We start from the raw sequence: 1,139,386 nt of genomic DNA on the forward strand, positions 1-1,139,386 counted from the left end.
AAGGGAAGGGAAGGAAGGTGGGAAGGGAAGGTTGGAAGGGAAGGGAAGGGAAGGAAGGGAAGGGAAGGGAAGGGAAGGAAGGGAAGGTAGGGAAGGTTGGGAAGGGAAGGGAAGGGAAGGGAAGGGAAGGGAGGGAAGGGAAGGGAAGGGAAGGGAAGGGAAGGGAAGGGAAGGGAAGGGAAGGGAAGGGAAGGGAAGGGAAGGGAAGGGAAGGGAAGGGAAGGGAAGGGAAGGGGAAGGGAAGGGAAGGGAAGGGAAGGGAAGGGAAGGGAAGGGAAGGGAAGGGAAGGGAAGGGAAGGGAAGGGAAGGGAAGGAAGGGAAGGGAAGGGAAGGGAAGGGAAGGGAAGGAAGGGAAGGAAGGGAAGGGAAGGGAAGGGAAGGGGAAGGGAAGGGAAGGGGGAAGGGAAGGGAAGGGAAGGGAAGGGAAGGGAAGGGAGGAAGGAAGGGAAGGGAAGGGAAGGAAGGGAAGGGAAGGGAAGGGAAGGGAAGGGAAGGGAAGGGAAGGGAAGGGAAGGGAAGGGAAGGGAAGGAAGGGAAGGGAAGGGAAGGGAAGGGAAGGGAAGGGAAGGGAAGGGAAGGGAAGGGAAGGGGAAGGAAGGGAAGGGAAGGGCGGGAAGGGAAGGGAAGGGAAGGGAAGGGAAGGGAAGGGAAGGGAAGGGAAGGGAAGGGAAGGGAGGGAAGGGAAGGAAGGGGGAAGGGAAGGGAGGGAAGGGAAGGGAAGGGAAGGGAAGGGAAGGGAAGGGAAGGGAAGGGAAGGGAAGGGAAGGGAAGGGAAGGGAGGAAGGGAAGGGAAGGGAAGGAAGGGAAGGGAAGGGAAGGGAAGGAAGGGAAGGGAAGGGAAGGGAAGGGAAGGGAAGGGAAGGGAAGGGAAGGGAAGGGAAGGGAAGGGAAGGGAAGGGAAGGGAAGGGAAGGGAAGGGAAGGGAAGGGAAGGGAAGGGAAGGGAAGGGAAGGGGAAGGGAAGGGAAGGGAAGGGAAGGGAAGGGAAGGGAAGGGAAGGGAAGGGAAGGGAAGGGAAGGGAAGGGAAGGGAAGGGAAGGGAAGGGAAGGGAAGGAAGGGAAGGGAAGGAAGGAAGGGAAGGGAAGGGAAGGGAAGGGAAGGGAAGGGAAGGGAAGGGAAGGGGAAGGGAGGAAGGGAAGGGAAGGGAAGGGAAGGGAAGGGAAGGGAAGGGAAGGGAAGGGAAGGGAAGGGAAGGGAAGGGAAGGGAAGGGAAGGGAAGGGAAGGGAAGGGAAGGGAAGGGAAGGGAAGGGAAGGGAAGGAAGGGAAGGGAAGGGAAGGGGAAGGGAAGGGAAGGGAAGGAAGGGAAGGGAAGGGAAGGGAAGGGAAGGGAAGGGAAGGGAAGGGAAGGGAAGGAAGGGAAGGAGGAAGGGAAGGGAAGGGAAGGGAAGGGAAGGGGAAGGGAAGGAGGGAAGGGAAGGAAGGGAAGGGAAGGGAGGAAGGGAAGGGAAGGGAAGGAAGGGAAGGGAAGGGAAGGGAAGGGAAGGAAGGAAGGGAAGGGAAGGGAAGGGAAGGGAAGGGAAGGGAGGGAAGGGAAGGGAAGGGAAGGGAAGGGAAGGGAAGGGAAGGGAAGGGAGGGAAGGGAAGGGAAGGGAAGGGAAGGGAAGGTTGGGAAGGGAAGGGAAGGGAAGGTTTGGGAAGGGAAGGTTTGGGAAGGGAAGGTTTGGGAAGGGAAGGGAAGGTTTGGGAAGGGAAGGTTTGGGAAGGGAAGGTTTGGGAAGGGAAGGTTTGGGAAGGGAAGGTTTGGGAAGGGAAGGTTGGGAAGGGAAGGTTTGGGAAGGGAAGGGAAGGTTTGGGAAGGGAAGGTTTGGGAAGGGGAAGGTTTGGGAAGGGAAGGTTGGAGGGAAGGGAGGAAGGGAAGGGAAGGGAAGGGAAGGGAAGGGAAGGGAAGGGAAGGGAAGGGAAGGGAAGGGAAGGGATGGGAAGGGAAGGGAAGGGAAGGGAAGGGAAGGGGAAGGGAAGGGAAGGGAAGGAGGGAAGGGAAGGGAAGGGAAGGGAAGGGAAGGGAAGGGAAGGGAAGGAAGGGAAGGGAAGGGAAGGAGAAGGGAAGGGAAGGAAGGGAAGGGAAGGGAGGGAAGGGAAGGGAAGGGAAGGGAAGGGAGGGAAGGGAAGGGAAGGGAAGGGAAGGGAAGGGAAGGAAGGGAAGGGAAGGGAAGGGAAGGGAAGGGAAGGGAAGGGAAGGGAAGGGAAGGGAAGGGAAGGGAAGGGAAGGGAAGGGAAGGAAGGGAAGGGAAGGAAGGGAAGGGAAGGGAAGGGAAGGAAGGGAAGGGAAGGAAGGTTTGGGAAGGGAAGGGAAGGTTTGGGAAGGTTTGGGAAGGTTTGGGAAGGGAAGGGAAGGGAAGGGAAGGGAAGGGAAGGGAGGGAAGGGAAGGGAAGGGGAAGGGAAGGGAAGGGAGGGAGGGAAGGGAAGGAAGGGAAGGGAAGGAGGGAAGGGAAGGGAAGGGAAGGGGAAGGGAAGGGAAGGGAAGGGAAGGGAAGGGAAGGAAGGGAAGGGAAGGGAAGGGAAGGGAAGGAGGAAGGGAAGGGAAGGGAAGGGAAGGGAAGGGAAGGGAAGGGAAGGGAAGGGAAGGGAAGGGAAGGGAGGTTTCGGGAAGGGAAGGTTTCGGGAAGGGAAGGTTTCGGGAAGGGAAGGGAAGGGAAGGGAAGGGAAGGGAAGGTTTCGGGAAGGTTTCGGGAAGGTTTCGGGAAGGTTTCGGGAAGGTTTCGGGAAGGTTTCGGGAAGGTTTCGGGAAGGTTTCGGGAAGGGAAGGGAAGGGGAAGGGAAGGGAAGGGAAGGGAAGGGAAGGGAAGGGAAGGGAAGGGAAGGGAAGGGAAGGGAAGGGAAGGGAAGGGAAGGGAAGGGAAGGAAGGGAAGGGAAGGGAAGGGAAGGGAAGGGAAGGAAGGGAAGGGAAGGGAAGGGAAGGGAAGGAAGGGAAGGGAAGGGAAGTGAAGGAAGGGCAAGGGAAGGAAGGGAAGGGAAGGGAAGGAAGGGAAGGGAAGGGAAGGGAAGGGAAGGAAGGGAAGGGAAGGGAAGGGAAGGGAAGGGAAGGGAAGGGAAGGGAAGGGAAGGGAAGGGAAGGGAAGGAAGGGAAGGGAAGGGAAGGGAAGGGAAGGGAAGGGAAGGGAAGGGAAGGGAAGGGAAGGGAAGGGAAGGGAAGGGAAGGGAAGGGAAGGGAAGGAAGGGAAGGGAAGGGAAGGGGAAGGGGAAGGGAAGGGAAGGGAAGGAAGGGAAGGGAAGGGAAGGGAAGGGAAGGGAAGGGAAGGGAAGGAAGGGAAGGGAAGGGAAGGGAAGGGAAGGAAGGGAAGGTTAGGTTTCGGGAAGGGAAGGGAAGGTTAGGTTTCGGGAAGGGAAGGGAAGGGAAGGTTAGGTTTCGGGAAGGTTAGGTTTCGGGAAGGGAAGGAAGGGAAGGGAAGGGAAGGGAAGGGAGGAAGGGGAAGGGAAGGGAAGGGAAGGGAAGGGAAGGGAAGGGAAGGGAAGGGAAGGGAAGGGAAGGAAGGGAAGGGAAGGGAAGGGAAGGGAAGGGAAGGGAAGGAAGGGAAGGGAAGGGAAGGGAAGGGAAGGGAAGGGAAGGGAAGGGAAGGGAAGGGAAGGGAAGGGAAGGGAAGGGAAGGGAAGGGAAGGGAAGGAAGGGAAGGGAAGGGAAGGAAGGGAAGGGAAGGGAAGGGAAGGGAAGGGAAGGGAAGGGAAGGGAAGGGAAGGGAAGGAAGGGAAGGGAAGGGAAGGGAAGGGAAGGGAAGGGAAGGGAAGGAAGGAAGGAAGGGAAGGGAAGGGAAGGAAGGGAAGGGAAGGGAAGGGAAGGAAGGGAAGGAAGGGAAGGGAAGGGAAGGGAAGGGAGGGAAGGGAAGGAAGGGAAGGGAAGGGAAGGGAAGGGAAGGGAAGGAAGGGAAGGGAAGGGAAGGGAAGGGAAGGGAAGGGAAGGGAAGGGAGGGAAGGGAAGGGAAGGGAAGGGAAGGGAAGGGAAGGGAAGGGAAGGGAAGGGAAGGGAAGGGAAGGGAAGGGAAGGGAAGGGAAGGGAAGGGAAGGGAAGGGAAGGGAAGGGAAGGGAAGGAGGAAGGGGACTGAGGAGGATCAAGACAGGAACAACAATCCAATGGATCTCTCTGTTTCTTTGCTGGGTGCAGTGGTGAGGGGTAAGTCCTGTCTCTAAAAATGCTGCTTCCCCGGCTGACAGTACTGACCCATGAATTGCCAAGATTTCCTTTTCCTGGGTACAGGCTCTCACGGACCTCACAAACCTCAGCTGCTTGCAAGCGTTTTTCAGCTATCTCCTCTGTGCCTCTCTCTGGCCCTAGTTTGTTGCAAGTCGTGGTGCTTCCAGGCCTTAGGGATGCACCAGTTTCAAAGTAGTGCTGTCTTCATGTGGTCCTGTTTCTAGGTGTGGTGGGGAGACAGAGAGGAAGATGGGACTTGTCTCTGAAAACCTGACATGTGTGTTACTGTCCAAATTTCCCACACTTGCAGTATGGCCCTGATGAAACAGCACAACCACATCTGCTTCATGTTACTATTCTTTTCTCACCTATCTCTGGCTGTCAATTTCTTTTTACTTCTTTCTGTCTTATTTGATATCGGCTGTTGGCTTTTTTTTTCCTTTCTATTTTTCTTTCTGTCTCAATATATATTTTTTTTTTCCTGTTTGGAGGTTATTAAGATTTAGTCTTTTCTCTCATAGTGTAGCCTTCCTTGCCCTGTCATGAAATGAAATCATATTGAAGAGAAAGGCTTTACTTGGAGCTCAGACAGGAAATAAAGACAGCAGTCTTAACAAGAACATACATAAACATCCCCAGACTTCTTGTACTGCCTACGTGAGCTTCCTTATTCATGTTAAGATATTGACAATCTATTTTCAAGGTAGGATACCTATTGCGTTGCAACTTTTATGTATGAAATGTTTTGTAGCACTGTGAATGCCTCTCAAAGACAGAATCACATCTAGACTTCTCACAGCCCTTGCTATCTAACCACATACTTCTCCTTGCAGTGAATTTATCTCAGTAAATTCCTTAAAATGTATTAAACATGTATTATTTATGTAGAGTTACAAGGGACAGAAAAGAAGTCCTAATTTTGCAGTGCGTTGCTGCTGATTTAATCAGCAGCAATGCACTGCAAAATATTGTGTGTGCTTTACATTTGCAAACCTGTAAAGCACACACAATATTTCCCTTCTGCCTCCTGTTTTTTCCTCATGTCTGTTGACCACATGGATAATGCTGGAGCTGCTAATTCTCTGCTTGCAGTGATTAATGCTCTTGCCAGAGCACTCATTACTAGAAAGACACTGAGGATCAAACCCATACTGAGAGTAATCCAGTGTTGCACCAGCTGAAGAGACAAGATTTGTCTCTCCCTATGCCAGGGCTGTATTTATTGCTAAAACCATCTCCAGCACAAAAATGCCTTGCCATGTTTATTCTGTGCCACCACATCCGGTATAATCAGGAGAGAATAAGAGACAAAAGGTTTACACTGTTGTTTTTATGTCTGCCAGTAACAAGATTGGAGATTCACAGCATCTGAAGCCAGTCAGTTCATCAAAGTGCTCTTCAGCTGCACAAAGCACTCCATCTTTGCTTTGCATCTAATTGTGCATTTCAGGGGATCTTTCAATATGCTCTTCTAGGCAATGCTAGCAAACTTAGCAATACGCACTCTTGCCTTACTTGCTGACTGGCTTAAAAATAGAAAATTAAATACATTGCTCATGTGGCTATAATGTGGAATTTTCCCACACCATTAAATAAAATGTTAGTCTAGTTTATTTTGGCATTTTCTAGGAGAAAACATTTCTTAAGCTAAACTTACTGAGTTGTGTGGGGACATTTTGCTAGTGCACACCATATTTTTTCCCCAACACATATAATATTTCTGCTTCTGTGCCAGCAACTCATCTAAGGTAGAAAATCAGCTGCCTCTACAACTCTCACCAGAATAAACCAAGTGTAATTCTTCTGAAGTCCATGGAGTTAAACCAGTGTACAGAAGAGAAAATCATGTTCTGCCTGATCAGCCCTGTAAAAGAAGACAAGATACAATCTTTAGAGAAACAACCAAGTTAGAGAAACTTATTTCTTGTTATAGTTTTTAATGTAACTTAAGTAGTAGAGTACGACAAATAATATCAGTAACATTTCATGAGTAACTAAGAAAAAAATATTGCATGTGATGTGCATTTCCTTTTGCAACAATAACCATGAGAAATAAATTCTTTGAAACAATAGTATTTCTTTGTTAATGTATTATGCACACCTGTGCATTCACATGGGTTAACAGGAGGGCAAAAGGAGCTGTAGTGCAAATGTGATAGCCAGAGTAGAGCAAACACAAAGGAAAGTTATACTGAAAGACAGACAGAAAGGTTTAATGTTAGCCATTGGAGCTACTGGAACTGATACTCTGAGCTAGTGTTTCTTACCATTAAGGCTTCCTTCTCTGTCTTCCTGAAAAGCCTATTACATAAGTCTGGTTATTGGGTTAGGCTCATTTAAAATCTACCCTTGTGTCACCTATTAAGCTAACAGACGTAGATCCATAGATGAATGAATTACTACTAGCTTCAAAATGCTTGGCTTGTGTAAGGGGATTGAGGTGCTGTATGATGCTTGGGATTTTTTATTTTCCTTTTGCCTTATCCACATGAGAAATACTTTGCTAGGCACTAACTTGCTTGACCTTTTTGTCTCAGTCAGAAATTTTCTATTAAAAGTAAAAAATGATCCTAACAGAGAGATACCAAACATCCATCGTTTAATCTCTGGGGTCCTTCAAGCAATTTGAAAGTCAACATTTGAGGAAGCAATTTTTTTCTGTTTGTTTCAGCCTGATCTCCTGCAGTTGTTTAAATTGGACTAGCATACAGTTTTAAATTAACTGAATAGTAAAATAAACATGTTGTGTACAGTTTTTATAACACTTACATAGAGGAATATGATTGTGTAAAAAAACCCCAAATCACGATAGGGACTACAGAATGACATTCCTATCACACAATAGTAAAAAAAGAGATATTATACAAAAAAAAAAAAAAAAAAGGTATCCCTCTCTGAATTCTGGCTCCCACAGGTCGGAGTCTCAATTATGCTAGAGGTTATTAACATAGTCTAGGAGAAAGGCATACTTTTGGTCCTATGCAACCCTGTTTGAGATATAAATAAATCATGATCATCCAGTCAGATCAAGTTACATGTATGCATGTTCACAAGAACATCTGTACACATTCTGAGACCTGCAGATGCTACAATATATTATAGTGTTTTTGACAGGCCACTTGAAAAGGTAGCACAGAATTCTTTGCTCTTAAAAAGTTCATTAAATTAAAAAAATTAGTTTCTGGTGTTTTGGCGCTTATCTCTGTCCAAAACAAAATCTCCAACACAGTATTTTCTCATTTTTTGGGAAAAGAAAACCCCCAAAAGATCCAACTAAAAAACCCCAGCCTGCTGAATGAAGAGTTATTGGTTTAGAGTTTAGAATCAAAATTTATAACAGTTCTTTGCTGGGAGGCAGAACTCTGTACAATTTTATTGTAATTTAGAAATACCCAAGTAAAAATCTTTGGTGACCTCAGAGAAAGAAGTCCAGTGAGACTGTGTTACATAATGTATCAACATAAAACTCATTTGCTTATTTATTTGGAGTCTGACAAAGACATCAACAGATAGTTCCCCTTCATATTTTGTTTAGGATTGAATTTACCTAAAATCACTCAGACAGAGCCCTTATATGTTAATTTGCAGATATTTGTATCAATGTTGCCAGCTTCAGGGAAACCACATGGCAATAGGAGGTTTTGTCATTGCTCTAAAATGTTAAATCCTGTAAAGCTAACTAAATATTGACTATGAGCTAATACAAAACATCAACATGCTAAAATATTGACATTCACTGCATTAACGATCACCCTAAGTGAAGAATAGTGCAACACTGCTGTTCTGTGAAGGCAGTGGTATTACAGAATAAAAAGGTGCTCTCCCTGTTCCAAAGTGCAGTTTTAATTTCACCCTCTGTGATGGGCCAGATTTTACCTTCTGATAAACACAACCTGCCAAGAAATTTTCTGAGTAGGTGTACCAAGATTCCCAGGTTCCAGCCTCTCCAGAAACTGTAAAACAGCAGCACCAGAAGACAAGATGGAGGGGGAAGCTCTAACTGGGTCCTGGATTTATTAATCTCAGTAGTTCTTTCCTTGAAACAAGCAAACGGGCATAGCCTTCTGCAAAATTAAATAGGTGCTGTATAGCATGAATCCTTCTACCTGATGAAATAAAATCTGTTTATAAATTCTGTTCCAAACCGCGGCTTGTGACATACCAGCTTTCCCACGTTTTTACTTTGCTTTTGATTTTCACTTTCAGAAATGAAAATTAAGAGTCATATGTTGTGCATGATATATTATTTTCTAGATAGTGCTTCTTGTTTCATGGTATGCCATGTTTTAAGAACAGAACAAATATTCACATTCTCCATTTCCTCAAGGATTTTGGAGGTTTTCTCAGCAGCAGAGCACCATAAGAACTCTGTGACAAAACTAAGAGATGCTAAGAAAGATTTGGCATCACATGTTTGTTAATCCAGTGTTCCTAACAAGTCAAGTCCTTCAGGAGTTTTCTGCAACTTGATAGAAGAGAGGAAATTCAATACAGAGAAAATGGTGTGTGATCTTGGGATAGCCTGGATTTGCTATGCCATTTCCTCTGTTTCCTTTATTTTCTAAAGACAGTAACTCTTCGTTAATAAAATTGTACTAGACCCAGGGAACTGTTCCAGCTCTGGATCCCCATACAGCAGGAGAGCAGGGGGCTTGCCACAAAGTTCTCAGGATGGAGAAAGCTTTCAAGCCTGTCAGTGAATTCACTGCCAAGACTTCTGCTAAAACAGCTGATTTTTTGGGAACTCTGACCAAAATCCTTTAAAAACATTATTCCCAGTTTCACTGACAGCACTTCACAGTGAACACACACTGTCTGCAGGGATTTCATTTTTTCAGGGCTTTAGCTCATGTCCATTTTTGACCAATTAAGCTTGGCAATTTCTTTTTAAGATGATGTTCCCTTCTTTTCTAACAATCCCTCCACCTACTGTCCTTGGAAGTTTTCAGAATAGTCAGGGAAAAAAAAATAAAACGAATAAAGCTCCCAGTAAAGGAACACAAGGCACATCTATGTCAGAAAACTCTTGTTAGTGATTTCTGAACCACTTTTGTCACTGAAATTTAAAGCAAGAATAACAAAACCCTATTATAAAGGAGGACTGAAACATTGTTTCTCTCTTTTACCTCTTTGTATTATTATGTCACTCTGATTCAACTAAAGCTGCACAGAGGGAGGAAACCACGGTCTCAATCTGTATGATTTTTGTAGCAGGCCTAATTTTAGAATCTGTTGTGTCAAGTTTTTCTAAACCTTTCAGTTTAATTTGGCAGAAGCGGGTTAATGGAGACCTACTGAAAGCAGGGTGAAAGTCTATCCGAGTAGACGAACATAATTCATGACTTTCACAATGCAGCAGTAAGGTAATAGATAAATGTCGCTTCCTTGAAGTTGTAGCAGGAAGCTATAGACAAAGGTACCTTTTTAGGAAAAAAAAAAGCACTAGAAAGGAAAAAACGTTAATGGCCATGGAAAGAGAAAAAAATTCTTCTATGTTAGCTGGCCCCTTATCTTCAAATTCTGAAGTGGCAGCTGCAAAAAGATCAAGACAGGTAGGGCAGCAGAAGGCAGAGGCTTAGGCACAAAAAGCTTTAAATGGAAGCAGAGCACTTCAGGCACCATGATACAAATCAGCAGCAGCGGAAGAAACCTTTCAAGAAAATAATTTAATATTTGTTAAATTCTTTGTAAGAATTATTACAATATTACTTAGCTCACTTCATCCCCAGACCACCAGTGAGTCAGGAGTCCAGAAAATGCTGTCCGACTGGACACTGGTCCATTTAGGTAACTTAATACATACATCTAATGTAGAGAGCTGAGGGATATTCAAATTTGTAATTACATTACATTAATTCTATAGTGATTTTCATTCTGGTAAAAAAATTGATAAGCGAAAATTCACAGCAATAGACCCCAGGACAACAAACCCTACAAATTTTGTGTCCTATCAGGACAGTTCAAATCCCATTTGTCTCTCTACACCTCAAGGGAGAACCTCCCCTCAGGGCTTCATGCAGGCGCTCTGAATTACTTCTTTGAGACCATCAGAGGGTCCTAGTATTTCACAGTGCCTCTCAAAAGGAACTAGGCAGAATTTAAAGACTTAGAAGAAACCTATTTTCCAAGAATGGCCCTCTTTAAGATAGGGCACAAAACCCAGCACATCTGAAAGGATATTTTTGCAGGCAGATAAAAAACCACAGACATAGTCTTCTAACTTGCTTGTGAAAACAGAAGGAAACAAGCTGTTCTTCACTTTTTGACAGTTCACTCTGTAAGCTCACCTGGTAAATAAAGCACTAAGAACTACAAAGGAGTTTCCTTGTATACACACAGGACTTGTCAGAAGCAGCCACAGCACGCTCCTGATCAAGCAATCATAGTTATGATGTGTATCTGACAACAAGGCAGGGAAGACGGGAAAAGAAGAACCTCCCTCCTATGCAAGAGCCATGCCAAATTGCACTATTAAGTACTGTAAAAGTCAGGGCCTTTAGTTTTTGTGAGAGTGAAAGAAAAAACCTTTATAGTCAAAAGTATAAGCTGCAAGCCACCAGGGAAGCAAGGCTGACTGGCACAGCAGCCCTCTGGAGGCTTGGATCATTAGGCCCTAGGTACGTGCTTATCCATGCTGTCTCTGTGCAGCTTTCCTTTGTCACAAAAGGTCATCTCAGTTATAAATGTTGTTCCACATATGCCCCAAACTGAGGACCTTGAGAGCACTGTGACAAAAAACCCCAAAGCCCAAAACCACAGGGGAGAAGTGAAATACCACTTCTTACCAATCTTAGTCCTTCTGGCAGTCAACTGACCTCCACACATATTAAGTAGCTCTCCACCTGGCTTCCCCACAACCTGGGAAGATCCCGAACTGCTGGACAAGTCCTGACGCAAGGTGATTGCATGCACTGTGGTAACAAGCAATATGTGTGAAACAGTTTAATCAGATATATGACTGTTGCATCATTACTCATCTGCTTATCATGAAAGACTTTGTTTACACTTCAGAGGAATCTGAACAACTTTAGATTTTCAGTGCCCTAGGTACGAAGTGACCGTGCACAGAATCAGCATCTGCTCAGCATGAGATGCTTCTAGCGTATCAAGTGACAAAACCAATCAGTCGTTGGCTCACTAATAGAAGTTACATCTAATGAATAATGTTTAAGTGATATTTTTGCTATGTAAGTCACTTTCATCCTGTATTCAGCTCAAAATTCATTGGAATACCTCTAGTTGACAGTTTGAATCATAGAATTACAAGGAAAAAGGCTGGAGGGTCCTCAGGAGGTCATCTTTCCACCCCCCATGCCCTAAAGCTGAAACTCCAGGGATGCTAAGCATTCAGGAGTGATTATGTCAGATTCTGTGAGAAGTTTTCCTTTCAGACATGCTAAAGGGCAGAGGGCAGCAAGAACAACTCTGATCCGCTGTACCATGCTTGAGACATTCACTGTTGCAGGTTAAGGGTCAGGGTCTATCCAGATAATTTTCCATTGTTGCCTAAAAAGGAAAGGCCTCGCTGAATACCGAGAAATCGTTTTAAATCCTTGATTTAACAGCACAGGATTTGCTATGCTGGATCATGGCATGAGTTCCACTGAGAGTGGTTTCCCTCCTAATTCAACAACCCACACCAGAGCCTTCAGAAGGAGCTCCAACGCATCAGTGTGCAAAGAGGGGAGACACCCTCGATGAACATACCAGAGGGTATCTCCTAGCTCACAGAGCTTCTCTACTATGGTTATTGCTGTTCCAGTTTGAAAACCTGTAAATATTGTAAGCTGTCATGAATTTACAAAGATCTTTCGAATATCCAGAGTAGTTAACCCTGCCACATCAGTGAACTTCATAGACAGGCTGTTCCCCAGGAGAATCGTGATTTCCATGTTTGTGTTCTGAATGTACTTGTACCTTCTTGTAATCTATTATGCTGTGGGGCAAAGGTAAAAAAAAAAGTTTCCAGTTTTACTATAACTTCCACAAATGTCTGGAAATTATTTGAAAAACTTCACATTTTTCATCTGTGTGTTTCCTCATGACAGTTAGACCATCTCTTTCTATGCAGTTTCCTTTCTTGTCTTGCCATCCCTCCAACAGGCATTTTTTGTCTGTCTCAGGTTTTATGCAGCTCCCGCTATTGCTCTCTTATGTATTAGGCTTTACTAGCATCTGTGGGCCAGATGCAACAGAGCTCTAACCAGCTCCATAAGCACTGGTGTCAGTTCTGGAGTCAGAGCTGTGCATTTCCTCCAAAAACTTCCAACTTCCAAAGCTGGAGTTAAAGTAAGAAAAAATATATAATTAATCAACATATGATCCTAAAAGCCATGAAAACTGTCAATAGATACACTTGCTCTTTAAAAGTTAATTGTAACAGCACATGAGCTTGTTTAAATCCCTGAAATTAGTGTCACTTTTCAGGGTCCTTAAGCAGAGTTGGAACGAGCTGCCAGTCCCACTACCTTACACAAACTCTAGTTCCAAAATGTGATTTATCCCTCTGAGAGTACCTGAAGCAAGATACATCCTCCACAGCCGGGCACAGGTGGAAAAGTGACCTTTTCTGCACTTCAATACAGTATTTATAATATTAGTTTCCATCTCTTTCAGTGGCACAAGTGACTGTTAGAGCGTTAGCAATGATACCTTAGACGTGGCTGCATAGCAAGCATCTTTCCAATTCAAGGCTCATCACCAGAAATCACAGGTTAGGGTTACCCTGATGAGGTTACATGGCCAGATCCTCAGGGGGTACATGCACAGGAGAGACAGGGGCACACATCAACAATCCGTCTTTCAGAACCTTAGCCCAGGCATTTTCTCGGGTTAAATCCCATCTTTCAAGCTTGACTTGAATGCAGGAGAAGAATCAGGCACCCAGGAATTGGGTGTAAAACTTTGAGAAAGATTTGCTTAAGTGAAACAGGAAATTATGAGGAAGGTTTCAGGAATCTATTCTTTATATCCTTAAATAGACCCCAAAGTCTATTTCAAAGTCTCCTAGCATGGCCCACACATCCTGATAAAATATGGGCAAAGCTATGTGAGTTTGACGCTCTAAATCTTTGGATTAAATTCTTCTAACTTACTTGTGGAAAGCCATATTTATTGAAGAGATGAAATTGCTCCTTGATAAATTTATGGCACATTAAACTGTGTTTGCAATTTTTACTAAAAAAAATACTTGCTAAATTAAACCTAATTATTTTGTTATTTTCTGGGGTATATGCTAACTAAAATAATAGTACATTTTATTCCCTAATTAATTTTCTTTAGAAAAAATCATTGCTCAATATATCATATCTCAATTGTATTTTTTTTTTTTTTTGCTTTAAAACACTTTACCACCATTAAAAAATTAATTTTGATTGCACTTTCATGAATGGCAGACTGCCATGGAATAAAAAACCTTTCCATTGTTATTTTCTGCACATTTAGAGCCACAGTATCCAGTACTGATGGCTTCAAAACATGTCATCTCTGTGGCCAGTTAATGGAAATACTCTTCTTAATGGAGGACCAGATCCAACTCCAGTAGAAATCACTGAACCTCTACTTTTCCACTCTAAGACTGGAAGAATTAAGAAGTTATTGAGCTGATAAAACCAAACAATAATAAGGACTGAAGAAAAATCTGCTCTGAACTGGATGCGTTGAATCACCAGCAATTTTGCATCCTGAAATGTTGTTTAATCTTGGAGTGTTGCCATGGAGAATTCCTGAGTTTATCTACTGAAGAGCAGCCAGAAAATGGTCCCCTTTCCTGAAAGTTAGGGACAGTAGTGCCACCTCTCCTGAACATGACCAGAGCTTCAGTCTCATTTGAACTCATCAGTTCATTAAAATGTCCTGGAGTCATGGATGGTGTATAGGATCCACACCTGATAAGAGTGACTAGGTTGTTGCAGGGGAGCAGGTCAGTAAAAAGTAGAGGCTATGGTATTTCAAACACTTATCATAACAACAAAAATATTAAATTATTCAAGTCTGATGTCTACAAGCTAGACTAATTTTTTTCTCAAGTCTGGCCAATTTTGGCAGGAATAGCCCCCCAAAACCCAACAAAAAACAACAAATAGGCAAACAAGAAACCAACCAGAACCAGAACCTAAACAAAAACTTATCAAGAATGCAGTAAAAGACCTGCAAGACATTAACACAGCAATCAAAATAATTCTCCAGAGTTTCAAAAGTTGGGATCAGTAAAAATGCCATACACTTACCTTCAGAGCAAGTGTAGAAAGTTTAAGTTAATGTTGCTGATATGCAATTCATACAGAGAGAGATCTCAGTATTTATATGGCAAGTCAATGGAAATTCCGGTGAAGAAGTAAGAACATGGGAAATGTTGTGGGGAAAATCAATACATTTTGCTGGTTAGTGGCTCTTTTTAAACGACAGAACTTTATTTAATTCTTTGTAATACTGTTTAGGTTCACTGTTTTCTTCCCTCCATGCTAATATTCTGTAAAATTCATCCTTTTTCCCCCTGCACTTCTCTGTGTTGTCACCCTACTCAAAACATGAATTGCAGATTTTCTCAGTTCTTGTTCTTCACTCTCATTAATTATCTGATCTGTGGAAAGCAAAAGGTGCACTTACATTTTAATAACAAGCTTTCAATTTATCAACAGACTCATTTTGTTCTTTCCTCCACCTCCTCTGTACTAAGGATGTTTTCATGATAACAATTAATAGAAGCAAAAATTTTTATGATACTGCCTAGGATCAAGCTTTCAGCTTTTAAAATTCGGACTATAAAGATCATATTACCTCCGGGAAAGCTTTTATTAATCTCAACGTCAGAGCTGTTTCAACAAATCTACCATAATAATGAAAAGACATCACATTTTGCTGTCAGTAAATTTACTATTCTTTGATAAGGTTGCAAACAACTGAGAAGTAATTGATCTGTAATTAGTGTGGCAAGAGCACAAGATAGACTGCACTGGGATTTCATAATTTTTCTGTCCTCTGCTGTGCATCCTGCTCTGTAATATTAAATTATTTAGCTTCTCTCTTCAAATACAAATGGTTTCATGCATCCTCCATTATTTTAGGAGCTCTCCAAAGATGAGAATAACATTTAAATTTCTGATTATCTGTCACCAGCAGAATCATTGCCAAAGGGATAATTTTTCACACATGCCTTGCCATCTCCTTACTTAGAAAGACATTGTCTGCCCATGCCTGTGAATGGACACTACGAAAGCCCATTTGATCTGCACCCAATTATCCCTATTTGTCACTTGGCTGCACTAAGCTCCTGATATATGTGATTGCCTAGCTGAATCCTTCCAGAGCTGTGGTAACTAAAGGGCACAAACTTAGCACACCACGGCTGTGCCGCAGAACCACTACCATCATCTACATTACAGTTTCCAATTACTCAGGCTCTGTCTGCCACCCATTCCAAGAATAGGCTGCAGGTCATCACATAAATCCACAGGGAAAACAGTGGCCTTCCGATACAGATTTTTATAGTGGGAATTTTTTGTAGGACCATATGTAGCAAGATGTTTTCAGGGCTCTGTTTCTTCTTAGCTTTGAAGACTAGAGAGAAGAAGGTAACGTGGGTGTTCATTGACCTGGGAAAAGAAGTGGCCATAGTTTAATTTATGTAATTGAAGACAAAATTTCTTCAACAGATTAGGAAGAGAGAGATGGCATTACCCTTTTGTCACTCAGCTTCATTTTCTTTTCATTAATAGTTACATTCATCAGCTCACAAAGAAGTCAAAAGGAGAGCCTGTCCTTTGAACTCAGAAGTGTTAGGACAGTTACATATTAGTTCATATCCAGACTCTGAATCTTTATTAATTTCTGCAGTGTAACTGACCCAGGAAAATGAGCAGAACAGAATACCAAGTGATCGTGCTTCAGTGTTGCTGTATATAATGACATGATGAAGTTTTAAATATCAGTTTCTATACCACTTTTTATGCATTCTAAGTCAAACTTTTTCTCCATAGCTGTAAAACCAAAATGAGGTTTTTGATGAGCTAATGCTACCGATATGGTGTTCTACTGTTGTAAAACAAGACAATTAGCACAAGTAATTTAAAAATTCCTCTCAGTACATATTTTCCACCAGCTAATTTCTTTTATTAATTTCCTTAGCTTTGTCATGCACTTTAAAGTGTCTCACAGTGCCATGCACAGCGGTAAAAGTGCCTTGTAATTGTTGTTTATTCTTGATCATTGGTATATTGACACCACCAGTCCTGCCCCAGCAAAGTGGGTTGGTAACAATCCATTTTCATTTTATGCATGTTTTATATTTCATGTTTGTGGCATTTAGTGCTTCAGGTATCACTTTTTGTAGCACCCCTCTTCTGAGTCACATCTTTCCATGCTGCAGTTGGACGGTGTCTAGCCATTGTGGGCTGTGTTTATTCTTGCCTTCCTCTGACAGCATATGTTTTGATGATTTGCAGGTTTCTCCACAGCCTGTTTTCTAGTAAAAATTACACATGTGATGAGAAATAGACATCTTCCCAAGTGCCTCATGAGGTCTTTGTCAAGCAGAGCTTTGCAGATGGTGCTCAGCCTGGTGCCAGGTTTTCCATGAATGGAAGCGGCTAAGCAGGCCTTGAGTACAAAATGTCTGCAAACTGCTCCTAATCTCTGCAGTACTGAAGTATGTTTCCAGCAGTTGTCATTGGACCCCTGAACTTGTGACAGGAACTTTGACAAGAATGTGTTCCTGATGTGTGTTAAATTACCAAAAGTCCTAAACCCTAAATATATTCATTTACGTATTTTACTTACTCAAATATTTAACATTTTCTCTGCCCATAATACCTACAAATCTCCCTCACTCTGATCCTAATCTTCCTTTTTAATCTCTTAGCTAAGCAGGAATTACAGATGGCAAATTCATGCATTAGTTTGCTCACTTGAACTGCACTATAAAGCAAGAGCTCAACCCATGGGAGACAGATGTTTTGTACTTCCCAAAGATTTACCATGTTATGAGTTACAGACACTGTAGTGCAGCCCAGAGGACAGAATTCACATGACTTTTCACTCACCTGGACTTCCTGTGAAATGAGATGGTGAAATGACAGGGTGAAACAGGAGGGTGAGCTTTTTGAGCAGGTCTCCCTACACCAAGGAATGTGGCTGGCAGCCTCAGAGTTAGTGAGATTTAAGTCGAAATTGACTTGAAATATATTAGTGAGAAAGAAAAAAGGAAATTAAAAGAAGCTCTAATGACATATGTGGTAAAGCTCTTTGTAGACTCAAGATGCTTAGAATGTGGACTTAGAGGCAGGAGGGAGAAAAGCACTAAGGCTTGGCCAGTGTAAGCTCTTTTACCCTTTGCTGTCCCTTGTAGGTTTAGTCAAGCTCAGCCACACTTCAGCTCTGGTCACATAAAGTACCCTGCCCTTATTTGACTTCTCCTGGGCTCTGCTGCTCAGACTCATCATGGAAATCAAACAGAAGCTGAATCTCATTATGACAGACTAATGGGGAACTGGCAAGGAGCCTCTGAACACTCAGCAAGATGGCAAGGGCAGCGCGCCGTGGGCAAGCGCAGGAGGGCTGATGTGAGGCCAGGCACCCCGCATGTCCCCCTGCTGCCCTTGCCCTGTGTGGGCACTGCTGAGGACCTGTCTCCCCTGCCTGCTTCTTGGGGACTTTTTAGCTTTTTAGAAACCTTCACCGTGGAAATCCTCTATGAATTTGCCACTCAGTCTCCAGAGCCTGTGTGTAAGCCAGCAAGTGCAGGTTAAAGCTGTCAGGCCTGATCTCAGACCTGTTCCAAGGGGTGGTTGTTGGTATCTATCAAAAACAAAAAAAAGTCCTTTGTGTATTTTTTCAGAACTACGATAAGAAAAACCAGGTGTATAAATACACAAAGATTAGCAGTTGGCTCAGGACATTGGTAGTGACGATTGGGTTACTGATTTAAATCCAGTCCATTCAAATGACCCAAATTAACTATCAAGCAACTGACTGATGTGCTGTGACACAGGTTTTGTGGCCCTGGTCCGGAACAAAAGGGACAAGTGTTCCCAAAATCCCATTGCTGACGCTGCAGGGTGGCAGGAAGGAGGCTCCTGGGGAGGCTGTAAATGATTTGCACAGCAGGACAGGCAGGACAGTGAGTCCCTATGCAGGAGAGGACACGTGGGTTCCTGGGGGGCTGAGGGGGAAGGAAGCACTGCCAACTCAAAGCCAGAAAAAGGGATACCTTGGGCTACTCTCCATCACTGAGTAAGAGCAAATTTGATGAAAGACTAAAAGCAAAGTTACACACAAATTGTTTCCATAAAGTGAACGGAAGTGGGCTGAATTCTGATGAATTCACTCAGCAGTTGCATAGTGGAATGGAAAACCATGAAAGCCCCATACATGCACGCATACATAGAGCCTGCCAAAACAAAATGTGATCAAAGCAAAAAGAAGCAAACATATGGACAAATTCTTAGCCAGAGAAAAGCGTAGCCAAGTTCACTGACCTTTATTTTAATTTTCTTTAGTTCTCAGCTTTATGAGGAGTGCAGGAAATGGAATGTGCTAATCCCAGTTGATACAATCTTCAAGAAAGGTGCAAAATCTCCCCAAACTAGAGAAAATTGAATGCAGCCAGAAGCCTGTTTAATCTGCTCTCCCCCAGTGTCCTTCCAAATGAAGCTCTCCTGATGTTCTCTCAGGGGCCGCCAAATAACACAACAAGGAACTTGCAGTGCGGCAGAGAGCTTGTTTTTAAAAATATATTAATACATTTAATGGAAAGATCACTTCAAGGAGATGAGAATTTATTTGAAACACTAGGGGATATTTTTTCATATGGCAATGAAGAGCTCCAGGGTTTTTTTTTCTCCATTTTTGTTGTTGTTGTTGTTGTTGTTGTGGGTGATTTTATAATTTATTTATTTTTCCTTACTATTATATATTTTATTTTAATGTATTAGCTGTTGCTCCATTTCCAGCATCTCTTTTATTATCACATCATTTGATAGCGTCCAGCTGATCAAGAGGAGAATATTGCTAGGGAGTGCATTGGCTGGGGATTTAAACTGACTTCTGGAGGTCTATATTTGGAGTTCATCTAGTAATGTTTTCAATCCGCCGCTAAATAAGCATGAACTCTGAGGGTAGAATATGAAAATTTCTCATTATTTTTACTCTTTTGCATTCACAGAGCCATTTTCATCATGAAGTATAAATTTAAATCAGTGAGGTTCCTTGTGAAAGTGTAAACTTTACACCTATTTTACAAGCAAATGGATTCTAGTAAGAAAATAGATGAAACTCAAGTCAAGGACATATTTCATTGTCATTATCATATAAGGACAATATCTCACATCCAGCTTCAGGCTGGATGTAAAGTAAGAGTATAAACTTATATAAGTTTACACTCTTATTATAAATTATATATATATTATAGTATATTTACTGACTTCAGTAAAATAAGAGTATAAACTTTGGCATTTCATTGGAAGGTGGAAGGTGTAACATGATTCCCTTCTTACTCACCTGGCGGGAGTTTCATCACTGCCTTGGTGGGGCCAGGATTTCATTCATGGTTCATGAGAAGCAGGGCTGCCAAATTGGCCATTAACTCGGGCTGACAGCAGAGCAATGCCATACCTGTGCCACCTGCAGGGATGAGTGTACTGTGCTTGAAACAGTCTCCCATTGAACACTGACTTATTTAACCTTCATTTTACCAAACACTTCTGAAGACAAGCCTGGTGGCTGTTGAGTTGAGTTTTGCTTTGGCCAGACATTCCCCATGCAGAGGTTACCAAGGAGAGTTCACAAATTGCAGTAAAGAACCCTTTGCAGAACTCAGGGATACATGTTAGACTGTCTGAACCTTGAGCTCATGTCTCAAACAGTTTAATTTCTTAATTGATAGTGCAATATAATTGCTGTGTAATTTCTTAATTGATAATTCTCCAATTTAACTACTGTATGACTGCCGATATTTTATGTAAATAGACATATACATAAATGTAATTTTTTTATGTAAATAAATTTTTAAAACAACAAAAAAATTCACAGACTTATGATTTGGCACTGTATTAGACTATACAGTAATTTTTTCTTTGATTTTTGCCTGGAGGTAATACATTTCATTCTCTTATAATACGGGTTATGAACTATCAAACATCATACCAGTACACACCAAAGCTGTGGTTTAAACTGACCACTGAGCTTCTGATCAGCAGTGGGACCACAGAAATAGAAGCATGATTGAAAATCTAGGTATTAGTGACTAGAATAAGAGGGTTTAGCAGGAAAGATCAAGGTTTTTGGACTAAATGTTCCCTTCATGCTCGAACTTTATTTTAAAGAGATGGATTTGCTTGGGTTTATAAATGCTATAATTGGTTCAAACTTAGAACTTTGGAGAAATTTGAAAACAGAAATATTATTCTTTTAGTATTTAAAAAAAATAAAACATTTATTAAAATAAATGTGTGTTTTTCCCTCTACTGCTCAGAATAAAATAAAGTAAAATAAAATAAAATAAAATAAATAAAACTTTTTAAAAATTTTGTTTTCATCTTCTCTTTCTTTTCTGCTTATCCAGTTTTCAAATATTCTGCAGTGTTTTCAAGTTGCAGAGCAAAAATTTTGCATCATCTCCATTCTTTTGTCATTGTAATCTTTACTAAGCATGAAAATGTATAGAATGTGGAAAGTGGGAGGAAAGTAAAATTGGAAATATTAAAAGCTAGCCACCTAGACATAGGCAAAAAATGAAAAGGCAGAAAAATAAGGGAAAAAACCCCAAACAAACAACAAAAACCAACATCTGAAGCTGTTCTACCAAAAAAAAAAAAAAATCCAAAAACTGAGTTTCATAGAAAAAGTTTGAATTTAAGCTAAGCATTACGCAGTAGAACCCTACCATATATTCTTTTCCCTTTGGAAGCTGCAATTGGCAAGGCAAGCAACCATCTTCAACTTATATAAAGCAGCATGCTGAGAGGGTATGATGGCATTATAATGCTGCACATCACATCCCTGCCAGACATTCTGGAGCTGCTCGTTTGCTATTTCTGTCACAGTCCTCCCTCTACCCTGCCTTTTGCTCAGTATGTTGGTGCAAAATTTTGTGAGGTAGGAAAAGCCAAATTATTTCTCATTGCCTCTGACCTGCATTATACAAACAAAAGATTAGGAACAAAAGAAATTATTTTGGAAATTATCTAAATAAATTTAAACAATGTGCAATTTTTCAAAGAAAAACAGGGCAAAGAATATTAGTTCAGAGAAAAGCACATGCATATTTCAAGGTCCCACTTTACTAGATAAGTCCATCAGCTAATTCAGAAAAGCTCATAAACCTTAAAATATCTCCCTGTAAAAAAATGTAAGAAATAAAACTTGAACATATTGGTAGAAAAGAGTGGTATAAAGCTGTTCTTTCTTGTGTATTTTCAGGTACACCAGGTTGAATTTGTAATGGTTTTCATTTTGCATACATTCCCATTAATCCACAAGCATAGACATCCAGTGGCCACATTTGCATGGGCAAATGAGCTACTATAAAATTAATTTTGCATGATCTAGGCTCAGAAATACAGAAACTGTGTGTTGAAAAGTTTATGGTCTCTAAAAATAGGCCTTTTGAAAATGTGACAATAAACCTTCTGTGTTCTCATGTCCACCGGAAAAAAAACCCTTGTTTTAGTCATTTTGATAAATTTTAATGGTAAGGAAACCGTACCATTAAAGAAATCACAGCCATCTCTCCTGGGTTTTAAGAGAGAGGATGCAACAGAAGCATCATGTAAATTGCATTGACAGGACTGACACACAATGCTACATGCACTTGCTACAGTTGTTGAAGCTTTAAAAGTAAAGAAAGAAAAGCAAAATTGAATGAATACCCTAAGGCTTATTTAATGATGTAATAATTTTCCTGGCTAAAACAGAGTTCTAGAAATGGCTCCCAGAACTCGTAAAACTGTAGTCTTAATCTGAATTTGTCTTCCTGAAGATACCCTAAATAGGCTGTTTGCCCCTTAATGCCTTTCCCTTTAGGTGATACAGGAAAACACATTTAGTCATCTTTAGCCTGAAGACACATGGAAAAGAAACTGAGAGTCTGTTTTAGCAGTCTCTCAGTCCAGCACCTACCACAGTCCCACTCTGGGTGCAGTGCTATGAATCTACCAGTCCATCTTCTTCTACCTCCTTCCAGCTTTCGATGCAGAAGTCCCTATCCCTTTCATGCACTCTCAGCTTACCGAGCTGCAGGAGAGATTACCCCCAAATGCCTGTGAGTTGCTTACAAACTTTTCAAATTTGAGCAAAGCATCATCCCTGCACCTCCTGCTGAAGAGCACCCGTGACTGGTTCTGAAAAGCAGGAGCATCCTCTCCCTTCACAGCTCATCCAGCAGAGTTACTTCACCTCACCTGGGGTGCTCTTCTCCCTGCTATTTCCTCAGTTCATCCATGTGTGAAAACAGTGAGACCTGACTTGATTTTCTAGCATTTATACTATCAAATTTACTGGTTTATGATGTCTCATTAATGAGTTTTACAGCTAAGATGTTTGTTCAACCTCTCCTTGCATGCTGTTAAAACTGTGCTTTTTTTAATAGCTGGGAGCCCACAAGATCAGATCTCTGCTCAAGAATATTTATGTGTGGTAAGAGTATTCAATTTGCCAACAAATGAGGTTACAGTGCCTTGTAAGTCTTTCATTTTGATGTTTATTTCCTCTGGAATTGCTCTCAGGGGTAGATCTTCCTTCCTGTCAAATGGCTCCACATTCACGTCTCACCAGCTGTTCTTCTGTATTCCTGAATATTTCCTGGACTGAGAGAAATGCATATTCCCTGATTTGCTTGATTGCAACATGTGACAAAGAAAGCAGAGCCCAGTCTATGGCTCTAATCAGATGCTATGAGAAGGGATGGAAGGAATTTTGGGAGAATAATATTAACAGAGGGGTTTTTTCCATTTTTTCCCCAGTCTTTCACCTCTTTCTTTATTTTTTCTGTGGGTGCAGGTCAGGCAGAAAGTCCTAGAGTAATTTTGATCATTTAGTTCAAAGGTCATCACGGTGAAGCACTGTGCTGTGCTGGCAGTGGATATTCCCTTCCTCTCACCTCATCTGCTCTAAGCAGGCCATTGCTATTTACAAGAAAACTTAAATAAATGCCTACATAAAACTGCAGCCCCCACTGCCAAGACAAAACCCCTCCAAGATTAGCACTGAGGAAAATTCAGTCAACTGAGCAAGTTTTGTCTGTCACATACTGGCTGACTAATGTAGCTCTGATTAACGTACTCATATGTTAGACCAAGTCCTGAGCACAGGTCTTTGTGAAAAATAAAGAAAAAGAAAGTAGATGAGGACAACAAACGTCTTGCAATGCAAGTGTTGTTGTATAAGCTCCGAGTCCCAGTTTCAGTGACTTTGTGCCGCTCACTTCTTATTCTACTTGGTCTTTCTGCGGGGCTTTTTGCCACTAATGAAAACAGAAGTTGCAAAGCATGCATGTCTTGATATCTTAATAGGTTTTTTACTCTACTGGGACACCTTAGCATCTTGAAAGTTTTAAGCTGATATACAGTGTAACAGTAAAAAATTAATTATTATTAAGGGTTAACCAAGGACCTGAGTGGTGGAAACCAATCCAGTTGTGTATAATTAGAGAGTAGCTACCTTGTAATATTGAAGCTGTAAATAGCCCCAGCGGGGGCCCTGACAGAAGGCTGAGGTGTTTACAAGGCACAAGAGATGCTGCCTCAAAGTACATAACTCCTGTTGCCATAACTATTGCTGATATAATGGATGTGTTCATTAAAACCAGAGGATTATTTGTTTATCCATCTTTCTCTATTGCAGGCGCTTCCTCAGAGGAGGGAGGGGCAGCTTCTTTTCAATACAAATTTATAGTACACACCTTTTTTTTTGCCCAGTCAGAGGATTATTAAAGGATTGCTTTATTGATTGCTAACCAGCGGTCTGCTCCCCACTGGGAAAACTAACTTCTCCAAACTGCTTGCAAGCAGCCCTGCAGAATCCAGAAGGGAAGGAAATGTGCATGCATCCATTTTTAGGCTCCTGTCGGGCCTTGGGAGTGGCACATACTAAGTCTTTGTTTGCAAGGCACGCTGCTCTCCCCAGCAGGGCCATTACCCAGGCTCCTCCTTATGTGCTCAGCTAGTCTGCTGGAAAACTCATCCTGGGCCAGTCTTGCATGAGAAAGAAGGTGTGAAAGTTACCTGAGAAGGAAGAAGAGGAACTTCCGCACCTGACCACAACATCCATTACCCATCCCCTGCTCTGGCTGTAGGGAAGAGGTGAAGGAATCTGGAAACAGGGAGACATGTTGAGCCTGAGTGAATGAGTGAGCTGAGAAAGGTGCTTTAGTTTTTGTCTTCACTGCTCACTTTCCAAACTTACTTGAATGGTAGGAAATTAAAGTAATTTTCCCCAGGTGGCAGCTGGCTTGTTTATGACAGTGACTGATGACTGATCTCCCTGTCTTTGTCTCCATCCATAACACCTTTCCTTCCTACTAGGTACCAATGTCCTCTTGGTGAGGAGAAGTGGGCACTTGGTAGCCAGGTGAGGTTGGAGCCTCAGAGCCCCGTGGGCTCCTGACATCAGCATGTGGTTCCAGAGGCCCTGCCCTGTCACTGCACACACAGAGCTCTCTCTCCACTCACTACCGAAATTCCAGCGTGTGACCAAGTGCAGCAACATGAGGAAAGATACCAGGAATACAACAGTAGCAATACCAGACAACTAATAATAACCAAGCAGATATAGTATCTCTCCATGGGCTCTTCACACTTGCTTCCAAATGGTGAGGCCACGGGAGGCTGGGGAAGGCTGCCAAAAAGATGGCATCTTCACAGGCCATGCTAAAGGCTTCATCACAGCTCTGTGCTCCTAGAAATGAGCAAGGGATGGATTTTCACAGACTGGTATTTCTGGATGGGCTTCAACCTAATTTTTTTCTTCATTAATACTACCTGAGGTGTGAGATCATGACTCAGGTTTAATATATAGCGTGTGTTTATCTCCAGAAGATGCTGCTCCAGGTGTCCTCAGGCTGGTGTCATTGCTAGCCTGCCAGAATGAATCACTTGCTAATTTTAGAGCAAATGCGAAGAAACAGCCTGGTTTTCAGAAGGTGGAGATCCAGTGTTGGGCTATTGAGAGCAAGCATGCTGGCAAGCATCCTGCAAGCACAGTGTGGGCGGTAAGTGAGCTCTGCTGTGGTCACTTTGAAATGAACTTTCTTGCTTGGAAAGAGTAACTGCCCTACAGACATCCATGAGACCTATCACCTAAACTGCATGCTGTCAGAGTTTCCACGCACAACTTCATCTGAGGAAAGATTAATTTATTAAGAGGATGCAGCTTTAAAGATGTAAGAATTATGTTCTTCTCCTAGCATCATCATCTGTAGTCTAATATTTCTTTTACCACTGCTGTTATCCTTACCTATTGTAGCTCAATATTTCAGACATCAGTCATTCAGCCTGTCTTCCGTGTGTAACTTTATCCCCTTAAACCTTTCCAGACATTCACTTTAATCAAATTTTATCATATGAAGAATTTTTGTCACATCAATATCAAAGCTTAGAATTAAATATGCAATTATTTTTGAACTTTTGTTTCCAGTCTGCTTACCCGTTGTGCAGTGAAACTTCTGTGCCTTAGATTCCTGATCACCAGGAGGGCAGACCAGGATGGAGAAAATGCAGTGGTCTGGCACAAACAGCTTGGTCACCAGCTTGCAGGATAAACAGCAGGTGTGGTATTGCAGGCTGACAAAGTCTGGCAATGTAAGAAGAAAGCCTCAGTGCTGCATGGACCAGCTTGGGATCTCTAAAAGGTCAATATCAGCACCAAAACTCTTTTTTGTTGTCATAGGTTTGGGGTCAGGGGTAATATTTTCAGCTATTTTTAGTAGGTATTTTTTTTCACCCGCTAGTTTTTGCACTTGTAGATGAGATTTCAGCAGAGGCTAAAAACCTTGCTGAGTTTCTGTGGTGTCTGCTCTCCATTGTCACCAGTGCCTGGTTACAGAGGATGTCTGGAAGCCAAGGTTTGCAAGCTTGATCCCAGTTAAATGTTTTGCCAAATGTTTCCCCTATCCCCATGTTCCAAAATCACAATGATTCTTCTGAGGCTCCTCGGGGGAAAGCAACTCCGTAGAGGTTTGAGCACTAAGGCGATAAGAAAATGTTTCGAGCCAGCTAATACTTTGTTCTTAAAACACTATGGAAATGCTGTTGCAAATCAGCTCCTGGCCAAGTGGTGAGCACGTGTGCTTAATTTGAAGTATTGATTCCATGATTAAGCAGTATCCACAGTATTGATAGATGTCCCTGAATCAGGGTCTTAAAGTATGCAGTGGCTCTTCTAATTAGCTACTTCGGTCATTTCACCATCACCTCTTAATTTTGTATGATTGGAGTTTTACTAGTTTATGAAAGAATATAAAAGCATTCAATAACAAAGCAGGAAACAGCAAATCAATTCACTCCATTCTCATCAGAGGTTCGATCCTGGGATATGCTGAGCATTGACAATGCTTTGAGAAGTCAACACAGAGGCCACTGTGCAACTTCAAGTAACTTGTCATCAAAGCAAACCATAAGCTTCTCTGGTTATCCACATTTCCACATGCCAACAGAAATCTTAAAGCAAAAAATATAGCAGTACCGTCATTTAAAGGGGTCTTAAGAGACTGGAACATTTAGCATTCAGCAATGAATGCAGAGGACAGACACACTCAAAGTACTAGCCAACCCTCTTGCAATATTATTTAAAAGATGGCAGCACTAAAACAAAAACTCAGAAGAAATACATGGTTGAGTATATTTGTATTAGGAAGTAAGGAGTTGTAGCAGGAATAGCTTGTGATAATTTTCAAAGAGGTTGTAGTTCTCATTGATCAGAAAATTGTCAGTTTCAGCAGCCATTCCATCCCAAAAAGCCAGATGAAAAAACTCATTATATCTTGTTTACATTCATGCAAGTACAGTAACCAGAAAACAATAATCACAAAGTAGCTTATAAACTACTGTAATTCCACCCCATAAAATGATACAAATACAATTCAAAGGTTACTTTTATATTATTGATAAAGTGTTGCTACATATAAAAAAATAAATTGTGTGAGATTAGGAAGTACAGTGACCTTCACGTAACACGGTAGGAGAGCAATTAGCTCAAGGTCACTTGCAGATCAGAATGGCTTAGGAGGATACTTTAGTCCTGAGCTGTTGACCAGGACAATGAGATTTATATATCCTTGTTTGTAGATACTATGATATTTGTTTAACACGCCTGTCTGGATAATATTTGCGCTGAACAAGCAGGGAAGAAAGGATGAAAGAGCCAAATGTCAACTATTTTATGTTTGTGTGTACAACAAAAGGGAGAGTTTATAAATGTCAGCAACTCATATTTGTGTTTCACTCCTTCAAAATATCTTGCACTGAAAAAAATTGGATGTGACAAGAAATTAATCCATATTGTGATCTAATTATTGTTGGAATTATGGGAAAAATGTTAGATGTCTAAAATATTTAATTGTGAGAAGTGTCTATTAAGCTAACTTTGCAGTGAACTTATTTTTAAACACTTGTGCCAGGTTTGAGGTGCCTAAATAGCCAGAAGACTGTGATTTTCTCTTTCAGGGATCTACATGGAGTACACAAAAAAAAATGTCTACCTCTTACAATCCAGACCAGGGCCTGGTCAGAGAATCTTCTTACTGCCATTGCATGGTCACAGGGAAAGGGGCTTTTTACCAGGTAGGCTGGAGAGGGAAGGCGAGTTAGGGAACCCAAACTCCCATGAGGGCTGGCAGAGCTGGGGCTGCTGTGCTGAGCCATGTCCTTCTGCCAGCCTGGGTGCAGAGGAAGTGGTGCCTCATTCACATGGCGAAGTCTCCGCCTTCGGGAAGTGTTTGCATAGAAACTGGTAACAGCTGAAAAGAACCTGCCTTTTTATTTTAAATCTCATTTAACTATCTCACACCATCTCACTAAACCACTGCTTTGACAGATGACCATTTCTGGCAGTGTTGTTTGGTCACCTACACCATGATCAAAAGCCTGTAAATACTCGTTTACATGCCCTTCCACTAACACAATCTGCTGCTGTGTGTTTTCATATTAAGCTGCAGCAAGGCAATAAGGAAATGCTCACCCAGGAGACTCTCCAGAGAGTTTGCCAAAAAATTAGATAGGCTGAGCCAACCTGTGCAAACCAAACTGAACTGTCATGAACACAACTATTGGTACAACATAGCCATCCTTTATTTACTATCGTTGAGTGATACTCAGATACAGTATGGAAAAGAAGGAATTTTGCTCAGCTCCTGTTTGGGGGATTACCTATCAGCAGTAATGAGGAATACAAAATGGAAGCACAGATATAACAATTAATAAAAATCTGTATTAGATATCCCTTTCCTTTTGTAATGTGTGATAAGCTTAACTCATTGAACACACTTCTCTCTGGCAAGTCAATGCCTTAAGGACATCTGGGGCTGTGCACGTTGTTGTCTCTCCCTGTAAAAGCACCCTTGGATCACTACTATCCACAAAAAGTTCAACAAGGAGAGAAGGCAGAAGGCAGGGCAGAAACACTCAGTACCCTGCTCTTTCCCAGCCCCTCTCTTCCTCATTGTGACCCTGGATCCTGGGCCTCTGGCCTGGCCTCCCTACCTCCACCTCCCATGGACTGACCCCGAGGGCATCTCCCCATCCTCCCCGCCATGCTCTTCACAGGTGGTGGTCAGGTCTGCACCACCCCTTCCACAGTCTGCTGTAAAGAATCAGCCTGATATGACTCCAGCTGTGAGGCTCCCAGGGGCTTTCCTGGGTTATCCATCCCTTTCCCTGCCTGCCCACTCCCCTCACCGCCCATCCATCTGTGAGCAGCCAGCACAGCTGCATGCACACCTGGCCCATCAGGGACTGTTCTCTCCTGTGCCATCTGTGTAGGGCTGGGCTGGCATCCAGCGCTTCCTCCTGGCTTGGAAGTGCCCCATGGATGACCAGCTCAGCAGCTCCAATTCCTTTCCTGTCCAGTTATACTAGTACAAAAATTGTCACTACAAGGTCTGTTTTGCTGGTTTTTTTTTTTTTTTTTTTTTTTTCCCTTCATATTTTTTTACAGAGATTTCAAAATTGTGGCAAATATTTTACAGCAGTGATGAATTGCTTATTACCAAATGATTTGGTAACTTCCACATTGTCTTTGATCACTTAATTAGGTTGAGTATATCACATTTTGGAGAAAAATTAATGAAACTTATTTGCATTTGTATTAAAAATTGGACATCATACAAGACTCCGAAAGAAGGGATGATGAATCTTTCCATGTTTTTGGCAAGATGATGCAGCTAGCACCAGGGAAATTCAGAACTCGGTTCATTACTTTGTATCTGTCTTAGATGCTGATGTTTGTGAGAAATTCTTACAAAGAGTATGAGAGTAATTAGGATTTTAATGATTGACTACAGCCAGTTTTCCTAAGTGGAAAGGACTACCAGAGGTAGATGCAATAGAAAACATGGGGCTTGGAGTGTCCTATGATTTCATTCTCATAGCACTGATCTAAATGGCAGTCTTCTTTCATCAAGAGGTCATTAGGTCAACCAAGTGGTTAAGTTCCTAGTAGCTTAATTTGTGTCAAGGGGACTGCATGTTTGTACAACCCATCTGAGAATACCATCAGGTCCCACAAGCTTTCAGACAAATTTTGCACTTATTTAACTTGGTGTGGAGAAAGAGTAGATTCTTGTCATTAGTGCAATTAATTCAAATATATACCATTATAATCTTCAGCAGCATTCACCTATTCAGAAGCATGCTCTCTATTTTGTGCACATAACTTCCCTTGACATTAACAGGAGGGGATAATAGACATGGAAATGTAAAGAGAGGTTAATACTCTTCCCTGTGACCTTCCCAGAGACATCATATTTTCTCAAGCTGACCTCTCATTATGCTGAAAACTGCAAAGAAAAAAACCCACGGTTTCTGTTGCTTTTTTTGTTCACTTCAGAGACTACAGACATCTGGCCTAAGTACATTCTGTTAATAATTATTTTGAATGTATTCTAAAAATCCACATCATTCCCAAAGAGGGGAAAAACACAAAAGAAACCCCAGTTGGTGAGGGAGGACAATGTGCAACATTATAAGCAGTGCTGGAGCTGCCTGCCGAGATTGCCACTCAGAGATAAAAATCATTCCTCACACTTTGAGACAAAAGTAAATGGCAGTTTGCAATGTTAAGGACCCCTGTGGAAATAAGATGAAATGAGACGAGGCTTCCAGACCTGTGAGAAAAATCAATCTGATGGAAAATTGACAAACTTGTTTAACGTGTCGGCACAAGATCCGAGAGCTGACCCGTAGAGACCTCCACTTAGGCATACCGTGAAGTTACTGTCAGTTCTCTTAATCTGTTCAATTACACAACAGGATCTCAAAGGGGACTTTTTACCAAACATCACTTTAAATTAACTTTTCTCCTTCGTGTTTTAAACTTGCAGTCCTTCCCCGCCTCTTTGCAGCAACATGGGTAAATTATTAAAAGCCCGCTTGCTTGTCAGTGTAAATGCTACAGAAAGATCAGTTTAAAATTTTGATTGGAAGTAGAGAAGGTTTGTGAGGTTAAAAAAGAAAAATGCTCATCTTGTTACATGTCACCAAATTAATCTCCATGATAATTTCTCTGAGGTAAAGTTCTATTGTTTTTCTGGTTTAGAGGAATGAAGAAATGGTAGCAAAAAGCATCACACCATAATTTTTATTTTATTAGGAACATGAAACTGTGCCACTTTTCACAGCCATGGGCCACAAAGTTAAACAGAGAAGTATTCAAAATGGAAGACATACAACTGTACTGAACTGACCCTAAATGTAAGTTTTTTCTCCTTGGGGAAGTGGAGTGGGAATAGAATAGGAAGGGAAGATGCTAAGCAAGGGATGAAAGAAGTTTAACTTTGAAGATAGGTAGAGCAAAATTTAAGAGGGAGAGATGGGACTGCAGATGGCCAAAGAAGAGAATTTTGGATTTTCTGTCTTCATTATTTTATTAAATGCACCATTGAAATAAAAGACTAATTTCCCCCCAGATCTGTTATATTTGAAGTCTGAAGTGAAGGAGTCTGAAACTGAGAAGAGAGAGCAGCAGAAATGTGGTCTATCAACTAAATTCAAGTGCCAAGACTTATTGAGATTGATGGGTGTTACAGTGCAAATGCCCAGAAATATTATCTGATAGGTTCATTTTCCCTAAATGCATTCTGTTAACTAGCAAGCTCATAGAGAATGTCACAGCAGCCACAGTAGTCTGTCTGCTATTGATTTGGAGTAGGTGTGGATTATGTGATGTATCCTGCTGCTGACGTGTCTTGTTCTTGTTGATTTCAGTGGAATGAGGATCTTTAGCAGGTTCTTTGATGGTTTTCCATTTTTTAGTTTGATTTTTCTATTAAACAGATTGAAGGTGAGAGACCAACATTCATTTTGTGTAGTAAGGGATGAAGAATGAAATACCAAGATGAATGATAGTGAATTTTTTGGAGGTGGGGGAGAAAAGTGCACATGGAGAAGAAATTGCATCTAGGAAGAGAGCAGAAGAAAACAGCTTATTTTTTCGATCAGAAGGGACTAAGTGATATTCTACCATTCTTGTTAGAACATACTGGGGAAAGAAGGTTTACTTCTGTAACCACTTAAAATACAAAAGGCATCAATTTCTGAAGGTCTCTTGTCAGTTTTGTTGGAAGTATTACTTTTGTTGCAGTGTTGACAGTCCTTGATAAAACAAAATACAACCAACTGCAAAAGTTCTGTCTTGATTAACACTGTGTTCTCAGTTTGAAGATTTAAGGTAAAGGTTAACTGTAATTTACATTAAATACCTACTTTATAACCATGTCTGCACTACTATCAGAGATAGCTCTGTTTTAGCAGTGCAGTAATTTGTAAAAGTGGTTTTTTGTTTTTTTGTATAAGCCACTGTTAAGTCTCATTGGAAACTTTTTAAAAAGTACTATTAACTCTTTTCTCACTTTCTGACTGACCTGAGAAAGACCTTGTTGCTCTTTTCACCAACAAGAACTTTATACAAGCTATGATTTTCACAGGCTTTAAAAACTTCAGCCTCCTCAGAATCTGCAGAAATTGATGTAACTCAGGTTAGACTCAATAGTAGACAAGCTATGTTTGTGGATTTTTAGGTATGTCTTCAGCTCAGACTATTAAACTTAAAAGGGCAAATTCTGACCTAGGGAGCATGGAGGTCAGTTTTAAGACTGTGAGGCCAACGGGGCCCAAATCCACATCTCAGTTTTGAAGGGTTGCTGAATGGTTAGCCCTCAGCAGCCCCCTCAAGCCCGATCCCTTGATCCAAGAGCAGAGGTGGCACATTATGGCTAGAGATTCAGCTGCCAGCTCCTGTATGTTGCTTACTTGGAGACCACAATAATACAATTTCCAGAGATGCCCTATGCATTTATGGGCACTCTTAAGAGAATAAAGACAAAGTTCGCTCAAAATTAGAAGGGTAGCAGTTCTACTCTTTTATGGAAACTTCTGGTAGATCTTAATGTTTTGTGACTTCAGCTACAAAGGAGATTCAGTGTTACTGAGTATTAGGCCTACTACTGATGCTAGTACAGATATTAATACTGAGTACTTAGTATTAAACACTAATATCTTCTAAGCAAAGGGTCAAGAACAAGGTGTAACTAACATGATAAATCTCACTAACACATATATAAGAACATAGATCACTATAAAGGCAGGGAAGTGGCCTCCATAGTATGTTTTAGCTAACTGATATAAAAATGCTAGTGCAGTATCAATGATTTTAGGAGAAAGTTTAACAGAGCCTTGAAGACTGTGGTTAAAAAAAAAAATACTTTAGGAGTCAGTCTAGGAAAGTCAAGACATTAAAAAAGTCATTGAAATGCAGCTGCCAGCAAGTTAGGCTGGTGGTTTTGCAGACATCCTAAAAGGAAGCACACTCTACAAATTACTAGTTTCTCATTTATTTCACTTGTGCTTTCTGTCAGGAGAAAAGAATTTTCCCTTTATTAGACAACAGACAAGGGGAGGGAAGGACAGATGTACATGAAGGAAGGAAGTCCTTCTTTTTGCTTTTATTGATGCAAGCTTGACTTACAAGACAGAAGTTTCTGTGGCATTTATCATAACAGTATATGGTCACCTCCTATTAAATTTCCAGTATGCCCCAAGGAGTTACTCATCTAAAAGCAAAGGTTTTAAAAGTTCTCCTTTCTCTTAAACTTGTGGTTCTTGTCTATTACATTGTGATGATGCAGAGAATTACCCTTTAGTCACTATCTGTATCAATGGTGGGCTTTGTTTGTTTGTTTCCCATTCATCTATTTCTCTTATTCTCACATGTTCACACTATGGCAACACAATTTTATCCTGTCCTAGGCATAAAGGGCAATTTCCAAGACTAGAAATGAAGAAATGTGCTGATCTTACAGAAAAATTCTCTTCCTTTATTGTTGCCATTGCCGCTTCCCAAACATATTCTGTCATGTTGGCAAAGACCCTACATAGATCCTATCCAAGGCATCTTTGTTTCTGCCAAGTACCAGATCTTATCCTTATGCCATGATACATTGGACTGTAGAACATTTAAGAAAGTTAAATGACAGCTTTAGTGGGTTTTGCTTAATTCTGCTTCTTTTTCTTTTTTGGTCTGTGCGTGTGTTTATTTTTAAAATGGATTCAGATGTGATATTTCTCTCCAGTTTTCCAGAATATCAACAAAACTTCATTGAAAAATTTATGAGTACAGGCACAAACATATAAAGTGGGAAAAATAAGTTTCTGAGGGCTGGTAATAATTTCAGTATTTAACAGCTGTCTGCATTTGCTCTAACCTACCTCTGCTAAGGAGATTTCCACCCATGGAAGATTTACCCAAAATACTTATTTTTCATAGGGAATTTTTTCACAGACAAATTTCTTGAGCTTAATTTACTGCACATCCTTGCTGGAATAGTTCTCAATCCTTTGCAGATGCAAAGTCACACAGAGCTGCCTGGATATATATGATTTTACATGCCTTGCAGATAGCTCAGAGATGCAATTGCAAAATCTAGCTCTAACAGACAGCTGGGAATTTGTGACAGTCCCTGAAGAACTTTGCATCCATAAACCAATGACTGGATTACACTGATCCATAAATGTGTTATTCTCCTATCTCTGGCTAATGCAATACAAGTAGTCTTCCTGCTGTTAACTGTTTCTGAAGCCACACACAAGAGAATATAAAGGATATGGCATATATTCAAACAGCAGGTCATTTGCTCTTTATGCTAGCAAAAGAACTTCAATATCTGTAGTGTTGCAGAAAGAACTAAATGCAGAAATATTCTTTAAGTTCTGTGTTCAGAAAATTTTGCTAAAAAGTAGTGATTCATTCAGACCCAAAAGGAGATTGGTGACAAAGTCTGGTCTACAGCAGGAAAGCTCAACTCGTGAACAAGCTGTGGGGATAAAGAGCTGTAGGTTTGTTTGTCAGCATTTCCTGCTCTGTAAGAATCCAGGACCCCTCATGGTGACATCGCCTCCGCAACACGGTACCCACTGTATCCCTGTGAGCCTGGCTCAGAACCTTTGCTGCCTTGTCCCATCCCACAGGCCCCCTTGACTGCCTGGCAGGGAGGGAGAGAGGCAGGAGGGACCTGTGTGTCGAGGGTGCAGTTGGCCCATGGCTCCTGGCTGGGTCAGGGGCTTTCCCTGGCCTCTGCTCCACTGGAGGGCTGGAAAGGACTGCTGCCCTGCACAGAGTGAGTGAGATCCACTGCAGCAGCAAGGGGCTCTGGGGCACAGTGCTGGGCAGGAGCAGGGCTGTGAGCTGGGACCATGACACTGAGAAACGGCGTCTGATAACCACGCCCTGCAGACAACAGATGAGCCACAGGGCTCACAGTCTTTGTCAGCAGATTGAACTTGCCCAGGACAGCTCTCTAGTGCTGACAGAGACCTGACACCTCATGTCTGTGCCATTCAACTTTCCCGCCCTCAGGAAGCCACGGCTGTATTCAGGGAACCTAAGGAGATGGATATTAGGCATCATTAGCACTGAACGTTTTTAGAGCCACAAGGCCAACAGCATCCCAGCGACAGCCAGGGTGACCTGAGAGTCCAGCAGTGCTCCTGGCACAGCTCTTGCCAACAGAAGTGCAGCCACAGAAACGAATGCCATGTCCTGGAAAATGCAGTGCCTAGTGAAAGCAACATCTAATGAACAAACCCTTCCATTGTTACTCTTGAGAAGATCATGAAGGACTTTGGATTTTGGACTTCATTTCAAATTCTACAGGGTTATTAAAAAGTAATTTTGCTTTAGCTACAACCTTTTTGGTTACTATTAAAGATTTCCAGGTTTATTTGCTCCCTAACCAGGAAGCAAATCCTTGCTTTGTTTCTCTTCAGGAAAATTATTTTTTTCTATCTTCTAGCTTTCTCATTAACCTCGATATTTGAACACCCGTGAAAGACTCAGGCAAGATGATTAACATTCACTAAATTTGTTTCTCATTTTTCTCCAAGGAAAGAAGGATATGAAGCATTTTTCTTTGTGTATAAATATTACTGCCTAAATATTTTTTAGAGAAAAAAATACCCATCCCTTACAGCAGAGTTTAGTTTATATTGCTTCAGAGACCATGACTCACATAATGTGGTCGGGAGAGGTGACCAGAGATTAAAACAACAGCACAAAGGGAACCTTTTAGTCCTTCAAAAGTAAGAGCTGAGATGTTGATCTTGGTTCAAGGAGAAGCCAAAGCAAGGCACCTGGGACAAATTAACTGTGTGCACTGGGAGTTAGTGCTGCTGAGAATATTCTTGCAGCTTTCTCTAATAGCTGGTATTTTGAAAACACCAAAGGCCGTAGCATTTTCCAATAGGGGACATGATGAAAGCATGAGATTATGAAATTTTCAGTCCAGGAGTCTTTATAACTTCGCAGCAGCTGGAAATGCCCAATAATACTCATTGTAAAATTTTTCATTTTAAGACTTCTAACATTCATTTAAACACAAACACTTTCCATCAGCTATATATAGAAAGACCTGCCTAAATATTGAAGAGGAAACAGTTCAGCTCGCTGTTTTTGGTGTCTTTTGCCCCCAGATAAACCTGAAATACATTAGCAAAACTTTAAAAATCTGAAACATTTGGATTTACCTTATAGAATCCTGACAGCCTTTACAAAAAACCCAACCCTAAACATAAAGAATTTTTGCCTCAGTTTCTTTTTAACAGATGTGAAGATGCAGCTGTTATACAGACCCTTATTCCATGCTTCCTTACTCCAGCTTGTGAAAGTATCTCCACTTAAGCAACCATAGCCACAATGCTGTGTGTGATTCAGCCAATTTATTTGTTAATCTGAGCCTAATGCAGACAAAGAGCCAGAGGAACATCTGAACTTTTCCCCAGTTTTTCAGCAACTATGTAATCTACAATGATTGCATGTGTTGAAAATACATCCAAAGAGCCGACTACAGGGAGGCTTTTATTAAAGCAGGACTTGGAAATATAAGACCCCATAAAATATGAGTCACAAAATGTGACCATGTACCTACCCTGTTTAGATTGGCAGAGCCCAGCTATTATCACAAAGAATTATTTGGTTTCTCAGAACTGCCAATCTATGGTAGATTCCACATGCTCAAGCTTGGAGCATCTCCCGGGGTGTCTGTGGTTTGAAAAAAGAGCTTCACATCTCTGCTTCTAAGTATACCAGAACTTCAAAAAAATCTCTGTCACCTATATATTGCCAATATCACAGTTCACTCAGGGGAAAGCTGTAAGAAAAAAATTACAGGAGGCAAGTTGACATTGTTTTAAATATTTTATTGTAATGGACTCTTTAAATGGATCTGCTTTTAAGTGATTCTTTGTTAATATGGGGTTTCATAAATAAGCAACATAAACCCTCACCTGCTTTAAAACACAAATCTGAATATTTACAAGGTCAGGTATCCTCATATTCTTTTAATGCATGCTCTTACCATTGTTGTCTTGCAAAGCATTATTTTGTTAATAACCATTTCTTCACCAAGAAGGTACTCAAGCACAGGAACAGGCTTCCTGGGCAGATGATCAATGCCCCAAGCCTGTCAGTGTTCAAGAGGCCTTTGGATGATGCCCTTTGTGCTCAGCACTCTCAGATAGTTGGACTAGTTGGTCACTTCAGGTGCCTTCCAACAGAAACAGTGTATCCTGTCCTGTCCTGTCCTGTCCTGTCCTGTCCTGTCCTGTCCTGCCCTGCCCTGCCCTATCCTAATTATTTATTAGATGTAACAGTCCTTTTCCTTTCCTTGTTCAAGATCCCATGACCTGAAGAAAGCTTGCTTTGGGCTTCTGTTTCATAAAACCAAAGTGTATGTGACCTGCTGCTTCTCTTGATTTTGCTCCTGTCAACATTACAGTTTATGAAGAATCACCAAGACCATATTTATCTTGATAATCTGGGTGGACATCATTGAGCTCATGAGGAGCCCAGCTGAGAGCCTGAAAAAATTAACTGCTAATTATTCTTAGTAGGGCTATTTCCTCATTTAAAAGGGATTAAAGCTTGTTGTCATAGAATCAAACAATATCTTGGATTAGACCAGGCCTTAAGGATCACTTGGTTCCAATCCCTCTGACACTGGCAGAGACCAAGTTGCTTAGAACTCCATCTTGACCTTGATACCCCCTTGATGTGGCATCCACATCTGCTCTGGCCAACCTCTTCTAGTGCTTCATCACCCTCATAGTAAATAATTTCTTTCTTGTATCTAATCTAAACCTACTGTCCTTCAGTTGGAAACTCTTCCCCTTGACCTGTCACTGCATGATCTTGTAGAAATTCTTCTCCATCTTTTTTGTGGGCTCCCTTCAGGTACCAGGAGGCCAGAGCTACCTCATCCTGAAGCTTTCTATTCTTCCGGTTGAGCCATCCCAATTCTCTCAGCCTTTCCTCAAAGCAGAGGTGGCTTCATCCCTCTCATCATCCCGGTGGCCTCCTCTGGACTTGCTCCAACAGGTCCATGTGCATCCTTTGCTGGGGAGTGTGAGAGACCAAAATGTTAAAGGTTAATGACTCAATCAGCCACTGGCAAACGCAGCATGTGATTTGCTGGGGGTAGATTTGCACGCCCAACCAAAGTGGGGAGGTGAGCTCTCGGATGCGTGGTGGCAAAATCTCTGATGTGCCAAGGTGCAGAGGGGTGAGCGAGTGGAGGATGGCCACAACAAACCAACCTTTGTTTGGCAGCAAGCTGGGTTTTGAGCCAGGTAACAGAGAAGGCTGATAAGAAGCAGATCATGAGAGGTGGGATAAACTTTTTACCATGCCCATCTCCTCCCTTGCACAACTGGCTCAAGTGTAAAACTCCCACCTGGGGTATCAGGACATTCACATGTAAGCCTGAAGATACTCATCCCATCTGATAACTAGCTCAACTACACAGTTTCGGTATTTTTGAGAGAAATACACTTTGTCCCTTTTCAAAGACTAGTTGAATATGCCTAGTACTGCACAGAGCACCTGATAACAAGGGATGTATGCCATCTTGGATTTGGCATTTCACTAAATTTCCCACTAATCTGGGAGCCTGGACAAAGTGACTTTGAACATCACTGTAGCCATTCCCTCTGGAGAGACAAATTGCACACGAACACTCCCCTCCACATAGCCTTTAGGTGGTGAGATGGGTGGAATGACCACCAGGTGAACTATCTGAGTTTTTATCTAATTACACCTGGATTTAAAGAGTGAATGACTGAAAATAACCATTATCTGTCTTTCTCCTACAACTACCTACCCCTTAATTCAGAAAACATTTGAGACTTTGTCTCAGCCCTTCCTGCAGGCTGAACAAGCCCATCTTAGAAATGTTTCTGATAAGAAAGTGCTGAGCCACAGGTTACCCTATCTTAACAACAGGTTCCCACAAAGAATTTGAAGGAAAAAAGAACATTTTTTTTCCTAGTAAAGTAGGCCTTTTGGAACTAGGGAATCCAGAAGCCATCTATGAGTTTTTTAGCTAACTCTAAGTTTTGCATATGAGAAAACAGGGATAATTTTTATTTTTGCAAGAGGCAGTAGCTTTTCTTACCCCATAATGACATTTTCCCTGCATGACATGTCAAAGATGAGTGTGTGGTATTATTTATTCCTCTAAAACTACTTTGGAAACTGTTAATATAAGGATATCAAGGAACTATCTGTGTCAACACTGCAATTAGAAAAACATATTTCCATCTAGAGTTCTCATACCATATAAAAGTAAAATTAACTAGTCATGGTGAGATCTATAGTATGTTCATAAAACTGAGAGATGAGTAGTCATTAAAAGGCAAAACTATTGGAAGAGACTTATATGACTGAAGTGAATAGAGAACCAACCAGACCCATAATATTTTAAAAATCTGTAGAGTTACAATATATTTTAGATGGAAAAAGATCTATGGATATCATCTAATTAAACTCTGTCAATCACAGCAGGGCCAGTTTACTAAGGATCATGTCCAGGTGAATTCTATCTATTCAACAATGAAGATTTCAGACTCTCAGTACAGTCTAAGTACAGTTAGCAGCACAGATAAACAGAAAACATCACATCTTTCTTATTTTATAGAAATTTATTGTAAGATCAAAGGTCTCACAAAAAAATAGAAACTTACAAATTGTGTGAATAGTTTTAATGCACTCATAAAGAGAAATTAAAAGAAAATTGACCAAGATTCTGTACTATATCTGCAATACAATTCACTGGCTTTATTCTTAAAATACTGTTGCCATTTAGGAGTAAATAAACAGCATAGCATTACACACGTTCACAAGTATTTACCACTTATTTTAAACAAAATCTTTACGATATATTTTTTTTCCAGAGAAATTAGTTCATCCCCATTTTGAAAAGTCTAATAAGAAAACATTCAACATCCTCACTGGAAGTAGCGTGAGCTGATGTTTCTGTTGTAAAAAATTATGCTATGGAAATCAACAAATAGGTTTACAGGGTTATACAGCCATACTAAACAAGCTTCTGTGTTATGCTGCATTAGGCCTTCTGGATTAGCAAAACATTTTGACAATAATGGCATCTTTTCAGCTGAAGCTTAAGCATTTCATAGTTTGGATTTAAATGCTGTAACCTTTTAAAAACAAATATCCAGTGTTACATACCTGACAACATTCTTAACTAAATGGTAATACTCTAAAGGTTAAGGCAACTCCAAATTGAAGTTGCAATGTCTGTATTTTTGAGATTTCCCTGCTAAAATTTAACTCCTTAGAATGCAACGTGTGAGAGTGTGAGAGAGGCTGTGTGGTATTTGGTTGCTGTTTGGGGTTAAACCATAACAGTCCCACAAAGAAAATGAATAATTTTATGTGTTTAATTTGGATATCTCCTTGCACATACAGTTTTAAGAAGCATCTGATCCTACAAGATACCCACGATGGGACTCATGTTTAGTTGGCTGTCTCAAGGTCTTCTCACTATTTGCATTGGAACATCCATTCTAAAATAAAACCACACAGGAAATGAGAAGGATCCTTTTATTGATTTATAGCCATTCATCTGAATTTTCCAATTCAGCAACAGGACAGCATCATCAGAGGAGACAAGTTCATTTAAAATAGACATAAATTTTTTTCAGCCAAATATAATAAGCACCACCTACTTATTTCTGGCGATAGTTGGTGTATTCAGCTACTCTTTGTCTTCATGAAGTGTAGATCATGATTATTGTTAGGGTAAGCAGTGTTACTCATTATTAAAACATCAAGTTGGGAAGATTTTAATATCACTACAGCTTCTTATATGTAAAGAAATAAAAAGGAACATGTTGGTAAGAAAATGGTAATTCACTGTAGATTTTATTATTACTCTGTATCTTAAAACCTCTGGCAAAGCTTTAGTAAATAAGAAGCATCAAGTTTAGTTCCCAGTTTCAACACATGCCTCTGTTGATCAACTGCACTGGTGCTAGCACTGAGTTACCATTTACAGATCAAAGGAAACACACATGACCAAGGCAAAGTAAACAGAGGAAAGCAAGCTTAACATCTATAACTCAAACTATCCAGAGAACTAGTAGGAATCCACTTCAAGAAATTTGCCAAAGGCTTTTATCACTTTTATGCAAACAAAACCACAATGCATTTCCAAAGTTTTGCTTCAATATTTGTATTTAGTTGCACAGTACATTAAAGTCAGTGTACAGCTTTTGCCATTTTACTGTAACCTCTGTAAACTCACAACTATATTGCATCATATGAAAGGTTATAAACCCTTCTGCAATCCCCATTAGATCTAGCAAATGCAGCAGAGTGGAACATGTTGGTACAGAAAGTTAGGAGCCAGAAGACATATTCGGTGTCCAGCCCATTTGATAAGCCCGCTCCAGTGTTCTCTTGCAATCCTGCAGCACAGTACTGAAGGTTATATGTGGATATTGCTGAACCAGCTGCTCCACTGTGGACTCGTTCACCTGCAACAGAAGAACAGAACCTATGATGTGCAGAAAGTGAATGAAAAGGGTAACAATAGGCAAGCTAGAAGAATGGAAAAGTTTTGGACTCCTAGGCAGACTTCCAGGATGGGGCTCCTCATTGTTACTATAGGCTTGGATGCATTTATCACAAAATAAATATACAGAATGTAATGGCTGGTTAGAGAATGAAAAAAACCAAAATCAAACCCCACGTTATAATTTCATTGTAAAGGAAGAAGTTTTATCATCCTGGTTAAACAATATGCTGTCCAGAGTAACAGATTTCTAACTGGAAATAGAAGCTATTTACTCAAAGTTGCTCAAGCAGACATACATTTAAAAATGTGAGATTTTTTTTTTTTTGCTTTGGAAAATGAAAATAGATTACATCTATTAATTAATTTATGGTACAGTTTGGGAGACAATTAAAAATGCTTAGTAACTCCACAATTAACTTTACTGAAATAAACTTGTACTGTATGGTTGCTATCAACAGGTCTGCAATGAAAAGTTATAGATAACATGACTAAAGATGGGGAAAAAATATGAATTATTCTATGTTGCAGGTAGATCAATTACTCCTTTATGTCCCCTTTTCCAAAAGGTAAAAGTCCTGCACGTCTTCACATCCATCACTGGCAGAAGATTTTATTTCAGCCTTCTTTTGTGAGGATAACACTGCAGAATTGATATCAATAATTAAAACATACAAGATGGTTGGGTCTGTGATGTGCCTCTTAAATTTGAGACATCAAAGTTAGCACCTTTATTCTTCATAAGACATGGTAATCAGACAAACCCAGTTAAACCTAACACCCTTACAGCTCCAGTGCTGTGAGGGGATTAATTTTTCAATTATTTTAAAGACGACTGCAGTTCATAGCACACAGGTAAACAGCTTTTTTTAGCCTTTAGACAAATAAAAGATTAACCTAATAACCATGACTTCTAGTTGGCTCCCTTTGAAATCTTTGCTGAACAACTGGGCATTTTAAAATGCATTGATACTACAGTTACTGAATCACTTACCTCAGTAGCATGTACAACTGATGGCATTGTTTGCTTTTCCTCCCTCAGTGCTCTACTTTCAAGGCCAAAAGTAAAAAGCCAGACTGAAACGTTTACTACCATTACAAAGATCTGTCTTGCGAAAAATATTTTTGAAGCACAGTAACCACAGTATCAAGTAATATTTTTGTCCTTAAAAGATAACAAGGAGAGCTTCCTTCTGAACAGTGATTGCACCCAATGACAAGGATAAATGAAAGGTTTAATATCCAGTTCTTCTACTTTGATAATAGAAATACTCAATCTTCATTGGAAGTTTCATCTAGCTGAGACTGACTTGGATAGAAAACTGGTTTAACTTCACAGCACAAACTGTACTTCTCTGGCAAATTGCTATGTTACAGTAACATCTTTCAGTGCTGAAAAATAAGAAGTGACTTTGAAACAGCAAAATGAAATCAGAGATAGCAAAAGTCCCCCATAATATTTGATATTTACAGCTGAATACATACTTGCAAACTGTAAGCTACAATTCACAGAAATATTGCTTGGAAGGGAAGAATCCCCAAAGTAGCAGTAATTTGCTACTTTATGCCTATCCAAAAAATAGTCAAAAGTCTCTTTTCATTAGAGTTATGCTGCAGAGACCCACAGCAGAATCTATCACGCTACCAGAAACTCCTCTTAATGGTTAACTCAGCCACAACAGAGAGGCTCACAACTGACAGTGGCTTATTTTGCTCTTTTTTAATGGGAAGCTTGAAGAAGATGCATTATTTATCTACTAGATAGCTGCAAATTTTGCTAATACATAGAAGTTATTATGGTAGTTTAGCACTTACCTGTTGGGCATTATTTGTTAGAACAGCATGGCTATCATGGCTTTAGAGCCAGTGTTATTTGCATATTCTCTGTTATAAGAAACAAATAAGGCGAATTCATTACAAAGATGATGCTCACCCACAGGAAGGTAGTAAACCCTCTCCATGCCCTGGTGCATTGGACTCAGGACATGTACACAAGGTACAGCCTAGCTAGGGTTAAGCTGATATATTTACTACCAGGCTAACTTAGGCATGGCCCATGACACTTAGGAATACAGAGGCTGCTACAATGGTAGCTTTTAGTCTTAAAAACCTATGAAGAAATCTATGGTAAAACACCTCTAACTGTTTGTCCTAGTTTTTTTTTTTTTCTGATACAATTATTATAGATAAAAATTTTTGCTATTTGCTATTAATACTTTACTAAACAGAAGAAGGAAGATTTTGGCATCAAGTGCCAAATACAGTTACAAGATAAACATGAGTGTCAAGAAGGCAGATAAAACCATTGCATAAGTGCCACTGACAAAAAAAGCTGTTTTATGACCAAAGCCTGAAGAGTAGAAGCTTTTCTCCATTTTTTACAGGAGCATTAAGCAAATATTTTAAATTATTAGTTTGATCCTAGGCAACAACTTGTATTATAACTTGTTGGTAAACAGTTAAGTAATAACAAATCCTATGGATGTATTTGGAACCATAACATTTACAGAAAGAAATTACTTTGAGTCTGAAAAACTGAGTTTACTCTTATGATAAAGGAAAAAAATATCTTGCCAAGCTTCATGATAAATTATCAAATATATGTAACTTTAAGTTAAATATAAATATTTTTAATCCTGAGACTAAAAAGCAAGGAGTTAAAAATTATCCCAAACTAAATTCAATGTTAGATTACACAACAAAAGAAGGAGCAAAAAAAAAAATTGGCAGTGCGACAACCAACCTAGATCCAGAGATGAGAAAAAAAGTATTCCCTATCTAAAGATGTTGATACCTTTCCTTTGTCATGAGAAAAGTCAGGTCTGACACTAAAACAATGAAAAACTTTTAGTATTTAAAACTCTCCATACTATCGGACTAGAAATGCACTCTCTGAAAAACAGGAAAAAAGGAAGTAAAATTTTATTCTTTGTTAATGAATGTGAAAAGTAATATCTAAGTCAACTTTGTTAGTATCCTTGTCATCATTTCCCTAATGGTAGGATTAAGATGAAAAGAAGTCTTATGCCCAGCCATTAGAACACAAGCTTCTGTCTTTCTGTTAAGATCAGCCTGGCTGGTGATAAAACAAAAGTACAGAATGTCATTCCCAAAATAAATTCATTACACAAACAGAATAATTTTCCCTTCTGAGCTTAAACATTCTTGTTCAGTGAATGAAAACTAAAAATCTCCACATCTTAATATGCTGTAAAATGCTATATTTTTCTTTCACAGAACTTTCATTAATCTTCTTTTTTTGAGTTGTCAAAAAGAAAGACTACTGTCTGCAGATAAACTACTTAGATTATCTAATACATAATCATTCATCTGAATTTGAATAGCTCTTCAATTATATTTTAACACATAATGAGAGAATGCAGCCCGTATCATTAAGAATGAAAGTAATAGGTTTTGCAAATCCTGGTCATCAAACAAAAAACCAAAATAAAAACAAAGACTGGTTTGAAAATTATTCTTTCTTCCTGAAATAACTATTTATCCCAGGCCGAGGAATAGATTGAAAAACAAAAAAAAGGAGAAGATGGGTTACAGAAAATGGCAGTGGTATCATCTCCCTTTAACTCAATTAGAGCCTAGATTATGACCTAGAAGTCATAATTTTGAATACTTTTTCTTAAAGACACTTGAACACATGTTGTCTATTTCCCAGAAGAATGCACTTGACTTTGTGACAAATGTTATCTGGGTAGGACCTCCTTAACTTCTTCTTTCTCTAATGACAGTGTGGTTGTGCAGACAGTATTTAAATATTATCCACGCTAGAGAATATTTCTCATGCGATAATTAGGAGTTCATCTTGGAAAGAAGAACAAGAACACCCTTCGAGTCCTTGTGAAATGGTACACTGGCAAAAGGGTTTTGTGAGTGCTTCTTTGGAGAACTTTCACCATCACTCTGATACATATTCACAAAATGTGGCTGAAATCCTGAGAAAAATGGGAAATCAGTGCTCAACATTGTTATTCTCCTTTAGGTAAAATGGTCTGCCCATAACAGGAAGCCTGAAAACTGCCGCCATTGTGTAAATATTTTTCCTGGAATAAAGTAATCAACAATTATGAGCTGATTTTTTCAGGCTCGGAGTAAACTGAAAGCTACTCACAATAAAATATTAATTCATATTTTCATCTAGCATGCTATATTTACTCATCTAGTCCTATTGTCAGTATTTACTGATTTGGAACACCACTTGTCTGACACAGAACATCTTCAGAAATTTATGTTATGCCAACTTCCACAAGTTTTCAAGAAAAATCCAAAATACCATCAAGAATAGTTGTTAGGTATTTTTTTTCTTTTAAACTTGCTGTGTCGTTTGGTTTAGTGATGATTTCAGCATTGTTTTCTTTAATTTCTAGATTCTGAAATTAGGAATTTCTGAAGATAGAAAATGATTCCTAAGGGCTAGATTTTTTTTTTTTAACCTAGTGTTTTCATTATTTTCCTACAATGGTTCTTATTAAATTCAAAGGATGAATTCAAATTGTCCTAATCCTGTTAAGGCAAATGAGAGATTACATTTGAAACCATCAGCCAAACCAGGCATTTCTTTTTAATGAGACTGACACCTTCATTCACTGCTCAGGAACAGAAACAGAGTATAGGGGCTTTTCCTAAACTGGGTTTTCCTAGTTACTTTTCCTTAGCTTGTCTTTAGATGATATAATGTCCTGGAAATCTTCTCTGGGATAGGATACTCTTTCACTAAATTGCCAAGAATTGTAAGATTTCGTACTGATCTCCAAAACTCCTTCTACAAGTGCTTCAGGATCAGACTCTAAATTTATTAAAATGTGCAAAGAATGTCTGTGTTATCTAGAGCAATACTGAAAAGCAAGAGTAGAGCCATCACTTAAACAGCAAGTTTTATGCAGCTCTGCACAGTATATGAATATTCAGAATTAATCTAAAGAGTCTGATCAGTCTTTTTCAACAACAAAACCTAAAAATCTTCACATCTTAATGACTTCAGTTTAATGACCAACTCACTTGATAATTGAAAAGAAAAAGTTATCTCCATTCTAAGTTAATAACTGAAACCAATAAGCAGTTATATAAGTAAAAAAGCTAAAGCTTGCAAAACTAGATTAGTGCAAATGTGCATTACTAGAACTTCATACAAAAACCTGCTTGTGTCCCTCAGACCACCATACAGGGATGACAGCTAAAATAATTACTGCATAGCATCTAACCTAGCCCATGGAAGGGGCATTGGCTGGCTAATTTCTGAGGACAGCACAGGTTGGTATCTACAGTTACACAACTTTATAGATCAGTCATTAATAAATAACAGATTGATTTATAATACCCTGAGTCAGCAATATCTGCACAGAAAGGTATTAATAATACATAAAACTGCTAGCCTAATCTTAGAAATCTGGTACTTGCTAAGAATTTTAGGGAAATATTAGCAGGAGAGAGGTAGCATTCAGACCAAAAGATTTTGAGGGCTGCCATACATATAGTTAGGTTAGAAAAATGGCACAACGATTATCATAGCATTTCTACATACAAACATTCACAAAATCAACTTCACACAGAAGAAATGCAAATGGATTTGTCTCCAAAGGGCTTTCTTACAATATTGTTGGCATTTTACTTGTGGAGTGGTACTTCAGCTACTGGAATTTGTGTGCACTTCTGTCTCAATACACATAGGGAAGTATTGCATGAAAGCCAAATCTGTATGCAATGCTTAAAGAAATCACTTTATAGTAATTGTGTGTATCCATAATGATGGATATGGAAAACTCTTTATGTTCCTATTTCTCTAATGTTTTACAAAAAATCCAATATATACACACTCAGAGTTATAAGCAAAACATTTTCACACAGTCTTTCCCTTCTCTAAGTTGTATTCTGCTTCCTCAAGTGAGTGTCTTACAAAAAGTGTACTTTGATTTTTTTTTTCTGCTAATAGTTGAATGAATTATATTCTCAGGTGGCCCAATTATAACTGTTGCCTGTAGCCATAACAATATTAAAGATTTCTGGAAACGTTTTGTGTGAAGTGCAGCTGATCAGCTAAGGCAGACATATTCCACAGAGTTTCAGTTGCCCTTATGCCCAGGGGCAGAACCCTTGTTTAGGACTTTAACAAAAAAACAGCACTACCAATATTAGCACAATATCCTATAGTCCATATAAAGTCCCTTACATCTTTAGAAGGCATTTTAACTTTGAGGATGCTGTTATGGAAAAAAAAGGAAGAAAAACAATCACATATGCACACACACACAAACACTGTATTTGTAGACTTATAAATAATGAAATCAGCAAGTACAGTCTGTATAGTGCTGCTATTATCATGACATTTGACAACTAAATTGTGTTAAATCCTAGCAATTAATTACCCATTTATATTTGTAAAGGTAAAGGAGTAGGTAAACAGAAATATCTGCAATCTTTTCTGCTGTATGAATTGAAATAAATGGAATGCACAAGTCTTTCAATATTCCTCAGTAGCACTTCTGGAAGGATTTCAGAAAGTGTGGCAAGGTTGCTTGTGGAGTGTGTCTACTTTACAGTCTGTGTTTAAATCTCACCTGTAAGGAATGAAATTCATTGTTTTGGTTGTTTTCTCATGTGAATGCTATTACCTCAAACTCCCAGTCTACTGCAAACTAGCAACACCATTTTCAGATCTCTGTGAGGATGTAGAGTTTTCTGCAACACACTATTTTTTATTGAAGTTGCGTACGTAACAAAGGTTTCACTCTCAATTCTCTCTGCTTATTGTGAGGGTTTATTTTTCTATTAAAGCTGAGAAACCATTTTAAAGGAGCCCTTCAGGTTGGCAGGTTATTTGGTTTGCTAATTCTGCCCATTTAATCAGATGAACTTCTAGACTCCACCTATAGAATATTTCCAGGTAAAAATATTACCAGTATTACACATATTTCAAAAGCTTTTTTCTTCTAAAAATTGCAGTTAATAAAGACTCAGATGCAGTGAAATGACAGCAGTAATTTATATAGAGATAAATATTCTTTCAGATTACTTTCTGCCTTTTGAATTAATAACACTGAATATTTTCCTTCCTATTTGACTACATTAACAATAATTTGAGCACATTACTGTAATACCTGTCAAAATGATGGCATGTAAAACTAACAGAGAAGTCTTCCTCAAAAGTTGCCAGCCAGCAAAAATAACTGGAAGTTCGAGGGAGCAATGCTTCTAAATAAATATCTCCCTTTTAAATTTTTTTATTCATAAAAATGCTGACCAGTTCACATTGCATTATTCCTTAATAGCTGGCCTTATCATGATTTTGAACTGTTGATCATCACCTGAGGGTCCATCTTTCTCTTAGAGAATGACATGGTTCAGGTGGGTGCTTTTTAGAAACAAGGACAATTTCATTTACTCTGGAAAATTCCATCTTCAGCCTAGTGCCATGGAACTGCTGCAGAGGTATCAGCTTGGAGAATAAAAATCTTTTAGCAAAGAAACAGTTAAACTAGAAGAGCAAGATCTTTAGCTTGTATAAAAACCTCTTCTTTTTGTGTGTGTTTTAGCAGATGCTTTCGTTTACACACATAATGGATCTGTTATCCTAGTTAGCTAGAGGGAAAAAGCCAAAAGTAGTATTGTTCAGACGTTTAAAATTGTTATATTGAAAACCAAAGTGAAATAAATGCTATCCTTTTGTTGTGGGATAGCTGTGGTTTCCTTCTAATGAGATTCACAGATCTCATGAATCTAAAATCTTCATTATTCATAGAGAGATGTATCAATTGCTGCTCCTACATTATACATATGAAACTTTAAAAAATACAGCAGTTCCTTTTTAATATGCGGCAACGTACTTGAACAAATTATAGTAATTTAAGAGAAAAAAAGGGCTACAGAATTTTTCTTAAAGAGAAGGATGGGATATTTTCATTCCTCTTCAAATCACAAAACCATAATTTCAAATCTCAAAATGAACCCCTTGTAATATAAAAGAAGAAATGGTAGCAATTTGGAAGGTTTTCTGATCAGGCTAATGATAGCATTTTCTGAAAGTGGAAGGCAAATTGCTGTGATAATTACATTAAAACAAGCCATGGCTCTGTATTCTCACTATTCTGCCATTGATTAAGAACAGTTAAGCACAAAAATATATTGGAAATTGAAAGATGTAGCTCTAGAACCTAGGATATATAAAAGAGCTAATGCTCTTCTTCACTTACCTTCAGGTGCAGACTAGCTGTGTAAATTAAAAGCTTGTGAGTGATGGGTAAAAATGTTTCTTAAACAACAGGAGCTGCATTCCTAACTCTGCTAATGATTTGTGGTCTTCACTGAATATGTATTTACAAATATTTGTAAAACAAGTTTTGTAGAAGGACAAAGTGATAAATTATATTAAAAATCCACATATAGTCTAAAAATCTTATTCTTACTTAAGATGCAAATGATTTCTTAACTGACCATTTTTTATTTTTAGGGATCATCTATCTTTCTTCCTCTGGGAACATAAAATAGTTTGTCATTTTGTCAGTTGTATTGGCCACCAACTTCTGTGCTCTAATATCTCAGCAAAACTAGAATAGGAAATATATGCTACAATTTATCTGAGAAAGTCATCTGGAATAAGCTACAGGCTTTCAGAAGTATTTTCATGAAAAGCCACCATGTCTTTTCTGAGAAATTAATCTCAAAAAATGGAAAGAAAAAAAAGAAAGGAAAAAAAAGCAAGGAATAAGGGCCAACATGATTTATTAACTAAGTTGTGTATCCTTTCACAGCCAACTTTGTTGGACTCTCTTCATTTCATTTCATTTCATTTCATTTCATTTCATTTCATTTCATTTCATTTCATTTCATTCACACATAGTGGTGAATATTGAATTTTGTGGCCTCTGTTTTTCAGTGTCATTTTTCTGCCTATTTTCCCAAGAAATGTCTCCTGCATTTACATGGGAGCACTGTTGATAACCACTACAAATTGCACCACAGTTGTAAGAAAAGGATCTTGAAATATGAAAATTGTTTGTGAGAAAAGTTGCAGGAAGATTATTGTGACACATTGTTCAACTACTCAAGCTATCACCCATAAAAAAAAAAAAAAACAAAACCAAACAAATTTTTAGTCCCTATCTCCTAGTTGATACCTAGCCATTTTCCCCAAGGGTAAAGATTTCAAGCTGCCACTACTTAAAGCTATTTCACTTGTGAGAGAACAAGAAAGAAGTGCTATAAAGACATCTTTAAAATGATTTCTAGAAATAAATAGTATGGAGAACATCACCCTTTTCCTCCATTTTTTAAAATATGAAATACAAAATATGCCAAATTAATTAATTAAATAATTAGTTAACTAGAATAAGTAAATAGGATCTAGGTCAGTTTAATGATAGGAATGTTCAGTACACTGTGTTCAGAAAGAAAAACTTGAAATATGCTTTTAAATCTGTTATTTTGATGCAGGCATCATTTGATGCCCTTAGGATGCAAGAAAAGCTCTTAGGAATTCTGATGTCAGTGTTTGTGGGAGGAAAGAAAGCATCCTGTAACTGCCCACACCTTTCTCAGATACTTAAAGTAACTAAAGGAAAGGTTCAATTATCTCTAAAATATCCCCTTTCCTAAGCTGTGATAAAAAATACAGAGCTACAGTTAAAATTTGGTTGGAAGAACGAACAGTTATGTTTTCATTCTGCTGTGGGGAACTTACCTGAAGTGAATTCAATATAACCCCTTGTTATGCTTTTCTTGGTGTTTTCCAGGGTGACAAACCAAGAGTTGCTGGGCTCCCGAGCAGCACCAAGCAGCCATGTGTTCCCACACAGCCACATCAAGTCCTAAACATAACCTTGGGCTGCAGCCCCCAGCAGCACAGCACTCCTCTGGGCAGAGGAATGGGGTGTTTGTGGTTGCACCCTCCTCTCAGAGCACTGTGAAGAGCTGACAAGAAGGAACAAAGCCTGGCTTGCTGCCCCTGGAAGCGCGGCACAGCACAAACACAGGCAGAACACCGTAATGCAAAACAGAACTGCCTTCTCTTTCATGCCTTTTCCAATTACAAACCTCCAAAATGTCCTGCTTGGGCCTTACATAACTACTGATTTTATCTGTTACTGCTTTCAAAAAAAACGGAGACTCAGAATAGCAACATCTTCTTCCTATGGAACACATGACTTGTGCAGTCCTGAGGGCTGCCTGGTGCCTGCACAGATGCACATATTCCCAAGTACACAAAAATTTATTTGCACAGTCCTGTCCTGTGAGAGAGATCAGAAGGGAGAAGGGGCCTAGCTGCTTCAAGTACCCGCTCATGTTGGTATGCAGACAAGTGGGGAATTCTGTTGTGAAGAATGTGGGTGTTTAAAAACATTTAGAGTCTACTCTAGATCACTTTCACACTTCAGGAGGTCTGGATGATAGTCTCTCAGATGTATCCCATCTGATACAGAAAAGTTCCAGCTGAAATATATGCTCTCATTATGATGACCTCATAGTAAAGTCAGCAAATTTTAATGATATTTCTCAACACAATGTAATATATTTTAAGGCAAAGACCATATTACTCCTGTGGTGTGCATATAAGATGGTAGGAAAAATGATAAAAAGAAAGGTCACGGCAATAGCAGTTTGATGAAAAATGAATAATTTGGTTATTTTCATTGTGTGGATCAATAATGCTTTGCCTCTACTGAAACACATTGCCTGGAGGCACTTGGATAATCAATGGCATAAAACAGAGACTGCCTTCACCCAGGCTCACAGCCTCTCTTGATCTTTCTGGGGAGGACCCTTGACGCCTCTAATTTATGTCAAGTGCATATCAAAGAAATTCCAAAAAGCCTGGCTCATAAAGAGTGTTTTAGTGGTACCCATTTGAAGTCTACTTACATATGTTCCTTATGTAACTGTGTTTAAGTACTTCCCTTCCAAATGCCTGGGAATTCTTAGAAACGCATAAAAGCTACCTGGTATGAGCATAACACTCAGTACCTCAGAGAAGGAAGCCTGGTTAGATGGGACAAATCTTCAAACCTTCTCTTCACTGCAAGCTGACAACAGTACAAAGACAAGAATTTTGGTCAACCGGGAGTGTAAATAAACCCTTCTGCCCCACCCCCCCATTCTCTTTAATGATGTGCTGGACACTGACATTTTTAATTTAATAGAGCAGCCACTGGAAAAAATTAGTTCTGCATGATATTGGGGAGAGACAGTTGAGAACGCAATTTTGTTCAGTAATTTCTCTGTTCATTTGCAGTGGAAAAAGGGAGTTGGCATCTTCTAGCTGCCAAAAATCCCTTAAGTCAAGGATACTTACTTCATTCTGTCTGTGAAGCTATTCTTCCCATCAAGGCTTTGCAAACAAGAAAATAATTCCCAGTGGTAGTCCCAATACTACACCGTTTGCTGTAACAGTGTTTATGAATTTCTTAGCATCTTTTATCTACCATACTTTGGATACTTGCAGATTCACACACACACTCACAGGCACACAGTCAACAGTGCTTTTATATCTTCCCTGAAGCTTTCTTAAGTAATATTTATTTTTTTTCCTTTTAGCAGTTGACTTTTTTAACACAAAAGACGTTGTATACTCCTCTAAAGAACGAGAAAAGTGTTTACCAGCAATTAAATGTAGTACACATCTAAGAAAATGACATATAGTTTAACTTATGAGGCAGTAAAGCTTATTTTCAACATCAAGATCATTGATTTTCTATAGCAGCTAAAGACAGGATAAAATTATTGCACTTACTAGATCCTTGTTGATTGTTCAACATTAGCTAAATTCACAAAATAAACACATGTGTAGAAGAGGTTAGATGATTCTGGGTCAGGCCTAATTCCAAGGTTAAGTTACCCTTTTAACATTCTCTAAGTACATAATCTTAGCACAATCCATCAAAGAGATTCACACACTCTTTTTGTCTGTTGGCTCTTAGAAAACACTAATGTTTAGGAGATTAAGTGGACTCAGCTTTGATAGACAGAGCAATTCTTCCAAAGTGCTCAACCTCCCTGCAAACTGGAAACTGCCTAAGGCTGGCTTTTCAAAATGCTGTTTCTAATTTTGCCACTGACCTGGACATTACTATTCCTTACCATTTGAAATACTGTGTTTTGTCACTGTCTTCTATAGTGCACTGTGAAGGATGCAAGGTAATGGTTTGGAGCATGAAGTTTCTTAGACTAAAACCTGTTTTTCCACAGAGAGTATCCAATCAGAAATCCACAAGCCTGAGAGATGCTTATGATGGGCATCACAAGCCAGACATTTTGTTAGTGGTGGCTGGAAAAGAAACAATCCCTGCAGGGTTATGTGAAGACTTAAGGTCAGAGACTCTGGACTTCCAATGATTTTTCTTTTAGCTATTTCTGCTGTGTTCCCGGGACTCTTGATCTCTCTTCTAAACAGGAACGTGATTTCTGTAGGCTATACACAGGGTGAAGTGGAGATGGACTGCCTTCTCCTTCTTTCCTCTAATGATAAAGTGCTAAAACTGACAGATATTCTTACTATTCTTCAAGTATAAAGCTACATAGTAAGAAACTCAGTATTTTTTTCTCTTTTAAGCATTACGATTTTATTCAAATCTTTTTCCTTCTGTTTTCAAAACCATGATATATGATCAAGAGCACAGACATATAGAAAATTGCTATATCACTCTTGAAGTTACGCTGAAGATTTTTTTTCCTTTCTTTTTAAGAAACAAAGTAGTCTGTCACAGTTATAACATGAGATGCCAACCACTTTCAAAAGTATTCAAAACTGTCAGAGGGCAGATTTTACAAAAAACTTATGAGCACCTCAGGCTGTGAATGTAACCTACAGATGCATTTTGAAAATCTACATCAGCAAACATTTGTAATGCTCCTTCTAGTTCTCTGTGTGCCTTCTGAGCTGCCTATGTGACCACAGCACACCAGAACAGTTGCTAGAGTAGTGAATACTAAACATTTTTGTCCAGAAAAACATAAATCCTGCTGCCTCCCTCACTGGAACATTATCACACTCAGAATCAGGCACCAGCTCAGGAAAAGGCTCCTTACCTGGTCACATCTCATCAGTCCCAAGTATCGGAGGGATTTGCTGCGCTGAGCAATCTGGGTGGCTCCACGGTCCGTGATCTCTTTGCACCATCCAACATCCACCGTCTCTATGGTCATGCTGTACCTCCCAATGGCTATCAGAGCTGGAAAGACATGAAAGGCATGAAATACACAGCTCTGCAGATGGCAACCTCAGCTCCATGCACACACTGATAATGCTGAAATTCAGTTTTGAAAAGCAGTTCTCACACACTTTGTAAATGACATTATGTTTCACAATTCTCAACAATATAAAAGCTGTCTCTTCAAATTGGAAGTACATACATGTGCAAACACACACAAACACACATATATCCTATATATTCTTCTACTAATCAAGATAAATAGACCAATTAGCAGACATAATCCATAAGAATTCTTTTAATTACTTTTTCCAGAAGAAGCAAGGATCAATTAACAAAATGGAAATAAATGCAAAATCAAATGAATTCTATCTCACTTTTCAGAGAAAATAACTGACTTTATACTACTAATACTTTTTTCCCCCAGGAAAATAATGCTACAACGACAGCACTTAGATTAACTGGACATTTTGTGAGTCAATAAGACATAGTTTTAGAAAACCCTGCAGGAAATCTCATGCCATATATTCTATAATTGTATTCTAAAATTCAATTTTTTCTAGTTGTTCATTTTGGTGATGTAAGAACAACGGTGTGTCTCACTGTCACTTTCTCGTCACAAACACTTTTCCAGTAGAAAATACAGAGTTAAAAAAGTCAGAAGGAATTAAAAGAAAAATTTGAACCTTTACTAAAGGAAAAGAAAGAGGATCTGGAAGTTCTGAATGGGCTGAAAAAAGGTATGTAGAAGAAACGACAAGGGATCTGAACTGGCTGGAAAGGTTTTGTCATGACATGACAATGACACAAAAGATAAAAAATCACTGGCACCCTGGTCGCCATAGACTGTAGCACTTTTCAGAAATATGGACTCAGGAAGTCAAGCTGGGATTTATTAACAGAAATTATAGCAGCTAAAATCTCAGTCTAAGAAAAAAGGACAAGGTTTCTGGTGTAGAAGTCAGCCACCTGCATATAATCAAGGGGTAGGATGTTCACACAGTTTTTAACTCCAGTTATAGGGCAGTTGTTGAAAAGGAAGATGAAGGAGTGACTTATTCCAAGTAATGCATGTATCTTTAAAGAGCTGATTTTTCAGCAGCTATGGGGCTGTTCTGTTCATGCTATATTCCCAAATGTCAGGCGAAGAAAAAAAAAAAAAGAGGAATTTCAAAGAGCTGGTAGCTCTTGATATACAAGATAATAGTTTTCGCTAATCAGCATGTAAATGAGATCTAGAAGAATAGGAAAAGAACCCACCTCACCTTCCAGTGGTTCTGCAAAGGACTGCATTGCTGGTGAACAGCTGTGAGGGTATTTGGATTATTTATAAATATCTAGGTGGACTTGATTAGCAAATAAATGAGCCAAAAGACGCCAGAAACATTCTCAGAAGCTGTGGAAGGGGAAGTAGTGCATAATTTCTTTCTTGCAGCACTTTTCCAAAATATTAACTGAATTTTGTTGATGGTATATTGAATGCATGATAAAAGCACCTACGTAGTTTCTTTACAGTTTCACTGATATTTGTAGGACAATACCAATTTCCTGGTCTCTTCCCAGCACATCTCTTAAAAAGAAAATATAATACATATATAGCAGAAAATAAACTTTGTACTTTTTTTTAGGTATCTTTTAAAATATCACTATAATAAAAAGTATGGATAGTCAGAAACTTTCTGAATACATTTTTCAGTAGGAAAAACTGTAGTAATTATAAATTATTGTACCTCCACACAAAATGTTGTAGACTTGAAGTAGTGCAAAAATACTGAAAGCCTTCCACTACTTTAGAATAATGTAAGTTCATTTGAATATTTTGCCACTGTTTGTAAAATCACAACCATATTTTGCTATTTTCAGTGCTTCATGTAAAAGAGAAGAAAATCATCAGAGAATACTTTCATGGAATTGCCACTAAAGACCATTAGAACATACTGGCAAAATCTGTTTCCAGATTAAATCAGCAGACATCTCTCTGGAAAACCAAATATTTTGACAAGAGTGTTATACTGAAATTATATGTTATACTGAAGTCATATACTACTACAGCTCATCTTTCAAACACAGAAGGTATGCCATTTGAAAACCCCAGTGACCATTTTCTGGAAATTTCCATATATGGAACTGAACCCTTACAAGTACACTCTGGGTTAGAGAAAAGACACAGTATGCAGTATCTATCAGCATTCAGCAGTGGGAGATAAAGAAAGGCCATGAGAACCAGTGAAAATGGAACAATACTTTTCCAGAACACTTTCCTCATATGAAAAATGTGGCCAGGGATTTTCTAAACTGGGGCTTATGCTTCTGTACTCTCATAAGTTCATCTGATCAGTCTTGTAGCCCACAGAACATAACACCCATAACATCCTGTAGCAAGGAATCCTGCAGTTCAGGATTCTTTCATCTTTCAAAAATCACCTTCCTTTGTGGGAAATGCTACTTAGAAATCCCAACAGACTGTATCAACCAGGTCTTCTTTATTGCTTCCTGACTTCTCCAAAGTACTGAAGTACAACTTCTCTTAACAGCTGTGTCAACTCTTCCTGGATAAGTCGCTTTTATTCACATGTTCACTTAACTGCATTCCATATAATAATTAACTCGCATTATGCAGACACCAGATTTATCAGGTAACATTTTTCTCATCTTCCCTGAAACATTTTTTTTAAATACTTCTGCAAGGCAATCCTGTGGAATCAGGCAGGTTTACGTGAAGAATTACACAGTGCAGCAAGGAGCCTGGCTATTTCATCCTGAAGTTCTTTTACTGAGTACACACACGTCTCTGGCTTGTATGACCAAAACATTTTAAGCCACAAGTTTTAGCTTAAAAAATGTTTGCATTGCCAGCTTTTCCTCTGCTGTGCACTGGCCCACAATAATCAGAATACACTGCTATTCTTCAAAAGCTTGGCAGTAATTTAATGAGTAGACATGCAGCAAAACCCTTACAAAATTAAGTTTGAATTCTGTGACTTGAGAAGTTGTAGCACAATCAGCAGTGAATAGCCAAAAGTGTGTTTCAACACTAATGACAGCCGGGCTTAAAAACATGGTCAGCAATCAAAGGGAAGAACCTGACACACTGAAATAAAGCAGAGAAGGATACACAAAAATACCCCGAGTAGTTTGAAGATGTTAGCTTTGACATATGAACCTCTCTCTCTTTTTTTTTTTTTTTTTTGAATATTTAACAAGGCATCCAATTATTTTTCTCCTTTTTATAGTCCCATTTATTTTTGCGAAAGCAACATACCATATTTCTTTTTTCAGTGCTAGGTTTGTGGAATGGAAATCAACTGATGTACAGCTCCTACTCTGCAGAAGATAAAGTGTAGTGTCTACAACTGGAACGGGAAAATCATCCCTACAGACTTGAGCTGTATCAAGCAAAACTTTTTTTGGTTGTAATGGTACTTGGCTATTGAAGTTGAAAGGACCAGGTTTGTAGAAAAGGGAAAGATCTTCTGGATGACCAGCTGGAATAGCTGAGAAAACCAGACAAATTCCATCCATAGTGCACTACCACTAAGAGAAAATTGTAATTTAACCTCACTTCATTTTAAACTGATTAAATTAAACCGACACATACGAATGCATCTGCTGCTACAGACAGAAATGTCTGTCAGAGGGAAGGTCTCTGTTCAGCTGTGCATTACCTGTGAACCTAGCAGTTGCTATCTGGGTGTTAGATTCAAGTCTAAGGTTGCTATAACAGAAAAATAAAAATATCTTTGCTATAAACAACTGATATTTGGCCTACTCTTAATTTAATTTGAAGTAGTTTTTATGTCTAGAAACAAATACTCCAGGTTTTGCATCATATTACCAAATACAACTGTTTGGAAATCTGGTGTATTGAACACAATTATGTCCAATTGAAAATATTTTTTAATTACATGCAACTACTACACTGTAGAGTGCTTCCTTAATCAATAAGTTCTATTTCAAATAAACCTCTGTAAGGCTTAACTGTGTTACTGTTTTCTTCCTATTATTAACTAAAATGCAAATGTACAAGGCACTGCATTTGGTCAGCCTTCAGTGAAGCCTGGACAAAAAGGCTTTTTAAAATTAATTATGATTGATATCATCCTTACACCAGGGCATTTATAGACACATATGAATTCATGCAAAAATAATTTTTGCATTTCTTTCTTTCTTTTTTTCATTAATGTCAAAAGCACTTAAATGTACAAGAATTAGAATTCAAAATTTCCAATCTCTCTAAGGGTTTTAGACAGAGGATTACCAAGAAGCAGTCTTCTTACAGAACTTTCCATTATATTTTTATTTTTATATGTAAACATTATGTAATATACAAATATAATTAATATTTATCTATTAACACCTATATAAAACACAGATTATACAAAATAACATACTTTATTATATTTTAATTTATTTTATAGCCAAAAGCTATTAAGGTGGCTTTGACAGTTATCTACTAACTCCTGCGGAGCCTAATTTATAAAAAAACATTAGAAGTTTATGAGACTTAAAACTTCAATATGCAGATGCAATAAAAATAAAATTAGCAAAGAAACCAATACATTCAGGTGTTAAAAATATGGTGAAACAGATCAGCTTCACGGATTTTGAAATAATCTTCTGCTAGTTTTGGCATTACAGAGTTACTGTCACTTGCCTGAGTTATTTAAAATACGAATGGACAAAGCTCTGGAGAGACAAGAAAATATTCTACAAAATAGACCAAAAATAGGCAACATAAAAAAATCTTCTCCGTCTTTTATTTATGTTGCTCTATTGAATTAGAAACAAGAGAGAAAGATGAAAATCATCCAGGTAAATTATAAATATCTGAATGCACTGAAGTTTTAACAGTCACCAAAATTATTTTGATATTTCATTTGAAGTGATTTGTGGAAAAGAACTTAAAAATTAGCATGCAATTAGACACAAACGCTTGCAATTTGTCAAATACTGTTGAATATAGACAATACACTGCCATCTGATTTTATAATATATTATTACATTTACAAATTGATACCTTCAGTTATGTATGTTAAAAACACTCCCTACAGTATTGCTTAAATATTGCTTATATATAGAAAAGGCTTTTCTTTAGAAATGCTTGCCTGTAAAAACTTAAATTAGGGCAACAGAATTTTATTCTCCAGAGCAAATCTTGATGCCATGAGAAAAATCTCCATCATTTTGCCTACGATACTAACTGCGCATGTTTAGTCCCTGCACTGGTGAGGCTGGTGGTTGTCTGCCATGCAAAATTACTAAATCCTGCAGTTTAGCTAATCTGCTATGTGCAGAAAGGCAGTACATGCCTATTTCCATTTCCATGTGTCAAAAGGTGTTTACCTGCTGCAACCATGCACAGCAGTGGAAGAAATCATTGCTTTGCGAACTTGCTCACCCAGGAGAGGAATCATAGCTCACAATTCATATTGCTTATGCCTCAAATGAAAGACTCACTGAGTGATACAACTGTTTATACAATTCATTTATTTCTGTTTTGAAATTGTAAGGGTATTTTGATGATTAAATGAATGTTTGTTCATCATATCCTGACATAAATCATGCATCAAACACTGTAGTTCATCTTGTAGCAAATAAAGGCTGCCATGAATGTATCAGTCCAAAACTCCACTTTGTGCTGGTTTCCTAGTAAAAACTGTAAATCTACCCAGGCTTTTGCCCATCCAGTTGACAGGAAGTATGACATAGTTTTTAATTCCTTTATAACCAAGACCTTTCATAACAGCTACGTTTCAGTGCCACCAGGAAATAGCAAAGTAAGACAGAATCTGTACAAAAACTGGCCTTCTACCAGGAATCTCAGCCAATTCCATTTACAGTCATGCACTCAAGTGCATTCCTGGTTTTCACTGCAGTTCCCTTGAAATTAAAGTAAAAACATAGACAGAGGACATAGCCCTGAACTTCACTGTTCTCATAATCAAATGTCAATCTTTATTCCCTAACTAAATTCCCATACAGCACATTCATGTAATAGACATATAGGGGATCAAGCAAATCCTTTCCCTATGGTACAGAAGTGATGCAAAAGGGAGATTGGTCAGTGGTCATTTAAAAAATATTTTACACTACTGGTATTTTAATATTTATAGCAAGTGCTCAAAAAACGCAGTGTCCAGAAAGGTATGTGAACAAGTAAATATTTCATCTTTTGTAAATCCTAGAGACATTTAGAAGCAAAGTTGCCCAACCTCACAAGTTTTCCCACTGGCATGCTGTATCACTTCTCAGCAAGGCCAACCTGCATTTTAACACAGTGTATTTAGTTTTTTCCCTACTGTCTTCATTTGCCTCAGGCTGCTTGAGGTCTCCTGTGATAATTTTATTGTTGAACCTTTGTGCCTAAGTCGCTTGGGCAACATTTCTTGAGAATGAAGAATGGGGCTGCAACAAAATGAAGAAAGACAGAATGGTATGACCACAACAGGAAACCAATCTACACAGAGGCCTCAAGGAAATGAAAAAGAGACAGACTGTATTCCTTTAGCAACCCTTTTTTTCTCTAAGAGTTTAGAAAATCTGGTCAAATCTCTTCTCTCGGAAATAATATTTTGACCTTAATTTGGGAGTATGGTGGAAAACCACTAAAGTAGTAATACTACTGTAAGTTAAAAAAAAAAGAAGCTGTTTGGAAATGGTAAGACATAAATTTATATATTTCTGGTTTAAATTTTGAAAATAAAATCTCATTGTTTAACCTATTTTTTACCTGAAGAACCATAAGGAAAATGTCTGGAGGAAGAAAGCCTCAAGGACTGAAAAGACCTCATGCAGGAGGAAAGATGACAGACACACCTCTCATGCAGAAAAAGTATTTTACTTTATATTTTTTATATAAAATACATTTAATACAGGTAAATATGTTTACTTTCAGAGTCACAAAAAGAAATGGTATAGAGTTACTTGGCTATGATCTGGTTGTGGTAACCACAGTTACCATTAAGTTGGTACAGTACACATTTCTGTACTCAATGCAAACTTAATTAACTGATACAAAGAAAATCACTAACTAACCAACTAACCAACTTTCATCCTACAGATAAAACTCCATGAAACACATGAAACTTAGAGGTCTATGACTTCCCAGGTAAAATTTATCTTATTGCTTGATTTACTTTTTCATCTTGGCTATTTGACACAACTAAAAGTTTGTACAAATAATAAAACATCTGTTTTCTACTTGTTGCCCTGCAATGTAAGCAAAGCTTCGCCCCAAACTAGAAATTTAATTAAAAATACAGAAAAGAATGATCTTATAAAATTATCTTAAGTTACAACTATTAAGCACCTGTTTCCCCAAAAGTTCATAATAAGAACAAAGCTAACCTATGGATAGTCATAGAAAATGGTTTGCTGTGTTTTATACAAGTCTCTCAAGAAAAAATCCAACATTGACAAGAATTAATTAATCACAAATATATCTGCAGTTGAAATTAAATCTATTAATCCCAAACCTAAGCTCTGTGACTTTTCAGCCATTTCAGTAACTTTTACTCAATGCATACCAACAGCAAAAAAAAAATCAAAACAAAGCATCCCCCCCTTCAAAATCTTCAAAACAAAGATGCAAAAAGACCTTGGTACTACAAACTGAAAGGCGTGCAGCATATTTACTTCTGTCCTGACTGCAGACGTCTTATAAAAATATTAAAAAATAACCATTTCAGAAATGGATTGCAAAAGTGGTTGGAGTTGCTGCTTTTAACCTCTAGGTCTTAAGCCAAAATAGCCCCTATGGACCAAGCTCAATTTTCACTTTCCTGGCAACACTAAAACACAACTAATTTTCTTTGCATTATTTTACACTGAAGTAATTGTCACACACATAGTCTGATTATCAGTGGAAGGCAGCAAACCTGGCTTCAATCCCCAAGAAAATCATGGCACCAGTTTTCCTGAAAGCCACATCTTAAGGTCAGAAAGATGACTGGGAACAGGCAACTCTGATGTAGCAAGTGCAAACCAAGCCATGTCAATCTGACTGCCTTTCTCTCACCAGACAACTGACTCTGTGGACAGGGATATGTAAATTTCTTTTTTTTTGGATCAGGAGAGTATTGAGGTGCTAGGGACTCTTAAAATTACTTCTTCCAGTCTATATACAATTTTTTTTTTTTGTCATGTTAACAAAGACACCAAAAATTAACTGAATCCTTTTAAAAAGGAACAAGGAAATTTAAATACTGTCTTCAAAACAAATAATGTGCCTTGGGCTTATTTAAAAAACACGTACCTAACCTCTAAGAGCTGTAACTCCAAGCTGTTGTTGTACGCAGAAGCTTAGTAGCATTCAGATACATCAGCCACTATTGAAGAACAGCAAAAACTGAGATCTGTAAACCTGAATGATCTGAGGTACATGCAATGCATTAACATAGAGAATTAGTAAAGAAACAACCTGTTTTGAAAGTCTGAATTGTTTGGGTAACTGGTGTATGCAGTGCTCCTAAACTTCAGTGAATTGTTCTAAAAAGCCATTCCTTAGAGTACTCCAGGAACTATAGATACAATCACAAAAGGCAGAACATCAAATATGGAGAGAACACTGAATGTTTTACTGGAACTGTTTAAGATCATAAAATGGCAGAAGCTAGAAAAATCACTTTGTAACACTTTATAAAGATATATTAATTTATATACAAATTTAGGCTATTAGACAATAATATGTACATTGCACATATGTAATATGTACACCTACATAATTCAAAATATCACAATCACTTCTTAACAGACCATCCTGGTGAATGAATTAAGTTTGTCATGTCCAAATTTCACAGAAGAAATAAAAATTCAGGATGTAGAGATGATGGTTGTCAAAAAATGGAAGAATTTTACTTTAGCTCTTAGTCACATGGGATTGTAAGAGAGGGGGAAGAGACTAAAGATGCTTTCCCAGAGAGGGAATTTAACAGTTTAGCCTGTTCAGTTGTGAGATCAGGCAAGATTAGAGCGCGCCTCTTTGGAGAATGACAGAAAGTAATCCTAAATTATGTGGGAACACACCCTTTTGTACATTTAGCTTTGTCTTTCTCTCCTAAGGAATCTAGCTACTGTATTCTTCTGATTAATAAAATGTGACCTTGAAAAGCCTTCCCGATGGTCTGCAAATACTTGCTGAGACAAAGGATGACATCTGTGACAGAGGTCTGTACTCATTCTGCCAAAGACAGAAAATGTTGAAAACACAGGTCCTAAGCTCAAGAACAACAGAATTATGTGTTTTGCCTTTTTAAAGAGGAGTCATAAATTCATCAATTTGAAAGGGTACACATCAAAAAGATTAAAAGACTGAAGGATGAAGAACATCTAATTAATGCATGACAGCATGTTACTTCTGTCACGCACTAAAGAATTTCACACTGTTTGATGGTAGAACAATAACTACTTAAATCATGATTTAGTGTAGCAACTCCTAATTTTTGATAAGCTTAGCAGCAAGTGGAGCAAGCAGCAATAGATACAATTTTAGAACATAAAATTGAATGAAATTGAGACAAAAGAGCTAAATAAACACTTACTAAAAGATAAAAACTGTTTACAAAAATAGAATTTTATCTACACAATCTAAAAGTGGAAGAAAATGGCTATTGAAAATTTAGATTTTCACTGTATAACTCCTGATGTATAACTGTTCTGCACAACAAGAGGTTAGATATTTGACTGTTCACCGGAACACACAAAAAGTAAAAGGCAATACTTTCACAAAATGTAACAGGCAATGCAATCAAAAAAACCAGAGCAAGGGCTGTTCATGTATTTCAATGACCATGCAGTACTTTTTAACTCCCAGAAAAAAATTCCCAATGCCATTTGTGATATTGATACTGAATTTACTGTTCTCTACTTTAAGAGTACAGGTTATTATTCATAAGAATCACATAATTATTTCTCTAACCCAGACAGTTCATACTCACTCTCCTTACTCAGTCTTCTTGCAATATGGTAAGTGAAGACTGGAAAACTGTGGTTCATGCAATAGGATTAGGGTGGTTGTGTAATCTTGTATAGTGGTATGCCTGGGAACTCAGAGCAAGGACTAGACAGAACAGCACTGAACAGAATGAAAAAATTATTGTGCTTTTCAAGACACTATGGATTGTGTTATCAAAAGGCAGCTATGTTTGAAAGGGATAGGCAGAACAGAAAGTGAGTGGTCTTATGAAATGTAACACATTTATGTGTTACATGAAAAGAAGACAAAAGAACAAAAATTTAAAAAGTGAAACAAAAAAGATTGATACACATAGACGTGTAGACATATCTGCATAGTCCACATAAATACATTAATATTTGATAAGAGAGAATATTAACATCTTTATTAAATTTTTTATAGCTCTGGAATATTATTCTCTGGCACATTATGTTTCCCCTTTAACTGTTTTTCTTTTTTTCCTAAACAAATTATAATAATAAAAAAAATTCATTGAACATAGTAGAATGTTTTCCACGTGCACATCTGTAACATTTTGGCTGTGCAGTGAACTGATAGAAATATGAACAAACAAACCAATGCAAACCCTCAATATATATCTGATAAAGTATCACATATGCTGATTGTCAAATTTCTCTGCAAAAGACCTGTGTATTTAATACCAGTCCAACAGCTACTTCCCACATTCTCGAGGACCACAGTTTGAAAGCTATTATTTCAAAGAGAAGTCCAAAAAGAGAAGGAAGAAATTATTCAACTTCAGATAGCGGTAGGAAAGTCAAAATTAGTCTATAGCATACTGAAGAAATGTTTAGGCTTATATTAGAAAAGCAATCTGAAAAGTAGCAGCAACAGTCAATATTACTTAGTGATGTGACTGATTTACTATTATGGCATTTCCATAGCATTAAAAAAGGAGTCTGAAAAAAGAACATTCAGACAAAATAATCTATGTGCACCAGCTGCTCTTTCAGCTGTTTCATACTTTTAAGGTACTTTAATTTTGTTTAGAATGTCTTCATACATTAGTTTTGCACTCTTTCATCAACAACCAATTGTTACCTATGTAACTAACACTAATATGACTGCTACATTTAGGAAGATTCACTGAAGATGTAGAGCTAGCCAGGTATCACCTTGACTTCTGTGTTCCCTTTGGGCCCCTCACTACAAGAAGGACATTGAGGTGCTGGAGGGTGTCCAGAGAAGGGCATTGGCGGTGGGAAAGATTCTGGAGCACTAGTCTGATGGGGAGCGGCTGAGGGAGCTGGGGTGTTTATCCTGGAGAAAAGACAGCTCAGGGGAGGCTTTTCTGCTCTCTACAATTCCCTGAGAGGAGGCTGAAGCCAGGTGGGGATCAGCCTCTTCTCCTAAGTAACAGAAACAGGATGAGATAAAATGGCCTCAAGCTGAGACAGGGGAAGTATAGATTTGATCCTGGGAAATTTTCTTCACCAAAAGCATTGTCAATTACCAGGAAAGGCTGCCCAGGGCAGTGGTGGAGTCACCATCCCCGGAGGTATTTGAAAGACGGCGGCACTCAGGGACTCGGATTAGTGCTGGACAAGGCAGTTTGTGGTTGGCATAATGGTTGGAGAGAATGATCTTGAAGGTTTTTCCCAACCTAAACAATTCTGTGATTCAAAAAATAGAGCATATGGACAGCTAGAGTTATGGGACAACATAGTTCTTCCAGGAACAACAATTCTGAAGACACTTATCAGGCAAGGCAATTAGTTTAATAGTAAGACATACAGTTCAAGTAAAATGGTTAACAATCTTTCTGTTTCCACTGTTGAAGGGAGAAAACCTATTTGAGCAGGAGGGGTTATGAAGCTAGGACACAGCCAGGATGAAATGAGCACAGGCAGTGATAGCATTTATTTTACAACCTTAAGCTTGTACAGACTTCTTATCTAATTATGCCTGAGTACATTCGTGGATGAGTGTTCAAGGCAGCTCTGGGAATAGCATTTGCTGTTAAAGGCTTTGCAGTGATCAGCAGAAGTGAAAACACTGTATTTTGTCAGGGAGATATGACTCTTCACATGCAGAGAAGGCTGGACACCCATGGAAGAAGGCACGAAGACAGCTAATGCAAGGTCCACGTTACCCTTCCAGATGCGCAGCTATCCCTAGTATCCTAAATATCAAAGATATTTGCCAAAGTAGAGTTTAAGCTATTGCCAAGATGTTAACTCTGTGTGATTTTTAAAGTAAAATAAAATAAAGTAAGATTAAAACACATGTTTTTAGAAATAATCCATAGGTATTTATTTTATTTCACTGAAGCTGGGAATTGATATAACGTTTTTCTTAAAATTGCTGAGTTAAAGTATATTACTGAAAGTAACTTTAGAGATCTAAAAGGTATCCAAAAGGGACAGTAAGGTCTGATGCAGTGGCTGACAGATTGCTTTGACTGTTTCCTCTTGTAGCAATTGTTGCTTAGGTCTTAGATCACAGCATGAAGTTACATACAGCATGTGCTGCAACAAATCTATGCAATCAGGGAAGGACAGACTGTCAGCCTCAATTCTGCATTTTCCTGGTTTTGTCAGCATGTATCAATCCACAGCTCAACATAAATGAACTTTAACACAGGATCCTGTGTCTGTTAACATAACATTTAATACATTCCAATGCCATTATATTGTCCTGCTTTGGAAAACACAGTCAGAGAAAAGTGATGTAACTTGCCATTAAATTCATTATGACTAATGTAACTGAGGTTGTTCATATAAATCAATACAACTGGATGCTGAGAGTGAGCACAGTTGACAGGCAGAAATGAAAATAATTTAAAAAGGTTCCGTACTGTGAATTATCACAAGTTGGCTTGAAAAATAATAAGGGAATTACTTTCAGAAAGCTTGTTTTGAAGATCCTCCCTATTTAATATCTAAATTAAGTTGTGTTTATTCCTCTATGACAGCTAAAGCTGAGTTTTGATGAGAAAAAGCATGAATTATCTGTAATTCCTTAAAGAGTAAGGTGTCAAATATTGACACCTACAGTGCATCTCCAAGATGTTTGTAGTTGAATGGTTACACAATCTCTCTAGAACAATAACACTTCCAGTTTTAATTAGCTGTCCTGTATAATGAATAGAATGAAACTTCATAAAATGAGCCAAGTGTATTCACCTAAGGAACTCTTTAAACAATAATTAGCATGGTGAAATGCAAACAACAAATGCTAGTTCCTAAGGGCTTGAAAAATTCTTGTTTTATTAAGTATTTCTCCAGGTATCTAATCCATTCCCTTAAAAATAAAGGCCACTTTGTGGGAACTCTACAGCAAAGCAGTTTAGTACAGTACAACCTTTTCTCTCTAACAAAATCCAACTGGATCAGAAAATACAGCAGCGTTTATGCCTAACAGAGCACGTCTAATTATTAGTGCTACACATTAAGGAAATGCCAAATTTAAAATATAAATATGGTTTCAACAGAGTTAAAAATGCACAACCATGCTAAAGTAGCTGCTTATCTAAGTTGCTTAGTGGGCTTTAATTTTCCTTTTGGCTCTGTAACATAAACACCTTAATAAACATGGAAGTTTTTTCCCTTTTATATGGCTGTGTAAGAATGCAGTACTTTACCTAATAACTTCATTCAAGACACCTTGAGCAAAAGAAAACTAGAAATAATGAAAAAGGAAGCTTTTAATGGACTAGATAAAGAATTGGCAGGCATACAGACCACATTACTTTAGAAGATAAAAAAAATTATCCAATTTTGAAACCGGTGTTTAATTTCCCAAAAAGCAGAATGCCTTAATACTGAAGAAGACACTGTTTGCTTGCGAATTGGGATATAACCAGTAGACCAAGTATAAGCTCAACCAAAGCTGTTTACTGGGAGCTACACAGTTCTATAATAAGGACTATATGTGCGTCAGCCATTTGTTTTCATTACAGTTTGTGCTCACACGGCAGCAACAATTTTTGATGCACAAAGTATTACATTTTCTTTATGCCAGTCTAAAAATAGTATTAAAAACATATTTGCCATAAATGATAAGCAATGCTTATGAGTATTCTTGTGAGGAAGAAGGCCCCTGCTAAACTGTGGGTCTGAATGACCTGTAATTGTACAAATGACATCACATGTGTTAATCTATCTACACTTAATGAACTCATGCTTGCAAACTTAAGTGAAAGTCATCTTCCTAATGCTAGTGACAGTCACAAACTAACACATTTTAAGTCAGACAACCACTGGTAGTTTCAGGTTCTGGTACCTTTACTCATTAATAAAGCTTAAAACCTTCAGCCTAAAACAGTCTGATGAAAAATCTATTTCATCAACACCAGAGTATTTCAGAAAACCCTTAGTTTTGTCACAGAAAAAGTTGTTACCTTCAGCAGTGGTATCACTCAGACAAATGAATACCTTTTTTTCTGTAAAAATAAAGCAAAACGGTGCTTTATTTTCTGTAAAAACAATCTTTCTGGGAATGCTAACACAGTCTGTTCTACTGTCAGGTAAAAAATTAAGCAAATTTTAGTTTATGAAAAGGATCCAAACAGTCAAACATTATCCAAATGAAGACAGTACACATGGAATCTTGTTAGAGCGTGACAAACATTTATCTGTAGCACATCTGCAGCAGTTTCAAAATCTTTTCTTGATGTGTAAGCAGTCACACAGGCTGAAGAAACAAATTTGCTCCTTTCTGCCGGAAGAATAATTACTTTCTATATTATTTATACTTTTGAGCAGCATGAATTTTAGAATTTTATGAGGAAGAAAACATGGTGAATCATTTTCTGTTTCATAATCCAGAAGGCTAAGCAGTTGTGTTAGCAGAGTGGTGACCATGAAAGCAAAACTAACTGAACTGCTAACTGAAATTTACAGATACATGATCTCAGCAGATACATTCACTCCTATTTGCCTTGTCTTCTGACAGCTTTTGCAGGGGCTGTACATTCCATTATAAATGACTTGGTTACAGGGTGCCAGTCCTTGTTAAACAATGTGGATCACAAAATTCCAACTGTATCCATTAATAAAGGCAATGTAGGAAATCTATTGGTGAGTTATTTTCAAACTTGTAACTAATTTCTATGCGGCTTAAACTCCACTATTACTATCAAGTTGAATTGTATGCACTCCAGAAATGACCAGGCATGAATGAGACAAAACCAACAGGTCAGTATGATATTTGAACTCAACAGTTCCATTTTTCTTCAACAATAAGAGGAAAAAAAGAAGACAAACTTTGGCCAAGGAAGTATTTTTCCCCGTCTCCTTGCTAGCCACGAGATTCCATGAACATTACTCAGAAATATCAACAGTGCTGCTACAGATAAATTTCAACAGTGAACACACCTTTGTGCATGTAGTGTAAAAAAATAATTTCAATCCTTGCAACAGATCAATATCTTTGCTTTCCACAGCTATGAGCACTGCTTTTATCCTGGATATCTTTTGTTCTACTATATTGCAGACAATACATCCTCAAAGCTGAAATGGACTTCCACCACATTTTGTTGTTATTGCTTTTTGCCTCAGTATGTCTGTCCTCAATCATATTGACAGTAATTGTTAAAAAACCCAAAAAAAACCACAAAAAAAACGAAAACAAAAATAACCCCACTTAAATTTCTTTCCATTCCAAACTGTACTTGTGCCAGAACTGTGCTTACAGCGGTAAACCCCTATCCCTCATACTTAAAGCCTTTTAGGTTGTACAAAAAAATATGATGCTGCATAGAACCTAGCCTTTAAAATCCATTATTAGCTAGGACATTAATCAGATAACTGAATCTTCTGTTAAGTCTATATGTGGTAACTCCTCTTCCCGCCTTCTGAAGCCTTCCCATTTAAAATATTTTCTGTCAATTCTGTATGTTACTTTCCTTGTTTCTTTCAGCCCATTTGTTGTTCAGAGTCATGCTCAAGAGCATCATAACTCCTACCCTATGAAGTAAATATGAAAACTAAATGACTCTTCTGTAAATTGAACAGTAAAATTCAACATGCACTCAAACCCAAAAGAAGAATGAGCTTATACTATTAACTACTGATTTATTTCCAATGCAAATGACACTAAAATTAGGATAATTAGAAATTATTCATACACCTACGCTTTAATTTACTTTGGCAAACAAATTATGTCCACAGATTTGTAAGCTGCAGAATCACCCAGGAAATTAGTAAAATGCTGTTGGGAAGCTAGTATTTCAGAGCTGTGTGGAGCACTTTTAAGAATTCTAACCTGAACAGAAGCCATAATCCTCTAGCATTGCACTCAATGAAATGGCAATGTGAAAAATTCAGGAAACAGAAGTAAAGCAAACCCTATCAGGGAGCGGAAAAAGGAAAAAAAAAAATTATTAACAGACAGGAGAAGTTTCATACATGAACATGACCTACAAGTTTCACTTGTGGTGGGAGACACTACCTCCTCCAGAGCTGATAATCTTCATTTACCCACTCACAGATTTTGCCATCAGAATGCTGCAAGCAGAAGAAAGCTGTGGACTTTTTACTCCTTTGTTTCTGGCTTATCCCTATCCAAGGGATGATGGATCCATGACAAGGAAGGCAAGGAAAAAGAAAAGAACAAAGGTAGCTGCAGGTTTGGAGACTTCACCGGTTTTTTACACCTCTGCTTTCCAGGTCACACACACTTTTTACCAAAGTCATTCCCAAAGCCTCTAAGAAGACTGAAATTCCAAGAAATAAAATCTCCAAACTGCAAGACCTCTTCTTCAGTCTTCCAAAATTCAGTGCAAGCTAGGAAGAAAACACTTAACTTTCACTTATTAATTTCAGTGAAAGAAGCCCAAGCTTATGCATCTTCCTGGGTTTTTTGAAACTGAGCGCCTTTTTGACTGATTATATTAGAGAATTGCACTATAATGTAATTTTAATGTATTTCATACTCCTTTAATGAAAACCTTTCATTAATATCTCAAGTCCGGAATTTAGTCCTAAACTCTAATTACAGATACATCACTAAGACATGGTCCCTTTTTGTAAAATATTTAATTTTATTTTCCATGCAAACAAAATTGTTTTAAATAAATAATCAATTTCTGGGATGTCTATATAAATAAAATAAGCCTTTTCTCCTATTCCCACCCAAAAAGTTAAGAAAACCAAAGGATTTTTTTTTTTAGCCAAAAATTATACTGAAATTTTTAAGAATGGTAAATGAATTAGATGAAGACAAGTCATAACTGTCATAAACAGATGGCCTGTGTAAGGGTTGATAAACAGTACAAGAAGCAACAGATTGTTGTTTAATTCATCCAGGCATGTTCAAATATATATCTTGTTGTGTACAAAATTAAATCCTGGTTGTAATTTCAGACTTGGTAAATAAGAAATGGAAATCTGAATTATACTAGGCAAAATTTCCCTTTATCTTTCTAACAGCCATAAGTAACATCATAACACCTACAGAAAATAGTAGAGGCAAGATGATTGAGAGTTTCAATAGAATTACACTGTAAATCTGCTAAAAATTGCTTATAATGCAAAGTGAGGGGTTTTTTGTTTTGTCTTGTTTTATTTTGGTTTTTTCTTTCTTTTCTAAATGCAGCAATAAATTTACCCAAAGTTCCATAATACCACTCAATTTATGACTGCATGACTTGGTTAAGAGAGAATGAACATAGATAAGGTTTTCTTTATTATAATGCAGTAATTTTCAAAAAGTTTTTTGTGGACTGTAGGAACCCACAATACTTCTGAAGGCCTTCATGGAAGACTAAAACATGATATAAAGTAATCTACAAATATCTGTAGAACATCTGTATTTCCATTACAAAATTTGTAGAGATCCACAAATCAAGGAAGGCTGAACACCAGTGGTGTGAATTGCTACAGTGATGTATATTTTACACTGAGGTATTTAAAATAAAAGTGAGTATTTTCACATTTAAAGCAGCAAATCCACATTATACATTTTAAAATGCTTAATTTTAAAAAAGCAGGCATTTCTAAATGCACACACGTATAAATGAACAAATGAAATATGCATGGACATCTTCAAAAGATTATTAATGCGTCCAAAGAATCATTTGCTTCATCACTTGGCTGAAAATTTTTAAAAATTTAAAAGGAAAACACTCCCTGTCCCCATGCCTTCCACATACACCCACTCCTTCTTTAAAAAGATTTAACAGAAAGATAAAAATGTGAACTTTACATTTACAAAGACAGACATTCAATGGTTCATTGGGAGATTAAAGTCCAGGATTCTGAGACACTGAATGAAATCATCAGTCTTTTCTAAAGAGATACTGTAATATCTTTGTCTATTCTGGTTGTTGCAAGTTAGCTGTTGAACTAAAATTAACTTATAGGCCTGGACATGCTCAGAGAAATTAATCTGCAACAAATTCATACAAGGTCTTACAGTAAAATCAACATCTTGAAGGAAGTTAAAAATTACCTAGAAATTAGAGCATGTTCTGTGGCATATATTGAAAAGCTTTGCAAAGAACCCAGTGGAGTAGCCAGCAGTAATTTATCCAGAATTTTACACCAGGTTAAGACATAGCTTCAAGAAGGACACATTGCCTTAAAAAACTCTCAGATCAATAGATGTCGACATCAGTTAACAGGGTGGAGACCAAAACTGGGAAAAAAATGGAAACCTCCTCATCAATCAAATGTAATTACTGCCTGTTTATATTCATTCAATCATTTCAAAGCAGAAAACAACTGAAAAATGTTCACATGCAGAATGCTTTACCAGAAAATAATAAGTATCATCTACTACAAAATCAACTGTCTTGGTGCTTCTTCTAAACTACTTCCATTTTCTGAAAATTATCCCTTTTATGTAGTCATGTAGCTAGCCCTCCTCCACATCTCCATCATACACCTGGATTAGAAACAAATTTCTATTCTGATCTCAATGAAAAGTGAAAACTTGACTTGGATTATTTGGATTCCATTGTAAACCAAAATGTAAGCATTTCCCTCACTGACTGAAGGCCATCAATGAAAGACCTTGAAGAACGAACTGTATTACCTCCAGAAGAAGATTTACTTTACTGTGTTAACCAACATCAGGACATCAGAAAAAATGCCTAGATTTAGGTCTGCGCCCTCTTGTTTCCTCTAAATATCTCACAGATGCCAAAAACTGGGAGTGAAGAAACTTCAGCTATTTAAGGCTTATCTTAATGGATTTGCTGCTTAATTTTAGGAAGCAGTCACATAGTTAAAAATGTCTTTAATGAGTACTACATAACAATATATTAAAATAATATATATTCTACATTAGAAGACTTTAGAGAATATATACAGAAATTATATGCTTAGAATAACTCACTCTGTATCAAGTGAACTGCTCACCAGTTCAGACCAGCTACACACACATCCCAGTTATCTGAAACAAGCACCTTTTAGGGCAATTAACCTGTTGCTGAGGCATATTTGGTGTTCATAGTGTAAACTGTGTAACAGACCTCCAAAGCATAATCTGTCAGTGCTAGAAAATTTGGCTGCAGTTTTAAAGCTGTGGAAATAGTTGCACAGATTCACTAGGAACTGTATGAGCTCCTTGTGTCAGAACAAATAGAAGGGATGGGGGTTTTTTTCAGACTCCAGGAATCTGCAATACTTCAGGCTCCCAGTCCACAGGGCCTGAGCACAGGTTCCACATTATTTACCACTTTTCTGTATTTTTGTAAGTACTTAGATGATGCTCATCTCCCTAGAATATACAGTCACTGCCAACATATTCAGAAAGTTCAGATGTATGGCCAATTTCACCTCTGCAACCATTTGCAAACTGGTTCTACAGGGAATGTAAACTGTACAGACAAATGCATCCATTTTGATCTCAGAAGTATTTCAGCTAGTGAGCTGAAATACTTCTGAGAAGAATATTTCATCTGAATATTCACTGAGCTGAATACTTCAGCTATGTGAGCTACATTCACAAAAACTTCACACATAATCGTAGCAAAAGTGTGTTACTGACAATGTTAGGACATAAAAATGTACTGGTGAACATAGATAATCACATTTGTCCTAGCTGTCTGTTTTTTTAAATCAATTTGTCCCTATGCTAGTTAGACTATATACTAAGGAGTAACAAGTCAGTGGAAAAAAACATTTAATATGATTTTATCACCTTTCACCTCAATAAGATGATGTTTCATTATAAAATAACAAGGTTTGTTCCCTTTCTTTTTAATTTAATAAAGGCAAAAGAAAGGGTTTTTTCTTTTTAAATGACACTTCTCTGTTATGTGGGAAATCCTTTAGTTCTGAAGTAAATTAATAGCTCAAATTGAAGCACCAGACATGACACAGAAGTGAGATGCTGATCACTGGAGTGATGATGCCACAAGTACAACTCCCACTGAAGCAGCTCGTCAGCCAAACAGCATACCCTCAGTACCATGAAATCAATGCTATAACATATATGTCAATTCATATATCTTGATAATATATTACCAAGAAATTGTAGTGCTCAATAAGCACATTAAGGACTCTTTCAGACAAGACAATTTCACAAATTGCTGTTCCCTTCATGCAACCTTACAGAGATAATAGTGATCATTTGTTTAGTTAAAGGCTTGCAGCAGCAAAAGTCATGCATATGGTCAAGTGGAACTGACAGAGTTTAGTTTCAATGTTCCCCTGGGATTCAAGAACTTCTAGCAAAATCCTAGTGTGTAAGTATTTTGCATTTGTGTGTAAAGAAATTCTGTTCTGAGCATTATCTTTGGGAGACAAAAATCAGAATTCTTCTAGCACTGATAGTTTAAATTACATTTTCCAAAAGAAGATCTATGCATGTAGACAGACAATGGGCTCAGCTGTGAGCAACAAGTGAAGGTTGTTGCCAAGGAAGAATGAATTGTGTGCTACAAAATAATCTCTAAGAATAATTACATTCAGCATTAAAGGCTGGTATGAATAGTTTTAATCAAAGAGAAGTTTGCTTTAAGTAAAACATGAGAAATTTTTCATATCCGTTAAACATTTTTGTTCCCAGTCACGCCTGTAGTCCATTCCCAGATGGACTGAAAACAGTTACTTAGTATGGCAGCAGAAGAACATATAGTAGACATTATCATTCCTCATTCAGGAAGATCTAACCTGTCATAATCTGAAGTTTCATTCACTTCAATGGCACTATGTTGATTTACATGACCAAGAACCTGGATCATTTTGTGGCTGCACAAAATTTCTTTCTCTAAAGCACTACCTCAAAAGGCAGGTTTCCCGCATTCCCATGAGAGTTGTAGAATATTGCTCATTACTGACAAGTAGAATATACATATATATGTATAAACCAAAAACCCAACATATCTTTTCCTGAACAACCACTGCAATTAAAAGAATGCTTACTCTGTTCTATGTGTATCTGATTGCTACAGAATCCTAAAGCAGGAAAATTTGAAAGCTTGGAAAAGTAACTTGGGGAGGACTGTGCCAAATAAATAATGGAACTGAAATAAAATGTTACAGAAAATAAAATCTGAGATAACTTTAGTTTTCAGGAAAGTGTAAAATCAGACACCATAAATTTGAAGAAATACTTTAAAGCTTGGCCATGTGTAAAGGTTTAACACTAATCAGAGCCAGTTTCATTGAAATGACCTCCAAAAGGACAGTGGAAATAATTGCAAAAAAGCTTCTTGGACAAGAACGAGTTTACACTTATACCTTGCAGTAGAACAGATTACATATGGACTCGTCCACTTGGAAATCTGACAAATTGGGTGAATCAAGAATAGGAAGTTAACAGAGATGCTAATGGAGAATATTTATGAAAAATAGTAGCTTGTTTAAGACCATCTTGGGATGTGAACTATCACAAGGGTACAATTTGCTTATTTGTTCCTGAAATGCACTGCTTTTCAAGACCTTCCTCTTTACAAAACCAAAATCTTAGATTTTATGTTACATTTTAAAATTAAAAAGCTTTACTATAACTATAACTGAAGAACAAAAAGGTAAAACATATCATTTATTGTGAAATATATTAAGAAGTATTATACTGATTTTTCCTTAGTAGTAATATTTGTCTGACTGTAAATGAGACACCTCCACATGCAGGTTTTTCAATGTTTGTTTTTTAAATGAAGTTTTTTCTGTAATTCAGAATATTGTTGAAATAAGAATTCTCCTTACTAAAGAACTAAAATCTGAACATAAAATACACATAGATTGAATCAAAGCCATCTACTTAAACAAACTTGTGAGAGAATGGGTATGTCCTTTATAAAATAGCTTTCACAGATTAGAAAAATCATGATCTAATTAAATACTATTTTCTTTTTCTTTTATCCTTTTTTTTTATCTGACTGCTCTAGTTGCCAACTTGGAAGATTATTGTCAAATTGTTGCATTAATAATAGATAAATAAGTACAATAATTTACAATCAATTTCAACAGCTTCTTTTGTTTACTTGTCTCTCTGTTAATTATGTTTTTTGCTCTTTCATCCTTCATATTTTATGAATATGTGTATATAGAGACAGAAACAAAGTGAAAGAAAAAGATCAAGTGCAATGTTCAATGAAAAAAAAAAAAAGATGAAAAATGAAACTTGTGAAATGTCTCTTTAGGCCAGCTGATTGCAGGGTAACTACCAAAAAGCTGACACACACTTTTATTTATATCTACTCAAAAGCAAGAAAATGTCAAAGAATCAGGATGAAGCTGATTTCCCTCTTGTGTATGTGCATAGGTTTTGATTATAGGCTTTTTCCTCAATTGATGAACTATTACGTGGAGTTCTGAATATCACTTTACAAAATTAGTGCTCTGTTCAGGGTCAATACCTCTCCAACAGTTAGCTATGAAGTCAGCTATAAAGTTACCACTGAGTTTTTTGGAAAAGAGTGGGATCAAGTCCTCTTTATTTTGACTAGAAAGATTTTGGAAGTCTGCTTCCAGGAACAATAGAAAAGGCCACATCTAACTAAGTTGTGTATTGATTTTTTTTTTTTTTTTTCTAATAAGGGGACAAATTGAATGGAATTTTACACAATTTCAAAACTATCTTTCAGCTTGGGAAAGACTATGAACTTAATCTGAATATTTGCTACACTAGTAAATACTGGCAATACCAGCAAATATAGCTATTATCTAAGAATGCTTAAAAAGGGAAGTAACAAATGTAATTTTGAAGCAGATTTTCTCCATTATCAAAGGACCAAACCCTCAAGGTTTGGTATAGTGCATTTGTTTTGACCCCTCTTCAAAAACCTCATTGTTCTTCAAGGTTAGCTATGGAGTTTAGAAAAGGGTCTTCCTGTAATACATGCAGTGCATCTGGAATCACATATTGTCCCTAAATCTGGGAGCCATTGGTGATATTCCTTATACAAAAATACATATCTCTATTTTTAATTAATAAATATAAAAAGTCTGAGAACTTAGCAAATTTGAAGTCTTTATCCACATAACTAATCCCCTGACAAATTTCCACTACTCTTCTGTTTCTAGCATTTTTTTTTTTTTCATTCTATCAATTCCCTCACAGAAGACAGAAATGAGTGAACCCATATCTAAATTTAGTGTTTGCGCTGACAGGAGCCTGAGGATCATGCACTGTGTTGCACTGCCAAAGCATTTGGCCACCTGGGAACACTTCCTCCTGATGTACCAACACAAGGTTTCAGTGATGGCAAGGGTTGTGAAGCACTATTTCAACGCAATAATGTAACTAGAGTAAAATGTTCCTGAATAAAGGTTGGTAGCATTAGTATCATAGGTAAATTCTTCCATTGAAAAGCCAATTCAAAAAAGGTGTTTTTATTAGTTAGGAAAAAAGAACAAGCCAAATTAGGTGCAATTCCCAAAACTTAATGAAATCTGTGACATGGACAGAACAAAGCATGGATCTCCTGATGTTTTTCCCTTAGTTAATTTAGTCTTTTTACATGCTGCTCTCTCCATATATCATAGAAACGTAAAATTAAGTTGAATTGACATTAATTACAGGACATGATTATAAACTGTGCATTGTTTTTAATGTTTATCTTCAATAATTTCTGCACCTTTAGAATCAATGCATAGCCACTCCAAGTTTTGCCGCAGAGTGCCAGAAAGGGAAAAGGGGAATCATAAAACACCTTTTTTAATTCAAAGCTGAGCAGTTCTGCAAGCACTACCACTCTTCCCACGCAACAGCATGAATTACACTTTTTCCAACCTAGTTTTTTTTTCCCTGACCTTTTTTGGCATTTAAGTGCAGAAAAGAAAGTATTTCAGGGCTGCATGTGTCACTCTCAGAGATCTGAAGTTCCGGTTGCCTGCAGGGGCCATTTAAAAACATTAGCGTTGTCCTGGGAAAAGCAGTCTTTGGACATACTCTCATCCATAACAAAAGAGATTCTAAATAATAATCAGTGTGAGAATATATGGTTTCTCTTTGACCACTGGTGTAGGAAACCTGGTTGTATCATAAAGTCTCATGAAGAGAAGAAGCATGTAGAGGCAAATAATGGCAAAATAGGACGCCTATGGTGCATGTTCAAACTCTCAGGAATAGCTTTTAGTGAGATTAAAAAGGGAAATGAAACTGAATCCTTTGACCAGCTTTTCAGTGAACCTTTGACTAGTTTTGCAGTGAAGTGAGTATACAGCAGCAATCCGTTCCACTCAGGGTTCTAAAACTTTTTAATGTGGTATTTATGTAAAATAGTTTTAGTTTATGATTAGATATGTCAAGCAGGAAGTTCATTTAATTTTCACTAGAGATCTCTTTTCTAAACAATAGAAATAAAATTGCATTTTACCTGTAGACAGAGGCTCTGTCTTTAAATAAAAAGCAATTTTATTCCTCCAGTAAATGTTGATTTTTAAAAATGAACCTAGGTCAAAAGCCTTACAAAAATCATTGCAGTTTCTTTGGTCAGAGGCATTTAGAAAAGTTGACAGCAGCTGGATGAACAGCTCATGCTTTCAGAGAAAGGATCTCTTTCCTTTCACAGACTTAGTGTTGATCTAGAATTACTTTGTATAAAAAGGAACAGAGATCAATATTTTCCTAGTTCTAAGATGAGTGCTTTTGCATTTTAGTTAGTTGCACACTGATTTCTCCAAAAAGACACTTTATTCAGCAAGTATCTACAATTACATATAGCATATCTTTAGATATAATTCAAACCTTGCTTTGTCAAGCCTTTCATGGTTTATATATTTATATACCCACAGGTCATTTAATAGAGGGAAAAAATACTGTCAATGAAATATTTATCCCCTGCCCCCCCCCCCCCCTTCTCTCTCTATGGTCCCAGAGTTTTAGTTTTGCCATATCAACTGTAAAAAGAAGTCCTACTATAAACATTGAGCACTCTGAGGACATAAAATACACAACTTTGTACCTAAGCAAGTTATTTTTCTATTTCATTTTTTAAAAAGAAAGGGATTTGGGGAATGTACCTGAAACATTTTATCACTGCTCTTATATGCATCAATTTTGTGTATCTAAAATTCTTCATGTCCTGGGAGTTTTTACCAAAACAACACATTGCTAGCATCTTGAACAGCCTGAAGCACATGCATAATTAAGTGGTCAGCCTTCAAATTCCCTCTAAAAACAGAGAAAACACACAAAAAAATGCTCAAATGACTCACAAGTGGAAGTAGATATAATAAGACAGGTGCATAGTGAGAGTCCTGAGCTGTAAGTGAACATCCACACATAGACACTGCGTATTTGGTAGAGGCTGATTTAAACAGTTGGGAAAATATCTGTGACAAACATGCCAGACTGTGCCAAAATCTCAAACTGCTTCTCAAACATTCTCAAAAAACTGCAGAAATCTACATTAGAAGTTAAGAATCAGACGCAAACTGCATGTCTGCGTTCAAACTGGATGAGCCCAGGATCCCTCGCTCTTAGTTTTTTTTCTCAATTATGCCGTGAATGTCTGTGCAGCTGCAAAACTTCACTGGAACATTTTCAAGGCTATTTCAGCATGGTAGCACCAGAAGAACTCAGACTGCAGAATTCAGCACAAATGCATTACAAGTACTGCAGACTCCTCATCATGAACTTTGATATGAAAACAGAAATCCTGACAAAGGGTGTCTGCTGAACACAAAGAGAGATGGATCATTCATGAAATAGCTCAGATTTCAAGCCTTACTGGGCAGAAGCCCAGTACCCAGCATGTACTGCGGAATATTCAGAGCCCATTAAAAAGAATTATAGAACGGAAACTTCATTACACTAATAGACATTTGAGAAAAGACAGTAATTTGACATAAGACCTACAATATGACAGCATTACAGATTTATTTTGAAATCTAAAAAGATAAAGAAATAAACCTTTATCTCAGGAAAATAATACATTATTTCTACGGTGATTAAGAGATTGGTGTTTATTGTGATAAAAGAAGATTTTAAGTCTTGTTTCCTTTCTGCAGGTGGTAGTTCATGAGATGAGAAAACAAAATGTGAAATTCTAAAATCCCTTGCATAAAGTCCCCTGGAAATAATGCCTCCAAAGAATTACTATTACTTTCCCCTGGGAAGGTCTATTTAACAAAGGATCACTGACCATCTTTTTTTTTTTTTTTTTTTTTTTTTTTTTTTTTTTTTTTTTAGTAAAACATAATGAATTAAATTAAAAGTTTTATTATGCAATCTTTGACAAATTCATCACGAGAAACCATTTCAAATAAACACAGCATGCATATTCCAATGCATTTCAAAAGCTGACACAGAGGACCTATTGCCTTTTTACCTGGGGAATTATGGGTGCTAAGGACCAGTTTTGTTCAGGAATACTGAGAAGTGTATCGGTGGTAATCATATTCTGCAAGGCATATCTATTGTAAATATTCTTGTTAAAGCCACAGTTAAAATTTAGTTTTCTGGCAAGTAAAGTGGAAGCAGTCAAGCCTCTGACTTGAAAGATCAAAACTACTTCATTTCCCAGCAAAAAAACCCCAACAAACTAGATGCTTGTTAATTGAGTCTTAGGGGATAGAAATAAGAAAATAAAAATTAATTTCCCTGCTTACTGTACACTGTTTGACTTTTGGATTACAAAATAAAGCTGGATACAGTTTCCCCAGCTATTACCCAAAGTACTTTCCCCCCAAAAAAACCAACCAAAAGCCAACCAACCAACCAAAAAAAACCCCAAAACCCTAAACAATCAAAAGCCCCAAAAAACTCCACAAACAAACTAAAAAACATAACAAAAGACCAACGAAAAAACCAAATTAGATTCAGCTTTTCAGCCAGATTAGGTTTCAGCTTTTCTTTGTCCATTTAAAAGAGTGTGACCCAACCACAACTAGAAAATTCTAACTGTTGCAAAGTATACAGCAAAACTTACTTAGGTGTTACACTACAGTCAAGTGCTACATCTCACAAAGGAACAAAATTCACATTTTTATTCCTCAGATATCTGAGATTTATTTTTGGACACGGAAGGACATTAGACTTTAGGTTTGGACTCTAAATACTAAGTTTTATAAGGACTCTAGATACTAAGTTATATGAATTCTTATTCATACTGAACCAGAATGCAGAAATATTGAAAAATTTTTAACAATTATTTCAGCAATCATTTTCTTTAGATCAGCATTCAGAATTTATATTTAGGTCAAGTATCAAGGATTTCATATTATATGCATTACATTACTGCTATCAGTAAATCCACTGATAACAGTTACAGAACAGTGAGGTTTTATTGAATAACTTGAACAGATTCCCTTAGTGAAATCATTCCAGAAGTATATTTTTTATTCTGAACCAAGCAGTTCAGTGGCCACTTATTTGCTGTTTTGTGCACCTTATCATGGTTGAAACACTGAGAAATTACAACGTCAGCAGGCAGGGATTTCGGATCCATCCACTTCAAAAAAAGGTGACTTGTTTCCTGTCTCTAAAAAAACCCATACTGAGTAGAACCACCAAGGAATCTTAAACATGATTTAAAGATATCACAAACCTATCATAAGCTCAACTACGTACTCAAATCTTCAACCAATTTACTAAGAAATAAAAATATGCATTTCAGAAAGTTGGACTTTTGCTGCACACAACAACATTATTTAACTAAGGTCATGCCTATACAAGGAAAAATGCATTGATTTAACTAAACTGATTGATTTTAAATCCAGTTAAACTGGTGCAAACATCTAATGTAAATGCACTTATCCCAGCTAAGACTTCACTTAAATTAATTTAGCTTACTTCAGCAATTTATCTATGTTAGCTAAACCAATTCTAGCAAAGGTTAAGCAGGTTTAAGTGCTTCTGTATAAGGAGTTTGAACAGATTTAACCATATTGACTTAAAAACATTTTAATTAAAACAGTGTAACATCTCATATAGACCAGGTTTAAATCCCCAAGGTAGAGAAGAAAAGGAGCAAACTGAAATTTGTCCTGGCTTCCACCTGGGTACTCCTCTGCTGATAAAGGGTACATAGACTATGTAACCAGCATGTGGGAGGAGGCACAGTAGAATCAAGACTAATTACAGATGCCAGAAGATTTGTGGGACCAGCAGAAAAAGAAGGAAAAAAGAAAAAAAAAAACCAAAACCCACCAAAATTCAAAATCCATAGTTAAGTATTGAGGAAACCTCGTCTGGTTATAAAATGAAAGATAACAGAAGTAATATTCTATCATGGTATTTTAAAAAGTCTGCTCTCAGAATGAAAACTAACCTATCTGTTTAAGACTTTAAAAAAAATACTGGGGCAGTACTCAAAAATCTTTTATATTCACATCTTTTATATCAATTTAGCCAGTCTTGGAACTTCATGGTATGTATGTGTGGTAGCCTCATCACACCTATTTTAAAGTGAACTTCACAAGAGGGATGATCAGTGGCAAGAGGCATCGAGATCAATTTTCCCCTGCCTATCAAAACACTAATCACTGCACTCTTCTAAGCAAACATTCATACTGGCTCACCCTCGGTAGTCCTGAGAGGCGTGGATCCGCAGAGAGGTGCAGAGCAAGCCCTCCACACCAGCTGGCTGGGCAGCATGTGCAGTCCAGAGGTGAGAGTGTCCCACTCTGTGCTAGCACACACACCCCTATTCCCCCTCCTTGGCACATGAGCAGAAGCAGTGACGATCACAGCAGCTACAGCCACTCAATGCATCTGCACAAATCCACATTCACTTTAGACTGTATGATTCCTAACTCTAGTAGCTCAAGATTTTAAAAGAATTTACAACTGCTATACAGAGTTGTAAATACAGAGAGTAGCTACAGCAGAGAGGTTTTCATTCCCATTAATTCTGATGCTGACACTAATCTAAACTCACTGCAGCTGGCACAGTTGTTCATGACACTTCCACAAGACTGCCTTCTGCCTTTTCTTTCTGATTTTGCAGATACTCTTCTCTCATTCCTGAAGTTTACTGGTACTCATGATTCTGGCTAAAAAACTATTTAAATATGTTTTTCCCTACCTGACACCAATGCTACTAGATGAATCACCTAAGATGTTCTGTGTGAGATATATGACTAAATCCCTCCCCTGACACCTGAGATCACCACCATTACTATTTGCTTAGTCTCTCCTGCTCTAATTTTTAGCATCCAAAATTACATTTCTCACTAAGACATACAGCAAATGAACAACTAAGAGAGAGATTGCATAAGCTTAAAACTAACACATTTAGAGACATATAATAATGTGTTCCCAAATGAACTAGATCTTGTATTGACTCTCAACTTTTAGGAGAATGAAAGAAACAATTGTGTTAAAATTTCTCAAAGAAAATTCTGAATTGCTGAATTTCAGTGCTTTAAAAAAGATATCTATGAAAATATGGCACTGTATGCTGATGATTCCCTATGATACAGAAAAATATATCTGCAATTTCAAAATGTGATTTTAAAGATGGGCTGAGTATTTTAAGCGGTATTTTATCAAGCAACTCCGTCTTTAGCTAACTGTCTCAGTACTTGCTAACTCTGGTAAACCGTTTTCAAATTATCAGGTAATCAAGTGCAAGGTTACATTTAATCTCAAATACTACTGATACTGCTAAGTTTGAAAGAAAAGACTTTGTTATGATGTTACCAGATGTTTATCACAGTTAAATTTGTGTTATGTACTATTCTCCCTTTAAAGACATACTAATAAAATTTAGAAGTTAAGGATGGATTAATCTCATCTAATTTCAGTCACGTAAAGTGAGAAGCCTCATCTTTGCAGTTGGTCTAACTAAGCTCTGTAGTCATCTCAGTGGAGAGCTACTTCTGGAGATACCCAAAAAAGATGAATCATCCTTGCGGACCGCAGGTCTTGCTCCTCACCAGCTGAAGAGGTACAGATGACTCATAGCTAGCACAAGCTGAGGTGAAACCCACAATATTTGACTAAATATGGAAAGCCATTGAACAATTAGCAAATTAAAAAATTACTTACTTTTTTTTGTATGAAAATTACTGTTATTTGAATATAGTTGTAACATATGGGGATGGTCATAACATAGCAATACCAAACTTGAAAGTGCAATTTTTATGAATATAATTTATTTTGTTTATAATTAGGAAAATCTACATGAGTAAAATATGACACTTGTTTGTGATGCATCTGAACCAATATACAATAAAAAGCTTTCAGGATTAAACACCTAAGATAGGGTTTTTATAAAAGGAGTTAAGAATTGTAACTTAAGATTCTTTCATAGAATAATTTTTATGCTGTATCTTACATTATTGTCATTAAGAGAGCTTTAACCACTTCAAACTCCAAGTCCGGTCAGCATATTTTTACCTTTTTTTAGAAACTAGGTTTCTGTTTCATTATAAATATTGCTATATTTCACACTGTCATTCACCTTGGTGTAGACTTTGTATGAAACAACACTGGACAAGCATGAAGAACGTGTTTTGCATAACTAGCTCTTTGCTAGCATGCCACAAAAACATAACTGCTTTAATTGCTACATTGTCTAGAAGGTTGCTGGAGATATATATCTCTGATGAATACATAACCCATTGACACAGCTTTAAAAAAAGAAACAGACGCTACACACTTTGCACTTAGGTGCTCTGAACTGGGCACAAACTAACACCATGAGACTGAAATATGACACTTTTTATTTGCCTCAGCCTGCAAGAAGACCTTCAAGCACACCTTGGATCCTGCAAATGTTTTTTCCCAAAATGGCTGTACTTTAAAATGACTTTCATTACTGAAAACCTTAAAAAGGCTAATAAAAATATCTGATACAGATCTTTGATGACACTGCTACAAAGTTCTGCCAGCAAACTTGATTTTTGTCACCATCACTGACATCCGAGGTTGCTTACAATAAAAGTAGGCATGAACATGAATAATCTCTAAATCAGCCTGGCTGCCAACTCATCACTGAGTGAAGTGCTTATGTTGGAGAATATCCATCCTAGGCATGAGTAAGAATGTGTTGTACCTGACCACCATGTCTTTCTGAAGCACCTACTGTCTGTGATAGACCAAATATAACATAACAATAACAATACAAATTTAAGCCTTCAGGAATTTTTAAACTCAAAGATGGATCAGATGTTGCTGGGAAGCGCTCATGCTCCTGGCAGAGTGCAGTGTCAGAGCAGCCTGGATTTTTTCTACTAATGGCCCAGGTCCACACAGAGGAAAACCCTTCCACTTCAGATGTCACCAAGAGAAAATAGCAAGAAGACAAGTGCAGACTCTGAACTAAGAAGGAAACACAAAAGGTGGAGAAAAACATTTTGTGAGGGGACTGCTTATTGCCAGATATGAAAATGGGGAAGTAGACAAACGCTCCACCGGATTCCTCTCAGTGAAAGGACAGAATATATGAAAGAACTTCATGAGTGGCTCAAGAAACATAGATTTGGAGAACAACTCGGTCAGTGTAGCATGAATCACTTTATTTTAATGAGTGTAAACAGATTTGGTGCTTGGTGAGGAGTACAATAAGTACAGTGCTACAGAAATGCAGTAAATTGGATTATATACAGCTTATGAATTTATTCAAATAAATAGCTCTATAGCTATGTTTTACAATTTGATAAGCTATGCCTTTACAAAAAATCAATCTGTCTACCTTGCAGCTTAAAAAAATAAACAAAACAAAAAACTGCATTACCAACACTAATAATCAGCAAGTGACTAAGACACATTTTTCTATCTCCTTAGTAGTGATATATTAGTTTAATCTCTACAGTACTGGCAGAGCAATCCTTTCCATATGGACACCCATATGCTACATTACTAGTAACATATCTTCTAGGAAATAGCCATATGTTTCACTTTTAAACCTGCATAATTTGAAGACTTGCTTGTATTTTTACTGTTGTTCTCACTGTGCATTTGAAATACCTGTGGGCATTAAGTAGCATGACAATAATTACTGTTCTATCACACTACAGTGCTACAATTGGAAATGCTTCCACACTCTTTGCTGTTTTCAGCAATGATTTTTAAAAAATGATAAATATTTCTTGACTTCAGTGTTGACTCTGCACACTTGTGCCCTCTATTCATAGGAAGAGGTGAGTATTTATTACCGTAATACAAAGCAGACAAAAGAACATTCAGTCTTGACTTTGGTTCACTAAAGGCAATTCACCACTTTGCATCTTGGTGCAGCCACAGCATTGCTCCAGAGTACTGGGGGACTCTGAACATCCATCTTGCCTATTGGCCTAGGCTCAAGCCATGAAAAACTGTATTGTCCAGGACCAGGCTAGATGAGGACTGTCCTCTCCATCCACTCTCCCTCCCCTTCACATCTGTCTGATTCCAGCACTCAAGAGTATTGGCCGCAAGAGCAGGCTTACATTTTGGTCAGGGAATTCATGCAGCCCTCACACACAGACTGGCAAAGAGAACACGATGAATACAATACAATTGTACTCAATTGAATGCTATTGAATAAAATTTGCAAGTTATCTTACTCTCTCCTACTTCTGTATAGCTCCATCTCTTTCTAGGGATAGAGACATACTGTGGGTATAGAAAAAGATAGTGTGAAGGCTACTAATGGCAGAGAGCATTAACTTCGAAAATTCCTGAGGAAACAGATGCTATGGAGATGAGCTATTTCTGAGTCCTAAGAAATCCAATTGCGGAGGAACTTCCATGTGATCGAGGAAGAGTATGTCCTTGTGGAAAAGTAAAATAAACTTATGATCTTTTTCATGTCACCTTTTACTCGCCACGTCTCAAATTATAACAGGTAACCAAACCCAAACCCAAACCCAATGTATAAAAAAAATGGCAGACTTCTGTTAAAATCTCTTATCCCCAGTCTCTAGTAACTTTTGCTAGTCCAGGCACTGTAAGTATTACAGATTCTCAATAAAGAAATAATTAGGATGGTATTGACTTTGTAATATCTTTCTAAACACTTTGATCCATTGGTTTTGAATTAAAAAAAAAATTAAAATTGTCCAGTGAAAGAGTCTAATCAGAAGTTCTTTACTGCCACTTGTAAAAACATTTTCACAGCATGACTTTTTTTATTGACCAGCAATTGTATTTTTTGTGCTGTTTCACTATTACGCCACTATTTCTTGCTTGAATTGTTCCACAGAGAACAAAGAAAATCTGTTTATCAGAAGGTGTTTTAGTATGCAATTCACAAAATGCTTAATCTCAGTAATCTCAGTTTTTGCAGTTGCACACTTACTTAAAAATACACAATCCTTATAAACTAATTATTATGCATTACTAAAAAATCTCCTTCAAAAGGTAGATTAAAAAAAGTCAGCTAGTTATTTTTCAATTGATTTACATTGCTGTTTACCCAACTAAAACACATCAGGCTAAAATACCAATTCTCCTGAACAGAGAGCTATCTAGCTATCAGGTAGTGTATGCTCTTTCCTTTCTAGTGGTCACACAAGGTGAAAATGATAATAAAAGTGCAGGATATTAAAAGACTAGGTAACTTTGCTTTGTAACTGATGTCTCCCTCTACACTTTTATGTACTGTACTCAAAAAGAAATACAAGTTTCCAATTAAGGTCGTGATTGTAAACACAATTAACACACATGCAGAGGTTCTACATCTAAATAATTACAAAAACTTCAGTCACTTCATATCATTGCATTTATATGCATCTTTCTACACAATGAAAATAATATACTTCAGTGGGACTATTTATAGCAAGATATCTGCAAAATTAAACTCTAAATACAGAAATTAAATTTCTATAATCCAACACTATATCAAACGTGATTTTATTTCTTTTCTTTGCCCTTGGTTTATGCCAGCAGCAGATGATGAATTTAATTTCAGTTATAGTTCCCACATTCATGTGTGTTTATGTACACTAATTCATCACTACACAGAAAAGCCCTAAAGTATATTAACACAATATGTTATGATTTCAGACATCTGCTTTATTTGCTTTGAGAACCAAAAAAGATAAATGATAAAATATTACTACCAATCTCTTTTACAATAACTCATTATTTTACTAAAATAAGATTGAAAAAAAAAATCATCTATAAAATATAGCCATAAAGAAAATTAACTGCGCTAACTGCTGATTTTGAATTTCCTTACAGCCTGAGATCAATTTGAACCGCATATCTCCTGATATGCAATTGAAATACTTATTTCAGAAATAAAAATAATTAGCTCAGAAAAACTTGGAATTTACTAGGAGAGAAATTATGGGGTATCCCAGTTAGTAACAGCCTTTTCTGCCATTTGTTTTATATTCTTACAGTCCAACATACAAAACAAATTGAACACATTAACCTGCACTGTTCCTGAATATTTCAGTCCTGAATTTAAAAAAAAATATTTTTAGTTTCAGTGCTTTTAATTCTGATTATTGTTCTTTCTCCTCAATAGCTGTGTAACAATGTAACTGCCAAAAAGGGATCTTTGAAAACTAGAAGTAAATTGACTTGCAGAGCTGACTACAGAATTAATTTACTAGAACAAAAGAACAGATTATGGCATATAAAGACTGCCATGACACACTAATTTCCATATTTAATCATGTCACTGCAGGAAATTTTCTGTGGTAAATTCCAGGCTTCATCATTTTGTATAGTGCACCTACACATATGGTCAGCATGGTCACTTGGGGCAGTAGGACCAACACCAGGCCTGCCAACAACCAGCACTGGGTCTTTGACATGGTGCCCCAAGAGAATACAGAGCAAACAAAGCACATTCAGCTCCCACCTGTGTCAGCATGCCCACATTTCCCTCCGCCTGACCTCAACAAATCAACTAAACCTGAAAAGCCCAATGCCCCATTTCAACATGACCTGCTGTTTTATTCCAGTCAGGTGAGGTAGAGGAGGAATTGCAAAGCTGCCTACTTCCCATGAGGTTTTAGAAAACTCTCTTCTGAGGACCCATCAATGCTCACATGGAGGAAACAAACGCAGCGTGACATCAACTTGAGCTCAGCACACAAGCACAAATCCAGAGGAAACCATGCTTCATTAGTAGTGTTCCTCTGAAATATCCATCTACTGTAACACAGAAATATTGGTGCTGTCCTCAGACACTACATTGGGCCTTTTAAATTTAACATATGTTTTTCCTTAAATTTGAGATATTTAACATAGAAGGATTGTGCCAATGATCTTTCATAATTTAAAAATAATATTGTATTGTACACATGTAAGTAAATACAACACTTAGAAAATTATCAGAATTTTAGTAACAAGTAACTGAAAGCCATACATCATGCAGTAGTGATTCATGAGTCATAATCTGTGACAATCATCACATGTACATAAAGGCATGCTGCAATTCCAGATGTCATAAATTCATACAGGCAATGTTTGAATCACAATGATGAGTTTCAAAACTGCTACCTTTTTTATCTATAGCAAACATACATATTTGTAGAACTGACTAGCTCTGAGGTCACATTTAAGAGCAGAGGAAGCCATCAGGACCTCTGCCTTCTCTCAAGCTGCAGACAGATGATACCATCTTACCAGACAACCCCTGCTTCAAGTCAGAGGTCACTGGCACAAATAAACCTTACTGTTGGCTCAGGGCAATGTGTCTGAGAATTCTCGCTTTTCTCCATCCTGTTTTCCAGGTCCAGCAATGCACTTTTGCAAAGGCTGCCAGCTCTGTTTTCAATGATGCTGACCAACCATAGTGATGGCACTATGTTCATATATAAGTAAATAAATAAGGATTCTTTCACAAGGCACCTCCATTATTTCTAAATGTTTACATAATTACAAATTGAAAAAAATCAAGATTAAAAACAGGATTAAAATTGGCTGAATTGAATAAAATATGCTAGTGTGCATTTTTCTTATTCTGTGTATTGACAAAATATTCCAGAAAATTACCCAGATGCATTTTTTGTCAAATTATTTTCCTGTCCCAAAAATAATGTATGCCAATTAATGTTTCTGTTTGATTTTGAGATTCACTGATCAATTTTATCTCATTTTGCTTTCAATCTCACCCACTATCTTCTCCAGCAATGAGACTGAGGGTATCATCTTTGTATCCTTCCACCTTCCCAGGCATTATATTTCTTTCATGTTCTTTGAGAATCAAAAAAAGCCATTATACTGATCCATTTTTCCCAAAAATCTTGTAAGTAAGATTTAACATAAGAAAGATTCCCTGTATCCAGTATATGTTTCCATACATTCAGGCACAGTCAGATTTAAAAGAGCATCTGAAACATCAATATATTGCAGTTTCATTACAGGGAAGAGTTCTGAAGTTGCTTATTTCTCTTCACCACTGTCTGGTGTAACCAAACAGATTTTTTTACCAGAAGCAGATAAACTTTTAAGACTGATTGGAACTGGATGATTTAAATATTTTATAGAAAAAGGATTAGCATACATTTTTTCATTCTTAATGGGGAAAAAAAAAGAAAGCAAAAAGAAAAAGCTGCCTAAACTGAACATGCTGAAAAAAATCTCAACCAACAGCAGGAGGGACAGAAATCTGTAAAGGGGGACACAATTTTAATAGTACAAAGGAAACTTTCAGAACTCTGGTAAAAAGGCCTCATAATTTATGAAACAATAAACAAACTAGCACAACATGTTCTGTATCATACACAAATTCCCTCAAGAACAGCTACTTGGGAAAAATCATTCTCAAATAAGTTTAATATGCACAAACCTAAAGAAACTGCATGTGACCCATACAATAAAAATGTCAGCCTTCTCTTAAAATCTCTTATCCTCCAGACTCTAGTAACTTTAATGAGTTCACATATGATAAGTATCACAGATTCTCAAAATTAGCATCACTGTCATGCCACTGGCATGTTGAGACTGCTGTCTTCCATGCTGACCGTGACCGCCTCATTGGTTGTTTGCATTTTCCCGTTTCATTTTATTTACCTCTGGCCTCCAGTTTTATACATGGAATGTGAGCTCTGAAGGGATTCTTCTATTCCATTTTTAAACTATGCCTGGTGCAAGTGGATTCCCCAATTTGCTGCCAGAGAGTTCACAATCACTCACAGCGCTGTGATAAACAGCTCAGTAACACAGCAGATTAAAGACTGCTCTTGTGCAGCTTAGTGTGAATGCGGACAGCAAGACCATGGCGACAGCATTACCACAGGTAGTGAAAGCATATCTTACAGAGAGAGTAACAAATTCAATAACCTGTTTCAAATAAGCAAAAATAAATGCTTTCAGACATTGCAAGTTTGTGTATTCTGTTCTTATACTCTGCCAAACACACTCCAATGCAGCCCTGGAATCCAGCTCTCTACAGAGTATAGGAAACAGAAACCTTGTCAGCAGTACAGGTTTTAGAAGGAAAAAGACACAAAATGCACTGTCAGACATAGTGAGAGACTGGAGAGTGGTGGTGGTGGGTTCAGATCCAGCCCCCAGGAACCCTACACTGCAGCTGGGATGTGCATGATCTGTTGGCCTTAGTGACCTAAGTGACTTATGCACTACAAAATCATGAGCTCCTGCATGGGGACAACTTGCTACCACAAAAGTTTCATAATTCTTCCCAAATGATTTAAAAAATAACATTAATTAAATGGGAAAAGAAAAAAAGGAAATAAAATCAAAGAACCATTCTATGAATTAATGAAGCCTGGTTTCCAAAGGATTTATGTTGTTGCTGATTTTTTTAATTGCATTACAGTAAGATTTTAGAGAAAAACCTCTAATATTTCATGTATGAAAATAACCAGCATTGGAAGAAAAAGCCATTAATTTGTAAGGAACTCAACCAGAAGAGAAATCCTTTCTGAGGATGAGGTACTCTGACATCCAATATAGCATTAATTTTAACAAATAGAACATTCATAGTAGCTATTTTTACCTGGATCTTTGAACATCTAATAAAAATTGATATACAGCATTTTGGACATGTAGCTGATTGAGGCAACTACTGGTGTTTCTACCTTTCATCCAGAAGATTGTACTAACAAAATTTATTGGAACTTAAAACATCTGAAACTTATCTCAAATTCATTGAAAATCTAAAAGATAAGTATGTTTGTAGGAGGGCCAAAACAGAAGAAAATGTGCTCGCAAACACAGTGACATGGAACACTGTAAACCCAAACACACAAAAGTTAGGCAAAACTAGTACTAGGTAGGCTAGCTGCTTAGTTTCATCCTTCATGCCTCCATGTGATGATGACAGAATGGTAATTAAGCATGAGATCCCAACAAACCCCTGTCACACTGAATGTGCAGATTTGATTGCTTGTCACTGAATGAGAATCAATTTAACATTTCTTACTAACTTCAAAATACACCGCTATTTTTGCACACAATACGCTTTTATGCTTACAACCTAGGGATATGGTGACACAGCTACTGTGTCTGCATTTTTTGCAAAAATTTAGATCTGATGGTATGTCCACAACTATACTGTAAACCAGATAGGAGCTAAGATGAAGATTAAAACCAGAAATGGCCAGAGGGTTGAAACTATCTTAAAACACTGAAGTGCCTAGCAACAGAAGTTTTCAACACATCTGACGAGAGCATCCTGACTTCACCTATGCACCCTAAATACAGTAGGTCGGTACACTGGGACACAGAGGGGCCTGTAAAAATCCAGATGCCTTGCCCAGCATCACACAGGAAGCCTCTGGCAGAGGCATGCAGTAATTCAGTTCTCTGGCAGAGCACTTGGCTGTCTTAGCATGACACTGTGCTTTTTTCTACAGTCTCCAATTCATTCACCACATATTTTCCAACTTCCGCAATAAAAGAAGCAGATGTACTACAGACAACAGCCTCATTGCAGCCCTAATGTGTCCCCAGTATACAATTTGTCCTGTTCAAAGGAGAGAATGGAAAGCATTATGCAACAGATATTTAAAACCTATCGTGCAATGTACACAAAATAACCATGCAACTAATCATGCAGAACTTTCTTCACCAGTGTGTTAATCTTAAGAAGCACTTGAAATCTTCAAGTTAAATAAGCTTTCCTTCTATTTTTTTTTCTGTGATTTGTAGAACTATAAAATTAAAACAATCCAAATCTACCATCAGTGGTTCTCATACAAACATGCAACAACCTGTTTCTCCTTCTTGAGACTAACCAGATAAAAAATCTCAGGATTCTGGAGGAATATGCTCTACTGAGCATTCATCCCCACCCCCCATTGATCCCCACACCCCTGCTCTATTCTTGATGTTTCTACTTCATGTTTTTCCCCTATTTCATTGACCAACACCTGATTCTTATTTCCAAACATTTTCTGCCCCTTTTTCCTTCAAACATTCCAAACTGTTGCCTTCTTCTTTGTAGCTCTAACACCTACCCTTCACTTTGACTTTATCCTCCTCTGTTTCCAGCAAAACTGTTCTGCTTTTCTCCCAGCATTTGTCTGCATGCCTTCTCCCTTGACATCCACTTTGAATGTCTCTGATCATTCCTCCTCATTCCTAACAATCTCCTTCATTTTGGCTTGCCAGGATCCAGAGTGCTGGTTGGAGGAATGCATCATGCACAGGCAGTATTTTCCTTGCTGGCTTCTCCCACTGGACAAACAGTTGCTACTTCATAGCTGGCAATAGCAGATGAGAGTCCTCAAAGGCCTGTGCCCTTTTTCCAGACAATGTGGACAGAGAACTATGAAGGGATACATAATACCCCCTAGAGAACAAGCACTGCCAGTCTCTGGGTATTCTCTGAATACATGCAAACATAAACTTAAAATTTAGACACATGTGGGTGAATTTGTACAAGGAAAGAAATTACACTAGTATGACCCTGACTTCAAACTTCATGTAATTTCAAAGTCATGACAGCTACTCTATGAAAATAATTTATTAATGGTTCAGGTGGACAAAACAACCTAATTTAATTCTTGAAAACTGCTGAACTGCTTGAACAAATATTTTTCAGAAGGTTAAACTGAAACATATATCTCCCATTGAGAAATTATTCCCAAAGTTTTGGACAAATTGCAAAGGCATTCAAAACAGGTGTCTAATGAAGAATGCCAAACAGCCACAGCTATGGAACACGCTATCCCCTACAACTAGAAAACTATTTGTTGTACGTTATTGATAGTATTACCTATTGAAAAGAAAAGGTAGAAATTTACCATATTTTTCTAACCCATCATTAAGAAAACACTTACTGTCAAGTAATTTAGGATTTAGTAAGTTACATTTTCATGTGATACCACTGAGGAATGCAAAAAAGGAAAGGCATTGTCTTGAAGCAAGCCACCAACAGTGCTTCACCTCCTCTAAAGAACTCTAAAGCATTACAAAGCATTACAAATCTCCTAAAAGGAGTAAGTGCAGCTGAAAGCCATTAGTGTGCAATGCGACAGCAGCCAGCATAGGAGATGAATGAGACCATCCTATTGATAAGGTCGCAATCGATCTGAAGCAGACTTTTTTAAATTACAAAAATGTTGCAGCACTTTAGAAAGTGTCACCAACAGCTCTTCTCCATGAAAAACACTCCAACTTGTCAGAAAACTGTAATTTATTATTTTAAACAAAAAAATTGCCTCATAGTGATAGAGTATCATCTGTGACTTTTGTTGAAAGTGAGCTTAATTTTCTGAAGATAATAGTCAGATCTGTACTCATAAGTTTCCTCTAGAACTACTCTTAGAAGGATGCTCTTCAATAGTCATATGAACTGCTAGGATAGAGGTGAGGGTGGTGAGACCCTGGCACAGGTTGGCCAGAGAAGCCGTGGAAGCCTCACCTCTGGCAGTGCTCAAGGCCAGGTTGGATGGGGCTCTGAACAACCTGGTCAAGTCAAGTGTTCCATAGTGAGAGGGTGGTCTTCAAGGGCCCTTCCAATCCTAACCATTCAATGACTCTATAATACATTCAGATTCAAAATATACTAAAGATGATTATTTTCATATGTGTATATATATGTACACACATACATACATACATACACACACGTGCATATATAACACACACATGCATGTATGTATATTTGTGTGTGTGTGTGTGTGTGTGTGTGTGTGTGTGTGTGTGTGTGTGTGTGTGTGTATGTAAAAAAGGTGATAGCCAACTTCAATTTCTTCAGAATAAGAAAAACTGCATAAGGACAGCTTAGAATGGCCTGGCCATCCAATCACTTCCAGTACTTTAGCAGAGAGGATGGCGAGCTGAAAACTGAAAAGGATCATGACCTCATGGAACTTAAAACAAAAAGTAGATGCTCATCCTCAGGGCCTTTCAAACAAAGGCTGTTTCTACGAGTTGCAAAGCACCCTTATCCTCCATTGTATGTCTCTATGCTCAGACCCTGGCAGGATCTGAAGTTTTGAGAGCAATATGGTAATGATGTTCACACAGCCACTGTGAAAAACCGGATCATTTGAGAAAGAGAAGAGCATAAAGGAGTGGAATACTTCAGTTTTTAAATGCAAATTGACCTAACCTTTTTTCATAGACTTTAGAAAGAATTTTTCCCAAATACTACAGCTCCTGTTAAGCTGGTGCTTTTCAAGTTTCCTTTAAAAATATGTTTTTGAACACCAAAGAAGGATGAAAATGCCAATGACTAAGGTCATACAAGGACACAGTTTCCAACTGAACCCAGGCCCTAACAGTGAATAAACTCCGATACATTAGTAGGCATAAAAGCGGTGGAGCAAAGCATGTATTCTGGAATAACAAAACACTAACTGTTTACATGTGAAAGAGAGAATAAGCATTAGATACAACACGTATGTCTACTGTCCCAGCTGTATTTGAAATTCTCTCTTCCTAATGCTGAGACTTTTCAATTCTGCATCTAAGTTATTTAACAAATAAACTTAACTCATTAATCACAGATCCTTAATTGTTGCCAGTCTCAGCTGAGAAATGGCCTACAGCTGAGTCAATATAAGACCTGTTTGTTAAGAGAGGAACAATTCAACAGTAAATAAAAGCAAAATGGGACAAGCTTTTTCTTGAAAGCTTATAGTGTAATTACTGTTTTCAGGATACTTGATCTTTGTATAAGTCCTTTCAAAGGGATAAAAATATCCATACAGCATGTGGCATAGGTACTGTTCATACCGTCAGATCGAGATATGCATTTATTTGGAGCATACTTCATCTTAAAGCTAAAAGAATTTCAGATTGAATTAGGAAAAAGCACCGAATGTACTGCTAGAATTAGTAACGGACAGTGTACTAAAACTAAGAATATAATTCTAACACAGCTTCCTGTTAATGTAAGGTAACAGCAGCTGTAGGCTGATAAAATAAAAAAGGAATGAAATGGTAAATTTAGTAACAGTACCATTTACACAGCTACAGTGTGTACTCTAAATACTTTGTTGAGTACTTTCAAAAGAGTAAGCAGTGACATCATTTAAATTTCATTATAAATACAAAATGTGTAAACAACACAAGATTTAAAATTCTTGTGTAAACAATAGGACTATGTTAGCATTACAATATAGCATTACCTTCATCATGTCACAACTTGTTAGAAAATGCTATAAGCCTGAATGGTAGCAGGCTGGGCTTAGAATTAACCCTCTTCTACAGATACGTTATTTCCCATTTATGTTCTTGTGAAGCATGTGATCCTAGTTATTCTTAGATGCAAGATTTATTGGCCTATTGGCCTGGTAAGCAAAGAATGTACTTAAGGACCTGAAATCCTCACTTTTAATTAGCACGGTATCTTCTTGTTTGAGAGCAATAAAAATGAACTATAACTAAAGAACACTTCATGTGCAAGTATGTATTCTGCATGCAAGTGCTACACAATTAATTCCAGCAATGTTCTCCGTTGAATGTCTTCTCATAGTCAAGAAACAATGAAGCTAGGCCCTACAAGGTCAAGTTAACAATTTCTAAAAGCAATAAATGTTTCTCAAATTCAGACTCAACTCAGACACTTTAAACTGAATGGTTTCAAGGGAATTAAATGTTTCCTTAAAGTCAAGCAAATATTCAAATGACTAATCAAAAATATTTTCTATTGCAATTCTGTGAAAGAAAAAAAAATCTTGAAATCAGCATGACAGACCTGCTGCTTTAGTTCCCTCTTAAATTAAAGGAGCCTGGTGTGGAAGAACTTAATCACAATAAAATGTCAAGTATACAGCATGAGGACATGTGAAGGATGTTTGCTCCATTGAGTCTTTCAATTTCAAAAAACTATCAGAATAATAGTAAACCCTGAGATTTACCATGTAGCCAACAGCAATAATAAATATCATAGTTTAAAGAAAAACTCTGCATCCATATGATAGTATATCAGTGCATATTTGATATAAATTATGTGTTTAAAGTGTTTTAAGTTGCACTGCAAAATGCAGTGAAGGAACTAGGACACTTGACACCAAACTCAAATATTTTCCTCTTATCTACATGTCACAGAATCATAATGGCTCCTTCTCACTCTTCTGATTCCATAAATCTTCAGTCCTTTCTGTACAGGGTCTCAAAATGCAGATGTTGTGAGCAAACCCAGTTGGCTTGCACCCAAGTTCCTTCCTGCATCTAAAGGATGCTACAGACTACTGATCTCCTCACCCTACATTCCCATAATTACTCCACTGCACACACAAAGGGTCCAGGTCTGCTATGATTAATTAACTGATGAGAAAAACTCATTCTAAGTACAAAACCCAGTGGACTCTTCCTGGTGCTCTGTGGCACACAGGAAGGAAGACAGGAGCAGTCACAACACTGTGACTACAAAAGCAGGGCTCTGAAGTGTGAATGCTCAGAATTCACGTTGGATAACTTGCAGAGTGGCCCTGGGATGAATCCACAATGGAAAGAGAGATAGGTCACCTGAGTGGAATCTCCTTTACACAAGTCCTTTTCCTCTGTTAGGAAAAATCTCAATAGAACTTTTGTGAGCAATTTCTGATGGGACTTTGGAGCTCTTGAAGGATGCATGAAGACATTCTTGTAGGGCTTCACTACATGCTTCTCTTCCATCAGGATGAAAAGTATCTGCTTCCTCAGGATCCCACTACAGTGACTGGATGACAGCAAGTTATCTAAGCATTTTGAGGGGGAAGATGTAAGACTCTTAAAAATGTAGAAAAAATTGTCTTAGGAAAATATTGCATATGTATTTTGCCTCAAGAGATCATGGTTTATGGGTATTTGACATAGTTCAACTACTGACAAATAATAGCTTTTTTTGAAACTGTATGGGTTTTATCAACTGTCACCATTATCTTGACTTTTTGTGCTTTTATAAATGTGAAGGATGTTAATTAAACTCATAAATAAGGGTAGTGAAAAAATCATTGCAGTAATTTCTACAAATAAGAAAACCACAAATTAAATTATTTAAAAAGTTAGGAAAAGACTGCAAATTTTACCTTAAAAAACATTAAAAGTTAATTATTCTTCCTAATTAACAGAAATGCAGAGCACAGATAAAGCCTCTGAAGACAAGTCTTTCCTCAGGCATCAAAAGCTCTCTTTAAACACTGTGTACTGATGAACTATGCAACAAAAAAAGAGTGTTAGCTGTAGCCTTTCTGTTTTCTTGCAGTGATGTAAAGAGGACAGAATATCTAAGTAATTGTTTACCACACAGTGTGGGGTTGATTTGCTCCTTATTTCTTCATCCCTGCAAGCCTAGTAACATGACCTGAAAGACCTCAATTTACATAAAAATAAGGCACTACTGCTTTTGCACAGGTACCCCCAGTTGCAACTGTGCAGACAAGAGTTTTAAAACTCATAATCTCTTCTTAGGTGGATTTGGTCAGGGATGACTGGCTAATTGGGGGAAAACACATGAAAGCACCTCAAAATCCAATTAGCACTTTGGTGCAATTAAATAGCTTTGCTATTCTGTAGAGATACAGCTTTGATCTTGCACTGAAAAGTGTCCTTCCTTAAAGCTGATGTTTTGACTTTTTTCTCGGTAATTAGTGCTAATTGTAAAGATATTCCTGACATGCTATAAAAAGTATTTTGCTGCGTTTGACACAATGACCTCAAATAAGTGTTCTCTTTTGTCGGTATTGTACTGGTTTATTATTGGCCTAGCTACTTTACTCATTATTAAATGCACAATATGTAAAACATGTTAGTCAGACGAAACAAATTACCTAGGTTTCAGAGCTTTTATGGACACCTTCACCAGTGATATTAAAACTTTGATTCCACTGAAGGAGAGGAGACAATACAGAATAATAATAAATTCCAATTACACTGATCTGCTCTTTCACATTTCTTTTTTTCTTTATTTTGAACTAGAAAAGATGATTTTCGATTTATGTCTGTTGATTTTTGGTTTTTTTTCCCCCCAGTCTACTCTAAGAAGCACAGTGAATAATGAACTGATGAAATAATTATTATTCCATTTGTCTTGACCACTAGTCCCTCGAAGTTACACTTATGGCTACAAGTTTACTGGCTGCATTATTGACCTCCGAAAAGAAGAGCTTATTTTTTTTTGATCTCAAATGTAAACTTACTAACACAAACATATGAACTATTTTATGCACTAATATTGCACTTGATGGGAAAAATGTCCCACTACTTTTTCTTGTTTCATTTTAAGGAATCTCTCACAGGCACAGAACTTGAAAAGAAAAGAAAACAAAAGCACCCCTCTTTTCTTATTTTTTTGTTCCAGTTATTGCAAAGCAGTATTTTGATGAAGATAATTATTCACATTTTAATTATGCAACAGCTGCAATGTTTAGATTAAAATATTTGTAAGAGATAAATACTTCTATTTAGATACAAGATAATTTTTCTGAAAAACAGAACGTCTTTTTGAAAAAATAGTTCCAGCCATTCAAAAGCATTTTTGAACATGTCAATGATTTTTGTTGGTTCTTTGTATTCATGAAGCTGTCAGAAAAGCAACTAGTGGTTTCTATTGTTTCTTCTCCTTGTCTCTCTTAATTCTGCAATTCAAGAAATCACCACAATACAGAAAGCATAACTTTGAAGTCCACCTGACTCAGGCCAAGAATTCAAAACAGATCTTCCTACACTCTCAGATAGCAATTTGAACACTCCCATACATACAATATTCAATGTATTATCTTTTTCAATTTTCCCTAGTGGGATTCAATTTGTATAAAATGCTTATACACTAAGAATGTGTTTAGCTAGCTGTGAAAAACAGTGATTGATCTTCAGAAAGGAGTGAGAAATCCAGTTTTGGAATGTATGGCAGAAGCTTTTTCTTTCATACAGAGGAACCAATGTACAACAACAACAGAGCATATAACAAATTTTGTATTTCATTTTCTTAACCTTATTAATTTAAAAAATACTACTTTTTTTTTTCTATGCCAGGAGTTGAAAAAATATCAATTAATTCATAAGTAAACTCATAGAGCATGTGTTGAAAGTCAGGAGGACTGTGAATCTCAACAGCAATTCCATTACTCTTCTCAGTTTACCACAGTCCTTTGACCTGTTATTCTTGATGTCCTTAAGACAAACTTCACCCTGCTGTGGTTATCAACTTGTTATGCTACTGAGATTTCAGTTATGGCAATCCAAACTTGTATCAACAACTAGCTGAGGCCAAAGTAGCTGATGCTTTGCAATGGCATTAAGTGTCACACTCCCACGTGCCACTGAACAGAATCAGAGGAAGATACACTTTAAAGTCAGCCAGGTAACTTTACTGTTGGTCCCACTAAATAATTCTACACAGACTACAGAAGTTTTTGTTTTAGTAGCATAGTTAAATATACAAACCTCAGGCAAGAGGATCAATATTTTAATGATCTGTTTTCAGGGTTGAAAAAACAATTATAAGATCTGCTAGATTTTAAAGAAAATATTTATGTTAGCTCAGAAACTTTTTTTCCATCTACAAGCTTTGAACAAGTGACTGAACAGTCAGCTAAACATTTATCCCTAAAAAGAAAAGACAAAGCATTTTATACTGAGGTTACTCACAAAAAAGGCAGATCATATTAAGGCCTAATCCTGCACTTTCTGACGTCAATGGGATTCTTGCCATTGGCCTCAATGGGAAAAGAAAAGGACCATTAAAATATAATTTTACTTTTAGTCAGTCTTAATTATACAATGATGGAATGATTCATTCAATTGTTTGATTCATAACATTTTAGCATTTATAAACATGACTAAAACAGCTTTGAGATACTAATTAAATTGTAGGGGCATATTTTAAAATAACATTTACCTATTAACTCTTGTAACAAGCATTAGAACTAAACCTAAATGGCACACATTCAGTTTGAAAGCTAAAGGTGCGTCACTACTAATGACATATACATTATACCACTGTTCTAAAAAAACAAATGCTTTGATAGAGTAATGATGAGGCTGCCAGCAGTGCACTCGATCCCATTAGTTTCCACTTCCTGCCATGCCCTCACCTTCCTGTCTTTTTAGCACCTTGTAGCAAACTCATAAATGCTAAGCACTGAGACTATGTCCAAACCGCAGCATTAGAAATTCCTTGCAAATATGAAGAGAAGAAGAAAGCTCTCTCTTTTCCCAGTGCTATTACCCAGTTCAGGTCTCCACCATTAAGAATATTTGATGGGAAGCAAGCACTTTGCAAAACATCTCTCTGAAATACTCATCTCAAGATTAGTTAACTCTACTAACATGCTGACTTGCAAGGTTGATAATCAGCCACAAACAACATTTTTGCCTGCTAACAACACCAGGAATTAGTCTTCACTATTTTCCTCACTCTCAGTTCTCTCACTGATATAATAAAAATGGATTCAAAATAGGTACTGCCAAGTAACAAAAGAATGTGAAACGTTCTCCAATTAGACAGATCTCTTATTAGACAGACGGCACATAATCTTCATAATCTTGGTATAAATGACTAAAAATAAAATGACTATTGCATATGACTATATGCAATCTAATGCATTAAACTTATGTGATAAATTGCATTCACTCTGGAGCCTTTACCAAAATTTAACACAACAAAAAAATGTAAGGAATAGGACTTTTTTCCTAGTTGAGTGGCAGTGGTCGAAGAAGACTCAAATAGATCTTGGTAGCCAAGAGATTCTCAGAGGAACAGTGAAAACACCAGTGGTATTCAGCAAAAACTGTAACAATGCTCTGCAGTACACAGGAAGATAAGGTAGGACCTTCACCTTGCTGGGACCTAAAAAGGAGAGCCCTATAGAAGGGGCTACACCAACTCAATACCACTTTCGTCACAAAGCTGGTAGATACTAACTCCTTAGATTAGCAATAACTGACCAAATATTGTGAAATGCTTAATGCTGGGATATCTACATTTCGCAGAAAATTCTGTAATATTAGAATATACTAGAATATTACTAGAATATACTGGGATTTTGAAAAATGGTAGAAAAAGCCACATAGTGCCCAGAAAATATCATAAAACTGAACTGCTATTTAATTAATGAGTAATATGTGAATGCCAAGACCCAAACACAAGTTATATGGGTTATAAAGACGTTCAATAGCCTCTTCCTGTATTGCACCAGGACTTTCCAAGATGTAGTAATATTGCACTTTAAATCTCAAAGTCAGATTTTTTTAAGCCTTAGAAGCCAGATCTTCCTGAACTGTCAAGTGGGATGCACACTGCAGTCTGCCAGCTTTTGCATATCCCAGAACTGGTGATCAAGCAAGCTACAGCCTCCTAAGAAACTTAGGAAATAGTTTAAAGATGAGGCTTTTATCTGTGAAAACAATCTTCAATTCCTTATATAAAGGCCTGTCTGTAATCAGTCACCTATCCTACCTACACGGACAATGGGTTTAGCAAGCCACCTTCTCAGGGGGAGCACTCCCTAAACACTGAATGGTATTTTTAAAGAAATATTTCAAGGCAAAATACAGAAGGCTGTTTACTATATATTTACTTAAAAAGAGTAAGAAAAATTACATAAAAAGGAGAAGTATTTAAATATCTGCATTTAAATATGCCTAGAGAGAAAGAAAGAAAGAAAGAAAGAAAGAAAGAAAGAAAGAAAGAAAGAAAGAAAGAAAGAAAGAAAGAAAGAAAGAAAGAAAGAAAGAAGGAAAGTTGCCCAACAAATAAGAAAGAAAGAAAGAAGGAAAGTTGCCCAACAAATACCAGAGTATGTACTTCCACCAGAAAGAAAAAGAAGGTACTGTATTTTAAGCATCTAATAACTATCTTGTAATGTTCTGGCATGTACAGCACCACAGTTACAGCCCAGACATGTTTCACAAACAGACTTCTACTTTTTACTTAACAACTTCCTCATGAAAAAAACCCTCCATAAGTAAAAATTAATGCACTGTGCCACTCTTGAATAGCTATTCCCTCATGTTTCCTCATGATGGAAACATGAGGGAATAAAGAAACTCTCCCCTTTCCTCTTATTGCACATTCCTTCCTGTACTTACTCAAAAGCAATGGAAAGTATTTTAGAAAGTAAGAGTTTAAGATCTGTTCTGCCATGTTTTAAGTGCTACTATTTGGTATTCATTCATCTTTTAGTACCTGTGGCAATGGGTAGGCAGCGAACTGTGAATGCTGCCATAGCTAGAGATTATAGAATTTCAGTGTGTTTGGACTGTTAGTGTGATCCATGTTTTGATAAGCACTTTTCTGCGTTTCATGCATTCACAGCAGTTTTATTAACCAACAGCACCAAAAATGAAATGTTGCTTTTGTACATTTAAATTGCATTCCTAATTTCTAGGCAAATGGTGCATAATACAAATCACAGGTATAAAATTAGAAAATATGACACATGTCATATTCTAACTTAAAAACATAAAAAATCAGCTATGTTTTTGCGAAATCACATACCTATTTAAATGAATTTCTGGTGATAGAGGATACAACTTTGTTTAATAAAGGGAATGACCACTTACACAAATAGGCTTGTCCCACATTTTAACTCTCTCATAGTGTTTTTACATACTTATATGGCTACCAAGCTGTGAACAGCTAAATCTCTACCCAGGAGGAATAAAAACCGTTTCCTTATGAAGGGCTTTAGATGCAAACACATGGATGCTTCTTGGCCACACTTCCTAACCCCAGAACCTGATCCTCAGCACTCTCTTTGCATGTCTCTCAAAAAGTAGGATGGCGACAAATTTATGCTGCTCTATCTCCAGGTCCTAGTTCAGGATAGGGACGTGCTGGAAGTAAGAAAAACTGAACCAATATAGTGACATACAGTCTTCTGTATTCAAACTACAGGTTCAAAATAACCTATTATTTGAAGCTTCCCTTTCAGGTTCAAAACTGTGTAAATAAAACTTCAGGGCATTATACCAGGCTCATTTATTTTCCTACAACATGTGCCAGAAAGAATATTACAAGAGACTACACATTTTAGCTGCTGGATTTTATTTCAAAACAAAAGAAGCTTAACCGAGCAGTCCATTAAAAAACTTTGAGTAATGAAAATAAAATGTTTTTCAAAGCAACATTTTCATCTTTTGATAGCTGGCCGCAGAGCACATATGCAATACATACAAATTTACTTCCACACATATTTTATCTATTTGGTGCCTTCAATACCTGAATTTATGTAAGACACTAACATTTATGGAAACAAGAAAGTAGTGACATGTTAAATGCATAAATTTGTGTGGATTTGCTTTACTGCAAAACAATTGCAGAGTCATTTCTCAGCTATGCTGTGGTCTGACACATGTTATTCTGCATGTTTTTCAAGCTACTCTAAAGAAAGTAGAATATGATGACAACATTATATTTTATGCCATTTGGTATCCACTTGAGAGACAAGAATCTCACAGTGGAGGTATCATTAGTTAAACAGCAACCCTTTTCTTTATGTTTTTGTAAATGTATGCTTGATTTTACAGTTCTAAAGCCCCTCAGTCCACATGTAAGCATCAAAATATTGCTATGAATTTTAGTATGCTCTAATGAAGTGATAAATGTTTTAACAGAAATCCAAAGTTCGTAGAAATATCTGCTGTACACCGTATTTATTTCTACAACCATAAAGTCTTTTGAAATCACTAGGTTCACCCACCTCAGTTTATTTCTAATTGCTAGCCAACTGATGGACTCTGCAGACAACACTTTTGTAAGTGGATCTTAATTACCATGTGTACTGATGATAATGTCAGTCAGAAATAGACCACAATCCATCTTCCTATCATATTTAATGGATTTCTAGAAAACAGTCTAAACGTACAGAACAGGTGATGAATTATACTAATGCCCTGCATAGCCATTCCAGTTAAAGTTCTGTCATATTTCCATTATAAAATGTCTTCCCTTTCTACATGCATCAGGCATAAATTATTAGATGTATAATTTGTGAATGTTAACTTTTAAATAATAAGCACATAGAACATCATGAGATAGAGTAACAAGCAGTATTAATGTGAGAAGGATGAATTTTAAAACTCCTCTAAAGAACTAGTAGCTCCTGACCTAATCATTAAGCTGTCAGGCAGAAATCCTTACAGGAACATATATTTTTCAAGAAGTACCTCCATCTTGATGCTGACATTCTTTAGATTCACTAGACATCTTTCCATCTTCCTTGCACAACAATTTTCTCCCTGTTTTTGATGCAAGGAGATTAATGCACTCAAATACAGGACTGAAGCTAAGCTGAGGTTCCACACCTAAAGCCAGATTCTGCAGAAATTGAGTATCATCAAATATGCTAAAGAATCTGCAATTTTTAATGTTTTAGGATATACATATCCTTTGAAATAGATGGAGCCATACATATTTACCTCAGTTTTAAGCATATTCATGGGACAGAAAATTAAAATTTACAAAAAATTCTAATAACTTGTAACATTAAATTTTTGTGAGAAAGAATCAAGAGGGAAAAAAAGTGAAGCAATCCAAACAAAAGGCCCACTGCTATAGTTTAGCAGACTTAGCCTTAGGACACTTAAGAATGTCTTAAATTCTGGCATTTATTTATCATGAGATATATATCAAGTCAGTTGAGGGTTCTCTATTATTTGAAACTCAAATCTTGGTTAATTAATAAACAATAAAAAGGTCACATTAACACTTCTGGCTCAGCTTGCCTAGTTAGCACATGTCCCTTGCCAAACAGGTTATACATGCAGCAGTTAGAATCACATGAAAATATGGCATCTTCATTATTGCAGAGGTAATTTTTACAGAACAAGATGTTGGAAAAAAGTACTAGGATGCTAACATAATAAAAACAAAAAGTAACGTGTCTACTTCGATTTAGGTCCATACCTATTCCAGACTGCACTGTCCCAGAAATAGTCCCAACCAAAACAGATACGTGGTAGGAACTGGTAAATTAAATATTCTCTATGATATACTGAAGATTACACAACTGCTGTTAGTCTTTTTGTGAGACAATAAATGACAGTATTTAACACATAGAGGGTTTAGACCAGGACATGAGAAGTTATAACTTCTCTCTCACTATACTGCCCTTCCTACTTCATCCTAGAAAGATAATCAACCATGGAAGTAGAACAAATTAATTTTATTATGGAACCAGAACAAATTAACATGAAGAATATTATAACTCACTGTGTCATTACAGCAGGGGTAAAAACCAATTCCTTCTCAAGCAGTTTTGCAAATGTCAGGTTTCTTGTTAACCACATGGACAATTTTAAATCAAAAGTGTTAAAAAGGAAATTACTAAAAAATAAATCATTGCACCCCAGTTTCACATGAAACTAGGTCTATCCATGTGAAACCGGTTTATCACAAATTCTTGTGACAGCATAAAGATGACTCATAAACTTCAGTGACCAAACTAATTGAAAAAAAGATGCTTCAGTCTTGTGATCAGATTTCTGTTTTTGAAAGATTGCTACACACCTCTGTAGCTGATATGTAAAGGTGTTCAGGGATGATGAGCCATTTGCTTTTGGCATTAGGCTGTAATGGCACATTGCCAGCTGTCTCAAGAGAAGACTAAAAGTCCAGTACATGAGGTACAGACAGGGCAGCTATTCTTGGGTTACCTTGGAGAACAGTCTGACTGCTCCGAAGTAATGTAATTCTCTGATAAGTTTCTGACTGTCCTAGCAAACATCACAGTTTGGCCTCTGAAGCTTTCTTCCTTTTCACATCACCAATAAGACACTGATGTGGTAAACAGCACTATTTAATGTGTTATATTTTATTGACATACCATCAGCTTTTTCAGTTTTATAGACAATCAATTGGTATTACACATCATTCATTTCAAAAAAGTAGGTTGCTAGCAAGGTTAAAGTGGCATGTTATTTCTACAGCTTCTAAGGTATTATTGAAAAACCTACACTGTATGTGCACATCACTCCTATTTCCATAAAAGAAAACCCCAGCAAAAGAACTGTATTGAGGATAAGTATGGACAGCTTGTATAATTAAAACCTATACAACTGACAACAATAATATTAGCAGTACATACAAAGTTACTGGTAAAGCTGGTCAAATGTATGCACCAAAATGCAAATCTACCACACACAAAACCAACTAGAAGCAGAATAGACAGGATGCTCCATCCAGAACCCCTGGATATGCTTTTGCAATAACTTTGGTGCCAAGTAGCTATTTGTGTACAGTTAACTTGTGCATTTTACTTGTTTGCTCATAAGTTGCTTATTTAAGTATTCCTCTTGGTTCCTACTTCTTTTAGCATATTCTCCTGATCTTTCCCCACAGCAAGAAACTAATATAAGTAGTATTCATAAAAATGATTTGATATTTTCCAATATATCCTACAGGAGAAAATAAAAGTTATCTCTCAAATGGAGGAATATAGCAACTCAAACAGATGATCTGCATGGAACACAAGGAAATGTTTAGTGGGATGGGTTGGTTGTCTTGGTTAAAGATGATACATACAGACAAAAAGGAGAATTTTAGCTTGCATAAGGATGCATGGGTAGAGGTACATATGCATGTATGTGTGCATGAGCACTAGGACAAAACATTCAAGAACAGCTGCAAAAAAAAAGATTTTAGAATGCTGCAGAAAGCGAGCCATGGGGTGACTGCATGCAGTGTGCATGCTTGCAAGGGTAGGAGGGGAAAGCTTTACCTAGTTCATATATATTTTTATTCTAACAATATTGTTACACATTATTTGTAAGGGATGATGTTGACATCTTTGCAAAGCTGTATTCCAGTTATTACTGCCACAATAAAATACCTATATATATAAATTATGATCAGAGTACATTGATAGAGAATATTTGGTAAGATCTGCATTGAAAACTATCCCTTGATGAAATTATCCTCTACTACAAAAAAAAACCCCAACCTGCCACACATCAAAACCAGTACTCAACAAAATAAAAATGAATAAAAAATAATGTGTCTTCTACTGAGTTCAAAACATCTAAGCACAGGCATCTATGTTTTTATCTTTGCTTATTAACTCAATTTCCTTGTAACTCAGATTACATCATTATTTGAAAACATACACATCAATAATTGCTCTAGTCCACATGCCACATTTCTTTGTTTTCTGATCCAAGAAGTAAATGCTTCTATTATCTGCCCAGTCTTAGGGCTGCATTTTATAATAAAACACTTATAATGTAAAAAAAAGTCATGAGGAGATAAATCATTTGGAGCTTTGAACATAACTTTTTCAGGTATTCTTACTTTAGGGCTATTAACAAACACCACCAATAAATAAAGAAGCACCACACTTAACTAGTAATATTCTTGCATCTAGCAAACGCAAGCATTAATTTCTGATAGTAGATAAATTGCATTTAAACCTATCTCTTTTCATAGCAGCTGCTACTTCTCTTTTTTCCTGAACAGGAAAAAAGCTCTCCTGAACTCTGTCTGCAGCAAACAAAAGTAGGACTGCTAATGCTGGTTTGTGAACCCAGTGCATGAAGACATTTAGCTTTAATATTTTTTTTCAACTGCTAGAAAATCCTGAAAATAGCTTGTTTTTTTTCAATGCCAGATAAATTGCTACCTCAGTATAAATCATTTATTTGTAAGAAAAATGTTTTCTGCAGTACTAGAAATTGGTCTTTTACCTTGCTAGTTCAACAAACACTTTTCTACTTCTCTAAATCATAAGGCAGAAATCTGCTGAAGAATCACTGTATATCTGGAAAACCGTTCCATTCATTGAAATATCTCATCCCAATTACTAGACTGCTTATTTGATAAAATCATCATCCCATTTTTCTATTTAATACATCTGTATTCCCTGGATATGAGATATTAAAGTGATGAAATTGAAACACTGCTGACCAGGTAAATCACAATTCCATTTTAAAGCTTTGTTTAGGCTTTACCATAGCATATGCTGTGAAAGCTGATTGCAAAAAAAAAAACAAACAAAAAAAAACCTCAAACAAAAGACCATGAATGATAAAATAATGCTTTAAAAAAATCTTTTAGTCAATTGAAATTAAAAAGTTAGAAAAATGCTTCCTTTTGTATCCTTTTGTGTCTTCTCTTCCAGTGTTCAAGTAAACAGAAACATAAACCAGAAGTGCTAACTCTAAAAACCACTAGGATTCCAAACTACAGAAGACTCATTATGTGCTACTAAGAGATGATATTAGACTGTTTCATTACATACAGAGAAGGTCAGACAGTTTTTCTTGCACATGGTCCGTGATATAGTGTTGACCCAGAAGGTGCAGGATAGCTTTACAATTCTTCTGGTTTGCCTACCCAGGAAAGCTATAGCAAAATAATTGAAGGTAAGAATTTAGTAATTGTACTTTATACTTCATTAACTCTCTGAGTAGACAATTATCTTGCATCTCCAAATATGCATAACCAGGCTTGTCCCATGCATAGAGAACATTAAGTATTTAAAGCTCCTTCTATAACTCATGGACAGTACCAATAACACCAGAGGACATCATGTAAGTTACAAGATACATAAATAACCCTGAACACCAAGCTTTTATCTTCTTTCTTTTTTGCCAGAAAGAAGTAGAATAAAATGAAAAGTGACAGCAGTCAATTTTGGAATCTGTTTTTCCTGTCAGGTCACATGAATAAAAAGACAATTCAAAAGCAGAGAAGTAAGTTAGATCATAGAATCACAGAATGCCCTGGGTTGGAAGGGACCCTAAAGATCAAATCATTCACACCCTGCTTCCATACACAGGAACACGTTCCACTAGACCAGATGTTTCAAAGCCCTGTCCAACCTGGCCTTGAGCATTTCCAAGGACGAGGAAGCCATGACTTCTCTGGCTAACCTGTGCCAGGGCCTCACCACTCTTCCAGTAAAGAATTTCTTCCTAATATGTAATTTTAAACCCACTCTTGTACAATGTAAAACCATTACTCCTTGTTCTCTCACTAATGCACTTTGAGACCTCCTGGTTGCTCTCCTGTAACCTCCCTTAAGGTAATGAAAGGCTTCTAATAAGTCTGAATCATTCCAGCACTCTCAGGCTGGAGAGGTGCTCAGACTGAACATCTAGATGGCTTCTTCTAGACTTGCTCCCTATCCTTCTTAATTTGGGGCTCCCAGAGCTGGAGGCAGCTCTGCAGGTGGGATCACACTGGAGTGGGGCAGAGGGGCAGAATCCCCTTCCTCCCCTGCTGCCCACAGGGCTCAGGATGCAGCCAGATGGCTGTGAGCCCAGATGCCCATTCATGTTGTGCTACTCATCCACCAAAACCCCAAGTCCTTCTTCCCAGAGCTGCTCTTGATCCATTCTCTGCCCAGCCTGTGCTTTTTTGTACTTGGAATTGCCCTGACCCAGGTGCAGGACCTTGCACTTGGCTCTATGGAACTTCATGAGATCCACACAGGCTCCTCTCAGGCCTGTCAAGGTGCCTCTGGGTGACATCCCCACCCTGCAGTGTGTCCATCACACCACACAGCTTGGTGTTGTCAGCAAATTTGCTGAGGGTGCTCTGATCCCACAGCCTGTGTCACTGACAAAGGTGTTCAGCAGGGCCAGTCCAAACACCAACTCCTGATGACCACCAAGTCTCCACCTGGTGTCACTGACCACAACCCTTTAAGTGCAACCATCCAGACAATTCCTTATTTCCCAAGTGGTCCACCCATCAAATACAGATGTTGCAGCACAATTTGGTTTTTTATATCTTGTAATATATTCTATACCTCCTCCTCCTCCCCCGTTCCCTCCTCCATCATTCTTTAAATACCTTTTTCTTTTTCAAAACTTTTCTCAGTTTCTCTTCTTATTTCTCCACATGACTTGATCACACACTTCTGACTTACTCTGGTATACAAAGCCAAAATCATTCTCAACAGAGACAGCAAACTGAATTCTTTCTTAAACTCCTTTAGTAGACAATTACTCTGCATCTCAAAACACGCATAATTTGTCCTTCCTACCAGAGGCAATAAGCAATCTAGGAAATGGCATTACCCAGATGAAGAAAGGCTGAGGAGGAATCAAACATACAGCAATAGTGGGCAGAAACAACAACCTGACCAAAAAATACTCAATGCAAGAATAAAAGACTAGAAACAGAAAAATATTTTACTTTATAGAGACAACCATGAAATCATGGCATGCAGACTTGGATTTTTCCAAGGCAGAGGGGACTTCAAAGCTGTACTACCACTGCACTACAGAAGAAGATAGAAAGATCTGAAGAAGATGAATTTTCAGGTTCTTCAAATCCTGTCATTTAAAGCAATCTTACCTTTCAAGTGTAAATAACACAAGAACTGATTTCATCGACTTTGTTACAAGTTGCAGGAAGCCAAAGAGTTGAAAAAAGGAGGTGTTTTGGACTGATAATTAATGCAGAATTCTGCATAAAATATCAGATGTCAGTTTTCAAGACAATAGAGAAACATTTAGGCAGCATGAAGCCTTCATGCTTGCATAGTGAAGCCAATGTCTGAAACTATGAAAATAGTTAACTTGTACGTTTTTCAGGTACAAAATACCATGGTCTTTCTCATGAAAACTGTCTGCTTCTTTTTATCATATGTTCTAATGCTTAGTTATTTTGCTGGCTGAAAGGGATTTGATAAGCTTCAAATGATTCTAGTCATCTATGATATCCAAACCCAAAACCTCAGGAAGCCAACTTCTACAAAGCATAAAAAATAAATCCCTCTCTCTGCTGCACCTATTTTTCAGTCCTTTCCTGGTGACTTCTCTCTGACTAATGCATTTGCAAAGCTTCTTACATTAGGTTGTGTCCATTTTGCTTTCAGAAGTGGTGACTCTGCAGGTCATCTTGCCTAATTTGGAATCTAAAGTAGACATGTATTTTGTGCATAATTTTCCCTGTTTATTTGCTGTCAGACAGTTTGAGGCTTACCTCCGCCTAGAGGACAGAAAAGATGTCTCCCGGACCTTGATAGCCAAGGAATTATTTCTCAGGATCCTTTCAATGAAGAGTTTTTCCTATTATTTCACATATTCCTATAACAAGTTTTCTTTTGTTCATGAATCAAATTAGAAAGGAGCTTTATGTTCTCTATTTTAGGTATTAGAGTAACAGATCAATTTGTGAGCTTTCTCAACCACATAATTTTTATATCAAGTTTTTATTCTTAATCTTCATTTCTCCTTTTAAATGTCACTCTTGATTACTTATAAGAACAATCCATACTTTCATAATTATATAAAATAGCTCCAAGTATATTATGTACCTCTGCCACAAACGTAGTTATTTTTCCCACCTAACTTAATTTTATGTAATTTTAGCCTATGTTTTCTTCAGTAAGAACAAATGAATTGGTGCCAAAGATTCTAGACAGAGCAACAAATATTGTGTCAATCAATATTGGTCTCTTGGTACTCAAATGCTATTTGGATAGACAGAAGCATCTTAAAACGTCTGTTAGCTAATTCCATTTTAAATTGACAACCATGATACTCAAAAGAAGCTCACAAAAACAGTTATAAAATACTGTATGACACATACAATATTTCTGAAATCTGCTTAAATTTGGGTATCCAAGAGTTTGTACAGAACCCATAAGTACTGCATCTAATTTTAATCAGATTACTGATTTTTTAGTCACTAAATTCACATGTAAATATTAAGCTAGAACTCCTCACCTGTTATTCTTTTGCTATTTGCAAAGAAAAGCAAACCCCAACTTCAGATGCATTCTGTCCTCATTACCACAGCTGAAATATTTTGCTTCTTCTTACTGAGAAGAAAGATGGCAAACAGGTACTTGGAATAGATAGAAAAAGTACCAACTACTAAAAGCTAAATTAAACATGTACTTGGAGATGGAAAGAACAAAGTTTTTTAAGTTTCTTTCCCATCATTATGAAATCACTTTTGAATAGGGATTTTTTTCCTCAGAATAAATTAAAATTGAGAGCACAGGGCATTTCTGAAGGATAAAAAGGGTTAAATCTACAAAAGCTAAGACATTTCCTGCAAATTTGCAGGTAACAATGGCAAACTACAGACACTGTAATGTGGAAACAACAACAATAAAACCAAAGAAGAGAAGCGGACATTCTTACTCTTCTATGTACTTCCTAAGCAAGAATGTTTGGTAAAGCTGATGTTTGTAATGCCACTTGAAATGGAAAATATAAATGGGTGTTTTATTAAAGCTCCTAATCTCAGAATATAAAGACACTAGAAATTCTTCATATCTGGACACACGAAATTACCTATTAAGATTTCAGAATCATTTATGCTGGAAAGTCCAGACATTAACCCATCAGTGTCAGGTCCACCACTAACTCATGTCCCTGTGTGCCACCTCTACATATCTTTTAAATACTACCACTGCCCAGCAGCCTGTTCTAGTGCTTGACAACACTTCTGGTGATGAAATTCTTCCTAGGATGAAATCTCAACCTCCCACTGCTCAACTCAACATTGTTTCCTGTTGTCCTGTCACTTGTTAGCAGGGAGAGGATCCTGACCCTCACCTAGTTACAACATTTTCTGTTTTAAAAAGAGATAACTCCCCCCTCCACCACCACCTCTTCCTCCAGTCTGAGCACCCCCAGCTCCCTCAGCTGCTCCTCAACAGACTTGTGCTCCAGACCGTTCCCCAACCCTGATGCCCTTCTCTGGACACACTCCAACCCCTCAATGTCTGCAATGAGGGGCCCAGAACCCAACACAGAATTCAAGCTGTGGTCTCACTAGTGCCCAGCACAGGCGGACGGTCAGTGCCCTGCTCCTGCTGCCCTTCCGTTGCTGATCTGAGTCAGGTGTCACTGGCCTTCGTGGCTACCTGGGCACAGCTGGCTCATGTTCCACTGGCGTTGACCAATACCCCCAGGTTTTCCTACGGACAGCTCTCCAGCTACTCTTTCCCAGCCTCTGTGGGGCTGCTGTGACCCAAGGGAGGTCCTGACACTTGACCACGTTGAACCTTAGACCACTGGCCTTGGACCATGGATCCAGCCTGTCCAGATCCCTTTGCAGAGCCTTCCTGCCCTCCCACAGATCAACAATCTGACTTGGAGGGCATTTGATCCCCTTCTCCAGATCACTGATAAAGAAATTAAGCACGATTGGCCACAATACTGAGCAAATCTTAAGGGCGAGCATAGCTAAAGACAATGTGGATGTAAATGGTCAACTTTACAACAGCCATGAAGAACAAAAAATATCAATGAAACATGCCTGACTTTGTGTAAATTTCTGACTCCAATATCCTATTGCTTCCTGACAACTTGCATCCTGGCAGCATAGTAAGAGGTTCCAGGGCTTCTTAACATAGTCCTGACTCTTTGAAACTTTTCTCCTAACTGACTGGAAACACTGATCACCTAAAGCATGTAATCAAAAGAAAAGCTTTAGAATATATGATGCATTGTCACAAATGGATGCCATTTTCTAGTACTCAGTCTCCATCCAGAAAAGGAAGAATTTATTCATAACAGAGATAAGGTTCATTTAAATGTTTAAATTTGGGGGCAAGAAGGTGTATTTACAAAAGCACTCTTACATACAACATTACTGGCAGGAACAGAGAAGCTGAATGGGTTAGGAATTAACATTTCTGTACAGGGAACAAGAAGGATTAGGGTACATGCCTGTTGTGTGTATTCTTCTTCCCAAGCAAAGGGGTGGCCTGGGCAACCCCTAACCTCTCTGAAGACCCTCTCACAACTCAGAGCATTATAGTACTTCCACTCTAAAATCCATATTTATCCTATTTCTCCTTTCCTGAGATAAAATTATCTGTGCTTTAATCCATGAGTGCTTTCCAACCCAGGGATTCCGTATTCTGTAATTTTTTTGAGTGCCTAACCTCAGAGTTCCCCATCTACCCCTGTCACAGCCCACATTCCTCTTGCTGAAACTACATCCTAACTCCATGTGGGTCAGTCAAACTGTGGGAGTGACCAAACCCCTGGATCCCTCTTCTCCTTTATTCCCAAAGGCCACCACCACCTATTATTAGGTGAGCCTGAAGTCTTGCTTGGGCTCTCTCAGAAAAAGTGGTTTGCCTATTAACTTTGGATGAGATTGAAAATACCTGCATTAAACTTTGAAAATACTAGGAAAGTGAAGAGAGGCCAAGCGTAGGTAAGAAGGCATCTACAGTAACATTCCTCATACAAAGTGACTTATTTCAGTAATACATATCCAAAATTTGTAACGGCCAGAGTTAACACTTGAAATTTTTTTTTTTTTCTCCAAGCATTATTAAATAGAACAGTGATGCTGTCTCCAAAACAGATCAAAAGACTATCAAGAGAGTTGAAAGGAACTATAAACTCTGCATTCAGCATTGCAGAATCTGAAAATGTTTTACATAATCAATTAAAACTGAAAAGAGGAGAGAAAACATTTTCTGAGTTCCTAAACTGATCAAGGTTCCAGCTGACAGCAAAAAATCCAAGGATTTTCTTCCCAAACCGTAGCTGCACATGTTATTGCTTTGACTGATTGGTTTTATTTTGAATTCTTTTGCTTTTATTTCCATACATCTAAAGCTGCTTTTATTCCCTATGTGATATCAGCAGATCTTCAAGATTTAAAGTCTATGTCAGAAAAAAAAAAAAAAACCAACAAAAAACCAACAATGCTTTCCATCTTTCACAATCTGATGTGCACCTACTCTCATTCAACAAAAGACCTGTCAGTAGCTCCATTATCAAGTACAGTAATAAGCTTAACTTCTGTGTGCAGTTCTAAGCCACTTCCCATAGGAACTACACAAATGCTGCTTTGTTAAATCCTGATTCAAGATTATGGACTTTTTATCTGCAAACTGCAAGGTGCTGCAAAATCTCTAGTACTGGAATCTTTGGTAATCAGATGAGTGACAATACACAAAGTTGCAACTGTGATGATTAGAGCATCATAAGCATCTTACATGAAGAACGGAGCAGAGATGTGTGACTAGGTAATTTCACCCACCTAAAGGAAGAGCTTTGTGTACCCATGCTAAAAAAGTATTACACAGTTTCTTTATTTTATCTGAAACAATCTTTCCACAAGATCCATATAATTAATACACCTCCATGAACAGGGGAACTCTGTTCTTGTGGGATAGGTGGTAGGTTGTATCTTTAGACCCCACAGCTTTCAGATTGAACTTTAATTTTTATTTATTTATTACAATAAATAATTGTAAATTTTGGGTTTATATCTCAGTGATGCGATTCAGGCACTTTGTAAATTTGAAAAAGGTACTGCACATTTCATATACATGTGCTCAATATTGTTTACAATTCAAGTGTTGTTATTTCTTTGTTTGCAACAATATTCAAAATTAAATGAACAGAGGTAAATGCAAGAGGGTACACCTAATTTATACAGTACATTTCCTTTCCATTAGAGACCTCCCTCTTCCTAAAAATCAAATTAAATGGTAATATGCATTAGCAGAAAGTAATCAAATTGTACTTTATTTAACTAGAAAGACTATATTGTTGACCTTTTTATTTTGATTAAAAATAACAGGAATGCATGCAAAATTTACCAGTACTGTATATCTGACTTATGAAATGCTTAGCTGCATTAGTAGTCAAATATGCAAAAAAAATTATTTATACTGCTATCAAATCTTTTTTCTTTTACTTAAAGACACCCTTGCATGATGTGTGCTATGTCTGCACTCTAAAGGCATTTCTTCAATTATGACTACATAAGAAACAAACACAATCCAAGATCTTTGTCTATGTTTGCACCTGCATGTGCAGGCCTTGATAACCAAATATATGTGCAAACACATGGCTAGTGGCAAACCCCTCTACATAAGATCACAAAAACTTATTGCATATATATACACAAACATATACACAAAACCAGTGCATCTTCAGTCTATTTTACAAAACCTGTGCAAAACCTCACTGGTCATAAATCATAGCTTGTAAGAAAATATAGATTGCAGAGGGAATAGCAACCTCAATGAATTAGGTTTCTTTCAGTTTGCAGTTTCTATTAAAGTGTACTTTTATATTTATTGATTAAAGGACAAAATAGATTTCTTCTTTTCTTCTTTTTTCTTAGCAGTTACATTTGATCAGAATGGTTTCTTAATCCTCCTCCTTTAATTATATGACAAGAACACCGCATGGTAGAAAAAACAAGTACTGTTTACACAAAATTGTTGAACTACATCTAGGAAAAATAAGAACTGATATGCCCTTAAACTACAAAAAAGAAACAAAAGAGATCATCTACTTAGCCAAAGTGAAATTAGTGGGTGTTCTGTTTTCTTTCAATAACATACACAAGTATCACTTCAGGGATTTACCAGTAAAAAATGGAGACTTCAAGATTTTGATCAAGTAGGTACTGTTTCATAGCTGCCAAAAGTATCCCCTAAATAAAGTGGGTCTTTTTCATTGAAATTCCATACCAGCATGTTTTTCCACTTTCTTGGCATATACAGGACCAGTCCCATGCGGGCACAAAAACAAAATAAGTCCTTCATGAGTCATCATAGTACATGGCCTCAAAGAACTACTCATGGGCTACAGCGTCACTAAACCCAACACTAAACACACCCACCACCGCAATTCTGACTGATGAATGCAATGTAACTAAAATGCACAAATCACAGGCAGTGAAATTTTGAATAGGTTACTGAGCTCATTTTTCCTGAAAAACATAGCTTCAAATGCCTTTTCATTCATAGTGTCATCATTCTGCCTGCTCTATTCAAAATCCTGAAGGATACCATGTTTTCAGCCAGCAGTTTCACGTTCCTCCGTCTGAGCCTCTAAATGTAGATAAAGCAGGGCCACTTTAGGGCATCCTTAGTTATGACTACTACTCCCCAAGGGCTTGAAAATAGCTTCCAATCGCTTAGAGTACTTCTGTCTCTCTTAAACATCAATAAAAAAATCTGGTACACCAAGTCAAATAACAAAGTTTAATGGTGGTGAAAGAAATGCCAAAGAGCCAAGTACAGACTAACCATAAAGGTTACATTCCACTGGTGCTTTCCACTTCACTGGTAAAAAAAAGTACAAACCTATGCTTTTAGGGAAATAGCAGAGATTCAGATGAAAAGTTAGAGGAACATAGGAGATATACAATACACATAATTTGGGATTTGGTGCACCAGACCAGCAACTGGTTATAGTTAATTATGCTTTTACTAGGCAACCACAGTTAAATGCTATGGTCTCCTTGATTCCACTTTTCATAACAGAACATACCAGCAAAACTATCAGGTTAGGATGTTGGAGCACTTATTGCTGCTCAAATATTAATGAGTTTTCTTCATTGTCTCTGATTTCAAAACAAGACGAAAGTTAAAGAAATAATGTTTTACCAATATGAAAATGTAGCAATATCCAAATAGCCAGAAAGAGGTTTTACTTTTTTTCCCCAATATCCCCTCAGTGGTTAAAAACAAAGCTGTAGGGAACATAACACTGTCACTGATTTTTAATGACATTTCAATGTTAACTGCAAAAAGAAAACAAATATAATTAATTCACGAGTCATTTTGTTTTTTCTCTAAATAGTAAGTTAAAATGTAATGGTGAAACATGTGCTCGTGGCCTAAGGAAAAATTCAGCATGATAAATATACAGCATAAAAAGTTGCTAATAGTGGAGTCATTGGATGACTAACCAAGAAATAGAAAGCTATTCTTACTTGCTAACACTTATTAATCATCTTTTTTTTTAAAGTTTCAGGTTTGTTTCACATGCAAAAATACCACATTTTTATTTTTCCCACAAATACAATACTGTGGTAAGATCTGAGTTGTATTGGTGGTTATGAAAAGGATGGACTCAAATCTGACCCAGTTTACCAAAAGATGTAACAAGGTCAATGACCACAGTGTAGCATGAGAGATTTAGGTTGGGCATAAGAGGGGGAAAAAAAAGTCTTTAGCAGCATAAATGAAGCACTGACAAAATATCCAGAGACACATGGTGGATCCTTTGTCCCTGGAGGTCTTTAAGTAATATCCAGGCAAAGCCACAGAAAGTGGACCTGATCAAAGGCTGGTGACATCCCCACCCTGGGTGCTGGCAGGACTGAGTGACTCAACACAGGACTCCTTCAATCAACACTTCTATGATTTATTTATTATATCAAACTAATAGTGTGGCTAATGCTCTGATGCAAGACCTAGACCTTTGAGAAACCCTTACAAACAATATACAATGATGATTTCACACTTGACTTTTTTGGTTACTGGTTGCTCACTAAACTTCAGGATAATATTTTTTTCAATGAAATTGAGAAAATACTCCTGTTTAAGGTGCTTTAATTCAAATACTCATAAAACAAGATGCTTTAATTAAATAGCTATTTGAGAAAACACACATTTTTAAGCATAAATTCAACACTAGACAATTATTAGTTATGCAGACATACAGATTTAATCAAGGAACATACTTGATTTCATACTTGAAGCAGAGGGAGATGCTTTTACTATATCTTCAAATTAAAATAATTTACACAAAATGCAAACTATAATTTCAGTGCTTTAAAAGTTTGGTAGTATGAAAAAAAAAATTTCCATTTCATCTTCATACTAACATCCATACATAGCAAAATTACCATGTTACCAGAGGTCCTGAGTTCACAAAAAATAATTGAGCTGCATCATATATATCATACATTCTATAAAAAGAGTTAAAAAAAAACACCAACAAAACATTGACCAGCACCCCTCCCCCCCACCAAAAAAAAAAAATGTCTTCAGATTACTGAAAAGTTTGCTAAATTTGTACTCTGGATTATTATGCCTAGATAATAACATTTAAACATTCCCATTATTTCTATTGTTTTTAAAAGTACCTAAACTGGTTGACATCATGGAATATATTCCACTTACCTATTACAAAGTATGTAAAAATGAACAGAATATCCCAAAGCACACACTTTTCAGAACTTCAGATCTATTATGATTGCTTTCTTACACTATTCAAGACTTCTCTTTAACCGTATTTATTCACTTCTCTTTGTGCTAACAACATTCCATATTACATTTTTGGACATACTTTCCTACTCTTCTGTATTAGGCATCTTGTAATTAGAAAGAAATATTGTTCAGTATGCATAGCTAAAATTAAGGGATGAGGGCACCAAGCCAAAGAGAACTGCAAATAAAGCAATCTTGCTGTCTAAGTGTTCTGGAAACATACTTGACATTTCAAAAGCTAAAGTGATCCCACTTGACTTATGAGAAACTAAAATTCATAATTTAAAAGCTACTTTGAGACTAATTTTTTATAGAAAACTCTTCAAATATTTGAAGTTGACCAAAACATAATTTTCACGTCAATTTATTAAGTTTTGAAAGGACAATGATTACTTGATTATTTATGAAGTGAATCACATTCCCTCCACTGGTAACAGAACAGTTTCTACACTCTGTTCTATGTTGTGAAGAGTTTACAGCCTACAAAGACAGCATGAACTTCTTTGTATAATTCATTACAGATGTAAAAATCAAATGCTTTTGTCATAATAAAGCTAACCCAGAACCCCAATTACAGGAATGCAGAGGCGAAGTACCACTCATTACATTTCACTAACTAAATTTAAAAGTTTTTTGGGTGCACCCGCAGCTCTTAGACCAGTTGATAAAAACCCATGTTTAATTTGTTTATTACATATTTTGCTGCTGAGTTGCAATTCATGTTTCAAGCTAATATGAATTAAGAAGGATCCAGTCTCTACTACTTGATATTTCAGTATGTGGCAGACCCAATACTTACACATAACAGATCTATTAATAGTGAGACCTCAGAAATGTGTCAAAAGGCAGATATGTAGTAAAGTTAGAATTTGTATACATGTTCTCCTCCCAGTTGTTAAAAACCATTCAGGCACTAAACTGTGTAAATCAAACATTTCATTTTTTTAAATTAAAAAATAAAGCTCTAAACCAGCATTTATCATATTGTTGTGGCATTAGCAATTTAGTTTCCTTTTTATTCTACTCAACTACATCAATATCTTAATCACTATTTTTTCATCCATTTAAAGAAAAACCTTTTTTCTAGGTATTCATTTCCTTGGCAAATTCCTATTACAGAAGACTACAGAAATCATTACAAGATTTTTTTTTTTTAAACATAGGCATTCAAAATAACTACACTAGTTGTATGTCTACAAAGCACTTTAATTTTTCAAGGCACGCAGATAGATTACAGTGAAAATTAGATTTTTCTTGAGTAATTTGAGTAATACTGGAATCCAACAACACACCAAGAGAATGTACAAAACAGAATGTGGAAAGGAAATTCTTCCACCAAGAAATCAACATTTTTAAAGATTTAACTTAGTTTGAGCAATTATGATGAAACAACTTTATTACTTGCTAAGTTTAAATAACAGTTTTTACGTTTAAGAACTGTGAATAAGCTTCTCCCTTTTGGATGCCAGCTGAAGAAAACTTTTATTTAGGCAACACTGTTAGAAACACACAAACTTTAAAATGTAATTTTTAAAATATATCTTACAGTGCAGCAAAAAGGGGGGGATCATAAAATTGGCTTCTAGAATTTAGGAGAAATGCAGATGATCAGTCCTTTTAAAATATGGTGCAACTCTCTGTTTGTATGATTACATATATCAACAAGACTTTTGTATCATCAAACATTGAATGGAAAAAGACTTGGTAAATTATTTTTTTATTTTTCGTTTTGAGCTCTGTTTCTCTCAGAGAAAAATACAAATACAGCTTTAAAATTTAGAATTAAGAGAAGGAGTGTTGAGTAATCCCCTCTGAGAGTAACACTATGTTTATATTAATAATTTTAAATGTAGCAAATGTATGGATTTTTAAAAGTATATCATTAATAGCTACTCAATAAATATTGTGGTTTGGGGGCAAATTTTAAAGAAACTCAGAAGTACAATGAACTAAATATAAAACTGGATTATAGCATAATGTGAGTTGTAACTGGTGTTTATCATAAAATATTACATGTTTTAAATATTTAAATTAAATTATTCTATTCAAGCCAGAAATAAATGTATGCTAAATAAAGTTTCACAATTGTTTTTGTTAAGTGAATCAACCACTGACTGCAAATCAAATGTTCTGTTAGAATTGGTATTCTTCCTTGCAGTGCGACATAACAGATACTGTTTGAAATGAAAGTAAAAAATGACAATACATTTTGTTAGTAGTCTTTGGAGGGGCAAAAAAAAAAAAAAACAAACAAAAAAACCAAAAAAACCAAAAAAGCAACAATGACCCTAATGCTCATAATATAATCATAATTGCACAATTTACATGTAATAATTTATTTGCACTTTAAATCAGTGTTGAGCTGCAAAGTCAAGTGTTTAGGTATATTACTTCTGCTGCATGGTAGCTCACTGGAGAAGCACCCAGCACACTGGTTGTAGTACAGGGCTTAACATGGGCACTGGAGGAATAAAGCTGTATGTTACTCTTTTAGATCACACAAAAAAAGAAAAAGAAAATACAACTAACACCAGAGAACAGAAGCCAGATCTTGAGTTAAAAGGAAGTCTGGTATTATATTAAAGTCTCCTAACACAGTAAATATAGCAAAAAACCTGGAAATGTATATATGGCAGTACTGAAGAGGTTGTGGCCATTTCAATTTTTCTTGTATCAGAAATATGTGTCTTGGAACTCAGAAATAAGGTGCATTTTTCCTGAAGATTAACTTAAGCACTTCTCTCTGGTGATAAAACAAGACAAAATTAAACTTTCTATTACGACTGATAAATTGCTGCCAAATTTCTCACCAAAGACTTGAAATAACAATGCAAAGCACTAGGTTTCCCACAGAAAAGCTTAAATTAAAATAATAGTACCTGTGGGTCTCTCTACAAGACAAATCAAACCTGAAGTACAACGCATCTCTGTTTTCCACAGTCAGAACAAGCAACAGGGAACAAACTGTGGACAAATCATAGGCTTCTGCTCTGTTCTTCTTGACAATTCAAAAGTGCATCTATATTCAGCTTTCTCCATCTGGCTATTATACTACATTATTTTTAAGGGTACAGGTTAAGGGGGACAACCCACCTTCCAGGATGACAAAAAATAGTTTGGAAGTTCATCTCATCTCATTGCTCATACAGAAAATCCTTTATTATGTACCATAGGACAAAGGATTTGCAACTGTCTATTATTTGAGAAATATGCTATTGCAGTAATTTATTTCACTGTATGAGTCTTGAAGATGCACAGTGGTAACTCAAATCAGCTTCTAAAGAAAACTGCATGCCATTTTTGTGACATTGGGAATACTGATAAAACTTACACAAAAAGAAAATTTGGGGTTTTGATAGTTATGAATTGTATATGGTGCTGACAAGATTGTTCAAAAGCTCTTTCCTGCTTCTGGGATTACTTTTTATGAAGTTTTAATTTAACTTTTCCTTATTAATGATTTCCACAGACAGGTGACTAAAGTTTTGTATTCACTCCTGAACATTCCTAAAAGTTCTGAACAAAACTGAAAAAAGATGTCCTCTGATAGGGTTTCATTCCCAAAATACATCAATATGCAGCTATCTTTCCTCACATTAACAAGTCTCTTGGTTTCAATGTCAAAAGGATCCCCTATGGAAACAAAATTAGGTATCAATACCTGCAAGAATCTAAGTGAGCAACTACTCCAAACTGAAACAACAATAATAAATATAAAACCAAACAAGCTTTAAAATGTCCTTACAAAGCTCTTCACTTTATTTTTTCCTCCTAGCTGAAGGGAAATTTTCAGAGGACTTGAAGTGTGTGAAAAAACCCCAACTTCTCCCTGCACACTCCAATATAAACAGCAATGCCATTTTAATGGAGGAAGAGGCAGCAAGTTATAATAGGTACTGTTTTACTACATAAAACTCTGAAACTCACCTCTACTTCCAGAATAAGCTTTCACTGATCCTCATAATTACCAGGGTTTCTATGGAAATATTTACTTCAGGATTCAGAAAAAATGAACATTTTAATGCCAAAAGCAAACAAAATCCCTTTACTAGCTACTTGCTTTTGTGAAAGGAAGTAAGTATCATTAATACATACAAGTGAGTGCAGATTGCTTGCCACCTACTTACTCTTCGAGTAATTTAATTCTTACAGTCTGCTGGAGTTAAAGTTGCAACCTATGCACAGAAAACAAATACTAAAACCAAGCAAAGAATCTCCAAATTTGGCACTAAACATCAACAATCTGGCTGACTTCAGTGAGTTCAGGTTTCTGAATAACTACCAGAACAAAACCTAAAGAGAAAATGTTTTGCGGTAAGAAAGAGGTAAAAGTTTATAAGAAAGCAATATATATCTATATATATAGTAGTTAGATAAACTATGTACTGTAATATATTACCACCATTTTACAGAAGCAGAAACATACATATATACACATCACACACAACACCACTAAAGGAGGTAACAGAGGCCCTGGTCCTTAAAAGATTATCTGTACATATACCTACAAGCATAAACATGGTTGTCAGTGTGATCACTGCTTGCTCTCATTGCATCACTAAAAGGGTGCAAAAGAGAAAGAACCACACACAGGATAGGAAAACTTAATAGGGGAAAGATTTATTCAGAGAAGAAGAGAAATTTGGAATTCAATACAGCAACAATCCAAAATAATTTTGAAAGACAAAAAGAAAGTTGCATTTATTTAAATTATATAAATTAAATATATTAATATATAAATATATTATATAAATATATAATATATAAATTATATTTATAAATTATATATATAAATTATATTATTGAGGAAGAGATTCCAAACCAGTAATGGGTGAGGATGAAGTATTTAAAACTGAGAAATGTATTTACCACCTGTTCCATCTGTTTATCCATAAATTCTGCTCTTATCTCCCCAAAAATGCATTTTCCTTCTGAGTTATATTGTACAGAAGACACAGTGTTTTAAAACTACATTTAAAAAGCTAATAGTAGGAAAGTTTCATGAGATCAAGCCTTAGAGAGATTTGCTAATCCATGTGAGAAGTGGATGTTAAACACTCTTTTTTGTGAAAATACCCACCCTATGCTTTTATTTTATGATTTACATGACAAATGCTAAATATTGAGAGAAAATGCAAGAAACTCCCAGTAGGACAACCTGATCCCTTGATAATTAAAATATTTTATTTTAAAATAGAAAGCTTATGTATCCTAAATATTGAAATGTTCGAATTTAATAGTATCTAGTGAAACTATTTTACCATTGTTAGTGGTATCTCACTTCTGAGAAAAGAACCCATAATCCAGTTATGAAAAATAAGTGCAAGTTACAGTTATGTTTTTTTCTTGTGACAATTTGACTTGATTCAGTATAAATGCTATCTTATTCCTCCAGACTTCTACTTGTAGCAGCTATGCCTTATCTATAACATTTTAATATAAAAACTATATAATTCTATTATAGTTTGTTGAAACTAATTTTTTTTTGCTTCAGCAAAAACCCTCAGTAGAAGGAAAACCTTTAAAAAAACCCCCATGTGTCTTCACAGACACTAAATGCATCATTAAATGTTGAAAACAGGCAATATGGAAAAGGAATAGTACCCATTTTAGAAAAGGCTACATATCTAGAGAGCTCCTTTTCAATACTCAGAATCCTAGAGTTTTCAGCAAAAGAACACAGTTCATCTCAGCTCCTTGTGCCAAGCATTTCTTCTGAAAAGCTTTGTGCACTTACTTTACAGCTAGAAATAGAGACTTTTTAAGTTACGCAAAATCCAGACCTAATAGGTAATGGAAATTCTACAATACAGCTATGAAGACAACTGCCATCTTCTGCAGGTTACTCGACAGGCAACATTGTGAGATAAATTTCTTCCCTGCACTCTGCTAACCACACTCTTAGTAATAACTATTTGGGCACTTTGTTTTTTCGGAAAGTTCTTTAATGATTTTACAAGGCACAGCTGTACAAAGTGCTGGATTTGAACACTTATTTTCAAACATTTTTCAAAGGTTCCTTCTTTAGGGGTTTATTTTTTGGAGTGGTGGTGTTTGGATTTGCTTTTTCCCCTCCCCTGTGCTCTGTTAGTGGAAGTCTACAATTTAAAGCTTGCCTTTGAAATTACTTTCTGCACCTATAGAGGAAACACTGGTCTGACTGCTTTTCTAAAGTGGAAGTAAAGCATTAGACTTTTATCTTTCACTACTGAAAAGAATGTGCATTACTGCAAGATCAGACTCTTAAAACATCTACTCCTATTTCACAGGCTAGTTTCATCAAATCTTTTTATCTTTGAACACAAAATCTCACTTTTGTGTTTCAGAGTGCATAGCACTCTGCACTATTACAAACTTGATAAGTAATAATTTACTTAAAACAAATTCCCAGCACTAAGGATATCAATAAAACCCAGAATTAGAGCATAAAATTGAAGAGACAGTTACACAATTCTGTGTACGCTTGCTGCTCTAGCTCACCACTCTGCAACTTCACATCAACCTAATTCATTTGACACACAGTCTCCCCACAGCTGAGAAAATCCCGCTTCCTTACCAGCTCTTAGGAAAAGCTTAAATACAAAACCCGCTATGTTTAAGTAAAGTTAAGGTTGTGACACAAATCAACAAAAGGCAGGAAATTCAAAGATAATACTGACAATCCATGCTTAATTCATGACTGCCTAACAAAAGGGGCAAACATTATGAGGAACTAATGTTTAGCTTTAACTTCACTCTGTGCTCTTGGGCAAATAGGTGTCTATCTCGAAGATTATAGTAATTCTGTCCTGACAGTCTAGATGTGTTTTAGTGATGATTTAGCATTTTAAAATATGTTGGATGTAAATAAACTTTTAAACTAATTGTCAATGTCCTAGCGTGCAACACTACAACAGACATAATTAATTAGAAATTCATTCTGAGAAAATTATGTTAGACCTAAAACCAGATATAATAACATAATTCCTTTAGAAGTAAACAAAACACATTTTTGTATACAAAAATACAAAATAATTAATTCTGAAATGTAGCATTAAATAAAGAATGCTTTTTTGTCTCAGCAGTTAACAGCTCACAGCATGTATACATACTTCAATTCCTGTTTGAATCCTAATATCTCTGTATACTACAAAGAATATTTTTCTGGTCAGAAAAATGTCAGAGAAAGGAATGCCATCAATGGATACATTACTAGAGTGTAGCAGTTTTTATTTAATCTTTTAGGCTTCCAAATAAAATGTAGTATTTTAGTGCACTTCAAAAATACTAATGACATTAAAAAAACCAAGTATGCTTGGTAGTTTTGTATAATATCTACCCTATGCAGAAATTAGAAAAACAAAATAAGGAAATTAATGAAATGGCAAAGATTGCACTTCACAGCCTTCTCTAGAGGACATGAAATTACCCCACACATACATACCTTATTGAGTTAATTGAAGGATAGCAATAACAGTTTTTGCTGAAATTATTTTCTTTATTTACTGAAGTTATTATTGATAAATTAATGTATCACATGGTAAAAATTTTTCCTAGAAATCAGCAATATTACTTTTTTTTCCCTAGTTGAGTTACTAAGCAATTATGATCTTGTCCCAGACATCAAAATTCCGCTAACTTTCGTAGCATAAAAAACCTGATGCTGAACAGTTTCCAAGAGGGCTTTCAAAATCCTGCATCTGTACAAACTTAGTGTCAAGATTTTAATTGTCAAAGCAAGGACAACTCTGTGCTTTACCCTCAGGATTATCAAAAACAGAGCACGGTTGCACAGGACAGTGTGCTCTCACCCAGTCACAGCCTCACAGAGCCTCAGACACTCTCTGATAGAGCCTGAAGAACTGCATGAGTGGTTAAGTCTTCGCAAGACGATGGGACACCACCAAAAAGGCTCCCTGAGAAGTCAGGCACATGCTCCTCAGCTGACTTCCTCTACTGAGGACATGAGGGCTTCAAAAGCCTCTGGGGAGCTGAAGCTGCTCTTCTCCCCTTGAGAAGAGAGACAGATTCTTTGATAAAGGAGGTTCAAAAATGAACAGAACTTGCAACACTGTAAGGCGCTCACTTTTTAACTTAGCAGCAACCAAAGCAAATGTGAGAAAATTTTCAACTGATTTGCCAGAAAATAAATGAGAAAAGAGTGATGCCTGGCTCAACCCTGCAACACTCTTGTTTACCCAATAAACATTCACTAGCTATCACATTTTTAATCTAAGGCAAAATCCTGACTCGCTTAGAAACCATAAATTATGCTTATAAATTTTACTTTGTTATGGTTTCTTTTGCATTTTCAGTTCAGCTATTAAAAGCAGAATTTATTTGTCAGGTTGGCCTGCTCAGACATGCTGAAGATTATAATGCTAATCAATTAGTCAATAATGTATCAAAAATCAGTCAGTATCTCAGCTGTTTTACTGGATTCTTAATAGCAAAACCAGTTGATTTTTAAGCAAATAGTAAAGCTTAGTAGTAACATTATCAACAGAAAATATTCTCAAATTCCCAGTAACTGAGTGCAATGATGCTAAGTGACTGCAGATTATAACATGATAGTGACAGATGGGCCTAAGTATACAGAAGAGAAGCTGAGGTTGGATAGAGCTAATCAGACAAATGCTACAGTTATTTTCCACTCATTCATTCTCTGAAACACATCTTATGCCTTCTGTCTAGCTAGGGACACTTCCTTTTCTCTCTCTTTATTCTTTCATAAGCAAGGTTTTCTTTCTCCTAGGTTTATTTCCTTCAGTTTTTTAGAGTTGTTTCCTTACTTTTGGGAAAAATCATGTTTTCCTCTGAGTAACTGCAGTGAATGAAGGGTGAAATCAGTTTGAGAAATTATTGATCCTCAAGACATGGATTCCATTATGCCCATGATAACTCTTTCCACATGGGTTGTCAGACTCAGAAGGGACAAGAGTAGGGCCCATAGATCTGCAGTACATAGACAGAAGAGACAGGTCTGCCTTCAGACCCTGTCCTGCACTTCTCAACCCTCCAGCAGGGACAAGAAGCACCTTCATTATTATCACCTTGTGTTCTACAAACAATTTCCCTCCCTGAATTTCCACAAGACATTTCACAAACTCAGAAATTCATCTCAGACAAGTGGTGTTGAGCTGAGAAAATCCATTTTCCACTCTGACAATGTCTGTTCTGCCCATGGATGTACAAACAACAGCAGACTAGAGGAAAAGGCAGTAAAGGCCAGTGCTCCCTCTCCTTTGCCATGCTCAAAGCTTTGCAGCTGCAGCAGCTGCATGGCAGCCTCATCTTCCAATACTGCAGACATAAGGTGAGCAGAACTCTGCAGAACAACATACCCTTGAATGCACAATACAAACCCCAGTGAAGTGCAGAATTTGAAAAGGAAAATACAAGAATGAGTTTGTGACTACTGGAATGGTAATTTATCACTTTGACATAGTAATTCTTTAATAAAATATAAGCAGTATAAAATGAAAAAAAAAAATCAGCAAGCCTGAAATTAACATCTCAAATATACAGTCTGCAAATCCTACTGAAATTTAGGCATGTAAGTGGGAGATAGACATTTGAGAATCTGGCTATATGGCAAAAAAAAGGTGTCTTATTTAAGGTCAGTATCTTATTTGAAAAAGCAAAGCAGCCTTTCCAAACAAGCACCAGAAGTTTTCCTATTCTAAATAAAAAATCTGTCTTTCTATGTGGCCTATCAGAGAGGACATTTAATTCTAAGATGCTCCTCTCTATTATACCATAACAGCATTTTTAAAGGACCATCAACCTCATTCAGATTTTACGGTCTGCAACAGGTGATCAATCTACATTTTTGCTTGCTTAGTTATGCTTTTACAGCATCTAGAAACACATATATATTTCTTGATTTTCTCTCAAATGTTCTCCTGGTCTCCAGGACTATTCAAAGGGGATGCTACCCAGTCTGCCCAGTAACCACCGATTCTATAGGGATACTTTGCAGCAAATATATACACTGACTTTCATACTTCCAACCACAGATATTTTTAAGCAAGTCAAACATTTTATATAAATTTCCTATTTTCATGGGTAAAGGTTTTTAAAATTTTATCTCTACATTTCCAACGCTTTTGATAACAGTCCCTGTGAACTCCAGTTCAATCTTCACAAAAAGTAAACATACAGGTATATTACATACCATAGTCTGTGATCTTACAGGATACTAAATACAGTTCTTTCAGGTTCCGTCCCTCTCTGGCAATCACCTCCACACATCTGGAAGACACAGTAAAATTACTGTTATAAGACAGTACATCATTTTAAATATCAAGAGTACACAATGCACTGTATCTCAGTTTCTTCATTTTGCAAATAGATCCATACATTTTACTGAAAATTAATATGGCTACATGTTTACACTACAGACAAATATTATTTTAAATTGAATGCCTTTACATGGATATTCCCCTAAGCCTCTGAATATGTAAGTTGCTCGAAATGTATACAGACAAGCACTTTGGAAAACTACACGAATGTGAATTCCCATTTTTTTATTACTTTGGAAAGTTTCTGTTGCAAATTTTAAGCTTTGAAAGCTTTCTTCAAGGGAAGAACTATAAATGCACTGTAATGAGGACAAAATATAAGAAATTTTAATTTTAAATTCATGTTTGTATTTCTTCAGTGATTACTGCATGAGTCAGCATTCATCAGGTCATGAAATGCTACATGATCATAGTGTTCAAATACATTGCTGGAGAAGCTTGCATAGATGAGAAGACAGCTCATTCACCTGCCTTATCATAACTATGAAGAATATGCAATGAAACATAGAGGTTTTTATGTTTGATTTTCATAAGCAAGAAAATTAATATGAATTATTAATGAAATTAAATAGGAGCTTATGATGTACCTATGACCAAGACTATATTACACTATGTTTCCAAATGCAGTGTTTATAACCTATCACTCAGTAATCACAGAATCATAAAATACATTTTCAATCCCATTAATGTACATCAGTTGTTTATTAGATCAGCTAGCATGACTATTGTGCTATTTTCTGCATAGATACATTTTTAAAAGTGTATTTTATTAGATGAATTGTAAGAATTTCTTCTGATCCAATATATTCAAGTTTAATTTTCAGGTCAATTACCCAATCACTTACTCTGAGACTTACATCAACCCTTGGACAGCACACTAAATTAATTTACTTGCCAATTTCTAAAAAAATCAGTATTGCTGAATTTGCCATACTTTTGAAAGCTACACCTAAATCCTCAGGGACCTTTTTCTTTCATTTACCACCTCCAATAGATTATCTCCTAATCTGATTTAACTGTTCATGCTGGCAATTTTAGACTTTAAAAGCAACCACCTTATTCTTACAGCTTACAATAAGGCAATAACTGAACAATAGCCCTTACACCTATTTGTCCTCTCCGTGCTCCCTTCTTCTAAAAAGTACAATGAAAATTAAATACTACTAATAAACAGCACACTTCTGACAGAGTACCTTAATAACAGTTTCTTTATATAAATACTATTATTTATAAATGCTCAACCCTGGAAAATTGTGAGATCCTGATATTTAGAAATATTTTGCAAATATTATCATTAGGTAAAGATTATCTTACATCATGAATACACAAAGAAAAGAAATATTTACACCAGGACTATGCTTTTTTGGTATAAGATAACCTCAGAACTACATAGATTCCTAAAATAAGGTAAGATTTAGAGAACATTCTTCATACATGAAAAATTTCTTCTGCTCCTGTCAGACATAATTTTGAAGAACATACTAATCTTTGTTACCTGGCTTAAGATAACTAAACCATGAGAAAATATTTTTATTATTTATTCCAGAAAAATACTTCATAATAATGAGATTTTCTTACTATTACTGGTAATATGAATAAAAGGAAAATCATTATCATGTATTTCATTAGTACAATTTTCACTAGGCATTTCAGCAAACGATACAATCAAAGAGTCAATGGACACTAAGGTTAAAAGAAACTTTTATTATCATTTATATCATTTAGCAGAGCAATCATATTATGTAGCACTTCTTACCCTCAGATAAAATTTCTGAACCTAAAAAATATTTTGCAAACTATTTTAAATGATTCTAAGGGTTTTCAAATTATTTTTGCTAATTTTTACCCACCAAGAGACAACTAATATAACAAAAATGAAGTACGGCCGTGTCTAAAAATACCACCACAAGGCAGACAAAATGACATAAAAGACTTATTTTCTCTACAACTTTAGTTGCACATCTTTTCAATCAGAGTCAAAGTTATATTATCTGCACAAATGCAGAAGCACTTGACTGTGTGGCCCTTAGAAATGTATCCTTTAATACTTCCAGATAGTGCCAGTTCTAAGGGTTAAAGTTTTTTAAAGTGGCTTGAGTGACTCCAGTGCTGTTCTCAATGACGTCTTGGAGTCTAAATTATATAGTCTTCACTTTTTCCTACTAGGAAAAGAAAACCTTCACAGTCTTCAGCTATACTCATTAAACAGGCAAAAAACCCAAACAAAATATAAAAGGAAAAAAGGCTAAAAAAATGGTGCTTTGAATGCCTTATTTCTTCCTGTTTTTTGACAATATGAAAATTATCTAACATCTAGAAGAATGAGGTAATGGCACATCTAGTTTGGAGAAAAACTATATATACCTAAAATATTTTATTGAATTTGTGTGCTTTTGTGTGCTTTCTATACCTTGCATAAGTCAATCTAATCCAGTTTTAATTTCTATTACCCTTTCTATACATCATCCTCATGTACAATAACGTTCAGAGACAGGAGAAACACTTTATATTGCCTCATTTGCCTCTGCTCTATAGACAGTCACACAATACATAATTGCTCGTGAAAACTGACTTCTTTACAACATAAGGAAAAATAAGAGCAGTTGTGTATTTATTGCTTTTACCTTTTAATCTTTGTTAAACATGACAGCAAAGAAAAAGGTTAAGAGAAAAAAAATCAAATTAACCTTTTCTAGAAAGCAAGGATCATCTTAATTCTGCTGCAATAATCCATCAAAATGATGTCAGATTATTGTCATATCTATCTTTGGAAGTATTTATATTTACGATGTTGCTGAATTAGACAACAAAGAAACCTAACCTAAAAAAAAAAAGAAATGCAACAAGCAGAATTATACTGGTAAAAAAATGAAGAAAAGTTATTATTTAAAGCTGCGGCAAATTTCAGCAGTGAGCACACCAGAAAACTGAGCCCCATAAAACTTGGGGACTAACCCCTCTCTGAAAGGGACCCAACATGGACATGGTGGCAACAGCTCTGTGCCAACACTGAGAGAATTTCTTCAATCTCTTCACCCAACTCAAGCAGGCTTTTATCAACAGTACTAAACAAATTAAAATATAAACACTCTTCCAGAAAGAAAAGATATTTTTACACTCAAAATAACTTATTACCAAAAATGAGGCAAGGAATAAAGAAATAAAACTATAGTTAGAGCTTTACGAATACACAAGTCTGGATCAGAGCTAGCCAATGTTAAAATCTTTTCACTTCCTTCTTTGCAAATAAGTATCATTTAGAACTGTGTAACACATTAAAATATGAAAAACAAAGAACATGAAAAATTTTAGGAAGACACTGCTTATTTATTAAACCTGATAATATTATCACATAAATGCTTGCACCAAGTTTTCCTAGATCTACTCAATAGTGTATGAATGCTGTTCTCTGACAGACTGTTGGGCAACTCAGTTTTTTTGCATTTGATTTGGAAAGTAAGAAATTAATATCACATACTGTGAAATTTACAGAGCAATCAGAAGCAAGAAAAAGGCAAAAAGCACAAACTTGTTTGACATAAACCAGTCAATCAAAAAATAATATGAAATCAAGAATATAACTAAAAATGTACCTACATACGATCAATTCAAAATAGTTACAAGACCACAGAAGTCTGCAAGACAACTGGAAATGTAAGATAACTGAGCACTGTGATGTTGAATATATCCACACTGAAAACATCCCAAAATTCATGACATTAAAAGACTAATAAACCTAACACTGCTTCTTACAGTTTCGATTTCTTAAGATGTCTTTCTACTTCGAAAACTAAAAAAAAAAATCAAGGTAAAAACAACATAACTATAATGTTGCTCAACTTTTAAGAATTGCTGTCAGGAGAAAACTCTCCATCTGGTTTACAGGAACTACAGAAATTTATCCACTAATGTACTTGTGTATACTGCTCTTGCCACCTGGTCTGTAAACATGAGAAATTACTTAGGTCTGCAAAGAGTTACTGGTATAAAGCTTCTCTGCCAACATGTCTCTTCAAAAGTCATAAAACTTCATGACTGAAACACAGATATGTCTACTGGCAACTTCAAATTTAGGCCCTCATTCTTGATAACTTCACACATAAAAATATGTGCAATGATTTTTCTGAGTCAAGGTTTATGATTTCCAAAACTTAAGACCTTACAAATAATAACAAAACTCTAACAGACTAGAAAAATAAGCAATCTGAAGCTCTGCAATTTTTCTTCTCTTACCAATTGATCCCTACATTTTTTGCCCTGAGTGAAAGATTAAGGTTAATGAAGTAAACTGTAAGCTTCTACCTGTAAGATAATACAGATCCTTAACTTATGAAAAATTATTTTATTTTTATATATGTGTGTATATGTATGTGTGTGTGTATATGTATTTAATATATGTGTGTGTGTGTTTGTATACAAACACAGAGCTATTATATTTCTGATCTAAATCGAAAAACATTGGGAAAATTGTATTTGTGGCAACTGAAAGGAACTAATGAGAAAATATGAGTATAGTGTATGTGGTGTAAGTAGTCCAGGGAGGCCTTGTTACAGTCTGAGACTCTTCAGCCCTGAGCGGAGCTAATTGGCATTGCCAATTACTGGTTATGAGTCTACAATTTGAGGGAGTGAGTAAGCTTCACCCACAAAAGAGGTATAAAACCCCCAAAACATTAACATACCACCTTGGTAAGGTTCAAAATGAACATCAGATTGCTTGCAAGTCTTCTCTGGTATTTGACTGTATTTGTCTCTAAGCAGTCAAGGGCACCTCACTATTCCTCAAATCATAACCAACAGCACTACTGGGAAGCAAGAGGGAGCTTGGAAACAACAAGAACACTAAAATATGCCGTGGAAACCATAAACCTCTCATGAATAAATATATTATGCTCCCCAAAAATTAGCATTTCAAGCATTAAATTCAGGCAGAAAAAATTAGCTGCACATGAAATAACACTCAAAGCCATTGGTTTTGATGACTTAGGTATTCCAATGGAAGGCAGTAATGCAATATAATAGCCAACTCTCTCCTGAAACAAAACCAAACCTCTGAGCACAGAAGCACATATAGTCTTAAGAAATTGATGGAATCTGAGGCCCACTGTACTAGGAAAGAATAGTTTAAAGGCTAAACCAGTGAAAATACTAACATTTTACTGACAGATCTATAAACCCTTATAAAATGCCATAACGATAAATGATTAACTTAATACCCTAATGGACACATATTTTTGGTTCAGGATTCTCTTTCATTGATCATTTCATTTTCATTATGAACAATAGATCTCTTCCAATGTATTTGTTTTCTAATAATTTATACTAATAAGAAGTATGATTTTTACTTGTTTTTCAGTTACCCTTGTACATAGTTGTAGCTGCCATTTTTGAATCATATTTAAAATATATGTTTTGAAATGATTTTTCATTTTAAGACCAAGAACTGCATCTAAAAGAAACAATATTAACCATAGGGACAGCAAAACAAGATAAGACTTGTAATCAAGAGCACAAGCAGAATTTGAAACGCACTTTTTGTCTGGAACCAATATGCAAAGTGTCACTAGTTACACAAGTTAACAGCAATTATCTTAAAGAGGTCATTAAGTTGTGATTAGCAGGGAGGTATTCCTTAGAAAAATCAATGTAATTTAAAATAAGGTTTGCCAAACAGATTTGCTACTTACAGCACAGGAAAACAGACAAGATTTTTCTTCATGCTGGAGCTTATATAATAATCAAGGTGACGGCAGCCAAGTCCCACAGTGTCCGCTTGTGCTCTGAGTAGCCAGGTGCATGCAAGCTCCAATCAGAGAGCTACACAGATAATTGAATCAGCTCTTTGCTTAAGCTATTATGCCCCGTCTTTCAGCAATAAATATCTATTTTCAAATATTTATTAGTAGTCTTATCTAAAATTAAATGCCTCCTGTTACCCCAAATGAACATAAATCAAGCAGGCAATTAAACTAAGAATGGAGAAATTTGGAAAATTGTGTAATTCCACTATCTGACTTTTACATGTAGTAGTATTCCAGGCAGCCTGCAGTTCCTTTCTGGCTTGGAAGAAATAGATACCATAATGGATTTAACAGAAATAAATTACTAGGGGGGAAAAAATCTTACCCTGAACCCCTCATAACTCTGATTCACCACAGATAATCATACTTAAGTCTGGAAAAAAAATAAAGGGCATCTCTTACTTTTTTAAGAACTCTAAAATATTTTTGAATTCAGACTTAAATGAAAAGGCCTATATGATACAGCCCTTCAAATATACTGGGAGGGAGAATTATATATACAGCTTCCTACATTTATTGTGGCAACCTGTCTACTGTCATAAGGAAAACCAAAGAAGTGTTCACTACCAGCAAGCCCATGCACAATACTTAGTAAACATTGTTTTGTATGATAAAAATAAGCAATAGCTTCTTTCCTGAACTGTTTCAGTGGAGCTTTTCCACTAAAATACTGGCAAAATATTTGCATTCCTGATAGGATACTGTTGAATTACTCTACTACAGTGGTCAATAGTTCAGAGTCCTAATGGCCATCAGTGAGAAGTGATGATCTTTCAGGGGTCCACATTGGGATCAGTGTTATTTAGTATCTTCATTAATGACACAGACCAAGGGATCAAGTGCCCCCTATGCAAATCTGCAGATGACACCAAGCTGAGTGGTGCACTTGACAGTCCTGAGGGACAGGTGCCATCCAGAGGGACCTGGACAAGCTCGAGCAGTGGCCCATGGCCAAGCTCAGGTGCTGAATCTGGCTCGGGGCAATCCCTGGTGCCAGCCCAGGCTGGGCATGAGCAGATGGAGAGCAGCCCTGCCCAGAAGGACTTGGGGGTGCTGTGGGTGAGAGCTGGACACGAGCCAGCCATGGGCACTCCCAGCCCAGAGAGCCAAGTGTGCCCTGGGCTGCACCCAGAGCCCCGTGGGCAGCAGGGCAGGGAGGGGATTCTGCCCCTCTGCCCCGCTCTGCTGAGACCCCACCTGCAGAGCTGCCTCCAGCCCTGGGCTCCCAGCACAGGAAGGACATGGAGCTGCTGGAGAGAGCCCAGAGGAGGCACCAAGGTGATCAGAGGGATGGAGCACTCTGCTGTGAGAGAAGGCTCAAAGAATTGTGATTGCTCAGCTTGGAGAAAAGAAGGCTTTAGGGTGACCTAACTGCAGCTTTCCAGTACTTGAAGGAACCTCATAAAGAAAGATGGAAAGGGACTATTTACAAGGGCACAGAGAGAGAGTTAAGACAAGGGGGCATGGCTTCAAAATGACAGAAAGTAGGTTTAGTTTAGATATTAGGAAGAAAATCTTTACTATGAGAATGGTGAGGCACTGGGAGAAGTTGGCCAGAGGACCTGTGGATGCGCCATCCCCAGAAGACTCCAGGGCCAAATTGGATGCAGCTCTGAGAAAACTGATCTAGTGAAAAGTATTTCTGTTCATGGCAGGGACATTGGAGAGAAACGATCTTTAACGTCACTTCCAACCCATGCCATTCTGTTTTTATGATTAGCGTACTGATGTACGCTACATAGATATCACCTCCTTACACAGTGAATGTCATGGTGGCTTTTCCTGAGATAACTGTAAAGGAAACTGTCATAATGTTATCTGTTAAATGCAAAAATGTGCAGATTTAGAAAATGAAGACTGTATCGTAGCTATAGAGAGGATGGGTAGTTTGCAGATTGTAGGCTCTACTTCTATACAAATAAGCAAATCTCTGTGAGTTCAAACAAGACCCTTGAGGTTTCACTGCCACAGCAGTGTACAAAGAGGGTGGGGTGGTACTCAGACTCTGAATGTATGTTATGGCTGAAGCTTTAGTTGAAATCATTTAGTAATGACGCTGCACACAGAATGAAGTTCAGAGACAGACCACCACATATGCTGCAAATTCAGAGAACTGCAAAGGAGACAGTCCAAGGAAAAAAACTTTGAAGTATTGCTATAATTCTCCCTCCCAGTACAAACCACAAAAAGGCATACACCAGCTCAACTGCACCATTTCATGCATGGGGAGACTGGGCTTTGAACAGTGGTGGATTTTATTCTTACTCAGATTTTAGAGATTACATTTACATGTTTCAGGCCTCAAGGTGTTTCCTGGAGTTACAGTGGCCTCAGTTTTGATAGATTTTCTTTTTTTGTAAGTAGTCTTGTGCTATTCCATTAAGACTTAGTATAGAGTAAAAGTAAAAATAGCCCCTTTTCTTTTTTTTTTTTCAAAAAAAGCTTCCAAGTTTAATATAGTAAAAGTAAGAAATGGCAACTCTACTGTCATGCTCTAACTTCCCGTAAATGTTCTTTGAAGTGTGCTTTTAGAATGCTTAGATAAACTTTAAAATAGTTCCATAAAAATGAAAAAAACTTCACCTGATATTTTGAAAACAAAACACTGTGTTTATACAGCTCTGTACTTCTTGATCTCAACCAGGAGTACACACATATGAGAGAATATTTCACCACATTCACTGCTTTATTTTCATACCACAGGGGCTGACATATGCTTCACTGAGCTTTGCACATAGGCAGCTGATCTTATCTATTGAGATTTACCCTTTCAAACCCTTTTGTATCTCTGACTTTTTTTCTAATTAAAAAAAGAACCCCCTAACCTCTACCAGGTATTCATTAATGTACATCTTTAAAGACTGCCTTTTCTTGAAATGACACTGCAGATAATGGTCAATGGGTCATGGGGACTGAGAATGGATTTCATCAAGGGTCTCCCCTGCTAACTTTAAAAAAACAGCAAAACCTCTGCCTCAGTTTCTCCTTTCCAAAATGGAAACATATTCCATAAATCTGTTTTTTTACTTAGTTGTAAACAGAGGATTTAAATATTGCAAAGGCTCAGTTCGGTGAAAACATCAAGTCCCTATAAAAGTTTGATAAATATTCTCAATCCTATTAATGGGAACAGCAGTATTCCTGAGAGTTATGATCTACATTTATATGAGATGAACAAGGTTTACATGGGTAACTTCTTCCATTAGACAGTAGAAGAAATGAAGTCTTTTAAAAGAAATTAGGAAGTTCTCTGCAGAATAGTTTTATCATCACATCTGATATTTCTCCTCTACTGCTGAAGGACATTCAAGTTTGTAGTGAATTTCTGCTTATACAAAGCAATGACAGAGAAGAGGAAGAGCCAAGATAATCAAAGAGGAAAAAAATAAAAACCAGTACTCATCATAATTCATGTTTCTTTGGAATTGATTTGGGGTTCATTCTCCTTATACTTTAAGAATTAGAGCAAGTTGGTAGATCTGTTACCTTCATTTAATTCTGCTGAAGTTAGCAAAACTGATGAAAGAAAAAATCAAGCTCAATGCATTTTTTGACGAATGCTATAAAGAAGGGAGATTGGAGAATGTGAGCAATAACTGAGTTCTGCAGTTCTCAGGTCTCACCCAAAGGGCAGCATCACAGCAAAGTTTGTAGGAGAAATCTGGAATACCTCATGCATAATACCTTACTGGAAATATTTTAGTGTACAAATTTAAGCATAGAAAAAAATATCCATGCCTGCTAAAATTTTAAAACTCTAGATTTGCCATGAATTACTGTCTAAATCTTGGTAAGAATGTCAAGGTTCTTAGAACTCCGCTTTAAATTGGAAAGAATGCACTGAGATAGCAATGTCTTTAAAAACAAACAAACAAACAAACACAAGACCAAAAAACCCAACCAGTTTAAAGGCAAATTTCAGAAGCTCCTTATGAAATGATAATGAAATTCTTTCCATGTGGCTGTCTGGCTAGCACTTCTGTTACTGGTACACTGCTTGGAGAAAGCAACAGAAAACAAGCTTGATGACGCTCTATATGATTTGTATGAAGCAAAACTGACTCCTTTTAACTCAGAGACTTTACTAGCAAATATATTTTTTGGAAGCTAGAAAAGCATTATGTCTTTCTATGCATCATGATCTTAATAGATTGCCAATTACCGTCTCTAAATGCATCTAATAAAACCACCTAATAATGCACAAACTTCACCTAATGCTGTTCAATTCTGGAAGTACTTAAGGTAACTTTTCATGCAATCTTACTGGAAAATAATCTGTCTAGAAGGAATATTAAGAATATACTGTGTCCCTTCAAACTGAAGGGAGAAAACACGGCAGTTTTCAATAGCTGCAAATTTCATAACTGAGCAATTATAAACATATTCAGAAATAAGTGAAGAAACTTTTTAAATTCCCTTCTGTCTTAGGGCTCCCTGAGTTTTGTTGATATGGTTCTGATTTTGTTAGGAATTCAGAGGGTTAGTAATTATTCAGTTGTTGTATCACAGCATAGCTTTTAGTTTTGTAAAAGAAACATGACTTGCTGTTACCTGCCGGCACTTACATCTCAGTGTTTTCTCACTAGCTACCCCAAATGCTATCAAATTGTTCAAAAGTAATAAATTGCACCTAAAACAAAAGAAAAAACCCCAACTTAAGAACAATCAGAATGATTTTGACTGAAATTGTATGAATTTGATATTTTTTTCTTCCTAATTTTTCAGAAGCCTTTAACAAACTCAATGGCACAATATCATCCTCTAGCTGAGTGCTTGGTTCACTGAGGTGAATATCTTAAAGCTTGGTAGCCTAAGTTTAGATGTCTTCCCAGCAAGCCTCAACTAACTCTGGACTGAAACAGAACAGAAATAGTCACGTGATTCCGTCATGGTATCTCAACTATGACAGTGACTATTATGTTCTGCTACAGGACAACCACAAACAGCATCAAATGATTTCTTAAACTGATCCAGCTATATCCACAAAAGTGTAACTGTCTAAACCATGTGAGATTATGCAGTTAATTAAAATCTACATATTAAAAAAACCTAAGAAAATTTCCATGCAGTGCATTTTTGCCCCACTGAAGAGTTCAGGCAAGAATTCCATGATGCATTCATAATTCATTATACATAACTATCATTTCATAGATTTTCTAACAAACCAATATTAAAAAAATAAATAAAAATCTATGAAATCACCTAACTGCAGATCTACCTTTCCCTGCTTTCCCATAGTAATATTATATTGCATTGAAGTACTAAATTTTGCTGATAGTTAAAGCTTTCCAAAGAAAAGACAGGGTTATTCTATTAATCTTAGCTCTAAAATTTGGCAGTCACTTAAACCAGGTCAAACAGAGTTGGAATTGTCAGCCCCTCTGTTCAAGAAGTCATTTGTGTATAAAAGTAACACAGGCACATTCCCCCACTCACCAGGGAAGTCAGGGGAAAAGCAAAGTAACTAGTCTGTGTGCTTGATAGAAACAGTGGGGGGGTGTAAAATGTTACATATATTCCATATGTGCAACTTAGAGAAATCACAGAAGGAATAGTGTTCAAACACCTAAGTTTGCTTTGCACTTTTTTAGACAGGTAAGCAACACAGACAGCAGAGCATGCTGGTGGTCAGCTGGAGCAAATATGTCCACTGTCCAACACAACACTTCATGTTTTTAAGAATTTAAAACAGATATCATTTGCCAAGTTGTGCTGACATCCACTGTGTTCAGAATTTCTCTCACTACCACCACATTTACTGGGGTGGCAGGAAATTGGGGAAATAAAATAAGAAGAAATCTCTGAAGCTCATTCAGGATTTTAGTAACAAAATCTGTATTTAAAGGACATCTTGTTTTCTTTACCATCCACTGTATGCTAAGATATTCACAGGCTGTACTGATAACAATGATTTAAAAACATTATGTTCTGACTCTCTTAATTCTGATTAAAGTACTAGTTTTCAAATTTCACATGGAAGCTCCTAGTATTTCCTAGATTATTGGCAAAACACATAAAGGAGTGGGTAACTCGTTGCTAGGTGTCATGGTTTGAGAGGAAATGAGGGTTTTTTTGGGATGGTGTGGTCACACCAATCGGTGTTCAGATTTTAATATTGGCACCTGGTTTGTCCACTGAGGGCATGGATACGCCTCTGAGAACACAGAGGGTTAAAAGCTGTGAACTCCCAGGGGAAACTCTCTTTGGGTTTCAGTGTTGGAAGAGAGCAGACCTTCCCCTGCCCGGCTCTGAGCTGGGCAGGGGGGAGGGGAGCCATGCGGCCGGAGGGAGGTAGGCCAGGCTTGGGCCGAAGGGTGGAGGAGCATTGCACTGCGAGGGCTTCGGGCAGCCATCCCCCATTTCCCCCGCCCTGCCGGAGGGAGAGAGAGAGAGAGAGAGAGCAGCCTGTGCCTGTTGTGATAGTGCGGCTGGAGTGAAGGAGAAGGGGGGGATGCCCAGCAGGGCAGCCAGCCGTGGGAGTTCATGAACCAAACTGGCAGAGCCTGGGACTTTTAACCCTTCTTGGGATGATGGAAACCTTGCAAATGCTGATTCCTCCTGGAGTTGATGAGATTGAGAGAAGTTGAGAAGAATCCTAGGTGGGAGGAAATGATGGAGCGGCATTTGGCTGGACTCTTCTTGGATAGCTATGGACAGAACCCTTGAGTTCCTGTGACACAGAGACTGCATCCTAGGGGGAGGCAATGGCTCAGAGCCAGGAGAGTGCGGTGATGTGAGAGTGTGTGAACAGAGACGACGGGTGAGGAGGGTGGTGGTGGTGCCCTCCGTCTTCGAAAAAGAAGAAGAGGAAGATGATCTCTGTTCAAGAGACCCCTCAGCCCCAGGGGGTGAAATCTGGGGGGGGACAGGTGTCCCAAAAGGAGAGGGACTGTGCTCTTTTTTGGAACTGGACAAAACATCCTTAAAGGGAAAAACCCTAGAAGCAGCTCTGGTCCATGTGCAGTGGTGAGAGCACTGGACATGGAAGGAAGAGGTCACGATGGCAAATGTTCTCTGGGCGGTGCCACACGTGGCACGGAAACATGAGAAGTTTCAACTGTTTCCTGGGTGAAGTCTGTGGTGCAAGAGGGACTCCTCTCTTCTCAAAGAATTCAGAATTGATTATCTAAAGGGTGGTGCTGGACTGAGAGTGGGTGATCTAAGGGGTGGTAATGGAATTGGAGATTTGGTGGGGGGAGGAGGAGGAAATTTGGAAGGTTTTCATCCTGTGTTCTGTATTTCTTTCCTGTAGTTTTAGGTTAATAAAGTTTTTTTTTTTCTTTCAATTTTAAGTTGGAGCCTGCTCTGCTCTGTCTCTGATCACATCTCACAGTAGACACCAGGTAAAGAGGTATTCTCATGGGGGCACTGGCATTGCGTCAGGCTCAAACCATGACACTAGGCACAGTCTTGTAACATTTTAATTCAAATTTTTATCTAGATAAGAAACTTCTTTATATTCTTACTAACTTATCTGTACCTATGATAGGCATGACCAATTTGAGTTTGCATTTGTCTTTGGTTCCCAATATCCACAGAAGGACTGAAAGCTTGCTTTCTAATTGCAAGATTGGAGTTCTATTAGGAGGTAAATAGTCAACCAAAGCGATTCACAAAGCACAAGTAATGCATTCATATTGGATTGAAAGGCAAGTTTTTACCTGTTGCTCCAATTTCATTTTTTGTCTAGTACTTTCAGCAGACGTACACAGGATGACTCTGGTTAAGAAAGAATGACCTCCCCCATGGGAAAGAAAATGTAACATTTGTCCACAAATCATAAATGCAAAATTATTTGTCATGGCAAGTAGTTTGAAATTTTTAACTCCACATACAGAATGTCTAGGTAATGGCCTCAAACATTACTAGGCCTTCAAAGTAGCTCATTGACAGAATTAATTACCTCCAATACTGGTTACTTCAAAGTGCTGACAAAATCTTAAAATATTTCCAGCACCAGCTAGCATCCTAATGAGCTTATGGAGATGTGTTTTAGTTCACATTTGTCTTGGACATAGCAGGAAACATATAAGTGGTGATATGGCAGGCTAAATCTTTTGCTTGGGGCTATGAAAGAAATGAATTAACATTATTTACCTGCTTGAAGACATGTATCAGTTTCCTCTAAAACAAATAACTACCAAAAAGCAGAACAAGACCCTTCATATTCCCATTCTAGAGAGTTGTTACAAAACAATTTCATGAAGTTTTCAGTTACAGCACTTCATTAGTAATTGGAATCCTAATGCCTTTTCTGATTTTAGCAACTTCAGGTTTAATCCTGGATTTAGAAGAGCTCACTTACTATTTCCTCCTGCTATCTGGATGAATTATTCATGTGACTAAGCTGCTTGGTATCTCTACTGCTTTTTTTTTTTTTTTTTTTTAGAAAATTTTGACAGTAGTTCATCTTATTTCCGTCAGAGTAAGACCCAAGGAAGTTCTCCATTGGCTTTAATGTGATTCCCATTTCCTGTTTGACTAGTTTGTGTGGCTCTAGTTGAATTACACACTGCACCCTAGGCACCTCAAGACATGATTTTATGCATCATGATGAAAGAAAGTCTGACCATTTTCAAACTAAGTCCATCCCCACTAATGCATCGAATAAAGTTTACCTTTTCTGTGATAAAGTCTGGGACAGCAGTGAGACTAAATCAGTGTAAAATAATGTTTCTCTGCTAGGTGGAGGAGTAACTGGAAGCAGTAGATCATAGAAAACCAACATGACATTCTTTCCTGTGACTACATCAATCAATTAACACCCATCACCAGTCAGTAATTCCTCAGTTCAGCAGGAGCCCAGTGTGGTCAAACAAGATGGAGACCATCATAGGTAAAAAAAACAGAGAACAGATTTGTATTCATACCTTTAATTTTGATTTCAGCCACCACCAAATTAATTTTTTACCTAGACCATGTGAAGAAGTTTTTGAAGTATTTGTTTCCTACAAATGCATTGCTTATATATTTGAATCTCAAAACCCAAGATTTTCTGAACCTTCCAAAATTGCAAGTAGTGTAAAACATGACTGACTGTTTCCTAATGAAATTCTCCTATTGTAATTTTCCTGGCTTCCAGTTACATTTTGCATTGTAAATTATTAATCTTGGCTCTTTTAGCAAGGTTTATTTTGGCAAGGTTTATTTTGGCAAGGTTTATTTCCACTGCATACAACAGTTTACAAGCCCACTGTCTCAGAAAGGTACAAGAAGGAAAAGATTTTTTAATTGGGTATTTACATTTCATTTGAATGACCTCTAGATGAGGGTTAATAATTTTTCTTAAAGATTTAGGTATTTCTGATAACATCACAGAGTCAGGTATGATCACAGCAGTGCCAAAACTTCCGAAATGTAGACTACTGAGCAAATAATAAGTAGACATCAATTTAGACTAAAATGATATTGTTATGTCACAGTTTACTCTCTTTATTATCTCCTTTAATGCTAGGTTTTTCAGATAAAGTTAATGTATGTACTGTAAATATATCAAGGTAGAAATATTAGAATTTCAGAAACGTTTTTAAAAGCATTTTAATGCATTAATATTTCTAAATAGTAACATAGATGAAAACATGCCCAATATACAGTATCTATGTATATTTCTACTTCTGTTAATGTAGATTTTTCCCATTTTTTTGATATAAGAATATAAAACCAGTAAAATAATGTGTGCAGACATTTATAGAGGAAAAAGTCTTACACGGTATAATTCCACCCCTTACTATCCCCCTCTAACAAAGTACCCCCACCTTGTGTACATAAATTAGGCATTTGCAAGCCAGTCCATAAAACAATGCTACTTTTCTCTTAAATAGCACTCCCACAACTGTGAATACAGTATTTTGTTTCATGTCAGGGATAGGCATGGTTTCAGTCACACTCTGACTACAGCACAAAGAGGTGCAAGTAACATAAAAAGTTAGCAAGAAATGTTTTTTAGACTACTCCTCAATATTCATCAGAAGTAATCAATCTCAAACAAACACACCTTTCAGTCATCAGGACTCAGGCATTCTATAGGATATTACAATGATTAGAAACAGTGTGGATTTTCTATACACAGCTCACCTTGATTTCAAGTTCAGATAATTAGCTATTATCAATTACTTGACAGTGTTTAAAAAAAGGTAGCCCCTCTATTAAAGTGAATTTTAATTAATTTTATTTTGGATATAAACAGAAGTTGCTAATTGATAAACTACAAGAACAGCATTTCTGTGAAATGTATGCAACACAAAATGCATCATAAAATAATCCATAAAACTTTGTTACTGCCCTATAATGAGTAATAATCCACAATCTTTAGCATGATTGAAGAAACTGAGATCATGCTAAGCACTTGCAAGTGAGACAGAGCTAACTGAAACACACGTAACTCTTCAGCTGAATCCGGATTTGAAAACCTTTCTGTCCTTTAAGAACTCTGTTAGTGTGGGAATCAAGAAACAGCCGTAATTCTTGGCTACCAGTTGGCATCAGCTATAATAATTACCACCAACTCCCAGCAGATTATTCTGAACCATTCTCACTCTCTTGTAGTATAAGAAATTATGAAAATACTGTCTGTCTCTGCAAAAAATAAAACAGTGATCACAGTAATCTCAGATCTTGATTTCTTGTGTGCCTCTCTTGTGCCTCTCAATTGAACACAAAAAAAACCTTCCCTTTTCCCCTTAGCCAGTTTCTTTTTACCAGTGGTAACCTGGTGATTTCTAAAATGTCTCTACTTTTCAGCATGGCTTGTCTTTGTGAGAAATGCTTGGACAAAGCCAGATAACTTTGCCTTCACTGCCACCCTCTGGGCTCCTTACATCAAAAGCAAGACTCTCAGTCATGGCATAGAGATTTCAGGATGGTTTGACACACACTATCTTGCACATACTTATTAAATATAGTACTGCCTACTTACACAGCACTTTTTCCTCCAAAAAGATCTCTGTCAGAGGGCTTCACAGGTCTATTGATTATATTGCACCACAGATTTAAAACCAAGAGCAGCTAGAATAATTTTATGCCTAGAAATAAAGATAAGCCTATACTACTACAAAACAATTATATAATCTAAATGTTCACCACTGATTTATGACTGAAGATGAAAACATGTCCTGTCACTAGGAGCTTACCTTTCACATTCCTATTTCAGTTACAAGTATCAAAACCTCACTGAGAACCGAACGTCCACAGGATTATTTTATTTTTATAATAAACGTTTTTATTTTACCCAGTTACAAAGTTTCACCACCATAGGTTCCCATACTAGATATATGCTTATGATACTGTTTGTGAAAATATCTGAGAAGCTCAATTGGTTTTTGTTTGGTTGGTTTTGGGTTTGGGGTGTTTTTTACACAAAAACAAAGAGGCAGGGTTTAAAGGAGCCTTGGGTGGCAGCAGAAAAAAAGCTCTGGAGATGAACTCAGTGCCTGCGTCCATTTCCTCTAGCTGTCTTAGATAATCACTGTGTGCTGTAGCATATCCCCTGACAACAAGGAAGGCAATTAAATCCCTACAAAGGTGGCTGTAGACCGAGATGGTTTGGAAGGGTTGGCAGGTAGGATCTCCAGCTAACTGAAGAGCTGGAATGGGAACTTACTCATTCTTTTTTATTAACCATCATCTTCCTTCCCCTCCAGGGTCCACTGTGTAAACTTACATGCGAAATAATTTTCATTTGTACTCATCCAGACTAATTTTGTTTAATGTGTGAAAAGTTTGAAGAGTACTAAAGGTGAAAATAGTGATGTTTGTCAAACACAGTGGAAAAAGGATTTTCAGATTATGTTCACACAGTGGGAATTTTTGATTTCTTACATAATTTGGAAAACTTCTTTAACCAGGTAAATTCATTAGAAAGAGTTATAAAATAAGAATTTATATCTACAACTAACAACAAAAGGAAAAGCTAGGCAGATGGGTAATATGTAAAGAACTGAAGTTTTGATCAAGAAATTATCCATGTATTGAAGTCATGGAGAAAAAAAAAATGCATTGCAAACATCCAAGAACTTTTAAAGTATGTTTTTCCTCTTAGCATAACATTTTTCCTCTTAGCATAACAAAACAGAGTATTAGAACAACAAATAACAATATACTCCCTGGTTTATATACAACATGGTTCTAAACTTTGTTTATGCCTCATATAAAATTATTCAGAAAACCCACAAATCCCCACTCAAATAACTCTTCATAGGCCTCTCAACCCAACAAGTTCAAGGAAGACAGAAGTGGCCACTAATCTTTACAAGCACTCAAGTTAGAGTCAAAGGCATATAAAGATTCTTAATAAGCTGTTTCTAAGGATTCTCAAATACTTCAGCAGTGGTCTTTGAAGACAATCACAATAATGCAATTAACAACTTATTACCATAATTTGTAATCCCCTACAAACACACACTCCGGCATTCGATAGGAAAAAAATCAGATGAAAACAAATAATTTGTTTCATAATCCATGAAAAGCTTCCAAAACTGCAGACCTAGGTAAATAAAACAGTGTAATACCTTAATCAAGTGACAAAAAAAAAAAAAAAAAAAAAAAAAAAAAAAAAAAGAAACAAAAACAACTAAGACATCAGGAAAACATTAGGGAAAGGTGCATTTCCTAATAAAAAAATACATGAGCTAGATGAAGTTTTACATAGGAAAAAAACACTTGAGGAAAATAATGTTTAAAATAATGCCTTTGGAAACAGTACTACTAAAAATCAAAGATAAAGCCAAGCCTTTTAAGCTATGTGCTGAATCTACTAGTCAACAACCAGATGGTTACACTAGATCTTATGACTGCTGGAAAAATGCAATTCCATTAAAATATTGTCAATGTAGATTTTCCCCTGTAATTATGTATTACATGAATGTGTTTCCCAAACACACTGCGAGGCTTTATAAAAGATTTCAGGGTTATTTAAAAGACCTTATACAGGGAAAAAAAATAGCTGCTCACGATTCTTTCAGCTTGTTATACTAAGCATAAAAAATATGAATTTAAAAAAAAATAACACCATAAAGCAACTCCAAACTCATTATATGTAATTCCAGTGAGAAAAAAAAATCTGCCTTAAGAAAATAATGAAAATGGATTTTCAGTTCTCATAAAGAAATTGTTACAAGTTAGATATCTTGAAAATAAAAAAATATAAACAAGACTTTTAAATGTTGAATGAAGTTCTTACTGCAAGAATACCTCATGCTTGCGGAAAGCAGTTTGAGCTGAGTATTAACTTTAACATCTATGTTTGTACACATGACTAGATTTGCAAATAGATACACAAAGCATCTTTATGAATAAAAGCCAGATAAATATGTACGACAGCATATGGTCATTAAATTTTTAATTTTTTATTGAAAATGTAAGTTGCTACACAGTAAAATGAAAGAATTTGTCAAATGTGACAAGGAGCCAAAATGTGCACAAATTAGATGCAGAACTAAATTTATCTGAAGAATTTTACATGAAGTTTCCTTCCTTTGGTATTTATCTACAAGTGAAGAGCAGGCAGACAGACTTTACATTTCAGTTTGAAACTTAAAAAATTGCAGAAAACTGTTGCATAACAGCACCCTGAGTGGGTTTTTACCATCATTCAATTCAAAAGTAAGATTTCCTCCTAGTCCTCCAGAAAAATGCCTCAACACTTCTCCAAGCCTTTCATGCTGACACTCAGGTTTCAGAAAACTGTAGCAGTGTTCAGTATTCAGGAAAGAAGCTGAATTCTGAATCCTAAAACATCCAACAGGAATGCAGGACACAGAAGAAAATCAGTTCAGCTTTCCAGAAGAGGTGGGAAGCTCAAAATAAGTGATAGAGGCTCCTATATGTAGCAGATCAAAGGGCTTCAAGCCATGTATTAGAGTTTGCCTGCTCCATACAGATAACCCTTACATGGAAGGATGAGCATCCTTTAAAATCCTCAGGAAAAGTCAGTAAAAATCAAGATTCCAAATGAACCTCAGCACTTTTGTTTATCATACATTTAGACATGTGTCATAGCCAATAATAGTTTACTGCAGAAACAAATACAGCAGATATGATTTGCCTTCTATATATGGCTATTTTTAAAAAAATCACAGCCTCAACATAAGTTCATTTATTTCATAAAGGAAAAATACATACTCTTTGCTCTTTCTGCAACAAAAACATCAATGAAATTCCTTTTAAGTGTATTGAAAGCAGATGCTTCAGCACACTGCTTTTTACAACTAAGATAAAATATGTTGCCTTATGTATAAAAATAGGAATATTTCTAACAGTGTGGTTCTTTACCAGTTGAACTAAATAGAAAACCTCTTTATAGCAGCAGTTTAAGAAATAGAAAATTAAAGATAATTCAGCTTACAATGCCAAATAGAGGAACACTATTGAGCCAATTTTCATTAATCTTCTGATATCATGAAAATATCTTTATATTTGAAAGTACAGTGGCTATTGTCAGAAGTCAGGAATGTTCTTTTCCAGTGGAAAGAAGAATTAATTAACACTCATATAAGTACTGTCTCAAAGTGTATTTGAGAATGGGACTGGCTTTCATTAGAGGAAGTCATATTAAAGAAATCAAGGACTATTGGAGAAATCTATAATTCTAAGGAGATCCATTTTGCCTGAAGCTGGCATTGAAAACATCTTGTTTTCAGTGTTTCATGGTAAACCCACAGAAGCATAATAAATTTCAAATAGTTCAGGGTACATGGAAAAGCATTACCTGAAAAAAGTGGGGTATCTATCAACAAAAGTTTACTTTTATATATTTTCCATCAAAGCTGTTGAGGATTTAAAGCTATATTGAGCTTTGTGTTTCAAATAAGACATTTTGCTTTAGTCAGAACACTACTAGAAAAATAAAAATTACTCCTGACATCTTGTCAAAAATATTTGCAGCAGTATTTTGTCACAGATTTTAAACAGGAAATAGACTTTTCCTTTCATCCATCCATTACACAAGCATTTTGGTCCTAACGATTTAATTTTTTTTTCAACATCACAGAAAGAATGGACACAACTTTCACTTTTACTCCCACACTCAATTCTAGTGCTGTATTGCATACTCTGAAACAAAGATCCTTTGTCATATGACTTGGGGCACATGTCCTATGCATATCTTCATCTCTGTTTTTTTTTTTTTTTTTTTTTTTTTGAAGTGGCTTTTTTGCTTGATTTCAAGCACTTTTTACTTTTTATTACCAGAAAGGACAACAATGCCTCCAGACACAGACAGCTCAGAAAGTGTAAGGATAGAAGTTATCCATCTAGAATCCCAGGGGTACAGTAACCCATCCAGGTACGACATGTACCAGCACTAATTATTGTTGATGGCATACAAAATAATACAAAACTGAAAGCCACTGAAGACACACTAGGATTAACCAATACGAAATACTTTAAAAGACAATCAGTATCTATGTTGCAAATAAAGGACTCTAGACCTCCATCTAGAGACCTCAGTCTGTTTAAGAATCATACTGGAAAAAGAAGCATCCTGGATTAGCATCTCCTTCCATCAGGGCTAAAGGGTCACCAGCCTATAAATATGTTGAATGCCATCCTTTTACTTTTTTAACTATTTGGCCACGCCAACAAGTTAAAAACATATAAAAAACCAGCTGACTCTTTTCAGCTTTTGATCAGCACACTACTGAGGCTGCTGTATTCTCTTCTCACTTTATCACCTGGCTGTTTGCCCTTTCTTAAACAAGCTCTGGAAGAAGCCATTCAGTTCCATGATTCTATGATATAAAATGGGTTAGAATAGAAAGATGAGGAAGATAACTGCTGGCAAGTTTTCCTGACAGACATAAAAGAAAAGAATTCCACCATTTAACCTCCAGAGCCTCATGGATTTACTCTGTTGCTGGTTCAGATTCATGATGAATGATCAAGAAGTTTCTTTTGCCCAAGCAAAACTAAGTATATATGTTGTCCAGTCTCATACTGGGATGAGCAAACTATTTGTCTGTACTCTAATTAGCTGGAACCCAAAGAACAATTAAGTAGCTCTTTCCATAAAGGAATACAGAAAATCATCTATTAACAACTCAGACAAAAACCATCAAATGCTCAGATCCTACATGACGAGGAGAAACTATTTTCTTCTTTCATGAGTCTTGGACAGCCTACAGAAATCCTTAGCACTGCAGTCAAAAACCTGTGTCAACCACCTTGACTTAAAAGTCTGAAGAATAAAGCTTGTTGGTAGACTAGTAAGACTGCTTACAAAGAAATTTTGAGCATAACCAAATTATAGCTGCAATTATCCAAGCCAAAATTAATAAAAGAAAAGCTTCTAAATATCAGACAATGAAAGGTACATTACCATCTTCATGGATAATTGCAAGAAAAAGAAGGTATCAGAACAAAATGGTCATGGTCCAGTTGCAATATACTTTCTGCAAAATACAGCATATTCACTGCCAAAGAAGCAGAGAAACAATCAATCTACAGGTCCTTACCCTTTAGCAACTCCTCTAAAGGCCTGTTATACAAATGAATCTTTGGATTTGAAAGCTACCTCAACTCTTTGCACCCAAGTTCCCTGTAGTCCCTGAAGACCATAGGTGTCAACTGTAAATCTGTTCCTTTGAAAAAACATAACAATGCATAATATTAAAATATTAAGGGTTAAGAATTGAAGTAATTTGAACACGAGGTTAAAAGACAAGCCATGTAAGCCAGCAAGAACCTCACGTGGTTTAACATGCTGAAATGTTCCTTGATACCATTTTAATGTTAAAACCTGACTGTGGAGGAAGGGTTACTGCAGTTCTTGTTAGTAACAGATCCCTTGGGGTGGAGTAGAGTGAAAGGACACTGAACAGTGCTGTGTTTTCACTTTAGCATGAGAATCATGCTGATAATAAAGTGATGCTTTCGGCTGTTGCCGAACTGTGCTTACCACAAGTCAAGCTCTGCCAGTGTGGAGGTGCACAGGGAGCTGGCTGGGAGCATTGCCAGCAGAGCTGACCCAAAGTGGCCAAAGGGATATTCACAGTATGTTATGTTCAGTATACAAACCAGGGGGAATTGACCAGGAGGGGCCCAGCACTGCTGGGCATTAGTAAGTGGTGAAAAACAGCCTCACTTCTTTCTCTTGGGTTTTATTCGCCACTTTTTGCTGTCTCTCTTTTCATTACAATAGGAATACTAGAACAGCAGTAATGTAGAACGCCATTACTACTCTTACTGATGAGATTTCATTTCAATTATTAAACTGTTCTTACCTCATCACTGGGGTCTTGCCTTCCTTCTGATTCTCTTCCCCACCACATGGTGGGAGTAGCTGGGGGTGCAAGCTGCATGGTACTTAGTTGCTGACTGGAGTTAAGGCATGACTATTTTCTATTTTTACATGGTAAATTGGGCATTTCTTTTGGTACACCACTACTACTTAAAATGCACCCCGAAGCATTTAAAGTGAGATAAAGTTTATAAACCAAAAATTTTCTCTATGCAGAAGTCATCCAGATGAGCATGGCAAATAAAACATGCAAATGCTTAGTGAAAAATATCCCAACCTGTCAGGAATCCTTCATTCACTGAGTTAACCAAAACCAGTGATGATTCTATGATATTTCAAGAACTGCTGCAAGTACTCTGCTTGGAAGTCCTTTTCAGATGAAGGTGACATGCCAAACAGATGCTCGAGCATAACAAGCTGGTTGATTTGAAGGGCTCTCTATTACTCTGGACATATTTGGATGACCAGCATGTTACTGAGAGAGACATTCCCTCACTCAGACAAAACAGCATCTCAGGGAGATGCCTGCCTGCAGCATGGCTCCAGCGTAACTGCGTATTTTCCCCAGAAGTAATTGTGTAACAAGTCCCTCTTTGTCATAGCGCACAGGGGTATAAGCTGCTGAAATTCTAAGTTAGAAAGCATTGGTTTCTTGGCTAATCTGGACAGGTTTTTAGCTCCGGGGCTTGGTGATGATTTCCGTTTATTGTCAGGGGAGCAGTTAACTACAAATGCATTTGTTAAATTAATGTATCTGTGAAAGCTGCTGCAGCTGATTCAATAGCGTGTAAACTCAACCCCTCAAAACATAAAGACATTCTGTAACACAGTCTACACAAACCAAAGCAAAAATATTTTCTAGTATGACATATTACACAAATGGTCACATTCAAAGTAAACATCAAACGTACATGTGCTTTCACTAATTTCTGTGATCTGAGAAATGCTGCCTTTTCTCATTTAAAACTCAATAAACCTTACCATCAATAAAATAAAATAGCTGCACAGGAGACTGGGAAAAAAAATTCTGAAGGAAAACAGCAGTTCTGTTCAGCTTACTTGGCTGTTAAAAATTGTAACCTTAAAGCATGAAGAGAAAGGGCAACCAGGTGTAAATGTGACATATTTTCATTTCTGGTCAAGGGACAATGCACTCACTTTCTCACCCAGACAGAGATGCTACCAAGGGCCAATGTTGCCATAAAGACTGTACTGGTCAATACAGATTATACAGGTTAATACTGGTTTACACATTAATCATCAGGAAAATAATTTACATTTATAACTTTTTTTAAGCTGTCAGTTACAGAACAGGTATGAATGATTATTAAGTTATTACAGAACACATTAAAATAAAATAATATTTAAGTGTGATCAAACTAGAAAAAATCTAAGAAATAGTACCAGAATATAGATTCTTGTAGATGAAAAAATGTTTATATAAGCTAAAAGCATCACTGGAATTTCAGGCACGTGTTTGTACAACAGACATCAAAACAAAAAATTTTAATACATTTCAGTTCTCCATGCTCACAAAGGAAAAAGTTATTTAGACCCCTGCCTTGCATCACATTGTCACAAATATCTGGAACAATGGCAGAAAACCTGCAATCCTACACTTTGGATCTACCTTCCATAAACTGCTGGGATCGCAGCAGTATTCAGAAACTGCCCCACTGAATATTGGTGTGAGTTACTGTGGGAAAGGCTACATATAAGGTATTACATGGTTTTATCCTGTGTCAGAAGATTACTCAAATTTTCAAATGTTTTTAAAAATTTTTAAATGTTTTTAAAAATTTACTTCAATATAAACAAAAGAAGAATCAAGTAGGAAAATCAACAGAGACAGGGTAGAGAATTCTTGTGGTCCAAATGATTACCTGAGACAGATACTCTGCTCATCAGTACAAAGAAAAAAATCAACAAAACACATTTTGTACAATACAAAACCTATATCTCTCTTTTTGGTGAATAAAATAGTGGCTGCTCTAAAAACAACTGCTTTATGACAAAAGATGGAATTTCTTTAACTTTCTTCACTGCTTACAAAATAGAAAGCACAACTTCATATATCCACCCTAATTTTTTCAATTTTAAGTGACTTTTTCATAATGACTTGATTATCAAGCAATTAATATAAAAATTATTTTTTCCATCACTGAAAGGCCATGAAAACTAAATGTTATAATCAGTGTTATTTATGCTTACATGTAGAAAGCCCAATAATTTGCTTATTGGTCTGATTAAATCTTTAAAGTGTAGACACATAAGAATGCATAAAGGATAAAAAAACCCCACTGCTTGCTGTACCCTCTCTTATATTTTCATGATTATAAATTTATCTTGAAAGAAGGACAAGAAAAATATAAATCATAGAAACATATGATTATGTGACGGAAAAAAACATAAAATAGAATTAGAATTAATTAAAATTGAACCTATAGAAATGTATGAGATCACATTTACAAGAAGCAAATCTGACCTTTAGTTAATAGTAAAACTATTTTAATCCTGTAACTATATTTTTGATTATCTGTTATACCTGATTCACTGAAAACATATGAAAATGTAATATTTTTTGAAATAGACATTAAATGATAAAGCTCTGCTCTAGCACACATTGGTTCTAAGGCCACCTCATTGGGTAGGGGCTGGAAGTTTTCTTTGAGCTATTTAATGACAGATATTATAAGCAAATCCACAGGGCAAGATGGTTTAATTTTTTTTTTTTAATAAGGCTCCTTTTTAAGACCAGTATGCCACAGCTGTTTGATTCTTGAATGCTAATTGAAGTGATTTATTAGACTTACTATCTGAAAACATTTTTCATTCATAAATTTAATTCCTATGTCAGTAATACTTTAATTCATTTCATTTTAAGGAATTAAAGAAAATTAAACCATGAAAGAACAAATTATGGTGATGAATTAAAAAATACTGGCTACCAAAACTCCAAGCATGAAGAAAATATTAAGAACACACATGCAAAAAAAGGCTGCATTTTTTTTTTTCATGACTATTACAATACTTCACTTTTATTTTTCAAGAACCCCATGATTTCTCCAAGACAAAGTAAGTAGAGGAGAGATGTAGTTAGCACCACAAAGGCACTCCCTTGGCACACCAAACAAGCAAACAAATTAAACCAGGAAAATTATGAAGTTTTTCATTTTAAATGCTGTCAACTCTATAAATACAACATAAATAATTAAAATACCACCAAAAACAAACACCAAAACGACCAACCAAACCCTAATTTAAAATAAAACATTGTATTTGTTCAGTGTTACAGACCAGTGAGAGATTACAGCTGTCCCGGTTATCAGCTTGGCAACCACCGGTTTCATAAGTAAATTAGTTTGAACTGATAAAGGATTGCAGAAACATACCTAAAGAATACATATTAAGTCCTGATTTGTGCTTGTGCTTGCTCCTACATCCACCTTCCCTTTCACAGAGACTCATTCTCTGTAGTTAATGCTTACTTGTGCCTGCATTTCATTCAAACCACAATAAAATCATTCATAGTCCATATTTGTTTATTTATTCATGAAATGCTTAACATATAAAAGCATTACAAGACAGAGTAATGCACAGGAAGTTTTCCAAAGATCTTGAGCACTTTCTCATTAATCTCCAAAACAAGATTTAGAGAGACAAAAACATATCCAAGCTGTTCCCTGTCCTTCCACTGACATGATTTGCAGATGAATCCATAATCTCCCATCAACAGTACAGAAAGAAAACACACACATCCCTACAAATTTCATAAATTTACATGAACTCTAACAATGCTAGATAGTCATAGTAGTAACAATAAAGTATGCCTTCCATACCTATATCAGTATTGATGATATATTAAATGATTGATTAAATTGATGATTACCAAAAACACTTATGGGCAGCAATACACTGCAAGAATTGCCTCCCTACAGCCTTTCCAATGATGCAAATCAGAAAAACAGGAACAGAACACAAGGCAATAACCTGCCACAGTGTCAATATGAAGTGTTAGGACACAAAGCATCAATAATAAAGAAAAAGTTTTATAACAATAAGTAAATCTGACTTGCCTCAACAACGTACTGAATGAACTTGCTATTCCTTGGTGTGATTTTCTCCAAGAAACTGCACGTGTCCTTATAATTGTTAAGGACCAGAGATGAACTAAATAGCTGGTTTTGCAACTTCCATCATTAAAATGTTAACCATAAACTATCTCATATTTCATATCTCTTCAGAAAACTAGTTTCTCGTTTGTGTATTTCCTTCCTACATCATGAGCACCCCAGAGAATGCAGTACTTCTAATGGTGAAAAATTATGCAAGAGTCAGTCAATTGGTTCAAATTTTTCTTAAAATGCAGTTTTGCCCCCTTCATATTTGCAGAAAACATCTTTTCTAAGAAATCTAAATAATTTTAAGTTCATACATAGCGACTCTGCACAGGGAGCACAATCTTGATGGATTATGCAAACTTTTGTTACTTGGTCCTCAATTTGTGGTGAACAGTTCTATCAATTGTATTTTTCACACTGGGGAAGAGGAGATTTTGTTTAAATGTTAAGATGTATTTAAAGAGATATGTAGATATACAACCACATTCAAGCACACACCTCCATTTATTTAGTCAGGTTTACTTAAAATATTATTATCTGGACATCTTCATTAGAAATAAAGCTATTTAAAATTGACTATCAACGTGTGAAATATATCATTAATAAAAATCCCTATTAATCATATTAAAAATATTAGAAAATGCTGTTTTGTGCACTTTAACCAAATCTAATGCTCATCCAAACACAGCTACCGAAAAACTCCCGGTAAATAAAAACGCTCTTGAGCTTTGTCAGAATAATTTTCTAAGAACATGTAAACAATAAGAATGCAATTAAATATGCAAACTCCCAAAATAAAAAACTAAGTCCAGGTTCCCCCAGTAGAGCACAGTGAAGTGCTGCACAGATGTAGACAGGACTCCTCGGGAGGACAATCAGCCACTGTTCTGGGCTGCAGTAATGCAGGAGGTCCCTTGCTTACCTGGAGCACTGCACTGTGTCATATAAATATAGACTTCTCCAGCATTTAGTTACAAATTGCCATGCTTTGATAGCTGGCACCCAAAGAGAAACATCAGGTGAGGAACTATAATTTGCACACATAAGTTGCATCTGTATGCAATCTGGTTGCATATAGATGCAACCATCAGTGTTTTAATCCTGGCTTCCTGCTCACTAATTTGATTTTGATAAACCTGAACTGGTGTTTTCTGATGAGAAAGTGTACCATGTTGCCTCTTCTGCTGATGATCTTGGGCATGATGACTTTGCCTCAGTCTAGCTCTCAGGTTTATCACAGTTGGACAGTCAAATTGTTTTTTCAATTTTTCCACCCAAATCCAGCTCTGGCCTCAACCTTTTAATTGTATTTAAATGCAGTAATTTAAAAATAAGAGTAGTTTTTCACCTGGTTTTGCTTCTCCTGGTAATTTATTTGAAAGAAGAGTGATTAGCATTTCATACTGCAAATACTAAAAAACTAGCAGAATTGTTTTTAGCTTTCTTCGACTTTCTCACAACTCAGGTGCAGAAAATCACTGCTGTACAGCTGTGAGTATAGCAAAAAGGGGCGGGGAAAGAGCAGAGGAGAGAGAGAGAGGGAAAGAAAATAGAAGGGTGAAGGGAGAGGAGAGGCATGAAAGTGAGAGTGAGGAAAGAGGGAGGGAGGGAGGGAATCTGTCTGATATGAAAATGGAAACAGAAAGGTTGACAGCTAGAGTAGCAGCACATATTTAACAGATTTAATATATTATTAACAACTACATGACTCAAGAATTCTGATTACAAGCTTTTTAGACATTTGTCCTGATCCACAACACTGGTTTTCCAAAATTTACTTTAAAACATCCCTGCGGACACAATTGACAGCAAAACTTGTATTAATCACATCCTTCTCCTTTTTGACTATGAAGATAAACTTTGTATTTTACACATGGCAAAAAACTTTAAATACTATTCTCCCACTTTTCCTAACTCACAGCATGCTGAGAAGTACTTAAGAGTTCACTGGCAAGCTTTCAATAATTAAATATATTTTATTACTCATGAAACTATAATAAAACCAAATTGCATCTTTCTTTCTAAATATATAAAACATGTTTTCTTTCTAAATATATAAAAATTTAGACTCCTCTTCAAACTAAAGCAGAGAAAATGAACAGGGATTTTTGTTCCTGCTTTAGTAAAGATAAAAGCAAACACAACAAAGACTGGTGAAACATGTCAACTTATTACAGACTATCCAAGAGCATGATACAAGTTAATCTTGTTCAGCACAGTATTAATAAAACTAAGATGTGAAAGGCACAACTGAGGTGCTTCATGCTGCCTTCTGCTTGCAGCTCAGGAGACCCATTTTCAAAACAGACTATATCAGCTCTAGATAAGACTTTAGCATTTAAATGTCAGGTTGAAGGTATTGGGCTTAGGTGATCTGATTCAAAGGCTAAGATGAAAACATGTAACAGATTCCCTATGTGTCAAATGAAGCTATTAAAAAAGACACTGATATATTGTTCTGCATGATCTCTGCAAGAAAAAAAAAAAAAAAAGATTTGTAATAAAGACTGCTCTCCTTGTGTTCCCCTACCTTATTGTCAGTACAGTGGAATGCTAAAACAGGTTTCCTAGAAAGCAACATGGTATAAAAGGTTAGACATAATTTTGGATTAGTGTCCTAGCACTGCCTCAAAAAGAGAATGAATTTAAAGTAAATTATTCGTCTTCCAGGTTTACGTTGCTATGATCCTATAATTTTCATTAATTTCTAATTTTTTTTAATTTAACCTCTAGAAACGTAGTAACTGCTTTCTGCCTTCCTTTCCTTATTATGCAAAATGACGCCTGAGAGCAAAAGTACCTTTAAAGTAACTTTATTGAAGTACAATATACTCATTTTTAAATGCATTTAACATCTGAAAAACCTCTCCCTGTTTACATTTACAAAAGAGTTCAAATCTGTACATATTTTTCTCCTTTACAAAGGAATATTAAATATCAGTGTAACTGTTTTTGAAGAAGCAAACATTCTTTTAATTAAATTATCAGAAGATGTAAAATAAACTGAAAGATGAGTACATTGATTCTAAGAAGCTAAAGCTTTCTGTTTTGAAAGAGTATTGGAAATCAGCTAATGGACAAAACCAAAGTAACTGTGCACCAAATTGCAAATTTTTTACTGGTTTAGTTAGTCTTTCTTTTGCCAACTGAAAGATACACATTAAAAAACATACATAGATCCATCAATACCCTGGTAGCTGAGTCACAGATCACGACTGTGCTAGTAAATCATAATCCATTCCTAATTAACATAAAAGATTTATTACAAACAATGGTTTAAGTTTGTCATAACTTGGAATGAACACCATTTGGAGGAGGAACTAATGCACACATATCCACCTCCTTATCTGCTACTGCCTGAATCCAATTTAGCATTTTTTGTTTCCAGCTCAGTTCAAACAAAGTGCTCCCACATGCTCTTGTTTCTGGATAGTAAAAAATCCTTCAGGATGACTGAGCCACTTGGTGTGCAGTCATTTTTTTCTCTAAATGTTTTGAACACCTCTTGGCTTAGGGATTTCAGTGGTCACATTTGTGATGCTTTATCTTTCTTCTAGTTTTATTTATGGTGGTTCCAATTTCTTATTATTTGTTAATACTTCCCCTGTTGGTGGGTAACTGCTGATGATTCTCAAGCTTTCTTCTGTATCCTTTTTCATTCTCCTATTCTAGTCTGTTTTGCAAAGTAGACATCTAAATCTACACAGTATTATTCAAGGGAGAAGGCAATACTTTATTCTGCATACTGTCTTCATTACTTATGGTCAGAGGTTTCAGTTCCACATTGTCTCCTCCCTGTCTATATCCACAGAAACTGTTAAAATGTTGAGTCGCTTGTTTGGTACACTATTGTCAACACACATGCTACAAAGCACCACCTTCTATCAAATTTTATTGTCCTTCCAAACAGGAAGGACAATAATAAAATTATAAGCCTCCTCCTTATAGTTTTTGGTTTTGTCTTTTAAGACTATAATGAAGATCTACTTAGCATGGATGCTGAATAGCTAAAAAAAATCCCTTCTTTTTCACTAGTGGCACTGGGTACTACACCTTTTTTGTATCTCTTTCCTTCAGTTCCCATCAGACTTTCCTATACTTCTTATATGTATGTGATGACAATTCTGTACCTGTATGCCAAGCAGCCAAGCTCTTCTGTTTTCACCCTGTGAACCAAAAACTCTTGCTCCAAATTCTTGTGTTGTGACCCATCTTACATCAGTGAAGCCTTTGGGGATCCCCTTCCTGGAGATGCTAACCGTGCTCTTTCCCATCTTCTCTAGCACAATGTCAGAGGGGAAATGAACTCAGTCAAACAGCTGTCCCTGCAGTTATTGTAAAGGTGAGGGAGCAAACAGTGGCCTTTGATTACACCTTCCCCAACAGGAAGCACCTTCCTCCTGCAGCGACTCCTATTGCGGCAAGGCACCTTTTCATATTGCCCTTTTCATATTGCAAGGGCAATATGAAAAGGTGCTCTACTTAGGTTTGTTTTTCAGGTATGTTTCATAGTGAGTTAGTATACTTTCTGCATTTGTTTGATGAAGACAAAGTTTGTAAAGGCTGGAATAACGTGTTGGGTTTTTTGGTCTTGTACAGCTTTGAGCAAATTGTCACCTCTTAAATATTTAATATCAGCCATCACAGCAACAACAAACAACGGATAAGTGCACTCTATGGATACTGAATCTCCTCATAGGGTCCCCTAGAAGTCATTAGGTGTCCTCTCCCATAAATATTTAATAAAGATTTGATTTCCAGGCACTTCCACTGTCTAAAATGTTCTCTTGAAAAGCCTGTGAAAGCACACAATTGTTAAATAAAGACCAAAGAGGGAGGGATATTACTTCTGCACTTTACAAAGTTTGAGCACTTTATGTCAAATGATACATGGTGTTATTACAGCTCTATCTTGAGTAATGATTTTAATTTTATATTTCATCAACAGAGACTGACCATTGTGTTGCTAGTAGAGGGTTAGAAGTGACTTATCTGGTTAATATTTTAGACAGAGGTAACCATTCTGCAGCTTACATGTTAGAAGGGTAAATGGATGCACCAGATGTATAATTAAGAGAAGAGACCATAAGGTGGCCTTTAACCAATATTATTTTTAACGTTAATTCTGGTTTGGGGATGAAAAGTCAAGCCCAGGGAAACCATAGTAAATATCAGGATTTTATTGTTTTGCAGAAACATATTCAACATCAAATGTAACTGTAACTCATGCGCATATCTTTGCACATGCACAATCTTTGGGTAACATTGCTTTCAATCAGAGAAGATGATATCACTCTATTTGTCTTTCCATTTAGACATCAGTGTGATACTCTTAGGCATGATGGTATAGGAATGTCCATACTCAGGGATACCTCAAGCATGATAAATTTAAAAAACATAGAAATAAATTATTTTAATATTTATTTTTCTCTTCATCTGCACTGTGTATGAATGTTTAAAAGTTTGAAGACACTGGCTCTGAAGGGGTTTCTGAACACAAAATAAATGAAACTACTTAGTTAATATCACATTAGGGTTTCGTAATTATGTTTATTACTGAATAGCTGTGGTACTCAATAAAAATAAACACAGTCAGTCTGCTTTCTATCCCCCCATTTACTATAACTTTCAAAAGTTTTTTTTTAATTGTCTTTCTTGCTAGTTCTGTTGCATGAACACCACAAGCCATTAAGAACCGTCCCTTCAAGGCAAGGATTTATCCCTTGAAGCTTTAAAGAGGGATAAGAGGAAGACGCTGACTTGGGTGGGTTTCTCACAGGCAGAGGCTATTAGAGGAAACTCATTACAAAGTAGAGGAAGAGAGGGCAGAAGGACTGCCAAAAAAACTTTGGAGCCCTGGTAAAGGGAAGGCTGGTACACCTAGAGGTGACTGGAGGACCAATGTCCCTGGCCTATGCTGATAGCTCCTTGGGATCTCTCTGTTTGCTGAACTTGATGGTCTTCATTACAAGCTCAATATAAATTCTTACAGCCTAGCTGAAACACCCTCCTCACAAGCACATACACATTATTACACTAGATAACACTGGAATTACCCAGTACATTGAAACTATTTGAGTCACTCAGTGCCCTGCTGTTCTTCTGTATATTTTATCCTATCTATCAAATTCATCATTCAAATTTTATGCTCCATAGGTCAAATACCTGATCTCTACATGCTCTTTAAGGCTAATAATAAAGATTAAAGCAGTATGAAGTAAAAGTTTGAAAAGACCGTATCTGCTTTGAAGGCAAGCAAACATGTTTCTGGGAAAGAAAAGAGTAATGACACACTTCCATCTCCAGGTAAAACTCACTACCCTCACCAAGTGCTGTGTGAAAATGTGACGAGCCACAAGTGTACCAGTTCACCCCCAATAGCCTCTCCCTTGCACCCTGAGCATGGCAGGGCAGTGTCTCTGTGCCAATCACCCCCTGGCACCTTGCTGTGCCAGAAACACCTGAGGAAGGTCCCAGGATGCTGCACCATGACTGCTGCTGGATGGAGCCCTGTTCTGCACCCACAGCAGCATGAGCCCTGTCCACACAGGCTGCAGGACTGCTGTACAGCTCTGCAACATTCCCTCCTGCCCCACCAGTGATCCTGCAAAGCTGTCTACTTGGGAATCGATTTCTCTGGCAGGGATGCTCTCATTAATAGACAAAAGGTTCTTTCAGAAAGCGGGTTCATAGAAATATGTTGAAGCACTGGCAGTTTACTAACCATTGTTCTGAATTTCTGCTTTTACACAAATAAACAAGAATATATAGTGTTTAAATGTATAGACACACTCTTAATCCTTCACAGTGTCTTTGAACCCTGAAACAGCTGAAATCTTCCATTAAATGAATTTTTACAATCCAGTCTTTGTAATCTCTAATTCCTAATTTCACTAAGTTTAACAAGATGGAACTTGCATTATCTTAAATAACAGTGCAGAAAAAAACTTATGCTATAACTGAGTTATTGTTTAAAACACACATATAACTAAGTTAGAAACCACTTACTGTACCATTGTTCAGCCATATTGACTGGTTTGTTGGACAGATCAGTTTTACTGTGTGACTAAGACACTCATTATGGTTTTATTTCATTTATAATTTAATTCCATGCTTTGATATATGTAAAACATCCTGAGGATATCCTTTTCATAACATTAAGGGCCTCTAAATTCAAGTAGAATGACACCCACTTGTTACAATCCTGTATTATCTAATGGCAGAAACCTTTCAATAACTAACAATTTCCACTTAAAAACCTGAATGCTATCAGGGTGTATAAGAAAAAGAAACTCCGGTAAATAAGCACATATTTCAAAAAGTGTTATTTTAAGATTGAGGTGAAATATTCTTCTATACAGGTATTCTAAAATTAAGATCCAAAAGCATTTAATTTCTCAAAACAATTAAATACTGATTTTATAATACAAGAAATTTAGTTTTGCCATTTTCATAGAACCCCACTAAAATAACCAGTGAGTGTACTATGCTAGGCTGAGAAATGCATAGAATATTTGGCATGAATCAACTTCAGGGGAAAAAACCAATTATCTACAATCTCTTAACTGAAAAAAAAAAGACTTCTTTTATTATCTAGGAGATAATTACTATATTTACTTTTACATGAAAAAGAAAATGCTTTAACACATGCTATGTTAAAGATGAATAATGGCTTTCTTAGGGATATGTAAATTTATTACTTTACTAATGCTGGAATCTAAGGAGCTTCCTAGCTGTATTTTCACAATATTAGGGCCATCTTGCACAGTTATTTAATAATTATTTCATATAGATTCCATCAGAGAGATCAGCCCCATCAAAAACTTTCTACTACCTTGAATAAAACATCACATTCTTAGTTATTTAGGGTTTTCCATCACACCAAGTCAGGCTACTGGTTGCTGATTTTGGAGAACACAGAATCACTTAGGCTGGAAAACATCCTTGATCATCAAGGCCAGCCACTAACCCAACACTGCCAAGTCCACTAATAATCAATGTCCCACATGCCACAACTGTGTGTCTTTAAATTCCTCCAGAGATGGTGACTCCACCACTGCTCTGTGCAGCCTGTTCCAATGCCCAACCAAACTTTCCCAAGAAGAATTTTCACCTAATATCCAACATACCTCCAGTTGAGACCACTTTACCTTGTCTGTCACTTGTTAGCTGGGAGAAGAGCCTAACCTGGCTACACCTTCCCCTCAGGCAATTGTAGAGATGATAAGGTCACCTCCAAGCGTCCTTTTCTCCAGGCTTTGCCCCCTCCCAGCTCCCTCAGCTGTTCCTCATCAAACTTGTGTTCCAGACCCTTCCCTAGCCCTGCTGCCCTTTTCTGGCCATGTTCCAGTCCCTCAGTGTCTTCTTGTGGTGACTGTCCCAGAACAGGGCACACAATTTGAGGTGGTGCCTCACCAGTGCCAAGCACACACAGCAGTCATCAGGATTTTCTATGCAGTAAATTATGGTATTTTTTTCTTATGCTGTATCTCAAGTGGGTTTTAAAGGGTGTAAGTTATGTTAGTAACTGTGGCCATAAATGTTGCTTTTGTCCTGAATATAATTTTCTGATTTATGAGATAGAAAAGTAATTTTCAACTTCTAAAAACACCTAACTTTATGGAAAACTAAAGAGCAAATGAACAAACCACAGAAAAGGTAACATGAGCACTATTCAGTTCAAACCATCTGAAGTACTGAATCAAGACTGAGCCAGGACTTCGTATTTCATTGGAAGAACCTGCTGAAGAACAACATTGTGAATCAGGCTTTTTATGAGAAGCACGATTTGAATTAGCTGACCTGATACTTCTGTCAGCTGCAGAAGATAACAGGCAATTCCCAAAGGGTTTGTAATGTGCTTGCACCTATTTTTGAAAAGCAGGCAACTGGAACTGAGGCTTTTTAAGACACATTTTAAGTAGAGGGCTGAGAATAACAAGTTGAAGTCAACTAATGAAAGTGATTTTGAAATAAGATTTCAAATCAAAGTCACTCTGAATTTGCTAGATTCCAAGTTTTGAACTTAGTAGTCTTCTCTTTTTTTCCTTCTTATTTTCCAGTTGTTAAGAAAACAAAATTCTGGTGAAACAAAATTTAGCAGAATGGCAAGAAAAACCTGTTGCAGACAAAGCAAAACTCTTCAGGCTCTTAAACTCAGAAGTGATTTAAAAGAAATGGATACCGTATCAAATGTGCAAGCATAATGGCCTGACAATTATGGGACAAAATCAGAAAGGACCAAGCACAAAATGAAACAAAACCAGCAAGGGGCAAACAACAATAAAAATTATGTAAAAAGTATGCTCAGTAGTTAGAGAAAAACCTGGAAAAAGATTGCTATATCATTCTACTGCTAAGGAATTCTGTCAAAATGTGATTCTGAAAGATGAGAATTAAATGCCCTTCCTTACTTCTGACTCAGTAAACTTCACCAGACGGTTAACTCAATTACAACCATTACAAAGGAGTGACCTGGATGATGGACTAAAACCTCTTTAGACCAAAAATAAATCTTGCTCCTCATCAGTGGTGACAAAGTCCTCAGTTGCAGCAAGAAATATCCAGATAATGTTAACATAAGCTTTCTACTGGTGAGAAAATAAGACATTGCAATAGATTGTCTATAAATAAGATTAAATTTACAAGAAGGTACTTTTAAAAAAACAGATAAAATGGAATACTTTCAACTAGAGATAAATTTCAAGCTTCATTTTCTATGGGTTTGTGACAATCTACATGCAAGTGGCTCTGAAAACCTCTGGATAGTGACCACTGACATAATCTGGAAAATGTTACAGGGTATGGAACATTATGATGCTTCTGAAGAGGTTTCAGTAGTTTGACGTCTATTACTTGACATTTGCAAAACACTTCCATAACCACTGCAGTTTGCTGGGAAATCAGAGAACATGTAGAAGCACCTCCATTATTGTAGTTTTGTGGTTTTTTGGTGTGTTGCTTTTGATTTTCTGAACTAGTCATGTTACTCTTACATAAGGTCAAGGAAGGAGAAGAGGAGGGATAAGAGAATTCAAAGGAAAAATGTGAGGCAGACAAGAGGCAAGTAATATACTAAGGTTTAAAACAGCAGAGAAAATACTGTAGCCAGTTCTTTCTTTTTTCTACAACAGAAATTCAAATGGCAATTTTATTTTCTTTCATGTGCTTCCATGTCTTTTATGTAGGAGAGTACTTTGAATGACCATCTAGATTATTATTATATAGGATTATTTTAGAACTATTCCAAATCACAAGCAAAAAATGACAGTTAGGCAAGGTTCTCATGCAGTGTTAATAGACCAGCAGAATGCCTCACTGCAGTTAAGGCAGAGACACAAGTGAATACAGCCCAACTAAATGACCGACTTCTATTGTTCATTCCACCTGACCTCTTCATCAAGGAACTCACCACAGGAGCATCAATCTGAGCTCCCTAATCCTTCCAATCCCATGGTCTGAATTTGCCCTTAGAAAAATTCTCTAGACCAGGTCAGTGCCAAGAAACCAGTCTCACACAATGGTAACTACTCCAAAATCTATTTTCATTTTTCTTTTCACGCCTTGATAATCAGCTATCCGGTTCAAAATATCCAGTACTTGTATTAACTTCACACTTATTTTTGCCTGCTCATGAACTGCAGCTGCAGGTCCCAAGCTCCCCTAGCCCAGAGGTCTCAGTTGCTCTCTTTTGATTGACTACTGTAGCTATTTGAGTTTGTCTCTGAGCCTGCCCCTTAGATTTTTTCATCAATTCAAGTCAAAAATAGCTGTGGAAAGAAAACACTAACTGGACTGTTCGCAATAGATTCTGAAGAAGCAACACAATAACGTATATCAGCGGCATTGTGTAGCGTGTATTAGGATATGTTCCACTTTTTTTAATCCCAAAGTACAACTGGAGTGGGCTGAAGAAGACCAGCAGAGCGCTGTGAAGCTAAACCATGAAAAACTACCTGAAAAGCTGTGACAGTGAGACGTCATTCTACAAAATCTAGTAAGGTCACCATATGAAGACAAGGGTAGGACCAGGTGATTCCCACAGACATCTGCGACATAGACTTTTCATGACTCTGCACTAAATTCAGAATTTACCTATCATTGCAAGCTTCACTTTTACTGTCTGCCTTATTTATAAAATGTAGTATGTAAAACGAGTATTCAGAAAAGTTTAAAATATATAAAAGAAGAAAGTGCTACAAGTGTTGCTTCTGTATTTTGAATTGTAAAATAAGGAATTGACCAATTACCTTTTTTTTTCTGCTGTTTTTGTTTTTCAGTTGTGTTAGGGTTGAATAAGGCCACTAAACGAGCAAGTGAATAGCTGAAAGGCTATGAGCTCATGCACGCATCCTTAGTATAATGTAAAGAAACGGCAAAAACTAGGAGTTTTGAATGCTCAGAGGAGCATTCAGAAGTGATTTGCAAATAAAAAACCCACTGATCTTCCAAGGCCCAATCTTACACAAAGAATTTCTCATCAGCTGAGTTATTACTTGAGTGATTTCAGAGGTTGTAGACCCAATCACTCTAAAGCTTGTTAAATCATTGGCAAATTAGTTTCTGTTTGAACCTGAGACAAACATGCCTGAAGTTTCTAGGGGGGAAACGACAGTCATAAAGATTTCTGCATATTACCAGAGCAATGAAATCCACAATTTCCAAAAGACTATCATTTAGCTATTCCTCTGTTAGGATAGCACACACTTACTTTTGTTATATACGGTTGAGAGGAAATATCTTTACGGTAGTTATTGGCATTTCAGACTGAAAAAAACTTCTGTAGTGTACTCAGTAGGAGTAAATTATAGAAAATGTAAAACTACCACCATAAACATTTGGTGACAGCATTTAATAGCTAATTCAATAACTGGAACTACAGAATCAACTCATCATTGCGTATATGTAAAGATTTAACTGGTTATAGCATTAAAGTTGGAGAATTATTAAATATGTGGTACACACTATATTACACAATAATGAGTGCTATCTTGTTTATCACTACTGTAGACATTGGTCCAATATACCAGAAGTGACTTAGAAGAACTCAAAAAAGACTCATTAACTGCTTTCAAGAAACAGTGTTGTTCCTGTGGTGTTGCTCTTTTTGGCCTTATGCCCAAAGACTAAACATCCAATTAAAATTGAAAGCCAAGATACTGATACTGAGCTCAAGATTCAACACTTTATTTTTTATACAAATAATAGGATATATATGCCTCACTGTAAGTAAGTACTTCATGTCTGCTGCACCACTGAGAAAGCAAGGAAATGTATTAGTTTTGAAAATATGTAGTAAATTCTGAAAAAAAAGCTGAAAAGATGAGTTAATTACCCTACTGGCCAAAGGCCATATCAATTTAATTAGAAAGATCATTATGAGCACACAAAGAAAACTTCTAAATTACTTCAGATACACTTAACTCTGTGTGCTGGTTTTGGCTGTGATAAAGTTAATTTTCTTCACAGTAAGTATCAGGGTCCTATGTTTAGGATTTGTGCTGCAAGCATGAGGAGCAAAAAAGGCCTTCACTCTATATAAGCACTCCTCAGCAACAACTAAAATACCCAACCCTGTAATATCAACATTGTATTCAGTAAAAATTCTGATAATTGAATGTTATAGAAATCATAGCCCCAAAGGAGTTGCTATGAAAAAATTAACTCTATCCTAGCCCAAACCAGCCTTCTGGCATGTACATGCCAAGTTAATGAAGAAGAAACAGTTTCAAACTAATGAACACGGTACAATGAAGTTATAAAAACAAAAGCCCATGAAATCGCTATATAGCAGTTTTAAACAGGTTTCTTTTTAAGCAGAAAAAGGTTTTAACCAGGAAAGGAGATGCTCCCTGCTTAGAAAGAAACAGAATCCTGCAGCTCCTTAATAAGGGTTGCATTTAGTTTGTATCTAAACAAAGTTGTTGTTTAAAGCTAAGATACATGACAGGGATGATTTACTCAATTTAAAAATGGATTTTCTATTAAAAAATAGAAGTTATTAAAATAAAAATAAGTTCTTTCAAGATGAAGTACAGACATGCTTACTTACTACAATGAAAATAAACAAGAAGTCTTGTATCTGACATACAGTGCTATCACAAAAACAGATAAAGTCTCCAGCAACAAGTCCAGTCTGAGACACATGACATAGAAGTTTTTCCTGGCAATTAGTTAACTGTCTGGGAAAACACAGTTATAAAAGAAGAGTTTAGTAGCTCTTAATAATGCAGCAAGTTTCAATCATTGTGAGTGCTGCTGCTAAGTTCACTACCAACCTCATGATAAATGATGCATATGATGGACTACTACAGTTGTTTAAGACTGATAATATAAAGGAAGTTCTCCAAGAACTGTCTGGAAGTTAAAACCTTTATCAGCTGTCTGAGGATACCCTCAGAGTAGCTATTGGTTTACCTGAAGTAACTTTCCTCACCTTGTTTTAATTTCTTCACTTGTATATATATATACTTTATATATACTATACTAGAATATATACTTTATATTACTATAGCTGTGAGACACAATACTTAATTCAAATTTTACATTAGAAATTCTTGGCTCTTAAGTAGATTATAGCCTATCCATTTAAAGTAAATTCTACCAAAAGCTTTTATTTAAAATCCGAGCTGAAGATACCTAAGCATTTATTCTTTGTCACAGAAAAGATTATTTGCTCCACGCATTTGAAAAAAATGGAATTTTAATAGGTTTCTAAATGCAATTGATACTAAGAGCAATATTTGATCTTTTTTGCTACACATTTTTCCATTAAGTGGGAAACAGAAAAAAAAATTAATCTGAAAGTAAGCACCTGAAGTTCTGACCTTTAAATTCAGTCTATATGCTAATCCCTCCTAGTTAGGAATCAGTTCCCCAAATCATCAATATGGAAAACTAAGCATAATCCTGCTTTCAGATTCAAAGATATAACTTTGCAAACATGAAAGTTCTAGAACTAATTTTTGTTATAAAACATTTGAAAACTCCGTATTTTAAAGAGTTTCAGCTTGCCACAGAGTTTATCTTTCATATTCCTATACAGTCGCTTTCTTTTGTGCTATCAATAAAAACTAACACTGACCTTCCTCCTAGAAGGTTAAACTTCTAGCTTCTGTTTGAAACACTAGAGTGCCTTTTCTCAGAAGAAACACCACATGTACGCGCCGCCAGCAACGAGAACGAATACACTATTGCGCCGACCCTTCATTAGTCAGAGGATCTTGGCAACAGCAATAGTGCTTATAGACGGTGTCTGCATGAAAAACTGTTTTCAAAGGTAACCTTGCCAAGGGCTATGTTCCGTCTTGGCAAAAGGAAGCAAACTTTACTTTTCTACCAATCAGTTCACTCTGCATGAGAAACAGGTGTTATGATAGGAAATGGGACTTGGAGTAGAACCAAAATGCAGTTCTCTAAAAATAAGTTTGGTTTGGAAAAAATCAGAGATAATAAGCCTGCAGGGCTTACATGTTTTTGCAAAATGCAAATCATGAAAACTGGTTAAGGGATTAAGTGCTCTTTTTCAAAAATGACCATGGAGATTATAATCATTAATTAAAATCATGTAAATAATATTCTGAAAAAACTCTTCCTTTTTATCTCATAGGTTTCAAAAAGCCTAATGGTAAAAGATTTAGTCTCAAAAGAGCTACTCTAATTAAAATTAAAAATTTAGCATAATTAATAAGTGTGACTAGGCTTGCAATCTCACCACTTGCTATAACTTTTTTTTAACAGATAAATAAGATTACATTTTTCAGTATCATTATAGAAGGCTTATACAATGGATTATACCTTTACATGTCCCTTTAAATATTTTCAATCAATTAAATAAGTACTGATATTAAAACCTTCTTGACTTCTTTTCACTATTTACTACTACTCCTTAAAACATGGCATGTTATGGTATTTCTTCTGCTCACTTTGTAAGTCTTCTGTCATTCACCTGTACTGATATATGACCAAAATACACAAAACAGACAGACATAGTAAAAATAATTATAAAAAATATTTATCTATATAGCACACAGATTGTCTTTATATTCTACAATTTCTCTAAGGAATACAGTGATGAAATATTGCTCTCCCTACTCTAGCTTTTTTTCAGAACTTCAAATTATTCTGGAAAGGAAGAGATATCTCTTCTGTATCCCATACTGAGGCTCAGCTAAGATATGCTGTTTTTTCATGAAAACAAGATGGGAATCCCTTGCTTTATCTTGAAATCAAAGATGCTTTTAGGAGTCCTTAACTGTGTTTCCTCTACAAATAAAGATTGATGATTTAATCTTTTTGCAGAACATACACTAAAGCAGAAGTTAAGAGCATATTTAATGATTTAAAATAAATTGCACTGACATTTGAAGAAAAAATGTTTCTTAAAAAGAAAGCCTGAAAATTTAAATTATGTTAAAAGCTGTGTTCTAGTTCTTCAAGTGTACTGACAAACTGAGTCTTTTAAAATTTGGTGGTTTTTTTCCCCCCCTAGAAGAGTAATTTTTACCTTGCAGCATTTCACAGGAATAAGAATGGTAACACACAATTACAAACCCACACAGCACTACAGGCATGGGCTGAGGGGCTGGAAAGCTGCCTGGCAGAAAAGGACCTGGGGGTGCTGGTCAACAGCAGCTGAACATGAGTCAGCTGTGCCCAGGTGGCCAAGAAGCACAAAGGGCATCCTGTGCCCAGCAGGAGCAGGGCAGTGATTGCCCCCCTGTCCTGGCACTGGTGAGACCACATCTTGCATCCTGTGTCCAGTTCTGGGCCCCTCAGTGCAGGAAAGACATTGAGGGGCAGGAGCATGTCCAGAGAAGGGAACAGAGCTATTGGAATGCTGGGGGACACAAGACAGATGACGGACTTTGGACTTGGTTAACATAGGAGATTTGATAACAGGATGCCTTGGCAAAAGCAAATGGAACTTTGAAAATCACACCTAGATGGCAAGAACTTGAAATCAAATGGGTTTACCGGAAAAAGAAAATCCCATTAAACTCTGCAATCAAGAGATGTCATATGCACAAGATTGTGTCTGTGATTTTAACCTAATCATTGTAGTGCACATTGCTAGTCTCCCTGAAATAGTATATAAGTGTTTGTATCCCACAGTAAAATCAGATTCTGATCACTGAGTCCGTCTTCCCCATCTCTCTCCATTGATGACACAGGGGTGGGGAAGGGTCTGGAGCATAAGTCTAATAGGAAGCAGCTGAGGGAGCTGGGGGTGCTCAGCCTGGAAAAAAAGGAGGCTTGGGCGGGGGTGGAGGGGGTCCTTATCATCTCTACAACTCGGTCAGGAAGGTGTAGGGAGATAGGGGTTGGCTGGGCTCTGCTCCCAGACAGGAAAAGAACAAGTGACAGGACAAGAGGAAATGGTCCAAAGTTGTATCAGCAAGGTTCAGATTGGGTATTAGGGAAAATTTCTTCATAGGAAAGATTGGTCAGGCATTGGGACAGGCTGCACAGGGAAGTGGTGGAGTCACCATTCACAGAGGTATTCAAAAGACATATAGATTTGACACTTGTGACATGGTTCAGTGAAGCAGTTCACAGCTGGATTCAATGATCTTGAAGGTCTTTTACAAGCTAAATGATCCTATGATTCTAATAATATTTTAAAATGTACGTCAAAAGAAAAAATAAGTATAGAGAGCTAACAACCACTTTTGACTACGACTAAAGCCATGAACAGCTGAATTTTCCCGCTAGTCACTTCAGTTATTTTTGACTTATACTTTAAAGAAATATGATCTAAATAACTCAAGTGCAAAAGGCTTGTGTTATTTCCCAGAACTGCTGCTCTGTTCTATAACAAAGTAAAAAAGCATGCCAGTTGTTCTTTTGACACAGTAAAAAAGATGCAAATGGAACACACTAATATAAGGTGGCAAAAAGTGTTTCCTTTGAGTTTGAACAAAATGCCTCTTGTAGCTTAGCTAAAAGTCACAAACACAACTTGCACTGCTACATACTCTAAAACAAGTAACAGTACATGCTATCCCCCTTAATAATTTTAGAGAAAATCTGAAAACTTTTAACTTCTTGCAGAATTATTTTCACAGCTTTTTACAAGTGCTGTAGTACCCTTGCTGCATTTTGATTAGTAAGAGACTATATAGAGAAACCTGTAACCCAAAAGGACAAATATACTGTAATAATGTTCAACAAGCTTGCAAGTCCTAAATTCTGAGGATGTCTCAATTTTGAACATCACGGGGCACAGAGAAGTCACACTAAAGAAGAGCAGGTAGCATGGAAAAAGCAATTCACCCTCTTGTATTTCATTCTATTTCAGATGTAATTGAAATGCTCTGTGAGCTGCTGCTCTAACCCAGCTGAATTGTTTGCTGTAATTTAAATAAACATGAAATCAGAATCACTGGGCAACACACAATACTCCTAAAATTAGCATTTCCATTTCCATTTGTGCTCAATAACAAAGAAGAGATTATTAGATAAAGTGGAATGCACAAAAGACTCAGTATGCTACCATAACTTTCAAACAATCATATAGGCAGCCCATTTACCAGAAATGGTAAGTAAAATAGAAGAAATACTGTACGGTTTTGTAAGCAATTTACAGTATTGTAGTGCCAATCTGTAACTATTCACTAGCAGACATGTACCCTGCATAAACAAGTTAAAAGTACCTCTAGAAATATTTAAGAAAAAAGGAATTATATACTCATTGGAGATACTTTGAATCTTCTACAAAGTTTGAGAAATTAAAAACTTGGTAGATGGTTAGGAAAATTATGAGTAAAATGCAGTAGTATTAGTAAGACTTCTAAAGTGATATTATGAAAAGAAAAATTTAACATAAAGGATTCTTCTTCATTCTTAGTTGAAAATGTCAGGCACACATTTTTCCAAGACACACATGGATTGCCACCACTGAGACTACTTTTTTTTTATTACAGTGCAACCAACTATCTTTTTTTAACTCCAGAATTCTTTAAACTGAGTTTAAACTCTGCAAGTGTTATTTATAAATTTATGATTCCAAAACATTGTAGAAAGCAGCCACTGACTTTTAGAGAAACAAGCTTTGCTTTCAAAATAAAAAGAAATTCCCTACAGAATTATTTACAGGATTTTTTTCTTTACAACGAAGTAAATAATGTGGTATTTAAAGCCTACTAAAAATGTCACTTCGTGTAACCAAGAAGAATGTTTTCAGTTTCAATTCACCTCCTCCCCTCATAATATTCGTTGCACTGATCGAACACTGCTAATTTTGCTAGAATGCAATTAAATAAATGTGTCAGAACAGTTTTTGGTATGTTACAATTTCTTCACAGCTCTTTACCTTCACAGAACTTTAATCACAGTTCTCTCCCATTATTACTTCATCTATTATAAAAGCTTATTCACTGACATGAAAAGTAGTTCATAGTAAGAATTCAGAAAATTTGAGATCTGAAAGGTGGACTTTAGAAGGCAATTGTGAGACGTGAAATTCTTTAAATATGACCAATATTTTTCAGTATGTAAAAAAAAACCCTATAAACACAAATTCTTAACTTGTCTGGATAATTATTCAACTGTAAGAATTTACACAGCTAGCATAGCAAGGCAATTATAGTTTTTCTCCAAGCAACCAGGTCCAGCAACATTTCCTATGCAACTGAAAAATACTTGAGGCATGCAACAATAAAATTGTGTCTGTATGACTTCTGTGCCTCAGCCACTTACTCACTAATGCTCTGGAGAGTACAAATCATGTACATATTGTAAATTTGTATTTATTTCATGAAGAAGTATTACTGTTTCTTGTAAGATGAGTTCCTAAACATCTGAATTCCCCTCATCCATGATGTTACCCCAGAGTTCAACAGTTATGAATAGTAATGATTTGTTTCTTTAGATAAATTCAGTATCTTTTCTATGATCTAGGAAGCTGTGCAGAAAGACTGACACTTTCTCCAAAGAATTCTATGACTGCAGAACCACTGAACACAATAGTGGGTCATATTTGAAATGCACATCAAAAGGACTTAAAAGGACTATATTCATTACCTGACTATATTCATTACCTGTTTTTCTCAATTATCTCTTACACTGTTAAGTTATTAAGTTCAGGAGATAACAGAAGCAGTGCAGAAAATGTTCAAGAGGAATTCTAGAAATGAAAGTCAGATCAGTTCTTAAAACCTTAGATAATCACATCTCTTTCATATGCTTCTGCCCTCATGCAGCAGAATTTTGTTAGAAGGAAGGTTCTTCAAATTTATTCTGAGGTGGATTAGAAGTCTGACTACAAATTCAGAACTATTCAGCATATAAATGTACTTTTAAATTACAAATTTTATTTTAACTACAGAATTCAAACCACTATAATAGCAACTCCATAAATTTCTGTATTAGATTCTAGTATCAAATGTAGACAATATAGCTAAATGTAGTATTGTTCCTAGTTAATTTTTCTGAATTACAAAATGACTTTTGCACTCCATGAACTTGATTTTCTCTTGAACTGCAGATGCATCCAGCACAAAGTGGAGAAATAATTACTGAATTTGAAAATAAATTAACTTTTAACTTGCCCTACAGGACAGAAAGGAAATGAAAACCCATACGGTATCTGGACAGATTGAAAGGAAACAGAAAGTACATAAACATTAGAAAGTACATAGTTTCGTGTGATTTAAAGACAACTGACAGTTTCCTTCTTTTTCTTTCAGAAACATATTCCTGGCATTGGAAAGGGATATAGGTTAACACCCACACTGAAAATTTCTCAGCTCAGCCTCAAAGTGCACACCAGACTATTTCTGGGTTACTTCCTGGAGAAATTGGATAATAAAGATCCCACACAGTGCCCTGAACAGCAGTGTGACTAACCTGGAAGTTTTGAAGTTACATTTATCAGATAGAAACTAGAAATTGATCTAAGTGCCACAGATAAACTAGAAATTATTGAGTCTGCTTACAACTCAGTTAAAAATGGGAACATATCCTACCAATTATTTGTAATGGCCAAACATTCAGATTTCCACCAAAATTCTTCATTTTAGTCCAAAACTAAAAATTATTTTTACAGCATCAAACATATGTAATTCAGGTGAGGTTTGAAGTTGTCCTTAGTAAAATCAGTTCATCAGGTGACTAGAACATTCAGATTTGAGTGTGCTTAAGTGCAAGATTTGAAAAATTAGAAGAGACCTAAGGTAAATTTGAGAAAGCTGAGTGGTTTCTATAAGTTTGCGATATCTAAAACTGTCAACCTGAAACCTCCATACTTTATCTCCACTCAAAGCCACAGATCTTCAGCATTCCATTTCTGGAAAGGTCTCTGAAATGTAACTACAGATATTCTGTCTCACAGATTAGATTCTGGACATTCTCTATATCAGAAATGGGAAAGAGGAGTCAATGCTTAAAACTCCATATCGGAAATTTATATACTCTTCTATAATACTTTATGTATAGGATCTGCTGATGACAACATCTCGACTGAATTCTTCACTTTGTCTACTCCCTTGACAAAAGGCATGACAGTAAGACAAAGATGAAAGAATTCTACAATTATTCAATGTTGAGACTGAAAAAGCAGATTGTCTAGTTCAGCTATTGGAAAGGAAAGTTTCATTAAATTTACATGTTATTTTATATGTTTAAATTTGGGCTATATGCAAATGCACTATGAAAGAAAAATGACATGCTTCATTAATCCACTGTTTAAAATAAGCACAAAGCAACAAAGAACTCGGAAAATACTAACTTTGCAAACAAAATTCATTAATTAGAGGATAAGGATAAGCACATGTGAATAGATAAAGGCACAAATTCATATATGATATTATAGGGCTTCTTAAATTTCAAGTGTTCAGCTTTCAGCAAATTAATAATGCTTCCATTTTTATATTAATAATTATATTTGATCCAATTACAGAAAAGGATATCAGAACTCACAGAAAAGAAAAAAGACATTGGAAGTTGCTATTCCCTTAGTCTTCATTACGACTTTGCTTAATTTTGTAGGCTTTTAGGATACTCCTTGAGAAAATGGCAGTGAGATTATTGTTTTGTGTCACATTCAGAGATGACAAAAATCTCCAAATCCACTATCTACAATAAGCAGCATGTTCATTTTCATTACTCAGAACTTCTAGAGAGTAAACACAGCCCAAATGAACCATCAAATTGCTATAACCGAATCTCATACATCTATCAGGAAATGGAAAAGAGAACAGAACATGGCACACCCTATTTAGTATTTGAATATGTGTAATGTGACTACTGTTAGGTTTCCTGGATGCATCTTCACGTCCTGTGAGTAACAAGTGGCATTTAATTAATTTGCTGGCAAAAGAAATGTTTATACAGCTGACATGATTTGTATCTTATTGTTTGATTTATAGGCTATCACCTTCTCCCCTAAGATTTGCCTCTGAATCTGAAATATTTTTTTTTTTACATTCCTGCTCGCATCAGAGTCCCTGATCTGCACTTAGAGCTCTGTTATGCACAGAGAAACTAAGGCTTGTGATTACAAGGCACCTCATTGATGGCTCAATAGCATTATCACAGTCTATTGCTTTCTGCCCTCACTCCCAAAATCACATACACAAGTAACACAGGCAGAAAGAGGCACAAAGAAGCTGATACTGACAGAACAAAAATCAGACATAGTTTTCTTGCATTTTAAAACGAAGCACAACTTCTATGATTAAGAAAGGCAGAATCAAGAGCCAAGAAACAGGTTTAATTATATGAATGATACTGGCTCAATTCTTCAAAAGATGCTACGAGCTAGAGGGTCAAAACTGAGAGAAAACACAGAAAGTGGGAGAAATCACACATCAAAAATTGACACAAATTTTTCCTTCAGAATGAAAATAAAAAATTGAACCTTAGGGTAATAGTTTAATAATTCTAAAATTATTCTAATCCAATTGTTTATTAGAACAGAGCTTTTTCTTATAGTCAGGTGACAATTTGTTATCATTATGTTTCCAGCTTTGACAACAAAAGCAAGCTCAAACAATCACTAATCTGAAGTTTGTCCACTTTCAACAGAACTACTTGAGTAGCAAAAACTGCTTGAAATTCAGTAATATTTCTTACATAATGACTTGTTTTGTACTAGAAAGAACTGGAGAATTTATACATATAAACAATTATGTGAAAACAGTGGTTTTCACATGAAAAAAAAAACCAACCAAAAAGCTTAAGGGACTAAAACCTAATTAAAGAATTGCTTTGTTTTCAACTGGCTTAAGTGAGAAATAGAAGTCATGCCATCCTTCATTATTGATTTAATCCTAAAAGATTTTTAAAAATAATTTTGATTACTTGTCTTTAGTAATTAACACACATCAATGAAAATAAAAATGAAAATTTGAGCTAAGTAGTAGCATTATAATGCCTTCCACAACAAATTATAGCACTAAGCTAGAAAAAAAATCACCTTATTAGTCAATTTCTTTCTCAGAATATTGTATCACCTGAACTACATCTAAAATGCATATATTTGAGCATTAAAAATTCTGAAGTCTTTACTTGTTTGTAGATTTGACTAAAAAGTATTCCAAAATTTCCTTAATTCTATGCTAACATGTTGGACTTACTCTCAAAACAAACATTGTTCTGAACCTCTATTTTAAAATTCTTTTTAAAGACAAGAACTTTTCATTGAAAAGAAAAAAAAATTCGTGCATATATTTCAAAACTGCACAGATATAAGTTTCAATTCAGACTTCATTATATATTTTTTAAAATACATTATATATTTCCCAATAAACAGCCTTGGCAAAGATATACTGAACTTACCTAAGAAAAGCTATGTATTCTTATTACATGAAGACTCAAAATATCCTAAAAAAAATATACTTTAGTGAAAGAAAATCAATGACCCTAAATTTGAGCCAGTGTAACACAAATATTTAAGATGTATTGTTATTATAGAGTATCTTACTTAAATCACTCATGCCTATTAGTTAATGTTTTAATCAAAGCTATATTTTGCTTTTTCATGAAGAATCTGCATTGAATAGTAAATACAACAATTGCCATAAACTAATGTAAAATGTGAAGACCAGTTAATTGATTTTCTGATCATTCCAAGTGCAGTAAATGCTAAATGATAAATCTAACAGGAGACCGAGCTGTAATTACAAATTTAATGTTTGCCTATCCCACCTCTTAGAAACCATACAATTGCTTATCCATTTATTGTGTCCTTTAAATATTTCGTGGCATTTCAGCTTTCAAAATCTGCTTAATTTAAAGGTACTTTTCACTTGTTCATGAAAAACGTGTGAGTTATATCATTGCAGTAAGCTCCATATGATTTATTTGATTTTAAAATTATCATAAATTAGGTATGTAAGTGCATGAATATTAAATATTAATCATCATTTCTCATAACCGAATTTCACTGTTCTTCCAGGACACACATCACTATACGTGAATGATGAAAAGTAGGCAAGAAAATAATTTTATGGCTGTAAAATGAAATAAAACTCTTAGATTCAAAACTCCACAATTTTTAACATATGTTTAAGAAGACATTATGTAGACAGAAATATTTTAAAATTATTCTTATATATACACTGGTAAAAGATAAGAAATTTTAAAAAGCAACACTAACAAATGACCAGTACACAGCTGTAACAGAACTATAAACTAGAGGGCCTGGATCTTCTGTGATTTTGACTGAGTTCACTAAGTCTGAAAGAAACTGCTAACACTGATTCACTAATTGCTAATTCACTAATTCACTGATAACACTAATTGCTGAACACTGTTCATACAGGCACAGCCATTCATGAGAAAAATAAAGGCTGTGGGAAGAGTAAAATATGCTTAAAAATAGATCAGAAGATACTAGCTAGGAAATGGCTGAACTTGCAAAAAAGCAATAAAGAAATACAGACATTATTTGAAAAAGCATGGGTCAAATACTTTTGAAAGTAAAAGCAGGAACACTGAGAATTGTGGATGTACAAAAATATGGCCCTACATTGATCTACGTTTTGTTAGGGGGTGAAATCAGGCAAGTAGAATGTTTTAGTTCATCCTTTTTCAACAAAATACTGAATTAAGTACTTGACTTTAAGTTATTGCATTTACATTGAGGCTTGCTTGTTTTGCTGATCAGAAAATATTTAAACCCCTTTATTATGACATGGCAGTGCATTACAAAAGACCAGAGTAACCACTATAACTTTGAAAATTCATCATAAATACAGAAATAAGGTTATTGTTTTTTATATATAATTTCCAGTATGCGGCAAAAAACAAACTTAAGAACTAATGTCTAGCACAGAAAATGGAGGCAACTATAACTCTTGTAAATTAAAAGTCCATAATCATCTTCATCATTAAACTTATTAGAAAATGTAGAAGAGAACAAATTATATTTTGGATGCACTTTCCAGTACTAGCTCAGTACTAGAAAATTCAGTGATTTAACTCCACCTAACTTCTAGAATATTGAAGTTGTCATTGTGAACATAAACTTATTAATTCATTATGCTTTATCTCTGCAAAGCATTCTCTATAAAGTATTAACTACATAAAATACTAATTTAGTGCATTCTGTCATTGCATACTTTAATTCTTTCACCTAGTTCTATTTATTTTATTATTTTGAACCACCTAACTCCTTAGCTGATACAGAGTACTTTGCACAAACTATAATTCTAAAGCAAATACATATGACACCTAGAACTCTAAACTTAAGCAGTCTCAAGTATAATATTATTTGCTACTCTAAAATGTGGGGACATTCAAAGGAGAGGCAGAAGCCCTGATGAATCATTTTGTGATATGATACAATATGGTCTGACTTGACAAAAGATCTTTACTTACTCTCTCCTCCTCTAAGAAACAGTATCTGTTTCTGGTTTTGTATGTGAAAATTTATTACTTTGTTTCTTCTTCATTAATAGCAAAGTTCCTTATCTATATCATCTCAGCTCAATGTAAGAAAAGTACTTACAGGAATAGGGCAAGTGTACAGATCCAAGTCTTTCTATTTCTATGACACTATGAGACTTGTATTTAATACTGTGGGTTCTGTGGCTACCCACTAAATCTTTTCTACCTTGTATTATTTCCTTTCAGTTGTCCTAGATTTTATAAATGCACTTTTAGTGTATTGACATTCTACTCTGGATACTTTATTCTTGCCAGGGTGTCATATTGATTGTCTTTGCAATGGGACATACATGTGACAACATATTACTAAAGGAAAAACACAAAAACCCAATACCATAGACTCCATTCTCTGCACTTCACAGGGTTCAGCTAAACTTGCCTTAGAACTCCTTATGATTTCTTTGCCCTTGAAGGGAGCATTTGAAAACAGAGTATCACTCTGATGTACCTACAAGACACTGAGCTTGTTTGCATAGAAGTTCCTCTGCAGCTCAGGTACTCTGATATTATGTAGGGAATCACAGACTTTGCATACACACACACAAATCCACTTACGGTCTTGCACACATGCATGTAAATCATTCAAGTACCTAACAAAATTTTCTTAGAATGGGCAAACATTTCTGGTCATTAATAACCATGTTTTCTTTTCTTTTCATACCCTGCCAAACCTTTACATATTTCTGACAATGTAGTAAAGGAATGGCTTTTGTTACAAAGCCTTAATGCTTTAAGAAGAAGAGGCATCATTTGCTCCCTACACACATTTGCTATATATTATTTTTCTTAAGCAGATCATCTACTGAAAACAATTTAGAGGCAATGTAAGACTTTGTGGTTTGTTAGCAGAACTGTAAGATCTTAACGTTGTAAACAGCAATGCACTCAGTGGACAAGGAATTATTGCATGGTGTCTCTTGTCCCAAAACACCTTTAGAATTTTGTAAGTAAAATAGCATACATAAATACAGACTATGTTAAAACTGTACTAACAAAACAACTGAAAGTGTCTTTTCTGTCCTAAAAAATTATTCTATAACAACATCTTGGCTGAATAAATGGCTTGGTATGAAAATAAACTGCAAAAAAGGTTTAGGAAGTGTAAACATTCAGTCACAAATCTCTATCATTCTCAAAGGAAAGTATCTTTCCTAGTCTCATCTATTCCACAAAAGTGTGGCACACTAAACAATATAAAATTCTAAATCTTTCTGCATGTATCAATTATGTTCTACATAACTCCCTGAACAGTATTTAAAAGACAAAGAAATGAAAACAATATTCCACCTGCTGACAACAGAAAATCTGGCCAATACAGCTTTAGAAAGATCATTATTTTTAAAAACCGTAAATACTCCTTTCCCACAGATGCAGCTCATTCAAGAAAGTGCTCCCGCTGCAGAGGTCTATTATTTTGGTTGATAATCTTGGGGGAGAAAAAAAACAAACAATGAAACAAAAAAACCCCAAACCCTCTTTTTTATTGAACTGTTTGTATGGAATGGAGAAACACATAAACAACAATAAAAGAATAACTAGCCAAAACCATCCAAGCTAAATTCCCATACATCTCTAGAGAAAATAAATGCCTGTGAAGGGGTTAAAAAAAAACTTTAAAAGATTCTCACTACATGAATTAGAGTTGAGCTCTCAAAAATAAGACAGCATTACCCTTTCATGCTCACTTTCTGTAAAATGGTTACATACTCCTGAAAGTTGTTGACCTGGGAGGCTGAACACTTTGTCCAGCTATGGAGAAAAAAAGAAAAGTCCTCAAAGGAAGAAATACAAAGTTTTCTGATACCATTATACATTTCATACAAGCTCCCACACAACTTCCTATGATCTATAAAAATAAGTGGAGATACCTAAGGACATTAAGGAAGAATCCCACACTAAGCAAAGATGTTTCATACACACAGACATTTATATAAAATTTCAATAAATCTGTCTCAGGAAATTCAACACTTCATGCAGCAGACAAAGGTACTGGCTCCCAGTATTCTTCCTGAAAGTGGAATACTCTTTCCTCTTGCAAAGAAGTGGAATAAAGAATGCTTGCTTAAATATTCTCTAAAAAGTGTTTAACATTCTTTATGGAGCAGAAGAAAATCAGCAATTCTGCATAGATCTTTTCTACAAGAGAAATAGGAATAGAAGCTCTTGGAAAAACTCAGACATAAAAAGAAAACATACAGAAATGGAGACAAGAGCAGGTAATATGGGAAGAATACAGAAGCATTGTTCAATCATCCAGGGATGAGGTTAGGAAAGCCAAAGCCAAAATGGAGCTGAGTACAGTCAAAGATGTCAAAGACAATGGAAAGGATTTCTCTAAGTACATAGGGAACAAAAGAAAGGGTAGAAAAGATTTAAGCATTCTGCTGTATGAAGCAGGGGACACAGAACATGAAAGAAGATTAAGTACTGAAACTGCTGCCTTCTCCACAGTTTCCATGAGAAGGCCTTGATGAATCCCAGCTCTGAGAGACCAGAGGAGAAGCCTGGAGCAAAGAAGATGTGCCTGTGATGGAAGCTACTTAAGAGTATGAAAACAAACTAAACACAAATAAATATAGGGGTGTTGACTCTCAATGAAGTAGGATGCACTTGAGTGCTCAGGAAGCTGGCAAACTGAACTGCAAAGCCACTGTCAGTAACTTCTCAACTATAATAGCAACTGTAAGAAGTGTCTGAGAACTAAGGAAAAGCAAATGCCACTATCTCATCTAAGGACAGGAAAGCTGATCCAGGTTGGTCAGCCTCACCTTGATCCACGAAAAGGCAATGCATCAGCTAATTCTGGAAACCGTCAGCAGGCATAGGAAGGACAATAAGATCATCAAGCATAGTTAGCATAGATTCATCAGGGGAAAGTTAGGCTTGACCAACTTTATCACTGTCTATGATGAAATGACTGGCTTGGTAGATGAAGAGAAAGCAGCAGATATTGTCTACCCTTGACTCCTCCTAGGCTTATACTGGGCAAATACTGGGTCCTGTTTCAGATCTTCACTAATGCTCTGGATCATGGCACCCCCAAGGAAGGAGATCAGCACCTCCCTCTCCACTCCCCCTCCCCAGGAAGCTGCACAGAGCAGTGAGGTCACTCCTCAGCCTCCTTTTTTCCAAAATGGACAAACCCAGACCTCCCAGCTGCCCCGCATTGGACAGTCCTTCCAGCCCTTCCACCTGCTCCACTGCCCTCCTCTGGGTGCATCCCAGTGCCTTCACATCCTTCCTAAAGTGTGAGGGCCAGAACTGCTCTCAGTGCTCCAGGTGAGGCCTCACCAACACTGAGCACAGCAGCATAATCGCCTCTGTTGAGGGGCTGAAGAAAATCAAGAGGCAAAGATGCACATAGGTCTCAATTTTCTTCAGCCACCATTTTAAATTTATCTAACAAGCTTTGCTTTTCTCATTTGCTTTTTTTCACAGTATCAGACACAGAAAGAAGACACAATGAGAAATTACATATTGGAAACTGCAGTTACAAACAAACTTGCTCCTTTTCGGCTTTGCATGCATATTTTGCTATAGATGATCAAGTAATGACAGAATCAAACTCAGATTGTGGACTGAAGAGGTATAAGGGGATTGTTTTGCCAAACATGGCATCTCTTTAAAATCCCTCTGTGCTGAAGAAGTATTTAAAGCGTGCATGGAGTGCCAGTTGATCATTCTGCAATGTCCAGATTAGAGGATGTCTAAGGAGTTCTTTAAATTCATGTAGGCTTCAGTGAAGCTAGCAGGACTTAATGTTTTGCAGTACACTGAAACAGTAAAATAGAATAGCAAAAAACTGCTGTTTCTCTCTATCATTTTTTATGGTAACATGTAGCAGAAAATTTCCAGGAAGGTTTGCTGATATACAGTTCAAAAGTGCTGGACATTTGCAGTCAAACTAGCTTTGTCACTGCTTTATTATAAAACCTGGAAAATAAATGGAGAACTGAAAGGCTTACCACCCCACTGATTTTAGTTTGTCACCTTAACACAACTTGCTCTGAAGCAAAAAGAAAAGAAAAATCTTCTGGGTTGACACATCATCATAAAATTTCAAATGGAATAAAAGTCTAAAAAGCACAGCTGAAAGTCGTAAATTCCATAGCACCATTTTATTCAACGCACTTTTAAAATTTAATGAGATGTTGACTTCTTGTATCACTTTTTAAAAGAAGCAACAAGGAGACACTTCAGTACACAGTTGATGATGATTCCAGAAACAGGCTTCAGAATATGAAGTTATACATTCAGAAAAAACACTTTTCTATTATATATTATTTAAGGGACAAAACATACCAAGATTATTTACACATAATGTATAATCAAATAATGCCAGAGCAATGCTATCACAATAATAACTGCTGCATCCATGTTTAATTAACATGATTTAAAAGAAAAAATTTCCTATCTGCTAACTTACAAGATGGGAGTAATTCATCTGAAGAATTTCTGGATTGATTACATTCTTCTTTATTATAAAACTAAAAGCTATTTTGAAAGAATACACTTACTGATAAAATAAAATAAGAAGACAGGACTTATTTTCCTTTACATAACATCTAACACATGTGATGTTTGCTGTGTGACAAATACTTTAACTTGAACCAGATCTGTGACCAGTTAGAATCCACTTAGGTACTGATTCCCTAGAATCCATGTGAAATGTATAAGTTTTCAGTGGAACACCACAGAGATGTTGCCATCTGGTGCTGGAAAAAAAAAATGAGCTGAAAGAATTTTAAGAGCTGGTAGCAAAACCTATCATGCATTACAAAACTGCCTGTCAACCAGACATGAAAGCCTTTTGTTTTCCAATATATGCAACCTGACGCACAACGCAATTTCTGAATAAAAAATGACTGGGATATCATCACAGAGGCTGATAAATTTTGAAATAAGTAAGGCTTTGTCAAAGACTAGAAACAAAAATTTAATCAGAGTATTTAATTTCCTTTGGTGAAGGAAATTACATATTCCAACTACTGCTTTTAGTCACCTGTGCCAAAAGAAAGACTGCATCCATTGAGTTGCTACTCCTTCCTTTAATGACTCTCCTTAGTTTTGACCAATTTTTCTTTGGAGTAGTCCATTTTTTACTAGTAGAGAAGACATCTTCTGTCTTGTGTTGTAATTTAGCACATACTCAATAGGATTACTAGAATAAAATCTTTTGTAACAATTTAGTCAACCTACAGAATTTCAGTCTGCACCATTCTCCTTGTTTCTCAAGATAAATCAAGCATAGAGACTGACTTTGGTTGAAAAACTCAGAATTAAAAAAAAAACAGCTGTTTTTTTCAAAACTAGCAATAATGCTACTGTGACAAACTGGTATTCAGACCTGAAAATGAAGAAGTTTAACGGGTTTCCAACTAATACACAGCCTTCACTCATTCTGGAAGCAAGAATTCAAAGAATGGGTCTCAGATGCGGCACTGGCAATGTAAGCAAGCATTACACAATGCTTAGGCCATGACTGTTCAGGCAAGAACATTACTCACTCAAGTTAAATTAGATACAGTAACTCTTCTAGAAATCCCTTAAAGAAAACTAAGATCCCCAAACCAGTTTTTCCATGCACAGCTTTTCAAAGTGATCAAAGTTACCAGACAGCCTTCATCAAATTTGTTGAGAAATTATAAGATAGTGTTAGATCTATGAAATGATCCACAGTTCTCAAAAGCAGTGAAATGTCTATCATGCCTATTTAAGTAGTTTGATTAGTGCAAGACAGTGAAAAAAATCAGGCACCAATGCACATGGATGATCATTTTTTCATATAACTTGGTCAAAGTCAAAAACAAATGGACCAACAGAGTCATGAATATATCCTAAAATACCAGTCAGTATTGTGTGGATTAATGTAAGTTTCATTTGTACTAGTCACTAATAATCAGTACTTTTAACCATATTTCATAATTCCTTTTTCCAAATGTCTCAGTTCAGGATTGCAAGAAGAGTTTGGTCAAATTCAAAAGCACAGTAATGCAACTTAAACAGAAACGTGATCGTGCCACATACTCACTATGCAACCAACCAAGTTAGCACCACTGGGACAGCTATCAGTGGTTAGAAGATCTGCAACATCAAGATGCCCAGATGGGTTTTTCCAAAAAGCAAGAAATAGAAAATCTACAGTGATACAGGTGATTGAGTGGAACAACAAAAATAAATTAAGCAAAGAGGCCAGAGCTGTACTATTTTTTAATTGTAGAAGTTACAGAATGCGGTTTGAAGAAGAGTGTCATTGAGAAGGATAAAGAGAATATCAGACAAGGGAAGAATTCTTTGCGTAAGTGTCAAAAAATTGCACTAAGTGTCAAAGTGCTGGAAGAAGCTTGAAAAGTATACAAACAAAAACCTGATTTCAGTATGTGAATGTTGATCAAACTAGAGAAGCTTATTTAAATTACTAATCAACAAAATCTCTTCTTCTCAAAACACTAACCAGCCATGAAATATCCAAGAGAAGAAATCTCTGAGGTTAACATAACAGCACAGAATCTTATAGGCCATCTCCTTGCACCTAATTTAAAGAAAGCAAGCAGAAAATGCTACTGTCTTGTGAGGCAAAAGAGAAAGGATGTATGAGCAGCAGCAGGACAAGCATAAGAAAAGCCATCATGACATGAGATGCTAAAGGTCAATTAAAAATGCAGAAAGGATGACAGGAAAGCTCATAGCCTGCAGCTAATACAAGAGCAGCACAAGTCAAAACCATAGCTTTGGGAAGGTACAGACACCACACGATTTCCCAAGTGAGTGTAAAAATATTTGGTCCAATGAACTATATAGCAGCAAAGAAATCTCTCTCTTGTTTCCAAAGAAACTGTCAATATGGGGAGGCACCTTAGGGCGTAATTGTTTGGTTTGTCTGTTTTGGTTTTTTTTTTTGTTTATGTGTGTTGTATGTATTCCTGGAAAAACATCATTCAGGGCAAACATCACATAAAAATGACAAACCATACGATAGCTCTGCAAAACCTTCTAGCTGTGCTTGAGCCATTTGTAACTTGCACTGATGGATCTGATTTTGACCTCTATCAGTGTTGATCTCCACTATGGGAGCAGCATGCGAACAGCAGAGGAAGAACTTACCAAGACACATGAACTGCAATTATAAAAAGCATGAGAAAAGACAGAGTAAACTACAAAATCTACTCAATCTAGACTAAGTGCATTAATATTAGACTTAAAAAATTGGGAGAGGGACTAATGTAAGGCAATTATTACACCCTTATAACGCCTTCTGGAGGCATCAGATGAATATGCTTTACCTGCTAACATTGGAAAATAACCTGTTCTGATCCTATCCTTTTTCTTCTCATGCCTGTGCCTCAAGGGATTTAGAACCTAATTATGCACCTGGGCCTACAGGTCTCCTCTGTCTCTCATCCCCTCCTTTTCAACCATCCTCTGTTGGTAATGTACTGATGGTAGGTAAGAGAAGAGAAAATCCAGCTTAAGAGTTGATATGCAGATAATTCTCTATTTTCAAACACAGAATTTTGAAATGAGATTTTAGCAAACCCTTTCTAATCATAAATCAAGGAAGGCTAAACCAAAACTTTTTCCATGGAAATCCTAAAGACAAAAGCAGAGATACAGACATAGAATTATATACAATATTAGGTGTAGCAGTGCTAATAGCATCACTCCAACTAGAACATCAGGATACTAGCATTGGACAGAGTCACTTTGTCTGGCTTTCTAGAAAAACCTCAGAACAGATTCATTCAGTATTCCCTGAAATCATGTATAATTTCTGGTTTGTCACATGGATGCCAAGCTGGGCTGTCACCAGGGCCCAGCCTGCCTCCCTTACTCCTTCAAAAGAGGTCACAGAACAGATTTCATTAATCTGAGCTCCCCCTGCTGCTGCCTGTCTGCTCAAAGCCTGTCTGCAGCATTGCCTGCAGTTCTGGCACCACTCAGGCCAGCACAGCTGGTCTGCAGCTGGCAGATCCAGAAAGCAGATCAGACCAGAGCACATGCACTTGGCAGCACTGCCCTACCTTTGCTTATCATTTTAAAATCACTGAATAAAAAGCTCAGGTTTCTCTGGGTACAACTGCTGGGAATTCCTCTAGATCTTTACAAGTTTTGGTGGTAACTGGGAGGGACTGAAATATTCAAACACACAATGAATGTGCACATGTTTTAGGCCAAATATATCTCATTATGCATCTAGCAGGTATCCATTTTCTGTGCACCGACTTTTCCCCTGCAAATACTTTCTTGCAGATAAAAATGTGTGTGCGGGCAAATCTTCTGCAGGATTGCAAGATGAACTTTTCATCCTTAATTGTACAAGTTAATCGGAGCCAAAAAAAGTCAGCAACTCAGCACTGTGAGCACAGAAGGAAGTTCAGAATGCCTCTACACAGACCCTTCTCCTTTGGCATGTCCCGTTTCCCTGTCTGAATATAAAATAAGATGAATGTTATTTTACTCAAAGTTTATTTAAAAATTTCTTGGAAAGGTAAAAATTAAGAATGTTACTCTAAACTAAGAAAGGTAAAATAACACTGCATAAGAAATAATGAGAGGGAAGAAACAATGTGTCCCAAATCCTTTAAGTATCTGTATCTATGAAATGTCCTAAAGGGCCTTGGAAACCTACTTAAAATCTCTAAATGCTCTACGATCAGACTCTTCTCCAAGTATTTTCCAGCTTGTAGTCAAAACCAGTCTTAACAAAGTTCTAAGTAGCTGTAATTAGAAAACTTGTTATTTTCTTTTTATATCATTGGGTACATTCTCTGGAAGATTTTTACAAAAGAAATATTGATCTAGCCTAGAATCAAATTGTGGCTGTATGATCCTTACAGAACAGAATTAACATCACCATCTCATGGTAAGATAATAGAATAGCTAAAATTTAATTAATCACAAACATTTCTATTTCTCTTTTTATTTCTTGACAATTGTACCTTTCTTATAAACTGTATCACAACTTCATGGGCAAAGTTATAAGTTACACTGTAATTGTAACTACTTTGCAATCGTTGCTTCTTTCCCTCTCTTTTCGGCAAATTTTCCCACTTTATTAGAACAGCAGGAGAGTTTAAAGAGGTTTTTAATGAGCTAAATCTGTATTCATTTCCAGAATTAAAAGCAAGTTGTGTTTTAAACTTCCAAATGCTCCATATAATTTTTGCAAGTCTATTTAAAGACCATCAAGAGACAATCTTGGTCCACAAAATACTGGGCAAGTATTTCTTAAAATGTCTATTTGTTACAATCTGTTGAATTCTTTTGCCTCTACATTTAATAGGTAATTAACTGTACATTAACTACAATTGCTGCTTTTTTGAAAGTTGAAAAAAACAAAACTCAAACCAAAGAAAAGCTATACATCAGTAGTTTCATTTTAGTTTTCTGTATTTTAAAGAATTAAAAATGAGCTAGTATGATGGCAAGATGAAACCTATGTAAACAGCTTACATTAGTACACGGTACTCTGTACAGAAAATGCAATAATAAACAAAAAATTGATATTTATTGTTCATTCAAAGAACACTAAGATCAAAGCAGAATATCTTTTTTTTTTTTTTTTTGAGGGTTCTTTGAAATTATTTATGTGTCACATATTTCTGGATCACTTTTTTCCATACATCAACTTCCAAAATTTTTTGCTTTGTAATACTGAGAAGCGACAGTAAAACTTCGAACATGTGTTTCCAAGTAAGTTGCTAAATTTCATCAGGTTTCATTAAAGGTCCAGGTCACATGAGCAGATACACCCTGGCAGGCACATGTTCCACTACTGGGACACCTGGAGCTACCAGGGTGCTGCTGGCCAAAATCCAGTGCAGTAGTGCCCCAGCTGAAAAAGGCCCTGAAAAACCCAACACTCAGGTGGTGTCACAGCTCTGAGAAGTAGCTGCTGAAGAAAACATACCAACAGAAGCATGACTTAACTGCATTCATAAAAGTCAGGTGTTGATAATCCTTTGAGCTATGATTTTATTGTGAATATACATATTTTAAGGTGACAATTGGCATATTGTACTAGCTCCAGTCATTTTTCGACCAGCATTATGAAATAAAAACAAATATTTGTCCAGTAAATATCTGCTAATCGTATAACAGATAACTCCAAGATAAGATTTCAATGGATGAATGAAATCAAAATTCATAAATATTAGATCAACATTATTACTTTTTTTAAAAAGCTTTTGAAAAATAACAAAAAGAAAATTACTTCTGAAGAAAATCATCTCCTTTCCAATGTCATTTGGCACTGAGATTTACAGAGATAACCCAGTGCAGAATTACTGCTAACAAATTAGTATTTTGGATGTCATTATAGGGTTGATAAATTAGAACATGAGTGAACTGGGAAAACAGAAGTACCATGATGCAGACCTTATGAGAACTGGGAAAAAGTGTGGCCATAAGATTCACACCCTGAAAAAGCACCTATGTCTGGATCTTGTAGAACCAATATGCATCTGACTTCTTTAGTCTCCACAGATTAAAATTCAATATGCTTAACTGGGTTTTAATGGGCTCACAAGCAATACAACTTTAATCACTACAAATATTAGTACAGATATGCCACAGCCACTTGCTTGTCACTGTAAAGAAGTTCTATTCTGGAATAAAGCTTCGTGAATTGCTTAAATTAACATCAGCGATCCTCAGTTCAACTAGGAAATAGAAGTTGATTTTTACATACTCCTCACAATAGCATTTTCATTCAAATCCACTTTGTCAAAGATGAAATACTGCAGAAAAAAAAGAGATTATAACTCCTTCTTCCACTCTACTAATTTAAGAGTCAATTCAACAAAGTGTTTCAGCATATGCTCAAATTAATCACTTGAATATATCCAAATGAGACAAGCAAGATTTAAGCAACCAAATAAAGCACAGGATTATTCATACACTCCTTTTAAAGCACTTTTCTGACTTGCAGTCACAAGCTAGCAGAAAAAATAAGATAGTTACATCAGATGAGGGAGCTTAAGCTTCTATCAGGCTTCTAGCAATATTAGAATCTCTAATTGAATATAGGTCCCTATTATGGCAATCTCCCAGAAACCATAAAGCTCTTGGCTCATCACCTTTTCACTAAAAAAGTGACCCCTACTCTTCTTACTTTTTCACACTCCCTACAATGATTATCCATGGTGTTACCTAATGGAAGCATAAATGTCTCACATGCAGCATCTTCAGATGCTAACAATAATGAGCAGTACAGGAGTATCTTGCTAAAGGTTGCTTGGAAAGTGAATTTATAGTAACAGGACCAATTTATTCTCCAGGCACTAAAAGCCCTTAACACAATGAAACTTTGGTATACTTTCTTTCTGTGGTAGACCAAAGGTTCCTCTTAGCAACAAATGACACCACTATTTTTAGTGGATGAATAGTAGACGAGCAGGAGGCAGTTTCTTGTCTTGCCTGTCAAAGAACTATCAGGTTCTTTATCTACTCAAACCTGATTCATCACCTTCACTTTTGGGTCTCAGGACAAACCTCTCCTCAGCTTTTGTGCTCAAAAGACTTTTTTCCACTTTGACTATGCAGAGGGCATGAACAGATGACTGCTGTTAGCACAGTACTAATAAACTATTCAAGGAGCATACTACCATGTCACCAGCTCTTAGCCACCCAAAGCAAAACAAGATTGCCAAATACTCAGTGAGCATTGGAACAAGGAACCTTTTCTCTTCTGTACCAGTTTGTATATGATCAGCTGACAGACTTCAATGATTAAAGCACCAAGTGACTGCTGTGGAATGACAGAGAACAACTATGTGACAGCAAATTATTAAATATCTAGTTCCTTCCTAGATGTTTTAACAATTTCATTTTAATAACCTGATACTATATTTGGGTATTACAACACATACATCTGCATCAGAGGATATAACATATTCACAAAAAGGTAACAGTTTATATGTTGTATAGTTCTCTACTTACATGTGTTATGTTTTGTTCTGGGGCTTGGTTGTTACTGTTTTGTTTTTTTTAAATTATTATGCAGCTCCAATTACATTTAAATACTAACTACAATTTGCTGGAAAACCCAAACCAAGCTCAGGTAAATGTAGCCCCAAACAATTTATATATATATAATTATTTCCAAATACAGAGCAAACAATATATAAACAGAAAATAAGTACTATAAAAATACAAGCAAAGAAGACAGCATACTTGCCCATATCAATATCAACTCCTATTCCAGAGTTCCAAAGACATCATTTGTCATTGTTAGTACTATCTAGATGAGTGGATGTTGTCTACCTGGACTTCACCAAGGCTTTTGGCACTGTGTCCCATGATATTCTCATAAGCAAACTCAGGAAGTGCAGGCTGGACAAGTGGACAGTGACATGGACTGAGAACTGGCTGAATGGCAATTCTCAAAGGGTCACGATCAGTGGTAGGGTCTCATTGGAGGCCTGCCATTCGTGGTGTCTTACAGAATTCAGTACTGGGCCCAGTAGTATTTAACTTGGATGAAGGGACAGAGTGCACACCTCAGCCCGTTCACTGATGACACAAAGCAGGAGGAGTGGCCTGAGAGCAAGGCAGCCCTTCAGGAGGAACTCATCAGGTTGGAGAGATGGGCAGAGAGGAATCATCTGAAATTCAACAAAGGCAAATGCAAGGTCCTTAACTTGAGGAAGAATAACTCCAGGCACCAGAACAGGTACACTAACCTGCTGGAATGCAGCTGTGAGAAGGATTTGGGAGTGGACAACAAGCTCTCCATGAGCCAGCAGTGTCTTTGGGACAAAGAAGTAATCCTAGGGGGCATTGGGAAGAGCACTGACAGTGGGTCAAGGGAGGGTAACTGCAATTCTACTCAGTTCTGGTAGTGACCTGGAGTGCTGTGTCCAGTTTGGGACCCCTCAGGAGAACAGACAGGGTGCTCCTGAAGCAGATTCAGCAGAGGCTTCAAAGATGATAAGGGAACTCATCTCATGGGAAAAGGCTGAGGGAGCTGGGCCTGTTCAGCATCAAGAAGAGACAACTGAGAGGGGACCTCATCCATGTCTGTCCATGTCTGCAGGGAAGGGTCAGAGCATGGACCAGGCTCCACTCCACGGTACCAAACAACTGGATGAGAGGCAAAGGGCAGAAACTGATGCACAGGAAAGTAAGTTCCAGCTGAACATAAGAACTTAACTGTGTGGGTGACTAAGAACAGCAGATTGTCCAGAGAGGTTGTGGAGTCTCCCTCACCAGAGACGTTCAAAGGCTGTCTGAACAATCCTGAACAATATGCTCAAGAATAAACCCACGTGGGTATGGAGGCCAGACTGCATCCAGTCTTTCTGCCATAACCCATTCCCTGATTCTGTAATAAGGGTAAAGGATACATAACCGACCCCGGAAGCTTTTTCAGGAAACTTTTTTATCATTAAGTGTCAGTTAGAGGAGGAGTGCAAAATAATTTCTTTATCTGTAACAATCAATAAATACCAGAAAATAAGGAACATTAGAGGTTTTAGTAAGTTCTGTAAATTACACCTGCAAGCATAACTATCAATGGTCTTCATAATCCCTTATTTTATTAAAAGAAAAGTGAGATCTAATAAAATTAAATGCTTAAGTTCCAACTTTTCCCAAAACACAAATAAAGATACTAGTCTATTACCATTGGCCTGTTCTTGTAAAAAGAAAAAACAACTGGTGCTGCACCCATCTTATCTGAACAGTCATATCAAATGTTGCAAACTGAAAATAAGCGCTTCCAATTATTTCTTGAAGAAATAAGTTAGATTTAGTTTCTCATCAGTTCCAGTGTTTTTCCAATGCCTTCAAGGTATCCCAATAAGCATTATATGTTTTTTTATTTAGGAAAAGATACATATCTTTTCCTACTAGTAAATCCTACTATAAGCACTTACACCCTCTCAGTTTCATGTTGAATATTTCGTCTTCAAATGTGCTTTCACAAATTACTTAGGCTACTTGACTTTCTTCCTGAATTTCTCATTTCCCATAAGAAAAACTTAAATTTTAGTAAGTTAAACACAAGGCTCAAATGGAAAGATTGCATAAGACATTGCTTGCATAAAACATGAAATAGAATCACGATTACACCCAGTGAATATGAAGAATCTCACATTTAAGTTGTTAAAGCCATGGGACAGTACAAGCTATTCAAGGCGGCTCTTTAATAAAACATGAAGGGCTTATGCCATTTTGCCTAGCTCAACTTGTAATCTCTTAAAAGCTCTTTAAGTTAATTACATCTAAATACCATTTTTTTCCTGAGAAATTACAGAAGCGATACACAATATGTAAAGAAAAGAAGATGGCCTGTTTAATGCCCTACTAATATCCTAAGGCTTTAACAATAATTACACAGAAGTACTGTGAACCAGAATTCATGAGGCTAATCACTGCCTGAAGCATACATTATAGGGTACCTTTTAAGGGTACTGTTGGTTACATAATACCCACTACAGCCATTGATTCACTTATAGGAACAAAAGAAGCTGATATATGAAGATAAAGTAATTTAAAGATATTCTTGCCCGTATTTTGGCAGGCATGTGAGTGTCCACGGAGGTTGCAGGGGTCTATTTTACAGCACCATAATACATTTAAAATTAATTTAAAAAAAATAATAGCCAAAAAATGGGTAGAAACTGATCTGGATTTACTAATAAAAAATAAGAAAACAGAATTGTTAAGTAATATATGAATTAAATACTTCCACAAATCCTCAGAATACGCACATAGTAACTATGGGGAAATTGTGAATATTTTTCAGGAATACCTGTAAAATGAAATTAGCTATTTTACTCATCTGAACAAGTCTGTATTAACAAACTCTTGAGCTCTCTGGCACAGTACCAACCATCAGACTGCGGACATTCTTCTCCTCTCAGAAGACACTACTACTACTTGCTGAACTAGCTGCTATTTAACTCAGCTTATCTCAGTATAGAGAGGTTAGTCATACAGTGATAAAGTCATGCAGCTACTGAAATCCTGATATAAATGGCAAGCAATTCTAAAACTTGTGGCACAAAGAACCTATGAAAGAATTTCTGTTTCTAATGATTTTCAAACAGCAGCACAATTCGTAACAATGAAGTAACTGCACTAAATAAATTTGAAACTTAATAACCATCTAACACAGTCACATAATTTATCAGTCATGGTTAGTTGATTTATTAGGTATTTTACATGGTCCCCCATAACATCCTTCTCTCTAAATCAGAGAGAAATAAATTTCATGGGTGGACTGTTTGGTGTATGAGGAATTGGCTGGACAGTCATATCCAGAGAGCAACAGTCAATGGCTGAGTCCCGGGAGCATCAGTGACAACGGATGTCAAGAAGAAAAGGCTCCAGGAAGACCTTTCTGTGGCCTCTCAGTACTTAAAGGATGCTTACAAGAAAGATGTGAACCAACTTTTCAGGAGGACTTCTTATGATAAAACAAGGAGTAATGGTTTTAAAGTAAGAGAGGGGGTAATTTAGAGATAAGGTAGTTTTTTTTACAGTGGGGGTGGTGAAGTACTGGCACAGCTTTCCCAGAGAGCTGGCAGATGCCTCATCCCTGGAAACATTCAAGATCAGTTCGGACAGAAGTGTGAGCAATCTGATCTGGTTGATGATCTCTGCTCATGGCATGGAGGTTGAACTAGAAGACCCTTAAAGGTCTCTTCCAACCCAAACCATTCTATGATCATCATCTGCACTTGTCTGCAAGGGGACGGACAGACTGTGGACCAGCTGGGTGGGAAAAAGTTCTGCAGAAAAGGACTTGGTATCTTGGAAAGCAGCGAAATGCATGTGAGTCAGCAGTGTACTCAGGGAGTAAAGGACATCAACCTTATCCCCCCACAATGGTCTGGGGATGGAACACAGGTCCTACTGAGAGGCAGGGAAGCATTTTCAGTCTGGAGAAGTCATTTTGGGGGCACATAAAGCAGCTTTCCTGTACCTGCCAGGTCATCAAGACAAAGTGAGGTTCCAACAGTGATGCATGCCAAGAGAATCAGGCAAAGAATGTGTAATTTGAAACAAGAGTTTGAAATTTCAGTAATTTGAAACATGAGCTTCATATTGGGTGCCTGCCTCAGAATATCTCCCCATGAGGACCGCCAATCAGTGGCACAGAGAGGTTGTGCAGACCCCATCCTTGGAGACTTTGACTGTCCTCGTCTGGGCTCACAGCTGATCCTGCTGTAAGAAGGGGAGTAGATTAAAAGACTCCCTGAGGTCCAGATCATATTCTAATGATATTGTTTTTAGCAACCCAGGGGTTTCTGGAAAAGTTAAAACACATCATTTACAATCTGGGGGGAAAATAAAAAAGCAAGCAGAACTTACTTTCCTTTGTAATTCATTCTAAGATATACTATTTAAAATGTATTTCATTTCACATGTAAATGTCTATTTTCAAATTCAAGTTGCTTCATTCATACTTACAGATTTTGAAATGTCACCAGCTGTTATCTTACAATTCTACACTTTTTTTGCAAGTCAATTGTCTTTGATTTTCTTTTTTTTTTTTTAGTTGTAAGACCATATTCCTTTACTTTGAAAATATTAATACAGGTGCTGTTTGTCACACTGTGATATTATATTTTTAAGGGTGTACACAAAGATTAAATAAGTTTCTTCACCCCAGGCTTCTTCAACTGTTTTGTGATGTTTAAATAGCATGGATTCATTTTACTCATCGTAATCCCTAAATCTGTTTGAGAACCATTATTCTCAAAGGTGTAACTCTTACCATTGTGCAGGTACATTCTGCACTCTATGTTACTAAATATTCAATTTTCTATATGGCTATACTGAAATGCATTTTTCCCAGCATGATCTTAGTTCACTAAAATAATCTAGATGGCTTGGTATCAACAGTCTATCTTCAGTGTTATTTACTACCTCTCTTCTTCTTGCATCACCCAAAGGTTTCAACAGCTGTAATTTTATATACACCTAGAAGATATGCATACAAATAACAAATGAATGCTGATCTCTCCACAATCTGTTTCAATATATGACACCAGCATAGGTTCAAATTAAGAAACGAAAATTCATGGAAAAAGTATGAGTAAGATTCTAACATGAAAGATAGATGATGTTAACTTCATTCTGAGGGATATAAAAATTGGATTTACAGACTAGACTAGTCTCCTTATGAATAAATAAATATTTCTTAGCCCCTCTTTTGCTGCTCGAGAAAGGGATAAATGTGACAAGACTACCCAGGAAGAAGAAACTTGCCAAGAAATCGAGTGGTATGTCCCTTGCAGCAGAATACTACAGCTACAAATCTCAACGTCTGTTAAGCATTAGACAGTTCTCAGTGCTATAGCGTCAAGTGACGCATTCTGACCTCTTTCTCCAAGTATTAATAGATTCTTATTCTTCTTCCTGATAAGCACGTCAAATATAAAAAATGAATACAGTTAATCTCAAATCTATAAAATACTGTCTTTATAAATAAACTATACTAGACTCTATTCCATTTAGTCTTTTTTCATTATACTAAAAGAATCCTGCAGAGTTACAAATACTGCAAGTCTGATGTATGGTAGAAGACATTTAAATTTTAAGACATATTCAAATTATGAGATACTGAAATATAGCTAAATTAAATTCCCAATTTATATAATGAACAGTTTCTCTTCACTTTATCTGTTCTTTGTAGTAAATATTTGAGACATTTTAATTAGTAGTCCTTAAAAAGTTTATTCTTATTATTTTTTAAAGGAATAAATGGGATCATTGAGAGATTAAAAAAACAAGACAGTAAAGTAAAGCCTACAGTAGCACTCAATTCTGACACTTTATTTACAGGGCCATACAGTTTTCCAAAATATCTCAGCATTTCTAAATTTTCTTTTTTTAACCAATCTATTATGCAAACAAATACCTAATCCTTCAATTTTTTTCCTTAGGTATAAAATGAATTCTGCTTGCAATAGAGGATCATGCTAAAAAAAAATCTTCTTCATGTACTTGCCAACTAGTGTGAAACTAATTAAAACCTGAAGATTCAACTATTCTTTCATAACTTTAGAGCATATGTTATTTAACAAAGAATATTTAGCAAAATATGTGGGTCAAACTTGAACTACTGGATATCATGCACAACACTGTTTCAGACTGTGAATTAAAGTGTCTCAATCCATCAGATCCTTCTTGAAAGTCCAGTATCATGCTCTGCATATCAAGAGCTCAAGTCAAGCACAGCAGGCATCCAGATTCTCCTTCTATGCCGAACTCAGAAACATACTTGCATAATGGAAAATTATTTTGAAAGGTCAATCAAATCTCCAAACAGCAAATATCCTACATACTCTGACCTATTAAGGTTATGAAATGATAATGAGTTCAATGGCTTCCATTTTCTCCCTTGTTTTCCACCCAACAGAGAAGTGCAGCAGTCACAGTGACTCAAAGCCCAGGCACAAATCTTCGCCCTGCACTTCTCCCTCCACTGTCTTTCCAGAGCTTTCTGCTCAATGTACAAGGCTTATCTTCCTGAATGTTTGACTCTCTAATCAGAAGGTAACACAGACATAGGACAAGTGGGATAAACAACTGCAGTTTCACTTCCAAAGTAAATTAATACAAACGTAAATATCTAGACAAGGAACCTAGCCCCACATACTAACAATTTATTCTTTATTTTGAAAAATATAGAGATGAGATAAGATGATGAGACCTTCACTCCACTCCTTCAGATTCACAATACCTGCAATCCTGAGGCACAGCTCCTACAAAACACCAGCTCTATTAGATCTCACCAGTTTTTTGTTGGTTTTAGTTTGGGTTTTTTTTTTTTAAATCAGAACAAAGATATAAACACAACTAAGAAAATACGGTAACTAGAGGTACACAGAGTTTGGAACCAGAGATGATCATGGTCTAGCTACCAGTGATTGGTGCTTTCAAGATTTCCTCATGACCCTAGAAAGAAAGCGATCAAAAAACGCCTGCATTGCTTGGCAAAAATGTTGTTTCAAAATAAAACAAATTATGTTTTAGTTCAAAGCTTGCTTTAATAAAATACACCAGGGAAGATTATTGAAGAATACATGAAGAGTTTTGCTTTTGGGTAAATTTAGGGAGGACAGCCCCAAATGTCACCCTAGGACAAGTCTGTTATGACTTGCAGTCAGTGTCCTTTTGAATTATACCAATCTACACACGTGGATAAAAAAATCAGCTGACTGTTCTTCAGGGACCAGCCACAAGAAGCTAAGCTTCTGTTTCTTGTTACTCTTCTAGACCCTCATTCTAAATATGGTGTCTTGGTACTTGCTGTTTTGCCTTCTAGGTATTTTTGATACCTCCACAGCTATGAATATCTCTTTGAGTACCTCTAGCACATAGACAGAGAGTGTACCCCAAAAGCAATTAATCTTTCAACAGTACATTTCCTATGTTCACTTTTCCTCTCTTCCTATCATATGTTAACAAAATAACTCCTTATGTTAAAGGTGTAATTGAGAGGTTATATCAATTTCTAACTTTTTTTTTTTTTTAATTAATATTGATTCAATGTCCCAATTTGACATACACAGCTCTATTAGATGGTAGCAACATAATGTGGTTTGACACAGTGGAATCCTTATTTTAGAGGTGTAACAAAACACTCAAATTTTCTCTTAAGGTATTTCCAAGTATGAGTACTAACAAAAAAAATACCCTTGTTTTGTTGATTATTTGAATAAGAACAAAATTTGTACATAAAATTTTACCATACCCTGACAGTCCTTGAATCATTTTTTAAATAAAAACAATTTCTTAGTGCTAAGCACATCTTCAGGAATACCTATAGAAATTTAACCACACTTAATACAGCTGTCAGGACTGTACTTATATGGAATTATTCTTATAACTGATCTCTGTTTTATGTGTGTATTCTGATGAGAACCAAGACTGAAGAAAAAAGTGCAAGGAAAGAAAAGAAAGTAGAAAAAAGAGTGCAGCAGTTAAGATACCACTGCACTATTTTGTATATGCACTATATCACCAAGTTCAGTGTATGTATTTCAATATTTGACATACCTACATTAATTGAAGTTGATGCTAACACCACAGCACCTTTTGTAGTAAAAGATCTTTTTCTGTCACTCACCATCTCTTAACTACGTGAAAATAGAAGGGTCAAATTGCACTCTGGCATATCCATTTCTACTCATTAAAGCAGCCAGGTTTTACTGCACACAAATCTTGAGAAACATGAGACAATGAAAGAACACGCAATTAACAGAGAGTACTTAATGTTATCTCTACTCAGCAGCACCAAGTGCCTGTAATAGAGCAAGTCCGCTGTAATTCCATGAAAGATAAGATTTATATATCCTAGCACTTGTGTTACACATTGATGAACAGCATAAAATTGGCATAATGGTTCTTCAGGGCTACAAAACGTGTTTTCTTTTGCAGTTTAATTGACAATGACTACATTGACCTTTTCTCTATAATTGTAACTACAGTAGAGCAATTAGACAAATTGTCTCCTCTATCATTTCTCACACATAATATGCAAAAGCAGAAAAAAGCAGACTGTTAATCACCTTTTCATGCTGATGTGACAGCAGTACAATATTTTACACTTGCATACATGAGTGAAAGCTGGAGTGAAAAAAATTTTTTATATCATATACTTCAATGAATGAAAAGTGACAACTATAGAAATGAAATATTAGAAATACTTAAAATCCTCTGATTTCCCAAATACCATGTCCTAAATGAACATTTTCATCCTTCACTATTACCATAATATTTTTTTATGACAATTCACACTTTCACTTTTACTTTGGCTCACTTACAGCCCCTGTATTGCAAGTAGTAGTAAACTAGATACTTTCATAAAGACATTCTAAACCACCTGTGCATGTCAAAAATACTCAGAAATTTGTAGCATTGGGATTTTACATCCAACAATTCAGTATTAGAGCTGTCTCCTTGTTTTTCATTACATCTTCACCTTCTCTGATATTTATTCAGGTATTTACCATCACCTCCAAAGATGAGGTAACAAAACCACAAAATGCTTTGTGCTATTCAAAATGCCCATGATTGTTACTGGGAAATTGGAGAGTATCTTGTTTTTGAAAGGGATTTCTTCACAATATAGAAAGGTACAGCTCCCAGCAATGTTGAAAAACATTGAATTTAATTTCTTATTGTGTGGTACTAGGATTTGAATCCTGTTTTAAAAAGTAAAATTGTATCAGTTTTTAAAGACTAAATTCATAATATAGACTTTATAATATATCATTAAGTTTCAGCTCATGTTTCTAGAACAGGGTTTGATCTTAATGTATGACTAAGTCTGGACACTGTACATTTATTAGTAAAACTTCTATGTTGAAAAATATCTTCTTTATGGAAGGGTCTGTATAAAAATTCACTTTGATTTTCCTGAACAAACTCTGCATAATATGCACTAATATATATATCTTTATATATACAGATGTTATCCAATATTCAGTATTTCAAAGCAAAAATATTTTGAAATTTCAGGAAAAATTAAAGCATTCTATTGAATGATGAAACCTTTATAAAAAAAAATTGTAGAACATCACTTCACTGTATGTATTTGTTGTTAGAATTTGTTTTCCAAAGTGGAGGGATTTTGTACAACTTTTGTTTCCAGACATTTACAAGCATACCATTATTGAATGTTGTTTTTTAACTTGAACATAGCTGGGTTACCTATGCAAACTATACCACCAGTGAATTTTAAAATAGTGTAAGCTGAGAGCGGATGCTCAGCTGAAGTCCCTAAATTTTTTTTTTTCTGTAACCTTTTTAACATGCAATTGAACAATATATATGAATCTTATATGACATATGACTTGCTATAATAAGATAGTTTAAAGCAAGTTTCTGCAAGTTTAAAGCAAGTTTAAAGCAAGTTAACACCATTGTTCTCATGGCATTTGCTGAGAAAGACTAATTATGACAAGCAATAAGCAGGATATAAAGAGGGGTTTTCTAAGGCCTTCCTTCCAGATAAAATTACTAGCATAACTTGCAGTCTCAGAAAGAGAAGCTTTACTTTGCTCTGCAATACTTCTTTAACCCTCTGAATGCTCAAAATAATGATGTAAAATGAGGCTTGAAAGGGAAGCGATATAAATTATTTGCTGACATAAAGCTTAAGATCCAGTGACAAATTCTATCTGTAAACTCATTTTCTGAGCCCTTATGTTAGGACCTGAGGACTGCAAAAAAATATGTGTTAGAAATCTCTAATCACTTAAACTATATTAATGTGTTACTAAGATTGTAAATGAAAAGACCAGCCATTAGGGCAAGATCTAGAGAAGAATAAAACCCTGCCACCTGTTCTTACTTCTCTCCAAGCACTTTCCATTTTGGGAGCCAATTGAAAAAAATGCTTCAAGAAGGTTTTTTTAAAGGTCTATCATTCAGTTACAGACATTTATAATGCAAAACTCTAGAAAACAATTTTATGAGAAAATGAAAAATCAAACTTAAACTCTACACATTCCTTTAACTTCTAAAAGGTTCATGTTTTATCTTAAGGTATGTTACAGTACATTATCATACATTCATTGTTTTGAGGTACTTGGAGCAGTACTTGAAGAGACCAATCGATCCATAGCTGCTGAAGAAATAAATATTAAATTCCAATTTCAATGTTTTCTGATTGGTATGCTAGTAAAAAATGGCTAAAACAATGAAAATTCAAACTCTAACTTTTGTACTCATTTTTACAAAACCTGTGGTTTTTCACATTGCTTTATCTTATTTATTTCATAGAATTCATAGGCATTCAAATTAAAAGATATATGAATATATCACCATTTACACCAGGGCTAATCAGGAAACATCTCTGCAAACTTCATTCAAACATCTCTGCAAACTTCATTCAGCAAATACTTGACAGCATTGACCACTGGGACACATTCATTATACAGAAGAAAAATTAGTCAAAGCAGTGTTACAAGCAAAAATAAAAGTTTATGTGCTACCAAAAATTCTTCTGAAATGCTTATTTTACAACTTGACCTGAAGTGTTTAAGCCCATTCTTAACAGCCCTCAATTCTGTTGTAAGATGTTTTCAAAACATGACTATGTTTTAATTAGAAAATGAAATCTGTTAGGGACAACAAAAAAGAATGTTTATTAGAGCATTCAAGGACAGTAACCTATAGTAATCACAAGAAACAAAACATCTTTTAGAAGACAATTATAGAAGAAATTCCTCATAGGAGGAATTAGAGCAGATGTTTAGTACAATTGTTTAGCATCACAGGTAAGAAGATACCTAGATTAAGATATTACTAGAAAAGCTAGTTTTTACTTGTATTTTTTCATATTGCAGCTGATCTAAAGCTGTCCCTTAAACTCAATCAACCTAGAAGAAAACAAGTCCCCACATAAGGTGGGGATAGGCTGAATTCCAACCCAAGCAAAGACCTCAGCCAACCCAGTTCTAGTTGAGATGCAGATACACCACTGGCCAGAGAGCTGGCCAGAGAGGTCCCATGCAATCAATTATGTCAGCCCAAAGCCCATATAAAAGGGCAGCCTTTTAAACTCATTGCTGTTTGCTGATAACCCACAGTGTTGTGTCATGCTGTCTGTCTCCAAAACACGACTCCATATAACAGTATTTCAATTCTCTTTTTTCTGAACACTAAATGCAAAACCAAAACAAACACAAACCAACATTATTTTTCTTGGAAATTTATACAGTATTAGAATAGAATGGATTTTTGTGGGTTCATGCTGAATTGACGGTTGAATATAACGTAAAATTTCTGAGTTACTCTAGCTATTATAAAAAAATCAAGAGCATCCATTACATTTAGCTTCAAGCTACAATAATTATTGGTAGTTCTGCTGCCATTGTCATCCACAAGAGACCAGACACAGGCAGGAAAGCAGTCCAAATGGAGACCACTGAGCACAGCTAAGTTACACAGAATGTATTTTCCTTTTTCTCCAGTCACCCCAGGAGAGTCTAGCATCATTTAAAATTCCTGACACGGTCTCCTAGGCCAGAAGACAATTAATGGATGAAAGCTTGAGCATGCACTTTTTATTTTCGCCCTGCTGAAATGCTAAAGGATGGCACAAATTTTCTAAGCTGAATTCTGCTGGCTAATAATTACTATGTCTGAAAGTAGAAATGGAACTACAGCTTGCAATACAGATTAGAGAAACACTTTGGGTAGCAAATGTATATATATTTTATACATGCATAAAATATATTGCACATGTGAGGAAAGGCATCCTCTAAACACAGCCTGCATATGTCAAAATTTAAAGGACCACTGTAAAAGAAATCAAAACCACTAAATACAGAGATGCAAAAAAAGAAACCACTGAAAACTATCAGCAGAAAGAAATACACAGATTGGAAGAAAATAGAGCTATACAAGGTAAGATCTTCTCTTTTAAGTAATTTTTCACAGTACGCAAGTATTTTCAGTATCAGAAAAAACTGAATGAATATTTGAATGCCATCTGACAGGCCTTTCTGAGTAACATTTTGTACACTTTTCAGCCTAACAAGCAAATTGCTATGCCTTGTTGATAAAAAGCTCCCAAGAGCAGCATGGAAAAGCAAGTTATGCAATAGAAAGGTATCTAGTCTTCAAGAATAAAATTTATCTGAATCAATTCAATAAGGACATAAATATTTCAAGAGTGGGTATCTTTTCAGTGACAGTAATCAGAAACATAAAAAAAAAAAGTTTGTTAGATTCTAAGTCAATTTATGTATGATTTATAAACATGTTGAAAATATGGTGGAATGAATGCATTTCATATACCAAACATGGAATTAATTAAGGACTATAAAAGACCTTTTGTCTCCTTTTGGTATATGCAAATCAAATATATCTCCCAAATTTACTCTTCCAATCCAGGCATGGCTGGATTTGTTTCCCTTTTATATTAGCTCATGCTTGATTTTCCAGATTGAAACAAATTGTGCAACTTCAGTAGCATTGAAAACGAGTTTCAAGGTGCTTAGAAACATGAACTGGCAGAACTGCATAACTCTTAATAAAGTCACGCTAATAGCAATATGTATCTGGAAAGAATCAGAGGAGGCCAGAACAATTCACAGATAATCCACTATACACATCTGTGAGTTTGAAATTCAGATTTATAAATTAATTCCCATTGCTCAACAGTAGATGGAGAACAAAAATTAGCCTTTGGGCTCTGTTCTATTCTGCACTGGTCAGGGTCCACAGGCAGCTGATTAATCTTTCAGGCAGCCAGGCTTTTTAGATGCTGCATCCAGCCTCAGGTTTTGAAACAAAGGGTTTAGCATCACTAACTCTTGGTAAAGTCTGACTGAAATGTACTGTGGCTCCAGCAAAAAAAAAATATGACTGATATGTTACTCCTCAAGGAACAAATTATAGTAAATCAGACTTAGAAACTTGCCTAGATGTAACTCTTAGGATTTCCCTAAGTCTTCCTTCGGACTTCCCTAAATAGGAAGCATTCATTCATTCAACACATTTAGCAGACCTACTCATATGCAAAAATCTATTAACCATCTATTAACCATCCAGAGAATATATTATATATGTATGTGTACATTTGCATACATAAACTTCAAGACATATTTTCTTTCTTTTTGAAAGAAAAGTAACAAAATATAAATAAAAATCAAAATAATTCTGAAACTGTAACTGCACTGATCTCAAATAACGAGTGTTATTTACGTGTTACTTTAACACACACATTTTTGGTGTTAAACCAGATGTAGCATGTATGGCTTGTTATTCTGCTGACTTCTATAAAATGCTTATATAGAAGTATATTAGTTAATTTTACCAGAATGGAATTAAACTATTAATCATTAATGACTTGTCATTTCTATTTGTGAAAGCTCTTTTTCTATAAGTGAATGGAAGACCAATCTTTTTATTTTACTATACACAGACTTGGAAAAGCTTTCCAGGTAGGTTAACATTTCATTGTAGCTGGCTTTCCCTCCGTCTACAGGAAACTTGAGGAACAAGTCAGAAAAACACTACTGGCAGTGTTTTGCCTACAGGCAATTCTTTTTTTAGGAGTACCTTTCATTTACGAGAGATCCATATACTTCATTGAAACACCTCTACTAATGACAAGCTGGCAGGTGTTGGTAAATTTGGCTAGCTACAGCATGTCAAGAGGTAACAGGATTTCATTTCTCAATGGAAAGAGAAGTACCACTGTGTAGAACTAAGCAGACCCAAGAAAGCAAAGGTGGCTCTTACCCTGTGTGAAACTAAGCTGAGCACAGATGGGGTTTTCATTAGAAAAAATGGTCATGTCAAAGGCAATAATCACCTATAAAAATGATCTAAGGTAACTGAGAAAAAACTATGAAAATTTGAAATACAAAGCACTAAGAGCAGGTAAACTAGTTTTATTTTAACTCTATCCTTCGGAAACAAGACAGAAAGTCCTGTTCACTCCCTCTCGTGTTCTGGGAGGTGTTGCAAGGACAGGGGGGAATGACGATAAATACAGAAAAAACCCACTGTCTTTGGAAGCAAAATTTTTGATACTGTGCTGCAAGGGAGCAGACTACAAACCTCAGTCTGGAGTGACTGGAACTTGACAAAATTGCTCCAATGCACAGTATTTGGAATTGCTCTTAACTGTCTACCACAGACTCACCACCATCTGCTAAATGCCACAGGCTAGACAAATTAGACTTTATCAGGTAAAGTCTGAAGGGGAGGAAAAATTAAGACAAGAAATAAAACAGAGTAGGAGGAGGCAATTCACTGGAAAGACATGAAAAGAATGAGGGCAATACACAATTTTTCCGACTCTTCACTATAAGCAGTAACATCAATGATGCTGATAGCAATATATCTCTAATTCCTTGTGGGCCTTCTACAGGACTTCCTTGAACAATTCATTTTCCAGAATCAGGAGATAATGGTTTGTTCAAACATGTCATGACAAACTTTAAAAAATCAGAAGCAGGCAAGGAATATGGCTGCTAGGGTGGACCACACTTTATGTATCTCTATCTACCTTAACAATCAAAATACAAACACTACAAGAGGTTAGTATGAGAGTCACAGAGTGTATAAGTTTGGAAGAGGCCTCAAAGGCACCTAGAATCCTTGTCTCTAAGGAGGAAGACCACACAGCCTCTCTGGGCAACTTGTCCTAGTGGTCAGCCACCATCACAGTGAAGAAATGTTTTCTGATGTTCAGAGAGAACCTCTTGTCTTTCAGTGTTTGCCCACCACCTGTCACTGAGCTCCACTGGAAAGAGCCTGTCTCTGCTCTCCTTGCTCCCTTTTTTCATGTGTTTATTCACATTGAACCTTCTGTTCTCAAAGGCTGAACAGCCCTAGTTCTCTCAGCCTGCCCTCACAGGACAGCTGCTCAAGTCCCTTCATCTTATTTATGGTCCTTTGCAAGACTCTATCCAGTATGTCCACATCTTTCTTGTACTGGGCAAGTGAGAAACGGACATAGCATTCCCAGCGTGCCAGGATGACAGAAATTATACAAGTTATAAATGAGATATAAGTATTTTTGACAGTGAAAAATCCAGGCTATATTTAATGACTGGGCAGAATTTTCCCTAACTTTTCTGTCTGTATAGAACTGTGAGGCCTGGGAACACTCTGCCCCTCTGAAAGCTAGCTGGATAAGCTGGCTGAATCGGAGCTCCCTTCAGGCACATGACGGTGAGTATTTGCCAGTTTCTTCTCTACTCCATGAAACTAAAAACTAGATTCATGGACTGAAGGAAGTCTCAGACCAATTCAATATGGTTCTGAAAAACAGCAAATTACAATCACAAGGTATGAACAGAAGTCAACAAGATTTCAAGCAGACAGACACAGTTTTAGCTTTTTAAAACTTTTATTCTTGGTGTTGCTTACTTGCTTTTCCCTGACTATATCCTATAGGCATCACCATGACCACCACTTAAACTACTGCTTCTTTTCCTCATTACATTATTACTGCACTTTCAGTGCAGTATACTATAATACCGCAAGTTATTCATTCTGTCAGCTCAACTTCCCCTTCATCACTATCTTCCTCTTCCAGCTGAGTACAACTTTTCAAAGGTACATTAAATTCCTGTATTCTTTCCAAGTCAGTACCTATTGGTTAATCTTTAATTCTAAAACAAAGTGTCCCTACATTTAACATCACAGAAAAGTCAGAATACACCAGTCTTCTTTGGTTTTAACAAAAGAAAAGCAGGGCTCACTGAGTAACCTGATCAGGATTGAAGATAATTAGTATTCAGCATCTGACATGTTTCCAGTTTATATGACTGCACGATCCCACCATAAGATAAGTTTATGCTGACCCACACATATACAAAGGAAAAAACCCCACCAAATAATTGCCTTTTTTTTTTTTTTTTCATTTTGAGCTTAGAACCCATGCCACAGGAAACAGCCTAAATGGAATTTAGAACATGGTTATGTTCCTTTCAAATAGTATTTATACTGGATATACTGACAGGCTCTAAACAATACAGTCAGTGCAGTAAATCATTGGGACACCCATTCCTTTTTCTCTCATCTTTTCAAGTCTATTCTGGCTGCATGGTGAATTATAGGTTGCAATCTCAGAATATAACAGTAATTGCAATGAAGACTACATCTTCTTTTCTGAGCCATGGCAGGTTTGATTTTTTTAAAATTTTCTGAACTGCTTTAAATTATAACACTGAAAGTATTTTATCTGTACAGAAATTATATATATACACAAAACATTTCCATTTTCATGATGCACTGAGGAATCAGATTTATAACACACTGTCATTTCCATGCCTTCAGGGAGCACTGCACTTTCTTAATTTCTGTAAGGAATGTCATATAGAAAATCATCAAGCCACATTTTGTGTCAAGTCTGCCATTTTTAATTATTAGCAACTAAGTTTAAGAAATTTCTCCTTAGGTTTAACTAGTGCATACCTATCTCACAGAATTTTTTTTTATGTCACAACTCATAAAATTGTTTAGGCTGATGCTCGTCCCTTGCACTAAATTACCAACTAATCATAGGAGATATTTATCATCTCAAGTTTTTACGTGAGAATTGTCAGACTTAATCACCCTTCTCATATTTTCACTATTTACAGACCGTCATTTATCATACATTTCAGCAGTGTGACAACAGTAGACTATTTTCCCCATTTTTCAAGTACGTTAAGAAAGACAAAAGCATGGCAAATCATGACAAGAGCTTGAAAGTTTTAATGTCTCTGAAAACATCCACTTCCACCAAAAAATGGTCCCTAAAAAAACTATTTCTTTTAATACCAGTTTTATCTCCGTTATCGAGATAAGCAGAATTAGCAGGCTAAAAGCTAATAAATGGAAAGTTACACTTACTTATATAAAAGGCATTCTGATTTTTATCATCAGTTAAACTCTGCTGATAGTATGACAGTGATCTCTTCTAATCAAATGTTTGTAAAAATTAATTTCTTTGATAACAATGCTGAAGAAACAGTACCCAGAAGTCTTTATAACGTGGGTTTGGGGCATGTTAATAGAAGCTGAAAGGATGACTAACACCGGTAAAGTTAGTGTTTCCGGGGTAACTGCTGAGATATGTGTGGAATCATAACCCAAATTCTTTTTCCACTGCACTGATGAGTAAAACATTTAAAACAAAGAGAGTCAGAATAGCATAAATATATGGCCACTGCTTGATTCTGGAGGAAGTTCATCCTGCACTCGTGGGCCTGAAAGGTGCCATTCTCACACAGTACTGCACAACAAGAGCAAAACTAAATCATGTAAGATATCGCATCACTGAAATAAGGTATGAGTGACAACGCCCAAGTCTACCAAAGGAAACACAGAAGCATAAATGCTACCTCGATGTTCACAGCATCACAAAACTGAGCTGGGGGGGATCCACGCTTGGAGTAACATGTTCTTTATGAACTGAAACCCCATGGGAAAAAACCACAATGGAGCAGTCCTTGGAGAACTGCAGGCCATGGGTAGGACGTACCCTGGAGTAGTTTGTGCAGGAGAGTATGGAAGTGTGGGTAAGGATACCTTAAATGCCTGACAGGTGGGCACCCAGCTGCTTCTCAGCCCCCCCTCCTCAGCAAGACTGGGGAACAAAATAAGATGAAACAGGCCTGGAGGTCAAGATAAGGAATAGGAAATCACTTGCCACCTATGCAAAACAGACTTGGTTTGGAGAATCTGATCTAGTTGCTAATTAGACAGAGCAGGACAATGAGAAACAAAAACAAATTTAAAAACACCTCAGCTGCCATTTTTTGCTGGCAAAGTTTACTCCCAACTCCCTTCTTCCTCCTCCCAGAGAGCAATATGGAATGTGGGTCACAGCCAGTTCACAATACTTTTCTCCATTGCTCCTTTCTTCTCAAACTCTTCCCCTAATCCTGTGTGGGTGTCTCATTTCACTTTATCCCATTACTCTGGACTAATCACAAAGGGGGTGTTTTTTCTATTTTTTTATAATCATTAAAAAAAAAAAAAACCAAGAAGATCCAGCACTTAAAGTCAATAAAGAAAATTGCCATGCTTAGGTTTATTCTTCTTTGTCCAACTTCCATGCTTTGTTCTGAATTTAAAAAAAAACTTGACAGTCAGTTTCAAATCATTTCACAAAACATCTGCAGGGTAAAGCAAATTTTCTTCTAAATTTAATTAAAAAGTATGACATTCAAAAGGGTAAGTAATTTTAAAAGTAAAATTGATTTGTGTTACATTCTTTCAGTTTTTATTGAGTTCAAGTTTTTAATGCAGCTAACTAAACATCTAAAAAATATGCAGAGTACTCTAAGGAGATCTCTCAGATAACTCAGAATAGCTGAAATTAAATTAGAATAAAGGAATGCTAGTATTCACCTAGAGTGATTAATGACAAATATTGTATTAAAGTACAGTTATCTTCTGGAAGATTTTACTATATCCACAAGTCCAGATTATATGATATTACACGAATAAGTGTCAATGCTCTTGAAGTACCTTTCAACTTCGGTCACATCTAAAGTGATGAATACTAAGATGCTATATTAGCATTGTAGTTATCAAAGTTAAAATGAACATTTTTGATTAGGAAAAGCATAGGCAAGATGAAAGCCCTGAATTCTTCATTTAGAAGCAATTTCATTAAAATAATTACCACATCAAATATGCAGAGACTTTTAATTTCATGAGGAAAAAACTTTTTCTTTTACTTTTCCAGAAAATAATTCTAGTGCTCACTAGCCTTGCATTTTATTAAAAATACTCTGTAAGAACGGAGCTACTATTGTGATGCTCTTGTCTGCTAGTGAAATGCTGGGGCATTCACATATACCAGCAGCTCTGGGACTAAACACATTCAGCTAATCTCCTGTTGAGATAATCTTCAGCACTGTATCTGCTACCCACAACAAATCCAGATCTCATCAGATGCTCCCAACACTGATTACATGGATTTACATGAACTCATGTTAGGCAGTCAACATAAAATTTTGAACACTTCTCTAATGTATGGAAGACAACATTAACAAAATTTATTCTACTAAGTAACAATGTGAAAACCCCAAAATGCTCTATGCCAACAACTATGATACCCGGGTCAGAGAAATTGGCAGTGCATTAGTGACCTAGTCAAATAAAGTAGGTGGAGACTCTCTGAAGGTGAATTCTTATTTCTCCTGACTCTGAGGCTGTACAAATAGTTTGATTTTCAGGCTTATGATCTGTTTCCATGTTTCCACTGAATTTCTTTTGTATGTTGACTTCCTGACGGCTCTCCTTGTGAAATGTCTGTATTTTCAAGTTCCTCTGTCCTGGACTCCAACTATAATCCTCACCAACAAATCTTAATCATTACAGTGTGGCTAGACTGTCCCATTACACTGCCTACTCTGGTTTATCCATAGTGGATTTTCATGGAAACACAAAAGAAGAAAGAGCCGTTTTCTCAGAAACTATGTCCAGGTTTTCCATCTGTGCTAACAGCTCAAGGAGATGCACATTAATGCCTCTCCTCCCTCCATCACCAGTCAGAAGTCCAATGATGGTTAGCAACACCACAAGGTAAATAAGCAAAATTCTTACTGTTTTACTGTGCCATGGAGATATTGCATATCATCCTCCAAGTCACAACCATAACTTGCTCTCAACAACATCCAGATGCTTTGCAAATCTTAGCACCTGCTATCACATACAATGTGTGTAATAAATGACATGAAAAAATACAGCTCTCTTGAGACATTATTACAAGAACATGTAGCACCACCTACAGAGGAAGAACCAAAGTTCTTAAATGGTTGAGAAAATATTGTCCTTTGACTGCAAAACTAATTGATAATTTTGTATTGCAGGTGGAATCTTATCCTGGGTGACTGGCAGTGCCATGGCACAAAAAAGTCTAACTGTACCTGTAAATAAAGTTCCTTGTCTTATCTGCATTATTCCCTATGTTTCTAAGAAGAAACATAGCTACAGTAGGGGCTGGCAAACATCCTCTATACAAATATTATACAAATATAAGGAAATATTTTAATAAGACCATGACTGAAGCAAGCAGAAACACTCTTAAGATTTCAGAGTCACTGCATAGCTTTTAAATGTCTTCCCTAAGTGAATTATGTAACACAGATGTTGAAGTGAGTTGCAACTCTCAGTCCACATTGATGAGATTCACAAAATAAAGTAAGACGGTCTGCTGTTTGCCTCCTGATCATTATGGATATAATAGATAGCAGATGTTCCTCAAACTATTCAAAAAGCCACATACCCCTGAAAACTTTGCCAGCATATCATACTACATTTCCTGAATCCCTCAAAAGATTTATTTCTAGATGTTCTGGCTTTACTTCATCAACTGAAATTCAAAGGAACAAGGGCAGTGACCATAAAAACAACTTCAAGGTGATAAGGTTACCAAAAGCAAGCTTCAGAGTATATTATTCACCTCACCATGTACAAAGAACACAACCCTTTCCAACTGCAACGACTTGATGCAATCTACTCATGATGCGTAAAAAAAGAATTTGCAAGCTTGGTTTTGTTCATATTTGAAAGAAGGAGGATTGTTTCTATAACAAATATAACCAATCTGAAAAACAGTATATTGAGCTTTTGAGTGAGCTTTTTCTTCATTTTAAAACTAATGTCAAGAGTATCTCAACTGAACATATTTTTTGCTTTAGGTAAATTATTTTTTTTACTGCCCCACATAAGCTTTTTAGATGCATATGTCCAAAACAAAAAAGAGCTCTAATCGAAACACAGAAACAACAGTCTTCATCAATTCTTGCATATGCAGAAGAATCACAGCAACAAAAATCTTAGCAAGTGCCTTCCAAGCACAGCTCTTGCACTCTGAAAATTTAAGTTACCTATGAAGAAATGTAATGATCACAGGATTAACTCTAACACCTAGCCACAAGCAAGGACTGCAAGTGTTCTAGAGATATACTCTTGCTTATGGAAAGAATTTTAATGGATTTCTAGAAATAATCATAAAATCTAAAAAAAAGTTTTAAAACCAGTGACTTATTTCTGCCAAGCCATAATCAACTGCCTTTAAGAGCTACTTAGCTCTTTTAAGTTATACTAGTATTTAAAAAAATTTCTAGTTTTCTTTCACACTCAATATTATGCACAAAAAACCTGAGCTTTCCAAGGTTTTAAGGAAGCCTTAGCCCTCAGTTCTCTAAAGTGAGCAGAACACTGTCCTATTAAGTTTGAAAAGATCTGGAATACAAGTCCTCTATAGTTGGATCTCACAAGTAAACCTGCTTGATAATGGGGTGGGGAGTAGGGGAGAGGTGGAACTAATCTTTATTTTAAAACCAGGAATCGGGAAAAACGTTAGACTGCTACTGTCTCAAATGCACTGGAAAGGTATGAAGAATCAGAATCTCCTCTGACATTCCCTCTGACTAGGAGCCGCCAATGGCATTAAAAAAAAAAAAAAAAAAAAGGTTAGGCTAATAATTAACTAATTTACTTAATTTAAACTAATTTGCATTTTAACCCAAACCCCTGAACAGTCCTTTGAGCTTCTGAAAGCTCACCTGTATTCTCAAAGTGGGTACACTCAAAATACTGCACTAAACTGGTGTTTTCTTCAAATAAAGTCACGCAATTGTATCACATTCCTTTTATATAATTTTCCATTATTCTCAATTGAGCTTTTAGGAGGAGTAAAGCAACCAACTTTATTCAGTTCAGACTAGTACTTCGAGTTTCATGCCACTTTTAAAATAGGAAAAATATCTGAATTGTCAAAGAACTGCTTCAGATTTACAGGCATTAATTATTTTCTAAATTCTCTCTTTTTTTTTTCCTTGAACTAGAAGATAATTCAAATTTACAAATTTTAATTGGTATATTACATACAAACAAGTACAATCTGAAAAAACATTAAATGGAAAACCTTAAGAAACAAAAATAAACAACTAAAAGCTACATACAGAAGCAGATTATCTGTCACTGCTTGAAAGGGCTTCCTTTCTTGCTAAGATTCACAATTCTTATAATTCATACTCAGTGTGAAGTTTCAGAGTAATATGCATAGACTTAAAAGATATACTTATTATTATAGTAATTCTAATCAAGGATTTTCAAGAACCATTTGACAGCCGTTCAGATCAAACTTAGCAGACTGCCGTACACAAAACATTCAAGCAGATGGATATATGTTTATAAGTACTTTAATTAAAATCTGAAAACCGCCTGTTTTTTTAATTTGAATTTTTATTCTTATTGTTTTTTCCAGCTTATCCTGGAATTTTCCAGTAACCTCCTTCCACATGTGAAAATAAAGCCTTATAGAGAGAAAGATGAGGCAACTAAATGCTTTCAAAACCAATGAAATTTCATCAAAAGTCTGATCTAAACAAACAAATCCAAGAAAAAGTCTTAAGGGCTAAAAGAAGCTATGGCGAGAGTTACTGGTACTTTCTATTGAACACAATGCAATTTTATTACTTTTAGAATATTACACTTTCACCAAAGTCTGAGCTTACCTAGCTTACCTGCACATTAGTACACCCTTAATGACCTTTGAAAACCTTGAAAGCATACCTTATTAAAAAAACAAAAAAGTAATCATGGGAAAGAAGTACAATGGCTAGAACACATTATTCTGGTTTATATTAAACTGTTTTAGAACCCCTTTCTGTTAAAAGTGTCTTTTTCTTTTCATCTAAAGCAGCAGTTACAATGTAATAGTCTGTCAGAAGTAATTAAAAATATTCTTGCCTGTGTACCCTCGGGCACTGACTTCGCTCAATTTTTTGTTTTTAAAAAAAATGTTCACTTTTAAAATTCTCATTTTCATCTCATCTGTGATATAACTTTACATATTTTTCCACATACTTGATGTTGAAATAAATTAGTTGATCAAAAGACTGGAATACAGCAGGCTAGGAGGTATTCTGGTCAAAAGGAAAAGGCCAGGTAATAACCCAATGTCATTTTTCCATTTTGATTCTGAAGTTCTTTGCAAAAAAACCCCAAAACCAGCAAAACAACCTTGTTGCTTTCTAAAAATACAGGAATTCCACTTAATATTTCACAAGCAGTTTATTTTTATTTATATAGCCAAATGTATGCTTCATTGTTTGAGGGTATATAATTTTATCTAAATCCTGGACACCTACTGAATGAGCCAGTTCAATAGCAATTGAACATTTCAATCACTCTTTGTACACAGCACATTCTCCTGAAATCTGCATTAAACAAATTAGTGCTGCCATCTGGTCATAACTAAACTGTTCTCTATTGCAGAAATAGGCAAACACCCCACAAAATAGGTGTCTGGATGATTTACCCAAAACAAGCAAGAACAAGCACTCAGCAAACATTGTTTGCTTTAATTAATCTCCTCCAATCCCCAAGTCATGAAGAATTATTCTCAACTAAGTAAACCAGTTAAATTTGCATTACACTGCTTTTGGATGCTCTAATGAAGTTACCTGTCATTAATGATCCAGTTCAGACACAGATTGAGAGAATTAAGGTTTTTGCATCTCTTTACTATTTCCATCACGGTTTCATTGTCCAGTTCTGTGATATGACGTAGGTCCAAGCTTGAAAGATTTCTTAGCTATTGAGACAAATATGAGAGAAAGAAATAATCTGAAATTCATTCACATACATAAGTGTTGAAAAAATTGCTAATTTTTTTGGAAGTTGCACAGTATGTGCAAGCTAGTCATGAAAGATATGATTACTGTATCTTTTACAAAAAGCACACACACCAGAGATATTCACAGAATTCAGCTAGAGCAAAGGTGTGATTCAGCAACTCAGTTACTACATAAAATCCAGACATTCTCACTCAAGGTGTTATACAACCTACAATAAGGGCCTAGGCCCTCCTCTTCTTAAATACATGGAGTGTAAGATACCAAGGTAAAATATCAACTCATTCAGCCATAAGAAAAATAAGGCATGGAAGGAAGTGAAAAAGCATGTTTGTGCTTAGATTCAAATGAATGTAATTAACGACTCCAGAGTATAGGGCTTTCAAAGAAAACAAACAATACAAACTCCCTGAAAAATACAGTATTTATACTGTAGTCTTATCTGCACAGTTATCAATAACAGATTGGATATTCTAAACAACAAAATTTGGAGTCACAAAACAGTATGTTTACAAGTTATGCACTAATTAAACTGACTTATTAATATTGTTAATCATTCTTGTGTCCTTCAAAAGCAAACCCTTTTACAACTTTTATGAGTTATGGATGCAAAAAAAAAAAAAAATTACAGACTTCTTCAGTATCACTTTAGTCATAATAACCTCCAAGTACTGTTTGCTTTTTAAGCTGTCTGAAATAATCTCTGTTATACTCTAGAAAAATAATTGCATTAGGCAATATTGACACTTTAATTAAATTTACTTTCCCTGTAAGAGAGAAAAAATGATCCTCATCAGTGATTTAAGTCACCAAGGATTTGATTAGGTAAAGACATCCAACTGAGATCACATAATTGGTCCACTTCAGTAGTTAATTATTAAGTCAATGCATTTAGGACAGGTGGGTAGGGGGAGAGGTAACAGTGTGGGGTGAGAAGAAAAGAAGAACAGGAAGAGAAAAAGATTTCGAATGTAGGTAGCTTTCCACAGAAATTGGAGTTTTGTTCTTTAAGTTTTTAACAGGCTCCAAACAAAAACTGAAGATAAACCACATACCGTTCCCAAAAATTCTGCAAAACAAAGCGTAATATCAAGAACCCTCACCCCTGAGGAACACCTACAGGGTACATCTACAGAATCTAGGACAATAATATTTCTATTATTATGATACTACTACAGGTATCACTGTGGAGGTAACTTGCTGTATTCCCACTGAAATTCTGATATACCTTTTGCATATTAGGGAGCAGAGCATATAGTTATGGATACTGTGTTGGTAAAAGAGACACCTTTTACAAGCTCTATTTTCATTTCATACATACTGCACCAGCATGAAGTTTATCTTCAATGTGCCAAAAAAAGCTCATAACCAATTTCTCATTTTTTCCTGTATAAATTACAAGAAAGGGAAGCTTCCAGCAACTGTAAATTTCCTCACCTTCACACAGCTATTCATACTAGATATTTCAGCCTTTAAACCATGCAGGGAATAATGTGGTCTATGCCTATGACATATAAAATACACCTGCTGGACAATTCAACAATAAGTGTGTTCTTTGACATTAAACAACTAAGGCAACTTAAAAGACAAGTAGAAAATCTTCCCACTTAAGAAAACCCCAAGCTTTCTTTCTCAACAACATTCTTCTTATGAGAAGATGACAAAACTGGTGATTCTTTGGCCATTATTATTACTTACAGACTAAGCCATACAAATATATACTAAAGTATCAATGCATGGAAAAGGGCCAGTGCTCCTTTAAAAAATGCCTAAAGACTGTGGCTTCAAATTAGGTAAGAGGTAACAACCATATATAATCTACCTCAATGATGCAGCGATGAATGCAGCAAAAAGCATTTGGGGTTTCCTAGGAAAAAAAAAAAATTGGCATTGCATGGCTGGAATCAAAAACTAAAACGATTTCCTAGAATTCCTGTCCACCAAATTAATAGGGTTTTCAAGGTAGATTTTGTCCTTTACCATCACAGGAGAATGATCATTCCCTCATTGCTTCTTTCCTTCACACGAGTAATAGTCTATCTAATATTATATTCAATATACAGAAACTCAACCATCACTTGTCTTTTTTACTGTCACATTCCTTCATTTTAAACACTTGATCTACTTGACAAGTTAATTCTTCTTTTTCTCAGGCACAACACATTCAATGAAGAAAACCTTTGTGTCTTAGAAGTTTGAAGAGACTGTTTCAGATTGATACATACACAAGTATAGTATGGTCTCTACAACCTCAAAATTGCCATCACAGAAGTGTCAATGGCTTTCAAGAGCTGCAGAACTGAATACACACTTACTTTTGAGACAATTTTGGATCAATCTGAATACGACAGTGAAAAGAATACCTCCCTGCCTAGTTAAGAGGTATCAACATCTCATTATTGATGAGAGAATTGTAATAAATGTGTATGTAATAATTTTTCATTAAAAATATATATATACCCTAATGACAAATTTCATACTTTATATCTTACCTGAGAAGTAATTTTAAGGGAAAAATGCTACAATCACAACTATGAAAAAATTGGAAGAAAAAAAATGTAAGTCTTACAATCTAATTTTAACCCTCACAGCTAAAATCAGTATGATGTTAAAAAGAAAAACCAAACTTCTCCAAAGCAGAATATTAAAAACCAGATGCTAAACTCTACAGTGCATTCATAAATTCTGATATTAAAATATTGTACCTTTAAACAGCATTTATTCAAGAGAATGAGTATTTAAGTCACAGAATATCCTCTATCTTACAGAATTAGGATGAATAATATTTTTCCTTTTGGATTTTTTTTAACCAAATTTATTTTTTTCATGCAGCAACACCATTTTACTGAGCAATTTCAGAGCACTTCTGCAGATATCCAGGATTTTCTTGAAATCTTAATTTTATAGCTTTGCAAATTATCATGCATGAGCAGAATTTAAACTTTGAACTCAGCTACGTCAGTCAAAATGTTTTAATGGAAAAAGGAACATTTAATGTGACAAAACACACAACACAAATAAGTGGGCAGAGGCTTAAAAATATGAAACAGAAAATAACAGAATTATTAAAAAGCAGCAACACTTTAATTTTGTGCAGTACTTATAAACACATACTTGCTGAAATTACTGATTATCACTTACACAAAAGTAATTATATCATTACTTTTGGATCTCAGATATTTTAAAATATGCTAAAACCTTTGGGGTTTTTAAATACTTTGGTTAGTTGCCTTAAATGAAATTTTATACCAAATGATACATCTGAAGATTCAAAGATTATCATACTGTTTGTGTGCCTGAATGTTATGCAATTAATAAGATTTCTATCTTGACTACAGAAACTTGGAATTTTAAAATATGTGCAGTGCTTCAGGTGATAGAAAATTACTATTACCATTGGGATCATAGATAATTTAAGGGTGGGTGTATCAACTCCTATGAGTATTTAGATGTTATTGAATTGAAATTGCTAATATAACAGGTACACAAATTTTCTCCCATTGCACGCTTCCACAATTCCTGTACAGATAGGCTGCCCTAAAAAGCACAGAAGAGAACAGAACTATAGAATCATTTATGTTGGAAAAGAACTTTAAGCCTGAGTCCAACTGAAACTTAAAACCGCCAAGTCCACTGCTAAACAATTCATGTAAGATTAATTCTCTTCAGTATGACAGCCAAATACTTTCAGAAGGAAAGTCCTTATAAGGACTTAATGAGCTTTAAACTCAGATCTTTTGCTAATTAAGCATAATTTTTTTGACACTCTGTGTATACATGCCTTCAGGGAATAAACTGATCTCTGACTTAAGTCTCCAAAAGCAAATATATGATTTCAGGAAATTAAAAACAGTAACATGAAAAAACTGTAAACCACATTCTTTGAATTGCAATGTCAATAGAAACTATGAAATATTTTTTAAAAAGTTACTCACATTCATTAATTTTTACTGAAGAGCTGCCATAACTGAATTACTCAATTCAGGTATTCTGTGATCCTAGAACAGTAATCATACATGGCCTAAATAATTTGAAAATTATTGAATAGTTACAAAGGAGACTATTTTCCCAAAGACTGATCAAAATGTTTTGCATATTATTAAGTTTTAATTTCAACTCTTAGGTACTGTGAAACATTAAGGTTCCATTGCTTATGTAAAAACAAGCAATCAAAAACTCTGTTGCAACAACAAAGATTTAATTACCTCTAGAGGAGGGACTTACATGGACATATAAACTGCACATATAGTAACCGTGTTACAAGACTTATTTCCAGTTTATAAACTATATAAGTTGCTGTAGAATTACATTTTTACTGATTCATAGTTTACATCCTCATGTTATTTACTGTCAAGTAGTTCTAATTTATTTTTTTGGGGTGGCAGAAGAGAAGTGGAAGTTTCCTAGATCCAACACTTTGAACCATGCAATGTCTCTGCATTGTCTTTTTTACTTCATTGAAAGAAATGGCAGTTGGGTAAAACCATCAAATTCTTCAAAACAAGCAACAAGAATCTCTTAAGAGGGACACAGTTAACTTCATTCAACAAAATCATCAGGTTCAGTCTGACAAGATGCAAAAATGTTCACTTACACAGCACCATATCAGGTAAAGTTTCAAGCCAACTCATGAAGAATGCCCTAGAATCACTGTATTCAAAAACCCTCACTTAATGCCTTTTTTCTGTCATTGGAAGACTAATATTTAAAATGACACATTACTAAAGGCAAACAGATTGAAATAAATCATATTTCATCTTATGAAATCCAGCCTATTATACAAATTTATTAAGATGCTCTTTTCTCCGTATCTAGCCAAAGAACAGCAATCACGCCCTTAGTCAGGAAGCTTAATTATTTTAAGATCAGAATGTATGCTGAAATACTATCAGAAAAAGAGCAAAAAGCAGAACACCTGGTGTCAAAACAAATCATTCACTAGAAAGAAATCATACATCACTCCAGTTCAGAGAGGCCTTTGTAAAATCAGTCCTGTCATTTGTACATTATCATTATGTATCTGTTTTGCTGACGATGTCTACACTGAATGAGCCCAAAAAAATTACTCCAAATCAAAATTTTGACTGACTTCATGCTGACCACCAACTCAGACACAGGTATCACTAAGTTGGATTGGACATGGGTCCAACGATTATGAGATGAAGAAGTGAAGATCACATTATTCCAAAAACAGTTCTTAGATTAACTGTCTTCATGCATTGGTGCTTAGCAAATAAGTTCAAAATTTTTTTCTGTTGAGGTTCTGTACAAAGATTTATACATAAATAGATGTCTGTAACAAAAATTACCAGTCTGTCTGTCTGAAGTATATGGCATAGAAGAACAGTATATCACTACGAAGCTATTACCCTTGCATATATATCGGAAACCAAAGGAAGAAGGCTTGGTAATAAACCAAGGAAGTGGCTTGGTAATAAAATTATATCTAGATGTCAAGATTTGCTGATGCCAGCTGTAAAAATGCCATTAAAAATGCAACAATTAAACTGCTGAGAAGCAATTACCACAACAGGGGAGGAAAATGCCACTGCTCTTGAGGTCAAAGATGTAACATTACAAAATCACAACCTCACTAGAAAGAATACAAAGTTTCTAATTCCCACAAAGTTAATGAAAAAGATTACCCTTCTGGCTGTTCTGTGCTCAACACAATCACCTAATGCGCACAGGCACTTTTCACATTTGTGTTATCTTCACACTTACAGGAAAAGCAAAGTAAAAAATAACCAGAGATAAAGTCTTGAGAGACAAGGATGTGTGGATGGGAGAAAGAGTGCAAACAAGAAAAAAAATTATACGTAGAAAGCTAATTAAATAATAAAAGAAGTTATAATAAAAGATAAAGCAAGAAAACAGTAAGTGGAGATGTGATTAAAACAGAAGATAAACTAAAACACTACACATGTTCTTCGCACCTGCACAAAAACAACATAGATAAGTGTTGGACTAAATAGTCTGATGTTAGGGAGGAGGTCATTCACTTCTTTCGCAACAATGTTTGACACATTAAAACTAAAGGAAAATGAAACACATCCAGGTCATCATAACAAACAACTGGTTTTAACTGAGAGTCTAACTGTGAATTGCATATAAACACACTTTTTTACCCTTTCCTTCTGTGTATGTACAGGAAGTGCCTCTTATCTTACCTACTAATCATTATTTACTTTATCTGTATTTTTTTCAGTTTATAATGACTTCAAGGAAAAAAGGCACCAACATGATGACATGGTCTTGTTCAAAAAGCAAATTTTTTTTGACTGTCATTGTGTTCAGTAGAAAAAGAGTGAAAATAAACCCTGGATGTTTCTTCTTTTTCTGAAATATACAACACTTTCTCTTCCATACCCCACAATTAGCTATTAAAAAAAGCTCTGCAACACAGCAGCACTGTAATTTAGAATTTTTCAAGTGCCAGTATTTTTAAAGAGAGCTAACATTACTAGGGGGAGAATACAGTAATAATAAACCACTCAATTTTTACACATCCATCAGCCTCAGAGCAATTTCACAACCGAGGCCACTGCTGTTATCTCTAGTCTGCACACAGGAAGCAGGACAGAAGGCAACCACCTCTGCACAGCCTGGAGGGACACACTCACAGGCCACAGAGAGCAAACAGCAGATTCCACATTCTCTAGGAACTCCAGACTGGAATTACTACTAAACACTTATGAAAAACCAGTTAAGTAGTCAACACCACAAAGCTAATTAGAGATGGTTGGAACAAAAAATTATGTCATAAACAGATGAATTCTGGGAAAGACAGATGCAGCAGATAATATTACTATTTGCTACAGATCTTTCTAAAAGGCCTGTCCCCACTTTTCTTACAAACACCCTTTAATTATTGAAAGGTTGCAACAAGGTTTCCCTTGAGCCCTCTCCAGGTTAAGCAATCCCTAACTTTCAGTGCTATCACATCACTGTCTTTGCAGTATTCACAGCCTACAGAAGTTGTACAGATGTAGCTTGAGGGAAGGAAACAGAAATACCTAAATCTCAAGTCCCAACATGCACCAATCACTTACAAAGTAATTACATACTAAAAGTCTAAGCACCCTCTTAGATATTTTCTGAAGGACTACGTTCAACAGGGTCACTCCAATGTAAATCAGGATTTCTAATAATTTATTAGTATTAAACACATGAAAATCAGAAACACATTAATAAAAAGTCAAGCTCTTGACTCTTCTTCAATCTAATAAATGTGATTATAAAGCCATTTTGTTGAAGGATAAGACATTGAGCATTTATTAAATACTCAATAAATCTAGGTCAGAATAATGCAGGAATAAAAACATGTAGCTGAAAAGCGATTTTAGTGGAAATTTCCTACAAAGCCTTGGACTACATACATACCCTGTCTATGTAAAATGTCTAAATTTTGTACCTCCTATATTTATGTTGTATATAGAAACAAAGCCTATAGTTATATATAGGTAGTTTTCATAGGATATGAAAATATTTATATCATTTCTTTCTCCAACAGACATGCACACCTTATACTCATCACTTTAATACACAGTGATTTTAAAATTGCATCCTTTGAGGTCCTATAACTTTACCATACAAATTAATTTCCTGGGCTTATTTCTTTTTGCATGTGTTCCAAATTTTTTTCAATTCTTCTGTAGCTTCAGCTAAGCAGCTCTAAAATCATGAAAGTAATTTACAAATATGCTGAATGGTTCTGTATAACAATAGGAGACCTTCACAACTGCATCAAGAAACACCATTTTCATTAAATATGCTCTCTACTTCCTACCTCAAGATCTCTTTAACCGTTTTCATGTCTGCATGATCCCCAGATTTACTTTCAGTTACAAATTTTAATTAGATGGTGTTTGTTCACCTCATTCAAGTCATTCATTTTATTGAAAACTTAAATTACTTTCTGCAGATTCACTCAAGTTAGTTTTCCCACACATCACTCACTCATCTTATGCAAAAGAAAAAGGAAAGAAAATAAAATGTATCTGTGTCAAGTAAGAAGATTAATATAGTCAAAATGTATGTACACAGGGGGTACCCTTCTGCAACCAGAGGTCTGTCTAAATCTCTTGCAATTAGAATTTTGTATTTTAAAACGGATTTTTGTTTTGTTTTGTTTGCGATGGAATTAGGTGTAATTACATATTTTAAAGAGTTTTGACCTGAACATCACTGTTACTTGTGAGAAAATGTATAATCCCATAAATATATTTTAGGTAAAGTGTTTTTATACAGTGAAATCTAAATAATGCAAAGTTCATTCACTTATTCATGTTTCTGTCCATGTAAGTGCTATAAATCACACACATAATCTTATCCAGGCTGACACCAATGACATGGCTATAGTCCAAAACACTAGTGACTAGCAGAAAGTAGTTATGATACTTACATTGGTAAGGTGAATGACTCCTTTCGAAGTAACTGAGCAGCCCATGAAACCAACATACTGCAGCTCGGGGCAATGCTCAGCAAAAGCTTTCACTGACTGATCTGTCACCTACAAAAAAAGATAAACAGATAACAGTTGAATAGGTGATATAAGCACATACATAACACAGTTTAAGAAATTTCTATGTAACATTGGCTCATTTAGACTTTTAGTATCATTATTACCACTACTATTATTTGTTCAAGAGTTTCAGAGAGATTATTGGGTTTGCACAGTTTGCATGGATATGCATGGACATATATTAATGAAAATCAGGAAGAAAAAATATTTCTGGCAGATGGCAGAGAAAAAAGAAACACAATGCAAGAGATGATAGCCACAAATTCAGATCTTACTGTCGACCTATTTATGTGCAAATAACCCAATACACAATTCTATTCACTATTTTAATAAATTATATACAAAAATGAAAATGTAACAAATTAGTTATTGTCATTCCATATACTCATACTATACCCATCATTGACTTTGCAATTTGAATTGTGTGCTATCTTGAATTTATATGCCTTATCTTATATTTCTTTTTAACTAAAACACAGCAACTGAAGATTTCAACTTAAAAGTAATATTACATGTGTTTCTCATAGGAGACTAGGCAATTAAACAAGTAAGGTTTGTTTTCTTCTTGGTTTTTTTTGTTTTTGTTTTTTTTTTTTTCCCTCTGAGAAGTCTATATTCCCAGTGCAAATGGCAGTCATGAAAAACCATATACTGACTGTGGGACAAAGCCTGTATTTTCCAGCTACATGGCTCAGGAATGTCTCACTGTGCCTGGAATCCTAACTCCTGAATGCTGAGAACATTCAGAATTTCTATGGATGTCTTCCTGTTGCCACAAAACCGAAAAGCAAAACAAATTTTGAAAGACGTAGTGCACAGCTGAGCCTCAGATGAATTCATATAGGAACACTATTCCTGCTGTGCTTTGGATCACCATCACCTAGAGTTCCACGGTGCCCAAGATGTCACATTCCTGCACCCTGGCAGCATGTGGTGACTTTGGTGAGGACTCTGGCAGAACAAGTTTTGAAAAGATATTCCAGAGATATGGGTTTATAGGCCCACTACCTCATAAAAGCTGTATCGCTTTGGGGTTACTGAAAATTGCTACAGATCTAGTGCAGTTTTCTCAAAGCAACAATTCTCAGTGAGCAGAGATTTTTACTGCTGCACATCTGCCAAATAAAAGGCAAGACTTTTAGTATTGTGTATTTAGAACCCAATTAAACTGAAAACAGTCCAAAAGGAAAGGTAAAAGGGTTAGCTGAACAGATGCAATCAAAAATTGGGTAGTGATCACGGGCTATCTGCAGAGACCCATGTCTCAGGTCTGCCTGCATGAACAAAAGCCAACCATTGTGGTAAGAAATTTCTTCTCTGATTTGATCTGACACAGCCTTCCATTTTTACTTTTGCCCAGTTCTCTAAGCTAAGGACAGCCACATCAACTAGTACTTTTTTTGAGATATTGATTACCAAAATCCTGTGACAAATACTATCACAAGTCAAAGGCTTAGAAATTTACAGTACTTATAATGCTACCAGAACCAAAACAGGGCTGGGGGGAAAAAAAAAAAATCTATCTCCTATAGAAAATAAATTAAAACCTCTGATTCAGCTAATAATCTTAGAGAAGGACTCTATTACAATCTTGGTCTACCCTCCCTACAGAAGATTTAAGTGTAATTCTTTGTTGCAGACAGCTTTGTCCTACCTATCAAGAAAATGTACTAATGAAAAATCAGTTGTATAAATGCATAATATCACAAATTTATTACAGAGCTTAAAACTTCAATCTACAAATAATTTCTTACTTATAGCTAACATTTAGGGGCATGAAGATTTTGAAAAACGACAATTTGAATGCAAATAATGAAATTACTATGTCTTAAAATATCTTCTTTCCATACTATAGTGTTTTCTGTAATCTAAACAAAACCTGTGGAAAAAATAGTTTTAATAAAAATTAATCGCGTAGATTATGACCATTTATACTAAATAGTTTACAGATTAGCAGTGAACCTTAAGTGCTTTTTAAATATGCATCATTTCTTAAATCAGAAAAAGATTCTTCATTACCTCTGTATGCCTCATGATTTTCCAGTCAAAAGGAGTGTGATATAACCCGATAATGCTTTACAATTACTGTGGTAGCTCAGACACATATTTTACTACTGCAAACAACTTGTTCTTAAATCTTGACTTATAAATAATGAAGCAGTGTTTCTGTCTTTTGTCGTCAGACAATAAAACTCCACTATCTGGAGAAGATTACTTCAATTTTTATTGCAAAACACTGTAAAAATTGTTTAAATCAACTGTACCTTCCTCTCAGCATCCTTTCTTATACCAGAATCTAGGAATTCTTTACTTCTTTTTCAGGTACTATGTCATTTATATCAATTGATTTTTTTAGTAACGTTCTTCCCATTCAGACACCCTGTCTGAATGAAGACCACTTGACATTCTGTTTGGTTAAACACTTTAATTATGACTCCACTTTCCTATGATTGAATTAGCTGGGAAAGAATTTGCATATATGTATTTCCATATTTACAAAAACACACACTTGCAATTTCATTTAAATGGCTCCTCCTAAGGTGAATGTAAGAGACTATGCATGGAAACACAGATCAAAATACCTGTAATGCAAACATCTGCTAAAAGGTTAAAAGGTAACATTTATATTACATCTTTTTGTTGTTCTTTTTTTGCAGGGTTTGGGGAAAAGAAGAACATGTAGTGATTTGGAATTTATTTAAAATTTACGTGTAAACTGGTAGTTAGGTAAAATTACATAGTTTTCATTTAGAACCACAGACAACTAAATCCTATCAGTCCTTATTTATATATGCCTCAAAACCATAATGATACAATGTTGGTATGCATAAGTTTGGTTGGTTTGGGTTTTTTTTTTTTTTTCATTAGATCTATTTGTATCAAGGAAAAAAAAAAAGTAATGTAGGTAAAGTTCAACCACATCTGTTGATCAGACATTGGGATGGGCTTCCCAGGGAGGTGTTGTAGTCCTGGTCCTTGAAGGTGTTTAAGGAAAGACTGGACATGGCATTCAGTGCTGGTCAAAGCTTGGACTTAGTTACCCCAGAAGTTTTTACAACCTAACTTATTCTGTGATCTGTGATACAGAAGCAACAAAGTTAAATGAAGTCCAAGGATGCTTCTAAGACTGGAAACATCTCTTCTTCTGCTTAAGGCTTTCTTCTTATTCATCATCTGCAGCATGTAGCACCGATGGTTTCTATACAGACTTAAAGTTCTGTAATAACTCCAACACGTAGCCTGGGATTACTATTTCTATCAGAAGTAGGTGCCAGATACAGTAATCTCTTTTACCATATGAATGTGCTTTATACTTGCAAGAAATCATCTATTCAGCAGAATGAAAGAAAAATAAGTGAGTGATGAAAAAAAACATGGAAAATTAGCAGTGATTTGTATGCAATGATTATGCACCTTCACACTGCATCTTTGTTATGGAATGTGTAACTGTATGCTAAATTGTCACTACTCAAGAGATAGAACATGTACATAAAACATGTATTATAATTATGGCTTCTGTGAACTAACAAATTTTTAAACAACTGACATTCTGATATATTAAACACACAGATTAGACTAGCATAATCTAAAACTAGATTACCATAAAAAAAACCCCTGCAGCTCTACAAAAATGACCCTTGTCAACAAAGACAGAAATTTGCACACAATTCTATTATAGATCACAATGCTGTTCTTCCAGGAATCTTTAGTAATTGGATTGTCTAGTTGACCTTCACTGACTTTCATTCATCGTGTCTTGCTTCATGTTAGACTTGCTTCGAAAAAGTAATATAAGATGATGAGGACAGATTTATAAGTTATGCACTAAACCACTGTGAATGGGAAATACGCTGGTCTGGAACTAATGGCACAGATTTTGCTCCTATCAAAAAGATCTATGATAAGTGAGATATGATTTAATCATTTTCTTTTTATGTATTGCAGCCTATTATATATGAATTCCAGTTCTGCATTGTTTCACAGAAATTCAATATTTTGCCTACTCTGAATTAGATTTCATAAGTATTAGTTTATTTTACATTCTACTCAATAAATGAAAGTGCAAAAAGGAAAAAGCAGAGATGATAATTCAAAAAGAAAGACTGAGGTGCAACAATAAAAGCCACTCAAACTCCAACTAAAAAGCCTGACAATTAATGAACACCTACAGAATCTAAAACAGAAGTAACTGCAAAAAAATTTAGGAATATAAAAAGCAATTGGCACAAAACGAATACCCTGTTCTCTTATTTAAACAGATGCACTACTTACTGTCTGCAAGTAGATCTTAATATGCAATTTTTTCCATGCAATATACAAAAATAAAAGTTGCAAAAATATTCCTCAGAAGAATAAACTCTGCTAGAGTAAAAATATGCTGACATGTAAATATAGAAGAGTGATGAAGCTAAGTATTCCCTACATAAGGCAATACAAATGGTAAAATAAACCCTTTTTCTCCCAATTCCTCACTCCAAAAATTTTTTCTCCATTTTGGTCAGTCGCCAGCTTAGGCAAACTGTATTTGGGCACCAAAAGTAAAAAGGAAAGAGTCACTGAGTGCTTACTAAAATTCAGTTTTATGTCTGAAAAGAGATTAAGTTTGCAAAAATCTCATCTGCCAATTCAGTCATTGAACTTTCTTGTCTTACCTATGCATTGTTATCTGCTACAGATTGAGGCCCATTTGCCACCCACTCTGAAACCTGCCGTGCATGAAGCAGGTGGCTACACCCTCCAAGACAGTGTTTAAGGTCTCACATACTCAATGTGCATTTCCCTGGTCTGTCTCCTCCGAAATCCTTGTGTGCCATAATCTACAATGATGTGCAGTTAGCCTAAATGCTGGTATAGCTCTTTTACCAAGACTTCTAGAATACATTAATTTCAAAAGATGCAGGCAAATCACACAAAGCAAAAGCATTTACAAGGGACTAATTTAGATCACAGCTGAATTCAACTAAATTCACAAGTATGCAATACAAACAAAAAAAGACATATAGAGCAAAAAGATTGCTGATATACAAAAATGTCTATATGCTGTAGACAGGCTATCACCGTTCTACCAGCAGGAAAGAAATTAGATATCATTACATGAACATCTTAAAAAAACAAAATCACAGTAATGAAGCAGTTTTGAGAGAAGATGCTTTACAACACATGTGTGCTTACATAGGTACTTCCTACTTAACTTCAAATTTGCCTTACTATCTCTGTACTAAAATTATCAAATGATGCCTCTATCCAAAAAAGGGAAAGATTACCTTGCCTCTCTTTTGACTAACACTTTCAAAACTACATTTTAGGGTCAGATGGAGGGTAAAAAGAAAGATCAAAATATTACAGTAGAATACTATTAAATTTTACACAGTTAAACTAAAGGATATACTTAAAAATATTTAACATTATACATATCTTCCTAGTCCTGTGAGTAGGAAATTACAAGTAAATTCTGTTATAATTTAACCACATTTAAATTTAAGTAAAAATTCGATTTCATTTTTAAATTACTTTCTACAGGAACCTGCAATACTCAAAGTACTTACTTAGAGATTTAGTCCTAGGAACCACCAAACAAACCAGGGCACTCATTAGCATCAGTTCCTAACAATATTTTAATAATATAATTTCTTAGGAATATATTATACTATTAAATTGACCATAAATATAAACCAAACTAATTGTAAATTCTTGGTAATTCAGCACAAACCTATCTTAGAAATACACACAAATAAAGACTGCTATATACAAATATAGAGCTCTTTTGCCACACCTCCCTCAGAAAACAAAAGGCAGAAATGGTGGAAAATAAAGTTTATGTTCGGAAGATTTATTTAAAACTTAAACTAGAAAGGACCTTTCCTATTAAACAGGACTGATACACTGCCTGCTTTCCACAAGCATCAACTTAAAATATATTTGTCATAAAAGCTGTGACAAAGTAATTATTATTGGCAAACATGAATTTAATTCATGACCCCATATTGCAATTACAGAACACTGACAAAAATAAGGCATGGATAATCTGTCATCACACTCAAGTTCTTAGGACACCCAAATTTCATTAGTGAACAGCAGAAGGCAAGGCTCATCTTAACTAACTGCCAGAATGCATTTCTTCACCTTCAGTAAATTCAACAATTTGCTTAATCAAAACAGAAATTCAACAACTTCCAGCTTTAACTTCCAGTAGTACTACCAATTTCTATGAGCACTCAAAAGAGAAATATAAATATTTCTGTTCCTGCATCTTTGAAGAAAACTAACTGAAGAGGAAATTATGCCCATTTTTTAACATATTCTTTTAATGATTCAGATCTTCAATATTTTCACAATCTTGGTATATATATGTTTGAGTGGTTCCTTTCCATGAGAAAGAAGATCTTTTTACAAACAAATGCGTAGTCTTTCGTAAAATAAAATGTTGCCACTTACTAACGGCTGAAAAATACTACATTGCTAACTGAAAGGGATTAATTAATCCATCAACATAAGTGATTTTTTACAAACAAGTTAAAAACAAAATTTCTTTGTAAGTAAACTTAAGGTTTAGATGTCCTGTGCACCCCTGCTGCCTCAGACCTCATGAGCATATCTACTTGCTCTGAGGCATTTTGTAACAATTCACTACCACAGCTTCACACTTGAGGGGAGGGGAAGAGTGAAGAGAATGGAATTGCTGTGCTTGCCCTCACCCATATGCATCACTGCAGGAGTTAGTACCATCAATCTGCCCATGATACAAGAGGAGGAGACAGACTAGAATGTAAGGGCTGAAGAGTCAAAAGGAGCATTTTATGTTACATTTACCAGCTGGCCTCACGACCTTCGTAATGGTAACATCAACTAATTTAAAACACCTTAAGTATGAAAACAGCCCCAAAATTTCACAATATACTCAATTCAATACTCAGGGGAATCATAATTTTATAAGGTACCCTTTTAGAATGCCAAGTTTCTCCCTGGTTTTTAAGAGGATTGAACAACTGGCTATCAAGACCAGTTTTCCTGTTTTATCTTAGTAATAGTGAAAGGGAATACAAATCATTCCTAATTACTCCAACATGAGTTTTAGATATAGAACTCTTTACGTACCTCTGTTAAAGGCCACACAAAGTATTCCTTCCATTTCTGTGGCACAGAGTATCACTTTTTAATCTGATTTTCTTTTTGTTACTGATGACACTAAGCATCAAAAAGGTTCTTTTCCGGTCTATTTTATCCGGCAAATTATTTAGTACTAAAAAAAACAACACCCTTGGAACACATACAGTTTGAAATACTAAATAACTGTAGACAACCACTATCTTCAAACCAATTTAAATATCTGGGTTAGAAAACAAATCCAATTCTCAATATAAATTATCTATGATTCTTACTATCTCACAATTTTATTAAGTGCAGTTTACATGCATTTGTATTAAACAAAACTACCAGCACACCCTAATTTATTTGTTGAAAAATGCAAATAAAATTGTAAAAGCAATTCTTCATCCTACAAAATACTGCCCTTCTACCAAAAGAGAAAATTTACTATCAAAATGTGTTTACTATGGATTTGGAAAACACTGCTTCCAAAACTAAACACCTTTCACCAAACAGCACAGATCATTACCTGATAGCCTACGAAATGTAGAAAATTAAAATAAAAATTTAAAAAAAATTTAAAATAATTAAAATAAAAAAGAAAGTATCACTGCATTATAAATGTTGTAGCAAGGATCACACACTAGAATATTGTATGTTCACAAATGGTTATGGGAAAACTGAACGTTTTCCAGCATATTTTTTACGCAGAAGAATGCACGATGATTTCTAAAAATTAAAAATAATATTCCTCTTTGCTTTCACAATACTCAATCAAACAGACTAATGTATCCATATGTTAAGAAATACATATAAAGTATTTTCATTTATTACCATTCTGAATACAAAAGAAGAAAAAATTTCCATGTAACCACACAATAGGTCCATGGTTCAGTGGTCTAGTAGCTTAGTATTTCCTCTTTGTCTAAGAAGTGTATGAATAAAATATTTATTCTCTCGGGGACAAAAGATGACTTTGCATTATCTTAACTTTTAATGCCTCCAGAGCTATAGAGGCATATTTGCTATTCTGTATTATGAGTAAAAAAAAAAATCCTCTCCAAACCCCAGTTTATTCAACAGCTTTACTGTTCACCCTAACAGAATAATCTCATTATCACCTGAAATATTTTTAAAAGAAAGTAACTTCTATTTTCGCTTCCTCTATGCTATTTGATCTTACACATTCCCATTAAATTAATTTACTCAGGCAATTATATCTGTTTACCACAACTTCAAGGCTTTTAAAGTGGCTGAAAATTTATTTTACAGTACACATTCAAGTAACAAGTGTTTTATGCTCATACTGTTTCCCTTCTAAAATGGCCTCACAAGATCATGTTCACAAATAGGAGGAGGTCTTGGTAACGAAAACTATTAAATACTATTAAGTCTGCATCCTTTTGGTTAACTCCAAGAGCATTCATAAATAAAAACATATTTCATTTGCCTCATTACTCTTATGACCTTCTGAAGGTCTCCTAGATTCTTAAATAAACCCTTGAATTTTCCTGGTCAAGAATCTGAAAAATTCATGTCCCTTTCATTAAAAACACAATCACCTCCACAGCATAAGTTTGTTTTGTCATCACAGCCCTCTCATACGTAAAACTTATCTATCATTCTCATAGTGTTTTTATTTCATGTGAAAAACTTAAAGACCAACTTAGACAATGCTCTCACTGTGATCGTACAATACCAACTCAAAAACAATTGCTTCTGACAGATTCTCACATATAAAGCTTTTGTTCATTACAAAGAAACAGAACACTATGACGTACTGTATCTCCCTCTTTACCCAAAGTAACTATATGTACCACTGTGGCGGTATGCTACAGGGATAAAAGTTTTTCACATTCTTCACTAGGTCTACGTTTCCTCAGTGAAACAAAGTGTTAAAGAAAGTGATGAAAAAAGTGAACCAAGCCAAAACACTAATGTAAGAGTGATGTATCTATAACTGGACCCCTTCATCCCTACCCAACATAATCATATTCTTAGTATGCAATTCATTGAATAATACAAGTTTGTGACATCTACATAACATTAATATATATATGACAGTGGTACAAGAGCCACTGTAATCTGAGGCTAACACACACACAGAGACAGCAAATACCTGGTACTTAGGCTTACAAAACCACCATAAATTTTAAGAGTAAAAACAGGTTTGATGCCTTGGCATCCAATGTTTATTTTAGGACTTAGTAAATATGACTGTAATAATATCATAAAATGGTTTGGGTTGGAAGGGACCTCTAAGATTACCTACAAGTCTCCTGCCATGAGCAGGGATACCCTGCTCTAGACCAGGCTGAAAAGTGTCCCAGGCAACCTGACCCTAAACACTTCCAGGGACGGAACATCCAAAACTTCTCCAGCCAGCTGTTGACAGTCACTCACCACCCTCACAGTCAAGAATTTCTTCTTAATATCTGATCTAAACCTACTCTCAAGTTTGAGTCCCTTGCCTTTTGCCCAGTCACACTATGCTCTTGTGAACAGTCTCTCTCCATCTTTCTTGAGAGCTCTGTTAGGTACTGGAAGGCCACACAATTAGGTCAGCCCAAAGCCTTCTCTTCACTAGGCTGAACAATCCCCCTTCTCTCAGCCTTCCCTCATAGCAGAGGTGCTCCATCCCTCTGATCACCTTGGTGCCTCCTCTGGACTCTCTCCAGCAGCTCCATGTCCTTCCTGTGCTGGGAGCCCAGGGCTGGAGGCAGCTCTGCAGGTGGGGTCTCAGCAGAGTGGGGCAGAGGGGCAGAATCCCCTCCCTGCCCTGCTGCCCACGGGGCTCTGGGTGCAGCCCAGGGCACACTTGGCTCTCTGGGCTGGGAGTGCCCATGGCTGGCTCGTGTCCAGCTCTCACCCACAGCACCCCCAAGTCCTTCTGGGCAGGGCTGCTCTCCATCTGTTCATCCCCAGCCTGGGCTGGCACCAGGGATTGCCCCGACCCAGATGCAGCACCTGAGCTTGGCCTTGTTAAACCTCGTGAGATTCCCATGGGCCACTGCTCGAGCTTGTCCAGGTCCCTCTGGATGGCATCTGTCCCTCAGGAGTGTCAAGTGCACCACTCAGCTTGGTGTCATCTGAGAACTGCTGAGTGTGCATTCAATCCCTTCACCGATGTTATTGACGAAGATACTAAATAACACTGGTCCCTTACCCTGTGCCCTGGGGGACATGTCTTGTCACAGATGCCCATTAGGACTCTAAGCCACTCATCGCTACTCCCTGGAGGAGGCATCCAGCCAGTTCCTTACCCATTTAACAGCCCACTCATCAAATCCATCTCTCTGAAATTTAAACAGAGAAGGATGTTTTAGGGGAATTGTGTCAAAGTCTTCACAGAAGTCCAGATAAATGGCATCTGCAACCCTCCCCTGTCCAATGGTGCAGTTGCTTCAACATAGAAGGCCACTAGATTGTTATTTTAAAACAATGTGACTATTTTCTCTTATAAAATTAAGACACTTGCAACATTTGGTAGAACTAGAGAGTTACAAAATCTTGTTCAAATCTATCCTTTGGAGTTTCATGGATACCATGTAATTGTAATGAGTGAGGAAACTCTTGTAGCAGTTGAAAATAAAAAGAAATATATACATACAGTTCACCTAAAGTGATGTATACATAGTACATTCTATATCACAACCCACAGTGAAGATATCTTCACAATTGCATCTGTTTTCCAAACAACTAACCGTGTTTCATTTTTCAGTTTTCACACTAGCCATACACAATGGAAATAAAGTATGACATCATGAAGCTGATATAATCATCTGCAATATTTACCAAAGTTTGTCACCAGCAGTTATCTAGGTAGCTACTGCAGAAACTGAGACTCAGCAAAAATACCAGAAAGCTTTCTTACAAGCTAGCCTCTAGATACCTCTTAGAGATTCATCTCCTCTTCCTCTTTAACAAGTATAGAAAGACAAGATTTCCCCAAACTTTCCACTACAGGCCACAGGTAACAAATTTTCGCTGCCCCATGCACCAATACAAATTTCATAGAGGGAACTGTTCAGTTCTGATTATGTGGACTCTAGTTGAATCAGATGGCCACCATTTGTTACAAATCATAAGAAAAATGCACATGTAAAGGCAGGGGGAAGGAAAAAGTCTTAAGCTGCTTATGCTCTTCAAACTGACAAGTCTCTCATGTCACACAGGAAACAGGAGATGAAACAAGATAATTTCCTGCATATTGTAATAAATAGAAGTTAACATGAAGATAGAAGAACTATGACTACAATTACATAGGTCTAAGAAAATCATAACATAATTATAAAGTTTCTTATATTTCAATAACTCTTTCCTGAAAAATACTGCCTTAATCAAAATAACATTTAAAATCCAGCATTTTATAGCTCACAAAAAAATAAAAATCATTTAATGGACCATTCATTGGGATACCACAAGAAATAAATAAAATAGTTTTAAAATAGTTATATCTTGCTCAAAAAGATATAAAATAGTTATATCTTGCTCAAAAACTTTTACATATTCATCTTCCCGGGTAGTACACATTATTTAATACAAGCCATTATTTTTAAAACAAATGAGGAAACAAAACACAGAATGTCACCCAAATTTCACATACAAATACTGTTACAGGCTGACATTATTTCAATCTGTCTCTTAGGGACAACAGAGAATTTAGCAAATTTAACCAGCCCTGCAGTTTACCTCTTGATATTGTAAGCTGTTAAAACAAAATTACATTCTCCCTATGAAAAGTCCTTCTAAAAAGAAAAAAGTGCAATAAAAAAAAGATTTCTTACAATATATGTTAGTGGACATGGTATTATACATTTATTACTGGCTAACAGACAAGCTATTAGGTATTAAGTACCCATGTTTATTCATCCTGTTGGAAGTACTAGAAGGCTTCACGTATCATTAATGAAAAATATGTAATATTCCATACTATTCTAGCATAAAAAACAGATGAAGTCAGAGTTCACATTCTAACTGGAGATTTCAAAAGAATCACAATTTCAGATGCCCTTGGGAAGTGTAATCAGTGTACAATCAGTGAAAATATGAGAAATATTGCACAGAAGTAGAAATTGTTTGGATATGATTTATATATGATCTTCACAAAACAGAGGTCACACTAAACAGAAATTCTTGATAATAAGAAATAATACAAAGAGGGCTTTTTCTTCACAATTTTTAACTTAGTGAACTGCATGCATTACCAGTAATTTAATTTAAAATAAACCTCTGTTACATTAGTCTGATCAAGCAGGACACAGACATATTCTATCAATCTGATGCAGAATCAGCTTTAAGGCATGAATTAGTCAAAAACCTGAAATGCATCAGACATGATGAAAAGACGAATAGGAAGAGGATGTGATTTAATATGGTTCTCTGGTTTACACTCGTAAGAAATACAATTGTTTACATGCTTTCTGATCCAGTCAGCACTGCAGCAAGTGGACATTCAGGCTATTCAGCACAGGCATTATTGGAACAGACTGGACATCAAGATTCTCTTCACAACGGCTTTAGAGTCTTGTCCCTACATTTACAAATTGGTACAGAGTTCCACATAAAATTTTATGGGAGGAAGTAAACATGTTACATCCTGAGAGATGAGAATTATTACATAAATGGGACTGGCCGACAATGAAAAGTTGCAGGAAAATTAGTCATTAAAATGGTAATCTTCCACATTCACTACTGTGATTGACTACTTCATTACAATCACAGTTTGGTATCAGCCATAACTGGTAGGAGCAACCTCCAAACACAGCAACAATAAAGAAAAAAAATCCATAAAGCTGCTAAAATAGAATTTTAATATGCATGTACGCAAAGACTCAGGTCCAAGACACACTCTGGTTAAAAAAAAAGTTGATATTGCATAGATACATACACACATCCTTGCAAATACTTCAATGGAAATTTAATTTATAGATTTTAAGCAAATAATCATCTCTAACCCAGAAAAAAGCAACTCAAGTGGAAGTTCTGTACCGTCCTCGTACACCTTTCTTTGTTTAGCTGCTAATGATACACTTCTATGCCTAGTGACAAAAATTTAAACCATTAGGATACAAATTAAGGTATAATTTTTTTTTAATTCTTCCACCAGTAAACACCAAAAAGAGTCCCCAAACTAAACAAAACACCCTCAACTTTTGCTTTGTCCTAACCACAATAGCAAGGAAAATCAATTACCTCCAGAAGGCATTAAAGAAAAGATGTTTACAGCTGGCAACAGACTATATAATCAAATCATTCATAACAAACACTTCTATGAATTGCTTTTTTTTAATAGACCTCTTAGCAAGTAGATTGTCGGAACACAAAAGAAGAGATCCTTCTGTTGTGCTTTATTTTAACTCATAATTTGTACAGCAATCTTGATTTTTTTTTTTTCTTTTTTGAATGGGCATCTAGTGAAGTAAATTCGTATACCTGGCTGTCATCATATACATTGCTAGTTTTGATCTATCAAAATCTGAAGAGGCTGCCTGGATATAGACAGCAAAAAAAAAACCAAAACCTGATAATACGCAGCAAGAAGAACAAATAAAATACAGTCAGGGAGGCACTTAAACATATTAATGACGTCCATTTGCCTTTTTGTCATCTGGATTAAACAATTTTACAATTCCAAGGCCAAAGACTAAAATAGGAAGACAAATCATCCCATAAGGGCCCTTACTGACACAGAAGAAAACAAAGGAATCAGAATCTACAGCTTCAACATGTGCACACAGATACAGAAACTAGAAATGCAGAATGTTGCTCTCTGCAATCATATCAAGGCATAACTTAAAACAGGGCCAGGAAATCATGGCTGAGGCATTACAAATGGTATTAGAAGCAACTAGGCAACAATGATATGAATGTGAACATGAGTTAGATGTGATATTTTTCAACCTTACGTGTTGTCCAAAGGCATACCTGTTCAGATTACATCAATCTATCCGAGCATATATGCATTTCAGAAGAGCACCTTATTAATGAGAAATCCCAGCGGGACTGCCGTGTTAGTTATGACTGGAAGCAGGCTACAATCCTGATTAACCCCAATGCAGAACCCAGCGGCTGCCAGGCTTGTGTGAAGCCCTGCCTTCCATGTGATAATGGCAGGACCAGCACAAGAGGGTGCTGAAGTTCATTAATTTAGATTTAAGAAAAGAAAACTTAAAACTTGCTTGCTCTCCCCAGAGCTCAGCACATTCAGTACACAAAGATCATAACTGCTGCAAATCTCTAGGTCACCATGGAAAAGGAAAAGAAAAAAATCAAACCAACCCAAAAATTAAGCAGCAAGCAAGTGGGTAAAAAGGAGAAAAAAAAGAAACATCTTCAGCTTTGCTTAAATATGTCACTATGTCCTGGTTTAAACAAGCAGCTAAACATCACACAGCCACTCACTGAATCCTTCACACTGTGGGGTGGGGGACAGAATCAGAATGGTTAAAGTAAGAAACTTGTGAGCTAAGTAAAGAAAGTGTAGATAAGATTTTTTAAAAAATTAAACAATGAAAATCAAAACGAAGGAAAAAAATTTGGAAAGAAACCCAAACCTGTTGCTCACAACTAAACCAGCAAGTCACACTGGCGGTCTGGTCAGCCATGGTTACCCATCTGAGTTTCTTGCTGCGCATGATGCCCTTTGGTCTGGAATTTCCCTTTAGTTGAGGTCACCTTTCCCAGTTGTGTCCCCCCAACTCCTTGTGCACCCCCAACTCCTTGTGCACCCCCAGCCTTCTCAATGGTGAGGTGAGAAGCCAGTGCAAGCTTGCCAGTGTAAGCCCTGCCCAGCAACAACAAAAACATCCCTGTGTTATCAACACTGTCTGCAACACAAAAACAAACACAGCCCCATGCCAGGTACTCTGAATTACATTCTAACCCAGAAAAAATTAGTACACAGTTATCACAATCTCTCATTTTGGTTTAAGAAATTCAAAGGTTTAAAAAAACCAGAAAATATAACTAAACAAACCCCAACACCACCCTAAAACCAACACACCTTTAAACAAATAAACCCAATTGTGAATAGATACATAATACCCTAGACATATTAAGAAAATTTGTTGAGTCCAGGCTGTTGACAAGATTAAAAATTTTTTTTTTCCTGATCATTCTAATTTTTCCCAATGTAACACCCTTCACCTCACTCTTCTATGACAGTAAAATATAACAATTACAAGCAGAAAGAAATTTTTTTATGCCAGAGCTGTAAAACAAGCTATATAAATCAATGAGGGAAGATGAGTCATTAGTTTACTGAAAAACACACAAACTATTGCTGACTTCTAAACCTTCTGAGAATTCCTTCCGAAATCAGCTGCAATTTTGTGGAAACAGCAAACTATACAATATCCAACGCTCTGCATAATCAATGTATCTTCAACATTCCCAGCTTCTGGCAAAGCAATCAATTAGGTGAGCTCTCAAATTTTTGTCAATAGTGCCCAAGTACACTGTTTAATGACTTCCAGTTGTACTGCATCAGCAATTTTTATTTTCTTTTTGTTGAGGGACAGGGGATAGAGACAGAGACTGCAAGAATTAAGTCCCCCCTACATGCAAGTGGAAAAAACAGAAGAAAAATTATGTTATTATTATTCCTAACGTAATATCTGGAAAGGTGTTAGAAATAAATTTTTGTTTCTTGTCTTTCTCCATTCCCAAGTCACTCTCCCACCCTCATAACCTCCACAGAACAAGTAGAATATAAGCAAGGCCTCAGGCTTCTTTAGGCTTTCCTTGGCAGCCTCCTTCTTCAGATAAAAACAGAATGACCAGCTGGATAATGATAATATTTACCTCCTACCTTGCTTCCCTATCCTTGGACAGTTAGACTCTTAGCTGTCTTTGTCTCATTATCTTGAAATGAGATCCTTCCAGAGCCAGTGTTTGGCTATCATTAACTCAATCCCTCTTCTCCTGACCTCCTTAGTATAAATTATTCCAACACTTCCCAGAATACACTTTGAGGAAATAAAAAGGATGCAGAAGTAAATGAAAAACCTGAAGCACACATTTATCTGAAGTAGGCCATGGTCAATTTACCATGTAACTTTTACAACTTTTTGGAGAGGTTTTCATGGATGGAGAAGCTGCAACAACTATTTATGTGACTAATGCTTTTCATAGAATATCAACAAAAAATTATTAAACTGAGGAAGATTGAAATCAATATAGGAATTTAAGGGCAGGAAAGTAAAAACAGCTATGATGGAGATAGCAAAGAACTAGACTGAAAGGAGAATAGTTGAGCTGGGAGACTGAACAGTGAACAAACAGATTTTGTATAAGTCTTTAAACAGGTATTACAGAGTTCTATCAAGAACGATATGAAGTTCCCAAAAGCAGAACACAAAAAAACTTTACTGGTGAAGTTGGGAAGAACAATCAACACAGATGATAATAACTGGCCTATAATTAATATAGGTAAAGTCTTCTAGAAGACAGAAGGAACACAATTCCACAACGAACTCTGTAAAAACAAGTAAAAGCTCTTTGCAAAAGCTCTGTTCAGTCATCATTGCATCAGACAAATGTAGAAAAGGGGCACCAAAATCATGGAATTGAAGCAAATGAGAGCACAATGTTTATCAAAGATCTGATCTCTCACCTGAGATACACCAGGAGGCAAAAACATAAGGAAAAACTATCACTCAAGCATAACTGTAACTAGAACTCTTGTGTGGAAAGACCTATAACAAAGATTTTAAATTCAAATAAAGTTTCAAATTTCACAGCAATTCAACTTCCTAGCATTATAAGTGTAAGAAATCTATTTCTTGGATTGAAATAGATACAAGCACCTCTAAATAATGAGATTAGCTATGGAAGCAAGTCGTGAGGCTTCCTGACACAATGGGTCTCTCTTCCATATGTTTCCATATATTCCTTACACTAGTTAGAATAATTAGCTAAGTCTCATAGATTTTAGAAACATCAAGGTTTAATGAGAAGAACATAATTGTAGTCATGGCTGCAGCAAATTTGCTTAGTGGTTTTTACTCTTCTTAATGACTTAAACTGTCAAATATTCCTCTAGATCCCAATCAGAAATCCAATGAGAAAGTAGATCAGTCTCAAACGCAAAAGTAAACTCAACAAACAAACAAACCAAAACCAAATCCCACAAAAACCCTACAAAACCAACTGCACTCACTAGGCTGGGACTCTCATCTGCAGTCAGAGTGGCTATATGCATATGACATATATGCAATTTTTTTCAAAAATTAAAATGGATAGGTGGAGAAATACCAAATTTTGTATCTCCCCAAAATACATACAACATCAAAAGCCTATTGGGTAATGGTTTCCAAGGGAGTGCAATAAGCAAAAAACCTACTTTTTAAAGGAAAAAAATTTCCATATTTTTGCTATATAATGAAAAATTCATGTTAGGAAAATCAGAATTGCATCCATATTAATAAACTTACTGTGTTTTCAACTGAATTTTTTTACTTCATGAGATCTTATCTAAGGGATGCACTTTTCTACCAACTGTTATGAACTACAGTGGTAATTTTTTTCTAAGAAACAGATCCGGTAAGTGCCCTGTGCAAACACACTTAACTCAAGGGCCATGGAATGTGCTTTAGTGGGGTAAAGTCATTTAGCAGGGAGTGAAAAGACAGAAAACCTTAATACTTAAAGGCAACTGTCACTAAAAGGGCTATTTCCCACAAAGTTAGGACAGTTAGCCTGAAAATGTGCCCTGCACAAATAGGAAAAGGTCTAATTTTGCAGCTGTTAGTATTTCCTGTCTCACTGCATCACTGCACTGCAAGAACCATAGGGAACTGAACATGTAGTTATGCAAACCACTCTTGTTGCTGTAAGAATATGAAAACAATATCCCATCTTTACTATGAAATGACCTTGATGGTCTGCATAACATTTGTCAGACTAATAAAATTTGTAAAAATACTTGCTGATATGATGGATTACATTCTTCACTGCTCCAGTTACCTCAAACTAAATTGCCTGTCATTATAATGATGGCTTCTCTAAGTGCAGTTCCTTAATTTGTTCCTCAGTCTTTCAAAAGGGATTTCACAAGAGACTTGAAGTGTTTATAGATCAATAATGTGCAAGAATAAAATACTGCATTCTAACAAAAGTATTTGTAATCTTTCTGCTTATAGTGTGCTGTGACAGACCATTAGCAGAGAATAAAATTATAACTAACAGGAAAATAACTTCAAACCTAGTTCACAAGCATCCAGCACCGTGAACAGACAGAAAACCCAACAGATTCTGAAAAGGGCTCCGTGCTGGTGATTTGTGGTTCATCCAATGGACAAAAAAGAAAGTGAAAAAATTAATCGTAAAGTTGTAACCAACGCATATCTTCTCTACATACCTGATCACAAATGGTCTGTCCTGCTGAGCTACCCAAGAGTGCCTGACCTGTGTTTCCCTCACAGTGAGTTAAGGTGGAATGCACGATGCAATGGTAACCAGCAGGGCTTTGAAAGGAGCCAGAAAATATTCAGAGCATTTACTCTTTTGGCTCACAGACATGATAAAAATGTCTGCATGACTTTCAGCAGCTGTAAACAGCACATCTTAATTCATATGGGAACACAGATAATCAGGCCATGCTGACAGCTCACTTCAGGTAGAGCACTCAGGAAGCAACTGTATCTCTACGTGGGACAGTAAATCTACATAGGATCAGGAAGCTTTCTCATTGACAGCCAGGTTCCTGAATGTCACAGATCCAAAGGATCTAAAAGGAGCTCTCCTCAAAAATTCACAAAGGCAAAGCTGAGAGAATGTCCAGGAAATCTCTCTGCACATCAACTTCTTTTTTTAAAAATGAGCTCAAAGGAAGGCAGCCTCCAACAGGAACTGAAATTTGAAGAGGTTCAGGCATAAGAATTACTGCTTTGTACATGCTACAGACACTGCTCCAGTTAAATACACCGGTGCTGTGGAGACTCTGGCTGGCTGTCAGACATGTATCCAGCCATTCCCACACAGCCTCTCCTCAGCAAGACTGGGGGAACACTACACAGAAAAGTTCATGGGTCAAATTAAGGAGACCACTCACAATTACTGTCACAGGACAAAGAGACTCAACTCCTCCATCTTCCTCTCCCCTCTGAGGGAAGCTGATGAATGGGGAATGGGAGTTGAGGTTAGTCTGTAACAGCTCCCTCATGCTCCTACCCCATCCTCACACTCTTCTCTCAGCATGGCATCACTCCTTCTGGATACAGTCCTTGATGAACTTCTCCAATGTGATTCCATTCCACCACATGAGATCCTTCAGGAAAAGACTGCTCCACGTCCACTGTTTCTGCTGGGAAACCTGTGGGCTCTCCCTCCACAGGCCACGTTTCAAGGAGCTTGCTCTGGTATGTGTTCTCCATAGCTGCAGGGTCCTGCAGGGCATCTCTGGAGTGCCACGTGGAAATGAGCTCCACAGTGGTCTTCAACATGGTGTGCAGGGGAATCTTTGCTCCCACACGGGGAGTACACCCTTTCCCTCCTCCTTCACTGAGCTCAGGGTCTGCAATATTGTTTCTCACACTTTGCTCTCACTCCCCTATCACATTCCGCTGTACAGTAGTTTTATGCTTTTCAAAGAATACACTTTACCAGAGGGGCTATCCCATTGCCAACATCTCACCACAGGCACACACTGAACCAAGAAAATAACAAATTTTTAAAAACCCAAACGCTAAAAAGAATCCAGTAAACTGGTTGGGATTTTAGGTAAGAGGAAGATAAAGATTATTATATAATGAATCTGAAGATGGCAACTAGATGTAGACTTCCCAATAGTAACTGCTTCTACATTACTGCTTCTCATCACCTTGGGGTCCAGGAAGCTTAGGTTCAAACCCATGCCCTGACACAGACTTTTGGCTTGTAATATACAAGAGTATTTCACAGAATTCACAATTAGGCTCATACTGTTAAAACCATATTGCATATCTCTGATACTGACTAGCCAAACTCATCAGTTTTCAGTAAAAGTACAGTATTATTCCATTACATAGACACAGATTTAAGAGCTTCAGATTACACACCTGATTCAAAACAATGCCATGAAAGACTGCAAATCTGTTCAATTCCACTCCTTTGTTTTTACCAGCACTGCTTTAGCTTTAAACATCTTTCAGTTCAAATCACAGTACCTTATATATTAATATTTTAATGATAATTTCACATACTTCAATTAGGCTCCTCTAAAGGTTAAAGCAGTAACTTCAGAAGCTAATTAAACTACACTACAAGAAAGCTGAGTTGCCCATAAAACTATGAAAAATCCAGTATTAAAAAGGTCTTTTAAGGTAGTAATAACTTTTCACTTACTTTTCAAAACATCTTATCTCTCTCTCCTTTAGCACTTCCAAATACTTCTGGTTAGATGAAACTATCAATAAGATTGAAAACCTTTATGTAAACCTACATACAAAACCTCAGGTTAAGAAATTCTTTTGTTCTACTGCATAACAATATCTTGGCTTATAAAAATATAATACATACACAACAGTGTAAACTGCACTATATTTATATATTTTAATATATAAAATATATTTATTTATTTATTTATATGTATAATTTTTAATATTTATATATTTTATATATGTTTATTTATTTTTATATATGCACATTAGTCAGGGACTATACCCACTTTCAAACAAGACAGTGACTTGAGAGAGATGTTTAAGTTTTCCAAAGGCACTTCATCAAATGATCCCGCTGTTTCTATTGGGATCACAATTTAAAGGAACCTGCTGGGTCCATGCATTCTATGCAGAATGGTGCTGCAATTGACAATGGGCAGATACAAGGTAAAGCACAGGCAAAGACAAAAAACAAACAATTCACCTAAAATTTCTAAGTAATATGGTTATGCTAAAGTAGCTGAGTGGAAACACATTTGCTCTAAGTACAGCAATTTGCTCAACATTTTTGAAGATACAGTCTCTTACTTTTCGTGCATTTTGTCCTAGCTGTATTGCTCTGTAGAAGCTTAAGTCACTGAGTCCCTCTATGTTCACTTTCAAGTCCCTCAACTTCCAAGTGCTTACAGAAAAATGGTACTGCTAAAAAATGTGAAGCTCAAAGGTACAATTACAAAATTAGGACTTCACTGAAATTATCTAAACAAGACTATATTGTGCCGTGCCTGTTAAAATGTGTAACCAGATTGTTCAGAAAAGTGAAAATAATGTTCTGATTACTAGGATTCATCAACATCAGTGACAATTTCTGCTTTTGTAACTAGATTTCAACATATACCCAAATAAATGCCTTTGTCAAAACCAGAAGACTCTTACAATTCTGAAAGACATATTGCCGTAAACAAATAAATCATATCTCCTTTCGCTGCTGCAGATCCAAGGTGAAAGAACACAGACCTGTCTTCTTACTTGCAAAAGTTACACAAAAAGACATGATACAGCCCCAGGGAAGGACTGAACTACTTTCCCCTCATCATTAACAACAGCAAGGAACTAGGAATAACAACAAGTTTTATCTTCTGAAAAAAAAAAAAAAAAAGCACAGTTTCTTCCTCTTGTTCTTAAAATCAAATGTAAGAGTTTATATAATAAACCACCATTTTCTTCCAAAATATTCACTAGTATGAAATTTTCCTTGTGATGCAACACAAGAGCGCATCACAGGTATGTGAAGAGCTGATGGTATCACATAAACCTAATTTAGAAACTCTTCTCAAGTACTAAATTGCTTCTGGGAAACAAAATGATTTATAGCCCAAAATATGTGTTGGTATTTTGCACTTACTTTTGCACCTATTCCTGTTTTGAACACTTCTTTCACATGAAAAGTACAAAAATTAGGAAAGAAATAATCATTTTTGCTTGATTTATTCCGGGTGGGGGCATGATTTCTAGGGATTCTTTTTTGGTGTGGTGTTTCTTTCTGCCTTTCTACCTTCATTGTTTGAATACTTCCAGGAGGTGTATGAGCAAGATGAGGATGGACTTTTTACGGAGGCCCAGTAGCACAGGGGGTAATGGTTTTAAACTGTGAGAGGGTAGACTGAGATTAGCTGTAAGGAGGGAATTTTTGCAACGAGGCTGGTGAAACACTGGAGCACTGAGAGATGCTACATTCCTGGAAACATTAAGAGTCAGGTTGGATGGGGGTCTGACCCACCTGCTCCAGGGGAAGATACCCCTTCCCATGGCAGGGAAGTTGGTTTGGACCACATTGAAAGGTCCCTTCTAATTCCAACCATTCCATGATTCTATGATTTTCTCACAACAGAAGTGCCTGAACTACTGTTGCTACAGTTGTTGCCAAGTATTTTCCTTAAGTGAAAAAAATTAAGGATATTAGCAGAAATACTAATAATGCAAGAAGCTGACTAATTATGAAAATACACCAACCCCAAATGTTCTTAATGATTTCAGTGTATTTTTGAATCAGTATTTATTTGGGGAAATAAAACAGCCATATTTTTAACTATTCCATAATAAAAAAAATCTTCTATTCCCACGTCTTCCATATCACTCAGAGTCGATATATCTCACTCTAGCTGTATCTCAATGTGAAATCCTCTCCCACAACTACTGTAGTTCAAGAGCATTTTTCCAGCTCTCCTGTCTCCTTCAGTACGTTCCATATAGCCAGTGACCATAACAATTTTCCTATAACATGAAAACTACTTTTCTTCTGGCTTTCACTTTAAAATATAATTCCCTTAGTGTAAAGAATAAAATTTAACTTCAAGTTCAAATCACTAAAAAAATATGCACCACATAAAAAACCCAACTAATGTTGAAATTAAAAAAAAAACCAAAAACTTTTCTCCCCCCTGTATTTTTTACTACCACAAAAAGAGATTCAATGAAGCTAGCACACATAAAATCTAAAAGCCTTTCTTCACAAAATTATATAACAAGAGTTCAATTAGCAGACTACTGGAAATACTCTCCCGGTACTACTATGTTTAGAAACAGCAATCTGTACCAGATTGTCTTGAATTTCATATTGACAAATATAAAATACATAATAAATGTAAAATGTTTCTAAAATATAAAATTAATGCACAATAAACATAAATTTATACTGAAGTGCATCTCCTTGAAGTGCCTTTCATTATTTTCTGCCCTTATATTCAGTGTTCCCTCACTTTTGCTGTTTATGAAAACTCTGTTTAAAACAACCCCAGCATATTCAAAAAGGTTTGCTATTCTAAATTCACTATGAATAAGAAGTTTTTATGACATGAAACTTAGATTTATAAAACCCCACTTCTAATTTAAAAATAGACTGTCTTCCTCTGCCCTGAAGTCACATACAAGTAGTACACAGTGCAATTCTTGCTCATAAACTACAACTTTCTACGCTTGATACACAAAATTGCTGGATATCATGGTTAAGGATAACTTAAGGATAACTTCCCCCTTAAATACAGATGAACAACAATTTAAACTCTTGAAACAGCTTTATAGTCGTGGGCTGTACAGTGCTTCTTCTGTAAATATAAAATCAAAACCAGAAAAAAATGTTGCATTCATACTTCAGAACTCCAAGTGAATAAGTAAATGCACTCATCATTAATGTACTTCTTTAAACTTGTTTCCAAAACATTATTACAATAACATGGCTGCAATATTTCTGAACTTTTATTTTTAGTAAATGAAATATTTTAGCTTCAAATTTATAAGGAAAAGCATATGAGAAAAGAAACATATGAGAACAGAAAGCATGCAGTAATAATTATAAACTCCACATCTCCCATAAACACTATAGTTTCTGATTACATGTCTATATCCATTCTTATTAATACTACCAAAATTTCCAAATTAAATATGTTACTTACAAGATCCATTTTTGTTGCATTAACAGTCTAATATAAGCATACAACAAAAAATCTGCACTAGTTATTTATCAGCCATTGATATAGATTAAGACTTTGATGCAATTCTAAAATGTCAGCAGCAGGGGGAAAAAAAGCTACAAATTTCTTTGTCACTTTAAAGAACAATACATTTTTAATGTCTTTTTTTTTTGACACAACCAAATGTCAGCTTGGACTTATTCCATATTGCACCACAGATATGCTGAGACATTTTTGGAGCACCTAAAGATACTGCACTAGTCATTTACTTCCTTGTTTCTCTTTAAGAGAGGAAATCCATATATCTCTAATAGAGATGCCATAGCTATCCAAGCAAGGAGAATGCTTTAAAATTCATGGTCAGAATATTATATTTCCTGGTACCCCTGAGTTTAATAAAAAACAAATGAAATTTCAAAAATAATACTTATATCTGACAACATCCATTATTAGAAACATTAAATAAACAAAACAAGGTATTCTGAATATAAACAGAAGTACTGGGGGTAGCAGGGGGTGTAGGCTGTTTGTTGTTTTCTCATTTTTTGAATTAGGCAATGACAAAGAAATGCAGTCTGCTTCATCTCTTGCTGACAGCATACCTAAATACAGACACAATCTAGAAGCCAGTTGGTTAAACAGAACCACAACCAGCAGACAGAGGGACTCCATGCCCATAAACACCCTACTGTCCTAGCCAGAAAATTCAGTCACATGACCCAAAACAAAAGAGAAAGACTAGCAAAACACAGTGAAGGTAAAATAGGGGCTGGAAGATGAGTGTAAAATAACAATATTTACAAAGATTTGTTTAAGACCTCAATGAGCATCTTTTATGTATGGATAATCAGAAAACAGCACATTGAGTCAAGTACGCTGTCAGGAACTCAAGCTGTATCCTTATTCTTCTAACAACCTTGAGATTTGGTTTAGACAAATGAATTTTTTCTTCACATCAGGTTTAAATATTCAATGCAGAAATTATACTTGTGATTTTCTGGAGAGCACCATAAAGAAAAACGCAAAAAATATTTGCAAGACACTGATAGTGTTGCATGTTTTCTCAATCTCTTGTTTTTCTGCTAACATGAAAGATAATTTATGACTGGTATGGCATCTTATCCCAAACAAATTAAAAACATGCAAACTGAAACTCCTAGCTTACTAAATTCAGATGGCTTGAACTCTACAAAAAAAAAAAAAAAGACATTTACTCCAGAGAGAAACATTTTTCTCCAAATCCAACTGTGCATCTGATTCAAGACAGATAAAAAATTGTAGTCACTGAGTCCTTATTTTATAGCAATCCAAGAATGAAGAATTTTATCTTGTTGACATCCAAATTTCAAGAATTTAAAACAATTTCCACGCTTTATATTTTTACCGCACTGTTTCATTTCTTCTGAACAGAACAAAAAACTTACATTTGCAGTTCTATTGACTGAACTACTGATTGTTGAGCAGCTGCTCCTCCTTAAAAACAGAGAAAAACAAAACTGGGGGAGATTTACACTGTGCAGTCATGTATATGTGAAAACTTCAGTTCTTTCCATATTTTTCAAATGGTATAGAAATTATAAATAATATCAGTTATTTAAGCTCAACTTCATAATGACAATATCATCTCCAAGGAAAATTTAAAAAGTTAAGCACTGAGAAAAGATTTAATTCATTCGTCTGACCGAGGTTCTAAACATAACTGAAGAGATTTAATCTTTTTTTCCTGGGATAACTCAAAATCTAATGTTTCTGTTCTTCAGAAGGAGGAAAATTTGAATTACCAAATAGGTCAAAATTATATTTCTTAGTTTTGAAAGAAGGCTTCAAATTTTACAGAAAAGTGACTTTCACAAGTCCACCAATAAAGAACTGGCTTTCTCAGAATTAAACACATTTGTTTCTGCCACAGAATTAATCTTGTTTTTTCATTTTTCATGCAATCTTTAGTTACCTTAGTCACAGAATTAGGAAGAAGTGACAGGACAACCTTAAAAGGCAGAACAGTAGGCGCAACTCTGAACATGTTGGTTCATACAGGTATGCCATCTCAGACTCTGAAGTCATAGTGAAAATAAAAGGCTACAGCTACATTTGTAGGCAGGCTGGCGGCAAAAGGGGCTCAGGGAGGTGAAAAGAAATACCTGTCGATTGAGTACCAAGATAAGAAAATAGGAGACCTGGTCTACATTGACCTAACATGCTAACATTTCTCAAGTAAAGGCTACCTTCTGCTCCTCAAAAACTCTACTGAATATTTTCTGCAGTTAAGAACCAACCTTAGCATAGTACAAATTGTAAGTATTCTATTCAGCAACTGTACATATTGAAATTTCACAAAGACATGATACACTGACTTTGGCAATACCCAGAAATATTTTTAAGCTACAGCATGTGAAGAAGTTTCTTGGGAACTTTATTACCCTCATCTTTATTGCTTGAGGAGGTGGTATGGAAAAATCCTTTTGGTCAGTTTTGGCATCTGTCCTAACTCTGTCCTTTCCCAACCTCTAAGCCACAATCAGCTCACAGATGTCCGGGAGGGATGGGTGTAGCCTCTCCCCGCGGCCGTGGGAGCTGGACGGGAGCCCAGCCAGGTGCTCCCGGAGTACGGCCGAAGGTGGCCACACAATGTGCCACGCCCGGATCCCCTCCGGAACCGGGGTAGTGGTTACTGTCTGCGGCGTGAGTGGTGCAGGCAGGATCGTGGCTACGAAGTCCCGAGATAAAGGAAGGAGAAGTGGACACCCGTGTAGGTATCAAGGATCTTTCAATCTTCCCCGGCGGGCCTAGGGACGGGTGACAAGGAGGGGGTCTCAGAGGGACGCTGATAAGGGAGTGGGTGTGTTAGGAGGAGACACAAAGCTTACCAATAACGAGGACCCAGGGAGGAGCGTGGGTTACAGCTAAGCCACTGAGGATCACACAGGGGAGGGGAAAAACCATAAATCGAGTAAGGGATAGCTGACACAGCAAATTCTCGAGATAAGGGGGGGTAGTTACTGTGACAGATATGGGGGGGGGGGGGGGGGGGGTTGGGCAGCACCACCAAATGGGAGGAAATAGGCTTATTCTCAGAGACAAACCACCGGCAGGAAAACAAGGGATAAACAACTTAGGGAGAAACCATTGTGAGAGAAGTACATGGGGGGAACCGAGGACCAAACCATAATTAACTTACCAAAGGAATAACCAATTCTAAAAACACACAATACCACAGATGGGGTTGGACATAAAGCCTTGACCCTCCAAAAGCAATTAGAGCAGCCAAAATACTGGTGTGTTACAACATTGCCCAGCCATAAACTCAAAGCTCAATCAGCTGGCTGCAATGAGGAGAGTTACCTTGGAGGCCTGTACCTAATGCTCCCCAAGTGTCAACACTGGGTTCACCCATCAATAACATGGATGAAGGGACTGAGTATACCCCCAGCAAGTCTGCTGATGATACAAAGCTGAGACAAGTGGCTGATACCCCAGACAGTAGTGCTGCTGTTCAGTGAAACCTGGCCGCAGAGTTGAGCGGAGAGGAATCCAGTGAAGCTCATCTAAGGCAGGCTCAAATTCCTGCACTGAGGGAGGAAAACCCCAGGCACCAGTACAGGTGAGGGGCTGGCCTGCTGGAAAGCAGTTCTGAGGAGAACAACTTGTGGGGTCCTAGTGGACAACAACCTGATCATGAGTGCTCTGGGGGTCAAGAAGGGAACCTGGGGTGCTTTAGGAAGAGCACTGCCAGCAGAAAAAGGGAGGGGATGCTGTCCCTCTACTAAGCCCTGATGAGGCACAACTGGAGTACTGTGTCCAGTTCTGGGCTCTCCAGTTCAAGAGAACTATCTTCACTTGTGCTCTGGACAAGATCAAGGGGCAACAGGCACAAACTGAAACACAGTAAGTTCAGTGTAAACAGGAGGAAAATATTCTTTACTTTGAGGCTGGGAGAGAATTTAAACAGGCTGCCCAGAGAGACTGTGGAGTCCCCTTTTCTGGAGATATTGAAAACCCACCTGGATGAGATCCCGTGCAACCTGTCCTCGGTGAACCTGCTATAGGAAGAGGGTTGGGCTAATTTTTTCCAGAGGTCCCTTCCAATCCAAACCATTTTGTGATTCTTTATGAAAATGCCTCTTGACCTTTCTGTTTCCATGCTTTTCTTTAAACCTTAAAATATAACCCATATTTCTACTACAATCTGAAAACATTCAGCATTCCTGAGACATGAAATGTTATTTAGCATTGATTCCTATAAAAAGCATTGCTGAAATGGTTTTTTGTAGTCCTGAAATAAAAATTTAGTTTCTCTGTATCTAATACTCTTTTATTGCTTAAACCTCTGCAGTATTTGCAATGATTGATTTCAGGGGTTTTCCTGATATTTATCTGCTTAGCAGAAGTTAAGGAAATAAATGGTACAATTGATCTGTAACCTTTGACAGCTTGTCACTCACCTGTCACAGTTTTCTGATTTGTGTCAAAATTTGTTTGCTCAAACCTTGACAGATGACAAGAGGGTTTGAAGCATTATGTCTATGACAAAATGAAGCTCTAATAGGGAAAATACATACTTTTGAATCATTACAGCAAATATCTGTAAGTGTGCTAATACTGAACATTGTACCTGTTGACATAGGTAACTCAAAGCACACAGTTCAGTAACACTTGTCACATATTTTATCTCATCATGTATAATCATCAACTTACCATTATCATCATTGAATCTTCAGCTATAGCTCTTGACAAAGAAATATCCTGCATTTCAGGAAGACCCTATCAAAATCTGAGTTCTTCTCCTGGACTGTGTCATTCCCTCACATTCTTATGTGTACGAATTTAAAAGCAATTTACTATCTAAGGCATTGCTTTGGATCTATAAACATCAAATGCATTTAAGATGATGTGGAACCTCACTGCCAAAAACAGTTGGGTAGAACAACTCAAGAACTGGAAATAAGATATCCATGTATGCATTCTCTTAAGTCAACTCCCTCTATGACATTTCTAAAGAGAAAAAAGGGGTTTTTTAGCATAGTTCTGCTTATAAAACTTAATGTTGAAAGTGGAAAAAAAAAAAACCTGAAATAGTGACACCCCATTTCTGGGGACATCTATTTCTGCCTCTAGAAAATTAAGGGCTTTTTCCTCAAAAATTAGAAGGAAAATTATAGAGTAAGACACACCAAACCATTTGTTTCTAAATATTCTGAAACAAACAAGTATTTTAAATTTTTGAAATTTTTACACAGCAAATAGGATTTATATCAATTATCTATCTGATAGTCTATTTGATGCAATCCTAATCTTAAATGAAGACAAGAAGGTAAGGACATTTAATCCATTGTCTTAGACTATTATTTTACTAAAAAAAAAACAAATTTATATACTTTTGTCACAAAATATCATAATTTGTCATACTGGTAGTAGTTTAAATCACATTACTACTTTAAAACATCTAGTAAACATTCAGTCAAAACCTGCTACAACACTGAACCAAGATTTAATCTATTTCCCCCTAAACTGACACAGAAATAAAACAGTTCTTTCTCTAAAACAGGAACTACCACCTTTTTGCAAAGCATTCGATCCCACAAAATGCTCCAGGCATGAATATGAAATAAAAACTCAGTGAAACTCTTGATTCCTTTCTGGACCTATTTATGAACTACACAATCCCAGAATATTAATAATATACAGTTGTTGGCTCTTGGTGCTTCTACGATGGCATCATTTCCTTATTTTATTAAAGATCATCTGAAAAAAAGACTTCTCCTGAATATTCATACACTGGGACACATCCACCTTTTTCTGTTTTTCATTATACTCCCTTTAGAATAATAAATCATTAAAATCACTAAGAGAAAAAAACACAGAATAGGTTGGAAATTTTAAAATCTTTATCCCATCCTTCTGCAGAAGACCTTTCATCCCTTCTTTTCCCAATTGCTAGAGAAGCAAAGCTGAAAACTGTGTCCTGATTGCTCCTAACCTGGTCACCCTGACTGCTGGATCCTTGAGACTTAACTCTCTCCCCACTTCCAACTTAGTTCAACAGTAATATTTTTAAATTAGTCGGTTACTATTTGTAAAGTACAAACAACTGAGAATGAACAGGAGAGGAAAACATTCTGCCTTCAGAAAAACATATGAACAGAGAAGCAAATAGCAAAACCCTACCATTGGTAATAATTTGAAAACTAAGTAAAAAGAAATTATTGTCTAAATTCCCACTAATACAAGCAATATCTGTAAAATGAAAATTAATCAAAAAAATGAAGTTCCAAAATAAAAAAATGGAAAATACTACCTTTTCATTTAAATCCTTTATAATAGCCAATAAGGCTTAAAAAGGTTACATGCACAGTATTAAATCAGGTTTCCCTAATTTTTGACATGTCAACTTTGCCACTGAAGGAAAGATTTGATTATAAACACATCACACATTTGAAGTATGTCATCATTTCAAGCATTACTGAAATGGTGTAAAGAATCCTACCTTGTTACTGTAAATTCTATATAGGGTAAGTAGGTTGTAGAAAAGTAAAATAACTGGTATCAACTACCACTCTTACCTCACACAAGAATAACAGCTTCATTTATCAGGTGCACAACTTCCCTACACCATTTTAAAGGTCTTTATGGCCATGCCTGCCTGATCTTTCCAAGAGTATGATAAAGTGAAATGTAAAAGGATTCTTCATCCATGCTGCCAAATAATCACTGACAGATACATAATTATATTGTCATTTTTTGAAGCACAGGCTAAAAACTTAATTGCACATGATATTTTAAAAAGCAAAACGTGTTAAAAGATTTTTTCCTATCTGCTCCATGTGTTTACTGTTGCAGACTCCTAAGTTTTACACTTTCTTTCATCTCTGCTTTAAACACTCCTTATTATATCTTGCATGTTTAATTAAAACACGCTGCAACATGTATGCAGCTTGATGCAAATTTTACCATGACAGCTTCTGCCACAGAGCAAAAGCCATACACATGGAAATTATTTGCAATACACAAAGAAATTACCCAAATTTTATTTTAAGCAAAAACAACAAAAGACAAATTATGACACACAAAATTATAGAAATTATAAGATTTTTCACTGTGAATGTTTAACATAGTACTTTCTCTTTCACCCTCCCAATCTTACTGAAAATGGCAGCTAACCATTTGAACCATAAGCTGTCGGACTTCACTCTTGCTTGGCAACCATGAGTTTAAGGCCACCAGAATTTTAGCACTAGAGCATAAAATTATTAATGAACTTCCTGCACATGACTTGCAAGAACAAATATAAGATTTTAATCATACAATCAATGTTTTGGTAGGCACTATTCCAAGTCCTTGGCATGATTCTGTTGCAGTTACAATTAGTTCTATGCTTACAAGAATGGGAATCATGTATGCAATCCTCTGGGTGTAAAGACATAAGCAGAGGTAAATAAATCCCTTGAATAGAAATGTGTTTATCATATTCTTAAAAAGATCACATTAATTACAGATATTCTCCACCAAAATGTTGGAAGAATATACTGTGAGAAGACAAAAGATTTAATACTTGTGGGCCTGAGAATCTAAGACATCAGAAAATGTCTGGGTTTCATGAAGCTTTTCATTGTTTAATACTGATACACTTCAAGAGGATTAACTACTACATATTTATAGAATACTTTAGAAATGGAGAGAATTATCTAAGAGCTAGGTATTATAATTCAAAGCATTCTGGCCAATAAGCTGAAGACAAGATACTGTCCTTTTCAGAAAAAAATTAAAGGCATTATAAAGAGGATTTTCAAAATTACTGGTCTTCAGTTCCTGGAAGGAACATCTTAATTTTTCTTCATTCCTAAAAAGACTTTTTTATTATGTTTTTCATACTTAAAGTAGTATGTTTTAAAAAACACAGGCCTAATCAGAATAAGCTAAACTCGATAAAAATAATTTTTTAAACCACCTGTCAAAGTGCACAAGGGAAACAGTATCAAATACATCTCAACTGATCAAAGCAACTGAAAGTTATTCACAAAGTAACAGTTTTATCTATATACAGAATAAGAGTAATGAACAATAAAAGTTTCCTTTAAGATGAGAATATCAACCATTAGAGTAGATTAAAAATTTCTGTATCTATCCCACCACCATAAAAATAATTGCTTCCCATTACAATTTTATAATCACAAAACACTCCCCCATCCAGAGAACTGAGCTTAACAATTTCCTCAAACTCTAGCAGAAGCACTTACTCACATAATTTGCCTTCGACTTTTCTTTTGTCAGATACTTAAAAACATAGTAAAATAATCAAATACATTCTAATTTTCAATTCCAGCACGCTGCAATTAAGGCTTCTATATTTTCACACTGAAAAAATATATATTTAAGAGCACCTGAGTTCCCTGTCATTTCTTCTTATATCAATGTCCTTACAAACTGCCAGCCACAAATACCACAAATTATTCAGCACTCATAGTTTCTAATGTTCAGCTGGTTTGCTAAAGTTACCTCCACTCATTTCTATATTTCAAATGAAAACCTTGGAAGAAAAGAGTGGTTCAGTCAGTAAAATAACTGGGGGAGGTGGGAGGGAGGGGATGGGGAGGGAGAGAGTAGGAGCAGGCATCTAATAGCGTTGTTACCTTCATTAATAGCAAGATCTGTCCACAGACAAATTACCACTGCCCACATCTCAGAGACTTCTGAAGACTTTCCAGAAAGGTTTCCTTATTATAGAATAATACCACTCACTTCACTGGAAATTATATTTGTTACATAAGCACTTTCAGGGTTTCGCGGGGGCTTTTGCTGTCTGTTTCTTGAATTTGCCATTACTACAAAAGATTATTCTTTCTTTTCTGGCACCTGCACACATACAAAGATAGCACAAAGAATAAACCAATTCCTCCATCAGAAGTGTAACTCCTCCCACCATAAAGTCATACAGTAAAATTAGTAACATCATAAATTTATGCATAAGAAACCAGCTACTGCCCCCACAAAAAGCTTCATTTACTGAAAACAATATAATCAACTACCAGTCCCGAAGGGAGAGCTTTCAGAGTTCCTCATCTATTTAGTTGCTTCATGCTCTTTACAATTATATTTGAAGCAAATAAATTCTCCCATATAGGGCAGTATCAATGAACATTCTATAAAATGCTTACATTCTTCCATCTTAGTGATTCATTGAAAACATCCATACCCTTTCCTTACTAGTCTTAAAATTAGACAAGAAATTTCACATTCATTTGTCTTTATTTTAAGCAGCCCTCTCCCAAACTGCCAGATGAACTATTCAGACACAATTCTGTGACTACAATACACCATAGAACATGAACTGACAATCATAGTCTTACAACCTCCAAGTACAAATTTCCATTCTATTTGTCCCTAATAATTTCTTTAAATGTTTCTCAATATAATTATTTACATATAAGTAAAGGTTAATATTTGAAAGCATATGAAATTTTTTGTCGGGTTTCTTATTCTTGCTAATAATTATTTAATCACTGATATGTAAAGTTCTTATCCCTTACACACAAAGTCTGGAAGAAATAAAAATCATGCTTTTGATTTTCAAAATTATTTCTTATTTTTGGATCATAACTCAATTTATCAAGCACTATGGTCCCACTGCAACTTATCCATTGTCTCACCAGTGAGACAAAGTATTGGTAAACAATAGATGAATGGATATTCCAATTATCTGCCTCACTGGAATGAGTAACAGGCTGGGCTAGCAAGACTACAACAGCAAGATGGCAGCCAGACACTAGAGCAGGTTGCCTGGAAGGGATGTGGAGTCTCCATCTTTACAATACTCAAAACTCACCTGAAGATGACCTGAAAACCCTGCCTTGACCAGGAGACTGGACTAGATAAGTTCTGAAGGTCAAAGGACTGGGTGATTTCTGAAGCTCTACCCTAATCCATATGATTTTATGACAAACAATTCTAGGACTGATATAAGCAGGCTCTTTACCTTTACTGTTACTAACTTACAAACATTTTAGCATATAGTTTAACACCTATTTTGACTTTCAGCTAAATGAATATATTTTCAAGGCTAAAACATGGACAATTCACACAATATCCTCCATAAGGCATAAGTCTCAGTTTCAAAGGAGAATACTCCTGCTCCTCAAACAGTTTATGAGATAGCTCTTAGCTAATGATGTGTCAATGGGGAAATCAATGCACAAAGAAGTTAGGAGATTTACACAAGACTTCACGTAAAGCGTGTTTAATTCGGAAAAATTCAGTGTTACAGTATCTAGAGAAGATTATCACAGAGAAAGAATAGATCCTTCCTCTGCCTCAACATTCTACAGGATTTTAGCCACGTTTCACTGGCAATGTAAAAAGAAAAAATCACTTCCATTTCAAAGTCAAATATATTTATTGACCACTTCTCTTCAGTATTAAACTTGACTCAGGCACGTGACTGCCTTATATAAATTGCAAAATATTATTTTGATACATTAGGTAGTATTTGAAAATTTAAATTATGTTCTAAGATACTTCTATGTCTTTCAAATGACACATACACAGTCAGCAAGGAAATGCAAGAAAGAAAAATTCAAACAAACTCTAAGCATATGAGCTGGTGTGCAACAACAAGCATACTTAATTAATGAGCACAAAATGAGCTCTATTTTTCCAGCAAAGTGCTCATTTTCTTTTTATCAACAGCCACGTGTATTCACAAATCAAGGGAACAGTATAAGCTTATTTCAAGGTCAACATGATGCATGCTTAAATTTTGTTAGTTGTAAATATAATATTACTATCAAAAGCTGACAAAGTCATACATCATTATGTACACTCTGACAAGTTCCCTGATATCAATTCGGAATGACAGATAGATTAATCACATTCTAGTCTGACAAATTGCATTGAAAAATGTGACTCCTAAGTACAAAATTCAAGAGCTCAGCCACCTATATCAGATAATGAAGATTCAAAGACCTCTTTTTGTCAGTGTCATTTGATTAGTCCCTCTTAAAAACAAGCCTTTTTCTTATGATGAGATGCTTTCTTTTATATACTTTTTTCTTTCTCTCCAGATTTTTTATTATCCATATACTGAGATAAAAGCAGTGAACAGACAGGTGGCAATATGTTTTGTTTTATTTGAGATATAAACAGAGCAAATGAAGCTACTCTCTTACAGCGCGGTATGTATCATGCGGTATGTATCATGCACGGTAACACTGGTCCTGAACAAAATTTTAAGGAACTACTTGCTCAAACAAAACAGACAATATTCAAAAACAGGCTGTGAAATAATAATGTAAGGATATATTTTGTAGTGTACAGCCTGACCCGTTGTATTAATTAGTTCATTTTACCTACACTGAGTCACTTTTACCTAAATGAAAGTAAACATATTTTAAATGACCTTCACAAAATAGTGCAGCACCTAAAGGGAGATGTTACCCACACTAAAGAACAAAAGAGAAAGTAAGACCTAAAAAAAGCTGCTTGAATATTCACAGAAGCAAGAGGGTCTATACTATCACAGGAAAAAACAATTTCATATTACATATACAAGAAAGAGAAATGGTATAAATAACAGTCTCCCACTGCTAATGATCCCAAGATACATGAAATCACAAAAGATATTATGACACCATTTCTCTCATTAAGACACCTTAATCATTCTTCTCTTTATGTTGCTAAGTAATGAGAATACTAAACATTCTGCAGCTATACAAATTTTACATCATATGCTTTAGCACAAACATCTGACTTCTAATACAAAGCTATCAAGCTTCAAAACCTCAAACTCTCTACTTACTACCCCTCAAAATCATTTTTGCAACTTAAGAGACAGAAAATATTCTGATATTCTTTCCACTGCTACCTGACATTATATATATTAAGTTTAATGCTTTATAAATACTGCTATATAAATTATTATATTACTAAAGAATAAACTTTACACAAGTAAACTGTGATGACAATGTATGCTGACAGTCAGTAGAAAACCACCTCTAAAATTCCAGAGAACAACAATGACACTGTTTTACAGAGCCACAGCATTGTGATAATAGCCTAACTACTCTGGCTTCTAAAGGATTTCATTTATTATTTATTATATATTACATTTCAGTTTCAAAGAACAACTATATAATGGCTAATCACAAACAAATGTCAGAAACAGAATCAAATTTATTAAGCTCTTCTATTACTGGTCAGAAAAACTAGGAACAGTTTTCAAAGCAAACAGCATTTAATATTAACTGAACAGCAGTAACACTGACTAATTAGCTGCACTTCTGACTCAAAGGTTTCTCTTTATTATATAAAATATACTCTTTCCACTAATTTAAAAGTATCTTCTCTGTTACATGTGCAATTTACAGTGAATAAGAGACAGTTCACTGAGAAAGAGAGTGGTACACACACCATGTCTTCAATTTAGAAGGAAATATAGATGCTCATCACAACCTTGGTTTTGGTTATTAAATTGTACACACGCACAAAAAAATGTTTTGCACTTATTCCCAAAAATTTCCCTTTACAATAATTTATTAGAAAGTAAATCTCAAGTCCTTGCATTAATTTACAAATACCCTGTTTTTCAGGATTTGCCACATGTACAAAGCTTACAATGAAGGTAATGCCCACACCTCCCTTGTGCGCATGTCTGTGTTGAACTCATAGTTGATGGAGACTCAATAATGCATTCAAATTACTGCACACAGAGGGGCCTTTTTCATCTTCAAAAAAACACTGAATGAACTTACAAATTAACCCAATCTGTGCCTGAAAATGTTAAATAGTTTCTGTTGAACAGACTTATGTTAATTTCTACATTTAGTTACATATCTAACTGTATAAAACAATTTTGTGTTTATTTTGTGTTATTCTAAATCACTGGCACATTTACACCTCTTACAAAAGAAACTCAAATTCAGTAGTTAAATGCACACATACAGAAAATATGAGGAAGCAGCAGAGTATTTGTACCTTTTTTTTTAGATTTTACTGCAAGTACTGTAGCTAGATTGTTAACTGCATCTCTCTTTTTCTCAGAAAGTTAGTATAAGTGTATGATTTTGGTAATTTTTTATACAAACTAAAAAGCAGAAGAAACACCATGCTGAAAAGATGTTGTTACACATATCAGTATTTTGAATACCAGTCAGTGCTCACCGGTATTAAAAACACATAGATTATGACCTTGTAATTTCCACCTTACCAACTTCACAAAAGGTAGCAGTAAGTACAATGAGCAAAAAGAAACCTTTCACTAATACCGATTTCCAGCATTGCAGCTGAAAACAGGAAGAAAGAAAAGGCAAGATTTCATAATAATCATACTTTTAGATAGGACTCACATAATCTGCAAGTTCTTCTTGCTCATGGGGAAGCTCAATAAACCCAGTAACATTCATGTCATTAAAATAAATAAGTAAAATAAACACTAAAAATTTTGAAAAGGAAAAATTGAATACCAAACAGAATATGTTCAAATAAAATTTATTAATTGTAAAATACCTATTTTAAATTTTAAAAATAAACATTGTAATAAATTTAACATAGCCTTTAGAGTCTCTGCACACACGCTCACACGAAAATAAAATAGTGTTTTCTTGAATGACAAATAAAAATAATTTTCTAGTTGAAGATGAAAATTAAGATCATCATTCCTCTAATAAAAGCTTGATTGTAAAAAGGCTACCTCAAAGAGGCTTAATAAAAATATCACATTTTTCATATAGCTAAATACAGTGTCAAAAAGAAGTTCAAAACATAGAAATCAAACAGGAAAAGTGGACACAGGATATCTCTCCCCATTATTTTTAAACATTTTTTAGCTTTTACATTTTTTAATATTTCTGTTAACTTTTTAGCATTCATCTTCAAACTAATATTTCTGAGCTAGTAAATACAAAAAGGATAGTAACATCCATTACACATTTACAGTGTGACGTAACAACACAAAGCAAACATTTCTTACTTGAAGTGAGTTACTTACGTTCATTAGACTTAGCAGAATTGTAAAAAGAAAAGCTGGAGCCTTGTTTGATACATCCATAATAGATTAAGTGTAGATTACAGTTACAGAAGAACAAAAAGAAATGGAATGCACACATAGGGCCAATGTATGTCCCAGGGAAATTGACAAGAAAAAGAAAAATCTTAATACCTAATGTATATGATCATATATTTCTATTACAATCATGTTTAATATTAAAATTCTAGAACAATAATGAGAGTAAAACTCCAGGAAGAAGGATCAAATCATCGTTAGTGAACAATATACCAAGTGAGATCTTACTAACGTGTTTACGAAAAAGCGCTGTCACAAAAACAGCACTAGAAGGAGTGGCACGACCACCAAATCATAAGTTTTCTTGTGTTTTCTTCTTTTTTGATAAACAGCTCATTCAGATATTTTGAAAACATGAAGCACCACAATAACCCAGTAATATGAAAAAGAATGTACAGTAAATTATACAAGACTATAATGTAAGAAACTGTTCCAACCCTCTTCTGATAAATTATAGCTGAGAAACAGGTTTTGGTCATACTTCCACTGTGAACTTATGCAAAAGCTTTTCTGACAGTGCCAAAGTGACCAGTACTAATTTGTAATTAAACATATTCATAAGGTGATGAACTAGGCATTTGCGAGGCAGCAGAACATGGTATACTGGAATTAACTGGAGAGCTACACAACAGATGGTCTATCACTGTATTTTACTGTAAAGTTTCTTAATTAATTGATAAAAGTTATTAATTAAAGATTAAAAGCAGATTAGATGGTGGAGAAAAACAAAGTATTAGATTTCACTGAATGTGATGCACAAACCACCTTTCAAAAATTCATCTCCCAAATCTCAGAGATCTCCCACCCACACTTACTTTTTCTCTTTCAGAACAGCACTAGCTGCAGCAGGATGTCTTCTATCACTTATATTACTGTAACTCATGCTCAAGATAAATTTTAAAATATCAATTTCCCCATTTCCAACCATCTTCATATTACAGCTTGGTGTTTTGCCCTTCTCAATCAATCCTTAAAAGCTTTTAGTTATGCTTTAGCAGTGCAAGACAAACCAGAAGATGACTGGTCATGAAGTCTGGTATAGAAAAGCAGTGGATGAGAACAGTTGTTTTCTGTTTTATTAAATCATTAAAGATTTCTAGTTGAGCTTAAAAATTCAGACATGAATGATAGGTCTCAGTAGCATCAAACTATGTACAGACTGTATTTGTGATGTATTACAGTTGAAAGCATAATGCATGGCACTTTTTTATTTAGTACCTACTGCCTTTTACCATTTTAGAACTTCAGACAAATACTTGTACTTTAAATTTTTCCACATTATAGTTTCATGCAGTAAACCTACTTCATATTGCCAATATGACAATAGAATAGTCTTAAATATAAAAAGGAGAAAACATATATTCAAAGTAGCCAGTGCAGACAGCACAAGCGCTACCTGGTATTTACCATGCCCAAACAAAATCAGAGACTTAAAAAGCCTTTGAGTTTAAAAAACTTAAATTACAAAAAAAAATCTGAGATGCTTCTGATACTTAATAGTAAAGCAAATTTATAGCATCTTAAAATCAAAGTTAATTAGATGAGATCAATACTCAAATTTGCAATATCTGGCAAATTTCTGACTTGATTTGTTAGGATTAGTACTTAATATATTACAAAATCCAGGCAGACCAAAAAGAATTAAAGGTAACAGCATCATTAACTATGAAAAGGGTTTTTTGTGTGAAAAGCATTCTAATATAAAAAAAAAGCATTCTTTCCCTTCAGAACAGTAAACAAAGTAACAGTAAACAAAGACTTGAACATAACATAAAAACAAGTAATTTAGAACACATGCTAGCACATCAAGCGCAGGATTTCCTTCAATTCAAGTTCAGACCCACTGCTTTCCATTTTAATTTCCCTCCTCTTTTTTCATAAACAATGATTCTGATGGTAATTAGTATCCATTTTCAAAGTTAAGGAGATCTCTCTACATTTTGAGTATTTTGCCACCTCAAAGATATATCTTACGTAAGTACCAAAGCAGGTCAAAATAAATATTTTTAGGAACTTTTCAAAAATGAATAGTACAAGCAACCCAGAGAATCAACAACCACATGGCCTTGACATGGAATAGCATTAAATGCCCCTCAAATTTCACCATGCTGATAGCTGTTTTATCATTACAAAGCACACTACCACTGTAAAATAAAACACTGAGAAGCAAATGCTACTGCATTTTATGTAGCAACAAAAAGAGTTCTTTCCATACAAATAGAACTTCCTAGAGCTCGGTTTTTGCCACCATTTCATTTCTCCATCATCCCTTCCTCCCCTATGATTTCCCTTCTCTCTTTTTCTTATTCCTACCTTTTGTTTTTCCTTCCTTTCTTCCCCTCTCTTACTATGCACGTCTGTTTTGTCATCTGCTCTCATTTGTTACTTTCTTCCAGCTGGCAGCATGTGAACCCCGGGGCCGAGGTCCCATTTAGCCATGTCTGAGAATGTCAAGCAATTCTGGCTATGAAAGCCAGCTACCACCTGGGAGGGGACGGAGGGGGGCTGAAAGTCCACCAGAAAAGCCTGCCCAATAAAAGTCAGCCTCCCAGCCTATAATTATAACCCCTCACACACAGACACTGGGGCCTTGGAAAATGTCCAAGCTTTCCTTTTTCCCACCCCTCCCCTCCTCTTCATTCTCAGCACTCTGGCAAACAGATAAAAAACTGAAGTGGTAGTCAACACTTTGGTACACCTCAAGGGTCTTATCTTACTGCCTGAATGATGCCTCCCTGCAAACAGATGCCCCTCCAACTGTGAAAGAGTACTCAAAAATGTGGAGTTGTTTTTTTCACTGAACTAGAGATTGCTCAAGCAGGGTCATTAAGATATACTGCAGTGCAGTTTCTAAAGTCAGTTTGCAGTCCTTTTTTGCAGTTGCAACTGCCATTCTTATGCTGGAAATACAATCAGTGGTGTACTCACTGTTAGCAAAACACAGAGTTTAATAGCCCTTTCAAATTTACTGAAATTATGTCAGAACAGTAATTTTAACTGAATCCTTGAAAATGTGTGCAGGCTACATATATTGCTAATGCTGTCATCAAGGGAAATATACAGATACGTTCATCTCACTGTAATAGACACCATTTCATCAGTTACACACCCTACGCAATTCATGTGAAACAGAAGTATGCTGACATTAGTCAATGGATAAACAGCTGACACATCAAAAGGATATGTCTGCAGACCAAAAGATCTTCTTACAGATCTTCATCTTTTTATCTGCAGTATTTCTGTGGTGCCAAATTGCAACGTTATTTTTGCCACATTCAAAATTTCATGGAATATTTAACAATAGCTTGGGAATATTTAACAATAAGCTCTGCCCTCCATTACAGTACCAGACTTTGTGAAAATGTATTGCAGCAACAATAAAGAAAGCACACTGTGCCAGCTCAGTGGTTTTATGGAGAGAAAAAAATCCAACCAACCAAAACAAACAAACAAACACACACACACACACACAAAAAAAAAAAAAAAGCTCAAACAAAACCAAACAAAAATCATACCAAAACAAACAAAACCAAAACATGAACCAGAAAGCCCCATCACACAAAACACTAAAATCAGTAGGATACGGACACAGGTTTTGTGTTAGAACCTTTGTTAAATTATGCCCTCATATACTCCAAAACACATGACAAGCTGTTATTATTCATTCTGGAACTGAGCTTTACCAAACAGTGTCACAATGTCCTGTGGTACAAATCTATCTTGTCCATAAAATGAATTGAATCACTGTTACAGAAATCTTACTGAAGTAAGTACCTAAAGCATTCAACATACATAGAGTTGTACTTTCAGCATTAGCTAAGTAATGGCTGGCACAGGACACACTATTGTTTTTGCTAGAAGGACAAAATTTAAATTGGAAACATTCATAATTTTACATATAAGAAGTCTTATGAATAAACCTGAAGCAGGTGACAAAGGAACGTGCCCAGGTGTGGTTGGAATGTCTCAGCAGGGGAGACTCCATGCTCTACCTTGACAGCTCAGCCACCCTCAGTGTAAAGATGTTCTTCTACATGTTGAGGTGGAAACTCTTGTGTTTTAATTTACAGCCATTGCTCCTTGTCCTGTCACTGGGCACCACTGGAAAGAGCCTGGCACCATCCTCCTGTCAGCCACCCATGGGATATTTGTATGTATACATTACTTAGTCATATTTTTCTGAGCTTTTCATGTACCCAAATTTCTCTAATGCTAACTTCCCAGAGATGCTCAGATGATTTCAATGTTCCTACTAAAAGATAAAAACTTTTATTTTAACACTGCAAAGAGCTATTTAGTTTTGTAGTGGGGAAAAAAAACCAGCACAGTAAACAAAGCTAGCCCAACACAGAAAGCTGCTTTATTTATAAAATCTGGGCCATTTTTTGGTGTATCTTCATCATTGTTGTTGTTGTTTAGTTGTAGGTAAGCTAGAGCTAGAAAATTTACAAAATAGCTGGAGTGGAGTCTATACTGATGAAAAAAAAAAATTAAAGTAAAAAAAATTAAATAAAAGATAAATAGCTAATCTCCAGCAGACAGGTCTTGCACTACTTTTATTGAAATAGTTGCAAATCCAAGACAGGGTATAGAACAAATGTAGGCAGACATTTTTATTTTGGCTAGGGTTTTACTTTTTGCCAATTGGAACATTAAGCTTTCAGAAGATAAACACATCACCTGAAGCTACATGTTAAATGATAAATCTGTTAGAGAACAAAAACCATAGGCAAAATGTAATAGAGTTTTAAATTTTTAGGTCAAAGTGATTACTAGGAGGACTCAGATGGCACTGCAGCTGAAGCTTTATTATACTTTACTGCTCACAGGAATGTTGAATGTGCCATTTTACTAAACAACAAAAAAAAAACAGAAATAACAAAGAAAAGAAGTAGCAAATGCATAGCATTCATTCCCATTTTATCTAGATTGCAGCAGAATGAAAACCATATATGACTATCATTCTGTATATAAAAATGTATTCTTATTTTTTTTGTGTGTGTGTGTGTGGATGTGCAGATATTTTTCTTCATCTCAGAGATGAGAAGAACAGACATAAATATTTTTCTCTAAAAGATATTTAAATACTAGTTACTAATTTAATTATTGTGTGAGTATTATTTTGATTTCAAGCCACATGGTCACTTGAAAGGGAAGACTCTAAGACCAATTAATGTATGTGTGAAGCTTGAGAAGCTGCATGAAAGCTGAGGTCAAGAAGAAAAGGCCAGCCGTAGTGGTACAGAATGAGCTCAGAACACCAGGTTAGGTTTTTTCCATAGTAACAGTACAAATATTACAGAGCTGCACAGGACATTTCAATACTGAACTATGAAATTATTATAGTCAGTATTGACTATTTTGCTTAGTAAATACTGAACTATGTAAAACTTTTAAAGCTGATAATAAAACTTCTGGAGTGTTTTTTAATTAGATTTTTTTTTTATTTTAATTTAAGTTATCAAGGAAGATTATGCACCTTTTTACTCTCTGAAATACCTGGCAATATACACACAGTAACACTTTCACATTTAACAAAAACCACAAAACATACTTAATTAAGACAGAAATACCCTATATTCTACTCTTGTTAGATTCCACCTGCACTGCTGCATCCAGCTCTGAGGTCCCAGCACAGGAAGGACATGAATGGAGATGGAGACCCTCTGCTACAAGGGAAGGCTGAGGGAATTGGGTATGTTCATCCTAGAAAACAAAGGGCTTTGGGGTGACTTCTAACCAAAGGGTAGCCCACAAGAAAGATGCAGAGAGACTATTTACAAGAGCATAGAATGACAGGACAAGAGGGAATAGCTTCAAAAAATAAGAGTAGGTTTTGTTCAGATACTAGCAAAAAATTATTTGCTGGGAGGGTGGTGAGGCCCTGGTAGAGATTGCCCAGAGAAGCTGCGGCTGCCCCAGCCTTGGAAGTGTCCAAGACCAGGTTGCATGGGGCTTGGAGCAACCTCATCTGCTGGAAGGTGTCTCTGACCATGGCAGGGAAATTGAACCAGGTGACTCATAAGCTCCCTTGACACAGAAATCATTCCGTGACTCTATGGGGAAGCAAAAAAAGGAGAGGAGGAGGAATGGAAAGGGAAGCAGAAAGGGAAGGTGAAGGTGAAGAGGGAGGAAAGGAAGGGTAAGTTTGGAATCTTTTGTAAATACAAAGAAAGCTTAGATCATAGTTAGAAAAAAGGACAATATTATTGTTAAACTACAAAACAATTTCTAATAGTTGATTTGAGTACAATTTTTTTCAGTATACACTCTACAAGATGCAGATATTTCTCATTTTGAGTGCAGAAAACGAAATTTGTAATTGAAATGTGACAAGTATGCCTCCTAATAAAATAAATTTTTATTACTATATAGCTGTATAGAGAAAGTCCTCCATAACAAAATGAATTACAAAATATACCTAACAGAAAAAAAAAGGCACAGACATGAGGGATTATCTAAAATACAAGGAAGCTTGCAAAATAAAATATATTAATTTACAGAATTATGTCAGGGAACACCATAATAAAACATCACAACTACAAAGTTCTAGGTTTTGCAGGTGTGCATATATATAGGTAAGTATTTCAAAAACAGAAAACTCTTTGTGGAACACCAAGTATGGCTTATCATCACACTTGAAATTTATACAGGTAATCCCTTATTGTTTCTTTGTAGCTAATTAGACTTTAAATTATGAGTTATAGGAAAAGTCTCCACAGAAATAAAATTGCACCTACTTACAGCATATGCAGTTACACCTCTGTTTAAAGAAATATAAATATTTCAAATATTTTAATCGTAATAATATTATAGTATTATATAATACAGCATTAATTTATATTAGACTATTACTATGATCTAATATAAATTTCAGATTTTATCCTCAGTCATCAAAATTAAACACCATTGAAGAACTAATCAGTGAGACCAGGCTAGAAATAGAAAAGCCAAGCCCTGAACATTTTACTTCCAACAGGGGTCTTTTGGAGATTTTTTTTCAGCTGTGAAGTCCACACCAGCATTACATAGCAAAGCACCTTCAACTGTCCTGAAGAAATGGGAAATAAAACTCTTCCCTCTCCCCTTCAGTTTCATCCTAGCTCATTCACCACAGATCAAAGGGAATCAGCACAACCTGACACACAAGGCCTATTCCCCTCAGTGATCCAGCAGGTGCTGAGGCCAGACAGAAAGCCTGTTTTCCGCAGCCCTTTACCTTGTTTGATCGCTGGTTACTTTTGATCTGACACTGCCCTCACACTAGTAATGACTTCCCCCTCGCAGAACCCACCTCGCATCTGTCACCCAGAATAAAGGGTATCACACTGCGCCCTGACAAGGCCTATGGCCATGAGATGTGCTGCCAGCGAGAGGCTCCCCAGCTCCCACCATTTCCAATTCAGCTCCCTTTGTTCTGCTGGGTACTGGGGCGAGGGCACCAGCGACAACAGAAAGGATTATACACCAGCTGTGAAACTGAGTCTTCATGAATTTATATCTTTTCATCTCGGCTTCATCGTCTCCCTAAATGCAGTGAACTTCATGATGGTTACGACAAAATACACAGCCAACTAATGTTATGGAAAGTTTGTTTAAATCCTCTCTCCCTGTAAAAGAAAAGCCAGCAAATGTCCTCGAGTTAAACTGAGAGGCACATTTTTTCCCCCAAATATTATTATTATTAAAGTTTTCCAGCTGATGATGAAGGAAGTGACGGAAGGCCAGCTGGTTCACACCACTGAAGAACACAGGTGCGAGGAGCAGAGTATGATTTTTGTTTTACTGACAGAAGGTGTTTGAGAGTTACATGAGCAAGTTCTTTATATCCACTTTTTCCTTGCAACTGGGTGTTTCAAAAGAAGATAAAGAAAAGTAGAGGAGGATTTCAAATCAGATTATGTTACTTGGACAATATACAAAATAAAAAAATTATATTTAAAAGTTTTTACATACTACACAATCATAATATAAATTTTGGTTTAGCTTTGCTATTACATGTACTATTGTTGTTTAAATTTCAATGTAGCATATATTAGAAAGACATACAATCTTTTTGAGTCTGGAAGTTTCAAGAATTGAAACTCATATCACAAAGGATAAATCACACTTTTCCACTCCTCTATAAGCACAGATTTGCATGACAGGGGTCAGAGCCTAATACTGAAGATCACACATTTAATACCCTAAATAAAAAGTTCCTGACTTCCAGAGTGTTGCATGATCATTCTTCAAAATTAATGGAAACTGTGCACATTGAAAGCATTTGGAGCACATTAAAAGCATTTTGAAATAACTTTCTGGAAGTCCTAAGTGTGTGTACAGGAACTCAATTATGTAAACTGCTTAACTTTCAAAACTGAAATCAGATATTCTGAAGAGTTGTAGATCTAAATAGCTCTTACATAATTCAGAAATCAGTATCTCCAGTTGGTATTAATTTTTAACTAAGTTCTGTTGAAAATTCAACTAATTTTTCCAATCATTGTCTCTCAAAAGTATCACTCAAACTCCAGAAGCTAGCTGGACTCTTTGGAGTCCTGTTGAACTTCTCATGGCAAGATAATTATGCACAGTAATAGAGCATCATAATTTGCTGACATTCCCACATGCACCCTGGAATAATCCTGAAGTGAACAGAAAGACCACATAGAAAACAAGCTCTCTTATTTTCAGCCCTTTTCCATCAAGAAACTCCAGGTCACTACATTAGCATCAGAAAGATTTACTCAAGTCCATCCTTGCAAGGTCACACAACAACTGTAATTACACAACAACTCTAACTACAACAACTGTAATAGTTACAGCAAGTCATGACAACAGATGGATTTGTCAGAAGTTGTGCAAGACACTAATTGGGAACATCAAGGCACTACAATTTCTCCTTAAGGAATACTGCGCTGTATTTAAAGAAGCTGACTACCTTAAGACAAATAATGGTTTTCATGGGTTTTAATGTAACTATGGTTTCCTGACAAAATTCAGCTTCTTCAAATAAAATAACCAAATTTTGTCTGACAATTCAGCCTTATATGTCAGTGTTTATCCCTACATCGTTTTATTCCAAATGGGTTTTTATTTAACCTACAAGAGGACTACTAGATAAATATATTGGGTAAAAAAATTAAGTCTTCAAAACAAAATAATAAAGGGAGGACAAATATACAAAATTGTGAGAATTAAACTAGAACAGATCTCTCTCTGATTGGAATTTAAATACAAAGCTGCAGAATTTAGAAGAAAATCATAAGGATGACAAAAACATTGGAAATACTTGAGAAAAATTAGACAAAAACTATCCTAAATATTTCTTGGCTTATCTGAACAGGATAAAACAAAATGCACATGATGCAAACTGCTGAGATATCTTTGCATATGGCAGCCAATGTGAAGCTTCAAATATAGCTTAAATAACAAATACTTCAACTATTCTGAAATTTAAAAAAAAAAAAAAAACTCAGAAAAAGCAAAAAATAGCAAAAGTCAAGTTCAGCATTCTTGAAAGACAATTAAAGTAATGATTAGAAAGACAGCAGATATTTAGGCTAGACACTTTTCCAGAAACAGATTAAAAGTCGATTGAAATTAGGTATGACTGACTCTGCAGGTCACATCCTACAGAGTAACTGCTTTGTGCGGAGCAGAGCAGATCTTACTACCAACTCGGGTGATACCCTCTACCTTAGGGATTGCTGCTCCTCATTTCTCACCCCTGTTGATGAAGTCTTAACACCCATTCTGATGCAAAACAACAATCTTTCTGAAACCTTGTTTACTGTTACTGGGTGAGGATGCCAGTGTTAGTGGTATCAGACAGATAAAGCTAAACAAACTGACCTTGAAGAAACTCAGGGTCAGCAAGTGAAAACTGAAAATAAACTGTGAAAGTACATAAGCCAAAGACAAAAGTGTTCAACAGAAGGAATGCTTGAGGGGAAAAAAAAATGCTTCAGTCAACTTAAAAGGATTGCAATAACACTGAATAACAACAAGGTGAAAATTATGGGGTTGCATCATAATTGTAATCTATTACCTGAATTTGAAAAGAAATTATGGTCTGCAAAGACAGAAGCCCTTTGCCTCCTTCAAACAGCTTGCAAGAGAGAATAAAAAGAAAAGTCTGAAATCTTTGTGAGACAAATTGTAACTTTCAGTAAACATTTCCAAAGCACTTGCACTATATGGAAAAAAACGAGTTAGCTACTAAATGACATGCTATTTGTATAACAACTAGATTAGACTCAATAACAAGGATAAAACTTTTGCAAAAATCATTTAGATTTCAGAGGAGAAATGGTAAAGAAAAAACATGGCTACACAAAAATAGAGCTTATGAGGAATAAAAAAATAACATCTTTGATATTTTAGGGGTTTTGTTTTATTTTTAATTAAGGTTAGCATTTAATGCTGCTACTGTTAAACCAAAATTTTCAATGAACAGAAGAGTTTAATTTTTTCATTTATCTGAATCTTTGGAATTCTGCTTTCCTTTTCTTGACTGGAGAGCAGTTTTCAAAAAGAGAAGAGGATTCTATAACCATTCCATAGACCAACTTTGATTACAGCAACAAATAAACAATTCCCCTGAAATATGCAATAATTAAGTAGAGGAAAATTGTACCTTTCCTCCTTCACACCACACCATCCCCTGAAGCAGTCCACAGTGGTCAGAAAAAACACATTCTTAATAACAAGAATAATCAGTCTCCACCCATCACAACTCCTCACACATTGGCAATGAGTTGTGAGTTGTGCAACTCACAAATAATGTGGTGTGTTGTGCCTTTAAAAAAAATTGACATAAGAGAGGTCTTCACCTTGCATGGATGCATATCATTTACCCCAACTAACTTTAAATCAAAATATTGTATAAATTTATATTTAAACTATTTACATAATATTAAGTTAGTGTTTAGGAGGAAAACAAACAACAAAATACATATGGCATACCAAAATACCTTTAATCACAACTGTAATTCAAGAACTGTACAAAGAGCAGACACAGTATAGTGAGTAATTTAAAACTTTTCCATCTGTGTAATTCACCTCTAAACAGTCAAAGTACTGATTTAGGCTCATAAATTCACATTGAAATAGTTTCAGAATGGACTGATAAAGACTTTTGGTTTAGTTGCTAAAAACACAGTGTTAATACAATAGATTGGATTTCATCAAAGCATTGGAATACAAGTCAACTTATCACTATAAGTTCACAAATTTATAAATAGTGCACCATCAGTGAGTGACTACCTGTCTACTAGTAATTTCTTCATCTTTACTCTGCTAAACACGTTTGTCTTTTTAAAGACATTTTTCTACCACTGAAATCCATCGGTAAATGTTTATAAAATGGTAGCATAGAATAAAACATGAAAATATCAGTGAAAATTTAAACCTGCAATCTATATGACCAAAGTCAACCTATGGCAAAAGTATTCCAGCTCAGCAGTGAAATAATTTTTCACATCGTGCTGTACAGCCGTGTGAGATTTCTCTGCTAAGGATGAATCCAAAACCATTTTTCTTAATTCCTATCCTCAGACTCAATGTCTTAAGATGTGGTTTCCCCTTCCTCCTTTTATTTTGAGGAATCTATACACCAGGGAACATGTTCAAGAATTAATTTTTCCAAGTTAGAGTGATGCCCGTAATCAATTCCTTTTATTCCACACTCATCTATTAGTTTGGTAATCTTTCATTTTAAAGACAAGTTCATGTGGAGCACAAATTAGCAATCCTCTATGATAAAAATGGCTTACATTCACTCTCCGAAATAGTACTAGCAACACCAATGACTTAAACATGTCCCAGAAATGGGGGAGGGGAAAAAAAAAGGCAAAGAAACATGAGTTTGGGGAAAATCTGACTGCCAATCCCCACTCCTTTCCAGCAGAAAAAAAAGACAGAATGGGCTATAAGACTGGATGTATGTGGAGAGCAGCGTCACTTATAACTGATCTGTCATTTGATTAAGCCAAGCTTCAACTTCAGGGGAGAACCATGGAAAAAGTAGGAGTGAAGCTTACAGCACCCGTTGTAAAGTCTCTTTTCAGTACTGAAGAACACATGACTTCTGGGAAAGCAAGTTTTTTTAATCATTTTGCAGATTTCAGCAGCAAGACTTTTCCAGATTTCTCACTTTCTTTAATCCCCAAGCCATATTCTCCAAATGATCATAAAAACCCCCAAGTCTCAAAGGCAAACAAGCAAAAAATTCCACCCAAAATCCATCACCAAGGAATTTCATTTTTGTTTTTCCAAGACAAAAATCTAGGTATTTAGTTAAAGCCACCAAAAAAAATATGTATCAGTGCTATCCACTGATTTTTATCACAGGGATGGAAAGCCTCTCAGACAAGTCCAAAGAGAGTCAAGAGCTTGCCTTATTTTCCCACATTCCTCTCATAAAACCATCACGTAACAAAGCATAGATGAGCAAAAGTAAACCAAGACAAAATAACACAAAACCCACCATTGCCTGCTTTTATTCAATCCTACACTTAGAGCAGACCATAGCATGTAGTGAAAGAAGTACCAGGTAGCCCTACCAAACCTTTTCACACTCTGAACAGAAAATGTTTATCCTGTGCCAAGTCACATCACACTGCTCTACATACATCTAAGTAATCCATCTCAAAATAAATTTTCTTTAGCATAGATGACATGTATATACAGAAAATAACAATGTTTCTCTTCAAACCTGGGTTTGAACATAGGCAAGCTGTATTTTTCAAAGGATAATAAAACAGCAAAAGCACATCTGTCATACTGCTGTGGGCTCCCCTATTAACTAGTGTAGAAAAAAAACTGAATTTTAAGGATTCATAAGGAGATATTCATAGAGATCTCTTACTTTTTTGTGAAAAATGAGAATTTGTCCAAACAAAAGACTGGTACACACAAATTCTCCCTAGCTAGAAGGAGAATTTCTGTCTAAAGTAAAAAGCAAGGGAAAGCTATGTGCAACTGAAAATGTGAGGAAAATGGAAATTGTAATGCTACATTTATGCAAGTACTACATACTGCAGGGACTGCAAATTAATTGGCAATTCTTCAATAATATTTATTTTCGGAATCAACAGCAGCTTTTACAGAAATGTTGATTTTGTGGTGTACAACATTAGTAATTGCTCCCTACAATCAGAAGCCTGTCTTTTCTCAAGACAGAAAACAAGGCACAAAAAAAATCAAGAAAACCATGATCATATGCCTTCTGAATACAACTGCAAACAGGTTAACCAGTAAAAACAGTAATAATTCCACCTACTATGTTAAACAAAGAAAATAATTTGCAGTGTTATCTGAAAAAAAAAATAAAATTGAACACTACTTTTAAGATAGCGAAATTTGTCAGGAACAAATATGCCTGGAGAATTATATAGATCAAAGAGGGGCACAGTCTCCTGTGATAGAGACCAACTGTTGCAGAAGTGGCCTGTCCTAGTAAACACAGCCCTAAACACCACTCCATGCATGGCAGATTTGATACATATAGAATGTCATCTTTAACAGAATTACCAGATTAAAAAAACAATTTATAGAGACACACATTCATTTGCCAAGGTACCTAAATATTTGATCTGCCTGTTGTGTTTTATTACGCATTGAAGTTTCACTTCTTTCAAAGCAGCATTTCCTAAAAAGACCAGACATAGAATGACATGAAAAATATTTAATTCAAGAAGAATGAATTAACTTAAAATGCTGGACAAAAATATTTCATTTTTATTTGCAAATATTGTTTGAAAATAAAAGCCAGATAATATTCTAGAATAAACTATTTAAACTCTTTTTCTTCAAATAGTGGAGCATTTATAAACATATAGCACTAAAATTTCTGCACAGCTAGCAGCATCCAAATGCTACTAGCAAACCAACTACAGAGAGATACTCTTCAGATCAAAAGTGCTTATACCACAAAAACTATCAAGTTTTCAACTGTCTTTAATGCACATTTAGTATCTTTAATCACCTTCTATTACCTTGTCCATATTCAAACTTAAAATCTATTGCCAAATGGCAAGTAGACATTGTTCTGCAGACCCAAAAATACCTAGACATTACAAATTATTGAATTAGCATCACTACATTTCTATGCATTACTAAGTAAATAGCTTAAAATTTACAGAAATAGTCAAAAGAGGCATCTGGATATACTTCTTTAAAAAAATACACGTGAAATTTCTTTTCATTACAAATACTAGTAGCCTGAGAGCAGGAGCTTAAATATTTGTTTCAATATTCTACTTGTGCCTACTTTAATGTAGAAACCGCACTATCATCCATCTTCATAAGATTAGAGGAAATTACTAGCTAAGCCAAAGTTAGCAATAAAAATAAAGAACTTAGCATAGCAGATTTTTGCATTACCTCACCCAAATTCTTTTTTTTGGAGGGTGTCAGTTCACAGATATATTAGGTCTCTTTTTACAGTCCAAGAATCACTATTGCCACATAAAAGCACAAGCCAATGAACTAAACCAGCATATCTTGCCATGAAAATCCAGGATATCCCATTTCTATAATACTTTTCAGTCCCAGAGTGCTTTATAGGAGAGGAAAACAATGATCTACCTGAGTTTATGTTGTAATACAGCACAACTATCACTCGCATGAAAACAACAACTAGGCCACTACCAAAGTATCTGAAATGGCTGGAATACCCTCAGAGAAGTTTGGAATTTCCAGGTAACTTCCGTCACCACAGAGTGAAGCATATAGAGGAGGCAGGTAGAGGCCTTCACAGGATGTGACAGTCCTACCAGACAGGATCACAAGAATTTTGTTGCCTTACAAAAAAACTACTTCCGCCAAAGGATGACTGTCCTCCCAATTTTCCATTTGTATAACAGAACTAGTAAGGAAGTAGTGCCATTCAAGTTTAAAATTCACTGTCCATAGAGCTTTTCTCCCAGAAAAAAAAAAAAAAAAATAACATCAACCACTTATCTCTACAGGCACTGCAGTTTCACATCATTTCACGGAGTATTAGTATCACAATCGAAAAAAACAAAAGGTCAGCTGTAGCAATCCTTCCAAAACAGTTTATTTGCAACACCTTTCCCAAGCAAGACTAAAAAAGTAAAGCAAAAAAGCACAGAAGAGCTACAAGATGTGCATACAGCAAACACCTACACTATTTCTAGCTCATTAAAAGCACTCCAAAACTTCCTGAAACTTTGTTGCAAATACTTCAAAACCTGGAGAAACTGTAGTCTAGGAGCAAAAGTAACAGCACAGTGTTTTTTAGACGGTACAGTGCTAAGAGATATTTTAAAAAACCCCAGTACATTAGCTCAAGAATGAGCTCCATAGGAAGAATAAATTTTCTAAGGTATTCTGAGATGCAAGAGATGAAAGAAAAATAAAGGAAAACAGTACAAGATAGAGCTGTTCTGAAACCTATAAAGCATAAATTTTTGAAGTGTACACCCTTAAGGTATTTTCAAAAATGCCTAAAACCACAGAAATTATCAACTACAGTTTTATTCTAGAAATTGCCATCTTTCTGAAATAACAAATATATTTAAACAGCCTCACGTAGTAGCTGAAATCATCCAATTTCAAGAATACAATCACAAATCTCTCACTCATGCTATACAATATAAGTATTCTTACATAGCTGAGTAATTCTCTGTATTTTCAAGAAACTGCACAAGATTAACAGCAAACACTCCACCTCCCACAAAAACAATCCAATAACTTCAGTGTGACCAACAACTTTCATTTTCACATATTTTGAACAGCAAATCAAAAAAGATATTAAAAAACTTCAGGACTAGTTTAAAGAAAACCATAAAATTGCTCTTATAAAAGCATCTTTTAAAAACTCCAAAGTCTCCAAACACGAACAGACTGGGAAATACAACAAAGGAGAACTGTGCAGATGAAGAGACTTGCAAAGCTGACATTTTAAACAAAGCAAACACCTCCTTTGTCAGACCTACACCTTGCTGCAAACCCTGGCAGTGGTGAAGCGTATGGATGTACCTCTGGCACAACTCCACAGATGGCATCAGCAGGGTGACATCACCAGAAACACACACACAAGGCCTACCAACAAATCCTCTGGGCATGCAGCTCGTGCGTTAGCGAGGGAGACCACGGCAGAGGCACAGCTACGCCTCCAAAGCGGCACCACGCACAATCCCTACTGCAAAAATGCAGCCCTTGGAAGCAGTCCCAGCAAGTCTTCTGGAAAGTTTCTGCTGGCAAGGCACACTCACCCACCACAAAGTTGGCCCCTTGACCCATTTACCAAATCCAGTAGTTTTTTCTTTTGGGAATGAGGAAAATTAAAATACTTTATGAAAACCTTACCCTTAGAGGTATTTGGCTTGTTTTTCTCTATGTTCAAGAAGAAAAACATTTAAAAATAAGTACTTCCCAATCATATTTGATCTTTTCCATGATTTTGTAATCTAGATTTTTTCCCTAATTTACATTTTGATGTTTCAAATAGAAAATATTCTTAATACATACTTGCAATTTTACCAAGGTGGTAGGAGAGGGGAACACCAGCACAATCTTCTCCATTGCTGTGGTTTAACCCCAGGTAGCAGTTCACAACCCATAGTGGGATGGGGTGGAGAATCAGTAGGGTAACAGTGAGAATACACAGATACACACACACACACACACACACACACATATATATATATATAAATCTCACAAAAAACCTTCAAAGAATTAAAAATAATTTTGCTGTTTTAGAAAACTGTAATTTAATTGCATAAAGACAGAATAATGTACACTTCCCAGAGAGACATACACAAAACAAAAATCCTGAATAAACCACATTTGGATGCAATGGAACAAGAAGACCAAACGGAGAAAACCACAAGTTGGTCTCTGAGGATCACCCCACCAAGACAATTTTTAGGGAAAGCCTCAGATACAACAGAATTTTAATAGTTATTACTGGAAAATATTAATTTAAAAAACCAAACTATACCAAACAAGGAAAAGGAGGAACACTAAGCTAAGGACTCTTAAAAATACTGGGACAAAGCTACACATAGTTCTCAAAAGCAGAATAGGATGTTCAAAATTTGCCATAATAACTACAAGAGTACCTATGTCTAAAGTTCAGACAAACACAGTTTTTTAAACGTTATCATTCTGGATTAAAAACACAATGACAGTTGAAAGGCCATAGCAAATTCTGAAATAAATAATGCTGTAATTCCTAGGATGAAAGTGCATAAAGTGAGTATGAATGATAAATCTGCAATTTAAGTGTAAATCCAAGTATAAATGTAAAAGTTTACCCACCGGGGGACTGATGTTGCAGTTTAAAACTCACAAAAATTTAACCTTGACTCAAAAAAGACAGTATTTGGGATGGTTTCAGCAGTTCAGTCTCCATGCCTATTCAATTTGCCCTGTAACACTGTTTACCAACAATGTCGCATTTTGGACAATACAACTACCTGGAAAAGCACTTCCATACACACACAGAGAACACACATTTTTTCATCTATATCTGTATCTATTTATATTACATAGATATGTGCTCCCAGGTACCAGTCACTATAGAAAGATGAGAAGAGGGAATGCAGACATTTGTAGAACTTGTACCCTAATGATTTGACCTCTTACACTCGAAACTGTAACCTATGTAATTTACAGTGAAGTTCTCTGGGAAACAGAAGTGTTTTCCCACAGCTTCAGAAATTTGACAAGTTCATTCTTCTAGCTTCATAAAGATAAAAATGTTCAACTGAAATTTGCTGGAAAGAAATTATATAAACAAAGATGCCTGCCTGTCATTCATTACATAATCTTGTCTCTGTCACACACAAATAAAAACATATTTGTATTATCTTTGATTGATGCAAATTACCACTATTTTAAAATAATGATACTGACAGTTTTAAGGGATTTGCTTCACAGCATCATACTTATGTTCTCTTTCATTAAGCATCACAGCTCACTGGGAGAAATATTATCAGTTTTGATTCACTGCTACCCTTAGTGCATGGCTGAAGAATCTTACAAAGTACAACATGAGTCAAGATACCAACTTAAGAGATAAAGAACCTACAACTGATTAATCTGGAGTTTGCCAGTGCTCTAACACAAGGTATCACCAGATTAAAACAAGTAAACTAAAACCCCAACAAGAAAACAAATGATCTACACAAATTTCAGCTCCATTTAGGTAACTCTAATATCTAGCAGCCTATTTTAGTGGAAGGATTTTCCACTCTTGCATCATGGACTTTGGTTTGTGACTAAAGTACTGTAATACCAGTGATCCTAAAAGACAACTAAACATGGGTATTTCAAACAACTGAAAAGGTTCCATATCCAGCTCCAATTCCTGGTCATCACATTTTTAATTAAAAGCTCAAATAACTTATTCAACAACAAGAGCAGCCAAAAAAACAAACAAAAGAAACAAAAAAGTAGAAGTGCCTATATTCTAACACAAAATTTAAAACTCACAATTTCCTGAAATTTTCCTGTATATTTGATTTAGGATTTTTGCGTTACCTCCATCCATTTGGACTTTCAATACCAGAAGCTTCAATACTGAGAACATTATTTGTTACAGTTCCTCCTAAGTTTGATGTACAACACTAACATGCAAGCCATTAATGCACAGGCATAAAAAGTTGTCCTTGAATGTAAAAATAAACGCATTTACCCTTTATTAAAATTATATGCAAAATACATCATCTGCAAGTATCATATGGAAAATCACTTTATAATGCTGACCAAACAGTAGAAAAAAGTTTCATATCAGCCACTTTTCCACTCTTTCATTCCACCACTTACTTCTTTGTCATTGTAATTATCTACAGCATATGTGCAATACACTTTTAACACAGAATGTTTACTAGAAGTGGTAACAAATTACAGCCCAAAGGAATGCCTCAAGTGGTATATATCCTATCAATACTAAAACTGGAAGTTTTTAAAACAGTAGAGTAGGTACAGTCGTTAATCAACCACACGTAATCTGAAAGGAGTCAAAAAGTACAATTAATTCAGCAATACAGATTACAACTCCAGCTGTGGGTGGCTTTCAAATGTGTACACACACACACTGTATATGCCAAGTAAACTCACAATATCAAAATGCAGTACCTGTCTAAAAAGAAACAATAGAAAGAAGCAGAAAGTGGTGAAACCATACAGCTGACCTTATTGAGACACTTAAGAATTACTCTTGATAGCAATCCTGGCAGCTGAAGGGAACACAGGGTCTGTGGAACAATACTCAGAAATTATCTGCCATGCACTGGCAATTCCCCACAGCTCGGGCCGGGAGCTCGTCACCACTACAAAGTCAATGCCGCCACCTAAGGGTGACAACACCGAACTGTGTTTACTAACACCGTACTTGCAGAAAGTTATATTGAAAATTGAAGTCTGCACTGTGGTTCTAAAGCCTTTACAGAAGATACATGTAGCTGATTTATGCACATGTACACAAGTTTTGCCTTTTTCCCTTCTAGTAACATCAAACTTGGCATAAACGGCTCACTGCAGGACCAGTATTACAGAAACTGCCCAGGTCAAAATGCAACGGATCTAAACAAAAAAAGACAAAAGACAAAAAAAAAAAAAAAAAAAAAAACCGAACTCAAAGGAATAAGGTTCTGTAAGTTAGGTTTCTAAGAAATTGACTGAATCATTTTATGCTGTCAAAAATTAATAAAGTAAATGTTTCAGAAGAGTTTGTCAAACAACAAACTTTTCCATCGCATTTTTACTACCAGACAGATGTCTCATGTAGTTCTTATGAAAGCATGACTTCCTGCACTTCATCTTAGTATCAGTATAGCTGTTAAACAAATTTTTAAAATGCTAAACCTTACTTTTATGGTACATAAGGTGGTTATGGCATGTATGTAAAGTGTTTGAGAAACTAAAATATAAGAGGGACTTCATCATTACTAGTGTATACTACCAGCATGCCATCTGCACAAGGTTTTTGCTTCAGAAATCTCTTAATTCAGCACTTGACAGAAGATGAAACATCATTATCCAAAGCTATGAAATACAGTGTACACAAGAGAGAAATCCATCTCAGTATGTACAGAGTCCTTTACTGTGGGGATGGTGAGGCTTTGGACCAGGTTATCCAGGGATGCTGCGGACTGCCCCATCCCTGGAAGGGGACAGGTGTAGCAGTAGTGGGGTTGACACCAGACCTCTTTAAGGTCTCCTCCAACCCAAACCACTCCATGACTCCACAATCTTCCTGAATATGTATATAAACTTTTAGGAAGCATGTAGTTATTGAGAGATGCTAGTTATTCAACATAAACAAGTCCTAAGTAGGATGAGCTACATGAAGTTACAAAGCTGTGAGATTTAGTGTGTTGCTTGCTTAGCATCAGTAGCTGAATTTGCTGAAGCCTTAGGCCAGAAGCTGTGAACTTAGACCTAGATATGCTTTCAGCCAGAATAATTAATTTGCTTAGTCATCTTCATAGGAACTGGTACAGCGCTGTGTTTCAGCTTTAGTATGAAAAGAATATTGATAACATAGTGACGTTTTGCTTGTTGCTAGGCAATGTTTATTATATTAAGACTAGTGGTTTCTTAGCTTTCCATCCTCTGTGCAGGTGCACCTGAAAAAAAACAGAAAATAAGGAGGCTACAGTTGTCAGCAGAAGCTGTAACTCAATGAGACAAGAAATAAAGGGCCTGCCTGTGTGGTGGAGATGGAGAAAGAAACCAGGAAAGTGCTAGAAGACCACAAACCAAAAATTACCATTAGATCAAGGCATGAGAAGAGTGTGTGAGAGGTGGAGACATAAGTCATAAGGGTAAAATTGCCTGGGGTTTTCTTTGTTCTGGGTCTCTCTTTGAAGGCACCCAACCTTCACTGACCTGATGCTCTATTTCTATTAAACCTGTAATTTTTATTAATCCAGTGTCTGAGATTCTGCTGCAGGAAACCTAGGTCACATCTGAAGGAGAAGGAGGTGCCTGTGTCTGCAAAGAAAACCAGAAAATGGGTCCTTCTGAACATAGGGGTTTGAATGTAAAAATAGTAATTGAAGGGGAAAGTCTGGAAATCTGAGGTTTTCAAAACCTCAAATAATGATATAAAGTGGTTCAAAAGTATTTTGGGAAAGTATGCCTGTAGAAACATGGGAAATCAATTATTTTTCTGAAATTTCTCCAAGTAGAAGAACAGTTTTAAGCAACTGCATGTAAAAAGAGAAATAGCATATGGAATATATTGTGGGGCATGGAAAAGGGACAGGGAAATTACATTCTTTTGGAATATTTTCCCCAAAAAGATTCTTTCATTTACCTGTTACCATTGAAACAAAGTAAGTTACTTCCATTCATTCTGAACATTTGACACTGTGCAGTTTATAAGCCTTTTTAATACTTTCTTCCCAAAACAATTTGCCTGGGCTAAACTTAACCAAAATACTCTCACCTCTCAATGTTTGTGACACAAGATACAATGCTGAAGTCTTTTGTAGATGAGATGTATGAAGCAGGAAGGGAAATGGTTCCCAAAGTAAAAACAGAAGTGAGGAGGGGAACATCATTAAAAGACAAAAATTAATTTATCAGCTTACACAATACCTTTTATTCAGAAAATGAGAATTAAATTTATTTTTACTATACATTTTATACTAAGTTGATCCCAGTCAATGCTGTAAAAGTATACTTTAACTGTTTAATTGTGTGACAAAACTGCAATATTCTGTTTAGTCTACCTAAATTCTTACTTACTGAAACTAAAGCGTATTTTTCACATATCTTAAGCATTGTAATTTCTATCAAACGTAGCACCACAGTTAACTTGAATTTAAACTCCTGTCTGCTGCAAACTGCAAAGGTAAGCAGAACACTTACAGAATACCCATCTTAAAAAATTGCTAAATAGACATCTGTAAAATTAAAAGTATCATCGCTTTAAAAGTGTCATCACATATCAAGCATATTGCCAACTGGGCCAAAACTTGGTTATCTTGAACTTGAAGACTCAAGAGTCTAACGAAGAAATAGAAACACAGTCAAGTTAGACTATAACTATCTTAACACAAACATCTGGGAACCCTCAAACCTATTATTTTTTAAGAATCCACTTCAGAACATCACTTTATTGGAAAGGAAGAAGCGCTGCCATAGTAGCTACTATATCAGCTCATCCACTCTTAAATGAGCTTGTAAAAGATAATAGAGAGCAAGGGAACAAAATATATAAGTAGGAATACTGACATTCTCTTACAATATCTAAAACTCCACCCTGGTCTCTCCCATTACCCGTATCTAGTTCACCACAAAAACACATCCACACTAGGTGGAATAGGAAGGAACAAACTTGTAACTACCACCTGGTTAAGTTTCAGCAACAATTGTATCAAAATTTTAGCCATTAAGTTACCCAGTTAACAAAAAGTAATTAAAAAGATAATAGTGTATAAAGTCAATTTAGTTAAGTGGAGAAAGGTTTTCTCCAGCTCTACATTGAGTTCCTAAATCTAGATCTCCTCTATTCAAAGTAAGAAAAATAGTTTGCACAAAATCTTCTGGAGATAACCTTTTCATTTGGGTGCACTGTAGTCATTAAGTCCTGCATCTCACAAAACCTTTAAAATATTTTAGGACTCCACCCTTCTATTGCAATAAAAGCCATTCAGGCGAAGTACCCCTCACTCTGTGTCTCAGCTACAGTACTACACATTAGTGTGGAACAGTTCTCTGGCTTTACACCTAAGCTAGGTACTCTTTGTGTCAGGTGGAAAGATTGGAAACAGCAATTGGTACAAAGATAACAATGAAATTAACCCATTCATCTTCCACCAGCTTCATTCACATTGAACATTCACATGATGCAAACACAGAACTTATAGCACACCATACCAGTCACAACCATAAAATAAGAAGTCCAACTAAATTCGGCCAAGAAATTAAGAAATTTTCTATTTTTTTCTGGACAGAGCTATAATCTATTCCTCCATTTACATTGAAATTCTATGAGATTATTCAATTGCTTGGGGGCAGATCAAGAGAGACAACACAGTGACACACTTCGTAAGTCCTACCAAGTTCTACTTTTTTTGTAACTAGGTTCTCAATTTGGCCAGTATGCTTTAGAGAAGAGGCTCAGCATATAATTTTCTGTCATTCAAAGGAGAGAGGAAAAATAAACATGTTTTGAAGAGATACAAATCTGAAACAGTTAGGCAAATAACAACAATCTTCTGTTGTTGAGTTAGCCATGCAACATTAACTTTTTCCTCCTACATCCTTTGTCCCATTTATTAATTGCGGCTTTTGCTTATTACCATGAAATAATCAGCACTTCAAAGACAGGAAAGGGTCTATTTTTCTGTGAAATGTCTAGCATATTCAACAATCAGAACATAAATTCTCCTTTCTCTGCTTCTGCTCAGCAGTCTGATAACAGTTACTTAGCAACAGATGAAGCAACTGAACTCTGTTGCCTGATCCACACACATTTTACTGCAAAGTAACACTCACAAAGGCATTATTTAGCTGATTGTTGCCTCTGCCTAGATGTATTTTTGAAGTGTAAAATCCATTAGTGTGAGACAAGCCTATATGAAAACTCAACCATCATGTACTATCTGTAATGCACTACACATTTTGAAATTAATAGAAATTGCCTGTAAGAGACACACACATGTTTTTAAGTACCTCTGAGAAAGGAATAAACAAGAAAATGCAAAACATAAGACTATTTACATTATTTACATGGAAGCTACAGCAGTTGCTTAAAAGGGGAAGATAGGAGTCTTCTAACATACTGACAATGTATGAACTTTAAATACACAGACCAAGCCCTTTTACATTAAGTACACTTTTCTTGCCAGAGGATATTTTGATTTCAGAGAATGAATGCTTATTTGTTTTGAAAATACACACACATACCATCACATATCTCCCCAAACCACCTTCTTCACCAGTGGAACAGGAAGTAATATGTGCCAAATATCAAGGGGATTTTTTAAAAGGGAGAAAAGTAACCCACAGAACTTGACAAACCATTTGCCAACCATGACTCCCTTTAAAGGCAATTCCACAACTAAACAATCCCTTTATTTTTAATTTATTTTGGCTTGTAAAAGTTTCTATTTTACAATTGCATGAGAACCTCTTAAAAGTTGTCTTGGTTCGTCACACAAAACAACACTGTCAGCAAGACCTGAGAGACTCTTGTCCCTAGCAAAGGGAAAGCACCACAGCTTCTTCAGCTTTGTCATCTAATGGCATTGTTCAAGAGGTATTTTATTCTAAGGATTCAACACCCTGGAGTGCATAACAACTTCAAAACTTACTTCATTTGTACATAAGAAGATCTATGAATCTGAATTTTAATTTTACAGAGCTATACCAAGTTTGCCCCATGACTTTTTCTTCCCCCTGAAAATTTAAGGATGGGCAGGAATTTAAGTACAATTAGATACTAAAAAAAAATAAAGAAAATTCACTAAAAACTGGGCAAAAATTCAATTTTGATAAGTCACTAGACAAATTACCTGAAGGGGCAAAATTAAAAGAAATTTCCTGTTTATCTGACAGCAAATATTTCTGTCTTATTTGCAAATAAAAATCAGTGTTATGTTTTCAACAATGAAGCAACCAAGTCGAGTGCAAGTTAAGAGCACATTTCACATTTGCCTTAAAAAGGATTAAAATACTTCCTATGTTCCATTTCAACCAGGAACTTCAATGATATTTCAGATATTAAAACCATAAAGTCTTTAAGTGCTAACTGCAATAACAAATTCTTAGGTTACATTTCACACTATAAAAAGAATAAAAACTTCAATGATAAGAACTCTAAGATGCATCTACAAGGAAAGCTAAGTTAATTCCTTGCCTCCAAATTTTCCAGTGATCAAGTACTTACGCAGAAATTTAAACACACTACTTTCTTAATTACAATTAAGCCATTTTTTTCACATGCAACTATGCAAATCTTGAAGATTTTCCTCTTCCTTTCAAAGACAGGGTTAATTAATTTAAAAAGGTGAGTTAATTAATTTTAATTAACCCACCTTTCTCTTTCCAGATAAGGAAGGAAGATGTTTTTCCTTCCAGACTTCTCAGATAATTTATTTTTCTTTTTCATATTTAAAGTTTTTTTACATACTAAGGTAAGAAGGACTAGCCTTGAAAGTATTCAAGACTGTGTTTCAACACAAGAGGAGGGGCGTACCCTTTTTCTGCATTTAAATTACACAGAAATCTCAGTTTAGATCCCTGTCTCCTGTTTTTCAACTTTCTACAGTGCTGATCAAAACCAATAACTGGCTGCCTTTTTCTTTGTTGATTTAAGAATGGTTTCTATTTAAAAAAAAAAAATCTTGAGCATTATCATTTCTTTATCTTTTTGAAGCTAAATATCAAATGATTCTTGAATACAAGGTAAGCTGTTTTCTTAAAAACACAATTTATTTGTTCCAATTCAGCACTTTTGAAACTAAGGTTATAACCACAATGTTAGCTGACAGTTAAAATTTCAACTGCAAGCAAGTTTTACTTTCTTGCAAGAAATAAATTTTTAAAAATAAAATTAAATTTAGAAAAAAACTTAAGTCTTCTGCAAGCCACCCTCTCTCTGCATTAGAAACCATCCTTTCAGAGACTGCATAGAATTAGGACACAAGATTGTTTTGTTACTCCTCAACAACTTCCTTCCACTAGCATAGGCACACTACTCCATCCTGATGAGAAAGTGACACATTTCAAGAAAACATTATCAGAGTGTATCACTTGTAATCAAAAACCCAAGCTCCAAAAATCTTTTAGATGTCTGCACTTTTTACTGCACTTGTAGAAACAAAATAAACATTCCATATGAACTGTTTTCCTATACAAACCACACATCTCCCAAACAATTACTCGTGAAATACCATGTTAAAAACAAGAAGTTAATGCATTTAGCTTCACCTGTACTTTGCATCACCTTCTGTGCCATGTCTGCAGAACTGCACTTTTCACAGCCCGAAACATTTTTAAGCAATTCACTTGCAAAAAGCAGCCATTCTAAAGAAAATTTTTAAAAGATAAAGAGCAAGAGAAAGCTTCAACAACCAAAAAATACCTTGGGAAGAACAAAATCATGATGTGTACTTACTAATTTGTTTTCTTGCATATATATTCTTTGCAGCTTCAAACAGCCTTTAGCTATAATGATCATTCCTTCATCTGAGATCTTGTAGCATTGCCCAAAATGTATGTCTTTCAATTCCCTGCATTTTGAGCCGAGCTGCAATTAATGAAATCAAAGTGAAAAAAAAACAACAGAATTTGACTGAAATGAAGAGATGGGAGAAAAGATTTTTTTCTGCTTCTCCACCCCCCATTAAAAATTATCTTTCTTTTCAGGCTTTGAAACACTGTATGCAGACAAGAAAGATTCTAATTACATACAGGACAAAATGAAGTTGCTAACTACAGTCAACAAAATGGAGCTAACAGCACCACATAAGAACTAAGTTTTTTACTCTGTGTACAGGTAGCTAACAATGCCTTTATGCTCTACAGCTTATTTGATTTACCCTAACTCCTAAATGGTCCTTTTACACTCTCTGAGGGTTGATGAAACCCTCCTGTGCATCCAACAAATAAAGATGTTAGTCACCTTCAACATTCATGAAGCAAAAACGAGTTACTTAAACACGGCTTTGAACAGCAACCAAGCTCAGGAAAATTGAATCAAACAGAAGTGAAGTACAGGATGTCAAACTGCACATTTAACTACTAAATCGATCATTCAATCCCTAGGTATTAAAAAGAATAAAAATGTATGTGCAGTCTCTAGAGAACAGCATTTACTGCACCAAAAATAAGTCTCCATACACCAACTTTTAAAACAGAAGATTTTTCATAATTTTAGTTAAATCCTATGAAAGAGTATCTTCTTCTTGCTAAGCTGAAATATACTAAGTTTTCAGAAGGAATTTGTGGAATGGATGGTTACCTGCTTCAGGCCTTCATCAGTGAGTCTGTCTTGATTGCCCACATGAACTTTCTGAAGAAGAGGACACTGAGAGGCAACTGCAATAATAGAGGTGTCAGAAAGCTGTTTACACCTGTAGGCAGTATATCTTAAGAGCCCGGGACATTTAATTGCTAATATGCATACTCCCGTATCAGATACATTGCGGCAATCAGAAATATTGATTTCAGTAATATTCTGGCTTCTTGATGCTATTTTTTCCAAGAGCTCATCAGTGACCTGCAAAGAAAAAACAAATACTCACATATAACTTTTTCCATAAAAATCTTTAATGTCACTAGGGCAAAAATGGCTGTTTGTAAGATGCATTTCCATGAGCTACAGGAAAAATGAAACTATACCTCCTTTACAAATACCACCTATGACTGCATATTTTACTGCAATTGGTTTGTTTCAGAGGGGTGGGGGGGCTGATGGTTTTTGAGAGAATATGGTCAACTGGGGGAAAGCCAGCTCTGACACACTATGTAGACTGTAGCTAGATGACTTCATGATAAGGCTCACAGAGGGAGAGGCAACAGCTAGACAAGTACAGAAAATACAGGCAGCTGCAGGAATTAAAAAAGAATCCCAAATGGTTGCCCAGCTTGACAGAAGTTCTCAAGTACCAGACTAAGCTCCAGAGTCAGGAGGGTAACCACAGACCTACTTCTCTTTTTAGCCATGAACAGACTATCTGGGATGTCCAGGTATTTAGAAAGATAAATTACTTGTTGGTAGAATTGCCTTATTAAGGTTTAGGGCTTGATGTGCCTCAATGACCTCAGCTCCTAGGAAAGGTTAACAAAGCTTGGGGAGAGTACTTGTGACAGTAGACACAAAGAATGCAGAATTCATAGACCACAATGACATTTGGCAGAACTTCTTAGATAAGGAAGAAACTAACAAAACAAACTCAGCAACTGTGTTGAATCAACTCCAGCTGAGTAAAAGGCAATTCTGGCAAGGGGATATGGCAAACACCACAGACCACAAACCCAAGAAATCCACCACACCAAAAGACCAGAAAGACTGAGTATGTGGACTAATTAGCATAAGAAGGGCAGGAATCATTTAACAAACAGAAGTAGAATACCAGCTAATAACACAACTATGTAACTTGTAGCCACCAAACATTACTGACTTTGTTTACTGAAATATGTGATTTCATATTGATAATCATTTGTGTCCTACAGAAATTGTGTTAGCCTTCACTCTATTATATTTCTTTTTTGTAGTAATGCTGTATGGAAGGGCAGTGTTTCAATGTCTTAAAAGTTTTCTTTTTTCATTTTAATATATTAGCAGGTATGGTCCACTTAATCAAAGGGAGAACTGTTGAGGAATACACTCAGTGCAAATAGCTCAGGGCACAGCTGAGCTCCAGGTGGCACAGCCCGAGGCAAAAGGCCATGAACTCGTGCCAGCCCTTTGTAAAACAAAGGGCACAGAGACCTGTGGCACAGCCAGGCAAGGGACAGTTGGAAATACAGCAGGAGACAAGGGCCCCCAGATGTACCCACGCACAGACTGTGAGGGTATAAAAGCACAAAGGTCCCTTTTCTGGGGTCCCTCCTCCAGCCTGAGGTGTTATTCTGTTGTTGCACAATGATTACATTATTTTAAGGTCCCAGAAGTGTGAGACTCTGCTGTGGGAAACCAGAAGTGGAGGCAGTAAGGAAAGTGGTCTGGGGTGTGCAGGGAGTCGAGCAGGGCATCCATCACCTCCCTGGGGCCACGGCCACTGAGGGGCTTTGGTCCCAGGCAGGTGGGGCCAGTGTGACTGACAGAGCAGCCCCTGGGTGCTCAGACAGCTAAGTTACCTTACCACCTTTGTAAAAAAACATTCCATCCATTTTGTATCTATACACATTGTAGTCAGCCAAAATGACAATAATCTTAAAAGCAGACAAACCTGCAAAGGACCGTTCAGAAATATTTACCCACCACTTGGCATAGACAAGATTCAGCTTTAACCAAAAAGGGCAAGAGAGCAACACGAATCCCATTTTGATTTTTGTCTTATACAGCTGAGGAGCAGCCATTGCTGCATTTAATCCGTTTTTCATTTGTAGCAAGTCAGATCTTTTTTCTTGCTCTTTCATCAGGCAGGTGATAAAATAGAAAAGAACTGTGCTGCTTTGCCTGGGGTAGAATTTTCTTCATAGTGACTACTATACAACTATGTCTTGGATTTGTGCTGGCTTTCTTATTGCTGAACGAGATTGCACAGAGCCAAGGTTTTTTCTCCTTTTCACATGGCCACAGTAGCAAAGAGGCTGGGAGGGAGCACAGCCAGGACAGGTAACCCCCATCTGACCAAGGGGATATTCCAGACCATGTGGCATCACAGTCAGCATATAAGTCAGTCAGTCAGTAAGGGGAAGGAGGAGGAAGGAGGAGACATTTTCAGTGATGGGGTTTGTCTTCTCAAGTCATTGAGAAGTGTCTTCTCAAGTGTGATGGGTCCCTGCTCTGCTGGGGATGCCTGAGAACCTGCCAGCTGATAGGAAGCAATGAATTAATTCTTTGTCATGTTCTTAATTCTTATTTTGTATATGTGTGTGTAATTTTTCTTTCACTATTAAACTCTTTAAACTCATTAATTATGTAGCTTTTATTCTTCCAGTTCTCTCCTCAACCCTACTGGTGGGGGAGTGAAGAAGGGGTTGCCTGGGCCTTGACTGCTGTCTGGAATTAAACCACAACAAAGACATATTGCAAAGAAAAAAATTTCTTCTTCAAATACAACTGTCCAGTTGTTATTTCCCTGCACTCTGTATTTTCATTAAACGCTCTAGATCCGATTTACAAACCCCCACATGTCCCTACTCAACATGAAACCTAAGGGCAGTGGCCAAACAATACTGGCATCCCTAAAGTTTTCCAAGGAGGGAAGTTATCCTGCACAATTTAAGGCTAGGCTCCTAGGGATCTCACTAAATTAAACCCACAAATATTTAATTCTAGGATCGGCTAAAAGCCTAAAAAAAACCAAAACACTGGAAACAAAAAACCAAACACAGTCCCTTTTCTAATCAGTAGGAGCCATACTACCTGAAGAATAAAATAAAGAAAATTTGTTAAAACAGGGCAAGCACCACATATGTGACCATTCTTCCAACTACAGCAACCTCAGAAATGCTCATGTTTGTCTTTGAATTAATAAGACATCTCACAGTTCCAGACTATCTGATGCAGAGTTGAGACAGGTAACGCACAACCCATTCCAAATAGCACTTATGCTCACACTGTTTAATAACTGATCTCAGACAAAATATACTATATTTAAAGGAAGCAATCTAAGGGTCCAGACATTTTCAGGGAATAGCAGTAAAATCCGTGCAATACCACTATTTTATGTGTTTCTTTTGTTTACCTCTGGTCAAAAGTACAAGTTACAAGAACAAATTCTGAGTCATGAAGACAATTATTCCACAATGATATTTTCGTACCTGCTGACGACTACTGAGATCCAGTTGCTTCCAAAACTGAAAATCTAAACAGAGGTCACGCCAATATTTACAGACTAATGACACTGAAAGGCAGCGCTCATTCAGAGATAAGTTGGAAAATATCTGTAAAGAAAGAAAAAACACATTTGTCACATGCAATCATATTTTAGAGACAGAAATATTTTATTATCAATACATCTTGTAAAAGACAGAAAAGTATTAGCATGCATTATAACACACTTGCCCCCTGCTTGATTAGTTAGAGACAATAACAAAAAAACCTACATCCCACAAGAACTGACAGTATTAGTAAGTCATATTAGCATAACCAACAATAGACTATATCCTAAGTACTCATCTCATAGACTGAGTTTCAGAAGTGCTTCTGAGATAGCACACCTAAAGAATTACTAATTAGCAGAAAGAAAGCACTGAATAGTAAGAGGTAATTTGGCATCTGACATTTCCTGCAAAAGTGTAATTCTAAACATGAGAAAAGGTGACAGTCTGATGATGCTCAGTAATTCTAAGTTAGTAAGAGCAGTAGGAAAATTAAATTCCTGCTACCGGCATGAAACAGAAAACTGAAGCTTTTAACAGTTATAAAAACCTTAGAATAGAACAAATCAACATGACCCACATTATGTTTAGACAGACATTTGACTGACTTCAATTACTATTAACAAAGGATATCAAGGTTGGCATTATAAAATACTTCAACTAATCTTTACTCCAGTGGGAAATAAATATGTTTATTTGTAGAAATACCACCTTTGAGAAACCAAAGCTTGCAGTGAAGAACATAGTAAGCCTGGTACAGTAAAGACTTGCTAATACAGCTGTCACTGTTAAAATAAAAGCCCATAAAAATTATCTGTATTTTATTTTGTTTATCCTGGGTTGGCATGGCTAGGTTTTGAGAGTTGGGGGGGGTTCAAAGGCAGCTTCCCTGGGAAACTCCCAGAACCTTCCCTCACTTCTTAAAGAGCTAGCTAGTGTCAGCCAGTACCTAAGATGTACCTACACTGGCCAAAGTTAAGACAGTCAGTGATGACAGGAGTAGCTCTGGAATAACGCAAGAAAAAGAAAAAAATGCCAGTGAGAAGAAACAAATTGGAACCAGAGACAGAGTGAGAAAAGTGATGAAGAAAGAGCAGCATAAATAAGGTATGATGAACTGACTATAACCCCTACTCTGGTCCTCCTGAATGGCTGGGGGGAAGGCGGGAAAAAATTGTGAGTGCAGTTAGGCCAAGGAAGGATAAAACAGCTAGGAAAGATGTAGGTTTTACTTCTCATTATCCTACTCTGATTTGATTGGTAATAAATTCAACCTATTTCCCCAAGTTCAGTCTTTTTTGCTCAGTGACAGTAATCACTGAGCAATCTCTCCCTGTCCTTAATTCATGACCCCTTCCTCATGTTTTCCCTCACCCATCAAGAAGGGGAGTGACAGGGCTTTGGAGGGGAACCTGCTGTCTAGCCAGGATCAACCTATCACGCTACCATCCCACTAAAAGCCAAAAGCCCTTACAAATCACAGACCTACTGCTAACTTGTTTCTCCTGCGTGAAACAGCTGTAGGAACAACAAAACAAAAAAGAAACAAGTTTGATTAAGTACTTGACACAAACAGTACTGCTGCATAGAAAATATTCTTTAAAATGTCCAAAAGCATTTGTAGTAATATTTTACTCCACGCTGTAGTTAAATCTAGAAGCAGGGAAAATTAAGGAGTATAGGTGCTGCAAACTGATTTCTCAAAAAACAGTGAGGCCACCAGGATGAGATGGGAGACCCAAATCATTGCAGAAGTCCCAACATGAATAGGAGTAGCCATGTAAGTTACACAAGCAGTATGTGTTCAAAAACAAGGCCTTGCCAGTTTTATTATCTGTAGGAGCTCCAAAAGTTCCAGCTATAAAAGGATGCTGATCAATGCCATGTAAAACAACAGCTTATCTTCAGAGCTTGCAATTGCTAGAAGAAGACATACTGAATTACACTAAATGGAATTTAGAAGCAAGGACTATACACATCCCAGGTGGTGGTACATCACCCTTACATTAAGTGATTAGCTGAGCTACTGATTAAAATACTACACACTAGCGCATAAAACACTTCTACTCACCTTAATGACTTCACCACCCTTTAATTCAGTATTATTCTCTAGACACACACTGATATTGTGGCTTAAACTTTCTAATTCCAAAGGATGTATAAATACAGCTGAAAGTTAAAACCATTCCTACCCACAGGTGTGTTCATTCAACTCCTGCTTATGACAGGTAACTTGGACAGCAATGGTTCTACTAGTGAGCACGTTTAATTCCTGAGGATTGTACTCAAACATCTACACTTTCATATCCACCATTCAGTCTGCTCCCCCCTCTACTGTCTAACCCCTCTTCCAAACACCCGAGTATCCTTCAGCACAGTGAAGGAAAAAAAAATATTTTTATTATTTATTAGAATTATTTTACATTATTTTCCCTGTTGGCAAAAGGCAGGGGTAGAGAAAGCAGAGCTCTGGAAAAGGAGCTCCCTCTCTTTCAGCTCAAATTCCTAATGCAGATGTCAGTTTCTCCTGCTTCACCCTTTCATGTCATTGTTAAGATTAGTGGGTTTATCTTTCCCTTCAATGGCTGCAAGAGACTCTCAGAGCCTTCAGGCTACATCCCATTTTAAGGATACCTGATCTTCCCTACTGACAGCCTTATCATATCTTCCAGACATGGTAAATTCTTTAAGCACAAGCTCTTGCTTTGAAAAAAAACTGTTCACACAGTCTCATGAAAGACCAGTAAATGCCTTCCTTGTCTCAGTCTTCAACAGCAAGACTGGCTGCTCTCCAGGTACCCAGCCCACTGAACTGGAAGACAGGGACAGGGAGAAGAATGGAGTCCCCCATTATCTAAGGAGAAACAGTCAGTGACCCACTGCACCACTTAAGACCCACAAGTCTTCAGGGCAAAATGGGTTCCATGGGCCCTGAGGGAGCTCGTGGAAGTGCTCACCAAGCCACCTTCCATTGTTTACAAGCAGTCCTAGCTGCTAACAGGGCATTTCTAGTTGACTCAATGATACATGTGATGTTCATCTACACAAAAGGCTTGAAGGAAGATCCATGAAACTACAGGCCTGTTATCAGATCTTGGTCCTGGATAAGGGTATGGAGCAGATCATCTCCAGTGTGACATACATGACATGACCAGGAGTAAGGCCCAGCCAACACAGGTTTGTGAAAGGCATGTCCTGCTTGACCAACCTGGTCTCCTCCCATGACCAGATGACCTGTGTGGTGGAATAAGGTAAGGCTGTGAATTTTGTCTGCCACAATTTGCTTTGACACAGCACTCTCCTGGAGAAACTGTCTGCTCACAGCTCGCATGGCAGTACGACAGGGCAGTGACCATTGCTCTGTGCTGGGCACTGCTGAAGCCACACCTCAATCCTGTGGTCAGTTTTGGGTCCCTCACTACAAGAAAAACCCTGAGGTGCTGGTGTGAGTCCAGAGGGCACTGGAGCAGGTGAAGGGTCTGGAGCACAAGTCAGATGGGAAGCAGCTGAGGGTTTTCAACCTTGAGAAAAGGAGGCTCAGGGGGAACATTATTGCTTTATACAACTGCGTGTAAGGAGGGCGTACCCAGGGGGATTCAGAGTCTTCTCCCAGGCAAAAACTGACAGGACAACAAGAAATGGACACAAGTTGAGGCAGGGGAGGTTTAGTTTAGACATCAGGAAAAATTTCTTCACTGAAAGGGTTATCCAACACTGGAATAGGCTGCCCAAGGCAGTGGTGAAGACACCATCCCTGAAGGTATTTAAAAGACGTGTAGATGCGGCACTTAGGGGCATGGATTACTGGAGGACTTGGAAGTACCAGATTAATGGTTGGATTTAATGATCTTAGAGATGTTTTCCAACCAAAGTGATCCTACATCAAAAGAAAATACAAAAATGCAATGCTCATGACAGCAAAAGTCAACTAACAGATACAGGAAGTTTTCAGTCAAATCACATTCAATCTGCTTCACTCAATTCAAACAATCTAATTTTATGTTGATAGATACACCCATACAAATCCTTTACAAGAGAAAAGCCATACTGTTTTACCTTTAAACAACAAAACACAGCTAATTCCACGGCACCCCACGTGAGTCAATCCTCTATTCTGAATCAGGTGATGTCCAATTGATTTTAAACCACCTAAATCAAGACGTTGCACAGTACAATTCAGACCACCAAAAATGCGTCTGACAAAAGTTTTGGTGTTTTCTTCAACTTTTTAAGAGTATTTTGTAAGACAATGGATGAGAAAGGGAAATAGCAAATGCTGATTAAAATTAACGAAGGTTCCAACCAGAAAAAATAGAAATAAAGTTATTCTGCGTAATCTTCTCCTTTACCACCAAGTCCTTGCATAATGGGCCTCAGACATTACACCCTTAACACTTCCCCACTGTTTCTATGTATGCTATAGAGTTCAACCTGTGAGTTTAAAAAAGACTGTTTTGAACACTTGTATGAAATGTTAGAGTATTTCAGCAGGAACAGAGGAGAAAAAAACAAAACAGCAAAACAAAAAAACACCACAAAGCATCATATAAATATGTTTTTTAAAAATAATAAAGATCAGTTTTTAAAAAATCACAAATCCATGTACTAAATTTATTTAGTGTGTCTTTAAATATTTGGTAATTTTGGCCTTAAAGAAAAAGTGAATCAAGCAAAGAAAAAAATGCACTTTTAGTCAAAGGATATCGTGAAAAGTCAACCATATCCATTAAAGTTACTGTGAAAAGGAGGTTTGGTAGTAGAAAATTGTTTATGTGGTTGCCAACACAATATCCTCAGCATGAAGTTTTCTAAGAAGTATTTCACATCACCAAGATCAAATATAAAGTAAACATAATCATAATTCAAGAAACAATTTTAACTTACCAAAAAACAATCTTACTCTAAAAGAAATTTAAAAACCATAATCAAGGAGTTAGAATTATTGATTGCATATACTAAAGAAGCTTTTGCCTCAGGAAACGATGCAAGAGAATTCAGTTGATTGCCAATACCATTCTTTAAAAAGATACTGCTAACTTTAAAAAACAGGTATACCTCTATGGACAAGAACAAAATATAGGCTTCATAGCAGAAAAGACTATAAAGAGAAACTGCACACCCCCTATTTCTGTCCATCATTTACATTTGAAAGAAATCATTTCATTTCTGTGAATGAAGCTCTCCTCTATCAATAAGAAGCTTTTGTACTCAAGAACAGGTATCTACAAAATTGTTTTCATTACCCTGCAACAGGCAGATTTGTTCAAAACCAAAAATCTTAAGGAATTAACAACCAAGGAACAATAAAATGTACACTCAAACATTTCATGGTGCCTAAGTAACTTGAGACATTCTTTCTTGGAAAACTGCTCATTTGTTTCATCATTTTTTTCAGCAACTAACTACAATTTCATTAATAAAAATATTTCTCAAGTACCATTTGAAAAAAAGAACATGTTTAGCGCATGACATTTTACTATGAACAGTAAAACACGGTATTTGCTAATTGCAGGTATAGAGCATTTAAATTACCAGATTAAGATTTATGTTTATGTTTATTAAAGGCTGCTTCATTCTATTTCAGAAAACTCAAGAACTTAAGAAAACAACTATCATACCTAAGAGAAGAGGAAGGAAGAACAAGTATGTGCTTTGTTTTCAAGATATTGCTTCACTTTGCTCACACATAACTTGAAAAGAACAAGGGAAATACAAGTAATTCTGAGTTTATGAAGGAGATGAGACCACTGAACTCACATACCTCTGAAAGGAGCCTCAGTACACCCGTGAAGGAAATCAAGTTCGAACTGTCCTTGTGATTAAGAAAAATGTGCCAGCCAGGGAAAGTGATGATGTGAGTTCACATCACAGCCAGGATTCTCTTGGCAAGTTGCCATTCACAGCAACCGTTTACCAGGCCCCTACTTCGAGTCACTTGAATTTTAGCACTGGATTTAGTGACTGTACTTGGAGAAAGTCCTTTCAGGCAGCTGATTCTAAGGAAAAGTTTTCCAATGTTAGATTGGTGTCAGATTAGCCAGATTAATTTACTCTCCCAGCAATTGCATGATCACTCTACAGAGCACAAAGCCAGTGAGAGAAACACACAGCCAGAAGTTACAAAAGGAGACAGACACTGCCCTCACCAGCCATTTACTCACAGATTGCCTTAGCTCCAAGGTAAACCACAATATTAGCTTCTGTCTGTAAGAAATGACTGTCCTCCTAATGGAAAGGAAGAGTCCTGACCAATAAGCAGAGTAGCTTTACTTGCAGGAGCTCACAATATTTTCACTCTCAGAAACCCAACTGTCCTCACTAAAAAACACCAGGTAATGCTTCTGAGTCACCATGCCAGCTTAAAAACAAAGACACTAAAACAAAGCAAAATCTGTGAAAGATCAAACATGGGTCAGGCAACCTAAACAAAGGAAACAAATAAATGATTACGGAATGAAAGCACATGTTACATTTAATTTACTTTACATTCCAACACTGCACAACTTAGGTAATCTCTTAGTTTTCTCAATGCAATAATATATCATTTTGGAGATGCTGAACAAGACAAGCCAACACCTAAACAACATTAAGGAAACTTTTACTGGCCGTGAGTGTTAAGGCATCTATCCCTGTCACTATAGGACACAAAAGAACACAAGCACACACCACTGCTCTCAAGATGAAGAAAAAAGGGAACGTTTATTTTCTGACTCCAACATTTACAGCTTTCCAAAAGTGACAGTGGATTGGAGGGTGACAGTGCCACCTCTCCTATGACACTGGACAAACCAACAGTCCACCAAATTTCTCCTCCTCCATAAAAGAATGCAAAACAATGAGTTATTTACAGAAAGTGTGTGAGAAAGTTTGTTACAAGAATGTAAACATCAGAAGGCTTAGAAAGTCTTAAAAAATCAGGGCGACCTATCCCTGTCAAAGAAACCAGAAATTTCATTCCATGACATTTCTCCTCCATCACACAGCTCATTCTTGTGGTGTTAAAACCTACATGCTTGAACAAAAGCCACCTTTTCAAACACACCTCTGCAAAGCAAAACAATTGTTTTTGTAATTCTGCAATAACAAAATTTACAACATCTTTCGGAAATTTATCATTGAGATAATGAGCATATACTGTCTTCTCTTTAGTTACTAGTCTACTGGCACACCTTCCCTTCACAATTTTGCCCCTCGACTGTATTCCAGAAGTTTAGTAACACCACAATGAACCTCAGGCAAGTTCATTTCCCCACTAGAATCACAGGGTAACAGTAAGCTTCATGGGAAAAACAAAAAACAGTCAAGAAGCCAAAAAAAAAAAAAACAAATCCATAGCAAACCACATTGCCGTGTTGAGCATGGCTAAAGAAAAATGAGTTCAGGCAAATTAATAGCGAAATTAAAGGACATTTTACCTCCTAGCATCAGTCACAAAGGTTCAAAACCCATTCCATGTCTCTTAGTGCTACACTTAAAAGTAAGACTCAACATGAACTTTAGACAGGATAATATGCTGGAACACCAGCATAAATAGGAAAGAAAGCTAGTATTACAAAAGTGACTCAATGATCTTGCAGATAAAGTCCAATCCAAATTATGTATTTTGATGCCTATTCTTCCTGACTAGCCAAAATGAATTTTAAAAAAATTTTAAAAAGAAAATCACAATGTAACTATAAAATGCATATGCAGTCTTTTCAGGTATAAACACCAGCATTCATAAAATCAGAAGACAAAATTAAAGGTCTATATCTAGTTCATCAAACCCACTTCACATAACTCATCACATAAGATTATCTTAAATTCAGGGCTAGCAGTGCAATGGCAGCAGCAATGCATTTTGTTTCAATTAACATTATCATAAAAAAACATGTTATCATTGCAAAAAAGAAAACCTGTAACATTTCAACAAGGGAAGAAAGAGAAAAATAAGTAAAAAGCATTGAGTAAAGAGAAAAAGAGTCAATAGTGCTTCAAATAACAGTAACAATATACTTATGAAAACCCTACATTAAATACATATCCATGTATGTACTCACATGCACACTTATCTTCCCTTTATAGTGCACTAGCCTTAAGCCAAAACTGACAGGGTCAGTGCTATAGGCACATGTTCATGCTTTATAAAAATAAGCTCAGCAAATTGAGAAAGAGGACCTCAAAAAGAAGACATTATCTATTACTAGACTCTCTTGTTTTGAATTAAGTTCCAGCACACCCCAAACATTCCTGATAAGGGCATTCCCCTTGATGTTAAAAAAAAAAATCAATAAATAGAAATCCCAATTTTTCATGACACCTTGGGTTTTAGCTTTAATATTTTTAAGATTCTCAGCTGCCTGGTATGTAACTCTGAAACTTCATATTATGTGTTAGTAAGTTCTCTTCACAAGGTAGTCAGGCAAAACAATCCTTTCCTGGCTACAGAATCAAGGACAACCATTACCCAAAAAGCACAAACAAGATCCCAGTGCCCACAACGTACTGCAGTACTCTAGCAGAGGCTTTAAAAGCACCAAGCATAGGACAGAATTTCCTTTATGTGTTTTACATGCAGAACTCCTGTTAATACACCTCAAAAGGAAATGTGAAGTGTTTGAATTGGTATTCTCTCCTAAGTTCCTGGCTCACTCTGCAGACCATTTTACACCTTTTTTGATTAAACAGCAGCACTGCAAAGAGGTAACAGATACAATAGGAAGATTTATTTTTCTCTTTTATTTTCCAGGAGTAAGTAGCAGTGACTCTTCAATAGGCACAAATTTGTGATGTACAGCTCAAAGTTTTCAGAACTTAATTGTATGCAGCAGAAGATTTTGTAATTTTCTGAAGTACTTAAGAAACAGCTTTTTTTTTTATTCACACATGTCTAGGACACAGTCAATCTATCTACAGCTGTCTGATCTATAATTCCTCAATTCTCCTCAAGTTTTAAAGAGGATGGCTTTAAATTATCCTTTAGTCAAAGGTAATCATCCTCCTCTACCAAGACTAAAGACGACATTTTGCCCACTTTTTAACATTGTCTTCTCATACACATTTCAGCAGCAAAATGAAAAGCAAAACACAAAACCCTGACTATGGAAGCACCATTCTTTTATCACTTCATATTGACCAGGATACCTCTTCATCAGCCAGGGAAGCAGGAACAACTGGCACACTGCACTGTGAACCTCCCAACCCAGCAGGGTCCATCTAATGATCTGCAGGCCAACTTCAGTCTCTCATACCCTTCCACCCATCCCAAACCATTGGCTTAGAGGAGACTGAACCACAGCTAAACAGCACCTGAGCAGACAAAGTGGCAAGCTCCTCATAAAAGAGTTCCTGACATATTTCCTTGGGCTTGTCTTGAGCCCACCTACAGACACTGGTGACAGTCACTCCTGCACCAGCACCACTACAGCAGGTCACAGACATGGGAATCAAGAAAAAAACCATCAGGATCTGTCTCCTGATGTTTCCCAGGATGGAAACTCTTGTCCTTGCATTAAGGTGCGTCCTACACCTACAGTAAAGGGCTCAGTAAAGATTTTGGGTACATTTGTCTTCCACCCTCTCATAATAAAATGACACCTTTGAAGAAAGAAGATCTTGAATATAATCCTATCTGTATCAAAATCCATCACAAGAAGGCAAATATAAATCCAGTTGACAGGATGCCTGGTTAGACATCTGAAGTAAAAAGCTCCAGAACAGACTAGTATATTTTAGAAGCAACCAAAAACTCCAAAACAATGCAATAGTTAGGAGACGGATATACAGATAAAGTTACACATATACTGTGCATGTATAGATTTTTTTATATATATATATATATATAATCTCAAAAAACCCAAAACCACAAGCCCAACTTGTTAGTACAGCTATGGATTGAAGAACAAATTTGGGGGTGGTTAGGTTGGCTCCTACCATGATGCTGGAAATCATGGCCTATTTTTTCTGACTTTGCAGAAGGAACTGACTTCAGGACCACTGTAGAGACAAAATCACTGAGGAAGGTAGACGTCTGTCCTGATTTCCACTAGGATAAAATTCTTCCCTGCTGGTAAGTGTTTAGTAGCTGGTACAAAACAAATGTTTTGTGCAACACCTGGATCTCTCTTTCTTGCTCTCCTTTTTATACAAACATTGTTAGTAGCACACTTTATTTTTTACCAGTTATTAAACTGTTCCTGTCACAACCCACAAGGTACACTTTTTTCCCCTGAATTCTCCACCCAACCAATCTGTGGATGTGGTGTGTGAATGGCTGCCTGGGGTTAAAACAAAACTCCTTGTTTGTAGAAAAAAGCAACCAAATATAAAACCCCCACAACCCTGAAAGCACGGATAAGAATGAAGTAGACACTAGACACTAAATAACATTTAAACTAGTCCAAAGGTAAGATGACATGACATCTTTCACTATTAAAGTTATGGCACAGTTACAGATAGATATTTTTCAAAAAGTGAAACTGAGTAAAAGTAACCACAGAAAAGTACTCATGCCATTGATTGAAAAGTATTTCAGCTACACTAATCAGATGAGTCCTAAAACCAAATACCAAAGAAAAGAGTTACCTTCCAATAACAGTGGCAAACAAATGGATTCCCTTCTAGCAGAACTACAAGACAAAGTTTCAATTTTGTAATCACAGATGAGATTAATTCAGACGATACCTCATGAATTCTTATTTGCCTAGAATTAATTTCCATAGTGCATCTATGAAACATGCTTATCATTACTAACACACTTATGAGTATTGAAAAAAAAACCAAACAAAACCAACAAACAACAACGAAAAAAAAACTCAAACCAGAATTAGTGTTATGTGCAAGACAGACAGATTGTAGTTAGGTTGTTACTGTTTGACAACAAAAGAGTAAAGGAAGTACTTTCTACACTGGATGTACAACTAGAAAAACACGAACACCAAGTCATGCCTCTCACTCCTCCACTACCACATCCTGCTTTAAGTTTAGCCATTTGACCTCTGAGAAACTCCTGCAATCCTGAAGACTTATTCCCCAAATTTAAAGGCACAGTCACATCAGACTATGGAAAACATCACTGGCTCAGTTCCAGATAGACTCCTCTTTTTAGCTAATGTTTAGTTGAAGAAAGTCAGCACAGTGGTCAAAAGAGTAGCTTAAAAATGGAAAGTAGTTTCCAAAGGAGAACAGTGTTACAGGAACAGAAAGAGAGCAAAAGGGACAGGAGAGGTGACACTGTTCCTCGGATACACGGCGTAAGATGTTATGAAAGCATGTAATTCAAGAAGGCTGCAAACACTGTGGAACTACTAAGGCCAAAATTGATCCACAATACACAGCAATGCAAACTGTTTCATAATCAACACTGAAAACTTGTCTATGTAGCTCCAACACAAAGGAAATTACTAAATACAGTGACAGGCCCCCTTGACCAGTACTACACCAGTGATGAAAGTAAAAGTCGACTTGTACAAAAGGGCACCTTACGAAGTTAACGGCTACAGTCAAAACATTTACCAGACAGCTTCTGGAGCTGATTTGTGTTTCTGCATCTCCAGGTAATGCCTCACAACGCCGTTTCCAACGACAAATAAATGGGGTCGGGGAACGGGACACAAACAACACCCCAGAGCCCTATCCGCCTCCCCAAAGCCAGGCGCTGTGGCAGCTCCGAACTGGCCCGGCCTCCACCGGCTCCCCCCTGCACTGAGTCCGCCCGGCGACACCGGCACCCCGGACGCTGGCACAGCCCCTTCCCAAATCCTCAAGGAGAGGGCTGGCCCGTCCATCCCCCTCATCCCGACCCACCTTGAGGAGGATCGAAGGCGGCAGCTGGTTGATGTTCGGGGTGGGCGGCGGCGGCAGCTCCCGGCAACTGTCGCCGGGGTACTCCAGCGGCTCCTCGCAGCCCGCCTCGCCGCCCCGCTCCTTCTCCTCCTCCCGGCCCTGCTCCTTCTCGTCCTGGGGCGCCGGAGGCGGCGGCGAGGCAGGCTGTCCCCCGCCGCTCTGCCCGGCGGTGCCCCCGCCGCTCTCCCCCGCGGCGCCGGGCAGGGCGAGCAGCTGCGGCTCCGCCGGGCACTGGCAGGCGCCGGGCTCGGGCTCAGCGGCGGCGCAGCGCGGCTGCTTGCAGGGCGGGCAGGCGGGCAGCCCGGCCCCCTTGCGCTTGCACACCATCTCGGAGGAGACCTCTCCGGGCGGCCCCAGGAGGCCCCGTACCGGTGAGGGCAGCAGGCCGGAGAGGAAGAGGCGCTGGCAGCGGCCCGGAGGCTCCCAGGCGGCGGGCGCCAGGCGCAGGAGGCGGCGGGCGACGCGCTGCTCCGCGGCGGTCAGCGACACGTAGGGCGGCGGCGGCGGCAGCAGCGGGTCCCCGGCGGGCAGCGGCTGCTCCGGGGCGGGCGGGCTGGCGCCGTGCACGATGAAGCAGAGCATGCAGGGCCCGCGCAGGAAGCAGCTCCGGCTGCGCGGCGGCGGCGGCACCTTCCCCCGCGGGCGGCGGCGATCCCGGCTCAGGCTCCTTGCCTCCTTCGAGAGCAGGTGGCCCATATAGGAGGGGAAGCGGCGGCAGCGGAAGGGCGGGTGTCACCTGCGGGAGGCGGCGCCGGGAGCTGACATGCTGCCGGCGGGCCGAAGCAGGAGGCGACGGCGGCGGCGGCGGGGCTTGTTCCGGGACGCCGGGACGCCGGGAGGAAGGGAGAAGCTTCCGCTACCGCCGGCCTGACCTCCCCCGGGGAGCGGGGGCGGCGCTCTGAGGGCCGGCGCTGCTGCCACCAGCGGCCGCGCTGGGCCGGGGGAGGCTCGGCCGCGGGTGTGTGTCCGCCGTGTGTCACATCGGTGCACTCACTGTGTGAACGCGGGTCTGCACACTGCCTACGGCACGTACGCCTGTAATACGTGCGTGTATGCATTTCCACAGAATCGTTAGGGGTTGGGAGGCACCTCTGGATACCGTCTCGACCTACTCTCCTGCCAAGACAGGGTCACCTGGATCAGGTAACACAGGAACGCGTCCAGGTGGGTTTGGAATGTCCTCAGAAAGGGAGATGCCATGGCTCACCTGTTCTAGTGCTATGCCACCCTCAACGTGGCGTTCTTGTTGAGGTGGAACTTACTGTATTTTAGTTTATGGCCACTGTCCCTTGTCATGTCATTGGGCAGCACTGGAAAGAGTCTGGCACCATCCTGTTGGCACCGGCCTTGAAGATATTTATACACATTACTGAGAATCCCTTTCACTTTTCTCCAAACTAAATGGGCCCAGCTCCTGCAGTTTCTTCTTACAAGAGAGATGCTCCAGGCCCTTCATCATCTTTGTGACATCTGCTGGACCCCCTCCCTTAGGTCATTGCCGTATATATTTACACATAAGATGTATAAAATACATGCATATTTTTGAGGAACTGATATAAAATTTTTTTGTGCTACACTTTGTAGGCATATGTGAGAAAACCTCTTCCCATTGGGCTCAGATTATATGCAGGACAGTAGCTGAGGTTTTGCAGTGGCAAAGCAACACAAGCTTAGAGACCACCAAGAGCAGTCTTCCAAGTTTTCTTCTGTCAACATCATCTTCCCACCAGCACTTTCCAGAAAATACTTGTTTTCTGCTGTTTTAATTAATTTTACATCTTGAAACAAGGCTCGTATGGCACTTCTGACCCCCTATGCCCTCCTGCAGGCACTCACCTCTAACTGCAGTGTGTTGAACGTCGATGCAGGTGCCCTGGTTTGTAAATCCTGGCTGGAGGCTGCACTGCTTTGATTAAGACTCTGCTTAGTGCCTAGAAAAAGCAATTTGTATCAGCATTCCATTCTAAACAGTTGACTTAGCAATATACTCTTAGATATGTAGTTTAAATATATGGGCAATTTTGTCTTTAGTAAAAGGTGCCTGGGGAAGGAGAAGCCAAGTTATAGCTAGAGTATATATGGCTCATTACTAATATTAAATAACAAAGGGCAGGAAAAGGAATGCACAGTATTTTATATTGTGTAGCACATGTTTTGGCCTTTTGCCCAGGGACGAGTTATGTTAGGATTAAAATACCCATGCTGCTATTATTTTTGTTTGTTACCTCTATTAGTAGTTTTCAGCAGCTCTGTAAAAATGTTTCCTGTGAGAAAAGTACTAAATATACCTTCGGATAAAAGCAGAGCAATAGAATATTTTGTTTGGATTTAAACTTCAATGAGCTTCATCAATATAAACCATAGCAAACCTTTGCAAAAAAAAAAAATTGGCAAGGCCTTTTCTGCTCTGTTTGGAGAGTGGGTTGAAAAGCAGAAGACAGTTGGAAGTAACTCTTGGTAAGACTGTGTGAATAGCAGGCCAGTCATCCTAGTATATGGACTGAGTTTAACAGTGCCTGCTCTGCACTTGTGTAGCCCAGCTGTTGCTTCTGGGCTCCTCCAGTTAGCATGATAATGGACATAAATTGACTCTTTGTGCCTTAGCCATTGGTTTGTGCCTGTCCCAGCTGCTTGCCAGTGATGGCTCACACACTCCCTCCTCCCACAGACTGCAAAATTTTATTTCAGTAAGGAAAAACAAAACAACATTAAAAGATGAAAGTCCAAGTCAAATTGTCAAACCAAGCTGAACTCAATAAATGCTGGCTGCCTTCAACTTCTCCAATGTGTGTCCTTCCCACACAGGCTGCAGTACTTCAAAAACTGCTCCAGAGTAGAGCCTTTCCATGGGTCCAGAGCTCATGCCAGGAGCCTGCTCCAGAACAGGATTCTGATGGGATGTGCCTTTGGACATCCACCTGCCCCAGCATAGGATCCTCCATGGGCTGTCAGTGGTTCTCTGCTTTACAGTGGACTCCTCCACAGCTCACAGTCTCTTAGGTTCACATTGGAGTTCCAGCCTTTCCAGTATGGCAGCACAGGAGCACAGATTGCCCTGGGCACCCTCCAGCCCAGGCACTTTGCCATGGCTGTCACCAAAGTGTTCCAGGCACAACGTGCTGAGGTAACCATCAGGGCAGCCAGCAGCAAAATCAGAGCAGCCACTAACAAGCACTGGGTTCCAGCAGACAAACAGGAAAGTGAATGTGGTGGTCCCAGAAGAGGGGAGAAACGAGGATCTGACTCCCATGTTGCAAGCCTCCTGATGAAATCCTTTCTTCTGTTCTTTTAGTATATTAGAACTATACTAAAAGAACAGAAGAAAGGATTTCATCAGGAGGCTTGCAAGGAAAGCAGAGAATGGAATCAATAACAAAAGCTCCTGAATCTCAGAGAGTCCGAGCCAGCTGACTGATTGGCCATTAATTAGAAACAACCAGCATGGACCAATCACAGATCCACCTGTTGCATTCCACAGCAGCAGATAATTATTGTTTACATTTTGTTCTTGAGGCCTCTCAGCTTCTCAGGAGAAAAAATCCTGAGGAAAGGATTTTTCATAAAACATGTCTGTGACATGCGAGCACCATGGCAAGCACAGTAGCCTGCCAATTAATAGCTAAACAGCAGTAACAGCTACAAATTCATTGTAGTACATTCAGTCAAGTCTGCCATTATTTCAACCCTTCATGCACTACACTGGGTGCCAAAACAACTGATATGGTATAACCACAGTTGTTCTTTTTTTCATTTTAATAATTTGTTTTTCTTGAGTTTTATTTCTTCTCTCCGTGTTTTGTCTTCATTTTGTCTTTTCCTTGCAATTCATTATTACTACAACTGTTACTATTTCTGACTTATTAAACTGCTGTTAGTTACCTCAGCCCATGAGTTTGTTTCTCAGTTTTACACTTCCAGCTCTTTACCTGCCCCACTAGGGTGGGGGAGTGAGAGGGACTAAGCAGCTGTGTTTTTCTTAGTTGCCAGCTAAGGTTAAACTACAACAAATGTGTTTGTTGTAAGTATATTTGGTATGATTATTTTTCCTTCAAGTAGATTACACAATCACAGAATCCATTAGTTTGGAAAAGACCTGTGAGATCATCAAATCGAACTTTTTACCAAACACCACCAAATCAACTAGACCATGGCACTAAGTGCCACATCCAGCTTTCCCTTAAACACCTCCAGGAATAGTGACTCCACCACCTCCCTGGATAGCTCATTCCAAGGCCTAATCAGCCTTTCTGTGTAGGAATTCTTCCTAGTGTCCAATCTAAATCTCCCCTGAAGCAGCTTGAGACTGCATCTTCTTGTCCTGTAACTGGTTCCCTGGGAGAAGAGACCCCACCTGCTACAGCCTCAAGTCAGAGAGTTGCAGGGTACTCCCCCTTGTGGTATTCACATGCCCTCTGAACAGAGGAAAGCTGTGAGACAAGCAGAGAAGAAGGACAACACAATTCTTACCTCTCTTGCTGTGCCTGTGTTGTGCTAAAGTAGAATGCAATATGGAGATTGTTTACCCAAAGTGAGGATGTTTTGTTCCCTCGGCCTATCGGGACCAAGAAGTGTGTGTGTGTGGGACTGTCACAGGACAGTCACAAAAGAATCAGAGATGAGTGCAGTTCTGTGCAGTTGTGAGCAAGAGTGAGTGCATGGCAGATTCAATTCAGATGAAATGTACGTAGCGTACATAGTGTAGTAATAAAGTAATTCATTAGCCTTCTGATGATGGAGTCAGATGCATCATTCTCTCTCTCCCCTTTGTCAGAGTCATCTTTGATTTACAATACCCCCCGCCTCCTTTTTTCCAGGCTAAATGCACCCAGTTTCTTCACCTGCTTGTGCTCCTGACCCTTTGGCAGCTTTTTTCCCTTCTCTGGACACACTCCAGCCCCTCAATGTCCTTCCTTGAATTGAGGGACCCAGAGCTGGACACAGTGCTCGAGCTGTGGTCTCACCAGTGCCCACCACAGGGGGACGGTCACTGCCCTGCTCCTCCTGCCCCTCTGTTGCTGACACAGGCCAGATGCCCTTGGCCTTCTTGGCCACCTGGGCACCTCTTAGTCATGTTCAGCTGCTGTCTGCCAGAACCCCCAGATGATTTACAAACAGGCAGCTCTGCCCCAGCCTGGAGCAATGCGGGTTTTTGTGGTCTTGTTGAAGCTCAGACCACTGGCTGTGATCCATCAATCCAGCTTTCCAGATCCCTCTGCAGAGACTTCCTGTCTTGTAACAGATCAACACACCCACCCAAATTGGTGTTGTCCGTGAATTTGCTAATGGTAGATTCAATCCCCTCATCCTGATCATCAGTGAAGATACTAAACAGAACTGGGCCCAACACTGTTCCTGGGGACACCACCAGTGACCAGAGGCCAGCTGGATCCAGCACTGTTCACCACCATTCTCTGGGCCTGGCCATCCAAACAGCTCCTAACCCAGCCAAAAGTGCTCCTGTCCAAGCTGTGGGCTGCCAGTTTTTCTGGGGAGGTGGTACCAAAGTCATTGCTGAAGTCCAGGCAGACCAGAGCCTTTCTCTCTTCCCCCTGGTGGTCACCTGGTTACAACTGGAGATTTGTATGCCACTGGTACCTCAGAATTACTTTGTACAGCTGGGTCATCAATAGCAGATATAATGCATATCAGAAGTTTCAGTATTTCTGAAGTTGCTGCATGTATAAAATTTTTATCACTGTAGTAGACAAGTTCCAAGGCAATTATGCTGTCAGAGTGCCATGGGGGTCAGGGCTCCAGGCAGGGCTGGACAGGGCTTCATCAGCTGTGACCAGAGACAAACTTTACTACATCCCAGTTGTTTACAAATGTCTTTGTTATCTAAACCTGCACATTTATGTCTAGCTGTTTCAAGTAGATCTTCAAAGTTCCCCAAAGATTTGCAGCATCTGTACGCAGAAGGAGAAATTCTATTGTTTTCAGTCTTCCATCTGAAGTTGAAACATACTTCTACCAAAACACCACCCACTTCATTTTCTGCACCTTGCAATCCAGTCTAATCAAGATCTCATTCAAAAAGAGAATTATGTAAGTCCCATAACAAAGCTTTGGGCTTTGTTTTTTTTTCATAATCTAGACATAACTTTTTAGATACAAACATAGAGGGAGAGTTTAGCTCATTTTTCAAGATGGTAGACTTTTTTTTTTTCCTAATAGCCTGCAAAAGCTAAAAAAAATTTAAATTACTATGGTAATTTAAATGAGATTTAAATGAATGATGAGAAATACAGGGAAGCAGAGGGTGCTTCTGGTCTATGCAAGAGTTTTAACCCTGAGTGTCACTGTTGCTTCATGAAAGGCAAGCATAGTAACCACCTGTTGCAGAGTAAAAGCCGAATGAAATATATGACCAAATATCAGCTGTGAAATCTTCACTACATAATGTCAGAAGGCAGATGTAACTAGCGGTTCATTTCTTCATTAGCACTACTTGTATTTCATGAAATTACAAGTCATAAAACCAGTAATCTGGGATGCCTGAAAGCTACTACCACTTAGTCTTGGAATTAAGCAGTAAAATCCCCTCTATTTATGATAGTAAGGGTTTATTACACACATAGCAAAGGATTATGACACTTTTCATTGTTATCTCGGTGCGTATTTAAATAAGCCACAAAGACTGTGACCCAAGGTAAGTATGGTATTTAAGTTTGAGCTGCAAGGGAACACAAGAAATTTTTAAGTTACCATGTTGCATCTAATCCTGATACTGCTTAAGTGCATCTTCACCTGTATTTCAGGACTGACCTTTAGAAAACTGGGTCTATAATCTTTGGCCATACTGTCAATGTTGAGAAACAGTAGTTATTTAACTTAAATAAGTAAGTTTAAAGTAGAATTAGTTTCATTGAGTTATGAAGTTATAAAACTATGTGATTTAGTATGTTTATTCCCTTTGCATAGCTTTGCTCGCAAAGGGAATAAACATACTAAATGTGGTGTGTTAGGAATGTCATTATGAAATAGATGGATGGAAATAGCAGAATTTCCATCTTGGATATAGAAATAGATTTCATGTTATTTTGTAAAATCCTAGTTGTTTCACTATTTGTGCTGGTTTTAGCTGGAATATACTTATATTTCTTCAGAGTAGTTTGTAAGGGGCTGTGTTTTGATTGGTGACTGAAACAGTACATGGATATTTTGGTTTTTGCTGAGAAGGGCTTGCAGAGATCCAAAGGCTTTTTCTGCTTCTCCCTCCATCCTACCACTGAACAAGGAAGGAACTGGGAGGGGACTCAGCAGGGACAGGATACTCCAGACCAGGTGACATCACATTCAGCTGTGAAGTGGGGTGGCATTTTCCTCCCAAGTCACCATTATGTGATGGAGCCTTGCTTTCCTGGGAATGGCAGAACATCTGCCTGCCCATGGGAAGGGAATAAATTCCTTGTTTTGCTTTGCTTGCACATTTACCTATTAAACTGTACCCAGGAGTTTTCTCAGCATTACCCATCCGATTCTCTCCCCCATTCCACAGGGAGCAGTCAGCGAGGGGCTGACTGTGTGGGGTTCAGCTGCTGGCTGGGTATGAATGGAGGTTCCTCAGTTCTCCATTCCTGAAGACTTGCAATTTTTAGCAAGCTCAAAAGTGGCACCACTATGGAACAGTAAGGTATTGTTGGTGGAGAGTAGATCTCGTCAGCTAAAAGACTGGATTAGGTTAACCCACTCCCTGGATTATTCTCACTTCTGCACCAGCAGAGTACTGGAGATGGAGAAATTAACCTTCCTCCTGGCTGAATTTGGCACAGAGAAAAATATGTAGTTGCTCACAACAATAAAGAGAGACACAGTGTCCACTGTGCTGTACTGGATGAGCAGTGATAAGGAACTTCAGGCACAGGAGTGATGAAAAAGGGAAGGGAGGAAAGATAAAAAGGAGAGAGCAGATAACTTCTTCAGCCTCCGCTTTCAAATATGCATTTGAAAACCAGTGAGACAGGCTACCTCTTACAGTAAGCCCAGAGATAAAACAATTTGAGGGGACTAATGCCTTATGGCCATTATCCTGAAAACATAATAGAGACTCTTTGTCTGTGCAGTGTTAGAGGTTTGTCTTTTTGAGGATTAGGTGGAAAAGTTGGCAAGATTTCTGAATTCATTATATGTTTGCTGAATTACATAATAAAACTTCTAAAGATACTGTTCTGGAAAAACTGATTCTTGGGAGGACTTGAGGAGCACTTTAAAGGATAAGTTCCCTCAACACCAAGGCTGCATATGAAAATTCAGAAGAATTTTCCAGCATAGAGATGAGGTAAGGTATTCTCTGAAATCAGAGCTCACACCTAGTAACAGATTACAATTTTAGACACAGCACAAGCAAAAAGTGAAACATCATGGAATCTGTAAGGACATAATCTAGAATTTGAGTCTAGTCAAATCCTGATTTAATATCCTTTTCCTTTATAGGATAGTAAGGAATATAAAAAGTCTATCTAATTTTAACTGACTTGCATACTTAGTTAAAATGGCAGTCAGGATCTGGCTGTTCTTGATTTGGTTTTTTTGGCTGGTGTTCTGGTGTGTTTGCACTAAGTACAGTATTTATGTATTATCAAATATCGTATCCTGCCAGTACAGTAAGATAGCAACAGCAGTTCCTATTGTGGAAAAAATTAATTTCTTAAAAAGAAGTACCCAATTTTGTACTCTAATAAGGAATTTTTAAAAATATGTTTCAGTGTTTGTCATGGTTTAACCCCACCAGCAGCCCAGCCCCATGGAGACAGTTCCTCACTGCCCTACCAACAGGATCAGGGAGAGAGTCAGAAAGGGTCAGAGCTACAAAACTTGTGGGTTGAGATGCATTCAGTTTAATAGGGAAAGCAAAAGCCAGGCACCCAAGCAAAGCAAACCAAGGAATGAATTCCCTGCTTCCCTCTGTGGAGCAGGTGTTCAGCCATTTCCAGCAGAGCGCAGCCCATCACGCTAAGGGTGACTTGGGAGGACAAACACCATCCCCAGTCCAAACATCCCCTCCTTCCACCTCCTTCCCACACTTTATACACTGAGCCTGATGTCCTATGGTCTGGGATATCCCTTTGCTCAGTTTGGGTCACCTGTCCTGGCAGTGTTCCCTCCCAGCCACCCACAGACTTCCAGCCACTTTGTCAGCATGGCAGTGTGAAAAGCAGAGAGGGCCCTGACTCTGCAATCCCTGCTCAGCAATAACTAAAACATCTTGGTATTATCAACTCTGTATTAAGACAAATGCCAAACACAGTCCCATAGAGGCCACTGTGAAAAAATTTTACTCTACATTGGCTAAAATCAGCAGTGTTTAAATGAAACTTAACTTATTACTTACTTATTGATACCTTGCAAGTTATAGTCTTCATTGCAACCACTATATTATTTAATTCTTCATGTGATTCTTGTGGTTGAATGGAGGCTATGATTCTCATGACTAATTCTCAATTTCAGGGCACATCAAGAGGAAAAGGAAGATTAATGTCAGTACTCTGATGAATATTTGGGTAGTATATACTCTGAATTATCTGTTTACAGGGGTAGTTGTGGAAGGATAGAATGTAAGAAAATAAAGATAGTGCGGAAGGTAGTCTCACACCTGAGGAGTTGCAGCTGTACTAATCACCAAAGGTAAGGAACAGGCCTGCCCTTAATAGGCTACAGCTGTGTCCAAGAAGAAGCGTGCTACAAAAGAGTGGGTTAGCTGCTGGAGCTGGAGCTGCCCATGAGAAATCGCCAAGAAGGTATGAGAGTTTTGCAATAGGATGACAACAAGTAGTTTGCCTTTTCTTATTTGCTCTGCAGATGCAATCATTTGATGCTCAAATGTCAACTTAAAGTTCTACTTTGCTGGAAGGAAAAAGATATAAATATGACACATAATTTCAGCGCATCAAATTGTGACAGTTTAAATTCTGCTTCCACAATGACCTGCCTGTGTATTGACAATATGTATGTGTACTTGGAAGTGCTTAGTGGTCAGGGTCTCTTGTACGTCTGTAATCTTAACTACCTATCTCTCATTACAACAAGGGAAATAATTAAATGGTTTCATTCATGTTTTGCCCAAAATAACATCTAGGTGTGCTTAGGTAGTGGTAATCTTATTCCCAAAGGTAGAAGGCAAAATTTGGAGATTCCCTTCCTTATCTCATAAAAGGTATCAATCTGAAAGATCTTCAAAAGAACCAGTTTTTTGTTTGTTTGGGGTGATGACCCCCTTAGCAGCTAATAAACCCTCGAGCTTGTAAACATGAAGTATGGTCTGCCTGAAGATGGCAGTATTTGGTTTGGAAGAAGAAATCCTGGAGAGAAATGCAGCTTGGATCCTCTTTTATTATTCATCATACCATGCCACCTAAGTCACAGGCTGTCAATAATTAAAGGGAGAGTAGGAGAAGAGAGAGCACATGTTTCACAGTCTTCTGACCTGCCATAATTTTTCCTTCTCTCTCAGCATAAAGATTCTCTAGTAAGTGTGTAGTAATAATCTATTTTCAGACATTACAAACACTTGCATTCAAGCCTCCAGAAATCCTTACATAGGAAATCCCTAATTTTTTTTTTCTTTTTTAATAAATTGCCAATTAAGATTTGCCCTTCCATGAATTGATGAAGATAAAAATATCAGCACTATAATGTTTCTATTTCACAGTTTTTCTGTTTGAGCATACATTGAATTTGTAGTACTTTAAAAACATTTTGTATCCAGGTATTTCAAGGATACAAAATATGTGGACCACCGCATTTAAGTTAAAATTTTATGCAGCTACAAAAGGGCTGCAATCTTAAGTGAAAAAGAAGGAGATAACTTACTCATTATTCTCTCTAGATCTCTTTCATTAATTCACAGAATAATAACAATTGTCTTGTAGAATATTTCTTTACAGGAGCATTATGTGAAAAATCATATGTAAATAAACAAACAACTCAGCATAAATCAAAATAGAAGTTATCTTAAACAGAAGTCTGGGGCTAGTCTTATTTTCAATGTATTTATGGAAATCCTGTCTGTATTATGCATGTGTGCTTTTTTCACCATTCCAAATAATTAATTTTAAAGGGTTACATGAGTGTAAGAATTTCTTTTTGTTGCTTTAATTAAAGACTGCACAGTACTCCTGAGGTCAGTACAACTCGTAAGTGGACATAATAACTGCAATACTCCTGGCTGCTAACCTACTTGAGAAATTAGTTTCTGGTAATATGATAATCTTTTACTATTTATGATAGTTGCTTCTAAAGTAGAATTGTGATTCTCAAACTGGAGTTTGAGTCTTGCAAGATCAGATGAATGGTAACTAGGGGGGTTCCACAGGGCTTCATCTTAAGTCCTGGCTTCTTCAACAACTTCATAAATTACTTGGACAAAGGATTTGAAGGTACGCTAAGTTTGCAGAGGATACAAAATAGGGAGGAACTTCTGATTCTCTCAAAGGTGGTGAGGCCATGCAGAGAGCCCTCAACCAATTGGAGAGATGGGCAATCACCAGTTTGGTGGGGTTTAACAAGGACAAGTTCTGGATTCTACACCTGGGATGGGTCAATCCTGGCTGTACAGACAGACTAATGAGTGAGAGGCTGGAGAGCAGCACTGTGGAGAGGGACTTGGGTGTCCTGGTCAATGGCAAGCTGGATATGAGTCAGCAGTGTCCTGGCAGCCTCTAGGGCCGGCCCTGTCCTGGGGGCATCAGGAACAGCATCACCAGCTGGGAAAAGGGGGGATTGTCCTGCTCTGCTCTGGGATGGAGTGGCTTCACCTCAAGTCCTGAGGGCAGTTTTGGGTGTATCAATATGCAAAGGTTATAGTGGTCTAGAGGGGAAGGCATGGGAGGAGCAGCTGAGGTCACTTGCTCCATTCATCCTGGAGGAGACTGCCAGGAGACCTCACTGGGGCCTTCAACATCCTCACAAAGGGGCAGAGAAGGGGCAGACACTTACCTCTCCTCCCAGGTGCCCAGTGACAGCACCCAAGAGAACGGCCTGAAGTTGTGCTGGAGGAAATTTACAATAGACATGAGAAAAAGGTTTTTCACCCAGAGAGTGTTTGGGCAGTGTAAAAGTAATTTAGAAATTATTAAAGTAACCTAAAAGCATTAGAAAAGATGGGAAGGATTTTTTAAAAACTGTGAAGTTTTTCAGGGGATGGCTACCAAGCAGGATTCATACATGTACTTTTAAGAACAAGCAAACAAACCAACCAATCGCATCACACCCGTATACTTCTGTTTCTGCCATATACTTCTAAGGAAGAGGAGCAGGAAAATTACACTGTAGGAAAATTAGATTGCAGGCAGGCACAGACAAAGAATACAATCTGTCTATGTATAGGATGTCTAAATATAGAAGTAGATGATAAAACCTTCTGAGAACAACACCTCCCAAGGTAAGATTCTCTGGGTTTTGTTTTTTTTTTTTTAATAAGTGGGAAAAGTTAGAGGATTCTGTCTTGATAGCCCACAAGATAGGAAGTAAATAGTCCATGCTAATTTTCCATTAAAATGGATGTTTGAATAATCACTTACAGAGAAAATTTGTAAGAAATCTTAATGATAAATTTATAAATTAATAACATCATTCAGATAATGATGTCTTCTTTTCATATCTGCACTATTCTTCATCTCTCTGTCCTGCCCACAAATGTTTGTTTCAGGCAGCCAAACAATAGAATGGCTGTAAATAGATGACTCATACTGCCATATTATTCTGCATAGTTAGAGTCTGTCTATTAGGCTGATGGCGTAAACTTAAAACCTTGGCAGATGTATATATATTAAATATAATCAAAATTTGATGAAATAGTTTTGAAAAGGTAGTTGTTGTAGCAACATTTTTTGAGCAGTGCCAACTCCCTTCTGTCTTTGTCTTTGAAGAGAAATTGGGGCCTTTGCCAGAATTTGTGTTAACTACTGCTGGCAGAAACCTACAGGCAAACTTGCCCTGCAGTAGCAGCTGCAGTACCAACATTTCAGAGGAACCATATCCCTCACTAACCACTAAAGGTTTCATCACCTTGCTCCCAAAAGAGGCATTCTGTTAAATGTTAGTACTCCTGCAAAATGCACATCCCTAAAATTAAAGAAATACCTAACAGGCAAATATAAAAAGTTGGGGAGGATGAGAGGAACCTTGGCAGATTATATTAATGCTATTGTTGGGACAGTTTCATAACTTTGCACTTGTTAGTAAGACAGGACATAATGCTAAAAGTTTGACCTATACTGAATGAAATGCACAAATCTTCCCCATCAGTAGGCCAGGGAAATGCATATGATATGTATTATGAGATCAGCTAGCCTAACTGGGAAAAAAAGAATGCATTTCTCTTTGGATTCCATGTTGTCTCATGGCTGAGGGATTGTAGAGAACAAAACTTGTTGAATTAAAAAGTGCATAAAGCAAGCTTTGTATATTTCATGTGCACCTTTTAACCTTTTCTACCAGTGTGTTTCTGAAGAGATTGTTTGAAGACATCTCTGCCTTAGCACAGAACTGTCCCATTGTTGCAATACTGCACTCAGGTTGTTGAGTGTTGGATAGATGTTCCCAACTCATCGAGTTTTATGCATGTATGAGGTCCAGCATAGCTCTGTGGGACTTTGGGTTGTAAGGTCAAGTCCTGCATTATGCTCTGCAACAATTCTCCTGCACTAGAAATTTTTAAGTGAGGGACCTTGCCACAAAAGTGCCTGGAGTGTGCAGGGATCAACAGAGACCGCTGTGGACAGCTGCTGCCTCCTGTGCTGCACGTGGGACTGGCAGAATTGGCTGCTGATTTGCTTTCTGGATGCATTTGTCTAACAATATCTGGCACGTGGGCATGGAGTGAAAAGAGCCTGTGATGCAGGTGGCTGGGATTAGCTGTTGGCTGTCTGTGCCTGGTAAATGGGATCCCAGGATGGGAGAAAGCCTGTAATGCTGCTTTCAAGGAATTGAACAGGGCCACAGACCTCTTTCCTGCCTGTGCATCAACACACTGTAAAAGATGTGCTCTTTTTGCTGCTTAGGTTCAACTTCTCTGTCACAGGTGTACTGTGCAGTTTGTCTATCCATGCTTAAATATACAAGGGAGAATCTATGGATGAAATATAGATTCCATATAGACTAAAGGATCAATGAGAAGGAAATAAGTAAGCATTCAAAAAGCTTTTCTCCAAGTATTAAAACAGGAAAAGTTTAGCTTGTTGATATAGATTTATTCATAAGAAAAAAAAACACAAAGCAACTGTCTGAAATGTTATAGAAAATGTGATTCTTGCTTTAACTGCTCAGGGTATTGCAGACACCTTGAAAAGTTCCTTAGGTGCTTCAGAGGATTCTTGAAAACTGGTGCTCATTGTAGATCTTGATCACTTGGGAAAAACATTTAGCCTTGAGTCTAACTCAGGTTTTGAAAGTGTGTCTTGGGCATACAAACCCAGACCATAAAAGTACCTAAGAAAATAAATAGATCTGTTCTTTTACTTTCCATATAAATTAAAGTGTACTCTTTTGCCCAACTGAACCCTGCTAGGCAGTGTCTGCTTTCTTCTAAATGTACATTTAATACTCTTGTTGCAATCCATAAAGTAGAGTATATTCCTTTTCTACCAGTGTGTGTTTCAGGAAACTGTCCAGTATGCAGGCAAATATCATTCCGAGAGAGAAGGTTCCATTTTACAATACAAGGGAAAAACAGTGTGGCATGGCTGTGGTGGTTGCAGGAAGTGTCATGCTATTATAGGAAATCAGTAGCAAAATAACTTCATGTCAGGTTTTGCAAGAGCTAGGGCATATGCTACCTATTTTTTCAGAATGAGATGACTTCTGAAATTTAGTATTTATTCATCTTCTTCTCAGAAACATACACACTGCCTTGTTGCAAAGTGGGATTATTTAGAAGTAATTACACAAATTGCTTGTCACATATGATATTCCTTTACTGCTTGAGAAGCAGTCTTTCAGCAGCAGTTAATTTGGACAGTAGTACCTAATGTTTGTTAATTAAAAATCTGTATTCCCTGTAGATTTCCCTGTGTCTTATTCTCCACTTTGTACCTCAATGTAAATTTGAGTTGGTTATGATTATGTTTCCTGGTAAATCTTCAGACTGAAGTTCCTTACTCATGTAAATGCTTTGGTCATTGTATATGTGTTTAAAATGAGCTAAGTAATTTTGAGTATAATTAACATATAATTAAAATGACCCTGTAGTGCCTTATGCTCTTCCAGAACATATTGTGCACTGACAAGTCTTTGAAAACAAATAATATTATTTTAACATCTAAGGTGCCTTAAATGTATCATGACAATTTCTGTACAGGTGCTAGCAGTAGATGTTGGAAATTATCTGTATGAAATCAAGTTGTATCAGTTGGACAAAGTGTAGTTATGTTGAATGAGGTACAAATGATGGAGAGACTGGTAAGAACAGCTGTGTTAAGCTGTGGTTTCAGATAGAAGAGAACCATAACCTAGGGTAAAGATCAAAATAGAGGTGCACTTGGCCTGTGTTGCTTTACTTTTTTTCTGCATTGCTGTTTGAGTGCTTAAATACTCATTGATGTAGGATTGTCAGTACTGAGGTGGGGTACGTAGTGCTGCACAAGTTGAAGCATGATTATCAGGGAAGTTCTACTCCCGTGGGAACCTGTACTGGTGAAGAGTCAATTAATCCTACTTGCAATTCTTCAGGTCCTCAGGTGTAGTAATAGGTCATGCACAAAGTAATCCCACGTTTCTTCCTTAAGGCATGTGCATTTCACATGCAAAGCACTTTTCTCTAAGAGGAATAGCATTTCAAGTTAAGGAAAAAACTTTTTCTTTAAAGATTTTAAGTACAATTAAAATCAGAGGCTGCAGATTAAAGCTTTGATCTAAGTGCAAGAGAACAGTGAAATACCATAATTTCACTTTGCTTTTTCTCTTTTGAGCTGGTGCACCACTTACAGGTACAGTACTACAGGAACACAGTAAGCCATGAAACTTGGATTTTTTGTCAATGAAAGTATTTCGATGTTTCTTCACAAATCAGACATTCCAATGTGTTGTATGCTCATCATTTGACTTGCCTGTTTATGAGATAAGCCACTTTTGCTATTTACTGTAAAGAATTTTCATACACATCAGTGGGGCGCTTTTTATAACAAATAGATGAACTGGAAAAGGGATTCCTCAGTAGTGGTTATCTAATATTTATTTTTGGGAGTTAATTGAAAAGGTAAGCCTCCCCTTCTCTTCTTTGTAGTCCATAGTTCTCAAACAGCTTTGCTTAAGGAAAAAGTTTAATGTTGGCACTGACGCTCACAGCCACAAGTAAGAGAAGGACGGAGGGCTTTTCTGCTGTCCTGGCCATTTGGAAATCTTGGCCAACACTGAAATATCAATGGCTTCAAAAGTGCAGGGAAGAAGAAAAAAGAATAATGTGAGCCCTTCCTGAGTTTACTGAATGAGCTATACATAGTGTGACTCTTACAGGAGAAGGTGACTTCTAAAGATTAATGAACTCAGATTCACATTACCATGAAGAGAGAAAAAAACCTCTTATCTGCGTACACAGAAGGCGAATATGAGGCACAGACAGGATAAGGCAGCCTATAGTCACATAGGAAATCTGTGGCAGAATAAGAAATAGGAAAAATTTACCAGTCATTTCCCACTATCCACTTACTTACCTCATTGCCCCCGTAATGGGGGTTGGGAATGAATTTAGTTCCACATCTTAATACTCACAGAAACTCGTGTGGGGGAAGAGGGGTGAAGTGTTCAGGACTGTCGTGCTTCCCTGAATAACACAATCTCTGAGACAAATCCTAAAATGCTGGAGTGTCTTAAAATGTCTGAGATGATTCAACTTCATTAGGATTAAATGTTCTGAAGACTTCATGATGCAGTGTGTGTGAAATAATTTGGAGATGAAAAGAGAACAGATACCAGTTTGAAGAGATTTATTTTGAGACTTCAGACAATTTTATATTACTTTTTGACACACAACTTGTGATCTATCAGCATGAAAGGCTTCAGACTATAAAAAAATCAAGTCTTAATTAGTATGTAGATGGAAAATTATAAACCCATCCTCCTTCCTCATCTGCTCTGTATTTAATTTGACAGCATTTTAAAGTCATTACTGGAATTTTTTTTGTTTTTCTTTTACGGTGTTTTATCAGTATTTCCCAGCTTTTGATTCACAAGCAATGTATTACTCACAAGCTCTGAAAATAGCCTTTGTGAACAAATGTATAATCTGTCCTTGCAGCTCACACTGACTGGAACTGCAATTAGTGTGTTGCCATTATCATGTTACTTGCTCCACAGTTTGCTGAGGATCAAGCAAAAGTTGAAGGCAACTTATTCATAAGAGTAAAACTGTTTGAAAAACTACCTCTAGTCTGGACTTGGAGACAGTAATTGTGGGGTTTGACTTTGGCTGGCTGCCAGGTGACCACCCAGCTGCTCTCTCACTTGCCTCCTCAAATGAATAGGAGAGAAAATAAGTTGTTAAATCTCACGAGACAAGATTAAAGACAACGATATTATTTACCAGTCACCATCATTGGCAAAACTGACAGCACCAGTGCCTGGGTGTGAACACCCAATGCAATAATGGATTGCTTGGTGGAGAACCTTTTTGTTTCTCTGTGAGAAGTTAGAGGCTTCTTTAGGCAGTTTGTGGAAATAATGCATGAAACTGTCATAAATGCCCATTTAGAATACAGTAGAATGGAACAGAACAAAATAGAATAGCATGTTTCAGTTGAAAGACATCTACATCCAATCCAATTTTCTGACCACCTCAAGGCTCACCAGAACTTAAGATGTGTTATGAAGAGCATTGTGCAAATACCTGTTTGGCACTGGCAAACTTGGGGCATTGACCACTTCCTTAAAAAGCCTATTCCAGGGTCTGATCACCCTGCCAGTAAAGAATTGCATCCTAATGTCAAGTCTGAACCTCTCCTAGTGCAGCCTTGAGCCATTTCTGGGCATCCTGTTACTGGATGCCAGGGAGAAGACATCAGCACCTCCCTCTTCACTTCCCCTCCTTGAAAAGCTGCACAGAGCAGTGAGGTCACCCATCAGTCTCCTTTGCTCCAAAGTGGCAAAACCCAGTCTCCTCAGCTGCTCCTCACTGAACAGCCCTTCAGGCCTTCCACCAGCTCCTCTGCCCTCCTCTGGGTACATCCCAGTGCCTTCACATCCTTCCTAAATTTTGCGGCCAGAACTGCACACTGTGTGATCCCCTCTGTTGGCTATTGGGCTGTGCTGTGTCTGATGCACCCCAGGATGGGGTTTTCTCTCCTGCTGACTGAGGTGAAGCCTGCTGTCCACCAGCACACCCAGATCCCTTTCTGCAGAGCTGCTGTCAATCCTCTCCCAATTAAGGCTTGTGCCTGGTGCTACTCTTTCCCAGATGCAGAATCTGACATTGGCTAATCATCACTGGTATGCAATTTAACTAATGTTTAATCTATTTAGGTACTTCTACAAAGCCTTTTGTCCCTCAAGAGAGTCAGTACCGTTTCCCAGCAAATGTGCTTGTGGTGGATCCAGCCTCTGCATTGAGGTGATTGATGAATGTATGGAATAGTACTGTCCCTAATGCTGAGCCCTAAGAAGCACTCCTGGTGACTGGTCTTCAGCCAGATGTTGCCCCATTTGCTACAGCACTTGAGTCCTGCCTTTCAGCCACTTCTTCACCCAGCTCACCACATACCAGCTCACCTCACAGCTAGATCACTTCTACGGAAGGATGCTGTGAGTGACACAACAAAAGCATATACACAGCAAAAGGTATCATATGACTGTATGCACCCTTTAATGAATATTTCTTCAGTGTCTTTAGTACTCATATCCTTCAAGACAGACGGACAATTTGCATATCAAGAAAGTTACATCTGAGTACCTTACTGTTTTGCAGTCCTCACAGCTTCTTGCTCTGGTGGCAATCTTTTCTATTTAAGCAATTTGTGCAGCTGCTGATTCATTCAGAGGCTGCTGTATCTTGACAGCTGGGCATGTTCAGTGGGGTGGCTGAGCCACAAAGAAGAAGGTGCCTCTTGCTCCACCTAAGGTTGCTCTTTCTCTGAGGGGAAAAGGTCATACTCTCCCAGTGGGTCTCTGCAGCATGGGCTGGCACAGAAGGTACTGCTACATCAAAAGATGACAGGCTACAGGGCAAGGCCAGTTAAAGAGAGGTGACAGAGAGCAGATTGAAACTCTGACTTTCTGTACAGGTGTGGAGAGTCCTGAAAGTCCATGGCAAGTCCAATAAAAGTTTTTGATCTCAATGTGAGCCTAAATGAGATGAGTGCCTCGCCAGGGCAGTGAACAAGGCAAGGAGGTTTTCTTGTATGAAACCTCTAGCTGCAGTCTGTCTGCATTTCCCCTGTGTTTTCTAAAAATTTTGCCCTATCCTAGTTTGTGCTTAAATGAAAGACAATCTTAAATGTTCAAAACCTCTTTGTTGTACAGGTGGAACAACTCCAAAATTCTCAATCAAGCCATATTCAATGTACTTGTATAGGGTATATATTAGCTACTTCTGTCATCTTGCTGATGTCACAATGCTTTCAAAAAAGGCAATCATGTTCTTTGCATAACATGTATTTATTATTTGTAGTCTATTTCCTGAGTATTTTGTAAAACATTTTGAAGGGATTCATTACTGGGATAGGGATATCATTAGTGAACATGTCAGCTGAACATAACTGAATAGGATGATCTCATTTTATTTATCTCTTCATAGATGATAGAAATGAACACCACAGGCCAGGGGTTGACACCAAACTATTTTCTGCTACATTCAGTAACTCACAGAGAATTAAAGTAGGGATCTATAGATGAGAAAAAACCGCAACCCATCATCCTTCTACCACATCAAACCTTCTCCTTGTATTACAGCTTTTAAAAAGCTTAATCTCTCTCCAGAAAACGAACAAGAGGTGGAAGGAGATCAAGAACTCAAAGCTGAATCCCACTCCAGATCCCATTTGCCATAGGTGCTTGGTAGATCTATTGCACTGCATACAGCACAACAGATCTTTTTTTTTTTTTTTTCCTCTTCTGAGATGTCATTACTTTATTGTTTACAGTGCTTTCTTCCTTGCTGATGTGAACTGTCTGTGATGCTTGGGTCTGCTGCCCTCTTTTCCTCTTATTTTTTGCTGGTGAGGCCACAGTGACTCCAGGAAGACATCACAGAGGATACTGGAGGACCAAAATGGATGCTAAATGAAACTCAGAGGGTTCCTAGGCCAAATGTGCTTGCGTGGGCCTACCCAGCAAGGTATGCCTCCTGCTATGAAAGGAAGGTCCAAAATACAGCTTCTTTATTTTCCTTTATCAGTTTGGAAATATTACTAAATCTAAAACATAGTCTGGGACTTTGTTTCCTCTCCAAGTATAAGTTCGATACAACCACCAGAAGCATGAGTATGTCACATGGAATGCAAACATTTAGTCAGGGAAGTGATTTCAAGTGAACAGCTTGATACAGATGATTCACTAGTTCTCATCAGAGCTTTACAGAGATTTGGCTTCCACTGGGTTATTAAGAAAAATATCAAAATCCTTGGCCAAAGTTTTTTTCAGAGAAATCTGTGTGGCCTATTTAGTGTTCTTGCACATCTGACACCATTTAAAAGTCTGCCAGAAAGTGCAAGAAGTAATTAGTTGGATTAAAAATTCTATTAGTAGTTCATACAGAAAGGAATTATAAAGTATCATGGACAAATGTAATGTTGTGCTAAGCAACTGAAGATAAAGAAGATACTATATAAAGTGTCTTCAAAAATCTGGGTCTACAAACATCAATACACTGTCAACCTTTTGGACAAACTTTTTTTTGACAGTAACACAGGGCTTTTCTTACAGTGAAATTATTTTGAACATATTTGTTTGCTTCTTGGCCTCTTCCTTTGCATTCTTCTATCATACTGTCGTACCTCTCAAGGCTACCAGTCTTGGGACTAGGAGCAATTCTATATTTAATTGCCTTTTATATCCTTAAGGCATTGTACTGTTGTGATTACCTCAAATTAAAACAGCTATTTTCTTTTGTAAAAAAGGATATGGGATGAATGCATCTGTTTAAAATACCATTCTTCACAGCTATCCTTTCTTTACAGCTATATTCTCCAAAGGTGTGTCAAATACAAAGCAGAAATTCATACATTTTCTAGACTGCCATTTCCAGTTTATCTGTCTGAGTTTCAAATATCTGTTCTAAAAGAAATACTGTCATTGACATAGTCATGCTGCTGCAGGCATATGATGCATGTAGAGTACAATATCTGACCCAACAGTTTTATTTTTTGGGGTCCTTCCATTGTGCTGAGAAATCCAGAGATAAGTCATCAAAATGTTACTAGACTACTGGAAAATCTTCAGCTCTTTGACATTCCCTCTGAAAGTTGTTGGTGTATCCCACGGCACCTGCAGGGGAAACTTTACAGCCAGTGCTTAAGGTCAAGGGCACGTTTGTGCCCTGTAGTGTCAGAGGTGCTAGGTACTGGATAAAAATGTATTTTCTACCTTTGGCAGGCAGTATCCAGTGAATTACTCTATTTTCTCCGGTTAAGCTATGAAAGTCAAACTTTCACACAATTAAATGGCAAGGATTTCTGTTATTTTTTTAAAAATAGGACTTAAGGAGACCTTTATTTTTTTCCTTATTTGCAGTGGCCATTGATTTGCATGTAATTTTCTACATGTAACCTGCGCTTGCATATTAAGTGTATATTCACTGACATTTTGTTTCCATACTTTATTTAAAAGCACATTCACCTGAATGAAAATGCTTTATCACCACATCTGCTTTAAATGAGTGTGAACTTCTCTTTAAAGAATAATGGGTTTTGGTATTGAGTAAAGAATCTTTCAAGAGAATTTCTAGAATTCATTAGGACTGTTGTGGTTTAACCCCAGCCAGCAATGAAGTGGGATGGGAGAAACAATTGGAAAAGTGAGACAAGACATGGGTTGAGACACAGACAGTCTAATAGGGAGAGCAAAAGCTTTACACACAAGCAGAGCAAAACAAGGAATTCATTCACCCCTTCCCATGGCTGGGCAGGTGTTCTGCCATGCCCAAGAAAGCAGGGCTGCATCACAGCAGTGACCTGAGAAAACCATCATTCTGATCATTCTCACCTTCCTTCTCCTCCCCCAGCTTTACATGCAGAGCCTGAAGTTTCATGGTCTGGAATGTCCCTCTGGTTAGCTGGGGTCAGCTGTCCTGGCTGTCCCCTCTCAACTCCTTGTGCACCCCCATTCTGCACAAACCCAAAATACAGGCCCACACTAACTACTGTGAGAAAAATTAACTCTCTGCCAGCCGAAACCAGTACAGTACTTTTGATTTTTTACTTTTACTTTTTTCGTTTATAAGTGTTTAAAATCATTAGAATAATAGGTGCTTTAAGCTTAGTTGTCTTTTTAGAAGATTCAAACTTGGGGTTTGCATGCTGGCACTGCATTTTTTATGTAAGGAATATATAAAATTACATTATGATCATTCCCCCTACAGGCAACCACGATTTTTTAGCTTCAGCTCTGCATTTTTGCATATATCTGATAGGTGTTACCACCCACAAAACAAGAGACTTTGTTTAGAAGGAAAAGGCAATTGAAAATACAATTTGAAACTCTCATATACCTTTGTTAATGTCTGCATAAGAATACTTTAGAAGAACCAGAAGTTTAAATGGTCAGCTTTGAACTATGAGAAAATTCATATGTGTGTGTCTGGGATTGAATCCCAGCCTCGCTGAACTGAACAAAAAATTTGTTGGTAATTAACTTAATTTTTTTTTTTTTTTTTCTGGGAGTTTGTTGCCTGAAATCTAACAGATTCATCTTGAACAAATGCTGCTTATCATTTTAGAGGAACAGCAATTTGCACTTGTAAACTTACACATAAAAACAGATTCTATACTTAAAATTCGGTGAGAGCAACGGCTTCAGATATGGTGAGCTCAAGGTTAAAGCCATATTGCATTGTATGAAGCATTTGGATGAGCCATTTGCTCTTGGAAAAATGTGAGAGAACATATAAAGTACAAATTCCAGGTTATAATAATATTGAGCTTCATTCCCTGGTGATAACCATACCAGAGGTTATAATACAAATCTGAGTGAGTTTGTATATTGAGTAAGACCACTTTTAAGTGGTGATGGGTAAAAAAGAGATATCAGTGGAAGAGTTTAGGCAATTTGAATTGCAGAATCAAGATACATTTCTTATCTGAGTAAATTCCTTGTGTGGAAATTTATTGTAATAGCTTTTGCCTTAGAGGCATACATACTGTACCATTATGTAACCCAGCAACCTCAAGTTTTCAAAAGAAAGCCATACAACCATTAATCTATGGGAACAAAGATTTTTGCCCTTTTTCTTTCTCCCAGAAAGGGAAGGATAGCATTTTATATGAATACAACTTCTGCTGTTCACACAGCCATTACCTTTCTGAAAGAACACCAGCCCAATACTTGTATTTAAGCAACTGTAACACCGTTTTCCACTTCACTTAATATGGAAGATTTTTATAGGAAAAGGTGCACTAAGTACTGCTGCATAACCAGCATAGCACAGTTTCCAAATAACTGTCCCCCAAGTGTGCAGAACTCCATGGGTATCAAATGGCTGAAGCAATACAAGAGTGACTTACTAAGATTAAATATGGAAGATATAACCTAAATATTGTGCTATGTCATTTCTCTCAGAGGTCACCTGCATGCTGATGTCCTGAAGTGGAAGTGCAGTTCCACAACAGTGGAAGGCTGTGTAGCTCAGCAAGACCTACTAGCAGCAATAGGTGCTGCTGCTACACCACAGTGAAACCCTGCCCTAAAATGCACAACAATGAGGGAATCACGATACCCTCTGCAGGCATTGTGTGTGAGGGTAGTATGAGCATTTTAAAAGATTGTAAAATGTTTGTTAACAAATTCTCACTGAATGCTAAAGTATTGTACAGTTAATATGGCAGCTGTTCTCCAGCTGCCTTTACTGACTTGAGCAAAGCAATTGACATTGTAACTGCTACAAGCAGTTAGCATGTTAGTACTTTAGGAAATGTTTCTAAAATATCTATGTTATGCCGCAAATTAAAAACCAAATACATTACACAAGTCCACTTCCTTTGTTAAGGGGTCCCTCTCTCCATTCAGTTGACAGTAGATACTACTAGCTTCTCTTCATTTACTTCAAATTCAGTACTTAAGACTGTTTGTTTCTTTTCCAGAAATGAAAAATCCTGTCTTGTTCTATTGACTCTACCCTGCATTTATTAAATAGCTGGTTATATACCGACCTCTGTTTCTCCACATCTATAATTCTATTGGTTAATGGCTCCAAGTGGAGGGACTGCTGGGCTACTGTAAGCTGTTTGCTGCGTGCTGGCTTGTCAGCATCAGTGCTCCTTTGCATTAGACTGAGGCATCAAGTAATAAGCTATTTACATTCTGCTCTCATCCTATCCCCTAAGGGGTGTTGCCTTGAAGAGGTGTAAGAATTGATTTTTCTCTGTCCAGTAGTTTTCATCTTATACTTGGGTTGCTTTAGTACCATTCCATACCAAAGTTTCCATTGAAACAAGAATAGTTGAAAATGAAAGAGCTTTTGCTTTTCCTGGTAGTGTTTTGTTTTGAAGTTTATTCTGTTTCCGCAGCATATTTGAGCAATTGATCTTAAAGCAAGATAGTACAAATTCAATCAAAGGACCATTTGAGAAACTTATTTGAGCTCAGGTAAGTGAGGAAGGCCCAGACATTCTCATTAGGCTGTGAAAAGCTCTAGTAAGAATTACCTTGAATACACTGCTTTTTTAAATATCAGAATGATTTTACAATACTGGGTTGAGTTAGGCTGAGTTAGGCTATGTATGTAGAGTTATACAGAGGGGAAAAACAGGTGCATTCTGAGCAGGGACTCTTTTCTGCTCTCAGACACAACAAGACAAGTTGTATCTTCATGAAAGAAGGAGGCTTTAACCTCCATTTCAGTAGTGTGAAATAATTTCAGTGCATTTGACTTTCAATCAAATTCAGATTTGACACAATTATTTTCACAAAACTTGTTTTCGTTCTTCTTCCAAATGTAAACTCACAGGGAGATTGACCATGTAGATTTAACAAACATTGTTCAAATACAATTGTTAGATCAGTCTCCTTTTTAAAGCTAAACTTTAAAGCAGTAGGCAGAAAGCCCTGTCAAATAGGTTTTTTTTTATGTAGCTAAACCAGAATATTTTCTCTCACTGTGCTTTGCTTTGATTTTCAGTTAAATGTCTTCCAAACTTTGTTTTGAAGTTATTCCTGCATCCAACTGTCCCAAGGAGAAAGGAGTGAAACTAGCTTATCTTACTAATTTTTACCCTCAAAATGAAAAATTATTCAGCTATAACAGCTAAGTAAAAACAAGATCCTACTCTCTACTTTAGTCTTTGTTTAGACCCTGCTTTTTGTCTAGAGCTGCTTTGATAGGTGTTCATACCTTTTCTTTTTTTTTTTTTTTCCTTGATGAAACTTAAATAAGATAAAAAGTATCATGGGTTTGAGGTAGTGGAATGCACCAGGATTTGAATTATTTAAATTATATGAAGTGATAAATGTAGAAAATAACCTTAAAATATTTTAATTGCAGAGTATTGAATCAACAATTACACTCGTGAAATTTGTCCGGCACAGCCATTTCTCTGGCATAGTTTATATTGATTTTTCGGTAGAGAAAAAATAGAGATTACAGGGAAAAATAATAATCACAGCAAGGTGGCTAGTATTTAACCTTTATCTAGCACACACATCAGAACAAGATGTGAAAAGTAAGACTATGTGTACATTGAGCATTTTATATTTGCTGCTGTCTTTTCTCATTGGCAAAGTTAATTATTGTTCAATTAACATCATCCTCTAAATCATTACTAAATACATGAATTACACTTGTTTTTTTTATCCTGTCCTTGTAGCAGTACATTAATTTCTATGCATTTGCCTAACATGAAAGAAATGTATTCCCTTTTTCTATACTGCTAATGAGGTTGTATTTTCTTTCTGTTTCCATGAATTCCCTATACTGCATAGTTAAATGAGTTTTTTTCGGATAGACTTCCCTTTCTGCATGTCAGAAGGGACACAAACTTAGTTTGGTGTTCTCTGCTTGACAAATGCCTGCTAGATTTTTTTCATGGATACTTTCTGTGGGGGCTGGAGAACCAGCAAAGGTGAAGCCTGTTGCACTCCCCTAGAAGGCCAATCCCTGAGCTTCAACCCTTCAGTTGGGGAGAGCAAGAAAACTGGCCCCAGAGCCCTTTGCAACTGTATGTTGATTTCTTCTACCCCATTGGCCCTGGTGTTCTGTCCTGCCCCTTAAGATCCCTATATAAACCCCTGCTTTCCCTGCCTGAGTAGCTCTTTGTCCCTAGACCCTTTTGAGGAAGCAGCTCAATAAAGGCTCTCCTTGGAACCCACACGCAGACCCCATCTCTGCTTCTGTGCTGCCCAGATCACAGAAGAGCTGAAGTCACTTGGTGTGAGCACAGACCTGCCTGTGCCCCCAAGGTGTCTTTTACAAAATCCTTCTTTGGGAAGGTCACAGCACTCTGAAAAACGCCCGCTGGGACAGCTTTCAGTCACAAAGAGAGATAATTGTTTCAAAAATCTAACAAATCTGGATAAGTCTTTCAGTAGTCCCTTTGCAGAGAAAAACTGTAGTCCTTCATACAAACAGAATTTGGAAGGAGGGCAATTAGACTAAAAAGGCGGGATGAAATGTATAATAAAAGCTCTTGCTTTCAATCTTAATTCTTCTCTCTCAGTTTTCTCATCAAAACTATAAATTTTTCAACTTTTCAACCATCACTTTATTTTCCTGCAAATCATTTCTTACCCTTAAATTCTAGAAAGCTGGAACAGAGAATGCATGACTATATAAATGAACAAAAGACTTTAAAATTGTGCTTGGAGTCAGAGCAAGGAGATTATAGTGATCAGTTTAGCGAGATGCACATTTTCCTTTTAGCCAGGGAAATAATAACGCAGCCATTATGCAAATCAATGACTTAGAACCTCTCAGAGCACAGAGGACGGTGTGAGAAGCCCTTGCACTGATATGGAGAAGTAAACAGCTCAGCATTTTAAAGTGAATTGACAGGGGAATGATTTTCAGAAACTGAGCTGTGAATGTTACTTCATAAAAAAAAGTGTTTTGGACTGTTCTTTTCAAACTTTATCTGCCAAACAGTATTTAAAATGCAGATGTGTACCAAGAAGGTTGAATAAGAAGAATATATAAGAAAAAAAAAATAGACAGGAAACCAAGAACCTCCTGCAAAACCGCCTGACAGCTAACATGTTACAGCCTTTGTGTACAACCAAGGAGATAATCTAGTGTAAACATGCAAGGTCTTGCAACATGTTTCTATCCACAGCTGGGTTAGTTTCTCTCCATTATGTTACATGTGGAATAAGAAAACTGTGATGAATAAAGTTACAGTTTTTGTATGGTAGAGAGTGGTGGATTTGTTGGGGTTTTTTGTTTGGTTTCTTTGGGGTTTTTTTCCTTTGGGTTTTTTTTTTTTTTTTTTGAGTTTGGTTTGGGTTTGTTTGCTTGTCTTGGTTTTGTTTTTGTGTTTTTGGGTTTTTTTTAAGACAGATCCATCATCCTTTTGAGTTTACTTTCTTTAGGGTGAAAAGAGAAAAGTGAAAGCAAAAAAATAAAAATGAAAGATCTAGCAGTCACCATGCTTAGCAGCCTGGCTGGCACAACAGCTCCTGAGCATATTGGCTGGCTTCCCTTATCTGCTGAAGCACTCTCCTCTATGCAAGCAATAAAAAGGGATTTTAAGCCAGATTGGATCTCTTCTCCCAAGAGCAAGATAAGAGGAAAAGTATATGGGGAATGACTGGAGGTTGCAAGGGGATCCCTTGCATACAGAAGCTTTACTGAAACTATGAAGAAGATCTATTTGTACTCTTGCTTCACCAGAGGACTAGTGGCTGTGTTTTCTGTAGTCACCAGGGGCTCCCATTCCTCTCAGAACACCTTCATCACACTGGAGAGCTCCGTTTATATTCATACTTCAGGGTTTATGTGTTTAATAAAGCTTTGTTTTTGTGCTTTTCACTTTTTCTTCCTATTTTTAGATATTTCTTTTGTCAGTCTATTCTTCAGAGAAGCTAGTTTTGCATATAGGTTGCTTTTAAACACAGCCCCAGTGGGAAGCAGATGAAGGCAGCAAGGCATGACTGCTTATCTACGACGGAAGGAAGGTCATTTCTGTGCTCTTAGGTCAGACCTAACCACCAGTTCTCTTTCCCACTCCTTCTGGTTATGACCCAGGGGGTGGAGGTTGTTTCAAAATTACTTTTATTGTGGAAATTTTTGAGGGGGAGAGGCAAATGCCACCTGTAGATGTAAGACTTGAGCTCATATTTTAATGGCGGAGTATAAATACACAACAAAACAAAAGAGAGCTCCACTAATCTGCCAAATTTAAGAAAGTTGTTTTCAAACAGGTGGTAACTAAGACATTTTAAATACAGGACCCATTTATCTCACTAGGAATTGTAATTCTAACTCAATCAGTCAGAGCAGTATGTCCCATATAATTTTTTCCCCCTACTCATTTGCATGGTCTTAAGAGAAGCAGAACAGATACCTGCTGATAAAATGTAAAATGTGTAAGAGCTGCATTCTCAAAACCTCACTGCCATTTTAAAAGTTGTTTCAGTTTAACTCTTTCTCTCAGGAACTGATTCTCTGAGAGAGGAAAAAGAAAGGCAGGTATCCATAATTGAAAGTGATTTTTGAGTAGTAGTTCCTAACATATATCTTGAAATATTGACAAGGTCTTTGAAAACAATCACAAAAGAGTTAGTACTATTATCATATGTTGTTAATCTCTTTAAAATTTTATAGTGTATATAGGGCAAGAAAAAAACAACAGAGATAAAAATGAAAATATGAAATTTAGAGCAAAGATCTGTTCAACTGTTTGTAATCAACATCGTTTTGTATCACCAGACTTCTAAACATGTACTTTGAGGTATTAAAAATGACTGGGGGCTCATTGCAATAATCTTCTCCATGAAGTGAAGAGAGTATTTTAGGTGACAGAGGGTAACCCATGAAAATGTAGGCATTAGATTAAAGTGTAGCTTGACAGTAGAAAGGTCTGCAGACCGTATATTGACTTCCAGAACTGAGGAATGCATAGTCAGGATCTCTTTGCCATAGAAGCTAAGATAGAGTTGTTTCAAAATCCCAAACCAAACATAGGACATGTATTTTCACATTAATTGGTGCCCTCAGCTAATCTACAACCCGTTTCCATTTGTCTTGCAGAGAGCACCACAAAAGTTTCCAGAAAGTTAACTGAAAAGAACCCAAAAAGCTTCTGGGAAAAAACTGGCACTGTGTGTTTCTTACTTCTGTACTGATGCCACCAAGTTCTCTTTTCCTAATGTTTAGGTTCCCTGTCAGAAGTGTCAAGGGTTACTTACTGCAGCCATTGTAATTGTCTTTAGTGTTTAATACAAAGGCATGCTATTGAAGATACATGGTATATTATCACAAACTGCCATGGATGCCAGATACCACTCGCTGTCTGAAATCATAGGGTATTCCCCTGGTGACTCCAGAAGTCATCAGGTACGATCAGTTCCTGCTATTACACTGCAGAATCAACTTCAATGTTCTGAGTGGCTTACTTCCCCTGTTGTGCCATTCATGTTCAGTGCAATTATACTGCAAGATTTTCTAAGTGGAAAACAATGAATGTCAGGGTTTAGGATGGAAAAGTAATTCAGATTTCAAAGACATTTTTAAATTGAATTTTTTTTTTTCAAGGAGTGAGGAGGCAAAAGAATGTGTGTAAAGGAACCTGTGAAATGAACCAAATTTTGTAAACCTTGGCAAGGAATTTGTATTTTTAGCAAGGTTTTGAGCACATATTAAACCACAGCGCTCTGCTCTGAGGAGATAGTGGATTTGTAATAACTCATTCCTACCACTTTTTCTCTTAATCCTGATACTCGAATACTGCAGCCCAACTGAAGTTTGATAACAATCAGACTTCAGTGTCAGTGCACTAAACTTGAGGAATGTGATAAACATGCACACAAGACTTTGATGGCACTGTCAGTCTAGTCCCGAACCACTGAAGCCTCCTCGAACCAGAATTAGGCAGATATCTCAGAAACAGTATTTTCATGTTCTTTTGTGGCCAAGCCAGGCCAAACTGGCACCATTCAGAGCCAACTCTGATATTTTTCATCACTGGCAATAGATACAGTAGAATAGTTGGGAAGCAAAGCCCATATCCTCTGTTTTCGAAGGCAGTAGAGATTTCTCTCAAACTAAATCTGTATCCTCATCTGTTACATTAAGGCTTGAAGGAAGAAGTGGGTTCTCTACATGTTCTGGAAGACTCTGAAGAGTTATGTGCATTTCCCAAAAAGTCATGCATAATTCCATAGATTATTTATATGCAGGCACTTCCTCCTCATGTATGACCTCAACCACTGGATCATTCATTTCTGCAGTGGTTAGTTTTGGGAAGTTATAGAAGATAATGGGAATGCTAGAGTATTTTAAGATGGAGGAAAATGCTGGTAAAATACAGCTAGGGGCTGGGCCTTTTTGACATTAGTGGGGAGGGTGGCAGGGGAAGTAACCAGCCTTGTTAGTCCTTATAGGAACCTTTACTGAGAGGGTGAGTTTGCATTAAACTTGAGCCTCCCAAAACAAATTTGTTTGAATATGAGCAAGATAATTCTTCAATAATAAAAGACAAATGTGGGAACTGCATATATGCTTCCCTGTTCAATGAGTTCCTGGATTTGAGTAAAAAATCTGATGTTAATGAAAAAGTCAATTTTCTTGCGTATGGGAATGTAAATTTGACCACAAGTAATTAAAATATTGAAATTAATATTTTCTATTTTCTGATGCGCACATGCAAGATCAATATGTGACAACTAATATATGCCTAGCCAGACAGATATTCATAGAGGGCATTTTAATTTCTAACCTTTACTTTTACCTCTCATCTGGTTTTACTAAGCTACCTGGAAAAATGTTAATTATTGTTTTTGCATAGGATCCAGATCAAACTAAATTATATCAAATAAATAGAATATTCAGATTACCATTACCACACATCGTCTCTTCACTTTTCCACATTCATATGAAAAGAAATTTTTCCAGACATGTAGAGGAGAAAGATCTACTCTAGGAAAAAGCAAGTACTTACAAATAAACCTCACTCTTAAAATTGAAGAGCAGAAAAATAATTTCATGCATTAGGTTCTCCCCAACCCATTAGGTTGACAATGTAGACAAAATTAGAATTTCCTCCTGGCATAACCTTAATTTAAAATGTATTCTGTAATTTTTAAATTGTACTTTCTAATACTATCTTTTACTAAATGTAACTATTCACTATTGTCTAGTCAATTTTTAGAGCAACTGGCGTGAATTCTAGAAAAACTAGTGCTACCCATAGGTTTTTAACTAAGTGAAAAAGCTTTTGAAGTCTAGTGCTATTCCTTCCTGATATTTCAGGGTTATCAGGAGGTTAATTAGACATAGTTCCAGCGTTGCTTTAGGGCACAGCACAGCAAGCTAGTTTTTTATCTACTTGCAGACTTGAAAGTCTTAGGAGACAGGCAGGTTTAAATTGTCTTTTATCCTGCACACTTAGAAAATGTAGTGAAATTCTGTTCCTCAGCGTACTTGGACAAAATTGCATCAGTGATATTCTGCTTATGGCCAAAATGCAGACAATATTCACCTCTTTGCTGTGATGACTTCTAGTCACAGTAAAAATTGTAACATGCAGATGTCTGTATCCAGCAGGTCTTAGAGAGCTGTGTCATGTTCTGGCTCAGCTCGGTCACCGCCAGCCTTCTACTGCATTGATACTTGGACAAACACAAGGGATCAATCTACAAAACTATTTTGCTCTGATAAGTCTTCTTAAGAAAGCTAACTTTTTATGTCAAAAAACTGAAAAAATACATAAGGAAGAATGTCAGCGTCTTGGTTTGAAAGGCAGGGGTCTGCTAGGGAAGGCAGGAACCTCCCTTGGAAAGGAGAATGTGAACCCCTTCCCTCCAATTTATTATAATTTTGAAATTAAGGGGCTCTCAGGCAAAGACATGAGAATAGGAATAACAGTTCTTTACTGGTGTGTATAACACGGCAAGCAAACAGCAATACCTCTGGCATTGACCACAGCCAGAAGCAGAGCCCAGTGACAGAGCCCTTCTCGGCCGCAGGCGCTTTCCCGTTGGTGCAGTCCCGCTCACGGCCGGCAGAGGCGCTGCTGGCTCCCGTGGGCAGGGCAGGGGCGCTGATTCCCCCGCGGCCGCAGGGGGCGCTGTGGCGCGAGCTCAGGGAGCACGCTGCCATGGCGGCTGGGCTGGGACGGGAAGGGATGGAGGAGAGGCTTCACTTCACAAACCCCAGGGCAGTCAGTCCCAGGGCCTCAACAGGACTTTGGGGAGCACCAAGCTGGAATAGCAGGAATGAGCAGAAATCCCAGGCTGGTGGACGAGATGTGTCAGAAGCTCCACTGTGGTAGCTGGAAACTGCAGCCCATCCCAGCAGGGCAGGGGATGCAGGGCCCAGCAGCTGAAGAAAGGCAGCTCCCAGCTGGGTTATGGCGGTGGCAGTGAATTCCTTTTTCCAAGCTACAGGTCTGACCATCCTCCTCTGAAGTCCAGAGAGACGGACCATCCCAAACTCCCCAGCCCTCCTTTTTCTCCTGCCTCTGTTTTCTGGGTATCTTTGTCCTCCCTCCAAGAAAAACTCCCAAAAACCAGAGGAGTTCCCCCTCCCCACCTCTCAAGCACCCAGCCATCAGTGCTTCTTAGCAGCTCAATGGGAAAAGATTCCATAAGTAACAAGAAAAGTTCAGGAAAGGAAAGGAAGGGAGGGGAAGGGAAAGGGAGAGGGAAAAAAGAAAACCCAACCCCCAACAGTCAGTAGCTTGCCTATGAAATGATAACCCTGCTTGGTGCTACTTAAGTGCCTGAGGCAAAGGTGAAAAGTCCATTTATATAGTAACCTTTATGTACAATGATCCTATGACAATTCATTTGAGGTGATAGGGATGCAAAAGGATGTTTTTCTTGATACATCCCAGGCATCCAGTTAGCATCTTGTATGTTATGCTGGATGTTAGTAAATCCAACTACCACGCCACTACTTTCATTTCTATGCTTTTTGTTTCTTCATTCTGTTCTTTTTTGTGGCCATTCCTCTCTTTCAGTGACAAACGGCACATAACTGATATTTTGATGTCTGGAATGAAGTGATGCCTTAAAAAACTTAAAAATATTACATTATTTTGAGATAATATTGGTATTGGAGGTAATGTAGAGGCTGGTCTTTGTTGGAGGCCTCCAGGGGCAGATATGAAAAATGTCCAGAAAAGCCTACCCACGCTGGTGAAAAGAGTTTTTGTAAGTTTAGCAAATTAGCATATTTGACAAAAATCACCAATTAGGAGCTCTGGTGATGACCTAATTCCCACTCCAGGCCGAGCCCCTTCTGAGTCCCTCTTCCTCAGATGGAAACTGAACTTGTTAATGAAAATGTGTCTTGAAGAGCTAGTTTTCAACCTTAGGTTCTAAGGAGAATCAAGATAGGATAGGGGCTTTGGAATATGTTTGGTCTTTCTGCCTAGCAGGGCAGGGAAAAGTACAGGTAAAACTAGCCATGAATCCAGTAATAGGCTACAGAGCTATGAATATATGTATAAGAATACAGAGAATATGTTAAACAAAAAAGGCAAAAAATCTACAGGCATCAGAGGTACTGTGTATAAGACTTTTGTGGAAAAGCTCTTCTGTACAATATCATTCTGTAAAGAAAGTGGAAGAAGAATCTCTGAAATTAAAACTGATCTGGCCTCTTTACTATTAAGATTTCATTTCTGCATGTTTCATTGCATTAACACCCCAACAGATATTGCAGAACTTAGGTAAGTGAGGCTCCAGTCAACATCATGGGGCAGAGACATTGCTAAACAGTAGTAATAAAAATTAATGATTTTTGTAGGACAAGTTAGATAGCTTTTCCTTTGAATAAACCTTTCTTTTAAAGTCTTCTACCAAAGTGCAGAGTCCAATCGTCCTTAATTTTAGAGAACCAAGATGTTTCCCAGGTTGTTTTGTTGTTTTTTTTTGTCTCAGCCTACATCATGAATATCATACACACCTCAATTTCAGGTGAGACTATTTGTGTGACAGCAATTTTATTGAAAAAACAGGCTAGCACACACTAATTCAAAGCAATATTTCTTATGTGCCATAAGACAGGGTAAGATATGGACCATGGGCTACAGTTGCAACAAAACTTGGTTCAGTAGAACTACAGAGGGGAAACATCAATCCTGTTAGGAGGTCATCCACTCATGTCACTGCTGTGGATGCTTAGAGGAAAAGAACATGATTCCCTGGTCATCATTTACTGCAAGAGCAAAGCTTTGTGGGTCCCATGAGAGGGTGCTGAACAAGCACAGTGGTGCAGCACAAAAGCCTGGATTTGGCACTGCTATTTCATGGACGAGCGCGTTTGCTGTGGTTGAGATGACTTGTGTTCCCAAGAAAGACACAAGGCCATGAGTGACACAGGGCAGGTTAAGCTCTCCATCCTGAACCTCTTTCACATAACAGCTGCTGAAAGTTTTAAAGGCAAAACTTTGGTGCAACGTGAAATACAGTTGCCCCAGGATGAAGGTGTTTGTTCCCAGGGCTGTTTATTCACTCAAAAAGTGCTCACAGGTGTGGTTGCTGCACCCCTCAGGTGTTCTCAAGAGGAAAAAGAACTGCCCTGTGTTCATTCTAGTCTCCTTGGAGAAGTTACAGAGGGTTTTCAAAAGAGCAGTAAAAGTTTTCCTTCTCTCAGGTCCCTGTCTTCCTAAAAGGTACCCATGATGTCCAGATGATTCTCTCTCATCCATCTTGGTTCTCCAACACATCCCCATTATGTTGTATGCATAAAAATACATATTGTTTTAATACTGTAATAAGGCTAAACAATTACATTTTTTAAGAAAATGGATCATTGCAAGTCCTTCTTAAAGAGAACGTATTTATTCTGGTTAAAGGGTTCATAATTTCTGTTTGATTTAAAAAAACCAAAATCATACTAGCCTTTCAAAAACCTTTTTTAAAAAAAAAATTTGGGGTCTGCATAATTTTGAATATCTAGAAAAATGTAACATTACCGACTAGGTTAAATTGTTTTACTGATTAGCAGTTATAGCTTTGAAAATAGAAATAGAGAAGACAAAAAATAAGAAAACAAAATGATGTTTTCAAATAAGTTGGTAAAAACCCCTGAGGCCTGTGACAAACAAATTTCTTGTTTCTTCTAATTTTTGTAAAATTAGCTACTTGAAATACACACACACACACACACACACACACACACACACACACACACACACACATATATATATATATATATAAAACATACACACACACGTATATATATAAAATCCAGGAATGGTGCTCCACACAATATTATCTTTTTTGCAATGCATGAGTGAGTTGGGACACAGCTGAAGTAGTTCAAACAAAGAGTTGTCCAGTTCTACTCCTGAATCAAATTGTGACAAATGACTTCCATAGTCTTCGTGTTGTCTTGAAAGAAATACAATCTGTATTTTTAAAATTATTTTGAACACCCGTAATAGTATAACCTTGATGTTCTGCATGATCCAAAATTATGTTTGAAGGTAGATTAATTCTAAACCAAGTGCATTTTATTTCTATGCTTTCTTATTATTTTCCTAATTATCTTTTAAAATGTTAATTTTTAACTCTTATAATGCCTTATTTAATTTACCAACACTTACCATACTAGCACAAGAGTATAAGGCTGCTTTTTCTGCATTGAATCCTCTTTTTTAAAAATTTGTTCGAAACTTTCTTTTTTCTTTTATTTTTTTCTTTTTTTTGGGGGGAGAGGGGGTGAGGGGGGTGTGTTAAAATCTTTTTTTGTCTTCTGTTTTCTATTTCTTTCACAAGCTCTACCTACATTTTTACTTAAGAACAATGACACAATTACAGTAAAGGAATAATTACATTTTTGGCTTAGGAATTAGAACTGAATTACCCACACAATTGCCTTAAATCTGTATCTTAACTTCAGTTTTCTGTTTAAATTAATTTGCAATATTTAGCTCATCTGGATTACATTAAGCAAAAATAGACAGTAGTTATAATTATTAAGAAATGAAATCCACATCCTGTAGTCTTGGTTAGCCCATGGCTGTGTATCAGTAACAAGACTGTCAGTCTATCCTTCTGAATATATACACAAAATTGCTGGATGTACTGAGACACGTCTGAGATGCAAAGAATTTTACTTTCTTTGGAGTGGGATGTGCATGTGCAAACTACCTTAATCTGAGAAAAAGTTAAATATATAGGAGGGAAGAGTTTTTCCATGAGAACACAACTGCAATTATTTCTGTGTTCTATACAGTTTAAGGACTGATTCCTAGCAATTAACAGAGTTCTTGTTTTCTTACACAGATATGCTGAAAGTGGGGTTGTCTTTTTTTTATGTCCCATATAATTTTTTCTCTCCAAATTGCCTGTTCTTCCTGGTATGACAAGTAGACAAGAGAAAAGGTGTATTTCATGCAAGGTGATGTGATGGATCGTGTTGTCCTAAATGTTCCCTGGTGGCATTCCAGCATCACAGAAATATTACTTTCTCTCATTCCTCTATGATGGGGGAACAGGGTTGGAACTGATGCTTAACAATTAGATTTTTGAGGCATCGCAGCTGTTTTCCAACTTGACCTTGGCTGACTCAATATTCAAGAGAGTATAATTGCAAATTTGAATTGTTTCAATTTGTCCTTTTTTTAATAAAGTCTAATATTTATAATTAGTCCATTTTAAATTAAGCTATGTGACACAGCTGAGTTTAATATGAAGATTAAAAACAATTTTATAAAGGTTTGGATTTTGGAAGTTGTTTCCTCTTGCACATGATTATTTTCCCATATAAGGAATATATGTATAAAAATGGAATTATTTGTGAAGTTCTTCAACAATTTGTTACTCTATGACCCAGATTTAAAACACTTGCATTATCAAGCTGGGATAAAGACATATGAAAATCTATCTTGAAATTCTGGCTTCTGCTTCCAATTTTACCTGTACCCTTTTTTTTTTTTTTTTTTTAATAATGATCTTTGCCAGTGTTGATAACTTCTCTATATTTTCCTTCTGCTCCTCTTCCCGCCAAGTTTTGATTTTTTTTGTTGCCTACTCCCTCAGAAATTACTGAGTACCCTTAAATTATTGTGGGGAGTTTTCTGGGAACGGGTTATAATCATCTCTTCTTCTGAATAGGTTTTATGGAAGAGATTCTTTTTCTAAGACAGGCAGCCCTAGTTGCAAAGCTGCCTTCACTGGAATATTTATGTTATACAAGGATGGTGCAAAGCGTCTGGACATCCCTGATTTTTCCTGATCCCTCTGCATTCTTTTACTCAAATGGCACAGTAAACAAGTTACTTGTTTACAAAGACAACAAAACTTTTTTTTTTATCATGGGTTTTTGGTAACTAATCAGTGTTGTCTCCCTTCTGGAAGTAAACATTTCCATAGTATTGACATCATATTAGGAGGGAAAAGAAACTCAAAGAGAAAAAATGTTCATTTAGTACATCCTTTTATTCAGTACTTGAAAACTCTACTTTCACTTGTTAGCAGCAACACATAAAGGATATGTTGTGAGCATAACTATCCATGAGAAATCTGTATTTCCAATTCCATAGTGCAGGTCTTTCTTACTTTCTCAGTGAGCCATGCAGGATCCTCTGCTGCCAGTAAATAACAGGTCAAATGCTCTTTATTTTCCTCTTCCAACAAGATCACCATGACGAGAAGGTGCTTGTGAGTACAAATCTTCAAACTGTGCTGTGCCCGTTGCAGATCTGAAAGTCCACATAGTCAGAAGCAATTACTCAAGTAAGAGGATAAAGAAAAGAGAGTTGTAATCACCGTTCATTGGTTTAGAAATGTCATGCCAGTCGCATTTCAGTCATCGTGTGATATTAATACTAATCAGCATATATTAGCAGCCAGACATGTTAACAACTGTTCTAACAGCTGAGTGCCTCCAAGCTAAATTGATTTCATCCCTTAGACACCCATTAACACTTCTCCTTCCCATTTAGATAATAGAACACAGTTGTTCAGGGGAGTTTATGAAATGACATTCATTTGATTGATAAGTGACCTTGACTGAATGAGAATATGTGCATGCTGGAATTTAAACAATCACCTTTCTTTTCAATAACCTTGTCAGAGTTACAGACCTTCAAAACCTCAAAGAATTCAAGTAATCACGATCAGTAAGTACTGCTTTTTTTTTCCCTGAGAAGTGTGTTTGGGGGAATCAAGCTTTAAATTAGGTTTTACATACTAATATTCTAATTGTAGAAGGTGCTGAAGTAATCTGAGAATGATCATCTGCTTTTAAAAATAAATCAGTGTTTAATTATTTGGGTTTTGTACCTTAATCCATTTTAAATGACTGACTGGCTCAAGTAGGCCATTTTTACTAAGATGAAATATTGAAGCTTCATATATTGTTAATATTATAGTGAGATAATCTAGCTATGATTAATTAAGAATATTGGAAACCTCTGATACGATGCCAGAAAAAAAATCAGTTCCATATAGGAAGCTTTTCTAGAGCAGCATTATGAGAGTTTTTCAATAATAGATTAAACAGACTAAATAATTTAAATGTGATTTGATTGAAATCAGACCATTCTCCTTGTATTTCGGCATTACATCCTGTAACAGGCAAGACTGTCTTTTCAGCTCCAGATATACAGGCAGTCCTTCCTTTTCTGTACCTATATTTAAAAAATGGATCAGAATTTAAAAGCAAATGACAGACACTGACTAAAATATTTATCTTAAGAATATAAATAAAAATTTAAGGTTAGGGTTTTCAGGGATGCCTGAATGTAGTTGAAACCAAATTATTAGGGAAAACTACTGAATCCCAACTTTCTTTGTTCCCGGGAAATTACTTGGGATGTGAAGATGCAGCCACTACGAGTATTCACTCTGAATGCAGTCTCCTGGGGGATGCACTTGAAGGCTGGAGCCCTGATCATTCTCACTGTGCAGCTGCTGTTTTTCCTGATGTTATCCTGAAGGATTGAAGGACACCTGAGCAGCATCACTTCTGTCACAGCAGCCCCAGCTGCAGCATTTTTTCAAGTTTCTGATGCACTTAGGTGCCCTTGACGTGAGACAGGATATGAGCAGCCTGTGGGCCAGATGTGGTTCACCATCACAAGTTGGACAGTCAGTTAGTTACTCTGCTGTGATTAACCATTTTGCAGCCCTTTTGCAGCCTTTTCTGCCAAAGCTGATTAACATATTTTTTAAAAAGTATATAAAAATAAAATGCTAACTGAAAGAGAAGTTTTCAGGTTGTAAGGGCTCTCAGGTGGAGACTTTTCATGTATAGCTGGAAATCTTCAGCAGTAGGAAACACATCCCAGCATATTCCACAGAACTGAAAGATTCTAATCCTGGCTGAAGGCTACAAAAAGATCAAACATCAATTATCTGATTCTGTCAGGCACTTGGATTGATGTCTTCCCCTTTGCACACCCAAGAGACAAACATTTGTTTCTCCTTTAAAATTTTTAAATGCAAATGCTAATTTAGAAATGTTTTCCCCAAATTTTCCAGCAACTGATATAAGTTATTTCCATTGTATGGAACAGCTGCTTATACTCAATCTCATTTAAGTGAGAGACAAATGGAAGCAAAAGCATCCAAGAGTCAGTTCAAAGTTATTTGCATAGGTTAATTTAAGGGTTTTTTTTTTTTGCAGCATATTTTCTCTATCCCCCTATTATACCTCTTTCAGTAATTTTCTTTCTGCTGCTAAAAGTGAAAAAAATCAATCAAGAATGATTCTCAAGGTGCAGTGATCACACCACTGGCTCTAAACACAAAATCCAGTTATTTCTTACATTAAGCAAGGGTCTCACATAATTCACAGTTCAGCAGCCTCTGTATGAAGTACACAGCTCTTCTCTACCTAGTGAGCAGTGCTCTGAAACCTACTTTCCAATGGCTAAACCAGTAAAGGTGAGAATCTGCCTTGGGGGACACGCTGAGCCTGTGCTGCACTGGGCTGCCCATCACTGGCTGCAGCACCAGGTTTTTCAGCTTTGAGGTTTGCATCCCCCAGGTGAGGGGAGACATGCCAGTGCTGTTAAGATGGGCTGAGAAGTAGAAGAAGCCGAAGGCATTTAATGTTCATGGTGTGAAACTTGACGGTCTCAGGTAAAGCTGAAGACTTACATGAAGACCAAAATGTAACCTTAAAAATGTGGTTAAGAAAATAAGACTGTACATAGGTGCAGCTGACATAAGATGAGATAGCAAACATGGAATAAACATTCTTGTTCAGTTGTTTCAGTGTTCAGGAAAACAGGAGTTAATACAGGAAATAAAAAATGCCAGGCTACTTTTGAATAAAATAAATGGAGTTGCAGAAAGACTATCAACACTCCTTGTCCTGCTTAGAAGAGCTGGCAATACTCCAGGCTGTTCTCTAGTTTCTTGAATGTAATGCAAAATAAACATCACAGTCAATATCACAATGATTATTATCATAGTATTTTTACATGTAATATAACATTATCTCTCACAATATTTTTGAACTGGTGTGGTACAAAAGACACGGGGTGTTGTCATTGAGTTTAAAGATGGTCTCTGGGCTCCTAGATTTCTTATTAATTCTTCAAAAATTGATCTTACATCATGGTGTTTTTACTTTCACCTCGATTGCTACAGGAATTGGCTTCTTCAAAATATCTTCATGAAAGAGTGATGGAAAACTAAATTAGAACCTGACATGCAGGAATAGAATATTGTGAACTAGTTTGTTCACATGTATTATTGCAATGTATTATTCTCACTGATCATAAAGCCTTCAGGCTGATTTTCAGCTGCCAGATGCAAACTCATGTTTAATTACCCACATTAATAATTTTGCTATTGGAATTTTCAAAAGGGTGAAAATTATTTGTCTAACTTGTATTTATGAGATCTTCTAAGTTACTGAATAGTATTTGAGTACCTATTGGATCATGATTGCCAATCCAGGCTGTGGATGTTTAGGATGCCCTGCTTGCTTCTGCTGTGAACAATTCAGATTGGTTGCCCAGCCGAAGGAATTGATGTCTGTATCTAATCCAACAACAGATGGCATCATTTTTATACTTTTGCCAGCATCGATGTATCATATCACAGCAGATCTATGAGCAAAGCTTTTAAATTGAAGGTATTGTGAGAGAAGACTGCTGGTATCTTGAAAAATTATTCATTTTATTATCCTGAATGATGTCTGAGATGAGGAGAGTAAAAAAAGCCAGTAGATTCTATAAACTCAATTTCACCATCAGAGCCTGAGGTATGCTTGAAATTCCAGAGGCTGCACATATTTCGCTGAAATGCCTTCTTACTGAAAATAAAGGTCTGCACTTAGCACTGATATGATTCTACTTTTGCCTCAGCTGTTCCTCATTTCCTTAACTCTACCCCAGCCAGAGCCAGCACTCTGACTCAGCCCTGCTTCTGCGTGGTAAAATCCTCTCCTTGCTACGGCCAGTACAACTGCTTGTAGGGACATCCTGTGGATAAAAGCTGAGGACTAATCTGACAAAAGAAATAGAAGTTTTAGCATTCAGATTAGTGTCTGTACATACAGACACTTTCCCAGGTAGTTCTGTCAACACAACAGATGGCTTCACACCACAGGGAGACAAAGGAATGAGCAGCATGAAAACGAACAGCGTATAGTAAAAGACACATTTTTAATCTACTGCTGAGTAATAAACCAGGATTTAAACTTGCACTTAGTTTTCTGTAGTGCTGATTAATTCCTAGAATATCCTAGAGAAGGAAAAAAAAATTGCCCTCAGTTCATTTGCACATGAATTTGTTCTTGTGCCAGCTTCTTGTGCAACAAATTTTCAAAGAGGCTGCAATGTATGGAAGACTTAAGTAATTTTTGTGGAGTTTTCTCTTTTTTTTTTTGTTTCCTGATTAATCAATGCTGTCATTTTCTGTTCAGATATAGAAGTCACACCAGAGGTCTGCTCAGGCAGACTGAAGGTCCACTAGCTCAGGATCTTGTCTGCAATGGTAGCAGACAGATAGTGGAAAGTATAAACATGTAGTAACTTTTTTTGAAAGTGAACTCTTGGTGAAGGGCAGCACTGGCTTTAGTTTGCCAAACTCATTAAACTGCACTTGTTTCCTCTGTTTTATCAGAGAGAAAAAAGAAAGTTATTTACCAAGAGACCAATTGTCCTAGACCTATACTGTAATATTTTTCTCCAGATGGGTAGTAAGACCTTTCCTTCCAACATCAGGCTGACTGAGCTGTGACTGGGATTAAAAAAAAAAAGGAGTAGGAGGAGTAAATTGGTACGTGGTAGAAGCTTTGCATGACTTGGAAGAAAACTTGTTTGCCTGTGCTGATTGAGATTGAGCAGCTGGACTTGTCAAAGTCAAAGACAAGAGGGTTTGGTTGATAATTTGAACAAATTGTGCTGGAGGCAGCAAGATCATTTCACAGGTAGAATAACCACATTTGGAAAATAACGCATTCCAAACTAGCAATATATTTATGAATGATGCACATCTCCTAGACCATGCAAGTTTACAAAGGATCAAATTAGTGAGCAGACTGAAAGGATTGACTGGGAGAAAAAGCCACTCTGCTTTTGAATTTTCCTTAAATTCATTACTCCGAGGAAAGTGATGAATTCAAGGACCATCCCATTCACAAATTATCTCATTTTAAGAGTTTCCGTGGCCTGCAAGGACTCAGTAGCCACAGGAAGTGACAGATATTGAACAAAACTCTATGGTATGGTGGATTTCTAATTTTTTTTTCTTGAAGTCCTAGTTTGTTGCCAGTGCAACCTTTCTGGGGATACATGATGCATGGGAGGACCGTGTTACCCATGACATGCTCAACATCTAATTTTGCAGAAGAACATGTCCTCTGAGAAGTCTTTAAATTTCTATTTATATGATTCCAAAATGAATTGATAGAAGCTCCAAAATGTATCCAGGCCCTTCCCTCCATTTCATTCTTCAAATAAAAATTGCACAGCAAATTTAAGCAATTTCAGGTAGCCACCATCCTTTGTCTTTTAGCAATTTCCTGATCCCTCTGTCTTGGGTTAAAGAAATGAATAAATTTAGTGTAAAGAGACAAATCCATGCTGCTTGTTACACCTGTGTTCTCAGTTTTGTGGCTTGGTATTAGAGAAGTTCTATTCATAAATCTCTTGTGAAAAAAGCTCAGTGTCTTCATTTGCTCTTCATCAGTTCAAAAGGAGCCTCTATATTTAGTGGTCTCTGTGTCCCTGCTCTGACATTTCTTTAATGAATTTAAGGGATTGAATCCTTGGATTACAACAGGAAATTAAAGACTCTTCTTATAACTTGGAGTATATGTCAAAAAGTAGAAAATTTATATTTTTCAGATAAACATATTTTCCTAGAATAAAAAATTTCTGAAAACTAATTCTTCTTGTTATATCTATGCTGTATTTCATCTCTACTTTAGACAAATGAGCAGCTCAGTCACTAAACTTATTGATCCCTCCGTCAAAACAATTAACCAATGTATCAGTTGTCTTTAATTTCAATATTAAAGAGCCATGTTTGTTGTGGGAAATGCACTACAAAGATGTTTCTCTCATGTGTGATAATCTGAGCATCGCTGAGACAGAAAACAGACCAGGAACTCTGAAACACATGGTCAAACAGCTGTGGCCATCTATGATTCTACCAAATTGCAGCTGTTTCTCACCAAAATTCTGGTAGAAGTCACTTAGGTATGGCAAAGTCAACATACTTCACAGTCAGCTGTACACAGATCAGGACTATAATACACCTCACCTTTGTCAGCCACATTTTACATTAAAGGTTTTGCTTACAGAGCATCTGAAGCTTGAAAACTTGCCTCTGTTTTCCAACTCAGCTACTGGGCATAATCTTCAGAAGAAGATCGGTTAGACAGCTGGGAAAAGAATGTTTTGAAGCCCTTCATTAAGGTTTGTCAGAGTTCATCTGTCAAAGATCTTGAGGAAAGTAGAACACCTAGGCACAATGAGTTGTAAAAGTTAATAACTCAGCATTTTAGGGAAGGTTTCCTGTCCATAGGCCTACGCATAAGCCTTGAAGAAGCTAGAGACTTCAAGTTTCCTAGGCCAGTGGATATTTGATTTTGGATCTCTTTAGAGTAATCCATGGCAACTTTCATGGAATAGAAAGAGTGTTTCCCAGCTGGCTACAACCAGCTACATATCTCAGCTGGTTTTAATACTATTGAACAAAAAGTTATACTTAGATCTTGACAATGCTTAAATGAAAATTGCTCCTGTCTATTTTTGCTTTTTATAAGTAAAAATAGAGATACACCTGGATTTAAATGTTTTTAGAAGTAGAAGGAACTGCATGCAAACTTTTTTGTAAAGATGAATGATTGTGAACAGACTGGCTGACTGTTCTGTCCTTAAACCTGTGGGTAGCCTCCGCATTCCTTCCTTTGAATACAGTATGCTAATTGGCCTGAAATTAAGCCATTCTTTGTTTTTATTAACTGATATGTGGGGGTGAGGGTATGTGATGACATAATCTTCCAAGGAGGTAGGAAGGACAGAGCAATGCTTTTGAAGCCATCTCCTTTCACTAAGCCAAACTTGGTAAAGAGGGGATCCATCCAAGTAATTTAGCAGATGTGAAAAAAACATATGTGTGCAAATGAAATGGCTTTCTAAAGCCCAACCATTTTCTTTTCCAATTGCTACATGTTGATGACAGACTCCAATAACTAACAAGTGCAGCATTTAGTAGAAGCTAATATTGGACTGCAGATCTAAACAAACTTAGCAATTTCTACTGCTTAATAAATGTCAAATCTTGACCTAGAGGTTACAATTACTTAAATGAAAGAAATTTTGCTTTTCTTTAAAGCATATTCAAAATTTATTTTCCCAATTCTATCTCTTTGACTAAAGCAGATTGAAATCCCACTGTATCCCGCCTGCTTTCATACTGCTATAAGAATTAATAAGAAAGGTTTTGTCATTTGAATGTGATTGAATAAGAAGATGTTTTAAATGTTCAAACATCATAGCTTCTATGAGATGTTAAACCAGTCTAAAAGTGTCTTGGAGAATAATTCACAGGCTCTGAGTGAGGAAGATGCCTGTGTGGGTAACTTTTCAGAAAGATGGGCAGCATAAACTATGGAGTCCAAGTGCCATTTATGTAAGAGATTTTCTCTATTTAAAGACATGATAGTCACTTCCCACTGGATAGGGATTCTAAGCTTTACAAACTTGCAAGTTAGCAGCCCTGTAAGAAGGGCTAATTCAAGTTATTCCTAAAGTAAAATATCAATACAATTATTGTAATTGCAATTCACTAATACATTTAGAATTAATTACTTTCATAAGCCCATTATCATGAATATAAATTAGTGAGAATTGGGCATAAAACCTGGAGATATGTCCTGCTCTTCCCTCATTAGGAGAGCATTCTCTCTGAAAACCTCCTGGAAACCCCCTGGTCTTTGACAGCAGTGGGTGTCTCTTCTTTCTGAGGGAGAGCCATGCATGCATGCATTATATCAAGCAGATATAATATATTTCACCATGGAACTCTACCATAAACTCAATGTATAGGCAATTTCACAGAATCACAGAATCACAGAATTTCTAGGTTGGAAGAGACCTTTAAGATCATTGAGTCCAATCCACGCTCCAGCACCTCAACTAGAACACGGCACCAAGCGCCACATCCAGTCTTTTTTTAAACACATTTAGGGATGGTGACTCCACCACCTCCCTGGGCAGATGATTCCAGAATTTGACCACTCTTTCTGTGAAAAACTTCCTCCTTAATTCTGGCCTGTATCTCCCTTGACGTAGCTTGAGACTGTGTCCTCTTGTTCTGTCTTTTGTTGCCCGGAGAAAGAGACCGACCCCCAGCTCACCACAACCACCTTTCAGGAAGTTGTAGAGAGTGATAAGGTCACCTCTGAGTCTCCTTTTCTCCAGGCTGAACAACCCCAGCTCCCTCAGTCGTTCTTCATACGGCTTGTGTTCCAAGCCCCTCACCAGCCTCTTTGCCCTCCTTTGGACACGCTCAAGCATCTTAAGGTCCCTCCTAAACTGAGGGCCCAGAACTGGATGCAATACTCAAGGTGTGGCCTCACCAGTGCCAAGTGCAGGGGAAGAATGACCTCCCTGCTCCTGCTGGCCACACTATTCCTGATACAGGCCAGGATGCTGTTGCCCTTCTTGGCCACCAGGGCACACTGCTGGCTCATGTTCAGTCGACTGTCAACCCGCACCCCCAGGTCCCTTTCCTCCTGAGCATGTCCAGCCACACCCTTCCCAGCCTATAATGTTGCAGGGAGTTATTGTGGCCAAAGTGCAGGACTCAGCACTGCACTTGGACTTACTGAACTTCATCCCATTAGATTCTGCCCATCCATCCAACCGTTCCAGGTCCCTCTGCAAAGCCCTCCGTCCCTCTAACAGATCAACACACGCTCCCAGCTTAGTGTCATCTGCAAATTTGCTAATAAAAGACTCTAAACCCTCATCCATGTCATCAATAAAAATATTAAACAGAATGGGCCCCAGCACATCCTATTTCTTTCTGTCCAATCAGCATTTTCTAAAATAGATTGTGACAACAGCTTTTCATCTCATACATGTGCTGGGTGTCCTGAGGGACACCCCTGGTGACTGGCCACCAGCTGGATGCAGTTTTTGTTGTTCTTTCTTTGCTGTGCTTAAGGTTTGCATTTCTTTTTAGGTTGTGACTAGGTTTGGTGCGCAAATAGCTGGATCAAGCACGTACGAACCCTGCAAGGTTTGTGAAATGGATCCAGAGAAAGCTGTGGTGGTGGCAGCCAGCTTGTCAGCACTGGAAAAGCTGAGCTTTATGAGGAGAATGTGCAGAAATCAATGTTAGGCACCCGGTTCATGCTGGTGTCAGCAACTGACACCATTATTGACCTTATAGTTCTCTTGTCTTAGACTGCAGGTTACCTGACATTTGGAATGTTACAGTTTTGGGCTTAAGTGGCTCAGTATGGCAACTACTAAGATATGAAAATGCATTGCGAAGTCTCACGTGTATCTTGCAAGACTGAGTTCTGTTTTCACACACAGGTAATCAGATATAATAAGCAATCATCCAGTTCAAAACTCATACTTCATCACAAATAAACTTGTCACATTATAAAATAATGAATGATACAGAATGCTCCCCCTCATCTTGAATCTTGTCCAAGATTTTATTCCTTAGGATTTTCAAAGTTTTTAAAGATGTTGGAGTACTGGTAGAAAAGGTCCATGAATTTCATGTCATTCATATCAACACTGATAATTCATGTGTTTTTTCTACCCTACATGGTATATTCTGTTTGCCATGAGCTGCACACACAGCACTTCAGTGACATTTAGTAATATGGGGTACTTATATGACATATAAAAGATGCTGCTCTGTGCTTTACCTGCTAGAAAATTATCCATATGCATTCAAGATAACTTTGCCACCAGGTTATAAATAATTTGAGGCATATGTGACATATAGACCACATCCTATTTCTTTCTGTCCCATCAGCATTTTCTAAATAGATTGTGACAGCAGCTTTTCATCTCATACATGAATCATTCCAACATGTTTCATTAACAGATGTGTGATTATAGATTTAGGAACATACTATACATAGATCCTTCTCAAAGTAGGATCTAGTGCATATTTCTGTCTTTAGATAACTAATCACATAAAAACCAGAAGAAGTGTTTAAAAATTCTTTAGCATAGTTTTGGCAATCTGGTTTTAGTGTGAGATAATTTTTTTAAGAGAGTCTCAGAAACTCAGGTTCTCATCTGTGAAATTTTGCAAGTTCTACTCACAGTAAACTAACATTGATAAATTCACATGCAACAACTTCCATCCTGTTTTCAACAAAGCTTATCACAAGAGTGCAAAACCTGAGTATGAATGTCTTTGAGATTCAATAATACACTAAATAGTATTAGTCTTTTCAACAGCCTACCTTATTTGGTTCAATAACAGATCCAAAGGAAGTGCAAGGCAGCCAGATGGCCTGAACACAGCATCTTAAAGGGAAAAGAAAATCAATGTGAGAACGTTACATAATAGAACAAAATATTCCTTCTTCATTCAGAAGGTTTGGCTTGTTTTTTTTTATTTTCTGAAGTGTGGATAACTGCCAGACTGACCATATTGCATTAAAAATGTGACTGTTTGCAGTAAATGTGAAATGGAGGCAGTTTCAATAGTTAATATTAGCCCATCAGTCACTCCAGACTCATCCTCTGTGAACTCAAACAGACATACATCAATCTGCAAACCTTTTTCTCCTGCACTGAAATGTCCTAGCATTCCCTCTGTGAATTCCTACAAAAGCGCTCATTTTCTGAGCTTTATAGCCCTATCACAGCAATTTCCCCTCACATCTAGCTGAACCATTTTGTATTGTCTGGTTTAACCAGTCCCATCCACCTAGCCTAAGATGTCACTGTAGGTTAACTTTTTTTTTTTTTTTTTTTTACCCCTAAATTATCTGCTGGTAATGTTCACATTTAGAACTGAAAAAATTTCTAAAGAACAAAGTCTTGAACTTTATCCTAGATGAGGGGAAAGCATTCAATATTGGACATTATTTTGTAGTACCCAATATCATGCACTAGTCTCTGCTCCAAAAAATAGACAAGAAAAATGTGTCTTGTCAACATAAGGAAGAACTATAACAGCACTATACATAGATTATGTACCTTAATGGATTATAAAATAATTACAAGTTATAAAAAGTAAACAGCAAGTACAATGTAATTTATTCCTCATCATACCATACCATGGCTGAGTTTGGGAGGGGCCTTTGGAGGTCACCTGATACAACTCCCCCTGCTCAAGCAGGGCCACCTAGAGCTGGACCATATCCAGATGGATTTTGTATACCTCCAAGGTATTGGCTAACTAACAGAAACATCTTTCTCACGCACTGTCCTTGAGAGGAAAAGAAAAATAAAGTAGAAAAACAACACCTGCAAATTGTTTATGCTCAACGAGTTATCACATCTTTCCAGCTCCCTAGAACTTCTCACAAGCTGCTGTGAGAAACGCTTGCCGTTTCTCTCTCTCTGTCTCATGGCATCCACACTCTTCCACTTTCAGGGCGGAGCCTGTGCTGTGGGTCTAAGCCCTAAGGTGGGGCAGGAGCCTTCCTGCTGAAGTCAGGATCATGAGCTGCAGCCTTCACCTCACCCCCACCCAAGGGCAGCATTGAAACCATCAGGTTTCTCAGAGATTCGTGGGTTTTCTGCAGTGATTATGGACCCCATCCCTGCAGTTCAGAAGCTTCAAAAGCAGAATCCAGAGATTGCTGTGCAAAGTAATGCCCCTTTTTGCTGTGCTTTCAGTCAAGTAAAGATTGAGGTACCTGCTTCAGCTATTGGAGAGAAAAGGCACAAACTCAACAGTCAGCTCTTTCTACTTTACTGGTGAAGTGAAATTTCCTTCTTTCCTCTTAGTTTGAAATAAAACTGTACAGGTTTTTTTTCATGGGAATTCTATTGTTTCTAATAGTATGATGGACGTTTTAAATCTGTATTTTTAATGACAATTTAAAAAGTTGTCATTAGTATTTAGAAATCAGGTATTTAAAAAAAAATCTAACAAAACAGAGATTTTTCTTCTGTCTTGAATATTAGAATATGAAAAAGAACAAATTATTAATGACTGTTGCTTAGAAAGCATCTCTGCAATTCCTTTAGACTTACATTTGTTTCCAAACTATTTTTCATACAGGTGCTGGTATTCCTGAAGTTGAGCAGGGAGGCTTAACAAGGAACTGATTTCAATGGGAATTCACATTTCGAGGCCGATTTATTCCTTCATGCTGCTCGCTTTTATTTCTAGTATACTAGTATTTGGATAAGGAAGGATTTGAGTATATTAGCTCTGGAACTAATAGCACTGGTTATTAAATGCACCATTAAATGCACCAGCTTTTTAGACCCATATTTCAGGATATTTGCACATTGTTTCCCCTATCTTATTCTCATCATCACTGAGTGGGAACACAGTCTGACATTTTATCAATACATTGTAGAGTGCCATAATATCTGACCATGGGATTCTGTTAAACGCTCCATCAAACCAGATCTTGTACAGATGAAGGTGATACAGGAGAGCTCACTGAATGGCATCATCAAATGGCTCCACAGAAAAAAATTTTATGATCAGCCCTGTGTTTATACAGAAAATCCAACCCAGAAAATGCACAGAGCCTTCCACTTAGTATGAGAAGTGTCACAGTGAATAGCATTATTCCCATTTTATAGCTGAATGGTCCAAAGGTTGCACAGCAAGAGTGCCTTCTAATCTCCCTACTTCTTATTTTATAGATGTCAGACCCTGTTCTACCAAAGCTTCAGTGCTCTGTATTACCAACTTAAATCAGCACTCCTGCTCTATCTGGAACCAGCAGAGGCTGAGGACAGAAACCTTGCAGAAAATGTTCATAGTATGATGCTCTGCTCTAGAAATAAGCAGTTTAATTCTTCATCAGCTTCAAAACTCAAGAATTCACTGTAATATTGTGCCCTGATCTAGAGATAAAATTTTTTAAAATGCCACCCAGTTCCATGCAGCTACACAATGATGCAAACGCTGTAGGAAATCTAGTAAGGTGCCCTCTAATGCTGAAGGATGTCCTCTATGCTGAAGGATGCATATGCTCAGCAAAAGGGCTTACATCTTTTCCATATCCTCTGGTTGCTTTCCCTGCTGTCATCTTAGTATTACTATCCAGACTGAACTTAAATCAATTTGCTCTCAGCTACACCACAGTCTCTACCTAGCTTTTAATGAGATGCTCGATCACACTCTCTGTGCAGGATGCTGCAGATACAAAATTCCCTCACGGACTCCCCTAATTGCAATTGCCTGATCCTTCTATTGAGCAGAACCATGACAAGATCCCATCAAGTGTCCTTCATGCTTGAACAACTACAACTCATTTAATGATTATTCACTTGCTTATTTAATAACAAAAATCAATGCACAAATCCCAGCATCAAATAAAGCAGATTTTTAAAGGCTGTTTTAATGTCTCAAAATGTATTTAATTTAGTTTTGTCTACTTTCTTCTTTAGAGGATTCTTGCACCCTACTTTGTTACAGTGATAGGATTATTGAGTTTAGCTGCTTACATTGGAAAATAAAATACCTCCACACAACCAAGGATGAGAAGATGGAATTGCTGCAGCCAGGGGGGCTACCAAGAAGTATCTTCCATAGATTAATTCTTACTATGTGTGGGTTGGTGCAATCATCTCCCCATCCTCCAGCAAAATAAAATCAAAAAGTCACTGAAAAAGTAGTGAAAATGAAACATTCCTGGGTGCCTCTTTTAACTACATGCATTAATTCTCTGACATGTCTTCCTGTCCTCTCCTCTTCCAAATGATTTATAGTATTTTAACTTTGTGCTGCAGTGATTATGTCCCCCATTGCCACACAAAATCGTTCACATTTTGAAACTGTAATGAATTGGTACTACAGTGGAGGCTGTGGGATTTCTCAGTGAATTTTATTTAAGAACTCAGTAATAATGTCTATCAGTAATGAATGCCTGCAAGACACAGTGACAGAATACATATGTATATATGCACAGACTTGTATTAATTACTATGTCCTTCTTTTATCCCTAGGTCTTATTTACGTTATTCCAAGAGATTAATTTTTCCTCTGTACCTTCTTCTCTTTTCTTTTTTCCCCCTAAGCAATTTGCTTTCTTTGAACAAGCTTTTAATTTTTGTGTTCTTCAGCACTCCTATTTTTTCATATGTCTGCTGCTGTAGATAGCACCAACACATAGTCAGAGTAAATATCAGATATGTACTCCTTCTCAAATAAAGACAGTATTCTCCTTCTGGAATAAATGCTGTAAATTCTTAAAATCCACATATCATGACTGTCTTATCAAAAAGGCTTTAGACAAATAATTTCATATTTTCCTGTGCAGGCTAGAAAGGCAATTTTTTTATAACTAATCTTTCACACAGTGCCATGTGTGTTTTATGTGTTATGTAATAAGTCCTGTAACTTTGCTGTTATTTGCTGGAAGTTTAATAGGGTTCAAAGGCCCAAACTGAGATCGGGACCCTATTACAATAGCACTACCACAGGGTAAAAGCACTTCACCCTCTGACCCTGTGAAAAGAGTGGAATTAAACTCAGTAATAATCTTAAGCATGTCCAGGCTAGAGATGGACAAGGAAATATGTGGATTAAAGAATGAAAATATTACTGGCCCTGTTTTTTTCTGTGGGGTAGAAAGTGGCAGCAAATTTTCATGATTTATCCAGGACACACAAGGAATTAATGACACAGACAGATACTATTTTTACAGTCAATAGTGTTATGGATCTTTATTTTTTGCACCTTATTGTTAATAGGAGGAATAAGGTTAAAGCTGGAACAGCATAGAAACAATAGTGTTTTGAATTGCAGTGTGTTAAACAGAAGTGTAAAAAATAGATTTGTGAGCACACAGGTATCACTTAAGACACAGCACTCTGACAAATGTGCACCAAAGGATATTTTAAAAGCCATTTTTGCAGAGGCCTGTCAGTGAGCCTGAGGCTTGATTAGGAACTCCAGAGGACAACAAACTAAGCCAATAAGAACTGTGATAAATGGGGAGAAAGGGGCATCTAGGGGAAGAAAGGACTCAAATTGGGAATAAAGGAACAAAACTGGATCTGTCATAGACTGGAGGGAAAGGACTAGAAAGGACCAAATTTGCAAAAGGGGCATGAACTCACTGTGACACAATCTTCTTTAGAAATTAGATTTAAACTACGAATTCCCAAATCTCAGTGTTCCTAGACCATCAGCAAATCCTTCACAAATCGTCTTTCTACTGCTCAGTGTTTGAAGACACTGTGCTGCAGCTCATCTCGGAACTGCGTGAGGACCCAGCATGACCCAGGTGAGTATCTGTACAGTGACATACACTCCACAGCTTTGTTTTCTTGCTTTGGCTTTTTAAAAAATGTGCAAGATCATGTGCAAAAACATAGATTAAAGCATTATCGATGTTTCCTATGCAAACTTAATAAATCCCTCTTGTGTCGTTGCGTTATAATTTGGAAATTTATTTTATGCAAGGTTTTTTTCCCATGCAGTGCTGTCTGAATAGTCTTGCTCTAGGGAAGAAACAAGGTCTAGGGAATTATACCAGGTAGGATGCTGTACAATCCTTCCATTAATTTTGCAGAAGTTAGAAGACATACAGCAGTGGATGTAGCAGAAACCTGATGAAAAAAGGGATGGTCTGAAAATTCAGGCAAATGGAATGGTGCCCTCAGTAAGTGTATCCCTCATTCTCTCATGGATCTATCACAGCTACATCACCTAAACAGTACTTTTGGCAAGTGATCACCTCTGTATTCCTCTTTGGTGTAACTCCAAGCCCTTCATGTGGTCTGAAAACATTAGGTATCTATACCTGCAACACAGGCAACAGGCATTGAATTTCTGGATAAACAAAAACATATCCTGTATCTAAACTATCTAAAAAATCAGCTTGTAAGCATCTCAAATTGACTGTCAAAAATAGTGGATATTTTCTAATTTATTCTGTCTCAGTTCTCTCTCTGTCAAATTAGAATAATAATTCCTCTTCAGTGCACAGAAGTGCTGTGGAGATAAATTCATTAAGATTTGTAAAGCACTCAGACACTGTAGTGATGAGCACCATAGAAAAGCCCAAGAGGAAATTAAAATTTCTGCCTTCAGAGCAGAACTTAAAAATGTGACATGGGACCATACACTGAACAATAACAAAGAAACAAAATTATGAATAGTTTCTCATTCAGGGAGCATTATCTATGTATTGTGCCCCATAGGAAGCAGGAACTCAGGAGGGGACTGGGATGTATGTGATCAGTTAATTAAAAACATGCTTATAGTGCATGCCAGGAGATAGGAAAATAGAGGTTGGTGGACTATCCAAAGCCTGGGAATTCAAAGAGTTGAGCTTTTGGCAATAAATACACAGTAATTTTTTTTCCAGAATAGTTTTTATGTTTAATATTTTTAATATCTTTAAAGCAAAAGATCTCTGTCTCCCTTAAATCCTTTCACTAAGACATGATAGCATCCAAAAGTTTGTCTAATGTTACGGCTGATCTCCTAATTCCATAGAATTGAGGTAGTATTTCTCCTCCTTCTCCCAACTCAGCTTAATACCTTCTTTTAAAAGTGTAGGATCCTACCAGCGACAGATGAATTTTAATGTAACAGTGTCAAATAAAATGAATGAGGTTTAAAGAATCTGAAGAAGAGTTAATTGTACCAATCTGATACCTGTTACATGAATGAAACCCAAAATTTGCTGGCTGAATTATCTGGAAGAAATTAATCCCACCTGAGAATAAGTTAAGTTATAACTACGTAAGTTATGTAGTTTCTTTTTATGTAGTTTAAAAAGAAACTACATGGGTTTCTTTTTACATTTAAATACCCAAAGTTAAAAAAACAAAAGGCTGCTCTTGGCATCTGTAAGTATAAAAACTAGATTTAAAATTCACACTGACAGTTTGGTTTTGCCTTCAGAAAGTCACCTTTCTAATTCTGTTGGCAGTCCTCTGATTGTCTGATTGTTTTTCATTGCCTTGATTGCAGTATCTTTCCTTTACAAGTCAATCAGGGAACTCTGCATGTTTCATGGTGTCCCAGTAGCCCACATCCCCTTGCTTCACAGAAAACTTTAAAGAAAACATAGACTAATGATCCTTACACATATGGGACATTGGGTTTTTAGAAAGAAATAGTCTTTTTCATCTTATTAAAAATTTATTTAGAAAGAGGAAAAACTATTCTCAAGATCTCTACAAAACAAGCAGAGATGGGTAAGTAATTTAAAACACTTTTTTCTAAATTTTTAGAATTTCTCCTCAGAATACCAGGGGTTTGGTTTTGTTGTTTGTTTGTTTTCACAGAAATGTAAATATCGGATGTCACTTTTCTCAGATTGTACTGAAAAATCTTAACATTCCATAATTTTTCATACATATGAAAGAGAAAGGAAGGGCAAAAAAGTTTAAAATACTATTTTTTTAGAGAAAAGTACTTCTGTAGTAGTCTTGTACTTTCATACACAACTTAATTTTAAAATGAAGGAGAATTCACAAGCTATAAAGTAAATCAAGAGTGAAGCAGATAAAGTGTTTTAATTTTTGAATTTAAGTCTTTTAGGCTTCCTTTCTATTTGCCTATGGGTTTAAAGGTTAAAAGTTAGAAAAAATTTTTAAGTGACAGTACAGAACAGGGGTACAATTTATCCCCTTTCAAAACTGCTTGGAGTCCATGTGTATGAGCAGTTACTTAGTACATATAATGAATACTTCTGTGGCTGGCATCCAGTGATTGCTGGGTTTAGTGCTCTTCCATGTTTATGTTTTTCCTACATTGATAGGACTCTAGTGAAACATCAAGTATGACTGTAATCTGCGAAGAAAAAAAATTAGAGAGGTTAAAACAGTAAGATTTTATGTTATGGAAATATAGATAATGGTGAAGTTAAGGAAGTCTCTCACACTTTCCTGGATAAATGCTCCATTTTTGAAAGACATCAAGCAGTATTCCTAATATAGGACTGTGTATTAACTTTACCTGGATCACCGGGCTTCCTTCCTTCCAAAAGCAAGGCTAGAATGAGACAGGCATTAGACCAGCCGTAATTGTAAAGCTTGAGAGAAGAAGGATTCCCTGTGGAACCAAATGATGAATTGTCTGAACTCATCATCCCAGTCAAGTACAAACAGACGAGTCTTAAGAAGACACCATGTGACAATATATAGCATGTCATTTTGTGCTCTGGGCACCAATTACCATAATAGAGCGGGAAGTTCTCATACTTTATTGCCCTGACAATAGCTTTTAGATTTCCAATGAATTTTAGAAATCCTCTGCCCCAGATAAATTTGAATGCTTTCGAGAGGTAGATGGAAATTTCAGCCCCTGGCAGATGTTTGCTAAGAAGCTTCAAGAAGTTGCCAGGCATAGCAGGGGAGTTTCAGCAGGGGAGTTTCTGAGTACTTCTGAAATCTCTCTTGGTCACTTAAGTGGAATGAAAGGCAAAATCTTTTTAAATCTAATTCTGTAACAACTATTCAGATCTGAATTTGCACTTTGAGCAAAGGGAAAAAGGAGGTTCAAGAGACCAGAGGGGAAACTAATATATAATGTAATGCCATGCAAATGGCTGCAGGTTTTAGGTCACAAGCTTCATTAGCAATATCTAATAGTTCTGTATATTCTGATATCTGGAAAACAAGGGAGGGAACAGTAAAGAGATATTCTGTAAATATGTCTCTTACACCTACATCTCATATTACTGTTGGTAATTTCATCATCAAGTCCATTTGACAAACAAAACTGCTGTCACGATGAGATGCAGGACAGGCTTCAAGACAAAAGACTGATTAAATTGCTCACCTAAATCCCAATGATGAAGAATTTCCAACTTTCACATCCATCTTAATGCTTTTATAAATAATAAGATGTCCTTGTTTTGCTGAACAATGTGTTCCCTCGAAACCTGAGAATTCATGTTAACTTACCAAGTACTGATCCAGTTTTTCACTCCTGCTTTGTTACATCTTTAATCAAAAGTAACTCTTGCTAAGTGCACCTCTGCTAGGAATTTTGAAATGCTTCCCAAATTTATAAGCCTTGATGAGCTGGTATCCAGGCCTGTTTAGCAACCAGTGAAGAGCTACCACAAAGAGAAGAAGTCTAAATTGCTGAGTCTCAGCCTGTAGAGTCTGAATTACTCAGCCAAACTGAAAAAGCAGCCTGGCTGGCCTTCAGAGGGGAAACAAGCGCCAAACAGGCACAACCGCCAGCATTTACTGTCCCTCCATAAAATCCAAGTGGCAGGTCGAAACAAACAGAGCCAGAATTCCTGTCTGGGAGGTTCTTGTACAGCAGGTTAGAAGATTAAGCTCTGTACACTGGTGAAGCAGATCTTACGTAACAAGTTTCTCAGCAAATTTTCTTCCGGATATTTCTAATGCTTACAAAGCTGCAATAAGATTCATGTCTCATTCATATGATAGTTCTGGGAAACAGCCCACAGATTATATTTTTATTCCTGTGGGATTAGCATGGAGATCAACAACAGCAGCTCTCTAAATTTGTCAGCTCATGGGTGGTAGCCAAGGAAAAAAAATATAATTTGATTTCTGAAGCGTAACATGAGGTATACTGTCTTGACTGTATCAATCAGAGAAATACAAATTTTGAAAACACACATTTACAAAACTGGGATACTTTCTGTTAACTATGGTTGAAAAGCACTTAAAAAAAAAAAAAAGTCCATGAAGTCCATAAGTGACATGAAATCTGAAAATCCTCTAGCTATCATAAAATACTGCTAGTTATAGTCAGGTAGTGAACCAACAATATCAGAATTAGAAGGCAAGCAAAAAAATTCAGTAGGCATTTAGTAGAAATATCAAGCTTGAAAAAAGCAAAGCATAAGGTAAAAAACAATAAATTAAATAGAGTTGAAAATTAAGCAGAAAAAAGTTTCCATAGAACAACAGTCTGTTGATATGTCAGTGCATAGAAAGGTTGCATCAGCAAAAAACAACAGTACAGCTCTTGGTATATTATACCATCAACATGCACATCCAAACAGAAACTAAATTACACCAGAAAATTACTCTTGCATAATTGACATTTAGTAATTATTTTCTGTTCCTTACTTTTCCAATTTCACTTAAAATATTATCCTTCTGTAGCAGAATTTAATCAGTATGTAATATTCTTTACTCGACTTACCTATGTGAAAAACAAGATGGGTTCTTCCTATCTTCTGAAATAAAAGGGATAAAATGAGTGTGAAAGGGAAAGGTATCAGAGCTTCTAAAATGGACATTTCATCTCTAATATACTTATGGCCATATGCTGTAGTGCAAGATTTAAAGTAGGATACAGTTCAAGGGTAAAATTTTTACAATATGGCACAATAATTTTGTCTTACTGTCACTAAAGGATTTGTGACATTCTTTCAAGAGATCCATTATTAAAACTCACATTAACCAGATTCCAATTTGGAGGGCTCGTTTAAAGCAGATAGTGTTTACAATTTTGAATAAATTGATGTAAATTCCTCCCCTCCCCTCCATCATTACTGCCCTGTGTAGGTAAACAGTTTTTGTTTAAAATGAGACATATACAATGAAGGACTAAATAATTCATAACTACAGACTTCATTCTCCAGGGGTAACACACCAAAACTTCTGCGTTGGATCTGTTAAGATGATCCTGGTTAATCGGGTTGTACAAAGAAAGTTTAAATGTGCCCTTAGAAGATACTCTCAGTGCTGTGACACCTTTCAACAATTCCAGTATGTGGCCATGAAAAAAGAGTTTTTTTTCCTGCTGTTGGAGCTGTCCATTGGGACTATGGCCCTGAGGCCTCATTAATAAAAGAGGGATAGAGGGTAAACACTTTTGTCCAAGCAAAACAGCTTGTAACCAACTCTGTGATCACAATCAGTATTGCCTGCCCTCGGTAGAGAGACTGCAACACATCAGAGACCCCGAGCATCACATAGTTGGTGCATGACTAATATTTTCTATAATATTTAATGTATGAGTATGAAGTCAGCACTGGTCAGGAGGATTTCTGCTATCTGAGTGATGCCGACAGGCTCTCATATTCTTCCCTTGCTGCAGTGTCAGGAAATAATGACAGAGGGCAATGTAGGCAAATCTTATGGGACTTGCAGACTGGGATTTAGGGAATCAGTAGCTGGGAAATAATTTTATGCTACTCTGAAGACATCATTCTGACAACGGGTAATTTTTAGGTCACTTAAGCATGCACAAAGAGGTGTCCATTTTAGAACAAACTCTTTCTCTTGTCCTGTAGATGTGAGAGCACCCTGAAAGAGCACCAAGGAAAACTGCAGGTCCTGTCAACCTGCTCAGAAGCACCAGTAAATAAAGGTACCGGGAAAATATTTGTGATAATGAAGGGCAACTGGCACAAAAAGACTGCAGCTCTTCTAGTCAAGTCTCTAGACAGGTTTCCAAGAGAGAAACTGCAAGCAAGCTACCTGTCAGAGGTGGAGGGGCCTGATGAATTCTGAGTCCCAAATCATGCCCAAGGATAATTCTAGGCAATGTTGAGCAATAGAAAAAAAAAATATGCCAGGAAATATACTAGGACAGGCATATCCAAAGAGTTTAGCAGGCTTTGGATCTAATACCTTTGAAAGGAACTTTCGTGGCTTATCAGAAATGACTACACACACAGATCTGGACTGCTTTGCTATTACTGCAAGCCAGGAACAGAAGACTGCTTGTTTTTATAGCATTGCTCCTTTCAGTGCTCTATAAATTTTGGAGATTTTATTGGTTGGCATTCCAATCTTAAAAGTATTTTAAAAAGCATTGCATGATTTATGCAGTCTCAGTAAGATATTTATGTCAGAATTCACAGCTATCACCCAGGAGCTTGAGAAGAAAGTTTAAAAATTTAATACACAGGTGGAATGGGGGGCATTTATCCTTCTGAAATAAGAGGTGGATTCTAAGCAAAATTTCACCCTTCTTTTTCTCATTTAAAGTGCAGGTTATTTTATAAGAAAATTAGAAGAATGACTACCAATTAAATAAAGATAAGTAATTTTGGAGTTGAACAATGGGAATTTGACAGTTGCCTAAGTTGGTGACCACTTTACAATTACGCAATCTTGTTGCCCATTAAATCTTTACTCACTCTCAATTTGTCAAGTTACAATTAGGACATACACTTATGAGCCTGGTTTTTTTATGAATTCAGCTCATCAGATAATAATTTTCAATAATTTTCAGCTGTCTAAAAGTTTCTTCCAGAAATAGTATAACAAAGTTAACATAGACCCCAAATGAATATGCCACAAACCTTGCAGGCCTTCTGAAGAAATGCTACAGGCTTTCACAATACTGAATGAACTTTTCAGCTTGCCCACTGGTGAGACTCGACATTCATTATCTTCAGAAGCCTCTTTGTGCCAAGCAATGAAAGGAAGAAATGATTTATTTCTGAATTTGATTATAGCTACATCTCAAAGCTATCAAGAGAATTTAGATTTAAGGATGGACATGATTCCATAGCTTTCTTCAAAGTGATACCAGATTCTCTGTTGTGCTGAACTGTGACAGCTGGCCATATGCAGGTTTGAAACTGGACTATTCATATGGCACTTGAAGATGAATGTGAGGAGCATTTTTAAATGCTGCTATTGTTTTTAAAAAGCAGAAAAAATACATACAGCATTTACTGCTTAAAGTCCAAGTCAGAAAGTTACTTCTGTGCTTCACAGAAACAGAATTGCAGGGAAGAGAAGGACTTAATGAACTCAGATGAATTTTATTTAACTGTATGTGAAGACTTATGTCTAAAGAAGCTCATTACAATTGACATATCAGGTACTCATCAAGTACATATCAAATATACCCCAAGACAAGGAGCCAGTGCTGGGGCCAATACTTTCTAATACATTAATCAACTGGCATAACCAATGGTATTGAGTGCACACTATGCAAATCTGCAGATGACACCAAGCTGAGTGGTGCAGTTGACAGTCCTGAGGGACAGGTGCCATCCAGAGGGACCTGGACAAGCTCGAGCAGTGGCCCATGGGAATCTCACAAGGTTTAACAAGGCCAAGCTCAGGTGCTGAATCTGGCTCAGGGCAATCCCTGGTGCCAGCCCAGGCTGGGCATGAGCAGATGGAGAGCAGCCCTGCCCAGAAGGACTTGGGGGTGCTGTGGGTGAGAGCTGGACACGAGCCAGCCATGGGCACTCCCAGCCCAGAGAGCCAAGTGTGCCCTGGGCTGCACCCAGAGCCCCGTGGGCAGCAGGGCAGGGAGGGGATTCTGCCCCTCTGCCCCACTCTGCTGAGACCCCACCTGCAGAGCTGCCTCCAGCCCTGGGCTCCCAGCACAGGAAGGACATGGAGCTGCTGGAGAGAGTCCACAAGAAGCCACAAAAATTATCAGAGTCAGAATTGTTTAGCCTGGAGAGGAGAAGGCCTTTATGTGGCATTTCAATACTTAAGTAGGCTGTATAAGAAAAATGAGGAGGGAGTTTTTTACAGGACCTGTAGTGACAGCACAGTGATGATTTAAACTATAAGAGGGTAGATTCAGGCTAGATAAGTAAGAAATTTTTTGTGGTAGTGGTAGTGAAACACTGGAACTGGTTCCTTAGAGAAGCTATACATGACCCATTCCTGGAATTATTGAAGATCAGGCAGGATGTTGCTCTAAGCAGCCTGATTTTTTTGATGTTGCTGGTTATTTCAGGACTACATGACCTTTAAAGGTCTCTTCCAACGCAAGCCATTCTATGATTCCTTGATTCTATGAAGTATTAAGTTTGTGGTTCTCAGAACATCTACTAATAGGCAAACACAACATACAGGCTGCATAACAAAGTGACTAACTCTGATTTGCCTTAACCTTTATATTTTTAAACTACTTTTACCTTTGCACTTGCACATTTATTCACTGACTATGTTGTGATCCTTGTAAGGCTTTGTAAGGTATAAAAGTATTGTACAGTCCTGTACAATACTTTTATACCTAGACTAGGATGGTATGGGTGCAATGAAAAACAAACAAACTGGAGAGCAGCTCTGCTGGGAGGGAGATGAGGTCCTGGTGTACAGCAATTTGAGTGATTCAGCTCTGTGCCCTGTAGCATAGAAGGCCCACAGCATCCCAGCCTGAGCTGGGATAACATAACAACATGAGCACAGGTTAAGAGAAGTGATTATCCTGCCTCACGCAGCTCTCGTTAGACCACATTTAGAGTACTCCTGCCTCCAGTTTTGGACATACAGAGAAACAAGCTTTGACAAACTGGAGCAAGTGAAGCAGAAGGCCACAAAGAGGGTAGCCATGTCACCCAAAATTCCCTTCTTGGCCATCTTCTGTGCGGGCATTGACCTCTGCAGCTCTGCTCAGCCTCATGTGGGACCCTCACCCAAGTGACAGACTGCCTCCTTCTGCCATGGGCACTGGGTGACATTCAAGGAGGGCTGCTCTTCAGCCACACCTTCCCATATGCTGATCTGTAGGGTCATTTCCTGGCTTGATCTTGGGCCTGCCCTATCCTCACAGATCTGTGAGGTGCTCTGGACTTGGGGTTACTCTTACTTTTAGTCCATCTGCACTGAGCACTGCCCTGCTCCCTTCCTGGAGTGCTGAGATTGATTGCTGTGAGATTCCTGTCCTGAGAGAGATGGGTTCCCCTTGTCTCCCTTGGCCCAGGGAGATCCTGGTCCTCTCCTGTGCTCTGGCACCTAGTCATGATAACATTTTCAGCTGGCTGGTTCTCTGCACTCACAACTCAAAGGTTTAGACAAAGGTGACTGGAAACAAAGCATTGTCACATGGTGACAAACACATGTGGAGTTCACAGCTATCCTTCTTACTACACAGAAAGTTCAAGGAAACAACTCTGACATGTCTTGCTTGAATAGAGAAAAATTATGTGAGACATGGATAGTTAAAGATGTTTATTTGAATAATCCATAGAAAAGGTGCCAATGGAAATCTTGGATTAATGCAGCAAAACCAGTCTTGCTACATACACTCCTTTCAAGGTCAGACATGTTGTTGCATTTATAAATTGTACAAGAAGACACTCAGATGAAACTCAGAGGTTGTGTCTTTAAATGCACTTCTCTCATCATCTAGAAATATAATAAATCAGATCAAAACAGAATTTCCTACAGTTGAAAAATATTGCTTTTTAACTAAGCACAAACCAGACATCTAATATAAACTAGCCAAGAAATTTCTGTAATTTGATCTTGAAAGTGAGAAATGCTGATAAGCTACATATATTATATTCTGTGCACTTCCATCAAATTTAAGAGCAGTTGCAACTAAAATGGTATAAACATAATCCTAGAATATCTACTGAGCAGAGAAAATCCCATGTTTTACAAGACACACACTTCATAATTACATACTATGTTAAAAAAGTAGAGATTGTGTCATCATCTATGAAACAAAGCAAACTATTTTGATTAATGTTTAATTTAAAATATATTTTGTTGACTTTTTAATTTAAATAATGAAACAGAATCAAGTTAGAACTTGTTTTATCCTGCTATGGATTCTAGAAGGCACAACAGATTTACTGCTGGTGATTAGACAAGGGCAAAAAAAAAAGCAAAAATGTAGCAATCCCCTTTTTACAGCTTCACCTATTCACCTGGGTATTCAGAGCTGGGAGGTGGATATCTGCCTATTTTTCATTTGTTGCATATTGCTGCAAGCTGCGAATCCACAGCGCTGGCCTTTGGATGTGCTCCCACCCTGTCAGTGCCAGTACACACTGCCTTCAATGGGCAGAGTATCAGCACCTCCCAGGAAAGACTTCCTGCTGCGTGGAATAATGGTTGCTGTTGCATAAAACCCCTGTTAGCAAACCCTTCTGCTGATTTCAGGGTGATTCACCTGCCAGAGGTCCACGGAACACTGTGAGTGTACTCACCCATCCTTAAGACATGGTGTAGGCCTGGCAGGCCTAAACTGTATAAATGTAATATAATCTATTAAATACTCATATGTCTCGTGGCAAAACATATTGGATACACTAGCAAGCAACAGCCTAATTTCCAGGGCTAGGATCTAGTCAGCTGGCCATAATTTTACCTGTACCAGGTAGCAGTTGAGCTTGGATTAAAATCTGAGAAAACTGCTGATATGCATTCTCTCTCCCTCTTTCTCTTATTTTAAAATATTTTTAAAAAAAATATTTTACCCCAACCCACTTTCTGAGAGAATCTATTTGTTAATGTATGTATGCTTATTCACAGACCTGACTAGCTGGTCTTTCCAGGCAAGATGTGTGAGCAGCTTGGAATGAACTCTCAGAGTTCATTCCAAACTGCTTCTAACTATGTAAGCGTAGTTAGAAGCAGTTTGGGATGAACTTTGAGAGTCAAAAACTGTATGGCAGATAGCTCTTTGTACCCAGTTATTATTGCTGTGCTGAGTAATACTTACAAGACAGTTTTAGTTGTGAAATACACTCTGCTTCAAAAAGAGCAATGCTGTGTAAAGTATCCCAGGCGACTGAGCTCCATGAATCTAAAGCAGTTTCTGATTAGCAGAAATTCTCTTTTAGAGAACTTCTAAAGTAATCCCTGTGTCTCTCCATGAAGGCTTCCAAGTAAATAATGGCAAAATTGACTTTTTTTTGTCCTGGGAGATCTACTGTTCAGCTCCATAGTTTGTAAGGACATGGTGTCCCTCCAGGTACTCTCTTTCTAATAGGTACTGAAAAAATATTACTGGACAGGACAGTTCCATTAAAAAAGACATAGGATTTTAATAACATGTTTCTGATATCAGGACAATGATAATACTTTGGCTTTTCCCTTGAGGTTTATCTAGGTAGCATAGCCAAAATTATAAAATACGGGACAACTTATACCCCACTCAGAAAAAAACTCCCAAGTGTGAAAATGAGGAAGTGTTAAAAATATTTTAACAGGTTTTAATATTGAAATTACCCTTGGCACCAGAGAAAGGTAAAAATAACAGAAAAGTAGTCCAATGTCACAAACCAAATCTGGGGAACTCTTTTTGTCACATCTAGGGAGAGGTTTTGAGGAAGAGCTGCATCTCTTTGTACACTGGCTCTGAGAAACACCTCCATCACTTTCCTATCGAGTTGTCAAGTCACTTAATCAGCCATGGTGCTGTGGGGACAAATTTATATAAACTCTTTACCCTAAAAAAAAACACCTTTGCCTTAAAGGAACAACATTTAAGAAACACGTAATCTTATAAACTCTGTTTCATGTTTGCCTTCTTGGGGATTTTAAGTTTAATAAAGTTTACCTTCTGCTTCTGCTTACATTTTTAGAAAGACTCCTTTTCTTTACTGTAGTAGATATAAACATAATCTATCCAGAATGATTAAATCATCAGCCTGTTCTGCTGTCTCAAGGCAAAGGCTGAGCTTCTAGGCCATGGATTAACAAGTTCTGTTTTAAAGGTTTTTTTGTTGTTTGCTTGCAGGATTTTATTTAGTTTTATCAGTTTTCTTCACAATGTAATCCTACCAAAAGCTGTGTCAGCACAACCTAGCGTAGTAGCATATTGCAGCATGGCAGGAGGAATGTACATTGTCTGTGAGATGCAGGAATACTTCAAGCTGGAAGCTGTCGTCAAGGTGGGCTTTTTTTAATACACTGAAAATTGTTTTATACAAACGTATTCACTGTGAAGGCCACAATTTATTTAATCATATAAAGTAGCTTGGCATGTGCATTACAATTCTGTCTTCTCAGAGCAGGAAAAAATTTCCTATCCCAGGTTTAGAGGGGTCAGAATGATGCCACCAAAGAGGTAATTCAACCCTGTTGCTTCAGTAAAGGCACGCTTTAGTGGCAACAGTAGCTTGAGGAATTGGCATACTCATCCTCCTTCCCTGACTCCTCCCTGTGCAGCTGGGTTGGGCCAGCCCAACACCTTTCAGGCTGCCGTGTGTGTTCAGCAGATAGGGAACACACTTTGTTGGAAAAATCGTAAGACTTACGTAATTAAATCATGTACATTTTAAAATGACAATATATTTTTAAAGCCAGGTCATCTCCTTTATATCTTTTGCAGAACAGGTGCATAAACTTCTGGTGCACTTCTGGGAGCAGAAGTGAGGAAAATGCTGAAGACTGAGGAGTGAAATACCTCTAAGGTGGAAAGGCAGCAGAGGAATCAATGCTGACTTCAGGTATTATATGCAAAGATTTAAAATCATGAACTGCAGTCTGAAATAAAATACCAACAGAAAGCTCAGTGGGCTTTTACCTGGGTACATTCATGTACAGCTGGCCTGCTTTATTGCAGCTGGAAAATGAATTTGCTTTAACACCATTGAAATCTTTTAAGGTGGCTTCTGTATCATCTGAATGTTAAACATTTATCCAGTCTGAGTAAGTGAGTAGCAAGATATAAATCCCATGATTTTCAAGGAGAGACATTTAGCTGAGGAATTATTATTCCTTTATTTTAAGAGTAATAATGAGCTCTGGTTTAGTCGGTTTGTTTTTTTGTTTTTTTAATTAGTCAGGAGCATAATAACATAGATTAGCAATACTGCTCCACAGAGCTAGAGGTAGAAAAATTAAATCAGTGTGTCAGTCTGTAATGCCCCCTGATGCACAGGATAAAACTTGGATAAAACTTTATCCCAGGATAAAACTTGGGCTTGTCATATCAGAAACGTGGGATCATTGTAATGACATTGCATAAACTCTGTAATTACTTTTTAATTGATCTAAATGCTGAGGAACTTACCTATAGGTCCTCTCCCTCATCACAAGTTGTTGCTGGATGTTATTTAAACCCTGTTTGATTTCTGTGAGTGTGTTCCAGTGCTTGAGCAGTGTATCTGTGACCATCTATTAGGCTGAAGCTTATGACTCTAATTAATGGTTACAACAGTAAATTTATCAGGATTTTAAACAGTTTCAGGAAATCAGGTGTTAGAATGTAAAATCAGAAATTTGAATGCAAAATCAGAAGTTTGAATGTGTGTCTTTAGCTTTGGATTATGAGTGGGTACTCCACTGCACACTTGTTCTTTGTACTCGGGCATTAGCAAGGATCAGTGGCAGCTTTTAAGAAAAAAACCATTTTAATCTGTCACACCACTGGGAATATTTCCTTTTGTCTTCTGCGTTTTAATTCATTATAAAATTAAACTGAAGTTGGTGGTTCCTTTGACTTCTCTGAGAAGTTCTGTGGCAGATTGCAGTTTACAGACATGAAAAACAAATTTGGTATGTGCACATTGAGCCTGCTTATTTGTATGTGTACATACACATATATGTACATATATGTAAATATTTATGGAAATACATAAAAGTAAAAGTACGCTTACTTCTGTTAATTCCACCATCATTTAGCCACCACAGAGAAGAAAATGGTCAAATCTACGTGAATTGGGATGGAAAAGCAGTGGCAAGTATTAGGATTTAGCAATGTGTATCTGCACTATAGCTTAGAGCTGGGAAAATCCTGTCAGGTTATTCTAAGGAAACCTTCAGGCCCCTTAAACACAAAATGTGTAGTTTTAAATAGCACTGCATAGATTTGAAAAGGGTCTGAAGGCAGCACTAGTCAGATCGTGGTGTTGCCATAGCAACAGACATTGAAATTCAAAATATGAAGTACAAAATGGGGGTGGGAGAAAAAGAAGGGTAGAGAGGAGAAAAATACCAAGTAATAATGAAAATCTCTAGAAAGAATATGAAAATAGGACTTCTATAATCAGTGATAGAATAACTATTATATCCTTACTCTGCTTACTATTATTTGCATTTTTTCACCTTTTCCACAGAAAAAATTTGAAAATGCTTTGTAAATATTAACAATCTACACCTTCTAACATCCTGCAGGGAAAATATTGATGTTGTCATTTACAGATAGAAATACTGAGGCAGGGAGTTCTTTGCATAACTAGAATACCTACGGCAGAGGTAAAAAGAGAGTACAGCTGTTTGCTTAGCTCTGTATTCACATGCTTTTTGCTTCATTGCTTTAACACACCTCAGTTTTATGATGTTATCATCTGGATATGCAATAGAAGAACCAGAATAATTTTTGTAAGAGCAGTAGCAACATTATTCTCTTTCTGACACAAAAGCTCTGGTGCACATTTGGTATAGTTATTTAAAGGTTTCTTGGTATTTTCTTACAATGATAGTGACAGAAAATAAGAAAAGAATGAGCAAAATGGTAAATTGCAATTTTTTTCAAAGACATTCAATAGTTCAGAAAAAGACACTCATTCATGCCTAACTTATCAAGGTACTGCAGCAAATCTAATTCAACAGGAAGGAATTAATATGCCTTTGCTGGGGATCAAGGAAACATACTGCAGGTTAAAAGCCTGAGCTAATGTTTTTGTTGGGTTTTCTTTGAATATTTATTATTTTATCTTTCACAGAAATCTCTTTACAGACTTTTCTTCTGAGTATATATCTATATTAATCTTTCTGTATTCCTGACTTTTATATAATGGAATTCTTTAGTATATCCAGGAGCTTTATTTAATCTTGAATTTTGCAATGACTCCCATTTTCTTCAGCACTATGATGGAGTGATAATGAGGAACTTTCCATCTCTCTATTTCCTACATTTATATTTCCCTTCCAGGCATGTAATTTAGCTTACAGTCATTATTCTTGAAGGAATATAATGCTACAGTATGTCTCCTAAGAACTTTGAGGTTTTTCAACATCAGTATCAGCAGTATAGAACAACTGATAACTTGCATGTCACATCCAGGAATTTTAGGCAATGAGCCATAAACAAAGAAACTAGATAAAAGGTAGAAAAGAAGCATTAAAAAGTATGAAAATACGCTGACTGAATTACAGATTTGCAGTGTGCCAGAGAAGTTGCAGCAAACAGAAGAACAAAGGGAAGAGAATTCTTGAAATCTATAGCTTGTCTGAATAGGACAAGAGTTTTACTATTTAAGAAGCAAATCCCTGGTATTTCTAAGATCACAATGGTGTGTCCATAGATTATGATAGACTGACAGTTCTCTAGCAGTTGGAAAGCCAGAAGAAACTGAAGCATGAGCTTACAGAAAATGAGCTAAGTGAGAGGTGAAGAATGACCCAGGAGACTGAACTCATTTCTTCAGGTATTTTTACCAGACAGCTGCTATTGTTTTAGGTGGTTGGGCCATGAATCTGCCTGGCAGCTGTTGAGGAGCTGCACCATGGAACCAGGCGTGTGTCCAGGTTCTGCTGAGTTCCTTGGGAGGCAGTTTTGCAGTGAGGTCTGAAAGAATGCTTCAATGCCACAGTCGTCCAAACCAGCAGGTTTTAAATACTGATGCTGATCACCTCTGGTCTAGCATGAAGACATAATGTGTAGGAGTTAAGATCAGGAGCTGCTGAGGGCAGAATGGAAAGTTTCAGAAAGGTTTATGAGGGAAACCCTTCTGCTGCATCATGAGGTTCAAAAAGGTTCTAGCTTTCTAATGCTCTCCTCAGAGAGGAAACTAGGTGTGGCTGGATTCAAACCCAGCCCCAAACTTTGGTCATAAACAAGAGTTTATGACCAAAAATTTTAATTGGCATAATTTAAAAAGCTTAGTGCAGCTTTATCCTGCAGAGTTAAGGATAGCAAGCCAATACAGTAGAATTATTCATTTTAATTGATGATAAAAATGCTTAGACTAAGGGATCTTACTCAGATTTTGTTACTACACAGTAAAGATAGTTATAACTACTAGTATAATACACAATGTATTGCATACTGAAGGAATAATATTAAAGTCAGCAAAACAATTACTAAGCAGAGATTGATGTTACGCATACCAACAAGGGAGGACAAATCTCTTCAGCTCAGCATTGAGGAGTAGCCTTTAGGGGCATCCCCATTCAATGCTGGAATATCCAAGGTTGCTCTGAGAAGTGGTGTGTTAGAATTCCCTGCAATTAAAAAGAGGGGCTGGGCTTTTGTGGTACAAGGTGATTCACAGTCAAATGTCTCTGGGCCTGCAGCATCACCTCAGCAGCTTGAGATAACTTATCAGCACTATGACTTGATGGTGCCTCTAATAGCAACTTCACCTGGCACATGCTCACCAGTGCCAGTTTATGTCAGGAAATGTTCTTCACATCTTCAGAATGTTTCACTTTGGGAGTGATGAATCAGGCTGATTCTTCAACACCAAACACAGTATGAGGCCCCTTCCCCATCCACTACTGATAATTTTTTCAAATAGGGTCAAGTTTGGGATGTTTTACCCCCGGTTAGGCAGAGCATCCTGCTACAGGAGCAAAGGGGAGAGGCAGGAAGAAAGTACAGACAGAATGTGTTGAGGCAAGAACACATCCATTTCCCTGATCCTTTTCGTCTCTTCTGGATACTTGCAGGAAGCATCCTCTCCAATTTTGTACTTAGGCAGTGGGCCATGGGTCAGGCTTGGGAGGAAAAGGGCAAAGGAAATATGTACTGGGCTGAGTGAAGGAATGCATGCAGAACGGGAAGACTGGGATAGGGAGGATCCTTTTACAAATAAATAAAATTGCTAATTTGGATTTTAATTGCAAGTGGTGATAAACTTCTCAAGTTTTTGTATTCAATTAATAACTGCACTTCCTATATAAAATTAACAACTTGATTTGCATATGTCTACACTACACTGCAGTGACAATAGTATAAGAACATCTCTTTTTCATCTTTATTTTAAAAATATATGAAAACTTCAGGGGGAAAAAAGCCAACCCTGTTACATAAAAAAGCACATAGAATCCTTTCTTCCTCGAAAATCAAGTAGATTCTTCGATAAAGTTTAAAAATTTCTAATCAGAAAACTAATGAAGAAAGGTTTTTCTACCCTCATACCATTGCCTACCAGTTTTCACAAAGCTGAAGGGTCTCAAAGCCAGGTAAACTATTGGCTGAATTGCAGACAAAAATCATGCAACATCTTCTGCTGGCACATGAGAACGATAAGATACCTGCCCCAAAAAATAGTCTGTGTTAGAATACAGCTGAACCAAGACTGCTCATGTTGTTTGCACCAGCATTTGTCATAAAACACTCTAACTGATGACTTTATACAGTGAATTCACTATTAGCATAGAAGATATTTATCCCAAATCTAACACAGCTGGAAATCTACAAATGTAAATTACATCTTAAACCCCCATTTTTGACAACTAAATAGCTTTTTTGTCCTTCAGTACCATGCAAATTTGTTTATTATTGCATATAGGTCTTAATTTGCCTCAAGGTGCATAGAGACGGCATACAAAGGAATATATTCTTTTCTTATTTGATAAACAGGTAAAAAAAGGAAAATATTTTTATAAGCTGTTTGGGAAGAAAATGTGTGGACGGCTTAAACAGAGGTAGAAAACTGCACACACCAAAGTTTCATTCATGCTCCTTAAACACTTTGGTCTAAAAAGAAGCCATGAACTGAAATATGAGTGCTCTGTGCACATCTCTGTTTTTACCAATTACCAATTATTACCCTGAATACCAATTACTACCAAACTCTCAAAAAAAAAAAAAAAAAAAGAAAATACTTTCTGTAAATTTAATCTAAACTGTTAAGGAGCTCTTCAGTATCTGTGAAATAGATCATGCAATCAGATTTTGTTATTGCTACTCCATTAAATTGATTTTTTTTCATTTGCTTTGAGCATAATCTATTATAAAAGACAATATAAAAAGCTTTAATATTCATGGGTTTTCCTGACACCTATCAAGGATTTTTTTTCCTTTTCTTTTTCTTGGATTTTTTCCCTCCATTTTTGTTTTTCCTTTTTCTCTTTTTCCCCCCTCCCCTCTTTTTCTTTCTGTTCTTTTTTGCCCTTCATTTTTCCTTCTACTTTTCCTTTCCCCCTTTTTTCTTTTATTCCCTTCTTTTTCCTGTCACTTTTTTCCTTTTTTTCATGCATTTTTTCCTCTTCCTTTTGCCTTCTTTTTTTCTTCCATTACCCACCCTTCTTTTCTATTTTGTTGTCTTTGCCTTCCCCCTTTTCTCTTTTTCCCTTTCTTCCCCCTCCTCCTTTTTAATTTTTGCCCCTTTTATTTCTCCCCGTTTTTTTTTTTTTCCTTCCACACCCAATTCTCTTTTCCACCCCCTTTCTTTTTTCACTGCTCTCTGCCTCTGGCGCTGAGCTGCCAAAGCACCAAATCACAGGCACTCCTTGTCCACCTGTCCGGGCAGCCGCGGTGCCCAGGAGTCACTCTCAGCATCTCGCACCGCTGAGCCCCGCACGCATCCCTCCCTGACGGCGGCGCGGGCAGCGGGGACCCGCGGGGACGCGGAGGTGTCCGCGGGGCTGTCCCCACGGCTGTCCGCAGGGGTGTCCCCAGGGCTGTCCGCATGGATGTGGCGGCGCGGAGGCGCGAGGGGAGGCGGGCAGAGTTGCCGGGAGACGGAGGCGTGGGGGAGGCGTTGGCGCGGGAGCGCGCCCCTCCCTCCCACCCCGCCCCGCGCGCGCGTCACCGGGAGGCGGACCGCGCCGCCATTGGCCAGCGGGGCGGCGCCGCGCGCATTGGCCCGCGCGGGGTCACGCGGGGCGGGCGGGCCCGTGACGCTCGCGGCGGCGGAGGGGGCTCGGCTTGTCAGGTAGGGACGGTCCGCGCGCGCCGCCCGCGCCCCCGCCAGCGCCGCGCCCGCGCAGGGGTCCGGCCGCCCTCGCCCCGCCGGCGCCGCGCCCGCCCCGCCCCGGCCAGGGAACCCCGGGAGCGCCGGGACCCCCGGCCGGCACGGGGACGTCGGCGGGCCCCGCGCCGGCTCTACCTGCCGGGAGGGGCGGGGCGGGGCGGGCACCGGCGCCGCTCGCGTTTCCCTGCGCGGGGGCGGCGGCGGCGGCTGCATCCGGTCGCGTCCCGGTGGCGTCCCGCGGGGAGGTGTCAGAGGCGCCGCTCGCCCGGCTGCGGCTCCGCCCCGGCGGGGCAGGGGCAGCGCGGCGGCCGGGGATCCCGCCCCCTCCCCGGGTCCGCCGCCGATTCCGGGCATGGGGAGGCAGAGGGTGGGTTCGGCCCCGGTCCGGCGGTGCCGGGCCCCGGTCCGGCGGTGCCGGGTGTGTTTGTACCCATCCCGTGCTCCGGCCGGGCTGGAAGTGCTGGGAGTAACGGGAGGACCCGCCGGCCACCGCCAGGAGCTACGATGTGTGACCATCCCTGCTTCCCAATAAATGCAGCAGCCCCGGGGAGTTGGTTTGGGGTTTTGAGTTCTCTTTCTCCTCGGTGCCGCCTGACAGTTCTGTACAACGCAGCGGCTGCCTGCACTAACTTCTGCCTTAGGGCTGGAGCCTGCAGGGTGAGGCCTTGTCAGTGCCGCTGCCCTGGCGCTTGTGTGCATTCTAATGCTTTGTGTATTTGAGATTTTGGTATTTGCACGTATACTGAATACTTATATTTGGTGTTCGAGTGGATTACACAGAAGGACATTAAACATCCCTTGTCATGTTGGACTTTACATGAGCATACACGCTCCTAAAATGACACATCCCATGTGAACACTGGGGGTTTTGTAAGTCCTTTAAAACAAGCCAGCTAATTTTCTCTTTGCGGGAGTGCATCACTGCTTTTCCCCGCTTTGCAACAGACCTGCTCAAAGTGGCTTTGGTGGTCTGCTCTGTTGTACTGCAGATTCCTTCAAGAAGTTGCAGTGTGAAAAAAGACAGGGGATGTGTGAAACTGGACCAAAAATATTATTGGGTATTAAAATAAGTTAATTTTAGTAAGTTAAATACGTAACAAGGAGATTGCTTATACAGTTTATTTTATGTAAGTGGTAGTCTTTGAGAATCTCAGAGGGGTGGTACATTCACACATCATCTGCTCACAGTCAAAGCAAATTGCAAATGATGGACGCATAGAGTCATGATTATTGTTGGCGAGACCTATGTATGTTCCCTCATCTTATGAATTCCTTGTAATGTGTTGACAGAAATTGTCAGTACAGTTAAAAGTTTAAAATACACATGTGTGGAATGTTAACCCTAGTAAACTTGGGCTTTGGACATATTTCTTTGAGGGAGAAGATTAAGTGTCGTATGTACAATGTCACTTACTAGATGAGCAAAAGCTCAGTTATCCATCAGAGTACCTGATTTTCTACAACTGTAACTTCATGTCGCAGCTGAGTCCTTTGTCCTTTGTCAGTTGGTTTTTGGATTGCCAGTGTATAAAGTGATCATGTAGAAATAATTCTGATGCTTGAAAGCAAGATAGGCCAGAGAAGGAGATAAACAGAGTATAGAGAATAGAAATTTTCAGTTCCTCTGCAGTTGTTTGATAGAGCTTAAAGATTAACTAGCAAAAAAGATAAAAGAATGTATCAGTGTGTGCACAGGATGCTGGGCCAATTTCAATATCAGAGAACTTTAGTGATGTGAAGGTGAGATGGGCCTTTGTTAAGAGAGGGGAAGTGACATTTACTTCACTAGAGAAGAGGTATTTAACTAAGAGCATAAAAGGGAAGAAAGGTTTGGCTACAGGAGGTGCACTGCAGTTGGGTAACATGGGATGTATTCCATACTTAAAATGTTCGGAGTTCAGTGTCATTCTTCCTGCAGTCGAGGGCAGAGGTGCTTTGTTGGTACGAAGTTAGGTTGGGTGAGAGAGCGGGGCAGGCATCTGGTCGTGGCCTGTTCTTTGTCCATGGGAAATCCCCTCTCCCTGCTCGGTCTGACCTCCCACTTGCCGCCTGTCCTCGTTGTTCCCTCAGTTGGGAGCAGCAGGGTGAAGGAAGATATGTTTGCCATGTCAGGCTGAAGGCGGAGAGAGCTGGCAGCAAGTCCGGAATTGCTCCATAGAAGGAGATGGGCTCGGAGCATGAGGTCATCACTTCGCAAGGAGGAGTTTTTTTTGCAGTGTGTGGGAAGTAGCTCTAGGAAAAGAGACTTTTTTGCTGGCTGGGAGGAGAAGCAAAGCAGTAAGAGGAGAAAGACTAAATGCATTCCAGTAGGAAGTAAACTGCTTATATGCTCCTATTCTAAGATAAAACTGTCCACTTAGTCCTGCCCTAATTATATTGGTGCTGTACTTGCCTTGTGAAAGTGGATTTCAAAAACCCAGTGAAGAGCTTTATTCTATGGTAGAGATAGTCTTGAAATTTTTGGGTATTCACCATTTTATTAGGGAGGTAAAGGATTTAAAATTTGGAGCATGAAAATAAGCAGATTGTTTACATTTGTGTCACATAAATGTATCATTTCTTTACAAAGGTTTATTTTTGAGACATTTTCGCAGTAGTGAAATTCATAGCCTTGTTTCCAGGGTTTGAGAGAAGATAGTCACCTCTCATTTTAAGAGTGAACATTTTAAGTGTTCCTGTGTATACAGTACATAGGAAGTTCTGGTAAGGATTCTTAAAAACCAGCAGGAGTCCTTCTAAAATGTCTTTTATTTTTGTGTTTGGAATTATAATTTTTTTTTTCTTGTGGGACAGCTTCACTGGATAGAAGGCTTTGATTGCTGTCAGCTTGTATCATGAAATCATATTTGTTACCATTACTGTAATTCTTTTATATTTTCTCCTTCAAGTTTAAGTGCAGAGTTCAGTTCAGTGTAAGGAGTCTGAAATAATAGGGAATTTTTAAATTCCTGTGTGTTTCCCTGATGATACTAAAAATAAATTCCCAATAATTTAAGGCTTAATGCTGTTTTTAATCTGAGTGAGTGCACTGTACCTCATGACATCATTCCGCTTTGGATTTCAGATTGCTGTTTTTTCTATAGTCACCAGCTTCCCTTTCATTGCTGCTTTCTACACTTGAGAGAAAATGCCAGGTGCTTTAACCACATATAATTTTAAACTAACTATTTTCTTCATATTGGGGTTTCTTACTAACCTGCTTACAATACTCAGATGTGTGCCTTAGCAGTTTGTAGAGACAACCCTCTGTACTCATAACTTTACTGCAGTTCAGTGTCTGATGTCTGTCCTCATGTATGGGTTTGACAGAATTACTGATCTTTGGAATGTACCAGTTGGCTCTTTAGGTTGTTGTTGATGTTGTGGGCTTGCACCTGGAGCAAAAAGGGTATTTCAGTAGGATTTCTGATATGGCTGCTCTTATTTTCTGCTGAGGGGACAGTTACTCCTGGACCAGATAATTCCTTCAGGTTGTTGACAGGATGAATGTGGAGTAACAGCACTAACTGCATACTGGGTGAGCTTTTTGCCGTGTAGCTCTCTATTAAGACAAACATATGCTGTCACCTGTTGAGGGGGAAATAGAACAATCATGTGTATACTGTTAATCTGTTCTTTAGGTATGCTGTACAATACTGCCTGTAAAATGCTGTAGTCCACTAGCAACCCTCTCTTACTATGAGCTAATAAGAAAATACTTAATAAATAATCATTCTCACATATTTGGCATTTTTCAATATGTCATTTAAATCTTGGTCTGAAGACAGGTAGCTGTCTTGCAATTGTCATTACCTGATCTTAAGAGTCTCACAACTTTTTTTTTCATACTGTGATTCTGTAAGTGTTTTATTTCAACATGAAGATCTGAGACATTTAGAAATTACTCTTAAGCGTAAAACTAAATTACCATAATTAAGACTTAATGAAAAACCAGTTGTCTTGTAAGTAGTGGCAACTTGTGAAAAGTTTGTGAATTGTTGTGTATTACATAAGCAGTCTTTGGCAGAAGCAGAAGTTAAATCCAGAGCAGTGTTAAAGTGCATTAATCATGAGCCATTTGTTCCTTGAAATTGCCTGTTTAGTAAATGGGAGACGCACAATTATAGCAATGAGCCTGATAAGAGTTGTGAAGATGAGCCTCTCTGACAGAGAGCTGAATCATACTCAGAGCACTCCATCCTCTCTAATAAAGGGGTTGAGCATTTCTGGAGAAAAGCTCTATGAAAATAATTACACAATCACATGGTGCATATTCCAAAGAGGGTGGAATTTGGGTTTGCATCCTCATTTTACGAGTCTCTTAATTTTGTACTTGGTTTGTTAGCTTTGCTGCTTTTTGTCAGTTCTGTTTATGCCTAACTTTTTGCTTTAGAAAATTTGGAAAATCTTACTCCATACATTGACAGCATATTGTAGCTTACATTGTCTGTCATCACATTTGTAATGTTTGCTGTTTGAATTGAGAGTGGCAGTTATAAGTTGTTTCCTCTCTTTTAATAGAGAACTGAAAAGGACATAGATTTAATGGTTATTTAATAAGACAGGAATTATTTTTTTGAATATTTGGTGCTTTAATACTCAGGCAAATAACCTATTAATGGCTGAGCTGATGGGGGTTGTTAGCTGCTACACTTGTAAATCATAAAATTCACCTTTGGCAGACATATAAACAAGTAGGAGTAGCCTCACAGGATAAATCCTGATTTTTGAATAAATAAAGCTTGTTTTATGTGCTTTTGCATTGTGTACATTTGTTAAACTATGATCACTGCCGTGTATTACTATTGCGTCTGCTCAAGTACAGCTTTTTAGAACTATGCTAAAGCTTCCTTTCTATATTTTGTGTGTCTTTCAGATAGCATCTGACTTCCTAGTTGTGGCTTCTGCTTTCAAATGTTCATGAGTGTAAAATAATAAACCACAGCATTTGTACTCCTAAGTTTCATGAAGTACAGATAAGGGTTACAGTCAGGCAAAGTGGTTAAGTTCAAAATGTGACGGCTTAAGCATTGTAAAAATATGAGAATTGCAATGTTAAGAAAAATAATACAACTTTACAGCAGCTTTTTACTGATTAAAAAATAGAAAACATGGAATTAGAAAAACACATCCTTGTTAAGTTTAGCTATATTTGTTGTGTTTCAGTGCTGTGAATGCTGTGTTACCTCTCAACTTTTCTGAAATTTCCGTGATATGGTTGATAAACTGAAGTTCATCAGATAAAAGGAAATGCCAAATACAGAAAAAATGTTTTCAGTTGAAGTGTGCATCTGAAAAAGCAAACAGTTCTAAAGGGTCTGTAGCAAAGATAGAGGAAAGCTGTATAATCCCACTTCTGCCTTTTGGTTTAGGTGAGTGTTGAAATTGGAGCACAGAATCTCTCATTAGTGAATGTAGTAAGTAAATTTGAAGCTACTATTTTAATACATTTAATTGGCATCCAGATAATCTAATTTATCTAAATGATTTTTTTTTTTTTTAATGAGAGAAGGTAATTTTATGCCATTCTTACTGAAGTCAGAATCTCAGTTGGAGTCAGTCCTTGTGTTCCTCCATGGTCTCTTAGTTTTCCATGCTGCAGGCCTTCTAGCTCTCCTTCTCTGGAGCAAGGTGGTACCCTCTGAAAGGAAGCCAGCTGAAGGGAATTTACTCCAGACCCTGCTTGAGATACAATATGGGAACTCATTGCAGCAGATTTGTGCCATTTGCAGAACAGTCTTAGGAGGTATCCTGTTCTTGTAGGCCTTTTGTCCCAAGCTTCATGTTTCTGGGAAGCGTGCACTGCATATGCTGTGCAAAAAAATCAGTCCAATGGGCTGTGACACAGTGATTTCTTGTGCTCTGGTATGTCATCACCAAAGTCACCCCAGCCAGGCTTGGGGAGCCTAAGTGGGGATGTAGGGGTGAGCAGTGTGGGTGTGGTCAGTCTGCTTTTGGTAGGGGGGGAGCTGCCATTTCCAAAGCTCTGGTTAAGCAGATGGTTGTCAGCATTAGGCCATTGCAATAATGTGGCTTGTGTCTCTGTACGGAATTCTTCTCAAATTAAGTCGGGATTTCAGGTTTAGAGATGCAAATTCTCTTTAGCTATTTCAGAGTACAGTAAGACAAGAATTCTGAGGGAGCTAAATAACCCTTGTCTCCAGTACAACATTATTTCCATCTCTAACTGTTTCTGAATGATACTATGTAATGAAGAATATTGTCCTTTTAACTGAAAAATTGGCTGCCTGGTATAGTCTCTGGAAAGAACAGTTGCGAGTGACAGAAGGAAAGACTGGATATGAAATAATAATCTAGTACAATAAAGATCAGATAGGCTGAATTTTATGTATGCAAATAAATTTCTATGTGAAGAATCCAGTCATGCATATGCACTTCAGGACCACTTTTCCAGACACCTGAAATATTAAGCCTCTACCACTTTTACCTGTTTGTAATAGCATCCATTAATTAAAGCTCATACATTTTCAAACGAGAGTAATATCCTTCAGAAGGAGTGTTCTTTATAGCTAGGATGGCTGATGATACCCAAACAGAACTGACTGGAACTAAGAAAAGAATAGGTAGGTTTTACATTTTGGTATATATTTATAGAATGTATGTAAGAAAATTTGTTACACACTTAAAGCATGTAAGAAGGTTCAACAAATGCATCAGCAAACAAAGGCTTGAGGCAACACCTTTCACTGAACCACACAATATGTTGTACTTCCTGCAGTGCAACAGCCTGAAATATCAGTAGTTAGGAAGAGACAGAACCATCTCATGGACCTATGGTCCTCATAGCTAGTATTTTCTGTACAAAATACTGTGTAATCAAAGTACATTAAATGTGGTACAATGATGCCAAGGAAATAAGTGACCCCGAGAAGACTGAATGAACAGTGAGTTAACTAAGTAGAGGGTTTGATGAACCAGAAGGATGTAATTAGTTTAATGAAGGAGGAAAGAGGAAGAAACATTCTGATTGCTCTTTCAGTTTCTTTCCAAAGAGCAATAAATACTTGGAACTAGATTATGTTTCTCCTGAGGAGACCACTATTGTCATATATGACAGATTAATGGCAGATTCCTTACCTAATTGTTTTGTCTGAAGTGAGACATTCTGGCTGATATTGGGCCATAGGAAGAAATTAAATGTCTCTAGACTTTCTAAAGTACTTCACATCCTGTGGATTTATCTTTTTCTATGGCTGTTCTTAAATCTTGAGAGGTAAGACAGTGCTACTGGGAGAAGCTTCTGGTAAGGCTCTGGATTTCTAAGTTGAAATGTGCAATGGCAGCAGCCATTTTGGGACCTGAAGTCTTCAGGAGGAGTCTTAGGTGTAGCTTTCTGATGATGAGAGACCCCCAGTAGTAGGAGTATTCTTGAATCCTGTTCCCCTGAAGAAATGCTTACATTGGCAGCCTTGGGACTGAGGATTTGCATGTGTGTGTTAGTTCTGACTTGCTGCGTATTTATCTCGAGACAGGTGGATATCAAGATGTGAAATGCTACTTTCAGAGGTTTGGGGTATTTTTTCAAATACGGGAGACTGCTTCCTACCTTGAGACTAAAAAACTTGATAGCTAAATCTCTAACTTGAAATCTAAACATCTAAGAGAAATCAGCAATGAAATAACGTGCTTAGAATAACTCTTCAGTTGAGATGGTTACTACAGGTACTTTTTAATTTCACTGTTGATTTTTTCTAAAAGTTGTTTCTACCTTCACTAGTTGTCTAAGACAAGAAATCCCTTGAAAATGCAATAGTTTAATTTTCTTTAGCTTCTCTTTTTTCTGCTTAGAGGTTTCTTTAATACATTATATGATACACACTTTAGGTGAGCTTGAGTCACTTTCATATTTTTATTCTGTTTTCAAATTGTGGCCAATTTTTGGACATTTTAACATTATGTATTTCTTTGTAATTCTGGAACAGTCTTTCTCTTTAGCTGGTAGAATTGGTTAAAAAGGGCTGGAGATGCACAGTACCTGCCCTGTGATAGTTACTTTTAGCAGCCTTAACCTGCTAATCCATTTTTCTTTTAGGATCTAGTGTGGAGATAAAGTTGCAACACTGTAGAGTTGAGAGGTCAGTAAAAATTTGTCAGTCAGAAACTCTCTATTGAGGCCGTGCTTTTCTCTACCTTTCCTTGAGTCCTGGAGCTGAATTTAGGGAACATGTAAATCTTGGAAAAATAGAGGAAGAAAAGCTTTTTCTTTCTTGTAAACATGTGAAAGGTAATGGGAAACTAGGTATGTTTACCTTTGAAAGCAAAAGAAGGGTGTGTGGCTGATTTTGTCACTTTTTCAGCGTTAACAAGACAAGAGTCTTGAAGCATTAGTGAGAGGATGTGACTTGTGTCAGCTGGACTAGCTCTTTTCTTCTTAACCTGTATCTGCCTTCACCTTCTTGTGTGTCTGCCTGATGAGATTCAGTCTTGCTATTTAGCTGTGACTGTAAGGTAGAAACTTCTGCTGGGTGGAAACAAAACTGGTTAAGTAACTGCATCTAAAAAAGCACTTACTGCATGGTTTGCTACCAGATGTCAGCTCTACCCTTTGCCCATTCTTTCACAGAAGGCCTGAGATGATAAAGAACATGCTGAGAAAGTTACCAGGCCATGGGAAGTAGCAAGCAGCTAAAGGTGGGGAAGAGAATGAGATTACTGTTTAGAATAGTCTTGGAAAATGGGAGATGTCATCTGGAACAAAGCAGGGGTCAGTGAGTATGAAACCTCACTGGCTGTCTATAGGCTGGACAGAATTCATGCGTGGTGGTGGAAGATGGAGTTATGTGGAAAAAGAACATGAATTTTTGGATAATGAACAAATAAGGATATATTATCAAGTTGTTAGAAAGAGGGTAAGCACACGAGCAAGGAGCTTGAAAGTAATTAGAACTAATTTCTCTGTTCTTGTCACAGTTGGTTGGTCCTACAGTACCCCACAGTTTCAGCCCCTGACTTCTTATCTGAGATGGAGACCAGTTGCAGGGTGTTTAGAGGACAGCAGTGTTTAGAAAATGGTTTAAAAGGAAAGACTGAAAAAATTAGTGTTGTGTCTTGTGATTCTAGGCAGAGAATCTGGGAGCTGTGTTTTTGGGTTTCTATCTGTTCTGCTTTTTTTTTTTTTTTGACTGCTGCTAAGTGTAAATCCTATTCTTTGATGAAGCCCACTTCTTAGTTGCATTTATTTTTAATAGCATCACAGCTGCAGCAACTGCTGAGAAAAAATGTGGTCCTCCTACAGGTGCAGGAATTGGAGAGTGAGAGTGCACTGTTAAAGGATGTTAGTGCATGACCAAGTAAAATCCATGTAGCTCAGTACTTGCTACTGTCAGATAAGAAGGGGCTGTTGGCATAAATGTAGATTAATAGTTCCTGTTCTGCTTTTACAATTTAGAGACATCTTGAGATGGAACTCTTGCTGTTCTACAGATCTGGTTTTTTTTAAATGAATTTTTATAATAGTTTTGTACTTCTTTGTTTCATGGTCTCAGAAATGTCTTTAGGCATTGAATTGTCTAATTTAATTATTTACTGGGCAAAGAAGGACACAAGAGCAGCTTTTTAAAAATTTCATTTGATGTTCTCAAGTTCTTCTGGAAAACACTTCAGGCATTTGACATAGCATATCACTTTGTGCTATAATGATTTTTCTTTTGGTGTACTTTGATCTTACACCTGTCATTCTTACCTTTTTTGTGAGCTGAAAATTCTCTTTTCTCTGTGCATAAGCTGCTCCATGCTATGATCAATATTATCTATATTTTTTTTTGTGCTTTATGTTTTTCTTTAGCTAAAAGAACATACAGGAATACCACTGATGTATCAGCAGCATAAGGACGTGTTATGTTTTCCGTTCCCTTCATTAAAAAATCATTTAATATTCTGGATGGTTTCTAACCTGTCTGCTTGAGAACACCGAACAAATGTTTTTGAAGCTGTGTGTTCAGAGACTACTGCAGTTTTTTCTGGTGCTGTTATTAAATAACTCCTACCAGTGTATTATGTTGCATTTATTGACGTGTGACTTCATCTGCTGTTTTCTGTGCTTGCTGCTCAGTGTTGTGAGGTTTTGCAAGTTTTGTAATGATCTGTCAGTTTTGATGACTCATAATAATTTTGTGTAAAGCCCAGATGCTTCTGTAATGATGTATAGGCAGGTCAGCATTCTGAAGAGCAGCCCAAGTCCTGGCACAGATTACGGAGAGCCTTCAAGCTCTCTCCCCTGACAGTCTTTGTCTCTGAAGTCTTCCTCTGCAAGGTCTTCAGTTCTCTAGTAGCTTCCTATCAGAGACATCAGCAGAAACCTCCTACTTCCAACACCTTTTCCCACAGGATCCTTGATGCCTTCATAGAACTCTTCAAGTTGTGAAACGTGATTTTGCTCTGTAAAATCACAGAACTGCATTGTTCTTTTTTTCTTTTGAATTATTCTAGTCTACAGGTTCTTAGGCATGGTTTTAACCACCTTGTGCAGTATGAGAGTCAGACTGTGTTGTGCTTCTGATTGCCTTGTTCCATCTGAAGAAAATTTGATTTGTTTCCCACTCTTGATACTTCTTTGCTTGGCTCACCTTAAACCCAAGTTTTTGCAGAATTAATATTTTGGAAATTTGGTCGCTGACTCTTCAATGCTTTGGCTAAATAGCATCTGACTCTGGTGAATTCTTACTATTAATTTGATATTTTTAATTGCCTCTCGGATGCTTCATTTTTAGAAAATGCCTTGTATATCCTAAATCTGATGAGGATCTGATTTGAGAATTGGCCTTAGCTGTCTTGTTAGTAATTTCAGAAAAGAGCAGATCATCTAAGTTCTCTGTTCTGCCTTTATGTTCTTAGCTTTAGATTCATTAGCTAGTCAATTATTCCATTGAGGCAGCAAGATGTTTGTAACTATTAGATTCTGCTATGTTTGAGCTCAGAAATAACAGTGGAAATTTTGTGAGATTTTATTGCCCTCTGACAGATGGCTGTGCAATTCATTGGAAAGCTTTTATTATGCTTCCATGTACTAGCTAGTCTATGCCTGTCAATTAGACCTGTATTGGACTTGCATTACCAGCTTTAACTTCTACTAATGACCTGTGTGCAGATGAAAAAAATGCACATGGGTAAAAAGTTAACAGTAACTGGAATTCTGAAGAAAAGATGGCTTTGCATTTGGTTTTCTTATTGACAAACAAATTTCTGCACTCTAAAATGTGTGATAGCATAGTTCTTTAAAAAGAGAAAAAAAGGTGTGTTGTTGTTTGTGTTCAGGGAGCAGAAGATAGAACTTTTTTGTGTTGAAGGGGCTCCAACTTGTTGTTTCACTTGATAAATGGAATTTTTTTATGGGCTTCATTTTACTACATGCAGTTCTTAACATCTGCATGAAACTTGAATGTGCCCAGGTGCTGGTGGTGATGTTTGTTCCATTTTCACGAGTCCCATTTGAATGGGGATTAGGATTTATGTTCCTGTCCAGTGACAGTCTGGTGTTTCCACCCGGTTTGTATTTGTGTTAGCAAGATGAGCCAAATTTACTCTAATTTTTTGCTCTTGCTTGTACTTTTTTTGCTAGTGGAGACTTACCCTTGGGCTTTGCAAATTTGAAACAAGTGATTTTGTATGTTTCTTAGAAATGTGGTGAATTTTATAATGCTTGTAACCTCCTGTGGTTTTTTTTCTCCTTTTGTATCTGCTTGTGTAGCTGCTGTTCCTTTTCAGTGTCTGAATCTTAGCATCACTTAGTCTTTTCTATTTTTGTTCATGGAGAATAGAAGTTTTGTATTTATATTATGCAGTTCTTTGTTTCTCAAACATTTCTAAGTAACCAGAAGGGAATACTAAATAATGCCTGCTTGGATGTGAACTAAGGCTGTCCCTTCACAAGATTTTATGAACGTGTCTGTGATCAGTGCTTTGTTTTAAATAATGGAGATTTTGAAAATAGTTTTGCTTTCTTCACCCCTATACACTTGTCTTTCTTTCAGTTTTGCTTTATGTGTTTTTTCCTAGGAGGGCATTGCTAAACTGTTATGGAATGTCTCATTTGAATTCGGACGTTGTGGTGTGAGATTATGAGTGAATGGTTATCATGGGTCCACACATAGAGATTTTACAGTATACCTTGCACTTGTAAGCTGTGTGCAAAGCTTGTTCCTTACCATTTTTTAAATCCAGTATATTTTTTTCTTAATATAAACCCTTCTGTATCAGTTTGCTTCACCTAAATTGCAGTCCAGAGCTACAGTTTGAAGTTTTGGTCCTGCTAGTCATCCTAACTTCCTGACCTCCTTCTTTTCTAGATATTTGAGTAGTTAGAGCCAGGTAGAAATTTATGTGCCTTGAGTGGTTCCCTTCTCTTGTTGCCACATGTTTTCTTCCACTTTTATGAAAATACCACTACTAACTTAGTCTTTCATATAACAAACTTGAGCCTTCCATCCTTTCTTTTTCCTTAATAGGTTTCTGCCTTTGTTTTACCAAAGGCAAGGTTCATAAATTAATAAAATTGTCTAATTTTTCAGCTACAGTACACTTGTCATAAGAAATTCCAAGAACTTACAGAAAAGTTCTAGTTCTATGTGTAGAGGCAAAATTATTTCTTCACTCAAAATTATGTGTATGAAGTGATATCATACTAGTACTAGCAGTCGTTTGAGAAATCTGCTCTTTTCTTTTAGTTAAACTGTCTGTTTTTAAAAAAAAAAGCTGGCTTCTGGTAATCTGAAAATTCAGGGCAATTTACCTAAGTTTGAGTTTTACAATGTATTTGAAAATGAGATAGTTAAAAGAAGTTTGATATGTTTTTCTTTCACAGAGTCCCCAGAAAAGAAAAAAAAAAGTATATTTCAGTAGGTGAAAATCAGAGGAAGTAGCTGCTGACATAGGAAAACTGTACTAAAGGACATTTCTGAAGGAAAACTTTTAAGGTATGTGGGCTAAGTTATGCTTTGCAGAAGAGCTTTCCTGAAAACTAGCTGCCTTCTTTGCTTTGAGTGGACCAGTATTTCAAATCAGCTTTGAAATAATCAGCCAAACTTTTATTACCCCTTCAGATGTTTAATGTTGACAAAAGCTCTGCAGAAGGATTAGTTTTACTAGTTTATGTTGTATACATCATCTATGCATGCAAATATGATCTTATGAATATGAGATTAGTGTAAACAAATGGTAGGTATGCATGTGTTTTATGTTTTGTGGTCTTGTGCATTCCAAGAATGGATCCTCCACTAACAGAAATGTCAGTTGTTTGAGTGTCTAATTTTTGTTTAAGGTGTGCATGGAACGTTAAGAATTATTTACTTCATTATTTTAATGGAATATAACTATTGTAAGCCTCACATTGAGAAATTGAGAAGGACTGTCTAACAAATGGATAATCTATTGCAAAAATGCTTTTAGTTCAGTATAGAAGCCTTGATTTTAAGGATTTGTCTCCTGAATCCAAATCCTCTTTGTTTTCTGATTGTGACAAATTTTTAATGTTTGTAGAAAGTGTTTGCAGAATAAAAGACATTCTGTATTCCCTATGATTTGGATCCCATGCAGATTTAGGAATAATCTAAATTCACGGTCAGCATATGAAGAGTGGGAGAATCCAGACCTGTGATGTACTTTCCTATTCTGAATTTAACTGGGAGCCAGGTGTGCTTTCTGGGTTTGTGGTTTTTTAGTTGACGACCTTGTCACTAGTACTGTGAAACCACAAGTTCCAACTGATGCGTGTAGATCCATCATTGTTTTAAGTTTATAAAGTCACAACCTTGGATATAATTGATGGCAATATATAGCAGAAGACACCAGTTTTTACAAGTGTAGGAGAGCATCTTGTGAAAGTGTTGGATTGTACGTGCTCTGTTCTTCCTTGCTCATTTGATTTCAGGCAGTGTCAGACACAGGACCTTTGGTCTGACACCGCATGGCAGCTTTCATGTGTCACAGACAGATTGCAATCTTAAAATGAAATGTACATCAGTTATGGAAACTACTTTCTTCAGAGTTGCTGCTGGAATCCAGCAGCATGACTAACTGGAATACTGGTCTTATTTCCTGAGGGGAGTGTTACAATATTGAAGATTTATGTGGCTAGCAACTTCCTTGAAGTTTCTCACTGTTAAACTGAAAAAATTTAACATTGATTTGTTTGGAATCTGACTGCACCACTGTGTTGGTGGTTGAGAGAAATTTTAAATTGTCTTTGGTAACTCTGCTTAAATTTAGGACAGTTTAAGGTCTGGCTGCTCATTCATGCTTTATTATTAAATGTACATTCAATGTGCACTTCCTGTGAATGATTAGTGCATTGTTTTGAGCATAACACTGTAAAGAAAGTAAGTCCTACTTTCTTGGAATTGATTGTGAGATGTATTTTACTCTTAAGTTTAACAAATATTTTTTGATTAATTTACATATGCAGTAATTTTTTTCGCTATCTGTATCTATATCTATAATAGAATATATAGGAAATTATAGGTCTTCTAAGATATTATATATATTTCAAAATATTTAAAAATAGCTGAATGAATATTAAAAAATGAGCTGAAGCTCATTTGTCTTATTTTGTGGTACTGGTGTTTTTATTGCTTTACAACACATGGTACAATTCTGTTTGAAACTTCACTGGCATGTCAAATTATGCAAGCTTTGTTCACATGGGGAAAAAGAGAGAAACCTCATGGGTATCTACCAGAAGCAGAAGAAATCTCTTCACAGTAAGAGTAAGGCAATTCCTGAAGATTTTTATTTCTGTGTGAATTTAGCATATTATGTTTGTTATTATCACTTCTCTGTCTAGCTTGTTTTAAAACATCATGCCATCTCTGGTTTTTCTGGTAAGATAAAATACTCTTCTATGGTTTTTTGAGAATTTTTTTTCCCCAGAAAATTTTCCTCAGAAAATTTTCCCCAGATTTTTTTTTTCCCAGAATAGCTCTCCCACTGTATTTTCATCTTTTGAACATTAGAGAAGAAAGTATGCTTTTGTCTCAAACTCCCCATATCTCATACCAGTACCACATTAAATCTTTTCTTGGTTCAGATTTTGCTGGTTTTGCTAATTTCTCAATTTTGCCAGTGGTCTGTGGTTACAAAATCTGTCAGGGAATCTCTGTCTTTCAGTGTGAGTATTTTAATGTTGTATGGTAAAGCCAAAAATATGGGAATATTAGTATTCCTTACTCCAGTAGCTGTAAACATGGGGAAGCACAAGGAGAATCACACCATGAAGAGCAGCCCAGCTAGTCTACTGTTCTTAAATGTCTTCTGGTGCCATGGTTGGAGACACAGGGCTGATCTAAATGCATTACTGTGCCCAGGTGGTCACTGTAGGTCCCTTCTGACTGAAATATTCTGTTGTATTGGTCTGGCCCTCTAGGGCAGGTGTCATCTCATCTGTGGTCACTAATGAGGGAGATAGCAAACTTGGAAAAATACCTGTCTGTGTTGGTGCAAGATACTGTATTTTTGAACACTGGCCTTTCAAAATTTGCTAGTGTTTTTTAAGAGTTTTTGAAAATCAGGTTTGTGTGTTCATGTGTTTGGTAAATCTTACAGTTCTGACTTCAAATTAATGACTGTGTGATCTGTACTGTTTTCTGTTGTTTAAAAATATTAAAAAATCAGAAGTGGTTTGAAGTGACAAAAACAGTTTTTAGTTTATCAGAATTTAAACTTAGTCAAGTGGTTAAGGTCTTGAATACTTCTTCACCATTTCTTTGTCTCCACAATAAAGCACTTGCATTTGGCTGGATGTCTTGGTTGAACATTTTCTCAGCTTACCTGAAAGTCGCATGACAGCTGGCTTGCCCATTTGGGAATCATCACTTCTCATTCTTTGGACTTTTTAGTTTTAGCAAATCAGAATTTTACCACTTTTGCAAAACAATTTTTTGCTGTGCTGCTTCTATCACAGGGAAAGGAATAATTTAAAACAAACACTGGAGTCCGTTGTGTGTACAATTTTTGCCTGTGTATCCAGGCATCTAATAGTGGAATTGGAAAAAATCTGATTACTGCTTCGTTAAAAGTAACTTAGCAGGCTGGAGTGAGATATTGTTGGGTCTTTTTGCTCTGTTGATTTTTGTACTCCTGTATCTCCTTTGTAAGTCGCTAGAAGCAGGCTGAAATATCACATGCCAAGAATATTTCCTCCTTCCCTAGCCATACTGCCTCTCAGTAAAAAACAGAGGCTAGGGTCAAAGCAAGCAAGCCTTTACTTTACTCATAATACAAGCTGAACTTCACTATGAAATTCAGTTCCCATCTCTTCTAAATCTGGATGTAAGAAAACAAGGATACTATTTTTTCTCACAGCTATTGTGCTGGGTGAGTTAGGTAATGTGCCAAAATGAGGTAGGAGAAAGATGAAAAGTCATAAGAAAGGATTTAGATCTAAAGGCCATTGAAAATTCACTACTACAGCTTTAGTCATGTTAATAAACAGGGACTTTCAGATATTTTTTTTTTTTTTTTGGTTCATGTTGCTAAAATGTTTGTGGTTCTGCAAGAGTGTTCCTCAGTTTTAACTGTGGAGGTATTTTCATAATGCTACTAATGATGACATAGTTCATAAATACAGCCAACATAAACTATTTACTGTTGCTGTGTATGACTGAATTCCTAGCCCTCAAGAAGTATTCTGACTGAAATATACAGCTTCAAATTAAAGAGTTTACGAAAGCTTACAGGTTTAAGGTTACTCATACAGCTTTGACTTGTCTGTATTGTGTAGATACATAGTAATGTGGCACTGTTCTAGTTTTCTTTATTGGATCTTTGTTTTGTTTTGTAGCATGGTTTGTGTTCTAAGAATAAACACATAGTACATGAGGCTTATTTCAGAGGTTGCTTGAGGTTCTGATTTGCAAAATCTTCAGAAATTTTGTGCAGTAGCTGAAGCCAGTAACATATTTATTTTTTCTGAATACCTAACATGCTAAAAATACTAGGCACTCTGAAAAGTCTGTCTTTAAGCCTTGAACATATCAGTATGAGCTGCCACAGTGTTGACATTAGTTTATGTGTCTCAGTTCTTAGTGTAAAATGAGAATATTAGTCCTACTTCCCTCAATGCAATGCTAGGAAGATAAATTTGTTAATGCTTGTAGAACACTGCTAATTTAAGTGGTAATGTGTAAAGCCTGGGAAGAAATTGGTATTTCTGTGTTAAAAAGAACCAAGACTTTGCTGTAGTGCAGGAATTGTGAATAGGCAGCATACAGGCTGTGGCTGCACTGCAGTCCAGAGATAAGAGTTGCAATTTATATAAGTTTATCTTACCTAGTTGAAGCTGATTAGTATAGGTTGGTGTGTATACAGAAAAGAGGGTTCAGCCCACATTACAAAACCTTGTGCAAGAGTGTGTGGGAATTACTTCTTTGTGTGGTTTCAGCTCTTCCACAATGTAGCTGTGTGTTTATCAGCATCAGATGCAGGTATTTCAGAGCTAACTCTAGAAATGTGTCTTTGACCAGAGGTATTGCTACAGGATTTCTTAAGGCAGCATATCTTATCTGTTTGTCAATCTTACTTCATGTCAATTTGGTACAATAAGACTGGACTGTCCTAGGGTAAAATGGTGTGAACTAAAGAACTCTGACCCAGGGGACCAGTGTATGGTTGGATGGGAAACCTATTTTTGGATATTTTCTGGTTTTTGGGAGGTTGAATCTGCAGGTTTAATGGCCTGTTAACAAAGAATTTAGGAGCAAACTAGCTTCTAAAGAGTTACCAACTTCCCACAGACACAGTGCCAGAGAACTGGTGTTTTATGTGGATTTTTCTGTGCTCTTAGGAGAGTAAATATGAGAAACAAGTTTCAGGTCACCAGGAGTAGAAAAGTGCAGCTAGCAGCTTGTCTGGAGATAATGTTAGCTGTGCTTCTTTGGTTAAATATGTAGATTGGTCTTGAGTGTTTGTCTTAGATGCTGTTATGTTTTCTTTCATACTGCACTTTAAGTTAGGGCGGTACATTTTTGCAGAAATGGAAACTGGAATTCTAAGGCTGAAATCCTTTCCAGTCAGAGTTTGTTGTTGAAAACAGTGCTCTGAGCCTCCTTTCAGTTTATGCTGAGGAGGTTAATGTATGTGGTTAACATTATGATTAGGTAATTTCAGGGTTTAGGCATCAATAATTGCTCTTTGTCTCCCCAGAAGTTTTTTCTTTTGATAATTGTCTCATCAGTCTTGTTCTCCTTTCAGATGTGGTGAAGAGCCTGTATTTTTCCCCTGTCTGGTATATAGTGCCTTAAAAAATGGGGTTTGGAGGTGACCTGAAGTATTCTCATGATGCTTTATTAAAACTGCAAGACTGGGAACTACGACTGCTGGAAACAGTGAAGAAATTTATGGTAATGAGAGTAAAAAGTGATAAAGAATATGCGTCCACTTTACAGAATCTTTGTAACCAAGTAGATAAAGAGAGTGCTTGTCAATTGGATTATATCAGCAATGTGTCCAAGGTAAGTCTGAAGTTTGAATTTGGAATATCCTTGGGTTCTGGGTTTACTTTTATTTTTTTTTTGGTTTGAGTTGGATTCCTGTCCATTCAATTTCTTGAGAGTTAATGTTGCCAAAGTAATTAAAATGGATTATTTTAGTTTCTCAGTGAAATATGCAGAAGTTGAGCTCTAGTCTTGCTTTGAAAAAATTAACTGAATGAGAATCAATCCTGATTTTTGAAACTCAGTATTTTACATAAATGGGTTGAGCCTGCTTCTTTGTTCAGTGTTTTGAAAATCAAGTATACTATAGTAAGCTTTTCTTTTTAGATAGGAACTATTGTTTATGTTATATAGAATTGTGACAGAAATAGAAAAATGCCAGGAAACCAAGGCAAAGCCTAGCATTCCAGCTGTTACTCACACTGCAGCATGTGTTGTAAGAACAAAACATGAATTCAGGATGTTTCTCGTAATTGTGAGGTATTTTGTATTTTGTATATTGTATTCTGTGTAAAAGAACTGTGTTGACTTTTTAAAAAGGTAAGGCGCTCTGTTCTCCAAATTACTGGTTTTTAGATTTAGAGCAAGTCCTAGTAAATGTAATAATGAAGCAAACTTCCCTTATCACCTGTTTGAAAGTTTTACTCCAGACCTGGATTCTCTACTGACAAGAGAAGACTATTCTGTTTTGATGGCTTATTCAGTTCTTGGCCCTTATTCTGTAGCAGTGGTTACACAGTGCATTCAGTCTGGCATGAATCCTCATTTTCTCTCTGCAGGAAAACACCCTTTCTGGGTCCGGTTAAATTTCAGACAAAGCAGTTTTTATGTCATGGGCTTATGGGACGGCTGCATGGACAGTGGCTGTGGTGTAGCATTAGGAACAGGAGTGCTGCTTGTGCAGCAGGATGGATGTATGCAGGGTTAAAGTGTGTGTGACTTGAAGGCTGTGCTGCTATAGCTGAGCTGCTTCAGCCCCGTGCAGTGTTTATATATAACATGTTCTGTTGTTGCCTCCCCCCACCCCACAACAATTCTTGCCTTGCAAATTGAAATACTGCCCTTTTTTTTCATTGGTACAGAGTATTTAGTGTTGTAAGCTTTAAACTACCATTAACCTTCACATAGGTATCTCAGTCTAGAACAGTTCATGTTAATAACATGAGCACTACTAGTGAGCAGATAAATCGAAGAAGTCTGGAGATCTGACTTCTGACTTGAGCCATCTTCTTTTTGCCTTGAAAAGAGGTGTGCATGTCACATTTTGAAATCTTGTTTTGAATAGAGGCGCTCAAGTTGTCCTTCAGCATTATTTTCATTCCCTTTTTTTTTCTCTTAAGGACATGTGATTTTTCACTGCTGCATCTCGGGTTTCTATGTTTTCTCTGTTTTCTGCGTTTTATCAGCAAAAATATTCATATGGACTGGCAGATCTTTTATATGGGCTTGCCTTATGATTTCACTGACACCTTGGATTTTGCAATTGTGTAGTGACACATTATGGTACTGGTTTTGGCAGTTAAAAAGCCTGTATCATTGATTATTTACTAATCTCATTCTAATTTATTTTAATCTTTTTGTGATACTTTTTTCTGACCTTTTACAGAACCAAAGAATGATGCAAATATTATTGGAAATGTGTCTAGTTTCTTATATCTTCCAAGATATAAAATACCTCTTTTTGTTAGTATGGTATTATTTGGCATTTTGTGGCATTAAAACCCAATAGCAAGCTATTTAATTTTTAATGGGTTTTGTTTCGTTAGTTTTGTTGTTGTGGTTGTTTGTTTTGTTTTGATTTGATCTCTAAGTGTACAGTAACAGTGAGCACTTAGAGAGAAATGGCGTTTGGGAAAATCTGTCTTCTGTTTTTTTTCATGTGGAGACAACAAACTTGCTGGAAGGCATGATAGCAGCAACTGGTAATTTTAGAAAAGAGGTGTTTTTAAGAGCTTCCAGACTGCTCTTCTGTGTGTGTGTATATGTCTGAAAAATGGTGTTAAAACAAACATGAATGTATTTTACTGCATTTGTTGAACTGTGGTCATTTTTTTGTGGAAGGAAATGCTTTACTTTTTCTGCTGTTCCCACCCAGCTTTTTTGTCCCATATAAATCTCTGTTATTGAAGCAGTTTCACTTCACCTTCTCCTAATTAAAGATAATAAAATACAATAATGCAAAGCACAGAAACCCCGCTTTACTGCTATTTCCCTATGGAAACATCGCTTTCCCCTTTTCCTGATGGAAAGAGTGATGTGAAGAACAGGAAAATACGTGATTTTTTTTTTTTTTAATAGAAGCGGAAGTAATTGCTATGTTTCTGGCTTTTTCAAGCTCATTTGGTGACTTGTAAACCAAGCATTTCCTTAGAGTACCTGTACTGTTGAAAAATGCTTTTGGTGTGATTTTTCAGGATTCAAACAGTAATTGTTTCATCAGTAATAAATCAGCCTTATGGAAAAAGGATGATTCTGACTACATTTTCACCTCAGAGCACTTTTATGAACTCTTCTGTAACTACAAAGGCCCACTCTTCACAAATGTTCAGTGCTGTTTTATCCTATGCAGCTTTGAAATACGGCTTCTGAAATGGTCTCCAGCCACAGCAGGAAAGCTTTAAGCCTTGCCATTTTATACCACCACACTTTAAACAGTCCAGATATCTCCATGCCAATCTGTGGGTTATTTACAAGGCAGAAGAATTGTTAAAGATAGTCCAGTATATAGGGGAGTCAATTGTCTTTTGTTCTCTATAATCCAGTTTCTGTTGCAGCATTGTCGCATAGAGATGGAAATATTAGGTATATATCTTTGTATACAGGATATAAAGAAACTCCAAAGCTAAGAAACAAATTATTTTCTAAAGTTTTTATCTCTGATTGATTTCTGTTTTAGTAAGAGCCAAGATAAATGCCAGTAGAACTCATATGCTAGGTGCCTTCAAAACCTTGTAATTCTGTGGCATGTAGCCACTCTGAAATCTTAGCTATAGCACAGCATTCATTGTCAGAGAGTTATCTTTAAGGAATCCAGTGTGGGACAGCAGTCTTGAGGGTAAGTAAGGTTTTATTTGAACTAAAGTTTAATTTAACATTTGTGTCTCTGATATCTGTAGATATCAGTATTCACAGCCACACATAGCACATTAAGCTGGCCTGAAAACTGACAGAATGTCCAAGGAAGCTTTTAAAGTAAGGGTACAGAAGGATGCTGGGTTACAGTGACAGATGGGTGTTGTGTCTGTGCTTTGGTACTGGTGGTCTGACTGATGTTGCTGTGTGAAGCAGCTGATGTAATGGTGTCCTATTAAACCACCACCCCTCAAATGCATATTGCTGTCAGGTATTCTGACAAAGGTGGAAGTCAGCTCGGGCAGAGCAACTGTGGGCGGAAACTGAAGGACAAAGGATATAGGAACATGGTTCTCAGGGGTCTTGGAGGCATATTAAAAAAAAATAAGGCTGCAGTGCTTTCTTTGGTGTACAGAAATACTAGGACAGTGCTGAAGGGTGAATATTCAATACTGTATTTTTCTCTCTGATGCTTTTTTATGAGAGAGATTGAGGCATGATTTTGCTGTTGCAGGAGGATCTTGAATGCATTTGGGTAAGCTTAAAATCAGTTCTTTTACTGATTTTTTTTAAACAATAATGCATCTTTTCCTGCAGTTCTTATTAATTGTTTGGTTATTTGTGAACTGAAGTAAATAAGTGCTTTTCTGTTCTGACTTTTTTATAGTCTTGGTTGCTTGTGGTACAGCAAACAGAACAGCTGAGCAAAATAATGAAGACACATGCAGAGGATCTTAATTCTGGGCCCTTGCATAGGCTTACGATGATGATCAAAGATAAGCAGCAAGTTAAGAAGAGTTTCGTAGGTGTTCATCAACAAATTGAAGCGGAGATGTACAAGGTATTTTATTTATCTGTGCTTGATAGGTTGATTATAATTCCTCTATGTTTAAAAATAATAAATTAAGAGTGTATTTTTTGGGTTTTGTTCATGCTGTGGTAAAAGTGTAGTGGGTGATATGTAGAATGCTTAGTTTAAATTTTAATTATTTTCTACACAGATTTTCTTTCCTGCCAGCTGATAAGGCAAAGATGGAAAAGTTTCTTCCATATGAATTTCCGTGGACAGATAGAATTGAAAATGTTATTCTAGTAGAGGATAATGAATTACTTTGTGACACCTCTATTCCACCTATTTTCCTGTTCTAATTCCACTCCAGACATTCATGGGACCCGGGCACTCTGAACTGTTCTTAATAAGTGCTCTTGGCAGTCCAGACTCTTTTGGGAAGGGACAGGGTTCTAGTTCCTATTCTAAAATATAAAGCAGGTGTAAACCAAACATTGAGACTGCAGGTGAAACTCTTCAGAGTGTTTTCCATGACCTATCTGTTATCCTGCTTGTGTTCAAAGTGTGGTGTCTTGTCAGTAAAGCTGACAGTAATCAGTTTCAGATGCTCTGGGGGAAACTTAGTTACAGATGTCAAAAATCAGAGTGATAGTCTGAAAGGTCTACTTAGAGAAGAAAAAGCACTGTTTCTTCTTTCTTCCAGCTGAGAATTTGGGATTTGAAGAAGTGTAATTAAAATGTACCATCTGAGTAAAGCAGTAACACTGTCATGGGTTGATGAGTAAAAAGTTCTTGGGCCAGTTCTGAGAAGAATTTGGAGTTATTCTGTATTTAAATTAAGACTATTTTAAGTTAAATGCATTGGCTCTAGTAAGATTGCTTCTGTAATATGCCAGAATCTTGGCATCTTCCCCAAGCAGGGACTATGGGGTTGTCTTTTTGATGCATGGTCAGTAGGCTGTCATTATCTCATAAATCTTCCAGCCAAATAATCACTCGCTGCTACTTATGAATTGGTGCACCTCAAAAAAGTCAGAATGGAAGAAGAGGAAAACCTGGTAGCATGTGTTAGAAATAATAGAAGTTATAAAGAATTGCAGAAAGAGGAAAAGAAAGATAAGAAAGAAAGGCTGAATGGGGTAAGACTGCTGTAAGCTCAGGTATACTTTGAAAAGAGACTATGCAATGGTTTGTTTTCTGTTAATAGTCCAAACTCTAATAGAATCTCTAATAAAAATGTCTTTTAAAATAAGACTTTTCCAAAAAACCATAATGCATACTGAGCACTTGCCAAATGATTATTACAAACCATATTAACTTTATTTTATTATGGGTTGCATAGCCACAAAAGTATTTTGCATCCTGCTGATTAAGCTTGCACTGTTGTCTGGTTAGAGGTTTTTTAGGGTTGTTTTCCTTTTTTCCCCTTCCTGAATTTGCAAAGAAGTATTTGAATAGTGTTCTCCTATTGTTAGCTGACATTGTTCAAGGTTTTGTGTACCTGGAGCACTTTAAGAATGATTCCCTGAAATTCAAAAGACTTCTGATGTTCTGTGGTAGTACTTCTGATTTTTTTTATGCACAGAGGTAAAATGCCAATTATATCTCAGTACAGTATGCAAAGTTTGTGAACATCAGTGTCTGCGCAGCTCCTGTTTTTAGGATAAAATGGCATAAAAATGTATTTAGGTCAAATGCATGTATGTTGTTCTTTCTTATTCTAGACCTCTACAAGGAGGAATCTTACGGGGAAGATTCCTAAGAACAGTAAATAACATGGCTTTTGCACAAATGTAATGAACTTACATCTTGTAGATTTATTCCAGTTACCATTAAGATCTTGAAAAATTTTCTTTATTCATGAAATTTGAGGGGAAAAAAGTAGAGTAAGGTGCTAATTAGGTGGGTAAGATATTTTGAAATAAAAATGGAATTTAAAGTAATCCTCGACAGTCTTAATTCTTAAGTGTTCTTTGGGAACAGACATGCTCTTGGGGTTGGTTTTATCTGTTGGAAAAACACAATCTAGATTAAGAATCATAATGTAGGTATTATAAAGCTTTCCTAATGCTAGTGCCCAGTTTTATTTTTCAGTTTTCTTTAGGAGATGCTGGTTTTTTATTTAGGTCTTAATTACTTCCTAATTGCATCTTTTTCTCCATTTGTAATGATGTCTTTAAATACAAATTGTCATAAAGTTATTTCTCCTATATTACCTCTATTGGTGTATAATAACAGCAGATGTGTATAATTTACAGTGTAGAAGTACGAGATGAGTATCTGTGATTGATATGGAGAAAAGGTTCTGCCTTCAAATTAAATATTGCACAGCTGGCCCAAAAATAGAAGCTGTAGACAGCACTTTGTTGGATCTTTAAGGAATTTCCTTAAGCTTTCAGAAGTTGGTGAAAGTAGTGTTATCTGGGCCTTGCATCATGAAAAAAAAAGGAAAATTGTGAACTTCAGCCTTCTTCCTGCCAGCTGCAAGAGGAATAATTTTTCAGTAGAATGAACTTCTTTTTGTGCACATTCACTGAGAGGACCACTACCATTAATACTAGTTAATAATTTCTCTTGCGTGATTTTCCAATTGATGTCTGTTATTCTGTTGGGTTTTTTTTTTCTTTGTTGGAATTTTTTGTTTTTCTTACAATATATGGTAGGTTTTTTTGGTATTGTGATGGCTGGTTTGTTACTGAATTTTGTTTGCAAGTTCATAATTTGGGATTATTTCTGAACAGTGCACTAGTTTTGTCACACACTGAATGAATGCTATGGGTAGAAGAGAAAACTTGGTTTTAATTTTGTCACTAAAAATATTATGTTCAGTGCTCAGTTTCATGGTAGAGGTTTCTTCTTTGTTTAGTTGCTTCTGTAGTTCAGTTTTTGTTTGTGTTTTTTGGTTATTGGTTTGGTTTTCCTTTTTAAGGGTTTAAGTTTTATCATTGATGGATTATTTCATGTCAAGTTGCTGTTCCTTAGTCAGTTGTAGGAAGTGTAATGTCTAAAAATTAATTTTGCTTTTTTTTTAGGTACAAAAGAAATTCCTTCCTATGCATAGGACATTTTAAGCCAGTATGATTTGTTAAGCATCTTTTTGATCTTTTTTGCCTTGTGATTGGAATAGAATATTGTTGATGATTAGCTGAATTTTCTAAATATTTAATTACATTGATGTGAATAGGGATTTGTGTATTAGGCCTCTTACTTAATTCCATGCATTTATTGATTTTGATTTCACACCATGTAATTTGCACCATGTAATTTGCATCCTGTAATATCCTATTAAGATTTTCTCAAGCCAGTGGAAAGTGTAGCAGCCTTATTTTGGATAATAAATTCTGTTAATACTGTTTTACTAATGCTGTTTTTAAAATGTGTTGAGAATAAGCATTTTTAATGCTTTTTGTATTTCCCTTTTTTAAAGGTCACAAAGACAGAACTAGAGAAACTTAAATCTAGCTACAGACAACTAATAAAAGAAGTAAATTCTGCCAAAGAAAAGTATAAAGAAGCTGTGGCTAAAGGTATGATGGACTTCATTTTGTACATTTATTAGTGTTTTTTCAGATCTGCGAAAACTCTGGAAACAACGTAATTTTTTTTATTTTGAGCTGCTTGATTATAGTATAAAAGATAATTTAGTGTCTTAAATAAGCCAGGCTGATTGCCATCATGTATGCTTATAATGTGTAAAAAATTTAGTAAAATATAAATGGTGATTCTTTTAAGTTTTTGTATTATTGCTTCAGTGGATGTTTTTGAAATCTAAAATTGCTCAGATGGACGCTGGTCTCACCTGCATTGTAGCTGCAGCCTACTTGCCTGTGAATTATTATTGTTGCTGCAGTGGCATCAGCATCACTTCTTTCAGTGTAAAACATCAAACCTTTGTCAGCCTCATCTAAAAGAGGAAAATAAGTCATTTGCACACAGGGATTTGTTTTTAGGAAGTGATGTGCTCAATCTGCATGGATTTTGATTCCTGTTGAATTGTGCCTGAATGATGAGATAAAAGAGAGCCTTTGTTCTATTATGTATTTAAAATATCATGCTAATAGTAGTTCCTATGTGTCCTTCTTAGATTTTCTTTTCTTCCTTTAGTGAAAACTGACTGGCAGGATGTATTGAATGGCAGTATGTAAGTGTGATTCCAAGATCCATCTTAAGGTTTTGTATGAGTGTCTAAATGACACTCATAATGTTCTTGGTTCTGTTGTAGTATAATTATAAATTATAGTAGCTCTCAGTGAGGAGAGATTGTTTCTTTCCAAATCTGTCTCAAATTTGGACAGAACAGCAGAGGAAAAGAAGTTATGCTTAGCACTGTTGAACTTTTATTGTTCTTTTTCTTTTACTGAAGTTCATAAACACTTAATAAAAATGCATATTTCGATGTTAATTTCATCCAGTTCCATATTTTCTCTATGTAACTTAATTTAATTACTTGTTTTATTCTCAAGTAACTACTTAGCATTGGAATATGTAGTATGTATCATGGAAAATATAATAGGATATTCGGATCTTAGTATGTTATTTTTAGCCTGTTTTATCCTCTCTTCCTGTTACTAATCTGGTCATTCTCTATTCCTGAAGCACCAAACTTTCCCATTGGAATAAAGGAATATTTTGTCTATCAGCAGCTGTGATGTTTTGATGTGGTTTTGATTAACTGAATTAATGTTTCTTCAGATAGACAGCAAACATTTTTAAGACACTTATCTCTTATGGTTTTCTTTGACCTCTTTCAGGCCTTTATCTAGTGTTTATGTTATTATAATTCATACTTAATTTTATTTCTGCTAAAATCTTGCTTTGATAAACACTGATGCCCATAAAAATATATTTCTCCCAAAAATTGCAGAATTGCTTCTCTCCTGCTGCATCCCAGGCCCTGTTCCTGTTTACAAATGCTTGTGCATTTGATGAGTTACTACACTTTATCAGCTGCAGGTCAGCTGGGCTGCTTGCATTTTTCAAAGTTGTGGTATTTCTGAGCTTGTAAGTTGTCAAAGTGGTTTGCTGCTGAAGTGAAAAGTTAGGGAAGTCTTAAAAATACAATGCTTCTTTGTTCCATGGTATTCTTTATTCAGTAAGCTAAGCTTATTCACAGTATGTGCTATTAGGATATATTGCTTTTGTTAATGTACAAACTGTTTCAGTTTTTCAGGATTTCAAGAATTATTGAAAACAAGAGAAGAAACAGTGCTTACCAGAACAGTGGGAGGGCATAACCAAGTATTGAAAATAAGCTGAAAACCATTTTGTTAAACAAAAAAATGAATATCTTTTGACACCAGCTCTTGCAAGTAATGTATTAAAATAGCCCATCCAGGTTCATTTATGTAAAATGTTGTTTTAAACAGAGTCTGTTCCTCTGTAAGGACTGTACAAGTCTGTAAGACAGTGACTGGCCTTGCCTCTTTGGAGCCAAAGGGGAAAACTGCCCTAGGACATAGAATTTTAGCTTTACCCTAGGGGTTACTTGTAAATTCGTGCAGCACCTGTACGAGCTGGTCCCCAGGAAAAGAACGAAAACCACACAAAGTAGTCTGAAAAATGTCTCTGTTTTGCAAGAGCAGTGATTTTGAAATGTAGTAACTTTTTCTGCTTGGTTTTAGAATAGCAAAGCTGCTTTCTGGTGAGAGAGTAGGTTTATTAGAGCTGATAGTGAAAGAGATAGAGTTGGTTCTTTAGCTTGTGAAGACAATTGCTTCCCAGTTTTCTAGTTGAGTTATTAAAATTTATATTAAGCTCTGAGCTAAACACACATGGTAGAGGATGTTAACTGATAAGGGTAAAGGCTGGCAGAGCTTGCACAGTACAAAGTTTGTACCTAACATCACTTTCCAAGTGATATTATAATTTTCAGGAATCAGGAACTAGTCTCAGGTAAACTTGAATTTCAGTGTGTGATACTTTGCACCATGAAGTGGGTAGTCACTTTGTATCAATGACACCCTGATCCAGGGTTACAGGTGTTTTCATCTTTTGGTGAAAATACTAGGAGGACCATTGGAAAGATTAGTAAGTGTTAAGGACTGAATAATGATACTGGTTAGTTACAGGTTTTGTTAGTGTTTGGGCAACGGGTAAAGCATGTGGTGGGAATTTTTGCATCGTTTTTTAGTGGGGAAAAGGGAATTTGTTTCTGAAAGAATGCAGGAGCTTCATTATGGAAGACTTTGTGCTGTCCAGATTTGGAGGAAGGTGAAAGTGTCTGAGATTGTGTCCCAGGAGCTTTTCTGGGGAACCCTCTGCTAGCACTGCTTCTGCTTGTGCACCAGGGGAAGCAGTGGGACAGCTGTGTTGCAGAGGGAACGCCAGTGAGACTTGGCTGCTGCTTCCACCTTGGGCTGGCTTGCAGTGCCTTGTTATGGCCACCAGTGCCTGCTTGATGGCTCAATCAGAAATTACTGATTTATTTTGTTTGTTCTAGCCCTCACCCCCAGTAAGTCATGCATAGCTGCTCCTTTCTGGACCAGTGATTACCATAGGAATCACAACTGCAGTCTGGTTGGTTTTTCTTGTGCATGCAGGCTCCAGGTGTCAGGCAATCTGGTTGATGTTAGTCATTTGCATGATAATTTTCTGCCCTTTTTTCCCCAGACATTCATTCTTATGTTTTTAATGTATGGTAAGAGATAACAGGCAGAGAGAGGATGAAATCAGCAAGCTGAACTAGTCCAGTGCCTCTTTAATAAGGCATGCTTTGGTGTTTGGGACTCTATGTCCGGATTGGATGCAATAGTCTCTTCTGGATTAGAAAGCTTTGTTAAAAAAAACTCCACAAAGTATGTGTAGTGGGAATGCAGAGCACATTCCTTTGCAGAACTGGTCATTGGAGTCATAGGGCATGCGGGGGTCTTTGGAACAAAATACAAGACAAGAGCTTGTTATATTATTTTTCTATGATGAAATGGACAGGCCTGTGAAACATTCTGTATGTGTGATACTGACAAAAACCAGAATAAACATCTTCCAACAGCAGTCCAGAGTTACAGTCTCAGAGTGTATACGAGTCTGCATTTACAAGGCTGTGCTAATCAGTGATGCTGAGTAACAAGTTGATTAGAATGTGGCATGTTGGTGTGCTGCTGTAGAAGAGCACATCAAGCCAAAATTTGTGTCAGATGGAAAAACCGTGGTTTCACTTACGAAGTCACAAATCTTATGAAGTAATTTAATGAATAATGTATTAAGAATACAAAATAGAGACTGTAGGACAGCTGTAAGTATCAAGTGTGATATTTCATTACATTTTGAATCTCATTTGGTTGGACCAGTAACTGCTTCCACTTAAATTTGCTGTTTGCACAATTATTTTTGTTTCTGCAGGTTTGTGCATATCTAAATATAGTTCAGTGTGTCTATGGGGGTTTCAAATATTTTCATCCTTGAACATTTTGATTAAGCACTTCTTACTGCTATATAAATAAGGAAATAATGATAACATGAAACAATAATTTACTCAGTTCATTACAGGTTTTAAAAAAAGTTGAAATGCATCAATAAAGTTTAGCATCTGTTTTTGTAGCTAATTTTGGTGTTAGATGTTGAAGTGTGAAAGGGTTGCTCATATATCTGTAAATATTGCAAGTTGGAACAGAGCCAGTGTAACTTTGGGAGGTTCATACTGAATTTTAATACAACATACTCTTTAGAAAAAAATCACAGTTTTTGTGTAAATACATTAATTACATGTATTTATTATAGTTCATTACTGTTTGAATGTAGAAAATATTTTGCAGTGCTCTTTCATGACACAGTGGCTATGAAATAAATACTAAAGGAAAAATACATGGATTCTAAGTATTTAACATCATAATTTCATTTTATGCTGCTACAGCAGCATAAAGAATATTTCCCTAGATTTCTCTAGGCTTATGTTCCCTGACAACATTGTGGTTTAGAGGAGCCTAGAAATATTAGGTGTACACCTACCACATTATACCACATTGCATTTGCTGTAAGAATGTTTTCCCTGCAACTCGGGTGATTTAATACTTCAGAATTGATGTGACTTCTGTGGTACATACTGAAGTTTCACAGCAGCATGAGCTCACATCTATGATAAATAAGGGAGCCGTTAAAAAGCTTTCATTAAATCAAATTATTGTCCTACTATTCTTTGTAATAGCCAAGTGGTCAGAAAATACTAGGTGGCTGGTGCAGTAATTCTGAGATGCCTTTAAAATTGTTATTATACAGCTACATTTCCTGGTGGTATTTGTTGCCTGGAGTTGTTGCTACCATGAGGGAAACTCCTACTAAGATTTTTTTTTAAGCTTAGTTTTGACTGAAACTCTCATATTGTTAAGACTAAACAGGTAACACTGGCTGAACTGGTCTGTCTTATAGAGGCCAGCAGCCTGCATAGATTAAAAATTAATGCTCTTCTGCAAGTGTTTCAACACATATATACTACCAGTGCTTTTGCTTGGAAGGGGTGAGGTTGTTTCTTCTGTGTAAAATAAAGCCCTTTTAGAGCAGGAAACCCCAGGGAGTGCAAAGAGATCATGGTGACTTCATATGGAGTGTGAGGCTAGCTCGGACGTACTGTTTACTCTTAACACAGATGTGCAGCACCAGGATGTGCTCTCCTCACAGATCAGCAGGCACAGGACAGAGAATTGGCTAGAGGTTGACTTGACATTAGGAAACATTTATTCGTTGAGAGAGTGTTTGAACATTGGAACAAGCTTCCCAGAGAGATGGGTGATGCCCCAAGGCTGTCAGTGTTTAGCAGACATTTGGACAATGCCCTCCAAAACATTCTTTATTTTTTTGCTGAAAAAATTTGCCCTGAATTGATTAGGCACTTTAACTTTGTGATTCTTGTAGGTCCCTTCCAACTGGAATATCCTAGCCTAGCTTTAGGGAAATGAAGCTGGGCTCAGTATGGGAGTCCAAATGATTCAAAAGTCATGTCACTGGTGGTTTTTTTTGGATCAATAAGAACTATTGTATGCGGAAGTGATTTTCATAATCACCTATGGTATTTAGATGTTTCTAGCATTATTGTATGAAATATGGAATTTAAGGAGATAATTTGGATCAGGAAGGTCCTGAAATCAGTTAAGTGGGGAATATAGAGTAATCAATTACAGAGCAAGTTCTACAACCTGTGTCTTTCCTATTGCACAATGAAAATCTAGGAAATTGAACAAACTATGAAGAAGTAGAACTGGAGAATTTAGAAGGTGTCCTCCAAAAGCAGGATGCAATTTTTTTTTTCTCAAGAACTAACTGTAAGTTCTGTAGTGTAATGTATTGGGAATCAATTAACATAAATATACATAGTTGCATTGGTTTGATGTATAAATGTAGTCTTTTTTTCCCCATGATATTTAGTCTTTTAAATTACTTGCTGTAATTTCAATTACTTGCTTAGTCCATACTAAAATTCGGTTGAGATAAAGACCATGTCCCACTAGTATTTGTTCCACTTTCAGTCTGTGGAGCAGCTGAGTCAAGTTTTATAATTCTCTAATGTAAAAGTATTTTATTGTATCAAAAAAATATGTTTCTAGAAAAAGAGTTATTTGAAAGCCATGACCCTCTCGTTCATGAGTGTAAAGAATGTGTTCAGTATGTTCAGTGCCATAATGTAAGCAAATAATGTAATGGAGTGTTCTTTTCCAGGTGCAACTAAATAATGCTCTGTAAAAAGGTGTATCTCCAAAGTAAAAATAAATAAGGAAGTTGAATAAATAAAGAAGTTTATTGGAGTTTTGGTTTTGATAAACAAATGTAAAGACAGCAAAATACTCAGAAATGAGTATGTTGTTGAAAATGCTGAAAAATGTGTAGATGGAAAGAAATGCAGTTTTGGAAAATTATTGAAAAACTACAGTCATAAACAATGGGAAATGCATTGTAGATCACTATATGCATTGACAGCTTTATAGTTTAGTGCTGGTATTTACAAAAATAAAAGTTTCTAAATCAAACTGAAGAAGAAAAGTTTCGTCTGTCTTAAAAATTATTACATGCTCAAGATTTCCATACTTATTCAGGGGAGGATTGTTACTTCCTTAAAAACAAAAAAAGAAAAAAGAAAAATAGCAAAAGCTCTGATTCTGTCCTCTTTTTCCATTTAAAAATTTTCTGAAATCAAATACTGTGATACTTAGTGAGATTTTAATCCAGAAAATTACAGCAAATCTGGAGCCAAGCTGCTTAGTGTTCTGTGGGACCTCACCTGTTCCCTCCTTAATCCTAAACCTTAAGGTCACTCCTCATCCATCCTGAGGCAGTGCTCCATGCACTCCTGCTGCTCTCTTATGTAAAGTAAAGAGGAACTCTCTCCTTGACTTCCTGGACTGCTTTTCCCCAGGAGTCTGTACTCTCCATTGCATAGCTCCAGTCCTGCCTCCGTGATCCTGACAACATCCTGGTCCTACAGCTGCACACAGACACCCAGCTCACCTCATTTATCACCCACACTGCATGCAGGAATACACAGGCATGTCATCCCAGCATGTTGAGGTCCTGGAAAAGATTTGTGGGGCTTCTTACATTGGTGCTTTGCAGAGACCTTTCTGCCCACCTGCACCTCCTGTTCTGTTTTCTTTGTGGTTGATCCCTTCCCATCTTACCATGCTCTTTCCTTAGCAGTCTCCTTCCTCAGGACTGTGGATCGCCCTCTCCATCCTGTGTATTACTAGTTTAAAGCCCTCCTAATGAGGTCAGTCAACTTACTGACAAAAATACTTCTTCCCTGCTTAGGAAGGGGCTTCCTGTCTTTCAAGCAGATGGTGGTCTGCAAAAAGGGTCCCCCGGCTGTAGAATACAGACCCGTGTGGCCGACCTTTGTTCTGCAGCTACTTACCAGCCTGTATTGTCAGTGCTCTCTTTGCACCCTTTCCCCACTAGCAGGATTAAGGAGGACACAGCCTGGTCCCTTGTGCTTTTCATCTCTGCCCCCAGAGCTCTGTAGTCACTTTTGGTACTGTCCAGGCAATGTCGTTGCTCCCCACATTTCTTATGACATTGCCTCTGCTGCTTTTCCCTGTACTTACCTATACCCAGAAATTTGGGTGGATTTGCTTTTTGCAGTCCCTGAACTACAAGAGATGGCTATGTTCCTGGTGTATGTTTTAGTCCTCAGTTTCTATGTATTGTTAGCCACAGTTTTATTTATGTATAAAGACTTTCTTCCTTCTTGTTGTTCGTGTAGATAGTCACCTTGTCCTGTTTTTAACTTAGTTTGTCTGTTTCCACAGTTTTAGCGTATTTAAGTTTTCTCAGTGTGTTTCTGTTGGGGGGATGTAACCATATATTGTGACATCAGATGTATCATTGGCTCCTTTTGGAAAGAAATTAAATTAATTGTCAAAAACTGGCCTTGTGTAATACTGTGTCATTGGCGTGTCTACATGGGATGGCGTTCATTGTGTGCTGAAGCCAAAGGTCACGTTTCAAGACCAGGAGTTACAAATCTACAAATTTAGTTTGTCTGTTGTGAGCTAAGCCTTTATAATGATTTCTGTTGCATATTTTATGAATACTTTGTCATCACTTCAGATTGGCTGAAGTCTAGCTGGAAGGAGTTGGAAAACCTGGGAAAGAGGGGAAAAACTTGAGCTCACTGGCATAATTATTAAAGCCAAAATATGTGTGAAAACTTTCTCGGTCTGCAGTGTTTATTTCCTTAAGGTCAGCTTCCTGAGGCATTTGCACTGTACATTGATGCTGATATAAAAAAAGATAAAGTGGACATTATGAGCTGAAATTTTTCTCAGTTTATTGTCCCATCCAGTCTTTTTACTTCTGTGCTAGGTGGTTATTAGGCCCCAAGAGTCTAGTAATTAGGACTGCAAGACCTTTGGATTGGCAAATCTGCCTTTTAACTGAATATAGACTAAAACATTCTTTTCCTGGATGGCTGTGTTGTACTGTATGCAGTAAAATCTTAAATGCGTTTCTATTAGAAATTGAAATACTAGACTCCAGAATGAGTGAAAAAGAATACCAGCCTTTTCTTTGTAAATATAAAACTTTCATAATTGAATTTTGCAAGCTTCACGGTACAGTTTATGGTGTGACATATTGTATACCCATCAGTTTCTATTAACATTAAACAGTTTTGTCAACAGCTGATGGCAGTAGAATTATAATTATATCTATTTATGAAATTCATTGTAGAGATAAAGAAAATTGAATGTTTTCCTCTGTGCTAGTTGACATGTAGAACAACTGTGTATGCTGCTTCACTGCATTTTGCTACTTTAAAAAATAAATTAAAATACGAAAATAATACTGTAACTGTGTTGCCTGAATGAAACATAGATCCAAGGCTCTATTTTAAAGTTGAGTGAATATGATAATTTGATTTATGTTACAATTAGTTGAGGTGTTCTGCTGAGGAATAATGTGTAGCAAAGGTATTTAGTCCTTAAAACAGATGGGAAAATCAGATAGTTTAGATGCTAATGAGGTTTTTGAAAGAGATATAGTATTACTAAATTCCTAGTTATGGGGATTTGATAATTTTAGTGTAAATTTTCGGTTTAGTTTAGCTGTCAGAGGTGGTTTGTTGCAGTTCACAGGTCACAAGCCCATACGTGATGGTACATAGTCTGATTTCAGATGTGCTAATATTTCATTAGCTGAAAACTGGTAAGGAAGGTATTTTAAGCACATGCATAGACAACTCATAGCTCTTAAACTATGACATATGGAGATAATTTTAGATTATTTGATCTAGGGCATGCTTGAGTAGGAATAGCCGAGCACAGAATAATCCAAGAAGTAATGCAGCATTTTTGCCTCTGCTATCACCTTGTCTGACTCTTCCGGCTTTCCTGGAGAGCGTGTCTCACTATGGACTGGCAAGCAAAACATTTCAGCCTTGGCTTCCAACAGCTTTGTCCTCTCCTTTTTCATCCAGTCTTCATCCTGTAACTGTACATGACCTGTACATGACCTGTTCCCTTCCCTTCCAAGCTCTGTTCAGTCACCTTCCAGTATTTCCCTGTGCTCCACATACCTTTCCTTCTCTAAAAAGACCTTAGGGTGTTTTTACTCTGGAGATGACCAGATTGACTCTGTAGCTTACTGTATTTAGAAAAAAGTATGTATGATACTTCTGTATGATAATCAGAAATTAGTTGAGGTTTTCTGGTCAGGAATAATGTATATACAGGAGAAATTAAGTTCCTAAGGCTGGTGGGAAAATAGGATTTTACCATCCTGTTATGTTGTTGCACTGATGTCAGACATGCATATTTGGGTGTATTTAACTTCTGGGATGTTATTCTGATGTGTTGAATTCTTTTTCCCTTTATGAATTGTCTACATTTCATTTAGAAATAAATACTGTGGGCTTTTTTGGGAGGGAATTTAAAAAATTTGGTTTCCTCATGAAACGTGAGTTTAGATGGTTTGCCAAAAACAAAACCTGCTATGTCTTGCTAAAGTTTAAGATAGCCTTGTGAATGTTATCTCTCCAAAACAGTTCTACAGAAATTTTTAAAGTGGATTGTTTTATTCATACCTACATGAAAAATTCTTCTCTAGTGACAGCTCTGGAGACGTGCTTTGTCTTTGAGTTACAGAGTAACTCAGATAATTGTAGTGTAAGAAATCTGTACCTTCCATGTACAAAATTAGGTCAGCAGTTGGATTGTTTTCAATTAAATGAAAGACATACTATCCTTTTAAAGTGATTTTTATTAATCTGTGTTTGAAATGTAGCTGACAGTGGTGTGAAGTAGCAAGTGTCTAGAGAGCCATAGGAGAGTACAAACGTGCTTTGGCTTCATGGTAATTTGTTACCTGGGGAGTTCCGAGTCAGCAGTGCTGTCCTAGTTCTTAGTAGCTCTTCAGGATTTTTTTTCCCTTTTTTTTTTTTTTTTTTTTTTTTTTTTCTTTTTGCATACACTTGTCCCTTCACTGTTAAACCATGTAAGTTTTTTTTTTTTTTTTTTGCTTATGATAACTTTTACCAAAAGAATACATAGGTTAGCTGCGTGCTCATTGAAGAAGGTCTTTTATTTTTACTCTTTCCACATAATGCCATAAACTGTACAGTTTTTACATTGAAAGGGGTTGTGCAGATCTGTTAACTGTGTGTGTTCTTGCATGTTATTCCTCAGACTCCTAGTGCTTCAGGACCCTTCACTGTAGTAATTCTTTCTGTGTTTGTCTTGTTTCCTACCTTTCTGATGGTAATACTCTTTTTGCATGTCAGATGTATTGTCCTTGAGGTTAACAGATTGCATACTTTTAAGTGGATTTAATCAGTAGCATAACAGCCCAGTCTACTCCTTTGCTGAACACTGAGTTTATATTTCCATCAATCTTGCTGTACTGACCCCAAGATCCCATTTCTGTGTGCATTTGGATTACTAAACTGGAATAGTTCTTTTCCCATGTGCACCTCTCTAAATATTTACTCTATAATTTACTGTTGTTTTAATCAGTACCTCTCAAGGTTTTTGTGTTGGTTTTGCATGGCCTGGTTTTTGGTAGTGGGGGGTGGGGGTGGCACAGAGATGGCTTTTCAGAAGCTTCCATCATGTCTGGCAGAGCCAATCCCTGATAGATTCAATCTGAAGATGGACATGCTGCTGGCCGAGGCTGGACCAATGAGAGAGGTTGATAAAACCTCTGTGATGACATATTTAAGAGGAACATCAAAAGAAAGGGGACACAATTTTTTTCTACCCAGAGAAAAGGAGGAGGGAAAACAACATGGAGACACCAAGGTCAATGGAGAAGGAGGGGGGAGGAAGTGCTCCAGGCACCAGAGCCGAGATTCCTCTGCAGGCTGTGGTGAAGACCATGGTGAAGCAGCTGTGTCCCTGCAGCCTGTGGGTGCACAGGGAATGCAGAGATCCACCTGCAGCCCATGGGGGAGGTGCCCATGCTGGAGTGGGTGGATGCCTGGAGGAGGCTGTGATCCAGTGGGAGACCCAGTGGAGAGAGAGCCCTTGCTTCCAGGCTGGAGCAGCCTGTCCTTGGAGGAATGCACCCCCTGGAAAGAGTGACCCACGTCACAGCAGTTTTGGGAGCACTGGTAGCCAATGGGAGGAAATCATGTTGCAGTAGTTTTAGAACAACTGCTCATGAGAGTGGACCCACACGGGAGAAGTTCATGGAGAGCTGTCTCCTGTGGGAGGGACCCCAGGGCCTCACAGGGGAAGGATTCCTCTCCTGGAGCACTGAAGAAATGACTAGCGATGAACTGACCAAAAACCCCCATGCCCTGTCTCCCTGAGCTGTTGGTGGGAAGGAGGGGGGGGTTGGAGGGAAAAAGGTGTTTTAAGGGCTTATTTGACTTCTCATTATCCTCCCCTGATTTTGTTAGTAATAAATTCACCTTGTACCTTTAAGTTGAACCTGTTTTGCCCTTGGTGTGTTTTCTCCCCTTCCTTAACTCATGAACCTTCATTAAAGTACTTTCTCTCTGCCCAGCTGTGGCAGGGGAGGGTGGGTAAGCAGCTTTTGTGGGTTCCTGGCATTTGGCTAGTGTCAAACTATGACAGCTTTTTTTCCAGTTCTTCACGTTTGGTTTCCCTGTTTGTTTCTTTCAGACAGCATCTTCATCATCATCATTGTCTTCATCACCTCATCTATCAGAGTCCAGCTGATATTCCTGGGACTCTCCATTGAGTGCCTACTTCCTCCTATATAAACTAATAATAATATTTTAGTTAAAACTTTCTCAAGTACCTTTGAAGTTTCAAAGCTAAGCACCATCCAGTCCTTATAATTTGTTCTCATTTCATTTATTCTCAACAAACTTTTTCTGACAGCTTAGAAAAAAGAGATTCATTGACTCTTTCACAAAGTAATATTTCGTCCTGGAAATCTCTGAAGGTCTGAGGTAGTGATCACAGAAGGGAAAAAAAAAATCTTTTCTTGTACCAGCTCCTTTTATGTGGTGACTGTTGTTTACTTTTTCTGACAAGGTTGCTGACTCCAATGTATATGAAAGAGGATTTGTTACTGGTTTTCCCTCAACTTATTTTTAGTGTGCCTTTAATGTTGCTCTGTTTTGATTTATTTGAGTTCACAGTCCCTTGTGTATTCCTTATATGACACAGCTCTTCAAGGTCTGCTTTCAAGCAGCTGTTTTGCCACTTAGCCATGAATGCTTACATTTTCTTTTTTCTCAACTGCTTTGTGATGGGTAGTAGATGTGTTTTTACTTACATAAATTATTTTAAGTTTATAAGAAATGCAGTGGTCTGAATGAGATTGCTTTAGGTAGCATATGTTTATCTGTGCAGGTACTTGTGACTCTGCCCTTGATATTTGCAGATATGAGATTAATTTAAAATGGTCTTATTTCCTGAAAAAGTAATGAGATACTCAGTAAATATCAAGAAGACAGCAAGGATCTCATTAAAAGCTTACATGTGTGTTCTGGTTATGGCTGAAGTAGAGTTGATTTTCTTTGCAGTAGCTGTTGCGGGGCTGCGTTTTGGATTTGTGGTGGAAAAAGTGTTGATAATGTACCTCACATAGCTGTGCAGCTGCTGTGAAAAGAATGGAATAGACCGGAATAGAATGGAATAGGTGACCTCATGAAGTACCTTATAGCTCTGCAGTTCAACCCTCAGCTGGTCCTGTCAGCTTGAACTTGAGGAATTCCAGTCTCAGTGGTGCAAAGCTGAGGCTGTAGGGCCAATCCTGATCAGGATATCAGTGTGACAGGGAAATGGTAAGGTGTAGGAGAGAAGCTGCTCATTTTGAGCAGGAGTAACAGTGTGAGGGTTCAGCTGTTCATATGTAGACTGACTGCGTCATTGCTTTTTTAGGATTATAGGTAGCAATAGGAATGCTTGAATACAAAAAATTAATATATTTTTAGTGCATCTACTATAGGAGGGCATCTCTTTCTCTTCTAAAAATATGATTTTGCAAATAAAAGAAAAGCTTTGAGATAGCAATGCATCTGAGATTTCTTTCTTGTTGATATTGTATTATTTTTATACTTATGGTTTTATATACTTTTAGATAAGGAATTCTTACGTTTCTGCTCCAAGAAAAGAACCTTTTTCTTGCAAAGTTTATTAATTAGAAAACCTAGACATTTGATCATACTAATTATCTGTAGGTGGTTGGATTTTACCTTCCTCAGAGAAGTACCTTAAAAACTACTGTAGAAAAACAACCTGACATAAATTTACCAGGTGTGTCATCTGTAGGCCTATATACTTTTTAAATCACCATTTGCATTTTTGTTTTGTTTTCTCTCAGGAAAGGAGACAGAGAAAGCCAAAGATCGGTGTGAAAAAGCCACTATGAAACTTCATATGTTGCATAACCAGTATGTGTTGGCACTGAAAGGAGCACAATTACATCAGCACCAATATTATGATACTACACTTCCTCTGTTACTTGATTCACTACAGAAGATGCAAGAAGAAATGATTAAAGCCCTGTAAGATGCATTCTTAAATATTACTAACATGAAAAATTTTTATGTGTAGTATTCTAATTTATAAGAATAGTTGAAAATAAGAAACTGTGATTAATTACTTATATATCAGGGGACAACAGTTGAAAATAGTTATCCAAATAATGCAGATGGTAGTTTCGAGCTCTCACTTAAGCCTACCAACAGGACACCATCTTCTTATAAATTTTTACAGATTGACTGTGGTGTTTATAATTGAGCTCATGATTTTTCCTTCAGTTTATAGACTATAGCAAGTTTGTTGCCTGTCTGGTAGTCATTATTATGAAATTGTACCAGCAACAAATTTGATTTAAACTGCCAAACTGTCTTGACAGTGATTGTGGAGGAGCCACAGTCAGATGCATAATTAATGGTATGAATGGGAGGATTAACAGGATTATGTAAACTTGACCTCACTGTAAGGAGTCTTCCCTTAAAAATACTATGACCTCTTTTCTAAAAGATCATTCTTACATCATTACAGAGTACATGCAAAGTGATGATATGTGAGAACAGATATTGAGGACTTTCAGCCCTCCTTTCTGGTTTGTAACCACCATGCTGCCTTAGCTTAAAAAAAGGTGTGGTTACCCTTTTTTTTTTTTTTTTTTTTTTGTTCTTAATTTAGATATGAAACACTCTTTTTAGTTCATTTTCTTGCCTATTCTGGTGTCAGAATTCATCATGATTTCACTGCAGAGGACCTGAGGGATAGTTGGGGATTCCACACTTTATACAGTGCAGGCATCATTAGCTTCTCTGTGCAGTAACATTTTAATTTTAATTTTTTTGGTTCAGGTGCTGGTATTGAAGTAAAGTAGTACTCCCTGTATGGTCCTTTTAATTTGGTATGTAAGATCACAGCAAAAGGCTCAGTTAAATGTGTGTGCTCTAATTCAGGTGATTGGTTTAGAATCACGAGCTATAATAATTAACTGAGGAAATTTATGATGGAACTAGAGCTTATTGAAACTTATCTTTTCTCTTCCTGGAGTAAAAACCTGTAAAAAATACTTTTGTCACTACATAGACTTTTTTGTGAGTTCTGAATGTATTGGAAAATTATTCTATTATAATAACTCTGGTTCACATATAGAGATGCTGATTTTTGGTGTAGAGCTTAGTGTGACAACCTCTGTGAAACAAAACTTCCTGAATTACCCTAATTTTGCAGGTGAATTAGTTTTTTAGACCTGAAGAAGTATAGAATAATATTGCTGATTTGCTGATTATTTTTTTTCTCTTTTTTGTCATTGTAATTGATATATATTCTCTAAGATATGGCATTGCTATAGTTGATGTTTACCTATTTTTTCATTACATTCCATGAAATATTTTCTGGAACTTTTTAACACATAATATTCTCAGAAAAGACAAGATTTAATGCCTTCTCTTGCCTTTTTTCTGCTTAGAAGTAGTGCACTGAGAAAATCCTATTACACCATTCTTTTTTACAGAGCAAATATAACTTGAGATCTTATCCAGGAAAAATCCATTTACACTTTTTCCTCTGCATATTTCGCTAGCCAAAATTCATCAGTTTTTTTTGACTGGCCATCATGCTTCAGATCCTGGCAAACTAGCAAATTTATCAGAGATAAAAATGAAATGGGAAATAATTTTGAAGGTACATTATGAAGGAAAACTAAAAGTTAAGGCAAATAGAAGGGTGTTCTGAGTATGTGTTACTGGATGCTGTTAAGAGTAGTGTCATAATACCACCTCTTTCTCTGTCATTCATTTTCCATTTGGTTTTTCCCACTCTTGGAAGCAAGTAAAGACAAGGTTGGATGGCTTGTACTTTCTCACAACAAATTCTTGGTTAATTTTCTCTCCTCTTGTAAATATATGCTTACTTGGGATTTATGCCTATTTTTGTCTGAATGACATAATATATATAAAAAAACTAGAACAAGATGGAAAACCACTGTTGAAAGGAAATGCACACATTTCTGTAAATCATTTTGCCTTACGCCAGAATATATTTTGTCATGAAACATGAAAATCTTCAGTGTTATGAATGAGTAATGTGGTGATTGGCTCTCACAATTAAGAGTTTTATATTGTGTGTATATTAAGAGAAGTTTTGTTGATGTATGGTTATGTTATTGTATTGTTTGGAGACCCTCTGTGCTCCCCATAGTCCCCTTTTCCTCCCTGTATTGTTGCCATTGGACAGCCTTGGTCAGGGTCATGTGGAGGGAGGGTGTGTACTTGTGCCCCGTGTGTGGTGCCTTTGGGAGTGGGAAAAGCTTGTTGCTAAGGGGACATGACATGGCAATACCTGACCTCCAGTCAGGTTACAAGAAAGCAGTCTCCACCCATAGATGGTGAAGAAGAGTTGACAGACAGACTTTGGGAGGTGCCATGGTTGGCTGATGTGTCCTCCAGAGGTATGAAAGGTGGAGCTGGCATTTTGAGGGTGAGCCTCTGGCAGTTGGTGATGCTCCCAGTGCTGCCCTTTTTCCTGATTCAGTCCTTTGTTCTGTTTGTTGAAGCTTTAAAAATCTTTGAAATATTAACGTGAGTGGCCATTTCTCACTTTCAGTGTAGGTATAGCAAGCGTGGCAAGTCCTGTGTGAAGAAGAGCATCATCACTGAACTCTATACAGTCCCTTTCCTTGTAATCACTCCAGTTTTTAGTTTAGCTATGCTGTGTGTGGGTGCACTGAAATCAACAGAAGGAGCATGGTCTAAAGAGACTCTAGCCAGCCTAAGCCTGTAGAGGAAAGTCCTCACGTGATGCATTTTTTCTTTGAATAATATATTGTAATACTTTTCCCTTTTTAGCCAGCTGGAACAAGACTTTGTCGAAGCAGCAAATTGAAAATTTGAAGCATCTTCAATGCTATCTATGCCTTCAGTGCCATATTATACACTAGACTCTTTTTTCCTTTCTAGAAAAGGGATCTTGGATGAGTATAGCGAGATCACCAGTCTTGTAACAGAAGAGATTGTGAATGTCCATAAAGAGATCCAGACCTCAGTGGAACAGATAGACCCTAACTCTGAGTATAATGACTTCATAGATACTCACAGGTAAGCATTTTCATCTCATGTTTCTTCTTGAGAAAACCCTGCATTAAACTGCAGCTGCTTAAGTGCTCAGAGGAATTTGCTTCTCTTTGGTTCCTTTTACCTTGTTTCATGTAAAACTTCATCCTAATTTGAAAATTATTTTACTTTCCACATACAGAAAGCTGGCTGAACAGTCTGTTTGGCTGGTTCTAAATTACATGAGGATAGCCAGGACTTTGATACTGACAGCAGACTACACATTACAGTCTAGACTCAGTGTGAGCCAGTGTGCTGTTCATTTGGATGAAATTTGCATTCTGGGCTAAACTTGTTTTAGTTTAAAGTCAACTCTAGATACATTTGACTCTAGTTATTGCAGGTTGAGGCTTCAGAGCATGCAGATAACACATGCTCTGCGTGTATTAAAAAATGCACTTTCCATTTATTGAACTATTACTCTGTTTTACTGTATGAAAAAATAGCTCTAAGACTTCTTTCATTATCTTTTTGTTATTTTTATGTGTGAATTGGTGGTCGTCAAATGCAGGTTTGTGATGGAAGCAGATAACAGGCACCTGTTCACATTGGTAGTCTTTGGGAACCTTGATTTTGCTGTGAACTTCATTCAAAGAACTGTAGTGTGTTTTATCTCATGAGATTTTGGAATTACATTTTTTTTTTACAGAAAAAACAACATGTATCCAATTGCTATCTATCCTTATTTCATATATAATTTTTACTATAATCTAGTTAATGAAATACTTCAAAACCTAATGATTTGCTCTATGATCTACTGAAAGATACATGTTGGTTTTGAAATGATAACAATTATTTACTAAATTAGGTCATCAGAAGTTGTTGAACAAGAAATAGAGTTTGATACGTCTTTACTAGAAGAAAATGAAAACCTTCAAGCTAATGAGATCATGTGGAATAATTTAACAGCAGAAAGTTTGCAAGTCATGTAAGTCTCTACATATCTTTTATCCTTTGGAAATGCTATTCTGTGTTATATCTGTGCTCACTTAGATCCTTGCATGGCTGTGTCTCCATCTTTAAGGTCCATTTTCTAAGTGTAGTATTTTCAGGCCACAGACTCTTTCCCATGCTGGTTGTACTGGTCTTTTCACAAAATCCTCCTCCTTAGTCTCCTCAAAAACTTGTCCTGATTTTGAAGTATGTAATTCTCTGTGCCAGTTAATAAAATGCCCCAAATCTATGATGAGTCCTCCCTGGGAAGGTGCTGGTTCATTTTCCCATAAGTGTTGACACATTCACTGCCCTAGGAAAAACAGCAAAATGTTTTGATGAAACCACTGAGAAGAGTTATGTGGTCAGTGATTTAAATCATTGTGTAGAAAATTTTCATTAATAAATTTATTTGTTTTTTAGGTATTTGCTTTTGTTTTCTAAAGGAGATTGTTATTCATTATTGTAACCTTTAGAGTACATTAACTTAGTAACACACGTATAGCTGTTGTATAGTGTTTCACAGAGTTTTTAGCTATTCAAGGTCATGAACTACCTCTCTGTGTTTTGTTAATATATTGCCTAGTTAAATATTTTCGTTACTTTTACCAAGTTCACCTTTAATAATTTATTGTGGGCAATGAATTGACTGCTGACAGTATTACGTTTATATATTATGGGCCTCAACTTTTGACATAAAATGGTCCTGTGTGGTCACCTGTGAGATTGCAACTGTTAATCATGCATTAAAAATGGGAAATTCAGAATTTCATTGGTGGGTGTTTTTGCTGTGTCTACTGTATTTCAGTTCATGTGAGACTTATTTGAAATATTTTCCCCTTAGAAAGTATAATTGATGCAAATCAGATATCAATGATATATTGTGGGAATTTTTAGATTTGGTTTTCTTTTCTTTAATTTCACTTCCTTAATAAAACTATGATCCTGATTTCTTGTAGGCTTTTCTGAAAACCAAAATTAGTGTGAAGTATTTTCAAATGTAAACGTATAGCAGTGTCTTCTGTGGGTTACTCTCATCCTTGTGTTTTCTCAACATGACAGAAACTCGGGATTTTATTAATTCCTTTTTAAGGCTGTTAATCATCCTCTCTTTTTTTCTGTATAATTTGATTACTTTCTGTAAATCTATTCCCTTGATAAGTACTGAAATATTTTTTTAATATTAAGTATCTGCCTACTTAGTCATGAAGCAGCTTTATCTTATGAAAAGATCCCATGATAATTAAGCCCCCCCAATTCCTTTAAACACGATTCTCTTTTTAATAAATTCTGCATCATTACTATATTGTGATTATTCGTGCCTAAACTCTGAGATGTTGTACATCTTGATGTATTCAGAACAGTAGCAAGAAATATATGGATGCTGAACCTCCCTTTTAAATGGAATATTAGAATTTTTCAAAGATTCTGCCTAGGCTTGCCTTTTGTATCCAACTGTTTAGAAATAAGACAGCAGCCTATCTATATAAAAGAGATGAAATCTTGCTTTTCTAATAAACATTTCTAATGAAATATATAATTTTGTTATAAATGTATGTCTATATATTTACCTACACATACATACATACATATATATGTATATGTGTGTGTGTGTGTGTGTGTGTGTGAGTGTGTGTAGGTAAATATATACATATACATACATATATATATATATATATATATATGTTTTCAGTACAATTTTCATAGTGTTCTCTTGCAAACCATTCATCCATTTGAAATAATTTTGCAAAGTGGAGAAATTTTATGGTGTGTCATTGTTTCAGGAATGCAAATCATGTAGCCCTTTTAAGTGTTGCTGTTTTTAAGCTGTTCACTTGTTCACTTTCTGGTATAGATTTAGGTTTCTGAGAAAAACAGTTAAGCCATATTAGGTCAGACCAAAGGCAGACACTCAACTTTCTTCATTCCCATGTTAGACAACAGGGAAAAAGTCTTGAGAGGAGAAGAAAACCAGGATGGCCATATAATGCTGTTTCCTCAGCCTCCCACAATTTTCACCTCTGAAATATTTTGAGATAAAAGTCTTTAATGGTCATGGAGGTAGTTTATAATATCCTTGGAAATACATTTCTTCTGTGATCTTTTTCAGCCAGGTTCAGTGTGTAAAAGCATCTTGTCCATAGAATTTTTGGTCAAGGAATTCTAGAAATTAACTTCCTATTTTGTGAACCTGCTCTTGTCTTTTTTCCTTTTATGGCTCTAAAGCTTTTGTTTTGGAAGAGAAGAGGAACAGTCTGTTCCTTTCTGCCTATGATAATGTAAATTTCTGTTCTACTTCTGTTCAGAGTGATCTTTTGGCTTTAATCTGTCCTTTCACAAAGCTTACTCATCCTTTATCCATCTGGTTGTCTTTATTTGAATGTTGTCAAGGTTGCTGTATTGGTTTTGAGATGAATGACTAGAATTTTACAGGTAACCCGGATACACAGTTTAGAGGGAGGCCTTCCAAGGTTTCCTGTGTTGTCACTCTGCTTTGGTTTTAACAAATCCTAGGGAAGCATTCAGTTTGATTTTCTGACCTGAGCAGGTCATCAGGCAAGTGTTTTCAGGGAGTCATCAACTGTATCTCCAAGATTCCATTTCTGAATTTTTGTGGTCATTTTAGACCCATGCTCCAGTCTACATTTATAAAGCTTTGGATTATTTTTTCCCCACTACATATTTGCCTATTTCCATATGTATTGAAATGACAGCCTAGGTATGGAGTGTCATAAGGTCAAGAATAATCCTTTTTTATTCTTCATATTCAGCCTTCCCCCTACCTCCAATAACATTATATGATCAGCAGATCAGTATTCTTTTTCACTTTTCAAACTGTCCTTTTATTTGGATTATTATGAATATATTAGGCCGTGCAGATTATTTATGAAGCTCCACTGTTCCCTGGTACTGTCAAAACTGTATATTATTGTCCTTTGTTTGTCCTTTTGCTTTTTAATGAAGGTCAGAACCCTTCATTTTTTGTCACAGTTCTTGGTAACTGTCTTTACTCATATCTCTTCTTAAGTGTGTTTCAGATATCTTGTTACAGTCTTGCCTGAAAGCCACTGCAGCCCAAAAAAAATCCCCACCTGTATATCTGTCAGCTGTGTATGATGAGAAATTTGCAAGCAAGAGAAGTGTACTACATCATTTATCCATAGTTGATGACTTTTAAAAAGTCAGCTCTGTACATGATGAAACAAGAGAAATTTGATTTTCGATCTTCAGCATTAAAATCATGGCCTTGGAGCTTTAAAATGCTGCATTATGTTTCTGCAGAGAACTACCTTCAGTATCTACCAAATAAAATAAATGCACACGGGGGATTTATTTCACAAACATTTAAAACATTCAAAGACTTACATTGATTAATAATCAATAATATTTAGTTGAATCAGCTGTTTCATTGACTATGCAATGGAAAAATGACAGCATTGCATACATAACTGTTTAATGGTTTTAACAAGCTATATTTTAAGGGAGCATGATAAGCAAACTAGTTTTCACATTTTAAGGTGAACTTATATTTATGTATACAATTTTTACAAAGGGAGGTAGTTAAAAGTCAGTTTTGACTAGCTAACCTTTCTAAGGATTGGGTTATGGTGTCTCCTGATAAATATTCATAGATGTCACTGAATAGTACTGAGAAATTCTGAAAAGTGTAGTAAAATAAGAGTTTATGCTTTGGAGAGACATGCATTAAAAGCTGAGAGGAAGCAACCAGAATAAGCTAAAAGTTGATCAATGACCACAGTAATATCCAATTCTTCTAAATATGAATTCTCTAGGATCAAGCATTTGTTTTAATTGATAGTTGCAGCAGAACAGAGCCTAAAACTAAAGAAATATGAAAGGAAGCTTTCCAGGTAGGGGTACTGTGGGATTTTTAAGGTGTTATAGTGATTAACTGTTAAGTCATAGAAGCCCTTTTGTAAACTGGTTGTATCCAGAAGGCAGATATGACACTACAAGAAAATTCATTTGTCAGACAAGGGCCAAGATGATACAAGACAGATGCAGAGTTGTCAGCCATAGCCAATTTGAATGAAAGTTACTGTTTAAACAAAGAATAGATGCGAAGTGCAAGGAGGCAAGTAGTTTTGGTGTACCTGGTAACTTCTTTTTCTTTTCTCTAAGACAAAGAAAAATCTCTCTGAAGTATCTCAGAAGTTTCAGGAAGAACTATATGAACTTAATGTTTTACTCTGATGCTGCAATATAAAATATAAAATTTAATATTTTTGAATTGGTGAATTAATAAAGATGTTGTGTCTGCATGTGTATACTCATTCCTTCTACTGATGAAGTCTTATCAGTTTGGTTTTAATTTCATGACTGTTGATGCTGGATCATTAGATAGAACATCTGCTTCCTGTAAATCAGTTGTTAAGCAAATACAATGTTGATTAAAATTTTGTTTAGAAAGCTGTTCAAAAAGCAGTTAAAATTTTTTTCATTACTTTCTTTAGCAAGTTATTAACATAAAATGTTAGTTGGTAGTGAGTTGGAGAGCCAGTATGAGAAAACACAGAGAAGTTCAGCATAGAGATTTTGACAGCCTAAAACTAATAAAAATGTATATAGAAAGCAGAGCTGTGATGCTGTTACTTTGAGGGAAATGTTTGAAGTATTTATCTTGTCTCAAAATAAACACGTGGAAGGTTTGTCTTTTGGGAAATAAATTTTTGTCATTCACTCTTTGGCTTTTTTTAGTGATTTTAGTCTCCTAAAGTGCACAACTGAGTACAGATCATATATAATCAACATTGTATAAAATATGTTGGGAGGAGAGGACTGATTCAGTGTTTAGAATCTAATAACTCAGTTTGGTATATATGGACGTGTGGAATGGGCCTCCTAGATATTTAGAGAGCTTGGTGTACCACTCCCTGATCTGGAATGGTTTTGGGCTGTAGATCTGTGCAATGGTAATTGCTACACATATTTTTCTTGTGATGCGCTTTTTACTTCAGTAATTTTATTGAAATTTGGCTTAAAAATACAGAGGCAATAAAGTAAGATAGTTAAAGATGTATAGCTAAAAGACAAAGGAAACAAGATGTGTGTGCTTATTTATTTTTATCAGATTGTTCTAACAATTTCTTGACTGATACATGTTTTAGAAGTTGTCATTATGTAAGCCATTTACATGTTTTGTTTAGAATGCAAATGTTGTTCTACATTCGTGGAACTTTTTTTTGTTACTGGAGTATTTACCAAGATAATTTTGAAGTGTTAGTAATGGTTTTAAAGTGTAATACCCCTTCTCTGTTAGTAGTGAGTGTTTTTGTACTTCACTTTGAATTAACTGTTACCAGAGATTGTAGGTTAAAAAGGATAATTGTAAAGAAAGATACAATCACTGTTACGACAGAAAGTGATAATTTGTACTTTTGCTGTTTCTAGAAGTAAATACAACCCAGCTACTGATTCTGTGTATTTATTTAGCACATGTTTTATGAGTCAGAAGGCTTTTGTTTTTCTTAAAGCTTCTCATAAATTAGCAATATATTAGGAAGGCATTAATTCATGGAACTCATTGGATATTCTGGGAAAAATATTTTCTTGGTGGGAGAACCTGCAGGCAGGAGATAATTCTGTAACCTTGTGTGTATACAGAGGCTCACATAGAATCTCTAACAATGCAGATTAGCAATGTAAAGGTCCAGTCACACAAAAAAAGAACTATCACTAAGCACTGAGTAACATAATCTAAAAAATAATGCTCTTTTACGTCTTCAGGAAAAAGATTACAATGTTCCCAGATATATACACTTTATGCATTCACAGGTTGGGTTTCTGAAATCTGTTTGCAGGTTAAAAACAGTAATAGAAGAACTGATGCAGACACAGCAAACCCTTCTGAGCAAAGAGGAACTTGTTTTGGAGCTAGAGAAAAAAATAGAGGAGTCATCTAAGACATGTGAGAAGAAATCTGAGTAAGTTGAAATTTAAATTTCAAAATACATTAGTTTGAGGGGGAAAAATATCTATAATGCAATTGCTAAAATTTAAGTAAGAAGTAACCTTCACTAATTTTGTTCTGCTTTTGTGTTTAGCAATTACTGTGCAAAACAATGGTAAGTTAGTTTCTCATCTCTAAAATAAACCTTGCCCACTGCAGACCCCAACTCACTGAAGAACTAAGCAGCTCCATAAGTTTAATATCATTGTCATGGTTTGGCAAGAGCTTTTGGCTCAAGAGCTGGACCTTTCATTATTCAATTCAACTTGTTCAAAGATGAGTGAGTTCAGTTGCCTCTCTGTTTGGCAGAATTCCTTGTGGAGGTGTAATTCTGTGAAAGACTTTCAGAGTCACGTGCAAGACTTTCTTATGCATTAATATGTTTGCAGCTTGTCAGGTTAAGTTCATTCTTCTTTGCATTTTCTTTACAAAGTGTAAATGTAAAGTATGTAAATCTCATAGTTACTGTAGCACTGCATAGCGAATGCCAAAGGTGAGAGGTTAGTGAGTGTTTTAGTGCACCATAAATAAAACATTATTATAAAGAATCATTCTTGAGCAACATCTTTAGGTTTTTCTTCTACCCTTGGTTAAAAAAATATTCACACGTGCTTCTAAACTGATGTCAGTACAACAGATAAACCTTTTGTCTGTAGTGATATGTTTCTGATTCTTGTTTCAATCTGTCTTAATCTTACTAATTTGGTCATAAATATTCATTTACAGTACCGGTAGTGAATTGGAATGCAAGTCCTTTAGGTAATCCTTCATTTACTGAAGAAGTCTTGATGGTCTTTGTTGATGGAACCTTGTCACGTGAAACATTGTGTAGTAATTAATTCTCACCCAAAACTTTATGTGTCTGTTGTCACTGTTTCAAATAGGTATTTTGTGTCCTTTCTATGGTGAAGTTCACATGTGCTCACAATGTGTTTTCCAATTTTTGGTTCTTGACCTGTCTTCTTTGCTGTATGCTACTTAAAGGATAATCTATATTTGAACTAGCAGAGTTTAATGGGGTGTTGTTTGGATTTTTTCCCCTCAGTATTGTTTTACCAGTTTTCACTCCCTGAAAATAATTTAGACCATCACTGTGTTTCTTACTGTGTGAAGGCTTCTCTGGCTGATCCTTTAGCAGATGTTTGTGGTGTTGAGAAGATTATTTCAGTTCAAATTGCACCAGTACCTGTTTGTCTTATTAAAAGGCAGGGAATCTGGCTTAGATGTCTAGCTTTACAGTGGAGGCTTCCCTGACGTCATCATTGTTCTGATTTGTCATTGATCATGCCTGCCTCCAACAAACTCCCTTTTCACCTTTTAGCTGCAGTGCAGAGTTGATCAGGATATTTCAGGTTGTTTACTGTCCCCAGAGTATCTTGTCCAACTGTATCATTGCGTTTAATAATGACTGCTTAAGGTCACACCTTATGGCAATGTCTTGGTACTTTTATCCCTGCACTAACAGCTCTTTCCATCTTCAAATTATGATATCACTTTCAACTCAGAAAATGTTTTAATTGTATTTTATTTATATATGTATATGTCAAGCATACCATCTGCCCTTACAACATGATATCATTTTGAATATTTAGGTTTTGATTTAGTACACCTTTTTACTACCTTCTCATATGTTAGTCTGATCTGCAGGGATCCTACATAAAAGGTGTCACTCTGTGAAGTTGCTTATAGCTATTTCTAGCAATAAGAACTTTGCAGTTTGCACTCATGCAAGCCACAGGCAAATAATTTTATAGATTCTAATTCCTCATACATGACTGGAGTGGTAAGCTCTGAAAGTTGGATTTAGGAAACCAAATCAGATTATAATCCATTTTGCCACAGTTCAGAAAGAGGCTAGCTTTTTTGTGACTTTTCAGGGTATGTCATGTTGTTGCTGTGTCCTGATCAGTTGAAGCCATTTGGGGATGTTACTCCAGCCAGTGTCTATTCACCGAAAGCCTTGCTGATGGTTTAAACCTGGTTTTTTCACATGGTGATGTCCTTTTTCTCTCACAAAGGAGACCAGATGAAAACACATTATCTTTAGGATAACTTTAGAATAGTTGTTCATTTGCTTGTTCATTCTGATGCTTTTAAATATGTGCAAGTCCATGCCTAATCTCAGTTTCAGATTTGAGAATTGTGTCTGCATACCTCACATTTACCCTTTTTGGATGAACAATCATTTTGCTGATAGTGAGGAGTTTTGCTCATTACTGACTTGATATAATACTCACCTGTATGAATACAATTTGCATCTTTTCCTGCCAAAGAGGATTTTATGACAGGTTGTTCCCCTGTTAATTTGAATATTCATTAGGCTGAGCATCAGTTTGTGAAGGATCAATCCCTGCATGAACAACTTTTGCCTTTCTTTTTTTCTTCAAGGGTAGGGCTTGCAGGAGGGCTTGTTTTCAAGGGATTATCCTGAAGATACAGAGTAACACAATAGTGTGATTTTTCTTCATATTGTCCTCACTCTTCATAGTTCTTCATTTATCTTCTTCATCTGTTCTTGTAGACTGTGAGAACTCTACATCTCCTGTAGAGCACATGTCACTGGGCACTGGTTGAGTGCTTTTAAGGGTGTCTGTGTTATGCTGTGGGGGATACTGTCTCTTAGGCAGCTTCTGTCAGTCTTTGGTTTTGGTAGTTCTTTGGGATGATAGAGTCATTTGGGTACCTGCAGGTACTCTATGCATGTCCTTCAATATCATTTTATCACAACTATTTCGAGTATTCACGAGTATAAGTGGTATTCAGAGAAGAACTATAAAAATAAACAGAAGATGAAAAGTTGCTTTTAGCTCCTCGTAAAGATAAATTTATTTAGCTTCATAGGACAGTTATAACCCAGTCCAGAAATACTTTCAGTGCAGAAGAAAAAAACAGATACCTCTTATGTGATGCCATATGAATTTGTGCTGGATGTGAGGGGAATTTAATATTGCAAATTATTACTGCAACAACTACACTGATTGGAGTGAATTTCTCATCACTTCAAATCATTATCTAAAGTTTACTTATTCTCTAAGGGAGGGCGAGCCCCAGTGTTTATCAATTCAGTCAGAAGTGGATGAAAACAGGAGTTCTACCAGTATTTATTAAACATGTTTTTATTTGTGATAGAGAGAAGAGAATGAGTGTTTGCTTTTATTATCTTATTGCTGTGAAAATTTTCTAGAATTGCTTCACCTTTGAATAAATGATTATGTTGATGAGTTGTCATGCTTTCTTCTCCCCAGATTTTATAAAGCAAATATACTATTTTGAATCATGTACAGTGTTAAATTTTTGTTTTTCTTTGCAGTATTGTACTCTTGCTGAGCCAAAAGCAAGCACTTGAAGAACTTAAGCAAACAGTCCAGCAATTAAGATGCTCTGAGGCAAAATTTGCAGCCCAGAAAGAACTACTGGAACAAAAGGTTCAAGAGAATGATGGGAAAGAGCCACCACCTGTAGTGAATTACGAAGAAGATGCCAGATCAGTGACTTCTATGGTAAGATTTACATCTGTTTTACTGAATTGTGTAGCCCTGCCATTGTACTTCAGACCTGGGATCAGAGTATCAAGCTACTCACTAAGGTTATTGAATGGGCTTCACTTTGCATTTTTGGGGACTTGTTTGGGTGAGAAGTTCAGTTGAGTGATATTTTTTCTTTTTAAGTGGCAGTAACTCATAATAATCTGTGTGTGGGGACTTGGATTCGTCTTCTCTACACTTGATGCTATAGATTTTCATTACACTGTTTAATAAGGAAGAGTCTTAACCCTTACATAGATTTAGTAAATGTGACTGAGTAGCTATTGGTAATTTACTTGGCTGTGTAGAAGAAATAAATTTACAGTGTAGGTAGAAAATTAACAGCAAAAGCTCTTGGAGTTGCTGCACATGTTAAGTAATTGAGAAATTAATTTTATGTACTGTAATTGCTCTTTTCTCAAACAGAAATGAACATTGGTTTCTTTACAACTTATTTTTAAATGTTTACATGCTCTTAATAATTAAAAGGAATTATTTTTGATCTGATGAGACCTCATATAATTTAAATAAGTACTTTACTTTGCTAATATTTTTTGTGACTTTGTTTTCTCAGTTGTGTGCAGCTATGTGCAGAGTTTGTAGGCCACATAAAAAAAGCAAACAAACAGTACCTGTTTACTGAAGGGACAAACAGTTTTTGCCTTTGTGGATTAGTTTTGACATGTAGGAGATATTTGTGACTTTTTTTCTTTGAGGTTTAGCCTGACGTTCTTTTTGGCCCATGGGGCAGTAGCTCTGTGAAATGATAATTAAATAGTTGTTTCTGAGGGGGAGCTGTTTTTCTTCCTCTATCTATTTGTGGAACTGTTTGATTCCCATTCTACAATTATACTTGATTGTCAGCATTCTCTTGCTTCCACTGCTGTTTAATATTTACAAGGCACTATGAGATGTTTCTCATTTACACTGGTACAAAACATTTTACAAAGCTTGTATGCTTGTCGTGACCTAGAAGGAGTTTTAAAAAGTACAAAAAGATGAAGAAAGATAAAAGAAGGATGAGGATAATGTTTGCGAAAGATTAGGAGGCTTGGAGTCTTTTTGGTGCAGGCTATCTTGTTAGTTACTTAATACCATATCCTATAGTAGTGCTAGTGGTTAGTGTCTGCTAGTATTGGTTGAGATGATGAGTCTAGTCATAAGAGTGGTACTCTTCCCCTTCAGCTCAAGATTACTGAAGTCTGCATTCTGGTGTCTAAACCTCTGTTTCAGTGAGGGGGAGAAAATAATCCTGTGTGCTGAGCACAGGCTTACACAGGGCCAACAGGACAGAGACACAGTGGCTCCATCACTGCCGGCACTGTGTCACCTCCAGTGTCCCCTTCAAGGCGAGAGGGCTCATCACCTCCAGTGTGGCCACTGATGGTCCTGGAGTGCCCCAGAGCAGGTGGCACAGGGTGGCTGCTTCTGTGCTTAGGGCACAGTGGCCTCTGCAGGAGGGCAGGGGAAGGGGGAAGAGAGAGCCATAGGATGGTTTGGGTTGGAAGGGACTTCCAAGACTGCCTAGTTCCTAGTTCCCTTTCAACACCTTCCGCTGTAGCAGCATGCACCAGTTTACAAAATCTTGCCACTTTAACTCAATGCAAGGTTGCAGAGAAAACCCATGAGAGCAATTAGAAAGGGGCCTTATGATGAGAGGCCGTCTGGTCAGCTTCTCAGGGAGAAGGTAAAATGAAAACAGAAAGTTGGTGCAAAAGGAGGCAGAAATATTTAACACACTAAGTTGGTGTTGTGCAAGCTGAAATAGAGGACAATGTGGGGTTTTGTTGTTTTATTTTTTAAGGCAGTAAGTAAAATCTGCTGTTAAGGCAACTTGAAAAAATAAATCAGGTATGCATTTGTATGCCAGAGATAATGTTAACATTCTTTTTTAGCATGGATTATGTAATTTAGGTAACTTGCTCTAGTTTATGCAGTTCCATCTGGCCTATGTTATCTGAGAGTTTGGAGTGCCTTCACCTTTTATGAAGATAATGCAGATTATTCAAGCTATTCAAGCTACCTTGCAGAGAAGACCTGTCATGAAGTGTGATGTGTTAAGTTCCATCTGAAGAATAAATTATGCAGAATTACCACTTTCCTTGCTTCTTCAAGGCAAAGCATGCCAGAAGGGCTAAGCCACTCTTGGACATGCACTCTTATTTAGTGGGTGCCAGATGTGGAAGTCCTTGTCTTGCACAGGAGATTGAATGGGACTGAAAACAGGGTTAACTGTGAAAGCAGGCATGTGTATTTCCACAGCTAAGGCAAGTTGAGCATTTACATGTACAGGATACAGCATTTATACACAGGCCATTGGTACTGAGGCTGCCTTGGGATCAGCACACATTGCCCCAGACTGAAATGGTCATGATCTACTGCAGCCTGCCCTGGATCCTGTTAATTCTGCTGCTCATGCTATTTTTTCTCTTAGGAGAAAAAAACAGGAGCTCCTGCACCTCAGTAGGGAATTCTGCCAGCTTTTAGACTTGAAAAAGACAGGAGCTAAACATGCCTGATGATGTTGATATTGTCCTTGCTTTCTGAGAAGGGATTTGAGGTGATCATTAAATGACTTGATGCCTGTGATGTTGGGTAAGCCCTTATACCTGGGCTACACAGTAGAAGTGCTGAGAGGTAGTACAGACTCTGGGGCATTTTTTTCTCACACAGCCTCTTCCTTAGCTGGTTGCTCCAGTAAGCCAGAAGTAGTCAGGCCTGTTGTCTCTGCACATGAAAGGACTGCTGCTGTCACCCTGCAATGGAGCAGAGAGGATTAAGGTGGCATTGTGTGGTCACTGTCAGTACTGGGGGTGTCTCCTCTCTCACAGCTTGTGCCAGAGCTGTGTTCCTGACAGAGTAACACTCTGCTCAGGTACTGGAACCTCTCCTCTTTTAGACCAAGACTTACATAAGGTTCCCTTTATATCACTGTTCTGCCACCATGAAGAGTCAGCCTCCATCTGTCTTACGAGCTTCGGTTAAGTACTTAAGGGCTTCAGTGACATCTTCCTGGAGATCTTTCTTTCCTTCTCCAGGCTGAACAACTCCTCTCTCAGCCTGCTGTCATAAGAGTGGTCTCCAGCACTGTGATCAGTTTAGTTGCTTTCCTCTGGGTCTGTTCCATCCCTTTCTTGTCTTGAAGACCCCAGACCTGGGTGCTGTTTTCAAGATGGAGTCTCATAGGGGTAGAGTAGAGGGAACAAGTCGCCTCCATCATCCTGCTGCTCGTGGTGCTTTGAGTGTAGCCCAGGATGTGGTGGACCCTTTGGGCTGCAAGTGGACTGTGTCAGCTCATGTTCAGCTTTTTATCTACCAGCACCCCGGAGTTACTTCTCTGCAGGGCTGCTCTTCATGTGTTCTTCTTTCTCCCAGTCTGCTCTTCTGTCTGGCATCACCCTGACCTGGCAGTCTTGACTACATCTCAAGATGGAAAAGTAATGTTCTGATGGGTTGTTTCTGTTAATAAACATAGTGATGATTTTTAAAATTTTTTTTTTTTTTTTTTTTAGTAAAACTCCTTAAAAATATAGGGCTTTAAAAGGTCAGAAATTAAATGTTCTTGCTGTTAATTGCTCATCCTGGTATCATTCAAATGAATGAGTGTTTCTTCAGCTATAAATTCATTAAGTTTTCTCCACTTTTTCTAAGAGCAGTTAATCTAAATGTTACTCTGATATACTTGAAAATGGTTATTTATTACTCTTCAGAAATTAATTGTAAACACTTGTTTTGCATCTTTTTTTTCCTAAGAATTAAAAAATCCTAGTTGGCTTGTGTTGTCAGCATCCTTATGAAGCAAATTTTCATGTCCTCAAGTCATAAGTAATTTTTTTGTTTTGTAATTTAAAATATAAAAGAGGAATATGCAAAGCAATTTTGTTTCATAACCTCTAAGTATTTATATCATATAAATAGAGCCAATTTCATGATGGAATAGTTTGCAAATTGTTTTGTTTCCCTTCTCTTACATTGGGTAACTGCATAATAGAATACTAACAAGGAGTGAAATTCTGAAATGCTGTTAGATATGTTTTTATAGACAGTGTAATGTCATGTAAGTGTTTTTACTTAGTTTCCTTGTCCTTTTTTGCCTCTATTAAATGTAGGAAGTTTCATATTCTGTTAGTGTCTTCCATATGGTTTGCTTTAGTCAATATATTTTTGAAGTATATTTGCTGTGTATTGGTAGTCATGCACTCATTTTAGGAAAAAAGGAATTTACCAAACCATTCTATTTTTTTCAATCAGGATATAACATGGAGTGAAACAAAAATTTCTGAACCTTGCATTTAACAGTTTTGTCATTGTATATGGAAAAATGAAACATTTAATTGTTACTAGAAGTTATACTTTCCTACTGACTTATCCATGCAAGACAGAGATAATCATAATGCTGACAGCACTAGAAGTTTAAAGTATTGTTTTTGAGCCCCTTAGAGTTATGCATTTATGCCATTCACTATGTTAATGAAAGATTTATAGTTGACATTTTCTTCTGTACTTAAAGTAGGGAGATACTAAAAAAAAAAGCTGGTTATTCCTTGTAAACAGATACATATTGACAAAAATGCAGTAGTATTCAAAGTGTTATGTATAATGTCACTTCATAAAATTTAAGTGGAAGCTGCTTGAGTTAACTTTTCCACATTTAGGTGTTCAGTCAGTGGATGTATAGCCTGTCATTTGTCTTGAGTTACATAAGGGATATTTTTGCTGTTTATATGATCAACAAAGCATGGCAGTAGTTCATGGTAATTCAAATGAAGAAAACAACAGCAACAAAACTTTTATATGTCTGATGATCAGGTCAGAAATAAAAACATCATTAATTTTTGAGTATTGCATTATCAAGTAAACATTTGCTCAGGTAATTACATACAATTATGATAATTTTCATTTCATGGTAAAGCTTTAAACTTACAGCATCAGTATTGCCTTGGAAATTGTTACAGAATAGGGAGTCTTCAGGGAGTTCTTAAACCAGGCAATAGATTCAGTTAATATAAAATAGTAATTAATTTTGTTTAGCAATAGTGAAATCTCTGTACCACTTTAACATATCTTCTCCTTTTCCCGTACATGGTAAAAAAAATTATGAAGGCATAAACTCATGACTTTTAAGAATATGGGTTTGAAATTACATACTGTTCTCACCATAGAAGTGTTTCATGTAGATTTATTTTGCATACTGAAGCATTTTCCAGGAGCTGGTTGAGAAAACTGAGACTTGGTGTGCAAGCTCTGCAACACTTGAGAGACTTGTCAGCAGGTGGAGCTCAGTGCCAGAAGACTAGTTATGACAGAATAAGCCAAAGCTGTTAGCATGAACTCCAGAGGGATAGCTAGGGCAGAAGCAAACTGAAATACCATGGTACAGCCATTGGGATGTTGCAATGCCTTGCTCCACTAGATTTCCAGGCTTAAAACTATACACAGCAGAAAATGGTTTTATCTGTTCTAGCATAATTACTTGAAAAAAAAAAACTAAGTTCACCTCATATCTAATCACTTTTGTTGTTTGTTATTCCATTTAAAAGGCTTCAGAGACGTTATCATCAGTGATTAATTTAAAAATAAGATAAGCCAGCTTTTAGTGAAGGTTGTGGTAATAAAAAAATTAGATCTCGGTCATGGTCATTACGGAAGGAAAAAAATACTAAATACATGAAACAGAGCTGAAGCACTACTTTATTTGTTTGTAAATTATTCTACTTAATGTGAATGTTTTATCTTTGCATCCTTGCTTTCTAGAATCCAAGACTTGGTCCTCCAGTTAGTATGATCAATACAATAATAGCCAGAGTCTTGTTCTGCAGGTTTGGGTTTGAAGAGAATGTGTTCAGAACTCTCACTAAAATAATAATTGACAATTTAATCAATTTGTATGTTTTGATTTTTTCACTGTCAGTTACACAGATATGAAAGAGGATTTGCAGGAGTTTGTGATTTCATTAAAGACGCTTCATTGCATACATTTTAGACGTTGGATCACAAGGTCTTGAAACACAATCTTCTGAGAGAAGTACCACACTCTTGGGGGTTCCTTTTTCCTGCTGTGTCAGACTATGCAGGTTCTTTATTTTGAAATAGATGCAAGGAAGTGATTGCCTTCTGTGACAGACCATTGCAGCAATTGCAGAAAGCATAACAGTAGAGATAAATTCATCATTTTTCTTACTGATTTTCTTACTATTCAGAAGAATAGACACATTCTTATGCTCTGTAATGCTTCACCAAACATCTCCCTTATCTGTCCATGTAAGTAATTCTCTACTGATTTGAGGCTCATGACATTTATATCAAACTAAGATTGTATTAGAGCATGGTAGGGGAGCTGTTCACAGTAATTTGTTTTATATATTTATAAATCTTGTACACTTCCACCATATTATTGCAAGATCTCAATTTTCTTGTCAATAGACCCAGGGCCGGGGTTAGTCTGTGCAGCATAGGTATCCTTATCCTTTCTTGTATTTTAGTCTCTGCTGAGGAAGCTCTGCCAGTGCAGTCATGCTGTAGAAATTTTTGCATATTTATTCATTAAAGACCTGGAAATAAACAGTTTTATTTGGTGGTTGCCTGGACAGCTGAAGTTCAGTTTTGTTTCTGGCCACTTTCCAAGCTTGCTGGCTTGGGCCTGTGTTTCTTCCTTACAGCCAGAATTTGACATGGATGAAAAGTGCCCCAAATGTCAGATGCTTTTAAGAAGTGTGGAGAGGATGAATTCTATTCATCTTTCTCTCTTAGTGAATATGTTCTAGCCTCTGTTTCTTCGTTTTTAAATCCCAACTGCCTGATGGACATGTATCAGAGGAAGAACAATACAAAAGGAGATAATAAGGTAGTAGGCAGATAAAATAAGTCATACTTTGTTCCACTGACTGTCCAGAATTTACAGGATAAGAAGTCAGTGGAGCTGTCAAGACTCTTGCCACTGAACATGCCTAGAAACTTCTGAAGTAAAAGGCTGGACTAAGTTCACACACTAAGGCTCAGAACTTAAGTATTTCTTAAGGTTAGCATATTATCTATCAAAAATGTGTTGAGAAATAACCTGGTGTTGGGGAAAAGGGAAATTAGAAGTATAAGCAAAACTTTTGAGGAATTGAAGGACATGGATCATTTGCAGAAACACAACTCTTTAGAATATTTGAAGTGCAGAATTAGTTTACCCTCTCTGTATGAAGGAGTTATAAGCACTTGAGATACCTAGACCTCTCTTCAACTGCCAAAAATATTTCAAGAGCTTTCATTTCTTCTTTGAGGAAGCAGGCTTCACCATAGCAGTGTTCAGAACTGCTTACCCACTGGGGAATTGTTATTTCAGTGTGAGTCTTCTCTGTAGATTAAGAAAGCTTCACGCAGAAGTTTCCTTTCAAACAGAAATCATGTACTAGTATCCAGCATATGTTTCTCTATATGCTGGGAGAAAAGTAGTAATTCTTTGCCAGAATCATCATCACTGCCTTCTTGCATCTTTTTCATAGTGATGGGACTGAATTAGTGTGATTGCTAACTTCTCATAGCCTCTAGGCAATGCACAGGAAGTAATGTGATAAAATTTGGCTGCTTTAAATCACTTCTCTGCTTTTCTCTCTTCCTTTTAAAGTGCCTGATTAAAAATACCGTTGTTCTTAAAGGCAATTATTATGCTTCTAAATCTCCTAAAATCTGCTGTAAAATAATTACATGGAATTAGGATTTATGTTTTTAATGTAGTGTCACTGATTGTTTTCTGCCAGATAGAAGTGTATGATTTTATGCTTATCTTCTGGTTTTTTTTCTGCCGTGTGGGGAAGTTCTTTCCTGCTACAGATTTGAGAAACCAGAATGGCTATCCAGTTTTCAGACCACTGTCTTTAAGTTACAGAGCTTTTTTTTTTTTCTCCTTTTTTGGGTTTTACTGTTGGTGCTTTTTAGTAGTGGGTTATGTGAAATAGCATGTTTCAGATGTTTGTTTTTTTTTTTTTAATCATCTAGCAGTCAGATGCAAAACATTTCTGGCCAGTTTAGGATCCAGGTGCCTGAACATCAGCACTAATGCCTGATTTTAGATTGTTTAAGGTATCTTCCTGTGACTTGAAGCTGTGACTCAAGTCTGCCAGTCCCATTTGGTTATCTTGGAAATCCAGGCCCTGAAGAGCACTGGATATTAATATCCAAACAGGTCAAGCCCTTTTTCCAACAGGCATTGAGGTTCTTTGTTCAAAATAGTCTGTAATAGTAGGGAAAATAAAAGTTCTGTGTGAGACAGTGGTAGTCACTGTAAGCTTGTCAAAAAATTCCAGGATACTTATCTCAGTTTCTTTTAAGGAAGGTATAGAAACAGGTCATCAGAAACCTAATTTCTCTTTGGCTGTTTTGTTAGGGTAGCATGAGAAAGTCAGTGACATTTGCATGAAGATAATAGCAGATATCCAGGAGTTTCTGAAACTGATGTCCTCATCCTAGAGGAAGGAAAGCGTGGACAGCCAAGATGTGTGGAAATTTGTAATTCTTGGAAAATGATTGAAGGTCTTTACTTCTAGGGCACTAAAGGATTTTGTAGACCAAAAGCAGAATGTTTTCTGGAAGTTACTTCAAAATATTTCTGCAAGCAAAATTATGTCTTAAATCTGATTTTTTTGTCAGGTTTCTGGAAAAAGCAAGAGTTGGTGGTGTCTAGAAGCTAGAGTATAGATTGGTAAAAGTGGGGGGAAAAGAAGAAAGAAACCAAATACAGCAAAGAGTGGCAGAGCCAGACACTGGCAGCTCCAGAGACAGCAGAGTGTTTAGCCAGGGTCAGAGTGTGCCTAGGAGTCCTATCAGGAACAAACTGAAAAGGGTTCAGGGACACTACTGAGGACATGACTATCATGTGGGTCCAAAGTTTGTCCAGGACACAGGACCAAACATAGGATTGGAGAAACCTACAGCATACTCCCCTGGGACTCATCCAGGACAAAGGGCTGGAGACAGAGCAGTTGTCAGTATAATTTCATGAGACAGTATTTCTGTGAGACTGTGGGTCATTACCATGAGACTGACTTTATCAACACACGTTGCCACTGTGGTAAATTGAGTGCTAAATCAAAGCCTAAATGGTATGATAAGAAAAATACAGTATAGAAGTAATATAGCCTGAGCTATAGCTGCAGTTTTTGTTTCTGATGTGCCTCAGAATGACTTGTTTTATTTCTAGATCTTGGCTATGAATACTAAGATGAAATAAAATCACTTAATGTTTGGCTTTATATGTAATACAAACTTCTGTCATTCCCCTTTAGATTAAATTTACTTAGCTTTGCTAGAACTCTGTAACAATGAGGACTTTTACAATATCTAACTGAAATTATCTCACTCTGGAAACCTGTGGCATTTACTTAGCAACTGCTATAAAAGTGAAAATAAAATAGAAATACAAATATTTATTTGGGGTTTGTGGGGCTGAAATGAGATGCTTGACAGTCTTGACAGTTTCTGTATCATGTTAACCTGAAAATTTTGTCTTCTGTGCAGATTGCTCTTTAGAGCAGTTGAACATGGTGATTGTTTATGCTGAATTCAGTGTAATGCAGGAGTGTTGCAGTACAGAAGGAGCTGATGTGACTGAGCTGGCCATAGGTGATTGTAATGAAAGGCGGTGCACATTTTATATGCCTGTTAAGTGAGATGAGATGTGTTTGGAGAGTTCTAAAAATGAAAAAGTTTAGGAGTAACTTCTGAGCTAGAAACAATGAAACAAATAAAAAAAAAGTAACTTCTGGTCTATAAAACCAGAAAAGTTAAAGAAGTAACTCTGGGTTTAAAAAAAGCTAAAAACCTTCTAGGTTTGTATTTTGTTAGTCTGAAACAGAAACACACATCATCAAGGAAAATCAAAGTTCAGTGCAGCTGATATAAATTCAGTTTTCTTATGTTAATTTGTTGGCTCTTGTAGCATAAAGGGGAGATCATATTTTGTCTGTAGGGGGTGGGGGAAAGACAAAGCTACAAGTGGAATTGTGAACATTTGCTACCTAATAGGATCCTTTTACAATGTGGTTGTGCTCATTTAGTGATGACCCAAATTCCAGTAGTATGTGACAACTACATAAGGACCATTAATAAAGTAATGATTTATTTTAGAGTAATTTTTTATGGGCAAATGAGGTAGCTTTTTGACAAAAATAAAACAGTTTTCTTCTTAGGCTGTTTTGTAGTAGTATGCAAAGCTGTGGCTGTGTTTTGGTCTGCTTCAGACTGCTGCTGCTTTTTCCATTTGATCTGTTCACTCCATATGGATTTTTATTTATAACATGTAAATTAACACTGGTTTTGTGGATAGTTGTATATACAATTTGATCTTGGTGTCTCAGGAACTGTGTGACAATGAAATTTGTAGCTTTATAATATGTAATAAAAATAGTGAGGAAAATAGGGTTTTCAGCTGACATGACTGAAGTATTTCATCAGTTATTTTCTTCAACATACCTTTTAAGAAGTTGGTGCATTGAATCATGCATAACTATACCTATAAACTAGAAAACACTGATTTTTTTAGGGCAAGAGGGTGTGTGCACAAAAGGAGTTTCTTCTGTAACAGAGGAGACTGGTCTTTGATTCAACAAGCAGCTTGAGCATGCCAAATAAGTACAGCTTACAGACTTTGAGGGAACGCTGCTTGGTTGTTCAGACGCTTTTAAATAAGTAATGATTGAAATAAAAAAAGAAACTCTATTGACTGAACTAATAACTCAAAGTCTTTGCATTCCTGTAGAAAAAATGCTGCCTTGTTTATTTCGGTTCATTGTGCTGGATAAGATTTATGAACTTCAGCTTGAATAGGATTGAAATCTTTAATTTGGTACAATTACTGAGACTTACACACTGACTCTGTCCTCCATGTTTATATTGATGATGTTTATATTTTCAAAGTGGTCTTGTTTATGTCTATGATTTGTAGCTGTGATCTGTGCATGAGTTCAGCGGACCATAGGCTTCACTCAGAGTTGAATTTGAACACTGCCAGTTTTGAGGATTTGCATTATTGTTGTTCTGGTCTTTAAATTGGCAGATATTTGTTGTTTTGGCACCCTGCAAAGATTACTCATTAAGCCTATCTCAGTTATGATGCTAAAGTTGTGTTCAAGCTGTCAAAAAGTTGGTCTATCATTTTATCTATTAACATGCAGGCTGTTTTGTGCATAAACAAGTATCTGTCAAAACCAAAAGTAAACATCACATTCTGACTACCCTGCCAAACAGCTGTCAGACAGAAATACCTGATCAGATTTGAATCTTGGCATACTGCAAGCTCTTTCCTGTTATGAAAGTTTCAGTTTTATTGTTTAACATGTCTAGTGTAAATGTGGACCTGGCTAAGAACCTGTCATATCACATTTGACTGAAGCTCTTAAGGGTCAACTCCATGAAGATCTGTTTTATTGTGATAAAACAAATGCACCCTCTCACAGTATGATTTTCCAAACAGGTTGCTATCACCAGCCTATATTTAGTAGCACTATTTATTGGGAGAAGAAAAAGGCTTCACATCCTGCCTGATCACTTTACATGTAATGCTATTTCTTGGTGCCTGACGCAGCATTTGCCAGATGGTTTCATTATGTAGAGCTAGTCAGTGAGTCAGCTCGAGCCAGTTAATGAATTATAAGAGGAGTCTTGATTAGTAGATGCCCTTGTGTAGAGGGCAGAAGTGAAGAAATGTTGCTTTGTACCAGTCAGAACAATGTGATGACAAACATAAAGACAGTGCTCCTCTAGTACAATGACATGGTGGTTGGCTGGGGAGACAGGATTAATCTGCTGCAGGTAAGGACTTCCTTGCAAGTTAGGGAAAAATTTGGTGGTTTTCCCACCTCATTCCCCTAGAAAACAGTGTTTTCTGTAGGTTGGCATGGACTTCGGCTGAAGTTGGGCTGCAGGTCCCGCCTGCAGCCTGGGATCCCACAGCTATTGGATATTGAGTTTTTGGTGTCTTGTGAACCATAGGAGGATTTATGGATTTCAAGCTCATGCAATATAGTGATGCTGTTCTTATTCTCTGTTCTTTACATGTTGACTTTTGTCCACTGCTTCACGAACAGCTGTTTAGCTTTCAGCAACTCCAATCCATATAATCCCTTCTAGGAACCAGACTTTCTTGACTTAAATGCCCAAGATCTGGACTCCACCACTGGCTTTGTAAAGCACTTATCTTAGCAGGTATTACTGAGTGTAAACATGGCTGAAAACCAACCAAATCTATCAGTTTGAATAGATTTAATGAGATCTGGAAAGACTGTCATTCCTCCTGTTAGTGAGTAGTGCATTTTAATTAAAAAAATTGACCCATGTAGTAAGTGCAGTCACTAACAAATACCATAGTCAGTTCATGCTATGTTTATAAATACTGCATTTAGATATATTTTGGGCTGACTAACCCCCAGTTGGCACAGTTGGAAGCAGCATCAGCTGCTTCATTTGCTGATGCACCGAGTACTTGCTCCCATGGCTTTAGTTTTCCCTTTATGCAGTTGGTACAGCATCCAGTTAGTTGATTCAGTTGTCTTCCCATGTCTTTGGATACAAAATGCTGAACTTAAAGAGATGCAGTCCTCCTTAGAAAACCATGTTTTGAATGGAACCTTTGCTTGAGTTCAGGTCAGGAATTTTTATTTTTTTAGAATCTCTAGGAAGAAACTCCCCAAACTGTCCTTCTCACTGACCTGTTGCATTAGTCCTGCATTCCCTGTACTTTACTCAAGCATCTTTTAATTAACCTCCATGGCAGAAATAAATCGCCCACTTGTAGCTCATAGCTGTAATTTTCTTCTGTGCTGATTTATAATCCCCCACCTACAAACTTCTATAAGATTTACTTTATGAGATCATATTTTGTCAAGATACTGATGCCATTGTACTCAGTGAGACCAGAGAAGCTTTGCCTGTGCAGATCTGGAATAAAAGAATGAGAACTGTTTTTGTTTTGTTCTCTGCTGAAATGTGGCTTGGCTTCCTGTTGGAGGGTTTTAGAGTTTTAAAATAACTAACACAGGTTGTAATGAGAAAAGGAAAATGGTTTGTGCTTCTCAGTCTGCAGGGTGTGTAAGTATATATGGATTTCTGGCAAGCCTGTTACTGTTATTTTAAGTTTGTGGCTAGTAAAGACAATTTCCAGTTCCAGATGGCATTCTTTGGCATGCACACTGCTCTTCAGGAATTTGTCAACATGCTTGTGGTAGCTGTGGGTGATCTTCATCATTTCCTTACTTCAGCTGCAGACTTTTGCAGGGAACATTAGGAGTTGAGGTATTTTGGATATTTTTTTTGCAAGATTTTATGTTTATCAGTCTGGATCCTTGTGTAAAAATGTCCTGGACATTGTGTTTGTATTTGCTTGGTCTGCTGAGTTCATTGTGTGGAGAACTGTATGCATGGCTTAGTTCTTCAGGCACTTTCACTGGAAAATTTTGTATGCCTCTTGTGAAATGTAACCTAGAAGTCCTTCACCTGTGGCTTTTTGTTATCAGCCCACAAAGTGATGACTTTAGTTCTTTTTGTTTGGCCAGTAGTTGTAATAAAGTTCTGTTGGTCCTTGAGTAATATATACCAGTTGAAAAAGTTTGATGTTAACTTTATTAAAATTGAAGGTAACTACTGTATACCTAAAACATCACCATTCTATTGAGGAAGTGCCATTACAGAATACTGTAATTTTTTAACAAGTGCCAAAACCACTCTCTACCTTTATGCTTGTTTTTGTGAATAAATGAGTATATGAAAACATCAGGACATAAAATTTATTTCCTACGCTAATTCCCCTCTCTAGTGGAGGAGTACTTATTTCTTGGTTGCTGTTTTATCACAATCTAGTTAAATAGAGATGCAGTTTTCCAAATAGAACTAATGCTGCAAAACAGATGTTTATGTAGAAAAAAATCAAATTCTTCCATTACCTTAGCAAGACTTTTCATTCTAGCTCAGGTTTTGTTTTGTATTTTTCTTTTTTAACTTGCAAGGGGAATGGCAAGACCAGTCTTTTTGTGCATAGATGCATATTGCAAGTTGAAGACTTGCAAAAATATTGCAAGTTGAAGACTTTACCACTTCAAATGGCAACTGTAGTGTTGATCTTGATTAGAACTCTGGGGCAGCATCAAGCACTACTACATTTCTCTGTTTTTCTGAAAATTCTGGCCATAAAAACCTGAAACTATTTCAGCTGGATGTATGCAGTTCTAAAGAATAAAATTATCCTCTTTGATTCAGAAATTCTCCTAAGAATTTTAACATTGAAATGGTTTGTGGATGCACATTTATTCACTGCTTTTTGACTTGTGGGTCTTGGTTTTCTTGAAGCAGCAGGACCAGCACAGCCTGAATGTTGAGCATGTTGTCCTAGCAGATGCTGACCTTCACCAGCAGCCAGTTCATCATACCTGAAAAAAATGTTTTTTTTCATGCCATTGGTTTTTTGAATTATTAGCTGCCAGTGGATGTAAGATGTTGGCTTTCTTGCTTTTCTGAACATTAGGTACTGCAGTGCAACTATGAGTACTCAGTGCAGTCTGTTTTATGTTCTCCCATTGCAACTTAATGAGCTTGCACAGAATTACATCAAAAGAGAGCTTGTGAGTATTTTTGGAGATCTGTTACTGTGATGTGGCAATGGCAACCAAGGAAGAGAAGGACCATGCCATGAAAAGATAGTTCCCTTTCATATATAGCAAGTGGCATACAGACTGAAATGTGATAATTTTTTATTACTCGAAACAAGTAAAATGATTTTTTTGAGAATTAATAATTTTTTGTACATTCAGTTAATAATGGCATTGTTGATTAATAACACTGCTCTTGAAATCAGTGAAACAGTTCATATCTGAAAATGCACAGTTAAGCCTGAGGTTTTTAAAGGATGGAGGTCTTAATTTTCACTGTTATATGTTTCCAAAGTTAAAAAAGGTAATAGCATTTAAACTTATTTTTTAAAAAGTATTTATTTATTCTAGATTTGTCCGTAAGCTTTCAAAAGTCTTAATTGGTTTGTTAAATTGCCTTCATTGAAATCAGGTGTCATTTACTTGGTATCATTATGTGATCAATGAATAGAGGTGTCTTGGGATTTAGTGTTGTGGAGATACAGTCATTAAACAGAGAAGGAATACTTAATTTCAGGGGTGTATCTGCACTGCAAAAGCCCTTGTCTGGCTACTTTTTCCTTCCACAAAAAAAGTTTTTATACAAGATCTCAGTGCCTCAGCTTGGGTGTTGAGGAACATTTAATCCTCTTTTTTTCTAGAGAACAGTTGACATTCTTGATGATAATTTGGTGAAATCCACGTATCATCTTTTTAAAAATAAAAGTGCTGTTAGGTGTATATAAGAGTTAAAATGTACTGTGTTTCTGGAAACATTATTGCTAACCCCCATTAAGAGATGCTCAACTTTCATTAAGACATTAATACATGTTCGTGTGTTTGGAAGATTTGCTAATTATTTAAAAGATGAAGGTGACATTTCCCTGACATTTCATATGTAGCTTGAAAAATTAGCCTTCTGAAAGTCTTAATTAAAACAGAAAACAAAGCAGACAACCTAACCGTACATTCTGTTATGATAGATAGGGATTCAAAAATGAAAGCGAAGGGTCAATCATATTGTAGTATTCATAATTCTTTTTTAAAAATTAAACTATTTATATAGAGTGTTTGCTGATAGCCAAACCTTTCCTTGGTAAAATCTGCCAAAGATTTTTCAGGTTTTTATCTCCAAATATTTCACAAGTTTCTTGCTTAATATTTTTTCTTGCTGCTGTTTTCCTGGGAAAAAAATTAAATTACTTTCTAGCCTCTGTTGTAATTTCAAAATCTGATATATAAGAAATTAAATACATAAAAGTCATCATAAGAGAAAAAAAACTTTATTTTGAAAAAAAACAAATGTTTTTGGTAGTAAGTTAAATAAATTCCTGAACTTTTTACAAATTGTATGTATTATTTCTAACAGCCTTTTAAAAACTTTTAATATTAAAAATGTGTTACTGCATTCCTGTAGGCCAGCCTGTAGTAATACTGCCTGGTTTCACATGTACCATTAATGACTTCTGAGTTACCACTCAAAATAAGGCCTAAATGTTCCTGAAGATATGAGGTCACTAGAAGTGATCAAAACCAAAAGGCATGCCAGAAATTTTCAGGAAAAGAACAAAGAAGATAGCTGAAAACATTACATCGCTGTATTAATTGATGTGCACCTGCTTCCCAGATGCCATAGAACTGCAGAATAATTTAAATTGGAAAAGATCTTGGGGGTCCATCTGGTCCCACTTCTTGCTCAGAGCAGAGCCATCTTTAATGTTATACCAGGCTGCAAAATGCCTTATGTATGTTGAGATACTAGCAGCTCCAGTGATGGAAGTCCCTCCGGGAAACGTGTTTCAGTGTTTGATCACTGTCCTCATTGTGAGGTTAATGGTTTTTTGCAATATCTAACTGGTGTTTTTCTTTATGCAAATTGTCATTTTGCTATGTACCACAGAAGAGTTTGGCTTCATGTAAGCAATTATATTTTCAGCTCCCTTAATTAGAAAACTGATGTAGGAGAATTCAGAAAGACAAAATAATAATGCTCAGATATGTGGAGGAGCTTCTGTAGAATAGTGAATAAATAGATGGGGCTTTACAGACTTGAGAAGTGCAATGAAGGGGATTGTGATAAAGATCTATTGGGTGTGGGGGTACATGGGGGAAGTGAGTAAGGAGGCTTTTCTCTGTCTTTGCAGAAGCAAGAAGTAGGGCTCATCAAATAACCACATTAGTCAAATGATTCAAAAGAAGCACAGAAACATGTTCTTCAAAAATGTGTAATTTAACTTGTGCGACTGGTTGTCGCAGTAGGGCATCATAATAAGTTACATAGATTCAGAAAATAGCTAAAAAATATGGAAGGAAAATACTTCAGTGACTGTTGCCTATAGAAACATCAGATCTTAACCAGTAAGGCTGATCTTATACCACCGATCCTCAGAGGACAAAGACATGCTCTGAAGAATTGTCATTCTCTTTTTCTTACGGGTTATTACTCCACTGGCATAGTCTAGGATATACTTTTGGTGTGAGAAATTATAACAGTTATCAAATTTCACACTAGTAAGTCTTGTTTTTCAGGCTACCCTCTACAATTCAGGATCGGTAACATTAATTTGCATCCAGTGCAGTGTTTTATAATATGTATACTTCAATTATGCATAATTTCTGCTGCTTTGGAAGGTGTTTAAAACAGAAAATGCTGCCTTATGATAAACTGATTTTTGAATACGTATGTTGTTTAATTGTTTTCACTGTGTACTTGAGATATTTTTAATTAGCTTTGAATATTTAAATTTTTAATAACTGTATTATATCTACATGGCTCTGCGCAGTTCTAGATATCTAGAATAGTAAACTAAGAAAATGCATATTATAATTCCTGGAAAGGGACTCCAAAGAGATGATCTACTCAATTCAAGTAATCAGCTCATATCCAACCAGCAACTGGTTTCATGTGTGAGTGCCATGTTAATAATTTCAAATACTCCAAATACTCTGCAGTTTTTCGTAAAGATGGCATGATTCTTTATCTGGTTTTCTATATGTGTCTTTCTGAGATACTTAGTTCTTTCAAGAACAGGACCAAAAAAAAAAAAAAAAAAAGTCTGAAAAAAACAAAACAGTGTTTTGAGGAACAAGATTGTCTCGTTTCTGAAACTAAGTCATAGGCTTTAGGGGTATTGGCCACGTTCTGCTGTATGCTCAAATTTTAATATGTCAGCATTTATGTCTCTTTCAGTAAATGCTAACAGCTGTAAAAAACAGATAAACAAAGATTTTTGTGGTTAGTTTATCCACTCATCAATTGGCAGGCCATAGGTAATGTCACAGTAGAAATTTATGACATGCTTTTGGGGCCACTCCTTAAATAACTTCTAATCTCTACTACTGACGTGACTAATGCAGATGATAATTTTTAGAAAGTTATTTTCTCTATTTTGAAGAGTTTCTGCTTGTAAATCACAAAACTTCATTCTCACTCCATACTTCCATAGACTACAAAAAAACCAAAAATATTCCTTGTTCTGCCCATTGTCTAAATTTAAAGCCTTGAGATGAGTGTTTTTTCATCAGGGAATGTGTATCTTCAAACAAGAAAGGAAGTTAGCATTCACTTTACAAAAACTGTATTAATTACTCTGGCAGATGCTATCTGTATGCCTGTTTCATCTGTATGTTCATTGATCATACTGTTTGCAGTAGCTGCTGGAATTTCCCTGTCTAAATTTATCTTAGAGCCCTTGTACTCTACTGAGTTTTTGTCACAATATCTGAGGACCAGTTCCCTAGCCAAATTACAGAAACAGTGATATCACTCTCATCTTTTAGATATCACTGATTAATTTCTTCTAATTGAAATCCCCTTTCTTTTGAGAGCATTTTCTCTTTGACTTGTAGAGTCATCATCACATTGCCTCTAAGTTTTCTGTGAAAAATCTGTGATTCAATTTGCAAGCCCACATTCACCTTCTGTATCCATGTGGACAGTTCACATCTGACTCATGAGGCATTTTTTTCTTTGAATGGAATAATATGAAAGTATGGGCTTGTTTATATCACTGGCTGATACATGGCTGACTAGTGTTTTAGGAATATTCAATATATGCTGCATTGTCCTTTGTCTCTTGCTGATAATCTTCCACCTTTGATTGGTAGTGTTACTATTTGCCTGTCCCTCAGAAGCATTAATTCTATTTTATCTGTATCTTAGATCTCTCTCCTGCCTCTTACTTATTGCTTTCTAAAAAGAGTATAGACTATTTTTCTTTCATAGTAACACCTAAAATACAGCCCTAGTCTTGAATTTATACAGCTAAAAATTAACTCTTCTGGGCTTTTACATCACACAGTTCAATTTAAGCAAAATCTTTTTTTCCTATTGCTTTTTCTTGCCTATGTTCATTGAAAATACTGTTGTGACTATGACTCATCTGGTCTGTCTTTTTGATTGTGTCACTCTACAGGGTATATTGTTTTATATCTCATACACTCTTAAGATTTGCAGTGGTTGTGCTCAGGGACAAGACTGTGTGCTTGGCAAATGAGAGATTTATTGTCCTTGGGAACGTATCAGTTAAAGGGCATGACCATGGAAGATAAATTGATTGTAGTGAAAAATCCACTAAAGCACACACGATCTCACATTGCACAAGATCCTCCAAAGAGAACATAGGAAACACAGAAGCCCAGATTCTGGTCATATATAAAGATGCAGTTGAGTAAATCCTCAAGTAAAATAGCAGGTGCTTCACTCAAGGTTTTCAACTGACCTGAATCCTGCTCTTGTTTTTTGGTTCTTATGTTTAATTTCTTCTTTCTGTCACTTGTGAGAAGAGAAAGAATGGAAGTGTCAGAATGGTTGTCTTCTCTTGTGACATATCTTGAAAAAAGCTGAAGTAATTTTTTCCTCTCTTAAGAAGGAAAGAAAACTGAACAGCCTTGCATCCTTCTCTTCCGATGCTCCATAGGAGCTGCCCCACCATGCTTCAGTGATACCAGTAAGGTTGTAGCCCTGAAAGTGTGACCACATCTCCTCTTCTTCCTGTTTATTCCCCTGCTGTCTGCATCAGTGTAGAGACATTTCAGTGGGCTCCCAGTAAAGCTGACTTGTGTCTGGAGTGGCTGAAATTCCCTGGTATTCTTTCAAGTGTTCTCCTGACCTGCCTGCCTACCCCAGGCTCTGGGCATCTCAGTGGTGTGAGTGGATGGCATCTCATCACCCACCTTATCATTGTTAAGCCTGATGATATCCCCCACTTCAGTTATATCTAGTTTATGATATAGTTAATTTCAGTTCATTCTGTGGAGTCCTTAGAAACATGGCTAGTCCTAAAAAGGGAAATATCAGTCATGCATTTTTCATAATTTTTTTATTATGTGTTCCCATGACATAGGTGTGTTTAAACACACTTAAAAGAAATAGGTTAAAATGTTTTCTAATGACAGCTTGTATTTGCATACATATCTAGCTTCTTAATGTTAGAGTACAATTTTTTCTGTAGTAATTCAGCTATTGCATAAAATATTATGATCTACAGGTTAGTTTGCTTTCTAGTGAAATTGCTGTTGTATAAAATAAAGAAGGGAGAAATCCTGCTGTCATTTTCTTGATGTCTCTGAAACTCATTAATTTGAGCTGAAATGAAACTGAATCAGCTAATATGCTTTAGTAGCTGCATTGTGTATGCTAGTAAGTGTAATACTCCATAATGCTCTCTATAGCATCCCTGAAGCAGAACTCCTAATACCTTTCCAGTGTCTAGATCAGGTTGGTTAGTCTGAATGTCACATCTTACAGCTTTGAAACTTTGGTCATGACTACATATTTGGCATGTTTATTCTGTTTGGTGACATGATGTCTGTTGCAATGAGCACTGTGTGGAATTGTAATGAACTTTCTGAGTGAATTGTGCCTCTGCTCTCTGTTAGGTTCCTTCAGAAATTTTAAATTACCTAATGCCCTGAAATAATCCTTTCAACTACTAAATCCTTTGTTGAATTGAGAGTGTCTTCACTGAGAGGTTCAAAATTTGATGTAGCTGGGGAGAGATCACTGAAAGACACCTGTGATGTGTATTTGCTTTTATTTTGTAATTCAGACTTAAAATAACACCCTGATTTAACTAGTAAGATAGTACACACACGTGTACATAAATACATACATTTAAAAATAAGCAGATTGGATGTTCTGGGTTGCAGTTTTACACTAGTTTAGAAAAAAATATATACTTAATGTGTGTTAAAAATCCCTTTATACAGATTTATATAATATTCTGAGTGAAAAACAGGTTTCCTGCAAGATCAAATAGTTCCTTCTAAGGCACACTGCAGCTGGGCAATGGCAAGAAAAGTCAGAAGAAGACCACTGTTGTAGCTCTTTTTTTTTATCTAGGTTGCCCTCAAAATACTTGAATGGAATAAATAAACTCAGTACTGGCTACAGTTGTGTTTTGTCATATGTTTGGTTATGCCTGCTGTGCAAATTCTGAATCTTCATTGCTGTAAGATATAGACTAGTTTTAGTATGCCAGGGGAAGGAACTGTAGAAATGCTAAATACTGTTTATAAATGCACTATAGTTGGAACAGGACTTGTGCAACATTTTGAACAAAGCCGAAGTTTATCCCTTAAATCCACATTTCAATACTCACTCTATTTAATGCAACAGTTTGCCTTTGTGTGTCATTCAGTGGTGCTTATCAAAGTTGTCCCAGGCCTTGAGCCTGATACTTTGAGTCAAAAATCCCTGCTGTTAATATTTTTTTGTTAATGAGAAATTGGTGAATGTAGAACCTTATTTGTAGTTTGATGTCGTTGCTAGATAAGCAGGCTGTTGGTGTCCGCTGCAAAGGGAGCTCTTGAGTTTTGGTGGTGGGAAGTGAAGTAGAGTTTGTGCATCTTTTAACAACTTATTTTCTCCTGTTATGAAAGAAGTATGCATGTAATTGGTGTTAAATCATATGGCTCACTTCTGAAGAGATATGTGGAGTGGATCATTCCACAACCAGCATGCAAGCTAATATAAGTTTTGTATCTTAGTTATTACTGAGGGGTTTTTTGTTTGGATTTCTCTTGTTTTTTGTTGTTGGGTTTTTCTGTGTTTTTTTTTTTTTTTTGGTTGGTTGGTTGATTTTTTTTAGGGCATTTTTAGTTTTTCTTTTTTTTTGGGTAAGCAGTTTAATTCAGCAACATCATAAGAATAAAAATCAGATTTTAGCACAGAGTTGTTTTACTGAAATTAAATTACTTTGAATATGACAATACTTGAGTCTGATAAAATGTATAAAAATGTTATTGATGGGTAAGTGGGCAGATAGTTAATGAGTATTTCTGTGACAGATGCACTCCCTATCAGAGTTCTCACAATTTGGCTGGTTTTTGCACTCTTTTATTTCAATAGCATACAAATTAAAGCAAATTGCAAACTACTGCTAGCAAATAAATACCATTATTTTGCTAAGAGAGTGTTTAACCTGTATCTTGTAAAATAAACTCTATTTGGAAATAATTTTCAAAGACTGCTAAAATTGATGTGCAGATCTGTTGCTTGTTTTGGAGTCCTGGAATAAACTGAAGCTGCATTTCTTACATTATGAGATCTTTGGTTTCTTCTGTCAAAGATGTACATTGGAAACTTGGACGCAATTTTTCTTTGTAACACTGGCAAACAGTTGTAGTTTGTCTTCATTATCAATTTCTTACAGTTTAGTTAACCTAAAGCTAATTAGAATGAGGTTGTTAATGTGTGATTTTTCTGCTTCAAGTTTATTTACTTTGTGAATACTCATTGAAGCATCTTTGTGGTTTCTGAAGGTGATTTACAAGTAATAAACTCAGTTTGTCCATATTAAAAATACATTTTTTTTAAGGTTGTTATTAATTTGAGAGCTGATAGTAAGGGATGAAGAAAAATACAGTCTTCGGACTAAGTCAGCTTTTGAGACCTTGGAATTTATATTGAGTTCTGCTGAACTAGAGATGCTTAGAGGCTGTTTCAGTGTTCCAGTCAGAGCCCTATTCTTGCAGAATTTTAAAATGAGATAGAGGCTTGTCAGAAGTGACAGTGGCACTTATGGTTTACAATAATGCCAGAAGAGAAATGGCTCCTATTACTTGCACCAATGGGTGCTACTATTTACAGGTAGTCTGTTGTTAGAGAAGGACCTGTTAATAAAGGGAAAAAAACCTAAAAATCTATTAAGTAAGGATAATGCACATACATAGAGTTTTTTACTATGTGGGGTTTTTATTACATATTTTCAGATTGTTGTCCCTTTAAAATTTCAGTTATTTACGGAGAACTGAGAGTTATGTCTCTGGTTTATATAAAAGATAAAGTATAAAAGATTTTCAGTTTTCTTTATGGTTCAAATATTTGCACAAAATGTTTTAGGAAATATAGAATTTGTAATTGGTTAAATTGATCTCTGCTTAATCCTGCTGATTTTGACATTTCCTGACTTGTATCAGTAGCAGTTCAGCCCCTGTCTTTTATTTAAGTGAAATTCAGGATTGTGTATTTTACATTCTCCAGTAAATCAATGATCCTACAGATTTGCTTTTATTCACTAAAGATTCTGGCCTTTCTCCTAGGACAAGAAGGATAAAGTGTCAAGATTTGACACTATACGTCATTCCATAGCTGGAATTATAAGGTCTCCAAAATCCATGTTGGGTTCATCATCAGTAAGTAGTACCAATACTGTAGTGTTGTGATATAGTCTGTTATTTTTTCAGCTTAAATAAGATTTCTTTTTCCTTGAAACATCATGCATTTCCATCTGAATGGACAAAAATTACATTAAAATAATGTTACATTACACTGTTCTGACTGATCAACATACAGGATAATATTATGGTAAAATGGTGTGGCAGGACAATGTGCCACACTTCAGGAGAATCACAGTTTGTATGTTCTTTGCAGTTCCCAAAGTGGTGCTATGTTCAGAATATTCTTCCCAACTAGGCTGATTTTCTTGAAATGCACTGTATGATAATAATCTGTATTAGGTTAGATGGCCAGGTATGTTTTACCAATTTTTACCATTGTTGCAATAATTGTATTACCCATATGTTTTTATAAAAAGCTGCAATGTATAAGCATATTGTTACTATTGCTACTACTGCTGGTGCTATTTAAGTTACTTGAAATAATCTTGCTTCAAACTGCACTAGAAATGGTTGTTGAGTATCTCTGAGATATAGTTAGCTTTTGTTCCAATTCTGTAATTGCTGGACAAACGTACTTATTTGTTTTACTTTTGTATTTCCTTCTGTCTGTTTCATACGGAAGCTTGCAAGATTAGTTAGAATCCTTGAGCACCCACTTTCGGATGTGTCAGATTGTACTTGAAGACCTTCTGCCTTTTTCTTGATCATGTGATCACCATAACCCTCCCAACTTAAAATCAAACAAAAACAACAACTCAAAAACCAAGCAAAAGAAAAAAAAAACCTGGAAGAAAGTTTGGTGAAGTTTTTAAAGTTGTTTAAAATTGCCTTCTAATTGTGATCTTGTCACCTAAATTACAAGCTCAAACTAGCATTCTTGAGAAAACATCAGAAGCAATGGGTCTTCTATTTTATGCTGCAGGATTGCATCCAAGGACCTATTAAAGGACACAGCAAACCATATTTAAGCTAGATAGAATTCAGAATGGGTGGAAGAGAGAACAATTACATATGTGTAAATATACATGTTGTATACAGAGGACAACTGTACATAGTGATGAAGCAATGGAAAAATAAATATGATCATGAGATAAAATTAGGGTAGAAAGGCTTTTCCTCTGAAAACATGAAAGTTGCATGACATTTGAAAAGTAACAGGAAAAACCTTGATAAAATATTAAAATATTCTTGATGTTAAACAAAATATCCACATTATTGGGATCTTCATTTTATTAAAGTAGTTGTGGTAAAAAGGTAGCATTTCATATTAAAAACTGATTAAAATGTGTATTTCTGTGACCTCTGTTCTTTATGTAGGTGAGACACAGTGTTCATCTCTGTTTCTATGTATTACAAAACTTACGACTTCAAAATAAACCAAAAAACTTCCACAAAACACAGAAAAAACGTACCTGAAACTGATTCAGAGAAAAATTGGAAGAGAAAAAAAATCTTGAGATTAAAAAAACTTGAAAAAAAATCTCAAAATAAAATGCTTAGATTAAATCAGGGAAAGTCAATGTCAAAATGTCAGTTGGCTTAAAGTGTCATTTTAAATAGTCTGTGTGCCACACTTTGATTTCATTCCATGGAAGCTGATGTAAATCTGCCTGTAGATATGTGATAGGATTGGTGAAACCTTGGAATATATTTGGAAGAAGTAAGATTGCCATTGTTTCATTTGAGTCAGAAAGTAAAATCTAGTAACAAGTGCAGTCTTGATTACCTGTTTCTTAAATGACACCGAAATTACTTTAGTTAGAATATATAAATTTGTAGCCAATTTTCAGTTTTGCTTTGTATTTTGATTTAGTGATTTTGTGTATGCTAGAAAAGCTGACCATATGTATACAGCTCAAATTTGCTTCATGAATTAGTACTTAGCTATTAAATGTGGTCAGCTGTTTCCTGCTGACAACTACATAAGCATGTTTAATTGCTAAATATATAAACTAGTACTTAAAAATTATTATCCATCAACAAAATATTCAAAATCATTATTTGTCACCGACATGTTTTAGGAAAAATCCTTTCCTTAGGATTTTTCCCTCCTCAGAAGCTGAGAGGCCTCAGGAACAAACTGTAAACAATTCTTATCTGCTGCTGTGGAATGCAACAGGGGCAATCTGTGATTGGTCTCATCTGCTTGTTTCCAATTAAGGGCCAATCACAGATCACCTGTGCAGACTGTCTCGGTCAGAGACAAGCCTTTGTTATTCATTCCTTTTCTATTCTTAGCTTAGCCTTCTGATGAAATCCCTTCTTCTGATAGTTTTAATATATTATCTATCATAAAATAATAAATCAAGCTTTCTGATACATGGAGTCAACTTTCTTGTCTCTTCCCTCATCCTGGGACCTTTGTGGACAATACCACAATTATTGAATGTGTATTCTAAAGTAATATTAACATCCATTAAATTAATTTTTTTTTAAATAGACCAGTACAAAAAGGATACCAAAGCAGATTTGGAAAAGGACTGGTACCGATCTTCGCATATAGTCTAGTCTAAAATGTGATCTTACCCACCTGTTTTCAAATTATTGGTTTTAAGCATTTAAAGTTTATAAAGTATTTCTAAGTATTTAATTTTTAAATATATTAAAACTTTAGAAATGGAAAAATATCATTATTTCAATGTGGTGCTATATTATAAACACTGTCCAGTATTTTTAATTGGTGGAATAAATTAAATTTTGTTTGTATGAATTTGAGAAGACTAATTTTTTGTATGTCACCTGGAAAAAGTCATGGGGAAACTGTGCTATTCTAAAAGCAGGCAGGAGTTTTTCTGTGTTGACATTGAAATTCTATGAATTTCAGAATGAGAAGGTAATACAGGAAAAAAAGTGTCATTTGAAGAGAAAGGACCAGGTCTAAGGATTCAGATGGTTTTTTTTGGATAAAATGCAAGCCAATTTTCTATAACAGCAAGAGATGTAAGTTTAATCAAATAAGGAGAAGAAACACAACAGTGGGGGTAACTTCCATGTACCAGTAATGAAATGCTGTGAATAATCTGAATGAAGAGTCTGAACAAATTGCATCATGAATGCCAGCTTCTGCCTTTCTACATATTTTTTTTTTTATAAGAGACATTTGAGCTTGACATAAACATCTACTTTTGTTTGTAAGATTTTTTTAACTGTTTATAGGGTAATAGGTGGAATTACTGCTTGCTTCAGATGGTGTACTATTAGCATGTGGGAATGAGCCAGGTATGAAGAGATGAAATATTCCATAGGGTATTGTCTCAAATTATCAACTTAAATTTATTGCTTTACATTTTCATTTGTGTCAGTGCTACTCTTTTACACTGTAAGAGGAAAAATACCTTGAGAAAATGTTTTGTTTGCTCAGAGATGGGAAATAGGGGATTACTGAACATTTGTATTCAGAATATATACAAAAATACAATATTGAGCATGCAATTAGTGTAATAAAATATTACCCCCATTATTATTTTTATTTAATTGTTAGTGCAAGTGCAGGAATAATATACCATTTTTTTGAGTTAGAAATAACATCCTGCTCAGTTTGCTCAGTTTTTTTCTTGAAATAAGGGAAGCAGCTGAGGACTGCTTCTTTTTACTATTTGAGAAGAGCATGTGTTTTAATGGATTGTTAAGCAGGGAGAGAGAAAGGGGCTCAGTATAAGGGAAGAGGACAGTACTAGATCTATGAGGAGCATGATTAAATGCATGAGGCCATCTCCTTGTAGAAGAAAAAGTGTAATTAAATATATAAGAATACCCCCCCCCAGCCCCACTCAACAATCCATGAGTGAAATATGGCAATAAATGGAGATCTTAAAGGGCAATGGAAATATTAAAGATAGGCAAAAAAAAAAAAAAAATAAATTTGGGGAGAGGGAGAGTTGAAATTTGCAGTGTGAGTTCCTTACTTTCTGCATAGTTGGGTTAATTATTGTTACCTTCCAGTAAAATTAACAACAAAAATCCTAGAAGCAGCATTTCTTCCTTTAGGCTATTGAGTCATTGGGTGTTTCCATTAGTATACATACAAATGAACAAGAGATCCATCCCCCAAATGAGATTGTAAAACATTAAGCCCTAGAATATAAACTTGTCGTATTAACTTGCTGGCTGATATTTAAGTAGAGTTTAAAGAAAATAGGTGGGAATTTCATTTTTTGCAGGTAGGTTTTTTTTTTTTCCTCCTCTGTCTTCCTCAAAGACTAATCTATCATCTAATTCTAACTATAAAATACAGTAGAAATATTAGTACTAATAGTTGTAAACTGAGTTGAAATCCATATTGAAGTAGCTATATATCCTGCATTGGTGCTCTTTTTTCCTGGGCTTTCAGCCATGTTTGATTCTATAGCCAGTTAGGGTCAATGTTATATCACAGGGAAAACATGTTGGAATCAGAAGACTTGTTCATAAAAATAATGTGATTTTAATAACTCTCAAGACAAAAATAATTGCCGCTTACTTCATCAGAAAAACCATCTTAATGTAATAAAAAGTAAAGGTAAGGTAAAGTGAAGGACAATCAACAGAGAAAACTCAGTGGAATTTCCACTCTTTATTTCTGAAGTAATAAATAATACTTCAATCAAATTTCAAAGAGAGGGAAAATTTATGATAGAGTTATAGACAACACCGTTGTTATCTATGTCTAAAATGCTCTGTTTTCTTTCCATAAATTCTCTCTGTCATAAAGGCTCTTAAGATGCTTTGTTTTGGGATTTGATACTGATTGTCTGAATGGTGCCTCAGCCTGCACCTGGCTTGTACATATGCAGATGTTACAATCTGGTGGCTTTTTTTTTAAGCTCTAAAATAAATTGCATATCAGGCTGGGTTTTTTTTAACTTTCTTTCATGAAGGCCATGAAGTAGATTAGTAACCCTGTACTGTCCTTTTATCCTTAGGAGCACTCCCTCTCAAGTAGGAATCTGCTCCTGTTAAAGGGTTTGCTGCTCTGAACATAAGAGATCTAGGTTTTCTTTCGAGTCAAGCTCAGGATCTTTGAATAAATAAATAAATAAATAAATAAATAAAATATTTACTTGAAATAAATGTTTAAGTAAATAACATTGTCTAAAATTTTTAAACCTTTTCTCTTGCTTTTAGAAATTTGTGAAAGAAAATGTCATCATGTCATTTAACAACAGTGAACATGGGATGTTTTTTAACTGTTGATGAAATTGAAAGATATGACTACCTTCTTGGCCAGTCAATATCTCTGCTTTTTAGCAGTTCATTGTGCTGATAAACACATAACCTTGGAGTACAGCTTTTGCCTCTAAAAGCTGAGTGCAATTTGTGTTCAAGCTGTAGTTATTTTTTACATAGTGCTTCCTATCTCTGCCTCTGTAACAGAGCACACTCTTTCTAGTGATCTGCCTATTGGTTATAGTGCTTGTTTCAAATCTCAGGTCTGAAATTCTCCTTGATGAGAATTTCATCCATGATGATTCTCTCTGTGTCTGTTGATACCTGAGAACACAAGGGTTTGTCAGGTTCTTACATATGTTCCCCAGTTTTCCTTCAAGATCCTGACTAAGGATCCTGACAAAGGACTAAACTAGTCCTTTGAGGTATAACTTAGGCAACCAGAAGCCAACAAAGATATTTTTTAACAGCTAAAAAATGTATGCAAGTACTAAAGAATTGCAGATTTTTGGAAACAAGAATTCCTGTGTAGTTTCCCATCCTTGGGTCAGCTCATTTTCACTCTCAGAGTCTGAGACCATTCCTAGTGGTTTTTGGACTAGGTGAAGTATTGTAATCTAAGTATCTTCTGAGAAGGATTTTAAATGTACAGATGGCCTCCAGCCTGGGGTGTTATCAGGGCAGAGCAATAGCAGTGGTTAATTCAGAATGGCATTGCTTTGCTTGCATCTGTTTGATTGTGGTTCACTGAGATGTAGATCTCTATACTGTTAGTTACCTAGGTGCAATTCAGGATGCTGGGAAACATTCACATACCTGTTCTTCTCACAGTGTGCACTGTGTTGCATTGTTCAGAGCTTTACCACTCTGGCTGTGAGAGAATGTCTTATGACCTCTGGCATTGCTTTTGAATTGCAGCTTAAATGAAGGCTTGCCTTCCTACCCATAAGAAATAAGTCTGAAGTGATCAGTGACGAAATATAAAGTTTTATTCGGTGTTTTGTTAAATAATGTAGGCTTGTTAAAATTAATGTATGAAATCATAGATTAAAACTCATTAGCTTCCACTTATAGCTAGCTTCCATTTGCAGCCAATTCCATATAGCGAAAACAATTCCTTAAAATCTTTGTGTCTTATGGTGGAGTTCATAGGGACACTACACCCAAGTGTGTGCTCTGCACTACAAGGTATGTACTTGGAAAAAAGGCTCTTAATTGTTAATTGATTTGGGATGCAATTGATAAATTCTGTGAAAACAGTTTATCCAATCCAAGTGCTTTGTATGAATCAATGTATTATGGTTTTGTGTCTGAGAAGTTTCTGTCTGGATAGAGAAATGAATTATTTTCAGTTGTTAACAGCGTGTCAGAATGTGTGAGAAAGAGTTGGTCAGTATGGCTTACGAAAAAGAGCAAGCCTGATAAAAAATCTTGCATGGTTTATAGATGATTCCTGAAACTTCTGCTTTTGATATATTGATTTTTCAGGTAAACAGAAAAGAAAGTGATCAACATGCTTATAGGCAAGTGTAAGAACTGTAAGACCCTTGATCTTGTTGGTTAATAAAAATGCATAATTTTGATACGTAAAACAGAAATTATTATTGTTTGTGCTACTTTTCATGTATAAGTAAATCTAAAAGTGTACTATTATAGTAACATTTTTCTTCAATATTTTTCCCAAGTTCTTTGATGTAATCTCAACCACTGAGAAACCATTGGCTGAGCAAGACTGGTATCATGGTGCAATTCCAAGAATAGAAGCCCAGGAGCTGTTAAAACAGCAAGGAGACTTCTTGGTGCGAGAGAGCCACGGGAAACCTGGTGAATATGTCCTTTCTGTGTTTTCAGATGGACAACGGAGACACTTTATCATACAATATGCTGATGTACGTCTCTGATATAGTACTGAATATTCAATTTAGGATCTACATAGTTTACTATAGCAAATGGGTTTAGCCTTTATATGCAAATATGAAAGCTGTTAGAAATATTAGACATCGGGGGTAAAGGTCATTCTGGGAAACAAAGGAAAAGTATGAAGTATCAGGTTATTCAGTATCTTTTGTCTTATACTGAAAAGCCAGGATATTTCTGTAAATGTTTTGAAATCTGGAAATTGTTGCTCTTCATTTATGTATTTTCATTTGGTTATTGATTACTTGGTTACCCCTTTTCATAGTTGGTGTAAATTAAGCTATTTCTAGTTCAGATTGTAAAAATCCATTGCATCTTCCTGAAAAATTGAAACAGCCATGCAGAAAAAAATAATCTGTGTTCATTTTTATACACATGGGAATTGAAGTCCCTGTTGCATTTGCGATGCCTATTTTCATTTTAGTCCTGTGGTTATTGTTTTGTGCAGTATAACACAAACACTTTTGGATGTTGCACAGTGTGTATGCGTCTAGGAACCAGAATTGACCCCCTTGATGCTCTGAGGAAAAATTGATGACTTAATGAACAATATATTAAGTAATATCTACCTTTATACAGTGTGGGTTTTTTATTCTTCTAAATACATTGCTTGGTTTTTTTAATGTATGTAATTTTCTTTTAACCGTGCAGAATTTTAGACTTACTCAAAATGTGGCAGTTCCCATAACATTGCTAGAAATTTTTCTTGAACTATGAAATTGCAGCAAATCATTCTCAGTTTTGATTCAGTAGTGCTGTCTCTTCAATCTCTTGTAATAAAGTTTCCCACGTACAGAAAAATTCTCAAATTTAATTGCATAATGGTATTACACTGAGGGAATTTCATTGTCTGAATCTCCAGATGATGCAGCATGCCTGCGGTAACCCAGTATTGTGTACCTGGTTTCTTTTCTTCTGAGAAGCAGTAATATTTTTTTCTGAGATTCACAGAGGTTGCAATGCTTCTCTAGGATTAATGATTATAGACACTTGTCACGCTGGAGAGTGTTCATTAGTTCTCACCTAGAATTTTCTTTGTAGAAGTCAACACAAAATCAGTGTTCATTTTGGTTTGATTGTATGACCTTAAAGTATTTTGATATGTCAGAGTGCTAAAGGAGAAAATAAAAGCAGTAAGATTTCCTATACCTAGAGTCTTACAAGGTGCTTGGTGCACCCTGTTCTGACCCAGGAGAAATAAAAGCACATTATATACGTGATCTAACTGAAATAATTTTGTGCAAATCCTTGTATGTGCAAGTAGATCTTGAGAAAGATAGGTTGGACTTTCAAGTTCAATTTCCAACTATTACTTCAGGGCCTGCCTGTAAGCTGACTCTTCTTTTGTGTGTGTGTGTGGGAGGGTTTCCACCAAAGCAAAACAAAACAAAAGAAACTGTCTTTCCATAGTTTAGTACTTAGCAGTTAAATTTGAAATGTAAGACTGATACTGTTGCATGTCCTGGACAGTCCCAGCATTGTCAGGTCGAGATATTTGCCTGCTTGTACATTTACTAATAGAGCATTATGTTGATCTGCTCTTGGGATTAATTTGTAGTAGATTTTCTTGTCAGTCATAAAAGCTAACACTTTCTTTTTTCCTTAAAGACATTCAATCCACTATATGCATTTCTGTTGGGTGAATTTTCTGAGAATGAGGAAAAAGCTTATTAAGCTCTAGAAAACAGGTGTTGGGAGTGTTAAGGTCATGTAGTGAGGGATTTATTAATGGACATTTTTGTAGGCAAGTTTAAAGAGAGTTTAGTACAAAGGATTTGTTTCTTTGTTTACATTGGTATGAACAACGTGGAATTGGATTTCTCACTGGTCAAACCACACTCTTGGATCATTGACAGGTTTCCGTATTTTTTTTTTAATCAAGTACTGAAGATTAGAGTAGGACATCTGTTTTGACAGCAATCCATCAGTTGTTTAAGTGTTCTGTCTCTGGTTTTACCATTATTTTAAAAGCTAATCTTGATGCAATTATGTGTGTGATAAATTAATTCATCATTCAGCTTTAAGCATCAAAATTCATTGCTGTCATTCAAGGCTACCATTGTTTTCACTTCTGCTTATTTGAGGCTGTGCGATTTAAAAATTTTTGTTTGTTAGTGATCTTAGTAAACATCATGATTGGATGTAAATACACAGAATGAAAGGATACTGGCTGCTCTAAAGGTTTTACATAAATGGCAGCAGATGGGCAGTGGCTGGACCTGGAATGAGGAAATAATAGGCAATAATGGTGGTTGTGCTGTGGAGACTCTTAGGACAGCAGATTTTTTGGCTCATCAGCACAGAAGTATGAAGGAGCTTATTTTAAAGGTATGGGATCTAGTGTTAGTGGTCAATCAAAGCTGAGTCACTATTTAACAGACAACAAAACATTCAGACTATGGAAACATTTTTATGATAGAGATCTGTGAATGTTAAAAACAGCTGACAAGACCCTGCTGTCTTTACCAACAGCAATGACACATTTCAGGAAGTTAATACTTTAATCCTTATGGAAACAATGAACTTAGAATGCACCATGCAAGGAATTCAGCCCTTCGAGATAGAAAGAAAGCATGCCAGTGGTAGAGGCGTTCATTGCCCATTTGTGTAAATAAACTTGAATCACCACCTGTGTTCTGAGTTTTTAAAATTGCAGTATACTTGTTCATTGTTGCACTGTCAGGCTGGCTTATGGCAGTTACTGCCTTCTGGGAAAAGCTCACTGTCTGTAGTTGCTGAGACTTATGAAAGCAGGAGACTTCATCGTGTTTCACAATCAGCTGCAGGGTCCTGCCCAACTTCTCTTTGAAGCCTGTGTATCACCTGCCTTTGTCTCTAGCTCCTTTAGACATTCCTGATAAATACTCTTTTTAAAGACCAGTCATGCATTCTATACTCTATGCCAGGGATTTGCTAATTTTAGGAGGCAATAAAGGAAGGAAGATGAGATTAGGATAGTATTGCATATCTCCTGTTTGTTTTATCGCTTGTTGTATTTTATCATATAGATTTTTTTAGTTTGCTTGCTGTAGTTTTTAGAAATAAATAAGAAGTTGGTGTTGTTTTTTCTGGTTTACAATATTTTTATTTCACTCTACAATAGTTTTGATTTTAACTGGCCTATCTATTTAAATTAAGAGTTTAAATAGTTATTTTATCGTATTGCTTTAAATGACTGATGCAGTAATTTTGCATTTATTACTTTATCATTTTCATAACTGTCATTCTAGTTAAGTTAGTACAAATGGTATTCAGTAGGTCAGAAAAGGAATCTAAAATAACTATAAAAATGTCCATTTTTTTCTGTATTGTTACTAATGAAGAAAGTTTGGTCAAGCACTTTTGCAGTTTTTTGTTCCAACTATTGCTTATAGAGAAATAAGTTTTTCCTTTTGCCTCCATACAGAATCAATATCGTTTTGAAGGAACTGGGTTTCCAACTATTCCTCAGCTTATAGAACATCATTACACAACAAAGCAAGTTATTACAAAGAAGTCAGGTGTCGTTCTGCTTAATCCTGTTGTTAAGGTAATGCATACATTCCAGAATCTTTATTTAACAGACAATAACTTCGGAGGTTTCTGTTAGTATTTAAATAAGCTTCTGTGGAACTTCTCAGAAGATTTTTCATTTTTATTAATTTTTTTACTCTGTTCCTAAACTCTGTTAACTTCTCACCTCTGTGCAGTACATTCTCTTAAAACATCTCTCCATCCTGATTCTTACCATGAATTGTTGCCATTTTGAACGAATGGCATTCAACTTCTTATCAAGTACCCTCATATTTTTATTTTGGTTTCACATTTGGATTTCCCTACTATGTAATTCAAAGTAGTAGTTCATTGCCGTTCCTTTTATAAAGTGAAAAAATTATTTTATGCAATAGAGAAGGTCTTACGAAATTTTGGAAGACTTACGACAACTGCATTTTGTCCCTATTTGATATCGCAAAAATAAGTTAGACACAAGAAAAGGTACTGATATTTCAGCATCAATGAAAATTTGAAAGAAGAAAATTTACTTTTTAATCAGGAAGCTATCACAGAAAGTCTTTCAGGATGGGAATAAACACGGCTAAGTATTAAAATGTATCAGTGTTTTAAGAGTCTCCTTGACTTCTTCCAGCAGTTTTACAGTTAGTATCTATTTAGCTGGTGTTTCATTCATAAGCTAGCTCCACTTGTATCTTTCCATCTTAACTATGGGTAAGCCTTTTATTCTTGATATATTTATTTTTTCAAGACTGGTTTCAAGCCCGTGTTCCACAAAATTTTAGCAAGTATGACAATTTATATTTCACCATTAGTTACCTACTCCAGGGTCCTAGTTCTTTCCTGCTAATAATCCTAAGAAAGTCAAGCATGTTCTTTTTCTCAAAATTGTGCTTAATCCGCACTTAGCTATTCTATATATTTTTAAATTTTTAAGAATGGGACATTGGAAATACACATTTTATGTTAATATCGTTCTGATTACCAAACTGATGCTTCATTGAACATAAGTTGTTGCTTACATTCATTGTAGTTTATATGAGAAAGCATAGGACATTAATTTTGATGTGTAATTCTTTTTGATGTAAATGGTTTAAGCTACAGATAAGGGGTAGTCAAGCTCAAAATGGATTTTTTTTAAATCTGTTTGCAAATTTCTCTCTTTCTTTAATTCTGTGTTTGTTTTAAATATGTAATGCTTTTTCTGTTTTCGGACTGTACATAATGTGAGAGCAGCCCTGTTCTAGCAAATGTAAAACAATAGTATAGAATATTGTCACGTAATCTTAGTTATTGTCTAATAAACTGGAACACCTAGTCCGTAAAAGAGCATTCCTTCTTCATTCTCTGTTGCGTACTTTGAAGATAGGATGTTTCTTATTCCTTCCTTTTTTTTCATTTTGTATTTTCTTTTCATGGAGTTAAGTTTTAATTTAACCATAGGCTTGTTTAACTATAGGCAAATAATTTTTCTAGTCCCTGTCTTATAGAAGAAAATACTCCTAAATGGCATTCCTGGTCATTTCACCATTACCGCTCCTATGGCAGCAGTGAATTCCCCTCCAGGCAGCAGCTCCAACCGTTCTCCAAAGCCGAGAGAGCAAGAGGGAGCTCTCAGCTGCCCCAGCTCTCTTTACTTCCAGCTCAATTCTTAGGGTATCTCTGCCCTTTTGAGAGAAACCATCAGATAAGAGAGTAGCCAACCACACCTTCCCGGGGACAGCTTTTTTTTTCTGTTAAGTACCTGGTCTTAATGTCTCTTAGCAACAAAATGGGAAATAATTCTCTAAGCGAAAGAAAATGAAAACCCCTAACTTCCCACAGGCCTTTTGTTTTTCCTCTGTTCAGGAGGCAAATGAAGTGGGTCCACTCCTCCCTGAATATGTTGACTTGAGTTAGTATCAACTTAACTCAGTATTAACTAAAAATTAGTGGAAATAATAGTATTTCCTCTAGGATTGTTCTAGTTGGTAGTTGATCTGAGTTGTAGTGCACAACTACTTCAGTTACTCAGGTTTCCCAAAAATTATGCAATTAATTGGCATCTTTCAGTAAAATCCACAGGCTGCATCTGTTTTTTTCATATGACTGACCTTGTCCTTGTGTGCATCAGTCTTAATATTCAAGAGTACTTCCTTTGGGGTTAGTAAACCTTTCTACTTCCATTCTGATGTGTTACATGAAGTAATGGAAAGGGTGACTGTTAGTACTAAGAAAAGTACTGGGTGACAGGAAACTGATTGTATAGGTTTTTTTAATATACATGTTGCAATTACGTGTAGACTGTCATGAATTTATGAAATAGGATGTTAGTTTCTGTAGGTACTAATACTTGGTGTAAACTAAAACCAATGTATAGTATACTTAGAGCTTCCTGACCAGCAGTTTGAGCCAAATAAGGCGGTGTTGAAAAGCGTGTTAGCTACATGATTTGAATTTTTTTAAGAGCAGCTGTTTCCAAAAATATTTAAATTGTTTTGCTTTGAGCTATAATTTTATGGTGGTTTTACTTCTGCCAAATGATAAGAAATATTTGTTGTATTCTAAAAGAAGTGCTTCAGAGTGAAGCAAAGAGTATTGTGAACTTTCCTTTTTAATTTGCATGGAATTCTGGCTTTCATATGGGAAAGTGGAGACATTTCAGGTCGTTTCAGAAGTAGCACATGCACTCTGACACCTAGTGTTGGGGGTAATTTATGCATCATGTGCTATTACCAAGATGTTTTTAATCATTTCCTTAAAGTTCATTTGGCATCTGCAAAGACTGTTTTCGCTTTGTTCACATTATAGCTGCAGAGCAGTCATTGTCATTTCATGTAATCTTTAATCTTCTTATGCAAATTTCTGTCCCTGTAATAACCTATTTAGGAATTGAAAGTTAAATATGACAAAATTCACAGCAAAAAAAAAAAAAAAGTTATCATTTTTAGTTTGTTTTTGCTTTCCTTCCTTCCCACAGTCATTCATCCTCCTTTACTATATTAGTAAAATTAGTGTTCACCTTCTATGATGTTGCCCTTGAAAGGAACAGGCTTAATTGTGTCACAAAAGGCCTGTCCCATGTCCCATTTCATGTAGACTGAATTGCCTGCTTGGAATTTTAATGATTCTGTCATAATAGAATTTAAATTAGAAAACCTGATGGCATTAAAAAGATATTTGCTAGTAACTTCTTTAATGGAAAAATGTCTCATATTTATTTATAATCTTCTTGAAAAAATTGTACAATTTACAATTATGTTCTTTGGGTTCTTATTGATGGATTGATTGGTACACAAAGCTGCTGAGTAACTCAAAGCACACCCAAGGACTTTATTATATAAAAATTCTGTTTTAACCATACTGGATGTATTTTAACCTTCTGACATCTTTGACCTCCTGTTTTGGAGATTTTTAGATTTCTTGAAATATAATTTCTTTTTATATTTTTACAGATTACAAAACCTGTATTAAGGTGTGAATGTGCTTCAGTTTGACTACTAGAAAAAAGAATTATCAAAAAAATAAAGAATACAATTTTTATTTAAGTGTACCTGTATTGAAGTTTTCACTTGGATCATAAAAACACCTTTGAAGCAAATCTGCCCAGGATGTACAGCTGCTCATGGGAGGGAGTTCAGTTTTCAGAATCAGGAAAGATTTTGCCTGAAATGATGCTTTTCTCCCAGGTACATGGTTCAGATTCTGAGCACCAATTGATTTGCTCTGGAGATCTGCTACTATTTCACTAGTGCTGAAATACTCTGTAGTTAATTCTGTAGTTAATTCGAATTCTGAGCTTATGGAAAAAAATTAACTGCTGCTTTGTCAGATGAGTTAAGCCATGTATTTGTTACTAGTAACTTTAATTTTAAAATTCTGGATCTATTTCATGTGACAAAGAAGCCTGTGATATGGTCTGATACATTTTGTGTACATAGGAAAATGATGGATCATAAATGATGAGGTGAAAGAAAAGTGCTGAAAGAAAAAAAACCAGGCATTTCTTATTAGTGTTTCTAGTGCTGATAAACAAGTTCACAAGTGACGTGAGAGTTCTCTGCGGATCTGATGCTGTCTTGCAAGGTATGAATGTATTGATGAGTTAGGCATGGAATGAAATTCTGAGGAGCTATAAATTTAAGTTAGATTTTATTCATGAAAATCCATTAGTAAAAATCTGAAATGATGTTAATTTTTTGTTGATGCGTTTTCTGGGGGTGTTTGTTTCATTTTACCAAAGCAAGCTGAGGTTCACTGTTGCAGACTATACATGTGCTTAGAGTACAAGTAGTGTGTGCCCCTCAGGCCAGCAAAGCACAGGAGGTGGAATTGAAGGAGACTGCTGAACAGTCTCAGTTTCAAGGAACCGCTCTTATGCCTGCTGGGAGATACAGAATAGAAACAAGAAGACTTACAAAGGCCAAGTTTATCACAAAGTAATGCTGTCACACAATTATTGATGCTCATTTCATGGCGGGAGACAATTAAGGTGCTGCAGAGGGAAGCAGTGTCAGTAATGGTGGTCCCTGTGGGGAAGATCATCTTGAGTCTGTTTGACCTGAGGACAACTCTTGAGGAGCAGGAATCTGAAAGGCAGAAGCAGCCTGTAGCAGGGAGTGATGCAGTTATTGCAGCTCTACCTTGCTAGATTTGTCAAGAGGGTTCCTGTGGCACCCTGGATTACCTGTGTGATACCCACCAATTTGGCCAGGCATTCTGTAGGAATGCCAAGAAGCACCTGGTGGTAGTGATCTTTGGGTGTTGGTTTTTGGCCTAAAGCTGTAATTCTCATGGGTGTGGTTAAAGTCTAATACATGCATTTTTAAATGTCAAAATATATCTTCAGTTTTCTTTAAGGAAATTGATCACCATTAAAAGTGAGTGTTTATAATATGCAGAAGACATACTTACAGGAAATGAATGTATTTATTAGGCACTAAATGAATCAATAGACTGCAGCTATTGACATTTGAGAGAAGAGTTTCATATCCTAATATTAGAGGTGCATTTCAGTTACCTTCTCATTCCTTCAGAATTTGGAGAAGTGTCACAGGATTTTCTTTTAACATTTTTTAGCAGAGATTATTGCAATATTTCTGTCAGGTAACAAAAAGAATGCATCATCCTTAATGGTGGCCTGTACTTGTCAAGGCATGTCATCCTGTAGAGAAAAAGGAAAAAAGAGGGTAATTTACTCTTTGTGCTAACAAAGCACTGAACCAAATTTATGTATAGTTTCAGGTATATTGACTAGTTTCAAAATTGAAAGGATTTATTTTCTCAAAAAAATTCCATTAAAATGCCTTGTAATAATGGAGGCAGATAAGGCTACCTTAACAAAGAGGAACAAGGATTGTTTTATATTCGGTGATCAAAGTTTTTTGTAGTTTTTTTTAAGAGGCCATGGCAATAAACATCTGCTCTGTTGAATGTTTCTTGTTCAGTCTTGTTTTTCTGTATTTCTTTCCATGATCAGGTTTAGATTAAAATTGAAAGATAACCCTCCTAAAGGGTGTAAGCATTATGCTCAAACCTAGAAAAAAAAAGTATTTTATCAAGTATATGAATTTCATTTTAACATACACAATGTATTTTTTGACCAATTTCATAAAGAAAAATCTCTTACCTTGAAATTTTAAATGAAACTTCAGCAAGATGTGCATTCCTACTTTCTGTACAACTTTCATATAAAAAAATTACATAATGCCATATTGCTGTGTGGAGTGCAAATTGAATAAAATGAATTATTTCAAACACAATTGAAAACTAGGAAGTAGAAAAAATAAGTAAAATTTATAAAGCAATAGATGGAAGCAAGCCATTCATTCTTAAAAAAAATTTAAAAGATATGTTGTTAGGAAGGGGTAAAAATTATTAAATGAAAGATTTAAGACAAATTTTTTTGATAACTGATAGCTTAGAGAATAAGCTACTTCAATTAAAGCATCCTTCATCAAAGATTATTTAGATTTACTAGATTTTGTTGCTGATCATTTGTATATACGTGTGAAAATCAAAGAATTGATTGTGTTCTGTACTGTTCTGGGTGTAAATTGTGCCTTATGGAGCACTTGTATAAATTGGGGGTTTTATCAGAAGCTTTATAACCAGATGTTAATACAGTGCAATAAAAAATTATATTAGAATTGTGTATGATTGTAGCAGCTTTTCTGGGGAACTAATATACTTGTTTTTTTTAAATGGATTCTGACTTCTTCCCCATATTTGGAATTCAGACATCCCTAATAATTATTTTCCATAAGACTGTGAGTTGTAAACCTCTTGTAGTCCTCTAATTATATTCTTCTTCCTGTTTTCACTAGTGCAGTCAGGATGACTTTAATGCAAATAATGCTTTGAGTTTTCAGTGTTTTTATTGTATGTGGCTGACAAGCACATAACCTTCCTTGAACATGTGCTCTCATGGGTCAGAAAACACAGTGTAGATTAGAATAGAAATGAGTGTCTGTGCTCTTAAATTGCTTTGTAGAGTTACATTTGTGGAGTAGCTTGTGATTGCTTAAGTATTTTGGCCTCCGCCAGTTTAAGTGGAACACAATGTTAAAAAGGAGTGAAATGACATTTCAGCTGTGGAGGAATAAAGGATACACACAAAAGGAGCTACAGGGTAAGAAGGGTATGTTTTTCTTAAATCAGGTTAGTGCATCTGGTGTATGTAATAGTGTCTGAATTCTCAAGAAGATCTGTTTATTTACATGTTGATAAAGGAGGAGTTCAGAGGTGAGAATAGGTAAGGCTTCACAATTCCTTATTTGGAAGGTAAATCTGTACTTAGCCTACCGCTGAGGGTAGTGCATGGATTTCATGCTCAGTTCATAATGAAGTAAATGCCATTACCAATCCTATCCTTTCTGTCGCTTGCATTTCTTCCTAATAGGGTTACCAGTGATTTACAAAGTGTATTACTAAAATCAAGATCACCCCCAGAGGGTGGTGATCAGTCATGCAAATTCTAATTGGAGGCCTGTAACTACTGCTCTACCCCTAGGATCAGTACTGTGTCCAATCCTTCCTTCATCCACTTCTTCATTAACAAGCTGGGTGCTGGTGTACAAGCAGTTTTACTGATGAGACCACTCTTGGAGGAGGGGCTGATACACCAGAGAGTCAAGCTACCCTCCAGAGAGAGCTGGATAGGCTGGAGAAAGGGTTTGACAGGAGCCTCATGCAGATCAACAAGGGGGAAAGCAAAAGTTCTGCAAGTGGGGGAGCATAACTCCAGGCACCACAACATCACTTTCACTCCGAGCATCTTCCGCCTTCCTTCTTTCTGAGCAGCTTTATATGCTAAGAGTGATGCTGTATGGTATGGGATACCCTTTGGTCTGTTTGGTGTCAGTTGTCTTAACTTTGTCTTCTCACAGCTACTTGTACAGCTGCTAGAATAGGTGGTAAATTCTTCAAAGCATTCACGTTCACTGTTTACATTTCATGTTTAATTTTAGAGAAGGATGTACACACATGCATGCCATAAAGATTGCTTCATGTGTAATCATCTTTATCAAGAGAACAATTTAACGTGTAAAACCAAAATATAACCCCATACCAGCTACTGCGAACAAAATTACCCCAGCCAGAGCCAGCACAGTAACAAAGCATTGATTCTACAGACCACACAGGAAAATTTTGTCACTAATACAGGAGAAAAAAGATTGCTGTAGACAGCATTTAGAAGATTTCTAAAGTAATAAAAGAATCTGCTAATATCTAGCAGAGCCATTTGGTGTGTGTGCTACTTCCCTTTGTGTGTCCTTCATTGATGAGCTTTTTTTCCTGTTGCTAAGAAATTTTCCAGTACTTTTGCTAGCTGAATAATGAGTTAGTGGTATGTGAGAAACTACCAATATCTTGTTAAAGAACTGTATGCATCTGATGTAAAAAACCCAGTGCAGCATGCTCTTTTTAAACTCTTGGCATCTATGTAATGTATGACTTCTGATTCAAAGCCAGGGTCTTGCATGGAATGCAGACCAAGCTCACTGGTACACTGAAATCTTGTAAGTTAAGGCTGCAGTTTCCTTTCTGTGTGTCTTTGCCTTTTTCCTGTGCTCTCACAGTCACAAATTAGCTAATACAGCAGATATTTGAAATTTGGTCAGGTCATTTCTTGATGCAGCTCAATGGTTTTAACATGCTATCTGAAGATTATGAAAGACAGTGCAAAATGAGCAGGTGTGGCTAGAAAAACAGGATGAGGGATCTTGGGGTTTTGCTGATGGAAGGTCTAATGTGGAACTGTAGCACTCTGAAAGGTATTAAGGTATTGCATGCTGACCACTGAAACATAGACATTACTTTTGAGGGATCAATTAAGCGTTTCTCTTCCTGGGGTAGAGAAATCTTCTAACTGGAAACAACTGGATATTTTTGAAGTTAAGTCAGGATGGAACTAAGTATGTGGTCCTAAGTGTCTTATATAGTTCAAGGAGACTGTCTTGGACATTGTTACAAACACCTGTAGTTCCTCCAAGCCCATCTGACATGTGTGGTGGAAGTGAAAATGTGTTTTCACATATTAAAATGTATTAAATATATTTTCATATATAAACATATTTTCATATATTAAAATATAGCCTATTTTAATAATTTGAGTGTTTGGGGAGGATGTTGTGTGTGCATAATGTGACTGGGCTTTTCCATTCCTCTCTGTTTAAATTACATGGAATGTTTAAATGAAAAACCACGTTACCCCATGGTTTTGTTTGTCTTTGAGTGTTTTGTTGGGCCTACTGATCCAGAGCTGATAATTTTTCTGTTGGAATGTATTTGGTTGAGAGGTGATTCAGGATACTTTGTTTTGGTAGCTGAATTTACTGTATCCAGTCAAGAGAAATAGTGTGTGTTTTAATGTGCTTGAAATATAATGGTTTTGATATAAACTTGACTTTCCTTTTCCCATGCTTAAGGATTTCACATTCTATGTCTTTTTCTTTTCTCAGTTGTTTTTTTAAACTTCTTTATTTTTCTTTATTTCCTGTTTTTTTCCTGAAATATCCTCAGCATCATTTTAGACCTTTCATGAGTAAGAAAACATAAGCTTAGGGAAGTACTGCAAAAAAACCCCCGAGGCAAATGGGTATTGTATGTTGAATTGTACAGTCACTTTGTCTACTGATCTTCAAGAAAGAATGGTCAAAGAACAGCTGTTCAGGTAATCTGAGGTCACTTCTGCAGTTTATAAATTGCACAGTAGCTTTTCCAAATCTTACTTCTTTCCTCCTGTTATATGCTAATTTAGAATTTGGTTTAGCAGAAGGGTTGAACTTCACAGAGTTTTTATGTAACAGTGAGAAGTCAGATAAAATAGTACTTTCTTCCCAAGGAGCTAAACCTGTCTGTGCTTATTCTATTTTACAGTTCACATTGAGTTTCATCGGTGTGGCTTAATACAGCAATGTTAGTAATGCAAAGCAGCTTCCATAACAATTTTTACAGATCATGAATCTTTATTCTGAAATAGTTTTAAAGAAGTTGCCAGTGAGGTTTTTTAAAACCCATCCTGTAAAACCTACTTTTCCTTATGAAAAATCTTTCCCATCAGCTACTTTTATTTCTGTACTTAATCTGAAGGACTTGAAACACATAGTTTATGATTCGTGAAATTGATATGAGCATTAGATCTACTGGCATAGGTGGTATCAAAAATAGTACCTCTCTAAAAAGACAGTTTCTCGTTCCTACATTGATAAGCCCTATCCACATGTACACAGCTGTTACTTTTTTTTTTTTTTGGTCTGGCTCATCAAGTTCTGATAAGTGAGATTCGAAAACCCATCTGATGAAAATTGTCTGTGATTCTGATTTTCTTAGCCATAAAAAGAATTTTGCTCCAATTATCCTTAGTATTGGACATGAAAGATTAACTTTCCATTTTTGTTAATGTGGAAAAGTAGTTCTTAGCTGTAATTCATACTACTGATATTTCTTATTTAACTTGGAAGAAAAGGAGCAAATAATACTAAAAAGTATTTTTGATGCATTTTTTTCTGCTTAAAACATGAAGAAACAGGCATCATGCGTGTTTATGTTTGTTTATCCTGAGATGTTGACAATATCCCTCTATTTTGAGGGTTTCTTAGAAGAATGTTAAGGATTAATGTACTGGGATGAGGGAAAGGGGAGGGATATTTAGGTTTTTCATAAATGCTGCATGCTGTTTTGGGATAGATTCTTAAGATTGGAAAGTCATAAGTTTTGAGTTCTCTTAAAGCAGTAAGTTTTGGCTGATTTCTTCTGGGGCTCCCTAAATCAGCTAAAGTTTTCAGCCTATAGAGTTTTTTATCCTTTTTCATTTGCTTACATCATCAATTAAGATGAAAAACAGTGACAGTGTTTGCTATAGATACTGCCTTCTGAACTAGGAAGAGTAAATAATGTGACAGAGAACATGAGATGAGTAAATAACAGCGATGATAATGTAAAGATCTTCCTTACTCATACTGTGTTGGAACCTGATTAGGATTTCCTCACTCTTCCTCTTTGAAAAACTTGCTTTGGAGTTTGGGTAAGAATCTTGGTGTTTGGTTGTTCTCTGAAACTGAATACAAGCACAAGTGCCTTTTTCACCCCTCCCTTTTCTCTCTCCTTTTAGAAATTGTGAGATTTTTAGAACCAAATATTTAGGCTGAGGCTCATAAATTCATACCTAAGTCTCAAAACATCTGTTTTTAAAAGTTTACTTTCTAATTGCTTTACTGCTGTTTTTAATTCGAAAAAGTACCATTTTAGGATTCTTAATGATTGAAATTGTTACTGAGAATTATAGGAAAATAATGCTAAGGGAATTTGAACAGTAAGTATTAGATCATGATTATGTTTTCTATTTTGTTGAAAGCTGTTCTAATTTGCTGCAGATAATTTGTAAGCTTTATTCCTGGTATAGTAATTTGTGATCTCTTTGATGTAGCTTCTCCTGGTGAAGGGAGGTGGGCAGGATAAAAACTGCACTTAAGTATTTTGAAGATGTTTAGGGTAATAGTGATAACATTTCAGTCTCATAGCTCAGAAAAGGAAAAATGAGATTTCATTTTTTGCAGCAACCATCTGCTGTTCAAACTGTTCTCAGTGCCTTGCACACAACTCCACTGTATGCTCACTGAAGTAAGGATTGATGAACAATTGAATCTTTGCTAACTGTTCAAGGTGTGAACCTTATCATGGCCTAGGGAACCATGGAACACCCTAAAATTATAAAAGGAATGTTATGTATCCAGGAAAAAAATACTGTATATCCAGAATACTTTATTTTATGAGTTAAAAGGAGACATTTCTGATTATTTCTAAGTATTCCTTTTCACAATTAAAAGTTTTATTTCTTTAATTACTGGTTCGTTTGAGGTTTGGTTTTTGGCACTTAAAATTAACTTTTAAAATAACTCTTCTCTTTGAAAATGCTTATCTTTGTTGAAATCAGACAAGTGTGCTGGGTAGTTGCACAGAGTCTAGAAAGGTAGTCACTAGGAAGCTGCTGCATAAAGAAACCTGGTGTGTGATGTGGGTTATCAAGTTGAAGGGTAACTGTCAAGGCTGACCAAGTTCTCCCCTTGGTGAACTTGTTTCTCTGGGTTTGACCAACAGGTGTACTAGTATCTCCAAAGGTAAGATAAACTGATAGGTTTCCCATCATCTTATTAGTAAACCTGTGCTTGAAGTGTGTTGTTCATGTAATTTAGTTTCTCCTTCTGGGGGAAGCTAGAGGACAGAAATAAAGCAGAATATGGTAAAGCTTGTAGATTTCCCAAGTAATTCCATTTGGAAATAAGGTATATAATTAAGATTAAAAATGAGTATGCTCAAGTGCTAATTTGTGTGACTGAATTTTTCTGAAGTGCTTTTATATTTTGTGGTCGAAAATTAACATGAGAAGAATCTGAACAAGTGCAAGGTAAAGAGAGATTTATAGCGGTGTCCCAAGAAGAGGGCTGCATCATAAAAAGCTTCCTTCTGGGTGAAATTAACGGGCATTAATAGTCTCAGGAGCTCTGTTTGCTGTCATTCAGATTAGTTTGGTTAGGTGCAAAAATGTACTGGATTTGCTTCATTTGATTTAGAAGCAACTAACTATTGAAATGAAAATTTCTGTGACTTGGACTGATGTGCATTAAAGTGTCTGTTGATCTATACCTGCATTCAAGAATATTTTTGTCCCATTTTGCTCTCACATTTCTTTTGTAACTTTCAATATCTTTTGCACACTTGATTAATCTTTAGAGTAATGGCATTTGACAACTGGAAAAATCCTTACATTCTATTCACGGTCAGAATTAAGCACTTAGAGAAGATCATGAACTTCGTGATCATACAGAGACATTATTTCATAACCCTTGTTTATGAGTGCTAGTATTTATGCATTGATTTTGACATTGATAAGTGTGCCTTATTGATGTTTTTAATTGTTGATAACGATTCAGATTATTTAATGATTTCATATTAAACTTGGAGCGATTCAAGTAGATTTAGAGAGATTACAAACTTGCAGTAGAATGTCTTGTTAATTTTGAAATTACTGTTCATATTATAGTTTATTAATTAAAGACAATTATCTGAACCAATGACAATGTATTTTGAACACTATTTAAATTAATATCTAACACATTGAAAATTAGAAAATTTGGTTTGTTTCTTTTTCAGTGTCAGAATTGTACACTGGCATGATGTACATGACTCTCTGTTCTGTTAGATTTTTTCTTACTGTCTGCTGAAGAAACTGCTTTTGTGCAGTTTATAGGAGTTATATCAAATGAAGCTGATCAAGCTCTGAATAATTTTATGATTGTGAAAAATGGCAGAACCACAATAAATTAATGAATGAGTTAAAGTGGTATAAGAAATGACTGCAGGCTTTCATAAAAAGTGCAGGTAATGATTAATGTACAGATGTAATGATAATAAATCCTTTAACAGATAATTTGTTTCCAGTTTTTGTTGTTATTTACTTTGGTTAGTTCTCTGAAGAATTATCAGATTTTTTTTCCTTCATAAACAAACTTTTGAAATGTCATATTGTCAATCTGTTAAAAAAGTTATTCACTGAGTTGCAGAACCCTTGTAGTTCAGCAGTAAAAAATCCATTCAATTTTAATTCTTTAACTTTTTGGCTTTACCACACTTATTTCAATGTTAAAAACTCTTAATGTTAACACCTCTAAGTAGTAGTTTTTATGGGTTTGGGATTTTTACAGCTTTCTTTGAAAATTGTTGTCTTAAATTTGAGTATTATTACTGAAAGAGTGTGCAGTATGACACACTTCCTATCTGTTTGTAGTATAACAGCTTCTGAATGTAACATTCAGCAAAAAGTATCAACTGAGATGAAGGAAATATGTTTCTTTTGATATTTGATCAGTGAGGCTGTAGTTTTAAGCAATAATCTTGTGTATAGGGGAAAAATAAGCTATTGTATTTTGAGAATTTCTTCCTAAGTCTCACAGTTTCCCACCCAGGGAAGAGATTTAGTAAAGTTTGGTTTCCATCATGCAGCATGGTAATGGTGGTGTGGTACAGGAATTCTTGAGATGGGACTGAGAGGTGTTGTGTGCTGGGAGTTTGGGTTAATGGAGGCATTCAGAGAGTCTCTAGAATGCACACTTGTGACATTATACTTATGAACAAAAGCATAGAAATCACAATAGCAATGATCCCCACCCCTTTTTAAAGCTGCTGAATTCATGTTCGACAAAAAGTCTCCAGAGAGGGTGACTCCATGACCTCCCTTGGCAGCTTACTCCAGTTCCACTCTGTCAGTGAATAATTTTTTTCTAATTTCTAATCTGAACATCCCTTGGCACTATTTAAGGCCATTTGCTCTTGTCCTTTCATTTGGGATACGGCAGAAGAGACTGACCCTCACCTAGCTTCAACCTCCTTTTCTCCAGACTGAGCACCCCCAGCACCCTCAGCTGCCTCCTATCAGACTTGTGCTCCAGACTCTTCCCCAGCTCCAGTTCCCTTCTCTGGACATGCTCCAGCCCCTCAATGTCCTTCCTGGATGGAAGGGCCCAGAACTGGACACCAGTGCCCAGCACAGATGGATTGTCAATGCTTGGACAAAAGCTTTACCTGCCATGTGTTATCTTTTCAAGTAGTTGCCTGTAATATTTCCAACTTCCAGAAAAGATGTAAGAGATGCAAATATGTGTCTTGTTGACAAGTCAGAAGATCAGTTCATTTCCATGTGCACTGAGGAGAAAAAAGTGGGAGTTTTTTTGATTTAGTAGTAAGTGACTTCGTATACTAAAATGAAGATTTCTTATCTAATTTTTACTTGACGAATTGTTAAAATCACGGTGCTAAATATCATTTCCAGAGCTTGTGTGACCCTTTACATAGTGCTAATCTATCTACATAGATACAAACCATCATGTTGTAGGCTTAATTTCTAATAAAAATTTGCTATATTATATCACTCACTATTTTATTGTATAGGAAGATTTCTAAACTCTTGAACTATAAATGCTTAGCTTTAAAATTTCTTGGTATGCTTGTGATTGAGTGTTCTAAATGTACTACTTCTTCAGCTCCATTTCTGCTGAAATGTATTTTAGAGAAACTGTATCTTGCATATTTGCACAGACTGAAAATTCTGCTTTCCTTTTCATAGGATAAGAAGTGGGTTCTCAATCATGAAGATGTCACACTGGGGGAATTACTGGGCAAAGTAAGTAATAAAGTGAGCTAAATAAGATTTGAGTAAGTATACTATAATCATTAAGCTATTTCTGTGTACCTTTTCTTTTAAAATGCTCTGGTATGTAATTTTTATGTCATTTTTTTACACTAATACACGAGACAGCCTTATGCTTTAAACAGACGTAAATCACACTTGCTAGTAAACATTATAATGGTTGTGCTGAAAGTATTTAACTAGCATACCTATTTTTTTCTCTTTTGGAAGTGTTTTGAGCTAACTAGATTTCTATAAAGCATGATGTGGCTGTTTTACTTTCTGTAGTTGGAGAAAAATTTTGCAAAATATAAATAAAAACATGTACGGAAACAGGTGTATGTTTGTGCATTTGTGTATAAAATTTGATATGATGAGATGACTAAATAGTTATTTATTAAAACAAATGCTAATTGCTTGTGTGTGATTATTTTCACTCATTCATTAATGGAATTAGATAATTTCACAATCTTATTAAATCTTAATAAACATGTGGTTTAATTAAATCTTAGTGAACATGTAGTTAATAAACATGTAGTTTACAAAGTCTGCTTAGGAACTACAGGTCTTTAAAATCAGACAAACTGCTCACTTTTTTAGCACATTGCACCTGCAAAGACCATTTTGGGTGCTACTCTGGACACAGAGTAGTTTGAAAAGATTTTCCAAAAGCTGAGAGAATAGGATTAAATGAGGAAGAGACAAATCAAAGTAGTTAATTGGCTTCTTACTATGATACACACTAAAAAATCAGTAAGAAATTCAAGAATGTGGAAATAAAATATTGCCATAAACCTCTGTTTCCCATGATAAAAGCTTTTTGGTAGATTGAGATGACAAAAAGTATGGCCATATTGAGCTGTGCCTTCATAAAATACAGGTACTACAGGATCTTTACATTCTTAAACAAGATAGTATAAAGGGAGAAAAATAAAGATGTTCCAGCCACAAAAAAAAGCTTTGTCTTGTTAAAAAATAAATATGAATGAGTTTTGATGTGTAAAGACAGTTAAAGCAATTTGAAAGCATTTTTAGTAAATTCAGTTTACATGCGTATTGCATGTTTTTGGCACCAAAGCTTTTTTAACATTCAGTAAAGGCAGCTCAGATTTTAAAGTAATTATAGAAGGATGTTCTTTAAAAAATAACAGGCTAAAAACTTTATTGGAACACAGCATGATTTTTATGCATTCACCTCTACGAATATGTGGTCATACTAAAAAAGATAAGAATGACTGGAATATTAACATCTGTATGACAAAATGTGAAATAAACTGTAGCCATTCACCACAGAAGTGAGAAATCTGAGTCTGCAAAACCTTGAGTGGCCTGGAAAAGATGAGGAAGAAATCACAAAATTTTAATGTGTAAAAGATGAAAGCTTTAGGAAAAATGCAGATTTTCCTTCACCTCAGGGGTGAATGGTCAGTTTATTTACTCAGCATTAATTCCATAATACCCCACAAAGTGAAAGTTGCATAACTGGAATGTGCTATACTAAAAATCATGTATCTAGTAATACTTCAATATTGTCAATAAAGAAGTAAAGCATTTTCAAGACTTAAATAAAGCTCAGGGTGGGTTCAGATTTCACTGTTAAATACTTCTGACCAGAATGGTAGAGGAAAAATGGCCTGGGAGCAACTCACCTGCTTACCTTGGGCACCTCATGCCATTTCAGATCTGAGAGGTAGTGTGCTAGCCTCTGGAAGTGCTTTAGAAGGGCTGTCAGAGAGGCTGAGCCTCACTTGCCAGCTACATCTTGCTTGTCCCTGTGCACAGGAAATAGTTCTGCAGGCACGTTCAGCCCTGCATTTCTTCCATTGTTACTGGAAGCATGTTACACTTTTCCATCTGTGAGTTTCTTTTTTTCCTTTTCTGTCATCTTTCTTTGGCAACACTAAATTCAGCTGCATGATGTAATGAAATCTTCATCACTCAGGAGAGGAAGGAAAACATCTCCAGCAGACTTTTTTGAAGTCACATGCAGCCCCAGACACCAGGACACCGAAGTGTAGTATGTGTAGAAATTAATCAGACATAGTTTCAAAATTGAGTTGTGCTTATTCTTTGGGAAATACAAAGCTTTCCTAGAAGTACAAGATCTGTGGTTTTCTTCTTGTTTCCTTCTCTTGAGATTTTTTTCATTGATACCAGTGTTTTATACCTCACAATTTCCTTCTTCTTTCAATTTGTGTCCTAGTTAATTTTCCTTTTGTTTTTATTAAATAAAAATGCATTTAGTGGGTTCTTTAATGGTATTTAATACTTCATTTTTATTCTATGAAAGCTAAAAAAAAAACCTAACTTGCCCTGGGGGTATGTTGTTCACTACCTAAAATGTCTGATTATAAAAGCAGCTGCTTTCTAAAGTTTTGTCCAACTGAGAGCCTTACAGTTTTGTCTTTAAAGAGCAGCCCTGAGCTTTGGTTTTAAACAAATTCTGAATCACCATACACAACAATACATTTTGCAGTGGGTTTAATTTGTGATAAAAATTAATATTCAGTGTTTTCATTCTTCGTATTTTGTATTTTTTCTTTCTCATATATGAGAATGTTTATGTTATTTTAGTGTGTTTTGTCACAGTTTTTGAGATCAGTTTTTGGTCTCTTCAAGACTGCAAGTTAAAAACTATCCACAAAATACAATAGTGTGAAAATGAAACAGGGCAGGAGAAGAATAAGAAGAACAAAGTATTACAGTCAATGTCAGTTGATTTGAAAAGCTACTAAGAGTTTTTATGGGAAAATTCTAATTAATTACTTAATTAATGGTGTTTTTTTCCTCTTTCCAGCAAGGTCAAAACAGAACTCATACACTGTGTCCATATAATAGATGTACTATGTCAGAGTGAATGGCTTTGGTTAGAGCAGATACTGAAAGAAAATCTCATTTGGCTTCATAAACACATTCCAGAGTTCTCGTCCTCTTTCAGTAGCTCTCTGCGTTTTTTTTTCTGGCAATTCATTGGGATTCTATTTACTTAGAATGATCTTTTTTCTCCTGATTTCAGGGTAATTTTGGTGAGGTGTATAAAGGAACATTAAAGGATAAAACCCCTGTTGCTGTAAAAACTTGCAAAGAAGATCTTCCTCAAGAACTGAAAATAAAATTTCTGTCTGAAGCCAGGTAGGTTCTCTAAAATTACTTCTGGCAGGTTTTTTTCAGTTTTTATGGCCAGATGCATTTACAAAACCTGACCTTCTGAAAAATTAAAAAAAGCAGTAGTCAAACTTCTCCTTTTTTTCTCTCCCTCAGTTCTTTCCACAGCTGTCACCATGATACTAAACATTGGCATTTTTAATGTGTGAATGCAGTAGGATTTTTGTTGGCTGAAACCATCCTGTTGACAAAGCAAGCCATGCCTGTAAAATAAAATTTTGTTGTCTTAACTGCTGTCATTTAGAATTTTTAAGATATGCCATGAGGATTGGGATAAGAAGACAGGAAGATGTTGTCAATTTAAGTGTGATTATACCAGTCCTAGCTCCTGCCTTATATTCATGGCTAGTAGAGGTGATCAAGTGTGCCCAGATTACTTTTCTTAGTGGGGTATAGACCCCATTCAGTAATTTTCTCTTTGTAAGAAGAGTTTGCTCCAATAGAGGTATTTTATACTGTGTCAATCAGCATGAGATTATATGCTTATTTTCCAAATTACAGACATGACACAATGTGCATGAGTATCAGCTGATGTACATAGGTAGACTCCAGGGAGAGGACTATCTTGAGATAAATGTCATAATTTTTAAACTACCTTGCTCCTTCTTGCTTTGAGGCTTCATATGTTTTAATTTCCACTCCCAAGCTAGTATGATCAGTATTTGAAAATAAAAGATACTATCTGCATTTATAGAATGAGGATCAGCCACCCTATCTATTGAATGCTTTAAAAAAAACTTGTAACTTGGCAACAGCAGAGATATGTCATTTGTTAAGCAGCTTAACACTAATGGGAAAAAATGGTCTGAAAAAATGGAATGTGTTATTTTTCACTAAATGTGTGTGTAGGTTAGTATTTTACTCTTGATCCTTGGGAAAAAGGGAAAAAGAGGAGGTGCTTTGAGTCAGCAAATATCAGAAGGAACATTTAAGTTACAAGGTCTCTGTAGAATTTTTTCTTGTTCTTCTTTTCACTTAAAAATCATAGCACGCTGTTTTAGGCTGGAAATGTTCTTAGTAAAGCATTGTGTCAAAAGATGTAAATTGTTCATTTAATTGTCAAAATTGATGTCCTTATAGTCTTCTAAAACTTACTGTATTAATTAATCTCTCAAAGTAAAATTGGAACAAGTGTTCCTTTGAACAGTGCAGCAGGGAAGCATACAGGCAAGCTGTGCATACTGTTTTGATGTAGCTCTCCTTCTGGTCCACCACTGAAATTCTGTTCATATGTGAGGGTTCTATCAGGCCATTTTTAGTTATGTATAAATAAGTGTCACATAGACCAATGGTAAATTTACAATAAGAATAATTGTTTATTTATTAGTGAATCAGTTATGATTTTCATTTCAGAGTGGTGATTGATCTAACAGATTCTATCAAAGCATTGATTTTGATAACAGTAATGATATTTTTTCTTTGATAAAAATAATGACATCTTCCATTAAAGTAACATTAAAGGTTTTAGATATTCTTCTGTAATGTTTAATCAGCCTGTACAGTAAAGTTTATTAATATAATAAACTTCTTGTGTGTTTTGCAGAATACTCAAACAATATGATCATCCTAATATTGTAAAACTTATAGGAGTTTGCACTCAACGACAGCCTATATATATTATTATGGAACTTGTTCCAGGTAATTGGTTTTTTCCTTTTTTTTTGCAGTATATTTCCATCATTTTCCCTGTTTCCATAATGTCAAATGTATTGTTTTCTATTTGTCTTATTCTGCCTTCTTATGACTGACCTCAAAAGTCACCTGTGTTGCAAATCTTTGAAAATGCTGGGTTCTACTAGCTTTGGATTGGTAGAGCTCCACAAATCTGTTGAGAATTTTAGTGTAGCCTTTAAAGACAACAGAAGCTTCATTATTCTCCTGATGAGATATAAAATGTTATTTCCTTTAACAATAGAGTTCAGTAGCGAATATTAAGAAGTATTTAAAGAAACTTCATGTCTGGGTAATGTCTCAATTTTAATAACTCTTGTTTGGGTCACCTATATTAATATACTTTTTTTTCTTTACCAGAATGTATTGTTTCCTTTTAAGGTTGCTCTTGATTTATTTTTGGAACTGGGTTCATTTTATTCAGCAGTGGCTGGAGTGAATTTCAAATTATTGGAATGATAACAGCTTTTGGGCAATTTTACTTCTCTGTTGATTTTCTCAGCAGCTGGTAAATGTGTTGGTTTGGTAGCCTCTAGTACTGCTTAATATGCAACACTGTATTCGTTTTATATATCACTGGATTTATCTTCAAAATTATACAGCAAGCTTCTTTAATAACCATTTTATTCAGGAAGACTTAGATTGCTTATAATTCTTGAATACTGGCTGTAGAGTGAGAGTACTGATGAAATATTTGACCTTGTGGAGTTTTCTGCCTTTATTAAATTAGATAATATTAGATTATTATATTTGTATGCACGATTAACTTTTTTAAAATGGAGACTGAAAGCAGTATCCTCAGTTTTAAGGGGTACTTTAGTAATCACCTTCTCCAGACATCTCTGAAGATAAAAGTAATCCTTATCTTTTAACACCTTTATCATTCTGGTTCAGCTTTTTCAGAGTCTTGTGCAAGTTGTTGAGACATGCTAATGCAATTGGGGAGGAATTGAGTTAGAACTTTCCTCTGATTCTTAGGCCTATTTTGCAGTTCAAGTCTATGTCCCAGGGTGACGTTAGGATGCTGTTATCCCCATTTGTGTGTGTGTAATTTATGCTGGATATTATGTTCTGTGCCTTTAAGACTGGCAGAGTAAGAGTTTTGTTTTGACCTCTTATCAGCCACTCGGTGGGACATACAGATAGCACCAGTGCATAGTGATGCTTTTTTGCTTTTGCCTTTGCCCTGCTTTCGGCTTTCCTCTTGCTTCTGCTCTGCTTCTGCTTTGCTTGCTCTTGCTTTTTCCCCCCCCCTTCTCATTAGTTAATTTAGCTAAACAATCCAAATTCCTTTCTGGACTGTTCCCCCTCCCCCGGACTGGCCAAACCTGCTCCGGACTGGGATTTGGAACACGGAGAGAGAGTTTACACCTTGTGGCTGCAGCAGCTACCCCAGCACTGCAGGGACTGATAACAGTGACCACCCCCAGGAGAGACTTTTCTGAATTTGTCATCTTTTTCAGAACAGTGAAAGAGTGTTGCCATCCGGTTCTGTTCATTGTGTGTGCTGGGGGGTGCTGTGCTTATCAAATAAACAGGTTCTTTCCAGTTCTCTCCGAGGAATTCTTCCCGAACCGGCTGGGGGGAGGGGCTGTGTGGGTTTGTTTTTTGGAGAAGCCCTTTTTGGGGATTCTCTCCCAAATTTGCCATAAACCAGGACAGTCTATCCAAACATTCTTGGGGTTGAATTTGCTTCAGAGAGGAGCTTCTTGCAAAGAGAATTGTTGCCCTGTTTGAATGGTCTGTAAACCACCTGGGCTGGCTGCTCTGCCTGCGTGCCCAGATAAACAAGGGACTGCCTTCAAGCCACCACACTGTCCCATGTGCCCTTACATCTTGGCACACCAAAAGACTCACCATATCAGCAGGAAACATAAGGATGACAGAGAAATGTCAAATCACTTAGATGAGTATAGAAGCAGCGATTCTGATGTTACTGTTTTTTCTCTTTTTCTAGTGACAAGTTTGAATGAGATGACAAAAAATGATAGTTAATAGTGCTCTGACTTGGTATTTAATGCTGCCCTTTAAGGAACAGGATAGTGGTAAACTTGTCTTCCACTTGACACTAAGCTTTCTCAGTATCTTCATTGTTTTGTCTTAAATGTGTTTATGCTTGAAGGTGTTTAAGCAGTTTAACTCTGACATTCTGTTTAATAACTAAAAATGTCAAGTTTTAACTTAGAATTGTGTTCTGTGACTGTATGCCTAAGAACACATGTAATTTATAAATGTCTGACAGTTTTTTCCCTGAGGATAAAATTAGAAGCATCTCCATAAAACAAGGGATTTCTCCTGTGTTTTCTGATTTCTGTCTAATGCTTGCAAATTTTCTGCCGTTTTTACATCCCAAATACACGTAGGCTATACACCTACTATGTCTTTTGAGACTCCTGTGGCGTGGTTCCATAGCAGCTAATTCTGCTTTGCATTTCAAATTATGATTTCAAATCAGAGTCTTAATTTGTTCAGGTCTTAGAAATGGATATTGAAACTTAACACTTTATATAGAGAGGTGCTGCACTCACTCTCTTACTGATTATGTTATAAACTGGCTCTGCAGACATATCTTTCTTGCAGGTGTAAATGGGATTAAAAGCCATGCATATGGATAAAGGCATGAGTGAAAACAGTAAAGAAAGGTTGCAGATGCATCTTTAATTATGTGTCCATCCTTTGTTCCATGCAAAAGTAGCCCTAATTTTGCCAGCAAGTAACAGAGAAACAAAGTTGTCAAAGACAATTATCCTTTGTAGTAGACCCTTTTCTTAGGAGGTGTTAACATAAGTGACGTGTCCTGTAGTAATGAGGAAATGTCGGGATGGGTGATGTAGGAAGGATTAGCTGAAATAGTAAACAAGGTAGCATGTTGTGGATATATAGAGTCAGAGAATGGTTTGGGTTTTAAGAGGCCTTGAAAATCATCCAGTTCCAACCCCCCTGCCATGGACAGGAGACACCTCCTGCTGGAACAGGTTGCTCAGATCCCCGCCTCACCTGGCCTTGAACACAACTACCTACATATTAGTGAGAGAAAAACATCCTTTACTTACTGTTCACTGGCTGTTGGCCATACTGGTCTCACTGTACATGTTCTCCCAGTGTCAATCCATCATAGATTACTCCAGTACAGAAGGAAAGACTTGGTCCTTTTCACAATCTGCCTTTCAAGAAATTAGAGAAAGGTCTTAATGTATGTGTGTGTTATATAGATCTCTTTAAGGGATGCACATACAGAAAAATGCATCTGATCTCCCTGCCATTGCCTGTGTTTTTTCAGAGGGCCAGGTCTGTTCTCTCCTGAGTCTTGTCCTACAGGTCTTTCTGCAGGTTCCTCTGCAAAAGGGAAGGAACATCTTGTAAACAGAATGTGTGCACTGTATATTTGTGGTAGAATTCAGATTTAGTATTGCTTTCTATAAGCTATTCCTTTAATTGTTGAAGAAATAAACTAAGTAAAACGTTCTTTGTTGTATACTAAGAGAAGCTAAATTGTATGTAGCAGCAATTTCCTTCATGTATATATGGAAAGTTACATGTATGCAAGAAGTGTGACCTAAAACCACATTCAGAAATTTGCAGAGGTACTAAAGGATAATTTTTTTTTTTTAATCCTAAACAAATTGTCTTGCCTTTCCTTCACTCACCTTCTCAAAATTAGCAAGATAGCCATGGAAAATGAATCAATAAACTGTTACTATTTTTCTTATTAACATTTTATGTATTTGTAATTTGAGATCTATACACAAATCTGATTTGCAGGCTTAAGTTATGCTAGCTAGCTTCTGTGAAAAAGGAATCTAGCCAAGCAGATGGTTTATAAATTTTTGTGGTTGCATAATGGATAAGTTTGCAATAACCTTTAAGGCACTCTTGCAAATAATTGATTTTATTCTTTTTTACCTAAATGACATTGAAATGCTAGGTAAAAGGATAGACAGCCCGGATCTTTACAAGGGCCCAGTGCTGTAGTTGCTGGATCACTTTTCAACTATCAGGTAATAGTAAAACCCCCTGAATTTTACAGTGGCCTGGTTTTCTTCTGTGAAATTTTTAGACTAAGAAATGAGAAGAAACCCTGCTTGGAAATTATTATCTTTCTGTTTAAGCATTTTGTTGTTAATGGAGAATGTACCATAGAGATTTCCCCTTCTTCTCTGACTTATGACTGTATCTCTATGACAAGTGTTGTTCCTAGTTTGAAACTATTAGGACTGTTGAAAAGACTTCTGATTAGATAAATCAGAGTGTTGCAGCATGGTAGTATCTTGTACGACTCTGAGCATCATATAGGTTGCTATAGGTTATTTTCTTTGTAATATTCCTCCTAATTTTTACTGCTCTCTAAGATGGGTTTGATAAGGTTTGTTCCATAGGTCGCATTTGGTGGAGTTTTTTTCTGGTATCTTCTGATCTAAAAATAGGAATACTGAACTGTTTCATAACTGAATACAGTAACATTTTAATAATCTGTTGTGATACACTTTTAAATATGCAGCGTATCCTAAGAAAGATAGAGGAAGTTAAAATGAGAATTGCTAATGAATTTTGGGAAAAGAAACCCCATATGTTGAGACTTGCCAAATGCTTGATGGTAGTGTTGAGCCATGAGTTTGTATTGTCCTATGGACTTGGCTGACCTGACTGAAAAGTAATGTAGTAAATGTGCAACATGAGTCTTAAAGCTGTTCAGGAGGAATTGCTGTGTATTTATAAGACCTGGAATTTTCTAATGTAGATAATCCTTTGTTAGGGATTGTTTGCCACATGAAAAATAGCAGAACTTTGGGTAAGAGTTTATAGTGATGTGTAAGAAGGAATGTTACTTTCCTGTAGTGCCAAGTCAATCTGAAAAAGTGAGCATTACACTCATATTTTCTGTGTTAATTCCTTAATTTTTCTTTACTCTGTGTCTGTTGTCCCAGTGGAATTTCTGTGCTTTATCTTGCATTGTTGACCTTACAACTGAAGAAAGAGAAATAATTATGAGGAACTGCTTTGGTATTCAGAACAGTGAAAGAGCTATTTGCCATTGTCTCTTTATGCCACGTGGGGCATAAGGAGTTTTCGTAACAGCTCATTTTTAGCAAATTTATATGATGATCAAAAAGACTGCCTGGAGTACTGCCAGAGTCCAGACTGACAACTAAGACAAATGGATGCTGAATTTTGTTGGGGTATGGAGAAGACTTATCAGGAAAATGCTGAAGGGGCTACAGAGACTGCTTCCTGTTCAGTTATTTTCAGAGTGAACTCAACATCTTTTCATGTAAAAAAATAGGAAAGAAACGAAACTAAAATCCCCTTTTCTTTTACACTTTTAAACTGTTATCTTTCTGGCCCCAACTTCTCTTTCAGTGATCATGGGTGACAAACTGTGTTTTAATTCATTGCAGTACTCAGGATCGTTTAACTGCATTTTCATTTGCTTATAATTTATCGTCCAATCTCCCATGTAATCAAAAAGGAACTGCGGGAGTCCCATTAAAAATTTTAATGTTTTTTCCTCTTTCTTTAGTGGAAGAGCAAATCAAGATCAAATGTAATCTATAAGATGCAAAAAGCAATCCTAAGCTACAACGTTCTTTCTTCTCCTTCTTTATGTTAATTTCAATTTACTTGAATTTTTAGTCCTGAAAGGACAGTTTAATTTAGAGATAAGAACTTGGGGTGTCCTTGAAATATGTGTTCTAGAACACATTTTGAGGCTAGATGTGGAATCCTGTGATGCAGTTACCACTTCATGCAGCTATTTCAGCAGCTTGTCTTATAGAATCAGCCATGGTGCCTCTGTCCCTCCAGCAAGAGTCTGCAAGATAAGCACCATTATCGTACTTGCACCAGCTCTCTTGTAAAAATGTGTCTTATTAAAAGTAGATACAAACTTCTTTGTGTGTTCCAGTGCTTGATTCAAGGTAGTACACGGAAGCTTTTAGTCACGTGTTTTGTGACCTGCTCCTTTTCGAAGCTGAAATGTTTAATCTCAAGTTGGTAGCCTGCTTTCTCTGTTTTGGGTTTCTATATATTTAAACATTTTTATAACCAACATAATTAAAATTAAAACCCCAAAGCTATTTTGCTACGTCAGGCATTCAAATATAGGCAATTCTGTCTTGTCTGTTGAGTCTTAATGTAGCTTCCTCTAGCATATGCATTATGCTAATATGATCCATGATGAGGATATTATATATTATGATATTATGAAAACTAGGTTATATTCCTGTACCAGGTCCTTGCTTTGGACAGTTCTGAACAGTTTCCCAGCAGTTGTCTCTTGCCTCCTGATCCATTCTGTGGCCATAGACCATATTTGGTCTGTTCTAGCAGTGATCTGCTCTGATCTGATTCTCACCCCCTCTCCCCAGTGTGTTCATGGACATTTTTCATTCTCCTACTAATGCATTGCATTTCACCGGGGTACTACTGTGCCTTCCTGTAGAAGATTCTACCACTTTAGAATTCCTTTCTGAAAAAAGATACATGCTTTTTAAAAAAGCAACTTACTTTTTAACTTAACAGTGAGTTTGTGTTTGTTGTTTTAGATAATTCATGTTGGTATGTTCTGAATGCTGGCATCTGGAGAGAGGTAGAGCTGTGCCTGTACATGTAAACAGCTGTGGAAATATCCAGTAATCAAGTGGGAAGATTGTCAGAATTAGGCTTCAGCTAAACTCAGCTTATATCCAGACATGTGCAGCCAGCATCCAAGGGGGAGTTCGGCAAAGTCATAAGTTCTGTCTTTGCAGCTCGTTTAGGTAATCTGTAGGGGTCTGTTCTGAATCATTTGGGATGCAAATTGCCTGTGCCACTGATGCAGAAACCAATCAGAGGTGGCAGGTTTTACTAGCTCAGGTGTGGCACTGCTGTATGGGAAGTGCTGTGACTCCCAGGCACATCCGGGATGAGCATGGCCATTTCTTCCGTGCCTGTAAGCCAGAGTGACCACTGCTGGAAGTGCTCATCTAAGAACTAAACCTAGCACTTTGAGGTATGGCTTAGTGAGCATAGCATGGTGGTGTTTGGTTGAGGGTTGAACTTTATGATCTTGGAAGTCTTTTCCGACCCAAGGGATGCTATGATTCTTAACCCAAGTGTGGGGTTATCCTGAACCCTGTTCATGCTGTCCTACCTGCAGGTTGCTTTGGTCTGGCTTAGTTTATTCACTCCCTTTCTTCTGAAATGTGACTCCCATTGGTATTTTCTGTATATTAGAGCACTTTTTAACTTCCATGGGGACGAGTTATGTGGGAAACATGCTTTAAATAAAGCGTGGTGTCTTCCTGACCTACCAGGCTCACTTTTTGGCTTTTCTTGGAAAGGAGGGCTTCAGGGCATAAAGTGTAGAAGTACCTACAGATCCATTATAGGTGGTGCTGGGGAGCTGATACAATTTACTAAATCTTAAATTACTTTTGTGGTATTGCTCTTATTTTCTGCATGTAGTGATAATTCAGAGTATAGCACCAAATCACAGCTGACTTCATGCAATTCTCTTGTTACTTGCACTGGAGCCAGTAAACCCATTTATAACTAAAAACTCAGTTCTGAGACTGAGATGTGTATAATTTCTTTATTAATATGAAATACAATATCCCTGTTATCTTGAGCTTTTTGCTAAATTCATTCTCTTCTTGGATAAAGGAGAGCAGATGCTAAGAGCAGCTGAAGACAATGTATGTCATGGTTTACTTGAGCCTTAGATTAGACCTCCTGTCTCTGAGGTGCCACTGATTTCATGAATGCTTATTGATGCTAGGAAATATCTGAACTTTTACTTTCACATTGTGTGATTCAGCTGCTGTGTTTTCTACTTTGGTGGTTTTTCCTCTTTCCTACTTCTGAAGGTAGTGAGATCTCTGTAGAGATGATTCATGTTTCTTTCCTAATTGCTTCTCTTTAGAGAGCCCCTTAAACTTTAATAAAGTTTTGCATGATCTCACCTGTTGGTAGTATCGGTTGTATGTCCTCTGTAGCTGTCTTTTGTGAGCAGATTTCAGATCTGAGTTCTATCTTGCTGTCACATCCTGAGTCTTTACTGCACACCATCCAAAATTAATACAACAACAACAAAAAAAGGGTCCATCAAATTCCAATTAGAGATAAACTGCAGTGATAGTGACTGTCTGGCTTTGTTTCTCTTCTGTTCTCTTTTTTTCTCTAGTCAAATAAGTTATCTTCTCATTATTACTGGTTAGTGAAGCCACCTTCTGTGCACCCTGCATTTTCTCTTCACACAGACTTCTGTCTTCTTCTCTAGGTTTTCTCTCTCACTTTACCTTCTTAAGTTTCCAGCTTCAATTTTGATTTGTCCCTGTGTTTGTTCAACTGGCTGTGCTTCTGCCTGTACCATCTTCTGTTGTTGGGCATTTCACTCAAAGAGCCAGACACCTTCCACAGATTCCTTCTCTCCATATGTCCAACTTTTCCCTCTCCTCACCAGCCTTCATGCAGTACACTCACAGATATGTACAGACCCTGTTTCTTCTTCCTTGCCTTGCTCATACCCCTGTGGTGCACATGGGTCTCTTCCTCTCTCTTTGCTTCATAGATTCCAGATTATTAAGAAAAGTCAGATTCCTTTGTAGGTGGTGGTGATTAAAAATTCCTTTTGTCTCAGAACTACTGTTTAGTAAAATAGGACCAAAGCTCTGGTCTCCTTTTATAGTAGCATTTCAGACTATAGTTGTATTTTTATCTCTTCACACGTTCTAGGCTTTGGTGTTACTATATTTTGTATCAGTATTGTACAAAATCAAATCAGCAAATAGACTAAACTAGAAAACCCATTTTTTAAACTGAATAAAAACAACCAAACATGAAAAATTAGTGCAGTGTTTTGGTAGTTGCAAAAACTTCTGTATTCAACTTCTTTCTTTTTATTCATTGTTATTAACTTTTTTTCTTTTTACTTTGCCTAGAGCAGTTTTTGCTATAGTAGGTATTTAATGCGTCTGTGTTTTAAAAATGTTGGTTTTTTTTAGATTAAAAAAATCCTGTGTTCTTCAGGTACATCCTGTTTCACATCAGCTATCATGTCTCTGTTATATGCAATATTTTCAAGGCCTTTGATTATGGATTATTGAGTTTACAGGAATTATTTATTGAAGAATGGAAGACCTCCTGGTGAGGTCTTCCTTTCAGGTAGCTTCTAAAGTAGGTTTTATCTCTACACTCACAGTCACAAATACTAAAACATAAAGCCACAATACTAAAACATAGAGTCCAAGTAGTCTGGGTAGTGTTGTTTTGCCGGCACAGAAGACAAGGGATGCTAACTGCTGATGTCTCACTGTGATTTCTGGTGTCTTCTTGACAGGTGCCTGCTTTGGACGGGCACTTACGTCACATGGGATATTGGGTTCATGCTCTACCTTATTTGATCCACAGAAAATCTAAAGCAGAACTGCTGAGCATTGTCAATATTGCCTTTATTTTGATAATAATATGTCTATGGTCTGTCATCCAGTTGAAAGGGAGTGAAATAGCACGTATAAATGTGTTGTAACCTTCTTCTCATCTTCATTTTATCACAGTGCAGTTATTTTGTGCTCATGAGTCATCTCTGTTCTGATCTCATCACAGGTTGTCTGCTAAAAAGCCATCCACAGCACAGTTCTGGTATAAGCTGCATTTTCTCTGTGTTTACTTCTTTCATGCTGCTGCTCCTCCTGTCCTTGGCTCTCAGTGCACACTGTTAGTTTATTTTTTTTTCTTTCTTCATCTTTTGTTTTCACATACAGATATTTCTACTCATACTTCATTACTGCCATTGTTAATACTACATTGGCAGCACTTTGCATGGTTATAGCAACTTCTATTTGCTTTGCTTTACAGAAAAAATAAAGTTTAACTGAATTTCACGATAGTACTCTGTATGCAGTTAGAAAAGTAAACCTTGGGTTTATTTACAGTTTCTGTACTGTATGGAAAGTTACTACATATATAAAATATATGTAGTATTTCTGTTACTACATATATAAAATAAAAGAACAAAAAATGTTAAAGTACTGCATTTTATGCAAGTGATGCATTAATTGAAATATGAAGGCACAGTACTTTATTGAAAATGTGTTTTAATATTTTTAAACCCTTGTACTTTAAATAGTTTGTCAAATAGCTTCTTACACACTTAAAAAACATACCTCCTAGAATTCCCTAGAAATGCTTGTTTACTATTTCAAATTCATAGTTTTAGGCAACTCCATTTGCGCTTATGTTTATGTTCCCATGTATATGGGATCGAGATACTGGACAATAAAGAAAATTCTAAATTGCTTTAAAGCTACTTGGAATACTGACCATTTAAATTCTCAAATTTATAAATACAGGTGCAGATAAGGGTAATTTCAATAATATTGCAATGTCCTGTAAAGCAATTAGGACTACTGAGTTCTAAAGCTCCCCTGGGTTAGGTGACCTTTAGGATGTGTGACCACAAGCAAGATGCATCTGCATGATGAGTGTGTGTATAAATATAAGAAGAATTAAGCAACCTCTTTCAACAAACATAGTTAAAAAGGCTGTTTAACAAAGGAAATTCCGCCACTTCATTAAAATTTATATGTGAATAAGAATACATATAACTTCCTATCGTTTGTAATAATTGGTATTGTATTAAGATATTTATTAATATTTGTATAATTATTTATAATATTATTAAGATACTAGATAGAGATGCAATATATAAACAATGTATGTGTATATATCAATTCAGTGGGAGATTTCCTGTCATTATTTCAAAACATATTTTAGTTGTGTTTAGCATCAGAATGGTTGTCAGAATGATGCCAAGAGTGCCTAGAGCAGGTAGGTAGGTGTCACTGTGGACACTCGCTCAGGAAAACACTGAAATATGTGGTCATAGTTGATTATAAATGCCAGTCAAATCAGAGATTGCCATAACTTAATACTTTGTAAACCTATTTAACATTTTTCATTGTTGTTTCTGGCATTTTTTGTTTCTTCTCATAGGTCACAGGGGTTTTTTCCCCTCTTCCAAAGCAGCAGCTTGCTTTTTTGTGTGTGGAGGAATGAACTGTTTTATTGCCATGATATGGCACTTATTGTACAACAAGAAGTTTATGCTGTAAAGCACAGCAATACTAAGAATTGCTGATGTGTGTTATTTTCACACTCTCAGAATTCCAGCATGTAATGAGAAATAGTTCCCATTCACAGCAAAATACACAAAGGACTGTATTCAGAAACCCAGTTATAACAGGCAGCTCTCATGGAGCTTCTCCTTATGAACTATATTTTGTCCTCTATTTAGTAAAATAATTCTGTGGTACTAGGAAAGGACTCCAGTACTGTTATTTATCCTCCTGTAAACCCAAAACAGGCAAGCCATCTCTGCTAGGTGATAATATATATAAAATGGTCTAATTTTTTTTTATAATACTTAGCGCTGGTAGAGCATACCTCATTTTCTAGTGATGTTGTGGGCCATTAACTGGAATAACAGGTAGCTGTGTAGAATACAACAGAAATTCCACATAAAAGAGAAAGTATTGCTTACTATTATGTAGTCTTCCTAGTCTCATTAGTCTGTTTATTCATTTTTATCAACAGCTATTGCATTGGAAATGATGCTCTGACACTACATGCTGCAAATAGTGAATTAGGGCTTTTCATATAAAACCGTATTTTTAAAAGTACATTAAGATATTACCTAACCCTGCTCTGCACTGAAGAGTTTGTAGAGAAATACTCTTAAATCAGCCTTGGAGATACCCATGTGGATGCTTTGCTGTGAAGATGAATAGTTGGAACATTGACCACAATAGAAGCCAGAATTTACTGAGAAGTAACTCTGCTACTTAGAGGACAGGCACTTAAGCCTATATCAGTATCACAATGATGAGGATAATCAGATTTAGCCTAAACATTGCATATATTGTACAGAGTGAGGTGGGTGTTACTTGGCTCTTTTATTTTGTCTGCTACTAACACTACTTTTAAATTAATATTAAACAGAATATTTAGAAGATGTTTTTGCCATTTCTATGCAAGGACAGATACAGGAAAACAGAACATGAGACAGATTAAAGTAATGTAATTAAAATTTGGTGATAGGCATCTAGTACACCGTATACGGCTCAACATATGGTGCTGTTTTTGCTGGAAACTCTAGAATCTCATACTGTGCATGCCACACTCTGAAAATCAGCCAGTCTAAATCACTTCCTGATGGTAGTGAATTGCATTGGCAAGTAACAGGCTTGTGCTTTGTCAGTTTGACATATTCTGATGTTAGGAACTGAGCAGCTTTTAATATCATTCAGAAACAAATTGTTGAAAATTGGGATATTAGTGTGATTGCCTGAGCATATTTGGAACAAATTTATAACATAACAATTAACTTTCCACTGTATTATTTTAAAAAATTTTAATGGATATGGTTGGGTTTTCTTTTGTTTCAAGTTTGTTTTAAGTTTCCTTATTGTCTTTAATACCTTGCTTCTTGAGAACAGATACTTTCACTGTTGATTGCGGAGGGCATTAACTTATTTATATGAATTGTGAGAATTATAGTGTACACTGATGTTGATATTGCAAGTTTTTTTAAATAGAGAATTTTTGCTAGATTTTGGGGGCATTTGTTTCTGCAATTTTTTCCTTGTTTGTGTTTTGTCCTTTTTTGTTTGGTTGGTCTTTTATCTATTTTATTTTCCCAAAATATCAAACTGAGCTTATCTGTCTTTTCAGTTTTTCCTACATGAACTTGTTAGCAATTCTTAATCTTCAATATTGAAACATTGATTGATTGATTGACTGTTGAGATTTTTTTAAGATCTTAAAAAAAGGGAAGATTGCACATTTATAAAGGCTTGTAGTCATACTTTCTCATTCAAAGATGATTCCTGCATAGAGAGCAGTGAGGTCTCAGCGCATAAATAAAAAAATTTTCATCAGCTTGTTGTGTGTGTGTTGGAGGGGTGAGTTGCTTGAAAGTTTTTTTTAGCTGTCTGCTGTAAGTGGAATAATTCTGTTTACATGTACAAGAAATGACACATTATTTATTGGAGTGTTTATCTTACTTTCCACAGGCAATACCTACTTTTTACCAGTTGCCAGACTATGTCAGTAACCTCTCAGATTAAAGAAAAGGTATTATTGCCCAGTCCAGTTTGCAGTAGTCATCTCTCTTTTTTCATTGGAGTTTGAAAGTCAATATAGAGTGTTTCTGATTAGCTTTAGAGTCAAGGCTTTCCAGTCACCTCTTGCTCTCTCATCTGTGTGTTACCCAGTCTGGGAGTAAAGGGCAACTCCAACATAATGTCTGAAGGCATTGCAGTTACACTTCATAACATCTGACTCTTTTATTTAATACAGTCTTACTTTATTTCTTACACTAAGAAATGTAAATATAGATAGCCTCTTAAAAGAAATCACATATGAAACTTTTAATATAATACCATCATTTCCTATTTCTAAGAAAAGGCAGTAGATAAAACAGTGTAACAGCTTGCAAGAACAAATCCTAATAGTCAGTTCAGTCCTAAATGAACAGAAACAAATACTGGGGCAATGGCTGCCTACTCACTATCAAATAATTGTGTGATGTGAAAAGGTCTGCTGTGATTTTTTTTTTGTCTTTGCCTGGAATAATAAAATGTATTTTGGAAAGGTCTTTTAATACATTTATATCAGTTAGAACATGGCTTTGCAGTGTTCATATAATATTTTTCCAGCTTACTTTTGTCCTACATCAGTTTTTCAGAATATTTTTTTTGCTAACACAGTTTTCTTTTTGGAAATTCTCCACCCTGACTCTTCCCACTTCTCAGATGAGAGAACAGTGGCTTGGCTCCTCTGAGGGCAGAGTAATAACTGTTCACCTTCCACTGCCCTGGTCAAATGTCCAGTTAACAATGCCCAAGAAGAAAACACTTTATTGCTCCTCCAACACATCAGTTGGAGGAGTAGAATTAGAGAAGCATCACTGCAAATGATCAATTAAAAAGTAATTACTTTCATGTAGCTAATAGGACCTGACCTCTTTATTCATAATTAGTATTCTGTGATTAGAGAAGAATATGTATCACAGATTATCAGTTGTTTTTGTCAACAGTTTGTGAGTCTGTATTTAATGTTTGCTGGTGAAGATGAGGTGTATCAAAAGCATGCTGTGCAATTTTCACCTTCAAGCACCTACTATTTAAGGGAAAATGTATTTTTGAAAGATGAATTTCTTCCTTTTTCTTGGACTAGCCTCAAACTTGGGATGAGGAGAACAGCTAATAACCTGCATTTTATTTGGTCTTGCACACCTAATGAGATATAAATGTGTATATCCGATCAGTCTGTCTCACTGTTCATCTGTCTGATTTTCCAGGAGGTGATTTCCTGTCATTCCTAAGAAAAAAGAAGGATGAACTGAAAACCAAACAGTTGGTGAAATTTTCATTAGATGCTGCCTCTGGTATGGCATACCTTGAGTCTAAAAATTGTATACATAGGTAAGGAAGATTTTTTTTTTCTCATTATTGTACCTTTGCTCAGTAGAAATGCAAGGTGTTTAAAGGTGTGTGGTGTTTACTATCACGGAAGTGAACCCTGCAATTTAAAAAAAAAAAAATGTCCTTTTTCTGATTAATTGGTCATTATTGCTTGTCTAATTCAAAAATACTCGTTTGGGTAACAAATAAGTGCTACATTATTTGATGTCCCTAGTTTGGTGTATTAATAGAAGTTAAAAATTTTTTTTACCATAATGATATGCATTATAAGGAGCCTGATTCATACAGTGAGAATGAATCATAGTAAGAAGTCTGTGAGGCTTATGTCATGTCTGAAATTTACAGATACTTGGTGGGCCAACAGACAAGTTAAAGTATTAAATTAATACCTTAAGTATTAAGAGCTAAAATTCTGTATATTAAAATATAATTGCCTGAACTGTTCTCTCTGAAGTATGGAAGATTATGGAGCATTATGCTGTTGGAGTTCCTTATTTATGTTCATACCATTCCTTTTTCTTGTTTCTTCTCCAGTTTGACTCTGCTATTGCTGTTTATACTCCGTTTGTATCAAAGGGGATAGATTTAGTTTCCATTCGTTTTGTTCTCTCAGAATAGCACAATATATACCCTGCTTTAATGCTGTGGCTGAAATATGAGATGTAAACATAATGATCTATTTCACAGGAAAATTATGGAGGACAAGTTTTCATTTCTGATGTTGATGTCTTACACTTTGTGGACCATCTGTAGGTGAACTGTGTGATATCTCATTTACATAATCAGTTCATTTGGGATTTAACACCTTTCTGGTGAATGCTTATCAGAGACCTGAGTGGCATTTCTCTTAGATTTCCATCAGCAGTGAATGGGTCAGTTGCAATCCTGCACATCAAGTTAATCAAAACAATTCTGCAAGATCATGGTCTATAAGAAACACTGAGAGAAAAAAACTCCTAACTCACGCTCTAAAACTATGTAATATTCCCTTAGGGAAATCCAAGAAAGGGATTGTAAGCATTCTGTCATGACAGAATGTGTTTCAACCTGGTTCTGGTTGTCAAAGATACAATGGCAAAAAAATCAGAGCAAGTAACATCATTAGTAATTTTCACTAGCCTCATAAATGCTCTAGTGCTTAATAACATTCTGATCAGTGTTAAATCTGAAGTGCCTGTTTAAGCTCTTGTGTTCTTAGTTAATTAAAGCAAAGATAAAAATAGTAGCTGGATAACTGTAGTTCTTTATTGCAATTACTGAAAAAAAATTGCAATATTTATTCATTAAATTGTAGTGTACTGCCTAAAATATAAACAGCTTTTTTTTTTTTTTTTTATTTTTAACACTGGAAAAAGGGTATTCCTGCACAGATGTGTGAAATAGAGCTGTTCTAGTAGCTGTAGATGACAATGTGGCTTCACTGTATCTCTAGAAATTTGCCCTGCTGGTTTGTGAATAGGAACTGCTATTCCTAAAATCTGTTTACAAATCTAATAGTGATCTAGAGAATGTGTTTCTGTGAGAATATATGAGGAGTATTGTCTTACCATGTGAAGATTTCAGTTTTTCATAGTTTTCAGATGAAAATCTGAATACAAATGTGTCATATAGTTCCTGAGTCAGGAAAAAGAGATGAAATCTGACATGTTAGTGCCATAAACTTGCCTGTGCACACAGCCTGGGTTACACCTACTGTAGTACAAAGAGAGAAGAACTTCTTCCCCCTTGTTTACTTTTTAACTTCTAAAATATTAGTGAAATTTGTTGATTGTCACAGATTGTCACAGAAGGTTATCATAGAGAACTAGCACTTTCCTAAAGGAAAAACCAGAATTTTTAGGAGACCTATTCTGAATAAAAAAAAAGTTTTAGTGTAACCAAACAAGCAAACCATGTATTCAGTAGGACTTCTTACTTTTATAAAGCACACAGGTTTATAAATCAAAATAGGCATTTCCAGTATTAGTTTACCAGTCTTATTTTCATAAGACATATGAAAATAAGATGTTGGTATACAGCATTCTTTTTTGTTTTATGTGGTTAGCCATGGCATGTTCTTACTTTATTTATGAGTTAATTCTTCCAAATTTAATAGGTAAACATAATGAAAATTTCAGAATCAAGTGAACAGCCAACCAAGTTAAGTGATTTTTGCAGTAACGATTAAGGAACTTATGTTGGTTGGTTTTATTTTTAGTTACTAACACAGGTTGATTTCAAATGCTTATTCTGGGAAAGAAGCTCGTGAAGTTTTAAAATGTGTTTGACCAATGGCTAAACTGTAATTTGGTAAGCTTAGCATACATAGAATATTGCTAGGTGTGTTCCCTGTTTGAGCACTGATCCAGGATTTGTGGACACCCTGGGGAGTGGCTGGAGGTGTGTCAGTCTAGAACCCCTGTCTGCCACAGGAGCCCAGAGGAGACAGGGATAAGTCAAGCTGTGTTATGCTCCGTGAGCAAGTTCCTGGGTGTTCTGGCTCAGAAGCCCACTGGAATTTCCCAAGCACTGGAAGTGCAGCCATGTAGCTGCATGGTCTGTACAAGCAGTCTGGGAGCCTTTGCTGCCTCCTTTTTAGGTCAGGTAGGACAGATTGGTCATGTGTAAGTTTAATGTTGACAGGAGGTACATGGGAACAGAACAGTTTCATTCATAGTAGGAAGAAACTTTAGCACTCTGTAAAAAGAGTGGTGGTTTTCTGAAGGAACATTAAACTTGTTCTTTTTTTGTCAGAAAGTTCATCTACTGAAAGTGGTTCTCAGGTGAAAAAGAGGTGAGAAAATTAACTAGAGGCAATGGACTAAGCAGTGGTTAAAAAAGCCTTAGTCATTTTGTGTGTAAAGGTCTATTGCTTAAAGATCAGTAATGTATAGTTAGGAATAGTTTCTATTGCATAGATTGCAGTAAAATGAAATTATTTTGCTTCATGCTGTTGTCTTTTTGCAGTATTCAGTGTAAGTTCTTTGGTTTAAGGATTTTTTCAGAATCCCACCTATATATCTTTAGTAGTTTGGGTGACTAATTTAGTACCATGCATATTTGACTACCTGCTAAAGGGAAATTAGGGCTACTCTTCAGTTAATTTGCATTATTTTTGATGCTGCTTTTTAGTTGTAACTGCAGTAGCTACACTTAGTCTTTATATTTTAAAATTCTACCCAAATTTGTGTTGGATTTCTGAAGTTATTGTCTGAATTACACCTTAACTTACCCTTTCAGTAGTTGGGACAGTGCCACAACTAATGTGCTGTTTGTTTTCCATTTTTTTATGTGTTACGTATTATGTTAGCTATTTCAGTAGGTGAAAATGCTTACATTGGCATGTAAGTGATTATTGAATGATTATTTGATCTACATTTGCATTTCCTCTAGCATCCAGATATCACTTGTTCTTTGCTCTCTCTCTTTAAAGAACAGAAATGACTGCACTTTCAGGGGGGGAAAAAGCTGCATGAAAAGATTTTATTAAAAAAATGAAGAGTGGTTGAACATGCACAGAAGAATGTAGTCATTTCATCTCCATTTAATTAACATGAGGTTGAAGAAATGTTTCTTGCTTTCATTTTTACCATATGCTATTGTTTAGATAGTTCCATTTTTCTGTTAATTAGAAACAGAAGATGAGGATGGAGATGTGATAATTTGAGTTGGCTTAATAAACATTTGGGAGTAGCCTTGTTTTCCAGTACTTGATTTGCATGTGGTGAATTCATTTGTCCATAACTTATGTTTAGTATTCAAAGCAGTCTTGGGGGCTATAGGAGGGAGGCTGCAATTTCTGTTGGACTTTTATTGGATGTGCAGAGATGTCTTCTACAAGATCAGGTTGACTTATCTGCGATAGATGCACTGTGAGTGTGAGGAAACAGGGATCAAGGTCCCTGCATTCAATGTCAAATTTTCCTTTCAGTCAATTAATTTATCTTCTGGAAGTCTCCTGTATTCTGAATTAAAGATGTATTGGTTGGCAAGAAGATCATGTTCTCCGGTCTAGTTTTTCCATTTTTAGTCATATTGCTACTGCTTCTGTTTGCCTCAGTTTTGTAGCTGTGAAAACCCATGTGTTGTGTTAAATCTGATTTACTTTCATGTTATGAAATCCTGACTCTGTGGATATTAATTAAGAATTTCTACAGTTTTCATTAGATATATATAATTTAATTTAATTACATATAAATTGCTAGGAACATACTTGCTTCCCTGATACTTGGGCACTTGTTACTCTGAATATTCATTTCCTCCTGGCCAGTTGAAATGCCTGAGGCTTTTATTCCAGTTTCTGTAATTTTCTCTGCTAGTGTATGACTTACAAAGAAAGACAACATTTTGGTGGTAAACCACCACAACTCTCTGAGGTTTATTGCAAGGATTAATTTGCCATTATTAATTATCTTTTTATGATTCCTTCAGAATTACATTAATAAAACAATGGTCTGAGGTTCCATTTCTACAGCTTTCTTCCATAGAAAATTTACTTATGACTGAATGAAAACGTATGTACTACTGTGTTGATAATATCTGTTGATCATGCTTCAATGAATGTCTTTTGAGAGAATTGTAGTCAGTGCTACAGCTGAAACACCCCATAAATGTGGTGAATAATTATAGTTTTGATTCTTTTTTATAAGAAGATGTCTCTTTTTTATATAAAATGATGCTTCAAAGCAATTTTTCCCAATATAAACATTAGAAATATTTCTATTCTGTTTAAAGAGAAAAACAAATGGAAACTTTGATGAAGAACGGTTAAATTCTGCAGGCCACTTTATATAAGATATATTGCTAGGTTTTTAAAAATCCACTAAAATTTACTCTGCCATGTCTATAAAATAATTTTTAATCAAACTTTGAATTTGATTGGCACAATATTGGGTTGATCTTTTATTTCTTAATATGGGCATCCCTTATGCAACTTTCTCTGTTGCCTTTTAACTGGTAAGGATTTTTCATCAAAATGAGTATTTCCACTGACTTTATTAAATTATACTGTGCAATTAAAGCATTTCAGTTTTATATATATTATTGTTTTTTATTTGTTCTATTGGTCATAAGTGTACTAATGAAAGAACCATTTGCAAGGTTACAAAACCCCTCCTTCTCATAGTTCTGTTGTGGGTAAATAAGGATCTGTCTGCCAACTCTTTCCAAATAAAACTGAGTTCAGAGAGCTGCTCTTGGGACTCCCAGCTGTTGCTAAACAAATAAAGGAAGCACTGTTTCCAGAACAGTGGTGCTGCTCACCTCTCAGCACATTCATGCCAGCACTCCATGGGTGCTGTTGGGGCACTTGGTCTGCCATGATCCTTCTTTCATCAGTGGATATTGAAACTTCTTTTCAGACTATAATATTGATAAAGACAAATGTGTCACTGCTTTCAAATGCGCCAGGAAATTATTTGTCTGTTTTCACTTAAAATGAGGTGTTTCCAACCCTAAAATAACTAATAGGGGGCACTCCCAACTGCTGTCATCCAGGAGAGGCAGCTGAACACTGCTGGATTTCATTAAGCTTACCACTTAGGAATAGCTTATAGAGTATTATATACCAGGTTTCAGCTTTTAAGAATAGATTTTTAAGAGATTTCCACCTCTTTTTTTTCCCCTGCAGTCACATTGGTAAGTGTGGTTTGATCCTAGAGAAGTACATTTACAATTAAATTTGGATCAGTTCTGAATTAGTACTTCTGGTTGTCTGAGATCTTAGTCAAGCAGAGTGATTATTTTTTTCTGTAGTGAACCTGTATGAATCTAATCTGAAAGCATTAAGGAAAAAACACACAGGAAACATGAGTATCTAAGCCTATGAATATTGTAGACTTTAAACTCATTATAATAAATTAGAGTAAGTATTGAATTCAAAGTATATTATAATACAAGTGCCTGTGAGCTATGCTGAAGAGTTGCTTCTGAATAAAAAAATTGAACTTTCTTCTAATCTATTATCTGTTTCCTTAAGCTATTGAATTTTGACATGGCTGGTAACAAAAGAATTTAAAAGGAAGAGAAATACAGTTACTTTCTTGTGGATACTGTGCAGTTGTTCTGCGGGTTCCCCTTGTCTGCTTTATTTGAAATTCACCCCAGGCTATATTAAAAGCAAACTAGGCATCACAGATTGAGCTTTGCCATAGCTGCACAAGGCTTGTAGTTAGAGTAACAGGTGTGTGGGTTTGGATGGCTGGAGTGTGATATAGGAAAGGTCTGCATACAATTTTATTTACTGTAAATCCTCCCCATGTCATTCTGTCTCCCTAAGACCATGCTATCTTTCATATATTCCTGATGTATGCTCAAGGTAGTGCTGTTACCAGAGGAGTTAGTGGCCACAATGTGCAGGAAATACATATTTGAATTGTGGCTTTTTCATGTTACTGTATTAAATAAACATGCAGTAGACTGCACAAAGTATTACATTAACTTAATGATTGGTACATTATTAATAGAACTGGAAGCTCTGGTGCTTTTTTTTTCCTCTTTAGGAATAACTTGATAGTTTATTCAGCTGCTATTAGGACAGGTTTTATTTGCCATGGGGATTTTCAAGTACTGTCTATCTCTACCACTTACTACTCTTCTTTTAAAATATTAAAATATAATGTATCTATTCATACTAGTGGAAAACAAAGTTCTTGTTCAACTGTGGTCATTCTGAGGCTAATATTAATAATTAATGTTCCCAGAGGCCAGTAAGGATATTAGATTATGCTGTTCGTTAGCTTCAAATGGCAAATTGACATTTCTTCATATTAAATAAATAAAGGGAAATTACCTTTTTCTTTCTATGTTTGTATTTTCTTTTGAAAAGGCTGTTACAATGTTTCATTTTTATTTTTGCCTAATTGACATTTTCTTTAGCTTCCATTTTATGTCTGAAGATAATATAGCCTGTATATCAACTGAATGACATCAGAGATAATCCAGTATGATCAATTAAGCATAATTCTTTATATTAATGTTTTGAAGTGTGTGTTAAGATATTCAGTAAGGCAGATATTTTCATTTTATTGCGAATTTTGCCTAATGGTCCCTATTCAGTATGTACTTAAGTATCATCTTTTGTGTGTTCTCCATAAAATGGGGAAAATATCCAGTTATTTTAGACCTGAGCTTTCAGTATGCCATTTTTCTAGGATGGTGATTTAAAATATCACATAGAGTTAAGCTAAAGATAGTAATAGGTAAATTGGTTGGCATGTTATTGCAGAATTATCTTGTAGACCTAGGTATTTAAAAAATACAGTGTCAGTATTGTCAGTAAGCTGTATTAATACAGATATTCGGGGTGATAGAATTCACTGATAACTGCTAGCACAAGGGAAGCTGAAAATCCATTACTTTTCACAATCGCTAGAAATTTATAATAATTTCTATTTTTTTCTTTCTCTTTGGTGCATTTCACCTGTCAGTTAGCAACTTGAGGTTGGATATTTACCATTGGAAGGCAGATTCTTCGATCTGGTCAGCTGACTCTTGCATTTTTAAGGAACATTGAGTTATGTATAACTTATTTGTGACCTGAGGTCTTAGTCTCATGAAGAAGAACATGAATAATCCTTGCTAAGGGGCTTATGTTGTGTACAAATATAAAGGGACAGAAATGTGCCTTTTAAGGATTATATTTTGTAAGAAAGTAACCCTAAACCCTGAACTTTTTGAAGTTCTTTACCTTCTGTTACTCCAGGGCTTTTCCTTCTGAGACTTCACACCTTTCCTTTACATTGTTCCTGCCCTTTTAGATTTTACTGCACAACTGTGTAAGATTGTGAGTGGGAGAAAAAATATGCAAAAGGAAAATTTGTTAAGAAGGAAGTAATTTTGTTCTTCTTATTGCATAGGTAAGGTTGTATTAGTTACTAGCTGATATTTCTGCTCTTTCAGGTTTAAGTGAATACCCATGAATCCATTCCCTGAAATCTCAGATAATGGTCTGTTCTTTCTGCCATGCTGAATTCCTGTTTGGGTTCCAGGAATCATCAGAGAATCCAAAGAAACAGCACAAAGTTCAAAATACTGCCAGATACTCTAACAAAATGTTGTATGTGATGTATATAGTTACAAGAGCTCTTCTTTTAGAAGTGCATCTGTGTTATTCTAAGGGGGCAGTTGTTCTGTGTAAAGCCAAAATGAAGTTACTAGAATTTAGTAACTATATAATAGTTAGTATTTTATAGACTGTGAGGAGAAACATTAAGTATTAGTAGCTAATTATATTAGTTTATTATTACTTAATGATTATAAGTAGGCTTATATCAGAATAAATTCTCAGGCTGTAAACAATCTGTAGGAAATGCCAGAGGAGGAGATTTAGATTTTTTTCTTGTCACAGAAGTTGCATAGTATGAAAAGTATTTATTTCTTGACATTGGAGTTGAATTAGTCTATTTCTCATGAGAAATCCCTGATACAGTAGGCTCACTCCTAAAAAATGAGTAACCTTTGCTAGGAATAAAGGAAATAAGGCTGAAAGAATTTAAAGCAAATTTTTTAGACTCTCTCATTCTGTTTAACAAGCAGTAACATTTTAAGTGTGACATTATTGTAATGTATTTGTTTTTATTTACTGCAATATCACTTTCTTGTTGATAAATATTAGGCATCTGCAAGTATTACTCAGTAAAATAATTTGAATAACATTTTAGTATAATAAATCTACTCACTGCATGAAAGCAACATGGTCTCTCTAATTAAAAAGCCAAAAGGAAAAAATGAAAGTTACAGGCTGTTGAGACTAAGATAAAAATAACATGCTGTTAGTGGAAGCTATAGTGCTGACCATAAAGTCACGTAGCTCTTCTGGATAGTGTAAATAATATTTTCTCTACTCTCATAATCCTGGTGCAGTGGGTGAAATGTAATTACTTTCTAAGAAAGATGGGCTGCAGTATACCATTTGTGCAGTGGGCAAAGGAGGCATTAGTAGATGATGAAGAACAAATTAGATGATAGGATAAGACAAAAGCAGAGGAATAAGGGAGGAGGAGAAGGTGAAGAAGGCTGTAAACTACAGCAGTTGCTTTAGAAGTGAGGTTTAGGGTTGGCTCTTTGAGCGCAAGTCAGGGTGACCACAGGGTGTGTCAGTCTCTGTATAGGGAAGCTAAAACATACTTTCATGCACTGATTTATTTTCTTTGGGATGTAGATCTTTTCCTCATTTCTTTCCTACAGCAGAAAACTCTAATCCTTGTTTTTGAAAAGGAAAAAGATGTATATCTAAGATACAATGCACTAAGATATTATATATTGCTTCCATATTTTGTTGGCTTCCTGATACTAGTTCTTGACATTCCAAAGAGGAATATACCACAGTTACCTCAGACTGGAAACAACCTTGTTTTAATAAGAAATTCTTAGGCTGTATGTGATAACAAAAAATTAATTCCCAAATTGTTTTCCAGAAGAAAAAGTTATTTCTCTTTTCTGTATTTTATACATATACATGCACACACACAAATATGTATATATATGCTTACTAGCTTACACCTATTTTGTAGATTTGACAAAATGTTTATCCACTAATTTTCCAGATAGTACTAATGATGATATACCTTACTGTGGTTTTTATCGCTGCCTCAGGAGGTTCTTCAGAAGTGCCTTCAACCTTTACAGTGCTGTATTTTTATCACTGATGTATCATATTCAGCATTGTTATCTGTCTGTGTATGTAGTGAAAAACAGATGAAAGAAGGATCTGTGTTGGATCTTAGTGTGTATTCATGAAATAACTTGGTTTTAAAGTTTATGGAACTAGAAAACTTCATGGCATATAGGTCTACATATCAAATAATAAAGAGAGGGCTGTTTTCTAGCTCTTTTTGTAAAATCAGGATATTTTTCTCATACAGCTAAGAGAAACTTATGCCCATTAAGCTAGGTTCAAAGGTAAATTCAGTTCCAGTAGGTACTGCTCACAAAAAATGTTGTGATCAAATATAAACTGTCTGAAAGGAATCGCGCTTGCTGAGGATGAGTAAAATAAAACACACAGAAAGCTAAGTGCATGTTTTGTTCTTTTTTTGTCATTGCTCTCTTATTCTCAGCCTCTTTCCTCCTCATTCGGCAGAACTGTAGTGCATGGATACGCTTTTACAAAACAGTTTTTTTTATCACTGTGAGTTTTGACTCAAATAAGGAGTTACTCTTTGTCAAAGGCTATTTCAGAATTCTTATGCAAGGTAGTAAATCACAAGGGTGGCCATACTGGCATGTTAACTAGTTTGGAAGATAGATGGAGACCATTAGGATACATGGAGCTGTGAGAATTTTTCAGTCAATGTTGCAGTATTTAAATGCTCACAGATTTCAGCTGAGTCATTCAAGCCAGGCATAAAAAGCTCCTGGCAATGCTGGATGTCAGATACTTCATCAAGTGTCCTGGCTTCTGGGAAATAAAAATAGATGAGTGGAATAAGGGCCAAGCCCCAGTTTAAAAAAACCCCAAACTAAATGTAGGAGTTAGGATGTAAAAATACCTGATTTGAAAGGTTTCTGCTTTGGAATAGTTTTGATTTTGGAGATCAGTAAGATAATTAGCCGACATATGCTCAAAAGGAAGGGTTTGAACTTTACTGCTCTGAATATTGCATCTTAGTTGGTTATAAACATCTCCAGGCCTATCCACTAACAAATTAATTGCCTCTCCTTTCTGCTTGGTGCCTTTGACCTCTCTGACTTCTCATCTGCTTCCAGGAAGCCACCCTTCCTGCCCATCTTTGCTTGTGCAGACCATGCTCTCTTGTATGAGATTATCTGGACTAGTTTCTTACTCTTCTTGCAGGTCGTGCATGGTTTCATGAAATCCCACTCCCTCCTCATCAAAATTCAGAGTATCCCACATGAAGGGCAAAACTGAGATGACAGGGTCTCCCAGGCTGCTATTGTCCTTTTTTGCCAGAACTCAAGTACAAAATATTAGCATTATGGTTACAAATATATATATATATATCCTGGTTTTTTTAAAAATACATATTTATTACAAAGGAGTTATTAAACTTCTGTATATATTATTAATCTTCTATAACACAGCTGGACTTCTGTTGTAAATTGAAACCAGTTGTTTTTAGTTTTGTAAGTCAATAAGGATCTCTCTAATAATGGGGAGAACATTATGACCTTCAGCTAGAGTCAGGTAGGCAGAACTCTTAGAACTACAACTGTAAAACTTGTGAAAGATTTTTCTACGTCAACATAAAGACATTTTTTTTTTCCTTAAGCAGGCAGTTTCTGCTTCTTTTAACTATCAAGGAGCTATTAAATTGAATTTCTTCAGTTCCCTTTTGGGGAGTATTTTATAGTAATTTATACAGAGCTTGGAAATCTCTCAGATTTGGCAGTGGCCAGTGTTTTTTCTTCTTTAACATTGCACATTTCACCTCTGCTGATGTTCCAAGCCTCTCGCAGATGTCTGAACCTGGAGCTGGGCTCTGAAGTGCCACTGATGTGCTGCTCACACCAGCCTGGGTTAGGAGAAAAGACAAACTGGTACTCCCTAAAGAAGCCTGCAGTTGAGGAAGCCAAAATTTGTGTGATAGGTTTGCTACACACAGTGTGGGGCCACTTTTGACGAGTAAAACTACCTCTAACCACAAATAAATGCCTGTAGCTGCCTGGTGGAAATCTGAGGAGACTCAGCAGCAGCTCTGTCATTCTGACTTCATGGGAATCTACCTGTACCCAGCTGGCAACACCTGTAGCCCTTTTCTGTACAGAAATTAGTAGTTTGTGTCATGGCATTTGGAATTTTGTTGTTTCTCCAAATATGTGATTGGTTGAAAAAGTCACCTTTTCATATATAATAAAATGAACAAAAGCACTAATCCAGGAAATTAATAATTCTTTGGGTCTCTCCCTCTTTGACCACTACCTTTTTGTTGTGTACTTACTTTAGTTGTGCACTTACTTAAGCCTGATACTAACAATAGATTCTAGGGCATCTGACAATTCTAATGTTTACTTTAAGTCAGTAAAAAGTTGGATTCATTTACTTAATCAATCCCTTTGAAACAGACACTGCTCCGTACACCTGTCAAATTGTTTTTGGTTTATTAAGCAACTTCATTAATAAAATAGAATTTCTTACTTTTCCTAGACAGATTTCTCACAATCTAGTAGATAATGAGCTTTTCTTTTTCCAATGCTCAGTTTAATTCCATTACTCATATTTAATTGGAATCCATATCTTGTTAGATTCTCTTTTCTTTCTATATGGTTGCCTAATAGTATTTAGTCTTTTATTGAATGTTTGAATTTAGGCTTAATTTTTAAAAATATAATAGTTCCTGTTTAACACACTATGTCTAATGCTTATTCCAACAGATGTATTCCCTCCCTCTCCCTCTGTCCCCCCTCTTTCTCCTTCTCTCCTTTCCTTCTTTCTTTTTGTTTATTTTTCCTTTCTGTTGCTTGCTGCTGCTCTTAGTTTTATATTATCTGGAAATTTAATTAAATTTCTGTTTGATTTTTCCCTCAGATCATTAACAAAGCTGTTAAATGAAAACAGGCAACTCCAGTTTGTTGCCCTATATCATATCACCTTCTAAGAAATTTCTTACCCATGGTTCTTTAAGCAGTAAGATTTTAAATGTTTAGCAGATGACTAGATGGACTTTAGTTATTTTATAACCTTTGCCCACAACAAATGCTGAAATGAATGTAATATTAAATGGCAAAGAGGATCCTGTCTTCCTAAAGTATAATGGCAGAATAGTTTTTTCTGCAGAAATATTTCAGAATAATAGCCAGGTGCAGTAAATCCATAACAGTGCAATAGTTTTCTCATAGTTTTCTTTTCCTGTCTTTACATTAAGCACAGGAAAGTGTTTTCTGCACCTCGAACAAACTTTGAATCCCGGTAGGACAAGGAACATTCAGATCTGTAGGGAGTCAACCCTATTCAGGAGTGAAGATGCTTCCACAGAGAGCAACCTAAGGCAGAGGGGCTGTTTCTAAATACAGAGCTCTGGATTTTCCAGGGCAAGGACATTCTTGTAACAAACAGATGACTTCTGCTATCAGATAGCATAAGGTTTTAATAGAAGAAAAAGGATAGTGTTTAGCATGTGATGAACTTGGATCCCCTGGACTTACTAACATTTCTTCCTCGACTCAGCCCAGCTGTGAAATTCTGACATGGTGAATATGCATGTGACATCTGAGTTCATCCAGTTCCCAAAAGCTGTGGAAGTCCTGTCCTATCTCCCGCTATCAACATGAGATGTAATCATGATCCTTAATCAGCACTGTCATTTCTTTTTCTTCTTCAACGTCTCCCACTTTGGATACCCCACCATAATTACATGAAAATTCCATCGCATTCTTCTTCTTCTGGTGAAAATAGTGCAAAATATTTTCTTCCACAAAAAAGTTTTATTTTTGAGTGGGAAAACTATTGTAGATTTTAAGTAATAGAGACAAAAACCAGGACAGAGGTCCAGTTTATTTACTGTCTTGTTAATTTACAGGAAGTTAATAGGTAATTTTTTTCCTCTAAATTTCTATATATATAATTCTTTGCGATGTGTTAGCCACATGAAATTTCTTTTGTGTTTCTGTAAGCTAACTGCAGATCGTAGCTATCTAGGACAATTAGTAAATTATTCCTCCTCTTCGTTTTCATTCATTTCACCTTATTACAGTTAAAAAACAGGCTATTTTTAAAATTCTGAAATATTTCAAGATGCCACTAAGTATTTGTGGGTAATTCTTGATTAAGGGTAGAGAAATATTGTAAAGTACAAATTAGAATTTTTTTTCTCTGACTGGAAAATTATGAATTAGTTGGTTATTACTGTACATCTTTGTCAATGGTTTCCATTGCTAAGAATGCTTAGCTGGCATAAGCTACCTGTGCCATCTATTTAAATTCTTTTCTCCCTAAATAAGGAACATCCCCAGATGAATAATTGCCTTGAAAAGGTGGCTGACTTTCCTCCCTTTGCTATTGGCTTTCTTTGTCACTCTCTCTTAAGAATGCAGGAGGTTTCTTTTTTTCACTTACTAGCACGTAGGTTAAAACTGCAGCACAATCCTCTTGTCTAGCAATGCTTGATTCTGCTACTTTTCTGCTGTCTTTTCCTCCTAATTTCTAATTAGACCAATTGTATTTGGTTTCTCTCTTATTCCTTGTTAATTATTTTCATGACTATGTAGTGTCTTGTACCTTAATTATGCTGGATGCTTCATTTCTTTGTAGCATGATTATTACCTTTACCTTTTTTTACCTTCATTAATAAAGTGTTTCAAGATGTAGTTCCTATAAAATACTTTATCTACTGGAAAATCATGAGCGTTAGTCCATACTTGTCTGTTACTTTTAAAATCTTAAACCATACCTCTCTGCTGTAGGAGCAAAGGTAAATTTAAGTGATGGAAATGCATGTAGAGATAACTACAGCTACTGTTGCATACCACGTAATTGGTTCTGGCTGTTTAAAAAAGCAAGAGTTGCTACCTGTCTCAGATGAACTTTGATATTCACCTGTGGCAAGTACTTAAATGTAGCCTGAGAAAACTTTGAAATATTTCCTTTTTCATTAGCACTTGAAAAGCCCTGCAAATACTGTATTATTGTGCTATTTTATTTCATTCTATTGAAAAAGGTGGGGGAAAAGTGACCCATATTATAATCATGCTTTTGAATTTTTTGCTTTCTTGCCCACTTGCAGTTTTTTTCAATTCCACATGCTCTGCTTTGCATTATTAGTCATTTATACTTAATACATTGTGATATAAACGCTAGAAAATGGCTTTTTTTAATAGAATGAAAAATTTATTTCCTAAAAACCTTAATCATCAGAAAATCAGTGATAGAAGCTATTCTGCTTTAGACATTTTCTTTAAATCCAGCATGCAGCCTTTTCTATCACTGATATATTATAGGCAAGGGAATATGACCTTTGACTGTATCTGGTCTGTCTCTTCAGATGATTACAGTTTTGTAAACAAGTTAAACTAGTATTTAATGCTTCTGTACAGAGATATCAATTACATTTTGACATTATATTATGTAATAAGATATAATAATAGAATTATTACAGAATTAGTAGAATAAGAAAGAGATTAATTCAAAACTAAACTCAGAATTAAGAACTAAATTGAGTGATCTGAAAGGGTCTAAAAGGAAAAGGACACTGATTGTAACAAGACTTATTTTATCACATAGGTTGAATAAAGCCATCATATTACATTAAAAATGTTCCTGTTAGCAAAATTTTGAGCTCTACTGTTGCATTTTATTTTAGTTGCTTCTGTGAATGATACAGTGAAAATTTTTGTTTGAAAATGGTATTTTTCTTCCTATGAATAATACAATCTACTTGTATAACTGGTTATGGAAATGGATGGCGTTGTGGTTGTAATTTAAGTCCACTGTAATTTTATCAAGCACAAAATGTAAACTTGTGTTCTGTTACATCTTCGATAAATAATTTTTAGACACTTAGTTTGCCCTGTAATTCAGTTAATATCAAAGAGACTCTTCAGGACTGTTACAAACCTTACATGTTTGTTAAATGTGCCCATATTTGTCCTTCTCAGGATCTCTAGCTGCTCAGAGTGATCCGGAGATACATTATAGAAAGTCTCTTTTCCCAGCCTGGCACTTGAAGAAGGAGTCAGAGCTCTTCAGCTCTCAGTCTCGAGGTTGTTTATTGTATCTTATCTATAAAATTCTTTCTCCTGTCCAGCCGAGCTCCGCTCAGCAGGACAGTCAGAGGCACTCTGCCTGCCCCCAGGGCAGTGTAATCTTTTTATACTAAAAACTACGTGTACAATATTTGCAATTACTTTCCAGTACCTATCATCTATGTTAGACAGTGAGCTTCTATTCTAACCCAATCTAAAAGTGCCAACATCACCCAGAAGATGGAGGCCAAGAAGAAGAAGGAGAAAGGCCCCTGGACATGCCCAGATTCCTCCATCTTGCCCCCTGAACCCCCATTCTAAAAACCCCAAAAATCTATTTTTCACTTTGTGATAAATTCACTATCATTCTACTTAAACTTTTGTAGCTTGTAATTCTTCATCCAAGGTTAGTAATTGTTTTTTCTAAGGGCTAAATCAAAGGCACACAGGTCTTGGGTTCTGTGCCAAGGTCTCTGAGCCCCCTGGGCAGGGTCTCGAGTCCTCCAGGGCAGCCAGAGGAATTTCCTGGGTTCCATCATGTCCTTATGTCCTGTAATGTCTCTCTTGAAATCCAAGAGCTTACAAATGGTTCCATGGAACCTAGCAGAGGTGTTATTCCTATGTCTGTCCTGTCATTACAGATTTCTAGAAGGTATATTTCATTTTCCAGTCACTCCAATATTGTAAGATCTCCATGAAGTTGCCTATCTTCCTCTCTGATGACTGTCCAGACCCTTAGTTTTTCACTAAAATGGGCACACAAAAGAAATTGGATTGCAAATCTTTGTTTCAAGATATGGTACAAGGGGAAGAAAAAAAAAAAAGAATTGGACATTTTGTTCAGCATATTACATATAATCAGCAGTGCACAGGAAAAATTGGTTATAAAAATCTGCAACGATATCAATGCATAGAGGACTGCTATAGACCAAAATGACTGTGATGCCATTTTCATCAAAATAACTGTGCAGAAGAATACAGGCAATAACTATTAAGTTCTAAAACAGTTGAGAAACAATGCAGATAAAAACCATTTAGATGCTGCTGATAGGAATGTTTCTGTTCTGAGAGCAGGCATTGTGAAGACAACCTCAGAAATAGGAAAAAGCAGGGAGGAATAGATGATGCAGCAATTTATTGCTTCATTTCCATCTTCATAGTCTACTGCTTTGATTCTCCTCAGAATGTGTTCATTGTCTACTATTCCCTTTTTTATCTTTCTTAAAATTGCTGGTACAGAAAACTTGCCCTGCTAGGAAAATGGGGGGCACACAGTAGCCTACCAAAATAAAACTCAAGGATAAAAGTTTCCTAATGTGTCAGTAAATCTGTACAGTCCCTTGAGTTATATCTGGATGCCACACAGTAAATAAGTTGACAGTTGTATTCAGCTACTGAATACAATTTGTTGTGGGTTGTTTTGTTACTTTTCCTCCTTTGAGTTCCTTTTGCAAAATTTTGAAGTCCTTCGCTGAAGTGCGAAGTGCTTTATAAAGAGTAATGGAAGGTCACCAACGTTGTGAGGTGGGTAAAGTTACTTATTTTTATAGTTGAGAGGAACTGAGCAATATCCAAAACTGGTTGGCAAACAGAGTACCTGACATTATTGAGAAATCACTACTGTATCCACCATATCCAGCTTGGAGTTTCTCTAGTTTGCTAGCACCGTTCATCTGTGAAGATGAAGATGGACATGCATTATATATGAGGAGCTGAGAGCAGTTATTAGCATTGTAGTTAATATGGCTCCAATGTTTTCATAATAACTAAAATAATGTAAAGAAATAATTAAATCAAAGTTAAAAGGGAGAATAAACCACAGAATTCATTAAATTATTTTCTTATAACCCTCTAATGTTTTCCCAGTCTGTTACTAAGCAGGTGTTATTTGTTGTACCCTCAACATACAGCAAAATTAGCATACGCATATCAAAAAAGTTCTGAAATAGATTTAGGCACTATTGTATTTTGATTTAGACGTTATTGGAAATTACATCAGGTGTATGAAGGTGAGGTGGTATCTTACATTTCACAAAAAACTCAGCAATTTATCTTGTAGTTTCACTTCCCACCCCTTTTTTTGTGTTTAGGAGATAGATTATTTTCATTGAATTTAATGTGCAGAGGAGATAAACCGATCCTGTTCACTAATTAATTACTTGCTTTTATCACCTTAGAGTATTTTAGCTGCACGATCCAGGGACGGAATATAACATGGCTAATTAGTTCAGTGAGGAAGTCTGTGCTGCTGGTTTAGTAATGAGGAGTTTGCTCTCTAGTTTTGATTTGCTTTAACTCATGGAAATCCATTGCAATGCTAGGGAGTACTTTCTCTGCAGATCCTGTGGGATGTGGAGGGGAAGGGGGGAGGGAGTGTAAGAATGTCCTTAGAGAAAGCTTTAGTAGGTTTATGTCTTTACTGACAGATGTGAATCCAGGTGGTAACAGCTCCCAGCACAGTGAAATTGCCTCTACTTCCTCCTTGAACTGGCTGTTGAATTTTTAGCCAAAGTCCTATGACCTCTCTCTTACAGTTTCAGCAGATTTGACCCGTATTTGAAATCCCTAGGAGATATCCTGTTTGTACTTACAGGAGCTGCAGAGCAGTGCTTAAAAACGAGATTTCCAAATTATATGCTAGTTTTAACTTGATAGTAGCTGGGGAGAAGAAACTTTGTTTCTAGCAGTACTAGGAACTTATATAATCTTGGTATTAAATAGTGAGAGTCAGCTTCTCTTTTACTGGAACTTACTCTGTAGCAGCTCAATGTAATGTGTGCCCAATTTGTAGAACTTTCACGCTCTAAATAAAGGATATTTTCTTGATTTCTGTGTTGAAGATAAATACTGATTTTATGAAATTACTGCTTTAAGTAGCAAGTGCTTCATGAGAAAAAAAAAATCCCTGACAGAGACACCTAATTTCATGGAATTATCTCTGTATTTCTTCAGGATACTGGCTTTAGAGGACATTAGGGAGAACAAAGAGAAAGCAAATAGAACCCACTGGTTTTTCAGGGGAAAGAAGACAAAAAGACTGTACTTGATTTTCGTGCAGTTTTTTGTTTGCGAGGCTGGTGTGCAGGGGTTTTGTTGTCGTTGTTTTTTGGGGATTTGTTGTTTACTTGTTTGATTTGGTTTGGTTTTTTTAATGTTCATCTAGAAAGATGCATGATTTGCTATAAATACTTAACACTGATGAAAATTTTAATGTTGACTTCACATAGTTAATTTTGGTCATCAGACCTCTGTATTTATATTTTCATGTTTCCCCTAACTCATGTTGTTTATTTTACATGTAGAATGATATGGAACGTTAAGAAGTAAACAGTCTTTATAAACCCCTTAAAATTGTTATACTAGAACTCCTATCTGTAGAAAATAGAAATTAATTATAATTATGGAAACTGGAATAAAATTGATTTAATAATTTATTATTTTAAAGTAATGGGAGTAATAGTTGCTGATGCCATTTTTTTTCCAGATTCTGGCTATGCATTCTGTAATATATCATGTTGATCAAAAGCATCTTCTGTGTTTTCCTCTTATGTCTAGACTGAAAAATAACATCCTTTTAAAGGAAGCTGTCAGATGCAATGAAGAACAGTAAAGAATTTATTTGAAAAATACTGAAAAATCTTAACCAAACCCTCAGAATAATAGTAAAAAAAAACCCAAAAAGCTGAGGTACCCATAGCTTTCAGTGTAATTGTTTAAAAAAATGTTTGTAGGCATGCAAATGCATGTAAAAATTCTCTGTAAAATTAAGCAACAAATCAGTGAGGATATGAAACAGATTTAAAAAGACAGTAGAAATACTAACAAGATAATATAACTTTGTGCCATTTATATGCCTGAGAAATGAAATTATCGCATCTAAAGTATTTTCTAAGTAAGTGACAGAGAGAGCATATCATACACGGGACGATAGAAGAAAGTGAATTTTCTTATGTCAGAAGTAAATATATGAAGTGCTCACAAGACTTGATTAACAGAAATTAAGTATTGGAAGTAATACAGAGTATTATAGCATAAAAATGGGAGAGTTTTAGCTAAAAGCAGAAAAAAGTATTAATACTGTGAGACTCAAAATATGCAAACATTTAATTTGTTCTTTGTGGTGTTAATTTGCATATATCCTGAACAGAATGTCACAGTCTTTACAAACTTCCATGAATGCCAGTTTATTTTCATGGAAGTGTTTTAGTCAATTTTCAGTGGGGATGAAGAGCTTTTTCTCTAGTTGATTCTGAATTAAAAAGAAAACTCATATATTCTATATACAAAACTGATGAAAATTATGCAAATGGAGTGTAGTCTTTGTTTATAAGCACCATACTGTGCATATTATTTACGATCCACTTTCCCAAATAATCAGACTTATGCATGAGGAATAAACCTAAGTCAGCTCAGTAGATAGATTTTTCTTAACTTGACTCAATATTTTTAAATGCTAGGTCGTACTTCAGGTAGGGGAATGACTGTGCTTTCAATTAACTGTAAATTTTCTTTGAGATACAACCTCATTACTTTTTCCACTCCTTATGTGCATCAGTTGGAAAATCTACACTGTATTGAGTAACATGATAAAAAAACTAATTACTGAAGCATGATTGAAAGCTAAGTCATAAATTCTTGAAGTTTCACGGTGATACTTTTTACACACTTAGTATAAACAGTAACAATTTGATTTTGTTTTGCGCTAGGTTGCTTTAACCAATGTAGCTGTATGTAACAATACCACGTGCTAATATCAAGCTATGTAACACAGTGCACACTGAGCTGTTTTATGCATTTGTGCGCATCTTCAGCTGGTGCCTGTGAGTTCAGATTTGTTTTTTAATGGTCCATTGTCTCAAACCAAACTAATAACTTTGTTTATATCACTCAAGCTCTAGAGCTATTAATGTTCTTAGTGGCAGAAAAGCTGTGTGAATCAAATACATTAAAATTCTTTAACCAAGTTATGATATTTAGGGTCATACCTGGGCTCTGTCTACATGTTGAATAACATAGCCCAGTATCAAGATGGATGAGCTGATTAAAGTGGATGTATGAGCTTCAGCATCCTTAAATATGGCTCAAGACTTTTAGTTTGGGTTAAATGTAGTTCAGGCTTTTGTCATTACTGTCGCTGTTTGCCACTGGTTCAGACCTTTCTGCATTAGCTGTAGAAGCAAATTCCATAGAAAGAAAATTCTGTAGCTAGAGAAACAGATTTTGTGCACATCATGAGCAGAATTCTAAGTTAGTTTTTTCCAAGTGCAATGTAGTTTGCATGCACAAAATTCATCCTTCAAAAACCAATGAAGGTGCATTAAGTGCTCAGGGGATTCGCTTCATAACTGTGTTACAGGTCCAATTCAAAACATCAAAATTAATGTAGTTTTTCTGGAATTTTCATGTAGGCCATTTGTGAGCATATTAGCTATTTAGGTAAGCAAAACCACAGTAAGTTTAGTTTAAAAATATTTTGACCATGATATTTGTAATAGTATGGAATTAATCCTCTTGCTTGACATGTCTCTCCCTTTTTATTACATTACAGTGGGAGTAATAATATATATTTTATTATGTTGTATTTTAATAAACTGTGAAACACTGAAATTTAGTATACATATGGTATGTTTATAATATATTGTTAGCTTGTAGAGAAGTAGGTCTTTTATCAGGTATTACTGCATGTCTTCTCATCTAAAAAAATAAGCAAATTTGAGGTGAAGGGAGGGTGTTGACTTTCTGAGCTTCCCATCCATCACTGAGCCAAAACTTCTTTTCTATGCTGAGTGGCTTTTAACTTTTGATAGAAACCCTAATGGTCACAGTGAAGATGGAGCTGTTTTTCAGGTTTCTCACTGAAACACTTTCTGAACACATTTCAGGATGTTTCTTCAAATTCTGTTTCGTTTTACATAGGATCCAATTCATTAATCTGGAATTTATTTTTATGGAGGAATAAATGGAGGGCAGTTGTGGTGGGTTAACTTTGCATGGCTGCCAGACACCCACACAGATGCTTTCTCACTCCCCATCCTCAACAGGACAGGGAAGTAAATAAGACAGAAAAACTTGGTGGTCAAGGTAAAGGCAAGGAAATCACCTACCAATTACCGTCATAGCAAAACAGACTGAACTTAGGTAACATGAATTTAATGTATTGCAAATAAAAATAGAGTTGGATGGTGAGAAATAAAATACAAAAACTGAAATACTTTTTCCCCTTCCCTTCTTCTGAGGCACTTCCTTCATTCTGAAATTCTTCACCTCCTCCTCTGAGGGGTGGGTGAGGAATGGAGGTTCTGAACTGTCCATAACAGCTCCTGTCCTTCAGCCTCTCTCTCCTTCCCTGCTCCAGTGTGGCTCCTCTCTGTGGACTGCAGGAGATTCTCTCATCTCCTCCCCTCACTTTTTCATAGGATTATTTCTGACTTTTTCTCCCCCGCTTCCCTCATTTCTGTTTCCTCACAACTGCTGTGAGGTGTTTTTTAGTCTTTTGTAAATAAGCCTCTCAGAGGCACAACCGTCTTGGCTGAGGGGCTCAGTCAGTTTAAATGACTTCCAAATACTTTCAGACCTATAAAAATATGTTGTGGTGGTTTTTTTTGTTTGTTTTTTTTTTTTTTTTTTTTTTTTAATTTTTCCTTTTCTAATTTAGAGACCTGGCTGCAAGAAACTGCTTGGTAGGTGAAAGCAACATCTTGAAAATAAGTGATTTTGGGATGTCCCGGCAAGAGGACGATGGCGTGTACTCCTCATCAGGCCTAAAACAGATTCCAATCAAGTGGACTGCTCCAGAAGCTCTGAACTATGGTAAGAACATTACTGGATTTTCTTGGGAAAAAAAAAAATAACATCCAAAGTACAGTAAAGAGCACCAGAGCTGCAATATTCGAGTGTATATACATACAATTCTTTCCCCCCTGTTCAAATTAATCATGTTTAAAATAATTTTAATATTTCAGTCTGATTTAAAATGCAGTTTTGCCACTGAAAAACAATAGGGCAGCAACATCAGAATTGCTATTATGCAGCAATAGCAGAGTGCTTTGGTTCTGTTGCTGACTCATTCTTGTAGACAGCCTCGTCAGTCGTCTAAATTATGATCGTTAGCAAATGAATGGCAAGTTCTGCATATTTATGGTCCCTCATTGAAAACAGTAGAAAATGTTAATGTACTAGAACGCTGTGTTAGATAATTCATTGCATTGGTGAAAAATACAGTCATTGTTTTATTTTGGGAGGTTTTTTAACTGCAGTTTTTCTTTACCTGTGATTTTGTGTATCACTAGGTTTTTGTATCGGGGATAAAAATTCATTATTTATTACTGAGGGAAGTGGCCCACACTACATGGGTAATAGTTCCAGAGCAGAAACAGAAGCTGCTGCCCTTAGCTTTCTTTGCTTATATGAAACTATAAAAATAAGTTCTTCTAGGTAAAGTGGGCTATGGAGAAGCAGCACATTTAATAAATGATGGCATGTTTTGAATGTACTTCTCTAAACCAGTTCTTTATTTGAGTACACATAATAAAATATTTTTGAATTCTTCATTTGAAGTGTCTATAAATATTTCTGCCATCTCTTAAACTTAGCCTTTTTTTGGGAATCATGCATTGGAAATCATAAGTTTATGAATTATGATTGATAGCAGAATGCTTCCTCTCATTAGCACTTTTGCAGCAGTTAATGACATACCACAGTAATGCAGGTCTTCCCTTTAAAAGGCTGACAGTAAATTCAGTTTCGTAATTGATCCTGTATTGCCAGTTATTCTAAGAGGTGTTAGTGTTGCCAACATTCACTGGCAAATGCTTTGCTCTTTTGGATGTTTGGTCCACTATAAAAGGTGTTTTGGGTTTTTATTTTTGTTATTTTGGAAATACATACAGTGGTTTTGATGTATTATGAAAACCTATCCTAATAACCATGTATGGTCCAGTTGAGTACATTTAGCAGGAAACAGGCTCTTGTGACAGCACCTTCACTTTGTACTGCTGAGTCTGTTTTTTTCTGCATAGTACAGGAGAAGAGGGGATTGTTGATTAACATCAACTTACTTTGTGTTTCCTAAAGCACATACGTATTCCAGCAGCTATAAGTAATTTTCTGTAATGTTTGGGAAATAAGCACTCTCAAACATGTTATGTTCAGCAGTCAATAGGCAACTTTCAAAATGTCTTGAAGTATTTCTGTGTGTTTTTTGAAGGATAATTTTTTCCACTCCGTTGAAAGATATTAATTAAACTTATTGGATTATGTTTTATTGTTGTCTATTCTAATAATAAGGTTGTAAAAATTGCATTGTGTAGGTAATATTGGAGATTTTTAAGATATCAAAATGAAATAAAACTAAATCTGCAGTATTTCAAAACTAGTTGGCAACCACTGGCCAGGTCAGTCCTGAATATGAAAATTCAAAGGTTGGAGGAAAATGAGAAATAGGTTTATTTGGCCATTACATGAATGCTGATGTGGTTAAGAAGCTGCAAAAAAGCTATTTTTTACATCTTTTCTGAAGTTACTGTATATGACAAATTAAAAGTGGTCACTGAAGTATGTTAATTTAAGAAAAAACACAAGTTGTGAAGGCTAAAAACCAGGCTAGAGCAAATGTTGTGGTTCTGACAAAAATTGTATCAGAAGTCAGAGGCAAAATTCAGATACCTCTGGAGTTTTTGAGAAATGGAAGCTTTGGTTCTGGGGGTGCTGTTCAGAGCCGTTCCACACTGTTATTGGGAAGGCAAACCCCATCACTCCAAACATCTCCCCTTTCCTTCTTCTTCCCCCCACTTTATACACAGAGCCTGATGTCACATGGTCTGGAATATCCCTTTGGTCCGCTTGGGGTCACCTGTCCTGGCTGTGTTCCCTCCCAAGGACCTCCAGCTTCCTCACCAGTCTGGCAGTGTGAAAAGCAGGGAAGGCTTTGGCTCTGCAATCAAAGCAATAGCAAAACCATCTCTGAATTATCAACCCTGGGTTCAGCACAAATCCAAAACAGAGCCATGTACCTGCCACTGTGAATAGAATTAATTCTAGCCCACCAAAATTAGTAAATATTTAGGATGATTATGGGGTAATTTTGCTCTCTGATCTTTGAAAATTAAAATACATTTAATATCTATGTTTTCTCCCTACAATATTATGAGTTATTTGCAATGTTAATAGTAGCATGGGGAGGACTTGGAGTTTTTTTTCTAAAGAGATCTTTTTTTCACCTCAGATAATGTAATATCATAAAATATAATTAACTGTACAGAACTTCTACTTTCTGTAAAAAAAAAAAAAAAACAGCTAATCACTTATCTTGTATTTGCCGAATGCTTTCAGTGAAAAGTGTTAAATTACTGGATGCCCAGCTGTGGAAAGTTGATACACAGACAAGAAAACTAATCTTACTCCAAAAAGCATAGTGAATATCCATAATTGCCAACTGTGAGGCCCACAAGCTAACATAGCACAGCTGGAAGTGATATTTAGTCTAAGAGTAAACTGAGATTTCTGACGTCAGAACAGTTGTCACTGTCATCAACTGTCACTATAATTTACATGTATTTTGCTTTTTTTCCTAGTCAGAAGTGGCTTAGTTTGGCTTGTTTGATGATTAGAGATAAACAAAAAATACATTCACAAGTGTTGTTTTTAGGAATAAAGATATGTAAATACAAAGTAATAGTATGCAACAAAGAAGAACAGTCATGAAAAATGTTGAAAGTGATGTTGAAAATGGATTTTTAAGATAAAATTTTCACTGATTCTGCTGCAAAAGCCTAAAAGTCTTAATTTTCTAATGTGAATCCATCAGGGACAATGGAAATATCTGCTCCAGAAGGTCTCACTGTAACAGAAAGCTGTAATTCCACAAAGAGGCTTGGAATTCAGTTGTCTATGAATTATCTATTTTGCTATATCTGAAGCATAACTGGAGGCAATTGAACCAGCAGGCCTGATTTTTTTTTTTTTTCTTAAACTGATTGGGTATGTGAGTTTTGCAGCATCCAGCCTTACTTTGATTTTCAGAGATCACTTTCTCAAAGCATGAGTACCAGGCCTTCTTCACACTTAGAAACTGTGTTGGTGGTAGCTCCTCTCAGAATAAACACTGCCATGCTGAAATGGAGAACTGGAAAAGGTAATTTTTTAAAGAATATTTGGAATTGAAAGCAGTTGTAAGTGAATAGGAAAACTCTGACTTTTTTTTGTCCTTTTATATTAAAAGAAAAATATTTTTGTACATTAAGAAGGAAAGAAATTCTTAACTTGCTTGACAGACTGGAGTGGTCTGTGTATAACTGTAGAACTTAAGGTTAGCTTATGTTACTCCAAAGTATTAGCTTTAAGATAATTTGTTCATTCTTTGAAATACTGTAGAATGTTTTATTAGTAGCTACAGCTTTGTTTTGCCTGAAGATTGCCAGTGTAACACTTTAACCTTTAGAGGAAATTTGGGCCATAGTTATCTGAGATGCCAATTTCTCTGCATGTTAAGTTGAAGGTTTGCTTTCCTTTTCTTAGGGAGATACACATCTGAGAGTGATGTGTGGAGCTTTGGAATCCTTTTGTGGGAGACCTTCAGTTTAGGAGTATGCCCATACCCTGGAATGACCAACCAACAAGCAAGAGAGCAAGTTGAGAAAGGTAATTATTCCCAGGGAGTGAAAGAAATGCTGGATAAATGGTAAAGATTCAGTGTAAAATAGCCAAGAAATAACATACAAGTTTTGTAGCAACTTTAGCAAAAACAATATGAGGTTTGCTAAACTGCTAAATCTAGCTCTCTGGGAGGAGTAGGGTGATATATATAGGCCTTTTGAAAAAAAATTAATACACTGACCAGTAACTTAAAGGTTGGAAGACTTACAGCATGCTGACTTTCATTATTGCAGAACTAACAGGTGAGATGAAAAGGAGGGATTTACTGCTGTGCCTAGCAGAAGCTTGAACAGAATGAATTATTTAAGATTATGCTAATGCAGGTATAAATATTCTAAACTGTCAGAAAAAAATCTCTATTATTCCATCTTCTTTATTAAATCATTTCACAGAAAGATTTAGCAATTATGGTGGAGAATGGTAATCTAGTCGAGCATTGCAAGCTGCAATTCTTTTTTACAAAATAATCAAAAGGTTAAAATAGCAAATAACTGTGAGTAGGAGTTGAGGATTTTGATTTATTTTCATTGTCTTTAGTGGCATTTCAGAACTGTTCCTTCCCTACATAGTACTACTGTATAATTTATGAATATGTTCTAGGTTAGTAAAACTTACAAATTATTTAAAACAAAACAAACAGCAAACAAACAAAAAAACTCTGGTTTGCTGATTTACACACTTTGTCAATGTTTGTTATAGTTTTATAAGCACTGTAGGTGACAATAAAGGCAAATCAAATCCTGGAGCCTAAGACATAATTTGTTTGAACTTACATGCATTCATCCAGTACTTAGAGCAGATGCATGCAGTACAAAAAAAGCAAAAATATTTCTCAGATTTGTGTGTTTTAAGAGGTCAGTGTCATGGCACTATTCTTTAGAAAGGGAGATGCAGAGACCTGTGCAGTGAGCCTGGAGTCACAGAGCTGCATTTAGCTGTAGAGCCCAATGCACATCACTGTGCACTGCCTGCCATTTGCTCAGAGCTACATATGGTGAACAATTTGTGGAGTCACAGACTCAAAGAATGGCTGAGGTGTGCAGGGAGCTCTAAATGTCGTCTGGTCCAACCACCCAGCTCAGCAGGATCACATCTAGATGGCTTTTGCATATCTCTATGAATGAAGATGCCGCCACGTCTTTGGACAATCTCTGCTCACTCACCCTCACAGGGAAAAAAGTGTTTCCTGAAGCTCAGGAGGAATTTCCAATGTTTCAGTGTGTGCTGATCACCTCCATGTCCTGTCACAGAGCACGGAAATAGCCTGGACCCGTCTTCTCTGCACCCTCCCTGCTGGTGTTTATAGACATTGCTGAGATCCCCTGAGCCTTCTCCTCTTCTGGATAAGCTATTCCAGCTCACTCAGCATTTCCTCATAGGAGAGAGAGATGTTTCAGTGCCTCCATCACCTTGGTGGTCCTTCCTGAGACTCTCTACATTGTGCCTGTGTCTGTCTTGTACTGGGGCACTTCACCCAGCACTCCAGATGTGGCCTCAGCCGGTACTGAACAGATTGGGCAGATGATTTCCTGACAAACGGGGCATTCCCAGCCCGTGCTGGTGCCTGGGGCTGTTCCCAGCTGCAGGACTTGGTTCTTCCCATGCTGAACTGCTTGAGGTTCCTGTCAGCCCTTTTCTCCAGCCTGTCCGGTCCCTGTGGACAGCACCACGAGCCCGTGGTGGATCAGCCCCCCTCACGGCTCGGCGCCACCAGCAAGGGCGCCCCATGCTCTGTCACCATCGCTGAGGGGGCGCCTGCCCCCCATCCACAGCCTCAGTGCGACACAGGACTGGACCCTGGAGCTCCACTCAGACTTTGTACCACTCATCACTTCCCTTCAGGGCTCACTGTTAAGCCTCAGTTTTCAATCCTCCTCCCTGTCTTGTCATCTAGACCATAAAAGTGTCTTTCTGGGGAGAAACTTCTTCACTGTAAAAACAGTGAAATCCCTTCATGTATCAGGCCAGTCATCTCATTGAAGAAGTTTTCACATTGGTTAAGCATGACTTGCTCTTTGTGAATCCATGCTGATTTTCTGCATGCTTACTCCTGATGACTTCCTTGTACTGTCTGGAAATTGCTTCCAGCATTAGTTGCTCCATCACCTTTTGGGATCAAAGTGATGCTGACCAGCCTGCAGTTCCTTGGGTGCTCTGACTTGAAGATAGGAGTGACATTTGCTTTACTTCTGTCTTCAGGCACTCCTCCCTGTATTTGAAGAGATGTATGAAAGATGATTGGGAATGGTGTGGCAGTGACATCAGGCCATTCTCTCAGCACTCACGGGTGCATCAGAGCCCCTGGACTTAACTAAGTCTGGTGTGCTTAAGTATTCTCTGACCAGGTCCTCTTCCACCAAGGGTACATCATCCTTGTTCCAGCCTTTCTCACTGCTCCCTGGAGCTTGGGATTCAGCCTCTCTTGCTAGTAGAGGCTGAGATGAAGAAAGTGTTCAGTACCTCAGCTTGTCGCTGTCCTGTGTTGCTGAACTGCTCAGTGCCTCATTCAGCAGTGGGCACACATTTTTTCAAGCCTTTTGTCCCCTGCATAGTTAGAGAAGCCCTGCCTGTTGTCTTTGACATGCCTGGCCAGATTCAAGCCCTGCTGGGCTTTGTCTTTCTTAACTTCATCCCTGGAGGCTCAGACAGTGTTATGGTATTCCTCCCGTTATCTGATTTTGTGTTTGATTTTGTCCAGGAGCTCCTTTTCCATACCTATAATCATCCTAGCATTTTTCCCAAATTCCTGCTCATTGAGAAATTGTCTTCACTGCTGTGAGTACACCTCTGTGGTCCAGGCTATTGATCATATGCCTGAATAGCCACTTCCCTGTGGCTTTTGAATGATTAGCTGCTAATTTACTTAACTGATTGTCCATTCTCCTCCTCATTGTCAAGTCAGAGAACTCCTTGGCTGTTGGCAGCAGAGAGGTGTGGAAGCCACTGCCTAGCTAAGCAAACCAGAAGGGAAAGAGATTTGAGATAAGATGGAAAGATACGAAAGTTAAGAAAACAGAGGGAGGAAAAATTAATTACTAAAGTGCAGATGGGGAAGAACTTCCTTAAGGAGACAAAAAAGGGAAGAAATGTGAGAATAAAATGGATACATCTTTAAAAAGAGCAAATAAATTTACTCACATCTTCATTTTTATTGTCAGTTTCCTCACTGCAGGGAAGTATGGAAATACAACTGAAAAGCAGAGGGTAGCTACTTCCTAAGATAGAGGAAATAAATCTGTGTGAGTTGCTGCTGTTAGGGATGAGCAGCAAACTGGCAGTTCAGCATGTCCAACTTAAATGTCACTGGTACCTGAGCTTTAATTAGTTTCATAATTATCTCTCATGTATAGGATATGTACTGAAGGTGTTCCTCATATTGCCTTGAAGGTCTTATAAGTGAAATGGTCTTGAACTTTGCTCTTATCTTTTTAGATTTGTCAATATGCATCTGTTTTCAATACTGAAAGTTTTCTCCACTTTTTCTGTGTACCAGGCTACCGAATGTCTGCACCACAAAAATGTCCAGAAGAAATATATAAAATAATGCAGAGATGCTGGGACTACAAGCCAGAAAACCGGCCAAAATTCAGTGAGATTCAGAAAGAGCTGTCTTCAATCAAAAAGAAAGTGACATAGTGATGAAGTGCCAAACTCAATGTCTGGGACTTTATTTTCCAGTGAAGTAATTGTTTCCCTCAAACACTATGCATTTATATAGCATTATTTGCAATATTCTTCTAGGATTACTTTGAAATTAACCAGTGTACCATCTTGAATGGTGCCTACACCTGCATTAAAGATATATACTGCGAAGTGCTATATATCCAGTCACAGTAGTACTGTAATTTAGGTTACATGTACATAGGAAAGCACATACTATAAATTTAAGGGACTGTGGCTTTTATCTGTTTTACAGCAAATAACTGCTAGTGACATTTTTCAGAAGTATTCTACTTTAAGCTGTGCTCTCACTCTGCTATCCCTATCCTGTATGTCAGCATATTAATGTGGGGATTGTCATACATGTTGGCCTTAAAACTGAAGACAGTTTTGACAAGTATTTCAACTAGAAGCTTTTTTTAAAAAAAATTTTTCTACATCTGATATTTTTAGGTGATACTTGGTTTTGAGCATGAAGCTCAGTTAGATTCTGGATGCAAACATGCTTACTGAATAGAAAAATCCAGAATTTTTTTGGTAGTTGAAATACTTGTGCATTTATTACCATACAGTAGAAATACTTCTGACTTTTTATGTGATCTACTTAAATAATGCCTTTTTTCTCCTTCAATGCCATCAGAATTCAGTAAGATGTTTCTTTTATGGTGACCTATGTTTATTTTAGGAAAAAAAGACCAATATAAAGTATATTTCTTAGCACAGCCTAAGAAATACTGCAAACTATCTGCCTTCCAAAATATATGTGAAAGTACTAGGCCAAGAAAAAGAGCTTAATTAATGATGACAGCAGATGACAAATTTCATTGATCTTAGAGGCACTGAAGAATACGTTGCTAGATTTGCTTTTGACCCTGATTTTTTCCCTTAAGTTGGTATAAATTCTCAGAATGCAACTGGAGCATGCAAAAGTTTGTTCTGAACAAAAGAACATTTCATGCATAGGGTCCAAAGGAAAATACTACTTCTGTATGGCATGAGGAAGTTGTTCAAACAACCAAAAGGAAAGAAGTATGGTTAAAGCCTCTGACAGGGAACAGCAGAGTAGAAATACTAACGTTCTATTTTTCTTACATTATTGCAATCAAATATCAAAAGACTGGGGATAAACAAGGTTTAAATGCACCAAGAATATAAACCTTGTGTTTGTATATATATATACATATAAATATATATTAAAAAAAAAAAAAAAGCCGGAAAGAATAAAACCTTACTAGATAGAGGAGGGAGGAAGTGCACCATTTGTTACTTTGACTCTGGATCCTCTTTGCAGCTGGAATTGTTTTCTAGGACTCCGAATAGAAATAGGAACAAGTTACTGTATCCCTGTCTGAGTTCCAGCATTAAGGTGCTTAAAATACTTCTAGGAATTTACTAAAATATTCAGATCAAGGGATACTAGTTGCTGCTAATGCAAGTAAGAAACAGGGATTGTAAGTAACACAGCATCTGGAATGTTAATTAGCCTTATATTTTAGTGTTACAGTGGGAATGAGATGTAGTGAAGTCAGTGGCTACATTACATTTTTATTTCTGTTAGGGTGGCTTTTCTATTGTCCACATCATCTTTTGCTCTCTAAGGTATATTTACAGTAGTGCTGAGTGGTGGTTTAGGGCTATGTGTGACCAAAATATGTGTAGTCTAGAAGAATTTGTCTGTTACATAGGAATTAGTGTCCAACTACAACAGTGAATGGTTGTGTGGGAGCACATCACCTGCATTTGAGGTGGTACTGTCAGTATCCAGCTATAAGCAATGGTAAGTGCTTCTTGCATTTTGTTAAGTGATTTTTTTCTTGGAGATAAGGAAGCATTTATATACACATACCCATTAAAATGTAGTGCTTGGAAAACTTGGTGGCATAAATTAAAACTTCATTGTAAGTGTACTGGATATATTTACTTAGTTCTGTACTTCAAGTAGCCCAGAGATATTTTTCAAGAGCAATAGGAATCGTTCTTGTTAGCTTGTATGCTTCTAAGTAGTACACAGAGTCTGTGCCTTAATTTGCTAGTATGCTAATGCAAGTGCAAGTGTACTAAGATCTAAGAAATGTTTCACAACCATTTGGGAAAATCCATCCAACTGCATTTGCTTACAACTGCATCCCTGAAGTCTGCAAGTAAGGATAACAGTGTCAGCGTTCATAGCTTTTCTGGAGAGTTAACATTCTTTTGTTAGAGAGATGGACTGTTTCTTTGCCATATGCCCTCTTGACAGCAAGAAATACTGCTTTATTCAGATAAAATAAAATACTGTTGTATTTGCCATAAATTAACCAGTCACCATCCTGAATCTCACAGAAGGATAAAAATAGTACTATAATATTTTATTATGGAAAAGTTAACCTCCATACATACATATCACACTTCTGTTTTAATTTGAAGTCTTTTTAAAACAGGGGATTTCTACAGCATTAGGAAAATTTGTTACTGTTACTGAAGTAAGCACCAATTTGTTCAAAACTAGTAACACTTTGGGAGAATACCAGTATGGCTTTGTAAGTATAGAATAAATTTCAACACAGGTACATGTCTTTTCAATTATTTGAACTTTTTGTATCATTAATTTAACAGTTTGTGGCAGAATTTGTCATGTCTGACTTGCAATTGTTGAAACTATTCCATTTAGGAAGTGGAATCCAGACCTATAGCTACTGTAGGCTTCTCACAGGAGCATTCACAACCAAGCCTGCCATGCCATGAAGTTTAAAAGAAGCAAAGCTGCAATATCTTCTCTCCATGGCCTTTTGATGACTTTATCTTGTCAAGTTAATCTGACCAGGTTAGCCAGGTCATTTGGCTGTGTACTGTATTTATCATAGAGAACTTAAAAAGAGAATGTACAAAGAAGTTAAGCTTCAGTCTCTTTTGGAAGCATGGATTTCAGGTGAGGTTGTTACAGTGGCATTGTCACAACCAGAGGGACCCCGAGAGAATCCTGAATTATTTAACATTGTTAAACGTAGGAAACTTTAAATAGTGTTATCCTCAGCTTGTAATGTGAGAGGGAATTCAACAGTTTTTCTCTTATTTTCATGTTTTTCCTAGGAATTGCATTCATTATTTTGAGAAAATTGCTTTGACAGCAAAAAGTGCATCCTTAGCTTGTTTTTAGTAGAAAATTAGCGCATATTAGCTTCCAAGTCCAGTCCTCAGTGAAGTCATAAGTTTTTCTAAGCTTCTTTATTTTATGAAAAGTAAAATAGGGAAAAGTATCTTGTCTGGAAACAAACCTTGCTTCAGCAAAGGGTGGTGATGGAGAGTTAGCATCCCACAAAGGCATTATTTTTGAAATGTGCCTTTTCATTAGTTTCTGTGAAAACCAATGAACTAGCTTTTCATTTATCAGCTATGGTTATATTGCATTTCTTCTTAACAAAAATAGGCCCTTTTACAGAATTGTCTAAAACTTTTTTGGAAATTGTTATTGGGAAGTGCATCACCAGAAGGCCATCAGTGAGAAGTGCAGCTCGTAAAGCTCATTCTCACTGACAAGAGAAAACTGGTTAAGGAAATATTAGGTTATTCATACTCAAGTATTTTTTAATTAATGTCTTTGACCACCTGTTATGCTTACTTAAATACAAGCACATCATTAAAATTGACTATGAAGTTGCCTATTTGTTATCTCTTTATAACTATTTTGTTACCCTTTTTGCACCCATTGTTAAGGTAATAAAACAAAAAATAAGAAAAATCTCCAACATTTTTTGAGGTTACAGTGTAACCATGTCTCAGAAGCATTACAAATGTCTCCCCTCCAGTTTTCTCAGATGTGCTGCTGCACAAATATTAACACCAGTGATTAAATACTAGCCCTGTTTCCAGTATTCTTGCTGTCATATCCTCTAAATGTCAGTGCTACTCACAGACTTGAGGGAGTGCAATGTTTGAAGACCTAAGCTGGAGTGTAAATAGTGCCATCAAACATGGTATTCAGCAGTTCTGAGAATAATTGATTGTCACAAATAATAACTCATTATAAAGATTAAATAAAGAGTATGAAGCAGAGTCCACTTTCTGTAACAGCTGTCCTGTTTTGAGGCACTAGAAATATTTGTTTGTGCCAGTGCACTTGGATTTGTAACATTTTTCAGGCTAAGCATAAAATAGTTTGCTATTAAAGGAAGAGTTTGCCAATTAGTTTTTTCTTCTTCTAAAGTGCAAAAGGACTTCAGATATTGTTGGAAGTTTTCTGCCTAGGCAAGTCAGGGAAGAACACCCATGCTACCAATGAAGTTATGCATTTTTTTTCTCTTAGAGTGCTTTTCATGCAGTCCTTCACTTCTAGTAATACAGGACCTCAATTAGTAATTAAAAGGTGCATGGCAAGTACAGGGCAAGTCCAGTATTCCTGAACTTCCAAACAACCATGTGTTTTTAAGAGATCTGGTCAATTTGAAATATCATCTCTATTAAAAATGTTTTATTTCAGTTCCCTTTTGCAGATTTACTGAAAACAAACAAAAAAAGCAGTCCTTAATAACCAGGAACAACTTACTAGGAAAGTGAATCAATCTCAGGAGCCTGTCAAGGTTTTCTAAGATTAATTGTTTCCTGGGGTAGCTTCCCATTACAAACAAATAAAGTTTAAAGGTGGAAAGCTTCAAATTGAAATGGAAGAATCCATTCACATGTCACATTATGAACAGTCAAGTATTACTACCATTTCTTTCCTCGAAGTGGTACTGAATTGTTATTTCCAGCTCCTATATGTGTTGCAGAGTTGCCTTTCAGTATGTTATTAATGCCCAACTTTACATTGCTGAGACTTGAAATTTCAAAGAAGGGAAGATTCTCTCATTGAAAATTCCAGCAAGATCTGCCAACATTTTTGCATCTTTTCACATCCAGTTATTAGAGTAATTGTGTTCTTTATAATAATTACCACATAGAACAGGGCTGGAAGCCCCTGACTTTAAACTTTCAAAGTTTCGACCCTAAAATCTGCCTTGATTTTTCTTCTCTGTCAAATAAGCAAAAGAAATATTTGTTATTCAGCCTTAGTACTACTCTATAAAACAAAGTTTCAGAGATGTATTTGCTCTTCTCACCCAGGAAATGCTACCTCCACCAACAGCCCAAAGTTACCATTATGTCCTCTTCTCTTTGATATAAAATTTCAGATGGAATATATGTCCAGGTATTGAACGTGGGTGTTAACCTAGATATGTTTCATTTTCAGGCAGTTGTATATTATTGGCTATTTCAGAGCACTGTTTTCTCAGGCATCAGCTAGGCAGGACTTGAGTTAGAATTTTCAGGTGGTTTATTTGGGGGTGGGGGTGTGAGCTAAACAACTAATTAGTTCAGTAGCTGCATTGTTGTTTTGCATTTGTTTGAGATAGTAGCTGTGGAAGGCTAGTTCATTGAGAGATCTCAGATCCATATGCCTTCTCCAAACAAAAGCTTCTAGGCATATTTAGAAAAAATGGATAAATAAAACCCTTAAATCTAGTTGACTGAGGTCCTAAATTGAAAACATAGAAGAGCCATGAACTAGATTCCTTCTTCCTCTGTCTCTCAGAGTGGAATGCCTTGTAAATACAACTTAATTGATTCATTGTTTATAGATAAATACAGCTTCCGAACCAGTATGGTAACCTAGGATTCACACTGAGCAGAGAACGTTTGGAAAAAATCTTGAATTGCTACTATTTGGATCTGTCATCTAGTTTTAGAAACACAAATGTTTATAGATACGTACTTGAGTGTTGTGAATACCGTAAGTGACCCAGCCATTGAACCTCTTAATCAGTATAAGGCAGTTAGACTTTTTAAAACAAAAATCAGATCAGTGATTCCCTTTGCATTACAGACATTGAAAGAATGAGGCAAAACTTTCCATTACTAAAAAAAAGATGCACTCTACTCTTTTCAGTCAGCTCAGTCTTTCTCAACATGAAGAATTCCTTCATTGTTACATGCAAGTAATAATGCAAAATTCTTGGATAACTGATACATAAACAATTGACTCTGAGCTGTTGCCTCAATTCTCAAAGAATCTTTCTTCTCTCTGAAGAGGGTTTCAGTAATCTCACACTTCCAGCTGAGCTCTGCTGTAATAATCTTTACTGTTGCATCTCTCAAATATTTCCTAATTCTGAAGGCCATATACCACAGACAGCACCCTTTCACTTATCAAATAAAATTATTCTGGTGACAGAAAAGTCCAAATACACTCCTGCTTTTGTTTAATTCAGAAGTACTTTGGTACTGTTATACTTTGAAACCTAGGGCAGTGTGTTTGTAGGAAAATGGAAGTAACCATGAATCAAGCTGAAGCTTATTGTTCAAATTTTTAATGAAATTGCAGACCCTAACTGTATCACAAATTGTCCACATTATAAGATAGATCAGAGGAACTACATTTGTTATTGTCTGGTTTACAATACAGAACATCCTGCTCCACACAGGGAAAATTAAAGAGCTAAGTATGCTCCTGGACATTTTGCTGCCAGGCCAGATTGGAACAGTATCTTCAAAATCAACAGCAATTACTTAATTCCACCTAAGCCTTATTGTGAACTTCCTTCTTGTTAACAGACCTTTTCAGACAGTGTTAATTTTCATCATTTTGCTTCCAGGAATTTGAATTCACTATGTCATACAACATTTACTTACAGAAATATTTATACAGCCCCACCACTATGAAGTGCTGAGACCTGCAATTCCAGAAGATAAGCATTATTGTTGTGTACAGGGAACTGATCTTGCACTGGGTCTCAGTTGAAACGTCTGTTTACATGTCTGTTTCCAGTGTTAATTGTACCATTACCTGTAAATCACAAGTTAATTTGTTTTTCCACCAAGCTTCCCACCTCATTTTCACTAAAATGCTGAAAACATGTAATAGGAAAAAAACCCATGATACAGGTTCATCACACAGGACACACACAAGGCAGGCAGACTCCTACAGAGGAATACTGAGGAGTGAAAGCCAGCATTAAACACCTGCCTTGTACCTTCTGTAAAAGGACTTGGAATGGGGTTGTAGGACTGCTGATTTTAAAATTGCATGTGTTGCTTTTCCTTTGTGTAACTGTTGGCAGCTGGAGACAGAGCAGGGGTGTTAGGGAAGGAGGGAAATTCACATCACTGGCCTGCCATCACAAGCCAGACTTTTGTCACCAGTAGCCTTGAGTGGACACAGATGCCATTTGCAGATGTCTTTAGGCAACCAGTTCTCAATTTTCTGCCAAAATACACACCAGCAATATCAGGTAAAGCACCTTTTATGCTCTTTGTTGTTTAATATATTTGTGAAACAGATTGATAATACATAACACTGGAAATGGGTCCTTCTTCCCTAAAGTACATGTAAAATAAATTTTAAAATTTAAAAATAGAAACAACATTTGTGAGTTTATCTGGCTTTTAATCAAGTCTGAAAATTATAACTATGTTATACAGTTGCCAGTTGTCGGTCCTTTATAATTTTAAATAGATCTGCATTTTAACTTTATTTATTTGCCAATTTTTTATATACTTTAAAGTTACACTTTAGAACTCAAGCTAACTTTTTATTTTCCTAGGCTGTTATATAAGAGATTTTTAGTCTTCTTGCAAACTGCAGACCTTTTTTGAATAGTCTTTTGTCTTCTCTTTTGGACCACTTACCACTAATGAGTCTGCAGTCCCCATTTCACTGTACTCTTCCAATAAATGTAAAATATTTGTATCAAGCAGTCTCATTTTATTTGATATTTACAAGTTGTGTCTCTTCGTTTGCTTCTGTAATCAAGTGGAAGACCAACTCTAGTAACATTGCTTTTGGGAATAGACACAATTCATAATACTCTGTTTCATGCAGCAGGCAGAGACCCAAATTGATTTGATTTTTTTGGAAATTTCTGGAGATAATTTCTGCATGATCCTCACTCACAGTTTTGCATTACTTTTGTTTGCCTTTTGCATATCAGAAGAAATTTAAGCAAGAAGTAACCTAGAGGACAGAAGGGAAAGGAGTTGAAATGGTCTGAGAACTTTGTTATGAGAACATTATTATGCCTTAAAAAATACAAACTTATGTGTTGAGATCCTGTAGGTTACATAAAGTATGAATACCCCAATATGAAGAACTTCCACTGCCTAATGCTCCCTGGAAATGCACCTTGTTTGAAGATCCAAAACCAGGTAGAAGGATGTGATTTTGGGTCCCTGCACCTTACATGGTGCTGTAAAGCACTCTGCACACTGGCACAGCACTAAATCACACAGTGATTTGCAAGACTTAGTGCCTGACGGAAGAAGGAATTTACAGGATGTAAGGCAATTTACAGCTCTGGTTCCTAAGTGAAACTGAGGTACCTGGGGTTTGTGTCGATTTTTTTTTCTGATTGATTAGAGTTGCTCCCTTTTACAAACCCTTTGAGGTGTTTTTCCCCACCATCTCCCAGTAATCACGAATGGATGATGTGTAAGTTCAAAACTCGACCGCTGAATTTCCCCAGTGTGTGTTGGAACAGAAGACAGCACAGCATGGGATTGCACACGGGTCAGGCACAAGTCTGCTGAGACCAATGTATCAGCAGGATTATTTTAGAAAAAGTTACTGCAGCTATATCTGTTGTGCTCAGTGATGCCTGGCCTCCAGATAATGAAAATAGGTTGTTTGAAAACCTGAGACTGCCAAACACTGAGCCGCACAGGGTGATCAGATTTCCTCATTTGAAGTGTCGCTGCAGTGAAGTAGAAATGAGGCTAAAGAAAGGAGCCTTGAAGGAGATAAAGGCCTTTGAACAGTCCTACAGTTTCTCCAGTTTAGAAGTACAGTTAAAAGACTTGCTGTTGAAAAGATTTACTTGATTAAGACTTCTCACAAGATCCCAAAGGACACTGGTGCACAAGGAGTGCTTTTAATGGCAGATCATAGCATTTCCCTATTTTTGAGGTGCCAAATTTAGCCTTGCAGGCACATCTTATCCTAACAAACCTCATGGCCTGCAGTAAGAAAATGCTCCAAGGTAGATACTCCCCAATTCCCAGGTGGCCATAACACCTTATTTTGTATTTCAGCTCAAGTTCTTCACTTGGGACTTTCTGTGTCTTGCTGACTTGAGAGCCCTAACATTGCTGGTACCGTACAGCTGGCAAAACTGCACACAGAAGACATTTGGGCACAGAAGGTTCGATCCTGGGTAGCAGTTCTGTTTTGGGGTTCTTTTTCCAGACAGCCAGCATGTCAAAGCTGGATCAGTTATTTTTCTCCCTTTTAGATCCAAATGCTGTGCATGCAAAGATGTTTTCAAACTTGGGTACAAATCGTCTCTTGATGTTTCCACCAGCTCCACACTCTGGAAGCTTAACTTTGCCAAGGACCATAGAGAGATCAAAAAACAAATATAGCCATATTTAAGATTTTTGGTAGATCTACCCCCGAAAAATAAGGAAATCTGCAATAAGATGCACTTAGTGTAGAGCACAAGGGCCAATACAGATCAGTGAGTATGAACTTTCACCAGGACCAGAATTTTCTGATAAGCTCCTGATATGAAAATTGTTTAAAGGATTATCTCCATCACACACTGCAGCTACTGTTCAGTCCTCCCTGAATTCCTGTTCCAGCCATTAGAAAATGCATAAATACAGTAACCTCACTGATATGGTCTAGATTACAATTCTACACTTTTCACCTCATGGGACATGATACAGATAACCACAGAAAATGCACAAGCCACTGACACATGCACACACCACTGACACTGCAACACACAGAGGTCTTTGATGCAATTTCATCAGTATTCATCTCCTCCTCCATCACCCTCCGTTCCTTGCAGGTCTGCTACACTAAAGGCACTGCTGTTAAACTGTGTGCAGAAATGCATCAGGACTAAAGAAATAGCTCTTTCTTGAGAATACAGAATAATGAGGCACTGTGCTCTATTTTTCTAATAACTAAGCTCCCATAGCTTTCAATGACCTAATCTGCTGCAAAAAGAAGTCGGGGGAAGAGAAAAATCAAGCTACTAACTAGCTTAGAATCTTCAAAAGAATCCTCAAAGGAACAGGCTGGCATTTGACCATGCTTTAATGGGAAGCATGTATCTTCAAGAAACATTTCCAGCTCATGATGGATTAATTCTCTGACAGCTGAGAGAGAAATAAGATTGCATTAGAAACACCTGGAGTATATTGAAATATTTTTCTACTCTCGTTCTTAAAAACTTGCACTGCCAAGTGCAATTCGCTCAAGAGAAAGTACAGAGAAGGGTTAGTAGGATAATCCAGTTGCTGAAATTTAGTCTTCAGTCAGTAGCCATGGAAGCCCATCCTGTTAACATTAAGACATGGAAGTCACAGCCCCTATGAAGTCAGACAAACACATACTAAGCCCTTATCCCCAAGGGTCGCAAAGACCTTCACTCAACTAAACCTACAGCCCTGTGCATTCAAAAATCCTTTCCACGATTGCCCTGGGTCTGAAATGAAAAGAATGCAGTGACCTAGATCTAGCTAAATATAATTAGAGAACCTTGAAATGTGATGGAGCTAGACAGCTCCATTTCACTCACAGCTATGGACCCAGAGGGTCAGGTACCTAAAGTGTGAGCCTGAACAGGGGTCACTTTTGTGCTACTCATCTGATTTACAGAGCAATACCTTGACTTTCTGTCTTTCTCCAAAACTTCAGGTGGACCAGGCCCTGGGGCTTTGTCAAGCTCTGTGAACCTTAGGGTAGGATGCCTTTCGTTGTTGTTGTTGTTGTTTGGTTGGGTTTTTTTTTTAATACATCAACAATATTTAAGCAGGAAAACTATGGAAGAAGAGCTTCCAAGTCCTTTTGCACTCCCAGCCTGATCGCTGCTGGGGTGGTATGAGAGGCTGGAAAGTCCTTGCCTCAGTGCAAGCCCTGCTCAGCAATAACTAAAACATCCTTGTGTTATCAACATTGTTTTCACCACAAATACATAACACAGCTACTGTGAATAAAATTATCTCTATTCCAGCCAAAACAGCAAAAGAGAGCACACAGAGAAATTTTAGGTCTGAGGGAGTGCTCATGCCTGTCCTCAGGGTGCAGCTTGCAGCAGCAGTCACGCTTCACACTCTGACCCCACGAGTCTGAAACTGTCTCTTGTGAAAGAGCTGCAGATGTGCTGGTTTAAAGAAGCAGGTGGTCAGGGCTGTTCCTAGGGTAGGGGTGGAGGGGTAAAATAAAATAAGCAATGTAAGCACCCTGTAGGTGTTTACATCAGTCCTTGGAGTATCTCCTCCAGCCCCATGAAGTCTATATTTTCACAACAGGGAGGAGCAGAGAGAAAAGCCCTTGTCCAGCACTTGTGACCTTGGCTTTTAGGGCTGCAGGGAAAGGCCTTGGAACAAAGGAGATTGCCTCCCTGCAGACCCAGTTCTGGCTCTGGCTACTGAACTGGGGAAATGTCCATTTTGAGGCTCACAGACCTGCTGAATCCAGAAATGTGTGGGAGACACTTGGCTCAGCATGGAGGTGGCACCAGATCTTCCCCCCAAGGGGCTCAATCTTCCCCTTCAAAACTGGTGTCTATGCCAGCAGCTGTCTTGGACCTTGGCAGCTCCAGCATCCAGCATCCTTCCACAGCCCTGTCCCTTCTCTGAGCTGAAAATACCACCTAAAGCAGTTCCTTAAAGCCAGAGACTCTAGATGACTTTGAAAAGCATAAACAACATATGCCACAGTCTGTCACTCAGGGATTATTAGGTTTATAGCTATAACTCGTCTAATTAAAAAATCACTGTGAAATACAAGGTTTAAGTGAATTTAAAACTAGCAAATGGGAAAACCAATGCAGCCTTTTAATTTTTCTGCAGTTTCTTCATGATCCACTTGTAAGCAGTATCTGCTTTAAAGTCTGATGTTCACCTACACTGTTATAGGGAAGCTTTTATTGAGGGTGAACAGTTCATTAAGGATTAGTTTCAGGAAAAAATATTGTGCCAGAAAATTACAGAAAAGCCAAAGTTCAGGCAGTTTTATGCTCAGCTATTTGATATATAGAGTGAATACTAAAATGCTACATCTTTTCATACAGTGTTGTCATCACCAATGATCCTTCCTCTCTCTCTGTTTTACTCTGCACAGACATAATGGAGAAGTCAGATTAAAGCAACAAAATCAAAGAGTCAATATGCTATTATCTGAGCCACACACCTGATTATCATGGAGGAAAAAATTTAAAGCAGATAAATTCTTACTTTTTTTTACAATAAAAGTAGCCTTCAATTTCCAGGACATCTTGGGGTGCTCCTGCTGTGAGGTTAAGGGCAGCTTTTATGCCAGAAACACATTCTCCTGAAACATTTTGAGGCAAGCAAAATCTGACAAACATCAAAAATCAGAACATAGCCTATCTTTCTTTTATTCCTTGTTTTTATAATTCTTTAGCCACAGGGATATCAAAGACTTTGGTGGCAATGGATGCAATTTAGCTGTTCCCTAGAGATGGCTTTAGAGAATGCATAATCAATTTTATAAATGAGCAGCTGGCCTGCACAGCAAGGTGCACTCTGCTTTTCACCAAAATGAATAATGAATTGCATAGACTCTGCATTAAGAAGATTGGCTTTCCTCTCAGAAACTGATATGACTAAGACTTGTTTGCTTCACTTGCTGAAAGATAAATAATGCCTGGCTGTTGCTTGGTGTTCCCAACTTTTTGGTGTGGTAGCCAACACCACCAGAGAGAGCCCGTGCTGGGAGGAGGCTCCCAGACGTGGGCCATGGTCAGGCGCCCAGGTCAGCAGCTGATTGCATGTCAGTCCACCCAGACCCTGTGCATCCTTCACTGGAGACAGCTATCAGTAAGCCTGAGGCTCCAGCCTTGGATATTATCTTTTGCTGGCCCAACAAATTGATAATCTCAGCTAAATGGAAAGTATTTTTTTTTTATATTCAACAAAAATATTTCATTGCATAGAAACAATTTCCAATGCCACATCTATTTCTCTCAAACTTAGTGATCTCTGTGATCCAGGACAAAAGTTTGCTCAGGCCCAAGGGCATTTTGTTGACTTTCCACTGCCCTTTAAGTCTATAATGTGATTTCTTGGGTCTCTGTGTGGAAATGATTTGTGACTCTCATATTCCCATTGAGAATAACCCATCCATTATATAGCCTCCAGCAAAAGCTGTACAGTGACACATCTTTTGAGGTCAAACAGGCTACTGCAATGCTTCAAATGGGCAGGCATGACAGGCCTGCTGCTCCTCACAAGGCACAGAAAGCAAGCAGGAAGGAAAGCAACAGAATGTGGAAAGTAAGAAACAGAGCACCTTTACAGGGGCACATTCATGCTCAGATGTACATTTTTTTTCCTGACAAGAAGTCTCTGAATAAATCCAACTTCAGCTGCCCACCTCCAGCCCCTAGGAAATGTTGTCCTTTCAACACCAAGCCTTTCCTGAGATTCCTAGGTGTGCCCCATGAGATTTCACTGGCATTTACAATTTAATTTCCTATTACCAGATGTACTTGTAAGACCACACTAAGGGAGCTGTCGTCACTGCTGAGAGCTGGCCCCAAGACATCTGTGGATCTGTTTTTTTTCTGATCATGTTGGTGTTTTAGGCGAGTCGTGGCAACAGTCGTGGAAGCTGTGCAGACCATATTCAGCAACAACATAAGATGGGAGAAAAAGTACACCTGTGGGAACGCACAGAAAGGGGGCTAAGCTCGGTGTCCCACGTGTGCTGCAGGAATTCAGCACACAACACCAGGCCCTGTGACATCGCTGGGGGCCTGCTCACCCTGCACTTTCTAATTACTTGAGCAAAACATCAATCATTCTCTCTGCTCAGCTTTTAACACTCAGCTACTTTTTTGGACACTTCAAGCTTCTGATGCTAGAGAGTTGCAAAATTCAATGCAGCATCCAATGGTCCCATTGCATCACTGCTTATATGGTGACTTCCCTCTTTTCACTACATGGAATACAAGAAACTTAGTCAAGACTTGAAGCATCCCACCTTCATATGTAGCAAAGAAAACCACACAGACACCCTGGCACATAAGTTCTGTTTCCAACAGTAAGGCCAAGGGTGGAAGCCGTGTATGGAATAACCCACCCCTGTGTGGTCTCCCAACATTTGAGAAACCATCCAGAAGTGTGATTACGGCTCCTGGCTGTTGCCAAAAGCTGGCAAGGCTCTGCTGGGGGACAGAGCTTGCTGCTACTGGCACACCAACAGCTGCAGTGCCAAGCCAGCACGGCAGCTGCTCTAGTGGCAGTTCCTGAATGGCAATGACTTCTGCTGCAATGCTGCCCTCCAGCTGGAAGCCATCCCAGATGGGCCAGGCATGGATGGGAAGGCCTGCTGTTCAGCTCTGAGCATCCCTCCTCTTCCTCTTGCTGTTCTAGGTGTGAGGAGAAGGAGCAGGGATCCAAACTGGGGTTTGGCGGCTGCTCCTCTCAGAGGGCACCAGAGCTCTGTTCTGCACATCCAAGGCAATTCTTGGATCTTGTTTGCCTTGTTGTACTGAGAGCAGCCAGGTAGCCCCTCCACTTCTGCATTCTGCTTCTTGAGTATCCAACTGTGCTTTTCCTTTGTTCTCAGATCAACTTCTAATTTTTTTAACATCAAGAATTCACAAAAACATAATGAAGTTCTTTCTTTCTAAATTTCTAAACAAGTTCATTATGTGACTACTAAGTAATTAGTCTTAAATACATTTTTAAGGCAGCTGTAAGCAAGAACCAATCTGTTGCTAAACCTTGAAGATATTTCTTCAAGGGGGAAGATATATCTTGAAGATATATCTTCATGTGGGAAGCTTGCTTTGCTTCAAAAATACTACCACAGCCACACTAGGAATGAGCCTGCTCTTTCTGTGTTTCTGTCTCATTTCTGGAGAAATGTTCCAGAATCTAGGACTGAGGAGGGCATCATAATACTTCAGTGGCACTGACACTCCATGTGCAGCAAGGAGACTTACGTGCACCCTCCCTTTTGACAGCAAGATTGTTTTCCAAAGGGAGGCCAATTTGTGTGTCAGAAAATACATTTTAGAATCTTCTTCTTTTGCTGCTGTTTTCGAGAATAAACAGCACGCTGCAGCATGCCAAGTGGAAAAATGACAGGAGGCTGACACGTTGTGTGCCATTTGGATCATGTCATGACACAGAGTCTTGGCTGTGGCAGGACTGCCAAAGGGAATGGCTCTCCAGAAAATCTGGGACTTCACAAGCTGGGGAGAGGAGATCAAGTACTCAGAAGAAAGGACAGAAATAGTCAATACAGGGACAAACTAGTCCTTCTGAACAATATATTTTCCTGTATGGTTCTTACTCCTCCCTTTAGCAAGAATTCTGGATAGATGGCACAAATCTTTAATTCTTATCTAGGGGGAAAAGAGTGAAAGCTAGTAAGAAGTATTATGCAGGACCTGAAAAGGATCTTACTTTCTCAGTAAAATCTTAAAAGGCTGCTCTTTCATCATTCTCTTTGACAGCAGCTGATGTCAAGAACAAAAGACTTTGTAGTCACCAGATTCTTCTCTGATTATGTAAATTTATTATTCACACTAAAAAAAAAAAAAGCTAAAAAAGATGTTACATTTTCAGATGTTTGAGATATTTAGGGTTTTTGGGTTTTTTTAACAGGAACCCTTTACATACCTATGGCTGTTTATTTGCCCACCTATGCAAACTCTGAGGAGCAAAAAGAGTCACCAGCTTTCTAAGGTTCAGATAGTTTTAAAATAAAATTTTATTTTTATAAGTAGATGAAGCAGGCTATAACTAGGCAGCTTAGGCACAAATACAGCTATAAAGGGGAAAGGCTGATAGGGTAGATAACCTACAGTGCATGGGCAAACTGAGTGATGCACAAGACTGTGAGCCGTGGGGTTAGAGCTGCTTCTCAAACTCAGTTTTCACATGTGCAGCTGGTCTGTATTGTAGGGAGGGCAGGGCAGAGGGGTGGAAAGCCCACCTGTGGCACCTTGCCTTCCTAGGCAGAAGACCCATTTTTGCATCAGTTGCATTAAGAAGCCCAAAATTAAGCGCCCAGTCAAATTTCCTCATTACCCTGCCTACCCATGCAGGAGGCCAGCTGTACTCAACTCATTTGGTCGTGGGTATGTCCCCCAGGGTCAGGATTTAGGTGGCTCCGTAGGAAATGTTCACAGTAAAATCTAGAGGAAAATGTTCCAGCAATGTGAAAAACATGAGTATTGCAATAAGCACCTGCATACCACCTCTTCAAGATGGCATCTTGATCCTTGTGCTAATATTTAGGGCTTTTCCTCAGCGGTCTGCCTGTATCCACCACCAAATCTTTTCCTCCTCAGTCAGCAGGAGTTCTGTGCTGCAAGTACTAGTTAATCTTTTGTGAGAGGTTTCTGGTAGGATTAGTTCTTTGTTGTTGTTGTTGGTTGTTTGGTTTTTACTTTTGTTTTTAAAGAAGGTAGCCAGCAATTTACATGATTATGAGAGGAAATAGAGTAGCAGAATGAAAGGTAAACCTGTCTTCAGTTGTCTGTATTAAAAGGGTTTTTTTACTTTACCTAATAAAAATGAAATGGTTTTTTGGTAAGAAATAGGACCAACTCTCACATAAGTCAGCAAGTATTACTTATGCATTAGCAGAGATTATTCAACAATTCAGTGCAATCCTCAAAGCTGGTCTCTGACAGAGGGCGAATAAAGGCAATGTACTTTTCACTAGATGAAAAACACATCAGCAGAGCTCTTGTTAGAGCTACAATCACAAAAGACACACTTGACAAACTGCATCCTAACTGTGCTGCCCAAGGAATTCACAGCTGGTTTCTGTGCAAACATTATTCAATCAGGCATTTTTATTCTGTGGTCACCCTGAAGGCAAGCTCATTCAGGCGGAGAGGAGGCCAGGGATGGTACTGCTGTTACCATTCCTTCCCTTCCCATAACCATTACTTTGCCCCTTGGCACAGCAAGCACATTGAATTTCCTTGCTATTGAGTACACAGTAGGTGATGTTTCAAAGGCATTTCATTGCTGGGTGTGAGCTCTGTCACCGCTGACGCAGAAAAGGAAGGCAATTAAATTTCCTGAGTGTAGGGGGGGTGGGGTTTCAGAGAACAGGCCCCTGGAGATCACCCCTGCTCAAAGCCTGCAACAGAACAAGTCAGGAATCATCCATGCAACATTACAGTGGATGTCCCATCTGCTTCCATTAATTCTCCCCATCTCAGCTGACTCCTTGCATGTCATAATGCCAAAAAATACATGAAAGTTCAGCAGAAAAGTTTGGTCAAACCTCAAAGCAGAACAATTTCTGTCTATTTTTCTTTTCCAAAACACAGGAACCGTTTCTCAAAGAATGAGATTTCACTTCAATCTCTCAATTTGTTTATTTTATATGTATTTTTATCCTGAAACTCCTCTTTCAATCTCTGCTACAGTGCTTGAGACGTGCAACAGCTGACTATTTCTGTTTGAGAGAAATCCATTCCTACAAGGCATAGGTGTCATCTTATTACATATCCATGCATGCTTTTAAGAAATGGTGCAGAGCAAATTATTATTAGAGGTGAGCAGGAGGAGGCAGAGCTTCTCTAATACCCTCCTGTTCAAATGCTAACATTTCAAGTCAAGCTGAAATGACAGGACAATGCTTCAATGATACTGAGCACAGATGGGAAAAAGAGAGTGCAACAATATAGGTTGAGAAAAATAAAGAAATGTTATCTTCCATGTAAATTTGTAGTTTTTGCCTTAATTAAGCCAGGCATGAATGGTTAGTGTTCCTGTCCAGCCAAAGGGTGATGCCCCTGGGCAAGCAGCACACACTGAATCCAGGCAGGGCTGTCCTGGGAAAGGGTCTCAGCCTTCCACTCTTCAGCCCACTGTCCAGGGCCTGTGGAGGAGAGGCCAGCTCTTGGGGCAGGTGGGTGCAGTGGGCAGCCAGCTCTGGCCATCAGGGCCCCCCTGGCTCAGAGCAGGAGGGTAGCAGCTGCTTTCCAGATGGTCCCATGGCTTCATCCATCACCCTTCATCGCACACCTCTCAGCCATGTGTAAAACTGCAGGTACAGATTTTACAGAAATCCAACGTCAGCTGCGGTAAAATGTGGGCTCACAGAACAGCAAAGCACTTGCAGAAAAGCAAACATAACATGGAAGAAGTTTTACTGTAAGTGTTCTAGGTGTCTTGCCTTTTTCTAATTTCTTGTTCATGAAGATCAAAGTTAAGCACTTCATTTTTCTTTCTTTGTAAACATAGCTTCAGAGATGCATTACAAAAGAGTCAGAGGGGAGAAAAGGTGTGATTCTGCTATCACTACTATGACACTATTAAATCCTCATGGAGCAGTTCAAATATGGAGTAGTTCTCCCTCTGAAAATGGCATTCATCCTCTGATGCTGTAAGCTAAAGACACAACTCTTCCACAAAAGATGCTGTTAAGGTTAGATTGCTTCTGAATTTAGGGAGTTTTCTATCACCTTCTCGTGTGGTAGCATCCAGGAATTAAGGAGGTTTTGGATGGGGCCCTCCAGTCATGCTGTTACCAAGCTGGCTCTGGGGAAAGCAGTGCCCTTGGCAGGGATCCGAGCCAGGCTGCCTCAGTCAGTGTCTGTCACTGCTGCTGGTGCTGATGAAGCTGCTGAGGTCAGGAGGGTCGTGGAAGGCTCATTTACACCACAAATCTGCTTTGTATCAGGCAGAACCTTCAAACTCAGTGTATCTGGTAACTGAGAGGTCTTCCATCCCCAGGTTCCTCTGACTGTCCCTTGCTGTAACTGGAATTGGCCTGGGTGATGATGGAGAGTTATTTCAAGGCTTCTGTAGCCTTCAGACTCAGGTTTCAAGACTGGAAGGAACATGACATGTTTCTCTTAGATCCCAGTCAAGCCATGGCATTGATTTGTCAAGGACCTTTCAAGGCTGTTGATTTGTCACCACCCTTGTAACTCCCTAGGGGACACATCTGTACACCTTGCACCCGCCAATTACTGAAAAACTTTTTCCTTGCAAACAGGAGCCCTCTTTCCTTCCCACATCCATGTGCACTTAGACAAGGGCCTGAAAGACACAGAAGTTTTCAATGTATTTTTTTAAAGAGATGTGGATACCATCAGCAAGAGTCAATTTTCACAATTCTCCCTTGTTTCAGCATCATTTAAAAGCTCTCAGATGCCCCATAACCACATTGAAAAATCAAATCTACTCTTCTGAGAGTAAAGACAATCTACTGAAAAAAACTATGTTAAAATAAAACATGGCACCCAAACCACAGTAGGTATGTGTTGTCTCTCTTTCCTTCCTTCTCTGTTGCTCCTGCTACCATGGATAAGGTATTAAAATTCTTTTTGAGTATTTATTCAAGCACTTCTTACAGTGTTTAGTCATTCATTATGAAAATTGTCATGTCCTTCTGTTCATAGTTTCCTGTCCTGCACAATTAGGAGACATCCATAAACAACATCATAAAACATACACCTGCACTATAATCAAGTCCAACAGTAGCTGCAAAAACCCCTCCTACAAAATATTGTGTGCATAGTTAGGAAATTTTAAAGGGACACATGAGTCTTAAAACCTTTGCACTGAAAGAAAAAATAAGAAAAAAATCCTGGCTTGCAGTACCCACATACATGAAACATCAGTTTGAGGCATAAACTGCTCAAGTTCTCTCTTACAAAATAAATGCTCTTATATACCCCACTATTCATCTTGGAAACTTGTTTTTGAACCTTTTGTGCAGATTTGAAGGTGCTTCTTACCTATGCTCCTATTCGTCCTCTCATTTTTTGTGCTGGTGTCGTCTTTGATGTCATAAAGTCCCTTTCCTCCAACCTTGGCCTGTTTCCCTTCAGGGTTTGATCCAGCATCATTAAACCACCAATCAAGAACAGCAGAGAACAGTAGTTAAACAGCAGTTTAAAGTATTTTAGCAGTAGTTGAAGCTCCCACACAGGTAATACATTTCTGCAGTATACACATTGTGCGGGCTGTGGGAAAAAATGGCTTGGGATGTTTTGAACACCCCTGAAAGCTGTGTCAGGTGTGTGGAGCTGCAGTGATAGACAGGGTAGAGAGAAGGCCCTTCCCTGCTGTGTTCCACAGGGAGCCTGAGTTGTCTTCTCCTGAGAGCCCTGAGAGCCCAGCTGAGCATCCAACCAATCCCCCTTCTACAGGTTAAATGGACACAGAAGAGCCAGCCGGTGAGTCAGCCCTCCTGCCTCATTCTTTTGTGTTTCATCAACTAACCTTTTTCCTTTTACATTATGTCTTTTTTCCAAAAAGTGTATTATTTTATGTTACTGCAGACACCTCATGTAACAACAGATTGAAACAGATCTTAAACACTAAAGGCCCTTTCAGACATTTTGAAATGGAGAAGGTTCAGGACAAGACCCCTGTTGCTTTTCAGGGACAGATATTGTCCAGTGAAAAGACTGGAGCCAAATGAGAGTAAAAGTGGGGGTTTCTGCCATGTTTCTCCTTTACCAACCAGTCTTCTTCCTCCTCATGACACAAAACTTCCAGCAAAATGGAACGGTATTTTAGGGTACTGCGTGACTGCAATTTGCATACTTGGTAACATCTCCTGTCCAGTTTTTGAAAGAGCACATAAGTTTTGAAAGAAGAAAGTGATGAAACAAGCAAAAGCCTCAAGAAGGTTTGCTATCATTGCGTGCCACACTACAAAAGCCTTGAGAGAAAGGAAACCTCCTCTGAACTCCAGGGAGCTGCACAACCACCTTTCCCAGCTACACCTAAAGATCCTTCTGCAACACTGCCTGTGAAGGAGCATCTACAGACCTGTCTGGCTAACAAATGTGGAGCTCTGGTTTTACTGGGACTTTTGCTGTAAGATGCAAGAGGCAATATAACAGCCAATACAAGCAAGAAAGAGAGGGGAAGGAACATGGACATTCTGGTTTTTGCATTGTAAAATAGAAATTGTCTGGAATGTACTAAATGACTGTATTCACCCAGCCTTCAGTCTATGGCCATAATTGACAAGTAATTTAGGGAAGGGAAAGAAAGAAAAAAAGAAAAATAAGTGTTCTGCAGAAAATGCTACCCTTCAAAGTGCAAATTATCATGAGTCACTGTTGACTAATCTAAAAGGTCAATTTGCAAAACTGGAGAAACACACAGTCTAGAAAGCATGCGGTCAGCTCCTCCAGAACACAAAGCAGCAATGGTTTTGTCCTATGCAAATCGTATAATCCCAATTCCTGCCAGGTTAGTTTCATTCCCTGTAGAAACTCACGGTAAGCCAAGGCAATAATTAGATTCACACCTTTTAATTGCTTCTTTTTCCTTTGGGTTAAAAAGGCCAGAATTTTTGCATTTCTGTTGGGAGGGAAAAGAAAGCAGAGACTGAAAGAAAGCCTACCCTAAGAGGTCTGTAACTTCTCTCTCCAAACCAAGACACGTTCCTGCTCTTATAACCTTTTCTGTGCACACTGAAGGAAGTGTTTCTGCATGATTTGGGAATTGCAGAAGACAGCTCCCCGTATCAGCCACCCTATGGCCACACAATAAGAAGGAGAGGAGCTGCCACAGCTCTGGATTTGCTCACTTCTGCTGGGAAGAGGAGAATGCTGCATGTGCAGAACCAGGTAGAAGATGCAAACCAATGTAAAACCCACTTTCTACAGCCCCAAATCTCTTGCCTCCCTTCTCAGAGAAGAGAACCTCATTATAGACACTAAGCCTAATCAAGGAGAAAGCAAGGGGGAAACCAAAGGCAGAGCAAATAAACTGTGGAGGCCAAAAAATAAAAGAGAAATTCAAAGAGCTAGGGGAAAAAAACTAAGGAGGAGGAAGCAGATGGGGAATGAGAGATAAAAACTTCACTGTAGTCACTGTTATGCCAGTATATTGCAGGCAAAATTCGCAGTTCAGCGACTGCAGGATGAGGCAAAGCTAGTTAATACTGAACCTAACATCCCTGCTGAAATTTAAATGCATCCAGTGCATAACACAGGGACCCAAAGCCTCCAGGAACTGTGGAATTAAACAGCTTTATAGCTAACAAATTTCCAGGAAAGACTGTGAGACACTTTTAGGTAGTGAGGGAGCAAAGAACACGAAAGTTTGAGTAACCAAACCCTGCACAATGATAAATGAAAATCAAAAGGAGCAAAACAAACCAAAACAAAACACTCTTGAACTGCTGAAGTTTGTTTTTAAATGTGAAATAAGGTGGCTATCAAATGTTCTGCACCCCTCGTAAACAGCAGTGATGCACTTAAAAATGAATGCTAGGGTTGCCCTGGTTATAGAAAAGTTGAGTGCTCTTAACACTGTTTTTACATTAATTTCTCCCATGTCAGTGTTCTGCCTGGGACCCTCAACACCTTGTTTGCTCCAGCACAGCTTATGTTGTCACTGAGAAGGCTCCAGCTACATGCAAACACTGTCCAGAATAGTGGGGCATTAGCGTTGGGAATTGAAATAGAAGAAAACAATATCCCACACATTAAAAAAAAAAAAAAAAAAAAAGGCAAAAAAAAAAGGAAAACTGCATACATTAGAAGTTATCTAACTCCTAGCATGAGTAGGCTGAAATAAATTTTGTCCCAACTTGGTTAGTTCTTTGGGATGATCCTTGTGAGAACGTGAGACATTAGTTCCAGGAGGCAAAGGCTGGAAATCAATGTTACAGTAAATACAGTCTAACTGACCTAATAAAGGTCTGGTTTATGTGAACAAGGAACAGAGTAGATTTTTTTTCTCTCTGTATTTGAACCAAGGAAAAACATCCCCTGCTATGCTTGAGTTACTCCTAACTGTTTTCCACAGCCGACTACAATTTTCCAGAGCATACTTCATGTCTCCCTGCTCCTGCAACATTCTTAGAGCAGCTCTGGCAACCCACAAAATTTTGGTTCTCATGTCCTTGCTTTTGAAAATCATCAATAATACTTCATGCATCAAGCTGTTTCCATTCTGGTTGACAAAGATATTTGCCTGTTATCCCTCAATGTTCTCTTTCCTGCCCATGCCTTTCCACCTTTCCACCTTCCACCAGGGATAAAACAGGTTGCACAGGTTGTACTATACACAGAACTATTTCTTAAGTTAAGTGCTGCTTGCTTGAAAACCAAACCAAACAACTAGAGGTACAATCCCTGGTGTCCAACACAGAGTTCCAAGCACAATCTTCATCCCTTCCTGAAATTTCAGCATCCCTCACTCGGCTATAAACAGACAAAGGTACCAATTCTTCCTCAGAAATACACAGGAACACCCTGGAAAAACCTTTTAATCAAGTAGCACACGTCCTCCCAACTGCAGCACAGGTTCTTACTAAAACTGAATTTCTCTGCCAGTTGTTTCCTTTGTAAGGAGCTGCATTACAACTCCACTTAACAGCCGGCTCCAATTTTTTGCTCTGCAGCGAAATGAGCAATCCTACAGAGGATTAAGGAGCATTAAGATTTTAAAGTGCAAAATAAGAAGGAAGATCAAAAAGCATAATATACCACTAGCTCACTTGGAAGAAGAATTCCCTGTTTCGGATACAGCAAAGGACAAAACCAAGAGAAGACATGGGAAATTAGAGCTAAATTTTAGGCCTAGAAGCACAGCCTCTTAACTTTATCAATAATAAATATTATCTGTGTGTCATACAGTGATAGTACTTTCTCAGTGTCCATAGCACTGCTCTGAAGTAGAGATGTACCTTGCAAGGACATGTAGCACTGTCTGCTTCTATGAAGTTTTGCTGTCCTAGGTCTTTGCTGTCCCTTGCTCTAGCCACACCAGCACTACTCCTCCGACAGCAGGACAAAAGTATTAAGGAAAAGCAGCATGTTTAATTCTTGCTAGAGGTCAATACCCTGTTTTAAAAGTTGTAGTTGCATTTTTTGGAGATATGGCTAAAAGTATGTAAGCAACCATTGTTCTGAGGGCAAGGCTGAGTTAGTGAATTGACATGCTCTTCTGCATTGTCTCTTTATACCATTCTTTGGTCCAGATATATGACAAATGTGCTGCACAGGGTATTTAGAGAAAAATTAATGCACAGTTTTTCCTCCTCCTCCAAAAGTAGTACTGGTTTCTCTGACTGTGATGGATGTCCTCTGCTTTTGTTTTACATTGATCCTAGATTGTAAAGGAATAGTAAAACAGCCTTTTTCCTGCATTTGCATCATCCAGCAACAGGTCAGAAGTGTTGATTTAGGATTTCAAGCACTATTTCTGCCTGGGGTTTGCTACAACAGTTCAGGAATTCCTTGTATCAAATAACTCAGCAGCTCTTTTTTTCCTTTGCCTCTTAAAAATTGCTTTTATCAACTTGTCCTCAAAGGAAGGCTAGTCAGAGCAAACAGGAGGTCTGTTGGAGATCACTGCAGAGGGAGGCTGCACAGAAGGATTTCTGTGCTAAACATCACCCCCAGGCAGCCTGCAACACCTAGCAGCATCACAGGTGCCTGGGTGTAGTTTAACTTCATTCAGTGAACTTTTTGATAAAATTTTGATGCTAGCTGGAATGATGGGGAAAACAAAACAATTCCACTATATGAAGGCATTAGCACTGTTTTGTTATGGAAAACAACCTCTGTATGCATATTCCAGGACCTAAACTATGCAGTGAGTGTGCCAGTCAGTACATGAAAAGAAAAGCATCTTAGCATTGTGGCTTGTACAAAGTAGAGGACAATAATATCTGTCACCAAGGCCTAAGTTTGGGTCAGCCTTGGTGAAAGCTTAGTTTTGTTTTGGGTTTGGTTTTTGTTTTGGTTTCGGTTTTGGTTTTGGGTGAAGAAGAGGAGATCAGGCAAACATAGCAGGATTACTCACTGCCATTGTAGGATTCCACTGTGCTTATAACAAGTGCAAGGGCCACCTTCTGCTTCCGTTCCTCACACAAAACCAAAGAACTGAGAAAACCCACTGATTTCCTTGTTGAGTACCAGCATCAATCTCAGCATGACTACCCAAAAGATAGAGGGATGCTGTCAATGTGGCAGATTACATACGCTGTTCAAGGCAAGGATATGACAGGACTTAGACAAGAGGATCCATATCCTCAAAAGGACCTCGAAGCCACCTTAAAAACAAAGTGCAAGACAAATTTACCATTTTACTTCTGATAAAATAATCCCTTCTTCCTGAAACCAGTATGTTGTTAGGCTGAAAGACAGCATTAGAAGCAAATTCAGATATGTAAATCCTACACACTTTATCTTATCTCAAAGCTGTTTCTAATAAGTTGCCAACTTCTCAGCTGAAAATTATCATGTATAGCCATTATTTAGTTTAGAATTTATATAATGTCTCATTAATTGCCACTGGCTACTTTTTCCAAAGCAATAATCAATAACCTGTATTTCAAGTCACAAGTTTGGTATCCTGAGACACGCAGACACATTTCAGTGGCTCAGCTGGACCTGTGAGAAACAATATGTTTAGTTAGCTGCAGGTCACATATTACCCACTCTTGATCAAAATGTGAACTAGCAAGCACCATGAGGTACAGCTTTAGCACTCACTGCCATGCCCACCAGGGTTATTTAGAGCATTGTGATTTTAGACAAGAATAGAATTAGTGGAACAAGGCATAAAGAGGCTGATCAGTCGCACACAAGTTTTGAAAACAAGACACATTACATTAGCTCTCAATATTTCAACAATTGCACTGTTCTGAATTTAAAAGTCCTTGGATAGTGTGTTTCTGGGCCTGCAACTTCATTCTGTGCCACTGAGGACTGATGTGAGCAGAAAGCTTTAGAGAGGATGTGGTGTCCTAGATTATCAGTGTAAAAACCAGCACTATGCCTTCAAAATTTCACTACTTGGTCAAGAGATCCAAACTAACATTTAAGTGGTATCACTGGACTTTTGCTTCTTTAAAATAATTTGAAAGTATGTTAAAAAAAAAATATATATATATACAAAGCAGTCCAAAAACATTTGAAAACGATCATCTCTAGCTTGGAAAAGAAAGTGTAGAAAAAAAATCATGCAATCATAGAATACTTTGAGCTGGAAGGGACTCACAAGGATCATCAAATGCAACTCCTGGCCCTACATGACACCATGCCCAAGAGTCCCACCATGTGTCTGAGAGCACTGTCCAAACACTTAGTTACTCTGTCAGGCTTGGTGCTGTGACCACTGCCCAGGAGAGCCTGTTCCAGTGCCCAGACAACCTCTGGATGAAAACAATTTCCCTGATAGTTAGCCCAAACCTCTCCTGACTCAACTTCAGGCCATTCCCTTGGGTCCTGTCACTGGTCACCACAAAGAAGAGATCAGGGTCTGCAGCTCCTCTTCCCCTCACAGGTAAATTGTAACTGCAATGTGCCTCCTTTTCTCCAGGCTGAACAGATCAAGTGCACTCAGCCTCTCCTCGTATGGCTTCCCCTCGAGGCCACCTTCTTGGCCCTCCTTCAGACACTCTCTGATATCTTTATATCTTACACAGTGGTAGCCAAAACTGCCCCCAGCACCTGACATGAGTAAGAGAGCAGAGCAGAGTGGGGCAATCTCCTCCCTTGACGGGCTGGTGATGCTGGGTCTGACGCCCCCAGGACAGGGCTGATCCTCCTGGCTCCCAGGGCACTGCTCAAATCCAATTTACCACTGACCAGGATTCCCAGGTCCATTTCTGTGCTACTTTCCAGCCTCTTTTCAGCATCTCCCAGTTTGATGGGAGCAAACTTCTTTAATTTACCTTTGAATCCTGTGTCTAAGTTGTTTATGAAGATCTGAGGAGCACAGGGATGAGGATGGAGCTCTGTGAAGTCCCACTAGTCACAGGTCACCGGTGTGATTTCACTCCATTCACTGTCACCTTTTGTGCCTGATCCATGATCCTGTTACTCACCCATCACGTGATCTGTTTATCCAGCTGTGGGCTGGGTGTTTTGTGTGCTGGGGGTTTTGTCCAGAAGGGTCCTGGAAGAGACAGTCTGCTGAAATCTGAAAGACTGCACCAAAACTGCATTGTTTTCCTTGATCCCCATAAGAGGGTTACTTTGCTGCAAAATGAAATTAGGTGTGACAAGCAGAACTTTCCCCTCATGAAGCCGTGCTGGCTGTGGCCAAGAGCTGCATTATCCTTCAGACATTTTTCAATCCTTCAGGAATACCAGTGACACCACTGAATGTGTGACTGACAGGCCTGCAGTTTCCTGGGTCATCCTTGCTCTTCTTGAAAACTGGGACAATGTTCACCAGTTTCCAATCAACTCAGACTTTTATGGATTCTCAGGAATGTTCAAAAATCATTGAGAGAGGCTCATGATGACATCAGCAGCTCTTTGAGTATTCTCAGATGAATCCCATCAAGCCCCACAGATTTGCAGGGATCCAGCTGGAGCAATGGAACCTGCACAGGCTCGGGGCCAGCTGGGAGTTTGTCACTCTCACAGTCGTGGTCCTCCAGCCCAGGGCACTCAGACACCCTCAGCCCATCAGCAGTGTTGGAGACAGAGGCAAGGACAGCATTAAACACCTCTGCCTTGTCTCTGTCCCTGCTCAGGAGGTGACCACCCTTAGCCTGCAATGGGCAATGTTACCTCAGCACTGCCTTTTGCTCTTGAGCTATTTAAAAAATAAGCTCTTTTAATTGTACCTCACAGTTCTGGCAGCTTTAACTCCAGTATTTTTGGCTGCATGAATTTTCTTCCTTACAGGAGTAGCTGTTTCCCTCCCATGTCTCCTGATTTTGGCCACACATTTCCTTTTACTTGCTTTAGCTTCAAAAGACCCCTGCTCAGCCAAGCCAGCCTTCTGCCTCACTTGCTTGACTTCCAGCACTTTGGAATTGCCTCTTCCCATGTTCTTAGAAGGTGCTGTTTAGAAAGTGACCAGCACTGATAGACTCCAGCACCTTCAAAAGCATTTTCACAGGCATCCTTTCTCACAAGTTCTCTGAACAGCCTGAAGAAAATATGATCTAGTGAGTCTTCATAGGGTCATCAAAAATCTGGATAGGATGAAATGGAGATCTATTTAAAAGTTAATCACCTTACTTCAGCTTTTCAAGCATTTTAGCTTTCTCATCAGAATAATTGTGCAATTATTAATATGTCACAATTGCAGCCCAAAATGTACAGGGAGTTCTGTAACAATAATTAGTTTTGATAGTGCTAAACTCTGGAGAGGGGAATGAATCAATCAATATGAGGTGGGAGATAAGGGACCTGAAAGAATTGGAGGCAATAAGTGAAGGAAACAAGCAGTTTTGCATTATTGGTTTAAAGAACACCACCAAGAAACACAAAGTCAAGAAAATCTGCAACAGTGCAAAAGTAGAAAAGATACAGATGAAAGGCAGCAGCAGCACTTGAGAAGACTAAAAGCAGGATATTTTAATTCTGATTCTGTCACAATTCAGTGTATAGGCTTGGGGAAATGGTTTCTCCCATGACTCAGTCCTCCTCTGTTTTAAACTGGAGTGACAGTTTTTCAGAAGTGTTTCCCCCCGACCTTTCCACAGCATGCAAATCACTGGTAAAAGAAAAGCATGTGAAGCCTTCTAGCAGGTTTGCAATTGCTAAGTAAGGGTGTTACTGCCTGTAGTTTTCAAAATATTGGTAAGAAATGTAGTATTTGCCATGTTGTGCTGGACCTGTGGTGTGTGAGGTCTCACTGCCTCCTGCACAGAGGATGCTTCTCTGGAATTTGCAGGTATTCAGTGGAATAGTGGAAGCTGGTAGACACTCAGGGTTGGGGTAGGTTATTGGCAAGAACAATGAAGAAGGCAGACAAAGAAAGAGGTGAGGTGACACATGCCTGAGTCATCCCTGCAGGGACACAGACACCATCTGAGTCAGAGCCCAGGTTTGTGTGACAGCTCCTGTCACTGCTGCCAGCGACTTTCGACTCAAGACTCACATGGGGGGAGGAATGAGCTGCAGTGGCTGCTAAGGAGCTTGAGGTATGAGGCAAAAGAGCTGTCACTCCTTGGAGGCCCAGTGGGGCTGCCCCTGCAGCACCTGCCACCAAACCATCTCTAGACTCTTGGATAGAATCTCTAAATATTCAGGATCTCAAAACCTCAATGTTATGTCAGATGTTGTGTCAAGGTGTCTCCTTGAAAGGAAAAAAATAGTGACAGGAGCTAAAGTCCTCTGCAAAATTAGGTATAAAACAGAAAATAGGTAGAAATTCCCAGCTGGTGGTAATATGAGATTGAGGCATTTTTAATGCAGAACCCATGTTACAGGACTTGTGAGTTACAGACTGCAAATAACCAAAAGTAATAAGGGAAAAAAACACATTCCAGTCCTCAGCAAAGGTTTGGAACAAGCAAAAAAAATTATTTTTGTCCCTTTTTTGGTCTTCACACTAATAGCATAAATGTTTTATAACCTCTATTAAAGGAAATAATTTCATCTTTAATTTAAACTTTGAAGTAATTTCCAGCACAAACACAGCATTTTTTAAATTAAAATAGGAGTGGACTTTTTTTTTTCCTTGAATAGTAATCATTCTTTCTGTCCTTGGAGATTAGATGAGCAAGCTGAAGTCTCTGAAATTGCAGCAGAAAGTTTTGATTGTTTTTAAGGTTAAATTTTTGTTAGACAGCAGCATTAAGCAGCAGCTCCAGAATTGAAAGAAGAAAAGTGTTTATTTTCCAGCACTTGTTATGAAACTGCAATGAAAAAAAGAAGTAAAAAAAAAAAATCCAAACCAGAAAAAAGCACCCCAAGGTTCCTAGATTAGCTTTGTTTTTAAAAGCAGAATGGTTTACAGTTATGTAGAAACCTGAAACTGCCTGAATGCAGCAAGAAATGTTACTTCTTAAAGCAGAAATAACACAGCATTTTTTCATTTCAATATAAGGCCCACTAACACTGAGTTGTGTTTAGTGTGTGTGTATGGGCACGTGTTAGGGAAGGAACCCATGTCAGGGTTTTTATTTGTGGCCCATTGATATTGTTCGAGATCTTTATTATGGTGGTTTGTGCTGTAACATGCTCTGTGAAACCTCCTCTGCCAATAATTTTCTATTGACAAGCTGGTGAGGCACAGTACTGAGTGCTGAGCTCAGAGCAGGTGTGACCTCTGCAGAGAGAAGTTTTCCCCTGCTGGACAGTGCTCTTTGTCCCTGTGTTCAGGCATGGCTGGTTTTGTTGTTGCTGATGTATTGCACCTCTAGTCCACAGGAGCTGAGGCAGAGCGAGGACACCTGTCTGAGGTGTGTGACCAAGCAGATGATGGCAGAGCTTTGAAGGGAAGTGGTCTGATTCAGAAACCTCAAGGAGTCTGAGAAAAAGCTTCTGGAGCCACGCTCTTCCCTCCCTGAGACCGAAATAGGAACATCTGTGAGAAAAAACCTTCAAGATCCTGTATCCCACACCCTGCAGCCCCACCTTTAACCACAGAGAAAGCAGTGACTTACAGTGCAGGAGAGAATAGAGGCAAATCTGTGCTTAGGGTGGAGGGTGAATCCTCTCCAGGTATCTGCCTCACCTCCTCTGGTGTCTCTACACAAGGGGTGCGAGGCTCTGGATGTGGTAGGTCTGTCAGCTGATAGCGTGGATGTCCATCTGCCCCAGAGGTGCTGCCAGCATCAGAAAGGCCAACCTTCATGTCATGACCACCTCCATGAGGAGGAAATGATGGGTTACAATTGTTCCCTCTCCTTTCAAAATGCCACTGCTTAAAAGGCATTCCTTATTCCCAGACAACACTTCATGTACATCTTAAAAATATGCAAATTGTAGTTTTACTATTAGCTAATTTGTGTTTATTTTTCTAGGAGCACCTGGAAAAGATGCACAAAAGCACAGAAAATTAGAATAAAATCCTTTTTTTTTCCCCCAGAGGAAAAAAAAAGCTTTTGCTACACTTCTCAATATTGAAAACATTTATCACATAAACCCCATGGGTATATGCCTGAAGGGTTTTAGCAAGCAGAGGTGCTGAGGCACCTCAGCAGATCCTCTGCCCTGTTTGGCACGGGGGGATGGTGCAGACTAGCTCTCACTCCCAAACCAGCAGTTCCCCTCCCACAGCCCCTGCCATTGCCTGATGCTGAGAGGGGAGTGGTGATGGATCAGTGCTCTAATAAGCAAGACAATAAATAAATAAATAACCACAGTTATAATTAAAGCTGTCTGTATTTTCACCTTAGACATCTCTCTGCATTTTTCCCCCTGAAGTATTTGTGTTTGGTTTTACTATTGGTTATATATATAAATATTATTTTTCTTTTATTGTTTTGGGTTTTTTTTCTTTTCTATGTTCTCCTTGATTTCCTCCATTTCAGCTCCAAAAGAACTGCCTGACTGCCAGGCACCCAGGGTCCCAACAGCTGGATGCTCTCTGGAAGCTGCTGCTCTCCACCCAGTGGGCAGCCCAGCATCCCAGAGGAGAAGTGCGAAAAGCATCCCACCAGGCGAGGAAGCACCCAGAGGCTGATTAATGGCAGGCAAAAGCTGGGCCACATGCTGCAGCTCACACATCCAGGAAGTCCCCTGGCAAAGATTAAGCTGCTGCTCATGGCCCATGGAATTGCATCCTTTCTTTAGCCCTGAAGGGGAGCTTTTGTGGTGTCACTCTCTGCTCACTGGCTCTCAGGCTGGCGCAGGCGGTGAGAGGCTCATCCCCACACCTGGCCTGGGCCACCCTAGCTCCTGCAGCCCCTCAGAAGCCCTTTTCTCTGCCAAAGAGATCTGGCTCCCTCACCCACATTCAGGCTGGGAGCTGTGACAGGAAGAGCAATCCTAAGAGTGTTTTTTCATAAAAGCACGGCTGACTAAAATACATCTGCCACTTAGTGGATTGAGCCATTTGATTTGACATTTAAATGTAGAAATCTCTCACTGCGAAGTGATTTAACACTCCACTGAAACACCATGGTTACAACATAATTTTCAGAGTAAGAAAAATTTAAAGAGTCACCTGTCCAACCAAGCTATTCCCATAAATTTAACAAGATCTGCAGGTGTCTCTTTTTGGGCAGAAGACCCAGAGTTGTTGCTGGTGCTGGCAGCATTGCCTGTCCCTCTCCCCTCTGCTTTACAGGAGTAGACAGGAGCAGAATAGAGGTGAGCAGACAGGCACAGAGTGCTGGAGCACTCCCTGGGCAGCTGCACCCAGCCCCTCCTCTCCTCCTTCCCCCAGGAACAGGCTAAAGGGGCTGAGAGCTGTTTGGAGAGAAATGTGCTGTTGTGGCTGGGAAAGAAAAACAGACAGTGTAAGAAGGGATAGAGGAAAAGTTGAGAAAACAAGAGGCCTGTGAAAAATCTAATGACTGAAAAATACACAGGAATAACGGAGGAAGAAATCAGCTCTTCACTGGAGAAAAATTCAAAATAATAAATAGTAAAAGAAATGGAAAAATCTAAAATAGTAGTTACAAATCAACAGATTAAATCAATGCATTCCTCTCTGCATCTTTGGCAGCACTGCCAAAAATGCAGCGCTGATGATTGCCCACTTATCCACAACTGAGGATAATATATTTCACATGAGGATTAATAGGAAGATTATATTTTTTTCCTCCATACCATTTCTGAAAATAATATAATACATCCATCCAAAGCTAATACAACCGACTTTTCAAATCCAGAATGCATTTTCAGTGACCTTTTAAGGAAATCCAATATTGACAGTTGATGCACTGTACAGTATAGTGGAAATATGGGAAGGTTAGAGGACAGTGAAAGACAAATAATACACCCGTGTTCCTCCTCTCTTGTGTGTTTCATTTTTCCTGCTCTCAAAAAAGAAAGGTTTTCACCTCATACACATCTGAGTGCTCAGAAACATGATAATGACCAAGGGTTATTAAAAAGCATTTAACTTTCTGCCAATTTTACTAGAGATGTAATAGGTTTATGCTCTCTTATCTTTCATTTTCATTGCTTGCAGCAAAACATTTCCCAGGTTTCAGCACAGTGGCCTTTTCCTTTTCTTGATGATGCTCACCACAGGACTGTTTCTGATAAGGATAGTATGATTTGTCTCCTACACCTGCAGAGTTCTATTTGTCTAGTGTATAAAAACACAGTGCACTGCCTGGACTTAATATGCCAAAGCAAACTAGGAAAAACAGACTGAAATCAATGCAGTTAAAACATGTATGGATTTGGTTCAATTAAAAAAAAAGATTCATTACAAATATAAGAACAATCTATCTAAATTCTTCTTTTAAGACCAACCAGACCAATGTCAACAATAAAGTTCCAGTAATCAAACAATAAAAAATTTGTATTTCCATCTGCACTGTATTAAAAACAAATGATTTAATTTTGTGTGGGAAAGCACTTCCAAATATGCAGAAAAAATGGGCATAGATGCAGTGAACAGAACATTACAGTCACATGCAAAATATAATACACAGCAAAGCATGTGATACATTTGTATCCAATCATGCTTTTCAATTCCATGAACTATTTCTAAATTGCTTCATGCCAATGAGAAACTGTGCTACAGTTTATTATCAGATTTTTTTTACCCCTAATCTTCTTGGTATTTCCCCCTAGCAATCACTGTCACAGCATTTTACCTTTCTCTGGGGTGTTAGGAGAAGGTGAGTGGTGGAGCTAAAAATCCGGGGATGCAGAAAGGACAACCAGCTTTTAAATGAACCATTGAATTTTGGCACTAAAAAATTAAAAAAAATACATTAGCATGAGCCTGGGCTGGAGCAACCCATAACTGTATTCAGCTCTGGTCAAAACTGTATCACAACTTTTAATCTCAAATGTCCTATTCTGAGAAAAGTGTGTGAAAACAGACTTACAGCCAAAGAAGGCCCAAACAGAACAATATTTTGGTTCTGAAGATATTTCTGACAGAAACACTTTATTCAGCTTTCAGATTTTGTTGTGATGTTACATTATCTTCATATGTGATACCAACGGGAAGCAGGAACACATAACAAAATCCCTTCACAAAAACAAAGTGGAGACCACCCAAACTGTACCCATTCCTGGCAGACCTGGGAGATGCACAGCTGAAGGACAGCACTTTCCCCATCTGCCAGAAAAGTATATATTTAAGTGAATGAACCATCAGCTTCCATCCTCTCATCTTATTGTCAATGTTTTACTGCTCTCTCCTGTGTACCTACATGAAGAGATGTAAAAATGTACTAAATTGCATTTAGTTGCTCTAAAATCACATTGCTGAAATTACAGTAATGGACTCATTTTTAAATACATGATAAACACTAACCCATCTATTTAATGACTTCTTAAACAACATGGGTCTTGTATCCTTCCAGCTATTACAACATAATATTGAGATAAAAAAATATACTATTTTCTGACTTTTAAAACTCTTCGAAGGGCAAAAGTTTTCTTGACTGGAATTTCCACAAGTGTCTGTTGGCCCAAATTCCTTTTTGAGCATCAGGGAGCAAAGTCTCCTCCTTCCTTCTGTACATTTGGGAATAATGCAAAGCCCTGTTGCTCCATGTGAGCCAACTGAAGCTGGAGAGCAGTGCAACACAGACAGCACTTGGCGGAGCAGCACAAACAGAAGGGCTGCAAAAGCCCTGGTTAATGTTCTGCTCATGGATCATGACCCTATGCCTGCACCCCGGAGCATATGGTCTTCCACACTGCACTCTATAAATCCTCCAGTCAATGTCAGTTCAGTGATTCTCAAACATATTTGGGGCACGATTTTTGGACAGAATAGAAGTAGCATATTGTGATGACCTGTTATGAGTGTATTGTCCCATAATGGTACACACTAAGTTCCTGCTGACTACATGGAGCAGTAAAGGCCACCTTTGAGGACACCACGGCCCAAACTACCTGCTTCCAGACGCCAAAGAAATGAGGGATGCTAGGGGCCCTAAACCAGGAGTCACAATTGTGGCACCTCACCTTAAAAAAGTATGTCCTACACTTAGAGGAGAATCACAAAATCATTGAATCATAGAATCACAGAATATCCTCATTTGGAAGGAAACCACAAGGATCATTGAATCCAACCCCTGGGTCTGCACAGGACCAGCCCCAAGACATGGGGATGCCCCAAGACATGGCCCTGTGCAGGACATCCTTATGGCATACCATGTGTGCAACATTGTCCAAATGCTGCAGGCTTGGTGCTGTGACTGCTGGCCTGGGGAGCCTGTTCAGTGCCCAAATATTCATGGGCATGTTTTCACCCTCTGGGTGAAAAAAACCTATTTCTGATACTTAATCCTCACATCTTCTGACTCAACTTTTGGCCATTTACTTGAATCTTGTCACTGGTCACCACAGAAAAGAGATCAGTGTCTGCCCCTCCTCTTCCACTCACAAGGGAGTTGTAACTGCAGTGAGGTTCCTCCTCAGTCTCCTCTTCTGGAGGCTGAACAGACCAAGCCATTCAGCCTCTTCTCATATGGCTTGCTTTGAGGCCCTTCACCATCTTCATTACCTTCCTTTGGACACCCTCTGATAGCTCAATGTTTTTCTTATGTTATTGTGAAAAATGCCAATCACTCATTTTTAAAATTTTAGAAGTTTAATAGTAATAAAATGGTTATAAAAATAGTAATACATTAGAGTAATAATAATATGGACAATTTTAATTAGGACAATATGAGACAATAAAAACAGAGTTATGGACATCTGGGTACCTTTTTCTGGTCAGCATAAGCCCGAAATAGGACACCCGTTAACAAAGGATTAACCCTTAAAAACAACAGCCTGTTGCACATTCATACACTTCATACATGATGCATAAATTCCATTCAAACAAAGGATTCTGTCTGGTCAGTGTCAACTTCTTCCTCTTAATCTTAACAGTGTCTTCAACCCTGAGTGAGACGGGAAGAAGTTTGTTTCTCCTGATAAGAGGGCAAAATAAATTCTCGTTCTCTGAAAGATTTAGTGGTCCTGTGACCACTCTCTCTGTGCAAGTCCTTTCTTTAAGAAAAAAGAAAAATCCTACATAGCATAGTTTCTATTTTAACATTTTTGTTATAACCTAAGACTATATTTAACACACTACTTAAGAGAATTAATACAGCATAACTTTCTACCACAACACATATAATATTCATTTTAATATTTGTGAAAAGACAATAATAAAATACACATTTTTCACAGTTATGGTACCCAAAACTTCCCCCAGCACCTGGGGTGAGGCCACCCCTGCCCAGAGAAGAGTGGGACAATCCCCTCCCTTGCCCAGCTGGGGAGGCTGTGCCTGAAGTCCCCAGGACAGGGCTGGCTCTCCTGACAGCCAGGGCATGGCTGACTCAGATCCGACTCACCACCAACCAGAACCTCCAGGTCCCTTTGCACAGTGCTGCTCTCCAGCCTCTCATTCCCCAGGTGCAGCATACATCCAGGGTTGCCTACTCCAGGTGCAGCATCCAGCACTTTCCCTCACTGAGCTCCATATGGCTGGTGATTGCTTATCTCTCTAATTTGTCTAAGTCTCTCTGCAGGATTTAGCACATTTAACTACACAGTTATGGCTACAGTATGACTTCTGAAATCCAGTATTTGGCCAGAAAAAGTGCAGCAAATACATGTACACTGCAATATTGCGAAGTTCCAGAGAGCCTCCTGTCCCCATCACCTAGATGCCTTCTGGAAGAAAAGTGTCACTGCAATGCTACCTGTCAAACTCCGTAAAGACTCTGCCTTGTCCTCCTTCACAACCCTTATGAAAGCTCTGCAGAGATCACTCAACCACTTTGTAATCTGATCAAGCTGAGACAGCAGCCAAGCAAAGACTGCCCATTTATAGATGTATCTAAAATACATCTATTTTGCTGACATTTCAGTCTCCAATAGACCATACACTCCTGCTGCACAGTTCTTACTAGTGCTTTGCATAATCCCACACTATTTTATACAAGCATTTAGGAAATGTAGTGTTTTTCTTTTCTTTATTTTATTTTTTTTTCATTGCTTACAATGATCCCTAATGCTTTATCAAGTCCTCTAGAATTTACTGTGTCAAAATTATAAAAGCCACAAACTAAAGTTTTGTGAATAGCTAAAGAAAACAAATGGCATATGCCTTGAAGTATATGCCATTTGTTGAGGTAGTAGCAAATAAAGGCTCTTAGAAGAACTCAGATGCTTCTGCATTGAATAACACAGTTGTGAAGAAAAATTTAAATCTATTTAATATTAATTTAGTACACTGATTTCAGTGGGAATATTGCCTGAAAAGGATATTGCTACTAGGATTTCTGGAAAATAACCAAGATTTTCATTTTCCCTTGCACATTGCAGTCTGTATTTAGCTACTGAGGGACAGCCTTCAATCTTCTGCTTCACTGCTTTGAACTATAAATCACTTCCCAGTTGCATTACACAGATGCTCAGGACAAAAAAAAAAAAAAAGGATAGCGGTCATGGTTAAGAAAACATAATAAAGCTCACAATAAAGACATTTAAAGGCTGAAAGATTAATACTTAAACATCTAGTAGTATCTATCCTCCATTAGTTTTTTAAGTAGCACAGAAAGGAATGCAAATGCTTGCAGGCATGTGAGCATCTTTGCAATGAATATGCGTTTTAGAATTTCAAACTGAACTTTCACAACATCTTTCAGCCAGTTATGCCATTCCAAGTTACATTCCTGAAATTTTGCAAAATTAGTCATCACCTCATATGTCAAAGTGTCACACATACAGAGGACAAGAGACTCACTTACTTAAGGAAACAGACAAAGGCTCAGCTACTTTTTTGCTTTCTCACTGCTTTTTTACCTGAGGAAAGAAAAAAAAAAAATTGCGCCTGAATGAGGATGTGTGTCATATAACAGCAACAGGGGAGCTGCAAATATATTTGCATATTTGGGAACTGCAAATATATTTGAATTTTCTGCATAGAAAGAGCAGCAAGAATTTTGAAGAACTAGACCTTCATCAAAGCTTAATTTATGTGATACAGGACGACATAAATAGCATTTGTAAGAATGATAGCAAAAAGCTGCACGAGAGCAGTTTTAACTGTAGCCAATATAAATATATACATTTATTTTTTAAACTAGGGTTTTTTAATTAAAATGATGTAATGACTGATCACAATGCTTCAAGAAGTTAATCAATATTTGATATATTTTGTACTTGGATAATGAAAAGCCTGAAAGGATTTCTAACTGATCTCTGGAGCTTCAAAGTGAACTAGAAATTCCACCATATGTTGTACATAGCTGTGATCTCAGTTTTGAAGGCAGGTAATTATGTAAAAAAAAACCCAAACAGTTTATTTAGATACTGTACTTCAGTCTAGCCCTGTGGTATCAATTCTCAGTATTCAGATGATTATCCAGTGAACACTGAAACTATGCAAAAAATCTATGAAAAACTGGATCAGCCCTGACACGCTCCCCTTTATTTTTTTTTTTAAGGCAATATTGTCTAAAGTCTTTCTGACAAGCTGCTACCCTGCATTGCAGTACATTCCCTGAGTGCATCTGTTCTGATACTGTAGAGGGGTTGAGGCTACTTGCACTCTCCATTGTGCTCCAATTCACAGCATAACAAGGCAACCAGAATGGTAATGCAAGTTAACTAATTATACTGCCTTGCTGATAACTTTAAAATGCAGCAGGTGGGTGGGGAAAAATTTAGTTGTCTCCCTCATATGCATGATGTCATGCTTAAAACATAGGAGAGAAGAAGAACAGTTGCTAGAAGTACTGGCATCCCAAGTACAAACCCTAAAACACAAAAATCATCTATAATTTTTTAGAATATAAGTTACAATTTGAATATGTATTTATTCTGAAAACGAAACATCCAGAGATTGCTCTTGGTGCTCTGTGCTTGAATTATGCCCACAAAGAGACACCTTCTCTCTGGAAAGTGTATAGAAAAAGAAAATGCTACCTTACAGATACTTCCCCCACTAACACACAGACTGTAGCAGCAATAATATGCCTCTGATTACTCTCATTCATCAAACCATTTTCAGTGACAGAACATAAATTGATTTTTCTCAACAAATTAACTGATGCTTCTTTTTTTCAGTGAGATATGATAACTGATTCAGAGCAGGAGAGTGTACAGTGGCACACTTTGAAGTGATAATTTAAGATAAAGACCCTTCTGCAGGTTACGTGTGTCTCATGAACACACCCTTAACCTGCAGGGCACGCAGGCATCCTTTCTGTGTCCCTGACACCAATAAACGCAAATTATTCCTCTCAGTCAGAAAGAAAATGTCTCACAGGTCATGTAAGATTTAACCAAGAGATATTGAATCTGTTTTAGTGATCAGGCTCCACATTTCCTGAAGAGCTAGAGGAGCGCAGTGGGCCAGACAGCAGTGCCTCAGGAGCTTGCATGCTTTCTGCTGTGGGACAGAGCAGCCAAAAGCATTTTTGCACCACACACTGTGGTTTTTTGGCTTCTTTCCCTCTACTCACCACTGAATTTGGCCTTGGTTGATACTGTAGGTTGCCTAGGTTCACTTGAAAGACCACACTTTTTCTGCTCCCATTTCTGCCCTTCCTGCTGACCACTTTCAGAAGAACACTGCATTAAGTGAATGGGTCTGAAGGGCATTTCTTCACCAAAAGTCCTGGTGAACTAGAAATTTGTTTCAAAAGCTCCAAGGAAGATACTTGCTGTGTCACAGGGAGAAAGATAACTGAAGGACTGTGGCTATCTGCAGGTGACAAACACTGCTGAGGATCCCCTGTTCTCTTGCATCACTTCTGTTTAAATGGTGGTATTCACTCATGTCCCAAAAGCTTGCTATTTAGGAGCAAACTCTTTAGTCAGGCTATTTTTTTTTTTTATTTGTATGTGTGATGCTAGATTTGTTTTGTGTTGGTCCATTCAGTTGTTTTTCATATCAGAAGAAAAGCTGCACCGTCTAATGGAGCTTTAATGTAAATAATGAGGACTAAATCCCATTTTTAATCTCTATAGCAAAACTTCCTTCTTTCTTACATGACTTGTGATTCTGGGAGTTAAAACAATAAAAAAGACAAAGGCATGTACAGTATGCAGGCTCCAATTCATTTCACTAAAATAGCTTAAGAGGAACCTATTTACAGTATTGCTGACAAGAACATATTCCTTGACTAGCAAAGCAAGTTAACACCTTATAAAGGGATGTCTAATATGCAAAAAGCATTTTCAAATCGGTGCCAGTGTTTCTGCAGCTGACATCCTCCTAGTGCAGCATTAAAGCAGTGTTATATTTATTTCTGCTTTTAGTAAGAGGAGGGAATTCCACTCATCCACAGAGAAATTCTTCTACCCATTGACAGAGATGACCTTCCAAATTAGCAGGTCATACATATTAGCATAGTACTCAATATAAAATAAAGAAATACTTTCATGAATGATTTTTATATCCTATTAAGAAATTTATTTCCTCTTTAGGTTTTCTTAATACAAAGGTATGAAAGATCAGCCAGGTCGTAACTATCACTAATCAGTAGTACTTAACAACACTAAAATTGTAGCCTTCTTGTCAATTAGAAAATATGACATAAAATACCTAACCTGCATTGGAAAATGTAATTCTCACCATCACATTAAATTTCATTGACTTCCTTGACATATTTTCAAAGGTTCCTGCCTGGTAAGCTAAAGACAATTCTGCTTCACAACTGAAAGCAGGACTTGTTTTTGCTGTGATTTAAAGGTAGGTGAAGAAACCAGCTAGACTAATTCTCCTTCCCATTTCCTATTTACCTAATCATCTTTTACATCTTCTGGAGAGCCTTTTCTTTTGCCTCAGGAGGGCAAAGTAACTCCAGTATAAATGAAAATCTTGCCCTTTACATTTTGGCTTCAATACATCATTAAATCCTCATACTTACTCATTGATAACCATCATTAGTTGTTTTGTATGTAATTATTTATGATGCATGGCTCAGAGCATGGTAGTTGTCTATGTACACAGATACTTAAGACTGGAAAAACATTACAATTATGTGGAATTTTAGGACAATAAAATCTGGAAATACATACTTTGCTTATTAACCAATAAAAGGACTTATTCTCCATATAGTAATATTACTTCTCTTGTCTAAATAAGTATGCATCTTAGTGGTCTGTGTGTACCACACTGGCCAAAGGACTGCAGATAACTAAGATATTTTCTTGTTTTCTATTATGCATATCATAAAGCACTCACCGACACAAAAAAAAAAAGGGAAAAATACAGGGGAAAGAGCATGGATTGTAAAAATGTGCAGATAAAATAAAACTGAAATTACTGAGACAGGGTTGTTTTTCTTTTTCCATCTTTGGCATTTTTCAGAACAGGATACCTACTGCATTCACAGGATCAATTCAGATGTGCTCACGTTAGTGCATCACCACAGAGAGATTGTCCTATTAAAAGGCAAACGTGGAGCAGGATTATTACAGCTGCATAAATTCATTTTATGAAATAAACAACTCTGATGCTGCTGCTTTAAAATGTGTCCCTTATGGCAATAGTCTTAAATTCACTAAACCACAATGGGCCTTTTCAGGAATGATTCTATTGTAAGTTCAAAGAGAAAGATAATGTACCTGGAAATGTGCTTTGGGAGTGAATTACATCCATGCCAAATACATCATATTCTCAGCAAAATATGCTCCTCTCTCTCCACCCAAAGTCATCTGAAAAACTTTACTTCAAACCTAGGGAAGAGAACTTTTAGTTTCGATTATTTTTTACACAGCATTTTAGCAATGTGGCACGAGCTTATGATGAACCCTTGCAGTCCCTGGGCTTTGACTAGTACCAGGCTTAGTTTGCACTGGATTTCAATGACATGATAGCAAAATTCAGGGGAACCTCAAGGCTCCAGAACACCTTTAAAAGGTTTAAACAAAGGTTTAAGCCTTTACTACCAGGTCTGTACATCCAAAGGCAGCGCAGAAATGACTGTCAGCCCACTTGTCTCCTTGTAACACAAGACAAGGAGCCTTATCTACTAGTCTTTGCCAGCTGTTCTACAATTCAGTAATTGAGCCCTACTCCATAATGAATCAAGCCTCAGTGTAAAGAAGGCTCTCTTTATATACCCTCAGTGTCCAAAAAAACCTCATTACATCTGTTTCAACAAAAAGCAACTGGAAAGAAAATGTATTTTCAAGGTAGAAAAGCAGTCAGGTATTTAAAGAGGAAACTGAATTTTGTTTGTTCCAGTCTCTCCCTTGGCTTTCTGAGAAAGAATGAGCCTACCAGCTATAGCAGTGTTGTTTTGTTCAGTGGAAATAGTGGTATCTTATAGGAAGGTTACAATATAAATAAATTTTCTTGACTTTTAACAACTAAAAATTGACTCAAGGAAGCCCTGTATTGGGCAAATTCTGTCCAAAAGCCTAAGAAAGACACACTTTTACTCCTGTTCTGTTCAAGTAAGAAAAACTGGAATTTTGGGAGAATACATCAAAGTATTTCTGCAGCATGCCAAGCAGCATCACTACAGTATTAATACAGCTTTTAGGATTCAAACTGTAAAGCAGTAATTCCCGAATAGTGGAGGTTTCTATAAACAACAACAACAAAACAAACAAACAGGACAAAAAGCAACCCACAAAAAACCTAAAAAAACCCCAAAAAACAAAGCAACTAAAACCAACCAAACAAATAACACCCCCCCCCAAAAAAAAAAAAAAAAAAAAAAGAAGAGTTCCAAGGATCACTCAGTAGGCCTTGTGAGCGTCACCAGAAAACCAAATCCCCCAAAGTCAGGAAAATTCTGTGGTTTGCAAAATAGGGCACAAATATCAAATCATATCATCATGTCAACAAGTTATAGCCAGTTCCCTTCTCCTGTGAGATGTATTTTATTATCATTATTTTAATTTTAAATGGGTAAAATATCCCTGGAGTAAAAAGCTCTCAAAAACTATAATCTTCTTCATGCTCAGAAGAATTATTTTGTTGCAACACTTAGTTTTTGTGCAACCCAATCTTGCAATTCTTTAAACATTCTGAAGAACACAGGGCTTTTTATATTTTTAAAAATAGAACAATAAGGTAGTACCTTGGAAATAGCTAAATATTTAACAACTGATCCTAAATGCTGTCCCTAAAAGTTTGATCACCTATCTCACAATTAAGTTCAAGAGAAGATGTTAAAAGCAGCAGAAAGAAAATACTTTCAGTGTGTTCTAAAATCAATCTGATGATCAGTAAATGATGAGTAAATTTAAGAGTGGAAAGGTGACCCAGAACACTGATGCACCAGAAATGTATTCTGAGGGGAAATGACACCATGCAGAAAGACAGTAGCAGATAATTTTCAGTGTAGAGTATGAAAATTTGAGGAAAATGCTAGGGCCAAAGCAGCATCACATTCTGGGGCTCCAAGGCTACCAGTTAAACCCCAGAGGTAACAGCTCACTAAGAGCCAAGTTGTAAGCAGGGGCAGTGGTGAACAGTTCTGAAAGAGCCACAGCTGGTGAGCTCAGGCAGATGAAAAACTGCCCAAAGTGAGAGCTTCAGCTGAGCACTTTCACTCTAAAGCAAGACTCGAGACTACTGATAAAATAGAAAAAAACCCGAAGAAATATAATGGGGAAATAATTGTGAGGAATTAAAATAAATAAACACAAGAAATAAAATGAGGAATCAACTTAAGCTGCTTCAGATCCCCCAGGTTTGACAAATCAAACAGAGAAATGGAAAAGCTGCTTTAGAAAACACAAAAGTTTTATTAGTTGAATGTTGTTGGTGTAAGAGCCTCCAAATGCTCACATATTTGTGACCCTGCATTGAATTCATGCAAGGGATTAACAGTTCAGCTGGTACCAACCTCTTTACAGAAGATGAGACATAACCATGACCTGATTGCTACTACAGAAACTTGCTGGGATAAATCGTACAACTGGAGTGTTGTGACTGATGGCTACAAACTATTCAAAAAGGACAAGCAAAAAAGAGAGTTGAGGGAATTTTCCTCTATGCCAAAAATGAGATTGATTGCACAAAGATGTTTTTGAAGAACAGCAATGTGCAAGTCAAGAACTTATGGAAATTAGAGACTAAGCCAACAACAGAAACCTTGAGGTTGGTGTCTACTAAACATTACCTAATCAAGAGTAGGGGGTTGGTGAAGAGTTCTTTCTTCAGCTGCAGGAAGAATCGCATTTGCAGGCTACAATCCCAATAGAAGACTTCAGCCACACAGATGCTTACTGGGAAAATCACACAGCCAACTGCAAGCAGTCCAGGTAAATACAGGAGAGCATCAAGGGTAGCTTTCTAGTCCAGATGATGAAGACAGACCAGAGGAGAAGAATTTTTTGACTTGTTTCTCACTAATATGAAGGAATTTAGGAGAGACACCAAAACAGGAGGTAGCCTGGGCTGCAGCAGTCAGGACCTGGAGGAATTTCCAGTGTTGAGGGGTACAGATCTGGTAACAAGTAGAATGAGCACCATGAACCAAATATGGCATACAACACAGTTTGAAAGAAGAAAACACCAGGAAGAAGTGTGAATGGCTTGGACAGTCTGCAAAGGAAGGAAGGAAGGAAGCAGGTTCAAAAAGAAAATAGGTGATGGTGCACAGACAATTTAGGGCTCTCTCTCAGAGGAGGTAAACTGCAGAAAACTGGTAGCGATTTCAACAAAGGGCTGGCTTTGAACTGGATTTTTTGCCTGAGGACTTTCTTCAAGGGGATCTGTTTCTATTCCTAGTCCAAGGAGTGAGATGAGGTGCAGAGATCTGCAGGTAAAATTACAGAGGAGTTACAAGATGACAAAAGGGAATTAAATGGAAAGGAAAGACAAACAGGCCACAATGCTTGGACAGTGCACTCAGAGAGACATGCTGACAGTGGGAACAGAACCACAGTCTGGGATCCAGGATCCACCACCCTGAGAGGAGTCCTTGACTTCTGTGCCACAAAACAGCCTTCTCTCTAAATGGGACAGACAGACTTGACAGACAGGACAGTCACCCCTTCAAAGGATTGTGGTCAATGGCTTGACAGTCCCAGGTGGACACCAGAGACTAGTGGATTTCTCCAGTGTTATCCTTGGGACTGGCCCTGCTGAACACCTTTGTCAGTGACACAGGCTATGGGATCAGAGCACCCTCAGCAAATTTTCTGACAACATCAAGCTGTGTGGTGTGATGGACACACTGCAGGGTGGGGATGTCACCCAGAGGCACCTTGACAGGCCTGAGAGGAGCCTGTGTGGATCTCATGAAGTTCCATAGAGCCAAGTGCAAGGTCCTGCACCTGGGTCAGGGCAATTCCAAGTACAACATAGAGCACAGGCTGGGCAGAGAATGGATAGAGAACAGCATTTAGAAATACTTGGGATGCTGGATGATGAAAAGCTTGATATGACCCTGCAACGTGCACTGGCAGCCGTGAAAGCCAAACATGTCCTGGGCTGTGTTAAAAGATTGTGGGCAGCAGGTCAAGGGAGATGATTTTGCCTTCCTGCTTCATTCCCATGGAGAATTCTCCCAGTACCCGGAGCTGTGTCCAGCTCTGGAGCCCTCAGCTTAAGAAAGACATAGAGATACTCAAGCACAACCTGAGGAGAGCAGCAAAAACATCCAGGGAGCTAGAGCACATGCCCCGTGAGGACAGGCTGAGAGAGCTAGCGTTGTTCAGCCCAGAGATGAGAATGATCCAGGGGGTCCTTAGAGCAGCCTTCCAGGGGGGATACAGAGTAGTTGAAGAGGAACTTTTAACCAGAGTGATAAGAGGAGGGCTAAGGGTTTTAAACTGAGAGAAGTTTTAGATTAGATATTGGAAAGAAATTGTTTACTGTGAGGGTGGTGAGACACTGGAACAGGCTGTCTGGGCTTGGAACAACCTATCTCCCAAGGCAGGGGGGTAGAACCAGGTGATGTGTAAGGGCCCTTTCAACTCGGACACTCTGATCCAAACACTTTCTGAACACTTTTCACAGCTTGTATAAGCAGCTTATGTGGTTTGTACAGAGTTATTTTTTAGTGACAGAGAGTATTTGTATTTTGCAGCTTTCCTTTATAAAAAAAAAATTATTTTTCTCAGGTGTTCAGTCAAGCACAGAATGAGGAAAGAAGGGGAAACAGGAGCTTTCTGCCTTGTATAACATGGAAGCCATCAACAGAGTTATGACTTATGAGGCAGCTTATCATGTAACTTTATCCAAAACCCTTAGAACTTTCCCTTTGACTTGAGGGAAATTCTTTTCACACTATGTTAATTACTGTTGCTATGGCTAGTTAGAAAAAAAATGTTACCTCTTTGTCTAATGGTCAAAACAAATTAACTTATCAACACCTGCCAGAATCTGAATGCTTCCAAAGTACTAGTGCATGTATAGATAACATGAAAATTGAACAGAAACAAGCTTATTTTTTTCCGTTTGCTTTCACATTCTTTCCCATCTGGTGGCCTTCTATGATGGAGTGACTACAGCAGTGGGTAAAGAAAGTGTTACAGGTGTCATTTACCTGGACTTCACCAAAGCCTTTGGCAGCATCCCCCACAATATCCTGCTCTCTAAATTGGAAATGGATTTGATGAGTGGGCTAAAAAGTGGTTGGATGTCCAGAGGGTGGTGCTCAATGGCTCAGAGTCCTGATCAACAACAGCTGGTGGCCCTTGAAGATGCCTATTGGGACCAAAACTGTTTAATGTCTTTATTAATGACACAGACCAAGGGATCAAGTGCTCCCTTTACAAATCTGCAGATGACACCAAGCTGAGTGGTGCACTTGACACTCCTGAGGGACAGATGCCATCCAGAGGGACCTGGACAAGCTCGAGCAGTGGCCCATGAGAATCTCATGAGGTTTAACAAGGCCAAGCTCAGGTGCTGCACCTGGCTCAGGGAAATCCCTGGGCATGAGCAGATGGAGAGCAGCCCTGCCCAGAAGGACTTGGGGGTGCTGTGGGTGAGAGCTGGACACGAGCCAGCCATGGGCACTCCCAGCCCAGAGAGCCAAGTGTGCCCTGGGCTGCACCCAGAGCCCCGTGGGCAGCAGGGCAGGGAGGGGATTCTGCCCCTCTGCCCCGCTCTGCTGAGACCCCACCTGCAGAGCTGCCTCCAGCCCTGGGCTCCCAGCACAGGAAGGACATGGGGCTGCTGGAGAGAGCCCAGAGGAGGCACCAAGGTGATCAGAGAGATGGAGAACCTCTGCTATGAGGGAAGGCTGAGAGAATGGGGATTGTTCAGTCTGGAGAAAGAAAGCTTTGAGGTAACCTTCCAGTCTCCTGAAGGGACCCCACAAGAAGGATGGAGAGGGACTATTCACAACGGCTTATGACAGGACAAGGGAGAATGGTTTCAAACAAAAAGAAAGTAGGTTTGTATTACATATTAGGAGGTAGTTCTTTACAGTGAGGGTGGTGAGGCCCTGGCACAGGTTGCCCAGAGAAGCTGTGGATGCCCCAGCCCTAGAAGCGTTCAAGGCCAGGTTGGATGGGACTTGGAGCAACCTGGTCTAGAGGAATGCATCCCCGCCCACAGAAAGGGGGGCTGGAGCCAGATCATCTCTAGAATCCCTTCCAACCCAAGCCAATCCATTACTATACACCAATATGTTTATACTGAATTGTTTAACATTATAATTAAACCAGGCAAAATTTACATTTTTATTTTGGTGACAGATTTTATTTCTGACCCAAGTCTCAGGGTCCTGTAGCAATGTTAACAGAAGATGCATCATCTTTCATTTATGATGAATCATAAATCAAATGAAAAAAACAGTGTCATCAGCTGCTTCAGGAAGTACAGGGGCAAGCACATGGCGACAAACAGGGCATGTTCCCGACTGCAAAAAGAAAAAAAAAAAAAAAAAAGAGGTCATTTGCAGTTTGCATTCAATTCTTCTGAAAAGCTAAAAGTTATTACTTATAAAGTATTTAGAGTCTCCACAACAGCACCATCTCAAACTCAAATTTGACTGCATGGCTACCTAGAGCTGACAAACTCAGAAGAAAGACTTGTTTTGTGTTTACACCAGCTACATAGCAAATGCATCAGGTTCTCTCCAAGTTCTTCTTCACAGCATTGATTTTACAGGTGGGACTTTTTTTTTCAGGCAAGGATTAAAATAAGTTAGGTACAGCCCAAATCTAAGATGAAGTATTTTGTCCTAGTTTTCAGCAATAGCAGTTTACTATGACAACAGAAAAAAAAAAGACAGGATGTGTAAAACAAGAAAAATGAATTTGGTAATCGACATTATCACGGTTAAAAAAAATATAAACCCATCAACTAAATCCGTCAGCCCTCCATGCTAGAGGTATTCTGATATGACCCCCTGGTAAAACCAATTCTCTTATACTCTTGAGGAAGTTGTGTTACTCTGTAAGCTCACTGAGAACTACCAAGTCCAGGCTTGAGCTGCACAAGGAGAGTGGAAGTGAAATGAAAAAAAACATACCAGGTTATTAATTATGGTTATTTTAATCTAGCTTCAACATGATGCAAGCCTTTTTAACACATTTGGAAGCAAAGTGATTACAGATCATGAAAATTAAATCTAATATTGTATAGCATTAATAAAGGTAATTTTAAAAAAAGTTAATCTACAAGCATTTCAGTATTTCCTCTGCCAGCCTTAGCTGTCACAACAAATGGGTCTGACATTGTTATAAGACAGATCAAACCCTTTGCTCTTCTCAGAGAAAATGATTCCATTGTCTTTACTTCAAGACAGGAATATAGTAAAGAAAGTTTTTCTTGTACCAAAACAAGTTATAACTCATCCATGTTTTTGGTTCTTAGTAAACGAAAACATGTTTTCCCTTACAGAAATATTCCCTCTATTAAAGAGACTGTCCTTTAGGTGAATAAGAATATAAATTTTTTTCCTCACTTGTGCTAGAATTTGGTTCCATAATGCATAAATTCAAATAATATTTTGTAAATTTTTGGTATTTCATCCCATATTTTCAAAGAGTTAAAAGCTGTTCTTCCCAGAAGAATGCACAATATACACAACACCCCCTGCCCCCAAACCCCCCACCAGTCTTGTAGTACTTACTCTCTGTAACCAAAGAGTTACACAAGGTTTGTGAAACAAATGATGACAGGGTAGCTCTGTTATGATTTCACCTTCCACATATTCACTGCAACAGATAGTGCAACACTGCTCTTGACCTAAACCCATGATGAAGAAAAAGCATTAATCAGCAGTAAAAGCGCTAATTTACATCTAAGATGGGCTCAGATTAAAATACATATATTATCAACAGTATCACTAAGGGTTACAAAGTACAGTCACAGTAACTCCATTAAAGATTACTGTTCCAAATGGATCAAAATTATACTCAGATTCAAAAGATCTTATGACAGCATTATGCAGTAAGTATACTTAAATCTTGCATCATCTATGGTATTAGAGAAAGCTGAACTTGTTCTTACAGACTTTGTGGAAATTACTTTTTCATTATTTTTCCATACCATTGTGGTCACCTGTGACAATAATCTGTGGCAGACAATCTATGGTTTCTTTTGTAGCTGGTGGATGAGTCTGTTCGACATCAAATGTAAGAGACTCCAACTGTGCCAGAGCAGTCTGAAAGGGGTAAGCAGAGATCAAGTTTTATTATTCACAAATGTAACATTTCATACAAAACAAACAAACAAGCATGAAAATGAATCCAATTCTAGCAGAGTTATGTTTTAAAATGGAAGATATGCCTGTCAAACTAACCATTTCATAATTTTTATTTTTGCAATGAATGAGATGAAACTGAAGGTCAAAACAGCAATGCCTTGCTTTTGAAGCATTCTTAGAGTAGGAGGACACAGTCACAACTTAATCTACAGTGAACATTTGTTAACTTTATAAAGTTACAGAAAAAGCAGCAAGTTGAAAATGTAATAAAGCTTGCTAATCTAAAACAGTCCTTTCATTGTGCTTCTGAAAATAAACGCCTCATTAATATGTTTCCTGGCCTCAATTATTAAATTACTCAGGCACAAACAAAAAATATTAAGTACCTTGGCTACACTAAGAGTGTACACTTCAAGAAATAAAAAACCCAAGATCCATGTAGATATTTCTAATCTTAAGATAGACAAAATGCTCTGAAGTAACTTTTTTTAAACTCAATTTTTTTACCATACAATATCTTTAAGACTATAAGTCTACACCATATTTCCTGTGTACATCATACATTCAACTGTGTAAGACACTCAGAAGATATCCAGAAAAAAACCAATATTAAAATAACAGAACTCAGAATATTTGGTTGTATTTGCTGAGAAATATACTACCTGTTTGAACAGCATACAAACTGAAGAACCAAGAACACAGAAACACCAGGTTCACACCCTGAATGAATTAGTCACATCCTTTAAGTACAACTACTGTTATTGTAATTACTGTTCTAATCAGCATGAAAATTATTTACACTATTGGCCACAAAACTCTCTTAGTAAGAAGTGTAAGATAGCATGATATTTTTGTAATATTGGGAATACACTTAACTACAAAGCTCTATATACTAGAGAAACACTGGACTATACAGAAACCTCTTCAGTAGTCTTTCCTCTTAAACTTTCTCTGAAGTTACTACAGCTGCAAGCTGAAAACATGCTTGGACTTGGGTTTGAGCTCCTCACATCTGTGAACTGGCACAGGAAATACTTATAAAGTCACTGATGCAGCAGAGGCAACTAGCCTGTTCTGTACTGCTAATGAAGTAAGCCAGACACTCCCAGCTGTGTAATTTCTTTGTAACAGATGGAAGAAAAAATATTTAAAATCACACATATATTCTATTAAGTTTTAGGAACCCAGAGAGCTATAAAAGCTATACAACATAGCTTTTCAAAACAAGTGTCTAATACTTTCATTGCTTCTCCTGTCCAGATGTCACAATTACTTGGGATAGATCTCTCCCACTCCCTCCCCTCCAATTAAGATACACTTGAATTTTGAATACTTTATTCTGTCACATCCCTTTCAAGTATTTTAAAGCAAAAGTAAATTATTTTGCTCATATTTTCTGAACAACTTTACTAACCACTTCATACTGTAAAAATATGTGCTCCATATTCTGCTTGAGATTTGAGGGGAATATTTGGAATTCTTACTCAAAACCTGTGTTGCCTATGTGGTCACAGTCCATACAAGTCCATACAGTCCTCTTCCTTTTATTACTCTTTTATCACTTTCTGCTGACTAATTCCAAATATGCTAAGATTTCTATGCCCACCATAAAGTTTCACATGCTTGTGTGCTACTTTCAAGCACAAATGCTACATAAGAGAATTGGCTTTTCCACATTCACAGTGCCCTGTACCACAGGTACCTCTGTAGTCATCTGGCTGCTTGCTATAGTGTTCAGTGACGCTCTGTTCCTGGTGACACAAACATAATTACAGCATCTACTCAACCAGCCATGCACATAATCACCTAAGATTATTTTTACAAGTCACTCTGACAGGACTGCACACATTTCTTCTGACAGAGTACTTAGGCAAATGTTGTTATACAGGAATGAGAAAGAAAAACTTAAGAGTCATAATAAACTCAGTCTCGTTCTCAAGTGTTAATGTGCAGATAAAAAAAAAAAAAAAAGATGGGATTAGTTTATTAGTTTCCCCTCTCTACACAGATCCTCTTACTTTGGTGCAAAGGAGGAGGTCAAGTGTTTTTGCAGTTCTGTTTTTTTTTGATGTGGTGAGAACCAGCCACTACAAAAGAGACAAGAATCTTCTCTATACAGCTTCAAAACACTGCTTGTACAATAAGGATATCAACAGACCTCCTCCACATTAATGAAGTGTCTCTAAATAAGTAACACTAACAAGATCCTACACAGCTGGAAAAGGCCCTGTGATACTTGATCATGAATGATGACCTCCCATATACCTTGGGGGATGTACAAAACCTGGAAACTGCATGACTGCCAACTTACAGGATTAGCCCCTTCCACTGCCTTGGAAAAGACATGGGAACCTTATTCAGAAAATCATTGACTTTGCAGATATTCATGGAAAAAAACCCCATTATCTATGATTGTTCCACTGTCTGCCAGCTTTAGAGAGCACTTCAAAGTGCCCTTGGTATTTCGCCAGTAAGCACACTATGAAATACAACCTGCCCGGTTCACCCCTTTAAAGTGAGTGCTAGCAGTCAAACTGCCCCTTGCTGCCCTAAACTTACATAACCTACAAAATATTCAGTTCAGCCGTTGTAACATCATATTATATGTCTACACATCATTTAGCTCTTATTTTGACAAATACCCTGCAGGGGAGATTTCTGGCAGTGCCAGAATTGTCATACTGCATCAAACTGGATCTCAGCTAGCTCTGTATTCACTCTGACATTGACCAACCTGAAGTAATAAACAAAAGACAAAGACCATAACCATGCTGGCTCTTGATAATAAATGCTTTGGTCTATATCCAAAATTAGACAGGTGAAATGGGATAAAACAAGGTAAAGATAAAAGACTTTTATTTTCCTGGTTGTTTCTCTTCCTGATATGAGTTTTTTGTTTGCTACTCAATAGGTCTTTTAAAACTTTTTTTTTTTTAATTTAAAATATACTGAGTAAGAAAGTCAAACACACAAGTCTTCTACAGATAAATAAAAATTTGAGAAACCCAAATGTACTCTTGCAAAAAACCAAAACTGGGACAACTCACGGGCATAGATTCAAGCATAAGCTTTCCTTTGTTATGCAGAGAATTTGGCAAAATTCTTTTGAATTAAAAAGTGGCATATGTTTACACTGGTAGAAACCAGTAACTTTCTTTACCTTACGAGGAAATAAATGCATATACTAAAAGGAGCAGGTACTGATAAATGACTTCTTGTAGTACATTCTTTAAAAAAACTTTCAAGATGTATTTTCATGTTTGTTGACCCAAAAGTTCAAACTAACACAAGAACGCATTTTTCTCTTATTCTCCTGATTTTCAGATTAAGATGAAAAAGGATTCAACTATAAATATTTATGCCACAACATCACAGATATAGGACCATATTTTTATACCTCCACAGCTTCTAAGTGTCCTTCTAGTGCCATATATGTGAGAAATTGAGGTTCCATGTAAGGAATTGCTTGACCAAGTCCTAGGCCATCACCAAATTCATCAAGTAGTCTGAAAAACATGGGTTAGGAAACATGGTCGTATTCTCATAATTAATAGTTACAACACAAAGTCTAGATATATCCAATTATTGCACATCACTTGTTAATAACAGCTCGATACCCGGCCAGCTGATCTCCCCCTCCCTTGCCTCAACTGAACATGTAAATAAGATAAAAAGCTCATGGATCAAGAAAAAGGGTCATGAGTCATCAATCACCACCACAGGCAAACAGACTCAATTCAGGAAAAGCCTAAATTTAATTGAAATGCTGGACCAGATGATCTTTTGAGGTTACTCTTTAATTTAGGCTGCTCTATGATTCTATTAATTTATTGCTGATAAAAATGAATTTGAACGGTAAGAAACAATGACAAAAACTAAACCACCTTTCCCTTAGCCCTCTCTTTATTTCCAGGCTCAACTTCAATCCTTCATCCTTGAGGCCTCTAATTTTCCCTATCCCAAGCAGGGTAGAGGAAAAGGAACAGGTGCGGTGGTCTGTCCACGGGTAGCTCCTCTTTGCAATTACTTCCTCCTCATGCTGTTTCCCTGCTCTACATGGGCTTTTCCCACAAGCTGCAGTCTTTCATCAACTACTCCAGCACAGGTTCGCCCCAGATACAGTTCCATCAGCAAATTCCTACCTGCTCCACCACGGTCTTCTCCGGCACTAGAGCACATCCTCCCCCTTCTTTTCTGACCTTGGAGTCTGCAGGGTTGCTTCTCTCACATCATCCTCATTTCTCTCTCACACACTGCTTGCTGTTCAGCATTTTTTATCCTTTCTTAGTACTTTCCCAGAGGCCCCACCCTATGGTGGGTCCACTGGAGTCAGCTGGAACAAGCTGTGTCCCACATGGGGCAGCCCCAGCCTCTCAGAAGCAGTTCTGCAGTTCTGGTCCCAGCACAGTGGTATCACACTCCCACAGTATATACTTCAGAACATCCTGATGGGAGTTCTTACTGTGAAAGGGTATAAGTTCAGCTAATGTGTTTCATATGTATTGCTATTAAGGTTGTTTACAACTAACAGTCAGATTTTGATGACATCATGTGTCACAGTTCATGGCTTGGCTGGTCCTTTGAGTTCTATTTTAGAAATTCGGAAATTAAATCTTAAAACAGGCACAAGTGAAATGATGTACAGGTCTGCGTATGCTCAGCATACCAAACCTAAGACCATCAAGATCTTTGTTCCTGTTTTTAGTAACTAGGAAGCTTACCAACCTCCAACACTTAAAAGACAGCTTCTGTCCCTATCACACAGTTCCATTGCTAGCTTACTGCCTGACAGTGTAAGAATACAGGCCAAGAATACTTCTAGTTTGGACTCTCATGCATCAGTCCCTATTATACTTTTCTACAATATAACTTCACAAGCAGGAAACAAGAGTGTTGGTATGTCTGCACTGAAGTCTACATTTTAATAACCAGAAGAGAGCAAGTGTTATGTCTCGCACTGGAAAGCCTTTTCTAAACAAACATTATATTATTACACTTTATACTATTTTGTATGTGGCTCCAATCACTTTATTCCTGGTATTTGAAGCATTTTTATAATAAATTGATTGCAATATCCTTCAGTAATCTAATGGCAGAAAATGGATTGAAGCATTCAAAATTATTATAATATTGGGTAAGTGTATGGCATTTCAAAGAGAAATAAAATAGACTTATAATGACTAACTTATACCAGTTTCAAAGGAGGAAAAGACCAATTATAAAATAGGACTGATTTGAATGCTGATTACATTCATATTGCCTTATTTCTGTTACACTTCCACTTGAAAATTAAATTAGAAAATAAACTCATGCCTTGCACATTTAGGGCACCAAAACTTTCTCAAATCACAGCCTGATTTAGCAAATCTATTATCTTTCGTCTCGCTTGAAATACCTTAAACTTTAAAACTGAGATTATTAGTCCCTGAAGCAACTGCATACTGATAGCCATAAGTACTTTTGACATCTTATACAGAAAACAAAATAGTAACGACAAAACCTCTGAAATGAAAGCAGACAACTATCAAATACATACCTCCACTCCACATCCAGGTCTTCACTCACACTGGAGTCATCCTCAAGATTGTTATTTCCATCCAACAAGAAGAATCCAAGATGTACAAAATCACGAATTGGATCATTTTCCTCATCGCTGCTACTTTCTACTTCTTCTCGGTACTGTAACCAAGGAATTTCACCTTCCTCCAATAATGTCTGCTCCCTTTATATAAATAAATGAAAAGTTAAAACTAAAAAGCTAAGAGAATTTACGAACGCACATAAACAACAAAAGCCAAACGTAACACAAAGACTAAACAGACATGCTTCCCAGACTACAGAATCACAGATTAGAAATTAAGCATTTGCCATGAAAATTCAAGACATACACAGAGCTCAGAACCTAGTAACAGCCATGATTCTGTGGCAAAGTTTTGTTTCAAGGCCAGCAGTACAGTAAGCAGTTTGTTTCGAATATTCCCTAGTATAGCCAGCATCCCTGCCAGGGTTAAAAAATTTGGTACTAAACATATTATTTATCTACAAGTTCCTAAAGGCATTAAGGAGAAAGACTGATACCCAGAGCAGCCTCCATGGCAAACCTTGGCCTGAATGGGATGCAAAGAGCTACTAGTTGCAAGAGAACCTATCTTGCAAGAGAAAGACTCCTCTCATTCCTGGATATTCTAGAGGAGCAGAAATCACCTGGACGCAGAGAGTCATGGGGCTGCGAGGCCCACTTTCCTTATAGAAGGGAAAATAAACATGGATTACGTTAAAGATGCATACATTTTTATGCTGTTCATATCAAAAAAAAGTTAAAAAGCACACAGCTCCATTATTGTTCTGAAAGAGATGAGTTGTTGTAAAGTTTTCATAAAGTCACACTAGTTCTTCAAGACCCAAGAACGTGGAGAAAAAAGCATACTAAAAAAGCATCAACAACAAATGGGACTGCTTAACAATAGGTACTGTGCACCTAAGAAGCTGAAAGAACACTTAGGTGTGGCCTTTGCTTCATAAAGATCCAAACTAGAGTCAATATCAGATGCTTAGAAAAAAGCCAAGAACATTCCTCTTAGCTGTATATAGCTACAAATTTTGCCTTATAGCAAAGGCAGCTACAAAGTACTGAATCACTGGAAAAATAAAGTAAATTTCAAGTCCTAGAGCAAGCAAGAAATTCAACTTTTCTTTAATCACTGATATGGCTGCAGAAAACATGGAGCAGCAGTGGAATAGGAGAAGCAATAAAGCAGAGAAATAAACAAGTTCCTCTCAAGGAGTATATCTTAACAATTAACTTGCCTAACTGGCTTTTAAAAGTCAATATATTAAGTCTATTACCCATATTGACATTACATGTCAATACACTCTCATTGTTTCTGTGTTTTTCATTACAAAGAACTCTTTTTATGAAATGTCATACTTTTCCTGATTTGAAATACATACAGCTACTCAGATTATTGCGATGTAGTCAAATGATTGTTGCTAGCGTGGTAACTGCTATTAGATGCTATTCTATGTAGTGCTGTGTGAATATCCTACTACTGGTGATGCTAGAAACTATAGGAAGTTAGCCAATAAAATAAAGGCATACTCTTCTTGGAAACAGAAGTCTGTGCTCTCCTCTTTCACACCACTGCTGCTCCTCTGCACACCAGGGTCAGGCTCCTCCCTGCACGAGACAGTCTCCCAGCTTTCATCACTTGAGGACTGCTCTTTTTCCACAGCAGTAAAATAGGAAGGCACAGATGCAGACCATTCTCCATCACTGCACTCTGAGCTGCAATTTAAACAAGTAACAGAGTATGAATTCAAACACTTCTTTAAGGGAAAGAAAATAATTTCCTACTTTTCTATCAACATTGCTCTCAATATAGGCAACTTTTTTGTAAGAGAAATTAATCTTGTGCTATCTATAGATGCATTACAAATCAAGTGAACATAGATTTATTTAAAAAAAAAGAAAATTAGTCTGTAAAAAAGAATTCAAACATTCTACCCACCCAACTTTGCAAAAATGTTTTGTTCTTCCCTTGCCACATATGTAGAGTACAGGAAACAACTAAGGAACAGAAACCAGTCTCACTATACACATCTTTCTCCCAGATTAGAAAAACGGCAGCAGTGGCACTGCTTGATTAACAAATATAATCAATGTTGGCCTTACATCTCAGCCAAACCAATTTAAAGTAACAGATCTCAGAACATATAAGCCATATAGAATTACCTTTTTTGACATAGAAAGATATAATGGATGACTTACTCCAAACTATTTGACTCACTACCCCAAACAATATGAACGGCAGGGAGTTTTGAAAAGACAATTTGCTCAGCCACCACATAGAAAAGGGCAATAAATAAGCTTTAAGCAGCTTAAACAAAATAGTAGTGCTAGCACAATCTTAGGAAGGACAAACTTCTGCTACCAGTGGTAATGGCACTTAGATGATTCACTCACTACAGTGACAATTACTGAAATTCAAAATAAAGTCAACTAGTCACTTCAAAAAGTTAGAGAAAACATACATGTGAACAGCCAAAATGCTTACTAGACCTCATTTTACAAAGCACCACAGCATAGTTTTCTAATCTGCTAAACCCATTATGTTTAAGCGTAGCTATCTCCTCACCTACAAACTCACTAATTTCCTCCCTTTATTGAATATTACAAATGCATACCAATAGAACTTTCAAATTAAGGAATTTTCAGTACTTTTGAAAAACCGCATAGTATATATTGCAAGATTTACAAGAATAAATAAGTTCACATCACAGACTATAAATAAGCATTTTAATTTGAGGCAGGAATAAATTTTTCTAACACAATTTTGATGACTAAGAAAAGTGATGGAAATGAGAATATTCATTGATTTGGAGTTATTTTAATGGATAACTTTAAAACAGAAATCATATCTATTATGAGTTCTAATATGTAGTTTAATGAATCTTGTATTACACCATCTAAAGTTGAATATTGACTTTTTTTAACCTTTTGATCTGTTTGGTTCTTTGGTTTTGGGTTGGGAGTTTGGTTTGGAATGTTGTTTTTATGTTGTTTGATCAAGTTTTTAAATATTTATCATACAATTTCATCTCAGATGATTGTATCTAGCTGAAATACTCAGATGCCTTGTTTTAGTTGTCTCTGTTTTACAATCTGAAAATGACTTCCAACACACTTTAAAACACTCCTCATTTGCTTTTAGTCAAATTTGTTCTATTTAAGGTTTATACACAAACACTAATTCAAACCAGAAAAGGATATACCTAAAGTCACTAACTCAACAACTGAAGAACATTAAATATTTCAGAACTCAGGATTTAACTGTGCTCAATTCTGCATGGGGGCAGAACATGACTTAATGGTTAGAGAGTTACGGACTTGTCACTTGCCAAAAGCATAGCAGATGAACTTAGCATCTTCATGTGGATTTGCTGACACTAGTCCCTCCCCTAGCTGAACTCCCTCCTAACCTGTACCTAGCACACAGTCCAAAATTAAATGAATGGAGCTAATGGATATGATTCTCCTCCCTCAACCCTGCCCTGGGACCTTCCACCACACTTTGAACATACATGGTTCTAACAAACATGCAAGACTTTCTCCTTCCCACACAGCTTCCCCACGCTAACACCACAAAAGCTGTGTACCTCCTCAGAGCAAAAATGTGAGGTGGAGGCCCACACTGCAGCAATCAAAAGGTGAATTTCTCCCTGGGTTGGGAATATGCTAAAACTGAGCTGAAGGATGTAGTTTGACACATATGTCAAATCCACTTTTTATGCAACTCTGCATGAACATAAAATATGGTTTAAAGCTTTAAACATAAAACTTCACCTTTCAAGAGTGAACATATTACTTCTTTGTACAGACTAATCACTGACAATTTATTTCATAAACATAAGTACTTTTAGGTTTTAGAACATAAATTATGGGGATTCTAAGTTGAAAACATATGATTCCTGTTTATTGGTTACGTTACTGTCATCATCAGGAACATTTCTAATAATGAATCCATGTTTCTTTTTGTCATGCTATGATAACCCATCACTGTGCATCATGGAAGCTAATGCTACAATTGTAGAATATATTACACTTCCTTCATGGCATTTTAATTTTCTAGCAACAGCATTTCAAATGGAAAAGACTATGCACTAACAAAAATTTTTGAAAAGCAAACCTTACAAGGAAGTGAAGGATTCATTTGCAAGTACCTTTATTAAGAATCACAGAATTGTCAGGGTTGGAAGGGACCTTTGAAGATCATCCAGTCCAACCCTTTTGCCACCCTGCCATCCAACCCTTCTGCAGTCCAGCCTGGGACACAGGAATGGTCCCAGGTGGGTTTGAAATGTCTTCAGAGAAGGAGACTCCACGACCTCCCTGGGCTACCTGTTCCAGTGCTCTGCCACCCTCAACCTAAAGTTCTTCTTGCTGCGGTAGAACTTCTTGTGTTTTAGTTTATGGCCATTGCTCCTTTTCCTGTCACTGAGCACCCCTTAAGGGAGTCTGGCCCCATCCTCCTGGCACCCATCCTGGAGCTATATATTTGCATTAGCGAGGTCCCCTCTAAGTCTTCTCCAGACTAAACAGACCCAGATCCCACCTCTCCTCATAAGAGAGATGCCCCAGACCCCTCATCATGTCTGCAGCCTCCACTGGACCCTCTTCAGTAGCTCCTTCTCTTTCTTCAACTATGGAAACCAAAAATGAGCACAGCACCACAGATGTGCCTCACCAGGGCAAGAAGGGGAGCAGGATAACCTCCCTGACCTGCTGGCCACACTCTTCCCAAAGCATCCCAGGATATCACTTTCCCTCCTGGCCCCCAGGGCACACATGACAAGCTCATGGTCAACTTGTCACCCACCAGCACCACAATGTCCTACCCAGGAGAGCAGCTCTTCAGTGGGTGAGCCCTCAGCTTGTGCTGCTACTGGGAGTTATCCCCCCACAGGTACAGGACCCCATACTTAACACATTGAAGAAGAAAAGCCCCCAAGTCTACTATTTTAAAATGCATTTTGTTCTCTCATAGTTGCAAGTCTGAAACGTTTTAAGGACAAGATTTTATGCTAATGAATTTTCATGCTTTTCCCTCTACAAAAATACAGGACATACAATCTACTAAGCATGTTAGCTTATGAATGGCAAGCACATGCACATCAGCAGAGAGCCACATCAATATGACATGTCTTGTAAAGTGGGAACAGAATCAACAAGATGAAAGCAAACTGCAAGAAAAAGAGGGAAAAAAGCCATCACAAACACTATTACATCTCATAAGGTTAGCAATGTATTTACCCTCAAATAGCTCAGTTATATAATTCCAATTAATAGTGAAGATTTCTAAACTAGCATTTTATGAATAGAAGTTAATCCACATAAGTTTTATCCAAATTATTTTGTCTTTTGGGTGATTTCTTAGGGTGACTATATGGTGCTTGCATCCCCAATCATCTGTTCTGTTTATGCTCGATGTTAAGTTTTGCACCTTTAAGCTGGTTCTGAGAGTGAAGGGAGCAGAGAAGAAGGGCGCAGTTTGTTTTCAGACACTGCACTCACTCCTCCACATTCCTGCCCAGGACTGTGCTGTCTGCAGATGGACAGACAGCAGGACAGAGCTCTCCTCTGCTTTTTGTTAGTTTTTACCTGAGGCAGAGAAGTTCCCTGGACTGTGGTATTTCTTTTTCATGGAGCTGTTCAAGCCTGCTAGGGACTGAAAACCCAGAAGAACACTGAGAGCTCACACCTGTGGTCTGTCAGAGCCTGGGACGCTGCATTCCAGCACCAGAAGGACTGATAAGAGACTGAGCGAGCTGAGTTACACCCCATAAGAAGGACACTCTGAATTTTAAATTTTTTCATTTTTTTATGCTAGTGAATACTTTTCTTGTTAAATAAATAGTTTTTTCCACTTTTCTCCAAGGAAATATTTTCCTGAATCAGTTGGGAGCGGGGCCGCTTGAATCTGCTTTCTAGAGGAACCGCTTTTGGAGTTTCCTCCCAAATTTGCCCTAAACCAGGACAGCTGAAGAGCTCAAAGCAGGAGAAACCTGAACACTGCTTCTCATGTCAAGGTTGGAGCAATTTGTAAATTAAAACTGACATAATTAATAGCTACTTTGGAAATACCCAGTAGTCTGAAGAATTTCCATTAAAATGATATTATAAGCAACCCTATCAAGTTATTCTTCAGATATTACAAGAAAGAACAATTTCTTTCAAAAGGCTGGAGACAATAACATAAATAGGCTGCCATGCAGAATACTGAGATTTGGAAGCAAAAAAACAAATTCTGAAGAGTAAGCCTAGAAGGAAACTTTCAAAGCTGAACAAGGCTTTCAGTCTTTACCCTCCATCAGTAAAAATGAAATAAAAATAAACAAGTAACATTCCACAGTGATAAGATGCTCTGACTGCAGACATAGGGAAAGGCTTTTTACATTACCAGAAGAGTGAAGGATAACCGAAAGGAGAAGTTAGCATCTTGTTATCTGATCATATTCTGAAATGCCTGAAATTTTTATGTCTCATTTGCTAACACATTGTTCAGTTTCACACACTATTTACACAAAAGATTCAATACTAGAACAGATAGAAATATAACATTTTTACCTGTCTTCATCTTTGTGGGACATTAAGTAATGTGTGTTGTGGTCTTCAAACTCATTCCAAAAAGCACTGTCACTTAGAACATTATTTTGCTCTTGAGCTACTGCATTTCTTCTTAAGTCTATTTCTATGTTCTTGTGATAACTGTGCATTCTTGAGAGAAAGAACATACCAGAACTCATCTCATCTTTGCCATCTCTCAAGGGACACTCAGGATGGCACTGCTGGACATCAGCAATTCCAATTCTCCTCCAGGAATCATCTTCCTCTTCATCATCACTAGGGAGATGTTTTTCTCTCTCCAGTTGTTTAGCAGTATTTTGTTTTCTAATTTTAGGTCTCACTACTAGCTCAGATGAATTTTCTTGGTCAGTGTCTCCATCACCGATGTTTAATACATCAGCAACTGGTGCAGGGGTTCCAATTCCTACATCCACTACATGTTTTATCTGCTGTTTTTCATAACTGTCCTCACCCAGGCTAATTTTTGGTGTAGCTTCATCTTCAGCAGATTTAGGTGTCATATTGTTTGGACATGCCAAAGGCATTGGTCCTACTTCTTCACAACTTTCTCTATAAATGCTGTGGTTGAAAGCAGACAGTCGTGACTGTAAGTCATTAATAGACTCCATGTCTTTTTCACACTGAGAAAGTATGTTATCTAGTCTTCCCTGAATTAGATCTGCTGCTTCTCTTATCCAAGAATATTTGTCTAGAGCATCATCTTCCTCTCCATCACTGCTATCTGGCTCATAGGAGTCAATGTTTACAAAAGCAATTCCATTTTTACCATTCAAATCATTATGACCTGCAGACGTGTATTCTGTAATGTCCTCAGATTTTTCATAAGGATTCATCAAGTCCCGTGAGATTTGGTTGTCTTCTAGGCCATAACAGAATACAGAAAATGGTAATGTTTGGCTTGATGCACTTTGGCAAACAGGCTCTCGAGTGTCAGCATCTTTTGACAAAGGCTCATCTAATAAATCAGCAGAAACTTGAACCAATGGACTAGAATCTTCAGAGAAAGCTGTAAGAAAGAATGCACTGGAATAATCAAACCAACAGAAATATTCTTGTCTACAACTGCTCATTTAAAAAGAAGGGATAATTTACTAGGACTGCAGTACAAAGTGATAGAAACATTTATCAGAGATGCAGTCATTCATTAGTAATATATTTACTTTCTCATTTATGCAAACTAAGCCTACAGAAATAGATCTAAATTATGCAATTCCAGCTACAGATGTGATAGGGAAAAAAGTATTAAAGGAACACATACACAAGCAGAATTTTTACACTGTTTATATAAAAGAGAATTATAAGATAACAGGAAAACTGAAAGAACATTTCTCTCCATACTGGATTATCCATTCATTAACTGGCTAAATTGTGCCTTCTGCCACATTCAGATAAAGTCACGTATTGCTACTATAAATTACATACTAAAAGAACTGTTTTTTTACCTGCACCGTTGAGTACAACTTCTCTTAAGAAGATAATAGCAGGGTTGAATGTGGTATTACAGCTAATGGTTGCTTCATCACAAAAGCATTTTAGTTATATTACACTTGAATACTTCTTGCATAAAGGAACAATAAACATCAAATCTAGCAGCAAGAGTTAAAGTAGGCAAAAACATGTATACTACTGCTACAACAAAATCAATACTTTTCAAGTAATCTTTAAACTCCTAACCAAGGCAATAGTCCAGACTATTTTGTCCAAAATCTCATCTAAATCATTAGATGAGGCTCCATTATTAGGCTGGTGTATTCCTGGCACTGGAATCTTAGGAGAGCTATGCCCCTCAGCACTAGGAGTCTGGCTTCTAGGAAATAATACTGTATCTAATTAGAATCTTGAAGCTCCTCCACAAAATTGATGTGAGCCAAGGCTGGTTGGCAGGCCCCTCTAGAGATCATCCACTCCACTCCTCTTGCTAAAGCAGAGTCACATAAAGTAAGCGACAAAGGATCAAATCCAGTCATATTTTTAATATTGTAAATATTATCTCCTCCTCCCATCTTCTACATTTCCTTAGATTCCAAAAGCACCTGGATGGTAACTTCATGGTGCAGGTACTAAAGGGGCCAACTAGGAAAGGTGCCTTCCTTGATTTATTGCTTGAAAACAGAGGGTCTCATGACCCAGGTGGAGACTGGTGACAGCCTTGGCCACAGTGAACATGAACTGATAGAGTTCAAAGTCTCTGGTGACAGAAGAAAAAGTAAAAACAACCCTGGACATGAGGAGAGCAGACTTCAGGCTGCTCAGGGAACTAGTTAGTGAGATCCTGAGAAAATGCTTTGGAAGGTGTTGGGGTCAGTGCTGGTCACTTTTTAAGGATCACATCCCCAGGGCACAGGAAGAGGCGATTCCAAAAATGCTAGAAGTCAAGCAAGCGAGGCAGAAGGCTGGCTTGGATGATCAGGGATCTGCTTTGGGAGCTAAAGCAAGAAAAGAAGGTGTATGGCCAGTGGAAGCAAAAGCCAGGTGACATGGGAGGAATACAGAGATGCTGCTGCCACTGTAGGGAGAAAATTCATGTGTCCAAAACTCAATTGGGTTTGATGCTGGCCAGAAACATGGGGGACAATATAAAGAGCTTTACTAAGTACATCAGTAGCAAAGGCAGTGCAGGAATAACATTAGCCCCTTACAGGATGAGGATGGTCACCTCACGGACAGGGACAGAGACAAGGCAGAGTTGTTAAATGATTTCTTTGCCCGTCTTCAAGACTGATGAAGAGAGGATGTCCAAGCACGTCCCAGTACCGGAGCTGGAGAACGATCAACTCCCAGTCAATCCTGAACTTGGTATGGGATCTCCTGCTCCTGCTGAATCTCTGTAAGTCTATAAGGCCTGATGGGATTCATCTGAGGATAGTCAAATAGCCAGCTAATATCACCGCAAGGCCTCTCTCAATGATTTTTGAACAATTCTGGGAATCTGTAGAGGTCCCAGCTGACTGGACCACGGCTAATGCTGTCCTGGTTTTCAAGGAAGGCAAGGATAACCCTGGAAAGGCAGGCCAGTCAGTCCACTTCAGTGACTGATAAAAATCACAGAGATTACTATTCTGGTGTAGTGAAAAACCTGAAGGAAATGCAGCCATTGGTCACAGCCACCACAGCTTCATGAGAGGTAAGTCATGCCTGTCAAACCTAATTTCCTTTTATGACAAAGTATCCCACCTACTGGATCAAGGGAACCAGTTCATGTAATCTTCATGGATCTTAGCAAAGCTTTTGATACTGCCTCACATGGGATCCTTCTGGACAAAACACCCAGCACACAGATGCATAAACGCATCACGTGATGGGTGAGTAACTGGCTCACAGGTCAGGTACAAAAGGTGACAATGAATGGAATGAAATCACACTGGTGACCTGTAATTAGCAGAATTCCACAAGGCTCCATCCTCATCCCTGTGCTCCTCAGATCTTCATAAAAAAACTAAGACACAGGACTCAAAGGTATATCAAGTAAGTTTGCTGATGACACTAAATTGGGATGCTGGAGAGCAGCACAGGAGATCCTGGCCAATGGCAAGTGTAAGCAGTGCCCTGGCAGCCAGGAGGATCAGCGGCGTCTTGGGGGCATCAGGCCCAGCATCACCAGCTGGGCAAGGGAGGGGATTGTCCCACTCTGCTCTGGGGCAGCGTCATGCCAGGTGCTGGGGGCAGTTTTGGCTACCACCGTGTAAGATATAAAGATATTAGAGAATGTCTGAAGGAGGGCCAAGAAGGTGGTGAAGAACCAATGGGGGAAAGCCACACAAGGAGCAGCTGAGGTGACTTGGTCTGTTCATCTTGGAGAAGAGGAGACTGAGGGGAGATCTCACTGGGGCCTTCAAGAACCCCAGAGAGGAAGAGGAGGGGCAGACCCTGATCTCTTCTCTGGGGTGCACAGTGACAGGGAATGGCCTGAAGTTGTGTCAGGGGAAGTTTACGCTGGACATCAGGTAAAGGTTCTTGCCCCAGAGGGTGTTTGGGCACTGGAACAGACTCCCCAGGGCAATGGTTGTAGCTCTGGCCTGACCGAGTTTAAGAAGTGTTTGGACAATACTCCTGGGCACACAGAGTGATTCCTGGGGATGTCCTATGGCCAGGAATTAGATTCAATGATTCCTGTGAGCTCCTTCTAATTCAGAAAACATACAGCATTTTAGGTAATACCTATCCAGCCAAATATAATACCAGATGGGGAAAAATGTAGCCTAGTGGAGACAAAGAAAGTAAATCAATCCAAAATTATTCTGTTAGATAAATTTGAAGAGTTTCAATATACAAACACATATAAAGGAAAGGGATTTTGTTATTAGACTAATTTACATACAAAAAAACTGTAATAGGAACAGGGAGATAATATACCCTTAAACTGCATATATCTAATGACCCATAAAATAACTGCATGCATCTCTGTGTAACTGAAACAAGAAATGTGGTAGCATTATATAGAGACTCCACTCCAGACTCAGCACTGCCTTACAGGAAATAGACATTTAACTAGATGAAAGTATAGAAAACGTATGAAGCATGGACAACAGTAAACACACTTCAATTAAAAAAAATTAAAACCACCCCAAGATGATCTACATCACATAACAGATTACAAAAACAATTGAATACAAAGCTAAAACAGCACTATACCATTATAATTTAAAAAGAAAATAAAAAATAAGAAAGCAGTTTCAAAATAGTCTATAAGAGAAGGAGGGGGAAAAAAGCTACCTTGTAGAGCAATAGAATCACTTATGCTGGAAATGACCACTAAGGTATCAAGTGCAACCATAAATCAAAGTCCAAGTCCAGCATTAGACTATGTATGAACACTTTTTAAGGACCACCAGGAACTGGCAACTACCACTTTTCTGGGCAGCCTCTTCCAATGACAGGCTGAACATATCTTCATTATGCTCTGGTGAACATATTTTTCTGTAACAATTAAACCTCCTCTGGTGCAATCTGAAGCCTTTTTTTTTTTTTTTTTTGTTCCACCACTTGTTACTGGGCAGAAAGAACCATACCCACCTCACTCCAGCCTCAACTCAGGCAATTGTACAAAGCAGGAAGGTCCCCCAAACCATGTTTTCTTCAGGCTGAACACCCCCAGCTCCCTCAGCTGCTCTTCATTTGACTTGTACTCCAGACCCTTCCCCAGCCCTGCTGCCCTTCTCTGGACACACTCCAGCCTCTCAATGTCCTTCCTGCACTGAGGGGCCCAGAACTGGACACAGCACTTGAGCTGTAACCTAACCAGTGCCCAGCACAGGGGGATTGTCACTGCCCTGGTGCCACACTATTGCTGACACAGGCCAGGTGCCTTTGCCCACCTGGGCACACTGATGGCTCGTTCTCAGCCAGTGTTGAGAAGTACCCCCAAGTCCTTTCCCCCCAGGCACTTTCAAAGATCTGACGTTACATCAGATAAGGTTTTTTAAGCTGAAAACCTCAGGCAAAGAAACAGAACCATATTTGTAATCCAAGAAGGCACTCTGTATTCCTCTATTAAATTATTATTCAGATGCTAATGTCACAGAAGGCATTTTGGTAAATTCTAACATCCAATATGCATTAAAGAAGAAAGGGAAGTGGTCTAACAGGTATACACAAAAAAAGGAACTTTTAAAGACGTTTAAGAGGCTCAAACTAATTTTCACTATGGTTGACAAAGAGAACAACCTGGTTCATGATGCATCAAATATTTCACAGCCTCATTCTAAACATTAGGTTAGAATAGGCATTTTCTTCCAAATCTGAATTTTAATTTGGAGACAAAATAGTTTGAACTAAACAATGTTATTGTTTTCTAGTTTATTATGAATGTTCTTCAAGCAAAACTACATAGCCTAATATAGATTTATTAGACTACTTATATTTTATAGAACGAAATTTAGTATAAAAGCAAATTAAAGACATAGGAAATGTAACTTTCATGTTAATTGAAGTGGCTCAATAACGTGAGCCACTTATATGTCTCTCAATGTGCCCTTCTCCTCCGGCCCCAAGCATCCCAGTTTGCAATAAAATGGCACATACACAAAGATATGTACATACATAAAGAATTTGCTTTCTGAACATCTTCCAATTCTAATTGTTTGCAGTTGTCGTTCTGTTGATGTCCATCTACGTCTTGATTATTCAAAAATGGTCTAAACCCAACACAGGAATGTCTTCTTCCACCTGTAATAGTCTGATATCCTCCTGCAGGTTTGGGCCAGGCAGTTTTGACAAGTCCTTGGCCCATTGCTACACAACATTATGGAGGAAAGAAAAAGACAGAGATACTTGTTAAACAACAATATGTCTTTGCATTTTCCCCCCTCACCTAACACATTAGTAGATTTTTTATCAAGGACTTTTCTATTTCTCTCAAATCTTAAGCTTCATTTACAATAAGATTATTAAGAACATAGAGTGCCCTGGACCCATATGTTATGAAAGCATGTAACTGAGTTTTCATCTACACAAAATAATATTGGCAAACACTGATTGTGTCCCCATCTTAACATGTTTTCACTACACAACAGAGACTTAATAATTTGGTTTTCTAAAAATCAATCCCAGGTGTCCCAGGTTTTTTTTTTTCCACTCTGTTCATAAATCTGACAAAACACATACATCAGCTTGCAGAAAAGATTTGCAAGCACTACAATGGAAAATCCTTCAGGTAATACAGCACAACTCAAGCAGCCCTAGCTAGCTTATCTTTGTGACTGGAAAAGTATAATTAATCAAATCACACCTTCTAAAATGAAAGTCCCAGGGAGAATGCAATGCTTTATTCTTACTGCTAGAGCTAGTATGTTCAGGCATGGCCATACAAAGCATTGCCCACACACTGCTTCTTCTTGCAGCAGTTTTTCATATTAATGAAACTTACAGCATTTACCAAGAAAATATAGAATAAGGAGTAAAAAGGAACTTGAGAAACGGTGGAAAACGACTGCCAATATTGTAATAAAGAGAGATTTTAATACAGCAGTATTATCAGGATTAATAATCTAACACAAAGGTTCAGGCCCAAAAGCTGTTGTTTGTACAAATGCGATTAGAAGTTCACTATTTCAGATATACAGTGACTTCTTTGTGTCCCTCTAAGTCACTTAGAGGGACACTAAATCTTTAGCAGATATGGAACTAAAAAGTTTTTGTTCTTGAAACTCAGCAAATTAAAAAGTTAAAATTAAAGGAAGATAAAGTTTGCAACCATTAATATAGACTATTATGAACTTCAGAACTTCAGAAAAATATGAAAGCTTTTTTATTTCCTGGCTGTGCAACTAATCTCTTCATTACACTTAAAAAGAGAGTATGAGACATATGAAAGAGAGTGAACCTTGGCAGAAAAAAATTAGCAGGTATCTGAGGCATTTTTTTCCTCATTAATCTATGAAGCTCTATTTATTTATTACACATCATTTTCCCTGGAAATATTTTTGAGTATTTGTCCAGACCTGCCCATCCTACATTAAAAACCAGAACCTAAAATGTTTGTTTTGTTATTAACTATACCATTCTTGCAGTCTTTAGAAAGGTGAAAACTCTGTTGTCTTTGCAAAACAAAAATCCTGGCAACAAATGCAAGAAATAACAGGAATGACAATTCATTTTCCTATCTAGTCAGCCAGTAGTTAATATCTTTATTAAGTCATCCAGCAAGTTATTTATTTTCAACCAAGCTCTGACAATTCTGAAATTTCCCTTCATTACAACATGGCTGGTCAGCAGACTGCCAGAGGGAGCTGACAATTAGCAGCCACATCCAAATCTGCAGAATAATATCCAGTAGTTAAATTAGTAAATCAGAGTAGCAATGCAGAAATCTGTTCTCAAAAAAGTGGTTGAAACAAGGTAAAAATACAACAAAACTGCATAACTCTTAATTTCATGTTCACTGAAACATCGGTATTGTTCAAAAACAGATGTCCACTCAACAGAGTCAAGCTCTCAAAATGCAAATGTTTCATTTTTAAAAAACTGATGTTCACAACATGCAAAATCTGTTAATTGCACTACATTTTTTGTTCCAAATAATGCTCTCACATACAGAGACTCTCATCATGTATTCAACTGTTTCTAGAAAATAGAGCAGGCAGTTATTATTCTTCTGTCCTAGGGAAGACTTATTGGATCAAGACAATGAAAGTTTTCACCACTTACTGGAGGTATGTTTGTCACATTTAGTTTGCAGGAGAGGCTAACTTCTACCTAAATACAAAGCAACTCAAAAATAAGAGATGGAGGCATGTACTTATTTACCTACATGCTCAAAATGAGCAGCATTTAGCCAGATGAATGCAGAGACCAATTTAAAGAAACTGTTCACAATAAAGCTGTGAAACACAATATGCTCTCTCAGGTATTTCTTCCAGGCTAGCTCAGCCTAAGGAGTAGGTATTAGACCTGTTCAAAGCACACCCAATAGTCCCTGACAAGATGCATTTCTGCAAAACTGACCAGTCTTAGAGAAGCAACACACCAGAGAATAAGTAAGGTATAGGACAAACTAGCTAATTATTCACTTCTCTGGCTGAAGATGTTTATACACACACCGTCATACTTCCAGAACATTATTACAGTCACCTGAATTCCTCAAAAGGGTCATGATCAGGAAAGAATTTTGGATTACCAGTACTGATAAAAACCATTAAAAAATGGGAACAATTGTCTCATAAAATGCAATGTTCACAAACACGTAGATCCAGCCTTTAAGAGGCACTGCCTTCATCACCGACAGAGTGGTGTGCTTCCTCTACTTCTACCAACACTGCACTAAGGACACCACTCCCTAGAGAAAGCAAATTACAGGCTGTAGCACAGAAAGCCTCAGAATCTAGACCAAATCCTAACCAACCTGTCCTCCTCTGTGGACTTAATAAAAGGAAAAAAAAATCCCCCTGTTTCCAGGTGTAAGTGTTCAAGATTAGAGTAGATGCATGCCTGCTAGTGTTCACAATGTAGCACTGTAACTTAAGTTACAGAAATCATCCATGTTCTTGACCACAATACCACATAAAAAAATCTCAAACCGATTTACAGAGCTACATGTAGGACTGGAATTTCCTCCTCAGGCAGATGCTGGCAGGATCCTGTCTTCACCCACTGAAACCTGGTCACCTCCCTTTCCTCTCCTCTCCTCTCCATCACCTTTTGTTCCCTCCTATCTTGTCAACTCCATCACACCCTGTGCACTAGTGACAAGAGCAGCAGCTCTCTTGGGCCAAGGAGTGCACAACTGAGGGCCGTGAAGGTGATCTGAGGCTGGAGCACCTCTCCTGTGAAGACAGGCTGAGAGAGCAGGGGCTCTTCTGCCTGGTGAAGGCTCCAGTAAGACCTCACAGCAATCTTCAGTACCTAAAGTGGGGCTACGAGAGAGCTGGAGAGGGAGGCCAGCTTACAGTGGGCCTATTACACAGAAGGAAAAAGCTTGGCAGAATGTGGCTTGGGGGACCCAGAGGGGATTGGGCAAGAAGGTGGAAGGAAACAGTTCCAAGTTTCTCCTTCTGCTGCAGGAACTATTTAAGTAGCCTTTTTTTTTTTTTTTTTTTCAGAAATGTGAAGTTAGCCTCCAATATTTCTAAGTATACTTGCAATCTTTTAACAAATAATTTTTTAAAATGTTCTTCCTCAGATTTTCCTAGCATTTGTAAAAAAACTTGCATGCACATTCTGGACCAAATCTCAACACTTGACATAGAAATAAAAATAAATCCTTTATCCTCCTCAATTGCTCTTTTTCCTCTTATATCCATGAATTACAGAAAACATTTTCTCCTACAAGGCAACAACAGGATCTCACATTCAAAGTTTTAAAAGGGAATGCATGTTATACTGACACAATTACTGTTTTCTAGGTTACCATCTTAAAAAAAATAAATCTGAATTTATTCCCAGAAGTACATTAATTCATTTGGCTGTCAAATGGACAAAACCCAAAACCAACTCATATTCTTCACACCCTCCCCCATAACTGATTATTTCTGAATCAGAATGAAATCACAGCCCTGATCAACACAAATAAATGTTGGAAAAGTATTCAAATTCTTACAAACTGTATTATCCAACATTCTTTACATGAAAGCAGTATTCTACATCTCTTTATTCCCTTCAGGTATTGAAAGCTTATAAGGGCAGATGAATTAGAAAAAGAAAATAATTAGAATGGAGAATTTTCAGTTTGCTAAGCACCACTGCTCAGGACTGCAAACAGATTACTTCGTTTCAGTTAACAGAAGAAAGGCACACAATAATCCCAAAAAAGAGAGGAATATTTCAATTTAAATAAGTGAAAAAACAAACTACAGTCACAATTTCCTTCTCTTGCTTCTGTGGGCAGATTAACACTGAAATTATTTAAATTTTTTACAATGCTTACAAGCTTCAGACTACATACACTAGCAGATTGATATCCAAAACAATGAACATTCAGTTAAAATTTACTTTTGCAGTCTGGTATTAATCTCAACCTCAGAAAACCATGTACCAGAGGCGGTGGTAGGTGGTGAAGCACCACAGAGGTGCTCACTAACTCTCCAACGCAGTGGATTTGGAGAGAGAATAAGAAGGGTAAAGGTGTAAGAACCCATGGGCTGTGATAAAGAGAGTTTTGGAATTTGAGGTTCTTTTTAAGGAAACAATAAATAAGAAGACAAAGACATAAAAGCAAGGAAAAATGAATAATGCAAATAACCCCTAATTGCTCAGCAGCAACCCAACAATGCTCAGACAGTTACAAAGTCACAGTAGCCTGGCCAGCCTTCCTCCCCCTACCAGCTAAGCGTGATGCCACATGGTCTCGAATATCCCTCTGGTCAGTTGGGGTCAACTGTCCTGGCTGTGTTCCCCCCAGCTCCTTGTGCACTCCCAGCCTTCTCACCGGTGGTGTGAGAAGCAGAAAAGGGCTCAGCTAGCAATAACAAAAACATCCCTGTGTTATCAACACTGTTTTCAGTCAAACATACAGAACATTATCCCACGCAAATTCCCATGTAGAAATTTAGCTCTATCACAGCTAAAACAGTACACTGGATGGTAAGCAAAAATCAAATCTTTTTCTTATGGATCCAATCTATTCAACCAAAAGTTCCTTCCTCAAACTCTCTAGTCTAGAAATGACTAAAGGCTCCTTACTAGGATATTTGAGAACACAGTAGCAAATATTCTCATAAGCAGTATCAGCTCAGCTACAAGTACACTGACAAATGGAATATGCTTCAGGGACATACTTTCCAGGCATTGTCTTTTCATCAGCCTTACAGGTCATTTTGAACTCTCCTTTGAGCTACAGATTCCACTAAGTCAAAGTTTTTACTCAGTATGGTATCTTCTCTGTGCCTGAGGCTGCAAGTAGACTGTAGCCCAAATTCAATAAGCTGTCATGCTGGTCCACTACTGATTTAATTTTAAATTAGAAGATTGTTTAGTTGTTGTTTTTTACCTCTCACATTACATTAAAAAAAAAAAAATAGACCCCCAAAAGCCATGATCATATCAAAATATTCTGATACTGATCTGAGACTCTTCCCAAAAGAGGCAAATGATCACCACCAAACAAAGAGCAACTTCCTCCCACTTAAATGCTAAATGGTTTCTGCTTTGCATTTCCCTAAAAGCCAGCAGCTTTGTACGCAATTTGTGCCATAAATGCAAAACTGAAGTTCTGAATTATGACAGTCTATTAATATTATACATATTACTATTAATTTTACAAATAATTAAATTTCTGCATTTACCAAAGCATTAGTCAACATGAAAGCTAAAAGAAAGCAGTCGATTACTATTTTGGACATTGTCTGTATACTCCAAATCCTATAAACCTGAAAAACAATTCACAACTCTACCCAAATTATGAAGAAATTTTGCCAGACTTGAAATAGATCAAGTGCTGCCACTATAGAAGCAAGAGTGAATTAAGTGTATCCATGAAAATATCAGTGGTTGCTCTAAAATAAATGCATTGGATATATTCACAGGACAAGTCATGAAGCAGAGACAAAAATTCATCAAGTCCATAACTCCCTTAATAAGTGGAGCCCAGCCATCACCTCCCATACAGAGGTGTCTGAATGGGCAGGTTGCTACAAACGACCATCTTGAGGCAGCTCCTTTACATCCTTAAACCTCCTCCGACAGCTGAAGATCCTGCACAGCTCCTCTCATCCTGGCTCTTCTGACCAACATGAGGGCACCGAATCTCCCTGATCCCCCAGATCTCCCCAAACATCTAGGCTGATGTTTTCCATCTGTTTACTTCAGCCAAGGAGCCAGAGTTAGGGTGGCTTGCTCTGATGCAGCTTCAGGTGTCACAGCAATGGCTGGCTGTCAAGCTCTAAAGCAGCCTGCATTAACTTACTCAGCTCTGCCAGATCTCCTTCTTTGAGAGTCTAAGCCTGTCTTCATTTTTAAGAAGCTCAGCAGGCTGTTGCATTAGCACAGCTGAGGTGGTAGAACTGAGCCATTCCAGTACTGATTGTACACCATTTTCTGAGGGTCTATCTGCTTCAGTGCTATACAAACTCCTCCATTATTTCCAGATTTTTTATACTGACTTGCTCTGACTTTAGGCCAGTTCTCTTTACTTTCTTACACGTAACTGTAAATAGTTTGAATGCATCATTTTCATCTCCCCTGATGAAAATCCTCAATCCTCTGTTTGATCTGATAAACTGACAGCTTTGCCTTACCACTGTAATAATCAGTTTTACAGCTTTTATCCTAATAGCTTCAGCAGAAATTATACATTAAATCTCAAGAGGGAAGATTAAGCAACTGCAGTACTAAAAGCTTTTAAAGATGAGGACAATGTGTATGCCATATACTAACCAAGTAACAGCAAGCTGCATCCTCCCATAGAAAGCTAGCATTATAACTTTGAGAGTAAAAAGCCTACCTTCACCAGTAGTCCCTGTAGCAATCTGTTCTGTTAATACAGAACACTATTATGTGCTGCTAATCATCAGGCAAGCTTTCTTATCTCACTCCTTCCCCAATATCACAAGTCTTTGTATTCTAAGTAGGTTTACTAAACTAATGGCGCAGAAATAGTGATTTTTACCTACTGCTTGTTGTAAGACATACAGAAATTCAGACACCAATGCCCCACCCCCATATCTCCTCTCTTATGACTTTCACATCTCATATTCTTATTTAAGTTCAGATTATAAACTTCCCAGAGGAGGAACCATGTCTCTGGAGGTGAAACAGTTCAAATAGAAGCCAATAATCAACAAAATGCCAAGACTTATCTACACTTTAAGCAGAAAAGCTACACTTTTGCCTTTGTCATGGCAGATGACCTCAAAACACTTTAAGAAACCAGAACAATCGCTTCCTTTCCTCCTGATAAACACAGCAACTAGAATCCCAAGGTGGAAGTGCAGGCCTTGGAAACTCTTACATGATGGAGAGATATAATTCATCAGACTAGAAGACCAGAAGATGTGTTTTTGCACTGCTACCATCATATATAACTGTCTTCATTAAAGCAAAATTAACCTAAAATATATAATCAAACCTTATCCATTATCAGAAGCAGTAAAAGCAACTTTTAAACCTTTTTTTCAAAGATTGGAGTGTTTTGTTTTGTTGCTGGTTTTGGTTTTTTTCCTGAAGAACAGTGAAGTCTCAGCACTTCAAACTCTTCTTTCATAAACTTAATTCTTTATCATGGATACAAGGGTAACAAAAGCCTCTGATCCAATCAACAGACAGGAGAGCTCACCTGAAGTGTCATGAAACAGAATCTGAATTGATTCCAATAAACCTGTGAAGAAGTAAAATCATTCTCAGAAAGAGAAGCATGAGAGATTACTGTCAAGTAGGAATAAACAACTGAGGAAATTACTAAAGGGGGAACAATTGGCAATGTTCAGCTAAGCAGAAGAGCAGTGGAGGATTATAGAGGACCTCAATAGACAAAAGTCATTGCTTCTCTCTGTTTTGACAAATAGCAACACACGGAGCTGCATTAGAGTGAAAACGACAGGACAGAAAAAGTAACACTTGTATCCTGACCAACAATGTAAATCAGATCTTATGCTCTGCATATAGTTTTTAAAAACCTTGCTTCAAAAAAGATCACTGTTTTCCCTGACACAGAGAAACAACACATGGAAATGACACAAGGGAAATGTTTCTAGAAGTAAGGACATTGTCTCCCTCAAACAGATTGCCTGGGGAGGCTGAAAAATATCCATCAGAAACACAGCCCAAAGAAAAGAATTCAAACAAACATCGGGTGAAGACTCACTGGGAGGAAGGGCTGGGAAAGAGGATAAGCCTGATAAGTTTGAGGTCCTTACCAGCTCTACAGCCATTTCCCTACCAAAGCTCCAGAATTTCAGATATTTATTCTGCCCCCAGGCTGGAATCACAGTTCAACATACCTACTTTTGGATGGAGTGGAATATCTGTGGGTTTTTCCCTCCAAACTGCTGGTGCTACAACGTGACTACCTATAACTATTTGCTTGTTTTCACAAAGAAGAGAAATCACAATTTTTATTACTTTTGCACTTCTTTTCTTTTCAAAAATGTTTGAAAGGCTACACAATTAATATGCTGTATGAAATTGCACTGAGTTTATTTGGTATGGTACAAGTGCTTTATTTTTTTTTTTGTCATCTCCTTTTAAAAGATACTTTGCACTTAAAGCACCTTATTACAATCATGGAAACATATAACAGATCCATTACCTAGGAGCCAAATGTTAGGCCTCAAAGATACTGCTGCAGGTTCCTGACAGTACTCTCAGAACCCTGCACCACAATTTATTTAAACTCCAAACAATAAATATCTGATTCACCAAGCATACAATGAATAAAGATCTAGCTAACATATGAAGTTGACCATAGCACCACCAAAACAAAAGGCAGATGTTGCTATTGTTTAAAAGCACCTGGGTTAGGGAAACTTCTCTTGAATGTTTTGGAATATTCTGACACTAAGCTGACATGATAGGACCCTTTGGTATAAGCAATTATCACTAATCTCCTGTGAAATAATCCACAACCTACCCTCAGGATCAGAACCATTTCTCTGTATTACACTTCTCTATAGTATCAACTAATGGCATCATTGAAATCTCAAATTTGTTATGACCTTGGATTCTCTTTTCCCTGCTGTGCTTCTAGCAGAGAGATATTGACAATGTTACAGCAATACATAAAAATCACAGGGGACGTCAGAATCTGAACAATCACAAACTTTTCAGGTTCTGTTTCAATAATTTTTAAGGACACACACAAACACGTGCCATGTGGAATTCTCTCTGCTTCCACAGTCACATATTTACCCACCTGAAATGTTGCACAAGGATTTAGTATAAAAACATCACACTTTAAACTAATCAAATTTGAAAAGCTGTTTTAAAACTACTCAAAATGATTAATGCCATTGGCAGCAGAACTTATAAGTATTTTTTTCCCATCACAACACATGAGCATTTATTTAGCAATTTACATGACCATCCACTCTGTCATCCTAGCACAGTATTGCACTCATTACTACAGGCTCATCAATAATTACCTCAATTTCCCATATAAATAAGTCATAACCCTGCTCCACATAAACAGACAGCCAGGTGTGGCCTGTATGACAACCTAGGCCCTTGTAAGAACTACAGCGTTTTGTGCCTTGGCAACTCAAATAACTGCCCCCCTACAAGCGCTTCAGGACATTCTCCTAATAAACTGCAGGGTGAGTTTTGTTTGAGTCCAGGCTATCAAAACCACAGAAGATGAAGTTCCTGAAGTTCTGGTTCAGGTCAGTGTGTCCTTTAGGGACAATCACAGTACCCCCTGTCCATGGATGTTCTGAACAGAAGGCTGAGATGAGCTCATTGTCCTTCTCTAGTAGTCAGGGTTTATCTGCTTATGCCACATTTGAAGTTGTTTCTGTAACTTGAGCATTTATTTCACAGTAGTGACTGAAGTCCCTAAACACATTTTCCAACTGAAATAAATGCAAAGAAGACCTTCAGAACCTGTCAAAATACACTACTAAACATATAGATACAGGATTGCTGAAGCACCATTGTAACTGAAGTGGGCCCTACTGGACTTATAGACATAGCCATTAAAATGTAGGGAGCTAATTACTGTATCAGTGAATTAAATGAATTAGAACATATTTTTTCCCTATACTTTGGTCAAAATACTATTCAAAATACTATTAGGACAAGCCTTGACAGAATGGTAAGTTATGTGGTCACAGCTTCAAATGACATCCACATCTCCAGTTACCTCAGATGCCAAATGAACGTGACTCACCCCACAAATCACCTGACTGCCCCAAAACCAGCCCTACTGCTGTACAGCACGGTAATACTTTTGGTTTCATTCAGGCCTTCCTAAGAATCCAAGAATCAAAACAAACACAGCTCAACAAGTATTATGGGCCACCAGGGAGATTACTGTGTAAAAATGGCAGCAATGCCAGCCCAACTTTTTGCAACAAATACCCATCACAGTGTTTGTGGAAGTAATTCAGTACATCCTATCAGTGGTTTTCACTAGCTATGCTAAACTACTTTTGTAAAGGCACACGTCTTCCTAGGATCAGTTTCCTTAACAAGGCAACAATTTATGAGTATTTCCTATTTAGATGAGGTTTTGATCTATCAAGAACTCTTGCACCTTACTACACTGCCATTCACTCTATCAGCAAAGGAAATTTTAAACTCAGGTCTATTTCACAGAAGTTTCCTCATCCTGCATTTTAATGCAACTTCAAAATTAAGATTTTTGTGAACAACTTTTATCCAGACTTCTTCCTTTCTTAGTGGGTGAGAGAAAACTAAATTCTGAGAGAGTCTGACTCAGCTACAAGAAAACTTATTTTATTACATACATTTGCTTACACAATTTTAAATAAGCATACTTCTCCCAAATGAAATTTCAATCCATAAAGTATGCATTCTTCATTTCTGCATTAAAGAGAACACTACCAGTCTGACACCACTCTTCATTGCTACAGAACACATTTTTTTTCTAGATAGTATGGCAAAAATCCAATCAAAAGTTATTCTTCTAAACTGCTTAACTGTGTGCACAGAGAAATGCAAATCAAGAACTACACCGAAAAAAAAATGTGCTGAATATGTTACAGTATAGAAAAAGGACCTAAACACAGTCTCTAAGCTTTCAAACACATCCTATAGAGTACAAAGCCTCTAATCTTAGAATAAACTTTCTAAGTTTTTGTGCACCACGGCTATTCACATGCTATGTAACTCAAATGCTTCAGTTTTAATTGACCAGCAGTACCCAGTAAAAAGCCCATGTGCAGGGCAGGACATCCTGAGAACACTCAGCTCCACCACAGCCAACACTGCTCCCCACAAGCATTCAAGAGAACTTCTAGAGGTGCTACTCTCCTACAGGCGCAAACACCATCCCGGGCAGTGGAACTACAGGTTAATTAATTTCACTCGTGCTGAAGAAAAGGCACTGACAAATCTCCCATTCTGGGGCCAAGGCACGTTCCTTCCGACCCTGCGTTTGAGGGTTGCTCTGCTGGCTCGGACATCCTCTCCTCAAGCAAAGAGAGCAGTGTGAGTGTTTCACAACCACGCTGAAGGGATGTCAGCGATGTCACTTCGCCAGACTCTCCTCACACCCGCGGGTGCTTGGATGGCACAACGCAGACCCCGCGCCGGGACCTCCCCTTCCCCCGGGTACTGAGTCACCGCCGCGGTGTTGGGGGAGAAAAACTACAAAACACAACAAAAAACCCCAAGCAAACAAGAACAAACCAAACCAACAACAAAGAAAGGAAGTTACTTGCAAACCCTTTGCCCCCAAAGGCCTGTCCGTGTTTGCTCTACGGCTGCGCGCCCCGCTGGCTGCCCCGCGCCCACAAACGGCCCCGGCCCCTCACGGACGGGCACTCGCGGGGCCACCACAGTCCGCCCGCCGTGCCTCCCGACCCACCGGCTGAGGCCCCCGCCCTCGGCCGCAGGCCCGTCCCGGAGGGAAACCGCAAGGCGGCTGCTCCACAGCACAAATGACCGTCCCCAGGACCGCCAGCGGCTCTGCCTGGTGCCCCCGGCCCCCGCCCGCCCCCTTTTCTGGGCACCCCGCGGAGCCGGAGCCGGGCCGGGGCCGGGGCCGCACTCACCCCGCCCGCTCCTGCCGCCGCCTCCCGCCCGCCCCCTCCGCCACGGCCAATCCCGCCGCAAGCAGCCCCTCCACCGCCCAATCAGGAGCCAGAGCGAAGGGCAGCGACCAATCCCGAATGGGAGCGGGGCCCGGGGCGGGGCGCGGCCAGGAGCAGGGCCGGGCCGGGCCGGCAGTGCGGGGTGCCGCGCCTGGAGCGCCCCGGACGGGGCCTCGGCCGCTTTTCGCCGCTGCCTGCTAGGGCTTGCCGTGCTTTAACCCCCGCAGCAGCCCAGCACCAGACAGCTGCTCCCTCAGTCCCCACCAGCTGGATTGGGCAGAGAACTGGGAGGGTGAAAGCTACAAAACTCATGCGTTGAGATCTAGACAGTTTATAACAGAGTAAGCAAAAGGCCCGCGCACAAGCAAACCAACACAAGGAACGAATTCCCTGCTTCCCGTTGGTGAGCCATTTCCAGCAGGGCACAGCGCCAAGTCGCCTAAGGGTGACTTGGGAGCACAAACACCATCAGCCCAAACGTCCCCCCCCCTTCCTTCTTCTCCGCACTTTATACTGACTGTGATGCCGTATGGTCTGGAATATCCCTTTGGTCAGCTGGGGTCATCTGTCCTGGCTGTGTCTTTTCCCAGCTTCCCAGGCACCCCCAGCTCTTTCCTCAGTGGGGTGGTGTGAAAAGCAGGAAAGGCCTTGGCTCTGTACAATCCCTGCTCAGCAATGTCAAAAACATCTCTGAATGATCAGCTCTCTGTTCAGCACAAAACCAAATAATGTTCAGCACAAAGCCAAATCACAGCCTTATACTAGACACTGTGAAGAAAACTACCTGAACCCCAGTCAAAACCAGCACAGACTTGACTATTATTTTTTATTAATATTAGTAATTCATCAGAGAAATCTCTCAATGTCAACTTTGTGTGGAATATTTCAACTAACATAAGCTGTCACTGTTTGACAGTCTTATCTGCACAAGTATTCCTACCCTATGTTCTAATGATAAACAAAATCAGTTATTGGAAAATAGAAAAAGAAAAAAGATGATGGCACCCTAACCTGCTTCTATCTAAAAAGTTTTTTGGCTGTTCGGTATTACCATGTTGGATGCACTCTAAATGGTTAGGAATGAATAATTTAGGAACGCCAATATCAACCTATTGAAACATGGTAACCATGAAAGGGAACAAACTTTATCCCCAAAGAAGAAAACAAGTGATCACTGGGCCTAAAGAAATGTGATTTCTATTAATGTAGCCCATATTTGTGCTGCCATTCAGCAAAAAGAGTAAAAAAATCAAACTCATCCCTTCCTGCCTTACCTTATCAGTTCAAATCTCATTTTTACTCATTTTGCTCTTCTGTGTTTTCTGTCATTATTTTACGTGTCCCTCCAGTTTAAGCAAGAGAAGTGACAGGATGCACTGCAGCTAATTTCCAGTATTCTGATACCTTGGCCAGTATGTGCAATGCCAGTTGCCAGCCTCCTGGACGGTATTCAGACCATGCGGTTTTTTCCTCAGGAAGCCAAACTGTAGCTTCTCGTACTGATGCTGCACCCAGAAAGAGCATACATAATACTGTATCAAGATCACTGTGTTGGGGAGTGCTAGCTCTTTTTCTAACCCTAGGTTATTATGCTTTATAATGACTGGAAAATTTTGATGATCATCCTTCCTCACAGAGGATTTCAAAGAAAACTCCAACAGAGTACTGAAAGGCAGACATGAAAATATGATTCCTGTAAAAAAAAATCTATTGTAAACCATAAAGTGTCATGCCTACGTGCTTTCTTGATGTGTCCCATTTTCTCTGCAGAAATTTTGTCCAGTAGTTTTCAAGTATTTTTTTTTTTTTTCAGGTGCTTGGTATCCCTACAGTGTGCATGAACAGCAGCTTCAATTGGAGATGTTCTTCTGTGTTAGGAATGTTGTACAATTGGTTATTTCAGGATGTTTCTGAGTAAACAAGATATTATGTGTACTTCACAGCAGAGAAAATATTTCTTAGAAGGATGAGAATTATTGTATGTACACACTACCAGTGATTTATTTAAGTACAGTTACTCAGAGACATCCCCCAAACTCTGAAATTACAGCAAAAGAAGCTGTAAAAACACCAGTAACAAATACAAAACTGCAAATGAAAATTCAGATGGCTGTAAGTTTAGGAAAGAATATTGTGTTCCAGTTTAAAACACAGATAATGTAAATATGACCCCATGTGACACAAGAACAAGGAAATGTTTAGTTTAATAAAGTAAAGGTAGAAATTTTTAAATGGGTTAAAATAATTTTGCTGACACATTGTAAAACTAGCCCAGGGGTATTTCTGCAAGGAAGTATCATTTACAAATTGTGTTATTTAAAACTATCATTAAGAACAAGAGTCTAGCATAATATTAGGTATACTTTGCAAATTATACAGATAAGCTCAACATCTAAATTTACATTAGTATAAATAACAAATGCATACCAACAACTATGGAAGGAATTATTATAAATCAATGTCCAGAATTTTAGATCTCAAACTATTTTTAATTGTTTAAGAAGACTATTTCTTCATGATTGGATTATTTCCTGCCCTTGTACTTCAGAGTACTTTCCCAAGGTTTTTTATTCCTGCTGCTCTAGCAAAGACTTAACAAGATTTAAGTTTTTCTTTCACTCACTGTGGCAATTTCTATGTAACAAAACATTAATTTCTGTATTAAAATCAATTAAATAGTCTTGCAAATACACAAAACTAGCTTAATAAAAATTATTTTTCTTTCTCACAGCTAAGATCACTTCTTTTGCATTGCACTGGGACTCAGCCTACTCAGCTACTAAACAAACTAGCTATTGTTTCAGATCCTTTTACACCTTCAAAAACAAAGGAAAAAAGGTAACAAATGAAATATGGGTTTTTTTCAGGTCACATTATCTAGATAATCCACTTGAATGCTAAAACAGAACTATAAGATATAAAATATTGCTTGGACAGTCCTCATTTGTGCTGGACATTTAAACCAGGCATGAAAGAATACCAATATTTAAATGATTGTTTTATTGGTAACATGTGGTTGTTATTCATAGCAATTACTAACTGGTTAACAAATGTATGTTTTATATTGGAATGGAATGGAATGGAATGGAATGGAATGGAATAGAATAGAATAGAATAGAATAGAATAGAATAGAATAGAATAGAATAGAATAGAATAGAATAGAATAGAATAGAATTAGAATTAGAATTTTCAGTTGTAAGGGACATAAAATAATCATCCAGTCAAATTGCCTGACCCCTTCAGGCTTGACCAACAGGGAAAGTCTGTTATGAAGGGCATTACACAAATACCTGTTAAACTATGGATTACAGATTCAGTCATGTTCCTATAATTCACACCTCCTCAAATACCTGTTGATATGGTTTAGCAAACCTGAGCTCTGCAGGATAACTCAGACTAGTAAATTAAATGCTAACTACCAAAAATTCCCAAGGCAACCATAACAAATTAAAGTTTCATTAAAGAGACAGAATAGTCTACATATATTTGTATCTACATTAATATATCAGGATATACACAGGCTGTTAAGTATGAAAAAATTATTGCATGCAATCTCTCTATCTCTAAAAGTAATTTCTAAATAAAAGCTCTTTGTAATTTGAATACCCACCAAGGTGTCTCATTAATTCAATTAATTTGGCAGTGATATATTGAATCAAAGGATAGACCCCAGCATATAGGGTCTAAAACCCATGTATTAAGAACCCAACAACACACCCCTCACAAAACTCTCCAAAATTCCACAAAAAGCTGCTATGCAAACAGGTACTCTACTAGTTATAGATTTGTGGCTTTCTTAATCAGTATACAAATATATGTCCTGTTAATACATCAAGACAGTGTATATTAGGATTCAAAGGGCTTTAGTCCGGAAAACATTCTTCATCAGGAAAGCCTTCAAAGAGATACAGAAGGCCTATGTACAGACAAGTCAAAGGTTCCCTAACGGTTGTGGAAATCTCAGCCTATATCTCCTTCCTAAATGAGAGTATTTTTAAACAGAAGCAGGCAACATTTTCTGTCCTGAGCTAAAGAACATTAAAAGACAACTAAATGCTTTTACGCCTCTTCTTCATCTACTGTAGCAGCTACAGCTGTTGTTTCAAACTTGCTGTGTTGTAGGCATGCAACAGCCTTTAAAACTAGTCATGAAAGGGCCAACAAAATTGGGTGAAATAAGAGCTTGTAGCCAAGCAAGACTCCTCCCCTCTTCCAAGTGTCGTGGGTGTAACTGTGATACTGTAACACAGTAAAATAGTGACATTGCATCCTGTGGGCACACTGAGAGAAATGGAAACCACCGCAGTGATTGATTTGGTTTTCCAGCCCCAAAAAAATGAAGAGATTCTAGGATTAGTTTATAAATACATAGCAAAATGTCTCAGCCACTAGTTTCTAAAGTCTGTATTTTGGCCATTTATAGTAAGTGAACCAGCTTAATTGGAAGCCCTAATAACTTTTCCAAAATGGATAACCTTTGCTTTTCAGAATAGAATTATAAATTTTTTTGTTATCAAAGGCCAGAATAGCTGAAGCAATTCTGTCATTATTCTCTGAGGCTGATGGAAGTACAGCATGTATATTGATGTATGTGTGTTACATCTCCAAATTCTGGCACAAAGTCAAATTTGCCAGGTCTGGGAGTTTGAACATCTTCTGGTATTTAGTTGACAGAGTGAAGAAGTTGAAGTGAAGGTTGAAGAGCTGTTAGAGTCCAAGGTGGGCTCTCCCACCAGTGCAGTGAGGAAAGCTGGAGGAAAGGACCGGCTCCCATAGTTCCCCCAGGGGGCATTTCCAGCTGTGGGTTTACTGCTGTGCCACAGCTGTGCAACAGCTGGTCTGGGCACAGTCCTGGACCTTCCCCTGTCTAGCCCAGAAGCTGGACCCTTGGGATGAACTTCCCAGCTCAGCCTCACCCTGGGATGTGTCTAACTGGGGTCAGCAGCTCTTGACCTTAATTATGAGCTCTGAGATTTTGTCAGTGAGGCCACTGCTCCCACCTGACTTGCTGTCACACTTGGCTCCTGGCTTGCCTTCCTTTCCAGAGCAGTCAAGCCTTGCTGTGCCCAACTCTGAGAAACTGATTTTTCAAAAAGAAACAAATTTGGAGTTTAGGATTAGCAATTGTTTATTGAGAGGGATCTCAAAGCCTGAGAGATATGCTACAAGTTTGATACATTAGGACCCAGGTAAGTTAAGAGGTTTGCCATACTGTCATTATTGGTATCATGGTAATGATTAAATTTAAAAATAAATCCTGGCCTAGTCAAGGACAAAAAGACAAAATATTGGAAAGCTTCTCAAAAGCTCAGCAGAAGTGCCTTCTGAATTTGCTTGCATGAGGATTTCTGCTGCTCAGAGAAGAAAAAGATTACTATTCCAAGCATGGGGAAGATAAAGATTACCTTTCTCAAGCGTCATAAGGAAAACCATTCCTGTGTCTCAGAATCTCCAGTCCTCAGCCTGGCTTTTTAGCAAAAAACATAATGAAAGAGGAGTTTGCCTTAGCTTATTATTATAGATGTATTTATATGTGTTGAACAAAATTCTGCTTTTAGGTGCATAGGTACAGGTTCAAGAATAGACAACATGGATGCATTTTTACTTCTGACCCCATTTGTGGCAAAGGCAATATGATCCAGGGAGTTGTATTAATGCAATTGTCTGTAAAGTCTGAATTACTGTACTTTTTTCAAGTTCCAAATTTCCCTTTCAGCTGTTTTTTTTTTTTTTTTTTTTGACACACTTGAATACACAAATGCTCAAGCTACTTCCTTCTCTTTCTTGAAATAATGGAATATCTTACGTGAGAGAGAGGAGACTAATGCATTAAGGTACTCTTTCATTTACTAGGTGCTATGGGTGAAGAAGACTTGATTGTAAAATTGAAAGAAAATAACTGTATGAGTTGTATAGCTGCTGCAAGCATGTCTTTCAAAACCTTGTATGCTATATTTATACAGAAAGTACTACAAAATGCCCCCATATTTTAAAACTGCCTGGTTTTTTTTTGGTGTTTCATTTTGGTGGTGTTTTTTGTTTTTTGTTTTTTTTTTTTCTTTCCTGTGAGGATATGTGTTTATGTCCACAGAGAATTGATTTTTAAACATTTTTTCCTTATAAGTGAACTGGGTTTTTTTTCCATCTCCAGTTACTGAAGTTGAAGAATCCCTATCCAGCTGACACCACTTTGTAGTGCTGTGAATCTATTTTTCACTTCTTCAGTATACTTTTCCTTACTGAATCTAGGTGACACTAAGAGCTTTCTAAGCATATCTGCAATCATACATAGAAAAAGAGAGCTTGGCTTAAAAAAGGGGAATGAAGCTATTTTCAATGATAAATGCACGTATGGTGATCTTACCTGTAGGTATTTTGGTTAAGGTTTTCCAAAAGGCTCAAGAGAGCTGTGTGCATCCTTCCCTCCAGAGGAGTAGCTTACATTTAGTTATTTTGTTCTCCCATACCTTTTAGTATGCTTTTCCTCAAACTCAAGACTGTCTGAACATTTACAAGTTGATCTCTGCAGGCAGTGCTACAGTGAGTTTTCATGTGAATGGCTAAGAAGGAATTTAAATGTCTCACTATTATTACACATCCTGGAATTATGGAGCCTCAGTTTGTACCACCCCAGAGAAACTAGGTCTGCTGCCTTACACTTATTGCTGCACACAAAATACCAAAGAGTCCTCTGTCCCTAATGCTGCACAGCAGAAATGTGTGAGATACTTTGGCTGAAGTCACAAACAAAGTCTGCACTTGTTTTGGGAATAGAACTTTTTATCCCTTTAGTTAAGATAAGCCTAAGAAGGGCAAATATTGTTGCAAAGAAAACTAATTTATGAAAAGGGTAAAATCTGTCAGTTCTCAGGTATAGCTTAATCAAAAAGCTAACTGATCAAAAAATTGACATGGCCTACTTATTAGAAAGTTAAAATATTCAAATTCCATGGTTAAATATGTCATATCTGCAGTTTGGTTTCCTAATTAATCCGATTATTTGTCTGTCTGCCTGCCTCAGAGTTTTTTTCAAAGGCAGTGAGCAGAACAGGCTTCACTGTGAAAGCACAGAGTCCACAGTCCATGTGGAATAACTCCTATGTTTGTTCAGCACCAGTTCTTTCATCCACAGGAGGCCTGACCCATCACTTCTTCTCTTCATAGCGCAACTGATTTAAGCATGGTACAAACAACATAATTAACAGAGGAACTGAAAATTCAGAATGGAAATATTCCTGATTAAATAAAATGGCATAAAGCATTTGCTAGAGTTTGATTTTCCTGCAGCCAGAACCTACGAGTTATTATAGGAAATATCTTGCTACTTATCTTCATTCTGTTTCAGTAACAGCACCTGCAAGATCTTATTGATGTAACTAACAAACCAGATGGCAACTTTTCTAATTTTTTTTTGGAGGGGGAAGTGATTGATTTTTTTTCTACAGCCATTGTATAGGAAAACTGGAGAATATTAAATTGGATGTACATATTGACCTATATTAAATCAAGCCGCCTTGTTATGTTTGTTGATAATCTACTATGCTATTGATTGCTACATACTTCCCTATCTTCTAGAATCTGCTGGCTGTGTTCATATCTTTTATGTGTAAAACATCAGGAAATCATTGGCAGAATCTAAAAGTTATGCATGGCTTCTGCAACCCTCACAGATCATGCTGGGAAAGCCAAGTCTGTTTTGTTTATTCTGTTACATACTTCAAGCTAATTTGTTTCCTGGCAAAGAAAGTGACATATATAAACAGTCTGAATTTTCTTTATTTATTGAGCTCATAATCTTCCCTGGCCAGTCAGATTACTGATTCAAACTCAGCCAGTTAATAACTATACAAAACACAGTTATCTGACTTAAAACAGTTGCTGCAATGTGCAAAATTTTGCCCAACTTTCTTCATCATTTTTTTATTGCTTCTACGCACTTTCAAATACACTGTGTTTATTTTCCCAGTAACAGTATTTTATTGTATCATTCTGGAAATAAACAGTGAAAGAATGTTTTCACTGGAGCAACATCTCATCCAATTTTAAAGGAGAAAAGTCTACCGTCAACCATTCTCCTCTTCTTTAAGTTTAGGTATTTTCCACATACTGTGTATCTAGGCATGGAAAAGGTACCAGTCAGGTCTCACTGAGAAGCTGTACCACAGGACACGTTTAAAGAGGCAGGATTCAGACCTTCATGACCCAGAGGTGACATTAAGGAATGAGATCCAATGATACTGTCCATATGTAAACAGCAAATCACACAGAAGGCTGTTTTGCAGAATTTCCCAAATCTTATCTCTCATGTTAAAATGAATAGTAGACAATATAATCACATTACTATATGCGGATAATCTAGATTTTAGGACCTTATTGTTCAAAGTGAACATAGAAAACAGTGAAGCCCACTATTACAAGGGTTAGAACAAAATACAGTGAAGTCTCTCACAACACTTGCAGACATCAACAATGAAATCTGAGTGTATACTCATTTGAGCAATATTTCATGGAAGAAACCCTCGAGATCTATTCTGCTTGCAAAGACTCATTGGAATTCCTTTCAGCAACAGCTTATACAGCTTAAAAAAGTGAGTGAGAAAAGACTTTGAATGGTTTGTAAACCAGTGTATATTTCCAGCTTTTAGGAGCTTTCTTATATAAAGATTTAAAATAACGCAATATGCTGTTGAAACAGAAAAAAGCTAAATGCTGAAATTCCAAAATGGAATTTCTCAGTTTTGCCTCATGACACAGTCACCTTATATTATACATTTCTGAACTCATTTTTCCTAAATAGAGGCATTTCTGTGGAGACAATAATTCTGAAAATCTGGATCTTTTAAGAAGAGAGATAGAGATATAATTTCAAGCATCTTCACCCTGCATTTCCTTCACCAGTATGCATATGCAAACATCATAGCACAATGTGAATAGATAATATCTATTATTATCTGGTTTATGTTTTCTGCTGTTTCAGACAAAAGGAAACATAAATGTTTGTCCCAGCCCTGAAGAGCTTGCAGAGTAAAGGTGAGGAGCCAAGAGAGGAGCTTCTTACAGTACAAGAGAAGAAGGTCAGCTGGCATGCTCAGCATAAAATTTTAGAAATGGAAGAGTTTTTTCAAAGGATTTGGTATGCAATGTGTTCCTACAACTTAACACTAATGGTCAGCTAGCCTCCTGTGCACTTCAGTCCAAATTGCAGCCAATTATTGTGCTGAAAGTCTATCCCCTCACTAAGAGCAGAGATCTATAAAGGATCAGGGGGTGAATTGCACTGCTGCCTAATGGGCCTGTTAGGAAGCTATGTCAAAGTTTCTAGCGGAGCCTCCATACACGCTTTATCCCTGCCATTAACAAGAAGGAATGCTAATACTAAGGAGTAAGTCTAAGGATCTGACACAGCCTACAGACTACCACAATGCTCCAAAGCACCCAGCTATTAAATAAGACAAAACGGTGAGATTTTGGTCACAGATGAAGATGCTTAGCAGCTTATCTAATTCTTAGTCCTTGAGTTGCAGAGGTGGAGGGTTGCAGGCTGCCCCTAGACCAATTCTCAGAGGCTGTGGTGGTGGCAACTGTGAAGTGGTTGACATCGTCAGCTGCAGGAGGAAACGCCACAATCTGAAGAACATGGCTTGGATCCAGTTGATACTCACAGAAGAAAAAGAGGGCAAGCTCTCGCTGAGCTCCCAGCCACAAGCACCTGTTTTGGCGCCTCAACCTTGCGCTGCAGCTGCCGCCAAAGTAGTTTTTTCCGACCGAGTACTCCTGAAAGCTTGCTGCTCTCGGGCTTGGGCCTCACCTGCAGCAGGGACGTGTATCCCTCTGCCAGGTGAGGAGAGGAGAAGCCTGCCGCGGGGGCGCGGGCAGCAGCTGTCGGTATTCCATGAATTCCCGGGATGCAGGGCCCGGGAGGGCTCGGGCCCCGCCCCGGCAGTTCCCGCACATGGCCGCCAGGTGGCGCCGCGCGGCTGCCGGTCCGGGCGGGGAGCGCGGACAGCCTCAATTAAATAATTAACAGAACAAGTCAGGGAGGGCATGACAGCTAGCCAGACAAACATAAATAAATAGACAAACAAGAACAAGGATCGAACTCTCTTTTGCAAACCCCATCCCTTCCTTCTTGCCGCAGTGAAGTTTTTCTTGCCCTCAGTCAAATCCCTGTTGTGTTTCTGGAAATGCTGATTCGGACACAATGAGACGAAAATGAGCTGTTTAACGGAGAAAGTTGTGTTCCCGGGCTCCGCCGTGGTAGGACACCACACCCAGGGACACTTCACATGCACAAGTGGAGGAGCTGTGGAAGGTATGGGGCAACACCTGTGCAGCCCTTACATGAATTTTTTTTGTTGATTGTGTTTGATAATGCTTATCTACCATTTCAGTTTCTTCAGGAGTGGGATTTGGGAAACATAATTTGATCCATATTTTCCAGAATATGGGAAGTATCCAAAGCATTATGGCACAAGCAGCTTATATGCTGCAATTTCCTGACACTATGGTTATTTAGCTGCCTTTTTTTTCTATGTCCAGAGAGGATACAAATACCATAGCTGACAGCGGACTTGCGCTATGTCACAATGTAAAGAGGATTACACATACAGATTACAGCTCTTAGCTTACCATGGAAATATCTAACGCAAGCAGTTTACATCAGAACTGGAACTGTAGTTGAAGAACTAAATGTTCGGATAAGTCTGTGACCCTCATGGGGCTCACATCTGCAGGAGATGAAACACAGCATGGAGAGGAAGCCCACAAAGTGTTTGTATGGATACACATATTGCTGAGCTAGCAAAAGCAGTAACAATAGTGCATGATGTCACTTCTTATCTCTAGGGCCCTTGCGATAATCCACTGCTGCTGTTGCCATGGGAGCTTGGCATATGCTTAAAATCCATAAAGGCAATGCTCCATGAGGTCAACAGGCATTGGCTGATGGGCCAAAAAGTTAGTATGCTGAGAAGTCTGCAAATTAGGAAGTTAGAAATAAGTATCTAAGGTATCCAAGGTGGAAGAAAAGCTCTTGTAGAAAGACTGGTGAGAAAATAAATTTTTGTCTCTTTGGTTTGTTTTTTAATGCAGGACAAGGTTTGTGAGAAATTCTTCAGCTGAGTAAATGTCATTACAACAGTAGCACAGCTCCAATCCTCTAAAAAATAAATGAGGGTTAGGATAATTTGTGTGTTAGTATGGCTTTAGCACTCCCTTCTGACTTCTTGATTTCTGAATGCTCCAGAGCATTTGACAGAGCAGGATGCAAGCACATGGTGAAAACCTCTGTATGCAGAAGTGTGAAGGCTGCTGTGTAAACATACAAACATTACTGTCAGCTGAGAGACAGAGTCCATTTTCTTCACAGTAGCTGCTGCAATAATGTGGATTTTGTTTTCAGTGTGAGAATAATGTTCCTAACACTCAGTGTTTTAGTTGCTGCTAAATAGTACTTATCCTTAGTCAAGGACTTTTCAGTGCCTCATGCTCTGCCAGTGAGGATCTTCAGAAGAAGTTGTTTGGGAGCATGGCCAGGGCAGCTGACCCAAACTAGCCAAAGGGATATTTCATAACATAGACTGTGATACCCACTATATAAATTGGAGGGAATTGGCTGGGAGGGGGTGGCTGCTCTTTGAGGATGGGCTGGGCATCAGTCAGCAGATAATAATTGTATTGTGTATTTCTTGTTTCTCTTGTGTTCTGTTACTCTGTCTCTGTTTGGCTTTACTATTTTTTAAAACTCTTTTTATTATTGTTATATTTGTTTCAATTATTAAGTTGTTCTTATCTCAACCCATTAATTTCACCTATTTTTTCCAATTCTCCTCCCTATTAAGATGGGCTGGGGGGAGTGAGCAAGAGGCTGCATGGTATTTAATTGCTGTCTGTTATTGAAGCATGACAATTAGGTATTACATGAAAATTTTTTTTAACTGCAGCCATTCTGTTTCAATGCTCAAAATATATTTATTAGCTAGAGACAGGTTGTTAAACTCAGAGGATGTTAAGTATAATGGGAATCTCATTAGTGGTCATTCACCCTGTTGCAATTAGCAGGCAGTGTGGGTAGCTTGCAAATTTTGTTTGGTATCTGTGCTGCTGATTTGTGTGCTGACTTTTTTTGGAAGTAACACCAGAAAATTCTAAAGATGCTGCATTATGAGGGTAAGGAGGATTCTGAGGACGCTGCTGACTGCTTACTTGTATTTCACTTGACAGAATCAGAGAATGCTTTGGATTTGAAGTGAGCTCACACATTATCTACTTCCATCACCCCTGCCAAGGGCAGGGACACCTTGCATGGGCAAAGACATCTGCCACTGGACCAAGGGACTCAAAGCCCCATCTAGCCCAGCCTTGAACACTACCCAAGATAGGGAATACACAACTTCTCTGGGCAACTTGTGCCAGTGCCTCACCCTACTCACAGTACAGAATTTCTTCTTAAGATCTATTCTAAAGCTATCCTCTTTGCTTTTAAAACCATTCCCCCTCCCCTTGTCCTGTCACTATATGCCCACTGCAAAATGTCCCAGCTTAACTGTAGCTTTTTTAGATACTGGAAGGCTGCTAAAAGATCTCTTCTCCCACTCCCTCTCCCTCTCCCTCTCCTCTCCTGCCCTGTGATCATCTTTGTTGCCTTTCCATCAATGTTCTCCTCCAGCAGCCCCATGTCCTTCCTGTGCTGGGAGCCCAGGGCTGGAGGCAGCTCTGCAGGTGGGGTCTCAGCAGAGCAGGGCAGAGGGGCAGAATCCCCTCCCTGCCCTGCTGCCCACGGGGCTCTGGGTGCAGCCCAGGGCACACTTGGCTCTCTGGGCTGGGAGTGCCCATGGCTGGCTCGTGTCCAGCTCTCACCCACAGCACCCCCAAGTCCTTCTGGGCAGGGCTGCTCTCCATCTGTTCTCTGCCCAGCCTGTGCTCTATGTTGTACTTGGAATTGCCCTGACCCAGGTGCAGGACCTTGCACTTGGCTCTATGGAACTTCATGAGATCCACACAGGCTCCTCTCAGGCCTGTCAAGGTGCCTCTGGGTGACATCCCCACCCTGCAGTGTGTCCATCACACCACACAGCTTGGTGTTGTCAGCAAATTTGCTGAGGGTGCTCTGATCCCACAGCCTGTGTCACTGACAAAGGTGTTCAGCAGGGCCAGTCCCAACGATAACACTGGAGAAATCCACTAGTCTCTGGTGTCCACCTGGGACTGTCAAGCCATTGACCACAATCCTTTGAAGGGGTGACTGTCCTGTCTGTCAAGTCTGTCTGTCCCATTTAGAGAGAAGGCTGTTTTGTGGCACAGAAGTCAAGGACTCCTCTCAGGGTGGTGGATCCTGGATCCCAGACTGTGGTTCTGTTCCCACTGTCAGCATGTCTCTCTGAGTGCACTGTCCAAGCATTGTGGCCTGTTTGTCTTTCCTTTCCATTTAATTCCCTTTTGTCATCTTGTAACTCCTCTGTAATCTTACCTGCAGATCTCTGCACCTCATCTCACTCCTTGGACTAAGAATAGAAACAGATCTCCTTGAAGAAAGTCCTCAGGCAAAAAATCCAGTTCAAAGCCACCCCTTTGTTGAAATCTCTACCAGTTTTCTGCAGTTTACCTCCTCTGACAGAGAGCCCTAAATTGTCTGTGTACCATCACCTCCTATTTTCTTTTTGAACCTGCTTCCTTCCTTCCTTCCTTTGCAGACTGAACAGCACATCCGGGTGTTTCCTGCCACCTGTATCTTGTTAACTTCCCCTCTTCTTTCAAGCTGCGTTGTATACCATATCTCATTTTTCCATTTCTACTAATTTCTCTTTCTCCATCAGTCATATGTGATAGAATAATTTATTAATTATGTGATATTTCAGTATAATTTCTGCAATATGTACTTTACACTGACTTCCATAACTGTGGATTCAGCTAATAAACAGAGAGAGAGGCAAAGCGAGTTAATCAAAAGGAAACAGGATTTTTTTGTTGAGGAGCAGTTAACCAGAGTGGCTGCCAGGTGGCTCTGAACTGGACTCTAGTTCATAATTTCATAGTTATCAAAACTCTTCCACACCATCCACATCTTCCAGAATTTGACTACCCTTGTTGCTGGGAAGAAGCCATCAGGTAACAGCTGTGGTCCCTAGCACTGACACCATTCCAAAGGTAATCCTGTACAGCCTGGAAGTTATAGAAAGTGACAAATAGGTTGGAGTTATGAAGAGTAAGGAAGGCTGAAGAGCTGTCCTAAGAGCTTACCAATTTTTTTATAATTTTACCATGGGTGTTTTGTTTCCAGTTGTTCTCTTGGCCAAATATTCCCAACTAGGACTGCGTCCAATCCAGTCATGGTAACACAGCAGGTTTTTCCACAGAAATTATTCCATTTAAGTTATTTTATGAGAATTTTAATGAGGAACAAAATGAAACAGAATGGCTTTCCTGGAAAATGAAAAACAATTTTATGATAATATTGTTAAAAAAATAGTGCTATAAGTTATGCTTTCTCTGTATTTTAGCATTATTTTCTGCTACATGTTATCATGCTCTTTGATAGTGTGATGATTTTGAAAAATACCTGACACCAACAGCAGTTCTTGCACATTTTTTGATACAAATTTTGTCTCATAAATTCTTGTTTCCCAAAACATTAAAAAGTCTTTTCTTACATCTATGCTCCTTTCATCATGCAAATACCCTCCTACTGGTAAAGTTCCAGTTAATTCCTGCTGAATAATTCTGCTCTACTCAGTGAATAGTGGCATGACACTCAAGGTAGCAGGCTCTCCATATTTTGAGCCTCAAAAAAAAAAAAAAAAAGAGAAATTATAGATTGTTTAAAACTGTTGCTGCTGGCATCATTTCTGCATAATGTTATATCTTGTAATATTGTGAGTCTTTTTAAGGGCATAGGACTTGTGAAGTCTCAGGACTTTGTATGTCTCTTAAATAAGTTGAGGGTGCATTATAGGTGAACACTAAGGAGTGAGAAGTGGTGGAAAAATAATAGTCTACAATTTGCTTCTGCAAAGAGCATCTTGGTTCTGGTGCTTGTGAATAGTGACATCCCTGTGACTCAGCACTGTGTTCACTGATTGCATGCTGGTGAGCTACTGCAGAGATTTAAAGAACACGTGTGAAACAGATGTATTTATCAGAAATGGGATGGCAGTTTTTTTAAACTTGAGACAAGTGCAGGCTTTTCCTTGTTTCCAATCTACTGTAAAGCTTAATTATAGGGAAGATTCATAGGTCACATTTCAAAGTAAAGAATTATTTAGGAAAGGTTTGGTTTAATTAGGCAAAGGAGATAGGTGATATACTTTACATGGTTATTATCTTAAAAAAAAAAATTAGGGCAATTTTAAATAGCTCAGTTTCTTTTCCCAGGATGGCCTTGCTAAATGGTTTCAAAAGGATTATTTTCCTCTAGTTTTCATGAGGATTATGCAAATCTCAAAATATGAAACCTGGCAAAAATAAGTGTGCATAGGTGGATATGTGCTATTTAGGGCTTCAGAAGATATGGGGAAATTATTGCTATCTTTGTTGTTGTTTAGAATTTTGACTGCTTTCACACAGAGCTGCAGGAAGATCAGATAGTGCCTCAAGGTGGAAGACTCCTTTGTTAATTTTATTTATGTGTGTCTATCATGCCAGTCAGTCATCTAATCAACAAACTCTAACCATCTCTAGGAATGAAACTTGGAGAGTTACCTGTCTCTCAAATTAGATTTCTTTTATGGCATCTAGTTAGACCTATCAGCTGATAGATAGGTTGTGAAGTAGGTTTTCAGATATTTATGATATGTAACCAAATTGAATGTGTTGAAAATGGAAAAAAAAAAAAGCGTGTCAGTAAACAAACTGAATTTTTAACCCTGCTATATTGAAAAGGTGATGGGAATGTTGAAGCAAAGCTGAGGTGAGGTGTTACAGAGGTGCCATGGCAAGTTTTGCATGAGCCATCTCAGGTATCTGAAACCAGGTGACTAACCCCAAATTTCATATGGCTAACTTTCCCTTCAGGAATACTGCTTAAAGTAGACTATGGAACACTAAACTCTTCTCCTAAAGGAGATTTCTACTGAATAATTTTTTTTCTCCTTAAGCCACTTGCTGCAGGAATATTTGTGCCTTCTTTTGAAGCAGGTGATACTACTGTCAGAGCACTGCAGTTTCAGTGAAAAAGAACCATTTCAAATTTTAATTCATTTATATGCATTTGACTTTGCATTTATAACATTTGTCTTTGTTAGAATGCAACATGGGATATGGATAAAAAAGTTTTTTATTCCAGAAAGAAAATAAGCAGTAACAGTTCACAGAGGTCAAATGTCATATAAGAACTCTGACAAAACAGTATTTAATTTAGTTCCTTTATGTCTTCCTTCTTTCTTTTCTCTGTAATTATAAATACAGTACTGCACTGGATCCTGGTTTAAAATAATCCTTCAGAAAAGGAAAACCGTTATTCCATCTGGTATACTGCAAGCACTTAAGAAAAAGTGATGTAAATTTTGATGTATCTCAAAAAAACCCCTATGTAAATTACACATAAGAACATACACATGCAAATGCTAGCCTGTATCCCAAACAAGCTTATTCAGCACCCCAGATGTCAGCCTGACAATGGTTAAAACTCATGTTAAACAAGGAACTTAATTTAAAAATATGATGTGCTGTAGATGAACTGCCTTGTTCCTGGAATTTTCCTCTGCTCTCCTGTTTAGCTTCTCTTACATTAAAAAAAAAAAAGGAAAAAAATGAAAAGAGAATGAGAAAAGGATATTAAATAAATATTCACTTTCTTGCTCAAATATGTGTTACAAAAAAAGGAATGACCTTCCAAAGCATTGGGATGGTCAGATCTGTCCATTAGTATCATCCCATTCAAAAACAGTATAAAAAAGGAGAAAAGCTAAACCTAATCATAATTTTGTGTTTTGCCACCTGGTCCAGTAAGCCTGCTAGGCATTGGTGCTGACTTGTGCAGCTCTGTGTTCCTGCAGGATCACCATATGTGAAGGATTCTTCCAGCTTTATGCTTTACCTGGGCAGGCTACCAGAATTTCCATGCACTTAGACGTGAGGCAGCAAGTGAGAATCCCTGGATACATTTTTGCTGAGTAGCCCAGGTTTTTGCTTGATTTTGTTGTTATAGCTGTAGTCTGCATTTTCAGTACTAAAGACAGAAAAAAAGAATTGTGTCTTCTTACAGAGGGTGAGGAAGACGACAGAAAGAGAACTGAATGTGCTCTGTTCAATGCAGGACAGAGCAATACTCACAAACATTCACACACAAGTGACTGAAGCATTTCTTTTCACCTTTGGCTTTCCTCAGTTGTTGCAAGGGATCTTTCCTGGAATTTCCATTACCCACTTATCCTCTACACTTGGACTGCCTGTCAGCTGCTGGTGCCTCCGCAGTACATTTAGGAGAGAAGTTTGACATTTGAACTAGTAGCTATGGTTGCAGGCCGTTTGCTTTGTTCTTGGTCTAAAGGAGCCACAAATTAGGATGGCTTTGCAGCAGCTGGATAAACATTGCTTTCGGTCTGTATGGAACATCCATCTTTACTGATACCACATTTACTCTCTGCTGAGCACATTGCAAATTTGCATAGATTAAGTGAGTCAGCAGATGACAGATCATACTTTCTGGCTTGGGAAATTTTCTACTTTCCTCATCTGCTTGTGGATTATTGTCTTATGCATGGAACATGTCTATGTTTCCTACCTTACATGTCCTTTTCTTAAATACAAATTAGTATCTTGAAACAATCAACTGATGGCTGTTTCCTTATAACAAATACTGAGTGTTTCTAACTTTTAAGATCTGTTTCAATTCAATTATGGGGCATACATCATTGAGAAGAACAAACCAAAGTAGCAGTAAAATGTCATATGGCACTCCCATGAGTTAAATGTTGGTTTAAATTTGGTACCAATGAGAAAGGAATTAGGTCCATCATTTGGATATTTCACTGAAAGAAGCATGGACAGTCCATTAACTGTGTGTAACACCATATGGTGAGCAAATGATTTTGTTCCTCAAATCATTATAGGAAAAGAAAGACTTTATGAAGCTAAAAAAATAAAAGAAAAAGAAGGTATGTGTAGTCTGTGATTTATATTACACCTAGTACTCTAAAGAGAAAAAAGCATTGATTTAAGTGACAGAGAACGTAAAATGTGAGGCAAACATCATCTAAGCCTGCTTTTTGTACCAAACTGGTGCAAACCATGAGTTTCAGTCAGCATTTCTTCTCTCCTGACCATATCCCTTGAATCTATAGCCCTAGGCCTATTGCTAATGATTAGAAGAGGGATACTTCTGAAAATACTCTTATTCCTTACCTCTGGTACTTGCTTATATATCTATACTTTTCCATTGTTAACTTCTCTACGTGCCCAGTCTTTATCCTAAAATTACACAACTTAAGCAAGAATTATAAATACTTAAAACCTCAGAAACTATGCTGTTATGAGAGACAGGGAACTTTGTATCTTGGTAGATTCAGACTTAGAAGTCCATGCAACATTTACCTAACTCCTAGCAAGCATTTCCAACTGAACTGTAGCCTATGAACCATCTGACTCGACGAGCCTGATTCTGTATGTGATCTTTTGTGTTGGTCTCACCATTCCTATTTTGAGTACCAAGTCTGGATTTCTGTAACCTTTTTTTATGAAGCTCCCTCTTCTTCTTCCTGTGAGCAATGTATATGATACACTTGAGGGCATTTTGGCAAAGAATGTTGGGTACATCAAGCAATTTCAAATAAAAAAGCATACTGTTTAATATTAATGTATTTACTCTGCACCAGGTTTACAGAACTCCTGGGTGTATTCTGAAGTTTACTTGAATGACCACTTGAAAAAGAACTAATCTCTTATTTCAACAAACTACAGAATAGCAAGTGGGGAAAACAAAGCTCTGTTTCACTAGGGTTTATCCATACTGGTCTACATTTTAGACTCTAAATTTTTAAGTATTATTCAATGAGGCTTCATTGCATTTCATGCTGCTAACAAGCTTAATGTGGAAAGACTTGGGAAAATGCCCTCATCATTTCCACATGTACCTTGTTATCCTTAATTTGGATTGCAGCCATTATAATGTCTTAGACAATACAAAAACTGAAATAACATCAACTGGTAATATAAAAAAAATATTCATCAAAATGTGCCATGGAGGTAATACATTAGATTTTACAGGATAGCAAAACTCACCAAGGGGGGGGGGGGTGTATGTGTTTATGTGCACAATATGCTGAAGCTGAAAAAACAACTGCTTGATGAGTGTTTCTTCCTTTGTACCAGCATACCCACTGAGCTGGTAATTATTCCTGCTTTTTATCTAATCATGATAAGGCCGAACACAATCTCTTTTCCCTTCTTTCTTCCTTCACATATTACACATAAAAAAGCATCTGTATTCTGAATCCATGTTTAATTTTTCCCTGTCCTTCACAATTAATTGAAAATGTTTTAAATTATATGTACAGTAGCTAATGTTCTGCAAAAAATTACAGTGTCTATATAGGTAGTTGTACTGATCTATTCTCACAGAGACCAGTCTGAGATAAAATCCCCGGAAAGTAAAGAAAAATTGTGTGTATTCAATCAAAGTGTTTCAAAATATTCAGGAAAGCATTGAAGAAGAAATAGCTAATCCTGGCCTTTTCTCAAATAAAGAAAGTTGGCTATACAAATAACATTGAAAAGCAATATTGACAACTCCTTTTAGATTCATAACTGTGAGACATTTAATAAAATACAATTTTATAATCACAAAGCTTGAATTTCAAGACAGGCTTAATCCCATTGAGAGGCTGAAATCCCATTTAGAGATAATAAATTCCATTGAATTTCACTTTTAAAATTGTATTTCTGTAGTGGATTACTATGAACATTATTTATTTATATATTAGCTTGAGCATATAAACTTTGTGTAACTTTGTAGTGGAATACATCTACCTGAATGAAATTAACACATTACAAATTCTTCCAAACACAGGCAATTCCTTTGTTTTACATCTGTACGGCACTTGGCACTACTGGGACCCACAAGCTCATTACACAAACATAGGAGCAAGAGTAGCAGCACCATTAATTATATTTTTTCCTATATTCAAATCAGAATGCAACAGATTATCATTCCGTCTATATGGACAAATGTAGGCATGACAGAAAACACCATGTGTATGATGGCAGCTTAAAACCAACTATTGTTTTAGATGCCTCTGGTTGAAGACTTTGTTATTTTTGGTTTCTCCTTGTAGTAAAACCAGAATGGGATAAAATACATGTGGATTATTTTAATTCTGGTAACAATCAATGCAAAGAAGTGAAATGAAAAAAGAGAAATATTCAGGAGTAAAAGGAGAGGTGGAGGGGAGAAATAGTGGAATGAGAAAAAGCAAGAGAGAGAAGGAAGTACAGATGTTCAGTAAATGCAGAAAGCAAAGCCAACTCAACATTATTTATGATAAAGATTTCTATCTGAAGTTATTTTCAGACTATTTAAGTCAGTAATGTGTTATCTCTCTCATTTGATCCCTTTTTTAGGCAGCTGTCGAAACCTTGCTGGCTTCTACTGTGAGGAATTTTAAACATCTCTCAGGTTTCTCCCAAAGATTTCTATCTTGCTAGTGATCAGTCATTATTGCTTCCACAGAAGATTAGTATTTTTCTTTCACTTACATAGAAATCTAGAAATCATTGGTCATCAAATTTTATCTTATTTGTATATGTAAGGTATTGAAAAAACATCTTCAAAATCTGCTAACACTGGTGCAATAATATCATCTTCCCATCACATCATGCTTGAATTCCTATTGCTAATTCTTAAAATTTCCTTGATACAACTAGATTAAAAGTAAATAAAATAATAACATAATTGCATTAAAATTATGAACATACTGAAATATAATACTCATAAAATATACACCAAACCAAAACAAGAGAGTCAAAACCAAAATAAAATTACAGATGTAGAAATTCTGAGAAGCAACAAAGCAACCAGTATCCAGAAAGGAACCCAGGGACACCACATGGCTTGAAAAGAAAAGAAAAACAAACTGGGTGATGGAAGACATGCTGTGCAGAGCAAGCAAATACAAACAGCATATAGTAATGTACAGAAATTACTGAAATAGGATACCAAATATAACAAAAGGATTAATGAGGCAGACAAAAAAATGGCTACATAATAGTAATGATGAAAGGGAAGGAGAAAATGTAAGTGCAGTGTGTCAGAAGCAAATATGTGGTACAATGTCCATCATTTTGCATGGTTTCGCTTTGACATGTACTTAGCACAAGAAGTGTTTTGTCTAGGGATGTAATCCAAGGCACAAGGCTAAGGAAACAATGTCTTTGCCCCCTGCTGGATACCCTCCTTGAGAGGAACCCAAAGAGAATATTGAACTCTGTTTCTGGAAACACCCAATTTGCAGAGGTGTAGATTTGTTGTATAGACACCTTATAAACTTTAATTAACAATGCACTGTCATGGCATGTGTTTGAGAAGACAGAAGCATAGGAAGGAGGACGTTAGATAGAAAAAGGAGGCAGATTGTAGAGCTGTTGGAAGAAGCAGAGTGACACTATTCTGTTTTCATTTTCATTTTCAAGCTGACTCCTAGCGAAATGGTGTCAAGCATATTTCTCACCAGCCCAGACACCAGAAAAATCAGCAGGCTCCAGATGAATGGAGACTGAACAAGAGCAAGGAACGCTTACAAGTTATCAGAATGAAAATTTTTATTAATTACACAAACTCTAATTGCTGTAAGAGATCAAGAATATGTAAGGCAAGAATTCTAGTGAAAAAGTAAGAATTTCAATCATTGATAAAAGGGTTAATGAATCCACTGAAAATTTTATACTTAAGTCCCATTTTGGTGGCTCAAATAGAAGACTTTGTTCAGAATTTTTAATAACGTTATAACTAGTTTTAGCTATTTCACAAATAAATTCTTTAAAATTATTTACATTAGAACTAGAAGCAGTATAGATATGCTGAGCCTATGTTTATTAACATATTAATATAGGATGATGAAAATGCCACCACCTTGTGATTAATCTCTTCTTAAGGAGCTAGCTAGAAATGTGGAGGGGAGCACTGGTAAAACAGATGTTAAAATCTGGAACACAATGAGGAAAGATAGAGGAAGCTTTTGGGTTTTTTCAGATTTGCTTCTCTGAAGGTTACTCAGAAGGAAAAGCCAAACAGATGTCAGATCACATGAGTGTTTCAGAAGGCTACAAAGCTGTCTGAAGGGGGAAAAAAAACAGATCAAGGTGAAGGAATTTGCTGTAAGGAGTAAAGCAGCTGTTCAGGTATGGTGTGAGAACAAAAGCCATGTCTGTGGATGGGGACCTGCATTCTGACAGGTGGAGAGTGGAGTTCCCACCAGAGGCCAGCCAGGAATGGAAGACATGGAAATGCCTTTACAACCCATCACTTTTCCCTTTAGAACCGCAGGACTTTCTTATCCCATCACTGCATCTTGCCATCACCTCCCACCCAGCCATCTCCCAGGTATCTGAGATACAACCTGTGATCCAAACTAGTCCTGCCAATAATGGAGAAAACAGTTCAAACTGGTTTTCTTTTAAAAAGTGTATCCATGCAAAGGCCACGGTGGGAATTGCTGGTTTCACCTGTAGGAATGATCTGCACGTGTCATCTTGCAACTGCTCCATTATCAGAGACAAGTATTAGGTGTGCCACTCGCACAGTTGTACCAAATCTAACTTTTATAAGAATGAAGCCCCCAAAAATGCAGTAGTAGTCTGTGCTGCCATTAACAATGCCAATGAAATCAGAAAATTCTGGAAATAATTTTAATGTTTGAATATCTATCACTTCAATTCTAGTAGCTTGCTATTAAGCCAATAGAATTAGTGGCTTATAAATAAATAAAAATTAAATATGCAGATATTTATTTATAAAATTTGTAAAAAACTTTGAGTGTCTAACAATTTTCTTCCCTATTTTTTGGGGGGAGAGGGTCTTTGTTGTTGTTGGGGCTTTTTTGTTTTTTGGCTTTTTTTTTGTTTTGTTTTTGGTTTGGTTTGGTTTTGGGGGGCTTTTATTGTTGGAGTTTTTTGGGCTTTTTGGGTTTTTTTTTGTTTTTTTTTTTTTTTTTTGTGGAAATTCAATATTTTCTGGTGATATCAAACACTCCAAATGCTTTGTTACTTCAAGTAGGCACAATATATCACTTGGCTGTTCAGTTTATAATGCAGGCTCATTACCATACTCATTATTGTGAATTATGGAAGTTTCCTGGCTGGTCTTCATTAACCATCTGGCACTTAAGCACTGATTTGTGTTTATATATAATGTTAATTTTATGAAAGCACCTGAACATCCACTGGTAACATGCATTTAATCTGTTTCTCTGAATTTTTCAAAACCTCAGTGATTGCTCCAAAGTAATATTTTGCTTTACCTTTATTATTTTATTTGCATATATGGATGACATAACATAATTGTGTGCATGCAATAACAGAGATAATTTTGTTCTCCCTTTTTAACTGCTTTTTCAGTAAAGTGGTTACTTTCTCTGTCTTAGAGAGCTGATACCTTAGTGAAGCCTTAACCAGTATCAGCTTTTGAGACCTTGCTTTTCACAAAGCAGTAGTTTTGGACTAAGTACACTACAACTTCACTTTATTGCTTTAGATAAATTTACAAATTTCTTTTATAATTTTCTTCTGAAACATTGAGAAAATATATTTTGAGAAACACAAAATTTCCATAATTACATTCTAATGCCCACAAAGCACTAGGGTGTACTCTCAAAGGAGTTGACAGAAGAATAACACAGGTAAGGTATAGCTCCTTTCTCCTTTTCAGTTTTGTAACATTGCTTTTCATCATAGGTCTTGATAATTCACAATTTTCAGTGAAAAAAAAAATTGCAATTACTTCACTATCATTATCAAATATAGTAAATCATCAAGGTTTCCCACCATTCATTTTAAAACATTTCAAATATATTTTATAAATATTTCTTTGTGTTAAAAGCCTGGAAATACATTAACCTCAAATTACAATGTCTGCATCTTCAGCAAAGTCTCCATCTTTCTCAGCTGTATATTTCTTAAAATTATTTGTGTGAGCCTAGAGACTATTTTTTTTTTTTATGAGCTTTTCCAGCTGAACTTGTTTTATTTAACTCATGGCCTTGTACTACAGGGCCATTAAGAAAAACCACCCCAGCCCTGAATAGCTACCCCAGGCCAACAAGGCCCCACATGATCAAATTCAGAGATGACCCACCCTTTCTTAACAATTTTCAGAGAAAACCACTGTAAGCAGTGTGACCGAGAAAAGTCACTGATCCATTCAACATCACGGGAGCAGTGGCTGTGAGCTGAGATAGCAGAACCCTGTGAGAGAGGAGTTATGCTCCTAAAGTGGGACAGGTATGTGTGCAGGGATTTAAGCATTTTGAACTGAGTTTGGATATTAAACTGTGATCCTAACTTTTTTCCTGATCCTGGATGAAATTAAGGGGAAGACCTGCTGCTGCCCATTGAAGATGAGTTCAGGACAAATGCTCAGAGCCCATTTCAGAGCACCTATGTTATTTTGAAATAAGCTGCATTGTTTCCTTCTGTTTCCATATTCTGTTCTGTTTTCCCCCTTAAAGAATACAAACACACATTTTCTGCCTTTTTGTCCTTAAGAATTTGCTGTGTATAAACTGCTGTGGTTAGAAGAGAAGGTGGCTGGGAAAGCTGCTGAAGCTGTGTCATTGTGCAGCAGTAAACAAGAGAGGACCTGTGCCATCTTGTGAAATGTTTATTTGGAGGACTTAGATGGCAGCACGGCCTGAGGTGCTTTCTCCTAATCTGGTATTTATCATGCTCCATGTATTGCCATGGGTGAATTAATAAACTCTCCATGATTCATACTTCTTAGCAAATCCACACTTAGAAAAGAAGATAACCTTACCAAGAGCTTTGAAAGCAGCACTTATGGCCTCCTTGGCAACAGCTCCCAGCAGAAGGCGATATCTTGGAAGGACAGAATTGCATCTGCTACCTCAGACAGCCCTGCAGACTGGTGCTGGGTGTGTTAATCAGTGTGTTAATCAACTGTGCTGTCCACATGCACCACAGGCATAATGTCAGCTGGATTCTGCCCTCCTCCCCTGGATCAAGCAGCCAACCCAGTTTGTACCTAGCTGTGTTACTAGCAGTAAAGGAGTTTCTTCCCTCCCCCAAATTTCATTTCCCCCCACACCTATGAGAAGCATGTATTTTTAGAACAGAATGCTGTCCAAAATGAGTGAAGAGTAGGGAGGCACCAGCATAATAGCCTGGTCACAATGTGTCTAAGAGCAGTAGTGCCATAGAAAATCATAGACTTAGTATAGGTGAAAATTGGGTAATTTTTGTATTGTCCCGATTTAAAACATATTAACTCCAGTTCCATGCATTTCCCCTTGAACAACTATATCAAGTAGAAATATTGTCTATTTCTCTGTTTGGAACATGCAATTTATCTAGAAAGTGCCTCATTATTTTGTCCTGGGCCTACATATTAATTGAAATAGATACTGAAACATAAGGCTGACGTAGCCAAAATATCAGTACTATTTGAGAGGCTGACAGAAAGCTAATTGTAATATAATGAAAATGTATACTGCAGACATCCTGCAGAAGCTTACTTTTAAATTGAATTACCACTGAGATGCTGCATTAGTGATCTCAGAAAGTAAGTTCTCTTGCCTAGGATTGGGATTTTCTTGTGGGTAGCACTATGCAGTGGGGTAAATAGCAGGACCTGTGAGAATCTGTGAACAAGCCCTTGGTCTTCTGACACCTGGTAAACCTGTCAAGGACTCTGAGCACTTCAGTAAGGTGTCATATTCCCCTCACCAAAACTGGCCAGGAGCTTGTTCCTCAAAAGCGTGAAAGAGAAAAAGCATTTGACAAAATGTATGCAAACCTGTTCACAGTGTGAGAATAAGGCTCTGTGTGCAGACAGCAGACTGACAAAGTCCATGCCATGGTCTTTTTCTGACACAAAGCAAGTACACTGAAACAATTTCATTTTGCAGATTCCTCCTTCCTCTGAGGCATTTTCCACAGGGCTTTATGCCTGTACCAAGTTCCCTGGAGGTCTGTGAGCACAGGGGTGCTGCTGCTGCCATAACCCTGCACTTACTCTGCTCTTGCTGCCTGCTTCTAACCCTCATTAGAAGTTCAGCTGGGTGGAAAGGTTGATCGTTTATAGCTTGTTTTTTATGTTCTCCTGTGCTTTCCTTATGCATGCAGGAAGTACCCTATTTCATTTTTTTTTTAAAATAACATAATTTTAATTAATGCTTTCATTACCTCCTTCCTCAGTTTGAGTTCCCACTAGTTAAATTCTACTGTCAGTAGGAATAGACCAAAGAGCATGGTTTACAGACATTTGCAGCATTATTCACTGTTTGTATGAAAATTATTTTACTTAAAATAAGGCTGTAAATTACTAGTCCATTGCAGTAAATGAAATAGATTTCCATTCATAATAACACCCAATGGCTTTTGAGTAATTATCATTATTTTTCAGCTCTCTCTCTGCCTTTAGATTCTCAAAAAGTCAACCCTTCAAATAAAGGATTTCTGCCCTTTGCTGTACTGATGCATACAGCTAAGCTTTGAAGATAACAGGTCTTCAGATTCTGATGGCATCAATTAGCTATGATATTTCTTTGGGTAAATTGCCAGAATGATAGAAGCATGATGATAGAAAACAGAAAATTATTTGCTTAAGTGAAACTGTTCTTCTCCAGACTGTATTATTCTCATCAGTGGAGTTGTGGAATAAACATTGAGGGGTAAACATTGTAGAAGTGTATTTAATAACAATAGAAAAATCAGCTTGTATGTAATCAATGTGTACTGGCATGCTTTCAAAGCAATTCGCAAGCTAACCTTTAGTGAGGATTTCCACAGCACTGTCTGTTACTTGCTGTTTCTCTTAAACCAACACTCATTACCTCTTACAACTTCTGAAATATTCAATGAATTTTCATATAATCAGAATTGAGCAATTATTACTCTAAACATCTCTGAAACAGGAATTGCCTTTTAAAGTAGCTATACTGTTTTCCTAATTTAGCCCTTAATGTACGCATATCCAGAACTTTCAATTACATTTTGTAGTGCCTATTGCAAACCATTCTGTTCTACAAGAAAATCACATTCATTTCTGGATTGTACTGTCACTTTTATTGATCTTTATTGCTTTAGTCAATGCTGCCACAACTTCCCTAGTTTGTTCCACAGAATATATCTTTGCAGCCCTTTCCATTGGAAGAAGACATTATATTTTGTCAGAGGTTAAGGCTTTCTTTGTACAAACAGTTGGTACTGCTGCTGTAAAACTTGCCTAGATGGAGACTGACCAGTTGTTTGCTTATTTGATCTGAAGCAATATGCATACATCTTCCAGGAAACATTGTTATTGCATGGGTAAACTACAAATTCATTTCACTATTCTGTGCAGCTGCACACTGTGATTAGGTGGCAGTCGTCAGTAATCACTGGCTCAACCCTGCTCTGTGTTTTGGAAAATCTGGTTTGGGGAGTATTTGTGAGAGCCATTAGAACAGACATCTGGGGGGAGATATTTTAGAGTCAGGGCCTTAGTCATTGCCTCTGTTGTGGGTTTATACAATGCCTCTTGTTTTATGTCCAGCCTGCAAGTTCCTGGAGAATGGCTATTTATTGTGAAATCTTTTTGTATACAATGTTGAAGCAGCAATCTCTGGAGGACAGCAGTATTAGCACTGTTGAGTGTGGTTTGACTTTGCATAATTACCTATGTGTTCTTCATTTTGGATGCCTCTTGTTCTGCTTAATCTTCCATTGCCTGACAACTTGAGGTGAAAGCATAGTTAAGACTAAGTGTGGTGCTGCATAGTCTCTGCTCTGGCTCTGAAGACTTCCCAGTGAGTCAGAAAAGCTGCCTGTCAGCATCCTAAAACCTTGTCTTGGCATTATCATGGCACTTCTAATTTTTTCTCACATTCCAAATGAACATCAAACTGCTCAAAGTCAGGGCATCAGTTTCTGCCTCCATCTGTGAGCATAACTGAAAATAAACAAGCTAAGAATTGTATTTCACTGCAGGATTTGGACTGTGCAAGGAACAGTTTGGACCAGGTTTTCTGTTGGAAAGAGCTACAGATTCATTTGAGTTGAAGGTAAATAGTGATCACAGCATGCATACATTATCAAAATTTGTACTGCTTTTCTTTAATCTATCCAATGAAATATATATATATATATATGTGGTAATCCATTCTTAATCTAATCCCTTTCATGTTCCTGAGTAGAATGTGATTGTAGTGGGCGCCATAATCTTCATATAGGATAGTTCTTCTTATTTTTTTGGAAGTTTTGAAATTTAGATACATGTATTTAATGTACTACATCATTATAATTTCGTCATTAAATACAGAGCCAGCTGAAGTTAATTGCATCAGAAAACTTTCTGCAACTACACAGTATATTCAGATATGTCATACATTATAAAATAAATTACTCCCCTTGTAGCTCCATAGATTGTACTGGCCTTTGGGTTTCATTTACAATGATCCAGAACATTGGCAATTAGGCAGTGAAGCCAGTCCACAAATATACGGCTGGAAGTATCGGCTATTTGGACGAGGCACATTTAAAGGAAAGAGAGCACAGAAAAGGGCACATTCATTTCTGTCATGTTTTGACAGCCCAGAATACCTAAAGAGATTGCTTTTGTACAAGGATAAATACACTTGCACTTGAGGAAGGCTGCCAAATGGATTCTTAATAGTTGAGAGAGGACATCTGGTGATATACCATTTTAAATGGTTAATGATTAATTTTTCCATCACTGCTTTTTCCTAGTAATAATATTAAAATTTTTTTTTACATTTTCCTATAGATTTTGAAGTTTAATATTCACCTTCAAAAGTATATTACTTGAACCTTTATACCTGGGATAAAAAAAAAGGTATGGGTGACAGTATGCTATAGTTTAATACCCATCCCCATCCCCTCTCTTGCCCAGTACATCTGTCTAAAAGCTAGGTTCTGTGACGTAGAGAATATGATGGCCAGACACCAACATAATACTTAAACTTGTACTCAGCTGTCACTGGAGCAGGATTTAAATGTAAGTCCTTTGCCAAAAAGGAAGCTTTGCAGAAATAGGGCTCATAAGGACATTGTTAAGGAGTTCATTCCAACACCTTTTACTATTTCAAGAGATTTTATTTATTAATTCTATTATCTACACGTTCTGTGGAAAAAAAAACCCGTTTAAGCTTACATTAAATGGTTATTCAGGTAAGGATATGAACTCTGGGGTGAATGAAAATGGAAACACCTGTCTTCATGTCTTCACTCACTCTGAAGAGAACAAGTGCTGGTAGGAAACCTTCACAGCTTTGACTGAAAATAGTGTAACCCAATTTTTTTTAAAAAGAGAAATTGGCACAGAATTAATTTTCTATGTGGACAGTTGAATCCATAATGGACAGGGGCAGGGAATCCAAAATACATGAACCAGGGGCAATGTTATGGTGTTAATACATGATTGTGTAGAGTCCAAATAAGCAAGCTGATCTACATTTACATGAGAGGCCTAACAAAGTGAAGTCTTCAGTCCTCTTACTCACATCATTGCTGAATGTGGAGTACGAGTTTTCAGTGATGGTCCTGGGAGGAAAACAGCAGGGCTGTTTGTTGAAAAATTTCAATCTGAACCTAAACTGTAGGAAAAAGAAAGATTTTGGTTTGGGAAAAGCTCTGGTTCCCTGTTACTCAAGGAAAGCAGCTCACTGGGTGTGACTGTGGAGGAAAAACTTCTTAATGAGGGAAAGTTAAACAGTAATTTATTGCCCATGAGTCAGAAGGAAAATAGTACAGAAAACACTATTGCCCTGGGCCACTGGAATACAGCAGTGCATTGAACCCAGTGAGACAACATAGTCTAGAAAAGAAAATATTCTAATTATATTAAGCAGAAAATTACTAACCATGTAAAACCTCTGTTTTCACAGTGCCTTAGAATCTATCCTGAAAGCAATTACCATCTAATTACTCACCTTTGTCAGGGCCCTGCTACCAAAGCCATCTCTCTTCACTGTCTTCAAGTACTAATACCCATCATAACATTTCCCCCTGTTAATAATAAGGGGGCAAATAATAATTTGCTCTTTTATGTAAACAAGCTCCTTTCTTCCCCCTCCTGCCCCTCACCCTCCTTTTTCTTTCCCCTTCAGGTTTTATAACTGTTTGAAACATTTCATTTGGAGCCATAGCAATTGCTACCAGGCTGAAGAACAACTTGTTTCTGTTTTAGATATGAAAAATGGATTGCATGTCTGCTAGCCTGTTTTTTTTTTTTCCCCCAGCAGTATCAGTTAGTATAAGATGGGACATAACCTCGCCCAGCAAAACTTTTCTCATTCTGCTCCACAGGGACTTTAAAATTCATTGAAGTACACTTACTGAATTATGAGCGCTGTGCCTGTAGGACACAGATGGACACCTGCATTGTTTGTTTGTGGAGTTACTGCTGGGTCTAAAGGCACTCAATCACTGACACTATCTAGACTGACAGGTAAAAAAGCTTAAAAAAATTACTGGACATTTATATTTTCATGGGCAACAACAGCTTTCAACTTACTGTGTTTGGAAACATGTTCCTAAAAACAGGGCAGCATGTAAGCCAGAGATAAACCACTGCAAACAGATTTTCATATTCATCAGCCACCTACCCATTATAAAACACGGAGGTCTCATATGTGGTTAGTCAATAAAGTATTATTTGTACATAGCTTATGTTTTTAAGAGACTTATATATTGCAAAGTTAGGAACATAATAATTTTTGAAAACACAATGTTACAAAGCCTGCCTTTCATGTAAACTTATTTTAAAACAAAAGCAATCAAAACCAACTGCAATAATAAACATCTTCAAATAGTTCTACAGTTAGACAAGAATTAAAGTTTCAAAAAGGAAAAATCTATTTAAAAGTGGCCTCCCAGTGTAGATAGATAGGTTCTATAACTCTTCAGCTATTGTGTTCAATAGCCAGAAAGATAGGCATGTAAACTTTAGGAGCAGCCTGTAAGTGAATGCTCCAGTTACAAACCACAGAAAGTGATGACCAGTTTTTTTCTTTCTGCTTCTCAGTGGAAAATCCAGTTCTGTTGGTCTATTCCTGGAAGCACTTACTCCACAATGTTTTAACTTTGTAGTAATTATAAGAAAGTCAGAGATCTTGGGTCATTCCCTTCACTGCTCTTATTTCTCACTTGAAGGTAATGGTTTTCTGCTAAAAGCTAATTTTCTTTTTATTTTCTTCTGTTAATCATAATTGGCATAGCAGTATGCTTAATGGCACACCAAAAGCCTGGCTAAGAGATCCTGTTCTCTAGTCTATTTTAATGTCAGTCTCTCTGACTACATTTCCATGAATGTGCTCAGAACTCAAATATTTGCACATGCAAATCTCATAAATCTAATAGCTGCCTGAGTAAACAGGAGCACACTATTGAAACTCCCCATGAGCTTTTTTAAGAAGTTCTGCTGTAAGAACCTGATTTAAGGTCTGACTTTATTTGACAAAAGGCTGCAAGCCTGTGAAAATAAAAAAAAAAAAAATCCTAGTTTTTTTTTTTTTTTTTTTTTGGTGGTTTTGTTTTTTTTTTTTGGTGCCTATTCATAGGCTTTTTTGGTGGGCATTGGTAGTTATTTACCATTCTACAATTTTTTGGGCATTTAAAATACATACATAATTTGCTGTGGAATGATGCATTACTGTGTCACTGCTGCCCAGTCTCATTCCAGGAACCCTGCCTGTAGCACTGCTGTTTTCCCACCCTCTCCTCTGCTCTCTCTATGGCTCTTCTCCATCTTCTCTGGACTTTCCTGTCCTACACTCCTATTCTCTTTCCCCAGGATGTGCCATTTCCATGACGCTCTTTACACCTTTCCTTCCCCTTCCTCTTCCTGTTCATCTTCTCCATCCCCTCTTCCCCTGTGTCGTGGGGTGGAAAGTACACTAACCAGTTGTCTTTTTTTTTTTCTGCATATATGTGTTCTCTGTCAGTGGAGAACCTCAATATTTTTAAAATCTTTGGGCATAAAGAGAAGTCTTTAATGTTGCGTGAGTGGTCGATCAATATCTATCATCGTTCAGGCTTGCAGCCAAATCCAGTGTTAGTCCGATTACATAAATAGTGGAGCTCCTGAAGCACCTTGTGGATTAGTGCTGTATTCTCAAACAATGGGACTTGCAATACATGTGAGTGATTATGTGATCTGAATGGGTAAACAATACAGATTCTGGGTGATAAAAGTGACATGATATTTTATGTACTGCAGATTGACAACATTGCTGCAGCAAGGAACAACACATTTTTAACATCCTACAATTCCCCAAGGCTAATTCCCAACCAGTCATAGTTTGCATGTGTCATAAGCAATTTTCTTTCCAGCAGGTAGAAAATTTAGCAGTTATAAGTAATGAAATCTTGGCAGCTGTATAACTAACTTGTTTGTATCAGGGTGCATGCACTGAGCTGGGAACACAGAAGGGTTCTGTGTGTGGTGCAGGCACGTACATGACTGTGCCTGCAAGTTTTATAAGGGTCAGTAGAAAGTCCTAATGTGTTTGACTTCTTAAAAACCCCACATACCTTTTTCTTGTAGACTATGGAAAGTACAGTAGCCAACAATGCACAAATACTAGATGTAATCAGCCACGAAGGTGTTTTTCTTATTTTCTGAAGAGATTATTTAATAATTTAGGTGTTTTCTCTTTGTACAAAAATATTTTCTCATGCATTTTAAGAAGAAAAGTTACAGTGTTCTCTCTATTCTTTTCTGCTATTCTATTTATAAATTATTATATTAGAATTATGTCCAAGTAGTGATGAAGAGGACTTTGTGTTAGACAGTTCTCCATTAACTCATTTATTTATACTTTGTTTTGAATAGCCCTAATAGTATTTGCAGAATGAGTCTCAGAGATATGTTATAGACCCACTGTGGTATTTTGAATCACAATGTTAAATCTCTAAAGAAAATTAATTACTTTATTGTCAAGGTAAATAAACTAGCTTGTAACAATTTAAAAATCTGATTGGAAAAAGATTAGACTAACAAGTGTCACTGAAGTACTAAAATATATTACAACGCCTTCATTTTTCCCCCTTGGCTTCTGATTTTCTGATAACAAAGACAGAAAAGAAAGTTGCTTTAGGGAAATATCACACACTATTTTAATAAAGATATAAAACAGCCAGCTGGGCTGTTTATAAATGTATATTTATATTTATACTTTTGATAAAACATATTCCTTGCAAGCCCATAAAAAACTGAGGGGAATATGACTGCAAGAATCTTCAATGACAATCTGCCAAGACTTCTTTCACTTCTCATTTTTTAAATAGGTCAGTTAATGGCAGAAATAGTTTAAACTGAACATTTTACAAAAAATGCTAGCAGATTCTTTTATTACTAATAGATGTGTGCATATAGATGCATAGCTATACACTTTTATACATGTGTATGAATGTGTATGTGTGCACACAGAGAGTAATACAGATACACAAGTGTGTCTAAGGCTCTGCAGTGCCCATTTACACTCAAGCGTCTTGGATGCTCTGTCAACAGTAAAGTGGCATAAGACCACAGATATTTCTGATATTTTCCTAGTCAAATTTTTTACTTCTTGTTTGCAGAAAAGACACTGAAAAATAAGGGCAGAAATAATTTCATAAACTTTTATAACCGGAATAATTTTATAGCAACATTTTAGAACATGACCCTGAAGTCTTTGATACCTTGTAGTCCAGTGGAGGATTGAATGATGAATATGCTGCACCTTGGAAACAGAAGAGCTGTGAACTTTTCAAATGCTTTGGCAGCAAAGTGATTTGTCAGAAAGAATAAAAGACTTAAATTTATCATCCAACATGAGGCAATTGCTCTCTGGGTGGACTTTTGTAAAAATCACACTAACTCTGTGCAAAATTAATCCATGGAATTTCAAGAGCATAATTCTGGAGGTGAATATGACATCAAGTATCTAAAGCTATGATATACCCTGAACAATCTAGAGACTCTTACTGGCAATTTAAAAACTCAGAATATATGATATTACAGCACATAATGGTTACCAGAGGATATATATCTCATGTAAGATAAAGTCTTCAGGAAAAAACCCCTTTTCTTGATAGGTGGAGAAACGTCATGTGTTATTTTTTTGTTTTTGTATAACAATTATTAAAAGTAATTTCAAGACTGGTGTTTATTTATGTGAAATTTGGAGAGATTTGCCTTTGTCTCCTGCATCTCAAGTACTTGATTCTGCATGAGAAAAAACACCTCATACCCTGAGAGAAATACCTCATGCCCTGGAAGAAGATCCTGCCTTCATCTGGAAAATGCTGAATGCAAGGACCTCTTCTTGGGAGTTATCACTGCACAGTTGTCTAGTTCTTGCTTTATGCTTAGACATATAAGCCTAGGATGTAGGCTTGAGTCAGAGGACTGGATTAAATGCAGACAATCCTTGGTCTGATTCATTATGACTGCTCCCATTTTCTGTTCACACAGTCTGCTTGAACTCACCCCAGCCCAGAGAACACAGAGCTCTCCAAGGAGACTGCTGCACTTTCTCCATTTCACCTCAATCTGAGGAAAGTTGGACTTGCTGAATGAAGCTTTAATTTAGTGTCAGAGAAGGTGATATTAGGCCTCAGTCTTTCATTGCACTCTTACACCATCATAGTCTTCCTCAAAATTGCACGTGTTGTCCCATCTCATAGAGGCTGTATCCTTCTCTCACACTTAGTGAGAGCTGAAGAGAAAGATCTGTACTGGTGATTTTTCTTTAGTCTTGTTCAAAGAGTCCAAATGGATGTATACCACTAACTGCTGAAACATTTTCCAAATGTGTCTTTTTAAAATTTGTTTACAATTACTTTCAGAGGCCTCCATCATGAATTCCCAACTGTAAGAGCAGTACAATCCTGTGACATTTTTCTTTCAGTGCACTGAACTAAATTGGAAGGGAATCCTTATTAAAGTCATTAGAGCTGCTTCTGACTTAAGGTACTGCTCTCATTGTAGAGAGAATTACTGATCTTGGCATACTGGGGATAAAAATAAGAGAACAATTAATTTGAACATTTCAGAAATGCTAAAATTATATAAAGATTTTACTCTCTGATCTGGTTTCATAAATTCTCTGAAATGTCGCTAATGTAACAAAAGAAAATGTAAATATAATTAAACCCATTCTTTTGGCTTTCAATAGGGTGAGAAAATAGCTGGAGTTGATTGTTGTTCATATTCCTGCACAGATAAAAAATAAACCATTCTTAACTGTCAGGTAGAAGTGTAGGTCAGTCCTGAAATCTGTGAACAGGAGAGTATGTCCAACAAACAAAAGTTGTTGCAAGATAAGCAACTGAAGAGCTCACACGCTAGGTGGGCATTTGTGTTCAAATGCTTGCTTAGTAGGTATTTATTCGTGTGTTCAGGCCTATAATTCTTCTCCAATTTTGACATGAGTATCCAGATGTCAACCCACTGAAAATTGTTTCTTAAGGATTATTTCAGAAACAAATATCTTTTCACGTAAAACCATGTGTTTTAAGGTTGCTGAACTCTCCACTTTCTACTCATCCATTTTGTGGCAATTTCTTGTGATTACAGGATACGGTATAGTGACTCTTTCAAATTAACTTTGTAGTACTGCCAAAAAGGAAAAGAAGAATAAGTGGTGCTGGAGACAGAAGGAATATCTGCAGTACTAAGGTTATGTCTGCCCAACATGTTCCTAGTGACAAGCCTAAAGTCCATGCAGGGCTATGGAGATGCATGAGGGCTGTGGTCCCTTTGTGATGGACATAACAGATGTCAGCACTTTCCAGAATATGATTAAACCCTTTTTCCTTTTTACTCACCTTTCATATGTCCTACTGAAACCCAACATCAAAAGAAACATAACTGAGAGACAGGCTTGGTGAAACTGATTTTTGTGAATTTTTAGACCAAGAAAAAGGTTTCCATGTTCTTTTTTCCATATTTTAGTCAGGCTAAGACTGTTTCTTACGAGTATGGTCCCTTCTAGATTTCACATCCAGGCTACTGGTAGACATCACTGTTGTGCAAATATCAGATGAAATTATCTATTAGAAAATAACTCAGTGGTCATAGCCACTTTCCTTTTTTAAAACAAGAAAAGTACTGAATATATATTCTGGGCATGTCAACAACATGCACTAGACAAAGCATTTCCATTAACACAGAAATTCCTCCAGGCCCTGAGGGGAAGAGCTGACAGTCAATTCCATAGCAGAGATGAAGACTGAAGAAAATAGTTAAACTTTTCCTGTGCAAGTCTGAGGGCTTACACGCTTCCACATTCCTGCTCTTTAGTGGTTGGTGGTGTACCAGTTCCAAGTCCTTTATTAATCAGCCAAGAGAAAACAGGCATGAAGAAAATTCTTAATGTTTGTACCCTATGTGTTGAAAGATTTTTTTGCCTCTCACCATATATATCTGTCTTGCTGTCATTGTAACAGAAAGTTAAATTGTGATCCTCAAAGGTTAGAGATAGGTTTGTGGCAAATGAATTTGCTCAACAGAAAGGGACATCTCCTTTACACTTCTAATTTGAATTCATTACCAAGCAATATACCACCTTCTTGTATAGTTTTCTAGTGGGCATGTACAGGAAATATGAAAAGGGTAGGCTCAAGTCCTAGCATTATTCATTCACAAAACAACTGCAGCATACAAAGCTGTAACTCCTGTTTGGGGTATTTGTCATTCCAGAAGAGCAATTTTCTTTCAAAATTTTTGCAGAGAAGAAATGACAGTGAACTCAAATTGTTCAGGACAAAAGCACTACTGAAATTAAAATGAAAGTGCAGCAGTTAGATCAATATTTACATTTCAAACCAAAAAGGAGTTCACTAAGGACTATCAAAGCCTCATGCCATGTAAGTGGAAATGTTTTATGCATGCAGATGGTCTATGGTCTATTTGGCTTATTATTACAGTGAAACAGGTAGGAACATAATGATATATTACATAAACACGTTTCTTTTTGATCATTTACAGCTGCTTTGCTTGTTTTCTTTCACAGTGCATTTGAGCAAATGGTCATTTCAGTCAAGGACTAAATTCATGCCTACTAAAAGTAGTAGTTAGTACTCAGGAAATCTTTGCTAAATAGAAGGGTGCTAAAAATGAAAGTTGTATTCTTTATCAAAGGCAGATTATTGCAGTTTACTCGTAGGTATGTTGTATAAAGCCAGGACCCCAAAATATTTGGAATCACTATAAATTTATGAAGTCCCCTTCCAAAGAAGGAGACAATAATGAAAGAAAATGTGAGTCATGAATTCCACCATCACCAAAGCTGCAGCTCTATTTCATTTTATAGATTATTTCAACTGAACACACTTTTCCTGAAACTTCTTTTCCTTCCAGCTCCATAGAAAATGTAAGGAGCTGTAGTGTATGATAGAGAGAGAGGCTTAAAGCAGTCAAGAGAAGACTCTCCCACATGTGAAGAAAATCTTGCAAAATTTGATATAAAATGCAGGGTGATTTTGCTTAGGAGACCTGAAGTTTTTCAACTAACATACCCTGTGAGGCACATTATCTGCAGATGTGAGAGGGCACAAGATCTCATCCCATGATCTTTGTGCCTGTGGAGATGCATGTTGCCATTTCATTTGTCTTTCTACCTCTGAAAAGAATGGTGCGAAACACAATCACTTTCTCAAGGTGATATTTTTGTTCATTCCATCACAGTATTTTAAAAATAAAACATAGCAAAATTTCCCATTTTGAAACAGATATTTCTCACAGTAATTATAATTTTCCAGTATTATTTATAACTTTATTATTTAACATTTATAACTATGCCATTTTTTACATCCTCATCTGAATTCCTGTTTGTGGCAGTCTTGGTATCTTTATACCACATGTCAGAAGTTATATCTTTATTGTTTACTGAACATGCAAATTTGCCTGTGATTTTCTGTTTTTTTGTTTCCTGTACAGCTGTTATGGAGTACATTCCTTTCTGGTTTTTTAATATATCTCCAAGAGAGCCATGAGAGTCCATATGCTTAATGCCCTCCTGCAATGCTTCATAACAATATGGAACTAAGTGGTAGCCAGAGAAACTGTTGAAAATAACTCACTGTCATTATTATTTTTATCTACTAATTTACTAAAATAATTGTTCTCATTAATTATCTCTAATTTATTTGCAGTTAATTCAGCATATTTTTACTTTATACACATATTTAATTCCTTTAGACACATTCTTTAGTTCCTCCACTGCAGGCAATGCTTAAATTGTCATTAAAAGAGATGGAAATCCTAATCCTGTGAAGACTTTGAAATTAATATTTTTTTTTCCAAAAGATACATTCAATTCTGAGATACACTCAAGCATGAATGGAACAAAACAATTCAATTTATTTTTATACGGTTACATTCACATGAAGTTTCACAAAATTCTATTTTTTTTTTCTGAAAGACAAGAGTGATAGCAAGATAAAACCTTGCAGAACTGACAACAGTGTCTTTGGTGCATGCAGAAAGTGACAAAAGAGTGGTGTGATAGATTAGAAAGAAATGCATGTTAAAATAAAAAACAGAGGCAAATATTTTGTCACTGTGTCAATAGAATAATACTGATGTCATGAGAAAATAACAAAACTAGAGAAGGTGATTGTGATCCATACAACTGGAATGTAAAGGTAAGAGAGAGATTAAATGAGAGAAATCTGTCACTCAAATATTTATAACACAGGAGAAGAAAAGGGAGCACAGAAGAGGGACACAATCAGCTATAATCTTCATAAGGAAATCTGAGAATTTCTTGTAGATTAGAAAAATAGAAATAGTATTGCTTTTTTAATCTAGATCCAAAATAGATCTATTTTTTCTATATTTGTTTGCTGACTGGTGTAGGCTGTGCTGTACAGGTTGAAGGTCTGGCTGAAGGCTGTCAGCCTGTGAATGCTGACACTCCTTCAGATCCCTGTCCTTAACTCCACAGAGGCACCCTGTCACCTCACTTGTCCTCCCATTACCTTCTGCCATCCTGTTTTCTCAGATGACACTAATAGGAGAACATGTAGCTTTTTCTCCAGGTACATGCACAATTTTTAGTCACTAGTTCCATGTCCCAGCTGACCAAAGGGTCAGAGTTATCTGAGACTGAGCAGGTTGTTGTAATATTCCACTCTTGATTCACAGAACAATTCTGGTCACTAGTAACACTCAGCAGGTGCCCAGCTGATGGTGAAACTGTCTGCATTGCACTGCTGCTATAATAGCACAGGGGCAAAAAAATAAAAGTAGGAATAGGTACCAGCACAGCAAGAATATTTTCTAAGGCCTTTGAGGGTCAGAAATGAAAAAAAAAAAAAAAAAAAGATCATTAAAATTTTGGCCAAATGAGTATTAGAAGATAAGTAGAGACACCATCAGTGGTCAGGGCAGGAGGCACAGGGAGGCCTGACACGCGACAAGTGGAGGTTTGGGAGGAACAGGAGGAAGAGCTGGAGGTGTAAGACCTGTACATAACTTTTTGTAGCACCTATTTCAAAGAGAGGTGGTTGCTATTTGCTTGTATTTTGGTTTTGTATCTAGAACATTGGTACCAATATTTCAAAACTCACATATTTGCTTTTTTTGTATGCATATTTTCTTTTCAAAACAGTCTGCTTGGGTTTTTCTAACCATGGTGAGGTAGGATTTGTGAATGTATATGCTTATTTTAATTGTTAATTTTCCTGAAAATGTTGTAGCTTGCTTGGCAAAATACTTGAAATCCATGCAGAATTCCAGCCTATTCATTTCAAAAGACTGAATTTGTCAAATTGGAGTTACATGAACTCCCTAAATAGACAAAATCAAGCATTTTGTATAAAAATAATCTCAAGTATAATGGAATGGATGATTACAGTTTATATCACATTATTTCTTTAGTACTTTTAACACACCCATAAAAAAATGTGTGTGCAATATTTTGCACATATAACAGCATTCCAGGGCTATGTTGAAATCTCTTTAATTACATGAATACTTTCATTGATTTATAGGAGATGCTTCATATAAATAACCATAAAAAAATATGTCTGTTCCCTATGCTCACATTCTAGCTTGCAGTTTTATAAGGTTATGGCAGTGCAAAGTGCTCAATATTAAATCCTCACTGACAAATGAGGAGGTTTATTTTACTGACCAAATTGCAATGTGTGCAGATTAATAAAAAATGACTTACTGGGTTCCATGTCATGTGTATAGAGAAGCACAGAGAATTTATGCAATTCTGTAGGGGGAATGCTGTGTTCTGAACAAGTTTATGAGTCCTCATCAAGTGGCAAAACACATGAGTTATGAGCTTCTCTTTAAAACACTGTTATTTGCAGTAGTAAAAATGGCCAGCTTCCCTGGCTGTATGACATTCATACCCCACAGTCTGGGGAGCTGAGGAGAGAAAGGACAGAAAAGCTGCCACCAAATGGAGACCTGCTCCCAGTGGAGGACACAGCCAACAGGACCCTCACAAAAGTCAATGATTCAGTGCTGAGTCCTGAAAATGGGAAGGCAGAACATGCAGAAATACAGGCCACCAACATAGAGGACTGTATTGAGAGCAGCAGAGTCAGTGGGTGGAGGGAAATCACTCTCTGTTCTACTCAGAAATACACTGATCACCTGCACTGAAACTGGGCTTGTTCAGCCTCAAGAAGAGGATTTTTTTAGGCGAGGACCCAAATAAGATCCAATAGTTCTGAAGAGATTGTTGATAAGATGGAGCTGTGATCTTCCCAAAAGTGCGCGGCAGGAGGACAAGAAACAGTGAACACAAACAGCAATAGCAGAGGTTCTGACTGGATAAAGGGACAAAAACCTTTTTTCTTCGTTAGGGCAACCAAGCAATGGCACAGGTTGTCCACGAAGGATGTGAAATCTCCATGCCAGTTTACAAAACACAAGGCTTTTCCCCATCCAGCTGGGTGAAGCCCTGAGGAACCTGGTCTGACTCCAGTTGGACCTGCTTGGAGCAGGGACTTGAACTGGAAGTATTCTGAACTCCCTTTGAACCAGATCTGGCTCTGGATCCTTCATAGCCATTGCTCCTCTAGGGATGGAAGTAGGTAGGACACGATGTGCAACTGTACCTCAGGAAAAGCCTGTGAGAGAAATTACAGCTCTTCCTTGCTCACTTTTTGCTGAAAAAAAAAAAGGATGTAGCAAATCCTAAAATCCTCACTCTTCTATTTATCATGTGTGATTTGTCTGTGTGAGAGACATCAGTGCAGCAATAGCCACAGCCTTGTCATTACTGGGATATGTCTTAAGACACAAAATGAGTGAAAACTGTAGCAGTTGAGGTGGAAAGCCTCATGCAAGTCCTTAGAAGGTAACAAGAAGACGGGGGAACACTGTTTTTTAAAAACTGCTTACTGATACAAGAATAAAGGCACAGGAACCTTGTTCTCCAGCTGAGGATTGTGTAAGAAAGGAATAGCTGGGAGCTAAGGTCCAGGAGGTGACTGAAGTAAGACTGTGGCAAGCCTCAGCTGCCCTGTTAAGGAGCTCTCAGTCAGTTCAGTGCCAGCAGCTGCTGCAGTGAGGCTGCCTAAAAGAAAACATCCTCTGCTTGCTTCCTTCTGTGCCAGCAAAGTTACCACTCTGACAAATTGATTATGTTGAAAATAGCATTGCTATTAACAAAAAGACTTGCTCTGTGCAGGCTTCACTACTGGGTAAGACACGATTAGGTACAAAGAAAAATATGCTCTCTAGAATATTTAGGATACTAAACAACATTCTTGCAGCACACTAGCAGAAACCTATTAATAAATCTTGATCAATTTTGTCCTTTTCAGTTAAATGTGATTCTTGCTCCAGTGGAGCTTTTCCTGGAAAGAAGGAAGTCAATACAACATGCTGTACCAGAAAAAGAAGTTATACTGGAATGAACAAAAAATGATTTACCACTAATCCACTTGCTTAATGATTTTTATTTAAAAATTGGAATAATCAGTTTAAGGAAAATCTCCAACCAGTTTCTTTTATTATAGTTAATGGCTAAGTTAGGCCTGTTATTTACTCATTCTAAATCATATGTCTAAAGAACACTTAATGAAAACAATTATAAAAACAGCACTGATTAATTTTGCATCTCTTCCTGCTTTCATAATCTTTGTCAAGAGAATGGAATAATTTGTACCATTTACGTTTCTTATTACAGTATTTGTCATTAGAATGAGGTGTCCGGAAGCATTTAAACTCTCTCATATTTCATGAGTTAAAATAATGTGCCATATTGTTGTGACCTTTTTAATTTCCTGCATTTTCTTCTGTTCCTTTAGGTTGCTTTCTTTCTCTGTGCATCTCCTACAGAGAAAGGCAGTGGAACTGCTGAAGGGTCTAAGGAGCAGCTGAGGGAGCTGGGGTTGTTTAGCCTGGAGAAAAGCGGGCTCAGGGGCAACTTTATCACTCTCTACAGCTCCCTGACAGCCAGGTGGAGATCAGTCTCTTCTCCCAGGCAACCAGACAGGACAACAGTACAGTCTCAACCTGCTCCAGGGAAGGGAGAATTTCTTCGCAGAAAGGGTGACTAAACACTAGAAGCGACTGCCCAAGGAAGTGATGGAGTCACCATTTCTGAAGTTGTTTTAGGAAACACTGGATATGGCACTTAGTGCCATTGTCTGGTTGCCAAGGCAATGTTTGGTCAAAGTTTGGACTTGATCTTGAGGCCTTCTCTAATCTGATTCTGTGATGCTTCATTCTAAGATGGTACCTGTGAACTTGCAAAGCATGAATCAGCAAATGACACAAAACAGAATGTCTCATGAAAATAACAACAGTGAGTGTATCCACGCAGTGTGATCTTGTAAACACATTTTGACTTACCTCAAAATTACTTTACAGGTATGTCAGCAGCACTAGAACAACAATGCTGTGCTGCACAGTGCTGTGAGAACATAAAGTAGTTAGGGAACATATCATTGCCGTAAGATGGGAAAGAAAAACAGAAATATAGAACATTTCTACTCATATCTAGTTGTGATACTGCTGCTAATAAACATTGGTGAGATTAAAAACTTTCTTTCTTTGAGATTTTAACTAGTATTTGACTAGGACACATTAGGATGAAACCTTCAAAGAGGTAATTTATCTTATATTGGCTCAGTGTAAAGCTCTTTTGCATTGAAATACCTAGTGCTTGCCAATCTTGGAGACAGTAATAGACGTTTGAACTGCAGTTTTTAACTCACTCCTATGACTAACCAGAAAACAGCCTGTCACTGTGGTTGAGTCAAAGTACATGTAATCATGGTCCATCCCTGACACTAAGAGGAAAAAAAAACCTGAAGAAGCAGCGTAATGGATTGTATAATTGCCAACAAAATTTTTTTAACTTATATATAATTTAAAATATAGCCTGAATCAGACAATGTGACTGGTGACTCCTTGTCTCACTCAATATTTGCTTCATTCTTGGACTATGGTAGAAAAATAGTTGCACAGATCACAAGCATAGTTAACACAATTTAGAGCTTCCTGATCAAAGAAAAACATTGACTGACAGTAACAGGCTTTAGAAAATCCTTGACACTTTCATCTGGTCTTCAGTCCCAGAATGGTCTTTTCTTACAGTGTGGCTATTGTGACAAGAGGTACAGAGTTAACATTTCAACTGAAATACAAATAACTCTGACACTTTAGGTTACTTTAGCAAGGAATTGGTCAGAACAAAATAACAATATGAGTGGTCAAGAGTGCACATTGCTTTTGTTTCATGTGAGCCTCACTACACAAAGGGACTAAACAATATTATTTCGACTCTTTGGCCTGAGAAATCTTGCAACTTATATACCATAAATTCATTCCATCATTTTGCCCTTGCTGGTAGGTTGCATAAATAAATGATTGGAAGTGGCTTCCAAATCGTTAGTCTTGTGAGAGTGGCTCGCAGGTTTCACAGAGGAGGAGCAAGACTTGCAGGAAGTTCAGTGTGACCGAGTAACTGATGACCGGTTCTGAAAGGCATGGGAAACAAGGCATGTCAAAAGTAATGGAAACTGGGAAGCTGCAAAACACAGGGTGTTGTGCTGAGGAAGTCTGAGTGTGCTCCTCTGTCAGGAGAGCAGACTATGAGAAATGATGGGAGCATGGCTAAAGGTGAATGCTTAGGCAGGACTGATGGACAGGACAAGGGAGAGTAACATCAGACACTCCTTTTCATAGGAGGAAATGAAGGCATGGAGGACTGCTTAGAACCTTGTTAATATGTCTCCCTTTGCACGGAAATTATTTGTATTTTTCTTTAAATCAAAGTTTTTGCATATCTTCATAAATCCTCCTTCTCATTCTGGTGAATCCCTCTCATTTTCCAAATATACTCTTTGATATTAAATGCACAGAAAATAGTCTAAATAACCACTATCATGTTCATTTAAATTAAATGTACATATTTTTTAAAGAAAAAAAAAAATTAAATGTAAAAATATGACAATCTAAAGTCAAGACTTGAAACTACTGTGACCTTGAGAATTTATTGCAATAAATCAAGTTATGTGCTATACTCAAGAAATTAACTAGATATGAAAAAAAAATGTTGCATAACTACTTACAAAATCTGAATTTTGGGAAGTATTTAAATTTTTAAGTCAGGTAAAGCTTTATAAATGTATCTTAGTGAAAGGAACTTACTGTACTGATTTTATTATTTTTAATAATACATGCATTATTATATGCAATGCAGTACATGTATTATTTTCAGCATTTTCAGTGCAGTGAATGTCCATATATTTAACACAAAAAACCAAACTTTTTTGAATACCTACATGTAGCAAATATTTTCCAGTACTTTTTCTGTGGTGAACTGCTTCAGAGCAAATACTATTTTTTTTTCCTTTCATTGAAAACTGTTTGAAACTGAAGACGCCATAATTCTGGTTTTCTGCTCCCAGCTGATGCATGAAAAATTAGTGCTACAGGGTGGGTGGTTGCCACAGGGGCAGGCTGCTGACTTCAATTTTCCCATCAGGACCTCCAGCTCCTTTCCTGTGTCTGCCCCCATGCAGTCAGTCCCTTAAGAGTAGGTTTCTCTGGGCTATTACATCCTAAGTGCAAAACTTAGCATGTTTCTGAGCTGGTCTTCAGGAGATTCCTTCTGGGCCTCCCAGACTACAGTTTGCCTAGAAAAATGCTACAGGAGGTGTAGAAAGACAAGAAAAATGTCACCTGTACACAGTGGTGACCATTTCATCCTGGGAGCAAATCAAGTGATAAAGGAAAAATTCCTCTTCATGAATCCACACTGGCTGTGCCCAATAAACTTCGTGCTCCTCCCATGCTTCAAAATGGCTTTTAGAAGGAGCTGCTACATCTATTAGAGTGGATTTGACTTTCCTGTATTTTTCTAGATTCTTTGGCTTGCCTTTTTGAATATGGGTTTAACATTTACCAGTTAGTGCTCCTTCTTCAATCTTCTCTTTTTAAAATACAGGTAATTCCATTTACTCTTTAATTTTAAATACTTCTTTTTATGTTTCATTTCAATATCTATTTCAATCCAAATATAGTTTAACCCAAACTTAAAATGAAAAGTCTGCATGTAATTTAAAAAGAAGAAAATTATAAAGAATATCAAAATACAATAAACTTAGATGAATTGTTAGACTGTTTCTAGGATAATGAAAAGAAGTGAAAAAAAAAAAAAAACCAAATACCTGTGAAACTAGAGAACTATTTATTTAAATAATTACAAAGTTTAAATTTCATCAAACAAAACAATGAAACAAGTGTAACAGTTTCAGATTCTAATGTTTCAGTTTATGTAAGCTGATGAGAATTAACAATTAATCAGGAAAGTTACTGAAAGTGCAAAAGCAGAACTTGATTAAATAAAAGTTTGTTTCCTATTTTCAATTTGCTTACAATAATTTTTCCAATTTACCAGCAGTGCCCCAAGTAAGCATCTGCCCCAGTCTTTTAGCAGGATCTGCAACTTCTCATTGCAGTGCCATCCAGAGTAATGTCAATGTACCTGTTAGTTAGTACACTTAATTTAGACAATATTTACAAGTACCCCATGTTTCTCTTTCAGTGTGCACTACTGCTGCATTTATCAACACTGAATTACCTCTGTCTTTTCCAGTCCACTCATTGAGAACCTGTGAAATTCCTTCAGGATCTTTTCCTTTTAGGACTTTCTGTCTTTAGAAATAAATTAATGGTCTTATATCTGCTGTATCAACAAAATAAGTTATCAGTTGCTGTTGTTTTTACTATGGCCTAATCAACATGGCAACTATGTTTAGAATACTAACTTAAATAATAGTTTTGTGAGTAGGCAATCAGCAAGAGAAACAAAACTAAACACTAAGTACTGATAGGCAGGTGCTCAAAATGACACGATTTATAACACATATGTCAAACAGGTAGCTGGTTGGGCAACAAACATGGCCTGCACAGACTCTGAATATGAGATATCCTCTGAAGTGTATGCAACTTATTTGGTGGTTTTGTTTTCCTTTAAAGGAGAGGTCTGTATCAGGGAAGAACATTAACACTGAGATCCACTATGATTAGAAGCTAAGTAACTAGTATTTTAAACATCTACTTTATTGACTTTTAAAGATTTGTCTTTTAGTATGCTTAATTTGTTTGATTTTCTTTACATTTTGCTCCAGAATGGAAGTTTATTATGCAAATCAGGTACTTCTTTGCTGTTATCTTTTATATTTAATGTACGTAAAATCTCCTTTCCCTGAACACAGCACAGGCAAACAGTCACACAAGAAAAAGCCCACTAAAGCAATCTTTCTTTCCTGCCTGCTTTTGTTGCCTATCACACTCTCACACAAACTCAGAAAATCAATATCCATAACAAGGGGGTGGTAGTTAAATTTCTAGGTGGGAGCTTGTCTTTATATTGATAACTTAGTGATATCTAGAAAAACACAATGACATCATGAGAGACTGACTTTTAGACAACCTAAACCTACAACAGCTGCAGCTCTGCCTGGGACACTACTGCCCGTATTCCTTTGGCTGTGAGTCTCCCCAGGCATTCCCAATCACATGTTGCACATCTCATCAGGCTTCCCATGTAACCATGTCACTATCACAACATAAAAAAGACTTTTTTTCTTTTGCTCTTTCTGCTAAAATTCAATCTCCAGCTCTGTGACTGATGTAGGTAATTATCTTTTCCCCATGTAAAAGTAGCAGGCAACACATTTTATGATTTTATGTTAAGGCAGCTGGTCCTTTGAAATAAAAATCCATGAATTTGTCCAGCTCAGTTCCTCAGAGATTATCTCCTGATGCTCTTATATTCCTCCAGCTTCACTGCTACAAATGCTATTCAAGCTAAAGCACAAGTCCTGTCGCTTGTCCACTCAATTCAAGAGGAAGCAACAGTGAGAGAGGGCCGAATTAGGAGCTGCTTCAGCTGGATTTACCCACCTCTTTGCAAAACAATCACTGAGCAAAGAAGAGCACTGTACTCCCAGCCAGCACAATTAGACAAAGGAGGGTAGAAAGTCTGCAAGGGGACTTGAAAGTCCTTGATTCTCATTAGTGAGGTTTTAAAATAGTCCAGCATTCCTTGTGCAATGTGTCTGCTGAGAATGATTTCCCCATTTCTAATTATGTATGAATGCCTGTGCACTGTGCAGCTCCAGTGCACAGCTGATTAATAAGGTCAGAATTAGAAATTGAGAGCTTTCCTTTTCTTAGCATCTACTGCAGTTTTCTCTCAACAGGGTTCTCTTTGTCGATTTTCTGTGATCTGAAACATAAGGCTTACTGGAATGGGAGTTACGTATTTTTTCAAGTAGAGCTCTGAAAAGTGTGTGGTGTCTTACTTTTTTTTAAAATATTATATATTGTGTTTTGAATAGTTTGTATTAAAAATTTTTATGCACCATAAAATATTTTGGAAAAACTCATTAATTGCTAGGGTAGTCCTTTTTGTCAGTAAATAAGCTCTATATACTCAGATAACATTTTGTTTTCAGAAGGATAAGCAATTCCTTTATCTGAATTTTGAATAAAGCAACTCAGTGTCTTTCAAATGTCACAATGCCATCAATCCACTGTGACTAAATTTCTCATCCATACAGTGACTAAAGCCATGAATTTCAAATCAATTTTAAATTACTTTAGCTGTCTACAAATTACACAACCTTCTTCCTATCACTGCAGCCAATGTTTTGCATGTGAAGCTACCTACCCCTCCATCCAATTATATTTTATAAGCATATTATCAAGTATGCATTCATTCATTCAAATAAACCCCTTGTGTCCAGGATTACAAATAGTTGTTTCCTTTTGTTTTCTTTCCCTTTTTTTTTTTTTTTTTTTTTTAAGATTACACCATTTTTTTTCCCCTGGGGTTATGCAGTTCTTAATTCTCTGATATTTACTATAGTAACTGGCCAAGTGAATCCAGAATCTCTTCTTCAATCAGCTCAGATTTTTAATTTGAAAAATGTTGTGGAAAAAAACCCTGAAAATCATTCCAGTCCCCACCAGCCTGGCACATAAAAAGAACACAAAACAAACAGACAGGTTTTTTTCCATGTTCATCCTCAAATTAACCTGGTGCAGAAAGCAGAATTTGAGGGAATCACCGACTCACAGAAATGTTGGTTGGAAGGAACTTCTGCTACTTGAGGAAGGATTATTGGAGCATAAGAACTGGGCCAGCTCTCACTTTGTTCAGCTAACTTTTAATTTGAGGATGGACTTTCCACAGTCCCTCTGGATTCCAATAACCTTTTCAGTACTGCACTGCTGTCCTGAAAATGCTGCTCTTTAAGTCCAGCCTGAACTTTCAGCTCGAAAGTCATGGCTGCTGCCCCTTGTTTTTCCTTCCTTTCCTTTCTACAGAGAGGAATTTCAGCCTGTCACTTTGAAACACATGTTCAGGAGTTATAGGATAGAATTAAATTACTTGTCAACCTCCTCTTTGTCAGACTGACCAATCCCACTTCTCTATACTGCTTCTCCTATGTCACACGTCATTAGCTGTCTTGATAACCCCCATGGATTCCTTCCAGTTCCTCAATAACCAGCTGGAACAGCAGGCCCAAAACTGCACACTGTACTCTAGACACAGCCTCAGCTACATGCAAGAAGATGAATTAATCTTCTAAATCAGGCTCTTCAGGGTGTGGCTACTTTTTCTGCATTTGTGACTGAGGAGCACAGTTGCTTCACACTCTGCTGTAAGACCCAGGTCTTTCCCACCATGGATGGTGCTGTCAGCTGGTTCCCAATTTTGGTTGATGGAAGGGATTATTCTCTCCCAGGTGCAACTCTTGCCCTTCTTGTGGTGGAATCAATCCCCATTGGTCCAATGCTTAAATTTCCCAGGGTCCTTCTGGATTGAAGCTCTAATTTGGAAGTGCCACCACTCCCTCTGATTTAGTATTGTTCCCAAATTTGCTGCTGATGGGCTCTGTTTTGTCACCCAGGTCAGTGATGAAGCTATTGAAGAAATACTGTACTGACTCATTGCTAAGTAGCTATTCCAGCCAGGTGTCAAGCTATTGATTACTTGCCTTTGGTTCTGGTTGTCCAGTAGCTTTTCAGTCTGTTTGTCCTTCCTATCACAAATTCCAAATCAGAATTCTGTGGAAAGCAGAGTCAAAACCTTATTAATTTCAAGCTTTTTCACGGACAGCACTTTATCCTCATCCCCTTAGCCAATCATTCCATTGTAGAGAGCAGTCAGGCTGATCAAGCTTGATTTTCCCTTGGTGAAACTATATTGACTTTTCCTGATTACTTTCTCATCATTGTCAAACTAAAGCCTTTGAATATATCTTTTTACTCTTCAGAGAAAGAGTGGCTCAAGAAGATATTTGCAGATGACCAGGTTAGCTTTCAATTTCTGTGAGATGAAAGTAGAACTGACCTTGCAATGGAAAACTGGTATTACATCAGCTGTTCCCACGGATAAGAGAGTTACTGCAGTAGTTTGGAAGCTGGCCATGGAGACTGGTTGCTGAACTTCTGATTTTTGGACTGTATGACAACACACTAAATTAATATTGTAGCAAAGTAGTCAAATCACTACGCATTTAAAATAATAAATTTCTTGGAATCAGCTGCAGAAATGCTTTACCAAAGCTATAATTTGCACAAATACAGCAATACAGCTTAGAATCTAGGCCACTGGTGAACTCCCTGAATAATTTTCTTTGCTACTTCATTTATTATGGCTTTAAAATACATAATTCACTTTAATGCACCTTTCACTATGCTATAGCCACAGCTATATATTCCCTGGTTGTCTCTAAAATTAACTAGTTAAACCAGGTGGTCTACAGTTCTTATTAAGGTAAAACATATGGGATCATGAAATCATCCTGCAGTATCACCATTTTGTAGGCTTTCAGGTAGATACACAACATTATAGCCAAAAGGCAAGATGGAGAACATAAATTGCTTTACAATTTAACATTCCTGACGGCATATCAGCCATCATTTTATGTAACATAATAAGACTCTCTCTCAATTTTCAGAATAGTGTGAAAAGAGACATCTAAGCTGTAGATGGTTTCCAATACAATTAAATCTGTTTGCAGGTTTTGACATAGTGGTGTAACAGGGAAGGGTGAGACAGAATGCTCTTCCTGAAATTAGACACAAAGTCAAGCCAGACTCAAGGTAAAAATCCTTTCCACTCTACCTAAACTAAGAGACAGATACTATGCATAGGGACATTCTTCTGCCTAGAATTAGCATCCTGAGGATGTTCAAGAAATAACTTTTTCATTTCAATTTATTCATATAGTTCAGCCCAAAGAATAGTTCCACAATTACAAAACCTACACTGAATTTTAAAAGCAGATATACCTTTTCTTTCCACTTTCCTCACCTTCATGATGGAAATGTGAAAATGTCAGACTTACTTGTTTCCAAACACTTAATGAGAATATAAATTCCTTCAGCTCACTAACTCTATACCACATTTTTCTCATTACATCAGTTCTATTTCTAAAAAAAAAAATTAAAATATTGCTTTTTCTTTTTTTAAGCCACATCTCATTTTCTATGTTAATATAATTTCTACAGATACAGAAACAAAGAAAATTATTTTGTAGGAAAAAACAAAGAACAATTAAATGCAGATAAAATTTGTATTGAAATCTATAATTTCTTAATTATACATTACAGATCTTTCCAGTAGGAAAAACCCATTCTATAATGGGTCTGTAAATTCTATATTACCCATAAGAAAACTGTAAAATGGGTTTACCAACTAATGAGAAACAACCCTCCTTTGTGACATTAGCTAAAATTCATGAATGAAAAACAAGATAATAAGGTTCATTACAGCAAGATTTCCTGATTATTGATTTAAATTATGATTAGAATGATTTAGCTCCTTTTCCCTGCTTCTTTCATGGCCAGGTTCTGATTTTGCCATTACAAATGTGGCAAGCAAAGCAAATGTTTTGTCTCCTCTGCTAGAAACAGACCAAAGCTATCTCCTAATTTCAAAAGTGAACTCTTACACAGAATAAGGACAAGGTCAGAAGCGTGGGGTAACTCAGACGTGTTACCAAGTCTTGCTCTTATTCTGTCCACGTCACTTTGGTCAACAGCTGGAAAGACACAGAGTAATGACGAAGTGTGATCATTTCTTGCTCTTCTTTTTCATTGCCTTTGTTGTTCCTTTCAGTCAAACTTCTTGCTGTCTTTTAAGATGACTTATGTTTTGGCTGACAGCTCAATCCAATTCTTTAAAAGAAGGGTGGGCTCTCTGTTGGTATTGCAGATACTCACAAAATATTTCATCCTACTCTGTGAAAAATTCAAAGAATAATTTTCTTTACTGCTGGAAGCAGTCCACTGACCTTTCCCACTTGCAAGACAATCAGATCCCATCAAAACAGTTTATAATTGTATTTGTCAAGATCAAATTCACCTTGGATGTGCTCTTCATTACAGTTAGTGTGTTAGGTCTTGGCCTTCCCTCAGGGTAAAAATGTTGTTCGGACTTCTATTCAACATGCAGTGGCTAACACCTTATAGAAGAATGTGAATAGAGTAAACCAAAATGCAGGCTTTTTAATAGGCATTGTACTTGTACAGACACTCAGTGTGGTGGCCACCAGCTCTGTAATAATCATCAACCCTAGGCATACAGTAACAGCTGGATGCATTTCAGGCACCAGGAATTACTCAGACCTGTGGCTAAAGAGGTGTTTTCCCAGGGAGTGACTGTGAAGGGAAGTGTTGCAAATTGCACAGCCTCTGGTTAAGTGGAGACATTTGGAGATGAGGCAGAGTATGTGGGGATGAACAGGATATCCAATTCTAAAGTGCACATCTGACTTAAACCAAAATGCCCAGAAGAGCTCGGGAAAATAGAGAGCTGGGTCCTTCACATGCCCAGTCCTGCACATTCCCTCTGCAGTTCAGTCATGGTGTATGCCCCTGCATGGGCATTTTAGTTTAAGTCAGATGTGCACTTTGGAACTGGATGTCCTGTTCATCCCCACATGCTCTGGCTCACAGTTCCTGCACAGCACATGTTTCTTCACGGTGAGAAAGAGCAGCCAGGGTGGTGGATCTGGCAATGCAGTAGCTATGGGGCAGTCAGCTGAGTGCTAATCTGGGGGAATCCCTCTCTGAAATGCCTTCAGCATGGGAGTGTAGGCAAGCACCTCTGCAATTTCCCCTTCCATTTCACAGGAAAGTGAAAATGCCTGGGATTATTTGATCTCAGGTGACTTATCTGAAATGGTTGCTCTTCCCCTACATTAAGTAACTACACATGCAGTATACATTTAATTTCTCAGAGTGAAGTGGTACTGTACACCATTATTGACTGTGTGCTTTTAGGGCACTTTGCCCTCAGCTTTTTCTCTTCTGAACTAGAGACCCATTAAAAGTCTTCGCTGTAGCTAAGGTGTGGTGTTAACCCACAATATTTACTTCATGCACAATGGTTGCTGTGTAGCTGTGCAGAAGTAAAGCTCTGCTGTTTAAAGCTGTATCTGTTTACCATGTCATGAACAGTAAGAGCAATTAATCCTGTCCTTCCTCTCATTTTGAAGTCCACCCTACATTTTCCATAGCCTCTCTATTTGACACTTGATTACATCTACCTGACAGGTGGATTTAAAAATGTTTACATTATATTTATTTATAGATATGCTCACAGAACTCCTCTGTAGGAAAAACACAGGAATATATTTTTAAACGTTTTTGAACATGCTCAAGATCCTGATGTAAATTATGTGTCATTGATCCTCTTGTATATTTTGTATTTACCTTTTTCTCTTGAATCAGAGGTTATAAACTATAAAGGAAGACAAGTACTGATTTAAATTTTAAACTCCACTTATATTAACAATATGCCATCCACACAAATCGTCATCTGATCCCCCATACAGCCATGTTCATTTCATTAGTTTGGCTACAAAACACATCAAAGAAGCACTTGTTTCTATTTGCCTTCTTCTTTCAGTGCCCAGAGGACTTGTTGGTATTTTCATTATGTGCTCAATTCTTCACTGTGCCATGTCCCTTTGGTATCTGGCTCTCAAGAAGTTTCAGCTATACAGAACTCTTAGCTGTGGATAATCACTGTCAATACATTAAACATTTGATTATGTTGCCATTTTGTATGCAATAGACTCTGATTACCACCATTTATCCATACCATTAATTTAATTTTTAATTACAGAATGGGAAGTTAGGTGGACAAACTGAAGAATAAGTGCTTTAGTCTTATGAAATGTACTTGCAATTGAGAAATACAGCAACAATGATTATAATCTCAACTGCACAATAATGATATATATGATTTTATTATTTGCAAAAAATTAGTAAATTGTTGAATCTGATTTGTCAGGGACTGCTGCTGATAACACCAAGATTGTGGGTTCAATCCCTGTAAGGGCCATTTACTTAAAAATAGGACCCAGTGATCCTTGTGGGTCCCTTCCAACCCAGAATATTCTGTGATTCTGTATGTGATTTTACACCACTACCATATTAGTCCTAAGTTCCAATACTGTAATGCATTAAAAATAAAAACTGAAAAGTATATGATTGCTTTGTATTGAAATGTAACATCTTTTATGTATTCAGAAAAAAATACAAGAAATATATTCCTCCTGTAAAGACAGAGGGTAAGGCAATGTACACAAATATTTCAGGTCATATTTTAGGATTTTGTTTGACTTGCTTTCCTTGTACATTTTTTAAATAACTTTTTTATAACATTTTTAAAATAACTTTTCTGAAGTTATTTACTGGATTAAAGGCAACACGTTTTGAATTGAGCTAATGTGGTTCAATGGTTTTGTCTCAAATTTTGAATGGAAATTTATTTTTAAATTACATTTCATTCCTAAGTTTTTTGGTTTTTTTTTTATTTTTAATAGTAACCATCTTAGGCCCAAATGTTTTAGTTTAAATTTATGGAATTACAAATATCTGATTACCTCAGCATAGTATCAATATAAATCATGCTTAAAAAGGAATAAAAACAATTATACAATTCTTCATTTTATTTACAATAAATAAAATTATTCATGTACAGACAGTCAAAACCAAATCAATAAGGACACAAATTTTTTGTGTGTCTAGTTAAAAATGTAGCTATAAATGTGAACCTCCTCCCGTACAATTTAGAAAAAATCAAGGCACATGTGTGTTTTCCTAGCAGAAAAGTATGGGATTCCCAGTCAAGATACTGGTATAAATAATATTTTTATAATAAAAAATAATAAATGATAGTTCCTTGACTAATTTACCCTCCTTGGACCCAATTTGAGGTATAAATGTGAACACATTTGTGGACATGGATTGTAACTATGGCTATGGCATCTAATTAGTAACAGCAAAAGAAATTAATGGTTTTATAAGAAATTTTTCATGAAACTACATTAGTAGGTCTATTTCTTTAGGATACCAATCTGCATCTGTATGTGCATCTCTGTCTCTGTCTGTGTCTATGTCTGTATCTGAACCTGGCAATACAAACTCTATATTTGATGGATACTTTAAATCAGGTATTTTTGTTAATGAACCTTGTTCACTCTTGAAAGTGTAGTAGATATAGGGAGCAAGATTATGCCCTCATTTGAGTTTCTGGGTAGCTGTATTTTAGTTCCCCCCCCCACCCCCAATCATTACAGTAATATTAAACTGAGTCAGAGAAATTATCTCATACTTCTTCTGCATCAGTCATTAAGTATTTTTAGTTTAGCCTTATTTTCACCCTTTTTATTTTTCTATAATCAGTCATTATGAGGCCCTTAAGAATAAAAGTTCTCAAGCTAAGTAACACAAATTTGCATACACGTATTTAGTCTTGCAGAAGTCATATGAAACTACTAAAACAAACACAGCAAACAAGAGGAAGACTCACCAGATGTGCTTTTAAAAATAACAGTCTCAAGAGCACAAGTTCGATAGGAGCACTGCAGGGACAGCAGCACAGCCCCTCCTTGGCAGGCTGACTAGAAAAGTCAGTCCTGTTCCGTGCTGTATGCTCTCCTCTTTATCCCATCTCGTTCTCAAAGAAGGCACTTCTAGCAGTGAGCAGTTCTGTGAAAACACTCTGGACAGGCCTTGTGAAGCCGTGCCCAGGCTATCAGCCTGCAGCCAGTGACATGGCAACAATCCCCCTCACAGCTCTCGGAGAACTTGCCTGGTGTGGAAATGAGAACATGACAATCAGCCTGGCAGGTGATTGACATCCTGAATGCCAGCACCGAGGCCGAGAGGGAGAGGAAACACAACGGTAATGGGAGACTGCAATTACCGCTGTGCAGTCTGAACAGATGTCCTATCAGTGAGCTGAGACTAAATCCTCAGATACCTGAAGTGCTTGCTTTCAGGAGAAGTTAGGAAGTGTCAGCAGGAGAAGCAACACCTCAGCTGGTGCTGAAGCAAGTATTTGTTCATGATGTTTGCTGTACAAAGTCCCTGGAGCATCGCACTTCATTTCCAGTCCCTGGGTACTGGCACTTGATTTTTTTTGCAGGATCTACAAAGGCAAAATGTCATATCTTGTCTTAAATTTGCATGAAAATGAGATTTTTAAAGAGACTATTAAAAAAAAAAAATTGTAAGTGACAGAAACAATTGATAGTCACCATAATGGTGGCACAGAGTGAACATTTATCACTTCTCCCCCCCCAAAAAAAACCTTTTAAGAATCCCATAAAAAAGTCTACATACCTAAACAGGACAGGTAGTGACGTACCAATAGAAGGAATGAAGAGTTTAAAGAACAAAGAACAAAATTAGAATAAAATTAAACAATAAAATTAGAATAAAAGAATAAAATTAGTTGGCACACAGATTGTGCTTCGCCAAGACATTGTGGAAGCATCAAACCAAGTTTGTAAAGACAAGCCACACCTCCCTAAAGGCTGAGGGTCTCTCAAGGAATCAGTGTTCGTAGGGACAATAAAGTTCTGGCACCACAAGAACTTAAAGGAAGCAATCTGTCATAAAACAAGAAAGTGGTACTGCACACATTTATCGGGTAGGAAACTAAAGGTCAGAATATATGCTCAGTTTTCATGGAGACACAATGCGCACTTGGAAGTCCTCCTTCATCCAGTGTGAACCTACTTCAGCACAGTATTGTGCAGAACAAAAATCTTCACTTTTTCTTCAAAAAATGATTGGAAAAATTCTTAACACTTAGATGTACTCGTGGTTTGATTTAAATATTCATTGGTTTTAGAAATGTAATTAAATACATAAAACCAAACAGTTTCACCACTTGCCCTCCCACCCCCCCCCCCCCCCAGTCTTCACATGGACAGGACTTTTGAGTGTCTGTATACATAAACTTGGGATGTATAGCTCAGAGAAGTGCAGTATATGGAGATCACTCTCTACTGTTCACATGACATATGGAGAATTTCGAATTCTCAATTAGAAAGAGAAGAACCAAAAACAAAGATTATAATTATCTTTTTCTTAACATGTTTATGAATTCTTTATGGGCTTCAATCAGTGCTTGTCTTTACCCAGCAGTCAAACTCAAGATAAAATTAGGAAGAAGTCTTATCTTCCTTAAGCCATCAAAACTGGTGATTAAGTTTTTGCCTGTCTATGAACTCAGAAGTAGCATTCTATGTTGGAGATCACAATTCCTGAGAATTCACACACAGCTACTTTTTAAGATTGCTGAAATTCCATGCTCTTGAAAGGAAGCAGTAGCAGAAAAGTAAGACCTTAGAAAAGAAAAAAAAATAGGAAATTAAAGGTTCAGATGCTCGTAAAGATGTAGCCGAGAAGACTCAGTTGTGGTCAGAATAAATACACTCCAGTATTCTCACTTTACACAGTTTACATGAGTCAGAGCTCAGGCTTGGTGAAAAAAGATGTTCACTGTTGTAATTGTGGAATGGATTCCACTGACTACCCATCTCAGACAAAATGATTCGGGCAGCACAATCTGCTTTGGTAAAGTCTCTTCCCATACACGCACAGTCATGTGGTCAAACTGCAGGCATTCCCACAGCTCTCTCTACATGTAACAAGGATGGATGTGTGAGAAACGAAGCTCACTTTTAAAAATCTCTAAGGCTTATTAAAAATCTTAACAAAATACAACCCAGACTGAATAAGGGAAAAGGACAGCGTGCGCTGGGAGCTGCTGACCCAGCAGCCAAAAGCGCATGTACAATATGGCCACTCTGCCTTTAATACCCCTGGGAGTGGCCTCATCCAACCCTGGCCCCGCCCAAAGTCTGTCAGTCAACTCTTCTTTGTCGTTTATTGGTGGAGACTACTTTTGTGTAACCTGATTGGAGGTCAGGTGTTGCCATGCCACGCCCCCTAGCAACAAGCTTTTCCTTTTCCCGAAGCGCCCCAGGCAAGGGGCGTGTGCGCATCCGCGCCCTCCGCATGTCCTGAGTGCCAAGGCCCTCTCTTGGCAGCCCTATGGGGCGGGAGGAAAGGGGACTATGGGGACAGCAGAGCGTGTCCAAACAACAAATCACAAAAACATAGCTATAGATGAATAAAACTTCTCCTAACATACACATAATAGTCATCCCTTAATTGCAAGAGACAATCATCCCACTGCTCATCTATAACATACAGAAATGAATTTCTGATGCAAACGCTTTTTTCGGCACCTACAGAATACAGCTGTCAACAGTCAGAATCCACAAATTTGGAGCTCTTATGGCTATTAGCCTGCAAAGAATGCTACTTCTGACCTCACAAAGTTTTGCATAGGCCAGCGTTATCCTGCTAAAGCAAAAATGTGTGGACTTTCCGGGGAAGAACAAACTGCTTGAAATTAAAGGGATCAGAAAATAGATTGTACTTTGGGATCAAAGTATTCTCTTTATTGTTGTAATCCATCAAAATGAATGATGAACTGTATTCAACAATTAGAAGGATTGTTTAAAATATCTTTCTTACTGTTTTCCTAGTAAGAGAGGAAATTGAGTGCAGAAACAAGAGAATCATGGCATGTGATATACTGAGAACAATGAGTTTAATTTTCTCTCTCCTTTTCTAGGTGCCTATATCACTTGCATCAATATTTGAAATGAAAGAAATATTCTGAGTCCTAAATGGGTTACTGCCTATATTTCAGTTCTCAGAAATAAGGATCTGAGGGGAAAATTTTAAACATGTTTAATGTGATGAATGTTGAAAAATGTCTGAAGCCCCTGAATTGTTTGCTTAGAGTCAATATCACTAAGGCGTAGCAGCACATAGAAGATTTATGAGACTGTAATAGAAAATTAAACCTAAATTGATTCAAAAAATGACTGCATATAAGAACAAGCTGAATAATTTAAAAAATCAATGTGAATAATTTGAGTAACTGGAGAGTATAGAGAAAAATTGTTGAATAGGTTAATGTTTATTGCACATCTCTTTAGTGACTATCTTAAAGCAACAGTTATTGAAACACAATATGAATATTTCTAACTGCATGACAGGAGAAAGTGTAAGAAACAATGGCAGATAATTCTCAAATTTCTGAGAACTGTGCTACACAGTGCTAATATCTGAACCACATTTTTGAAGAGGATCATAAACAAATCAAGTCCCTTACCATCTTTCCTGCTCCTTCTGTGCAGTAAGAGAAACATTGTAAATACCATCTTAAAAATGTCCTGGGATGTAAGGTCATTTGAATTTAAAAAATATTGGACTCCATGCAAGCATTAGCATAATTTTAGTAACAAAAGTGTAAAAAAAAATTCTGAAAATCCTTCCATTTGTTCATTTATTTCTTATAAAGCAATTGAATTTTTAAAGTACTTTAGGAGTCAACTGCAGAATGAGAAAAACAAAATGAGACTCATTTTGTAATCACAGGAAAACTATAAAAGTAATAATTATAAAAATGTGCCTTTATTTCCTGAAAAGATAGCTATAATGTTTAGGAAAAAAATTGAGATGGTTTTGTATTTTAGAAAAAATATGAAAAATACATTTGCCATCATAAAACTCTACATGGGTTCTGACTAAAAGTTGCCACGTGATTGCTTTTATTTTCTAGTCTTTATTCTTTAGCATTATCTAAGGCCCACGTAGGAAGGAGTGCTATATCTTATGCACATATTAAATGATTTAAATAATTTTATTATTTTTGTGCATTTTATCAGCTAATTCAGTGTGTTTTGTGTCTCCTGAACTTAAAGGCTGATATTGTCTCTTTTGTGCACCCTCCAGAAAGAAGGGAAAATCAAGCCAAATCATCTTTCTCACTTTTTTTTTTTTTTCCCCCTGTGGAGCAAACACATGGAAATTGTGTGCACTACACTTTTAATGTTAGGGAAAACCAAAGGAAAATAATTAGAAAGCTTTATAGCACTATAATTTATTGATGAAAATTCATTATGAATTCCTGAAGTGGGAAATAAAGGTGTCTCACTGTTATGCTTGAACTCTTTAATTTGCTGATTTAGTGGTGAGAAAAAGGTCTATCCCTATTTCACAAAAGCATTTGATTCCATTCTTCAGAACAGCATCATACTCAGGAAAAATCATGATGCAAGGGAGAGAGGTAGAACAATCTGAGTTAAAGGCGTGGTGCATGAGGAAAGAGAGGTCCATGCTATCTCTGGAGAGAGGCCCTGAGGCTGCCTGCAGGCAGCAGAGCTGTGCTGGGCACCCCTGGTGTGCCTGGAGCATCTTTGGTGGGCAGGAAGGAGTCTGAGCTTGCTGGGGCTGGGAAGTGCACCCAGCCTGCAGGTGGGTGCAGAAGTGAAGGGAACTGCTGGAGGCCACTGGGCATGAGGCAGTATGTTTAGAAGTTCATTTTCACAGCATAAGAAACAAGTAAATTCAAAGTGTTAAGAGGTGGTCATTTGAATGCATGGGGTTGGGGGGGGGGGTTGTGCTTGTGGTTTGGTTTTTTTGTTTTTTGTTTGTTTGGTTCGTTAGTTTTGGGGTGGGGTTTTTTGTTTTGTTTTTTTGGGGGTTTTGTTTTGTTTTGTCATTTTTTTGACATTTGTTCTGAAAGAAACTCTGTGAATGAACGCTGCTTTAAAGGGAAGACCTTTAGGGGTAATGTTTATTTTCAGTGAAAAATTTTTCAACAAGTAATCACTTATTTTTTTCTAAATAACTTAAAATGAGTAAGACACAGCCCAAATGGGCCAGTCATTTCAGGAATGAAACATTGCATCTGTTTCTCTGGACTTCTGTCCACTGCATAGAAGCCTTGTTTTCCCATGGAAACATGGTTCATGTTGGGATCCATTATTCAAGATGCTTTCTGAACATGGTGACACACTGTGGATTAGGCGAAAAATAGCAATCTTTAATAACATTTATCTCCCTGAAAGTCCTTTCATATTGATCTTTTCTGCCTGCAGCTTGGCCAATTTCCACTCCTTTTCCCTTTCATGTCTACCATGTAGGAGCAAGAAAAGAATTTCACTGAGGAGGTGGATAGATTAGGTTTTTTTGAAATTTAAGCTTTTGTTGCCATTGTACAAGAGTTACATAATGAGGTTCTCCCAATGGCAAGCACTCAGGAAGAGATTCCACAGGCATACTTGCTTAAAACCAACCAGAAAAGGACAATAATTTATTATTGAACTACTAAAGCTAGGCCAAAGGGTGTGAAAGAATGCAATAAAAACCACAAACAAGACTGAAATATACCATATGCCTTTTTTAATTAATCACCACAAGGTGCCACCTGAGAAGCTCTATAAAGTACTGTATAGTGCTTCTGTGTCACGGGAGGTACAAGGTACGTTTCAACTGTGAGTTAATTTAATTGCTTTCATTCTGTCTCATTAATATTCTTTTATTGCAGGTTTCTTTGTGGACATAAATGACCTTGAAGGGAGTATGCAATTTCAAACGTACATAAATTTGCTGATAATGCTAAATTGGACTGGACTGGTAAATAGAAGAGGAGACAACCATTTTAAAATTATTGGATTGGATAAGGCTTCGAGACTGATAAAGTAGCTCATTCAGTTTAGCAGGAAAAAGTGTAAGATAATGAAATGGGGTACTAGAAACATAGTTTCTTTGGGCTAAAATCATATAAGCTTCAGAATTTGAAACAAACAGACAATTTAATTGTGATTGATGGTAATTAAGACTGTACTTTTGCAATTTTACATGCTTACTTTCAAGTCTTCTCAGTTCTTCTGAAAACAAATGAGGAACAGGAGTCAAAATCATTTCTCACAAATGAGACTGAAAACGATGTATTAACAGAAAGCATCAGGTCTAAGATTTTAGTTACCCATTGTGTTTTCTTTTACCCCTTAAACCAATTTACAGATTCATTTGAAACTCTGTGAATTCCTCCAGCAAGAGATTGGCTTGCTCTCAAATCAGCATGAAGAGCTTGATCCTGCAAAGATGATTAAATAGCTTGATCTAACAATAGGTAGGAATATTTCTAGTTTCCTCATCAGATTTTCTGTGCCACTCCTGATTCTACAATCTGTATGTTTGGCAGTAAAATCCACTATGCCTGGCAATGGTTGCTATTTATATTGCAGCTCCTAGGAATCCTAGACATGAACCAGGTCTCACTTTTCCATTCACAACATATGCACCTGAACCAATTACAAATGACCTATTAAAGAATGTCTTATTTATATGTGTGACTTTCAATGACACAGAGGGTCAGAGGACAGCTCATTTAACACACAGAAGGAAATGCAGCTGCCATTCAGCCAGCATGTCCATCTCCCACAGCAAAGCCAAGAGAGTTGAAAGAATCCCTCCGCTTCCTCTGTCTCCTTCTGCCCTTACTCTCCATGTCCATTTTCAGAGCCACAGGATTTCTCTCCCTTGTTCAGGCTCTGGACTCAGAATGCCCAGAATGCCTCAGCTCACCAGCCCAGCAGCAGTTTTCACCTGTTTTCCTGAGTTTAGGCGGGCGAGCTGGCATTGCAGGAGCTGAGGAGTGCTGGAGCTGGCAGCAGGTGGGGTGTGGAGGAGAAAGCCTGCAGCCGGGAGCGAAGAGTGGGAGATGCTGCTGCCTATGAAAACCCATCCCACTGCCCCAGGCCACAGAGGACAACTGTGCTCCCAGCCCCTTCTCCAGCTTCCCTGGGCAGGATTCTTTGAGCACCAAAAAGATGGGCATAGCACAGCGCCAGAGAATACACCCCAATGCACTTCCCTTAACCAATACACTGCATCTAGTACAGAGGAGTCAAGTATTAGTACTGCTGCTGGGCTGTTTGCAAGTCATGTTTAAAATATCAAGTAAAACCAAACATTTGACCCATTTCTTTTCATTTGTCTATCCTTCATTTCTCCTAGCTGCTCATATACGAAAAAGTATTTTAATATTGTCTAACTTGTAAAATTTCAATAAAAGAAATGTTCTGTGTCAATGCTATTTAAATTAATTGGAAGAGTGGCAGGGATTTAAACAAATAGAATATATGCTTAGTTGCATTAAAATAATGCATTCAAGTTGTTCTGCTTTTAGTTTATTACCAGGCCAACAGTTAAAAACATTAGCTGTAATTATTTCCTTATAAATTCAACCCCGCCATATTTTAAGTAATTGAGGAAACTAAAATGAGACTGTTTATGTTCTTCTGGTGTTAATGGAAGACATTCTAGGATATTTTGGTTTATTTAAATACAGTGAAGTGTGTTAAAAATAGCCAGGATAGGAAATGAATTATTCTTTGGAGATTTATAAGAGCAAAACCAAATTAATTCTTTTTAACAGAAGAAAAAAATCCCAAGAGTTTTTCTGTGTTGTCTTTGTGTTTTCTGTGTGTCTCTTTGCAGTTATATGGCTGGGCTGACTGCTGCTCCCTTCATTCCATGGGGATTTCCATTTTTTTTGGCCTGCATCAAGATTGGTTACTTCCATCTGTTGCTGTCTCCCTCCCTAGTGTAAAACATAATGAATAGTATTGACAACATAAGACATATTATATAAAGATCCAGAAAGTCCCAGATCCTGACTGATACTATGTCTGAAGCACACAGAATCTCAAAGAGATTTAATTTGTGTATTTGTTCCCTTCAAAAGTTAGTGATAAGGGCAGGTAAGAAAGCTTCTGCCCCATTTTATCTGCCAGGTTGCTGATGCTGGACTGCAAAGAGGAGGTGAGCAGCTTTTGGTGAATGTGCACAGTGCCAGAGCATTCTTTGACCTGATCCTGAAAAATAATTGACCCAGCACACCATCTCTAAGGGAATTGGCTGTAAGTCCTCAGGAAAGGAGCACACAAGCTTTTAACTCTTCTACTCAGTGCAGAAAATTCAGGAAAATTGCTTCTCATCGTCAGAAAAGAGACTAATATTTATATTCAGAGTGCCTGAAACAGTGGAAGTCTCTGCAGCAGGGAGGTGCCTGATACCCTGGGGTGGGCCTGTCCCGGGGGGGAAACATCCCCCAGCCCATAGGGGACAAATCAGGATGATCTGTGGGGCCAGTGGAGATGATGGACGAACTTGCACAAGTGACAGACATAAAGAGAAAGAAACAATGAGGGAGAGATGGAAGGGTAAGTGTTTGCAAAAGTTTTTTTTTTTTTTTTTTTTTAATCTGGATACATTTTTCAGAATACATTTCAGCTTGTTTAGTTTCACCATGCACACTTATATTTATTAGATGAGCATATGAGTCTAGAACACAGATTTGCTGTGGCAGGGGTTCAGAGTCTTGTAAATCCAGGTAAAGTGTTCTTTTATAACATTAGATTATGCCTGAATTCATAATTTAACTAAGACCTCCAGACTTGCTCCATGGTGACCTATCAGAGATTTTGGATATCTGCTTGTGGGCCTGATGGATCATCTAGAAAAATACGATGAACAGACAAACTTGTATAGAATGGATCTGCAAGAGGCTCCAGTACAGAATGCATTGAGACATGACTGTTGAACCCTAATGCATTGACACCTTCATTTATATTCAAGGAATTTCAGAGGCAGATGTTGAGAAAACATCTTAACAGATTCATCAGAAATATTAAAAGAAGGGAAGAAGGATACATTTTGAAATTCAAAGAGCTTTTAAAGTAATGAAAAAAAAATTAGATGCTTTTCTGAGAGATAATAATAATAATAAAATAACAGTAATAAATAATAATAAAATAACAGTAAATTTAAAATTTTCACAGATATCCTTCTTGAACTTGAAAAACAATAATGTATCTGGCTGGTGAAATAGAAAGTTTAATTAAAGGTTTTTTTTTAATTCAAGGTTTAATACAATAATTGTATTTTATTTAATTTGAACATTTATTTTTGAAATATCGGCACAAATAGTATTTAACTAAATATTTGACACGTTTATTTTTTTTATTGCATAAATAAATTGTCAAGCAAAATATATGCTAATATAAACCAGAAAATAAAACAAAAGGGCATAAAAGTCAAATTAAAAATTATAAAACTTCAATACTGAACAGCCACAGCTGTTAACTGCACATTAATCCTGGTCTTCTTACACTTGTGACACTGGATGGAAGAGGCCCATTTGTATCACATCCCTCAGGAACGTGCAGCAGCACTGACCCTATAAGGCCACAGTAAGGATGGGATGATCCAGGCTATCCGAGTAATTCCCAGCACAGGAACTATTCTGGGCCATGCTTTTTGATTGACGTGTGCCTGATATGGGCAGGCTGCTGCCAAGGCTGCAGGGAGAGAGGCAGCAAGGCAAAGGGGGCAGGGAAAGGGTGGCTGGAGCTGTGGGAGCCTCCCTGTGCTCATTTGCTGGCCATGATTTGAGCCAAACATCTAAATGGTGCTGTTAGGGGATGGCTGCAAAGTGAAGCATGGTTTTCAGAAAAGATGGAGTTGTGCTGACTTGCATAATTGCTGATGATTTTGCACCATTCAGCCCACCTGATAAGGCTGTCTTGAAGGTGAGGCAGAGACTGGGGGTGTGGGAAGCAGCTTTGGGGTGAAGAGAGGGAGGCTGAGGAGGATGCTGGTTTTGTGAGTAGTATCCTTGAGCCTGAGCTAAAAAACCATTGTGAATATTTAAAAGGGGTTACAGAGAGAAAAAACTGCTGCACTGGATACATTTCTACACACCATGTAAAACAGATAACACTTCTAATTTATTTTTCACCTGTCAGCCCTGAGTCACTTTCAGAGATGTATGCAAGAGAGGAACCTTGTGCTAGGGATGGAATATCCAGCATCACTCTCTAGGAGTGCTCCTGTGTCATCTGTTGAGAGGGGCCAGAGAAGAGGAGGATCACTGAGTGTGGGGGCACACACAGCCACATGAACAGTTTGCCATTGTCATTCTCATTGGGTAGACAAGTTAATTGTGCCAGGTGAGGTGTAGTGTTAGGTGTGGTCTAGCTCAGCTCAGGAGCTATCTTGCAGCAGCTGATGCTTTTGGCTGCTCCAGTTGCTGTGGGAAGCAGTGAGAAGAAAATCTCTCAAATTCAGAATATCACTTCTGAAGAACCACTTTTCTTTGATCTGGGGGAGCCCATGGACTGGAATTCAGCACTGAGTCTTATGGCATTGGCAACAACAGCAGCAACCTCCATCCATTGCTGTTGTGATCTCACTGGAAGATGTTACCTTGGAGTTGGAGAAAAGACTCCTAAACTGCAATTCCTTGATTTCCAGGCCTTGCTTATCATTTTGGAGACTCTGCAAGATCCAGTTTAGCAGAGCTTAGTGCAGATACTTAGGCAGATCTGTGATGGATACACAGTTCTGATCCTAGACCTAGACAGAAGCTATCTGGAGTTTCTTTTTTCTACACATGCTCTGAAACTCCACCACTTCCACTTAGCAGAAAACTTCTTAGTAAAAAGGAGGACTTAGAGCTGAATAGCCTTGAAGTTGGTCTAATTTCTCAGGGATAAAAAGGACTATGTTCACATGTTGTTCTGTGGTCTATACCTTTTGACATACCTGTCTTAGAGAAAAGGACTGCTTTGCAGTGGACTATAAGCACTAAGGTGTTAAAGCACAGCCTGCATGGTGTGAAATCACAGAAGGAATGTGAAGACAGTAAAAAAATGCCAAAATGGTATGCTCTCAGATGGAATACTGAAAGGAAATGTTCCCTGGAAGTTGCTCCGTTATGCCAATGAATTATTTAGAAAGTGAAATATGCCAATAGAAATATGCCAAATCTGTGCCAGAAAAAATAATAGAAGTTTATTACACACACTACAGAATCCAGCTTTTGGGAAATGTTCCTAAAAATACTGGACATGTCCAGGGGAAAAAGGCAAGATAAATCCAGTTTGATACTGAATGGTATCAAGGGATATAGAAGGATTCTGTGAATAAATTGAAGACCAGTATTGTAAGAGCCTTAGAACAGTATGTTATTTTGACACACTTTAGATTGCTAATACACTTAAGAAAATACAGAGTGGTTTAAAACACAGTTTTAGAATTAGAGGTCTGCATAAAAGGGGAAAGAAATCAAGCGTGAATCTTGAATAAAACAAAGGCTTAATCTGAGCACAGGGTTCTGAATGGAGAAGCACCTGACCTCCAGAGAAGAGATAGAAATCGGTTTCTGCCTCTCCAAGGAACCTTCCTTCCTGATGACTCTCTTTCCTTCAACAGAAGAGGAAGTTGCATACTTGAGAGACTTGGATCATATGGCAAATCAATTTTTTATTGATTGCAAGGGTATACTGTTGTTTTCGTAAGGTTAGCATTTAAGGAAGATTTAATTGTATTTTGCTGTCCTCAACATATATGGTATTGCAGCATTTATGATGGCTATAGGTATAACAACTATTGCTTTTGCTATAGCCCACAGAAACTAGGATATGCTGCTGATAGGGAAAAGAAAGTGTTGAGCATCAACATTTTCTGCAGTCCTAATTGGATTAATTCTAATTGTATGCATCTCATGTTGTTCAATAAGCACTGCTCCATCATTCTTTCATTCACTGAGAAGTATTGTCATGAGAAGACAATACTTCTCCTTCCTATTAGGAAAAAACAGGCCTTAAACTCTTATAATATACACGATAGATGTCTGTCTTGGCCTACATAACTCGTGTCTTGTTTAGTCCTAAAGTAGGGCACGGCTAAAGAGAGAAGAGAATCAGGCAACAAATGGAATAAATGTCTGAAAAAAAGTTATTCTGAAAACTTTCCATGCACTTCTTTGGATTTTGAACCAGATCTGGAAAAAAACCCCTGTGGTCAGGAAGGTATCTTTGACAGAACTGACTTCTAAGATGGGGGGGAAAAAATAAAAGAAAATATAATATTGTCCTTTTTTATGATAATTTCTGTAGGAGAGATGCATGAGTGGGCTTCTGATCACATCTTCCTATGACTGATGAAAAGGACCCTAGAAATTGTCTGAGTGACTTAAGCTGGCCAAACTACTTCAGCCAGCACTGCCAAGGATGGTGTATACAAGAAACTTACTCTGGTAAAATTAAAGAAATTTCAACCTTTAGTATCCAGTTTGATGTTATCAATTTTTTTCAAAATCATGAGTGTTTAGATTAATAAGTTATGTGATAGATTTCAAAAAATGAGAGAGCTTATTCTCTGAATGCATGATGATATGGACACTCATAAAAAGAAAAAAAAATTAATTGTCCAAAATTTTAAATTAATAGCTAAAATTTAACTCTATCTATCCATTTTTTATTACCCATAATAAATTAGTTGGAATAAAATGTATTCATTATAAACAGTACAAAACTGTTAGCAAGAATCTAGTTTAAAGAAAACTTCAGCTAAATCCTTCCTTGCTTCCACTTTTTTATTCAGTTAACAAGATTAAAACAGGAGGCAAGTAGCAGATTTCTGTGTTAGTGGATCAAGTAGTCAAATACCTGTTTATTTACTTCAGACTTATGAGATCTGATGGAGGGTTGTATCTCTCTGACACCTGTCTGTGAAAGTACAGCTTACTTAGACAGTATTGAACGAGCCTTTCTTTATTATCTGCTCTCTTGGTAAATGGTACTAGATGACTGAACAAAAAAGAAAAACAGATGGTCAAGATAAAGTAAAATCATTAAGCACAACCCAGAAAACGTTCAAAAGCAACACAGGACAATGCAGTACGCTAAGATATTATTTATCATCCTATAAAGTTAGTGCATCTGGGTCACATCCAGAGGTCTGAATTGCAAGACAGTGCCATTTCTGCTGACCTTTTGAAGCACAGCTTAGTTTTCAGAATTCAGAAGTATGGGAGTTTAATATCAATACTGAATAATACTGTTACAGTGAAGGCGCAGGTATAGTAGATTGTTGTTTGTCTCTGAACATAAATGTGATACACTTATCTATTCCTACAGCCCTCTCAAACCTTAAAAAATAGTGAATTTTTGCTTACTATATCAATTTCCTCAAATGACACTTTTGCTGATTTAAAGCACCAACCTTATAGAAAGACAGTTATGCTAACACATACATCTCTATTGGCTTCCTTAAACATTGAAATAAAATAAGCAGATAAATAAGTTTTCTTTTAAGAAAAGGGTTTTTAGCAAGGCAAACTCACCAACTGTTTAAGCTCATCAGACAGTGTGATTTATCTGTCTTGCTCCCAGAATGAATATTGCAAAGCAAATTAAAAAATTAAGGAAAATTATCAATAACCTATCAGTTTAATCTTTTGCCTTCTGTCAGCTGATTTTTAATGCTGATAAAAAATGGATAGAATAGAAAAGAATTATTTTCCATTGCTGCTTGGATCATGCACATCTACATCCATCTAAGAATTTCTTGTCCAATGCCTATGAGGTTTTATCAGCAGACAGAGTGAAGCCAGTACAGGTCTTCCAATAAGGTGTAATCAGAGCAGGTAGAAAAATACTATAGCAAAATATATATGGCTTAGGGTAAAGGCTTCCTTATACCTCATAGGAAAGCAAGTGAAGCAGTATCCTGTGGATTGTCTTTTCTCTGTATTTTAGACTTGGCATATTGTATAGCACAGCACCACAAAATCTGCCAGAGCTCTTGGGCAAAATGCCAAGAAATCTGTCTGGTTTTACTCTTTTTAGTGCCATTTTTCTTTCTTAACATGACTTGCTGCTAGTAATATGAATGCTATATTCATTATATTGGTGGAACTATGTAATAGTTATTGAGAGGGTGGGAGCTACTTTTCTCTTGCAGAATGACAGCATCAGGAAGACAATCAGCATTTTTAGAGGCTATCACCTGACTCAGTGTAGGTTGTGGTGTGCACCTTTGAGAGATAGAAGGCAGGCAAAAAATGCCTTATGCCTAGGACAGTCATTATCCTTCAAGATATTGTGGCAGGATTGCATTTCATAACATTTGTGAGACCCAGAGGACATTCTGGCTCCAAGGCTGATAGTGAGATTTCCATTTGCCTGCTGACTTTGAGCAACCTGAGATATGCCAATATAAGTGGCCACAGTAAGATTTAAAAGTGTGGTTTGACAGAACATGAACCCATGCAGTGTGAAAAGAAAAATATTGCTTTGGAAAATTTCATTTTCAAATATCTCTGTGTGTCTCAGTACAAAGAAAATACTTTTTTCTTTTTTTTTTTTAAAGTCTATTTGCTTAGAAAATATTACTTAAAAACTGGGCTGTCACAGGAATTGCTCTGACTATGCTAATGAAAAGACAGGAAGTAAGGACTGTAATTATAAAAGACTAAAACCAAGACATCAAAACCCAATCAAAGGCATGCCTAGCACACAGGTTAGCTGCCAGTAATCCTACCAGTTCCTACTTCAAGGCAAGTCCTGAGAGAGCTTGTGGGGAAGACATGAGTAAAGCAGAAGGACGATGAGTGCAGCAGTCATGACTGGGCAGCAGGGCCCCAGGACAGGGGCTGCTGCTTTTGTGCCTCTGGTGCAAAGGCATGGGAGTGACAAAGCAGCAGTGTAAACTGTTTGGGCCCCCATCAGTTGTTTAGGCTTGAAGGCTAGCCTTTATTTCTTGCACAGTTTGGTCAGGTTATCAAGATGTAGGAGCCTGGCTTCTGCCAGAATGCTATCTGACATTCAATGGTCCATGCAGAGCATAATTGCTACTGACAGTAAGTTTATTCATAGAAGTTCTCATTATTTTCTGCCAGAGTGAGATTATAGGTATACCTCTAGGAAGACTGGAAGCCTGACAAGGAGATTTACATTACATGGACAGAAGTAATTTTTTTTTTCTGTATTGTCAAATGGCTGCTGTGCTGCAAGCCTGCTGATATTTTGATCAATAGTGCACTCTTGACACGAAAGTCTTTTGCAATGAAGGATGCAAAATCTCTTTGAGTGCTAAAGATCAGTCTTTCCTACTCAGTTTTACAGTGTAAAATAACATGACAACTTAGCAAACATTTCTGCAAAATATGTCTCATTTTTTGACTGCTATCAAGCACCAGGTTATCATGAAAATAAATGTCCAGGTTTCAACAAAAAAGTACAAGCAGCTATCATTTTGAGAAGAAGGTGGAGAAAGGATTTTGGAGAAAATAAGCTGTCTATATTCATGAAGAAGCCACTTCTGCATCACATCTACTCAAATTCCTTTTCTTACTGTATCCAGACACATTTCCATGCATTTAGCTTTTGCTCTCAACATCATTTGCATGAACAGCTCTAACATTTTCTCCCACAGGCACCATTTTAAGGGCCTCTCTCAAGTCAGATCAGATTGCTCCCCATTATTGCTCTCAGGAAGGTATCAGGTTTCCAGTTAACCATGTTAGTGATGAATACCTAAAAAAGCATATCTGAATAGGAATATTCAGGCTTATGGTAATCCTGGTAAAGATGGTGCATTTAATTTCTCCTTAGCTGGCATAGATCTTGTTCTCCTGTACCTCTGGGTTTCCCTACCTCCCATTCCAACAAAACATCCACACTCTTGCTGATACAATATGTATATAAAATATCAGTGTTTTAAAGAACTAGAAGAGTTTTCTGTCAGAATTTAAGAGCATAAATGTGAGTCAGAGTAGGCAACATTCTCAAAAAGATGTGCTGGGATTTGACAGCCGGGCTCTCCACTGTGCTTTGCTCCATGAAGAAGAATTTAAACATTGTAAAGTTTCTTCTGCTGGAAGAGTTGTATTGTTGGCTTGCTTTGGGAGAACTGTTTAAACTGTGATATCATTCTCTGTCTGCTTAAGCACTGCATAAATGCAAATATACTAACAGAGCTTTTTCTTTTCTTTTTTTTTTTTTTTTTAGGAACATATTTATATTCTCTGGTAAATGAATGAGAATTACATAAAGAACTTTATGCATACAGACAGATTGTGATAAAAGAAGCTAAGTGCCATTGATAAATCTTTGTAGTAATGATCAGACCAATGGCAAACACTAAGAAATATCATTGGAATCCATATTCTTTATTTCCTCTGAGGCTTTGGGCAAGTGTGCCAACCAAATGAGCAAATACTTGGTTTTGCTTTGTTTTAATCACAGACAAGCTGCAGGATTGCACATTTAAAATAATTCACTGCTGAAATGTAATGTAACTATGACATATATTCTTACTGAGCAAAGACAGGTCCAGAAAAGCTCAGCACAGAGTAGCAATAGATTAATTCTTTTAAAAATGATTGATAATCTACTCATCTTTTAGACTGTGTTTTTCTACTTACTGATATCCCCTTCTGCTACATTTGCCATTATCAACATTCAGGAAAGTAAAGGCAAAGCTGTTCTAACCTGTGTTTAAAAATGTATAGCTTTCTAATTGTCAATAGTTGTTAGCTATTGAATTATAGATTCTTTTCCTCTATTTTTGCTAACAACTCAAATTGTTTTAAAACAGATTATCTAATTTCACTCAGTTTCACAAAGCTGGAACTGTACCTTTTGGATAGTTAGAGAGATGATTTATAAACTGCATGAGTAAAACAGTCCTGAGTGTTGAAAACAATTCTGTTGTCCATTACTCACCTTCCTTCAATTTATTGTGAATGCTTTTCAATATATTGTATTTCTTTCAAAGAAATAATACAACTCCGGAAAAGATAATGCCATGTTCATCCATTATGACAATTTGCATCCAAATTTCACATTGCTTTCCTCTTTGGTCCTGAAGAAGTTGTCCTAAATCTCTGCAGAGGCAGGACACATTCACAGAATTATTGATAGCTTTTCATTTGTCACACAAAGCCAGGAACTGGTAATGAATTTCAGTATTGCATTTTTGATTCTTACACACAATCCAGATATGTGTGAAATTCATATCACTGCATCCCTGAGTTAAAACTGTAAGAAAATGTACCTTTATTTGCCACTTGAACTGCTTTACAACAAAAGGCGTTGTTTTAACATTCATCTTAATCCAATACAAGCTTATGCTGTCTTGCTTCTGCCTGCATGTGTCTGCAATAAAAGGGACAGCTGGATTCAGGAACTCATCTGGCTCAATATGGGTTACTTTTTATTTCCTTAGGTATCAGCTTCGTTGGTTGCCCAATTGCACTGACTGTGAAACATCATGACCTCAAGTGCTGCAGCATGAGGCAGGTGATGTGAATTCAGGAGCCCTGCAAACATAAGACTGGCTCTGTTAGCATTAGTGACAAATAAAGTAAATTTAAACTGTACCATTAAAGGCCTGAATTCCCACTCTGTGTGAGCTGTGGTTCAGTAAACCCCAATTATCATTCTTTTGAGATTATGTGAAGGTGGAAGGGCTAACCCTTGAATATCAGTTAGCATATTGATAAGCATTAGCAGCCATAGAAACAAAACACATACAAAAAAAGCAGGCTGTCTTCAAACACAGGGAAAGAGAATTATTCTGTTGAGAAACATATTATTTAGGCAGAAATTTGCTGCCTCATCTGAACACTGAAATCAGTTCTAGAATACAGCTATCCATTCTCATCTCCTAAACTATTTTGAGGCAGTACCCCCTAACAAACATTTTGTGATGAAATTAAAAAGCAAGGTTCTTCCTTCCATGTCTGGTTTGAAGTCCAGAATCACTGCTCTCCATCATCCTAGATATCAAAAATGTTCTGCACTTTCCACGACTACCCTCTTTCTTCCACAGAAGATTACTGCTATACTATTAAGTAAATGACAGTAACAGATCATGTATGGTTTTCTAAAGCAGAAAAACCTGTCATTTGATTTAGTAACTTCAGAACAGTTTTCAAATGTTTACCTTCAAAATTACTGTTTGTGTAACTGAAGTAACACTTTAAGTCTTTTTTAAATCTTAATAAGAATTTTATTTAAATCCGAAGTTAATTCTAGAATTATCATTAATTCTATCACTACAAAATACTCACATTAATAAGCGAATAGTCTGTTGTTTAATTTACATCATATAAAACCTGCTAAAAAGAGAAACAATACCTTAATGATTTATATTATTATTATCTAGAAATTACCATATATTTCCATCAACGTATGTGTTCAGTTTCTTGACGTCAAAGAATATTACCAATGGCAGAGAAAAGGGAGTTTTTAGTTTATGGGACATCAATAAGCTACACATGAAATAGAAGGCAATAGCCACAGTTCATAATATGCACAATTTTGCTGAAACTGGAAGCAGAAAAATACTCTACAGAACACCATAATTCAGTCTCAGTGTTTTTGCTCTACAGTTCAAATGCAGAAGTATGAATATTATCTTAATCTGCAATTCTATCACGAGCCTCCAATACCTTACAAAGTATCCTCATTCAAGCTTGCAAGTATTATAGAAGTTGTTGGAGGTGCCTTCTCTCATTATTGGTATATAATTAAATTACTTCTTATCCACTTGCAAAGGAACAAAACCACCAAACCAACAACTATGCATCAAAATAAAGCTTCACGTGAGAGGCAGCAAAGGGTTTATATGTTTCCTGACAGTAGAGCAGGCATGAACCACTAGTAACCCTACACCACCCAGAATTTTCTAGCACCTGTCTGATCTAGGTCTCATTTGTCAGTACATGGAGCAGGGCCTTAAGACCTTTACCATACAAGCCTTGCTCATGTAGGAGCCTTGTGTCACTAAAGCACTCAGTAAGCTCCTCAAAGTGTCTCATAATTTACTTTTCTTCATTATAAATTTCTAAGCCCGTGCCTGATCATTTTAAGACTTTGTCATTCAGTTGTCATTTATCACTCAGTTGTCCCACCTTTCTCTGAGTCTACCCGATCTATATATTCATTCCAATCTGCTCCTTTTCAGTTGCTGCACTACTTTAAGAACAAGATTTTTCATGTCCATTTTCTCTTTCTCTTAAGGTTTCTGCCGGTGGTTTCTAGAAATCAAATAAAGAAAGCTATGAAACACAAAATCAACAGAGAAACCTCAAAACTGGCTTCCTTTCTGAAAGGGAGACCTTGGTTCAAATAATTATGAAGTCAAAGATTTGTATCTTCAGCATGTTACTGCAATGAAGAGACTTGAATGGCTTCCTCCTGTGATGACAACAATAACCAGGCAAATTATACCCATTTCTTACAAATGCAAGAAAAAAATCAAATTATACAATGTGAATTTCTGTATGCAGGTCAGACACTCATATTACTTGTCACCACCACATGGAGAGCCAAAAGAGTTTTTTACCTTGCTAATGCTGGCAAGGGGGTCATGGAGCAGACATGGTTGTCTTGGCAAGCATGTGTTTCTTGTGATGAAGTTTGCATGCTGTGAAGAAAAAAGCTGTAGAAGTCAATCCTCTCACCATTGCCTCCAGCAGAAAGGAGAATAGGAGATAATTTCCTCCCCTTTGTTGTTGTCTTTTTTCTCACAAAAGAAAGAAAGAGAGGAAAGGGCTAAGGAGCCAGTAGATCACTGACTGAAGAAAGGCAACATCACCAAAAGAAAAGCAAAGATACAATGTTCAGGATGTTATCATAACTACTTAGTGATTCCTGCTTAATGTCATTTCATAATAATCTGAGGACCACTTGAGTTGAGGATAGTTGTGATACATGACAGCACACATTTCTCTGAGTATTTGTTTCTAATATTATCTGTCGTGGTGGTGAAGGACACTACACTTAATAAATCTTTACATGACAGAGGTCAATAGTTTCTCAAAGATATCAGCACCATTCCTTATTTAATGAGTAAAAATAAAATTCTGTAATAAGAATGCTCATATGTCCAGTGTCTTCTATAACTTTTAAAACAAGTAGCAAATATCAATCACATGTCACAGAACAACAATGATAAATAAGCTGTGGTCTTGCAGAGTTAATAAAATGGGTAACCAGGTACAAGACAGACATCTAATTCATGCCCTTCTTTTGGAGAAGTTTCACAGTTTGCTTAACATTATTAGTCAACTTTGTTTAAACATACCTTTTCTCAAGGGAAATATAGGTTAATAAATGCCTCCACATTGAAAGATGGTGCTTCTACTTTACTAAATTACTTGAAATCAAAGAAGAAGGATCAAAATGATAGGGAACTATGTCTTACTTGTTCTGCTGTCAACAGAACATCTGCTCTTTCTCCTCCTTTCCTTTTTGGCTTTCAAATTAAACTTATAAAATGCTGTAACTGTGGGACACCATGTGACAAAATTCCTCCTTCATGCAACTCCCACAGGAATTGTGGGGCCGTCTTCAGCAGAACTCTATAAATAATGCTGGAATATTTATGGGTTTTTTTTCTAAATAGTAACATGAAATAGTGTGTAATGCAACCAAGTGTTGTGCCTCCCTAAAACATAGGTCATGTACTTCACGGGTCATATGAGCTTGTTGCAACATGTTCCAGATTGTCAAGTTGTTGGTTTGGTGGTTTTGTTCCTTTGCAAGGTAACACATCAGCACCCTTCAGAGACCTTGCATAGGGCCACTGCTGCCCAGTAGCCTTTAGCAGGCCATCTATCTCCCTCTGCTATCCAGAGTCGGATATATGACAAATCAGTTTAAAACAGGCTGGTGGGAAGAAGTTGCAAGGCGCTCAACACCATAATGGGCATTCTTTCTGTTTTATACTTTATTACAGTATCCTCGTCTTGATACAGTTTATTATTTTTCTGTATTACTGTTCAAGTATTCACTACTTTATAGTGCTCACACAAATGAACACATTTACTTCAAAAGTTTCCGTTTAAATCTCAGCCAGCTAAGCAGCATTAAGGCTGCCAATGCCTCCTTCAACCCCAAACAGCCCAGAGCAGCAGCTTTTCACACAGCAGGGTGTGAAAGCACTTCCCTTCTATAGTGGGGGGGCTTGGGGAAGGTGGGGATATGCTGTTTATCACTTTGCTTATTGTAATAGTGTTAGTTGTTTAGTCAGAATTAATCTTTAGCATGTTTGTGAGATATTTGTGATCATAAAAGCTAGACATTTTAAGAATTACTAGCATAACTTAGGAAGACAAGAAGGATTAGATTGGTCAGAAGAAATACAGCTAGTGGAATATGCCATGATGTTTGGGGAGTTTTGCCCATTTTTGTTTGTCTTTTCCTTCTAACAATATAATTTCTTTATAGTTGGGGCGCCTATAGAAATTTTTTTTATTGTCTTGTACAGACCTCAAACATTAATGACAATTTTTCATAAGCTTTTTTCCTATAGTCAACTGTATTGACAAAGAGAAAAAGGTATTTCTCAAAAGGTAAAGTTGATTTGCAATATTCTTTTCACAATATAACTTTCAGATGATTTGGAAAGAGATAAAGGAAAAAATAAGAACCAGAATATCATCTGAAAATGCACCATACTTTTTTTTCTGCAATTTGAAGCTTTGTTTTCAATAGGTAGGAAGCAACAATAGACATATGTAAATTTTGTTCTTTATTGTCAACATTATTCCAGGAAAAACATGTTTGTATATATGCTGTGATTCAATTAGTCTGTATACTAAATGTTAGAAATATCTACCATATTCTTAGGGATGTTTGCTTTGAAGTTACAGTGAATTATCTCTTCCAATAAAGATCTAAGACTACTGTAGAAATGAACAGTATTTTCTATTAAGGTGGGTCATGAAATTACACATTCCCATATATTCACATATACTCCACAGCATCACTTCCAAACATGGTAAAATATTCACTGTCAAATGTAGTTCTGGACCATCCTGGCTGCTTTGGCCATTGCTGCATAATGTGAGAGAGAGTTGTGGAAATGTCTGGCTTCTTCCTTCGAGAACATGGTTTCAAACTTGTGGATTGAAAACATGCATAAGAGCAGTAATGACGTTCCACAATAATGAGATTTTTCTTTGCATTAATGTAGGTGACTGATATTTGGTTAATTTTTTATGGTTTAGAGGCTAAGACAGATGTTCAAGTCTGTATTTTAAACAAATATGTCACAGTGAAACGTAAGCTAAGTTTGGTTGACACTTTTTTCTTTTACTAGGCTTACAAAGACAAAATAGATTTTCTGAAGTAGATACTACTAATTTTATACTTGCAACTGGCTTTTTTTAAAAGTATAATGTTTGCTGCTGTGATGAGGATTTTTGTTACTTTTTTCTTTTTAATAGTCATTAATATTAGTTAATTAGAAAACTAAACTGATATTTCTATCTAACTTTATATGACATATCTGAGACAATTCTCTTTGCTTTGATGTTGTTAAACAGAGCTCTACATCCACCCATTTGTTGTTGCTTTATTCCCCCTAGACTATATCTGCATTTAAATATTTGCAGTTCCCAGAATGTTTTCCCAGTTGTGGATAATTTAGAGAATAATCAGGATAATGCTATATTATCTATCTTTAATTAAATACTTCCCTCCTGTTATGCTTTCTAGAAGTGGAATTTAATTCTTTTAGGATACTTAGAGGTACACAAAACTGCCTATACATTTTTTGGGGGGGTGCAAATCTAGTATTACATAATAGCAGTGATGACTGCATTTCTTAAGAACTGGATGACTCTGAAAGAACCCCCACCCCAAAATATTCAGAATTTTTTCCTTGGCTCAGCCTATGCTTTAGTCTTAGAGCCAGTGCTGCACTGTTTACAGGAGCTTCTCTGACAATCTTCATCTCTGATTTGTGAAGAACCAGCTTTTATTTTGAGAAAAAAAAATATGTATAGCAAATACATTGTTCATTTTTTTTCTTGTGTATTTATTCTAATTTTCTTAGGGGATGACCAAATAGTTAAAGGCATGACTGAATGTACAAATAGAAACCACACATTCAGTAGTATTCAGCAAAGAAAGAAAGTATTCTTTCACTTTGTAAAAATACATTGATATAATAGCATAATGACGAGATTCATCATGAATGAACAGCCTTGTCCAATAATTTTTTTTTGCTCTTTGGTATTTAACATTTTGATTTGAGAATTCCTTGATATAGAATGGCATATATTTAGTCTGTAATAACTTCAGGAAGCTTTCATAACACACATTTATTCATAAAAAACATGTGGTCTGTCACATCTTTCTTCTAAGATCTTTTAAGGTAGCTTTTTGATTTTTTTTATGCCATGCTCAGTAAATTAACACACTTTTGGAGTTCTCTGCCCTTGGAATCCAGGTGTTTCAACCCATCCAAGATTTAGGCAGGACTGCTCAATTCAAAGTTCTCCAACAGCAAAGGGCTTTTCTACAGTTGGTGGGAAAGCTGGCCATCCATTAGGAAAAATTAATTCAGCACTCAAGGAAAACATCCTTTACACAGGGTAAGGCATGTGGTTCATGAAAAAACTTGAAAAAGGTGTCAACCCTTGGTGAGGGGGATCATACAGTTCTGAATGGACTGGTAAGTATGGTTAGCACTGTTTGTAGAAAAACAAAAGGTCTTCCATAGGTTTGAAAGAGAGATTTGTGAACTTTCACAGACATGAATTCTGCACTGTTTTATTCTATGCCTTTGCAGTTTAGTGTAACCTAAAATAGATTAATATAATGATTGAGTTACTTGGACTGTCAGGATAACAGAAGTAATTTATTGTCAGCTTCTGTGCTAACTTTCTGCCGACATATAATTTCAGCATTCTGATTTTAAAAGAGAAGCACCACACAGCTTTTCCCTTTCTAAATGATGTATTGTTAAACAAAGACATAAACTAAAAACACATTTAAAACAATGCACTCTAAATGCACCTGGAAGCAAGTTCTGTATGCAAAAGAATACAGATATATCTATATATATAGATATATGTGTGTGTATGTATGTACAAGCACCTTCTAAAAATCAAATTTCTGCAGCACTTTCAGTTCTGAAAATGCAAGAGGCTTTGCTAATTGCCTGATACTCCACTCAATCATATAGTGTTTCAAGATCAATATACATCAGAATGTTTCAAAATCTACACTAGGTCAATGCAGTTTAATTCTTAAGCCATGAGCATTTAACATTAAGTTATATACAAAAAACAAGCAAATAAATTCAACGTAGGTGAAAGCAATGTCTTATTTTCCTTCACTAGCTCATAATACTTTAGACAAGAATGACCTGACTGCTTGGAAAGTGGATTGATTTTTGAAGTCTGGAGCCTTACACCTTCAATAAATGCAAAGACTGGCAAGTATTGCAGCATGATACTAATAGTAGGCAATGAGGCACTGCTAAACCATTTCCTGGTTGATTTTTCATTTGTATTTAAATAAAAATGATTCATCTGACATTGAGGAAGCATCAAAATTAAGTGCTTTTAATATTACATCTTTGTCAAATGTAGGTTATTGAATCCAGAGCTTGAAAAGCTACTGAAGCAGAAAACAAAAAAGGAATGTATGCTCAGACAAGCTAAATTCCTTAAGAAAATGAAACTAAGAATTTTTTCTCCCTATGTCCATTTGCATCAAATCAGATTCCTAAGAATACATATACTTAGCATTGGTGAAAAAAGCAAACTAGGGCAGGAAGGATCCAGCATAAGGGCAACTGGCCTGATGAAGGGTCTGAAGCACAAGTCTGATAAGGAGCAGCTGAGGCATCTGGGGCTGTTCAGCCTGGAGAAAAGGAGGCTCGGGGGGGACCTTGTCACCCTTTCCAACTCCCTGTAAGGAGGTTGTGTCCAGATGGTGGCTAGTGTCTTCTCCCTGGCAAGTGACAGCACAACAAAAAGCAGCCTCGGTTGTGCCAGAGTGTTTAGATTGTATATAAAGGTTAATTTCTTCCCTGAAAGGGCAGTCAGGCATTGGAACAGGCAGTCCAGGGAAGAGGTGGAATTGCCTCTCTGGGAGTGTTCAAAAGGCCTGTGGATATGACATTTGTGCTCTTAGCCACAGGAAAACTGTGTGGTACACTCTGTCAGACTAAAGTTATGCCCCCTTGTCCTGTCTTTACATGACCTTGTGAAAAGTCCCTCTCTAGCTCTCTTGTAGAGAGAGGAAGTGGAAGATGCTATAAGGTCTCCCTGGAGCCTTCTCTTCTCCAGGCAGAACAGCTCCAGCTGTCTCAGGTGCTTCGGCCCCCTGACCATCTTTGTGGCTGTCCCTTGACAGCTGCAGGAGGTCCATGTCCTTATGCTGGGTATCCCAGCACTGAATGCTCCAGGTGAGGTCTCATGGGGAAGAATCACCTCCCTAGACCTGCTGGCTACTCTTTTAATGTAGCCAGGACATATTTGGCTTCTGGGCAGCAAGCTCCCATTGCTGGGTTACGACAAGCTTCTCATCCCAAGTCCTTCTTCCCAGAGCTGCTCTAAGTGAAGATATGTTGGCTGTCAGACATCTCCTTATTTTTTATGTGCCTTAACAGAGTTTTGAGAAGGATCTGCTCTGTGATGTTCCTGGGTGCTGAGGTGACTCACTGGCCTGTAGTTCCCTGAGTCTTCCTTATTTCTCCTTTTAAAAATGAGATTGCTATTTCCCCTTTTCCAGTCATGGAAAGTCCTCCTGACCATCAAGACTTCTCAAATACAGTGGCTTAGCCTCTTCCTCCACCAGTTCCCTCAGGACCTGTGGATGCAATTCATCAGAACCCTTGGAATTGTGCACCTTCAGTTTCCTTGCATATTCTTGAATCTCATCTTCTCCTACAGTGTGTGGTTCTTCATTTTACATTTCTCTGCCTTTGCCTTCTCTGACTTGGGCAGGGAAGCTGGAGTCACTTGCCAATAAAGACTGAGGCAAAAAAGTCATTAAGTGCCTCAGCTTTCTCCATGTCCCAGGTAATCTCCTGTATTCTTCTGGAGAGCCCCCACATTTTTCCTATTCTTTCTTTCACCACTGACATACCTATAGAAACTTTTCGTTTTGCCCTTTTGTCCCTGGCTAAGTTTAATAGTACCAGTGCTTTATCTTCCCTAGCTGACCCCTGGGTACTCAGACTAGTTCTCCTTATTTCTCCCAGAATACCTGTCTTTACTTCCACCCTCTATAGGCTTTTAATATTTGAGTTTCCAGAAACCCCTTGTTCATCCATGCAGGTCTCCTGTGGGTTTGCCTGACTTCCTTTTTGTTGGGATGCATTGCTTGGAAGAGGTAGTCCCTGCCTATTAACCAGCTTCCCTCTGCCCCTCTCCAGGGCTTTATCCCATGGTAAAGCAGACCCCTGAACAGACCAAGTCAGCTATCCTGAAGTCCATGGTGGTGAACTTGGTCCCTCCTCCTCCAAAGCATCTTGGACTCCACCACTGGAGCCCAAGCTCCATCACTGCAGCCCTTGAGCTTCATATTCCCCACCAGCCCTCTCCTTGTTGGTGAGAATAAGGTCCACCATAGCACCTCTCCTCACTAGCTGCTCTATGACTTGGAGAAGGAAGTATTCACCAAGGCATTCCAGGAACCTCCTGGATTGCCTGTGCTCTGCTGTGTTGCTCCTCCAACAGATGTTGGGCTGGTTGAAGTCCCCTGTGAGGACCAGGGCTTGTGAACATGAGCAGCTCCTCCTCTCTGTCTGTGGAGGGACTCATCTCATTGGTCCTCCTGGTAAGGCAGCCTGTTGCAGAGCCCCTTTGTAATGTCACCTGCCCCTGCCCTCCCTTTAATCCTGACCTATAAGCCTTTGGTTGGCTCCTCATCTATCCCCAGGTGGTTACATGCATTCCAATAGCACAAGACACTTGTGTACACAGAGGCATCTAAGTTGCCCTCTCTACAGGCTGACTGACAGGCCAGAGTGGCTGGAATTCCTTTGTGCTGCCCTTCAGGAGCTTTCTTACTGACTTGCCATCCCTCTCTAGGCTCTGAAAATCTCTTGTAGGCCCTGGCATCAAAATAGCAAGAGATGGATGGACTGAGGTTCCCGTCCCCTCAGCATCTACAATAGCACTTAACCTAGTGCGTGCAGCAGTGCTTACTGCTCTTCAAAAATGGAATCTGACACTTAGACTTTTTGTCTAGTGGGAGAAATCAAAAATCGTGAATAATCAAACTTTGAAGTATGTTCTCTAAGGTATTAGAAAAAGCTTCAAACATGGGAAAACTTACAAGCAATGATACAAGCTTCTTGACTCCAGCAAAGACCCACAAATTATTGGCCAAATTTTTGTGTACAATTACAGTTTTAACTATTGGGAACAGGCAGGGTAGTAAAGGGGATGATATTAGTGGCTAAAGAAAATAGTGGTGCTAACAATACATCCTGACTTTAAGGTATAGGTGTATGTCTCAATGACAGTCATTGATAAAGAAGCACACACAATGGTAGAACATGTTCCTAGGATATGCCTAATTCTCGATGCCAGCCAATGCATCTTAAGTAGTTCCTCAAAATATTGGGCAGAAGCAGACACCAGGGATGCATGTTTTCAGACCGAGCAGATTATATCTGTCAAAAATAGGAGCTAGAAGCTACCAAACAGAGGGCACAACCTGAATGGACTTCCATGAACCAGCCATTTCAGCTGTGACCCCTTCCTGTAGGAAAATGCGCTACTTTGCATGAAAGTACCTTGGAACATTCTACTTCTTCATACCTAGAAAAGCTTGACCCAAGCTGGAACTTGACAGCGGCTCACAAACGTGCCTGACTGTGATAGCTGGCAACAGGGATCCCACAGAAGAGCGGACGGGGGCTCTGCCGAGCAACGCGGATGCCGGAGTCGTTCGGAACCGGAGGTCTCCCCACGCCCCACACTCCCTCTCCTCCAGTCCCCTGCCGCCGCGAGGCGCGGGTAGAACGGTGGAGTCCCCAGGCTGTCCTCTCTCCCTTCCTCTCTCTTCCTCTTCCACCCTGCTCGCTTCCACGGTGGAGGCTGCCACACACCGACCGCCAACGGTGCGGCGGCGGCAGCAGCGGGGACATCGGTGCGCGGCGCCTCCGAGCGGCCGCGGGGCAGCTCTCGCCGCGCCGAGCCGGGGGCGGGCAGCTCGGCTGCCCCTACTCGAGCAGAGCGGAGGGGCGGGGGGGCGGCCGCCGCGGCTCGCCCCGGGTCTCGAACGCCGGGGCGTGTGCGGCGGGCGGGGGCGGAGCCGCGCCCGTGACGCGCCGCTCCGGCGGCGGCGGCGGGGCTGGCGGCGGCGGACGGGTGGGGGCTCTCTCGGCGCGGAGCTTGTGCGCTGCGGCCCCAGGAGCTCCGGCGGCGGCAGCTGCAGCGCTCCGGCCGGGGAAGGAGGCGCCAGACTCCGGCGTCGCGTGCGGGCAACGAGGGAGAGCGGAGCGGCTGCTGAGGCGGCCGGAGGAGAAGGAGAAGGAGGAGGAAGGGAGTGGGGAGCAGCGCCGCTTGCTTGGCCCGGCGGTGCTGCTGCCGCCACTTCCCCGCTGGGCGCTCTCCTGCCCGCGAACTCGATCCGCTCCCGGAAACTCTCGGCTCTCCTCTCGGTCGCGCCGGCGGGATCTCGACACGGCTCTCGGTCCCGGCGAGGCGGGCGGGGGGGCAACTTCTCGCACTTCTCCGGAGAAGGATTTGGGCCGCCCCGCTCCGGGGGCGGCAGCGCCTGCGATCCCCGCTGCGGCGGGAGAACTTTCGCTTCCGATCGCGGGGCGGCGAGAGGGGCCCGGGTACGCCGGCCGCGGCGGGAGCAGCGCGGCGGCGCCGGCCCGGCAGCGGCGGAGATGAAGCTGAGCCGGCAGTTCACGGTGTTCGGTAGCGCAGTCTTTTGCGTGGTGATCTTCTCCCTGTACCTGATGCTGGACCGCGGCCACTTCGACCACCCGAAGAGCCCCCGGCGGGAGGGCACCTTCCCCAAGGTGAGCGGGGCGGCGGCCGGGGCGCGGCGGGCGGAGGTGGAGGAGAGGGCGGCCGTGCCGTCCCCTGGACGTGCCGCTGCCGGAGCGCCAAGGCGCGGCGGGGCCGGGGCCGTGGCCGAGCGGGGCCGCCTGCGGGCGGCGCTGGTGCCGGCGCGGGTCTGGCGGGGCTCGCCCGGCGGGACGGGACGGGGCCGCGCCGCGGCTGCGGCGGCTCCGCGGGTGGCGGAGCGGGGTGCGGGGCGTGCCCGGGCAGGACGGGGAGAGCTGACAGCTCGGGACCTCAGCCCCGAGTGTCAACAACAGGTAGATTTAGGGAAGCACTGACTTGGTGGCTGCTTTCCTTTTCGCTGAGCTGTGCTTTGGAGCTGTAGTTGGCTGACCCGGCTGCTCCTCGTGGTTAAGCGACGCAGTACTTCAGTTCTTCACTTTCCTGTGTTCGCTGCGTGGCAGATAAGTTTAAAAGCTGTGTGTCGTGACTGTGTTCTAATAAGGAATGTTTGCCCGTGAGAAGAAGCATGAATTTCAAATAGGATGTGGTTTGCCGTGCAGAACGACACAATACTGCTGGCTATACACAGCTGTGTGTTCTTACAAACAAAAAACCCAGCAAAACCCCAAAACATAGAATACAAAGTTATAACCTATTTATGCTTGCACGGTACTTATTTTTATTGGAAACAAACCGAAGGAAAGTATATTTCAATACTGGAGTGAGACTTCAAGTGAATAAAAGAACTCTAAAAACTTAGTTAAAAAGTAACAATTATCTCTCTGTTAGAACCACTCTTGTTTCATTCAATGCAAAAGTAATAATTGATATATTTTTTTAAGAGTAAAGACAAAAACCTCGACTTAAATGTAAAGAAAGTGAGCAGATTTGTTCTGTCTTTATTCCTTCAAGTTACAGTTCAGGGGTCAGCCTTCAGTTTTTGCAGGAAGGAAGAGAACAAGAGGAAGAGAAGAGGAGCAAGACAAGGCTGGCTACAGCAGCTGTGTCTGTTCAATGTGTAACTCCAGCAGGAGGGTAGTGCCACATGCCACTCTTGTAACAGCTAAGTACAAATGCTGCTTTGGGGATATGGGCAGTATCTAATGTGAGGAAATCACTTAATGTATCATTATATAGCCAGCTGAGTTTAATACAGGTATGTATTAAAGTATAAAATAGGAAAGCTCATCCATGGGTGTTTTTTTATTTTTAGTGTTAGATTTTGGATTGAAATGCTTGAGTGAACAAGAAAGATTTATTAGATGTGTTTTGTCTTCCATTGTCAGTGTCTTGCAGTTGTCTGTTCCTGTCCTACAGAGTAATCCTGATCAGAGGTGTAACATGGTCTTTCCTCTTGTGACCATGGGCTTGGTACCTTGATCTGTTTTCAGGCCTATTCCTTCTAGGTGGTGTAGTCAGCTAGAGACCAGCATTTCTCCTTTCATCCTCCTCCCTCCCCTTGGTCTTCTAGAACAGTCTGTCAGTGTTTACTCTTTTTGTCTTTTCCATGCCTAGATTTCTTTGAAGCTTCTGATTCTCACTGGAAAGACTTCTGCCTTTCACTGGTCCTTCCTTTGGGTAAAACAGTTACCTTTTCCTTTCCTACTGCTTTTTTTTCTTTTGAGGGAGTTACAGATGAAATTCAAATGTTTCACTTTGTTACAACTGTGAAACCTCTGACACCTAGCAAATATTTTCAGAGTCTTATAATATCAGTTTGAAATAAATGCAAAAGATAAAGAGTGGAATAGAAGCCTCTAGAAATATATGAAAGAAACACTTTAAGACTACTACCTCAAAAAAAGCTTACAAAAAGTTGTTTGTGTCAGTGCAGTGTTGCCAGAGCTCAAAGTACTAAGTGAAACTAGTCACAGATGTAAAACCTTCAGGCTGTTTTTGGTTGAAAAAACCATGGCAGCAGACTGTCGATTTAAGAATGCATTTTCTTTTCCAATGACAAAGATCAGAATTTTTTTAGCTTGGAAAAAAGGAATTAAGATTTTTTTTTTTCTTTCAGACGTTGTTGATTTGTTTCACTTCATACCTCTCTGATTTTGCAACGTGCTTTGCTGTTTCTCTGCAGCTCTGGTAACAGCACACGTCACCTTTCAAGTCCCGGAAGTTGCACATTGATTAGTTTGTTCTTTCTGACCTACGTGGCTTACAGTTAGCTCAGAGAAGTGGGTACTTCTGGAAGCAGTCCCTTGTTTAGCTTATAATCATTTGCTATATAGGTATTCTGTTTGAATTCTACCAGAACAAGAGACGGGATTTTTCAGCTGGTAGTGTCTGTTGAGCTGTATTCACCTAAAGTGTCATGGTTACTAGTTCCAGCAGTAAAATAAGTTATTAGAACTGCTGCTCCATTTTCATTACCATGTTTTTTCCAAAGCAAGGTGCCTTCTCTTTGTGTGGTCTCAAGGTAGCTTGCATCAGACTCAGTCCTCCTTTAGGCTTCTCAGTGTAGGCCAGTGGGGTCATGAAAGTGTCCTGACAGAACTTGCTTACTTGTTTGAGAGTTCAGGACACAAACAAAAATGTCTTGCAGAAATAATTTGTGGGCAAGAGCTTCCAAGATGGATAAATATCCATAGACATGTTCTCTTTGACCAAGTATTTAAATGCTTTTCCCTGTGGTACAAAACAGAATCTGTGGTCAGGCTTGTGACACAGCAGTGACTGTGTGTCTTTTTTGGTGTTTGTGTTGCAAAAGCTGGCATCAGTAGTCAGTTTCACTCTGGGTTTTTGTCATGTTGATCTATGCTATGGTGGCATCAAGGCAACTATAAGAGAACTTTAGCTGAAGTAGTTTATATCCTTGTCATCATTGGTGGTGCATTTAAATTATAAATAGCAGAAGATCTCTGTGTGGCCATAGAATGGAAGCTACTGTTAATTTGGGGAAAAATAAGTACCTATGACAAATGTAGATCAAGGCTTGCTGGCCTCTCCTCTGTAATTCCTGCAGGTATCTTTGTGCATTCTGCCTCTTTGTCAGGTGTGTATTATTCTGGTGATGACCATACCACAATCTTTATCTGAGCCTGTTCGTAGCCATGGGATGCTTGTGTCTCAGGACATGATGAGCCCTAGTGTCCTGTCTCAAGGCTAGGAACCATGTTACAAAGTTGTGCAGAGACTAGCTCAAGGTGCAGGGAGGGCCTTAGGTGCATTTTTAGGTTGTTAATGTACCAGTTGTCTGTACAGATTATTGTGTAAAATTCTTCTAATTTAATATAGTGGAAAAAGAGCTGAGTGTGTTGTTTTTGTTAGCAATAATACAATATTCTCTTGGAAATCTTGTGTGACTGCAGAGTTGAGGAAGTCTCAAAGTAGTGTTTAGTCCTATGACATTGCCTGTGCAGCAAGTGTCATGTATGAGTGATGTGTGGGCTAAACTGATAATTTCTAAGTGAAAGCTACATTCAAATCAAGTCTGAGAAGACATCCATAAGCAGCTTACCTTATAGAACTTGTGTTATTGTTTAGAGATGAGTAACAAATACTGATAAACCCATATTAATCTATTCTGGATTTTGGATTTGTATAGAAGAATAAAAATAGTATAATGGCTTGTGGACTGTTTATTTTGATTCTAGATCAAAATAAGAGTCTCACCTAAGCATGCATGGCACACACTGAAAGTCCAACTAAAAAAAAAAAAAGTGGAGGCATTGTTTGTAATAGTGTCTTGCATCAGAAATATATGCTCTATATGTAGTCTTATGACGAAAGTTAATTTTTAGTGAATTTTATGGCTAAGCAAGGGGGAAACAGCACCACATTGAAGCATCCTCTGTCACTACCTGACAGGTAATGCTTTGAAATTGAGCTTTATCCTCTAACCACTTTTTCACATGGCTTGGTTTAGCTTTTATGGGACAATATCTCTGCATTGTGTTAAATGTTGTTTCCAGAAATACGTTTTTGAAAGTCAAGACTGCAATGACTCTGGGAGGTAAATGGACCAGCACCAAAGAATGCTTCATTTTGTCTTTATTTTTTTCTTTGAACTTTATTAAAAGGCAAAGCAGAAACATAGAGCAACTACCTTGCTTACCATTTTCTTTTTCCTAAACAACTGTTATTTGAATAAGATCTCCTTTCCACCTCTGTGTATTTTCCCTGCCTCTCTCTTTGACCACCATTATTTGGAGCATACTCTCATCTTGTGTATTAACTGCTTTTATGAACTCACCAATTGCACTGCATCAAAGAGCAGTGATCAAGTACAGTTCCTCTATAAGTAGTTGGCTTGGTTTTTAAATTTTTTTTTGGTTGGTTGGTTTTTTGTTTGTTTGTTTTGATTTTTTTTTTTTTTTTTGGTTCCTGTACTGCTAAAGGTTCTTGTTGGATTCATGCTTTCAAGGCATCCACACAATGCATCAGATACTCCAGCCTCCAGCATAAACATCACAAGTGGTGGTTGTTCCTGTATGGGGCATTATTCCATCTGAGTTAGCCAATAATTTGACAGTAGTACCACTTGGCCGAAATAGGAATCACAATAGAATGGGGCAGTAGTGGCAGGAAATTAGGACCAAATACGTGGCAGAAACACCAGAGTTCTCTCATCTGTCTGGTGAGGTTTACTCCAGGGTTCTGCTGAAGCAGTCCCTTCCCCTACTGGAAGGCAGCTCTGCCTTCAGTCAGCCCTGAGTCCCCACTGGGCTGTGGGCTTGGAAGGTGCCATGCCCTGCAGAGACACTCTACACACCTTCTCCAGCTGCAGCTCTGCTGGATGCCTTGCCGTAGAGAAGTAGCTGAAATCAGTTAGTCACATGCAGTATGGATACATGTGTTTTGATGCTGCCTGTTCTTAGTAGCTAGTGTGTTTCCATGAGCTCATTTGGGAACTTTCTGACCCATGTTATACAGCAAGGAACAGGACTTGTGTTTTTAAAAGTGTTGGAAGCAGCCTGGTCAGGTATTTTAGGAAATGTTTGTCTGTCTAAAATGTGAATAGTGGTAATTAAGGTTGTGCATCATTTTGAAGTAATCATTTTTTGTCCTCTGAGCACTGAAAAACTGTGGGCGCAGTGACTTTTACTAGCATGAGTTTTACATCAGAGGAGATTGAGAGTTGAGTGAAGAAATCCACAGAAGGAATCAATTTTTCTGGTTTTGAAACATGTTGACTTATTTAAAACCAAACAAATTCCTATTAACAACACTCAGTAACTTCACAATCTAAAAGCCTTTGAATGCCATGGAAATGATCTTGAGTGCAAATAATGAAAATCTAGGATTACTTTTGCTGAGTTTCTAGTACTTTGTGAAGGGGAGGCAGCCACCTTTGTGGACATAACTATGGGTCAGTAACAATTCTTTGTTTTCCTAATGTTCACAGAGTGTATTTGTTGTTTTGTTGTGGTTTTTTTTTTTTTCTGCTTTCACATTTTGTGTAAAGTTGTGGCTAAGCAGCAGTCAAGCAGAAGCTATTAGCTTCTTTCAATCTTTCAATTACAGTCTTTAAATCTGGTGCAAAATGTATTTTACAGAATACATAGTCTACAAAACAGTAACTCTTAACTATAATTGAGAACATCCTTCTGCTACCTAGTCATTGCCTAACTTAATGATATAAACTAAAGAGAGAGAGGTTTTTTAGTTCTTACTTAAGCTTTTCTTTTTCTAACACATTCAGTTTTGACTTGTTTGAATGAAAAATAACCATTATTAAATTTCCTACTCTTAAAGGCTGATAAGTTGTGCTTCACTTTTTTACTGCTAGACATTATTTAAATAAAGATTCAGCATAGTAGGGAGGAGAATCAACAGATTCTCATCAACAAATGAACACAAAATATATCAGTAACAGTAGTAGTGAATATTTTTCAGTTTAATTGACTTAAAACTGAATATGTCTGGATTTCTTTTTCCTTGCCTTCAGGTCTCTGATGATGGTGTCAAAATAGTCCCTAACAGCATGCCTTATATTTTTCTCTCTAAATGCCATGAAACATAAGTCTAGTGTAATAGTACAGTAAACATTCTTGTTATTGCTGCCTCTGGTAATAAAGCAAAATGTGAAAGTCTATCAACTTCTTAAAATGTATTTGTCAGGCTGTTGCAACTTTGGATCAGAAGTTTATAATTCTCTTAAAAGAACAGACTTTTGTAGTTATTTAATTCAGAAGATTTCCAGTGCCTCTGTAAAGTGAGCTTACTTAGAATAGTACTCTAAAGGTAGGAAATTACTAACAAAGTTTCTTATGTTCTTTTCATTGTCACAAATGCACATAAGCTCTCTGCACGGATCAGCAAAGCCTTCAAACCTTGATTTGTCCTTTAAATGATACATTGTATGCTTGTTTTTTTGTTATGTATCCTGCTTTGCAAAGAGAATACATGTAGAAACACTGTACTCAAATATTAAGCTTTGATGGTACATTGGGTGACATTTTAAACTTTTACCTGCTTGTTTTTTCTGTGCAGGAGGTGAACATTTAATTGCATATTTAGTGTGTTCTGTTCACTGTACAGTGCTCTGATAGTGAACAAAGAATGCCTTCTGCTGCTACCATCTTGATAAGCTGGCATCTCATCAGAGTTTATATCAAGATTTTGGCAAAGATAGCTCATGATTTCTAGAGATGTACCTGGATATAGTCACTGGCAAGACTGGTGCATAAAACTGTGATGATGACTGCCATTCAGTGCAGCCATAAAATGAGACTTTGCTTCCTCACTGCTTACTGTACTGAATGTGTATAGGCAATGACCTCAAATTACACATCCTTTGGAGAGCTCTGTCCATTGTGGTGCTCCACTTTCTTCACCACAGTTCTTTGGTACACCAGAGCCTCTAATGCAGGACACTGGCAGCTCCGTTGTGGTCTCCTTTTTCTTCATGTGGGTGAGAAAGGGAATGGGTTCTGGCTTGTTTTGAACCCAGCACTCAGTGGTTGCGGGCTGAGTCTGGGTGCAAAGAACAAAATTCCAGCTGACAAAACATCAGAAATCTCTAATCTGGATTTCTCTTCTGCCTTCCTGTTTCTATGAGATCTCATCAGTGGCCCTGTCATACTCCCTCTTCAATTATTTGAGCTAGATGTCTATTTCCTGATGAAGTGATCACTGGTGGTGATCTGTTGGTCTGCATTTATAGAAGGAGCGTGCATTCACTCAGGAAATGAAAATTCCAAGTACCGTCTTTTCTGCAATGTACAATGTTTAGATAGGAGAAACTGAACATTCTCCACTTCCTCAGGAAGAAACATGTTGGACTCTTATTGTGTTACTGTGTTGGGTGTCCCTGTGCTCCTTTCTGGAGAGTCCTTGCTGCAAATCAGACTGGTGTCAGGACCAAACAGAGAAGGACAAGCAGAGGGCAGTGGGAAAGCAGACTGCTCTGGGGTATTTGGGGCATGAAAACTGCTGAAGGGTTCAGAGTGACTGAAGCATAAGGAGCTGTTTATGTAGCTGATTCATGTGGTGATTGTGGCAGGTTTCTCAGGGCAGCTAACAGGTGTGGACACTTTTTGTTCCAAATGGAAGGAAGTTGTCTGGATCTGGGTCGCCTTCACATGAGAAAATTTTGTTGGTTAAGCCCAACCCTGCGTAATCACAGGGCTGGTGAACAGGTCTGCTGCTCATGTGATGCCATTTTTCTGCCAAAGCAGCTGTAGCTACTTTTGGTAGATTTGTTGGAACATTGCACTTCTTGTAGAAGTGCTTCCTATGCTGTGAAGTAACAGAAGGATTGCCTTTACTGCTAAAAAAAAAAATAAAATTATTTACACATTCATCAATATATAAAGACAGAGAGAAATGAAAGAAAGAAACTTACACCAAAGTTATTACAAACTTTTTAACTGGTTGTGTAGGCCAAGTTTTCCTCATTACTTTTAGTGTCCTTATGTTAAAACAGTGTAAGTTAACAGAACATCCTTTAGTGTTGTTCACTTGTACTAGGATATAGTTCATGTATCCCCAATTTTTAGTGCAGTTAGGCATTTCTCAAAGTCTTGGATTAAGGTTCCTTCTTTTTTGAGAAGACTTGGTGCTGTGAAGTCAGGGATAATTCTGCTAGCATTTATGACTTGTGTACTACTAAAGTTTTCCTATTTAGGATCTACAAAGCCATGCAGAACCCAACATTTCAGACAGAATTGGTTAATGTAAAATTGGTGCATTTTTGCTCAGATTAAAAAAAAAGTTAAATCTCCCTGCTAACCCTCTAATGTGTGGAAAAATTGAAATTTTAATTTAAAAGAATACTGTTTGAGTATGGTTTTAGTAACAGCGAGGATCTCTGTGTTTTGTCTTTTAATTAGACCTATTTAGTGTCCCCTGTAACATGCTTCTAATCTATTTTTCTGGTAAGACAAGGTTTGTTACTAGCAATTAATAAGATAAAACAGCTTTAGAGTAACTTCAGTTTGATGCTGTTGGGCCTTGATATTTGAAGTCAGCTGTCTTCCTTTAAAAATATTGAAACTGATTTATTTTCATCTCTTAAATTCATTGTTTTGAAGAGTTTGCAGTGTTTTTCACATTCAGCTCATATTTAAAAATAATTTTACTATTGAACAGGCACTATCTATTTAAAATTAATAAGAAGAAAAAGTGAATGTGCAATGAAAATAGACCTAGCTTTTGCATAATTGGATCCATGTGAAATTTTCACCTTGAGAATGGATTCCTGACATGAATTATTTTCATACTGAATGAAGGCTGGGATCCATTTCTAATCTGAGACTCTGTTGTTTCTTAAAGTTAATTCTCATGGATCTGGCATTTCACAGCAAAAAGCAAAACCATTTTGTTGTTCTCAAAAATTTGATTTCCTGCAGTTTTAACTTGGGTATTGCATGAGATCTTGGTTACATGTTCTTAACTATAGCTTTTTATTTCATGTTTTGCATTCCAGCTGAGTTGGCATATGGCATATTTAAAAGCTTTAGGAGAGAGGCATGATGTATCTCACAGTCTCCAGAAAAGAAAGCACACTTTTTTGTTTTAATGTTCTCTGTTAGGTTGCTCAGTGGGAGGTCTTTTTAAGGATTTCTTTCTCCAGATAACAGAAGATCTACTTCCAAAGTCAAAGTAACATACTTTAACAGACTTCTGAAAATAAGTGTCCTAGGTAGGCTGAAACCTTGCAGCTTACAAATTATTGCTGGGTGTATGTAGCAACATATGAAGTTGTTGATGTTTGAAGGTCACCTGGTAACAAATTGCTATTTGTAGACAGAGAACTTGGTTTACAAAGAAAAATATTTTGTCATATAATAAATAGTAAACTGGTAGAATTGTTATGGATTTTTCAAGGTTTAACATATTAAGTTAAATGAAAGGTATGTCTTAAAGATATGAAATATGACATGACCTCCAAATTTGGAGGAAGTTTAGATCTGTCTTCTAGAGAAGACTGGCAGTATATGCTAGTGGAAGGATCAATCAAATGCTTATTTTATGAGGTTTTTAAGTTTGTTTTTTTTTTTCTGTTTTCCACTGTGTCTGTTGTTTTCCCAGAGAGCATATAATTGGCTAGATGATACAAACCAGATTGGTGGTGTATTCTCTGATCAGTTAGTTTGCATGCTATTGCTAAGCAATGTGAAGCTCCTTTTGTGGAAGGAGATGTAAAATACTTCCACAGCATACATGAATGAGAATAAAAACGTTAAACAGTTGTCTGATTTTACAGTTGTAGTGACAGTGTTGATAGTGGTGGGATGGGTGTGAGCAGTACTTTAGCTGCTTGCACACTTGATAACTCTGAAGTGTAGTCATATGCAGTGGAGCTGGGAATGATTTGTATGGATGGCAGCTGTGCTAGGACTTCCTAGGAGTCTAAAGTTCAGAGCCTCTGTTGAGCAGCCTGTAAAGCCCCTATCAAGTATTGTTTTATATGCATTATTTTTAGATTGAATGGCCTAATAAGCTATTAGGCTTCATGTAGAGAAGCCCTTCTTACTTTCAAAATATTACAGATATTGCAAGGGAAAACCACCAATTTTACGTAGAAATGTGTACACAGTATCTTTAACACAGCATTTGAAAGATTTTAGTCTGGTTGTTTCTTTTGTGCCACCAGGTGGCACGGGACTACAATCTGTTTATTTAATTTTTTTTTCTTTCCAGTATTCCATCATCTGCATATTGATTTCTTCTTGTTTTCCATTCATCAGTTTTAAAAGTTTCTAGAATTTATCTTTAAACTATTGGGATTCTAGGATGTTGCTCCTACGTCTCATTTAGCTTAATCTGGTTTCATCGTCAAAATATATTTTTGTCATTTTTGGAAACAGTAGCTGTCTGCCTGTATTGCATTTTAAAACCTGTTACTGTTTTCAGGATGTATCAATCTAAGAAACAGAAATAACAAGCAGTGCATCAGCACTTTCTGCAGCCCATAAAACACAGAGACAAACCAGTAGCATTAAAGAAATAGTAAAACATATTGTCTGAAAATTACAAAGAACTTTCATAAGGGTAGAATTATAGTAATGACAATTTAGAATCCAAAAACATGGTTGGTAACTCTTGGTGAGGGTTTGGTTTTCTTTTTTTATTTTTTTCATTCCTGAGGACTTTGCAAAGCCAAGAGAATTTGAAATAATGTACACATCAATTTAGAAAGGAGACCTAATCCTTTGCAAGCTACAGCTGCTGAAAAGAAAAAGGCAAATATTTCAAGTATATTACTATTGAGAGGGTAAAAATTGTCATGTAGAGGTGTTGTTTCTAATATTATACTACAGTCCTAAGAAAATAAGGCTGTGGTGCTGGGCAAAAGTCATTTAAAACCATAAGTCATGGAGGAGCTGTTTACTGAATCAATGGTATTTGTGTTGAATGTAATGGTAAAATGTAGATGCCTGAAGCTGAAGCAGGTTTTGCCGTTATGACAGCTGCTTGCAAAAATATCTAATCATGTGTTGTATATTTTCAGATCTGAATTCAACTTTAATAATAGAAAGTGACTGGTTTTTTTGTTCTCTTGTCACTTCTTGTTACATTAATGTCATTCTGAGAAAATAAAGAAATTACTGTTAACAATGACAGGTATCCCTAAGGTCATATTAAATAATTTGGCCTTTTTGATTCTGTAAAAGCTAGCACATTCATGCCTGATAAAAAGCATCCCTCAAATAATTTGGAAGGAGGGGCTAGTACATGAGAGAGGGCAGTTTTGGGGCGTCTTGATTGGCTGTGCTCCCTCCTGCGTCCCATCAGTACAGTGATTGGATACCATTAAATTGCTCTGTGGGATTTGTCTTTTCCTTCCAAGTTGCACTGGAAGATGTTTTGACTTCTTTCAGTTCACACTGGTGTTTTTCTGCAGCCCTCCTCTTGTGGAGCTCTCTAGAATATCTACAAAATCCTGTTGTTTGGCAATTTGAGATGATCTTCTGACTGAAAATGCCATTAGCTTGATCTCTCTTTTACAGGATTTTCTTGAGGATTGTAATGGTCCAATTATACAGATTATTCCTGTGATCAGGCTGTTAAGGGATCTCTTACGCCCATGAAGTTCTGTTGTTAATTTTTCTCCAACTTTTGCTGAAAATAAGAAAAGTGGTATTTATATTTTACATGTATGGGAGAAAACCTGAAATGTTTACAATATCCTCTTCATCCCATCACGATGTGATTGACTTGTAAAAAATCGCTTTCTGTTTGATGTTCTGATAAATGAAAAGATCCGATTTTTGGAAATGAAAGATGTGAAAGAAGTTGGATTAGATATAATTGCTACTTGACACTGTGAGACTTTAAAGAGTATCTTTGTATCACTGATTAAATCTTGTGCAGTGAATTCAAGTTCACAGAAGGAAAATGTATCTTTTGCTATTTTCTCTTGGGCTGAAAAGAGAAAGTTCTGTGTGTTGTATAAATTCCCTATTAGTTTGCCTTCATGTAAAATATAAAATAAAGATGTATTTGAATTTTCTGTGTGATCACACACTATTGTGATTTTTTTTGTTGTTGTTGTTTTTGGGGTTTTTTTGGGTCTGTCAAGAATTTTTCTGAGAAATAATTACACTTTACTTTTTATTTCTCTCCCTCAGGGACAGCTTTCAATATTGCAAGAAAAAATAGATCATTTAGAACGTCTGTTGGCAGAAAATAATGAGATTATTTCAAACATACGAGATTCTGTGATCAATCTGAGTGAATCAGTAAAGGATGGACAAAAAAATCCAGAGGCTGTAAACTTCGGTCAAGGATCTGTTTCTGAGCTGTTCCCTTCTGCTTCAGTTTTGCTTGCAGTTGATTCTGAGGATTGTTTGTTTGCTTCAAAAAGTGGAAGTCACAGTTCAGGTGTACAGGTAAGCAGTATGCCTTTCTGATTCTGCTGGAGTTTTAGGTGTCACTAAATGTTTAAATCTGAAAATGTCAAGTTGCTGCTAAAATCTTGGTACTTAGACATAATGGAATTGTTGAAGTGACTGCTGTGTTTAACAGATGTTATGAAGCTGTTCCTTTATATAGCTTTTTAAAGTTCTCTGGAAATTGAGTAATGATTATGAAGAGCCAGCATTTGAAAAGGCTTAAAAGTTTTTTGTAAAAAAAAAAAAAAAAACCCACAGCAATTATTGTCCCACCAGTTCTTTGGAAACAATTTATTTGAGAGTTTCTCTGAGTTTCCCCAAACTCTTCTAAAACCGATTAAAAATAAACTGGAAATAGGGGATAGGTGTGGTTTAAATAGATTTTACTTTTAGGGACGTATGTGTAGATGAAACTCGATGAATAGGTAAAGAATGTTCAAGAATTAGTAATTAAAAAAAAAAAAAATTGGGTCCTGTGTTCCCTTTTGAATGTCATTTCTGTATTTCAGCATTCCTGTGTGTCTTCAGTTTGTATAGGGACTTTGATCAGAAAGGAGGAACATATACCATGTTGACTGCTTGGCATAAACTGTGGAGGTTGAAGTTTTTAAAGTCAAACACTTCAAGTTGAATTTATTTTGCTTTCTGGTGATGCTTTTGAGTTCATGGACTCTTATATATTCAGTTTTAATAGACTGATTCAGGAGCACTGAGAATACTCTGAGAAGTTTGTGATCTGTACTGTTTTTGTGAGTCTTGTGGGAGTACTATAAATATTCATAGTACTCTAAAGCAAAGATTAAATTTTGAAGTCCAGCTTTCTCATTTTAGAATTTGAAGTATTTCTACTGCAGGAGAAAGATTGTGGACTTCAGACAAATAAATGCACATATTAGAACAATTGTAACTTCTGATGTATCATGCTTAATACTTTTAAACTCTTCAGGGATAGGCACTAACTTAATGTCTTTTATAGAGAAAATAGACTTTTTAAAGGCAATATCTGAACACCTCCTTTTGTGTCTGATATGCATTAAGACTTCTGTGCAGGGAAGTGAAACATCTGGAGCTGTGGTTACAGGCTTTCAAGTTAGTGGATTATTAACAGGTTATTCATTGTACAATCTGTTAATATGTTAGGTGGTGTAGTTTGTTGTGTACATTAAAAATAAGTTCTAATAAATTAATTTTGAGATAGAATATGTTATCTTAAATTTTTGGGCATGTTAACCTGTTAGGAATGGAAGGTAAAACATGTTTTCTAAAACTGCTCCTTGCTTTTTGCTCCACACATGAAGAATACAAGAATATACACCTACTAACACCCAACTACCTACTATGTACCTAAGGAGGGGTGGTCTGTTGTAGCTATACTGCTTTTGGATAATTTTCTTTACTTTTATGTATATTCACATGTACATAAGAAGCAAGCATACTGTTCCCCTACTCATACTTTCCTTTCTTCCTTGTGCAGGGAGGAGGGCTTTAATGGTCTCTGTGTCATGGCATTGCACCCTCTGCTCAGCAGGTTATTCACTGCCATCATTGAGTCAATTTAATAGTGCTTCTGTACACAGTTAGTTTCTCATCCTGTGAGTCTGAACTGGATTTCAGTTATGGAATCTAAGACCTTGACTTTAGAAGAGTTCCTCTAGCACGTTGCTAACAAGCTGATCTAAATCTCTGGTCTAAACAGTAAAACTAAAAACGGTTTTACTGTTTAATACTTTACCAACCCTAATGTATTCTGCATGCTCAGTTAATTTATTTGAGACATTTTCAATAGTTATTTTGATCACTTTTTGAAGGAAATGCGTGTAAATTGCTGCTGTTTGTAAACATTAACTTAAACCCAGAGACTTTTGCATTACTTCTCCCATGTTTGTCTCTCAGGTGGGTATATGAGAGACTAGAAAGTAGGAAGAGCTGATATAGGTGGGATTAAGTGTTTGGATAAAAAAATAACTTTACAGAATGCAGGCAAAAGAGTTTTCACTGAATAAATCATGGAAGTTGATTATAGTCTCCCATAATGGAGAAACCATTGTAAGAAGATATTCAAATATGGATTAAAAAACCTTGTGATGATACAGCAAGAAATATTGCTAGATTTGTTCCTCAAAGACATGTGATTTTGTAAAACAGGAAAACCAAGCTGCTAACAACATGAGACCAAAGGATTCTCATATGGGACAGCTGAAGAATGTTTTTTTCATGGAGGAATTATAAATCAAGAAATTGTTTACTTCTACTTGTGCTGTTTGTAAGTTGGTAAAAAACTGTAACAGAACTGGAAACTGGAAATAAAGGTGACTTGAGAATGCTTTAATTTAAGTCAGGTAAATGTGTACTTTTCTTCCCAAAAGATAAATAATAGAGACAGGTAATAAACCCACAAAAATGAAGATGACGGGATTAAATATGGATATGACCTGATGTTTTTTCAGTTTAGTAGTTCAAGAAATATCTGGCATTTGTTCTCAGAGAAGATGGAATTCTCAATAGCCATCATGCTGAGCTGGAAGGTCTTTTAAATAATACAGTGAGGTGTCTCCTCCTCTTGTCCATTTCAACTACTGAAGCATCTAACATCAGGCTTAGTAATGTTACTCTTTTTAAAAATGAGACATGAATCACTCTTTGAAAAGGTGCTTTGGAGAGGCACAATATATGCTTTTATTTCTTCTGAGCAGTAGTTTGTATTCACTGTTAAGATGTTATGATGTTTTCATGAGATTTATATAATTTCAGCAGTTTGAGTCCTTCAGTATAGAGAAAGAATAAACCCATAAGATAAAAGACAAGTGATGACCTTCCCCATGTTTTAATAAAAAGCTTGTAGCAACACGACAGTCTTCTGAAGCAGCCACAATGAAGACAGGCAGCATCCTTTTTGAATATCTATCTGTCTACTGTTTATAAAAAGTCCTTTATTTCTATATCAGTATTTTATACTTAGATGTGAGTCTAAAATATCTCCGTGAAATACTTTCTTTAACCTCTTTTGCCTTTTGCTGACTGGCATGGAATTTATTCTTAATTTGCAATCATGTAACTTGTTCAAGTGATGGTGCAATTTGTAATTAATCCTTTGCACAATTCCAGCTGAGGATGGTGTTGTATGAAAGAGAAAAAAGATTTAACTTCTGTCTTTTAGATTTCTTTTTGTAAGAATAGGGATTTCAGCCTAGTTCTGGCTTTTGTTGATTTCAGTGGAAGTTTTTTGATTTTTTTCATGTCTTTTTTTAAAACTGCTTTTAATTAACCTCTGAATCTGAATGGTTGAGGTTGCCGGGGAACTCTGGGTGTCATCTGGTCCAGCCACCTTCTCAAGCAGAGCTACCCAGAGTCAGGAGTCATGGATCATGTCCAGGTGACTTTTCAGTATCTCCAAGGATGGTGATTGAACAGTCTGACTGGGCAACCTGTGCAGTGCTTGGTCACCCTCACAGGGAAAAAGCTTTTCCTGATATTCAGGAGGAACCTTCAGTGTGTGCCCATCACCTCTGGTCCTGTCTCTGGGCTCCACTGGAAACAGACTGGCTCCACCTTCTCTGTACTCTCTGCCTTTGGTTTTCTGGGTGCTCCTTCTTGCCCTTCTTGAAGACAGGAGTGACATTGCTTTCCTCCAGTCTTTGGGCACTTCTCCTAATCACCATGATCCTTCAAAGCCTTTTAAGTGTGGCCTTGCAGTGACAAATCCGGCACTCATGGGTGCATCCCCCCGGGCCCATGGACTGAGATATGTCTAGTTGGTTTAGGTATTCCCTGAGCTGGCCCTGTTTCAAGAAGAGACAATCACTTCCCTGGTTGTGCTCACCACATTGGCTCTGATACGGGCCAGGATGCCTTCAGAGAGGCACTCCAGCATGCTGATTTCCCAGGAAGGATTTTGGGGATTTCTGTGTGATTGTGCCTTGTAGGTACTTCCTTGATTATCTACAAATGTTGGAGGTGATCCAGGTTTATTGATTTCATCTATTATACTTTCTTGAAATTCCTTCCATGTAACATCATTCCTGACAGCTACTCTCTCACAGGGCTGCTCTTGATTCTCTCAGTCCCCTTTTATTCTTAGCCAGAAGCTCCTTAAATGGTTCAGCTATCTTCCTGGAAAACGTGCCTCTGGTGTCCTTAGCTGGATCTCATCTCTCCCAAGCAGACCTGAAAACAGGGTCAGAGAACCCCAGACACCAACTCTGAGGCCAATTATTTATCTATGCTAGCAGTGTCCTCCTCTCACAGTCTTGTCCCCTCACTGGTAGATAGAAGAGGACACCACCTGTGACCTTGATTACCTACAGAATTCTGCAGTCAGTTTTTAATGCAGCCTGTGTTGCCTCTGGCAGTATCACTGATACCACATGGAAGTACAACAAGGGATAGTAGCCATTGAGTTGGACAAGCTTCAGCAGTTCCTCTACAATACCCAGGATTTTGGGCTTTGCAAGGCAGCAAACATCTCTAGATGATGGGTCAGGGACTCCAAGACATATTTCCTGAATTACAGTTTCTGTCTCTTGAGCTCATAGTCACATCAGCTTGGTTTGAAATAGCTGAAAAGTTGCAGGTGTCAGGGAAAAAAAACTATGAATGTATGACTGTAAAAATTAGTATCTTGAAGAGTGCAGACTGCATCTATAAGAAAAAATCATAGGAATGTGTGAAATTCAGACTACATCTGTAAGAAAAACTCATAGGAATGTGTGGAATTCAGTGAATTACTACTTTTTAATCAAATCATATTTTCATGGTTGGAGTGTCCAAAAAGTTTATCAGTATTAAGGCCATTCATTGTTAACTGGCAAATTTAAAAAGTATGCACTTTCATTTTCTTCAGAACATTGTATTGTAGAGGTAAAAATACAGTTCTTCAAATTCAGGTTTTAGAAAATATGAAGTAATAAAATATTATCTATATTATATATTATATCAAATATTATTTATTATTTAGCTAATATATAAATTAGCCTGATAGGTATTTAGAATATATACTATTAGGCTAGCCAAGTTCAGCATAAACCTTATTTGGGCCTTTTAAGCTGACAGTGCAGAATGAACATATCTTCAAGTATTGCACCTGTGTTTTCCACCAATTAATATTTTCTGAAGATTGAATCCTGGGGGACCAGTGATGTGACGAGATCATCTCACACAGGCCATGCATGCCTGATGTACATGGAGTCCCTCACAGGTATCTGGTGCACATTGCAGGCCCAGCTGAGGCTCTGCTAGTTGTAGGATTACTGAGTTGTATTCCCTTCTTACATTTCTTAGTTTCCTTTATACCTTCAGCTAAAGGCCAGTGGTGGATTGACCTTTTCTGGCTGTCAGATTCCAACCCGCCCAAGGTCAACCCACTACTCTTCCTTTAAGCACCAGAATCTGTGTCTTGAGGATTTAGAGATAGGGAGTTGTGTGGTAAAACTTGGACTGAACATTGCCAGAGTGAAATAACTGTGGGGATTCTTTTGTTGCTCTTATGAGGTGAAAGGGCAAGGAGTAGAGATTTACCTTGTGTGTGGTGTGTGTGAAGAATTGCCTTTCTCAGGATTTTTATGTCACTTTGATTTTAGTATGGGAAATGTTGGGGATTTTTTGTTAATGTATATGAAGTTTGTGAAGAACATGTGATGAATATATATTTTATTGACTGTACTTAAGTAAGTGTTTCACAGAGGTGAGGGTGGAATGCTCTGGGTGCAGATGTCCAGCTGTTGGCAGTGAGGATCTCCAGGATCTGTGAGGAGAGGCCAGTCCTGCCCTGTGTCAGACACAGCTCCAGACCCACCACAGGGTACAGCCTCCATCAGCAAAGCATGTCAGTTCCTCTGGCAGAATGGGTTTTAGGAAAGGTAGAATGCTGCCTGAAAGTCTAAAGGCTAAACATAGGGGAGAAACCATCCTGTGAGCACCATGGTTCTTGATGAAGGAAGCAGAGAAGGCATTCTAGTCACTGGAGCAGGTTGGGAAGACCATAGTGCAGAAAGAGTTTCCCTGAAAACTGTGCAGGATCTCTTGCCAGGGTAGGTAGATATTTTCAGGAGGAACTGGAGCCTGTGGGGGATCCACACTGGAGGAGTTCCTGACGTGCCATGGCTTGTGGCTCTCATGCTGGAGCAGGCAAAACATGTGAGAAGGAGAGAATGATAGAGAGAAAACATTATGGGCTTATCTCTCACTATCCAACTCTATTTTAATTGGCAACAGATTAATTTAATGTTCCCAAAGTCATGTCTGTTTTTCCTGTAATGAAAATTGGTAAGTGACCTCCCTGTTTTCATCTTCACCCATAATATTTTATATTTCTCCTCATGTTCTGTTGATGAGGAAAAATGAGAGATCAGCTGGGTGGAGGCCAAAGTCAACTATTGCAAGGCCTTAATTTCTTTAGTCTGATATTTGTTTCAGATGTCTGTAGTTTTTTTAAGTTTTCCCAGCAGGACAGAAAGCACCTTACTAGGAAATGTTAAATCAGTGGTGTTGAAGTAGTGAATGACTGCTATAGGAGTCCTTTTTTTGTGTAGATGAATTGGTTTTTGTAGAAAGTTTGTCAGGTGTACAATTGTATTCCAACACAGGTTTGGAACTGATTAAAGTTTAGTTATTAAACTAGAATGTCAGGAATTCATTGTCTGGTGTCAATTCATGTTTGTATGTTGTTTTCTTTCTTAAAAGCAAACCAGAGCCTTACAAAATAAATTTTCTTGAATCACATATTAGTAGACTCTCTTTGAAGCTATATGGTGTTCCCTAAGTTTTGTAGGAACTTAGTTACAGTAATTCTAGAATTGCTTTATTTATCTGTAACCTTTTTATTTGCATTGACAAGTGAAATATGTCCTTCCTTGTACAATTAGTGTGCTGGGGAACAGGAAATTTATAAGAAGCTTTGTTATAGCAGTTGGCTATAGTTATCAACATTTTTGTTGATAGCTTCTTTCAGTTCCTTTTTGTGATTTTGATGTTTGCCTCTATCTTTCTCATGCTGTCATTACTTCTTGCTCAGTTTATTTCCTTCGTTTCCTGCATTCCCCTGCTAGTGTGTTCTGGTGTACTGTGTTATTCTGTATAATCCTCTTCATACCCTCCTGCCCATTACCATTGTGAGCTGCCATAATTTTTGTGACTTAAGGCTCTTAATCCTACTGTTTATCTAATCAATGTCAGTTTTCTTAGAACAGAACCTGCCAAATGCTCCTCTTCCTGGCAGCTGTGTCTTGGGTTTCCTAGTGTGATTTGAAACTTGCTCTCATTTGTCAGTTTTCTATTCATTTGGCACATCACCCTCCATAATGAACAAGCTGATCCATTTTAGGTGAAAACAGCTTTGTTTTTTAATAGCAGAATTGTTTCTGTGAATTCATGTTTCATTTTCCTTTAATTTTTCTTTTTTAGATGCTGGATGTCTATGACATTCTTCCTTTTGATAATCCAGATGGTGGCGTTTGGAAACAAGGATTTGATATCACATACAATGAAAATGAATGGGACAGTGAACCACTTCAAGTTTTTGTTGTCCCTCACTCACATAATGATCCAGGTAATATGCTAACTGAATTGATTTGAGGATCAGTAAATATGTTAGATTTAAGGTCTAGCAAGACAGTGAAACAGATGTTTGATTTAAGTGCCATTGACTTCCAGTGACAACTGTTATGATAAAAGTTGTATGTCTGCTGAATTTATTAACTGGAGCAGAACTTCAGTGTTGAAATTGAAAAGTGATGAATTTCTGGTAACGCATTCAGTTTATACATTGCTGCATTAAATACCATCAGTTCTTATTTAGACTTTTTGAACTGTCACAGGTATTTAATCCTCAGCTTGTGCTTAAGAAATGTGCTTTTAGAAGATGTGACAATGGCAAGTCTGAAGGTTTTGACATTTTCTTCACATTTTTCTGTGCACACCCCCAACCTATAGTGGGATAATGAAAAGTCTAGATTTTAACAGAAATCTAGATATACCTACATAATTTCATTTCCACCCAAGTGAGTTTACAGTGTAATAAACAAAATGGAGAAGTGTCCCTTTATTTTGGAATGACTTCTTGGTAAAATTTACCAAGAAGTGAATTATATTGCTACACTGTGGTCCTGGTACATGTACACTGACCTTGAGAGGATGGTAGCACTGGTTGTTGTCATAGAAAGCCACAATTTAAGTGATATTAAATTTTAATACTGCATAGCTCTCTAAAATTTATTTTGTTGTATGAAGTACTGTGCATCTGAGTGAAGGTATAAACATAAATGGCTTATATTTGCACATATATAGCATTTTCAAAAAAAATGAATGCTGGAATGTGGAATTACTATATTAATGTCCAGTTATGACAGGTAAATTAATGCAGTATGGATATGGTAAAAATATTTGAGTAAATAATCACAATATAGACCTAGATCTGCCTGTTTATTGAGCTATCTTTGAACCTGTGTCTGTTTATTTCCTCTCTGGTTGTAGTTCTCCTAAAGACTTCCCTTGAAAGAAGCAGCTCTGGCAGATAATGAATCAAAGCAATCCTAAAACAGTATACAGAACTTCTCATTCTCTTGGGTCTGCTAGGATGGGGTTTGGAGTTTATCTGTCTCCCTTTTTTCTGCTGAAGCTGTTGGGATCACATCCTACCTGGTACAGGACTGTTGGCACTCCACTGGAGGCCAGTGGCCTGGTGTCACATCTGCCCTCCTGGGGTGTCTTTACCTGAGTTGAACAAACAGTGTAGGCTGAGGTAACTTCTCAGGCACATGAGGTTTAGGAGTTGCAGGGAAATATCCTGAGGTAAGCTGTGAAGAGATTTGCTGATAACTTCACCAGTGTCTATTCAAGCCATGAGGTACTTTTTCTGCAGGTTCTAGTGATTTCAATGTATGTGAAAGATACTTACAAAAAAACGGGGTCAGTAAAGGTAAATTAGCTGCAGAAGCTTCAAATTCTCATTAGATTTTATGTTTTCTCATCTGAAGCTGCTTCCTTTTTAACTTTTCACATAACCAGTTATGCTAGTGAGAATGTGTAGCCCAAAGGCAAAGAAAATGCCTTGAAACAACTTTGTCTAGGGGGTGGCATCCCTGCCCATGATATGGGGCTAGAAATTGCATGGTCCTTTCCAATCCAAGTCCCTCTGTGAATCTGTGAAACACAATCAGTAGGGAAGGTGGTGGGTTTAGGTTCCACCTTCTTTTTTGGAGGATGACTGAATGTGCCAGTGCTCTGAAACACTTAGTGGTGCTAAATCTGGGTTAACTTTTTCTGTGTGAATTTAACCATGACCTGCAAACTTGGGATCTTTGTGCTTCTCTCTGCAGTAGCTAAAGTGTTTCCCTTTGGGGAAATGGGATGAGAGTGGGTCTCCTTCAGATGTTTGATCAGTGGTGGCACAATTGCTTTAGTTGCTGGCAGTTGATAAAGATTTGAGCCCCTCAGTAGCATGTCCTAATCTTAAACCACGGAGAGAGGTTTGGTTGTTGTGTGAGATTATAGCTATCACAGATAGGTGACAATTCTGCCAGGAGCAGATTAAGGAGCGAGCATGTAACCTACTCTGCTGTCAGAGCCCTTATGTTGGCTCTCACCTGCTTCAGCTGTCGTGTTTTGTGGCTGCCTGGAGGGGAGGAGGCAGCTGAAATGCCAAGGGGAGGGGGCTCCCATCAGGGCTGGCAAGATTGTCAGCCAGCACAGATGGACTTGAAAGATGAGTTTTGGATATGACTGGAGGCAGGGAAAGACACCTCCAGCATCTACTGATCTGTAATGATTTTGGTAATGGCTACTCATTGAATTATTTAAAAATTGAGACTTGTGAGCTTTCTAAAATACGTGTGTACCAGTATCTCACTGCTGCATGTGGTGCTTACAGACCTGGGATAAGCAGCGCTTAAGTGGAATTGAAAGTGACCGAAGTAGATTTTTCTCTTGCTTCACAACCAACATGCAAGTGTATGGGCACAAAGGTCAGAACTAAACACTGCTTTTTAACACTTCATCAATTATCTATGACATTAGTAATTTTGCCTTTCTACCACTCACATTAATCACCTTTTATTATTTAAGACAGTCTCCATTTCTCAGGAGGAAATCTATATAGACCTAAGTCAGTGTTAAGATGTAAGAAAACTTAACCATAAAATTTGATGCTGTTGATGCACCATGGAGTTTCATGTACATTTTCTATTGACTGGGTATGTCTGGATATGTTTTTCTGGTGACTTCTTCACCTGAACAGAGATTGCTTAAGCTGTTGTCTGACCCACCAAAATAAAAGATATGGCAGCTCACAAGTTTTTCTTGACATGTTGAATGAGGGAAATTAGATCTTTATTCCTGGCTTATTTTTTAGTAGTTCTGTGTTTGCAGAAGAGGTGCAGTTCCTTTGGAAATCAACAGGACTGTTACAGAAAGGACACTTTTGACTGCTCATCAGTAGAAATTTCCTTTCCATCTTAGCTATGATGGCAGCAGATTTGATATGTACAAAAGCAGAAGTAGGTCTTGCACAGGACTTAAAATGTAAGAAGTGTAATTATAATTTTGGTAGTACCTCGCAGATCATGGCAGATTTTACTTTTTGTGAAATGTGCAATCATTCAAGTTTTTAGTTCTGCCTGTGAAATTAAGCCTGATGAATCAAATCATTCTTGTTTTACCTTGAGCAGAGATCTTTTACAAGTTAAGGTATGCTGATGGAGAAGTAAATACAATGTCTTACTCTTTTAATTTCAGTGTATCTTCATCTACCTAAATTATTTTATTTTGGTACATATTTCGCAGGGACAAGAAGCTCATCTAATTCCTTTTGAATCAGAATGAATGCTCTAACACAAGAATGTTTCAGGGGACTTTCTTTCTCTGATCTGACTATGTGAAACAGAAAAATGAGAAACAGTCTTATACAGCTTTTAGTTTTAGTTTGAGATTGCCTTGCCATTGGGTTTTTCAAGTTTTATTTTACAGTCTTGGCTGCAAGTCATTCATCTTTATTGAAAAGATACTTTTTGGTGAAATTAGCACTGAACTGTTATGTCAGAAACATCCATAAAATATTAACTTGTATGTCAGTTCTGTATTTTACATCATAGAATGATGCAATACTTCTAAATTAAAAAAAAAAAAAAAAGATGTGTGTATTTTCTACTTTAAAATAAGGGACTTTTAAAAATGCTAAATCTACGAAGGATCTAAGGCCAAATTGTTTTCATGTGTAATCATACTAAAATGTAAGTTAAAACTTAGCTTTTGGATTTATTTCTGATATTTGATTATTATTATTGCCTGAGTATGATCATTCAAACACACATGCACACAGTGCTTAAGTTCTTCAGAGCTCTTCTTTTAGAGGTAAGAAGCCATGGCTATGTGTCCTTTTGTTTGTTTGTGGTTTTTGTTTGTTTGTTTTGTTTATGTTTTAGCTTTTTTATTTTTTTTTTAGATGAAAACCTTTTACTGTTGCATTATGTGGAGCTTGGATGTAATTAAGAACAAGGATATCCTCATAGTTTATGACACTTTTTTTTACTTCCTCAGCTATCAAAACAGTTACTTAACTGTGTCTTCTCACAGGAACTAGTTAGTTGAGAATAAAGCATAAATGTAAAAAAAAAAGAGGAAAAAAAAGTACTGATAATTTTTACTAACTTGGATGTACATTTTAAAGACCAAGAATTGATGTTCCACTAATAACCAGCAAAGGGAATGCTTTTATTTTCTAGAAAAATGTAAAGTGCTAGCTGAAATTTATTGGGGTTTTTTAATACTGACATAAAATAAATAAATTACTCAAGTTTCTTGTGTTGCAGGAAGTGTCACTGGTGGGTGAATTTTAGACTCAGTGAAATTAATTACAATCTCCTGAAAAGTGAATCAGAGATGCAAATTTTTATCAAAAATGCATTAGTCTTGTATGTACTGGCATAATATTTCAGAAATTCATGAGATGATCTGCCTCCTATTAAAATAGACTTCATCAGAAAGAAGAAATTTTTTTAAAGGCACATTTCCTCTTAAGCATTGGAGGGTGACTTGCAGAAGTAAGCAATTGAAAAGTGTATTTTGTTTTATCTCAACAGTTATTTTAAACCAAAAGACAAAAATGCAAACGTAAAAAACCACCCCAGGAGTCTTGCAGGTATACGTAATCTGTACCTAAATACTTTTGCTAGAAATGGATTTGTGATCCTTGCCATGATCAAATTGTTAAGTGCTTTTGCTTAATAAAGTTACTTTTTGAATAATGCTAATTTGTCAGCTTCTGTTCTGATTTTGTCCTGAACATTTCCCTTTTTTTCTACTTCTGTGTCAACCGTGCTAAGACCCAAGACTACCTTTCTCTAGGGCAAGGAGCTGATAGAGCTTCAAGAAACAGTTTGAACTTGGAAATGTAGACAGGAATAGTGGCAAATCAGCTAATAAAATGTTTCAGGATTTTTTGCAGAGCAATGAGTCGTGTTGATGTTCAGACATGATTCTTAGAGTCTGCTGTCAAGTCAAGTAATTTACATTGCAGTGAGGGAAAAAGATTGATTAAACAAACAGCTTCATAATGATGATAAATCTCATGGAGGTGGGGTTGGGACAGCAAGTTTCCACACTTTTGAGGACAAGCATGAGTGAGAGAATCAAAAGGCAAGCAACTCAGCAGTGTGCACCCTCTGTTGTTATCACATAGGCTTGCAGAAAATGAAAGTATCTGGCAAAGTCCTCAATATGTATTAAGCCAAGCCTAGCATAATAATATGAAAGAGAGTACTATTTTTTCTCTTCTTTACAGGGTTGTTGAACAGTGGAATGGTGGAGTCACCATCCCTGGAGGTTTTAAAGGAAAAACTGCATGTGGCAGTCAGTGGCATGGTATGATTTATAAGGTGGTGGTTAGTCAGAAGTTCGACTTGATAATTTCAGATGTCTTTTACAACCTCAGTGATTCTGTGATCTTGTGATTTTTATGTTGACAAAGGGCTTTGTGTACATTTAAACCACCAAGGGTTATTTTGCTGTTAATAGCATATTTAATCTTGGTAATTGCAGCTTTAAACTATTGCAATTTTTCCATGTGTATACTATCTTTGTATTGAAAGATTCCTCTTTGAAATGCACTGGTAAACCTTTTCTTTCAGCCTAGGAACAAATTCTTGGTTTGTGGATGAGCACAAAATGATGTTGAGTTGAAGATTTTTATGTTGTATTAAGGACTGAGGTGTGAAATAATACTCTAGCTAGCAACTGTACATTGATTTATCCATTATTTTGTTTAGCTTTTTCTTTTGAATATTTTAATTTTTTTTTGCATGTCTTCATGCGAAATTGAAGAGTCTCTGTAAGTCATGCGGTTTAGAGCAGCACACTTTAGGAAGGATGTGAAGGGACTGGGATGCACCCAGAGGAGGGCAGTGGAGCAGGTGGAAGGGCTGGAAGGACTGTCCAGTGTGGGGCAGCTGGGAGGTCTGGGTTTGTCCATTTTGGAGAAAAGAAGGCTGAGGAGTGACCTCACTGCTCTGTGCAGCTTCCTGGGGATGTTGTTTCAGCGGCAGTTGGATAATGCTCTTAACAGCATTTTTTTTTGGTCAGCCGAGAAGTGGTAAGGCTGTTGGACTAGATGATCATTATAGGCCTTTTTCAGTGCAGAATGTTCTGTTCAATTCATAAATGGATGTATGGTACTTAGATTTCAGAGGGCTTTCTGTTGGCTTTCAACCATATCTATGAATGCTTGTAAGAATTTCCTAGGATTCTCCAGAGTGTTCAGTTTAGTGTGTTAACCATGTTACAATCTTCCTTACCTTAGTAACTGAGTATGTTAGAACAAACCAGTCATTTCATTATAACACTGTTTTTCCTACACCATACTGTATTCCTTTGTCAGCTGCTTTGACATTTAAATCAGTGTTTCAGTTAGGCTGGTGTATTAATATTTTTAGGAATGTTTCAGAAGAGTAATGTAATGTAAATTTGCTTTTATTGCTGCAATATAAAAATATTTTTAAATAGTTTATTATGATGATATTTTTCTGTACAGGAAAATCATAGGATGGTTTTAATTTATCCTCCTTTAGTTTTGTGCTAGGATGATACTGTCTCTTGCAGAAGAAATTTCTAGTACAAAGCTATAAACTGGTAGTCTAATACATGTGGATATTTTTAATGTAATTATCAGTAAAATATTCCCTTGATTTGGTGAAAAGTGAATGAGAATTGAGAGAGAATAATTTGCTAATTCATCTCAATTCTTTGAGTGGAAGCATCTATTAAAAAAAACCAATCCAGACTGAGGTGGGAAGAGGCCAGAAAGAAATCTGATTACAAATTCAGATTATTCATCACATTTTTTTTCAGCCTTTAAACTATTGCATAGCAGTAATTTACTGTCAACTGTTTTTGGTTTTTTTTTTTGTATTAAGCTTTTCCATTCCTCTAAAGAAAGTATGTTTTAATTTCATGCTTTAAGCCCTCGTATTAACTACCTTGACAAAATGCATTTTCCCCTTTTAAGACAGATTACCCGTCACTTGTCTATCTGTACAGAAACTTCTATCAAAGGTGATGAGTCCTCTAGATGCTAAATATCTGTAAAAGAAAAAAAGAATGACCTAGGACTTTTCCTCTGGAGTGTTACAGTTTTATTTCTTCTTTTGCAAATTAAAAGCAGTACTTTTGCATCTACCTAAGAAGAATGTTCGGGTTTTTGTATTCCTACAGAAAGTATAATATATCCTTTCTGAGTCAATAGTCAGACTTTATTTAGTCATAAAGTTTTTTTTTAACTAAATTTGAGAATTATTTTTTAGTAGTAAAAGTTTCTGCCCTTATATATCTTCCTTGAAACAATCTAATGTCATTGCATAGCAGCCTAATCCTGTATCCTATAAGCTGACTGGCACTGTTAGAAAGGCAGTGGCTCTGCAGAACTGAATTGGTAAATCAGAATGGAATTACTAGTGTAATACTTGCCTGCAGTGCTGTCTTCACATAGTGTGGAAGCTTTCACAAAATCTTAAAAGGGACATACGTGACAAAAGCTGGTAGGAGTAGGAATGTGACGCTTCAGAGTAAGTAGTAACAGACAATTTTTTCAGCTATAGTTACAGAAGAAAGATGCATATACTCTCTAAGGCAAGGGTTAAAAAATTTAATGTAAGACTGTAAAGTCTGAAAATGTGGTTAAAATTTCTTTTTCCTTTGCATCTCGCTGAAGCACAGTTATTTGAGTCCATGTATTCTGTTGATGAAATTTTCTACTATGCAAAGCATAGAAAAACAAGAAAATGAAAAGTCTAATAATTTCCATATGTTTATACATTTAGACGATAAAACATGTAATATTTTTTAAAAAGAAACTCCTTGGAAATTTATCACTTTGAGCTGTCCACTACACGTAAAGCTTTTTAAGAACAGTCTTTACTTAGCTTTCTTTGGGGAGTGAGAAGGAGCAGGTTGTTTCAGGGACTGTTCTCTAAAGAGACTGAGAAGCCAGTTCTCTAAACAGGCTTCAATTATATTTTCTTTTTCCTAGGTTGGCTGAAGACTTTTGATGATTACTTCAGAGATCAGACACAGCATATTTTAAATAACATGGTTATAAAACTACAAGAAGACAACCGAAGGAAATTTATATGGTCTGAGATTTCCTACTTTTCAAAATGGTGGGACGGAATAGACAGCCAAAAAAGAGATGCTGTTAAAAGGTTTGAGTACTGAACTTTTCTTCTGTGTATCTTGTTTTGAGATTTTGTGTATTTGACTACACTGTAAACTTGAGATTTCATTTGTGATGTGGAATTAATAGAAAAACCAACTAACTGCTTCAGTTCTTACTTTTTGGGTTTGGTTTGGTTTTCTCCCATTTGCAAAATAGGAATCTGCTCAGGGAAGTGGAGACAAATTACTGAGTTTCCTAAAAATTTGATCAAAAGTTCCCAAGTACAACCATGAATATGTCATTCAAATTGTAAGGGAGTAGCGAATAAGACCTTATTTGAAATCACACTAAGTAATTTGCAATAAAATAACAAAAATCTTTCATACTAGCTATTTATATATGGTATTTTTTTCCTTGTTGTAACACACATGAAGGTTTTATGTGATTTTTATTTGAGTAAAAATTTGTGAGTTTCTTTCTGTTTGAGTACAAAGGGTTTTTATAAACATGCATCTGCTTTAGTGGTAAAGTAATATGCACTCAACACCCTTGCTCTTCTTAGTGACTTTTGAAATCACAAGTCAAAATGGAATATAAAAGTATAAGGTTTGCCTAGGCGTTGAGATAAGGAAGCAGGCTGCTTGGATAAACTTGCAGTTTTCAAAAATTGGGGATTTTTTTTCTTATTTTTGCTTGGCTTTTTTTCTTATTTTTATTTGACAGTTCTTAGCTCATCCTTGTGATAGCCTCCTTCTCATGCCTCTCTTTGAGATGCATGTGTTGCAGTATGCATTAAATCTGAGAGACCTTCACAGACTCAAAGGTTAGGTAAAGGTGGAAATTTTTGGATCTAGGCAAAAAAGCTACTTATAAAAAAACTTATGTGCAGTGGGTGATTATTATAGCATAGCTGTGTGTTTTTTTCACATAAAAATATCTCTTGGAACACAGTAAACAGTAAATGACAGTCACTAGGGAACTGTGTCCTCTCTTCAGACGAGTCAGGTATTGGTTAAGCTGCACTTGAGACTGGAGAAGACTTGGAGAAGGTGCACTTGAGATTATTTTTGTTGCATGATTTTCATTACTCTTGTGGGTACCATTTGTGATGGGACTGAGTTTTTTTTCCTTGAATTCATTAAACATTTCCATGCTGGTGATCAGTGTAGGTGCTGAAACTGTAGGGACAGCCTGGTGCTGGGAGTGTGATCTTTATGTTCACTGAAAATGGAGAGACTGGGTCATCTTGTGACCTGTTTCAAGAAGGCATTTTGATGAGTGAGGTGTTCTGAAGCATTTGTAAATACAATAAACTTCCAAGGTCTATCAGCTCTCTAAAACTCTAAAAAGAATATAAGATCAAAGGTGGGGAGATATTAAGGGAGATAGATATTTCAAGCAGCACTTGAAATGTGCAGTGTCTAAGTATCTTGCTCAGTTGGCCTTCAGTGCTGTGGTACATTTGTTTTATTTTTGTAATCCATGCAGGAAACAGCTTTCTTCCTGATTTTTAAAAAAATCTAATATAGCACATGCAGTAGAACTGGTTTCCTTTGCAGAAGGACATTAAATGCTTCACTGTTCAGCAGTTCATTTTTTCTCTGTTTGATTAAAGAAATATAGCCCAGTGATGGAAGTAGCAAAAACAATTTAGATTTTGGAATCACATTGCTGGTGATTGCCTGTTGAGTATAAAGCAATTGATTTTAAAAACGTGTTTTCATATGGAAGATTCTGAATATGATTTATGTATTTTTCAGGTTAATAAAAGATGGACAATTTGAAATAGTAACAGGAGGATGGGTCATGCCTGATGAAGCTTCTTCTCATTATTTTGCTTTAATTGACCAGCTGATAGAAGGACACCAGTGGCTTGAAAAGAACCTTGGTATGTACATTAATCTAAAATTTAACTATATTAATAGAATAAGTCAGTAAGAAAATACTTTTTTGTTAAATTTCTGAGGTGCTTAGAAGTCCCTTTTTACTCAGCTTTACAGGAAGCTGCTGGATCAAGTCTGGTATTTGTTATTCATGTTTGCAGATAAAAGTTCCTGGACAAAGTGTATTTGAACAATTTTATGCCACAGCATTTTGTCTTGATCAATGTAAGACATGCATATAATATTGTCATAACCAAATACCAAGACTAAATTATGCTGAATTTTAGATCCCATGTCTGGTCTAAACAGCTTTTAATTGTCTTTACTGTCTTTTGAATATCATGACAAAACTCTTAAAATGACTTTAAAATTGATACTGCTTTCATGTGTTTGGATCTGTTCTGCTTGCTCTGTGTTCATTATGTGTTCATTAGATTCTCTTCTGTGAGGCTTAAAAAAAACAACAAAAAAAAAAAATATATATATGTGTAGCAGCAATGGTAGTTGTAGTTATAAAGCCTATTACCCATAGTAATGTTAGAATGGAGAAATTACTGACTGCAGTTACATTGGCTGAACTGTTTTGCTTCCTTTGGGATGTTCTTTTGTTTAGTTCCATAAGAGGAGAGAAACCTTTTTATATAGAAAATATTTGCACAATGATTTTAATAAATGACATTATTTCACCCAATTAACTGAAATTATTTTGGAAAGCTGTTTCACTGTTGTTCTTAGATTGCAATTTCCATAAACACAGCTTGACATAATTGGAGGGGGAAGGGAAGAGCTAATAAAAGGGAAATGCATTCCTTACTGTGTTTTTTTTGGAAAGACAGTAAAAAGTGCCAAAGGAACCATGTTGATGAATTAACAAGAGTTAGATTTGGTTTCTTTATTTACTAGCATGAAGTTCAATGTAAAGAGAGTATTAATAAGCAGGATCTATTGATCAACAAACTAATAAATTAAAAAAAAAATATTTCTGAAGCCAAAAAAAGATTAACATTATTTGAATAACAGTGAAATTTCAACAAGCTGTTGCATTTATTTATCCACATCGACATCCATTCATTTTCTTTCAACTTTCTTTTTTAATTGTAATATCTGTAAACTACTTTAAGTGAAAGAGGATATGTAGCAGCTAACGATTCCAAATAAAGATGTTTGATGGAAATTTGAAACAAAGTAGCAACAAATACTATTTTGAAGTTTTAAATTTTTTTTAGAATGCCTTACTTAAAAGATATTTTGTTTGTTTGTTTGTTTAACTGTTCAATTCTAGTTTTTAATTCCAGGGTTCTGCAGGAAGTTTAACACTTAACGGGGTATATAACCTTGGAGATGTTATCTTTAGTACTTTCATTTGAATTATTGGAATAATTTTCTTTGAGTGAAAATTAAAGCTTTTTACTTTTGTCAACAGGAGTAAAACCAAAGTCTGGATGGGCAATTGATCCCTTTGGGCATTCACCAACGATGGCCTACCTTCTGAAACGCACAGGATTTTCCAAAATGCTTATACAGAGAGTTCATTATTCAGTTAAAAAATATTTTGCAACACAAAAGACACTAGAATTTTTTTGGAGACAGAACTGGGGTATGTGTTCTTCATTTATGTCGATTTATTTTGTTATTTTACACAGGTAAAATATGAAGAGAACTTGTATATGTACTGTGGACATATTTACAGACAAGATTTAGCAGAGTTTGTCTAGACCTGACAATTTTAAACTTGCAGTTCTGTTTAAAAAAAAGCCTTTAATCTAGCTTAAATTGATGAGATTTTTTTTTATTTCCCCCCCCCCTCTTTGAATAACAGAAGGGGAAGTGAGAGTATTTGTGAGTTAGGAAAGGCACTAAATTAAAACTGATATAATTCCCAGTGTTCCTCTGATCTTCCTTTCTTTACAATTTTTGCTTTTACCTTCTCTTGTTTTTTACATTCTCTCATATTCCTTGCAAAAGTAAAAAGGGTGAAAAAATCTTTTACTTGTTTTTCCTTTTCTTCTTCTACTACTCTTTTATTTCCTACTATGTGGAAATAAAGTGTAGGAGGAAGAACATTTCAACTAATTCAAATATTGTGCTAATGAGGCAATGACAGGAGAGTGAATGACTTTGTGTTTGTTTTTTCTTTGTTTTGTTTTGATGTTTGGTTTTTTTAAGCTGTAGTTTTAATCCACTCAAAGTTTAAAAGATGTTTATTATTATTGTGTTTTATTACATCTAAAATTCTGAAAATCACAAGTTTTATCTGGGTAAAACACACCTAACATTTGTTCCTGTCTTTCCCAATCAACTGGGGCTTCACTAAAACATTCCAATCTTGGCTGTATCTCTTTATACTTAAGAGGTACAAAAATAGACTCAAGCTATGGCAATTCAAAATAAGAAATTGTCTTGGTGTGGTAGCTTTCCAGTACAATCCTTGGACTGAGAACATGGGAGTGATTTACTTTTGGCAAATCTGAAAGGGTTTATTTTAAAGTTTTACTCTATTTAATTCCAGATTTGGGATCCAGTACAGATATTCTTTGTCATATGATGCCTTTCTATAGCTATGATATTCCTCATACTTGTGGTCCGGATCCAAAAATCTGCTGCCAGTTTGATTTCAAACGACTTCCTGGAGGAAGAATAAGTTGCCCTTGGAGAGTCCCACCAGAAGCCATTCATGCTGGAAATGTTCAACACAGGTGCAGTTTTTACATACTCCTCAAGAGAATACCCTTAAAAAAATGTAATTATGCTGGCCAAAGGTGACCTCTGGCATAGCCTGGTGAATTTACTTCTGTTGTGATTCAACCCCAGTTTGTAGCTCAGCTCCACTAAGCTCACTGCTGCCCTGGTGGGGCAGGGAAGACAATCAGAAGAGTAAAATGAGAAAACTCTTGGGTTGAGACAAAAAAAAGCCAAGCCAAGCACAAAAGGCTCTTACTCCTAGTAAAATACCACACAAAGGCAATTAGTTCCTTTGTTGTCTTCTTTTTCTAGTAAATTGCTTAAGTGAAACATTTTAGCTTCTGTCCAATTAGCGATCCTTACGTTTTAGGTGAAATCCTCAAAGTTCTGTAAGGTGTCTTTTTGTCTCTCTTAATTGAGGAGAGAAACTTCTAAGCTTTTTTCCTTTTCAAGGAGACAAAAAATAATTTTGTCACTCTGTCAACAGGAGACACATTCCTAAAGTTGGGATGCAGGAGAGGCCTTGGGGGCCTCGTCTCTCTGCTGCCAACTCTGTCATCAGAGCAAATCCAGATCATAGCACCATACTGGCCCCTGTGACTCTACCCCAGCCAAAACCATTACAGGCTTTTAAAATAAGCTTGTCAAGGGTAAACAATACCTATTACATAACCTAGTGTTTGCTTCTTAGTTGGGAACATAACTGTCAGTGAAACTAGAGGGAAAGTTATACTTAAAGAAGGATTATTTTTAAACATTTTCAGTTCATGATACATGAGTCCATCTCTAAATGGCAGTCAGAACACAGTCATCTGGTTGGACTCGTGTTACTGATTTACTGTGTTTTTTCTGACTTTTATGAACAGTGATCTGTCCCCTGCAAGTGAAACACTTCAGTTACAGCACACCATATAGTGTGCTGTAACTACGAACAGTGGGATATTTGCTGTGGGATATCCTTGAAAAACTTGGCATCCTGTGGCCTAAGTTTTCTGAAGTATAAACCTTAAGTTAATCTGATTCCTGGTTTTTTGTACCCAGGACGAAAATTCCTGTTCTTTGTGCCCAGGGTGGAAATTCCTATTAACCTCAGTTTTACTTTTCACACAGAAACACTGAGTTGTTTTGCCACAGTTAAGAATCAAATTTACACTTCTACAAAACTGATTCTCAGTTTTGGGTGATGGGGTGTGGAGTGCAGGTAGGGAGTTGGGGAGGGAAAGTAAAGGAAGAAAAAAAAAGAAAAAAAAAAAACCAAAAGAAAGGGAAGTGAGTTAAACTGCCGAAGGTGTTTCCATAAAGTAGTTGTATTCTATGCTCCTATTGCTATCTTCTGGCTTCACACTGCATCAGGTTTCCAGAGGTAAAAGTTGAGGCAGCTGTTTATAGTTAGTGCAAATTGCTGAGTGTAATAATTGTATTAAGGAGAGCAGGGTGACTTTTTGGTCCTTGGTGCTGAAGTTTTAAAATGATGATGTGATTAGGTTGCACCACTTGTCTACATGTCAAGTATGAATCACTTTTTTTCTGAGTATAAATTCTGACAAGCATCATGAAAACTTGACTTAAACAAAATTCAGTTACAAAATATTGCTGAAGATAAAACCAAAATTAAACAGAATACCTTACAACTGCTGTATTTAAAGGTAGAAATTGGAATGATGACAGAAAAAAGGGAGTTTTAATAAAGTGGAGAAAAGAAAGATGATGGTAACAGGAGAAAAGTAGAAAAATTGTGACACACCCAGTGCCTATTGCATGTGAATGAAAATTCATATGTCATTACATCAAAGTTTTAAAAAATAAAAATTTTGACTATATATCTCAATTAGCTGAGACAAATATTTCCAGAAGAGCAACAGCTTGTATGACAAATACCTGAAACATAGAGGCTATAAATACAATTTAGAGTGTCTGCTTGAAATAGTCTTTTTAAAGGTCTTGGTTTTTAATTATTCCTAATCCCTGCATTTCCTAGATGCAACCTTTGCATAACAATCTAAATTAGATCTTGTAAAAGAAATGGGTTTTCACATGTCAAATGATGTTTAAGAATAAGATAAATGAGGCAGGGATGTAGTGAACATATGATCAAGTTGAAGGGATTATTGTCTCAATATGGCTCTGAAACTTAATACTTTGCATCAGCCTTTTTTAGACAAAAGCAGTTTTGGTGTCTAACAGGGAGCTGAAACATCAGTATGCTCTGTGATACCTATGGGAAGAGTAAAACTAACACCTGGTCTTTGTGTTGGAAGCCTGGGTTATTGACATTTGGAGCACTCAAACCATGCTTTTAGTGTCCAGTTTCAAATAAACCCAATAAAGCAGAGGAAGTAATGTTTTGATGGAGAATGCTAAAACATGCTATGTGTGTTTTTTGAAAAAGCTGGAATACTGTAGACAACCAAAAACATTATTGATCTGACCTCTGTAATAGCATGTTTCACAGTTGTTATGATGAGGAGATGTATGAGTCCCAGAACTGAAAAGTCTATCTTTACATCATAATTTTTCCAAGGTTATAGGTTTGCAGCACTCTAATTAATCTGCCTCTTATCTCTGATTGCTTTAAGACTAGAAAAATACAGGACATTCATGGGTTGGAAAAAAGCTGATTGATTTAGAGACCAGGTTGAGATCACTGACCTTTTTCATGCCAGAGCAAAAGTAATAAAACCCAGATCTTGAATACTCAGCTGGGACTGTTGCTTTTGATTGCAATACTATTTTGGCCTTGTATGTATATTAAAAAGATGCTGAGTTAAAAACTTCAGGTTAGTAGTTGGATTTTTCATTGCCTTGCCACTTAAGTTGTGACCTGGTAGGAAGGAATGAAGCAGCAACCTAATTGAAAACCTGTATTTGTTTAATTACACTTCATAACAGCCTAGGTTATAAAGACTATTACTGCACTTTGCACTTGCCCTGATTTGCAGCTGCATCCTTATCCATATGTTTGAATGCTGAAGTGTGAAGTTTTTCACACTAGGAAGAAAAAGCAACTGTTGGTTGTTGTTGCTGTTGCTGCGTTTTTTGTTTGTCTGGGGTTTTTTTTTTTTTTTGTTGTTGTTGTTGTTGTTGGTTTTTTTTTTTTCTGGGCTATTTGCTTTTTTTCCTTGAATGGAAATGAGTTGTTAGCAGAAGCACAGTTTGTTTCAGTGCGTCTCTCTCTCTCTCCCAAGCATGAAATAGGAGAGAATCTTTGCTGCAAGTTATGGGCTCCAGAGAAGTAGAGAATGGAGTTTCCTCTTCACCAGCTACTGTTCAAAGGCCCAGTTTTGCCCTTCAGCTTTTTTATCTTTATGGTTGCATTGTATGGTCACATGGTGGTTAATGTTTGTGATTGCCTACCTCAGGTGGCTATTGCTGCTCTTCCTTTGGCATAGGAAGGGTCAAAGCCAGCCATGTTTATTGTTTTGGTACTTATTTACTCAAATACTTGGTTTTTTGCATTAAAAGAAGTTGTGGTACAAAAAGATGTTCTTTATTTGTGAAGGTCTCAAGCATTCAGTGATAATCTGAAAGCCTGAAAACAAAGAGTTTGTCATGGCTGATCTCCTGTGTGGTTTTCAGATTTTCATTCAGGTAGGCAGGATAAACATATCAAAATGTATCTAGTTCTGTTTAATGGGGGAACAATAAAGGGAAAAAATTGATGAGACTCAGTGGAAACTTTTTTTTTCTCCAGAGGTATTTTTTGTCTTCACTGTGCTCTGTCTGGACCTTTCTGCAGGCATTTTCACACTCCTCTATGAATTAATGATTTAGGAAGTTATTTGAGAGAAATGTAGAAGGACATACCTAAATTGATGTTCTTTGATGTTTTTGCAATCAAAAGTAGTTTACAATGGAGGAAAATCTTGCTGTTCCCTTAAAAACATATAATAATCCCACAGTTATCAGTACTTTAGAAAGGGAGGGTGGCACTACTGATGAATTTTGCTGGATATTTGGAATGAAACCTGAGGAGGGCTTTGAAGAGAGATGTCAAAGTCAAATATCCTGTTACCTGTAACCTGTATTGAATCCAGAGATTCAACACTAAAGTATGTTTTCAACCATAGCCTATATGTGGAAAATTTGAGTTAGACTGGCTCCTTAGAAGGAAGCATTGCCAAGTCTTGTGTTGTGCCACTTGTTCTGGTAGCTGTGTGGTGAGGAAATTTCTGTGTTTAAATCTGTGTTGAAAGTCATGGAAAGTATTGACTGGCAATCTGAACTATTAATCCACTAATAGACAGGGGACAGAGGGAAGCTGCTAGGTGGGTAAATTCTAGTCTCGTTAGAACTCTGTAGATCCTTAATTAAAGTTAATATTGTGGCCCCTTTCTCCCTCCAGAACACAGTCAGACCTTGTGTTTATGCAGTACTTCTGCAATCAGATAAATAAGTAAGCTCTGACATGCTTCTCAAAGAGAGAGGGCTTTCAAATATATTGGACTAGAAATTCTGCATAAATGTTTAAACAGCAATTCTTCAAGAGTGCCAGCTGAAAGGTGATTTTGCTAGATCATCTATTAAAAAGACATGAAGAAACAAAAGAACCTCATTAGAATCTGAATTTTCTGGTATTTTGTCTTTAAATCCTTGCAATTTGTATTTCTGTTTTCTTAAATAGGTTACTGTGGATTTTATTTCCTATGAGAATTATTTACAAAATTTTGATTAGAGGGTATCAGCATCTGAAGATGCTGATAATAATTGTGACTTGGAGGGGGAGGGTTGAAAATGGACCTTTTCAGTAACCTAGGTACTAGGCTTGTGATTCTTAATATATCGTTGCTGTGGAACTGATAGTTTACCCATCCTAGACTTAGTAGGTGCAAAAAAATAATTTTCCAGTTTTTTCTGTGTGTGCATGTGTGAATATTTTGTTTCTGGGTTTGGTATGTTAGGGTTTGTTGGGTTTTTTTTTTTTTGTTTTCTTTTAAGGCCAAAGCATAAAAGCAGTGGGTTTAATTTTTTAGGACTCAAAAGATTCAAGAAAGATGGCTCAAAGATATGTAAGAACCTGGCTGAAGGGAGAAGAGTGATTTTTAGCAACAAACTTCCTCCTGCATTGTTTTTTTTTTTTTATTTGCAAGGTTGGAGTTCCTCAGAGATTAATCTGTGGGCAGTTTTTCTGCCAAGGACATGAAGATATAAGCAAAGTATCAAAGGAAGGTGCCAGAGGGGATGGAAAGAGCTTGCTTATTATTGTAAATAGGGGCTGGAGAGGATTTGGATTGTTATCTAAACATAAAGCAGGTAAACATTATTTGAACTGGAGCTTAGTTTTGGCACAGGCACAAATTGATCCAGAATGCCCTACTGCTTGAGATGAAGCTTGATAAGCTTATTGAAGGATTTAATTAGCGTGGTGTTTGCAACAATAGTAGGTTGAATATGGTGTCCCAGTGGGGGGAATTGCATCCAGCTTTTTGTTACAAAGTGAGATAACAAAAGTTTTGTATGTCTTGTTTGGGGTCATCCTAATGCATAACTTGGTATCTAAAAATTGTCTTGCCGAATGCTGACTTTTTTCCCTCTGTCTTCTGAATTACTTTTCTTTTTTCCTCTCCTCAAGGGCTTGGATTATATTAGATCAATACAGGAAGAAGTCAAAGCTTTTCCGCACAAAAGTTCTGTTAGCTCCCCTTGGGGATGATTTCCGCTACACCGAGAGCTCTGAGTGGGATCAGCAGTACCAGAATTATCAGAAGCTGTTTGATTATATGAATTCTCGTCCTGAGTGGCATGTTAAGGTAACTACAACATTTTCTGGTTTGTTGAGAAAACAGTATTTCCCAATAGTCTGTGATTCTTCATGGCAAAAGTAATTGTGGTTAGGTTTGTATTTTTTTTTCCAGTGTGAATCTTTATATATTATTTAACAGCAGATTGATGTGTCTTGGTAGCTTACATTTTTTTTTTACCTTTACTGCCTTCTCTCCCCCCAAAACAAAAATGTTGCTATTAATAATATTGGCTTGAAAACTATAGATAATTTCCAAACTAGGTTAATTTGAAGAATAGCTAGTAGGTTTAATTGTTTTCTTAGACTGTTTTCACAGGCTTCAGGCATTGTTTCTTAAGACTCACGGACTTTGTTAATTCAAACAATTGTATTTTCTTATTAGAAGTTCAAGAAGATTTTGCTGCTTTATTTGTATCCTCTTGTTTCGCATCCCAAAACAAATCAAAAACTTTTAAGAGGTGCCATTGCTGACACATGTTGTTGAATACAATAAAATCTGAGGCTGACCTGGCTACAAAAGGACTGAGTATATTAGCACAATTATCAGAGGAGGTACCACTTCAAATCAACAATTATTTGTTAGAGTTAAAACACACATTCATATGCTCTAATGTGTACTTCTTGAAGTACAAGAAGGCCGTAAGGACTTCTGGTACTATAAATGTTCTCTGTATTCTGACAGCTTCTCATCATTTTTCAGCCTGACATTAACAAATGGGGGCCACAACCCTGGGTTTTTTGAGTGTCACCTGAGAGTGCACTTTTGCTTGCTTTCCATTTAGACTTTTTTAAAACCTGGTCTGGTATCTTTCATACGGTTTGTGTGTGCATCTGTTTTTCATTGTATTTTTCTGAGACCTCCCCTGATTCTTCCAACTGTGCATTTGAGTAGTGTCTGTAGTATGTTATTACTTTCTGCTGACTTCTGGACTTGTATTCTGTATAAGAAAGATGATTTCTTGGGATTATATTTTATCTGAAAACTCAATTTAGGTGTTTCCTATGGGATGTGGGTGACATGATGTATGGTGAAGGACTACAATTTTGTAGTGGAAGGAGACAGACCCGGAGAGTACTCTTCAATTTTCTTAAATCTAAAGCCGATCTTTTAAAACTTAAGCTTGCTGCTATCACTAGCTTTACTTCTGTCAAAAATGTGTGTACTGTACAGGCAATTACTTTTGGATACTAACAGCAACATATTTTCTGTAGTTCTTACTAACCTGGGCTGGACAATTTTGTCTCTGGGGCAAATACTGAAGGCTCTGGCTCTGAAGCCATTCTTCAAGAACCAGTGCTGTCCTGAGACATCTGAAAGTTCCTCTTCTGAAAGGTTCTGCTCAGCCCATTGTCAAGGATTCTAGCAGTCTGCTTCATTAGGCTGCTCACATTAACCCTTGGTTCCCTCATGCAAGTATCTGACCCTTTTTCTGGTTTTTAATACCCAGACAAAAAGATACAAAATCCTCTGGGTCTGCCACTTCATACCTAAAGTATTTTGAACAGCTGGAACACTGCTGGCATCAGAGCATTTCTCCTTTCCATTTTGTTCAGATACTTAGGTTTTCCTCTCTGTGTTTTTGTTGTTCTTTTTTTTTCCTTTCTTAGTTGTTTGTTGCCTCTCTGTTGAGTTTTTTTCTGTGTGTGTTTTTCTGGTTTGGTTTGATTTTTTTGTTTTGTTTGAAACTGATGTCATTTAGTCTTGAAAATATGAGCTTTAATGGAGACGTATTTTCTTTCTTTCACACCCTTCTGCTCTTTCCCTAGTGGAATGTAACTCCACAGGCAAGTAACAGGACATGCTCAGCTATGTAAGAATCTAGATTATATAAAGGAAGAGTTCACATTTCTTCCTGAAGTGCTGAGATGCCTGGGATATTACTGCTTACACAAGGGAGTGCCTACTCTGCCTTTCTGATCTGAAGGGAGATTTACTCTTTCAGACAGCCCTTTGTGATGTTTATCTAGTAGATATGTCTGTTAGCATTGAGATTCTCCTGCCAGCCACTATTCTGTTCTAAAAGTGTGTGGTACCTCACTGTAAAACATACCTATTTTGCTCTTGAGGAATTCCATCTCTCATTCAGAGATTTCCTATGCATCTATTATACATAAATTAAGCTAAGTCTTTTACTATGCCATTAGAAGACTCTACCAGGTTATTTCACTGTTTCCATTCACCTGACTTTGATGCTTCCTCTGGTGAGGTTTTACTCCTCTGATTCAATCTATGTGTCTTCTTTTGGTGCACTGGTTTTGCTTTTTGTTTTCTACTTCTAGGTGCGTAAGATAGTGAGGGAAAAGAGCAAGTATCCTAGAAGTGCCTGATAAGACAAAGTTGACTAATGGTGGGATTGCAGGGCCAATATTTGTCTTTCTCTGCTTTACTGCCATTTAAAGTGACAAGTTGTATTGTCTCCACCTAACAAATACTTGGATGATCTGAACAACTTTGAAGTGAAAGTGTTTTTAAATGATTTAAAAGTGTGATTTTGTTGTTACAGTGATAGCTTGATACTCCTTATATTCCAAGTCACTTTAAAAAATATTTTTACTTAAACTTGGTTTTGGTGTTGTAAATTGCAGCATGCTACATTGTATACATGTTGTTAAACATAATAATAATAATGATAGGAAATAAAGTTACTTGATATTATCATTATAGCTTACAGTGATGATATTTCTGGTATCATAATGTGGTCTTCTGTCCTGTTCCAGCTTCCATTAATTTTTTTTATACTTTCATTCGAAATCCATTTTGCCATCTATGCTTCTTTAACAACATTTCTCGATAGTAACAACATTGATGCCAATAACTTATTTTCTCTTTTTTTGACCTAACCTGTAAAGGTCTGCTATTACCATGCCTGATCATTTAAAAAAAATGACCAGAAAATAATAATTTTTTTTCTCCCACGTGTTACATCTCTTAATGCATTTTCTTTGTACAGAGTTTAAGGAAACAGCTTATGAAAGCAAATGCTGATTTTTTTTTTATTTTTTTTTTAATCAACAGTCATATTTTGGGTTAAGCAAGATCTGGAGCACAAGAGAGCTAATTTTAAAAACACAGGATTAGGAGAACTATGATTTTGTTGCATTACAAAAATTTCTTCCTTAGCCCAGTCAGCTACTTGGGTAATATTGAGATGTTATTTACTTTGCTCATGTATTGCTGACTGACTTGTAAGATATGAAACAATGCTTCACTTGTTTGCTGACATTTAGATATTATTTTATATATCTATTTTAATAATAATAATAATAATAATAATAATAATAATAATAATAATAATAATAATAAAAATATTTATTGAGTTGTACAATGGTTTTGGTTGGAGGAGACCTTTAAAACTGCTTGTCCAACTGCCCTGTAATGAGCAGAGACTCATTACAAAGATTGGCCCAGGGTCTCATCCAGTCCAGCCTTGGATGTTCCCAGAGACAGGGCATCCTCAACCTCTGAGGGCACCTTGGGTGTATGGCCTCCCTCGTATTAAAAGTTGTCTTTACATCTAGTCTGAGTCTATCCTCTTTTAGTTTAAATCCATGACCTCTTGTTTTAGCACAAGAGGTCCAACTAAAAGCCTGTCCCCATCTTTGTTGCAAGGCCCCTTTCTGTACTGAAAGGCTGCAGCAAGGTGTCCCCAGATCCTTCTCCTCTCCAGGCTGAACAACCACACCTCCCTCAGCCTTTCCTCATAGGGAGGGTGTTTCTTTGATCACTTTTGTGACTCTTCTCCGGACATGCTCCAACATATCCATCTCTTTCTTGTACTGAATTGATATGTCTTTTTTGAAAATACTTCTTGTATTAGTTTTGAAATGCTATCCGCCTTGTCTGAAAAGTGTGCAGGGGAACTTTAACAATTTTTAGGATAGGTTTTCTGCTATAAATCTGCTGGAAGAGTTGTGTGTTTCTGAAATGTATATGGGACCAAGCGTATTCATTGTCTTTGTATTTTCTGCATAATGAAAATGGAACTTTGTTACAGTAATTTTAATTTTCATTCAGGCCCAGTTTGGAACTTTATCTGATTACTTTGAAGCTCTGCTCAAAGAAAGCAATTTGGGTGAAAAGAGCAGCAATTCACTTTTTCCTGTTTTAAGTGGAGACTTCTTCACCTATGCAGACAGAGATCATCATTACTGGAGTGGGTACTTTACATCACGACCCTTTTATAAACGCCTGGACAGAGTCTTGGAATCCTACATAAGGTAAATCCTGCCATCCAGTACACACATCCATTCATAATGTGTTTCTTGGCAGACAGGAGAAATTAATGTGTAAGTATTTGTCGTGGTTTAACCTCAGGCAACCCCTTGCTCACTCCCCCACCAGCAGGATCTTAAGGAGAATTGGGAAGGGTGAAGGCTACAAAACTCATGAATTGAGACAAAGGCAGTTTAATAGGGAAAGCAAAAGCCACATATATGAAAAAACAAAGTAAGGAATTATGGCTATGGTGTAAACTTTTTTAGAGAGAAGTAAAGAGGTTCTCAGAGGGAGCTGAGAAATAGGCAAGGATATTGAGTACCAAGTGATCTAAGACTACTCTTCTTCTGAAAACTGTCTGCATCTTCTTTAAAGAAAAAAATTGTTGCTGAATTTTGGTAATGGAGTATTTAAATGGTTCTCTCTTGTAGCAGACATAAGATGATTTAACTGTGTTGTAGAGCTCCAGAAGGAAATCTAGGGCAGATGGATATGATGTAAATCCTGAATGTTTCACGAATAGCCTTCCTGAAGGATTATGATTTTTTTTGCTGTAATGGAATACTGCAGTAGTGGAACGGGCAAGAGAGATGTGGAAAGTAGCATTTCCAAGCAAGCTTGGAAACTGGTGTTTTGGAGGCAAATACCTTTCAGAAGAGGAACTGTATCTAGCAGAACTTGTTTTATTTCTTCCAAGGAATCCAGTTTTTACTGTGGTAAGGTGGATGATTCATCTCGGGAATCTTTAATTTTAAGTGAAAATAAGGTTGTTTAATACTGCTGTTGGAAAAGACAAGATGTACAAGAGAACAGGAAAAGAAGGACAGATAATATTTTTATAAATTGAATTATCTAGCTAATTGTTTTTTCAGTTTTGATTAGTTTCCTTTCTGTTTCTTAAAATGCACCAAGGATTTAATTTAATTCAGCTTCATCATAGTCTATTTTTTCAAGATTTTTCAGTGTGGTTACTTAATTGTCGTTTTTCTGGTTTTTATTACATAGATTACAGTAAATTTCATATGAGTTTGTTTGTAGTATTTAAAACTTTACATTATTAAAGAGATTCCTTAATTTAAATGTTTCAGTTGCCTTCAACTTCTGGAAAAGGTATAGGTAAAGAATCTCTGGAGAAACACTAAGCTGTCAATTTTCTTATGTATTAAAGTATAGTTTTAAAAAATAGCTGGGAAGTTTTTAGTTTTTCATTGTCCTTTATAAATATCAAGTAAGAACAAAATTTATAGATCTGTTCTCATTTTTTTCATATCAGGCTTTTTGTCAGTGTTGTTTTCAAAAACCATGAGAATCTTCAAGAAAGTCACCATAGCTACGAGAACAGCAGAAGCAGGGTTATTATGTTTTATTTTTCGTTTCTTAAAAGTCAAAGGAAATACAGTAGGGTTATAGTTAATCCTCAAACTCATGATAATTATTTCCATAGTATGTTTGAGCTAATATCTGTCTACCTATCTGTGTGGTGCATGTCCATATTTGTAAGAGAAGGAGCTGTCAACAGAAGGTGAATACGTGTGTGTGTGTGTGTGTGCTCTTTACCAAGGACGAGGGTTTTTAACTTCCAGCAGTACCAGAATTAGGCAGCACTTCCCTGTTAGCCAGAGGTGTTCAGCCCCAGGATCCAATATGAAAACTGACCATTTAAGCAAGAGAAGAGTTGGTTGTTTAGGGTGTTTTCTGCTTGAAAAGGGTTTTTTGGGGGTTGTGTAGTAAAGAAGTGTAAGAAAACTTAAGGATTTTATAACAGAGATTGTCAGTGATTTGAGTCATTATTGACTTTTTAATCTTAAGTGAGAGATGGATGGATGGATTGAAGTAGTTTAGAGGGTGATAAAATATGTGACCAGAAGTTTATTTAATGTAATTAAAAAATTTAAAGAACAGCAGCATAGTTTGAGACAAGTTAGGGACACATTTTTTGGTTTTATTAGTTACTGATGTAAACAGAGAAAAATTACAGTAAATCTGCAAAAAGAAAATTGAAGCAATTTAGAAGGTGAATACATTGATACTTCTAACTATACAGATGGATAGAAAATACTACATCTTGAGAGTTTAAAATCTCTTGGAAATATTATTTATTTAGGTTAAATATAAACCGGACCTAGATAAGGTAAGTTAGTGCAGGCCTTGACAAATAAGTGAAGCAAATTTTGGTCTATTTGCAGTGTCCTATCATGGACAGATACTTCAAATTAAAATGAAGTGGAAAATTTCTGAAAACTGTATGAGGTCATCTGCAGTAGTTTGAAACAGATGTGAGAAAACCAGGGCTTTCTACAGCTTTTATGGAAAGGTGCTTACCTATAAGCAGAAATGTTCTCTAATACAGTGAGTGTCTTTCATCATTGACCATTGAACCTTTTTAGTGTTTAGAAAAATATTGAGATATGAAAGGAAAATTCTGCATCTGAGAGATGTCCCTATTAATAAAAAAGAAAATTAATTTAAAATTAGTTGTGGGGAAGAAAATCTCACCTTATTTTAAGGGTTAAAATTTGTCGTGTTCTCTTCTTTATAGCAAAGTTAGGTCAAGTTAGTGGCTAACTTGATTTTTTAAGAAAAGGTAAAATGCTTTAGGACAGGGTTTATTCATTATATGAATGAGCATCTGATGACTTTTTTTCAACTAAAATATTTTCATTTTTCTTTCAAATTAAGCTGCAATAGGACAAAGTAGGAGGGATTCATAGAAGTAGAAATTTGCATTAGGCAACATTTAAATTACAGTGATTAAGGTTAATCTAGCAGTGGTGATTAAATATAGGACTTCAAACTTTTTAACACCTTGATTTTGTAGGTAGTTTCTGAGCATTTACCTAACTGGTAAGAGCAAAACCTCCACCTGTTCATGAAATATTGACAATATGAGAATAGTTAAGGCTGTTATAAGTATAGTGCACCTTTCAGTTTACTTGGGTACATGGTAGTTGCAGTTTTTATATAGCTGTTACCTATGTGTTGAATAAAGAAGAGAAAATTGAATCTAAAGGAATTTTTCATGTTAACAATTAATATCATGCATAGTCTGAAATCCAAGGGATTTTTGTTAATTTTTTTTGTTTTATATAGTTTAAAATTGAACACATGCCCTCACTGACAACTTTGGTAAATAAAGTAGTTAACTTATTTCCCTTTTCTTTTAAATTTATTACTTGCAGGCCTAGAAGTTAACATTACAAGAAAAATATGTTGTTGTGATTTCTTTGCTTTTTCTGTCATTAACCTGTATAATCCTTGTTGCTTCAAATACTCAAGAAATGTTAATTAACCTCTAATAAATTTTGAAAAATAATCTGACACTTTTCAGACTTGCAAAAAGAGAACTATAACATTTTAGGAGAAGATAGGAAAAAAGTTAACAGATGTTTCCCCAGAATTTATGCAGGCATTTTTGTCAGTTAAATATCCATAATAACTGGCAATTATGGGGATATTTTTTGTAAAATAAATTTAGATTCTCATAAAGCAAGGGAGAATCTAGTGGTGATATTTTAGTGCTAGGCTTTTGCAACAGATGTGGGAGAGAAAGACTCTGCATTCTGTTCAATGTAAGGGTTTTGGAATCCAGTGTTCTCTCCATTCAGGTGACTATGTAGTGAGCAGATGGATGATATAGTTAAGCCTTTAGAAGAGTTTGGTTTGCTTTAAGTGCAAATGGCAGGATAGATATTCAACAGATTGTCAGTAGTATACAGATTAGTACATTTATTTAAATCAAATTTATTAGATTAATAAGTTGTTTTTTGAAATTGGAATTATATGCTTATTTTAAGGCACTCTATCCTTGCTGTGAGGTTTTAGGACCAATTCCATATACCTCTCACATGTTTATGACTGTGTATTTTAGTTTGCACTGTCATATTTTTATTTTAAAGGTGCATTTTCCATCACAGAAGTTTCACAGGAAGCTACAGTGTGAAGATAGGCTAAAGTGTGCAAGAACAAGGATTTTACAGCTTATGGAACTATTTACAATTTATTCTTCAGATCCAGCATGTATTGCTTTTTAAATTTTAACCCTGTATAAATACTTGTTTATTCTTTGCAATTCCAGGGCAGCTGAAATTCTCTACTCCTTGGCTTTAGTACAGTCCAGTAAATCTGAGAAGATGAGTGTATTTCCTTCTGTGGATAACTATAAATTGCTGACAGAGGCTAGGAGGAACCTTGGACTCTTCCAGCATCATGATGCTATTACAGGAACAGCCAAAGATTGGGTAGTTGTGGATTATGGCACCAGGTAATTCATTATAAATACATAAACTTAAATCGTAATCTCCTTTTGCATTTTTAAAACTGAAGTATTTGTTTCAGACATACAAATTTGATACAGCAACATACTCCACTGAAAGTGTAGAGGTGCTCTACATGAGAAGTAGATGTGATTACCCATGCTTTTCATGTATGCAATATTTTTGAGCCCTCTGAGTAAGAATTTGGTGTCCAAACACAATTTTAATGTTTTAAAAGGTAGATACATTACTGAGATTTCCTTAATAACAGAATTTTTCTGCAGTAAGGAGGAGAAGTTTTTGTATTTCTCTGTCGTAAGCAATAATCAAAGCAGTACTAATTTAAGCATATATTCTTTGGAAAATCCCACAGCCTCTCTAGCCTACCTATCTTGAAAGTGGGAAATCTTTTTTGTGTTGAAAATCTTCTACATAACTTGTCTGTCATTGTTTATTGTTTCATCTGTGGTGTATTTCTCAGTATTGAGAAATTATTCTGCTATTGTCTTTATAGAATTTTTTGAAGAAAAGTGCATGATATATGTATGTGTGTGTATACACATGCTTTAATTAGGGGTTTGTTGAGAAAATTGATTCATATTGGAATCTTAAGAACTAGTAAATTTGATTAATTGAGGTGATGATGGTAGACTGATGATATAGCATGTTCATTAAATAAGTAATTGTTTTAAATGTATCTAAAATACATTTAACAGTTTAAAACTGTTTCATGACAAGTATTTTTAAGTTCCGTATTTTTAATCTACTATGTCATAGGTATTCACAATGCACTTAGTTATGAGAGAGTGAAATAAAGGCTTTTTTCACTTTACAAATAAAATTTTCCAGCTCTCTGTCTTTAGAAATTTGTGGACATCCTGGTGATTTATACCGTTTATAGTTTTTGTGTTTCTGATTGTTCTCTTAAACCTGTGTAAGCAGAATCTTGACTTTCTGACTGGCGTTTCAGGCTTGTCGCCTCTATAGAAACTGAAAATCAAATATACAAACTGCAAACTTTCCTAAGATTAGCATTTTGAAAAAGTACTTGTTGTTCTGAGGATACACCTTTGGTAGCACAGCATACAGGAGGAGACGTACCTCACTTTCACTATGCACGACAAGAATATAATTCAGAATATTTCTGCATTTTCCAGGCTGGTCACCCATTGCAACTAACTGTTCTTGATTTCTATTGATGCTAAAATTTTTATTTATTTTTCTGCAACTCATATTTTTGAGTGCCTTAATGTTTTTAAATTTTTATGTTACAACATTGAAAGAAAAATTTGAAAACTAACTAAGATTTTAAATGTTTTAACAGGCTTTTCCATTCAATAATGAATTTGAAGAAAGTAATAATTGACTCTGTTCATATTCTTGTCCTAAAAGACAAAAGTGCTTATAACTATGACACAGCAACTCCACTCCTGAAGATGGTGAGCTTTCTTCCTTGATTTTTTTCCAAAAATGAAATGTGAACTATGTCTTTTTGAATTCAGTTTGAGTAGCCCTGGGAAACATCAGAATTAAATTTGCACCTAATGCCTTCTCAGAAATGTGCTACTTACCACTCTTCACATTAACTAAAGATATTAGAAATGAAAAAGTGAACATCTCAGCAGTTGATGCTGAAAAAATACCCACACGGCTAAAAGAAAGGGACTTATTTTGTTCCCTTTTGTGAGTTAGATAGTAAAAGCAGGTGTTTTAATTTTCCTGTGGGCATAAATATGTTGGTGACTTAAGTGATATGCATAAGTGAATATATAACAGTATGCAGTCCTGTAATTTTACTTCGTTTCACAGAGGAACTTAAGAAATGTGGGAAGAAGAAAATTCCCATCCCTAACAGAAGTCTAACCTTAGTTTGCAAGATCAGGTCAAGACAATACCTTGTGCTCTTTTTACTTTGCTGACATTATTTGAAACAGGAATGTTCAATGAAATGGATGATAAAGTCAGCAGTGGATTCTCCTGTATCATTTTGAGAACTATTTTACAGTAAAGAACACCTTGAAGAAAACACTTGCTAGTATTGCTTCCTTTCAGAATTCTTAGTTTCTTCACTTTCTGAACAAAAGTGCTCTTCTGTGACAGCTATGAATTTTTAGGAAGTCTACTTAGTGCATTTACCCTGAAGACAGACAAAATGAGATGCTTTAAGTTCTTTGTGCATAAACACAGCAGGATTAAGACACAGTCTGTATGAAATGATTATCTCACACTTCTGACATAATAAACATGACATACATCCTCCTGGTTTAGTTGTGCCAGCTGTGTCATATCTTGAACTACTCTTCCAGTCACAAGTATACATAAAAAATTTTTGTTCAAATAGTTCTTTATACTTTTAATTACTTTTATACAAATTTATATGTATAAATATAAATGCTGCATGTGTATGCTACACATATATATCACATTGTCACAAATATATACTTTTTCTCCTCTTTGGAAAATGAATGTGCACTTTCATAAAGTAGGAATATTTTGAAGGCATTAATGGGATGAAGGTTTTTCTCTTTCTGTGAATTATTTTGGAAGATATTGTGATGTTACATTTTACTAAACTTTTGTTGTTCCTGTTCTTCATCAGTCTGGATTAATGCCACTGCATTGTAGAAGTACTAATTGCTGTTTAAACTATATGTTGCCTGGGAGCCTACTAATTCAATAAGCTATTATTACCACTGTGAAAGCAGACATTAAAAAGGAAGTTGTTATTGCAATGAATTTATTGTGTCTATATAAAACAAACAAACAAAAAAAAGGTGATTACAAAAGCAGATTAAGATTAATCTGTTTGCCACACAATATCCACAGTGGATCATTAATCCAGTATCTCTGCTATGCATTGGATATAGCAACAAAAGCTTTTTAATGTGGCATTTGTAGACTGCTAACAGGAGAACTTCAGGATACTCACAGAACACCTCTGCAAACCTTGAGTAAGTTGGAAGTTCAAAGGCATTCGTTTTGGAGTGGTATTTTGTGGCTGATGGTTGCTGACAACAGGAATTGCTCATAGATGGGCATTCAGAATGAATGTCAAGAGAGCTGAGAAAGACAAATGATGACGACTGTGAGACTGAAAGTGGCTGTTGTTTTTGAGGGGTGAAGAAATCAAAACCACTTAGAGGAACAGAGCACAAATCCCAGGCAGCAGCATTCCAGCAGGTAGCAGGGACAACCAGGGAAAAGTTCTTTCTTGCAGGCAGAAAAAAGGAAGGTGGGAGTAAGACACTTGAAGAACTCTGGAATGACACTTCTTGCACTTTTTCTACTCTTCATAATTATTAGTTGCACACAAAAGCATCATGGTTTTCTCATGAATAATTTGTACTTCTTGTGTTAAGTTTTACAAACTATGCTAGTGAACAAACAAAAAATGACTTGGAAGGAAATACACTGATAAAGACCAAACCTTTAAAGATCCAAGAATGACCCAGCTTTGGTTTGATCGTGGATGAGATTCAAAATGTAAAAATAAAACTGCAACTATTATACAATTCCTGTACATTAGTCTTAGTTCTTTCAGTGCAGAAAGAAAATTTAAATGCAAGTGACAATTGCTGGATTTGAAAAATATGATTTTAAGGCTGTTTTGAGGAACTGAGAACTCAGCACTTCAATTTCAAAGTCTGTAGTGGTCACCATTGTAAGAACTGCCTGGAATGCCCTGTGAATCAGCAGTTTGGCTGTTCTCTTAGGCTATGCAACAGCAACAGCAATGTCTTGTCTCAACTTTTCCTCAGTGGAAGTGACCCCTGTACCACACCACACCCCAAATTATGTTTTTTGAAACTTCTTTTTGTACAATATAAGGTAACAATGAGAGCTCACAGGAGACTATACAGTGAATGCTTGTGATAAGTGCATAGGAGCTTATTGTTTCAGGGTGAATTTATAGTAGGAGAAATTAAATAAAAATATGTGATAAGTATTTGCAAAATTTGAAGGAAGTTGGTGATTATGAAGGCTTGTATGCAAAAATGAAAAAATGGGTGTAATAATTTGATAACGGAATCTAATAAGATTTTTAATGTAAGCAAATCTCTCCCAGTGAACTCGTCAAAGTAAATGTCTTTCTTTTGTCAGTGTGTGAAGTACTTAGTTTATTAAATTTTGTGGTTTGTCATCCTCAGTAATGGGCTAAATGAAGATTTGGTTTCTGGTGTTGTTAACGTGGTTTTGTACTCTACAAAATGCATATAGTAGGCAAAGCTCATATATTACTCACTAAAGTGTATTCAAAAGCAAATTCAAAGATGTTCTCTTGTAGGATGATGTTCAGGCTTCTCAAGATTCTTTGCCTCGCAAGACAGTTATAAAGCTGACATTGCAACCAAGGTAAATAATTTATATATTACTCAGTGTCTGAGATTCTTTTAGCAATATATGTGTTTTCACTACCTAGTGAAAGTAAGTTTTTTACTGCAATTCTGCAATTTTTTTTGTAAGTAGTTTTTTATGCTATTTCCTTTTTTTTTTTCCTTTTTTTTCCCAATTTTTTTTTTCAAAATAGAGCTAAAAGTTTTTGAAAAAATAAAGAAAAACTGAAAAAGTTATTCTGGGAGATTATGCTAATATTATTATGTCTCACTGAAAGAGGACACAGCATGTTAAGACTGTAGGCATTTCTCACATACCACAGCTGAAGTAAGAGTTCTGTTTCTGTGTGCTTTTACAGCATTGTAATACTAAATAGATTGTGCTTGAGAGAAGCAATATAAGATGCTAAATAGGCAGAATTACAGGTGCCTCAGTTAACTCTGAGCAAAATGTTACTTTTTTATAAGACCTAAAAATCACAGTTTATAAATACTGAATTGTCTTTAAAAATCAACTAGAAGATAAACTAGGATACTGTTTTCTCTTAACTCCAACTTTCCGTTCTATTAAGAGGAGTTACTTTTCATTTATATGTAGTTGTAGGGTATTCAGCTGAAATTGGTATCCTGCTATGTCCGTGAACACTCAGCATCCCACCTGAAATAATGCACACATTCATTTAAAGTGGCTGATCCAAATAAAGTGAATAAGATGTCTGGGTATGAGAACTACTGTCTGTGTAAATCAAATAATGAAAGGTTTTTGCTTACAGAACAGAAGATTTAAGATTCATTTAAAAAGCAGTGAATACTCGTTTTGCCTGATATTAGTAACTGATTTCTCTGGTTCTAGTGGCAAGCTAATAAGACTTACTTGCTTAATTGATGCTGGCTAACTGCTACTGTTAAAAAAATATAGTTAAAGTCTTTGAAAAAGTGAGTAAAATTTAGTTCTTGTGACCTTTTGGGGGAAGCTGTCTTCAGTCTTCCAGCACTAAGTATACATAATGTGTCTAGTGTATGCTTTTCTCTAGAGAATGCTTTTTTAAAATAGGACTTCTCTTATTGGAGTGCTATAGAGATGCTAATAGATTATCTTAAACTTGTCCAAAATGCTCAAGAACTCAGGTGCCTATTTATTTAACAAAAATGTTTTAGCTTTTAAAATTATCTCCTCAGGTTTCTTCACTAGGAGAGGATTGTATATGTAGTATATAAGCACTTGGTTGGAGGCAAGTTATGATGTAGATTTTCTTTGCCATTTGAGGATAGCTTTATTGCCTTTGCTTCCCTTACCTAGGTTAGCTGTGGAAATTTTCCCTGTGCCCTTTTCATCCCCTAATACACCTTTTGTTTGCATACAGTGTTCCACTTTTGTCTCTGCATAATACGCTAAGTAAGTTTTTCCCTTTTTGATCTTAATTAATTTCAGACATTTGCCCCTTTTTTTTTTTTTTTTTTTCCCCTCTGACTTGTAATTTAAATAGATAGACATGACATTACCAATAATGTTATTCTGGCAGACTACTGCTGCTATTCTTTAAACTGGTCTTAACTTACTAAGAAAATAGTAATAGTAGAAAATTGCTAACTTTGTGTTATCTGGTATTGTGAAGATACCATCCAGTCAATATAAAGCATGAAATATGTTCCAAAGACTGCAGTCAGAAATATAGGAAAAAGAATGAAGAGGGGAAAAATGAGACAGGGCAAAGAAAGATTATAAGAGAATATTGGTAATACTGACTAAATCCTGGGTTTTTTTACATACTTTTTTGAAAACACTTCGAATGTGTTTCACTTAAGTGTTTTACATAAATGTACAGTACTTCGTGTTTTATTTGTTGTTAAAATTTTCATTTAAATATCTCTTTGTTAAACTGTTTTTGCTTATAAAAATTAGCTTAGTCTCTTTAGGCTTCTAACTTTATCTCTGGTTGTAGTCTGAATCTCCACTAACTTAATTACCATTGGGAAAAGTGGTATGTAAGCTGACACTGTAACTACTGGTTAAATCTAATATGTGATTATTATGATTGTGTCTGAGCTTTCTTGTAGCATTTCATGAGAAATGTTATTTTCAGTAGAAGCTTAAACCCAACTCAATAAATCTATTATTAAGAATTACTATGCCTAAACTTCAAACTTTAAAGCTTTAAAGAAGCAAACTGGTTTTTTCCACTTAAAGTTTTGGGGCATCAGCAGATTTTAAAAACTGATTTTCACCAAAACTTTGTTATTTGCTTACCTTCTGTTCTGAATATTCTTTATGATTCATCCGTGTGTAATTGAATCTCTGGATTTCTTTCTGCTAGTGTGTTCTAATATGTAATTATATGGCATAGAAATTAAATCAGTGTAACTGGCAAGGTGTTTGATTTTTATTGGCTATTTAGCTTTTCTTTGATTTGGCTATTTAGCTTTTCATATTTTTGGATTTCTGTGTCAGAATTAAAAAAAAATCTGTATTTTATTTTGGTTATTCTTACATAAGTGGGGTTCATATCACCTGTGCTTTTAGAGGGACACTGCTGATGGGAAACTCATAATGGCTTTTCAAATTTAAATTATTTTTTCTTCCTTATTTTACTGATTGCAAATATAACCAGCTTTCTGCAGGACCACAGTTGGTAGTGTGCTTTTCGCCTGTTTCATCCATCCTTCCTTTTGGGTATTTTTTAATTAAGTGTTAAATGCTCTCTTCACTGCTCATGAAAGTTGTAGTCAATAGTGAAAAATGATCTGACAGGAGAGCTAGGACAACTTGATTACATGGAAGAAAAAGAAAGCAGGAAGTGATCTACCTTTCAGTTGTTAATGTTCTAGTGTGAAGTATCTCCAAATTGTTGTGTAGTTGAGAATTACATTTCAAACTGCTTCTAAGCAGGTGCCACCTGTCACATATTTGGTATTGTTTCTGCCCCCACCTGAGCATCTTTTCTCTGTAGTGCTGTTGTGATATCTTTATGAATTCATACATGTATTTTTAAAGTAATGTCTTAATTTTGATGAAATAGGTGAACAGGATATTTTAGGTCTTTGACTCCATGACCTCAGGATGACTAAATGGTGTTATGATCAGGCTTTTGGATACTGAAATTATGGGGTCTTTAATGACACTAAATCCTTTCTAACTGATAAATGAAGTTGCATGATTTTTAAAAAAATATTTCTTTTAACTCAAAAGTGGAGCTTTCACAAGATAATATCCAATTAGATATGAAACTACTTCAGTCTTGTTCTGAAGTTTAAAATTACTGCAAGTCTTGGGAGACAAAACCCATTGAGTGTGCTGATAAATTGGATGCTGGCTCGTACTCTCTTGCTGCCCAGCTATTTGGTATAATAATAAGTTTTCAGGAACAGTCTACCAGAGGTCATACTTTCTGAATGGCAAAGAACTGGCCCTCACTGGGCTTGGTGGGTGGGGGGTGTGTTTGAACCCCCTGTTGTGCAGTTTAGGCTGTCAGCTGCGAGGGGAAGGGTTTTCCAGCTACTTCTATCTGTGCTGTTTTCTGGAGACAGTGGTGCAGGGGAACATGCTCCACGACCAAGTGACTGGGTTGATTGTCTACATCAGCTTGGATCTTGTAGTGGTCTTGTTTGGCACAATATGGTGAATCATACTGAAAAGGCCTGACAATGGCATTTAGGTTCTTCCCCTTCTTGTTTTAATTCTTGAACCTTCACATACCTACCTGGGCAGTTTAAATACTGAGTTCCACTGCACTCTATCCTATCTGAACTGAAGATACTATGCTACTGAAAAATTTTAAAAAATCATCAGTTTAGGAATTATTTTTTTTTTGTGCTAAACCAGCTCTTCCTATAATTCAACCACAAATAACCTTTGTCACCTGATCTTAGAGGAACAATATGACATGATAACCTTCTTATCAGGCCAGTTTTATAGCTTAGCAGACTATAAAATAGCTTAGCTAGCTGTTTCCACTAGCTGAAACATTTAGGTTGCCTAGAGGATTAATTACGGGAGGATATAAATTATTTCTTCAAAGATCTGTCAAAGCAGTTTATTGATATTCACCTTATAAAGAATGTTTCCTTTTTTCAAATAGAGGCTACAAAATATTCTTGGCTATTGTCCTGACTTTGTTATCTATGAGCAGGTTTTGGCATAAAGTTGTATTTAATAAAGTTTTGGCATAAGTTGTGTTTATACCATTAGGTCCAAAATGCGTGGGATTTTTTGAGAAAGAAAATCCCTATTTATCTCTATAATTTTTCAACTTGATAATCTTTTCAAAAATTCACTTGGCAGGGCATTCACTGCTTTCTCAACACAGCACTTAAATGCAGAAATTAAAACTATATTGCTAACTTTAATGTGTGATAGAGAATAATGTACCGAAGTCAAAAATTCTTGACAGAGCAGTGTGTATGGTACTGTATTTGGTTGGATGACTACAGCAAGAATAATTTGAGAAGGAAACTTTGTTAGTCACATGCCTTAGCCATGTCTTTGTGAATTTAGAATGTGACTGGATCAGGGTAATACTCTATTTGGCAACTTTTGCTTGGGTGGTGATTTTTTTGTTTCCTTTTTTCCCCCCTTTAGACCTATGTTGCCAATTTGGGTACAATCTGTCTAAACTTTAGTCCAACTTTAGTACTTACAAGGAGAGGACCCTCCATGAGCATTTGACATTTTAATAATAAACATCTTAAATGCCTTTTATGCTTGCATGATTTCTGAGACATATGTATTCCTAGCAATGCTCCAAAACTGCTGGGAAAGAAAAGGACAGTGGAAGAAAAGGTATTTTCAAACTTCAATGAAGAAAAAAAAAAAAACAAGTTTAAAGAAAACAGAAAAGAATGCTGTAACATCTGTTCCCAGGAGAAGAAAACAGATCTTGAAAAAACAAGCAAACAAAGAAACTCTAACCAAACCAACACTTTTAAGTTTTAATTGGATGAAATAGTGAAGGCAATATGCACAGTTTTGTGTGCTTAAGTGAAACCTCTGTATTAGTATTTTTCAGGGAGGTGGGCAGGATGAATACTCATTCAGTCAAGCCTTAATACTCACTGCTTCTATTAAGAAACAATGCTTAATTAAGCCCATCTATGAAGCACGCAGTAGTGCAAGTAGGTGAAAAATTAGAAAACACTTTAGAGGTGATATACGAAGAGCCTGTACTTTAGTTTCCAATACCCTGGCTGCTTAGGCTGGTTACAGCCTAATGGTTTTTTGAAAATTACTTTAAAGCGTTAATCTCAGTGTTCAGCTGCCTGATCAATTTACTAGATTTCAGGTGACCTGTGACCGCCAGGAGCATGTTCTGTTTGTAGTAAACTCAAGGTCATTTTGACTAAATTGATTGGATATTTAAAAAGCATTCTCCTTGGTTTTCATGATGGAAGAGCTGTTGCAGAGGCAATGAAATGCTTGGCTGACTCAGGATAACTCAGGCGTCTGAATCTTGAAATGTTACTAAATGTGAACTTGAAATAACTGTTTCAGTAAAAATCATTCTGGTAAAAGTGGTGTTCATTCAAATTAAACAAAAAAGCATGATACATTCATTCTGTTTTTTAGGTGGAACTTAGCTGAGCAAATATCTTTATGACCAAACCAGCAAACTCTCCATTGACAATGTCTAATGGGACAGGAAGTGAGGGGTATGGAAGAGTTTCACAGCACCTTGATCTCTTTATTCTCACTCTTTGTGTAAGGTCATAATAGTTTTTCAGAGGTTTCTGTATTTTCTGTGTGAGTTTTCTGCTTTTTGTGTTAAAAAAACATTAAAAAATATAATTCATACAGGCTTATCTCAGAAGTGACTCCAGGCACTGTAATTGACATCTCTTTAAAAGTTCATCTATGACGTCTAAAAGCAAAACAACAAATAAGCTAAGAGATGAATGTCTGGTTTTGTTTAAGGGCTTTAAAATTGAACACTGGTGCATTTTTTGAGGTACAGTAGGTTTTCACTATGAAGATTAAAAAAGCAACTTTGATTTGCAATTAATTGTACTTCAAAGTTTTGTGGAATTAATTTTATTTTTTAAAACTCAGTTTTTGAGTGCTATGCTTCTGAATTCAAGTTATTCTAAAAGTTGTTACATTTCAAACTTTTAAAGATTAATTTTTGCTGTATAAAAATTCTTATACATCAAACTTTTTTTCAGTTTTTGGTCTGTCTTACTGTGGATGAACCAATGACAGTCTGTTCTAAATGTGTTTGTCTACTGACTGTCTTTGAAATTGCCACTGCAAAATTAAACCAGTAAGTAAGTTCATAGTTTGTAACATTCATAGGATCTTTGCTGTTTTTCTAAATTGCACAAATTTAGTCCTTTCATTTCAATGCATGGAATATCAGCATCATTTGTTGGGGTTTGCAGTATCAGTACAATCAGACAGGAAAGGTGTTTGATGCTTCAGTAGCTATAAAAAAATTACAAGATTTAAATAAAATATGACAATTAGGTCTTACGATAATTTTCTGGTTTTCTCTTAGAACACTGCAGTGGAAATATAGTAAAATGCAGAAGGAGCAGGTGAACTAAACATACCCTAGGGGAAGGAAAAGCCTGAGCTTGTTTTCAAAGCACAGAAAGTGATCATTATGAAGGAGCATGGTAGTGAATGGTTGAATACAGCTGAAAGATCTCCATCATTTGCATGTACTTGTTGAAGAAGTTTTGGAAGTAGGATATACATATTTTCAGTATATTAGTACATTTGTGTATTATTTCTTTTTTTTCCAGGCACTGGCCCCTTCAGCCTTTTTACTGGAGTTACCTTGAGGCAATATTGTAGTTAGTCCAAGGCTCTCAAGGCACAGACTGAAGTGATATGAAATACTTAAAAGTCTTTCTGCTCTTCTGAACCAGATTTTTTTTCCCTTCTAAATGCAGATTTATAAAGCCTGCACTACAAGAGGAACAAGGAAAGGATTTTAGTGAAGGTTCTTCCTGATCCTGAAAAAGTCAGGGGGCTTCAAGCCCATCTTGGACCTCAGAACATCTCACAACTTTGTGGTAAAAGAAAAATTTAAAATAGTGCCTTTGGACTTAATCCTTTTATCCTTAATTGGAGAGCAGTTATGTGCTCCAGATTAGGATATATGTGCCACTACAATCCATCTAAATCATAGGAAGTATGTGTATCTGGAATATGTAGTAGGTACATAACATTTAAAAGTCTTGTCTTAGGTTGATGTTGATTTCTTTTTGTGTTCTCAAAATATATAGTTCTTGCTGTGCTGTTGTCTGTGTTTTTTGTGAATGCTGTTTTCTTGAGGTTGTTCCATGGTTTGTTCTTGAGAAAGCCCCACAAAGGTCTTGTTTCCTGTGAGAGTGGAGGGATGGATTATATGCCTATTGTCTGCCTAATTCTGTGCCTTTTACATGAGCAATGGATATTATAAAGATTTCTCTGTGGAGTTGTAAAGGAGAGAATTCATAGGAATGCATGTTGTTTCAGCTTTGTTAATGAGTCTGAAGTTCAGATTTGGGGTTGTCACTAGGAAGGGTAATCCTACAGTGATTCTGAAATGTCAAGCTAAGATCATTTTTTATAAGCATAGAATCACTGGTTTTATTCATTTGTATGTTAACCAGAACTGTCAGTCATCACCACTTTTAGAAATAATGTGTAATTTTAGCATAGCTCTATTTCTAAACTACATGTTTCTTTTCAAATGCTGTTATAATTATGGCTTTATATTGTGTTAGTTGCAACTCTACTGAATTAGATTCCTGTGAATTTACTTATTTATTGATAGTATCTCTTTATTTCTTGAGGTCACCAGTTTAATAATATACTGAAAAGCTGATCCCTGGATAATAGGTTTCCACCTTTTTACGCCTTATGAAAGTAACACAAATTTATGTTGTTTGCTGGTAATTTGAGGTTAAGATTACCATCCTACTAACGCTTATGAAGGTTATTATTCATAAACTGCAAAAGATGTCTTATTTAAGAAGGGGGAAAAATCCACTATTTCTTCATATATGATAACATTTTATTATATATATTCAAGATTCATTTTCCACTCTAGAATGAACAGTTTAAATGGATTATAATTTGCTGCTTTGATGTAAGCTGATTTTCTTTTCTTGTTACATCTGTAACTATCTGTGATAGTATTGATGAATTTATGAGATGCTTTTCTGGATGTGATATAGAGGAAGGTATTAGCATAATTTATTTTGTATTGTTAGGTAAACTGATAAATCTCCTTTGACTTTATCCAGTTAATTAAAAGACCCTTGGGGGAAGGTATTGGGATCTTCTTTTGGGGAAGAACCTGCTTTGCTCTGACTTAATAGAAAGCTGTTTGTTTAACTTGATTTTTAATAAACCACCCATATTCTTACTGCCCCAGATTTTGTGTCTCCATCTGACACTATATCTGAGAGCATAGGTCCTAATCATAAACAAAAGACTTTTCAATTTAATTAAGTGTCTAGGATTGTATAGTTATGGATGCAAATGGTTTCAGTATCTACTGTGTCTCAGATGGGGTATGTTTAATCTCTAGAAACTATTGAAAATATTTTAATATAATTAGGTGTGTTGATGCAGTTTAAGCACTATTCACTGTAGTTTCATACATTGCTTTGACCTTACCTTTGTGCTACCTTCACTCAATTAATAGACAGACTTGCTGGTTGCCTAGCTGTTTTCTAAATGTTTGCTGATAAAAGTTTGTTGGGAAATGTTGGGTAGCACGTATTATTCAAATTAAATCCTTTGGTGTCAGCCTGAGTAGGGTGGATATTTTTTTGTGCAAAGCAAGGCCAAAAAACAAGTAAGGATTTCTTCAGGCAAGATATTAAAGTCACAAGTTATTTTCTTTTCTATCTGTCATGCTAACAGAGTAGAATGTAAATAGATTACAAAAGTTGATGTCATACTGGCAACATCCACTCTATATAGGATTAGTATTTAAAACTGTCTTGGTAAAATGGAGACATTATTTCATAATCAAAGAAGCAGGCAAGTGGAAGTATATCACATGGAAAAATAAGGTGTGGACTGACCAAATGGACATTAGTGAAGCAGAAGAAGACTAGGTATGACAAAAGATAGAATTGAGAGAGTTACTTGTATGGTATCAAAGGCAATTTTGCTCTTGGATGATTTAGGTGGAAATGTTCTTTGTAAAGTGCAGCTGAAATAGTGTGCTCTACTCAAGAGTGATGAAGGCTTCACCAAAAATATGGGGTGAGAAGTTGGAAAGGGTTAATAGGAAAACAGGAGCACTAAGTCAAAGAAAGCACCCAAGGAGATGTTGAAAGAGCATCATCTGTTTAGTTTGAAAAGACTGATAATAAGAAGATAAGTCTATAAATGCATGCAGGTTTGTTACACATAGTCATTGTGCAAACACTGGAAAATAGGAAGATGTAACTGGAGAAAATGTTGTTTAAAATATTAAAAATTTAATATTTATATTAGAAAAACTGGTGCTTGAGCTGCAAAACAATATAATCAGATTTGGACTTTTTCAAGGATGGCAATTTTTCAAAGTTTGCCCTTCTGATTTCTCATTTTGTCTAAGAGGTCAAGCTACAGCAACCTCCTAGTCCACAGGGGGTTTTGTTAATATCTAGATTTTCCTTTGTCTCCTCAATTTACTCTTGGGAGTCACAGTGGAAAAGGGGTATTTTGTAGTACCTAACATGACCTAAAGTTATAGAACAGTCTGATTAGTGCATAGACCTCTGTTTGACCAGGTGGAATAAAAGAGAAAAAGGGACTGGTTTAAGACATGTAAGATCTTAAAGGCTGTGTGATGTTTGTGTTAGAGCTGGTAGCTCTAATGACAGGACATTTCTGCTTAGAGTTGTTGTGCACAAGCACAGCAATTTATTGCTTGTTGTCCAGAAAAATGGCATTTTCCGTTCAGAACAAAAAGGTTTTTTCCTCTTACAAAAGTTATTTTATCACTTGGCAAATCTGCCGTAAAAGCTGGAGTGTTTTTGTATCACTTTTGATGAAAGGCTGTCTGAGTGCTGGTATTTTAACAGTTTTATGCATTAAATGTTTGCAGAGTGATGTCTGGGGCTGTTGCAGAGGTCTTTTTTTTTGGTGATTTTTTAAAATTACTATTACTATTAATTACTATTAGAGAGGTGGGTTTCACATGTGGTGAGGAACATTGAGTAGTGCAGAACTACTAGTACTAACTTTGTAGATTGGTAGCAACAGATCAGTTCTCTGTAGGAATGCAAAGGGTCAAGAAATTTCCTCATGCTGGAAAATCCTGCATTTTATCTTTGCCTCTCTACACCCCTTCCTCTCCTCATCCGCCAGAAATTCTGTTTCTAAAAGAAATATCCTAAATCCCTAACATCATATTTCTGTAAGTTAGTTGGTATGATTCAACACTGGAAGTGTGCTTCCCCTTCTGGAAAAAAATCCAGAAAAACCTCTGATGTATCTAATGGGTATTGCTGATTTTGTTCCCTTTTGAAATACGAACTAGGAAGAAAATTTTTTTTGTGTTATTGGACAAGTATCCATGCATATTTGTTCCAAAATACATTAAGTAATTCTACAGGGGCTTGTGTGGTTTTATCACAAAATTAATTGACAAATTGATTTTGATACTTTTTGTTTCCTTTTTTTCAAGTAGTTTCCCATTGTTGAAAGAAGGTCGTGGATCAAATGTTACTGATAATAGTTCAAGGTACACAGAGACATAAAGTTCAGTATTTGCAATAACATGCAGTAGAAGAAGTACCATTTGGGTGAAATCATGCAAATATTTTACGTTTGAAAAAATAAATATTCATTTCACAGAAGGGGAAATAAGGATAGTTGAAAATATCTGCAGTGTCAAATTTTCTTTGAAATTAGCATGAGCCAGACTCAAATACTTTCAGAAAGTGGAGGACATTGGTCAGAAGATTTTCATGCATGAGAGTTTGAGTAACTTTGTCCAAAACTTTCTCTGTTGCCTAAATTACTTTCAAAATGAATTTTGAATAGACCTGAAAAATGTCTTAAAATGCTGTGAAGCACACAGCAAGACAAATTTAGTAACTGATAGAAGAGCTGTACGAAAAAAAGCATTAATCTGCTTCCAAGGAGAGTGTCACAATCATGTGCCTGCTCAGTTGGCTTTTGGTGAGTTTTGTTCCTAAAGGAATATTAAGAACAGAACATGAATTGAGATATTGGAAAATGTCCAATTTTTGTATAACCAGAGGAGCACTATAAACAGGTAATATCCTGAAGATTGTATATATGGCATTTATTTCCAGAACAATTATTTTATAGGCTCTATAATTATATTTTATAGGTTATCTTTAGTAATTCCTAGCAGAAAAGCATACAAAATGGATGAGGAGACCTGTACTTAAAATGTCATGTTATTCATGCTCTTGACTGAGAAGGTCTTGACCTTTACATGAGGGACCATTAGAGTTTTGAAAAGAGCTAAGTAACTTGACATAACTTTTATTTTTTTACCTACCAGTCTAAGTATTCAGTAGAATTTTCCTTCTTAAGAAAAGGGAATGGTTAATATTAGGTTTTATTGTATGTTTTCCCCATGGCCCCCTACAGCAAGGAGAGAGCTTTATAAATAACAGGGGAGTTATTTTTGTGCTCAACTTACTTATGATTTTATTATGTATTTTTAAAAAAAGAGGAAAATAATTATCTTGGTGTTTTCTTGGGTTTCAATGCAAGAATCACTGTAGTTTTTTCTTCAGGGGAGGTTGTACATATGTGCACAATGAACAGATAAATGACTGGTTAAATTAGATGATCTTGATTATTTTCCTTCTGTGTACCTCCATCCCCAAAGACATGCTTCTGTGTAATGGCAATTCATGACAGTTTCTTAGGATTCTTGTTTTCTTGGAATTTTGGAGTTTATTTTTGAAATTCTGCCATACATCAAAAGTTTTGATTTTTTTAATGGTGTTTTTGGAAGTTACCATGGCAAACAGTGCTTTATGCAGTTTAAATATTAAACCCTAGTTTGTTTCTACCTCATATACATCAGTGTTCAGTAATTAAACATTACTGCTTACTGACTCTCCTCCTGTCTTTCAAAGCAATTTTTTCTTGCCATCTTAAGATGTGAGACAGTTTTCATTCTATTACACAGTGAGATGATTTTTTTTTTTTTTTAGAGAATTTCACTTTTGTTTACAATTTTAAAGTTCTAGTTTATAAAAGTCCATCAAGAGTCAAGAACTCAGGATATGTTTCTAGCTGAATTGTGATTTCTAACCCACCAGCCTCTCTGGTGACTATTAACATATGTAGTTACTTAAATTCCTTTTCTCTATAGTGTAAATCATTTAAATCTGTTTTCATTACTCCTGTCTTGCTCCTTTCAGAACTCACATGCATCTGTTCTCTTTTGTTCTTCACTGGAAGACCCTGATATAATTTAGCTTCATGGCTTGTGTCTTTTCTCAGTTTTGGGTGTACTTGTTGCATTTTTTTTTCTCCACTTAGGTGGTTTTTACCTTGGCCTTTATAGGAGAAGAGTGAAAGAAACAAATAAGCTTTGAAGGTTTTGTTCATGTAACTTTGCATCAAAATTGTGCATATGGGTCCAAAGAACTGACTCTGATGAAACCATTTATAATGGGAAATGCTTCAATCCATCTCAGAGGTTTTGCTGTGGAAATTTTAGTAAAATTGGTCAGTCTGAGCTAGAGGTCCTCAAGGATTTGGTTCTCCAGATGTATTTGAATAAAGTTACTCTGCTGAACAGTGAACAATGTGGTCTTGAACTGTAAATCCTAAGTGTCTTGAAAGGTGGTTTTGCATAAGCCCTTATCACTTATGATGCTCTGACATTTTCTAGTAGTGAGTTGTGGTTTTCTCACCTTAGTTGAATGCATCCCTTGTGAAGGAAGGATGAATGAACTTCAAAAGGAAGTGGTGATGATGGTAATTGTGTTGCAGGTGTTACCAATAAATGTGTGTATCAACACAGATGCCTATATGTTTATGCACATTGGAGAAACAGAAAACAGTGATCTTTTGAAATACTGAAGCTCCTCTGTTTAAGAAAAAATATTATTTTAGGAGGCAAAGATTAGAGTTGTTAGAGATCTAAATAAATCATCTTTATTCATATTTTTGTCTGTAAATATAGCTACAGCAGATTATATATCTTCTTAATTTAAAAATGAAAGTATTTGAAATAAGAAGTGGTGGGGTGGGAGGGGATGGGTGCATTCCAGCTCTTGCTGAAAATGTTCCACAATGAGTTAAATCTTGTACTGCAGGAAAGACTGGTCAAAATATTCTTATATGTATACATTTAATAGAATTTATTAATGTTGTTAATAGTAGATTATCTAGGGAAGGTGGTCATGCTTGTATGACTAAAAGATACCTGTGTCAGAGACCCAAAAAAGTATGGGGTAAAAGAATTCAAGGTATATCTTTCCAAAAGTGTCTGAAAAGGTGTCAGGATTTGCTTTTCTTAAATTTCAAATATATGTTATGCCTCTAATTTAGGATTAAGAGCTCAAATCTACAATAACTTCACTTTTTTGAATGGGCTGGGAGCAGTTAACTCCTGCTCCCAGTGCAGAGGTCAAGTACGGGGTCCCCGTGCGAGTGGTTTAGTCATAGTTTTTGTACCAATGCAGTTTATTTTAACATAGTTTTAGCATTCTTAGATTTCCCAAATAAACAAAATAAATTATGGCTGGCTCTTGGCCATAATGGTGCCTCTAAAGTAAAATGTTTCAGATAAAACTTTTCATATTAATTTTACCAATAACCATTAAAACCCTTCACTCTTTAACTGAATGAAAGATGTAAACTTAAATAGTTTTATTGGTGTTGTTGCCAAAGACCAGTGATCTGAATAATGAAAAGAAAATATTTGCTTGCTTTTCTTGAAAGACAGTAATGTTCATGTTTTTCCCTTAAGGAATAGAAAACTTTAAATATTATCAGATTGCTTCTCTCTGTAATGCAAGCACAGTGCATTAAGCAATTGTACACAGCTTTATGTGCGAGTCTTTGCAAAGATACAGCTTAAGTGAGGTGTAGCTCTTTTTTTTCCAATAAAATCTGCAATTTTTATAGTGGGATATTGTTTAAGGGTAGGAGCTGAATGGTAGGAGCTGAAGGGTAGGTACTTCAGAAGTAATGTGATTTAATTATATTCGTCAGTGCTTTTGTATATGCACAAAAATTATATCTTGCTTTGTATAACTACTATACAAAAGTCCTCCTGAAATAGTATGTCAAAACAAAATATGAGTATCTAGTCAAAACTCCTGCATTTTAAATGCTGAAAATCTGCCCTGTTATTGCTAGCCTCCTCTATCTTATTACTCTAAACACATATGTATATATTTTGATACAATAACAAATTTGTTAAATCCAAATACAATTTATAAAAAATAGCCTGATGAAATATAATAATAATACGACAGTTCATAAGACTGAAGGTTATGTTTACCTTTACCTTTTGTTATAGGTAAATTTGTCATGCAAGTAATTAAAGTTGTGAAATATGTTTGTAGCTATGGGAAGGTGAACAAAGTTTCTGGAAATATTTTTTACACTAATATGTTCTTTGCTTGGCAGATAATTTAAATTTAATGAGGGTGTGTAGCATTACTGAAAAATTATTATAGGCATAAGGTCTCCTTTTACTTGGAGGCATAAGAATTCAGGAATTCAATTGTATAAGAGGAATAAAGAAAAAATTATGTGGTGTTCTGTTGATGGATGAGAATAAGGATTTATTTTGAGCTTTGGTGTTCAATCATTTCTCAGTCTGTGTTGTTTCTGATAGAGTTCTTCACACTCTTTTTTCCCAGTACATGAGGAGTTCTTGAAAAATTTTATAAAATCTCTATTCTCTTCCTAACTTGTAATGGGTTGAGACTGAGAACAGGGTTGGTTTAGCTAGGTTTTTTGATTCCACGAATGTCATTTTAAAAAACACCCAAAAATATGAACAAAAACATGTATTGAGATTAACAAAAACATTTAAATTACAATCATTCTCTGAAAGAAGACAACTCCACATAAGCAGAAGTGTAAATTGCCCTACCCATGTCTAGGGCAGGTTCTCAGAAAGTCTTGCACAAGTTGTTAAAGACTCTGAAAGCTAACCCAGAATATTGTTAACTGCATATTGTCTGGTAATCTAGGAGTCTTCAGCATGAAACAGGACAAAAGAGAGCATCCAAAAGCATTTTTGGTTGTGATCACAAGTGCATGTTGAAAATCATTGGTGTACTTAGATGTCATGATTTAAACAATACTTCAGAACAGGACCTAAAGTAGTTAAAAGGAAAATATTTTTTTTATGGGAAGCTCATTCGATATATGGCAAGTAATCCAAAAGTTCTTGGTATAAAAAGTGAATAAAAGCTCTGGTTTTGTTTATTCAACTAATGAGAAGTTGGAGTTGACCTTTCCTTTCATGCTGATTGTGAGGCAATAGGGTAACAGTGAAGTGCCGGGAAATTTACTAGCCAAGTTGGATGCAGGCAAACAAAGGAAGCCAGTAAGAAGATAAGGGGGAAATGGTGGCCTGGTCAGGATTCTGAATGAGATTTGTAGATTGGATGGATGGAGACGATTCTAGGTGAAGCGGTTTGGTCTGTGAAGAGGGTAATGGAATTTGAGGTTTAAGATGTGAAAGCAAAAGAAGTAAAACCATGGACAAAACCCTGGAGAATCTGCATAGAAAACAGACAGCAGAGAAGAAGGAGCATCTACTTAAAAGAAATACAGAAGGAGTGATTTGATAAGTAAGAAATGGATCTCATGGGAACTGATGTAAAAATCGGATCCCATGAAGAGGTAAACTGCTTTACAGTGGGGAGTGCTATGGAGGTTGAAGCTAGAGTATTGGTTCTGCTGTATATAGTTAAGAAGACACCAGAAGTTTTGGCATGAGCAGTTTTTATTGTAAAAGACTTCTTCTAAAGGATGACATGAACAGAGGGAAACTTCAGGGAACAGCTGAAAATACTGGATTCTTTGACCTTGTCAATGAAAAGACAAGTAAAATGACAGTCCTACAGATGCATGAACCAAAAATGTTCTAGTATAGTTCTGTTTTTCTATACCTTACAATACATGAACCTGTAATAATAATAAAAAATATATAGGCTAATAAAGTCTGTCTTCAGCTCAGGCCTGACTCTTTTGGTTAATAGTGTAATCTGTGTTCAAATGGAAGACTATGAAAAAAATAGTTATTCCATATGTACCTATTAAGAAGATATGCAAACAGTTGGCATAGTGAATGAGGCTAAATTATGATTTAAATAATTTTGTATTTTCCCTTATGGGAGAGAGAAACTAGTTCCTTTAGTGAATATATATATATATATATATATATATATATATATATATATGTAGAGCCAGGTTTCTTCCCTCTTTTTTTCTAAACTGTGTTAAAAAGAGGCAATTGTGGATGAGAAGTTGATAGTTCAGCCTGAAAAATACATTTAAAATTAAGTATCTTGGTTGTGCTTGCAACTGTTAATAGCAATTCTTTTGCAATTATAATGGGAAATAGATGTTTTTTTATAAGGAATTTTCAAAATTTCTTGGACAAATAATAGCATTAAGAAAAGAAGATCTGCACATAATTGGTGTTAAATATCCATTGTTTCTTGGTTATGTTTTGTATATTTATTTGTTGTGGTATGTACCTGTTGTTCTAACATTGTTTTAAACCTCTGTATGTAAAATTTATGTGAAGTAACATTAAACCTGAAGGAGGAAGCTTGGTTGCCAAAAGATAATTTAGTAAATATGTTTTTTTCAGATACCTTTTGATACATAATCCTACGGAACAAGAGCGATTTTCAGTGGTTTCCGTCAATGTGAATTCACCCAGAGTTAAATTATTGTCTCCTTCGGGAAAACCTGTTACTGTCCAGATTAGTGCTGTTTGGGATGGAGCAACTAGAGTATCACATGAAGCTTATCAGGTACCCTGCTTTAAGTAAAAAGCATTAAAATATGGTTTTTGATATGTACTGTAGCTTCAGAGCTGAAGAAAATGGAAAGTGTGCTTCATATATCGGCAATTCTATTCTCTGTAGACAATACTATTAATTCAGTTATTTTAAGTAAAAAAAAAAAAAAACAAACCAAATAGAACCCAAAACACAATTAAAACCCCCTAAAACAACCTACATATGTTTAGCATTAATGTTTCTTAAACTGATAAGCTGTTAAACTTTTGTGATATAATTTACTACATTTAAAGGATCAGTTTCAGCTGCATGACTGGAAAACACTGGATGTGTGTCTTTTTCCCTCACTTTCTCTAATGAGCTGCTTCTTCCTTCAAGTGCCAATCTGTACACCCAGTCACACACATCTGTATGTTCTCAAGCACTCCAGCTGGAAAGTCTTGTACATGAAATGGCTTAAGCATTTACATTTGGATGTCCTCTTCCCTTCCAAATACTTAAGCTGGGCAGATATCTTCAAGCCCACCTCCTGTTTTTTGTTTGAAGCAAAACTTCTAAGAATTTCTGAGTTGTACATCATTATAGAAGATTGTCCTCAACAATCACATCGCACATCAGAAATTTATTTCATTAAATTTTTAATGGAACTGTAATGATATATGACTGCAATAGTAACACTGTATTGCTTTCAGGCTTATGTTTTGATTCCTTTTGACATAGGAACTTGGTTCAGAATAATATTTCTGTGAAGGTAATTCAATAAATGTCTCTCAGTTGTGTTCCAAAGGGATAATTATTGTGGGCAAACCTTGCTAAGCAGCTCAACCCCACACACTTGCTCGCTCACTGACCCAGTGGGGTGGAGGAAAAAATTGGATGGGTAGTGGTGAGAAAGCTCGTGTGTAAATCTGAAGCTGTGTGCACAAGCAAAGCAAAACAAGGAATTCATTCACTGTGTCCCAAGGTTGGGGAGGTGGTCAGCCATCCCCAGCAGAGCAGGGCTCCATCGCATGGAACAGTGACTTGGGAAGAAGAACACCATCTCTCCAAACATCCCCCCTTTCTTTTTCTTCTCTGTTCTGTGTTCTTCACTGTTTTTTTGCTGAGCATCATGTCACATGGTCTGGAATATCCCTCTGGTCAGCTGGGGTCAGCTATCCTGGCTTTGTCCCCTCCCAACTCCATGTGCATCTCCAGCCTCCTCCCTGGTGGAGCAGCAAAGGGTCCTGATGCTGTGTAAGCCCTACTCTGCTGCAGTGGAGTTATTTATCTCTGTGTTATCAAAGTGGTTAATACTGAAACCAAGCACCAAAAGTGCTGCTATGAAGAAATTTAAGTTTATCCTAGCCAAAACCAGCACAATAATTAGTACTTTTATTGCTTGAAGAACAGGAAGTGAAATTACTTGTCTGGACTTCAAATTCTAAACAAATTGCGTTGGAGATGTACCTTGTATACTCTTCTATACAGATAATATCTCCTAAAAAAAGAGACTGAAAATTAGACACTTGCTTTATACTTAGTTATTTAAATTCATGCATTTTTAAATTTAAATTTCAAAATCAAATGATAAGTAGAGTCTGTATGCACTGGATCCAGTACACATGCATCTTCAATGAAAGGCAAATATACTCAGTACTGCATATCACAACTAACATTCTTAACAAGATTCAAAATTGTTACTGCATTGATATAATGGTAATCTTGATGCTAAGCAAATTAGTCATGCAGATATTTCTGTTTGTTAATCCTTCATATTTATTTATAGACTATGGGAAAACTCATCCATCCTAAAATTATTCAAGCAAAAGTATTTGCTCGGAACATAAATTCAGTATAAAAAGTTGATATTCTGCTATTTTTATTAATGGCTACTTATTTGCTCCCAACAGATGTCTTTTGTGGCACATCTGCTACCTCTTGGGATTGGAGTTTACCAGCTTCTGGAGGATGAGAGTTCAGAAGCAGTTTTAGCTGACTATAACATATATGTAAGGAATAGCAGACAGGAGAAGCCAGATAAGGTTTTCAAGATAAAAGAGATGGAGCATTCTGTGGATAATATAATCTTAGAAAATGCATACATGAAACTATGGCTTTCTGGAATGTCTGGATTACTGGAGGTAACTTATATTTTATTTCAAAACACTATATTTTACTTTTTTGTGCTGCTTTATGGAAACCTAATATGAATCTCTGTCCTTTTAGAAAATAAACACCAAGGAAGATGATAAAAATCATCAAATGAAGGTGGAGTTTGCTTGGTATGGAACTACCAGTAACCGAGATAAGAGTGGAGCTTATCTCTTCTTACCAGATGGAGATGCCAAGGTAAACTTTGTTTCCAAAGAAATTCTAATCTTGAGGTACCTTAAAGCATTTGGCAAATACAGATTGGAAGAGCTAGTTGTTCCCAGAACTGAAATAAAAGCTGTGTGGCTAGGCATAATGACATGGGCTATTGAAATGATTGGCAGAAGTTCATACTTCCTAACCCTACACAGGAGTAAAAATGCAATTGAAATTTCAAAATGTGAAAATCTAGAGAAAATTTATGATTCCCCCAAAAAATTAAGAAGCAATTCTTGCCAGAAATCCAGTGAGATATGACTGTTCATTATTGATGAAATAAGTTAATTTTTACTCTCTATGATGAAAATGTGTTTTGATTCATTTCTACATCTTCACTTTTCTTGATTTTTATTTTTCTTTTTAATTGTGATTGTGTTGCTTCTGGTTCCGAGGTACTTTTTCAGCAGATATTGGTGTACTTAATTAAGAAACTGACTCCCAAACTGGTGAGTATAAAGACAGAGTAGTAAGGAACTGTTCTGATTTAGTTCTCCAGGGTTATCTGTATTTTTAGCTGTGTAATTATTGGAGAGCAACAGCATACTCCTATTAGTTTTGAAATTGGAAATTGGGAAATGGCAGTGTTCTTACAGTGACTTCATTACCATATGGAGTCTACTACTTGCCTTTTGGAACTGAAAGGGTGATATTTCAGAAAGCAAAAGATAAAAAAAAGAACATTTATGAAGCTAGCTAGTTGGCAGCATATTTCTTCTGAGTTTCTCTTGTGTAAACTCAAGTTGCATACATAAGACAAACGATGAGCTCGATGCTTACCATTTTAGGAAATATAGATGAGTAATCATTCTGCTTTTTGGCAGGAGGGAAAGGTGTTTGGCTTTCTTTCTGTCTTCTTTTTTTCTCTTCCTGTTTCTCCCTTTTATCTGTGTAAATCAGTCTGGAAGGAAATAGAAAGGTTTCCTTTTCTTTTAGCAGTCTTTCCTAGAAGCACACCTTTTGAGGTCTGTGATTTGACAGGTTTGAACTATTTAGTGTATTTAGTCCCATAATAATTTAATTCAGATATGTTAATCAGAGTTTCCTTGTCCTTCATTTTATATGCCATTTCATATTTCTTCATTTTATTGTGTTTTTATCTGTGAATACTTGAGCAATATCACTTAGGGTTTTTACCTTTCACTAGCTTCGTGGTCACACTTTAACTAATTTCATTTTATATTCTAATTCATCTTTTGCTTTTAAAAATAATCACTAAATCTACCAGTTAAATAATTTTAACTATACAGTTAAGTAATTTGCTTTATGAAAATAATTTGGACAAATTGAGGTAGCAAAATGGTATGGTTTAAACAGAAAAAAGTCTGTCACATGTCTGCAAGCACAATTAGAAAAGAAAAATTAAATTAAACTACATTTTAAGTTAACATTAAAAGGGTGCTGTTCAACTTTTGTAACATTTTATGCAATAAAAATGAAATTGTTATACTTCTGAAAATTCTGCTTCATTAATATTTTGCTTCACCATAAGGCTCTTTTGGCTTGCATTTTAATAACATTAATTAAATTGTCCCACTGGGAATAACAGAGTAATTCTATAGTAGTTTCTAAACCAGCTTGAGCTAATGCTTTCTGTCTTTAAGAAATGCCATCTGTTCAGGGTTCTTAGTGTAATGTGGATAGACTAACTTTCTAAGTCCATGTGTGAATTGGCAATAGGATAAATGGCAGGCAGTTTTCTTGATTTTTGGTACCGTGTTTTCTTGTTTTGATTTTTTTCTTACCTCCTTTACCCTATGTTTTACAGCAAAATTTGCAAAGAATAATTGCTTTTTATGTTGGGCTATTTTCCTTTGGTATGAGTAGAGTTTTATGCTTTCTTTGCCTTGTTAACTGATTAATTTTGCATCTGATAAGTCTTTTGGTTACTTTATTTTCAATTCTGCAATACTCAGAAATTATTTGGCTTTGTCTGTTTTAATGATTTGTCTAGCCATAGTGCTGAACTACAACAGTGCAAAGTCCAGAACAAGGGCACAGAGAGGGGGCTCCATCCTGCAGGTCTAGAGAGATAGGACAATCCCCCACCATGCTTTTGTTTTTCCTTTCAAATCAAAACAGAAAGCAAGGCACCAGGAAAAAAGGCGGCATCTTAATTTTTTTAAATGTCAGTGAAGTGTTTGGCTGACTGATGGTGTTGATGAAGTTTACAAGGAAGTCCCCAAGGAAGGGATTTCCTTGGGCCTCACAATAAATACAAATAAAATGTCCTGTTCATGAAGACAAAACATGTTTTTCAACTCCTGTGACTTTGTGAAGAATATTAAACTTGTTTTTTTGTAGAGCTGCGGGGAAAAAACTCACAGTATTCAATAAACTTTGAAACAGCTAAATGTCTGTATTTTCTACTGTACATTCAAGACAAGTCAATATGTGATGACTTCTTAGTAGCCCTGCTTGGCATCAATAGGGAATAGAGCAAAGCAGTTTTTTCCAAAGCATCAGAACCTAAATGTTTGTGAGATCAATGTGAGTAGTTGATTTTTTTGTTTTACAAATTTTTTTTTTTTCAGTATCAAAGTGATGGTTTTTAGTATACCCAGACTAGGAAATTTTGATTCTCCCTCAGGCAGCTGGTTCTGTGATTCTGTGTATGTACTAGTTCCCATAGGTACTTATGTACTAACAGAATATATAAGAAAACAGATTTTTTTTTTTATCCCCTCGCAGGATCTCTAGTGCTAGAGCTGAAATACATGATATTATCTCAGTCTAACCTCAAACCCTGCCAAATAAGGGGCAATCTGCTGCTGAGAAACAACTTTTCCTGCAGCCTTTGTCTTGTGATTTTTCTTTTTTTCAATTCTAGACCAATCCAGAGCATTTCACTTGTGGTTGAAAACTTTCCCTTGGGCATAGGTTTTTTGGCACCCAGACCAACAGTGTGCTGCACTACCAGAAGTTTCCTGGCCCCTAAAATGGTTAGGGGTGCTTTACCTGTCTACAAGGGGAAAAGTTAATTGCCCATGCTTTGTGCCTCCAGGCTGCAATATACCATGCCATTTTCTATACAAGCCAGTAAATATTTTGGTGAAGGTGTATCTCCAGTTATTTCCACCCTTTGGCACCTGTTTTGATGTTAAGTATTTTAATATACCATAGGGATCCATGAGGTATTATTTTGTTCCAGTATTCTCCCTTAAAATTCCTGCCTAACTTCTCCCCAGGCCCCCTGCCCCACAATCTTTCTAAAAAAAAGATTCTTATTTCTCTTGAATACAAGCACAGAAAGATGATTTCTGAACCCTTTGACCCATAGTTCTGTTGTCCTGTTTCTGAAAAATACTGATTTCCAGGCTTGTCAGAAGCTACCTCACTAGGCTGCTGGATCTTGTACAATGGAATTCATTCCACTGGAGCTGAGGAGAACAGATATTACAGCAGCAATTTATTTTAACTCTTTAAAAAGTGGAGTCTTCAGACTAGCAATTGCATATGAAAGCCACATATTTTTATTCCAATTCAAGGTGTGAGTAATCACAGATTACTTCATGCTGGAAGGTCCTTTAGTCCATGTTTATTTACAAAGCAGAGTTAACACTGAATTGAGGCAAGGACTTTGTCAAATCAGTTTTGCAAATATCTATCATTGTTTGTTCTTTCCACATTGCCTGAGACTTTTACATCAAAAGTACCTTTGTATTTCAGATCCAGGACCAGGATCCTTTCACAGACCTGTGCATCTCACCAAGGATCTTTACAATGATACTAGAATAATTGCATATTCAATGCATAAAGATGTTTTCCTGCTTAAAAGCAAAAGCCTGGTTGATTGAAATGTTGTTGGTGAGGCAAACCTGGGCAATTATCTCTTTATATGTTCTGAACTCCTGGTATTTCCCCTGGTAACTAGCAACAGATCAAGGTCTAGGATTTTCTAAGTACTAAATATCAATTTGTAGGCTCCCCTGTTCTATCACTGCCATATCTTTACTTCATTTTCCCTGCTTGCCCAATAATCAGGGAACGTCAGTCATTCTTGAGAACATGAGTAGACATCATATTGCCACTCTATCAAAAAAAACTTGTCTGATCCCCAAAACTATGTGATAGCATCTGCCTTTGTAAGATACCTTCCTCTTTTGTGCCTTTTCTAGCATTATGCCTGAATTGGAGGCTTGCAAACTCAATGCATGTCCTAGCAAAATTAAGAACTATTATTTTTTAGAAATGCTTAGTTTCAGGCATTTTCTGCAAAATAACTGCTCCTTTTCGATCAGCCCATCTTTCTGTTTAGTTCAGACCAGTCTATAATAAGTTGCATTTATCTTCAGAAGAGGAGCTAATTTGGCTACATGTGCAGCCTGGAGCCTTGGGTGTGTGAATTTAGTATTTGTGGCAATATCCCAGAACCTGCCAGCTGATATATCCATCTCATTTCAGTCTTCTGTGTATTTTGATAGCTGTTGACAATATCACGCTCGAGTTTTGTACTAAAAAACTCAATGGAAAAGAGATCCTCCAAATGTTTGGGTTTAGTTGTTTTTAATTTTTGATTCAGGTAATTTTTATTTTTTTTTTAGTAAGTGCACAGCTTTTTATATTACTGTCATTCACCCATCATCTCTCCATTTTGCTGGCTAGCTCCAGTGAGAACGGAGCAAGAAATACGCTTACAAACTACACAAGACCATAAGATCTGTGTTACTTTGGCAGCAGAATATATCTGGCAGTCTGCTGTCTGTGTAAGTGACATTCTCCTAGGTCACAGGTCACTGGCTTGTCCTTATGACCTCTGGTTTCTCAGTTCCTTTTCTGAGAGTTCCTTTAGGTGTTGTTTCAGTCTGTCTTTGCTAGCTTAAATATCTTCATGTCGTGCTGCCCTGCAGGGAGGATTTTGAAGGGTTTGATTACTCCACCATTTGTTTGGTCATCCAGATTCTCCTCTCTGGGATTTTTAATTTTAAGAAGCCAGGTAGTCACCAATTAAATTAGTTTGTCTTGTCTGCCTGTATGTGATAGAAAAGCAAATATCAGTCTCTTCTGCCAGAAGGGGAGAATTCAGTCTACAGTTACGGATGTTGTCAGCTTTTCATGGAAATAAGAGGTTCTAACCTAAGATCTGGTCTTCAAATTTCTTTTATCTCAGTGTATTAGCTCATCTGTTTAATATGCCCCTTGAATGCCCTATTCCTTCTGTATTTCTCACCTAGTAAATGGATTTTGCATAACAGATAACATCTGTCTGATTGACAAGATGAGATCCTATGGAAGTATACCATAATTTTTTCATGCAGACTATCAAGAAGTCTAAAACACTATTTTGAGGTTTTTTATTGATTACCTGGATAAGATTTTCAGTAGGAAAAAGCCTTTTCCTACTAAACCAAACAATTTTATCAAAGCATAAGTAACTGTGATTTCTCTTCCAAACTCCTGTACAAAATATTCCTGTAGTTGATAACTGCAGAGTTGCCTCTTAAGGCTCTGGAAAAGCTTTTATTAAAGAGTATTCTGAAGCTCTAAGAATAAGTGCATGAATACAAAAGGAGGGCTTTTCACCCCTGAAAGTCCCTTTCTGTTTTTTCTTTTATACAATACTTCTTGAAATCTTCCCTGTTATACAGACAGTTATATGCTGAAAGAATATTGGATATTTACCTGTACTTGCTCTGCTCTAGTGTGTTTTGTCTGTATCTATGTGAGCTTGATCCCTGCTCCTCCTCAAGCTGCATCCCTTCTGTGGTGTCATCGCTTCAAGAAAGACCATGCTCTGTCCTTATGGCCTTGCTATATACAGAAATAAGATAGCCACCCTCTGAGAGCTTTTTGCCTAGATCCCTCTGAATAATGTGTTTTTCAAGCATTTGGGGTGCATTTTTTGTGAGTGAAGTCTTTATTTACATCTGTTTCCCTACTGAAGTTGTTGCATATTTAATTCATTTTTACCTTTGCAGCCCTCCATTTATTTCCATCTGGTGCGCATAGTTTAGTGTGGGATCAGTGTTTTTTTTTAGAAAAAAGTCACTGTTTGCCTAGCCAAGACTCTAAATACTGTGACCACATGGAAAAATAATTTTCTTCATTTCTTTGGTTTGTTGTGAATATGCAAAATTTGTCCTAGTCTGTGGGAGCCTTGAGTAGTAAGCCACTATCCTTATTGACATTTTGTAATGATTCTCAGCCCTACCCTGCATTCCAGAGAGCTCCACTGGCAACTTTGTCTGCTTCTGATGAAGAAAAAGCTTTCTCTTCTACTTGCAAAGGATATGCAAACTGATCTACACAGCAGAGTAGGGGAGTCCTTCCTTATACAGTATGTGCCATTGATGGAGGTAGTCAAACCACTTGCCTCAAATTTTGAAAGTACAGTATTTAATCACTGGTTAGCAGTTATAATTTTTTTAGCAAAAGAGCTCAATCCAGATGCAATATCAATACATTCCTGTGCTTGTCTGTAGACCTTGTATCGCTTAATCCTCATAAAATACTTGTGAGATGTGTAATGAGACTTAACCTAATTTTAGCTGAAGAGACTATAGGACTCTGAAGAGAAGTTGCTGAATTTCAGATTAGGAGTAAATTTTAATCTCCAGTGTTTTAGGTCCGGAGTGGTCTAAAAACCCTCTATTTTAATATTTATTAAATACTTTATTTTATTGACACTACGTTTATGAAAAACTTCTAAAATACTCACTCTCTCTGTTTTCTTTTTGTAGCCTTATATTTTTACAGACCCACCTACCATAAGAGTGGCTCATGGAACGATTTTCTCAGAAGTTGTTTGTTTTTTTCACCACGTGACACATACCATGAGGCTGTATAAAGTCCAAGGTAAGAGTTGTGAAATTCTGTCTCTCTTGGCAGATATTTTTTACATCACAATGATCTTGGATCCTACCTGCCTTTTTGATATTTAAATACACCTCTGCACTAGTGCAGAGTTTGTGAGGCTGAGGTTGTATTGACTCCAATACACTTTGCACTGTGATTTCTCTCTGAGTGTCATGCTAGGCATTAACCTGGTATGCTTAAACTCAACAGATTTGTTGGAAATATCTCTCCAGACTGATCTGAATGCTGTAACTAGCTACACATTTTGAAAATCAGAAAAAAAAAATTAAATATCTTGGAGAGAATGTAAGAACATAGTTTCTTTTGTAGTATCACATTTCCTGATGGAAGTACAATATATATCAGTGACCTTAATAGAGAAGTCTGGTTTACTTCACAACTTCAGGCTTTAATTATCTATTGCCTCCCTTTGTATGCCCTTTTTCTGCTTGGGAGAGCTCATGACAGAATTTTCTGTGTCTGTTGAGAGGCACCAACACCAAACATCCACTTTTTGCTTCTCAGGATGTAACATCATACCAGTTTTCCTTGGTTTCCTTCAGTTTTCTTTTTAAGTTGCTTGTTTCTCTTCTGTTCAGCTGCTGATTTCCAAGGAAATCCTAAATAAACAGTAATTTTGGAAACTCTCTACCCTTCCAAACTTGATGGAATTGGCTGCTGAAAAATATAAAAGAGGGAGGAAATCATGGTGCAATTGTATACAATTATTTTCATATGGAAACTCAAGTAAACATGCTTAAGTGTATCTTTCTATAATTAAGAAACACACGTTCATTATTTATATTTACTGGAATGATTCTGAAATAAAGAAAGAGGCACTGATTAATGTTTTCAGTTGAGGGAACTTACATGTTTTGTATTACCAACTTTACTAGGAGTCAAAATTGTCTTCATGTTTTTTAAAATCCTATTTATCATATTTAATTATTTTTCCTAAACATCTTCTAAAAAAAAAAAGTACTTTGAAAGTCTTGCTTGCTCTTCTCCTTCTTTCCTTTAGGTTTCAAAAATAGTAATAACATCATCTGTTTGGGGTTTTTTTGTTTGTTTTTTGTTTTGTTTTAGTTCTAGTGCATTTTGGTCTAGAACTAAAATTGATTCAGATGCTTCATTTTTGTGACATTGAAGTGTGAAGTTGCTGGAGTTTATACATATGCCAAAGGTTCATCAGAATTCAGTTCCCAGCTGATACAGTATCAAACATTAACTCACGCTCCTTAGGAAGAGTGAGGCAAGAGTTTACATTCATTGCTGAACATCCTAAGGAAACACAGCTTATATTCAAAACGATATGTATATGTGTGTGTATATATATGTGTGTGTGTATATATATATATATATGTATATATATGTGTATATATATATAGCCTATTTGTTTTATGTGACAAATAGTTAAAATCATCCTAAAGTGCATTATTTGTTAGTACTCCTTTTTCTTTAATTTGCTACTAAATACCTGCTAGAAGTATTTCAGTTCACAGAAAATGAGTTGTCAGTGAAAATCACTTGCTTGCCAATTCCTAACACTTAAATTTTTCTTTCCTTGGGAGTGTACTCTCTACTTTTTCCTTTGGTTTTTCTGATGATTTTTAATTCATCACAATATTTCAATACTTTCAGCATTACAAATGTAATGTGTACATGGGTAAGTCCTGTACCGTGCTTCTACTTTGACAAGGAAAAATGATGCAAAATATATTTTATATATTGTCTGTTTGCTCTTTGATGTGTTTTTATCTAAATTTCTTTAAATGTTCTTTCTCAAAGTTTCAAGTTTGATAGCTTTGCATCATTGTTTTGCTGAGGTCTATTTCCTTGGCTTTGTTAGGGGAGTTATTTATATAGCGGTGCTTCAACTAAAATAAGATATTTTGAAGTCTTATTAGATATATGGGAAAAAATCACTATGTGTATAAATGCATTTTGATTTCAAATCAGGATCTCATCTCCTCTTGTAATCTACCTCCTTGCCTAGGAGTAGAAAGACTGATTGTATGGCTAATCCAGCTGATGAATAGTACCTCCAACTCCTACATCTTCAGAAATTTTGGGGAAAATAGCTTTTACCACTTTTGGCTTTAAAATTCTGTTGATTTTGGGCAGAAAATACTCTGGGTTGACAACTCTGTTCGGTAATTGACCACTGAGTGATTTTTAACTTCTGCTGCCATTGGCATCTGTTTTGATATTATCATGACTTTGTTAATCTTTTTATCAGAAGCTTGTCATACTATATTTTCTTCATAGTTGTATTTTTGTATACTTTCAAATTATGCAGTACAAAAGTGATGACAGTCTAAACTAACTTACTGTATTCTTCTTCAATGTACTCATACTTTTAAATATTTGGAAAAAATACATGAAATATTTGGAAAATCTATTACTGGGAGCATCAAAAGTGGAGTGTAAAATCCACATTTGCCAGACTAGGTTTGGGAAAATAAAAGTAATTAGCTGAACCAAGTGTTTTTCATTTAGCATTGAAGTTTAATAACCATTGGTAAATGTTAACATTTTAACAGTTGCTGTAATTCTGCAGGTGGCATTTAGATTTTAAAATAGATGTGGAAACAAATGCATATCTGTTTTCTGCTTGGTGCAATTATTTTTGCAATCATTGGTCCCATTAGACTACAGAAAGGGTAGAAGTGGTGATGCTAAATGATGGTATGATTCCACTACAGACTGTGACTTGAACTGTTTGAAAAGGTCAGGTTATTATTAAAGGTATTTAATTTTCAGTACAAGACACTGTAGGAAAAAAAAAATTCACTCAAAAATTTGTCTGAATTTTCAGACACCTAATCCGTCTTTAATAAATATGAACCTTTTCCCTGTCAACAATTTTTGTGTTCTGCTTGTAGTTGTATCAGTTCAAATTTCTTAATACACTGTCCTTAAGGAAGATTCTCATTTGATTAAAGGAGCTGCTAAAAGTTTCCTGCTCAGTTGAACAGTTCTATCAAGAATCTAGTTAACTTCATTCATGTTTGGGAATGGGGACAGCTGCTTAAGAGTGAAGGGGAGAAGTGACTGACCAGGTCTTGCTCTAGCATGTTTATTTAAAGACTGCACTTAACAGTTGTGTGCTGTTCCCTACTGGTTCACTGGAACCCACAGTGGTTCTTACCATTTATTGCTCCTATTCCCCTTCAGTGCTCTCTTTCAGACTGTCTGTTCAATTTGTACCAAATTAGAAAGATTGCTCTATCATCTGTTGCATAACTGAACTGTCTTCTGATATCTGGTTAGGTAAAAGAGAAAACAAAATCTAGATCACTGTGTCCTGGAAGCACAGTCATTCTTATACATGTAGCAATTACTTTTAGAGATTTTAAATGCATCTTTTTCGTGTAGGTTTGGAAGGTCAGTCTCTTGAAGTTTCCAATATTGTGGACATAAGAGGAGAATATAATCGTGAACTCGCAATGAGAATTTCATCTGACATAAACAGTCAAAATAGATTCTATTCTGATCTTAATGGATATCAGGTAATTACCATCTCCTAATTGTAAAAGCTTAGGGTGTCAGGTTTTGACTGTCTAAATGTAAAGAACTTCTATTAAACTTACTCTCATGTCGAACTGCACTAATAATTTAAAAGGAGAAATGCTTTTTAAAAATGTGCCTGTTACAAAATTTGGTGTAGACCAGACCAAGAAGTAACTGTGTTCTTTTAAAGGGTTTGTTGACTATTCCTTTAAATTCTTTTTAAGAGAAGAATTATAATACAAGAAGTTATGACAAGTCACCATGTAGTTAGTTGCTCCTATGCGTGCATGACTTATTTTCCTCTGCTTTGTTTTTTAGTTAAAACCCATTGGATAACACAGTGTGTAAGGACCACACCTAGTGAACAGCTGCTTACTGCTGTGTTGAAATTAACTGATGTATTTTTTGATGTATTATGCTTTTTCTATTGGTATACATCTGAGGAAAGGGCTATTGTCTTAACTTGAACTGTGCAGCACACACAAAAGAGAGAAAAATTGTTTTTCCTTACCTTCCTTTCTTGCTAAAAATAGTTTTGCAAATACAGGGAGACCATGACTCCTGAATAAAAAACTACTGGCTTTCCAGTTGCTGTACTACTGTGTTTTGCTGGAGACAGTGAATATTTAAGCATGAAAATAATTTTAATACTGCTACTCATTTTTCGTGTACCATTCAAGAATTTCAACAGCACTTCAATAACTGGCCATTATAAACCAACAATTCCTTTTCTGCTACCTTAAATCTATTCACTGCTTGCTCTCTAGAGGAGAAAATTTTTTCTCTCACTTTATAACTGTGATTATTCCTTTTTATAGATTCCCTTTTTGTAGGTTCCCTTGATGAATCTTTCACATTTTTTCTTAATATTGTTTGATCTGAAAGTACACTGAAGCTACCATTTCCAAAGTGGTACTTTTAGCCACAAATCTGAAAAAACCTAAATAATACAGCTGAGTGAATGCTTTCGTGGTGGTTGTTCTTCCGGAGCACATGGGGTAAATGTCTGAAAATGTCTTTGAAATTTAATTGTGTAGAAAGAATGTATGTTTTTGAAGTTTGTGTTCATATTGCAGATCCAGCCTAGACTGACGATGAGCAAGTTGCCTCTTCAAGCAAATATCTATCCTATGACTACCATGGCTTACATCCAAGATGTTGGTGTTCGTTTGACACTTCATTCAGCTCAGTCTCTAGGTGTTGCAAGCTTGAAAAATGGTAAATATAAGATGAAAAAATATGACAGAGGTCTCTCCTTCATGATATTCTAAAATAGTTCATTCAGAGATTACTATACTTACCCATAAGCATTTGAAGAGAGGAAATAAGTTTCTCCAACTCTGACAAGTTTTAGAGTATGTCCATAACAGAGGAGGAAGAGGTTGGTCCCACATGAGATCCTATAATCTTCAGTGAAAGATCTCTCTCAAACTAGAGGCAGAGGAAAAAGATTGCAAAAAAGACAGAAGGAGCAATAAATTGTCAGAACCAGCTATTTTTCACCCAAGAACTCTGGTGGAATGAAAAAACAGAACAAAAGAGTTTACTATTTTTCATACTGCCTTGTAGGAGAGGATTTAAGAAGGATGCTGATCATGTTTTTTGTTCTGTTTGTTTGCTTTAGTGTAGACAGCACTAGTCTTAAGGTATATACAGAACAACTAAACTTCCCTGTCAAGGAAAAACAACAGCAACTTTTTTGAAGATTAGTGTTAGTGAAATAAAGGATAAATATGACCCTGGGTAAGAGTGAGCATACTTCTGAAGCAAAATGATACCTCACAAATTTAATGGAGTACTTTGACAGAGGTGATGAATGTGTTGACAAGAAAAATCAATTCATATTAAGAATTCCAAAAGAGACACAGTCTTGCTCCTTGGAGCAGAAAAGGGTATGATGAATGGCCTGGAGGACTGGAAACAGAGGACAGTTATTCATTCTATCAGAATGGGGGAGGTATTCAAATAAAGCTAGAGGTGGTGGGCAAAATAAGGTATATAATTTATAACTTAATATGTATAATTTCTTGCTGTAATATAGGTTGTCGGTTTAAATTTATGTGGTTTTTGCATAATAATGGACTCAATACTCAGAAGAGAAAGAGTCCATCAGAAACTACACCGAAACCTACTTCACAGTTTCTTTGAAGAAAAATGTCATAAATGCTCTGTTCTTATAAAAGCTGAATACCAGGCTGGATTGCTGGCAGCATTAGCAAACCTAGTTCACTTTAGGGCAAGGAATTAACACTGACCTATGCAGTGATGCTGTAATAAAACCCTGGTGGAAAATACCAGCCTTTTTTTCCAAGTCTACCAGATACAAGACCGAAACCACATTTTTTTCATGCCTCCCCTTGCTGGAAAGAAACCCCACTCCTATTGGCCTGATCCTGTGAATGACCCTGACACCACCGATGTTGTTAAGCACTCATTAAATGGGTATTGGAGACTAAATTAGTCTGCAGAGGCTCTGTTGCCTGATAATAGTATCTGTATTTGTTCTTTAACACTCTTAGTCTCTGCATCACAACATAATGCACCATCTAAATCCACAGACACTCCCACTCTCTCCTATTAAATTGGGGAAGCTAAGGCTAGCACTGTTCAACATTTTGCAGTTAAGTATCAGGGAGAAACTGACCTTCTGTGAGGAGTTGTTTCAAATCTGTCAGAGGACATTATAGGCTTTTCACCTACTCCAGTTAAATAAAAGAGCAACAGTCGTATCCCATACCTGACATGACATTGATTTCTTGACTGTTTCACTTTTTGACAAATTGTGTTATATAATTTAAGAGACACCAACATTAAATATTTATTCTTTGCCCACTAAGAAAGAAAGGCAAATGAATTAATCTAATTTGTTATCATTAAGTAATATTTCATTAGATTACTAAATTGTCTACCTTGTCCTGAAGGCATGTTGGATTCCTCAAAAAAGAACAGAAATGAAGTTTCAGAGGTTGCAGAGTATATCATATGCTTCAGGACATTTTTTCTGAAGGTCTTTCAGGAGGTCAGAGGGATCGTGGAAGAAAATTCAAAAATCTCACAATTTAGGCAAGTAAATCTCAGTAGCTGTGTGCCTGTGTGTGAGACACAGGTGTGTCTCAAGGCATAACCCACCATCTGACATGCACAGTACCTTAGTTCAAAATAGCAGGTTTTCTCTTACTCATTGTCAGCTGCTTTCTGTCCTGGATAAACAAAATCTGTTTGTACTCGAGGGAAGGGAGGAAAAAGTATTTGAGAAAATCAGGTAAAGTATAAAACAGACTGCCTTAGTAAGTAGACTTTTCTAGAAGCTTAAATTGTGAACTTCTTATTCAGGATACAAACACTTCACTCTTCCACTTTTATTTAGGAAATACCTACACTTGTTTGAAGATTCAGTGTGCAAAAAACATAACAGCCTTAATTACATGCCCCAGTCTGGTTTCATTCTGGAGATAGACACTTGAAAAAGAGTGAACTTCATTATCCAGGTTATCTATAATTTAATGTCATGCTTAAAGAGCTATTTTGAATGGCCATACTGCAGTTCAGTATAAACTCAGAATTTCATGCTTAATGCTAATCCAGTTCAAAGTTTTTTCCTATTCCCCCTTCTTTTCCATACAAGAAGTGATTGTGAGTATTTATATACTCCTGTTGATACCGTTTTTCCTTCTGGTTTCAAATGTGGAAGAAAAGAATGGAGTACAAGGTGAAGATAGTTCCTCTACAGAAGGTCTCTCCTATTTGGGAGTGATTCTTATCTTGGATGTTTGATTGCCAAGTATCCTAGTTGTAAATAGTAGTTAATAGTAATTATTTTTCATATTAAACTTTTATATAAACTCTGAAAATAAAAACTGCTGGACATTCTGCAGAAAAGCTTGTAACAATTTTTTTGAAGGTTATAAACAGCCACAGTCCAGTGGTATTAACTTTTTTATAATCAGCCATAACAATATTGATCAGCCCTAGCTCTTCCAAACTCAAGAGAAATATTATGATTATTTAAAATAAGTTAAATTTTAGTGCAGGTTATTTATGCTGAATAGAACCCTTACCTATTCTTGGTGCTAGTATAATATCCTCATGTTGCTCTTTCAGGTCAGCTGGAAGTGATCATGGATCGTCGGCTTATGCAGGATGACAACCGTGGCCTTGGACAAGGTGTTCAAGATAACAAGATTACTGCTAACGTCTTCCGACTGCTGTTGGAAAGAAGACATGGAACAGATGTGGTAGGATTCACTGCCTGGAATTTATATGCCAAATAAGATGTAAATATTAATTTCTGTTGCAGCAGCAAAGAACTCGGTAAAGAAATTATTCCATGAGTTGTAGGACTAAGGAAGTGTAGCTTCCAAGGGAATTTCGCAGTTAAGTCAGATCTTGCAGCAGGAATTAACCCTTCCTAGAAGTGGTCATACAGAAAGGTTAAGATTTGTCATCTTGTTTTCATATTCTGATTGTAAAGACCTCATCTCTCACTATTCCTGCAGTACTTATTTCCTCACTCATGCTTCAGCATATGAGTGGGGTACCATTGTGGAATTCTCTTTTTTCTTTTTTAATTGCTTTTTTACTGAACAACCTTTAAAAAGCTGCTAATTGCTGTGAGTTCTGCTTCTTAACAATTTTAACTGAGTCTAAACAAAGGTTGACAAATAATTTCAGTTGAATGGGTAGAAAGAGAAAACTTCTTATAAATATAATTTTCTTAGAGAATAAGATTCAAGTGGAAATATTTAGATGCCAGACGTAAAAACCTTTTGGTTTCATTATGATTCTGGGGAAGTTGAGACCATTTTGTTGTGGGTTTTTTTTTTTATTTGCACACATCTTACTTTGCCTTTTTGTATCCTAGTCTTTTGAATAATCTCAATTTTATTTCCACTCTTTGTATTTTCTCTTTTTTTTTTTTTAAATCAATTTTGAGAAGGACAAAATCAGATGTACATCTTTGTACTGCGGCAGTAGAATCATGATGACAGCTCTGAGTATATTTTAAAACCATTGCATAGCTAAAGATGAGAGGTTGTATACCAAGCACCTAATGAATATGCAGATAAATTGGAATTAATTCTGGTTTATAATGGCTATCATTAACCACTGTGAGAGGATGATAATATCAAGCTTAAAGCTAATTTTCACCATTTAATGATTGACAGTGGGGTTTTTTTTCAGGTTGTACATGTCATTATGATTTTCTAGTTCCTCATCATGTATAATGCAGGCTGCATATTAACTGCATTTATCAGTGTGATGTGCAGCCACCCAGGCTAACCTGAGGTCAGCAGCAGTCTGACTGTGACAGCAAGAAGCATTGCACAGGTTACTCCATCCTTGCCAGAGGAAACCTGCAGAGGGATCCAGGCTGCCATCCAAAAATTCCGTAGTACCTGGGGTAATTTGTGTTGTGTTAAATTAGAATGTAGACCTGGTAAGTAAGAATTACTGGCAAGGAAGTCTATGCTTACATTTAAAAACATTTTGAAACAACAGAAGCAGATCAAATCAGTTAATGCCATAGTGCTTGTAGTGACACTGCATGCAGTCTTGGTGCTTTCTGTAGAACCACCAAAAAACAACTTGCTAAAAGGCACCTCTGGAACACTTCCAGTCCAGTCCCTGCTCAATGCAGTCTATTTTTTGTCTCAGAACAGACATAAAAGGTAAGTCATCCATTCTGACCACAATCAAGATGTGGTGGGCTAGGGCGTGTTTGGTGCCATATTTCCAGGGGAGCTCCTTGTTTACTTCCTTCTAAAAGGAAACTGGTCCACACACACTTTGCAGAGATTGCTCTGCAAACTAACACAGTTCCCCCTCGAGTGGGACTGGACACAAGTTCAATTTCAGAACAGCTGTTGCTTCAAACCAAACCACGCCATTGGAAAACATTTTGAAGTTACCTCTAATAGAGTAAAGGCAGCCTAAACAGTACTGGAATTTTCTAGTTAGTGCCATATTTACATGTGTCTCTGCATATGTTTGCCAAGTTGTTTGTGATATAAGTCAGGTATCATCTCAGCAGATTAACAGTGTAATTCCCTTTCTTTGTTAAAATCATCTGTCCTACAGATTTCATAGTTTCTGTACAAATTACCTAGAATCTTTCAAAGGAGAAGGGGCAGTTGCCTACTACAATCAAAAATTTCTGAGGTGTTTTGGAAACCTGTGTTCCAGCACCTTTCTTTCCCTATAACTCTCCATGCTGAGCTTATAGCGGTTTTGAATGGCTGCAGAGGACTTTAAGGGCAATTCATTTTTATACACTCTCAAAGGGACTTCACAGAAAGTGGAATCAGAACTGTGGGGGGGCAGGTACAGTCCAAGAGGTGTTGATCCAATGTAAACAAGCCCTAGGAGCCAAGCAAGATGTTTTAAGGAAGCATTTTCTTTCTGTGGTTGTATCTGGAATTCCCCTTTTGTATACTTAGAATATTCTAGAATTTTGTTTTTCAAAATGTATCTGAACATTCGTAACATTTTCTGATTCATGTTACTAATTCAGTGTTAAAGTAAGGGTAATTCTCTTTCAGTTTCTTAGATGTGCAATCATACTTTTTTTTTAGCCCAGTTACTCAGAAGGTAGTTGTCATAATAGCTTAAAAATAACCATGTCAGAAAAAATTCTGGTGAAATTATGTGTAGTTTATATATGTAATCAGTGTGACTCATACACTGACCCTGATTTTGTTGTCAAGCCCTATTTTATTATTTACTTCAACAGCCACTGGAGGAGAAAGTTTTGACCATTTGACATCTTTGGCATTACAAGCTTTTCCTAATGTATGTTCCAAAACATTTCATTCTATCTTTTCTCAAAAACAAATCTGAAGAACGGGATGCTTGCTGCTCTTTGTGAAACTTCCCCATAAAAGGAGAGTATGTGAAGTGTCACATGTGCAATTTAAAAATAATTAAAATAATTGTGCATTACTGGTGAAATTACTGTGGAGAGTTTTTGGTATTACAATTTTACCAAAAATTGATTTTCATTTATATCTCTAAAATATTTCTTTCCTTCCCCAACCCCACCCTGAACAGTAAATTTTAATGGCAGGGTCAAATCACATTAATGTCCTGAAGTATATAAGACTCATATGTGCAGTGGGTGGATAGAGTGAAATTCTTAATAATTCTTAATAAATGTTGGTATACTCAGTCTGTATTGTAATAGGTTCTTAATCCTAAGACCTGGGTTTTGGCTCTTGAATTCTAGCTCATCTAATCAGTCGTAAATTCTCATTTAGATATTGTCTCTGAAAACAACTTCAGGTTGATGTGTTTTGCTGAAGCTTTTTGGTATTTGTGGGGAAGGAAGAGATTTGGGGGGGAGGTTTGTGTTAATATTTTATGTTTGTTTGTTGTTGGGGGGTTTTTTCCCTAAGATGGATACTAAAGGTTTATTCACATTGACAGTATTGTTTGTTAAGTGAGCTGTGTTTGTAGTAAGACATGGGCAAATCTCATTTCACTTTATGTTATCTCATTTATTGATAGCTATGTTCCTCAGGCTTCAGAATTTTTTACTGTATTTTTGATATAATTTCTACGTACATTTTTTATTCTACTAGATGTAGCTAATACTTATGTGTTCATTTTCTCCTTGCAAGCATTTTTCAGCTTGAATAACTCTTTGAATTGTCTTCTAAGACTGTCTTCTCTTTTTTCAGATTTTCAACCAAGAACTGAATTCATGTAATTTTTAAATTGAAGGGATTAATATTTAGCTGAGAATGAAACTGAATACAGTTTATTAATACTTGTCAAAACAGTAAATGTTTCTGTCTTTTTGAAAATACATACTACTTTATATTTATTGTAAATTTTGGAAAAATAATCATTAATACCCTTTTATTTTCTGAATCCCAGCATGTTATCAGTGTAGGAGTGAATGAAATAGGATTTATAGGAAGTAGTTATATATTATTTCATCAAAGACATGGCTGGAGAAAGGAGCCATGCCAGAGCAAACACTTCCTTCTTCAGACTCCTATTTGATACCTTGTCTTGACTTAGTTAATTTGTACGACTGGATTGATGGACTAGGCTTGAGCAGAGGATTCAGTGGCTCAAATGGCTCTTACTTTTGGGTGAGGTTGTTTAGAGGAACAATAATACAGTTAATAAAATCACAAATATGTTGGAGATAATCAAACTCCCATTCTTCCACCTCATACAACAACTCCTTTTTTCCTACTAAATCTCTATAAGTACGCACTTTCTCTGAAAATTTATGGTTGGTGATAGAGCCATTTTTGTCTGATTATTGTGTTGATTTTTCTCCATGTGCATGTTTCTCACTGTAGCATGGATATATGTAGAATAGCAATGCACAGTATATATTATACTGTGCATTGCTATTCTACATGTATCCATACCTTAGACACTTATAATTAACTCATAATTACTTGATGTTTTAAAAAAGCAGAAATTTGACATTGGTTTAATTATTACAATTTAGATGCTTTTTCAAGCCCATGCATGACAAATTGAGATACTCTTATATAATTTTTAATTGTAAGTGCCACAATGATCTCATCAAACTTGTATAAAATTGTTGGGGTTTTGGGGGTTTACGGTGGCCACAGAATGAAAAAAAGAAGACATTTTCCTCTCGTTTTCACACAAAATCCTATGCATCTTCTTTAGAGCTCTACCACATATATTTACTAAGGGATGAACACTAATTTTGTATTTCATTTGAAGAGATATTCAGGTACATGTTACTTTCCAATTTTGCTTAAAACACTACTTTTAATTCGTTATTTCTCCTTACACTGTGTAGTTCATACTGTATTTCTTATGGAGTAACTTTGTGTTTGCAAATCAAGAATAATGTTTCCATCTCTTATTTATCTACAAATACCATCTGTTTTCAGGCAAGCACTGTCATTTTTTTTATGTCAGGGCACCTCACAGCTTAATTTCCTTTGAAGTTTTTTTTCATGATACAGTGACAAAGATGTGTTGCAGAAAGCTATTAAATAAAGACTGCTTTGACTGCAAGCTCCATCCCTGTTATGAAACACACTCATCCTCTAACAGGGCAGCAGCCACTTGACTCTTGGCAAATGGTACAGAGGACTGCCTTCCTCCGGATTCTGGACATACAGCTATGTCTCTTTTGTGTTCTTTTTCATGTAATTATGTACATCTCAACAGTGAATTGCTTTCCTTGGTTTGGTTTTATCTGTCTTCATTTGTGTGTACCTGTCGGCTGGCTCTGGTTAGAAAGAATTTTACCTCAGTATTATGCATAGTATAAAATCTTGGTCTCGCCACTTGCAGCTCATACAATTCATCACAGGATGAGGGTAGGTCTTTTGTGAGCTTATCTGAGCTAGTGCAGTTTGAGGTGTGAAATTTAAACCTTTCTGTATCACCGCTTCTAGGAAGGGTTAATTCCTGCTGCAAGATCTGACTGCAGGGCAGAATCCTTCCTAAAGTAGGGAGAAAGTGTACAAGTCCAGCCTCTTCTTCTTGTATTCTCAAATGAAATGACTCTCTGGGAATAACCTCCTTGCACATGCAAGTTTCCTCCAGCAGCAAGAACTTTGCAAGAGGAGCAGAATTCCAGTGGCTGCAAATTAGCAGGTATCACTGTGGACTTTCTGCCCTTACCATCAGTTTTTTAACTGCTTCCTCAATCAAAGCTGAACTCCAGAAAATTTCTGATTGCTATTTTCTACCATCATTGGGAATGGGATAAGATCTTGCCAATCTTCTGGGAAAATCTAGCACCAGGTCACTTCCTCAGGCCTAGCATGGGGTATTTATTTAGGCATTAAGATGCTCCTCCTGTGTCATAATTAAACAATAAACTCAAAAAAGAATTAGAATAGAAGAAATAAAACTGGCAGGAAAGGGTATAACTGAAGTATAAAATACTTTTATTGCTAAGGAAACATCTCATGCTGTCTAACTGCTTTTCTGATGACTTTCATCCAGCTATATAGATGGCTGTGTATTTATCAGCCTTAGTAGTTGTGGTGATGTGCTTATGATCATGGTGGCTAGATACTTTCTTTACCATCTGCACTCTTCCATAGACCAGCGAGCAGATGTCCTCCAAATGATGTCTTTATAGAACATGGTTTCTCTTATGGCACCTGAGTGAACATTAACTGTGCTAAATGCAGTCACCTAAGAACAGTGATAGGTGGAACAGTGGAGCACTAGCTGCTCCTGATTCTGTGAAAGGGAGAAAATTAGATTGTTCCTGGTGTAAAACCCAGCAAGACAGATCAACAGAAATTGCCTTAGACTAAGAAAATTCTGGATTTTTTAAATTTTTTTTTCTTCTTTTTGTAAAACAAGAGGCTAGTTATGGGATGTTCAATAGAACTGACACAGGAGGGGAAGAAGAAGGATTGGGGAGTAACAGGTGGGAAAAGCAGGGGTAAAAGGGGCATAAAAGGCTCTGAAGTCCAGTGCTTGACCACCACAGCTCATTCTAGATTATTACATCTGATTTCTGTGCAGTCCAACCTTTTCTGAATCTGTGTGAGCCATTAGCCATCTTCAGGTAAGACTAGGAAACAAACAGAGTAAGAGGTGTGTGTGATGTGTGTGAAAGCTATTGGAGAGAGACACACTCTTGGACTGAGGGACCAGTACAACTGGTTTCCAGGGGCTGGCAAGACCTGCATTGTCTGTGTGTGCCTGTCACCAGCAAACTGCAAGCTAACAGGTCACAGCCCAACTCCTGGAAGAAGATGAAGTACCTGGTGAATCATTAGGAAGCCTGAGGTCCAGACCTGGACATCAGAAGGGCTTAAACTCCACCTTGAGGTATCAGTGGTTGTTGAGTGTTGTGAATCAAGAACGTGAAGGTCTTGAGCTCCAGACCTGGTCAGCTGGAGAGCACAATCAGGTTTGGATTGTTCTACTTCTGTTACCCAAGTGCTACCCAAGCTCATGTAGCTTCTGGCAAAAGTGCTGTCTCTGCTCATATGTTGGGTGGCCATGTGTTTCCATATATGCCTAACAGGAATGCTGCTCTTCCTTACTCCTGCATGGTCTTGGAGGAGCAAAACAATGGCAGGCTCCTATCTATCAGCCTGGAATGAGAGGAATCACCTCTTGTTGGAGATGATCAAATTTGGCTCTAGCAGACTGGGAAAAATTCCTCCTGTGGATGCAGATTTCCCTGGATTTGGTTTCTTGCAACAATCCCAGGTTTCTCATCTGCAGTTTTAGTGTCAACTAAAGATTGGTACAGAAAATATGTGGTGATTTTAGAGTCACTGAGCCAGCATCAAGACTTGTGGATATTTTATGGTGCCTCAGAATTTTCATTTCTTCTATAATCAGCCTCCAGGAGCTAGTGCAACAGACAAGCATTTCCAATGCATTTTCATTAGCAATGACAAAGTGAATTGATAGAAAATTTTCCATTCCCTGAGGTAAACAGATTAAATCAGATTTACTCTGCTCTCATGAGTCGTCTTTTGCTGGTCACTTTAATAGCTATCAAAAGACCCTGAGCATTCCAGACTTTAGTTCTCAATTAAAGGACTTGAAATCTATTGCAAAAAGAAAAATATGCTTTGATGTACAAAAATGTAACATAATTGATGGATTTTTAAGTGTAGACAAAAATGTATATGCAAACAATTCTAATCCTTATATTAATCTGTTTTTTAGCCCCCCAGCATTTCAGGAAAGCCAAATTCTCTGGTATAGCAGAAAATAAATCTGGCATCAGTATCTTTGTTTATAGTCTTTTTAAGATTCCCGGAATCTGGCTGTTCAGTACTCACATTTGTGACTGTTATTTCTGGTTGCAACTTACCCACGCTTTCCTAAAAGTCTAACAGGTCTAAGCTTGGATTCTTAGCTTCAGAGATTACCTGAAGATTGTTCTGCTGAAGATTTTTGTGCAGCTTTGAGGTCTTAGATGCTCTGAATCCCACAGCACAGAGAAGATCTTCCTATCACCTTGTTTAATTCCCAATGGTGATTGCATTTCCTCTGCAATCACCAGCCATTTTCAAAGCTGCTTGAAATCTTGGTCACTGATTTCTTTGACAGATGCTTACATTAACCTTGCACTCTTGGACTCTGAAAAGGAATTATTCTGCTCAGAAGAACTGACCCAATTTATATCGGTCATTAATTGCTGTTTGTTGTATTAGAGGTGCAAGATCCATTATCTTTCTTCTTTCCTTCTGAAAATCACTAGGAGTTGTTACAGGCATGCAAAAATCTAGCTCCAGGTATTAGCCTCAGAGGAAAGGGAATGAATCATCCACATCTGGAAGACTTTCAGGACTTGTCAGACTTTGATTATTCTTTTGTGTTACAGTGTGCAACTTTGAATGAATTTAAAGCAAGAACATTGGTGAGATAGATTTAAAGCAAGATTATTTGTGAGATAACAGCCAGACAGTCTTGCATGCAAAGCCTGTAACTTAAGTTGAAGCTATTTACTATTTGATGTCAATTTTATGAACTAGATTACTGTCAGTCTGAAACAAACCTGAATTTCTCTTCTAGTTGTGAGCCTTAGGGCAATGTGTGTACAGAGCACTGTGTTTATTTCTCACTCCTTCCTGCTTAGAGACTCCACCTTCCACAAATGGGGAGCCACTGTAGTTAAGGATTCAAGCTACTCGCATTTGGTGAAAAATATAAATAATTTTAAAGCTTAGGCATCTGCCCTTACCTGTCACTTATTTTTGTCACGTGTTGTAAACCTGTTATTCACATCATCAGTGATGTTGTCTGCTGTTTGTTTCTCACCTGTGAGCAGCCTAGCACTGTATTACAGAACCAATTTCTCATATAGAAGCAGCATCACATCATACTGATGGATTGTCAGTCTTTGAATTGTACAGAAAGAAACAATTGTTTTTCCCCATATTTGTCGTTGGAATTCTTTGACTCACATTCTTGATGGCTGTAATTTGCTAGTTTATGATTAAGATATTTTAAAATATTTTCTCCATATGCTTTGGTAGTAAAGATGCTGTGAAAAGTATTTTTGCTCCACAGATTGGATTTTTCAATCAAGAAACATTGTCCTTTGAAGAGTGCTGCCTGTTGGTTTTCTGAACCTGTCAGAGAGAAAGTTGATAAAAATTGTTTCCTGACACAACATGAAAGAGAATGAGGAACTTTTTATTTCCAGCAGTAATCCAAGTGGCTTTGTATCAGACTATTTTAATCTCCATCCCTTGATTTAGCAGGCCCAGAATTATACCTGCTTCCAGATTGTATTTGATTATTCTTACACACCAAGTCAGCATCCACATTTCAGCATGTTTGATTAGGTAGTGTGTATGCCAGTGGGTGTTTACTGTTATGATTAAGGTTTTTTTGGTGACATTGTCACTGCAGAAAAGACTCTGGAGGAGGAGAAAATAGTCAAGATAATGTGATTTGATAAACTGTCTTCCTTAGTTTCCTTTTCTTAGTTTTATATAGGAAATTTTAGATTACTTGTCTGTGTCGAAAAGTTCATTTGTTCTCCATTAGCTAAATTGGTGTCCAATTATCAACTCCTTCAGCTTTACTTTCTCCTCTACAGAATTTTCCATTGATTTCTTCTGTTCAATTACAAAACGATTTCTGAAGAGTCTAATTAGCATTTTCCCGCTCTAATTAAGGACCTTAGTTAGTTAATTTAAACTCTTAGCAGAAAACCCTCTGAGTCTCGGAGGCAGAGTGACTTTTCCCAGAGGCATAACAGGACGTGGAGCGGCGGTGTCAGGGAACAGCGGGCACCCAGCAGCTGCAGTGCTGAGCTGGTTTGTAGGAAGGGTGAGGCAGGGCACAGCTGGTTTGTGGGAATGGTGAGGCAGGGCACAGCTGGTTTGTGGGAATGGTGAGGCAGGGCACAGCTGCTTTGTGGGAATGGTGAGGCAGGGCACAGCTGGTTTGTGGGAATGGTGAGGCAGGGCACAGCTGGTTTGTGGGAATGGTGAGGCAGGGCACAGCTGGTTTGTGGGAATGGTGAGGCAGGGCACAGCTGGTTTGTGGGAATGGTGAGGCAGGGCACAGCTGGTTTGTGGGCAGGGAAGCCATCGACAGGGAGGAAAAGGTGAGGGAGGGGAGGTGATCAAGCTGACCCCCCTGATCCCTTAAGAAGTCCAATGTCCCCTTATGTCACATTACCTGCTTTTATGTGCTGAAGTCCCTCCCTGATTTCCCTGGCATTTTTTTTCCCAGGCTTATGGGCATCTGCCCCACTGGCAAATGGTGGAGGGTCACTCACAGCCCAGTCGTGGAAGCTTCTCTCCCCTGACCAGCTGCCAGGCAAAGCTTCCCTAGGGACAGGGCTGCCAGCATGTGTACAGCCCTGATAGGAATCCTTCCCCTCATGTATAACACATAAATAAAAATCAGATTCTTCCCCATCACCCATCTTTGGAAGTGTTCAAGGCCATGTTGAATGGGACCTTGAGTAATCTGATGTGGTAGGTGGCATCCCTGCCTGTGGCAGAGGGGTTGTAACAAGTTGACCTTTAAGTTCCTTTCCAGCACAAGCCTTTCAGTTACTTCTGTGAGTATCAATAAAATAGCTCATTTCTGATAAAAAGGCACTTTTTACAGATAGGTATTCTTGAAACTTGTTGCAAATTGTGATCTAATATTATATTTGATTATGGTTTGTGTCTCCTCAAAACTGAAAATTTAGAATTATTCACCTTACTTTTGATGACAAGGGAAGATCCCAAATGAGGCTCCATTTATGTTTACTGCACAGTCATTCAAGGGGTTGTGTGTCAACACAGTTTCCAACTGGATAACTGTATGTGGATGTACTGTAAGATGGTTAAAAAGGCAGTATATGCTTTGATTTGAGCTTGTTAAGCCAGCACATCATCTGGCATTCATCAGATTCTTGCCAGTACTTAATGTTTGTAAGGCAGCCAGAGGAGCTCCTCTCACACTTTGAGTGATTAGTGCTGCCATGGAAATTGAGGAAATGATGTCACTTTTGAGAGAGCAATACTTTAATTAGACTGAGATTGTGGGACTACATCTTCTGATGTGCATCAGCAGGGCGCTGCTGAAAGCCATCCACATGGTGAAGTTGTGCATTGGATAAATATTCTTCCCATTACAGTGTTCATGTGCAAACCCTTCTCATCTCTCTTTCCAGACAGGCCTGTTTAAATTCTGGATCACAGACTTGAGGGAAAAGACATCCTGCAGCCCTTGAATGATTGTGATGTATCTAGGGGAGGGTGTGATTTGAAGAGTCCCTTCTCGGACTTCTGTGAAAGCATTGTCTTCTTGCAGAACACTTTTTCTCTTGGTCTCCTGTCAGCTTTTGTCACCTTCTCTATGCTCCATTCCCATTGCTGTTACACAGATTCAGGGAATGACTGCACTTTTTCTGCTGGTGCAGCCATCCAGGACTGACTGTCATTCCAGATGTTGGAATGCAAGATTCAATATAAAATCTCCACCTAAGTCTTAGTTCCAAAGTGGATAATGCATAAGGACACTGCTCCTGCTGGTGATATCGCATTTAGACACAGTGAGAGCAAAAATGAGCCAAGTTGAATCAGTTCTGGATCTAACATTTGCCAGTCCTTCAAGGCTATGCTTATCTGCAATATTTTATTTTTAATAGTATAAAAGGATGAATAGGTTTTTTTTCCTGATTCATGTGTGATTTGTAAGATGTTTTAGAAGACCTCATTTTAAGTTCTCAGATGCAAGCAATCAACTTACTTTACATGGGGGGGAAAAAAAAAAGGTGAAAGATGAGAAAATAAATGGCAATTAAATGTTTTGACTGACTTTAGCACTTCTATGGCAACAGAGTGAACAGTGTTCCTTTAGGGGTGAAAAAATAAACTCTTCTTTGAAAGAACATGGATCTGCACATTTTCCCTGTGTATAGAGCATGTATTCAGGCACTTGAATGGAAGACTTTTCTATTAAGCTGTGCATAGAGCAAACTTGCTCATACTGCAGTTAGAATAGAAGAAAATCACGGCCATGAAGTCTACCAATGATACTGAATTTTTCAAGGTAGTGAAAACAAAAATCAAGGCTAAATTGAGGAATTAAAAGACTCAATACTGATTAAAGATGCCATGAGATGACAGATGGAATTCAATTGAAATAAATGCAATGAGACACATGGAGGAGCAATCCTTTACCACAATCCACTGTTATCATTTGGGGGTCATAATAGATTCTTAAAAATACTAAGCCTCAGTGCTTAGTAGATACCAAAGAACCAGAGTGTTATTTATTACTAAGAAAAGCACCAAGAATAAAACAGAAATTACCATCTTTCATTGAGTCAGGCCTGGAATATTTTCAGTTTCTTCACTGTCAGCTGTATTTCGTGCTACTGCAGAAATATAAATAAATATGCATACATGCAAACACACCCCAAGACAGAAATTACTGTTATGGTTTTCTGTTGGTAATCTGAAAAATAATCTTCCCCTTTGCTTTAAGTGTCTCCCATTTGTTTTTTATTTCTGTATTTCCAGGCTATCATAAAATGCAAATGTAATGTATCAGTGCTTAAGACACTATATTTTCAATAAACTTTCTGCAAAGTTTTCGCTAAATATCACCAACAAGCAGGGATATATCTGATTAAGCATGCAAGGGAAAAGTGTGAGCAAAAGAAGTTTTCACTTCCATTTCTACTCTTATCTTCACTGACATTCTAAAATAGAAATTACTTGTTTAAAGTTCCTTTGTTTTTGTGGCTTCTCTGGAGCTTTAACTGGTTGTTGTGAATATGTAAGATTTGGTCATCTCAGGTTTGTAAGGCAGCCTCTGCAGCCAAGTAAAAACAATGCAAATATGAAATTTTGGAAAGTGCAAAACTTGTAACGCATTGGGATAAAATACCTTTGGTTCCTGCTGGCATGACATTGAAATAAAATTTCTGGAAGAAATCTTTTGCAATGCAGACCAAGACAAAGATGCTAGCTGCTATTTTGTCCAGCAATAATTTGAGAGAAATAGATTTAAAATAGAAAGATTGATTTGGGATGCAAGTTGGAGAAAGCAGGAAATACAGGTTATAAAATAATGTGGAAAAGGAGGCCTGCAAAAGGTTGTTGCCTCTCCATATACAAAGAGATACTGAATAAATAGGAGCAACTTGATAAAGTAGTAACTAATTTCTTTTTTCTAAACTGTATTGTTCAAATATCAAGGGCTAACGCAGAAGCACAAGAATTTTGTAAAATTAGGTATCATCATAATTTTGAAAGATTATTGTTTATAAAAACAGCAGTATATCTGTCAATGAAAGAAAATTGATCAAAGTTGGATGACCAAAATTTTGCAAAAGTAATTGAATGGACAGTCTAGAAATTAAAATTTTCTGTGTCATTATTGGAATCATATAAAGTAAGTGTGTTTCAAAATTTAGACGTAGTAGTGTGTAACTTGAATCATTTTTTTGTATTTTGCAGAATGAAGAGAAGGCACCAGTCAGTTTTCCATCACTTCTTAGCCACATGACTTCTCTCTTCTTAAACCATCCTGTAATTCCAATGACAACAAACGCAGATTCAGGTGTCCCAGAGCTGATAAGTACTTTTTCTCCACTGATGTCGTCCATGCCTTGTGACATGCATATAGTCAATCTGAGGACCATCCAAGCAAAGGTAAGGTCAAACCACTGCTTTTTGCAAACATAAAATGTAGATTATTGGTATAGTAAAAGGATCTATTCTTGTAAAGTACTTTGTGAGTGGGTTTATATGATAAGATAAACTGCAGCGTGATTATGAGCTTTTCTTAATTCTGCAAGAACTGGAGACTTGTGTCTTTTTGAGTAACAAGAAATGAAGGGATTGTGTTTTTTCACAACATATTAGCATGCATAATGCAAGATTCTGTCTCTGGAGGGGGTACCTTTCAGTAAGTTCCAAAAGTTTAGGAGAGAACCATTCATATGCCTCAGCCTTTTTTATACTAGAAGAATTAAATGTGAGGCCATTAGAGTTTGTTCTGAGTATGTTTTAAATAAAGAATATAGTTTTGAACCCAAATTTATTGTAAAAGTATTTTTAATCTTAGTTACAAGACCTAATTTAGTTATTCTAACAGCATCTCATGATTGGTTCCTGTGAAAACACCCTCTGGTAAGGAACCAAAACCAAACCAAACAAAAAAAACCCCAAACGTCTAGCCAACACCAGAAAAACAAACCAATAAACAAAATACTAACAAAAAAGTCAAACAAAAAAAAGGCTCTTCTGTATTCAGTGTTTTTCTCCTGAAGAGAAGAAAGATATGTAACCACCAGAATTTAATTTTCCCTTTGATTAACTGAAGGACTGGAATTCATTTTGCATTCTTTTCCTGCCAACTGTTCTATAAATTCTTTAAAGTTTTTCGGCTTCTTTAAAAATGTGATTATGTTAACTTTATGTGTACTGCAGTGCTATTCACCAGTGCTGCTAGCATAGTGCAATCCCTTTTTAATTCTGGCATACTTAGATACAAACTATTTATCCCTTTTTCTCCAGAGTCTCCATGATGGCTGGGTTTGTCTGTATTAACATGAGATTATATTCTGTTTAATCTGATCTTCGTTCTGTTTTAATCTGTGTTTTAAATCTTAAACAATGTTTGCTTTCTCATGCTTTCTGTGTAAGTAGTTCAAGCTTGTCTAAGCCCCTTCAGCTGTGACTGATTCTTATGCTGAATTTCAAAGTGGAAATTTCTTGATTTTATGGGTCTTGTGCCTTCGAAAAGTTAGGAAGACCCTGATACTAAATTAAATCTTCATGTGAAGTGAGTATTTCATACTTCGCTGTGTATATTTTCATTTACTTCAACCAGCTCAGCATCACAGGTTTACTTCAACATACCAAGTTGAGGGGCAGACCTTCATGAACATCTTTGCTCTCTTTTTGAGGTGTAAATCCATCCCTTCGTTTGGATGATCTGTGTAGGAAGCTGTGAAAAGACAGGCTTGCTCCGTGTCTGCTTTAAGAATTCAGTGTACTACTTCTAAGTGAATTCTCTGGTTTTATCTGGGCTGTTCAGGCCCCACTGTCCCAACTGATACAGGGCTGTGTGAGGCTGTGATCTCTTCTCTGTCCACAGCTGTATGTTTCATTGATTACTGATGGACAGCTCTTGAGCTTGCAGCATTAATGGGTCCACTTCAAAGTGAGAGCTTGCAGCAGTCCTAGGATAGGAACACTGTCATTAGAGATACAGGATGTTCTTCCCCACAGCAAAAATGGTGCTATGCCTTGTAAATAACTCTGTAAATCTCTCCTCATTTTCTGCTTCCTTTCTCTTGCTTCCAAGAATTTGAATGACAAGTGACATAATTCTGGCTAATTGACACAATGAATTCTTCTTCCAGAAATTTATAGAAATTTATGCCTCTCCACTGCTTAAACTGTTCAAGTTTATTTTCCATAATCCATTACAATTACAGAGAAGAGGGTACCAAATTAAAATAATTGTTAAGATTTAAGATAGAAATCAGAAAGAATATTGGTTTTCTTGTAAGATATCTCATCTTGCATTGGAAGAGTCCAATCCATTAGGAATACAACATTTAAAGATTTTTTTTTTCTTAACAGACTTCCAGCTTTTCAGAATACAGTTATTTCACCTTATGTAAATAAAATGAGATTCAAGATCTACAACGCAGCAGATTTGTCCCTTTATACTAAGCATAAATACACAAATTTACCATGTTGCCTAAACTTTTCAGTGTGTGTCTATTAGCTTACAGTAATTGAATTTTAAAAGAGTTTAGACATTTTTTCTTTCTCATCAAAATTTTAGAAACATTGCCCTGGGATACTGGTTATGAGAAAGCCTAACAATTTTTTTTTATTATTTTCTTATAAGGTCGCATTTTAATTCTCAGAGATCAAAATCTCTTTGACAGCTCTTCTAAGAAAGCTTGTTAGAGATTTAATAGCATAATCTTTAGGGCTTTTTTGTTGAATAATGGTGCTGTGAAGTTTTACATGGTTAAGAATGTTGTAACTTGTTGAAAATTGAGGACATTGTTGCAGGTTTTCATGCAGTTAGCATGGTCATGTTTAGAAGTGTATTTGGTATAAATTTTTATCCTTGCTCATAACAAGGATAAACTTAGACATTCATAAACCTTAAATGTATTTTATCTCATTTACCTAGAGATGATATAAGAACAGGTAAGTTGAAGTAGATGTGGAGGCTCTGACAACTTAATCTTTCACCTGCTTTGATAATGAGTTAGAACAGCTTTATTTTTTTCCACAGGCAAAAAAAATATGTGCATGGTAGAAGGTGGAGTACTAAATCATAGATATTTATACTCACCAAAACACTTTTACTCAGGGTATCATTAATTGTATGTTACCTTTTTGTTTTAAATCTTTTGAGTCTTAATAAGGATAATATTTAATTCTAAAAAATTGGGAGATAAAATATTCATGCCATCAATTGAAATGCATACATGCATTTTTTATGCAGATTACTAGAAGATAATTTAAGTGAATTAGAGGAAGTGTTGATACCCATTACTGGCTTGTCATTTCTAACATTAATTTACCCCATAGGAAGTCAGGCTTTTTCAGTATGAATTTTAATGTTTCCCTAATCTGATGTTTAAGCAGACAGTATTATTTTGTGGGCATAAAAATATCTACTTTTAAGTGCAACACTGGCACACCAGTGACAATGAAAGTGAAGTCAGGTGTTTCATAGTAGGAGGGGGAAAATATCACAGCTATTACCTCACTTCATGTAGAAAATGGTACTGCTGTTTCAGTAAACAGGATAAGAACTTCTTTAGCCATTAATGTTAATAAATACTGAAAACTTCTTTTCATATGCTGAATGTAGGCACTACTCATAAATTAGAAAGTTGGTTTTAGGTGATTAAAAGGTATTGTTCACAAAATCTTTTCAAGCAGAGTTTTTTTTGTGATTTGTAAACTATGCAAAGTTTCTAACTGTTAGTGTTTTGCTAAAAAATATCTAATTTCAACTCCAGATACTATTGAATAAATTTTTACTATTTTAAATGAGGAACCTAAACCCACAAAGTTTATATTTTTTTTATTGTATGAAGGAGTATTTTATAACTATGAATTTATTGTACTTTGATTCTTTGTCATGCTGCCTTTCAAAGAAGCTGGTACAAACTGATCCATGATCACCTTTATGAAAAAGAATTTGGCTCTGTTAGATTAAGACCTCTTGTTCGGTAGACCTTCAGGAGCTAATGCATCACAGAGGGCCTAATGCTTGTAGGCATTGCTTTCTCCAAGCATTAGATACATTCTCAAGTACCAGAAATGAACTTAACTCTTGGCAGATGCTTTTGTGAAAAAGTGCCACTACAAGAACAAGTAAACCAGAAATAAATATGAAAAAAATAGCCTAAAGAATTGGCACGGCTTTGGATAGAACCATCTTTTTTATACTTTTATTATCTATAGAATAAGATTAAGAGTGGAAGAATGTAAAGCAGCAGTAATTAAAGAAACAAAGGAATGTATCATTTAAAATAAGTGACTACAGTGAGTGTAGGGGTGCAGCCGCAAGAAAGATGTTGATGGGCTGGAACATGTCCAGGGGAGGGTAATGGAGCTAGAGAAGGGGGCAACTTACTCTTTAATGTGTCTTGAGGCTCAAAAGTACTGAATATCTTAGTGATAAACATAACATTTATTTTGTATGTGTATCTCAGTGTACATTTTTCTATACTCCTTAAGCTGAGTTAGAGACCATTTTTGCTATATGAAAATTTGTTCAACATAATGCCATTGAATATGTGAATCTGAGTACTGCAGTTAACATAAGATTTCTGGTGTGTTTTCTGTTTTGCCATATAATTTTTGTGGGAAAACATTTAATAGAGGTATGATAGCTGCACTTCAGTCCTGAGTCATGAGTACATGTGCATCTGATGACCTTTAAATTCAGTGACTTATATTTATATTCTGTAGTATGTTATATGTTTCAGCTCTTTGCCATTTACTTCTTTCTATGTTTAGCTTTATGAAATTTTTAAAAAACACATGACAATTTAATCTAGGCTGAACATTGTTTAAGGTGTAAATGTCTCTATCTGCTGTATGATAAGGATAATTTTTTTGTGTCCTAAAATATCTTCCTGACTGATACGTTGTAAGTAATCTTCTATAGTGTTTGTTTGTAGGTAGATACCAAACCATCTGATGAAGCTGCTCTGATTCTTCACAGAAAGGGATTTGATTGTAAATTTTCAAACAGAGACACGGGTCTGCTCTGTTCTACCACTCAGGGAAAGGTATGGTTATTAATCTGTAGGAATTTTTAAATAAAATTTTAAAATAGGTTTTGGATTTTCTTTTGGGTGGAAAAGTAAATATCTTTTTATTTGGAAACAAGAATAGTTCAAATCCAAATATTTCTAGTAATTTTGAATAAACTAATTGAATTACATTGAAACATAGTGAGTGACTACTTTCTAAAAATATCTAAATTATTTAATCTATGTATTTAATCTATGACATTTAAAAATATTCAAAATCCTTGGCTTGAGAATTTCTGGTTCCTGCAAGGAGCTGTACAATTTTAAGGTTTTTACTGCTTTTTTTAAATGTAATTTTTTGTTTCATTTTTTTCCTTCTAGATAAAGGTGCATAAACTCTTTAGCAAATTCAGAGTGGTAAGTCTTACACCCACATCTTTATCTTTGATGCATTCACCTCCAGATGCCAGAAATATAAGTGAAATAAATATGAGTTCTATGGAGATAAATACATTCCGGATTCGGCTGAGATGAAATCCTGCTTAGATAAAGAAGAATCTGCAATTGTATATCCTCTGAGTTTCATGTGCAATAAGAGGCACATTTATGTTATTCCAGCTTCTGGATACTGTGAGAAAAAAATGCATTCTATAATATTTTTTTTGACCAACACAATGAAAAGCCATGTTGCAAGCAACTTTTTTTTTTGTTCTGATTTTTCCCCCCATAAAATAACAACATCATTATCAGTTAACACAACAAGTGAAGAAATTTCTATGGATGTTAACCTCTCAACAGATTAAATCTCAGGTTAAATGCTAATTAATGATGTTTCTGGTGTTTTAATTTTCATAAACAGGGGATTAGATTTTAAACAGCCTTCTTTTCCTGATTCTTGATGAATTTATGTGTGAATAACTCAGTGTAAAAAGTCCTGATGCAGCTTGGAAATAAAATGGACTAAAATGTTCCTGTGTAGTAGCTAATGTCCAAATATTTGCAATCATTTATATAAATGACAATAATCTCAATTTATTCTGCAATTAATTTCAGTTTATTCAACACAAAGGGGATTATTAATTGTGGTAAAATGAAAGCCTGCAGTACTTGTGATAAGTGATGGTAGATTTTAATACTTCTACCATTCACCTGAGTCATGTAAATAGAAAAACCTGAACCTACAAAGTAATTTTGCAATGGAATTGTTTAATAAAACTCCCATTTTGTTACTTGACACACTGGGATATGTGCAATTATTCCATTACCATGATGAGAAATGTCCATAATTATCATGAATACAAGATTTTTTATAAAACTCATTTAGATACCAGTGTTCTCTGAAATGAGTTTTCTATTTCAAGATTACCATATCAAAATAAATGTGCCTTATTTTTGATATGTCTTGTTACAATTTTGGTGTCTATGTTAATGTTTTTGGGGAAAAAGTAGTTTATATAATACTTAAGCTGTGTATCTCCTATTTGACAATGCTGGCCACACTGATCTATGTACTCCTGCACCAAGTTTGTGCTACCTTATTCTGAACATTTTGACTATTTGAATGTATTAATATGATGTTACGACATGAAACACCAACAAAAAAAGAATTACTGTAGAAGCTAAATTCAGCTGCTTTCAAGAAAATTACAACTTGATGCAAAGAGTTGATAGTAAGCAAGATATAGTTTGCAAACCCATCAAAACATGTGCTTGCATGTCACAGACTGTGGTGACCTGTTAATTCCAAATCATGTGCCTATATTTTAAACAACATTTTACAAACTTACAACCTCACTTACATTGCCAGTGTTCATGTTACTGAAGAATGGAGACTTTGCTTTTTCCCATATTAATTCATATTTAGTACTTAAGCCATCCAAGTGTGGAAAGCATTTCCCTAAGTAGAGCTGCTGTATACAGTTAATATATATAAACATTCACTTGAGTATGATCCCATTTTATAGTTGTCATTTATTTTCATAGCCTGTTCTTCTATCTCTCACTTGTGCTCTACTTTTCCATGCCCTGTTGCTTATCCTCAATACTAATGCATGAAAAGTCATCATAACTGGTAAAAAGATGTGCTAGCTCTAATATTGCCTCCTGTATTTAATTTCATCATGTTGTTCAACAATTATATCAAATATCAAAGTCTATCAAATTATTTCATGTAGCTACAGGCTATCTAAAAATAAAATGAAAGTCATACTTAGATTTTATGCATTGTCACCGGTTGGATCTCTCTTGAGATTGTGTAGATTTTCTTAATTCAATCTACTGTGTGTTTTGTAATAATGGGAATACTTCAGTAGGATCCTGTGCAAGTTATGTCAAGAGTATAGGAATCACTAACCACAAATGGAAGAATCCGATAAATCCAATTAATTGGATGTTTTCATGCAATAAACATGTACTGTAACTTCTTAGAAAAAGTATTTGAAAATGCTGGTTTTTGTTGAAACTCAAAGCTTAATAGACTTGCCAGCAGAAATTTCTCATAACACTTATTTTGTTGCTTCTTCAGAATTAAAATGCTTAAGATAATTTTATGTGTTCTGTGCAGGAAAACATTCAAAATACTGTTTCAGTTTTGCTAGGCAGAAAAGGAAAGTTTTGATGCAATAAAATTTTAAAGTATTTTGCCTCTTGGAATTGCTTTGAAATATTCTTCATATAGCATTGGTTCTTTACTTTTATCATCAGCTGTACAATCATGGTGCCTGAATCTTCCTTAACCAGCAGATGTAATCCTTGTTCCTTTGCTTTTTTCTGTGTGTAATGACAGCTTCAATTCAAGATCCTTTTCTGAAATCCCTTACTAAATCAAAACTCCAGTCAAAGTCTCAAAAAGAATTTTGCTTGAATTGGTTCAGAATGTTACTGTCAATGAGGTTGTGTTTTCCTTAGTTTGGGTTTTTGTTGATTTTTATTTTACACAAGTCTTAATGAATTCTTATGCTGTTTCTTTGTGAATTGGCCATATAATTCAATTTTATTATTTTGGGGTATTTTTCTGTTTTTTTAGCTGCTGGGTTTTTTTAGCTATTGGTTAAGAGAAGCAAGCATCTTTACCTTCCCAGTATGATTTTAAGTACAATGCTGTGTAAGAAATGGTTTAAAACCTTGTAATTACTTTCCATACAAGAGTTGTACCTGTTCTGATTTTATGGTTTGGGGTTTTTTACATTCCTGTATCTTAATTTTCTTTGTTTTACTTGCTCATATTGTCTGAAACAAACTGATTTCAGCTGAAGGTTTTTGATATTTTCTCTTGGAAGGTTTTATATCTTATGGGGATATGTAAAATAAGATCTCTAATAAAAGGTAATGTTATTGTGAGATGTGGTCAGCGTCATTAATGCCTTGGCTTTAACAAATCATAATTTTTTTTTTTTTAAATGAGAGAAACAACAAACATAACTTCTTTGAAAAGGTTCATATGTCAGTATCCCAAACAGTTGGGAATGACAGTTATCTGCAGTGAGATCAAAGGTGCAATATATTTCACAGCTGCCAAAGAGAAGAGGATAGATGCTAGCCTCAGAGATGTAAACATGTGAGATTGCACAGTGTGGGAGGGAAATGGGCAGCTCTTTTGCAAAGGAAGTCATGCACTGACTTAATAGAAAATATTAGAAGATTTAAAATTCTAGAATTTTTTTTACTTTAAACAACGTTTATCTTTGAAGCCTTGGGGAGCAATGAAATGGAAGCTGTTCTTGTAAATTAACAAACACACCATAGAACATAGCAAGTCAAAATAACAGGTCAACTGTAATTCAACTGAACACCTTAAAAAAAAAATATAGTGCTAATGTAATATTCTGTAATTGCACAGAGCAAGTTGAACAGGCAGAGATGATTTACGGGTTTGCTTCCCAAAGTGGTGGTGGAGCTTGAACATAATGACTTGCAAAGACAATAAATTATAAATTTCAGTCAGTGCCTGAGGCTATTTGATGTTTGTCTGGATAGTGTTAACTATAAATATAAAAGCGTATTCACCCACAAACTAAATCCCCATAATTTTAAAGCTGATGTTTCAAGATCAAACCTGAAAGGCAACAATGGGTATGGGTCTAATTTAAAGAAGCCCTTCACAATTTTAAGTTAATCTTATTTTGGAATCAATTGATATCAGCATGTCCATGTGGATGGAACATATTCCATTAATTCCAGTAATAAATAATGTATTCTTTTACTATATGAAATTATGCAAACTATGTTTGATATATTGTGTTTTAAAAAACATGCAGGATCTCTCTATATATCTTTACCAATAGTGGTAAAGTGACACTATTGCTCAGATTAAATGGGTTATTTGTCTCATGATGGGTTATAAAAATCTGTGGTAAAATATAAAACATAGATTCAGTCATTGACTGTTGTTATTTTAGGATAACTATTCTGTCATAATATAAAAAATTTCAAAAATCAGCCAAAGGCATTAATTTTGTCTTCTAAAAAGGGAACTTATAAAAATAATATATTGTCTAGAATAAGCTCAGGTGAATGGAGAGTTATTAGTGTTTTTCAGACTGTTCTGTTACTGACAAAAAATTGTCTGTCTCCAATTTCTCTGTTTATTTTAAATATTTTAAAATTAAAATATTAAGTCTTGGACCTGTCAGTCTTTAAATACACATATTTTAGGAATAAATAGATTTTTAAAGTCTATATTGCACATCACCTAGTCTTTGTACACCAGAATTTCTGTGGAACATCAGTAGCGCATGATTTCCATTACTCTCCTTCCTTTAGGTAAGTCATTTAATAGCACTGAGTAGTAAGAAAATAATTAATTTTTTTTAAATATCCATAGTTTATATAAAATTGTTCTATTTGGACTGCAAAGGCAATGACATTTTTAATTACGCATTTCAGAGCTTCAGGTTTTCAATATAGCACATTCTTCCTCATATGCAGTGCCTGTTAATATGATGCCCAGTCTACAAGAATCATTCATATTTTGGGTATCAGTAGGCTGGAGACTTCAGTCACAGTTTTACCTCTACTCTTGCCACTCCTTTTGCATCAGAGACATCCATTGTACAGGAAAGCAAGGGAACAATGGCTTTGTTCCTGTCAAATAATGACCTGCAATGTCTCATGGCCTCCCAGCTAGCTGGTCTATTTTTACTTCTATCTTAACTTACTCCTTTTGTCTTTTCTACATTCTTGGCATGCCAGCTAAAGGTGTGGACATTTGTAGGCTCTGGCATCCACACAGCCTTCCAGTTCTGCCCATTGCACATGATGGAGTTTTCTGGAGCTGGGCTGTCTGCAGTGTCAGCCAGAGCATGGGGTGTGATAGATTCTTCAAGAATTACACATTTGAAGTCTACACCAATGATCATGCGAATGCCGTGCTTGTCCTACTTGCCAGAACTGCCTTGCATCACTGGCCTGCTCCTCAGAAATACACATCTTTGTCTCTCAAATCCACTTGAACAAGCTTCAGTGCCATTCTCCCTTTTTCTCTTCCTCAATTCATGATATAAAACACTTCATTTCAGGACCTTTTGGTCATCCTGTAACCTACCTTCCAGAAGTCCTGCATCTGTTCAGAATGCATAATTACCTGTCTTGCAGCTAAAAATGTCCAGTGAAGATAAAATAGAACCTAAGTTAGCTGGGCTGTCTGAATCACTTGCAGTAGTATAGAGACACACAGATTTGCTAACACAAGATGACCTTTTTTCACAAAACACTTTAATACTTGTGACAGTAAAAAGATGCATTATCTGTGCTCTCTTTTGTTTTGAATGATTTAAGACTATTTATTTTACAAGCTAAAACAAACAGTATGAGTTTAATGGAAGCAATTCAGATTGATAGTGATGGTGTCAAAAAATTGAATACAGCTGTTGCAAACATTCTAATGGAGCGTGTTAGTGAAAGTCCTTCAACCAGATAAAGAATTAAGGTTTGCATGGCGAAAGGAATTTGTTTGTTTTGACAAACAAATCAGTCCATTTGACTGACCAAATCAGTCTCATTGCTTTTTCTTGTATATTAGTAAGTGAAATCAACTGACTCGGCTAGTAGACATGGGAAAGAGTGTGCGAAAGCTCAAATGGAACTGTAAGGCAAACTTACTCCAATGGGTTACACAAGGATTCACAAACTATTAGCCTAATTGGTATTCAAGTACACAAAATGAGTTGGGAATTTTCATTCATCAAATATTGGGCCTTTGAAAGATGAGTCAAGTGATAATAATTACGTTGCGCTGGGTTTTAAAATAGGTAATCAATATGTAATTGCTGATAGGAAAGATACCTCACAATTTGAATTTGTGAAAGTTCATTTTTAAAAATGCACTCTATGCAAAACTCATGATTTGCAGCTCTTGGTACCTTTCCAGAGAGAACACGTGAGATGTAGGTGAAATGGGAAACCTGTAGTTTGGAAACTTTTAGTTGTTAAAGATCCTGCAGATGCAGATGAGAAATGGATCTCTGTTCATTTTCTGAATATTTTTGATAACTTTTACCCTGGTGGAAGGATATTTTGGTTTTAATATATAATATATGAAGCACTCAATCAAATATGTGCTAGGCAAGAAGGAAAAGTGTTCTGTCCTTGATGTTGAAGAGCCTTCCTTGATGATGATATACATTTAATTGGGGAGAAAAAAACAGCTCTTCCAAGATGGGATTCAAGCGCATTCTTCTAAATCCAAGAAAAAAAAGTCTGTGTTTAACTGACCTAGCAAGAATTTGGTAGAAGTGTAAGTGTGACACATGCACCATCTAAATAAGCATCAATAGCTAAAGAAAAGAAGAGATCTCATTCCACGGGGCTTTGTCAAAATCTGTGTGGGATCTTAGAGCAGCCCTCATCATTATCCCATGTTTCAATTAAAAAATTAAAACCACCAAGCAAGCCCCTGTCTCACCATCCCCAACACACATCCAGACTCCGAGAATGCCATGACATCTCTGTCATGGCTTTTGAAATTTGGCAACATAATGCCTATAGAATTTCAGTTCAATTTTCTGTTGCAAACTGTGATCAAAATACAAGTTTTATGGGGCTTTCTAGTTACAGTGTTTTCACAGTGGCACTGCCTAAAGAATTATGTGCACAAAGCCTGGTGACAGGCTTTATTTTGGATATGCAGGTCACCAAAGAACAGGGTTGAAAAGATGCTGGCTGTGTTCTGCTGGGAGGTGTGGAACTGTGGGTGGTCAGGGTGTGAGTTTACAGTTCCTCTGAAAGTGAGAGCAATCAGGAATTTCATGCTGCCTTACGTATGGATCAAGTTGAAAACTGAGATTAAAAGAATTTTTAACTATTGGCATTGATGCATAGTAACTTGGCACCAGTGTTTTGTTTAATTTTTAGTTCTACACTTGGCTTTAAAAGCAGGTACTGGTAAATCAAAATCCAAAGGGCAAAGGGAAAACAATTTTGTGATAATGACAGAGCTTTGATAGAACAAAGGGATTTGTCTGAAATTATGCTTCAAACCATGTTTGAAGGCTCCTGCTTGTTTGCTGAAGGGTGTTGTCTTGGTACATGGTGCAGTCTGAATAAGAATCAATAAAGTTTTATTGATCTGTGAAAACACAAAGTTGTCAGTATGATCAAATGGGAAGAAATGTGAATAATATTTTAAAAATTAAAACCCACAAGGAGAAATTTCCATGGACAGAAATGGAAGTGAGAAAGCAGACAGCCCTAGAACGCAATTTCTCAGACAGACATAAATAAAATGAGTTTTGTTGGACTTTGCTTCACATATCACCTGCTTATGAATTTGCTGGTTTTCCAGAAGAAACACCAATGAAACAAAAAATTACTGTGGCTGTTCATATACTTATCTACCCACTTTTACTTTCAAACTCGACCTAGGTTTAGGGACACAGAGCTTATTTTAAGAATTTATTGACAGAATCAAGTAGATAGTAATTTTCCCTACTGTGTGTACTGCTGTTACTACGGGAGAAAGTCTGCAGTTACTACAGAGTTTTTTGGTTCAATCTAATGAACAAGAAAACACTTGCTAATCAGCAAATCTGAAATTCTGCTGTATTTATTTTGAATTCAGTATTTGTTGAATTACTTTGGAAAACAGCAACACATTTCCCATGAAAAAGAATTGTTTTGCTCTGGGAGATCTATGTCCACAGTCCAATGATTAAAAGAAATATCAATATTTAAATTTCTACTGACGGTAAATGGCTTTAAGACGCCTTGCACTCAAAGATAGCTGATTTTTTTTAAATAAAAGAGACAACTAAGTTGATTTATGGAATTGGAAAGTCAACAGGAAAGTATGTATTCTAGAAATATTGTTCACTTTCAAATTCATGAAAAATTGCTCCTGATCACACAGAGAATGATTAAATGTCAAAAATAAAGTGTTTGACAGGGGAGAGAAAAAATGGAGGATGATCAGAGCATGGCTCCACTGCTCATCACAGGCAGAGGGATCATTTAAGATTATTTCATTATTTTACATTGTTGGATATTCTACAGTTCTGGAAACTTCAGTCAAGGTAAGACAGAATGAAACTGGGGAAAAGGGAAATTTGGCAGTGGGAAATGTGCAAATAATGGGACTGAGAGAGCATCTAGCCCAGATGAGGTCAATGGGAGAACAGCAAAGTACATTGGTGTCAACATATCTGTGACTTGGTATTGCATGAGTACTGAAACTTAACAAGGATAAAAAAAAGTTCATAGTGAATACACATTTTCACTTCTATTAGAGACCAAGAGAGAAATGTGAACCTACAGCTCCTTGGTAAGGTGAATTATTTGGAATTTAAAAATTCATACTACTTTTAGAAAGATTCAGTTTTCTACCACTGTGGAGGGGACAGAGGGGATTGGCATAGAGGCTTTCGTGAGATATTTGTATAAAGATGAGATCAGTTTACAGCATCTGCTTGCCTAAAAACAGCCAGCATTGCCCTGCTTGACAAACAGGAGCATTTCTTATAGCCAGGCAGCAGCAGATAACCTTAAAAAAACTCTTGTTTGGAGATCTTGGAAAGCACAGGTGGATTTCTGTCATTGGAATAGTGTGCAGGTCTGCCAAAGCAAGCTAATAATGGTTCCAGTATGAGAGGATAAATATGACTCCGACTTCTGGCAAGCCAAATGGAGAAGTCCTTGACTAAAAAAAGGTTATTTGATTTGCTTCACTCTGAAAATAGCAACTGATACAAGCTCCTACATGAAAATGGGAAATAAAAAATCTTAATGTTCTCACCCAGGTAACAAAACAGTGTCTAAACTAGATTTCAACAGCTGATTTAAATGTCTTCAATTTAAGTCTGATTAAAGATTTTTTAACATAAGGGCCATGCTACTGGAAGCCAAAAATTTGTCAGTGAGAATTCAAACAGAAAAGACAGAAAAAAAGAGATTAAAAAATCCCCAACAAAGCAATTTTCCTCAGTTTTACTTTCAGTGATGGCTTAGATTGCTAGCAAAAACCAGAAGGTACTTTATTCAGTCTCCATCAGGTGTTTGAATGTTTCATCTTGATTTAAATTATAAGTTTCTTAATACCATCGTATTCCCATGTAGTAATTTATTTAGATATATATTTTGAAGTCATTGGAATTTTGAAAAATAGAACGGAGACTTTGATCATGTCTTTCTGAGATATAAGGGACCAGTGCAAAAAAAGAAGATGTTTGGATGTGTTTGTAGCAGACTTTGCCAAAAAAGCAGAAATATTAAAACTATTCAGTAATCTCACGTAGGAGGACACTCAATGGCAGCAACCATGCAGGCCAGTATGGAAAGGGATACAGTTACCACAGGAGCCTTTTGCTTTTGTTTTTCTGTGTTCAAGGATAGCAAATAACTCTCTAGAGTGACTCAGAGAATTGTGTTCTTAGGTGCACTGAAACACTCCCTCACAGCCCTTTCCAAGGTGTTTATATGGAGATTATTCATTTGGGGCTCAGCTTTATCATTGGAATATGATCTCACATCAAGAGATCAAACAGATTTTATGCAACAGTCTTGGAGCCAAAGATGTCTAAAAAAATAATTCAAATTAAAAGAAATGTAACAGGATACAAAGACAAATTCAAAAATCAATATATTGGGAAATTGTGATCTAACAATTTAGTGTCAGTAACAGCTGTAAGATCAGTGCTAGAAGATAGTCTGTGTATAAGAATTCTCTCGAGGGTCCAGGTCACCGCGACCCCGAGGTATGTGAAAAGCCTCGGTTTCAGCCGGCGCGTTCAAAGAAGGAGTCAGAGCTCTTAAGTTCTTGGTCTCAAGGTTGTTTATTGCGTCTTACCTATAAAAATTTTTTTCCTGCCCTGCTGAGGTCCATCCAGCAGAACAGTTGGCACCCTGCGTGCCCCCGGGGCTGTTTTATCTCTTTATACTAAAAACTATGTATAACATGTTTACAATTACTTTCCCATACCCATCACCTATGTTAGGCAGTGAGCTTCTACTCTAAACCAATCTAAAAGTGCCAACATCACCACTGAAGATGGAGGCCAAGAACAAGAAGGAGAAAGGCTGGACATGCCCAAATCCCTCCATCTTGCCCCCGAAACCCCCATTCTAGAAACCCCAAAAATCTATTTTTTCACCCTGTGATAATTTCACTATTGTGCTACTTAAACTGCTGGGGCTTGCTGGTCCTCATACGAGGCTGGCAGTTTGCTCCACGGGTCATAATCAAACCCACAGGTGTTTTGGGCTCAGTGCCAGGGTTTCTGAGCCCCCTGGCAGGGTTCCCAGCCACTCTGGACACCGAGAGGGATGTCCTGAGTTCTGACAGAATTCCAATTCATTTGTTTACACATGATGCTTTCCCAGCTGATGTGCAGGTGTACAAGTAAGGATGACATTCATGTGCTCTGCAGATACTGATTGTAGTAAAAGATCACTGGATCTGCATTCTTAAAACAGCCTGTTCAGATTTATGTTATCCTTTAAAACAACAAAGGGAGAAAACACAGTTAAAAATCATGAATCTTTTTGATTTAGTGAATGCAGTGATCTTATTTCAATTTATGGGTGAAAGGGGACATATTTTTGGTTTATATTTTGAATTTCAGAAAATAATTTAATTTTGAACAAGCTCTCTGGAAAATAGAATATTTTATCAACATAAAATATTGTAAGACAACTGTTTGTAAATTTAAAATATTGATTTTTATATAATACCTCTGCACTGTTTTACATTCTTGAAAATAAGGAGATCTTTAGATTAACTAGTGTACAAATCAGTTTAAATGTTTTTCCTTGAAATTTATATGACTTAATCTATAATTTAAAAGTGGAATCAAGGAATATTGCACTTTCAGTCTAAACTTACACTATCTTTACCTAAGTACTAGAATATAGGCAACCAGAGCATTCACATCTGATTCCTGTTGCCATGGCAATGGCTTTAGTCCCTCTTTTGTGCATGGAAGGGCTTGCTTTCTTTCTGCAAGCCTGATGCTCAGCTGCTCCAAATTCCTTACATGAAGAAAGATAGATAAGGCTAATAGAAGACTAACGACAAACAAGATAAGAAAACACGTGTGATTGTAAGTATGCCTACAAATACAATTGAGGGAAAGTTATGAATGCAAAATTTCTTTAAGCGAATGCCTACACATGGCCAGGCTTGTCTGACTACACATCTCTGCTTTTGTAAGAAAACTAATACAGTTGAGAAGAGGATGTGGGAATTTTGATACAGTTTTCACCATAATTTTGGGCAATGAGGTTTGTGTCTAAGTCAGCAGGTCAAAATAAAATGTCATTTACATCCCTGAAGATATAAATTCAGCGTCTTGTCACTTCAGACAAGAGAGAGATTTGCTATTGTAGATAATTTTCTCCATTGCTAACTATTTAAATACTTCTGTTGATCTGCACAAGCAGTCTTCTGGGGCATCATCACTGCATCAGAAAAAAACATGTCCAAAATTATTTCCATGCTGTTTACTCCAAGGCTGTAAATACAATTGTGAGTTTAGGAGAGAAAGTGTAACCATTTCTTCTTCATTCTCTTAAGAGTTTTTTATTTCAGCGTCCTCTGCCTTTTAGCAAATGGTGTAACATTTCACAGGCAAAAGTCTCTGAGTCTTCCCAGTAGTAGCATTCAGTACATGTAACACCGTTACTGACCTTTCAGCAGCAAATAATGGGAATTCTTGTGGTTCTGGGGCACATCCACATCTTGTCTGTTACCAATTATTCTACTAGCAAGCAAAGACTGCTGCTATCCAATTTTTATTATCAGTTGCCAAAACTTTCATAAGAAAGTTTACAAGTTAAATCATCTATGTAAATAAATTTTTACCTAGTTTATGTATAAATCATCCTGGAAATTGTTTGAGAGTTTAATAATCAGTTCTTGCAGCAATCACTGTGAGACAGTGGACTCACAGAGAGGATATGTAGTGTAAAAAAAATGCCATTAACCTTCTGTTCACTTCCAACAGAAACAAAGAATCTGGCTTCCAAATCATTTTTATATTGCTTTATCTGATTGCCTAGAAGGGAAAATATAACTAAAATCTATAGCTTGCCATAATAAAGCCAGAAAGGCCCTGTGGATTATGATCATATCCACTTGCATTACTTGCATTATAATGAGTCAGTTCTGGTTCAAAGAGAGTTGGGAGCATTCATTGCACATTCATGCAGTGTCCTGCAAACTGTTCTGTCATTTCCTGTGTTGGAAAAATGTTATGTTGGGACAGCTAGTTATATTTTTCTTTCCAAAATTACGTCTGATGTAATCCATTACAAACTGTGAAATGGAACATGCTGCCCCTCAAAGAAATGAGACACCATTCTCTTTTAACATTAAGGTTTCCTTGGCTTCCCCTAATTTTAGATTGGTTGTCTCTTACAGGTCCCAATCTTTCATGATGGTGCAGCCTCAATTGCTGTCTTTTTCAGCTGTGCAAAGTTCATGTGCTGACACTGACTGCTCTGCTGGAGGTTGCACTGTGGGTCATTAGGGAGGTGGTCTGGGGAGAATATGCCTGCTTTTCCTTATCTTAAAGAGTGTACACTCTGTGGTCTGGGTTTTTTTGTGAGAAACTTCAGGTCACTTTCCAGAGTGCTCCTTCTGTTTGATATTCACGTCAGTCAGTAATAAGTATAAATTGTAAGTGTTCACCTCTTTCAACCATTCCTTTGTGATTTTAGGATTCTCCAGCTGCAGACTGACAAGACTGTCTGAATTGTTCTTGAAACAGGAATTTGGTATTTAATTTCCTCTCAAGATAACTGATGGAATTTCTAGGGACTTACAAGTGGACACTCTTAACTTTAAGGGCTGTAGGGGTAAGTAAGCTGTACAACCCTAACAATTCAGTTTAGGGGCTCACAAACTTAATTCTCACTATTCACTCTGCTTTTCTGTGTGCTTTACAGTAAGCCTAATTCTGCTATTCTCCTTTATGAATACCAAAGGAAATCACATTATAAAACTGCTTTAGTGTTTTCCAAAGGAGTATTTTTTAGCAAGAAACAATATCTTTGTGTTATACATTAGATGCAGAATATATTTTCAGATTTTATGAAGAACTAGTTGATACAAGTAATAATAATTATCTAATAAACATTCTTTTGCAGTTATTAATTTACATTAAGATAAGGAAGATAACAGAAATGTCACGCTAAGAAAAAGTCAGTTTCCAGTGAGCCACTGGTGTTAGGAGAAAAGTGGTTTGACTGTGAATTCTAAGATCCCTCCTCTACACAGCAATCAAATTCCACCCCTATTCCAGTATACAAAGTTCTAACACCTCAGTTGGCCTGTCTGGTACCTGAAAACAGCTGCACAGAAATTAGAATGTACTGATGATTTTGGAGATTCAATTGACTCCTCGCTTTCTTGGACTATCCTACTTTCCAAAACAGAGTAGCTTTTGGCTTTGTAGAACCAGATGTATATTGATATCAGTTGGGTTTGGTTTTTGGTTGTTTTTTTTTTCTTACTGCCTTTTAAAATAATATCTTTTAATATTAAGCTTTTAGACAGTGGAGCTTTAATTTTTTGTCAGTTTGAATTAGAATATTGCCTGTTGTAGATGGTAAACAATGTCTGTTCTTTATCTGGGAATACACAGGATTATTTTAGGGCTGGAGGGGAAAAGAGATAATAGAACTAACAAATGTGCCCATGTAGCACAACTGTGAGAGGCATTCTGGCTCAAATGGCTGGTTCAGACATACATATTTGCAAATTTTCTTACATCTTGATGAGTATGCAAAAGAGATACTTTTTTCATGAACATTTTCCGGGGATTGAATTTCAAACTATATAAAATTTGAAAATGTAAATAAAGTCTGGATGTGCCCGCTTCATTTTGTCTTGCAGCTGTTGAAAACAATGAAATACAAAAAATTACATGAGCAGGGCTCAAAATAACAGCCAATTTTATGTCTCTCAGGAAGGCTTTCTTATTCACAATGGATATATTATTGAAAATCGTGTTCTATGACAATTTGTGCTGGCCAGCATGATGGTGATGGTGGACTAGAAAAAGTAGGATATATATTAGAAAATTATTGTGAGCTAAAATAAATTTATAAATGTACAAGAAGACTCTCCTTTTCAGCAGCCCCAAGTATCCCTTGGCTATCATCAATATTTACTATGAATTGGGCTGATGTGACATGGATTGCTGAGATTTGCACCTGTTTACCAGCTATCCAATTTAGCTGGCATATTTAATGTTGCAGGTTCTTGAATGTTTGAGCCTGAGACAATGACAGAATCTGGTGATGGTATATTAAGATTTATATAATGGATATAATTCTTATTCATCTTCCACTGGACTGGTGAGTAGGGTTTTTCTATGGGTGAAAGTGACAAAATATGGCTAATCTCTGGTGTCAGATAGGTTCCACCAGAAGGGTCCAGTGCCCAACACTTACCTTTGCTGCTAGATCTGATAGCCTGCTTGAGTTGTGGCAAAAAATTATTCTCTAATACATGGATGATTTCTTCAGATGGCATTCTCTGAGCTGCTACTGAGCACAGTTGATACTGACTTGCTGGGAGCATGATTAAAAAAAGCTAACCCAAAAGTTAGCTGCTGCATATCAGCCTGGTGTCAGCTGCCTATATGTCTGGTCTGGATTTTTTTTTGCCAGAGAATGCATAATTAAAAATTGTGACCTTGCACTGTGACATCCTTTAGTTCTCCTTAGATATTTGTTTGAAACTCACTCAATCATCAGTACTGCAACAGATGCCAAATTTTTTTGCTTTATTCAGCATTTCCTAATTTTTAAATTTCTTAGTATTTCATTTTTTTCTCCACATTTTTATACTAGCCAACAGCTGGTTGTAATAAATCAGATCAACAATATGATCAAACTGTTGAAGATATGCTAGATAGCATCAACAAATGCCTGTCTTTTTGCCACAAATAATTCCCCAATATCAATTTCTTAGGGCTCTACCTAGGAGTTTTTGGGATCTTCCCTGATGTGAATATCTCCAGAGATGATCACTCACAGCAAGAAAAGCAAAAGAATGGCTGCTCTCTCTTTAGAGGTATTTACAATATGTACATTCACAACTTACCTTTCTGTCTTTCTTCCTCAGAATCCCAACTCTAGATTCTTGGACTGAGAGGAAGTGTAGTCATTTATAGTTCTAGATTCATTGGAAATAAGAGCAGGAGGCTTGGATTGCTTCAGGATGGGAGTGTAAAACCCTCTGCTCAACAGTATCTTTACACTTGTACCCACGGCACAAATGTCTTTAAATGGATACAAATACAAGGTTTGGCTTATTTTAACAGTAAGAACAAAGCACAGACACTGTTGTGTATAGATCTATACTCCTATTCCCTGGTAGTCTTACCATCTTCAGAACCTCCAAGAGGTGTCTGTTCTTTTGTCCAGTTTGGTATCAAAGTTATCAACAGCAGTTCACTTCTCCTTTAGAAAACTAAAAGAATTACAGTAGTCTTTCTTTTCTGTTTTATCACCACCCCCCACGCCCACCTTGTCTTTCATAAGATTTTCTCTTAACTGCTTATTTTTAATGAGATGGGAAGGAGTTATTTTGATTTTTTTTTCCTTTTCTTTTTCTCTTGTTTCTTTCAACATCTGTGTCTATTTATCATTGGACAAGACCTGTATATTCAAAAAGAAAAGACCCTAGTACCAAATTAATCATATTCATAAATTATTACAGAGCAGTTCTATTTCTGTTAGATTCATGACTGGTTATTTCTGCGTTCATCCTTTTAGAGTCATAAATAAGCAAAAGCACTTGTCTATGATTGATCTATAACCTAGAAAAACATATCTGCTAATGTTTTTTTTAGGCATCTAGCAATTAGTCCCAAGAAAAAATCTGAAAGAAGAGAAAGAGTAATACCTTATTTATCATATGAAACATTCATTAGTTTTCCTGGAGGCTTCCTGCATAATTCATATCAATATTTGAATCACCTGACCAACAGAGACACTGCAAAGCTAATGGTTTTTATGATGGTGCACTTATTTCCTTGTACTTAGATTAAAGTTTGATGGAATTGATCTCTTCTGATTGTCATTTGTTTGAAAGATTTTCTTTTCAACTAGCTCCTCCAGTACAGGAAATTCTCTGGATTGTCTTGAAAAGGAAAATACCTCTCCCCCATCTTTCTGATTTTGTGTTATTCTTCTGATATTGAATCCTTCTTATTTAAATGTTCTTTCAGTAGCTTCAGGCCTGCACGAAGATTAAAATCCTTTTGGAATTTCCATAATCTTTGGATATCTTTGAAACTAGTCTCTTTTCTGAAATAATTCTGGCATTTGACTGGCAAATTCAGACTTCAATTGACGTTTCAACAATTTTAGTTGACTTGATGCTTCAGTATCTTCCCTCAAACATATCTTCTGTATTGGCATGGAAATGCCTTTATTCAGAAACATGTCTTTAATTCTGGGCATGTATATCTACTGAAGTTTTGTCTATAATTTTTTTATGGTTTATAATCTTTTGGCACCAATCACACTTTTCAAGCTTAGGCAATGCAATACATATATAAGAGACAAGACAAATGGACTGGGAAATTAATTTCAGAATATGGAAACTTATATATGCATATAAAAATATGGGCTATAAAGAAGCTATTACTGAAACAAAAATTGTGCTTGTCTCTGAAAATGTCAGATTCAGTGCTCAGTAGCAGATAAGAAGAAAATCACAGCACTGGACTATATTCTTAGAAGGAGAGATAAGGAAAAAAAACAACCCAAACCACACCAAACATCCCAGAAAATATTAATGAGAATTTGCACATATCAACATTATGTCCCTGTATTTAATACTGTCAATAATTCCAATTATTTCATCTTTCAAATGTTATAGTAGAACTAGAAAAAAATAATGGGTACAGAACAAAGAAAATTAGAAAGGATTCAATATGAGGAAAGATTGAAAAGCTGAGACCAGAAAAAAACCAAAAAACCAAACCAAACAAAAAAACCCAAACCAATCCATACAAACAAACAAACAAACAAACAAACAAATGAAACAAAAAAGCAAAAGATGACATAGCTTCACAAAGATGTCAGACAAATTCAGAAAGGAATATGATGGCTGTTAAAAACAAGAGCCGGAGCAAACCCACAGCTCTGGGAATCCCCAGGCCTTAGGTTTTTGGAAGGCAGGAGAGTAAATTTAGCTAGGGATTACCTAATAGTGGTCCTGTACTAGAATCTTTGTTAAAAATTATATATTAGTTACTGGTTGTTATAGCATATACAGTCCAAATCTGACCAATCTGATCAGTTATTGTGCAAAGTCATTTACACAAGATGTAAATAATTTATTTCTTTCCCCAGCCCACTTTATGGCTGTTCTTATCAATAGCATCCATTTACACAGAATTATGCAGAATAATTCTCAGGCAAGAATCTACTGAAATGGTGGTTGTAAGAAAATAGATGCAGTTCATATACATGGACAAAATTTATAAGTAAGCAGAAGAGAAGTTGTGTAGTATAACCACATTGTGCTGCCCACTTAAGTTAGGGATAAGTAAAAACAATAGTTTGCAAACAGAGATACTCCTCCAGATACTTCTGAATCTTTGGTGTAAGGAAAATTAAGTGCCTAAACATTTCATTTTCAGCAGGGAAAAAAAAAAATTGTTATTTTTAATGCCCGAAAGAAGGAATGGCTGTTTTTTACCCCCTTCCTGTTTTTGACTATTAATAATTTTAAACTTGTGACTTGAAAACCATCCTCTGAAAAAACAGTAATATGCTTTCCTTGGGTCCTCAAATATCCCCTTAAGTCTTACTAGCTAACTTAACTTATTTAACTCTTGGAACAGAGGCAGTTGAGACTAATACAGGATTTCTTCTTTTGTCCTTGCCTTGATATGAACATCTTTCCCTAGCGTGTCTATAGGTCATAAATCAGGAATCCTATGCTCTTTAAACCCACATGTCCTGAATCCATGCACGCTCCCATTCCTTAACTGGTGTGTCTGGTATGTAAAAAGCAGTAATTAAGCAACTGAGTTTATTCACATGATACAGACACCTGGTCATGTCAAGATGAGGACAGCAAGAGCCCCTTGGAAAAGCTAACAATGGGGAAGACTGCAGCTTCCCAGGATTTACTCCCAGCCTTCCCAAAACAGTCAGCATGTTTGTGTCCTGCTCTTTCTGCATGCTTGGGAAGAAGAGTGGTGTAGAGTGGGACAAAAGCCAAGCTGTTTTGGCAGTAGCAGATTATCATGCAATGAAAAGACATCCATATGGCCTTTTATATATTTTAGCTGGAATGTAGCCATGACCTGATAAAACATGGAATACATGGCACTGGCACATTGCAGCAGCATACTCCTTCTCTGTTTGCCAAGGTCATGGATGAAAATATCTTACCATCAGCTCTAAAACCAAGACTTGAAAAATTTCCTAATTGCCTTTCTCCAGAATGCTAGCTCCTCTTTCATCAGAGCTCCTTGCCATCTCCCTTTCAGGCAGATCCTCAAAGATTTTTTTAAGTTCACATATTAATTCCCCATGCTCACTAACATTGTGTACTTTCAGAATGTTTAATTTCATCTATTATAGATGTTTATACACCGATATTTATTTTCCTATCCCCAAATGATGAGAAAAGCTTCTTTGTGGTATGTTAAGCCACAAGACTGCTCTGCTGCTTGAGCAGCATGTCAAGGGATTTATCTAAACTGAATATAACCCATTAGTAATTGCTAAAAATCTTCACTAGTAAAGCAAAAGAAGGAAGAGAAAAAAAAGCCACTCCTCTATTCTTTGAATGAGAGGATATTCACAAAATATAGTTCATTTTACTTAAAGTAATTGCCTACTTGCCACAAAGTAGTCAAGATTAAGGATTGGGACATCAGAAGCTCAATGCTCAGACCATTTGAATTAATTTTGTAGGTAAATTTGAGTGAACAGAATTTAATTTCTTCCATCCTCCTGCTGAGACATGAATTCTGCTTTGGGGCCCATACGAAGTTGGCACAGGGGAGAGAAGCAGATTCCCTCTCCACCTCATCCAGTGGAACAAATCCATGGCATTGGTGCATGAAAAAAAAATGCTATGAGTGACTGAAGTCATCCTGGAGAGATTTGGACAGGGCATGTCTGGGGGGAAAGAATCCCTTCCAAATGGGTGCAATAGTCTGAATTTATGGTATTTCTTAGTCACTGTCTTAGCAGCTATGTTATAACTCTACATATGCTCAGAAATCTATATTCCTCTGTAGACGAGAATCTGCAGCCCTTGTGTAGTTGATTTTGTGACAAGGAATTGATACTGTTTATATGAGTACTTTCACATTTATCCCTTCATTTTGCTTTACAGCTCCAGCATACTAAATATGACTTTTGTATTTGGTAAATGTTTTACTAAAGATTTGTTGAAAGTTATTGAAAGTTAAATACATAAGCTGCAACTGTGTTCTGAATGACTCTATCCTTCTCACCTGTGCTTTATAGAGCAAAATTCCCTTGGAAATATGCAGATCTTGAACTAGGGCACTAACAAAGGGTGATTTCATCATGTGTTCCCAAAAGGCCTCGAGGTGAAGTTCAGACACCTTTCAAGTAGCTGCATGGCACAGATATTGTACTACCTGGTTACTCCCATAGCAAATAAACAGATCACAGACCTTTACATCAGTTCTTTCTGTGTGCTTTCTACAGGAAAATAATCCTTTGTTGATGGTTTTCTATTCCTTTTTGCCAGAAGCTTAGACCTTCCCACCTAAGTAATGTATTTTAACCTACTTTAATGCAGCACATGGGAACATTATTCCTACAGCTAGGAGGGAAAAATCTTGTATTGATCGAGATGTTTGGGGTTTTTCTATTCACAGGAAACAGGGCAGAAGTCTGCATGCTTATAAATAAAACTGACTTCTGTGTACTTCTGAGGAGAAGATGCCATACGGGTTTTGAAAGTATCATCATTTGATAAATGTGCTACATAAGTACAAGAATTAACTTTAATCTTCCCATTAGGAAGAGAAGAACAAGTTCAAGACTGGTTATATGTTAAACAATGAACTCATGGAGACTATCTGAAGAAGGGAAGACCTTGTAAGTGGATGTTCTATGGGAAAAGGAAAAGATTAGTCTTTATATTAATGTTTCTGTACAATATCATTCAATTATTTGTCAATCATTCAATAAAGGATGGTGGGCCCCAGTCTGAAATTCATAGAATAATGAATGGCTTTATGTAAAGCACTAAACACAAAAAAGTATCCCTCTCTCTGCACATATGCATAAGCACATAAAGATGTACTAATAAGCAAAACATACCAGAAACTTTTCAGTTTTGACTGGTAGTTGTGCAGTTTGTGGTGAAAATAGTGCTTTGAAAACTGGGGGATTCTTCTGTGCATAGATGGAATTCTTCAAATTAGAATGCAAGTAATTGGCAAAATCTAAACTGAACATCTTGTAGGAGGAATGTGGAGGAGGCTGGTTGCATCTTGACTTACATAAAGAGTGATAATTTTTTGTTAAGAGCTATTTATTCCAAGGTTTCAACAGAAAATCAGTTTATGTTCCGCTCCAATTCATAGAAACAGATTTTAAAATCAAAATCCTAACTTTTTAATATGTCTTGCACCAATATATTGTGCAAGAAGGTAAAAAATTTATTTTTAAATAAGACATGTTTTACATTAAATAATACGCTTGAACCAAAAAAAAAAAATAGATTCTTACAGAGAAATTTGCTGAAACAAAAATGTAGGTACTTCTCATGGACATTTTATAAGATTAGTTCTATTGCCTGATAAGGACATGTGAACCTAATTCTTCTATCTTTTGTAAAGAATTTGCTCTAGCAGAGTGAGTCAGTGGCTCTCTAAGCCCCAAAATAAGTGTGATTAAAAAAAGATATTGTGGTATTGCTCAATCAAATTTCACTTATTTCAACTTGACATTTAAGTTATAACTTGGAATTTACAGATAAACTTGTCTCATAGCTTATAAATGAGATCCCTGGATCTCTGTTAATGAAATTACTCACTCCAGGGAAGAAAAATAATTTCTTTCTTATTTCCACAAATATTTGAAATACAGAAAGAGTCAAAAAGAGTTCCTGAGGAAGAATATATCTTTATGCTGATTCAGAAATCTAGATAATATATAATTGTCTTCCTACCTATTAGCTTCCAGTCTGTAAAGAAGCAGGCAATTTGTATTTATTTTGATTTAATAATGGTTGTTCAATGTGGTTGTTTTTTAAAAGCTGGTAATTTCTATTTGGTATCCAAACCCAATGTACAAGAGACCATGATGCAGAGAATTACGTTGGACACATTTCCTCCTTATGAATGAGCTGATGTCCCAGGTGAGACCCTTCTATGCTGCACACAGCAGGGAAGAATCCTGGGAAATTTCTGAACCTTTTAGTGCACAGCACTAAGAGAGGTGTGGCACCAGCTGATACCCCTGCCTGAAAAGGGATGCTTGCTCTTCACTACCACTTCAAAGGTAAAGAGTTTATACAGCAGCAATGGGACTGGCTGCATCCACAGTTGGGTTTGAGTGCAGAAATTGTCATCCTGGTTTCAGACATAAAGATTAGCCCACAGAGGATTAAGTGCTAGGAACACTGGGCAGCTGCTGAATCCCAGAGGGCCATGAAATGGAGCCAGAACAAAAGGCTGAAGAGCTCAATAGCCATAAAATGCACAGAGGTAGGGAGGATGGAAAACTATTACTGGTATCTGCACTATTTCATTTTGTGTCTGCAAGAATCAAAAGATATTTTGATTATTAATCATGTGACTACTGAATGGCTAACTGTGATACACAGCACTTGAATCCAACAGGAAGCTAGCTGAAGCCACAGAAAAAGTTCAAGAAGTATTTTTTAAGTTCAAGGAGTATATCATGTAATAGTAAAGATTTTGGGTGTGCTGTATTTAAAAATAATGAAACTGCAAAAAGCCAGTGACTTAATTAAAGAATTAAGAAATGATAAACAACCTAGAAAGAAGACCCAACCTTGATTAGGTGAACAAAAAAACTGGGGGAAGGTAAAGGAACTGAAAGAAAAACCCAAAAATCCTTGTCTGATCTTGACAAAGCAATTTGGCTCTCACCAGAAATAGTCCAGACCAGCATGAAGTATATAAAATGTGGGCATCACTCCAGAGCAAAAAGAATTATTTCAATAAATAAATAAATCTGAACTATCTCATGCAAATGAAAGTAATTTAGAAAGACAGAGCTCTAACAACTGCTCAGGAAGATACTGGAGCCAAGACAAAGCTCAGCTTGTGTATAAATTTTGCAAGAAACTTAATGACATCATTTTGCAAGTGTTTGCAAGGGCTTGTATAAAATGCACAAAACTGTGAATATCCAATAACACCACAGTCAAATTCTCCATTTAAAAAATGGAAGGAAATAGGTTCTTAAATTATTCCTAGCTACACACTGATGTACAGAAGAGTGTGCTGCCAGAAGAGATACTTTTTAATAATAAGGACCAAAACAGGCCTGGGTATCACACAGGTAATTCTATAAAGCAAAGTGTACAAAGGACAAAGATCTCCCCAAGAGAAGAAAGCCTAGGAGTAACAGGGAGCACAGCTGTTGCCATAGGTAATACCTTTGCTTCAGCAAATATCCCTCAGTGTAATATGTCTGGTAGGAAGTGTACCTATTTTTCTGCTCAGCACAGTGATCAGAGAATGCTTCTCTGGACTGTGAACAATAAATGGAAGCCTTGCCACATAATAAAGAAGCTGAAGGAGATCCTTGAGGAAGCAGCAGTGGCCAGGAACAATACTGGGAAGAACAATTTCAGTTATCTATAGATGACACCAAAGGGAATGTTAACACAATCCCCTTTCCAGCAGTGTGAAAACCACTGCTTAAAACTGCAGACCACTTGTCTGTGTGTGAGGCAAGCAACAGAAATGAGGCATATTCAGTGTGGAGGGGCTCTCTAATACATAAGGCTTTCAGTCTATATGGGAAGCAAGGATTACTCAAAATGGAACAAACATCTCAAATTATTATTGACAGCAGGGGTCTTGGAGACTGGCACTCATACCCTTCTCTATTTACTCCCCTAGAGAAAATGCAAAGGGCTTGTTGTTGGTGGTTTTTCCATCTTTACAGGCTCACAAGGATTCTTAAAATCAATGAGTACAAAAACATTTAATATGTAAGTAGTTCCCACCTACTTCATAGGAAGACTCTTTCCATCTCTGAAAATTCTTCCTAGTCCATGCTGTGTCATTTACTGTAAATATTATCATTTAAAATATCGGAAGGGATGTAAGATACTTGGGAGGACCTGGACCCCTTGGGAATATGGGTTATATAATGGAGAAAAGTCCAAATGCAATACAGCATAACTTGTTTAGTAGAAACAAAAAAACCCATAATCTTTGTCTCACAGATTTCACATTGCATTGGGAAATCAACATTTATAGTAAAGGAAATATAAATTTTTTTAGATTTATTGTTTCACATTTCTGTGTGAAAATACTCCCATGCCCTAGTTCCCATACCAATAACTGGGAGAAAGTGGAGCACAATTTGCTGTCTGCAGAACTCACCACAGCAAAAAAACCAGCAGTGAAGTGGTTAAGTTCATGCCTATGTCTTCAGCTACCAAATGCTTTGAAACTCAGAAAATGGGACACCAGTGAGCAGTGTGTATTATCTGATTTCATCTGAGAATAGAAACAAACCTTATTTTGTCAGCAAATGGCATAATGCACTTTCAGAAGTGTATATAGGAAATTGAGGAAATCTTAGCCAAAGAAACCATAGTCTGGAGTCACATGGAAGTAGGACACAGAGAAATTATTCTCAGGATGAGAAACAGAGCCATTCCAGTGAAATAAGACACATATTGCTCTGGGTTTGAAACACACTATATATGGATCTATTTTGCAGGAGTAAGGATGACTGGCACACTTTAGGATATATGTCTGTGCTAGCACTAAACCAGGCAATTTTGGAGCAGTGTAGGGGAGAAGTAGGCTCAGATTTCAGGGTGAAGAGACTCACATCTTGAGCAAGTCACTCAAATGCTGACAGGTTTGCACTGAAGGGAAATATAACAGAATCAGGTAGTTTTTAAGGCTTGTAGGGGCATGCCTCTGTGAACATCAATTACATCTTCAAATTCAGTTATAGGCATAGGATAAATGGATAAATGGCATAAAGGCATTAAATGAAAACACCCAATTCTAGACAATGGAAATGGTAAGAAAAGCCTGAACAAATAAAAGCAGTAGGGAGATGCAAGAAGGGATTAGGGTCTCAATGTAGGCAGTATCACAAAATGTAGTGATTTAAAAAGAAGGGAAAGGCAGAACAAAATGTTTTGAAGGGAAAAAGCTGGTTCAAACTTCAAAAAGACATGGTCAAATCAGTTTTTTTCTGTACAAGAGGTTTTTTGGGGGACTTTTTAAGTGTGGAATTGAAGGAAACAAGTGTAGATAACCACATGAGCTCTTAGTAATGGAACTGTGACCAAGCTGTGTGGCGTGAAAACCTGGCTGTGAACTTTCTTTGGACACAATTTCTTCATTCAAAATCCTTTGTCTAAAAGCCTGTGGGTTTCCACAGAAATGAGAAGATTTCTACTATAAATATATTTGACTTTTTTCTTTACAAGATTTTCTTCCTTTATCCTAATCCAAAAGACAAGGTGGGTCCAGAATTTTATTCATGTGTAATAATGAGTAAAAAAAGAATAAAGTGCCTATCTCAGGCTTTTGCAATGCAGTAAGATGAAGAATTCATAGAGGAATGCCATCAAATGGAGCAAGGTCAAAGGTATAAAGCTTTCAGTAATTTCAAAAGAGTCCAAAATTTTTTCCACCCTTCCCCCTGGTTGCTTGACATTTTAATGGTAAAAAAATCTATATCTGGTTTCCAGGTGCATATTCTAAGGGGGAAAGATGAACATGCTAGTTTGATCAGAGTAAAAGCTTAGGAAGAGCACAGCCTCCTAGTGAATGTACACACTATTGCACAGAGAAACCCACAGAAATAAGAAGAAGCAATTGTATGAATCAAAAGCCAGTGAGCCAGCATATTGTGGTTATAACTGCAGTTATCAATACAGGACAATTCAATTTGAAGTGAAACCTTATGAAGTGATAAGAATCTTATCAGAACTTTTCTTTTAAATCTTATGTGTACATAAATGGAATGTGTTTCTTTCTCCATCTGAATGGACGCTAATCAGTAAAGCTTTGAAAAACAAAATTTCTGTGAGTAGCTTAAACTCATCCACACTCATTAGATGCCCAGTTAGGTGAAATGAGCTTTTCATCATATGCCAGAGGTTTAATTTAATTTGCCTGGTGTTGTGGTATGAAGCTCTACTTCCTCCTTGCTTTCCCCCTGCCCCCTTCCTAATTGCTGTCTGTCAAGTTCCACATTCCAGCTAGAGCATCGTGTGAATGGCAGAAGTCCAAAAGATGCTTTTTCAGACCTGGAGTCATTGGCCTGTCCAGGTGTCATTGTCCCCTGAGACCCTCCCCCTCCCACCTGGTTGGTGGCTCACCTATCCTCTCCCTCCCCCCTCCCTGTGAGTTTAAAAGGTGCTGGAACCATGCGGTCGGGGTCTGTCAGGGATGTACTGAGATTCAGATCTGTGTCACCTTGGAATAAACTCTGGATTTAACTCTCCGGCAGAACCCGCTCTCTTTCTCTTCACCATCACCTGAACTATTTCCACTAGAGGTAAACTGAGTTTCTACTTTGCATGGGTCCATTCCGAGTGCCTGGCTGCAACTGCCTGCGAGCTAAAGGTGTCTCTGAGGAGAAATATCCCCAGCAGTCATCTCTAGCACAGTGCAATCAATAGCCTGGGATAAGCACTTGACCATATCCATAAAGCTCTGATCTTTATTTTTTTAAAAATTACTTCAAGGTAGCAAAGCACAAACTATTAAATACTGGAAATCTATAGGCAGACTAAAATGCAACGTTATTTCTGCTAGATCTGAAGGTATTTAATGGAGCTATTTCTGTAAAAATAATAAAAAAATCATTAAATTCCATATTATACAATTGCTCATTGAAGTAAACTGTCATCAACAATAAGGTAATTTAAACTTCCACTTGCTTTGTGGAGTGTACTTCAGTTGTATTGTGATATTTCAGGAAGAATGATCTCTGAAAGATGATGACTCAGAGGACTTTTTCCAGTAAGTTAATATCAAAGATTAACAAAGAATTTCTTTACAAAGGGGCAGATACTCAGTTTTGCTCCCCGAAGGCAAGGGAAGAATTTGTTTTTAAATGGAATATTTTAAACAACATCAATTATGTTTGTTTGCAGTTTTAAGACTGATGAATTAAAGGAAACTTTGATGAGAAGAAGCCTTGCTAAACTAAAACAGGCAGCTTGCCTGCTCTCAGGGTTTTCTAGCTTCCTTTGAAAACTAAAATCAAGTTAGAAAATCAGAACCAAATTCTCATGTGATCATAGAACAATCCTAACTGGATCCTATTTTTAGAAATACTTGTATAGATTGGCTATTTGATTTTATTTCCTTCTAGGAAGATATTGTATGAAAAGGAGTTATCATGAGTAAATGTATATCAGCTAACTATTTTTAGAGAAGAGTCCAGCAGCTGATCAATATCCAGGGTTAGATAATTTAAAATAGTTTTGGCCAACTTTTTTTGACCAATAAGTGACCTCAGAAGCAGCACAGTATTTAAATGTGTGAAGTTACTGCTATTAAAAGACTTATGGTTCCTCTAACAGGGATTTTATGAGCTGGTGTTTTAAAATTCAGTTCCACCTAAGCAATTATTATAATGGTATTAGTTTTCTTGCCCCAGCTGCCAAGGAACTGGATGTAACACAGGTGACCAGGAAAAGTCTTGTCTCTTCCCACCTAATTTTCTTAATACAATTCACTGGGCTTGTTTTGGAGGTGGAAAGGGTCATCAAACAGTCAACCAGCCTGCCCAGAAAGAGATGGTGTCACCATTCCTTGAGTTATTCAAAAGATTCATAGATGTGGCAAGTTGGGATGCAGTTTTGTGGTGGACTTAGCAGGTTAATGATTGGGACTTGACCTTAAAGATCTTTTCCAACCTAAAGGATTGTTGTATCCTGATTCTAGGCTATGTACACTGTAATCTGCCTGAGGAGATCACTGGTTTACAATGTTGCTGCTTTTTTTTTTTTTTCCCCGAAATACTGGAAAATATTCAGGTCATTAATTACATTTTAGCCATAGTTAACTTAATCATGTAATGATAATCAAGCTTCTTGCTTCAGGGTACAAACTAATTACCCCAAGGGACATCTGCATTTTATAGATGGCACTGCAAATCTGGAAAGTGCATATAAAGCTTCCTCTTCTTTTCAGATACACTATTAATCACAAGTTGGACCAGGAACAGACTTTTCTTGTGTGAAAAAGCTTTACTGCATGTAAATTACATGGAAGCATGGTCCTTTTTATTGCTAAATAAATGAAACAGTACCATCATCTGTAGAGTTTGGGTCATTTGTTCCAATTAATGAGGGAAGAAATGCTGATAAAATGAACAAATATAATGGCCTAGTGCTGCATAAACCTGTTACTGGAACTTAACATTTACCTTATCAACCTCAAATCTCTTATGAAGGTGGAAATTCATGTTCTCCATACTCAACTGAGAAGAGAAGACACTCCTCTGCCAAACAGTCTGAATGACTGACAGGACAGCACTGCAAAGTCAGGCCCCTTGGCAGAGGTCAGATAAGATACACAGTTTTTTCTGGTGTAATGCTTTATCCTGTTTTGGAGAACTTTCCAGAGGTAATGAAGAATTATGAGAAACAGTGCATTCTGTAAAAAGGGAATTTCTTGCAGAAGATTATGAAGAACCAAAAGAGTGGCTTATCTCTCCAAAATGGTGATGATGATTGATGATGATGATGATGGCCTTTCAGTTGTCTCAGGAGGTTTTCTAAAATGTCTTTCTTCCTCTATGTTCTATTTTGTTCTTAAACATATCAATTTTTAAGGGTTTGACTTCCTAGGAACTGAGCAGTATTAAACAATGTACTTACATATCTTCTTTTCTGCTAGTAATATTCTATTTCAGAAGGATGAAAATCAAAATATCATCAAAGAAGTGCATAGCCCATGAAGTGACAGTTATCAGAACAGGGAAGAATGGCTAAACAGTAAAAAATGGGACTGAGAATTGAATTTGGGATTTTTGTCAAATCACTAAAGTTCTTTTTATATAACTGTCCTCTGTAAAAAAAAAGGTTCAGATTTATTGTTTGTGAGTTTCAGTTCTGTAGAGTTTATCAGTGTTTTGAGACAAATTGAAAATATTTTGTGTGCAAAAAATATATATTTTTATGAAAGGTCTTCAGGAATAATTTCAAGATGCATATTAAATTTGTAATTAAATACAAAATTATGTGCCTCTCTGAGATGAGAGAGGAACCCAGCTTTTAGGAAGAGTAATGGAAATTAATAAACTTGATGGTTGCAAGTTACCTAGCAGGTAACACTGCTATAATTATCATTTTCAAAGAAGATACTCAATAAGATTCTGTATTCTTCATGTTTGCAAAGTAATTGCAGAGATTCTGTCTGTCAAAAGACATTATATGCCAAAACCTTTAATGCGTGTACGGCTTTTAATTGGGCTTTAACTCTTGCCTTGGCAAGCTCTGGGAAGTTTTAGCACAGGTTAAATGAGTTCAAAAGCATTAGCTTCAGTCACAGAGGACTCAGGGAGCAATGGGACCCAAAGCAAGTGCTCCCTCTTGACTGGGAACCAAGAGCAATTTTGTCAGCAAAGCTGATCCCTGATTAGATCTCAGAAACACACCATGTTCATTTAAAGCCACGAGGACAGATATCACAAGGCACACACGGAGAAGCTGAATGCCTCTGCTATCAGTGTCAGAACAAGACACTTGGAGATAATCACCTGACTGGGTCTTGGAGCATCTGTTCCTGTGAGCAGGGATTACTCTGCTCCTGGCAGTCACTGGAATCAATGTCTTTTTTATGTCTAAAAAAGACCTACTGTTTTAGGTGCATGGGAACTTCTATCTCCTCTAAAAATTTGAGCTGATTCACAAAATGGTTCTTAAGAAAAGAGCAGAACTAACATCCTTCATATTCATCTTCAGCAGAAAAGACTGTTTTTAATGCTGAACTTGGGTTTTTTTCCTGGTCACAGACATTTTGCAGGCTTGTTAGACCATTCAGCATTTTCATGTTTTCCATCTGAATTGCTTATTTTGCTTCTATGAGGAGAAAATTACAAAGTTCTCTCTCAAAAGTCATTGCCATGATTGCTTTCTCACCATGCAAGCTGGACAGTGAATTCAGCCACTATTCTTATGTACCAGGAATTGGGAATAGAAGTAGGCAAAATGCAGTGCTTTTGTTTTCTCTGGGCTTTCATAGACAATTACAACCATGAGCCTTGTCTTGACCTATTGGTCATTCTAGTAAAGCATTTTGAAAGATTAAGCAGCCTATGTAACATAGAATGGAGAGGGCAGAGGTCCTCCATTAACTAACTTCCTTTAGATACTTTTCAATAAAAATACCAGGACAGTTTTCTGTTTGTAAAATCCTTAACCCATGGTCAAGAGTTTTGAAAACATTTTGATTCCAGGTATTGCAAAGCATAATGCAATCTTCCTTTGTTGTCTTTCACTCTGGGATTAAAATGAACAATGCAATTCATTCTGTCTTGCTTCTGGAAGTAAAGCTTTGCAAACATAAGCTTTGCAAACCTATTTAGACTTTTAGAGTTGTTTTTTTTTTAATATGCACTGCACACACATGTTAAAAGAGTTGTTGTTGACCCATAATTCTTTCTTAATAAAAGACTGATCAGAATTTAATACTAGTGATTTTGAAGGGACAAGTTTTTTGGCCAAGAAGTATGCATATGAGTAAAACCAGGGCTATGTTAGCTCCATTTTTAATGTAGGAAAAATTACCCATTTTGTCTCTAGGGATAATTAAGTCTCACAATATATTTATTTCAAGATTTAAGTGCTACTGGAAATAATAAGAAATCACCCAACAACTATTAGTAAGCCTTTATCCATATCCAACAAGCTTATTAATCTTTTGCAATCTTTGTTTTCCTATCCCACTCAGGAAACCAAAGGCAGGGATTTTTTGAAAAATAGAAGGCTTAAAAAATTATCAGATGTGTCCCGAAAAGATATATAACATTATTGACAGATAGGTCAACATAAAAAAGCATTCTTACCATCACCTTCTCCCCTTCCTATGATAATTTTCAGAAATAATAATTTTTACTAATTATATGTTTTACCACCTTGTTCAGGAAGCTTACCCATCATCCAGAAAGAGAAGCAATAAGGAGAAGCAGAGGAGAAAATGAAGAGGAATCTACATTGGTTAAAGGATTTCCACAGTAAGGGCCAGAGCAGAGATCAAGATGGGTCTGTGAGTTAGTGGCTCTTCCTATGGGTCTTCCAATGGCTGAGATGAACAGGAGTTCTGGACAGAGAAACACAAAGCACAGGGAGATCCAGTAATCATCTTAAGAGCTAAAAGATGGAAGGATGGGCTGAGAACAGAAAAGTCATGGATGGTGTATACCAGGAAGTCAAAATCCTAAAGACTGAAGGATTATTAGAATGTAGATCTGCAGAAAAAGACAGGTTAAAATAGCACATTATGAAGACTACAATTCAATAATAGGGTTTTTTTAGGGTGGATTTAGATTAAAGACTCATCAGTATTTTAAAATAAGAGGTAATGTGCAGACCAGGGGATAGACTGAATATTGACTTGAAGGCTGGCATCATCACAGATGAATTCAACAGACTATCAGAAAAAACAACAACCCAGGAAACTGAAGAGCTTAGCTCCAGATAACAGGTTAATGTTTGGGTAAATTTGATATGAGAACAAATGGAGGAAAGCAGCTGCTCAACTAATCCAGAGGTGACAAGGTGGGGAAAGAGATTGAGATGCCCAGTGACCAAATTATTCTCTGCATGAGAAAAACTAAGGTCACCTCTGTGTCAGTGTATGTGACACAGTGACCCAGGAATGGCAACGAAGAGAAAGATGAAAGGTCATGAATATCTCAACTCTTCAGAAACAGCAGTTAGGAGTTGTGTTAGAGATGCAGTCCAAAAGCTCAGAGAGAAAGGTACAGGCCAAGTGCAAAAGGGGTGAAGAAAGTAAAGAAGGCAACTGCATGGAGAAGGGATATGGTGGCAGCAAGCTCAGATTTGGGACAGTGTCACCCAGCCCTTGAGCAAGAGCCACAGGAAAGTGTGCAGGTGATGTCTGGAATCTCTTAGTGTTTGAAAAGGGGAAGTGGAGTGCAGGGGAGAAAAGAAACTGTCAGCTTTGAAAGCAGCCAGGATCAAAAAGGAAAGCAAAAAATTGAGGAAGTTGTGAGAGACTGGTGAGAAGCACAGGTGAACTGCAAAGAATATTTAAATAACCCTCTGAGTAGTAGTGGAAAAGTGCTATAAAGTCAGCATCTGTGGAAGCTTAGCACTCTTCTTCTGTCTTCATCCAGGCAGCTTATGCCTTTTTCATGCTGATGAAATAATTTCTCTCTTTCCAGAATGACAGTATGTTCTCTTGCAGTTGCTTCTTAATTTTTCTCAGGTTTAGCTTCTAGCACAATGCATGAAGGCATGCATTTATGCAATGAAAAATTTCTTCTTTATCTGGATTTTAAGTCTGCAAAGATCTGTAACAGACCATAAACAACAAAAAACCATTAGGTTTCTCATTTTCTGCTTAATTGTTGTTTGCAGAGATCAGGTATTTTTAATAGATATATCCTTGGAAATATGAAAAATAATCATTAAAGCAGGTTATCTGACACTAACTTGCACTTCAGCCAGCAAATTTATCTAAATTTTTTCATATGTTACATTTTTCTATATAATAAATCACAACATAAAGTTTGACGCTTTTCTTTCAAGACATGGATTTAAATTAAGTTCTGTTTTCTTTTTATTCTGAACTGTTTCCCCTTTATTCTTTCTTTAGTCTTCTCATGGTGCACAGTCTTGAGCATTTGCGAGCATGTAAGAAACTGTAATGGACTCTTCTGTGCACCACATTCAGGTTATCATACTGACATCACTCTGTAAATGGCTAGGGTTAAATAAAATTATGAAGATATGAAGCCACATAAAATATGTTTCCTGTTAATTGTGCCCAATTCACCCTACAGTGTTTTAGCAATGAGTCATTGTAATTAATTGACTGTACAGTAAATGCTCTAAAAGTTGTGCATGGTAATAACACCCTTTGGCTTTGAAAGTATTGGCAGAATGATGTTAGCATAAAAATCAAGTTTTACGTCTTCAGCTGTAGATGCTTTAAGGCAGTGAATGCCTTTTGGGTGTAACTCTGAAGGACAGTAGTACAGAGCACGGGGCTCCAGCTGCCAGCTCAGTGCCTGATGGAATGCCAACAGAGCACAGCAGAATGTTCACGGGTTTTGGCACACTCTGAAGTGACTGCACAAGTTGTTTCTGAAGTTAGTTTGTACCACATTTGCTCAGGACATGCTGCTTTCCGTGGTGCAGACATACCCCAAGTTCTATACTGACAAAATGTTTTCCTTCTGTATTTAATTTCTAAACAGAGCTGGTGCTGCAAGAAATGAGGCACTAAAACTCCTTTAGGGTGGTGGCTGGGCTATGATTTATTTATTTTTGTGACGTCTGAGACTCTGAATTTCAAAGCTGTTCTTTCCTCTGTTATCTTTGTAATTTGGCCTCTGATAACAAATTTTGCCATGTGCAATCACAGTTCCTGAAAATGCTCACTTTTACAAGGGGCTAGTAACCATCTAGCAATCATAATAGCAGAGCCTGTAAAAGACAGGATCTTAAATTCCAGATGCCCAGTGCATAGCTCTGCTCCAACTTTTACTGGAAGTTACACTGGCATTTTCTAAGATAAATTTCACATTAATTTTAGCTTCAGATGGTTTTCAGCCAATACGGCAGTTCTCCAAAATACCTTATGTAATTTTTGTTATGCCATACATTAATATTTAAGTCTTTTACCAAAAGGAATTGCAACTTCTAAGCCGCCTGGAACCTTGGAATTCTGCATGCAGAAACTGAATTTATGGAGACAGAAGTAGAAAGAAATTAAGTCCCTTGAGATGTTTTGTCACATTGTGAATGTTGTTGTTTCATATTGAATAAACTGTATAAGAAGGCTCGAATAGCACATATTAGGAAGTCTAAAAAGTGTTATTTTTTTTTTATTACAAAGTCTGACGAAAAACTCCACAAGCAGAATGAATCTTTCTACTGTTTTCAATAGATTTAGATGAAGCTTTATCGTGACAGTCTGTTTTGAAGCCGTGATTGTTTATTCTTTACAATGAATGAGAGACATATACTAATGAATCACCCTCTTGAATGCTAGGGCTATATTTAAATAAAGGGCAATTATTGCCACCTGAAACAACTGATTTTTTCTCCATCTTTCATTCAAATAAGATTTGTTTTATTCTACCAGCCACAGGAAATAGAGAGTAAAACCATCTTTTCTAGGGTTTTTTCTCTACTTCGTATGCCCTTAAACATTTTTAGCCAATATGTGATAAGCATTTTGTACCTCAGACTGTATTTTCCCACATAAGAAGAACCATGGATTCTTGTTGGAAAAAAAAAACAGACTTAGGATCGAGAAAGGTGTCCTCCCAATCAAGCAAACACTGTAATCTTGAGGGCATCATCTAGTAACATCTGTAGTCTATTCTGAAAACTGTTTTGATACACTGACAGCCCTGCATGATGTCCATCCGCCAGTGCTCACAAATGAGCTGCAGAAGAAGAGCACTCGATTGCCTGGGAAACCTGGGGCTGGCACAGTGTGCTCACCAGCACTCCCTCAGCCTTCAGCCTGGAGCAGAGCTGCCCAAAATCCTGCGTTATCCCAGGGGCTGCCCTACAGCGCCGGCACACGGGGGAGAGGTGTGAGCCAACCTGCCAAGAACCCGCCCAGTGCACAGGCAGCTCTGGGCTGCCTTTGCTAGAGCAGGGAGAGGGCTGAGAGCTGCCTCCAGCAGAGAGCAGGGAGAGTGCAGCAGCACCGGCAATTAGGAGCTCCTTTTCTGAGAGGGGAAGGAGCAACGTGGATGCTTCATACCTAGGAAGTCTGAAATGTGTGCCAGCACAGAAGGGATATGTGGTGGCTGCAGAGCCTGAAAGGACCAGGCTGTGGACCAGATCTTTACTGCGTACCTAGATCTGCCCCAGCTCCAGTGTGTGGAGATGGGGCAGATCTAGGTACTCAGTAAAGATCTGGTCAGGGGGAATTCATTTGAGTGTCTTGCAAGGGGGTTCTTTGTGGGAGTGTGTGAGGGAGCAGCGCATGAAGCCAGAGATCTTTAGCATGGAGGAAATGAGTTGAAGGCAAAGAGTGAATGAAAGAGGATCCACAGTAAAAACAGTCGAATATAAATCAGTGGGTGTGACATCGCAGCTGGGCACATCCTCTCTGTGGCCCTCCTGAGTGCAGCTGCAAGGGAGGCCATCTGGAGCACTGCTTTATACTGTGATTCACCAAAAACAGCTGGCTGCCTCTGAGCTGTGGGTGTCACCTGGATAATGAAATCCAGTGGTCCTCTTTCAGTCAACGGTGCTTTCACATGTATCTTCATGAAAGCTGCAGTTTAAAGCTCTGCTTTAGCAACAGTTTATCAGACTGCTCTCTGATTAACTTCTATCATGTTTCTCATCTGAATTTGGGTAATTTCCTTTTTAATGCCATTGTTTCTTTGAGAGACTGATGTTCCTGTCTATTAAAATGAGGGCACAGCACCAGGATCTAAACTGTATCCTGTTATAACAACAAAACCTGATCAATATCTGCACAGTTTTAGAAGGTCTTACAGCTACACTTTCTAGAGATCTTGCTTTATGAGAACACCATACAGCAGAGTCTGCTCAGGAGGCAAGCAACATTTATAAGCTTCTTGTGGGGTGATTTAGCTACATCCAAAAAATGTGTAGAAAAGCTATTGGAAGCAGAGATAGCTTAGCTGTTTCTTTGGTGTCAGAAATTTAACAATGCCTCATGGGATCCTTTCCAACTTTTCCTTAAATGAAACTAGCAACACAATTTTGTTGTCAGTGAAGTCAGTGAGGAAAGGAACACTGCCTAAATTTGTTAGCATGCAAGAGGCAGGTTTCGGGATAGTCCAGATAGTCTGTCCTTTCTGTTTGTCGTCTTCTGACATCTTCCCTCAGAGTCTCCTGGCAACAGTGGCACTCCTGACAAACAAAAGCCACACAGACACTGCTGTATCCCATCAGAATAACAATGACTTCCCATCCCAGTATTTATTCAAACAGTTGTTTAAATATGTGAGGCACTACACTTGAGATGAAAAAAAATATGTTGCTGAGAAATGTATTAGAGGATTTTTGTACATGCAGCAAAGCAACACTTGCACATGTGGAATGGACTAAACAAGCATCATTTTTAAAATGCCTTGTTGGTGACCTCAATTCAGAGTTTTTTCAAGTAGAAAGCGTTGGCTGCGAAATAAAAACTGGACAAGAGACTCTCCCACAAAGCACAAACTCCAATTTGCAGAATGAAATTCTGCAGGTCAAGAAGCTACAACTCTTCAAAAAAAATTACATTTAGAGTAAAATGCTGCTCTTGCCTGGTGCATTAGCATCTACAGAGACAAAGGCATTCGGACATCTGAATTTTCTTCGCAAGTCTTTTAAGTGTTCCTTTAAGAATATTTATGTGTAGCCCAATAAAAATACAGGACAAAACAGTGAAGTGCCCCATACTATGGCTCTATGAGAGATACAAAGGAATGATCTAGATTAAATCTAGATGTAAATGATTTTTCAATTTAAGCTTTTTCATTCTAAATCACTGACAGTAGTAAAAAGAGGAAAAATTAATTTCAAACAGATATATTGAGCTGCATCTCTTGTGTAGCAGAATGGCTAAATTAGGACTATTCATACCACAGTCCCTGTAAACACAGGCTTGATTGATCTGACCATTACAGAGCACCTTGTGGCACATGAAATAGCAACATGGCCCCATCAGAAAGGCCAAATATAAAATGTGTAATGTCAGCTTTGCACTGTCCATAGTGACATCACTTTCCCACTTACTTCCAACAATGTTCCCTTAAATTTCTCTGCCCTGCCAATAAAAAGTAGGAAAACTCTAGGCTTGATGGCAGTCCAGCATGCTGGTTGCAGAGATTCTCCTTGCCATAGTGGCTGTTTTGCACCCAACCCAGGTTACCAACCAGGCAGATTGCTCAGCTGAAATGCACTGTGTTGGACAGATGTTGCCAGGATGCCTTGGCAACTTTTTGGGAGACTCCCAGAAAAGGGCTCATTTGCCACCTTAACATCCAGGTTAGAGGGCAAGGCTGAAGAAAGATATCCTTACACCAATGGCTGCACTACAGGCCTCTACCTTAAAGGGTGCTGCTGGATGTCAGCTGCTCATTCCTCTTCCCAGGGGACAGCAATGACTGACATAATTTTGTAAGGGAGTAAGAGAATTAGATTGCAACACTGAAAGAAATTTTTTCCAATAGCAAAGTGCACAGCTTATTCACTAACACAGCAAATCCTTTGTGAACCCTGTGCCAGCTTCTTCACTTCGAGTCTACTGTACATTCACTTGATTTAAAAAGATTGGTTTTGGTCTTACTTTAAAGTTGTGGTACTTATGCATGACTTGTGTATGAATGAGGTGAATGAATTCATTACTGAGAAGCCAGATTAAGTTCTGCAGCTGTTCAGCCTGGGGACCTTGTTCAAAGCATGGCCAGAGTGGCTGAAATATCCTTTACTGAATGAGGCAGTTTTAGGCTCAAGTGTAACCTAGCAAGTAGCATTAGAAATGTTAGATTGGAAAAGAAATTAAAATGACTTGCCTACATACATTATCTGCAGAACAAATCTTTTTTTAAAGGCTACTCTGCAGGTAAGTAACGACGCTGTATGAGTTGTCCCCACAGATGCCTGATCTTGAGGGTGTTAATTTGTGTCTTGAGTGCAGCTGTGATATTCACAGCTAGTATTCACAACCAAGATGTCAAAGGAGCTTTACAAATTGTGGATCAAATACAGGATGTTTGCTGTGGCAGAGAACAAAGTGAGAAGGAGAAGAATATCTCCTTTCTTCACGTTTGACATTTTACCTAGTGTTCTCTCACAGATGACCTTTCAGGTATGCTCAGAAATTATGGTAGAATTTTTCTATTTTGTAGTAGTTAAAATGCATATAATACTGTGGATGCAAACTAAGTGGTAGATACTTTCCTTACCTTGTTTGAGCATGTTTCTGGCTGCCTGTTTATGGCAGTGTTTTATTACTTAGGACATGACCGAGCAGTCATTTCATGTTTATCCCTTCCAGCTTTCAGAGTTCATTGAATTGTAATGTTATACATGCAAACAGTAATGGCAGAAATGGCTGTATTGCTAGAGAACAGGTTATAAAATATGGTCTGCCTGGTAATTTTGCATTAGTGTTAATGGATTTTTGTTTTTAATACAGCTGACATACTAAAAAATATAGACATGGCTGTTGTCAAGAGGGCTTAGGAAAATATTGATAGCATGACAGATCAAGAAATGAAATTGTGTAAACAGAGGCTCACAGGATTAAAACCCCTGTCATGAGTCTGAAAGTAATTGTCTACACAGCACAAATTCTTCTGTATGAATTAAAGGAAAATTGAAATTCCATTTAAAGAATATCTGAGCTCTGGGGAGAAGAAGTAATGAAGAAATAAAAAGAGAGAAAGGAAATTCAAACAGACAAAAGATGTAGAGCAATGAGGCAGCTCCTCTGCAACAGAGACCACAGCAGAAAAACACTATACCACTCTTGTTGATATAGATTTAGTATTAACAATGAAGAATACTTTGGATTTGCTGGTTTTTTTTCAAAAAGCAAGACAGAATACAGTAAGATTGATTTCTTTTCTTCCATTGAAGAGGGACTATTTATGCTTGGAGGCATTTCTCATCTGTCCACAGAATATATTTTTGTAGCATGGCCTATCTGCAATTGTAAAATGTCTTTAAAATTTCATCTTATATTTGCATTTTTATGTTGGGAAACTGAATTTAGTAGCACATGACAGTGGTGTTTCTCTTGATCTTTGTGTGATTTTAGTATAATGCATTCAAGCCAACCTCACTGGAACTCTAACTGAGGCAAGGAGTCTGTTATATGCAACCAAAGGTGACAAGTATGGCAGTAAGGCTTTCTGGTTTTTTCATAGTTACTGCTTCTGTGTTTCCACACAACAAAATAAACATAAGATATTTTCCTTTGATTTCCAGTGAACTGCAGGAACTTTTCACTCTGCTTGGCTTACCTGCAGTAATAATAGTAATAATAATAGTAACAATGATAGTAGCAATAATAGTCACCAACAAACCATAACAGAGAGTATCAACCTGACTTTTGCAACCATTCCCTCTCTACAGACTGCTGCTCTGTCAGGGGCTCTACAAGTTCCCTGAATTTCCACTTTCAAGTAGTCTGAAAGAACTTCCTGTAGGTTCTCTTAGAACACTCCTTGGACTTGGTGAAAGGTAACAGAAACCACGATGCTTCGTGTAAAAACCATTAAGGCTCAACAGGCATTTTCACATAACTTGTTTTCTTAGGGAATTAGTAACTTCTGGAGTTACCAATATGTGTTTCCTTGTATTTATATCCTTGGGTGACTTGAAGAATTTTAAACCACAATAATTCACAATGAATCTTCAGGATGAGAGAAGAAGCAGCAGAATTATAAACACTTATGAATGCCATGTAACATTGTGTGTTGGGCTATAGTAAATGGTTATTTTTTCTAAATTTGATGTCATATTTGCTAGAATACTCGTGTAGTCTAAGGAAAGCTTAGGAATTAGTTAGGCAATGCATAGTTTTAACCATAATATGGTTAAACTCTTTCTCAGACCTATAAGCTGCAGATTTTGAACTGTTTCTATGATTTAACTTCACACACAGACCATAATAACAGCTCTGCAATGGGGTGCTAGAAGATTCCTTCATGCAACCTAGTATTTTAAGGCATGATCACATCAAGTGCCAAAGATTTACTCTGGACCTTTTCACCCTGACAATATTTGTGTGTATATATACAGATAATTTCTAGTTGAATTGCAGAAGACAACATTTGCAAAGGAAATCATACAAGTGAAGACTGTAAAATCAGAGCTTCCTTTCTTTACACCTTATTTAGAGCCAAGAAAAGGCCTTTTTGTCTGCTTCTTCATACACAGGAGTAATTAAGAGCATGTTTAAATCCTAAAAAGTACATTTGCAGTGACAGGGAGGAAAGCAAACAGCAATGCTCCTAATTTTACATGACTCTGAATACTTACCCAGATCAGAGTTGCAGAGTCACGTTGCTGATCGTTCTGTCATTCTAGCCTGAGGTATACACACATCTCCAATGGTGGATGTGAAGAAATGTAAATTGATTCATGTTTCTGGCATGCTCATTTCTTGTCCCTCAAGGACTAATTTTGAGTTTGCACTAAAATCTGAAGAAAAGTCATGTGGCTAATCTTTGTTTTTAAAAGTGAACAGCAATGCATACATCATACATTTTCTGGATTAGAATTTTACATTTTTTTTTTAAATTTATCAAGATTGGTTTGAAACACACTTAATATTTCTCAGAATCCTGTAACTCCTTCCCCATCCCCCCAAATGCTTAGACCTATGCAAATTCTTGATGGATTAGCAATAACATCAAGAGAGTTTGGAATTCTGTGGGCAGTTTTAGAGCGACAAAAGACTTTTGCCGTTTATCTTAGGTTTTGGATTCTATTTGATCCACTTTTTTTACAAGAGTATCTCTGACCTTTGCTTCAGATGCACACAACAGCATATTATGCTGAGATCATCAGTAAAAGTATTGACCCCCAGGTGACTTCAAACATTTCTGAGGAGTCCACTAAAACACATCCTCAAGGGATGATTTTTGGTTTTTTAAACTCCCCTACAGGCAAACCTGCCTCCCTTTTTTTTTGTACAAATTCCCACCTTTTTCCTTTGAAATATTTCATTCCTACTTGTTGTTGTATCAAATTGCTCTGCACTCCAAAGAAAGGAAATTTGGAGCATTTTCCTTGCCCAGAATACTGATCAAGTGTTTCTGTGAAAAAGGCTTGATGAGACAACCTGCCATTTTCACACTGTTGCATGTTTAGTCTATTTTCAACTTACTCACTTTTTTTTTAGTAAGGACTTATTTGAGCCCTAACTATTGCAGAGCCTTAACTCTTGCTCAAATGATATGTTTTCCCAACTCATTTCCCCTTGAAATGCTTCTTTTTTGAACCTATATTAAAATCCTGTTGAGCCATGTTCTGGTTTCCAGATTGATGGTACCTTTCTTTGGATGAAAGCTCCATTGTAAATTCTCACTTCTTGATATGTGGTTTCATTTTCCACTTCTTCAGAATTCTGGAATGAAAAAAATATCCTTTTCCCTAGAGGAAAAAACCCCAAACCAAAACCCTAAACAATTTATTTGTGCTTTTGTTTATGCATTAAAACTTTCTATGTGCCTTAAACTAAGGCAAAATACTGATTTTTGGAGTCATACCTACTTTATATCCTTCTGGTTTTCTTGTAATTTCCTATGAATGGAACTTTTTACTAAGAGTAACAAACTCAGAGAGAATATTTTTTTTTTTTCGGTCTGACTTCCATTTTTTCTAGCATCAGTTTGAGACAGCCACGCTATACATGCTGCTCTGAAGGCACCAACCCTGCAAACCTTCAAAACTAATAAACTTCTTACCTGTCCTTGCATTCTCTTCTCTCTCTTTTACCTCCTGTTTTTCTTCTTTTTCGTTAGAAACGGAGTGAGTGGGGGAATCTGTGTTTTAATTTAGCTTAACTTGTCTATCTGTGTAGTCTCCTTCCTTTAGCTGACCAGATTTTTCAGTATTTTTTGATATAATTGAAAACCAAACCCAGAAACTTAATGCCATTGTTCTCCTCTGCAGTGGTAAATTCCTATGAAAACATATCTCTATGGAAATATACTTACTGGAAATGTACAGGTTGATTATTGTTATACCAATTTGGGGAAGAAGCAGTGTAAATAACAGGGAGAAGTGGATGGACTCTCATTCCATCTTCCCAGATGATCCTGAGCATACCCAGGAACTGCAGCTCCCCTTTGCCAAGAGAATTACCTTTGGGAATTGCTGCTACAGTAAGCATCAGTATGAGTTACTCAGCATTCTGGAAGCTGTGCTTTTAGGAAAGAATGAATTTAAGGTAGATGAATATGGAAAAGCCACAAGCTGTTCAGCACTTTTGCTGCAGATCAGAGCTGCCCACTTTTCCAGACAGACTGGCAGATTAGTCACCAGTTTGTAACAGAGGAATGCTACTCCACAGTAGTGAATTCCACTCTGGGAAAACAGCCTGGCTCAAGAGAGCACACTACAACCACTTCTGGCTGCTGTTGTCTCTGTGCATCAGTCAGATGTAGCTTCCCTGATGCCTAACATCAGGAACTTCTTCATGACTGCTATAATGATGGAAGTTGTATTGTATAATACAATTGTTGTTCCACAACACGTTGTTGCACATACGTAATGCCTCTACAAAGCATGCTCAAATGGTTGGCAGTCTTTTGTTTGAAAGATGGGATTTCCTGATTGGCCAAAAGCTTCCGAAAATTATTAATATTTCGTAGTCTAAATGAAAGGATTTACTGAGTAGGATTCTGCCAGGGAATGTCCTGGGTGATGTATTAATTAATATTTCCATTTTGATATAGATGGTGGAAGTGAAAGCACAGCTATTTTATTTGTCAGCAGTGCCAAGTGAGGAGGGGCAGAACCTTGAAGAGAACCTTGAAAAATTCAAAATAATCTCATCGAAATGAAGTCCCTCCTCAATTTCAAAGGTCACATGATACAAGAACACTCATTAATCACCCAGTACAGTGGGCACTTATATTACAGTGACTATTTGTCTGTAGTTTTTTAAATGAAAATTTCCCATATGTTAACTTCAATGGAGGCTTTTAAGGAGCTGCTTTTAATGCAGGGGAATTCAACACTCATCATATCAAAGCTTTTACAAATTTCACCTTTCAGGAAAAGGAGCAGTAATTTAAAACTTCTTTAGCCTTTAGTTACACAGGGGTGTGCTAATGGGACCTGTAACGTGGTTTAAGTTGGATCTGTCTTGTGGCCCTCTGAGATGCTTTATGGAAAAATCCAAAGAGAGAATTGTTGACTGGGGAATATCCAGAGGAATATTTCAGCACTCTGCACTCCCCAGACGCAAATTAAAGCAGTAATAGGATAACACACCTCCAAGTCCCTAAAGATAAATCTGACCTTCTAGTGAATCCTGCAGGATTCCGTTGTGGTTTAGTGGTATGAAAGAGTGTGCAGATGCTTTCTCACAAATGAAGAATAAATTCTTACCACAAATTCAGATTTCCTAGTTAGTTTTTTTCCAGCCTTGAATAAGAAAACTCTCAAATCTTAAATCTCTTGAATCTTAACCAGGATGACAGAGTGTCAGGATCTGTCAGGTCTGCCTGCAAATGGCCACTTCTTTTGCTATTTTGATATACATTAAAAACTGCTTGATGAATTACTTCATACAGTTCTGGTTACTAGAAAGTCAATTTTCAGTGTTTCTAGCCACAAAGTAACTTTACCTAATGTTGCAGCTGTGAGAAATCTGCTTTATCATACCCACAAGGAGAGCATCCTAGAATAATGGTTCTAGACATTTTGTCCTGGATGTGTAGGTTTTCTGCCAGAAGAAAGCATATTTTCTGTGGGTGATGGTAGCTTGTTTCAGATCTTTACTGTGAAAGGCTGTAGATCTGCTGCACTCAGATTCTTCACAGCTACCTGCATGTGATAAGCAGCAATCCTTGCATGAACAGTTGAACCAGAAAGAGAAGTAGCCAGAAAGCAGGAATGGGTGGCCATGGGTTAGAGTGTGTGTGTGGATAATGGGGGGATTGCAGCTGGGCTACCTAAACACCAGTGGAGTTGAGGTATTGGCCTGTCTGACAAACAAAGTTAACCAGGAAGGCATCCACTGTACAAAGGCCTCGTGAAAATGAATATACCCATTCACTCTGAAATTTAGGTATTTAGTTCTGATTGCTCTAAAGGAGCCCAAAGGGAAATTAGAAATTCTGTCTTCAGAGCAGGGCTTGAATAATGTTATAACTACATGAAAACAATGAGGGGGAAAAAAAATTAAACAGCTGCTTTTGAAATAAATCCCATCCATTCTGTGCTGTGAATAAATGAGGGATCCCTGTGACGAAGAGGGTGTATGATCATATGTTTACACTCTTTCTTACTTTATATTCCTTGTAGCACTGCATTAACACTGTGCAGAAACTTGTAATCTAAAGTGCTTTCCTCTTTCATTTCTGTAATTCTTAGCATGGCTCTGAAGCATCAAGTCCCTGAGTGATGGGCAAACGAGGAGCCATGGGTGCTGCCCTTACAGCCACTCTGTTTCCAGCACGGCCCTGTTCACAACACTGATCACTGTCGAAAAAGGACACATTTTAAGAAGAAAGAAGGAATTGCCAACAGTATTCAAGGAAAAGGAAGAAAATTTGATGCTAAAAAATTTCTCAGGAAGGTATTAAAATAGCACATTGCATGTTTTGAACCAGTGAAGGAGATTTCTGTATTTTGTGTTGTAGAGTACAGTTGGTTTTTTTTTAATCCCAGCTGCCAACTAAGAACCACACAGCTGCTCACTCACCCCTGCCACTAGAGGGATGAGGGAGAAAATTAGGGGAAAAAAAGCAAATGTCGTGAATTGAGATGCAGAGAGTTTAACAGGTAAAGGAAAAGCCAGGCATGCAAGCAAAGCAAAAGAAGGAATACTTTCACCCCTTGGGCAGGCAGGTGTTCAGCCATCCCGAGGAAATCTGTGCTCCATCACACCTATCTGTGACTTGAGAAGACAGCTGTCATCACTCTCTATATCTTCCCCTTCCTTCTTCCTCAGCTTTAAATACTCATGCCATACGGTATAAGGTATCCCTTTAGTCCATCTGGGTTACCTTTCCTTTCTAAATCCTGTAGAAGTCCTTTAGTGCCTCCTAAATCCTTGTGCAACCCCAACCTGCTCACTCTCGGGGTGGGGTGAGAGGCAGGAAAGGCCTTGGCTCAGTGCAAGCCCTGTGCTGCAATAACTAAAACATCCCTGCTTTATCAACAGTTTTTCCAACACAATTTCATGCTAGCAATTGTGAGGAAAATTAACTCTATTCCAGCCAGAACCAGCACAATAGTCTATTGCATCTCAGTAATGACATAAAATGAGATGAATGTTACAGTAGTGTTATCATTTAATAGATCAACCGCACAAATGTCATTGCTCATACACATTTACTGAAACAAATATACCTTGAAATGAGTAGAATTAATCAACAGGTCACCCCTACCTCTGCCTTTCAGAGGAAGCTAAATCAGTTGCCTACATGCAGCTGCAAGAACAGAGTACCAAGCAGAGAGTTTAGTATGCAAGCTGCTGCTGCTCTGCTTCTGCTTAAGTGAGAAAACACGACTGTTTCAACAAGCTGTTAGTAATGTATTGTGCTGTGTAATGTATTATGCAAATTCACTCCTTTAAACATTAATTTGAGGTCAGTATGGAAAAATGCCAAAATTCTTATAGTTAGATGAGAAACTGCACTTTGATAAGGTTAGCTAGTAATTTTGTTAATTTATTATTGCGACCCATATTAAACCATTTGATCTTGTCATTGCAAATACCAATTTTCTTACACTTTAATCACTTCAGTCTTTATTAAAATTTGTACCAGCCTGTTCAGTCAATAATTGAACTAACAAAAGCCTGCACTCAAGTTAACAGAGCTGTTTTCTTCTCTGTGTAACTGCTACCAAATAGTGGCCAGCTGGGCTTGTTGTGGGGCTGAATGCCCAGAGTTTTCTGGAGTGGCAGAACGAAACAATGCTGCATAGGCTGAGGCCAAGCACTGTTACAAAGACTTGGACTTGAAATGCCACAGTACATATACATCTTTGGAAAACAGGAAGCCTGATTATCTCTGATGAGATCTGATTGTGACTAAACTGGTAGCTAAGGTGAGGTGCTTGTCTGGAACAGATATAAGCTCATGGTTTGGCTGTTTGTAGTGGAGTGATGGGTGTTGAAAGCTTGAAGTCAGAGGGTGTACAGATCATAGTGCATTTCAGTTGGCTTCCACAGTGATGTGGCATTGCATGTGAACTTATTCTGCCTGGAGGGCCTGCTTAATTTGAGATCAAGTTAACTGATTAAAAAATACACTGTCAGTATGCTAGAAGACTAAAACCAACATGAAAGAGCAATGTGTATTTTTCAAAAATTTTTTGATAGCTGCAGCTCAGTGGCATTGCTAGACTGCGCAATATTGTCACTTGACTGATAACATATTTGCTGTTTGCAGTATGGTTGGGTTTTTTTACCTTACTGCCTTTTGCAGATCAATTAAAACATGAATCTAAGTGCCAATCTCATGTTTGTTAAGGAAACATTTCCTGGTTTGTGGGGAGGCAGACTGGAGGATCCTGTAGGAACACTATGGGAAAATATCTGTAAGTATATTATGGGAAAATATATGAACACTACAGGAATAGGAAGCTATTTTCCAGTCTTAGGAGAGATATGTCATGAATGAAGAAAGCAAATGCCAGTATTCTTAGCCTGTGTTTATCCTGCCGTGCAAAGATTTGAGGGCTCAGAAAGTGATGGTGACTTAATGGCTGTTGGGGAAGAAAAAGGGAAAAAGTTTCATCTCATATAAATCTTTTGTCAGCAAACCTCTGCATGTGATGTGGCCAGTCACAAACACTGGACACTTACTACTGAAAAAACCCCCCTCTGTGCAGAGTCTGCTTCTTCACAGAATGACAGATTTATTAAAGCACAGGGAGCCACCATCCAAATGATAAGTAAGAGTCTGACTGAGAGCTGTGCAGTCAGAAGAGTTAATTTTCAATGAAAATCCTCCAAAAAGGTCCTGACTCCAGTCTGCATGCAGTTAGAGGCAGAATAAATGCTGAGCACTTCTGGTTGTGAATGATCAGAAACTGTGTTTACCCTTAAAAACAAAGGCTGCCTTTGCAAACTGTGCATGCACTTCAGTTGCTCTCCTTCTTTATCCTTTATCCATATGGGTCTTCACAAGGCAGAACTTAACTAATCACTCCTCCAGTCTCAATATCTTTCTCCAACCTTGTATTTTTTTTTCCTTGCCACCCCACATCTCCCACCAGTCTTGCTTGCTGACCCTTCTGCTGCCATTTTTTATTGTATTTCTGCTTAATGTTTTCCACCACCACATTTTTTTAGCCTGTCTTTCCCTCTGCTGCCCTCTCTACCCTCGCTGCTAATCTCATTCTGAGCAAATGTATATCTGAAATTTTTCAGACTGTTTGACTGAAGGCAGAAAATCAGCTTAAAATCTTTCCATTTCAGTGGTCAAACTTGTCAAAACTAAAGCAATTATAAGTGAGTTTTGTTGGCTATGTCCTTAAAATCCAGCAGTATTTGCATGAAAAGAGGAAAATTGAAACACAGTTCTTGGGTACATAAGACAGTGTTATTCTACTGACATGACAAAATAGCAATACTGAAATTCAGTAGCAGTAATAATTAATTCTTAATCAGGAGGGTCTCAGAGATTCTGAATTATGAACAGAAACATTCTTCTAAATTATCCAAAAATATACAGAGCCCTAACAAGGTTTGCTGGAGTTCTTAACGATGCGAAGTACAAAGGCCCTGATCCTTCAATTTCATGCTTTGCACTGCATCTTTTTTATTGGGTATGTCCAGATTTGCTTAGTGTATCACTTAAAATAGGATTCTGTTAACATTTTAACCTTTAGTTTGCTAGATCTCTTTTTGTGCTCTCACATATTTGCAAAGCAGAGTCTGTCCTTGTGCTTTGGATCTTTTTGATGCAAGCTGACTGTAAATTTGAACATTTGATGCTCCTGAAGTTCTGATAGGTCAGCATTTGTTTTCATCTTGAAATGGGATCACCTTTTTGGTGTATCAGAAGTTTGCATTATAAGCTTCTAAAAAAGAAGTAATCTTGAAATACAGATTTTCTTTGAGGAACTGTGAGGGAAAAATAAACATATTAATACAAAATTCTGTGCCTATTCTGTTTGGTTTTGAGAACCAGTGAGAGATACAAGCCATCCATGCAGCATTTTAATAAAAATCCCCGACAACTTGTAAATAAAATCACTTATCTAGACTAAAGAGGTGTAGTCATCACACAAGAAACATTAGGAAAATGTTAAAAGGACTGTACTGACAAATTAATCTTTATAAAAAATATGTTTTGGATTACCTACCAAAAAGTTAAACCCTTTTTCCCCCTAAAATGGTTTAATGAAAAGTGAATAATACAATAGCAGTAAATAGAGTTCTTTGAAACATTTCTCTCCATTCTTAATAAATGAGAATATTTTCATGTTTTCCTTAGATACTTGAGAGTAATATGGACATAATTTTCTTATGTTAATAAAACTTTAATTTTTCAATATACTTGTATACCTCAGGAATAATCTATGTTAATGTTGACTTACTTCTGTAGAGGCAAAAATACATATGTATGCAAATTTATTATTTGAGATGTAGGGTGCACTTTCTCAGATGATGATTCCCAGTTTGAGGAGAATAGACTTTTCAATTTTGCATGTGGAATGTGGTACATGCTGTAAAATTGCTGATCAATATTTGATGAATACTAATTTTCAGTTAAGTCATGTTGTATGTGAAAGAAATTTTTTTAAAGTTTTTTCAGTTTGATTGGTTGGTTGGTTGGTGAGTTAAGTTTTTGTAGATTTCTTTTCTGAATTTTTCAAAAGCACCACAGTTTCACTAGCACAAATATTCAAGGAAACCTTAAAAAATGAACTTGAATATTACAATAAAACAAATTTCAGTCTGCAAAAGAAGCATCTCTATGTAGAGTAAAATATTCAGGTGTGTAACTAAAAGTTTACAGAGGTAATGATTATTGGTTTGAGTTGTTCCAATAGAATAGAGACACTACGTTATCTGCAATAGTCATGAGCAAAACAATAAAAAATTAAGTGCTTTAAAAATGTGCTAATCAGAAACTATTAACTCAACATGCTCACCAATAATTTTGGGTAATGGATGGCAGAGAATCTTATTTGTTAGGGGCTAATTTGCAAAGAAACAGGAAAATTTGTCAAACAAATTGGCTCATAATTAATCATATGGTCTGTTTTCCTTGGATATGCAGTTGGCTTCAATAAATCTGTTCTTTGAAAATCCCTGAGCTTTATCAGACTACTAGTCTACAACTACTGTAGAGACTTCAGAGTTAACATTTCCTCAAGAAAGATTTTATAAAATCAAAGGACATTTTGCCTCCTAGTAAATATAAGTAAGCAGATGTTGTGGAATGATTATTTAACAATAGTTTCTAAGGACCAATGCTTATATACTGATATTAAACATTTGAAACATCTAATATAATCTATTTTCAGACTATATATTAATCTAATAAACATTATATATTAATCTAATACAATGTGTTTTCACGGCTTACATTATGGACTCATTTGAATTGCTGCTCTTTCACATTGGGATATTTTAATAAAGCATTTAATACATAATTATATAACATAGATCTATATATGAATTGTATGTCCTAATACACACAATTTGAACATTACATATAGAAATAAATTATGTACTATTGTGTAGTTATATAGTTAGATGTATTTTTGGAGGCTGGAAAGCTGCCCAGCAGAAAAGGACCTGGGGGAGCTGGTCAAGAGCAGCTGAAGATGAGGCAGCGTGCGGCCAGGTGGCCAAGAAGGCCAAGGGCATGGTGGCCTGTGTCAGCAGCAGTGGGGCAGCAGGAGCAGGGCAGTGAGCCTCGCCCTGTGCTGGGCAGCGCTGCCGCCACAGCTGGAGTGCTGTGTGCAGCTGTGGGCCCCTGGGAAGCAGAAAGTGATGGAGGGGCTGGAGCGTGTGCAGAGGAGGGAATGGAGCTGGGCAAGGGGCTGGAGCACAAGGCCAGTGAGGAGCACTTGCACAGCTGAGGGAGCTGGGGGAGCTCAGGCTGGAGGAAAGGAGGCTCAGGCAGGACCTTCTTTCTTCCATCCCAGAGAGGTGGCTATAGTGGGGTGAGGGTCAGGCTCTTCTCCTCTGCAACCAGCAACAGGACAAGAGGAAACAGCCTCAGGTTGCACCAGGGGAGGTTTAGATTGGACAATAGGGAAGATCTTTCACTGAATGGGTTACCAAGCACTGGAAGAGGATGCTCATGGAAGAATTATAAAATTATGAATTTATGGTGCTCAGGGACATCGTTTAGTGATGGATGTTGCAGTGCTGGATTAATTTTTGGACTTGAGGATCTTGGAAATCTTCTCCAAACTAAATGACTCTGTGATTTTTTCATTATATGGTATATAAACACTACTTTTTAGGGTTAACTAGAACTTTTTCTTAGTATTTTTTCCCATGACCTATATTCCTCACACCAGAAAAATTTCTAGGAAAGGTTTGAAATACTTTAATCTTAAAATCTCAACAGAGATAATATAGCCTACTATTATAGACTTCAGCTTGGTCCTTGAAAACATATATCAGTGACTTTTTTAACCTGTAAGATTGAATATAATTTCTATCACACTTATATGGGATTGAACAGAAATGTATGCTGCTAGTCCAACACAGGATGTGAAATTTGCAACTTCTCAAATTGTATCGGTAGAAATCTGGAAAAACAGGGAATTTCATCATCAATGTGGTTTGAGCAGTTATAAAGTTCCATGCTTTTACTTTCAAAACTATCTCTATGAGAAATTGGAAGGTAGATGACAAAGTTATTTATATAAAGTCTTCATTTCTCACTGTTACAGACACCACATCAATGTTAGAGGAGACAGGGCTGACTGAATATTTCCCAGCAACTTCATAAATCTGTTTATTGTAAATCCCATTTAAAATAATGGTATGTTCTACCTGAAATTTATCTCTTTCCCCACATCTCCATCCAAAATTATTTCTTGCTGTTTTTTTTTTTTATTTAGTCCTACAACTGAAATTTGTTGAAAAAAAATTACATTTTTTTAAATCACATCAAATCTCTGTCTCTTGAATTATCATTCTGGAATGTTCACTCAATTTTCTTTGAAAATACAGTATTTTAATAGTGCTACAGGAAGTAACTGATGACCATTCTTGTTTTTGACATTTTGGGAGATTGGAACAATATGGTAACTAGTTTCTGAGGGAAAATCTTTTAACATTTGACTGAAGTATTGTAGAAAAAACTTTTTAGTAAATAAAATGTATTGACTGTATGCTATTTAATAAAAAAAGCACTGATTATCAAGGTACTGAGAAGACTACTTCAAGCTGACTTTGCTTGAATAGTAACACAGGAAAAAGAGATTTGGGTTTTTTCTCCAAATAATCATACTTTTTTAACTTTTCTTTTTGTTCTGATTTGGAAAAAATTCTATTTAATTTTGAAATAAGGCATTTTTTTAAAAACACATTAGAGTGATCAAGTTTAATTTTATGTGGTAAATCACAATATAAAGTAAAAACATAATAAATATAAAATTTCAAAGCAAAGAAGAACAACACTCTCAGTAATACATAGTATAATTATAAAGTATAAATATCAAAACTTCTACAATTAGAAATCAAATGATATATTTTAAATTCTCTGTCTGTGAAAACACCATGAAGTGTTATAAAGATGTTACAGACTCTTATAGGCAATCTGAATAGTAAAAGATTACATCTGTGTGGTTGAACAACTTCATTATATCATATTAAATAAATATTTCTAATATAAAATCTATTTTTTTAAAGAATCAGCTAATTCCCACTAATCTTTTTATTTTAGGGTAAATCACATAAATCAAAAGGACATTCCAGGCACGAGTGCAGTAACTGTTACTTAGGATTTGCTCTGTCAGGCATGGTGACCATGTCATAATTAGGACTACATTGGACATGTGAAACACCAAGAGCTTTATGTCTCCAGTGTCTTCTGTCTTCAGTGCTTGTGCCTTCCCCTTAAAAAAAAATTAGAATAACTACCTAAAAGACTACCATATTGGAGTTTTTCCTAAAGAGTTATACCAGACCAGTCCCGAATATAATTGCTTTTGTAAATGTTAGCTGCTGTAGGAAATTGGGATTTTAATTTACTGAGGGAAATAACTACTCAACCATGCAGTGTTTCTGACACAGACTTAAGCCTGGTGTGATTGAGGAGGTGATAACTTTGATTCAATAGCTGGTACACTCATTGTAATTCACTGAAAAGTGACTGATTTGATGTACAGTGGTTGTAACTAAAAAGGTAATTCTCTTTTGGGTGCTTCCCTAGGTTTGGGAGGGAATCCACATAGCTAAAAGGTGAAAATCACAGAAAATTATGACTTCTCCAAAGGCAGAATGAACTTTTGTTCATTCTGCCTTTGGAGAACACTGTGATCTCTGCACAAAATATTTGTTGTGATAAATGTATTCAATTCCTACTCTGATAGGAGATTACCTCTGAATAGTCTTGTAGAGCTGCTTGGTGTTTGGTGCTGGCCAACACCAGAAAATAATTTAAACTTGAAGGGTGCCAAAGAATTCTACTATTTCAGCTCCAGAAGTAACACAATACTGCAGATTTCCATCACAACATCGCTGTGAAACACCCAGTCTGGAGTTTTATTATGTCTGTTTTCCCTGTAGCTAGAATGGTCACATTATGTACTAAATGAGGTTAATGTCCAGAGTGACAACCCTGCAAAGTCAGCCAGGTTTGTGAATGTTATATCCCACTTTTTATCACTTTTGGTTTGGGGTTCTTTCCATACAATCAATAGCTGTAAACAACGATTTCTTAATGAAGTTGTGCATTATCAATAACTGTATAAAATAACCTTGAAGTTAAGCATCTTAAGTTATTATTACTTATAACTTACATGCAAATCTCATGCTTTCTTGGAAATATATGCCTTGACTTTAAATTCAATATTTGTGTTCTGTCTTAAATGTCTGCTAGATTTAGAAAAATAATTATGAAGTTTGGATTTATGAACACCTGATTTTGACAAAGGGACAGATTATGATCTTACAGCAGGTTTACATGAGGTTATATCATCTGGCAGAGTGGAGTAAACCATTGAATGGGGTTATTCTGAATTTATATTCTTTTAACTGAGTAAATAGCCTATCTCTAATTTTTTAAGAGAATGTGATAATTTTGCATTACTGAATCTTTTTTCCTCTACTGAATAAGTCTGGGCAGTTCACCAGGCATGTATCAAGAGACAGTTTACTCTTCTACTACATTAAATTTTCCCTGATTTTCACAACTCTGCATAAATACCCAGTGCAGAAAACTCTTATACTGTCTTTTAAAATGTGGATCTAGTGCTTCTGAAAAGATCAATATCCCGAGAGGCTGGAATGTTCTCTTTGCTCACTGAAAACACACAGCCAAACACAGGAAACCTTTAAATTTTTGTCTGGCTTCCTTGTGCAACTAAATAAAAGTCTGAAACTGCAATGTCTAAATAAGAGTATTTCGTGTTCATTGAGATTTAGGAGTGAGTGCTGAATCTACCAAGGAAAGTGTATTTATTTGGCCTGGATGTGTGGTTACTCTGTGGCTAATCAATTTCTGTTCAGGCTGCTAAGATGCCATCTCATAGAAAGAATTTATGAATTACCAATGAATTAAGCTAAATTTGAAGAATTAAATGTTGACACAGAATAGCTATTATCATGATTCACTCATTTTCTATTTATTAAAGTCTAGACATGTGGATAATCCAGGATTTTTTTAAAAGCAGAATTACAAGCAAACTCTTTTCATTATTTTAGTAATGTTTGTCTGTTTAGCTTCAAAGTCAAGATCCAGAAGACTCGACACTTACATGCTGTACAAACATGTGGGGAAAACCTCAATATTTTTATGTGCTTTAGCAGCCTACTCTGTTTTCAATATCTTTTTGGTATCATAAAATGATTTCATTCAGATGGGACATTTGTGGGTGCCATCCAGCCAATGCAAAGCAGGGATAATTTTCAAGTAGGAGAATGTTAATTCTGACTTTATATAACTGAGTTTTGAAAAGCTTCAAAAATGCAAATTCCACAACGTCTCTGAGCAATGTGTCCCTGCACTTGCATGCTTTTTGTGTGGAAAACTTTTTCCTTGGTTTCACCAGGATTATTGCAGATTTGGCTATTGTCTGTGCTCCTCTGATCGGAGTTTGCCTCTGTGGCCCCCTACTAGAGAGCTGACAAAATCCATCTCTGATAATTCTCCTCATGGCTTCCTCAGCATCTTGGTAACTCAGATAGATGTAAAGTACTGATAATTTAGGGTCAAAACCACAGAGCTGAACTAAGTGAATCCTACTTCGTATCTCAGTATTTTTCAATTTAGCCTGAAAAATTCGGGTTTGTTTTCTGGTTTGAATAATTTCTTGAACTACTATTCATCAATACTGTAAATGAGTGTGAAGTAAAGTGACAGAATAGGAGGAGAGAAATTGCCAAAATATTTTCACAGCTAAAGAAACTCTGTGTGCATCAAAGGGGATAATATGGAACCATTTAAAAGAACTTCCTCTTCTTTCTTCATGGACCTGTCATTTTAAATTACCTTATTTATTGTCTGTGGTTTTAATGTGACATTTTAAAACTTAAGGAAAAAAGGGCAAAAATCAATGTTCACATTGTAATTACATCTTGCTTGCATAATCTATGGAAAAAATGGAAGATCTGTGATTCTAAAGATAGCACTAATCCTGTCAGTGTTTGTAGAGAGCTGCTATCCATAAATGTCCATGCAATAGATAGTCTCATTCTTTCATTCAGAGTTGCAGGATATGTATTCTGTTTCTTGGTGACAGCAAACTTAATGTAGTTTCCTATTCACTGTTTTTCTTGAAGAAGATCAGTGCTGCATATCTTTTACAGAAACATCTGCTTGCATTAAACATTTTTTGCTCTTTCCCTGTGACAAGTGATTTGTTGTCATGTTTGACAGTGCTTGTGTTTGTGTCATGTCAATGCTCCCCAAAATCTTTTTTTATAATTCAGTAGTGTTTGAGTACTTGTCATTTTTACATCCATTGCTTAACCCTTACATTACTGGCATTGTCCAAACTGGCAGCTGAACAACTTATAAGCTTCTGAAATCTTTTAAGCCTGCATTAAGCATATTCTCAGATCACCTATATGTCTGCAAGTTACTGGTGACTGCTCATGTGTCTTTGTCCATTAGGAAATAATTGATGATGCTCCTGTTGTAGAAAAGAAAGCTGAAGATAAAATAGCTTTGCAGAGATATTTTAAAATAAATGTGCAGGTACAGCAGTAGTAGGATAATGTCTGATATTTGCTATGTTTTCTTATAATATAAAAGTCAAAGCATATGCCATATAAAACAGCTTACCTTTACAATTTCCAGGCTTGAGTATCTCTCTCTGTATTTTCACTAGGGGTTTTTCTGGTTTTGTTTTTGTTTTTATAGTTTTAATTTTTTTGTAAAGTTTTAATAGATATTTCCCAATCCCTGGGGTTTTTATTTCCCAATCCCTGGGTCTAAGTGAATCTTCTATTCTTGCTTTCTTTTCTCCTACAGACATGCATATTTTTTGTCCAAATTAGGTGCTAATATAGTCACACCACAATTCCAGATAAGAAAATAGTCCACAGAGATGAGAGAACACTCCAGGAATAAAGGTATAAACCTCTGTTGTCTGAACTAACGGGGATACCTTTATTCTAGCATTTTAGCCACAATGCTTCCCCTAAAGTATCTTCTTTCTTGTCCTTTTAACTTTCCTTACTTTTTTTGGTTTTGTAGTGCTTTTAGCCCAATGTAACTTTTGTAACCTTTTTTTTTTCTCTTCCCTTTCTCTTTTTTCCCCAGCATATAACTTCTGTGTTTCCATTAGATTTTATACATATATTTTTTCCCTCTTTCCAATTGTATGGTCATCCTCACCATGTACAACCAAAGGGACAGCACAAACTGTTTCCTCCTGGCTTTTCTTATGTTCCCACATCATCAAATATCTACCTGTCTCCTACTTATATTCCCTGGCCATGCATTCCTTTTTCAACTCTCCTGAAAGAGAGCACACAAAAACCCAAATTGTGTGTTTTCCTTCAGTATGTCAGGACATATAAGAATGCTTTTATTAAGAAATGAGATGCAGCCTCTTCTTTTTTTTGTGTGTGGGGGGTTTTTTTGTTTTTGTTTTTTTTTGTGGACTTTAAATTGTGTTCTGTGGTATAGCACACAAATAAATAAAAAAGATGCTGCCTTCTCATTCCAAGATAATGCCTGCCCTACCAATTTAATCTTAAATTTACTTATTCAGTTTACTTATTTTTGTGGTTAACCTGCTCTGGATTGGGTGTGCATATCCTTCATCAGTGAGTTCAAGGACCTTATTTGTGGAGAAGAAAAGTTTGCAAGAGAGAAAAGGTTTTTCTTCTCTCAGGATGGTACTTCTAGCACTAGTGAGGGTCATTTGGAATCTGACTATTCCTTCACACCCGCTTTTTTATCACATACAAGTTTCCCACTTGTTAAACCTGTACAAGCAGTCTGGCTAATGCTCTCTTGAAAAAGTTGTGGAGCAATATCTGATTGTTTGACTGTGAAGGTTATTTTTGTAATTTCATCCTGCAATCATGGTGCCTACACCAGTTATGGCTTGTCCAGGATGGGATGTCACATTTGTTCCTCAAATGTTCTTCATTTGTCCATTTGTGAACACGTAATGCTTGGCCTGTTTTATTTTGGCTGACAGTGGAGAGGTAGACTCACATTAAGCACCTCTGCGGATTTAAAAATCTTATTTATTGGTGCAGCATGTGGTTGTATTTAAGCCTTATTTCTTCCTTTCAAATTGAGACAGTGCACCACACCATGTACCTCTTAAATGTACCTTTTATGTCTGTGTGAGTGAACCTTTGCTGGGTTGTGCCTCAGAACACAAAGCTCAGTTACTGTCATAGGTCAGGGTCTGTATTCCTCACCTTGAGGAAAAATAACTAAAATACTCCATTTCAGTTTGTGCCCAAACAGCCACAGGAACTGGTGTGCTTTTATCTATTATCCATATATTTCCTTGATGAGTTCATGTCAATTTTACTTAGAATAACACCTTTTTTGTTTTAATGCTGGCATTTAGTTTTCTGTTCTACTTTTCCATGGAGCTGAACGGTGCAAGATGTTTTGTGGAAATGGAGGCATTGCTACCCGGGAGAGCAATTATTAACACATTTGATCTTTTTTTTTTTGTCATTGTAATACTAATGTACTGTGTTAGCATTCACTATTCTCCTAGCAGTCTCCTCTACATACTTTGATCATTGATTAATCCACTAAGAATTTTATAGATTTCTGTCATATTCCCTCAAGGTGCTCTATTTTGCCTATGAAGTCTGAGCCTGCTCAACTGTTGCTTAAAAGGAAATTGATTTATGCTTTTAGATAAAGCTACAGGGAAGTCTGAGTATTTTCCATGTCTACCACATCCTTTCTGAGATAGTGAGACCAGAACTGCAGATAATACTCCTGATGCATGTCCAACATGAATTTATGTAGCAAAGCAATTATGTTCTCTACTTTATTTGCTAATCCTTTCTTGACATCTTGACATTTGAATTGCTTGTTTGTTCTCTTCTTTAACTCTCATGACCACCAAACTGCTTATCAGACTACTCAGGAGCAAGGTGTTGGGGCTAATTGGGCAATTGAGAACAACTATATCTTCACATGTAGAAATCTTTCCTCCACACCACCCTCTGCCTAGGTGATATTCAGTCACATTCAGTCTTTTTTACTGTTTTAGATAGATTCCTTGGCCATGCATCCATTAATCTCAGTCAACCCTCATCCTTAGAATACCAAATAACTGATCTGACAGCAAAAGTTCCTTTTCCATTCCATCCCCCTTTTTTCATGACACATACAAAAATGTGGAACAGCCACTTATACCTGTAGAACTGATAACTTCCCTCCATTTCAAGAATTGAGACATTTTTTGCTGCTTTGATTATGATGATGATGATCATTTTTTGGTTGGTTTTTGTTTGTTTGCTTGTTTAGCAAAAAACTTCCCTTTTGTATCATGGCTGCTTACTTTGCTAAAAAGTCAGATATTGTGATAAATGATCCACAACAGAAAGATCTTCCATGAGAAACTTCAGAGTTCTTTCTTTGAAGGCAAATGTGAAGAATTTCTTTTAACCTCAAATTTTATGTAGACTTATTTGCCAAAGTGTACTAAATTAATTTAGGCTTCATCTCTGCTACCCAGACCCCTCATTTTCAGCCTCAAGATAGATACAAAAGCGCATGCAGAAAAGAAGATTTGACACATGTATTAAACTTGAATAGCTCCTGTTTGAATTCTCTGGGATCTCAATGCTCACCATGTTGTCTGTTTTCTTTCTATCTCCTCATTTATCCCTTCACTATGCGCAAGAATTTTTGTTTACCAAAGCCAGTTTTGTATGTTCCTGACCTAAATATCAGTGTTTCCAGTGTGAACATCACAGCCCCTTTATTGATACCTGTGCTGGGAATTCAGAACAGAAGATTTTTTCCAAATAACAGGATTTTGTAAATTGAGGGGCAAAAAAAAAAAAAAAAAAAAAAAAAAACCGGAATATGTGAATAAACAGCTGGATATTCTGACTAATCACAAAATAACTGTGAACTCTCAGGAGGAGGTAACCTTGAAAAACTCAGATATGATCCTAAGATGTTGGGAGAAGAATTCTTAGAGAACAGAAAAATGTTAGAAGAGCTCAAGTTGTTTAGCCTAGGAATACCCAGGCATGGATGTCATGACATCAAAGACTTAACCGTAGAGAAAAAATATATTTATGCCAAAACATAAAGGAGGTAAGCAGACCATGAATTAATTTTAGATATTTTGTTAAGCTCCTCAATAATTAGTTTCTTCCATTTCTAGAGCACCCTGCCACCATGAACCAAACCCCCCATTTGTTTCAAAATGCAGAACATTTATTAAGTATTTATGACATCAGGGCTATGCATTAGATAATTCAGGAAGTGTATTCCAGTCAGTCCTTCCCATCACACACTGAAGACTCAGGTATCTTCTCTGTTACAGACATATTCACAAAGGCTATTGCCTGTAATTCTGTTGTCAAAGGAAGAATTTGAATCAACTTAATCTAAGTCATGTACAGATGATTGTATTTGTACACACTTAGTTTTCCTATTTTGTTTTGGCAAGTGCTGCGATTTGTAACTGGGGGACTTAGGTTAACACAACACCTGTAATAGATCTAGTCAGGTGTCTCTGGTGTGAATCTCTGATAAGATCACATCTTGGTACTGCTTTTTTTGCACATTTTTAGGTAGTTTTGGCCCAGCCTGGGCAGCTGTGGTTTATAGTGGATCTTCTGGGCAATCAACACACACAAAAACCTCCATAACTAATTTCTACTGCAAGTCCTTTTAGTGGTGCTCTTCAGGACATATTAACCCAAACTTTAATTGGGTAAAACAAGACAAAGGCCATTTTGATAAAAAATTGGATGATGTATTGCCAGTAGGTTCTCCTTCTCCATGGAGCATGCAATTAGTGCTACAAAGGATTTTGGCTTTTAAAATGTAAAGTTTGATAAACAAAGCTTGACAGGCTTTTATAGATAGAGACTGATCTTATCCAATATTGTATATAGAGTGTGTATCAATCTTTGTATGGTAGTTTATTTTTTAAAGAGGCAATTAAAATTCTGGGACCCCTGCCCCTGACAGAATGCAAGACCACTAAGACCATTTTCTTCCAGGTTTAGTTGTCTCAATACCTCACTCTAACTAATACTGTGAGAGTGCAGCAAAAGAGATGTCATAAAGGAGCTGTCTTTGTTTTTCTGAAGCTCTTACTCCTGCAAAGTATTTAGTGTGTCATAAATACTAACCAAATTGGAATTGTAATAAAAATGATTTGTTATTTATAACATATCTTTTTTTTTTGTCATGCATTATTTAATATTGTTTAGCATGGATGTAATTTCTAGACTTTTGCAAATATAATTTATATTGGGCCTAAATGATGGGAAGAAACATCTGTGTTCTTGTCTCCGGATTTCTGTAATGTCTTTGCTGCTGCCATATGGTAAAATTTAAATAATAAACATGATCAGAGTATGAAAAGTACAGCATAAATTATATGTGAATCCAGTTTTTGAGTAGTTTGTTAATATTGTCATTATTTAGTCATTCTTTGACTCCGTTAATCTGTATCTTCTTAATTGAACAGCTTCATATGACAGAAGGGAAATCAGATTTACAAGGAACGACCGCTCTCCATGCTTACCTATCACTAAGTCTCTTAAACAAAAACAGATTTGTTTTTTTTACAATAGTCAGATAAGAAGTCTACTTCCTTTACAACTTAATTGAATTTTTTTTTTTTGTATCTGCCAGACTTACCTGTAAATTTGCCATATTGTCATTTAGCAGTCTATATGGTTGCAATAGCCATGTTTTATGATGGGCATTTCAATGCTGTTGCCTTGACCAAGATGAGAACTGTTTGTTTACTGTTATAAACCAAATTTTTCTTTAATTTTTCTTAAATTTTGTCCATAGTTTGAAAGTAGTAGTAAAGTTTAGATACAGTAAGACTTGGAAAACAAGGAAGTGAAAATGATAAGAGAAAATTTAATAGAATCATGGAATCATAGAATGGTTTGGGTTGGAATGGATTATCTTAAAGACTATCTTGTTCCAACCCACTGCCATGGGCAGGAACACTTTCCACTGGATCAGATTACTCAGAGCTCCACACAGATGGGACTTTCATCATCAAATTTGTGAAGGGTGCACTTTCATCTGTGTCATTAATGAAGATATTAAACAGAGCTGGTCCCAGCAGAGACCCCTGAAAGGCACCACTTGTCACTGATGTCCATCAGCGCTCCGAGCTGTTGACCACAATGCTTGGATGTGACCATCCAACCAATTCCTTATCCACTGAAGAGTCCACCCAGCCCATCTCTCTCCAGTTTAGAGAGAAGGAGGTTGTGGGGAACTGTGTCAAAGGCTTTATTTAATTTCAGACAAGTGACATCTGGTACCCTTCCTTGTCCACTGATGGAGTCATTCCATCACAGAAGACACAAGGTTGGTCAGGCAGGGCTTGCCCTTAGCACAGCTTGCTGGGTGTCTGGAATCACCTCCCTCTCCTCCATGAGCCTTAGCAGAGTTTCTAGAAGGATCTTCCCAGGCACAGAGGCTGGCAGTTCAGAGTTCCCAGGGTCCTCCTTTCTACCTTTTCAAGTTGGGTACAACGTTTTCCCTTTTCAGTCACCTGGGATTCCATTTGATTGCCATGACTTTTCAAATATCATGGAGAATGGCTTGGCAGCTGCATCAGCCAATTCCCTTGGGACTCTGGGATGAATCTCACCAGGTTCCACCAACTTATGTACATTCAGGTTGCTCTGGTCATCACAGACAGGGAGCCTTTTGCTCCCCATTTGCCGTCCTTCTGTCCATCAACACAAGAGATGTGAGAAGAGAGGTTTCCAGAGAAGACTGAGGCAAAAATAATTATTAAGCAACTCAGCCTTCTCCTCACCCACTGTTACCAATTTACCAGCATTGTTTATCAGGGGGCTTACACTGTTTTTGACCCTCCTTTTGTGGGTAACACACTTGTAGAAGCCATTCCTGTTATTCCTTATGTCCCTTGCCAGGCTCAGTTCTAGCTTTTCCTTGGTCTTCCTCACCCTAGCTGTCCACAATTGTACCTCATGTCTGTACTCTTGCCAGATCACCTATCCTAGCTTCAGCTGTGCACTCTTTCTCTTTAGTTTAACAAGCAGTTGCCTACTCAACCAAGCCATTCTCCTGCCTCCCTTTCCCAGTTTCTTGCTCCAGGAAACTGCTAACTCTGGTGCACTATGGAAGGCTTCCTTAAAGATCTGCAGCTCCCTTCCAATTGGCTATTTAGGACATTCAAGCAATAAATAACTCTCTAATTTGGATTGAACTTCAACAGAAAACACTTCTACAGAAATTAATTTGTTAATTGAATTTATTATAGTGAATTTTAAATTCTATATGAAAGTACAAATCCTACCAAAAAGACTTTTAGACAAAGGAATATGACACAGACTTATTTTAAAACGGCAGTCATAAATTATTAAAGTAAAAATGCATAAAATTTCTCAGGAAATTCTGTGATTTATATGGTCTAAATACAGGGAATTAATATTATTTTAATCCATAAAATTTTTCAGAATGTTTCCTTTAAGGTAAAATGAACATAGCAGCACTGTAATCTTCTGCTATGCTTGTAATATAGGAATTGAACAAAATCTTCACCTTCTTTTCCCTAAGCTTTCTTGAGGAAGGGAATTCAAGGTTAGGCTAATAATTTCTTATTAGTTCAAAAGTTTCTAGGTATTCCAAAAGGAAGTAGAATATATACCTGTTTTATACTTAATACAACCTAGACTTAGAGAACTTTTTCCTCAGGTTCATATTGTTTTAAAAGATCTAATTCACAGAGTGATTTAGATAATACAGTCACTAACATATTGACAAAGTGTTAAATACAAATGGTTGATACCAGATTATTTAAAAATGGGTAATTTGAATTCAAACTATAATGAAGGGATTTAATGTATTCTCATTCAAAGCCACTAAGTTGAGACGAGTTGTTGAAATCTTGTTACGGATTTGCTAATTTTTTCTTATTTTTTCTTTGCCTGCTATGAACATGAGTACAATGCAAATATATTGAGAGTAGTTGCCTATGATTATGCATTCAATCAATTCTATTGCACTTACATTATTTTGTTTGAAATTGTACCATTGTATGACAAATAGCAACTACTGATCTAATGAATCAGAAGAAGCAGTGTTTATGAAACGGCATTTGATCAACAAAGAAACAAATTTGTAATCAAGTCTGAAATGTCTTTCCTGTCCTAAAAAAATCTGTTTCCTTTTCCTTCCTTTGTGAACTCAGCACACAAAACAGTTCCTTCCTCTGATCAGAGACCACTGTAAGTTTGCTGAGAGAGGATAGCTCTGGAAAAGGGACAAAGCTAATCCTGCCATCTCTTATTTTATGGATCAAACCTGCCTTCAGTTTTGAACAAATATTTTGCACACATCACACAGAAGTTACCTATTAATCCAATTCCTTGTTTGAGTACTGTGGGCTATCTTCAGAGATCTGACACAGAGAATTTGACTGTGCTAGAGCATCAAGGTGAGGATAACAGTATTTCTCCACCAAAGTGCCTTCAGCTGGAGAGCACTTAAAGCATCTTGTCAATTACCCAGTGTCATGTCGTTAAAGACATCTTGAAGGTGCAGGTCCTTGCTAGCCATAGATATTTGACAGGAATAATGTGTATATACTGGATGTCTTAAATTACATCTGTCTTCTGCCTAAAATGGATGATAGAATTCCATAAATAAAGGCCCTTCAAACAGTCACATGTAGTCTTAAAGCACACCAAACAGGGGGTCTTTCAGTTGCTTTTCATTATTGGTGTGGCATATGCATTGTGAAGGACATTGTGTCTGAACACAAAGGGGAGTGACTGTTGACTGCTTCTCAGCAGTTGCACTGAATTGTCTTTTTGGAAGCTGCTGCAGCTCCCCATTAGTGACACAGAGAAGTCCCACTCATTGCCTCCATGTCACAATATGATTATAGAGCTCTCACCAATGATTCTGCTGATCTGTTTCCCTCATCTTCTGTACCCTGAGTTCTCTGGTGGCACCTTGATTTATTTCCTCTTCCATGACCAAATACCTAAGTGTTTCTAGTCAAGGAAGATTAAAATTATTTATATATTTTCAAGCAAGCATGCCTTCTTCCTAAAACTGTTTTGTTTTGGTAATACCTCTAATGTTTCTTTTCACACACAGCAGACACACGCACTTAAAACATTTTATGACAATACTTTTGAGTTATGAGGAACAGCAAAACAAGAATGAATGAAGTAAGCTTTTCAAATCACAATTTTATGTCTATTACATATTTCCTGGTTTTATGTGCATATGTGTGTGCTCATTTTCTCAGCTATCTGGGAAATCACAGAAGATGGCAAATAAAACTAGATATAAATCTACCAATAAGATGAGACAGTGTAAATATCTAGAAGGACATAATGTCTGAATGTGGCAGAAAGTTGTCTTCCCATAGTTTTTCTAAAGGCTTTGGAATTTAGTCAATAACTTGGTAACTCAATAGCTATGAATCTTCAACTCCTATATCATTTGTTTTTAACCATATGGACCTGAAAGCCTCAAATCCAAGGAAGGTACATATGCATCTAAGCATCTTGGAGTAAATTAGAAAATGCAAATATCCCAGAGAAAAATACTGCTTTTCATGCCAAACGTATTTACAAATATACTAAACATTGTCAGAGTTCAACTGATTCAGAATTTTTAAATTATTCACATTATAGAACTAGCTACAATTTGGATTTTAAAAGAATTAGAAGCACGCATCATGGAACATATAGCTAGAGAAACATGCAAAAGAACCTGACTAAAAGAGTCCCTGGATTGAAGAACAATTGCAGATAAAAAATCTGAAGAGAAGAAAAACTGAGCACATGCATGGGAAGAGCTAAACAAAGATTTTTCTCAAAGGTTAATTAACCACTCTCTTGACTGTCAGTGTTTGAGAAAATATTTGTATCTTTTTATTGTTTTGGGTTGTAACAAGACATTGACAAGGAGGAAGTTACAAGAAACTATTATTCTTGTAAGGAGAAACTATTATACAGTCATGGAATAAATTTACTGAACTGCCTTACAGCAAAAAACTGGTACTAAATGTTAGAGGTGTGTGTCTTTGGGTTACAAATTCAGAGGGAAAAAATAGTTTTCATGAAAACAATGAAAGTTCAAGTTTCTGGTGCAGCGATAGTTTCCATGGCTGTATGAAAGCCTTGGAGCTATAGCTGGTTGCTTTAATAGTGTAAATTTTGGAAAAGCATCTTCTCCAGGAAGCTTGGAGCAAGGTGTTTGGCACATATTTTACACTATGGTTTTGTGATCCTAATAGTAAAGGAGCTTGGGCCCTGCGAAGTATTATTTAAAGTGCCATTTACCTAAACTAAGGCAAGTGAGGATGTTGTAGATAACATTGCAGCCCTTGGTGTTCTAGGAATGTCACATCAAAAGGCATTGACTGGATCTCCATTCAGAGCACAGCTTGCTGTGCTGAACCCATGTACATTTACCCTTTTTGGTCTTTTGTCCTCTCATACATTTTTTCCTAATATGGACTGAACTTTGCTTTTGTAGAGGGATATTCACAGAAGAAAAGGTCCTTTTAAATTATTTTGATGAATACATATGTGAAAACACAATTCTTATATTTAGTTATCTTTTGCCTGAGACTACAGCCATAATTACATTGGTTCCATCTCTGTATGGAGGGCAGAAAAACTTGTGTACTAAAGTAATAAAGTGCTAATTTGTCAGGCTGTATGATACTGTACCCAGACCAGCTAAATAAAGGCATAATGAAGATGAATCACAAGAGACCAGGAAGGCCTCTCTTCTCTTTTTCTTTAGAATAGCCTGGAGATACATTAACTTGTTTTCCTGCTTGTTTGCAAGCTTTCTTTCTTGCTAAAGAAATGTCTAGAGCCCTGAAATTTTAATGTATTGATCTGTAGCTCTGAATCTTTTTCCTTCATAGTTCTGTGGATAACATTTCAACCTAAAATGCACATGAAAATGGCTCAAGACACTAGAAAAGTCAATGAATTTTTTGTCTTGTTATAGTTTAAAGAAGATTTTCCAAAACATTATAAATCCTGATTTTTTATTAATCAGAATAAAAAGTCAGAATCTTCATCACCAACTTCAACTTTCCATTTGGCAAATGTTGCTTTCTTTATATGGTTGTCCCCCAATACACTGATCTTTTTCTTCCTTAATTGTAAAGCTTGCAATTAATGTGGGTCTTTACAAAAGGAAGATAGAGCAGAGACAATCCAGGCAATTCAGGAGTAACCTTCAATTAGTCTGCTGTTATTGCAAAAACTGTCTGTGTAGCTTCATACTTGTGGCCTTTCTGATTCAGAAAAACACTGTTACAGTTCTGTCTTTGTCTTCAGTGTTCTTGTGGTCTTAAGGTCTGCATTGTGTTTTCCTAAAGATCATCAGGGCACTGCTGATGGCTGGGAATATCCCAGATTAGGATTTATACATCTCCTCTTCAGCCTGATTGTATATTGTGCTAGGCTGTGTCTTCAGACATTTCTTTATGCTTAGCTTTGCTAATTTTTTCCTCTCCACCCTTCAAAAATGCGCTTATAGCTTATCTGCAAAAGATAATCTTTATTATAGGGCAGCCTCAGTGTCTTCCAAGCCTTCAATGATGGCAAATTTTGGGTGTATGTACCTGCCTACCATATATGTTGCTGTGGACACAGACAGTGTCCTTTATTGTTAAGACCCACAGAGGTTTCTGATGTTGAGGAGGGGTGGTTTTAATTTTGTAGGGTTTTTTAAACTTTGCTCCTTGTGGGTTTGAGTCTTTTTTAAAATGCTTTTTCTATACTGCAGCTATGTCTCAAGATACAGACTGTGAGAAAAAGTGCTTAAGCTGTTATTTTTAAGTTAAGAGCATGAAATTAGAGATTGTGCAGAGGTAATTAAATAATTCTTGAAAGTGCAGATCTCAAAGTTCAGAACTAGCAGGAGCCCTTTAATTCTGATAGTATGAAGTGTGACGTTTTAAGTAGCTGCATTATTTACTGTATCTGAAAAGTCTGATGAGTTTAAATTTGGGCACCTAAAAATTACCAGTCTGACTAAGAAAGAGGCACATTTTTTTTCTTTTTGAAGGACTGGTATTATCACCAGACTTGCAGATTTTTTTTCTGCAGTGCTACTTCACCAACTCTACACAAGACAACTTAATTTAACAATATTTTATGTTGCCTCCATTAGGGGAGGCAGGTAGAAATGTAGAGGTACATCCAACTAACACAGGAAAAGAACTGTGAACCTTCATGTCACTTAATACTCTCTTCACAAGTGGAGTAAAGAAAAAGGAGGAGAAGTCCAAAAGGAGGGTCCAGGAGGTGGACTGGTGAGCAGGTGAGCATTTCCCATATGATGGGAAGTCCTGTTCACCATTTAAAACTGAAAATTAAATATTGCAATATTCTATAACTTTAGCATATTAGGGCACAGGTTAAAGTATTTCCTTCTCAGATCAGTTTGTTCAGGTTTGGGATTTTTCAAATCTCTATGTTAAAATGCTGATTGTCAGAACGAGCAAGAGATATTTTTTCATGTGCGGTAGATGGGGATTTTTATCCTCATTTTCATGCTTCCCTAGATATTAAAATAGCAAAATGTACTATTTTAAAAACAGGAAGTGATGTGACAGTTCTATTTTCTTCTGCTACTCAGAAGCAGAAGAAAAAATGTAGGTCTACAGCATCAGCACAGACATTGCAGCACTTGCTGGCGTGTCTTTGGAATTTGAATTTCTGTTTTCACCAAATCTCTTTACTTTAGTAATAGACAAAGAATTTGCATCTTTAGAAATAGTTGGAGACTTTTTAATATCCCTCACTGAACAGTCTCTTCCCTGGAGCATGCCTTTACTATTACAGGGCTGTGTGTGCAGTGTAACATGCCAAGGACTCGGGAATAAAGATTGATATCTATGGAGGAGCTATACGATGGCTTGTGCTCTCTGAGGGAGGTCTCAAGCCAAGTGCATTTGCAGCCTGTCAGTGCTTGTTGGCAGATAGAGATGCCCAGGAACACTGAGGTCTCAGAAACATGATTTTTTGAGTGATTACTGGTGCTACTTTTGTAACTATCCAGAAGAATATTTTTCTGCTTCTTTTTCAAATGCAAGTCTTTCTTCCATTCCTGAAAAAAAGCAAACAAATTAACCCATTGGGACCTGAGACCAAGGCAAACCAGATCCTATTTTCTATGAGATTATGTGTTTAATTCTCACATGAGTAAGTTTTATCATATCCTAATGGTAACAACCTAAAAGGCAAGAAGGGGCACTAGGGCTTGGTATTTTGCTTGGCTTTTGTGCCCATTACTTATACTGAGCAAGACCAATATGTCTACATTTGGAGGCTGCCCAGGATAAAATATTACCATTGTTCCTAATAGAAGTCTTATTCTTCTGAGGTTTCACTTTCTGCTAGTGTAATGCATTTACCATAAGAATAAAAAATTATGAATACCAGGAAACTGGGAACACAAATTTTGTTAGACTTCTATTTTGATTCTGATTTCTCCCTCTGCTGCGTGATGTCTTTTTAAAAATTAACGAGGGAGAAGAATGATATCAAAGGAGGGCTAGTTTGTTCAGTGATTGTTAGAATAAAGATGGGGAATACAGTATGTACTGGTGTTCTTTGCCAGGCTCAGCCACTAAAGTTTAGCTTGAAGGGTGTGCCTGCTGTTGCTAAGGAAAACTGGTTATGTGAGTCCCTTACATAATGTCATTAATATTTTGGTTTGAAACATGTTATTCTTGTCATCTTGCATTGTATGTCTCTTACAGCTGAAGCCCTTATTTAAAGCACTATCAGGAATCAGAAGAAACAAAAGGTTGGTTTAGAGGTACTAATGGAAAAGCTAAAACAAAAGAAAGCAGGTTGCAATGTGACTGCAGATAACTGATGCTTCCTTGGCTTCTTCTATTCAGAAAAGGCAAAAGGAGGCTGAATTGGTAATTTAAGACAGTTTTTATTGATAAATCAGAGCATGTATCCATTTGGCATAGGATGTTTGGGAGGAGGGGAGCAATAAAAGGAAGTGGAGGGGAGGTTTCTGTGGTACCCAGATGACAGATTACATGAAACTGATTTTATCTTGTGCATTTCTAAACATGTACTGGTTTATTATGCATTTTAGATGTGTTCAAAACTATGAAATCTATAAATGTGCAATTGAAGACTTGCATGCAATCTTAAGATTTTTATCTTCTAGGGAGCTGAACCTCTAAGGGAATGTTTTATTATTCTAAGGTCTTACATGATGCCTGTATTCCTCACTCTTCTACATCTTCTGTACTGGCATCAGGAGCCTTGGGATGACCATTATGAAAAAACAGACATAATGGATTGCAAAAAATGAGTCAAAATATCTTCTAGAAGAGAAAAAATATTAAAGAAAACAACTGGTTGGCAAAATCTTCTCTTCCAGGCTGTCAGGATGGGAAACATTTTAAGATATTATGCTGTTGATTCAAGACAATTTCTCAAGTTTCATTCTTAGTCAATCAGATCTATTTCAAAAAGTACTTCACAATCAAAGCATAGATAAGGCTGTCAAGCTATAAAAAGCAGTAATACATGTAAAAAAAAAACCAAACAACAACAAACTCCCAAGAAAACAAAAGAAAACAAACAAAAATCCTCTGAACTAAGCACCCCACACTTGGAATGATTTTAGTGATAAAAGCTGAGATTTCACCAGATTAAGGAATAATGAAAAGTTCCTGTTATTCTGGTACTGAAAAGAGCCACTGCCTCACAGCCCTCTCTCCTTTACCCCACTTGAGTAGGAGCATTAAAAAAATTCTGCTGTGTGTGCTAACAGCCTGTGTTGCCTATACACAGGTACTTGCCATAATTTGATTGATTTTTTTGAAAAGTGAATATAGGACAATCCTTACATCTCCTTAGGCTCCCTGCTAAGTGTACCATTGCCTTTCTAAGAGAAGATTGCTAGAATATTTGAATCTGAATAACAGACTCAGTCTCAGTAATACTGCTGCATAAATGCAATTTGATATTTCAGCAAAAATGTTCAACTGTATGCACAGATATATTAAAAATAGCATCATTTGGGATGAAAAAGTAACAATTTTTTGTTGTCACTTAATAACTTGATATCTAGACAAAGGAAAGGCAGGAGAAATCTCTTACAAGGTAATAGGTAAAGATTTTCTGTGCCTAATTTTATCTGCATACAAAATGGATAATCTCTATCGCTGAGAAACTAATTTAAAGCTTACCTTTGATTCGTGTTTGAGCAGACTGGAAGACATTTCTGTTAACTCTTGATGGAGCTGTAAAACTGTATGAGTCCATGCAGCCCTTCCTTGGGAAGCTGAGTTTGATCCCTAGAATATTCTCTCCAGAAGACTAGCACAACAAATGAATGGTTTATCCATCTTTGGAAGATTTCCACCTGGTAACTTACCACTTATGTTCAGACAGAGCAGTGGGCTTGGGTTTAAATTTTTATTTCCTGAGGCAGCTGACACCCTCTCAAGACTTGTCCTTATCCACTGCTGTGTATTCCAGAGCTATAGGAACTTGGTCAGGGAGGCCCAGAGGTTTCTCAAACAACACTACAAGGTGCAAATGTCACTTCGTGCCATGTTATTGTGGGGAGTTCTGTAGTTTTTACCAGTTTATACTTGTGTATTTGGAGTAGTTAGTTCACATTTTTCCAGGCAGTGTAATAGGATACATCTAATACTTCTCTCTTTATGACCTCCAACTTGGGAAGATTTGGAGAAGAGGACACTTCTCCAATTACGACCAGGGCAGTGTGAAATCCAACCAAGATGGGCCGTATTACTTACAAATAAAAAAATTTACTGTGAAGTGAGGCAACATCAGTATTTTTGATACATTTTTGACCATATGATTTGCAGAGATTTCTGTAGGTGCACACTACCCATAGATTCATTGCCCTGATCATTGAACAAAATCATCTGCAACCTAACTGACCGACTTTTTGGTCATTAAACTGTCATTATGTAATGTAAACTTTCATGCCTCACTCAATGAAATCTATCTATACTTTCATGAGTGTGTGAAAATCACTGCTTTGCTCAAAGGCTTTTAGTACAGAGCTGTTACTTTGAATTTCCCAGAGGCTAATTCAGATAAAGATGCCAGAAAGTTCTCTGCATTGTTTTTATTTGCTTTGATTGTGATGGTAACCATCAATAAAAAAGAACATAACATGGATATCCAAGCACCAAATATTGACCAAAGAACATCAGCAACTGCTTAGAGACATTTTGAATTGAGAGACATAATTGAGAGACTGATTTGAGAGCCATAATCCAGGCATATTTTGTGGTAGAAGGAGGTACAAAATGCAATTTTGAGCAGCAGTATTTTACAGACTTTGACTGACAGATTTTAAGGCCAAAATAGACCATTAGATGATCTAGTCACAGACGTCCTACATTTAACGGGACATTATATTTCTTCCAGTGACTTGAGACTAAGCACATTTTCTGAAAAGATGTCCAGCTTTGATTTGAGAGCACCAGGTAACAAACAATCAATCATTCCCTTTGGGAGTTTTTTCCAGCTGTTATTTACCTGCACTGTTGAATTTTTTATCCTATTTCCATTTGGAATTTTCCTGCCTTCCATTTGTAACCACAGGTTTCCGTCTTTCCCTGCTAGATTAAAGACTTCTCTAGTACATTGTGAGGGAGCTTATAGACTGCAATCAAGCTACCTGCCATCTGGATTTTTTTTTTTTTTTTTTGCTAAGATTAACAGACTGATATTTTTAAGTCCTTGTTCACCTGAATTTTCTGCAGCCTGGAATAATTTTGCAGCTTTTTTTCTATATCATCTCCAATTTTTTCAGTGACATTTTAAAAATGAACTGTGTGCAATATGGAGAGCAGGAGGCAGTTTGCCAATATCAATCTCACCAGTGCTATCTAGAGGCAGAAAATCACCACTGCTTTTCATTACTCCTCCTCCTTGCTTGTTCCTTCTAGGTTTCATTAAATCATGTAGTGTCTATATTTTACTGGGATTTTTTTTTTTTCTTCTGTAATGACTCAGATTTTCTTATTCATACTTTCCACTATGAGGAAATGCTTTTTCATTGTGCAACAGGTACTGAATTTTTGCTTTGACTGATGTAGAAGGAAAGAATTTTTGTTCCTCTGTAAAATTATTTTTTCCATTCCTCATCTGCTCCTCTTTTCCTTCCCCTTGTCTATGAGGTTTGTGTAACCTTCTGTGCTAACACACACTACTGAATCACACTTAGAAACAAGGGAGTTTATACTATTCAATCCTAGAAACAGCCCCTACTTAATAAGAAATCTTTACTTCTTGTTGTTTTGCAACTAATCAATTATCTAATTATCTGTCCCTCTAATATATGCTTTGTTGTACTGTTTATCATTTATTTGCTAATTAAAGGATAAGAGATGTAGTCAAAAGCCTCATAAAAATTTTATCTGTGCACTCAATTTACCAAGCAAAGTTCTAATCTCACCAAAGATTGAATCTGATTTGATTTACAAGAGCTTTTTTTTTTCTATTTAGATGGTATCAGTTGACCTGGATTATATTAATTTCATTTTATTTTTATTTCACGCTAGCTTTTCGACGTCTCTTCCTTGTATGACATAAATATCCACAACTTCCCATTGGAGAAATTTTGAATTTCTGAGCCCTTTAGAATGTCTTTTATTTGCTAATTAATATTATAGCATTAAGAAAAGTCCAGAAAATCCTTCAGCCAACTTACTAAAAATGTATGGAAAAGTTTTACAGGCCTGTTGGTGTAAAACTACATCATTCTAATAGATTCTCTTTAACATTGTCCTCAGATAGCAAGAGATTTCATTAGATCCCTGTAAAATATTGTTAATAAAGCATTGTGTTTCTTTCCAAACCCTGAGCAGAAGTATTTGTTTTATTTTCTCCTGTATCATAATTTACAATTTACTGTATCCTTTGTTGAAGTATTCATGGCATTTCTTTATTCCTTGTGTCCCTTAAAAGCTCATTACTTTTTTCTGAAGTTATTCCAGCCACCACTTTCCCCCCAGCATCTTATCTTCTCATGTAAGTATATTTCCCATTTACTTTTCTCTTCTTATTTTCCACATTTTTCATCTTTCAGTTCTTATCATTGCTTTCGTGAGTTCAGTTTTTCCCATTCACTGTAGAACAATCTTAATTCAATAACAGAAGAAATTTGGGCTCTAGAGGCCAGTTTTGCTCATTACATAGCTGAATTCAGCAACAGGTCTGATGGATCTGTGTGCTGATGTGGGATACACGTATGTGATGCAAGGGTGCCAAAAGCTGCATGAAGTTTGCACAGGCAATGCTACTTCTGACTCACATTTCTTGACAAGAAGAAGTACACTTTTTCAGTCTGTTTTTTTAAGAAAATGAAAACGGAAACAAGCCTCCAGAAATGTGTTCTTGGGGCTGATGGTGACACAGAAATAAGTCATCAGCAGGTTTAGAACATTTTCAGTCTCCAGAAAGACCTGTCAGCAGAGCTGTGGGACACTGCAGTGCACTGTGTGTGTCACACCCCACAGCTGAGAGGTAGGAAACACAACTTGACTCTTCATCCATGATTTTTCAATGCCTTTCTCAGGTGCTACTGTCAACATGGCAACAGTAAACTTTAAGAACCTAGATGTCTGCTCCAGGACGCAGACTTCCATCAGATCTCGGAAAGCGTCCTTCACTGAATTTGAGCTCTTACGGCCCATTCCAGCTGAACCTGTTTTTCTGCTCCTTCTGCTTCTTCCCTACACTCTTTTTCCTGTCCTTTCCAGTTTCTCATCCAGTTGGAGACTCCTTAGACAATTTTCTCTGGCAGTCAAACCATTTAATGCACTGATTTTCCCCATGCCTATGATAACTTGCTACTTTGATCTCAGACTTCCTTCACCAGCTCCCAAAAAGATTCTGTTCCCAAATGGCATTGTTCTTAATACTTATCTCCTCGCTCTGAAGTCAATCTCTGGTTTCCTACTCTGTCTTTCTCTGCAGAAGCTTCTCATTATCTCTGGTTGAAATTGAGTGGTTTTTTGCAGGCTGGTTGAGGGGGGCAGAAAGTCTACAGGAGTTGGAGTTCATGAGGATAGACTATGGCAGAGGAGATTTTGTGCCTAAATGGGGAATGTTCTGCTTAGAATGTGTGTTTATTGACAGTCTTCGAAAAACTCTCATCAGTCTCTACACTCTTAAACTAATTTCTTTTTTCCCCTCTGTCAGAGAAAGGGAAGGTAGGAAGCAAAAAGAGTAAAATTAAAGCAAAGGACTTTTCCTGCTGTATTTCAGATTTTCTCTACCAACATTCTTGTTGAAAGCATTCTAAGATTTTGAAATATTAATGGAGAGGACAAGATATTCCCATAAATTCTTTCTTTGAATAAATGGCCTAAAACAGCCAAAGCTTACCCCTCTGTGTATGGAAATAGACTTGCCATGAGAGTATCCATTTTGTTTTGAATTTGCAAACCACATCAGCAGATATGAAATAGTTTCTTTAGCCACTGAAATCATTGCCATATTATTTAACTAGAATGTTCTGATTTTATTTAGAACTGATGAATACTGTAAAAATTGACCTTAGAGGACAAATGCCTATTATCTTGTTTATACCAATGCTCTGCTAGCAGCTTTTAAGTCACTTACTGCATAGCAGTCTGACATCTGTGTTTTTGTGATAAAAAATTAAAAGACAACCTAATCTGTAAGGCTATTGACTGGTTTTTTACTAATAGTAGCAAATTTAAAATACCTATTTTGGACTAAGAATGAGCATCACAATGTAATGAGTTATATATTCATGATCTGTGGAGATACACTGCAATTGTGCTTCCCTTAGGAAGATTCTTCCTAAAAAAATCATAAGTTTGGGATTACAAGACTAGATTTCAAAAGCATTTAGCAATTCATAATAGGACTGACAGAAATGCATAAGTGTGATAGCTGCCTATTTCACAGCCTGTGCTTCAGTTCTACCTTTATACCTCAATACTTTTAAGGCTGTGATACATCTTTAAGCATTTAAACATTTCTGAATACCTGGATCACAAATATTTAAAATCAACAGGCTGAAATATCAGCTTTTGTATGAATATGGCTTTCAGGGCTTTAGAAAATTTGTGGTTTAGATTTTTAAAAATTGAGCAATTAATAAAAGTACAAATAACTTATGAGCGATTGAAAGAGACCATCAAGGAAAATTAGGAGCTCTAGAAACTATGATAAAATATTTAACACAATAATGTCTTTTTTAATTAACAGTTGTTCTTGGCTGAAACTTTAGGTATCAATTTATGAAAAGCATTGGCTTCATTTTATGAAATTATAGAAGAGTTTGTAATTCACACTGGGCTATTTAGTGATAATAATGGAGATATAAAGTAGGAAGTGAGTTCACCTGCATGCATGCATGCAGGTAGAGTTTTGTGAACACACACACAGATACACACACAGACACACACACACACACACACACACACACACAGAGTTGAGATTAATTGGGTGTGTCATGCAAAATAAATTATGAATTTTAGTGTCATAATAAGAAGCAAGTGAGGAATTTATAGAAAATTCTGATGGATTTCAGGGGGAAAGTTTCTTTTGTCCCCCTTTCTGTCTCAAATCCAATTGTCACCTTTCCCCAAATTGTTTCTTAGTTCCCTCTATCACACAAATGTCCTCTTTCTTCCTCAGTGCTTTTCCACTGTCTATTCTACAGTGACTTGGTAATACGAAAATTGACAAGACTAGACGGGATGAAAAATGTGAAAATAAGAGTTCCTCATATTTTTGTCAAGCCTAAGAGCAGTCAGCACATACTGCAGCCCTGTTAATAGGTGAAAGAAATGGTGCATTTCTTTCACAATGGTAGAGGGTCTCCCACCTCCCCTCAGGGAAGGGGGTTACAGGGCTCTTTCCAGGGATGCAGCTGAACACCTCTGTGCTGAAAGGTCTCTCCACTTCCACTTACCTGCACTTACAATCTTTCCCACTGAAGTTTTACATTTTCAAACATTTTAAATATCACAGAATCATCTGTAATTTTTACTAGTCTTCTCTGTGACACCAACATTAAATTCCATGTTCTGCAGTGCTTGCAGCTTGCACAAACTGAGATGTGAACTAGATTTCACTAGGAATAGAAAGTGTCCACAGCTCAGAAAGAGGAAGACAGCTTGTATTTTTGTCACACTGATGGGTTGTGAGAGATATTAGAACAGTAATGGATAATGCATTGCAGGTTTGTCTTACCCTTTAAGAAATTGATCTGTTTATTCATCCAGAATTGTAACATTTTCTATTAGTTATGCTTTGCTTTGTCAAGTCCTATTGTTTCAGTTAAAAAACCCCCACAAACAAAGAATCCTAAACCAACCAAACAAAAACAAATCAAAACAAACCAAACAAACAAAAAAAGGAAAAACACCAACTAGTCACCACATAATAAACTAAAGCCAAATAAAGGTTTTAAAAACCCCTATTCTTGTCACATTAGGAAGTGGAAAAAGATATAAATATTTCTTTAAGCTACTCTTAAAAAGGCTTGTTTATGCTGTTTAGGTACAAATTATTGTGTTTTGGAAATCTGATTTCATGTAACCTTTTCCTAGGTACTTTCTGTATAATAAACCTGCCAAACTATGTGATGTCTATTAATGCTAAATTCCCTTGCATTATACTGTAAGTACTACTTTTGTCCAGCAGTAGATGTCCAATTTTTAAGAAAATTCTCATTAAAGGCTTATTCAAATAAATATTGGAAATATATAATTGCATTCTTGTTGTTCCAACAGAGTTTCTTGTAATATTAAAAACATTGTGCAACAGAGGAAAAAAAGCATATTGTTGCAATCAATCATACCTATGACAGCATTAGAATGAATAAAAAGGGTATAAGGGACTCAAAAGACAAAAAAGAAAAAGGAAAACAAAAGAAAAGATAGCCTACTTAGAAAAATTTTTGCATTTGTGGACCTGAAGTGAATAAAAGAAACAAAATAAAGGGGGAAAGTAATTTTAGATATTCTTCTGAAGTGAGTATCTGAATGAGACAGTATCTATGACATTTTATTTTCTTTCTTTCCACACAGCAATTCAGAACTTCATATCAGAGACTAGTGCTATCTTAAAGATGCAGGATATCCTCCTGATTAAAAAAAAAATGTCACACAGATGGGTGGGCAGAGCAGTCCTCAACATCACTTCTTTTAAGGCACTAACACAGTGACTGAGGAAAGTGCCTTGTCTGGCAGTATCTCAGGTTAGAAAAAGCCACCTCAGGAGTCTCAGGTGGACAATTCTCACCATAATTTTTTCTGTTGATTCGTCTGACATCTCTCTAAGGAAAACATTATTGCCTCAGTGTTTATAATCCTGTATATAAGTATGCAACAGAACATAGATTTCTTCAGAGAGTTTTCTAGAAATTATAAATAAATACTATTAAGACTGTAATCGAAATGAGGTAGAAAAATAGGCTTAGCTTTGGCTTTGTTACCTGTGAATCTAAATTTGAGTGAGACATTATCAGTCATTGTCTTTTCAACCTCCTGAAGCATTAGAGGGTGAAGTACTCCCAAGAGGAAAATGCAGACAGGAAACTTATTCCACAGTTCCTCATTAGGGCAAGAACCTCAAGGCAATTCAGACGCTGCTGCTGTCCCCTGGCATTCATGAGGCAGTAGGTTACAGCCAATTAATCCATCTACTCTTGACACTTATTGTTCTATTACCAGCCTGCTCCCATCTTGTGGAGTTCCCTCTGCAGTGTTCAGGAAAACACATATACTTTCTTCTCTTAAAGGCTCATGCTCGGGATGTCTTTGGCTTAAATAGCACCAAGTTTGTTGTGAGAACTCCTTATGTCTTCTTACAAATCCTCAGCATACCGTCTAGATCTCCCTGTGGATGGTATTTGCAAATTTAATTGTTACAGCTGTGTGCTTCTTTGATTAAATAAACAAGTTCACCTAGCATTTTATCTGCAAGTTCATCCTGCAGGCTGTTATTTATTCTGAATGGAGAAACCATACAGATTTGATAGGGCTGAAGCACAAGCTGAGGGCAGTCTGTTGTAAGCAATGGAGGAGGAAGCTGGGAGGCAAAGGAACCATTTTCCTGTAATCACTGATTAGACTTTTTTTTACCTTAGTGCATCAGTCTGTGAAATACTAAGTGGAAGTTGATTGGCTATTCCCATGTCTTTTTAAACCTCACTTGTGTCTAGTAAAATTCAAATTTGTAACATTTTAGCCAGACTCTAGTAATGTCAACATGACTGCTGATGCTTTTAAAAAGCTTGAGAAGAGCTGGTTATTTTCTCAGCTGATTGAATTTTGCCACATCGCATGTCAATCTCTTGAAAATGTTTTTTGGTCTGTTAAATCATAATACATACTGCAGTGACTGAACTATAGTACATCCCATTAAGACAGCTGCCAGCCTACAGCTATGTTTTAAAGGGCATTTCACATCCCCTGTGTTATCACAGTTAATTACAGGAAGACTCACCAGTTCAAATTCTGTCTTTAATGTGAACCTATTTGAAATTCTGATTTGGACGAGGACCCTTTGAGGAATACAATCTATAAACTCAGAGCCAAGACTTCCATTGCATATAAAATGAGTCCCTTCATTGGCCATGAAGTTTATCTGACTTAGAAAGAAATTACAAACACAGCACAAAATAAGAAAACTTTGTGACAATTTAACAATATAATTTTATATCTTAGGGTAAATTTTGCAGTCTTTTCTAGGGAAGATCCCTATCTTGTTCAGTAAGCTATTAGGGAAATTATTACTGTTCCAGCTATTACTGCAAACGTTTCAGTAGAATGTTTCAGATATATTTAAGCATGTGACTAACTAAAAAACAATGAAAATGTAAGCATTTGTATTTATGCATTGTCTTTTACAGAAAAGCCGTGAGGGAGACTGAACCAAGAGCTGCTCTGCTCTTCATAAACTACCACCAGGCTCAACAGCTTTCTAGGGAAAACAACTACCTGTGTGTCCACTCAGCGTGGGGAGCAAGAAGAATCCTGATACATTTTGACTGGCTGTGTTTTATCATCTCAATGAAATCACAATAAAACTGAGCTGCCAGCATTGTGCAGTATGGCAACCACTCCCACAGTCCCTTTACCTCATCACTAAACTGCTAGCTCTCAGCTGCTACATTCCTTGTGCTCAGTATCATGCTCTTGATCATCTGTGACCCTCATAAATAATACATAAATTATTAGATACGCCTAATAATGATAAATCTCAGTGACTATTCATTGATCAGTTGATCCTTACCTAAGATGTATTTCCTGTTACCCCTGAGTGCCCTATCAGACGTGACTTCAGGTATAAAACATCTATCAGAGACAATAGCAGCATCAGTGTTTCTCACTAAAAGACTTTGCTATCTGTGCCAGAAAAAACTGTTTGGCATCTTCAGTGCCTTAAAGTAGTTCATGAAACCCTATTCAAAGGCAGGCATGTGACATCCCTTTGGTGTGAGCACCATCAGTAAGAAGGAGACATGCCACTGTCCTGGGAACCAAATGCTCCAGTATGCAGGACACAGCTACAAGCATCTGGCAGTGCAGCTTTAATGCATCCCAGCAGCTTCTAGCTGAGAGCAAAGCAGGCAGCACTAGCCCATCGCAGCAGAGCTCCAACATGCCTTAAAATATGTTGTAGCTGGATGTCAAGTATTACCATTTTGTGACCCAACATGCACAGAATAATTTGAAGATTATTCTGAAGCACAAGTAAGTACATACAAGTCAGCATAAGAAAAAACATAAATGATATACACTGCAAATAATTACTGCAAACACATCAATGCAAACTCTCAGTCTTCATGATTTGACAAAACCGAAAAATAATGGTTATGCAGCTGTTATTTGCTGCTTCAATCTGATCTGGGATAGTTAAAGTATAAAAAAATTGAGCAACATTTACCAGAGAAAACAATTCATTTATTTGAGTCTAGTTCTTAATTGTATTAATAGTCGCCGGATGCTTTCTGTGCTCTAAGAAATGCACCATATCTGAGTTCTGTGTCATTCCTAATTTAATTAAGAATTAATTTGACTGTGCTCAGAGGAGGGTGGGGAAGGGGAAGAAGACTGAAAAGGACGTTTGCATGAATGATCTCATTTGTGCACCAGGACATTGCTTGAAATAGTCATCATGCCCATGACAACTAGATTATATTGATTTTTGGAAATCCTTTCTTTGGTAAAAGTATTTTGACACTTTGAAGATTCATCATCAGCATAGGCAAAATTTATCTATAGTTTGTCAGTGACATACAAGCAACATTTTAAATTTAAGGCTTAACTTTGTGATATGTGTGTTACCCTGTGAATTAATTTCAGTTAATTGACCCTGATGAACACAGAAAAAGTTATGAGATCAATAATATTTAGGTACTTATCTGCCTACCACAATCTGTGCTGAATTTGAGAAGACAGTATTTTCAAGGCATTTTTTTTTAACCGGAAAGAAAACTGTCAATGAAGATAAACTATCTTTAAATCAGAAAATAGCTTCTTTCCTGCTGTCTTATCAAACAACACCATATAGTCTAGAAAATTGTGCTTTCTGAATTGCTAATAGGAAAATTTTTATGTCTTAGACTAAAAGTTATGACACTTGATTTGGGTAAGTATATTTAAATAACTTTGCCTCCTAGAAATAAAGCAAAGCATGTGGGAGTGAAATATTTAGTATTATTTTTGCCAGATGGGTAGGAAAATATTGGAAAAAATTACAGAAATTCAGGTGTTACCCTAAAAAATATAAGCAGGAAAGTACAAAGAGAAAATAAGATTTAGAAGAGACATAAGTGTCATCAAAACTTAAATCCAGTATTTGAAGCCCAGCTATGAATATCACTGAGACACCTTAAAGGTTAATTAAAAATTATGCATAAAGTTTATCAATATTTCATTAATGTTGAATTACAGATTATATTGTTATTGGTAGTTAACTGGGACAGGGCAACATGGACTGCATGGCTCTGCATGTGACCCTGGTAACTAAAAATGCTGCAGGATCATCTCCAGAGAGCTGGAGATGCTAAATGGATGCATGACATTCAAGGGCTACTGAAGAATAAAAAGTAGAACTCATTGTCTGATCACAAAATAAGGCTGTAAAACGCTGCTCATATCAAGATACCTTGGAATGAGTCCTGGCATGTCCTCAGCTTTGTCCAGGAGCTCTCTGATCTCTTGGTAGCTGGTAAACATCCAAACAGAGCTGTGTCCTAAAGGGTTTCCAGCATGACTAAACGTGGCCCAGCACTTGGGGCCCCTGGCCTCTCAGGAATGGAGAATCCACTCTGAGGAATTCCCAGGTGCTATGTTGAAATAAATAATTATTTAGCCATCTACCACTACTATATTTCCTATATTCCTATATTATAATTCCTATATTTCTAAAAGGATAAAAAAAAAATTAGGTACGATATTGAATGGTTTTGATATTCAGAAATAGGAAAATAAATTACTGCTGCAGTTAACTCTCTAAATATTGTATTTTATCTGAGTTACAAACCAAGGCAGGGATATGACACTGAATTAGTAAAAAAATGCAAAGCACTTCAAAGGCCTGAAAGAAATAATGTTTAAGCAATATAATGCTACTTGATCAAATTATAAAAAAGGTAAATTGTTCCATAAGTATTTTGTAATTCAACTATGGTACAAAATAAATTATTATCTTTTCCTGGTTTTGTTCATGTATTGATATATAATATACATAATACATAATACATACATAATGCATTTTTTAAGAGTTTTCTCAATATTTATCTAGCATATAGGTATGATAGCAAATTTGGAAAGTTACTGAATTCTTTTTATTGACTAAAAGAAAAGATTCTTTATTTTTATTCCAGTTACATCTTTCTGTTCAAAGAATGATCTCTTGCTTAACATAAGAAAACTCATACCCTGAAAACCTGCATTATTTAGTACTCTCCATATTTCAATGTATTATTTAACTTTCAACAACTTACCTAAAGACATAATCCAACACAACAGTAGCCAAGCAAACACCCTTTTCTATCTAAAACTCCAGATAAATTATACTAATTATTTGTGGTCCTTATTTTAAGAATAATGAACTGTGAAGGTTAGCTTCAGGCAATGAACTGGGTTTATTGCTATAAGCCTATAACAAAGCAAAATGAAAGATAATAGATTAATGCTTCATCTTTCATTCAGGAATATATTCTGCAGGTACTCCTCTCTTGCAGATTGTAAGTAAATTCAAACAAAAGTTAAAGAATATGCCTAAACATAATAATACTTCCAAGCCAGTGCTACTTGATAATCAGTGCCAATGAGTGTCAGTGATAATGGAAAACAACAGCTAAGGTGAAAAAATGAAAACAACTCTAGAATGTATATTAAACAGACGAATGAGGCTTAATATATATGCTTAAATATCTGTAATCATAACAATCAAATTATTTTCTACATAAAACTTTGCTTACAGTACAAACTAATCTATACATTTGCCCAAAACACATGTCCATTTTTCAAAACTGTGATTTCTTTTAGTAAGTAAATTTGTGATTTCAAAATACAGGGACATGAGTTACAAGAAAATTTGAATTCGAATCAGTAAATAACTCACAGACTTGAAGTTCCATCATTGATTTTCAGGCCTATAGAGTACAAAACCCATAAATATAAGTATTTGTATCCCTGCAGGAAAAATAAACTAATTACACTGCAAACTACTGTTATCAGTTTAGCAACAAAAACCAAGGATTTGCTGAAAGTAACATTGCTCATTTTTTCAGAATGTTATTTTAAAGGCATTAATAACTCAGATACAGAGAAATATGGTTTTCACTCAAATTAATATTGACCAAATTACATTCAATTTGGTGTTTTTAGATACATTTATAAAATTTTCTTATTTTTAAAAATTTATACTTGGGGTAGACTGAGGAGGGATTCTGGGAACTTTTGGAATTTTTCTTCCCATTCTTTTTCTTCCTTGACTGACTTTCTCTCACTTACCTACTGATGATATACCTTAACATATTCACGGAAAAAATTCCCTACATTTTTGCTCAATACAATCATAAGCAGCTTTGCAAATATTCACACTTTAAAGGCAGATAATTTATTTCAGTGTTTCTGCTTAGATTGAAAACAGTGGTGCTATGAAAAACTCTAAAATCCCTAGCAATGAAAGAAAAATCAAAAGCACATAAGAATCTCCTGCACATTCAGAAATTATTCATGTGTAGCAAAATAAACATTATTACTCCTTTCTGGTATTGCTATATTATTATATTTTCTAAATGTAAGTCGAGGGATTAAACAACTGAATAAAGGCATGTTGATTTTAATGTCAGGCTTACCCTCTGCAGAATAGAAAATAGAAAAAATTCTCTCCTTATGAACAATCACTATGTTGTGCAGTAAAGCTTTTTCATAGTTTCTTGCCATTTATAATAAAAGAAATGTATCAGTGAGCAGTTGAAAGCCACAGCTTTAAAACCTCTCCTAGTTCACTGGATTAAATTATTTTGTTCCACTAACCATAAGGACTTGTTTTTTCCCACTCTTTTTGCCCACAGGAGTTAAGATTTCAGGAGTTAAGTCACATTTTTTTATATATATACATGAATATGTACAAATCTATATATGTTTTCTTTAATACTCCAAATAACATAGAGATGGGGACCCATTCTTACTATCCTTCTTTGCCTTTTTTGTCTTTTTTACCATGCTGTGATTGACCTGACATTTTGCATTGAAAATGTAGATTAAAATCTGCAAGACCAGTATCAAGTTAGTGAATATCAAAAACACTTACAAAGCAAGTGAGACTATTTGGGAAAAATATTTTATTAAAAAAACCCAATATAACCGGAGGTTTTTAGACATACAAGGCCTTTCCAAGTCTGAAACAGAAATATTCCAGTAATTTGTGCCACAATGGTTGCTGCTACTGTTACACAAAAGACTACTACTGCTTCTTGGAAGGTGTTGAACTGCACTATATATAATGTTTTAAAATATTATTTCTGAGATCATAGCTATATTACAAAGCAGGGCTTGTATTTCTTTGGTTTTTTTAATAACAAAAGTCAATTTTCACTGAATAATCAGCTCTGTTTCATTAAGCAGGCCCTTGGTTGTTATGCATTAACAATTATTTTTAGTGGGAGCGTGAAGAGAGAACATTGGTCATTTTATACACAGCCAGCAGAGCTATCAAATCCAAGCTATTGGATTTTTATATTATGATAGCTTTTTATGTGCTCAAGTCAGAATTGTTGTCATGCTGAGCCAGCTTCCAGTCAAACAGAGCACCCTGCTCTGCTAAGATTAGAAATGTAACTAGATATTCTGAAACAACACTGGGCCATACGGGGTCCAGGTTTCAGTAATTATATGTGAATGGCTTCCTTCCTGCACCAGCATCTTCCTTGCTTCTGGTAGCCTGGAGGAAATCCAAATCCTGTGGAAGCAAAAATATTGGTTATCTGATTACTCGGTTTTATTCTATTCTGCTTATTGAACTGTTTAGGTTGAAAGTTTAGGTTGAATAATTCTGGATACAAATCTTCTGGAAGACTCGAGTACGTCACCTTACCACAAATTAAACACCAGTTAGTACCAGAAGAACTGATCATTACAAGGTATGCCTTGTGCCCTCTGCCTTTGGAACTGACTGGAATAGACCTAGCAGTGTTTCACAAATTATTGAAAGCCTTTGCTAGCATGGAAACCCAGACAGAGCTCTCCAAGGAGCAGCAGCTGCTCAGGTCTGTGGCTGCAGGGAGTGCTCAAGCCCGGCATTAGCGCTGGAAGACAATGGAAAAGACTGTGTAATGGGAACAGTGGATGAGCTGCTGTGCCCAGTGGCAGGGCTTGAAGTGGTCGTGGAGAGACTGAGGAGTGTCAGGGAGTGAGAATGGTAGTGGTGAGGTCACACCCTTCCGCCCTCAGAGAAATGCACTGGATGCAAACTCAGCATGGATTGGAAGAGCCCCGACTTTCTTGCCATCAGACTGTAGGAGGAGACCTACAGAAAGATGATGGTGAGTGGAGACATATCCCCACTCACAGAAGTAAAATAATCTCCTCCCAGTTTCCCTTGTCTTCCCAGGAGCCCTTAGAAAGTAGGTATGAAGGCCTGGAACTTGGCAGATGACAGTGGTGAAGAAGGTCCATCTGAAGGGTCTCCCAGATTAGCACAGGCAACTGGATGGATCATTACTACAGGTAACAGGAAAAGAAGGCTGATCAGACCCAGCCCACAGGGAAGTCTGCTACCTCCCTTGGGTAAGGGATACTGCCATAAGATTCTCCGGACTAATTCAGCCCACTGATTACTACCCACTGCTGGTTGTGCAGGTCACCAGTGATAACACTGATGAGAGGAATGTCAGGATAAAGATAACCTCGGGCCACAACAACCCCTGCAGCATTATAGGCTGGGGTAGAGCAGCTGGGAAGCTGCCTGGTGGAAAAAGGACATGTGAGTGCTGGTCAAGAGTGTCTGAACACAAGCCAGTTGTGCCCAGGTGGTCAAGAAGGCCGAGGGCATCCTGGCCTGTGTCAGCAATAGAGGGGCAGCAGGACCAAGGAAAGAATTCTTTCCCTGTACTGAATGCCAATGAAGTGACACCTTGAATCCTGTGTCCAGTTCTGGGCCCTTAAATTCTGGAAGGATGGTGGTGCTGGAGAGAGTTCAGAGAAAGAAACAGAGCTGGAGAAGAGTCTGGAACACAAGTCTATTTAGGCACAGCTGAGGGAGAAAAGGAGGGTCAGCGTGACCTCATTGTTCTCTGCACCTACATGGAAGATTGCGGCCAGGTGAGGGTTGATCTGTTCTCCCACGGATCTAGAGGGAGGATGAGAGGACACCATCTCAAACTGGACCAGGTGAAGTTTAGGTCAGGCATTAGGAGAAATTTCTTCCTGGAAAGGGTGATAAGGCATTGGAATGGGCTGCCCACAGAGGTGATGAAGTCACTGAGCCCAGAGGTGATTAAGGGAAGACTGGATGCGACACTCAATGCCCTGGTCTAGTTGACACGGTGGTATTCAATCATTGGTTGGACTTGATGACCTCAGAGGTCATTTCCAACCTATTGGATTCTGTGATTCTAATGAAGAATTATAAGTTTATGTTCTGAAGTGTTCAGAACAGCATCACTTCTCATTAGCTTTATATACATCCTTAATTATTCTGATAATAAATTTAGAAGTACCATTGCACCACTTCAAGGTAGTTAACAGCAATAAACTAGTTGCCATGAAACCCACACACTGCTGCTGCTTTATTTGTCCAGCATAACTGCCTGGGAAAAGATAAATGAAATTAATAAGTGCTCCTTCTGTTGAAAATTATAATTCCCTGCAGTCATGGGGTGTATCCTCTCTTCCTCCTTTAGACTAGTTAAACTGTGAGTATAAGTAAGTGGGAAATTGTGACAGAATCACGCTGATCCACTTAGCAAAGTTTGGTAAATATGAAACAGCAGGTTTTTTTCCTTTTGCCATTAGTATGAGTGCTACTGACACAGTGTACAAAATGTGCAGCCCTTTTCTCTATTTACTGAGAGCTTCTGCTATTGCAAAGTTGCCAAACATTTGCAAAGACCAATACATTGGATATTTACTGCAAATGAGTACCTGATCTGTAGGGATATCCTCATTTATTATGCTAGTTCCATCAAAACAGCCTCTCTGTCCACTGGGATCTACTCTACTAACAGCTAACAGCTAACAGCAGGTCTCTGCTATGCCTCTTCAGATCTTTTGAGTAGAATTTTGCTGTAGGCAACATGGATTAGAAAAAAATTATTTGAAAAAATCTAAACAGAGAAAAAACATTTCCAGGTTACTTTTGCAAAGTTGAAAATGCCAAGTAAAGTTGTATATTGATGGGGTTTTTTTAAAAAAGCAGATTTGGGTTTTTAAAATGCAGCCATTTTTTATATTCCTAGATGTTTCATTGATTTGCAGATCTCTTCCAAGCATTCACTCTGTGAAACAAACCACAAAGGTGCTAGAAATACAGTGAACAAGTATAGAATCTGAAAGGATGGAAGACATTTCAAAGAGGGCCATTAGAGCCTGCTCACCTTCTCAAGATGGAAACTGGCTAAACCTGTGATCTGTGTTTCTTGACGTTCTATTTTCAATTTCTAAGGCGATTCAGAAGAGAAAAATTAGACATTCACCTTAGTGAATAGTATAATGACACCTAGATGTGAGAATCAGGTTGGGATCCCTTGTAGTTGCTGGACATATTCATCACTAAAGCAAATGTTACAGTTGTGAAGCACTTAATGTCCCAGCAAAAGTAATGATAGTATTATACCTAAACTGCTGGTCAGGGAAGACAAATCGAACAGTGATCATTTATGGGCACAGTTTGCAGCTGAAGTTTTCACTTAATTCTGCTTTCATTAGTAACAGTAAGCAACAATTCAAAAAGTCACAGGCAAAAAGAAAAGCAACCAGCCCCAGTCAAATTGAGGGCACATCCTGCAATTTATCCTGTCTCAGAGAGTAGCCAGTCACTTATGAATGGGGAAGGGTATAAGGAATAAGTGTCAAAATGCTTACCCAGAGTATTATTCTAGTCTTCAGCAATTCAAGTCAGTGGTCCCGTGGTGTTAATAGACTGCATGGATTATTCTTTCTTAAAATCATTAGGTGTTTTTTTTTTGGACACACATAAGCTTGTAACATCCAAACAATTCTGAATCCAAGAAATTCCACAGAGATGCTACCTTGTCCTGCATAGTGAAAGAAACTGTTGTTACAAAGAGACTTGAAAAGAGAGTAAGGTCATGCCTTGGAAAGAGGTGTGAAGCAGGCAAATAAGAGGGAAGACTGGCTATCACCGAAGGGGTATCGGGGACAGCCAAAGGTGACACAGAGACTCCAACCTCAGGAGGCATGAAAAGACACTTTATTATTAGAAATCCACAGTTCTTATAGGAACAATGGTGGACCTAAGACCTGATTGGCTTTAAAGAATCTTTCACATTGTTGGTGAACTGTGAACAGCACACTCTGGAGATATCTATAGACAGTGGTTTCAGAAAGAGAGATAATAATTGTTTGAATACTTTGTTCTAAGTTTCCCACAGCTTCTACACAGCTTCCCTCTCAGTTCACTCTCTGTTTCCTTCTCTCTCTGTTCAGAGGATAGGTGATTCCACAACTGGCCACAGTCTTTAATGGCATAGCAGCTTCTGGGATAATCAGACAGTGAGGAGGTGATAACAAAACAAACACTTGCAGTGATGACTACAAAGCTTTTCAGATGTCTGTTTTTCCAGTGGGGTTTAAACTCAAGCTTTTTGTGTTGCTTCTGGATGTGGCATTGCACTGCAGTTCCAGTGATGGCCCCTGGTGTTGTCTTGACTATACCACTCCCCTTGCTGGAGTAATCCGTAATTTCAGATTTAGCTGGGCTGTCTCGGTCACTTTGTAACTCACAGGCAGAAAGAATCTGTGGAGAAACTTGAGAGAGGGCAATTTCCCTCCGGCAAATATAAACTTCAACTTCTGTCATCCCAGCTGGTTTTGCTGAAGCCGAACCAATTCTTCTTGGCTGCAAGAGCAGGAGGGCAAGTGGAAATACCTCAGACTTTTTTCTGTTTGCCCTCTCACCAAGGCAGAGAGTACATGTCTCCTTTTTCCACAGGTCTGTTACAGGCATGTAGAATGTTTAAAGTGGGTACACAATGATTCAATGCTACAAAAATTGAAGTCAGTCAAGGCAAAAATCTAGCAAGATGGGGATCTTTCCTGACAGCTGCAGAAACAACGAGCACTCTCTCTTTGTTCTGCTTTACAGCACCATCCCATATTGTCAGCATCATTGTCATAGCTGGGATGTGACAACCTTTCTCTCCTAAAGGACTTAATCTGTGATCTAAAACATTCCTAATAAGTTTAATGCACATTCCAAGGGAATGGGAGACAGGCTTGATGCTGTATGGTGCCTCTCACACACTGCAGGAATTGAAAACTCTCAGCACGATTTATGACCGAGGTCACTGAATGCAAGTAAACTCATTAAAGCATTTATGGGGGGCCTGGAAAAATTAGATGCCCTTATTGACCTCTGCACTACACTTTCATTTCTCTGCAGATAAATAAATAAAAAGGCTTTATTGGAACCAGATATTTTCAGAGCAAGTATGGTTGTTAACACAATTATTACAAAGTTTCATACCTTAATACTTTTATTTTGTATTCTTTGTGTCTTGTTTAAAAAACACACATGTATTGCTTTTGAAAATGTATCTGCAGAATGTATACACAGTCTTGTGTTTCATTAATGCAGTGACATCTATCCTCTTGATACCTCAAAGTTCATTTAAAATATATCTATCTAATACACTTTTATTCATTTTTCTTTAATAAACCCTTATGGTGGCAGGGGAAAAGACTTTTGGCTGAGGATTGGTCATTGTTTTTTCTTTTTTTAAATTTTGCCTTCTTTCTGTTAATTTTAACTTCATTATTAAGATGAATTGTAATGATGTTTAAAACCCTAGAGGCAAACTGGTTTAATTTGATTTCTTCTGATAGATGAGAAAAAAAAAAAAGTTAGGAGTTGCAATCTTGTATTCCATACTCTTGGGCTTACATTTTTAATGTGCCTTTCAAACTAAAATTGATTTTTCTCTTTCTTTAAAATAAAACCCCCCATGTTTTATGAGAAAATTAATACCTTTGATATTTTTTTAAATTTCTTGATAATCATCTAGGATGAGGAGAGGAGCAGTTGTTTTCCTAACTATTGACAAAAATCTGAAGTATTCTAAGTATTTCCCACTTTTTTTTAAAAAAAGAAAATGGAATGCACGAACATCTGCATAAAAACTTTCAGAATTTTTATTACTTTAAGTCTTGCATTTCTAAGTTCCTATCTGCTTTACGTAGTGGAAACCACAATTTCTAGTGAAGTCCAAGTACAAGCTTGGACTTTTTAAATTCCACTAAAATAAATGGTAAAAGTTCATTTGCAGGAGATAAGGAAAACTTGCAATCTAACTTTATATCAGTTAGAGTTGAAAATATTTTATGGGCATCTCCATCACAGAATCATAAAATGTGGTGATCCATCAGGATCATTGAGTCCCTTTTCTGGCCCTGCCCAGTACACCCCAAGTCACACCACATGCCCGAGAGCATTGTCCAAACTCTTCTTGCACTCGGTCAGGCTGGTGCTGTGACCCCTGCCCTGGGGAGTCTGTTCCAGTGCCCAAACAGCCTCTGGGGCAAGAACCTTTACCTGATATCCAGCCTAAACCCCCCCTGAGACAACTTCAGGCCGTTCCCTTGGGTGCTGTCACTGTGCCCCCAGAGAAGAGATCAGAAGACATCTGCCCCTCCTCTTCCCTTTCCAATGAGGAAGTTTCAGACCCCACTGAGGTCTCCCCTCAGTCTCCTCCATGCTGAACAGACCAAGGGCCCTCAGCCACTCCTCACAAGGCTTCTCCTCAAGGCCCTTCACCAGCTCTGTGTCCCTTCTTTGGACACTCTCTAGTAGCTTTATATCCTTTTTACATTGTGGTCTCCCAAACTGCCCCCAGCACTGGAGATGAGGCTGCCCCAGCCCAGAGCAGAGTGGGACAATGCCCTTCCTTGCCCAGCTGGGGATGCTGTGCCTGATGCCCCCAGGACATGGTTGGCCCTCCTGGCTTCCAAGGCACATTGTTGACTCAAACATTATGGCTACCTATATTCTTTTTTCCAAACATCTGTATGAATATATAAATACTTGAACTTCTGGCCTTGTGTGATAATTTCATTAGTGACTAGCATAGTTGTATATATTTTGCTGTAAAGAAGGATTTAGCCTGAGAGAATTGGGATTGCTCAGCCTGGAACTGAGAAATCTTTGTTCTGACCTAATTGTGGCTTTCTAGTACCTGAGATGGAGACAGACTAGTTACAAGGGCACGTAGTGACAGGACAAGGGGGAATGGCTTCACTCTGAAAGAGAGCAGGTTTACTTTAGATATTAGGAAAAAATTCTTCCCTCTGAGGGTGGTGAGGCCCTGGCACAGGTTGCCCAGAGAAGCTGTGGATGCTCCATCCCTGGAGGTGTTCAAGGCCAGGCTGGATGGGCCTTTGAGCCACCTGGGATAGAGGAAGGTCTCTCTGCCCAATGGCAAAGCCGTTGGAACTGTATAATCTCTAAAGTCCCTTCTAACCCAAACCATTTCATGATACCATGATACCAAACCCTTTTTCATCTGTGTTAAACTGGAACTTGTGAAGCTTGAGCATCTGCTTCTCCCCCACTTCAGTTTAAAATCTCAGTTCTTCTCTTGCTAGCCTAATTATTAGCAAATGGCTAATAATAATTGTGGAATAAGTAGAAAATGGGGCTAAAGTGCTTGAAGTCTGGAAGCTTGCTCGTCAAACACACACTTTAATTCACAAAGAATGCTGGAGAAGCCAAATGACATGCTTGTCTAATATAATAAGTAAACTTGGGAGAGCCCTGTGTGTGTAAGGAAAAGGCACTCTGGTACATTTTAACAGACCCCAGCTCTTCCCTCAGCAACAAAAATTACCAGAACTATTGACTGAGTTGGGAGCAGGGCAGAGCAGTTTTCCCCAGTTGAGCCAAAACATTAAACCAGCAGGAGAGTGCTTTTCAAACAGAAAGAGAAGGTAGAACTCTGAATTATCTTTCTACAGTTTTCAAGATACTATGTCCAGATATGCTTTTGTTCTGGCCTTCTTTATTTTAAATATTTACTATGGAAAAGAAATTGCCATGACTATTCAGCAGTGACATTTTGTGTTTTCTTCAGCTGCAATGCATGTTGGTAAACATAACTAACAGTCTTAATTCACAGTGACCAAAAAACCCACATGCATTACAGCAGTGCGCAGCAGAAGTCACAGATGTGTTTGTAGACATCAGTTTGCATCAGGGATCCCTAACCTTTGGAAGCACAGAATTTTAACCAGAAGCCTCAGATCATTTCAAGCAGTTCCAAGTAATTTTGCAATAATGGGTCAACATCAAGGACTGAAGAATATTTTTGCTGCTTTTTCTGGGCCTGTTGAAAGCCTGACTTTATAGCAGTCAGGCTATAAAAGCCTGAAAGTTTTCAAAAGGGTTTGCAGAGACAACCTGAATGAAAAATACTTATAAATGTGTGTCTGCATGACAACATCGTTACCATGTTGTTCTCATTAATGCCACCTTAGAAAACCTGGCTTCATTTTTTTTCCTCCTCTATAAACCCTGTTTGCAGAATGTCTTCCAAGTAGGCATTTAACAAGAAGAATTGTATACTAAATGTATTTGTATTTTCTTAAGGTTGTCTATAAATTATAAAAGAAAACCTGATAAAAGAAATCCAGATCTGTACCTTGCCAATGATTTTATTTCCCTCTTCTGCTGAAAGAAGTCTTTGGCGAACAAAGACATGTGTTTTGCAATCTACATGAAGAACAGGTTCTTAACTTAATTGAAACATGAAAAATTCCTATTTCTGAAATTAGTTTCTGATTTAGATGCAATTTATCAAAACAATATGTCACTATGAAAGCATTGTCATGAACTGGTAATTTGTTGATTGAGTAGTAAAAAGAATCTTCTTGAATTCTTCACTTAGAGTAATACTCATTTACTGTTGCACCATTCTTAGAGATAAAATTCTTCACATATCAGTCACAGATACTGTGAGCATAACAGCTCCTGGCCAATAAACATCAGATAACAGTTTTCAGATGTAGTCTCTGTACTCTTTAGCATGCAGGAGCGCAAGTATTTATGGATCACTTTGCTTTACAAGTCATCTGATTCACACTGGTTTTCCTTGGTAAACTGAAACTTTTGCAAACAAGACCACAACAGAGAGCTGGTTTAGGTATTCAGATGAATACCTACTGTGCAAGGAGCCAGGTACTTCCATATTTGCCAAGAGTTTCACTAATAAAGCATAACATCAATTAACAAATCAAATAATTTTACTCCAAGGCCTATTATTGCTCAGAGGAATCTTGACAGACTTATTTCTAATCCATGTGACAGAAGGTATATAAAATAAAGAGAACACTATGAATTTGTTTGAAAACAGAAAAATGAATGGCTTCTAATCCCAAATTTCTAACAGGCCTTATGGTTACCTCAGCTCCTAAGCTCATATATGAATGCAGGCTGTGCTTTGAACCTGTTTTACAATTCCCCTTCCCGTGCTTCAATTCTGTGCAAATGCAATTAGGTAGTGGAAGCTAACATGGAGCTTCAGTGGGGCTTGTCAAGCTCACCACCCTGGCTGCAGGCTCAAGACTGTTCCGTACCACCTCCTTGGCAGCTTGGACTGAGGCTGTTAACTTCCTTGGATCACCTACTTAGTGCACACATGCAGAGGACATTGTGTGGAGGTACACTTGTCTCACATGACCACTCACATGTCTTCTGTTTTGTCTTCAGCATGACTAACAATGGGAAATTTGCTTTTTCACCTCCAGTGTAATTTTGGAAGGTACCACAACTGAATGCAAAATCATAGCTGCCTGTTTAGATTTCAGCCAAGAAGATATCCCTAACTGTAAGAATTCTGCTCCAGGGTCTTTTCCATGCTTGCTTTACTGCTATCAAACAGTGATCAAGGATTTTCCAGTAGGATATGATCTGTAGGACGCTGTACTGAGACTGTAAAGAAAAACTACAAAGCTAAATAAATGTGGGCAAGGATCACTGTCTTCAGACACTTTGTAAAATTATATTACTGCACTTAAAACAAATAATCAGACCAGAAAAAATTGGTGTTGGACAGGAGAGAAACCTGCTTCTGAGGCACATGAGATTTTGTTTCAAAGGAAACCAAACTGGGTTGAAGGCATTAAAAACCCCCCATTTTCAGGCTGCTTGTTTGCACTGGCATTCTGAGAATGAAGTTAAACAAGAGAAACCAATATAGAGGTGCTGATCTCTTCTCCTGGGGATCCAGTGGCAGGACATGAAGGAACAGTTCAAAGCTGAACCAAGAAAGGTTCAGAGTTGATATTGGTAAGCATTCTTTACCCATAGGAGGGTAAAGCACTGGAACAGCCTTCCTAGAAAGGTGGTCAATGTCCAGTGTCTGTCAATGTCTGAGGCATTTGGACAATGTCCTTGATAACATACCTGAACTTTTGATGAGTCCTGAAACCTTCCGATGGTAATAGAAAATTGTTATAGGCCACTTTAAATTGAAATGTTCTAGTCTATTCTAATCTAGTCTATTTCTTTCCATTCTGTCCTGTCTATATGCAAAAATAGGGGCTTTTTCCCTGTTGAGAAAATGATTTTTGCCCAGTTACAGACATCCTGTATAATAAAGAATTGTTGATGTTTTTCATTTTTTAAATCATTTACCAGCAGCAATCTTCACAAGCATTGCAACTCTAACTAGCATATTTATCACATATGCTTTGTCTGCAGACTTCAGAGAGTCTCCACATTATAAACCTCTTGCTTTACTTTTTTTCTAGCTAAGAGCCAGTGGCTGTGAATAATATTTTATGTTTTGGATGGCAATCTACTGTGCCCATGGATCATGTGGGTTGCTTTTGTCATAATCCTGCAATCAACACACTTGCACAGGTGTTTTATTAAATCCTCTCAAGGTTGTTGTTATATGAGTAGTGTACAAATATAAATACACTGATGAAAAGTAGTTAATTTAAGATTAGACTAAATTAACACGTGCACAAGAAAAACTTGGTTTGTTTAATTTGGACTCTACAGGTATCTAAGTGCTCAAGAATTGCCTAAGTGAGAGATTGTTCTCTGTTTAGTACTACAGGAAAAAAATCCTTTAAATGTTCTTCACCAGAATCAAATCCAAGTTCATTCAGAAGATGAATTGAGAGAAGCTGAAATTTATTAGACATGAAACTATTTCTAAATAGTTTCCTAGCTATTTAGGGATAGCAGCTCCTAGCTCTGCCTGTGGGTAGGTACAACCCTGGACACAGAAACAATGACACAGGTAAGCTGATCAGGGGTTGTAGCCCTCTTTTTGGACTCTCTAATATCTGTAGATCTTTCTAACACTGAGGCACTCAAAACTGTCTCCAGGACTCAAGTGAGGTTGCTCCAGCGCCAAATAGAACAGCACATTCCCCTCCCTTGCTCAGCTGGGGATGCTGTGCCTGATGCCCCCAGGACAGGGATGTCCCTTCTGGCTGCCAGGGCACTGTTGGCTCATGCTCAGCTTGCCATGAACCAGGATCCCCAGGTTACTTTCCACAGTGCTGCTCTCCAACATCTCATTCCCTGGTCTGTCCATACGTCCAGAGTGGCCCCATCCCAGGTGCATAATCCAGCTCTTTCCCTTGTTGAACGCCATACAGCTGGTGATTGCCCAGCTTTCCAGTTTGCTGAGGTCTCCCTGCCTTAGAGGAAGTCAACATCTCCTCCCCATTTAGTGTCATTGTCAGGCTTAGTGTACCTTTGAGGTAGGAGAGAGGACAGGAGGATGGAGAAGGTTAGTCCATGGGCCTCCCATTGTGTGTATGAATCCAGTGAGCCAAGAGCTATTACTGTTCAACAGCAAAGGAAATTAACTGCCCAGGAATTTTCCTTATTCTGTCATTCCCCTTCCTTCCCCATTGACCCTGGAGGAAGATCACATCCCATGCTCTTACAGGATCTTCAGTATGACTTTTAATGGCTTTTGCTGCAATGGCCTTTATGCAGATTAAGAATTATTGTAATGCAGCATATGCTAAAACCCTCTCTTCTGCTCTTGGTCTCACTTCAGAGTGGAGAAAACCCTTCAGAGTAGAGAGGACCATTTAGTCACACTTAAATTATCACCAAACATGCTGCAAGCAGAGCAGTGTTCCATCTATGCCTTTTGATTGGGTTTGTCTTTCTTCCCAAAAGTTTAAAGTCTGGTATCTCTCCTAAGAACTATGATCTAAATTTATTTTGGGTTTAGAACTGTTGCTAAGTAAAGAAGAGCCTTTCACCATAATTTTTGTTTTACTCTACTCTCATTTAGTTCTAAAAACATTGATCTTACCTGTACAGAGGCTGACAATCTGAAATATGTCAGTTTCTAATCTAGGAGATATGCTTAATGAGGATGCAGAATTCTGGATATTTATACAATAGGGTCTCCAATATCCCAAAAGGTCAAAGACCTACAAGCTTTAAATGTTCACATCTTTCATGAAAAGGCTGCAATTGGTAAATTTTTGGTGGGGAGATCCAAGCTGAATTCAGGATCTTCCTGTGTATACTTTTTTCCTTTGAAAAAGATGTCTTATTTTGTCATTCCAAAAATACATTTGTAGTGCAAATACTTGTCAGGAACAACTTTGAGCATCTAATATATGTCAAACCATTTAATCACTGATGTTATTAATGTCTGTACATTCTTTATGGCACCTTTAGGACAAATTAAATTTTGCCATCTTTTGAACAGTCACTTGAATGAAACATGTCATCTTCTCTGATACACAGTAGCTGAAATGTGTGCAAAACCCAGAGTCAGAGAGATTGTTAAGCCTACTACTTTGAACTTTTTCTAACTCTTATTGTTGAGCTTGTAGCCATATTGTGCTTTTAATGCTGCAAGTTGCAACAAACTGAAGTGTGAGGTTTCCAGTAAAAATAAATGAGTTGGGTTTCTCACAGTGACAGCAGCTTTTCAAATCTTGCTTTATCATCCATTCTGCTGGTATTTTTATCTGACCAGGGGTGACATACCTGTGCAGGATTTTCTTTTTATCACCTCTTATATTTCAAGGCTTTTTTCCTGTCTCAGACCTGTCACTGACAATCCTTTTGTGTTTTCCTTGGTACCTCAGAGGTTTAATGGTCGAGTGCAGTAGCCAAACCTTCAGAAATTTCTGCTGCACCTCTGCAGAGACTGCTTCAGTGAGGGCCACAGAACTGTCACCATGAAAAGTGAGAGACCCCTGTGGTTGAACTCTCTCTAGTGTATTTGTTTCTGAAAATGACAGCAGAATGGGTAAATGGATTTCTTTCAAGCACACAGTGGCCTTACAGATGCACATGATCTTCTTGGGGTCATGTAATGGTGTGAAGATGAGCTAGGAAGTTGGCCATTTATCTTATTCTGCTAATGGTGATTTGTCTGATTTTTGATAGTTAACAGTTTGAAAGAAATCAAATGTTGGCAAGCCTATTAATATTAAATACTTAAACATCATAGAAGCATGTAATTTAAACACAATAAACATTTGTTAAATGTCAAACATCAATAAATGATTGAAGGAGCATTCACTGGTTGAGTTGAAATCTTGGGGCTACTGTGATGACCACAGTGAATTGGAAATTCACTACAAATAAAATGTTCAAGGATTTTGAGGCATTTTAAAGGCAAAATAGATTCCTGTGAGTTGAATAGTCTCATTTTGAAATTAATATAGGGTCTCCTCCTGCAAAAATTCCTATGAACAGTCTGCTAAAGGTAATGGGATTATTCAAAAAGATACATGCTCCTTGCAGCAGTAAAGCTTTGCAAATTATGGAAATTCATAATCTTGAAAAGTAATGAAGACTTTATTTTATATGACTACTTCTTTCCTTCAGACATGCGATCCTAGTAAATTTCTAAGCTGTGAGAAAGATTGCTTGCATTTTTTCTTCTAACGTGATATTAAGTTGCAATATTTATTTTGTTATTTTGGAGGCACCTGTTTTGCTTAAGCCTAGTTGTTTATGATTTCCTATCATTAGTTGTTTATTTATAATAATTTTTTTGTTGTTGTTTTGTGGAGGGACTTTTTCATAATGTTGTATCTTTCAGTCTTACTAGATATCCATTCTACATAACAAGTATAAAGGAATTTTTTGTAATCATAGAAAAAAGTCTCCTTTTTGTGTCTTTTCACATGTCACCCTGTTAACACATAAAAGTTTTCTGAGAAACGTAACAGTAGACACACATTCCACAGGTTATGTAAGATGAGGACAGTCTGCAATCTTGAAAGAGGTGGTATTTTAATGTTCTTTGGATGAAGATCGAATTATTCTAATTGTCTAGCCTAATCCTTAATTTCCTCCAACAACAGAAAGATGAAGATTCTCTAACGAGGTGATGGGTATGTAAAAAGTATGCAGGTGAAAAAAAAAATGTTTGCAACTGAAAACTGGGATGTGCGAATTTTTCTGTTTCAGTATTGACTGGAGATTTCTACCATGTAGCAGCCCTAATAGAGCTTTGAGATGAGCTATATCATTTTCCTGGTGCTTTTTACCTGATGTGTGCTGAAAATTGCCCACAAGAATCAGCCCCATCTATGACAAATTCTGTACATGGAGGGTTTACATCGGGGTCTTTAATAAGGATTCTAATCTAATAAGATTCTAATCCTTCTAATAAGGATTACTTTGCCATCTTTGGTTACAGTTCTGAATGAGAGGAAGAGCTGCTTCATGCATCAGTTATGTATTGGGCTTGGCAGCCCCTTGTGCTGCTTCAAACAGCCAGTAGATAGTAAATGAGGGAATGGCACAATAGTGAGCAACTAAAGCTTTTGCAGTGTCCTTTTAAAAGAGGAAGCTAATCACTCATTTCTGGTAGTGGGCATATCAAATGGAAACATCAGCTTCTGAGTAAAATCTGATGGACTGGAAATAACTTCCTGTCCTTTCTTTCTCTCTCTCTCTCTCAGAAAATTTAAGAACAGTATCTAAACTCTTTACCCTTATATTTGTTCTCTACACTGATCAAGCAAGCTGGAGGGATTTGGAAGATAAGGCTGTGTGTGGTAAGAGTGAGGGCATCTGAATTCTGCTCTCAGTGTCAGTGTTGGCCCTGCACAGGTACTGATGGAAAACAATGAGAAATAAATGATCAAAGAATTTCTTCATCGTGTCTGCACCTGGGAACACAACTGATAAGAGTGAAGTGTTATCCCTTTCAACAGATTCACAGACAGAGTCATGCAGGTTGGTATCACCCTTCTTGGAAACCTGCACAGTAACATGCATCAGTAGAGACAAGCCAAGTTCTGAGACTCATTTGAACACTGAACAGAGACCATCATTCTGCTTGTAAGGACTGCAAATAACTATAATCTTCACAGAAACAGTGAACACTCAGGCATTTGACAGACAGGCAGCTGTATATGTTCAGAGGCACACAGGGCTGTCAGAAGGGGAAAGACAAGATATTGACAGTTTTGGTGAGCGTCCTGTATTTATTGCAACTGATGTTTCTGGCCTGTAAGAATCGTTTCATGTTTTGTCTGAGTAGCTTGACATACCTACAGTGTTGGAGATGGAGTTTTTTGGTTCTTTTATTGTAATTTGAAAATTGCTGTCAAACCTTTGGGATTAAAACCATGTGTTGTAAAGCAGCTGAAGTGTGAAGTCATGTAAAGGAAGTTGGTGGATCAGACCTTCTATTTTTCTGCCCACTCCAAAATGTTGTTGAAGGTTTTTGAAAGTGCACGCTGTTGGCAATACAGCTGGGAGAGGGCTGGATAGTTCAAGTGGCTTGTCTGGCTTCTTGTTGGTGAACTGGCCAGAGAAGCAGCCATAGGAATAATAGGTTGGTAAGGTTTCCCTCAAGCAGTTGCTTAGGAAGTTTCAGACTGGAAATTAATGAAATACCTAATCCCTGCTTACCTGATCAATGATGGTAAAAGGTATTTTAGGTCAAAATTTTGAAAGGCAGCTCCTTGGTGTTTAGAAACCTTCCTGCATTCACTCTTTTTGAACAGTGACACTGCTGGCCAATGCAGTTTGACTTTGCCCACACAAAACCTATCACAGGCAAATGATACTGCCTGGAAAGTGCAGTGTGCAATCTTACGTCTGTTGAGAAAGTGGGACCTTTAAAACATAATCCAGAGTGACAGTTTGATCAAGATAAGTTCAGTGTCTTGAGGTTTTTGTGGGGGTTTTTTTGGGTTTTGTTTTTTTTTTTTTTTTTTTTTTTTTGTTGTTGTTGTTTTTTTGGGGTTTTTTTTGTGGTTTTATATATTTCCAGTGGCAAAAACCTTTTGTTACTAGCATAGCTTGGAAAACACTTGGACTCAAGGGAAGTTTATCATGAAGCTGTACTCAGTCAGTGAAGCACTCACAATAATGTCTGTCTAATTCACAAAAACAAAAAAAATGAAAAAATGGTTTCACGGGACAAATGCGAAGAAACCCACAAAAAGCAGTAAAAAATCTCTTTTTCTCCTTTTTAAAACATTGGGACTAGGAAATAGACTAGTTACTCTGTATAGCCAAAGGCAGATAAAATGCAAAAGAAAGACCAGGGCGGAGCAAAAACGTTAAAATAATATTTTATACTAGTGTTTCATCTTGAAAGACCTTGGTTTCTGCACCAGAACCCTTTCTTTTGCAGACATACTGTGGCATCAAATGCTTTCAAATTGGATTGTTATGAGAACCAGCATAGAATAAGTCACTAAAATGAATAGTAAAAATCATGTGAATTTGTTGAGAGTTTAAGGGATCTCAAAACCCAAGTAGCTAAGCTAGTAAGCTGTAATATGTAGTTTCATGATTAAAGCTGCATTAGTGTCACAGAATTAGAAGATGATTAATGCAATGTTAGTTTTTAAGGGAATTTCTAGGAGACATCATGGTGATGACAGACTACTTGTACAAAAAATATTGCTAGCTATTCCTCTGTAAAAAAAGTATTACTTATTTGAATAAATATTAGACACTATGCAAGAGTTAAGCAGATTTTTCTCCAGAAAATCTATTGCAGTTCTTTGAAGAAAATTGTAAGCATGTACACAGGGGACCTGCAGCTGATATGTTCTGCTTGGATTTCTAGAAGTTATTTGACAAGATCCCTTCTCAAAGGTTCTTAGAGCAATTCAGCTGTCATGGCATAAGGAGGAAGGCCACCATATTTTTAAATAACTAGCTTAGAAGAGGGAAAGCAGAGAGCTGAAGTAACTCTCCAGTATCCTCAAAGAGGGAAGGTTGGCAGTAGGGTGTTGCAATATATGCATTGGGCCAATTTTGTCTGTAAATAACCAAGGAAAAGGATGAATGGGAAGTGGAAAGTTTACTGATGACATTAAATGAATCATTAAAGTAAATACAAAGGCTGACTCTGAAGACATATACAGGCAGTGGGTAATCAAATGGCAAATTACATTTCCAGATTATAAACAGAGAATGGAAAACTGTGTAGGGCATTGTGAAGAAAAAGTAGGTATATCATTGTCACATGAGGTTATAAAGCTGTGCATTTATGCCTTGAAAACCCTCAACAGTATTTCTACCCTCTTCTAAGGAGTGATAAATACTAAATTAGAAGAACTACACAAAGATTTTGCAGAAGACCCAAAAATATGAAATTGCTTCTGTATGAGAAGTGATAATAGAGAAAGGATTTTCCTTTGGAAGAGGAAAGAAAAGGGTACCTAAGCATATTTTAAAACAATGCCATTACATCATAAGCAGAATGGCTGCAAACAGAGGTGCACTATGATTTTGGGACTTTCTTTTGCTCACTTTTTTGTACAAGAACCTGCCAAAACCAGGTGACTTTATCATGCACAAGATTTAAAACAGGAAGAGATGAATGTCTACAGAGTGCATAGTTGATGAGCAGAGATGCATATATGGGCTCCAGGGAAAACTAGACAAGTTTGTCAAAGATAAATTAGTAATTCATTATTAATAAAAGGACACTCTTATTCACAAATGACCTAACCATTTCTCGGAGTGTTAGAAGAACTCATTCAGGTTTGTTCTCTTTTGGAAATATTTTATGGCGGGACATTTTACACATTCAGGAAAGTCATACTGGCAGAATTCTTCTCCTTTTTCTTAACTTATCATTTAAAAATAGAGGAGCCAGTTGATGAAGTTTACTGTGGTACTTAATCAGTCTTTTGCTTAAGTTAGTCTCTCAGGAAAGCAGTTGATCTTACAATGAAACTCCATTTGAAGTTTGGGAAGGAAAATAAGCACAAGACGTGGGTGAAGCTTTTAAGTACCTTGATAGAGTGTGTCATGTAAACAGAAAAAAGGAAAACATTTGCAGAAGCTTAGAGAACAAGAAGCTTCCCAGCTACCAGAAAGCCAGGAAAGGGCAGCAGTAGCAGTGCAGTTTGCTTCCATGCTGTCCCTTCAATTTTCTTAAGGCATGGTGGTATGTAATCTGCAATTTATCTACCTAAAAATTACACATGGAACATATTAGACATCCACTGGCACTGCTGAGAAAGGAGTCTGGCCCAGTCAACATAGTTATTCGTGCAAACAGTAGCTGTCACAAACGATTAGATTGCCTGTCAGAAGGGTCTGATGAATTACCATGTTTGAGTCTTACTCAGAGCACTGCTTACCTGTTCATAAATACTGGGAGAATTCTATTAGTTGCAAGTGAAATAGGTGTGAATGAAACCAGCACCATATAATTACTTGCTAAAAACATTCTTAATATTTTTTTAAGATTGAAATAACTTCTTGTTTTTTCACATGCAAAATTAGCATCTTAATGAGTACTGAGATTTGGATTACTGAGCTACCACATGGAAATTTATAGCTAGGTCTTACTGGAAAACAGTCTGTAATTCCTCTTCACTTTTTTGAAAGAAAAACTTTCTGATATTTACACATTATTGACATAGATATTAACATGTTTTCCTCAAAACATGAGAAAAGAAATGTTGCTACTATTTTAATTAAAGTACTAGAAATATTAAAATGAGAGTGGGCAGGGTAACATTTTTATGTCTAAAAATTTTCAGTGCTGTGTTTTTGAACATCCCTTCCTTCTGCTTATTTCCTGTGAACAAGCATTGATTCAGACAATGCCAACCCTTCTGTAACAAGAATTCATAGTGCAGGAAAATGTGAACCAGATAGGAAGGACAGTTTTTCTAAAATTAGCCTACATATCAAATATCTATCTAATATCCATCTTTCTATCTCCCTATCTATCCATTTCTCTATCTATCTATCCATCTATCTATCTATCTATCTATCTATCTGTCTATCTATCTATCTATCTATCTACCTATGTTAGTATGTGTGTGCAAGAGCATCAGATTTCAAGAAAATTAAAGGAGACTTGTTTTCCTAATTCTGAACATCAGGAGCAAGTTTTATAGCTTATGGATAGGTACCAAAGGACTATTTTACTTGGATATGGTGGATCCTGAAACATAAGTAAGGTCCCCACAATTTTTTTATAGAAGTGGCATTTATATTTACCAATTGAAGAATTACCTCTGATCTGATCTCCTTGTACATCCAGGTTCATAATGGGAATGTAGATATTTGGCCACAGACCAGAAATGTATCTTCTGCCAGATTAATGGATGTAACTACATTTGCATGAAGCTTTGCTGTACGGTAGACAGACCTTTGCCTCAAGATTATTTATGTTGCTCATATATGTTTCTGGAAGGGTTAAGGTTGACTCTGTGGTGTGTCTGCCTAGGGAGAGTACAAAAAGAGAAAGACTTTCAAAAGACACTTTGAATTTTTCCACAGAAAGAACTATTCTGGCTTGATTTGTAAGAAAATGACACCAAATAACACCAAAAAAAAGCAATCCCAGTAGCTGGCAGACCTTTGACTGAACAGGTCTTCCAGGGACTCTACAAGTGTAAAATTGCCACCAGGGTGAGTGGTGGTGTGGTGGAAAGCCCTGAGAGAATATCTCAAATGTCAGTTTTCAGGACTGCAGACTCCTTTCCTCCTACTGTCAAAGCAGCCATCTGAATAAACACTTCAGACAGAGATGGAGACTCTTGGGGCTCTTGACTTTGGGAGTCTGGACTCCCTGGAGAGCCCAGCTGGGAGCTCATTTGCGTGGTCAGGCTTCTTTGCAGCCCAACAACTGAGATGGCTCAAAGCAGGAAGTCATCTTGTAAAAGTTTATTGAAAATAAAGTGCCTTTGTGAAGCCTTATGGGTTCAGTGTTTCTATATTTTTCAGAGAAAAGCTGTTTTCTTGGAAATTTCTTGACCAGCTTTTTCTGCGTGCAGTAGTTTGAGTGAATTAGACATGTACCATGAAAAATGACAACAAACCACACATTTGGAATGAGGAAAGAGAAACTGCTGATGGGAGAATAACTGTAACAAGGAATTCAAATAATATTTTCCATGTTTTTGTTTGGTCTGGGGGTTTTTTAATGGTGCATTTTACATTCTTTTTTTTTATATATTTTTATGCATGCAATTCTAAATCACAGTTCATTGCTGCAAAGCAGAGAAGCCACGTGAGCTGTATTTTAGATCATGGCTTATTTTGGAAGTTTTTCTGTCAGACAAGATTTTGGGTTGGATAGTACAGAACATTGTTAGCTGTACATCTTTTTAAAGATGTATTAAAGGAAAATATGTTTCCAATATAATAACAAATTACAATCAGGTGTTTATATACAAAAGTAGAAGCATGATAATGGGAAACATCAAGGAAAATTGTTGGGAGGCTGCATAGAGAACCAGGTGCATAACTTCTTTGGAGGTTTGTGACAATTTCCTTTGAAAACACTGGTCTGCAAGTTTTGATATCAGCTAGCCTCAATACTTTCTCAGCAGTGTGTCTGTAGGAGTCACAGATGCTCAGAAAAAAAAAAAAAAAGATAAATCTGGGTACCTACACATATATTGAAATTTAGCAATTTGTAGTGACATATTTGAAAATTAGCAGTTAGGTGAGTTGTCTAATTAAAAGCTCAAGTTTTGGATCTGTGCACACTAATTACAACAATTTTGAGGGAGAAATAAGTTTAAGCTGTCTTGCTTGGATAAAAATTAGAGAAGCTGATAGAGTAATTACCTGAAAATGGTTAATCTATTGCAGGTGTGCATATTCAGTTGCAGATATTCAGTTTACTCAGCAGAGTTCATCCAGTTGATAAGCACTGTTGGCTCACAGCTTGCAGGCTCCAGCTCTAACATGGGTTAACAGCATGGATTTTATTACAAACTTTCTTGGCAGCGAGGAGGTAAAAGCAAAACTTCAAAACCATTTTCCTTTGTGGGGAGAACCCCCTGAAGGCATTCAGAGGAAATGGTGCTGTCCTTCTGACACAGTTACAGTCAGCCAGCAGTCTAGCATCTCAGCTAGTAGCACTGCAGTCACTCAGTAATTTGTGCTCCATGACTCCAGGGCTATGAAATAATCCGTATGATATACAGCAAGGGCTGAGTGGTTAAACAAAAGTATTGAATGCCCTTAATGCATGTGGGGGTTCATATGGATTGTGTGTCATCTGCAAAGCAGGAAATGTAGAGCAAATGTTTCTGTAAGGAGAGGCTGGGAATTTTTTCCATAAAATCTTATACATTATCTATGTTTATAAAACATGCTGCAATACAGAGCCGGATCAAGTTCCAACTAATAGTATATAAGTGAAGTGTTACCTGACTTTAAAGAAACCCAAACCATTGTGTGACTACATCTCTAGGTGTCATCTGGCCTACATATTTTAAGATGTTTCAGGGCTGAAAGAAGATGAACTGACTATTAAAGGCAATATGTCTGGCAGAATGACCGGCCCCAGTTATACTGCTAGCCCATGAAATACTGGCATGGCTGTCATGACAGAAATTCCTAGCAATGCTGAATATGCTGAGGGGCTGGGCACCCTTGACATTTACTTTGGAAACAAAATACAACCCTGGCTGACCAGAGCTGCCTTCAGCAGCCTCTGGTGGCAGGGTTTATCTGAGAGCTCGATTTACTTTGAAGTTGCTCTTTTCTCAGCAGAGTCTTCACAAGAGGAAAACAGCAGCAGTGCTGTTTCTTCAGTAGACAATAGTTTAAGGGGATGGCCTTAAGCAACAAGAAAAACAAAAAACCAAAACACACTGCTTTTCATGTGTCAGGATTCTTCCCAGATACTGGAAGGGTTTACTCTGCTGCATTGTACTGCTCTCTGCACCATTATAAAGGCTTATTTGTAGTTGTCAGTGTCTTTCGTGCAGTGATGAGTTCCTCTGAAAATTCATAACTATGTAACTGTTTCTCTGGGCTGATTTTTACAAAACACTGCTCTGAAAAATATAGGCTCAAAGGTATGAAAGAGAAAAAAGAAAGTGTTTAGTTGCCTAATAATGCCACACAAATATTACATAAGAACAAGTAGAATAATTGTGGAGGGTATCAAACTTTTTTAGAATATTCACATCAGAAGTAAAAACCGTTACAGAGAAATACAAATATTTTTAAAATTCTCAGAGTGTCTGTGTGTGCATGTATGTACATTTGCTCCTTATATCTTATTTTTATTCCTTCCTACAATGCTCAGTCTTCTCTGATGGTTTCTACTGAATTTCTGAAAAGCCATTGAAGATATTGTCCGTTGTTCATGCAAGACTAACCCAAAGACACAAGAATTCATGTCTAACTGACAGTTCATTGTCATTTGCTTCAACCCCACACCCAAGGCTCTGTCTAGAGACCAGAGACGAAGGTCTTTGCTCACTGCAGGAGTTCACAGAGGACTGTATCCATCCAGCTACATTTGACTGCTTGTAGAGACAGCTTTACTTGAAACAAAATGATGTCAGAAGATGAATAGTTCCATTAGAGGAAAGTTCTCCTGCATTTAATTAACTTTACTGTAGCCAAAGTAAAGTGCTGAACTAGTGTGACTTCAAGATCTCTGTATACAGAGAGGCTCATTCTGAGGTAACCTGGTTATCTTCACGCTGTACCAGGTATTCAGCTAGACAAATTAATCTAGCATTGACTGAAGTACAGCTGGGATACAGATTCCTAACGTGTTTTAGCTGATTAGTTGCATGTAAAATGAGAGGCATCTTTTAATTCTTTTTACTTTGGACATCTCTGCCTTCCCTGACTGTGATTGAAGGACTTGGTCATATTTCTCTGGGTCATATTTAACTGAGAATGTTTTAGAAGTGAGGTCTTCAAATTTAAAAATCAAAAATTCAAGATTTTTTAGAAGAGGGAAAAAAATACCCTGTTCCTTATCATCTTCTTCTTTGTGAAGAAAGAATACTTAGGAATTTTGAAAATCTATCCACTTAGTTGCCTAATTATAAACAGTTGAAGTCTTTTATTCTTCTTAAAAAAGAGATTGGTCTGCTTTTACTCATTAGTTGATGCTAAACATACACTTATCTTGAAAGGGCTCTCATTAGAACAGGGAAGATTTACATGTTAAATGAGAATTGTAGTGATAATTTAATTTGCTGGCAATAAATCTCAGAGAAGTAATATGTGTTCTAGAACCCCTGTGACAAAATCTGATAGGAACAGTCTAAGATTTCTAGATTTCTACCACTAAACCAGACACTGTTCTTGAAAAAAATCAGTAAATCTGCTGAGATGGAAAACCATGCAATAAAAAAATAAAAATCAACTATATTTGTGGAGGGTTGATAACATCTGTGTCTGGTTCAAAAATGACCAAAATATTATACAGGATATTTGAAAAGTTCTTTCAGTTTGAAAATTCCAAGTTTAAACTTAAAGGTGTTTAAAAAAGGAAAATATTTTTTTAATCCTTTTTTTTTTTCTTCATAGAGCTTTTCTTCAAATACAGAAAATGTTAATCTTTTTGCATAATTTCCTATAACAGCTTGAGCTAACCTCCAAGTTATGCAGAACACTCATAAGTGTTACCTGTCCAATGTTCATGCAAGTGTTACCTATCTAATGCATTTCTGGGCGTTCAGAGACCCACAGATTTTAAAGCAAAAGTGTATGAAAATGTCACTGGAGATCACATTTTTCAGGGAAAGTAACTATGGAAAGAGCATGTGATGAAAGAAATTTTAAAAAGAGAAGAAATAAAAAGAAAGTTGAGCAGTGGCAGGTTGGCATCTGAGAAGCAGGAAGGAACTGTCAGGTGCTGAGGCTTGTTTTGAAAAGGGAGAGTAAGAAAAAAGTGACTTCTGGCACAGCCAGAATGAATCTGCCTAATCTGGCAAGCAGATTAAAGCAGTTTTGCAGAGCTCAAAGATCTGCATTGACCTCATGAACACTCTTCTAACAACCGCATTTGAAGGAGCACAATTTTGAAAAAGGATCCATGCATAAAGTTAATCATATAAAGCTCTTAGTGTTACTGGTTTGGATCTTTTTCTGCTCAGTTGTGAAAATTGGTATCATGATAGTTTCAATAACCAAAGAAGGTCTTGATCTCACTATTCCATGAAGCTGTGAGGACATTGATCTCATCACTGTGGAACTGTTTATGATAATGGAATTTAAAATGCTCAAAAATGTCCCAGGGTCTAATAGGAGCAATGTTAATGCTTAACATCTTCATGTGCCAAGCCTAATATTCTCTTCTACGGAAGTATTACACATATTTCATAGTGTTGGGACAGCATAATCCTTAGAAGGCACAGAAGTCACCACTGGACCTACATAATTTCTGTTACAAGTGGAAGATAATAGTAACAGGGAAATGAGTACCTGACTTTGAAAGATTTTGTACTTGTTGGTTTGGGCTTTTTAAAATATCTTCAAGGCCAACTGTTTTCAATAAACTGTCTGAAGAAATTGGAGTGTTCTGGTTTCATACATCTTTGTCTAACTTCAAATTTTTCTTATTTAATAAACTGTGCCTTCTTTCCTAAGCAAGGAAGAATGTGCCCACCCATATGGATGATGTCAGAGAATGTGATGAGTATACCTCTGCAATCTACAGAAAATGTACCTGGTCTGGAGGAGAATGTGGGAAATTGTGAATAGCAGTCAATTCTGTCACTGGTTGTTTCTCTTACAAATGAAAATCAGCTGTAATGAAGGCAACCTTCAAAATCTGAGTGTGCCACCATAGCGGCCACTGCCAGTTTCATCAGTGTTTCCTCACCTGCTAAAAAGCATTTACTTCTTTCTGGGGATGAAGAAAGAGAACAGCTCCATGACTGAGATGATCATATTACAGTGACTTTTGATTATGATCTTCCTCTTGTTTTTTTTTCCCCCATAAATCCATGGGCCTGGTATCCAGTCTGAATTAATACAGAATTGTGGGGACTCATAGAGAAATTCAGCCTCAAATCAGAGCTAATGATAATGCTGTGGCACAGCCTAAATTCTGTCTTCTTCTAAATGTCTTGGGTGAGATCCTGAGGCAAGACATCAATGGAATCAGGAACCATGTCCAGCCTGCCAAGGACTGTAGAAGCAGTTGGATCATTTTTCTGCACTGAGACCAAGTATAAACAGATGGATTTTAAGAATTGCCAGACCAGTGCAATAATTTTCAGCCGGCAGTCTGCAAACTCCGTAATAAAGGCAGAACAAGTAAAAGTGTATTGAGCAGGAGGTGCAGGACTTTTGCTGAACTCTGTAAGAACCCACAATTAACCTTAGCTTCTGAAAATATCTGCCAAAATTTGTCTTCACATAGTTTATTTTTCCATGTGTGCAGGGGTAATAATAGACATTTCACCCTTTGAAGAATACTTTGACAATTAAGGCTTTTTCATGAATGATCCTTTGCATAAGAGCAAGAACTTCCTACTTTAATTTATAATGAAATAGATTCCTCTATATTGAATCAGTGCTTGCTTAGAAGTAATGCCAAAGCTTATTGATTTTGTCTTCAAGCATTCCCAGGCACATTGCTCTTGCTGGGATAAAGCAAATTCTGAAGTATTTTCTTATTTCTGTGGTCTCTGTAACAGGCATTGTGTCATTCCTTTTTCTGCTTAGCCTCCAGCTTTCTTAATTTCAGTCTGCCTGAAGTGTATGAGTGCAAGAAGTCCTTTTTGACCTTGGAGATATTTTCACTTTATGTGGAATGCAATTTGCTGCTTTCAATCTCAGGGGGAAATATGGTTTTATGAGTACCTTTTGTAGGCTCTGATTCTCTGTTGGGCATGTCATATAGAAAATGTCATACAAAATTTTTTGAGCTAAATGAGGAGCATCTGCAGCTCTGAAACAAGGGATGGATGTGTGGGTTATAAAATTAAAACTGATTACCAATGGCATGCAAATTGAAAATTGTTCATCGCTGGCTTTGAATTTTACTAAAATACTGGAGTACTTTTCTGAAGTTTCTTCAAATATATTCAAGTACTTCTGCCCTTTAAAGTCAAGATTATGATGGTTTTATATGGACTTTGGATAGAAGGCTACTCCACAGATGACGTGGAGTCAAATGATGTAACAAATCAAGGTAAACAAAATATGGATCCTGAATTTATAGACACACTTCAGGAGATCTCCAGGATATCTTTGACAGCATCCAGGATTTTTTTTTACATATATAGTAGGGGCAGTATCCTATAGAAAACCTGTGAAAAATGTAACACCATTTTGTGGTCAACCAACTATTAACCTGACTTATAGCAATAATATTAATACAGCATCATGTTGAAGGATTAGCCTTGCTTGTACAGCTTCTTAAAATGGATCTGAGATGATGCTGACACTTAGGAACCAATCATCTAGCCATTATTACACCATGCCACCTCATCTTCCTAGAAGAATCTATTATTACTGTGTAAGTTCAGCACTTCTAACCTGTATATGATGTATCTCATCTGCTCAAATGTTTGCATATTCTTTGGTTTCTGTTGTAACTCACAGGTTTTTTTTTCTCTTTTCTTGTCACTAATATTTTATTTTGAGAAAGCTGTCCCTCTGCTGAATGTCGTGCTTTGAAATATTTCAACAGTTGTTCAGATCCCTAGCAATACACAGTCTCCAAATTCTTATTAATTAATAATGAGTAAAAATATTAAATGAATGGACAAAGAGCAGAAATAGAATTTGAAACAGAGTCCATATTAAAAAACAAGCAAGTTTAGAGGGGACTCCTAGGTAGACAGAATGAGTGGATATCTCTACAAATATATGTGTGGTACTATTCCTGCCTTTTCCCCCTTTAAAGAAACTTGTATTGTGGAAAATTACCCCTTTGTTCAGTTTCCCCATCTACACTGAAGACAGGGGAAGACATTCTCAAACTATTCAACAAAAAGCGAGACAACTCAAGCTGCATTACCCAGTGCATGCCTGCTTTGAGTTCATCACTGCTGAAGGGAAAATTATTTCCTTATCCAATTTAGTTTTATATGAAAGCTCAATTGGTTTTGCCTATATGGAAAAGAAGTCTTCAGATGGTTTTTTTCCCGTGTTGAAAAAAAAAGCAGAGTTAATTATAAATCTGATACTGTCAGCCAGCAGAAGACAAAACTAAGTCTGTCATCTTGTATGACTTCTATCACACATGAAAGCAAGCAAGAGAGAAAAAGAGCTGTTTGCTCAGCAGTAGTCCATTTGAGAAGAAAAAAGAACTCAGCTTCAGCAAAGGTATGTCAAACAGCAACACCAGGAGGCATTTTCAAGCCAATGAAAGAAAAGGGAGACTCCAAACTGATGTAGACAACATTGCCATAAGCACAATTAGTACAGGTGAATCAATACCAGGGAAGTATACCTTCAGGCCTTGGTTGCTCAAAATGTTTGAACCATAAAGAAAGGTTTCCACTGGGAAAATAAACCATGGCTTATCAAAATTTCAGCTGGACAATATAAGTGCTAGTCAGGGCCTTCCATTCATTGTATTTTCAATTTTTGCTACTCTCACAAGAAGATTTCTATTAATATTAACTTTAACTGAGAAATCCAGCTGCAGATCAAAATATATATAGCCATGTCCCTACCTCCCACAGTCCACTTTATTTTTGACTCAGATCTGTCAATGAATAGGAACTTCTTTATTTTGTATTTAATTCATGGTCTACTCAGTATGACAACACCTGCAGCAAAAATTAATTATTTTTCATACTAAATATGCTCATTATTTCAGGATTTTAGTGGAAGAAAAACCTCTGAGGTTTAAATAGATAAAATTTAAAATAATTTTAAATTTTGTTTTTTCTTCAATAAAAAGGTAAATATTTTGGAGAATTAATTACTTTATTTAAACACTTCCTAAGCATGAACACAATGTGTCATACTATGCAACAGACTAATCTTTGCTCATCCAGGATACATTAGTGCCTTGCTTTTGTGAGTTATGTTGCTTGAAGAGATTGTGCAGAGCAATATTCATTGCTTAAAAGTTGCAGGAGAATGGAAGGGTAATCCTGGGGGAAACTGGCCTGTGGAAAGATTCTGAAAACCTCTCAGTCGGAGCAATTCTGAAGACAAAGGCAAAAAAATTGTCCCAAAAATACTTTTGAATCTGCAAATAAAGTTGCCTTTGATAAAGTTACTTAGAACCCTTGCGGAGGTATAAGAATCAGAGAAATTATGAAAGCTGTCAGTGAAATTTTGAAAGCTGTCAGTTGAAAGTAACTTGTGGATAATGTGCATTTGGGAATGTGTATTGATGTGTATTGACACTGAATATATGTTTATGTTGTAAAATTACTTCTGTGTGTGGAAAACCAATGCTTTCCTTAGAGAGACAAATCTATTTTTACACAAGATAATAGAAATTAAACATGAAACAGACTTTATCTGATCATTATCTTTGTGCCCTTCCAATTAAATTATTTTATGAAGCTGTAGACTGAGTTTTTTGAAAGACAGCAATTTTATTCCCATGTTAACAGCATTTTCCCCAAAAAATTTAATTTCATATTTGCTATGGCACTTTAAGTAGCAGTGCCTTTCTGCAAAATCTTTCTAGGTGACGGCAATAACTAAACTCTCACACAGATAGTTTTTTGGCCATGCTGCATATACATGTGTAACATGTGGAAGACCGGTCTAAATTTACAATCCGGTCTAAATGTACAATCTTTTCTGGTTGATTTCTGTGACTCTGAAATATTTTCTGCTGAAATAAACCCAAACATCTATGTACAAGCAGAAAGAAGCAGTGATATCTGTGCAGTATTAGAAAAAATATTTAGTCAAAGTTACTGTGCAATTATAAAGTGTATAGGAAAACTCTGTTCCTGCCATTGGCCTCACAGCAAGATGAGGGATTAGTTAAGGTATGGATAGCAACCATGGCTAATTTGAGGGTGTGTTTTTCTCTATTTGCTTGTTCAAAATTAGGTTTCTGTTATTCAACATGTAAGCATATCATAAAAGTTAAATAAAAGCCCACCAATGAACTAGCCAACCAAAGAAACATACTTAAAAGAATAAAACCAAACCAAAACAGGACACTACTACTTAACTGAGGAAGTAAATTCAAAGTTGTGTAAATCTGTCTTGTTATGTCTGGAGGGCTTCCGATGTCCACTTGTGACTTCCTCAGTACAGTGTGTTATTGCTATTTCTTCTTTGGGAACCTGAGTACATCGTTCTTCAACACATTCAGTAAAAGCAGGGTAGATGCTGTAATTTGCGTTGCTTTGTGATACAATTACTAACCTAAGTATTTAACATGGCGCATGCATTTTTAGGACATTTTTTCTCAGTTTTGTACTTGTTTTACTGTAGGGGTAAAGATTTCTTCAAAAAAGGGTTATGTGTTTTATGCTATTTTTCCCCCAGAACTGTAGTTTAATGTGTTATTTGAGAAGCATGTAACTATTCAACCTTTACAGTACCATGAAATCAGGTGTGCGTGTAGGCTGGGAGCAGTAGCAAGCAACAAAAGAAGAAAAGGTCTTTTGTGTGCCATTAAAACATCTTTGTGAGTTTAACAGCCCACCCCCTGTTTTAGTGTTGATATTGAAAATTGTTTCTATGGGAAAAAAAGACGATTTTAATAACATTTCCCTCCCTGCCTCCCCAACCCAACCCCCACGCCCCCACCAAACACAGTTACACATCAGTTTTGGTTGCATAGAAAGGTGTGCTCTGTGTGTTCCTTAGACACCAGAAAGATTGCAACCCTATTAACACTGTTTTGTGCCCTGGATACCAAATACTCTTGAAATATTTTATGCACCTCCTCTATTTTAATTAGCACATCTGAGATTAGCTTTGAGATCTCCAATAGCTTCAGCATATTATTTATGCATCTTGTAGTACTTTTCAGCTAACAGATTTCAGGTTATTTAGGGAAGAAATCAGTGCCTGTGAGATAGCCTAGGATAAAGCTGAGATTTAACTCTGGTATCCTCAGACCTTGTTTCATCACTTACATCTGAGGAAAGTGCATGTTGCCATTCCAACATACTGATGTACATAATTTCACCAAGTATGCACGTCTGCAGATGACACCAGGCTGAGTGGTGCACTTGACACTCCTGAGGGACAGGTGCCATCCAGAGGGACCTGGACAAGCTCGAGCAGTGGCCCATGGGAATCTCACGAGGTTTAACAAGGCCAAGCTCAGGTGCTGCATCTGGCTCAGGGCAATCCCTGGTGCCAGCCCAGGTTGGGCATGAACAGATAGAGAGCAGCCCTGCCCAGAAGGACTTGGGGGTGCTGTGGGTGAGAGCTGGACACGAGCCAGCCATGGGCACTCCCAGCCCAGAGAGCCAAGTGTGCCCTGGGCTGCACCCAGAGCCCCGTGGGCAGCAGGGCAGGGAGGGGATTCTGCCCCTCTGCCCCGCTCTGCTGAGACCCCACCTGCAGAGCTGCCTCCAGCCCTGGGCTCCCAGCACAGGAAGGACATGGAGCTGCTGGAGAGAGCCCAGAGGAGGCACCAAGGTGATCAGAGGGATGGAGCACCTCTGCTATGAGGGAAGGCTGAGAGAAGGGGGATTGTTCAGCCTGGAGAAGAGAAAGCTTTGGGGTGACCTAATTGTGGCCTTCCAGTTCCTGAAGGAGCTCACCAGAGCGTGCTTTTTACAAGACGATGTATTGACAGCACAAGGGGAAAGGTTTCAAAGCAACAGAGAGTAGATTTGGATCAGATATTAGGAAGAAATTCTTTTCTGTGAAGGTGGTGAGGCCCTGGCACAGGTTGCCCAGCTGTGGCTGCCCCATCTAACAATGTGGAGCGTTCATTGCCAGGCTGGGTGGATCTCTGAGCAACCTGGTCTAGCAAAAAGTCCCTGCCCACAGCAGGGGTGCTGGAACTGAGTCTTTCACATCCGTGGCTATCCAGGCCATTCTATGGTTCTGTGGCTGACACTAAAACCTTCAGCATGGGGGAAGCCACTCCCAAGGCCTTCTCCTGGCACATATCAATTTGTATTTTCTCTCCTGACATTAGCAACATTATTCTACTTTTATGCTGTTAAAAAAGAAAAAACAGTCTCTCAAACTTCATAGAAAGACAAAAGTCCTTGTCAAAATGGATTTTGAGGTAGTGCATAATTACTATGTACTAAGGCCTGATTAATCTCAATAGTTTAATTACTCTCCTTGTACCATGTGATCTAGCACAATTACATAACCCATATCAGGATTTAACACTTGGTTTTATAGAGAAGATTTTGCAATTGGAATTACATCCAAGCCAAACATTTTCCTTGTAGAGTTAATATGAAGGAGATAAACAAAGGCTGACTAATTTCTCTTATCCAAAATAAAACTCACAGAGTTCTCATAGAGTAAACAGAATCTAATTTGAAGCTTATTTCTTTGCTTCATGTTGAAACATAGTATGTTGGCTATATGGCCTGAGCAATTTCATTTTGTGTTATTAGAGTGATGCTATTATAGTCAGCTAGTAGTCATTCAACTATAGAGATGTTTCTCCATGCCATTATGTTGGGTTTAGCTCTTCTGACCTTTCTAGGCTGTATAACAGAGACAGAAAGCTTGAGAGATATATCTTATTGTGTCAGACAATACATACAGTAAAGACAAGCTGCAAAGAGCCATAGTTTTATAGTCTAAAACTCTTTTGCCTCAGCCAGGTTGGAAATGCTCAATAATTCACAGGAACAACCTTTAATTTACTGTTTTCCCTGGATACCACTGAGGGCTGGTAGGAGGGAAAAAACTCATTACAAAGAGCATCTTTTCTCTATTGGAGAACAAATATGAGAGCCAAAAGATGCCAAGGACTGGTTATCACTTCCCCATTGCTTATCTCTTAAAAACTGAGCTTAAATCTCTTTGTAAATTATTGTTTAAGAATATTATAGCAATGTCTTTAATTTTGTAGTAGGAAGAAAACAAAATTGGAGACATGGTTAAATTAATTTAAACTGCTACTGCATATTTTAATATCAGTAAGCTCTGAGGGTATATTTTTTCCCTGCCAAGATAAAATATCTCATTCTGATGAGGTTCTGAGGTCCCTCTATAAGCCAAAAATAAAATTTTCCAGGATAAAAGATAATTTGCAAGGCTTTGTCACAAGTCCTGGGAAATTTGTTCTATTTGTGCACTGGAAAAGTTGCTTATATTTCTCAGGTGGAAAGCAGGAAGGAAAAATGCAAAAATGTCAAATATGGGGTACTGCTGTGTCTTTTCTGTCAAGCAAAAATATTTTTTATTTTATATTTACTTTCTTCCTCCTTTGGTGAGTTTCCTGCTTTTAGTGACATCAGATGCATTTTACATTATTTAGTAGATGGAGGCATGGTTGCCAGTGCCAAACCCCTGTGTTTTTCAGTGCTCCTAGGCAATGAATAACTGTGTTGTGTCAGGTTACTTCAGTTACTGCAAGTTCCAAGGGCTCTATTGAAAAAACACACACAGCCACAACAGAGAAATTTCCACAGTGTGAAGAAAGACAGCAGCAGTAGAAAGCACACTGCTTCAGACCACGGCTTCTGATTTCTCAGAGGCTCATTCACAACGCTGTGCACTTCCTGGAATAGAAAGTCATGTCTCAGTTCTTAAGAAGAAAAGCTTTTCCTAAACAAAAGCTTAGCATGGTGTTTCAGGGACATTCTGGGAGTTCCCAGAATGTTTCAGGTAAAGGCACTTGAAGAAAAGCATCAAATAGTATATTTGTAATTAGAACTGGACTGGAGTGTACAGAACAGATGGAGGTGAAATAGCAAGCAGTGTCTGAGACAGTCTTGCTCTGATCTTCCTCTTTCATGTAAGTGTAACCTCAAAATCACAATATTTTTTTCTGTTATAAAAGGAGTTTTCTTTTTACTTAAAACTATAGAGACAATTCACTGAACACTTCAGTAGGGAAAGTCTTAAGAAAATTACTTTTTCCTGAAGATCTGAAATAGAAATATTTGAAATTTCTCTCCTTCAGGTTAGTAATGTGTAATGCTAGTAATGTTAGTAATGGATTTCACTAGTACCCTACATACATTCTTCACTGTTAGTAGAATTAATGGAGCTTTTATTTTATAGAGTTTTGGAGATATTTTATTTCAATTGTTGACAATTCCATTCCATGTTTTAATATTTGTATAAAATAATTTTTATTTGGGTGGCATTTGAATTTGCTTTATCTGGATAGTATTTAATTGTAATATTCAGTCTGTCAATTATTGCTTATGTTGGAAGGACTTGTTGAACACTCAGTCTGCTTCTTAGTTCTCTGGCCTTTGCGAAAAATTTTCTTAATATGGCCTTGTTACAGCATTTAAAACTGTTGTTATTGTAATTACCTCTAGATGTACTGGCAGGGGATTAAAATCCAATTTCACTTCGATATTTCAAAGATTCATTGGGTAACTTGCTTTGTCTATACTTAAATGAAAGCAGAGAAATCTGCTTGAGCGATAGTTTGAGGTTGTTCACATGTTGTGACTGACAAATGGGTGCTGAGGCAATGTTTTCAAAACAAGGGTGCTTATACATTTTCATAAACAGAAAATACAAGGTATTTAATTACTAAACCATAATTGTTGTTGTTGCTGCTGCTGCTGCTGCTGTTGCTATATATAAGATTCTTGCACAATGACTGAAATTACTGTTCTACCACTGTTTACCTGGCCTTGAATCTTCACTCTGAGAGAAGTTCCAGTGATATGAGTGATATGATGTCCGGGCCTTATGGAAGTATTTTCTGACTTCCTAAGTACTTTTTTCCAACTGATTCAAAAATTTAGGACTAGATGCTGCATTACACAGACTCACCTTTCTTCTTCTTCAAAGGATTTGGATGTAATAACACGTTATGTTGGGATGTGCTAAGAAAAGCTGCTGTCTGCAATCATCACAGAATCGCTAAATCATTAGTTGGAAAAGAGCCTTAAGACCATTGAGTACAGCCCAGTACTTCCAAATCCATCACCAAACCATGCCCCTAAGCACCACATCTATGGGTCTTTTAAATACCCCCAGGGACAGTGACTCAACCATGTCCCTGGACAATCTGCTCCAGTGCTTGACAACCATTTTAGTGAAAAAAATTTTCCTAGTACGCAATCTAAACCTTCCCTGTCACACAGGCAGGTTTAATAAGCAACCTTCCTGCTGCTGTCACTGGCATAGGGATTCAGAGGGGGCATTCCTGTCATGTTATTCTACCCTGAGGAAGAACAGGGAGTCTGCCTAAATGATGTACTAGCTCTTTGAGCTGACTGTGTGTTTTATACCTCACAGTGCTTGGACATGAAGTTTCTTTCTTGCACTTGAAGTGCATTACTGTTTTTGGACATCCTTTTGTCTCGAGGGCCATTTTATCTGAGCAGGTATTTGAGCAGAGCTTTATCATTTTCCCAGGTCATATGGTAGGCATTTATTGAGGAGTGCTGGAAACAGGAGAGAGGGCTGTTTTGAAACATCGTGGTGGAGGGAAGAATTGCATTTGTCTGGCAAATGTCATCTTTAAGCAGGTGTGTGTCAGCGTGAGTGTGCTGGGCTGTGTTAGCACAATGCCACTGTGTCATCCTGCCTTTTATCACATGGCAAATTTTATGATATATTTATGTCAGTGGATAAAATTAGAGCTGCCATTATTAACAACTTGGGATTGCCTAGATATGCATTTCTTAATTTTTTTTAATGTGCCATGCAATTTATTATTCCTCCTACATATGACCTTAAAAGTAATGGATAAAATTTCATTACCAATAATGCAATGCTATGTTGCTTTACTGTTTTATAACTGTTATGGTGTTGCAGTACTGAAAAGGGTTATTTTAAAAAGTAAAATTCTATTGCTACGTCTTAAAATCAGAGTAAGTGTAGCTATACAAAAACCTGGCATTTCTTAGAGAGAAAGCTTCATATTAATTAATGTCAGTTCTTGTTTACTTCTGTTATAAAAAAGCCCTGGTTTAGGGCAAATTTGGGAGAAAACCTCTAAAGGGGTTCCTCTAGAAGGCAAATTCAAGGGGCATCCTCCCCCAGCTGGTCCGGGGAAAGATTTCATTGGAGAAAAGTGGAAACAAACTGTTTGTTTAACAATTAAAGCATTTATGATCACAAAAAATGAACAATATCAATCAATAAAACCTCTCACTGCTCTGAAGAGATGACAAACTCAGAAAGTCCCCTCCGTGGGCTGTATTTTGGTTTACTCAGTCTCTTATCAGTCCCTGCAGTGCTGGAAATGCTGCCTAGGCCCTGGTGGGACACAGGGGGGTGTTCCTGCTGCTCTGCTGGGTGTTCAGTCCAGAGCAGGTCTAAACAGTTCCAAGAAAAAGAAAAACCACAGTCCAGGGAACTTCTCTGCCTCAGGTAAAAACTAACAAAAAGCAGAGGAGAGCTCTGTCCCGCTGTCTGTCCATCTGCAGACAGCACAGTCCTGGAGCAGGAATGTGGAGGAGTGAGTGCAGTGTCTGAAAACAAACTGCGCCCTTCTTCTCTGCTCCCTTCACTCTCAGAACCAGCCTTAAAGGTGCAAAACTTATTTCTGGGCTAAACAGATGAACAGAGATACAAGCATCATTAAGTCATTCCAGGACAGTCCTTCAATTTGTTTTAATGATTGAGAACTGTAGAAACTCCAGATGAAATTACATTTCATTAAAATATATGTATATAAGTAGAGAATGCTGATGAATGAACAAAGCCTTTTAAGTACCATTTTTTAAGCTAAGAGTGATGCCTAAGTAGGAAAAGACCAGTCCATAACTTGGTCAGTATCTTAAAGTTTGTCTCATGTGCTGTAATGTCCCACAATTCTGTTATGAGAACAAATTTCTTTTGAGTCTAGTGGTATGGTAGGCACACATCTGTGTCATTGAAGATATGGCCTCAGATTCTCTGCACACATGAGGTGAGATGCAGGCCCTCAAGAGATTTTTTGAGCATCCACCCCAGTGGAAACCAGCTGTGCTGGGCTGTGCTGCAACCCAGCTGGTTGCAGCACAGCTCTTCTCTCCTGTCCTGAGTCCCTCAGTGCCAGACTCATCTTGGCTGCTGGATCTATGGTCCTTTGACTTGCTTCTTCTACTATGTTGTGTCCATGCATATTGAGTGAGTTTTGACACAGCTGAATCTATGATAAGGAAAGGAATATAAATCTTTAAAATGTAATCCTCATCCAATTCCTTAGCCAGAAGTCCTTTTTTTGCTGTTGCTCACTGCTTGTGGGTTTGATGCAGGCAGATATTTTAAAAGTGTGCAGGAGTATCTGACTGTGTGACATGAGTCTGCAGCTAATGACCATGTAGATTATGATGGAAATTTTCCATGGAATATCTGGTTGAATGAATGCTATTGCATTTATTGTGTTTATGCTTCTTTTGTGAAATAAATACATCTATTTTTATCATTTTGATCTGATAATACCTATTTCTCTCATTTTTGTTGGTTTTAGAGGCTTAGACAAAAAATAAGTTTAAAAAATTAAATTCACATCCCTATGGACCATTTATATTACCCTGAAGGTCTGATGTTAGAGCTTGTGGAATAAAGCCTGATCCTCAAGACAAAAGATCTAGATTTCTCCTAATTTTTTCTTTAAATCCAACTTGAGTCAATTGGCAGATTGTATTACAGGTGAGGATAACTCCTGGCAAACTCCTAGAACTGCTATAGAAATGACATTATGAATGCAGAGACAAGAGCAGCAAGCCTTCAGTTTATGACACTGCACGTTCTTTTCGCAATATTTAATTGCACTCCCCTATTTCTGATCTACAGTTTTTCAGGCTACATTTTCAATGAGCAAAATACCCATCACACTACTAAAGGCTTTGCTTTGTTGACTGATTTTTCAGACTGCTCCTAATTCTGCTCTAATACACTGACAACTGGACTCTACATCTAGTTAAGCATCACTTCTGCACGTGATGGATAAGTAAAACATGTTACAACATTGATTTGTCATTGCAAACCCAAAATTTTTCAGATTTTTGATTTAGACTTTACTCAGCTAACTTGCCACCACAAGACCAACACTTGTATGAAATAGATTGATGGCCTCATGATGTGCGGAGGCCACCCTGAGATCCTAAGATCCCAAACTGGCCTAAATAGAATTGATTTAGGACTGATGCCCTGTTTTTCATGGTGCATTACAAAGACCTCTCCATGTTAAGCTCCACTTCATTCTAGGAATATGCCTTTAGTGCTTGTACTCGTACAAGTGCACTGTTAATACTCTCAGTAAGCTCAGGAAGAAACTTGCAGAGAGTGATAGCACTCCCACCCACCCACAGTGAAGAGGATTAACTCTGCCCCAGCAAAAACCAGCATAGAGACAGAGTCATTTGTGGAAGTCTGAAGTAAAAATCTGGCAACGTTACCAGCCCTTTTCTTAGGAACATTCAGAACGTTAAGTACCTAGGGGTGAAGGATTTCATCAGAACATCAGAGGATGCAGTTGGAATTACTGAATTCATTGTTGGTTACATACAACTGGCTGGTATATTACAGACTGGATTTTCTGTTTTCCCTTTGGACTAATTTAATAGTCATTCCAGTATTAAGCAAAGTGTGCAAAAGTCAGTCTTTCATACATTTTTTCATTTTTGTGGAGGGCGAAAGAAAACTCTTTTGAGAAGTTAGTCTGTTTTAAAGAAGAGGTTGTGATGCTATAAGCATAGTTTAAATGCAATACAACTGATTTCCTTGTATTAAAGGAGCATTGCATATCTATGCTAGCAAATATTTTTAAATAACTGAGAACATTTACACCATACTGAGTATGGTGGGCAGTCATTGGGATTTTGGATATGGAGGTTTCAAATAAATTATTTTTATATTAAAAATATAGTCCTGTTCTAACAAAAAAAAAAAAACCCAGTTTGATTGAAACTTACATTATTAATGAAACTGAGACAGCTTAAAGAAATATCCATTCAAACTCAACATTAGATATAAAAATCACTGCATTATTTGAAAGTCCAATGTTATCCTCTATAGGTTGTGTTTATGTATGAATGTTAATGTTAACTTACATTCAACAAGATAGCACTGAGTGTCTCAAAAACATCCCAGCTCATTTAATTGTTGTTTTAAACCACTGCTGTCCAAAACCTCTAGTATATTTTTAAATTTTATTTCTGTGATCAAAGCCATAAAAAATGACAAGCACAAAAGAAACCCAGCTACAAGTACCATACATCAGTGTTACCTCTGGTGTAAACTTCTTTCATGTTGAGAAGATATTTTGAGTTTTCAGTAGTCTGAACTCATCAGAGATTAACCATGGCTTTTGTCATATTCCTTAGCTGTTCAAAGTTGTTAGAAAAATGGATGTAGGAAATGTTTGCTTGTTATAAAATTCACACAGACCAAGGTCAGGCAAAGATTTGAAACATATTTTCGGTATACCTCACATTTCCTTCTCATCTTTTGCTCCCCACAGTGATATGTACTGTGTTTGAAAATATATGGTTAGAATTTCAGTTATTGCTGCAAGCTTCCCAAAATCCTCTCGTGCATTAAAATTAGAAAGCATTTTGAAGTCCTTCATTGCTGGGTGTAATTGAAACATCTGGGCTGATTTGTTATAAGCAGAGATATGTGTAAGAGGAGGAACTGCTGCTGAAGTTTTGAAGGATGAGAACCTTTGCAGCACTCTGATGACAATGATGAAGAACACACTAAAAGTTCTGCAGCAGCCCTTACTGCTGCACTGTCATATATATGTGAACTCCATATATTCTCAAAACCAACAGAGAATTTCATTGCTAATTTCTAATTAATGCTCTCTTTCATCAGTTATTTGTCACTTGTCACATAGGTCTTGAATCTAAACACCATTCTGCATTTCTGTCTTTTTTTTTTTTCAGGCTCTGTGGCCTGTCTGACTACTCAAGTGGTGGAGTTTTTCCCCAAGGTGAGAGCCTCTGTTGCAAGTAAGCTCTGTAAAGATATATTTTAACTGTAGAGCCAAATATCCAAATCTTTGTAGATGCATTCCACACAAATATTTCTCAATGTTTAAAAAAGCTAAGGTTGAGATATGGAAAGCTCTGTTGCTGTCTGCAATTGCTGGTGCCACTTCAAGATGGGATTAATGTTTTTTCTGAAGCAGAGACTAAAAACTAAGATTCTCTGCAGTAAAACTCAAACAGCTGTCTGCAGGGTTGGTTATGACCCTGAATTGTAGCCATGAGAGCCTGACAAAGCTGTTTTGCTTGTGCAAGCCATTTATTTTAGCCTAGGACGAACAGAAATATAACTTTGGATATGGAAATATTTTTTTGTATCAATGGAGAAGTCCTGTAATTTATACAGTCAGGGCAATACTGCCAAAATTAAGAGTGCTTTGGCATAAATGAAGTTAATCACTTCGTTTAGGGAAGACCACTACATTCAACGAAACATATGAAAAGTTAAAAATAAAAACTATGGTTTATTATTATGATGTTTTCCACAGGGTGATGATCCTTCAGACAGTCATAGCTTGCTTTTAAATTTCATGTGTTGTTTTCTGCCATATTTTCCAGAAAGGATGGACAGCAATGTTTCTCCTCTTGGCCTCTGGCTACCAGGACCTGGAGTTCTTCAGAGGCATTTTTTCTTATTGCTGGAAGATCTAGCCTGGAAATAATGAATCATGCTTGCTCTTTAGAAAGTAAGAAAGCATTCTGTGAGGGGAAGAAATTAAGAGTGTATGACCTAGGAGAGGAACCTTGGCAACTGGCTATGGCTAATGTGTCATTTAAATAAGAAAACTAAGTAGGAGAAGTTTGAATTACAGGCAGAATGATAATCCCAGCAGCTCACTCTGTTCTCTCTGTTTTCTTTCTTCAAGCAATCTGGTGGACTGATATGTGTAAGGAAAGAGAAATTCAGCCCAGACATCTTTTTCTGTATTTCCCCAGGGAAGAAATTAAATTATATTCTTTGACATACAGAGACAAAAACTCCAATGCTGTATTCAAATTCATCCCGTGTTGGTGTGAAAGTATGTGAGTTTCAGTTTAGTGCCTCAGATAATCCATTCTTATCTGGAGGAACTGATCCTAAAAAAATAGACTGCCATCTACACTCACCTGGGCAGCACTCACCAATGGAAGACCTGTAATTCTCTGAAAACTGTACTGAATGAATCCATCATTTTTTTTTCACTATTAAGGAGAGACCATTACCTGGAATCTGTTCTTTTAAATTTCCACATCCTCTCTTTAGGCACACTGTATAGTCTGGCCAGCAAGTATGGTTTGTAGTCATTGAAACTACTCTGAGTTTGAGTAGTTGAATATGAATGAATACCAAAACTCTGTACTGAGTGTTGGTATATCATTGAGACTGGATTAGGTGGGCTGTTTAGTTAGATATTTGAAAAAAGGTTATTATTAATGTGAGGTAGATAGCATCCTTCCTGTTTTGCTTTTGTGTTCAATAATAATGTTCCTTAAACATAGACTCATGATGAAACAGCTACCTTTTTTGTCAGATTCTTGCCTCATGAAAATGCAAGCTACAGAAAACTAACTGTATAGGGAATATTCAACAGGACACCAAGACAGTGCAACAGTGCTGGGGTGGGGAGAGAGCTTCTGTGATTTCATTTGGGAAGGCTGTGCTCCTGCTAAAGAAAAAAGCTTTCACAATACTAGCATGTGCAAGTTTGAGCAAAATAAGCCTCTCAAACTTGCCAACTAGTTGGAAAGAAAAAGATCAGAAAGTCTCTGGTATTTAGCACACCTTTTGGAGGGGCAGAGTGCATCCAGTGTAAAAATTCGTAACACAGGGATGATTAACTTCTGTCCTCCATCAGTGTTGTATCAACACATAACATAGTATCCTGATAGTTCCTATAACCTCGACTCCCAAGTCCTTGGATTGCAGTTCATGGCAGCTGCAACCAGGTTTGTTTTCTTCTACAGGATTTGACATTCTCAGAAAGCCTCCACTTCTCCCCTGCTGCACACATTACCCACGGTCACTGCAGCACTCAAATTATGTGTTTAAAGGCAGCCCTTCCATTCTGATCAAATTTTCTAACACTTCACTTTGTCAGTTGTATTCTGCTGTCAGTGGGGGAATGAAAACTCGGCCATTGACTTCAAGTGCCTTGCTCCCTCTTATAGTAGAAAATGCATAAAACAAAAGGCCCTTTTTAAAGACATATCTCTGGATATTTTTTTCAGATCACCTCATTCATATCTTTTTGTTGTTTTATTTATAAAGTATGCACACTCTGCCTAAAAGTAAATTGAAGGGTTTTTTTTAACAGCTCCCTACTTTTATTTAAACCTTCACTTGCAGTTTCTTGAAAATCATTTCTGTTTAGGCAGGCAGCAAGATATTCATAGTGTGAGTAATTAAGGTGATAATACTTACTTTTTTTCTTATTCTTCAGTGTTTAAAAGCTTTAGCTGCATGAATCCAGATTGCTAAGCCGAAATGAAACATTATGAATGTCGTGATTTTGGGCTGGGTTCTTTAGAAAAAATATGTTCCCTTTGTGTGTGCATGTTTGTTTTCATTTTCCAAATTTCAGAATTATATTAGAATTCCTGACTCTGACTTACTACTGTCAGGTTTCCTCCCCCTTCTCTTTGCTTTTTTTAGTATAAGCTAGATATTTGTTTCTTCTGCCTTTAAGTTCAGATATTTTAGATAGTCATTTTTTATTTTCAGGCTGTGTGCGAGACAAACTGGAGGAGATGAGGCAAACAGATGTAACGTAGTTCACATGGTTTTGGTTTTCATATTTTTTAATCACAAACATGTTTTGCCTTATGTGCTGTAACAATGACTCCCTAGCTGTAGTGATGGACATCTCTACAGACCAAAGTCTGCCCTCACACTCCTCAGTATTCATCTGAAGTACCACTGTACTACTGGTAGGATCAGAACATTACTTAGAATTTACAATGCTTAAATAACTGAACACATTCATTATTTATTCTCTACCTGTGAGTTGTTATTTAGTAGCAGTTGTGATAATTCAGAAGAAATACAATCTGCTCATTCTTAGATTCATTTATTTTCTTAGATTTATGGTAATTGCAGTTTTCTCTTATCTCTTCTACTTCCTGGGATATTCACTCTGCTCACACTATACCCATGTACATCATCCTCTGACCCTGACATCCCTCTTGCTTGAGGTGAGAAAGCAAGATCTGATTGGAGACACACATTTGATGATAAAAAATGAATTCCTGTCTCCTGATTTCTTTATAAGATGCAGTCAGCAAGTGAAAGGAGCAGTATAATAACAAGGGCATTGAATTTTCCTGTAGCAGAAGTCACACATTTTTGTGTTATATATAAGGAAATTTCTTAGAAAAATGTTTAAATCCTTCTTCATCTTTAGTCACTGTCTTCATGAATGGAATGTTTAGGCTTATTTCTAAAGGTAACTATTAAGATCATCTCTCTCTGTCACAATATTTCTGTCATGCATCCTTCAGCAAGATAATGAAACTTTAGGTATTAGAGCAGTTTCTTTGTTGTTCATACATGCAATCTAACACCTCACATTCCTGTATTAGTACAGTCTTTCAATCTGGAAAACATAGCACTTTTATTGGTAGGCTTCCTAAGTATGAGAAGGACGGGACAGTAGCAATACATCATGCACAAGTTGAAATTAGCTGCTCTGTTGCTGGTTAGATTTTGATATATGAGATTTTGATATACATACACAGAAGCCATGACTGAAGTGTCACATTCTTACTCATACAGTGTAAGCTAAAAAGGTAGTGTGTTTATTATACATAAAGTTCTTAGATGCTTTTCTGTAAGTTTATACATACATACCTATTAGTAGGTAAATGTAAAAATGCAATGTCATGAGGAAAAAATAATGCTTTTATTCATCAGGAGTATATTTCAGACTCATGCATCTAGTCCACCAAGATGAGGTATGTTGTAAGAGCCAGGGCCTTGAGTACAAAAATTTCTTTCCAACATCATGGATCCCAGTACTATAAAGTGGCCTCAAATACTTATTTTCTCTTTTATAATAACTGTAGCATGTAACTGATTTTTTTGTTAGGGTAAAATCCCATAGGTAATATTTCTGGGGGTGAGATTCTCCATTGTCTTCTCTGTATAGCCTGGCCTAAACCTTGGAAAGTTTAATTCCTTTATTCCAGCAAAATCTTTGCAGCTGGAAAACCTCTTCATTAGCTTTGCTTCCTCCAGACCTCAGCTCCACTGATCCCAGTGCTCCCGCTTGCCTTCTGGCTCACCTCAGGGTGGTCTTTGATGTCTGCACTTCAGCTTCTTGCTTGCCACCTGCACTATTAGAGACTGAAGCAAGTGTGCACAGTCATCTCTTTTGCTTGCTGTTTTGTAACAGCCTGCCACAGATAAGCTTTACACTGTTTAGGTAACTGTGAGAGAATTTAAAAATCTCTTTGGCAGAGGAAATTCAGGAAATTTTATGACTTACCGTGGGTATCAGGCCAAACTGTTTTCCCACCTCATCATTGACTTCAGAGTCCTGCTTTTCTGATGCCTACCATCACTAGACTGTAATATCTCAACTATAGATGAGCATTATGCAGAAACAAATAGTTACTACTGAACTAAGGCTTTTTTCTACATGTGGGAGATAGGGTCTATCTATTCTAATTTACTATATAGAATCTCAACTTTAAAAGCACCTCAAATTTAAAATAACTTTTTAGTATTAATTTTCTTTAGCTAGAAAAGGTTATTAAATTTGCATTATTTTCTGGCTTAGGAATAAACCTCTCTGTATGTGTAACTACCAAAACTTATATTAATGTGGGTTCATGTCATTGGCTGCTTTGCCCCTGATTTGCTTTGACTCTGATTCTGGGATTCTGTACATATGTTCTGTACATGCTCACATACACAAAGGTAGAAAAATGCCTTAAAATCCAAGTTCTTCATCTCTTTCTACATTTCAGTTGGCTTTGAAGTTGACCAGCATGAACTCTCCAATAGTGTGGATCACTCCATTAAAAATTATATTGAAATTTCAAAAAAGAAATTTCCATTCACCTCTAGGGATCTAATATTTAGAACACAGCACTTCATGCAAGCAAGGGCTGAAGGTTACACAGCTGGCTTTGTGCCTGAAAGATATTCCCAGAGGTTCGCCAAGATGTTTACTATCTTATAATAACAATTTTACATGCAGAGTATATTTCTGCGTGCCTTGGTAAATCAAGCAGGAGCTTTCTGAGTGTGATTTGTGCCTCATCCAAAAAATAAAGAGATTATATCAAATTTCATGGCTGAATGAAGTTCTTAGGCTCTGATGAACTTAGAGCTTTGATTTTTGCACTAGGCAATTTCACTTCTGGGGTGTAAAATATCAATAAAATAAAGATGTATACAAACTGCTGCCACAGGCATTGTCAGTATAGAATAGAGGAGACATCCACTATTCTCGTCACTGTGCTTCCATATCTGCATGTTGTGGAAAAGTGTAAGATTGCTTCCAGTTTCATAATCCCTGCCAGAAATGAGAATTCCAATGAGAATGAAAGAGTATGCCCACAAAGGAGACTTCCTTGAATCTGAACAAAAGGGAAACAAATGCAATGCAGCAGTCAAGGAAAATCTTGATGCATCTTTCAAAAGAGAATGGCTCTCCAGAAGGTAATGTCATTCTAGCTTATTCATTTTACTATTAGAAGATGATATCATTGTGTCTTTTCTCCAAGTCAGTTTTTAAAAATGTTTTTTTGACCTATGTCTGGCCTATGTCTCTAGCTGAATATGCTAAATAGCAAATATTGTAAATATTTTACAAATACACTGTATTTGTAAAATGTTCACAACAACATTCAACACCCTCACGTTTCTGTGTCGAGGATCTTATTTAAGGAAACTGTATCAATCAGTGTTAGAATCACACACACAAAGAAAATTCTTCAGTGAAGAGCTGAAAACATTTTATTGTGATGTTATCTGTTTTCATGGCTCCCCTTCATCCTATCTGCAAATCACATCAGCCTCCTTGAGGCCCTGAAGTCATATGACAGAAGGCAATACATGTGATGGTGTATCTGCCATTGAGGGATGGGTTTGGTTAAACAAGCCTGAACAGAGATTTCATACAGATCAGGGCTCTGTTGGCCAAAATCTTGCTTGTTGTTTGAGGTGAAATAGCTGAAAAAGAGCAAATAAAAAATTTTACATTGTACTGTGGTGTGGAAGTGCTGCTTCTTTCACACTGGGACAGGCAATTCTGTTCATCAGAGGATTTTGTTTTGTTCTGAACGCACAACAGATTAATGTTTGTTACCTGGCAGTCCTGTGGAAGGTTTCATGCAGCTGAAGCTTCAGAGTAGGATTTCTCCATTATGAAAAACACAATAATTCCAACTCTAATTTTTCAGGTTTCCTTATAAATTTGTCTCCATGAGAGCCATGAGACTGTGTCCAGTAAATATTTGGAGGGGTGAGGGGTAAGGGAAGGGTGTTTCCTGCATTTTGGTGGTCCTAAAATGCTAAGTCCTTTACTTAGTGTTTAAAAGCAGCTCTTTATTTATGTGCATATTAGATCCCTCCATCATGATTGAACTGATCCAACACAATTTGAGACGGCTTGCACCATGAGACAGCAGAACTCTAAAGATAAGCAGGTATCCACTTAGGATCCTTCAAAAACCTAATTACCATTCCATATGAATCTCTTTTTCAAGTAATCCTGTTTCCTGGGGATTGACTGTGGAACATACTTGCACAGAAATATGATTCTTGCGAGAATGTTCATTTCTACTGTTTCAAATCTAACTACAAAGACAAGCACAGAAAATCCTAAAATAAATTTTCTGGTCAGGACATATGGCTTTCAACCAAAGTGGGTGTTTTACCACTGCCTCAAATAAATAAAGATTAATTTATTTGATCAAAGTCTTTTGCCACCCTTGTCTGGAGGAATATCAAATGTGTTCAGAGGTTTTTTCCTACCAATTACTTTTAAAAAACAGGAGATTTTTGAGGGCAAGAAGACAAACTAATAAATAATATGGCTGCCATAGACGATTATATGACAGGTTGTCCCCAGGCAAAGGCGTGGGAAACATGGGAAAGGTCTCCAAGGAATAGCTGGATGTCATGTCCTGTAGTCATTTCCTTTCACAGAACAGGCTAAAAGGCTGTGCTCCCTCCTATGACTGATTGTGTGACCAAGGCAGCGTGGATGTGTTTGCCATCCTAGGGATACACGTTGGGGGCACATCATCACTTTGCTGCTGTGAGCTCTGCTGAGGCTGCTCAGGCATGGTGCCTGTCACTGGGTTTGGTAACTTCTGGGAAGCACTTAACTGTAGGCCACTCCATTTATGAAACTTGTAAGTTTGCCTTCTTCTCCAGTCTTTAGCATCTCTTATACCTCAGTGGAGGAATAATGCTTAATGGATTTTTTGATTGAGAGGGAAGTTGTTTTTCTGACCATATGTCAATTATCAGGTCTCCAAAACCTTCGCTACTATTTTTTTCTACTGTTGATGACCAGATTCTATCTTTCTCCTCTATTCTTTCAGTATTTATGGTTTGTATGAAAAAGTCACGGCCCATAGTTGGAGGTTCCTTTGGACTGGAAACAGAAAAAAGCTGGCCAGCTGCAGTGTGGGGAAGGATACACTTGCAGAAAGTTGCTTACAGCAGCAATAGTTCCATTTAGGTCTCTTTCAGAATGAAAAGGGGAAAGATTTGTGAGCAAATGTCAACCACCCAGTACAGCCACCTGCCGTGTCCATAATGAGGCCAATAGTCTCAGAGAATGAGGAAGGTTGTTTGGAGCACAGTGAATGAATGAAGCTGGTTGTTAACTGCTTTGTTTTCATATTGCTGGGGCTGACTGGATGGCATTCAAAACCCTTATCTTGGAAAAGTGACTTCTTTGGCTGGATGGATTTCCATTTATTTATTTTAGTAGTATCTCATGCATAATTTCTAAACATAACTAAAAGTGGACTCAGCAGCTGTCTTAGCTCTTTTGTGCTTCCCATCCTTATCAATGAAGGCATTCATTAAGGTTCTGATCCCCTTTATTGCAAATATAAATAAAATCTGACAAAATTGTAAGTACTTTAGCGCTGGAAGCAGACAGAATAGGGAAAAAATCAATTTTATGCATGAAAAGCCTCATTAAGCAGATACATGGAATTAAAGTAATTGGCACCAGAGCCCGTCGTCAATGCTGTTCATTGTTTTGTCATCACAGCCACTCAGCCCAGTTTATTAAAGCTGCTTGTGTGACCAGTGTTCTCCTTTGCAGGACCTATGTTAGTCTACCTAGACAGCATAAAGGTCAGAGGGTTCTTGGGGATAAATGCCCTTCTTTTCTCACATGTGATCAGAAAGTTAACACAGATCAGCTGGAGCAGCATAGTGTTCTGGACCATTTTTCCCCCTGATATGTAGCAGTGACCCGTGGAAGCTACACAAGTCAGACAAAACCCAGAAAGGTCGTTCAGGACTCATAAAATCCATTAACTACAGTGCACGAAACATTGCTAATAACTAAATTGTAGTTCACAAAATAAGCAAATACACAATCCTTCAAGGTGCAAATGCGAAGCACTGGCCTTCTCAGAACACCCCACTTTCAAATTTTAACAGCAGGAAATACAGGTATGAAGAGGAGAAAATCAAATGAAGTAGGAGATTTGAAAAGACCAGCAGAAGCACTTGCTAATTCCCCTACATTAAGTGTGGAGAAGCCTTTATAGCTTTGTAGAAATACAAATATTGCTACTTTTTCTTTCGAGCCAGAGACTGGTAATTTTGATTAATCGCTGTTTGGCACTAAGGATGTCTAACCAGTGCATCTTCTGATAATTGACTCTGATAATTTTCCCTTCTGAAGCAAACCCTTCAGAATTTTTTTTTTTTTTTTTAAAAAAACCAAGTAAATTATACCTTATCGTGAAGAGGGATTTAATCTCCTGCTTATTCTATATTAAGCAGTTCTATAAATTTTGGTTTTTATGTGATATGCCAACTACGATTAATATTTTATCAAGGAATAGTTGTGTCCCCTGTAATCATTTATTTAAGTATGTATCTAACTAGTTCAGTAATAAGAATCTTCCATTTTTAATGAAGTAGAAGTTAGTAACACTAGTAAATTGTCATCATAAAAATTTAATGATTCTTTTTTGATAATAAATAAATATCATATTCACATAGGTACAATGAATAGTGCCACATTACAGTTGCAGAAAGGTAGGAAACCGCCTCACTCACGGCTCTGACTGTAAAGCAAGAACAATATAGCTTGGCAGAACTCTGAAAATATTGCCTCCACCTGTTCTCTCCACCTGCAGGGTCAGACATCTGAGACACTGGTGCAGATGTTCCTGAAGCACTGTCGTTAACGGGATGGTGTTTTAACATAAAGTGGTGCTTCAGCCTAAAGAGATGTGGCTCAAACTTTCTCCAGATGCTTGCCTGAGTTATTAGTGGCTCAGCAGTCACGATATGGAGACTGAGACAGGTGACTGGCAGTAACCGAGCACCCATTTGAAACAGCGTCATCTCTGAGACACGCTGAGTCACGCTATTTGATGGCTGAAATCCAAAAAATGGGTAAGACTTTCCCCGTCCTCTTTTACAGCAGCTCGAAAATCCTCCGTTATCTCTAGGTATGAGAAAATAATTAGAACAGTGATAGACTGAAGTCCTTTCATAATATCTCTGACTATCACTTTTAATATCTCTTTATCCAGACTGGGATACCCTTTGGATTTCGTTATCTCTTTCTACTTAATGATAATCCCTTTTTAAATCATGCAGCTCCCCTATTGCTTGGGCCATGTGTTAATCCTGCTGCTGGTTTGGCTTTTGTTTTGTGTAAGGCTGGAAGAGATAATCTCCTGGATATTAACACCTCATTTGGGTCTGTCGCGGGGGTGGGGGAGGGAAACATCCAAACAGATATTACCCATAGAACTCATTAGAGAATTAGCTATTTATGTATTAGTGAAGAGATTCTGTTATGTAGTAAAATCTAAAAATCCACTAATATGGGGTGCAGTCTGTTCTTGAAAATAATTACTGTCAATACGGCTAAAAGACAAACATGAAAATGCTACTCATGCAATTTTAGGAGTTTGCATTGTATGTTATTTGCTATTTTGGCACCTCAGTAAGGTAATTCCTGCTCTCTATTCAAATAAGCACACCAGATGAGGAAAGCATGCCAGTAATTTAACAGACTTAATTAAGGAGTATTAAGCTGAATTTGTTGTATTTTATCACATGATTTGTGCTAGAAATTGCACATTTATCAGTTAGTGCAAAGTGATTGGCCAGCTGTAAGACTGATTTAAAATTTGCCTACAAAAGAGTTTCAGAATGAATTCTCATTCTCTGTGTATGGCTATTTTCGCTTGAAAATGACTAATATAACATACCCTGTAATTAAGGGAGAGAGCATTAGGCATTGACTATACATTCTGGAAAATGCGTTACTAAAAAATTCTAAGGGCTCCACGGCTTTTTCCAGATGCATTTCATAGGATTTTTTTCCGCATGTTCAAGCTGCAAAATCAGGGAAAGGTCCAGTCAGCAGACATTATGAATCCATTAGGTCTATTATTTTTCCCCACTTTGCATATGTTCAGTTTTAATGGTTTGACAGAAAAGAAGAAAGTGTATGAACCTGACAAAATACCTTTTTTTTTATTATTGTTATTTGCAATCTAAAGCCATAATGATCATTTAGCCTGAGCCTGCTCAGGATAAAACTCTCATTAAAAGCTTCAGGTATGAAAACTCTCCTGTGTGAGACTGAGTCCTGCTGAGAAAAACCCAGTGTAACTCCTAATGGTTCTGCTGTGCTGTCAGACACTTCTCTTCTACTCATTGTGCTCCGTGGCCTCTTGCAGCCCCTGGGGACCCCAATTTGTGTTCCATCTCTGAAGCTGTGATTGTCACACTTGCAGCAAGTGCAGCCACAGAGTGTGGGAGTGCAGTAATTGCTTAAGTCAGCCCAGAGTGTATATTCCCTTGTCAGCAGACACTACCAGCCTAGCATTTAAGTAGCAACACAAAGTTATATATTAATCTTTAATTTGCTTAGTCATCATAATTTTATTAATTAACATGTGCAGCAGACTCCACCAGCTGTCACTGGATTTTGCCATCACAGTTATTTCCCCATTGGAAAAACATAACTGCAAAAGTTTCTACGGCTTGGCTTCATCCTCTTGCAAATACAGTTCTTAAGTATTTCTGGTCATAAACTTTGCATCCCAAAACCCTTATGTTCCAAGAGGTAGAAATAGTAAGAATTTCAAGATACTATCTCCATGACAAGTTGTGGGAGTGGAAGATGAAACAAATGTTCTTTCCAAATTTTTGCTCTTTCACTGAAGTGCATTGTGTGGGCAACGTCTATTTAATTCAGCTTACAGCCACTGGTCATGCCCTCTTTAGAACTGGGAACTCATCACAGGGAAAGGTAAAAGAGACATATATCAAATCTGAGCAAGTGTAATAGAGGGGAAATATTAATTCAGTTTCTAGGATCTTCATCTGACCACAGGAGGGCAGGATTTAGAAAAAACTTTGTGGTATCTTAAGATCAGAGAAGAAGAAATGAGAAAATATTCTGATGCTACACTGCGATTCAAATATCATTTTCACTGAAATATTGCAAAATATTGCAATAGAAATATTTTCATATATCCACAGCATGTCTGCCTGGTCTCATCCATCCAAATTAAACTCTGCCGCTCAATACCCCAACATTAGAGAACACTCAGTAGAGTAATGCTGCCTTTGAAAGGATGTTACACAGATTACTGTAGTTATCAGGACTGCGTGTGTGTTCCAAGACTGATCTTCTCACTCCTGCCATATCAAGGTAAAGGAAACGATGCAATAATTCTTGTTTTGTAAATGCAAATCTCCAAAAGGGTTAACTAGAGGTGGTGTGAGCATTTCTGCTCCTTTTCCGATGAACTAGATAACACTTGTATCTTCGATAGGAGAAGCAAGATGAGCCACCTCCTACCTAAGGGTAGTGACCTGATTGCATAAGTGTTTCTCGTTTATTATCCTTTACAGTAGTGCTGTAAAAAAGCATTTTAGCCACGGATTTAAGGTCATCTATGTATTCTGTCATTGAAATCGTGGAAGCTGACAAGCACAGCTTCTCACCTGCCCCATCCTAGGGGGGAGCAGCGGTTCCGTGTCTCTCCCGTACTGGAAGAGAGGCGCAGAAGCTGGCATACCCCAGACCCGATGGGATGTGAGTGCTCCTTCCTTTCAGTCTCTGTGAAGAAATGAGCAGCTCAGCTTAAAGTCGCAGTGTTTTGGTCTGAGACAGAGGAAAGAGCTCAGCCCTGTGCATTGCTCAGGGTCTGTGACTAACAGCCACAAAGCTGTTGTGCTCCAGGATAGCACAAAACACTGCTCATTTGAAATTAACGAGTCTGAATTTGTGCTGAAGGGGAAGGAAGCAGAAAGAGCAGCACTCACAGTTGGAGTCAGCTGAGAGGCACTTTAAGAAGCTGTTTCTCCTCAGCTGTAGCCGGTTGTATCCTGGCTTTTGACACTGTGCCTGGCTGGAGCAGCATGAAAGGATTTTAACTGATGGCACACCTCGAGTTTGAGAGTGAATTTGGTGTGATTACAGGTAAACTGTGGTTAAGGTGGAGACTGTGACTTCATCTGCCTTCCTGTGCTGGTGTAGCTCCTGATTCTCTATATCACAGACTTCTAGAGCATGCAGCGTGGCTTATGGCTCAGCTTCCTCCTAGCTCAAGCGTGTGCTTGGTGGATGGTGCTGCTTCAACTCTGTTGCTGCTTTCTTTTGTAGGAGAACTGCAAAAGGGGAATGAAAAATATAAAGTGACAAAAATGCAAGGGTCTGGATAAGGACCCATCCTCTGACAGACTACCTGTTAACAACTTTCTTAGGAGGAAGGAAGAAGATCTCATTAATGACCAAAAATTGTTCTCTACATCAGAGAGACCAAAGAGTTACATTGTAACTGTTTTGACTCATTCTTTTTTATGCTTTAGCCCTCAACAAGGAGTCAAACAAGTTATCTTCAGCCAGCTTCTGAAATCTAAACAAAAACCCCAACTCAAACCTAAGTAATAGCCTATGGACTCTCTTCCAGTTTCCTGCCTCTAAATATATATATATATATATATATGTGTGTGTGTGTGTGTGTGTATATATATATATATATGTATATATATATATATACACACACACGTATATGAATTTAAGACACAAATTAGAAACTAAACATTTCTAGTTTTCTCATGGTGAACCAAGGAAATGAAAAAAGGTCTTACAAGGGCAAAGGACAAAAAAGACAACTTTGAAGTGAGAGTGTGATATTATTAGTGCAAATGGGTAATGCTTACTACAGACTCTGGGAGTATTTTGACACTTGGATTTTTTTAATATTTGTACCACTTTGAAAGCTTGAAAACCATACTCTAATGAAGAGCCTGGTGAAATAATCAACTGGTGTACATTGCCAAAATGCACAGACAGATTGACCTGAAGCTTTTCAAGCATTGCAGCAAACTAATATATGGTATGTAAATGACTTGGAAACTGAATACTTGGAATCTTACTGTGAACACTCAGCTCCGCAGTAGCTCTGCCAAAACCTAAAGAAATTTTAGAACTAGTGGTTAGTGCAGAGCTGAAGAAGTAACTCTCCAAATTGATCAAGAAAAAACATGAAAGTGAAAAGGAAAACAATATAAAAACTCTGGCAAAGCAACTGTACAAATACAATTTGGACATTAAGACAAAAGAGGAAAAATAGACTCATAGAGTCACAGACTCATTTAGGTTGAAAAAACCCTTAAGATCAAATCCAAAGTAAGCCTGAACGCGAACAAAACTGATCCAGATGCAGGATCTTGCACATGAACCTGCTGAACATCAAGAGGGTGACACAAGCCCCTCTCAGGCCTGTCACAGTCTCTCTGGGTGACATCCCCTCCCTCCAGCGTGTCCACCACACCACACAGCACGTACAACAATGCTGTTGGGATTGTGCTTACCCTTTCCATTAAGATACACAAGTGCCCCGGAATTCAGCTGTCACTGTATCACACCTGAGAGCACTAGCCTTACAGTAAAGTCACCAGTGCCACTGAAGAAAATTCCAAAAGCTAAATAAAATGTATGATCAGTCATGTCTGAATTAAGAGCCAGCTTCACAGAATGTCTTGTCATCATGCTTGATGTGAAGATAAGTCCTCTAGTGCCAAAAATATCACAGTCAGCAAAGAGAAGAGAAATAACTAAGAAAAACTAATCATTAAAAGCCAAAGCTTGGAACAACTAAGAAGCTAACCCTCTGAAAACTAAAAACTTGGTAGTTTAGAATCATAAATTGTCTACAATGTATACGTAAGAAACCAGGCACTGTAAGGAAGAAGGGCAACCTTTTTAAAGTAAAGAAGCTCATTAATTTGTTTCCAAGCTAGTTAAGATGTATCTAATTGTATTAAAACAAAAACATAAATGTAATGATAGAATCTGAAGTACATGTGTAAGCTATGACAATCATATTGAATTTTGTTACCTTGTGAAAATATGATGGAAAGCAAGTGAAGAGTAATAGCTTCTCAGCTGAAGTGAATATCAGGTCTGGAATGAAAAGCAGGTTTACAGATCACCAGCTAAAAGGGTATTCCAGGATTGAGGAACAATAGGTTCAAGGTTGCACTGCTAGGTCTTGTACTGCCCTTTAATGCTTACATGTCAAATAAGAAGGTGACTCTTTTTTACAGGAGGTCAGATTCGTACCTCAATCAATTAGAAATTTTCACTTTCTATAGAAAAGCTAAAAAAGGAGTGCAGTGTAATTTACTGAATAGAAAATGACCACTCTGGAGCCAGCAATTGCACCATAGGGGAACACAGGGAGAAAATGTTACTGTTAAATGCAGAAAGCTTACTCAATACATTTTTTTTTCACAATATAGTCTTTTACTTAGTGTTTTCCAAGTATCAGTAAGTTATGTCAAAGTTTTCTCTCCTGAGTTTTTTGGTCTTTCTTGCAGGAGGTAACATCACATAAGCTCCCTTGACATAGCTTATTTAATGAATGTATTAGGTTTAAAAAAAGCAATGTGTCTCAGCATGCTGATTAACTTCTAGTTGTACAATGTCTCGAGACAAACAGTTGGCAGGATGCCCAAGCAAGTACCAGGTGCTTGCTAATAACTTTTTTTCTGTGTATCTTAAAAAACTGCTAAGAAAAACGCAAGCCTGCAGGCCCCACAAGGAGGGCCTTTTTATTACTATTTTTAAAAGTAAAATATTGTATGTCTTTTTATTAACAAGTTCCCCTATCTTACTCCAATTCACGCTAAAGCACAACAAAAATTTTACATTTTCAGCAAATGAAGATTATATGCTGTCTCTCCATAATAAGAGGGAATCTTTCACCCACATACATGATTATTAAGAGTGTAAATGTACTTAACTGCTGAAAATCATTAAAGACAGTAATCTGGTTTTAGTTTCTCACTGGGAGAATTCTTATAGTCCCAAGTGGTGGTCCAAATGCCCTCCCTTAATTTCTTCTAAATACACTTCTTTGATATATCTGGAATTTAAATAGGGAGTATGTCTTGATAACTGCGTACTTGAAATTAATTCTCATTACAAAGCAGTACTTCATACTTAAAAGCTTGGATACAGTGATATTCTTCCCATAATTTTCTGCTGTGTGAGTACTGGGCAGACAGCAAATTTAGTGATAAGCACAATCTACTTTATCTGTGATAGGAATAATATAATTCAGATAAACTAATTTTTCAAAGAGTTGATTATCAACTTATAATTTCACAAAGGCTGAGTCACCACTGCATTTCATGGCAGAGACACTACAAAGATAATTACAGTCCATGTTCCCTACCACTTTTTCCTTTTTTAATCCATCTTTCTGAAAACAATCCTGGCAGCTGGTATCTCCTAGGGATTAGCACCAACAACACAAGCAAGTTCTAGGTGTTAGGATATCAATATTTTGTTTTTATTTAAAATCATAATATGCATCATGATGGAAAATATTCAGACTTTTATTGCCACATAAAATCTAATTATCTTTAAAGAAACATGTATAATTTTGTTAGTTTTAAAGTGGTGAATACTTCACATTGAAGTGCAAATATGCAAATATCTAGGGAATCAGAATTTTCTTAGAGCAGCTATTAGTGGACAACTCTATTTAAATTTCAAGATGATACTCTGTTCAGTATAGCAAATCCAGTCTTCACTTCTTATCATGGAATGAGAGTTAGCTATCCACATTTGTATGCCCACTATTTTAATTCAGCTGATTATTACCCATCTTCAGTAGGAGCAGAACAAAAATAGAGCCTCACGTCCTTCAGAGTGTCTGTCTTAGTGAACACAATTCTGAATAACAAGGTAAAGCACAAGAAACAGGCAAATCCAATGACTGCTGTTGTGAAATTTGCAGGAAGATAATTCCCCAAAGATGCTGTTTTCTCTAAGAAAGTCAAGAAGCTCCCTTTAACTCCTAGAATCCTTCTGCTGGAAGGCAAAAATGGAAATAGTTTCCTGAGCAATTGGTTCAGTTGTAGAGAAGAAGTCACAGGGAGTGAGGGTCATTGTTCTTAAAAGTCAACTCTCTCAGATCATAAAGTAACTCCCTCTGCGTTTAATCAATAAAAAATATGCATTCTTCTTACAAATGGTGAACAGGCTTAGCCTGCTTTCATGGAAACTGTCAGATTTTTATCAGAGTTCAGGACTGATCACAGCCTGAAAGCTGGGGCAATCCCACTGTGGTTTAATTTGCTGGCAGGAGCCAGGTTCACCGCATCTGAGCTGATCAAACAACACTTGCTTGTTGGCTACAGAAATTAAAACATCTGTTTAGTGTAAACTTCGTGGATAATGATTTTGCCCCACTGGTGACTTCTGTATGCTGCTTTGGTCTGGTGAGCCATGAAAGCATCCAAATATCCTAGTGCACAGTTATCTGATAGAGAGAAGGAACATCTGAGTGCTGCACATCCAGAAAATTCAATAGAGTTCTGGTGAATGTCTAGACTTGAAAGAGAAATTGCCAAGTGTAGGCCAAAAATGATCCTTCTGCTTGCTTGTTACACAGTATATAGATAAAAATTTTGCAACAATAAGAACTGTTGACCATTGGATGAATTTGTATTTGTCACATGGTATGACTCCTAAATTTTGGCACATTTAATTTTTATTTCTATTTTATTATTTTCTTTTTCATTCTGGTGTTCATACATTTTGTAGTTACTGCTTGTTGAGGCTACACAAAAACAAAGAATAATAATGAGAGTAAATTTGCCTGTTCAGTCCTGAAAAATTTGGGCTTTATCTGGAATTCTCCCATCCTCTATGGGGTCTGAATAATCATCTCATGACACTTTAATTAAATTCTATTGCTGTTATGAAATATGTATCATGAGGGATAACTCTTACATGTCTTATCAGAGTTTCTGGTTGCTTGAAATGAAAGCTAAACCTTTCAGTATTGTGCCAGGCAAATAATAGGTGACTTAAACACCAGTTTTTATGTCTGTTTTTTATGCCATTCTCTCTGGTCCTATTACAATTTTTTAACACACTACAGACAGATACGTGTTGATGAGTAGCAGCTTCCAAATCACCACACCAATTCAATCATTTGATGAAATTCTCAGTTGAAATGGCTTGATTTTGAGCAATCTCCTTCTCCTGCCCCAAGATACTTCAAATCAACCTACTTACTTTAGGGAGGCCGGGGGATGAAGGTCAGAAATGTTCTGCTGATTAGGTGGGACCCCATCTCTCTGAGGAAAAGGAACAAGGACACACCAAAGCCTCTGACTGTACCTCATCTGCCAACTGCATTCAGGACAATCAGAAACACACAGGGTTGTGGGCATCAGATAGAGCAGTCCTCATCACGCTCACAGCTGGAAGATGAGGCAGGGTTCTTCTGATTTTACTGTAATAATCTATCTCATTGTGATCACAGAGGCCCTCCCTTCCTCAGGTTGGAAGCCTGTCTCTCTGTCATCTTCATGCAGGAGGGTAAGGAAAGAATTTATCTCCAAATCTCTGAGTCTCTGAAAAATTTGGAAACAGGCTGGATTATCTCCCATTAGGCCGAGGCACTCAACAGTAAGGAGTACATGAATCATGGCACTCAGTGGTAAAAGAGCATAGATTCCTGCCCCTCTCTCTGACCTTTGCTTGAGTCCCCTGGCATTGGACTGCTGGGATTTGGCACACAATGTCCCTGCTATTTACTCAAGATTTTGTTATAAATCTGTGAGATTTTCCCCAAAACAAGAGAATGGTGTCTCTGCTACTCTTTGCACCAGGCTGCAGTGTCAGATATTTCCCTACCTCACCCCATGCTTATTGCACGACCGCCTTCTCCCCACCAAGTCTAAAAAGACACACTGCATGAATATATTTAGGGAGCCTTACCTTGCCCTGCATCATTGCAGTGTCAGAGTATCATCAACTTTCTATAATTTGATCAAATGCTAACTCAGTTTTTTAATATTTTATTTGAATTATGTTTATTTAATCTGAATGAACCATTTATTCATATATGAGAAGAGAAGAGAAGAGAAGAGAAGAGAAGAGAAGAGAAGAGAAGAGAAGAGAAGAGAAGAGAAGAGAAGAGGAGACATGAATAAAAAGGATTATAAATTCCTACCATTCCTAACTGAGTGGTGTGAAAAGAAAGCTTTTAAAATTGACATAACCTTGAATTAATGCAATCTCACCTTGAAATCTCACCTATTTTATCTGGAAATTGGCTGTGTTTGCTTATGGGCTCAATGACAAGAAGCTCTCCCAACTAGATACGGTTTTAGCATAAGCACATCCTCAAAGAAATTATCTAAAACAAATCCAATTTAGTGTCTCAAGAAAGAACTCATCCTTGTATGGATGCTTACTGGCAATTTTATTATGAGGTTCACACTAACAATGTTAGTGTGCTGTCACTCACAAAGTTCACATTTTGCCATATAAAAAATGTAGACATATTTCAAAATATGACCATGTTTTCCTGATAGCAATGCATAAAGTAAAGCAATAATATATTGTCTTCCCAAATACCCAAACTTAGAGATAGAGTGAGTAATCTTTAATAGTAAAGGGCAATAGGATGCCTCACTGCACCAAGCCGTTTCAGAGAAATATTGTATCTCGTTAGGTATCTGTGGAGTGCTTTGGGTTGAAGAGACTTTTAAAGGTCATCAGCTTCAATGGATCAGATTGCTCAGTGTCCCCATCCTATCTGACCTTGAATGCTTCCAGGGATGGGGCATCTGCCAGCTCTCTGGGCATCCTCTGTTTTACATTGTAAAAAAATATCTTCCTTATAGCTAGTCCGAATCCACCCACTTGTAACTTAAAACTATTACTTCTTGTTATGGCAGGTCCTGTTAGAGAGTTTGTCCCCATCTTTCTTGTAAAAACCCTTTTGTACTAAAAGAAAGTCCACTATGGAATGTGCAGAGCACTACTGGACAGTCTTTTTCTCTCTCCACTCTCCAGGAAGCTCTTCAGGTTACTGGGAGAAGGGAGGGCCCCCTTTATAATCTGATCCTGCTTCTGTGCTGATTGCCCAGTGAGTGCTAGAACGCTAGAGGAGTTTTGATAGAAATAGTAACAGTCCTTTTTACAAGAAGATTATGAATCTTCTGCTTCCCTCTGAAACCACATTGACTGGTGATAAAACCAGATATAATCCAGCCATCAATTTTTACATTCACTCTCTCCCTCTCTCTGGGTAGGACTATACATTTCTGTTGGTATATTCCTTTGATGCTATAATTTCATTTTACATCACCCTTAGTAGCTTTGACTCATTCAGTTAAGGACCATTGTCCCAGAACAAAGAAATACTGTTGCATTAAATGTTATGTTGTCTCCCTGAATAAAGCTAATAAATCCACATTGGTGTTCAGTGGAAGTCTAGGTCTTTAAACAGGTTAATTCCAAGTCCACCCAAAGACCTATTTTCAGATGAAGAGTTGAGGTCTGAAAATATATTAGAGTCACATAGAAATTACAGGAATAAAATATTCAGCTGAAGTCAACTGATGCTATTCATTTCTCAGTGCTGTTCAGGAGTTTGCTTGTGAGCTTCTGGCTCTGCCTTTATTGTCCACTGACTTTCATTCTGAGAGCATAAAAAGATGTCAAAAACTGAACCGCCAATGGAAACTGTATTTATAGAGAAATCTTGTAAATCCCCAGTTGGCATTTTATGCCTTCATCTCAAGCAAGACTGCTTGGCACTTTCACCACTAGTATATTGAAGCTAGGACACTGAATTATAAAATGTCATTATATTGTTCCATTTTTTTCACAGATTAACATGGCCATGGAAGAGAAAAGAGAACCTACAGCAAAAAATAACCTTCTCCTTCTTTATATAATTACTGACACAGAGAGATTGATAAAGGATTAACAGCCACATATATTTGTAGGTAGGAACAACAAGTGGAGAAAAGCTAGTACCTTTCAATTATGATCTAATCATCGTGTAATGCTCTAGGATTTTATGTACTGCAAACATATGCAATAGTGTTCTTGCACTTATCATTTGAGGGAGATCACCTTGCCTCGCCTCGCCTTGGCTCCCTTCCCCCCCCTTCCCCTCCCCTCCGAAAAAAACCTTCTCAGACTAGTTTTATCTCTTTAGGAAAAGTTTTTACTGTCCCTGAGAATTGTAAATATCACTTCTTTTCTATACACATGGCAGAAGAATTCACAATATCATGTTTCCATAGACTGTCTCAGGAAATCATTTGAGAGCTACTGAGATATTTCCACAAGGCAACCTTTTATAAAATAGACTCCCATGTTACTGATCTTGACTTTAATCTCACAGAACTACACTGTAAATATAAAATATGGATATGTTTTGTGGAAAAATGATGGATCCCATCTGGAGATATTAGATTATTTCTGTACAGCTTTTGTCTTTAAACCAAACGGATTAGCTTGTAACTTCTTCTTTCTAAACATTTTGACAATTCTTCTCACAGATTACCCTCTAGTTTCTACAAATCATGATTGAATTTTTACATATTTTAATTATCTTAACAAATGAGTATGTGATTCAAATTATTTCTTCCCTTTGAATCTCAGTAGCCAATATATTCAGACCTCTAGCTGCTCCAAATATGTGAAATTGCTCAGTGTTCCACCTTGCAACTTTATAGCAAATAAGGGAGAAAAACATCCTCTCATTTTTAGAAGTTCTTTAGGAAGCCTACAGAAAAAAAAATTATAAATCAGCAGCCATTCTCTATATATGAAGGGGAAAATAAAGCTCAGAAAAGCAAAATATTCTTAATGTCCAATTTTAACCAGGGGAAAAAGATGTAATAAAATAGCATTGGAAGACAGTTTACTTTAGATGTAAACCATAAATTCATTTTGAATATGCAAAGCAAAGATTAATTCCAACACTCAAAATCATTACCATATGAACAGGTCTTGATTTCATCCGGGTGGTGATAGCACCTGATACCAGAATCATCAGGAGGATAGTGTGGCTGTGGTGTAAAGTTGTTGCAATGTAGACTGTCTTTTCTCAGGGTACAAACTCCAGAAAAGGGCAGCATTGGTTGAAAAGGATACATGGCCTGACTGACTGAACCCAAAGCTTTTTATGGGCAGGTTCTGGCATCTAACTTTGAAGATAAAGCTGTTCTCATCTGTAAGAAATCTCTTAAATCAAATACTGCTCTTACTGGGTAAATGCCAGGGAAGTAAATGAAACCTATAAATACAGCTACGGTAGAGCACATCCAGGCTCCCAAACAAAGATGGCATAAAATTCATACACAATATGTCTACTGTAATGACTTCTAATTAGGTACTCTATCTTTTTTCACTGTTAGGTTTCATGAATCTCTGCATGGAATCAAGTCTGGGGAAATTCCAATATCCTCTGCCAAATTTCTTCTGGATGAACCTATTGCATTAAATTATCAAGTTTTCATAAGAACATAGTAAAATTCCTTTTCTGCTAATACAATTTTAAAGTCTTGCTGCACCAGTAGCTTTCATTTGTAATGTTAATAAGAGAAGATTAATAATTGCTAAAACAACTGACAAAAAATTGAAGTCATCTTGTCAATATGTTTTGTAAAATTAGTATTAATATTTTGGTCTGAAATACTGGTTGTATAACATAAAGGATTTCCTACCAGGAATGACTGGTACTGTTAGTCTTTTCCAGAGTTACCCCTTAATGACAGAAATGTTACCCCTTAATGATAGAAATGTTGCCCCTTAATGAGAGAAATGTTTCCATTCTCCTCAGATCCCACTTCTGTAAATCCAAATTCTGACAAGATTCACAATGTGTGCAGTACTATCCAATTTTGTTCAGGAGTGGAGTAGAATTGGAGCTGTGGCAGATCTTGGATATCAATTTACAGAAGATAATATCCTACTTTCTACATTTCTTGATTCTAAATCAAGTATTTTCTCACTTGGTGTTTTTCCTGGGTATCTGAATGGACATGTTGTTACTTGTGGCATCATTACCACGGCTCTGCTGTCTATAGAAGAGATTAAATAGAATTTAGAGTCTCACAGCCCAAAGACTTCTGGAGTTCAGGGAGCATGTACAGCCAGCTTTAACGGAAGGAAATAATGGCTCGGTCTCAGGACTCTGATGCACTTGGGGTCAATACGTGCAGAATAATGTTACATTTTTGTATTTATTTTTCAGATACATTAAAGCTATATTTTTTGTGATGAATAGTATTTAAATTATTAGTTCCTGATTGTTTCACTTAAAGCTAAAACCCATAAATATTTTCTAAACTTTTTCTGATCTTTTTCAACAGGTGAAAGATCTCATGGTAGTGGTTATTAAAAATAAAAGATTCATGATCCAATGTTTATGATAAGACTTCATATAGCAAATATAAATTTTTTCTTTTTTCTTTTAATGAATTGATTAGATATTAGCTGCAGGGAATTTTGTGTCTGTGTTTATTTTTCAGAGAAAACAAATCCCAATTTTTTCACAGAATGACATTTTCCTCCACACTCACTGTTGGGGAAAAGTGCTTAACACCACACTTCTAGCTTTCCATCAGCGAACAGAATTCTCTTCATTAGCTCCTGAAATTAAAGAATACCCATTATCTGAGAAAGAGGCTCAAGATCAGACATAAGTATATTCCTCCATCTTCTTCATGAGCTATTAGGAAGACAAATATTCTCCTTCTTCCTCCATTTCCAGATTTGGGACTTGGAAATTATTTGAAGTTCATGTCTTCTATTGCCAGTTTGCATTTCACAACCTGCTTAAGTGAAGCTACTGGGGAAAGCAGTCTATCAGACAACAGTCACAGCACAAGTGCTGATAAAGGGAACTTCACATAATCTCCTGCCAAGGTGGTCACGCGAACTCACTAAGTCAGTGGAGCAAAAATCTATTTGTCTCCATGCCCATATCTGTATAACAAATTGAAAAATCAATCACTAGAAAGGCTTAAATAATATTTTAGCATATTGTTTTATAATTTTTGATTCTGTGGAGAGTGCAGTTGCCTTATTTTTTATCTTTTTATTACAGGTCAATAATCTACTGCATTACATTAAAATTATTGTATTTCACATATTTAAAAATCAGATATTTTCAGAACTAAGTCCCATTTTGTGGCAGTTGACACTATTACTTGGTATTCTCTTGTGATCTTTTGCATGTCTGCTGAGTTACTTGCCTGAGAATTTTTTTAGGGACCAGGTGTTCCTCAGTAAGAACTAAGTGCCAAGGAGTAAAAAAATGGCAGTCTCTTCCAGTGTCTATCAACCACTCAGGATTCAGTGACACAAGCTTCAGTGGAATGTAACAGCCAATTTCCTGCTAAACTCTTGAAGTGGTTTCCCAGGAACACTGACTGCCAGCATTGAGTACTGAACAGACAATCCTTAAACTCCATGCTGCTGTAGAAGTTCACGTGCACTTGCACTTAGAGTTTCAAAATTAAACACTGTAATCCCTTTTCTGGTACTGCTGATTCTTTTAATACAAATATTGTAGACTTTAAGCACAAATAAGTTGTAGTTGAAGTGTTGAACTCTCTTTCTGAGCTACTGTGATTCTTCCCAGCTTTAGGAGTGAGAGGCCAGGGTGGTTTGAGGTGTGATATACTTTTGGTTAAGATGTGACAAATATAGTAAGGAGATGAACGCTGATTCAGGCCATCATATTTAATTAGGGCATCAAGACTGGAATGAAGCTTTCACTCTGAAAATGAGCTCTCATGATCAAAGTACAGCTACCTTATTTAAATAATTTAAACGAAGATCAATTTTAATCAAAGTTGATATTGAGCAAAGCATATGAAAATAACTACTTTTTTTCTTTCAGTTTTGATGTTATCATGTTAATGAGCAATTCCCTTGTTTAGAGTTATGTGGCATCTGGCTGGTAATATTTCTTTAGTGTGGAAAATTTGAATATCTGCTTAAGGCTGACTGCATAGCTAACACCCTCTGTGTAGAAGTCAGAAATCTATCTTTCTGTTTTCCCAGGTATATACATTCTTTTCAGTTTAAAATACTATCTGATTCCAAATGCTTTAATTTTTCTGCTACTGAATCTAACAATTATATATTTAGAGAAATTATAGGATAATAATGTGGTCAAATTATTTGCTTCAGAGAGGATGGACATTAATTAGGGTAAATTATTTAAACGTGGTGTAATTTTTTTTTTTTTTTGTAGCTTCTGTGAGGAAAAAATATTTTAATCACAGCTCTGCTAATGTGCAAACCTGGAAGAGCTCATGGGCATATTTATACAGAGATATGCATTCATATGCAGACATTTACATACCCAGAAGCACACCTGACATCACAAAACGAATGCAGAACTTTTCATTTGGTTTAATAAAAAAAGGAGATGCATGCCTTTATAAGGAGAAGACAGAGGAAAAAGGAAGGGGGGGGGTAATGATGACAAGGTTAAAGCTAAGCAGAATATGCCTTTTCGTGTGGATTTCTTCAGGTCTGAGCAGAAGCCCCCATCTAATCTTCCTGTAGAGGCTGAAGAGCAAAAATGGAGTCACCAATTTGCTTCCTAACCTCTTACATTTTGAGAGTGATTGAGACATTTTTGCTGCTTGTGACAGTCATGAGTCCTCACACAATTTCTCAGTGTATTTAGATGCACAGTAGGAAGGTTCACACATCTGACTAGGTACAAAGAATCAATTTACAGCAAACGGAAATATCAGATATTGGTACTTAAGCACCACAGCGGTAGATAACTTGGAAATACCTTAAGTAAATTGGAAAGACCTAATGCTTAAAACAGTGGATGAAAAAGAATACAACTTCAGAGGTAATGTGCTTTTGGTTTTGACTGATACTTGAGTAAATTTTAATCATATATTAGACTGATACTAAAAATATATAATTACATGGCTCCTTTCTTGTAGCATTTGTGAGTTTAAAAACAGCTGGTCAAAAATTACCAACCAGAAAGTTTTCCTAATGACACAAAAGATTTTTTTAGAACAATGCTAAAATGAAAATGTGCTGTTAAATAATTTTGGAGGTCCTAGAATTTTGGACATCATAGAAAAATTAATAAATTAAATGCATCCTGAAAATTAAAAAAAAAAAACTGCATAATCCTCTGTAAAGTTGATTTTAATTTTTTGCTCTGATGTTAAAGCTGAATTTCCCTTAAATCTTAATACAAAATTGATTGCTTATAAAAGAACAAGTGTAGTTTCTCTAAAGCCTGAAAAGGAGTTTTCCCTTTTCTATGAGCACTTCAGGAATACAATATATATAGCTGCACTGAGAGGCACGCAAGAAAGGTTTATACAGCAGACTTACCCTTTTATGTGAACCCACTAAAAGCACGGAGTATGGCTCACCAAATATCCCTGAAATTGCCTGGGTATGAGTAAAATATAATTTCAGTACAGGATAAAGTGTTCCATTTAAAGTGCAAGTCCATGCTCTGGGGTAATATTGACAAAGTGGAGTTATTATGAACTAAAATATCTTTCTAGAAAACTGAGCAGATATACCAGTAATCCTAAAAGCAGTACCTGCTTCCCTTATGGCATAAATAGTGCATATCAGAGAATTCATTATTTGTCCACAACAAGGTCTCTAAATGCATTTTATAAAAAGCAAACCATAAAATACTGAGAATAACAGTGCAGCACTGAGAAACTGGTTTCACAGATGCATTTTCTGGTGCAATGGAGAGCATAAAATGGATATAATTCTTCTTCGGGAATGTTCTCTTTCCAGCAGTACTCTTCAGCTCAGGAGGGCTGGAGTAACGTGTGCCAGCATTCAGCCTCCAGCCTCCAGATTAGGCAGGCTACCTACATGAGGAGAGGACAAAGAGCTGTGGCTGCAGTGCTCTCAGCTACAGTTACTTTATTCTTCACAGGACAAGCAGAAAAAAGTCTTTTTTTTTTTTTTTTTTTTTTTTTTTTTTTTTTTTTTGAGGTAAGAAATCCCTACGGTAAAAGGGGGCGCAACGTCAGAATGAATGTTGGAGTTTTCTTTATTAGAAAGGGAGAATCAGCTGTAGTAGTTTTGGAAAACTATGCATTTGAAAGATGCAGTCTAGTGGTGACCCATTACAGGGTCATCTCACTTCTTGTTAAGTACCTTGAGAGAAAAGAGTTTCCTCACGCAGGCAGCCACCATTCTCTGCCTGAGGAGGCACAGGTGGATTTAAGCCTAAGTCGGATGAAGACCAATGTATGTATACCAGTTCAATCCAGGTTGTGACTACCTTAAAAAAAAAAAAAGAAAAAAAGAAAAAAAAGGATCCTTTTAAAAAAAAGAATCAACTGACAAAATAAAATTAAGGCAAAATTACACGCGCTGAGTGAAAAAGAGAGATATCTGATGACAGGTGAGCCAACAGTGATAAGCTGCTTAAAAATACATGACAAATATATATTTAAGCAAAGATGCACATTTTACCATTCCTCAGATCTCACAATTGCCAAGCATGGCTCTATTTCTTTGCTTTGCATTTCTGATCATGCAAATTTCTGATTTGTGTCTCCTATAAAGGGAAGTGGACTTGTAAGCCTGGGGGCAGGTTTTTAGAGGAACCAGACCGGCTTTTATTTCTCAGTGGTTGCCTCTAAACTCCTGTGGTCATCTGCCACTTTTTGGAACTGCTGTTTTCAGTTTTGTGAACTGGAACTGATATGACCTTTCAAAGCCTTGTCAAAATAGGTGCTGAAGGAGATCCATGGAAGAGTTAGAGGCAGTACACATGGCTCAGTACCTTTTTTCAATACCACACTGGACCCATCTGCATGTGTTGAACATCCAACAGCTGCTAGACTTTGATTTTCTCCCCTCAATGCATCAAGAATATTAAAACCTAATAATTTAAAGCTCAATGCAGCATCCATTCAGACCAAAGCATCCAGACAGACATTATCATTGGCACGAGCCTGGCAGTAAGCTCATTTGGGTAGACATCGTTTCCTCTGAGTGTTATAACCCACCTTCTGCCTTTTACATGGTGAATGCATGTCCAGGTGACATTCATGAAATAAGTGATATGCTCTGAATTCAAACACCAGCTTGCCTCAAGGTAACCATATCATGTGATCCTGGACATAATGTCTGAATTCATTTTTACAGAATGTATTTTATCTCTTGGTTTGTTTTGAAATTTATTGATATGAGGCAATTTATTCTATACATATTTTTTATGTATTCTGTAATAAAGAGTTTTGCAGTATTGTTAGTTATAATAACAGAATGAAGAACAGACAAACTGAAGGATAATTCTTAAATAAAGTCACCAATTTTACCATCTCCTTAGCTGAACAAATTAACAGGTTTCTCAGACCCACATTACCTAGAATGAACTTTTTTCGTTCTTTAGGCTATTCTCCTGCAAAGTTGACTTTGGTGTTGTTCAGCATTGCTGTTTTACTGGTATTCCTTTCTTAAGTAGTGAATTTTGAAGGATTAATCATGGCAGAAAGTTAAATTAAATTATCTATTTTTCCCTGTCATTTCACCTCTATAACATTCCTACTATTATTTTTTCTGGATTGCCATGTATAATGAAGAGGCAGTGGAGATTGTCCTGTGGAATAGAGATGATCCAAAGGAAGACCCTAGTGGAAACTTCTGTAACAAAAAAAAAAAAAAAAAAAAAAAAAAAAAAAAAAAAAGGTACCTGAAATGAAATTGTGGGAGAAGCAGAGGAGCAGAATGCATGGAAGGTGCACAGGTGCTACTGAAAGGGCCTGACTCTTTCCAGAGGTACTCCCTGCGTTTTTGCACCACTTCCACCACAGACTCTTCTACCTCATAGGTCAAAGTTTCATAACAGTATCCCATTGCTTTGAATCTGTGAAAAAAAAAAAAATTGGAATCTCCTCAATTCCCCCCCATTTACTGACATATATGCACTTACATATCTATTACAACTACATAAAATATAAAAAGTATTCAGTACATCTGGACAAGCAACCATAAGTTAATTCGAGTAATTTCAGTCAGTCAGTATTTTAGGATATTTATTGCAGACACCTGGAATAGACAGCTATGTTGATGTTGTAGAATATTTGGAAGTATTCATGGTTACTTTGCCACTGAAGTTCCTGCACTGACACACTGCAATGGAAGTGTGAGAAAGCAGTGGCACTATCAAGCATATTTGAGGGCTTCTAGTCTTCTTTAAGCCAAGAGGCAAAGAGCCAAGTGGCAGTACCCTTCTGAATAAAACTCAGTTAATTTCAAAAGAATGTACTGCTGGATATGTTTAATTTTGAATTTTCAATTACAGCTATAAGGAGAAGGTTAGAAAATGAACTGGAGGAGCCTATACAAAGCTGCCCACTAAAACATCAGATATCAAAAGTATTTTTTTCTTATCTTTTGATAATATAAATCATAGAAACACAGAATGGTTGAGGTAGTAAGGGACCTTAAAAATAATCTAACAATGAGCATAGATACCTTCTACAAGATCAGGTAGGAAACATTACCATAAAGAAAACACTCTAACAAAAATAAAAACACATATAGGTAAAGGAATGTATTAGGCATCTCTTGAATTTTATAATCATATATTGGGATTTTGTATCCCCTGAGAGTGAAATTTTACTCAGCTCTGAGACAATGTGTGGGCTTAATTGCTTTTCCCACATTATTTCTCTATCAAAGGTTATTTTATTTTGAAATTCCATCAAACAAGGTGATTGTCAGCTAGTTAAAGTACCAAGCACTGCTGCTCTTGCAATCTTGTCCTGTTGTTTTCACTGGGGAGGCAGTGTAGCTGGTTATGCCAAGAGGTATTCCTCTGCACAGAAGCTCAGTGTCCAGCTGCTGGAGCTTTACCACGGAGCCCTTAGCTGTGTTTTCAGCAAGGATGTGAGCAATGCCTTGGAGTGTCCTTTTGCTGTGTTTCTTGGGCTGGCACCTGGAAGCAGGTAGCAGCAGAACTCCTTTGCTTTGGGTAACACTGAGGTTAACACAGAGGTTGCACGACGCTTGCATTTGAAACAGTGGCAGCATTAGAAATAGCATTTTAAAAACTAAAAAGGTGTGGCAGTTTTCAGTTACATTTTTCTTCACATAGGAAATAAGTCTTCCTTAGCCATTTCTTCTTCCTTCTTGCAATCACAAAATTGATTTGCTTTCAGAGTCACTTGCTTCAAAAAAATAGCAAGATATTGTTACAGAGGAAAAATCAGGTAAGTGGTCCTCATTTTGGCCTGACAGCAGTGGCCATGGAACTTGCTCTAACAAGCTCCTCAGAGAAAAAGGGGAGGAGCTCCTCTGGACTCTCATTTGCATTATGCTTATGAATTGAGAATTGGACTTCGTCAATGTGTGACAGTTTCACCCCTTGTAGACCAAGCTAAAGGTGCAGAACGACATCTTCTTCTCACAAAGCGTGAATCAGAGATTCTTTCATTCTTGTCAGTGGAATTGCGTTCAGTGAGCTTGGCACAGGTTCAGGGCCGGTGAAGCAGGGCTATTAAATCTTCAACCACACAATTTACACATTTTAATAACTTAGAATAGCATTTTGGTCTTACCTTAATTCTTATCTAACCAAAATAGGAATGGAAGTTTTGAGAGGTTTATCTTTTAAGCACACTGCACCCCACTCCTTCAGTCCAGATTTCTTCTGGTGAAGGATTTTCACAGGGAAATTTAGAGAAACAGGGACAAAAATACAACTGAAAATTCAGCCACACTCAAAATGCGGTGAAACTGCTGACATAAAGCCAAATTTCCTTTGTCTTATAATTCATAAATAATAAAAATAAGGACTATCAAGTTCTTTCATTTCTGGTTATTTTACCTTGAATCTGCATTCTCTGAACTAGAGACAGTAGTACTAGAAAGAAATGCTGTGGTACACCATGCCAGCACAGAAAGGCAAGCAGAGATGCAGGATGCCAAAAAGCAGAAGCAGGAGGATTTGAGTTGTCTGTGCAGGATTAGGAAGCTGCCAGGCCTCTTCTGCCTGTCAACAATAATGGAATTGAGTTCCACACTGAAGATAATTGCCTGAAGTCATTCTCCAGCCACAGGGAAGGAAAGATTAATAAAGAGCATTTGTTATAATTCTGCAACCAATTTATGTAATGGAACACATAATAAATAACCACGTACAGCACAAGCATTTATCATAGCCAATTTATGCATCCATTTGTTCAATGTGTGTTAAACCAACCATTTGTATGTATAAGAGTGGTTCTCTTTGTGTCCCTTTTTCTCTGTCAAATTAAAAATTACTGTTATTGAGGGGTTTTGTTGTTGTTGAGCTTTCCTCTTTTGGGTTTTTGTTTGGTTTTCTTTTAGATACCGAAATGACAGTGGCATACACAAACTTCCCAGCAACTGAAATACAGCATAAAGTTTTCCACAGAGCCTGTATTGCTGCCTGTTGCAATTGAAGATTTTTTAAGGAAGATCTCCACAAGGAATAAAGCCCTACTGCAATTAGACTACATGTATCCCCAAACAACGTAGTTAGATTTGAAACTAAACAGCACTGTCACACTAGAGACAGAAATTACTGTGTCTGAAAAATCTGACCTGGAGTTATCTTCTTAAAAAGATGGTCTAATATGGAGGGACAGAAGTCTTCTAAGTGCTGCAGAAAGTAATCAGCTGGATATGGTAAAATACTAAAACAAAGGATTCATTTTTGGATACTGAAAGTAAAAGGAGATAAAATGTTGGTGCATCTCTTGAATATCATTTAAAGAAAGACAATTACTATATTAAATTTATCTTTCTTTCCATGTCTATCTGATTCAGTGCAAAAATAATTTTTTTAATCTACCTATTATATCTGTTTCAGTAGGCCCTTCTGTCATGATATGATCTACAGTATTTGTTTTTCCACATCAGTAGCATTACTATGTGTATTTTGCAGGAGATCCATTCTCTTAGATTATATGCTGCTGCAAATAAAATTATTTAATTGTGCCAGCTACTGCCTGCGTCTTTTTTATGCCATTCTGCCTCTCTTCTGCGAGATGACAGTTTTCATTACAGTTTATTTTCCAGTGGTTGGTAGCATGTATAGCTCAAAGCTCAGATTACAGTCTAAAAATAGTGTAACCAGACTGCATCTATTGTTACTTAATAGGAACCTGAAATATCAATCTGAGCTTACCTCAGGCTGTTGCTTCCTCCTCATGGACTTTACACACAATCACTGAATTATACAACCAAATTTTGTTTACTTAGAGTGGCTTTGTTCTTACCTCTATATATATGAAACGGATGAAGTGATGTAAACCAGATACTAGAAATGATGGAAACTAGAGTTCTACAAATTAATAAATTCTCTGCTATTATATGTTGAAAATAACAGAGACCAATCTTTTCCTCTTCATCCTTATACAGTGAATACTTATATGATAGCCCAAAGCAGCTCTGATAACTTTTGAGCAAAACACTGTGAAAAGCATTTGTCCCTTTTTATTGCATTCCTTATACCACAAAAGCTCCCACCAGCAGTCATTGTAACGTAGAATAGGAAATAAAAAGAACCTTTTATTGCCCTATGAAGAGTCATAATCATGTTTTTTTCATCCTGAATAAAAAGTCTTTCTGATTATTATGGTACAAGGAAAACTATTGTAATAAGTAGATGTTGACTTCTGTTGAGATGCATATCATTATTTATAGATGGAATATATTAATGTGGAACAAGGGAAAGACAAAGTCAATATTTATGATGAGGGAAAGTAAACTGATGTTCAGTGAAACAAGCCATTTGATCCTCAGTCAGGAAGACAATCCCCCTCTGATGCATGTAAGACAGATATATAAATCTCATAACTGCCTTGAAGTCAAAATGTTAAGTATAAATATAGAGGCTCTACAAAGTTTACATTTGCTGGTAATTTATCCCAAACCAATACAGTAGTCCAATACTTTCCTATTTTTAGATATTAAGCTAAAATCCTCAGATTATAGAATCATAAAATCATTTATGTTCAAAAGGACCTTAAGACTATTGAATCCAGCCATAAATCAGACACTGAAAATTATTCTGGTGGACCATGTCCCTGAGCACCTCATGCACACATCTCTAAAGTACCTCAAGGCACAGAAACCCTGCCATTTTCCTGGGCAGCCTGTTTCTGGGCTTGACCACCTTTCTGTAAAAAAATTTGCCTAGTACCCACTGTAAACTTCCCCTGGTACAACTCAAGGACTTTTGTTTTTTTCCTGTCATTTGTTACTTGGAAGAATAGACTGATCCCCACCTGACTCCAGCCTCCTCTCAGGGACTTTAGGAGGGCAATAGGGTCACCCCTGACCCTCCTTTTCTCCAGTCTGAGCACCCCCAGCTCCCTCAGCTGCTCCTCATCAGGCTTGTGCTCCAGACCCTTCCCCAGCCCTGCTGCCCTGCTCAGCGCCTCAGTGTCTTTTTTCAGTGAGATACAAATTTTAAGGCTTGAAATGTCTTTGTCCACCAGCTGGTTATTTTACATGTCATTCAAGCAGTCTGGTTTACTTGCAAAGAGAAGGTTTAGGAGAACATACACTAGCCTGGGCTTTGTTTGCATGATGTCAAAGCACAAAAAACCACACATGAGCACCAGCCTCTACCTTCATTAATTCCAATTCCTTCTGGTTTTTGGAGAGATCGAAGAGAAATTTATGATTCTCTATTTTAAAGACAGAATTTTCTGTTTGAAAAAAAAAAAAAAGAGTCAGAATTAGTTTAGCTGTGAACATTTTATTTTGATATAGGATTTGTAGCACTTTTTAAAATGTTTCTTTTATGTTGTACAATAGATGAACATCAAACAACTTGTGAATCTGGACACCAAATACTAAAAGCAATAACAATTTGTTCCAGGGTACATCTCCAAAGGAGAAAGCCATCTACAGTGAACTGTGACTACCTTTGGGATCTGAAATCAAATTAGATTTCTAACATTTCTTTCCCCAAAAATGTCTTCCAGGAATCACCTTTGCAAGAGGCCATGTAGTGCAGAAACTGGGTAATTCACACATATTGACACAAAGCTGCTGATGGACAACACCCTGGGCACTGATTATACCATCGCTGTTGGTTTGTGATTTCTATTGATTTGTAGTCTGCTGCAGGTGGCTTGAGAGGATGCACAACCCACTGCACTGCACTTTGTTTACTGGGATAAAAAATGTGTCTAATGGGTTTCTCGCCATTTTTTGTAAATATAACCACCACATTCTGTCTCCAAAGTGTCTGTAATTTACCTCATTAACCTAAACACTGGTGACTTTCATATGCTTATCTGAGACCCACCTTGTACTAAAGCCATGGAGACAGATCTGTGGCTGGTGTCACAGGAAAAGGACCACAGATCAAATAGCAACACAAGTATAGTGACTTAAATTGAAACAAATAAAAATATCTCTTCACTTCAGCTGAATCCCTCAGCAACTGCTTTTGTGTGTATTGTTACTGTTTGAAGTGTCCTGCAAGCGAGGATCTCTGCTTCTTCCATCTGTCCCTGCTTCTTACTGCCCCGCTTACTGGGAAAACTGTATTTTGTTATTCAGTCAGAGATAAAAGACTAAATAATTTAAGATGGATAAATGGGATTCATGGCATAAAACCGATTTTATGTTATAAATTTTTGGTGTATTTATCCTGTTAGTAATAGAAATAAAAAGTTAAAATAATGACAGATTAACTATGAGTTACCATCATCATCATCCTCATAGAAAAAAAAGCTTTCCTAAATGTTTGCTTTCCTCTAACAATTTCACATTCCATCTATACTTTCTTGCTCCTGTGTCCCTATTTCTTCTCTAACTGCATTGTCTTTTTCACTATTAGCATAAGACATAAATATTGATTATATACTACAATCCATAGTGCTGATTATCAGCAATTTCATCTAAATACTCAAGTCTATATTCTGAAAAATTAAATCAGCTTTACCATTTCTGCTTTGAATGCTTAATCTGTTTACCGAAGCAATTCCTCTGGAAATTTTACTCCTTGAAACAAAGGGATAAACTATGCTGGAATAAGTGAGGTACCTAGCTAACTGGAATAAGGAACACAACCACGTGGATGCAACTATTTTTCTCCAACTTACTGTGTGTGAATGATATAGGATCTGATGTCCTTTATAGATAATATTTTGCATCTATAAAAACATTTATTTTGACACTTACAATGCTGTTGTAGTTCTAGTAAGACAGTACAACTCTGTTGCTTAATCTTTTATGAAGTGGGAGACTAAATAATTGAATACTGTCTTAAAAGCTATTTCAAACCTACATATAAAACAGGAATCTTCTCAAATTCAGAGACTCATTAGAACTTTTTGAATCTCATAAAAAATTACCTTGTGATAGTTTTCTACTCCAGGCAATATATCTTATGAATTTGTATGCTGCAGATAAAATCAAGAAATTATTCCATTGTTTGTGATGTAACTCTAAAGAGAAATTTCTTTTCTTCCTTATCAGTGATGAAAGAGAGTAAAATAAGTATGAGCTGTTTCTTAAAAGACTCAACACTGGAAAGAGATTTGGAAAATAATTCAGCAGTCTACTTCTTAGCAGAATAATCCTGAGAAAATATATAGATCTCTGCTCTAGTCTTTTAACAGTTCCTTTGCAACGTTATCCAAACTAGAATAAAGTTTAAAAAATGCAGAATAAGATTCTTCCCTCTTGCATCCTGTATACAGTCAGCTGGGTTTTTTCCCATTTATTTCAATTACACTTCAGCATAATCCATATAAATTTGACAAGTATCAGCCAGATGTCGCTATTACAGAATCCCTCCACTTACTTTTTAACCCAGACACTCTAGTTATTCTTCCCAGGAAGTGATTTCAAATCACAGGGACAGATCATCAGGGACTGTAAATCCGTATAGCTCCATTGATTGCACTGACATATTTACACCTGCAGATGATTTGTTTCAAAGTACGCTATAAATAAAAGCAAAATACTTCTAATGGTATGTCATAATGATTGACACTTTTCATTTTAAAGACCTTAAAGCACTAGGCTTTTTCAAGTGAATGTTTGTATTTATGTAGAAAGATAGATTAACAGTATTCCCAGAATGAAGGTGCCAACACTCATTTAATTTGAGTTCTCACTGCACTGTAGTAAAGGCTTCATAGCAGATAAAATGTTACTTATCTAGCATGAAAACACCACTGAAGAAAACTTGCACTTAAAAAACACATTTATTTGATAATTAGTAAGAATATTAGAGACACAGAAATTGGTAAAACCCTGGAAAAGGTGAATGACCTGTTTTCAGCAGTCATCCTCTATGTGAAATTCCCCTTTTACGCTGCTCCATGAGCTACTAATACACAACCATGCCTCCAGATACAGAAAATCTCTTTTACTGGGATAGTTAGCAGGCTAACTGGAAATGCCCCATATTTGTGTCTTGATCTGTGCAGGTTTGTCTGTCACTGAAATGTCAACATTTATAATGTCAGCATTGCAGCTGGCAGAGAGGAACCATCAGTCACCCGATAGACTTTAAAATTGTACCATGAGACAATATTTAGAATCTGTGACTTTGTAACACAGTTGCAAAACTTATTAAGGAGGAGGAAGAATTTATGCTGGAGGAAAGAATTATAATAAGACCTCACAGGGATTCATACAGATATATTAAAAATTAAATTGAATTGGATCTGGTTTTATATTGAGCCTGTCAGACTGAAGACATTCCAAGTGCTTAAAAAAACAATGAGTTAACTACCAGTACCAAAATGACAATGTGGTGGACAACCTTTATATGGATTAAATGTTTTAAAGCATAATTTTAGACAGTCTTAGATCAATTCTTCAAATGCCAACTAAACAATAGTGGAACACTTTATATACATGTATATAAACATATATACACACATAGGTTTAATATATATTATATTAAAATGAATGTTTAGGTAGAAATACCTTGTAGATTTGTTACTTTTTTAATATTTATATCATATATCTTATACATCATACATAATATGTATTTAAATATTTATATGAGCTTTATAGACATTAAATCTACTTTACAAGATGCAAAATGGATAATTTTGTGGTTATACATGCAAATGGCTAGCTTGGAAGTGCAGGCAATGTTTATCTACATTGGGGAACAAAAACAATATATATCAACAATAAAAAGACCGGATGATGTGCACCAAGTAAAAACAAGTATCTTTCCCCAAAAGCATGCTCTTTTTTTTTTATTTCATTAAAAGCTTCTCAGAAAACTGATTTTTCTATAAACAAAAAGAAAATCAAGATTTTTTAGAGCAATCTTGAAAATAAAGAAGTGTTAGATATTTCATTAAACCTTTAAATTCTTCTTCAAAATAATAATGAGCTTTTTTCTGAAAAGCTGTACAAGTAAGTGCTGTAATCCATGAAGGCTTTCAAAAAGCTTTATCACGTAATTTTTTTTGGGGGGTAGGACTGCATTCCTTACTCTGATTTAAGCAAAACCTTTATTATCCTTAGTGACAGCTGCAGAAAAATGGCTTTGCTGCAGAGAAGAGAAGACTTAAAGACTTAAAAGACTGACAGTAGAATAGAAGCTGGCTTAAAATAAAGTTGGAGGTTGATATAAGCCTGCTAAAATTTTGTATAAGTGACCACAGGTTCACCAGATAAAATACTTAATCTATTTCCCAAAATGCAGTCTTTCAACAGAGATTTTAAAACCCGTAGAAAGTTTATTGGGAAAAAGTATGAGCATGATGAACTGTGGTAGAACAAATTCATGTTTGGGTTTGTGGTAGAGGCTAAGAGTTAACAGAGACAGAGTACTGAATGGCACTAAAGCTTGAGAAGCAAGGATAGTAAAAGCAAATGGATTTGAGTCACTATGACTTACAGTGAGTGAAAGAGAAATGCCAGAGAGCACATAAAAGATATGGTGTTTCACACTAGATAATCTCCAACCTGGCACCACCAGATGACACTGTGCCTTTCTATGGAGCAGAAAGCCATGTAGGCAGAAATGCTGAACTTGTGTCTGGGCTCTTGATTTGTTATTGTTTGACAGTTTCTGATTTAGCTTTGTTTTACCACAGCAAGTTGTGAATATGCTCCATTTCCAAGAGCACTGCCTCACTCCACTCATTTGGGGCTCTGAGTCTGCCAACACACTGCCTTCATCAAGAGCTCTCCTATGAATCTGAACCGCAGCAACTGTGTAATTCCTGATGACTGTTAAATTCATATAATTACTACAAATAACAGATTACTCTATAGCAGTCTTCTCCAGTATGTCCAGAACAATTTAGCTATCAAGGGAGGCAGGGAAGAAGTACTGAACTGCAGCACAGTTGTTTCTGCGTGATCAGCTAGGAATACGTTGAAGCTCTCAATGCCAGAGGGCTTTTCCTGAGTGGATTTTCCCCCACAGTCTAAGAAGTTGCAAGGTCCTCGGTTCTTCAAACACAGAGTTTATGAAAAACATTTGCTTGAAAATATTCTTGGACCTGGGACATAATTTTTTTAGTCAAAACTACTGAACCATAAGTATTCTGATGGCTAAAGTCAGGTTATAGTGGGGATTAAAGGGACAGAGGTTAAAGTTCAACAGTCCCTTCAAGAGGCTTAATGACCTGTTTTCCCAGCAAGTGCTGCAACCAGAGGGCTGCATAGCTGATTTTGGGTCAGTTCATTTTCATTTCAGTCTGAAACAGGAGCAGAGCAGTTGTTCCAGCCATGTTAGAAGTGAGAAAACAGGAGGAAAAGTAGGCCTCTCAGAAATATTTGAAAGGTAAAAGGACTGTGCATTTTGACTCTACAGAAATAAAATTTCAGATTTTGTGGCTTCTTCATGTTGCTGAAGTAGACTTATTGAAATGATGAGGTCTGCTAGGGCAACTTGCCAGAATAGAAGAACAGTCCATCCATAGATATTTACCACAGAGGGAAAGGTCCAGAGCTGTAGATCTGTCTGGATATTTAGTCAAGAAAACAAACAGAGCACACCAGTTTCCACAGAATGTATTTATCCCTTTTTTAGCTGAGACAATTACAATATTTTTGTCTGCTTTTTTTTGCCAAATAATGAGAAGAAATAAGGAAGCAGTACAGCAGCAAGTAATATGGAAATTTGTCTTTAGCTAGGGGCTTTATAAGTGCTCGTAAATAATACTGAAGCTAAATGATCCTTCAAATCTGATACCTCACAAAGAAAATTGCAGCCTCCTTAGAAGTAAGAGAATCACCGGTGGCATTTGTAAAACTCAATGAATATCTTGAATTTCTAGTAGGGAATTTGACATTTCAAAGTTAGCTTTGATGTTAATAAACAAGATTGCAAAAGTGCACACTCTGCCAGAACTTAAAACCATTAACATTATAATACTGAGTTTTCAAAAGTGCTTTAAACCTCAGGTGCTCAATCTGTGATTTATAGAGTGAATCAGAACTGAATCCATAAGAAAAAAAAAAACTTCTCAGCACTGAGATTCCGAACCTGGCAAACAAATATTTCCCTTTCATCCCTGAGAGCAGAGATGATAATGCGTATCAGTGCAGCAGCAGCACCAAGGTGAAGCACTCAGAACCTTGTTAAGTGGCACTCCTGCTATGCATAAAAGAAGGAGAATTGCTGATGGCAGGGAGACTTTTCTAAAAGGTTGATTGTTTTGATGTAATGCTGATTGATATTAACAAGGAGAACTCTTATCAGAGGAAGTGAGTTTTCCTCTAAGACCAGATAAAATGCCACTGTCCATGTCACTTTGGTGGCACTGTGGTGTAAAACTCTCCTTTCTCCCACCCCACAGACAATGCTTATCATTCTGGTGGCCGAGACAGTGAAGAAGGAAAATTGCAGGATTGGAAAAGACAAGGTGAATGTGTTAACTGTGTTTTATAGCACTACAAACATACCCTGCTGGGATTTTCAGAGAGGGATTGGTGTTATAATAATTGAATCAGTCAGCATGAAGTCCTTTGTGTTCATCCTGGCCATAGAAGATTTTCCCTCTGTGCCTCAAGACAAAGCTTGGGACAGCTGCTAGTGCTGGTGTGTGACACAGACTGACTTCTGCCAGAGTCGTGCTGTGCTGCAAAAAAAGGAAGCAGATGGTGGCAGGAACACGGGGAATGCTGCAAAGTTGCTGCACCTTTCCTGGTTTATAAAAATTCCTAGGCTTTCCTCACAGCCTTTAAGAACACCTTAGATTGTACAGACCTGTGAAAATAATTCGCCAACGGCAGGACATGAATCTCTGCAGGGTAGCATTGTGTTGAATCACCTGAAATATGCGTGCTAAGGAAAGTATACACCACTTCATTTATCTCAAGGCCCCATGCTGGAAGAACTAGATCATCAAGTAATGAAAGAGTGTGATCACATACAAAATTTGCAGTGGCATTCAGCTCCAGGAAATGAGGCCACTTGCTGTCAATGAGAAACTGAACAGATCTGATGAACCTTACATCTCTAGTTCACTATAACAAAGACCTTAGAATATCAGCCTTTCAAGAACCGCTAATGTTTGAATTCATTTTTAAAGTACTTGACACATACTGTAGTCAGCTTCATTCTTAGATTCCCTGTGATAAACACAGGGCTTAACTGACATTTCTGCTCCTTGTATGACTTATTTCTTAAATGCTTTTTATAAAAGACTTACAACTTATAAATATTTCATTGTTTAGCAATGAATATCAACTACTTCTATTTATAAATGATGAAATTAAATTTATGATCTGTGTGATCACAAGTCAAAACTAAACAGAAAGAAACACTAATTATAGTACAGGAAAACAGGGGAAAATGCTCTCTAGCAGGATCCCTTGTTGAGGTAGCTATAGTGACCCTTTTGAAAAAAATAGGAAAAAAGTGGTGATTGCATCAATATTTTTTGTGATTGGATAATAACTGATGGTGTAGACCTCTAAATGAACTCTTGACAAACCTAGCTTAGAATCCAAATGAGGCCTAGGTACACAAAACGTAATAAGCCCAAAATAAACTTGGAAGATATATGAATTGTCTTTATTCATGGTTCTGAGAGCAGATGAGGAAAATCCTACCAATTTCTCTGTTGTTGGACCAAAAGGCAGGTGATACATGGAGGCTTTTAGTTTGCACTTGAGGATGCTGGAATTGGGAGTTTTGATTTTCACAAGAACTAAAAACTGTCTTCTTGTACATGCCAAGACAAAGTGAACAAGAGCTTTATAGCTGAGATCTAGAACACAAGAGAGGCATGATTTACCCTTACCACAGGGCCATGGCAATAGTTCCTCAGGACTCACAGAGGAGGATAATATAAATCTCCCCATTATTTCACAGCTGCTGGGGCTGCCTACAACTTTTAGAGTTGTTTTGGAGTGCAGATTTCTGGAGGGCACTACAAACACATTCCTCCATGCTGAAAGGATCTGTGATTTGGACTAGGAAAGGAAATGACTGGATCAACAGTACCTTATGTTCATCCCTAGCAGAGCTCATTGTCTTTAGGAATATAAATGAGGAACTCGGAAGTTTGAAGGGATTTCAAGATGTCATCCATTCTATCCCTCTGAAAGGTTCTTCCTTAATTTCTCTCTAAACTTCCCTAGGCAATCAGTTACAGTCCTTCACCACCCTTGTTCCTAAAAATGTTACATAATGGCAGATGGGAATCTGCCGTTTTGTAATTTAAATTAGTTATGTTTGTCTTATACAGCACTGACAGGAAGAAATAGGAAAAAAAAATCTCCTTTCTTTTTGCAAGGACCTCTCATGAATCTGAATATTCTTACCACTCTTTTTCTAGAAGTCTTCCCTTCTAGGCTAAACAACCAAAATTCACTCAATCATCCTTTAGACCTAATATCCTGCCTCTTGTTTCCCCTGGACTCTCTTCAGCTGGCCTACAATCTTTCTGGAAGTATGACACTCATGTACAGTATTTTAGCTAAGGCCTAGAATTTGCAACAGAGCAAAAGGATTGGTTAATATTAATATCTCTGCTTTTGATTCTGCTTTCCACTGTCCATCTTTTGCATCAGAAAAACATTGCATCCTCATATTTGCAGTGGAGCAACACTCTTGTAAAGGTGTAGGGATTTGTCAGAATAACAACCCCTAATGTTCCAGCTGGTCCTCAGAGATCAGGGGTCTGGATGCAGCTGGGCTTAATCTCTGATTATGATTAGTTCAGCACTGTAAATCTGCTCCAGTCCAGCAAGATCTCAGATGCAGCAATAGTGTCAGTCACACTACAAGCCTGGTCATGTCCACAGTCCCAAACTCACCACTAATGTGGTTTATCAATCTGGCACTTTAAGTCAGTTGGATTTCAAGAAGAACTTTCACAATCACAGATTCACAAATACTGAAGTTAAATGAAGAACTAGATTATAGAGTCTTGCTGGATTGCCTTATCTCGTTAGATGGCATTATGTCTGAGTGATCCTGGGTTTTCTCTGATGCAGCCAGAGGTGCAAATCTTACCACAGCAGTGTCCCTGCTTTAGGGAGGAATGAGGAACAAGACCATTGACTTTTCTGCAAGGTGACTTGTAGTCTTATCCTCTGCCTTGAAGGATTTCAAATACTAAATCATACTTTGGGGGGAAGTGAAGGTGAGACTATAGTCAAATATAGTATTAATGATAAGTGTTTGGGGGACATCCACTGCACATATAAATGTTGGATATCAAGAGTAACACAAGGAGACATTACAAAGCTGTAGGTCTTGCACAAGGGTGGCACAGAACCCAGTAATCCCTTCACCACATAACTCATGGCACACCTCTTGGACATTCCTTCACCATGTATCTCACACTCATGACTCATTCCCACCAGCAGTGACCTAAGCTATTCAATATTGCATATTTGCATAGTAAAATCTTCTGATGGATTTCACTTTTCTGTATGGATGAAAGATCCATTTTTTCTCAGTCTCATCTTCAGATTGAAGAAATTAGGTAGCATCCTGAACCATAATCTGTCATTCAGAAAACACTTAATCCCTTCACTAAAGGCAAAAATAGGTATTATCTAGAAATTTATTAAGTAATTTTATTTCTCTACTATTTAAATTTACTAATCTGTTTTGTTGTCCTAACTAGTAACAGCTCTTTTGGATGGCCTCAAAACCACACATCTCCTCCTAATTCTTCTGTCCTTTTGATTCAGATTTGTGCACAGAAACATCAAGTGCCATTTGGATACCTGAGACTAATTCCAAAGGCCTGGAAGGTAAAACACACTGCCAGTAGGAGGCTGTACTTGAAGAGTAGAAAGACAACCCAAAAAATCTAAAAGAGAAATGCCTCAGTTTAGAAGGAATTGGATATTGTTTTTGTTTCTCTTTGTTCAGATTGTTAGACATTCTCACATGACTTACATATTCTCTTGTATTCCTTCCCAAGCTGTCTTGAATGATTAAGAATCCCTAGCACCACCTGTAATTGAGCAGCGAACCATTTGCTTCTGATTTATTTTATGTAAACAGTCTGCAAGGCCAAGCTTAGTGTCATTAAAGCAGGTGGGTGTTCCTGGCCAGGGAGATGATTCCTCATTCCCAATGATAACCTGAGTATGCCTGAGGGGAAGAGAAGCTTCCAGAGGGCAAGGCAGTGCCAACAGGCAAAGAAAGATGGATATTGCTTGGACAACCTGATGCTGCATGACTGATCTGGAGCAGTACATGGCCAAGGTAAATGCTAACAATTTTCTCTGCAGAACATGCAAATTGCTCAACAGATTTACAGGCACCCAGAGGAGGGGGGGTAAGGAGAAGTGAGTGATGATTGTAGCATGCAGTCTTGTGCTAAATTTCTTTCATACCCAAGGAAGGGAAGGAGGCTGAAGGGCTGGCAGTTTATGAAAGAGTTATGGCAGAGATTAAAGGGAATACAAACGCTACAGTTAAGCTGTCTATGCCCTGATATCCACTTTGTATGAAGGATAGAAGTATTGTACATGGGGTCAAATATTTAGGGAAAGAGCTGACATAACTTTGAAAGAAGAAATTATATCACGTGAATCTATGGAAAGTTTTTGGTTAGTTTGAACCTTTTTCTGGTGGATCAAATTATTAAATGAAGAAAGGATATCTCATTAATGAAGGCAACCTAGGTATATGAAAGGTTTTCCTAAGTTAGTTCAACAAAGGCTCTTGAAGCCTGTAAGCAGGCCTGAACTTTTCTGTGCTGTCTACTTCAGGAAAGCAAAAGAATGAAAAACTGATTTGTGGGAACAAACTTATGAGAAATGTGGATTTTAGAAGGCAACAAAATAGATTAAATTTAGCATAGGTAATTGGGAACTGATACGTGCAGATAAAACCACCCTGAATTTCCTAGGTAACATCATCTGAGCAAACCATTATTGCTCATGTGAGACCTTGATATTTTCAAGCAACTATTGAAACTCAACTTAGTGCTTAATCAGCAGGAAAAAAAGCAAAAATAACATCAGGAATTACTCAAGAAAAGAAAGAAACTAGAAAGGAATGTAAGTTACAGTGAAAATCTATGGTTCACTCCATCTTGTATGTTGTGCCCTTAGAAACTGTGTACCTGAACTGGAAAAGATCAGCAAAGATCAGCAAGAAGAGGCAAAGGTTTGGAATAATGTCTTCATGGGGAACAACAAAGTACGCTAGGACTATCAATTTTTAAAGGGGCAAGTGAAGAAGAAAAGGACACAATCAATTTTTCACTTCCCTTTCCAGTATTCTATTATCATAGATTATACTAAATAGAGCTTGCATTTTGTGGGAAACAAAACAAAAGACACAAATCTGCACAGTTATGGTTAACCCGAGGAATTATTTTCTTGCAGGAAGCTGTAAATGCTGGCAGTTTACAATGGGGTTCAAGAGTTCAAATGCATAGCAAAAAAAAAAAAAAACATTTGAGAGCTGCTGAATATAGAGAAGTTATTTCTGGAAGTCTCAGTCCCAGTGTGACTGGAGCTTGGGTTGCATATGAGGTAAATACCACCACATGCTTCCCTTACTCTTGTATATTTTTTCTAAACCCATTGGCTTAGGAAAGTAAACCATAAATAATGAGCATTCTGTAATGTTAAAATAGATGCTTCCTAGAGACCTGAAGAAACTGTAAGCTTGGCAGTAACCTGAGTTACAAGTTACAGTCAGTGAGCAGGGATTGAAAGAAAAATCTTGAAAAATGTAGGTGTCTTGCAATGAAATAGTGGTAGGAGTAAGATAATTTTAAACCCTTTTTTATACTTATACTATATTCTTTAGTCTAAAGAAATACTATCTTAATATCTGTTGAAACAAAATACGATGTATTAGTATATTGGTTTTGGAATACTCAGTTCTGAGGAACAGATCCACTCTGCCCCAAAGGTTTAACTGAGTTAGTCCTCTCATACCACTATGTCTTCTGGGTAAGCTTAACAGTTTCACACCAAAACCTTTCTTTGCCTGCTGTCCTGATTTGAAAATATACAGAAAAATGTGGGACTTCAACACTTTTTATTGACAAAATTTTCAAACCAAAATCACCACTATTTCTAAAAGATATAGGTTACCTTACCCATGGAAGACATATAAGCAATGCCAACTTAATGCTTTCAAATTCATGACGATTTAATGGAATTCTTAGACTTGGAGGATGCATATTCCAGATCACAGGCAGATGGTAAACCACATCAAGTGATCAAGTGACCTAAAAGATGAATGATTTTAAGTGGGCTCTTGAAAAACAAGAAACTTTTGAGCAGATTAAAGAGGAGGTTGTTCATGCTCTACTGCTTGGGCCAGTCAGGACCGAACAAGATGCGAACAATGTGCACTGTGCTGCAGCCAGAGCAATGGTCCTTCTTGGATGCCCTGGAAAAAAGTAGCTTGAGGATGACTCCTGGGGTTCTGGAGCTGGCCTTAGAGAGGATCTGAAGTTAAGTACTCCCTGACTGAAAAAGAGATCCCGGCAGCCTGTGAAAGGCTTCAGGCTGCCTCAGAAGTGATTGGTCCTGAAGCAGAGCTCCTCCCGGCACCCCAGCTAGTGCTGGGGTGATTGTTCAAAGAGAAAGTGCCCTCTACACATCATACCATTGATGCAATTTGCAGTAAATGAAACACTCTGATCACACAGCAAACCTGGATTGGAAATCCTAATCATCCAGGGGTCTTGGAACACACCACAAACTGGCCCACAGGCAAAAATTTTGGACTATCATCATCTGAGAAGGAAGAAAAGATGACCTGTGCCAAGGAGCCCCACCATATAACCAGCTACCAGAAAATGAAGCTGATACCCTCTCTTGACTGTCATTTTCTGCCAAATTGTAGGACTACACAAAAAATGGAAAGCTGCCATATGGAGTCCTACACAAGGAGTCACAGAAGCTACCAAGGGAAAAGTTCGGTAGAGTCAGGTTGCAGAGGTGAAAGCTGGCTTTGGATATAGCTGAACAAGAGAAATGTCTGCACTCTACCTCTACACTGACTCAAGCATGATGGCAAATGCTCTGTGGGGGTGGCTGGAATGATGGAAGAATATTGGCAGTGCATAGGGAAACCCACCTGGGCTGCTGATTGTGGCAAGACAGCGCTGCCAGGTAGAGAATCAGGCAGGCTATAAAGGTACATCATATAGATGCACATGTACCCTTGACCTGGGCTACTGAAGAACACTCTAACACAGGACAGGTGGATTGGGCTGTCAAGATCAACATGTCTCAGGTGGATCTGACCTGGCAGCATAGTGGTGAATTATTTCTCACTACGTAAGTCCATGAGGCCTCTAATCCTCAGGGGATATAATAACTGAATGGTATAATATAACATTCAGTGAGCTTGTGATCAAAGGATGGGCTTAACCATGCACACCATCTCCCAGGTCCCCCATAACTGTGAAACATGCTGCAATCAAGTAGGCCAAGTGGATAAAGCCTCTGTGGTATGGGGGACAATACTTGAAATATAAATATGGGCAGTCCTGGCAGATTGATCACACCACACTCTGCAGACCTGCCCAGGAAAGCATTATGTATTCACAGTGAGGAAATCAACCACTGGATGGCTGGAGACATACCCTGTGCCTCACACCACTGCCTGGAACCTATCCTGTGCCTTGAAAAGCAAGTCCTCTGGAGATATGACTCCCCCAAGAGAGGATTCTGACAATGGGACTCATTTCAAAAACAGCCTAATAGACACCTGGGCCAGAAAGTACAGGATTCAATATGATACACCAGCCTCTGGGAAAATAGAATGGACTGTTGAAAACCACTTTGAAAGCAATGGGATCTACATTTAGCAAAGGCTACCATCAGGTAACCTAAAGGTTAATATCAACTGAGTTGACCCCTCCCAGTCAAAATTTCCATTTGCTGTAGAAGAGTATAAAAAGTCCCTGTGGTGCATCTGAGAAATGTGTTAAGGAAGACAGTTCCAATTAGTCCTACCTCAAGCAAAGATAAACACAGGGAACTCTTACTCACTTTCAAAGGAGATGAGTGCTCCTTCTGGTTGGGAAAGAGCATTGTGTGCAAATCCATGTGGTATTTGTTTATTGTCAGGGGCTTTCTCTGTGAATAGCTTCTGCATCTTATAACTTTTGTTATTGTTTCTGTTACTGTCATCTTATCTCACTGCTGTTTCCAGTAAATTGCTCTTATCTCAACCTTGTCTTTGACTGCACTTCCAGTTGCAGAGGAAGGAAGTGAGCAAGCAGTGTGGTCTTAGAGGGAGTGCTACATTTGGGAATACCTTTCCTAAACCCTGACACAGACCCTTGTGTTCCTCCCAAGGCAAATGTGCGGTTGCAATAGCATTTGAAAGTATATAGTGCAATTATACATAGACAAACAAACATGAGAGGCTGATCAAAGGAATGAAGAAGGTAAAAAAGACAGAAGGAGAAGGAACATGGCAAGTATGAATACTGACCCTACTATTTCCACTCTTTCAACATTTCCCAAGTCAATAAAAATCCTTTCTTCTTTCTCTCACAGCCTAAAATCCTTTATCTTATTTTTTATTGTGTCTGTCAAAGAAGTTTGACATTTAATAGATATATTTCTATAATTATGCCTACGTTGCTTTGTACTTTGGAAGCCTGCAGTAAATAATAAACACTGAACCTAGAAAGACAGGTGGTGCTTAAATATTTCTATGGTGTATTGCTTGGCTCCTAGAGGGAGCAAAGTTGTAAGAATAATAACTCATAATGATGTAAACACAAAGAAGATAGTCATAAGGATTTCTGGCAAGCCTTCTATATAAATTACCCTCAAGAGATTGCAGACTCTCACAGAAAGTATATATCCAAGGAGTCAGTGCTGGTAGATCAGCTATTAACATATTCTTTACTTTAAGACAGCTGAAAGAAAAATGTCTGAAACAAAGAAGGCTTTTTTCTTGGCTTTCAAAGTTGTCATAAAACTTCAATACAGATAGTCAGAAATTTTCGGGACAATGAAAGAGTTGTTTTGTTTTGAAAACTCATTTCTGACCTGATCTTTTCACAAAGTCATGTGAGTTAAGTGAGATAGTGAACTTTGTGACAGATTTAAAATTCTCAGTGGTGCTAATCATGAATCGTTCCAGCAGTAACTCTCTTTTGTACAGGATTTTCGTTATTTTTAAATCCTATTTCCTCTCTGTTCCTCAACAGGTACTTTTCCATACAAAAACCTGATACAAAATTTATTTGCTTGGTGAACATGTTTTATACAGATATCACCACACCCAGTGCATAGAAAGACCATGAATGTTAAAGCCTTGGAGTGCCTTTGTATTAACTTGCAATTTGCTTGAACTAACTGTCCATCCAAGGAAAAAACCTTGACTACATGCCAGCTCTCTCAGTCAATCTAAAAGCAGATGTACAACAGAGGCATTACATGTGTTTTACTTGTTCTTTTGGTCAGATGAACATAAATTATTTATAGATATTAAGATTAATTTTCCCATTAAAAAGATAGCTGCAAATATCCAATCTAGCAATAAGCTGCCCAAGGGAAAGCAGCCAATGAAGGGTGAGCACCACGATCCACATGATGAGACGTGTGTTGTGCTGTAGAAAAGTGGACAATTTGTAGTAAGAATAAACTAAGATTGACCACCTTTGCTTTGGGAAATTTGGAGTGTTTCCTGCATCCTGAGCGTCCATGAGAGTAATGCTTAAAGGGTGCAAAAAATGTAAGCTATATGGCTATATAGCCTTTTAAGAATTTTTAGTTAAAGATAAATCCTTTACCTTGTTTACTTGCTTCTTTGAGAAAAGGCTTCTTTCTGAAACTTTGAAGTATTAAAAATCTCTAAGAATTTATTGGCTCCCTCTGTCATGTCAATGATGATTAATCTACATTTTTTGGCCCTTAATGTGCTCTCTGAGATAGCACATTACCCTTTGTAAATTAAGCACTATTACTTACCTAAGGAGAATAAAATTTAATAAAAAACCTTTTGTAACTTACTGACAAAAAACCACACACTCCTTGTTACTCATTTAATAGGGCCAGATTAGTGTCTTTCATGCAGAAAGATATTTTTTCTCCCTCTCCTGCTTTTCTTGGCCTCCAAATAACTGTCAGCTTGAAAAAGTTAAGAATTTCCACTGCAACCCTAGGAGAACTACCGATGTGACCGAAGAGTGGTACAGACTGAGATGCTATTATCTAGATGAGAAAAGTTAAAATTTTAGATGGGAAAAATACAATTGTCTTTATTATGGAAGATTAATTCTATTTTTAGTATACTGGTCATATTGCTATGAATCATTAAAGGGAAGTAAGAATTCTACAATGTGTTTTGATGGGAGTCTTGGTGAGTTTTGAGAGGTTCTTTAGTTGGTTGGTTGGTTGGCTGGGAGAGGGAGGTGTAGGTTTTTTTGTTGTTTTGGGTGAGGCATTTTTTTCTTTATTTATTTGGGGGGTTTTTTTGCTGTCTGTTCTTCCTTAAAAGGTTTTTCTGACTTTGTCAAGCCCTTTTACTCCAGATAAAAGGGCTGCAATACTTGAATGGAGTATATAATTAAATCTAGCACCCAATTGACTGAGACATATATTTAGCATTGCTACAAATCAGTAACATCTATGACCAGATGATTGGTTACACTTCCCTCTTAGTTCTATATCACCTCCTCCTGAATTTCATTCTATGCAATAAAGCACAATCTAATTTAAAGAAACAATCCAAATTCCTTGGATTTTCCAGGATTTTGTAGCACCTAAAATAGAAGTGGCACGTAGCTCAGTTGCTCACTAGGTACCCCAGAATCAGTGCAAGATGGGCATGGTCTCAGTAGGCCAATTCAGGGCATAGTTCAGACTATAATTAAAAAGGGTAATATAAATTCTATCTCAGAAAAAATTAAAGTGAAAGTAGATGCTGATTTACTTATTCTTTCATGTTCCCATGAAATGGATAACATAACCTGAATTCAATCATTTTGAAACATTTTCCTGGGGGCGTCAAATGTTAAGAAGGAAAAACATTTCTGTCTTACACACCAAAGGATGGCTCTCATGAAAACAATAGTTCCACCAGTTTACCACCTTCTGATAGTCACCAGCCCTGTAACACTGAGAAGCTGCAGCAACCTCAGAGGTATTCGAGGAAAACTGAAGAGCTGACAACTGCAAATGAGAATTTTGCTTTACTTTGTGGTTACACATTCTCGCACTTTGAATGGGGGAAGTGAAATTACTGCCTCAAAAGGGTTTGACACAGGACCTGAGGGCACTGGTGTAGCAGCAATATTTTGAGTCAACTGGCATAGTGAATGTTCCAGCTGCCCAACAGGAGCTCGCGGTATGGACTGTTTCTGTAAGCAGCAGGTTGTGATTTAATGGTTTGGTTCTTTAATGTCAAACCGCTTTAACTTCACGCAGGAAGCCAAAGCAACAACCTGAAGGAATTTAGTGTTCACTCAGTGAACGAGCTTTAACTGCCTCACTGAAATCATGCAGATTTATTACCAAAATCAAGCTGTTCCCATCAAAGTGGATAATATTTAATATTCAAGCACAGGTAAATTGAAGCATCCTAACTGTCCTGATACTGCCAATGCATTCTGCATGGCCATTAGATTTGAAGTAATACAATCTTTAAAACTTCTATAAAAAGCAAGTGTTGTCAGCCTGTCTTGTTAATTTTGCTTAAAAATCTTTTTGATGCTGTTCTGATTTCTAAGGTTTCCAACTCAGCTAATGAATTGCAATAGTTAACTTAATCAGACTTTTGTACTATAAGTGGGGCAATTCTTCTAAACACCTCCTTGCTAAAGGTTCATAGTAGTATGAAAACAAAGCTTCACTACTGGTTTTAGAAACATCCTTTGAGTGGGCAGAACAAAATCATGAAGGCATGCTGAAAAGTATTGTGCAAGTATAAATATCTTTCATCTGAATATTGTCTTCCACCTCTATTTCTGGCCCCGTAAACTTTTACTGATTCCAAACTACTCAGAAGCCCTCAAACACACAAAGCTGGCTGAAGAATAAAGATTTTTAGATTTTTAGTGTGCAAAAAGATTTGAATGGAACTTCATGCTTTGTCCGGCAGGAAAGTATTGTGGCAATGCCATTCCTGTAGCTCTAGGGAAGCCAAAGTGTTACAGCATTACTTTGTATGTTCCTTCATGAATTATTATGTGCTCTTTCCACATATAGACAGGGATTTCATTTATTTTGTTCCTATAATAAAACAGTTACTAAAAGATTTTTCCTTCTTGTTTTTCTTTGATTTCTATTTGTAACTCCAGCCAAAGGCATTCACCTGAAATATTCATATATTTTTAATCTAAAAGGGTGTGGTAAAAACTTTCGCATTGTTGGGAAACAATGAAAAATACATTCAGTTGGCGCTGTTGAGTCAGGGATGGAAAGAAAGATTCCAATCTTCAGGTGGATTAGAAGGTTCAAGAAGAATCTTTACTAGCAAGAAGCAGTGAGCTTTTGTAGTCTCACTTGCTAAGAGGGACTGGATTGTTCTCAAAGTAGAAAACATCTCACATTTTTGGTAGCTATGAATAATCAGTTGTGAAGAACCATAACTATAAACAATGATTACAAAAAGAGAGATAATAATTGTTTGAATTCTTTCATCTAAGATTCCCAGGCTCAGCCTGGGAGAAATTGTCTCTGCTCTTTCTTTGTCTGAACTGAGAATATCCGCAGCTCAGTCACCTGCAGCAGTAAGAGAAGGTAATTTTTGGAGCTGATGTTCTGAGGCTGTCTCTTGCACCAAGATATCACACATTCCTTCCTTCACAAGTTACAGCCTCTGAACTGAGTGACAAGAACCCCTTAGAATGTCTCAATACCAGATATTCCTTCTATTTCAGGGTATTTCTAGAAGTTAATTTTATGGCCACTTTCAACCACATGGATGCTGTAAATGAGGTGTATTGCAAGAGAGAATCTGGCCTGGCTTTTGTGTCTTTGGGAGCTAAAATACTCTGCTCGCATATAATTAGTGTCTTGGCAGCTATCTCATAATTTTCGATAAAGTAATTGAGAAGAAACTTCGTACTGCAGTATATATAATACAGCTCTTGAATTTCCAGCTGTTTAATTTTTTTCCCTTAGACTTGAATAGTTTTTCTTAGAGCATTTGTTTTGTTTTTCTTCCAATGTTATGTCTGTAAAAGAATTGTGTATACTTTCTGTGAATCAGTGTTTATGAGTGGTTATTTTGGATGTTTCCTGGTTTTCTCCAGATTCCCTCATAAATATTGCTTCCTCAGTTTTCTCATCACTAAATTATAGCTGGATCCTAGCCATAAAAACTTTTCATTTTAAACTATGACTGAGTTGAGCTGTTACTTCTTAATTTCAGAAATTACTTCTGATGATCTCACTATTTTGGTAACTGCCATAATTTTATTCAAGTTGAAAATGCCTATATGAACAACAGCTGCATCATCTTCCCCTGACGTCACTTTCTGCAATCATACAATTTCTTTTTCCTCAGATTCTACAAGGAGTTCCCTGTTCAGCCAATCTGGCCCTCTACCCTCTTTGCTTATGACTTGGATCACAATTTTTCAAGACAGATACTGCTTAAAAAATTGTTCCCAAAACTGTGAAAATAAAACTATTTTCACAAAATCAAATCAAGTGTTTTGTCATAGTAAGATTCAGGTAGAAATTTATTTACTGTCTTTGCAAATTTTTGCTATATTTTATCACAAAATAGAGTCTTTATTTTGTGCTTTAGTCACAAAATATCTATATAATTATGGGTTTTAACTCTTGAAAATTCATGAGTTAAAACCCATAATTATATAGATATTTGAAAATATTTATCAGGGAAATGGGTTGAGAGTTAACAATTTGTACTGGTTTTAGCTGGGGAGGATCTAATTTTATTTAGAGTAAATAAAATTAGATCCTCCCCAGGGCTGTGTTTTGGATTTGTTCTGAACACAGAGTTCATATTACAAAGATGTGTTTGTTGTTGTTGAAGAGGGATTGCACACAGCCAAGGCCTTTCCTGCTTTTCACACCACCTCACTGGTGGTGCCTGGGAGGCTGGGAAGAGACACAGCCAGGACAGGTGACCCCAAACTGAGCAGAGGGATATATATCCCAGACCATGTGACATCAGGCTCAGTGTATAAAGTGGGGGAAGGATAGGATGGGAATCTTGCTTGTGAATTATTGTCAAAGTAGCCAGGTCTGCCTAAAGCTTGAGAGGCAGAGGGTCAGATGCTACTGATCAGTATTTAGTAATTTACACTACCTCAAACACTGGCCTCACTGCCACCATCTCAAATGTCTACAAGCCACCTTTTATTCCTCATTTCTCACATCTAGATGCAAGCACAAACGTATACATGTTGTTTTGGTGCTAAAAAAATTCCTCTATTTCTTCCATAATGATTCAGCAACAAAAAATCCAGTTAGCCTATTAAAAAGTAATTATTTTACATCAGTTGTCTACCAACATACAATTCATCCTCTTATGTCAAGAAATAAAAAGGAGCCCTATTCTTTGATGAAAAAAAATGTGAATTGACATCTAAAGGAGCACTAACCCAAAAAAGGTTCCTTACAGCACTAACAGCACTGAAGTAAGTAAGCTACAAGTCAAAGTCAATACCATACACCATGAATAAATAGTTTCAGATAAGTAAAATTTAAAAATCAAACCTTTGAAGGTAGGGTTTAACTCTTAACAAAAGCCTTAATAACTGTCATTGACTTCATTTCTAAATAGTGTTCACATTAATGGAGTAACACGTGCGATGTAAATTCCAGCTTCCTTATTTCCAGCTTTATATGCTGGATTGAATATGTAACTGCTCAGGTTACAGTGGATTTGAAAGTCAAGGTGTAGTGCTGTGATGCTTTTTGCTTTGCAGAAGGGTCAGCGGGAAAAATTTCATGTTTCTGCACATGATGCCCTTTTGCCTTTGGAAAGGCTGACAGTCTGGCCTCTGCAGTGCCAGCATCTGAACTGAACTGCTTGCAGTGTGAGTTTGAATTAGAGGAGGTAAAATGTTTTCACAGAGGACAGTTGCCAAGCTATTTGCAGAACCAATATTATCTCAGTCATATGCTACTTAGCCATTTCTCCTCTGTGAGAAGAAAGACCTAACAGGATGGATCCATAGAATGGATCCAACACATGAGATTAGTTTCTGCACTGCAAGGACAAGCAATGTTTCTGCATTGGAATTTCGGCTTTAGCCTCCCACTCCTGTACTAGAGATTTCAAACAAGGCAGTTACAGTGCAGCACTTTGCTTGTCAGTGCTTTCTTCCCAGCAGGTTAATAGTCACTTGTCCCAGTTGGGTGCTTGGTTATCCTCCTCTGTTGATGGAGAATGAAGATATTGCTAGGGGTCATGCTGGTCTCAAATGTTTTCAAATAGATTTCACAAAAAGAGGTTTCTCTTTATGTAAGTGAACTAAATTTTTCACAAAATTTTCAGCCAGGTGGTTATTTTTCTCTGCTATTCAAAGAATGAGAATGTACCTGTCTCTCTGCTGACTTGTTGTGATTTTTTTTTTTTTAATCCCACGAAGATTTCTTGGATTTTAGCTGACAATATCTTTTTCTTTTCCTGTTCTTCTTTAGTAGCTAGGATTGTCCTCACTGCTTTACGTCTGAAAATATAGAATCTGTCCCTACTGTTAGAAGTGCTATAGGAAGTGAGATGCAACAGATGGAAAAAGACAGACTGATGGAATGAGGAACACTCTGACAACGCCAGTCAGCCTGACAGTTGGTAGTCTCAGATCACCAGCATCCTAACAACTGTTGTCAAGCTTCTTGCAGGCACTGCAACAAAGGAAGATTTTGAAGCACATTCTGAAGGATGAAGATAAGTTTACTTTGCAGTTATTTATTTTAAAATATTATCTTACAGAGGACAGACACAAAATTTAACAGTATAAGCAATCAAAGTCAGCACCACAAACATTGACTTTTATCTGACTGTCATACACAAGTTCATGCAGTCATGCAGCTTATTTTACATTTGCCAAGTGGAATTCACAATCTGTATTTTAGAAAACTCTTTATAAACGAATGATCCCTTCTTTTACTCCTTAAGGAAAATTCCCTTATTGGCATATTTTTAAAAGTCTTGGTAGCAAAAGAAAATGAAAAATTTCGCATTCCCTTTTCATCATAGTAAGAATGCCTTAGTTCAAGAGCAGCCAAAAATTTATGTATCTCCCCATTTTGCAGGTGATGATGTGAGAATAAAGAGGTCATGCACCATATTCAGCGTGGGGGGAAACTAGCAACTTACAATTATGTGAGTTCAACACACCTCTGTGGTGGTGGAATTTCAACACTGGAGTTGGTAGGATGCTTTGAAATTAAGGTTTTTGGATAAGTAGGAAAGGTTTTTTCTCCTTAGTAAAACTGGACTTCAAAAACTGATGAATGCAGACATGCAAACTCCTAAATCAAAGACCTAAGAGGAGAAGTATTGGAGTCTATGCTGCATAAGCCTGTATTTCCATGTTTGTCATGAAAAATATTCTCTTCTTTGAATTACCACTGAAATTTCTTGGAAAAAAAAAAAATAGCTACAGTACTGATACTATGGCTAATTGGCCAGCTGGTGCTCACAGTGAATTGAAAGGATTTGTACATTCAGCAATAGACAGGTAATTTCACTGTAACAACTCCAGTTCAAAAATCACCCTGCTTTCTGGATGGTTTAACTTCCCAAACATGTACCAAGTAAACTTGATTTTTTAATATGCAGGCAGTGGTGCTTATGTAAGTAACTGCACATATTTCATAATTGCATGGTTAAGTATTTAGTTTGATACTTGCGACTGCACACACAAATGCATATAGAGAGAGGGAGAGAGAAAGAGATGCACACCTGCAGTGACAGACTCTGTAACTTCAAAGTCTTTATGGGTTTGTAGCAAAAAAAAGGAAAAGATAAGAAAAAAAGAAACATGCAATTCTTTTTATGGTTGCCGATAGAAAAAGGCAAAATTTCTTTAACCAAATTTCTTTCTCCACAAATGCCCAGTCTTAGTCAATTCTAACATATTTGATACTTGACTATTCTCATATGGTTTCTTTTTAGATAGCTTTTTAATGTGCTCTTGAAATCTGTTACCCTGCAATTACTAATGCCTCATTATTTCATGAAACAGTTGTTTCCATTCTATACATCAGACACTACAGCAGGACTTAAAAATATATATACCGCAGCTCCTAGATCTCACAGTCACCTCTACCTAAATGCGTAAAACTGGCTTGAAAATTCTTTATTTGTGGGTTTTCTTTCTTCTAAAGTAGTGCAGCCTTCTCTGCGGCCACTGGAGCTGGACAATGCCGGCTAGCCGCTCCCAGAGTGTGGCTGGAGGTGGCCACAAGATCGGCCATTCCCGGGTTCTCCTCGGAACCCTTGGTGGCGGTGCCGTCTGCGGAGTGGGTGGCGCAGGCGAGAGCGTGGCTACGAAGTCCCAAGGTAAAGGAAGGAAAGAGTGGACATTTGTATGGGTGTCAGGGAAGCTTTATTCCCAGACGGGTCCAGGGACAAGTGCCAAAGGAGGAGGGCTTGGGGAGGCACTGATAAAGGGAGTGGGTGTGAGGGGAGGAGACACAAAACAACCACTAAGCAAAGGGCAGGGCAGGAATGTGGAACACAGTTGAACCTATGAGGATTACACAGGGGGGGAAGATGCCCCAGAGGAAAATCATGTAACAGTTTAGGGATGATTGATACAGAAAATTCTCGAAATAAGGGTGGGGTGTGGGGGGGTGTGGTCACAATGACAGGCAGGGGGAGTGGGCAGCACCATAGGGAGGGGAAGAGATGTATAAGGGCATGAGGGGGGGAGCGGAGGATCACTCGGTTGGAGGGACAGGCTGCTGGTGGGAAAAGTAGGGAATAAACAACTTGGAATGAACCATCATGAGGGGATCACACGGCGGGAACTGAGGACTAAACCATTTCCAAACAGAAAACAATTATCACAATCAACATTAACCATCTTTTAAAACATGCAACGCCACACTAAAGCTCTAATCTGCTTTACCAGGTGAAGGGCTTTTGGCAGAACAGGTAGAGGCACTCTGCCCAGTGACAAATATTCAGGTGGGGCTGTACATTATAAAATTTTATACTTGGTGTGTTAATGAGCATCACACTTGTAGTAGTGGGTGTGTAGAAAGGGGAGAGATTTGGTTATTCCTTTTCATCACTCGCCTCTTCAAGGCATGACAGGAAGAGCTTCATCTGTCCTGTTTTCCCTCTTCCATTGGTACTTTAGTCCCGAAACGCGCACAGAGGCAGAGAGCCTGACCCAGCTCTTACAGCTGTAATTTAGCTCAAATTGAGCCTGTCTTCCCGACACAGCCCTTGCCCTGTGTCCCCAGGCCCTTTGCCCATCAACTGCACCAGCAGGAATTCCACCCTCCAAAAGGGTCAGACAAGATCTTGTTGCATACTGTGTAGCAGAATATCCTATTTTCCATCTTTTTCCCAGCTAATGCAGCTCTGCTGTCTCACATTTCACTCAAAAGTGTTGGGAGTCCTGGATTTGCATTATTTTGCTGACTTTTGAGGGGATGGCTGTTTGCCTGACTCCCCTAAAATATATTCCTTATATATTGTCATGTACTTGTCTCTAATATTTCATAAAATCAAATTGCTTTGAATAAGATAGGCAGAAAGAGGAGTAGCTGATTGCTTGTTAAGTTCTGAATCAATCTGGAGGGAAAATACTGGGGAAGCCTTGGTGGCTTTGTCTTTCCTGCTAGTTCTCATATGCCTTGAGGAATACTGCAGAAATGTAACAAGGCAAATGAATTTAAGCTCTTTAAAACCTATCCATCTATTTAAAGTAAGCTAAAATATATGTACACATTTCACTGGAAATTTGACTCCAAAATATTTGATGCCTGATGTAATTTCTAGTCTTGTGAAAATATAAAATGGTTCATGATCAATGGATATTGCATACTAAAGTTAGAGTAACTCTCGGATAAAATGTGTGATGATACTTCTGTAGGCAGAGACCTGGAGATTTCTGAGTTCTGCTCTCTGATCTGCTATCAGCTTTACTCTACATACTTTCTCATTTACAAAATGTTTACTTAGAACTATTACGAAATGTACTCATTTTGCTGAGTAAATTTCTTGCAAGGAATAACTAGTTTGAATAAACAAGGGCTTTCTTTTCTATTCTGGTCCCTACTCCCACTATTCAGGTGAATGAGTTATCCATATATATGGGGGATTGTTCCAGATTATTTTGCTTAATTTGTCATTATGTTTGTTGTGCGCATGCTGTACAGTAGCAAGTTTTTTGTGAGCGTTTCCTAGATTTAAATTCTGTAGTTTAGTTCTTACTGCATAAAACTCCCTGTTAAGATGGCAAGACTTCTGATTTTCTTCCCTTACTGAGTGCAGCTCCTACTATCTAACATCATACTGAAAATATTCATAGCCATTGCAGGATCCATATTGGTCACTTATGTTCTATTTCCCAATGTTTGCATACAGTTGATAACTTCTCTGTCTTATTTTGTGGTCTGATTATTTATAAATATATGCTTTAGTGGTCACAAAGTGTACAATCACAGGCATAATAAATGTAGCAAGTTTTCAGATAATATTATGAGTGTATTCACCCTCTCCTAATTACTGAATGTCCAGTCCTAAGAATTGCTCTTGGTGCTTCACTGCTTTAGTTAGAGTTATACTTGTAAGTCTGAAGCAAAAACATCTGAAGCTGCTCTCAGATGTACAATTTTGAGAACAATCTAATTTCATTTCCTATTAGACATTCAACCGACTGCTTCCCTCCATGAATGACTCATTTGAACTACAATAATCACATAGTAATCAAAATCTCCTATTGAGATAAAGACAAATGTAAATACTGAAACAGTGTATGACACCTTAGGTCCATTTCACTATTGAAATGGATCATATATTAGAGCTTCCACTGGATATAATTATTTATAATCTTTTATGGAAATTACAGTAAGTCTAAATTGCACACTGGCAAACTGTCAAATTTTTTGCATTATTAGGAGATTTGCATTCGTTCTGAATCACTTAAAACAATAAATACTAAGTTAATTGCTAGGAAACTGCAAATGTTCACTGGAGTATTCAAGTCACATTCATTTTGTGACATATCTCCCTGGATATTTCAATTACGGATACTATTGCAGCTTTAAAAAAATAGATGTTTTGCCATACTACCATTTTTTTAGTTTTCCAGTCTTAAATAATTTATTTGCGTTCAGACAGTGCTGAGGGTATTTGCCTTTTAAAAAAATTCAACTGCTGTGTTGAGGACTTTAGAAATAGCATTCGTTTTGACCCCTTTCTCTCAGTCAAAATATATGCCAGGTGTTGACGTGATTGTTTAAAAACCATAATGGGTCCGGATTCACAGCATGGATTTAACAGAAGTGTTTTGGAGGCATTTTCAAGCAGACACCATACACAACGTCATTTTATAGAGGATTGCTTTAGGTAGCCATCTAGTGGTGCAAATTCCGTTGCTGGAAGGAAAGGAGAAACTGGTCTTCGTGTTCAGGTAAGGCTGAAAATGTGTGAAATCATCTCAAGATACACATACTTCAGCCAGAAGGAAATAATCCCTAAACGAATATTCAAAATTACAGTAATAATAACAATAACATAAATATCCTATATTGTAATGAGTTTTCTAGATTAAACTACTTTTACTGTTTATCTACTGTAAGTTAAACATTATTTTTGTCATTACTGTTTTCTAGTTTTTCATAATGTCTAGCATAAATATTAAAAACCAGATGGAATTGCATGTTCAAATTTGGCATACTTGTTGTTTTCCTTTTGGTGTATATTCATGGAGGCTTAAAAATTCAAAAATTATGTCCTACATATTCTGGACAGTAGAAATGAAGTCTATTCTTAGACCCATATGGTCTCTTGCATCTGCCAATAGATTTATGTTGTCCTAGAAGTTAATTTAGTACCACAGAAAAATTTTATTTGCAACTGCCTTAACAGCAGCCACTTTTGAGAGTGGCACAAGCCAGTCTCACAGATTTGTTCACACTCAGCCAGTTTTGTTTATATATAAATGATAAAAGATGCAAGAATAAGAAGATTTACTCTGTAAAGTGAAAATACTGTTTCACAGTAACCAAGGAGGCTGCAGGCACTGCTTCTCCAACAAACCTATAAAATCCTGGAAGTGTTGTACAATATTGATTTTTTTTTTTCCCTTAAAACAGTGTGATGAAGAGACAAGATGGCTAGACTTCATATGTGTAAATCATATAATCTTAAAAAATCAACAAATCTCTTCTTCCTGTAGAATTTTTTTATTAATTTTTTTATTATATGTGTGATTGTTCACCTGGGACTTCGCAGCTGCTGCTGATTTTATTAGAGGGTTTGCTCACACAGCTCAGAAAAAAAAGCAAAGCTGCTCATAAAAAAAGCAAAGATAAGTAACTATGTTAGAGTGTTTTGTGTGTTAGGTCTGTGCTATGTGGAGAAAAAAGCTGCCTAGAGAAAGACTCTAGCTTCGATCTTCATGGTCCTTGAGAAACATCTCACTGCAGCAACAATGTCAGGACTTTATGAAATGAACAACTTGAGAGTGAGCTTTATGAGCCTGGAGGGGAGGAGGACTGTGGTTTTCCCAGGTGAAGAATCATGGTTTTCCATCTGGGAGGAGAGCTCACAGGGAACAGCATGATCACAGAGAAGGTGGGAGGCAGGGGTGGGCCTGCAGCATGGGGTGAGATCATCGAGGAATTGCATGTGTGTCTCTGCTCATCACTGTGTGAAAGCCTCACATGATAAAAAACAGCTTTATTTTGTATTAAATGTGAAACTAAGGGGTGCCTTGAAGGAAAGGGGAGAAATAACAGGTGATGTCCTTTAAGAAGAAAGGCTACTTGGAAGAAGGTTCAGCTTGATCCTTTCTGGGAGCCCAGAACAGATGCTATGCAGTTGGGTCCTGACAGGTCGAGGGTAGGGAATCATTAAGACAGATGGGGAAAGTCAGGTAGCAGCTGTTGTGTACAGCCTGTTATCCCCCATGCACTGTCAGGTTTATGAATAGAAATCCGTGTGGTAGCTAACACTGGCTTTAGCCTTTTTCTCAGAAGGGAAATAGATTTAATATTTCTGAGAGTTTGTGACTGGACAAAGGGATTAGAGACAGTTCTGAAGCCTGCGGTGAATCAGATGGATAGGACTATGGGACTGAGAGTTCCCAGAGTTTCTGGGTTCAGTTGTTGGGGTGTTCATTTGTTTCTGTGTTTTGTTATTGGATGTTTGATTTGGTGGTGGTTTTGTGGTTTGGGGTTTTTTGAGGGGGTGGGGGGAAAGATTCTATTGTTGTATGTTTGGGTTCTTTTCAGGGTTGTTTTAGAGAAGTTCAGGATGTTCCAGAGCTTGAAGCAATCTGGAATCTCATGATTTATTGTGGGACTCTTTAAGGCTTGGTGTCACAAATTGTGTTACTTGTCCCATAGCTTCCATCCTTCTTGCATTTCCTGCTTATGCTTGAGTACTGACAGGATTTTCTTTACAATCTAAGCAGGACTCTTGCCCCACTTCATCGAGGTGCATTGTTCTTAACCTGAAGGAACTGATGCTTGAATATCACCCAGCTTTCTTGGACCTCTCTCCCATGCAGGGCATGTTCCCTTGGGATTCTTCCAAGAAGATTCCCTTTTAGCTCTCCTGAAATCTATGTTGAAATCTTGCTGTCATTTCCTCCTTGCCTGATACTGAGTTCCACAAGCTCATGGACACTGCAACTAAGGCTGCCCCCAACCTCCACACTTCCAAGGCCTTACCTTTGTGTTAGAATAAGGTCAAACAGCTCGCCATTCCTTGTGGGATCCTCCTCTGCCTGTGTCAGGAAGTAGTCATCAGTGTTTTCCAGGAAACACCTGGACTGTTTGTGTTTAAGTGTGTTGCTTCTCCAGCAGACATCATGGCAGTAAAATTCCCCCACAAGGACTAATGCCTGTGATAATGCTTCAAGCTCTCTATAAAGGTCCCTCTTCCTCCTCCTGAGCAGGTAGCATGGAGCAAGCACCCCCAACATTGTCACCCTGCCCTGGGATCCCTGGCTGCCTTCTGGATTTATATCAAGAGAGTGGGGATGTTGGCCAGTCTCCTGTGAAGTGTGCTGCAGGAGCATAATGACTCCAGTGAGACAAAAGCCATGGAAACATGCCATGAATAAAAGTGGTGTATTGTCTCCTGAAACTGCTGTGATTCAGTAATAGTTCTTTAAGAAGAGTAATCCTTCCTGACTCAGCAATGCTACGCCTTTTGTCACTTTATTTTCCTTGACTGGAGTCCCAAAGTTGCCTTAGCAGACAACACAACCCTGTGCCACACCAAAATATGTCTTTGGCAATGCTTTTGTTTATCCTCTGAATGTTCAACTGTTCTCCTGAGAAGAAAAAGCTTTTTTTGGCTTTAGGCTCTGTAGTATCTTTTTGCCACACAAGAGCAAAGTCAGTAAGTAGAAGAGCAAACATTAAAGAGTGTAGCAGATGTGTACCTGGCTGGAAGCAAAAGAAAATGTCTTTTGCTAAGCTATTATTGTCATAACTGTGCTACAACCAACTATGTAATAATTATATATATGCATTCTCCAAACCAATATAGGAGGTTAAACCTGAACATTTATTGTGATATTTTATTCTGTACTGCAAATATAGAAAACACTAGCAGAAAAATGTGATCTAATTTTGTAAGATGTAGAGCAGGAACCATAAAAGTCTACTTCCATGCACTGAGCTACCCTATTATAGTTATAAAAATGAGGGCAAAGTTTGAGCCTTACTTGTCTCCATTTGCATTATTTGTTCTTTCTGTGCATGGGATGGGTTGGGTTTTTTTCCATCTATATCTCATATTATGTTGCTTTTTACTGACTGCTCTTTACACTTATAATGCCATTTCTTTTTACATCATGTGCTTAAAGATAGCTCTCCCTCACTAATTAAAATAACTGCCTCTGTTAAAATATTACTGCTTTAAGTAAAATGAATAGTATGCTGATTAGAATAATTCATTATAATACCAGACCAATGGGAAGCATAATTTTAAAGTCTGGAGTAAAAGCAGCAGTGGCAGTACTTAAACACTTTCTTGCCTAGCTGTGCTCTAGCAGAGCTTACCCTGACTCACTTCAACAACGTTGCAGAACAGTCATGCCTTTGGTGCCTGGCAAGCACGTAAAGGTCCAGGCTTTGCAACCTGCTTAAGGTGAGTAGGTGATGAGAGCTAACAAATACTGGCTGTGTCCGTACAGAAAAATTCAGGGTGAAAACCACCATAATCTAGTTTCTTGATAACTAAGTTAAAATAATTAGGGAGTGGGAAAGCTGCTTTTGTGGCTGTGCTTCACTTGCACAGCCAGGGAGCTCAGTGGCATCTTATGCTTGGAAGGATGTGTGCCAAGGTAAGCTTGCACCTGCATCCTTGGAATCAGAAAGCTGAATGAAAAATTTCCCTAGCTGGGTCACAGCATTGAGTTTGTGCTATGCTGAGTTGTGCCTAGTGCCTCTAGTGCCTAGCTGTGCATTACCTGCAATGTTGTAAAACTTCCACCAACATGTTCTGGATAATGGTTAAATATAAGAAATCCCATCTAATGAATTAAACAATTAAATGGTTTCACAGAAAGACTCCTTATTCATTATCTGTTACTGTAATGACACATTCAGCCATGGATCTTGAATGGTGCTTTATGCTTTTCCATCTTATTGAATTCCAGCTTTGGCTGGCTGAGTCATTTCAGAGAAGTGTCTCAGCTGCCCATCACCAGCTGATCAGCAGACAGGGATGGTGGGCTCAGGTGGGTACAGTGTGCATGGCTGCTATTCACTGGAGTGTCATTATAGATCTGAAAAGGTTTGACTGGCATGGGAAGAAATGGAAATTGTATTACTGTTTTCTTTCAGCTCTTGCAACATTAAAGTAATGTTGCTTCTCTAGTAGTTTCCACTATGATTTCTCTAGAACAAAGATGATTTTGAATTGCAAGAGCCAAAGAAAAGACAGAAGAGAGACAAAACGGAGGATGAGATGCTGGGAAACAATTCGATTCTTCCAGTGACATACTTTGCCCTGTGATGTCTTTGCTGACTCTGCTATTGTATCCTTGTTCTAAAAATGCCCAATGGACAGTTTATTTAATTGGATGAATGATTTTAGACTGTTACACTTGAAACTGAAGAAGAAGCATGCAAAAATGTCACCTTAGGTATTGTCAGGGCATAGTGTGAGCCAGATCTTCCAGGAAAAGTGGGATCTCCCCAGGGCAGGCAGGACAGGAGGTAGTAGAGCAGGTCCTGGAAGGAGAGGACCCGTCCTGGCCATCCCAGTGTGAAAATCAGATTCTAAACAGCATATTGCTACCCAGACCACTGAAACGATAAGGGAGAGAAACCTGCTTCCCAACCTTTCTGTTTGTTTATCTTGGCATAAGGGCTTTGGTTCTTAACTGAGAAAAAATGACAGGCTGTGACCACTGTGTTCTTGTTAACGTTAGGGACAGTTCACTTTGCATGTGATGGATGTTTTACAATTACTAACCTTTAAATTGCAGTAGTGCTGCTAGAGATGAATGAAGAAGCTACTCTGAAGATAAATGAATATAGCAGTTAATTAAAGATATGTAGTTTCCACTTGAAGCAGTTTTATGTTTTTAAGGAGGAATTGTAGGTGAGGGGGAGGTAAGCTTGAAGAACCACAGGGAAAGAACTTTGAAGTAGCAAAAAGTACAAGTTCTGGGTGGTGTAATGGAGGGGGATTGCAAATCACAGCACAATTTCACTGAGGAAGGTCTTCATATCTATCTCAGTGAGATCACAGTTTAGAGGCAGGTACTGAAGTGCTTTACATAGCTTAGTTTAATGGGGGGCAGGGGAAAAAGGCAATTTGGCAGAAAGCGAGGAGGAAAAGCTGTTGAGGTAAAAGAGAAGGAGAGGAAGTTAATGTAAGATCTACTGAACTGTGTACAGGTCCTCTGCCCAGAAGTCAACAGATATTTTACTAAGGATTTAAAAAACATCAGGATCAAAGACTCAGTTGTAGTATCTGCTGGGCAGAACTATGTGCATATTATCTCTGACAAAAAAAATATTCTGAACACAGTCATCCAATTGAACAAATTACCTATTAGTCACTTGGTTGTCAGGAAATTGAGGAGAACTCACCAAAGACACATCACGTAGGAAGACACATCATCTAAAGAAATGGATCCCATCCTTTCTTCTTGCTTGTTCAATTTTTCAGAACCAAAATTAATTGCAGAAAATTAGCTTTTAGTCTCTATTTCTAGAATTTTTCTGACCTGGATGCAGGCTTGGGAGCATTCTACTGCCAGCAAGTGAGATGTTCAAAGTCTGGAAAGAAACCTCCACTTATTTCTTTCTGTGTTGGAGACACTAGAGACCAATGGGCTCTATTTGAGTTTAGCTCTGCTCTGCAGGTGCATAGCTCATGGCTGAAAAGGAACTGGTGGCAAGTTTTACTTCTTTGTGATATCTGGATTTATCAAGTAGAAGGTCTGTGAGGCTTCTTACTATGGTTTGGTTTTCTTGTTCTCATCCTTGCAGAATATCTTAAGGAACAAAACTACACAGAAGATAACCAAATTAAACCAAGCAGATTTTTGTTTGGCTAGGATGAGAAATTATTAAAAATAAACTATCTTTTCCTCTTGTTTGTTTGTTTTATTACCCACTTAGGTTTGTCGTGTGTTTAAGGCAAAAAAAAGTTGACAAATCCCTACATTTTGTGGTGTCTGCAGAACCTCTCCCAGAGAATCATGCACATCAGGAACTGCAGAAACAGCTACATGTCTGGGAGAGGAAAATTCACTACCTAACTGGCTCCAGGATTTCATTTATTTTTTAAAATGCAAATAGTATTTAACATTTGACCTTATGCCTCAGGTTTTAGCTTTAATATTTCTCAGCTTCTGTACCATTTTAGTGTGTAGTTCTCAGCTTCATTTAAGGGATAGTAAGCTCTCTTGACAGAGTAGCTAGACAAAGGAATTCCTTCTCTAGCTGGGGACCAAGGAGAACTGATCCAAATTTCAGGCCCAAGAGCTTGAACAATGTGGACTGAAGAGAGAAAAACAAGAAGGATGGGACTTCATAAACTAAAGTTATAACTGGACAAGAAACTCCAGTATGCAAGTGGACCAGAACCTGTAACGTGAGAGCCATCGTGACCAGTTGTCCATTTTGTGACCATTTTGGGTTCATCTTAGTTGTGGCCCTGGCAGGGCTTGTACTGCCCAAGGCAAATTTATTGAGGCTTTTTAATAAATACCTACTTTATTCTTTGACTCCATCTAATCTCTGTTCTAGGTCAGCCTTCACAAGGTGTCACACCAAAGGGGACTTTTCCCCCTATGTTTCCTCTCCTCTCCTCTCCTCTCCTCTCCTCTCCTCTCCTCTCCTCTCCTCTCCTCTCCTCTCCTCTCCTCTCCTCTCCTCTCCTCTCCTCTCCTCTCCTCTCCTCTCCTCTCCTCTCCTCTCCTCTCCTCTCCTCTCCTCTCCTCTCCTCTCCTCTCCTCTCCTCTCCTCTCCTCTCCTCTCCTCTCCTCTCCTCTCCTCTCCTCTCCTCTCCTCTCCTCTCCTCTCCTCTCCTCTCCTCTCCTCTCCTCTCCTCTCCTCTCCTCTCCTCTCCTCTCCTCTCCTCTCCTCTCCTCTCCTCTCCTCTCCTCTCCTCTCCTCTCCTCTCCTCTCCTCTCCTCTCCTCTCCTCTCCTCTCCTCTCCTCTCCTCTCCTCTCCTCTCCTCTCCTCTCCTCTCCTCTCCTCTCCTCTCCTCTCCTCTCCTCTCCTCCCCTCCCCTCCCCTCCCCTCCCCTCCCCTCCCCTCCCCTCCCCTCCCCTCCCCTCCCCTCCCCTCCCCTCCCCTCCCCTCCTCTCCCCTCTGTGTATTTATTTGTTTAGAAATTAATAGCACATATGCATCAATAAGAAAAATAAATAAGAAGTCACCAGAATACAGCAGAGTCCTTAGTTATTAACAAGCAAGACATATATCTTACCACAAAATTCAATGAAATTCAATGAAAAGGATGCCCAAGCAAATAACACGCATTGTGCTCACAGCCTGGGAAATGCAATCTCTGTTACACTGTCAGGATGTAGGTCAGGCACTGAGCAAGAGCTAGCTCCATGACTAGATTTCACAAAATCACTGGGCAGATCGACCAATAGTGCACTGTTTATATCTTGTAGTGGTGATGAGGAAAAAAAAGATAAATATACATATATATAGTTTTGGGCTCTTCCTGTAACTACCCAGACTGAATAGTGTTTAGGAAGGCATTTATCCTAGGTTTGTAATTTCTGCTGCACGTACATGCCTTAGTTTAAGTTCTCCATGAGGATTATTCTCGGAGCAATGTATAAGAGAAATCTAACTGTGAGTAGTAGCACTTTTACAAGGAGGAACAGCTGCATTTTACCATTCTGAATAGACAAGAGCTATGATGCTGAAGCTGTGACAAAACTTTAATCCATTACCAAGCTGAATCCGATAGAACTGCCTTCATGTTTATACCAATCTCCTGTGTGCACCTAATGAGAGCCAGGTTCTTTGCTCTGTTGATGCAACAATATCTCAAGATGTTCAAATGGCCTTAACAGGATAGAGATTTTCCTGAGGACAAATGAAAAAGTATTTTAATTCAATATACCTCCTGGTGTCTTCCCAGCCACAGGAAAGGAAGAAAGGAGTTCAGAGGAGAATGACATCAAGGGATGATATATTTGGATAGAGCATCACTTCACTGTCTACAGATTTTGTGCAAATGACTTAAAAATATCTCAACTTCCTTGGCTGGTGTCCCTTTCCTCACCTCTTCCAGATTCCCCACACTGCTCTGACAATGCTGGCAATGTGAAATGGTATCTCACATGTATGGTATATCCATGTGGCTGCCCAAGTACTCCCATTCCACCTCCAGGTGCTGCTGTCAGAGTATGTCAGGAGAAAGGGAGGTACTTTAGCTGCTGGATGTGCTGAAGTGATCCTTCAATGCTATAGACACTTCCAGGGGGCTGTGAGTGTCAGATTCAGACAAAATAAGGCTGGAGTTCAGCTGTGATGACTGGTAGTTCTAGTCAAATTAAATTATTGAGAAATGGGAAAGCAATAACAGCCAAGACTGTCAGTCCTAATTTCAATTACCCATGATTAGATTACATATGGAATGTTTGTGAACTTGAAATTCACATCTGTTCATTGAAAAATGCAAATATCATCTGTAGGGGTCTTAGAATCTGTCTTCTTGAAAGCACTTGCTTGCCAGGTTAGCAAGCTGCTGAACCTGCATACTCCTTCCAGAACTCAGGTTATTCCTGTGGTAAGAAGCCATTAATTTTTGGATCTCAAGGCAGCTCAATACCATTTTCCAGAGAGTATGGAGAGAGTTTCTGGGTTTTCATTCTCCCTTATTTATGCAACAGACTCTAGTCATGCCTCATATCCAGTATGATAATTTGTTGGCTTGATGCACATGAAAGAAAGAAGCAGTCTTATCTATTGCCAAAAGCTTTAATATATTTATATGCTGTTACCTCTTCACAGTAAAAGTAAAGTATCCCTGCAAAGAGTTCTGATTTTAGGAGTAGTTGCACTGAAGGAAAGAAAAATTCTCTGCTCAGACTGTCATTACTGTGCTAGTTTGAGAAATCATTTGCATAGTTACTATTTCAGGTCAAGAAGCCTTATTTGGTATTGACCATTAGAAGATTATGGAGAAGCAGCAGTGGACACGCCTCTTGGTCAGTGCTTAAGCTTAGAGTAAGAGAATATCTACAAAATGGAAATTACTTCTTAATTATAATGTTAATGTCTTAGTGCCTTTCATCTTCAAGAGATGAGAAATGTGAATTAGCAGTGTACCTTGAACAGAGCAAGATACAATAGGATTATTGCAGCACAGGGAAGTGAGTAAAACATACCAAGTAACTAATCCTCATGACTGAAAATTGCATTGTCACTGAGATAATCATGACTTTTGTGTACAATCTTCTTCCCTTTACAAACAAAGCAACCACAAATCATCATGTATTTTAACTGTATTTTCAGCATTGGTACATTTTATGCATATATCATCTCAGGTTTGTTTAATCAGAGTGTTATTCACAGAGATTCAATAATTAATTATACACTTGGGCAGCAAATACAGTGTACACATATAATGTCCAGAAATTTGATGGAGTTTTTTGAAGGAGAAAGTTTTTTGAATGCAAAATGTTTTTCTGACTTTTTTATGGCCAGTTCTAAAAGGTTAGTGTATAACAAGGTAACACCAAGGATTTCAGTCATGCACGTGGAATTGTAATTCACTTGTATTCACTCTGGGAAAATAATATGACTAATATTTTGGGTACAGAACTTTTTATTGTGTGACTGAAATGTCAACATTATTGCTATTCCTCTGGGATAAAATGTCTGTTTGCTGGTATCGCTGAAATTCTTGAAGTTACCTTTATGTGTGCTCAGCCTGTAAAATCTTTATTTAAACACATTGTACAGTACTGCATGATCTCATTTTATTTTAATTGCTGGCTACCCTCCTAGGAACAAAACTCTTAGAGCACCTGATTCAAATTATATTCAGAATGCACTTCAATCTCAAGCAAGACATTTCCTTATTTAAAAGCTTACTCTTAACTAGATAATGCACTGGACTGAGAAAATGCAGAGACAAGGCTGTCTAAATGCAAAGCATGTGAGTGTTTAATCAGAAATATTAGATACAATTCAGACAGATTAATTTTACTCAGAACATATTTTGCTGAACATTTCCAGGCATTGAATTCACGGGATCGAGCTTCTCTGTAGCATCATTCAATGTAAGTACCATCACTGTGAGATGATCTCTGTATCCTGGAGGGCACAAGGGAAGCACAGAGTATGGAAGGGTAGGAACAGCACCTTTCCAGAGAGAATTGTGGAGCTTTTGCCTTCCAATTCTGCTGCATCTTGTGGTGTGTCTGTACTGGAGTGCTGGCAGCAGTGGGTGGCAAACAAGCTGCAGGACACACTGGCAAATCTCCAGCCCATGTGATAGGGGTGGGCCTCAGGAGCTTATGAAGTTTTTAAATTTGAACTGTAGCTGGTGAACAAAAAGAAAAAGTAAAAAAAACCAAATAACCCTAAAGTCAGACATATTGTAATAAGCTGCCTGAAATGGCATCGTGGCAAAAAAAATCTGGGCCACAATCCATCTACAAGTGTTATAAATAAATCATGTAAGGTTTAATTCTGCTCTCCATAGCTTGCTTCTGTGTCAATGCCCGTGTGTCTATCAATATGGTTAAATCAGTAACACCTCATGTAAACTTTACCTCATGACCATATGGTAATAATTCACATTGCTGTCCTTTTAGATGCTGCCTCATAATTAGAGAACTACTTCTAAGCCAAGATACTAAATGTTAACTTTCTTTAATCTTAAAAGGTCCTGGTAAGGTGCTCTAAGTGTTTAGTGTTTAATAAGGATATTTGAGGACTTTAAAGATCACATGCTGGTTCGTAGTGGTGAGTGTAGGCAGTTTGGCTTCTCCAGACAGGGAACTACAAAAACCGGAGACTTTGTGCACAAGTGGATAAACCAGACCTTTTGAGTATATGATTGGCCCTTTAGGTGATCACAAACAGAACTGGTAGTGCTGAATTTATATATGCAAATAACATGTAAAAATTCATAACACATGCAATATAACCTGTCTCCAAAGGACTGAAACTCTCCTCATTTTGGGAACATGGTGGCTTCTCAAAGAAGACAAACTACAAATTCCCTCTCAGACAGAAAAAGGAAGACAGAGAGGAAGGATCTTTTCCCATTTATTTAAGTGTACTTTTTCATAACAAAAATGCAAGCCCTCTAGCATCATGTTTCCCTTCTTGTTCATCTCAAGTTAGTGAGGATGTCCTTGCCTATTTTTTAATTACATTTCTCCTCTAAGTTAAAACATCAAGTGAGATGCCCACAAGGCATATTTTTCTTGGCCATAATTTGGATACAGTAATTGAAGCTGTTAGCTTCAAAACGTCACGTAACGTTATAATCAGTCACTTTTTCTGTACTTAACATAATTGCTCTTTCTTGGAAGCAAATAGGATGTCGTATCTTGTCAATTTTACTTTCAAATAACAATGACAAACAATTTACTGAATATTATAAATCTTTATGCAGCCCTTTGCCAGTCAGCCAGAATTAATTTTATTTACCTATCAATCCTTGAAATGATAAGCAGATGGAAGAAAGCATGCTACTGTGTGTTTGCATGTCGATCATTCTTAACAACATCCAGACCTGTTTATTTCTATGATGTGTTTATTAATATTGTTTTGCATGTACATCAACTCAATTAAGTTAATGAGTGTACAACCTATTCCTACAATTTTCTTCAGGTTCTCAACATTTTAGTCTCTTTCAGAAAAGCTTTCCCCTAGCATCATTGTATCATTACAGCAGCGTCAGGACTTCTGTCATAAACCCTATTTTTCCAGCATTTTATCAGCTGTAGATAATTAAGTCTGTAATTCTTCAACTTCTGTTGAGAATTTGCATCTAAGTTCTCATCTGTTTTTTCTCATCAAGGGGTGGGGAGAGAGAGAGTGAGAAAAAAAGAAAGAGAAAAAGAGAAAGAGAGAGTTAGTGTGAGTAAGTGTGTGTGTGTGTGTGTGTGTGTGTGTGTGTGTGTGTGTGTGTGTGTGTGTGCAAGTGCACCACTTTCTGTAAGCATCAGAGGTGAGAATTATAGTTAAATTATTACTTCTCTGTTTTTAGTAGAAAATAACTTTCTTCTTAGATTTCACAAGAAAGAAACTTTCACATTTGGTATATCAAATACACAGGAGCTTACTCTCTGCAGTTACTGGGAAATGTGTTATTACCATAGCTGCCCACCCTCTTCTTTATTTTTTGGTTGTTTTGCTGTGACATTTGCAGAGAATATAAGATAGATTTATGAAAGCACTTACACAACTAATGCAGAAATTAACGATATCATGATTACTGAGAGATGTGGGATTTGCTGCCTTCTGGTTGAAAAGGGTGAAGAACTTGTTGCTGTCTTATTCCAGCTGACTGCTGCAGGCATGAAGTCATGTAATCAAAGGTGGGTGGCACCTCCAGCTGTCATGGCAGGCACATAAAGAGGCATCAGCTTATACCCACTGAGAAACTCCACCTCAGAGAGGTGCAGCCAGGGTCAAATTTCTAAAATGTGGACAGAATTATGTTTGCACACATATCATTCACTTTAGACTCAAACAAAGAAAATAATGAAAGCTTCATTTGCAGTATACAGATTTTTTTTTTTTTTTTAACTCTATAGATGTGCTCTTTATCCACTGTGTCGGGTTCTAAAAGCCCAAGTGTGAATTTTAGATTCTGATATTGGGGCTGAATGTCTGAAAATAGGAGCTTAAGGCTTTGGCACTGCACCATATAAATCCTATGCTGAAACAAAATGTAAGAGCTAAATGTCATGTTGGCCTCTTTGAGAATAGATACTGCATTTCCACAAGGATGATTTCTACAGACAAAATGGTTCATCTTGAAATGTTCTGCATGCCAACAAATACCCTTGTGGCTGGTTTAGGGTTACCATACTGAGCTTTTTCTTGCCTGAGATTGTCTTTCTTTGTGAAAATTTCCATGACACTCCTTTTGAGGTGGGACAGGTCATCTGAAAGCATATTAATTCAGCATAATATGATGGTTAAAGGAGAAGTAAATTAGGTTAGAAGGAAATCTGGCAGCAGCCCTACTCTGTTTTTTGCAGTTTTTTTATTATTACCTCAGATTTGAACTTTGTAGTTCTTACATTAGGACAGTATGAAATTTTGCTTCTCCACCAACTTCCATCCCATATTCTGTTAGACATTGTGGGAACTGCCCAGAATAGAATTAATTTTCATCATCCTGACTTAATGGACGAGCCATTTTAAACAGAGGTAGCAAGGACCAGCTGTGGGATACTGTGAATCAAATCCTGTATTCAAGAATCCATTCTAGACCACAAAAGCAACCAGACAGGCAGAGGTGGGGAGTGTCTATTTTCAGAGCTTGAGGGGGGAGGCAGGCAAAAAAACCTGAGCTGATGGACAAATCCAATCAATGTCAGTAAAAAAAATAATTACTGTCCTTGAACTGTACAAGTGCAAATGTGAGCGCATAAACCAAAGAACTGGTAAGTTGACTCAATCAGAAATCCTTTCATCCTTTAACCACAGGAAGCTATAAAGCGCATTTTTTATGTATCTGTGTATGGACGTGTATTACTGTGCATCAATGCATCCATTTACGTATTTTTCTCTGTAAGAGGCTCATAGAACAGAGCTCCACAAAAGCGTTAAGAACACAGCATTTAGCTTCATGGGTCAAAAGAGATAGGGCTGAAATCAGAGCTACATACATAAAAGCACTGGGGTAAATTGAGAGAAATCTTTCAATATTTCCATTTTCCTAGCAGATGGTAGAAAGTACTTAGACATGATGACTCTTCCTGGATGTGCTAGCATATGCTGTGGAATTGCCCATACAGAAAAGTCTTGCTCATTGCAAATCTCACGGGAGCTATCACAAACAAAGCACATCAATTAACATTTGCTTATTATGTGACTGTGGGCATGTGGCAATTTTCTATTTTTCTCTCATACATTAGGCCCACAATTTAGTCTGGATGAGAGCTACACCAGATGAAAGTCACGGCGCTTAGAGTACTGCTCTTTTCCTTTTATTTTTAAATAGGAATACTTACTGCTTATCTGTCTCACTCTTTCTCTCTCTCTTTTTTTTTTTTTTTTTTATATTTTATGGCAATCCAAACGTTTTGAGGCTTTTTGCTAAACCCTCTGTCTATAGCAGTTATTTTGGCACGATCTCAGAGTTTGAGGGAGGCGGTACAAGCCATGCAGCAGCTGCCTGGCCCAGCATTACAGCTCAGTGAACTTTGGCACAGGTCAGACTTTCAAGTAGTTCTACCAGTATATCAGCAACTCACAGGAATGTAAATTATGCTTACCTGAGATTTGCACCACAAGGAAGGCACATAGCTTTGGAGAGGCATAATCCAGATCAAAGGCAATTAATATATTCCCAAAGACTAGAGATTGCTTGTATATAGTGCAACAGAAACTGCACATGAGGATTTGTAGAATCACCCTCTTATAAGCACAGGACTAGAAGGGACAACTGAGGTCGTGTAATTCCCACAGCCCCAGTCAAATGTGCAAAAGATTGAAATCTATCCACAGGACATATGGTCTATGGACCTTGGCCAGCAAAATGTGCATTGTTACAAGACCAACATTACAAGGCACAGAACTCTCTAGCTATTTCTTGAAATACTGAAATTTGGTGGTAAGCATGTATAAAAGTCATGCTTTATATCTGTAGATGGTTGTTACTTTAGAAGGAAAGGGAGAGGAGACTGCCATAGCAACATTGCTGATTTCATTTCCTTCTTCAAGGGTGACTATTAGTTGCAGTTGTCCCTCTGCATCTCCCATACCTGCAAGCAGCACACTGTGAATTCCCTCTGGGACTCCACTTGCATTGCTATCTCTGTTTCACCCTCAGAAAAAAAGGTGATGGAAAACAGAAGCAGTAAAATATTGAATGAAGCCCAGTACTTCAACATACAAATTGCATCTGGGTCCTGCTGCTGAAAAATAAAAATGCTTCCTACCATTGAGGTTGGAACTTCCTACCAGATATCTTTTGTCAATAAAAGGTTCACCAGGTTAGCGAAAGCTGGTCATATGTTTACACTTTGCATCTGCCACACAAAGCAAGTGTGATGATAAGAAAAATGCAATCAGTAGGTGGTAATAGACACAAGGACCTTTCTGCTGCTTGGGATCTCTGTGGTCTATCCCTCCAAGACTCTTCTTGCAAACAACTTATTTCTTACACCTCAGCCGTGCTTTCTGCAAGGAAAAGCTGCATGTTTCCTACAGACACATCAGTAGTTCAAGGACAAAAATTGCTTTCAATGAAGTTACTGACTGTGAAAGCTCCTCTAAGGTGCTGATGGAATGTTGATGATGCCACAGCTTCTGTGTTGAGCAATGTGATTAAGAGCTTTGAATAGTGCAATAGAAGAAAACTCTGCTTTCAGCCCACAGAAGTCATATCAATTTTGTGTGTCATTCTTCCTCAAGCTACTATTTTGGGAACCTGTAGATGAACAGGAACTTGCCAATGCAGTAAGATCTGCACAGTCTTACATGAGAAATAAAAGACAATTGATGTAGAGGATAGGGAGAAGGACATGATCTTTATTTTTCTTTCCTTTATAGATTACTCTCAAGTTTCCCATTTCCTTACAATGAGCAGGGGCAGTGGGGAGGATCCTAGTGTCACCATAGTTATTTCTGTCACCACAGTTTACTTATAAAACAAAAAAAAACCCAAAACAACCTCCCAAAAAACCCCTAAAGACCAAAATTAAACCCTGTCATGGCTGCAGCTAGCCTGTAGCTGCCAAATAAAATTGGTCATATCAGACCTCCGAATTCAATCAGCCTAAAAGTAAAACAAGTCCTCAGATGAGGCAGGGATAGGTTGGATTCAAATCCAAGGGATCTCAGCCAATCATGTTCAATCCAGAATGCAGAGATATCACTGGCCAAAGAGCTGGTCAGAGCTGATTAATGCCATAGTTGGGCAGTGTTAAACCTTGACCAATCAGTTCTCTACCCCAGGGAATTCTGACCTCCCGAAAAAGGAAGGCTCTGAACAATAAAATATGCAGTTTTCACATGGATCTCTGAGAGTTTTTGTCATCCCTGTCCCCAGCCACTGACCCCACAACTGGCAGATAGGCTGAAGACGGAAACAGACGGATAGGATCAAAGGGAGATTTCTCTATTTACATTAATCCGAAGAAAGAATTCTGTGTTAGCAGAACTTTACAATTACTTCATTTGAGTAATTGGTTTAACTTCTTCGCAGTGCCTCCTCATTTCCAGTTCTAGAAATACTGTCTTTTAGTCAAGGATTAATTTTGCTGACTACTGAAAAGCAGAATCACCTTCTCTGAGCTGCCTGATGCACAAGCACATTTCTGCATGCTGAGAGGAAAGTAGCCATTAAAAAAATCACAAACCCCCATGCTGAGTGCAGGTTTGGGAGCTTCAGGGGATGCAGAGAGTGCACTAAGTCAAACACCTGTTATTTGAGCTCTTTCACCTTCCATGAACTCACTAAATTGCTTTGCCTCTCTAACCAGCCTCAGTGCTTTGACCACTTGAGTAAAGTATTTCAAGGAAGAGAAAAAAACTTTAAAAAAAAACTAAAAAAAAAAAGTTATCAAATGTTATATATGAAGATAACACAAATATTCGTCAGAGTTGACATGCAATATTACATGGAATTTCATTAGTGCCAAATGTAAGAATCTTTACATTAGCCTATGGAGAAAGAAATTACACTTGTGAGCATTTTCCTCTAAGAGGTGTGCACAGTAGCCTAAAGGGGATCTGTTTGGGTTGTCAGAAATCCATAGGTCATTAAAAGGGTGGTACATTTATGGGTCCATTGACTCTTCACAGCAGTCTCAATATTCTTCAAAGATAGCCTTGGGAGCCAGTCACACAAAACCCAACATGACTCCAATGCATTTTATCATCCTTGGGAATAGCTTCAGTCAAGATCTCTTAATGAACTGAATGCATTGATTCCATTTATATGTCTGAACATTTTTTAGACTTGTACATTTCAGAATATGAAAAAGACTGTCATGCTGAAATTTGAAAATTACTTTTACAAACGATGAGAAGTGCTTATCTCACCAAAAAACAACAACAACAACAACAACAACAACAACAACAACAACAACAACAAAAAACCCACCAAAAAAAACACCACAAAAAACCCCCCAAAACCAGTTTCTCAATCCTTCAGAAAGCACTGGGATCCTTCTCATATCTTCCATTAACTGCCTATGAGCTATATCCAGCTAATTTTAACACCACTAATGAGTTCAGAACTAGTAGGGGAGCAGACAATATTCCAGGGGAAGAAGTACCAAAACTATGTAATATATCAAGAAGTTTTGTACTGAATGGACTATGAACCAGACCAGAAAAAAAGTTTGATTTCAATGAAGGCAAAAGCATGTGAAGAGTCCAAGATCCCTATAGGAGCTGTGCCCAGCTTTTAGGAAGCATGTTTCCATGTGAGAAACACCCAGAGGAAAAAAAGTTGTTCAGCCCCAGTACAGGTAAGGGTGGGTACAGAGTCTCTCTCCCCTGTGCCTCAAATACCTGAATGCCTATATTCTCTTCCTTTGCACTCTGGGATCAGAGTTAAATTCTTATATCCTGACTGTATTAAAATTTCTGCTGAGGTTGGGTAGCTGGCAAACATTACAGGAATCACTGTCATAATACATCACCCCAGAATGTTAAAAAAGCTTCTGCATTACAGTCTACTCCCTAAATTAATAATTCAGGACATGCAGGAGAGACCTCTCCCATGGTATTTTTTTAGGACTGTGTAAGGTTCCTCCTGCCTTCAGCTGATGTACTTGCAACACTTCTCTCCCATACAGACAGATTTCTGCAGGTCCAAAAGAAAGGAGAGGTAATGATAAACCCAGATCCTCCCAGTGTATCTAAAAACATTGCACAAAAGTTACTGGCTGGGTATTGAAAACTCACCTATGCTGAGATACATTCTCGTATTCTCAAACAAAGAGAAACAGCACACTTTTTACACTTGAGGTGTATCATACAGGGAGGGAACCAACTATATTGCTTCTTTCAGAACTGAAAAAAAGTGTTCAGGAAAGTCTGGTGTTGTTGCTCTGAATTCCAAATTATTTTACTGTATTGGCTACACAATGTGCAAGCCTTGTCTTTTTTTTAATTTCTGTCAGTGACTTTCTGTGTGGGAGAATCTACCTGCATTTTAATGAGAATGAGATTTCCTAATTTTCAAGGATGTGTAGGGAAATAGGATAAAATATGGAGAGAAAGTGGTCCTTTTATATATACACCTAACAGATAAAAAAACCTAGGCACTAATCTGCACTAATGCCTGTGGAGGACAGCAAGTGCAATACTCTGCCCTGTAAAACTATAGGCAGGCTGGACACTCTCTCCTTCCTGGTCTGGTTCTCTCTTTCATGGTAAGTGACAGCCCAAGACAGTCTGCTGACTTGTCCAGCCTTGTTTACACTGTGCTAATAGTAATATACAATTCTTTTATAATACATTAGGAGTAAGAATTTAAAAAGCCGCTGCCAGTGGCATCTCTGACTTAATGCTTAAAAATTACTGCTGTGTTCACATTGCCTTTTAGGCATAGCAGAATGACATGCCTTTCCCAAGATGCCACACTGCAAGCAAGTAGAGCTGGGATTGCAAATCATTCCCATGTCATAGTTTAGAAATCTAGCCAAAGGCAGGACGTAATTTTGGGAGCCCGATATTCCCATCTTGTCCTACAGGCTAATCTCCCTGGCTTGGCCTTGACTCCCAATTCACTAAGCAATGCTACAAATCAAGGGAATTAAATATAGCCCTTCCTGTGTGATAGAAGATAAAGTAATGATTTACAAGAACAACAAAAAAAAGAAAGATTGTCTGAACTACATCTTCCATGAGGAAATTTGGCATGGGAAATATTGTGTATTGCTTTGTTGAACTAAAAAATACTTTAAAAGACTCATTCTAATTATATTTGAATAAAGCATAAGGTTTTTTACTTCCATTTTCTATGAAAAAAAAAATCAGTTTCTGTTGGTTCAAAACATTCCTGCATATTATTTAGTTTTTTACAGAAAAACTGTTGATAGGATACTTTGAGAGTATGTGAGTTGTAGAAAAAGAATTTTAGAAAGACAAGCAATGTTGGAGACCTTCAAGAAGAGGAGAGTAAGAAATTGCTGTTTTATATTTAGAGAAATGTTTTTCTATAATACCCATTGATTCACTATTTTCTTCATCTTTGCCCTCTTCTTGGATCTCTATTTTCAGAGTCTCTGATTGAACTCTCTGAGTTCAATCTACGGTTTGCAGACACATTTTGGTGAAGAAGCTGCTTGTTCCAAGTCTGAATTAAACACATAGGGACATTTGTTATTCATCTTTGGGAAGAAGGTGAAGTCATGTCTGTAGCTTTGACCTAACACATAACTGAAACCAGTGACTGGTTTGTACCCTAAGAAGCTGTAGGAAGAGCAAGAAGCCACCTCCAGCTTTTGTTCCTCCTCCCAGCTTTGTGGGCATAAACCCTAATTCAGAGGACAGCAGAGACTCTGTGGTGATGTCTGCAGGTGTTTGGGGGGCCAGAGAGCGGTGCAGTTGGAATGTTGGGGGACGCAAGGGAGGTGATGGGCTTTGGACTTGGCTTACATAAGAGATTTGATAACAGGATGCCTTGGCAAAAGCAAACGGAACTTGGAAAATCACACCTAGATGGCAAGAACTTGAAGTCAAATGGGTTTACCGGAAAAAGAAAATCCCATTAAACTCTGCAAGCAAGAGATGCTGTTACATGCATAAGTTTGTGTCTGTGATTTTTACCTAATCATTGTAGTACACATTGCTAGTGTCCCTTAAACAGTATATAAGTGTTTGTATCCCACAACAAAATCAGATTCTGATCACCAAGTCAGTCTTCCCCATCCCTCTCCATTGCTGACAGTGCAGAGGCTGCACAGTGCTCCTTACAGCCTTTGGTGATACCCTGCATCCTCAACTACAATCTGTTGGGTGCTGAAATGCATGTGAAATAGTTCTTGAATATGCTTCAAACTCAGCCATTAGACTCCTTGTCATTCTGGGCTGCTTGTAATCAAGAAAGACTATCACTTACCAGTGTTAGAATATCCCTAGGCTCAGCCTGTTCTTGCTCCTCCTAAATTAGCATTTGCCATTCTGGAAGGAATTTTCTGTCCCTGGGGACAATTCTCTTGAATTGTTCTGCTCATTGCCAGGCAGCAGTCAAGAATCAAATTAGGAATTATCAAGAAAGGAAGAGAGAAGAAAGTGAAAAGTGTCTCTATGGACAGGATGAAGGAATGGCCCATGGGAATCTCACAAGGTTTAACAAGGCCAATCTCAGGTGCTGCATCTGGGTCGGGGCAATCCCTGGTGCCAGCCCAGGTTGGGCATGAACAGATGGAGAGCAGCCCTGCCCAGAAGGACTTGGGGGTGCTGTGGGTGAGAGCTGGACACGAGCCAGCCATGGGCACTCCCAGCCCAGAGAGCCAAGTGTGCCCTGGGCTGCACCCAGAGCCCCGTGGGCAGCAGGGCAGGGAGGGGATTCTGCCCCTCTGCCCCGCTCTGCTGAGACCCCACCTGCAGAGCTGCCTCCAGCCCTGGGCTCCCAGCACAGGAAGGACATGGAGCTGCTGGAGAGAGCCCAGAGGAGGCACCAAGGTGATCAGAGGGATGGAGCACCTCTGCTGTGAGGGAAGGCTGAGAGAATGGGGATTGTTCAGCCTGGAGAAGAGAAGGTTCTTATGGTAACCTAGTTGTGACTTTCCAGTTCCTGAAGGGACTCCACAAGAAAGACAGAGAGGGACTTCTTACAAGGCCAGAACAAGGGGGCGTGGCTTTAAACTGAAATTAGGTTTAGATCCAATATTAGGAAAATTCTTTACTTTGATAGTGGTGACAGAGAGGAGCAGGTTACCCAGAGAAATTAGGACTGTCTCATCCCTGGAAGTGTTCAAGGTCATGATGAATTGATCTCTGAGTAATCTGATCTGATGGAAGGTGTCCCACAGCAGGGGTATTGGAACTGCATGATCTTTAAGGTCCCTTCCAACCCAAGCCAATGATTCTATGACCCTAGTGTACCCACATGCATGTACCCATATATAGTGCCACTTTGGTTGCCCTCTTTTTGTAGTCAGAAAGTTATGCTAAAACTGCAAAGTATGAAAAGATAAAGGCCGAAAGACGAAACCACAGCACAAAACAGAATTTGTTTGAGAGAACAAGTAGGGTAGGAGACTTCAACCTGGACAGGAGGCAACAATATATATGAGAGGAGTCTGTAAAATCTTGAATTGTTCGAAGAAGGAGACTAAGTGATCATTTACTAGTCTTCTAATACAAGAGCTGAGAGTCACCCAATCAATCATGAAGTTTAAAACACTCAGTGGAAATACTTTATCACTTAATGCATAAATTATGGAATATGGTTCTGTAGAGGGTTGTGGAGGTCAGTAGAGTAAATGGGTTCAGAAATAGATTAGAAAAATTTATAGAGGAAAGCTCCTCTAAACACCATCATCTGTTGCCTACTCAAAGGTCCTTAAACCAATGACTGCCACAGAGAAGAACAATATATGAGAAGAAAGATTATTCTTTGCTTCTCTTGGTCTTTTGCAAGTTCCTCAGTCTGCTCTTACAGGTTAAAGGCTGTCAGAAAATGAGCTGTATTGTCTGAGCAGGTGGGAAAGGTTTGCTTTTTGTATACAGTCATTATATTATTCTCTCAGTCATTATAGATGCTCCTTTTTGAAGGGCATGTAAATTGCATCTTGTAGCTTTTTTGAAAAAGAGCAAATTTTTAAGAAAACTTGGTAAACAACAGTCAAATTTCTTCTTTTTTCTTCTAGGCTATGAATGAGTTGACTGCCGAATCTCTCTGTCCTTTTTCCATCTTGGTTAAATGGGCAGACATGCTTACCTAATTTTCTAGATAATAGGAATTGATACTTCATCTAAGACAAAATCTTTCTTCTGTATTGGCATTTTTTCAAACAAGTTTATTTGGCTTAATTATATCCCACTTTTTTTTGTTCAAAAGATCAGTGCTATTTTAAACACATTAGTAGAAAATGAAAGTTAAGTATTTAACTTCTATCAATACTCTCCTCCTTCATTATTTGTTTTATTTTGTTTCAGTTTTTTGCTGGTTTTTGTTTGGTTGGTTGGCTGGTTGGTTTTGGTTTTGTTGTTTGTTTGTTTTGAGAGCTTTCTGCCTCTTTATTTTGTGGAAAGAGGCAGAAAGCTATCTGTCCATAGCCTTCTGTTATCACTATAAATATTTTTGGTCTTCAACAAATTATCATGCTGTGGTAAATATGCAAATACATCTCCATTAAGTTAAATTCAGTGTTGTCATAGAGGCATTTATGGAAGGTTTTGCCTCCTCTACACCTAATTAGATTACAAATTTGCTCACCTAATTGAATCTAAACCATTAATTCAAGATAAACAGTAACTTACATAATACTTGTTATGGCCCTGTGCTGGTTTCAGCTGGGGTAAATTTTCTTCCCAGTGGCAGGCATGGGCCTGTGTTTCATATTGGTGCTGAGCACAGAATTGATAATTCAGAGATGTTTTTGTTATTGCTGAGCAGGGATTGCACAGAGCCAAGGCCTTTCCTGCTTTTCACACTGGGGAAAGGGCTGGGGGTTGGGAGGGGACACAGCCAGGACAGGTGACCCCAAACTGATATTCCAGACCTTGTGCCATCAGGCTCAGTGTACTAAGAGGAGGAAGAAGGAGGAAGGGGATGGATGTTTGGACTGATGGAGTTTGTCCTCCCCCCACCATTAGTGCAATGGGACCTCACTCTTCTGGAAATGGCTTAACATCTGCCCAACCATGGGAAGCAGCAAACTGATTTCTTGTTTTGCTTTTCTTGTGTGCACAGCTTTTGCTTTCCCCACTAACCTGTCTGTATCTCAAACCAGGAGTTTTGGAGTTTTTACTCTCCTCATTCTCTCCCTGGTCCTGCTGGTGCAGGAGCAAGAGAGTGGCTGCTGGGCACTGGGCTGGAGGTAAGGCACAACAGCCCCACATGCCAGAAAAACAATTTTAAATGTTTAAAATATCAACAACATTGTCATTATTTAAATGACAATGTTGTTGATATGGAAATTTTGAATGTTGCCCCACTTCATGTATTTTGCTGAGTTCAACCTTCTCTAACCCAGAAGGATGTTTGAAATTCTGTCATTAGGGTCACATGAGCTCTGTGTTCTGCTTCTGGCTTCCCAGTACAAATGAGACAACTACATACCAAAGAGCCCAATAAAGATCCTCAAAAGTGATTAAGGCCTTGGAGCTTCCTTGAGAACAGGCTGAGAGAGTTGGGATTGTTCAGTCTGGAGAAGAGAGGTCTCACAGGAGACCTCATCAATATGTGCAAACACCTGAAGGAAGAGTGGAGAGGAGATGCCATGTCACATATCTCTGTGGGCCTCTGCTCCTCACTTGAAAATTAAGGAATGAGGTTTCTTTCTGTCTTGACTTCTGCTGTGAAGGGAATGAAATTATTCTTGTCCTTGACTCAATATTTAGACTGTTGTATCCAGATTTGGGCAACTACACTTCAAGAAAAATGGATCCAAATGTAGAACATTTCATGAAAAGTGGAAGGAATTACGACAGGTACTGAACAAAAAGGCTTGATAAAAAACTCTGGAATAAATTGCAGTTTCTTAACCCAAGAAGAAGCATGGAAGAAATTGTTCTCCTCACCTTATGGTGGACATGATAAGAAATAGTGATTTTAGGTTTCAAATAGATTTAGATTAGTTGTTAAGGATTATGGTATGTGTTGCATGCTGATGATATAAGTACACTGAAGGCCTGGGGATATTTTCCAAAGAAGTCTGGGGCTCAGGATTTTTAAAAGCTTATTAGGTTAGCATCTCTCATAATTATAAACAGTCTGTATTGATTATGTGCCTCCCATAATCTTACTAATACGTACCAGGTAATGTTATTAGTTAATTCAGGTTACTGGAAATACTTCTCCATCACTGACTCCTACATTAGTATCCCCTAATTTGCAATCCAAGTAAGGACATGTCTGCAAATATCCCCAGGAGTACTGAAGAAAGGACGGCCAGCTTGTGGAAATCCTGCAGTCTTCAGTAGTCCTCAAGTGGGTAGTGGCTTTAAATACCCAGACAATTTGTTTGCAATGTTCCTAAAATCTCGGACCACAAAGGGAAATTATCTAATCTGGTTGACTCTGAGTGTGTTGTACCTCATATGAGACTGGCAGGTATTTCAGAGATTCTTAGCTAGTTTTCCTCAAGACTTAAAACTATGGGCTGTACTTACAAAAGGCAGACCAGGATAGGAGAATGTGTAATTTCTTTGTAATGCAGACCAATCTTTGGGATCATTTAAATGAAAAATTGTCCCTAAGCATACTTAAAATTCATTTATCCAAGAAGATAAGAGTTTAGCCTTAAACTCTTAAAAGATGTTAATAACTCCTGTGCTTGACCTGAATGCTTCCCACTACCTCAGTATGTAATTAATAACCTCTTTTGGACTTAGCTAAACCTTAAGAATTTAATACGTTATGAAAACACAACAGCTCTTTCAAATTAACTGATTCTGGAACTCTGTAGGAAGATTTTAATACAGAAATCTGATGTTCCATATACATTTGCATGTTTCTCATCCTCTGGGCTTGTACTCTTGCCACCACAGAGACACTCTGATTGGAATGAACACTCCAAATAAAAACTGTGCTCCTTGCACTCCACTGTGCAAGGAGCACAGTTTACTAGCCTATACTCTTGTGGTCAGCAGAGGTTCAATGTTGATTGCCAGGAGAGTTAGCAAGGATGAAAGAATTTTGGAAAATGTGTGTGAACACTCTTTCTGGGCAGCAGTGGGTGTAACAGTGGTTTTATTCCACTCTGTCCATCCACCACTGTGAATACCAGCAGAACAAAAAGAAACAGTTAATTGCTTAGGTAAGACAAACTTCACTAATTTAGTGTTATTTTTGAAAGTATAACATGATTCTCTATTAAAAATGCAACTGAACTCTCTGGGGATTTAAAATCCAGAGGAATGTCTCCCTCAAAGAAAATCTAAAATAGGTCACCTAAGCTGTAACCATTTTACAACAAAAAAAGATGTTTGAACCAGAATCAAACTAGCCAATGGCACTAACCAGAGTCCTTGCTCTGAAAATCGTGACTCAGAAACAATTCCTTTAGTAGCAACTACCTCTGTTTTTTGTTTAGAACAAATCTTATCTACCAGATGAACTGCAGCCAGCATTGCCAAGGGGAGATCTCAGCTGTGAGCACATCTCAGCCACTGCTGATAACACAGAGCACTCTGCTGTCCTTGTGTCTGTGGTTCTCCTCCCTTAATGCTTCCCATACTACATGCCCTCATCCTTAAAACATACATCCTCTCTGATTTCACAGAAAATCATAGTTAACTCAAGTGAATAAATCAGAATACCTCCTCACCTGAAAATAACCACAATTTTCTGCATGAAACATGCAACAATTTTGCTATCAGCTGAATACATTTCATAGAATAACAAAGAAATAGAAACCTTTCACTAAATTAAAGGATTTTTTTACAATACCAGAGAAATGGGTTTTCAGATCTTTGTGGGCAGAGCTGAAAAAAATTTGGCTTAGTGATTTGAGGCTTCCTACAGGAGGTATTTAATTGTGAAACAGAAGAATCAAATCTTGCAGCTCATGAATTTTGTTGGCATAAGCTATTGAAAATTAGTTTGCCCAATAAAACCCTGTTATGCATGTGTGGAAAAGAGAAAGAAAGGCTCAGAGGGAGATTAGATGATGCTTATGCTTGTTGTTAATGGAAATCAGTCTCCATTCCAGTTTCTAGGCTCACAAAAATATTTCTTTTGAAATTATCTCAGTTTACTGTTGTTGAGTTGTTATGGGGAAAAAATTTGTTCCATTTGAAGCACAGAGGGAAATCAGGTAAATTGTAAGACCACTGATATATCAAAAACATCAAAAAATTAAAGCAGAGCAGTCATCCTTAAGCATCTTTTCATGTTTCCTTGCAAAACTGTAATGGATGGAGTTTTTCAAGATTCTCTTCAAGGAGCTCAAAGAAAATATTTTGCATATGAACATACAGGTATTAGTCTTCTACCAGTTTGAGCTTACACCATGTAAAAATGCCTTCTAAAAGATGCTCAGCATTGTAACTGCTTTTGTATTCTGGCTGCAGCTGACATGATGACTCATAAGAGGGAACACAGCACTCTCCTGGATGACTGGATTAAACAACTAGTAGTGGAGGTCACTGTATAATCATGTTTGATTTTTTAAAAAAAAAAAGTCCTAGAGGATTTTTTGGTGCTTGCATACTCAGAATTAGAGTTATAAATTTAGAAAGTTCAAAAAGTGCTTGTTCAAATTTAGAGGAACTTGAAGCCTACACACCCTATTTAAATATAAAACATGCATAGCTTAAAGCTAGTGGAAATAAAATTTCCATATGCAATCTTTTGCATATCAGCAAAATAATCTATCCATGCTAAGAAAAATTGCATCATAAGAAAAAACACTTTCATATGTAAACAATATTACTGAATCATTCTGACTAGCTCCAGCAAACATTATTTATGGTTTTCTGAACTTTATAATTTTGGTTTTCAGCAGTATTGTGTATGTATTTCCATTCAGAGTGCTCTAAGTAAAGCAGGACTACTTTGTTCCAAGTGAAATCAGTTTCCAAAGCTATCAATTTTCAAGAAAGAAGTCCATTACCCAACTATTTGTGATTATGTATGCCTTGAGGGAAAACCTGAGAAAAGTGTAACGATGCAGATGTATGAGTATAATTACTCAGATGCTGATAGTGTCACATGTTTTCTGTGTCCACTAGTAGAATCTGGCCTAGAACTTTTAAAGAAAAATATGCAATGAGTTGAAGATGACTAATCTACTTTGAAAAACTATAAAAGGCATATTATTGAGCCAAATAAGATCTTAACTAGGTTTACTGAAGACCTCTGAAACCAGAGTCACAACTAAAAATACTCTTAAGTGTTAAACAGAGGTACAAGCAGTTGCAGTTAGTTAATTTGTTCCTTCGGTCACAAAATGCACAGATAACAGAGAGGCAAAGAGAAGAAATAGAGGGAAAAAGATCCAGAATGATAGATAATAGGCAAGGTTTACGAAATAATCACTGGAAGATTAATTAGTTGCAAACAAGATGTCACACAAAGCATGAGAATGAGCAATGTAGCATGGCATGCACAAACCCATTTCTCCTTCAGGACAACCATATATATAAAACCATGTATATAATATTTTATATATATGGTTTATTTGATTTAAATATCGTTTATTTAAACCTAGGAAATGTTTTTCCTAGATTTAAATAAACTATTCTCACATCAAAAGTGGGGGGAAAAAAAAGACATGTTAAGTAAAACAAACACATTTTGGCAACAGAGAGAACAATAAATATATTTATAAAATGGTGTATGGGGGTTTTTCCTAAGAGGAGGTACCTCTGATGAAATGCAGCAAAGAGGCACAAGAAGCTCTGCCCATATGGCAGGAGCTGCAGAGAAGGCTGTCCGCCCACTGAGAGGACAGGAGATGGAGCCGAGATTTGAGGGGAAAGTTCAGTAAAAATTAGGAGATACACGGTCTGTTAAGAATTTGAATGACTCTGTGAAGGTTTCAGATTTGGGGCGGGGGGGAAACTTCACACTCATTCTCGATGGAAACTGATGGCCCCACTTCACAGTTCTCTCGTTGCGAGAAGTGGTCAGGGTGGTTTCAGGCAAACACGACAGACTGGACAAAAATCTTTCAAAGTTCCTTCTGGGAGGTGGGGCAGGAAGCAGGAGCAATCAGAAGAGGAATAGCACTGAGGTTGTCTTACTGAAGCCACAAGCATTAAAAGTGTGATAATGATACTGAATTTCTATGCATTTCTTTTGCTATTTTACTAATTGCAAATTGTTTATATCCTCTTATGAATACAGAATGGATTTACTTTCTTGGTGCTGCTTTGACAGAAGTGTAAATGCAGACAACTAGAAATATCTCTGAAAAGAAAGGTATGTAAAATTGAAACATGTCATAGTATTTACTAACACAATATAATTAAAGCCAATGATTTACAAAGTTTAATATCGTAGAGAAGATCACCAGTATACTCCTTTTCATAGAAATGGAAACAAGTTTGTTTCACACAAACTTTCTCTTTGCATACTCTGAATCTTATATAAAGAAACTACAATAGATTAGAACCGTGAGAGAAAATCCATAATTCTGATATGACCTGACTGCAAATCTACTAGAGTGATGGCAAATAATAAAAGTGTTCAGTCAAGTATGTACCAGCAAGTCACAATTCCTTTTAAAGCCATTGGTTATTCAATAAGAGAGCCATATGGCTCTTCTCTAGTTGATCTAAACTCAGCTACAGGCTTCTTGAAGAATATTTGTGAAGAGAATCTATCACGCTCAAATGTCACACAGCTAATTCATCCCCCCCCATCTGTTTATAAAGACAGATGGCAATGTGCTGGTTTGTCATTTAAAAGAAAAAAAGAAAAGTGGACGGCAATGTAATAACTATATCTAGATATTTGCTTGGAAACCTGGCTGTTGCAGCACTGCTCATCCAGGTGCCCTACAGAATCACAAAAACACTCCTCTGAGGGTGACCTACCAGCAGCTATCAAAAACAGTGTTCTAAATATATTGAAAGGAAACATGCCCCGGACATCTCAGCAAAGTGAGATCCTGGCAAAGATATAAAAAGCTGAGCATTAGAAGTCCTTAACTGAGGAGAGGAGGAAGGGAAGTAAGACAGGAAAATCTTTTGATATCCAAGGGACTTGAATTTATATCTCGAGTTTTCCATTTGCTTTGCTGATGTGGTTGAATCATCTTGAATTTAATATGCTCCAAATCCAGGAACTTAGCAGTTAATTTCAACTTATAACTTCTTCATGTCAGAAAAACAAACATTTCCTAATTAAAGTCAGTTTGAAAAGAGAAATATTCTTCTGTATTGACTGAGTGCTGCAAATTCTGAGTTCCCCTTATATATAAGAATAAAAGTAGCAGTTGACTCTCTGTCTTCATCAACAGTCTCCTAAACTAATTCAGATAGAATTAACTTTAAAGCATGTTTTAAAGCACCACTCAAAGTATTGTAGTTACCTTTTTGCTTAAACTGCATAGGAACTCAGTTACTTCCTATGAATTTCTGCCTCTCTTAAGAAAGTAATTTTCTGTGACACCATTTTTAAATTCCTCATGATGAAAGGAATGACAGAAAAACTTCTAGCCCAACTCCTCTGTACTGTTGAGGCCTTTAAAATAACTTGTCACAAAAAGAAGTGTAATTTTGTATATTCAAATTTGAAGAATGTTAATATTTTCCATAACCAGAAGCCTTGAGATCTACATTCTACCATGGAAAGTTTCAATAAAAATTAAATTTACCCAATGTATTCTATTACTTCTTTACTTAAATACACTGCTTTGTTACCCCTTTGTTCTTTCACAGTAAAAGCTACAGGTCTAAGCACTTTGATTTTCCATATCCTGTATAGCATATTACATAGTATTCTCCATGCAAGCTTCTATAGTCCAGATCATGACATGTCAGTGCAGAAAGCAAAAACAGTTGCACAGAAAACTGCCCTAATGAATTGTGTTTGTCTATACTTCAAGTTCATTTTCACTGAGTCTTATTTCAATTGGAAATAGGATCTGGGTATATGCTTGTTTAGCTTTAGCTTCTTAAGGCTGTCCAAAATTGCTCTAATGCTCTGTTTTCTTCCAGATATTCCTCAAGTTATGGTACACATAGGTTCTCCACCCTCTGTACACCTTCCTGTCTGTAGTGTGAGATGGAAAGTGATTTTTTAATTTCTTCCCCCCACAGCATGTGTCAGCTTAACTTCTGCCAGGGATATTCTGACTTTTATATGCAAATATTTTATTGAAAGTCTTCCCTTGGGGTGTAATTCTGGAAGGCAAGAAAGGTATGAACCTCTCTTTTTTGATGATGTTGTTGTGTTCCTGAAATACAGACCTGGCACTACCAGTTTTCACTAGTGCTAATGAACCTCTGATTTTTTTGTTGTTGTTTCTTTATTATTGCTGCAGCAGAGATTAAATGGAATGCTAAAATAATTTTGGGGGAGAGGGTTTTGTATCACTACCTGTAGCAGTAGAGCTATTTTCTGTGGCAATAGTGTATAGAATAATAATAAAATTAATCATTAATTAAAACAAAACCTTGTTTTGAGGTGTATTTTGTTTAAAAAATAGAATATCTATGCTGTAAATCCTAAACTAAAAATTGATTTAAGACAAATTTCAATCTGTTCTGCAGCAAGAAAAGGAAACCAGAGTGGCTGAATTTTTGCATGTCATTACTAAGTCACACAGTGTTAAAAGGTTAAAGGCAAAAGCATTGCTTTTATCATGATGGATCCACCAAGTTAGCTTTTTTTGAAGGTTTAAAGAATGGAGTCTTGTGTAATACTCAAGACTTCTTTCACCCTCCAAAATTTATTATGACATTTTAACAAATGTATTACGATTTCCTTTGTTTGTGAGATTTTATGTTTTGAAAAATTCCTGCGTGAAACTTCAGGTGTAAATTCAGAGAACAATTTTTTGGTTCTCTATAAACCCAAATATAAAAAAAAGTTATAAACCCAAATATAAAAAAAGTTTCAGACACCCTAATAACCATAGGGTGTCCTAAACTTTTGGATTAACCTATGGTAGCTTCAGATAATTATGCAGATGATTTTGGAAAGGCTTAAGAACACCCTATCATTTTCTGTTTGGAGGAACATAACTTAGAACCTTAAGTCAATCACAGAACATTGTTTTTTTTATAGCATCTTTAAGTTTTTCCTGCTGTGTCAGGTGCCACACAAACCATGGAGCTTTGTCAGATGATTTCAGTTATGGCTGAGACTCTTCTAGGCTTGACTCTGATCAGTGACTATGGGACAGTCAGGAATGCAAAGGAGGAAGACAAACTGTTGGATACAGTGGAAGAGCACACAATTTTTAGCAGAGTGAGAAAGAGAGAAACTGGAAAAACTCCAAAATACAAATGGAATGGATGAGTAATAAGAATTACAATATAGCATAGAGTGGTACAGTTGCTGTTAGATTTGATTTGCTTCTCAGAGAGTGAGAACAGAGGCGTGCTTCAAGTGAGATCTCATGGACCCTGACGTGAATCCGATGCTATTTCCATTGGTCATTTGGCTGATGGAGAAAAGGTGTGCTACATTTTCAGCTGATACTAAAAGTGATTCTTTGGAATACAAGGACACAGAATTACCTTGATAAGAGAAGGAGGAAGCAGATTGTGAGCAGAGGTTGAAATAATTGGCTGCACTGCCAAGCAATGAGTTGCGCAGAAATTAATTTTTATTTACTAACAGTCAGCTGTTGTGCCTGAGTCATGTCACTGCAAAAGAGTCAAATGTCATATCAACAGATATATGCAAACCAGTGCACATAAAGTACCTCTGAACTGGTTTGCTCAGTCTGCACAACTGGGGAAAGACTGTAGGAATCGGGGTTATGGAGTGGGGAGGGGAGAAGCTGATTGTTGTCTATGCACAGGGGATTCAAAACCAACAAACACAAAAAGTGTGTTCACATTAGAATGGAGATACAGATTCAACACCAGGTAGAGTTCTAAGAGTAGTATGAAATTGAAGTACTTAAAATTATGTGCATTAGCACTCTATTCTATTCTTGAACTATGTATATTAAAGTTATATGCCCCTTTGAAAGGACTTTTCTGCCACCCTGACAAGTTGACAAATACACATAATCTTTGCATAGTAAACAGGAATTTCTGTGCTTGCTTCAGGATTCATATGTCTTTAAAGTTTATACAATTAGATTCATTCTGTGAACAGATGTTCAAAATACAGGATCTTCTAGAAAGAATTAGTTCACTTTTCAGAACTTTAGCAATTTTTCAATGCAGATCAGTTAAGACTTGAAGGAAGTTAATATGCACAAAATAAGCTAAGCAAAAAGGAATTTTTATTTTTCTGATTTTCATTCCTTGTTCAGTTCTGGCCTGCAACGAATGAGTATACTGGTATTAAAGTGGCCTTAAAATATCATTATGGGAAGGTACTCTTCCACACCTGTAAATGTCATTATTTATACAAGTAGATTGTGCACCATATGAATGAGAATAATTCCAGCATTACTAGCATTTAAAACCACAGTGTGATAACTAAAATTAAAGGTAAGAATCCTGCCAATAGGCTGTAGTAATCAGGTTGCTGACCTTTGTTCTTATTAATGAATAGCTACAGTATAATTCCCATGCCTTGTAATAAAAATGTCATCCATGCTTCTCTAGGTATTCTGTTCTCTTTTTCTACCTGGACTTTGAAGCATTTACTGAGACAAAGCAGACACTGTAAATCTGGTGCATAGTGGAGTGATATTAAGTATTTGGGAACGATTTGCTATGAACCAACTGAATTGATGAAATCTTCTTTGTCGCTTCATTGAATGTCAAATAAGACCCTTACATGCCCATGCTTTTTTCTGAAGGTCCTGTAGACACTGAACTAAGTAATGAGTAATACACAGGGTAAGAGCTTTGTTCTCACACAACTCAACTTGTCCTTGAAAGCTACATCTACTATTCTTGGAATAAGGTGACTGTTACTTGGGAAGTGGAAAATCAATATGTATGTAAGTGACCCTGTGTTTGCTGCTGGTATGATTCGCTTTCTTTAACTGCTATGCTGAAATTATAGCTTAAAAAAACAGACTGATAATTCCAATCTTAAAAGTGTTAATTTTTTTAAAAAACAAATGTAGCTAAACTGTTTTTATTAGCTATATTAAAAACTGTTATTGCTGACAAATAGCATTCTTGACAATAAGAAAAATAACCAATTTCAAATAATCAGAATTATTCTCTCATTTCAAGAAATAATTATGTGCATTGCTTTTATTGCTTCTCTGTTTCAGAGGGTACCTTGTGTTACGAGCTTAAAAAGAAAAATCTTTCAACCTGTGCCCTGAGAAGTATTCTTATTGAAAATTAAATCTGCAAATACAAACTGGGCTATAGAATTGCCATTAAAAAAGCAAATGTTATTGTCAAAATCTCAGAGTAAGCAGCACTAAACAGAAGCTTCAGCATCTTGGGACTTACAGACAAAAATGTCCCCAAATGATCTGGAAAACAAAAGCTAAACACCGAATACCAAAGTCTATTTTCTGTTGCTGGGATTCTTCTCACTCTTATACTCCCATAACATTAACTTATGTGCACGAGTGGCAGAAGTGGACTTTTGACCTATTAGGTAGTTACAGTCGGTTGGAAGGTGGTGTAGCAAAAGCTTACAAAAACTTGCTGGTCTTAGGACTGCAGGATGCTAGTGTGATTTTGTATAACCAAAGAATTCAAATTCAAAGCCCGTGCAGTTTTTTTGTTTGGCTGGTTGGGTTTTGTGTTTGTTTGCAGGTTTTTTGTTTGTTTTTTGGTGTGGTTTTTTGGTTAGGTTTGGTTTGAGTTTTTTTGTAGCTCAGAGGTAGAAACACACAAATAGTTTGGAGTACAAATATATGCAAAGTGCTTATTTCCCAGCCAGGATTACAGATTTTTTTTGTGGACTTCTCTTCCTATTGCAAGGAATGAGAAGCATCCAGAAGATCTGTTAGACTAAAAACTTTTATCTCAGCTGCCTAAAGTGCTTAAATGTATTGTGGACAGAAGTACAGAACAATGGAAGTGAAGGGCTCTTCTGATGACTGTCTGGTCCAACCTCATTGATCCAGTAGGGCCACACAGACCCAGTTTCCTGGGACCATGTCCAGATATTTTTTGGTATCTCCAAGGATGGAGACACCACCACCTCTGTGGGCAGCGTGTGCTGGTGCTTGGTCACCCTCTCAGGGAAAAGGAGTTTCCTGATGTTCAGAGGGAACCTCCTGTGTTTCAGTGTGTGTCCATCACCCCTGGTGCTGTCACTGGGCACGCTTGGAAAGAGTCTGGATCCATCCTCCTTGCACCCTCCCTGCAGGAGTTTATGTGCATTGGTGAGATCCCCTGAGCCTTTTCTTCTGCAGGATGAACAGTCACAGCTTTCTCAGCCTTTCCTCATATAGGAGATCCTCCAAACTCTCAATGTCCTCATGCCTTTGCTGGAGTCCCCAGCCCAACTCTTTTCAATGTCTGTTCTGTACTGGGGAGTCCTGGTCTGGACCCAGCACTGCAGCTGTGACCTCAGCAGGGCTGAATTGAAGAAATGGCTCACCTTCCTTGACTTGTTGGCCACACTGCTCCTAGGGCAGCCCAGCACACCACTGGCCTTCTTTTCGTTACATGGTGGACTCTGAATATGGTACTAAAATCTAATATCATATTTATTCATGTTAACTCCCCAAAGAAACTGAAGGAGCTAACTTAGTGGAGGAAATAATCATTCTGTCATTCCCCTTTTCTGTAATACAGAACTATTTCCCTGATGTTTAATCTATTTTAATAACTAGCCTCTTTTCTAAGCTCCATCTCCAAGTACTGAAGTCATGATGACCTTTGATTTTGCACAGCACAGAAATGTTCCTCTTCTGTTCAATTTATAATTTCTGACAAACACCCCTCCTCCTGTGTCTGAATATACACTGCTTTTACCTGCTTCCAAATACACACTGAGTTAAAAATAAAATGTCTTTTTTGCTCCATTAAAATCTTGAAGAAATACAAGTTCAATTTGACCATCCCTCCAAGGACTAACTGAACTTGCTGAATCCAACCCAGATATTTCAGAACAGAATGCAAAAAAACATGCAAAATAAAATAGTAATTGATTAATAAAATATTAAACCTAATTATTAATAAGAGGCAATTACTGGTTCACAAAAACAATTAAATTCAGGAAATGATGTTATTTGCTGGTGTCAGTTACTATCAAAATCTAACAGAGCAAATGAAAGTGTGCTAAATTTTTATGAGGATTTATTGAATTCAGTGTGAAAGTCTGGCAAAATATATGCCCTGAAAACATCCTAATTTGTTAGAGATCTTTTTAGATATGCTACAAGAATAGACAACATACTAAAAATAGTGTCTGTTAACTTGTATGTTACCCACCCTACTCACTGTGGCTTGCTACAATGATAAATAATTCACAGTTAGAGCTTAGAAATATTACTGTGGGTTGTTTTTGTTGCATTGGTGGAGATACAACCATTACAGAAAGAGCCTCCTAACTTACCTGGGCTCCAGGGCTGTTGTTAGGGGTGGAAATGTCTCTGGAATCTGGCAACAATTGTCCAGGTATTCTGGTAGTGATTGCACCCCCCTATGAATTAGTTTGTACATCACACAGGCAGACCAACTTCCAGTCAATGCCACTTTATTCTAATAGGGGAGAACTGTCCTTATGGTGATTAAACAGACACATCTGCTGAAAGAAAGGAGTCAGATATCCTTGGCTCCAACCTACTGGCCTTACTGTAATCCACGAGATGGCTAAGTAGAAAGGAAGAAAAATGATTGGTCATCATTTGTTGACAAGTAAACAAGAAAAACATGAACCATCCATGAATCAAATTGGACACATTTCAAGCAAATCACTTAGAAAAATCAATATTATGTCAGGTTTTACCCTCCATCTTCATTAATAACTGACAAATGCAGCAAGCATCAGTGAAGACTGACATATAAAAGAGAGGCATTGGGGAAGGTTAGCACCATGTGCTGAAGAGTAGCAAGATTATCTACTGTGAAATAATGCAGGCTCTTGTACTGAAGAAACTGTAATGTGAAACACAAATAAAATATGTATAAGCAGAAACCCAGAAAGAAAAAATGTTGACAGTAACCAAAAAGTATCAATGTACAGTTGATGGGACAAGTTTCATGTGGCAGAAGAATTACAATTATAAGGTATCTTGCATCTTGTTGTGGGTGGAAAAAGGGTAATCCAACCTGCCAGTCTTCTTGTTACAGTTTCATGAAGAGTATTATATTTAATTGTTAAAACTGTCAAAAGGAGCGAGTCATCCAACAGAATCCATCAATGAGAAACAATAATGGTTTAGTATTTGGGAACGTGTTTCTGACTTAGGTTGCAGAAATAAAAAAGAGCAGGGCAGTGACCATCCCCCTGTACTGGGCACAGGTGAGGCTGCACCTCAAATCCTGTGTCCAGTTTTGGGCAAGAAGGACAATGAGGGGCTGGAACCTGTCCCGAGAAGGGCAGCAGGGCTGGGGAAGGGTGTGGAGCACTACTGGTTTGTGCTGGAGAAAGTGGAAAACCACTGGGTTGAATAAGTTATGCCTAATGCCCAGAGTTATTTGAGTTCCTGGCTCAGCCATGGAGACGTGCTCCCATTTAGCATGAAGCTCTTAGTTATTAGCTGTACGTTTCCTTTTGTGAAATTAGGTGTTCTGAGCTTAAAACTGCAAACCAAGTTTGAGCACTGAAATAATACCATGACTGTTAACAGCTGAGAGTTTGTTCTCTGTGAGAAAATGATCACATAGCAAGTCCATAAGGTTTGGACTGATGTCACCTAAAGCTTTGGGAATCAGATGAAGATGCTTTTGCATTTGTAAGGAACAGAAAAATTATCTGTATAAATACAAAATAGGTGGAACAACCTATCACTTTCTGTAGGTATGGTTGAGGTCTGTAGAGAAGATGCAAGGGTGTTTCTGAGATTCAAACTTAAAATGTGCCTTGATGGAGAAGGCTGTACAGATTTCATGTGGAATGAGACGAAAGGATGTTGAGGTCAACAGAGCCCATAGTAACAGTGTTCTGTTAAAAATACTTCAGCAGCATACAAAAATCAGCATACAGAATCATTTTAGATTCGATTTGAAAGCATAGACAAATTTTATTTTCCATCATATGTTTTAACACTGTTTAAATTTTACAGCATTATAGCATTATCTAGACAAATTCTAGGCTATTTAAGGATATTTTGACTCAGCAAACATATTGCTAAAGGATTATGGGGTCTAGACAAATGAGATCAATCCCTGAGCAATGACGAGGACCTATATAATTCTGTCAGACTTGAGAACTGGAGGGGTTATAGGCATTCCATGACTTGTCTATTTTCTCAGTCTCCAAAAAGAATCAATGTCACCTGGCGCTCACTTATGAAAAGAATAAATGGTTTAATCCCAGTATTGTATGGCTGCACACAAACTTCTACACTCCCAGAACAATGTGTTCAGAATCAATTACTTATTGAACTTTCCACAAAAGGAAATGCTTTTGTTATATTTATGAAGAAATCATAAAGAAGTGCACAGGAAAATTAGGATTAGCAATGAAAGTAGAAACCCTAAAGAGAGATTATATGGGAGAAATGATCTTTAGTTCATTTAAAGCACTGTAAACTTCTGCTTCTCAGTTGTGAAATTGTTATTACGAAGAGTTTCATTAGGAATCCAAGTCTGTGAAAGTCTTTCAGGTTGTGAACTTCTGTCTCATAAATGCAGTAAATTTAGGGCTGTATTTAGTTGAGGTATTAAACACTATCCTCTCCTTGGCATTTCTGAATAGCTAACTTTCAGAATCCTCTGCCTGCCTGTTGTCTTGACTGATTTGTGTTTAAGCCCTTACAGGGATCTGGACTGAAACTTATTTGACGGTCAATGGAAGGGTAAGTAACATCTTACATTAAAATAACCATTAAGCATGGACATAGTTACCATGGGCCAGATTTGCCAGACCTGTGCTCTAAAAAAGCATCATTGAAGACTTATTTTGAAGGTTTAAGAGATCTCTATTTGGCCTACATGGTTTCAAGCAGTGGATAATCAAAGCAGAACATAAAAGGAACTTTGTCTTATTTTTTTTTGTAATTTCTTTCTGGTTATATGTCCAAGCTAAGGAAAAAAAAAAAAAAAAAAAAAAAAAAAAGAGATATGTGAGCAGTGACAATATGTGACAATAAGAGAAAGAGGTGTAGTCACACAGAAAAGCAAAGACCACTAGGGCTCAGAATAATGTTGTTATCAGCAGCAGCACCAGAAGGAAAAGTCCGACACAGAAAAGTCCAACACAGAAAAGTCCAACACAGAAAAGTCCAACACGGGCAACAGAGAGGAAAAATAAAAAAGGCAAACCAATTCAGTCTATGTGTTTATTAACTGAACATGCTGTAAATGGAAAACCCATGTGACTAAAGAATGGCTTGGAAATTTGATCTTAATGTTACCTGATGCAAATGGAAGTTGATCAAGTGCTACAAAGTGTGAAGAGACCACATATAGACAATAAAAGTGCAGGCAGGATCAAATAAAGTGCTCCAGGATTACTGGTTTTGAAACTGTTCTCTCATAAAGTTAATGAATAAAAATCCAAGACTTTTGGATTTTTTTTCTACTTTGTGTTGCTTCAAATTCCAAATTCATTTGTTGCAAATTTTAAGACTTTTAAAGGTACAATTAGAACTGGAGATTTTTTCATGTTAAGTATCACATTAAAACCAAATCTTACTCCAGCAGCATGTTCAAGCTAATTCATTATTTCCACACATGAAAATGCAGCAGCTCAGATACAATTTTCCCTAAGGACTGAATGCATACTAAAGGCAATAACAACAAAAATGAAAAACAGCCCTACTTGGGAATAGAATAATTATATTTCTAAAGCATTTTTCACCTGTTTAAACAAAATGCATTACAATGTTCTGCAGCCTCCACAGAACTAGCTGATTCATATACATACACATGTACATATGTATGTTTTAAATTCCCACTGTTTATTAATTTTGCCCCAGCAATTTGTCTATTTTTTGACTCTGAGCTCCACAGAGCCCAAATACATTCCTCAGAGCATCTGTCTTTCAAAGCTGGGACAACACATAATATCCAGCAGTCGCTAACATAGACTAGTAATAAATAAAACAAATAATTAACGATATGAATAAGTGGTGGGAAAGATTTGGGAGGATAAATTTACCCTTCAGAGGTCATGTACAAGACCTGATTAAATATCTAACAGATTCAATTTTAGAAGCAGTGAATTTGGCTCATATTAATTATTAGCTTTACAGGAGTCATCAATTATAGCTCGAGATACAAATCATCGACTGCTAAAAGCTAATAATGGGGCAGGCACTATGCATCTTCAAATATCTCTTTTTTAAAAACCATTCTCTAGGATGTAACAGAGTTCCCTAATCCATTGCATGTATTCTGTTTGCCAGACCCAGCAATAAAATATGCAAAAAATTCTACAGAGGCAGCAGGTGTTCTTGACAGCAAAGAGTTTGTACAGCAAAAGCATGCAGAGGTGGTTATTGGAGTTTTGTCTGCTGATGTGTCAGCTGGGTCATTGCTGGTGTTGGTCAAAGCAGGACAGATCTTCTGAATATGAAGTTGCTCAAAGACAACAGCTGTTGGCCCAGGCCGAATGGAATAAAAGAAAGAATGTTAGCCTGAATCTTGGTTATGCCTGTGTTTTTTCCCGGGATCTTGCCAGCACTGTCAGTGTCTCTAAAGAAAGAGACACTGGGTATACAGAGCTGTACACCCAGATTACTAAAGCCTAACAACTACTTAAGGTTGGAGCCAGCTTGGGAATGGGAAGATTTTAAAAAGTTATTAAATCATAAATTAACTCAGTTCTGAAGTAAAACCAAAGCATTACTTTACTTACATTGCAGGGCTCGCCACATATATGTGTTACTATAAAGGCATAAAATTATTGCTGTGCAGCAGGAAATGTGGTATGAGATGCTGAAATGCTGTATACATACCTGGAGAAGTTGTGGGTACATCTTCATACACACAGTCTTGCTCTGTCCCTGAATTCTGGACTCTGAGACAGGTAGCTAAATAGAAAAGCAATCCCACTAATATTCACCTGTGTTAAGAACTGTACATCAGAGAGCCACGTTCTCACCTTTCCACTCGTCTTCCAGATGGCATCAGTCTGGGTTTGATCCCTGTATGGGTCAGTCACTTAAGAGCTGGACTTGAATCTGCTCAGTCCCTTCCAACTGAGAATATTCTGTGATTTCTGGTTGTGATTTCATGCCATCACATCTCAGACCACAGAGCACTGACACAGCTGATTCTGTTAGAGGCACACGTGCAGCATGGTGTGCAGTTTCATGGCACCGTACTCCTCCCTGGTATAGGGATTTTGGAACCATTGGTGACCCTTCTGTCTCCATCCCTGAGCATGAGAAACTGGGTTGGATTGTTTGTCTCTGTGGGAAGAGGATTGTCCCTGTTTCTGTCTTCAGGCCTGGAAAATCCACTCTGGACTGGTTTGGGCTGGGTTAGAAGAGATTTTACTCACAGGGGTCTCAGGAGATATATCCCTAGGATATATCCTTTTCTTACAGGCCGGGTTATTGTTGCTGGACAAAACAGAGGAAGCAAAATGAAGTAAAAGTAAATTCTGAGTTAGATTTTTTATTTCCAGCAATGTGATTTGCTACATTTTCACATCTAAAATGTGTTAGAAATCAGCATCTCTGATCATTGGGATGCCTGAGATCAGTTGTGAAGCCAGTATCTTCTATCTTTCTATAAACACATCGCCTTCTAAAGGAATATTTATAACTGCATGTAATATTTGTTCTGTGGAGATTTTTAATCACTTTACAATTGCTGAACAATACAGATTTAAAGTCTGATGTTACATATTTTATGATTAAATTAACAGAAACCGTACCAGAAAGCATTCCAATGAAAAATTAATTCTATTAATTCTAGATTAATCTTTGTTTTAGTTCACAAGTACAATTTAAAACAAATAAACAAATAAACAAACAAATAAATAAATCAAAGCTTAATGAAGTTCTCAGAAGAATAGTATGTTTTATTTCTGCTAAGTAGTCAGGAAATAAGGCAACTTAATGTGCAGGATCAAAGTTCCTATCAATAACAAATTTAATTTAATAAAAACAAACTAGAAAGAGATTTTACGTGCTTCAAGTAAAAGAAAAAGGAAGTTAGCAATTTATGAGTATATTGAAGGCATGCAAACTACTTTAGACATATCTCCTTTTGTTACTGAGATTATAAACAATTTCCAGAAAGTAGGTAAGAGTTATTGACCTCTAAACACAAAAGTTGTTACTATAGGAATTAGGTCATCTTGATGTAAGATCCTGTCCTAGGGTGACGTTATGATGCTTGTGTGATCCCCATTCGTGTGTTCTGTTTATGCTGGATATCAGGTTCTGTGCCTTCAAGACTGGCTCTGAAGAGCAAATGTTTTGTTTTGGTTTTGCTATCAGCCGCTCCCCCACGGCTGGCGGGACACGCAGACGGGGCAGTACATAGTGCGGTTTTTGCTTTTTGCTTGGCTTTTCACTTTGCTCTTGCTCTTGCTTCTGCTTTGCTTCTGCTTTGCTCTTGCTTTTTGCTTCTGCTCATTCATTAGTTTAGCTAAGCAGTCCAAATTTTTCCTGGACTGTTTCTCCTTTCCCCTTTTTGGACCTACTCAAACCTGCTCCGGACTGGGACCTGGGAAACACCGAGAGTTTGCCCCTGGTGGCTGCAGCAGCTACCCCAGCGCTGGAGGGACTGATAACAGAGCAAGCAGCCGCAAGAGAGACTTTCTGAATTTGTCATCATTTTTCAGAGCGGTGAAAGAGTGGTGTCATCCAGTATTGTTCATTTTGTGTGCTGGGGCATGCTTGGTCTGTTAAACAAACAGGTTCTTTCCACCTCTCTCTGAGGAATCCTTCCCAAACTGGTTGGGGGGAGGGGCTGTGTGGGCTTGCTTTCTAGATGGGCCCCCTTTTGGAGGTTTTCTTCCAAATTTGCCCTAAACCAGGACAGATCCTTAGAGGAGAAAAGGCTTCATTAGTTGAGGTTTTTTGCATTTGGCTATGTCAAAGAAAGTGTTCAGCTTCAGACTCTTTTTCTTGAAATTGTGATGAGAGGTTACTGATAGGTTATGATTCTAAGGAAACTAAAAAAAATAAAATTAAACTCATTAGTAAGATCTTTTTATTTGAATTTTAATTGCTGTAGTTTTCTAAATGTACATACTCTCTTGGTTTTGAAAAAGGTTTTGCAAAGTATTCTTTCACACTGTGTCTCAAAAGAGACTGCCCACTCTGTTTCTTTAGGATTGTTCTTTTCCTGCTGTGTCTAGCATGAAGTTTTACTTTTCTACAGACACACTTTTGTCACAAGGTATGTGTCACAAGACTACCCACTGTGGAATCTTTCTTTACTCAGATATGAGCTTTATGAAAATGAAGTTTAGACTGGATAAGTTGAAAGCTTTTATCAATTCCTAGCTACTGGGAGCAGTACGAGTGCTGCTGCTGTTCCATGCAAAGGGATCGTGCAGGTAAGCATCAGCAGTGATGAAAGTGGCTTCAGCCTCAGCATCTGGAGTCATATCTCCATTCTCACACCCTTCTGCTCATGCAGAGGTCTCCTTTGTGGTAAAACCATAGCTGTGAGACTGCATTTATGACACTGAAAAACAGAGTCCAAAGCACTTTTATTTACAGCCATGTGATTTAAATGCTGGTGTTATTACTTTGCGTGCCAGAATTCTTTTACCACCTATTCTCTAAAGAATCTGCAGCAGCTCAAGAGACTTCACAGGGTCTGCACTTAAGTAGAAGAGGATAAATAAACTAAATAAACAGCATCAAACAAAACTCATCATTGCCTGAGGATTTACATGTTCAAATGCAAAGCCCCAAGCCCCATCCAAAGTCTTTAACTCAACCAATGTGAGAAAAGATGCATTTTAAAATCAATTATGTGCATGTCAGTGGTGTTGAACTCAAACTAATGTAACTGATATCAGCTAGATTATCTACACCAGGCTCAAAAGGTCCTGCTAGCCTAATGTCTTGCTTCTGACTGTATTTATCATTCAGACCTTGGGGCATGATGGAGCCCTTTGATGTCTGACATGTGGAAATTTTCCAAGAGCTTTTGGTCTCATCCTTCTCTCAAAGAGCTGAAAATTAGCTCTAACTTTGAAACATGCAACTGAATATTCTTCTGCAGGAAAGTATCATCAATTATTACATCGTCAGAATGTCCAATTCCTTCTAACTGTAAAAATGGCTTTGAACTAAAATAGCTCAGAATGGCTATACATTTGCAATCAGTCTGCATGGCCAAATAGGGTAGCTTACTGCCAGTATATATAGCATCCTGTCCTTAAAGAACTCCTTTGCTGCCAGAGAGCCTTTCCACAGGAAACGTCAACCGTATTGAACTTCCCACTCTAAATAACCTCACACAAGAGCTCTGTAAATCGGAAAACAGGCACATGAGCTCATGGTCCTCACTTTGCAGGCACATAAGTTCATGCAGCTGACAGGTTGTATTAAGCCTCTGAGGGACTGTATACATGAATCAGGGACAAAGCAAAATCAGAGAACTGAATTTAGATTGAAATTGGTTTTTAAATTACCCAGGGTAATTCAGAGGTCACTCATTCTTGCATGACAAAACATCCTACTTCTCATTCTGGTAAACCATGAGGGACAGTTTATTACTGAGTACTTTATTATGCAGAGTGCTTCTAAACATCTCAAAAATTAAGCATTCATAATTAATTTACCTCCATGATATGTTTTATCTGTCTCTCCTGAACTTATCTAATATTTTTGATTCTACTCAGCTTTGTTACTTTTGCTTAGGGATTTGTAACTGTGACAAAGAACAGTAGACCTTGAAATAAGGAAAATAAAAATAGGCACAGAATAAGCTGCTCAAATCTATTGTTGAAAAGTGTAGGTGTGTGTTGTCTATAATTTATCAGCAGCATAGTCTGGAGAAATGGTTACATTCAAAAACCTTAGACATATCTGGATTTTAGAGGAGATTTCTTCAAATGCCAGATGCTGATGTTATTTTAGATTTTGAAATGGTTTCATGTTTCAAAAAAGGTTGGTAATGGACTATCACTGCAGTGTGCTAGACACTCCCTGCACTTACTGCAGCTGAAAGGATCTTAAAGCACGTAAGAAAAGTCCTGGTATTAGACTACTCATTTCTCCCTTGACTTCTTTCTCTAACCACCCATGTAGTCAGGACATGCTTATTAATGAATAGAAGCCACTGTTATGAGAGCACTCAGTGTCCTTTTGCCTCCATACTCACTGGAAAATTGTTCAGAGTGCATTAGTCTAATTACTCTCAAATTTCTCACTTTTGCTTGCAACCTGTTCATGTGCTGGATCTGGTCATCGATCGAGGTGAAAGGAATCTGCTGTGAGGCTGCTGCTGCTCAGCTCATTTGTTGATGCTGCTCCTCTCTTCCTCACACAAGAGCCTTGCAACAAATCACTTCCCAAAGCATTTGGGAACTTCCCTCCTATCCATGCATATCAGTTACTCTCATGAAAATATCTCAATTGCTTGGCAACTTGTTGGAATTCCAACCTTGTTGGAAACAAGGCACAATATTCGCCTGAAATCTTATGCAATAATGGTCATGTCACCGACACTCTCTCCTCATGGTATTGAAGATTTGAGATTAAATGGAGGGTTAAGTTTAAATTGGTCTGTTTTGTCTTGCAAGCTCTCCAGAGAGAGGAATATTCACAATCTCCCTCTACAGCCTTGCTCTGACATAAGGCTTGTAGGATGTGCCACATTCTTCCTCTTCCCATCTGTTTCAATCCCTTGCTTTTCTCTAACAAACAGTCCTCCCTTCTCCTTGGGAATTTAATTCTCTTTTCTTTTTTTTTTAATAAATTCTCCTTGGAGAGGAGTGTCAATTTTGTCAATGTAACAGCTCATTATTTTGTGTATTTACCTATTATTCTCCTTCCTCCAATCACCATAGAAGTATTAAATGCCTTTCAGAGAAAAAAAATGAGGTAATTGAGGAAATTAGTGTGTAAATCATTCAAGATCTGAGTTCATCCAATCACTATAAGGTTTATGGAATATCAGGTACTTCCAGAAAATATTATTCTTCTGCTGTAAGTAACAAATGTCCAAGAGTCTGCAGTCCTGAGAAGTTACTTTAGAGACTGAAACAGAAAACCAGATATAATTGTAGTCTCTCTCATGCTTCTTTGAAGACCTGCAATGGGTGCAGCTTATGTAAACAAACTTAAGTCAAAGCTGATACAACCAACTATATAGAACAGAACATAATTGACACTATCTATATGTGACCTTTCTTAGGATAGAGAGGACTGCACTTAAAAAAGAACTTGGTAAGCTGTTTCAGGCTATAAGTTTGAAATAGATTTTGTCTTTTGGGGCTGTTTATTCCTCATGACAGTTTAAACTTTTACTTCTGTTTTTCTGTCCATAAAACAGAGATAAATACACTTATTCTTTCTTGAGAAACTGTGTAAGTTCCTAGGAGAAAAGAAATACAAGAACTAAAAATTATTAATTCATTAAATAGCATTTTTATTTAAATACTGAAAAGAAAGCCAAAATGAGTACTGGTCAGTTCATTCCCGGGGTTATTCCTTCTTTACTAATTACATGTTTACCTGAGTGAAAGAAGAGTTGTTTACCCTAAGGACGCTACTGAAGTTATAATAGACTGTAAGCTAGGCACATAATTAGGCAGTCTTAAATTACATAAACCATAGGCTATTTGGTGTCAAATAATTATGGTCTTATCATTTCCCCACTAGAGACAGAGCTTAGGAAGTAGAAAAAGTACTCAGGAATAACCTTGACATGACGTGGTCCAAGAGCCCTGCAGAAGGAAGGGTTAGTGGTGGAAGAAGTGAAGCACGAGCATCCATCTCCCCACCCAGGCGATGTTGTGCAGGTCTGCCTTAGGCAGACTGTGAAGAACCAGCCTCTTCATTCTTCCTCCCAAACCTATTTCCCCTGGCACCAAGGCTGTTCAGTCCTGCCTTGTCACTGGGCACTGCAGAGTGGCACTGCATTAATTTCCCAGCTCCCTCCACCCAGCACACTGCTTCCATTCTTTGGCTCTGCTTCGCTCAGAGTTGGTGAGAGCAAACAAGAGTCACAAAGGGGTATTGCTGCCACACAAAACAGCAAGAACTACATCACTGCATCATGCTGCAACTTCTGTTAAAAATTCCTAATGGTATCTTCAAGAAGTGATCTTGTTTCACAAATTCAGGCTGTAATCTCTGCAAAATAAAATCTTTCTGCGTCATTTTGCTGAGCCAGGAGCAATTTGTCCAGCTAAACTCAGCTTTAATACTTACTGAGCTGCAAACATGCTCATTTCATCACTGCGATCCCATCCAATGCAACACATATCATCTGATTGTGCTACCCACCATGCCAAGGAGAGACTGATCCTGTCCTTCTTCCAAGGTTACATCATATGCTGGTAATGATTCAGAAGGTACCACAGCTCAGCATATGTTTTTCCCTGCCTTCAGCATGAAATGTGTAGGAGAGAGGTATTTGGATATGGCTCACAGCAGACCACGCAGGCTGAGAGTGTTTTAAAATGAAAAAAAAAAAAAAAAAAAAAATCTTACTGCTGTTTTACAATTCGTTCTATTTGTATTTTACTTAATGGATGAGCTTTAACTTCACCTTGTTGCAGATAGAGCTGTTATCCATTTTTCCACTGCATGGATTAGTAAATGTGGTGTGACCTCTTGTGGTGCAATAAAATATTACACACATCATCCTTGTGACAAGCCGTTCATGCAACCTGCAATAGACATACAGCCCATCTGCCTGGAGCAGGCAGGCAATTAATAGATTCCCGTTAACCAAAGAATAACTCCTGTCTGAGAAATTCTCATTAACGACGGATTTCTCTTCAGGTGAAGCCTTGAGAGGCTGATCTGTAAGAGAGACTAGACAGAGTTAAAGAAATAAAGGAGGTATTTATTAAAAGGCCTTACAAGGATACACCTTGGACAGAACAAGAGGCTGGCAGGGGCTCTGCCCACGATGGACCCAGGATGGTTGCAAGATGGCCAACCAGTCATGAGTCTTCACACTTTTATAAGTTTTGTCCATTTACATACTGGGGTTAATTGTCCAATTATAGCTTCAGGTTATGAAGTCCCGTCCTCCTGGTTTGCTCTCTGCAATTTGCTGTTGTTTATGCTTCTTGGGCCCGAGGCTGTAATGTTGTCCTTTGTTCTCAGGCTGGAAAAGGATTGTTTTGTCTAACTAAAATGTGAAGAGAACTTGCTAACACTTAATATTAAGTTCAGAGTTACACACCAAGGCAGTACAGAATCTGAAAAATGTGAAAGCTAAAACTTAAGGCATCACAGTCCTATAGTAAATGCATGTATTTCAAATAACTTTTAATTACTAGCTAATTAAATTTTCATTAACTTAATCTATCCTTATTTTGTTTTCTTTTAATTTTGGATTATGACTTTCAAATTCCACATTCAGCAGTCATGTAAAGAAACTGGTAGTGAAAATGCCACTTCATACTTGTCATTAACAATGTTTGTCACTGAAGAAATTGACAATTAACAAGCAACCTTTTTAATCAATCTGACTGTACACATAGGAGACTTAATATACACATACCAAGAGCAAATGTAGGAAAGAAATGCAACCCGGCAAACTTAATCACTGGATGTGATACATCTGTGTAGGTACTGGCATTCCTTAAGCAGCAGAGGAAGTTACAAATGTACTGCTACTGTATGCAGTTGCTTTCTATGACCATGCATAAATCTTCTTTAAAAGGAAAAGGGAAAAAAAAAAATCAGGGGAAAAGTGGTATTTAAAAAAAAAAATCTGAATCTTTGTGCTTCATATTGTATATTACTTGTGGCCATGACAACCAACGATGGCAGCAAGACTGCAATGCCTCTGCAGTCTTAGCACAGCAGCAGCAGCAGCCCAGTGATGTGCTGCGTGCAGTGCACCCAGAGGATGAGAGCCATGGAGTCCCACACGGGCACCTGGCCCTGGGGGTCATAGCAGAAACACTGAGTCAATAAATGCACTGGAGCTGAAACCAGAAACAACTCTGTTTCTGTTTCTAATGTAGCCCAAGTTGTTCAGCTCCCTGAATGGCACCTTGCAGGATTAGTCTACACACAATTTTAAAGCTGGTAGAAGCTTAAGGATACCACAATGTCATTTTTTTATCCCTATTTATAACAGTCTCCTCTCATTACTTGAAATACACAGTGATGTCTTAGAACACTTTCAGAAATGGTTTAACAAGTAATTAGCTTTAACATTGCAGGGAGGACCTAAATTTAATTAAACTTTAAAAAATATTCACCTCTCCTACTTGCAGTACAGTATTTTTCAAGATGATAATTCAGAGATGTGAAGTGGTTTTGATTTTCTTTCCCCTTTTTTTATCTGCACTTCCATATTTTCTTTTTACTGCACTTACTGCACATGTATCAACTTCTGGCTGCTTTCCAGGGTCAATGGTCATTCCTGATTTAGTTAAAATTGGTTTCAGGAAGACATGTCAATTGTACTGGCAATGTACAGTCCTTTACCTTTTAATTCCATGTAAAGGTTGTATTTTCCAGAAAAGTGGAAAACAAGAGGTCTTAAAAGTCCAGTTTATCAAGAAGCCATTCAAACTGAAAATAGAAAAAAACTTCAAGATTTTTGATGGTACAGCAAACCATTTGATGTGTGTATATAGAGAACACCTTTAAGAAAGAAAACACTTAAGAGTAAGAAAATCCAAAATCTGGCCAAAATTTACATATATTGTGTGATTCTGAATGAATTAATTATTCTACTGTGGATCCTCAGCTTTCATTAAGGATCTACAGCATAGTTACAGCACTGCTTTGGAAGTTTTCTGGGGTTACAAGGCTAAAGAGAAAAAAAACCTTCCAGACTTTATTACATCTTAAGGGAAAGAAAAGTTCAGGGAAGCTCAGGGAAGTTCAGGGAAGGGAAGTTCAGGGAAGGGGAAGGGGTAATATGGTTATGTGATCATTCCCATTTTGAAGGACAAGAATCATCTTCTGCATTTGATGGCTCACAGACCTGAATGTGGCTTTACAGATCAAAGTATGAGCTGTGTGTAAAAATATAAAGCCTGCAAAAAGAACAAGAGAAGTCATTGCTTCTTTATATCCATTGTTACAGAAAATGAGCATGATTTTGAAAACTTCTGAAAGCCAATCACAAGTTTCAATGTTAGAATGGTTGGACACCTTCAAGCAACTAGACAAATAAATTTACTGTTTTTTTTGGAAAAGCAGGATCTAAATATGTTGTGGATTATTGTAAATGAAGATATAATAAAAGTTGAAGGAATATGGGGAACCAAAGCAAGGGCTCTAAGTAAGACCCCTGAGCAACCTGCAGAAAGAGCAGTCTCATTTACTGTGATAGAGGTAGGTGACAGAGAGAATTCTGGCTGTAATAAGGGAAGTAATGGATAATGTGGTTTTCAGCCTGAGATTTGAGCCTGTAAACACAGACAAGTGAGAGGATTTGTTCCTGTAATAAAAGTTCCAATATCTGACTTCCCATTCATCAATTTCCAGTTGGACAGGAATGGCAGGAAAAGATCCTATGCATTAAAAAAGAGCATAAAACATTCACAAGTATTTTAAGCAAACTTTTTTATTTCTCTTCAACATTTTTTAATTCTCTGGCATGGCAACTAGTAGGAATCCTTCAGAAGTATAACTACTTTTGTGCATCTCTTCCCCACAGCCTTCCTTTTCTTCAGCAAAAATCACACCCCCTTTATACCTCTCTGCATTGCTTAATCTCTCCAGCAAATTTCCATGCAAGATGTTATCTCCCCACCTGCTTCTCCTGCCCTACAGGCTCTGTTTGCCACTTGCTGCTTGTTGCAGACATAAATGCCAGCACACAGAAGGGTGCAGCTGTCACTGCTTCCCCAAGCCCCCATGGCACTCCCCAAGTCACCCCAGGTACTGCAGCACTGCTACCCCGAAGCCAGAAGAGCTATTACAAGACAGAATGAACAGCCAGGGTAAGACAGAGGTTGACCTGAAGACAAACTCCTCCTGAGCTTTGGATACTTCTCTTTTCTTTTCCCTTGTTATTGATAGTGCCATGATGTCAGTTTTCCTTGTCATTGTCTGTGCATAAGGCAGAAGGGCTCATCCAATAACCCTGAATTTTGAAAACATTGAAGTGAATTGATGGAAGTTAACTTTTTAAAATTCTAATGGCAGCAGGCTTCATACAGACTATGGGATCAACCCATGAGACTTGATTTGTTTCTCTTTTTTTTTAATAATCCCACTTTCCATCTTTTTCAGATTCACAGCAATTAACATGCGAGTAGATTCAAGGCTTTAGTGGGAGACATTCTTCAGCTTTCCATTTTGTTCACCTGTATTTCAGTGACAGAAACCCTTACAACTTTCAGTTTGATGAGGACAGGGCTCTCCAGTCACTTTTCTTGTTGTTCATTTGATGCACAAAAAAATCAGAAAGTAAATTATTTTCCTAAATCCATATTTTAAACAGAAGAAAGAGAGTACATTTAACTTCAAATGGGCTCCCAGGTGTATATTTTTTTTTTTTTAAATATTAAAAAGAAATACCTGGAAATATCCAGACTCGTTGGCTGGCAGAATTATACATACTGCCAAGGAGAGAAACTTCTTGCAGAATCCCTGGTAAATGCCTTTCATTGTAACACTATTTTCATTAGAAGAAGTCAAACTTACCAAAAAATCAGCTATTGGCCCTGATGGGCCCCTCTGACAGAGTTTTCAAAAGCTTGGGAAGTGGACAAATGTGCTAAAACACGTGTTGATCTTGCAAGCCTGAGCTAAACACCATCGGGAACAAACTTCAGATCTCACAAAATGAACATAATCTGTATAGCAAAAAAACACCTGAACACTAAATGATTATTCATTATTCCTGGAAATCATCTCTCTTTCCATAACCTTTATTAGCCCAATGATCCATAAGAAGTTGTACATGCACTTCTCCCGCCACAGTAAGTTTTCAATTTAATTCAGCATCAATGTATCCTGGAAATTTTGAGGTATCTTCTCATTAAATTAAGTCCAGATGAATTAAGATGAATAAAGATGAATAAATTAAGTCCAGCATAAATCCTGGCTATTATTTTGACTGCAAAAAAAAATCTACTTGCAGCTATTTATTTTCCAGGTGACATCTTATAAGATGAAATTTTCTGTATATAAGCCATGCTGAAAGGTGAATATCCTTCTAAAGGTTTGAGTAAAATTAATTCAGTCTTCATGAACACATGCTACAAATACTTCATTCTGTATCTATAAGCATACACAGAGAAGTACTTTATTCTCCATGGTTTACTGCTCAAAATAGATTACTCAGTATTGTCTGAACTTCAAAACTGACAGGTCTGAAAATTGTTCTTCCAGAGATGAGTGGGGACAGCACACCTTTATGTTCCTCAGGACAAATATGAGATAGCAGAATTTCTCTTGCTTAAACCTCCCATAAAGTATCAGAATTTACTTCAGCCAAAATGCTTTTAATGAAAGGTGAAGAGATATAGCAAAATAGAAGATTTAGCAACACCTAATACTAGTTTTCTTTCACTCTGGTAAAAAAAAAAGCACCTATATTTTTGGTTTTAAGTGCTCATATAAGCCATCAACATAATTCTTACTATGCTGTTTCTCTCTGTAGCAGTTATATTAGAAAAGAATCCTACAGAAAAACTTGAGAGGAAAAATGGAAAAAAAAAATCCCAAAACATAAACATAAATAAAGCCTTAAATATGGTTGGAATATTTCCTCAACATTTTAGAGAAATAATCTGTAATTTGGATTAATCCCTTGTGTTGGATGTTCACCAATCCATGGAAACATTCTTTCTTCTTACAGAAGCATGTTCAAAAAGGTGCCCTGATTCTCTTATTGACAGATAGTGCAGGTATGAGGATAAAAATTTCAAATAATTTAAAGCACCGTCAAATAATTTAAAGCACCATCAATTGAAGCAAGATAAAATCTATATAAAGTGAGGCCCTCATTTAATATTGCTCTGCCAATTATATCATCAATGACATTTTTTTCAGCTTTCATTTGGAATTCCAAGAATATGAGTATTTAGCACTATGGATAAGAATCTCATAATGTGAGCAAACAGGACAAAAAAATTCAAGTACTGAAATGGAAGCGCATGATCAAAATGACTGGATTCTACTAATTTTGTAAAGGTGTAAATCTGAAGTTATATCTCTATGTACAACAAATCTGAAGTTATGAATCTCTATAGTTTTCAAAAAGTCAGTTTAATTTTTCAGTATTGATGGTTATGACATGTAATGGATAATTACTGGCAATTTTAGAATTTTCACAATCTTTGCTACCTTTAGTTTTTTGAACGTAAGCACAATTTTTGTCCCACATCATAGGTGGTTTTAAATAAAAGAGACTCTGCAATAAAAAGTACGGCAGATATGTCTCCTGGATTCATCAGAGCCCTGTCCAAACAAATTAAAAGTGTTGCTAAGTTTTCTACAGTAGAAACAACACTAAAAATTAATTAATGAAGCTCTATACTGGGTGCCTTGCGAGTTTACGGTAGATTCATTACATCATATTACAGTTGTTAAATTCTGAGCAGGTAAAGCAGCCTGTTTGAGAAGTGAGGGTCTCTCCTCGATAAAGGATGTCAAACTATTATTGATGTTTTGTGCTAAGGTGTTTCAGAATTTTATGCAAAATTATCTAACTTAACATCAAAGAGTTTATTGAGAGGGTATAACAAAACCTGTTCTGTTCATCTTTTAAAAGTTTGTGTAATATCAATCACTAGTGGACATAGTGATTTTTGTTTCTATTATGTCTGTGAACACAGCCATACAAAATGATGGCTGAGAAGGTAGGATTGCTTTTCATGGTTGGAAAGATAGTTAAATTGTTCTTATAACTATTCCTTTTTCCTGTGAAAATTAGTGATGGCTCTCTCAGTTTTTGGCTAATGATTTGTGAGAATCATATGTTCATGAAAGTGACAGATTTATAGATCTCACAGGCAAAATTTAGCTAGGCAGTTACTATGTAAATTTTTCCAAATTTGCCTGTCATTGTGCTTTAATCTTTACTTTATCTGCTTGAACTGCTAACTTCTGCGTAGGAAAAGAAATGTCACAAATCCTGCAAGGAAGAATGGAACCACAGCCTGACACAAACCTTCCAAGTTCAGCACATTCTCTTTCCCCTCTTGCTCACCCATATGTTGTAAGATGAAAAAAAATCAGTCTTTCTCCCAGTTAATTTCTCAATCTCCTCCTCCTGTCAAAAGAAGTGCTATTATTATTTATAGCACAGGAACACCTAGAGATCACAAGTGAGACAGGAAGTCAGGGTGTAATTTAGCTCTCTAAAAGTAGATTACTAGCACTGATTCAAGTGGTTTGCTGTTTGGAAGATGCTCACCTGGGCTCCTCTCTCCCATCAAGAAACACTTTTGCTGTCTTCTCCCATGCAGGCAACTATATTCTGATGTCCACAAAAAGACACTGATTGGGACTACTTCCTTATTCTCCATGGGCTGTTTCTGATTCCTCTGATTCTTCTTCTACTGTTTACAGATTCTCCATGGAAACCCATGTTATTCTATGCATTTAAACCTTAGCCAAAATTGGTCATTCAGCTCTCCCATACTGACAGTTGCAATAAGCCTTTTGGTCTTTGTATCTTTTTATACTAATTTTTGTAATGCATGACCAGTTGGGCAGCTCTTGAATAAGGCATCACCCAATGCGATAAAAATCTCTTGATTATTCACCTGCCTGCACCCGGTGTCCAGACCAGCAACAGTGCCAGAAGCAAAAATAAAGAGAGAAATTTAATGGGCTTCATGGAAACTCCAGATAAAAAAAAAGAGAATCATGAAAACCTATACAGAGTTTGGTGGCAGACAATACTCAGGGCAAGGGGAAGTTTCCATTTAGCAAGTGACCCAGCTGGGCTCACATGAGGCACGTCAGTTTCCAGGACAACTAAAAGTGCCTTGTCTAGTGAGTAGAGGAAGACCAATAGACAGGAAAGTCTGGCTGGGGACAACACCCATGGCATGCCCCCATCTTCACCTAACAGCACATTATTTTCATACACCACTCTCAAGGAGAGAGAGAGAGCATGGACATAACACTTCAGGGCACCCTTTTGCTTGATTAACCTTTAGGTACCACTGGCTGTATCTGCAAGCCAAAAGGCTGCAGCCATCATGTAGAAGGATGAGGGAAAACTGAACTAGAGATTTCCAGGTGAACAAACAACTCTCTTGGAGCTACATGGAGTTCTTGGAGCAGGGCAGGCTAATCCACAGGTACAAAAGAGAGAAGTTTCCAGCTCAACAGACAGGACGGGAGTTAAAGTGGCTCATCAGGTGTAGCCACAAGCTGCAGCCCTAATCAAGAGACTTCTGATTCAGAAGATGAGAAATCTTTTAGCAAAAGAAATTAAATGGAGTGAAAAAAATGATGCTGGATGTAAATAGTGTTACCATATAAAAACAAAAAGACAATCAAGAATTCATCACTGTCTGGTTCATCTCATCGGTCATTTGCTCTGCTTTCTTCTGAATGGTCCCTCTCCTGGAGATGAAGCAGATGGCACCACACCAGGCACTTCAGTGAAGTCTGGGACAGTATTTTTTCAGGGATAATGTTGGTAAAGGCCTTCTTTTCCTTTCTGACCTTACATTCCTTTACTTCACAGCCATGTCTTGCTACTGCTGTCAAGGAGAGGTAGTAATAGTAGCATCAGCAGGAGCTGCAGTGGCAGCAAAATTTCCTTCAAAGTTGATGTTTATAGTTTCCAGCTGGGGCAGAGTCATGGGTGTGCTAATAATGGAAATTTCACTACTAGGCTTGAGTTTGTGCAGATCAGCTCTAAAAAGCGTTGCTTGTCCCTGACTGCCTGCCACAGGGCCACATTGCCTCAAACACAAAGCCACAGTAGAGCATCACTGGTCTTAAAATGATTGCTAAAACCAGCAAGCTCTTGGGAAGGGAGTGTTTGGAGAAATGAGCTTTAATTCTCATGTGAGGACCAGTACTGTACTCAGAATGCAATATGGTGAACACAGTAGATGGTCTAGGCAGGGACAGGCATCTAGAGATCACAAGCAGATCTTTTAAGCTGAATCAGTTCCATGGAAGATTTTCCCATGCTGACCTAGTCACTTGGCCTGGGAAATGCAGCAGAGCAGAAATGTTGCACTGCAGCTGTGCTCCTCTCTTGTGGCAAGTGCTCCACTGGTGACAAGCAGAGTGAGAGGGAGAAGTGTTTGCTTGAAAAGCTGTAGACCACTGACTGTCCAGAAAACAAGGATCAGGAAAGTTCCTAGTCCAAGAACAGAGCTCTGGAAATTTGCTATTGATATGCTGAGTTCCCACACACCATGTTCACACACAGAGCCTTTGATTCTGTGATGCTGAGAGCTGGAAGAATTTGTGACAGATGTGAGAATGCTGGACCTCTCCCTGTACCATCCCAGGAAAGATGGGGAAAAGGTCCAACAAATTGAAGCAGATGAAGTGTTCATTAGTTGCCAAAGTGCCTCCACCTGAACTTGGGTGAGGCTCATTTTCTAGCACAGAGCAGCTAGCTGAGAGTTGCTATGAGTGGCACAGTGCTGCTTGCATTGAAATATAACCTGGACCATAATCTAGTGTGTCAGCAGTTGTTACAAGGCCAATTCAGGGACTGAAAAAGAAGGAAAGCCAAAAAAAAAAAAAAAAAAAGAATATAGTAATGCAGAGAAATGTTGGTATTTCCTGGTGTAAAATGAGATTTCATTCTCATGTCCAAAAATATTCAGTATTAGAGCAGAAATGTATAGAAATTGGCTCTGATCTTTTAGTAAGTCCCTTGAATGATGTTGTACTTCTTCTTATGGAAGAAGAATGGAAGGGAAAATGGAAGGGAGAGACTCCTTCTACTATGAAGTATGGGACATTTTTTAATATGCTTAGTTATGTTGGTAGCAAAAGCTTTGGAAGTTTGCTGATCCCCAATTTACAGTCCTAGCTTTTCTCTTGTGAAAATCTGAGAGAATGTAAGTTGTTAGCTCAGCTCTTATTTTTCATATAGTTCTAGATGCCACATTTAAAGCCCCTTTTGTCCAATTCCTTTAGCATTGCTTGATCCCTCCCCCACCTAAGTCCTCTCCATATGGCTATACTTATGTCAGTAAGTGGATTTAGCCCAGTAGGAGTAGATCTGTAAAAGAGATTAACTGCAGCTCAGTACCTGGTGTCCAGGACACGTATTTCACACAAGTGTGAAATGTACACAGGTACCTTGAAACAGCTCCATAAAGATAAATCACAGAGGCAGCACAGTTTTCCAGATTTAACTCACTACACAGACAGGACAGAGGAATTCTAACTCTACAGAAGCTCATTTTTAGGAAAGACTTCTATACTAAATATGGAAATCTACTCATAGTCAGGTCAATTCTACCCTCAGAATAAGAATCCCAGCACAAAGTTACAGTACTTTTTTTTTTTTGTACAGTGTTTGTGAACATTGCATGAACTCTTCAGAGATGTTCTGTAAAATTCTTATGGTCTTTTTCTCTCCGACATATCAACATGGAAAAAAAAAATCATCCTTGATTTCAAAATATTATTTAAGTTTTTCCTCCTCACAGCCAGTGAAAGAGATATTAATTTATTTATTGCAAGATGAAAGCAAGATGAAAGATTGTACCTCCCAATCAGCATTCTCTGCTTCAGAGGATTCTTGAAGAGCAGAATATTTAACAATAGCATATTCTTTTGTAGTTGTGTAGCCTGATGTTCACCTAGTCCCACACAGTCCACAAGTGGTTAAACTAAGGATCAATGGTTCACCAGCACAACAGTGCATTACTATTACTTCTTAAATTTATAATTCATATAATTAGTAGGCAGATGATAAGAACACTCTTTATTTTGTTTAGAGGATTGATTTGGTTTTAAAAGTGTTGATAATTGACTTGCCGGGCAACAGGATCCATGTATTATCAACAGAAATCTCCTTTCCTCCTCAATAATGTCTCAAAAAGTAGACATGTGAGTCTATTCTACTACACAAAAGTCTATTTTTCAATACCATTAAAATGTCCATAGATTTATGTCACTACTCTACTGGCATGCTAAGTAAATAGGATCTCTAAGGATTTATTCTGAGCCAGTATATATTCTAACAGATATTTTAACAATAATATACATTTAGTTAAACTGGCAGTCCAGGTCTTTTTTGCATTCTTGTCATTAAAATTTGTACCTGTCAACATCAGCACTTTCTGAACAAGGCAAAATATGGCAAACCATGGTCCCAAACTCAGGCCCCTTTGACGTTCCTTTTTACTGGGGAACTACCCTGTCCCTGAGACTAAAATAATACAAAGCACTATTTTCCCCACAAAATAAAATCTGAGTGACTTTGCTTTGTCCTACACATCAGCCGGTGGACTGTACATGATGGACATTGCACACACATTCATCCATCATTCTCATTTCCCCTCTACAACAGTAAATCACATTTTTTAGTCTGCACTTCAACTGCCAAAAAAACCTTAAAGTGTATATGAAACCTGTTTTAAATTACTTGGTAAAGCTTTTCTTACATAAATCTTATTCTACCTAAAGATCCATGTGAAAGTAAATATGCTTTGCTGTTCAAGTGAATGCATAAGTTTTCCTCTTATCCGATTTTACCAGGAGTGATGCAGAGTGTTTGAGAGCTCCTCCACAAAGAGCACAACAGGAAGCCTCTCTGTTTGTGAACTTATACCTGGACCTTCCAGGCACCTCCTCAATACTTTTACTACACTCAGCATTCTCCTATTGCCCTTACTTTTTCCTCTTCTTCCTCACAATATTTCCCTGTTTCTTCCAAAGTCCCTTCCTCCTTGACTCACGGACTGCCAGGAAATGCCAGTTTTGGTTTGGAGCTGTCAAAGTGCTGAGTGATCACCTCATATGCACATCTTGACTGAGGCATCTGATTTCTGCCTCCAAAAATGGATGGGGCTCTGAATTATGGCTGTTCCTCCCTCGGTGCACACAGTAGAGCACTGGATCCTCTTCTCCAGTTAGCCTCTGATCTGCACAAAGCCTCAGCAGCTTCCCACTCTGAAACCTTAAGTTTGATTTACAGTAGGTAACTGAAGAGAGAAGGTTTTGAGGGGATAGACAAAGACACATAATCACTACCAAGAAATTTATCACTTGTAAAACCAAACTGTAAAATACTTAATATTTGTATTTTAAACAATATCTCAATATTCAGAGGTTTTGCTAATAGGAATAATTAAAGAAAAGTGTGAATAAGAAATTATTTAAACCTTTTCAGCTTGGCATCATTAAATTCCATTCTAACGATAGTTATTGTTATTTCTGAATGCAGTACAAAGAAATTATTCCTAAGAAGTGTAAGATGACAGGTGCTTGAATGAAAATGATTTTGCAATTTGATAGATTAAATGGAATAAGGTCCAGACAGAAAATGCATCTACTTTGACACTGTCAGTTTCTTTTTCTAAAATTTTCTTCTTCAAGTAGGAAGTAGAAGATATTTTCATCTTGGTTTTATTCCAAGTTTTATACTTGAGAGCAATCAAGTTGCCTTTCACAGCTTAGTTAGAAAGGCTTAGCGTAATTAACAGAAATATAATTTTAAAAAACTGTACCTCTTTAGTGTCCCATTTGCACTGAGACAGCATTATGGCTTCATTCTGGGCTACTAGAAAATTCATATGTTCCCTAGAATATGAAGTGCTAAGACGTAATGTTCTCTGTTTGGAAGGAAAAGGGTAAAAGGCTAAAGAAAAGTTTAAAAATTTTTTGATTCATCTACCTGATGGAGCATCTTTCTTACATGCAGGAAAACCAGCTTCCTTTGGAAGAAAATTGCATACTTTAGGGACATTAAATGAGTTTGCTATGTAAAACTCTGGAATTAATGGGGCATAGGTGTTAAAACACTGGAGTTAGAACTTAAGTAAGAACAGGCATTCATTCCTGTAATTACAGCTTTTTTACTCATTTTAAACACGTTCCAACAAAAACAATTATTTATCACTCCTTAATAAATCTGTAACTCCAGCCAAGGTAGCACAAGGCTGCTGTTTTGATAACCAGTCCAGCAACAAAATGGCTGGGAAATCTGAAAATGCTTTACCCTGCTCTACTTTGAAGTTCTGCCATTCACTTTTTGTAGATCAAAACACTTTTTTCTCACTAGACATCCTCTTATGTAGTGTTTTATAACCACAGGGAGCAAAATGCTGGCACATTCTGGTTATTAAACAGGGAAAATACATAATAATTAGGCTCATTAGCATTTTGCATAAAATCAGCAATTCCTGTAAAACCCAAAAGAGCCAGAACTTTCTTTTTACTATAACCACCCTTCTAGAAGTGATGCTTGGAGCTGACACCAACAGTTGGCTTCAAGCACCAGTGAAATATATGTGATTTTTAAGAAATTTATGAATTGTTATGAAATTAAAATATGACCACTCTCACAACATTGGTGTAATTAATGAGAAGGCAGCAGTTTTGGACACAAAAGACTGGACCAGTTGAAAGATTAGGAAAACCAGGCAGCTTTCTGTGGTGGAGTCTAACCTGAGTACAGTCATTCCAGAAAGGGACAGAAAAGTTCTTACCAACTACATTGCCTGCACAAAACGAGAGCTTTTCCTGCTAGAGAGCCTAAGAATAAGATCAGGCAGAGTAAAAGTGATTGCTAGAGGAGAAGAATTTCACAGCTGCACCACATCTTATTTCCAAACAAGAAGTACAGTTTATTTATTTTGTTCGTAACCTTAATGCCACAAAATTCAATTCTGTCTACACTGCTACGAAGATGTGAGCCACTTCAGACTGAAGACTGCAAAATTAACATTGTCAGTAAATGCACAAAGCTGAGGCAATTTTATTTCATCTCTAGGTTTTGATTCACTAAATGCTGCTTCTTTATTACAGAATATGCTATAAAGCGTAGTGGCGCTGAAATAAATCCAGGCTTTATTTGGACAAAAATGGACTGCTAAACTCAAGCCCAAAAGCAGTGAAAGCTCACTAAGATGCCCATTCTAGAGTGCCAGTTGTAAGAGGTTTTTTTAGCTCTTTCAGCCAATACTTTTTTCCTGCCAAGTTTAAGAAACAAAGCACAAAGGATAACCCCCAAAATGAAAGCCCATAATTTGCAAATAGGCCTTCCAGTGTGTTTTATAATCCCTGCATTTTCTATTTGGAATGTAGGACAAATTATATTTGCACCACAACCTTCTCTATGAGGCTCACTACATGCCAAATGGATCACTTTCATCATAATTTTCCAATGTGAATGACCGCTCTGTTTCTATGAATTATCTGGTTTTGTCTTAAGAAGCCCACGAGGAACCATTCTAGGTTGCAGAATATGGTAGTTACTGTTTTCTCCACTTTAAACAGTTGCAAGGATTTTAATGGAGAAAATAAAAGGGAACATAAAATTCATCAAAGTATTACAGCTAATCTGCTCCTCATAATACTACTAAAAACACTCTTGCACAAGTATGTATTTATACAGTTACAAGCTAGTTAAAAATCTGCATACTTTCTTGTGAAGTTTTGAAGTATTTTGGAAGCGTTAGAACTCAGGTAAGAGGAATTATGCATTACCTGACAGTTTAGAAATAAAGCAGTAGATTGACTTTTCAAACACCCTCTGCTTGCTGCTGTTGTTATACTCTTCAAACACCCTCTGCTTGCTGCTGATGTTATATTCCTGCAGGTAACTGGGTAAATAATGGGGTGAGAAGCACACAAACTCTAAGACCCTTTATTATCAGACACTGCCTGAGTTTCAGCTGGAGGTCAAACTACCCATGGCTTCATAGTGCTCAAGCCACGCCTTGTCTGACTGCAGGGAGGTGCTGCACCAGAGGAGAGTGAGCAGCCCCTGGAACCAAAGCCTGTTTGAGTCTTAACCTGCTCTGTCACTCTGCTCCTCTCTAGCCCCTGGCTGCTGCCTTTTGCATGGCCCTGCACAAGGCAGCTCACTTAACACCAAGTCAGGCGTTGCTTAATATTGTTGTGCTTGGCACAGCAGAGACACATCTCAGGAGCTTTTCCATTGATTTGACTGGGCTTTAGCTGATCTCTGTAAATACTAAGACAAACTTCAAAAGCAGGCAATTCTAATTATGCCTGGCAGGAAGATTTCCTCTGATATCCAGGCACAATTGTAGCAAGCCTCACAGAATAAAATCTGCAAAAGCCTTTTTTAAAGAACAATGCCACTGCCTCCATACAAACCAGTATGCAAGATCACAGTCTGACTTTGATTTTGTTTCATTTATGTCACAGCTTTTATCATCTCAGCATTTTAATTATTAAACTCCAAACTTCAGTTTCTACGTCTATAGAAATAGTTGATGGATATGAAAAACCAGTAGTGAAAATCAATAAATAATGTATATTATTTACACACAGCAGTAGATAGCAGAGAACTTGTTTTCTTCTTTCAGTACATATACATCTCATATACATCTGACAAGCGTGGACTTTCTGATAGATTGGAATTCTGAGTGATTTTGTCTGTGATTTCCTGAGTAGCAATGTAAAAATGTAGAAATGTAAAAATGTGGAAAACACGGAAAAAGCAGGTAGCTCTACTTTTCATTTCCAATTGAGTTATTTTCTGTGCTTTGCATTTATAATATAAAATGTATTATTTTCATAGTTTTAAATACGATTTTAATTGAGATGTAACTTTGATAGTGATGCTATTACTAATTGGTACTGGTACTAAACAATCTAAATGTTCACAAAGTATTCTTCCTGCACACTGCCCCAAGGGCAAGTTGAAAAATTAGTAAAGAATGAGCTGGTTGCTGCCTAGATGCATGCTCACTTCGATCATATGAGAAATCCTGCTTCTCAGGTAGGACTTTTACCACTTCCCCCATAAATTTTCTTCTCCTTTCCTTCCCCCAGGATTCCACCCCTTTTTGTTGGTATGGTTGGGGTTTGCAGTGGCAGATGGCTCTCAGCCACATCAAAAAGCACGCCCTCCTTCAGAGCTAGGTCCCTTCTCAGGCTATTTCCTTTGCCTGAAAGGCTCTAAGTAGCTTAGGTGGTCATTGTTAGCTGCCACATTCGTAGGAACCTTCCTCCAACATCAGTGCAAGGCTGGTTCAAGATTTTGTGTCTCAAATTTTACACTGTAGGAACCAAGAAAGTAATTGTAATTTTATCTCAAGGTAAACAAGAAAAAAAAGAAGGAAAAAAGAGTACTGTATATCTTGTAGTGCCTTGCTTCATGTTTAAGTCTATTAAATTTTACATATCAAATGGGAATGAACTGGCCAAACAATTTCTGGTCTGCAAACCAATATCCCATGGAGTTTAGGGCCAGCATATACACAGGGCTTTGGTAATAACCAGAAAGTACATTTGGAAGTAATCCCCTGGAATTAGAAATTAAATAAAGGGTTGGCTGAGAAATAATGAACGAGTGACAGCAGGTAGAATACATGCAAGGCCAAATGGAAACTGCTGGGTGTTATGCAAGAGGCATGGAATGTATAACCTGATACATATGGGATACAGGGGCTTACATGGAAGCCTTGTACCTGGACATGCCCAGGGCTGGAGAAGCAGGAGACTGGCACCAGCTGGTGCCACTGCCCTGTGGCACTGTTACCCACGGAGCAGCCCAGCTGCTGAGGGCACAGACCCAGGTGCCTGCAGTGCCTCACTGCAGGTTGTTCACTCCTCTGGCAGGACTAGGGTAGGGTCTGAGGCATGTCTGCCCTGCAGAGGAGGGAGCTGTTTGATAAGGCCTACAACACACCTATCCAGCTTTAATGTCTTCAGTCAGTGAGCCAGGGAGGGGTCAGCAGCACCTGGGGATTCAGAGAGATGTTCTTAGGCTGAAGCCTAAGCCAATTCACCTCTGCTGTGACTGCTGCTCCAACCAGCTCAGCTCTGCCTGCACAGGTGGCAGTCCTGCCTCCAGCTGCAGCCTGGGCACACATGCATCCACAGGTGTATCAGTGTGTCAGCTACAAAAAAAGATAAACTGTACAGAGCCAAAACACCACTGTGCCTTGCCCAGGACCCAGGTGTATTTAGTGCCCTGTAATGGTTTCAGGGTGAATAAAGCTTATGATGTGTTTTCCTGCTCTGGTTTTTAAAACCTTGTAACACATAATGCATGTCAGATATAAAAAAATATTGAATTATTAGGTGCAGCATTTCAGGTTCCCCCAGGCTATGTAAAAATTAAATCAAAGTATGCAGTGCTTTTCCCACAGTCAGAAGAAAGTTCCAAGGCAAAATTATCCCCTCTAATCTACTTTTCTATTTCTACTATGTATTTTACAGATAACTTTTGCCTTATCAATTATTTTACAGATACTAAGGGCAGCCTGTGATGCATTATTGAAAAGAAAGAAGACTGCTCATTTGTAGACTTCTGTGTAGAAAGTGAACTGCTTAATTGGATGTTTCTCATAGCCTGCCCCAACTCAATTTAATGAATATTTAATGGCAGTATAATGTAGCTATTTTTAACAAGTAGCTGACAGCTGCACAAAAAACAAAAAAGAAAGACTTCACAAATGGTGACATTGAATTCAATGCAGTGCAGTGAAAAATAAAAAAGTCACAAAACCAGAAGCATGAGCAAGCACGTATGATGAACTAAAGCTCACCAATAATTATTATTTTAAAAGACCTAAAAATTAGGACAAAGTACAGGGAAATTAAAAGTACAGAAATATTCTACAATAATGCAACACACCTCCAGAATTTCTGCTTTAGGTGCCCCCAGATTTGCCTCCAAGCAAGGAGAGTGAGAGCTCCATGGAGGCTCTGCCTGAGGCCGAAGCCCCGACGATCGCGCAGGTGAAAGGCGCTTGCATTGACTGCACCAAGAAGGGACTTAGCTCGTGCCTCTGCACTCTGCCCATCTAATCCAACTGAGCACATCAGGGCTTGCAGGCTACCCCAGAGGAGGAACCCAGCAGGAAACGACAGCGAGAAGGCCTGGGCCAGAGATGGAGAACAGCAGCCCGAGAGGAAGGGGAGGAAGAGGGACGGCAGGAGATGCCGACAAGCCGGGAGGCTGCGGCAGGCCAGGAAGCCCAGGTAGGAATGCCCCGGCTCTGCTGCCTTCCTTTCTCTCCACACTGTGCTGAGGCAGCCCAAGGTGCTGGCAAGAGCCACCAAGGGCTGCTGCTGGCCAGGCTTGGCAAGAGCTCCTCTGCAGCCCTTGGCTTCTGGCATCTCTTCTTATCGTTTATTATGAAAAATGATCGTTTAGAGTGCACATTATACACAGTTACTGCTTTTAATGCTTCTTTGTTTTAGCCCAAGCCAACAAATCTTTTCTATTTGCTGACAACATTCCTAACACAGTTTCACTTTGAGAAAGGAACATCAAAACTGATTACAGTATTTAACATGAAGAATTCTCTGTATATGGTCCTATATAGAGAAAGGGTATTTTTACTGAAACATTCATAAATAACTATAAAATTTTTTGTTCTTAAGTTAACTTGATGCCAAGACTGGAGAAAAGCAGTAGAGCTATTTTTCCAGTTTGATTTTGTAAGGATATTTCTTCTAAGTAATAATAGCATCTGAAACTATGTATCAAACTATTTTGGATTTTCTTTCCATTACCCTTTTTGACATATTTTAATGCTTTTTCAGAATACCTTTTTCAGCATGCCTTCTTTTACCTCTCTTGTCAACTCATCTAACTTCACTGGGTTTCCCTGAGTTGCTTCACAGCTTTCCTTGATTTTGCCTAACCAATATAACTATGTATTATCTGCAAAACCTGTTTTCTCATTGATCACGTATTTTTATCCAGCAACATATTAGGCAACATTACTTCCAGCATGCCCCAAAAGGGCTTCTGCAAAGCTGGACACAATCCAGGAGCCATCTCTTAGCAATTTCTTAGCCAATTTCTTATCCAGGCCAGTAATACACCTCTAATCCTACTTGCAGTTAGTTTCCAGACTACAATCTTAAAAAGATTTTGTCAAAGACTTTCGAGCCAATAATTATAGCTGGCAGTGATCCATTGTCCACAGTTTGGAGGCTTCAAAAACAATTACCTGTGACTGTAAAAGTATGTTTTTCCTCTCAAGCATGGATGATTTAGAAACAGGGATGATTCAGTATTTTATATTTTGTCGCTATTTGAAAATATATACATGATGGCACAAAGAAAGCTCACTGAAATAAAACTTACCTACTACCTTTAAAATAAATTAGTAATCTACTATTTTACTGTCTTAAAAGATCTGTACTAGTTCTGTTGAGATGAGTCTGTCTTTCTAATAATTCTTTTATATTTTTAATGAATTCTTGGATTATTTTTGTGAAAGACTAAAGCACAAAAAACAGTTCCACAGGTTCTCAGTCACTCTTTCCTAAATTGCAATAGAAATGTTTCCTATTTTTCTCTACTACATACACAACGTGCAGCACTAGCTTTACAGGGCAACAGCTGCAGTTCTTTGGGTCAGTTTTGGGTCATTTTTTCCCACAGAGATGGATCTATAATGACATCACTCCACACAAAATGCTTCAGAGGCCAATTCAGGCAGAGAGTGAAAATTATGTCACCCCAGGTCTAACGTTTTTCCGAAGGCTTGCTGCCCTGCTCCATCTCGGAGTTAACTGCCAGGACCTGTTGTCCCACTGGCAGAAAATGGGCTACAAGAGGAACTCTGCTGTCTAGTCAATATTCTCCTGAGAAGCCATGCTGCCAATTTGTCCCTTTTTTATATAGAATTGCTATGAAAAGTCATGTATGATTTGATAGGCAAAAAAAATCATATAGTATTAATATCAATTCTGTGTTAAGACTTCTGTTCTGCTTTGTTATCTTTCTGTTTTAACAGAAAGGAAAGCAGCATAGACCAGAAGGCTGACAGTTTTTGGAGAGTAAATTTCTATAGCAAATTCTTTGCTCCCTCTAATTCCTTGACTTTTCCTAAGTCTGATGGCATTGTATCCTCTAAAATGATATATACTTTTTGGGTATTTGCACGGATAATCTAAAACCTTCAGTTTCTGAAAGATTAGTTTTACTGGAGCAAAGGAACTTCTGAACTAAAAAGTTCAGATTGAAATTCAAAGATCACAGCTCCTGGGATTACAGAGTTGAGCACGAAAAATAATCTATCAACACAGGTAGAAGAATCTACAAGCCTTGCAGGATTATCACCAGTCATCTCAGACCATGTTGAATTTAGCACGGTTAGATAACAAGAAATTTTGTAGTGGTTTGTTGACCTAAAGTTTTAGAGAGCCCAGTGTTCATCCAGAGGCCATCACACACTCATTCCAACATAGCAGGCACGACTTCAAGATGTGGTATGTTCAATTAAATAATAAAATATGCTATTTTTTCAAATCAGTAAGAAAAATAAGACCATGCTATTTTTTTATTGAACATACCATATCTGATAAAGTCAGTACAACTACAGCTTTTACAATCTCATGGTTAAACTCTTAGAAATCTGATAGAGAAGAGAAACAGCAAACTGAGAGCAAACAGCATTGAGAATCTCTTTATTTTGTACCCTACAGATAGATCAGTTTTGCTTTCAGTAAAGGAGATGTCTTTTATTTTTGAGACCTAAGGAACGAAAAATTTAGTAGGTAACACTTTAGTTAAATCAGAAGTTTTTGCTGGAATATAATGATCTAGAGGAAGGAAAATTTTAACCACATGCTGTTCAACAAAGTTAGTGAAATTATTTTAGACACATATAAAGTTCCTTATTTGCTGCAACTTACTTATGCTTTCCTTTCTTTGTTCTATGTAAAGAACTTTCAAAGTCCTCTTCCAGAATTCTGTTTTGTATGCATTTTTGTGGTTTATTAGACAGCACTGTAACTCTATAAACATTAGGAGTTTAAAAATCAATGTATTCTGATGTTGTGGTTGATATTAGAAAAAAATGAATTGTATTACACTACTCTGAATTATTTTTCTGAAATTTGCCTTAATAGCACAAGAAAGTTTCATTCAAAAGTAGCATCTAAAACGCCAATATACTGTTATATTTCTGTTCTTACAGAGTTTGACTTTTGAAAATACATTATTGTAATGAGCCATACAAGTGTGACTTGGAGCAAACTTCTTTTGATAATGACTAAGTACTTTCAGTTTGAAGAAATGCAGTTGTTGTCCTGCAAGTACAGACCCTGCTTTTCAGTCTGGTTTGGGGATGTGATTTTTTCTTTTTAGAGCAATATTCTGTTATGAAATATTCTTAAAATACTTGGATCATACTGCACTACAACTTCAGAAACCAAAACAATCTGTCAGTTCACATCTCATAAGGAATCTCATTGTGGATAATTAAAAAGGAACATAATGTTAGGGCAACTCATTATAGTGTCAAGACATTGCCAATGTATGAATGCCACCCTTTTAAAACTAGGAATAAACAAAAATAGTTAGGAACAAAAATACTTATTATACAAGCTTTTGAATCTTCAATGATTTTACACTATTTAGGGTTATGGATGGTTGATCTATCACACACAAATGAACACCATGGTAACATTACCACAGACTCCCAGAGCTGTCCTCTTTCAGCCAGAGACTGTCCTGTACTTGGCCACAAGAGTTTTTAATAACACAGAGAGTTTTTTGCAGGCAGTCAGTGGGCAGGGCTGCACCAAATGCTGTTTGGGTTTGTTTCTAGGCTTCTGCCTGGTATGGTAGGATTCCTTTGAAAGTGAGAGTACAAGAACTCTGTTTGGCTTGACCTCAGTTTCTCTGTTGGATGATTAAAATAGAATTTATAGACAGACTTAACTCAGTGACTACTGCCACTGGTAAAAGCACTAAAAATCTAAATATTTAAATATCATTAAGTTTTGGGGGCAAAGGTGGGAGGGGAGGAAGAACAAAAGGAGGGAGGAAGGAACTTTAGGATGGTATTTCCAAATATTCCAGACTTCGCCATGGGGGCTGGGACTATAAGAATGAAGTCTCATAGGGAGGAGCAGCTATGACCTCATTACATTCACAGGGAAGGTAGTAAGGAGACACTTGGCTGATAATAGCTATGCTTGTTCTTTAGAAAAAATGTCTTGATCACTGAAGAAAATAATGAATGCAATTGACTAAAAGAAAAAAAATAGGCAGAAAGACATGAGAGAACCTGAGAGAAGTAAAGAGAATTAACTGCCTCTCTTCCTCCAGAAATGTAAAAGAGGAAAATACTAAGAGAACATTAAAAGGAAGCATAAAAGCAAAAATGCTAACTTTTTTGAGTATGCAACTTAAGAAACAGGAAAAGAGATGGCTATCCATTAGAAAGTGACTAGAAACACAAAAGAATAAGGGCAAACATCACCATAAAAAATTTAAGTGGCAGGGGAGATGAAAGCTACTGCATCACATATATTGCAATGTAAGGTTCCTCGGTCAAATAATCACCACCTGAATCTTTTGCAGGTCAGATTTTAATTCCCCCAGTCTGCAAAGAATGACACCCTTGTATAGCTTTATATTCATCAATAGGGAAATCCTCTGGCCTCAGAAAGACTACAGCCCCACACTAACTTATACAAGTACATATGCACAGAACCAAAAGACTATGTAGGAACCAGGGAACAAGTCTGTTCTATACTGTCTTTGGAGGAAGAACTTTTGCAAGAGTTCAGGTGGCTAAGTAGATGCAGGGAGTGATGGTAAGGTGCACTGCAAATGATGTGAGAAACTGAGGAGTTGGCAGAGTATTAGGGAAGAATGGGGTTTCTTTCTGAAGTAAATCCACATTAACCAGCAAATACCTTCCCATGATAGCTATGTAATCGTTTGACTTGGTGAGATTACAAGCAACTACCAAAGGAATTTATTCGCCTTGATCACCAGATTCAAGTTTCTCACTACGATAAGAGAATTTTTAAACCTATTTAATACATAAAGCAAATAATGCTTCATCCTAAACTGATTAGAAAAAACAGATTATTAATGGGAAGAAAAGCAGAAGTAAGGGTGCTTAAATGCTTTCCAAGGATCAGAGGCATAACATGAAGCTAAGGTTTCAGGTGAGCTTAACATGATGCAAGAGCTGTTGCTGCTGACTAGCAGTTGCCAAATGGACCAGGAATGCTTCCAGAATGGAGGCCAGGTGGGCAGGGCATTGAAGGGTGGGAAAGTAGTCAAAAGTTAAGCATGGTGAGGGAGTAAGTTGGTGTGGGGAGAATTTAAGCACTGGAGAAAGGTCTGGTAACGCTTAGACAGCAGACAGATCTGCAGGGCATCCAGTGCTGTCCATGAATACTTTGCTTTTTGTGGGTATTCCCATTGCAAAGCACCAGGTGTGACCTCCTTCCATGGTGTGCCTGTAGGAGCAGGAGCGGCTTCGGGGACCCACAGAATGATACAAAGCCCGAGGAGAAGGGTGGGCAGTAGTTTGGAAGGAGTTCTGCTGAATTCCTCCACCCCTCTGAAGTGATACATGGAATAAATAAACTCCACAACCAGAGATAGTTATGAAGTGGGTATGTATGTCAGTGCCTAGCACAAGCAAGAGAGCTCTCGTGAAAATTTGTGCCCTGAGCCTCAGTCTGACCCACATTTTTATTCACAAAGGTGTTCAATATGCAATACATTGCACAACTTTTCCATGTGTATCCAACCCCTGGCCCCGCCTGTCCTCACCTCGAACAGTAATCAGATCCACGCCCTTCTGGGCATGCATTGTTTGCTGTGGTGGTCGCACGGGGGTCTCTGGTGGTCTCTGAGGCTGAAGGCCATGATCTTCCTCATGACTGAACTTCTGAACTTTTCTCCTTTGCGCGTGCACTTGGTCCCTTGGTGCGTATCTGAGTGTGTCTGTCGGCCTTGATCAGCTTGGAGACAGAGGAGCTCCTTTATCTGGGTTCTTTGCATCCCTTGGTCTCCTCTGGTATTGTTCTTCATGCAAGAACCTTCAGACATTTGCATTTTCCTATGCCCTTTGTACCATGGCAGAGGTTTCTTAAGTAAAAAGGTTAAAATTCAATACATAATTCTACGAGCTGAAATTTAAATGCTTAATTCATTTTGCTAACTCAAGTGAACTCCAAAAATCTCTATTTCATGTCTGCATGGGAAGCCATTCTTAGAGAAGGATGAAATAGACTCATCACTTCACAGAGACCTGCCTTCAATTCTCGTTATTCAGGACTGGATTGCTGTGGATTATGTGCAAGGTGCTTAAGGTAAAAATGGATCTAAAATCAAGTATGAATCAAAGATTCATACAGCATCTCCTTCATGTTATGACAAGAGGCAATGACAAAGGCACATTAAGCATCTAGTTTCATTTTGCCTTCTCTGTCTTCATCAGGTCCACAAAAAGCAAGTACATATCTGCCATTTTGGCAAGGTAACCACTATGGCAAAAAAATGATGCTTTGAAAATTCCAGCGAAAATTCCCCCTACAATTCTGTCTGAGTCTGCTGTCTGGTCATTTTCTTCCATTTTAGTATGTTGGGTTTTGGGTTTTGCTTGTTTTTTTCCCTAGCTGCTACCTTCGCTGTGACTAATTCAGTAAGAAATAAAGGCAGCAAAAATGAATCATTTGCTCTCTTCTATTGATTTGAACACTACCAGTCTGCAAATGCTTCCATCCTCACATTCAGAAGTGTAATTTCTCTTTTTCATTTTCAGTGACAGTTTGTGTCAAACTTATCATAAATTCCCACAGTGTTTTGAAAACAAAACTGCAGTAATGACTTTGGAAGAGCATGACATCTATATAATATTGTTAACTATCTATGACGTTACCAGCTGCATTTGCCCATTGTTGCTGATACTTAACCTTTAATCTCCTTCTAAAATTTGAAAGTGCTTTTCAAATACATGTTATAGCATGATCAAACAAATTTAGGTATGGCTGACAGTGACAGTTTCTTTGTTTGGCTTTGATTTTTTCCCAAACAGAAATGCTATTAAAGTTAGGCAAAAGGCATTTTTCTCAAGTTTTAGCACTTCTGTTGATTGAATTGAAATGTCTATACTAATCAGTACAGACCTTGCTGTAAATAAACCTGAAATATTGTACAGCTTTAGAAAGTTTCTTGCCACAAAAACACTGCAAGGTGGAGAAAATAGCAGTGTGCATATCTCTGTCATGCCATTTATCCAGCCTTCTCTTTTTTTTGCTGTGAACATGGAGAAACCAGCCTTGGCATTAACTAACCAGGTTGTGCCCTCAGTGCTTCTGTCCATTGGGAGAACATGCTGTGGTGGGAGTCATAAAATACCTCATGTTGGAAGAGAGCCATAAGGATCACTGAGTCCAGCTCCCTGCTCCTTTCAAAACTGCCTAAAAGTAACCATATGACCAAGAGCATCATCCAGACAGTCCCTTGGCTCTGCCAGGTTAATGCCATGACCCCTTCTCTGGGGAGCCAGTTCCAGTGCCTGATACGATCCTATTACTGAGAGATGCCTCTGCCTGGATTAAGGTGCAAATGTGACCATATGCCAAAGTCAACAATATGGATTTAATTGAACTATAAAATGTGACATGGAGAGAGAGAAAGTAATGGAAAACAGAGGAGGGAGAGAGACACATCAAGCAAAAAATAGTCACCATTGAAGGATCCAGTGGCATCCTCTTAATCTTTAATCACCCTGGGCTTCTCAGGAGTGGGAGTCCTGAGGCTGTTCAAAACTTTCCACTACTTATACATTTTAGCAAACAATAAAGTAAGTATTAATTAGTGTTCATTTGTGTTATGCCCCAGTCTGCTTGGGGAGTTTAGGGGAGTGTTGTTTGGTGTACTCTGGGCAGTGTGCAGGAGAAACAACAAAATTATCCGCAAGTTCAAGTACAAACTTCTACTTGCAAATTTTAGAACATTACAGTAAAATAAGGTCATTGGCAAATTTTGAAATGTAGATATTTTGGTTAGAAATGCTGCAATATAAAAGCATAAAAATAGCACTTAAAAAAATGTATAAGGTAAAGGAAAGAAAGAGAAAGAAAAGTGTGGATAGGTACATGGTCACCACCTGTGGATTCTGTAGCAAGATTTGCTTCTTGCAATTTTTATGTCCATTGGTCGACATGCTAGTCACAGTCCTGTCAAAGTGATGGTCACAATCTTGATCCTTTTGAGGTGGGGAAAGCCCCTGAAACACAAAATCTGATGGGTTAATAGAGCCTCAGGCTGGGTGAGAACACCCAAGTACCCCCCTGGGGCGGTGAGTTTTACAATGGATTATGTAATACTGTGGATCAAGGGATATTTTGGGAATCTTTGATGGTTTATGACAATTTCTGAGACTTTACAGCTGCCTCTGTCATTGGTGTAGCATCAGTTGTGTGAATTATGGCCCTTAAGCAGAGATGAACACCATCAGACCTACTGTGAATGTCCTGGTGCTTCCCCAGAGAGGGGAGGCTTCACAGCCGAGCCACTTGCGTATGGACACTGGCATGATGAAAAGCACTATTGCACCTCATGGGATTTGCCTCTTATCAGCCTCCTCCCTTGTCTTGTTCAACACTCTGTAGTTGCCTTGGCTGATGGGTGTGCACCTCCTCTGCACCTGGGCAGTCACTTCAAATGGCAGATTGTTTGAGTATTAACCACTAATATTCCAGTCTCTCACAACTCGTTACATAGTTCTCCTATTCTGTTGGTTAAATGATTCCCTCTCTTCTCATACTAATTAGTCCCATTGTCAGTCTTTCTCTTCTTTTGAGTCAATGGGTTCTTACTTGTAGTCACGATCTCCCCCTGCTAGAATTACCTTTTGCCCATTCAGAGCTGATTTCAGCACAGTTGCTGAGTTATCTTTCCTTGTGGTTGCATTCTTTATGCACATTTTCAGTGACATTCTTGTCTCCCAGATTTGTTCACCTCTCCCTCCACAGTGGCCTAATTTACAGTGCAGGTTTCAGGTATCCATGTAGACATATTTGGTGGTGGGGAATTCAGTGGTCACAGGTTCAATCTGTTCAGTAACTTGAGGGGATCTTAGACCCTATGAGCAGTTGCTTCTTTGCACAGTTTGCCACAGCAGGATTTTTTGTCTGCCCCCATTACCCAGGATGCGCTAGCCAGATCTCAATTACACCAGGCTTGGAGTTAGAGCCATACTGTTGTTCCCACCTGTGCTTATCTCGTTACAAAGTCCTTCTGTAGTAGTAGTGTTTGAGACTGGCAATTGTGCACCTTGAGTCCTTACAGTGGCCCACCACGCTCAGTGAAGGAACTTTTCTTAACGCCAACCTGAACCCCTCCAGCTGCTAGCCCCCATGAGAAAGCAATGGGGGCTGTCACCTGCTCTTCTCCAGACTGAACAAGCAAATTTACCTCAGACCTTCCTTGTAAATCTGGCCCTCGAGATTTTTTCACCTTCATAGTGGCCCTCCTCTGAACACACTCACACTGATGCCCTTTTTGTGTGTATCCTGCTTTCAGGGTTTCTCTAAATAGGGTAAGGCTGCCTGAATAAAGAGACCAGAGCAGAAGGGTTGCACAGGTGGAACAGGGCTGTGATAGAAATTCCAGATGGAGAACTGGGAATTTTGTACAAAATGGCTCTGAGCCATCAGCAACCCTTCTGCATGGTCCCAAGAATACAATTCTGTTAACATGGTATGACTCAGATTGCCTTAAATTGCTCGGGAGGTTTTTTTAGCTCAGATGTTGGCTGTGCTGTGAGAAGGCACAACGGCAGGTAGAACCAGGGATTTCCCTGTCCGTGGCAAGGGTAAGGAATGGCTACAGGGAGTGGGTTGGAGGGTGGAAGGCTGGGGAAAGTGGTGGCATGTGGCAGGTATAAGTGGTCTCTCATCTAGGAACAGTGTGGACTTTGCACCAGGGACATGCAGCATGCAGGTAGGGGTACAGATTTTAGGTGCAAAAAATTAGCAAATTACCCTAAATGAAGATATTGCTCTGGGAAGGGTTTTTTTTTAAGGAGCAGACAGCATCCCACGGGAGCAGCTGGCTGGCATGGAATGCTGAAGAGAAGAAGTAGACAAAATTTGAGGTAACAGTCACCAAAGCTTACAAGGTGTGGAATGTTCCTGAGCATCTGTGGCTGGGCGAGATCAGAGTCTGATTTGATAACTCTGATCTGTAAAGGAAACACATATGTTGTAAAGTTGCTTGAATTATATACTTTTTAAGAAAATAAAAGCACATGATAAATAGAAGTGATTTCTGCAAATAAGCTGTGCATAATTGGAGCCTGCCTTTTAACCTTGCTGGAAATCTTTCATTGTCTGACTGTAAGACTTTGAGAAGATTTAACCTCTCTGTCAGTTTTCAAGTTTCTAACTTGGAGGTGATCAGCCTCAGTGTAGTACTGCAGGATAGCTAATAAAAAGCTATAAAACACTAAACACTGGATGGAAGCTAAAAGAATCAACAGAAAAATCTGAATAAATTACTTGAATAAATAACATAGAAAAGAGTATAAGGTACTTCATTTACCTTGTCACTCTATTGGCATGCTTTTCATCCATCTGTCATTTGTTTTCACAGATTGTGAGCTCCTTGGAAGAGGATCTGTGTCTTTCCCCAGCACTACAAAAAATCATGCCACAAAGTTGAAATAATATTGTGAAATAACTGTCATAGCTGTTGGAAGTGTACCACCTATCATAACTGAGCATGTTTGTGAGGTTCTGAGCGTGCTGCTTCCCCCACAACCTTCCTGAGGTGAGGAAGCACTCCGCTGTTCATCCCACACAAGGACATATAACGATGAAGACCTGGACACTGTGTCAGGGCAAGGAAACCTCAGCAATCCCAAAGCCCAGGAATAGCACTTAGGTGGGATGGCACTCTTCAGACACCTTTGCTTAGACAAACAACCCAGAGGAGGCCAGCAGATGTGACACAAGACCTACAACAGGACCTGTGTCTGTCTGAACTGATGGGCCCAACAAGTGCCCGGGGACACCCCACGTGTCAGGGTTTAACACAACATGCCTGTGTGTAGCACTTCAGGTTTGAGCATTTGTACCAAGCCTCACAATCCCCCCAAAAGCAGTGACAGAAAACATGACCTTTTGAAAAATTAATGGTACCAGTGAGTGTGGCGGCAATCAGCATTATTTTCATCTGCTTAGATGCTGGTGTCAGGCCAAAAAAATCTATAAAGCATGAGGGCTGGCTTCATTTCTGAAAGGAGTAGAAATCCCAAGAAACTGCAATGAAATCAGGCATTTCAGATGGAAACTAGACAGATTCATTGCCTTGTCACAGGTGACATTCAGCCCACAGATCTCTATCCTTTGCTCTGCCATTCGCCACAGCCTCCTTTCTGTAACATGATTTTCTTGCATTACTTGCTATTATCGCTATTACTTACTATTTGTGGAGAGTTGATGGCATACTCCAAGATGGACTGATGTGCAGGAGGGTGTGTGCAGTCTTTTTTAATAGATGGGGAGTCTATTAAGCAGACTGCCTGACAGTTTTTCTACCTATAGCTCAGCATCTAAACTGACGTAAGTCCGTAAACTTCAAAAACCCCATGGCATTGCCTCATTGATGACACACACAGCTTGCTTTTCTTCTGCATTTCTCCTTAGCCTCAGCAAGGAAGACAGATTAGTCTCACTCCTGGTGTGATTTTAACAGTGATAAGAGTTAGTACACCAGGTAAGACTTAATATACCAGCAGGACACCTACAATGACAGAAGAAGAGCTTCCAAAACAAACTAAAATGACCAGACCTTAGGCCCAGTTGCCAGCAACTCCCTGAATGCTCTGGGAGCTGATCAATACCTGGATTATCTGTCCCTGTCTTAATTAAGAGCCAATGGAGCAGGGTGAGGCTGAAGTAGCTGCCAAGAGAAGAAGGATTTGGGTCAGGATCAGCAGCCAGTGCACAGGCCAGAAGCTGAGTCCCCCACTTGCCCAGCGCAGAGCTGAGCCCCAGGTGTGCGACCCTACAGAGAGTTTCACACCTGGGTCACAAGACGGTGCTGCTGCTCAGCCAATGCACAACTTAAGCCTTCCTTGGCAGCAACAGAAACCTACTGCTGTGCCAACACGTGTGCAGGTGTTTATTTTTCTTAGTGTTCTGTGGCAAACACTATTAAGTGACCTTAAAACACTATTTTTCTTAGTGTTTTAAGGTCACTTAAAGAATCACAGCAAAGGCATGGCGAAAGCAGGTTTAATATAAAACAGGAAGTGTGATGTAGTTCATTTACAAGGTTCCTTCCCTCTACTACTTACTACTAATGCTCTGGTTAAAGCACACAGAAAAAGAGCAAACTAAAACCTAAAACCGGTCAATTGAAATCCAAAATCAACCCAAAACTTACCTCTGTGGAGGCTGGGGTTAAGGATAGGAAGGGGTAAGGACAAACAGGAATAAGGAAGACCTTCCCATTGCATCACAAATTTCAGAGTACACCCCTTTGCTAAACTGTGCCCCAGACTTAACCAACAGTTTAGGCCTATAGCTTTAACAGCACTTAAGAGTACTTAACTGACTGGTTAAGTTAAACAATTTATCCAAAGATTCAAATAAAATTTTCTATAACTTATGAGCCTAACTTACAAATCTGAAGTACGTAAGAACCCAGGAGAGCAGCATTCCTTGTACATATGCTATAGCATATTCACACCCTCATGCACACAGACCTAAAGAGTCTGTACAAGACACTCACAGAGTACCTGTGGCAAATTCCCCTCAAATTTGGTGAAGGACACACATCTGATACTTTGGGATCTTTCCAATGGGCAAAGAGTTGAGTCTGGAGAAGTGGGGGTGTCAGTCCAGGCTCCATCACTGTCATTCAGAGATTCTCCAAGTTTAGCAAACTTGAGAGTTCTCTGGCTCTTAGAGGCCCCACATAGAAGGAGGTGCTAGTCACAGTCTCTGCAGTCCAGGAGAGCTCAGAGAGTCCCACTTTGGAGCATTGTTTATAGAGGCACAAGAGAGTGGTCTTCAATCTTAAAAATTTTTCATCCTGACTGCAATTTGGACTAGAATGTTCTTTGAAAGTTTGATAACAAAATTGTTATTCTGCTTGGGTTGTTTTCCAGGCAAGAAAAATAAGTTTCCAAGGCTGTTCATTAAAAATCAGGAGCTCATTAGACAGTACTAGTTCCTGGGAACAGAATGTTTTTTGATAAGCTCAGGAGGAGCTCGGCCCAGGTGCTGTTTGTGAAGATCAAGGCCTAATGAGCCTTTCCCAGATCACAGTGAGGCCCCGGGAGGAGTGCAGGGGATGCACACCACATGTACACATATGCCATTGCACATCTCTGTAGTATAGATGAATTAAAATTAATTACATCCAAATCTTGATCACAGAGAAGTTCTTTAATGCACTTTTCTCATGACAAACCCCCCAAGATAACACCACTTTGTATCAAGAAGGTTTACTCCAGTAACAATCTACAACAACAAGAATCTTTCCATTTCTTTAGTTCTGATTCCTATTTCCCATATATGGTTCTTCAACACAGCTGAGGAACAGATTCTGAACCTTGTTTATTCATGGTTATGTATTTATTAATCACATATGTACATTTCACAGAATTTGGTATTCTGCAGTCAAAACTATTAGAAGAGCATTAATGCGTTGTACATGGTATCATATACTGGCTTTGCAATTTGGTGTCACTCTTATGGTTTGGAGGTACATCTAATATTCCAGGCATTCTACACATTGTACACAAAAGAAGACTGAAATAGAGGTGTTACTGCATGAACAGCAAAGGATGAACCTTAGATTCAGCTATGAGGAGAAACAACCCTGCAAAGACCCATTTAACTTCCAGGCTTGTTTCTTTTCAGCTGAGAAATGAAAATTCTCCCATGAAGGCAACTTGCAGGCTCTTCCTCCTTGCCCAGATCACTCTTGATTGGCATTGGTGAACAAGCCAGCCAAAGCACAGACACAGGGTGCCAGTTGTCAGTGTGAGGGAGAAACCCAAGTGCCTGTGGCATCTTCCAGCTTCCTGTTTGGGTAATTGAGGGAGTTGCAGAGATGTACAGCAGGAAAATGTCACGGATTCAAGTCTAGACTGCCAGCTGGTGTTAAAACCCCAGGCTCCCTTTTGCGGGCCCCTTTGGGGTGACTTTTGCTCGAGGGTCTATTTATGTGCCTGATAAAACTGTGAGGCAAAACAAAGATTTTCTTCTGAGAGCACTCAACAGGTGAGCACTGAAGGGAAAGAGCTGTTTGGACATCCACCAGTGGGAGGTGACAAAGGATGCTATAGATGTCAGGCCCAAGAGACCCAGGAAAAAGCTGGTGAGTTTGCTGTTCTCCTTGGCAGTGGGTGAGCCTCCTGCTGGTGTCAAGCATCTGTGTTCTCATCCTGAATCACTATGGGAAGCAAAACATGAGCATGGGGTGAAGACCCCAAATGACATAAGCACCACTGTGTTTCCTGTCTAAGCCAATGTCAAACTAACATTCAAACCTGACACCCTCTTGGAGAAGATTAATTTAGCCTGTTTAAAATGGAGTAGTAAGCTACCAAAATCATGGATGGGTTCAGCTTTGGCCATGGCAGATCTGGCTGGAAACCAGCTGGAGTTGGCTGTGCCTGACAGAGGGGCAGCTCTTTATGTCTCCCGACAGAAACCACTCCTACAGTCACACAGGCCCAATACACTGACCAAATTCAATTGTCTCTCAAGCTGTGCTGCTGGAAGCCCCGGGCTGCTGTGGAATACAGCTGCCTTATTCCATTATATGAAAAAGAGGGCAGCTTCCCACTGTGCAGATCTCAAAGGAATGGTGTAAATCAAATCTGAGTCAGCAGCTTTGCAAGCTACTCCTTTGCTAACTGGTTAACAAAGCAGTAGCTATAAGCATGGTTTTTCAAGAAAAAAGTAGATTTTAATTTGAACACAGTTTCCTCACCCTGAACAATTCTCCCTCTCACACACATTCACAAAATTCACAGAATGATTAGGTTGGAAGAGACCTTAAAGATCACTGAGTCCAACCCAATATTAGTAAATGAATATTGTTTTAGAAAAAGCAGCAGATCTGGCTCTTCCAACAGTCATGTCATATTGCAGTGTGGGAAAAGATTGTGGTTTCCTTGGAACAACACTCTTTCCCCTATTTTTCCTGAGGAACTGTGGTTTACTGGTTTCTCTTATTGACAACCTTCATTCTGTTTTCTCTCCTTGAGGCTGCTCATGCTTCCATGACCAAGCACAGAAACTGCATGCCTGGCTCTATATTAAGTCACATGACAATTAGATTTAAGCCATCATTAGCACAGAAGCTTTGTGTCCTACTGTAATTGCTGCTCAGTGCACTTAGGCTGTGGCCAACTTCTTCTCACTGCAGAAGTAAACCTCTGAATTGTTTCCTTTGTGTTTTCTTTCAAAGAAAACGAAGCGCAAACTTCTGCTGTATCATGTGAAAATAGGTTTGTGCTATGGGAGCACAGTCAAACACCAGGGAATGGTCTGGGGACACTGTGTAGAAGGCATGGACCCCACACCTGAAATTCTAATTAATACTGATATTTAATTTCTAATCAGTACTGTTCAGTATCTTTATCAGTAACATGGACATCGTGGGATTGAGTGCACCCTCAGCAAACTTGGAGATGACATGAAGCTGAGTAGTGCTGTTGCCACAGCACTGAAGGACAGAGAGTATTGTAAGACTGGTAAAACACTGGAAAAGGTTTCCCAGAGCGGCTGCAGCCACATATCTGGGAACATTAATTCAGTTTGCAAAGGGCCCTAAACACCTGCTGGAAATTGAAGATGTCCCTGTTTATTGCAGGGCAGTTGGTCTAGATAACCTTTAAAGATTTCTTTCAATCCTGACTAGACTGATTTTATGATTTCCACAACTTTAGGAAGGCTAAAACCGTGTAAGAAGTTTTAGCTGTGTTACAGCTATGTTGTAACTTTATGTGCTGAACTCGTGTTTTAGTTTATGGCCATTGCTTCTTTTCCTGTCCCTGGGTACCACTTAAAAGAGTCTGGCACCATCCTTTGGCACCTGCCTCTGAGATATTCATATGCATTAATGAGATTTCCTCTCACAAAGCTGTGGATGACTCATGCTATGCTTAGACTTGAACGCACTAATGCTGGCTTAACCTAGTGCACAAGACCCAGCTGTGGGAGACATTGTTGAGCTCCTTAGAAGATGAGCTGCCTGGAAGGAGATTGTAGCAAGGGGGAGGTCAGCCTCCTCTCCCATGCAACAAATGACACAGGGAGACTAAATGGTTAATGTGCATGGAGAGGTTTCAACTGGACATTTAAAAAAATTTTTTTTACAGAAAGGGTGACCAGATATCAAAAATGGGCTGCCCAAGGAGGTGGTGTTTAAGGAAAGACTGGACATGCCATGGTCTGGTTGACATGATCATACTTTGGACTTGGTGATCTTGGAGGTCTTTTTAACCCAAATGATTCTGTGATTCTGAGCTAAGGGATGGTTAAACTCACAGGGTGTGCCCCCCCACTCCTAAGGGGAAGATTCATAAATGCTCATGGCTGAATGGAACAACAAAAGGCAGAGGGTCTGCAAACAATCAGAAAGTTTTATTAGTAAATTACACACTTGGCATGGAAATTGGTATTCTAGCCCCTGACCGACTATATAAGCATGTGGCAATGGGTTTAAGATAACGAAGTAGTGTGAAAGGGAAGACAGAAAGGAAGAGGTGAACAAAAGAGGAGGCGAGAGAAAGAGAGAAAAAGAAGAGATCACCGCTCCTGGTTCCAGCACTAACCCAGCTGAAGGGATGTCAGTCCTGGTGTCAGAATCAATCCAGCTGCATCCGTCCAGCCAACGGGATATCCTGGGAGCACCGCCTGGGCTTGGGGGATACTTTCTATGGCCTGATCCTTTCTATTCCCCGTACTGAAGTGTTTCTCACTTTCTATGCAATCAGTTACCACGGGCAGTCTGTTTTTTCAGACCTTTTACCAAATGGGTCGGAGAGCTCTGGGCATCTTGGGTGCTCTGTGTTCCTCTCCATGCCCTCCTTCTTGGCCTCATCCCTGCACCTGCCGTGTCTGTGTCGTGCTCATCTCCAGCGTCGATAAGAAGGATGTTTTTCCCCGGAAAGTGCTGTCTCAGGTCCGCATGGCCACCTTATGTTTCTCCGGCTACCTCTCGTTCTTTCTCACGGCTTCCCCACGGGGCCGGTCCACCGGGCCAAGGCCGGGAGCGGAGCCGCCACACGGGCTCTCCGCCCGCCGCACCGCCAGGGGGAGCCCTCGCCCGCCCGCCCCCTCCCCCGCCCGCCCGCCCCCTCCCCCGCCCGCCCGCCCCCTCCCCCGCGCCGGACGCCCCGCCCCGGGCCGGGCAAGCGGAGCGCCGCCATTGGCCCAGCGCCCCGGCCCCGCCCTCTCGGCGGTCACGCGCGCGGCCTCACCGCGGCCGGAAGTGCCAGGGCGGGCGGCGGATCCGGGTCCGTTGCCGCCGGTGCGGCCCGAGCGCGGCGCCTCCCGCTCCTCTCCTGCTGCCCTCGGCCCCGCCAGGCTCCCTCAGTCACTCCCGCCATGCACCCGCGGCGCCCCGACGGCTTCGACGGCCTCGGTTACCGCGGGATCGGCCGCGACGAGCTGGGCCCCGGCTCCAGGCCCTTCAGCAGCGGCTCGGAGCTGGGCTCCTGGGTGACCAGCCCGCCCGACATCCCCGGCAGCCGCAACCTGCACTGGGGCGAGAAGACGCCGCCGTATGGGGCCGGGACCCCTCTGGGCGGCGCCGGCTCCAACGAGGAGGCCAACCTCGGGGCGGCCGGCCCCGGTGCCGGTAAGGGAGGGCCCGGCCTGGGCTAGCCCGGGAGCGGCCGCCGCCTCTCACAGCTCCCCGGTGCCGCTGACCCGCGGCTCCCGCCTCCCGCGAGCAGTGACCCGCCGGGCAAGGGCAGGCAGGCCGCGGCCCTGGGCTGTGCCGCGGCCAGGCCCAGCGCCGCCCGGCCCTTCTTTATACTGGCGGTGCTGAAGCGCCGGGCATAAAAGTCCTTTAGAAAAACGCGGACTGCTCCGTGGCTGCCTGTTGCGCTCCTGCACTGTGTAACTCCGTGCGAAATGGTTTGAGAGGGCCAGAACGCGCCCGCAGCTTCACGTTAAGCACTGTGCGGTCAGCTTGCTCCTCATTGCCCATGTAAACAATCTCCTGCAGAAACACTCCGCCCTCTTTAAGGGCAGGAAGTGCTTTTGGCTCTTGGAGTGCTGCGTTACTGTGGTGCTGTTCCATACTGCCTGGCTTCTCTCGGTTTTAAAACCTGAACTGTTGACGTAAACCTCCCCCGTCCACATGTGATAGCAGGGGAACTGTGGGAATGGTAGGATTTAAGGAAGCAACTGAGTACAAGGCTTTTTCAGTAATTGCTGCAAAACTGAGTATAAACCTCCATAAATAAAGTCATTTTAATGAAATAGAGGTGAATTAAGGAAAACTTGCTGTATCTAGGGTAGTGCCTGTTGTTTTCTTTAAATAAAAGGACCAGGTTATAGACACTTGAGTTTCAAAAGATATATGAAATAGTAATTTACCTGAAATCGAATTATTTTAGTAGGCAAGTCTTTCTTCTCTGACCTGTAGTGCCATGTTTTATGTAGGTCTCATGAAGAGTAGAGCCTTTAGCTGGACTCTATCTGTGCATGCACTGGTTGAAGCACTGTTTGAGTATCTTTGCATAGCAGAAGACTACATTTTTTCCCCCATCTACATGTGGAAGGTGTGTTCATTCTGCAGTTTGGAGCACTGATAAGGAATTGCTGTAATCACTGAATTCAGCAGCTGCAAATGGTATCTTACCATTCGTAGGAGGGCTGCCACATGTGTGTGGTGCCCCACTGAAGTTACTGACTTCATCCATGCCTTCAGACTGCTTGCACTCTGTGAAGATTGTAGGGCTGGGTATTAACTTTAAATTAGCTTTACTGTTCTAATGCTCATCTTAAAATCCCTTCTGACAATTCCCAATGTGCAAATGTTTGGTTGCAGGCAACAGAGAGTTAAATTAATTACTTTTGTAATTCTCCAGTAACTAGATTTTTGCAAAGGACTGGAGTTAAACAACTGGCTTGAAAATTTGCCTTATGTTGTTTGTTACTTTATCCATGACTTTTTGTGTAACTTCAACCAAAATTTTGCCTTCTTACTGTTTTAACATTATTTTCACCTCAATTATCTAAATTTATGTTTCAAGATTACTGTAAACTCATGCCTGCTTAATCTTTCAGTAGTTGGTTTTTTAAGATATTAAAATACTCTCTGTTTTACTGTTCATTTTTTCTGTTCTTTTTTTCCCCTGTAAGAAAAGCATAATTTTATATATAAGAGTATGTACAAACTCAAATGCAGTCTAAAGTGCAAATATTCCTGGGGGAATTTTTTTTTTAATATCCTCTGTTCCTCAACTGCCATAAATATTGTGGTTTAGAGCTTGTAATTTTCTAATGCAAGTACAGGATAAAATTAGTTTTTCAGATCCTGTGCATGGCATTTTCTCTATTTTGTGATTATCACTGCTATATAATCTGGTTTTGTTTTGGTTTTTTTTCTTCTTTTTCAGAGCAGTTGAACAGATTTGCTGGCTTTGGTATTGGCCTTGCAAGGTAAGAGTTGTGTTCAGTGACAAAGCAGTCGTAAAACTCATATTTGTCTCATAGGGTTTATAAAACCCTACATACACTTTTATATTGTGTTTTTATTCCAATAGCCATAAGTAGTTGAAATGTTTAGAAACTTACTACCCCCATTTAGATTTCTGTTTTCTTTAACTGTTGTTCAAAAAATATTTGCATGAATGTAAGAAAAAGTTTTTCATATTCATATTCATCCTGGAATGCCCAGGATGTGTGTACCCTGTCCGAGTAATCTGAAAATAACACCAGAAAACTTTTTTGACATTTGCAACTTTTATTAATATTTTTAGGCAATACAGACATTTCTGAAGAAAGTGAAAATGTCTTCAAGTGTATTACCAAAGTATCCTCAGACCATAATGTTCATCTAACCAAGTGGTCTGAAGGCCATTTTATTCTTTATTATAGTGACCCTGATTATTGATAGTATTTTTGAGAAAGTGCTGAATTTTAAGATGCTTATGTCCAGGGAAAGTTTTACCTCTTTTGGTAGTAGCAAACTACAAATTAGCTCAATAGTTACAAAACTGCAGTATTTTCCTGTGCCACTTGTTTATCAGAAGTTCAGAAACCTACCAGAGATGATCCTGTAGCTTGTGTTTGTAAAAGTCCTGGATGTTCTACTTTTCTAATCCATGTCCCGGGCTTGAGCAATGTACAGGTAAGTACTCTAATCACTCAGGCACTTTGAGATGAAATTAATATTTTCTCTGAATGGCTGCAACCAGGAATTCTGCTTTGCAAGTGAGAACTTTCCTGTGAAGTTTTGATTGAAGTATGACTTCTGGCAGTGGCAGGAGATTTGCTTTTGGGTCAGTAGTATTTTTGGTGAGAAGGTAGTTAGTACCAGTCCTTCTCTGGCCCTCCTAAGGAGAGTCTTGATTAATAATACAGTATGCAGAATTAGCATAAAACTGGAACTAATCCTCTCATAATTGTGGTTGGGGTTTGTTTTGTACCATGATACTTTGTGGAGGATGACATTAAGAAATTTTGTATGTTTTTTTGCTTATAAAAATATGTGCATACTACATAGGTATGGGGTTTGTCATAGTGAATGTATATGTCAGATTTCATGTAACTTGTTCCTTGGGAGGCTGTTGGATAGCCATCAAAAACATACCTGGTTAGTTCACTAGAAAATATATTGCTTTTCCAAATACTGATTTGCTGCTGTTAGAGACAATTAACAAGCCTTTTCTAAGGAATTTTAGTGACTTCTCGTGCATTAAATACAGTTTTCCTTTAAAGCCTATTTACAGAAAATGTGTTGGCACATCCTTGCATTGTTCTGCGTCGTCAGTGTCAGGTATGTCTTTTAAATTACCTATTCCAGTCAAAGCTCCTGTGTACTGTCATATCTCTGTATGAAAGTATGTATTATAGGAAGCTTTGTAATTTTTAGGGGGCCTCTGCTACATTAACAAGTTTTTACTTCTAGAATACATGTTTTCTATTCTGCAGTTTAGGTTAGTTTAAAAAATCTTGCTCATTTTTCTTTGGGTAGTGGAAAGCAAATTACAGCCAGTAAGTGTTTTGGGGTCTGCAGAGCAACTTTCAGATCCCCATTTAGCAGCAGGATGCTTTGTTTCATAGATTCTGATTTATGTATTGTTTATTGTTTAAACTATCAGCATATGAATACTGAAAAGGGCTGCCTACTTCCCTAAATTTCAGTGAGAACTTGCTCATATTTTTCGCTGATCTTTACAGAGATAAAATTCTTATATGTGAAACACCTTTATCTTTCAGAATTGTATCATCTGCAAGTGTGTTTCTAAGACTGCCATTATTTATATTTTAACAGGTTAACTATCATGCACGGAATTATCATCTCACACCATTTACTATTGTCAATATCATGTACTGCATCAATAAGACACAGGTTAGTACTTGATGGCAGGCTGTATGTGAGCATTGAGACTTCCTACAGCATGTATGTACATTGTGATTATGTAGGTGGTGTTGGAAAGCATGGCTGTTCTGAGGGTTTGTTAGTTTTATGGTTACAGAGATGTGTCAAAAAGATAAGTAAACCATTATTTTTTTCAGTAGTACGGTGCTTAGTGGGGAAAGATTTATGGATGTTAGAAAACAAAAAGTCACTGAATTTTTTTTTTCATTAGGTTTCTAAGAGATCATTAATCAGTATGTGAATAAAGTTATTGTTGAAGTGACTCCTTCCAAAGGTAGTACTGAATATATTTCCAATTCTGCAGGGGAATGGCAATCCTTAAACTTAAATCAGAAGACAGGAATAAATTCTTAATTCTGAATATCTTATGGATGTACTTTTGACATCTCAAGCTCATTTTGTCCATAAAAAATGGTGTTGAGTATTAACAGTGGGAGACGTGCCTCCAAAATTATTGACAGGTCTTTGAAATTATTGAAAAACAAAACTTCTTCATAGATTAAAAAATAAGTTGTGACCCAAGTTTAATGGCAAAGTTGAACAGTAGAATTGTAGCCCTGTGGTCTGAATTTACTAATTTTTTAAAATAATAAGTTGAAAATATTTTTGAGTTTTATGGTGGATATTTCAACACACAGGGTCCAAGAGCTCTCTGGAAAGGAATGGGCAGCACTTTCATTGTTCAGGGCATAACCCTGGGAACAGAAGGCATCATCAGTGAATTTACACCTTTGCCAAGGTATTGCATGTGTTTTTTAACCATTTCTAACAAATCAATAAGATGTTGACTTATTTTCAAAGTGTTAATAAGGCTGTTTGAAAAATATTCCTTCATGAGAACAGCAAGACAATAAATAGGTGTTTCCAGACACAGTGTGGTTGTCTTGGAAAAGAGGACCTTATAATTCATAAATAGTGAGGAACTCTTTTTAGGAACTTTATTTGTTTGTGTCAGCTTACTTGTTTTGCTTAGAAACGCTCTGGCAAATTGGTCTTTGGTATTCAACTCCATAATTAAAAAAATGATAGTTTTCTTCTTTTATTGAGGTTTTTATTGTGTGATAATAACAAATACCATACCTAAGGGAAAAATTCCTGATCTTATTAATCTGTATACAGAAGACTTGCCCAGCTAATGAGCTAGCACTGCCATTTTGCTGAATATTTGCACTGTCCTTGGTAGGAGGGAGAACAGAATGGCCTGCATTAGTGAATGAGAAGACATGGCAAATGGGTGTCCATGTAGCAGCAGCTTTATCTTCTGCTTTCCTTGACCAACAGCTACATGTACCTTGTTCAGTATTCTCATAACAAAAATGTTAGCACTAAAAATTTCTGACTTTATTTAAAAAAGATATTCATCATTCTACATAACTGTGTCAACCCTCTGCTGCAGAAGTTTAGTAATTTTTTACTAAAAATATTCAGGAACATGGAAACTACCCTGGGTTTAAAAAGAAGAAATGGTTAGGATGAATCAAATACTGTTATGATGTATGTGTCCATACTAATAAAAGTAGGCATTTGCAAAAACATTAGCAAAAGTATTTCATATTTAAATTGTGTAGAGTGTGTATTTAAGGGTATTGGTCAGCTCTGTTTCATAGGTAATTGAAATTTCCAGGCATGTGCTTTCCTCTAAGTGTGTTTTAGATACAGCTCTAGAGTATGCTTAAGTTCATGAGATGTGGTGTGGTGTTTATGTCTTCATAGTTCTGAGTTCTCACAAATGTGAGCAATGTTTTTGTATTTGGGGGACAGTACAGAAGTTTGGAAAGTAAGCTGGTGCTGCTGCCAGAATAATCAAACCTTTCTGCTTCAACCAGCTCATTCCTTCCTCTGTGCTACTCCCATCTTTGTGGAAACACAATGTGTGAACAGTCAGGAAATTAACTGGACTGTGAAAGTGATCTGGCTAAAATGGTTTTCTTGTACATGCATCACCTCACAACAGTTTTCTACTGAATGCTCTCTCTTCCTTCTTAGTGGTGGCTTGCGTGTTTGGGTGTCACAGGGAGGAGAGGGTTATTGCTTGTAGCAGCAGTGCCAGCAAATCTAATTTAAAAGGTTATTTAACTGCATTATCAGGGTCCAAAGAGCACCGACAAGTGAAATGTCATTTCTAATTCTATGTTATAGTTACATGAAAAAATGCCCCTCTTTTAGGAGAGGAGCCCAGAAATGGGTGTGAACATTTTGTACTAGGCAAACTTGTTACGTGATAGTTCTTGCACAGTTATGCCTTATGGATTGGCAGATTAGGCTTTCACACATTAGTTTGGCTGGTTTAATTTTCCACATCATTTAAGTATTAGGGGTAAGTGGATGTGATCCAAATGTATGAAATACATAATGGTAAAAATGATCTTCTGTTCCTGTTTAGTGATTGACCTATGTATTTAAAATGTCATAGCTAGTAGCAACACTTAATTCTTCAGAAAGAGTAAAATCTTGCCTTTCTTGGATTAGGGTTAACTACAAGCAGTGTCTGATTGTGATTCCTAGATAAGACTTGAAGCTGAAAACATTATAGCTTGTTATTAAAAATGCAAAGTCTAATGTGCCCAGCATTTCAGACTACTTCAAGGAAATATTTTTGATGTCACCTTTGTGATAAATACATGGATTTTCTTCTTTTTTATCAGAATATGCTAAGGACTGGTCATAGAACAAAAAACTTCAGTTATGTCTATATGGAATTACTGTGCAACTTCTTGCCTGACCTCTTGTACTTGATTTTATTCTTGTCTAACTGTACATGAATATGATTTATATTTTCTTTAAAGAAATAACAGTCGGGTAGACATAACCTTAAGAACAGAAGAGTGCAACCAAACCAAAATGAAATAAAAATGATTTCTTGGTAAAGGAAGAGTAGGAAAATATTAAAGTACTCCATTGCTCCCTGAAAATTGCTTTAAGCGCTTGTACATAAGGTTGCTAAATAAATATAGAACTTATTAAAGTCAGTTGCTGTGAGAAATGCAAACATCTTAGTAATTAATAACTGAAACCTTTTTTGGTAGAATATCTGGCAGGCCCGAAAAACTACTTGAAGTTAAGTATGATTTACTAAATATTTTGCTTTGTCTTTTCAATATGGGAAATACATCAACCTGAGTAGTAGAACAGCAGTATGAAAACTGACAACAGGTTGTTGACACTCATGGAAGAATTGCTTGAGAATTACATGTGGATGATTATTCATGTTGTGGTAAATACTTCTCTTTTTAGAGAGCTTTCGCATAAATGGAATCTCAAGCAGATAGGTGGACACCTTTTACTCAAAGGGTAAGTATAGCATGTGTCTCATGTCTTACTATCTAAACATAATAAAACTACAAAATGGACATAAGTTTAGTCTGCTGCTACATCTTCTTGACAAGACAGTACTTTTCAAATGCTGGTTTTTTTGAACAATCGTGATTACATACACCACTTTCACAGGTTTTCTTATACTAGATCCCTGTGTCTATGGAACTCAACTAAATTAAAAGATTAGACTATTTTAGGTCTTAATCAGTCTGATCACATGGAAATAGAATTTAACTAAACTTTAGACTGAAGCTTATCTCAACTAGTTGATGTACATTTTAGTAATTGAGTTATACTTGGTTAATTTTCTCTCAGGGATAATTTGGTAGATAGCTTTATCAACTTACAGGTGCCTGAAGTTTGGCTGAAATTCCAGTATTGTCATTATGTTAATTCTTACACTGTTAATTCCTACAGGTTAACACATGTGATAGCAATGCCTTTTTATTCTGCGAGCCTGATTGAAACTGTACAGGTAACTTAAATATATTTGGAACATTTTAAGATATACTGGTACTCTTTATAGCTTAGATTATGTGGAGAGATGGATCTTTGAATTCAGGTTTGTGTTGCAGTAGTTGCATTTGTTTTGCTTGAGGCTGTGTGACTTAGCTGAAATGGGCGTTACCTATGTAGGGTATATCAGTGTACTATCTTAATTCTAAATCTAGAATTAGAACACTTAATATAGATAGTTGGAATATATTGTATATGAAATAGGGACATGCTATATCTATGTGTTCCAGCAGATAAAGCATAAAGAAGTTTTTCTCATGTAAGATTTTTAACCTTTGCTTTCCAAGGCATGTTGTTACAGTGACATCTGTCCCCTACAACAACTGTAAAATTTTTTCCAATAGTTCAACGGGGATTTCTAATGAAATACTCAACTCTACCCTCTCAGGACTGCTTTCATTCAATCAGCTTTTTAGTTTTAATCTTCGTCTAGTTCTTCCTTAGCCACAAAAATTAAAGTCTGGACCTGTCACTTAGAATGCATATTAGCTTGTTCTGTAACTGCCGAGTAGCCCCAAGCACTGTGGTGCAGACTGCTGGTCCATGAGGTGTTGTGTCTCTTTCTGGAGAAAGGCAAGGGTTAGCTGTGCAGAAATGTCCAGCATAATTCTCCCAGCCCTCTCTGTATAATTACTGCTCTTAGATGACATGACAGTGTCTGTGCAGCTAATGGAACTCTTTCAGTAGTTTGAGCTCTCATATGGAGGGTGCAGGATAGTCACTCTTGTGTTACTGAGGCATCAAAATAATAATTTTCATTCATAGCATGGGCAAGTCCTATGTACTGTCAAGACTAGTTTGCTGGTGTATGTGTTCAAAATGGTGCTTTTTCTGGGGAGAACGCTGGCTTCTGCAGTTTCTTAGTTTCAGCATGTACTTTAGAGGCATGGACAGGGGCAGGATTCTGCTGTGGGCAGACAATCCAAGCTGAAATGAGACAGAAGGTACTAGGAGAGCTGTTCTGTCTGAACTGGCTGCATTATGGATTAACAGGACAGGTGACATTAAGCAGCTGTGCAGGGAGAGTTATAGACTCCCCACAACAAACTCACTTCCTCTAAAGATACTCTGTATTTCAGAAATCTTCTTTCCTCGTGGGATCTCTGGTTTGGGGAATATTTGGGAGACTTAGCTGGAGTCATAATGGGAACCTAGCTGGAACAGCTCTACCCTGAGCATACCATAATTTTGGAACTAGAAACAGTGGTGGAACACTTAATGTTTCTGGAGTTCATAGCAGGCCACAGAATGTAATGTTATGTCTTACTGCTCGTTTTTTTTTTTTTGTCTGAAGGGATGTTGCATTACCTGTGTTGTTGGGCACAGGTAAATTTTTTAGCAATAAAAGAGAACATGATTTAGGGCCTGTCTTCTGTTTGCAAAGTATATCGTTTCTTTGCTAAAAAGCAACTTAATAGGAAAACAATAAAATCCAAAAAAGCATCTCTCTTGGCATTTTAGGTAGGTGATCTTCTCTCTATTGGATTGATTATGAAAATTCCACTGAGATCTGAGGATTTTAAGATGAGTAGCTTCAGCTGTGTACAAGTATTTTAGTGAACAAGTGTGTGTCTGTCTGTATGTGTATATATGATATACAAAATGTGTTCTTGAATTCCTGGAAATATCATTATAAGCTTATTAGAAACACAGCGGAGGTAATGATAGCATTTGTGAAGATTTTTATATTGTATTAATCAGTGCAGGAGAGCAACTTGACTTGCCAGGTTTGCGTTACATTCCTGTGCTGCAAGATGACAATGACCAATGACAAACCAGAAAAGCTGAAGATTGTTGGATTTCCTACTAGCAGGTTTATATTGACTTTGACTGTCTTCATTCTGGTAAACCATGCTGTTCAACAGTATCTGTTTTACACTTATCCAAGTGTACATTTCACCAAAATAGCTGTAAAGGGTGGAAATTTGTAGCTGTCACATTTGTTCTTTTGTCATTAGCATCTCAAACCTCATGGTGGCGTGTTAGGCCAAAGCAGGAGTGGTTTTGAAGTGCAGTGACTGTAGTGAAGTGGGACAGAAAAGGAGTCAGTAGGGGTTGTGCTGCTTAACTTGTACTTAAAGTCTGAAACAACATTATGTTCTCAGGCATTTAAACTAGTTTCTCGCCCACACAGAAAAGACCATCAAGGCTCTGCAGGCTGTTTAATATTTCCGCAAAATACTGAGGAATATTCTGGTGGTTTATTCCGCTATGAGGTCAGGACATAGAGACTTGGACGTTTAGGAGAGCACCAAAATCTTGAATTTTGGATGTAAACCACATGATAAAACACTAATAGCATGGGAAATAATGTTTTTAACTTAATCCTACCCTGCCAGGTGGACTGTAACAGAGTAAATAATTATTACAGGATTTTTATTTTTAGCACATGAATAGCGTAATTATCTCTTCACTCAGAGACAACATGAGTAACAAATACTACTTTAAATGCATATAATGCCATGAAAACATTCAGAACTGAACTATTAAATTCACGTCAAAAATGAGCTTTCAACACTAGTTATAGAAGTCTTTACTATGTAGATTCAAATTCAAAGGTTATAGTCATAGTCTTTAAAGTAAAGGAATTTTGAATTAAATAAGTACTTCCTGGCATTTTGCTCCAGATGTAGACATTTTAAGTTCATGTTTTGCATTCTCATACTTCCAGCAGTAGGCTGAAGGTTGTATTTCTTTGGTAGAAACACAGACAACTGCAATATACATTAAAAAACCCTCACCTCTTTAAGATGGGTTCATTCTTTAAAAAGAAGCTTAATTGAATGCTGTGAAGAGTGTTATAACAAGGGACTTTTATTTGTACAGCTGTGTAGACATAATAGCAAGTATTTAACTCTTTTTAAAAGTTCAGCAGTGCTAAAGTGTCAGAGTGGATGTCAGGATGTTTTTGAAGTGCTCAGCATGAGTTGTAACTCCTTGTTTGTTCTTGTAGAGTGAAATAATTCGAGACAATCCTGGCATCCTGGACTGCGTGAAAGAAGGAATTGGGAGAGTTGTAGGCTTGGGAGTACCCCATAGCAAACGTCTCCTTCCTCTGATGGTCCTGACTTTTCCCACTGCTCTACACGGAGTTCTTCACTACATCATCAGTTCCGTCGTCCAGAAGCTTGTCTTGTTTGTTTTGAAAAGGGATAATTCCCACAACCTTCCAACTGAGAGCTCCAATTCTGTGCAGAGCATGCTGGATGCGTATTTTCCAGAACTTATTGCTAGCTTTGCTGCTAGCCTTTGTGCTGATGTCATGCTTTACCCGCTGGAAACAGTTTTGCACCGCCTTCATATTCAAGGGACACGCACAATAATTGACAATACAGACCTTGGCTATGAAGTGCTTCCAATCAATACTCAGTATGAGGGAATGAAAGACTGCATAAATACTATAAAACGGGAAGAAGGAATGCAAGGTTTTTATAAAGGATTTGGAGCTGTTATAATACAGTATACCTTGCATGTGGCAGTTTTACAGCTTACCAAAATTATTTACTCAACACTGCTTCAAAATGTTTCTTAATCTGTCCAGGCCTGGATCTAGCACATTGGACATGATTGACTTGCTAACCTAGTTATTGTTTGAGTGGCTTAGAAAATGAACTTTGGGGAATCCACTGTGGATTCTCCTCACACTGTAGAATAACTTGTTTTAAAAATGGGGATATAGTTTCCGAAGTGTAATTAAAAAAGGACTGTTTAAAAATTACAGACACAAATTGAATATGTCATATGCAGTCATACAAGGGGATCAGATTTCAAATGTGATTGCATTGAGGATTTACTTTTCCTCTTACCACTTCAGTGACATAAGGAATGGATATGAATTGCTAGTATCTGCTTTGTAAGTATCACAAATGATATTTAATATGGACTGTTAAGCAGTTGAATTTATTTTCTTAAGTTATAAGAACTTGCATATAGGGGGCTGATGATCTTTTAAAAATGTTTCCAACTTCGCTGTTAATGGAGCTGTGAGTAAAACAGAAACTGTAAAAGTGACTTAAGTAGACTTAAATGTTATCATTTGCAGGTATATAGAAGATTTACTTTGCTGCAGTGTGGCAGAAGATGACAAATGGGAATCTCCTGCTTCGTATAAAAACAGTGAAAAATGGGTTTGGGGCAAAACTGCACAGAATGCAAATCTGGCTGTCTTGCAGTTTGTTTGCAAGGCTTACAATAACTGTGTGAATAAAGCAAAATAGAAACTGATGTGTGCATGTGTAAGTGCCATTTTTAGTTGACTTTGCACTGACAACTTCGGGGTTTAGTTTTACTCTGATGCTCCATATGAGAGTGTAATAATCATACAAATCTGTGTGCAGTAGTAGTAGCAGTGTTCAAAGTGTACAAGAAAGCCTAAGAAAACAATTGGCTGTTCCTAGAGTTTTTATTTTGTTAGATTGGAGGGGTGTGTATAAAATTGTCTCCCTAACTATTTAGCGCTGATGTCTGTAATTCAAAATCTCTGCTAGTTTAAATATTTTGTAGAGCAGAGCTAAGTCTGTTTATGTGCAAGGGAACTATTGAAATAAATCACTATTGCCCTCTTCCCCTTCAGACTCAGCCTGAAAATGATTTTTAATCATTCTAAATAGTCTAATCTTTGGTTTGATCAGTAAATATGGCGGTTGGGAGATGGTTTTTGCAAATAAAACAAGCATGTGGAAAGTCACTTATAAATTATGAGAGGCTGCTGCTTTTTTCACATTCATGTGGCAAGTCTGTTTTTGTGAATGCTGTAAAGTGATCTGCATTTTAATCATTAATCATTATGTAGTTACCACTTATGGAAAGTAGTCATGGTAAAATAATGCAAAGATGTTGCTCTCAGTCTTTCTGACTTCATATCAGGTCTACTTTGTTATTAATCTAACTTTCATGTATTTTAAATGCTTAAGTGTTGAAAAGTATGGTGAACTTGGAAACTGGATTCTTTTGAAATTCTGTTGATTGTAATTCTAGTGTATAGTGTATTAAATAAAATGAGAATTCACTGTAAGTATTATAAAATAATTCACCAAAGAGGCATGTAAAGGAATCCTGTTTTGTGTGTTATGTTTTACTGTTAGATTCCAGGGTGGCATTTTCAAGTTCCTCAACTTTTTTAAGAACATGATGAATTAAACTGCATGCAAGAACTTAGGTAAAATACTCAGTTCTTGAGTTGGTTTCTTGAAAAATTTCAATGAGTATTAAGATGGCCATGCCAGAGGATCATCCAGACTGGAAAAGACCTCAGCAGGTCAGGCAGTTCAAATTCATGCATTAAGCAAGGACAGCATTGACTTGTACATGCCCCTGCCCAGTCAAGTATTTAATACATGAAACTGGCCTTTTCAAATGTGTTAAATTCAGCTGTAGCCAACAATTTTATCACAATTGCCTCGAAGCAATAACTAGTGCATCTTGCAGTCCAGCACTTCCACATGTATCTGTAAAATTGGCCAGTCCTGTTTTTCTAGAAATAAAATTCTAGGGCTTTTTCCTTTGTGAAATGGAGGACTTGCCTTTATATATCCTTCAAGAGGGAAGATGAGTTCTCAAGAGTGACACTAGAGACTGCTATAATATTTTATTGTGTCAAAGACTTGCTTTCATTGCTGACAGTTTTGCAGTTGTAGTCTAGGTTCTCAGATCTGTAAGCAGGGTGAGAAAGAATGCTGTCAGTGTAGCCAGCTGTTCCATGGTGGAAAAAACCTTTTGCTTAAGGCTATACTTTTTTTGTCCTCTTTCTGGTAGTTAGAATGAACATGTTTAGATTTTTCATGTATACTTTTTTTATCTTCCAAAACACTTAATACATTATGTCCAGAGTTGCTAAGGTTTTGCCCATGCAAAAATGTAAATGAGTATGGGCTGAAAAAAGTAATTTAAGTCTTTTAAATCATAAGTGCTCCTGGTTTTCATTTGGATTTTAAATCTGAAGTACTCAATTTTTAGCTCACACAAATGACCAGTAGGTGGTTTCAGCAAGAGATACCACTGAAAACTACAAAACTGAATTGTCTGTCTGTAGGCTGTGATGAAATATGAAGAATTCTTATGCATAAGAATAAGAATTCTTAGGAAGAATTCTTACTCTAATTCTTGTGCCTGCTGCAAACACTTTTTAATATCTTTAAAGAGAGCTGATTTCCAGAAGGTCAGTGTTCCTGAAGAAAGCCAGATTCTGATGTTTTCCCCCAGTGAAGCATTACTTGGCTTCTTATCCATGTCTCTTACAAGGAAAGCCTTCATGTGCCGTAACTTACAACAGCCCAGGCAGAAAACTTTGAACTATGAGGCTTCCTGGAAGCAGGCAAATATCTGCCTGTGTTTTTTCATGGACAGCACACAGATGACACTTGGCTTTCAGTTGTGTTACAATGGAACTTTTAGATCCAGTGTTGATGCCAATACTGAATTCTCCAGGATTGTTCCAGCTGTGTTCATTCCTTTTAGCAGATCTGCTCTGATTTGATCTGCACTGTAATAATGCGAAATGTCCAGTTTTACAGATCTATGCAGAATTTGTAAGACTCAAATTTACATGTTTTTCTTAGCTCCTCTGATTTTAGCAGCAAGTTCAAAGCAAGTATATGGAAGGTATTCATCTCACATGGTCATTCAGCTGGATATACACCTGCAGCTACAAACACAGAGGAGAATCATAGAATATCCTGAATTGAAAGGGACCCACGAGGATCATCAAAGTTTAGTTCATGGCACCCCAAGTATCCCACTAAGTGCTTGAGAGCATTGTGCAAACACTTCTTGAACCTAGGTGCTCAGACCATGTCCCTGGGGAACCTGTTCCAGTGCCCAAACACCCATGGAAGCGAGAACCTTTGCCGAATACTCAACCTGAAACTCCCCAACACAACCTCAGGCCATTCCCTTGTTTTCTGTCATGGGTAACCACACACAAGTTTGTCTGCCCCCTTCCTCCCATCACAAAGAAGCTGAAGACTCCAATGGGATCTCTCCTCAGTCTCTTCTCCAGGCTGAACAGACTCAGTGACCACAGATGCTCCCCATGAGGCTCTTCCTTCAGCTCCATCATCTTTATGGCCTTCCTTTGGACATTCTTTAATATCTTTAAATTGTATATTGTGGCCTCCCAAACTGCCCCCAGCACTGGAGGTGAGGCCACCCCAGCCCAGAGCAGAGTGGGACAATGCCCTTCCTTGCCCAGCTGGGGATGCTGTGCCTGATGCCCCCAGGACAGGGATGTCCCTCCTGGCTGCCAGGGCACTGTTGGCTCATGTTCAACTTGCCATGGACCAGGACCTCCAGGTCCCTTTCCACGGTGCTGCTCTCCAGCCTCTCATTCCCCAATCTTTCCATACATCCAGGGTCACCCCATGCCAGGTGCAGAGTCCGGCATGTTTCCTGGTTGGACTGCACGCAGTTGGTGATTGCCCAGCCCTTTGATTCATCGAGGTCTCTGCAGGGCCTCCCTGCCTTTGAGGGATCAACAGCTCTTCCTGTCTTGTATCACCTGCAAATTTGCTGAGTCTCCCTTCCAGTCCTGCGTGCAGGTTGTTGATGAAGATGTTGAAGAGCACAGGGCCGAGGATGGAGCCCTGCAGAGCCCTGCTAGTGACAGGTCACCAGTTTGATGTCACCCCAGTCGCTGTAACCCTTTGTGCCTGACTGGTGAGCCAGTGGCTCACTCATCACATGATGTGTTTTTCCAGCTGTGGGCTGGACATTTTGTCCAGAAGGATCTTGTGAGTGACAATATGAAAAGCCTCACTGAAATCCAAAAAAATTACATCAGCTGGTTTCCATTGATCAGCCAGGTGGGTTTCCTTGTCATAAAAGGAAATCACGTTTGACAAACAGGACTTTCTCCTCATGAAGCCATGCTGATTGTGACAGATGACTGCATTGTCCTTCGGGTGTCCAGAATATTCCTAAAGCTCCTGGGTGATAGCTTCATATAACCAAGGCATCACAGATAAAATAGCTGAGTAGGAAAAACACCCTCCTTGATTTGTTGCTCATTTACAGAGGAGGATTTGTGGCTGAACTGGTGATTGGTGGCCATTTTGGCCACAGTGACCATTAGGTGATTCAGTTTAAAATCTCTTGAAAGGAGGAAAAGAACCTCAACCACGGACATGAGGAGAGCAGACTTCAGGAACTCCTAATGAGGTCTCTGGGAAAACATTTTAGAAGGTGCCAGAGTTCCAGTTCTGGTCACTTTTTGAGCACCACCTCCTAAATGCACAGGAAATTCCAGAATGTTGGAAGTCAAGCAAGTGAGGCAGAAGGCTGGCTTGGCTGAGCAGGGATTTTTTGGAGCTAAAGCAAGAAAAATAACATGTATGGCCAGTGGAAGCAGGGCCAGGTGCCATGGGAGAAAAATAGAGATGCTGCCATGAGGGAGAAAATTCATGAGCTGCTGATGTCATCATGAGCCTCTCTCAATGATTTTTGAACATTCCTGAGAATCCATAAAAGTCTGAGTTGATTGGAAACTGGTGAACATTGTCCCAGTTTTCAAGAAGGGCAAGGATGACCCAGAAAACTGCAGGCCTGTCAGCCTCCCTTCAGCACCCAGTGAAAATATGGGGAAGGGAAGTTTATTTTGGGAGTTACTGAAAACCACCTGAAGAACATAATCAATGTGTGTGATGTAAATGAGGCCTGTCCCTCCATTAATACACAACTTCTTGCTGAGCTCTAAGATTTTTGTCAGTATAATTCAGGGGTAGCTGTGGTCACTGTCAGACTATTTACTTCTTCAGTGATAACCAAGGAGAAGGGGTCACACACTAAATTATTTGGCTAAATGATTGTTGCTGTGAGATTTGAGAGCAATATAAAATGGGAGCATTCCCTCACTTGAATGGCAAAAGAGGTGGTAGGAAAATGGGAATATTCTGTTTGTTTGATTTTGCTTCAGAATATGTAATACATATCTCCAGCAAGGGCAGAAGAAGGCAGTATCTTAATTTGTGTTCTTCAAAAGCAAATCTGAATTCAAGGACTTGACAGAACTTGTATCTTCAAAATTTTTTGATAGAATAATTTGTTCTTTACTTTCTGCTCTCCAGCCTCCCCACAGACAGCCTGGCAATTTGGGAACATAATTTCAGGGCAGAAAAGGAGCAATATTGAAAATGGAATGTAGAGACTGTCCATAAATACAGAGAAACAAAAGTCAGTAATTATTGTTCTCAGTTGCATAAGCTGAATAAAATGTAGAAATGTCCAGATGTATATATATATATATATAGTATTTATGTCCAAATGTATTTATGTGTGTATTTATGTCAAATTTATGTCAGGTTTCATTTGGAAGTCTATTTCAGCCTTTATGTTCCAAATGGTGTTTTTAAAGTTTAATTCACAAAATGTGTTAACCCTGATATACCTTTATTTTTCCTCTGGATACTTGGAAACTGACTCAACTAAAAATCCAGCTATTCTTTCAGCTTTTCAATAGGAAAAAAAAGTCTTCTGCATCTTCCATTCAAATTGAGTCACTCTTTCAAGGGATGCAAATACCATCATACAGTGGTCTAATATGGCAGTTACAGATTTTTTTTTTGTTTGTTATTATTCAAGCTGCTAATGGGTTGGCTGCAGTACATATTGCCTGTAACAGCCTGATCTGGGTGAAATACTGTATCACTCTTCCCTTGTTTTCAAAACATAGGAGCAGAATGTGACTCCCACCCACCAAAGTAATAAAATCAAAAGGGGTATTTTGGCTTTTACCTGAAATTCTGAACCTTCCTCTTATTTGACAGTCCTATGCTTAGCACTAAGTCAAGTCCAGAGCAATGGGCCTTTTGCATGGAACTTGACTCTTCTGCCAAGGTGCTTCATGTCTTTCCCAAACTGAATTTTTACAAGCAACAGACTTGTAAACTGGTGTTCCTGATTCTTGGCTTCAGGATGTCTGCAGAAAAGAAAAACAGCAGGTTAGCTTTTTCCTGCAGCAGTGAATGTAACTCACTGAAGTTTCTGATATCTGAAATAGGATCCTGAATTTATGTAATACCTTTCAGTAAGGTATGTAATACCTTTACATACATTTTTTTGTATGTAATTCATTTCAGCATTATTTGTGGGAGGAAAGACCAATATACACATATGCCTTGGTTCTCAGCTTGTTACCAGCTCAGCCCAGTGCCACTCAAAGGGATGTGACACACCTTTGATGGCCACACAGCCCCCTGACAAGTTTATGGTCTCTGTGGGTAGAGGTATCAGTCTAAACCTGTTGCAAAATACAAGCATGGGCAGGACTGTCAGACACTCTTCCCATGGACTAGCTTTATGTATGCAAAATGGTAGGTGAAAAAAACCCAAACAAAGGCATGGAAAAGGGGATTCTTGAAACCAAGTATGTGCTTACTGTTGAGAGCACCCTGACAAGGAGATTTGTGTCACTTCAACAGCTACTTGAGAACAGTGAGGGGAAGGAGACTTGTCATGTAGCTACTTGTGTTTCAGGAGCTTAAAAATGCCTAGAGTGTTTTCTTTGAAAGATGGAGATTTTTTTATTTCCAATACAATCAAACAAAACCCCCCAAAAAAACTGGCAAAAAGGTTGCTGTGAAGCAGGTAACTGTTGCATAAAAATTTTTACATTCTTTGAAATGAACTAAATAATATTCACATTGGCTAATACTTTTTTTTCTTTTAATAAAAAGCAGCTACTTTATAGAGCCTACTTTTATCAAGGGAATTAATGTGTCTTGTTCTCTTAAGCAGTTTATTTGTATTGATTTGACAAGATAATGGGTCTAGAACCTCATTTGTGTGTTTTTCCCTGTAATTCATTGTGTCTGATAAGTGCTCTCTAATAATGGAGTTTCCTCAATGTAACACCAGTTGATCTTCATAAAAACTGCTGTTGAGAAATGGTTCCAATCACTCTACAAAAGGGAAAATATTTGTGTATTTAAATACAGTTTCAACATACAAGGAAAGGCCAGGAGAACTGGGATTGTTCAGCCTGGAACAGAGGCTTTGGGGTGACCTAACTATGGCCTTCCAGTACCTGAAGGAAGCTCACAAGGTAGATAAAGAAGGACTATTTACAAGGGCATGCAGTGACAGGACAAGGGGAAATGGCTTCAGACTAAAGGGGAGTAGGCTTAGATAAGATATGAGGAAAAAATTCTTTACAGTGAGGGTGGTGAGGCCCTGGCACAGGTTTCCCAGAGAAACTGTGGATGCCCCATCCCTGGAAGTGTTCAAGGCCAGGTTGGATGGGGCTTGGAGCAGCAACCTGGGGTAGTGGAAGGTGTCCTCACCCACAGTAGATGATCTTTAAGGTTCCTTCCAACCCAAACCATTCTGTGATTCCACAATTTTTCCCAATGGAAATAAAAAACGGGACATTTTATGTTGTAAAGGAAATGCTGCATGTCAGCAGCAACTTAAAAAATTTTGAATTTCCAAACAAACATCAGTGTTTGCTTGCTCCATTAATTAATAAAGTATTAGGAAAAAGTTTAGAATGTGCAATACAAAAAGTTGGAATCCTACTTAAGGACTAACTGGGAAGCTCTGTAACTGAAACTACTTGACACACTAAGGCTCCTGCTTGCACAGTAGGACAGTCACCAGCACATTCCAGCATGTATCAGCACGTGCATCAGATATGCAGTCCTCTCATCTCTGGAAAGAAAAGGGAGTTCAAAGCATAATGGTTGGGTGTACACCTTTTTCTGTCTTTGTAGCTGCAAGCTTTTAGTCATCTGTCAGGTATTTTGTTCCCCTCTACCAAATAAAAAGTCAGTAGATACTCCTCACATCTTCAAACTCTGCCAATTGTGCAGAGTTACCAGGTCAGGATAATTTTAGATGTAATAATCATCATGAAAATGACACTGGGAGTGAGGCTGGATATCCTGGAGCTCCTGCAGAGCTATGTGATGTGGAGGATGAGGTGGGGTGTGCTGACAGTGATCTCAAAGGGAAGCAGAGCTGCCAAAGAAATAAGAATATACCTCTTTTGGAGTTTGTACAAACACTACTTTTTATCCTTTGTGCCTCCTGCACACTGTCCATCGCAAGCTATTTTGGGTCTGTGTTCCCCATATGACATGGAGTGCAAATGGCAAAGTCATAAGTGATTGATACCTGTTCTTTTGCACAGGAATCTTCTGCTTCCTTTCTCTGCACAAGTGTCCAGGATGGCTTGTTGGTCATTCCCCATGGCTTTGTGTGCACCGTGGACTGGTGTTAAGGATTTGTCAATAGCTTCAATGTTGAGGGGGGAAAATTGGGTCTTGCATTTTAATCCTTAAAATTTAAATCCCATGAAAACATCTATGTAGTAAGCATCTGTATAGTAAGATTTATTAAACTAATGACTTCTTCTCTTAGAGGGAGCATTTGTACTTGACAGGAGACACTTGAGTTTTTCCTCTCTTTTCTAGGGTTCCTCTTCCTGCCTGGCTTTATACATAATTTCAGTGCCTCTTTATGTGCTAGTTGCCTACCCTTGCTTCAATTGTTCCACCTTTTTCCCTTTGGTTTTCCTATGTGCCTTTTTTGTCTTTGTTCTGTATGTCTCCCCAGTGAAATATCCAGGCCCTGTTTCCCTGTTCCCTTAAATGAAGGGCACTTTGGGTACTCACCACTGTGCATGATGCTGCCCACAGCTGGCCCTGGAGTACTTGCCAGAGATTGTGACCAGGACACACAAATTAAGCATTACATGGAGACTGTGAATTATACTCTGCACTGATGAATTCACAGGGTGATGAAGCTTCCCTTAACACTTCATATGGTTGGGCTTAAAAGTCATGTAGCTGATTTGGTCTCAGATAATGTTCTGTTGGCAGCTCCAGCTGTATTTTAATGTGTATATATATATATATATATATATATATATATATATATATATATATATAAAATATATATATATATATTAAAAAAACTTATATAAAGACATTGCACATATATATATATATATATATATATATATATATATATATATATATATATATATGCAAATGGCTGCCTTAGAGCTATAACAGGAAGTACGTAGCTATGCAGGGACTGGGTAAGGATAAGGTTTGCAGATATTAAAAAATAAAAAGTTTGTTTCATACTCCTTGTAATTATTGGGGCAATTTTCTAAAAGGTGCCTAGCTTTCTGCATTTATAGTCTTTGTCTGTAATTATTTTACTTTAATAGCTGTGGCGAAAGGAAGGGAAATAACATTCCCAGTACTGATCTGTAGCAATCACATGAACAAATTCTTTCGTGAGGTTATAAAAATCTGGCTGGGGTGCAGAAGTATTTGCTGAGCCCTCAGTAAAGGAAATAAAAGTTCTCATTGGCCAGAAGCCGTTGCACTTACATATTACTCCTACGAGCAACAAAACTATGTGCAGTTACTTTCTTTGTGACTGCACCTGTCAAAAAAAAAAAAGCTTGTGGTTGAGAGGAGCTAGAACAATAACCATTTCTTTGGTCCCCAGTTACTTTTTGAGATCTGTTCTGCCTTTTTTAGGGAGGCATCTTTGTTAATGACTCTTTCAGTACAGTCTCTTTTGGCTTAATGCTCCTTGTGGCGTGGTCACAGGTGTCTTGTGTTCTTTAGTTTGCTGCCCTCAGTGTCTATTTCTTTTTCCAAGGGAGTTCTGACTTAGTGCCTTGCAGTTGGCTACTCCTCAAGCACCAGAAGCAATATTTTACTGTTAATGGAGTACTTTGAAAGTTTAATCCCAGCCAGCAACTGAGCCGCACACAGCTCTTCACTCACTCCCCTGTAGTCAGATGGATAAGGGAATTGGAAAAGAAAAAATGTTACAAAACTCGTGGGTTGAGATAAGAACAGTTTAATAGGAAAAAAACAGAAGGCACACACATGGAGAGCAAAACAAGGAATTAATTCACTGCTTCCCATGGCTGGGCGGGTGTTCAGCCATCCCTTGGTGATGGGTCCCATCACAGTTGCAGTGACTCAGAAAGACAAACACCATCATTGCTCTCAAAGTCCTTCCATTCCTTCTTCTCCTCAGCTTCATATGCTGAGCATGATTCCAGATACTCTGGAATATCCCTCTGGTCAGTTGGGGTCAGCTGTCCTGGCTGTCCCCTCCCAGCTCCTTGTGCACCCCCATCCTGCTCGCTGGGGGGGATGAGGAGCAGAAAAGGGCTCAGCTAGCAATAACAAAAACATCCCTGTGTTATCTTTCCAGCGCAAATCCAAAACACAGCCCCAAGCTAGTTTACCATGAATAAAATTAATTCTACCCAAGACAAAACCAAAAGAAGCAATTTGTCCAAGCTAAATCAGTCCTGAAGAATTACTCAGAGCAATAATAATATCATCAAACTGGTTAATCAGGCCAAACAGAGCAACACCATAAGTGTGCTAAACTGGTAGTTTTGGGGCAACTCTGTTTCCGGTTAATTATGAAAGAACTGCTACTAATTAGATTTAAAAGTAGCGTGGCTTAGGGATTGATTACATAAAACATTATGAATGATGGAATCACATAAACCAGAATGCATTTCAATGGGGGGAAAAAAGTTGTATTTATGCAACAGCTATACAACAGGTCGATTTTGCCTTGTAGGGAAAAGAACATTGTATTGTTCTGTCTTGTGACATTAATGTGAGGTTGTTTTCTTTGTATCCAGTGCTTGCATGGTACTGCTTGCCTACTTCTCCAGACACATATCCATCTCCTTAATTCCCTTTGTCTTCCATTCCCTCATTTAATCTGTTCACAGGGATTACATGGATTAGGACTTTAGGAACAAGTGATACAGTAGTTTGAAAGAAACACAGCTGTAATTTCCTTCAAAAACCTACTGAGGTTGTTCAAAACATCACTGACTTTTGAAGATGTTCCTAAAACCCACTAATTCTTCGGCTTATGAAAGGAACAGTAGAATATGTGTTCCTCATTTAGCTGTTCAGTAACCTTGTCATCATTGGCCACTGCATCAGGAGGCATCAGGTACCAGGAGGCATCACATGACCGTGATGCCCAGATAACCAATGTATGCTTGTCTCTATTTAAAATAGATTTATTTTCCATTTTAAACCAATTTCTGGCCTATGAACACATCTTCAAACATATATTGAGTGGGACTTTGGCTTTTCACTACTAGCCATAACAATAAACAAATACCAAGTCATAATTTCTGTAATGAGTGGGCAGGATGAAAGCTTCTTTTTATTTTCCCCCATTTTTGTAGCTAGCACCTCAACCAAATCTGTGGATGGCACACCAAGTAGGTACACATGTAGGTAGCAACCTGGAAGTATGTACAGAAATTGGTGCTAAATCAGGGATGAGCAGTTAAATATTTATAACCACTGCCTGCTGGAGAATGAATGACAGTTGCTGCAACAACTACAGCCCTGGGGAAGGACTATTTTGTTGCTCTGGAAACATGGTCAGAGTCAATAACTAGCTGGAGAACAGAGCTGCCAGCACTCGGGTGGGAGGGAGGCACTCACACAAGAAACAGGAAAGAAAGATTTGTGTAGGTCATTCTTCACCACAGTGAGGAGCAGCAGCTGATCAAAGGTCTGTAATTCACAAAGTTTTTCCATAATGGGTGACTGTCTGATGCCAAGAAGACTACCCACCACTTGGTAGGTAATGTGTTAATTGTAAATTTTTAATTTACAATTTCAGTAGAGGAAATAGTGGCTCTGAAATATTTTTTCAATTCTTTTTTTATGGTGGAGGGGCAGAGGCAGGTTATGGAACGTCTTGTATGAAATATGAATATGATAATCTGGGCAGAAGTGAGGAAGTGCAGTTTCAGATGAAAAGAATAGGAGTGGCATCTGCTTTTATCTGAGAGCAGAGGCATAGTCACCCAGAGGTGGCTTTGCATCCTGCTTCTACTTTTGCAACGAGTTTCTTCTCTGACATCAAGACAAATTCATTCATGATCTGCTCCACAAAGTCCCCAGATCAGGTTAATGGTTCAAATTCTAATCTTTCTTCTCTTCTTGATATACTGTTCTATATGTCTGGACAAGCTATTGTGAAACAAGTCAAACTGGTACCTCCTGCACTCTTCTGACCCCTTTCTCCTTTCAGCCCAGCATGTGCATTTTCATGCCTGTCATTTCACAAATACATCAGGAAGAGCATCAGACTGTACCTGCATTCAGATAAGGTCTAAATACAGGTCCTTACTTTCCTGAAAGAAAACTGTTAACACTGTGCTTAGCACAATTCTGTGCTTCTGTCATCTTGGCAGAGGCAAAGGCAGTGTGTCTGTCTGTTACACTGATACTCTACAGCCACTGTCTTTTCCCTCTGTGAGGGTATCAAATCATCACTACAACGGGAACTTGCCTTCTCCTTTTCTGCATGGTGACATTAGAACCCATCAAATGGCAATCTCTGAGAAACCTGTGCTGACCTGGAAGTTTCCTCCAGAGATTGTGATGGAGTAGGCTTTGTCATCTGACGGGATTCAAGCAATTTTCAAAAGCCAAGACCTTTAACTCTGTTCTTTACTGATTTTAAGTTATTTTGTTCAGAATAGAAGTTGTCTTTACTGAGTCTTTACTGTATGTTCCTGAGTAACCCCTTACAGAGTTTTGAAAAAAGTGCATTCGTCTTTTCTACTTTCTAATCTTCAGGTATCAAAGAATTTTTTAAGTGGTGTTGTACTGAAGCCACTTAATTCAACTGTTTCGTTGTCCATCTTTCTTTAATTGCTTGGGAATAAATGTGGCAGTTGTTGCTATTTATTTTGTTTGTTTTTTCTGTAAGGTCTTTTGTTGCTGCCTAAGTTTGAGTTACCATTTCTGTTATATACACCCACAGAGAAGGGGTCCTGAAAATGCTGGAAGCCCTTCCACTGTGAGCACACACACAGACAACTTTCCTGTCTTCTGATAAACTTTGATGTTTTCTGCTATCCTTTTTACACCCTCCTGATCTGTTGGTGCTCTATGTTCTCTGACAGGCTTCCTATCAGGATATTGAGGTGATGACTGATTATTCTTTTCTTATGTCCCTTTTGAGATATTTCTCTATCTCCCTAGACCTCTGTGCTATGTTTTTCACATTTCTTCTGTCTCTGATTATGATGCCATCTATTTTAATTTGTAATGAAACTAGAATTTTTCAAAAGGTGTTTTTTAACAATTTCCTTTACTTTTACTCTGCCATTTGTTCACATTGTCTACTTTTTTCTTTTCCACTGAGTTTTTCTCACTTTGTAGGATGTTTCTTCTTTGCTTTCTTCCTGGGGAATGAAGTCACTGGTTGTGTTAAGCATTGACATCTTGATCAATGCTGACACTGGCATATAAATTAGGAGTGGCTGCCTTACTCTGTTCTTTTTCCTGTCTCTAGTCCCCAGCATGGTAATTAAACTGATGTCCTCATTACAGGTCAGTCATTTCACATCCTCCGTATCACGTGTCTCAGAGTTCTGGTATTTTTGTGGAATGCAATTTACTCTGATCCTTTATTTTCTTACCTGTCCATCACTTAGATGGCCTTCACCCAGAAAGCAAAATTTTCATGGCAACAGCTGTATGAATACTAAAACCAATTCCCTTCCACATCTTCCCCTCTCTTCATTTCAAGAACTCAATTCTAGCTATCATCTGCTTCCAAATGAAAAGTTTCTTTATGTGTTCACCAATAGCTTTATTAGTTGGAAAACCTCTAACAGTGGGGGATCAAGGTCTTAAATGAGCAGGAAATTTTCCATGGAACAAGCAGAGGACTGGGTCTTTCTTTCATGAAGATCAACTGGATTAAAAGCCTGGAGACATGAAACACTGGGATTCCCTCCTCTAGGTCTCACTGTGCACTAGGTAGATGTAGATTAAAGAACAGTTGGCAGAGAGCAGGAACCAAATTCTACCCCAGTTAAATCTGCATTATCCCCAGCTGAATTTGGCTTTTCTGTGCTATGTATGTCCAATGGCATATTCTTATTATTACTATGCCACTTATGTGCCAGTTTTATAATTACTTTGTAGTCCTGAGGCAACTTGTGAATAGAGAGGAAGTGATGACCAGAGCCACGACAAGGGGGAATGGCATGAAGCTGAGTCAGGGAAGGTTTAGGTTGGATATTAGGAAAAGGTTCTTTACCCCAGAGGGTGTTTTGGCACTGGAACAGGCACCCCAGGGAAATGGTCACAGCACCAGCCTGACAGAGTTCCAGAAGTGTTTGGACAGTGCTCTTACATCTCTGAATTTTACACAGGATTTCTGGCCCATACACTGGCAGAGGATATTGTTTGCAAGAGCTGCTCAGTCAAAACATACAGAAATTACTTGCAAGCAGAGTTTTTGAAAGAAGACACACCAATAACTACTAGAAATTCTACAAACTTGATTAATTTTTTAAATTATTAATAATTTTAAGCTGGGCGTTAAGAAAAATACCCTTTGTAATTTATCAAAAAACTTTTACAAGAGAATTTTTTTATAACTTGGGAAAGCAAATAACCCTGTAGTGTGTTAAATTGTAGTAAAATTAGTCTACCATTCCAGAATAAGCAGATGAAAAAAATTAATACGGTGAGCAGTTAATAGTGTTTTGATTAATGTTGAGGCAACATTATATTGTGAGTTTCTTACTTAACAAGGTGTTTATGACTTCTAAGGTAAAAATTTAAGTGTAGATTGTTACACAAATCATCACTATGATTTTTAATTTCTATGACAGTTGGCTTATTCCCCACTATTCTCCTCCCTGATCTAAAACTTACTGAGTTAACAACATATTGATAGATGCAGATGATATTAAATAAATTAGAAGCTGGCATCATTTAAGAATAAACACAAAAATGCAAAAAAAGTGGGGGAAAAAAGCAAAAAGGTAAAAAAAAAAGAAAAAGCAGAAAAAAAAATTACAATTGGCCAAAGCTATTTTGTAGTTTTATCAAAAGGCTGGGCAAATATGTTAAATCATACCAGAAACATTTTTAGGATGGTAGAGGACTGTCAAAGAAAGTTTCATATGAATACTTTGTGCACTAGAGTGGTCTCATGGCAACAATTTTCACTTCATTGTGCTTGTAAAAAGGCAATACACCCAAGAGCAACTATCCATCCCTTTTCAGGACAGGAACAGTGCCATGCCAGTTAGACCCTGAAGGTAATAATAGTAACTAAGAGGACATAAACCCAGGCACTAGGACAGGCTGTGGCACCAGGACAAATACAGGGAACCTGTCAGTGTGTTAGCAAACAGGAAAAACCTGGAGGTTGAACGGATCTTGCACAAACATTGCTTCATATTTAACAATGTCAGTGTGATGGTGAGACCTATGACTGTACTGAAGGGGCCTTGCTAAAAGGTTGTGTGACAGACATCACCCAGAAATCTCAAAAGTGAAACAAAAAAATAGACCTTTATAATAGATGATGGCTCTTAAACCAGCCAGAAATCACATGATCCAGAATGTCTAGGTTGCAGCTGGACAAATTTCCTTCCCAGAGTCAGGGTAATTAATTAGTGCTCTGTGATACAGATGTGAATTTAATACTGTCTCAACTCTTCAAGTGCAAAAGCACTTTTGATATATTATGCCTTTGGACCTTAAATTAAGTTATAGATTCAGTGTGTGTTTCTGTAAATTATTAAGAGCATTGTCCAAATGCCTGTTAAACAGTGACAAGCTTGGGGCATCAATCACTTCTCTGGGAAGCCTGTTCCTTTCAACAAACAAAGTCTGAACATCCCCTGGCACAGCTGTGAGCCCTTCCTATGTGTCCAGTCCCTGGATCCCAGGGAACAGAGATCAGCACTTCCCTCCCTCTCCACTCCCCCTCCCCAGGAAGCTGCACAGAGCAGTGAGGTCACTCCTCAGCCTCCTTTTTTCCAAAATGGACAAACCCAGACCTCCCAGCTGCCCCACACTGGACAGTCCTTCCAGCCCTTCCACCTGCTCCACTGCCCTCCTCTGGGTGCATCCCAGTGCCTTCACATCCTTCCTAAAGTGTGAGGGCCAGAACTGCTCTCACAAAATACAGCAGCACAATCACCTCGGTTGACTGTCTGTCTGTGCTGTGTTTGATGCACCCCAGGACGGGGTTTGCCCTCCTTCTGAATCGGGCAACAGCTCATTCAGTTTCACAGTGACGAAAATTGTCCAATTCTTCCTCCAGTCTAGATTTCTCTGCAGGGCACCTTGTCCCTCAAGACCGTGTTCACCTCCTTGTTTGGTAGCATCAGAAAACGTGGTAATGGTGTATCCAACTCCAGCATACAGATCATTAATAAATGTACTGTGAGGGTTCATATATATCTGTTTTTCAGACAGCTTTTCACACAGGCTGTATTAATCGCCCTCTCAGGTACTCTTTTCATGTGTGAGCCATGTGAAGTGTGAGCCAAAACTTAAATTGTTTTTTTTTCCTTACTTGTGTGATATGAATTTGTACATCTGGCTGTTAGGTTTAGGAAATATAAAACATATCTATTTCTCTCAAACTCCTGCAGCCTCTGCCCAAAGGTTTATGTGAGCCAGTGTACAGCTATTTTTCTCTGTTTCTCCTCCTTTCTTTCTCCCTTATTGTATTTACATGAAACAATTGTGGCAGCTCCAAAGCATGTCTCCTTTCAGGTTTAATAAATCCTTTCTCTCCAAGACTTCTAGTGAGCAATTCTGTTTCCTTAAAGCAGAATTTCTTGTTAAACTTACTAGTTATTCAAGACAGATATCATAAAGTTTCTTTATGGTATGAATGGATTTGTGAGTCAGACACCAAGAATAAACCATACAAGTTAATTTCAAAAATTCAAAGCTCTGCACTCCCGCTGTTATGCTAGGAATTAACAACGCTAAAAATCATCCCTCTCCCATGTTAGAACAGTAAAATGAAAGAGTTCAAAAGGTGGAAGATTCAGTTTTTTTATTAATTTTCTATTTCAGTAAGTTGCACAACATCGTTTCAAGTGGTTATTTTTAAAATAGTGAGTTAATTTGTCTTATTATGTAAAATTTATCTAAAACTGCCGCATCTATTGCTTCTAAACAAACCTTGCACCTTTTTGTGAAAAGCAGGAGTTACAGTTTTGGAAGTTTCCTCAGGGGTATTTTGCTACCTTCTCCTTAGTTAAAGCTTGATGAGGTCATTGTGTGGCCTTCAGAAGTGACTTTTCATCAGCTTTGTGTTTGAGCTCATGGTGTCAAATTAATCCTGGTGTGTTTCCTGTGTAAGTGGTAAAATGAATGTGAAAGCACAAAAGGTGCTGTAGGTGAAATTCTTCTATTCCTCTGTCAGTTTCTTCTCTTTTCATCACAGATCAGAACTACTAGTGTTTCATTTCTCTGAGTGGGTTTGGGGCATTTCTTTCTTTTAATACGCTAGACCTACAAAAGAACTGTGAGTAATAACGCAGATAAAAATAATGGTACAACAAAATGAAATGATTGTAAAGCAAACTACATCTACAGTGGAAGAGAGAGACACAAGCAGCCTAAGGTTTATACACACTAAAGTGTGTGTAAACCTTGGTATTCTTGCTTCTTGAGCAGAAAGAAGCTTCTTGAGTGTTACATGACTAAGTACAACCAGCAGGGAGCCAGGTCAGATGTAGGAGTTGCTTGCAAGGGGGCTTCAGCCATGAGCTAGGAGTGCAAAATATAGGGGGTAATGTAAGACTTAGAAGCAAGAAAAGTGGCTTCAGTGTTGGGGACCAACCATACATTTAAATGAGGATTTCAATCAGCTGCAAACATCAAGGGCGTGTCTGGGTGTGGGAAGGAAATCTCAGCTACTTGTCTGTGTGGTCAGTAATTTGGAGAGGTGAGTTTCATTCAAAGGTGGTGGTGTGGTTGAAGCAGTGCAGCCTCCATGCTCAGTTAGAGGATGTGTTCTTATTGCTACATCAGTGCTCAGGCCATTTGAGCCTCAGCCTGTGAAAACAGACTGTGCTGATGTAGCTGCAGCTTCTCTGAGGGTGGCACCTGCGTAACTGCAGAACTCCCCCAGCTGCCACTGCCATGATTTCAAGACAATTTTTACACTGTGGTTCTTCTCTCAGACTACTGCCAAACATCAGTGTGGCATCGGATCACACAAAGGTCCCCAAGCTGTTACCTTGGCCCCAGGGCAGGATCACAGAGACCTGTCCCTCAAGGTGTGTTTCTCAGTGTGGTGGTGAAGGTGTTCCAGGCAACCTTCTCCAACATCCTGCTCCTGGTGGCTCCTACAAGGGATTCCTGGAGTCCAGCCCTGAGCTCCCTCCTGGGGCCTCCCTGCTGCCTCCAGACAAGGAGCAGGCAGAGGTCATTGTGTTTCAGCTGTCTTTCACAGAAGGCAGCTCTCATGTCTCGCCTTCTTCTCCCAAAAGTGGGACAGCCTTTCCTTGTGAAAGATTTTGGTTTACTCCTTTGATCAGTCTGCATAAGGTTTTTCTTCCTAGACATCTGATTAGCTTTATTGCTCCCCTCTGGTTGATTCCTAGACTTTTTTGTCAAGAACTTGGAAAAATGTTAAGTACAATTCCAAGTGGCATATGCTATGCATTAAAAAAAGCTTAATAGGAGTATAATCAGGCTAAATAAGGGACATTTGGTAAGAAATACACTTAAAATTCTACTCTTTTGGCAGAGAGCCTTGCCATTTCCTAATAATAATCATCAGCTTCAACCAATAAAAAAACTTTCAGATTTATTGGGGAGGAACTGACCACAAGCACACTTCCCAGTCTTATGGTGTGTCACACTAACAATATGAAGTTTTGTTTTGGCATTCATAACATAAATGTTTGGTTATTTTGGGAAAGTGTTCAGAATTGTTCTGAATTGCCACATCATGGATATTGAGCCAGAGCTTCCGCAACTCTTTTTAATTTCACTCTGACATTTCAACCACTGCTAATTTTTCTCTATTTGTTCACATTACTTTCTGTGGTTTGGAAGAACTGAAGGGGAGGCACAAAAACCCCGCACAAAAATATGTAATTATGAGAAACTATTGACTATGTAAAATATATGCCTGTATGCCTGCTCAAGTGCATAGACAGTCTAGTCTTATCAACATAAAAAGATTTAAGAGCTAAGAAATTTTTGAATCTTAATTATTACCTAAAGACTTGTCTCTTTAGAAGACTATCATGTCTTTAAAGAGTTAACTTATAATTTATGACACACTAGGGATGAAATTGCAATAGTTGCTCAAAAACAAATAAGAGAAACACTTGAGATGGTGAGATCTTTGCAGAATTTTATATTCTAGTTTTTATTTTTAGAAGTACTAAAACACAAAAGAAAAGAGTTACCTTTGTTCAGGTAAAGTTTCTGTCAATATGTAATCTGACAAAATAAGTAATTTTAATAAATACTGAAAAGAACTCTTTTCAAGGGCAAAAATACTGGAAGAAAACCAGCAAAGTGTCTGCTGGGGTTCTCCAAAGGCAAGTTTGAAACCAGGAATTTTCCAAATGGAATAAAAGTATAATCTGTCCTGAAACAGAATAATTATAAACACAGTCATACACTTGTCTAGCTTGTGATGTCTGTGAGAAAATATTTTTTGCAGTCTATTCATGTAATTGTTTAAAAAAAAAAAAAAAAAGAGGAATTCCACTGCACTCTTGGTGGTTATTCAGATTTTTAATTATGAAGAAAATGTTGGTGCAAATTCAATATCACATAGATTAATTACTCAAAATTACTTTAAAAAGGCTCTTCAGTGAAAACATGAAGTTGTGTTTTGTCTGGGTCTCATTAAAATCTCATCCCAGACTGAAATTCTGTATGTAAGTTTAGAGCTCTATGTTCTCACCAGATGGAAAGAGTAGTTCAAGACAGAAAACCTTTTTCTTGTATACACTGATTCTGTCTTGCTGATGAATTAGCAGAGCTACTTCTGAGATCTTTTCAAATAATTTTTACAAAAGGAAAAAAAAATTGTTCTTTGGGTATTAGGCTAGAATGTATCTATTTCTCTGGTTTTTAAATTTTTCCTGATTTTGTTAGAGTATCAGCTTTAAAGTTTTTATAATGAAAAACCAAATTAAACTTCGTTAAACATTTTGTGGCGCACTACTTCCCACAAAAGTATATATTGAATAAATAAATGAAGACACTGTGGTTGGTTGGCCCTGCTTGGATGCCAGATGCCCACCCACCCACTCGATTTTTCTGTTCCTTGACAGGACAGCTGGTAGAAAATGTGATGAAAGGCTCATGGGGCAAGGTAAGGGCAGAGAGAGGAATCACCCAGCAGTTGCTGCCATGGGTGAAACCAACTCAAGTTAGGGAAATTAATTTAATTTATTGCCTATGAAATCAAAGTAGAGTAATGAGAAATAAAGGCTACATCCTTAAACACCCTTCCTTCACCTCTCTCTCTTTCCTGGGCCTAACTTTGCTGCTGAATTCTTCCCTTCCTCCCCAGAGTGGCACAAGGGGATGGGAAATGGGGGTCATGATCACTTCAGCACATGTGGTCTGCAGGACCTTCCTCCTCATAGGAAAGACTCCTCACAGTCCTGCACACAAGCCTAACACACTATCTATAAAAATACAGAAAATAAACCCCACTACATTAATTAATAATTTATAAAATAAATGTGTAAATACATATTTAGAGACTTACAAACCTTATTTTCTGGCAAGTTAAAAGGCTGACATATTTCAAGGAAAAGTATAAATGACAAAACTTCAACTTTGGGCTTTTGATAGGCAAGAATTCTATCACAGAGAAACTAATTTCTTCGTATAAATGTTAACATTTTGTTATCTAACCTTGCCCATAAGTCTAAATGTTTTGAAATCTGTAAGAGGCTTTCCCTGCCCATACCATGCCAAACAGGAAGACGAAAAGCCACAGGAATGTACCTGTTAGACCTCACTCCTAAGGGCTGTCTGTAAACAGACGTAGGTTACAAACATACAGATGTTACAAGGAGAGCAGCTTCGCACCCAGCATTCAATCTGCGATCTTCTGGAACGGTTGCAAAAGCACAGACACGAAAGAGGAGCCCAGAAGAAAGGTGCATGACTGGCACCAAGCATTTTATGGCTGCTGCCACAGGAACTGGGCTGTCTTCTGTGCTCAGGACCTGTTTTAGCAGAGGATGTGGAAGCCAGACCTCGCCACAGCTAGGGGAGGTCTCAGACCTTCCATAACCAGCCACAAAATAAAGCCAGTGGTGCTACAGAGCAGTTGAGTGGGTCCTCAAGGCATGGCCAAGCTGTTGCAGTGCTGGCAGACAATCATTCCAAGTAAATATATTAGGACTGGGAATTATTCACAAATTAATAGTGTGGGATCCAGCAAAAGGGAATAAAACAAGGATTAAAGTGGACAGTTGTATGTTGAATGCTTACACCAGACCAGAAATTGCAAAGTGGCAAACACCTACCCCCTTGCCCCTCAGCATCATCTTACTCAATGATTTTTATCATCTGACAAAGTTAGGGATGGGGCATTGTGTGGGTTGAGCCTGACTGGCCACCAGGTGGTCACCAAACTGCTCTCTCACTCCTGCTTCTCAACAGGCTTGTGAGGAGGGGGGAAAAATGGCAAAAACATCATGAATCAAGATAAGGACTAGGAGACCTCTTCCTAATTACTTGCCAAGGCAAAACAGACTCAGATAAATTAATACCTGGCTAATTAAAGAGACCATGATGATGAGAAATAAAAACAAATATAAAAAAACATCATTGCCCCATCTCTCTGTTCTTTCTGAGCTGAACTTCATTCCCAAATTCTTTACCTCCTCCTGTGAGTGGCAAAGAAGTTTGGGAAGTTGAGGGCTGCTATCCGTTCTTACACATCTGAGCTGCTCCTTCTTCCTCATGCCCTTCCCTTGCTCCAGCCTGGGTTCCCAACCACAAGAAATAATCCTCCTCCAGTGTCGGTCCTCTCCATAGGGCGCAGTTCCTCAGGAACACACTGCTCCAGCTTGAGTCCCTCATGGGTTCCCAGGTACTGCCAGTAACCCTGACCCTGTGTGGGCTCCTCTCCAAGGGCTGCCAGGAGCCAGCTCCCTCCAGCCTGTTCTCCATGGGGCCACAGCTTGCTCCAGGGCTGCTGGGGGATCCCCATGGACCCCACGGGCTGCTCTGGCACTGGAGCACCTCCTTCCCTCCTGCACTGATCGTGGGGCCTGCAGGGCTGCTTCTTTCCCCTGCTCTTACTCGGCTCTCTGTGCAGCTGTGGTTTAACCTTCTTTTGGTGCAAAACCCCAAAGCTGCCACCACTGCTGCAATGGGCTCAGCCCTGGTCAGCAGCCAGCCTGCCGTGGAGCTGGCGCTGGCTGTGATGGTCTGATGGCAGCTTCTGACAGAAACCACCCCAATGTCCTCCCCACCCAAGGCTGGCTTGCCACACAAGCCAGCAGAAGCTTGAGGGAATACATTCCTTGTCCAAATGTATCTTGCCAGGTTCCCCTCGGAATCAGTACTGGGAGATCAGAGGTGTCATGTTTTGGTGACAAGAAACAGCTCCTCCAAGGCAAGTGGCCATTTCCTCTCTCTCCCTTATTCATGATATGAGGTAATTTGAAGGCAACTGCTTGATTGTTTTTTTCCTTAACTTATTTTTATTTCCACATGCAGTTTCCACAGTACTGTTCTCATACTCTGTTCCACAGTATTGTGAACAGAGGCATGTGAACAAAGACATTTTCCTATTCATCTCCTAAATTCAATATCTCCTTAACTTCATGAATGTCCCTTTCTCATCTGCTGAAAACTGTTTTGTGTTGAGTGGTGTCCTGCAGTGCTGAGTAGCTCTCAGCTGGACAGCTGCTATTCCAGCAAGTTCTCTGCCTGGACCTCTCCCACAAAGGTCATCATCCAGCCCTGTTGTCATGGCACCAACGTGTTGACCTTTTTTTTCTTATTCATGTGTATACTAGAGATCTCCTATCTAGTTCTGTGGACAAAGATTTTTGCCTACAACATGATTCACTGAAGATAAATATGAATGTGTCATAGGTCTCTTCTGAGGAAATCCCCTCATGCAGCTCTCTTAACAAGATCATAAAAGCTGTTTTCCTGTTCAATGGTTCATTGCCCTTTTTGTAATTATTAGGGCAAAAATACAAATTGTATAGTGTAAACAAAGTGTCTGTGGCAAAAAAAAATTTAAAATTAGGGCCACAGACAATATTTTGTATGTATGCATAAATATTTCCCAAAAGACTTTCACTTCTGAGATCTCATCTGAGATAAGAAGCTGAGAGAAACAGCCATGCCACTGTAATGTCATGTTTCATTGCAAATTGAAAAAATAAACAAGTCTGGGCTTAGTCAGAGTTACTGCTAGCACCAGCTGCTGTGACCTCCTACTAAAACAGGAGTGACACACTACATTTTTCAGATTCTGGTGATGATTACAATTGAGTAAATACATAGCTGGATTCATACTAGTATTGAATTACCAAATAATTAAATTTCATAGAGAAAGTATGCAAGCAAAAACCAGTCAATGCCAATGTTTTTTAATCCAAGAGATTCAGAAATTCAGCAGCTGTTTACTCTTAAACATCCTTTAAAGGTCAGATTAAGAGAAAGTCAGCAGAGCCGACAGAATATTTTAGAGTTGCTTCAGATCTGGAAGAAACATTGATACACTTGTTATGCTTCTGTATTTTGGGTTTTTCACATAAAGACTTTTTTTTTCCAGCTGTAAGTTTTCCCATGTGGAAAAGGAGGCTGTTGATCAATAACCTTATCAGAAGACTGCTTTGGTGTTGCACATGCAGAAGTTTACTATCTCTAATAATAGTTTATTATTGTTTATCTCTTCCATGTCCCCGTTGTGTCACATAAATATAGGTATGTCTTCATCTCATTTTTTGGGATGCTCAGATAGGTCTCAGAAAAGAGGGCTTCAGGCACCAGGTGATGCATTTTCTAAATGCTGGAAGGCTCCCCCTTGATGTAGGTGGATGGAGAACAGAGGTTGGGACACATTACCTGACAAGGTGGCTTCCTTTGTAGAGAGGCTAACTCTGAGAGACAGGAGTGTCAGTTCCAGCTGGTTCCCTTGCAACCCGAGAGCACAACACAATTTCCCTTCAACTTCAAGTGGATGATTCCAGCATTCCACTGTGGAATACTCAAATATGGACAACACATGCCTTGGGTTCTACACATCTGCTGAGCTTTGTGTTGCAGCATAGCACCCTTCACCCCCAGCCAGTCTGGGCAGTTCCCCAGGTCAGTCTTTGACACAGCCAGCCACAAAGCTGCAAACAGCAGACTCCAAGCACTTCAGAGAGCAGGAGAAAGCTGGAGATTTCAGTGGCATCCTCTGGAAAGTTCATGTGACACTGAGGTCATTTCAAATACACAAATCCTTAGTAATTAGTTGTGAGCAGTACCTTAAAAAGAATTCCTCAGCTCTAGAGTTTGCCTGAATCGTAAATATAGTGCCCGTAGCCTCTGAACTGTGTGAGAAACAAACACAGACAAAGAAGTTAATGCTAATTCTACTAAGGATGTGAATAATTGTCCCTTTGCTCCCAGTGCTTTTTAAATCTTCTCCTAAAAAAACTTGCAGTTAATATCTGGAACTGATAATTTCTAACAAAAGAGCATCAGATAGGTCAAACATATTAAAGTGGTAGAAGTTAAGAGGAGGGACACTTTATTTACAGAGCAGGGCAAGGTCTGGAGAGAAAAAGAGAAATTAGACATATCAGTGCATAAGAAATGTTAGCTATTTTCTAGGCAGCTACGAGACCCATGTTTAAAAGCAGGCTTCCAAAGTGATTTTGGCTTGGAAAATATATGTAAGAGGTTGTGCTAAAGAACTAAATTTCCTGCTTTTTTTGTTGTAGTGCGTTTCTCAGCTACACTGGAGAAGAAATGCTAGTGTTTTGTGATGTTCTGTGTAATTTCTGCAGCTGTATTTTCAAAGAATTTAGTGAAGAAAATGTAAAAAGTTTTTCAGCAGAAATAAATAAATTTAATGAAGTATACAGCTGATAGTCTTGTTACAAAAGGAAAATATCACATTATCTATCCCACTGGTGGGGAGAATAACATTTGGTTTACATTAGAAAAAGAGAAAGTTTAGAAAACATTTCTTCACACATCTGATAATAATTACTAATGTTGCTGTGATGATAACTCCTTGGCTGGGGTTTCAAGGTAGAGTTACCAACATTTATCTTTTAAAGGGAGCTGCAAGTGCTCTGGTGCTTCCAAGCTTCATTTTGCTCAGAATCAAACTAGTGGCCCACCAAAACCTGTCTCTTCAAACCCATCTCTGGAGAATCATACCATATTCCATATTCATGTGTTTGGACATTTTACAAAGCCATTGTGTAAGTTTTGAAGTTGTTTTTGTTGTCAGGGAAAGCAGGACTATTTTCCCTCAAGTCTTTGTTTCTGGAGAGTGACTTCCTGATGGGACAGAAGTTGTGTAATTTCAAGGTTAGTCAGATGCCTGTCTTGTCCCAGGAAAGGAGAATAAAATGCTTCAAAAGAACCAGGTGCTAGGGAGCTACCCTTTTTTGTCAAGACATTCCCCTTCTGCAGGTGATTTGTTACATGTTCTGTTTTCCTCTTCCTTTACTTCCATAGCTGAGAAATACTTTTTTAGATGTCAGTCAGATTTTCATTCCCTCTGCTTATGGGATTTTGCAAGGCTAAGGCAGCTTTCACACTCCCAGAGCCTCTCAAAGGCAGGGACCTTCTGTCCTTTTGGGCTGAGAGGAATGAGTGTGGCAGGACTGCCAGTGAACAGCCCACCCAGGTTTGCTGATCTGCTGGCTGCAGTACTTGCTACAGTAATAGGGAAGGCAGATTTAAACTGCAGCTGATAAGAACTAAGTAGTTGTTTCCCTGTGATTTCTCCTGTTTTACATAATATGTTTGGTTTCTGCACTTTGCATGGAGCTGGATTTACTGTTTGCAGTGCTCTACGACCAAGCCCTGCATGGAAACTTATGCAGGATTCTGAATGTGGATGAGGGTTAGGTACTTTTCTCCTGGCTGAGACCAGGATGTTCCTGATCCAACATGTAAATCAGGTTTTAGATGCCTTTTTAGCAAAATTTGGAGTGCCTGTGAAACTTGTGTGCTTTCAAGTTAACTTGAAGGTTTTCTGAACAGCAACACTACTTAGGCATCTGAAGTCCAACTTGGACTGGAGGCAAGATATTTGAACTAAATGTTTGCATTAAATCAAGTGGGAGAAAAGGTTTTCCTTCAAATACATACCTGATGTTGATATTGACCTGCCTAGACTTCTTAGCATTTGAATATTATTTCTTCCTGAGATAGCTCGAGCGTGAAAATTACTGTTCATTTTAAAAAGTGTTTGGTTAACTTGCAGAAGTTAACCAACAAAATGTTGGTTCAGACTATTTGCAGAAGAGTACAGCTGGGGAAAGACAGGGTCATGAAAAAAAATGGACTTTGCAGGATAAGAACCAGTTCAGGAGACCAGCACAGAACTCTCTATGGAGCTCCCTCTTTTCCTGGCTCCTGTGTGCAAACTTAAGTGCTGCTAGGTGGGAGGGTAGGCAACTATTTTATAGGCTATACATTTTGGAACAGATTATTATGCTTCATTGATTTTGTCTTTGCATGTTTTTCATTAAATATAGATAGTTAAACAAGATTAATTTAATTTGATTTAAAGGATTGAGGGCTGAATGCTTTCCAGAGGCCAGATATCCAAACCATCTGATGGACATGACTTGTCTAGCTCAGAGACACACACTATTACAGTGAATTTTTACAGAGCATAGACAAACTGTGCAAGAGCTTTTGCTGCTTCTACTGACTCTTAATACAACTATCAATTGAGGAAAGAGAAAAAGAAGGGAAGAAAAAAGGCAGGAAGGAACAAAAAGAAAATGAGAAAGAAAGAGAAAGAGAAAGAGAAAGAGAAAGAGAAAGAGAAAGAGAAAGAGAAAGAGAAAGAAAGAAAGAAAGAAAGAAAGAAAGAAAGAAAGAAAGAAAGAAAGAAAGAAAGAAAGAAAGAAAGAGAGAAAGAAAGAAAAAGAAAGAAAGAAAATGAGAAAGAAAGAAAGAGAAAGAGAGAGAGAAAGAGAGAAAGAGAGAGAGAAAGAAAGAGAGAAAGGAAGAAAGAAAGAACGAAAGAGAGAGAGAAAGAGAAAGAGAGAAAGAGAGAGAAAAAGAGAGAAAGAAAGAAAAGAAAGAGAGAAAGAAAGAAATAGAGAAAGAGAAAGAGAGAAGAAAGGAAGAAAGGAAGAAAGGAAGAAAGGAAGGAAGGAAGGAAGAAAGAGAGAAGAAGAAGAAAGAGAGAAAGAAAGAAAGAGAGAGAGAAAGAGAGAGAGAAAGAAAGAGAGAAAGGAAGAAAGAAAGAACAAAGAGAGAGAGAGAGAAAGAGAGAAAGAAAGAGAGAAAGAAAGAAAAGAAAGAGAGAAAGAAAGAGCGAAAGAAAGAAGTAGAGAAAGAAAGGAAGAGAGAAGGAAGGAAGGAAGGAAGGAAGGAAGGAAGGAAGGAAGGAAGGAAGGAAGGAAGGAAGGAAGGAAGGAAGGAAGGAAGGAAGGAAGGAAGGAAGGAAGGAAGGAAGGAAGGAAGGAAGGGAAAGAAAGAAAGAAAGAAAGAAAGAAAGAAAAAGAAAGAAAGAAAGAAAGAAAGAAAGAAAGAAAGAAAGAAAGAAAGAAAGAAAGAAAGAAAGAAAGAAAGAAAGAAAGAAAGAAAGAAAGAAAGAAAGAAAGAAAGAAAGAAAGAAAGAAAGAAAGAAAGAAAGAAAGAAAGAAAGAAAGAAAGAAAGAAAGAAAGAAAGAAAGAAAGAAAGAAAGAAAGAAAGAAAAGCCCCGGGGTGAGATAATGTGTAGAGCATCAGAAGTCCAAACACCTGGGAGGGAAGGGAGAGGAGAAGTATTATTGCAAATAAAGCATGTACTAGCACAACTTTCTCAGAAAGCATAAGAAATTGCTCACCTCTTCTTTTCTCCTCAACAAATCAAGCTGCAAATGGGATTTCAGACTCACTTCAATATACTTGATTAATCATTCTCCTTATTGCTCTGCAGGCTTTACAGGTATGACTGGATAATTACTCATAATCTTTTATCTACCTGTAAATCTGGACAGAAACACAGATTTTTGCATTGCCATGAAGCACGTAGGTCCACTTTGACATGGCTCCAGCATTTAATAAAGACTCTAGTGGCAAGAGGAAGAAAGGAATTTACATGACAAATTCCTTGTAGGAATCCAGCATCCTTAAATGATAAGTGTAGGTCTTTATACGTTGAAACCAGGATCAAAATTTCTTTCAACAGAGATAATGCTCTATCTCAAATTTCTATAAGCTTTGAATATTTGGGGCTTGGGTTTTATTTGGTGGTTTTTTTTTTTTTTTTAATGTTGGCTTTTTGTTGGTTTGGAGTTGACTGGTTTGTTTGTTTGTTTGTTTTTGAAGGGACTTTAGGCATGTTTCTTTGGTAGATTTCTTTGTTTAGTTCATATTTTTTAGTTCAACTCTTAATAAAATCAAACTTTCTCTGACTGAAATTGGGAATTTCTTCTGGTAGTGTATTTCAGTAGCATATTCGGACACCTTCCTCTTACTTGGTGGTACTTTTCTGATTCGGGCTTCTATCACAAGTACTAAAAAAGCTGAGGAATTGTAAAGAACAGTATACTCTGTGAAACATGAGGTAAGTGTGAAAAACCAAATGTGTTCAACCTTACGGTAACATTTTTTAATAATACTGAAAGGTCACCCAGAAACTTCTAATAACTCATAGCACTATAAATTTTTTTAAGCAAAGCTGACTTGCTAAAACTAGGATATATGTTGATATAGTGTTTCTATTTTTGTGTCATGTAACTGGGGAGAAAAGTATAGGTTTATTCAGAAGAGGTAGAGAGACCTCAGTTCTGCTTGCATAAGCACACTCATCAGGAGTACATGATTCCCAAAATTCAGTTTACAAGAATTGGCATTTTGCAGTCCAGATTATTTTTTAAGTTATTTATGGAATGGCTTGAACCTCATGACCTGTTTTCTTACTTTTTACCTGTGTAGACTTTGGGTTTACAAGGGGTTTAAGGAGGCTTTGCTTTGTTTTACTACAGATGTAATGAAAAATGCAAATTTAAAGAAAACTATGCCAAAAGTTTAAGTTCTTTACCAAAACTTGAGATCTTGGATAAAATTAGTTAGTCAGGACTAAAACTAGCCATGACACCTTCGAGTTTTCTACAAAAAATATAACACCACAGAGTATGAAGTGTATCACATAAAAGTAACACGTAGGAGCTATAATGTAAAGAGTTTTACATTGTTATACGGCTAGATTTAAAAGCAAATACATCAAAACACTCTAGTCCTGCCTCCTAACTAGGAAACTGAACATTGAAAACTGCTGTATAATCATCCGTAAAAAGAAATTGTACCTCAGGAACAAGGAAAGGAAAAAAAAGGATCAGGTGAAGGAATCAAGAGTTCGTGTTCCATTCCAAAAGCAGAAGTATCTCTTTAAATTAAGAGATACTTAATAAGTAATCCGAGCATTTCTAGGTAAGGGGTTGGGTTTTTTCCCATGTTCCAGATAAAACAATCAATATCAGAATAGACTGTTTCACGTGTTGAATATCTTACTTCAGTGAGAATGCTCAGATGTGCATAAGATCCTGAAAGAAAGTTTTTTTACTGTGAGTTATCTGGAGAGATTGTGGCATCTCCATTCCTGGAGATATTAGAAACCCAGATGAAGAGAGCCCTGCATGCTGTACCTGCACACACTTTAGGCAGAGAATTCAGACTAGATGACCAGTAAAGCTCTGTGACAGCCTCACATACTCTATGATTCTGAAATAATTAGGAAAAATATTGCAATGTCCACTGATTGTAACAAACCAAAATTTATATTGACCTTGAAAGGAAAATAAGAAATTTTGCTAAAGGTTTCACTGGTTTCATCTTCTCATCCCTTAACAGGGATGAGAAACAAACACAATGTATTTTTGGTACAGCTCCCTCCTTATTTTCATAAGGAAAGCTTGACTTCTCCATTCCTCGAATGGTTCCATCAGGGTAACACCTCTTGTCCCTTCTTAGCATTTTTTGAAGCCTTTAATTTATAGTCTGACAGAAATGTTTGATCTGTATCTTACCCAAGTGTGCAGACATCACCATCAGGACTTGTGTTTGCAATACTAACAGGAATAGTTACTGACGGTTGATGACAAGATGATTAAATCCCTGGAAGGACTTTTGTTAGGGGGTGATGGCAGAAAGTTTGACTCTTCAGTTCTGAAAATGATAATTTAAGAGGAGGGACAGAGGTCAGTAGAACTGTGCATTGGAGGAAGAAAGTAAATAAAATGACCTTGCTGACTGGTTTTAGCCAAGACAGGAGTTGTCAAAGGAAGTGGTTAAGAGTGACATTTGAAGCAAATTAAATGGAGGTGGTTCTTCATACAGCAGAGGGGGCTACCCGTGATATCATCCTTAGTCAAAGGATACTATGAATAATAAAAATTTTTGGAGATTTAAGGGTAGAGGAAGCAAGTAGATGAAGCAAAAATCTATTGGGTATTGCTCAATCACGGGAAAGTTTTCTGATTCAGGAAATGGTGGCAGTGTGTTTCTTACATGCTTGGCTAGTTTTTACACTTCCATTTATGGACAGGAGATACTTTGCATCAGGATAAATGAATCTTTGGTTTGACCCAATCTGGCCAGTCTTGTATCTCTCTATACTCTACACTTCTATAGTTGGATGAATAATTTTGTATGTATCACATATCTATATTTAGTACATATGAAATTTCAAGTGAGACGAACTGTTGCAGGACCTCTAATAACTTAATAATTAATTAAAAAAAACAAAAACAATTAGACTTTCCAAGTAGCAGTGGCTTAGATCCAAAATATATTTTTTATAAAAGTGGCGAAAAAATCCTTCATTTTACAATAATCTGAGAACAAAGAAATAAATCATTTCTCCTTCTGTAAAAGCTGCAAACCTCTGTTCCAAGCTTGTGTGTTCTGCTGTTACAGCAACCAGGTTGTGTTTTGCTTTATAACTGCAGATGAAGGACCAATATAGATAATATCAGGTTCATTACTTTTCCATGTTAATTAGCCTTGGTGTCAGAAGGTGTCAAAGAGTAGTATTGTTTTGCAGGCCATTTGAAAAACTAACAACTGAAGTGTGAATATATGACATTATGAACAAAAGGGAAATTTTTCCGAGCACCAGAATTCATCTGTCTGCAGATGCACCAATTCAAGTCAGAGCTCTTTAACATGTGGAGTTTCTTATATCATAGCTTATTTCTTTGTTGTAGATACCAGTGGGGCACTGATGCTGATAAGATGTCTGGAAGCATAATCATAGCCTAATGCAGGTTTTATATGGGAAAAAATAGGCCCTTTATGTTTATATCAGCAAACTAAGACCTCAGGAAGGGAATAGGATGACTCAGATTTGGTTTTAGTTAATTTTGCAGTTTAGCAGGAAATTAATGGTGACATTACAAACCCTCAGAGTCTCATGAATTGCTCTTTTTGATGCCCTTTACCCAAACCTATCTTCAATAATTTTAGCTTCCCATATGGTCTGTAGCAGAGAGAAATGCAATCGCCAATCAAGTTTTTTCAGCACTTGTAAAACAGTTCACAAATATTACAACATTAATAAGCGAAATTGTAAAGTGAAAGAAAAAATAAATTCTGATTTCGGTATATTCAAAAGAAAGGTTTTCCAAAAGCATGTTTAAAAGTGTCTGCTTCAGATTTGTCAAATTCCATGTTGCTTTTAATCTTGATTAGTATTATGGGAGTACTCCCCAGCCCTGACCCAGCAGAGGGCTCATCTTAACTGGCGCTTATCCACAAACACAGAGTAAAAAGCTTCTCTTTCTCTCAAGTTTAGAGCAACAGTGAGCATTTGAGACAGGCAGGACCACATAAGGAAGACATTACCTTCCCAGCAAGATGTCTGTGTTATTGTTATCCTAAATTACAAACCTTGGAGTTTGTTGGTGTAAATTTGGTAATTAGTGAAGGGAATAACTGAATAATCACAGGCACATCTCACATGAGATTATCTTGACCCTCACTCCTCTAGCCCCTGATGTTTGGAACATAACTCTGAATTGCACATTGCTCAGGAGACTGTTAGAGCCCTTCAGAAAATATTTTGACTAAAATTTAAGTATCTGTGTGCAGTTTTTTATTGCAGGTGTCAACAGTTTGGAGCTTTTCCCTGACAAAGTATTAAGACCTGGTAAAATCACCCATAGGCAATTGCAAGCATTCTATCTAAATTTCACTTGAAAATTCCTTCAATATTTAGATATTTAGTGTCTCTGCCTTTTAATTAATGAGATGAACATATGCAGGATGAGTGTCACATGTTCTCAAGGCAATTTTTCTCTTTTCATTTTCATTTCAAACTTACCCTTGTTTTTTCTTTTGAAAATGTTTCATGAGTCAAACAAAGAATTAAGGCAGTCAGGACTTTAACTGGAATCTAAAAAAGTCTGTTTCCTTAGTCTGCATCTGTTATGTCCTTGTTTCTCAAACAGTGTTAGCAGCAGAGATCTCGTACAGAAAAAGCCACTTGTCTTTTCTTTCTTTCTTTGAGGGAAGAAGGAGGAAAAGAAGTAAAAAATGCTGCATACCATGTTTTGAGAAAGGCTTTGCACCTGGTCACAGGCAGATAGATATGCTGGTTTAATTTTCAGAACTTAACAACTAGCAAGTAAAGGCATCAGCTGGATAGCTATCTGTGACATCTGGGGATGTTGTCTAATGAAGGCTACTCTTTAGGAATCAGTGTGGCTTAGAATTGATGCATGTATATTAAACAAAACATATAAATGAGCTTCCAAGTGACTGTGTCCCATCCACATGGTCAGATCTACCCATGGAATAAAAAGGAAACTGTCCAGTCAATGGTGCTTGAGTGAAATGTGCTCTCATATGTCTTGCAAACATACACTGAGTGAGGTCTGTGTATTTCTAATTCTTCTAGAAAGAACTCACTAAACGTTGTAAATATTGTTTGCTAATTTTCGTTCTAGTTCACATTGCTTCTTGGCATGTGTTAAAGTACAGTGTTGTAAAAGTGGTGAATCAAGGATTTTGTTGTTTTCTTCTCAGTCTTGCTTATCCAGGAGAAATTGATTTTACATTGGGAGGTGGAGAAATGCTTTGAGTGTTCATTGAAGCTGTTCTTGATTAACAGCCTCACTACACTCCTCAGAGGGAGCCCTTTCCAGGATTGCAGTAACATATCTTTCCAGGATTGCAGTAACATACCTTTCTGTCATCAAGTGCCAGAAGGAAAAGCAGTGCCCTTCACAGACATGATTGACAGGCTCTCTGTCTTCATATGCTTCAACAAAACTGGGGAGGAATGGCAAGAAGCATTGTCACAACTCTTTCCTGTCCTGTTCTTTCTTCATGCCATGGGCTAGGCACCCCATGGTGCTAAGCACAGCAGGATGGGCCCTGGCATTTCTATCTTGTAGAAAAGAGAGTCACATTTCCAAGACTTCTGAGAGAGAGCTGAGAGGGAACACCACATTTAAGTGGATGCTCACTACCTACAACCCACATATGACCAGGAGATATTTCTTTTGTCATGTTGTTTAAAACAGCGTGTTGAGTTTTGAAGCAGCGGCTAGGAGACTCAAACATGTTGGTCTGCATTCCCCTCTTCAAGTGGAAAGCAAAACTCCTTCACCAGAAAAGTATTCATTAGCCATTTGAGAACTCTGTAGAGGTTCTTCCTCTGCCTCCTGGTGAAGCCATACATCTGTGTAAAGAGGGAAATTTTCATCCATCTCCCAAAAGACAGCAATGAAGAATCATAGCTCTATCTTACACCAGTTTCATTTGGAAGAGAATGAGAGAGGGGAACTTGTTACCCAAACCAATCTTAGTAGGCAACAATAGGCAGGTTGTATGAAAGTGGTTAGAGGAAAGAATTTCCCATTATCATGGTTCTGGCTTTAAAAATCTGCCATCCCATCTATCACCTACAAGGAGCTGAGACCCTTAGTGTGTGCCAAGTGTTCCTAATTATGTACCCCAATTAGGAAACATCTATATCCCAGGATGAGGGTTAGGCATGAGTTCAGCCTGCGGCTGCCAAGTGTGTCCAATCCTGGGACGGCAGGGAGATCTGCCCAGAGTTGCCAGTCCCAGCACCTGTGGAGAGTTTTCTCTAAAGGAGAGGCTCTAACAGAGCTGAAGTATCTCCAGGGTAGAAGTGCCAGGTGTTTTCTATTTAAAAATCTTGACTCAGCATTTAAATTCTCCCTGTGTCCCATTTTATGGATCAGCTGTGCTAGACAGCACCTCATGTTCCAGTGTCAGTCCTGATTTCTGCTGCAATGAAGAGAAATTGAGTTCTGTCTTTAGCCTTGCCTTTAAATATTGCAAGCTTCCAGAAATTTCTTTAAAGGAACATTTGTTAAAATATTTGTCCTTGAATGATCAACATGTAAATGCTGTTTAAAGTTTGCAGTTTAAAAACTGATCCAAAGCATTAGGCTCGCGTCTTACAAACAGCTAGTATTTGTCTCTTACTATAAAACAACTTTTTTACAGACTTAGTTTTTATAGCTCTTTGTGCTCATTTAAGGAGATTTAAACAAAAACCAAAACCAAAGACAGCTGCTGGGAAATTTATCTGATATGAAGATGGGACAAAATCTGAATTTAAACTAAGGTGATTGATAAACTACTGAATATACTATGATTACTTTTCTACTGAGATGAGCTAGTTTGGAAAACTAATAGTTTTAATAAAAACGAATAGTTTCATTAAATAAAAAAACTAATAGTTTTATTAAATATTCTGGTATTTGCTGAGCAAATAAAACACAGAAAAATAGAAGTGTTTAAGAAAAGTTTATTGTCTTGGTGTTATCTAATAGAACACACACAGAATTGTAGTTTCTATTTACAAGTAACAAACACTGTGGATAATATCTGCCAATTTTTATTATTATTTTTTCATTTCCATAATATTTGCTGGGGTATTTTTAATTTAATAGGCAGATCCTGGAATTTTCAGACTTAGCTTCTGCTGTTGGAGTGATGCTCACAATACAGAGAACAGCCTGAAACCACAGACTCAGAGAAAGATTATAGTAAAAGGCACCTCTGGATGCCATGTAGTCCAGCTAACTTGGAAATTACACCAGGCTGCTCAGGATTTAGCCAGGTTTTAGAAATCCACAGGGATAGAAGTTTTGCAGTGTCTGGGCCTCATTGGCCTGGGTTCAGGTAGTCCCATGAAACTTTATTATACTCATGTGGTACCACCAAAATTTGAGACTTAGGGTAAGTGGAAGAGTAAATAGAATTAATGCAAAAATATGCTATCCATTTGTCATCATTAATAAAAAATAAACAACTAAAAACCTCAACCCCACAATCCCCTCTGCCTTCCCCAGCCAAAATACCACCCCCAAAACACAAGTCATAAAATAAAATGTCGCATCTAGAGTAAGGCATAGGAATGGCAAGAACTAGACTCTCAAAAACTGCACAGTAAAAGGTAAATTAAAAGGGAGGAAGAAACCCTAAAATATACACTCTCTGTGAACTCTTGTTCAGCAAAAGACACCCAGCAGTGAGTCAGCTCCTTCAGGGTGGTAAATTCTAAAAAATTGTAAAGAAGAAAATAAGAGCAGGGGAGGAGACATATCCATTTTCACATTCCTTAGCAGCAACAGGATATGCCTTTCTCTGAAGAAACCAAGCACAAAAACTCTCTGAGTTGATAAATAAATAACAATTGAAACTTATGAGATGTTAACAAAAAGTGAGAGGTAAAGAGGTAGGTATGCCCAAAGCTCCAAAAGCAAAACCTTTGGTAGATGACCTGAACAAACACTACTGCACGTCTAACGAAGACCAAGTAACTTAGATAGCAGTGGCACTTGAACTATTAGTTATCTCTTCCAGATCTCCCAGCTATGGAGTAAAAATCTCAAAGGTAACTACCCAAAGATATGGGTAAAAGCCACAGACACAGCTTTCCCAACATTATATCAACATATGTCTCTAGAAGCTGTTCACTCCTGTGAGATACTAAGGACATGGTGATATGTATTATCAGTATATTATAACATGGTTGCAGGGTTGCAAATGGAATCTCATGGATTCACAGAAGGGTTTTGGCTGAAAGTTACTTTTTGGTATCAGATAGTCCAATCCCCCAATCAAGCAGGGTCACCAGTGATCATGTCCTGAAGGATTTTGAATACCTCAGTGAATGCAGATGCCACAATCTTTCTGGGTAACCCTGAAAGAGGTGGGGTCTGTGTGTTCAGATGAAATAACAAGTTTTAATTTTTGCCCAGTGTTCTGTCAATGGGCAGTACTGAGAAGATTTTGACCCTGTAAAAACGTAAAATGCACATGTAAAATATGTGAAATATAGTTAAACTGGGGAGAATTCAAAGGCAGGCGATACAAGAAAGAAAATTACGTACATTATTCTGAAAGGTAGAAATACCAGTAAAAACTGCAGTGAAGATATTTAATTGGCAAGAACATATCATCAGATTGGAATAACTAAATTATTGAGTATTTTTGTAAGGGTCACTATCAAGAAAAAGAGACGTTTCCTGGATATTAGACACACCATATACTGCCCAAATATGAGTCAGGACATTCAAAATCTATTACACAGAAATGACATTTACAGGAGATTGCAAGAACCCTTTTTGCTGTAAATGATGCAAATACCTTTTCATGTTAACTTCAGTTTTCATTTCCAGGCAGCACGTCCACAGAAAAATCAATGAGACACAAAGATACCTTAGTAAGTGCTGCATATTATCAAAGAATATTAACTTGTCCATGGTGACATACAATTTTCTTGATGACAAAATCCTTCCTTCCCTGCAGAAGTTCATCTGATGCTCTCTTCTCCTTTTGAACTGTAGCTCACCTGTAAGCACAAACTCATCTCCTGTCCGTGCTCTGACAACTCACAGACCTGCTTTCTTCTGCCAGGGCCTTTTAGTCCCAACCAGATCCCTCTTCTGTTTCTGATGGCTTCCTGTGGATAATCACCCACTGCCTTATGCTAACATGGCTAAAAATCCCACTCGCTGTTTCTGTTGGCAGCCTCCTTAATGTTTTCTGTCTCACAGCCAGAGACATCAGCAACGTATTATAAAATCATGGAAGCATAGACTGGTTTGGATTGGAAGAGACCTTAAAGCTCATCTCATCCCAAGCCCCTGCCAAGTCTTAGCACCCACCTCATGATTATCAACTTTATACCAATTATTTTCCTATACAGAAATATGCTCACTTTCTTTTCCAATTTAATCAAAGATTTTTTTTTTCCTGTCCCAGATCTCTATATCTTCCCCCAGCATGAAAATGAATTTTTTTATATTTTTTTAATGCATCTCAAATAGACTTACAGGGATACTGCTAGACAGGATCTGTAATAGCAGCTCATTTAAGAGGAAAAAGAAACCATCAAATCTTCTTTGTATATAAATATTCTAAGACAGAACAATCAAGAAAGAAGAAAGATTGTTCTCTGTGTAAAAAAGAACTTGGTCATGTAACAAAGAACGCCTAAGTGTTCTGGGCCACCAGGTCACAAAGAAGATAAATTACCAAAAATTGTCACTGTGGGTACAGGTTTGATGTTACAGAACTGTACTGTTTATAAAGTCGTGGAGAGGTTACCTTTAAAGCTTTGGGGAATGAGTGCTCAATGTTTCTTCTCACTGTCTTCCTAAAGAATAGCTTTAATCATATAGGTGTCCTAATAATAATTATTCTAAAAGATCATTAAATAATCTAAAAGATTATTTTAAAAAATCCCAAACATTAAATTTAACATACAGTAACCTGCAACATCACTACTTGAAACCATCACCAGGAACCCCTAGCACGAGGTGGGAAATTAAACCAGAGCTGCCCTAACATTAGATTTTGGGCTCTGCTCTGGGGAGGTGTGAGGCCAGTGCTGGCCACTGTCCTGCAAGCTGCCCTCCTGCTCTGCCAGGGCTCCTGCTCGAGCGCTGTGCCGCTGTGAGGTGCAGCTGATCTGCACCTTGGACATGGCAGCAGCCTTTAGACCTCCATGTCCAGGGCTTTCCCGGGGGGAATTTAGTGCATATTGATGACATTTGCTGGCATTTTCACTGGTGACATTTGCTGGCATTTCCAGAGAGGTACAGATGTGTTTGCTTCTTGTGCTTGTTGAATTTTTCTCTGCTGATGTGACTTTGTGGTCTACCTGTTTCTCTCACTGACTCATAATCTAGGAGAAAGCAGTATGCATCACACAGCTATGTTACCAGAGTTAGAGTTTACAGATTAATAGTGACTCATCAGTTGGACAAATAGCAAAAGTTTTCTCAATCTATTAATATATTTTTTCTGCTCATGTATATTCTGAGTAAAATGTGTGTGCATTGTTTCTTCTGAATTAACTCAGAATGTGCCGGCACTTCTGCTGTATTTCTTTGACCTGGAATTTTACCTGCACTGGAGCTTTTATCTTTTGTTCAAGGCAAAAAAAATTATTTTTTCATAATTGTACTCACTTATCACAGACACCTGTAAGACCTAAAAGAAAGACTGAATCCCTTCTGACTCTGCTTTCCCCCTTATCTCTCATTCCCTCCTCAGCCTGTCTCTTTCCTCATGACCCCCCCAGGTGTTGTGCTTTCCCACCTTCCAACCCTCCCTGTGTAGTCCTTGTCCCTCTAACCAGACCTGTGCCAGTGATGGCAAAACCTCTCTGTGTGTTCTTCCTCCCTCCACACTTTGGCAGCCTTCCTGATGGGGAAATGTAGTTGGGGAGGGAAGTGCTGTTTCAGCCTCCTCTCATAACAAAATAGCATAAAGATGACAGGTGTCACTGGTCTCCCACGCAATTGTGGAATAAGGCCTATCCCTTCCTGTCCCCATCCTTTAATGCCAAGAGGAAGAGAGGCAGAAGAAGAGCCAGCTGGAGAGTTGCTGAAGAGGGAAGGTGCTGCTCCTTCACGTAACCTCACACCCTCCATAGCTCTCAAAAATTAGTCTCCTTTATAAGTCAGAGTATCTCCTTTTTCAACACCTGATTTATTTCTCTTAGTCAGTGCTGCAGGATAACAGAGCAGTGTCTTGAGTCCAAATTCATGCCATCTTTACGTCATGAAATTGTATTAGATGCTTCTGCTGTCATTAAACATCTCTCCCTCAGAGCCTATCCTCCCCTTGAGCATATATATGAAGTTTCTGCTGGACAGCCCTGGTGAGATCTTTGCCCCAAGGGAGACCTTTGTGTGTGTAGGTGTGCATGGTGTGTCCCTGTCTATGCACACACACATAAATAAGGATACATTTAAAAGCAATCTCTGGATATGATGCTGAGAAAGCAGCTCAGGGATTCATCTTCCCAGGACTGCACAGCACTGGGCTGAAAAAGGGTGCATGAATTTTTAAAAAGACCTAACCACTTCAACAGCCTGATGAAACCCATGTGGAGCTTCTGCCTAGCCTTTTGGTACATAAGAATGTTAAAATTCTGATTTTGTTTACATTCACTGTGAAAAATGACTCAACAAAAACCTACAACTTTTGAACTAGGGTGTAGCACACTGTTAGCACCTTCCTCTCTGAAAGAAAACTCTTCCAATTTGGTAATAGATGGCACATTCATGGAAACATCCAGATGGAGTTTGGACAGGATTCTGAGCAACTTGATCTACTCTGCTTATTAGAGAGGAGTTGAATTAGATTAATTTTAATGTTCCTTTTCAACCCAAAGTGTTCTATTATTTTATGAAAAATATGAGGGTTTTGCACCTGTAAGTCTTCATGCATAACTGACTGAAATTAGTGAATTTATGTTTTCATACTTTATTAAAGCACAAGGATGCAGTTTCCTGTAGTTTGAGGACCTTAAAACAGTGTTCAGGATTCTGTAAGACCCTTCATCTGTTTCCTTGTCAGAACAGGTTGTGCTGTAGGAAACATCTTTTCTGTTTTAGAGAAAGACAATGAGAAGTTCCATTTGTCAGCAAGAGATGCTACAGAAGTTTATCACTAAATTATGGCCATTGGTATCTAGATTTGAGGGGGTGATAGCACTTTTTCTTCTTTTATCAAGATGTATTTTGACTAGTCTGCATTTTAAAAAGGTGATATGCTTGGAACAGAAGATTTTCAGACACATTTACGTGGTTACACTGCTCTTGCCATCTCATCTCCTCTGTGATGCTGCCAAACAAAGTTAAGTATATTGTTAAATTAACTATAAGTTTATATAGCTATTATTTTCTTCCATATAAAACATGGAAGTATTTTTTCTATTATTCATAGGGAGGCATTATAAATCATTTGTTTGGCAGAACATATGAAAAATGTCACAAAAAGCAAAGTTTATGGAAGTTTGTACCAACATATGAAAAGAAGTTATCAGAGTCCAAACTATCTGAGTCTAGTAGCATTTTGCTCCTTCATGCATTTGTATCACAGTGTGATAAGAAAAGCACAAAATTCTTTGATCTCTTCAGAGAGCAGGCTCTAGCCTGCTCTTGGAGCTGATATTGAGACAGACCCCACCAGAAGAGAAGGTCGTGCTGGAGAAGATCTAGGTGTTTGGTAGAGCTGTCTAGGCTCTTCACAGCATTGATATAAGCTTCAGTTGCCAAACATACAGAAGTCTGAAAATGCCATACCACTAAAAAGCATTATTCAATTCCTTGCTTCGAAGTATTAAGATTTTTGCTCCCAGTGTTTACTTAGAACCTTTTGATGCTTGTTTCAGAGCATGATATTTGACATAAAGGGAATTAAGTTCAAATTAATTTGAAATATTTTTGAAACTACTCTGAGATTTGACTTGCTAAGAAAGTGGTTATTCATTGTCATTATATTCTCCAGAGCCAGTGATGGTAATGTCATGGTGACCTGGGCTGCACCAGGTGCCAGTTGGTGTTTCCTACAGATTTACTTGGTAAATTTGATGAGATGTTGGGTTGTATTGAGTTCTGATTATGAAGACAAGCTGAGAGAGTTGGGATTATTCAGTATGAGCAAGAGAATTCTCCAGCAAGACGTTGTATCCCCTTCCAATAACTGAAGGGAGCTACACAAAGGTCAGAGAGAGACTTCTGACAAGGGTAGTGATAGAGCAAGAGGAAATGGCTTTAAACTGCTGGAGGGGAGACTTATATGACATAATAGGAAGAAATATTTTACTGTGAAGGCAATGAGGTGCTGGAACATGTTGCCAAGAGAAGTTGTGGGTGCCCCATGTCTGTGAGTGCTTCAAGACCAGGCTGGCTGGGGCTTTGAGCAACCTGGTCTGGTGGAACTTGTCCCTGCCCATGGCAGGGGGTTGGAATGAGATGGTCTGTAAGGTCCCTTCCAACCCAAAGCATTCTCTGGTTCTATGACTTGAAGAATTAAGAACCTTCACGTGCACAACATGAAACTTTCAACAGACCTTTTTCCTTATTTTTAGTAGGACTGTCTCATAGCCTTTCTGCAGTACCATTCAAGTCTATCAGTACTTGTTTCTACTCCACTATTTTGCTTTCTGAATTTGTCATTGTGACACTAAGTCCCAGTTGCCCATGTGTTATATTTCATGAACATGTCTTAAGTGATCTTGAAGAACCTAATTCCCACTCCCTTGTAGTCCACTAGCCGTTAATTAGCATGGTGAGAGGAATTACAGTTTACAGAACTAACCCCAGTTTGGCATATTTTTTTTCACGAGCTTCCTCAAAATTGATTTCTTAATCAGTTCACTATAAACACTCTTGCAATAAATGTCTTCAGATGTTTGTGTGGTTGTTCTTTGTTCATTGGTTTTGTTTGGGGCTTTCTTGCTTTGTTGGTTTCTTACCAATATAATTTTAAGACCTCCAGTGAACCTCTTAGGTAATTTGTTTGCTTCTGCCTGAAGTGAAAATTTTTCCAGCTACTTCCCACATATTTCCACAGATTTTTTTTTTCTATGGAACTTCCATGAAATTGATTTTCTCCTGTTCAAGATTATTCAAGCAGACACGCCCTACTAGGTGCTGAGTAAAATCAAGGCATTTATGTTAGCCCATGTATTTCAATTAGTAACAACCTTCAGAAACTCTGTTGTGAAATCAGTACTGAAAATATTAAAGGTTGATTTTATGTTTGGAGTCCTGGTTAATTTTTTTTTTAAGATAAAGCAAATGAAACATTGTTCAGGCTTGCACAGGGTAGGGTATGTTGCCTCCTCCTGCTCAGGTCCAGAAAGCGTGGTCTCTGTCTGACTCTCTCTTTTCCTGACTGCATGACATACATTACAATAAGTCTCCTCTTGTTAGTCTCTATGATATGAAATTTGTATCATCTGTTCCTACAGTTTATATCACAAGAACTCTTTTACACTTTGTTTTCCACACAAACCATGTAACCCTGATGTTGATGATTGACCTGGAAAATGGGTTATGTCACTTTCTCCTTTCTTAAAATTTGGACCCCTGTTTGTCTTCTTCTCAAGTAGCTACACTAATTATGATCTGCTAATCCTGACAATTATAAAATCAACTGTCTGGGTATTATTAGCATATATTATGCCAATATGTCATATTGGATATCACAAATATCTGCCTTCATTTTGGGTGTTCAAGAGAAAAACCCCACAAATCAAGAGAATCAAGACTTTAAACTGGCTGATCCTGTCATCAAACAGGCTTTTAACTCAAACTGCAGATTCATGCCCAGAACTGCTGTTGCTTCAAAGCTTTCATGAAACTTTGCCTCAATTTGCCTCTGTTTGAAAAGTGATTCCAGCTATAACCTTCAAATTAGCCTTCAAATGTCACAAGGCCCTCAGTAGAAAATAATGTGAGCAAAGATGGTCTTTTTTGCCCAGCAAACACACTTGTAAAATTTTATAGCAGGAAACATTAACACTGTGCTTATTCCTTCTTTCAGTGATGATAGATTACTAACATTATTACACAGACTTTTATTGCAGTGCTGTGAATGTTACTCCATCATTTAGATGCAGCCCAGAGAGCCAAGTGTGCCCTGGGCTGCACCCAGAGCCCCGTGGGCAGCAGGGCAGGGAGGGGATTCTGCCCCTCTGCCCCGCTCTGCTGAGACCCCACCTGCAGAGCTGCCTCCAGCCCTGGGCTCCCAGCACAGGAAGGACATGGAGCTGCTGGAGAGAGCCCAGAGGAGGCACCAAGGTGATCAGAGGGAGGGAGCACTCTGCTGTGAGGGAAGGCTGAGAGAATGGGGATTGTTCAGCCTGGAGAAGAGAAAGCTTTGGGGCAACCTGATTGTGGCCTTCCAGCTCCTGAAGGGAGCTCACAAGGATGGAGCAATGTCACTCTGCAATGCCATGGACAAGGGGGAATGTCTTCAAACTGAAAGAGAGTAGATTGGATATTAAGAAGACATTTTTTGTGAGGGTGGTGAGGCCCTGGCACGGGTTGTACAGAGAAGCTGTAGATTCCCATCCCTGGAAGTGTTCAAGGCCAGGCTGGACAGAGCTCTGAGCAACCTGGTCTAGTGGAAGGCAGTGTCCCTGCCCACAGCAGGGGGGTTGGGACCCGATGCTCTCTAAGGTCCCTTCCGACCTTCTGTGATTTTAGCCAAACAATCAATGATTAAGAAGACCTATACATAATAAAGTGAATGATCAGTTCAGAGAAATGGATATAAACCATCCAAGGCTTGAAGGGGACCCTCATCATTTCCTATTGCTCAACTATGTCTATGCTATGACTACCTGGTCAAAAAAACCCACTATAATCTCAGCCTTGCACTGTGCCTGTCCTAGTAAGCATCCCAAAAAGTGGCATTGCAGTGCTATTTCTAGGAGGTTGCTAGAAGTCTGCATGGAGTCCCACAGCTTTGCATGAGGCTGGCTTTCTGGCTTTCACCTCCAATAACTTGGAGACTTGCACATCAAATACCCATGCAAGCAGCAGAGTAAACATAGCTGCTTGGCAGTGCACAGTCATACCCATTGCAGTGTGGTTCTCCTCATCAGGCACTCATCTCAGAAGTACTCTTTTCGAAAGTACTCATTTCCTTCCTATTTGATTTAAACAGCAGCAGCTGCCAAGTGTTGAAGTGCTCAAAATTTGAAAAAAAACTAGAGTGCCAAGTAGTTCTTCAGTAGTTTTGGACTTCTAAGCAGAGTGTTTTTCACACTCAAGAATACTTTGTGCTTTAAGAATGTTTTCTCATGGTAAAAAAAAAAAAAAAAAAAAAAATTAAAAATTGTTTGCCTGCATTATTCTACTTTACACAGGTTTTTTTCATATTTTTGGGTTTTTTTTTCCATTTTCACCAGCAGCATCTCTGTTCTTTCTTAGCATGTTCCTCTCTCTGTTGTAGTTGAGTGGGCAGCACTACAGTCCTAATGTTAGTACTCTCCTCTTCAGGGATAGGATATTAATCCACTGCAATTTGCTATTACCAATATGAAATACCTCTCTAGTGTGTTTCCTAACATGATGGAGAGTAACTGCTCCAAGAATTTGTGCCATCTACCAGCCCTGAGCAGCCTGAGACCTATCTTAATGTTTTCTTGATGACTCCACTTCTTACTCAGATTCTCTGAGATCCTAGTTATTCTTGTAAGCCCTTCTAAAACTGCCCATTGATTCACTGAAAAGATAGCTAACAGATTTGACTGTAGACAAAGCAGTAAGTATGACAAATTCTTTCAGGCCACATAAAGAATTATTTACTTCTCATGGAGTTTCATATTTTTGGGAAAATGCTCTAGCAATGGGATACTCCAGTTGTTCCTGTGCCACCTGATTAACAATGAAAATATCACATCGGATTATGACACAGGGACTGAAATTTTAGACACTGTAAGTTATTACCTCTTGAATGAACTTGTCAGAGAACTAACAAGAAGAAAACCAATGTTAGATTAGCTGTAGAAAATCCAAGCAATCTCCCTCAATCCATAAGCCTTAGTATCCTTTAGAACTTGCCAGAAGATGCTCAAGAGCAATATTCTTGCAAAAGGGGAAGAAAACCCCATATGAATTAATGTTTTATTTAAATGGGCTGGGTGTGGGTGCACTGATCAAAATAAAAATAATGAAACTTTTTAGAGGGAGCTTGGGAAGAATAGGTCAAAATATAAATCATTTGCAATCATCTTGGATATGTTATTTACTAAACCAAGTAAATGTTTATGGCAGATGAATGAGGACTGTAAAGACAGCACATGCACACACACACAAAAAGTAACTGGGTTCCACAGCAGAATTATTGCTATCCAGTTGTAAGATGAGGCATTTTTTAATAGAGAAGTCAAGTACAAACGAAATGTAGAGACACCAGTGAATTGTTAGGAAATTAGACATAAGGCTACTATAGGACAGACAAACAAAAGAAGTTCCTAAAGACATAAAACAAAATAATCAGTGTATTCTAATTTCTCCTGAAAGTTGACACTTATGCCAAGGAAGCTGTGGAATTAACAGACAAAAAAAAAAAAATTAAAGGAATGCTCTAGTAAAATACTTATAGCTGTAAAGTATTGCATTGCTCCATTTTTGGCACATGAAAAGTCAAAAGAGTTGGCTGAAAATAAAATTTTGATTTTCTCAGAAAACTGCTTTGAATGAGAGGTTGAACAGCGAAAAACCTTCAGGCTGAGCTTGAAAAGAACAAGGTGTGAAATAGCTGAGATAGCAGCAGCAGTGTGGAACTTCTGGTCAAAAATGCCCTGGCAGAGAAGGACTGGATAGTGCCAAGTGTGGCCCCAAATTCTCCTTGGGTGTCCAGGAGTGGATCAGAAATCTACCACTCAGTCTGAATGCAGTGCTGGGTAAATATATGACTTTGGCAATAAAAGAGAGAATCTGCAGATAGCAGAGACAGACTCAGGAAGAAAAACAGTTCTGGTTTTGTAGGAAACTGTGCATCACCAGCATTACTGGTTTACTCTGAAGCAATTGCATGTGTAAGGTGAGTCAGTCGTATATCACAGTTGGAATTACAAAAAGCTTTTTATGAGATCTCCTGTGAGAGTCTCTTAAAGAAACTAAATTGTCATGGGAGTGTAAAGCTGACTAACAACCAGCTAAATGTTGTGAAATAAATGGTAGGAATAAGTTGTGATGTTTCACCATGAAAGGACATTGTCAGCAAGTTCTCTCAAGAATTAATATTGATCCTCTCGTACGAGACCTAGAAGAGAGCTGGACAGTGAGATGACAACATTTGCAAGCCTTATATAAAATAATAGACATTTTTCAGAGCAATTTCTGGCAGATAGTATTATTCTTAAATTTGCACAGTATGGAGTGACAGAGTGCTGAAATGACATTCAATAGTGACAAATAGTGTGAAGAATTTGTGAATGAACATAATGTGGATTTATATGTGAAGAAATTGCCCTACCTGTGTTTTATAAGTTAGGTTTAATTGTTCAGTTCGTGGATGTTAGAGCCATTAATTCCATATGCAGAAGCATCCAAAATAGGCAAATAAAATACCATAACCCATTAAGAATACAATATTTATGGATAATGTCTTTCAACAGAACATGTGGGCTTAATCTAAAGCTTTTCTTTAGTGTTGTGGCTGTAATATTATTCCTACAGTTATGTGAATTGAAAAAGAGATGAAAACAAAAAAAGATGATTTTGCAATTGTGTAGAATCACACTATTAATTATGAAAAATAAGTCCAGTTCTGGTTCTCTCATATGACTAAAAAGACAAATTGGAAAAGGAAAAAGGGTGGATTCTCTGTGACAGGAGACCTAGCAGCTCTTTCACCAGGAAGAAATGTTGAGGACGGGAATTTGTAAAATTTCCAATGGACAGGAAAAGGAGTGCCCAGGGAATGAATTTGCACTGTTTCTTAGGGCAAAAGGCATGTAAAACTCTTAAACATTAGACTTCAACCAGACAATGGAAGCATTTTGCTAGAGAACTCATCATCAATCTGTGGCACAAATCACCATTGGAGCCATGGAAACAAAATATTTGAATGAAATCAGGCAGGGCTTAGACCAGCCCATGCTGGGTATGTCCACTGAGGGCCACTGAACGTCACTGACAGAAAGCTGCATCCAGCTGAGGAAATCCTTGGACCACTGACATCAGAAACTGCCTTAATCAGCCTAGGCAGCATCCATTTCCTACATGACTGGCTTCTCATACTCTTTTCCAAAGCATTAATTACTTGATACAGAATATTAGAATATTTGCAGCACTATGGGCTCTGATTTTGATTTTCTGCTCTCCTAGGCCTGTTTCAGTCCTATGCTGGGCAAAAGAAGAGATTAGGCTCAGTCTTGGCCTCCTTGCTGCCACTCAATAAATGTGGGACAGTGGTAGTAAGTCTTTTGACAAGACCATAGTTTAGCTCATGGTGGATGCAGTGGGGTAATTTCTAGGTGTCTCATTGCTGTCCTTTCACCTCCACAACTTCTCTGAAGCTCATCTTATTACTGGAATTTGCCATCCCCATCCTCCTCAGTTTGTCACATACGTGGTTCTGCTGAGTCAGGACCAGGACACTCGCTCCCTCCAAATGTCCAGGAATCCCAGGACTTTTCCACCAGGAAGCACAAAACTTTGCAGGCCCTGTACTCAGAAGGGTGTACAACCCAAGAAGCCCCTCCCTGGAATGGGGGACTTCCCTGCTACACCAAATGAACTCTCAAAGCAGCAACAGGCACGAGGGCACATAAAAGGGTCAATCCAAGTGAGAAGCAAGACACGCGTTGGTAGTAAGAAATTCAGATATGGCCATATAAACTCAATCCATTCCCTGAGCATATTATTTAAAAGTGTATAATCCAAACTTGGAAAAGGAGTGTTGGCATCAAAAGACCTCACCTTGACATCTAGACATCTAGAATGTCTCTTGGACATTCTACGTCGCTCACTCCTTCTCTCTGGGTCTTGCTATACTACACATCTTTCTGCTCAGACAGTTTGAGGACATTTACAAACATGTGTTGTCAATTCCTCTTGAACTTCTGTTTTAAAGATGGAATTGTTTTCAGTTTGAAGGTGAAAATACCAAATCAAACACCTGTTTTGAAAATCAAAGAACAATTTAGTTTGGAAAAGACCTCTAGGGTCACTGAGTACAGCCATTAGCCCAACAGTGTCAAGTCCACTACTAAACTGTGTCCCTGAGTACCACATCTACAAGCTTTTTGAAAAATTCCATGGATGGTGATTCCAGCATTTCCTTGGGCAGCCTGTTTCAGTGCTTGACAACCCTTTCAAGGAAGAAATGTTTTCTGATCTAAACCTCCCCTGGTGCAGCTTGAAGCCATTTCCTCTTGTCCTATTTCTTATTCCCTGGAGAAGAGGCAAATCCCCACCTGGCTATGAGTCCTCTCAGGGAGCTGTCAAGGGAAACAAGGTGCCCCTGAGCCTCCTTTCCTCCAGGATAAACACCCTCAGCTCCCTCAGCTGTTCCTCATCAGATTTGTGTTCCAGCCCTTCTCCAGCTCTGCTGCCCTTCTTTGGACATGCTTCAGAGCAAACAAAACAAAACAGAAAACAAAACAAGATTCAGATGGGTGAGATGTGGATCATTTCTAAAGCAAAGAGAAAAATGTTTATGAAATTTGTGAAATCCCCAAAAAATTTTTTTTTTTCCCCTAGGGAATTTAACAGCTCTCCTCTAGCATCCTTGGCACGGGGGAGAAGGAAAGTGATTAAATATTCCTATTTTTAAAATCCTGTAAATTAAACATCTAGCCACAGTTTGACTTTCTGTTACTAAGATTAAAGCAAAAAATGTTAATAAAATGATTCACCAATTTAAGAAAAGGAAAAAGGAAAAGCAAACCTCATACTACAATTTGTAACTTACCTTGCCATTTTCAACAAGACTCATAATCTCTCAGCTGCAAAGTTGAGTCTAGTTTCTCTTGAAAAAGGTATGTTGACTATGAATTGTGAGAAGTCTGACCTTTAAAAGTAGTTTGAACAAATTTTGGTTGTTCAGTCCAAGTCCAAGTACTCTGAAGTAAGATAACACCTCTTTAAAACAAATACAAAGAGCACAGTGTCGTGCTCTCTTTCCACCAGGTAGGAAAGATATTGATCAACGACCTTAGGCTATGGTAGAGCACAAACATGAGTAAACATTGTTTGAATAAAAGCATTTCAGAAATTTGTCTAGAACATCATACTTTCACAGCTTGGTGTGATCAAGTACATGCTGACAGGCCCTCTGTCAGAAATAGTGTAGATATAAATGATTATGCCTTGAGGAATGGTGTAAATTATCATCTCTTGACAGCTGTTCTAGCTCTATGTATTTTTATGAACAAAAAAGTATTGCCATTGTTTATATTGCCTTTTGAAGTATCAGCTGTTTCCTTCCCTCATTCACTAACTGCTAATATGTTTCAAAAATAGCTCAATTTGCCTGTCATAATTCCTGCCAGTTGTAATTTTATTGGAACCTTACCACTATGATTTATTTTTTTTAAATAATCTTATTAGGCAGAGTTCTCTCTGTAAATATCACCATTAAAAGAGGGAAGACAGCCACACCACATGGTGTCTTTACTCACCATTGGCTTTTCCAAGCTGAACAGCTTCTATTTCAGCTTCTGCCTTAAAATCTTCCTTCACAGAAGTATTTTTTCTGGGTAAATCTTTTTTCTCTACCAGAGTTCAGAATGAATGAAATACTTTCTCAGAATGGGATAGCAGTCCCCAGCAGACTCAAGGAGTTTCTCTGAAAATCACTCTTCTAATAGGATAAGTATTTACAGAGGGACAATATCATGAGCCAACCCTCTAATACCTTTTTGGGGTTGATTTTTTTTTTTTTTTTTTTTTTTTTTTTTTTTTGGATGATGAAGATCACATTGGTTTAATCAGAGACTTACAAATAGCTCGATTTCCTCTGTTTGCCATGGATTTCCTCTGCTCCCCACACACATGGTCACCCCCCAGCAGAAAACAGGATTCCCCACTGGTAAGCTGGTGTTGCCTTGGAGAGGTACATGAGATGATGTTTATTGGAAGATCTGTGCTATTAAGTTTATGATTTTCATTTTGTTGCTCATCTTTTCCTAACGTGTCATCAATAATGACCTCAGAGTCTTGTGGGGTAAACTGTGTCCTTTCCCTTTTGTCCTCATCCAGTACTACATCAAATATTGGGAGGTAGACTAGACTAGACTAGACTAGACTAGACTAGACTAGACTAGAATAGAATAGAATAGAATAGAATAGAATAGAATAGAGTAGAGTATGTGAGACTGTGCTTGTATGACATTTCTGTTTCTGGCTAAAATTGAGGTGCAGACATTTGCCTTTGGTTAAATAATGGATAACTATCTCTCCTGGAGCAATGACCTGTGCATGTGTATGCATTAGACATGGCACATGCAAATGTCTTCCAGAAGATGTTATGATGGTTCAAGTCTCCCATGAGGACCAGGACCTGCAAATTTGAAGCTTCTTCTGGCTGTTTATGGAAGGTTGCATCCAACACTGCTTCCAGGTGGGGTAGTCTATCAAGGGCACCTGGCGTGGTGTCCTTCCCTCTGGTTCTACCTTCCAAGCCACCCTGTAGCAAAGCTGCATCTATTTGAGCCATTTCCTCTTCACAGGGTACATATCCATCCATATATGCTGTGTATAATAATGTAGTGTTCAGATGATTAGTCAAACATGGCTAAAAATTAACAAATTCAGCCCAGAAAACAAGAAATCCATTATGAGGGGGTGGGAACAGCTTGTATAGACTTCTTTATGCTACTACCTCTGTTGATTTCCTCTGGAAATTACCTTTATTCTGTCACTTTCTAAAATATAATACCTATTATTAGGATTGGAACAGAACATTTGGCAACCATGTCTTCAATCCTTGCTTAGGAGAGACTCTACTAAGTATCCATAATTTTAGCCCATTTATGGGATACACTTTTTCAAAATTGGGAAGGTATGGCAAATTCAGGTAGAATTAAAGATAAAAATGAACATAATGAAATGCAGAACCTTTTAAGTTAGTCATATATGTGTCTTATGTTGAAAGCAATTTTTTGATGCAATTAGTGGGTACCTTTCTCTTTTGGACAGGCAACGTGAACTATTTTGTGACCCCAGTTATTTTAGAAGCCATTTAGCTCCCACTCCTAAAAAATAATTGAGTTCAAATGGCTTGCTTTGTAGGGATTTTTCCAATTTCTCTGCCATAAGTTTTTGGAATATCTATAACCTGAGTACCAGAACCCAGACTCAGGGGCTGGTTTTGTTTCTGTTCCTAAGAAATGACACTTTAGGAATTATATTCTCTCTTTTGCAGAGCCTTATCTAGACTGGCTTATCTGTTGTGTGGTGTTAGCAAGTGGAGTTGAACACATTTATGGAGCGATTCAGTGGCTGGGCTGTAAAATACCATGTGACTTCTTTATGTATGGCACTGTGAATATTTTCTTTCTCCTTCTGTGCAACTACAAAGTAAAAGCATCCTGATAATCTTATCTGGAGTTATCTGTAAAAATATAATTAAGTTCTCTTCCCTGAAGTAGATTAACTCTCCATTAGACCTGATCCTTACAAGAAAGAAAATACAAGCCTTCTTCAGAAACTGAAAGAAACTGTTAACCCAACACATGGGATGCAAAATACAACCATTAGATGAAGGAGGTTTCAACTTCTCATCTCAATTACTCTGAAAAACTGCTCAAAGCAACATTGTGTCATGGATTTCCCAAACTCACAGGTGAGCTGTCTTCTTCATGTGCAAGAGCTGTGATACTCATGATCTCATTTCTCATAAAAGCAACCATATGGGGAAAGTAGTAAAAGGCAATGCCCAGACTTTTTAAACTTATTGTTTATTTCTAGTGTCTGGCATGATATACTTGTATGTCTATCTCAATGCAAGAATGGGAGAATGAAAGTTTTCTCTGGGTGCTTTCTGCCCCAAAAAGCTGCATTCAGGCCAGCACTTTTTTCTTCAAAGTTAAAAGCCATAGGAAGGTTGAAAACTTTTACTTTCTGTTAACTGCATTTACTTCTAAAATCTAAGTAAAGAAAAATATCCTGGAAAATAGTTTTTCATCCTCTACAATTTATCTAAAACATTTTTGTGGTTAGTTTTATACAAAAAATAGTGTATTTATCTACTTATTCATATACAGTAGTTAGTGTTTCAATGTATAAACATAATCTAAATACACTTAAAGGGGCTTTGTCAAGTTCTATCAGATTTAACAAAGCATTTGCCAAAACCAAAACAAACTCTTGCTCTGTAGAAAGACATAACCTCTTAGGGAATCCTTTCAAGAGACCAATGAAGATTTTGAACCATTGTAAACAGGTCCAGCCCTTGGATTATTGTCTGCTACTGATCTTCTGTGTAGGAAGTGACAAACTTACTATAAGGAATCCAAGGGCAATCAAGAGAGGTTTCAGGGCTGGTTAAGGGATTTCAGTTAGAGGAAATGATGAGGAAAGAAACACAAAGACCCAGCAGATCAATTCCTGGATCCATCACTGGTAGGGGTTTTGACCACGGGTTGGGCTACATGAGACCAGACCTGCAGGCAGCAGATGAGACAGGCAGCAACTCTCTCAAAGACAGGTTCATTGCAACAGCTTTAAATGAGATTTTAAAGGGAAAGGGAGAAAAATGGGCTTGATAGAGATAAGCCTGTGTGTGACAAACCTGACCCAGATGGGGATCAGACTCTTTTCCCAAGTAACAAGTGACAGGATGAGAGGAAATGGTCACAAGTTACACCAGCAGAGGTTTAAATTGGAGATGAAGGAGAACATCTTCATGGAAAGGGTCATCAGGCATTGGAGCAGGTTGCCCAGTGACGTGGTACAATCACCACCCCTGGGGGTATTTAAAAGATGGGTAGATGTGGCACTTAGGGACATGGTGCAGTGGTGGACTAGACATTCTTGTCGTTGGATTCAATGTTCTTGAGGGTCTTTTTCAACCAAAAGGATTCTATAATGCTATGAAATTTCAAATAATTTCTAGTAATTTCTACCACAGAGCTGTTTTTTAGTGCAAAACCTTTCAGTGCAGGTCTCCGAAGCACCTTTCTCTGAGATTCAAGAGAAAAAAAGGAAGTTCTGAAACAAATGAAAACTAGGCTTATACTCTGACCCCTACCATGAGATGAGAGCACCGGCACAAGCATTTCTTTCCTTCATTCCACACCACATTTTCATAGCCTCAGGAAAAAGATATTGCACAAACATTGCTTGGAACTCACTAGAACTGCACAAAAGAAGTAATTCATTGGTGCCGCCTGTGTTTCTTCTCCTGAGAGAAACAGCTCTTACTGTTCAGCTAATTTTTATTATACAAATGGCAAACATTGAATTTCTATATGCAAAAATCTGCTTTAAACATGTCTTGGCAATGAGCATCTAGATATTTTCATCTAAAAAGGAGCTCTGAGCGACCTGGCCTGGTGAAATGTGCCCCTGCCCACAGCAGTGAGGTAGCTAAATGATCTTTAAGGTCCCTTCTGTGATGATTCTATATCCTGTTTAGCTCCAGTACAATGATAAAAACCTCTAAACCGAGAAATTAGAAAATACTCACACATAATGATGGTTTGTCTTTCAAAGACGTTTTAAACTTTTAAGAAACTAATTTATCTGAAAAGGTTGTTACATCTAAACTCCCTTATATCTCCGAGGTTTTTGGTTTTTTTCTCAAAATTATACTTATCATTGTGTGCTTATATTTATACCCTGCAGTCTATTTTTCCAATAAAACATAAAAATAAGTAACATAAATAATAAGTAACATAAAATATGTTAGTTTCTGAACAATATTGTTAACATTTCTAATTTCTCTTGCTTTTAGGTAATATTATTAAATTTATGAGCTGTACTTCCATTTATGAATTTCAGTTATTTCACCCTATACAATATGATGCTAAACTTCGCATTAATGTTTCCAAAGACCATTGTCACAAATATTTTTGCCAGCTTTTCAGTAGCTCTCTATTTTGAGCTATATGTGCGCATATAGAATATAACAGGATCATCACAAATTTAAGTTTCTATGATCTTTCTTTTACCTTTTTTTTAATTTATTTTTCATTTTTACTAGCTTCTTCTAACAAAAACCCAAAACAAAGGAAAACAAAAAGAAGGAAAATAGTATTTTGAAGTGAAAAAGCAAAAGACCTGTTCTCAGTCAATCTATGATCAAGCCATTTCTGTGTGATGCTTGTGTGGCATACACTGAAAACTGGCATACCATATGTGAAGAACTTGCCTAATATGGAGTGTCAGGCAGCAGGGTCTCTGTTTCAGAACTCATGGCCCTGCTGCTTTTCTGTCTTCTTGCAACAATTAGAAAATCAGTGTGTGTCTCTTCCATTAAAACAATGCTGAAAGCAATAGCTTTTATTTCTTTCACACTGCATAACACTCAGTAAATTAAGATCCAAAAACAGGAAATGGATTAGCAACCTCCCAGTGCATAAGCCACTGTAATGTCTGGTTTTGCATAAACATCAGTGCCAGAGGGCTTTTAAATTCTTTATGCAGCAGTCCTCAAAAGCATGGGTAAGACTTTAGTTTCCAACACACAAACAGTCATAATACCAAAATGCCAAAGCGAGTTACCTCCAGCTTCTCAGAAGTCTCACTTAGAGACATTAAAGGGAAACACACTTGGGTGAGTGAGAAGGCATTTCCCAGTCACAGCCTCGACTGAACCTGGTCATCTAGGCTGTGAAATCCCAGCTTAGTTTGACCTACTAGACTCCACTTCCATTTGCAGCAGGGACTGGCTCACAGTTTCCTCTAAGTCCCCAGTGCCTTTGAGTGGATACAGAGCAGCTGGAACAGAACAAATATTTGGCTTTTAATCCCCTGCAGGTCATGACCTTACTGTCCAAGGACAATTCCCAATAAGGCATCCCTCATCTCCTGTGCAGGGGGAAGAATACATTAAAAATCCCCATGATTTTCATTTTTTCTCCCTGTGACCTCCCCCTCTTCTGCTAAATTTTTGAGTGCCTTGCTGTGACATCAGAGGATGTAGGTTTAGTCACTGGTAAGTTTTTGTTACATGGCCACCTGTCAGGCTGTGTGCAGCCAGTCATCACCACGCTGGCATGTGGCTCCTGCCTGTGCTCCACGTGGGTCCCCAGGGTTAAGGTTTCTGTCTCCCTGTGGTGGAGATCCTCCTCCAGTGCACAGATGTAAATCCAAAGTCTCATTTTCCTCTCCACTCCATTGACTTCACTTTGAAAGTCAGACATGTCTACCTTGCAGCTGGCAAGACTATGCACAAACCTGAGTTCTTCATTGCCTGAGCTCAATCCTCTGCTAAATTAAACTTGCCTTGGGTTCACACTTTGTGTTGATGCCTCTTCTACGTACTACATTTCCTCATCACACAGAACTTGTGAAAAATGTTTTGTTCCAGTCAAGCTATGACTGCAACCAACCAACACCAGCAGCAGGTCTGGACTGGTGTTTCCTGCTGGGAATGAGAGCAAAAGACACAGCATTCCTTACCTTCTGTCCTTCACCCAGACTGGCTGCTAATAGTGGATGTGCTAGGCATGAGCAGGCAAGAGGAAAGATAAAGACAGAGCACTGGGCAGCATTATCTGGAAGCAGACTTTGGAGAGAGCAGGCAGGAGTGGCAGCAGTGCTGAGAGAGCAGGTGGGTGCCTGCAGCCAGGCTGGGGCACAGGATGTAACTCAGAGCCTGCAGGCAGGGACTATACAGGGATGTGGTGTGTGCCCAGGTCTTGGAAGGGAAGTCATAGTATAATATGTGAATAAGCTGAAATGGGTATGCATATTTTACCTGAATTCCAGCTTTCTTTCCAGCTTCCACTCCTTCCACAGGTTACCTTATCCCACGGGATACCCCAACGGCTTTTGGGATAGATTTATCTTGGAGCACACATCAGGTCAGCTAGTGGAAAAATTCCAGCAGGATGGAGGGCAGTTCTGGCAGGAGGCAAAGTACCCATTCTCAGGTGCCAGTCCCACCAGGAGTGATGCCAAGGGAACTGCCACTTTTGGAGGGGAGGCAGCAGCTCCTTGCATTGCTGGTCTGGGCTCTAGAGTGAGTGGGAAGGCTGCTGTCCTCTCCATGTGCAGGACAGTCAGCCTGCCTGTCTCTGCTATTGGGCCAGCAAGCAAGGAAGCCACAAATGCAGTACCAAAGAGTGAACTCCAGTGCTTTCAGTGCAGATACTCCTAAAACTCTCCCAGGCTGACAGCTAGGGTCGATCAAAGCAGTGATGTGTAAGGTTCTGCCATGGGCTGTAGCTTCCCTGGCCTGTAGCCTTCCCTTTCCCTTGTCTTCAGACCATGGATCATTGCAATGATGCAAATCCAAGACCATGAGATGGGTCCTTTAGGTGACCCTTTTGGGACTGGTGCTGTTTATTATCCTCACTAATGACACAGACTAAAGGATTGAGTACATACAGCAAATCTGCAGATGACACCAAGCTGAGTGGTGCAGTTGACACTCCTGAGGGACAGGTGCCATCCAGAGGGACCTGGACAAGCTCGAGCAGTGGCCCATGGGAATCTCACAAGGTTTAACAAGGCCAAGCTCAGGTGCTGCACCTGGCTCAGGGCAATCCCTGGTGCCAGCCCAGGCTGGGCATGAGCAGATGGAGAGCAGCCCTGCCCAGAAGGACTTGGGGGTGCTGTGGGTGAGAGCTGGACACGAGCCAGCCATGGGCACTCCCAGCCCAGAGAGCCAAGTGTGCCCTGGGCTGCACCCAGAGCCCCGTGGGCAGCAGGGCAGGGAGGGGATTCTGCCCCTCTGCCCCGCTCTGCTGAGACCCCACCTGCAGAGCTGCCTCCAGCCCTGGGCTCCCAGCACAGGAAGGACATGGAGCTGCTGGAGAGAGCCCAGAGGAGGCACCAAGGTGATCAGAGGGATGGAGCACTCTGCTGTGAGGGAAGGCTGATAGAAGGGGGATTGTTCAGCCTGGAGAAGAGAAAGCTTTGAGGTAACCTTCCAGTCCCTGAAGGGACCCCACAAGAAGGATGGAGAGGGACTTTTTACAAGAGCTTGGAGGGGTAGGACAAGGGGGAAATGTCTTCAAACTGAAAGAAGATAGGTTTAGATTAGATATTAGAAAGAAATTCTTTACTGTGACAGTGGTGAGGCCCTGGCACAGGTTGCTCAGAGAAGCTGTAGATACTCCATCCCTGGAAGTGTTCAAGGTCAGATTGATGGGGCTTGGAGCATTGTGGTCTGGTGGAAGGTGTCCCTGTTCATTGCAGGGAGGTTGAAAACAGATGTTCTTTAAGATCTCTTCCAAGCCAAGCCATTCTTTGGCACTATAATCATTTGGTATGCTATTAAAAAAGACATCTGGGTAGAGGGCTTCCTGTAGGGAGTGAGTATTGCTGGGGTATCCAATAGCTGAGCAGCATCATTGAGAATTGCAGTTCTGAGTACAGTGAGAGTTGGACATCCTCTTTGTTTCAGTTACCAGGAATTTCCACTTGCTTTCCCTGGGGCTGCACTACATCTATGTCTTAGTCTACTTGGCAGACTTTCCTGGCAAAATATAATTCAGCATTATTTACATACATATTTCTGGCATATTGCTCTTTTTGAGAGTAGAGAGAGAGAAAATACAGCTAACTTCCCTATTACTTTAACAAATTATAAAGCCCACATCATGGTGAGCTTTATTATTTCACCTCATGGATGAGGTGAAATGGATCTGGTGATTTTGAAGAAGCTTAATTCTGATTGTTTTGCAGCCCTTGAAATACAACAGCTTAATCCCATTTTTATCAAAACCTTCCAGTATTGTCTAGACTCACTTCAAATTTTTACTGAAACAGCAAAAAGGCACAAGTTTGTCAACACTGTGCTTCATTTAGAAATGGCAAGATAAGAAACCATTTGGTAGCAAGTTGTTTGTAATCTTAGTGAGTGCAATATCTCGGTATTGGTAACATCTAATTTAGATCTAATTCTTTCATTCAGCCACATGAAAATTAAATAATGTACTTATTTTACTAAAATCTGTGAGAAAAAAAATACAAATTTCTATTTTGCTTTTCACTGCCCTTTTATTACATTGATAATGTCAAAGTCAGCAGCATCAGTCATATTCCTGTTAAAAAGTGTGCAACTGAAATATTCAGAAGTATTTTATAAATTACTCATTACTCAAAGTCAAAGTAAGCAACAAAGTGTATAGAAGAGCAAACAGTGGAGAAGGGACAGACTGCTGATATTTAATAGTTATCAGTTGCTTATCAGAAAAATGAAATGCTATTAAGCAATCAACATTTCTAGTTATATATATATGTGTGTGTGTGTATATATATATATATATAAAAAAATATATATATATATAAAATTCTTCCACTTCTCCAGAAGTTGTGAATCCCGTGGTTCATCAAGGTAAGGTAATGTCCTTTCAGTTTCACTCCTTTCAATAGCATGGAGATTGACTTTCTCAAGAATTGAGAGTTTTTAATTCACCTTGCTGAGTAAGTGCCTCAGGTTATCTCCCTTGACAAAACACATTAATAGTTCAACGGGATTTCTACTGAAATATTTCTTGGATGAGACAAACCTCATATATCTGGTGAAATAATTCAAATGTAGGCAACTGGTTTTTCCTCATCTTTTCTAGCCAGACAATTCTTGACCTCCCTTGCCAAATGTGGTGGCTTCAAAGCAAAGATCTGAAGGAAAAATTATTGTATTGAGCTTCCTCACCCTGCTCTAGTGGTTTAAAACATGTTTCTTATACAGTTGGGCTTATCCAGTTGCAATGACAGTCAGTGTTTACTCAATTCTAATGCAAAGTTCATTATACTTCAGCAGTGTGTTGAGAGTTGTTTAAAGTTTGAAGTGATGGCTTTCTTTTGTTCAGATTTTACACAGTGGACACGGCCAAAGTACTTCCATATGTTCCTTTCAATTTATCCTTAAATACTACATTTCAAATCATAGAAATACAAGTTTCAGTGTAAGTATATTAATTTTGAGAGAGAAGAATGCTGGAGTTATATTGGAGTACTAAGGAAAGAAAGAATAAAAATTATGGCAGCTCCATTGTAATGCTTATTCATTAACTCAGAAAGTGCAAGACACAATTCAAAGAAAGGTAAATATGTTAATAAGTTATGATCACACAAGACTAAAATATCTGAACAGCCTTAAGTCAGATGAGCCAAGAATACCCAGACCCATGACATGGTTACAATTCTGGTACTTTAGGATTTGTGAACCAGAATAGATGCAACTAATATTTTTTCAATAACTTCTCATAAGATTTCAAAAAAGACGAGGAGTGAGAAAAAGCAAGGGAAGACTTTGAAGGCAGGTAAATTCTCCTCAACCCAAGAAAGGTAAGAGTTTAAAAATAAGTATTTAATAATGGACTGGGAAAAGTATTGGGACTGGATAAGAATAGAAGGGTAAAAGACTCAGAGGCTGACATTGGCGATGTGGTGGCAGAAGATGCTTGGACAGATAAAACAAAGGTGACAAGGGAACAGGGAGCAGCAGAGACAAGTCTGTTTTACTCACAGACTACAATTCCTCAAAGGGCCTAATGCTAACCACAAGTGTGATGAGTCTTTGAAGCTTTTTCTGGCGATGAATCACAGTGACACCTCTAGGTACTATGCAATGTATACCTTCTAGCAACTGATATGCATGTAGAATAACAGCTCCCCTCTGTCATGATTGGTCAGCCCTGCTGGAAGGGATCTCAGCTAAGAGCATGGCCCCCAGAGAGCATGGCCAGAGCAAGATGGCCTTTGGTTTGACTCCTGGTGCTGAAACTTCTCTTTTGGACAGGTGCTCAATTTCCTAAAGAGACAGGAAATCAGTGCTAGAAACAAATAGGACTGAGAAAAATGTGGTTACGAAGCTTTTACAAGAGAGTGTGTGTCAACAGTTGATGTTGTGGGACTTAGGGAACGTGGATGTTCAAATTTAGGGGGTTTTTATGTGCCCATGTAGAAGCCACCAGTGTGGGGAGGATTGTGAAAAAGGTATTCTGTGCTCAGCTCAGGACTCACATGCCCGAGTCCTGCAGATGTGCTGACGGTCTAGACAGCTGCTACCCAAATAAATACCATCATGTACCATGACCATATTAGCTGATAATGGTTAGGTCCAGTAATGTGGACATACTCCTCCGTTTTGCCAACATGTCTTTTGATCTCTGGCAGAAGCTGGGGAGCACCAAAGGCAGGAGCTGCTAGACCCTCTTAGTTCTGCTTTGTTCACTGCCAGCCACCAGCTACCCTCAGGTGCTCCTGGTGGGATACACACACCACTTCCAAGTGGCATGTGGAGGCCATCACTGGCATTCACCTGCTGCTTGTGTCCAAGATGGTAAAGCCCTAAGGGACAGCCAGCCAGCCTTGTGTGTCCGTGACCAGGAGGAGCAGGCTCCAATGTGGAGAAAAATTGTGGGCACCGCTTATAATTTCCATTGTGATGGAAATTATTATGCTTCAAAGGGAAAATATTTGCATCATTTTCTGAAATAAAATTATTTTAACAAAATCTTATGAAAAAATATGAGGCCATTGAGCTTTTGTCCCCATGATCTATATATGAAAATTATCTCTAACATAATTTTCATGTTTGCTGAGGTTGCTTGATGGTGGCATTCACACCCCCAAGCTGCAAAAGGCAGGGATTTTTTTTATTAGCTGGTTGAGTGCTGAATTTTAAACATTTTCAAACCCTATATATCCAACATATAAATTATGGTATTTCTGTATTGATGAGAGGTTTTAGGAAAGAATATATTACTCATGTTTCCAAAAAAGAAAAGAAGCGAAAGGTTTACTTTCCAGCAACATGTACCAAGATGTAAGAGTCAAAACTGGCTCAGCAAATACAAGCCAAAATAATAAATTATAATACCATAAATATAATAATATTGATTAGAAAGTCTATTAAAGTCAATTACTTCATCTTGTCTTTCTTCTTCTCCTGATGAGTGCTGGAAGCAGTCCCACCCACAGATACCATCTCAACCTGCAGCAAAATAGAACTGCTGTTTCTCAATCCCATCTTCCCATTGCTCAAGCACCACCACAAATGTGAGATCTTCAATTCAACCAGGAAACGGGGATTAAGGAGGAAAGTATTGTAAGTATAAAGATCTGTCAGAAAAACGCCTCTTGCCCCTTATTTTTCTTAATGGAAACCACTTCCAAATCCCTTGAATTTGGCCAATTGCTCCAGTGAAAAGCTGCTGTCACAAGTGAGGCTGCAGCACCCTTGGCTGAAGCAAGTAAAAGTTATGAATTTCTATAATTATAAAAATGAGCAGTTTTTTCTAAAGTCCTCTTTTTTCTCCTGTCTCTCTGGTGTATATGTCAGCAATTGGAAATTTCTCTCTAAAGAATTAAAAACAGAAAACAAACTTGAACACATATTCATCATAACTTGATATTTCAGAGGTTACTACTGCATCTAAATGAAGAGATTAGCAAAGTTTTTGAGAGATACTCTTTATTTACAGAAACTTTCCATACACAAAAAAAAAAGAAGAAAAGGTGGTGAAAGAGGAAGCTGATTCCCTTTTTCCTAATAGACTTTCATTTGAACTTACTTACAAGCATGTTTTCAATGTCAAATTGTCTTTTATAGTAACATATATTTCGGCTCTCCTTAAAAATCACATATTTTAAAATTTGTTAATCAGAATATATTGCCAGTGTCTTTTTGCACTTTGTTATTTCTTTGGAGACACAGCTTCAGAAATAAAAGCATGTGCATACTATCAGTGATGGAAAAGAATTTCAACCCGTTGTTATTTGCATTAAAATATAATTGTTCTCTTCATCTACACCCAAGTTTGTTATGTCCTGTGAGGTAGGTAAACAAACACCTTTGTTTAGCTGTTCACAGGGGTTTGTGTGCTGCTCAGGAAAGACAAATGAACAATGAAAAGTAAAAAACAGCACTTTCCTGGCCCTTAGATTAGTATTACACTGAATTTGTGGCACAAATAGGCTTTCATTGGTTATGATGCTGCTTCTCTGGTGTACAATAAAGCTCACCTAAGGTGACCTTTGTGCTATGGTGCACCTCCAATTATGCAGAGAAACACAAAGCTATTTAACAGATTCATCTTTTTTATCAACTTAGTAACTTCCATGAAGCCCATCAGCAACTTCAAACTAAAATCTTTGGAGAAAGACTAAAGCACATGATTTTGCAAGTTAAGAAAACCCCTTCTAGAATATGAGAAGAAGACATCCTTTAGGAAACTGGAATTTGTTTGTCACCACTGTGACAGCAATGCAGATAACCACCTTCTTAAGTGCTCTCGAGGGCTACCCGAGCTCAGCTACAGCTTTGCAGACACATCTCCATTAGAGCACTAGCTATTAAAGCATGGGGTTTGAAACGTCAGTAGTGACTAGAATTAGATGTTCGCACACACGCAAAACCAGACAGACACCTGCACGCATTCACGGAGTCGCAGAACTGCGGCCACGCTTTGCAACAGAGACCAGGAGCACTCAGCGGAAACCGGGGCGCTGCGGTCGCCTCTCGTCTCCCGCCCTGGGCTGCGAGATGCAGGACGAGAAGAAACAGAGGAAAGGGGAGATCCAAGGGCAGAGCAGAGCGGGAACGCACTCAAGCGGACAGGCACCCACTGATGACTAAGCTGCACTGGCTGGTCCCCAGCTCAGCGGGCCAGAGAGGAGCGCCGTCCCGCGGCAGCCTTCCAGGGTTTCCCTCATGACTCATGCCGCAGGGAGCATTCCCCGAAAACGAGCCCGCCCCCGGCCGGGGCTCCCGCGGAGGCTCCCGGGGCACTTTCCGTGAAACACTTCAGCAGGACCAGGGAACACCTGGTGGCAGAGGCGTCGGTGCCGGCCGGAGAAAGGCTCCGGGGAGAGAAGGAGGCAGACTGGCCCCCGACGTCCCTCTCATACCGATACCCTGCGCTCGGGGCAGCCCGAGTTTTATCGCCCTGAGCATCCCGGTCCCCAGTGCCCGGGGCAGCCAGTGCCGCGATGTCCCCCGCGTCCCGGTCCCCAGTGCCGGTGCAGCCGGCTGCCCGGGCAGCTCGGCTGTCCCCACGGCCGAGCAGCTGCTCCGCGCCTGCACTCCCCGCAGCCTAAGCCAGCCAAGGGGCTCTCCGGGGAAAGGGATTTGTAAGATAAAACGTTCACCTTCGAGAGAAAAAAGCCCCTCAATTGTAGAGGGGATGGAGGAACGACCACTATGCTCCAGTTATCCCGCACTCGCGTGTTAAAATGATGCACTGGAGATGTCCCTGCAACCTCAGTGTGGAGGGTATGCATGCCCACCCTCGGGCAGACCCTCTCAGGTGCCCCGACTCACTTTTTCTCTCCTTCAAGAGAAAATCGGTTTTCACTGCAGCAGTTCCCCCTGAAGTTGCACCCCATGCGTTTGTGGGGAGGGCTACTCACACTTGTTTCAAGCAAGATTGCCTGTTGCAAAGTTGTTGTGTTTTCTTTTGTTTTGGTTGGGGTTTGGATGATGCCTTTGATTATTATTCGTTATTCCGGTTTTATTTTCGAATCAGTGACACAACTTCAAGACTGAGTAATAATTATTTACAGTTCTGGAAAGATGTGCAAGAGACGTCCAAATGAGCCCCGGTTATGGAATTGGAAACCTTTATTTCCGTAGGCGTACAGGTACATATATGAAGCAAGCAACGATCTGAAGCCCGGGAGGAGAAAAACAACGTGTAAAGACGCCATGGATAATCACAACGGTAATCAACCAGTTTCTCTAGTGCTTCTGAAGCACGGGCATCCCTTTCTTCAGCTGTCTTTCGTGCCTTGTCGGGTCACGTAGTGGTGCAGGATAATTAACCTTTGGCTTTTTCTTACACAGTCCTTTGTAGCTTGATCATCTTTCTTCAGATCGCCTTCTTACCGCGGGGGTCCACCTACAATTTCAGCCTCTGTAACCACGACAAGATACAAGAGGATCTACTAAACGTTTTGGATACAGACAAAACCTTTACACAAGAGGTTGGTGCTTTCTCTGGTGGCATCGGAGGGAAACTGTCGGGATGGCACTGCCTCCACGTTTTCACCCTTGACCACCGGCAGCTACTTTCTGAAAATCTCGGTTAGCAAGCCGGGAGTTGGCTAGTTTAGTAAACCGGTACCTGTGAAACAGGACCTTGAAGTTATGTCCAGTTCTCCTCCGGCGACCTTCCTAAAATGTGCTTCACTGAAGCTGGGACTGTCAGGGACGGAGAGCAGGAGCCCGGGCGGCCGCTGCCAGAGCTCTACCCGACCCTTCCTAGCGCCTTGCAGACCCGTAGGACTGAAAGTCGCTTGTATAAAGCTTCACCGACCCTGAAGATGGTCTCACTGTTGCAAAGGTGATAAGTGGTTTAGAAGCTACGCGGAGGGTTCACACCAGCAGCCGGCCCTTAGTTCAAAGACCAGGCAGTGTTTTTCGGGGAAAGCAGCCCTGCCGCTGGCTCGGCATCACAGCCCGGAGCTGCCCAGCGCAGCCCAGCAGCGGCTGCCCCGCACGGCCGCTGCCCGACTCCCGCAGCCACCCGCACCGTGCGAGGCCCCGACGAGGCGGGGTGCCGAGACAGGAGGGATGTCCATAACGGGGTGCCCGAGGCAGGCTGGCAGCCGGCGAAGGCGACCCCGTGGGACGTGGCTTTAACAAGCACCCCCTGTTGTTTTTTGCTTCCAGGAGCTACGACTCGATTTTCACACCTGCGAAGACGCGCCCTCCGAGCCGGCGGGCAAGCAGCTGTCCGAGGTTCGCCCCGGAGGGCTCCCTTACCGGCGGCTAGATGGCATTCCCTTTCTGGGGGAAAAAAAAAAAAAAAAAAAAAAAAGAGGGGGAAAGAACGGGAGAAGGGGGTATGAGGGAATGGGGGAATGGGGTAAAGGTCAGGGGAAAAAGGAGAAGGAGGGGAGGACGGGAAAAAGAGGAGGGGAGGAAAGTGAGGGAAAGAAGGGAAAGCGGGCAAAACGGGGCAAGGATGAGAAGCTTATAAGCTTTTATTATATCCTTGGAGTGGTGGATGGGCAGGCTCTTTTTAGGGGTGCGTGGGGAGGCGCACTGAAGGAAAGAGGAGTTAAGGGTCGTGACTGGCCGTCTGCTCGCAGGACTCCAGGCGGGCGGAGCGAGCGGGCCGGCTGTTGGAATGCCTCCTGGAGCGGGCGCGGGGATGCGGGGAGCGGCCGGAGCTGTGGCGCGTCACCCGGTTCGTCCTGAAGCACCGCTGTCCCGGCTTCTGCGCGTCACAGGAGGGTACTGGGACGGCGCAGCGGGGCAGCCCTGGAGACAGCGCCGCCGGGACGTCAAACCCGGTCCCGTGCGACAAGAGCAAAGCCCGGGAGCTGGTGGCGGTGTGGAGAAGCTACAACAACTTAGGATAGGTGGCCTGGGGGTGGCGCGGCTTTGCATTTTGCGTCCTCCGCCGGACTTACTTGCATTGTCCGCCGTGCAGTCATAGCAACGGAGTCATCCTGCAGCTGGTTTTTTTTTGTTGTTTTGTTTTGTTTGTCTGTTTTTTATTATTATTATCCGTAATTTATTTTTTAAAAAACCACCAAAAAACAAAACCACCACCACAAAAACTCAAAACAGACACCTCGGGAAGTTCAGAGGCTCCCGGTGCGGGTTT

General features: G+C 37.5%; 5 protein-coding genes and 1 long non-coding RNA gene across 17 annotated transcripts; 4 read left to right on the forward strand and 2 right to left on the reverse strand.

Moving 5' to 3' along the window:
* Nucleotides 1-39,784: 39,784 nt before the first annotated feature.
* FBXL17 (F-box and leucine rich repeat protein 17) lies at nucleotides 39,785-309,363 on the reverse strand. Of its 2 annotated transcripts, none has more exons than XM_059873473.1 (9): nucleotides 308,494-309,363; nucleotides 296,650-296,772; nucleotides 293,177-293,434; nucleotides 292,331-292,462; nucleotides 228,152-228,259; nucleotides 219,577-219,707; nucleotides 131,501-131,577; nucleotides 54,728-54,870; nucleotides 39,785-41,660 (listed from the first exon to the last, which is right to left on the reverse strand). In XM_059873473.1, the coding sequence occupies exons 1-9, from the start codon at nucleotides 309,226-309,228 to the stop codon at nucleotides 41,523-41,525; spliced, it is 1,845 nt and encodes a 614-aa protein (XP_059729456.1). In that variant the 5' UTR covers nucleotides 309,229-309,363; the 3' UTR covers nucleotides 39,785-41,522. The 2 variants fall into 2 exon arrangements, with proteins under 2 accessions (XP_059729456.1, XP_059729457.1); XM_059873474.1 differs by lacking the exon at nucleotides 39,785-41,660 and adding an exon at nucleotides 41,684-43,582.
* Nucleotides 309,364-309,404: 41 nt separating this feature from the next.
* On the forward strand, nucleotides 309,405-359,732 carry LOC132341648 (uncharacterized). Of its 2 annotated transcripts, XR_009490279.1 has the most exons (4): nucleotides 309,405-309,696; nucleotides 346,412-346,509; nucleotides 352,541-352,655; nucleotides 358,459-359,732. It is a non-coding gene; the product is annotated as an uncharacterized LOC132341648 (long non-coding RNA). The 2 variants fall into 2 exon arrangements; XR_009490280.1 differs by lacking the exon at nucleotides 352,541-352,655 and having other exon boundaries at nucleotides 309,406-309,696.
* A 21,053-nt stretch (nucleotides 359,733-380,785) lies between these two features.
* Nucleotides 380,786-539,457, forward strand: FER (FER tyrosine kinase). 3 transcript variants are annotated; one of them, XM_059837047.1, is made up of 20 exons: nucleotides 380,786-380,860; nucleotides 393,699-393,810; nucleotides 399,080-399,339; nucleotides 403,061-403,234; nucleotides 406,611-406,710; nucleotides 420,398-420,581; nucleotides 423,501-423,638; nucleotides 424,462-424,581; nucleotides 430,409-430,531; nucleotides 433,868-434,057; nucleotides 457,226-457,318; nucleotides 464,134-464,337; nucleotides 467,772-467,894; nucleotides 482,460-482,516; nucleotides 485,539-485,654; nucleotides 487,231-487,325; nucleotides 501,697-501,820; nucleotides 524,094-524,248; nucleotides 527,954-528,076; nucleotides 531,585-539,457. In XM_059837047.1, the coding sequence occupies exons 3-20, from the start codon at nucleotides 399,133-399,135 to the stop codon at nucleotides 531,725-531,727; spliced, it is 2,469 nt and encodes an 822-aa protein (XP_059693030.1). In that variant the 5' UTR covers nucleotides 380,786-380,860; nucleotides 393,699-393,810; nucleotides 399,080-399,132; the 3' UTR covers nucleotides 531,728-539,457. The 3 variants fall into 3 exon arrangements, with proteins under 3 accessions (XP_059693030.1, XP_059693032.1, XP_059693031.1); XM_059837049.1 differs by lacking the exon at nucleotides 467,772-467,894; XM_059837048.1 differs by lacking the exon at nucleotides 393,699-393,810 and having other exon boundaries at nucleotides 380,804-380,860.
* Nucleotides 539,458-579,135: 39,678 nt separating this feature from the next.
* On the reverse strand, nucleotides 579,136-611,378 carry PJA2 (praja ring finger ubiquitin ligase 2). 8 transcript variants are annotated; one of them, XM_059873670.1, is made up of 10 exons: nucleotides 611,171-611,339; nucleotides 606,962-607,003; nucleotides 599,296-599,487; nucleotides 593,236-594,262; nucleotides 588,211-588,396; nucleotides 586,648-586,833; nucleotides 584,509-584,617; nucleotides 580,955-581,069; nucleotides 580,536-580,651; nucleotides 579,136-579,317 (listed from the first exon to the last, which is right to left on the reverse strand). In XM_059873670.1, the coding sequence occupies exons 3-10, from the start codon at nucleotides 599,483-599,485 to the stop codon at nucleotides 579,237-579,239; spliced, it is 2,010 nt and encodes a 669-aa protein (XP_059729653.1). In that variant the 5' UTR covers nucleotides 599,486-599,487; nucleotides 606,962-607,003; nucleotides 611,171-611,339; the 3' UTR covers nucleotides 579,136-579,236. The 8 variants fall into 8 exon arrangements, with proteins under 8 accessions (XP_059729653.1, XP_059729652.1, XP_059729655.1 ...); XM_059873669.1 differs by lacking the exons at nucleotides 606,962-607,003; nucleotides 611,171-611,339 and adding an exon at nucleotides 611,358-611,378; XM_059873672.1 differs by lacking the exon at nucleotides 606,962-607,003 and having other exon boundaries at nucleotides 580,967-581,069; nucleotides 611,171-611,340.
* An 83,810-nt stretch (nucleotides 611,379-695,188) lies between these two features.
* Nucleotides 695,189-801,998, forward strand: MAN2A1 (mannosidase alpha class 2A member 1). The gene is made up of 22 exons (XM_059836776.1): nucleotides 695,189-695,866; nucleotides 707,879-708,139; nucleotides 715,541-715,685; nucleotides 723,651-723,822; nucleotides 725,537-725,664; nucleotides 727,083-727,256; nucleotides 728,169-728,355; nucleotides 733,911-734,088; nucleotides 738,097-738,299; nucleotides 742,373-742,558; nucleotides 743,875-743,989; nucleotides 746,836-746,903; nucleotides 763,648-763,813; nucleotides 765,694-765,924; nucleotides 766,010-766,132; nucleotides 772,831-772,945; nucleotides 776,324-776,457; nucleotides 777,535-777,676; nucleotides 780,560-780,693; nucleotides 793,870-794,064; nucleotides 798,585-798,695; nucleotides 799,041-801,998. The coding sequence occupies exons 1-22, from the start codon at nucleotides 695,732-695,734 to the stop codon at nucleotides 799,191-799,193; spliced, it is 3,456 nt and encodes a 1,151-aa protein (XP_059692759.1). The 5' UTR covers nucleotides 695,189-695,731; the 3' UTR covers nucleotides 799,194-801,998.
* A 259,945-nt stretch (nucleotides 801,999-1,061,943) lies between these two features.
* Nucleotides 1,061,944-1,074,967, forward strand: SLC25A46 (solute carrier family 25 member 46). The gene is made up of 8 exons (XM_059873747.1): nucleotides 1,061,944-1,062,324; nucleotides 1,064,096-1,064,138; nucleotides 1,065,420-1,065,477; nucleotides 1,065,976-1,066,053; nucleotides 1,066,722-1,066,822; nucleotides 1,069,318-1,069,374; nucleotides 1,069,816-1,069,873; nucleotides 1,072,868-1,074,967. The coding sequence occupies exons 1-8, from the start codon at nucleotides 1,062,072-1,062,074 to the stop codon at nucleotides 1,073,444-1,073,446; spliced, it is 1,227 nt and encodes a 408-aa protein (XP_059729730.1). The 5' UTR covers nucleotides 1,061,944-1,062,071; the 3' UTR covers nucleotides 1,073,447-1,074,967.
* Nucleotides 1,074,968-1,139,386: the final 64,419 nt, after the last annotated feature.

Source organism: Haemorhous mexicanus, chromosome Z (assembly GCF_027477595.1).
Source record: "Haemorhous mexicanus isolate bHaeMex1 chromosome Z, bHaeMex1.pri, whole genome shotgun sequence".
Lineage (NCBI taxonomy): Eukaryota > Metazoa > Chordata > Aves > Passeriformes > Fringillidae > Haemorhous > Haemorhous mexicanus.

Excerpts from the sequence above, each read along its gene's own strand:
- SLC25A46 (XM_059873747.1), top strand. The coding sequence starts at position 1,062,072 with ATGCACCCGCGGCGCCCCGACGGCTTCGACGGCCTCGGTTACCGCGGG. Across the intron at positions 1,065,478-1,065,975 it reads TTCTGCGTCGTCAGTGTCAG|GTTAACTATCATGCACGGAA; the intron begins GTATGTCTTTTA and ends ATATTTTAACAG. Across the intron at positions 1,066,823-1,069,317 it reads GAATTTACACCTTTGCCAAG|AGAGCTTTCGCATAAATGGA; the intron begins GTATTGCATGTG and ends TTCTCTTTTTAG.
- FER (XM_059837047.1), top strand. The coding sequence starts at position 399,133 with ATGGGGTTTGGAGGTGACCTGAAGTATTCTCATGATGCTTTATTAAAA. Across the intron at positions 487,326-501,696 it reads TATTATGGAACTTGTTCCAG|GAGGTGATTTCCTGTCATTC; the intron begins GTAATTGGTTTT and ends CTGATTTTCCAG. Across the intron at positions 524,249-527,953 it reads TCCAGAAGCTCTGAACTATG|GGAGATACACATCTGAGAGT; the intron begins GTAAGAACATTA and ends TCCTTTTCTTAG.
- MAN2A1 (XM_059836776.1), top strand. The coding sequence starts at position 695,732 with ATGAAGCTGAGCCGGCAGTTCACGGTGTTCGGTAGCGCAGTCTTTTGC. Across the intron at positions 715,686-723,650 it reads TCACTCACATAATGATCCAG|GTTGGCTGAAGACTTTTGAT; the intron begins GTAATATGCTAA and ends TCTTTTTCCTAG. Across the intron at positions 776,458-777,534 it reads CTGATCTTAATGGATATCAG|ATCCAGCCTAGACTGACGAT; the intron begins GTAATTACCATC and ends TTCATATTGCAG.
- FBXL17 (XM_059873473.1), bottom strand. The coding sequence starts at position 309,228 with ATGGGCCACCTGCTCTCGAAGGAGGCAAGGAGCCTGAGCCGGGATCGC. Across the intron at positions 296,773-308,493 it reads CGCCTTCGATCCTCCTCAAG|ATATTTTCCAACTTATCTCT; the intron begins GTGGGTCGGGAT and ends CTTTCTTTACAG. Across the intron at positions 292,463-293,176 it reads CTGATGAAGGCCTGAAGCAG|CTCGGCTCAAAATGCAGGGA; the intron begins GTAACCATCCAT and ends CATTAATTGCAG.
- PJA2 (XM_059873669.1), bottom strand. The coding sequence starts at position 599,485 with ATGGGCCAAGGACTTGTCAAAACTGCCTGGCCCAAACCTGCAGGAGGA. Across the intron at positions 586,834-588,210 it reads GACTTCTGTTTCCAAGAAGA|GGAGCAGACATTATTGGAGG; the intron begins GTATGCCTTTAT and ends ATTTATATAAAG. Across the intron at positions 584,618-586,647 it reads GACCTGGATGTGGAGTGGAG|ACTACTTGATGAATTTGGTG; the intron begins GTATGTATTTGA and ends CATGTTTTTCAG.